Source organism: Pleurodeles waltl, chromosome 2_1 (assembly GCF_031143425.1).
Source record: "Pleurodeles waltl isolate 20211129_DDA chromosome 2_1, aPleWal1.hap1.20221129, whole genome shotgun sequence".
In the NCBI taxonomy this organism is placed as follows: domain Eukaryota; kingdom Metazoa; phylum Chordata; class Amphibia; order Caudata; family Salamandridae; genus Pleurodeles; species Pleurodeles waltl.
In genome coordinates this window covers 313,620,733-314,647,334 of record NC_090438.1, presented here as the reverse complement: position 1 = coordinate 314,647,334, position 1,026,602 = coordinate 313,620,733, and the positions used below count along the sequence as shown (strand labels likewise).

General features: G+C 45.9%; 1 protein-coding gene across 1 annotated transcript; it reads right to left on the bottom strand.

The window, feature by feature from the left end:
- Positions 1 to 94,677: 94,677 nt before the first annotated feature.
- LOC138259651 (sodium- and chloride-dependent neutral and basic amino acid transporter B(0+)-like) lies at positions 94,678 to 580,104 on the bottom strand. The gene is made up of 17 exons (XM_069207516.1): positions 579,994 to 580,104; positions 513,376 to 513,520; positions 464,843 to 464,974; positions 402,273 to 402,434; positions 368,359 to 368,494; positions 336,640 to 336,773; positions 336,451 to 336,473; positions 333,444 to 333,520; positions 332,524 to 332,807; positions 326,843 to 327,063; positions 307,749 to 307,977; positions 278,698 to 278,823; positions 249,274 to 249,392; positions 213,534 to 213,633; positions 191,909 to 192,018; positions 173,214 to 173,381; positions 94,678 to 94,842 (listed from the first exon to the last, which is right to left on the bottom strand). The coding sequence occupies exons 1-17, from the start codon at positions 580,060 to 580,062 to the stop codon at positions 94,678 to 94,680; spliced, it is 2,400 nt and encodes a 799-aa protein (XP_069063617.1). The 5' UTR covers positions 580,063 to 580,104.
- Positions 580,105 to 1,026,602: the final 446,498 nt, after the last annotated feature.

The window sequence follows — 1,026,602 nt, the reverse complement described above, 5'->3', positions numbered from 1 at the left end:
GTGATTTGTCTATTGATGTTTGCTCTAAAATAATGAATCCCTCCTCCAATTAGAGGCATGTATTGACCGTGTATATGATCAAGGGTCGTGAAAAGACCCATGCATAAGGAGAGAGTGGGTTGGAAAGAAACAGAGAGGGATATTGGCTCCTTGAAGAGAAACCCTTCACAGTAACCTGGGATGGAACAGATGAAAGTTTACATATGGCACTAGAATTTCAGCTGTGGTCTGACTAACACATAGGTAAGCCCACTTATATATATCTTCTGCAAGAAACAAGAATTTATTTCTCACCTACCTCTTCCAAAAATCTTTGTCACACATCCAGTGTGCACTGCAGATTAACTGTGACTAGCCCCAGAATAATACTTTGAATTCTGCCCTAGAACTGACTGGACTTTCGAAAGCACTGGGACAGATGGATCATGGGAGAGAGGAACATGAATTCAATAGCAAAAGGAAAGTAACAGAATACATGCATAAAGAAATGGTCAAAAACCACAAAGGTGTCAAGAAAGGAATCAGGGTGCCAACTTGGAACAACCAGTGTTCCCATACAAATGTGCTTGTTCTTGGGAAAATTGTATACTGTTACTGCCTTTTAAGACCTTAGAACTGATTGAGCATTTGATGGGCAAGTTGCCACTTTAGAAATATGGCGGTTATCCCATCTGCCTTATTACAAGTGCATTTTATTCTATGACACTTCTGAAGGGTGGGATATCTATCATGTCTGTGATGAAGTATCCCATCTGCCAAACTTCAAATCAGACACTAAGGGCTTGAATCGGAAACGTAGACGTGCACTCATATGTAAGTCTATGACTGTTTGCTATTCACAAAGGTATTTTACTAGTAGTATCTATATGACTGCAAAATCTCCCCATATAAAAAGGTAGGACTGCTCTATATTTTTAAATGCAACAAATCTGCATTCATAAACATACTACAGGTAAAATAACTTTGTGAATAGCAAACAATCTTCAACGTGCACAAAGTATAAGTTTACCTCTGTGAATCAAGCCCTAAGAGCCTAATTTATAGTTTGGCAAAGAGAGTACTCCATTGTAAAGGCAACAGAGTATCCTCTTCGCCAAAATGAAGGTCTACCCACCGCATTTAAAATCAGGTGGACCTTCTGCCACCAACATAACCCTCCAACAGAGTAAGGACAGTTAGGTTTGGCCATGTGTTCGTCCACCCAATTTAGAGTAGGCAAACACAAGACCAGTTTTTACTGTTTGTCATTGCCAGGTAAAACCTAGCAGTAAAGGGCAGTGAAAACTGCAATATGTCCTCCCTAGTCATTGTAGATCACTCCCATGGCTACGGGGGCATTTTTTTTTTTTTTTTGATTTTCCAGAACAAAACACCATTTTGGGTTTTTGTTTACAAAAAAACAACATTGTACATTTTCTGATTGGCTCCATCATGTTGACGGAGCCAACTGTCAAATTTACAATGTATGTGGGCTGGCAGACATCTAAAAATCACAATCTGCCAACATCCAAACAAGGCCCTAAGGGTCATATGTACAAAATATAGGATTTGTGAGTCGCAAAACCTTGGGCTCAACAGTGTCAATGACACTGTTAGCAATTCGCAAGGGGGTCGCAAATGACCTACCTCATGAATATTCATGAGGTAGGTCGCAATTTGCAACCCCATTGGGAATGGCCGCCCTCACAGGGATGGTGGCCTGTTGGAGGCAGCAGACCACCATGTCTGTGTCAAAGTCGGATTCCTCGGGATTTGTGTCTTTGTTCTGTTATGATTTATTGTTGGCAATTATCACTTCAAATATCATACTCAAAAGGGAAAGGGAAGATCAGCATGAAAGGCAATCTAAAGAGAAAACTTTCTTAGAGATTCATAGAAGACAATTACAAGGATATTTAAACATTTATCCAATATTTATTATAAGGCAAGTAATACGCAAATATTTAATAATATATTCACAAAAATACTATCTGAGAAGAAATATTAATATCCTTCAAATATGTTTATCTAATAATTAAAATATAATATGAAATCTACAATGTCTTTTAGTTATCATCTTTTTGTCCAAAATTGCACAATGAATTCTAAAACTGTAACTTTTCAACTTTGTAAAAATACCTATGAATCTTTCTTCTCAAGAAACACAGTGAATTCTAATGTTTAACCTTTCACAATAGAATGCACTGTTATATTGATTATTTCTTCAAATAAACAAAACATTTAAATAAGAAGTCTTTTTAAAACATGAGTGCTCATGTGTAAATGTGTCATCTGTTTAAACATTTAAGAATAACATAATTCAATTCAGCTGGAACCATTTATAAAGTATGCAAATGACCGCTTAGTTTTACTTAAAAGAATCCTTTTAAACAAAAATATGTTGTGCTAGAATTGTAACTAATCCCCAGGGCATATTTAAACTAAATAACACAAAGCTTCCGATATTCCTAAAGCAGTGTTGTTAAAGGTCAAACACTGCTTTGCTTTTCAGATTTGTAACTAAACAAAGATATTGAAGATTAAACAAGCAATGACTTCAGTTTCCTATCCTAAATAAACAATGTTACTAGCCATAAAACTCTCAGCTTGGATTCTGTCTGCTAAATAAACAATGTTATTAAACATGAAACATTCCTTCGGTGCAGTCTTTCAAAAAAGAATCTTACAACAGCAAGTCGGTCCACTTCGTTCTTGGAACTCCAGAGACCATCCACTGGGGCAGGGGACCAAAAGGGCAAATCCAGATGGGAATCACCAAACCAAATCCAATCCAGGCAAAGTCCAAAATAGTAAGCACAGGGAAATGGGAGTGGTCGGTTTTTATAGCAGAACCACGCCCTCAATCATGAAAATTCCAGAAAGAACTACACCCTTAATCATGTGTACTCCAGGATGCTGGGAATTGTAATTCCATCAACATAGACATCGTGGATTTGAGCAGTTTAACCACCACCAAGCACTCTTATTACACAAATGCATTTTTCCAAATGAATAAAGAGGAGAATGGTTTTTAATAGAACAAAGTGTGTGACAAGAACATTTGGTAGGAATGATACTATGTTTAGAGGTATGATTACGCCAAAGTCTGACAGTCTGTGACTGCTTTTAAATAAAGCAGTTTTTTTGAAAAAATGCAGCCCGTTTCCCTTAAAGGAAAACGAGATGCATTTCAAAAACAAAAAATGAAAAGTTTTCTTTTCTCACTGCCATTCACAAAGGGGAAGGGGTCCCCTGGGGACCCCTTCTGTTTGAGAATGGGTTAGCACCAGTTTGTAACTGGTGCTAACTGCGATTGTTTTGCGACTGCATTTGCGGTCACAAAGCAATCATACATGGGACTGTGACACGCAATTAGGAAGGGAACACACCTTCCTAATTGCGACTCGCAAACCCTTTTTGCGATTCGGTAAATAGTTTACAGAATCGTAAAAATGGGTCTGTACATCCCAAAGTGCATTTTGCACTACGCACACGGCCCGATTTGCCGTTTGCAATGTGCAAAATGCTACGTACATGTGGCCCTTAGTCTCTTAAATTCTTTTAGCTATGGCCATTTCCCAAGTGGTGGGTGTAGCTTAACAGACCTACTCTGACCTCATCCAGAAAGACCCACCCCACTGTGGTGGATGCTTGTATGTGTCTTCCATTGACCTGTTTTCTGTCTCTTCCTATCTTTCTCTATTTGTTTTCTCCTGTCTCTTATTTGTGTCTATTTTATGTATTTAAACCCTCAGGGTCCGATTCGGAAATAGCTTCAGCAGTTGTGGCGGAGGCTCTGCAGTCGCAGCAGTGTCTCCACATTTAAGGTGAACTCTCTGAAATGGGAACTGCATTGCAGCGATTATGCCATGAGGGTGGAGACTCTACCCCAATGGCGGAACCTCTCTCATGACTACAGAGGCTCTTTGTGAATGGGGCCCTAGTGTATGTTGTGATTCTTTTAAGCATATGAGGTTATATAAGATAAAGACAATTCTTATACCTTGAGAAACTGTCATACACCAGTAGGATCTACAATAGTGAATAGAGTGATTTGGTATCAGGTGAGGAGTGTTTGTGGTCTACTCCATATAGAAGAGACACTCATCCTTTAATCTGGTACAATTCCAGGCCACTGGTGAATGAAACAGGATTTCTTTCCTAGTGGACTGCTCTGAGTTCTTGCAGAAGGAATCTCACTCAAGAATGTTAACACAGCCTTGAACACAGCCAGTGCTCTGACCCTTTAAAAGGATATGTCTTATTGGTCTATCCACAATTGGCATAAATTAACTTACTTATAAGTCCTTAGTTTATGGTACTGGTGGTACCGAGGGCCTGTAGATAAGTGTCCCTCATGGGCTGCAATACTTATTTTGCCCCCACAAGTGTGACAAGGCAAAACATTGTTTTTTTTAATTGGAAAAGCTAGGAACCCTGTTGGTAAGTACTGGAATTACACGCTGACAACTCAGCAGTGCTTTCTGAACTGGGTTACCAAGAATGATGCTTCAAGTTTTCAAAAGAATCATTGCATTAAACCAAACTTGTAGCTCAAGTTGAACTTAATGTAACTATTTCACAAATGGCAACTTTAGAAAGTTATCGCTTTGTTTCACAATGTTTTTAGTATCAGCTGTTCACAAGACACCCTTCTGGGGAGAGGTGATAATGACTTGCAGGAAGGGAAACAAAGGACCTGCCAAGGGAAGAGGCTAGCTTCCAAGGGGAAGCCTCCTTTAAAGGCCAATTGGTAGTCACACATGGAAGGGTCTGCTCTTCTGTTTTTGCAGGCTGGCTGGCATCTTGGGCAGACAGGAATAAGCCATTGTCAAACTGATTTTTCAAGGCGCATGTAGCCCCTAAGTAGCCAAACGTCTGGGTTGGGCTAGGGAGCTCCACAAGCCAAAAGAATGCTTCTTTCATGTTAAGAGTGGGTAATATAATGCATTCTGAGCTCACAGCAAATTGTCATAAGGCAGAGAGACCTGGTAGCCCATTGGCTAGTTACTACATCCCCCTGGGCTTGTATCGGGTATAAAAGTGGCACCCAGGCCTCAGATCACAACTGAGCTGGAAAGATGACCAAAGAAGGACTGCCCTGCTGTTCCCTTGACCCAGCAAAGACAGACTGCACCAAAGACTGATCTGCATGCACCGTGGACTAGCAAAGAAAGGACTGTGGCTGTGATGTCCTGCTTGTTGAAAAGTTGCCTTTGAGCTCTGAAGAGGGTGGCTCCAAGAGTTAGTTGGCCCTGTTACAGCCAACGGTTCATAAAACCTGAAAAGTCTGAAACTTTGAGAACAGAGTGCAAAGAAGCCTGACCACCACTGGATGCAAAGTTGCACCTGAGACAGCAGCACCTGGGAGAGTCATCAGAGTGCAGCTTGGATGCCCAGAACAGAAGTTACTTCAAGTTTAAGGGAGACACTGGTTTTGCTGTAGCCTCTAGGAGCAACAGGCAAGTGGCAACTGGATTTGTGCTGGACTTCACCTGGACTCTGTGACACATTAACCCATGAGGCCAAAGTCACTCTTGCCCTCTCCCCATGCTCGTGGACCAAGGGGTGCCACAGGAAGATCTTTGACACCGCCTCAGCATCCTTAGTATCTTTGAGCATCCTGCATCAGGACTACTTCATTGACTTCTATAGTGTTTTGTCCATGAATTGGACTGGAGACTAATGTGAGAAGTAAATATTAAACTGGACCCGACTGGTCCCAGTGTTTGGCTCCCTATTGCAATTAGTCGCCACAAGAGTGTCCATAAAGTCATTTTCAAGGAATTTGTTTTGGCTTAACCTAAACCCTGAGTTGAAGTAAATTACAAAGATTTACTGCTTTTACTGAAAAGCAGTGATCTATTGTGTCTTTGAAAGTTCATAACTCAGGAACACTCCAGCGGTTTTTTGTCATTGAAGTGTCTATTTAAAGATAGAAATACAACCTATTATTATAAATTTGATGTCAGAGTGTGTTGTGTTTCCTCTTATGTAACTGTTATGCAACTTCTTGATGTTTTTTACTTGTTGCTTTGATAAAGCCTGACTGCTCTGGTTCAGAGCTAGTCAGGACTGAGCTATGGTTCTGCAAACAAACCTGACCAAACCTGATATTAAATTATGCCTTTATTACAAAGTGAGGTCCCACAACCACACCATATAATAAACATCTTTTCTCACAATATAGAATTAGTTACTTATAGATATCTGGTATGGATGAGTTTTCTCCACTCTTGTCCAATGACATGAATTAATTAGGCCAAGGCATATAGGCAAGAGGCAGTTTGTGCACGTTTTTTCAGAGTAACATTTTTTTCGGTTAGAAAATGAAGGGTAGAACTATAACTTAGAACCTTCTGTGTTCTAATTGACCAGAAAAAAAGGCTTTCTTTGAGGATCATACAATGATATGATGTGGAAATGTCCTGCTAATCAAAAATTTAAACTGGAATTAATTAGTTGGCGAAGTCTGTATTTATGGAACAGGAAGTAGATTGCATGTCAAAGTTTAGTCAATCTTTTGTATATTGGTAGGGCCACATCTCAGAATCACTTAATATGTTAAGCAATTTCACTTCTCTTGTGTTTCCGCTAGGCTACTAGGGACATGCCTTTTGATTTCAGCTAACTCCTGAAAACGTAAGAATAAAGTAGAAGTTCAGAATGTACGTTTTTAATTTACTAAACTGTTAAACTCACTGGCAAGAAATATTCAAGACTATGAGACAAACAACTCAACTAGAAAATAATTTGATCTCTAACACTAGTGTAACAGAATTCAATTCAAGCTGGAACAGTCCTTTTACTAAAACTGAGATGTTTGATGCAAGAATTGTTCTTTTCAAGAATTTTATGAGACTCAAAGTTGTTTTTAAGGAATGGATGGCAAAACTGTGATATGGATATGCAGTGCTGTAAGAACTAATTACAGATATTTGTTTTTATGTCTGGATGTCTCCCCAGAGCTTATGTTAATAATTCATAAACAATACACTAAATAATAATATTAGTTAACAGAAGGGCTCGTGTCAGCCACTTACAAACATTGTTTGAAGTGTCATTTATGTTGTAGCTTTTCAAGCAAGCAGAATGCCTAAATTGGCCAAATGTTCAGGTCTTTCTGAGTTCTATAGGTTTTAGGTGTTCCTACAGATTAACTATTGGGTAACATTGATGTGCAAGTGACAGCATTCTGGCCTCTTACTAATAAGGTCCACATCTGGGAGGGGTGAGGTTGAAGCACAGAAGTCCCAAAACCATGCCCAGGATGGCCACTGTAGCTCTTTCTTCTTTCTCTTGCGAGACTACAGGATTTGAAAATAGCAATATTCACCATCAATAATGTATCACTGCTCTCAGTAAATAGCAAGGTGTCACATTGAAGATCCTTAATGTATGTAAACTCATTTTAGAGCATTAATGAAATCCTACACAGATCATCTCATTATGAGTTTTCCTTAATTTGGCAAGAACTTGCTTCATTTATATTGCTTACTAATTAGCAAGCAATTTTATTGCAAATTCTTAATATAGGTACTGTCATGTTAAATAAATCCTGCAACATGACAATCCCAGCTACTAATGTATCTCCTAGAACACTATTAGATTTGAACAGCAAGACATACTATCAATACCATCTCCCCAGTGCAAGGAAAGACTACTGGATGGGGTGGTATGCTTCAAATGTGTTTTTCATCCACAGGCATTATGAAGTCTTGTTTGGGTGACACCTGGCTACTATTTTACAAGCGTGGCCTTCAATTTTACAGAAACAACAGAAAGAAATGGGGAAAACAAGAGAAACAGTAGTTTCACTTTTTCTATTTACCATTCTATATACAACACCAAATAGCGTTCTAAGGAAAATAATCTAGTGGTCCCAATTCTTATGCAACTATTATTGGCAGTGTTGAATGTTTTTACAAATGTCATCACCTGGTCTTCAGGAGTACTATTGTGCAGTGCAGAGCAATTTAGGGTGATGTCTATTTGGGCATCGGGCACCTATCCTACTATAAAGAAAAACTCACTGCTAGAGCTTGAGGGCGGAGCTTGACAACCAGCCAAGATGGCCGCTTGAATTGGGAGCTCCGTGCATCATTGACCGGGCCTGCCGGATATGCAGCCTCAAACTTAATATTAAGGTGCTGAAATTTTCATCAGAGACCATCTCAAACAATTCAACTACTTGTTGTGCAATGTACCCCTGGTCCTGCATTGCTGAGAACTTTAGATTAAGAGGACGGTTTGACTAAAACTCATCTCCTCAGACATCCTCTTGAAGATTTCTTTTTCACGATAACTCTGCAGATTGTATTTGGATTTTTTCTGATGGTGCCCTGGTCAGATACCAACAGCACTCATTTAACTGCCTCTTTCATATCAGCTGTTCACATTCTGCTGCTCTTGAATGTGATACTATGCATTGTAGGGGCAGCTTCAAGAAATATATATTCTCTCCTCATCAAGCAGAGTTCTCTTCTTAGAAGTTTCTGTTCTCTTTAAAAGCAATTGTTCATCCTACTACAAACACCTTACATATAAATTCTTAAAAGGTGTCCTCCTCATCCTCACCTTCTGTCAAAAGCAGTACTGCTTCATCTAGACAAACAAGACCCGCCTTCTGCTATCAAACCTTTCTCACCAATTTCACTAGAACTCTTGCTGGATGAAATGAGAGCCCTACGTTCATTTGTCGACGAAACCAACTTTTGCATTCAAAGTTTAGACAACAAATGTCGAAGTTTATGTATTTTTTCTACCTATTTTTGATATTGTTATTTTGGCCCTCATTACGAGTTTGGCGGTCAGCGTACCGCTGTGGTAGAGTTGGTGGCTGCGCCGCCGCATGTCCGGCAGTGAAGACCGCCACATTACAAGTCGCGGAAAGGTACATGCAGAACACAGCCAAGTAACTGTTTGACCTGCCACAGCAGAAGTCCTGGTGCACCAGACAGCAACCATCTCCAGGCTGGCAGTCAGGAGGCATCCTACGACCATATTACGAGGGTGCACACTGCCAGGATTTCCAGGGCAGAACCACCGCCACTAAAACCCTGGCGGAAACTAACAAAATAAAGGGAACACCTACTTTCAGGAGCAGAGGCATCTGTAGGTGCCATGGCACACAAATTGCAACTCCTTCCAATCCTCTACCTGGCCCAGCAACTCCTGGACCAGTGACGGCGACCACAACACCAACGGTAAGTATACCAGCCTAGAACACACTGGAGCGAACGACGTTAGTACACACAAAGACAACACACAAATGACAAGGGAAACCGTGCCCACACACACATGCAAACAAACACCTGTACCAACACACATGCACCAATACCCACAGCCACCACACAGACATGGAGAATGAAAGCCAGGACTAGGTAGGTAACAATGACACCAATGCTGTAGTGCCGCATGAAAAGCTAATATTAAAAACAAATGTGATATAACGTATGTGCATACAGGGCCAAGGGCTAGTCCATAATCCATAGTGCCCCAAGCACACTGGGCACAAGATGACTCCCCAACTTGACTCCTGACTGCAAAGTGCAGACCTCCACAGGACAGGGGCATCAATGGGGAATGCAGCCTCCTCAGGGGTCCTTGCGCTTGGAGGGGGGTCGTTCCATCTGGGCCTGGAGGGGTGCCCCTTGGGGTACCCTCAGTTGGGGGGGTCCCTGGGCTTGCCCTTGGATGGGGGGGGCTTAGAAAGGTGTTGCGGTTTGGCCTTGCCCTTGGATGGGGTGGGCTTAGCAAGGGGTGTGGACAGAGGCTTGGCCCTGGAGGTGGAAGGAGTGGGCTTGGCCTGGGATGAGGAGGCAGTGGGTTTGGGTTTTGCAACAGGAGGTACATGGGCAGGGGCAGTGGCAGACTGGGATGCAGAAGGCTGGGCCAGAGGAAGGGTAGCAGGGTGCATGGTGAAACAGGGACTGGACAGTGGTGGGGAACAAGGAAAACTGATGTAGGAAATGTTTTTTGGGAACACATGGGAGGTCACTGGAAAGATGTTTGAGAGTGGAGGGTATGGTTGTGAGGTGTGTACGTGGGTGCACCATGGGTGCAGGTGCATGGGTGGATGAAATGTGTGTGCTGAGGGACTGTTGGGTGGGTGAGTGTGTGCGTTTAAATGTACTGGGAGGAGGTGGGGAGGAGATGCAGGGAGATGGCAGGGGGAAGTGTGAGTGTATGTTGGGATGGTGTCTGCAGGTAGGGTGGATATTCTGCATGTGGGTGTGTTGACAGGTATGGTGTCTGTGGCAGTGGTGTATGGGGTGCATGAATGGGGGTCAGAAGATATGGTGGCCGTGGCAGTGAGTGCACATGTAGCAGGAACTGTGACTAATGTGATGCTGACTGTAGGTGTGAGTGTTGTGTAGACTGTAAGTGGGGAGGTGGTTGGGGAGTCGGTGCAGGGTGTGGATGTTGACATGTCTGCATGGGTGTGTTGAGTGTGTGCATGGCGGTGGTGGCGTCTGTGGTGCCTATGTTTGTCCTTGCGTACCATGTCTGTTGATGTGGCTGCATGTGGGTCAGTAGGTGTGCCTTGGATGGGTGAGGGGAAAGGGATGTGGTATTGGGAACAGGTAGCTGGACGGGGGACGGAAGAAGAAGGGACACTAGCTGCCATCAACAAGGAGACCAGAGCCTAGAACGATCTCTGTAGGCCAGACAAGGCACAGTGAATGCCTTCCAGGAACACATTAGGCTGTTGCATCTGGGATGCCAGTCTCTGGATGGTATTCATGACAGTTTTTTGCACCACAGAGATGGACCTCAGGAGGTCAATAGCCTCCTCATTGAGGGCAGCAGGGCTGACTGGGGCAGGGGCAGAGGTGCCTGTGGCGAAGAAGATGCCTACTGTCTTGGGTGAGCGGGCACGGGCAACGGGTTGGGGAGCTACAGGGTCGGCGGTGCTGGTATAGGGGGATGGCAGACAAGGATGGTGCTGGGGTGGTCCCAGGTGGGTCCACCACCGCCAGGGAGCCACCATCAGAGGAGGAATCTGAAGATGTAGTGGTCGATCCGGTCTCCCCCGTGGCACTCCCCTCACCCTCCGTCCCACTGGTCCCCTCAGCTCCGCTGGTGTCAGCCTCCTGGGTCCCATGGGCTGCAGCTTCCCCACTCACCGGTGCACCTACTCCTACACCATATGATGCTGATGCACACAAAGATAGAGGATGACAGGGAGAGAGAGAGAGAGAGAGACAGGGTGCAGTTGGTCAATGCCACCACAACAGTCACACAGGGTAGAACACCTGCTTTTGATGCCATATCATTATGCATTATGCTAACCACTGAACATCCTACTACTTGGTGACACCACGGGGGAAAGAGCAACAATGCACATGTCAACCGCTGATGGTCTGACTGAGGCATATCTCTACATAAAGAGTGTCATACCCGCCAAACCTCTCCAGTGCCTGCCCACTACCCATGGCCCTTGAGACAAGCATGCAAAGGACTGGACACCCAAGAGGATCCTGCACAGCTAGTTGGAAGGCACCCTTGGTAATGTCAAGAAGCACTGTCACCATTTGGTGTACCCACCCCACCATTCATGCAGTGACTGCCAGCTGACTCAGTTAATGGATACTCCCCTGTCACAGATGTTGGCCAGGACCAAACACAATGCCCTGACTCCCCAGCTCTGAAGATCCAGTAGCCATGTGTTGGCAAGCAGATCTAGCATGTAGGTGGCCACACAGTATGTCATTGAAGGTGCCTGCCCCTCTACCACTGATTGCACGGCATTACTCACACAATCCATAGTGAAGAACAGTGTACCTAGCATCCACGCTACAGCTACCCAATGCTGCCCATCCAGAGCCACCATGTCAACACATGTCATACGTGAGAGTAAGTATTCATCCCATGTGGCTGATGTGCTGCCTTCAAGCACCCATCCACCTCGGGGTAGGCCACCGCCAATACGGGGCCATTAAGGGGGTCATGGTCCAAAGGGCACCTCTCCCTCATTGGGAGGACGTCCCCAGCTGGGCCTCCATGGTCTTCCGGGCCCAGTGTCTCTGGTCCTCCCACCCCTTTCTGCATTTGGGTGGTATGTGTTTTGGAACTCGTAATATGGAGGTTGCTTTACCACCACCACAGCCGGTATGGTGGCGGCATTTCGCAAGGTGGTCTTGCCCGGAGACCACCAAACTCATAATGAGGGCCTTTGTTTTGATATTTCTTGTACTTAATCAAAAAAAGAAAGTCTGCCTTAAGGTGGTCTTCCCCAAACCTTTTGCCTTACTCTTGTGTTGTTACTGAGTTTGTTTTTGTTGGCCTTAGGACTCTGCACACTTTACCACTGATTACCAGTTCTAACGTGCTTGTGCTTTCTCCCTAAAACATGGTAACAGTGGTTTCCACCCAATTGGCACACTTAATTTATTTGTAAGTCCCTAGTAAATTGGTACTATCTATAACCAGGGCCTGTAAATTAAATGCTACTAATGGACCTTCAGCACTTATTGTGCCACCCCTTGTGTGTGGAGGAGCATTGAACATGATGCTGGCAATGCTAAGTGGATAACTCTAAATATGGTGGGATCTACTCCACCCCAGCAATGGAGTACATCACTCCCCTTCCATTGAGGAATGGAATACAACTCTCAATGGGCTGACTTAGGTCTTGATGCAACATCAAAACAAGCTATGAAAGACTCACTGTTATCCTAAATGTCTCCTAATCCAGTACAAAGTTATTTGTCAAATTTACTGGATCCTTCAGAAACTTAAAACAAATGATGTCTATCCATGCTAGTGATGCAGCCAAAATAAACCAAGATATTCCTTTGTATTTCGGAGTTGGTGCATAGGCATCAATGATAGGGATTAAGAAATGCGTTGAAAAATCTAGAGAGGGCACTCTGTGATACTCCTCCAGCTGCTGCTATGACCACTTGATAGCTCCCTGAGGCAAATAGGTGCAGGGAGCATAGTACCTGCACATGGGTGGGTATGCTATTAGACCTATGTGTTGTGCGCTGCAGTATGGGTTGTAGCTCAGCTATCAGGTCAAGTATCATGTCTGAGTTCAACCTGTACCTATCATATATCTCAAAATGCGACACGCAAAACCATGTCGCTTAGCAAAAATTTGCTAATTTTGCGATTACTTGGTTTTGGCCTGCAAATGCCTTTCATGCATCGCAGACCACGTTTTTGCATTCGCAAACGGCCGAATTCTGCGATTCGCACCGTTTGCAAATGTAAATTGGTTTGATACATCTGGCCCAATGAGTATGGTCTCTAAAGAATTGTAAGTGAAAACCCTCTATAGTGATAAAGTTGAATTTTAAGTCAAAATGCTGAAAATGCCACTTTTAGAAAGTTGGCAGTTCTTGTCACAACCATTCTGTGCCTGCAGACTCTATCATGGGTAGCATGATGAAGTGTAGCTGGCAGTTGATCTTTGTATATTTCTCTCAGACAGTGAGACAAAGAGGCACTAGGTGTTGGCAGGATGATCCATCTCGGACCTGGGGGGTGGAACTGTCAACTGGGCCTGTGTAATTTCTGAAAATCTGACCCTTACCTTCTAGTTGTAGCAGGCTGTACAACTCTTACTCTGAAGATGGCCCTCTTCTGCTGAGCCCGTCTCTGTATCCAGAAAAATTCAGGCCTAAACCGAATGAAGTAAATGTTCTTTTAATCTAAACATGTACATTCTCATAAGGTGCAGTAGCCTTATGTGCAATGGATTGTGATAAGGGGTTATCAACTGCCCAAATATATTGACACTTGGGGCCTGATTTAGAGTTTGGCATAGGGGGTTACTCCATCACAAACATAATAGATATCCTGTCCGAGGTATCATGATTCCATTATATTCAATGGAAATCGTAATACGGCAGACTGATCTCCATCATGTTTGTTAAGGAGTAACCCATCCGCCAAACTCTAAATGAGGCTCTTAGTCCACCATTTCACCATCAAGTCTGAAGGTAAATTGTGTAAGAAACTTGGTTATTAGTGTAGAGGGGAAGAGGCCCCACTCAATAAACACAATACTTGGCAGGGTGAACCACAAACGTTACTAAATGAACCTGTGCTTAAGCCTCTGGCAGCCTGGCACACAAGCAGTTATGCTTATTGTTTGAAATTGGAGCTTTAGTTGGCAGAAGTATGCACCCAGTCCACATAGGAACCACAATCCTCATTAGGGTAAGTCAGATGTACAACCTTAATTAACTTGTGCTCACCCTCTGGTAGCTTGGCACAGATCACTCAGACTTAACTTAAGAGGCTATGTGTAAAGTATTTGTGCAACACACTTAAAATACAGTAACTCAATGAAAACACCTCAAAAAGACTCCACTTAGTTTAGAAAATAGAGAATATTTATCTGAGTAAAACAAAACCAAAACGACAAAAGTCCAATAGGTAGAACCCGAGAGATGAATGTTTAAAGATTAAATGCAAAATAGTGCTTGGAAGTCACTAGGGTCAAAAGGTTACTTGAGGTCACAAGGGACTGGTGCAAAATCAAAATCTAGGCTGACCACGATGGTGAGTAGGCCGCCTACAGAAACCATGGAGGGTCTGCTGAAACAGTACCTTGATGGACCAAAGCGTCAACATCGGTGGCTCAATGCATCTGTATTTTCCATGTAGTTGGGTCACTATGTTGTCATCGGGCTCTGTTTAAGGCAATGTGATGCTCCAACCCCAGACCGTGCAGATTGTCAGTGTTGCTGTCGGAGAGCAATGCGCCAGAATTTTACAAATACTCAGGGAAATGTTTTTTTTTTTGTTGCAGGAATCAGCTGCAGAACCCACTTCTGAGGCCAAGGACTAGCTCACAAATGGCAGAGTCCAGCAGCTCAGCATCCCAGAGATTTGCAATCAGTCTTTGATGTACATGAGACTACAGAAGAACAGAGAGCAAGCCAGAAAGCCCTTGGTGATAGTCTGATTCAGCAGGATGGCTCCAGTCCTTGTCCTCAGCATGGCAGAGATCCACAGGCAGCAAGGCAGCTTATCAATGTAGTAAAGCAGTTCTTTTGAATTGTCAGTCCAGGCAGATTGGCTATCCTTACAGCACAACAATCTTTACTCCGGCAGAGTTCTTCGTAAGTACAGTAGTGAATTGATTTCAGGAGGTCAAAGACCCAGTACTTATACCCCAAAATGCCTTTGATTTGGGAGATGATTTCAAAGCATCTCTCTGAAGTGCACAGGCCCCCCCCCTTTCAACCCAGTCCTGGCTCTAGACTATCAGTGGAGGTAATCAGCCCTTTCTGTGGGCTTAGACCACTACCCTTTGAAGTGTAAGTATAAGCCCTTTCTACCCTCCTTGCCCAGGAAAACCCATCAGTATGCAGATGAATGCAGATACAGATAATTGTCCTGTGGTGTGGTTGTCTGGAGGAAATGCACAAATGTAGCAGTCACCCATACCAGACCAGACGTATATTGGAGGCAGGCTGTCAGGCTCAGTAGTGAGAGCAGAGAAATGCCACTTTCTAAAAATGCAATTTCTAAAATAGTAATAATGAATTTAAATTTACCAATGAAGAGGATTTATTATTATCAGTCCAATGATATGAAACGTGATGCAGCTACTCCTTTCTGATCAGGAATTACAGTTTAAAAGTATAGTAAGTAATTCCAAATGCTGACCTCTGAGAGGAGCAGGCCTCACAGTGATGGAAAACAACTTTGGGAGATTTTCATTACCAGGACGTGTAGAACTTAAAAGTCTATGGCCCTCATTCCGACCCTGGAGGTCCAAGACCACCAGGGCCGCGGGCAACAGAAGCACCGCCAACAGGCTGGCGGTGCTTCATTGCCCATTCTGACCGCGGCGGTAAAGCCGCGGTCAGAAAAGGGGATCCGGCGGTTTCCCGCCGGATTTCCCCTGGCTGGGCTGAACCTCCATGGCGGCGCTGCAAGCAGCGCCGCCATGGGGATTCCGACCCCCTTCCCGCCAGCCTGTTTCTGGCGGTTTTTACTGCCAGGAACAGGATGGCGGAAACGGCTGTCGTGGGGCCCCTGGGGCCCCTGCACTGCCCATGCCACTGGCATGGGCATTGCAGGGGCCCCCTAACAGGGCCCCAGCATGATTTTCACTGTCTGCATAGCAGACAGTGAAAATCGCGACAGGTGCTACTGCACCCGTCGCACACCTGCAACACCGCCGGCTCCATTCGGGGCCGGCTTCTGTGTTGCAGGCCCTTTCCCGCTGGGCCGGCGGGCGCTCCCTTGGGTGCTCTCTTTTGACTGCCGCCCGCCCGGGTCAGAATGACCCTCTATGTCCTGCCTTTTACTTACATAGCACCCTGTCCTACAGGCTACTTAGGGCCTACCTTGGGAGTGACATATATGTAATAAAAGGGGAATGTAAGGCTTGGCAAGAGGTGTTAAATGCCAAACCAAAGTGGCAGTGGAACTGCACACACACCGGCTCTGCAATGAATGGTAGGCCTGAGACATGTTGACAGGGCTACCGAAGTGGGTGACATACTCAGTGCTGCAGGCCCACTAGTAACATTAAATTTACAGACCCTGAGTATAAGGTATACCACTTTAGAAAAAAAAATTACAAGTAAATTAAATAAATATATGTCAGTTGTGGATGTAACAATGTTACCATGTTTTAGAGAGAAGCACATGGACTTTTCAGTCAATGGGTGGTTTAAAGGAGTATTTGGCACTTCGTGTCACCTATATGTTCAAATTTTACCATGATAGTTATTTAATTTTCAGACGGTGCACTTTTCAGGAAAAAACACCCCAAATCCCTGCAAATCAAAAATCAGTGATCGCTGATAACAATCTCTATATACAAAGGCACACGTCCCATCAATGTCCAATGTTATTCAATCGTCACAGTTTATTCCGTATTCCTCCTCCAATCAAAAATCAGCTTCAGTTCAAACTCCAGCCACTCTTGCCAACACGTGTTTCATCTGGGGAATCACTAGTGACTTCATCAGGGCTGCAATTACACATATACATCATATTGTATATCTACCATTCCATGTCAATGATATTCTTTTACAGAATAGTCCACCTCCTGTGAAGTAAGTGGGAACCTCTAATGATTTACATCACCTTCTTTTCCCCATGTTTATATATTGTGTGACCATAAGACATATGTACATATATATCCATTCTCTTTATATAAGGAATCTTATAAGTGATATTTAAGATAATTTAAATTAATTTGAGATAATTTCCTCGTGTACATGCATACTCAGGAGACCCACTACAACCATCACCCATAAAAGGTACCTGTAGATTAATTCGTTTGCCCATAATTTTCGTATGTTTTTATAGTGTTCATGAGTCTCCAAATCTCTTATCAATATTCTCCCCTCATATCTGGGTTCTCTGTAAACATAATCTCTCGGTAATGTCTCCCTTATCAAATTGCTATACATTCCAATCCAGTCCAAATTCCTCACCTATAGCTACCATGGTCTTCCCCATCTCACCCATTTCTAAATATTGTAACGCGTGCCCACTATACTGTGTGTTCCCAGCACCCCTTCTTGCTCTATTTACACCAGAATCTATAAATCAGCTGTCTCATAGACCTCCTCAGGAAATTCTCCTTTGATGTATTTCATTCGTACGTAGTTAAGGTTTAATCAATGCTCGTCAGTTACGCCCTGTTCATGTATACATTCTGCATCACTTTATCTTCCTCTCTTTACTTCCCGGGTTTATCCTCATATCACGCAACCGGGTACAGTTTCCATCATTCCCTCGATTAGCGTTCCAACCGCAATGTTTTTGAAAATACAAACTGCATTAATACTAAACTGAACTAAGGGCCATAGGTACGAACACTTTTTCCCATAGACACAGAATGGGGAAAAACCTTTGCTACATCTGGCCCTAAGTTCCCGCACTCTCTTGAGCTGCAACCCTCTCAAAATCATTCATAATGGAGCCTTACTTTGTATCACTGCCCTTATTCTAATCGGCCCGTCCTATCCGTGTGCCCTCCAGGTTGCTGTAGCTCCTCGGTAAACATTTCATGATAAGGGAAACTCGCTCTATACCCCCAATATATTTCCCCGTCAACTCACCTGCATTCGCCGTCCTCCTGTGCAGCGAGTACACTTCCTTTCGTTTTATTGGTACACTCGCTATCTCCTTTGTTTTTATAGTCTCCGTCCCATTGACACAAAAATCGGACTAGATTCCCGAACTCTCTCTGCTGGCTCACTTCTCAAAAGGAAATCTTAATAAAACTGTTGTTCTATGTCCAAGTTCTACATTACCTGTCACAACTTAGCATCATTGTCTCCATTAGGGCCTCACATCCATAATATCATCTCCTGGTATAATTATAAGCCTTACCTCTTTTTCATGATTTCTACACTTTTCATTTCTTTACCCTAATTTTCATATATTCCTTCATCTACCCTCATATTTAGTTCTCATACCCCTTAAAAACTACCTGATAATGTGCATTCTACATGTGTATGCATGTACATCCTTTATCTACAAGATTACCATTTAACCAATCAGACTTTATCATCATTCTATGATCAGCTGCATCAAGCCATTTTGAACTCATATCCAAATAATATATACATATCATATATTTACACCGTACATTATACATTTTCTCGGTCCCTAGAAAAAATTCCAATTCTTGATCTGTGTTTAAACCATTTTCCACCACCCGTAACCTCATAATCCATAGGGATTCTCTTCTTCTCAAACATAATTCTCTGTTACCTCCCCTGGGGTCCAAAGACACATTTTCTAATCCAAAAATGTTTACATTCTGATGAGCATTCTGTGTGTCACATATTTTCATGTGTTGGACAATTGGATACCTTTCATCCCTTTGCATGATTGCCCTCAGATGTTCACGGATTCTGACTCTGAGAGGACAAATTGTACTTCCTACAAATACACGTTCACATTCACATTCACATGATATTATATGTATTACAAAGTTTGTCCCACAGATAATATTTGTTTGTATTTGAAAACTATGGCCCGAATGATCTGCAATTTTTTTTACCCATTTACAAACTCCACACTGGCCACATATAAAGAAACCTTGATTTCCTTCCGTTAGTCAATTCTCCTTTTTTTTACATCTTGGATAACTAGAACATAAAAGGTTTTTTAGAGATCCCCCCCCCATGATGTAATTTCTGGTCTATTTGACACATACAGTAACTTAATAAAAACACTACAAAATGACACAATACAGGTTTAGAAAAATAGGAAATATTTATTATATTAATATAATATAATATAATTTGTATTATATTATATTAATTATATTTCATATTTCATTGCAAGGAGCATGGACAGTTCAGTCCGCTCAAAGTGTGGCTTGAGGTGGTTGACATGCAGGACCCTTAAAGGGTTCCTTGGAGACTGCAAGTCCACCAGATAGGTGACTTCACTCTTGCGCTCCACCACCTCAAATGGCCCAGTCCACTTATCCTGGAGTGCCCTGGGCTCTACTGGTGCCATCACCCACACTTTCTGACCAGGTTGAAACTCGACCAGCGTGGCATTCTGGTCATACCACTATTTCATATCCTCCTGGCTTGCTTCTATGTTCTCCTGTGTGAGACTCCTGAAGCTAGCAGTCTGGTTTCTCAAAGCCAGCATGTAGCTAAATACATCCTGGGGGGGTTTACTAGGAGCTTTCTCCAAAGCTTCGTTCACCAGACTCAAAGGTCCCCTCACAGGATGGCCATGAATCAGCTCAAAGGGACTAAACCCAAGTCCCTTTAGATGCACTTCCCTGTAACCAAACTAAAGGCATGGCAAGAGGATGTCCCACTTCTGCCTCAAGGGCTCTGACAGGCCCATGATCATGCCTTTCAAGGTGCAGTTGAATCTCTCAACCAGACCATTACTTTGGGGGTGTTAAGGTGTGGTGAACTTGTAGGTCACCCCACACAATTTCCACAGAGACTTCATATATGTGGATATGAAGTTGGTACCCCTATCAGATACCACTTCTTTGGGGAACCCCATGAGGGTAAAAAAAAACATCAGTGCACAACCCACTACAGGGGAAGTAACTGACCTCAGAGGAATGGCTTCTGGGTACCGGGTGGCATGGTCCACCAAGACCAGGATGAACCTGTTGTCCATGGCTGTCTTGCGATCCAGAGGCCCCACAATGTCAATACCTACCTTCTCAAAGGGAGTACTAACCACAGGTAAAGGTTGAAGAGGAGCCTTACATTTTCCCCAACTCTTGCCACTTGCCTGACAAGTTGGGCAAGACCTACGCTGAGTAGCAGGATGCTTGTGCATCGGGGGCCAATAGAAGTGGGAGACAAGCCTCCTATAGGTCTTGTCCTGCCCCCGATGTCCTGCCAAAGGTACATCATAAGCCAACCCCAGTAGAAAGGCCATGAAGCACTGAGGAACCACCAGCATTCGAGCTGACCCAGGCCAGGAACCTTAGGCTCACTATACAGTAGATCAGGTGAGTGCTGGGCTCTGTCAGGGAGACCAGATCCTCGGGGCCTGCCACGTTCCCAACATGTCCACCACTAGACAGCTCCAAAACTCTGATAGAAATATCACAGAGCCTGAGAGAGTTCAAGTGGGGGAAAAGGGGATTAGGTAGAGAACAGCTGGGAAGGAGACCTGTAGGAAGCAAAAGGTTAAACAACACAATATCAAGATATAATCACATTGACTTTCACTAGACTATGGTTCTAAGCGTTCTCACACTGTAACAATGGATAACGTAAGAAATGACTATTATTGGACCTCAAGAACTCTGTGTGGCAGGAAAAAATCAAGAATGGTTAATACAATGTTTCTTATGAGCTTTTCATGAAATGTCACATACTGTCTAGAAATACAAGAACCTTCTAGAATAATGTTTCAGAACAAACATTGCATTTTTACATGAGGACAAAAGGCTATCTGAAACATTCCCAGGAAAACAATAGGAATTGTACCAGGGACTCAATATGCACAAAGAATGTCACATTTTGAATTTTAGCATCTTCACAGAAAATCCCAAAGCTCGGGATAAATGTGTGCACCTCATCAAACACAACACACCAAAGTTTCAATTGCCATGAAATGATCGCGCACACTGTTGCCGATCTGAATGTCAAGTTTTACATGCTGGAAATGAATCGCGCACACTGCCGAATCGAACAAGAATATGCAAATGCGATGAAATGATCACGCACACTGTTGCCGATCTGAACATTGAGTTTTACATGCTAGAAATGAATCGCGCACACTGCCGATTCAAGCAAGAATATGCAAATGCCATGAAATGATCGCGCAAGCTGTTGCTGATCTGAACATCAAGTTTTACATGTGAGAAATGAATCGCGCACACTGACGATTCGAACAAGAATATGCAAATGCCATGAAATGATCGCTCAAGCTGTTGCCGATCTGAACATCAAGTTTTACATGCGGGAAAAGAATCACGCACACTGCCGATTCGAACAAGAATAGGCAAATGCCATGAAATGATCGCGCAAGCTGTTGCCGATCTGAACACCAAGTTTTACATGAGAGCAATGAATCACGTACTCTGAAAGTTTCACGAGTAGGCCCAAAACTCAAGAGTCTTTGAGAACGGGGTCAGGGACACAGCCCGACCTCCACCTTACCACCCTGCTCAAGAATCACCAATATAATGCGGGGCAGGCCTGGAAAATCAAGGTAGGAGTCCGGAACAGGAGCTCAGGAAGTAGCTGCTGCTCTGCACTGGGACCTCTGAATAGTGAGCACGTGGAGCTGGGCTGGCTCCCTTATATAGATCTGGCCCAGCCCACAAACCACACCCAGTCATGCTGCAGGGAAAGCTTCTAGAAGGTCCTAGAAAGGGACCACACCCTAACACACTCAGTAAACCTGCAGCAATACCTTGCAAATGAACAGTTATTGCAAACACCATTAATAATGTTTTTCAAGATTAAACTCTGCAATGCAAAAGGTCAACATACTGCATAGAAACCAAATGCATGAATGATGCTCTTGCATGAAGACTGGGTTTTTGCATTTTTTGTCACCCGTAGAGCACGCACTGTCCTGATGTTGACAGGCTCCTCGCCTGCCGCCTGGGCTGCAGCCTGTTGCCGCAGTCCCTCAAGAATAGGGCAAGTTTTCTGTGCTTCACAGAATGCCTCCCTGGTGGGTCCCCCTTCCTGCTGCCACTGCGACAGCTCAGGGACCACCCCCAGTTCAGGCACCTGTTACCCTGTAGGCTCTGGGGCATCACCCCCAGGCTCAGCCTCCTCCCGGACTGTGGGAACTTCTGGGGCCAGTTTCCCATGCCCCCTGCCCTTCCTCCTCTTGGCAGTCCCCTGGGCCACTGTTTCAGGCTCCAGGGTCTCTTGACTACCCTGACAGGCTGCCATTGACCAGGTGGATACGCATACCCACCCAGGCAGATCTAACATATCCAAGTGAGACCTGTGTTCCACCTCCTTCCAAGAGGAATCCTCCAAGTCATTGCCTAGCAAACAATCAACAGGCATGGTTGGACTCACAACTACCTTCAAAGAACCTGAGACCCCCCCATTCAAAGGGAACCTGTGCCACTCTGCACAGGCGCTCTAAGTTGTCCACTGCAACTACTTGGTGAAGTACCCAGTGATCAATCTGCTCTTTAGACACCAGGTGACTCCTCACTGTAGTCACACTGGCTCCTGTGTCTCTCAGAGCCTCCACCCTCTGTCAATTGATGGTCACCCACTGCCTGTACTTCTTAGTGTTCTCAGGCACAAGGGTTCTCTGGACCATCTCACTGTCCCCTAGTGAGACAAGGGTCATCTCAGCTGGCTCCCACCCACCTGGAACCAACTCCTCCCCAAGCGCTACACTAGCCAAACCCTGGGATGGCACACCAGTGGGGGCCGGTGTACTCTTGGGGCATTTGGGGTCTCCCCTCACATGACCCACCTGGTCACATGCATAGCACTTATGTGGGGAACCACCTGCCACTGGCTTCCCTTTGGAGAACCATGGCTTCTTTTCACTGGGGGGGTCGGGAATCCTTACCCTCGGAATCAGTTTGGGGCCCTTTAGAGAACTCCCCCTGTTTACCCTTACCCCCCCCTTTCTTCATACAGGAACCCTGCCCACCCTTGGCGTGGTCTCCCCCATACCTCTTTTGGATCCTGCTGCTCTCCCAGTGGTCCGCTTCCTGCGCAAGTTTCCTGGAGTCAGTCAGCTTGCTGTCAATCAGATGCTGGTGCAGATCTGGAAAACATCAACTGTACAAGTGCTAGCAAGCAATCAGATTGTAAAACCCTTACCTTACTGCCCTTCACCCAACCATCCAGTGACCTGCAATAAGAATCAACACATTCCAACCATGTTTGGGATTTATTCTTTTTGTAGGACCTAAAGGTATCCTTATGCTTCTCAGGGGTGAGACCATACCTTGTGAGTAGGGCATCCTTCACGATAGTGTAGGTGAGATTCTGAGCATCCTCTAGGGCTGTCAGTGTATCCCTCCCCTCTACCTCAAAGTGCTTCCACAAACCCACTCCCCCAATGAGCTTCAGGGACCAGATTCATATGGTGAGCAGATTCATACCCCTTAAACCACAAGTATATGTCATTGTCCCTTTTATAGTCCTTCACAAGATCTTTAGGAATGTGCACCCTCCTTTCAGGCTGCACTGTGATGTGTCTGCCACCATCCCTACTAGACTGGCTCCTCAGATCCAGCTCCCTCAAGCTGAGCTCAAGAGCCGACAACAACTTTTTCTCCTCAATGGCCATCCACATTTTCTTTAACTCCCTCTGGTGCTCCATCTCTGCCTGTCGGTCCTGCAATTCTTCAGGGGTCAGACACTTAGATGAGACACTGCTATCTGTCCTGGAGACCCTCTCCCTGGGTATAACAGGCCCACCCACAATACCCTTGTGTAAGGAATGCTCTTCCTCCTCCTCATCCTCATCCTCCTCCTCTGTGTGCCCGTCAGTGCTCTTGGCTGTCACCCAGGCCCTCAGCGCCTTTTGCAGCTCCTCCTTCTTGGATGTGGTCTTAGTGGGACAGTCAAAACATTTACAGAACTGCTTTAACAGAGCAGTATATAGCTATCCAATTTCTCTAGGTCAAAAGCAGCTCCAATTGATGCATCTCCAAATTGGGACATGATGAAATGTCACCAAAAGTGCAAAGTTCCAAAAGGCAGAAAACAAGTTCCCAAAAGAAGTTCAGAAGTCAATCAAAGATTACCACAAAAATGGATGTAGGGAAAAGTCCAATCCAAACCGCTGATCACCAATGTTAGAAATGGGGTCTTTGGTTGGCAGTCAGGTTACCCCCTGTCCAAGCAAGGACCCTCCCTCTAGTTAGGGTAAAAGAGAATCACCCTCAGCTAACCCCTGCTTACCCCCTTGGTAGTTTGGCACAAGCAGTAGGCTTAACTTCAGAGTGCTAGGTGTAAAGTATTTGTACCAACACACACAGTAACTTAATGAAAACACTACAAAATTACACAACACAGGTTTCGAAAAATAAGAAATAGTTATCTAAACAAAACAAGACCAAAACAACAAAAATCCACAAGTTATCAATTAAAAAGCAAAACGAGTCTTCATGTAGTTTTAAACACACGCTAACACAGTTAGCATGAAAATGTACCTTGGGTGCATCAAAAATAACCCCGCACGTGGGAGTGTGCTGCAAAAAGGGCTTGCGATTTGTCAATGTCAATCAAGAGCTAGACCTTGCATTGTTTCTGCAGTCTCAGGACTGAGCCTTGTTTATAGGGCTACTAATGTGGGTGGCACAACCAATGCTGCAGGACCACTAGTAGCATTTGATTTACAGGCCCTGGGCACCTCTAGTGCACTATACTAGAGACTTACCAGTAAATCAAATAAGCCAATAATGGAAAGCCAATTACATACACATTTTATACAGGAGCACTTGCACTTTAGCACTGGATAGCAGTGGTAAAGTGCCCAGAGTAATAATAACAGCAAAAACAGAGTCCAGCAAACATCAACAACCTGGGAAACAGAGGCAAAAAGTTATGGGAAACCACGCCAAGGATGAAAAGTCTAACAGCTGTGGTGTGAGGTCCTGGGACAAATTGCATCACAATGCATCATTTCTACTGAAGCCATCAATGAGGTGCTACAAGGTGGTGCAATGTAAGGTCATGCATCAGGTTGCTCTGCCCTGTACCTGATTTGAAAGAACCCACAGTTATTCTGGTAGGAGTACACTCTGATGCCAGCCAAGGATCCAGGACCTGGGGGCACCTACTAGGGTCAGGACCCACTCCAGTTTAAGGCTAGCAGCGCTCATGTGGGCCCAGGTGCAGGTCCAGGTAAGTCCATTTCAGTTGGGCAGTTGCAGGGAGGCCTCTGGAGCTCGTTATGCCAATGTTACTCACACCAGATTTCAGCCAACTAACTCTTTGTGTCACTCTGGGTTAGCCTGGGATGTAGATTAGAAGATCTAGTCTTCCTTCTCAAATAGCAAGGAAGCCCACAAGCAGAGAAGCAGATCTCTGTCAGTAGGGCAGTCCTTCTGTAACTTCAACAGGTCAAGGAGTGTACTAATGAGTGGTTTAGAGGTCCAGTATGTATACCTGGTGTCAGCCTTTAGGAGTGAACAGTTCTTCAACCTTTCTACACCTAAAAAACTACCTGCTAATGTGTGTTCTACATGTGTATGCATGTACATCCTTTATCTATAAGAGTCTTATTTAACCAATCAGATTTTATCATAATTCTATGATCAGCCACATCGTCATTTTGAAATCATATCCAAATAATATATACATATTGTTAGACTTGTCATCCTTGGCGTGGTCTCCCTTAACTTTTTGCTTCTGTTTCCCAGATTGTTGATGTGTGCTGGACTCTGTTTTTGCTGTTTTTGTTACTCTGGGCACTTTACCACTGCTAACCAATGCTAAAGTGCAAGCGCTCCTTTACAAAATGTGTATGCAAATGGTTCATCCATGATTGGCAGATATGATTTACCAGTAAGTCTCTAATAGAGTGCACTAAAGGTGCCCAGGGCATGTAAACCAAATGCTACTAGTGGGCCTGCAGCACTGGTTGTGCCACCCACATACGTAGCCCTGTAATCATGTCTCAGACCTGCCACTGCAGTGTTTGTGTGTCCAGTTTTAAACTGCCAATTCGACTTGGCAAGTGTACCCACTTGCCAGGCCTAAACGTCCCCTTTTCTTACATGTAAGACACCCCTAAGGTAGGCCCTAGGTAGCCCCAAGGGTAGGGTGCAATGTATGGTTAAGGTAGGACATATATTATTGTTTTTTATATGTCCTGACATTGAAATACTGCCAAATTCAGTTTTCACTTTTGCAAGGCCTATCTCTCTCATAGGTTAATATGGGGCTGCTTTAAAACGATTAAAAGGGTAGATTCCCTTTGGGAGCAGATAGACATGTGGAGTTTGGGGTCTTTGAGCTCACAATTTAAAAATATGTATTTTGGTAAATTTGATTTTCAGATTGTGTGCTTCAAAATGCCACATTTAGAAAGTAGGCATTTTCTTGCTCATACCATTTCCGTGACTCTGCCTGTTTGTGGATTCCCTGTCTGGGTCGGTTTGACAGTTGGGCTGGTTGCACCTCTCACTAGACAGTGACACAAAGGGAGCTGGGATGTAGTCTGCATTTCCTGATGAGCCATCTGTGCTAGGAGGGTGGGGAGGAGTGGTCACTCACACCCGAAAGGGCTGTGCCTGCCCTCACACAATGCAGTCTCCAACCCCCTGGTGTGTGTCTGGGGCCTGGCCTGGGCAAGGCAGGATTTCACAAACAAGAGATTCTTTTCTTTGAAGTAAGCCTACTTCAAAGGGCAAAATGGGTATAAGAAGAGCACCCTAAACCACAGACTTTAGATCACTTCTGGACGTCAAGAGGAACCTCTGCCTGGAGAAGAGCTGAAGAGCTGAGAAGAAGTGCTTCCCTGTCTGTGATTGTACTTTGAGGAGCTATCCTGCAGTTGCTGCTTCTCCCTGTACAAGAGGACAAAGACTGGTATTTGTGTACTTTCCTGCTCGTGAAGAAATCTCCAAGGGCTTGTCCTGAGATTGCCTCCTGTTGTTGAAGTCTCAGGGCCAAAGACTTCTCATGCCAGCACCTGGTCTCTGCTGAGACTCCTGCCCTGCCAAGTGGTGCCCTATCCAGTTCCTGGGGTCTTGGAAGGTGAAGCTGGCAGACCAAGACTGAAAATCCACGCACAGACTGCTGTGCGGGGAAAAATTTGACGCACCTTCAGAGACCTGGCTGAAAAATGACACGCCGCCAGCTTTGCGGCTGAAATCGACGCTCCACCGGCATCAGGGCTGGAAAATCGACACAAAGAGCTGGAAGAGCTGACAGAGGCTGTTAATGTTGCAACCCACATTGCGCGGTTTTGCTGAGACTGTGCCGCAGGATTTTTTACGCAAACCTTGCTGGGCGTGTTAAAACAAGGAAACGCCCAGATCGATGCATCACATCCCTGCGGGGAGGAAAAACGACGTACGCCGACCCAACCAGAGAAGGAGAATCGACGCACGAGCTCGCTTGTGGGTGAGAAATCGATGCACTGCTTACCTTTTTCGATGCACACTCACCCGTGCGCGTTATTTTGACGCTACCCAGGTACTTTTCAATTCTAACAGTGTTTTACCTGTTTTCTGAAGGATTTAAGACACTCATGCTTTTTAATCAATAACGTGACTTTTGTATGTTGGATGTTTGTCGTTTGGTCTTGTGTTGTTTAGATAAATATCTTCTATCTTTCTAAATCTGTGATGTGTCATTTTGTGGTGTTTTCATTAAGTTATTGTGTGTGTTGGTACAAATACTTTACACCTAGTACTCAGAAGTTAAGCCTGCCTGCTCATGCCAAGCTACCAAGGGGGTTAGCGGGTGTTAGCTGAGGGTTATTCTCCTTTACCCTGACTAGAGTGAGGGTCCTTGCTTGGACAGGGGGTAACCTGACTGGAAACCAAAGACCCCATTTCTAACAACAGCCATCGCAGTTCATGATCAGAACCAATGCCAAGCAGAGAAAAGCCTTGCATCAACGACATAAGGTGCAACTCTCAGGAGGACTAACCCAGTCTCTGTATCATGTGCTGTGTTTTCTCTTTATTACTGTTTAAGCACTGCATTCATTTTTTACATATTGTACCTAAGTTAAACTTGAATGGTTTTGTGCAAGGCTACCAAAGGGTTAAGCACAGGTTAATTTAATCACTTGTGGTTCAAGCGTACAAAGATTGTGGTCGTTGCCTGAGTACGGCTTCCACCTCTCTTAACCACTAACCCAATTTATTACAGTCCCCATGTCTGCAGTGAATATACACATCAGAGGAGAACCACCCATAGTCATGCGATCCTGAACACTAGCAGAAAAGCACATTTGGTTTAGGCAGAAAAATCCAACTTTCAAAAAGTGGCATTTTTAGAATAATAACTGACAACCCAACTGTATCATTAAACAGGATTTTAAAATACAATTCAAATGAGTGAAAGAAGCATTTTTCTATCTGTTCCCAGTCTGAAATTATCACTTCGTAAGTGTAACAAGGTAGCCCACTCTCAGTCAATGAAGAAGATAGCCTTACAACAGTGAAAAGAACTTTACAACTTTTTTCACCGCCAGGGCATGTAAAACATTAGATATACATAACCTACATTTATAAATAATATATACCTTGCCTTGTGAGCCCTTAGGGGTGACTCTTAAGTATTAAAATGGTAGGGGTGAGCCTGGCAAAAAGGTTTATATTGCCAGGTTGAAATGGCAGTGCACAAGTGCACTACTAGCTGCAGTGGCAGGTCTAAGACATGTTTTACAGTGCTACTCTAGTGGGTGGCACAATGAGGGCTGCTGTAGACTAGTAGCATTTAATTTACAGATCTTGGGTGCCTGCAGTACCCATTTACTAGCGACTTATAAGATATTTAGGTTTGTCAATTAGGGGCATACCAAATTAACCATCTATAAGGGAGAGAGCACAAGCACTGATTATTAGGAATAAGGTGTTCAGAGTTCTAAGAGCCAAAAAAGCAGATTCAGCAAAAGGAAGACAAAAAGAACCAGGTTCAAAATAATGCAAGATGGAGAATTGACCTAATATTGTTTTGGAGAATGCACAAAATGATGTTAATGACAATTATGACACCATTGAGTCAGACAACAACTTGAATGAGTCCAATACTTTTGTTATTATGATTAGCAGTTCTCAACTACTCAAAGATAACAACACTTAGTCAATCGACAACACTTAGTCAATCATTTGTCCCTCATGTCTGGAGATAAAATGCAAGAAAGAAATAACATAATGTTGTTCTAGTGCATGTGATTATAATAATTACACTATCATTGATTTAAACAATGATAATCAAATGATTTTTCTCTGCTTAGGTCCTCACTCATAAAAATAAAAAAGACAATGTGTTCATCGCCCTTGACCCTAAAGGCAGGAGAATTCTACAATAGTTGTAAATGCTAATGGTAACCCCATATTTGATCTATCTCTTATTTACTAACCCAGTTACACAGTTGCCCCGTATTGGATCCTATAATGGCTACCTTATGCACCAAAAATTGGAAGGTCACTTGTGACCTAGTGGTTAAGGTGTTAGGACTCTTAGGGCCATATTTTCAAGAAAGTGGCATATGCCCTAAGGCCACCGTGGTAGTGCTGTATTTACAATACGGCCCGCAATGGCACATGTTGGGGGCAATAGCATCATTTTTTTTATGCTACAGCAATGCTATACTGGATTAGCGTAATAAAATGATGCTAATCCAGTATAGTGTTAAGAGGCCCTTTGAAATCAATGGGAGCCTCATTTTAACACCTGCTTTAAGCAGGCGTTAAACATTAGGCTAGAAATGGCTCAATGGAATCTTGTAGATTCCATTGCGACATTTGTAGTGACACTCTAACGAGGAACGCCATTATGCATGATATGGCGCAAAGGGTTTACAAGGTGGCGCAAACCTAGTGGTGCTATGGTAGTAGCCTGTTAGCGTCACATTCGCTGCAAATATTCTGTCACAAATGTGGTGCTAAGAGGGGCAAGGGCCTTGTAAATAGTCCTGGCATCTCTATAGCCATGTATCTGTTTCTTTACACAGAGTTTCAAGGTTGAATGAAACAAGTACAAGGTAATTTGTTTCTGTGGTCCAAAGGATGGCACTAAGAAGGCCTATGACCTTTTGAAGTGGTGTATTCACTACAATTGCAGAACTAGCAGAACAAACCAAGACTTCTAGGGATTGAGTAGGTTATTGCCTATCTGTTGTTCCATGACCTTTGTATTTTGCTGATAATGTCTATGTGGCTATTTCACAAACACGTACAAAATCTTGTTGCTTACGAATGATTATAAATTGTGTGAACTTGCAAGTTCGGAGATAGGTGCAGCAGTTCATCCTTGCCTTTTTCAGTGAATATTTTACAAAGAAAATTGGGCTATTTGCAAGGCTTTTTCTCACTATGCAAAGCACAGTACTCTCAGAAGAGGGTGATGAAAAACAGGTTATGTTGTAGAAGACAATAGCTATAGGAACTGTTGTACCAACCATTTGTAACAATTTGCAACCAATTACAACGTACACAAACGCTTACCACAGTCCACACCTATTGGCTTTGTCAAAGCTTATTATATGAATGCAAATGCCCTGGCTGCAGATGGTATGTAGTTTGTCTTGCTTTTAGCTAGGCTTTAGAATAATTGTAGTTTGATTTTATTAGGTGTATTTTTGTAATGCGCTTGGATGTTATTGTTCTGTAGTTGTGTCAAATAAAATATAAAAACATGATTAACAAATTATGACAAAGTTGTTGTCAGAAAGACTGCAGTCACATTGTCATGCCATTAAAAAAAAAAACATATTATATGTTCATGGAAGGCAAGACCATACATTTATCTGCCAATTAACAGATGTCACATAACTAGAACAATTTCTCTGTATACTTCGAGAAATACTTATGTGTGAGTCTGCTATAATGCAAACTAGAATAATTGTGGGTCGAAGAATTGATTTCTTACGCTATTGCAAATCACTAGTTTCTCTCTAAGATATTTCATTTCAGCACTTTGAATTAATGGTGTAATGATCAATCCACATAATTCCTGTAGCGCGACCGGAAGGACACCTCTGATTTTCATTTTGCTCTGAGTGGATAAAACACACATGTAGGGTACAATATCTTGCCGCCATACCTTCCTCTCTGTCACTTCATTTAGAGTTAGGCCAACTGCCATAGTACTGCTGATGGAAACTTTTAAACGACCACGGACGAACTGACTTTGGGTCGAGAGTCAAAACAAAATAACACCATCGGCCCTATTGGGGTTGCACATTCCAAACGAATATTTTCCTGTTTGGGACAGCCAGGGACTACTCCAACGTACTGGGGGAAATCTGCCAGCATGGCAAACATTTTGTTTTTCAAACACGACCTGTCCCTTTGGAGGTGGAGAACTCTAAGTATGGTAGGATCCAGTACACCCAAGCAATGGAGTACATCCCTCCACTTCCTTACAACATCAAAACAAGCTTGGAAAAAATCATTGTATATCCTAAATGTTTTCTAACCCAATACAAAGTTAGTTTTAATATGTACTGGATGCTTCAGAAACTAAAACCAAACGATCTCTATCCATGCTAATGCTGCAGCCCAAATAAAACAGGACAATCCGTGTTAGTGTGGGGTTGGTGCATAGGCATCAAGGATAGGGATTAGGACCTGGTTACGTGGGAGCCCTAACATTGTAGCTGAAAATTTCAACTAATTTAATCTTGTGAAAAAATTAAAAAACATTACTTTGTGGTGTTGGCAGCAAAGGAAGGATTAGCCTAATTGCCCTAGTGAGTTCAATGCTGTATTTTGCCAGGTGTTATTAGGGGTCAATAGACTCTGCTCAAGGTTTACTTGAGTACCCCAGAAACCTTTGCAACCACGTTATAGTGTGAAGAGTTCAGAATGTCCATTAGGAGAAACACGAAGACATTGCAGAAAATTATAGACATATAAAAAGAGGCCCCATTGCATGAATGTGCTTCTTGATATTGATGAGTGTTAGACCTGTCAGCGTAAGGATGGTCTTCCCCCACACTGTTTGCCTTACTCCTCCTGTTTTGCTGAATTTGTTTCTGTTGGCCTTAGGACTCTACATTCTTTACCACTGCTAATCAGTGCCAAAGTGACTGTGCTCTCTACCTCATAGTGAAGTTAGCTTGCACTTAATTGGCATAATTAATTTACTTGTACGTCTCTTGAGAGGTGGTACTACATGTACCTAGGACCTGCAAATTAAATACCACCAGTCTGGCAGTAGTACTGATTGTGCCATGTGCTTGATAGGCCATTTAAGCATGACACAGGCCTGCCATTGCAGCATGTGAGTGCAGTTTTAAACTGCTATTTCAGCCTGGCTGTGAGAAAACTGGGCTGATTGCCAAAGTTCCCTAACTTTTCCCCCGCATTTTTCACTTTTTGCTGGTGTTTTTATGGCTCATATGGTGCCGTGGGCACTGCTAACCAGTCCCAGGGCCTGTGCTTTGTGTAAAATGAGTATGCAAATTAACCCCTTCGCTGCCAGGCCTTTTCCCCCTCAGGTGCCAGCCCTTCTTTTGGCTACTTGGGGCAGGACGCACTTAGGCCCTCATAACTTTTTGTCCACGTAAGCTACCCACAACAAATATGTCCTTTTTTCTCACATCCAAGGGATTCTAGAGCTACCCAGACTATGTGGGTTCCCCTGAAGGAGGCCAAGAAATTTGCCAAAATACAGTGAACATTTTCTTTTTCTTTTTAAAAATTGGTGGAAAAGGGCTGCAGATGAAGGCTTGTGGTTTTTTCCCTGGAAATTGCATCAACAAAGGGTTTGCGGTGCTAAAATCATCAGCTTCCCAGCTTTCAGGAACAGGCAGACTTGAATCAGAAAACCCATTTTTTCAACACAATTTATGCATTTTACTGGGACATAACCCATTTTCAAAAATGTTTGTGCCTTTAGCCTCCTTCCAGTCAGTGACAGAAATGGGCATGAAACCAATGCAGGATCCCAGACACCTAAACATTTCTTAAAAGTAGACACATTTCTGAATTCAGCAATGGGTCATTTGTGTAGATCCTACAAGGGTTTCCTACAGAAAATAACAACTAAAAGAAAAAAATATTGAAATTGAGGTGAAAGAAAACAGCCATTTTTCTCCACGTTTTACTCTGTAACTTTTTCCTGCAATGTCAGATTTTTTAAAGCTATATACCTTTACGTCTGCTGGACTCTTCTAGTTACGGGGATATATAGGGCTTGTGGGTTCATCAAGAACCCTAGGTACCCAGAGCCAATAAATGAGCTGCACCTTGCAGTGGGTTTTCATTCTATACCGGGTTTACAGCAATTCATTTGCTGAAATATAAAGAGTGAAAAATAGGTATCAAGAAAACCTTTGTATTTCCAAAATGGGCACAGGATAAGGTGTTGAGAAGCAGTGGTTATTTGCACATCTCTGAATTCCGGGGTGCCCATACTAGCATGTGAATTACAGGGCATTTCTCAAATAGATGTCTTTTTTACACACTCTCTTATATTTGGAAAGAAAAAATGAAGAGAAAGACAAGGGGCAATAACACTTGTTTTGCTATTATATGTTCCCCCATGTCTCCGGATAAAAATGGTACCTCACTTGTGTGGGTAGGCCTAGCGCCTGCGACAGGATATGCCCCAAAACACAACGTGGAACATCACATTTTCCCAGAGAAAACAGAGGTGTTTTTGGCTTCTAACTCAGCCGGCACCTAGGGAAACCTACCAAACCTGTGCATTTTTAAAAACTAGAGACCTAGGGGAATCCAAGCTGGGGTGACTTGTGGGGCTCTCACCAGGTTCTGTTACCCAGAATCCTTTGCAAACCTGACAATTTGGCTAAAAAAATACTTTTTCTTCACATTTTGGTGACAGAAAGTTCTGGAATCTGAGAGGAGCCACAAATTTCCTTCCACCCAGCATTCCCCCAAGTCTCACGATAACAATGATACCTTACTTGTGTGGGTAGGCCTAGTTCCTGCAACAGAAAATGCCCCAAAACACAACGTGGACACATCACATTTTTCCACAGAAAACAGAGGTGTTTTTTGCAAAGTGCCTACCTATGGATTTTGGCCTCTAGCTCAGCCGGCACCTAGGGAAACCTACCAAACCTGTGCATTTTTTAAAACTAGAGACCTGGGGGAATCCAAGATGGGGTGACTTGTGGGGCTCTCACCAGGTCCTGTTACCCAGAATCCTTTGCAAACCTCCATATTTGGCTAAAAAAACTTTTTTTTCCTCACATTTCGGTGGCAGAAAGTTCTGGAATCTAAGAAGAGCCACAAATTTCCTTCCACCCAGCATTCCCTCAAGTCTCCTGATAAAAATGATACCTAACTTGTGTTGGCGGGCCAGGTGCCTGCAACAGAAAAGGCCAAAAACTTGTAGAGATTGAGGGGATAGCAGAGCGAATTGATAAGCACATATTCTTCTTTTATACATCCTTAGGCTGTCTCTGCTTTGGAGACCCACACAAGTGAGGTGTCATTTTTCTTGGGAGACTTAGGCGAATGCTGGGCAGTTGGAATTTTGTGCTGGAGCGGTGACCCTACAAAGAAAAGTCAGGAAAATATGCTTTTTTAAGCACATTTTGAGGTTTGCAGAGGAGTCTGGGTAAGAAAATGTTGGGAGATCCACGCAAGCCACACCTCCCTGGAATCCTTGGGGTGTCTAGTTTTAAAAAATATCTGGGTTTGGTGGGTTTCCTTAGATGAAGGCTGCACCCAGGACCAAAAACAGGTGCCCCCTCCCCCAAACACAGATAGTTTTGTGATATATCATTTTGATGTGTCCAGGTACGTCTACGATGTGCCAAACACTAAAATTGTGGGAAGAAATGTACTTAGGTTATGTAAAAAAGACCCATCACCCAATAAACTAAGTTGGTGGCATGATTCATCATCGGGGTCCCACCTGAGACACCTAGCGTGTCACAAGTGTGCTGCGACGCCTGATTACAGCGGAGCAGGTTTTGTCATGTTTTACCACACATACTGGTTGGATTTGGCATGAGGGTGAGTGATGGTTTACTAGATCAAATTTTATTAACAAGAGATTTCACAAAAGTGAAATGCACTGTTAATAACTGAAAGGCCAAAAAACAGAACCAATGACTCACAGCTCATGAGCTGTAAAGCCGCGTCAAGGCACCAACCATTTTACAGTCCATTCACACACCTTTCATACATGACATGCACAAGACCATTCACGCCGCCAGCCACGGGGCCAGCACATTACAATACTTGCATCAACAGACAGTGCCACTCAAGGGCCCATCACTTACATACGCCCACATGCCTGATACAGCAGTCACACTAGCTGATGGGAGTGTGTGGACTGACATTTGTCTGGCACCGCCAGCCAAGCTCCACCCCAAGCACACCACCAGCCAAGCGCCACCCCACACACATTGCCAGCCAAGCGCCACCCCAAGCACACCGCCAGACAAGTGCCACCCCACGCACACCGCCAGCCAAGTGCCACCCCAAACACACCGCCAGCCAAGCGCCACCCTACGCACACCGCCAGGCAAACGCCACCCCACGCACACCACCAGCCAAGCACCACCTACACACACCGCCAGCCAAGCGCCACCCCACACACACCGCCATCACTTTTTTCTTTGTTTATAAACAACAAAGAAACCACTAACTAATTATGAAATAAGTACAAAACTACAAACACAAAAGCTCCGACTAAATACATGACAGTAATGCCAACCGTGAAACAGAACATCTGAAAATATCAAATAGGCAGTTTACGCTCATGGTATTTCCCAAAATACTTCTTCGTGTGGTAACTTCTGAAACAGCCAGCCACAGACAGCCGAGGCTTTGAATGGTAATCGGGACAGTACATCCAGCTCTCCCTCCGGATACCTCTTCGGGCACATACTCTACATTTCTTAGTGGGTAAGTCTTTTTTGGGAGTGGAAGGAATGTGATCTGGAAAGTGGTGGTCTTTCGAACTAGCCACAGCCTCCACCACTGCCACTCTAGGAACTCTTGCCTGTTCCACCACAATAAGGGTCTCCATAACTGACTCCTGAAATTTAACAAATTTCATCCTTGACTCAGGTGAACAATCCTTGAACACAACAAAAGCATTAAAAGTTGCCAAATAAAATAAATGTAGGGCCAACTTTTTATAGCACACGCAAGACTTACGAAGAGCAGTGTAATGTTCCAACCTCTGATCTACTCTATCAACACCACCCATGTGCCTATTGTAGTCCAAAATGCACGCAGGTTCGCACACCTCGGCAACCCGACCCCAAACAGTCACAGGGGAAGTACTCTCATCATTGATGATAGATAGCATGTACACATCCCTCCTGTCTGAAAATTTCAGAGCTAGCAGCTCATTATTCCGCAGCCACTGCACTGTCCCCTCTCAAGATTTTTACAGACAAGCTCCTTTGGATAGCTTTTCCGGTTAGAACGAGTTGTGCCACAAGCAACAGTGTCCACTCTAAACAACTCCTTGAACAACTACACTCCAGTGTAGAAATTATCTTCGTACAAATGGTGACCTTTGTTAAACAGTTGTCTACCAAGTTCCCACACAATTTTCTTGCTAACTCCAAAAGTGGGTGGAAAACCAGGAGGGTCAATACTGGAATCCCTACCAGTGTAGATCCGGAAATTATACACGTATCCTGTACTACTTTCTGACAGCATATACAGTTTAATTCCATACTGTGCCCTCTTACTAGGAATGTACTGCTTAAGGCCGGGCCGGGCCTGGTGGCTTAGTGGACTAATGCATCCACTGTAGAAACCTGTGTTCAACCTCATGGTCACAGATTCAAATCCCAGCAGTTCCACTCAGCCCTTCCTCCAAAAATTCTGAGGTCAATAAAATGAGTACCATTGAGTTGGGTAACAATAAACATCTGTTATTCAGTGCCTAGATACCTATGGGTTATGTGCACTTTACAAATACTTATGTTATGTTAAAAACTAAACACCCCTTGAAAAGGACAAAGACTTGTCCACACTTATCTCTTTGTCTGGAACTTAGACCTCTGAAAACCAATCTACAAAATAATCAAGGACAGGCCTGATCTTAAAAAGACGGTCACAATCAGGGTGATCTCTTGGCAAGGCTAAAGCATTGTCTACAAAATGCAGCATACGCAGAAGAAGCAAATAGCGATTACTTGTCATAGTTGCAGGAAATATAGCCGCTGCCATCAAGGGACTAGTAGACCAATAAGACGGCTTCCTTATCAACCCCATCAAAAAAGTCAAACCTAAAAACTTTTTCATCTCTTCCAGATATGTGGGAACCCACTTAGTAGCTCTGAAAATAAAAGAGGGTGTAATAGTAGGGGATTAATGGCGCTCAGTCAAACATTTGGCCAAATGGATCTTTAGGGGTTGCCACCACAAGGGAAAACACCCATCCCTCCGAGGTTTCAAATAAACCCAACAAAAGCAATTTAACACAATGTGAGGCCCCCTTGGTACAAGTTATGCTTTTGTCAGTACAATAAAACACAAACTTTTCTTCAAAAAATTCAAAAATCAAGTAAATGGATAACAAGTGGTTTATTCATGGTTTGTATTAGTGCTCTCTGCATATTGGACTTTCTACCACTTTTTTACTTTATTCTTCCTTCAATATACAGATTGCATAAACCAGGGTTTAACGGGAGTGCCCTGTTTATAGTTGGATGTAACATAGCTGTTGATTTCTTGAGTTGACAGGGGCATTGTGTTGGTATATTAATCTACAATAGCGGTTATCAGAATAGAAATTTGACGGTGAATTTTTGCTTTACATTTATATTTACCATCTTTCAACAATAGGCATATTTACTTGCATATGTATGACTTCAGTATATTTAGCATATTCTTTGACCTGGTCTGTCAAGACTATGACAAATGCTTGATGAAAAATAAATAAAGACAATTTTCTAAAAATTTAAATTCTGATGAGCTAGATGCATTAGAAAGACTCAAACAAGACAGCAACATTGTCATCAGACAAGCAGACAAGGGTGGGAATGTTGTTCTTATGAACAAGGCAGATTATGACAATGAGATTTTGTCACAACTTAATGATATGGTATGCTATGAAAGGGTCACTGGCAATCCTATCCATAATTTGATTGACTTAATTAATAGAAAACTCTGTACATGGCAACAAGACGGGTTACTAAATAGGGATGAATTTGCATACTTAAAAGTTACTCATCCAAGATATCCATGTCTGTACACACTGCCCAAGATTCATAAAGAACTTCCCTTTCCACCGGGGAGACCGATTGCCTCGGGTATTCAGCGTCCAACTGAAAAACTCTCTGAATATGTGGACTGCTTCCTACAACCATTAGTATGTAATCTCCCATCGTTTATTAAAGACACTACTCATATTTTGGGTATTTTAAACAATGTGGAATGGGATAAAAATATGTTACTAGTTACACTTGAAGTTGTGTCTTTATACACCTGTATTCAACACGAGCTAGGACTGGAGGCGATCCGGTTTTTTCTAACAAATAGATCAGCAAGTCTATGGCAACACACTGTAATGATAATTGAAATGATTCACCTAATTCTCACCAATAACTTCTTTATGTTTAACAATGATTGGTACAGACAGAAACGGGGTGTTGCAATGGGCTCCAAATTCTCTCCATCCTATGCAAATCTATTCATGGGCTGGTTTGAACACACATGGGTTTGGGGCTCTGAATCTACTCACTGGCAAACAGACATTTTGTACTGGGGTAGATTTATTGATGATTGTTTCCTGATTTGGACTGGTGGAGAACAAAAGCTAATAGAATTTTGTACCTTTCTGAACTCCAACAATATGAATGTTGAATTTACATATCATTTTAGTGCGGAAAAAATTGTGTTCTTAGATGTGGAGGTCTTCATTGCAGACAATAAAATCCAAAGTAGACTTTTCCGGAAAGCCACAGCCTGTAACTCCATTTTGCATGCTGCAAGTGCACATCCACAACATCAAATAGCCTCTATTCCCTTTGGTGAGATGACGAGAGCACGAAGAAATTGTAGTTTGGATGATGAATTCTTGTATCATGTTAATGATATAGGTAAAAGATTTAGAGCACGTGGCTACTCTAAGAAAGTGATTAAGAGAGCACAATCTAAAAGTAGAAAGATCAATAGAATTGATACCTTGACAATTAAAACTCGCAAGAACATATTAGAGGAATCTAATAAGGCACGTTTTATAACGGATTACAATGAAGCTTCTTTATTTCTGGTCAAAGTCGTGGCCAGACATTGGCATCTATTAACACAGGATGAGTCAATCAAGAATTGCATACCTGAAAGAATTCCCACAACTTATCGTAAAGGTAGAACCTTGAGAAACTTGTTAAGCCCCAGTTTTACTACTGTGTCTCCCAATAAGACTTGGTTGCCTGTACAAACAATGGGTTTTTTCAAATGTGGTAATTGTGGAACATGTCGTTGGGCATGTCATAGGATTAGTGAATTTACTTTGAATGGGAAAATTTACAAAATTTGTACAATGATTAATTGTAATACCACACATGTTATCTATATAATACGATGCTAATGTTTACGTATTTATGTAGGAAGCACTATACGCCCGCTCAAGGCCAGGATTGCGGAACATATGCGATCACTTAAAAATGGTGATGTGAGATATCCAATAGTTGCTCACATTATATCTTGCAACTCACAATCAACCCATAAGAGCTTTGAATTGGACTAGAGCATGTTCCCCGCAATCCAAGAGGAGGGAATAGAGAACTAATGTTACGCAGGAAGGAGGCAATGTGGATAATGAGGCTAAAGGCTGTGGAATCAGGTCTAAACTCCGATAGAGAACTGGAGTTTTTCCTGGGGGATTAAAATAACACAAATATGATAAGTTGTAACTAATAAGGTACAAATATGACTGTTTTATTATGGCAATATATATATGTACAGATGTTTCCTTTATTCATAACCAAAATTCTCACACTCCACCTCGACTTTAACAAGTGGTTTATTCATGGTTTGTATTAGTGCTCTCTGCATATTGGACTTTCTACCACTTTTTTACTTTATTCTTCCTTCAATATACAGATTGCATAACCAGGGTTTAACGGGAGTGCCCTGTTTATAGTTGGATGTAACATAGCTGTTGATTTCTTGAGTTGACAGGGGCATTGTGTTGGTATATTAATCTACAATAGCGGTTATCAGAATAGAAATTTGACGGTGAATTTTTGCTTTACATTTATATTTACCATCTTTCAACAATAGGCATATTTACTTGCATATGTATGACTTCAGTATATTTAGCATATTATTTAGCATATTATTAATAGATGTCCCCTTTTCTCTTTTTCTGAAACATCAGTGGTTTCGGGTATTTTTACCAGCAGTCGATTTTGCTATTTTCAACCGAGGGTTGTTTTGGTCCACTTTAAGATATAGATTTGCGGTATTTCGTTTATTTACATTTAATGCTTGCCAATTTGTTGATTGGTGAGCGTTTAACTTACGAGGTACATGACGCCTCGCATCTGGATCGATTTGTAACGAAGGACTCCAGTCCGTCTTCTATTTTTATGTTAACTCGACGTTCGCAGTATCCGGAAATGTATTTATTTCCGGTTCTGCAGAACACGCCTGTGCGTACTCGCAACAAGGCGTTCTGTCAACATGCACTCGTCGTACTTTGAGCGCTTGACAACAAATAGGAGGTAAGGTCATAGCGGACTTAGTTTAGTGGTTTTGAACTTCATAATGTTAATAAGCAGTTTTTATACTAATCGCTACCCGATGGTTCTATTTGTTTCATAGCAGTGAATGAATCTGTGTTTTCAAATATTGGACTCCGGACATTTGAATAACTGAACGTAAGATTTAATTTTGCAATACAATGGTACATATGAGAATTATATATTATTCGCAAATTACTGATAGTGGGTGATGGCTTTCTCTGCCTATTCAGGTTTGTAGGGAGTTATATAAACTGCCTCTTGAAGCCAGACACGACCATTTATAATTGGAAATTCATATAAGGTAGGATCACGTGTTAGCACACTGCACCTTTGACTCTATGGGTGTTTCTGTTATCTGTATTAAAACTCTTGATTTGATCTGTTACACAGTTAAGAGTCGTCGGTCATGGACTCTGTTATCGGACTTTTTCCATTAGCTAACAAACTAAGTGAGTCTTACATTTAAATATGTGTGGAGTTATAATTTTACCTGGTGTTGGTTGTTTGGTCATACCTATTATATCTTATAAATATGGAAAACTATTTGTTCACGTGGTGCTTGAGTGGACCAATGGCTAACTAGATTGTTTTTTTCCTGTTGTGTCGGAGCTATCACAACAAATTGAATCACCTCTCTACTATCATTATTGGGCTTTTCCTTTCTTTCACACAAGGGTCTATAATAAATTACTATTTGTAACAAATAGTTTGAGCATTTTGGTTTCTAATACTAATCTTTATTCATAATACAGAGCCCTGAAGAAGTCGTTGGGAACTAGATAACTTCCCCTTGACGAAACACGTGTTGGCTCGAAGTTTGTTTCCATGGATGATGCTGTAAAATAGAAGACATTTCCAATAAATCTCTGGAATAGAATGGACTGTGAAATGATTTATGTGAAACTTTTGACTGCATTCCTTTGAATTTAACTCACTTGAATTTGACCCTCTTGTGTCACAACATCATTTACTTTAATTATTGAATTTTTTGAATTAAAGTTTGTGTTTTATTGTACTGACAAAAGCATAACTTGTACCAAGGGGGCCTCACATTGTGTTAAATCACTTAGTAGCTCTGGACTGAGGCCTAAGTCTAGCAGCGGTGCCCCTCAAATACTGCTCCGTATACAAATTAGTCTGCTCCACAATCTCTTCCAAAAATACATCGTCCATAAACAAGTGAAAGAAATTGACAGGCAAAAAGTTTTCCGTATTGACTCTACACCCTGAGAGACCAGTAAATGCAGGTAACTGTGGCTGTTCCATGTTTGGGGCAATCCAGGTGTCAGGTCTTCTAATGGGAAACCCTTCAGACCCAGGCTGCTGCACTGTTGGCACATCAACTAAAACAGGCCCTTCATCTGCACTGAGAGTGGCTTCCTCATCAGAAGAATCCTCTCCGACAGAAAACTCACTGCCAGAATCTCTCACTTTCTCCTCTGCCTCAGCTGCAGAGTCAGTCTCAGAATCATTGTCTGAAGACAACTCAAGACAACTCAAAAAACATGCCAACAACCTGCTGAGTGGTCAGTCTGCAGCTAGCCATGATCCTCTCTAACAATAAATGGATTGCCAACAACAACCAGCACTAAAATAAGTAATAAATAAAGTGTAGCTTTATCCCAAAGAGTTATGTACTAAAAAACTATACCACTCACTTGCCTGAAAAAGCTACTTACCAGCAACTACACTGCACAGACACAGCAATCACCAATGATATCCCACTAAAAAGATCAAAAGAAAAAAGTAAATTATACATATGACAACACAAATATCATTGTGCTCAAATCTAAGGACAATTCCACACACAATCCTGCATTTAGTACACCACCTACAAACATGTCTTTCATGCATGTCCTTTGGAGTAAATTGCTTTTACTTACCTAAAACATGCAATTATGCAAACCGCAGGACAACTACTGCCAAAACCGCAAGGATCTACAGCAAAGGAATCAAAAGCTTTGAACTAGAACAAAAAGAAGAAATAAACTGTTATAATCACAAATACAATTACCTCGCCAGTTGACAAACACCCTGCCACCAAGAACTTGGAAATTGTCTCTGCTGCAAGGGGGGCAGAAATGGCCAACAGCTCTGTACCCTGTTTGGGGGGTGACCCTTGCCAAAGGGGGTGAATGGGGGCCCCCCAGCACAAAAAAAATAAGGGGAACAACAACAAAAAATCCCCTCACATCTTGGTGGCTTCTGCCCCCTAGAGGGTAGCTAGGCCTAAAAAAAAAATAGCCTGATCTGCCCTCAAGGGGAGCAGAAATGGCGATCAGTAAGGTGCCCCCCTTTGGGGAGCGACGCTTGTCAAAGGGACCACCCCCCACACAAAACACACACACACAAGATCCCTGGTGCCTATGTGAATAGGCTCTCTGGTGCAAGGAGGGCAGAAATGGCCAACAGCTCTGTGCCCCCTTCGGGGGGTGACCCTTGTCAAACGGGGTGCCCCCAGCACACAAAAAAACAAAAGGAACAAAATAAATCTCTGACATCTTGGTGCCTTCTGCCCCCCTGGGGGCAGATGGGCCTAAAAACAATAGGCCGATCTGCCTCCAAGGTGGGCAGAAATGGCCATCAGTAACGTGCCCCCTTTGGGGGGCAACCCTTGCCAGAGGTCTCGTCCCCGCCACAGAAAACACACACACACAGGATCCCTGGTGCTTAAGTGGATTCTGCCCCTCTTGGGGGCACATGGGTGTAAATAAAAATGGCCGATCTGCCCTCAAGGGGGACAGAAATGGACAACAGCTCTGTGCCCCCTTTAGGGGGCGATCCTTGCCAAAGGGGGTGAAAGGGAGCACCCCCAGCACAAAACAAAAAAGGGGAACAAAAAAAATCCCTGGCATATTGGTGGTTTCTGATGCCCATAAAAAAAAATAGGCCCATCTGCCCCCAAGGGGTCAGAAATGGGCAATACTAATTTTCTTCCCTTTGTGGGGGCCGACTCTTGCCCAAGCGGTGCCCCCAAACACACACACCACAGAATCCATGGGGCCTAGTGGGTTTCGACCCCCCCCAGGGACGAGATCGGCCAGAAACATGGGCAATCTAGCCCTCCCGGGGGGCCAAAACATATAAAAAAGTATTTCCCCGGGGCAGCGACCCTTGCCTAAGGGGTCACTGCTCAAAAACATAAGGAAAATAAAATCCCTGGTGGTCTAATGGTTTTCGACCCCCCTGGGGCAGATCGGCCAAAAAAATGGCCGATCTGCCCCCAGGGGGGGCTGAAACAGGATTTCAAATTGCCCCCCAGAGGAGCGAGCCTTGCCCAAGGGGTCACTCCCCAAAATAAAACTAAAAGAAAATCCCTGGTGCAGGAATCCACTGAAAACAGGCACCGGGGAAAGGAAAAACTCTTTCCTTTCCCCCTGTGTCTGTTTTCCCCCCAAACCCACCCCAAAAAGAGAAGGACTCACCTTTTTAATGTCCTCTTTCTAGATGCACGGGAAGCAAATGGCTTCCCGCGCATCCTCAGCAGCTTCTGATGACATCAGCGCGCTGTGAGCGCACTGATGTCATCAGATTGCTGAGGTGGGGTCGGGGCGGAAGTGGAAGCGATTCCCCTTCCATCCTCGATTGGGGGGTGTGGGTGGGAGGCCCGTTGGACAGGTGCAGGGCGAGCTGCAGGGCGTTGGACAGGTGCACACAGCAACCGTGTGCCTGGACGAGACCAGCTCGTCCCCGGCACGGGAGGGGTTAAGCTAATTATAATTGGCATTATCAACCTACCTATATGCCCCTAGTATATGGTAGGGCATGTAGGATTAGGGACCCCAGCATAGGTAATGCCCCCATAGGTGCACTGCTGAGATGCCCAGTGTTATTTTAAAGGCAGGCCTGACTTGCTGTCTGCTTTTAAAGTAAAGATATATGCAAAATCGACTTTGGAATTAAAAGTACTTCCAAAGTCTTAAACAACCTTATTTTCTACATGTAAATCACCCCTAATGTGTTCCCTAGGTGCCCCCTGGGTTGGGTGCAGTGTAACTATAAGCAGGGACCTTATAAAATATGTTTTATCAGCACTGTTGAGGAAAAATAGCCACATTTGTTTTTCCCTCATTGTAGTGAACAGGCTCCATGGGCTAGAATGGGGAGACTTTATTTTAATTAATAAAGTCTCCAAAGTAGCTAGATATGGCGCATTCGGTCTCAAACTGGTTGTTATAATAAATGCAACAACTTGTCATCATCGGATTTAATATATCTAGTTCAGGGAAAGAGTTTTAGAACTCTTCGTAAAAGCACTGCTTAATCATTTTCGTCCGCCACATCCAACTAAACAAAAAAACATACCATCAAGAATAAAGTTCTAATATCTGATCTACAGTAGCTGGACTCCCCCAGGACCATGCTTACTGCTAGTCAGTTACTCCAATATAAAGAAAGGACAATGAAATCTAAATGAAGACAAAATGAATGCCAATCCATTAACCAGATTCCGATAAACACACTCAACTTCAGGTTGGAAACAAATATTACTCACTTCACCACAGATACGTAAACTCCCAACGGGCTCTAATCAATCATAAAGCTCATGCGCACAAATAAACAGCCCCTTTTAACCAAACGCCTTGAGGACATAGCCCCTTAAAAATCACATGACCTATCCACACAACTGAGGCAGCCATCTCGGAACCGAACATTGTTTATCAAACCTATTGAATTCCTGATCGTCCTAACATTCCATAAAAAAAATGGGCAACAATATGATGCATTCAAACATCAAAGTGAATGAAGATTTTATTAAACACAGGTATACAGTCATAACTACCAATTGCTTGGAAGACCTTACCCCTTAAAAATCACATGACCAGACCTGTGGGAGACCTGCTACTATAGATTGGATGTTAGAACTTTACTTTTGACTTGGTTTGTTTTTGTTTAGTTGCATGTGCTGGGCGACAAGGATTAAGCAGTGCAGGAAGTTGATGTTGCAGCAAGTATTAATATGTTGTGCTGCTTTATTTGTGGAATTGGTTTAGGGTATTAGTTGGTTCACTTTGCTTGGGGGTATTTAACTTTTTAACTTTTGTCAGTTGTTTGAGGAGCACTGGTGGGTGATTTTATTTTATTCTATGTATGTGTGTATATATACATGAATTCAAAAAGCGGTGCAACGTATTTCAACACCAAATGGCTGCACAATATCCAGGAGATCGTGGAGAGTAGATAATGAAAACAGTTCAAAATTAATTTATGTGAAAAATCACGACTCCATTTATTGAAGAAAAAGTTCATAATGGCAAATCTGAATACATTTCAAAAAGTCACACAAACAAAATATATGTCTAATAATCAAAATAATACCAAGAAACAACAAACACACACTGTCCCGGCCAAATGGCAACACGTTTCAGCAAACGCCTTCAACTGGACATTCAGTTATATATATATATGTGCATTTACATGTATGTACACTTTTTGGTGTAAATTGGGTGTTGCATGTTATGGCGATGTGAAAAATGCATGTTTTACACCAAGGTTTATGTAGGCTGTTTTTTGGGGGAGCCTTATAAGTGGGCGATTCACTTGCATGTACAGCGTGATTTGGTTTTCTGCTGTTGTATAGCGTTTTAATAATTTGGGTTATTTACTGTGTTGTAGAGCAACAATTATTGTGATTTAATCGTCTTTGACACATTGGTGATCATTAAGAGTCTGGCAGTCGCATGACCACCAGTCTTGCGGTGGCGGTCCCTACGCCACTGTCAGACCACCGACACCACCAGGCTACGCAAGTCTGCTGACTGGCGGTCTTGGTGGTTTCACATCCTCCAAGCAGCGCTGCATGCAGCGCCGCCCTGAGGATTAGGAGTCCCCATCTGTCAGCCTTTCCATGGCGGAAAGGTTGGCAGAATGGGGGACTCGTGGGGGCCCCATCACTGCCCATGCACTTGGCATGGGCATTGTATGGGCCCCCATGCACAGCCCCCTCGTGCATTCCACTGTCCGAATTACGGGCAGTGGAATGCACGATGGGTGGTACTGCACCCACTGCACTGCCACATTGGCGATGGATCCATTAGTAACCGGTGTCAATGTTAAGGCCCTGTTCAGCGCAGTATTTCTGCCAGCCGGCCCTGCAGTGGAGTCCTATTGAGGCCGGCGGGGTTCAGGCTGCACAGGCGGTCTGAGGGCGGGAAGAGTTTGGCGCTGGGCCTCCACCGCCCGCCAAACTCTTAATGACCACCATTGGCTTGAGGATGGTTCCATGGATGGTTTGAGCCTTGTGAGACCAAAACTTCGACCTTATACTCTCCATGATGCAATTCATCACATGAGCTGATGGAATCCATTAGGAGTGTTTTCTGATTGTTTGAAAGACTGCACATAGGACTCAAATCTTCTGTGGTTGGAGAGTCAGGAGGGTTGGTGCTCTCCTTCTGTCCCTTGAACGTAAAAGGATTGTGGACCAGAGGGGTCACAGGTGCGTTTGTATAAAAACACTAAAGATTCTCTTTATTGCTTTGTTTAGTGAATATATTAAAATTCTTCATTTTTCCAGAAAATAATGCACAATAATATTTAATATTGCTGAACTAATTGTATGTAAATGATTCCTCTGTGAAAATTGTGTGCTTTATACTTTTAGAAATATGGCACAACCACAGTTGGTGCTTTGTGCTTTCAACTACTATTGGTACCTAAATATTTAAAAATGACAACTCTACTAATGAATTTCTGTTTCTTCGGTGTGAAATAATTTATTGACATTTACTTTATTTTTCCAAATTGGTGTGGGATTTTTCTTGTGTTTTCTAGATACTATACAGATTCCCTCCAACACACGCCTGACTGCTTTTGTCCCAGAGGGTTAAGCACAGGTACATTTATTACATTTTTGTTTTTCACCCTGGTAAGGATGGTGGTTGTTGCTTCAGTGGGGTTTCACCCCATCAACCAACAATCCAATCTCTCAAAATCAGAGTCATCCACAGTTTGCTAACTAGAATCATGGATGGCCATAGGAAAATGCCACACAAAACATGAGGTATCCCTTGCCTGTCTGAGGAAAAACTCATCCCAAGTGGATGCCCCATCTCTAATCAAAGAAGAAAAAAGAATCTTTTCTGTTAAGACTCTCACCCACCTTGGTAGTGGCACGCTTCATCATCAGGTCTCACCCTGACCCCTAAAAACCAGGATGGGCTCAGCTGTATTTCAGAGAGCACTTTAGATATTTTGGTGACCAGGCTATTTACAAAATATAAGAATACCTCAGACAGACCTTGGTATCGCTTTTTAATAGTCTTCTTCCTATTCCCCATTCTCTGAATGCTTTTGCCTCATTATTTTTCACTGTTTATCCTTTTTCCCCATTGCCGCTTCCACATGCTGATTTCCCACCTCTTGCCTAGCCCTGCCCACCACCACCTCACAGTGCCCTTCCCTCCTCCCAAGACCTACTTAATGGAGGCCGCAGCGCTGGCATGGAGCGGACGCGCACAGCGAGCAGGCCCAAGGCAAGCCTATTGGTGCCTGTCTGTGCCTGGACCGCGCCCAGCACCACAACCCATGGCTGTCTCATCCCACAAAGATACCCAGCCGTTGACCTCTGTGATCTGATCCCCTGAGATACCAGCAACCACTGCTGCCGCACATCCCCACGTACAACCATTCTCCTGCAAACACTGCCGCCTCACCTTCAACATTGAAGCAACCAATGACACCAATGACACCGCAGATGTGGTTGCACCGGCCACATTGACAAAGACCACCACCACACAACTCAATGCACATGCAGTCTGCAAACCCTCCACAGAGGTCAAGGACATGATCACCTCCTTCACCTTGGATGCCATCTTGCTCACAGAAACCTGGCTAAACCCCGCCTGGGCACCAGACATTGCCATCTCCATCCCTGAAGGTTGCAAGTGAACACACAGGACCTTGTCAACAAGAATGGAGGCAGAATCACCATCATCTACAGGGACACCATTTGCTGCACAATTTCCCCTGATGACCCAACACTGGTAATCAAACACCTCAACTTCCAACTCTACACGGATGGAAAAAACACCATCAGAGGCACCCTTGCCTACTAACCAGCAGAGGAACTGCACTCCACCAAATGCAACTGGCAACAACTTGAAAGGAAGTGACGCATCAGTAAAAAAGCAGAACACCTTCAAAACCACTCTCAACCAGTACTACCACCTCCTGAAAGAAACCAAGAGGAATGAACTAGCAGATGGCATCAAAGTCAGTACAAACGACAGCAAAAAATGTTTTGCCACCATGAAAGATTTAACCAATCCCACAGCCACCAACAATGATGGCACTACCTCAAAGGAACTGTGCAATAACCTCACAGACTTCTCCATAACAAGATTTTGGCCAACTACAAAAACTTCAAACGCCAACCTTCTGCCACAGACAGCATCAACCAACTCACACCCACGAAGACAAACTCTGAACATCTTCTCACCCATGGGGAACTCTTTTCCACGCAAGACACTATCTAAATCATAAACTCCATGCACTCAGGGGCACCCTTGCCTAAACCGCGTCTTCAACCTCAGAAGTAAGACAATCAGCGACCAACTAAGAAAGGTCCTGAACACCTCCATTGCCATGCCCTCCTTCCCTGAGAACTGGAAACACGTTGAAGAGAGGCCCCTCCCGAAGAAAATATCTGCCAACCCAGCCAAATTGAAGAACTACTGGTCCCTCTCTCTGCTCCCCTATTAGCAAAAGTCTTTGATTAAGTGATCAACCAGCAACAACCCAACACCTAAAAGTCCCCCGAGGTTCGTCCCTCAATCCGACCCTCTTCAACACCTACATAACCCCCTGGCAATCACCATCAGACCACACAGACTCAACATCATCTCCAAAGCCGATGACACACAGATCATCCTCTCACTGCACTGCCGGGTGCAATACACTCATCATGTAGGCCAAGGGTTGTGACGCCGCGCTTAACTGTGGCGTCTCTTTCATAACCTGTGGTCGGACCGTGACTCCGATTATCGAAGCGCCATCCTCTGTGTTTCTGCATACCATTTTCGGCACGTTTCAGGAACCACATTTCGTGTTCCTGGTTGCGGCGTTCTTACCTGTCTTTTTAACATTTTCTTGCTGGTTGGTGGTGGGCTCTTCTTCTTTTCTGTTTTCTTCTTTTCTTCTGGGTTTTCTGTGCACTTTGTCTTTTTCTTTTGTCTGGTATCCATACTGTCTTCTTGCTGGTTTCCATGTTGTGTTCTTTCTGTTCCTTTTTCCCAGCATGCATTTTTCTTTTATACTACTACTCTTTTCCCATTCTTTTCTATGGGCCTTTCCCAATTTAAGATGGTGTTGTTTCTCTTCCTGTGTTGTCACTTCCTGTCTTCCAGGATACAAGTCACTCAGTCCTGATTTGCTTTGTGTTGCAAACACTTCCTCTTGGTGGTGATCTTCGCTCCTGTTTGTCGTGTTTTTCTCCAGTACCTGTCGCTCTGATTGAGATTTTCCATTTTTTCCCTTTTTTCCCTTTTGGTTTTTCTTCTTTTTCAAGAGTTCCTGTTTTGAGGTTTTTCCCATATTTAGTTTTTTTTTTATCTGGGTCTCCTTCTGGAGGGTAAGGTCTGCTAGGGCATTTTTTCTGTCAAGCAGCACCGTGGCTACTGGAAAGGGTCGCCCTTATCTTGGTCTATCCAGAACCAGCAGAAGACTTGGTGCTCTTTCAAATCCTTCAGTCAAAGGTGAGAAGCATCGTGCAGGTTGTGACAAGGGTGAGTTAGGTACATAGCAGCATAAGTTTACATGGGTGGCCCAGTAGGGGACACACTGATGATGCAGGTAAAAAAGGCCTGTTCACATTACTGACTCTTTTGAAACAAGAGTCACCACTGTGCTCATGTAATGTAGATCTTGGTAAGTGTAGTAGGCCTTTACCACTACAAGGGTAGCACTTGATGTGCACCTCCCGGTCTCACAAGACTGCATTATCATGGGACACTCCTAGGTCATAGCGTACATGCATTATTTATGCTCGCCCATGACCAACAGTCAGTACTAGAGGTCCAGATAGCTAATCAGCTGGGGCACTCAGAGTGAGTGTACAAGTCATCACAATGTAAGGGTCTTTTCTTTCTCAACAAATATCTTCCCTACTGCTGCTTATATCAGAATGGGATTAGTACATCTGATCTCTCCAAAGTCTAACACTTTGCCTACCGTTGCTAAGGTTGGAGTGGTAATTGCAAATCTGACCCCTCCAAAATCCAGCACTTTCTTTATTTTTGCTCACCTTGAAGTGGTAATAAGAAATTTGATCCCTTTAAAGTCCAACACTTTCCCTACTGTTGATTATGTTGGAGTCAAAAAAAGTATGTTTGACTGCTCCACAGTCCAACACTTTCCATCTGTTGTTTGCATTGAAGTGGGAATCGTAAATCTGACCATTCCAATGTCTAACACTTTTCCTACTGTTCTTTTCTTTGGAGTGGGAATAGCGAATTTGTCCTCAAAAGGTGTACATTTTTGTATGTGAATTGAATGCTTTTAGTTTTGAAAGGTTTACTTTTTGTGATTTAACTTTAAAAGATATTCTAATTCATTTTTAACTGTGCAATTTTACTTTCTGAAGTTATTTTTTAAATAATTTATGTTTTTGATTTTAATAATCTTATTGTGTGCTTTTTTATGATTTATATAGTGTTTTACATTATTATTCATAATTTAAAATATTCCTACTTGTAATATTAATGGTGATGTTAAATTGTAATTATTTTTATATTATCTGTATCATTTTGTACATTTTATTTGAAATATATATATTTTTGTTGAGTAAGTTACTTTTTCAAATTTGATATATTGTGTGATATTAACATTAGGATATACCTACTTATCCTATGAAGATATTTATGTCATCTACATTTTTGTATTTGATATTTTGTTCTTTAAATACAAAGGTGCTGATTAGGAGTTTGGTGGTCTTTTGGGAAGACCCCCACAGTGGCGGCTGCCAAAAGACCGCCATGTTGGAAATATTCCGACCATCATATTACACTGTGAGGTCTGCCAAAAAGCAGCCAAATTTCTGAACACTACAACACTGTCATCACCACCACTACCATGTCTCCACAAAAACACCCATGTTTCACAGATGATGAGTTGAGGATCATGGTGGACGATATTGTTAGGGGAGAGCCACACCTGTTTGGAGCACAGGTCCAGCAAACATCAATTGGCAGGAAAATTGAGTTGTGGCAAAGAATATTTGACAGGGTGGATTCTCTGGCCAGCTATCCATGCACAAGGGAAGACATCGGGAAGAGGTTGAACGACCTCAGGGGGAAGGTACCGTCCATGACATCAAGACACCAGCTGGTGGTAATGAAGGCTAGTTGTGGGCCTCCACCTCACCTCCTCCCCCTACTTTCACATCTTGGGAGGAGAAGGTCTTGGGAGTACTGCATCCTGAGGGCCTGACTGGAATACCTAGAGGAGTGGAGTTGGGTAAGCCCCCACAAAATCCAAGTAACCCAATTGTCATGTTCTGCATGCTACTTCACCACCTTAACCAACCTCAATTAACATACCACCCACTACACCTCTGTCCAAATGTCCTAATACCCCTCTCTGGCATGCAACATATCCTCTAAACTCATCTGGCTCCACAGCCCTTGGAAATGGCACATGAAGTACTCGCAACTCGTAGCACTACCACTCAGAGAATGCAGTATCCCCCATTGTGAAAACCTGAACAGTGCACAAAATATAAGATGTCATGCATGTGAAACTAACAACTAATCTAACCCATCATGATTGTGCAAGTGGAAACAGTTAGTGCCAATGACAGCAATGCAATGACCAACCCCCACTATCATCACAAGCAAAACACAGCCATAGCTGAGTGCCCAGTCCAAATTCCCTTATAATAAAGATTCGTAAGATTGAAATGTACTCACCTGGGGTGGAAATCTAGATGCCAGCGTGGATGGATGCACATGCAGTACATCCAGTTACTGGTCAATGTCTATAACTTACTCCAATACTGTGTCCCTACTCTAACACTATTGTGCATTGTTCAACTATTTTGTGTGCCATGTATTGTCAGATACTTCACTAGGCATCAAAGTTGAACACTCATGTTAATAGTCAGACAACATACGATGGTATTAGCTGTCCAATCACTACCAACATAATTTAACAGCTGCAAGCATGGTTTATGGTCCCATGACGTACTGAGTAAGATTGTGCAGCAGCTCTCATTGTCATTTTTGGGGATAATGTTAAGGCACTGTATGCATCTCACACAACATCAATACCCTAAATGTAACAGCAACTCTCTGTTCCACTTCTCGCACAGGTAACCTTGCCATTTTCACCATGGACAGGATAGCAGAGACTGCCACAACCCCTCTGGATGAAGGCCCCATTGAGGACAATAACCCTGGATGTGTGGACACTTAGGAGGGAGCTGGCCCATCAGGGATACCTGGTCAGTCAACAACTGTCAGCCTTACCCTGCCCACATTGACTCCTCCGTGCGCTGTATGCCCTGCTGATTATGAGCTCGTTCTCCTCCAGCTTTTTCATGGTGGTTTTACCACCATGAAAAGGCTGGTGGAGAGCAGGTGCAGGGGGCCAAAAGGTCCGGCGGGGTAGTCGCCACTATGTCGGTAGCTACCATGTTGGGAGTTTGGCGGACGGGTATTCCCATCCCCCAAACTCATAATTTGGCCCTTTGAGTTTGACTGGCAGGTTACTCCATTGCAAGCATGATGAATATCCCGTCCACTCTATTACAAGTGCCATTGCATTTAATGCACTTACAATACAGTGGAAGGACTATCTGTCATGTTTTGTGACAGAATGATACATCCACTAAACTATAAATCGGGGCCCATGTCGTTAACTCTAGCTCATATAATCACTAAAGAGAGGGGCACTGAGCTTAGTGTCCATCTGACTTTGTAACTGTCAGGCATCACAGTTGTTGGACATAGGTTAAGTTCAGTGCCTTTTTTGAAGGATGCAGATTGCTATGTGCATCAATTCTTTTGCGCAGCATGGGGATTACTTCAAACAGAGAGCAAAAAAATATTCTTTGTATTGTACAGCTGTTTTTGGTTTTATGACTTGGGAAATCATTTTGCAGGTAAATGTGAATGGTAGACTCATGGCTGCAGCATCACATACAAAGCTGTATTCGTAGGCACTCAAACATATCCAATAAACAAGACAAGGACCTATGTTTATCTGTGTCACTTTCACAGCAGTAACGTCAGGCTAAAGACAAAAAAGCTGAAAGGAGAAGACAGCCTTTCACAACTTTTCTTTCTGCACTGTTAGGATCTGGACCCCCCTCCCGAACTAGCTCATGCAAGCTCCCTAACATCTACTTTTTGGGAGGACCAGAACAACCCCTCTTCAAACACAGCTCATTCATGTGTAACCCTGTGAATGATGGGCTAAACTGGTGTTTACTTGTGTCTTGTTTGCATGTCTTACCTCATTCTCCCCTCTCTGAGCTTCCTTTTCTATCCCCTGTAGTAAATGACTACTTGTTGTGGGTTGTACCTCTCACCAAGATTTGTGACATATCTGTTTTTGCTGGCTGTAGAACATTGTGCATGCTACCCCTGCTAACCAGTAGTAAAGTGCATGTGCTCATTCTTTTAACATAGTTCAATTAGCATAATCCTAATTGACATATTTAGCTTCTATTATATGATGCAAAGTGTACATAGGGCTTGGATGTTAATGGTCACTACAGTGGACTGCAGCATCTATTGTTCCGCCCACTACAGTGGCAATACAAACAAAGATGCAGGCCTACCACTGTCGCATGGCTGGAGCAGTGTAAAAACTGCAATTCAACTTCTCAAAATAAACCTGTGTGACAGGCTTAAATCTCACTTTTGTACAGTAATAATTACCCTGTAAGGAAGGCTGCATGGTATATAAAATAGGAAATGCAGAAATGTAATGTTAGTATGTTTTATACAGTGACTAGCAACCAAAAGCTCTTTTCACTATAGCAAGGGGGGCCATAGAGAAACACTGGGAAGCGATATTAAATTTGAATAATGCTATCTTGAGGTAGGGACATCTCATTATATGATTAATCAACTCTTAATATTTATCAAAAGCCTAATTTAATGTGGAAGTCGGATGTTTGATAACTATCAAGGAATCAGTAGCTTTTAGAAAGTTAACCTTTCCCGGCCCAAAGTATCTGGAGGCTAATTTGCATGAACCTCCAGTTGCATCCTCTGAATGAAAGGCAAAAACTGCTTCCAAAGGAAGGGTATTTTAATTCCTCTAGCAAGATGACGATATGAGTTGTGCCCAGGAACTCAATTTGATGACACCTGGACAGCCCCCTTCTTTAGTTCTCCAGTCAGGCAGGCATCAATCCCAGTGGAGGTGAGCTGCCCCAAAGCTGGTTGAGAGTGACCAAGCGAAAGAGCTACTCTGGCCACATCTTTGGGTGGGTAAGATGCTCTTCAACCAGAGAGAAGGTTTTCACTGTCTTGGACTTAGACAGAGGGGGCAATGTGGGTTTGTTTGGAGTAGGACATACAGGAACCACTTAAAAGGTGGTTAGGGATACCCTGGAAACTTTTACTCCATTGGTTAGGGAAGGATCAGGATTTACCCCACTCAGAAACTAGTGCCAGGCAGAGACGTTCTGTTCATTGTCACCCTCCAAACACTTCTGGATCTGAAAAAGAACAGAAGATTACTGGACCTGCGGTCTATGACCTAAGAAGAGCCCTGAATGGCTGAAACTGTTCCCTCTTGTACCTAGGACAGATAAGTGGACTCCAAGGGTATCAAGGCTGTACTCCTCTTCAAGCTACAAGGATACAACCAGGTGTAAGAGACCTTTTTTGCAACTGCCCAGGTGACTAGTTCCAACCTGATCTGCCATAGACCCAGCTGTTGGCATCTTCTGGAGTGAGTTAAAACCCCTAAATGCTATACCTGGGGTCCCCAAACCTTTGGCTGTGTTTGGCTGAACTTCTCCTATCGCCCTTGAAAACCTAGGACCTAGAAATATTTTCGTCTTCAATAGAACGGGGACATACTTGCCATGGTGATCCAATTGAGGAAGTTTACCAGCAGCAGCACATCCGATTAGGCTAGACTTCGCAGAGAAGGCCTCCAGCTAACGCCTGGAGCCTCAACCTGCTGAAGAATCACAAGCTCCAAAAAAGTGACTAAGGGCCTGATTAGGAGTCCGGTGGACAGTTTGGACCATCCGCCGAACTTCCAACGGGAGGTTGTTGCCACACTGGCAACCTCCCTGCCAGACCCATTAAGAGTTTCCCGCTAGGCTGGCCAGTCTAGTGGGAAACAGGCTATAGCATTGTCTCCTTCTCGTAATCGAGCCAGCGCTACCAGGGTGCACCAGCACCCTTGCAATGTTCACCCCTAAGGAAGGTACTAAACAAGCCCAGGAGGGTTCTAAGAAGTGCTGGGATAAACAATTTAAAGATAGAGGAAACCAGAAAGCAGATTCTCCACACCCATAGAACTCCGACAGTAGATATACTGTCAGAAATAGAGAAAATATAAAAGCTCCTGACAGAAATACTGATTCACATCCCTCTCATTCCTTTCAGGATGCACCAGATAGACATAGCGAGAGAGGGGGCTGTCCTGATCGATGTCCTGAATACGTGAAACAGAAGAAAGACTCACCATAGTCTTCAGACAAAAAAGAAGATAAGTCCCCACTACAAAAGCCACAGTTTAAAAAGGAAAAGGTGGCAGCACTGTCAGTTAAAAATGCCAGTACACTTGATCACATTGCTGAAGAAGACGTGGGCAGTGACAATGTTAGACAGTGGAGCAGAAGTCACAATATGTCGCCAGAGTCTGAAAGATCATCTGAATGCGACAGCAACTACAATTACATTGCAGTTGAGACTGCGAATGGGCGCGTTCTCCCACCTGACAGGGTTTATGATTTAAATATCCAAATTGAGGGAGACGTGGCGCGCACCATCGGTGTGATATTCTGGGATGAACTTAATTGTGATATCCTGCTGGCCAAGAGGGACTGGCCACCCAAGCACGTCCGTAAGCTCTCACATGAGGAAGATGTAATTTTGCCTTCTTTCTCTGATCTTGTTCCAGAAGTGGTAAAACAAACCTATGCTGTCAATTGGGCTTTAGCGCAGGCACCTGCGTTATACCGCAAAAATGTATGTTCGGAGAAGGACTCACCTTGTCATGTAATACATATCAGGTCTACACCCCAGCCTCAGTCACAATATCCTGTTAAACACAAAGCAAAAACTCTGGTGAGGAAGATACTCACTCAGCTTGAGTACCAAGGAATAATTGAACCTTTTGTCTCTGCAATGAATAACCTGTTATTCCCTGTTGCAAAAACCAGACCATTCGTACAGAATAGCCCTAGATTACCGACACTTAAACAGTCACACACGTACATACGCTGTACAAGATTCACATAGCACAGCACTACTTAATAGCATAGAAAGCCTTTGACTCTCTGAAGGAAGCCATGTGCACGGCCCCCGTGCTCAAGGCCCCTGAATACTCCCAGGAATGTATCGTGCAGACAGACGCTTCAGAGCATGGCATAGGGGTGGTCCTAGCACAGCTAAATGAGGAGGGCCTAGACAACCAGTAGTCTTTATTAGCAGAAGGCTATTACCATGGGAACAGAGGAGGAGTGCTATTGAGAGAGAAGCTTTTGCTGTGGTCTGGGCACTGAAGAAGCTAAGACCCTACCTGTTTGGGACTCACTTCCGGGTTCAGACAGACCACAGGCCCCTCAGATGGCTCATGCAGATGAGGGGTGAGAATCCAAAACTTTTGAGGTGGTCCATTTCCCTACAGGGCATGAACTTTACTGTGGAGCATCGCCCAGGGGTTGACCACGTCAATGCTGATGGTCTCTCCAGATACTTCCGCCTTAGCGATGAGAGCTCCCAGGAGGTCGGGTAGCTCTCCCCACTTTCAGCTGGGGGGGACACATGTTAGACCTGACAGCCTTAGGGTGGTCACCCCTAACTTTTTGCCTGCCTCCCTCCACTTTTTGGACACTGTTTTTGCTGGCTTTTAGACTCTGCGCACTTTACCACTGCTAACCAGTGCTAAAGTGCATATGCTCTCTCCCTTTAAACATGGTTATCTTGGATCATACCTGATTGGACTATTTAATTTACTTATAAGTCCCTAGTAATGTGCACTATATGTGCCTAGGGCCAGTAAATTAAATGCTACTAGTGGGCCTGCAGCACTGGTTGTGCCACCCACTTAAGTAGCCCCTTTTCCTTGGCTCAGGCCTGCCATTGCATGGCCTGTGTGTGCAGTTTCACTGACACCTCGACTTGGCATTTAAAAATACTTGCCAAGCCTAAACCTCCCCTTCCTCCACATATAAGTCACCTCTAATGTGTGCCTGCCCTAGGTAGCCCCTAGAGCAGGGTGCTGTGTGGGGGAATGGTAGGACATGTACCTGTGTAGTTTACATGTCCTGGTAGTGTAAAACTCCTAAATTCATTTTGCACTACTGTGAGGCCTGCTCCCTTCAGAGGCTAACATTGGGGCTGCCCTTATACAGTATTGAAGTGGTAGCTGCTGATCTGAAAGGAGTAGGAAGGTCATATTTAGTATGTCCAGAATGGTAATACTAAATCCTGCTGACTGGTGAAGTTGGATTTAATATTACTATTCGAGAAATGCCACTTTTAGAGAGTGAGCATTTCTTTGCACTTAAATCTTTCTGTGCCTTGCAATCCATGTCTGGCTGGGCTTGGTTGATAGCTTCTTGTACATTCACTCAGACACACCCCAAACACAGGGTACTCGGCCTCACTTGCATACATCTGCATTTTGAATGGGTCTTCCTGGGCTGGGAGGGTGGATGGCCTGCTCTCACACAAAGGACTGCCACACCCCCTACTGGGACCCTGGCAGACAGGATTGAACTGAAATGGGACCTGGTGCACTTCTTAGCCACTCTTTGAAGTCTCCCCCACTTCAAAGGCACATTTGGGTATAAAACAGGGCCTCTGCCCTACCTCATCAGACATTTGCTGGAGAAGAAACCTGAACCAGAAACTACATCCTGCCAAGAAGAACTGCCTGGCTGCTCAAATGACTCACCTGTCTGCTTTCTACTAAGGACTGCTGCCTTGCTGTTGGCCTGCTGCCTTTCTGAACTCTTGCCTGGCTCTGAAAGTGCTCTCCAAGGACTTGGATAGAGCTTGCCTTCTGTTCCCTGAAGTCTCAGGACCAAAAAGACTTCTCTTTTTCACTTAGACGCTTCGTGCGCCAAAATTTTCAACGCACAGCTTGTTCCACAGTGAGAAAAATGCCTCACACCGATGCTGATCGACGTAACGCCTTCGGGACGACCTGAACTTCGACGCATGGCCTCGCAAAGACAATGCCGCCCGACCTCCAGAGGAGAAATCGACGCGACGCCTGCCGTGAAAGCAAAACTTTGATGCGCAGCCCTGCAGAACGACGTGGAGCCGGAAAACAAGCAGGAGAATCCGCGCACAGACCCGGGACATCTGGTAAACCCCGCGATCCACAGAAAGAGGCTGTCCGCGCGCCGGAAAACGACGCACGACTTCCCCGCGTGAAAAATAACTACGCAAGTCCTTGTGTGCTGGGGAGAAATCGACGCACACACCATTTTTCCACGTATCTCTTCTTCTGTGGCCCTCTGAGGAGATTTTTCACTCCAAACCAGGTACTTTGTGCTTGAAAGAGACTTTGTTTGATTTTTAAAGACTTAAGACACTTTATATCACTTTTCAGTGATATCTCTACAAATTCACATTGCAACTTTATTTGTTTTGACCTAAAATTATCCTGATAAATATTATATATTTTTCTAAACACTGTGTGGTGTATTTTTGTGGTGCTATATGGTGGTATTGTATGATTTATTGCACAAATACTTTACACATTGCCTTCTAAGTTAAGCCTGACTGCTCGTGCCAAGCTACCAGAGGGTGGGCACAGGATAATCTTGGATTGTGTGTGACTTACCCTGACTAGAGTGAGGGTTTTTGCTTGGACAGGGGATAACCTGACTGCCAACCAAAAACCCCATTTCTAACAGTGCGCAAAAAATATAAAACAACCTTGGATATTTCCAATGGTTTCTTCTGCCAAAACTTAGCACACGAAAGTCGGGACCTGAGTGTATTCTCATTTGGCTCACAAAAAACGCTTGTGCCTTTTGCCCCAAGGCAGTTCAAATGGCTGTCATCAAGGAGAAACCACTTGCCCAAGGGAAACACATTATTATTGTTACCCCAGTGCCCGCCTTAGAGGCCGTCACCAAAGCAAGCGTTCCTAACGCTATAGCATTACATAAACCTCCCTACTACTTAATTGATCCAAAACTTCAGACACAAGAATATCTCCAATACGAACAGTAGTAACCCACTCATGTAGATATTTTGCCACTTGACAGATACCATGCTGTCATTCACACAGATGTTTCGGTACAACCAGCTGTAGGTACCAAACATCAATATTCAGCCACTTGCACAGCAGTGAGCGGAGTAAGGAAGGATAGAGATTTCCACCCTCACAATACCTACACGCAGATCTTAGGGGACTGCTCAGCTCAGTTGGCTGAACTCAAAGCCCTTATTTTAGTGCTAAAACACTCAGAGCCAGGATTACTGACTTTGATAGTCTGTGGCTCACACTACTGGGTCCAGTCCTACAATGATTATCTTAATCATTGGTGATCAAACGGGTTTTGAGACTCCAAAGGGAACACCATAAAACACAGAACTCTGTGGGGGAGGGTGGCTGATCTCAAGGATAAGCTACCTTGTGTCCATGCAGTACATACATTGGGCCACCAACGTGTAGGAGTACACATTGTCGGCAATACTTTGGCTGAGGAAGGGGCTGAATCTGCAGCAGCTACGGCTTCTGTAGCTGCAGTGACTTGTTCCCAGATGACACTGGATGATTAGATTTTGACTGCTGTGAAAGCTTCAGCTGAAGGCAAGCCTCTTCCAAAAGCATACCCTACAAAATACTCTTACCACATAAGTGCACAGAATGTTGCCTACGCAACACTTCCTGGGGTTGGAGGTCAAGTGATTTCCCAATCAAGACCAAAGATTAGATCTCATTAAAGCAGCGCAAGAGGGTGTTGCATTGGCTCATGCTGGTATTTCGACCACAGTAACACTCTTACAGAAACGCTTCTGGTGGCCAGGTCTATACAAACAGACAAAACAGTACTTCCTTTGTCACATTTGCCAGCAAATTAAGGGCTCCAACATCAAACGCCCACCGCAGACATCCTTCTTAGTGTCTAGCAGACCACTACAATGTGTGTACCTGGACCACTGCGGTCCGCTCCAACCTGATGGTGTATACAAATACATCTTAGTTGCTGTAGATTCTTGTTCTAGATTCCTGTGGGTATGACCACAGCGGTCGGCTGATGCTCCAACTTTTATAAAAGACTTGCTGACTTTTATTGGTACACATGCGGTTGCAGCATTACATACAGACCAGGGCCCTGCCTTTGCCTCTAAGGCATTCAGGGACACCATGGGGACGATGGATGTTGAACTCCATTACTCCTCACATGCCATCCCCGAGGGAAATTCGGTCATGGAGAGGAGGAATTGTGACCTAAAGCAGTCCTTAACAGCTAGAGTATTTGGTTCTGGCCACAGTAGGCTTCATCACCTATATGGGGTCCAGAGAGCACTGAATATTCTGTCAAGATGGTCCTTGAGGGGACCCACTCCCTATGAGGTTCTCTTTGCGATGCCTATCTATGACCCAGATCTTGGTGGCCCTGGTTTGGTGGCAGCGGACACACCTTTTGACATAAGTGAACGTCTTACTGTCCTACAGGAGCTTCAGCAATTTCATGATGATAAATCATCCCCCAGTGCTGCCACCTTAGGAATAAGGGATTTACCAACAACTTCCACTGGCTGAATTCCTAAAGTCGGGGATCTGGTTCATGAGAAAATCACTGCAAAGAAGGAATTCGTCCATCCTACAGAACACCTATCCCAGTCCTGGGAGTACATGGTACCAGAACTGCAATCTTACCACCGCTGCCTGGTTCCAAAGCAAACAGATTCATTTCCATTGATGACATCAAGCTTCACCATTTGTCCGATCTTTCACAGCAGACCTAGAGGTCCCTTGAGTAGTTCCCAGTCACCTCTCACTACCCAACAGGACATACCCCTTCAAAGCAGAAGGCGGAAAATGAGCTCTTACTGGTTCAAGTTACCACTTCAATGACAGCACCTGTCCAAGATTTGGCTGTTTTTTACACCTACGCAACACAGACTGACAACGCCATCTACTAGGAGCCTCCAAGCGAAGTGGATCCATCCACCGTTAATGGTGGCCAGGTATATACAAACAGACAAAACAGTACGTCCTTTGTTGTCACATTTGCCAGCAAAATAAGGGCTGCAACATCGAACGCCCACCTCAGACATCCCTTTTAGTGTCCAGCAGGCCACTACAATGTGGGTACCTGGACCACTGCGGTCCGCTCCAACCTGGTGGAGTATACAAATACATCTTAGTCGCTGTAGATTCTTGTTCTAGATTCCTGTGGGTATGACCACAGCGGTCAGCTGATGCGCCAACTGTTATAAAAGACTTGCTGAGCCTCCAAGTGAAGTGGATCCAATCACCGGTAATGCACCTGCTCCTGCATTTGCAGAGACTGCTTCTGGATACTTCATAGACATTGATCACTTTTCTTCATACTCATCCACTCCTGCGATTGAAAATGTTTCAAAGACATGTAAGCTGTACCTATGGCTTAAAAGTAACTATTTCATTCACCCATGGAACTATTTATGGTTCTGCTTGATATTTTTTGCATTGTTTCTATGGATTGGTTTCATGACTGTTTTCTTTTCTATTATAAAATGTCATTACCTTCCTGAACACTCCTCTGTTGAGGCTGTGTCTTAACTCCATATCATTCCGCACAGAAGGTCCACAGAGCCTTGTCCCTTGTGAACATTTCAGCTGTACCTATTCCTCATGGGATTGTGTAGGACAACATTCCATTTGATATATGCGTGCCTACTGAGGTCATTCAAATTCCATATGTCTTAAAAATTTCTATGACTGATGTAATTACACCTGGTGTTGTATCTGATGATTGGGATATCCAGACAGTTGATTCTAGACTGAGATGAAGGACTATTCAGTATTTGAAAGTGATGATGTATACATAAATACAATGAATTATGGGGAAATGTTATGCTATAACAACTAGGGACATTACTACTTGCACTGTGCCACTAGACATAGGTCGATACTTAAGTACACACAGTGGGAACACTGTTCAACAACACCAGTGGGGAGCCCAAAGCGTTATTCAGATAAATGTACTTATTTTTCTGGGCATGATACACAACATCCAGAGTCATATTATTTCAAATTACCTCCTTCAAAAATTAGAATTTTTTTGCTAACTGATACAAAACTGATTTATTCTTATTCCTTTGTTTCCCGTCTTGCAGTTGAATGTTATGAATACTGGAAAAACACCATTGATTTAAAGAGTGTATGGGGAACCCAAGATTGGCAAATACTGAGTAAAGAAGCTTTGTTTAGAGCGTGCCTTGTTCCTGTGCAAATGATTTAGAATTTTTGAATGACACCATTCAACAGACATCATTGTCTGGGGTTAGCAAAAATAAAAGAAATGAACATACCCAGTATCACTGGCAAAGTTTAATGATTGGCATTCCTTCCAGAACTCTTCACTTTCCAGTCCCGGCAGGTGATTGATTTGGCTAATAGACGCAAATGGGTGTCAGGCATGTTTTGTGTATCCCACAGGGGGATTCAAGATGAGCCGGCCAGACCCTCGCTTTGTCTCAGGTCAGCACATGGGTATTGTTACAACATACAGTGTGGGTAAACTGTGCCATCAATGGGTACAGTCTAACATGTTAGCCGCAGTTTAAGAACATCTTAACACACTTAGGGCCAGATGTAGGAAGACATTAGCGCCTCGCAAATAGCGAAAAACACCGTTTGCGAGGCGCTAATGCCTTCACGCGATGCTGAAACACATATTGCGAGTCGGTACCGACTCGCAAAATGTGTTTCAGACTCGCAAATAGGAAGGGGCATTCCCTACCTATTTGCGAGTCGCACCGCGATGTAGGGTTGATTTGTGACCGCGAAAGCAGTCGCAAATCAACCCGCAGTTACCATCCACTTGAAGTGGATGGTAACTCATTCGCAAACGGGAAGGGGTCCTCATGGGACCCCTTCCCCTTTGTGAATGCTCACAACAATGTTTTTTCAGAGCAGGCAGTGGTCCTATGGACCACTGCCTGCTCTGAAAAAAAACGAAACAAAAAGTTTTCGGTATTTTTTTCTATTTGCAGCTCGTTTTCCTTTAAGCGAGGTCTGAGACACCTTTCTGCATACCAATTTGCGAGTTGCAAATTGCGAGTCGGAAGGACTCGCAATTTGCAACTCGCAAATTGGTTTCTACCTACATCTGGCCCTTACTGTGTTGCGTAGGCTCTCATTATTCTAATGAGACTACTGGATTTTGAGCAGCAGGATCGTCCGCGGTGTGGGAGACTGAGTCTAATCCACTGCAGGTGACACCTTCGCTCTAAATCCGGGTTTTTCTCCGGCTAACTAGCAGTGCCTCATCCCTACCATAGGATAGTGATGATTGGGCAGCTGAGCGCATGACATACTAGGCTTCTCAGGGAAGTCGTGGTCACTCAAGTCGCATCCGGTTCTCTCATTTACAATGCAGTCTCAAATATGAATGATAAACAGAAGCAGTATATGTTTTAATGATTAATTTAACAAAACAGCTTCATCTTAGATAGCAAAGTGTGAGCATAAATAACCAGGACAACACAACGTGACAGTATTAAAATTGTGACCAGAAGAGTGAAGGATAATAACAACGCTATCATATTGTCACTGTAATCAAGGGTCTATTTCCTATCTAGGTTGTAATTTGAGCACAGCATGTTAAGCTCTAATTCTGCCTTTCAGGTTCCGCCGGGAAGACATCAACCCTCGTACCTGAGCAAAGGCCTGTAGTCTGCGTTAGCATCTGTAGCAAAGCATTTGGCAATCAGCATACAGTAGTGGTTCCCTGGCTGGAATCTCCCTCTTAACATGTAATGGGACTAGGAAGTGTTTTTATAATAACAAAGCTGATGTTCTGAGAAAATGTCCCTACGTAAGGATGTGTATTTTCTACGAATGTTGGAGACTAAACTTCTACCACGTTCACCAGCAACGTACCAAACTGTAGCCTTGAATAAAGCAGAGAGTGATCAAGAATGTCTTGTTTGAGAACACAGTGCTAGGCTAAGGAAAAACAGTTAGATAGATGAAAATAAAACAAGACTGTAAAAATGGTTATTGTAAAAATAACAATGCAAAGCCAAATAAAATATATCTAGGTTAAGGTGCACAGTGGCCTAGTGTGTTAAAATAATGTGCATGGAGCTATAACTAAAATGGCTACACCACACCCTCCCCTTGTCAGTTGAAAATGGTTCAAAGCCAAAACTAAAATTTCATTGCTAAAAGCTCAACCTAAGATGTATATAAAATCCAGGTCAATTTGGACAAGTTAAAGGGACACACAAGCATACTACGTAACAATTTAAAACATGAGCATGTGACTTTTAATTGAATTAAAAGGACATGTCAATTTAGAAAAGTTCCAAACTAGGTACGAGTCATGGAGAACAGGAGATCGTCCACTTTGGCAGATGTCAAAGCCGAAAGTCCTCGCCAAAAAGGATCAAGGAGCAGGTGTGTTCCATAGCCCCAGTGTCAAACAAGGCGGCATCCTGTGGAGTGCCCATTGATGAGTTGTCGACAACTTCCTCCAGGAAGGGTAACTCATAATTAGTTTCACACAGCAAACGCAACCTCAATGCCCATGTCTGGTAATGTACCCTCAGAGAGAACATCAACATATCAGCATCTACTGCAGGCAAGCGCTGCTGTGAAAGACAAACTTCCAGTGCATGTTCGAAAGGGCACCAGAGGCACCGAAACACGGGCTGCACACCATACAATACCGGTCTGAATGACAAAGACCAGTCACACTCCAATTGCTCCAGGAGTGTTGCTCCAAAATACTGCATCATACACTCATGATACAGCTGCGCTGATGGGAGTGCCGTCATTTCTCCTCGTTGTGGCGGGACAGCCATTGTGCATAAACAACAGCAACAGCAGGATGCCAGCTAATAAAGCCAAAGTTATCGGAAATCCCCCAAAAATACTACCAAAAATTGAATAGATAGCTGAAGGTATCAAACCGAATATGGAGGAGAAGGTGTGAATGAAACCAGAACCAACAGCTTTGAAAAAAAGTGTGATTCCAGTTGTACTGGATGCATTAAATATGCGTCCCATGAGATCACCGAAGTGTCTCGGAAAGTTTGTATTTAACAGGGACTGTATTTCTGCTGATGACTTTGCCACTTGAAGTGCGTAGGTCTAGCGCGCAGATGTAAGGGCCACATGCTTTTGAAACAATATGGCCTTGAGTCTGCTTAACTTGTCAAAATTCACGTTTGAAGTAGCAATGTGAGGCCAAATATCAGCTACCGTTCCCACAGCATGTCACGACCTTAGAGACCGAAACAACGTAAGCTATTCTGGCCCGCATGCCACAACAGCCTTCACCATTGAGGAGGACGTAGCTGCCATTTGAAAGCACCTGGAAAGTAGGTCTAATCAAGGAGACTTGGACTCCCTTCAGGTAACAAGCCAAGTTTGCAGCTGAGGCGTTACACGCCCCATACAAGGACAGCTGTTTACAAACCATTGAATGGCTGACTGAGGTCTTGCATTCACTATCGCTAAGAAAAACCTCTTTCATGCCACTGAAGCATTTGTACGAGAAAGGAAGCTCCCACACCTCATGAATGTAACTATCTCCCAGCTTTTCGTATCTGCCTACCGGAATGTGTTTTAAACAAGAGGTGAATTGTAGTGTGGAAATAGGCAGATTAATAACCCCATGTATTAACCACTCAGCCAATGGTATTTCGGCTACAGTAAAAGGCAGCTTTTCTAATTTCTCGATATTAAGCATGACATAAGTTGCTTTCTTCTTAGCCATTAGTTGTTGTTGTCGTGTTAGATTAAAAGAATAAAATATCTCCCTTGCACTGACGTGCTGCCATGGGACGCGACCAACCTTCAATGTTTGAAGAGTCCAACCCAACTGCATAATGGACCTGATCTGACTCTGTCCATGATGTAAAGAAGACATATCTGATTGTATTATGTCTATAGCAGAAGAGACAATATTATTTATGGTGTATATTTGGTCGGACAAGGTGTTAATTCCATTATCCACAACAGCTAATGCCTTTTTTAGATTTTCCTAATCTATTTGCCTTAACCGGGCAGCAGCATCTTGTTGGGAAAGTTTCCAAATCTCATTGTATACTGCATATAAGCAACGATTCCTATGTGGTGCTCTGGGGCATGACAACAAATCTTGTAAGTCAGTGGAGTTAGACAGGAGACTGAGGTGTTCTCTAACCGCGTCTAGTGAGAATGATTTTAGCCACTGCTGGCATCATTTCCCCACACTATACATAGTAATTATACCCGCATGTTCTGATGATATATAGCGAGGGTCTGGCTTACTCATCCTAAAACCCCCAGAAGAGTTGATAAAACGTTGATGACACCCATTTGTATCTATTGGCCACAATAACCACCTGCCAGGATGTGTCAGTGATGCATTAAATGTACCATTCTGGACCCACTCATCGAGCTCAACTTCAGTTGCATTTGTATATTTTTGCCATTTGTAAAACTTTGCAGGGGCAGGTATACTGGGCATGTTTAATTCCCTAATTTTAGCTAAGCCTAAACAGCTTGTCTGTTGTACTGTTTCGTTTAAAAAGATCATTTGTGCAGGAATAAGGCATGCTCTAAACAAGGATTCCTTTCCCTTAATTTGCCAATTTCTTGTTCCCCACACACTTTTCAGATCAAATGATTTAAGCCAATATTCATAGCCTTCTATCGATAACCGGGAAACAAAGGATTCCGAATATATGAATTTCGTATTGGTCATTAACATATGTATATCCTTTGTAGGTGGTACTTTAAAGTAATATGACTCAGCATTCTTTTGATTATGCCCAGAAAAATATGCAAACTTTTCAGAATATGTTTTGAAACTCCCCTGTGGCGGAGTCGGGCAAAGTTCCCATTGCGTGTAATTAAAAACAGATCTGGGACTGCTAGCTCTATGTCTAAAATGGAGCCCATAATAATTATAGCAAAACATATCACCATAATTTTCTTTAAATTGGTAAACATCTTCGTTCTCAAAGACAGTATAGGATTGCAATTCAGTCATCATCGAATTAACTGTTCTCACATCCCAATCGTCAGAAACAATGCCTGGTATTACTATATCATTCATTGATAATTTGAACACATACGATATTTGAATAACTTCCGTGGGACCATATATATCAAACATTACTTTGTCCCACACTATCCCATCAGGAATTGGCACTGCGGAAATGTTTACAAAAGATAAGTCTCTTTGGACTTTATGTGATGAAAAATGTGGTTTCAAAACCTCCTCCACCAATTCAACTGTTGATCTATCAGGAAGAAAATGACCAAGTATTAATAAGAAAAAGGTGATGACAAAACCAATCCAAAGTAGAAAGGCTAAAACAGTCAAAGAAAGCCATAGATAGTTCCATGGAAAAATAAAATATGTTTCTTTTCTTTTCTTTAAGCCAGTTTATTAGTATACGTGTTCTTGACAAATCAGCTGTCGAAGAGGCGAACGTGTCTGAGAAATCATCGTTAAAGTCAGCAAAATAACCAGAGGCAGTTTGTGCAAATGGCAGAGCTGTTGTCAGTGGTGGAGTTGGTGTTTTCTGCGGTGGCACACTATAGATAGCACCATCCGTTCGTGTTGGAGTTGAGTTAACTTGGTAATATGTTTCTAAATTAGTTGAAGTTAGTGGAAGTAATGCAAAATCATCTTCCACCCTCCCTAAGCTCGGAGAGGTGTCGGTGTTGGTGTAAACAACTTGTAGAGGAACTTCTTCACCAGTGGCGAGAGGGATTCTGGAACTACTGGATGTTCCTCTTGGTTTGTTGTGCAGGATCGGCCACATGGTGTAATTTGACATTGTCGATGGAGACAAAACGATTTTCTTTGGCACCCGCCAAGGGGGGTAGAATAACAGTTCTGGTACCGTGTATCCCTATTACAGGGACTGGTGCTCGATAAGAAGGTCCATTTTCCTTTTTCACAGCGACTTTCTCACGTACAAAATCCCCAACTCTGGGAATCCAGACGATAGATGTTACAGGCACATCCTTAATTCCTGTGGAGGTGGCACTGTTAGAAGAATTATCCTCACGGAACTGTTGCAATTCCTGTAAGACAGTGACACGTTCATTTATGTCAAAAGGTGTTTCTGCTGCCTCCACGCCAGGACCATCAAAATCCGGAACATACATTTGAGTTATGAACAGGCACTCATATGAAGTACGACCCCCCAGGGACCTTCTAGGCAGATTATTTAGTGCTCTCTGGACTCCATACAGGTGGTTAAGCCAACTACAACCCGTACCTAAGACTCTGGCTGTTAAGGATTGCTTTAAATCACAGTTTAATCGCTCCACAACACTATTTCCCTCAGGATGAAATGAAGATGAGTACTGGAGTTGGACCCCCAACAAAGCCATGGCGTCCCTGAATGCCCTTGAGGCAAAAGTAGGGCCCTGGTCTGAATGGAAAGCTGCAACTGCATATGTACCGATAAAGACTCGCAAATCTTTAATAACAGTCCAAGCGTCAGCCGAGCGATGTGGCCACACCCATAAAAATCTGGAGCATGAATCAACAGTGACTAAAATATATTTGTATGCACTATCTGGTGTTAGGGGACCACAGCTGTCCAAGTACACACTTTGCAGGCGTTGGGCAGTGTAAACTTTAATTTGTTGATAGATGTTGCGACAATGGACATACTGCTTGGTCTCTTTGTAGAGACCTGGCCACCAGTAACGGCCCTGCAATATTGAAGTAGTAGCCGCCACACCAGCATGGGCAGATGCTACCCCCTCATGCGCTGCTGTAATCAATCCTGGTCTTATGTCTTTATTGGGGATGTCCCATATGCCTACATCTGGTATTCTAACTTCAGCGTTCAGGCGATCCCCCATTCGATAGGTATATTTATCAGGAAATCCATTAGGATAGGGCTTACCATCAGCTGTAGCTCTCAAGGCAGCCCAAATGCCTGCGTCTGGTTTGGAACTCGAGTGAGTCACTGCAGCTACAGTGGCTACTGCCACTGCTGACTTTGCAGCTTCATCAGCCAGAGTATTTCCATCAACATGTATTCCAACATGCTGGTGTCCAAATTTATGTACAATGTGGACTTTTTGTAGCGTCTGTTTCAGGTCAGCTACTTTCCCCCACAGTAGTCTGTGTTTAATGGTGTTGCCTTTGGAATCTCTGAACCCATTCTGACGCCAGTAATGTAGGTATTCATTAAAAGACTGGACACAGTAGTACGAATCACAAACAATCAGCGTAGGCTGTGCAGGGTCCGTGTGTTCCAGTGCCATCAGCAGAGCTTTTAGCTCTGCCAATTGTACTGTACAATCCCCTAGGGTTTGTGTAAAAGTATGTAGAGGACTAAATTTATCGGCCTCCAGGTAGCCACTTACGACTGTGCAAGCAGCAAAATATTGATGTTTTGTTCCAATTGCAGGTTGTGCTGAGCCATCGGTGTACATGACTCTATGATACTGTTCAATAGATAATGGATTTGCTGGAACACAGTATTCTATTTCATATTGTAAAAATTCTTGAGTTTGTAACTTTGGGTCAAAAATGTAGTCTACATCAGTGGCTGTCAGAGACGTAGCCCATTGTATCCAACGTGGATGTAATGCTTTTGCATTTTGAACGCTAGCTTTTGTAACAGCCCCTAGGGCTGGGATCGGAGAAACATTAATAATGCGTTTTCCTTGGGCAAGAGATCTTTCTTTAATGACAGCCATCTGTACAGCAATGAGAATTTTCTTAGGGGGAGCAAAGCGTTGTTCCACTGCTGAGTACAAGTGTGATTTGTATGCAATCGGGACTGTCTCACCTTCATTAAATGTCACATAGGTGAAACCGATGGCCCCAGCTATTACTCTGATGACCAAATGTGTTTTGTTGTCCCTCGTATGTAAGTGTTGTGCTGCAAGCATATCTGTCTGCAACTCTTGAAGAATGCGTGTATGTTCAATTGTCCAGAATTTACTTGAAAAATTGGGATGTATTAAATAATATAAAGGTTTTATGCGTGTAGCATAATCTGGAATGTGTGTTCTGCCAACATTTAGGAAACCCAATAGTGATTGGAGGTTTTTAATCGTATTTGGTGGTTGTAACTGTGTGCATTTCTCTAAAGATTGTGGCGCTAGGCTCTTCCCTTCACTTGACAGCTCATATCCCAGGAACAGGACGCTGAGGAAGGCTATTTTTGTTTTTTTTAAGTTGAATTTTAGCCAAAGTCAGCAAATCCTACAACAATGTGGGCTACCCGTCTTAAATGTTGTAGTAATTCATCATCCGTAAGATAGACATCATCTACATAGGACAATGTTTCAGGGTTAATCTCATGTAAAATTGCAGTGACACGAGCTGCGAACAGTCCTGGGCTGTTCTTATACCCCTGTGGTAAATGACAGAATTTTTTGGGGGAGCCTAGTGCACTGAAACTTGTTAAGTCTCTACTCTCAGGCGCTATATTCTGGCAGAAAAAAACAGTGGAAATGTCCAGTGTTGTTTTGTATTTTTTACGCACTATGTTGCTCATTAGTACTGTGCTATGTGACTTTTGGATAGCATAGGTACGTGTATGACTGTTTAAGTGTCTGTAGTCTAAGACTATTCTATATGAATGGTCTGGTTTAGCTACGGGGAATAATAGGTTATTCATTGGCGAGACACAAGGTTCAATCACACGCTGGTACTCTAATTGCGTGAGTATTTCTCTCACTGGTGCTTTTGCTTCATGTTTTTTAGGATGCTACGGTTGTGGCTGAGGTTCACTTTTAATTGGAATTACATGGTAGGGGATTCTTTATCCCATCCTACGTGATTTCTGTATAATGCAGGTGCTTGTGCTAAAGCTCATTCAATGGAATAGGATTCAGCGAGTTCCTCTGGAACAAGGGGAGAGAAAGAAGGCTTAATGACTTCTTCTCCATATGGGCAGGTACAGACAAAGTCAAGTGGCCAATCTTGTTCGGCCAACAAGACATCATATACTTTCACTACACTATCCCAAAAGATTGCGTCTGTTATGCGTTCAATGTCTCCTTCTAACTGTAACGTTACTTTGTACACCCTATCAGGCGTGGAGACACGCAATTCTGCAGTCTCTACTTGTATAAAGTCATCAGTTGCTTTCACCTCCAGATGCTCTAGAAGATTCTATTGTGACCTCTGCTGCGCTACCTAGCAATGCTAGAGCCCAATTCTTGTTCTTCAAGAGGACCCTCTTCCTGAGCGGCATGTCAGACTGCGAATGCTGCCACTTTTTTCTTTTTAAATTGTGTTTTTTGTTGGGTGGGCTTCTCTTTGTTTTTAACAGAAACCTCCGAAGAGTGTTGTGATTCCTGTCTCTGTTTCACGTACTCTGTCCTTCGCTGTGATCGCCCACCTCTCTCATTTCTTTTTTCCGATGAGTCCTGAAAGGAACAAGATTGGCGTGTATCACTATATTGATATCTATCAGGCGTTTTTATGTTATCTCTATTTCTGAGATTATACCTATTCTGTGGGGTCTCCATACACGGTAAGTCTCCCCTCTCTTTTTTAGGTGTCTGTTGCTTTTTATCCCAGCGTTTCTTATTACCCTCAGGTGCTTGCTTGGGGGTATCTTTGTTCGCTTTACCCTGAAATTGTGGTTTCTGTGGTCTGGCCCCTAAACTATCTCGACTAATACTTGAATAGGTCTCGGCTATTATTTCAGGCAGCTCTCGTTCCTGATCCTGTTGTGGAATGTCACGGAGCCGCATGCGCACTGCAAGTGCCGCTGCTTCCCCTTTAAGATTACTTAAAATGATTGAGGATACCGTGGCAAAATTGCCCATCAATTGCATCCCCAAATCTTGGGCCGGGGCAGCCCTGTATTCATCTTGAATTTGTTTCAACACCCCCGGTAAATTGGCAAGTGTCGGTGTACCGTGTGTGGTTGTATAGAGCACGGCAAATACCGTGCCCCAGGTATTACAGTTTTCTACTGTAGGGACCATCCCAAAAGGCAAGCACATTGTTGATATTCTAGGTTTATCCTGATGTCCCGTATGGGGAAATACTGCCTCCAGCGTATTAATTTTCTGTGCTAACCAAAATGGAGTTTCCTCTCGTACTTTACCCATAATCTAATGTACAGTTGAAGGATTTATACCTGGCGTTGCTGCATGTGGGTGTGCTGGAGCAGCACGTGCTGGGTTTGTATTTAGTGTTTGCATCACAAATTGTACTAACCGTCTATATATTGCTATTAATTCAATATGTAAACGACAAACCTCAGCTACTGCTACATTTGCAACCGCAGGATGTGGTGTATATGTGGCCAATAAGGGCCAGGTAGGACCATCATTACTTAGTGGACCTAACCTTACTGGTAATATTGTGTGGGATAGGGTGCCATCTAGCCAATTATTATGTTCTTGATAATATAGAGGTATCTCTAAATATGTGTATGCTCTGTATTGTCCAGGCGCATTCGCAGGTGTATATTGGTGAAATGTATTTGTGTTCCCATCAACTGCTGGAAATGTGACCCAAGAGTAAATAAGTTCTGTTCTATAAGCTGCATGGGCGTCCACCATAAATGTGACTGGACCCCCCTAGGCCATTAGGCCATTTGCTAATAAATGTGCAGTTAGAGGTTGTCTCATTTTAACCGCTATTTGTATCTGTTGTGGATTTGCCATAATAGTGACACTATGAGTTCAGAGAAGGCACACCAAATAGGGTTTTCCTTTTAGTGTTCAAGCTTGAACAACCTCAAGCTGCAGTAGGATAACCTACGCAGCTCTGGTGGAAGTCCTCCGCACCACGTACGTCTCAGCATATGGTATTAAGGTTCATTATATATACTGAGACAGAGATACTCCGGAGGCCCCGAAAATTAGAGCCTGACCAAACGTTGACTGCGCCATGTCGCGTAGGCTCTCATTATTCTAATGAGACTACTGGATTTTGAGCAGCAGGATCGTCCGCAGTGTGGGAGTCTGAGTCTAATCCACTGCAGGTGACACCTGTCTCTCTAAATCCGGGTTTTGCTCCAGCTAACTAGCAGTGCCTCATCCCTACCATAGGATAGTGATGATTGGGCAGCCGAGCGCATGACATACAAGGCTTCTCAGGGAAGTCGTGGTCACTCAGGTCGCATCCGGTTCTCTCATTTACAATTCGGTCTCATATATGAATGACAAACAGAAGAAGTATATGTTTTAATGATTAGTTTAATAATACTGCTGCATTTTAGATAGCAAAGCGTGAGCTGCATTAACCAGGACAACACAACATGACAGTATTAAAATGGTGACGAGAAGAGTGAAGCATAAAAACAACGCTATCATATTGTCACTGTAATCAAGGGTCTATTTCTTATCTAGGTTGTAATTTGAGCACAGCATGTTAAGCTCTAATTCTGCCTTTCAGGTTCCCCTGGGAAGACATCAACCCTCATACCTGAGCAAAGGCCTGTAGTCTGTGTTAGCATCTGTAGTGAAGCATTTAGCAATCAGCTTACAGTAGTGGTTCCCTGGCTGAAATCTCCCTTTTAACGTGTAATGGGACTAGGAAATGTTTTTATAATAACACAGCTGATGTTCTGAGAAAATGTCCCTACGTAAGGATGTGTATTTTTTGCGAACGTTGGAACCTAAACTTCTACCACGTTCACCGGCAATGTACCAAACTGTAGCCTTGAATAAAGCACAGAGTGATCAAGAATGTCTTGTTTGAGAACACAGTGCTAGGCTAAGCAAAGACAGTTAGATGGATGAAAATAAAACAAGACCGTAAAAATGGTTATTGTAAAAATAACAATGCAAAGCCAAATAAAATATATCTAGGTTAAGGTGCACAGTGGCGTGCATGGAGCTATAACTAAAATGGCTACACCACAACTGAAGATATAAACTTGCAGGACTTTTTGTTAGGTCCTAGAATGCCACGCTCTAAGAGATTCATCTATGCTATATATAATGAGATCTGGAAGCTTTCTCAGATAGAAGCTGCTGCACGTTTAAGGCAGATAGACAAGGAAAACTTAGAAAAGGCTTTAGCTATTGTTGACAATGGTATGAACACTCTGTCCAACAGGATTTATTCCCTGACAAACATAGTATCGTCTGCAGTAGATATCATTCAGACAGACATGTCCCTTTTATATCATGGGCAAAGTCAGCTGCGTTCCATCGTGCAGTTAGGTTGGACGTTACAGACTTTGAAAAATGGCCAGGTTCCATGGAAGTACATAAATGGTAGTGAATTGTTCACTGCTTTTAATTTATCCAAGGAACAACAGGCAATGGTTAAAAAGGAATCAAGTTTCACCAAGCTTCACATAGAGAAGTTAGAAAAGTTGTCTTTCACAGTTGCGGAGAGTCCTTCAACAGTATGGCTCCTACATGGCATTATTAATCTGCCCATTTCCACTTTTTGTTTTTCAAAATGCCTGAAACACTTTGCAGGGGGCAGGTTTGAGTGACTAGGTGATAGCTATATTAAAGAAGAGTGGGAGTTGCCTTTAGAATACAAATGTCTGAATGGCCAAACAGTGGTCTTTCTCAGCCCAAGCGAATGCAAGACTGCTGTTAGTCATTCAATGATCAGCAAGCAAGTGTCCCTTCACGGCCTTTGCAATGCAGGGGGAGCAAACTTGGCCTGTTTTCTGAAGGGTACTCCCATCCCTTTGATTTGACCAGCATTTCATGTGCTTTTGAATGGAAGTTATGTGATGCTGAGCGACCAAAGCTGGTGCAGTATGTGGCAAGGAATTGACTACGCAATTTCAGTCTCTAAGGTCGTTACGTGTTGTGGACAAGTTTTATCCCCCCCCACATGAGAGATAAAAGTATCAGAAATGTGGCCTCACATTGATACTGCTAATGTAAATTATGACAAGTTGATCAGACCAAAGGCGCTACTGTACTAAAAACAAGTCGCGTTGACATCAGCTAGAGAGACGTATGGTCTCCAAATTGCGAGCTCATCAGCTGAAATACAATCCCTATTAAATACCAATTTCCCCAAGCACTTTGGAGAGCTGGTATCCAGAATTTTCAACACTTCGAGCACTGCTGGGATTGTCCACTTCTTGAAGGCTGTTGGGTCTGGATTTGTGTCCATCTTCCAGACTGTCTTTGAAGTCATTCCATTGACCATCCATTCACTCTTTTCAAGTGTGTTTGGTGGCTTTCTCGTAATTTTGGCATTAATAGGCAGAACACTGATGCTACTACTTCTAATTCGCAGTAGTTGTGTCTTTCCAGCTATAGGAAGCAATGGAGCCACTGCCACCAGCTCAACTGTGCTGTGAACTCATGGTTCAGGACTTTAATGCTCCGTTGCTGGAAGGATTGGAGCGTGATTGGTCATTGTCATTCAGACCACTCCTTTGGTGTGGGCAACCAGACTTCTGCTGTGTATGGTGTCTCTTCAGACATTTGCACTGCTAATGTACACGATGAGGATTCATTCACGGTCATGCCCCTTGACACTAAGGCTGATTCATCAGGCCACTTATGAGCCTTACTTGGTGAATGATCTGGCTCATTTTGGAACTGTGAAGAGTGCCACTCCTGCAGGTTGACCTGCACAAGAGACTGCTACGCACTACTGCTCCATGGATCAGGCTGCCTATCCTCTCATCGATCTAACATCTGACAGTGTGGCCTCCTTCCTGAGGTACTTTTTGTTCTGGCTTTGAAAATGCTCTTCAAGATCATGACTACTGTTGGAAAGATTTGATGATTGGCTTATTACACGAACTTCAAAGTTTCCCTTACTTTGGCCAGCTGTGCTTGTCATGGTCAACATTATGGCCCTCATTACAACACTGGCGGTCGGTGTTAAAGTGGCGGTAATAACGCCAACAGGCCAGCAGTAAAAAAAATGGGACCACCGCGGATACCGCCAACACAGCCAGCCACCTTTGCACTTTGACCGCCATGGGGGTAGCAACAAACAAAGCGGTGGTCAGCGCCAACAACCAGGCGGAAGACAATGTACCGCCCACCCCATCACAATCCACCTATTCGCCAGCCATCAAAAGCACGGCGGAAACAGTGTTTGGAAGGGAAACCACTCACCTCTCGACACTCAACAAAGAACCAGGACGCCTTGGAGCCCGAGTTACAGGTCCTGCCCATGCTGGTTTACCTCCTCATCTACCAGGAACACCAAAGATGGCAGCGACAATGACGGTGAGTACTGAACCTAGTACACAGGGGAGTGGAGAGGAAAAAGACAGTGACACACAAACGCAACAGCCCGACCCTCACCCCCACCCCCACCCCCAACACCATACACACAAACAGATCCAACAACATTACATATACACCCCGGAACCCCCTGGAAGAACGCAAACACAAAAGGAATTGAGTTAAACCAGTGATATTTTAGTTACAGGCAGATATATTATAGAATTTGAAAAACAGCATTTACAAAAATATACAATATGTACAGAAGGCCGTACATTGTCCTTCAAAAATGTTCGTGGGCCACTGGGCCAAGCCCACACTTGACTCCTGCCTCAATATGGAGAGAACAAGGCAGGGGCGTCAGGTCAAAAACACACAGGCACCTCAGGGGGAAGGGGGGCACCTAAGCCGGAAGATGGTACTACTCCACTGCTCCTGGAGGGGGCTACATGCCCACAGCAATGTCCTGGGGAGTGTAAAGCCACAGTCTCTCTAGTGGGTGGGTTGCCCACTGCTTGGTCCTGGGGAGTGCAAAGTCACAGTCTCTCAGTGGATGCCTACTTCCACCGGTTCTGGAGGGGGATTTGTGCCCAGAGTGCTTCATCCTGCCAAGGATAGGGTGAATGGATGCTTTTCTCCACTGGTTCTGGAGGGGGCTTTGTGCCCAGAGTGCTACATCCAGCCAAGGATAGGGTGAGTGGATGCTTTTCTCCACTGGTTCTGGAGGGGGCTTTGTGCCCAGAGGGCTTCATCCTGACAAGGATAGGGTAAGTGGAAACATATCTCCACTGGTTCTGGAGGGGGCTTTGTGCCCAGAGTACTTCATCTTGCCAAGGATAGGGTGAGTGGATGCATATCTCCACAGATTCTGGAGGGGGCTTGGTGCTCAGTAATCCAGCACTTGGGGTGTGCTAGTTCACATTCCCTCACCTGGGTGTCTGAGGCACGAGATTTGCAGGGAACAGATAGCATGATAGTTCATGGAGGCAGGGCTAGACTTCATCCGGTGGCGCTAAGGCTGCTAAGTGGTGGTAGTGCCGGTGCTAGTGGGGGTGCTGCCAGTGGCGATGGTAGGATCAAGCCTGTCTACTGCAGCCTCGGACGGCCACCCACTGTGGCTGCTGGTGCTGGTAGTGGTCCTACTGTCAGTGGTGCAGGTGGTGGTGCTTGCAGTGGTGCATGTGGCGGGGCTGCTGGAGGTGCTGGCCGTGATGCAGGTGCCGGTGCTGCCAGTGTTGGAGGGAGGCTCCAGCCCTTCTCCTGCAGCCCCAGATGGCTGCTCACTGGGGATGCTTCTGCTGACAGTAGTGGAGGCAGCAGCAGTGCAGGTGGCGGTGCTTGCGGTAGGCTGCTAGCGGTGCTGCATGCGGTGCACGTAGCAGGGCTGGCAGTTCTGCTGGTGGGCACCAGGGCTTCAACTGCAGCCTCCGTCGGGTGAAGTGCTTTGCCTTCGGTTTTCTGCCCCTTCCTCACCTTGGCAAATGCTGTTGTGACCTTGGCTCTGTCAGCTGGAGTTTTGGAGGAGGACTTGCTGTGTGGGTCATGTCCTTGCCCTTGCTGCATGCTGTCCCCTTCTTCACCTTGGCAGATGGTGGAATAGTTTGATCCTTTGCAGGGGTTGGTGGCACACTGGCTGTCCTGGCGGGTGCCCCCTTTGAGCCTCTGGGAGTTGCAGGTTCCAAAGTGGATGGTGACTTGGTAGCTGAGGACCTGGCCTGGGTTCTGGACACCCAGATGGCTGCTCACTGGGGATGCTTCTGCTGACAGTAGTGGAGGCAGCAGCAGTGCAGGTGGCGGTGCTTGCGGTAGGCTGCTAGCGGTGCTGCATGCGGTGCACGTAGCGGGGCTGGCAGTTCTGCTGGTGGGCACCAGGGCTTCAACTGCAGCCTCCGTCGGGTGAAGTGCTTTGCCTTCGGTTTTCTGCCCCTTCCTCACCTTGACAAATGCTGTTGTGACCTTGGCTCTGTCAGCTGGAGTTTTGGAGGAGGACTTGCTGTGTGGGTCATGTCCTTGCCCTTGCTGCATGCTGTCCCCTTCTTCACCTTGGCAGATGGTGGAATAGTTTGATCCTTTGCAGGGGTTGGTGGCACACTGGCTGTCCTGGCGGGTGCCCCCTTTGAGCCTCTGGGAGTTGCAGGTTCCAAAGTGGATGGTGACTTGGTAGCTGAGGACCTGGCCTGGGTTCTGGACACCCTGGCCTGAGGGGAATGCCAGGGGGTGAGGGGTAGGGAACAGGTCAATGTTTCCTAGGAAAAGCTTCTTAGACACATTGAGGCGGGAAGAGGGAGAGGGTTTGGGAGTGGAGGAAGAGAGAGTGTTTGTAGGAGGTCTCTGTCTGCTGAGTTTGGGTGAAGGTGCCTGGGCTGGATGCTGTTGTGAGGTGGAAGGCTGTTGGGTGGGTGCTTGCTTTTGTGTACTTTGGGAGAGGACACAGGGGACGTCTGCATGGTTGTGGGGGTGGTGACTGCCAGTGAGTGGTGAGTAGTGATGGCCGTGCTGGTGATGGAGGTAGTAGATGAGGATGTAGTGCATGCAGGTGTGAGTGGAGATGATACTGGGAGGGAGGTGGACGAGGATGAGGAGGGGGACACAGTGGAGGCAGTAGGTGTTGGTGTGTCTGAATGGGTATGATGATTGTGTGAGTGCCTGTGGGATGATGTGTGGTGCTTGTGTTTGCCTGAGCCACTTCTGTGTGTTCATTTGGGTGAATGCTGGTCCGAAGGTGTGCTTGGGATAGGCTGGGGTTGAGGGGATTGGGACTGGGTAGAGGAAGTTGGAGGGGGGAGGCTAGACACAGGGACAAGGGCTGCCATCAGTGCTGAGGCCAGAGCCTGAAATGCTCTCTGTTTGGCTGCCACACCACAGTGAATGCCCTCCATGTGTGCATTTGTTTGTTGCAAATGCCTCTCGACACCCTGGATGGCATTCAGGATGGTTGACTACCCAACAGTGAGGGATCTCAGGTGGTCAATAGCCTCCTCACTGAGGGCAGCAGGGTTGACTGGGGCAGGGCCTGGAGTGCCTGGGGCAAAGGAGATGCCCACCCTCCTGGGTGATCGTGCACGGGAAACATGCTGAGGGGCTGCTGGGAGGGCAGAGCCGGTAGGGGGGTGGCGGCTGTACCTGTTCATGAGGTGGGCACAGAGGTGTCCGTCGCCGCCAGGGAGCTTCCATCAGAGGAGGAGTCGATGTCTGTGGTCTCCCCTCCTGTCCCCATCGTGGTGCTCCCCTCACCCTCTGTCCCACTGGTGCCCTCACCCTCTGTGGATTCGGCCTCCAGGCCCATGTGGGATGCAGCTCCCTCTGTCGCCGGTGCCTCTGCTCCTCCGCCAGATGATGCTAATGCACATAAGGACAGGGTGACAAAACAAAAAGGGGTGGGGGAGAGACAGAGGATACACTTGGTCAATGCTAGCAACACCACTACCATTGGCGTACACAACACACAGGTAGCAGCCCTTTGCACTAGGCCATGCCCAACCACTTACTAAGATAGTCACCAGCCCATGGGGTAAAATGCCTAATGCCATCAGCTGCACCCTAGAAACCCACAGGACCCTGCCCAGTAGTAGATGCCCACTGACACTATTGGGGTAGGTGTGCTTCAGAGCCTGCCCAACAAGGGACCAACCCTGCCATCTTTGCCCTGGCCTAGGGGCACCCATAGCCCCCACCCTCACCCAGGTAATTCTTAACGCACCCAAAGCAGGAGTCAGATTCTGTACTCACCCCCTTGTGGCTGCTGTGATGCCTTCAAGCACCCATCCAACTCCGGATAGGCCACCGCCAGGATGTAGAACATCAGGGGGTTATGGTGCGACGGGCACCCCTTCCTCGTTGGGAGGCCAGCCCCAGCTGGGCCTCCGCGGTCTTCTTTGCCCAGGGGCGCAAGTCCTCCTACCTCTTGCAGAAGTGGGTGCTGTTAAAGAACCCCAGGGTCCGCCAAATACCCTTTTTCTGGTGGGTGCTGACCTGCAGGGAAAAGACAGCAGAAAAGGGAGTTAGTCAACCGTCCGGACCGTCACACTCAGGGACCACCAGATCCCTCCCATCCCCTAATGCACATACATTGACCACCTTACATGCTGCACTCTGGCCCGAATGCCTCTGCCTCCCTACATGTGGCTTACATACACAGCACTCCCTACATTCATGGTCCACGCATCATGCTCACAGTGTACTCACCTGATTGTCTGGAGGACCATAGAGTAACGTGTATTGGGGTAGGACCCCATCCACCAGTTTCTCCAACTCCTCTGCAGTGAAGGCAGGGGCCCTTTCTCCAGACACATGAGCCATTGATGCTTCCTTGACACAGGTCACATCAGCACTTGCAGTGTAGGTCCTCTCCTGTTGAGGGCCAGGTAGCAAGTGAGTGGATAGATAGAAAATGGGGGTGACGTCCGTGGCCGTGCGTACCGTCACCGCCGGCGTACACCGCCATTGGCTCCTGGAACCCATAGGGCTCAATGATAGCAAATGCGAAGTTGCCCGGCAGTCGAAGACCGCCTACCGCGATGGCGCACAATGCCAGCACAATTACCTCATTTCCACTTGTCCCTCCTCACAGGTCAGGCATCCGCTATTTCAGGGGGCCACAGGGCATGGCACCTAACTGCATCACAGCAGACACTGGCACAGCAACTGATTTCCAGATTCACCTTTTGTTTCTGTAAAGTAAAGAAATCAGCCTTAGTGTAATAGATGTGGGAATATGACCCTCTGCTCACAGTTCTCTTCCATAGGCTTCAACCGCTGAGGCTGAGTATGAGATGGTGGCATCCTTTGGTGTACAGACCCCTGGTGGACCTTGCAACAATGGAGGACAGACACATTATCATTACCTACAGAATTGATCGTGCCACAATCCAGGAACTGTGAGCCCAATTGGAGCCAGACCTGATGTCAGCTATCCGCCAGCCCACAGGTATCCCCCCCTCTAGTGCAAGTCCTGTCAGCATTCCATTTCCTGGCAAGTGGTTCCATCCAAACAACAGTGGCAATGGCATCAGGGAAGTCTCAGCCAATGTTCTCTAACGTGTTGACAAGAATGTTGTCAGCCCTGCTGAAACACATGTGCAGCCACATCGTGTTCCCTCAGGTGGAGGATTTGGCCACAGTGAAAGCTGACCTTTATGCCCTGGGTCATATCCTCATCATCATTGGTGCCATTGATGGTACACATGTGGCATTTGTCCCCCCACCCAGAGAAATGAGCAAGTTTTCAGGAATAGGAAAAGCTATCACTTTATTAATGTGCAGATGGTGTTTTTGGAGGACCAGTACATCTCCCATGTGAATGGCGAATACCCTGGCTCGTTGCATGACGCCTTTATCTTGCGAAATAGCAACATCCCATATGTGATGGGGCAACTCCAGAGGCACCTGCTGTGGCTAATAGGTCAGCCCAAGGTCCCCACCCAGTATATGTTAATGTATGGGTATGGGTTTGTCCCTAAGGGTGAGTATGTGTCTAACAGCTGTCCCTCGATATTTGCAGGTGACTCTGGTTACCCCAACCTCTCATGGCTACTGACTGACCCCAGTGAGAAATGCCAGGACAAGAGCTGAGGAACGTTACAGTGAGGCACATGGGCATACAAGGAGGATTATAGAAAGAACCTTCAGCCTCCTGAAGGCCAGGTACCGGTGCCTACATCTGACAGGTGGATCCCTGTACTACTCACCCAAGAAGGTGTAACAGATCATCGTTGCATGTTGCATGTTGCACAACTTGGTCTTGAGACTCCAGGTGCCTTTTCTGCAGGATGCAGGAGGATGTGCCTGGAGATGGTCTTGTGGCAGTGGTGGAACCTGTGGACAGTGAGGAAGAGGAGGCAGAGGATGAAGATGTTGAAAACAGGAGCGACATAATTCAGCAATACTTCCAGTGACACACAGGTAAGACATTGTACGTTCACTTTACATTTATGTTATCTGTTGAACATTGCACAAGGCAGCCTCTTACCCTATGTGTATGACCACTGACTGTACCCTTTGGTATCTCTATTTTCAGATCCCTGTCCCCACTCTGGCTCCTGCTATGTGTACTTCTGCCCATCCAAAGGTCATTCCAAAGTATATTTCACTGTACATTTGAGTTGCAATGCTTTGATAAAGTTTTACTTATACATTTGTAATCATTTGACAGACTCCAGATTTGTATTTGTTCCAAGAGTGTTTATTTAAGTGCTCATAAGTAGAGGGGGATGTGTAATGGGCTAGGATGATGATGGAGGAAAGTCCAGGGTAGAATCTAGTCTCTTGGTATCACAGGTGCATTGTCCAAGTGGGCATGGGAAGTGGAGCAATGGCAGTTCAAGGTGGACAGGGTGACAGAGTGGGACAGAAGGGTGACAATCGGGAGAGTCTTATTTCCTGGCGGGGGTCTTGACAATGTTCTCTGGCTTCTGCCTGGATCGCAGGGACTGTTTGCGGGGTGTTTCTCCTTCTGCAGGGGGTGGGTGCTGGTGGCCTGTTGTTCCTGTGGCAATGCCTCATGTCCACTAGCGCTGGCGGAGGTGGAAGGATGTTCATCGGTTTGGCTCTTGTCAGGGGCCCGTTGTTGTGCCACTGCCTCCCTCATGGTCTTGGCCATATCAGCCAACACCCCTGCAGTGGTGATCAGTATGGTGTAGATGTTTGTTAGGTCATCCCTGATCCCCAGGTACTGTCCCTCCTGCAGCCGCTGGGTCTCCTGCAGCTTGGCCAGTATCTGGCCCATGGTCTCCTAGGAATGGTGGTATGCTCCCAGGATGTTGGAGAGGGCCTCGTAGAGAGTGGGTTCCCTGGGCCTATCCTCACCCCTGTCGCACTGCAGTCCTCCCAACTTCCCTGTTGTCCTGTGCCTCTGTCCCCTGAACTGTGTGCCCACTGCCACTGACCCCAGATCGCTGATCGTCCTCTGTTTGTGGGGTTGCCTGGGGTCCCTGTAGTTGTGGACACACTGCTGATTGATGTGTCCTGGGGATAGAGGGATGGGTCCGCTGGGTGGGTGCTGTGCTGGTGTTTCCTGAGGGGGAGGCTCTGTGGTGGTTTGGGACTGTGGCAGGGGAACCGACTGTCCAGAGGTCCCTGATGGGCCAGGTTGGTCATCCTGATCTAGGCGTCCAGAGCTGCAGTTGTCACTGTGGGCCTCTTTGGGGGGGGCTGGATGTAGCTGGCACCTCCTCTCCGGTGACGTTGAGTAGGGGTGCTGTGGGGATGCAAATGTAGTGTTAATGTATCTGCGTGTGCCATCTTGTGCATGGGTGTTTTTCCCTGTATGGTTGTGATTTCCCTGTCAGCTTGACCTTGGGTGAGTGGTGATTTTGTGGGCTGGGTGAGTCTCTGTAATGGGCATGCTATGGTGATGGGTGTCCATGCAGGTCTGTGTTGGGGGTCAAGATTTTGTTGTCACATGCAGGGATTGGTAATGGGATGGGTGGGTTGTGATGGTGGGATATATGTGAGGTGGTGGAGTGATGGGGTGAGGGTAGGGGTAGGAGTTTGTGATGGCATGCAGGTAGGGTGGGGGATATAGTAATAGAGATTTGACTTACCAGAGTCCAGTCCTCTTGCTACTCCTGCGAGGCCCTCAGGATGCATGATCACCAAGACTTGCTCCTCCCATGTTGTTAGTTGTGGGGGAGGAGGTGGGGGTGCACCGCCAGTCTGCTGTACAGCTACCTGGGTCTTGCAACCACGGAAAGCACCTTCCCCTGTAGGTCGTTCCACCTCTTCCTGATGTCATCCCTTGTTCTGGGGTGCTATCCCACGACAATGACCCTGTCCACGATTCCTCTCCATAGCTCCATCTTCCTAGCAATGGACATCTGCTGCACCTGTGATCCGAATAGCTGTGGCTCTACCCGGAGGATTTCCTCCACCATGACCCTTACTTCCTCCTCTGAAAACCTGGGGTGTCCTAGGGGTGCCATGGTTGTGGTGTGAGTATATGTGTGAAGTTGTGTGGGGTGATGTGTTGGGGTGTGTGGTTTGAGGTGCGTGGATGGTGTGTGGGTGATGGTGTTCTGTGCCTCTGACTGAGTGGGGGCTCCTGCCTTGTGTTTCTCTCAGTTAGCAATTATTTTTGTTCATGAAAAGGGTTGTGGGTAATGTGGGTGTGTGCTTTATAGTGGTTTAGGTGTGTGGGTGTGGTGTGTGCATGTGTGTCAGGTGTGTGTAGTTTGAATTGTCCAATGTGGTGTAGTTTTGTAAGTGTGTGTGTAATTTGAGTGCGTCCGTGTGTACTGCCAATGGTTTAACGCGGTTGAAAGACCGCTGCGGCGATTCGTGGGTCGTGATACTGTGGGTGTATTCCTATTGGCGTAACGGTGTGGGTTTGGATATTGCCAGTTTATTACTGACCTTTGGTGTGGCGGACTTGTGTGGGTGTCTGTATAGTGATAGAATTCTCAGTGTGGGTCATAATACCTGTAGCAGAATACCGCTGCGGTTATGGTATGTTGGCGCCCATCAGCACGGCGGTAGATGGCATTTAACACCAGGGTTGTAATGAGGGCCCATATCTCTTTGTATTTTTTTTAGCTAATGGTTCTTAACATGTTTTTAAATGTGATTTTTTATCTGATATTTATGCTTTTTGCTTTTAGTCCAGAGCACTTTTAGCATTGGAATCATTCACCTTTGATGGTGTCATCCTATGGCGTCATACTTGTTACAGTAATGGGGAGGGTGTAGTGAATCCTATCTTGTTTTAATGGGAAACAGGAGTTAGCTTAGCCTTTGGCTTGCAGACTCATGCCCCCGTCACCGAGTGCCTTTACCCTCTTAGCTTGCTCTGTTTTAGCACATTTATTTAATTATATCTTTTAAGATGGCTGCATTGTTTCTAGTTAGGCCAATGTTTTAGTTTCATGTTATCAGTGCCACCACATTAAGGCATCAATATCAAGTGACAAAGATAAACTGTAGGTGTTCACATTAGGTACTTTCCCTCTTCACGCCTTCGAGGGAATTGTTTACATAAATTGCAATCCCAAGCATGTCTTGTTATCTATTGTTTGCGAACAGACCTACATCAGGGGTTTGAGCAGATCTGTATAAATGCACCTCGCTTAGACAGATAGTGAGAGGGATTCCGACCAGATGCCATCGCTGCTATCAATGCTGCATGCCACCTTGATACTGACCCAGTCTTCGTGTCCCTACGGAGTCTGAGCTAGAGACCTCATTCCAAGGTAATGAGGGTTGGGGGGCTCTTCTCATGGACATGGCATTGGAAGATTGGGTTTAACATACCTAGCTCTCTTCTAGGTTAGAGATTAGGCACATGACATTAGGGTATTAGGACATATTTCATATCTCATGTCATTTCATGTCATGGTGGGGGTCTTTGTTACCGTCCTGTTTCTTGCATTATTCATTATCCTAATTATTGCAGCCCATGCAATTTATCGTAGTTTGCAGTTTTGCTAAATAAAAACTATTGAAACTTTACTGCATCTTCTTCATTGCCTGTGTTTGATTGAGACATGTTGTTAATGTGAGAAAGGTGTAATCTCCGTTTAACCACAACACTCCCGGAGATGTTATACTTTTAAGTCCTTACGTAAAGGCTGCCACAAATCACCTTTTACAGTTTGGGTTTTTGGTGAGGTGCTGCTTGTGAGCCGGGAGGGTTGGGCCAATAGTTGTGACTTGTTGTAGGATAGGCATAGTCGCCTACAAACATAAGTACTTTCATCTTTAAACCAGCAGTCTTGCCTAGAGCAAGAGTCAACCTACGACAGCAGTTTATTTTCAATATTGGAATGAAGCATACAGTGGCGGGTGGTGGCATTTGAAAGTGGTGGGGTGTAAAAGTCTTGGTATGACTTTTATGAAGCGAGTGAAGTGGGCAAGCTCAATCGACAAACGTGCGGTCCAGGGTGGGTCCTCCTACCATGGAAAAATTGAAAAGAGATTGACAAATGGTTCATTTCAATGGAAATAAGTGTAATGAGAAAGCAATATTTATAAAGCAGTGGGAATGTATAGAAATATTAAAAACATTAAACACTGCCCCATATCTTACTGCATTAATATGTTCACCTCTTACTTTAATGAGCAAATTGCACACTATAACAACTTCAGGCCTTCTAAAGTGTGTTCTTATCCAGTGTCTTGCACTGCATGCGACATGAACTTTGGAAGAAAATGCTCTAGCCAGGCATCAAGAAGCACCCACAGCTGCCGGCTGCAACACTCATACAGAAATATATATATGGACAGGTCTTTAAGTGGGATGGAAAAAGTGGGGGCTCTATAAAAGGGAACATGAAAAATACATTTCTGTGATTCTCATAGTGTACCACCTGGCCTGTATTTTGGTTTCTCTCTGAGACGTTATTGCATCCAGAAATATAACACAACAACTGACATACATCTAAAACCTGTCAGTGCTGTTGGCTTTGTCATTGGTTGCTAACTCTTTAAGACAAATGAGTAACAATAATGATTAGTTATAAATATTTAACATTGGTACTGTTTTAATTCTGAAATTGTGAGACTGCAAATTAAATAATACTGAGGCCCATTGAATGAGTAGGGCCTTCAGTTAAGTGTGCTTCATGTTGAATATGGTTGTCCTTTTTCTCTTCACATCTCATCCATCTGCACATTTTCAGCCTCTTCTCTTCTCTTCAGCACCTTCTTTTCACTCTTGCCTGAATGCACTTCTTCACATCTTCCTCATTTTACCACCCCTTTTGCTTTTGCCTTTTAAATAATTTGACCTCTGTGCACCCCTTCACACACACTTACACTGAATTCAAATTGTAACTGGAATACATGATTATTGTTCTGTGTGCTCTGCAAAGGTGCCAACAAACTGATAGGCACTTTGCTTTGGCTTCAGCCTCAGCGCTCTCAATCAAAGCCCATCATAAACACCTTGCAGAAATCATAGTTTGCACTATGCAAGAATAATACAATGCACAGAAACAAAGCATGATGAAACAGTTAACTCTCTTGGCGAATGCAACAAAAAGTAAAACGTGAAATAAGAGAGGAACTAAAACACTTTTTAACATTCATTGTTTGCATATCAATCCATGTTTTTGGCATTAACGCTAAGGCCATGACGATCGGGCCAGTTTTAAAGCCATACATCAGGAAACTGCTTTTACTGTAAGCAAGTGTTTCTCCCCTTGTGCTTGATGCCAATATTTGGATCAATTTTGCAAGGGAACAAGAACTCCGATCGTCTTTTGGATCCATTTTTTGATGGAAGAAATACAGCAGCTCCACTTCTAAAGGAGCCAGCAATTTGCAGCCATGGCCTTGTATGTCACAGTGGGGGAAGTTATTGTGACAAGGGTCTCAGTACAATAAAAATAATTCAAGATTAGCATTATAACACATACTGAAGCCAAGGCAGTAAATCACACATGCTTGTATCCACTCCTACTGCGTCACGAGTGGAGAAAGGGTGGGATTGATGCTGGTGAATGACAGACGGCTGCCTCATGCAGGTATGAAGACTCCGACACCGTAAACCATGACGCAAAAGATGTCACTGGCCTATAGTGGATCCTGCCATAGACAATAATGGAAATGAAGGGCTTTTGAGCAGTCAGCCCTGCGTTGTGTTTCACAGTGTAGAAAGTTGAATACAGCCTGCCTTCCATCTCCTGCTTTAAGTCGAGGCGGGCCGGGCAGCCTGGGAGTGCAGCTCAGATCGATTTGTTTAGAGTTACAATTCTTACCATCGCATGTCTGAACAAATCAATCTATTTATTATTTTTTGCTAGAAATGTGTAGAAAGGTCAGAGGGGGACAGCCCCTCAGCCGTAAAGGAGAAACTTCCCCTGCAAACATACCCATAAGAATGGGTCACCTATTCATCACAAGAAACCAATGAGGTGAGTTCAGGCAGAGTGGCACCTTTTAAAAAAGGAGCATTCACTTTTCACCAAAATAAAACTGATTACTGTCTCAGAGGCCTGAGGCAAATTGGTCCAAACCTCCTCTTGCAGTACTTTCTTCCTGGCTGCAAGAACCTGGTTATAATTTTTGTGGAGGTCTCTAATAACTGAGCTAAAACTAGAAGATCCATGAAGAGCCTCCCTTAGAAGTTTCGAGGCCTGGGTGTATGAATAGTTGAACCACCCCAGTTTTCCTGCCCTACCAGCTTTAATGGGACTTGTAAGCAATGATTTTAATATCCCAGTGATCTTCTCAAAGGTGTTCAATATCCCAACATGGCATGCCTCCTCTTGTAGACAATAACTGAATTCATTGGGGTCTAATGTTAAAAATTCTCATAGGACTTTACTTGGGTCAATCCCTGGCCATTTAATCTGGGTGACATTAGACCTAGCTGGTATGAAATGGGTAACAATTGCATTGCTTACATTATTATGGGCCATCATTAAGTGTGAAGTTATTAAAGGGCTGTGGTTTCCCAGTGTTGTCTGGGATATGTTAACAGTAGCAGAAATCAAAGTGTGATCAATGATGGTATGTGCATCTTTGGCAGTCTGATGGTGGTGCAGGACTCTTGACGAATGTGTGACTACAGGACCTTACCCCCTCCAGACGTGCATGATGTTTGAATAACCCACAGATAGGGCACTTCAAAAAGTAAAGTCAGCTTCGAACCAGGTGAGAGCAATAGGCCTCACGTGTATGGAGGATACTTGGTGTAACAAGCAGGGAAAGTTATCATTGGCCCCAACGGAGGCCTCTAGACCGGACTGGGCTCTTAGAGAGGGCCAAAACATGTTGGCTTAGAAATAGGGTTTCCTGGGAACATTAAAGACCCATAGGAAACAGAAATATTGTTTTCAGTAATACCTTTGGAACCCTGTAGTAAAGAAGATATTCTTAGGGTATACCTGTGGGTATTTTTAATCATTTGATCTGGATCCTTGCTAATGTCCAGTTAATAATTTTATTCTGAACTCCCACAAATCCTTAGTTGAGTCCGCCCCGGTAGTATCATCTTTCTGGCGTGTGAATAGACAGCTGATGATGAAGCATGCCATTATTTAGTGGGTGAGGCGTCTATTCCAATTCTTGGAATAATAACCCTGTTTGGACAAAGGGTACTGACACAGACGTAACTCCCATAGCCTAGTTACTATTTTGAGGAATAGTAGGTATGTGCATTTCTGCCAGTAAATGTGGAGATTGGTACACTAGTGCCCACACAGCTGCTTCCCAAAAGCATAAGATCATACTTAAAGATCAGAGAATTCAAAGCTTTTCCTTAATCATTGTGGTAAAAGTGTGGAGTTACAGCCCCATGGAATAAATTACATCACAAACCTGGCTTGCTGGGATGGTCCATTTCTGGATATTAAAATCACCTAACCAAAGAATTGTATACTTTGAGTGAATCATCTGCAAAAACTCCTCCAACTCTGTGTCTAGTGCATACACAGCTAAGCTACAAGATGGATCAAAAATGTTATTGTAGAAATGAATCACCACCAAATCAATCCTACTTTTAAATGATGACCACAAAATTTGTTCATAGGACTGAGCAGTCGCATCCCCATGTGTATAGGCTCCAAGCATCAGGTCTCCTCAATACAGATTACTTTGGAGTCTAAAATGATATCACACCAGTCTGAAGAGTTCTACTTAATACAAGCGCACACACATCCAGGACACAAATCTAAATACTCCCCTGATGTCATTACCAATAAGCACCACCTATGGGCTAGAGTGATCAGAGATTTGCAGTCCAAAAGGCTAGTCTCTCCTAGATGCTTCTCAAACCAAGGAATAGATTGCATAGCTACAATAGTCTTGTGTGTTTAGTTGGACAGCACTGAACAGACTCTTCACACGAATTGCACTACAAAAAAACAGAACATTGTCAAATAATAATGCGCAGAAAGACCTGGTGAAGAGCCACGATAAAACCTGAGACCACCGAGAGGTCCTGAGTGATATTGTAGGATAGGCAGTGTGTGGACTTGATGATTCCTTAGGCATTTTTCTGCTGTCATCTTCTTGGAATCTATGCATAAACCCCAAATCTAATTAAATAGCACAGAATATTCACAGCATACTTATATGGAAAGGCCTTCTGAAGTTGGATAGAGTCAGTCATATGACATCAGAAGATGTTGTAAAGTGCATGTAGCTAGGTCTTGTCTATCAACTCACTTGTTCACCAACTCAGTAACATTCACCCCTCCATATGCTCTATTATTCATTTACCCATGCACTCACTAATCTGTTCACTCACCCATTCACTCTGCTTGCTTCTGTGAGAGTGTGGATTTTATAGGATGTATATTAATGATTTCTACTAAAACATGTGATGAATTAATGTGAAAAACAAGTAACGTTTAAATAATAGTTATTAATGCTGAACGGAGCAAAACTCCAACTAAATGCTGTTGTTATTTTCCATAATTCAGATCTTACATAAAAGTGTTTTTGAGGTTTGTGTAGATGTGTCCACAGCTACCCCTAGCGGGTTGCTGCACTATGTCTTACAAGGTCATGTTTTAACCAAGCATTGCATAAACTGAAATGCCTTATTGTTCGAGAATGTTACTAATATCTGGTCTTTCCTCGAGGATGGAAGTAAAGCAGTTACAGTAAAAGTTTCTTCCTGAGAAGTGGAGACTGAACGTAGATGGGACAATGGAGCTACAGACGAGTCGGAAAAGGAAGAGATTGTGGCGAGGAAATTGTTTCAGTCACTGTAGAATTGTCGTATTTTAGGTTATCAATTTAGTTGTTGATTGTCTAGAGAATAAACACTAAGTCAAAAAAGGGGGGAGGGACCGGGAGATTATATGGTCCAGTGTACAGTCTCCCAATAATTGTGAATAAGTAAGAAATACACTGTTCCAATGAGGCTGCCAAACTAGGAGACCAGTAGTCTCAGGAGCAAGATCCCTCAAGCATCACAATGGATGACTAGCATCATCATCCTCTTGCTGAGGAGCAATTCCCGATGATGATGCTAGTCATCCATTGTGATGCTTGAGGGCTCTCGCTCCTGAGACTACTGGTCTCCTAGTTTGGCAGCCTCATTGGAACAGTGTATTTCTTACTTATATATAGAGAATAAACACCCCAAGGACTGACCAATCAGAAGCTTTACAGAGTTTAGCATAACATGTAAGGGAGAAGGGAAGGTAGTAGAGCGATTGATGACGAGAGTCAGATGAAGCAGGAGGATAGCAAGTGTTCCTGTATCAGAGGAGGGTTTAGCTATTCGTTAGGCCCAAATTCCGAAAACATAACTGATGGTGTCCACTGATTGAAGTAGACTGCTTGTTGATGTTTCTAATAATTGGGTAAAGTATAATATTGTGATGTTATGTATTCTACTTTGTTTTTCAGGTACCACCTGCAATATGTAATATTGACTTCTGCATGATAACAATAATAATGTTTTTTTTATTACATTAATGTAGAATAAGTCTTTCTAAATTTGCGTCCGGAAATTCTTTCCACTTGAAGCCCAACATGTTAAAGCTAATTTGTGGTTAGCAAGGGAACTAATTTGAAATGTTCATGATTTATCTTGAAATCATTTCTATGCTGAGCTAACGTATACATTGACATTATTACTGGTTTTTATACTATTAATAAGTGTGATTCTTTTGGAGATCATTTGTTTGATTGTCCTAATTAGACTGAGATTTGTGCAACGCTATAACCAACCATTATTGATCTTATATGCGTATCATTTGTGTTTGAGAGTTATATTCGTGACATTAGCATTGTTAATATAGGGAAATAAATTCATAATACTTCTTAATAAACTGGTGTTGTTATTTAGTGTGGTTAGAAATATTGATTACAATTGTTTATTATTGTTGATCACCTCACTCATTGATGACATCCCCTCAAACCTATGTCATTTCGACCCATCGACCTCTAGCGCTGAATCCACTATTCAGTGAAAATAATAGCTAGGATTCTGAGTCGCTGAAGCATTTCCTTCCAAGCTATCTATCCATCAATTCATTTATAAACATATTGTCTCTTTCTTACATTCATCCACAATCATCCACAAAACCGCACACACAAACTCACCAATCAATTAGGAAGCATGGTCATTTACAAAATAATCCCGTACTTTTGTCTTGGCAAATGATTACATTTGTTGAATTAGAATGTTAAAAACAGTTGTGCAAGCAAAATACCTGTTTTACTTTACCTCTTCGTGAAACGGGGGAAACTGGAAAGGCATATCTAATTTCTCGTTCTGGACCTTTCTTTGTTTGGCATGCTCACGTGACACTTGTGATGCAGGGTTAAATGTGCCTTTATTTATTCAAGTTGAATAGCAAATTCAGCGTGCTTGCCAGCATCCTGCTTTTGTTGAATGTGAGCACTTTCATGTTCTGTTCCGAGTGTGTCCTGGATTGATTGATGTGAGCAGTTGCTTTTGTTTTGTGAGCCAAACTGTCAGAGGGTCGATAAGCTTATTATCGCCCCTACTCATTGAAATATATTTTTGCGATGTTTTGCTTGAAGGAAAAAACACACCTTAGGTTTGAGAATAGCAGAGATAACGTATGATTTCAGCTGTCTGGCTATTATGTAAAATTGTAAAGTGGATAATGGTTTCCTGTATAATGTCAAGGCAAATACAAGGTAACGTTTGCCACTGGAACCGCAAAAACATTTAGGAGTACGAGTGGGCTGTGAGTATCCTCAATAACTCCATGTCTGGGGGACACAAAAGTTAGATGGACTTCTGCCACCTCCCCCAAACAAATATTTTGCATGATCTGATGTTTCAGAAATGAATCTTATCTCTTTTTGTTTTTTTGCAAATTAAAATAAAATAAAAAAATGTAGTCCACAGTGATAAAATGTGCACAGAATTTGGATATCTGATGTGGACAAACCATTGGTTGGACCTTTGGCCTTTGTACATGCTTGTTTTGGGCAAAACTCTAAACAATTTATTGACAAACTTTGATAAAGGGCAGTGGTGGTTATTTATTTAGAAGAGGTATATTATTAGTTATATTGGCAAGTGACATTTTCCTTAAAAACATAACTTGAAGGGATGTTTATGGTTGCCGATGCAGAACCCCCAAGTCACTGAAATTAGCCAGTTATGATGTCAAATTAAAACACACACAAAATCAATAAATACTGTTTTCGTGCTTTCTTTCTTTCACAATGCCTTGTGTTTATGTACATGGTTAAAATGGCCTTTGACATTTCAGTTGTTTATTACAGCGCTATATTCCAGTGTAAAACTGCACACGATACCATACTTCATTCACATGTACAGGACAAGATAGGAAGACAACGGAGGTACAGTAAAAATGAAAACCCACCATAAGACGCCAGGAAAGTCTATCCTCTATCTGCATTGTTTTTGAAGATGAAAGGAACTGTAGGCCTAAATGGTCGCTTTAATGCAATTTTACCTCCGATATATAAATTAATTATAATTAACACAATAAGGTAATATTCCGTTGATTTTAACATTTGATACCAGTATTCAGTGCTTAAATTGTGTTATAATCAAGAGCAAATGGCACTTTAAAAATATGCCATGTTATCAATGCCATTTTGCTTCTCAGCAGCTGTCGGAGTCTCGATTGCATCGCTCTGTTTATCATCCACCATATCCTTGTATCTTTCACCGCGATCTTTTTGTAATGCAGGGCCCCAATTTGGTGCTGGCTTTAAAACGCTTTTCAGACGCTGTAATAGAAGAAATACTGTAAGCAACTGGCTCCTATTAATTTTACATTGTAAAATACAGTTACAATGCTCCTTCACACAGGTGCGGCCTGTCCTTAGGGGCAAATGGGACCCTACCCCAAACCTTTAGCAGACATGAAGACTCTGTCAGGCTGAGCAAAGGTTAGTCTGATAGACAGCAAAGGTCCGCCTGACAAACACACACTTAGTTCAGGGCAATCCGTCAGACACTATACATGTGCTAAATGTGTAGGCATATGTCTGCCTGAGTTGAACTTTGCCAGGCTGAGGATTTCACAGCCCTATGGGTCTGACCTTCCCAACATGGCTAACCGCCTCGAGGTCCTCCTCATGATGAGGAGGCGCATGACAGAAAGACTCAGACAGTTTTAAGACCAGAGGTGGCCAGGGACAAATGTCAGTCAGTGATAACTCATCACAGAGTGAGGTGGGCCCAGCAACTCTCACTGACCTCATCCCGCTGTGTGATGAGTAATGTTTGGTACATGCATGTTTGTGTGTGTGTATATGTATATATATAGTGTGCTGTGAATGTGTGTGTGCTTTTGAATATTGGGTATGTATTAGACCGGTCAGCCTTAGGGTAGTCTTCCCCCAAACCTTTTATCATCACCTCTCCTATTTTTCTGAACTCTTTTTTGTTGGTCGTAGGACTCTGGCCCTCATTCTGACCCTGGCGGTTTGTAACCGCCAGGGCAGAGGGCAGAGGAAGCACCGCCAACAGGCTGGTGGTGCTTCCGGGGCAATTCTGACCGCGGCGGTAAAGCCGCGGTCAGAAAAGGGGAACCGGCGGGTTCCCGACGGTTTTCCCCTGCCCCACGGAATCCTCCATGGCGGCGCTGCATGCGCCGCCATGGGGATTCCGACCCCCTTCCCGCCAGCCTGTTCCTGGCGGTTTACACCACCAGGAAGAGGCTGGCGGGAACGGGTGTCGTGGGGCCCCTGGGGGCCCCATTAAGATTTTCAGTGTCTGCAAAGCAGACACTGAAAATCGCGACGGGTGCAACTGCACCCGTCGCACCCCAGCAAATCCGCCGGCTCCATTCGGAGCCGGCTTCATCTTTGCTGGGGCTTTCCTGCTGGGCCGGCGGGCGATCTTTTAAAGATCGCCCGCCGGCCCAGCGGGAAAGTTAGAATGCTCCCCGCGGTCATTTGACCGCGGGGCGGTGTTTGGGCGGTTTCTTCCCGGTGGGCGGCGCCGGCCGGGGTCGGAATGACCCCCTCTGTGCACTTTACCACTTCTAATCAGTGTTGAAAAGTTTCTCCTCACTCCTGAAAACATGGTATGACTGGCCAACACCCGATCAGCATATTTAATTTACTCATAAGTGCCTAGTGAAGTGGTATACCACATACTCAGGACCTGCAAGTAAATTGCTACTAGTGGACCTTAAGCATTTATTGGGCCACACACCTAAGTAGCCATTCAAAACCTGTCCCAGGCCTGCCATTGCAGCCTGCCAGCAGTTTGAAACTGTCAATTCAATTGGTTAAAATAACCCATTTGCAAAGGCTAAAACTCCCTTCTTAATACATATTGGCCACCCCTAAGGTAGGCCATAAGCCACTCATAGGGCAGGGTGCTGTGTATTTTAAAAGTTGGAGACATACTTTTAATGTTTTACATATTTCGGAAGTGAAAAACTTGCAAATTCATTTTCACTAATGTGAGGCCTGTCTCTCCTATAGTAACACTGGGTTGCCTTGTAACATTTAATAAGTGATAACTTTTGATTGGGAGTAGGTAGTAATATCAATTTTAATTTTAATTCCTTTTTATTATTAAAATTGGATTTTAAGTCACAACTGTGAAAATTACACTTTAAAAAAGTTGGCATTTTCTTGCACTAGCCATTCAGTGCATGCAGCATGTTCCAGGGTCACATGACTAGGTGTGAGTGAAAGTTAGCCTTTGTATATTCCTCTGAGGTGTGCTTGACTAGACCATCTCAAGAATGATTGGGGGGCAGAGCTGTGATCAGCCTTCACTTGCACTTCAATAGGCTGTGCCCTACACTCATACAAAGAACTTCACATTAGCATTTTGTGTCTGCAGACACGGTGGGGCCAGGTCAGGGAGGCAGATAATTCCAGCTAATTCTATGGGGGGAGCTCTAGGAGATTATTTCACTTCACAGTGGGTGGGCATCAGGTATAAAAGGGAACCCTCAGACCCACTCTTTAGTTCACTTTCTAGACCTGTGGACGAACTTACAGAAGACTGACTTCTGCTGTGGCCTGCTGTTACTTCAGAAAACTGCTTTGCTGCACCATAAAGGGCTGCTTGGCTGCCTGAAGGCCGTTGTGAGTCCCCAGAGGTCTGTCATGCTGATTGACCCCTGCTCTTCTTCTTGAACCCAGGACTTCCAAAGTGACTCCAAGGGGAAGTTGGCTGGCCTCCTAAGGGACCCACCTCAGGGACCAAAAAGGCTCCAACCATCTTGAACCTGCACCTGGATCCTGCCGGAGTGAGTCCCAAACCTTTAAGTGATGCATCTCCAGTCCCCGATGCTTAGAAGTGGTATTAAAGGTGCACAGTATTGCTCAAACATTGCTCTGGTAACTGAGAGGTGACTGGGACCTACTTGCTCTTCAATCCGCCCAAGGTGCATCGCTATTCAGCCTAACTTTGTTGCAGCTTTGGCTACGTTCCTCTCAACAGCAGCAGAACCTGATCAGCTGGTTTTTCTCAGAAGGGGTATCCGGCCTCGTTGAGCTCTTGTGGGCTACAGCCTGAAGCTTGTCCCACTGGAGATTTTCAACTTCCAGAAAAGCGACTAAAGCCCTGTTTGCATGCCACAAAGACACTCAATATGGTGGGGTGAAGCTGCCATCAAGGAGGCAACGAGGCAACCTCACTCTTGTCGTACTATGTTGTTTCCAACAGGCTGACCATTGGAAACATTGTATTATGATATTTTCGCCACTCAGCCTGGTGGAAACATTGCAGCGGCATTGGCCTCAGCCCCCTCGGAATATGCACTGTGTGCACAGCAGAGGGTGGTTGTGGGCAGTGCAGGGGCCCACCTGTGGCACCCAGCACTGGCTTTCCACCAGCCTTTCCATTGCAGTGCAACTGCCATGGAAAGGCTTGCAGAAAGTGGAGTTATTATCAGCACAGTGGTGCTGAACTTGGCACCGCTGTGGCTGGCCATGATTCTGACTGCCACCAACCCATCGGGATCTATGATCCAGGTAGTGGTGGCAGTCTCCTGGCAGTCCAACAGCCAGGATCATATTCTGGTGGTCAGACTGCCAGGAGTGTGGCAGTCCAACCGCCACCGCCGTGAGTTTGGCGGTCTCATAACTAAGGCCCTAAGTCTGAACTAAGGTATCTTCACTGTGACTTTGGCCAGAAGCTCCTTGATGAGGATGCCTCCTCCTCAGACACTTGCAGCTGCTTTGCCCTGCAGAAACATTACCTTCTCAGACTTTTTTTTCTAAATTTCTTCTAAGTCAGAAGTTAAGTGGATACCTGACCCAGTTCACTTGTATGCGAACCGTGCTCCATCACAGTTGGCCATAAGTTTCCACTTTGTCCATGTGTCTTGCCACTAGATGTCTGTGGTTGCCGCTATGATAATTTAGCCACCATTTTTCACTTTAAATTAAAAAAATAATAATTCTAGTTCTACTGCTTGCATTTTTTTTATTTTGGTGTAAAGTAATTTATTGCAATTTCCTCTATATTTCTAAATTGGTGTGGAATGTTTCTTGTGTTGTGTTTTCACTTTATTACTGTTTAAGTGCTGCATAAATACTCTACAAATTGCCTCTAAGTTAACCTTGAAACAATCTGTGGCTGTTTCTTGAGAAGGGCTCACATCCTCCTCAACCAACAACCCAATTTCTCACATTAGTGTTCAGTTCTGGTATGCAGTACTTGTGTTTATGCGGTGCCATGCAGCAATTAGTATAACACTTAAATCCCAGATAAATATGTTGACAAATGTAAGTTTCTCTACCTCCTTTTTCACTACAATGGAGATGGAGCTGCTGAAAATTGATAATCTCAGCAGGGCTGGGCTTCATAAGCTCTGCAAGCAGTTGGGGCTAAATGCAGGCAAGAGGGCCACAAATGCCCTCCATGCCTATGAAGAAGTCAAAAGGATGCAGTCCACCCAGAAGATGAAAACCCTCATATGGGGTTTGTGGTCTTTAGAAGAGGCGGAGGAGCGTCTGCCCATAGACCCTGAGTTGCAACTTCCTGCATAGAAAAACAACTTGCCTACAAGAGAGGAGCTCCCTTCTGCTGAAGCAACGATCAATTTGTCCTTCTGCAGCTTGTCCCATAAAGAATTGTTAGGCAGGAAGGCTGAAAGAGAGTTCATGTTGCAGCTGGCCAAACTTCAGGTGAAGGAGAAGTTGGCTCTGGTAGAAAAGAAGCTGGCTCTGGAAGAAAGGAGGCTGGATCATGAGAGAAGCCTGAGGGAGTTGGACAACAGAGCCAAGCAAACAGAGTCCAGCAAAAATGGTGGCAGCATGCTCCTAGTCACCACTGGAGAGGTGAGAGTCCAAATGCCACAGGACCTGGTGCACAGTTATGTGGTAGAAGAGGACACAGACAAATGGCTTTCTGCTTATGAGGTAGCGCTGAGGATGCAAAGGGCCCCAGAGAAATATTGGGGAGCTAGCTTATGGAAACCCATGCCCACTGTGTGGGCGGGGATGTTCCCTTTTTATACTAGAAGAGAGGGTCAAGATGCAGCAGGTCCCTATGATGACAATTCTTGACCCTAACTTTGGATTGTCCCCGCAGCAGCAAAACCTGATCATCTGCTCTTCGCAGAAGTGGTATCCGGCCTCGTGGAGTTCTCATAGGCTACAGCCTCAAGCTTCTCCCGCTGGAGATTTTTGACTTCCAAAAAAGAGACTAAGGCTCCAATTACCATCCTAGTCTTGGGTGAACTTCTTAGGTTATTCCAGCAAGGAAGTAATTGGATAGTTGAGGGGCAGCAAGGTCAATGACCATATTAGGCTGTACAATCTAAGTTTCAGGGAGCACATGCTCACTACCTGTTTCACAGAGTTGCACCAACACCTAGTCGATAGTAAGCTCACTAACCTGAGGGAGCTTGCTATGGAGGCGAGCCTCTGGGTCAGTACCAGAGCATCCAAAAAGGCATCTAGGGGTGACTTCAAATAGGGTGGCCAGAATTCCTGCCAGAGGAAAGAGCAGGAAGATAAAAACAAAAAGAAGTTCTTTCAGGGTCCCCAAAAGTTCACAATGGAAATTGACCCAGCCCCAATCTGACCACAAGAACAATGGGTTTGTAGATAAGAACAATAGAAAGTGTGTTCCAAAGTGCTATGAGAGTTACAGGTTTGGGCATGCCAAGGGAGATCCTAAGTGTCCCAAGAGGGCAGAGCCCCCCTCTGGTGGACAGACCCACGTGTTGGCCAGTGTAGTGCTTGTGGAGTAAATGGTCCCTACCAGCATTGGGGAACAGCTACATTTACCCTATTGTTCCGTGATGACAAGAAAATGGTGCACAGAGCCCACGTGCCGTCTAAGACTTCAAAGTATAGGCCGTGGGTTACCATCAATGGGCAGAGAATGAAGGTTCTAAAGAATATAGTACGATTACAGTAAGGTGTCACCTTGTGTCCTTCGAGCCAGTTGTATCCAATCCATTCCACCATGATGTAGTGGCAGATAACCACAAGGGTAACTATCAGTGGCTTGGGTTCCGTTTGAGTGATGGGAGGTCTCAAATTCTCTTGAGGTAGCTGTGAGCCCTGCCATGAATATGGATTGTCAAATACTTGTGGCCCACTGCTTAGAAGGAAGTGGAGCTCAGGTCACAACTAGAGATGTTTGGGTTACCTGAGTGGGTCTGCATGACCACCCGTTTCATGGACGCCCAGGATGGGAGTCAAGGAAGCCTGGTGCCTAGAAAAATGGCAGCAGACAAGAGAGGGAGGGGCAGTGGTGTGGGACACCAGCCCCCAAATCTCCTGTGTAACAGGTTAGTGGGATGATGGCGGAGGCCGCCACCTACCCTACTGGGGAGGACACTGCTGTCATGGAAGACCTACCTGAGCTTACTAGATGACAAATGGAGGGTAGGCCCATCAGGGATGAGTTCTAACAGGCACAGCCCAACCCTAGGTGGCATGAGGCTGCAAGGTGAACCCCATGCAGCTTGCGACACCTTTGGAGATCAATCCATTCTATTGTGAGAATGCCCTCATATACAGTGAGCCTAAGGCCCCTATGCATAAGGAAACATGTATGTTTGTGATCCCCCATTACTACTGGGCATTCCTACTGGGATTGGCTAATTACATACCCTTGGCAGGACATCTGCGGTTGGACAGGACATTCACCAGGCCTGTCTACCACTTTTATTGCCCTGGATGAAAACATCCTCAAATACATTCTGAAGGACTCCTTCTACCTGCCAGGCCTGTGGGAAAACAAAGAAAAAGCTTAAGGCTTCCCTGAATCCCTTAGATGTCATTGGCACACCCTTTGCATGGGTGGCCATCAACACTGTTGGATCTGTGGACCCCTTGGTTTTGATGGCCTGTGCCACTAGATACCTAGAAACCAGACCTCTGAGGTCTGTGACCACACTTGCAGTGTCTAGGGCCTTGATGGAGATATTTATCCAGGTGGGGTTCCCCAAAGAAGTTGTGTCTGACAGGGCACAGACTTCCTGCCTGCATATATGAAGTCAGTGAGGAGTTAGGCTGGGATGACATATGTTCTCCACATCCTATTCTCCTCAGACCAATGGGTTTGTTGAATTATTCAACAAGTCACTGAAGGGCATGAGTATGAGCCTGCCTGAGCCCAGCTGGTGAAATGGGACATCCTCTTGCCATGCCTGCTTTTTTCTAACAGGAAGGTGCCCCAGAAGGGAGTCCGGTTTAGTCCATTTGTGCTCTTCCATGGCCACTACTTTGGAAACCTCTCAGTTTGGTGAAGAAAGCGTAGGAACAAGTTCCCAATGAGTCCCCCAAGATGTGGATAACTACATGCTAGCCTTCAGAAACCAGATGCAAAAATTCTGGATGAAGGCCACTGAAATCTTTGAAACCAGCCAGTAGATCATGAAGCTCTTGTTTAACTAAACAGCCACTCTGGTAGTTTCAGACTGGCCAGAAAATGTGGGTGATGATGCCAGTGGATACCAAGGCCCTTCTTCATGAATGTTGGACAGGGCCTGATTAGATGAAATGGAGAAAGTGGGAGGCCACTTACTTGGTGGACCTCAAGACCTGCAGAAACCACTTAAGGTTACTTCATGAAAGTCATCTCAAACCCCACTACAAGAGGTCTGAGATCATCATGATCCTGGTGACAGATAAAGGAGTGGAGGAGGAGTGTGAGCCTCTCCCTCATTTCCTATCCTCCAAAGACAAAGATGAATCAATGGCAGTGCCAGCCTTCACACCTGAGTACCCATGATACAGACACTGGAGACCGTTTGCATGTCAAGAACAAAATGTACAGGTTGTCAGACAAAGTTAGGGCCTGCATTAGGGAGGAAGTTTCCAAAATGCTTTAGTTGGGAGTGGCTGAGCACTCCAGTAGGCACTGGTCCATCCCAGTGGTGCTGATAGCCAAAGCTGCCTCATCAGGGGTCAGCCTAGAACTAAGGTCATCTGTGCAGTACAGGGGGTTAAAATCTGTCACTAAGACTGATGCACACCCCATATCTCAAGCAGATAGGATCATAGACAGGTTAAGGACTATCGGGTTGCTGGGCACTTTTTACTTCACTTCAGGATATGGGCAGATTGCTCTTACTGAGGGGACAAAGGAGAAGGGAAGAAGTCAGCATGATCTACCCAGAAGGTCACTTTCTGTTTAGGGAGATGCCCTTTATATTCAAGAATGCCCTTGCCACCTTGCAGAGATTGGTAAATTAAGTCCTAGCCGGAATAGAAGCATTCAGTGCTGCTTACTTGGATGACATAGGTGTCTGCAGTAGCAGTCGGGGGCACCTTTTTCACCTACAGGTACAAGTACTTTAGGCCCTGCAACAGGCAGGCCTTATTATCAAGGTCAGCAAGTACCAGGATTCTTTGGTATATATGGGACATTCTGTGGGAAGGGGTAAGGAGCAGCCCCCTTTAGGCCAAAATAGAGACTATCCTAGCCTGGGAGCCCCTCAAAACTCAAACTGAAGTGGGGGCTTTCCTGGGCCTCACCTGATATTACAGGAGGTTTGTTAAGGGATATATCACTGTTGTTAACTCCTTAATGGACTCAGCTTCTAAGAATCAGCCCAAGACGTTGATCTGGACAGAGGCCTGCCACAAACCCTCTACCAGTCTCTAGTAGTACAGTCCATACCTGATTGGGTCTCAAATCCATCTTGAAACAGACCACGGGCCTCTCAAATGGCTCATGCAAATGAGGGGTAAGAATGTTAAACTGTTGAGGTGGTGAATCTTCTTACAGGGAATGGACTTTATGGTGGAACACCGTCTTGGACCAGGTCACTCCAATGCTGATCGTCTGTTCAGGTTCTTCTACCTTAGTGATGAAACTCCCAGGAAGTTGGGTAATTCTCCCCACTTTTAGAATGGAGGGGGGAGGCAGCATGCGTTATATCGGTCTGCCTTAGGGTGGTGTTTCTCAAAATGTTTTGCATTTAACCCAAAAGTTTGTTTTTGCTGGCGATAGGACTCTGTGCACTTTACCAGTGCTAAGGTGCTTATGCTCACTTCTTAAAACAAAATACAATTGGCTTATACCTTATTGGCATTTTTAATTTACTTGTAAGTCCCTCAAAAAATAGTATAGCATATATCCTGAGCCTGTAAATTAAATTCTAGTGGGCCTCCAGCACTTATTGTGCCACCCACGTAAGTAGCTCTTTAAAACATGTCCAGGTCTGACATTACAGCCTGCAAGCAATTTTAAACAGCCTATTTGGGTGTGGAAAAACAACCCTGTTGCCAAGTCTAAAACACCCTTTTTTATGCATATATGTCACCCCTAAGGTAGGCCCTAAACAGCCAAATGGCAGGCTGCAGTGTATTTAAAAAGTTGGATATGGGCTTTTAAGTTTTATATTTACTGGTATTCAAAAACTCACAAATTAGCTTTTCTCTACTGTGAGGCCTACCTCTCCCATAGTTTAACATTGGGTTACCCTATTACATTTAATAAGTTATAAAGTTTGATTAGGAGCAGGTAAGAAAGTCTTATTTGGTGTATGAAGAATTGTAAATTAAAATCCTCTTTACTGGTAAAGTCGGAAATTAGGTCTCAATTGTGAAAATGCTGCTTTTAAATGTTGATATTCACATGCTCTAACCATTTGGTGCCTGCAGCCTGTTCCTTAGTCACATGACTAGGTGTCAGTGGCGGTTAGCCTTTGCATATTCCTCCCAGAAGATCACACAATAGAAAGACTAGGTTTGTCTGAATGGGCCATCTCAGGCAGGACAGAAGGGATGGAGCTGTGAGCAGACCCAGTTGTTCTTCAGTAGGCTGTGCCCAGCTCTCATACAGAGAAATTCATGATAGTCTTTTGTGCATGTTGGCACCCTGGGGTCAGGGTAGGGAGGTAGAAAATGCTAGTGGGGAAGCTTACAGAAGTTTCTTACTTTTCAATTGGACACAATGTATGATAAGGGAACCCTTAGAGCCACTCTTCAATTCACTTTCTGGACCTTTGAAAGGACTCTTAGCAAACTACTGCTGTTGTGACCTGCTGCACATTTCAAAAGGCTGAAGCTGCACCAAGAAGGACTGTTCAGCTGCCTGGAGCATGATGTGAGCCCAAGAGGTCTGCCCTGAAGCTTCAGCCCTGCTTTTCTAATTGTACCTAGGACTTCCAGAGTGATTCCAAGGGCTATTTAGCCGGCTTCCTGATAAGAGCCCGAGGGACCAAAAAGGCTCCAGCTATCTTGAACCTGCTCTGAAACCTAGCCTAAGTGAGTCCTGACTCTCCAAGTAGTGTCTCTCCAGTCCTGCAGTCCTGGAACTTTGGAAGTAATGCTAAAGGTGTCCAGATAGCTGAAAGCCAAACTTGGAACCTAGAACATTTTGGGCCAAAAACTCTCTGAGAACTTAGAAGAGAGTGCTTGTTGATCCACCCAAGGTGCATCACCGTTCAGTCTGATTTTGCAGTAGCTCCCAGTATGTTCTACCCCGCCGCAGCAAATCCTGTTCAGTGGCTTCTCACAGAAGGGGTATCCAGCCTTGTAGAGCTCTCATCACCTACAGCCTGCATTTTTGTCCCCTGGCTGTTTTTGACTTACAAACAATAGACTAAAGGCCTCATTATGAAATCGGCATTCCTAGGACCGCCAATGCCACGGTGGTGGTCAGACCGCCACACTTCAGAAGGTCTAACCGCCAATTTATGACCCTGGCAGTCAGACTGCTAGGGAACTGCCGACCCCTCCAGGAACATAGTTCCCAATGGGCTGACAGCAGTCAGACTAGTGGTCAACCATGGGGGTGCTGAGTTCAGCACCGCCAAGCTGATCACAAATCTGATTTCTGCTATCCTTTTCATGGCAGGAACCCCTGCTGTGAAAAGGCTGGCGTAAACACAGTGCAGGGGGCAACAGGAGGACCCCTGCACTGCCTACCACCATGCAAGCCTTTGCGCATTCAGATAGTGCTGGAGTGCGACAGTATTGGCCTTGGCTCCCTTAAGGGAGACAAGACCACTACCATAGCACTGTTCCCACCAGGCTGACTGCCAGAAACGTCACAATAAGATGTTCTCACTGGTCAGCCCAATGAGAACATCATAATACAATGACGGTGGTGCAGTTGGATAGACAATCTCTGCGAGCTTGGGGGTCAGCTCGTCCAACCGCCAAACTCGCAATGAGCCCCTAAGTCTAAATGAAGGAATCTTCACTGCTGTTTTGGCCAAAGGCTCCCTGATGACAAGGCCTCCTCCTCTGACCCGGACCAGCTACCTTGCCCCAATGACATTTTGCCATCCCTTCTCAGACATTTTCTTCTAAGTTTGAAGGTAAGTGGAGACTGGGCCCAATCCACTTTGTATATCTGAACCGTGGTCAGCCATAATTTCAACTTTACCAAGGTCTCTCGCAACAAGATGTCTGAGGCTGGTGCTTTAATCTTTAGGCACTGTTTTTTTGCTTTCAACTTTAAAAACTCATAACTCCAGTTCCACTGATTTGATTTTTGGTGTCAAATAACTCATAAAGTTATAATTTTTTCTAAATTGGTGTGGGATTTTTCTTGTGCTATGTTTTTACTTTACTGCTGTTCAAGTGCTGCATAAATACTTATTGCCTCTAAGTTAAACCTGACTGCTTTTGTACCAAGCTACTAGAGGATAGAGCAGAGGTTAATTTAGTGATTTTTGTGGTTTACCCTGACAGGAATTTTGGCTGTTGCTTAAGAAGAGCTCACACCCTACTCACCCCACCTCCCAATTTCTCACAGTATATGTGTGCATGCTTGTGAATATATGGGTGTGAGGGACCATGCGTGTAGATGAGTGAGTAAGTATGAGTGTGGGTGTGTGGCCCTCAAACCTGCTCAAATTACCCTCTGCCACTGTCCTCATGTGTCTCTTGCCGTAAGTCCTAGGAACTACGATCAATTATTCTATGATCAAAATGGACAAGCAAACATTGTGAGATACAAGTATACTGCTGCTTTCTGGAGAAACAGAAAAGTCGATTTGGCTACATTCAAGACATTATCTGCTGAATAACATAATATTTTGACTTGCGCTATTTCATATCCTCGATGGTAAGTTAAGGCAATGCTGGCTCCAAACACCTTTTACCACTGTATTATTAAAACAGGATTCGTGAGGTGGTAATGTACGGCAAGATCGTTTGTGTATATTTATTCTGTCATTTTATTGTGGTGAAATATTACGTTGTTTTTTTATGCTGCTTTGTTTTTGTGCTGCAAAATTGAAATGTGATTTGTTATGTTATACTGTGTTTGTTTTGCCTACTCTTTTGGTCTTTTTTGTGATGTGCCCTTGTATGTGTTGATATGTCTAATTTACTTTAGATGTGTTAATAAATGCTGATATATTTCCAACCAAAAGCAGCATATGTTTTGAAGGCTTCTGTGCCAGACAACAATATACTGCTGTCTTATGTCTTCAACTACTTAAAAGAGAAGTCAGCCCAACACTATTGCCTGATTTAGAGTTTGGTGGATTGGTACTCCGTCACAAACCTGACGGATATCCTCTCTGCCTTTCAATTTCTATAGAATATAATTAAATTCAAATACATCAGCTGGGATATCCGTCACATTTGTAATGGAGTAACCACATCCATCAAACTCTAAATCAGACCCTGAGTCTTCACCGCTTGTGTGCCGGGGACGTAATGGTTACGTCCACCGTCACAGTGCTCATGTGCAGAGGACATAACCATTACGTCCTCGGCGCTGAGCTCAGAGGGAGCGCTAGCACTCCCCCTGTGGGTTTCCCTCCCACCCCCCAAGGCAGGGATGGAAGGGGAAGCCCTTCTCCTTCCACCCCGGATCCCTCCTGATCCCCCCAGTGATGTCTGATGACATCAGCAGGCATTTGCACGCTGACCGCATCAGAGGCCACTTCCCCATCACACTGGAAGCTGGAAGAGAAATGCAAAGCATTTCTCTTCCGATCATGTGATGGGGGCCCTGAGACACTTCAAAGGGAAGGAAAGGAATTTCCTTCCTTTTGAAGTCTCTCAGAGCATTTCAAAAGCCGGATCGTAAAGCGATCCGGCTTTTGAAATGCCCACTAGACACAAGGGATATTTTTTTTTTTTTTTTTTTTTTGTTTTTAAGTTGGGGGGCGACCCCTTAGGCAACGGTCGCTCCCTAGAGGGCAAATTATATTTAGGCCATTTCTGCCCCCCTTGGGGCAGATCAGCCTATTTTTATGAGGCCAGTCTTCCCCCAAGGGGGGCAAAAACCACTAGACACCAGTTTTTGTTTTTTTTAACGGCAAATTCACGGAAGGGGAGCGACCCCTTAGGCAAGGGTCGCTCCCCTGGGGGACAAATTGTATTTCGACCATTTCTGCTCCCCTTGGTGCCAGATAAGCTGATTTTTGTTAGGCCATCTGCCCCCAAGGGGCATAAACCACTAGGCGTCAGGGAAAAAAATATTTAGTTTTTTGTTGTTGTTTTTTAGAGGTGGGGAGCAACCCCTTGGGCAAGGGTCGCTTCCCTGGGGCAGAAACCACTTAGCCACCAGCGATTGGTGTGTGTGTATGCATGTGTTTTCTTTAGGGGGGCAGCCCCTTGGTTAAGGGTCGCTCCCCAAGGGGGCACATTACTGTTGGCCATATCTGTCCCCCTTGGGGGCAGATGGGCCTATTTTCGGAAGGCCCTTCTGCCCCCAAGGGGGGGGCAGAAAGCCCACCAGGGACGTTTTTTTTTTCAAAAATGAGAGGGTGGGGGTATGGCCATACCCCCACCCCAAATAAATGGGGCCAAAGTTGTTCTGCCCACCAGTTGGCAGATGGGGCAATTACCCCTGATCCACACCCCGGGGGCGGCAGAAAGTCAACTAGATGCCAGGGAATAAAAAAAAAATATATATATATATATATATATATATATATATATATATACACATATATATATATATATATTGGGGTGGTGGCTACCAACCAGTATGGGCCTGGTTATGCCCCCACCCCAACTGAAGGGGGTAACAGTCTTTCAGCTCTCCCCTGCACTCTAAAACATCTTATCCCACAGCACAGCAAGCAAGAAGACACTTGATTATTTTGGGTTTTGGTTTTAAATTTGGGCCATGAGAGCTTGGCTAACTCTCAAAATCGTCCCACTTGAAATGGTGAGGGCTGCACTTTATGGACTTTGGGACACTGCCAAGTAGGAAAATCCACAAGACCTAGACACATCTGAAAACTAAACATCTGGGTGATTCCAGGGAGGTGTGTTTCACATGCACCCTGCACCATTTGTGTACCCACAATGCCCTGCAATCCTCCAACTTTGCTCGAAATCACACATTTTTCCCACGGTTTTGTGATGGAACCTTCCAGAATCTGCAGGAATCCACAAAATTCCTTCCACCCAGCATTGTCTCATCTATACTGATAAAAAATTCTACTGCACTTGTCAGCCTAAAATGATTTTTTGCAAACTGCCCTTTTGGATCCCCTTTGGTTCTCCCTCAATATCAACATGTTTTTGGCTCTTCCTTTTCACAAGCACTTGGGCCACCTACACAAATGAGGTTTCATTTTTACCGGGAGACTGAGGGGAACGTTGGGTGGTATGAAATTTGTCCCAGTGCGGTGATCCCACACAAAAATGAGGGAAAAATATGATTTTTTAGCTAAATTTTAGGTTTTCTGAGGATTCTGGGTAAGAAAACATTAGGGGATCCACGCAAGTCACACCTCACTGGACTCCCTCGGTGTCTAGTTTTCAGAAATATCTGGGTTTGGTAGGTTTCCCTAGAAGGCTGCTGAGCCCAGGACCAAAAACACAGGTGCCCCCCGCAAAAACAGGTAGTTTTGTATTTGATAATTTTGATGTGTCCAGATAGTGTTTTGGGGCATTTCCTGTCGCGGGCAGTAGGCACACCCACATAAGTGAGGTACCATTCTTATCGGGAGACTTGGGGGAACGCTGGGTGGAAGGAAATTTGTGGCTCCTCCCTGGTTCCAGAACTTTCTGTCACCGAAATGAGAGGAAAAAGTGTTTTTTTGGCCAAATTTTGAGGTTTGCAAAGGATTCTGGGTAACAGAACCTGGTCAGAGCCCCACAAGTCACCCCATCATGGATTCCCCTACGTGTCTAATATTAAAAACTGCGCAGGTTTGCTAGGTTTCCCTAGGTGCCGGCTGAGCTAGAGGCCAAAATCCACAGCTAGGCACTTTGCAAAAATGGAAAATGTGATGTGTCCACGTTGTGTTTTGGGGCAGTTCTGTCGCAGGCGCTAGGCCTACCCGTGCAAGTGAGGTACCATTTTTATCGGGAGACATGGGGGAACCGAGAATAGCAAAACAAGTGTTATTGCCCCTTGTCTTTCTCTACATTTTTTCCTTCCAAATGTAAGACAGTGTGTAAACAAGACGTCTATTTGAGAAATGCCCTGTAATTCACATGCTAGTATGGGCACCCCGGAATTCAGAGATGTGCAAATAACCACTGATTCTCAACACCTTAGCTTGTGGCCATTTTGGAAATACAAAGGATTTCTTGATTCCTATTTTTCACTTTTTATATTTCAGCAAATGAATTGCTGTATACCCGGTATTGACTGAAAACCCATTGCAAGGTGCAGCTCATTTATTGGCTCTGGGTACCTAGGGTTCTTGATGAACCTACAAGCCCTATATATCCCCACAACCAGAAGAGTCCAGCTGACGTAACGGTATATTGCTTTCAAAAATCTAACATGGCAGGAAAGAGTTACAGAGTAAAGCGTGGAGAAAAATTGCTGTTTTATTTTACCTCAATTTCAATATTATTTTCATTCAGCTGTTATTTTCTGTAGGAAACACTTATAGGATCTACACAAATGACCCCTTGTTGAATTCAGAATTTGGTCTAGTTTTCAGAAATGCTTGGTTTTCTGGGATCCAGCATTGGTTTGTTACCCAATTTCAGTCACTAACTGGAAGGAGGCTGAAAGCACAAAAAATGGTAAAAATGGGGTATGCCCCAGTAAAATGTCAAAATTGTGTTGAAAAATTGGGTTTTCTAATTCAAGTCTGCCTGTTCCTGAAAGCTGGGAAGATGGTGATTTTATCACTGCAAACTCTTTGTTAATGCCATTTTCAGGGAAAAACACGAGCCTTCTGCAGCCCTTTTTTCCAATTTAAAAAACAAAAAATGAAATTTCTGCTACATTTTGGCTAATTTCTTGGTCTCATGCTGGGGAACCCACAAAGTCTGGGTACCTCTAGAATCCCTAGTATGTTTGAAAAAAAGGTTGCAAATTTGGCGTGGGTAGCTTATGTAAACAAAAAGTTATGAGGGCCTAAGTGCAAACTGCCCCAAATAGCCAAATAAAGGCTTGGCGCAGGAGGGGAAAAGGCCTAGCAGCGAAGGGGTTAAGTAGCAGTAACAATAACCGTTTAATGTGATAATGCCCCTTCTGCTCAGTTTGCTAAATATTTCACCCGGCCAATGAATGCAAAGTGATACATGAAATGATGCTTCCCCAAAGAATTAGATACATTTTTAAGGACTAAAATTTCTAAAACAGCAAAATCTTTTAAATAGGGCCACGATGCATAAATTCAACATAAATAAGATTGTCAGACTTTTGTCTGTGCACTGCTCGTATTATTACCAAAAGTACAATTGGCGGATCACAATCATATTAGGGTGCCCCATATAACTGAATTACTATAGGGAAAATGTCTACAATTTTCAGACTTACTAGCAGATGATCTGCATAATTTCTGTTGAGGGCCTGTCTAAGGGACCATCAAAGACGTTGTCTTATAGCATACCCTGTGGCCTCTAGGCTAAAATAAAGACACTTTCTCTATGGCAGCTCAACAGCATTAGGGCCAAGGCTTCCCTTCTTAATTTTTTACTTATACATTAAAGACATACATTTTTACATGTAGCCTTTATTGTTTCACAAAAGAAAGGACAGAGGTGGTCAGAGCTTTTGCCACATTGGAGCAGGACAGAATATTTATCCGATGCCTCAGCAGCTCTCATGAATAATAAATTCATAGACCATACTTAAGGTCTAGAATTTCATAAGTAATTCACACCAAAGGGTTATGTGGACGTGGATGGTAGAAATACCTAACTATATTGGACAGATGCGTTGGAGGGATTTTAATTAGTGGAGACAATGGAGCCAGCAGAAAGGATTTTGAATTTCTGAGCTAATGTAATCATTAAACAATGCTTAGCTTCTCCACATCCTAGCTCATATCAGAGAGCCTATCATCAATATGATTTGGACAGTTAACATTGAAATTGGTGATATGGTTGAGTTACATGTTGATAACATTTTTGTTTTTGATTCAGGACAGAAAACCTCAGTGCACCATGCAAAATAAACCTCAAAATCATACTTAAATATAACGTAGATATAGTGATGAGCTCTCTTCAGGAACATGTCCCTTTTATTCCACTGGAAACCAATGAGACTGAATATGCATTCAACCATTGGCAGAACCAGTTCTTAATGGAGTAGGTATCTTTAAGGAAATGTGAAGGAGCCATGAGAACTAAGCTCGCTGTGCTGCTAGAATGCCATTGAACTAAATCACGTGCAGCAGGGAGAAAATAGATTTAAGACAGGAGTGTCCAATTACAACATTAAGCTATTTTGGACAGGGGTGTAGCTTGATAAGCAAGGTTGGACGTTTGAACTTCATATTTTCCAACAATTATGCTGGCATATAATGTTAAAATATATTATACAACTAGCAGGGCAGTGGGAAGGGAGCCAAATGCAGATTGGTAGGAGTAATAAGTGAGAGAAAACACAATATTTTGTAAAATATTCAACACTTATGAAGGCTTTCAAAGCAGAGAGGGAGAGAGAGTATGCAAGCTTTTGTCTGTGTTTATGTAACCATTCCTGGTACAATCTTACAGCCACCTCAACATACCCACCTGAAAGCACCTGTACCCAACTGTTTACCACAAAATACATTTGGGGGAGGTAACACCCCAAGCCCCCTACCTCCCAAGTTACACCTTTGTTTTTAACTAAATAAAAAGAGTACTAATCTAAAATATTCATTGATGTTCCATATACCAGATAAACAGTTTATAACAATATTAAAGAGCTCTCCTTGATGTCAAAAGTTTTGCCAGTGTCTTTACCCCCCTAAGCACTCTAGAACCAATTAAACTCTTTTGTTATAAATAAGTTTAAAGCTATCAGTGAGATTATTTTCAAGAGAAACCGTCAGAACCCTACTGGGCAAAAAAGTGCAAATTATGGCCCTCATTACAACCCTGGTGGTCAGTGATAAAGCCAACAGCTGGTGGTAACTACTGCCAAATTATGACCATGGCGGTGAGAACTCCCATAAACAGCCACTTTACCACACCGACCGCCAGGTCAGAAACAACAGGCACCACGGCGGTAGCTGCCTACAGCCAGGCGGAAGTCAATGTTCTGCCCCCCATAACAAGACCCTGCAAACTGCCACCTTTTCCGGGGTGGTACCAATGACATCTAAAGCCTGGCAGAAACAGACCTCAGAAGGGAAAGGACTTTGGAGACACAGGGGACAACCACGCCGCCATGGAACCTGAACTTCAGATCTTCTCAATGATTTTCTACGTCCTGCTCCAACACGAACACCAACGACGGCGAAGGCGACCACAGTGAGTACAGCTGCATAGCACACAGGGGAGGGAGGGAGGGAGAAAAAAGAGAGTGACACACACCCGTACAACACACCCCCTCACCCCCAACACCATACACACAATCAGATGCAGTAAGAAACATATTTACCCTGTACCCCTCAGGAATAATGCAAGGACAACAGGAATGGATGAAAGTGAGTGTAATAATATAAATACAGTAGAAATATGAAACTTCATTCTAATGTTATATACATATGTACAGTTCAAGGGACATTGCCCAGTCCTCAATGTGTGTGGGCCACAAGGCCACATGCCAAAGTCCAAGGCCCCACTTGTCACCTGCAGCAACACGGAGAGAACTCTGCAGGGGCATCAGTTGGAAAATAGGCACCTCAGGGGGACAGGAACGGGGGCACCTCAGCCGGCAGATGGAACAACACCACTGGTCCTGGAGGGGGCAACATGCCCTATGCTTGGTCCTGGGGAGCGCAAGGCCACAAATGGGTGACTTGTCCACTGGCTCTGGAGGGTGCATTGTGCTCTGTGCTCTTGTTTCTGGGAAGGATGGGGTGAGTAGGTGTCATACCTACTGGTTCTTGAGGGGGCATCGTGCCCTGTGCTCTTCATCCTGCGGAGGAAGAGGTGAGTGTGTGTCATACCCACTGGTTCTGGAGGGGACATCGCACCCTGTGCTCTTCTTCCTGGGGAGGATGGGGCGAGTGGGTGTCATCCCCACTGGTTCTGGATGGGGCATCGTGCCCTGTGCTTCAGAACCTGGGGATTGCAAGGTCACAGTCTCTCAGCTGGGTGTCATTCCCACAGGATTTATAGGGGGCAGTCTGCACAGCAGGTCATGGAGGCAGGACTACAGACCGTCCACCAGCAGTGACGGCTGCTCAGTGGTAGTGCTGCTGATGCTGCTGGTGGTGGTGGGGGGAAGCTCCAGCCCATCCCCTGCAGCCTTGGACGGCTGCCCACTGCTGGAGGTGGTGGTGATGCTGCTGCTGCTAATGGTGGGGGGGAAGCTCCAGCGCATCCCATGCATCCTCCGTTGGCTGCCCACTGCTAGTGGTGGTGCTGCTTCTGCTGCTGGTGGTGGGGGGAAGCTCCAGCCCATCCCCTGCAGCCTCGGATGGCTGCCCACTGCTGGTGGTGGTGGTGCAGCTGCTGCTGGTGGTGAGGGGAGACTCCAGCCCGTCCCCTGCAGCCTTGGACGGCTGCACAACCATGGTTGGTGGTGGGGGCTCCAACTGAGCCACTGCACCAGGCTCCTTGTCCTTCCTGCCTGCTGGTGAAGGCCCCTTGCCCTTCCTGGCAGCAGCTGGGGATGGCTCCTTGGTCTTCTTGGCAGCACTTGGGGCAGGCTCCTTGCTCTTCAGGGCAGTACTTGGGGCAGGCTCCTTGCCCTTCAGGGCATCACTTGGGGCAGGCTCCATGCCCTTCCTGATAGCAGCTGGGGGTGGTTTCTTGGTCTTCTTGGTAGCAGCTGGGGATGGCTCCTTGCCCTTCATGGCAGCACTTGGGGCAGTCACCCTTTCCTTGAGGTTGCTTGGTGCCCTGGATCCTTTCCCACCACGAGTGGGTTTGGAGACTACTGGGCCTGTGGACTGTGTGGCTGAGGTGCTTGTCTGGGCCTTTTCCCCCTGTCCAGACATGAAGGACATGGGGAGGGGTAGGGAAGAGGTCAATGGTGGATAGGAAAAGCTGCTTAGGGACATTGGGGCGGGAAGAGGGAGAAGGTTTGGGAGTGGAGGACGGGGGAATGGTTGTGGGAGGTGTCTGTCTGCTGTGTTTGGGTGCAGGTGCATGGGATGGATGCTGTTGTGAGGTGGATGGCTGTTGGGGGTCTGAGTGCTTGCGTTTGTGTAACTTGGTGGGGGGGCAGACACAATGGGAGAGGATACAGGGAACGTGTGCTTTTCTGTTGTGGTGGTGTCTGCCAGTGAGGTGTGTGTTCTGCTAGGTGTGCTGGTGATGCTGGTAATGGATGATGGTGTAGTGCATGCAGGTGTGAGTGTAGATGCAACTGGGAGGGAGGTGGAGTAGTAGGAGGAGCGGGACACAGTGGAGGCAGTGGATGTTGGTATGTCTGCATCTGGATGGTGTTTGTGTGAGTACCTGTGGGATGATGTGTGGTGCTTGTGTTTGCCTGAGCCACTTCTGTGTGTTGATTTGGGTGATTGCTGGTCTGAAGGTGTGCTTGCGATAGGCTGGGGTTGAGGGGATTGGGACTGGGTAGAGGAAGTTGGAGGGGTGAGGCTAGACACAGGGACAAGGGCTACCATCAGTGCTGAGGCCAGAGCCTGAAATGCTCTCTGTTGGGCTGCCACGCCAGAGTGAATGCCCTCCAGGTATGCATTTGTCTGTTGCATTTGGGCTGCCAGCACTTGGATGGCATTCACAATGGTTGACTGCCCAACAGAGATGGATAGCAGGAGGTCAATAGCCTCCTCACTGAGGGCAGCAGGGCTGACTGGGGCAGGGCCTGAGGTACCTGGGGCAAAGGAGATGCCCACCCTCCTGGGTGGGCAGGCATGGGAAACACGCTGAGGTGCTGCTGGGAGGGCGGTGCTGGTAGAGGGGGTGGCGGCTGTACCTGTTGATGGGGTGGGCACAGAGGTGTCCGCCACCACCAGGGAGCTTCCATCGGAGGAGGATTCGCTGTCTGTGGTCTCCACAACTGTCCCTGTCGTGGTGCTCCCCTTGCCCTCCATCCCACTGGTGCCCTCACCGTTGGTGGATTCGGCCTCCAGCCCCATGTGGGATGTAGCTCCCTCCATTGCTGGTGCCTCTGCTCCTTCGCCAGATGATGCTAATGCACATAAGGACAGCATGACAAAACAAAAAGGAGGGGAGAGACAAAGGATACACTGGGTCAGTGGCTGCACCAACACCACTGTTGGCGTACACACCACCCTCACACACAGGGAACAGCCCTATGCACTATGCAATACCTCACCAGTAATGATGCTAGCCACCAGGGCATGGGGAGGGGCACATACAGGCAACTGCAGCAAACCTGGGATCCACACAGCCCTGACCAGTATTGGATGCCTACAAGCTAGTAAGCAGGAATATCACTTCAGAACCATGCACAACATGGGATCCTACTCTGCTATGTCAGGCGTGGCCTAGGGGCACCCACTGACACACATCCCCCACCCGGGTATCCCCCTACCATTCATAAGTTGTAATGATGGGCACTGTACTCATCCCCTTGTGGCTGCTGTGAAGCCCTCAAGCGCCCATCCAGCTCCGGATAAGCCACTGCCAGTATGCGGGCCATCAGGGGAGTCAGGGTTCGACTGGCACCACTTCCTCATTGGTTGGTCATCACCTGCTGGGCCTCTGCCGTCTTCCATGCCCAGCATCTAAGGTCCTCCCACTGTTTCTGACAGTGGGTGCTACACCTGCCGTAGACCCCCAGGATCCACACGTCCTTGGCGATGGCATGCCAAATACCCTTCTTTTGATGGGCGCTGACGTGCAGAAAAATACACACAGGAAAAGGTATCAGTCATACCGTCTTACACTTATAGCCCACCATACCCCTTCACATCGACATTTGCACACACAGGGCCCAGCACACAAGCTGCATGCCACCGAGGGGCCATTTACCAACCCCCCCTACATGCGGCCTTCACTCACATCACTCCATGCATTCATGCCCCATGAATCGTGCTCACAGTGTCCTCACCTGTTGGTCTGGACGCCCATACAGCAGCCCCTACGGGGGTAGGACCCCATCCACCAGTTGCTTCAACTCCACCGAGGTAAAGGCAGGGGCCCTTTCCCCAGTCACACAAGCCATGGTGGGTTCTAGACACAGGTCACAGCAGCACATGCGTTGTAGGTCCTCTCCTGTTGAAGGTCAAGCAACAGAGTGATCAGATAGAAAATGGTGGTCACGTCCGCGGCGGTACATACTGTCACCGCCGGCGTACATCACCATTGGCCACTGTACTCCATAGGGGCCAATATTAACAAATGAGGAGTTGTACAGCGGTTCCCGACCGCCTCCCACAATGGCATACAGCATCACAGAATTACCTCACTTCAACCTGTCCCTCCAAACAGCACAGGCAGATGCCATTTTGGGGGTGGGTGGGCAGGCCATGGATAATAACTGTGTCACAGTTCATAATTGGACATACAGGACAAATGCCACTTATACATTAAAAATTAACATCATGCATTGTACTGTTGTGGCTACGATGTACAGTTTGTGACCGGCTCCTCACACTTTTGCCCCATTGATTGCTACCGTTGCAGATGAATACGTGATGGAGACATACCCCTGTATACAGACCCCTGGTGGACTTGGCAACAATGGAGGACAGGCATATTATCCTCACCTATAGACTTGACATGGCCATAATCATAGAGCTGTGTGCCCAATTGGAGCCTGACCTTATATCTGCTGTCTGTCACCCCACTGGGATCCCCCCTCTTGCACAAGTCCTATATGCCTGGATCGCAGGGACCATTTGCAGGATGGTTCTCCTTCTGCAGGGGGTGGGGTGCTGGTCGCCTGTTGTTCCTGTGGCGGTGCCTTCTGTCCACTAGCACTGGTGGAGGTGGAAGGCTGTTCATCGGTTTGGCTAGTGTGAGGGGCCCGATGTTGTGCCACTGCCTCCCTCATGGTCTTGGCCATATCAGCCAGCACCCCTGCAATGGTGACCAGGATGGTGTAGATGTTTGTTAGGTCATCCCAGATCCCCAGTAACTGTCTCTCCTGCAGCCGCTGGGACTCCTGCAGCTTGGCCAGTATCTGGCCCATGGTTTCCTGGGAATGGTGGTATGTTCCCAGGATGTTGGACAGTGCCTCGTGGAGAGTGGGTTCCCTGGGCCTGTCCTCCCCCTGTCGCATAGCAGTCCTCCCAGCTTACCTGTTGTCCTGTGCCTCTGTACCCTGAACTGTGTGCCCACTACCACTGCCCCAAGGTCCCTGGTGTTGTTGGGGTGGTGGGTTAGCCTGGGTTCCCTGTAGTGGTGGACACACTGCTGCTTGACGTGTCCTGGGGGTAGAGGTATGGGCCCGCTGGGTGGGTACTGTGCTGGTGGTTCCAGAGGGGGGAAGCTCTGTAGTGGCCTGTGCCAGTGTGAGGGGAACCGACTGTCCCGAGGTCCCAGATGGGCCGGGCTGGTCATCTAGATCCAGTTGGACAGAGCTGTTGTCATCACTGTGGGCCTCTTCTGTGGGTGGAGTGGACATGTCTAGACCCTTGTCTCCGGTGACGTTGGATAGGGGTCCTGCAGGGGTGTAAAGGCATGATTATTGCATCTGTATGTGCCATGGTGTGCAATGGGTGGGTGACCCTGTATCCCAGTGCTTCCATTCTTGTGTGGGACCTTCTGTGATAATGGTTTAGGGGAGTGAATGGGTATGTGCAGTGGACATACTTTGGTGATGGGTGTCCATACTTTGTTATTACATGCAGGGCTTAGGTTTGGGATGTGTGGTTTGTGATAGTGGGACATGTGTGAGGAGTTGGACTGATGGGGGTGAGGGCAAGGGTGGGGGTATGTGATAGCATGCAGGTAGGGTGGGGGATGAAGTAGTGAAAGATTTGACTTACCAGAGTCCATTCCTCCAGCTACTCCTGCGAGGCCCTCAGGATGCAGTATAGCCAAGACCTGCTCCTCCCATGTTGTGAGTTCTGTGGGAGGACGTGGGGGTCCGCCGCCAGTCCTCTGAACCGCAATCTGGTGTCTTGAGACCACAGAACGCACCTTCCCCCGTAGATCGTTCCACCTCTTCCTGATGTCATGCCTAGTTCCTGGGTGCTGTCCCACTGCTCTTGGCATTCAGGAGGCTCAAGGTCCTCTCCATAATCCTCCTAGTCCGCCCATGGGCCTCATTGTAGCGTTCCTCTGCCCTTGTCCTGGGATTCCTCACTGGGGTCAGGATCCATGACAGGTTGGGGTAACCAGAGTCTCCTGCAAATGTCAAGGGACAACTGTTAGACACACACTAACTCTTAGGGACATCCCCAGACCCAGACACCTAGTCACACTGTATTGGGTCCATGTTCTCACCTAATAGCCACACACGGTGCCTCTGGAGTTGCCCCATCACAAAGGATGCTGCTATTCCTCAAAATGTAAGCGTCATGCACTGAGCCAGGAAACCTGGCATTTATATGGGAGATGTACTGGTCTGCCAAACACACCATCTGCACATTCATTGAATTTTAACTCCTTCGGTTTCTGTACAGCTGTTCACTCCTGCGGGGGGGACAAAGGCCACATGTGTCCCATGAGTGGCAGCTATGATGTTGGGGACATGTCCCAGGGCATAGAAGTCACCTTTCACTGTAGGCAAATCCTCCACCTGAGGGAAAACGATGTAGCTGCAGATGTGTTTCAGCAGGGCAGACAACACTCTGGACAACATGTTGGAGAACGTAGACTGGGACATCCCTGATGCAATGGCCACTGTTGTTTGAAAAGACCCGCTTGCTAGGAAATTGAGTACTGACAGCACCTGCACTAGAGGGGGGATTCTTGTGGGATGGCTGATAGCTGACATCAGGTCTGGCTCCAACTGGGCACACAGTTCCTGGATTGTGTTACGATTAAGTCTGTAGGTGATAGTTACATGTCGCTCCACCATTGTCGACAGGTCCACCAGCGGTCTGTACACCAGAGGATGCCGCCATCTCCTCACCTGCCCCAGCGGACGTGCTCTAAGGAGGAGAACAGCAAGCAGAGAGTCAACCAACACTGAGGTACGTAAACACAACTTTATAGGAAAATCTCTGAAAATCCACATATGGCTGTATTAGTGTCTAAGCAAGGCCTAGATATGTGTGACACATTTTAAATTAATGCCATGTAGCCCCCTGAAATGGCGTCTGCCTGACCTGTAATGTGGGACAAGGGGTTATGAGGTAACTGCGCTGGCGTTATACATCGTCACGGTAGGCGGTCGAAGACCGCGGCGCAATCCGGCATTGGTTAACATTGGACCCTATGGGTCCCAGGAGCCATTGACGATGTACGCCAGCGGTGACGGTACGCACCGCTGCGGACGTCACTGCCATTTTCTCTCTGTTCAATCACTTGATACCTGATCTTCGACAGGAGAGGACCTATACTGCAAGTGCTGCTGTGACCTCAGTCTGAGAAGAGACAATGGCTTGTGTGTCTGGGGAAAGGGCCCCTGCCTTCAGCACGGAGGAGTTGGAGAAACTAGTGGACGGGGTCCTCACCCAGTACACGCTACTCTACGGTCCTCCAGACAAACAGGTGAGTACACTGTGAGCATGCTGTATGGGCAATGCCTGTTTTGAGTGGTGTTGATGAAAGATAGGGGGGGAGAAAGAGGCGTGCATGATACGATGGTGAGTGCATGTGCGTCATGGCAAGGGTAGGGATGCGGGCCAATGGCTGTGATGGTGCGGACGGTAATATCTTCTCCTTTTCCCCTGTACTATTCCTGTAAGTCAGCGCCCACCAGAAGAAGGATATTTGGTGTGCCATCACCAAGCAAGTCCGGACCCTGGGGGTCCACCACAGATGGAGCACCCACTGCCGGAAAAGATGGGAGGACATTTGCTGCTGGAGCAAGAAGACGGCGGAGGCCCAGCTGGGGATGGCCTCCCAGCGTGGGAGGGGTGCCCGTCACACCATGACCCACCTGATGTTCCGGATCATGGCATTGGCGTATCCAGAATTGGATGGGCGCATGAGGGCATCACATCAGCCACAAGGGGGTGAGTACACTCTAATTCTGCTGATTCAGCGCACAATGGAGGTGTCTGGGTGGGGAAGGTGGGCTGTGGGATCCCATAGGCCAGTGCGAGTTTAGTAGGCAAGCTCCCTTCTTAAGGCACGCCTTGTGGCACTCCACCCCACCTGTGTTAAGAGCCACTTACAGCTAGTCAGCCTCCTGTGACTTCCATGTGTGCAGCAATCGGGCATAGGCCTTGTAACCCATGTCCCAGTGATTACTTAGGGAACTCTAAATGCACAGCGTAGTGCAGGGGGCTTCTGTGTCCGTAGGGTCTGCCAACAGTAGCGGTATTGCATGCACTGAACATGTCTTTCTGCTGTCTCCCCCCCCCCCTTTTTGTGGTCTCCCTGTTCTTGTGTGCATTAGCATCATCAGGCAGAGGAGCAGTGGCACCGGAGCAGGGGGGAGCTGCATCCCACATGGCCCTGGAGGGCGACACAATGGAGTCTGAAGCCACCAGTGGGACGGAAGGCTAAGGGAGCTCCACGGCGGACACAGGAGCTGAAACCAGCGACACGGACTCCTCTTCTGATGGGAGCTCCCTTGTGGTGGCGGACCTTCTTTGCCCCCCACATCTACAGGTACAGCCGCCACCCCCCCTACCAGCACCGCCCTCCTAGCAGCCCCTCAGCGTGTGCCCCGTGGCCGCTCACCCAGGAGGGTGGGCATCTCCTTTGCCCCAGGCACCTCAGCCCCTGCCCCTGTCAGCCTTGCTGCCCTCAGTGAGGAGGTCATTAATCTCCTCAGGTCCCTCACTGTTGGGCAGTCTACCATTTTGAATGCCATCCAGGGTGTAGAGAGCCAGTTGCAACAGACCAATGCATACCTGGAGGGCATTCATTCTGGTCAGGCAGCCCAACTGTGAGCTTTTCAGACTCTGGCCTCAGCACTGATGGCAGCCATTGTCCCTGTGTCCAGCCTCCCCCCTCCAACTTCCTCCACCCAGACCCATACCCCTGTACCTCAGCCTATCGCAAGCTCACCATCAGACCAGCATGCACACACCTCAACACACAAGGGAAGCTCAGGCAAACATAAACACCACACATCCCACAGGGACTCACGCAAGCGTCATACCCATGCAGACACAGCAACATCCACTGCCTCCACTGTGTCCCCCTCCTCCTCGTCTCCCTCCTCCCTCCCAGTCTCGTCTCCACTCACACCTGCATGCACTACATCTTCAGCCACTACCTCCATCACCAGCACACCCACCACCACACCCCGCTCACGTGCAGTCACCACCCCCACTACCATTCACACATCCCCTGTGTCCTCTCCAAGTGTGTCTGTGAGCCCACCTCCCAAGGAACACAAACACAGCAACACACCCACCCAACAGCAATCCACCTCACAACAGCCTCCAGCCCATGCACCTTCACCCAAAGTCACCAAAGGTACACCTCCTACAACCACTAACTCTTCCTCCACTCCCAAACCCCCTCCATCTACCCATCCCAGTGTGTCAAAAAAACTTTTTCTGTCCAACCTTGACCTCTTCCCCTCACCTCCCCCACCCCTTCAGTCTCCTAGGGCCCACCTTTCCAGGTCCCAACCCAGCACCTCAGCCACAACATCTGCCGGAAAAGTGGTGCCAGTAGTAACCGGCTTCTGGAGTGTGCCAGGCAGCAGGGCAGCCAGTGTGCCAAGGAGCCAGACCACGGACAGTCCCCCACCTCAAAAGCACAAAAAGTTGGCCACTGCCCAGCAGGAGAGAAGCAAAAAATCTTCCACCAAAGCCTCTCCCAGGGGTACAGTTGGGAGTGTGAAGACAGCTGCGCCACCATCCAAGGTGGGGAAGGGGCACAGAAAAACAGGCAAGTATGCGAAAACCTGCATGGTGGACAAGACTGCCACAAGACCCGCTGAACAGGACACCGCCACCACAAGCACCGCTGCCAAGGACACCGCCGCCACAAGCACCGCTGAACAGGACACCGCCACCACAAGCACCGCTGCCAAGGACACCGCCGTCACAAGCATCGCTGAACAGGACACCGCCGTCACAAGCACCGCTGCCAAGGAAACCGCCGCCACCAGCTCCTCTGCCAAGGACACCGCCGCCACCAGCACCGCTGCCAAGGACACCGCCGCCACCAGCACCGCTGCCAAGGACACTGCCGCCACAAGCACTGCTGAACAGGACACCGCCGCCACAAGCACCGCTGGCCAGTGAGCGCCAAAGCTTCCTAAGATACTGAGGCCGCCACGAGCAGGATGAAGCACTCTGGGCACAAAGCCCCCTCCAGAACCAGTGGAGTCTCACACCCACTACCTCTGTCCTTGGCAGGATGAAGCACTCTGGGCACAAAGCCCCCTCCAGAACCAGTGGAGAGATACATCCACTACCTCAGTCCTTGGCAGGATGAAGCACTCTGGGCACAAAGCCCCTCTCCAGAACCAGTGGAGTCTCACATCCGCTACCTCTGTCCTTGGCAGGATGAAGCACTCTGGGCACAAAACCCCCTCCAGAACCAGTGGAGTCTCACATCCGCTACCTCTGTCCTTGGCAGGATGAAGCACTCTGGGCACAAAGCCCCCTCCAGAACCAGTGAAGTATCACATCCACTACCTCAGTCCTTGGCAGGATGAAGCACTCTGGGCACAAAACCCCCTCCAGAACCAGTGGAGTCTCACATCCACTACCTCTGTCCTTGGCAGGATGAAGCACTCTGGGCACAAATCCCCCTCCAGAACCAGTGGAGACTGTTATCCACTTGAGAGACTGTGGCTTTGCACTCCCCAGGATAAAGCAGTGGGCAACCCACCCACTGGAGAGACTTGAGAGACTTTGGCTTTGCACTCCCCAGGATGCAGCAGTGGGCAAACCACCCACTGGAGAGACTTGAGAGATTGTGGCTTTGCACTCCTCAGGATAAAGCAGTGGGCAAACCACCCACTGGAGAGACTTGAGAGACTGTGGCTTTGCACTCCCCAGGATAAAGCAGTGGGCAACCTACCCACTGGAGAGACTTGAGAGTCTGTGGCTTTGCACTCCCCAGGATAAAGCAGTGGGCAACCCACCCACTGTAGAGACTTGAGAGACTGTGGCTTTGCACTCCCCAGGATACATCAATGGGCATGGAGCCCCCTCATGGATCTGGCGTTGTCCACTTATCGGGCTGTGCTGCCCCCCCTTACTTTCCCCCTGAGGTGCCTGTTTTATTTCTATCTGATGCCCCAGCAGTGAGGGCCTCGCCCATGCATTTTGGGCCCAGTGGTCCACGGACTATGATGGTCGAATACCTTGGACTTGTATTCTTGGTGTATATATTTGTTTATAGTGTAAATATATATATATATATATATATTTTTGATTAATGTATTTGAATATATTACAATCGTTCGACTCATTTCCTTTTGTCCTTGCATTCTTCCGGGTGGGTTGGGGGTTGTTAATGTAATGTATCAACATGTACTTGTGTGTGTGTTTTAGTGGGTGAGGGTGGGGGTGGGAGTGTTGCGTGTTGCGTGTCACTGTTTTTCCCTTCCCCTCCCCTGTGTCGTAGGTGCAGTACTCACCATGGTCTTCACCACCGTCTTTGTTGTTCCTGGTAGAGGAGCAGGAAGATAAAGGCTGGGAGTATCTGGAGCTCGGGTTCCATGGCGTCCTGATTCCTCGTGGGGTGTGTAGAGGTGAGCGTTTTCCGTTCCAAGTCCTGTTTCCACCGTGTTTTTGTTTGCGATAAATCCGCCCCCGAAAAGGTAATACAGTGGCCGGAATGTTGTCTTCCGCCTGTCTGTTGGCGGTTACCGCCGCGGTGTTTGTTTGTACCGCCGTGGCAGTCAGAGTGTGGCTGTCTATGTTGGCGGTTTCCACCACGGTCGTGATTCCATTTTTGTTACTGCCGGCCTGTTGGCGGTTTTACCGCCGCTTTAACACCGACCGTCAGGGTTGTAATGACCACCATAGTAATGTGTTTTATATGTCCTGACAGTGAAATATTGCTAAATTCGTTTTTCACTGTTGCAAGGCCTGTCTCTCTGATAGGTTAACATGGGGGCTACCTTTAAATCTGATTTAAGTGTAGATTCCCTTTGGGAGCGGATGGACATGTGGAGATTGGGGTCTCTGAGCTCACAATTTAAAAATACATCTTTTAGTAAAGTTGATTTTAAAATTGTGTGTTTGAAAATGCCACTTTTAGAAAGTGAGCATTTTCTTGCTCATACCATTTCTGTGACTCTGCCTGTTTGTGGATTCCCTGTCTGGGTCAGTTTGACAGTTGGGCTGGTTGCACCTCACACTAGACAGTGACACAAAAGGAGCTGGGGTGTAGTCTGCATTTCCTGATGAGCCATCTGTGCTAGGAGGGAGGGGAGGAGTGGTCACTTACACCTGAAAGGGTTGTGCCTGTCCTCACACAGTGCAGTCTCTGACCTCCTGGTGAGTGTCAGTGGCCTAGCCTGGGCAAGGCAGGATTTCACATTCAAAAGAGACTTTACTTTGAAGTAGGCCTACTTCAAAGGAGAACATGGGTATAAGAAGGGCACCCAAAACCACAGACTTTAGAACACTTCTGGAAACAAGAGGAACCTCTGCCTGGAGAAGAGCTGAATAGCTGAGGAAGCAGAGCTGCGCTGCCTGTGACTGTGCTTTGTGGAGCCATCCTGCAGTTGCTGCTTCTGCCAGAGTAAGAGGGCAAAGACTGGACTTTGTGTGCCTTCCATCTTGTGAAGAAATCTCCAAGGGCTTGATTTAGAGCTTGCTCCTGTTGTTTGAAGTCTCAGGGACAGCAAAGACTTCTCTCTGCCAGCACCTGGAGTCTCTGGAGAGACTCCTGCTCTGACAAGTGGTGCCCTATTCAGTCCCTGGGCCCTTGAAAGGAAAGCTGGTGGAAATCCAAGGAAATCGACTTCAGACAACTTCGGATCAATGCCGCTGCTGAATCCGGTGCCGCCGCCTGCACCCGACTCCGTAATCTTCGCTGGAACGCGACGACCTTCGCAGGCCCGACACCGCTGCAGCCCCGCTTAAGTCTGCGACTCCATGGAAGTCGCTGCACCACGTCGTGACTGACGCCGCTCGAAGTGCGCGGATTCAACGTTTCGCACTGACGCCGCGATCCCTGACATTGCACATCAACTTGTTTTCACTCTTCACCAAAAGTACTGTACTTGGGGGTCTACGTGACTCCATGTCCGGTGTCACTGGTGTCGGCTTGTTGGGAACGACTCCGTCACGATCCCGTGTTAACACCTCATCGAAGCATTTTGTCTTTCTAAGCGCTATATTTTAGTTTAATCTTTAAAAATTCATAACTTGACTAGTGTATGTCGGATTTTTGTCGTTTTGGTCTTGTTTTGTTTAGATAGATATTTCCTATTCCTATTTTTCTGTTGTGTCATTTTTTAGTGTTTTAATTAAGTTACTGTGTGTGTTGGTACAAATACTTTACACCTAGTACTCTGAAGTTAAGCCTACTGCTCTGCCAAGCTACCAAGGAGGTAAGCAGGGGTTAGCTGAGGGTGATTCTCTTTTACCTTGACTAGAGTGAGGGTCCTTGCTTGAACAGGGGGTAACCTGACTGTCAACCAAATACCCCATTTCTAACAGTTGGACAAAACTCTTACTATTGCAATTAAAGGCTGGAAGTTTACCTTTAGTGTTTATGTCAAACAGCTTTTTCTCTTTCAATAAAAGATTTCCTGCTTCAGTTCAGTGTATAGTTTTGATCCTTGTTCCAGGATATCTAGTAGACGTGCCTTTATATCATTATCCACATATTGTTTGGTCATAAGTTGTGTAGTCACACAGGCTCAGTCATTTCAAATGGGGTTTCCTTGCTGCTGCATGAAATGAAGAATGCTGTCAACTTGTTTATTAAAACATTCCCCTCTCTTTCCCACAAGTGTTTGGTGATTAACAGTTTCACGATGGTCCATTAATTTTGAATTTGTCAGTTCCCTGAAAACCATACAAATAGAAAGGACTTCATGATAAAGTAGCTTCCATAGATCAATATATTTAGCTTTCTAGTTTCTTCACTCTTTCTAAATATCAGGACCCATATCTCAGGTAGTTTGTGCAATTGAATTAACAAAACACAGTAATTAGTGACTCTACAGTCTTCATGTGCAGCTCCCAATCACCTTCATGATCAGCATGCACCAAGTTTTTCACAAGAGCTATCATGTGTATGTGTATAACATTTCCCCAGTACTTGCAAAGTTCTGATTATTCTTCACATTCTTTGACAAACTCTACAAACTTGGATTTCAGGTTTTCAGATTTTGAACTGAGTATATTCAACATTGCCTGTCTTTTGAATGAAATACACCCTGTGCCTTGTTCACTTCTGAAATAAGATGTGCAAAACCTAATTTGTCATTCTGGTTCCAAAAAGCATTCCAACTCAATATTTCTATAGCCTCAGATACGATGAGAATACCTTGTAATGATTTAATATGACAAGCTTAGCTCAATACTGATTAGACAGGTTTGCTTCCAAAGGTTTAAGCCTTAATAAGTACATTGTGCATGACACATACACTGAGATGACGTCCTGCATACCACAACACAGCTTTTTTCATGTGGAAAATGCCCATCATTGGATAAAGATAATCAAATTCTACTGGATTGCTCATAACAATGTCAGGTAAAATACAAAAAAACACCTTCATCACATAATTGGTTATCTATTTGTGCCCTGAGCCCATCCTTTGTCCTGACAATGGTGATGGACTTGCAAGAAAATCTTGCAAAGAACTCACAATTTATTCTCATTTTTTGATATTGTTGTGAACAATATCTTAATGGACATGAAGTACAAACAGGTCACAAATAGTGCTTGTAATTTGTGCACTGATATTTTCAAACAGGCATATGTGCTAACCTTTTGATATTTAGCAATTAATTGATAGATTTCCATAATACCTGATCATTTATATTGTGGTTTATTCTGATAATAAGTATGATTTTTGGTAAAAGTATAACAAGTGTATTAATTACGTTGGGGCACATGCAGTATTGATGCTATGTGCTAACAGGTCACATAACAAAATCTCCAGTTGCAGGGCATCACCAAATAACCTTCTATAATAAGTATTAAATAGGCAGTGTGCTACTTGTGGTCTCTGTGAGCCTGGCTACAAATAGAGAGATGTTGTCCTGCAAAGAACATCAGACTATCATCCCTGTGTTTGCATTCCCAAATTGTTTTTTATTTTTTGCAAACCAGCCTGTGTTACTTAAAAAAAACAGCTCTGCATTTTAAAAAAAAGTTACTGTTTGCGAAGACATAAAAGGGAACATGAAAGCTTCCCCTGAGGCCACCAAATGTTATTCCCACTATGGAAGCTATTGAATGTGGACATCTTCCTCTTAGTAAATCCAGCTATCAACATGACAACAGTTGGTGACCACAACTGTAGTTGCAAATCATTGATACATCTCATATTGAATCACAATTAGGAGGAGACACCCTGTGGGAAAGTGGATTATTAGCTAGATGGATTGAATACCACAAGTAATAATGCCACTATCTTGTTATGCCTTGTAAAGGATTCAGTATTTCCAACCAGAGCTCAACTTTCATAGCTACGGAACAGAGCAGCCAGGCTTAATTTAGGAAAAAGTGTGAAGCATTTCAAGGTGCCAAAACAACTAAAAGGTTAACAACACAATGCAAATCCCACTCCAATTTACAAAAATGAGAATAATATATTGAACAAAATGACACCTAAACAATCAAACTCCAATAAGGGGCACTGGAGATATGAATTTCTTATATAAGCACCACTGTGGGTCAACTGGCTGCAACAGACCGAGACCTACGCACAATTTGAGGCTGGCCATAATGAAGTGCAGGTTGCATACACCAACCAGGTTTTGCCCTATCAGAAATGTTACCTTCGGACATAAGGACCAAATAACATATCACCGGGCGGCTTTTTTCTCCGACAGGACGATGGAGCAAGTTAGTCCATTGCTCTCTTGGAGATGTCACTTGCCTAATTCAGAGATCACCACCAAGATGCCAGTCATTTTTAAAGCATTGGCAGGAACCACCATCACAGAAGTTCCTGTCTTTGCTTAATGCAGTTTCATGCAATGCTCCATCAACATGATGGAGAACTGCACCAAACTGTTTTCTTTTTTTTTTCCAAAAGAAAACCTCGGAGTGTAATTTTCTTTTTGAAAGTAAAAAAGATAATGACCCCTAGCCACGGGTGTCATCTCCCATGACTAGAGCAGCATCTTCTGGTTTTTACTGTCCCTTCCTGCCACTACGTTGGGCTTTAGGAGATGTTTGGCTGCTGCAGTGAAAACTATGGTGTGGGCGCATTTAAATCAGTTGTGAGCACGTCAGCGTTGGTGAGGAGGGAACAACATTGCAAACATTATGACAAAGTATTTGAGCATAGCAGGGCAGCAGGAAGGGCTCCACAACATCAGATAGGTATTGAATGAGAGCCTGGTAAAGTTGTTGGTTTAGCTGATAAAGCTCTGAGTGCTCAAATTGAAAATTTGTGTCAACTGAAGTTCTCTATATGACTAGATACTTTTGATGCCTGCACCTAATAAAGTGTTCTGCGCTTTGATTTAGTAACTCTTTTAGAGCTTGGGTTCCTCTAAAAGGGCAAGGCTGCAGGCTGTAGACAAACAGGGCTCCACAAAACTGAGCCTTATCTGAGTGGTTCCACGAAAATGGAATTGCTGCTTGGGAAAAACTCAGAGGGGGCGAACACCCTGACTCTGTGGTTGGATCACCTTGGCAGGTTTGACCTGGTATTACAGTTTAATTTGGAGCTAAAAAAGTAATTGGTCTTTTCAATTTTAGAAGATGTGCACTTTAATAGAGCCAAAAGTTCCAGGATTTGAGGAACAACACTTGAGGGTCAAAACTTACTACTGAAGAAGGCTACTAGCAGGGTCGAGGACAGGTCCAGTTGAAACTAGTCAGCTCAGGTTTTCAGAAAAAGGCTTCTTGCTGCATGTTGTAGCCCTTTAGCTTGACAGGAGGTCAGCCTGACTGTTGAGGACCTCTTCTTTGTCTTGGGTACAAGTGGAAGCAGGCCCAGCCCTTCGGGTCTCCTCACTTGTCTCAAACTGCAGGAACATGTCAAGGAGACCAGATCCCCGGGGCTTGCGCATGTTCCCAACATGTCCACCTCTTGGCAGCTCCAAACTCCACTAGTTATATAGCACAGAGTTAAAGAATGGCCAAGTGGGGGAAGGGGTTTTGGGTTGGGAACAGCGGGGAAGGAGACCTGTGGAAGCAAGAGTTAAACAACACAATTGCAAGATTAATCACAATGACTTTCAATAAGTTTTGTTTCAAATAAACACTTATGCTGAAAACATGAATGGCCTAAGGCTTCACTATAACTAGGCCTCAAGAATCTAGGTACCTGGAAATCAAGAAAGGTTATAGAAGGTTTTCTCATGAACATTCCAGAATTAGCATATTATATTTTGAACAATAAAATCTCTCCAAAATGCTTCTTAGAAAAATCTCTGCATTGTAGCAAGAATCAAAGAGCACATGGTTTTTACTCTACATGAATGAACTGTACAAGTACCATGAATAACAGTTCTACGTCACTCTCTGATTAAGAGTTTCAAGACTCAAATGTTCAGGGACTATAATGCACTTTAATCAAAACTGCACATCTAAGTTGCAATGTCTGGAAATGATCGCGCACTCCGCTGATCTGTATTTCAAAAGTTAAACACCAAGAAGAATTGCACACTCTGTTGCCGATTCGGACATCTAGATTTACATGCAATGAAGCAATCGCGCACAACGCCGATCTATGATTCAAGAGTTCAATGCCGCGAAAGACTCACGCACACTGTTGCCGATTCAGAATTCACAATACAAATGACATGAAATGATTACGCACACTGCTGATCTGGATGCCAAGAAGTAAATGTCTGGAATGAATCGCGCACACTGTTGCCGATTCAGAATTCAGGATACAAATGGCATGAAATGATCGCGCACACTGCCGATCTGAATGCCAAGAAGTAAATGCCTGGAAAGAATCACGCACACTGTTGCCGATTCAGAATTCACAATACAAATGCCATAATATGATCACGCACACTGCCGATCTGAATGCCAAGAAATAAATGCTTGGAAAGAATCGCGCCCACTGTTGCCGATTCAGAATTAACAATTCAAATGACATGAAAACAATCGCACACGCAATTTCAAGATTAGGCCCAGAACTAGAGTGTCACTGGAAAACGGAGTCGGGGGCCTAACCCGACCTCCGCCTTAACGCCCTGCTTGAGGATAACCAAATAAGTGAGTGCAGGCCTGGAAATGACTTGATAGGCCTCCGAGACAGGAGCTCTGGAAAATGCTGCTGCTCTGTACCGGGGCCTCTGAATAGTGAGCATGTGGAGCTGAGCTGGCTCCCTTATGTAGAGCCAAGCCCCGCCCACGAGCCACATCCAACCATGCTGCAAGAAAGGCTTCTAGAAAGTCTTAGAATAAAGGACCACACCCTGTAGTCCTGCAAACAAGCCTTGCAAATGAACAAAGAATTACAAAACAGCATTAATGACTTTTCAAGGTGAAAGCTCTGCAATGCAAAAGGTTAACGTACTGCATAGAAACACAATGCATGAAATATGCCTCTGCATAAGGACTGGGTTTTTGCATTTACGTCACCTGTAGAGCGCACACTGTCCTGATGTTGACAGAACAGTCCTTCTTCTCTACTTCCACCTTCTGAAGGAGGTGCCCAGGGGTGTATAAGTTATGCCTGGCAGTAGTTTATGAGTGGAGATGACTGCTGGCTCCTCCTTAATCAATAGGGTAAAAATTCCCACTGTTTCACTCACTAAATTTGAAATGAAAAAACCCTTCTCCTCTTGTGCTGGGCTGCATGTCCACCCAGAGGCATGGCTAGGTTAATGAGCACCCCCCCACCAACTTTATCACTCCAAATCTGTTCTGTGGGCAACTCCTGGAGCTTACCTTTGAATTTAAATAGAACTTAAATACCAGGATGTTGTCTTTGTTCTCATTCAGGGCTTGAGCAATCAGAGAGCTGCAGGTGGAGGATAATGTAAATTAGCTTCCAAAGGCTTTAGGTAGGGAAAAGGTAACATTCCAGAAGTACCCTTCCCTTGATATTTATTACAGCTCTGACCTCACCTCTGAATTAGCCTTAACATTACAAAGAGTCAAAGAATGACATTTGTAAATCGACTCCTAATCACAAATAGCATTTAAATGTATTAGTGCATCCCACTGTTTCTCTATGGAAAACAGCCAGTCTTGCTATAGTGAAAATGGTGTTTGGACCACATGTTGCATAACAAAATATCATGATACAAAAATAAGACGTCAAGACTACAGTATTTGGATTTCAAAAATATTGTCGATAATAATATCAATGTTAAAAATATTGTTTTAAGTGTTGTTTTTATTATTGTTGTTTGTTATATGTAATATCATTTATGAGTATTATTTTGTATTTAACCCCTTAGCTGCTGGGCCTTTCCCCCCCCAGTGCTGAGCCCTTTTTTGGCTATTTGGGGTAGTTCGCGCTTAGGGCTTCATAACTTTTTGTCCACATAAGCTAACCACGCCAAATTTGCGTCCTTTTTTTCCAACATCCTAGGGATTCTAATGGTACCCAGAGTTGGTGGTTTCCCCTGGAGGAGACCAAGAAAATAGCCAAAATACAGTGAAAATTTAGTTTTTTCCAAAAAAATGGGAAAAAAGGGCTGCCGAAGAAGGCTTGTGGTTTTTTCCCTGAAAATGCCATCAACAAAGGGTTTCTGGTGCTGAAATCACTATCTTCCCTCCTTTCAGGAACGGGCAGACTTGAATCAGAAAACCAAATTTTTCAACACAAATTTGGCATTTTACTGGGACATACCCCATTTCTACTATATTTGGTGCTTTCAGCCTCCTTCCAGTTAGTGACAGGAATGGGTGTGAAACCAATGCTGGATCCCGGAATGCTAAACATTTCTGAAAACTAGACAAAATTCAGAATTCAGCAAGGGGTCATTTGTGTAGATCCTACAAGGTTTTCCTACAGAAAATAACAGCTGAAATAAAAAAATATTGAAATTGAGCTTAAAACAACAGCCATTTTTCTTTATGTTTTACTCTGTAACTTTTTCCTGCGATGTCATATTTCTGAAAGCAATATACCGTTTTGTCTGCTGGACTCTTCTGGTTGCGGGGATATAAAGGGCTTGTAGGTTCATCAAGAACCCTAGGTACCCAGAGCCAATAAATGAGCTGCACCCTGCAGTTGGTTTTCATTCTATACTGGGTATACAGCAATTCATTTGCTGAAATATGAAGAGTGAAAAAGAGGTATCAAGAAAACCTTTGCATTTCCAAAATGGGATCAAGATAAGGTTTTGAGGAGCAGTGGTTATTTGCACATCGCTGAATTCCGAGGTGCCCATACTAGCATGTGAATTGCAGGGCATTTCTCAAATAGACGTCTTTTTTACACACTCTCTTATATTTGGAAGGAAAAAATGTAGAGAAAGATAAGGGGCAATAACACTTGTTTTGCTATTCTGTGTTCCCCCAAGTCTCCCGATAAAAATGATACCTCACTTGTGTGGGTAGGCCTAGTGCCCGCGACAGGAAATGCCCCAAAACACAACATGGACACATCCTAATTTTTTTATAGAAAACACAGCTGTTTTTTCCAAAGTGCCTACCTGTAGATTTTGGCCTCTAGCTCAGCCGGCACATAGGGAAATCTACCAAACCTGTGCATTTCTGAAAACTAGAGACCTAGGGGAATCCAAGGAGGGGTCACTTGCGGGGCTCGGACCAGGTTCTGTTACCCAGAATCATTTGCAAACCTCAAAAAGTGGCTAAAAAAACAAGTTTTCCTCACATTTCGGTGACAGAAAATTCTGGAATCTGAGAGGAGCCATAAATTTCCTTCCACCCGGCGTTCCCCTAAGTCTCCCGATAAAAATGATACCTCACTTGTGTGGGTAGGCCTAGCGCCCGCAACAGGAAATGCCCCAAAACAGAACGTGGACACATCACATTTTTTCATAGAAAACAGTGCCTACCTGTGGATTTTGGCCTCTAGCTCAGCCGGCACCTGGGGAAACCTAGCAAACCAGCACATTTTTGAAAACTAGAAACCCAGGGGAATCCAAGATGAGGTGACTTGTGGGGCTCGGACCAGGTTCTGTTACCCAGAATCCTTTGCAAACCTCAAAATGTGGCTAAATTACCACATTTTCCTACATTTCGGTGACAGAAAGTTCTGGAATCTGAGAGGAGCCACAAATTTCCTTCCACCCAGCGTTCCCCCAAGTCTCCCGATAAATATGATACCTCACTTGTGTGGTTAGGCCTGGTGCCTGCGACAGGAATAGATCACACAATGGTCAATGTTGGTCCTTACGTGAGGCAGCTGTTGACCCTGGGGTGATCCATTCCTGACACAGGCACTAGGTGTAGGCACTCAAGTGGGGTAGTGTTTTTATCAGGACAGGTGAGGAGTCACTGGGTGGTAGGAATGTTGTGGATCCCAGCATATTCCTGTAGTTTGTGTGACAGAAATGCGAGAAAAATAGAGGTTTTTTTTAACATTTCAGCTTTGCAGGGTATTCTGGGTAAGAAAACTTTGGGGAATCCACACAAGTCACACCTCTGTGGACTCCCCCGAATGTCTAGTTTCCAGAAATGTTTGGGTTTAGTGTGTTTCTCTATATGGCCGCCGAATCCAGGACCAAAAACACAGGTGCCTGCCTTACAAAACCAGTTTGTTTTGCCATAGACAATTTTGATGTCTCCACAATATGATTTGGGTGGTGGAATTTGGGGCTGAACTAAATTGGTGAGCTCCCAAGAGAGCACTCTCTCTCTGCTTGCCGCCGCATTCACCTGCTCTCTGGGTTGGCCTAACCCACTATTACCCAGTTGCACGAACAGCTTGCGAAGGGACAGCAGGACTGTCCTCATCACCTCCCTCATAATGTACTGGAAGAGGAGTTTTCGAATGGGACTCCTCTGACTGAAAAATCACTCCCAGAGTCTGCGCCATTGTCCTATCCCTCAGATGCTGTCTCAGTATCTGATGTCTCAGTCTCTGATCCTATGTCAGAGCGGTCCTCTATAACCCGAGTGCAGGCAGCAGTCATCCATCAAGATGCCATCTCTGCTATTGGCTAAACTGTTGCTCTAAAACACTAGCCTACGTAGACAGTCACAAAATCGATGGTGTGTGTGAGATACGTGCAACAGTAGAGGCCACCTTACTTGCGCTTCTTCCCTCAATCAGCACGTACTTTCAAGACACTCAAAAAACACCTTGTCACAGACCATTCGTCACAGTCTTTAGCACCTCCTGCGCCCAGTCCAACAATCATTATTGGTGCTCCCACTCCCTCCTCCTCGGATTCCCTCATTACCACCCAGCAAAAGGGCCCTTCATCTTTCCATAGACTTTACTAATGTACTCAGCTATTTACATAAAATACAGATGTGCTCTTTGCAGTAGGCATATAAACCTTCTGCGCTTCTTTATGGCACTAAAACTGCCACTAGACAAGTCGGACCGTTTTCCCCCCAGGGAAACCACACACATATTGACAAAAGTGATGTATATATGACAGCCAACCACCTGAAACTCAACTCAAGCAAAACCGAAATAATCCTCTTTGGCCCTCACCAAAAAAACCTGGGACCCCCCATGGTGGCCCACCACGCTAGGCCCTGCACCCACCCCCGCCAACTACGCACGCAACCTCAGCATCATCCTAGACTCCTCCCTCTCTATGACCCAACAAATCAACGCTCTTACCTCCTCATGCTTCAACAAACTCCGTATACTGAAAAACATTCAAATGGATCCCCACAGAGACCAGAAAAACTGTCACTCACGCACTCATCAGCAGCAGGCTTGATTACAGAAACGCCCTCTACGCCGGCACCACTCTAAAACTCAAGTGCAAACCACACGCATCCAGAACTCAGCAGCACGACTCATCCTCGACCTCCGCCGACACAAACACATCTCTCCACACCTCAAATCCCTCCACTGGCTCCCCATTGACAAAAGGATCACCTTCAAGATCCTCATCCTCGCACACAAATCACTCCACAACACAGGCCCTGCCTACCTCAACGCGAGTCACCTTCCACACCCCCACACGAAACGCCCGCTCAGCTGACCTCTCTCTCGCCTCTGTCCCCCGCATCAAACACACCACCACCGGGGGCAGATCCTTCTCCTACATTGCACCCAAAACCTGGAACGCACTCACAACCCACATTCGCAAGACCCAAAACCTACTTCTTTTCAGGAAGGGCCTCAAAACCTGGCTTTTTGAACAGTGAACCTCCTAGCCCCTTTCCTTCCCCCTGTCCCCCCCCCAGCGCCTTGAGACCATCACAGGTGAGTAGCGCGCTTTATAAATCTCTTTGATACATATCTACCTATATATATATATATAAATATATATATATATATCTACATAGATATATCTATAGATATATCCATGTACCTAGATATATCTATCTACATAGATATATATATATAGATATATACATATATTTTTTTTTAGTTGTTGTATGGTTTCCTTGGGGGCCAAAATGGCCCCCAGGGAAACCCTACAACATCTAAAAAAAAAATGGCCCCCACAGGGGGTCACCCTGCCCACGGGCGACCCCCTGTCATTTCAGAGGCCTTCCTGAAAGTGTTTCCTGGCCCCCGATCGCAGCTGTGCTGCGATCGGGGGCCAGGAAACACTTTTAGGAAGGCCCTGTAAGAAAGGGGAGACTCTCCCCTTTCTTACGAGGCCTTCCCGAACGTGTAAAAGGCTGTTTTCCCCATGAAAGCAGGAAGCGGCCGCAAGGCTGCTTCCTGCTTTCATGGGGAAAACACCTTTGCAACGTCAGCGCGCCTCGCGGCGCGCTGACGTCACAAAGGGGCGGGTGGGGGGCGGGGGGAGACACGGTAGCTTCTGTGTCTCCCGGGGGAGTAAAAATAAAATAAAAAATCCTCGGGTGCGACGCACCCGAGGATTTATTAATGCCCTTCCTGGTGTCGGCCACTGGTCGTGACCCGCACCAGGGAGGGTGTGTGGGCGTCGGCCAGTGGCCGACGCCCGCACCTAAGAGGTTAATTTATTGTGCTGTATTTACATCTGTGAGTTTATTAAGTTTTTTATTTGTGCCTTAGTAAGGTAATTTATTAATTATCAAATGGTTGAAATTTGTCTTTTTAGTTGTATTAATGTTTAGAAACAATGGATTTATATTTTTTTTAGCAGTGGGGTTTAGGTTTTTTAGTGGATTAGGGTACAGAGCTATTTAAAAACAGGATATTTTAATGTAAATGTAATGTTAATTATTTCAATGAAATGCAAATTGATAGTGTGAATTTTTAAAATGTATTTTTCTACATCTATAACTAAAAAGTTATCATTCGTACATTTAAAAAAAAATTGTAGATATTTGAGTACATATTCGAAATACAAAAAACTGTAAATAAGAGTATCATTTTGTTAAAAAACAATTGCTGAAAATTATGTCATTGTAAAATATTTTTGTAAAATTTATATTGCATTACATTACATTGGTTCTGTACGTTTTTTAATGTTATGATTGTTAATTTTGGATTATGATTTTATTGTTTAGTTTTATGGTTTCAAGTTTGTGAATGGTAGTACGTATTTTTAAACATAAATTATTTATGAATAGTGATATAAATATTCTTTTATATGTTAACGTTTAATTATGCATGTATAGGTTTGTTGTTTTAGTTAGTGTGTGTTTTAAATAAAAACATACAAAATTTATGTGGGAGCATTGATGGTATATATATTAACATTTTAGTTTATAGCCTCTTGCATAAAATGTTTTAGATTTCAATAGAAATAGTAAATGTTGCCTCTTAATTGTCAATCACCTTCCCAGAATTTGTTTAGATTGGAGTGGGAATAGTAAATGTCACCCCTTTAGTGTCCAACCCCTTTACCAAATTGGGTTATATTGGATTGGGAATAGCACATGTCACCAGTTTTATGTCTGACACCTTCCCGAAATCATTTTAGATTGAAGTGGGACTATAAATGTCACATTTTGGTGACCCACACCTTCCCCAAATTGGTTTTGGGTGGAGTGAGAATAGTAAATGTCACCCCTTTAGTGTCCAAAATGTTTTTCAAAGTAGTTTACTTTTTAGTGGGAATAGTAAATGTCACCCCCTTAGTGTGCAACACCTTCTGTAAATTGTTTCAGATTGGAGTGGGAATAGTAAATGTTTCCCTTAGAGTATCCAACTCCTTCACCTAATTGGTTTAGATTATAGTGGGAATAGTAAATATTGCACCCTTTAGAATATATACAAATTACGCGCTATCGTTAGGACCTTTCATATGGGCCTTGCTGCTCCTGGGGTGGGACTATGTCCCCCAGGCTCCTCTGCTGCTGACCTGCACTCTTAAGCGCTACCAGGCCCCCGCAGCTCGGACGCACTATTGCTGTGACCTTTCAAACGGGCCTTGTTGCTCCTGGTGTGGGACCACGTCCCCCAGACTCCTTTGCTGCTGACTTGCGCTCTTAAGCGCTATCAGGCCCCCGCAGCACAGATCGCGTGTGCCTGGCCCGTCTTTGCCCCAACAGAGGCTGGGTGTCTCTACTTGTTTGCTGAGAAGAAAGTTCTCGCCCAGGATTTGGCTTCAATATTTGAATCACTTGCTTCTGCTTACTCCTTACTACTAATTAGAGATAGGGAAGCATAAAGCTGTGGATGCTGCTGCTCATACCATTGGCTCAAAAAAAAAAGAAAAAAAAGAAAAAAACAAGCTCCTTATCTAACAAAGATAGTAACGACCTAGAAGATAATTATATTTTAATTGAAGAAGTGGAGGCCATCCTAAAAAGTAATTCCAATTTACCATCTTTAAAACATGGCACCCCTGCTACAAAAATCCCTGATATATTTAAGAAAAGGCCACAGCCACCTAACCTTTCTATGGAGATTGAAGAAAAGGTGGTACCCCAAGCCTCAAGATCTGATCCACCACCTGTGTCGACCATTACCCAGTGTAGTGGGTTGGATGCTGCGTTGTGTGCTACATGTGGCCCTTCTGCGGGAGATGAGGCTTTCCGCCTTCCTTTAAGTCCTGAGGTCCTGGTGATTCCTAATATCCTGTGTTCCAATCGGTGTGGGCCCCTGGTGGAGAATGGGGGTCCTGCTATACTGCTACACATGCATACACTAGAGTATGCGTTGATGTTGATGTTGCAGCCAATTCACCATTGGGCACGGAAAGACTGCCGACACTGTGTGGTAACCTAGACCTGACTTCTGTTTACCAGAAGTTAGATGAAGTAAAGAGCCTGGTGTTGACACTGATGAACAATATTAATGGGGGAACCTGGGCAGATGTGTGGTTGTAGGTGTTTTAGGCCAACTATAGATGGGCCCTTGCTTGTCATAGGGGGTACGTCTACTGTTACTGCTGTGCCTGATCCCAGGCCTCCATCAGGCAATCAATACTCATGGTCTGTTTCCAATCTCCCCCCTATATATTCATCTGTTCTCCATATTGAAGGACTACAGGCTCCTCCTGAGGCCGTTAGGCATAAGTGCAGTATTGATACTAAGGGCCGGAACCATATTGGGTCTGATAGGCCCGTTAAAGTTCAATCTGTTGAACATACAAAGGGTCCTGGGGGGCCGGCTGGCTCCCAGGTGCTGACTGGAGCAGTCATTTCTACAATTCACCATATTGAGCCACCCAATGGTGCTTTACATCAGGTTGGAATGAGATAGCCAGCATTTAAGAAACAGGCCCGAGCCGCTGGGAGTAAAGGAGGTACCCAAGCTTCCATTAGGGTCCATGGAAACTCACGACTCTTTGATAACCAAGGTCATCTATTGGTTGAGAGTCCAGCAAAATTGTCTTTCTGTTATTTGAGCAGACACTTCAGAGGTTTGGCTCCAACTTTGATTTTATCTCTATTTGTTTTGCAGATAGGCTGCTAGTGGATAACCTCATTGACTTTGAACTGCATACTTGCTATCACAGGAATTCAAGGGGGGCTGGTATTAGACTTAAATTCTCCCCGCCTGACATTAGTGCATTCACAATATGTGGTGGTTTAGCAGGTGGGAAGCCTGATTTTAGCAACAAGTATATTTCGGCCTTGGCAGCAAATAACTCCCACATACTATCAGATATTGATTGACTATTCACTGACTCCTACTCAATAACTTTCATCCCAGGTTCTGCGGGTAGGCTTAGGGTGTCTGTTGAGCTTGTAAACTGTGGGGAAGTCCAGCGTCCCATGCCTAACGTTTTGGCAACTAGTGCTGAACTTTCTATTATGTCCTGGAATCTGGCTGGGCAGGATACTGTTGCATCCTGAGTTGGCCAACTACATAAATAAGCAGGATAGATGTTTATTCCAGGAGATCTGGGCTGTGGACCCAGTCTTCCTGGACGGGTTTTCACACTATTATGTGGCAGCCCAATCTGCAGATGGGGTACTGGTCGCGTGAAGGGGGGGGGTCTACTGATATTGTTAAATAAGAAATTGCAGTGCAACCATTCTGCACTAAAAATAGACTCCCCCGATATATTAGGTGTCCAGCTCATATTTAACCAAGGCTTCAAGGTAATTGTAATCAACATATATGCTAGGTCAGTGCCGCGGGGATTAGAGTCTCAGACCCTGGCTCAGCTATTTGAATACTTAGATACCTTGCATCCTACCTCCAATTTAGTGGTTGCAGGGGATATGAATTGCATATTTGAACCGTCATGCTTAAGCAGCGATCTAACGGTCAAAGAGGACGAACATTGGGGCATCTCACAATTGATGAATGAGCGATTATGTAGCCGCTCCTGTGCTGCCCAACAGTTGACATCACTGTGTTTTAAGTATGGACTTAGGGCTTGTAGCGGTCGCACGTGCTTCGATCCAAGTATCGCCCCCACCTTTAAATGAGGCCAGTCCTCTAGTGTTATTGACTATTTTTTATTGGATGTCAGGTTGTGGCCAATGTTGGAAGATGTGAGGGTAGATTTTCACCACAACAGTGACCATAACTCCCTGCTTCTTACCTTACATAGTGGTGAATTTAGGAGGTCTTAGAACAGTGGTTCCCAACCTGTGGTCCGGGGACCCCTGGGGGTCCACAAAGCCATCTCAGGGGGTCCGCGAGAGCATAGAAAATTAAAAAGTATTAACAAATATTGACAACTTAGGTCCCCAGCTTCCAGTAATGACTCAGACGGGGGTTCCCGGATTCCCATGATGATTCAGTGGGGGTCCCAGGGTTCCGTTAATGTTTAAGTGCGGGTCCACAAAAATCAAAAGGTTGGGAACCACTGTCTTAGAACATCAATTATACTACTGTCCCAGAGCCACTCTTGGATAATAGTCATATTCGTGTCAGCTGGCCAAAAGTGATGTCTAACCCATATATGATCAAGGAGATTTATAAACTGTCTGTTGACGTCATGGCTAACTATGAAGAGCACAAGGTCACTAATATTCCAAATGTCAACATCCATGAGATAATGATACATAACCTACAGAACATCTTCTATAAGAAAACTACCACAAAGGAACTCGCTGTTCCATATAAAATTAGGAAGTGATTTAACAACGATTGCTCTAAGGCTAAACTTGCATTAAAGTTAGCCATTGTGTCCCATTCACAGGGGGTGATTACAACAGATAAATTAGCCTATAATGGGGCCATAGCACAGGCAAACAAAAGTTGGGATTATTCAATCTGGCAGAATCTGTTTGATGCAACTAGATATAATAATAATGTGAACTTTTGGAAGTTATTGTCTGATAGTCACAGAGAGGGTAAGAGCACAATTTGTACTCATATTCAACCAGAGAGTTGGGTAGACCATTTTTCTAATCTTTATGCTCTGCCCTGTAATTTTTCAACTCACTATTCTTTCCCCCAGCAGTTGGTTAAAACTTGTCTATCGCCTGACGACATAGGAATGGATGTTTGTAATCATGATGACCACATTGTTTTTACCTTGGAGGAAACTATTGCTGCAATTAATTCCCTTAAACCTTCCAAAGCCCCAGGATTTATATAAGTCTGAGCCAGTGATCTGGTCCAGCTATATAAACATGATATCAAATGCAATAGCAGCTGGGGGCCCAATACCCAGTACTTGGAAAGGGACTGAAATAATTCCCATTTATAAAAAGGTAGTTGTGAGCTCTCTTGCTAACTATAGACCCTTCAACCTTATTGATAATCTTCAAAAAATCTTCACTAAACAGCTTTTGAATAGGCTGCTGGATTGGCATGATGTCCCTAATGTGATGTCCCCACTTCAGGTGGGTTTCCGCCCCAAAACTAGTACGGTGGATCAGGTTTTCAGGTTGGCGCTCCTTTATTGGCAATATGTAATTCTTGCTAAACAAAATGTGTATGTAGTGTTCGTGGACCTTCTTTCTGCGTTTGATATGGTTCCCAGAGAAAAACTATGGGGTGTTCTACACAAAATAGGTACTCCAATGAACATAATCCATCTTTTACTGCAGTTACACAAGGGCACATATGCCCAGGTGAGATGGGGTAATTAGGGAGAACTAACAGACCACATTGCCATCCAGCGGGGGGGTTCGTCAATGTTGTGTCCTGGCACCAACGCACTATTTACTTTATATACAAACCAGGTGGTACAAGCTGTATCTCTTTGCCAAAACGATGTCCCCTCCTTAAATGTGCAAACAATTCCTATACTACTTTTTGCAGATGACTCCCTTCTCATCTCAAAGACTCCAATGGGTCTCCAGACTCTCGTTGATAAGTTTACAACTTTTTATGCAGATCATGGGTTGGAACTGACTGTCAGCAAAACCAAACTAATGGTGTTTAGCCCAGGACCAGCCAGGAAATGCACTTTCACTTTAGCCGGGGCTCCCTGGAACAAAGTAAGCTCGATAGACTATCTGGGTATGAGGATTTCTAATAAATTGCATTGGGAAGATCAGATTAGCAAAAGTGTGTCTCTTCTCCAACATAGATCTGGCACCATTTTGCACTTTTATAAGAGTACTGCCACGAAAGCCGTCTCCCCGGCTATTAAGATCTATTTGGCTAAAGCAGAAAATGCTGCTACTTACGGAGCTGAGGTGTGGGGATTTTGTAAAACTACTAAACTGTCTGTGGGTGAAAATAGGTTTGTCAAAGCATTTCTTGTGTGCCCAGGCAATACTCCTTTGATTCCCATTTTTCTGGACCTTGGTTTTAATCATGTGTCCGACACGATAGCCCTAGGACCATTACTCTTTTGGGTAGTGTCTAACCTGTCCCCAGGCTGAAATGCTGTCCCGGAATCAGCTGAACATTTTATGTTCTTCTGCCCAGCGTATGCTTTCCTCGACATAAGTGGATTCATCCAATTTGTCAGAACTTGGGCATCAGACAATTTGTTATTGCTCTTAGGATTTTAAAGAGCGATACTTTTATTGCTCTGATTCATGCAGTTAGCAAGTTTCTTGTGGCTGCATGGCATGTACGAACTTGCCTTTTAAAAATATTGTAATTTGTAAATATGTATGTTATAGGGCAAGAACTGAGAGACTTATATATTTTTGTTTTATTGTTGGTATTGAATGGTGTTTTTAATTGCTTTTTATTATTTATTTTTTAATCCAATTTGCATTTTGTAATTATATGGAGTTTTGTGGTCATTTGCTTTGATGGCTTTTATGACCGAATAAAGCTTGTTTTAAATATATAAATACAAATTATGATACATTTTTTAAGAAAGATTTTATTGTAGATATTGGAATATGTATTCAAATACAAGTGTCAAACACTTTCTTAAAAATATTTTATGTAGAGTTGTTATTATTTCATTGCATACTTTTAGTTTGAAATACCTTGTTTAAATTGAGATTGAATGTAGTAGAAATAGGTTATGTTAGTTAATTAGCATTGCTGGTGGATAGAAATATAATAAAAAATAGTTGTTTGCAATAAATATTATTGATTGCATATTGTTATAGAATAAAGACATGTTACATACTTTTCTGATTTTAGTTGTTTTCAAAATGTAATTCAAATATATTTTTCCATTTTCAACATATATCTTTCAAAGCAAAAATAAACTTTTAGGTACATAAAATATTTCAATACATTTTTGTTAAATAAAAATGTATATCATGTTTAAATAGTTTTGTATGTTGTAAATTGTTTACTTTTGCTTCCATTGTTTAACATTTTAAAATTGTTTTATATACATATTTTCAACATCATTCTACCATATGTTTTTTCAGTTTATAACACACAATTGTTTAAATTTTATGCTATTATTTGTTTTATACTTCACATATTATTTATACTTTTAGATGTTCAATACCTTTTTACATTTTTAATGCATGTATTCAACTTTTTTAACTTTAATTTAGCAGCATATTTTTTTTTCCATTTTGTAATCTATTTGTGTCATTTCCTATCTATTTTCCAAGATTCAGGTCACAGAAACGTACTGCTATTTGTCAAAACAGGTAAATCCTTTTTAAAGGTTTTTAGAGTTCTAGAGGTTAGTTATAGTGTTTGTGGGTTTTAGTGCATTTACTTGTACTAATTGTAATGTTTTTCACCAGTGTGTAGTTTTGGGTACTCGTATACTGTTTACGTGATGTATTGTTATGTTATATTTTCTTATTTTTTGATAATTAGGTGTAATGTATATGTATTTTCAGAAATGTAATGCACTTTTATTAATGTGTTTTGTTTTCTTGTTTACTTTATAGGTTTTTGTCTACGAACACGGGCTATGGCTACTCGGAATTTGTGTTTTTGTTTTTTTAATTAAATTATTTTGGGGGTTTATGGTTCCTGGATACTTTGGATTGGTTAAAGGGATCTCTAGTGAATTTGTTTAATTTTCACATTATGTGGACATTATTAGAAGATCTTTTTCCTGTTTATGGTGGATAGTTATATTAAACTATGTGGATATAGAGGAAGATCCGCAGCTACAGAACAGTAAGTCATATGTATTTTGTTTATTTTGTGTGATACATTTTATATTTTATTAGTTATGTAAATATCATGTGATTGCTGTTAGAAAATACATTGTTTATGTGTTGTATTTATTTTATATGATAGATTGAGTTTGTTATTTGAGCTTTTTGGTTGGTGAGGTTTGCATTTTTCATGCAAATACATTCTAGATTAACTTATGTCAGTTTTATTTAATGTAATAGTCACATTTAATGTAATAAAATATTGTTTTTTTCATAAAAATGATTTGTGGTACTGGTTTAGAGTTTGTGACAGTTTTTGCGACTTTGTGGGTTACTATTTATTTTATAATATGCTTTTCGCTATTAGTTCTAAGTAATTTATTCCTTTGCTGTTTATGAAGATTTTGGGACTCATTATGAGTTTGGTGGGCGGGATAACTTGTCCGCAGAACTTCCAACAGGGAGGGTGCCTCCATGCTGGCTACCTCCCCGCCTGGCCCATTACGACTTCCCCGCTGGTCTGATGGTTTCCACCTGTCAGCCCAGCGGGAAAGTGGAGACAGCATTGTTGCCAGCTCGTAATCAAGTGCATGTGCAGTTGAGGCACTCCATGCAGCGACACAGACCTCTCCACAGTCAGCCCATTCGGATCACTGATCCCAGCAGAGATGGTGGTACCCTGGTGGTCTGGCCACCAGGGTCGTAATGTGGTGGTCGAACTGCTACAGCTGCAGCAGTCCTGACCGCCACCAAAAGGCTGGTGGTCTTAAGATAGCCAACCTTGTAATCAGGCCCTATGAATTTATATTGTAGGATGACGTAAATTCATGCTAAGTTTGTTATGTTTAGGTGCCGTTTGAGTAACAAACTGCTCCTTTTGTAGTTGGTGATGGCTTTGCTCTTCTTGTAATGCTTCTATAAATTTATAGAGTGTAGGTTGGGTTCTGCCTACTATGCATTGGAAGGCACTTTACCATCTTTCAGTGCATTGGTTTCTTGTGCGAAGGTACTGTCATAGACATTCCACCATGGTATCTGGAATTTGGGTAGACATCTGTCTGGAGAGATGCAGTCTACCAACCCAAGTGTTTGTGAAGAAGTCCTTCAGGGGGCTTAGTTTGTCTTCAGTTTGTTGGTAGAAAAGACCTTCCATTAGTAAACTGAAGTGGTTAGCTACCCATGTGACAGGGACATATGCTAGTGCTATCATTTTTTTATTTCAAAGGCGAATTGGCTGTATGCAATATACTGTACACTTAGGAGGTCATTCCGAGTCTGGCGGTCTTGAGACCGCCAGATTCCGGGTAGCTGTCGGATCATTCTGACCGTGGCTGAGCCGCTGCGGTCAAACCACTGACACCACCAGACTGCTGCCAGCCTGCAGCCTGGCGGTCCCGGTGGTTGTAATCCGACAGGGCAGCGCTGCAAGGATCTGTGGAAAAGCTGCCAGAATCGGGCCCCCTGGGGACACCTGCACTGTCCATGAACTTGGCATGGGCAGTGCAGGGGCCCCCATGCACAGCCCTGTCATGCATTTCAATGCCTGAATTACAGGTGCTGCTGCACTCGCTGCACTGCCACACTGGCATCGGCTCAATTCTGAGCCGGAGTCAATGTTAAGGCCCTCTTCACCGCAGGGCCGGCGGACGGAAACACTTTCCGGCCGCCGTCCCTGCAGTGAACTTGTAATAGGGTCGACGGTGTCCTGGCGGCACTAGCGGTCAGGTGTTGGGTTGAGTTTGGCCGGCGTCCTTTGCCACCCGCCAAACTCAGAATGACCACCTCTAGGCAGATTTTTGGCGGTGTCTCCGTATGCTTTGATTGAAATAGTAGTAAAAGCCTGTATTGCTGTGTGGGGGTACATTTTAAAAATGATTTGAATCATGGCTTGTTCAAAGTCTAGGAGTATTTTATGGGTAGTAGTTATTTGTTTTATGTTTAATGTTGCTTAAGTGTTCGTAATAAGTGTTGTTTTGTAAATTTGGTAGCAGTGCATATATAAAAGGGATATTTATGTTTTGACATTCACCATACATGGTATATGCCTGAGTGAATGATTTGGGATTCGTTTTGAAGATCCCATCCGTTACCCAGGTTTGGAAAAGGCATACTTTTAGTAAGTTATCTGCTGTAGAGAATTTAGGTTTCTTTTACCATTGTTTAGTTTTCTTATACCAGCAAACATTTTAAAATGGTCAGGTATTTCTATGTTTTGGTATCTTCTAGGGGCATGAGGAGTGCCACTGGGGGCTTTTATAGTTTGTGCAATTAAATGTTTGAAATTGGGTGTAGGTGGTAGTTGGCCTGTGATGTGTTTGGGGACTTCAGGAAGTATATATTTTATGGTTTTAGTTGTGGGTTCCTGGGTGCTAGAGCTTGCCTCTCTTATAGTCTGCAATTTCTCCCTTACTTCTATTTCTGTCATATTTGGAGGGTGATTGTGTTTTCTTACATTAATAACAGCATCATCTTTTGTAGTGGTCTTCCCATAGCATGCATTACCATACTATTTAGTACACTTCCAATTCACATTTTCTGCTGATGCACTTTCTTGGTTGTGGGAGTAACCCATGTGGCTTAGTAATTTCTTTCCTTTTTAGGATGTTTTATATTTAGCTCTCTTGAGTAAATACAAGTAAATATTTTTTTTTAAATTGTATACATTTGTTAGTTACATACAAAAGTATGTAACTGCTATTTGTTACACTTACATGCATGTTCTTTTTAAATATTTCACCCAGATTTGCAGCTGTTCTGTAGGAACAAAACAGTGTTGGGTTCATTTTAAATGTTTATTTGTTGGGAGTTTGTAGAGGTTGAGGTTGTTAGGTTTATTTTTATTCACATTAGAGTGACTATGGGCCATATGTATGAAAACTGGAGCTTGCGAATCGCAAATAGCAATTTTTAAGAAATCACTATTTCCGAGTCGCAATTGGCCATGTAACAAAATTGCCATTCAGAAATAGTGATTTCTTAAAAACCGCTATTTGTGGTTTGCGAGGCCCATTTACTGAATCGCAATTTGCATTATCGCAAATTGCAATTTTTTTCCGATTCGGTAAAAAATCACAAATTGCGAGAAAGTTTGAGAATGCACACCTGGAGGAGCCTGATTACATCACCAGCAGGAAATGAGTCATCCCAGGCAGTTTCAGGTGCCACACCCAAACCAGCATCCAGAGAGAGAGCAGCCTAGCCACACAGAGCAGCACGCAGAAGGAGCAAGAACACCTGAGGCAGGATGGACACCCCAGGCCAAGCACAGGAGAAGGCTGAAAGGAAGCGCAAGCTGAAATTCAGCGAACAGGAGCTTGAGGTTCTAACTGAGGAGGTGGTGAGGAGCCATGACCGCCTGTTTGGAAAAATCTCACTCCAGGTGCCTGAGAGTGAAAAGAGGAGATTATGGCTGGACATACAGTCCAAAATCTGCGCCATTGGAGTGGCACAGCGCTCCATCGAAGAGATCAAAAAAAGGTGGTACGACCTGCGCTCCCGTGCAAAGGAGAGGGTGGCAAGGAGACTTGCGAAGGCCAGGGGTACAGGTGGCGGACCACAAACAGAGGCACCACCAACACAATTGGAGGACCTAGTGGAGTCCACACTCCTCCCTGAAGCTGTGACTGGGGCCACAGACATCGACACCTCCGGCACACTGAGTACCAGCCAAGGTAGGCGCAATATTGTATATGTATATGCACAAAAGCCCCTTAGGAATTAGCATGTAATGTGAAACAGTGTGTGAAGTAGTCCAGTCCACATCTTAGAAGCAGCACAGCAATGCATTATGGGAGTGACAGTCCACAAACTAGAACTGAAAGTAGCACAACAATGTAATAAAGTATAGTGACCCAAAGTAACACAACACACACAACACCGTGTAGAGCAGTACCTGTACCTTTATTGCCATTGTCTGACAGATAATGTAACATACAGAACTGACATGCTGCATATTGTTGTTGCAGGTGGGCCAGGCCCAGCAGCCACACCATCTACATGTGTAGGAGAGACAGACACCCATCAGCCCTCAGATTCCAACACCAGTGGGTCCCTCCACATGTCGACTGTCCGACGCAGGCCCAGGGCACTGCCACTGCCAGAGCTCAGCAACGACTCTGATGAGCAGCAGGAAGGGCCAAGCACACCATCAGCACCAGACAGGTGCATCCAGATTCCGGAGGGCAGGGGTCAGCCAACCACAGCACCACGCAGGATTGCGACGAAGTCCCGGGCACAACAGCATGAGGCAGGTGAGGGTCCCTCCTTATTCGGGGGCTTTGAAGCTGCTATGTTGCAGCAGCAGTGTCTGAAAAATAAGCGGATCCTTAGTTTAGACCGAAACCTGCACAAACACAACCGCAACATGATGGGCCTGCATCACCAACTGGACGCACTCAATGATAATATTGTACAGCTGTGTGAGGGACAGGTGCAGGCTTCACAGGACACCAGGGACCTTACAAGTGCTGTCCGTGACCTCTGCCAGGAGCTGCGCCATGAGAGGGTGAGCCGGCGCAGACAGGAGCGCAGATTCCGGACAATGTTTGGCAGCTACTGCCAGTCCTCTAACAGGATGGCAAATTCTACTGCATTGATCGCCCGTCACGCAGTGGCTGCGCAAGTGGAGGCTGCACATAGCAGCAGGGACGTTGTCCAGGGACTTGTTCAGATCACAAATGTGATAGAACACATCATGGGACAAAGATCAGCCACTCCAAGTGAGGTAGCACTGGGGGACACTGAGGACAGTTCCAGTCTCAGCAATGTTGCCGTACCAGCAGCAGACACCAGACGGCGCAGTGCCAGGCACAGCACTGAAGGTGACAATAGAGGTGCCAGTGACGTAACTGGGCACCCGAGTGGTGTGCGTGGGAGAAGAAAATGACTCTTGCTGCCATTAGACTGCTGTTGCCACTATGAGGAAATGGTGCATTACTCTGGTCATTAGTTGTTTTGCGTTTGTCACATCACCTGTTTCATTTATTACTCACTCATACATTACCTGACGTAAGGTAATGAATTGATATCACTACAGGTACAGTTGTCAGGGGATTTGTGTAATTCATACTCACATCTGAAATGGTTGTGTGTGATGTTGGCACGCCTCTGCCTTCCTTCTGCTGCACTGGTCCTGTCTGCTGGCTGTAGAGGTGGTATGGGATCGTCATTCTCATCTGATTCAGTGTCACTGATTTCTACAGGTATGCCCCTGGTTGTAGCTATATTGTGCAAGATTGCACAAATAGCCACTATTCTACATGTTGTCTCTGGACTGTACTGTAGTACCCCTCAATGCGCCATTGTACAGAGGGACAATACCTAGTAGATATCCTTCACCAAACTCCCCAGCTAGCAGTCTTGTCTGAATGCCGCTGTGGCGAAAGATGTACGAATCATGTGTGCTCCCTGGGTACCTGGCCACGAGATCAGTTATGATATAGGAGGCATTGCATATTACCTGAATATTCATGGAATGTTGGTATTTACGGTTTCGGTACACATACTCTGTGGCTGATAGTGGACATATTGCCACATGTGTGCCATCTATGGCACCTAGGACGTGGGGGAACTGTGCTATCTGGTAAAACTCTATTTTTGTTCTGCTGTATTTTCTGTGGGGTGTGCGGGGGAATCTGATGTACTGTTGTAGTTTACTCAGCATGGCGTTGATGAAAGAAGTAAAAAATCTGGAGAGGGTACTCTGTGAGACCCCTCCAGCTGCTGCTATGACCCCTTGATAGCTCCATGAGGCGAGTAGGTGTAGGGAGCATAATACCTGCACATGGGTGGGTATGCTATGACTCCTATCTGTTGCACGCTGCAGTATGGGTTGTAGCTCAGCTATCAGGTCAAGTATCATGGCTGAGTTCAACCTACACCTCTCATATATTTCCTCCTCTGTCAGGTCAAAAAGTGTAATGCGCACTCTGAAAATGTGCTCCTGTCTCCTCATCCCTCTCCTCAAACCTGCCATGATCCTCATCCTCCTCGCCATTACGTAGAGTGCAGCATTGTTGGAAAGAGTCTGAGGCATTCTGGGCCTCTTTATATAGGTTGCACCTGGTTACCACCTGGTTTCAGTTCATGGTATTTTGCATGTGCAAAATGCCATTCTGCGAAAAATCGCAATTTGCGATCTTTTGATGCATCTCTTTGCGATTTGGATTTTGCGAATCGCATTTTGCGCCTCGCAATTTCCTACTGGAAATACCTAATGGCAAAATGCGACTCACAAAAACAGCTCGCAACGCAAAAAAAACGCAAAAATTGCAATTTCTTATTTTTGGTCTGCGAATGCCTTTCATGCATCGCAGACCACGTTTTTGCACTCGCAAACGGCCGATTTTTGCATTTCGCACTGTTTGCGAGTGCAAAAACTTTTCATACATCTGGCCCTATATTCTTTAATAATTTATGTATATGTACTTTGTTATATCTTTTTGCTGGTGTGTGGCAGGTGTAAAGAGATAGAAGTTGGAGAGTTTTTTGTTAATTATTTGCTATTTTACAATTTTAATTTTAATTACAAGTAAGTTTTAAATTAAATTTAAATATACGTTTTTCTAAGTTTGTTAGCTAGGTTTTGAGATGTACACATTTCTTCTTTAAGGGTCTTTTGTAGTAGTATTTAGTTGATGAAATTGGCGTGGTTTTATATTGATGATTTAAATATTCGTCTGCATTTATTAGTTAAGGTTGTTTATAGTTTGATGTTGTGTGTAGTTTAGTTCTAGTAGTAATTTTTTTATCTATTGTGTCCTTCTATGTTCTATGGTAAACATTAATTTATCTTTTGTTTATAATGTTAGATACATAGTTAGAAAGTTTTGAATCTATGAATATATATGTATATAAATATATAAAAATTTACATATATATATATAAATACATATATAACATTTTTGCACAGAATTTTCAGCATGCGAATACATCACTTTGTGGAACTTCACAATTGCTGTGCTGTTTCTTTGTCAGAGTTTAGTGGATATATATATATATATATATATATATATATATATATATACATTCATACAGAGAGGGCAGGACATCTTGTGTTTTGGCGTTAGCAAGTTCCAGACACCTGTGGGGCTTCTGGTTGTCCCCGGGGGTTTGCCTGGGTACAAGAGGAGTGCGACTAGGGATTTGCTTCGGATGATCACGAGCTCACTGCAGGCATATGGATGCTTTTACATAACCTGCTGAGGTCTGTGGGTCCCAGGGTATGACGCCTGACAGTTGAGCATCTCACAAAGCCCGAGGGGTTGGCCTGGCAATTGGGTGTTTAACTGCGTACCAAGGGTATATTATACCATGTGTTTACATCTCTTTTGGTCCTTCTCATTATCTTTGGTGCTGATCTAGCCTACATTATCATGTTGTGTCTTCTATATTGCTGGTCATCCTCCTGCTATTGTGATAAGGCCTTTATTATTGTATTGGGTTATTCCCCCATATACATTGTATTTGTTGACAACAGTGCTTTAAGATTTGTGGTTGATTGTGTCTTCCCCACATTTAAGATACCATGAATCAATAGCAACCTTTGTCTTTAAAGACCCCTTCACACTTGTGATAAGTATGCACGCTTATGGTGAACTAGTATTACAAGACCTCATCACTGGAATGTTGATTTGACTGGGTGCTCCTCCTGCTTCCTACTAATAATATTGAGCAGGGTGGAATTTATAAGAGATGCATGTAAATGTGATTACCTAATGTGAAACATGGGTTTGAGCTCTGGGAACTAGTCCAAGAGACATCCTATTGCACCTTTTGTCCAGTGTGGGTGAAAGGTTTGTCACGCTTTGGGGCAGTTACTATGTCAATTAGTAAAAGGGATATTGGACACCAGCAAAGATTGTCCAGAACTTTGATGCAAGTGTATTGGTTTGGTTCTTGAAACAATGTATCTTGTTCATGTGGTTAATAGCCCGTTTCAAAAGTGGCAAAGAGAGGAAACTGTTGCACCGATCTGTCCTTCTCCTGCAAATTCATGTGCACAGGGATTGGGAGACCAGAATGAAGGTGTTTTAGTGGCATCAAAGAGACCAGAGCCAATGATAGGGTGCCAGATTTAAATTGAGAAAATGTATTTTATCCTACAAAGAACTTGCAAACAGTGACTTCCAGCTTTTACTGTATGAGGATTGATTGTACAGCATATTTCAGGCTGCTTAGCAAGACCTGACAATTGTTCATAAAGCTCTCTACAATATTATCCACCAGTTTTCCAAAGAAGGTGTAAGAATTCCCTCCTGTGTGACACAGGGTCTCATTCGGCCTCAGAAGTATGATGTCCTTATTTCCTTGACCAGTGACAGCCTCTGCACTTAATTGTCTCATTTTGTAAATGGCTACTAAACAGCAAGAGTGAGATACGCATCATTATAATTTATAGCAAAAGTTGAAAGAGGCTTGCCATAATAAACGGAACCAGAATGAGAGTGCAAAACTCCTTACCATAAAAATGCTTGCCAGTAAAGCCACAACTGAATGTACAAAATTGTTAGATAAATTAACTGGTTTACAACTTGAAATTTTGCATTAGCCCCCCTCTGTGGGTTTTCGAAATGAGGAGGCTGAATTACTGCTCCTAGTGTGTGATTAGGCAGAAGAAGAATATTCTCTCTTTTATTGTCTTTATGACCAATATACTAGAGTCTCTGGCACAATGCTAGAAGGTAGCCTTAGAAACCAGAACATGCGTGATAAATACAACACGCCCTCTAATGTGCTTTATTTCACTGCAAGTGAGTTACAGACATGGGATTCAGCAAATATACTGTCTCACTTTCGGCAGGCAATACAGCAAATATGAATGTTTCGAAATTATATTCAAGACTTTAAAGAGAAATGTTCCATTGACAACTACAAGAATGTGTACCTCCTGGTACCTTGGTATTGAGAGAACTAGAGAGTGAAACAACAGGCCCGAAGTGTAATCCTTGTCTTCGTTCTTGATGGCAAAAGACTGATGTTCTCCATTTCAAGAACAGTAGGACAGTTGGAGGGGCATAATGCATTTGCATACATGTTAAGAGATGGCTAAAAGAGTTGCTGGAATGTGTTGCAAGCTTTAGCTTTTGCAGTGCTTGTGCTATGAGGAACATGTAAGTGTGCAACATCATGCTTGAGGAAAAAGGAGAAGTGGCACCCGACGTTAGTGATGCCTGCAGTGCAGCAGCTCTTCTAGCCTTGCTGAACTATTAGGTGTGTGTCACAATTAAAAATATGAAGAAGTATCTTTTCAAAAGACCGATGTTAACAAAATTACACTCTAATATGAAAAGTGTGATAGCCACAATTTATACAATGTAAAATTAACTGTGATATTAACAGAATTAAAATCTTACAAACGCTTTCACATTAACCTATGTCATTGGAGCTTAACTTTCCTTTAAATGATTACCCAAGATTCTGGGCTTTGCTCCAAATTTAAAGCCACATATTGTTGCAATATCCCTTGATGGGACTTGTGCTGTGCACAGTAGACCGAATAACCTAGTGGGTTTAGTGTTTGTTTTTGGTAGTGGAGAATCCACAACATGCGCAAAGAATTCATGAACTGAATGTTGAAATCTAATAAATATTTGGATTTTCTTAATTTTACGGTTTGTATGATTTTTCCATTCAACCTGAATGCAAGGATCTACATATACATATAATATTGATGGTTAAATAAATGGTTGGCTTAAAAGTAGTTTTCCTTCTATGTTTTTCTAGGTTTAAGAACATGTATACGGAGATGTGTTTTTCTCTATATGTCTGTCTGTGTTCCATGTTATGTTGTTTCCATTGTTTATGGGAGCTTTTAGGGTACATCCTAATATATCAAGCACAGTGACATGGAGTGCATTCATGTGTCAGAAGATTGCAACTGTATACTTTCCATATTGACCATGAGCACCAAATATACCTATATTTGCATTTTATTTCTCTCACCTCCTATTGGGTAGTAACTTGTCCCCAGAACATATAGGGCCTGATTACAACTTCGGCGGAGGGTGTTAATCCGTCCCAAAAGGGACGGATATACAACCCGCCGAATTACGAGTCCATTATATCCTATGGAACTCGTAATACGGTGGGTGGGATATCCATCACATTTGGGACAGATTTACACCCTCAATCAAAGTTGTAATCAGGCCCAAAATGCCTTAAGTGTGTTAATGGGAAAGGAGGTACTTGCATGTGTAATTCAGGATAGCGTGGGTGGAGTATGGGGACTATTTTTTCAAGTAGGAGACACCCTTGTGCAAAAATTTATTTTTAGAGAGGGAACACAAGGGTTTAAAAGGATATAAAGCAAGTGATGAGATGGACAAAGAGGCAGGAAGTTGGAAAAAGGGTTTTGTGATTGAGAAATAGAACAAGATGTAGTATGGTGCATTTATGGTATTCATATTGATCAAATACTCACTGGTTGGCTAGTCACATTGACAGTGATTTTGTTGTAAAAAACCTATTACCTTTTCATGTATAAAGAATAACGTTTTTGCTGTAAACATTCTATTAATCTGTCTGCAGAGAAAAAGAGAAATTGTTATCCCACGGCACAAATTAAGGTGGTCATTATGAACATGGTGGTAAACAACATGCTGGCGGTCCGGACCGCCAAATAATGAAGCCATTGAGAAACAAGTAGTGGTCCATCCACACACCGCCATCTTTGTAGTACCAACGAGGATGGAGGAGGCTGCCCACAGGCCGTAGGAAAGGTCCTACTCACCCACCAAATAATGAAACACAAGACTGCCATCAGTTCCGGGTCGGGAACCACTGCCAGGCAAAGCGTGGTGGAAATGAACAATATAGAACAATGAGGACACACTCACCGGAGGCACACACAACACGCTGACGCGGACATGGAGATAGAGTTGAAAATAATGCCAGTGCTGCTCCTTGCCATATACCTCCAGGATCGTGACCGCTGACAAAGACGACAACAGTACGTACCACAGCCTAGTACACATAGGAAGAAAGGGCACAGTTACACACCCACCCCACCCACCCTGCAATGCACTCCCAACCCCTCCCACATTCCAAGCAATACATACCAAAATAAGATGTACTTACCAGACACAAGGCAACAAAGACCTGCACCAAAGTTCACACATGTAAAACGCTGAACAACGTCACTATATTGTGCCAACAGCACTACTGGGCACTGAAATTTATTTACATGGAAAAAACGTAATGTCTAAATAATGCCATTGGCCAGTCCATTGTAAATACCCTGAAGGGCCAAAATAGGCTGAACTTGACCCCCACATGTGCAAAGGGTACTCCACTTAAAAGAAGCATCAATGGGGCAGCTAGGCACCTCAGGGAACAGGGCAGGGGATGGCGGGGACTTCCGTCGGGAGTGGGGGCCTGGGCTTAGGTTTAGGAGGTGGAGGGGGTATGGGCTTGCCCTTGGAAGGAGACGGAGTGGGCTTGGACCAGAGGGTGTCAAAGGGAGCAGGAGCAACACAAGGCTTCTTCCTTCCTGGGGAAGGGGCACAGGAATGGGAAGGGCGGACTTGGACATGTAAGAAGTGGACTGGGCAAGGAGATCGGCACGTTTAGGGACAAGACGGGGTGGGCCAGTTGGCTATAACAGGTCAATACAGGAGAGGAAAAGATTCTTAGGGGCAGTTGGGGAGGATTTGGAGGCAGGTCTGGGAGTGGAGGTTGAGAGAGTGCTTGTATCAGGTGTAAATGTGCCAGACATGGATGCAGGTGCCTGTGAAGTATGCTGATGTGTGGTGGATGTGTGTGGTGTGGATGTGTGCGAATGTTTGAGTGTTTTTGGAGGAGGGGGTGGACACAGTGGGAGAAGACAGGCTGCTGGTGTACATAGATGTTGTCTGGGTGTCTGCAGGTCTGGTGAGTGTGCTGCAAGTGTCTGTAAATGTAGTGATGAGTGCAGGTGTTGTGTCTGGGGTGCATGTCTGGATGTCAGATGTTGGGGTGACTGCATGAATGGGGCAGCAGCAGTGAATGAGGGTGCAGTGTGTGTGGGTGTGCATGGTGAGGTGACAGACAGGGTGGCAGGGGAGGTTGACAAACTGGGGGAAGTGGATGTTGTTGTGTGTGCTGTGGTATGTTGGGTGTGTGCCTGCCTGTTGTGGGAAGTGTGGTGCTTGTGTTTGTCTGTGTGCTTCTTGTATGTTGATCTGTGTGCATGGCTGTCTGTACGTGTGCTTGGGACGGGTGAAGGGAGTGGGGTGCTGGAAGGGGTAGGGGTGGGGGGAGGGGGGATGGAAAGACCAGGGACACTGGCTGCCATCAAAGAGGAGGCCAGAGCCTGAAAAGAGCTCTGTAGGCCAGACATGGCACTGTGAATGGCTTCCAGGTATGCATTGCATTGCTGCATCTGGGAAGCTAGCCCCTGGATGGCATTCACAATGGTTGTCTGCCCTACAGAGATGGTTCTCAGGAGGTCAATAACCTCCTCTGTGAGGGCAGCAGGGCTGACTGGGGCAGAGGGTGAGGGGGCTGGGGGCAAAGGAGACATCCACCCTCCTGGGTGAGCTGGCACGGGCAACTGGGTGGGGAGCAACTGGGAGGGCGGTGATGGCATGGGGTGGCGGTAAATGGCAAAGAATGGGTGTGCCCAGTAGGGTCCGCCCCCACCAGGGAGCTTCCATCAGAAGAGGTATCAGAATCACTACCTCCAGTGGCATTTGCCTCCCTTGTGGTACTCCCCTAACCCACCAACCCACTGGTCCCCTTGGCATCGCTCGACTCTGCCTCCTTGGAACCGTGAGCTGCTGCATCCTCACTCGCCGGTGCCACTGTTCCCTCACCAGATGATGCTGATGTACACAAAGGACACAAGAGCACAGGGGTGGAGAGACAAAACAAGGGAGAACTTTGTCAAAAACTGAACATATGTACATCTCTGGCCCACCAGGTCACACACCTACACACAGCACCTACAACATATGTCATGACTGTGTCCCTGAGTAGTGGTCATTACCCCAGAATACACCACATTACCCACAGAAAACACGGACCTGATACACTGTGTGGAGTACACCCAAGAGAGACCATGCCCAGCCAATGTACTTACATGTCCATGAGGCCACAAAGCATACCAGATTACAGAAAGTGTACTCCCATGTGCCTATGGAGACTGCCCAAACTAGCCCTCACACCATTCCAGGGACTTTGAGGGGGCAGGACTGCAGGAGCATGCCTGTCCAAGTGCCTGGCACTAGAATGCATACATACCACAGCATCAACATCCATCCATCAAAGCAGTATCACAACAGTGTTGGTACTCACCTCCTTGTGACGGCTGTGCTGCCTTTAAGCGCCCATCTAAATCTGGATAGGCCACTGCCAGAATGCAGGCCATCAGGTGGGTCGAGGTCCGACGGGCAACCCTTCCTCCTTTGGAGGCCCTCCAGAGCTGGGGCTCTCCGTTCTTCCTCGCCCAGCGCCTCAGGTCCTCCCGCCGCTTCCTGCAGATGGTGCTCTGCCAGCTGTAGACCCCCAGGGTCCGCACCTTCTTGGCGGTGGCTTGCCACAGGCCTTTCTTTTGATGGGCGCTGACCTGCATGGGACACACACAGCAAAAAAAACAGACATCAGTATGTGTGCACTGAATACAGATAACATGTTGTTCCCTATGGAACAGCCATTGTTGAAAGGCAAGTTATCAACTCAGATTAGTATATGCCAGACAGTCTACGGCTGGGTAGTCACACATCAAACCCACATGCATACAGGCATCTGCCACACTCACACACATCTAAGGATGACAGATGCCAACTCACCTGCTCCTCTGGTCGCACAAACAACTTGGCATACAAGGGTAGGACCATGTCCACCAGCTACTCCAATTCCTCCACAGTGAAGGCCGGAGCCCGTTCCCTTGTGATCCGCGCCATCTCGGGACCAGAGTCAGGACACAGTAGCACACGCAGTGGAGTACTACCCTGCATGGGAATCAGGAGTCAAGTGTCAAGGGTTTGACGAAATAGCATAGGTGCTGCAGTGGTGTGCTCTGTCACCGCCGGCGGCGATCATGATTGGCCCAGGTTCCCCATTAACAAGCATGTAATCCAATGATCGGGTGCACAGTGGTGAACACTGCCTTCTGCCATGACGACTAACGAATTAAGTCACTTCCACTCTCTCATACCCGGATGGCAGGAGGCTGCCATTTTGCTACCACCACGTCACCATAGCCTGGCCAGGGCCTCATCCAGGACCTCAAAATCTCCAACCTTAGTCGCTTACTGTCATGAGTCTAGGATCCTCACATGCACCCATCTTTGGAATTGTGTCCACACTGGGATGCCATCATGACAGAGTTAACTCAGCACACATATGCCTGACAGTGTACTTCATACTTTGCGTTTGTGTTTGTTACCTATGTGTCGCACTTACAAAGATACAGTGACATTATGTGATGCAAGTGTATATTTACACTCAATATGTGTTCTTTCCTCCCCCAGACGTTCAGACCCATGTGGCGACGAAGGGCCCTATCTGTTTACAGACCTCTGGTTGATTTGGAAACTATGGAGGAATGTCACATGATTGTCACCTACAGACTCAATAGAGCTACTGTCCATGATCTCTGTGCATTGATGGACCCTGTACTGAAACCAGCTAATCGGAATCAGCATGCAATTCCTGCAACTGTGCAAGTGATATCTGTACTCCATTTTTTGGATACAGGCTAATTTCAGGTGACAGTGGGCATGGGTGCAGGGGTCTCACAGCCAATGTTCAGCCTCATCCTGTCAAAATTCCTGAATGCATTCGTCCAACACCTGCAAACATATGTCCAGTTTCCCCAAAGGGCTGAACGTCCTGCCATCAAATCTGGATTTTAAGTCTTTGCTAACCTCACCCATGTGATTGGTGCCATTGATGGAACCCACTTAGCTCTCATACCCACAAGAGTGAATGAACAGGCATACAGGAATCGGAAGAACTATCACTCCATGAATATACAACTGGTGTGTACTGTTGACCAGTACATATCACATGTCAATGCCAGGTTCCCAGGCTCAGTCCATGATTCCTTTGTCCTGAGAAACAGCAGTGTACCACACTTGAAGGAACAACTACAGGGGGACAGAGGATGGCTTATTGATGAATGTGTATGACACTGGATCTGTACAAAGCTGACAGCCAGGCAATGTACATGTAAAGTCAGTTTCTTAAGGTCCTGTTTTACCCACTTTTGCGTGTGATTCTGGCTACCCCAACTTGCAATGGCTCCTGACACCTGTGAGGAATCCCAGAACAGATGCAGAGAGGAATTATATTGAGGCCCGTGGATGTACTAGGAAGGTGGTTGAGTGCACCATAGGTCACCTGAAGGCTAGATTTTGTTGCCTCCATCTTTCTGGGGGATCCCTGTGCTATGTATCGTGTTGGCCTGCTGCATGCTACACAACGTGGCTGTGAGGAAAGCTATCCCATTCTGGAAGAGGAATCTGCTGTCCAACCAGCCAAGCAACCTCAGAGAGAGAATGAGAGTGATGGTGAGGAAGAAGAGGGGAAAGATATCAACTCCAGGAACCAGCTGATCCGCCTATACTTCCAGTGACAATGAGGTACTGTTCAATGATGCTGATGTCTTCACTGCATAGTTTCAGTCTGACTAATGTAATTGGTAATATGGTGTCTATAGTCAGTGACACTGTTAACTGATGACTGAAGTGGCATGTGCCAGGTAACCCAATATTATGTACAGTGTTATATACCTCAGACATTACAGTGCGTTGGATCCCCTCCTGCAATAAAGATATGATTCTGAAATTGACTGGCTAATGCATACACACTCACAATTGATATCTCATATTGACGAGGGACATACAATTTGAGTGCATAGGTGTATTTATTAAGTGACAAAATATACATATTTTGTGGGACAGTGATAGGAAGGGGGCACATGGTGCATATCCATACTCAGGTACATATACTCAGCTGTTGGTAGCACTGGGTTTTGTTCCATGTGGCCGTTGATCAATGGTGTGATGGCAGTGGCATGTCAACAAGGCAGCACAGTGGCACACAAGGGAGACAGTTCAGGGCAGAGTCACTTCCTAGCAGTGGTCTTGGCTGGTGTTTCAGTGGCATGTCTAGGTCTGAGGGCACGTTTGCGTGGCTGGAGCTGGGATGCAGGGGTAGGGATGCTGGTTTCCTGTGTGTCCTATAGCAGTGCCACCAGTCCAGTAGCTGCTGCAGATGTAGAGGGCAGGGCAGTGTCCTGGATAGGGGTGGGGGCTTGCAGGTGGGTGCAGAACTCAGGCTGGCTGTGGTACTGGTGTTGCTGGACCCCTGCAATGGAGGCCATGGTGGCATTAAGCTGTCTCCATTGCTCCATGGCCTCCTGGTGGTGTGCTACCTGCAGCCTCTGATTCTGTTCCTATTTGACCAGGATCTGGCCCATCCTGTCCTGGGTATGGTGGTATGCTCCTAGGACCTCAAATATCACCTCCTTGGCTGCTGCATCCATCCATTGGCCGCCCCGCTGGGCCACTGATGTCCTCCCACTGACCCTAGCTCCCTGTGCCTGTGTCCCCTGTACAGGTCTCGCAGTCCCACTTGCACTGGGCCCCTCATCATCCTGCCTGTTGATGGGTGGAGACTCTGGCCTCTGTACATGTGGGCTTCCAGTCCATGGCCGGGAGACACTGGTGTGGGGTCATTTGGCCTGAGCTGATGATGGTGGCTGGGTGGTAGGGCTATCAGTGGTATCCTGGGTGGGGCTGCTGGAGTGTGACGGACTATGTGATGGGCCAGGTTATTCCTCAATTTCCATACATCCCTCTGCACTCTCCTGAGTGGGGCCTCTGTCTTCATGTGGGGTGCTGGCACTCCTTGGTGTTTCTGTCTGGGTGGCATGGGTGGTGGGGCCTGTGGGGAGGGATGGACATGTGGGTGTCAGGTACTTTTTTGGCATTTGATGCACTGCTCTGCCCTGTTTTGTGCTTATATTCCCCTGTCGTGGCATGCAAGGTCCCTTTGTGTACATTTATGTGCCTTTTATGTGTGGGGTGGAGGTGCAATGTGAGTGCTGTAGTGCCACTGAGAATCCATGCAGGGGTAGGTGACTGTGCACAGGGGGCAGGATGGAGGTCTGTTTATGGGACAGTGGGCATGCAGGGTAGTTGGATGAGGTTGTTCTGGACCTGGCTGGGGATGGGGTCCTGGTGGGAGTGAGAGGGGTGAAACATGCATTATAGGTGGGGTGGATGTTTTGGTATAGTGGATGACTTAGCTGAGTCCAGTCCTCCAGTGAGTCCATTGAGGCCCTCCGAGTGTGGGGTTGCCAGGATCTTCTCCTCCCAGTCGGTGTATTCGAGGGGTGTTGGTGGGGGGCCGCCACCAGTCTTTTGTACGGCGATGTTGTGCCTGGAAGTCAACATCAGGACAGTGCGCGCTCTATGGGCGACGTAATGCAAGAAACCAGCTCTTATGAAATGTAATAATTCATGCATTGCATGTTAATGCAGTATGTTAACCTTTTGCATTGCAGAGATTCATGTTGAAAAATCATTAATGCTGTTTGCAATGTATTGTTCATTTTCAAGGCTTTGCTGCAGTATTACAGGGTGTAGTTAGGGTGTGGTCCCTATTCTAAGCCCTTCTACAGTAGAATTCCTTTCTGCAGCCTGGCTTGGTGTGGCACGTGGGCGGGGCCTGGGTCTATTTAAGGGACCCAGCCGAGCTCCATGTGCTCACTATTCAGAGGTCCCAGTGTAGAGCAGCAGCATTTTCCTGAGCTCCTGTTCCGAAGGCATACCCAGGATTTCCAGGCCCTGTCTTCATTTACTTGGTGATCGCCAAGCAGGGCGGTAAGGCGGAGGTCGGGTTAGGCCCCCGACTCTGTTTTCAGAAATACTCAAGTTTTGGGCCTTTTGGTTACATCGCGTGTGCGATGGTTTTCTTGGCATTTAAATCCTGCAGTTTGGATCGGCAGTGTGCGCGATCGTATCTTGGCATTTAAACCTTCATGGTTGAATCGGCAACAGATTGCTCGACTCATTCTTGGCATTTAACTCTTGCAGTTTGGATCGGCAGTGTGGGCAATCGTATTTTGCCATTTAATCCTTCATGGTTGAATCGGCAACAGTGTGCACGATTCATTCTTGGCATTTAACTTTCACAAGTCGGATCGGCAGTGTGTGCAATCGTATCCTGCCATTTAAACCTTGATGGTTGAATCGGCAACAGTGTGCATGGTTCATTCTTGGCATTTAACTTTCACATTTTGGATCAGCAGGGTGCGCGATCATATCCTGGCATTAAAACCTTGATGGTTGAATCAGCAGCAGTGTGCGCGATACATTCTTGGCATTTAACTTTCATAGTTCGGATCGGCAGTGTGCGCGATCATATCCTGGCATTTAAACCTAGATGGTTGAATCGTCAGCAGTGTGCGCGATTCATTCTTGGCATTTAACTTTCACAGTTTGGATCGGCAGTGTGCGCGATTGTATCCTGGCATTTAAACCTTGATGGTTGAATCGGAAACAGTGTGTGCGATTCATTCTTGGCATTTAACTTTCACAGTTCGGTTCGGCAGTGTGTGCAATCATGTTTTGACATTTGAACTTTGATGATCGAATTGGCAGCAGTGTGCGCGATTCCTTTTTGGCAATTAAAACTTCCAACTCAGATCGTCAGAGTGCGCAATCATATTTTGACATTTAGATCCTGATGGTTGAATCAATGGCAGAGTGCGAAAGTCATTCTTGGCATTTAACCCTTGTGTTTCAGATTGGTGGAAAGCGCGATCATTTCTAGACATTGAAATCTTGATGCACAGTTTTGATATTTAAATGTATAATAATTCTTAAGCAATTGAATCTTGAAGATCTAGACAAAGTGTATCCTTGCAGTATCATTCATGAGCTTATCACAGTTTATTTTTAAAAACCAATGTGTTCGTTGATTACTGTTATAGTGTGCCTTTGCAGTATCATTCATGAGCCTAACGCAGTTTATTCCTAAAAACGAAGGTGTTTATTGATCACTGTTATTAAGTAGTGTCTATTCAAAGAATAACTTGAGTCAGTTCAAGGTTCAGAGCCACAGACTGTATTATAAAGAAACGCTAACATTAAAGCTTGCATAGTCCTTATTTATTTTCCAGGTACTCAGAGCTAATAAGGTTATAATGTATGAAGGCTCTTGATCATTCATGTCATCCGTCCATAGCTATCCTGAACAAAGCTTATGAAAGTCAATGTGTATAATCTGATTATTTAACTTTTCCTTCCACAGGTCTCCTTCCCCGCTGTTCCCAACCTAAAACCCCTTCCCCCACTTGGCCATTCTTTAGCTCTGTGCTATAATGGCTAGTAGAGTTTGGAGCTGTCAAGAGGTGGACATATTGGGAACAGGTGCAAACCCAGAGGATCCGGACTCCTTGACACTGGATGCCATTGACCAAACCTTCCGGCGCAGGTCATTCCATCTCTTCCGGATGTCATCCCTTGTGCGTGGATGGTTTCCCAATGCATTGACCTTGTTGACTATTGTCTGCCATAGCTCCATTTTCCTGGCCACGGGTGTCTACTGCACCTGTGCCCCGAATAGTTGTGGCTCGACCCTGAGTATTATATCCACCATGGTCCTTAGCTCCCTATCTGTGAAACGGGGCTGCTTAGAGGGTGCCATGGTGTGTGTTGTGGGTGTATTGGTGAGGGTGCTGTTGTGTGGTTGCGTGTGTGGCTTATAAAGGTGTTTGGGGTTTGTAGGTGTTTTGGTGGTGTATTTGTGCCTGTGACTTGTGTTATGTTGTGTTCAATGTATGCGTGTTGTGTTTTCAATCTCAGTTCTGCTATTGGCGATGAAAAGGATTGTGGAGTATGTGTGTGGGTGTTTTATAGTTATGTGGATGTGTCAGGTGTGTGGGTTTCAAAGTTTCCAATATATGCACTTGATGTTGGTGGGTCCCATTGCTAGCTGTGGTGGTCCGTACCATCAATGGTCTTTTGGCATCCGCTATCCGCCACTCTGATTTGTGCTTCATTATTTGGTGGGCGGAGGATTTGTCTGCATGGCGGTGGCGGGGTGGGGTGTACTGCTTTTCCGCCATTGTGGGCCCTGGCAGTGGGTGGAGGTTGCAGGATTTTTGGAGGTTTGACTTTTTAGTATCATAATTCGGCAGTGTCCAGTCTACCGCCACTGGCGGTCTTCTGTACGCCGTCGCCACAGCGGTCGGCAGTGATTGCCACCAAGTTCATAATGAGGGCCTAAATGTCATGTTTCAATATACCTTGTACTTCCAAAGTGATGCAGCTGTGAACAGAGGAGGGAGCCTGCTCCCACTGCACATCCGGAAAAAACATTTTGATGCATATGCCCCTAGCACCACTTCAGCCTCACCAAGTTAAGTTACATGTTCCCACTATCATGCAAGTATGGTTTATAATAATAAGAATTGTGCCCTGAATGAATGATATGTAAATACAAATTTATTATTGCCATCCTGACACCATTTAGTTGGAAGGATTGTCCCATTAAATGTGATGTTGAACGTTACATGCCTTATAATTCAACTGATTTTCTGCTATAAGTTACACCACACATGTGGTACACATGTGGTTCAGTAGCTTGTGGGATTTGGTGTGCACAAAGATGAGAGGAGGGCTTAACTGATTTACCCCACAAGCTGTTTCCATCAAGGTATGATTTGTTCTGCAGAGCCCTGAAGCTAAGAGATTAGGAGGCTTATTAATGGCAGTGGATTAGGTTTATTAACACCATTGGATCAGGATTTTCCTTTAGTATTGCTTCCAACCTTCTGCAACAATTACAATGAACTAGAGACATAGGGGCCAATTACGATCTCAGTGACAAGCTGTTGTTAAGGTGGTGACCTCACCCTCGGCGTATTACGATGTTTCTAATGTGATGGCTGGCGGAAATGTATTGTGATGTTTCCGCTGGTCAGCTCAGTGGAAACAGTGTGGCAGCATTGGCTATGGCCCCCTTAGGGAGCCAAGGCCAATGCCATTGCATGCCAGCACCTTCAGAATGCACACTGCCTGCAAAGCAGGCAATGTACATTCCCAGGGCGATGTCAGGAGGGTCTCTGCACTGGCTTCTGACAGTTTTCATAGCAGCAAAACCACCATGGAAAATCTGGCGGAAAGTATGGTTGTGAACAGCATGGCGGTGCCGCACTCGGCACCGCCGTGGCTGACCACTACTCTGACTGCCACCAACCCATCGGGATCCCTTATCCTCCTGGAGGCAGTGGTCTCCTGGCGGTCCGACCTCCAGGATCATGATCTGGTGGTTAGACTGCCAGGAATGTGGTGGTGCGACTTCCACCACAGGTTTAGCGGTCCTCGGACTGCCAAACTCGGAAGGAGGCCCATACTCCGTAAAAGAACATTGAGTTATGACTGTGCCCATAATTTGAGTTCTTGAGTTCTGGCAATGGACCAACATTTGTTTCTGAGGGACCAAAGGTCTTTTGTAAGGCTCTTGGGAACATGCAAAGTATGCACTGTGCCTACCATTCTCCAGCAGCGAGCACAGTAAATCACAAGAATGGTGTAGTGAAAAATGAAATTGGAAGGATCTGTGAATCTGCTGAAAGTTTCTGGATTGGTGCACTACTATTTGCTATACTGGCCAGGAGAAGTACTTCTGATGGAGTGGTAAACTGGACCCACCTGAAATACTGTTTGAGTAGCCTACGCACATGTGTTTCACTGTCAGTATCTGATGAGGTGCTTTTACAATCATCTCAAATGGCATTATTTGTCAGGTGCTGCAGGCCCTTCCTGCTGCAACTACACCAGCTGGACATGATCTCCAACTCGGGGATTGAGCCTGGGTAACCTGTGAAGTAACAACGAGGACAAGGGGCACCATCAGCTTAATCACCTGCAGTTCTGGCAGAAAGACCTCACTAGAACCTCTAGTCTGATGTTTTAGAGTACCTGACCTCCATTGTAGAGTAACTGTTGCCTCAGGTACTGGTGATCCCTGACCCAACAAATAAGGAAGAGGAAATTGAGGTTTGTTTTGCAATTGATTGAGAGAGCGATGTCTGACACTTCTTCAAGGCCCACAAAGAAATTGCTATGGGTATCAATGGTTTTCTGTCTGCTACTGTACTTTTCATGGCATATACTGATTTCACTCAAATATCCCATACATTGGCTGAATGACACTGAGACTTGAAAGTTGAGGCTTTGAACTTCTTTTCCAGATTGACAATACAACTCAACATCAAGGGGATCACCAAACGTGGTTTGAGAAAAAAAAGAACAGTGTTGAATTGCAAGTGAACTATGATACATAATTACATGTATTTTTACATGTATATTTGCACACATCTGCTCCAATAGTGTCTAGTAGTTAATTAATTACAGAATAATATGCCACATTACCTATACCAGATGTGAAGGAAACTTATCAACATGACAGTTCTATTAACAGTCTGATGAGCGTTGCTATTGCTAATGACAAATTATAGAGATTCCAAGTTTAGGGTTACTAATAGGAGGAGTGGGTTGTTCTAATGTTAAGAAGAGACCAGTGATCAGTGGCTCCGCTGTGCATCTTAGGTTTCCATTAGAAATGTCCCAGGTCTAACATCCATCAAACCAGAAAAAGCAGTATAAAATGACAGCCACATTACACCCTAACATTATAGATGACAGACAGAATATTGAGGCCTAAACACTGATGGATGTGGAGCAGTGCTGGGAGAAGTAGGACCACCAAATAATCATTAAAGATCAGAGGAGAAGATGGGGAAGTGTGTTGTATTTTACATTGAATCCATCTTGTCCTGTTCATGTTTGTGATATTTTGACTGGATATTTTGATGATTGTGTAATTTCTGTACCTTCAAATCAGCATCACACCATGTATCTAGTTATAATGATGAAGTAATCATTATTTCTGTGTCACAATTGGATGTGCATGCTCACGCCTTTTGTGGTTCACATAAATAAAAGACCAAATGGAAATTCCGCAAATTGGGCATGCAGCTGTCAAGCAATTGTCCCCATGAGTTCATGTATAAACCTTTTCCTATGAAATCTTGAGGTGTCTGTGTTCTTTTATAGATTTTCTATACAATGACCAAGAGAGCTAAATATATAACACCCCAGAGAGGAAATCAGTTATTAAGTCACATGGATTACACCTACAACCAAGAAAGTGCATCAACAGAAAATGTGAATTGGAAATGTTCCAAATATTAATCTAATGCATGCTATGGGAGAGCCACTATGAAAGATGATGCTGCAAGTAACGTAAGAAAACACAACCACCCTCCAAATGTGACAGAAGTAGAATTAAAGGCGGTATTGCAGGATATAAAAGAGGCAGGCACTAGCACCCAGGAACCCACAGCCAGAATCCTAAAAGATAAACATCCTCATTACAACCCTGGTGGTCAAAGATCGCCAAGGCTGTTTTGGAGATTGTACCGCCAACAGGCTGGCGGTACAATCTTGCTGATTATGACCGCGGCAGAAGCGCTGCGGTTGCACCACTGGGACCGGCGGTTTACCGCCATGGTTGTCCCGGCGGTTTCAATCCGCCAGGGCAGCGCTGCTTGCAGCACTGCCCAGGGGATTACGAGTCCCCTTCCTGCCAGCCTGTCCATGGCGGTAGAGACCACCATGGAAAGACTGGTGGGAAGGGGAGTCGTGTGGCCCCTGGGGGCCCCTGCACTGCCCATGCACTTGGCATGGGCAGTGCAGGGGCCCCCAGGCACAGCCCCACACTGCTTTTCACTGTCTGCAGAGCAGACAGTGAAAAGCGCGATGGGTGCAGTTGCACCCGTTGCACAACCGCAACACCACAGGCTCCATCAGGAGCCGACTCCCATGTAGCGGCCGACATCCCCGCTGGGCCGCGGGGATGTCAAAATGGGGCCGGCAGAAGTGAGGCCGCATTAGCGGCCGCACGGCGGTTAAACCTTGGCCGGAGGCGGAGGCCGCCCGCAAAGGTTGTAATGAGGCCAATACTCCCTAAAGCCCCTGAACACATCACAGAACAACTACCACCTATACCCAATGTAAAACGTTTAATTGCATAAGCTAAAAAAGCCACCAGGAACACTCCTCCTGCCCTTAGAAGATACAAAGACATACAAATACTTGAACATTTAAAAATGTTTCCTGGTATATAAAAACCTAAACAATGATACATAAATACTAAAGTTTTGTACCGGAGATAACTTACTAAAACCAATCCTTTCCAATCCTGGATAATGGATGGGATCTTCAATATGAGCTCCAAACCATTCCCTCAGACATATACTATGGTAGATATCAAAACACAAATATCACTTTTATATATGCGCTACTACCAAATAAACAAAACAGCACTTACTATGAACATGTAAACCACATTAAACATAAAACAACTACTACCCACAAAAAAAGACTCAGACTTTGAACAAGCCATGATTCAAACCACTTTGAAAATGTACCGCCACACAGCCATACAGGCTGTTACTTTCATTTCAATCAAAGCATATGGAGACACCTCCAACAATCTGCGCTACGGGCTTCATTACGAGGCTGGCGGTCTTCAGACCACCAGCGCCGCAGTAGCAGTCAGGACTGCAACTGCTGTGGTGGTCAACTGCCACATAAAGACCCTGGCGGTCGTGGTTCCGCCAGCATGGGTGATCCCGGCGGAGGAAAAGATCGCAATCTGCCAGGACAGCGCTGCATGCAGTGTTGCCCTGCGGATGATGACGGTATTCTCTGCCAGCCTTTTCATGGCAGTTTCACTGCCATGAAAGGGCTGGTGGAGACCAGGTGCAGGGGATCACAGGGGGTGCCTTGCACTGCCCATGTACATGGCATAGGCAGTGCAGGTGTCCCCCTGCCCAGCACCGTTGCAATGTTCATTGCTGCGCAAACAGTGAACATTGCAAAGGTGCTGGTGCACCCTGCAGGGTCCAGCATTGCCGCTGGCTCGATTACGAGCTGGTGACAATGCTGTAGCTTGTTTCCCGATAGGCGTGCGTAGTGGGAAACTCTTAATATGTCCGGTCGGTTGGTCGCCACTACGGTGGCAGCCACTCTATCGGCAGTTTGGCGAATGGGCTTTCTTGTCCACCTAACTCATACTGAGGGCCTAAGTGTAGAGTATATTACAAACAACCAATTTGCCTTGAAATAAAAAAATGATGGTACTAGCAAGTGTCCTTGTCACGGAAGAAGGTAACCACTACTGTTTATTATTAGAAAGCCATTACTACCAGCAAACTGAACACAAACTACGCCCCCTAATGGACTACTTGAAAGTCACTTGAATTGGCAGACTGCATCGATTGGGACAGATGCCAACTGAAATTCCATGTGCCGTGTTGGAATGTCTAAGCAAAACTCGATACGCAGAAAGAGAGTGACAAATGAACTCTGTAGAAAATTCCACCTTTTGTTAGTGTGCATCTGAGCCCAACGGTAAGTTAAGGAGGATAGGAAAATATAACAAAACTACATTTTCAAAAATTGCACACACTAGGAAATCTTTCATTTGACTACAGTACCTTTGTGGTCCTGAATGGTTGATTATGAGAATTTGTTTGGCATGGCAGATGTGAGACGTTTGGTGTAAAATATCACATTTATTGTCTGTCTTCCTTGTACAACAATATGCCCTTGAGACAGAAAGAGCCAGGATCATTAGAATGTGTATGCTTTCCATAGTTCTGACCTCTTTGAATAGAAAGTGAAAACATAGGCCCTCATTCTGACCTTGGCGGGCGGCGGAGGCCGCCCGCCAAAGTCCCGCCGTCAGGTTACCGTTCCGCGGTCGAAAGACCGCGGCGGTAATTCTGACTTTCCCGCTGGGCGCGACGGCCCGCCAGCCCAGCGGGAAAGAGGCTTCCACGATGAAGCCGGCTCGGAATCGAGCCGGCGGAGTGGAAGCTGTGCGACGGGTGCAGTTGCACCTGTCGCGTATTTCACTGTCTGCGCAGCAGACAGTGAAATACATTTAGGGGCCCTCTTACGGGGGCCCCTGCAATGCCCATGCCAGTGGCATGGGCACTGCAGGGGCCCCCAGGGGCCCCGCGACCCCCCCTACCGCCATCCGGTTCCCGGCGGTCTGGATGGCGGTAGGGGGGGTCGGAATCCCCTCGGCGGCGCAGCAAGCTGCGCCGCCTTGGAGGATTCAATGGGGCGGCGGTACACTGGCGGGAGACCGCCAGTGGTGCCGGTCCGACCGCGGCTTTACCGCCGCGGTCGGAATCCCCATTGGAGCACCGCCGGCCTGTCGGCGGTGCTCCCGCGGTCCTCCACCCTGGCGGTCTTTGACCGCCAGGGTCAGAATGACGCCATAGTCTTGTCAATAAATTGCAGAATGATGTTTTTCCAAAGTTTTTCACAATGGAAGTCTGTTTGGGAGGCTTGCATACATAAGTACCACAGGGACACATAGGGATGTTTATCAGAAGCACTTGCTTGCAAACAGTTTACACTCTGAGAAATCAACTGATGTATGGCCGATGTTCGTGATGGGCTGACCATCAGTCCTAGCACAATAGGGCTATCATTAGAATTATAATGGAAATTCACACTTTGTGTTTGGCATTTTCATATGGGTGCATGGCATTAGAAGAGATTCACCCAAATATGTAGTTCCTCATGTCTCTGTACGATAGGTACACAAGCTATACAGATTTTCCATGACATTGAGGTCCTTACAGGTGCAAAAATTGACACAATCCCTGTCAACAATTTAAAAATGAATTTGGTTGAAGATTCCCCTTTAGGGAATCTGATTTGGGAGTCATTAAGAGAGAACCCCCTTCTTCTACCCACGTGAACTAATGCAATGTTCCATACAATTTCCCTCCCTCAAAGCACTTACTCCTATGTTGTTACGGAAAACACTTACATGTTTATTGGGGGTTATGACCATAAAACTCTTGGCTAATTACTACAAAATTCCTCATGTTTGTGTGTTCAGAGCATTCTGCATGACGTACATCCAACAGTTTGCTAAGCATCCCTTTCTTGGCCACTTTCTTGTCACAACTGCAGATACTTTCCCAATAGTACTTAGGCATTTCAGTTTGTTTCTGGCAATAAGCAATTAGGATTTTGGACATCAAACTTACTAGCCCTGGTTAAAACTTCCTTATCTGGATTCCACAAAAGGATTCCTAACAAGCACAAATTGATGTAGTACTGCAGCTTTCTCCACCATTAATGTTGAAAATTCTATAAGAGTAAATCTAACTCAAGAGGAGCAAATTGGGCAATACTAGGTGTGGTTAGTTTTACAATTTGTGAACTGCTGCAAGCATGTACATTTTTGGGAAAACTCATATCAGACTGTTTTGCACTCTAAGAATGATAGGAACATTTTAAGGTGGAGGTGCAACAAGTCATTTCTAGATTTAGTGGGGATGTTTGGGAAGATATTTCTCCTTGGGAAAATATTTTCTCTGTGAAATGTGAATTTGCACATCATGTAGTATTTCCTGCACCCGGGGACTATGATCCCTTGATATATGTCGCGGTAGTATGTTTACAGCTGTGTAGAACTATTAACGTTAAGTGATAGGACAGTCTCTGCATTCCTAAAAATGCTATACGCAAAACTACACTTGTAGTTTGTGAAAAGCAAACAAATGGTAAACTAATACCAAAAGTGTAAGTTTACCTTTGTGCATAGGGTCCAATATGTTTAAAACCTTTTAAGGAACAAACGAAGAAAAAGGAAGATACGTCTCAGTTTGATGCTATAGAATGATATACCCACATGGTATAAATATTGATGTAAAATGTTTATTATTGCTACAATAGGAAATTAGTCTGAGTGAACTTACAACTATGATATACATATGCATTGTACTTAACTTGGGCCGGTGGTTGCTGGGAGGCACCACCAGTACTTATTTCAGGAAACTGTACTCTTTACAGACTTCCACAGTGTTCCAGTCCCATTCTGCAGCTGCTTCAATATACAGATTAGCATGAAACACTGAAGAATCCCTTCTCTAATTTCTATATGGCTCATGGAAAATGACATAGGACAGCAAATGTAGTTATACCTTTTTTAGGCCCATGGAGATTAAGTGATCAACCAAGAAACACAGGAGGTTGAACCTAAGCCAGGGCTCAACCATGGTTCCCAGTTCCAAAGTTAGCAGCTGAGGCCTTCAGGCCACATTTTCATGTTTACCATTATCAGCAGTCCACAAGTTATAATGGAAATAAAAGATGCATCCCTGTCCAGCCTGGTTAAGTATAGAGCAAGGAATATGCCATCAGGAGAAGAATTAATGACCTCTCACCCTTTTGCTCATACACTCTGCACAATCAACCTTGAGTATAAGCACTTTTAATGCTACAAATCAAGACCTGTACATGGAGTTAGTGACAGGGTTATAAAGTAATTGCATTTCTTTTAAAAAAAAGGCTTTCAAACTATACAGTGTAATTGGGTCTTTACATTGCTTATAACCTTACCTGAAATAAAGTTCCATCTGCAGCCCATACTTTGTATATGGCCACCACCGGAATCCAGATGATTGTGAATGCAGTCAAACACCAGCCTAAATTTAACCCCCAGGTGGGGTACACAATGGAACCATAACTGGGTAGTTCAATGGTTACCAAAGACCAGATTAGAATAGCCTGTTATAAATAAATAAAGAGGAGCACAGTTAGTACTTAAGTGACATTTGCTATAATAATTTTAAGGAGTTTTTTCTGTTTAGTGTTAAAAGGCTATTTAACATAAAGCATTTTAACAAAAGCAGAAATTATTTTAAGATATTCAATCTCAATCTTTTGTATCCCATGCAGACTACACTGCATTAACATAGAATAAACAGTGGAAGTCCCCACGGTGTAGTTATGGTTAGGTCAGAGTTTCAATAAGAAGTTTATTTTGTTTCTTCAATAAATTTGGCACCATTTGACAAAATGTTGGAAAATGTGTTATTGGTAAGGGCAGGTAAGTACCTACACTTAGCATTAGGCTACCAACCTCCACTTAGGTCCAGTTAGGTCTCAATAAATTAAACCTAGCTCAACCCTTGGTAGATGGCAACGAGAGACAAGGCTGAACTTAGGAGACAAATGTGTATAGCATTTAAAAATCACAAAACAGTAAATAAGTAAAATACAAAACACATAAAAAGCCAGCACCAATTTAAAAACAATAGATTATATTTTTATCTTTATAATGACACCAAAATAATTAAAATCTGATAACGGGAACCGGAGATATGAATTTTTAAAGGATTAATGGTTTCTAGCGCATAGAAACAAAAAGTGCCAATCTGGTCATCTGGTCGCACCTCGACTGGGGCAAATTCAAAGTTTGAGGCTGACCGCGATAGAGCCCTGCTCGGCTACAGCTCGCAGGAGGCTTCAGTCAAAAGTTTACCTTCGGACGAAGTTGTTTTCTTTAAGATTTTTTTCAGCAGGACAAGGTCGCCAGTCCAATCTGACCTCCTGGAACTCGTCGCGGGAGACCTCGTGGAGATTTTTACCTTTGGACCTAGTCATTTTTTCGAGGTGAAAATCCTTCGACCGGGGCAAACCTGAATCTTGATCCAACGTCCTTGGAGCCCTCTACGGATATGCACCTGGGAGGTCAACTTCCTACGTTCGGACTTAGTCACTTTTCTTCTCCAGGACAAACCTGCAAATCAGGCCATGTCGTGGTTGAGGCAAACCGGCTAGAGTTGCCGCAGTGGATTGGTATATTTCTGGAGCTTTCTGGAGCTTTTTTCCAAATGTTCTCCAAACTTCTGGATCTTCTTCCTGATGTTCTTTTAAGGTTCTTTTGAGGGTCACAGCTCACCCCAAGGCTCCAGAAGCTCTGAGATGCTCCTTGAGGGTGCGGACTACAACTCCTAGAATGAATCTGGTGCAAACTCCGAAACCGCCACTGGTCAGTAGTCAGCTGGTCAGTTTCTTCAGGAGTTGGTTCAGGGGACTCTGGTTAACAATTTTTCACCTGAAGAAAACAGGGAGTCACTCCTTGAACCAGTTGAAGCCAGGCAAAGTCCTTCCTGTGGTGGAGCCCAAGTGTGCAGCTGGTGCAGTCCTCCAGAGTGCAGTGTCCAGGTACAGGTCATGGGTCCAGCAAGACAGTCCTTCTTCTGTAGTTCTTCCTTGTTGGATTCTGGTAGGGATCTGAAGCGTGGGTGCAGTTCTGCCAGTTTTATCCTTACTTCTGGGTGAAAAAAAGGAGGGTACTTGTTCTCCAATAATTGCAGGGCCCTTCCCCCGGTGATTACCACTTCCTGGGAAGTGTGACAAAAATCAATCCCAGGGAGCAACAGTGCTCAAAAATCCATCATGGCTAAAAGTGATTTTTGGAGGTTACATCTGGATGAGCCCACTCACTGGTGCGGCTAAAAACCTTAAACACACCCTTCTCCTGCCCTCTCCTCATCTAATCAGGGGGGCGCCTAATTGTCTGGGTTTGCAGGATGTGAGGAAGGTGCTGGGTTGCTCCAAATGTCCTTCTCTGGCTTTGAAAAGCAGTTTGGCAGCCTGCCCCCTTCCTGCCTCTCCATCTGCTGAGGGAAGATCTCCTCCCCAAGGCAGATCTCTTTGTGTTGAGCCAGGCTTCACACCGCATCAAGGCAGCCTGGCCAATCAGAGCAAAGCAGCAAAACACTGCAGGGCTGTATTATAACAATAATTTGATACCAACCTTAAGGTATCTAATACGCAAAGGGACTTTATAAATTAAAATAAAGTCTCCCCATTATGGCCTATGAAGGCCATTCACTACAATGAGGGAAAAACAAATTTGGCTGTTTTACCTCACCAGGGCTTACAAAACTATTTTCATAAGGTCCCTGCTTATAGTTATATGGCACCCAGCCCTAGGGGTACATAGGACACACCTTAGGGGTGACGTATATGTAAACATAAGGTAGTTCAAGACTTTGTAACTACTTTTAATTTGCACGTAACTTTAATTTAAAAGCAGCCAGCAAGGCAGGTCTGCCTTTAAAATGACACTGGGCACCTATGGGTGCACTGCCTATGCTAGGGTCCCTAAACCTACATCCCATACCATTTAATAGGGACTTACAGGTAGGTTGACTTAGCCAATTATAATTATCCTAATTTGCATACTGGTTTTACACAGAGCACAGGCCCTGGGACTGGTTAGCAGTACCCAGGGTACCAATAGAGAAAACATCTGCAAAAAGTGAAAAATGGGGGCAAAAAGTCAGGGGGCCTCTGCAATCAGCCCTGTTTTCTAACACAAATTTTATCTAAAACAAAAAAAAAAACTTAAACTCCATCACGTTTCATGCCAATTGTCAAGCAGGAACCAAGAAAAAAGGTGTGGTCCCAAAAATGCGTTATCCCATGCTAATTTGTGTAGGAAAGTTTGCTCTACAATTGAGAGAAACAATGGCTGACCTGAATTACTCAAAATTTAGCAAGAGTGACTTTGTTATTTGGGGTAAATCTATGTAGCATTTTTTAAGAAATTAGCAATTAAAAAGGTGCCAAGAGTTGGCATGACGGACTAATGCTATCAAAAAGTTAGAGTATCTGGACCATTGATGTCAAGATATACTCTGATTGGCCCATTCACAATGGATGGGCAGAACCTCAATGTCTGGCCACATCTTGGAGAATATTTAGTGGCAACAATTACAGGACCTTGTGACTTGGTCCAAAAATCCTACAAAAAAAAAATCAAAGGATACATATGGGGGAAGGGTGGACACATACTGCTCCCCAGATTTTTTTTTTTTGTTATTTGCATTCAGAGAGTTCCAGAAAGCACAAACATAATCCATGGGTATTAAGGGCTGTACATAAATAACGCTACCACATTTCATAACATGTATTATCAGTAGCACAAATAAACCTGTACCATGACATATAAAATAAAATGCAACATAAGAAATCAACCTATAAGGATAGGCTTAATGGTTCCCCCTTCTCTTTTCTGGTGTCATGACACAGAGGTCTACTGAGAAGACTATGGTTCTCTGAGAAGGTAACCTGAAGTAGATAGAACATAATATAGAACCATGTGCAAGGAATCTGTCTCATAAAATCATTTTGACTTCTTTCTTAAAGGAGGCTTACAGATTTGGTTTGATCTCCAATAGCAGGAAGTTCCATACTCTTGCAGCAGACCCGGAGACAGTGCGTGTGCAGGTCTTCTTTTTGTTAATTTAGGAGGTTCCAGCAGAAGATATTTCATGCTCTAAAGGGAGTAACAGACTCCTCTGAACAAACTTGAGCTAATTTGCGAGGTGTCTGGGTGCCTCACGGTGCAGGGCTGTATGCGTCAGACATGCTATCCTCACTTGGATCCTGGCTTCTATTGAGAGCTAATGTAGAGGGTGTCACATGGGTGAAGCCCCTTATACCTGTAATTAATGTTGCTGTTGCATTTAGGGCTGCCTTTAGTGTTGCAGCATGTGATGTTGGTACACCAGTTGAAGTTTTAATCCTGTAGTCTAATCTAGACACTACCAGGTATTGAACTGTGATCTGGACGTCTTGTGGTAGTACAAAAGATTTTACCTTCTTCAGTAGGTTAAGTTGGCAGACTACAGTGTGTGGATGCTCTGATGTGTGCTTGTAATGTAAGGCTTCCAACAAGAGTTATCCACAGAGAGATTTGACAGTGATGTGAAAGTCAAAGTAAGATAATTTTTTATATTTGAGGCACTGTATTGTGGTATCAGTTCCTGTTAATGTGGTATTTAGAGACACACACCCCTGTGGTACCTGAAAAAAGTGTTTAGCTGTGCACACAGAGAGCTTACCATTTGAAGTGGGGGTGAGTTGAACACCCATGGGGGTTGGACACCCGCTGGGGGTTTGGGTGCAGAGCATAGCCATAAGCCAGACTCAGGGGCAACCTCCGCAGTGCACATTCAAATACTGTGCTTAGCAAGGGGTTAGCTGCTCACTCCAGGTTGGGCACAAGGCCTGGCCAGAAAACAAACTTTTGAAATAAAAGATTATTCTTTTGTCACTTCTTGTCACAATGGCTGAGTCTCAAAGGCAATGCAGTGTTAGGTCTGACAGACCATTCTGATCATGGGATATATTGGGTTTGTAGCTTGTCCAAAAACATGTGGTACCCAAAGCAAACTACTGAGATGCACCTTACAAAGGTTGTTCATTATGAGCAGATTACACAGAAATTCATATGGTAAAATATAAATAATGAAACAAGGGTATGGAGCAAACCTATCTATTTTTAAATGTGCAAAACATGCTGAGTGTAGGACCAATAGGTATTTATACACATTTTAACTTGTGGTTAACCATGCTATCATGTGATTCAGAGAGCATTAAGCTAAATGTCTTCTTTCTTACACAATAGCTTACAATGTGAAGACACAAATTCAGAGACATCCAATTGGTAAAATCACATGTGTGGGTGGGTTTAGCACCTGTGACACAAAATGGTCACAGGTGGCCCCACACCTGACACACATCCACACACCCAACACACACCTACTCACTGCACTTTATAACACACCCTTAGGCAACCCACAATCTTTTGTAACCAGAATGCCACTCACAGCCAGACACCAGCAAAGAAATCATTTCTATCTAAACAAACAACAGACACCCCTACACATTACACACAGCACACATCCACACTTGCACAACATACAAAACACTAAATTAACAAAAGTACACAATACACAACCACCACCCTCTCACATCACCGTACCCACACATCATCACAAACATTATTCATCCTTCACCACCACTACCATGTCCCCACAAAAACACCTACGTTTCACTGATGAGGAGTTGAGGGTCATGCTGGATGAAATCGGCAGGGTAGAGCCACAACTGTTTGGAGCACAGGTCCAACAAACATTGATTGCCAGGAAAACGCAGTTGTGGCAAAGGATAGTCGACAGGGTCAACTCAGTAGGCAGCCATCCACATAAAAGGGACCACATCAGGAAGAGGTAGAACGACCTATGGGGAAGGTGTATTTCATGGCATCATACCACCAGATCGCCGTGGACAAGACTGGTGGTGGGCCCCCACCTCCTCCCCCACAGTTCACATCATGGGAGGAGAAGGTCTTGGACATTCTGCATCCGGAGAGCCTGACTGGAATACCTGGGGGACTGGAGTCTGGTAAGTACCTACAACAGTCATGTCTTACCACTGTATTGTCCCTCATGCCTCCTCACCACCCAAATAAACTGAATTACCCACAGCACTATCTACCTATTCACCTAATTCCCCTCTCCTGAATGCCACCACTCCACCCAGCCCAACTGCTCCACAGCCCTTAGCAATGGCACATTAATAACTGCCAAATCAAATCACTACCACTCCCATAATGCACTAACACCACTTTTTGAAAACCTTGCATGTGCACAACACATCACATTTGATGGTTGTACAGCTAAAGTATAAGCTCCACCATCTAGCATGACCTAGTGATGACCAGTACATGAAAATTACAGAAATGCAATGGCACACCCACAATAGCATACAGTACAACATACAGCTACAGCTGAGTGACCATTCCAAATGGGCGCAGATCAAAGATCCCAAACCTGAAATAGACTGAACTGGTTTTGAATGTAAGATTGCTGAGTCGAAGCACATGAACAACATCCAGATGTAGGACTTTAATCCTTGCATACTCAAATACTGTGCACCCACTAATACACAATTGTGTATTATCCAGCTATAAAGTGTGACATCTAGCAAGCCTCACAAATCACTAGGTGGCAGAGGTGGACAGTCATGTCAATTATCAGACAATAACAGAATGCATCTGCTGTGCAATCTGTACCAAACCTGTATGACATCTCCAAACATGGAGCATGGCAATCAAGTCACAGAGTAGGATGTATAACAAAGGTGTGCTGTGCAGCATCTGTCAATGTCATTGCAGGGAATCATGTAGAGCCACTGTCATGCATCCCATTAAGAGATAATCTAACACACATGCCAAGCTGATCCCTGTGTCTCTCTCCCTTCACAGGTATCCCTGTCATTGCCACCATGAAGAGGATACCAGACACTGCTACTCCCCCTCAGCAAGAAGGTCCCAGTGAGGACAATAGATCTGGATGTCTGGACAACGACCAACAACCTGGCCCATCTGGGACACCTGGCTAGTCAATGACTCCCTGCTTCACTCTTCCCACACCAACACCCCCACCCCTGGTGCAACCAAATCCCAACCAACCAGTCCCCTCCGGCCTGTGTTCCAAGGCCAGTTCAATCAATAGGGTGCCCCACAGTACAGGGCCCTGAGTTGAACCTTACCATCCCTGACAATGAAGGCTCTGTTGCGACTGGAGGTGGGTACACTGTGTCGGGGCACAGGCACCTAGGGGTAGGGTGCATGGGATAGATGCTGTGGCCAATGAGTGGGGCCTCAAAGGAACTCCACTAACCAGGAAACCATCTCCCAAGTCCTGGGAGCATACCAAAGTTACAAGGACAGAATGGGCTAAATAATCACCATGTTGGGGGAGAACCAAAGGCTGCAGAGGGAATACCACCCGGAAGTAATTAAGCAGTGGTGAGCACATAATGCCATCATGACTACCATTGCATGGGTACAGAGGGACATCAATACCACCCTCATTGGTTTCTCTGCTCACCATCAGGCCCCTTCCACTAGCAACCTAACTTCTGTCCCATTTGCATCTGTGGCAGCTAGTGGAAGGGACACCCTGCCAGGGGAACCACATGCCTCAGACACCCCTCCTTCTGTAGCTGAAGAACCCCATGCAAATGTGGACGTCCACCCAAACATCCAGCTGGAGCAAATGCCAAGACCTAACCCACTGCCTGGAAGTGAACCTCTCCTGATATGTCACCCATGTGTGCCACTGAAACACCCTGTAGACTGTTCAGATACCTTACTCAATTTTCCTAAGGCACAAGGACACTGGACCTGTCTAACCAACTGGTGTGACTGCTACTCTGATGAAACCATCTACCCTGACCTAACTCATCACCCCTTGTCTCCTTTTACCCCTTTGATTTTGAACGTATTCATCATGATCTGCACAATAAATCACATTCCAGCACAGCCACTGTATTTGTGTCTTTAGTAATACCTCACCTAATTGTTATGCTTGCCAACTGTGGTGAGGTCATGCCCCCCTGGATTGAACAGCCAATCTAATGGTCATCAGGCAGATCCTCCCACAGCATGAAATATCATACAACAGAGATGTCACAGGACAGGTGTCAGAGAGGTTGCAATCCATGACAACACTATAGTATAGTCAGTTTTCCAATATTCAAATAAAGCATGACAGAGAGAGCTATCAGGATGGAAGGCATGGTAGCACACAATGTGTACAAATACAGGTAACAGATGTCATGGGCATGGTAACCCACCTACAAAGCAGGGGCACCCAAAATTTACCTACATTTCACAAGGTACAGATTCTTCACATACACATGATCTCATATCCCATGGTACAGACATATGACATCACAAAGGACCCAGTACATCAACTATACACAAACATAGGGCCTATACCTGGAATAATGTTCTCACTGATTTGTCACTTTGCAGTCATCTGCACCTTGCACAGCAACATCAGATTACAAACACAGTTAGGGCCCATGGTCAGCACACACTACTCCATCCACTGTGTAGCCAGAGGCCATGATCCATTCTTCACATAAGTGCCACATACTTCAACTGACATGAAAAATGCCACTTCACATTCCCCCAACCCAGCTGGTAATAGGTAAGGACGAACCTGTCACATTTCCACGTGTATAAATGGAGTGCAAAATAGTTAATATCCCACTCTAACTATTTCCAATTCACCTACTACCTGTCATTAACAACCTTCATGTCTGTCATTTACTAACATTAGCTACTGACAAAGAATACCTCAAGCCATAGGTTGCATAGCCAAACGGGAAAATGCAATTTAAGTGAGTGGAAGGAAACAAGGATAGGAGAATCCAAGAAACACAGCTCAAGATTGGATAGTCTATTCCAGAAGTGAATAATAGGATCAGATGTACCAATACATGTCAGAGCTGACCCTTCATTACACTGAACCTTGCAATCTATCAGTCAGCTTCCACAACTGACAAATAGGTATTGGAGCTCATTACTTCATCACTGATGTATCTAGTCAGGAGGTGTTATGGCATACATCCCCATCAAAATGTGCACATGCAATACTTGTAAAGGTCTACTTCACATACCTGCATGTCAGTGGAAGTACTGATTGATGAGCTCTGTCCGAGAGTCAACTACTCCTTCTTCCTCTGGCTCTTCATCAGTTGCCACATCTGCTTCACCATCCACTGGTCCTGCTGCCTCCTCCCTCATCTGCTATCAATGGTATCTGACGTCTCAGGGCTAGATTGTGGAGCGTGCAGCAGGTAACGATTATCTGACATACCTTGTGAGGCAAGTAGAGGAGGGTACCTCCAGATAACCCAGGCACCTGAATCTTGCCTTCAATAGCCAGAATGTTCACTCTATTACATGCCTTGTCCTCCAGTGGGCCTCATTGAAACAGATTTCCCCTGGCGTGGCTTGGTACCTCTCTGGTGTCAAGAGCCAAGGAAGGTTTGACTAGCCAGAGTCACCTGTGAACGCAATGTAAGAACAAAACATAAATAGCTACAGTAACTACACATGATGCAATGACAGGTGACATTACACAGAAACACCAGATACAATGCCTACTTACAAAGCAACTAGGCCCTTTTTGTTTTTAGTTGTGCCATCAGATGTAGGACATTGCTGTGCCTCATTATGTAGGAATCGTGCACTGATCCTGGATATTTGGCTGTGACTTGTAAGATGTACTGGTCTGCCAAACACAACACCTGTAGGTTGATTGAGTGGTAGTTCTTCCTGTTCCTATACACCTGTTCACTGGAAGAGACCAGGGCTACATGGATGCTATCAGAGGCTCCTAACAATGAGGGATGTGTCCCATCTCATAAACGTCTGCCTTCACAAATGCCAAATATGCTCTTTGGGGGAACCTGTTGTAGCTGTCCAGGTGCTTCAATAAGGCACACAGTACATCCTTCAACACCAGACTGAACATGAGCTGAGACATCCCTGATGTTAAGGCAACAGTATTCTGAATGGACCCTGTAGCAAGGAAGTGTAATGCTGACAAGAACTGAACAATGGGAGGTGGAATGCGAATGGATGCCATCGGATCTGGCTCCAACTATCTACATAGCTCCATGATGGTACGACGGTTCAGGCGGTATGTCTGGATGACATGCCTGTCCTCCAATATTGCCAGGTCCACTAATGGACGGTACACTGGAGGATGTCTCACTGTCCTCGTGGCAGGGTAACTAGGTTGAGAGGAGAAAATATACTTTGAGTTATGCAATATGCACACATCACCAACATATTGTATATTATCTGACAATTAATATCTGCAGAGGTGGCGTAGGACTGCTGACATATATAATGCAGAATACAGATATGTACCAAATTAACCCTCATTGCTGCAAATTGCCTTACATGTGAATTGGAATGTACATATGAAACATATGTTATCGTACATGTGTGGGTGACTTTGCTGTCATGTACTCATCATTACACATATGTATCGGTATCTACCCATACCAAGCCCTGGCCTATGTACCACAGAGTTGCTTTTCATTGTTCTCAACAAATAGCTTGAACACGTCATTGTGTAAAGATAGTCACAATATATTGCACAACTATGAGGGCCCAACATACGTTTACACTGCAAATAGAGGGAGTAAGTGAGTGATGCCGATTATTTTGCACATCCATCGATTACATGTGGCCAAAATGACAAGTGCCTGATCTACTTTAGTGGACAGTTTGAAGTGACCTAGGTCTGCTGGCAGAAGTCATCATGGTGGTAGGCGGTTGCAACCACTGTGCTACTTGTCATTGGTTAACATTGCTGCCTATGGCAGACTGGGCCAATGGGCATGGCCGCCGGTGATAACGGTCCTGTACGTGACAGCTGTGACCGCCATTTTCTACAATTGTGCTCACTTGACACCGGACACTGTTGCTAGAAAGACCTCCACGATGTGAGCTGCTGTGTACTGCCTCTGCAAGCCATCATGCCATGTCCTGCAAGTAATAGGGCCACAGCCTTCACCTCCAAAGAGCTTGAGAAGCTAATGGAGGAGGTCCTACCCCTGTATGAATAGCTATATGGGGTACTAGAGGAACAGGTGAGTATAATGGCCCAGCCATGTGTGATATCTGTTGTGTGTGACATTTCTTCGGGCATGTGAACTGGTTAGTGTGTAGATGCATGCAAATGCCTTGTTGTGAAGGCGTGTTAGCAAAGAGGATGGGTACATGTGCCTATTTGCAGTGACAGTTGTGTAGTGACCAAACCTATTGGCATGGTGTATGTTTACATGATTTTCTCCATTTGTCTGTGTCATCCATGCAGGCAAACACCCATCAGAAGAAGGGGATATGGCGTACCATCTCCAAACAAGTGCAGACCCAGGGGGTCCAAAGCCGGCAGAGCATCCATTGTCACAAGCAGTAGGAGGACCTGAGATGCTGGGCCCAGAAGATCACCGAGGCCCAGCTGGGGTTGTCCTCCCAATGAGAGAGGGGTGCCCATCGGACCCTGACTACCCCCTAATGGCCTGCATCTTGGTGGTGGCTTACCCTGGGGTGGATGGGCATTTGAGGGCAACACAGTAGCCACAAGGGCGTAAGTACTGACTGCATCCTTGTACTTGGCTCTGGTTGTATGGTGTTTGCAGTCACACTGTAGCAGCTGTGACAATATTGTAGATGCCACATGTATGTTGGTTAGTGGGAATACATAGTACCCACATTGCCTGTCTATTAGATGTAGATCTGGCATTCAGGGTTTGCTATGTGAACGTTTATTTTATCTGTGTCAAGACTTTTCTATGACTGTATGTGGAGATGATCAGATGAGAATGCCACATGTGAGTCCACCCAACCATTTAATGGTTGTAAACTGAAGTTTCATCCTACCTATAGAGTATGTCCAGGTCCATCCTGCGATATATGTGCTCTATTTGCTCTAAGGTGTCTGAGCAATCCCATCTGTCTGGATCGCCTGTATTAGCAACTGGGTGCCTGCCATATTTTGTACAGGGGCTATGTAACATTTCTAATGTTACTGGTATTGATTCCATGTGAGGCAGGCCTCGCCATCACTGCACAGATATGGCCAGGATAAAACTGTACATATAGGTCTGTAAATGTATCCCCATTGCCCCATCTTTTTCATACTATGGGGTCTGTGAAGGTAGTAAAGGAAGGCTATTCAACTGTGGGTGTGTCATTTGCCTATTTTTCCTTTCACATGTATCCCAAAGGCTTTGTTCCCTAGGTGGTAAGTCGCTAGGCAGAGCTACCCTATCACTATATGCAATGTCCATGCAATGTATACCAATGTCCTACCAATTACAGTTACACGCATGTTCTTATCTGCCTAGATCATGTCTCAAAGGTTACTTGGGGTCACAGGTAAGAGTGTGGGTCAATCATTACTATCTTCTGCCTAGATGATGTGGACAGTTTGAAAAGGATTTGTCATAGAATGACTTCTAATTTCATTGTATGATGGTTTAGCTGTACTATACCTTCAAAGACAGGTGTTGCTGTGGAATATGTTGTCAGTGCAATGTCAGTCGTGCAATTCCATGTGTACATCATGTGTTCATATCTCTTCAGTTGGATATGTGTGTTACCTGCCCTTAGGTACAGCTAATCACATGTCAGGAAAAGTGTGAGTGGTGCTGCTTTAATCATGTGCTCATGGGTTGGAACTAACAGCATGTCAGGTGGTATGTTAGGTGCTCTATGAATCTTTTGTGGCTAGCTAATGTTTAGGTGTCCTTACACTGTACTCAGTGATTGTCAGTGGGTGTCTCTTGTGTGTTGTATAGCCCACTGTAGCTGCACATGCATGTATGTAGTGATATGTTGTTTCTGTGTACAGTGTTTGCAGAGGTTCCTCTGGAATTAAGTGCATGTTGTCACGTGACTGTTTTTCAGACATGTATTATACACATCAAATGTCACCTGTGTGGTAGTGCCTCATGTTGTGGCTATATCAGTTATTGTTTCCATTATGGCATATATGTACAGAGGGTTCAGCCAGGCATGCGATTTGAATGGCTGGTGCTGTATTGTCTATGAATTGAGTTTATTTACCATTATGGACATTACTTAGTGGCAAGGACGGGTAGGTGTAGATTCTATAAATCCATGTTATAATGTGATTAGTAAACTGTTTTACCTACAGATTATACAAGCATGGAGGGTTTTGATCCTGATTAGGACTGATTTTCTGCTTCAGCCAGGGAATTATGAGCATGCTGACATACCTTTTCAGGTGATTTCTTAGAATGCTCCAGTCATGCCACCACATTTGGATAATGATGTGTTTAAGAGGGTAGCCATGAAGGGATGGATAGGAGTAACATGATGAGACATGATGGAGGTTATTTGGGTTACTAGATGACATAGCCTAGCCAGGAAATGTATGACTACAGTTGTTCTTGTTCTAATGTGTGTATGTGAAGAATGTGATAACCCCCTCTCTCACTCTCTATGTGTTCCTTCCTCTATCTCTATTTATGAGCATCCGCATTGGCAGGTGAAGGAGATGGGGCACCGGCGAGTGGGGATGCTACTGGACATGGGACCTGGAATGATGATACCACCGACAGTGAGGGACCCAGTGGCCTGGAGGGCAAGGGTAGTGTCACAGGGAAGGCCGGATCTTCTGCTTCATCATCCTCAGAATCCTGCTCCATTGGACACTCCCAGGTGGTGGTGGACCATTCTGGGACCACCCCAGCACCGTCTTTGTCTGCCACCCACCTTACTACCACCACCCTCCCTGTAGCTCCCTACCCAGTAGTCCGTGCTGCTCACCCAGGAGGTTGGGCGTCTTCTTTGCTGCAGACACCTCTGCCCAACCCCTGTCAACCCTACTGCCCTCAGTGAGGAGGCTATTGACCTCCTGAGGTGGTCCTCTGTGGGTCAGTCGACCATTGTGAATGCCATCCGGAGCCTGGCAACTAAAGTCCAGCAGAGTAATGCGCTCCTGGAGAGCATTCACAGTGCACTGGATGGTCTACAGAGATCCTTTCAGACTCTGGCCTCCACACTGACAGCAGCCAGTCACCTTTGTCTTACGTCCCCCATCTAACTTTCCCAATCCCAAAACCCCTCTTCTCCATCCCAGCCAAAGCACACAGACAGACAAGCATACATCCACCACAACATTAAAGGGTACCACAGAAAAACACAAGAACCACAAGACCCCCCACCAGCATGCACACAGACAACACCCACCTGCAGGCACACCAACACTCACTACCTGCACTGACTCCTCCACCACCCCCATCTTCAGAGACACTACACAGGACACACCTGCAGATACCACAGCAACATTCCCGATACAGCCATAACTTCTATCATGCCCACGTCACTACAATAGCAGACCTCAGGCATCCACCCTAGTTACCACATCCGTAGCCACCACAACAACTGACACAACTACATGCAGCACATCTACCATACATGAAGTCACGACCCTAACAGACAGCCACCCATCTACCACTGCATCTCCCAGCACCTCCACCCCCTTCCTCCCAAAACACAAACTTTCACACTCACCCACTCAACAGACACCCAGCATACACAAGTATATCTCACACACACATGCACCCAAGAAATCCACCAAAACACCTCAGACAACCACTCCCTCCACTCCCAAACCCCTTTGCCATGACTGTCCCTGCATATCTAAGAAGTATTTCCTCTCAGAGCTGAACCTTTTCCCTACTCCTCTCCCATCCCATGTGACCCCTCGAAGATCTGTGTCCCTATCCATGTCTAGCCCTTCTGCCTCCAAGCCCTCTCCTGGCCCCCTGCAGGTACCCATGGCCCTCCCCCGCTATGATGTCAACCCCTCCCATGAGTTCCCAGCCCTCCCCTAAGCCTCGATCTAAGCCTCCCCCTCCCAAGTCCAAGCTCAAGGATCCACCTCCCAAACCCTAACCCATCTCCCCCTCAATCCTGTCCTGTGAGGTCCTGTCTGCCCCCTTGATGCCCCTACCTGTGGAGGTTGTATGGCAGTCATAAGTCAAGTAGTGGTACTGGAATGTGCCATCGGCGAATGATGCACACATTTGATTGGACTGGCCAATTGCCTACTCATCTGGACATAGTTAAATATATATTTTATATATTGCTTGTCATACATCTGGGCCAACCAGTTGTTGGTTCCAAGTTAATATTTTTGTCCTGCCTTTCATTCCTTGTGGCTGTTTTGGCCTTGGCTGCTTTAGTTTGTCTGTGAGTTTGTTTTGTGTGTGTGTTGATAGTGCTACCAGTTGTGTCTGGCCAGCATGTGTGAGTGTGTGCATTGCATTAGTCCCTCTGTGATGCCTGTGTATTGTGTGATGGGCATGTATGTGTTAATGACATGGATTAATGTTGATATTGTGTGTAGTGAATGTGTTGACATGTGTTGCTTCAAGTTTTGTGTGCCCTTGTGGGGCATTACTGTGTGTGCGAGTGTGTGTGTTGATTGTCATGTCAAATCTGTTGTGATGTGTGTTGGCGGGGTATGATGTATGCCTTATATTATGTATGTTTGATTCTGTGTGTTGGTTCTCTGGTGTTGTTAGGTTGTACTGTATGTATGGTTTGTCAAGTGGAGGTGTGTATTTTGGATGTATGACGGTGATTTCGAGGTGTTGCGGTAGTGGTGTTGTTGTGTCATTTGGTTGTGTTGTGTGTTATACTGTGTCTGTGCTGTGTATCTGGGCGTTGGTGTGTGTTTTGAAAGTGTGTGTTGGCTGTATTGCGTATACTATGTATGTTCATGTTTGTATGTGGCTGTGTGTGGGATGTGCGTGTCAGTGTGAGGGTACATATATGTGTGTCACCATCGCTACCCGTTCAGGATGTGTATGTTGTGTGCGCGTATATACATTGACATTGTGCAATGGTTTCAGGTAAGTGTGTGTACTAATGGTTGCTGCTGTCGTCGCTGGTACTGGAGTCGTTGGGCGAGCAGGAGCAGCGGGAAGGTGTGTTGCTCAGGTTCCATGGCTGCTCAAGATGGGTACATATTCCTGAAGGTGAGGGTCTCATTTTATAGAGTGAGTTTCTTCCAATGATTTCCATGGTTGTGCAACCGTGGCGGAAACCTTGTCGGTGTGCATCCTCATAATCTGCCCTGTGGGAACATGCTCTCCGCCGACCTGACAGTGGTTGCCGTCATCCATGTTGAACTGACCGCACTGGAGGTGCCAGCAATGGATTTGCTGTATTCACTTGGGAAGACCATCATGGTCATAATTTGGCAGTCTTCTCCGCCAGCCTGTTGGCAGTATGACCACCAAAGCCAACATGGGGCCATGAGACCGTCAAACTCATAATGACTCCCCATGTGTCACCCAGCACAATCTATGCTTTTTTTTTTTTTTACAATTTTGGGATTTGGGGCGCTGGCTCATCTGCTGCTCGGGCAAATCTACCATACTTACAGTATCCCAACATTTCTGAAAACTAGACACCTGAGAGTGGTGTAAATTGTGTGGTTGTCACAAGGTTTTCCTACCCAGCAGCTCTTCTTACTTTGGCTACATATACACATATTCTGGAATAATGCAGAGAGCCACAAAAGTACCATTACGTATTACCCCATATCTCCTGAGAAAAATGGCACCTCAATTGTGTGGGTGCCCAAAATACAACATTTACAGATCAAAGTTTTCATTCAAAACTGACCCTTTTTGGCTTTTGGGTAGGTTTGGATTTTGGATCCTACCCACCAAACATGAACAAACATGCACATTTCTGAAACCTAGACACCCTGGAATGTCAAGGGTGGCATGACTTGTGTGGATCTCACAAGGTTTTATACCCAGAGGCCCTTGCGAGCTTCAAATGTTGCCCAAAACACACACTTTAACATATTTCTGTGAGGACAGTTTCTGGAATCTGTTGGCAGCAACAAACTACCTCCCACCCATCATTCACTCATATCTCACAATAAAAATGGTACCTCACTTTGTGGTTAAGCCTGGCACCTACAACAGGAAAGGGCCCAAAACATAATATGGAGACATCAACATTTGCGGTTCAAAAATTATCTGATTTGGCAATGGAGGTAGTTGCAGTATTTGGGTCCTCTCTTGACTGTCACTCAGGAAATCCTACCAAACCCAAACAATTCTAAAAATTAGACACTCAGGTGAGTCCATGGTGGTGTTCCTTATGTGGGTCTCATTAGGATATGTTCATTCTGATGTTCTCTTAGATCAGGGTTCTGCAAAGTCAGTCCTGGAGAGCCGGGTTCATGCCAGGTTTTTAGCATATACACATTTAGACAAAAGATGTTTCAGAAATCTACATTTTTCTAAATGTCGATATGCAAAAAATCTGGCATGGACCCGGCTCTCCAAGACCGACTTTGCAGAACCCTGTATTAAGTAAATAGTTGGCCTTTTAAGTTCTGTAATAGATCTGGCTATTAGAGTGGGAGAAACAGCTTCAGCCATATCCATTAAATATCCTTGTGTTTATTGATAAGAACATAATAATCCACTGAAGGTGAACTTGTGCCATTATGTTGTGTTTGCACTTAGCAAAGACAAACAATAAAAATAATAAACAGCTTTCCCTTTATTCATAAAATATAAGAGACCAGACATATCTATACAGATTATTGTTTCGATTGCAATGTTTGCATCTCTCATGGACTCTTGTTAATGATAATTTTTAACATCTCTGACTAAGGAATGTTCTAAAGATCACATATTCTTTATTATTCCTTGGAGTCCTTGCAGTGTTGGCTGTCATTATAACAATGAGTCTGTTGGATTCGGACAGCAACACCACCGGATTGTGGGGAACTGAGCCCTATTCCACACTGCGTGACAACTGTTGGCCTAACCCTTCCAGCCAGCTAGCAGTATCTCATTAGTACCCAAAAGTAGAGGTGATTTGTGGCAGCCATGCACAAGACATTCTGATTTCTCAGGGAAATAGGGGTGGAACAGATCTTGCCCTTTTCACTCAGTTACATTTGTTTCACACATGCAAAGACAAACAGAAGCAGGAATTGGTTCAGTGAATTTTATTGAATCAGCTGCTTTCTAGATAAAGAGGAATGTACTGCAATAATAAGAAGAATGAAACATGATAATAGCAGGGCAGTGACAAAAAAAAAGTGAAAGATAAGTCCCACCATAATGTCACAATGGTAGGTTTTAGAATTCCAACATACATCACTAAAGTTCTATATTATAGCACAGCAGTGTTAGCCCTAATCCACCCTTCAGGACCCTTTTGAAGGCACCATCCCCCATACCTGAATATGGTAGTAGTGAAGACGGCTGTTAGTCTACAGAGAGTCTTCGCCCATGTAGGTGGAAAAGATGTCTAATCTCAGCAGACAGCTGCAATGAAGTGAACAGCATGCAGTGGCAACTTCTGGCTGGAATTTCCCTTTAACGTATAGGGGGCAGAGAAGGTTTTATAATACAACTTCTGGTGTTCTATGAAAACTGCCCTAACGTAAAAACACATATGTTTCCATGAAAAGACAGGGAATTTTATGTTCTACTCTGTACCAACAACATTATCATGTACAGCCTTGAGCAATGCACAGAGTAAAAATGTGCTAAAAAATGAAAACAATTTCTAGACAGAGCAAACAACAGATAAAAGAATAAAAAATCACAGCAAAATGAAGCTTCTGCTAAAATAATAAAACAAATTGTTTTCTAGGCTAAGGGGCATAAGCTGCAGGCCTATGGCTAAAACATCGTGGACATAAAATGCTGCTAAAATAACGTCACAACACCCTTCTGTCAATGGCTACCATTTATCCTCAAGGGCTTGCACACTCATATTAGTCCATAAAATAATTAAAAGGCGAAACGTCTTATATGGTCTATTAATATATTTATTGTTGCAGGTTTAGATAATATGTACCAAACCCTGTGGTGCTTCCAGACCTCAAAATGGCAGTTGGAAATGTTTGTGAATTGGAAAATATGCAAATCTGCAATCATGATGAGGCGCAATCCTGCGTGTGAAGATCTATTGTTTTCACTTTATAAATGGGGGCCTGTATCTTTATCTATTTAGTAAGATTTGCAAATGTAAATGAGGTGCATGAATCGCAATCACTTACTGTCACAAGTAATGGGGATATGACAAACCAGCATGCTCTCCAGTACAGCCAGAAAATCCAATGTTTCTTTCCAGGCATCATTTCTAAGTCTTCTACAAATCTGTTCACTCCTAATTAAAACAGAAACACAAATGTGTATTCCAAATTATTGGGAAGTCAAATAGCTATTTGTAAATGCAGTTCAGCATGTTATTTCAGTTTTATGAATGATAGCATGATGTTTAGATTTTACCTGTATGGCACAATTACAGGGAGGCCTAGAAACATAGGGGTTAATTTAGAGCTGGCTATTGAAAGGGCATGAAATTTGACTGCCCAATCACTCAGTTTACTGTTCTTTCACCTCATTTAGAGACAGAGAAAGCATGGTGTTTCTAATATTGGAGGACTAATAAGCTCAGCTGTAAAAAATGCTATCGCTAGAATACAACCGTGTGGTCGCATTTTTAGTCAAGCCGAGGCAGCGCATATGCGCTGTCTGCAAGACCTCCTGTATTCAGCAAAAGGGCTTTGATCGCACCTGCTGCTTACTATAGGTTGACTCCAATGTTCCTCTTCTTTGCTATCTCTTAACTGGTTTGCGCAGATGATTTGTCACTTCCATTTTTAGCTGAGGAGCATCGGGCAAGTACCATATTCTTACACTTTAGCTGTTTATCTGTTCCTTTCAGGGACTACTTTTTTTCTTGGATTCTCGTGTTACACCGTGGGTCCATGATCATGAGCGTTAGTGATTTTTCAATTTTCTGGGTGAAAAGGACGTTTTTTTTTATGACAAGCATTTCCCTGGCTCAGCACAGCACCCGCAAGGTTGCATTACATGCCTCCTAAAATATGCACACAGTAGTATAACAATTGCCAGTTAAGATTTACGGGGCAGGTGTGAACAAGCACTTCCCAGAAGTGTGCATGTTTTGTTTCCTTTGTATTTACATGGGACACCCTCACCTCGCCATTACTGAATGGGCCATTGAGAGTGGCCTGTGGTGACAAACTCTCCTCCCCCGCCTATCTTACTACAGGGCCACACCCTCCCCAGCCGAAGCTGGGATCTCCCCTGCAGCATGAAATGAGTAGATGCGGTTGGCTGGGAGCCTGGCCTGTGCTGGCGAATTAGCCCCTTTTCACACAGAACACTGGGTGACAATAGTGTTCCCATTAATGTGTGCCTAAACATATCATCCCGTGGTGCCTTTGCTTTACATTTGTCACTCCTATTGCCAGCATACCTCACGCACAGTGTTTTCAACAGTGTTTCCCAGTTCCAGATTGTTGCACTGCAACTGACATGAGCTGTGCACAGTGCATGCTTTCGCTTCCCTGGGGTTTACACATGCAGAATGTAAAGGATGTGGAGAGACGTATACCAAACTTTTTGGGGCTTTTTATTACAGAGCTGAATGAAGGTAAGAATACTCTCCTGTTTCTTCGGTGTACAGCATAGAATGAATTTTATCAGGCTTTTGTTTGGTTTCTAATTCAAAATAGTCTTGAACACAAATGTCATAATTCATTCATATACAAGCTGTCACCCCTTCTCTCCCTCCCACATCTCTCTGACCATAGCCCTTCATGTCCACACCCGATTGTTGCAAGCTGGCGCAGCTCAGTTGTCATCATCTGCAGCCCCACCCTGACTCAACCCACCTTCCAGTGGTGGCTCAGGCCCTCTGGTTATGGTGAAGCCAGAGCCCGTTCAGAGTTAAGCATGTGACGAGCTACAAGCGCAAAAGACTTTATAGTGCAGACTGAGTTGTCTCCAAATGCTTACATAGGTTAACGCCAGCCTCTGTCTGCTGTTAGTTCCTCTCACGTGCACAGCCTCTCCACATGCTCCATGCTCCCCAATGTCTCTCTCCAGGTCCCCTCACACTGCGCACGCCCCATGCTCTCTTACTCTCTCTCCACATGCCTGCAACTCCACCCACTGTCTCACTAAAACCCCCGCACAGCTTTCCAAAACTCCTCAAGTGGTCTGTAAAAGAGCTCAAGTAATCTTACATCTTTTGTCCACAAGCCTCAAATGCATATTTGGAAATTACTAAATACTGTGTCAATAAACGTCAACAATATTTATCTCCAGGATCGCCTTTATGATCCTCAGCATCCTTTGACTCAGTATCAGTGCAGCATCACTGCCTCAGCATCAGAGCAGCCCTAGCACAGCATCACTCAGCCCCACCACAGCATCACTTAGCACCAACACAGGGTCTCCTCAGCATCGCTCAACACCACCACAGCATCACTTCAGCATCAGCACAGCACCTCAGAGTAGAGTTCATACACTATTTCATACACAAACTACCTATTCCTCTCTATCTTCCTTTATATCAATTCTACACAGATCTCACCCCATCTAACCAGGATGCCACATAATTCCAATATAGAAATACACTCCATACCACACAATCCCACCCCACAAAAATCCACAACTAACAATTCCAATACAATCCACATAATTCCACTCCAGGTCACTTATATCCATTTCTGTCTAAACGCAAAACACATGGCTAAAAGGCATTGTCATTTGCATTGCCAATAGCGCTAACTCTGACAAATGTGAGACCTATTGCATTGCATATGCTTGTTAAAGCATGCATTCAAATGCCACAGTTAGTGTGTTTTTTCTTCTAGGAACAGCATGTTAGTGGCAGGTGTGGAGAAACATGAGAATGGCCCCAAGACCTGGATGAAAACTTGCAGCACGTTAAGCACAGTGAATTTTCATTTTTCAAAAATCAACCCCTGCTTAGGAGGTTTGTCTTTGAATAATGAAATAAATGCCAGCCTGCAGCTAAACACACTGCAACAAACCCCACTGTTCATTGCCTTTGCAACCGCATTTATTTCTCAATACATTAACAACTTTCCAGGTGTGCTGTCTTCTACTGTACACATAAACATTTGAATACGTGTTATAGCATTTGTAGTAGTATTAGAAGGGTCCCCACACATATGGTTATCACAACACACATCCTTGTGCAAGGGTATCTGCATCAGTGCATGGCAGTTGCTTGACCTGGCATCCTTGACGTGGCTTCCCCCAAGTATTTGCCTTTAGACCTCATTTTTGCAGGCCTTATGTCTCTGCAGACCTTACCACTGCTAACCAGTGCTAAAGCACTTCTGTTCTTTCCCTAAAACATGGCAACATTGGCTTATACCCAATTGGCATATTTAGTTTACTTATAAGTTCTCAGTAAAGTTACACTGCAGATGCCCAGGACGTGTACATTTAATGCTACTAGTGGGTCTGAAGCAATGATTGTGCCACCAACTTAAGCAGCACTCTAAACGTGCCCCAGGCTTCCCATTGCAGGGCCTGTGTATGCAGTTTTAAACTACCATTTAGACCAGGCAAGTAAACCTTTTGCCAGACCCAAAACAAACTTTGTAATACATACGTCACCCCTTCTGTAGGCCCTGGACAGCCCAAAGGGCAGGGTGTGATGTATTTAAAAAAATCAACAAAGAGAGGGACTGGGAGGTTAATGGTCCAGTGTACGGTCTCCCTAATAACTAGTCATGCAAAAAAGGTGTACACTGTTCCAAGGAAGAAAGAAACTAGGGGACGTTAATGTTGAGGAGCAAGAGCCCTCACACATCCAGGAAGATGTCATGCTTCATCATCGGGTAGCTCCTCGTCAGACCGGCGCTGCAATGTCTGACGGGCTCCCCATTAGGAGGCTCTTTGCCAGAGATCTTTTTAAGTGGCTGCCATAGTGGAGGACACACAATGACCTAGTGTCACGGTCAGGCACTATTCCTGGCAGGAGAGTGACTTACAAAATTAGTTCCCAGTCCCGATGAGGCAAATAATTTAATTAGTCAAAGGATAGGCCTGAGATTAAAAACATGAGGAAAGTGGAAAATGAGAAATCATGCTCAACCACTTTCTACCTAAAGTTGGAGATGGGAAATTATCACAAGTCTCCTAGGACATGGTCAACATGTTTCGCGTACAGTGGTCTAAAAAGATCCTATGACGCTTCTTCAGGACCAACAAATTACAAAACTTCTACTGTCTATATTGAAGAAAGTTTGCGGGAGTTAGATCGTCAAACAAATCATGCAGTCACTTACATTGAAGCTCACTGTTTGTCAAAAAAAATAACGGTCGCCCATCCCTTGTTATACGGGGGGCCCCTTGGGAAGTAGCATGCAGTAGCATGCCGAAAGCGGTCGCTATTGGTCTGTACCGGCAGTTCGCAGGGAAACCTACCCTGGCGTGCTGTCCCGTATTTAAAAAAATGACATAATATGTTTGGGAAGTCGTAGAAGTTAAAAACTCTTAAATGTATTTTTCACTACTACAAGGCCTAACTTTCCCACAGGATAACTTTGGAGATGCCTTATTCCATTTTAAAAGTGTAATTTCTAAATGGGGAGAGATAATCAGGACATGTTAGGTGTCTCTGGAATCACAATTTAAATTCCTAACTTATGGTGAATTTGGATTTTGAATTGCAGTTCGAAAAATGCCATTTTCAGAAAGTGGTAATTTTCTTGCTTTAGTCGTTTGGTGCCTACAGCCTGTCTATGGGTCACACGACTAGGTGTGGGTGACCGTTGGGCTTTGCGTATTCCTCCTAGACAGCCACACACAATGGTAGCTTAGATGTAACTGGATGGCCCATCACTGACAGGATGGGGGGGAGAAGCCCCAGTTACAATTGAACAGGCTGGTTCCTGTCTCTACTCAAAGGGCTGCATACCCCTGTAGTTAGTCATGAGCCAGGGAAGGCAGGGCATCTGTACACTTCAAAGGCACAACTGTGTATAAAAGAAGGACCTCGGACAACAACTCTTCAGTACACTTCTGGACCTGTAGATACTCTGCCAAGAAGGAGGACTGCTGTATTGCTACAAGGATTGCCACTTTATTAGACTGCTACTCTAAAGGAACTGCTGCCCTGCTGTGCTGACCTGCTGCCTGCTTGTCTGATGAAGAACTGGGCCTGCAACTTTATCTTGAACCCAGGACCCCAGAGTGACTCAAAGGGCTTATCTGCTTGCCACCTAATCTGAGCGTCAGGGACATAAAATGCTCACCAGTCAGCTCCCGGGCCCAGCTTCAGCAAGTTCCTGATGCCCAAATGGTGCCTCTCAGGTTCTGGATAGATGATGTGGCTCAGGAAATCTGAATAACAAGCTTTTGGGTTCTTCATGATAGGAAGGTCTGGGAGGAGGCTGCACCTGAGAGGGGATCCTGGGGCCTACAGTGGAGGATTTTGCTACCCTCAGGATCCTACGTGAGCTGGTCTAGCTAGCAGCAGGAAGGGGGCCCACCAGAGAGGAATTCTGCAAGGGGCAGATGTAGTGCCCTACTCTTGTGGGCCTATGACAGCAGGCTGATGCTCAGACAGCTGGTGACACCTCTGGTGATCCCATGGGTTACTGTGAGAATGGTTTCCTGCATAGTGAGTTTAAGGTTCCTGAACCTGGCACAGCCCATGTTTTGGTGACCCCCCCCCCCCACCAGTGCTACAGGACCTTCCTACTGGTGCTGATTCATGATGGACCCCTGGAGGGATATTTGGGGCAGAATACGACCTTTGATAGACTTGTCACCCACTTTTATTGGGCTCAAATGCAGAAGGGTTCAGATGCATTCTACAGGCCTTGCCCTACCTGCCAGGCCAGTGGCAAGTCAGGAGGGAAGCACATAGCTCCCTTGCAAAACTTCCCTCCATTGGCATCCTCTTTGAAAGGCTGGACATTAACATTGTTGCACCTCTGGAACTCAAAACAGCCATGGACAATAGGTTCATCCAGGCTTGGTGGACCATTCCCCCTGATACACATAGGCTGTCCCTCTGAGTACAGTGACTGTACCCACAGTTACCAGGGCACCGATGGGCATCTTTACCCCTTTGATCCATGTGGGGTCCCAAAGGAGGTGGTGTCAGACCATGGTACTAACTTCATGTGGGGGTACATTCCCTTTTATTGTTGAGATTGAAGCTCCTATCATTCTATGGGTGGGAGATTTTCTTTGAGAAATCAAAACATTGGACAGGCTCACCCAGTAGCTTTCCTTTCTAAGACATTTTTACAAGTGGATTTAAACTATAAAATCACTGATAAGGACATCTAAACTCATAAGAAATATTGTTAAGAGTGGACACATTGTTTGTCAGGAGCTAAACACACCATAGAAAAATGAATGCATCATGGAAATTTGTGGTACCCCATATCAGCAAGAGCAGATTTCTAGGCAACTCAAATGGACTTTATTTTCCTGACTGTAATTTGGTGCTAAACTATATATCAAAAATAGTATGGCTGATGTCTTGATAAGAAAAGCTCAATTGGAGAGTGAAAATCAATTGGCAAAAGAATCACCAATAATTGCGTTTCTTTGATTTTCCACGATTATGCCATATTTTGGTGAATGCAGACTCATTCTTGACCCACACGCAAACAGAAAGTCAATCCATGGACAAAGAGTCTTGGTACTAAGAGAAAGGAAGAATGCATGAGAAATATGAATTTTTGTATCAAGAGAAAGCCATATATTAGCATTAAACCTAACGCAACAGTACAGAGAATATTTTGGTTGCCAGGTTTATTTACTAATGTTAAGGGTACACACATTCATGAACAAATTTAGACTTTGCATAATAAACTAATGGGTTTGTTTAAATCATTGCCTTTTCCACCTAGACCTTGGCAGACAAGGTCAACGGATTTTATTGTAGATTTGCTCATTAGTCAAGGTTGCACAATAATTCTAGTGGTTGAAGACCATTTTATTTAAGAAGGATCTTTCTATACCTCTTCATGTTTCTTAGTAGCTAAAGAATCTAAGGATTTAACACTTATTGATCACAACATATTATTTGATTGCATGGTGTTCCTTGGTTCTCAGTGTATGTCAAAACTCTGATTTACCCTATGTAAACAGCTAGATACTGAAATCTGTTTGTCCAGTTAGGTACTATCATCCTGCTCTGTGCATGAACATCTGACTAAATTAACTGCTATTCATAAATAGCACAGAGTCCTTTGAAGACCTAAAATGCCTACATGTTTTATGCAGATTGTAGGTAAGAAATTGAATCCAGTTACGGTGAGATTGAAATTGCCTTCGTCTATCTGAAATAAACCCAGTTTTTCCTGTACCTTTGTTAAGTAAAAGCTAGTTTGGCAAAAATACATCTTGCTTCACATTATATACCAGTCCAGTTCAATTTGATGAATATGTGTTACATAAGGAGGGTGGTTTGGAAAGCCAAGATGGAAAATACATAAATGTATTCTTCCACTATCGTCTCTGCTCTCCGATGTAATCCCACATAATAATTCTACTTCGGCACCTCTGATACTAAAGATGAGCTGCTGGTGATTAGGAGGAAATGACTAAGTGAGAGCAAGATGAGTGGAGGTGGCAAGTCACACAGTGCAATGAAAAATAAGTAAGGTGCCTGGTCCTTCAAGTTTGCAGCCATGGGATGAGGCTCTGACCCTGCAGGAAATTGCATTCAGCCATGAGCACCATTGAGATGACTATAAACCGCCCAAGTGGGAAAGGAGGACCAAGATCATTAAAATACCCTAAAGTGGCAATATGCTTATAGTGGAGAAAGACAAATGGAACACTAGCGGTCTTAAGAGGATGGCCTTGGGGCAAGGAGACAGCCCTGTGGCACAGTGAACTAATTTGTGATAGGTCTTGATGTGGCTGGTGGCCATTTTGATGCAAAAAAGGCATCAAAGCCACTCCAAGAACTAGAGGCCCTCTGACAGGTGGTGGATTGTATGGGATGGTGTGTTAGGCACAACCTGCAGAGCAAGAGGCAGCAGTCTCTTGGCCTGTGCTGGTGACCAGGGACCTAACAACCTGGTGATGGAAACTAAGATGTGGGGCATCTTGCCTCCCCTCCCCATTCCATGCCTCATCTTTATACCTCCACTGTCTGCCATATTGGGACTCCAATTGAAGGTGTTGATTCGTGGTCCTCGGAGAAGAGGAGGTCAGGGGCCTACATGGAGACCTATTCAAGTGGGGAAGAGGATTGAAGAGGATTGCTTTATCATCTCAGACACACTGGAATATATGGCAGGATCCACTTGGGTGGAGGCACTCTTGGCCATCTCATCTCTTGCCCTGTTTGCCTACTCTCTATCTACCAAATATTCCGTATGATTGGTGGGGGGCATGGACCCAGCTGAAAATACACTTTATTGAAGATTCAAGGAGAGTAGACAGGAAAAAGAAATCCCCAGAGCTGACCAAAATGACAATATACCTATAGCTTTCATGAGTCAAGATACTGGCCTACACGTTTGGGCAACTGTGTAGTCAAGATACTGTTGCGAAAAGAACATCTTCATCGGTGCTCCTGTATGCATGAGGTATTTCTATGGCATGAACTTAGCCCAAAGGCAGCGGAGTGCTGTACATGGTCAAACACAAGCTCAATGCTGGAGAACCATAGGAGAGAAAGCTGAGTTGTGGATGGGTAATATATTGTGATGTAGTGTTCTTTAAAAATGGTGTGACTGGTAAGGGGAAAGAATGGAGTTCTCAGTGTGGAAGGAATGTAATCATATTTTTCAGATCCTGTATTAGATAGGCTGCAGTCTATAGGATGCCTCTATGGGGTGTCAGTATGAAGCCTGGGAGGCCATAGAGTAGGGCATTACCACAATGTACAAGCAAGACTACAACGGCTTGAACAGCAGTCCTGAAGTTGCTTTCTTGGATAAATTGCTTGACTTTCTTTGGAAGTGAGAGCTGCTAGGAGGCTGCCTTTGTGTTTTCTGGCAAAACATTCCTTGAGGGAGAGGTGTCCAGTGTGAAACCAACTGACATGACATTCAGTGAGAGTTTGAGTTCAAAACCGTCAAGGTTTGTCTCACCGAACCAGGCTTGAACTGTATCTTGACAAATAAAAACAATTCTGTCTTGGTTGGATTGAGCTTCAGGTAGGTGCTGCATATCCTGTCCTGGATGATATGCAAGCAAGTTTTGAGGAGTTGGATATCTGAAGCAGAGGATACTTTAAAGTAGAGCTGTGTATCATTGGCTCATTGGTGAATCTTGATGCTGTGATCCATGAGTAGAGGATCCAGCAGCTCCATTTGTAGGTTGAAGATGACAGCAAGGAACCCCAGGGAGTCCCACTTGTGAAAGAGATCTTTTGTGACCTGGAGATGCCCATGTGATCAAATGTATGTTGGTTGGAAAGTTAGAAGTAGAACCAGATAAGGACATTACCGGTGAATCACATTCACAACTTGAGGGTGCATATGAGGGTGGGATAGCCGACTGTGTTGAAAGCAGCTGAGAGGTCCAGCTATATCTGGAGACAGGTGTCTTCTTCATCTGTGGTCAAGATGTGTAAGGAGGCACTCTCCATTTTGTAGTGTGATCTGAAGCTAGACTAGTAGTCTTGTAGGAGATGGTTAGCATTGATGTGTTCTTGAAGTTGAACATAGATTGCATTTTCAATGTGTTAGACACTGAATGGTGGATTAGTGATGAGTTGGTAGGAAACAAAATTATCACTGTCTAGTGTAGGTTTCTTTAGGAGTAGGAGATGTTGGTCAGTCTTAACAGTTTCTGGGAAGTTGCTTTAACTGAGGGATGCATTGCCAATGGTAAGTAGGGTGAGAAAGCATTCTTTTAGAGATTTCATGAAGGATGATTGTAAGACATCATCTTCATGTAAAGTGGTTTTGAGGAAGTTGAGTATATACCCCAGTTCTAGGAGAGATAGGGCTTTGAGGGCTGACAATTGTGGGAATATATAAGAATGGGTGGGTATGAGAGATGAAAAGGGCATGGTATTGTTGTTGTGCCATTGGATCTTCTCTATTTCTTCACCAAAAAAGAGATTGATGGCATTGCACTTTTGTTACTGAAGCAAAGAATAGATAAGTCTGGCAGGGGCTTTGTGCAGTGCTTGAATACCTGCAACATCATTCTACTTCTGTTGCTAGATTCATTGATGGTGGTGGTATAGTACTTTGCTTTTGCTGAAGTAAAGAGTAGGGGTAGGCAGTGATCTCCGCTCACGGAGTTTGCAGAGTTTTTGTCATTCCGCACTCCGCTCAGAGCATGGAGTTTTGAAAAACTCAGCAGAGCGGAGATTTTTTCCTCATCCGTGCTCGCCAATGTTAAGTTGGCGAGTGAGGAAAATCTTACTCAGACCACTTCCCAACTATATTTTTCAACACTAGCAATTGCAGATGGTCGCTTCCATTCGCATTGAGAAAACCTCTATTCGTGTTGAGGAAGGTGCTGCTCAAGTAGAAAATCTACAAGAGTGGCAGAAAAGAAGCAGCACCCTTTTGCGCTGTGTGTGGTGCCATTCTCGCAGATTTTTCAGTACAGGACAAACACCTGCCGCTAAAAACCAGTGCGAACGGCATGACCTAATACACTCTGTAAGCTTGTAGTGCTCTATATAGCGCAGCAGAGTTTTTTGGTCACTTCGCAGAGATCCACTTAGCAGAATTCCATGAACTCTGCCCAGACCTACTAATGAGGTGTCTGCATGTTGTGTGGACGGCCTTCAGTATTAACAGGTACACAGGAGTGCTTTCTTATTTCCATTTTCTATCCCGTCCGTGTATGGGTAATTTATGGTCAGCAAGGTCTTTAGAATACCAAGGGGGTGAAAACTTTGGTTTGCACATGTGTGTTGTAATTGGGTTGTAGACATTCACACAGCCCTCCAAAAAATTTTGACATTTTGTAGAAGAGTGTTGGCACTGGATGTGGATGAGACAAAAGTTCAAGCATTAGGTTGTCTACAGAGAAGTCTTTGAAGGATCTGGTCTTCTCTTTTGTGTTTACCCTGGCTTGCTGGTAGCATGCTGAGCAGGGAGAGAGTGCTGGCAAGTGGTCAGTACAGTTTAAATTGCCATTTGATCTGGCAAAATAAACCTTTTGCCAGGCCGAAACCTTCCTTTTTATTATATGTAAGTCACCCCTCATTTCTCTCAATAGTATGAGACAACTGCCATTGTGATCAGTCAGCCCCTTGTTGCGCGGGCTGCCAGATCAGAGGTTTACACAGATGAGCCCTTTTTATTGTATGGTGTATAACTACCTTGTGCTTTGTCATAGGTCCATTTTAGTTAGTAGCTTGGGCACAGTGATTGCCTAGCTTAGGCTTGTGGCCTGTGCCCTTTTATCCAGGAACTATGTTCTGTATTTCTGTATTTAATTTTATTTATTTTATTTATTTTATTGTTGCTTCTTTTAGTGGCATTGTTTTAATTTCAATTTCAGCTGCTATTCCAAAAAAGCATCCTTTTCAGTGCTATGAATGACAAACTTTGCATCATGTTCTTTTCCTCTGAATCACAAGAACGGAATGTGAGGCACACAGAATATTATTTTGTATTGCTGGCCCCAAGACTGCGTAAACAGTCCAGTGCTTAGGTACATACCCAGGACAGGCTTCTGTGCATGAACTTAAACATGTCCCTTATCAAAACAGCTTGTAAGACAAATAGCATTGGAGGGGGGTCCTGCCAGAATTTCTATCCATGCTGAATGCCATTTTTGGTGGACCTTAGCCTTTGTGTCTCCACTGATCCTGATCTGGGGACTGGCAGCCTGACCTTCTACCAAGGTAATGGTGGTGAGGAGTGCTTCTTGTGGACACTGCACAAATATATTTGGCTTACATCACCATGCTCTCGCTTACGGGCTAGAGAGTAAGCTTTTTGGTAGGAACTGTATTATCATGTCATGAAAATATGTTGAGATTTTTCATATTTACATCTCTAATATTCACAATACTGATTTTATTATTCCTCATTATCCTAATCATTGCAGCACAAGCATTTTATCATGGATTGCAGTCTTTTCAATAATGGTATTGAAAACTGTCCTGCATCTCTCTTCTTCCTATGCGTGTGTGAGAGACTTATATGTGGAGAGAAATGGGTAAGGATTGTTTCACCATTATTTTCCCTGAGGGGTTTTCAGAGTTTCATTCAAGGCTGCCACAAATCACCTTTACTGGTTGAGATTCAGTGAGGTGCTGCTAGTGAGCCATGAGGTTTGGCCCGACAGCTACCAACTGGTGTGGGAGTGACTCAGTCACCTACAATGCAGCGGTGCTGCCATCACAAACCCAGCAGTCTCTCCGGAGTACGAGAGTCCTTATGACACCTTCATCAGCAGGCAAATTCTTATAAAAGATGAGTTGTAGTGGCTGCCTGACTTTTTGTAGAACTACAAAATAGTTTACAATGGTTTGTTGTTCCCTATTATTAGCAATTTGAATGTGCTTACTAGAACTCTAATACCTTGTGTATAACATTCATAGATATATGTGCAACAGGATCCAGTTAAAGACTATTCATGTTCTGTCACAGAAAAAACACTTAATATAACATAACAACTCCAAATCATAGAAGAGTTGAGATAAAAGTTCAGGAAATTAGTGCAAAATGTATTTACATCAACAACACGACTATTTTGAGGCCCCACTGCTTGACTGTGTCGCTGCCTCACCCAGGGTACCCGCCTTGATGGTGGGGCTCCTGGTTGATCAGGATGCCTTGCATAAAGGTCTTCCAACAAATGTGGTGTGTGAAGATTTAAAGCAAGTTCCCATGATGACTCCTTACAATAAATCCCCATCCAATCCATCTGATACTGCAAAATGCTTCTTCCAATTCTTGAATCCAAACTCATGCACCTCATAATTGTTTTTTGATAAATTGTTCTAATTGTGTTTTCAGACATATGTGTAATAGCCATCTATCAGATACTTAATGAACTTATCACCAAGAAAATATCCCTCCAATTCTTCTAGTATGAGGTACCCAATGACACCCTCTGCTCTTGGGTCATGCATCCAATGATCTAAGGAACCATCCCCTTAATGGTCAAACATTCTCCCCTCTACTTCCATCTAGACCACATTTTCAGGTGTTTTGCCAGGCAACCTCTGGCTTTGAACAAACTTTTTTCTACCAAGATGCATCAATCCACCCCCTCCCCCATTACTTTAGGATGGAAGGCTCTGTGCATCTCTAATTCCTTGCTATGGCTGGTTTTGCAACCAGTATACCTTACCTACGTTATGTTCAAGCACTCTGCCCACCATCCTTTCCGTCCATCAGTGCTTTTTTGGGGTCTCACGCAAAGGCACGGCCCACTACACCCTCCAAGTAGTTTTGTACTCTCTCAAATAACATTGTGATATAACCACACAACCCAATTAGTATGAAGGACTGAACCTGGGGCACCTTACATCGTGGACATAGAGTAGAGAGAGGCCTACCCAGTCTGGCATTATGTAAATAAACTCTATAAATGTATTTAAAATATATTATTCTAAGGCATACAGAAATGACTAGGACCTGAGGCACCATTATTTGCCTCTGTACATCTAGTTCCTCCAGGTATACCTCCCCTATTTCCCTAAGGTTAGGGGGATAGATTACTAATGGCCTGTAAACCCACAAGATGCCCCATCTATTACTTGGTGATCTTCACCTTTAGAGAATGGAGATGAGGCACAGCCTCAAGGTGGTTTCCCAAGGCACTCCACTAAATGGCTAAGCCAGAGATATCTGGAAATGTATATTTTCTGAAGTGTAAAGTCCATAGCCAATTGTTCCAACTATATAAAATGATTCTTCACCACACATCACCAAGTGTGGATACACAAAAAGAGGTTTTAGATAACTATCTTGAAAATCAGGGGGCAGGGCTCCCATTCCACTGCTGGGCTTTTCCCCACATGCCTCGGTGTCCTGGTCAGTTACAGCTCTTACGCTCAGGTTGGCTTCTTCCTTCTTCTTGACTGTGATTCTCCATACATCAGCATGTCCCTTCTCATAAAGTACCGCGGAGTCCACCACCATTGGAGTTTGTGCTGAACTGCACCCTCCTCATCATGTTGGGAAAAAGCAGTGGCCATTTTGAATTTCTTAGCATACCGCTCGTCAGCCCTTCCACAAGGATTTTGATTTTGGAAATAAAAAAAGACATTGAAAGTGTGTACCGTCATGTTGGTGGAGCCCCACAGCACGCTTTCTATGCATTGACAGTAACCACTGAGATGGCAGTTCCTGCAAATGTAGGAGATGCCCACTGGGACGACAAATCTTCCTAAATCCGGAGTAGGGTTACTATTAGTATGAAAGAGTATAATCTGTCCTCTGAACTTTAAATCGGCACCTAGGTTGTAAGATCAATGTGAAAAGGTGAACATTAGAAGGGTATGGCTACGAACAACCCGGAGCTGCGCCACTGCATCCTGCTCAATGACCAATCCCACTGCAAACATGCCACAGAAATCTGAAACACCATCACCTGCATCTCCCCCAACATGGTCTTTATCACTGAAACCTGGCACAATTCCTCCTCGACCCCGACATAGCCCTCTCAGCACCTGACAGCTACAAGATGATACAGCAAGACTACCAACATACACACCGTAAGCTTCATCATCATCTTAAAGGACACTATTGGATGCATTGACTCCAACAACGACCACACACCCCTCATGGAGCACCTCAACTTCCAGCTATAAACCAACACCAAAACAACAATAAGAAGTACCCTCGTATACAGACCCCCAGGACCTTGACCGGCCTTCTGCAATGCCATCCTCAACATCATCGCCCCCTAGCCATCAACTCCAACCACTACACCCTACTCGGCAACCTCAATTTCCACATTGATGACCCCAACAACCCTAACTCCACCGCTCTATCCTAGAAAACATGAGCAACATCAGCCTCACCCAACTGTTCACCGAACCTATGCACAAAGCCTGACACACACTCAACCCCATCTTCCCCTCCAGCGACAGAGTCAATTTCAGTCACAGCATATCATCAACTGGGGCAAAGTAACAGAAAGACAGGGGACACAGGTCCATGGCACTTCCCAACCATGCCCTCGTCAGACCTAGAACAGGCTATCTAGAATTTCTCCACCTGGATCACCGACGGCAGACAGAAATGCCCTGCTGAAGTCATCCAGAGCCAACAAAAACTCAGGACATGCCAGCAGGTACACCCCAGAGATCAGCACCACCAAGCGCAACTTCTACCGACCCACCAGGAACCCTTCTGACATGGCCACCCACAAAGCAGCCCTTAGAAACTACCACTAGCAAACCAAGGAAACCAAGAGAGCAGCCATCATGGCCTGCATAAACACAGCAGCCAACCACACAAAAGAACTATTCAAAATAATTACTCCAACCCGACAGCCACAGAGAACACTATCCACCCTTCTCAAGAACTCTGGGACACCCTCTCGGACTACTTTCACAGCAAGATCGCCACCATCTACAACCACTTTGACCCACAACCCAAGACCCTCAGCAGTCTTGATCAACCAGCGCACATCAGCCATACAATCACCACATGGATACCACTCACCACACAACCCACCTCAGCCATTATGTCATCAATCCACTCTGGAGCACCCATGCCCCAACCACATGTTCAACCTCGGAACCCATCACATCAGCACGGAGCTCACCAGAATCCTCAACACCTCCATCACCATGGCAGCCTTCCTGGATAAATGGAAACACACAGATATCGGACCACTCCTAAAGAAACCATCTGCCGACCCCAGAAATATTTATAGATGTTTCTGCTCCCCTACCTTGCCAAAGTGCTCGAGAAGGCCATCATTCAACAGCTCACTGATTACCTGGAGCACAAAAACCTGCATCACATCTCACATTCAGGTTCCTGTGCCTACCACAGCACTGAGACCGCACACATTGCCACCACAGATGACATCAGAATACTTCTTGATCACAGGGAGACTACTGCCTTGATCCTCTTTGACCTTTCAGCTGCATTTGACACCGTATCCCACCACACCCTCAATAACAGACTCCAAAATATCGGCATACAATGGAATACCCTCAAATGAATAACCTCCTTCTTGACAGGACATACTCAGAAAATCTGTCCACCTCCCTACACCTCCGAACCCAAGAACATCATTTGCAGTGTGCCGCAAGAATCATCCCTCAGCCTCACATTACTCAACACCTACATGGCCCCCTTTGCTGACATCGTCAGATCCCACATTCTCAACATCATCTCCTATGCAGACGAAACACAGCTCATCCTTTCACTCAATGAAGACCCCTCCACCACCACAACAAAGTTCTGCAATGTCATGACCGACATAGCCAACTGGATGACAGCAAACTGCCTCAAACTCAACTCTGACAAAGCAGAAGTACTGATTGTTGGGAGAAACACATTCATATGGGACTACAGCTTGTGGACAGCTGAACGCGCATCGACTCCCATGCCTAGAGGCCATGCATGTAACCTCAGTGTCATCCTCAACAATGAACTGGCCATGTATCGACAAATCAATGGAGTCGCCTCCTCCTAATTCCACACCCTCTGCATGCTCTGCAGAATCTTCAGATGGATCCCAGTCAGCACAAGGAAAACCATCACCCATGCCCTCAACAACTTCTACCTCGATTACGGCAACACACTATATGCCAGTATCTCTACCCAACCCCTCAAAAGACTCCAGACCATACAGAATGCGGAAGCCAGACTCGTCCTGGACCTCCCCAAACATGCCCACATCACCCCCTAACCTCATAAACTTCCACTGGCTCCCCATCCAGAAGAGATGCCAGTTTAAGATCCTCACACACCCCTACAAAGCATTACACAATCAAGAACTGGCTTACATCAACCACAGACTGAGCTTCCACCAACCTGTCAGACACCTGCACTCCTACTCTCTGGTCCCCTCAAACAATCCACAAATCCATTGCAGCTGCACTGGTGGCTGCTCCTTCTCCTACACCTCAGCCAAGGTTTGGAATTACCTGCCCCCTCCACCTCTGAACAGCCCCCTCCCTTGCGGACATCAGCAAGAAACTCAAGATCTTGCTCTGCGACTGAGACCTCATATCTCTGTGACCAGAAACCCCTGAGGGGTGATAGTGCTGTGCTCTACAAATACTGATTGATTATTCAACCACGAACTGTTACCTTTCACAACTATGTTACCTAACAATTTTAGACATCCTTTCCAGGTCCTGATAAAAAGAAAAACAAAGCACCCATCCCAGTTCCAAGGTCTCTATTTATAGCAAGAAGGTCTATTGCACTTTGTAGAATTTGCATGAATGGATGGTACCATCCTCAACACAGGTACAGAACCGGCTGGTCCACTTCTGTTGTGTATTGACACTTTTTAATGGGTCTGATACAGAGACTTTCCCTAACATTGGTAACCATTTCAGATCCATTTAGGCATCTGTGTATCAAGGCTGGACTAGAAACCAAAAAAATTCTGTCAAATGTTGGAAGACCGGCCCTCATACTATGCATTGTGAGTGAGTGCAGCAAGTTAGTGTGAAGAGTAAGCCTGACCGCTGCAGGGGAGGTTGTGGGGTATTCTACCCTGAAGAAATGCTATGTTTTAAAACATGTTTTCCATTATAGAGCCTTGTCCATTCATTGAATGGATAGAGATTGGAGACATGGCTACATGGCTCATTGAATGTATGATGTACATTAGATGAATGTTACATGGGAGAAGAGTGGGTGGATGAAGGAATTCAAGAATAGATGACTATGAAATTGGATTGCTAGATAACGGGGTGACTACCCACTTTAAGCAAAAAACACCTTCCTTGTCATGGTCAACCATTAAAGTCAGTAATTAACCTGAGCACAACCCCCTGGTAGCTATGGCACAGAGCAGACAGATTTAACATAGAGACAAACTGTGAAGTGCTTAGGTTCTGAATTCTGTGGAGTATACTAGTGATGCCACTTTTATAGCTGGCACCGGATTGTGGGTGAGGGTGACTCCTGATCTTCCCTAACTAGTAAAAATTCCTCTAGATTATCCTGCCCACTATTGCAGCATGTCCTGTGTGCCCTAGCTTTGCCATGTGGTACGTACTTATAGGTAATTTAAATATGCTTATTAGGATTATTTCAATTTAACAAAGTTTAATGGGGGAGCACAGGCACTCGCGTATGCAAAGTATGTGGAGTTCTACAGCCAGGGCAAAAATGGGGGGGAAACCCAACTTGAGATGGTAATTTCCTTCAGTGCCAATGCAATTACCAAGCATGGGTGCTATGTGGTTAATTGTAGCTACTGCATTAAAACGTCACCGTCACCAAAAATACCATCAACAGTCCTTGTGAAACATGCAAAACCTGGATGTATTTAGCGCTGTGCACTGATTTAGCACATCAAAAATTAAACGCAAAGCATTAAGCTTCGATCTTAAACAGGAGACAGAAAGAGAGTACTCTGTAGTGGCGTAACTACACAACCGGAAACGAGAATACCTTGTATCAATCCCGGTTTCCAGTTAACAATATTGTGTGATAGAATGCAATTACTTGTTTTCACAGTGTCTTCTTTTCTTTCATCGTGTGATAGCACCTTGAGAGACGTCATTTCAGGGTGTATGCTGCCCAAAACCAAAAGACTACAATGTTACGCCACAACTAGTAACACGCTAGGTCACTTCTGACAGAACAAACACAACTGACTTGCCTCTGGATTCATTAATAGCAACATTGTCAGAGCAGTGGGAATGGGGGCATAAATGCTTCTAAATTCATATCTAGAATCCAACATTTGTAAAAACTGTCACTCAGTACAGTGGTATCATTTAGTATACTGAGTTGAAATGCTTTGCAGTGGTCGATCTATCAAGACTACACAGTTCTGAATTTTGATCAGTCTTCTTCAAATGTGTACTGGACACTATATCTGGATTTAAATTCCAGATGGATTGGTGGCTGGATCTGAGACAAGCAGCAGCAGACCCCCTCACTCACTTAACCCCATAAAGTCAGCGCTGCTCATGGTAATCCTGCAGGAGACGGTAACCAATGAAGTGCACAACAAATGGTTTTGAAGCGAGTTTGGGCTGACTGGGCACGTGTTAAAATAATTTGTTTTGCATTTTATACATTTAGAGTGCAGAGTCGCTGCATGCGGGAACGGAAGCTGACCAAATCCCCAGCAACAAACCAGCCCCCACCAGTAGGGAAAACCTTCCCCTGCCTTTCCATCCCACTTGGAATATACCCAGTGCACTGTAGCGCCAGTCAGGGTCTGCTGGGTCGTAAATAAGTTGCTGCTTTTGCACACTGACCTATTTTCCAAGTCAATATTTATTTTAAAGTGCAAGTGTTTATTAATTGACTTCATCAATAATGCTCATTCACAGTAAGTCACAAAATCATTATTGTTTTTGAGGCAGAAACTCCCGTGCAACTCCCTGCGAATGGCTACAAATGGAGGGATTAGCGACTGCGAGTGTAAGCACACCCATACTCTGTATTAGCATTTACCCAATTTCAACATTTTGTTTATAGAGCTGGGCCGGATTTCAAAACAAAAATGTATAATGTGGTTATCAGGCCTGCCAACCTGAAAATAAAAATTGCCATGTAAGAACTGAGCGCGGCTGTGGAGGGGCGGGCCTTAATGCTGAACTACCTTTGAGGCCCATGTGCCCCCATTAACCTCCTGACCCCTCCTCTGAAAAAAACAAAAACACTAAGGTTGCTGGGGTGCAGTTGATGGCCCTGGGTGTTTTGCACCTCTTAAAGGACATCAGCTGTATACAGCCTTCAAAGAGGAGCTGAAAATCTACACGTTTCAGTGGTTTCCAGCTCCTCTTACTACCATGCCATTTCGCCTCTTCACCTGGGTGACCGCGTGAAGACAGCCAAAAATTGTGTGACACACGGTGGTACTGTGTGAATTGGCAGGTCTGGGTTTTAAACAACTGGGAAGCACACATTGGTCTATTTATTTTCTCTTTGATGCCAGCAGCCTTCATTCACATGGTGGAAACTGTCCCAAATAGACAGTCCCAATTTGTGAATATGTTTCCATCCCATTTAGGGTAGTGAGAACTGATGAATGATTTGCAGTGATTGGGCTAGATGCATGAAGCATTTTTGCATTCGTAAACAGCTCAATTCTGCATTTGAGCGCATTTCAATATTTAACAAATACGAGTTTGCAAAGGGGTTGTGCCAAAAAAGTGACAACTCCAATGCAAAATCTGGCCTCAACTCAATTTTCAAAACTCTGCCACAAAGAAATTGGCAACAAGGGTGAATGTAACAGTAAATCTGTTATGCTTAATTGGTTGCAAAATCTGCATTTTAAAATATCGTTTGCAGTTAAGATACCAGCTGCATAGATCTTTGTGTGCCAACTAAATCTCAGGGAATAATAATTCTGATAAAATAACTCTGGAAGTTAATATATTTGCTGGAGAGATCTTTTTTTTTTTTTTCTAGTCTCAGTTTTGAATCAGAGTAGCATATATGTTTAATTTGTTTCCTGCAAAGCACATCATGTCAGACACAGATAACAGATTTTTATTTTATGTGAATGGGCAAGTGGGTTACAGCTTTTAACACAGAGATCCTTTTGATAGTTGCAGTTCATAAATTGTAATCCTTCTAATATAGCTCATCGATCTATGAAGGACATGTGACTCCTACTCCTTGTAACTCTCTGTCTTATGTAACGCATCATGTACATTGATGCACACACATATAATTTATTGTCAATGTATAGTATGTATTTGTGATGTAAAGTGCTCTGCCACCCTGCATTGGGACGAGTAGCTCCATAAAGGAAAAGAAATAATGGTATTTAAATGGTTATTTGTGTAAATACTGGTACAAACCAACACATCTGACATTCTGACAGTGCATGCATCTCTCTTATATACAAGGACTGAAGAGAGTCAAAAGCATGTCTCTCAAGTACCTATGAAGTGATAACCTGTGTGCCTTTGTATCCCTTCTATTGCATTTTGGTGTGAGGCTCCTGATAGCTCCAAGCCAGGATAACCTAACAAAAGGAGGCATGATGGCCCCTTAGTATTGGCTGTTGTTATGGGCCCACATAGAATCTGATAAGCCCCCTGCCACCTGCAGCCTACACGTTGCTGCATGGAACGAAAGCAGACAGTTTGCAGGCACTGCTGAATGTGTCCCTGGGTTTGAAAATTAAAGTGGGACAAGCTTAGCATACTTCTGTGGGGCCCAAACTCTTGGCAGTGTAGATGGTGTCCACCCTCTGAAAACAGTGGGTAAGTGCCATCTATCTGTGCTTACCATTGACTCATGCCCTGGTAAGGGGCCAACTGCAGGACATGCAGGACTGAGATGCCATTGAGGTTGAACTTAGGATGGCATGAGAGTGGGGATGTGGTCAGGTCTCTATTACTTTGGTCTGGTGCCCAAGAACTGGATGTCTCACTGCTGCCTCCTGCTGCCAATCACTTGTCTTCTTTCCAGGAGGGAAGGTAAATTCACCTTTGTTGTTCAAAACGTACGTCTGGGTCAAGGGGGGGAATGTAAGCAATGCTATGTATGAGGACAGATTGGGTAAGTAATGCTATTATAAAATACTTCCCTGAAATGAACAATCTTTCACAGTAACGTCATGTATTCTTGTTTTATCAACAGAATGTAAATATGGACATGTAATAACATTTGCGACTTTCGCTAACATAAGAGTAACAACATTTGTATTTGTTTCAGTAACACAAAGGATTTGTTTGTTTGTTGCGAACTCTATTGTTAACACAAGCAAACAATTCAACACATAATTGTATGGCAAAGTACTACCTACCATAAACCCAGCAAAGTCCAATTTGCTCTACAACTGCAGCAACGATGAGAGTCCAACCACCACAGAAATAGTCAATCAGGTTGACCCAGTAAATGCCTGCCTTTGGAAGAAATAAAAGTTATTAACCTTCAATTCTATTTTTCCAACTAAGGAATATGTACTTGTCATGGCGATATCGCGACATGGCTTTAAGGAGTCGCAGTGCTATTGCACAGTACCTTATTATGTTTCTTTTTATTTGTCATATTCAAAATCAAAAAGCAAATTTCTGCATGCACTTGATGCAGATGGTAATCTATACGCCATAAATTACATACAGCAGAAAACAATGTATACCTCTAATGTCTTGCATAGTAGTCCAACACCAATAACGGTCATCTAACTGAAAATCAGGTTTCACTACCTAATCTAATTCTTTCAAAGAAGCTGCCTGCCTAATCTTTAACAGCAAATAGTTGTACAGTCTGTATCTAGCCACAATAATGCTTCCACCAGGGCCAACATGGGGAATGAGCCATTGGAAAGAAAAGCCACCAATATCTTGCCCAGCATCGGTTCTTTGTCAAAAATAAGAAGACTAATCTACAGGGCATCACTGATAACATTAGACGTAGTACCAGAACTATAATCACAAATGTAGAAGCATTTAATGAACAACTGAAACATCTCCTTATTACATGAGGTCTTAGCACGATCGGTCAAACGTACAGGGCAACCAGGCATTGCTGGATGGCTTGGTCTAACTGGTTGGTGAGGGGCCAGTTTTTAACACTTTCTGGGCCTTTGTTCTGGTCTACTGAGCCAATTGTTTCCCTTTGATTTCCCTGGTATTACCACAAGCATTCCCTGCTGCAAGCAAAAAAGCATGCAATCTTCCACAGCTTGCAAAATATCCCTACAGAGTATCTTTACATGTTCAAAACTAGCCTGATTTGTAAATGTGGGCCACATTTTAGCTATATGGTTTGGTAAGGGGGGCACATTTATTTATTTGCCCAAGCCTATTTTATGTCCCAACCTGACCCTGAGTCTTACAATGGCTATAGGAAAAGCTATAGCCAGGGATGATGATGTTCTTCAGGAGGGAGGAGATGTTTGGCTTAGGCTGCAGCCTTTTTCTATTTGACAGGTAAGACGTGTTGGGATGGGGTCTAAAAGACATAAATGGGGTCAGAGAAGTACATATGATGGATGGCTTACAAGTAGTGAAATTCCAACCCCCTGCTTTATTAGGTCCTTTGCAGCTAAAGGAAATGTTTCCTGCTACTTTAAAGCTTTACCCTTAATGAAGCTGGCTGGGTTTTTAGAAAATATTATATGAGTTCCTGAGCATGAGGACTTGCTTCATTCCATTGCATTTTTCACCTGGAGAAATTACAGTTGCCTTCACTTCATCTGCCTATGAAGTGTGAGATCTGATGATGGTGGAAATAGAACACTTCACAATAAATCTCACAACTGAGACCCACTGGCCAGGAAATGGAGTACTGACAGGACCTGCACTAGAGGGGGGATTCCTGTGGGATGGCGGATAGCTGACATCAGGTCAGGCTCCAATTGGGCACACAGTTCCTGGATTGTTGCACAATCAAGTCTGTAAGTGATAATTATGTGTTTGCCTTCCATTGTCGACAGGTCCACCAGGGGTCTGTACACCGGAGGATGCTGCCATCTCATCTCCTGCCCCAGCGGACGTGCCCTATGGAGGAGAACGGTGAGTAGAGGGTCATACAACACATAGGTTTCACAGGGCTGTTTAGCACTCATGTTAAAATTTCTCTATGTGCCTTTGTCTGTCGGTATTCCTGGCCTAAATAGGTGTGACGCAGTTATTTGGCCTGCAATGTGGCCCCCTGAAATGGCAGCTGCCTGACCTGTTAGGTGGGACAAGGGGAAATTATGTAACTGCGCTGGCGTTGTACACCATCGCGGTAGGCGGTCGAAGACCGTGGCGCAATCCAGCATTGGTTATCATTGGGCCCGATGGGTTCCAGGAGCCAATGACAAGGTACGCCAGTGGTGACGGTACACACTGCCGCTGACGTGACCGCCTTTTCTATCAGTTCCCTCACTTGATACCTGACCTTCAACAGGAGAGGACCTACACTGCAAGTGCTGCTATGACCTGTGTCTGGAAGCGAAAATGGTTACAGTGTCTTGGGAAAGGGCCCCTGCCTTCACTGTGGAGGAGTTGGAGAAACTGAAGAAGGGTATTTGGTGTGCCAACGCCAAGGAAGTGCGGACCCTGGGGGTCTACCATAGACGGAGCACCTACTGCCGGAAAAGATGGGAGGACCTGCGCCGCTGGAGCAAGAAGACAGCGGAGGCCCAGCTGGGGATGTCCTTCCAACGCGGAAGGGGTGCCCGTCACACCATGACCCCCCTGATGTACCAGCTCCTGGCCGGGGCATATCTGGAGATGTATAGGCGCTTGAGGGCATCACAGCAGCCACAAGGGGGTGAGTACACTCTCATTCAGCTGACTCTACGTGCATTACGAGGTGTCTGGGTGGGGGAGGTGGGCTGTGGGTTCCCCTAGGACAGGCCAGATGCACAAAGGTAGATCCATTGATTTGCAGCCTCATTCCCTATTCAACCCCAAAGGTGGTATTTGCCCTCTACACCTAGTCAGGCTCCTATGGCTTCTAGCAGTGCATCAAATGGGTCTAGGCAGAGTCCCCTATGGTCATGTGCTTTTCCCCTGCCCTGTCAGTGCATGGCTTAGTGCACAGGGCTGCTCCCTGTGTGTTGTGTCCACCAACGGTAGTGGTGTTGCTTGCATTGACCATGTGTCTCCTCTGTCTTTCCCCCCCTTTTGTTTTGTCACCCTGTCCTTGAGTGCATTAGCATCATCTAGCGGAGGAGCAGTGGCACCGAAGCAAGAGGGAGCTGCATCCCACATGGCCCTGGAGGGGGCAGTAATGGAGTCAGAAGGCACCAGTGGGACGGAGGGCGAGGGGAGCTCCATGACGGGAACAGGAGCAGACACCAGCAACAGTGACTCCTCCTCTGATGGGAGCTCCCTTGCGGTGGCGGGCACCTCTGTGTCCCCCACATCAACAGGTACAGCCGCCACCCCCCCTACCAGCACCGCCCTCCCAGCAGCCCCTCATCAAGTTTCCCGTGCCCGCTCACCCAGGAGTTTGGATATCTCCTTTGCCCCAGGCACCTCAGCCCCTGCCCCAGTCAGCCCTGCCGCCCTCAGTGAGGAGGCTATTGGCCTCCTGAGATCCCTCACTGTTGGGCATTCTACCATTTTGAATGCCATCCAGGGTGTTGAGAGGCATTTGCAGCAAACAAATGCATACCTGGAGGGCATTCATTCTGGCCAGGCGGCCCAACAGAGAGCATTTCAAGCTCTGGCCTCAGCACTGATGGCAGCCATTGTCCCTGTGTCCAGGCTCCCCCCTCCAACTTCCTGCACCCAGACCCAATCCCCTGAACCTCAGCCTATCCCAAGCACACCATATGACCAGCAGGCACACTCATCATCACACAAGAGTGGACATGGCAAACATAAGCACCACACATCCCACCGGCACTCACACAAGCACCATCCCCATGCAGACACACCAACATCCACTGCCTCCACTGTGTCCCCCTCCTCCACGTCCTCCTCCTCCCTCCCTGTCTCGTCTCCACTCACACCTGCATGCACTACATCTTCATCCACTACCTCCATCCCCAGCACGCCCATCACCACACACCGCTCACGTGCACTCATCACCCCCACTACCATTCACACTTCCCCTGTGTCCTCTCCCAGTGTGTCTGTGAGCCCTCCTCCCAAACTACACAAACGCAGGCACACACCCACCCAACAGCCATCCACCTCACAACAGCCTCCGGCCCATGCACCTTCACCCAAATACAGCAAACATACACCTCCTACAACCACTACCTCTTCCTCCACTCCCAAACCTCCTCCATCTTCCCGTCCCAGTGTGTATAAGAAACTTTTCCTGGCTAACATTGACCTCTTCCCTACACCTCCCCACCCATCCTTCCCCTAGGGCCAGGCTGTCCAGATCCCAGCCCAGCACCTCAGCCGCCAAATCCTCCAGGACAGTGGTCTCACAAAGTCCGGTCACATCGTGTCCACCACCCATCAGGGCTGCCAGTGTGCCACCTAGCGAGGCCAAGCAGCAGGCCATTCCGCCACCTGCCAAGGTGAAGAAGGTGCCCACATGCCGGAGGGAGAAGCCGCACCTATCAGCAAGCAAGGGCTCCTCCAAGCCAAAAGGGGACAGTGGAAAGGCACCAGCAGCGACATCAAAGGTGGGGAAGGGACTCAAGCCAAAGAGTAGGTCAGGACAGGGCATGGAGGCTCCGGCTGAGGGACCAGAGTCACCCCTTCTGTCAACCAGAACAGCAACCTGTACGGCGGTGGACAATGCCACCTGCACCGCCACCAGCACTGCCACCTGCACGTCTGCTGCCTCACCAACAGTCACAAGCATCATCCCCAGTGGGCAGCTGTCCGAGGCTGCAGGAGATGTCCTGCTGTGTCCCTCAACAGGTGCAGACACATGCACCACCGCCAACACCTCCGCCACAGACACCGCCAGAACCACCGCCACCAGCCAAGCAACGTGCAACAGACAGGGCCACCACAGCTGACATGGCAATCATCCCCAGTGGGCAGCCGTCCGAGGCTGCAGGAGACATCCTGGACCCTGCCCAGTGTACATGAGGCATGACTCCCAGCACTGTTTGTATCAGCAGGTGCCAGCCGAAGTCGCAGCAGGGTGGAGTGTGTCTCTGCCTCCATGGAGTATCATGCTACCTGTTCCCAGGCTATCTCGTGGCACATACACCCAGGTGAGGGAAAGGGACCTGCCACACTGCATGTGAAACACTCTGGGCACAAAGCCCCCTCCAGAACCAGTGGAGATTCACATCCACTACCCCAGTCCTTGGCAGGATGAAGCACTCTGGGCACAAAGCCCCCTCGAGAACCAGTGGAGAAAGGCATCCACTACCTCAGTTCTTGGAAGGATGAAGCACTCTGGGCACAAAGCCCACTCCAGAACCAGTGGAGAAAGGCATCCACTTGACAGACTGTGGATTTGCACTCTCCAGGATAAAGCAGTGGGCAACCCATCCACTGTAGAGACTTGTGAGACTGTGGCTTTGCACTCCCCAGGATAAAGCATTGGGCAAACTACCCACTGGAGAGACTTGAGAGACTGTGGCTTTGCACTCCCCAGGACCAATCAGTGGGCATGGAGCCCCCTCGTGGAGCAGTGGCGTTGTCCGTTCATCCGGCTGAGGTGCACCCCCTTTCCCTCCCCCTGAGGTGCCTGTTTATTTTCCATCTGATGCCCCTGCAGTGTTCTCTCCGTTTCGAGTCAGGTATCTTGTGTGGGCTTCGCCCATGCATTTTTGGACACTGATCCACGGCCAATGATTTCATTAATATCCGGACTTGTGTAGTTGGTGTACATATTTGTAGATACTGATTTTTGATTTTGGCCTATCTGATATTTAATTGATTACACTGGTTACAATAATTTCCTTTCGTCCTTGCATTCTTCCAGGGGGTGACGGGGTATATATGTAATGTTGCTGCATGTATTTGGGTGTATGGGGTTGTGGGTGAGGGTGGGGGTGGGGGTGTTGCGTGTTGCTAGTGTGTGTCACTCTGTTTTCCCTCCCCCCTTCCCGGTGTGCTAGGTGCAGTACTCACCGTGGTCGTCGCCGGCGTCTTTGCTGCTCCTGATACAAGAGGAGGTAGACCAGCATGGGCAGGACCTGTAGTTCGGGCTCCATTGCGTCCTGGTTGTTCGTAAAGTTTCGAAAGGTGAATGGTTTCCATTCCAAGTCCTGTTTCCGCCGTGCTTTTGATGTCGTTGGTACCGCCCCGGAAAAGGTGGCAGATAGGCGTGTTGTAATACAGTGGGCGGAACCTTGTGTTCAGCCTGTCTGTTGGCGGTGACCGCCGCGGTGTTTGTTTCTACCACCATGGCGGTCGGAGTGTTAAAGTGGCTGTCTATTTTGGTGGTTTCCGCTATGGTCGTGATTCCATTTTTTTTCTGCCGGCCTTTTGGCAGTATTACCGCTGCTTTAACACCGACCACCAGGGTTGTAATGGGGGCCAAAGTGTCTTCAGTCTTTTTAAAGCAAACAGTCTCTTTCAAGCACAAAGTACCTGGTTGCGTGAAAAATCTCCGCAAAGGGCCGCTGAGGAGGAGAAGCGTTGTTTAGTTTCCATGCAAGGAAGGCTGTGCGTCGATTTCCGGTGCTCGGTCGTAGATCCTCTTCGGGATTTTCAGACACCCCCGGGTCTGTGCATGTAATCCTGAGCTTGCGGAGCAAAGTCACAAGCGCTGCGTCGATCTGGTAGGCATTGGGTGGAATTTTCTCCCGCAGAGCAGGCGCTGCGTTGATTTTGCCTCTGGAAGTCAGACTGCGTCATCCCAGGTTGGCTGTGTGTCGATCTGGTAGGCCGTGCGTCGAAGTTCCGGTCGCAACGCAGGTGCTGCGTTGATCATCTCCTTGCGAAGTCGTGTTGCGTCGTTCCGGTTCGGCATGCAGTGAATTTCTCACCCCAGTGCAGGCTGTGCGTTGTTTTTGGCAAGCTGTGCGTCGAAGCTTCACCGCACAAGGAGTCCAGTTGCAAGAGTGAAGTCTTTTTGGTCCTGAGACTTCATGGAACAGGAGGCAAGCTCTGTCCAAGCCCTTGGAGAGCACTTCTTCACGACAGCCAGAGAGCAGCAAGGCAGCAGGGCAACAGCAAGGCAGCAGTCCTTCACAGAAAGCAGTTAGGTGAGTCCTTTGGACAGAGAGGCAGTTCTTCTTGGCAGGATGTAGCTTCTGGTTCGAGTTTTCTTCTCCAGGAAGTGTCTGAGTTGGAAGCAGCAGAGGCCCTGTTTATATATCCAAATGTGCCTTTGAAGTGGGGGAGACTTCAAAGAGTGGCTTAGAAGTGCACCAGGTCCCCTTTCAGTCCAATCCTGTCTGCCAGGGTCCCAGTAGGGGTGTGTGGCAGTCCTCTGTGTGAGAGCAGGCCCTCCACCCTACCAGCCCAGGAAGACCCATTCAAAATGCAGATGTATGCAAGTGAGGCTGAGTATCCTGTGTTTGGGGTGTGTCTGAGTGAATGCACAAGGAGCTGTCAACTAAACCCATCCAGACATGGATTGTAAGGCAGAAAGATTTAAGTGCAGAGAAATGCTCACTTTCTAAAAGTGGCATTTCTAAAATAGTAATAATATGAAATCCAACTTCACCAGTCAGCAGGATTGTATATCACCATTCTGGCCATACTAAATATGACCTTCCTACTCCTTTCATATCAGCAGCTACCATTCAAACAATGCATGAGGGCAGCCCCAATGTTAGTCTATAAAGTGAGCAGGCCTCACAGCAGTTTAAAAACTAATGTGGGAGTTTTAAACCACCAGGACATGTAAACTCCATAGGCACAAGTCCTGCCTTTCGCCAAACAGCACCCTGCCCTATGGGTTACCTAGGGCATACCTTAGGGGTGTTTTATATCTAGAAAAAGGGGGGTTTAAGGCTTGAAAAGTACTTTTAAATGCCAAGTCGAACTGGCAGTGAAACTGCACACACAGGCCTTGCAATGGCAGGCCTGAGACAAGGTTAAGGGGCTACTTAAGTGGGCGGCACAATCAGTGCTTCATGCCCACTTGTAGCATTTAATCTACAGGCTCTGGGCACATATAGTGCACACTACTAGGGAGTTGTAAGTAAATTACATAGTCCAATTGGGTATGATCCAATGTTACCATGTTTAAAGGGAGAGAGCATATGCACTTTAGCAATGGTTAGCAGTGATAAAGAGCGCAGAGTCTAAAAACCAGCAAAAACAGTGTCCAAAAAGAGGAGGGAGGCAGGCAAAAAGTTAGGGGTGACCACCCTAAGGCTGTCAGGTCTAACATCTGTCCCCCCCAGCTGCAAGTGGGGAGAGCTACCCAACCTCCTGGAAGCTCTCATCGGTAAGGTGGAAGTATCTGGAGAGACCATCAGAGTTGGTGAGGTCAGTCCCTGGGCAATGCTCCACTGAAAAGTCCATCCCCTGTAGGGAAATGGACCACCTCAAGAGTTTAGTATTCTCACCCCTCATCTGCATGAGCCATCTGAGGGGCCTGTGGCCTGTCTGAACCCAGAAGTGAGTCCCAAACAGGTAGGGTCTTAGCTTCTTCAATGCCCAGACCACAGCAAATGATTCTCTATCAATAGCACTCCACCTCTGTTTCCATGGTAATAGCCTTCTTCTAATAAAGGCTACTGGTCCGTCTGAGCCCTCCTCATTTAGCTGTGCTAGAACAGCCCCTATGACATGCTCTGAAGCATCTGTCTGCACAATAACTTCCAGGGAGAAGTCGGTGCCTTGAGCATGGGGCCCGTGCACATGGCTTCTTTCAGAGAATCAATGGCTTTCTGACAAGCCTCTGTCCAATTCACCAACCTTTCTTGGAAGTGAGCTCTGTCAGGGGTGATACAATGGTACCATCGCCCTTGAAAAATCTGCGGTAGTATCCAGTGATGCCTAAAAAGGCTCTCACTTCAGTCTGTGTTCTAGGTGGTTTCTAGGCCTTGATAGTTTCAAACTTGGCCTGGAGTGGCTGCACCTTGCCACCACCTACTAGGTGTCCCAAATACACCACAAAACCCTCCCCAATCTGACACTTACTAGCCTGTTGCAGAGCCTGTAGCACCTCCTTGAGGTGGAGCAAGTGTTCCTCCCAGCTGGAACTGTAGACAGCTATGTCGTCTAGGTAGGCTGCACAGTAGGCATCCTTGCCAGCTAGGACCCTGTTAACCAACATTTGGAAGGTTGCGGGGGCATTTTTCAACCCAAAGGGCTTCACCCAGAACTGGTAATGGCCATCAGGTGTGGAAAATGCAGATCTCTCTTTGGCCCCCTCAGTCAGGGCAATCTGCCAGTACTCTGATGTAAGAATAAACTTACTCAGGAACTTGGCAGCGCCTAGTCTGTCGACGAGCTCATCAGCTCTGTGGATGGGGTAAGAGTCAGTCCGTGTGACTGAGTTGCGACCCCGGTAGTCCACACAGAACCAGAGTTCTGGCTTCGCACCGGGGGCAGCAGCCTTAGGAACCAGCACAGCAGGACTGGCCCAGGGACTACTGGATTTCTTAATAACCCCTAAAGTCAACATCTTGGAGACCTCTTCCTTGATGCTGGCCTTCACCTTATCCGATAACCTGTAAATTTTGTTCTTCACAGGGGGACTGTCACCTGTGTCAATGTCATGAACACATAAGTGGGTCAGGCCAGGAGTAAAGTAGAACAGGGAAGGGAACTGCTCTAACAGCTCATAGCATCTTCTCTGGTTTAGAGTCAGGAAGTCAGAGAAAATGACACCTTGCACTGATCCATCACCTTCTTTGGCAGGGAGGAGGTTGGGGAGAGGTTCACTCTCATCTTCCATGCCTTCATCTGTGACCAGGAGCATACTGATCTCATACCTCTCAAAGTGAGGTTTGAGCCTGTTGTGATGGAGGACCGTTAGGGGGTGCCTAGGGGTCTGGAGGTCCACTAGGTAAGTGGCCCCTCCTTTGCGCTCCTTGATCTCAAATGGGATAGTCCAGCAGTCCTGGAAAGCCCTGGGTTCTACTGGCTCCATCACCCAAACCTTGTCTCCAGGTGAGAGCTCCACCAGAGTGGTCTTCCGGTCATACCATTCCTTCATAACCTCTTGACTGGGCTCGAGGTTACTCTTGGCCTGCTTCCAGAAGTGTTGGGTTTGGTTGCGGAGGGCCAGCATGTAGCTGACCACATCCTGGGGCGGTGTCCTGGGAGCTTTCTCCCAGCCCTCTTTAACTATGCGTAGAGGTCCCCTGACAGGATGACCATAGAGAACTTTAAAGGGGCTGAACCCCACCCCTTTCTGGGGAACCTCCCTGTAGGCAAACAACAGGCATGGTAAGAGGACATCCCACTTATGCCTCATGGCTTCAGTCAGGCCATAAAGCATGCCCTTTAGGATCTTGTTGAATCTCTCAACAAGCCCATTGGCTTGAGGATGATAAGGGGTAGTAAACCGGTAGGTTACCCCACACTCATCCCACATGGAGTCATGTATGCAGACATGAAGTTTGTGCCCCTGTCAGACACAAGTTCCTTAGGGAATCCCACTTGGGTAAATATTCCCAACAGGGCTCTGGTCACCACCGGTGCAGTCACTGTTCTCAGAGGGATTGCCTCTGGATAGCGGGTGGCATGGTCCACCAAAACCAGGATAAACCTGTTGCCCAAGGCAGTTTTGGGATTCAAGGGACCAACAATGTCGATGCCCACCCTTTCAAATGGGGTGCCAATGACGGGGAGTGGGAGCAAGGAAGCTTTAAGCTTTTGCCCTGTCTCCCCACTAGCCTGGCAGGTGGGGCAAGCTCTGCAGAAATTATCTGAAGCTAACCTCATTCTGGGCCAATGGAAGTGGGTGACAAGCCTGTCAAAGGTCTTGACTTGGCCCAAATGTCCTGCCAGGGGAATGTCGTGAGCCAGACCCAGTAGGAAGGCCCGGTAACACTGGGGGACCACCAGCACACGTGCTGCCCCAGGACCTGGAACCTTAGGCTCACTGTAAAGGAGATCTTTCTCCCAGTAAATATGGTGATTGCCAAAGGCGTCACCTGCTGCTTGGGCTGCGGCCTGTTGCCGCAGACCCTCAAGGGTGGGGCATTCCTTCTGCACCTTGCAGAATTCTGCCCTGGTTGGCACACTCTCTACTTGCCAGCCAGCAAGTTCAGGCAGGTTACCTTAGTCAGCTATGTTCTCCCCAGTTGGCTCAGGGGCCTCCTCCTCCTCAGGGGCCCCGTCCACAACAGTGGGAACATCTGAGGTGGGTTTCCCGCACCTCTTGCCCTTCCTCTGTGCAGCTGTCTGGGTCATTGTTCCAGGCTCCAGTTGCCTTTGACTCCCTTCCCGGGCAGTCATGGACCGTGTGGTCATGCGGACCCACTCCAGGTGGGATCTGAGCTCTACCTCCTTCCAGGCAGTATACTCTAGATCATTGCCTAACAGACAATCTACAGGCATGGCAGGATTCACAGCTACTTTCAGAGTACCAGAGACCCCCCCACTCAAAGGGAACCAGAGCCACCGGTAGGCGACTCTCACGATTGTCAGCTACTATGACCTGTTGGAATGTATTAGGGACTATCTGCTCTGATGACACCAGCTGACTCTTGACAGTAATCATACTGGCTACTGTGTCACGCAGAGCTTCCACCCTTTGCCCATCAATGGTGACCCACTGTCTATACTTGGAAGTATTTTCTGGCATGTAGCCTTTAGGCACTATCTGTCTTTCTCCCAGGGAGACTAGGGAAACCTCTGCCTGCCTCTCAAAGCTAACTGGGACTGTCTCCTCCCCAGAGCGCTATACTAGCCAACCCAGGTGTCGGTCCAGTGGTGGACGGTGCCCTCTTGGGGCACTGGGAGTTGCCCTTAGAGTGTCCATGCTGGTAGCACTCTAAGCATTTGGGGATGCATTTCCCTAATGTTTTATCAAAATGCCCAAGCTTCTTCTCAAATCTAGAAGAGGAATGATGACCACCCCCCTTGGGAATTCTTTTGGGGGCCTTTTGAGAGCTCCTTATCTTTAAGTTTTTCTCCCCCCTCTTTCTTCTTTTGGGAACCCTGACCACCTTTGTGGGTGTCCCCCCAGATGCCTTTTTGGACACTCTGATGCTAACCCAGAGGTCTGCCTCCTCAGCAAGCTTCTTGGGGTCAGCCAGCTTACTATCTACCAAGTGCTGGTGCAACTCTGCAAAAGAAATACTGAGCATATGGTCTCTTAGAATCAAGTTATATAACCCTTGATAATTATCTACTTTGCTGCCCGCACCCATTCATCCAGTGCCATGTTGGAGAAATCATAACAATCCACCCAAGTTTGTGTTGAAAGTTTGGTGCTGTCCCTGAACCTCTGACGGTATCTCTCAGGGGACAGCCCAAATTTGGCCAGTAAAGAGGCTTTCATGTGTGAGTAGTCATTTCTATTCTGTGGAGCTAGTGTAAGGAGTGTGTCCCTCCCCAATGATGGTACACAAAACCACATGGCTGCCCCCCAGTGCTCCTCAGGTGTCCCATGGGCCCTTAGTGCAACTTCATAGGCAGCCAACCACTTGTCAATGTCATCTCCCACCACAAAACCTGGCACCACATTCTTGGGTATACAAACCAGTTTGTCCCCAACCGGTCCTGCACGTATGCTTCCACCATCACTGCTGGACTCAGACTGTCTTGCCTTGAACTCCAGCTCCTTGAGACTCAGTTCATGAGCCAAGAAAAGTTTTTTCTCACCCGAGGCTCTCTCAGCTTCATCCTATTTGGCTGCTCTTTCAGCCTCAGCTTGCTTGGCTTCTCTCTCTGCTCTCCTTTCCTCCTGTTGAGCCTCAATTTTTAACTTTGCCATCTGCAACTGAAACTCTCTCTCCTCTCTCCTTTCTTCTGCGGTCAGGCCTTGATCAGAGACAATGCTCCCTGGTTTTGCAGGGGCACAATTGCATCATTAATCTCATCTAATGAGGGCAAAAAATCCTCTGAGGGGCCATCCTCTCGACCCTCCTCCTCAACATCCTCCTCAGCAGGGGCTTCTGCCCAGGCCCTCAGTGCCATTTGGAATTCCTCCTTCCTGGAGGCTCTCTGGGTAGGTACACCCATATCCTTGCAGAATGCCCTCAGCTGTTTAACAGTATAGGTCTCCGGCACAGCCATATCAAAATCTTCATCTCCTGCTTGAAACCCAGCTAGAGACATGTTGATTGAAGATTTTAGTCAAAAATTGAAAGGAAAAACGAAATTGCAGAAAAGAGAAAAATATCAAGTTGACCTTCAACTGTGGGTAGGTAGTGAAATACTTAGCTATGGTATGTCACTGCACAAATACAATTCCAATCCTCACCGCTGATCACCAATGTTAGAAATGGGGTCTTTGGTTGGCAGTAAGGTTACCCCCTGTCCAAGCAAGGACCCGCACTCTAGTCAGAGTAAGTCACACACAATCCAAATTATCCTGTGCCCACCCTTTGGTAGCTTGGCACTGAGCAGTCAGGCTTAACTTAGAAGGCAATGTGTAAAGTATTTGTGCAATAAATCATACAATAACACCATATAGCACCACAAAAATACACCACACAGTGTTTAATTTTTTTAATAAAATTTGTATGGATATTTGCAGGTCAAAACGATCAAAGATGCAATAAGTAAATGTAGAGATTTCACTGAAAAGTGATATAAAGTGGCTTAACTCTTTTTAAAGCAAACAAAGTCTCTTTTAAGCACAAAGTACCTGGTTCGTGTGAAAAATCTCCGCAAAGGGCCGCACAGGAGGAGAAGTGTGGAAACAAAGGGTTGTGCGTTGATTTCTTGAGCCGCACACAGCGATGCGTCATTTACTTTCCAAGCAGGGACGGCTGTGCATCGATTTCCGGTGCTCGGTCGAGGATCCTCTTTGGGTTAGGGGGTTTTCAGACACCCCGGGGTCTGTTTGTGGAATCCTGAGCTTGTGGAGCAAAATCACGAGTGCTGCGTCGATCCGGTGGGCATTGCGTGGAATTTTCTCCCGCACAGCAGGTGTTGCTTTGATTTCCCCTCTGGAAGTCGGGCTGCATCATCCCAAGGTGGATGTGCGTCGATCTGGTGGACCGTGAGTCGAAGTTCTGGTCGCAACGCAGGCGCCGCATCTATCTTCTCCCTGTGAAGTTACGCTGCGTCATTCCGGTTCGGCGTGCAGTGAATTTCTCACCCAGGGGCAGGCTGTGCATCGTTTTTGGCAAGCTGTGCATCGAAGTTTCACTGCACAAGGAGTCCAGTTGCAAGAGTGAAGTCTTTTTGGTCCTGAGACTTCAGGGGACAGGAGGCAAGTTCTATCCAAGCCCTTGGAGAGCACTTCTTCTCCACAGCCAGAGAGCAGCAAGGCAGCAGGGCAACAACATGGCAGCAGTCCTTCACAGAAAGCAGTCAGGTGAGTCCTTTGAGCAGCGAGGCAGTTCTTCTTGGCAGGATGCAGGTTCTGGTTCCAGTTTTCTTCTCCAGGAAGTGTCTGAGTTGGAAGTGGCAGAGGCCCTGTTTATATACCCAAATGTGCCTTTGAAGTGGGGGAGACTTCAAAGAGTGGCTTAGAAGTGCACCAGATCCCCTTTCAGTTCAATCCTGTCTGCCAGGGTCCCAGTAGGGGGTGTGGCAGTCCTTTCTGTGAGAGCAGGCCCTCCACCCTCCCAGCCCAGGAAGACCCATTCAAAATGCAGATGTATGCAAGTGAGGCTGAGTGTACTGTGTTTGGGGTGTGTCTGAGTGAATGCACAAGGAGCTGTCAACTAAACCCAGCCAGTCGTGGATTGTAAGGCACAGAAAGATTTAAGTGCAGAGAAAGGCTCACTTTCTAAAAGTGGCATTTCTAAAATAGTAATATTAAATCCAACTTCACCAGTCAGCGGGATTTTATATCACCATTCTGGCCATACTAAATATGACCTTCCTACTCCTTTCAGATCAGCAGCTACCACTCAAACACTGTATGAGGGCAGCCCCAATATTAGCCTATGAAGGGAGCAGGCCTCACAGCAGTGTAAAAACGAATTTGGGAGTTTTACATTACCAGGACATGTAAACTCCATAGGTACATGTCCTGCCTTTTTCCTACACAGCACCCTGCCCTAAGGGTTACCAAGGGCATACCTTAGGGGTGTTTTATATGTAGAAAAAGGGGGGTTTTAGGCTTGGAAAGTACTTTTAAATGCCAAGTCGAATTGGCAGTGAAACTGCACACACAGGCCTTGTAATGGCAGGCCTGAGACAAGGTTAAGGGGCCACTTAAGTGGGTGGCACAATCAGTGCTGCAGGCTCACTAGTGGCATTTAATCTACAGGCCCTGGGCACCTATGGTGCGATTTTTAGGGACCTATAAGTAAACTAAATAATCCAATTGGGTTTGATCCAATGTTATCATGTTTAAAGGGAGAGAGCATATGCACTTTAGCATTAACCTCATTCCTCGCCTCGATTTTCCCGTCCTCTCTAAAACCTCTCAAAAACTTGCAAATCAACAGAAGAGGACAGGGAGTCAACTTAGGTGTCCAAGGGTAGGTCATGAAAAAGTGACTCATGGGAAGGAAAATTCTGTTAATACAACAACTCGGTCCCACCAAATAACCTATAAAATCTTGTGTTAATTCTTCCCTATCCAAGAGAGATATTTGGTATTCACATGCAAGGTCTACAGTACAGGCTGCTGGGTCACAACTGCAAGGTGGCAATATTCGGACACATGCTGCCTAAGAGAAGACAATTAATCACTACAAAAAAAGGTAATCCACTGGTTTAGGACCATACACAAATGCATGTCAGTGATGCATTGAGATACTGTGAGCAACATACGGACCTTCACACCTGGGGATAAATGCTAAAATTTCATTACTATCACCCGACCTTGCAGATGAGCCTTGGAGAATCAGTCTACAACCCCTTTACAGTTGGACATAAAATTGAAATACAGCCCACCTGTACCAAGTGAAGCAAGCCAAATAATGGCCAATGTCAAAACCAGATGGATCTTAGGCAACATGCCAAGTAGTTGAGAGGAAAGACTGACTCAACATGCAGCAAAGCCCAGGAATCGCACCCTCACCAACAGCCATATAGACCACAATCTGAAAAGTAATAACTTGGAACATTGCAGGCCTCAAACTGAAGCTGTTGGATCCCAGTGGTGGTTATAGACTCTTTTGACTTCTGTTTATTCTAACAGACCTAGGTGGTCATTACAACCCTGGCGGTCGGTGTTAAAGCGGCGGTAAGACCGCAAACAGGCCGGCGGTAAAAAAATTGCAATTACGACCGTGGCGGACACCGCCAACAAAGACAGCCACTTTAACACTCCGACCGCCACGGCGGTACAAACAAACAGCGCAGCGGTCACCGCCGACAGACAGGCGGGAGACAATGTACCGCCCACACTATTATGACAGGCCAATCCGCCACCTTTTCCGGGGCAGATTCACCACGGATAAAAACACGGCGGAAACAGGAATCCTGAAGGAAAAATGCTCACCTCTACACACCCCACGAGGAACGAGGACGCCCTGGATCCGGAACTCCAAATTCTTCCTGCAATAGTCTTCCTGCTCCTCTACCAGGAGTACGAACGCCGATGGCGAAAACCACGGTGAGTACTGCACCTACGACACAGGGGAGTGGGGAGGGAAAAACAGGGACATACACACGCAACACCCCCACCCTCACCCACTACAACACACACACTAATGCAAATCAATACATCATAGTTACACCCCCCCCAGCCCCCCAGAAGAATGCAAAGACAATAGAAAATGAGTGTAACCATTGTAATATATTAAAAGCAAGTAGGCAGAAATATATATATACACCATGTACAAAATATATACCAAGCATAGTAGTCCAGGTAGTGCTCTAAGAAAGTCCGTGGAACACTGGGACCACACGGTATGGGCGAGGCCCACACAGGATCCCCGACCATGACGGAGAGGACACTGCAGGGGCATCAGAGAGCAACTAAACAGGCACCTCAGGGGGAGGGAAAGGGGGGGCACCTCAGTCGCTTGAGTGCACGACGCCAAATCCACGAGGGGGCCACATGCCCACTGTTCCATCCTGGGGAGTGCAAAGCCACAGTCTCACAAGTCTCTACAGTGGGTGGTTTGCCCACTGCCATATCCTGGGGAGTGCAAAGTCACAGTCTCACAAGTCTCTAAATTGGTGGTTTGCCCACTGCCATATCCTGGGAGTGCAAAGCCACAGTCTCACAAGTCTCTACAGTGGGTGGTTTGCCCACTGCCATATCCTGGGGAGTGCAAAGCCACAGTCTCTCAAGTCTCTACAGTGGGTGGTTTGCCCACTGCCATATCCTGGGGAGTGCAAAGCCACAGTCTCTCAAGTGGATAACAGTCTCCACTGGTTCTGGAGGGGGCATGGTGCCCAGAGTGCTTCATCCTGCTAAGGACAGAGGTAGAGGATGGATCTCTCCACTGGTTCTGGAGGGGGCATGGTGCCCAGAGTGCTTCATCCTGCTAAGGACAGAGGTAGTGGATGGATCTCTCCACTGGTTCTGGAGGGGGCATGGTGCCCAGAGTGCTTCATCCTGCTAAGGACAGAGGTAGTGGATGACAGTCTCCACTGGTTCTGGAGGGGGCATGGTGCCCAGAGTGCTTCATCCTGCTAAGGACAGAGGTAGTGGATGACAGTCTCCACTGGTTCTGGAGGGGGCATGGTGCCCAGAGTGCTTCATCCTGCTAAGGACAGAGGTAGTGGATGACAGTCTCCACTGGTTCTGGAGGGGGCATGGTGCCCAGAGTGATTCATCCTGCTAAGGAAAGAGGTAGTGGATGGATCTCTCCACTGGTTCTGGAGGGGGCTTTGTGCCCAGAGTGCATCATTCACCCCGTGACGGACTCAGTTGTGTCAGTGCCCTTGCCGCTCATGGGCCAGCGGTGCTTGAGACAGCGGTGCCCTGTTCAGCGGTGTCTGAGATGGTGGTGCCCTGTGCAGCGGTGCTTGAGCTGGCGGTGCCCTGTTCAGCGGTGCTTGAGATGGCGGTGCCCTGTTCAGCGGTGTTTGAGATGGCGGTGCCCTGTTCAGCGGTGCTTGAGATGGCGGTGCCCTGTGCAGCGGTGTCTGAGATGGCAGAGCCCTGTGCAGCGGTGTCTGAGATGGCGGTGCCCTGTTCAGCGGTGCTTGAGATGGCGATGCCCTGTGCAGCGGTGCTTGAGATGGCGGTGCCCTGTTCAGCGGTGCTTGAGATGGCGGTGCCCTGTTCAGCGGTGCTTGAGGCGGCGGTCTCCTTTGCAGGGACTCAGCTGCTGGCGGTCCTTCAAGCCCAGCGGGGCTTTTGCTGGCGGTCCTTCATGGCCCAGCGGGGCTTTTGCTGGCGGTCCTTCATGGCCCAGCGGGGCTTTTGCTGGTGGTCCTTCATAGCCCAGCGGGGCTTGTGCTGGTGGTCCTGTCCTGGGCAGCTGGGCTTGTGCTGGCGGTCCTGTCCTGGGCAGCTGGGCTTGTGCTGGCGGTCCTGTCCTCGGCAGCTGGGCTTGTGCTGGCGGTCCTGTCCTGGGCAGCTGGGCTTGTGCTGGCGGTCCTGTCCTGGGCAGCTGGGCTTGTGCTGGCGGGCCTGTCCTGGGCAGCTGGGCTTGTGCTGGCGGGCCTGTCCTGGGCAGCAGGGCTTGTGCTGGCGGGCCTGTCCTGGGCAGCTGGGCTTGTGCTGGCGGTCCTGTCCTGGGCAGCTGGGCTTGTGCTGGCGGTCCTGTCCTGGGCAGCCGGGCTTGTGCTGGCGGGCCTGTCCTGGGCAGCTGGGCTTGTGCTGGCGGTCCTGTCCTGGGCAGCCGGGCTTGTGCTGGCGGTCCTGTCCTCGGCAGCCGGGCTTGTGCTGGCGGGCCTGTCCTTGGCAGCTGGGCTTGTGCTGGCGGTCCTGTCCTCGGCAGCTGGGCTTGTGCTGGTGGGCCTGTCCTGGGCAGCTGGGCTTGTGCTGGAGGTGGCCACCTGGGCAGTGGGGATGATGGCGGTCTTCTCCGCCGTGCTGCTCTTCCCAGACTTGCCGGGTTTCTTGAGGCCCTTCCCCACCTTGGAAGGTGTCACAGCTGACTCCACACTCCCACCGGGACCCCTGGGAGCAGCTTTGGTGGCTGGAGTCTTCCCCCTCTCCCGCCGGGCACGGGCCAACTTCTGATGCTTCACAGGTGGGGGACTGTCTGTGCTGTGGCTCCGTGCCACACTGGCTGCCCTGGTGGCCGGTGCACTCCAGATTCCGGTGACTACAGGCACCACTGGTCCCGAGATGTTGTGGCTGAGGTGCTAGTTCGGGACCTAGGAGACGGACATGGGTGGAGAAGGTGTGGGAAAGAGGTCAAGGTTGGACAGGAAAAGTTTTTTGGACACACTGGGACGGGTAGCTGGAGGGGGTTTGGGAGTGGAAGAAGAGGTGGTGGTTGTAGGAGGTGTACGTTTGCTGACTTTGGGTGAAGATGCATGCGTTGGAGGCTGTCGTGAGGTGGATGGCTGTTGGGTGGGTGTGTGCCTGCGTTTGTGTGTCTTGGGAGTGAGCGTCACAGACACACTGGGAGAGGACACAGTGGACGTGTGAATGGTAGTGGGGGTGGTGACTGCACATGAGCGGGGTGTGCTGGTGGGTGTGCTGGAGAAGGATGTAGTGGCTGTAGAGGTAGTGTATGCAGGTGTGAGTGTAGAAGAGACTGGGAGGGAGGAGGGAGACGAGGAGGAGGGGGACACAGTGGAGGCAGTGGATGTTGGTGTGTCTGCATGTGTGTGATGCTTGCGTGAGTGCCTGTGGGATGTGTGGTGCTTATGTTTGCCTGCGCTTCCCTTGTGTGTTGAGGTGTGTGCATGCTGGTCTGTAGGTGTGCTTGGGATAGGCTGAGGTACAGGGGATTGGGTCGGGGTGGAGGAAGTTGGAGGGGGGAGGCTAGACACAGGGACAATGGCTGCCATCAGTGCTGCAGCCAGAGTGTGAAAAGCTCGCTGAAGGGCCACCTGACCAGAATGAATGCCCTCCAGAAATGCATTTGTTTGTTGCAACTGCCTTTCTACACCCTGGATGGCATTCAAAATGGTAGACGGCCCAACAGTGAGGGACCTGAGGAGGTCAATGGCCTCCTCACTGAGGGCAGCTGGGGTGACTGGGGAAGGGCCTGAGGTGCTTGGGGCGAAGGTGATGCCCACCCTCCCGGGTGAGCGGGCACTGGGGGAAGGCTGAGGGGCTGCTGGGAGGGCGGTGCTGGAAGGGGGTTGGCGGCTGTACCTGTAAATGGGGGTGGCACAGATGTTGCCACCACCACAAGGGAGCTCCCATCAGAGGACGAGTCCGTGTCACTGATGTCAGCACCTGTCCCCACCTTGGAGCTCCCCTCGCCCTCCGCCCCACTGGTGAAGTCCAATTCCGTAGTGTGGCCCTCCACGGCCATGTGGGATGCAGCCCCCTCGTGCTCCTGTGCCACTGCTCTTCCGCCTGATGATGCTAATGCACACAAGAACAGGGAGACCACAAAAAGGGGGGGGGGCGACAGAAGAAAGACATGCTGAGTGTATACATTACCGTTACCATTGGCGGACACGACAGACACAGAAGCCCCCTGCACTACGCCGCGCTCTTGGGCTCCACTGTTTAATTCCTGGGAAATGGCCTACAAGGCTATGGACGACATCTGCACACATAGATGACACAGGGGCATGACTAGGTGTAGTTGTCACTCTACAGAGGTGGGGTGGGGTGCCATATGGCCTGCCTTACGGAGGGGCCTAGCCTACGGAACTCGCCCTGGCCTAGGGAAACCCACAGCCCACCTCCCCCACCCAGACACCTCCACTGCGCGCAAAGTCAGCAGAATGAGAGTGCTCACCCCCTTGTGGCTGCTGTGATGCCCTCAAGCGCCCATCCAACTCCGGGTAGGCCACCGCCAGAATCCTGAACATCAGGGGGGTCATGGTGTGATGGGCACCCATCCCCAGCTGAGCCTCTGCCGTCTTCTTGCTCCAGCGGCGAATGTCCTCCCATCTTTTCCGGCAGTGGGGACTCCATCTGTGGTAGACCCCCAGGGTCCGGACGTCCTTGGCGATGGCACGCCAAATATCTTTTTTCTGGTGGGCGCTGACCTACATGAAATGTACAGGGGGAAAAGAGAATTTATTACCAACTGCACCGTCAAACTGATTGGCCCCCATCCCTTCCCTTGCCATGTGGCACATGCATTCACCGTCTTTCATGCACGCAGCACTCTCCCCCCTTCCTTCTTACATCCAGCCCTCTCCACACAGGCATAGCCCATACAACATGGTCCCTGTGTACTTACCTGTTTGTCTGGAGGACCGTAGAGTAGCGTGTACTGGGGGAGGACCCCATCCACGAGTTTCTCCAACTCCTCCGATGTGAATGCAGGGGCCCTTTCCTCAGACACTCGAGCCATTGTTTCTTCCAGACCGAGGTCACAGCAGCACTTGCAGTGTATGTCCTCTCCTGTCGAAGATCAGGTATCGAGTGATTGACCAGATAGAAAATGGCGGTCATGTCCGCGGCGGTGTGTACCATCACCGCCGGCTTACATCGTCATTGGCTCCTGGGACCCATAGGGTCCAATGTTAACCAATGCAGCATTGTGCCGCGGTCTTCGACCGCCTACCGCGACGGTATACAACGCCAGCGCAGTTACCTCACATCCCATTGTCCCACTTTAGAGGTCAGGCAGCCGCCATTTCAGGGGCCCACATGGCTTCATTTTCAACTGCGTCACACATACCTAGGCCTAGACTCAACATACATACAGGCCACCTTTTGTGTATGAATGGTGTTCTGTGTAAACTGTGGGTACGTACCTCTGAGTTGTTTGACTCTGTGCTCGCTGTTATCCTTCATAGGCACTGTCCGCTGGGACATGTGAGGAGATGGCGGCATCCTCCGGGTGTACCGACCATTGATGGACCTGTCGACAATGGAGGAGTGACATGTGATTATCACATGCAGGCTTGACCGTGCCACAGTCCAGGAACTGTGTACCCAGTTGGAGCCAGACCTGATGTCAGCAATCCGCCATCCCACAGGAATCCCCCCTCAAGTGCAGGTGCTGTCAGTGCTCCATTTCCTTGCAAGTGGGTCTTTTCAAACAATAGTGGCCATAGCATCAGGGATGTCCCAGCCTATTTTTTCCAACGTATTGTCCAGAGTGTTGTATGCCCTTCTGAAACACATGCGAAGCTACATCGTTTTTCCTCAGGTGGATGATTTGCCTACAGTGAAAGGTGATTTCTATGCCCTGGGACACATCCCCAACATCATAGGTGCCATTGATGGGACCCATGTGGCTGTGGTCCCCCCCACAGGAGTGAACAGGTGTACAGAAACCGGAAGAGTTATCATTCAATGAATATACAGATGGTATGTTTGGCAGACCAGTAAATCTCCCATGTGAATGCCATGTTCCCTGGCTCAGTGCATGACGCCTACATCCTGCGGAATAGCAGCATCCCTTATGTGATGGGTCAACTCCAGAAGCACCGTGTGTGGCTATTAGGTGAGCACCAGGAAGCAAGACAGTGGGAATGGTTGTCTGGGTCAGGGGATATCCCTCCAGGTTAATGCGTGTCTAACAGTTGTCCCTCGCCATTTGCAGGTGACTCTGGTTACCCCAATCTGTCATGGCTACTGACCCCAGTGAGGAATCCCAGGACAAGGGTAGAGGAACGCTACAATGAGGCCCATGGGCGAACTAGGAGGGTGATCGAGCGGACCTTCGGCCTCCTGAAGGCCAGGTTCCAGTGCCTCCATATGACAGGTGGATCCCTATTCTAATCACCAAAGAAGGTGTGCCAGATCATCGTGGCCTGCTGTATGCTTCACAACTTGGCTTTGCGACGACCGGTGCCTCATCTGCAGGAGGATGGTCCAGATGGCGGTGTTGTGACAGCTGTGGAGCCTGTGGATACACACATGGGCCAGCAGAGGTTGGCTAACTCCCATTATCGTCCCACTTGAAATGGTGACCGGCTGCACTTTTGTGGCTTGGGCAGGCTGCTACCTGGACAAACATACCAGACCCAGTCACTTTTAAAAAGTAGACATCTGTGTAGGTCCAGGGTGGTGTGGTTCAAATGCACCCCACATTTTATTCATACCCATAATTCCCTGCAAAAATCCAACTTTGCCTGAAGTTTTGCATTTTCTCTATATTTGTGTGATGGAACCTTCTAGAATGTGCAGGAATTCACAAAATTCCTACTACCCAGCATTGCCACACCTATGCCAATAAACTCTCTGCCCCACTTTTGTGGCAGGGCCTAGTTCTAGTGACAGGAATGGATCCACCCGAGGTCAATTGGAGTCTCCACGCAAGCTTTCCCATTGTCATTGGTTCGATCCATTCCTGTTGCGGCACTAGGCCCAGCCACATAGGCGGGGCAATGTTTTTAATGGCACAGGTGTGGCAATGCTGGGTGGTAGGAAATGTGTGTATTCCTGCAGATTCCAGAAGATTCAATCACAGAAATGTAAGGAAAATGGGTGATATAAGGAAAAGTATGATGTTTGCAGGGCTTTGTGGATAAGAATACCTAATGGGATCATTGCAAATCACACCGTCCTAGATTTCCCTAGGTGTCTAGTTTTCCTAAATTTACAGGTTGGCTAGGTTTCCCTAAGTGCCGGCTGAGGTGGAGTCCAACAGCTAGAGCTACCTACATTGGAAAAAGCGTTTCAGTTTTCTGTGTAAAATTGTCCTGCATACATTTTGGGTTTTGGGTCATTTCTTGTCACGGGCACTAGGTCTTCACAGACAAGTGAAGTACCATTTTTATCGGGAGACTTGGAGGAATGCCGGGTGGAAGGAAGCTTGTGGCTCCCCTCAGATTCCAGAACTTTACATCACAGAAATGTGAGGAAAATGTGTTGTTTTAGACTAATTTTGAGGTTGCAAATGAGTCTGGGTGACAGAACCTAGTAAGAGCCCCACAAGTAACCCCATTCCGGATTTTCCTAGGTGTCTAGTTTTCAAAAATGTACAGGTTTGCAAGGTTTCCCAATGTACCGGCTGAGCTAGAGCCCAAATCCCACAGGTAGGCATTTTGCAAAAAAAGAGTCAATTTTCAGTGGAAAAACGTGATGTGTCTACATTGCGTTTTGGGGCATTTCCTGCCACGGCACTAGGCCTACCCACGTAAGTGAGGTACCATTTTTGTCGAGACCCTTGTGGGAATGCTGGGTGGAAGGAAATTTGTGGCTCCTCAGATTCCAGAACTTTGCATCACGGAAATGTGAGGAAAATGTGTTTAGACACATTTTGAGGTATGGAAAGGATTCTGGGTGACAGAACCTGGTGAAAGCCCAACAGGTCACTCCATCCTAGATTTCCCTAGGTATTTAGTTTTCACAAATGTACAGGTATGCTAGGTTTCCCTAAGTGCTGTCTGAGCTAAAGCCCAAAATCCACTGCTAGGTACTTTGCAAACAAAGAGTCCGTTTTCAGTAGGAAAATGTGATGTGTCCACGTTGTATTCTGGGGCTTTCCCTGTTGCGGACACTAGGCCTACCTACACAATTGAGTTACTATTTTTATCAGGAATTGTGAGGGAATACAGACAAGCAAAATAAGTGTTATTACCAATTGTCTTTGTCTGCAATTGCGCCTTCCAAATGTAAGACCGTGTGTAAGAAAAAAGTAATTATGAGAAATGCCCAGTAATTCACATGCTAGTATAGATACCCCCAAATTCAGAGATGTGCTAATAAACCAATGCCTCTAAACAACATATCTTGTGCCAATTTTGGAAATATGTAGGTTTCCTTGATACCTATTTTTCACTCTTGCAATTTTAGCAAATAAATTGCTGTATGATCTGTACACAATGAAAAACCATTGCAAGGTACAGCTCAGTTATTCGCTCTGGGAACATAGGATTCTTGGTGAACCTACTAGCCCTATATATTCCTGCCACCAGAAGGGTCCAGCAGATGCACAAGTATATTGCTTTTGAAAATCTGCCATAGTTAGAGGTTACAGTTAAAAACATAGACACACAAAGCTGTTTTTTCAACCAAGTTTTAATAGTTTTTTTTAATTTCAACTGTTACTTTTTATAGGAAAACCTTGAAGGATCTACACAAATGACCCTTGCTGAATTCAGAATTGTGTCCACTGTTCAGAAATGTACAGCTTTCCAGGATCAGCCATTGGTTTCACACCAAGTTCTACCACTAACTGGAAGCAGGTTGAAAGCACAAAACATGGGAAAAATGTGCTAAGTCCAAGTAAAAAGGCCAAAACCAGTTTTGATAAATTTGTCTTTCTGATTCAAGTCTAATGTTAAAGAAAGCTGGGAAGATGGTGATTTTAACACCCAAATGCTATTTGCAGGGAAAAAACGATGCCTTCCTCTATAGCACATTGTACCCATTTTTCCCAAAACCTCCAAATTGTAGCTGTATTTTGGCTAATTAATCAGCCCCCTACAGGGAAATCCACAAACTCTGGATAGCTTTAGAATCCCCACAATTAAGGGGAAAAATTACTCACATTTCTCGTGGATAGCTTATGCGGACAAAAGGTTATGGTGGCTTAAATGCAAATTACTCCAAAGGCCAAAACAGTCTTAACACAGGAGGGGGAAAAGACTTAGCAGCAAAGGGGTTAATGTAATGCAGCAAGCTATGCAAAGTCTTGAGTGTGTGGGATGTCCCAGATACTAATTAAAAATTTTTAATAATGCTGCATCAGGAAAATGACACCGAAGTAAGATGGGAAAGTGAGAATGAGTTTACCGATCCTATCAGATTAGGAGTTTGCCAGGGTTGTGTCTTGACCCCAATGCTTTTCTATCTTTCTGTGAACAATGTTATCAAGCATTTAGGGGCATATTTATACTCCGTTTGCGCCGAAATTGCGTCGTTTTTTTTGACGCAATTTCGACGCAAAACTAACGCCAACTAACGCCATATTTATACTATGGCGTTAGAGGCGAATAGCGCCAAAGTTCCCGGAATGTGCGTCATTTTTTAGCGTGAACCCCTTCCTTGCGTTAATGATATGCAAGGGAGGCGTTCCCGTCTAAAAAATGACTCCCAGGCCTTTACGTGGTATTTATACTCCCGGGCAAAAGAGACGCCCGGGAGTGGGCGTGGCTAAAAACGGCGCATTTGCGCCGCTTTTTAACGCCTGGGTCAGGCATGGCGTTAAGGGACAAGTGGGCTCAAAATGAGCCCAGAGTGCCCTCCCCTGCCCCCAGGGACCCCCCCTGCCACCCTTGCCCACCCCAGGAGGACACCCAAGGCTGGAGGGACCCACCCCAGGGACATTCAGGTAAGTATTTTTTTTATTTTTTTTAAATAATTTTTTGTGGCATAGGGGGGCCTGATTTGTGCCCCCCTACATGCCACTATGCCCAATGACCATGCCCAGGGGACAGAAGTCCCCTGGGCATGGCCATTGGGCAAGGGGGCATGACTCCTATCTTTACAATGATAGGAGTCATGTTGATGGGGGATGGGCGTCGAAAATAAATGGCGCAAGTCGGGTTACGACGATTTTTTCGACGTAACCTGACTTGCCCCATTTTAAGACGCCCATGCGCCATTTTCCCCCTACGCCGGCGCTGCCTGGTGTACGTGGTTTTTCTCGCGCACACCAGGCAGCGCCGGTCTGCTTGCGCCGGCTAACGCCATTCAATAAATACGGCGCCCGCATGGCGCTTCAGAATGGCGTTAGCCGGCGCAAAACTTTTTGACGCTAAACTGCGTTAGCGCAGTTTAGCGTCAAAAAGTATAAATATGGGCCTTAGACTTCCCATGTAATGATGCCCCAAAAACAGGAGTCAATAAAATTTCAGCGCTGCTGTTTGCAGACAACACTCTTCTAGTCTCTAAAACCCGGTGGGGCTGCAGACTTTGATTAATCATTTTTTTCATTCTGCCTAGAACAGAGTTTGTAATTAAATACTGCAAATACTAAATATTTGTCAATTAAGCCCCATAAGGCCAGACAAGTCTTATTAGAGGTCCATAACGAAACTCTTGAGCAACTTTCAGACTTTGACTACTTAGGAGTCAGATAGAGAAATAACATGTGTCTTGGATGCAACACATTATCAAAAGATCGTTGAGGCTATAACAAGAGACAATGGTGATCTCTAAATTACATCAGCAAACAAAAATGAAAATTCTCTAACCAGCAACTGAAGTATAGAATACGACGGCTAGGTGGACAGCTTTGTATGGTGCAGAGTTATAGGGCCATGTTAAGGATTTGAGGCTTGAGAACACATTTATTCACACCTTGCTAAACATCCTACAGAATGCCCTATATATTCTGCAACTAATTGTTTTAGATATGTACCCGATCTCCCATTCAGTCAGGCTGAGACCACTCCTATACAGGATCTTACTGATTTATATGTGTATAGGCCATATGAGAAGTCTGTGGCTTTCCTATATTAAAAGTATACTTTATAATCTTGACTTGGCCACTCTTTGGGAGACTACTGCTGTGGCCCAAGATGTCAGCAATTTGTTAATCATAGCAAAATTCAAAACCTTTTCATGGGATCAAGAATTGCATGAATGCAAATTAGGTAGCCTGACTGACGGATTTCTGGATCACAAATCTATACCTTCTTTCGGATTGTTTTTTGATAATATTACCAGTCCCATGGCCAAATATTTATACATTCATGTCAGATATGATATTTTACCAACTAAATATATATGCATCAGGTGGGGAGAGAAATATTGCTCAAGTAACAGGTGTCCGGGTTGTCTAACTGAGATAGAAATGCGATGATTTGTTTTGTAAGGCTTCCGAGGAACCTTGCAAGAATTGGATAATCCCAGTGTGTCCGTTTATAGGGGTTCATAATATTCCGTGACCCTGTGAATTTTAAGAATTAGCACTGATAGTGTAATCCCTTATAGTGTTATGAAATTTGTAACTTTAGTTTGGGCAAAAAGGAAGAAGCTTTGGCTTGTTTACACATAACACACTTTAAATTGCTAGTCTTATTGATTGTTGTTACGTTTTGTGTTTTTGCGGGCCAATCCACGACTGCCTCTGCAGTAGGGGTCACCAGAGGTTTAGCCCCACCGTCCAACCGTGCAATGGTTGTGATGATGATGTGGGAGTAGCGAAGTAATAAAGTATTCTAGATTCCCCTGTAGATACCAGACAGAAACAGAGTGAGCCTACCGAGATGTGGACTAGCTGCTCCCAGCCAGCCCTGGGCTCTGCATGCATGCGTCGGACACCACTCCTGGTGAATACAACAATTGTGTACATATATGTGTATATATATATATATATATATATATATATATATATATACACACATATATGTAGCAAAGAAAATGCCACTCCTCACAGGCATTGAAAAGACCGCACTCCAAAGTTTCAGATGCAAAGCAAATTTTAATGGCATTACAATTTGTTTTGCATCTGAAACTTTCGAGTGTGGTCTTTTCAATGCCTGTGAGGAGTGGCATTTTCTTTGTTATAAAATAAGGGCTGCCAGTGACACAGTAACCTGCACTGACCCCGAGAGGTGGAAGTAGCTGGGTAGCTAGGCAGACACTGGGATCATTTTATGATATGTATGTATGTATGTACATATATATATACATATACATATATATATATATATATATATATAATGAGTTATATGGTCAATCGTTGTTTAAGGATAAACACTAATGTATATTAGTCTTACTGAATATGTATTTATGCATGATTTTCATCATTTATATTTTATTATTGTTTGATTATATCTTTAAATAAGCCAATCACAAGCAAATCAAGCAAATAATTCAGACACGTTCTAGAAAGATCTATTCTAAATTCCTTCCCAATGCAGTTTTCTCACGTAGGCTGTCCTCAGTACTAATGCTTGTAGAAAAGTACCCTCTTTCTTGGCATGGTTACCCCCATTTTCTGCCTGATGTCAGTTTGCTTGACTGTGTTCCCTGGGATCCTGCTAACCAGGACCCCAGTGATTATCCTCTCTCTCCTCTAAATTTGGTTGTTACTTTCTGTTAACATAGTATTTCACCCACAACTGGCATACTGGTGCCCCCATATAAGTCCCTGCTATATGGTACCTTGGTACCCAGGGCATTGGGGTTTCCAGGGGATCCCTGTGGGCTGCAGCATACCTTTTGCCACCCATAGGGAGCCCATGCAAAGGCTTCTGCAGGACGGCCATTGTAGCCTGCGTGAAAAGGTGCAAGCACCCTTTCACTGCCATTTGCAATGCACCAGGTCACTTATAAATCATCCTTATGGCAGGCCCTCAGCCCTGAGGGCAGGGTGCTAAGTACCTGTGTTTGAGGGCACCCCTGCAATAGCAGAGGTGCCCCATGACCTCCAGGACCATTTTCCCGGACTCCATGAGTGCGGGGACGCCATTTTGCACATGTACTGGACATAGGTCACTACCTATGTCTAGCTACATAACGGTAACTCTGAACATAGGCATGTTTGGTATCAAACATGTTGGAATAATACCCCAAGGTTTTTTCAAGCATTGGTTGTATGAGTCCATGCACTCCTGGGGCTCCTTAGAGGACCCCCAATATTGCCATTGTAGTCTACTGAGGTTTTCAAGGCAGTCCCAGCAGCAGCCACCTCACAGACAGATTTCTGCCCTCCTGTTGCTTGAAAGGCTCGAGCCCAGGAAGGCAGAACAACATATTTTCTTTAGGAGAGGGGTGTTATAAGCTTGGGAGGGGTAGCCTCCCCAATCCACTGGAAATGCTTTGAAGGGCACATTTGGTGTCCTCCTTGCATAAACCAGTCTACACTAGATCAGGGACCCCCAGTCCCTGCTCTGGTGCGAAACTGGACAAAGGAAAGGGGAGTGACCACTCCCCTGTCCATCACCACCCCAGGGGTAGTGCTCAGAGCTCCTCCACAGGTCCCTGTGTTTTGGCATCTTGGATTCCAGGTTGGCAGAGAACTCTGGGAGCATCTGAGTGCCATTTCCAGAGGTGATGTCAGAGCCCTCCCCTGATAGGTGCTTACCTGGTTAGGTTAGGTGACCTATCCCACTTTCAGGGCTATATACGGTCTCTCCTTTGGGTGGTTCTTCAGATTTGTATTGGAAGACTCCAGCAGGAATTCTCTGCATCCTCCACTTCGACTTCTCAATGAAGAAACTGCATCTGGACCCTCCAGGCACTTTACAAGCTGCAACAAAGAAGCAAGACGCCTTCTGCAACATTGTTTTGCCGACTACTTCCAGCAACTGCAACTGTTTCCCAGTCATGCATCCTCTGAGGACAGCCCGTCTTCAGCCTGCACCAGAAGAGCGAAGGAATCTCCCTTGGGGTGAAGGAGTCACTCCCCTACTTCAGCAGGCACCATCTGCAACGATGACTGGCTGCGTGGATCCCCTCTCCTGAAGAGCTGCATGGATCCTGCATCACAGGTGGTAGACTGAAGTGGTCCGGATTGTCCTCACATCCCACTGTCCAACTTTGGTGGAGGTAAGAGCTTGCCTTCCCACGCAAGACAGTACCATCCACCGCATGTTTTGCAGCTGCTAAGGCTTGTTGCCATCTTTCCTCCAGGTCCCTATGCATTTTGTAGCTCCAGCCCCCACTCTGTCCTGCACAGCACAACTTCCTGAGTGGTTCTCTAGTGGCGTGGGAGCCTTTGTGGTAGTGCTGTTTGGACCTCTTCTGCAACCTCTTTGTCCCCATGCTGTAGGACTCCTGTGCATGCTGCCAGGTCTTCTGTGGGCTCTCTGAGTTGCTGAGAGACTTCCTCTCCTAGGTAGAGGCCACCTGGTCCTTCCTAGTCCCAGACAACACCATTTTCCACTAACCGTGAGCTTTGCATGTGGCAAAGCTTGTTGGCGGACTTCAGCGACACATACCAGACTGCAATCCTCCATCCGGTGTGGGACATCAATTGCACAAACCAGGAACACGACTGCATCTTCTTGGATACAGTACTGACTGTTCTTCTTCACCGGTGGTTCGTCTTTTGCACCTTCATCCGGGTTAGCAGGGACTCATGTTCTCATTGGACTCTTCTGTGCTTCTTGGACTTGGTCTTCTTCTTCCACAGGTCCTCAGGGCCAGCAATCCACTGTTGGTGTCTTGCAGTCTCTTCTGGTTCTTGCATAATTCTTCTTTAAATTTCTGTGTGTGTTCTGTTTTATTCTATATATGTTATTCATTCCGTAACTGACCTGATACAGTGACACAATGGTTTGTCTCCTTCTTGTTGTGTATTGCTTACACCGCGTTACTGCTATATCTTTAACCTTCGTCATCTCATGATTTAGACAATGTATCTAACTGCATCATCATCATTTAATGTGCCTTAGTTTAATTAAACTAAACCCATCTATATCTAAAATGAATATCTCATTATAATTGCCACTGGACAATATTCTCAAGATTTAGTTTAATAGTTTGTGCTTTTCAGTAATAGATACCTATATGTAACCCCAATGCCCAATTACCGTTTGCCACAGAGTAGTTTCTCTTTCACCTGATTTAACTTCTATGTGGCCATGGAATGTGTTCCGTTTAAATGCATACAAAGTAAACAACTATAGCTGCATTTCGTCTTGGAGTAGTCTCATACTGCACATTGTTTCATGAAATTAAGATGTCTTTCAAAGAAATTCTTAGCTCTTTGAAAAACATATTTCTTCAATAATGATATGTGAAGTATTATCCTCCAGCCAATTGTGATGTGAGCTCCATGTTATCTGACCCAATGCATTTTGGACCCACTGGTCCTTCAACAGGGAGCATCCTGGAAAGTAGAACACTTGTTCAACACAATAAAACTTCCTCCAGAGGCACAGGCATAAAATGTAAAATACCACTGGATATGATTTAATGTGAATTCACGTGATTATACCCATTCTACATGGTTACACTACATGCTGTGAAGTAATCCTCCTGTACCCTGTATGCATTTGCAATGGTAATTCAAATAAAATTGCAGATTGTGACAAACCAATACTGTTAATGAGGTTACCAGAACTGAATCAGTTAATTTAGGACACAAATAGTAATTATTGCACTGTATTCAATACTTCCCCAATGCTGAAATGTAGCAAAGTGCTATAAGATCCTTCAATTTACATGTAATCATGCTCGCCGAAAAGTGTTTGTACCTATCCAAGATTTGCCATCATTGTGAACACTCCAGACAATACTTTTGCACCATACGTAATATTCCACTGAATGTATTGAAATAACAAACTTCAAATACTTTAAGTCCAATAAGAAATAAAAAAGTGCAACACCCAATAGTTATAGATAGTCTAAGGGCCTAATTACGATTGTGGCGGTCCTCAGACCGCCACACTGGTGGTGGCTGTCAGACCACCGCAATTGTGGCAGTCTGACCTCTACATTACTAGGTTGGCAGGCAGGCCCGCCAACCTTCTGCTGTCCACGCAGGGATTGGAGATCCCGACGGGCTGACGGCAGTGCAGGTTGGAAGCCAGTGGGGCGCTGAAGTCAGCTCCGCCCTGCTGATTACAACTTAGTTCTCCGCCAGCCTTTTCATGGCGGTGAAACCGCCATGAAAAAGCTGTCGGAGAACAGATGCAGAGGGTCACAGGGGGGCCCCTGCACTGCCCATGCTGTTGGAGAACAGATGCAGAGGGTCACAGGGGGGCCCCTGCACTGCCCCTGCCCAGAACCCTTGTAATGCGCATTGCGAGGGTGCAGGTGCCCCCCACTGGCGGTTGCATTGCCGCTGGCTCGATTAGGAGCCAGCGACAATGCTTCTGCCACTTTCCTGCTGTAATACAATACTGGTAAATAGTAGGGAAAAATACAAATATACTACATACAACAGTGAAAACCTTAATTGATCATTGGAATAACATTTGCATTACTAATATATTGGAGACACAGGGGGTCATTCTGACCCCGGCGGTCTAAGACCGCCGGGGCCAGGGTCGGCGGGAGCACCGCCGACAGGCCGGCGGTGCCCCGCAGGGCATTCTGACCGCGGCGGTTCGGCCGCGGTCAGAAGAGGCAAACCGGCGGTCTCCCGCCGGTTTACCGCTGCCCTTAGAATCCCCCATGGCGGCGCAGCTTGCTGCGCCGCCATGGGGGATTCTGACACCCCCTACCGCCATCCTGTTCCTGGCGGTTCGCCCGCCAGGAACAGGATGGCGGTAGGGGGTGCCGCGGGGCCCCTGGGGGCCCCTGCCGTGCCCATGCCAATGGCATGGGCACGGCAGGGGCCCCCGTAAGAGGGCCCCGAAAAGTATTTCAGTGTCTGCTAAGCAGACACTGAAATACGCGACGGGTGCAACTGCACCCGTCGCACCCCTGCAACTACGCCGGCTCAATTCTGAGCCGGCGTCCTCGTTGCAGGGGCATTTCCTCTGGGCCGGCGGGCGCTCTTTTGGAGAGCGCCCGCCGGCCCAGAGGAAATGTCTGAATGGCCGCTGCGGTCTTTTGACCGCGGTGCGGTCATTCAGCGGCGGTACCCTGGCGGACGGCCTCCGCCGTCCGCCAGGGTCAGAATGAGGCCCACAGTGTTAACTTCACCATATGATTAAATTTTTAGAAATATGTAATTTGCATGTGTGTGTTCCTTTTTTAATATTAATCATTACAGAAGTTTTCTGGATGCTTTAGCGGATAGGGATTGGTCACAAGGTGAACAATTAATTCATTGGTGAACAGGGCGTCATGTGACGCTGGTGGTATTGGTATATTTATAACAGAGTTGCTGCTACAATAACTGGTATATACTTGTGCAATTCTACATCTAGCTACTACTTTCCTTCCAATGTCCTGATGACGCCTATAGTGATGGAGGGCTGAAATGCGTCGACCAAAAGTCTGAGTACTACAAATTTATGAATTAAAGCTGAAGAAGTAGGACTATACCGCTATTAACTATTACGGAAAACTTACCAATCAAGGATGGTATTTATTAGTACTACCTCGTTCAGTGGACTGCTTTTGGAAAAGCTGATTGGCAGGCTGCAGTTGTGAAAAACGAAGGAAGATTATAGCGAAGTATTCATTGTACTGAGTGCCTTGCCCAGAAAATTGATATGTATAATTGTACTTATGTCTTTAAGTGTTACAATGTATATATGTGGTTTATTGTTGTGCATTGGGCCAAAATTGTGTATAGTATGTGTTTTTCAGAATAGGTGCAGGACAAATTATGACACAAATAAATTTGTTTAGTAAAAAGCATTGCTGTTATAAGTAACACAAATGTTATTCCAGTGATTAATTAAGGTTTTCACTGTGGTATATAGTTTATCTGTATTTTTCCCTACTATTTACCAGTATTGTATTACTGTTGTTTGATAGCCCAGGTACAGTGGGGTCAGAAGGGCTTCTTACCCCATTATTTTGCATACCTTTCCTGCTGGGCTGACCGGCGGAAACCTTAGTTTCCGATGTTTCACCCAGCGGGAAAGTCTTAACCGGGCCAGTGGGGAGGTAGCCAGCACGGTGGCAACCACCTCGTCGAGAGTTTGGTGGACAGGTGTTTCCATCTGTAAAACTGAAAAAATAACACAAAACACTTTACCTGATTGGCACAAGGAAATCCAAGGAGAAACAAAACTGTGCAACAACCAAACGTTATAAACACTCTAAGGGCCTGATTTAGATCTTGGCAGTGTTACCGTCAAAAAGCCGTGGCGGTAGATCCGAGAAGACTGTCAAGTTGACAGTGTTCCACCCACTGTATTTAGCTGTTACAGTCATCCAGGAGGTGTACTGGTGGAGGTTTGCTAACAGAGGGAGGACATTGCGGGACCCAATGGACATTGGACAATGGCAGTGGCTGTGGAATACAGGTAAAGCACACACACACTGTACCTTTGCCAGATGTGTCCCCCCGCATCACACACAACACTATACACCACATGCATACTATTATCCATTGCCATTCCATCACAACACAACAGAACATACCGCAAACACACATTGCCATACATCCATGAAATAACATACACACACTATTGATGCTGCACCCAGACATGTCACAACCAACACAACTGCACACTCATCTGCACAAATGCACTCACACATCACATCCACACACATCATGACGACTGCCACACAACAACACTGAACTAAATGTTGCACGCAGCAACACAACACACCACATGCACACTATTATCCATTGCATTACACCACCACAGAACATACAGCAAACACACATTGCCATACATCCATGACACAACATACACACACTATTGATGCTGCACCCACACATGACACAACCAACACATCTATACACTCATCTGCACAAATACACTCACACATCACAACCACACACATCATGAGGACTGCCACACAACACTCAACTGAATGTTGCACGCAGCAACACATCACAACATACACAACATCAACGCCTCATGAAAATGGCACACATAATGACACAACCACAGCACCCACTCGTGCTCCCTCTACCTTAACCAGCCAATGACATTGTGCACACACAACATACACATACTGACTCACATACACAACTCGAAGCACAACATTATAGGTACAGGTCCCCTTGCAATGTAAACACATGGACAAAGTTAACAGGTGTGATTATACCATCACTGTAGTAACAGCATTCACTTGCCAATTAATACTGACACCAAAATGTCATTTGTGTATGTGTGCAATATGTGTTGTGTACTAGTGTGTCCCAAGTCTTGTTTGACCCACTAGGGTCCCGGACATATGCATCTAAAATATTACAGTGACATATATATGTCTGCAGTGGTCCTGAAATCATGTGCAGTCACCCCCCAACGTACGTAGCCAATATGGGTTCCCTATCTACGTGTCCAGCAATTGGGGGGTGTATTCTCTGTGGTCCAGTGGCACCAGCAACTGATGGTGTTGTCCAGTTGTGTCCAGCCAGGAATGGAAGTGGAATTAGGAAAAAAGGTGAGTGTTCAACCCCCAAACTGCCAAGTCAGACTGCCACATTTTGCTTGGCGGTAAGGTACATCCAAATCTGCACAGCGATAATTGTGGCTGGAGTCCTACCTCCAGACACTTTTTCCTATTGCACAGGGGCGTCGGGTGGGAATCCTTAGCGGAGTCGGCGCGACTTGTGCGGGTTATCATCTATGGAACAGCCAACATCTAAATCGGGCAGGCAGACTGGGTTTCCATCGAAAAGGTAGCAGCAGACCCATTACCGCCAACATCTAAATCAGGCCCTAAATCTTTTCATCAATCCCTGAATGTATTGAAATTAAGTACTTAAAATACTTTACCTGGGTAACACAAGGAAGTCCAAGAAGAAATAATACTGTGCAACAACCAATAGTTATTAACACTCTAAATCGTTTCATCAGATCTGGAATGGCATCCTGAATAGCTGTTGTTAGAGTTTCTGAAAGAAAGATGGATTCTTGTCATTATTTCAATGCCATGAGTTTAATGGTGTGAATGAAAGTAAAGTACTGGGAGCATTCAGATGCATGTGATTGTTCAAATTGCTACCATTAAAGGCACTATCTGGACCATTTTATCAGCAGTTGCTTTTTTGAATAAAATAAAATCAAAACAAAGTGCTAAAGTTGACTGTAATATTTTTGCTTATGGTAATAGACAGTTTTTGGGAGATGTACGACGAAGACTGAGGGCCTCATTACAAGGGTGGCAGTCAGGACTGCTGCTGCTGTAGCAGTTGGACCGCCACATAAAGACCCTGGCAGTCAGAACTCCAGCACCTCCGGAATCTGTGATCCCGACAGCCTGGAGGTGGCAGAGATCGTAATCTGTCAGGGCAGTGCTGCATGCAGCGCTGCCCTGCGGATTACGACCTTGTTCTCTGTCAGCCACAGGGGGGCCCCTGCACTGCCCATGCACTTGGCGTGGGATGTGCAGGGGTCTACTGCCCAACACCATCGCAATGTTCATTGTCCGCTGTGCAGACAGTGAACATTGTGATCGTGCTGGTTCACCCTGGGGGCTAGAGCATTGCCGCTGGCTCGATTACGAGCTGGAGACAATGATGTAGCCTGTTTCCTGCTAGGCCAGCAGGTGGAAAAGGAGGTGTTCATCCACCAGCCTAGCCGGAAACTCCTAACAGGTCCGGCGGGGTGGTCGCCACTATGGTGGAGGCCACCATCTCAGGAGTTTGGTGGACAGGCTTTCTTGTCTGCCAAACTTAAAGTGAGGGCCTGAGGGCCTGAGTGTTCCCACCATATTGAACCCACACCTGGACCCAGTCTTGAACCACCAAGAGGTCTCCTTCCACTCCTGGACCCTTGGCTGTGGTGCTAAAGGTACCCAGGTGGCCATTTTCCAAAACTGAGGACTTGCTATTTTGAACCCTAAACCATAAAAATCCATAATTCCTGTTCTCATAATTGGATTTTGATAGTTTTGTTGTCAAATAATTTATTAAAATGTACTCTATTATTCTAAACTGTTATGGGAATTTGTTAGAAATGGGGTCTTTGGTTGACAGTCAGGTTACCCCCTGTTCAAGCAAGGACCCTCACTCTAGTTAGGATAAAAGAGAATCACCCTCAGCTAACCCCTGCTTACCCCCTTGGTAGCTTGGCAGAGCAGTAGGCTTAACCTCAGAGTGCTGGGCGTAAAGTATTTGTACCAACACACACAGTAACTTAATGAAAACACTACAAAATGACACAACACCAGTTTAGAAAAATAGGAAATATTTATCTAGACAAAACAAGACCAAAACGACAAAAATCCAACATACACAAGTCAAGTTATGATTTTTTAAAGGTTTAAAATAAAAAGAGTCTTTAGGTAGTTGTAACAACACACTAGCGCTGCTAGCGTGAAAATGTACCTGGTTTGCGGCAAAAATAACCCCGCACGGGCGGTGTGCGTCGAAAATAACCCTGCACGGGTATATGCGTCGAAAACAGCTCGGCACGGCGAGGCGCGTCGAAAAAGCCAGCCACGCGACGGTCCGAAAGTCCCGCGGCGCTGGTTGCGATCTCTCAGCCTTCGTCAGCGATGCTGCGCGTCGTTTCTCCTGCTCCGGGCGTCGATTCTCCGGTCGCGTTTCCTGCGGCGTCGTTTCTCAGCTGCGGAGCCGGCGTCGCGTCGTTTTCTCAGCCGCGATCGGATTCGCGTCGATCTTTTCTCCGCACGGTGCTCGGTGCGTGTATTTTTGCCCTTAGGCTGCCAGCCTCTCCTTTCAGGGTCCCAGGAACTGGAAGGGCACCACAGAGCAGAGTAGGGGTCTCTCCAGAGACTCCAGGTGCTGGCAGGAAGAAGTCTTTGCTATCCCTGAGACTTCAACAACAGGAGGCAAGCTCTACATCAAGCCCTTGGAGATTTCTTCTTCAAGATGGAAGGCACACAAAGTCCAGTCTTTGCCCTCTTACTCTGGCAGAAGCAGCACTGCAGGAAAGCTCCACAAAGCACAGTCACAGGCAGGGCAGCACTTGTTCCTCAGCGATCAGCTCTTCTCCAGGCAGAGGTTCCTCTTGATTCCAGAAGTGTTTCTAAAGTTTGTAAGTTTGGGTGCCCTTCTTATACCCATTTTAGTCTTTGAAGTCACCTTCCTTCAAAGGGGACTCACACCTTCTTGTGAAATCCTGCCTTGCCCAGGCAAGGCCTCAGACACACACCAGGGGGCTGGAGACAGCATTGTCAGAGGCAGGCACAGTCCTTTCAGATGAGAGTGACCACTCCACCCCTCCCTCCTAGCAGAGATGGCTAATCAGGAAATGCAGATCACACCCCAGCTCCCTTTGTGTCACTGTCTGGTGTGAGGTGAAAAACAACCCAACTGTCAAACTGACCCAGACAGGGAATCCACAAACAAGGCAGAGTCACAGAATGGTTTACGCAAGAAAATGCTCACTTTCTAAAAGTGGCATTTCCAAACTCACAATCTTAAAATCAACTTTACTAAAAGATGTATTTTTAAATTGTGAGTTCAGGGATCCCAAACTCCACATGTCCATCTACTCTCTAGGGGAATCTACACTTTAATCATATTTAAAGGTAGCCCCCATATTATCCTATGAGAGAGAGACAGACCTTGCAACAGTGAAAACGAAATTGGCAGTATTTCACTGTCAGGACATATAAACCACATTACTATATGTCCTACCTTATCCATACACTGCACCCTGCCCTTGGGGCTACCTAGGGCCTACCTTAGGGGTGCCTTACATGTAAGGAAAGGGAAGGTTTAGGCCTGGCAAGAGGGTACACTTGCCAAGTCGAATTTACAGTGTAAAAATACACATACAGACACTGCAGGGGCAGGTCTGAGACATGATTACAGAGCTACTTATGTGGGTGGCACAACCAGTGCTGCAGGCCCACTAGTAGCATTTGATTTACAGGCCCTGGCACCTCTAGTGCACATTACTAGGGACTTACTAGTAATTCAAATATGCCAATCATGGATGAACCACTTACATATAATTTAAACAGGAGCACTTGCACTTTAGCACTGGTTAGCAGTGGTAAAGTGCCCAGAGTAACAAAAACAGCAAAATCAGAGTCCAGCACACATCAACAACCCGGGGAACAGAGGCAAAAAGTTAAGGGAGACCACGCCAAGGATGAAAAGTCTAACACGTGTCCCCCCCAGCTAAAAGTGGGGAGCAACTACCCAACCTCATGGGAGTTCTCATCACTAAGGCGGAAGAACCTGGACAGACCATCAGCATTGGCGTGCTCTGTACCGGGTCGATGTTCCACCGTAAAGTCCATCCCCTGTAGGGAAATGGACCACCTCAACAGTTTTGGGTTCTCACCCCTCATCTGCATTAACCATCTGAGGGGTCTGTGGTCGGTCTGAACTCGGAAGTGAGTCCCAAACAAGTAGGGTCTTAGCTTCTTCAGTGCCCAGACCACAGCAAACGCTTCACGTTCTATGGCACTCCACCTACGTTCCCTGGGTAGTAACCTCCTGCTAATGAAGGCTACGGGTTGATCTAGGCCCTCTTCATTCAGCTGTGAGAGTACTGCTCCAATACCATGCTCTGAGGCGTCTGTCTGTACAACAAACTCCGTGGAGTAGTCAGGTGCCTTCAGCACAGGTGCTGTGCACATGGCCGCCTTCAGGGCATCAAAAGCGTTCTGGCAAGCCTCTGTCCAGATCACTTTCTTGGGTTGCTTCTTAGAAGTCAACTCAGTTAAGGGGGTAACAATGGTACCATATCCCTTAACGAACCTCCGATAGTATCCTGTGAGACCTAAAAAGGCTCTCACTTCAGTCTGGGTCTTGGGAGGCTCCCAAGCCAGAATCGTGTCAATCTTAGGCTGTAGGGGTGCCACCTGGCCACTCCCCACCTGGTGTCCTAAGTACACAACAGAACCCTGCCCTATTTGGCACTTGCTCGCCTTAATAGTGAGGCCTGCCTTCTGCAGGGCCTCTAACACTCTCCAGAGGTGTTGCAGGTGTTCCTCCCATGTGGAACTAAACACAGCAATGTCATCCAGGTAGGCGGCACTGAACTCATCCAGTCCTGCCAACACCTGGTTGACCAACCTCTGAAAGGTGGCAGGGGCATTCTTCATCCCAAAGGGCATCACATTGAAGTGGAAGTGCCCATCGGGGGTAGAGAATGCTGACCTCTCCTTTGCCCCTTCAGTTAAGGCAATCTGCCAGTACCCAGATGTTAAATCAAACGTACTGAGGTACTTGGCAGCTCCTAACCGATCAATGAGCTCATCAGCTCGGGGGATGGGGTGTGCGTCAGTCTTGCTGACCGCATTGAGACCCCGGTAGTCCACACAGAACCTAAGTTCTGGAGTGGCACCAGGAGCAGTAGCCTTTGGGACCAAGACCACTGGGCTGGCCCAAGGACTGCTGGAGTGCTCAATAACCCTTAGGGTTAACATTTTGGAGACTTCCTCCTTAATGCAAGCCCTCACCCTGTCAGTCACCCTGTAAACCTTATGTTTAACAGGTGTACTGTCCCCAGTGTCCACATCATGTGTGCACAGGTGTGTGACTCCTGGGATCAGGGAGAACAGTGAGGCGAACTGTCCCAGCACGTGGCGACAGTCCCTCTGCTGTTCCTCAGTCAGGGAGGGGGAGAGGATCACTCCCTCCACAGACCCATCTTTCTCTCCTGCAGACAGGAGGTCAGGAAGAGGCTCACTCTCTTCCTCCACCCCGTCATCTGTCGCTAGGAGCATGGATAGCTCAGTTCGCTCAAAGTGTGGTTTGAGGCGGTTGACATGTAGGACCCTCAAGGGGTTCCTGGGGGATTGCAAGTCTACCAGATAGGTGACCTCGCTCTTTCTTTCCACCACCTCAAAAGGCCCTGTCCACTTATCTTGGAGAGCCCTAGGCTCCACTGGTGCCATGACCCACACTTTTTGTCCAGGCTGAAACTCAACCAGAGTGGCATTCTGGTCGTACCACCGTTTCATGTCCTCCTGGCTTGCTTCCAGGTTCTCCTGAGCGAGACTCCTGAAGCGGGCAGTCTGGTTTCTTAGTGCCAGCATGTAGCTAAATACATCCTGGGGTGGTTTACTAGGAGCTTTCTCCAAAGCCTCCTTCACCAGACTGAGCGGTCCCCTCACAGGGTGGCCATAGATGAGCTCAAAGGGGCTAAAGCCAAGTCCCTTTTGAGGCACCTCCCTGTAAGCGAACAGAAGGCATGGCAAGAGGACGTCCCACTTACGCCTCAAGGGCTCTGACAGGCCCTGAATCATGCCTTTCAAGGTGCGGTTGAATCTCTCAACCAGACCATTACTTTGGGGGTGGTAAGGGGTGGTGAACTTGTAGGTTACCCCACACACCTTCCACAGAGACTTCATATAAGTGGATATGAAGTTTGTACCCCTATCAGATACTACCTCCTTGGGGAACCCCATGCGGGTAAAAACCCCCATTAAGGCACGTCCCACCACGGGGGCGGTGACCGTTCTTAGAGGAATAGCTTCTGGGTACCGTGTGGCATGGTCCACCAAGACCAGGATAAACCTGTTGCCCATGGCTGTCTTGGGATCCAGAGGCCCCACAATGTCAATTCCTACCCTTTCAAAGGGAGTACTGACTACCGGTAAAGGTTGGAGGGGAGCTTTGCATTTCCCCCCACTCTTGCCACTTGCCTGACAAGTCTGACAAGATCTACAATAAGCAGCTGACTGCTTGTTCATCAAGGGCCAGTAAAAGTGGGAGACAAGCCTCTTATAGGTCTTGTCCTGCCCTAGATGTCCTGCCAAAGGCACATCATGAGCCAAACCCAGTAGGAAGGTCCTGAAGCCCTGGGGTACCACCAGCATACGAGCTGACCCCGGCTCAGGAACCTTAGGCTCACTATACAGGAGGCCATCCTCCCAATAAATCAGGTGAGTACCTGGCGCCCCGCCAGCCGCCTGGGCTGCAGCCTGCTGCCGCAGTCCCTCAAGAGTAGGGCATTCCTTCTGCGCTGTGCAGAATACTTCCCTGGTGGGTCCCCCTTCCTGCTGCCACTGCGACAGCTCAGGGACCTCCCCCAGTTCAGCCACCTGTTCCCCTGTAGGTTCCGGGGCATCACCCTCAGGCTCTGCCTCCTCCCGGACCGTGGGAACTTCTGGGGCGGGTTTCCCGCGCCTCCTGCCTTTCCTCTTCTTGGCGGTCCCCTGGGCCACTGTTTCAGGCTCCAGGGGCTCTTGACTACCCTGATTGGCTGCCATAGACCGGGTGGATACGCATACCCACCCAGGCAGACCCAACATCTCCAAGTGAGACCTGTGTTCCACCTCCTTCCAAGGGGAATCCTCCAGGTCGTTGCCTAGCAAACAATCAACAGGCATGGTTGGACTCACAGCTACTTTCCAGGAACCTGAGACCCCCCCCCATTCAAAGGGAACCTGCGCCACTCTGCAGAGGCGCTCAGAGTTGTCTACTGCAACTACTTGGTGAAGTACCCGGGGATCAATCTGCTCTTCAGACACCAGGTGACTCCTCACTGTAGTCACACTGGCTCCAGTGTCTCTTAGAGCCTCCACCCTCTGTCCATTGATGGTCACCCATTGCCTGTACTTCTTAGTGTTATCAGGCACTAGGTTTCTCTGGACCATCTCACTGTCCCCTAGTGAGACAAGGGTCATTTCTGCTGGTTCCCACCCACCTGAAACCAACTCCTCCCCAAGCGCTACACTGGCCAAACCGTGGGACGGTGCACCAGTGGGTGCCGGTGTACTTTTGGGGCATTTGGGGTCCCCCCTCACATGACCCACCTGGTCACATGAATAGCACTTACGTAGGGGACCACCTGCCATTGGCTTCCCTTTGGAGAACCATGTCTTCTTTTCACTGGGGGGTTGGGAATCCTTACCCTGGGAATCAGTTTGGGGCCCTTTAGAGAACTCATCCTGTTTGCCCTTACCCCCCCCTTTCTTCTGAGAGGGACCCTGCCCACCCTTGGCGTGGTCTCCCCCATACCTCTTTTGGACCCTGGTGCTCTCCCAGCGGTCCGCTTCCTGTGCAAGCTTCCTGGGGTCAGTCAGCTTGCTGTCAATGAGGTGCTGGCGCAGCTCTGGAAAACATAAACTGTACAAGTGCTCCCAAGCAATTAAATTGTAAAGCCCCTCATACGTGTTTACCTTACTGCCCTTCACCCAACCATCCAGTGACCTGCAACAAGAATCAACACATTCCAACCATGTTTGGGATTCCTTTCTCTTGTAGGATCTAAACTTCTCCTTGTACTGCTCAGGGGTGAGACCATACCTGGTAAGTAAGGCCTCCTTCATGGCAGGGTAGGTGAGACTCTGAGCATCCCCTAAGGCCGTCAGTGTGTCCCTCCCCTCTGCCTCAAAATGCTTCCACAGGGCTGCCCCCCAATGAGCTTCAGGGACCAGGTTCATGTGGAGAGCTGACTCATAACCCTTGAACCACAAGTAGATATCATCCTCCCTCTTATAATCCCTCACAAGGTCTTTTGGGATGTGTACCCTTCTCTCAGGCTGCACTGTAGAATTGCTGCCACCATCCCTACTGGACTGGCTTCTATGATCTATCTCTTTCAAGCTAAGCTCATGAGCCATTGTTATCTTCTTTTCCTCAAGGGCTAGCCTTCTCTGCTCCAATTGGTACTCCCTTTCTGCCTGTCTGTCCTGTAACTCTTCAGGTGTCAGACCCTTGGAGGATACACTGCTACTTGCCCTAGAGATTCTCCCCTGAGACATAGCAGGCCCACCCACTACATCAGTGTGAGTGACTTGCAACTCCTCTTCCCCCTCTGGCTCCTCATCTGTGTGCCCCTCAGCTGCTTTGGCTGTCACCCAGGCCCTCAGCGCCTTTTGCAGCTCATCCTTCTTGGATGAGCTCTTAATGGGACAGCCAACATTACTACAAAACTGCTTCAACTGAGCCACCTTGTAGCTCTCCAATTTCTCCAAGTCAAAAGCAGCTTCAGCTAGGGCATCTCCAGACTGAGACATGATGAGAGGTTAAAAAAAATATGCACAGTTCCAAAAACAGAAAAGCAAGTTCTCAAATGAAGTTTCAGCAAAGTCAATCCCGGGATCAGCGAAAAAAAAGAAACTGAATGCAGAGAAAAACAGTCCAAGTAAAAAAACAAAAATCACAAGACTAGTAGTATGTGGTCACGTAGTGGTCTGAGATCAAAACAGTAGTGTACACTTAATTACTGTATGTCAAGTACAAATACAAGTACAAATCCCGACCGCTGATCACCAATGTTAGAAATGGGGTCTTTGGTTGACAGTCAGGTTACCCCCTGTTCAAGCAAGGACCCTCACTCTAGTTAGGATAAAAGAGAATCACCCTCAGCTAACCCCTGCTTACCCCCTTGGTAGCTTGGCAGAGCAGTAGGCTTAACCTCAGAGTGCTGGGCGTAAAGTATTTGTACCAACACACACAGTAACTTAATGAAAACACTACAAAATGACACAACACCAGTTTAGAAAAATAGGAAATATTTATCTAGACAAAACAAGACCAAAACGACAAAAATCCAACATACACAAGTCAAGTTATGATTTTTTAAAGGTTTAAAATAAAAAGAGTCTTTAGGTAGTTGTAACAACACACTAGCGCTGCTAGCGTGAAAATGTACCTGGTTTGCGGCAAAAATAACCCCGCACGGGCGGTGTGCGTCGAAAATAACCCTGCACGGGTATATGCGTCGAAAACAGCTCGGCACGGCGAGGCGCGTCGAAAAAGCCAGCCACGCGACGGTCCGAAAGTCCCGCGGCGCTGGTTGCGATCTCTCAGCCTTCGTCAGCGATGCTGCGCGTCGTTTCTCCTGCTCCGGGCGTCGATTCTCCGGTCGCGTTTCCTGCGGCGTCGTTTCTCAGCTGCGGAGCCGGCGTCGCGTCGTTTTCTCAGCCGCGATCGGATTCGCGTCGATCTTTTCTCCGCACGGTGCTCGGTGCGTGTATTTTTGCCCTTAGGCTGCCAGCCTCTCCTTTCAGGGTCCCAGGAACTGGAAGGGCACCACAGAGCAGAGTAGGGGTCTCTCCAGAGACTCCAGGTGCTGGCAGGAAGAAGTCTTTGCTATCCCTGAGACTTCAACAACAGGAGGCAAGCTCTACATCAAGCCCTTGGAGATTTCTTCTTCAAGATGGAAGGCACACAAAGTCCAGTCTTTGCCCTCTTACTCTGGCAGAAGCAGCACTGCAGGAAAGCTCCACAAAGCACAGTCACAGGCAGGGCAGCACTTGTTCCTCAGCGATCAGCTCTTCTCCAGGCAGAGGTTCCTCTTGATTCCAGAAGTGTTTCTAAAGTTTGTAAGTTTGGGTGCCCTTCTTATACCCATTTTAGTCTTTGAAGTCACCTTCCTTCAAAGGGGACTCACACCTTCTTGTGAAATCCTGCCTTGCCCAGGCAAGGCCTCAGACACACACCAGGGGGCTGGAGACAGCATTGTCAGAGGCAGGCACAGTCCTTTCAGATGAGAGTGACCACTCCACCCCTCCCTCCTAGCAGAGATGGCTAATCAGGAAATGCAGATCACACCCCAGCTCCCTTTGTGTCACTGTCTGGTGTGAGGTGAAAAACAACCCAACTGTCAAACTGACCCAGACAGGGAATCCACAAACAAGGCAGAGTCACAGAATGGTTTACGCAAGAAAATGCTCACTTTCTAAAAGTGGCATTTCCAAACTCACAATCTTAAAATCAACTTTACTAAAAGATGTATTTTTAAATTGTGAGTTCAGGGATCCCAAACTCCACATGTCCATCTACTCTCTAGGGGAATCTACACTTTAATCATATTTAAAGGTAGCCCCCATATTATCCTATGAGAGAGAGACAGACCTTGCAACAGTGAAAACGAAATTGGCAGTATTTCACTGTCAGGACATATAAACCACATTACTATATGTCCTACCTTATCCATACACTGCACCCTGCCCTTGGGGCTACCTAGGGCCTACCTTAGGGGTGCCTTACATGTAAGGAAAGGGAAGGTTTAGGCCTGGCAAGAGGGTACACTTGCCAAGTCGAATTTACAGTGTAAAAATACACATACAGACACTGCAGGGGCAGGTCTGAGACATGATTACAGAGCTACTTATGTGGGTGGCACAACCAGTGCTGCAGGCCCACTAGTAGCATTTGATTTACAGGCCCTGGCACCTCTAGTGCACATTACTAGGGACTTACTAGTAATTCAAATATGCCAATCATGGATGAACCACTTACATATAATTTAAACAGGAGCACTTGCACTTTAGCACTGGTTAGCAGTGGTAAAGTGCCCAGAGTAACAAAAACAGCAAAATCAGAGTCCAGCACACATCAACAACCCGGGGAACAGAGGCAAAAAGTTAAGGGAGACCACGCCAAGGATGAAAAGTCTAACAGAATTTAATTGTGTTGTGTTGTCCCTGTGTTACTATTTGTGTACTGCATAAATACTTAACACATTGGGCCTCATTGCGAGTCTGGAAGTCACTAGACCGTCTGACTCACGAATAACAGTTAGACCGCGCCAATGGGGCAGTCACAGCACCACATTACAACCCTGCCTGTCAGACCAGCAGGGAACCGACAGCTCTCGGGATCGGGATTGAAGATACCGGCGGTCTGGAGGTGGTAGCGTTCCTAATCTGCCATTGCAACACTACAATAATCGCTGCCCTGGGGATAATTATCCCTTATCTGCCAGCAATTTCCACCATGCCACCCCCATGGCAGAGAACGGGTGCAGGGGGCCCCATGGGGGTCCCTGCACTGCCCATGCACTTGGCCTGGGCAGCGCAGGAGCCCCCCAGCCAGCACCATCGCAGTATTCACTGTCTGCTTTGAAGACAGTGAACATTGCAAGGGTGCTGGTGCACCCTGCTTGCTACAGCATTACCTCCAGCTCAATTACGAGCCAGAGACAATGCTGTATGATGTTTCCCACTAGGCCAGCAGGTGAAAACTCAGGTTTTTGCCCGCTGACCTAGCGGAAACTCTTAATGGGGTTGGTGGGGAGGTAACCTGTGTGGTGGCAACCTCCCCGTCAGAAGTTCAGCAGATGGTGAACCCCGTCCTCCAAACTCATAATGTCCCCCATTGCCTCTAAGTTTAGCCTCACTGTGTTTTGTGCTAAGCAACCCAGAGTTAAGCAGGAGTTAAATTAGTGACTTTTTGTGGTTCACCCTAAAAGGGATTGTGGCTGTTGCTTAGCCAGGGCTCACACTCCAGTCATCGAAAAAAAAACGATTTCTCACATTGGTGTTCAGAAGTGTGCATGAGGACTTGTGTTTATGCAGTAACATACAGGCCCTCATTATCACATTGGCGGTAAATTCGGCTTACTGCCATGCCGGCTGCTGCCAACATACCGCTGGCGCGGCGGATTACCTCTACCCATAGTATGACACACACACAAGTCCGCCAGCCCAAAGGTCAGTGATAAACAGGTGGTATCAAAACCCATAATATTATGGCCCACGAATCACCACTGCGGATAGTCAATGGTACTAAACCATTGGCGGTACATACAACCGCGCTCAAAATACACACACACATACAAAACAACACCAAATTGGACAATTCAAACTACACACACCTGACACCCATACACACACCACGCCCACACCACTATAAAACACACACTCACTTACCCACAACCCTTTACGACTAGAAAGAATTGCCAGAGAGATACTGCAAGAGCAGCCACATAACCAAAGCCACAAAACACCATCACCCATACACCATCCACGCACCTTACAGCACACACCCCAATGCATCACCTCACACACCCTTACCCACGCCACTCACACTACACCCATGGCACCACAACGACACCCCAGGTTCTCAGAGGAGAAGCTAAGGGTCATGGTGGAGGAAATCATCCGGGTAGAGCCACAGCTATTCGTATCAGAGGTGCAGCAGACATCCATCGCTAGGAAGATGGAGCCATGTCAGAGAATCGTGGACAGGGTCAATGCCGTGGGAAAGCACCCAAGAACAAGGATGACATCAGGAAGAGGTGTAACAACCTATGGGGGAAGGTGCATTCCGTGGCAGCAAGACACCAAATAGCTGTACAGAGGACTGGCGGTGGACCCCCACCTCCTCTCCCACAACTAACAACATGGGAGGTGCACGTCTTATTCATCCTGAGGGCCTGGCAGGAGTAGGAGGAGGACTGGACTCTGGTAGGTCAACTCTTTACTACTTTCACCCCCCACCTGCATGCGATCACAACCCCCCCACCCTTACCCGCACTCCCATCACTCCACCACCTGCCACACACCCCACCATCACAACCCACCCATCCCAATACCAAGCCCTGCATGCAACACTAATGCATGACACCCATCACAGACCTGCATGGGCAACTATCACCATTGCATGCACACTAGAGACAATCAGCTAGCCCACCAGATAACAACTCACACAAAGGCTAATCTGCCAGGGCAATAACAACCATAAAGGGCAACACACCCATGCACAAGATGTCACACGTAGAAACAATAAGACTGCATTTACATCCCCACAGGTCCCCCAGTTCACGCCACCGGAGAAGAGGTGCCAGCAACATCCCCCCTCAGAACAGGCCCACAGTGATGACAGCAGCTCTGCTCGTCTTTATCTAGATGACCAACCTGGCCGATCAGGCACCTCCGGACAGTCGGTTACCCAGGCACAGTCCCATACCACCACAGAGCCTCCCCCCTCAGGAAACACCAGCACAGCACCCACCCAGTGGGTCCATACCTCTGTCCCCAGCAGTGTGTCCACCACTACAGGGACCCCAGGCCACCCACAAACACAGGGAGCTGGGGCCAGTGGCAGTGGGCACACAGTTCAGGGGACAGAGGCACAGGACACAGGGAAGCTGGGAGGACTGCTGTGTGACAGGGGGAGGACAGGCCCAGGGAACCGACCCTCCAGGAGGCACTCACCAAGATCCTGCGAGCATCCCACCATTCTCAGGAGACGATGGGCCAACTACTGGACAAGATGCAGGAGACCCAGCGGCTGTGGGAGGGACAATACCTGGGGATCAGGGAGGACCTGAAGGACATCAACACCACCCTGGTCTCCATTGCAGGGGTGCTGACAGACATGGCCAACACCATGAGGGAGGCAGTGGCACACCACCGGGCCCCTACCACTAGCCAAACCGATGAACAGCCCACCACCTCCGCTGCAGATAGTGGACAGGAGGCCCCACCACAGGACCAACAGGCCACCAGCACCCCTCCCTCTGCAGAAGGAGAACCACCCCACAAATGTTCCCTGTGGTCCAGGCAGAAGCCAGAGACTATTGTCAAGACGCCCGCCAGGAAATATGACTCTCCTGAATGTCACCCTTGTGTCCCACTCTGTCACCCTGTCCACCTTGAACTGCCATTGCTCCCCTTTCTATGTCCCCTTGGACAATGCACCTGTGATACAAATAGACTGGACTTACCTGCACCATCACCCAAGCCCATTGCACATCCCCATTTACGTCTTTGCACTTAAATAAACACCCTTTGAAAAAACATGTGTGAAGTATGTCAAATGATTTAAATATGTATTTGTTTAACAAGGTTCAAAAATTGAAATTCAACTGTACAGTAATGTATACACAGGAATGATCTGTAGTTTTCTTACCTGTGAGTCATTGGAAGTATTGTCTAATTACTGCAGTTCTGTTGTCCTCATTATCATCCTCTACCTCCTCTTCTTCACTGTCCACATGGTCCACTGCTGCCACACGGCCATCTCCAGCCTCAACCTCCTGCAGAAAAGGCACCTGGTGATGCAAGGCAAGGTTGTGCAACATGCAGCATGCCACCATGATCTGGCAGACCTTCTTGTGTGAGTAGCACAGGGAACCACATGTTAGATGGAGGCACCGAAACCTGGCCTTCAAGAGGCAAAAGGTTCTTTCGATTATCCTTCTTGTTCGTCCATGTGCCTCATTGTAACATTCCTCTGCCCTTGTCCTGGCATTCCTCACAGGGGTCAGTAGCCATGAGAGGTTGGGGTAACCAGAGTCACCTGCAAATATCGAGGGACAACTGTTAACCACACACTAACCAAACCATACCCATACAACAACATATACTGGGTGGGAACCAGGGCTCACCTTTAATGCACACACTGTGCCTCTGGAGTTGAGCCATCACATATGGGATGCTGCTATTCCTCAGGATAAAGGCATCATGCACGGACCCAGGATACGTTTCATTGACATGGGAGATGTACTGGTCCGCCAGGCACACTATCTGCACGTTCATCGAGTGAAAGATCTTTCAATTTCTGAACACCTGTTCATTTCTCCGGGGAGGATGAATGCAATATGTGTTCCATCTATTGCCTCAATGATGTTGGGGATATTTCCCATTGCATAGAAATCAGCTTTCACTGTGGCCAAATCCTCCACCTGGGGGAAAACGATGTAGCTGTGCATGTGTTCAGTCGGGGCAGCCAACACTCTGGTCAGCACTATTGAGAACATTGGTTGAGACATTCCTGTTGCCAAGCCCACTGTCACTTGGAAAGAACCAGTTGCCATGAAATGGAGCACAGATAGGACTTGCACAAGAGGGGGGGATCCTGGTGGAGTGACGGATAGCAGATGTCAGGTCAGGCTCCAATTGGGCACAGCTCTGTGATTGTGGCTTTGTCAAGTCTATAGGTGAGGATAATGTGCCTGTCCTCCATTGTTGCCAAGTCAACCAGGGGTCTGTACACGGGGGATGTCGCCATCTCCTTTTCATCCACAGCGGTTGCAATCTATGGGGCAAAACGGTGGGCAGCTGGTCAGTATCTCATTATTCCAAACACTACACTTCATTGCATGTTGTGATTTAACTGTATATTGTTGGAGTGGTCCAAATGGTGCTTATGTGTACTGTGACGCAGTTAGGATCCATGGCCTGCCCCCCCCCAGAAATGGCGTCCGCCTGTCCTGTATGGAGGGACATGTGGATATGATGTAATTCCGCCGACGCTGTGTGCCATTGCGGGAGGCGGTCGAGAACCGCCGGGCAACTCCTCATTGGTTATTATTGGCCCGTATGGGGTACAGTGGCCAAAGGTGATGTACGCCGGCAGTGGCGGTACGCACTGCAGCGGACGTAACTGCCATTTTCTATCTGTTCACTCACTTGCTACCTGACCTTCAACAGGAGAGGACCTACACTGCCTGTGCTGCTGTGACCTGTGTCTGGAACCTACCATGGCTTGTGTCACTGGGGAAAGGGCCCCTGCCTTCACCTCGGCAAAGTTAGAGACACTGGTGGATGGTGTCCTACCCCAGTACCGAATGCAATATCGGCCTCCAGACCAACAGGTGAATGCACTGTAAGCACGATGCATGGGGCATGACTGCATGAAGTGGTGTGTGTGAAGACCTTGTATATGGGGGGGTTGGTGGATGGGCCCTGGGCAGTGTGCAGCATGTATGCTGGGCCATGTCTGTGCGTAAGGGGATGGGAAGGGCTATGGTGAGGCATGAGTGTAATAGGCAGGACGGTCGGACTAATACCTTTCCCTGTCTCCATTTCCCTGCAGGTCAGCGCCCATCAGAAAAAAGGTATATGGCGTGCCATCGCCAAGGAAGTGAGGAGCCTGGGGGTCTACGGCAGGTGGAGCTCCCACTGTCGGAAACTGTGGGAGAACCTGAGACGCTGGGCACGGAAGACGGTGCAGGTCCAGCTGTGGATGGCCTCCCAACCAGGAAGGGGTGCCCGTCGAACCCTGACCCCACTGATGGCCCGCATACTGGCGGTGGCCTATCCGGAGCTGGATGGGCGCTTGAGGGCATCACAGCAGCCACAAGGGGGTGAGTACAGTGCCCCAATACACTACATGCACCTGGTGGACTGGGTTCCAGGTGGGGGATGTGGGATTATGGGTGCCCTTAGGCCAGGCCTGACACTGCAGGGTAGGTCCCATGTTGGGCAGCGTCTGATGTTAACTTCCTCCCACAGTCTAGTAGGCATCCACTACTGGGCAGGGGTCTGTGGGTCTCAGGTATGCTGCAATTGGCATTAGGTGTCCCTGTCCATGGGCTGGTGACTAGCCTTGTGACTGGTAGTGCATTGCCTGGTGCATAGGACGGTTCCCTGTGTGTGTGTGTCGTGTACGCCAACGGTGGTGCTGTTGCTGCCATTGACCAAGTGTATCCTTTGTCTCCGCTCTCTTTTTGTTTTGTCATCCTGTCCTTCTGTGCATTAGCATCATCTGGCAGAGGAGCAGAGGCACCGACGATGGAGGGTGCTGCATCCCACAGGACCCAGGATGCCAAATCCACCGACGGTGAGGGCACCAGTGGGACGGAGGGCGAGGGGAGCACCACGTGGAGACTGAAGGGGACAGTTCTGACAGTGATTCCTCCTCCGATGGAAGCTCCCTGGTGGTGGCAGACACCTGTGTGCCCACCCCAACTACAGGTACAGCTGCCACCTCCTCATACCAGCACTGCCCTCCCAGCAGCCCCTCAGCGTGTTTCCCGTGCCCATTCATCCAGGAGGATGGGCATCTCCCTCACCCCAGGCCCCTCAGGCCCTGCCCCAGTTAACCCTTCTGCCCTGGGTGAGGAGACTTTTGACCTCCTGCGATCCTTCTCTGTTGCGCAGTCAACCATTGTGAATGCCATCCAGGGGCTTGGAGGGCATTAACGTTTGCATGGTGGCCCAACATAGATCAATCCAGGCTCTGGCCTCCTCTCTGATGGCAGCAGTTGTCCTTGTTTCTAGCCTCCCCCCTCCAACTTCCCCTCAACCCCAACCTATCCCAAGCATACATGCAGACCAACATGCACACAAGATAACACACAAGAGTGGCCCAGGCAAACACAAGCACCACACTTCATCCCACAGGCACTCACACAAACACCATCCAGAATCAGACATACCAACATCCACTGCCTCCACTGTGGCCCCCTCCTCCTCCTCGTCCATCTCCCTCCATGTAGTGTCTCCACTCACACCAGCATGCAATACATCCACTTCCACTACCACCATCACCAGCACGCCTATCAGTACACACCCCTCACTGGCAGTCACCACCCCCACATCCATGCACACATCCCCTGTGTCCTCTCCCACTGTGTCTCTGCCCCCTCCTCCCAAAGTACACAAATGCAAGCACTCTGACGCCCATTAGCCATCCACCTCACAACAGCATCCATGCACTAGCACCCAAACACAGCAGACTGACACCTCCTACAACCACTTCCTCTTCCTCCACTCCCAAATCTTCTCCCTCTTCCCGCCCCAATGTCCCTAAGAAGCTTTTCCTCTCCACCATTGACCTCTTCCCTACCACTCCCCTGCCCCCATCCTTCACGTTGGGCCAGGGTGGTCAGAACCCAGGCGAGCACCTCAGCCACCCAGTCCACGGCCACTGTAGTAAGAGAGGATACCGGGCACCAGGCAGCCACACAGAAAGGGTGCCTGCACCATCTGCCCCGAGTAAGGGCAAGGAGGCACCACCAGCTGCCTTGAGGAAGGGCAAGGAGGCACCACCAGCTGTCAAGAGGAAGGGCAAGGTGGCACCACCAGCTGCCCCGAGGAACGACAAGGAGGCACCACCAGCTGCCCTGAGGAAGGGCAAGGAGGCACCAGCAGCAGTCCCGATGAAGGGCAAGGGGTCTGCACCTGCAGGCAGGAAGGACAGGAGGCTGGTGCTGGGACTCATTCGGAGCCCCCACCACCAACCATGTTGGTTCAGCTGTCCGAGGCTGCAGGAGAAGGGCTGGAGCCTACCGCCACCAGCACCACGGCCAGCATCACCACCAGCACCACTGCCAGAACCGCCACCAGCACCACTGCCAGCACTGCCACCAGCACCACTGCCAGCAGCAGCCCCAGTGGGCAGCCGTCTGAGGCTGCAGGGGAAGGGCTGGAGCCTCCCCCACCACTGCTAGCACGGCCACCAGCACCACTGCCAGAAGCCCCAGTGGGCTTCCATCCAAGGCTGCAGGGGAAGGGCTGGAGCCTCCCCCAACCACTGCTAGCACCACCACCAGCACCACTGCCAGCGGCAGCAGCCCCAGTGGGCAGCCATCTGAGGCTGCAGGGGAAGGGCTGGAGCCTCCCCCCAACCACTGCCAGCACCACCAGCAGCACCACCAGCAGCACCACCACTGCCACCACTGAGCAGCTGTCACCACTGGTGTACAGTATGTAGTCCTGCCTCCATGGGCCCCAGAAAATCCTGTGGGTGTGACACCCAGGTGAGAGACTGTGCCCTTGCACTCCCCAAGATCTGCTTCACTGGGCACAATGCCCCCTCCAGAACCAGTGGAAAAAGCCATCCACTCACCACATCCTTCCCAGGATGAAGCTCATTGGGCACAATGCCCCCTCCAGAACCAGTGAAAGAAGCCACCCAATCACCCCATCCTTCCCAGGATGAAGCTCACTGGGCACAATGCCCCCTCCAGATCCAGTGGAAGGAGCCATCCACTCACCCCATCCTTCCCAGGATGTAGCTCACTGGGCACAATGCCCCCTCCAGAACCAGTGGAAGTAGTCACCTACTTGAGAGACTGTGGCTTTGCACTCCCCAGGACCAAGCAGTGGGCAGACCACCCACTTGAGAGACTGTGGCTTTGCACTCCACAGGACCAAGCAGTGGGCAGCCCACCCACTTGAGAGACTGTGGCCTTGCACTCCCCAGGACCAAGCAGTGGGCAGACCACCCACTTGAGAGACTGTGGCCTTGCACTCTCCAGGACCAAGCAGTGGGCAAACCACCCACTTGAGAGACTGTTGCCTTGAACTCCCCAGGACCAAGCAGTGGGCAAACCACCCACTTGAGAGACTGTGGCCTTGCACTCCCCAGGACAATGCACAGGGCATGTATCCCTCTTCAGGACCAGTGGCGTTGTACCATCTTCCAGCTGAGGTGCCTCCCCAATCCCCGTCCCCCTGAGGCGCCTGTCTGTTTTTTACCTGATGCCCCTGAAGTGCTCTCTCCATGTTGTTGCAGGAGTGAGATGGGGCCTTGGCCCATGTATTGTGGCCCTGGGGCCCATGGACATTGAGGACTGGGCAGTGTCACGAGATTTGTACATATGTATATATGTTTGGTTATTACTGCACTTATTCATAGTATTTTACGTATTACACTCACTTTCTTCAAATCATTTTGTCCTTGCATTATTCCTGAAGGGTATGGGTGAGTATGTACTGTTACTGCATCTGCTTGTGTGTATAGGGGTGGTGCATGTTGCGTGTGTGTGTCACTCTCTTCCCCCCCCACCCTGTGTGCTAGGCGGCAGTACTCACCGATGGTCGTCTTCGCCGGCATTGGTGTTCATAGTGAAGAAGAAGATATATACGAGCATGGGGAACACCTGCAACTCGGGCTCCATGGCGGCGTGGTTGTTCCCTGTGTCTTCAGAGGTGAGTCATTTCCCTTCTGTGGAGTGTTTCCACCAGGCTTTTGATGTCGTTGGTACCACCCCGGAAAAGGTGGCGGATAGGCCTGTCATAATACAGTGGGTGGAAAATTGTCTTCTGCCTGGCTGTTGGCGGTTACCACTGTGGTGCTTGTTGCTTCCGCTCTGGCGGTCAGTGTGTTAAAGTGTTTGTCTGTCTGAGCGGTTTCCGCTGTGGTCATAATTCCAGTTTGTTTACTGCCGGTCTGTTGGCGGTATTACCGCCGCTTTATCACCGACTGCCAGGGTTGTAATGAGGGCCACAGTGTTTTGTGTTGCACAAGAATCCCAGATACAATGATTTGGCATTGGAGTGACCTCTTTTTAAATTGTCTTTTTTTCTTTTTCCAAATTTGATTTGTGTCTCAAGTTTTTGTGCCTGTGACTTTTACATGCCAGGATGGAATTAAACTTCAGTGCCATTGAGAGCTACAGCTTGGCTGAGCTGAGGAAGCTGTGCAGTGAGACTGAAAAGGATTATCCAAAGATGAATTATCAGATGGCCCTGAAAGCCTGGGAGAGGGTCCCCAGTATGCAATCTACAACCCCAAAGGATGATGATGATGAAGAGGACCTGGGACCAAATGAGGATGAGGACCAGGACCCAGAGGAGAACCTAGAGGTGTAGGGAGAACCCACCTGCCCCAACAAGAAATCAGGCTACCCGAGATGGGGCAGGGAGCAGTATGTCTTCCAGACGCCTGGCACAAGAGGAGCTGGAGGACAGGAGAGAGGAGAGGAAATCAAGCTGGAGCTGGACAAGCAAAGAATGGAGGAAGACTGGCCCTGGAGGAGAAAATGATGGCCCATGAGCTCAGTCTTAAGGAGCTGGACTTGAAGACCAAAGAGCTGTCATAGTCCAGCAGTGAATTCGCACTGTTCAATGTAGAGATGAGAGTCTACATGCCCATGGACCTGGTGCCTGACTTTGAAGTGGGGGGTGAGATAGGCAGGTGGTTTGATTTATATGAGGTAGCTCTAGAGGTACAGAGAATACCTGAGGAGTACTGGGGGGCTGCCCTTTGGGGGCATATTCCTGGTGATGGTAGGGATAGCCTACTTGCCCTAGCGAAGGGGGACAGGCTGAGGTATTCCACCATGAAAGAGACCCATGTTGAGAACTATGAATTCACCCCAGAAAAGTACAGGTTGAGGTCCATGGGCAGTCGGAAACTGTCTCAATAGTCATGGGAGCATTTTTTGGGCTATTTGTCTAAGGTAGTGTATGGGTGGGTGAAGGGTAGCAAGGTAAACACCTTTGAGGGGCTGTACAATATTGACAAAGAGCACCTGTTCAGTCACTGTTTTCTAGAGCTACGCCAACACCTGGTTGACTGAAGGCTCACTGACCCCATGGGGCTTGTAAAAGAGGCAGACCTCTGGGTAACTACCAACGAGTTTGGGAAGACACAGGGGAGTGATCTAAAGGAGGCTGGCTCAGGTTCCCCCCATCAGAGTGAGGGGGAGGAACTCAGTGACGCAGACAGCTCCCAGTGTAGTGTGAGATGAAAGGGGTCCCAAGATCTTTTTAAGGTTAGGAGGGGAGGTTATGGTGGGCAGAGAATCAGGATGCCCCATTTCCAACTCCAGTGCTTGGGCTGCTCCCAGAGGGAGGGCAAGCAAGGGGGCCTGGTCTGTACCAAAGGACCATCCACTGATCGGAGCTCCAAAGTGTCAGGAGAACTTGTTGGGGTGGTCAACACAGGCACTTGCCAGTTCAGTTTTCTGGAGGCACCACTCCACAGTGGAGGATACACAGTGGAATACATCCACTGATCGGAGCTCCAAAGTGTCAGGAGAACTTGGTGGGGTGGTCAACTCAGGCACTTGCCAGTTCAGTTTTCTGGAGGCACCACTACACAGTGGAGATCGGGGGGTAGGAGGATGAAGGACTCAATCCTGACCCCTGTTCAGCCTCAGGGTCGAGATCCTGGGCTGAGTGACCAGTCTCAGATTTCCACTCTTGAAATGGTGGGAGGGAGAGTGGAGAAGGGGTACCTAACACCTGGCGCTACAGCCTCATACTCTGCGAAATTTCAAAGGTCAGAAACCCTGGGGAAGCCTGGGACCTGACTCTCTTCACTAACAGCTGTCAGTAGCCTCTGCTGGCTGTTGTTCTTATGGACAGAGTTTTCCTTTGGTTAGGGACAGAAGACTGATCCCAAGGGGTGGAATGGGCCATATCACTTTGTTGGCCATATTAGAACTGCTGAGATGCATCTATATGCAAGTTAAAGCTAGGTGCTGACCAGCTCGGGTCCACAGGTGAGGAGAAAGATTCCCCATGTGTCAGATCAGTGGCTCAGTAGAGTGCAGACAGAGGGGTCCAACTGAATTCAGAGAGGCATAGAACTAACAAGAGCCCTTGCAGTAGAGGTCTATTGTCAACGTTCTATCACCTAAGCAAGGAAGTCCCTCAAGGTATTGATTAGTTTACCCTGGCTTTAGGCTGGAGGGGGTAATATTGAAAATGGCACTCTCTACAGGATCACCCCCAAACATCTGGCCCTCCTCCACCTACTTTTTGCTGGATTTTTGTGCATTGGCCTTAGGACTCTGAGCACCTTATCACTGCTAACCAATACTAAAGCGCTTCTGCTCACTCCCAGAAACATGGTCTGACTGGCACATTTAATTTGCATTTAAATCCCTTATAGAGTGGTATACCACATACCCAGGGCCTATAAATTAAGTAGCACTTTAAAATGTTTCCCAGACCCACCATTGCAGCCTGAAGGCAGTGTCCCACTGCCACATCGACTTGACATGTTAGGGATCTATGAACTTGGAATGGTAAACCCTCTTTAATAGTAAAGTCAGATTTATCATTATATGTTGGAAAATGCCACCTTTAGAAAGTTGGCATTTTGCAGGCCTCAGCCCTCTGTGCCTGCAGACTGCATCGGTCACATGACTGGGTGTAACTGACAGTTGGGACATTGTGAATTCCCCCCAGTCACGCAATAGTGGGATTAGCAGAGCCAAAATGGGCCATTAGCTGACTTGATATGGGGCAGTGCTAAGCGCAGCAAAAGTTGCAAATGAAAAGGCTGGGCTCTGTCTCGACACAATAGGCTTAGCAGCCCTGTATTTTCAGTGCAGCTAGAAGCCAAAGCAGGGGAGGCATAAAACTCCTGGAACTTCAGAGAGCCCTTCTGGAAACGTCTCCCAACTTCTAGGAGCAGGGCACCAGGGTATAAATATGGGGCTTTCAGACGTTCTCCTCAGTCTACTAGTGGACCTGCAGAAGGACTCTTAGAGGACCGCCTGCTGCTGTGATCTGCTGTGCACTAAGCCAGGCTGCTGCCGTACATGGAGGGAATGATTTATTGCTTGGAGCCTGCCTTGAACCTTCAGAGACCAGTCCTGCTGTGGAACCCTGTATCATCATCTGCACCCAGGACTTCCAGAAGTGACTTCAAGGGCTAGAGTTGCTGGCCCCCTGTTCAGAGCCAGATGTGCATAACAGACTCCCACCATCTTGAACCCACACCTGGACCCAGTCTGAGTGAGTCTTGAACTCCGAAGAGGTCTCCATACACGCCTGGACCCTTGTTCATGATACTAAAGGTCCACAGGTGGCCATTTTCTAAATTTGAGGACTTGTTATTTTGAACCATAAACTTTAAAAATCCATAACTCCTGTTCAACTAATTGGATGTTGATGGTTTCAGTGTCAAATAATTTATTAGAATTTACTCTATTTGTCTTAAGTGGTATAGTATTTTTATTGTGTTGTGTTTTCACTGTGTTACTGTTTTTTGTACTGCATAAATACTTAACACATTGCCTCTAAGTTTAGCCTGACTGCTTTTTGTGCCAAGCTACCCAGGGTTAAGCACAGGTTAAATTAGTGATTTTGTGTGGTTCACCTGCAAGGGATTGTGACTGGCTTGACCAGGGCTCACACCCCAGTCAACCAACTATCCAATTTCCCACACTATATTTGCTCCAGGCTGTGCATGCATTGGGGGGAAAATGTTTGGAGTTTTGGGCATATATATAATATTCTAACTATAGTCCTACAAATATTCTGGAAGTACATATATTTGTTGCTGTCAAATTTACTAATATAATACCACTGCCAAGAACTTTGAAGAAAGGTGACATAGTGGAAGAAGAATATGTTCACTATTCTAACTCCACCCCTCTAGTCACTGGGGAGAGTGCATATAATTTGGAAGGGGTATGTGGATCATATTTATGTTATAATTCCAGGTAACAAATATTATTATATGAGCATATATTTGACTGAGCCACAGTTACTATTTTAATTTAAATCCCACTAACACTGAGAAAAGGGCATATATTTGTTGGAAGGACAGATTTATCATTCTAACTCCATGCCTAAAAAACATTGGGGAAGTGCATATGAAGTGTGATCATTTCACTCAAATTGGGGTACATGACTGCATTTGGAGTGATAAGAATTATTTTTTAATTCCTATTGCGCAAACAGTGTCGAATATAGCTATTGTTGAACTTCATATTCACTACTAATTACATATTCTAAGTTTTCAGAAAAGGGTAGGGCATTCGCCACATTTCAACAAGAAAACAAGTCTTTGCAGACAGTGAGCAGTGAGATGGGTGCTGGTGCACCCTAAACACTGCAGCATTACCGCCAGTTCAATTATAAGCCGGCATCAATGTTGTGGGCTGTTTCCCGCTGGGCCAGAGGAAACTCCGAATGGGGCTCACAGGAAGGCAACTGCAATGGCAGCAATCAGACCACGGGACTTTGGAGGACGGCCTTTTCCGTCCGCCAAACTAGTAAGAGCCCCCATAGTTTTGCACATCCTTTTGAGGTTATTCATGACTTCTTCACACCCTTCTCTAATCAAAGTCAGCGGTCCTGATACTCTTTGCCAAACCGAAGCATAGATAAGCTAAACCCAACACCTTCATTTGGAATCTCTCAGCTAGTGAGTAACAGACTTGTCAAGATCCCAGTTCCTCTTGTGGTTCTTCAGTAGAAGCCCATTATATTCTTAAGGGTCTTATTAAATCCCTGCACTAAACCACTGGTTTGTGGATAGTATGTTGTAGAGAAGTTGTAAGTCACAACAGGTTGCTCCCATAGCTTTCTCATTTAGGAGGAGACAATATTGGTTGCCTGGTCAGAAATCACTGTCTAGAAAATATCCCTAGGAGAGCCTTTGCTATCACCTTTTCCTTTATGCTCCTCAGATGTACCAGCCGGCAAACCTGGAGGCATGATTCTCCACAACCAGGATATTTTGTTTGATGTTGAGGAAGGGTTGAATAGGCCAATAATGTCTATGCCCGCCTGCTCAAAAGGAACACGTTCAATTGGTAGATGCTAGAGGTGCATTGGTATTGCCTCCAAATTTACCACTCAATTGGCAAGTAGAGCAGGCCCTAAAGAACTTCTCTGTGTCTGTGTGCATCCTCTGTCAGTAAAACAGAGAATTTTACCTAAACTGGGGTTTCTAATGCTCAAGAGTCTTTCCAAAGGCAATTCATAGGCCAGTGACGACAAGAAGTATTACTCAACTCAATGGAGCTGTTGACATTCAATTTCCCACTCTCTGCAATGCAGACCACCACCTTCCATCTCATCTACAGGCCTTCCAATCAGAACAAAGACTTTACTGAGTACAAGAGGTTTCTTGACAAGGTATAATCTGGCATTCACCAGGCCCACAGCACATAAATAACATTGGTTTCTGTGTTGGATGACCTCCAATTGCTTTTAGATCAAGGCAAATCTGTTTGGTCATCCTTGATCTTCCATGGTTTTTGCTCCCCTCAGAAGCCGCTACCCAAGCTACATTGTTGACCCTGGTTAAGTACTAACTTACCAAACCCAAGTGGTGTTTCTACCCAACTTCCATTCTGACTTCAAACTATCTGGGCAAGAGGTCCCACAGGGTTAATCTCTGAGCCTTGTCTTATTCAATTTATATGTTTCTACCCTTCACTATGCCCTATCATATTCAATTTCTATACGTGCACCCTGACCAACTAATACAATCACATGGCATGCAGCCTACAAAATGTGTAGATGACAGCCAAATTCTATTCTTCCTTGATGAGCAACCCTATTCCCTTCTTTCAACTTACATGACCAAATGGCTCAGTTGGTAGAATGGGTGCATGAACACTATTAAGCTCAGCATAGTTGAGATAGAGATTGTTTATCCCTTGTTGCAATTCCTTGGGCATAATGCAGTCAGATTTTGGCCCCTGGTTCAGGCTACACTCCAACTGCGGTTTAGTCAGTGAGAAGCTTAGGTGTCTTGCTCAGAAGGAAGCTTTCTCTATTTGCCAAGTAGGCAAGCGGGTGTCTACGTGCTTTTTGCTACTACATCTGATAAACCACATTCTTCCCTACCTCCCACATCACTCTTAACCTTCAACGGTCCAGGCCACAATCGTAAGCCAAATTGACTACTACAACTGCCTTTTCTTAGTAGCTCCTGACTACACCACCAAATATCTATAGTGCCTTCAGAGTGTCATTGCTCAACTAGAATTTAATCTTCCGATTTGATCTTCTGTGACCACAGCTTTGAGGGCTTTTACGTGGCATTCCACACATCAAAGAATTGTGTACAAATCTTTATGGTTGTTCTTTAAAACTATCCCATTCTCATAGATCCAGCTACTCACAAAAATAATTAAAGTCATAAGTTCATCTCAAGCTTTTAGGCCCTCTGCTGCTGGTCCTCCTAGATTTTACAAGACAAGGGATGAAGGTCGTAATCTTTCCAGCATGTCAGGCTGTTCCAAAAAAATTTATGAGACAAGCGAAAGATTCTGAGGATAATAGTTTATCCAACAATGGATATCTGGTTGCTTTTCTAGTTGTAAGACTGAGCTATAGACAAAGGGCCTCATTCCTAGTGTGGCGGTTTTACGATCACCACACTTGCGGCTGTGGGGTGGGCTGCCGTCTATGTGACGGTTTGACTGCCACATAACAACCCTGTAGGTTTTACTGCCAGTGAACTGCCAGCTTTGCTAGGATGTTAGATTCAGGCAATCTGGCGGTCGGCAGAGATCCTAATCCGCCAGGGCAGCGCTTCATGCAGCTCTGCCCTGCGGATCACAACTTCATTCCCCACCAGCCTTGTCATGGCAGTAACACCACCATGAAAAGGCTGGTGGAGAACAGGTGCAGGTGGCCACAGGGGGGCCCTGCACTGCCCATGCACTTGGCATGGGCACTGCTGGAGCCCCCCTGACCAGTATCATCGCAATGTTCACTGTCTGCTTTGATGACAGTGAACAACAGTGAACATTGTGAGGATGCTGTGCACCCTGCTGGCTACAGCATTTCCACAGGCTTGATCATGAGCCATAGACAATGCTGTAGCCTTTTTCCCGCTAGGCCGGCAGGCATAAACTTAGGTTTTCGCTTGCCGCCCTAGCGGGAAACTCGCAATGACTCTGGCGGGGAGGTCACCACATAGGCGGGAGCCACCATGTCTGGAGTTTGCCAGACGGGCTTTTTCATCTGCCAAACTCAAAACAAACTCCAAAGTCTGTATAGCGGGAATGTTTATCAGGGGCAGATATTTATTTTCAAAACTTGCTGAAGATTTTGAGACATCGTTGTATAATGTAAAATATAGGAGTGTCCCACTTAGAGGTGGTTTATCTCAAACTAGTGTTGTTAGTAGACCTGCATAATATGAGTAATTTTGGGAATATCATGTACGCTTCTTACCTGAAATTCCTAAAAATACCCCATTATGTCACCTCATATAATTATACAATGCAGTAAAAATTTACAGCAAAACACACAAATGGTAGCAAAAGTTAGCACTTTGTTCAAATGCATTATTGTACCCAAAGCTGACACTAGAACTAATTTTCTGATAAAATATAGTACTAATTGACAGATTTGTATTTTGCATAATTATGCAGACATTTGCCAAAATGTCATGCAATTACGTGAGAGCAAATCATGTATGTTTCACACAGTCCTAGCTGCAAGAATGGCTCTAAGGTTATATGACATTTCGCTCACCTATGGAATGTGTGAAGTTTATTTTACTAAACTATGGAAGTTTGTCCATAGACCTTGTAAGAGGTATTGTTTGAGAGGCAAATGTATACTTGTCAACCTCCTGGCTTAAAATTGCGGGTCATGAGAGTAATCCCATTAAGGTGAATAGAAAGTTGTCTACAAGGAATCATACTGAATTACTTCACGTCCATAAACCCTATAGAATGGTTTATTCAGTGATGTCATCAATGATGCAAGTTGAGCTGTTATCAGTGATGTCATCAATTATGTAATTTACCAAGTCATGAGTGAAGTAATGATTAAGATCATAAGCAGTACATGGCAAGGATTCAAGTTGTAGTTAGCCCAGTAAAAATTAACTGGTGAATTTATTTTCTTTTAATTTTTAAAAGTTAGTTTTTATCTTATTTCAATTCCTAATTATAACATCATTTTAACTTTGCCTTTTCAGTTAATTTCTATAGAGTTTTAGGTAAGCGAAGATGTTACCATACCTAATTATAAAATCATGTTAACCTTTGTATTTTCAGTGAATTTCACGGATTTTTGTTCGTATTCAGGCAGCTTCCCATCTGGCCAGGCCTTGCAGTCAATCCGGTGCACACAGACACCCTTTCTGCTGTGCACTGCCTTCAATCATGTGCAGCAGAGGGTTGGATATAAGGCATGGCTGGAGGGGGAGTTGGCTATATATGACAAAAAACATGGATTCACTGAAAAAAACAAGGGTTAAAGTGACATCCAAAACCACTAGGTTCAGCCAAGTCCTGCTGCACACAGCCTTTGGCCATGTACTGCAGCTGTTAGCAGCAAATCCTGGCTTTTGGCCCTCTGCCGAGGTCCTATGCCTAAGTCCTGCAGATGGCCAACTGTTGCTGTGCATGACCTTCAGTTATGCACAGCAGGGTTGACCGCAGAGTCTGACCACTGTGCCAAATACCTCACAGGTAACCAACTTCCCTCTTTGAACTGAGGTAAAGTCTGTTGTAAGTTCACTGCCATATTTGTCTTTGGGAACAGGTGCCATTAACAATACATATTTAAAACAAATAATTAATTCTAATTTATCATTGTTTTGAAAATGGTGACCAGATTATTATAGTGCTGTACAGAGTTTTAGGTATTGTGCACACACTTTTGGAAGAGTATTAGAGAGTATATACAAGTGCCATTTGATGGGGATGGAGTATAATGTTAGTTGTTGGCATTTAGTGAAGTCGTACTGGCAAATGATAGAACTATGAAATAAGTGATAACTAGGAATACGGTGTCTTAATACTGGTGTTAGATGTAGAGTTGCAGCAATGACTGACTGCACTGACCCGTAGAATGATGCCCAGGAGAAAACTCAAAAAGTAAAAATCATCCCACCGTCCTGATCAACTATAGATAGGGCACACTATCATGTCTATGTAACTGTCAACTGTAGGCAACCCCCAGTGGACCTATGAGTCGTGCTACACCAGACAGCACCATCTCTCCAACATATGTCCCTTAATAGGACATTTGCCTTATGAAGCATCGATTCTTCACTCATGTCTATGGGAAACGACCCTATGAGAAGGAAGGCACTCCCCATCATGAAAATACTGGCTGGCAACTTTACCAGTATTTCCCATGTTACAGCATGGACCGAATGACTGAGTGATGCAAAACGTGCCTAAATCTAGAAAAGTAGTGCAGAGGATGGTGCTGCTTTTTGAGCAAATCTCACTTAATGTAAAATGGACCGTCTTCCTACTGCCTTGAACTAACAATCTACCAGAATTGATTAAGTATGAGATATTGGAAGAGTAATAAGTAAGGTTTTTACTCTTATCAAACTCTTTGCAGTCATTATAAAATATCATATTTGGTGAAAAAAACGAATTCTTAGAAACAGGTGCTGCTTTACTTACCAAGTGTCGAAAATTGTGTATCAAATCCAAGCGTTAAAAGCATTAGGAAAAACAAAATGGACCACAGAGGAGAAACTGGCAGTGTAGTAAGAGCTTCAGGATAGGCAATAAATGCCAAAGAAAATCCTACAAGAAACATAAAAGAATAAAGATGTCTTCACAAGTAAACAACTATGCAATACATTTTAACATGTAGACAGAACTTTAAACAAGCAATGGCAATGCTAATAGGTTTGTCTTATAAATATAAGTTACTTTGGGATCATTGATGCATTTACGCGCTCAATATGTCATCATACATACACTCCTCAATCTTACTTGCACTCATGCATCTATCCAATGACTGACTTATTCTTGCGTTTCTCCTCTGACACAATCACAATATAACACACAAAAACTCAACAACATATGCAATATAAATGAAAAGAATACGAGTAGAACAAGAAAGCAGACTTCTGTCTAAACAAAGCAGGAGTGTGCTTGCAACAATGAAACTAAGGGCCAGATGTAGAAAGCTGTTTGCATGGTGCAAACTGCGAAAATCGCAGTTTGCGCCATGCAAGAAGCCTTTTGCGATGCACATTCACAATTTGCGAGTCGGTACCGACTCGCAAATTGTGAATGCGACTCGCATCGCAATGCAGAATTGCTTTGTGACCGTGAATGCGGTGGCAAAGCAATTCGAAGTTACCACCAGTGTCACACTGGTGGTAACCCATTCACAAAAGGGAAGGGATCCCCATGGGACCCCTTCCCCTTTGTGAATGTTGCCAAATAGGGGTTTTCAGAGCAGGCCTACTGGCAGAGAGGACCACTGCCTACTCTGAAAAACTTAAACCAAACGGTTTCGTTATTTTTTTTATTTTGCAACTCGTTTTCCTTTAAGGGTTTTCCTTAAAGCTGCAAAATAAAAATAAAAAACTGCTTTATTTAAAAAGCAGTCACAGACATGGAGGTCTGCTGACTTCAGCAGGCAACCATCCCTGTGAGTGCAGGGACTCGCTATGGGGTCGCAAAATGCGACCCACCTCATTAATATTAATGAGGTGGGTCTTTGCGACCCCATAGCAAGTCGCAGACGGTGTCTGAGACACCGTTCTGCATCAGGATTTGCGATTCTGAAATTGCGAGTCGCACCGACTCGCAATTTCAGAATCGCAAATTCTGACATTGCTACATCTGGCCCTAAATATAGCAGCCGCTGTCTTGTAGTTGCCTGGATTAGAGGGAAAGGTCATGCAGGATCTGGTGCACTGCAGATGAAAAGAACAGAATGCAAGCAGCCTGAGTAGCACTGACTGAGGAGCTGTTGAATCCTCTCAAGAAGTATTAAGATAAAGAGAGAAGATGCAATTAAATGAAAGGGGAACTATAATGGAAGAAATTAAAAACTACAGGACTGGCCAACCATCCCTGACTCTGAGCCACACTCATTATCATGTTAATATGCACATCTGAACACAAATGCTATCATTCACGGGGTAAGAGAGCCAGTCACGGATGTGAACTGAACCATTGCTTCATGCAATGTGTGTTGTCATGGAGAGAAGCATAGTGTAAATTACATTCAGACAAACCAGTGGCAGAAGAGGGCTGACCTAAATGCCGGCTATTTATTTAAACGTCTTTCTGACTGTCTGTCTACCTACCTATCAATCTCCCTATCTATCTATATTTTCACTTAAAATAACAAAGGTTACAGGGACGTTATAGTTAGGAAAGAGAATTTAAAAAAAAATAGAAATTCTGTTATGAAAACCAATGGCTAGAGGGACCTTATAATTAAGGCTCTCTTGTTAATTGTACTAAACCATAGAAATTCACATGTTATAGTTCGAGTTATCTAAAATAACTATAACTCATGCCCTAAAGTAACTTTAACTCGCGCTTTCGCCATGCACTGCTATTTACCCAACAAATTACAGCACTCACGACATCTTGGATAAAATCATTGATAATGTCACTGTAACATCTGTAGTAAAATTATTGGTCAGATAACTGTGCATGGCAGGCGCGAGTTATGGTTATCTTAGGGCACAAGTTATAGCTACTTCAGATAACTAAACCTTTTTAAGTGTATATATATATATATATATATATATTTTTTTTTTAAAGGTGAGGGGCCCCGTCATGGAGCCCATTTTGGTGCTGGAGACCCCAACCCCTGGGGTCATAATTATTTTAAAGGGGAGTGGTTCATCATCCTGCCTCCCGACCCTCTTTAGCCCTAGAGACCCAATACCCCAGGGCCTTTTTTTAAAGGGAAGGGGCCTGTGGATACCCTTCCCAGAGCCATTATAGACCCAGTAGAGTCCAACCCTAGGGCCAAAACATAAAAAAAACATGTGGAGGGATGTGCGGCCCCCCTTGGGTCACATTGATTAAAGGTAGGTGCCTTGGTGCCCATCCAGGCCATCCACTGTGCTCAACTTTGGGGGACGTAGGTACAGCCCACTCCCTGCAAGCTGCGGGAACCGTCATTGCTTCCTCCCACAGGAAGGTGCTACTTATGATACTCTCTCTGGGTAGGAGCAAACTATTGATCTGCTTTCCTGCCCACATCAGTGAGAGCAGGGAAACTAATCAAAAGTCTGCTCCCAGCTGATGGGAGCATTTTTAAAGCTGCCGTCTGCTGGGAGCAGAATTTGGGGGTCATTATGACCCTGGCGGAAGGCGGAGAAGCGGCGGTAAGATTGCCAACAGGCTGGCGGTCTTTTTTTTTGTATTATGACCATGGCGGTTACCGCCATGGTCATCCGCCGGTTCTCAGTTCTGCCCGCCGGGCTGGAGACCTGGGTCTCCAGCCCGGCGGCCGTCACTATACCGCCGGCGGTTTTTTGACCCGGCTTACCGCCGTGGATTTCCTGCGGTTGAAACCGCCATGAAATCCATGGCGGTAAGCACTATCAGTGCCAGGGAATTCCTTCCCTGGCACTGATAGGGGTCTCCCCCAACCCCCAACCGCCACCTCGACTCCCTCCCCTACACCCCCCACCACCCCTCCCACCCCCCAAAGGTTGCAGGGCCCCCTTCCCCACCCCGACCCCCAACATCACAGAAACTCACACACACACGACATGCACGCAGGCACCACCAACACACACACGCACACACACCGACATACATGCCTACATCCACACACAGAGTCAGACACGTACACCCACATAAAAACATACACGCACACATCCATACAGACATACCCACAGACATACACGCACTCATTCCCAAAACACGCAACACCCCCGCAAGCATACACGCACTCACACACCCCCTCAACATACACAGACGCACACCCCCATGCACCCACACAACACACAATACTCCCCCACCCCCCTCCCCTAACGGACGATCGACTTACCTGTTCCGTCGATGCTCCAAGAGGGGACGGGATCCATGGGGGCTGCTCCGCCGACACCACACCGCCAACAGAACACCACCACGCCGAATCACAGGACGTGATTCAGTGGGCGGTGTTCTGTTGGCGTGGCAGTGAAGGTGGAGCAACCTCCACTTCCCCGCCGCCTGCCAGTATGGCTGTTGGCGGCTCTCCATTGGAAAAAGGATGGAGAGCAGCCAACAGTCATAATACGCTGAGCGGCAAACCGCCACTACTGACGGTCTTCCGCACTGCGGTCCCTCTGCGGTCTTGTAAAAAGATCGCCAAGGTTGTAATGACCACCTTTGTGTTTGCTTCCAAATGGCGGCAGAATCAAAAATGCTCCTGCCAGGTGGAAGCAAACACAGGTTTCCCTGCCCAAACCAGTTGTGCAGGGAGGCTGCTTTGTCCCAGGTGTGGGCTCCCCAAGGCCATAGAAGGCTCAGGGAGTGGGGCCATGTGGCCCCTCTATCTTTAAATAAGTTTAGCAGCTTAGGAGGATGGGTCCCCAGTGCCTCTGGAGGCTCTGGGAAGAGGAGCTGCGTGGACCACTCCCCTTTTATTTTATTAATCAGCCCCAGGCATAGGCTCTTCGGTGTCTTCAATGGCTTGGGAAGGGGGCGACTCAGCCCCTTCCCCTTTTTATTTGGCATTTTGGCCCCAGGGGGTGGGCTTCCAAGGGCCTAGATTCACTCAGTAAGGTGGGGCATGTCCCCCAACCCCTTAAATAAACAATGTGGCCCCATGGTGGGCTCCCTGGGGCCTGTAATTGTAGAATGCAGCTGTGGCCATCATTGTTTTTTCAATCCCACTGGAGTACTGCTGGATTAAAGCAAAAATTGCATTTTTTATTTATTATGGGCCCAGGAGGTGTCTCCCTAGGTCCCCTACATAGGGCCATGGGGGGGGCACGGTATACGTACCCTGCCCATATATATTATTTATTTTTATTTACTTCAAGACAGGGTTCTAAGTCCTCGAATAATATGATGGCTGCCAGCAACAACTTTTCTCATGTTTCTGTCAGCCAATCACAGAGCCTACTCCCACAGGAGTCTCACCCACACAGGAGCAAATTGGCCCAAGGGAAATATAGCTTCCCCGGCCAATCAGAACAATCACAAGAGTCCCTCAAACTCAACGGTCCAGATATCCAAAAATGTTTCAACCTTAATTTCTCAAAAACTACTGAACAGACTTACACAATATTGAAATAGCACAATCTGTGTATCAATATCCAGCTTCCTGCCAAATTCGGTATAATTCCATTCACCAGCTTTTGCTGTAGCCAAGTTTACAGACACCTATGTTTCCATTTTAGGACACCCTTCTGTCCCGGCCCATGCTGCAAGAATCTCCCTGAAATGTTCCTTGCACAAGATAGGAAAAAAGGAGCACATTTTGTAAAGTTTCGTGGAGATTCATTAAATGGTGCCAAATGGAAACGGTGACCGCCACTAGGTGATATGTACGTATATATATATATATATATATATATATATATATACATATATATAAAAATATATATATATATATATATGTATATATAACCAAAGGTTAAAGGGATGTTACAGTTAAGTTCGTATGTGCAAAACTAGTGAAATTCTGCAGTTATAGTTGGTTTAGCTAACTACAACTTGTGCCACTGTAATGCATTGCTTATGACCTCACATATTACATCACTCATGACTTGGCCACTGATGACATCACTGATGACATCTGATATGACATCACTGATGACATCATCCTGTGAATGTAAGTGGTTGTATAGCTGTTTGAGAGGGAGTGTGACTAGCTGTTCAGCTAACTGTGTGTGTAATTGCTTGTATGCATGACTGTCGTAGTGTGTTTGTGACAGCATCAGTGAGAGATTGAATTATTAAGAGCCTGTAAAGGCGAGTAAATGGATGTCTCAGTAGGTTTTTTCATATGTGTGTGGCTATGTGAATGAATTTATAGGACAGTGAATGGATTTGAATGGGTGCGCCAGTGTCTGAGTGGGTCTGCGAGTGGGTACATCAGTGTCAAAGTGGCTGTGTGAGTGGGTCCATCAGTGTCTGAGTGGGTGCATGAGGGTGTGAGTGGGTCTGTGAGTGGGTACCTAAGTGTCTGAATCAGTCCCCGAGTGGGTGGATGAGGGTCTGAATGGGTCTGTGAGTGGGTGCCTCAGTGTCTGAGTGGGTCTGTGAGTGGGTGTGTGTGTGTCTGAGTGGGTCTGTGAGTGGGTGCAGAAGGGTCTGAATGGGTCTGTGAGTGGGTGTGTGATTTTCTGACTTGGTCTGTGAGTGAGTGCATCAAGTTCGGAATGGGTTTGTGTGTCGGTGTGTCAGTGTCTGAGTGGGCCTGTGATTGGGTGAATGAGTGTCTGAGTGGGTATGTAAATAGGTGCATGAGGATGTGAGTGCATCTGTGAGTGGGTGTATGAGTGCCTTAGTGGGTTTGTGAGTGGGTGTGTCAGTCTCTAAATGGGTCTGTGAGAGGGTGCATCAGTGTCTGAGTGAGTGTGTCCATCAGTGTCTGAGTGGATGAGGGTCTGAATGGGTCTGTGAGTGGGTGTCTCAGTGTCTGAATAGGTCTGTGAGTGGGTGCGTCAGTGTCTGAGTGGGTCTGTGAATGGGTGTGTCAGTGTCTGAGTGGGTCTTTGACTGGGTGTGTCAGTGTCTGAGTAGGTCTGCGAGTGGCGGTGCTGAAGGGTCCGTGTGGGTCTGTTAGTGGGTGTGTGATTGGTTGAGTTAGTCTGTGAGTGGGTGCATCAGACTCTAAATGGACCTGTGAGTGGGTGCATTAGTGTCTGAGTGGCTGTGTGAGTGGGTTCAACAGTGTCTGAGTGGGTCTGTGAGTGGGTGGATGAGGGCCTGAATGGGTCTGTGAGTGGTTGCCTCAGTGTCTCACTGTGTTAATTTCAGTGGGTACATCAGTGTCTGAGTGAATGTGTCCATCAGTGTCTGAGTGGGTGGATGAGGGTCTGAATAGGTCTGTGAGTGGGTGCCTCAGTCTGAGTGGGTCTGTGAGAGGGTGTGTCAGTGTCTGAGTGGGTGAAGAAGGGTCTGAGTGGGTCTGTGAGTGGGTCTGAGAGTGGGTGTGTGATTGTCTGAGTGGGTCTGCGAGTCGATGCATCTGAATCTCAATGGGTCTGGGACTGTGTGTCAGTGTCTGAGTGGGCCTGTGAGTGGGTGCATGAGTGTCTGAGTTGGTCTGAAAGTAGGTGCATGAGGATGTAAGTGCATTTGTAAGTGGGTGCATGAGTGCCTTAGTGGGTCTGTGAGTGGGTGCATCAGTGCCTGAGTGGGAGTGGGTCTGTGAGTCGGTGTTTCAGTGTCTAAATGGGTGTGTGAGTGGGTGCATCAGTGTCTGAGTGTGTGTGTCCATCAGTGTCTTAGTGTGTGCATGAGGCTGTGAGTGGGTCTGTGAATGGGTGCGTGAGTATCTGAAGCAGTCTGAGTGGGTGGATGAGGGTCTGAATGGGCCTGTGAGTGAGTGCCTAAGTGTGTGAGTGGGTCTGTGACTGGGTGTGTCAGTTTCTGAGTAGGTCTTTCAGTAGGTGTGTCAGTGTCTGAGTGGGTCAGTGAGTGGGTGTGTCAGTGTCTGAGTAGGTCTGTGAGAGGGTGCAGAAGGGTCTGAGTGGGTCTGTGAGTGGGTGTGTGATTGTCTGCGTCAGTCTGTGAGTGGATGCATCAGACTCTGAATGGGCCTGTGAGTGGGAGTGTCAGTGTGTGAATGGGCCTGTGAGTGGGTGCATGAGTGTCTGAGTGGGTCTGTGAGTAGGTGGATGAGAGTCTGAATGGGTCTGAGTGAGTACCTTAGTGTCTGAGTGGGTCTGTGAGTGGGTGCATCAGTGTCTGATTGAATGTGTCCATCAGTGTCTGAGTGGATGCATGAGAGTGTGCACAGGTCTGTGAGTGGGTGCGTGAGTATCTGAATCAGTCTGTGGGTGGATGAAGTCTGAATGTGTCTATGAGTGGGTGCCTCGGTGTCTGAATGGGTCTGTGAGTGGGTGCCTCAGTGTCTGAGTGGGTCTGTGAATGGGTGTGTCAGTGTCTGAGTGGGCCTTTGACTGGGTATGTCAGTGTCTGAGTTAGTCTGTGAGAGAGGGTGCAGAAGGGTCTGAGTGGGTCTGTGAGTGGGTGAGTGTTTGAGTTAGTCTGTGAGTGGGTGCATTAGACTCTGAGTGGGTCTGTCAGTGTCTGAGTGGGCCTGTGAGTGTGTGCATGAGTGTCTGAGTGGGTCTGTAAGTAGGTGCATGAGGTTGTGAGTGCATCTGTGAGTGGGTGCATGAGTGCCTTAGTGGGTCTGTGAGTTGGTGGATGGGGGTCTGAATAGGTATGAGTGGGTGTCTCTGTGTCTGCATGAGTCTGTGAGTGGGTGCCTCAGTGTCTGAGTGGGTCTTTGAGTGGGTGTGTCAGTCTCTGAGTGGGTCTTTGAATGGGTGTCAGGGTTTGAGTGGGTCTGTGAGCGGGTGCAGAAGGTTCTGAGTGGGTCTGTGAGTGGGAATGTTATTGTCTGAGTGGGTCTGCCAGTGGATGCATCTGACTCTGAATGGGTCTGTAAGTGGGTGTGTCAGTGTCTGAGTGGGTTTGTGAGTGGGTGTGTCGGTGCCTGAGTGGGTCTGTGAGTGGGTGTGTGATTGTCTGAGTCGGCCTGAAAATGGGTGCATCAGATTCTGAACGGGTCTGTGAGTGGGTGTGTCAGTCTGTTAGTGGGTGCATGAGTGTCTGAGTGGTCTGTAAGTAGGTACATTAGGGTGTGGGTGCATCTGTGAGTGAGTGCATGATTGTCTGAGTTGGTCTGCGAGTGGGTGCATGAGACTGAACAGGTCTGTGAGTGGGTGTCAGTGTCTGAGTGGACCTGTGAGTTGGTGCATCAATGTCTGTCTGAGGGTCTGGTACATGTATGTGAGCCTAATTATAATGTCCCTGTAACCTTTGATTTTTAAGTCAATAAATATATATTTCCACATAAATATATGTATTTAATAGTTTTTAAATTACAAGATCTTGGCACATTGCTGAGCATATCAGGCATTCTGAAGAGATTGTTGCAAACATTCTGCAACTGAGGTTTGTCAAAGGAGGTAATCAACACCAAAACCCTCCCCTAATAAGGCAATGTGTGAGGTTTCATGTAAAAAAAAATACTGAAACGTTTAACACTGTGGAAAAACCATCCCCCCAAAGTGACCCATGCACAATGTTGTCATGAAAGATATAATTTCAGATGTTGCAGGGATGTTATCAATTATGTCATAGAATATGTCATGAATGATGTGATTTGTGAGGTCAAAAGATGTGCATGGCAAGGGCATTAGTTATAGGTACGTCTTTCAACAATATGTGGTGAATTTCAGTGGTGTTATGAGTTTAGAATTTTATGTTTTAACTGACAATTTCACTTAACTATAATGTTACTTTAACCTTTGGGTTTGTCTGAGAATTTCTAAGATTGTTTTAAATAAATTAAGATATTCTTACCCTACCTAATTGTAACCTTACCTAAACCTTTGGTTTTTTTGTGGATTTCAAGGCATTTTCATGTAAGTAGGATTTAATTTACCTCCCTAACTATGCCAACCCCTTGCCACAAATGGCATCCAATCCTCCCCAGAGGCATCCAATCCCCTTGCCACACATGGCATCCAATCCTGTAATGTGGGGCTGAGGCACAGGGCAATAAATCACAGGTGGCCAACACTGTCCTGCATACAGCATTGGTTTTGGCCAGTCCCGTTAGCCAAATCCTTGAGGGCTAGGTTAATTTTTGGTAATTATTTCTGGAAGGACTGCTGCGCTACCTGCAGCCCCCAAAACATGTAGGCTGAGGCACCACAGAGCATAACACTTATGATCAAATGATCCCAGAAGGTCATTATGGGGTGCTCTGTCTGGGGGGAGAGAATGATAAATATGTGGCTGCAGACATTCATCTATTGTTCATTTCAAGGCCCCATACAGCATTTTTCAATTTTGGGAGGGGTTGTCCCAGTCCCACCTGTTTATTCATTGAGGTGGGTTTTGGAGGAGCCCCAAGTGGCTCCCTGCACACAACCAATGTCAACCCTGGGAAAAACATAGGATTATGGTAACAAAAATAAAGCATTCATTTTCAGAGCAACATTAAACTGTGACAGAGACTTATTTCACACTACCCAGGCCACATAGTGCAGCCATAAGACCAACCACAAGAAGTCCCTGAGATCCCAAGCTCAAGTTCTGGAGATACTTGAAAACCTCCTAAACCTTTCCTGGGGTCATGTTTTATAGACCTCTGGAAACATAGGATTATTTTTGTTAATTATTATTTCTGGGGGACTGCTGTACTACCTGTAGTCACCCAAAACAGTTTGTAATATGTTGATATTGCAACTCCCCAGATTTGGGCACCAGAGACCATAAAACATATACCTAAATAAACCCACAAAGGGCGTTCTGGGGTGCTACTTCCCAGAGGCAGTGAATAATGAGTGAGTGGCTCCGGATGCTCAATTATTATTAATTTTAGCTGCGTCACACTAGATTGTTTTTTTTGGGGAGGAGGGTGTCCTGGTCCCACCCACTTTAAACATTGAGGGCCACTGGGCAGAAGCACCTTTATCTTTTGGCTCACGCTGGCAGGACTAAAGCACTACTCTACTGCACATATTACCTGTTTTGAGGGTGCACAGGGAGTTGTGTGGCCGGTCTGTTTCCCCTATCCCAGAGCTGTGCGGCCAGTCTGTTTCCCCTATCCCAGACAGGAGGGAGCTGGCAATGTGTTGGCCTGTTACTGTTTCTGTGTCACAGAGTACGGGGTCCCCAGGACACAAGTATGTAATCAACCCAAGGGATAGAGTTGAAAACTTTACATTCTCAATATAATGCCACTTTACCCTGTGATTATATATATATATATATATATATATATATATATATATAGAGAGAGAGAGAGAGAGAGAGAGATCTTTATGTGATGATGTGGGTTATGTTTTTGTCTGCATAGGCATGTTGATGGACTTCTGAAGCTGCACCTACCCTAGCCATCAACATGCCTATGCAGACAAAAACATAATCCAAATTTGGTATGAAGGGAAGTCCATCCAAAACTCCCTATAAAAATAAAAATAAAAATAGCTTTATCACAGCAGCAGTGAGAATGTGAAAAAAACAAAAATACAATGCTTAAAGCAGTCTAGGGTCCAAACAGTAGAATGCAAACTATATTGACAAATCTGGGCAAGATTCACTAAATATGTAAGGGAATGGAAGAACTAAGGCCCTCATTATGACATTGGTGGTAAATGGCACTTACCGCCATGCTGATGGCCGCCAACTTACCGCTGGGCAGGCGAATATCCGTTAACCATATTCTGACACACATACACTAATCCAACAGAATACAGCCACATACACAAATTGGCAAGACCAAAGGTCAGTGATAAACAGGCGGTCCCAAAACCCACACCGTTAGGCCAACAGAACAATGCCCATAACATTATGACCCATGAATCACCACAGCAGACATTCAACGGTGGTAAACCATTGGCGGTACGTGCCGCCGCGCAGAGAATGGACACCCACATACAAAACAACACTACATTGGATAATTCAAACAACACACACCTGACACTCATACACACACCACACCCACAACACTGTAAAACGCATACCCACATTACCCATAACCCTTTACCAAAAACTATTGCCACCACAGGACTGAGAAGAAGGGCACAGAGACAACTAGAAACACACACCACTCACACCCATACACCCCTCACGCACTCCACATCGCTCACCCCACCACATTACCCAATACACCCTCACCAACACACATCACACAACACCCATGGCACCACAAAGGCACCCCTGTTTCACTGAGGAGGAGTTAAGGGTCAGTGTGGAGGAAATTGTCAGGGTAGAGCCACAGTTTTTTGGAGCACAGGTGCAGCAGATATCAATAGCAAGGAATATGGAGCTATGGCGGAGAATCGTGGACAGGGTCAACACCGTGGGACAGCACCCAAGAACAAGGGATGTCATCAGGAAGAGGTGGAACGACCTACGGGGAAGGTACGTTCCATTGCAGCAAGACACCAGCTCACCATACAGAGGACTGGCGGTGGACCCCCACCTCCTCCCCCACAACTCACAGCATGGGAGGAGAAAGCCTTGGCATTACTGCATCCTGAGGGACTCGCCAGAGTTGGAGGAGGACTGGACACTGGTAAGTCTACTTTTAACAATTATCACCTGCATGCCATCACATTCCCTCACCCTCACTCCCATCACTCCACCACATCCCACACACTCCAATACCACATCTCACTAATCCCGATGCCAAGCCCTGCATGCTGTACCAATGCATGGACACCCCACCCAGCCCTGCATGGACACTCATCACCAAAGCATGCACAGTATAGGGAAAGTAACATACCCACACTACACCAACATACACAAGCAAAAGCTGGCAGGGGAAAAACAACCATATAGGGGAAGCTACATAAGTACAAATGTCAAACACTTGAAGCATAATACATCATTAACGTCCCCACAGGTACCCCAGTCAATTTCACTGGAGAGGAGGTGCCACCACTATCCAGTCCCCCAAAAGAAGAGGCCCACTGTGATGACAGTAACTCTGGACTTCAGGATCTGGACAATCTACCTGGCCCATCAGGGACAACTGGACAGCCGGTTACCCAAGCCCACTCACAGACCACCACAGAGCCTCTCCCATCAGGATCCAACACCACAGAACCCACCCAGCATACCCACACCTCTGTCCCCAGGACACATCAATCAGCAATGTGCCCACCTGTACAGGGACCCCAGGCCACACCCCGCACACAAGACGATCAGGGACCTGGGCTCAGTGGGCACACCATTCAGGGGACAGAGGCACAGGCCAACATGGACACTGGGAGGATCCCTGGAGGGCTTTCACAGTGGATTGGTGGTCCAACAGAGATTGATTAAGGTGTTCGCCTCCTTTCTGATGGCAGCCATTGTCCCTGATTCAGCCATCCCCCCTCCAACTTCCACTTCCCAATCCCATTCTCCTCAACCCAAGCCATCCCAAGCACACAGCCAGACGAGCATGCACACAAGACAACACCCAAGAGTGGCACTCACTTCATCGCACAGGCACTCACACAAACACCATTCATTTGCAGACACAACAACACCCACTGTCTCCACTGTCTCCCCCTCCTACTCCTCCTCCACCTCCACCTCCCTCCCAGTTGCTTCTGCACTCACACCTGCATGCACTACATCAATATTCACTATTCAATATTCACTACCAGCATCATCATCACACCTAGCAGAACACACACCTCACTGGCAGATACCTCCACAACACCCATGCACGCGTCCCCTGTGTCGTCTCCCACCGTGTCTGTCCCCCCCCTCCTAAAGGACACAAATGCAGGCACCCAGACACCCACCAGCCATCCACCTCACATCAGCATACAGCCCATGCACCTGGACCCAAATCCAGCAGACATACACCTCCACCAACCAGTCCCTCATCCTCCACTCCCATTACTCCTCCTCCCTCTTCCCGGCCCAACGTACCTAAAAAGCTTTTCCTTTCCACGATTGACCTCTTCCCTACCCCTTCCCTTCCCCCTCCCATCCTGCACGTATGGGCAGGGTAGCAAAGACCCAGCCCAGCAACTCAGCCAAACAGTCCACGGCTCCAGTGGTAGCACCACCTACTCGTGGTGGTTGGGATTCCAGACCAACAATACTGAAGGGGAAGGAGCTGCACCAGCTGTGAAGAAGAGGAAGGAGCCTGCACCAGCTCCGAAGAAGGGGAAGGAGCCTGCACCAGCTTCGAAGAAGGGGAAGGAGTCTGCACCAACTGCGAAGAAGGTGAAGGAGCCTGCACCAGCTGTGAAGAAGGGGAAGAGCCCATCTACCCCTGCCAGGAAGGGTCAGGGATCCCCAACCCATGACCAGGATGAGAGGGGGCTATATACACCAGTGGAAGCTGTCAGCCAAACACCACCACAACCAGCAGCTCTCACAGGGCCCCACCGCCAGCCGTGGTTGTGCAGCTATCAGAGAGTGCAGGGGTTGACCAGGAGCCTCCCCCAACCACCACCACAGTGCAGCCATCACAGCGTGCAGCGGCTGACCAGGAGTCTACCCCAAACACCACCACAGTGCAGCCATCACAAAGTGCAGAGGCTGACCAGGAGCCTCCCACAACCACCACCACAGTGCAGCCATCACAGAGTGCAGGGGGTAACCAGGAGCCTCAACCAAACATCATCACAGTGCAGCCATCACCGCCGACGGACGCCATGTAGTCCAGCCTCCAGGGGCTACTGTGCGGGCTGCCCCCTCCAGAACCAGTGGGCAAGACACCCACTTGAGAGACTGTGGCTTTTGCACTCCCCAGGACAAAGCAATGGGTATGTTGCCCCCTCCAGAACCAGTGGGCTTGTTACCGCATCCGGCTGAGGTGCCCCCCCTACCTCTGAGGTGCCTGCCTATTTGACATCTGATGCCCCTGCAGTGTTCTATCCGGATTGGTGCAGGATTCGAGTGGGGTCTTGGACTGTGCCATGTGGCCATGTGGGCCCTTTGAACTATGGACTGGGCAGTGTCCCTTTTTTATACAAGTGTACATATCTGTTTCATGGCCAAATCGGATTGCTGATTTTATTGTTGGACTGATTACAATCACTTTCATCAATTCCTGTTGTCCTTGCATTATTTTGCAGATTTTTGGGGTAAAATTGTTTTTTAATGCATCTGGTTGTGTGTATGACTTGTGTGTGTCGGGTGTGTGTTGTGCGTGTGTGTGTCACTCTTGTTTTCCTCCCCCCCTCCCTTGTGTGCTATGCAGCTGTACTCACCGCCGTCGTCTTCACCGGCATTGGTGTTCCAGGTGGAGTATAACGTAGACGATCATCGGGAAGACTTGAAGTTTGGGTTCCATGGCGGCATGGTTCTTCCCTGTGGCTCAAATGATGAGTCCTTTGACTTTTGTGCTCTGTTTCCGTCAGGCTTTTGATGGCGTTGGTACGGCCCCAGAAAAGGTGGCGGATTGCAGAGTCAAAATCTGGTGGGTGACACTTTGTCTTCCATCTGGCTGGAGGCGGCTACCACCGTGGTGACTGTTGTTTCCGCCCTAGCGGTCGGAGTGGTACATTGGCTGTCTATCGGAGATATCAACGCCATGGTCATAATTTGGCAGTACTTACCGCCAGCCTGTTGGCGGTATTACTGCCACTTTATCACCCACCACCAGGGTCGTAATGAGGTCCTAAATATATATATATATATCCCTTTGCCTTAACTATTCTAAAATGTCCTTTTCTTTTACATGTTTATCTAGTCTCACACGAGCTTGCTTGCACCCCGTATTCCAGACTTCTGGTGCCTGTCATCCCACAAACAACAGAAAAAATGAAAAGTACTGCATTGAATTTACTTGATCCCACATATCCTCCCCCCCTCCCCAAAAAAACGAAACGTCCAAGGGTCAATGATGCAGAAGAGATTGTAGATAAAGAAAGGGTGGGGCTTTCCCTTCATAATTGGAATCTAAAAAGATAAAGATTTGAATAAAGGACAAGAGGAATTTTCTGGAGTGGAAGCTAATACTGTATGCACAACAGCCTTTCTCTGCATGGTATTTCCTCTATAAACAAAAGAAACGTAAAACAAAGATGCTGAAAAGTTACCCGAATGATCCACTTGGGAACAAATCAACTTGAAATTAATTTTCAAACGGATGTTATCGTTGCCCACATGAGACAACTGCCATTGTCGTTCAATTCAATCATGGTGCTCGTGCTCCTTCACCAAAACATCAGTTTTGTTTACATGAAATGGCAAAATGGCGTAACCACAGACATTAGGTGTCATTTCTGTAACATGAAAGTACAAATTATGTCCAGGACTAGATGACTGTCAAGTTTGTGTTGTTGGATGTCAACGAGGGTCCTTGAAGGAGAGAAAGGTTTCCTGATCCTGCTTCTTTTGCCCTCTGTATGTGGGTTTGGCACATAATAGGTCTTCGGGACTGTGAAACTGTCAGTCCAGTGGAAGTGTATGGGTCGTTTCCATTAAGTGGTTGTTGCGGTCATGAGCACTTATTTAAAATATAGCCTGTGTTGTGGGACAAAATTGAGAGTCACTGCATACTAAGGATGGTGAACATAATACATATTGCCTTCAACATCCTAAATTACTCTGCACATAAAATAACATAACAGAAAAAAAAGAAAACTAAGGCGATATAGTAGTTCAAATTCTGAATTCAAAATTTTCACAAGCAAAAATACCTTAACCAGTTCTTCGAATATATAATAACATTCAACCAGATGTCAGTAACATGGCTGTGTACGAACGTTCATCTACCAGAGTCATCACCTCCCCTAATTTTACGACAATTTGTCCTTTAAAGAGCCATAGCCGTTTTTTATTCTGAACTGATATGGTAAAGATCCAGAAAGTCATCGAGGAAAGTCAACTAGAAACACTGCATGATTTCGAAAGAAATGCCTGCCCAGTGTCTTCTAAACAGCATACAACACTTCCTCAGTAAATACCCACACAGATTGAGGTCAATTAATTTCAGAATATTGAACACATATGTGACATCGAATTGTAAACATTGCTCAAAGTGGTCGAGACAGAGATGATAGGCCTTGCTGTTAATATCACATGGCGAATGAAGAGTCAAGAACACACATTTCATACACTTCTTCGCTTCCAAAGACATGCCAAATAACTGGTTTGCAACACACTAGAAGTAAATAAGCACTTATTAAAAATCAAAGAACTGTAGCTCATCGTCGGTATCATGTAACAGTATAAAGAGACCCACTGTACTGTATGTCTATGAATACCACGAAACGAGACATCAAAATAATTACTTTGAAACAGGAAAGTGGCACAGATTTTACTCCTGTGTAGTCACTTGCATTGTTTACTATTATGATTTAACAGTGTCATCTTCAAGAAGAACAGAAATGATTAGTTGCTAAATTATGTACTCCTAACACCCCCCCCCAGAATAATCCATGAATTTGCATATGTTTTAATTTGTAGGCATAATATTCATATGTAAATATGTTGTCTAATTTTCTTAGGTTTGCTACTTTGCATGTACTCACAATAAATACTTTCTGCCAGATTAATGGAGAACAACAGACACATATTGCATGCTCATTTTACACTCACAAAATAGTAATTCATAGTACGTATTTTAACGTTGGAGTAGTTTTTGTATTTTAAAATATAACACAGTAAATTCCACTCTGGAGAAAGGTAATATGAGTCAGGAGCACAGCTCATCAGCTCACCAATGCATAAAATGTGTCTAGTGCAGTATTAGGTGACATGCTATTCTTCAATATTTATTCTGACTGACCCACTATGTTTTCGTGTGTAGGATGCTTTTGTCTCTAGTCTTCCGACAGGTGTCCTACATGCTTTTCTCATTTGATCACCAAAGTGCTAGACTATGTTAATCTAAAGTGGTACTCTTTTTTATCATGGGAGCAGGCCGTTTTACCTACATCCCATTGGTGTGAATGGCAACTGGCTCTCATTATATAAAACTGTTTAGCCAATAATGACTTGCCGTCCTTTTACCCTCAAAATGTAAATGGGCTGTGTAAGTAATGTTTGGGTGTAGGTGAGTTGGATTACCCATAGTTGTAGCCCTTCCTGTTTCCATGTAGCCCATAAGATTACAGGTTCCCCATAGGGTAGTCTGAGTTGCCATCTCCCCTTCCTCCGTATATCCAAATATGCTGCTCTTTTAATTTCCCACCTCTGCAGAAAACAGCAAAGTGTATGTAACTGGCTTGCAGTTCCATAAACGTGAATAGAACAGGAACACCTCTTTGTGGTCACATTCTCTGGACCAAGCCGCGTCCAGCATGTCTCTCTGGGTTCATGGGATCATTCACAAATAACAACATTTCTGAAAATATCCTATCTCACTTTTTGGAGAAACAAAGAATCAATCATATGAAAATGACCTCTATTTCTGTGAAAAGATGTTGCAGAATTAATGAATTAAACCCTTGATGTTTAATGAGAAGATGAATAGAGCATAAGGCGTAAACATGCAAGAGTTTTCTTTCTCCATGTACAAAGCTCCAATTCCTTTTGGCTAGGTTCACAATATAGAAATGCCATATAAATACATACATACATACATACTATTAAAGGGGAGACATCCAACACCTCCTGCGGCTACTATAACCCATTTTTCTGCAATGGTGTACAGAGCTTCATCAAGTTAAAAGGTGAGCTGTAAATAAGTTAAATGGCTCAGCTTACAATGAGAAACAGTGGTAGTTGATGTCTACCCAACTGACTACTCAGATGTAAAGCTTGTCCAAGCCTTTGGAAGCAATCAATCATTCAATCTATGAGATGTGATGCAGCACCATAGCAACCAGCTAAGAAAAAAACGATTGCTATGATTTTGTTGTTTGAAGCCACCTGACTCTTGTTCACTCAGGGGTTTTTCCTGTGTTCTAATTTATTGGACACAATGAGATACAGGATGCGGATGGACAGCCAGCTCATTTATGTGTGTAGGTGTTTAACTTTGGCTAGACTCTGGGCCACAGCCTTTTGTTTAGGTGCTGTCTCTCTTGGAACAGAGAAAATATAAAGTGCACCTCAATAATCCCTTGTGAGCGTGGATATTAAGATCTACTGTAGTAAAGGACCAAGAAGGAGATAATTTATTAATACACTCAACAATATTTCTGAAAATATTGTATGTCTTTCTATTGAGAAACAAAGAGTCAATCTCAAGAAAATTACCTATATTTCTGTAAAGAAATGTTGCAGAATTAATCAAACACTTGGGGCCTGATTACAACTTTGGAGGAGGTGTTAATCCGTCCCAAAAGTGACGGTAAAGTGACGGATATACCACCAGCCGTATTACGAGTCCATTATATCCTATGGAACTCATAATACGGCTGGTGATATATCCGTCACATTTGGGACGGATTAACACCTCCTCCAAAGTTGTAATAAGGCCCTTGATGTTTAGTGAGAAGATGACTAGAACATAAGGCATACTGTTGCAAATGAAGAATGCAAATACCATGAAGAGAAGAGCTTTATTTCACATTATGCACCATCACAGGTTTCCAGTCAGCAGCAGTCAGTTGTAGAATCTTCACTTGACAGTTGGGTATAGAATGTTCCAAAGGAGGAAAGAGAAGGGGGAAAGGTATGGACCAAGGGAAGTGTAATCACAATTCATGTCATACACCATCCCATGTTTCAAATCAGCTGAAGTCAGCTGTAGAATTTTCACTTGACAATTTGGTATGGAAAATTCCAAGGCAGGAAAGCAAAGGGAGAAAAAATTGACTAAGGGAAGAGAAAGATCCTCATATATCAAATCTCTCTTTTTAAATGATGGAATCTGTCACAGGGTCCTTTCCTCGGGATCTGCACGTCGCTGGACAGAAGGCCCACCTCCCGGCGTCATCAACTCAGAAAGCTATTATAGCACAGAGTTATGATGAAGCCAGTCGGGGGGGAAGGGAATTAGGGAAGGGAACAGCAGGGAGAGAGATCTGAAAAGTAAAGGTTAGAACAATATGCAGTTACTCATTCATAGAAACGTAACTCATCTATGAGCTCCTGACTAAATGCGTCTCTAAGATACCAGATGGAGACCTCTTCTGAAATGAGGGCAATGCCCCTTCTTTGAGACATGGAACAACGTAAAACACGACCTCAGAATTAAGAGATGGCAAGAACTTTGAACTATGATTATACACAGAATATCAATCCTGTAACATTTATGTATTCACAACATAAACCTTTGATCATGACTAAGAAAATCTCAAAGAATTAAATATGCTTTTCACATCTTAAGCCATTCAAAGAACAATGAAAATTTTGATTTGTTTTTCTCCAGAAATGCTTTCACATTCATAATAATAAATGCCAAATGGTTTTACTCATGGAACCTAAAGCGCATTACTTAATAACACCAAGAAGCGCTTTTACTCAAGTCGTCTAAATCACTTAGATTGTTATGCCAAGAACCTTTTCCTCCTGTGAATTAAAGAGCTTTACATCTGTGAACTGATGTGTCTGAATTGTCGTGTCAAGAGCACTTCACATCTGAACTGAAGCGCCTGAATTATCATGCCAAGAGCGCTTTACTTCTGTGAACTGAAGCACCAGAATTAACATACTAAGAGCGCTTTACATCTAAGAACTGAAGCATCTGGATTATCATGCCAAGAGCGCTTTACATCCAAGAACTGAAGCGCTTTGAATTACTGTGCCAAAATAGCGCTTTACATCTGTGAACGGAAACACCTTGAATTACTGTGCACAAAAGCGCGTCACCTCTGTAAACTGAAATGCTTTGTATTACTGAGCCAAAAGAGCGCTTTACATCTGTGAACGGAAACACCTTGAATTACTTGTGTACAAAGCGCGTTACCTCTGTGAACTGAAACGCTTTGAATTACTGAGCCAAAAGAGCACTTTACATCTATGAACGGAATCACCTTGAATTACTGTGCACAATAGCGCGTTACCTTTTGGAAGTAATAACTTCCTCCAAACTTGGACTCAGCAAGGCCTTACCGCTATGAGTACGACCTACTCGTTTTTTAATGCACCATGGACTTTGGTTAGACGATACTCTGCCATTCAGAAACTCTGGATTTCTCCAGAGAAACCTCCACAAGGTCTGGCTGCATCGAAGTCTTCAAAATAGTGAGCAACGTGCTTGGGTGTGGCTGGGCTTTATAGGCCTGCCACACCCCAAGATGGCTGCTGCCTCTAAAAACATGGGAATTGTAGTCCCTTCATAGAATAACACTGAAGTGCATCTTGTCCACCAATGCCCTGAACCTGCAGCTCTATGAGCTTTGCAACAGGACAGACAACACTGGTGGTCACCTTTGGAACAAAAGGGGATGACAAGTGGTGCTCATAAAGTGCCGCAGAGTTGCGCAGCAGAATTTCGGGCGAGACCTGGACCGCACCTGACCTTATTCCTGACAGACTCCTTATATGACTAATAACACTGTATCTGTTTTTGTACTGATCTTGGAGCATAGATATTTATTTTGATACTTTTTTCTTTATCCACGATGAACATTCTCCTTTAACCGTGAAGCTGTCATTTTTGTTCTCAGGTTTCTACCCTTCAGGTTAGGAGAGGAAGAAATTTTGGTGACACAATTTGGTGCTGTAGGAAAGTGTGTTATTAGTAGGTGGAGGTATGTACCTTCAACTAGTAGGAATGCCACAAACACTAATTAGGTCCAGTCATGTCTAAATAATTTAATCCTTGCTCAACCCTTAGAAGCTTGACAACAAGCAGTCCAGCTTAATTTAGGAGAAGGTAAGTGTAAAGCATTTATTATAACCAAAACAGTAAATAAGTAAAATACATAGCACTATAAAAATCCAACATTAATTTAAATAAATAGAGAATATATTTATCTTTAAAATGACACCAAAAGGATAAAAATGAATGTAAAGAACCAGAGATATGAAAATCAAAGATCAAATAAAACAGATGTGCTTTCTAGCACCAAAAAGCATCAAAGCACCAACCACAGCTATTTGGTCGTGCTGGACCAGGAAAAAGTCAAAGTTTTAGGCTGACTGTGCTAGAACACGGTTGAATAGGTTCAAAGGGAGGTCCAGGTCAAGATTTTACCTTGGCACTTAGTCACTTTTTGAGCTTTTCATCTCAGTGTTGAGCGATTGGGTCCTTGAACCTGGAGTTCACTTCGACAACGCAGGTCTGTTTCAGTGTGATGAGAAACTCCAGAGCCTTCAGTGAGGCAAGCCAATGCAGTCAAGCCAACTTGCTGTTTAACTGGTCTGACTCTCGACGTCGAGTCTGTCTTCTTCTGGAGCTTTTTCACAAAAGTTGGCAAAAAGTTCCCAAACTTTCAGATCTTCTGCTGAAAGAGTACTTGAGAGTCAGAAAGGGTCCACAGAACCATCCAAGGATTCAGAAGCTCTGGTGTGCCTCTTGGGGATCTGGGACTCTAACTCACAGCAGTCAGTCGATGAACATCAAAGTGAAGCTGGTCAGCTAGCGTTGTCTTATTAGTGGATTTTGCAGGTGGCTTCTTCCTGCAATTTTCTACCGCTTGCTGTGCAGGGAATCCACTCCTTATCATTGAAGACAGGCAATGTCCTGCTTGTGGGGAGCTTTTAAAGTTCAGCAGGTGCAGTCATTTTCAGTGCAGTCCTCTTTTGTGCTGTCCAAGGGTCCAGCAGTGCAGTCATTCTTCTTCAGATGTTTCAGGTAGGGATCTGAGGGGCTCCTACAGATCTCTTATATTTATTCCACATTCTGGGCTGGCAAGAGGGGGGCACCCCAAACAATGGGGTTCAAGTTGCCACCCTCTGTGTTGACCACTTCCTGGGAAATTTCGCATATTTGTGTCCCAGGATGCACAGTTCCTCAAAAATCAAAATGGGGAAACTCTCTCCTTGGAGTGCAAGTCTGGCTAACTTTTCCCTGCACTACCCTTCCAACACCTCTCCTAATCTAATTAGGGGGCTCCCATCTGGCCGGGGATCAAGGAAGTGGGGGCTGGCCTGGTTCTTTTGACATCTCTGCTTTTACCTTTGAAGTTCAATATATCTCCCAACCCCTTTCCTGTCCTTGCTTCTCCAGGACACAGATCTCCTCCCACCAAATGGCTGTATAGCTTCAGCCCCAGTCTTATTTACGCCTACTCAGGAACTAATTTAGCTCTGGCTGCAAAAAGGCTAACTAATCAGAAGAGGCTGCTGCAGGGCTGCTTTAAGTAACTTTAGGGTAGTAAGTTCTAAAAATACCTTCCTGTAATAGTTATAATTATTCTGACCCTGGCAAGTTGTTGGATTTATTGTAACTATTATTTTGATGCTTTGAATCATGTTGCTAGCTAAATCCAATCAAACAGTTAGATATTATTACATTTTAATAAAGCCTTTCAATATTAGCCTATGGGGCTAGCAGCACTATCATGGGGAAAACAACTCTTGCTTTTTTTCCCCACCAGGGCACATAAAACATATATTATATTATCTCTGCTTTTTACAACAAGGCACTTTACCCCTGGGGTAACATATACATAATAAAAAAGGTAATTTTGTACTTTGAAATTGATCTTCATTGTGATTATATTTTCCAATGGGATGAGATCTCAATTGTAGTCCCCTGGATTGATCCACGGCTCTTCAAGTTAATTTTGTTTGTCCAGAAACAGACTAAAGAATAGATCCCTATCTATTAATATGTAGGGCGATCAGGAATCCGTGAAACCAGTGATGGGCTTATTGTCAAGGGCAATTTTGCACGATGGAAAATTGACACCCTCTATACTACCTTGTAATTGGAAAGTTAATTTAATTTCTTCTTGAGAGCAACAAGAAGCAGGAAGGTTGTCTCCGTGAAGAGTGACAGGGATGTAGTAACACCAGAAAACTGAGCCGCCTAGGTGGACTTAAGTAAAAATTGAAGCATCCCTCTGTAATTCTAGAAAATCATAACGGTGGTTGATGAGGAGAATTACTGCCTTTACTGACGGAATACCCGTGCAGCTAAGAAAACCACCCCTAGAGCCACAGCTGCTCAGTGGATAAAGCCATAAGCAATTAGGAACTTGGTTGCCAAGACTCCATTGTGGCTATATGAAAAGTTGCCGCTTAGCCGCAGGCAATGAAGACTCCACAGACACAGCTAGGTGGGAAACCGTTCACTGAGTCTGAAGGAAATCAGTCACAGGCAAGGAAATACTCCTTGGTCGTGCAAGGTGAGTGGCCTCGGCAATTGCTTTTACAGATGGCATTGAATACACAAAACCCCCAACTGGTAATCGCAGGTAAAGAGATTACAGTCTCAGGTAAAGGAGAACTCCATCACAGAATTTAGTTGAGCAGCAGCCAGCACCTATAGTTGTAATGTGGGAACCATGTGAGGACAAGGTGTGCAGCCAGTTAAACGTAATATCAACTTCCAAAGTGCAAGCCTAAATAGATTAACACAGCGCTCCAGAATTTAGGAAAGCCGGTTATCCTAATTTTGCTGATAGAAGGTGCTCAGGAGGAGATATTTTGTAAAAAGTCAAAACCTGTCAGAGTACCTTGATTCGATTCTCTCAGGAGCAGAAGATAAATCAGACTACTTGCAACGAAATAGAATCACCGTTTTGAGCACCCTAGAGGGGAAAAGGGAATGGGATTTAGAGAGACTGCCTCAGAGATGGTGTTTCTTCAAATACTCAGTCTGTCACTCACTTCTTGTTTTAACTGGATAACAGCACCTGAAAGATTACAATTACAATTACTAGGGACACACTGTTTGACCACATCCTCCTTTAACATTTACTAATTATTAATTTCACTGATAATTTCATCACACCCTCTTACGCTGAGTTCCCTGAGGAATTTGCCTCTCTCTTTCACTGCTACTGTTGGATATTGAATTAAGAGGAATTAATAGTACATTTTTTATCAAACGCGTGATGGGAGTGACTTTTTGAGAAAAATTGAATATGAATCTTCAATAGAAGTTGGCAAATCCCAAGAAGCTTTGGATTTCTTCAACGTTGCAAGGAGGAGGCCAATCTTGAACTGTCTTTGACTTAGCTGGATCGATACTGACTCCTTCTGGGGACAAAATGAATCCAAGGAACTCTACTCGTTCTACATGGAATGAACACTTTTCCAATTTCACATAAAGATTGTGCTCTTGAAGTCTCATGAGGATGGATCGAACATGTGAAACATGTTCCTGTAGATTGTCAGAAAAAATCAAGATATCATCCATATATGCCACAGTTATTCTGTCGAGAAATTCTCATAATATATAATTTACAAAATGCTGAAAAGCTGCAGGAGCATTACATAATCTATATGGCATCACTTGATATTCAAATAATCCATAACAAGTTTGGAAGGCTGTTTTAAATTCATCTCCAGAGGCCACTCGTATCTAATGATATAAACCTCTCAGATCTAATTTGGTGTAAACTTTAGCATTTTGTACCTGATCTAGAAGAACTGACACCAAAGGCAACAGGTATTAATTCTTGATAGTAACCTGAATGAGGGCTCAATAATCAATGAAAGCCCAGAGTCCCCCATCCTTCTTGTGTATGAAAAACAGCTGGGAGGAGGCTGGAGATTGAGAGGGGCGAATAAAACTATTAACTAAATATTGATCTAAATATTCTTTTAAATGTTGGTTCTCCACTTCTGTTAATGCATACATTCGACTACATGGCAATATTGCTCCCAGCTCCAATTAAATTTTGCAATCATATGGTCGATGTGGCGGCAATTTCTCAGCCTCTTTCTTGTCAAAGACGGTAACCAAATCTTTATATTCTTTTGGAATTTCTGTTGTTTCAAGAGCACAAATCATTGGAGAATGTGATGATTAACAGGCCTTCTATGACTTTGTGAACGTTCCTACTTGATCATGAAAACAATTCTCTTAACAATAGGAAGAATTCATTTCTATTGTTCTTTTACTCCAATCAATTTGAGGATTATGCTCAGTAAGCGACGGTCAGACCCAAAATTAATTGAAATTGTGGAGCATCTATTAAATTCAAAATTATCCATTCCTGATGCCCACCAAAACCTTGTAACTGAATCGGTTCGGTCTCATGAGTGATTGGGCCTGAAGAGAGACTGGTGCCATCTACTGGTCTTACTACTTCCAAAGTAGTTTTCTAGACAAATCTAATTCCTATCTTACGAGCGTATTTGAGATCCCAAAAATTGCTTGTATCTCCAGAATCAATCATAACTGATATTCCTTGAATTTCCTTCTTATGAGTCTTGACTGACACAGTTTGTACCAAATGTGGTGCTGCCGCCTGTAAAGTATTTGCCACTCGTTGTTCTGAGGGAGTTGTCTTGGTTTCTGCTTTCATCAGAGCAACTCCCCTCACTGATGAAGCTGGCCTTTTCCCAACTGCCCTGTCTTTGGTTTCTTGGGACATTCTTTAACAAAATGTCTAGATGCACCACAATATAAACACAGTTGATTTGTTCTTTGCTTTTCCTTTTCTTCTTTAGATAACGGTCCTCGTATTGAACTAATTTGCATTGGTTCTTCCACTGCTATTCCTTCTCCTACTCTCATATGATCATTTTTTACTTGATCGAATCTTGGTGGGAGGGGCCAATAATCTCTCCTCTTTTCTGCTCTCCGTTCAGTTAACCGGTGGTCAATTTGTAATATGAGATCAGTTAATTCTGAAATTTCAGTGGGTTGATTTGGAATTAGTGTCAATGCATCCTTCAATTCATCTTTTAATCCATGATAGAATATTGCAGCCCTTTTTGACTCTGGCCAGTTGGTTTCTACTATGAGTTTCTTTAAATGAGCTAGATAAGCTACTAAATCTCCCTGCTTTATTTCCAAAAGCTCATTATCTGTGGCCTAAGCTGTAGTGAGACAATCAAATATTCTTAAAAACTCTTCTTTGAAATTTTGAAAATTTATAAAACTAGATCATTTCTAGAAACAATTGTCATGGACCATGCAGCTGCATCACCTGTCAGATAAGACAATATAAATGCCACCTTGGATTGGTCTTCGGAAAAAATAATGGGTCTACATAGAAAATGTAATGAGCATTGAGTTAAAATATGTGCGCTTTATTTGGATCTCCACCAAAATGATCAGGCTGTGCCAGAGGAGTTATGGGAGAAAAAGCATGAATTACGTGAGTAGATATACCTGTGGACTGTGAAGTACTAGGGGTCTTTGAAAACGCTGAGTCACTAGACTTGGAAGTGTTTCCTAACTCAATTATTTTTTGTTTTATCTGTACTGTCTCTTCTATGGTATTGTTTAACTGTTTCTGCAACACTTCCAAGATGGTAGCTAATGCCTTTACATCAATGCATTCGGCCATTCTGCTCAGGAGGTAATCAAACTTCCCAGTAATAAGTGGGAGGGCACTTCAATCTGTCAGAGTACCTTGATTTGATTTCCTCAGGATCCGAAGATAAATCCTCAGTCCCAACCCGGACTACTCGCAACAAAATAGAATCTCCGTTTTGAGCACTCTGGAGGGGGAAAGGGGAATGGGATTTAGAGAGACTGCCTCAGAGATATTGTTTCTTCAGATACTCAGTCTGCCACTCACCTTTTGTTTTAACTGGATAACAGCACCTGAAAGATCACAATTACAATTACTAGGGACACACTGTTTAACTACATCATCCTTTAACATTTACTAATGATTAATTTCACTGACAATTATATCACACTCTCTTACCCTGAGTTCCCTGAGGAATTTACCTCTCTCCTTCACTGTTACTGTTGGATATCAAATTAATAGGAATTAATAGAAAACGAGTTTCTTAGCAGTTGTTTTCCGTTTTATATGAATTTGCTTCTCAACCTTCGTGCTGATATATATTTTGAGTTCGTCTGTCTGCACGCTCTTAAATAACTTTGAATAGTTGATATATATATATATATATAAAACAGTCAAATATGGTAGTATAATACATGAAAATTGTATTTCTTGTTGTCTGTCTTATATTAACCGTTTCTGTTAATAATAATCTGTATGCTTCTTTAAAATCGTCATGTTAACATTCTTCAGTAACATTTTTGAACTCTGGTTGTTTTGAATATTGATACGAGATTATCAAATTGGATGTCGATAATATCTTTATATTCTTTGAATGTTCATAAGAGTCAATTCCAGCCTGGACTCTTTTATATGCTGTGAAAACCTTCTGTCACTGTATTTGCTTCTAAACAATTAAATATTATCTGTGGATGACTCGAATAGTCCGTGAAATGCATGCCAAGTTTGCCTCAAAAAACGTTTACCTCACAACAAGCGCTCTCTCAATACATCTGGATTCCTGTCAGATCACAGTTGAAGTGCGAGGCTCTCTAGCGGCGTTCGCATATCATAGCAACAAAACTGAGTGCAACACTAGAACTACAACTTAACATTTGAACTTCTCGTCAGCCATCAGGGATTCCTTTCTTCTGCATTCTCTTTGCAACGTGTGTAGCAAGACTCAGCAAACTTTCTTCCAATAAGGACATTGCCTTTTCCACTGTGGATACTTCTTGACCAGCACTCCTATTGCTCTTCCTTTACATTTCGCTGTTATTACATGGCAAGTTTGAGGGTTCTTGACAATACCTCCTACGTGATGAAAGAGCAGTGTACTGGTGGTCGAGCATGTCTGAGTAATTGCCACAACACTCGAGCAGTATTGAAATTTGTGAGTAGGGTCGCACATCTGGTAGAAGTACCTAGTAACAGCTGCCACTAGAGTATTAGTTGGGGGTGCTGGTGTGGCTATCCCCAGACAGCAAAATAATCATGTCCAGTGTTGAAAACGAAGAATGCTAATTTGATGAAGAGAAGAGCTTTATTTCACGTCATACACCATACAGGTTTCTAGTGCAGTTAGCTGAAGAATCTTCACTTGGTAGTTGGGTATGGAACGTTTCAAGGGAGAAAAGGAAAGGGTGAAATGAATGGATCAAGGGAAGAGCAGTTACAATTCACGTCATATAAAATCATAGGTTTCCAGTCAGCTGAAGTCAGCTGTAGGATCTTCACTTGACAGCTTGGTATGGGATATTCCAAAGAAGGAAAGCAAAGGGGAAAAAAAACATATACAAGTTTTTAATCAAGCAGCTGTAAGATTAAATTGAAACAAAAAAATCAATGAACAAATAAGTAACTTGTACATTTTTCAGGATGCATCATGCAGTTGTCATCAATAGTCAATAAGCTTGTGAATAATTCCAGGGTAGTTTTGATGTGTATGACCTTCTACTCTTGTCCAGTAGTAGAGTACAAATACATTTTGGCTGCCCATTCTAAGATGAAGACCTTTCTGCTTGATGAAGCAAATCATAACCATGACTGTGACGTGCACGGACCAATAAGCAGCTGCAGGACCATCTTACTTAATGCCGTCATTTCCCACCCAATGGTTTTGTGAGACAATGTGAGCTTTAACCCCAATGCACAATGAACATCTTGTGGTGCCTGATGACAATGAGCATTAGTAACTTCTCTGTCTGCCTATTCTGCCTTAGGGAATCTCCCTTGATGTGATGTGTATGAAAACACTGAACTGTGAGCACTGTGATCATTTAAAATCAGATGTTGCATTTTACCTAAAGAGTTCTTTCCACGTAGTAATTGTATCCTTGAAGTGAATATACGTATGACAAGCTGAACATAAGATTAGATACATTTCAGTAATTTACTATGCATGCTTGATAATGTATGTAAATTCGTATTTTATGTTTTTAGGAAGAAACCAACACTGCCTAATTAATATATGAATTTGCGGAGTGCATGTACTGCCTGACACTAACCATTCTATACCCCACCACCTGCCAAGAACAAAATCTATCTGTTCAAACTCACTTCTCTCTGAAAGTCTAACCATAAAATAATGTGTTTGTCAGTTCACTGAGCACATAGTATTATCTGCCATCTGTGGTTTTATGGACAATGAAAATGCTTGGCAAAATGAGTGTCTACTTTCCTTTGATTTTCACAAGACCTAACTAACAGGTTGGCATTCAGAAGGTATTTGACAAATCAGCACTTCTCAAACAACAAACATATTATATCACTACAATTCATACCATCAGTTAAAACTCCACTACTGGTGAATGGGTCCTTGTAATACATAATTAGCATTACACCTACCTGAATCCACCACCTCTGAAACTGGTCGGTTGAGTTCATGAGCCATGTGTCCCAAGATGGAAAAAATTGCAAATCCTGCAAATATAGTGGTTACACTGTTTACAATGCAAACGAAGAGGGTATCAAATAAGCAGTCATTGCTGAATTTATTGTAAGATGACAATGTCATAAGACCTCCCCAAGCAATGGAATAGGAGTAGAAGATTTGAGTTGCAGCATCTTTCCAAACCTACAAAATAAAAATATTTCATAAGCCGCTTTAAATCTTGGAGAAAGCTTATAAATTATCTTTTCTTATAGTTGAACTCTACTTTTTTCAGAACTATTTAAAGTGAAATTGTTGATCAAATATTTAGTTCACCAAAGCTTCTTCTGGTAATAAAGAATTATTAAGGATAGATAGTGGAGAACTCTGCACTTGAAGTGTATATGCCAATGTGTTGTAAAGGGAATATGAAACAGAAAAAATTATTTGCACCCAATATATGTCAAATTTGAAAAAGAAAATTATGCTTTTGGATCTGACAAGGGCATATTGTAAGGGGAGTGAAAGATTTTATTGTTCTAATTTCTAATGTGAAAAATACGGCACATAGAAATTGCACCAGGAGTGCAGTGATTTATAGCATTTGGGCACAATTTGGTATTATGGAAAGAGCTGCATTTGTTTGTGTGGACCATTCTATACCACCCATTGCAGGTTGCGAAATTGCACCCACAGAGAAATTTCACTTACTATATTTTATGAGAGGCCCATGCAATTGATCAAATGTTTTTGGCTGTTTGCCTGCCTATGTCATAGATCAGGGACCGCCAACCTTTTCTATATTAAGAATTACTTATGTTCAGTAAACATCACCAAGAGGTACTAGCACAAATTATGAGTGTTACAATAGTGACCACTTCAGGCAAGATTCCCTGACTAGCTATTTCATGCAGGATTACTAGCAGCGACAACCTCAGTGTACCAGGCAGGGCCATCAGCAATAATGTAAAAAAAATGTTTTATCAGTTTTAACCTAAATGCCTCTTCATGTTACATCAGTCACATACACAATTCACACCTCTCCCCAGGCACCTAAGTAAGCACATCAATAATAAATTACTATCCAGATATCTGCCTCAAATGTATTTTTTATGAAAATTTTAAGTTAAGTCATCAGTTCTGAAAGCAGACACACTGTACTTTTAAAAATATCCTTTCTTTTTAGTTTTAGAAAAATACCTAATTTAACCAAACAAGAGCTTTTCATTTACAAGATTGCGCTATCCATAAAGGAGCTACTCACATAGCTGGAGAGCTAGGAGTAGCTTCTGAGCCAGGCAGTTGAGAACTCGCTACAAGATGGAGTTGCAGGGCTCCTTTAGTATTTCTACATTCAGTATTCTAAGCATACCTACGTTGATTTCTACATTATGATGTATTTTATTAATACTTTTAAATAATTTAAAGGTTAAGGCTGCACTTCATTAGACTACAATAATCTGCTTCCCAACATTTTGACTAAGATCTGCTCTTCCACAGACAAACATGCTGTTTTTTGTCAGATCGCTGAAATTTTGGGACCCACTTGGCAGCTTAAAGGAGAAACTGCAAAAATCCCCTAAAAAACAGAATTCTGGAGGGCAAAACACAGTCTAGCATTTGAAGTGTATTTTCAAGTATATCATAAATTATAAAAACTCCATCAGGTTGTGTTAGGATTTTGCTCCTGAAAGATGGAGGTGTTGCTGTTTATAGCACATTGGTTGTGTTTCCAATATGTTTTGCGGGGCCTGCTGTCTACACACATCATAAAAAAGAAACTTGTATGAACTAAGCCTATTGCTATTTTGACGGAAACCAACATTGTCCTTCTTATGTTCTCATGTTACAAAAACAATGTTCATGATCTCTTAAGGCTATCTCTTAGGACAAATGGTTCAAAGATGATCTTTTCCATCTGCATTCATGTCACTGTTTACAATCAGCATTCTGTCCTCAACTATTTTAATGTTCACAATTATTTTTTCCATACAAAAGTAAAAATTACAAAGGAGTATCCTTTACCAGAGGCAAGTAAATATGACTATATCTGGGAGGCAGTAAGCAGCCCTTGTGCATTTCCTGCCTCCCAAAAAGTGGTTTGCCACCAACCAGGACTTACAGTATGGAAGTTGAGGGGACAATATTCATAAAATTAATTGGATAAGCTAAGGTCTCTCTTTTAATCAGATGTTGCTTCAAAAGTCAGTTTAGGCCAGCCAAGTTCCAACACACTCTTTTAATTTGTGCCATGGTGAAAAGTATAAACAATAAACAATATAGACCCAGCAATATCCCACCAAATTGGGGTTGCAGCTGATATCTCCAGCTCCCCTTCCCTTGCGTCATATCAAAATTCAAAATAGATCAATCCTATTGGATATTTTGGATGATTCCAAAAGGCTAATAAAGTCTAATGACCACTATGAATATTTCCCTTTCTTCATATATTACACCACCCCAGCAAGCATCTGTGACAAATCCTATGAGAACAAAACACCCCACGAGCCTGTCCAGAGCCAAACCCCAGATTTCTCCCTAGGTCCCACCCCACCCCACCCCTGACAAAAGAGAAGAAATCATCCCCTCATCTTGGCTGTCAGGCAATATGACAGTCCCCCCACTCTGTACGCTACCCTACCAAAGACATCTGAATAGAATGAAAGACATGAAGATCCATGGGGCATTAAAAACAAATAAATAATTCAAACATAAATAAATACAACTTCCATTCTAATAGTGCTGAAACTAGAAAAGCATATATGCAAAAGTCAAGAAGAAAGAAGAGAGAGGTAGAAGATAGGCAAGACAATGCTGCAACTAACAAGGAATTTAAGTAGTCTACCAAACATTCTCAATTAGAGCTATTTGCATTTAAATCTACCACTGTCCATTACCCCTCCCCCCTTTCATTTCTGTCACTGCTGGAGAATATCCGTAGCTTCCTTTTCAGAAAAAGAGATCCTCATCATTCCATCTCTTTGGACTTTAAGATGTGCAGATTCTTGCAGAAAAATGTCTGGATACCAGCCACTTTTAGTGGATCAATCATTTTCTTGAGCCTCCACCTGCATTCCATAGTTGATTTACATAGTGAGTACATGAAAAACTAGATAGAGCCCACTGCTACAGGAGTGGACGGGTAGGCTTTAACTTATATAGGCTGGCAAAGCAGAAAATGTCCAACACATATTGGAATGGGACGTGGTCAAGCCCTAGAGCCAGCCGGCTTGGCACTTGATGCCAAAGGAAGCCAGTATGTGTACTGAATCTGACAGTTTCAGTCCCAGTACATCAGGTCAGGGAAGGCCTTTTGAATCAGTTGAACCACAAATTGACAAGGGACATTGCTTTCCATGTCCTTTGGCACCCCTAAGATCTGGAGATTACATCTTCGCATCTTTGTTGGCGATTTTCAAGATCTTCTATCTTGAATTGTATAGTCGTAGTCTGGGAATTATGCTCCTTGCCTAACATAGATGTGGATGTTGTAGCCTCTCCTGCCTTGACCACTCTCCACTGGAGATCTTGTAGTTGAGATGTCTGCACAGTCACTTTACCAGCTATGTCTGTAATCAGATGTTGCAATCATCCTCCGGATAATGGTTAGAGCTTTTAATGCAATGAGTTTGGGTAAGTTGCAAGATGGAGGCAACTGAGGGTTCAGAAGGGCCGGCTACAGTCACACCCTGGATCCCACTCTCTTCTCCACTCATATACTGCCACAGAGGAATCTATCTGTTTTGGAGGTACTTGTCTGCAAGATCTTGCTTAAGCCACATTGTTGCCGGGACCACACTGTGTGTCAGTATTATCATACTGCTTATTCTGTATGCTCTTGGCATTGTTTTTTTATTGCAGTGGATCCACCATTAGCCATACCCAAGTTAGATTTTGTATTTTCACAGCACCCTTTCGATGCCAGGCTCCCGGAAGATACTCTTACTTTTTCCTATGAATTTTGACCACCCATTGGTGTATCATAGTTCCCTTCACATTACTATTACGTTTATCTGCAACCACAGCCATGCTTGTGTGCAGGGAGATTAGAAGGAGTCTGCTATCTGCAGCAGCGGTAGATAGACCAGTATCATCAGGCTGCCCTGACCCACAGACCTCATCCATATCTTTAATTTCAGGAGATCTCTCATCAATTTATAGCTTTAGCTGCATCTGCAGAGCTTACACATTAATTGCCCAGTCTGCAGTAGTACTGCAAAATTTGAGATCTGCTGTATCTGATAACACTGCCAAGTCTGAGCCAAGAGCATCAAGCGCGATAGCCCCCTCACCAGCAGCATTAACCATGGCAAATTTTCAGCCTTCAGAAACAATCTACTGTAGTGTCTTGTTGCCCCTAGAACGCAAGATTAAAGGCTTAGGTAAAGAGGAAAGAAGCGAGGCGAGTCCTCACTCTTTCTGACAGTCTCTTACCTGAATTGCCACTGGGGAACTATTAGTTGATAATAGAGTTCTACATAAAACAACTTATATGACATAGGCTATGCTGAACTCTATAAACTGCCTTATTTCTGATGCATACTATAATCTACCTATTTAGTCTAATACTATAATGTACACTGTGTATACTTTTGATTTACACTTAGTCTACAGTGGAACTTGTGTTAATGTTTTGGGAAAATATGAATAAAAGTTTTAACAGAAGAATAGCAAGTTCATGCTTCCCTATGTATACTTACCACAATGATATTATTATAGACAATATTGTGGAAGCAATATATGTGTAGATCAGTAACCGTGATATTGTGATTTACAACGTCTCCAAAGCACCGAAATGAGAGAACATTCATTGCCTCCAGTGAGTCTAACTGGTGCCTCAAATTCTTACTTGGTCCCGGTGCATGCTCAAACAAAACTTAAATAATTGATTTGCGTCCACTTGCAAAGTATGGTATGCTAAATATGCCTTTTCTTTACCTCTGCTCAAATATAAAATGCCCCGAAGAGAAAGATGTGTGTACAAGAGCAAATTCACAGTTCTAAATCCCATAAAAGCTCACGTCTGATTCTGCCTTTTAACCTTCAGAAGTAAACAACAGTGACAATTGATGGGTAAAAACACAACTATTATGCCTAACCCAAAAGAAGCTAGTTTTTTTATGTTTAGAGGAAGAGGGACATCGGCTAAAAACTGGTGGATGCCTGTTCACCCTATTAGATGTGTATAGCCATTCTCCCATGTGCAAACTCGAAATAGGGTCAAGTAAAAAAAACTGGATTTTGTGGCAGATAGCCTACATTTACTAAACTCTAAATTATCCCCACTGTTGTTACTCCAATGTTGGTAAAACTAAAAGTGTGTCTATAATATTCACCATGAGCAGAAACATACATATTATTGGGTGGTCACAAAGCAGCACCAGTTTAATTGATCATGCACATTTAAGCATGGAAATTGCTAGTAGATTAATAATCATGGTTTAAGGATTTACTCACAAACCTGAATGACAGAAAAGCTTGGGTTTGATATTTAAGGCCATAGGCCCTTTGTCCATTAAACTAAGCACCAATTGTTTTCTTACAGGAGCAGGAAACAGAGCAAGGGTACCTAGGCAGCCTATAATCATGACACGCTTAAGAGGACCAAACAGTGGTCATTCTCTCAGCCCGGGACGGCAGGTGTTAATGGGGCAGTGGGTATCACCCTCCACCCTGGGGGAGAAACAAAAGGATTAGAAGAAACACCGAGCAGCTAGCAATAAATTGTGATTGCTGCTCAGTGACATAGTAGGCTACATTTGTGTTTTTGTGGGTGCAGGGGGAGCAGAATGGGCGCTGGACCCTGTATATGCGGCGAATGGGTGAGGAAAACCTCGACCTGCAGGCATAAGCCAGGGCAGTGATGACACACTGATGGGTGTGATATGTTTTATTGTCAGGAATGTATTTTTGGCGTTATTTAGTTGGCCCACAGCAGGGTTGGAAGATCTCCATTGATGTAAATGGCCAGGGGCGGGCAGGCCTTTGGGACAATGTAGGAGTGGGTGAGTAAGCGACCTCTGCCTCTTTCTCTTCCACCCAGCAACTCATATTGGCTATCTTTGAATAGGTGGACTGGGGCATGGGATAGAAGTCATTTTTGGAATTCAGGTACCACAGCTAACCACATTTGGTTTGAACCTCAAAACAATATCCAAAATACCGAAATAAGCATTCCTCAAGCAAATACACACATGATTAATTATTTAATTTAATTAACAAAACAACAAAAAAACATTTCATTTTAATAGGAAAGTTGGAGCTTTTCTAAATTCAATTTGACTCATTGTCCATGTCTTAACCTATGTGATGCACTTGCACTGCTTGCACAAATCAATCTGAGGATACCAACCTAATTTGTAGGCTCCTATTCCAAATTACTTTGCATTTACAGAACGTTTTCAAATTTTCAATTTTATATTTTGCTTATTTATTTAAATGCACTTCATTCATATGTTGAAATTATTCAATTTTTTAAACAGTGGTGGACCACGAGTAGGCGTTGTGGGCCACAGGGGTCGCTGGACCACGGATTAAGAACCGCTGGTCTCAATCATACATCATGCCTAGATCTGTAGTGACAATTTAGAGCAAGATATAGATGTATTTGCAATGCAACTAGTGGTGTGTTTCAGAGTAATGAATTATGTGCTGTTTCCAAGAATTGTTACAGGGCCCAGCTTTCCTAAAGCCTGCGAGGACCTAGCCCTTCAATTAGGGAATGAATTGATAAACTCTCGAATATGTGCTTCATGTAAGGTGGAAAGCAGGTTCTCCTTTTCTCTAGACCCTCACTTAGAGGGTCGTGAGTTTAGATTAGACAGTGATAATTCTACACCACCGCATACCAAGGCAATGTGCAGCAGTGACTGTTCCCAGTTCATGTTGCGAGGTAAAATATATCTTTAATTGCCCAGTACAAAATAAAGTACAGCATTTACAACAATTGAACATGGCTTGACGTCTAATTTAAAGGCTTGTTGCTTGCAAATTATACTGAATGTAGCAGTTCAGCTACTGATGAGAGCATGGAGATCTGAACATCCCTTTTCCTCACTATGGAACTTCTATTAACCAGCAAGTTATTAATATATGTCATTGGCCCGTATATAGGCATGGCATTTCCTTCTAATTAACAAATTAGAGCTCTAAAAACCTCACTCACTCTTTTAGCTTTGTTTCTCTTCCTGCTCCTTGCTTCCAATCTGCGGTTCTGTTAATTTGAAAAATATATTTTCCTTTACCAAACCAGCTTGGATATGTAAGCAAAAAAAATGCCTGACTCATTTTATATGTGCACACATGCATGTTGACACACATATAAAATATGACAGCTGTGTTATAGTATGCTTTTTTAACGATCTATCTTTATCAGATAAAGAATTTGATAAAAAGAAAAGAGGGAGAAAATATTGGCCTCAATGTTTAGGGTTGTTGGTATGCTCCTACAAAATGACATGGTGGCCACATCATAGCTCTTTTTTAAGAAAAAACATTGCCCATGCTGCACAACAGTCACGTTAACATACAACATGCCTAGCTATCATTGGCAAAGCAAATAGATCTCGTGTGTGAAACCCATTGGCTTTGACAATGCTTCTTTTTAAATGTGCAATGAATGAGAATTCCTCTCCATTGATACATCTCCTACTCAGATATTTCCAGCAAGAAAACCATCTGGTAGTCATGATTTCTTTGAGCTTATGTATGCTTTTTACATTCCCCTTTCATCATTTCAGTTAATATATGTTTCAAAAATAATAACATACAAGGAAAGTGGTGCTTACCACACTTATTTGCAGTTGCTTGTGAGTTCACATCACATTTCCCCCATTAAAAGTCAACTGTTTTATTCCTGCCACAGTTTGTAAGGGGAAGTTTGCAGTGAATGAATATTTAGCACAGAACTTTGTAGCTCCTATTTAAATAGGATGTAGTATTTGAATAATTTGGAAAAAATATGTGCCTCAAAAATACTGAAGCAAAATTGTTAACAATGGAGAAGCTAATTATGTATAGGTGAGCAACATTGTTGTAGGTAAATATATGTGGAAATAAGCACACTAAGCTTATGTTTACCCTGATAGTATTTGAAGATGATACTTACTTATGCCTACTACCCTCCTTCAGGAGTTTAGGTTGTCAACTAGGACTCTCCATCCATCTCTGTCTTGGGCTTTTCTTTCAATCTGACTATAGGTGTAGCCCACCTCCTAACAGTCATTCTCAAGGCCTCAGCAACAGGTGTTTCTTGACCTTCCTCTTTTTCTTTTATGGATGTCTTTATGATCCAGTCTATGGCCAGCAGGAAGAGAAAATATGAGAGCAAACAACACTGGTGAACTCCAGTCCTCACTTGGAAGGCTTCCATGAGTTATCCTCTATGGACTATCTTTCAGGTCACTCCCTCATAGGAGTTCCTGATGATTGTTATGAGTTTATCTAGTACTGTGGTGGTGGAGTTTACAAAAGGTCACTCTGTCTAAACTGTTGAATGCCTTCTCATAGTCAAAGAAATTGACATAGAGGGGGGAGTTCTATTCCATTAACTGGTCAAGTATGTTTTTGTATACATTTTCGATTTCTTCAGTAAATTTCTAAGGTTTTTTTTACTGCAAAATAAGATAAATGCCATACCTAACTATACTATACTATACTATACTATAGTAAGACATTGTAAGCTATAGTAAGATATTATTACCATAACTATCTCTAACATCACTTTAACCATTGGTTTTGCAATGTATTTCTCATTTTTATACACTTTTAGTTTTTTTCTGATAATTTTTAAAGTTCTTTTTAATGCAAAGTAAGATCTTATTGCCATACCACACTATAACATCACTTTAAACTTTGTTTTTTTCAGTAAATTGCTAGTGCTTTTTAATGTAAAGTAATATTTTATTGTCTTACATATGTCCACCCCCACCTATGGCCAGGCCCTGCACCCAACCCCTACGGGCAACCAATTTCCACTGGGCATGGTCTTCTGCCATGTGTGTTGTGGGGTTGGGTGAAGGACCTGGCACCCAAACCCCTATGGGTGTGTATGACTGATTTTGGGATGTTACAATATGAAGGGTGTCATTTTAGGTAATGCAGACCTACTGACTTTGTCAAAGTTGCGGAACACCAAAATATAAAAAGTGGGCCTAAGTCACCAAAAATTTAATGTACATCATATAAATTCACAAATGGTAATATTTATTAAAAGTGTCACAATATTGTGTTAATAAAGCCTTATTAAAAAAAAACTATCAACATGTATTTGAGTCTTTAACTTTCTTCAGACTGTAAAGTGCAGTCATATAACTGACCACAAGGGGGCCTAGCACTCTAGCCGAAGAGAATCAAGCTCAGAGTGCTTTAAAAAATATGTAAGTTATCCTGGGCTCATGGATTATGAGACCCAGGAAACCTACTGTCTTTTCAATGTTTCTGGGGAGCTGCTACACTCCCTCCAGCCCCCACGGCATTTTAAAAAGGCTTTTTGGTGCCTCTGCCTTTCTAGGGAAACTACCAGGCTCCAGAAAATATATTTAAGAAGCTCCCACAGAACACTTGGGGGTTGTTCCTTGCAAGGAGCAGTAATAATATATGAGTGGCTCTTGATATACATTTATTATTTCTATTGTTTGTTTGTTTTTTAATTTGCAATATTTTTTAAATGCTCTGGTGCCTACCCAGGGCCTCACACCTTTTATGAATGTTGCTGGGTGTGGAGGAAGCCCTAGGGCCCTCACAGGCTCCCCTCTAGCAACCAAACCGATGCTGGTGTGACTAGGTAATTTCTTTGGTGACAGGGTGCCCCAGAGGCCACCCATGGCACCCACAATGCAGTTGTCATTGGTGGTCATGAGAAGAGTCCTGTGGTCCCAGCCAGCTGACAGCCAGTGCCTATTGTGGTACTGACAAGAGCTGGCACAATTGTTCTCTGCTCCCACCTGGGTAAGAGCAATTGATTTCACTGCTATTGTCTGGGAAGGAGCAAAGTTTTGTTTTGCATAACCTACCCACACTCTTCTAGGCAAAAAACAGCATACCTGGGACACTGCTTGTATCTGGTCCCCGGATTTGGGGACCCTGGGTCAGATCTATGGCTCATGGAATGAGCTGCACAACCCCTTCTCTAATACAAGAGACACACCCATGAATTAGGGTCCTGAGAGCATCATAGAAGCTTGGAGGTGGGCTCACCTGGGTTGTGGGGGGTGCACTCCTACTTCCCTTTATTATTATGCCAGACCCTGCAGAGCAGAGTTCCCAGGACCAATACCATGGGAAGGGAGGCCAATCCACCCCTCCCTACTGGGGAGATGAGGTCCCTGGGGCTGAAACCAGCTTAGGCAGGAGGGCCCCATGGACAAGCCCACCCCATAATTGAAACAAAATAATGTGACTATTTGACCCCTGAGTAACCCCAGGGGCTATTTATTAAAAATAAATGGATGCTGTTTTGTTTTTTTAACCACAATCCCATGGGAGAACTGCAGGATTGTTGAAATAATATATATTTTTGTTAACTTTTTGCCCCATGGGGGATCCTCTGAGGAATAGGATAGGATATCCTTCCTCTTCCTCTTAATGTATATATATATATATACATTTTTTTATTTTTATTTCAGGACAGGGCATTAAGTCCTGTTATGGTTACCGCAACATTTCTTTTTATGTTGTGGCCAGCTAATCAGAGGGCTCACTCTCTTGAAACCCTCACTCCTGCTGGCACAAGGTAACTGAAGGGGAAAAAGCCCCCTCGGCCATTCAGATCGCTTTTTTTTGTAAACTTGTGTGATCACTGGACTCTAGTGAGAGTCCCATGAACCCAAACCTCCAGATCTATATATTTTCTTAACCCTAATTTCTAACAAAATACTGAACAGATTTACACCATATTATAAAAAGCACACTTTCTGGACCAAGACCTAGCTTCCTGCCAATTTTCGGGTAATTCCATTTAGCTGTTTTCACAGCGTTTCAGTTTAATGTGTATTGGCTATGTAGCATCTCCCTGCCAGTAATTAGCCTCGAAAAAATGAAAACAGGTTTGTAATCCCTCCCAGGAGAAAATAATTGGCTTACCTAAATAGGCAAACATGTCTCCTCTGAACCCCAGAGAATATGCATGGTGGAGGCTGTGGACATTCTTTTTAACACTACTGTGTCAAAGCCTGCCTAATAGATCTGCTTGGCTCACACATAACACTTGGGGCACACTTGAAAGAGAAGAGAACCAGACGTTAAGACAGTTCTTGCGGATCCACTTTCTGGTTGTTGAATGCCTCTGCTTTTGTCCTATAAGACATCTATCTCAAGGGTTTATTGCGGTTATAGTGGCCACCTGAAACTGGAGTAAGTGTTAGGAGTTAGAGGGCAGTAGGATTACCATTCTACAATTCCCATACACTCCCCCAACACTAAAAACCCACATTTAGTGTGGCCAATGACTTTTGCCATCTTCAAAATGACTAAAGTGGGTAGGATTGACCCAAGAAGTTTGTACCTCTTTAGGAAGGGGGTGCCTAGTAGTAATTCCTACCCATTTAAAGTACTTAAAGAAATAAGAGGCTTATTTATATGTTGGCAGTAAGGATACTCTGTTGCAATAGCGGCAAAGTATATCTGTGGGTGACATGATGATCCTCCCTCCTGATTTAGTTAAGGACAGACTTTTGGTGTAAACACAGTCAAGACTACTTCATCTCTGTCATGGTTACACCCCTCTGACAGCCCGACGGAGTAATTGCCATTGGAGGTTGTGCTGTGTGTCTGCCCAGTTAATTTAAATGGAAGGACAGACAGGTCAGTTTTCGCTGCCCATCACAGCCAGGTAACACCTGGTGGTAGGAGGCAGTGAAAACTGTCTGATGTCTCCCTCACCATTGGAGAGAACACCCATGGCCACGATGGATTTGTTTTGTTTTCAAAATGAAAATTACACTTTAGAATTTTTTTGGGGAAATAAAAAAATAAGGCTGATAGAGCTGCACCTCAAACGCAAAAAAATATTGAAAGGAACTACTGTGACTGTGGTTCCTGACGATGCTAAATAAATGACAGCTGGCTTGGTGGTCATTTTTTAATTTGGCTGGCGGGGACTGTGTCACGGCAACACAGGGCGATGGAGTAATCTTTGACTAAGCTGAACCTGGTTGATGTATTCAACCTAAGCTACATTACTGTCACCCTCAAATGGGCCTAGCTCTTGGTCTCCCACAATCACTGACTATCATTTGCGCTTGATGCTTTCTGATGTTACTCCTACTTAAAGATTAAAAATGTACAGCTCTAGTTCCCCTTATTGAATTATAGTCATTTTAGTGCCAGTTTATTGAAGGAATTGTACTGTATTCTTTTAATTAGGTTTGGAATGTTTATGGTTTCACAGTTGAGGTACTGCATACATATTTTACACATTGCTGTAAGTTAAGCCTCTCTGCTGTGTGCCATAGTTACCAAATGGTTGAGCTTAGGTTAATTTAGTGACTTTAGTGACGAGGATTATGATTAATCATTGAGATGTGTAGTCATCCATACCAAATAATGAATCATTTTTGTGTAATTTTTCTCATTCATTTGTTCTTGATTTTTAGACATTCATTGTGGGACTTTTAATGTGTTGTGTTTTGGATTCCTAACTCTTTTGGTACTGGAAAATACTTAGCACATTTTCCTTAGGCTAAGCCTGCCTGCTCTGTGTGGTAACGACCAGGGGTTTAGCCCAGTTTCTTTTTATTGAACTTGTGTGTAGGATCTGACAAGATTTTGGATTTATATTCAGGAAGGAATCACATCCTCCTCATCTAATCTACACATTTTCCTACACTACTGAATACCAGAAGGAAGCCAGAAGTACTCCAGAATTATTCATGGTTTGCTCCATGCAGAGTAAGTTATATAAACCTATTTGTGAATCATGCCCTGTGATTGGTGTACGTTTTCAAGCATTACCTTAAAAAGCCTTGGGGCTTCCTAAAAGTCACATGTGAGGGAATAAAACTACATGTGCATATTTTCATGTATAACTGCAACTGTTTATGACTACAGTATATGTATGATTTACAATTGCCAAAGGATTAGGGAATCAGACCCATTCTTTGTGATCTGGTGGTGTAATTGTATTTACATGAAACATAATGATTTATTTACAACACAGGTTGTGTTTCAGGAGGCACAAAAAGCACTTTGTACCTTGGTGCACTCAACTAGTGTCAGTTTACCCCACACTTCTGTGAATTTTAGCAGTGTTGCACAGATGCTATGCATCCCGAGGTGACTCCATACTTCAAGAATATTCCTTGCATTTAAATGCAGGCCAGCTTTCAACTAGGAGAAACTAATGATAGACTTATTTATGAGTTAGGCGTTTATATTATTCAGATGATTATGAATTAGTCATCTAACTGAAGCCTAATACTTTATGTGGATTAGTGATTCAATCTGAAACTCTGTCACGCATATGAATTATTTATTAAGCATTAGAGTAAATACTACCATGCTGCACAATTATGTCAGCACATAAATGTGTTCTGAGTCGTACCCTGCATTAGGTGAGAGTTGAAATGAGGTGAAGATTTGGCCTCCTGCCTTAGGCAACTGACCTAGGCATTATTCTTATTTGACAGGAAAGTTGTTGGTTGTTAATGAGTTTGGTGATTCATAGTCTTGTATTGTCTTATGACATTTGCTTAGTGATTGATGTGGCTATGTCTCTGCAACAAATCACTCCCAAAACTCCTAAGAAAACAGAACTGAATTGTTCTCCATCTACTCTGTTTAAAACACCATGATCATAGTATGATGGTTTTGAAATCCGCTCCTTTCGCTCCTAATACAGAAACAGGAAGGGACATATTTATGAGACCCTTGTACCACTGTTGCATAATTTTTTGTGATGCAACAGCAGAGAAAACCTTGAACTCATATCTATGTGGCTTTGAATGGCCTTGTAGATATGGAGTAAGGCACGGCAATGCAAATCTCAGTTTACTTAATCTGCAGAAGGGAGGCATTCCGTGGGTGTTGCAGTGTGTGTTCTCATCTGACACCCATGGATTTTGCCACATCCCCACATTTACAAGAGTTTGTAAACCTAGGGATGCTCCAAAACCTTACTCCTCCCCAGGGAAGGCACACCGAGGAAAAATATCTTTATTTCTCCCCGTTTTTTTCCTGCTATGTACATAGAAAGCGGGAAATGCTTCTGTTTTTATGCAGGCAGGTACCTCTTACTGCACAAAAACAATCCTGTCTACAGTGCAGACACCCTTGCATCACTGCGCAATGGTGCCTGCATTGGCGCTAGGCTGCCAAAACTGCACCAGCGCAATGGGAAAGGACATGAATGCTCTGTATTGCTTTTAAAGGTGACTTGCTGCACCAGAAGCCCATAACTATGGGCCCAAGTGTCAACATTCAGTGCTTTGTTCATACATGCACATTTTGTTCCAAATGGAACAAATGCGTGATTTTCTCTCAGCTGTTTGTAGGCATGCAATAGATCTATTCAGAAACATAGGTGTGGATGATACGTGGTCAAATATACACAAACAAGGGGTTAAAACAGAGGTGGACACTGGCACCCCTGTGGTTTTTCCTTTACTCTGCCGACCAGGGAAAAGAGATGAAGGGACTCTGAGTTTTTTTCCCCACTAAACTGCAACAGTACATCTCCATGCCACTTAGAGTGCAGATGATGCAGTAATCTTAGAGCAGACATCAACAAGTCTGTCTATAAAGGCAGGACCATGGCCTTCTTTGCTAGAACTCTAATTTTCATCTTGTGCTTAACATAGCATTAACACCGAAGTCGTCTTTGGCAGAAATAGCATCACGATAGGTGATCCACAGCCCTAGCTACAGCCACTGCTAAACAAATCAAGCAGACATGCAATGATTCAAAAGAAGCTTTTTTTTAACAATCTTTTCTATTGAAACATTTATAAAAAAAACGTAGTTTCATTACAAAATCTGTTGTCAGCTTTATTCTTTTTGGGGTTCCATGTAGCTATCCCTATCCACGTCAACCCATCCTCTACTTTAAGGACGTGGGACACCAAGTCGAAAATTGTGCCTCGCTTCATGTTCACTCAGGAGGGGAGACACACAGGCCCCCTCGATAGTCATTCCATGTATTCCATATTTTTCCCATTTTTTCGGGCATCATCTATTTTGTAAACCACTTTCTCGGCTATAATACACAAGTCCAAGTCATTCTTCCAGTCTCTCAGCCCCACCACTGTCTCAACCCCCCAGTGATTAACTATATTACGTTTGGCTGTCACCAGGTCCAAAGCCATCCAGCTCTGGTCCATAAAGTTGATGGCTGTCTCTTCCCAAATATTAAGCAGGCACCATTTAGCTGGGGGAGGTATCTTCGTGCCACACAGGGTATTCAGACCCCCTACTACTGCTTCCCAATAACGATGCACGACTGGGCATTCCTACATAATAAGGAAAAAGGTACCTGTCTGTCCGCATAACCTTCGACATGCATTGTCTGTCACTCTACCCATTTCTATTAGTGTGGTACAGGCGTGTTATACTCTATGCAATATTTTAAGCTGTAGCTATCAAACCGGCCTTAATTGCTATTTCCCTAGGGGAAGCCTGGGCTTCTAGCCACTCCTCATCTTCCTCCCCACTCCAAGGCCCACTTCTCCCGCAGTTGTATGAGGTTGTCTGGAGTGTTGTTCAACAGTTTGCTGTATGTCAAGCACCATATGGTTGTCGTGCAGCCTGTCTTGCAGAGGGGAGGACTCCGGTAGCTCTTTATCTCTAGGGAGCACTGCTTGGAGAGAATGCCGAACTTGTAAATAACAGAATCGTTCGGTGAGGGCTAATTGGTAGTCCCTCAGTAGGTCTTCAAAGGAGATGACTGTTCCTTGGGATCACAGGTCACCCACCCTTGAGAGCCCTATGAGGTTGCATTTGTCAAAACTGGATACCATGCCAGGTGTGCCCAGTGCCTCGGAGTCCTATAGGGGTGTTGATCGGGTTAGTTTACCCCTCCATCCCAGTGATGTAAATGCAGTGTGCCAGAGCTTGATCATGACAGCCGTGGGGTTTTCAAGTGAGGGGAGTTGTGACATGGAGTGTAATGCCCGCATAAACTCCTGGGATGCATAGTCAAACAATCCATTCGAAGTGATGGTTCATTATCTGGTAGGTGTACCCACTGATTGATGGCTGGTAACTGTGCTGTCCAGTAGTATTTTTGTATGTCAGGTAAGGCTATCCCACAGTCATACTACCCCCTTGTGAGATTATTGAATGCTAAGCGTGCTCAACCTCTATTCCACAGTAATGTGTGCAGTGAGGAATTGATGCTTTTGAAGTAGCTATTTGGGATTGGGTATGGCCATTATGAAGCACGTACAGGAAAGGGGATAGTGGCATCATTTTTAAGAGCACAGTTTGTTCAACCCCTTAAAGTGGTATGGCCACTCGACTGTATCGAAAGTCATGCAAGCATCTAAGGAGAGTATGACAGCTTCCTCCCTGATGCGATCCCAGTGTCCCAGCAGCCCGTGCAATCTTCTCAGCTTGCAGGCGGTGCTACAGCCTGCCATAAAATCGGACTTGTCTTGCTGGACCAGTCCAATGATTACCTGTGTTAGATGAGAAGCTATTAGTTTGGCTAGAATTTTAACCTCTGCATTGAGGAGTGAGATTGACCTGTAGGAGGCACACTTGTCTGGCGGTTTCCCCTGTTTGTGTATGACTACAGTTGTGGCCACTTGCTGGTCTCTATGGAGAATACGCTGTTTCCAACTTACTACAAACATAGCATGTGGGGGGGGTGGGGGGGCAGTTTTTGGACCGTTGGCTTGATTTGCAATATTCTTGCTGTTTTAGCACCAGTCTGTTTTTGGTGTCAGTCTGGTCCAGAGGTGGAAGTTGCTTTTCTAACTGTAAAATATCAGTTTCAATTGCCCCCAGCCCCACCTTTCTATCATGTTTGTGACCGTTGATTAGGGAAAGTCCCTGTCCCTTTATCACAGCTTCATAGGCCTCCCACAATGTAGAAGGTAAGGTCATGGTAGTCCTCGTTTTCTAAGAAATTGTGTTTAATGGCTTGTATTAGCCCCTTGTTCACCCCCGGAAGAGTGAGGCACCAGGGGTAAAGCATAATTGCCTTTTGGTTATCCAAAGCATCAAGACCATATGATGCCCAGAGCGGGAAGTTGTCTGAGAGTCCCTGCAACAGATGTGGACTTCCCAAAAGTGTGAGATGCGATGGGCCAAGGAAAGCATGTAGTCAATCCTGGAAAAGCTACCATAGGCTCCTGAGTGGAAGGTGAAGTGCCTCGCTGTGGGATTGAGGGTGCACCCCACGTCGACCAGACCCATGGCATTGAGGAAGTCAGACGGTGTATTGCGATTGGTTGGTGTTCATCTAGGGGGCCAGGGATCACTATCTTCGCTGAGCATCAGCTTAAAGTCTACCCCTAAGGTCTCAGTGAGGGAGGTCTAAAAGCAGCCTACTCAAAACAGGTAGCGCTATGTCATGGAGTTTATGTGGGACATAGACACTGACAAGTTTGATGGTTGCCTCATCCCATGCACCCGAGAGGGCCACATATTGCCCACTCCCATCCCTCTATGTTTTGATTCCTCAAGGTTGATGTTTTCCTGACCAGTATGTCCACTCCCCTTGAGCATGTCATGTATCCCACATGAGCTACCATTTTATAACCCCAGCAGTTCATGGCCTTACACCCATTCCCCACTAAGTGCGTCTCTTGGAGGAGGACTACGTTGGGAGAATGTCTTTTGATGTATTGAAGCACTACTTCTCTCTTGATCTTGTCGCCAAGACCATTTACATTCCAGGACATCAAGCAGAGACACGTCTCATCTTGTTAACTGTCATGAGTTGCGGCTAGGCTTGTAAATAGGGTGATGTCCTTCCCCTATAGTGGTATGACAAAGGTGGGAGCTCTTTGGACCCACTTATGTGCTCAAGTAGGTTGTGGAGTGGCAACAACACTGTTATACAACCCCATATGTGTTGTGGTGTGAACAAAGCAACAATAGCAACCCAATAAATTCCCCCTGCCTGAAAAGCGCACTCAAACCTGACTACCTCACAACATTGCAGAGATCCTGTCACCCCTAAGAAAGAATTTAGACTGCATCTACAGGGGAGAAGGCAATCACCCATTCCATCTTTCCCCTTTGGTCTCTTCTATTTCAGTTCCCAGCCTTTAAGTTTTGGTGTTGTAGCAGTCAGCTGCTACAATCCAGTCTTATTGATGGGTCCAAAAAAGGTTTAAGAGCTTGATAGAGCTTGGTGATTGTAGTAGCTGTGTCTGGTAATGGCCCTGGCTCCGATGCTCCTAGGAATTCATGATTCTCCTGCTAGTGGGACTCATCCCTGCTGGTGGTGAGGGGAAGCACTTTGGTCTCTGACTGTCTGCCAATCCCTGGGATTCCGATGTGTTGGCATCCCTTGTACGTTTCCCTGGGCGATCGCGTGATGTGGGCAGCCAGTCCCATGTCTCCTCTGCTGAAGAGAAATACCACATTTTGCTTTCTGCTACAACTCTCAAGCGGCTGGAAAAATCATGGAATATTTAAGTTCCCTATCTCACAAATCTTTTCTGACCTCAAGAAAGCTGTAGCGCATCTTTAGTACCTTTGAGGTGAAGTCCAGAAAGAGTGAGATAGCAGCGCTTTTTTTTAGGTGAGTTGAGTGGAGCTGCGAGCAGCCTGAAGGATAACATCACTGTCGCGAAAGTTGAAAAGCTGCACTATGATGGGTCACAGAGACGTCCCAGGTCTTCTGCGGGCACCTGGAACTCTGTGAGCCCTTTCCACTGCTGTAGTGTGAGGGTTTCAACAAGTAGCTCTGTTGCCTGTCCCGTTCTTTGGGGACTCCTATGATGTGGATGTTGTTCCGTCTTGAGTTACCTTCTGAGTCCTCAAGGCGGGCTTTCAGTTGCACTGTCACGGCTCGTAGCTCGCTAACGTGCTTTTTCAGGGTGGTCATGTCTTCATGGAGGACAGTCGTCTTGTCTTCTACTTCCTTCACCCTTGTGCCGATGTTTCAGAGATCCGCACTCACCAGCGTAAGCTTCGAGTTGACCCTATCAATTTTCGTCTTGAGGGATGAGCGGATACCCTGCAGAGCGCTCATGATGTCTTTTAGTGTGATCGCTTTATCTCCGGGGGTCCCTGACATTGTCTGCGCAAGTGTGGTCCAAGTGTCAGCCGCTGGTGATTTCTCTTGTGGGACAGCATATTTCTCCAGCTTGGTTTGATGTCCTCCCCATGGTCCTTTGTTTCCTGTCATTTTATGTTATTTGGTAGGGTGCTTTGTGTCTGCACAAAGGTGATCTGGGTGGGGTAATAGGACAACCGTACTCACCGCCACCTGCCAAGAATCTAAAGGTACATCTCACAGCCTGTCGTGTTTCTGGCCATCTCCGCCTGCCCCCCTCAGTGGTCTTAATCGTATAGAGTCCCCAAGTGCACAGATGCTTCACTCAAGGAGTCGCTCATGCAGGCCAGGTTAGGAGTTGCTGTGTCTGATATGGTTTCTAAGCACTGAGGGGAGCAGGTCGACTTTGTCTTCTACATTGGCTCTGATTGTTTCTCCTCTCAAGGAACTGAGTCTTAGATGGCCATGCGGGTATGTTAAAATCTTCCCTTGCGTGCACAGAATTAGCAGTGAGCCTTTTTCAGCAGTACATGATACCGAGTGAGTGTTGTGCCTCTTTTCTCTTGGCACTGTTAACTATGGAGATGTCCCCAGTCCCACCCATGATGCCCGCCATGTCCAACAGAGTCTAATGGGCTCCCAGGGGGAGCAACGTACCTCTTGCAGATGCAGCCTTCTTTAGGGGTGTTTCTTTGATGGTGGAGGAACATTACCCGTGGGAGCGTTGTTCGATCTGCCCCTGCCTGTTGTTCAGGATCTTTCTGCCACTGCGGGGCTGTCACATGTCTCTCATTCTCTAATCCACCTTATATTATTTCCTGGGGTGCTCGTTGACCACAATTATGCCCGGTGCTCCGCTAGTCGTCCGCTGCACTAAGCTGATTAGGGCTGGGCCTCTGCTTCTTCGATGTGCTGCATCTCTGCTCAGGGCTCCTATTGGGGGGCATGTGTTTCCTGTCCAACGCTGCCATTGCGCAGTCAGCTCCTAAACGTTACACTTGGATGTCTCTGTTTCTCACAGGGCCATCACAGGGGAGTTTCTGAACACAGTGGGCCCCGCACCCCCTCAATTAGGCTGCACACCCATTCAAGGTGTTTTGACCCTGCCGCTAGCTGATTGTTGGTTTGCTGCATATCCCAGTCACCGGTCATCAGGAATGTAGTTTCGGTTCACAGCTGGGTGCGGATTATACAGGATTACAGTGGATGGGGCTCAGAGCCTCGCTAGGCTGCAGCCATCTTTATTGGCAGTTGGCCAAGCCCCCCAGTACGAAGCTTTTGGTAATCTCCATCACTAATTTATGGAGCAACTTTGGTGGGGATAAGGGATGGTGTAAACATTGAACTTGATACAATAAGGACGTTAATCAAGTGACTTGCTTTTGTCCATTATTTGCGTATCAGTGTAAAATTTGTCTCAGACAAATTCAGGATGAACAAGGTTCAACTACAAGAGTGCAGCCGACCTGAGTTTGACCACGGGTCACCCACAGACGCTGACTCACCTGGTAAGATTCTTGGATTTAGGGACAACAAATGTAAACTTTTTTTTTTAAAGGAGAGGACTTTTAAGAATAACAGAATGATTGAGTTGACCCATTTTTTAGAATTATGGATCATTTTCAAGGGTTATTTATTTATTATAGTATTTCAACCAACAAAATGCATAGAAGGTGACATTGTTCCATTTTCTTCTTTTTCTGACTTTAGTTCTTTAATAATACATTTCTGATGTAAATCTGTTAGTAACCATACATAGTTGTTCACCAGAATACCTCTCCAAATGTTATGCACTGTGGGCTCCTACCAGAAGCATTTAATCTGATATTTGAATTCTACAGTTTATTTGGAAAACATGCAGTAACAAGTTGAAATTGAGCTACACAGGTAACATGAACATGTATGCATCCCCAATCCCCTCCCTTTTGATCTATCCAGTTACATGCATGCACCTCATCCTCTCCCTTTTGATCTACCCAGTTACTGACACAAAAAACACACAAAGCCGCCAACTAAACTCCGCTTTGACTTTGAATTCACATTTCCATCAGGCATCGAAGACATTGTTGTAGGCTTGAATGGTTTTCAATTGTTATCAACGATTGACTTAAATGCAGGGTTGCACCACCTGGTTCTGCTAAATAGTGTTGCTGGGCTACTATGTTCTCAACACATGGAAGCCTGCTGAGGAGCTAATGAGGTGCTAGTGCCTATATATTGTAAAAATAAATCAACAGCAGACATATTCTAAAATGTAAGACATCCCTCAACAGGATTCCAGAAATCCTAGGTGTCAGCAAAGCCAAACTTCTATGTGCTACAAGGTACAACAGACTGTCTGTATAGGAAGAATCCTGAAGTTAATTCAAATAGAGTAGCCTTAAACTGCATTGCAGTCAATGTTAGTTGTTCAAAAGCATGCTAGATCTTTTCCGAAATGTATTCACATGGGAAGGACTAAAACGTTGCCCAAACAAGATAAAGGATGTTCACACATCTCAAATTTCCAAAAGTTACCTAATATGCCTAATCTTTTTTTCATATTTCTTTATTAAAGATTTGGTACAAAATGGAAATAGAGGGAGTGAAGGGAGCAGGAAACTTGGTTCATCAAACAATACAAGGCTGGTTCATCAAACAGTACGAAGCTGTGTCAGCCCCCGGGGACCAGTGTACATATGGGCACAACGGAAACACAGCGGAGACACAGCAACGCAGCAACACCAATGCCCGAATGATCAGCAACAGGCAGGCTTATCGAGGGCAGAGCAAGGTCAGGGTGAGGGGGGGAAAGAGGGGTGAACCTGCAAGCCCAGGTGTAGTGGAAGGGGAGGGAAAGAAAGAAAAGGGAAGAAAAAGAAAAAGAAGGAAGAAAGGTGAAAGAAAGGAAAGAAGGGAACCGAGACAGGGGAAAAGAGGGAGAGGGGAGGAAGGGGGAAGGGAAGAAAGGGAGGGGGGAAGGGAAGGTAGGGTAAAGAATAAAGGGAAGCTGAAAGGAATATGACGAGAACTGGAAGGTAGGGAGAGGTATGTAGGGTCAAGAAGAAGAGAGTGTCGGGGTGGGAAGTGTGGAGGAAGAGGGGAAAAATGGGGGAAGGGACACAGATATTCATGGGGCCAAGGCTGTGGAGCAAGAAGGGGTGCCAAGCACTGGCCCTCCGGCACCAGCGGAGGTCCCTGGGGCTGTGGAAACCCCGTGGAGATGGTTGTCAGCGATCAGAGAGTCGGCGGCGGGCACTCAGTGTCCACCATGCCAGATGAAGGCCACACAGGTGAGGATGAAGGTCTCCCCCCTGCCCTGCAGGTTACAGATGACCCATTCATATGAGGATATCTGCTACATGGCAGAAAGTCACTTATCAGGTGAGGGGAAAAGGGGCACGTGTAATTGATGAAGTATGCAGTTCTTCTCCAATGTGAGCTGTGTGTGGAGAAGGTGACCCTCAAGCCGGGAAAGGGTCGGGAAATCTGAGAGGTCATGTAACAGGATCAGGTAAGAGGGACCGAAACTGGCAGAACCTCATTGAGCGTGGCACTACCCACCTCCCCGAAGGGCCACAATTTGGGGTAATCATGGAGGACTTGAACCAGGTCACAGCAGTAACTGTCACAGCACCAGCAGTTAGAATGGGGCAGCAAGCCCGCTGCACGCAGTTTAGTTAAGTTCCAGTGATAGTCATGCAGGGACTTGAAGAGGCTAAACTTTAGCTGTGCCTCCCTGGCACCGTGGTCCAAGGCCTCCAGGAGTTCCATCCATTCTCACAGTTGGTAGTCCATCTGTAACCAGGTTTGCCATTTGGTGCAGCGGCTATTCAGCAGGGGAAAAATACAAATTGCAAAGAGGCTATGAAAGACAGACATTACACCCCACCCCCCAGAAGCGTCCCCATGTTATGAGCTAAGAGACTATGGGGGAGGGCTGGGGAGTCCAGGATTATAGGCCCAGACAGTGGGTGAGGCAGTGTCTCAGCTGAAGGTATCAGCACAACTGTTGGGATGGTAGGCCAAACTACTTGCAGAGCACTGCAAAGGACTTAAGGGCCCCTGGTTGAGCCTGATGGAGGGTGTGTATTTCCACACCATGCCACACTCCCCATTTCAATACTTCGCTGCCAATGTGAAGGTCATAATTGTCCCATAGAGGTGCATGGTTGTGTAGGTGAGTATCCACCACAAAGAGACAATGGGCTCTCAAACAACCTTTATCATTACTTGAACCATCAAATTCATAGGACCTTGGGGGGCATCACACCTATAGAACAGGTAGAGACCCTGTGGACATCCCAGGATGATGTGCTCGATTATGACCCATAACAGTGGGTCTAGCATTTCCGGGAGCATGTAGGTGAGCTGTGCCAAGTGCAGAGCCAGGGTGTAATGCTTGACCAAGTGTAAACTCAGGCCACCACATGAACGATGGGCTATGAGTTTGCTACTAGCCATCCAGCCACCACATGAATGATGGGCTATGAATTTGCTACTGGCCACCCGGGGCCGAGATGACCCCCAGATGCAGGGCCTTATGCTACTTTCCACTGATCATAACTAAGAGAAGGGGCACTTCCGAAGGGAGCATGGCTAGGACGTAGGTAAATCTTGGCAATGTCACCATCCTCACTGTCTACACCCTGACCCACAGTGAGAGGACAAGGTGGGCCCACTTTTGAAAGTCCAGTTTCATGCACATCACCAGTGGGGGTGAGGTTGTCAGCCACTATATGATCCAGACCCCCGGTAGATGTAGATCCCTAGGTATTTAAGATGCCGGGGCTTCCGTTGGAAGGGTTAGATGGACCCAGCCGCCCGGATGGTCACCCGAGATATCATAGGATCTCGCTTTTGTACCAGTTGATACAATATCCTAAAAGGGCTGCAAAATCAGAGATGATGTCCAGCAAGACCAGGAGTGAACTGGGTAGGTCCAAAAGTGTAAGTGCATGTCATCCGCATATACATATAGGGTTGACATCTCCTGAGGGTTGAAATGCCGGTTACCTGCAGTGACTGACGGAGGGAAGCCTCTAGGGTTTCCATGGTGAGGAGGAATAGAAGGGGTGAAAATGAGCAGCGCTGTCAGGTCCCTTGGTAGACAGAGAAGGGGTTCTAGAGGAAGACCCAAAAGTTAGCCTGGGCAGTGAGCTAGTCTTAGAGCCATGGACCTTAGCTATAACATCCTCCCATAGACTGAATCACCAAAGTTTTGCAAAGAGGTACCCTCACCGAATCCTGTCAAGTGCCTTTACAGTGTTCAAGGAGAGGGCTAGAGTGTCTTCAGGCATGTCTCTGGTAGACCACAAAGCATGGGTCAGGATGTAGAGGTGATTTTGAGATGATTGCCCAGGGATGAACCCCACTTGCAAGTGGTGATTCAGGGTCGGAATCCCACAGGCGAATTGCCAGTACCCCAGCTAGGATATTAATGTCCCCATTGAGCAGGGATATGGGCCTGTACCTTCCACAAATGAGACGATCCTTCCCTAGTTTAGGGAGGACCGAAATCAAAGCACTGTTCAAAATAAAACCAAGGAAGCCCATGTGTTTTGCCTCACAGAAGGCCTTGTAGAGAGAATCCACCCCCTCCTTGCCTGCCCATTTGTAAAGTTCCATTAGGAAGCCATCCTTTTCTGGGAATTCGTGATATGGGAGCTTCGAGATGACCTGTGCAGGTCCCTGGTGGGCAGGGTGCGCTGCCACCTCTGAAGTATATAGAGCCTGGTAGAATGCCACAAATACGCTCACAAAGTTCTGCAGTTCACTGAGGATGGTGCCTCCCATGGCTCTGATGGCAAGGATGGCCAGTTCCACTAGCTGTTGGCGCAACTGAGCCACCAGTTCCATCCCTTCCTTCCTCATAGTGGAGGCCCATGAGCTGTTGTAACACATACTCATCCTTAGAGGTATAGAGCTAACTATTGTCCTTGTGGGCCTTCTTTAGATAGCACTGGAAGGCAACCAAGACGTTGTCAGTGTAGAGGTGTTTAGGAGATGCAATATTGTTCCTAAGGGCACTCTGTTGCGTCTCCCTCGGGATGTTGGCAAGGGCAGCATCTCTCATTAATTGGTCCTGGATGGTTGATTTAGCAGATGCCATAGGGTAAATTTGGAGGTGACTAACCCATTGCTGTGCTTCAGATAGGAGGAAACATGGGACCGCAGTTGAGATTTGGCCTGGGAGGAGCAATAGAGTGAGATATTGAGGCACCCTGGTTTGTTGCCTAGAGAGGACACCCTAGATCCAGGGAAAGGAGGATCGGAGAGTGCTCTGAGAGTGCGCTCTCAAGGATCTGTGTCTCCCTTGAGAGGGCCACTACTGGCTGGGAAACCAGAAATTAGTTCAGATAGAATTGGGTGGCATATACTGGTAACAAAAAGGTGTGCGCTTGGTTCCTGGAGTTTGGGAGGCACCAAAGGGCCATGAGACCATGATCTGTGACAATGTCCCCCAGGAGAGCCCAGTCTGCATTGTTTCCCACATCAAGTGGTCCAGTTCAGCCGAGGGCTGCACCGTGGCCAGTTTAGTCCCTCCCATGAGCCAGTAAGCGTCTCAACTTCTATAAGAAGGCGGTTGAGCTGGAGGAAAAACTGGCATGTGGGCCTCGTAGGATAATACAGAGAACCTATCCAGAGCATCCACTCACTGAAACGGTTCTTGATGAATGCAAAATGACCTTCTGGGTAGACCCACATCTTAAGGATGGTGGAGGGCAAGGATTTGTGCAGGAGGACCATTAAGCCACATGTCTGAGGTTGCCCTGACCTGCCAGCTGCTGAGATAGGGCAGCTTCTTTGTATCACCCTCCTCACCTAAGTGCAACACAATTTCTGCGATTCCACATGGGAGAAATATTTTTCCGTGGAACGTCCAAGCTGACACGCTTAGAATGTAGGTACTCCAATACTTTCTTCTGCTTGATAAAGTGTGTGAGCCTATTGACACTGCAGGAAACGGCATGCAAGGGTTTGGGTGGATGGAGAGCACTGGCAGCCATCGGGAAGCAGAGATGTTAAGACACAGAGGAGGAAGTGGAGGAGAAAGAGAAAGGGAAGGAGAGAGAGAGAGACTAAGAATAAGTTGAAGAGGGAGGGTGGGAGGTAGAAAGAGAGACCCCATGTGGGGAGGAAGATGAAGGGAGAGGGTGAAAAGCCAGGAGAGATGTAGAGGCTGGAGAAGAGGCTCAAAACTGAGGGAGAGGTGAAGGAAGTGCTGAGAAATGCCAGAGAAAGAGGGGAGGAGAGAGACATGCCAGTGTGGCTGTGGGTGACAATGTTAAGTCCTTCACTGGTGACTAACCATCCAAGGGTCCCGGTGTGGAGCCTGGAGAGGCAATGCACAGTGCAGTGACTTTGATGTGAAGTTTCTCATCTGTGGTGAGTCATGCAGTGGCCCAGATGCGTTGGTTCTGCTGGTACCACAGTAGTGCTAGAAGAGCACATTCACGCCCACTTCCGAGAGTCCAGGAAATGGGTGGCACCACTTGGGAGGGTAGGACTCACAGCAGGCACAGTTCAGATGCTGGGTTAAAGGTCGTTGCCAACTTTGTCCATGAGGATATGTCAGGAGGCCAGCCAACTAGTCCATGAATTCACTCTGGTGGTCCTGGGTTCAAGCAGCAGGTCCTTTCATCAGACAGCAGGGAAGCTCAATGACAGTCCTTTGGGCAGGGCATCACAGCAGTCCTTTTTTCTGAATTTTCTCACAAGTCCAGATTTATATTTAAAAGCTGGGTCTGAGTGTCCAATATTTATACCTGGTGCCCTCTTCAAAGTCGGGGAAGCCGTTAGAGGTTTCTAACCCCCATCAGTGTCAGACAACCCCTTCCTTCCTGCCCTGGTCCCAGCTTGTCTGGGGTCACAGAAGACAAATGTCAAACTCTTTGTGAGAGTTCTCAGGCAGGGCTTTTGTGATGTGCAAATGCGGTAGGTGAAAGTTACTCCCCCTTGTCAACTCAGAGTAGCCCATCTTGTCAACACCTATCTTCCCTTTATCTAAATGTCTGGGAGCAGTACACAATGACCAACTGCGATCTACACCAAGTAATGTGACTCAGGATCAGGCTACAGGCACCAAATGGATAGGACAAGAAATTGCCAGCTTTCTAAAAGTGGCCTTTTCAGAATTGTGGTTAAAAATCTGACTTTATTATTAAATCATGTTTTAATAACACTTCTTTAGATACCAAAGCAATCTGTCTACCAGCTCCCAATTGAAAGTTATCACTCAGTAAATTCAATGAAGTACCCAATGTTTTCCTGTGAAAGATGTAGGCCTCTTAGTAGTGCAAGGAATTTATGAGTACTAGGGCATGTAAACCTCGAAACTACATGACCAACTTTAGAGCCAAGCACCACACCAGTGGTTAGCAGTGGTAAAGTGTGCAGAGTACTAAAACCAAGCCATAGAAAAAGAAGTCAGCAAACCAGGAGTCTGGAAGGAAAACAAATAGGGGGAAAACTATGCAGAAGATGTCAGATCCAATGGCAGGTATCCAAGAACAGTATTATTCCCATAATTATTTTTCATGGTGAAAATGTTTCTGGCGCTTAGGTATGTTCATCATCAGTAGTCAAGATAATGACTTTAGAGCTCGTGAAATGGATGTTGTTTAAGATTCTGAGGCTTAGGAATAGTCTAAGCTTATCTTTGAATTCCTTCGCATTGCAAGTGATGTCACAAAGCATGTCAATCGTCCCAGGGCTGCTCCAACTATTCTTTCTCTGGCTGGAGCTTCCTGTAACAGAGCAGTACGGTTTCGAGTAAGAACAGATAGGATTAGCCATCTCAGATGAATAAGGTGAATTCAGGAAATCTACTATCACCAGAGGTGGAAGGGGAATCAAAAATCACTTAAGATGCACACAGAGAATCCTACTAACACCAACGAAAAGTAAAGGAAATCTTGCTACCACTGGAAAAGAAGATACGTTCATTAACAAAATTAATGAATATTCACAGCTCTGCACTACGTTTATGGAGTAGGAGCAGATTGCAATTCTCTTGCCCTGCTTTGCAGTTCATAGCAGTTGTCAGGAGTCCCAGGACACCTGCAAGGGCACAGTGAATCCTACTTTGGTCACCAGAGGAGCAGTTCAGCTCAGTGTAGACATGCTCTGTAAGACAATAAACTGCTGCACAGATTGGAGGTCTCTGATGAGAGTTTACAATGTATGTAATTTGTTGATTTTCATTTGAAAAACAAGACCAAACTTTTAGTCCACCTTCCAGGTGACACCCTCCCCAAGAAAAAAAATATGTTTGAAAGACAAGGTGCAAAACTGCAGAGGGAACACTAGGAGATGGTTAGACAGAAATGTGCATGCAATGCCACACATTTTAAACAGTGAGACATGCAAGACAGAACAAAACTAATGGCACCACTTTTGAAATAATCATAATCACCGTCCACTGGCACCTGTTATCCTTGTCAACATTCCACCCATATTTCAAGCATGTAGACATTTCTTGTTCAAAACCCTCCCCTCCAAATATCATGCAGCATAAGAAATAATATTACCCAAGTGCATGTAAAATATATCAAAGTGACCCCATACCTTTCTGGTCATATAAAGAAACTCAACTTGTAGGCTCGTGTCACACACATACGTAAAATTCCCCTTATGACTTGCAATATCCCTTTAATGTACACCTTTGTAAACAAATGCCACCCATCAATAATCTCTTTAATTAGATTGGGTTTGCAGTACCTTGCCTGATGATTTTATTCCTTTGAATAGAGCAGCAGCCACCATTATCCATGCTAGTAGGAGGCAAAGGGCAAGAGGCCACAAAATGACCCCAGTCTCATCAAGTCCACTTGAACGATGGAGTACCACCTTGCTGCAAATATCCAGAAATCTGTATTAGTTTGGGCTTCTTATGACATAGTTATTATTTCACGCCTTTTCGAACAATTAATATTGCACTATAGTGATGGACAAGTGGCTAAAGCAAGGATATAGAGTTTTCTAAAATACAGTGCCTATGACTATAAAATTGTATATCTGGTTGCTTCTTGGTGCTAATCGGAAAAGTAGTTGTTGTAAGCTAAGCACATCACATTTGGTGCACAAAATAAGCCACCATAGTTTTAGCTGGCTTCTTCTGTGTTCCAATCTTTTAGAATTTCCCACTTGACAGCTACACTTCTAAAGAAGCTCCAGCTGAACATTTAAATATCACAATAGATACCCAACCCAATTACATCTTGTTTGGCCTTATATGTTTATGCATCCACAATTACACCCTAACAAAGTTGCAACCCTATATGACATTTGAGCTTCTTGGGAAAATGTAAATGCGTTTTTTTTATTTTCATAAATTTGTGTTACATAATTTAATTTACTCACACAAAGCATATTAACACTCAAGATACATATTTCAGGCCCTCATTTGGACTTTGGCAGTTAAATTCCCTGACCGACAAAGCCCAACCCGGCAGACGACCCCCAGTGCTGGCGGTCAGCAGACTGCTATATTACGAGTGCCAGCTGCTTTCCAACCATCATTGAGGTGGAAAGCAGTCATACGGGTGGTCGGCGCTGCAGAGGCGTATCACTCGCTGGCACCGGCACGCCAGCAGGACTCTGCCTGCCATATTACAAGCTGTAATACGGCTCAGCGGAGTCCGGCTGGCCTGGTGGTGGCGGCAAGGGAAGACCGTCTGGACCCATCCCCTCCTGGACATCCTCCTCAACTGAGGATGTAAGTGGGCGTCCGAAGAGAGGGGTGGAGGGGGTCTGTGTGTTTGGGTGTGTGTGTGCATGTTTCCAGAGGGGGAGAGGGGTGCTGAATGCGTGAGTGTATGTGCTAGTGAATGGGGGTGTCTGTGTTCATGAATGGGAGTGAGTGGGTGTGTCTGAGTGCATGTATGCATATGCTGAATGAGTGTGTATGTGTATGCATGTGTGCGTGAAGGGGTGTGTGTGTGTGGATGGGTGGGGGGTGATGTGTGCATGTGTGCGGACATATGTGTATGTTTGTGCCGGCGACAGGGATGAACATGCCTGTCGCCGTGTGCATGACTGCCAGGGTTTTTATGGCAGGGTGACCGTCACAGAAAGCCTGGCGGTTTTCAGCCTCGTAATCCGGATGGCAGGCTGGGGATGCCAAGCCTCACAACTCATAATTTGGCAGACCTTAGCACCGGCTCCATGGCGAGGCTGGCGGTCTTAGACCGCCAACTTTGTAATGAGGGCCCTAGTCTCTCACAGTAAATTCAGAGATTATGCCATAGATGCATTATGATTACCATTTAGCAGAATTATTTTTCAAAGATTTTAACATGAGGACTCATATGACTAAAAAAATGTATGACAACGTTTTACATTTTCCTGATGTCCTGTGCAACCACTGTCAGCCCTTAAAATCTTTTTTTTTTTACATTCTCAAAGGGGAAGGCATGCCGTAGGGAACCTCTTCCCATATGTGAATGAATTACTACCACTTTTAAACTGGTGGTAAAGTATTACTGTCTTGCGACAAAAATTTGGTCACAAAACAGTCATACATACCATACCTATTTGTTATTTGGAAGAGATGCCCTAAATATACCCCTTCAAAATACTGAATCACAAATGCAAATTGAGATTCACAAGCTACCAAAATGCATTTTGACTCTTCTTTATTTGCAAAAGCATTTTTGTTGCTGCATATGCTTTGTACGTAAGTCCATGGTGTCCTGTAACAGCTACTGCAAAACCTTTTTTCATGCTGCGGCCAGCCAATTAGAGCACTCACTACCACAGGAGTCTCACTCCTGCAGGATGGAAGGCCTAAGGCCCTGGTGTCCTGTAATTGCTACTGCAACATTTTCTGTCATGCTGCGGCCAGCCAATCAGAGCATGTGAGCCTAACTATAACATCCCTGTAATCTTTAGTCTATTAAGTGAATTTCTATGATTGCAATAATTCTATTTCCTAACTATAAAGTCCCTATAACCTTTGTTTTTTTCGGTGAAAAAAGGAAAAGAATTTATATATCACCTGGTGGCAGGTATTTATAGTTAGGATACGTTTCCACAGAAAAAGCTGTTTTTGACTTCCCTGTATCTTTGGCAATGTTTGACAAATCTTCATGAATTTTTATCTTAAAAAGATACCCGGTGACTCTTGTTGTGCATGGGAAGTTTTCGGTGATCCGTCAATTGGGGGCTGAGAAAAAGGGAGGGTCAAAAAAGTTGTGTTTCCCATGTTAATTCCCATTGGTCCTTCAGACACGACTACAGCCCGAACTGCTGGACGAATTGACAAGAAATTTAGCAGAAAGGCAGCTTTCCGTACGCAGATTATACTTTCCTTTACTTGGTCTAAATCCATGTAGTAGGTTTGGAGATATTAAAGGGAAAACATATTTGTATATCTAGGGCAGTAGATCCTCCCTGTTGACTTCACAAATAATGTCAAGATTGTGCAGGGAAATGCAGAACTCTGATTGGCTGCCAACACTTCAAACAGGAAGTGTTGGCAGCCATCTTGGGTCTTGGCTTTGGCTGAATCCCTCAAAATAAATGTGAAAAAAAGAAAAGAGGACAGGACAGAGACACCCTGACCGCTTAGTTCTCATGGTGGGGTCCCCACTAGGGTAAAAAAAAAAATTTGGCCACAAATCTGCAGCAAACAATTTAAATAAAAAGAAACCCGGGCTCCGGCGCTTGACTTTTTTAAAGCCCCTGGGTGGGACAGGTCCCAAGGGCAAAGTAAAAAATAAGGAAGGGGGGCACATGGGGTGACACTCCTGGACTTTTCAGTTCCCCTGGGACTGTCACCTATCTGGGGCTTATTTTTCATTTAATGTTGGGGAAGCGCATACTCTCCTGCAGCCCTGGAGACTGCTATCTCCCCAGGGGCTTCCTTCCATTTCAATGCAGAAGATGCATGGCTCCCCACCCCCGCAGTCCCAACACCTCCCTGGTGCAAATATGTAAAAAAATAGTAAGCAGGTCTTTTTTGGACCCTACAACAGATATATACATATATTAATATTAAAGACACTGGTGGCTTAGTGGTTAAGTTCTCAAACCTGCAACTGAAGGTTGGGGGTTCTAGTCTAGCAGTATCAGTGGTCATTTGTCTGCTTTAATTTCTTTTCAACTTCAATTATTTAAGGTATGTTCTGAAAAGGCCCTCTCACTATTTTTACTTGACAAATACATTTTTTCTTTTCAATTTGTCCACAAATATCTTATTCTAAGAATATCAATTACAAAAGCCTAAAAACCTCCCTAACTCAGACACTCAAGTACCCACTTACAGACCCACTCAGACACTGATGCATCTACTCACAGGCCCACTCTGACACTGACACCCCCGCTCACAAACCCACTCAGAAGGTCACACACCCACTCACAGAACCACCAAGACCCTCAACCACTCTCACACCCAGAGACACCCTCTTACACCTATTCTCACACGCAGAGAGACAGATCCTTCAGCTGTGTATGGCATGGAGTTGGGTGGTTATAGGGGTTTGGCCGCAGGGCCTGGCCCAGGCCAGACTCTTAGCCAACCCCGCCACACACCCTAAGGTAACTATAACTTGAATCCTTGCCATGCACTGCTAATTACCATAGATATTACAGCACTCATGACAACTTTTATAACGTCATAAAAAATATAATTGGAACATTAGCAGTCACGTTATTGAAGAAAAATCAGCATGGTGGGGGCGCAACTTATAACTGCTGAATTTCTATGGTTTTGTATGAGTAAATTCAGGACCTAACTGTAAAGTCTCTGTAACCTTTGTTTTTTTCAGTGAATTTCTATTTATTTTTAAATTCTATTTCCTTACTACAATGTCCTTTTATCCTTTGATATTTCAATATATATATATTATCCATCCTGCTGGCAGTCTCGCTACTGAGTAGTTAATAGTTAAGTCTGCATTTCCATAAGTAATGCCATTTTTACTTTGCTAATAACATTTGCTTCGGTTGACAATCTTCACTGTGCTGAAATTTCCAACATAATTTTAATTTGTTGGAAATTTGCCCCCTGGGGTGAGGTTTAAACAACCGTGGGAGACGGGCTTTTAAAAAAAAATTAAGTTGTGATCAGATCTGCTGATCCCCTATGATTTTCATGGAGAAAATTTTAAAAAACTGCTTTTTGGCCCAGGCAGAGTATTCCTACCCTGCCCCGGTCTCTTTTTTTTTTTGTACTTTTTTTTAGACTTGGCTGAGTCCGAGTCCAAAAATGGCAGCCAACACTCCGTGAAGTGTTAGCAGCAAATCAGATTTTAGCATGAAATCTGTTGGGTTCATGGAGGATCCGTGTCCCTAGATACACAAATAAATTGTTTCTATAATAACAAAAAGGGCTCTTTCTGGACCAAGACGCTAGCTTTCTGCCAAAGTTGGTGCAAATTTGTATTTGTATTTATATATATATATATATATATATATATATATATATATATATATATACCTGCTGGTGGTAGCCAGTAGGTGGTTAAGACCACTTTTTTCCATAGATAGAGTGGTTTTTTTGTTTTACCAATGACTTGGCGACTTTTGATGAATTTTCACAAACTTTTCAAAACTAATATGATACTCAGTTTAGCTAGTGTCTTGAAAGTTTTGGGTTGATCCGTCAAGCAGGGGCTGAGAAAAAGGAGGGGTCCTAAAACAATTTTTCCTCATTCTATCTGAATGGGATTTAAAAAAAATTGTGGAATGGAATTGCACCAAATTTGGCAGAAAGCTAGATCTGGGTCCAGAAAGTATGCTTTTTATAATTTGGTGTTACTCCATTCAGTAGTTTTGGAGATATTTAAGGTTAAAAAATATATATACATAGGGACGTGGATCCACCCGTGGTGGATCTGCAGATCTGGGGTAAAAGCAAGGCTCTCGTTGGCTGGCTGCAACCTGACTGAAAAGTTGCAGCTGCCATTTTGTTTGTCTCATTGTCTGGAGAGTGGGAAAAAACATTGCAAAAACACATTGAACACATAGAGTAGTCCCTTAGGGACCCCTCATAAGAAAACAATTGCCCAGTTTTTTTTTTTTCATCCGATCCGCGGATCCTCCATGAGGCTCAACTTTGACCTCCTTTGTAAATCCACGGTGGCTCCACAGATCCAGAAAAAAAAAAAAAAAAAAAAAAAAACGTTGACTGCATCCAATCTCATGCTGTGCATGGCCTTCACTGGTCATAGTAACATGATTGTTAAAAACAACATCAAAAGTCACTGAAAAAAACAAAGGTTACAGGGACATTATCGTTTAGTTGACGTTTTACCCGTACAAAGCCATGGAAATTCAATAGTTATAGTTATGCTTATAGCTATGATTATTTAAAAAAACAACAGGCAACGAGTGATAGTTTCTTAACATAAGTATAACTATAGAATAACTTTCACTGCTGAATTTCTATGGTTTTGCATGGAGAAAACATCAACTGAACTATAACATCCCTGTAACCTTTGTTCTTTTCAGATTATATATGTATATATATATTACCTGCTGGCAGTTGCCAGTAGTTTGTTATAGTTAGGACCATGTTTCCCAAAAAAAAATCATTTTTTGACTTGCCTAGAGCTTTGGCATTTGTTTGATGGATCTTCACAAACTTTTTCATAAAAAGTGTGCCTCTTGTTGTGCATGAGATGTTTTAGGGGGATCCATCAAGCAGGGGCCGAGGAAAAGGGGAGGTAAAAAAACATGTGTTTCCCATGTTAATTCCCATAAGAGGTTTGAACACGACTACAGCACTGACCGCTGGACGGAATTACACCGAATTTGAAAGAAAGCTAGATTTTGTTCTGCACATTGTGTGCTTTTGGTTATTTGATCCAAATCCGTTCAGTACTATATGAAACATTTTAAAAAATCCAAATTTGTATATCTGAGGTCGTGAATAACTCATGATTATTCACCAATGTGAACACGAATAGAAACACTGTAATTGGCTGGCCACAACCTTAAGGTCCTGGGAGATGATCCCCAGGCCTGAAAAACAAAATGAAAATTAGCATACGGGGTTAGGGTGGTAACGGGTTAGGGGTGTGACATAGGGGTATTTGAGGATCAAATTATGGGTTTAAAATGATTTTTCTTCACCATGCGTAATATTCACAAATAATCAACATTAATTGAGAGTAATCACCAATAAGAAAAAATATATCTATTTTTTAAAACTTTCACAGACTCTTTCATACACTAATTCATTCACTTCTACATGCACTCAGACACTCATGCGCCCACTCACAGATCCACTGACAGAGACAGGACATGTGGTCAATCCGTGTTGTGCACAGCCTTTGGCCGTGGGCAGCTCGGGGTTGGATGGATATAAGGGCTTGGCTGCAGGGCCTTCGGACATGCACAGCTGTGGTCGGATTAATGTATAGTAATTAAACTGACTTTCCATTAAAAAAAACAAAGAAATTAACTGAAAAAAACAAAGGTTACAGAGCTGTTATGGTTAGGATCTGAATTTACACACACAAATCAATAGAAATTCAGCAGTTATATTTAGAGTTATTTCAAGTAACTATAACTCACACCTTCGCCATGCAAAACATATACTCCACATAATATATCATTGATGACACCTTCTATGGCATTTTTGAAATTATCACTGCAACATTTACAATGAAATTATTGATGAGAAAACTGTGCATGGTGAGAACGCAGGTTATAGTTACCTTAGGGTGTGAGCCCCTTGACCTGAAGTCATCGAAAAAATAAGGCTATATGGGGGCAAGATAGGGATACTCTGACCCCTTAGGTTCCATGTTGGGCATTTAGAGAGCCTTCCCTGTGGCAAAAAGGAACAAAAAGGCAAACAAAATGCCACAATCCAGTGAGACTTTTGTGGTTTAAAAAAAACAAAAAACAGAATGGCAGCCAGGCCTCTTTTAAATACATTATGCCGCAGGTAGCCTACTTTCAGGGATCATTTAATCTCCGAGCATGTGTGCCATATCCCAGAGCCTCAAAAGGCTCCAGTGAGCCCACCCTGAAGAGGGCACCACACAGCACAAAACAACACTATGTTAGGTGCCCTGGGTGGGCACCAGGGCAGCAACCTTTAAAGAGTGAGGCCCTGGGATGGGGTCCCTGGGGCTGAAATCACCCAAGGAGAGGGGCTGCATACCCCCTCACTCTGAACATGTTATAGGGCCATGGGGGTGTAGTCCCCGGGGATGAAATCAGCCAGGGAAGGTGGGGCCACACATGCCTACTCCCATATATTTAAAAAGTGGCCCTGGGAGGCTGGGCTTCTAGGGCCTAACAAGGCAACCCTTGCATTTATTTAAATGAGTGGCTTGGGGGGTGGGTTCCAAAATCAGGCCAGAGAGTGGCCCGCATTGCCCCTCCCCTTAAAAAAACAACAACCTTGAGGAATAGGTTCCCAGGGCCTGGCTCTGTGGCCAACCTCCACTGTGTACAGCCAAAAGTCATGCACAATATGGGGTTGGCTGCATATGGGGGTGGCTGCAGCGCCTGGCCACAGGACAAGCCCCGCATCCACACAGCCAACACCCTGGTGAGCATGGCCATGGGCTGGCTGTGTGCATCCAGAGGTTCTGTTTACATACTTGCAATTAAATATTACTTTCTGTTTAAAAAAAACCTAGAAATTCATTGAAAAAAACAAAGGTGTGATAAAATTACCTGTTTTTTTCACTTTTTTTTAAACTTAGAAATTCACAGAATATGCCAAAGGTTAAAGTATTGTCATACGTAAAACCAAAAGTACACTGTTCCATTCAAAGAGAAGAAAAGAGAACTAGGGAAACCTGAATCATCAGGAGCGAGTGCCCTCAAGCATCACAATGGATGACTGGCATCATCATCGGGTAATGCTCCTCGCCAGGCCGGCAGTGCAACGCCTGACGGGCTCCCCACATAGGGGGGGCACTAAGCTGTGTTGTACCGATGGTACCTAAAGAGATTGCACCATCTAAACGGACATGCCTACACTCAAGCACCCGTATAAAAAGGAGAGAACAAAGAAAATTAAGGATAAAATTGGTTAAACATCACTGCATATATCATCATTTTAATCAATAGTCAGGAATGAAACCAAGATTAAAAACACAGGAAAGTAATAAAATGAGTATCAATGCTCAATTACTTTCAAAGAGCGGTAAGAGCGGAGGTCTGACTATTTACAAAACTTCCTCAGACAAGGTCAACATGTTTCGCGTCGTGCGGTCCTTACGGATCCAATGACGCTTCATCAGGACCAGAACAATCAATATGTGAGCTCCTCTCCAAATAAACAACAATGAATAATATGAAAATCACATCAATAGTTAATATAGGCCGGTCACTTACATTGAAGTATACTAGGCTAGGTCACAGTCAGGTCGCCCTAGAAAACAAACAGTGAGAACAAACACCAAAATATACCCAACAGGTGGTCATCGGTGTAATGATGCAAACATTGTGCAATAGATCGCAAAAAGAGGAGGAAAGGGAAGATGACAAAAAGTGGGCTTACCACCCCCAAGTCGGGAACAGGCTCCTTGGTAAGCACGTCCCAAGGACTCGGCTAACAGCTAAAACATGTTGAACATAAGTAGTCAATCAAAGTAGATAACAGTTTGTTTGTCATGATAGAATGCAGTGCCAACCCAGTTCCTCATTCGGTAATACGTATAATAGTGAAATTACCCAGAGAATTCTCATAACTCAATGTATATGAATGGATATAGCAAAATAAATGGACAATAGTCCAGTGACTCAACTGGTTAACATGTCGTGCACGTAGATAGAAATCACAACCAGTACGGTAATAATTATTACAATACGTCTCGCTAACTTCAACATTGTACATACTGTTCATGCAGACGTTCCACTATGTCAGTAACCGAACCGATGTTCGGATTATCACGTTTCAAAAAAATGCCCGTAACGGTTACACGGGTCGTCATTAGATATTTATATATAGTAAGAAAAAGTACATGGTACTCACCTTTGTCGCGCTGGTCCAAAGTATTAGACCTACCCTCCGGGGCGTGCAACCACAAACAAACGCGGTGAAACGCCACCGGAGTATATAAGCACTCATTAACCCGGAAGTCGGCAAACACCTCCCGTCCGAGAGTGACTCGGAGCAGGTAACAAACATAAATGAAGGACTCCGGCTCGTATTGGAGTCACAGGAATTAATCAAAACTGAGGTAGGACTCAGGCCTTAGTCGTCCTCAATAGGAATTGGTAAATACACTGAATAGTCAAAGAAATTTTCTATTTATAAAGGCCAGGGTGTTCGTTCAGAGGATAATGAACATTTTTAATTAAAAGCTAGTCGAGATTGGTTATTACTCACAACTGTAAGCAGAGGAAGTAGCGCTCAAGAAATATATGAGCCTGGTAAAGATCAGTATGGAATCACAACTTGGGAGAATATTACACGTCCCAATTAAACAAAAGCCTAATGATTGATGTCCCGGGAAGGGGGGGGGTTAGTTTAATGTGGAAAGTCAATAGGTACTCAGACCCAACGAAGTTTTGAGTTCAATAACTTCATTATTAGGAAGTCCAGACAAGAGTGACATGTTCAGGATAACGAGGTCCAGGGGATGTCATCATTAAGACCCCGTATGTTGGTGCCCAATTTGAACACCCATCTCTGTTCTGTCCTAAAAAGGTGCCCTGAGTCATTAGGTCGAATCTTAGGTGCTTCTAAGACCACCCACCATAGATCATCAGGAGAATGTTTTTCCGCCAGGAAATGTGTACTGAGTTTCGTAGTAATCCTGTTGCACCGGATGTTACTTCGGTGCTCGTTAATACGGTTCTTAACAGGTCTCGACGTCATACCAATGTAACGTAGATCACAAGGGCAAGTGATCATGTAGACACAGTTCCTTGTGTTACAATTGGTATGTTTATTTAGATGCCATGTGCCTATCGGGTCCAAATACACAGTAGCTAAGTGTTTGGTCAGAGTACATACACTACAATTACCACATGGGTGGTGACCTACAACAGGGGGAAGTCCACATAATGTCTTTTGGGTATCGATAACGGGTGGTGGTCGCGGATGGGTATGGACGACCATGTCCTTAATATTAGCTGAACGCTTGAAAGCGAACAGAGGTCGAGCAATCTCATACCCTCCGCTAGTCAAAATAGACCATCTTTTATTAATCAGTTTTTTAATGGAATTCGATAGAGGAGTAAAAGTGGATACGCAAGTAATTCTAGACTCAGGTGTCTTATCAAAGGTGGTAAGTAAGGCTTCTCTGTTATTGTTCCTTGCCCTTTTCCGTGCTTGATTTACAATTCAAGGAGGATAATGTCGTTCGAAAAGCTTCTCTTGAAGACCGTCTGCCTGACGATCGAATTCATAAGAGGAGCTACAATTTCGTCTGAGACGTAGGAATTGACCAACAGGCAAGATATCCCGTAATGATTTTGGATGATGGCTTTCATACAGTAACAAGGAGTTACGATCAGTAGGTTTGTGGTAAACAGAAGTGGTTAATTTACCGTTATGAATGGTAATCATTAGATCAAGGAAAGGTAAATGAGTGGCAGATACCGTGGTCGTAAATCTTAAGAAAGGATCAAGAGTATTGATCCAAGTCGTGAATTGATCCGCAAGTTGCAGAGGACCATTCCAAATAATGACAATGTCATCAATGTAGCGACGCCATAATGTTACATGTTTCTTGAAAGGATTCAAAAGTGATAAAATACATTTCTTTTCAAAATCAAACATGTATAAACAGGCCAAGCTCGGAGCAAAAGTACTGCCCATTGATGTTCCCCGAATTTGATGGTAAAACTGGCCCTCAAATTGAAAAACGTTTTCAGTCAGGGCCAGTCTGGCAAGGTGCATAATAAAGGTAACAGGAGTGGAAAGGGCCCTTGATGACTGTTGAAGAGCCGATTCTATGACTTGTAAAGTGGCCTCTTGTGGAATGTTGGTGTATAGTGCTTCAACATCCATAGTGATTATGCCTTGTACAGTGCCAGAAGTGTTGACCGACTCGATCAGATTAAGGACATCTTTGGTGTCCTTCAAATAGGTGGAAGAGTTCTTAACTAGAACCTGCAGGAAATGATCACAAACAACTGACAGTGGTTCTAAAACAGAACCGATACCCGAGACAATGGGACGTCCTGGAGGTGGTGTTATGCCCTTATGAATCTTGGGCAGGCAATAAAAGTAGGGAACACAGGGGTGTGATGTGTCCAGGAATTCAGCCTCCTTGGGTGAAATCCACTGGTTATTCCTGGCTTCCTCAATGAGGATCCTAATCTGAGTCTGTAATCTGGATGTAGGATCACACCTGATTTTGGCGTAATAAGTAGAATCGCCTAATAGGCGGAGACATTCCTGTTTGTAATCCGTGGAGTTCATAACAACGATAGCTCCACCTTTATCAGCCTGTTTGATGGTAATCTGAGGGTCAGACGCTAGGTCAAGGAGAACCTTCTTCTCTTTGTTGGGAATGTTAATAAATGGATGTTTAGGACATAATTTATTTATATCAGCAAGTATTGCTTTCTCAAAAGTAACAACTTCGCTGGGCATGACCACTTGTGGTGGCCCAAAGGTCGATGGTTTTCTTAGACCAGAGTCAAGCTGTGTAGGTTGTACTGTCTTGTCCTTAAAGAAAAATTGTAATCGGATTTTTTGAAAGAACTGATACATTTCGATGTGTAGACGAAAGAAATCCTCCTCAGGGGTAGGGACAAATCCTAAACCCCTATTGAGTACATCTAATTCAATAGGCGTGAGTGATCTAGATGATAAGTTGACAACTAAGTTCTCACTGAGGGGCTTTTTGTTTGACTCCTGGTCAACATCTGAGGTTCCTCTCTGGACCACTGTACACGTCTGCCTCTTCCTCTTCTTCTGCCTCTGCCCCTGCCCCGGCCGTGGCCTAAAAAAGGCATGTATGGCATCATAGGGCGGGCTGAAAGAAGGGATAAGGGGATTGCCAAGGCATAGGTTGGTGTACCGGGTAAGGAGGGTAGTTATAAACGTTGTGTGGTGAGTTATCATCCGTACTCCACCCGTCAGATGATGAACCACTGCTATAAGTGCGAGTCTTTTTAGGAGCTGTCATCAGATTCATCAGATGATCGAGACTGATTGTCAACTTCATAATCATCTTTGATGTAAGGATACACCTTTTCTCTACTAAATCTAACAATACCCTTTTGTAGTTTAGTGATCTTTTGTTGTGCCAAGAAATCTTTTGTCTCATTCAATTCAGCTGTGATCTCAGAAAGGCGGCTTTTAAAAGCTGTTAGTGTTATTGTGGTCTTAAGGCTGTGTTCAATAGCATTGATTTGAATGGTGATGGTATCAGCCAAACGTTTAGAAGTGTTGATAATTAAGACCAACCAATCTCTGGTACACTTCCAGGCTATTTGCGCCCAATCCTTTCTGAAAGATAAATCTTGAAGAAATATTCGTGGGATGTTAGAGACCAACAATCCATTAGGAGCGATGTTAGTACTCTGTCATGATGGTCCCATGCATGACAGTCTTGATCAGTTCTTTTTTCAAGGAGCATAATTTATCTCATTCAGATTTTAGACTACTTGTGGCTGCAGACCCCTCGTTATCAAGAATAGAGGGTGTCTGTAGAATAGAGCCACTGTCAGTTTTTTGTGATCATTTCCTGCAGGTTCTAGTTAAGAACTCTTCCACCTATTTGAAGGACACCAAAGATGTCCTTAATCTGATCGAGTCGGTCAACACTTCTGGCACTGTACAAGGCTTAATCACTATGGATGTTGAAGCACTATACACCAACATTCCACAAGAGGCCACTTTACAAGTCATAGAATCAGCTCTTCAACAGTCATCAAGGGCCCTTTCCACTTCTGTTACCTTTATTAAGCACCTTGCCAGACTGGCCCTGACTGAAAACTTTTTTCAATTTGAGGACCAGTTTTACCATCAAATTTGGGGAACATCAATGGGCAGTACTTTTGCTCCAAGCTTGGCCTGTTTATACATGTTTGATTTTGAAAAGAAATTTATTTTATCACTTTTTAATCCTTTCAAGAAACATGTAACATTATGGCGTCGCTACATTGATGACATTGTCATTATTTGGAATGGTCCTCTGCAACTTGCGGATCAATTCACGACTTGGATCAATACTCTTGATCCTTTCTTAAGATTTACGACCACGGTATCTGCCACTCATTTACCTTTTCTTGATCTAATGATTACCATTCATAACGGTAAATTAACCACTTCCGTTTACCACAAACCTACTGATCGTAACTCCTTGTTACTGTATGAAAGCCATCATCCAAAATCATTACGGGATATCTTGCCTGTTGGTCAATTCCTACGTCTCAGACGAAATTGTAGCTCCTCTTATGAATTCGATCGTCAGGCAGACGGTCTTCAAGAGAAGCTTTTCGAACTACATTATCCTCCTCGAATTTTAAATCAAGCACGGAAAAGGGCAAGGAACAATAACAGAGAAGCCTTACTTACCACCTTTGATAAGACACCTGAGTCTAGAATTACTTGCGTATCCACTTTTACTCCTCTATCGAATTCCATTAAAAAACTGATTAATAAAAGATGGTCTATTTTGACTAGCGGAGGGTATGAGATTGCTTGACCTCTGTTCGCTTTCAAGCGTTCAGCTAATATTAAGGACATGGTCGTCCATACCCGTCCGCGACCACCACCCGTTATCGATACCCAAAAGACATTATGGGGACTTCCCCCTGTTGTAGGTCACCACCCATGTGGTAATTGTAGTGTATGTACTCTGACCAAACACTTAGCTACTGTGTATTTGGACCCGATAGGCACATGGCATCTAAATAAACATACCAATTGTAACACAAGGAACTGTGTCTACATGATCACTTGCCCTTGTGATCTACGTTACATTGGTATGACGTCAAGACCTGTTAAGAACCGTATTAACGAGCACCGAAGTAACATCCGGTGCAACAGGATTACAACGAAACTCAGTACACATTTCCTGGCGGAAAAACATTCTCCTGATGATCTATGGTGGGTGGTCTTAGAAGCACCTAAGATTCGACCTAACGACTCAGGGCACCTTTTTAGGACAGAACAGAGATGGGTGTTCAAATTGGGCACCAACATACGGGGTCTTAATGATGACATCCCCTGGACCTCGTTATCCTGAACACGTCACTCTTGTCTAGACTTCCTAATAATGAAGTTATTGAACTCAAAACTTCAGTGGGTCTGAGTACCTATTGACTTTCCACATTAAACTAACCCCCCCCCCTCCCGAGACATCAATCATTAGGCTTTTGTTTAATTGGGACATGTAATATTCTCCCAAGTTGTGATTCCATACTGATCTTTATCAGGCTCATATATAACTTGAGCACTACTTCCTCTGCTTACAGTTGTGAGTAATAACCAATCTCGACTAGCTTTTAATTAAAAATGTTCATTATCTTCTGAACGAACACCCTGGCCTTTATAAATAGAAAATTTCTTTGACTATTCAGTGTATTTACCAATTCCTATTGAGGACGACTAAGGCCTGAGTCCTACCTCCGTTTTGATTCATTCCTGTGACTCCAATACGAGCCGGAGTCCTTCATTTATGTTTGTTACCTGCTCCGAGTCACTCTCGGATGAGAGGTGTTTGCCGACTTCCGGGTTAATGAGTGCTTATGTACTCCGGTGGCGTTTCACCGCGTTTGTTTGCGGTTGCACGCCCCGGAGGGTAGGTCTAATACTTTGGACCAGCGCGACATAAGTGAGTACCATGTACTTTTTCTTACTATATATAAATATCTAATGACGACCCGTGTAACCGTTACGGGCATTTTTTTGAAACGTGATAATCCGAACATCGGTTCGGTTACTGACATAGTGGAACGTCTGCATGAACAGTATGTACAATATTGAAGTTAGCGAGACGTATTGTAATAATTATTACCGTACTGGTTGTGATTTCTATCTACGTGCACGACATGTTAACCAGTTGAGTCACTGGACTTTTGTCCATTTATTTTGCTGTATCCATTCATATACATGGAGTTATGAGAATTCTCTGGGTAATTTCACTATTATACGTATTACCGAATGAGGAACTGAGTTGGCACTGCATTCTATCATGACAAACAAACTGTTATCTACTTTGATTGACTACTTATGTTCAACATGCTTTAGCTGTTAGCCGAGTCCTTGGGACGTGCTTACCAAGGAGCCTGTTCCCGACTTGGGGGTGGTAAGCCCACTTTTTGTCATCTTCCCTTTCCTCCTCTTTTTGCGATCTATTGCACAATGTTTGCATCATTACACCGATGACCACCTGTTGGGTATATTTTGGTGTTTGTTCTCACTGTTTGTTTTCTAGGGCGACCTGACTGTGACCTAGCCTAGTATACTTCAATGTAAGTGACCGGCCTATATTAACTATTGATGTGATTTTCATATCATTCATTGTTGTTTATTTGGAGAGGAGCTCACATATTGATTGTTCTGGTCCTGATGAATCGTCATTGGATGCGTAAGGACCGCATGACGTGAAACATGTTGACCTTGTCTGAGGAAGTTTTGTAAATAGTCAGACCTCCGCTCTTACCGCTCTTTGAAAGTAATTGAGCATTGATACTCATTTTATTACTTTCCTGTGTTTTTAATCTTGGTTTCATTCCTGACTATTGATTAAAATGATGATATATGCAGTGATGTTTAACCAATTTTATCCTTAATTTTCTTTGTTCTCTCCTTTTTATACGGGTGCTTGAGTGTAGGCATGTCCGTTTAGATGGTGCAATCTCTTTAGGTACCATCGGTACAACACGGCTTAGTACTCCCCCTATGTGGGGAGCCCGTCAGGCGTTGCACTGCCGGCCTGGCGTGGAGCATTACCCGATGATGATGCCAGTCATCCATTGTGATGCTTGAGGGCACTCGCTCCTGATGATTCAGGTTTCCCTAGTTCCCTTTTCTTCTCTTTGAATGGAACAGTGTACTTTTGGTTTTTCATACTACTATTGGGAGAATGTACACTGGACCAAGTAATCTCCCGGTCCCTCCCCTTTTTCCTTCATAAAGTATTGTCATAGTCAGGTGAATTTGCCAGTGACAACATAAATGTTGTGAACTAAAAGAAATACGCAGACATTTACCAGTAATAGTTAGCAGTGCTAACTTTATCTTGTTTCCCCACCATGCACTTCTTATGACCTCACTTATGACATCACTCATGTCATGTTCTTTGGCATCATTTTGACATCACTGGTGCCAGCTTAAATGACATCATTGATGACATCACTGGTGACATCATCCATTTCTCTTTGTACACTTGCCCTTTAAATAGGTATTCCATTAGAGCTATAAAATTAAGTGCAAAATAGCTTAGATTATCATGAAGCGTCTTTATGGTTTTTATACATATAGCAAGCATGTGTTTTTTGCAACATTTACATTATACCATACACTTCATGGGTGGCAAAGTTCATGTTGACTATGAACCACAGCTGAAAGGTTAACTAATCCTGCACACGGTATTCAATCCGTATACAACTGTTCAGTGAAAACCAAGTTCACACAGGTACTCAAGCCCCGATACATAACTAATGTCCTAGCGCGGACACTCTTTACCTGTATCAAATCCCTGACAGTCACTGGACCTACATTGAGTATTGAAGGGGGTATGAGTAGAAAAGTGGGTACTGTCAGCACTGTTTAATGAATGGAGCGACTTTACTCTGTATCACACTCTTTGCAGACAGTGAAACTCTCACAAGAAATACAACACAAAATATTAAAGAGTATCTACTAAACACATTGTATACTATATGCAAATCGTGTCCAAAGAGTGACTTTTCTTCCAAAATAACCAGGGTCTGAAGGTGCTAAACATCATTCTACCTGCAGTCTTCATACTGTGGTCAAAACTATACAGATAGCCCATCTTCTGTAGCACAAAAAGCACATGTAATAGGTTAGTGAAATTTTGTACGTGAAATAGAAATTCTAAAGTTGAGATGATTCTGTCTAATAACTTGAGACTGCTTACAAAACATAGGGCCTCATTACGAGTTTGGCGGTCGGACCGTCAGACTGCCTATTATGAGTTATACAGGTAGGCCCACTGACCAACAGCCAAAAAAGGCAGACCGCCATCGACGTGGAGGCTTGGATATAGTCGGCCCAACCTCAAGTGCCATCAGCATTGTGAACAACCACTCACCATATTACAAGCATACAAGCGCCATGGTGGACCCCCGTGGTAGTCAGCCAGTGGTGACTGGAACCACAGTAGTCACCAAAGTAATACACAAACTGCACATTCAATAGGTTTGAAAACAACACAACTGACACACATTCCCACACTGGACAAGCATGCAAAGGACACTATAGAATATTCCCCCTTCACAGACCCCAAACCTTTGCATTTACACATAAGCCAGAGTGACTTTTTTCCACACAGTACATATACAAAACACCACTTTTTTACACTCCCATACAACACCCTGCACACACTTGTGTCCAATCACACCCTTTTGCTCAAACTCCCAGCAGGTTCTGTTTCTGTAACTCCAAACACCAGGACAGTCGTCACTTGCCCACATACCCCTGTTTGTCAACTCACAAATGAACCCAACTGATCTTCTCCCTGTCTGAGGACCCTGCCAAGGCCAAGAGAAATTCCCACAACAGGATGAGAGCAGTCGCCAACTGGATGGAAGTCAGCTGCCTTAAAGTCAACTCGGACAAGACAGAGATCCTTGTAATTGGCTCCACCCCTTCTGCTTGGAACAACTCCTGGTGGCCCACCGCAATGGGAAACGCCCCACCCCCACGGACCACAAACGCAATCTGGGCACCATCTTGGACTCCTCTCTATCCATGATCCGCCAAGTCAACGCTGTCTCATCATCCTACTTCCACACCCTCCGACTTCTGCAAAACGTTTTCAAGTGGATACCCTCTGACATGAGGAGGCCAATCGTCCATGCACTTACACACTTGTCACTAGCAAACTGGACTACGGTAATACATTCTGGGGGTCATTACAACCCTGGCAGAAGGCGGAGAACCGGTGCTAAGACCGCCAACAGGCTGGCGGTCTTACTTTGTGGAATTATGACCATGGCGGTTACCGCCATGGTCATCCGCCGGTTCTCCGTTCCGCCCGCCAGGGTGGAGACGACTGCTAGGCTGGAGACCTGGGTCTCCAGCCGGGCGGCCGTCACTAGACCGCCGGCGGTATTCGGACCGGGCTTACCGCCGTGGATTTCCAGCGGTTTGAACTGCCATGAAATCCATGGCGGTAAGCACTATCAGTGCCAGGGAATTCCTTCCCTGGCACTGATAGGGGTCTCCCCTGCCCCCCACCCCCACCCTGACTCCCTCCCCTAACCCCCCACCACCCCTGCCACCCCCCAAACGTGGCAGGGCCCCCCTCCCCACCCGACCCCCAACATCACATCACCCATACCCACCCGACATGCACGCAGGCACCACCTACACGCACACACGCCGACATACATGCCTACATCCACTCACACAGTCAGACACACACACCCACATTCAAATATACATGCACACATCCATACAGACATACCCACAGACATACACGCACTCATTCCCATACACACAACACCCCGCAAGCATACACGCACTCACACACCCCCTCTACATACACACACGCACACCCCCATGCACCCACACAACACACAACAGCCCCCCACCCCCTCCCCTCACGGACGATCGACTTACCTGGTCCGACGATCCTCCGGGAGGGGACGGGAGCCATGGGGGCAGCTCCGCCGATACCACACCGCCAGCAGAACACCGCCACGGCGAATCACAGGACGTGATTCGCTGGGCGGTGTTCTGTTGGCGTGGCGGTGGAGCAACCTCCACTTCCCCGCCTCCCACCAGTATGGCTGTTGGCGGCTCTCCGTCCGTAAAAGGACGGAGAGCTGCCAATGGTCATAATAGGCTGAGCGGCAAACCGCCACCACTGGCGGTCTTCCGCACGGCGGTCCCTCGGCAGTCTTTCAAAAAGACCGCTGAGGTCAAAATGACCCCCTCTATGCCAGCAGAACCAAGAAACTACAATCAAGACTACAAAAAATCCAGAATGCAGCAGCCAGACTCATCCTGGACATCCCCAGACACAGCCACATTTTCTCCCCTCTCAGAGACCTACACTGGCTCCCAGTCAACAAGCACATCACATACAAACTCCTGATCCACACCTACAAGGCACTGCACAACATAGGACTGGCATACCTCAGCCACTGCCTCGCCTTCTATGTACCCTACAGACATCTCCGTTATTCCCAGCTTGCCCTTATAGCAGTCCCCAAGATCCATAAAAGCACAGCAGGAGGAAAATCCTTCTTCTACCTAGCAGTCCAGACATATCATATGCTACCTCTCAAGCTCAGGCAGACAGCATTACTGAAGCAGTTCAGGAAGGACCTCAAGACCTGGCTCTTTGACTGAGCAGCACATCCACAAAGAGCGCCTTGAGAACCTATAGATGATTAGCTGCGCTTTACAAATCACTGATTTATTGATTGGTTGAAGTATATTCACCTAGGGGGAGAACACTGGACAATTGTGTGAACTAGATGGAATAACCTGACTGCAACTCACAGAAGGCACTGTTTCAATAACTCCAAACACCAAACCAGGGGTCACTTGTCCAAATACCCTTGCCTGCTAACCCTCAATTCACGTTTACTCACCAGGGAGTGACCAAGATACAGATCATGCTCAACTCTGAGATGTATCTGGCCACCCAGCTCTATCTTGACCAGATAACCCATGATGAAACTATTGAGGACAGGAATGACAGCTTACCCAGTGTGCAAAGCAATGATCCCAAAAGCTTCAAGATGCATCACCCGAATGGTATTGACAGCAGGCACATTCACAATGCACTGACCACATGATGACTCCGGTCACATATCCAATAAAACCCTGGGTCTGGCTGCATCTCAATAAACTAGGCCTCAAAATGGCCAAAGACATATCTTGCCTAGCCACTGTTTTGTCTGCAGATGTCAGGTCAATACAACCAATGTCAATGCAACTTGTCACAGTACTATTAACATAACTTTGTATAAGATCTATGCTTGACGTAACACTAAATTGTTGGATGTAGATGTCACAATACAACCAGTAACATTGTATCTTTCACGTGAACAGGCTGAGCTGCTACTGGCCACACATAGACCACAGAAGAGACTGCCACTACCCCCCTGGATGATGTCCTCAGTGAAGAACTTATTGTCTGCTTGATCAATTTCAACATTTTGCTTTGACAAGATTAAGGCAATGTGAACCGTATGATGAAAACATAACTTACATGTGCAAGGAGGGATCTGTTACACGTACAGTGTGCCCTACTCCGGATTATAATAATTACACACAAACACATTAGTACAAGTGTCTGGTCACACCAAACATTTTATTCCAGTGTACAGCACATAGGCTGTCCATATGTCTAGACCTTTTTGACATAAGAATGTGTGACCCATTCTGAGACAAAGTACATATTCCAGGGTGCTGTCCCCCAGACCATGGAAGGAGGGATTTGTCAGATTTTCTCTGGCAGATTAGGCAAACATTAAAGTGGATGATGTCAGCAGCTTAAGCCCTATCACATACCACACCAAATTAACCCAACATCACATAAGCCAAGATACAGACAGATGGCAGTATAACAGTCCCTGATCACAGGGCCATCATAATCCAATTACCATGCACCTGTGGCCTGCAATGATGGAACACATCTACAGCTAAATAGAAGTCATACAAGAATAGTGTTTAGCCAATGTGAAGGGTGAATGACTTCGATGACTTGCATATTTCAAGCCCACATGATGACACATTTGATATAATTGGGCACCACAGCACACAAAACAAGTCCAATGTGCACTTCTGACCTTCCACCCAAACACTGTGCAAGCTGCCTCATACATCTCAAAGCTGTGACCAACATTACATGGAACAATCCAGGTCCACTTTGTATGTCAAAACAGCATCAGATACCTGCCAATGTCACAACTCTGAAATGCCCACATGAGGATGTCATGGTGAAGGTACCTGAACAAAGACAAAACAAGGAGTGTAGGCTTGAAAACATAGCTATTACACGAATCACATAACAAGCAAATGGAAATATAATAACATTGCAAGGAAATTAACACAAACAAAACAACTTCGTCAAGGTGGGATATGTCAATGGGTAACTCTTCAAACAGCCTTTGGCTGAATATTGTAGAGTATCAGGGACCTAGTTGTTGCTAAAACACTCAACTCCACACATTCTTGCAACTACAGTTTATTGTACAGTTCCAGTCATGACAATACATGACATACATACACTCATGAAAAGTAGCTGTTGAGATCTTCCTGCAAGTCAGCTCCTTCCTCTTCACCACTGTCATCATCACTTGGCATTTTGGGATTCTCACCCAGTGGCAATGCAACCCCCCCTCCTCTGGGATGTACGGGAAATTCCGCCGCAGGGCAATATTGTGAAGTATGCAGCATGCCACAGTGATTTGACACACTTTACCAAATGAGTAGAGGAGTGCTCCACCAGTCCTGTCCAGACAGCTAGAGCTGGCCTTCAGGAGCCCAGAAGCCCACCCCACTACCCGCCGTGTTCTTCCATGGGCCTCTTGAAGTGGACATCACCCGGTGAGCTGAACTCCTAAGTGACTCCAACAACCAAGAACAATCTGGATATGTGGAGTCTCCTGTCAAGCAATGGGATATTTGTGCAACAATGACTCACTTACTTCATGATTGTAGTATCATACGTTACACACACACAAACAGGATACATGTGACTTATCAACCAGCCAGGCCCACTATAGGTACCGTTGTGACACTAACTGGGGTATGGTGCTGTTCTGCATTATAAAGGAATCATGGGCTGAACTCGAATAGATAGCACAGACATATGAAACGTAGAGATCTGCTTAACAGACAACTTACACATTGAAGGAATGAAAGTTCTTTCTGTTGCCAAAGACTTGTTTATTGGCCTGATGTGAGACCAATCCAACATGTGTGACATCGATGGCCCCCACCACATATGGGATGCGTTCAAAACCTTAAAAGTCAGCCTTTACAGAGGCTAAATCCTCATGTCGGAGAAACCAGATACAGCTGTCCATGTGCTTCAGGATTGCTAAGAAGACATCTTTCAACACCAGACTGAACATAGGTTGGGACATACCAGCAGACAGGGCCACTGTATGTTAGAAGGACCCTATGGCTAGGAAGTGAAATGCTGACATGACTTGTACAATTGATGGTATGCTGGTTGGATAACTAATATCTGGCAGCACATCTGGCTCCATCTGATGATATAAGACCATTATTGTTTGCCTATACAGGAAATATTATGTTATTATGTGCCTTTGCTCCATGGTCTGAAGGTCTGACACTGGGCAGTAAAAAGGAGGATGTCGCATTCTTCGTTTCCCTGGGTACCTATATATGACAAGACACAATTTGTAATATTAGTCAGTGTGTTCACAGCAACATACATGATGCATATCAATGATATCATGTTACATTTCTGAATGGATAGGCATGGCAACCAGTACACATCACAGCTGCAAATAACACAAGGTTCACCTGTGACCCCCCATGGTTTTCCACAACATGTGTATGGACCGAACTCAAAGATGTGCAATACAACACCCCCTTGAAATATGACTGTATGTACCAACCACCAAAATGACTGTCAGCGTAGTGGACTGTGCCCCACTGTTAAATGCCATCTGTGTCCTGCAACACACTACAATGGCGTTTGAGTAGTAGGACATACATGACAAGACCGGATAAGTATGTTTGTGAGGTAAAAGATTTTTCTTGCATGTATGACGTAGTTTCTAAAGCCCAATACTGCATTTCAGGCCACCAAAATGGTGGCTGCCTGACCTACTGGACATTTGGAACCACCTGCGACCGGCGGCTGATGTATTCATGACAGTAGGCGTTGAAACCACAGCAGACACATGCATTGGCTAACATTGTTGTAAGTGGTGGTTGCGGGCCAATGGCTGTGTCCACCGGCGGTGACGACTGCATACGTGGTGGACTTGACTGCCATGTTCTGCAGATTCACTCACTAGAGTTCTGACACTGCTGCCAGCAACACCTCCACAACCTGAGGTCCTGTGTGCTGCCTCTGGGAGCAATGATAACACATCGAGCAGGTGATAGTGCCCCTGCCTTCTCAACAGAGAAACTGTGGAAGGCATGTCATGAGTCACTCTGCCCTTCAGGTTGCCGCACACACCAAATGCCAAATTGCTGTTGGATACAGACCTACTGTGATTGGAGTGTCATGTAGGTTCTCTATGCTTAGCCTGCAGATACCAGGGCCTGTCAAATGTATCTCACAGTATGGGATCTAGACTAGGCTGTGGTAGAGTCATTGTGGCTATGCAAATTTGCCACTGTGCCCACTCCATGTAGACCCCAGCAGATTCTGTCCTGTGGCCAATATAAGGCTCTGGTGGTAAAACCTGCCCTGCATGCCTCATTCCTTTGAGTAGATTAGGAATGGATTTGAAGGTAAATCATTAATATAGTCCATATGTGCATTTAGCATCATTGTCAATGTGTGTCTTAGACTCATGACAGGTTCCTTACTCTCCTAGGTTTGTTGCCACCTCCACAAAGGTCATATTTGTCCTATACAGGCGTAATGCATTAATGATAGTTACACAGTGCAGACAGTGTGTTGATTCCTGGGAGGCCATAATATGCGATTCAGTAGCTTGGTCACATAGCAGAAATTGTACAATACATGCCTTTGTTGGATGCCTATCTCTGTAGGAGAGAAACATATGTCCAAAGGAGTGCTCTGTGGTACACATACATAACAAAGAATTCCACCCCATGAAGTGGCATGAGTCTGCATTTTTTAGGCCACATATCCACAAATGGACAACAAAGACACTTTATATACCCACAATGCCAGCCCTTTGATTGTTACTCATATGTAATGTTGAAGTTTGTACTCTGGCAGTTGCCTGGAGGGACTATGCAGTGAATCATTATTACAGACTGCAAATGTGTTGGTCCATTCTTGCATAAGGAGTTCAGAAGCCACATAGGTGGGCAGTGTTTCATAGTGACTCACATCACAGTATAGGTTGCTAGAGCATGGGCTATCTGATGTCAGTAAGCTTTCTTAGTCATTGTAGTCCATGAACAGGGTAGTGGGTTAGTCTTCAGATGCAAATACATATGTCTGTAGTCATGTCCCTGAACGTATGTGCTTGTGTGTTTCACACTTGGGGAGTATTAACAAAGAGAAAAGTCCCATATTGGTGTCACTGACCTGTATGTGACTCAACCATTTGTAATGAAATGTGTGATTATAATATCTTGATTTGTCTTTTGCATCCATGCAGGTCAATGCCAATCAGAAAAACTATGGAGAGCCATCGCCAAGAAGGTGCAGGCCCTGTGGTTCAACAACCCGCGGAGTGCCCACTATCAGAAAAGGTGAGATGACCTGAGATGCTGCACCTGGAAGATCGGAGAGGTCCAGCAGGGGATATCCTCCCAATGTGGGCAGGGTGCCAGTCAGACCATGACCCCTCTAATGGTCCGCAATCTGGCGGTGGCCTACCCAGACCTTGATGGGCATTTAAGGACAGCACAGAAACCACAAGTGAGTGAGAACACAGCACCCCGTGGGACTAGCAGAAGCTGGTCCTGGGGGCTGGTTTACCCCAAGGCAATTATTGGCTCCACGAGGGAGGATTTTGTCTTTGGGCTGTAATGTGTGCCATAAGATAAATATACCACACCCCCTGCCATGTATTGCTTATTACCCCAAATATTACAGCACTCATGATAACTTTTATAATATTATAAAAAATATGAATAAAGCATTAGCAGTCAAATAAATGAAGAAAAACTGTGCATTGGGGAGGGTACGAGTTATAGTTACTTGAAATAACTAACTAGAACTGCTGAATTTCTAAGGGGTTGTACGAGCAAATTCCATGTAATTTTCAGAAGATATATATATATATATGCACATAACTCTCCAAATTCATTCTCCCCTTGTGCTTTAGAGGAAAAGACCGCATTCCAAGGTAGCTGCAATTATCTTTACTTTATTCAAATGCACAGTCTTTCAGCCAAGAAAAGCCTAACGTGTTTCGGTCACCTGGGCCTTGTTCATGGGCATAAACCACTTAGTTGTTCCTTAGTGTTTATATGTATATTCAAATGCTCAAACCACCACAACACACAACAATAAAATCTTTTTTCATTGCAAATATCAGTCAATTGTAACATTTATAATTATGTTTTTTCTCCTTGAAGCTATTCTTTTGCAAATTACTCATTCAGAAATTGCAACTACTGATTTACCGTCATCCTACTACTACAGTGCATTTTGAGATCGTTGTTGCCCAATAGTATATTCACATACATTACTGTTTGAACCATTCAAATCTTATTGAAACACATCATGGTTATCTCAAAGCTGACGCGCTCATCTAACAACATATTTTTCATGTGGGATATTAATACTACCTTCCATCCACACTTTTACTCTAACAATCACATTGTGGTACCTGTAGTTGCAACCTTCTACTGGTGTGTATGATCCAACACAAACTCTGGAATCCTAGTGATTACAAATGATATGGTATACTATACGTCCCAGGATTGGAGATGGAAGTAATTACTGTTAGCAAGCATTCAATTCACCTACATTTAACTGGCAAATTGTGGGCTACCACAGGCATTAGTGCTTCAGCTCACATGAATAATAAAGCATGATGCACTTTAGTCACAATAATACTAAAATATACCCCAACCACGGACTCCAGTGCCACAATAATTGTGACTAGTAAATGTGTCCCTTTTTGCAAAAAAGGACATTAAAATTGCATACTCCTTGTGATGGTCTATCATTTTTCCAATGATACAATTGTTGTCATATTGAATCCACCCATCTATTTGATAGTCACAATAATACTAAAAACAAGCATTTGCAATGCAATGGGTCTCGCATATTTCGAACAAATTGTTATTGAGAACTACGCCCATGAACAAAAACAAAAAACACGAGTGAAAACTGACGACTTCGCCAAATAAAATAAAGTTAGCTTTAAAAAATAAAACTTAGCAATTTTGTGCCTGCTGGCCACGTTTTTGCAAGTCACAAGCCTTCTGCTTATGGGGCACTCCAAGTTAGAACAAAATAATACCTTGATCACGTCGGGAGCAGCAGACGGGCACTAATTAAGTTTAAATCAATTAGTGCTTCATCTCTGCTCCACACAGAGGAAGGAAAATTATATCAGAAATGCCTTGATGAATTACGAGGCTGTAAAGAAGAGTGCCACGCAAACCAACAAATGGTGAGTGACAGACGGGCTCAAAGCCCTATATTGATCACAAGAGCGTCTTGCATACGAGAGCATGTGCAAGCGCATGCACTCGCAGGCTCTACCCTTAAAAAGAGAAAGCACTTGGACTAATCTAAGCTGCATCCTGTGGAATGATTTATCAAGATACGTCTATGAATTAACACTGCTCATTATTTGGAAAGATATTGAACATCTTCAAGAATGACATACATGAACCTGCCGCCACATCTCACCCAATTTCTTTAGCTCTGAAGCTTTGAACACCGTGAAGTAGTTTGTGGGGATGTTGGGAGCTATGCAATTTTATTCACTATAAAGGAGAGTGTACTATAACAGCTGAGGGAGCTGTTTCTCCAAAACAGGATAGAAGCAGTGGACTGTCACCGAGCCTAAAATACTCGAAAAGGTTCAAGTGGAAAGAAATGCAGAAAAACTAAGATACAGCTTTTCCCTCAGGAGCGTGCCAGAGAATTCTGTAAAACGTAGTGCATCCGTTACAGTCCTGCCTCACAAACGATAAAGAAAGAGAAATATTTGTGGACTGTAATTCTGCTTCTCAGCACTTCAACGTAAGGGCGCGCCTAAAATGCGCTTGAAGAGAAATAATTGCAGTAGTTGTAACACGTAAAATATATACCTGGTATGCACCAAAAATAACAGGCAAACATTTCAAAAGATGGGTCAACACAGACTTTCTTCAGCATAAGGTGCTACACTGTAGAAGTTTTAAAGCTAAAAACAAAACCTGCAGTCACATTCAGTTAATGTAATGCCCGGAAGTGCACTATACCAGCATTGTGTGTGCCTGAGGAGCAGATGAGAACATGTGTTAAAAAACAATATACGTATGAATGACCCCCGTTCTTTTCTTTGAAATAAGATGCAGTGTAGCGAAAAATCAATTTGTGATCCTGTTCACGAACTGGTTCCCAACATGGTTTCATTAATGGAAAATGTTGGTTTTTACAAGTCTCACTATTAAAATGCAATGTGGAACAACAGCTTGTAAGGTCAACCAAGCATTTGCAATGCAACGGGTCTCGCATTTGCTCGAGTTAGAGCTATTAGCGTTGTAAACTCCTAAACAGACTTTTCTTGCCACACAAATTACAAAGAAAAAAACACAACGTGATCGTGCTATGTAAAATGCAGCACGATCGAGCTGAAATTGATAACGGAAAAACCGGGCGCGGTTGCGCTATGTAAACCACAGTGCGATTGCGCTGCGTGGAAAATAAAAAGAAAAGGTATTCCGGAAACCATGCTGAAAACATCGAGCCTCGAATGGTTTCAGTAGTATACCGGTGCTGTGTAGGTGGGCTAAACACTGGAAAAGCCATGACGTATGCATGCCTTTCACAAATGAAAGCAAGTGGATTTTAAAAGGCAAGCCCACAAACCAATGAAAGTGACTGATGTGACATGGGTGTGGTTAGAAGCCCAAAGAGAGATTACAGCATGGGACAGAGCACTTTGCGCTCACCCATAACAAATCACAGGTCCCAGTTACCCAGTGACTGGGGCCATTAAATATATCCCCTTTGGAAAAAGATAATTATCTTAACATCCTTCCTTGCGATAATACATTTGTTGTCATATGAAGCCACCCATCTATATGGTAACCATCTTCTACATCCTGGTCCCATACTTATTTTATGTCCCACAATGAAGTATAATTAACATGATATTTCAATGTCTTATGGACAGGGTCTAAACCTATGTTGTTCCCCAAAAACTTCATACCAAGTCAAATTATATGTACCCCTACCAGGCTAACCAGACTGAGCAGTAAAGAACACCTAGACTGATCTTGCAACAGACTACTACTGTAAAAAGGGAAACTAAAAGGAAGCCAAAAGGTGCTACTTGCATAATTACTTAAATTCTTTGCCTTTCCAGATGCATGCAACACTGTCTTATGTATCTGTGAGCAATATTTATTACCCAATATTGAAAAAAATGGGCACATAACAATCCATTACTTTGAAATTCATTATTCATAACACAGCAAATATTCACTGAATATCCTAGGGTAAATCTACAAATAATTATTCGTCTGAGTTGAAGCCAAGGGGTAAGTGACCTTATCTCCATTATATGTCTTGATTCTCTTTGGCGGAGCATTTTCTCTCTATCCCCCCCACATTCCATTTTTGGCACATGGTCTATTGCATAATTTTTTAATAGTTGCCATTGACTGTTATGTGACAACTCCATGTGCTTTGACACCGCGTAGCTCCTATCCAAATTAATGGTGGCACGTATGTGTTCTAGAATATGTTTCATTGTCTCACAAACTATACTCCCCCCATACTTTAGTCCATGGGGATACTCAATGACAAACAGTGAAATGGCTTTTACATGTAATGTGTTGTTTGATTTGTTTGGTATGTCCATTGCCTGTAAGGTACTCTTTGTTTGCTGATTCCGATCTTAGAAGCTTTGCAACTAGTACATAACCAAAACCCAGGTTTGTTGAGCTAATTTTTGTTTTGATCACTAAGCTAGCTCCTAACCAGTTTGTCCTATAGGCTGGGTGCCGTCCTGAATGTTATTTGTGGTTGATACCCCATGATATTGCTGATAGTAGGATCCATTTTAAGTACCGTCCAATGTTTGATAAGTATTCATCGGATGTCAGTTGCTTCTTTTGAATTGATCATGATGATTCTTATTTTATTGTCTGAACTCACTTCAGGTTTCTTCTTGTGTATGAGTGCTCTTCTGAAGATACCCCTTATTTTTTCTTTTGCAGTTGTAATCACCTCTGGGGACATTCTCTAAACTTAAATCTCTATGCTGTGGTCTACAGATGTTGCTCACATCCACTGGGTTCTGTTGGAAGGTGCATCAGTTGTGTGCCCTACACAAGTAATGGGTCCGCACACAACCATCACTGGGAACCAAACACCCCACTGTAGCACTTGACTATTATAGGGTAGTGTTGCAGAGCAGTCCAAGGCTTTACCCAAGGGAGGTAGTGCGGGCTAGTAATCCTCATTGGAGGGCAGCGCAGGGAGCCCACACCCGCCTGCTCTCGTGTTTAGGGGGCGTCCAGTCCCACCCAGAACACCCTGTCATATGGTCACCTCGATGGAGGGCAGTGTGGGCAGCCCACCCCCGCTGCCCTCGTGGTGGGGCGGTGTCCGGTCCCACCCAGACATCCCCATCAAGTGAGTATTGTTGGGGAGCCCACCCCCAGCTGCTCCCATGGGTCCCCGCAAGGACAGCATCTCCAGGTGCTGCCACGGGGGCCAGCCCTGCACAGAGTGTCTGCCTTCACCTGTGGGGAGATGCATGCTGCTGGGGCAGCCGGACAGGCCACCTGGGGGGAGTGCGAAGGCCCTCCTCCTCTCCTCTCCACATCGTCGCCCCCCCCCCAGGCTTCTCCCTCTTCACAGAGCCCTGTGATGGAGTCTGGGGTGCCTCTAACCATTTTCACAGGGAGTGCAACGGTGATCGCCGCCTTCCTTCTCTGTGGGGCCCTGGGATGGGGTCCATGGCCCTCTTCAAGGGGGTTGCGACAGTGGCCCCTTGCTTCGCTTCTTTTTGGAGGCAGCTCCCAGGCCCTGGCCGACCACAGGGTCATCAACCGGAGCAGCGGCAGAGCCCTGTGCACTTCACCGTTCGCTCAGAAATAGGTCAAAGGTCATAGACCTTCTCCTTGGGATATCTCGAGTCCCCAATGGCTGATTGTGATGATTCTAGTGTTGTTTCGCTCCTGGTGACGAGCCCTTGCCACCAGGACCCCTTTTGTTAGGCCTGCTGAATTTCTAAGGGTTTGTACGAGTGAATTCAGAACCTATCACATCCCTGTAATTTTCAGTATATAAAACATATAAATAAATATATGAATATATATATATATATACATGTTTTTGCGCTAGTTACAAAACTATCGCTTTCAGGTTTGAAAAGAAAATGATGTGGGCAAATAGATGGCTGGATGTATTGGCTCAGCTCATGTAATTTAAGAAGAGACACGCTCTTGCTTTAAATGTAGAATTAACATGGAGGCTTTAAACTTTGAAGCGCGCAAGTATAAAAGTGAATAACAATGTGCCCAGAACCACTTTGGCTTTTAAATCTACCGAAGATAAACTATGAACTGGGACTTTGAATATCAGATAAACATATGCTACTATGGCGACGCTTGCAACTATGTGATTTATGGAGACATGTCAGTCCCATTTCACTTACAAGTACAGCGAGGAGAATAAAGAAGGACAAGTATTTAAAGCATTTGCAAGTGAGTGTTTCTCTTTATTTACCGGCATTTGAGAAAGGCAAGTCAGCCGAAACGCGTCATGTTGGAGGAAGCTGGGAATCCATAGAGTGCTCCTTTCGGCTCCAAAGTGGAGCCTTTTTGTTTTGCTGTAATTACCGTGCATGCCATTTGCACGGAGGAGGCACCCATCCTTAAAGTGTTCAGCAATAGGAATGGCATTTGTGAAGGAATATATATATATATATATATATATATATATATATATATATACATACATATATATACATATATATATATATGTATATATGTATATATATATATATATATTTATATATATATATATATATATATATATATATATATATATATATATATATATATATATACTGTATATATATATATTCATTAAAGTTAATATACTTTGTAAAGCTATTAGTAGTAAATGCTTTTCTTGCTTGCCCAAATCTGCCCAGAGGGTTATGGCGGCTTGAATGAAAAATATTCCCTCACTGGCTGATTACCCAGTGGCTTGATTAGTAGATAACTGCAGCTCTGTCATTGTTGATACTGCTGTGTTGTTCCTGTGACCGCAAAGAATATGGAAAAATCCTGTAACCCAACCAAAATTAAAGTAGACCAATTAATTCAGACATAATGTAATATATCCTTGATTAGCAGGCAACACTGAATTGGATCTCTGAAAAATTGTATATACTGAACTTATCTTGGGTCAAGAAGGTTTAGTGTTTATACTAGTAAAATGAATTCAGATATCAAGGAGTGGGTCTATTAAATGCATGCAGTGTCTTAGCTTGAGTATTTAACTGATTGGCATTAAAATCATCAGGTCGGTACTTACTCCCAATATTCTTTGCTTAGCAGTGTAACATTGTCCAGTGCTGTCCTGTTGTTTATGCAGGTTTCATTGTTTGCTTCTACCCATGTCAAATTCATAGCATCAGTACTGTTAGATCCAGAAGTTACATTACATATACCTGTATAAATAGAAACATGATTAGTGCCCAGACAGAAAATACAATACTATAACTCTCAAACCAACACTCTTATATCAAGCTCATGTACAATTCATGATTTTGGACATCCATTTACCTTTAAAATTCCAATTATTTAGAAATGGTTATTCTTTAAGTATGATCTTAGTTTTTGGAGTCAATTAAGCATAGTGGTACCGAGATCATTTCTGCAAAGAACATTTAGCTATTACAGCCATTGGCCTATCTTACCATTCAAATAACTCCTTTAAAAATTGAACAGTCCAATACAACAAAAAGTTCATCACATGGTTTAGTTACTTTTCCACGGAAACTGTGCTTAATGAGTTAGGAATTTTTACATGATGCTTCTTCATGGAAGAAGTCCAGATTTTAATATTATGTTAATTAAAAGCTGGTTAACATTTTGAATGCTCTTCTTTTGGCCTCTCTGCGGAGTAAGTGGACATTTTTGAGCCACAATCATGGCTGTCCTAATACCTCTTGAAAAACTGAACATTCCTAAGAAAACAACCAAGAAGTTCACTTGTCACCAGTCTGATCATTGTGTCAAGATAAAGAATAACTGGCACAAACCAAGAAGTATTCATAACTGCTGGTGCGGGAGGTTTAAGGGCCAGATCCTGATGCCCAACATTGGTTACCACTACAGCAATAAAGGGACCAAACAAGTTACTTTCCAAGATACATACTGACATGAGAACTATATTCCTAATGTGGCACGGTTCTATTACATAAACTGTGCATTGACCCCTGTAGGATAGAGGGAATCTCTGATAGTCTTGCCATCTACACAACAGGCTAATTCCTGGTACGCTGGCGCGGATACCTTAGATTGGCCAGGCAGAGGGTTACAACCACTATGCTCTAGATATGTACATTGCTTTTTAAAATTCTTTTTATTGGCATTTGTTGTGAAAAACACAAAACAGTATTACAGCTGTAAAACATGAGGTGAAGAGATTTGGGAAAGGGTGAGATTGAGCAAGAGGGAAGGGAATGAACACAGTGGCATAACAATGCTTATAATAAACAATAACAGAGCGATACCTCTCACACACATCTATTGACAGCAAAATGGGTGCATGCCCATAATAACTCACTGCCATCATTTGATCAGGAATACAGGGTCAGTGACAAAGTGGCAGAGAGACACTATCTCAGCTGCTGTGGTGAATTGTCTCAGACCACGGCAGGGGGTGGCCTGATGTGGCAGAGGACCAGCCTCAGGTTCAGGCTCTTACGGTGAGCCTCCAGGTGAATTTGGTTGATGCATATATGCAAGAAACCATTCCCAAATATCCTTGGGGTGAGACTGTGGGGGAATCAACTCCCAGAGATTATTCAGTTGCTCCTGGCAATACACTGCATCTCACATCCTGGGAGACACAGAAGAGGAAGGTCTCCAGCTCCATTGGATGGCCACTCTACGCTTAGCTAGAAGGAGTGGCATTGTGGTGAAGCAGCCGCTGTTTGCAGGGATGTCTTTGACCTAGCCCAGGAGGGCCTCAAGAGGGCTGAGGGGGTAGGACGTTGGCAGTGATAGTGCACATAATTGAAAATACCTCTTTCCATAACTCAGCTATTATGGGGCAACTTCTCGCCAGGTGGATAACAGTGGCCTGCGAGAAGCCCATCTGAGGCATCACGCATCATCATTGAGGCCCATATGGAAGAGGTGTGAAGGGGCGCATTAAAGACAGTGTAGAAATGTAATGTACATCAAACGCAGCCTATAGTTAGGAGATGGTGTTGCTGACTGGCCACAGTAGTAGGACCACTGGGCACCGGTGATGGTGGGGGGGAATCTGTGTCAGGTATTCTTACGGTACAGGCCACTGGAATGGATACCAGCGCGGGTGATTGCATAATGGAATATAATCTGGTTAGTAATCTGCATTTTGCTGGATTATTTAACATGTGTTCTAAGGTCAGGAGTGTAGTGGTGCTGGCAGTGTGTTCTGTGAACCATGGCATGTGGTCTGGAGTTGATGGTACAGTAGCACCTCCAGGACTGTGGGGAAAGGGGTAGCAGATTTCTCAACTGGAGTCAGGAATAGGTCATCTGGATACAGACAGGGGAAAGCCATAAGTTCTCACTCTCAGGCACGCATTCTGGCACCCACGACCTGCAAGAGTGGGAGCTGGGGTTTACGTCCAAGCAGAATAGATGGAGCATAGAGGAGGGGCAGTTTGGCACATCTCCGTTTGCCATCCCATGCCCATCTCATGCAGCTGCCTGTGTCCACTTTCACTCTGGGAACCTTGAAGGGTACATAAAGTGCAGTGGTGAGTGGCCATGGAGCTTCGTGATCTGCTTCAATACCTACATGTAGCTGAAAAGGCTTTGGATAAAGCCAGTGTTGTAGGTATTGTACCTGAACATAATATGTAGAGAGCCATATCAGGTGCCCGAAGGCAGCCTCGCTGAGCGGGAGTGTTGAGATCTCCCATTAATGCAGGGTTGTTTGCTCACCCAAGTCAGTGCAATTAAGTTGGAGTGCAGGCAGCAGAAGAAGGTGCAAGAATCAAATAAAATAAGGTGCAAGACTTGGGGCAAATTCTTTGTAAAAGGCAGATGTCAGGCCATTCAGGCCTGGTGTCTTATTGCTCGGTGAACCATGAATGGCCTGTGTGAGTTCCTCCACCGTGATAGTTGAATCGGGGTATTCCCCGTGAGCGTGGTCTAACCAGATAAGTTGTATTTCATCAAAATATGTTTTGAAATTGCTCTCTGAGCAGGCTGATGTGGTAGTGTATAGCTTAGCCTAAAAGGAGGACATATTGTCTAATAGAGTTTTGAGGGAGGATTGGAAGTTCTACTGGTCATCCAGCAGTTCAACCACATAGGTAGAAGCTTGTCGCTTGCTTTAAAGACCAGTTAGGGTACTGCCTGGGCGGTCGCCCTCACCATAGCAGGGAGCCTGTGCCTCACTGGCTTCTTTTGAGAAGTTTGTTATTTTGTCCCAAATCTCAGCCAGTGCAGCCATGTCATGACGGAGTAAATATGGTTGTTCTAGGGCTTGGATTTCCTGCTGTAGGAGGACGAGCCTTCCTCATATAGCTTTAATGACTCCATATTGCTTTGCAATGCACTCTCTGCATATGACCACCTTGAAGGCCTCCCAGAGTGTGGATGGAGAAGTGTCCGTGCCCTCATTGTGTTTGAAGAATTCTGTTATCTCTGTATGGATCCCTTCAAGGAATGCAGCATTGCGCAGTGCCCCAGATGGTAGATGACAGGTGAAGGCCTTGGGGCCAATTGCGGGATCACTAGTGCCATCACCACAGGAGCATAGTTGGAGAGGGTGCAGGGTAAGTCTGACACCTGTGTGACCCAGGTCTGAGCATCCCATGATATTAGCCAATAATCAATCTTGGACCATGCATTGTGATGGGCTGTGACACATAGGCCTTCTTTTAGTGTAGCACACCTGTGCCACCCGAGGTCTTGCAAGAAGTTATTGTGTATCATTGTGTTAAGTGTCATTTCCACTTGGGAATGAGGTCATCTGGAATGCACAGACCTATCAGGTGGGTTATCTAGAGTGACACTAAAGTTGCTACCGCATATAATAGCCCCCGGTGCAAAATTGGAAATCAGCCACCATATCTTGGAGAAAAAATCCGGTCATGAGTGTTAAGGCTGTAAATACCAGCTAATGTAACAGGTTGGCAGGGTAGGGTGCTGGCAAGCAGCACATAGTTGTTGCTGTCATACAGATCACACACAGCATCCGCCATTGCAGGTATCTCCACAGTAGTATGTCAACGCCTTTAGCATAGTTGAGTAAAGGGAGGCGTGTGTCTCCCTGCACCAGTGCGCGTGCAACCTCAGTGCCATAGATCAGGTAAGGTATAGTTCCTGAAGGGAACAGATATCTACAAGGTGTTTGTTCCGGTACGTATGCACCAAGTGTCCTTTCCTAGGGTCATTTAGGCCTCAGATGTTTCAAGTAAGGCACTTGGTAGAGGTCATGGTACCATTGTGATTGGGTGCTGTGGTTGGGCATAGCAATATTGTGGACGCGAACCCTGTGGGCAGAGGTAAGTGGAACAACGAACTGTGCAGGAGAATGGAGGGGTAAACAATACAACATCAACAACAACAAAATCAATGACCCAGAACCTCCTACCACCCTCTCCAACCCAAAAACATGGTAGAGTAAAACAGACCCACCCTACATCCCAACTCCCCAATGAGTAAACAATGGCTAATTCGGGATTCATCCCTGGAGGCAAAGAGAGGACAGGCGGACACCCTTGTTGGTTAGACAAGGTGGCCGAATGGGCATCAGACACCCCAGGGTTAGAAGTAGACTCAGTATGGTATTTAGGTGAGCTCAAAGCTTCAGCAACTACCCCAAGGGGCAGTAGCATTGAGTCATGGTCTGGTTTCACAAACGTTAAGGCGATGTCTGCAACAGGACTATCCAAGATATGCACCCTTGCATATCAATTGTGGGCCAAAAAATGCTTATCTTCAGTCATGGTCACTGGTGGGGTTTTCCACCTGTTCTTACAGTGATCATCTGGGTGACCTGGACACAGTGATGTGCTTAGCGAATTTTAGGGCAGACTTGGTGTCAGTTAGATAGTGTGATTTCCCCTCAAATGATATGTATAGCTTCACAGGTACATGAGAGCCTAGGGTATGTCAGCTTTATGAAAAATCCTTTTGGCTGGGAGAAACTCTTGCCACACTGCCTGAACTGATAAAGTGAAGTCAGGGTAGAAGGAGAGCTCAATCCCTTGATAGGCGATGGTCCTTCAGTCTCACTTGGAACGCAGGATTGTGTCACGGTCTGTGTAGTTCAACAGTTTACAGATGATGGGGTGCGGCGGAGCCCCCGGAGGGGGATGTAGCCCTGGCGAGCGATGTGCCCGCTATAACTTGAAGACCGGCAATGGGACTCCTCCAAAGAGCTCACGGAGGAGAGCTTTAATGAAGTCCTCCATCTTGTTGATGGCAGTAAATTCTGGGATACCAATAATACTGAGGTTGTTATTTCATGACCTTGCATCCAAATCCTCATTTCTTGCCTTAATAACATTGAGGACAATGGGCCTCATTACGTGGAGGCCGGAGGTAGCACCTCCAACAGGCTGGCGGTGCTACATCAGGTATTACAGCCGCGGTCGCCCAGCCGGGTCCGGCGGTTTCCCGCCGGATTTCCCCCGGCTGGGGGAATCCTCCATGGCGGCGCTGCATGCAGCGCCGCCATGGGGATTCCGACCCCCTTCCCGCCAGCCTGTTCGGCTGGCGGGAACGGGTGTCGTGGGGCCCCCTAACAGGGCCCCATTAAGATTTTCAGTGTCTGCTTGGCAGACACTGAAAATCGCGACGGGTGCAACTGCACCCGTCGCACCCCAGCAAATCCGCCGGCTCCATTCGGAGCCGGCTTCATCTTTGCTGGGGCTTTCCCGCTGGGCCGGCGGGCGATCTTTTGAAGATCGCCCGCCGGCCCAGCGGGAAAGTTAGAATGGTCCCCGCGGTCATTTGACCGCTGGGCGGTGTTTGGGCGGTTTCCGCCCGGCAGGCGGCGCCCGCCGCCCGCCGGGGTCGGAATGACCCCCTTTGTCTATTTGTAGCAGGTGTTCCTTGTATTCAGTTTGGGCATCATCCCCATAGGAGACTTTGGTTCTAGGTAGTCAGGCCATTGTTCATGCTTTGCAATAGATTGTTTAATGTGGTCTAGGTAGGTGGTGAGGGCGTCCAGCTTTGTCTCAGTGAATTTTAGGCTGGACTTCATATCAACAAGAAGCTCCTTGAGGTCAATACCTGTTTGGGTGCCACCCCCAGAGCAGTGATAAGCTTTGTCTGCAGGTGGCTCCTGTTTGGCATGGCAAGTTTGGTGCCTGCTTTCAAAGGAGAGTTTCTGTTGGTGCACATCATGGTTTTCCATACTGGTGTTAGGGGAAGCCAGCACCTCAGACTAGCAGCTTTACCAATCACCATTCATGGTGGGGAGATCTGCTGCAAAATGAGTCTAGGCCACAGTAGCAGGGAGCTGCAATGAAGAGTGTATATCCGCCAAAAGTCCCTAATATCCTGGCACTCTCCCTCGAGCCCCGCCATGCCCCTGGTGGACTCCAGTCTCAGTGGGCACAAGACAGCTGAGGTCTGTGGGTGGGTGCCCAGAGGAGGAGAGGCAGTTGTAACCCTCTTTTTTGGTGCTGAGCTAGCTGGGGTGGGGTGGCTAGGCATCATACAGCAGGAGTCCCCTAGGGCGAGGCTGTAGATAGCCCACCAGAGTGGAGAAGGGTAAGCTTCTCAAAGGCAATATATGAGAAGAATATTCAGGGCCCCATGTGTTAAAGGGCAGGTGCATTGAGTATTGAAAGTGTCCTATGCTGCATGGCTAAAAAGCAGTTTACAATTCAGAAGTATTGATAATCAGCACTCACCAGTCCGTTTAGACCCAAATTTGGTGTGGTCAGGTAGGAAGTGAAATTCTGGAACAGGCTGTGGCAGGTATGTGATGCAGTTCCACATTATTCTGCCCTCCAGGATCTGGCAGGTGGGAGCGGCCTGATTGCAGCAGCATGCTTCAGCAACAAAGCGAAAACAGCTGCAGCGACCTCAACAGCTTGAACCCAAGCCCATGCTGCTTTGCCCAACTTCGGATGGAGTGCCGGCATCAGGACAAAACGATGGCGGGGCTGAGCAGCAGAAACCTGCGGGTGCCTGGACTGGCCAAGCGAGGGTCAGGGAGGTCACACCACAAACACCCTATGTACTGTCAAAGGAGCAGCCTGAGGGCCTCCAAAGCCAGTCAGTCAAAGCACTGATCTCCAGGGGGGCCACCACACTGAAGGATGTCCAAGGTGAGTGTGGTTAGGGGAGGATAAATGCAAGATAATGACTCTGCTGACAGAGCCCTCTCAAGGAGTGGCCATCTTGCGGCCCTTCCTTGCTCCACCCCCCAGATATAGACTTAGGTTTAGGTAGGAATCTCTGGAATCTCTAGAACCATATACATCATGGTTGGTTTGTTTTCCTTTTTTACCATGTTTGTAATGCTGATAACCTTGCTTTCTTTCATCTCTCTAGTTATAACAGCTCACTCATTATATACCCGATTGTGATTGTTTCAATAAACGTATTGAAAACATCCTGCATCTTGTCTCACCTCAGCATGCATGAGTAACTGAGCAAAAGGGGTATGATCTGTTTCCATGAAGTCCCTGGGGCATTGGAGTGTCATGTTCAGGTTGCCATATTTACATTTTACAAGGGTGGGTTAAGAGGGCTGGATGAGGTCGTGTGACCTAGCCAAGAGTTAGGCCGACAGCTACTAGAGGTGTGGATTGTACTCAGTCTCCCACTCTCTATAGTGATGCCATCCTAAACACACAGTCCTATTGCCAAAGTAGAAACTGCATAACGTCTGTGAAACTGAACCTGGTGTGCCAGCATTTTCAAAAACATTTTTTGCAGAGTTGCACAAACTGCTTGGAAGCAAATTAACTAGTTATAAAGAACTGTTGAGTAGCCGTTTTAGTTATAGCTTCGAGCATGTTAGTTTAGCATACTAGGCCGGCCGCTGTTCACTTTAACTTAGATATATTTTATTCAGCTTCATTTTATTATTCTTACAATAGCCACTTTTGCAGTCTTGTTTATTTCTTTCTATCTAGCTGTTTTTGCCTAGGCCAGCACTGTGTCCTCAAACAAGACATTCTTGCTCACTCTGTGCTTCTTTCAAGTCTGTAGTAAGATAGGTTGTCAATGAACATTTTACAAGTTTTGTCTCTAACAGTCATAGAAAAACACATATCCTTACGTAGGGACATTTTCTCAGAACATCAGCTGATTTATTATTAAAACACTTCCCTGTCCCTCACACTTTAGAGGGAGATTCCAGCCAGAGAACCATGACTGTATGCTGATTGATAAATGCTTTGCTACAGATTCTTATACAAACTTCAGGCCTTTGCTCAGGTTTGGGGGATGATGTCTTCCCAGGGGAACCTAAAGGGCAGAACTTGCGTTTAACACGCTGTGCTCTATTGTAGTCTCTGTAGGAATTAGTCTATTGATTTTAGTGGCAACACAGTAGCGTTATTTGTATGCTTTACTCTCCTTGTCACCATTTTAATCTTGTCATGCTGTATTATCCTGGTTATTGCAGCCCACGCTTTGCTATATAAGATGCAGTCGCTTCATTAAAATCTTATTGAAACATATACTGCCTCTCTTTGTCATTGTGTATGTGAGACTAATGTAACTGAGAGAAATGGGTGAGACCTGAGTGACCACGGTTTCCCTGAGAAATGTCAGTCGCTCAGCTGCCCCATCAACCCTGCCCTTGGGTAGAGATGAGGCACTGCTAGTTCCCCGGAGCAAAACCCAGATTATGGCAACAGGTGTCACCTGTAGTGGGTCAGACTCGGTCTTCCACACCGCAGGTGATTCTGCAGCTCAAAATTCAGTAGTCTCATTAGAATAATGAGAGCCTGCATGACATGGCCCCACCAACGTTTGGTCAGGCTGTAATTTCCGGGTCCTCCTGAGTATTTCTATCTCACTATATACAAAGACACCTCAGTACTATATCCGGAGATGTCCGTGGTATTGAGGATTTCCTCCTCAGCCAAGTAGGAAACACCTATCTGATGCTGGAGGTTGTTCAAGCTTGAACCTTAAAAGGAAAATCCCCATTTGGTGTGCTCATCTCTGAACAAAATTTACCATCTAACATGGTGAATCCACAGCAGGTAGCAATTGCAGTCAATATGAGACAACCTGTGACTGCACATTTATTGGCAAATGGCCTAATGGCCCAGGGGGTCCAGTCACAGTTGTTGATGACGCAGATGCAGCATATAGGACAGAACTATTTTATTCTTGGGTCACTTTTCCAGCAGTTGATGGAAACACAAATACGTTTCATCATCATGCACCTGCAAACGTACCTGGACAATACAGAGCCTATGCATATTTAGAAATACCTTTATCTTATCAAGAACATAATAATTGGCTTGATTGTGCCCTTCCCCACACGATTTTACCAGTTAGGTTAGGTCCTCTAAGTAGTGATGGTCCTACCTGGCCTTTATTGGCCACTTATACACCTCACCCTGCAAAAGCAAACTTGGCAGTAGCTGAAGTCCGTCACTTATATACTGAGCTGAGGGCAATATACAGACGATTAGTACAATTTGTAATGCAAACATTAAATACAAACACTTCATGTGCTGCTCAAGCACAATCACATGCAGTAACACCAGGCATTAATCCTTCAACTGTACATTCAATCATGGGTAAGGTACCCACCAAACTGGAAGAAATTCAGTTTTGGTTAGCTCAAAAAATAAATGCACTGGAAGCAGTTTTCCCTATATGGGACATCAGGATAAACATAGAATACTAACAATGTGCTTGCCATTTGGGCTGGTTCCCACAGTGGATAACTGTAATACATGGGGCACGGTATTTGCTGCGCTCTATACTACCGCACATGGTACACCGACACTTGCTAACTTACCAGAATTATTGAAACAGATTCAAGATGAAGACAGGGCTGCCCCGGCCCTAGACTTGGGGATGCAATTAATGGGAAACTTTGCCACAGTATCCTCAATCATTTTAAGTAACCTTAAAGGGGAAGCGGTCACACTAGCGGTGCACATGCTGCTCCGGGATGTTCTTCAACAGGATCAAGAACGTGAGTTGTCAAAGATTATCACTGAGACCTACTCTAGTATTGCTCAAGATAGTCTGGGGCCAAGACCAACAAAACCACAATTTCAGGGTAAATATAATAGAGATTTTTCCAAGCAAGCTCATGAGGGTAATAAGAAACGCTGGGATAAAAAACAACAAACTCCTAAAAAAGAAAGGGGAAAATCTCAGCGAATGGATACCCAACAGAATAGATATAATCTCAGATATAGAGATAATATAAAAACGCCTGACAGATATCAATATACTGATACACGCCAATCTCGTTCCCTTCAGGACTCATCATATGAATGCAGTGAGAGAGGTGGGTGATCAGAGGGAAGAAGAGAGTACGTGAAAACGAGACAGGAATCACAACGCCCAACAGAGGTTTCTGTTAAAAAGGAAGAGAAACCTCCCCAACAGAAACCCCAATTTAAAAAGAAAAAGGTGGCAGCAGTTGCAGTTCAACATGCCACTCAAGAAGAGGGTCCTCTTGAAGAACAGGAAGTGGGCACTAGCGCTGCTAGTCAGCGTGGCAGAGGTCACAGTAGTTCGCCGTAATCTTCTAGAGCATCTGGAGGTGAAAGCAACAGATGACTTTCTACAAGTAGAAACTGCGGACATGTGTGTCTCCACGCCTCTTAGGGTGTATACAGTAATGCTACAGTCAGAAGGAGACATTGAACGCACAATAGACAAAATCTTTTGGGATTGCGTGGTAAATATATATGATATTTTGTTGGCCGAACAAGATTGGCCACCTGATTTTGTCTGTACCTGCCCATATTGGGAAGATGTTATTAAACTTTCTTTCTCGCACCTTGTTCCAGAGGAACTTGCAGAATCCTACACCATCGATTGTGCACTGGCGCAGGCACCAGCGTTATAACGCAACCATGTAGGTTGGGACAAATAATCCCCTCACCATGTAATTCCTATTAGAAATCAACCTCAACCCTAATTTCCAATAAAACATGATGCTAAAGCACCCGTGAGAGAAATCCTCACAAAACTAGAGTACCAGGGCATAATTGAACCCTGTGTCTCCCCAATGAATAATCCTTTAGTCCCAGTAGCTAAACTGGACCATTCATATAAAATAATCTTAGACTACAGACATTTAAACAGTCATACACGCATGTATGATATACAAAATTTGCATAGTACAGCAGTGATGAACAATATAGTACGGAAAAAATATAAAACAACACTGGACATTTCCAATGGTTTCTTCTGCCAAAATATAGCACCTGAGAGTAGAGACTTAACAAGTTTCAGCGCACTAGGCTCCCAGAAAAAATTCTGTTGTTTACCTCAGGGGTACAAGAACAGTCCAGGACTGTTCGCAGCTCGTGTGACTGCAATTTTGCATGACATTCACCCTAAAGCATTGTCCTATGTAGATGATATCTATCTCACAGATGATGAATTGCTACAACATTGAAGACGGTTAGCCCAAATTGTTGTGGGATTTGCTGAATTTGGCTCCAAATTCAACTTAAAAAAAAAAAAAAGCCTTTGTCAGTGTCCTGTTTCTGGTATATGAGCTATCGAGTGAAGGAAAAAGCCTAGCGCCACAATTCTTAGAAAAATGTCTCCAATTACAACCTCCAAATACCATTGAAAATCTCCAATCTCTATTGGGTTATCTAAATTTTGGCAGAACTTACATTCCTGATTATGCAACACACATAAAACCATTATATGACTCAATACATCCTGACTTTTCCAGTAAGTTTTGGACAGTCGAACACACACGCATTCTCAGCGACGTGCAACCAGACATGCTTGCAGCACAACATTTACACACAACGGACAATAAAACACACTTGGTCATCCGAGTCATTACTGTTGCCTTTGGTTTCACCTATGTAACTTTTAATGAGGGTGGGACCGTCCCAACTGCATATTAATCACATTTGTACTCAGCAGCAGAACAACGCTTTGCTCCCACTGAAAAAAATTCTCACTGCTGTACAGATGGCTGTCATTAAAGAAAGACCTCTAGTTCAGGCCAAACGCATTGTCGTCTCTCCAATCCCAGTCCTTGAGGCTGTCACCAAAGCCAGCGTTCCAAAAGCTACAGCATTACATCCACGTTGGATACAATGGGCCACGTCTTTGACAGCCACTGATGTAGACCACATTTTTTACCCAAAATTACAAACTCAAGAATTTTTGCAATATGAAACAGAATACCCAGTTCCTGCAAACTCACTGCCTATTGATCAGTATCAAAGAGTCATGTACACCGATGGCTCTGCACAACCTGCAGTTGGCACAAAGCATCAATACTCCGCTGCTTGAGCAGTCATTAGTGGCTACATAGAGGATAATACATTTTGTCCCCAACATACATTCATGCAAACCCTAGGGGATTGCACAGAACATCTAGCAGAGCTAAAGACTCTGGTGAAGGCACTGGAGCATACGGATCCTGCACAGTTAACACTGATTGTTTGCGATTCGTACTATTGTATCCAGTCCTTTAATGAATACCTGCATTACTGGCACCAGAACGGGTTCAGAGATTCTAAAGGCAACACCCTTAAACACGCCGTGGCGGTGGTGAACAGAATCCCGCCGGCAGCACAAATGGAAACCCGCCATATAATGATCGAAAAACCAACCCGCAAGAAATTCCAAAACCACCACTCCCCGCCAGGACCCTGTCGGCGGGAATCCTGGCCCACCCCACCCCGCCACCGCCAAGCACACCCACATCCCGCCCTCCAAATAATGATGCACCAATGACCTCAGCGGACAGTGGAGGCCGGACGACCATTGGCCGCTGCGACCGCCACGGGCGGCAAGTGGGCCTAACAGCAACCAGTGCACACATTGGATAGGCTTCGCACCCACACACCTGACACACATCCAGAACACCATAAAACACCCCCAGACACACACCCCACAATCCCTTGCAACGAAACCAGGACCAGAAGATGGAGAGCACCAGAGCCAGGCAGAGAACGCCAGCAGACAGGACACACATATCAACCTACACAAGAGCACACAAACCCTGTCCCCAGTCCCGACGCCATCCACCACCCTCACCATGCCCCCCCCACAAACCCTCGCTTCACCGAAAGGGAGCTAAGGACCATGGTGGACGAGATCCTAAAAGTGGAGCCACAAATATTCGGGTCCGAGGTGCAGCACACATCCATCGCACAGAAAAAGGAGCTGTGGCAGACCATTGTGAACAGGGTGAATGCAGTGGTACACCATCCACGCACCAGGGAGGACATCCGCAAGAGATGGAACGACCTGCGGGGGAAGGTCCAGGCCATGGCATCCAGGCACCACATCGCAGTGCAGAATACTGGGGGAGGACCGCTACCAACACCACCCGACTACATAGACTGGGAGGAGAAGGTACTCTCCATCCTGCACCCAGAGGGACTCATGGACTCACTGGAGGAATGGACTTGGGTAAGTCATCTACAATTACCCCACATACACCATACCTGTAATGCATGCACCACTCCACCCCATCCACACCCACCTAGACCCACACCCCACCCAGCCGTTAACCACCACATCCACCACCCTGCATCACCCACAACTCACTACCAAGGCCACATCACTCCTGCTGTGCACAGCCACCCACCCCTGCACGTACCCACAATGGAATAATAACCCCCCCACAATGAATGTAACCCACCACTGCCACTAAATGCAATGACCACCTCACAAAGGCACCCTGGAAGGCCACTGAAAGGCACACCAGCACAAAATTGCACAGTTCAGTACATCTCAAACCCTCATGCATATGTAACATACATTTCTATGTCCACCAACAGGCACCACCACCCATGCAACCCTAATGGAGGGGACAAGGAGTGCCACAGCACTCCAGGGAGACAGAGGCACATCACAGGACACTGGTGAAGGATCCCTGGACACTGATGAGCAGGCAGGCCCCTCACACAACCCTGGATGCTCACCATGCAGCAGCCCCACCCAGTAAAACACTGTCACCCCTAACACCCAGTCAAGACCAGCAGGCCAGGGGAGGCGTACCCACACCAGTGGGCCCATGGCACAAACAGGTGGAACACAGCTACAGAGGCCACAGTCTCCCACCCCCAACATGCAGGAAGACAGGGGCCCCAGTACAAGTGGCACATCAAGACCTGCGCAGGAGACACATGCACAGGGGGTCAGGACAAGGTCAAGTGCCCCAGTGGGTCAGGGGGTAGGGCACCGGATAGATGCAGCAGCCCAGGACGTCACTGCAGAGGTATTGGGGACCTACCAACAGACCCAAGACAGGTTGGCACCGATTGTATCCACCCTGGAGCAAAGTCAGAGGATGCATCTGGAACAACGCCAACAGGCCATGGAACAGTGGAAAGAACAGAATGCCACAATGGCCACCATTGCTGGAGCACTGCTGCAGTTGGTCAACAAACACTCAGACACCCACACCGGACAAGAGGCCCCCACAACAGCCCTGGACAACCAGCAACAGATGACCCAAGCATCTGAAGCAGCACAGGAAATACCTTCCCAGGAATCAAAAGGCCCAACCATACCACCCCGAGGAAGCTCCACAGCCGGTGCCCTAACATAGTCTCAGGCCAAGATATGGCACTGGAAACCCAGCTAAGAACAAGCCCCACTCCAACAATTGACACTGCTGCTACTGCCAAGCAACCATCCCACCCATTCACCAACTACACTTAGCTGAGGGCTAAATAAAGTACTAAACTACAAATAGGACCCACCTATGACATCAAACAGGCCTGCCACCAAGTTGGTTTTGAGGACACCCAACCATTATGACTTCCATCACTGTACATAGCACATTTCACTGTATAACCCAAAAATAAACCACAAATCTCACCGGTAACGCCGTCACCTGTCTTTAATGTTGAACGAAGTGGAGTATGGATGTAACTGGCAGGGAACCACTTTATTGTCAATTTGTACATGGTGGTGGTAATGTGTGTTTCAAATTAGGCAAGGAGGGAATTCATTTATTGTCTGTCAGTGCCATGCTGAAGAGGTCCATGTCTCGCCTCTCATGACCAATTCCTAGATGACATGGCACACTTACAGTATCAGTCACAAACCACATTTACAGGCTTCAGTCCCAGACAGTTATTGGAAGTAGAGTTGTATCAGTTGGTTCCTGGAATTGACATCTTCCCCTTCCTCATCCTCACCATCACTCTCCTCACCTCTCTGAGGTAACTGATCATGACCTATACCACCCTCCACCTCCAAAAGGGGGATAGAATGTCTCACTGCCACGTTGTGCAGCATGCAGCAGGCCACCACTATTCTATATACCTTATCAGGCCCATAGGCCAGGGAACCGCTAGGGATATGTAGGCACCGGAATCTAGCCTTCAGGAGACCTATAATTCGCTCTATCACCCTCATAGTACATCCATGGGCCTCATTGTATTTCCTCTCTGCATCCGTCCTGGGATTCCTCACTGGTGTCAGGAGCCAATGCAAGTTTGGATAGCCAGAATCACCTAGAAAATGGTGCAATACAGAGTTGTCATTGTTATGCCCCTTAGTCAGACAGGCTGGTTCTCAGCAATGTGTCAGTTAGTGACAGGCAAACTTACCTATGATCCACCCTCTGTCCTCTTGTAGTTGTTCCATCTTCTGTGGCACACTACTGTTCCTCAAAACAAATGAATCATGGACAGAACCCGCAAACATGGCATTCACATGGGACATGTACTGGTCTGCAGTACATACCAATTGGATGTTCATGGAGTGAAAGTTCTTCCTGTTTCTGTACACCTGTTCACTCACTCTTGGGGGATTGAAAGCTATGTGGGTGCCATCGATGGCACCTATGACATGGGGAATGTTTGCAAAGGCATAGAAGTCAGACTTGATAGCAGGGAGGTCAGCTCTTTGGAGGAATCGCACATAGGATTGCAGATGTTGTACAAATGCATTCAGAAATCTTGTCAGTACCTTGCTAAACATTAGCTGTGGGAAACCAGCACCCATGCCCACTGTCACTTGACAAGAGCCTGTGGCCAGGAAATGGAGTGCAGAGAGCACCTGCACCTCAGTTGGAATGGCATACTGATTACGATTTCCGGAAGTCAGTGCAGGATCCAGTAATGCACATAGGTCCTGAATAGTTGCACGTGTGAGTCTGTAGGTGATTATGATCTGATGCTCCACCATGGTCCCTATATCCACAAGTGGTCTGTACACTGATGGTGCCCTTCCTCGCCACAAGGGTCGGTACTTATGAGGGGTAAGAAAAAGGAGTGATGTGCACACATACACTGGCATATTTACTACATACATGCACTGCATTCTTCATAGTAGTGTCTGTACAATAACTGCAACCTGACAGATGTACATGTACATCACTAGGAGGGAACGGAGTAAATCATGTGTGATTATATACTCAATGGATAGAGACCTAGGTGCTTCTTATGGCTAGTAGGCCCAAAATTGTGAGTAATATGTATTTCAAGATGTGTAGGAGATGGCAAAATGTCTGCCCATTGTAGTTCTGCACCTTCGTTGTGGAAGTGACCTAATACCGCTAGCGGTTGATGTCACAGCATGTGGCGGTGTTGACCGATGTTCGCACCCTCATTGGCTAACATGGATGCCAATGGGGAATCCTGGCATATCATGCTCGCCGGTGACGGTGCATACCGCCGCAGAACGTACGCGCGTTCGTCATTGATTGATCACTTGACTCCCTGATATTGTGCGGAAAATTACTCCACTCTGTGTACACATGTACATCACTAGGAGGGAACGGAGTAAATCATGTGTGATTATATACTCAATGGATAGAGACCTAGGTGCTTCTTATGGCTAGTAGGCCCAACATTGTGAGTAATATGAATTTCAAGATGCGTAGGAGAGGGCAAAATGTCTGCCCATTGTAGTTCTGCCCCTTCGTTGTGGAAGTGACCTAATACCGCTAGCGGTTGACGTCACAGCGTACGGCGGTGTTGACCGCTGTTCGCACCCTCATTGGCTAACATGGATGCCAATGGAGATTACTGGCATATCATGCTCGCCGCCGGCGGTGACGGTGCATACCGCCGCAGAACGTACGCATGTTCGTCATCGTTTGATCACTTGACTCCCTGATATTGTGCGGACAAGTACTCCACTCTGTGTACTGCTGTGGCCTGCCTCTGGCTATGGATGTTCCACGTGGTGCAGGGGAAAGGGCCCCGACCTTCACCCAGGATGAACTGGAGAAACTAGTGGAAGGGGTCCTGCCCCTGTACGGAAGACTCTACGGACGGCCAGAGGTACAGGTGAGTCCGGGTTTTGGGGGCACTCTGGGAGTGATGGATGGAGTGGATTGCACAGATGTTTGCTCCTATGAGCCAGGATGGGGCTTAGTGCATGGAATGCTGCGTGCCACTGTCCTGCATGTCTGGGAGTACTGTCTGTCCTATGTCTGACAATCTACCAGCTGCTACCATCGTGCAGGTGCCTGTGTTCCATTTCTGTGTCACCCTACTAGGTCAGCGCCCACCAGAAGAGGGCACATTGGCATGCCAAGGAGGTGCGGACACTGGGGGTCTACAACCGGTGGAGCACCCACTTTTGAAAGAGGTGGGAGGACCTGCGGTGCTGGGCATCGAAGATCACTCAGGCCCAGCTGGGGAAGTCCTCCCAACGTGGAAGGGGTGCCCGTGGGGCACAGACCCCCCTCATGCGAAGGATCCTGGCGGTGGCATACCCAGACCTGGATGGGTGCTTGAAGGCTGCACAGCAGTCACAAGGGGGTGAGTACTCACAGCCCATACTTCAGCCTGGAAGGATGAGTGTGTGTGGGATAGGGCTCATGGTGCTTGGATCAGGGATTTTGACTGGTGTCCAGCTATGTCTGCTCCCCAAAGGGTGTAGGGGTGTCCCTGTCAGGTTTCACCTACCTCAGCTCCAATACAGTTTCAGGATATGGGTGTAGGTCAGTATACTGCTCAGTAGTCAGGGCCATGGCCATGGGCCTAGTGCACGGTGCTGCCTGTTGGGTGTGTCTGCTGGGTAGGTGTATGTCTGGCCATTGTATATGAGCATTCAGCTACTTACAAGTGTCTCTCCTGTTTTGTCTCCCCATCCCTGTTCTCTTGTGTTTGTCTGGTACAGCATCAACATCAGGCAAGGGAGCTGAGGCACCAGCAAGTGGGGAGGCAGCGGCCCACGGATCCTCTGAGGCAGAGACAACAGACGCCCAGGGGACCAATGGGTGGGAGGGCGAGGGGACTTCCATGGGGGAGGCTATTACCACAGGAGGTAGTGACTCTGAGACCTCCTCCGATGGGGGTCCTTTGGCGGTGGTGGACACTAGTCAACAAACCACGACCGTGAGATCTTCCGCCAACCTCCATACCATCAGCGCCCTCCCTTCTGCTCCCTACCGAGTTGCCTGTGCACGCCCACCCAGGAAGGTGGGCGTCTCCTTCGCCCCAGGCACCTCCTCCCCTGCCCCAGTCAGCCCTGCTGCCCTCACAGAGGAGGCTATTGACCTCCTGAGAACCATCTCTGTAGGGCAGACAACCATCGTCAATGCCATCCAGGGTCTGGCTTCTGAGGTGCAGCAGACCAATGCCTATCTGGATGGCATTCACGGTGCTGTGTCTGCCCTACAGAGATCTTTTCAGGCTATGGCCTCCTCTTGGATGGCAGCCAGTTTCCCTGGCCATTCCATCCCCACTCCAACTTCCTCTACCCCTTCCAGCACCCCACTCCCTTCAGCTGTCCAAAGCACACAATCAGACCCGCTGACAGGCACATCAACACACAACAAGCACACTTACAAACACAAGCACCACACCTCCCACCACAAGCATTTACACAGCCAACAGACACCTGCACACACAACAACGTCCACTTCCCCCAGTGTTCCCGCCTCTTCTGCCTCCCTGTCTGTCCCTTCTACATCCACACTCTCATGCACTGGTCCTCTTCCTGCACTCACCACAATAGCAGACAGCCATACATGCACCCCATACACCACACCTGCACTCACCACCTCCACTGTAGTTGACACATGCAGCACACTCACCCGACTTGCAGACAGCCACCCAACATACATCCACACTAGCTATCTGTCTTCTCCCACTGTGTCCACCCCCCCACCTCCCAAAACACTCAAACGCAGCAAGACACCCACCCATCAGACATCCACCAAACCACAGCATACTGAGCAGCCACCTGCACCCACTACATGCACACCTACACCACATGCATCAACTCCCTCGGCCTCCACTCCCACGCCCTCATCCACGCCCAACCCAATTGCTCCCCAAAAATGTTTCCTCTCCTATGCAGACCTGTTTGAACCCACTGGCCACCCCGTCTTGTCCCGAAACGTGCCCACCTCCTTGCCCTTTCCATGCCTTCCACATCGCAGCCCACACCGGTCCAGCCTTCCCATTCCTGTGCCCCTTCTCTGTGAAAAAGAAGTCCCGCTAGGAGCCTAAGCCATCCAGCTCCACCAGAGCCAAACAGCCCCCAACCCTTCAAAGGAGAAGCCCACCCCCTCCAACCTCCTCACACAAGTCAAAATCCCACCCCGTCGTAAATCCTCACCCCTACCTCCCTCTGCCTCCCTTCCGTGAGGTGCCTGGATCCCCATATGGTGCCCCGTTCAGTGTAGTACCCAGCACTTGTGGGAGTCAGGTGTGGCCAGTTGTGGCCAAGGACAAATTACTTTTGACTGACTGGCCACTGGCCCTGTTGGCACCATTTCCCTCACTGAGCTACATAATAAAGTTTTGTTGTGGCCCGTGTTTGGGCTGCATGCAGTTCCACCCTGGTGTTTGTTTAAATTATTTATGGGTATGGGGCTATTGTATGTACTATGACCAAGTTGCAGTGGCCTTCGTTCGGGTACGTCCCGCTTGGTGTGGAGTGTCTGAATTGTGCTGCTCGGAAGGGTTGGGGGGGCTTTGCAGGTTGGGTGGAGTGGGTAGGTATGTAACTTTGCCCTTTCCTCCCTTGTGTCGTAGGTTGAGGTACTTACCGTTTTCGTCTTCGTCGGCGGTCTCGGTCGTGTAGATATATGGCAAGGAGTAAGGCTGGCATGATCTGCAGTTTTCTCTCCATGGCTGCCGCTGCATGTTTTGTTGAACTCCGGTGAGTGTTTCCTTCTTTTTGTTTCTTTTCCGCCTGGCTTTGTGTGGCGGTGGTTCCCACCCTGGAACTGGCGGCGGAATGGTGGTTCAAAATTTGATGGGTGGGTTGGGCCTTTCTGACGGCCTGTGGGCGGACTCTGCCATCGTCAGCAGGACTCCTTTCCTGGCGGTGGGTGGTGCGCGGGATGCATGTGTTTTGTTTGGTTCATTATTTGGCGGTCCGGGCCGCTCCTCTGTTGGCGGTTTCTACCGCCGGCAGAGCACTTCTCAGCACAGCCAGAGAGCAGCAAGGCAGCAGGGCAGCGGCAAGGCAGCAGTCCTTCTCAGACAAACAGTCCAGGTGAGTCCTTTGGGCAGCCAGGCAGTTCCTATTGGCAGATCCGGTTCAGGGATTCTTCACTAGCAGGTTTCTTGTTCAGAAGTGTCTGTGAGGTAGAGTATCTACCCCAAGAAGTGTCTAAAGTCTGTGGTTTTGGGTGCTCTTCTTATACCCAATTTGGCCTTTGAAGTAGGCTTACTTCAAAGGAAAGTCTCACTTGTTTGTGAAATCCTGCCTTGCCCAGGCAAGGCCTCAGAAAAGCACCAGGGGGTTGGAGACTCCATTGTGTGAGGGCAGGCACAGCCCTTTCAGGTGTGAGTGACTACCCCATCCCTCCCTCCTAGAACAGATGGCTCATCAGAATATGCAGGCTACACCCCAGCTCCCTTTGTGCCACTCTCTGGAGAGAGGTGCAAACATCCCAACTGTCAAACTAACCCAGACAGGGAATCCACAAACAGACAGAGTCACAAAAATGGTTAAAGCAAGAAAATGATCACTTTCTAAAAGTGGCATTTTCAAACACACAATCTTAAAACCAACTTTACTAAAAGATGTATTTTTAAATTGTGAGTTCAGAGGTCCCAAACTCCACATGTCTATCTGCTCCCAAAGGAATTCTACACTTTAATCATATTTAAAGGCAGCCCCCAGGTTAACCTATGAGAGTGATAGGCCTTGCAACAGTGAAAACCAAAGTTGGCAGTATTTCATCATCAGGACATATAAAACACAATAGTATATGTCCTACCTTAACCATACAGTGCACCCTGCCCTGCTATCTAGGGCCTACCATAGGGTTATCTTATATGTAGGAAAATGGAAGGATTAGGCCTGGCAAGTGGGTACCCTTGCAAAGTCAAATTTACAGTTTAAAACTGCACCCACAGACACTGCAGTGGCAGGTCTGAGACATGATTACAGGGATACTTATGTGGTTGGCACAACCAGTGCTGCAGGCCCACTAGTAGCATTTGATTTACAGGCCCTGGGCACCTCTAGTGCACTTTACTAGGGACTTACTAGTAAATCAAATATGCCAATCATGGATAAACCAATCAACAATACAATTTACACTGAGCATATGCACTTTAGCACTGGTTAGCAGTGGTAAAGTGCTTAGAGTTCAAAAGCCAACAGCAACAAGTCAGAAACAATAGGAGGCAGGAGGCAAAAAGACTGGGGACGACCCTGCAAAAGGGCAAAAGTCTAACACTCATGTGTCCTTTTAACTAATCATTATTGACATTTGTATGTGTATATCTTAGGTTTTTGTAGCTTTTATATATACTTAGGGTTTTTTACCACCTTCAACTGACAAGGGCAGGGTGTTGTGCAGCCATTTTAATTTTATCTCTATACATGTTATTTTAGCATACTAGGCCTGCTGCTGTTCACTTTAACCTAGGTATATTTTATTCAGCTTAATTTTATTATTTTTACAATAGCCTCTTTTGCGGTCTTGTTTATTTCTTTCTATCTACCTGTTTTTGCCTAGGCCAGCACTGTGTTCTCAAACAAGACATTCTTGCTCACTCTGTGCTTCTTTCAAGGCTGTAGTAAGACAGGTTGCCCATGAACGTGGTACAAGTTTTATCTCTGACATTCATAGAAAAACACATATCCTTATGTAGGGACATTTTCCCAGAACATCAGCTGTTTTATTATAAAAAAAACTTCCCTGTCCCTTCCACGTTGGAGGGAGATTCCATCCAGAGAACCACAACTGTATGCTGATTGCTGAATGCTGCGCTACAGCTGCTTATGCAGACTTCAGGCCTTTGCTCAGGTATGGGGAATGATGTCTTCCCAGGAGAACCTGAAGGGCAGAACTAGAGCTTAACACGCTGTGCTCTGTTATAGCCTCAGTAGGAATTAGTCTATTGATTGTAGTGACAACATGGTAGCGTTAGTTCTATGCTTTACTCTCCTTGTCACCATTTTAATCTTGTCATGCTGTGTCTTCCTAGTTATTGCAGCCCACGCTTTGCTATCTAAGATGCAGTTGCTTCATTAAAATCTTATTGAAACATATAATGCCTCCATTTGTCATTGTGTATAGGAGACTAATGTAACTGAAAGGAACGGATAAGACCTGAGTGACCACGGTTTCCCTGAGAAATCTATGTAATTTGCTCGGCTGCCCAATCATCCCTGCCCTTGGGTAGAGATGAGGCACTGCTAGTTAGCCAGAGCAAAACCTGGATTAGGGCGACAGGTGTCACCTGTAGTGGGTCAGACTCAGCCTCCCTCACCACAGGCGATTCAAAATCCAGTAGTCTCATTAGAATATTGAGAGCCTACGTGACAGAACCAAATCTTCCATTGAAACAGCCTAAAACATTTTAGATACCAATTACAAGATCTGAAATTTGAGGTGAGAGGAAAGGGTGAGGTGGAAAGTTGTCAAGACAAAGCATAACAGAGCAGATGTCAGAAATTAGGCTAATAGTTTGGGAGGGAGTACCTCTACCAAGTTAATAAACAATAAACAATCTGGTTTGGTCACAACACTGACCTTTGATCAACCCCTGGGAGCTGTGGCACAGGCAGTAGGCAGTTCCCCAGAAAGATACCTGTTAAGTTAAGGTAGTATCAACAATGTAAAAGCAAAGAAAACAACAACAGAATAAACTTCACAAACCAGTTTAGAAATATAAAGAAGCAATTCATGAAAAAGCCTCCAAAATGATTAAATTAAGTAAGAGGAAACAGAGATTTGCATGTTATATATTTTAGGCAAAAGTGTCCATCAGAACTGCAGTTTATAGTTGACTGGGATGATTTAAGGCTGAACGCAAAGGAGATGGGGATGCAAGTAGGCCAAGATAGTCCCTCATTTACAGCTTTTAGTAGGCTAGGATTAGCGTCACGTATTAAAATTACATGAGATATCCCCGTAGCACCCACAGATTGTGAAGACAGGCCCATTAGCCCTCTCCCTCATTCGCCCAATCATGTTAATCAGGAGTCCACCGGGGATATGTTAGATATAGATTGACAGGAGGTACAACAGCTAGCCATGGTGGGAAATCTCCTTGCCAGTTGTAGCAAACTGGCAAATTTTAATTCAAATCCCGATTGGTCTATAGTGAACATAAAGGAGGGGGGGAATCAAGAACCTGTGAGTAGATCGGGACCTGTGCAGGTGGAGACCCAAAGCGCTACGGGGGTGGCAGCCCAACTGGAGAACTTATTTAGCAGCACAGGGCTAAGGCAGGTCAATGGGAAAACAAGATCAGACACTCCAGCTGCTCCCTTGTTTAAAAGAGGAACTTTCAGAAGCCATTTTGATTACATTTTTCTGAACCAAATGCTCTGGCCTTCCCTTATTGATATGATGGTGATTCCAAGAGCCGATAGCAACCGCCAAGCCCTTAGTGCAGTCTTTGCAGCCCCTCTTTTTTACATATAATGACTTTCCCATGTGGGTAACGGGCAATAACACCAAGACAACTAACACCAAGAAGAATTTAAAGTGGGAAGTGGTGGCGAATGAAATGACAAATATTACCAAGGGGTTAGAGAGAGTTTGTCCTCATTGGCCATTATTCATCCTGCAATGGTTAACTTTGTCCAGTTACATTGCAGTCTGATGAATCGTTAGAAATCTCTCTTTATGGTGGTAAGACTCAGAGGGACCGCCACCTACAAACCACTGTGGTGGTTTTCAAAGACATGTCGGCTGGCGAAGGTCCAGCTTCTGGGTGCACTGAAAGGGAGGAATAGAACAGAGATAAAGGTTGCTAGAGGCTCCTATAAAAAAAACACTAAGAGATGCTAAAAAAAAAGTGTGAGAGTGGCCAGTAGGATAGTCTAATTCCTGCCCTCCAAGAGGGGGACATTAAATTATTTTGGAAATTGGTGGTAGATAGGAAAGATCCCCCCAACAGTCTGCAATCCAAATTGAATAATGGGTAACCCATTTTGAAGATCTCTATAGGGGAAAGCATAGTGTCAAGGCACTCCAATTACCATTTGAGGGTGCCATTTATGGCCAATCGGACAACAATTTTGGTTGTTCTAGTTTTGATCTGGTTGGCTTTACTATGGAGGAAATCTCCCAAGCCTTGAAAATGCTACATAAGGGAAAAGCCCAGGGGCCAGATGGCATTCAGAGAGACATGTACTTGTCACACCCAGAGGTCTGGATACATTATGTAAATAACCTAAGTAATATTATTCTGAGGAGAGAGGGTATTCCTCCATCGCGGCTGGAAGCAACAACAGTTCCAATTTACAAAAAGGGGGACAGAGATTCCCCAGGGAGTTACAGGCCGATAAGATTTACTGACATCAGTCAAAAAGTATTTTGCAAACAACTTCAAACCAAGTTACATTTGGGGATTAATGACAATCGGATTCTTGTTGACTGGCAGGATTCAAGAAAGGGGTGAGCCCAGTGGACCAAGTGTTTAGCTTCAAATCACTATGCTGGAAATATTTGACTTTAAAACAAGAACACCTGTATGTCGCCTTCATTGATTTGAAGGTGGCATTTGATCTAGTCCCACAAGAGCTCCTATGGAGAGTCTTAGATAGGTATGGTCTGGATAGGGATCTTTTAAGGCTAATGAGTTACAAGCATGAAGGCACCTTTGCAAGAGTTAGGTGGACCCAGGGGGGCAACCTTACCAGCCCAATTCCCATTGCGAGAGGGGTCATGCAGGGGTGTGTTCTGGCCCCCACACATTTTAGTCTTAATATAAATGGTGCAGTGGACCAGTTGGCTGAGTGCAATCATGACGCCCCCAAACTAGAGGGTAAGCCTGTACTAATTCTCATGTTTGCTAATGACACTTTGCTGATATCAAGAACCCCGATAGGATTACAAAAGGAACTAGACTTTTTGTGGCATTTTGCGAAATGAGGGGGCTTGAAATTAACCCAGGGAAATCAATGTTCATGGCCCTTAAACCTACACAAACCTTTTAGGGGGAGAAAGACCATTGGGGGTGCTCCCATAGAGCAAGTCAGGCAATTTGATTACCTAGGCATAAGATTAACAGAGAACCTATCCTGGATCCCGCAAATAGAAAAAAGTTCTGTTATCCTTTACCAGCAGTCAATGGCAATCGGAAGGAAAAATAGGAATTCAACAGGAGGGCCCCTCTCTCCAGCGCTTATGGTATATAAGGCTGCAGCAGTGACAGCCTCAGCCTATGGTGCGGAACTGTGGGGTCACTGTGACTCGTACAGATTAACCCTGACTGAAAACAACTTAGTACACTCATTATTACACTCACCTGTCAGTACGGCCCTTATTCCACTTAGATTTGATCTGGTCCTAAACCAAATACACTGTGCAATTGCGTTAAAACTGCTTCTATATTGGATGCACTTATGGTCCTCTGAGCACTTTGGTTCTTATAGAGCAGTTATGTCAGAGCTATCATCTATTGACAAAATGGCATCAACTCCCTGGCTAAAATACATTAATGACCTGTGCCGTTGGATTAAAATGGAGGAGATATGGAGGTGCCCACACAGCAGAACGAGAAGCATAGTACAGCATGTGAAGCATCTCTCCTTGGAAGTGGTATTAACTCAGATTTAGCAAGACCAGACAATAGGCAAGAGAACGGAGCAATTTTTAGAGCACAAGTGCTCTCCTATATTTGAACATTTAATGGATAGCATATATCCAACTTAGGCCAAAAAAACATGTTTATTAAATTTAGACTAGGGATCCTTCCATTGAATTCTGTCACCTCCAGATAAAAAAAAAAAAGATAATGGTGCGACTAGTTTTTGCCCTTTTTGTCAATGGAAATTGAATCCTTATCTCATTTTATGTTCTTTTGCCCAAGATATTTAAAGTCCAGGTGGAAGTGGATCATTCCCCTATGTAGGACCCTCGGTTCCCTGAAACACCAGGAGACGCTCCATATACTAATGAGTGACAGAAGCGGAAATCTAGTATTCGCAGTTGCCAGCTTTTGACGATGCGCCTGGATTGTGGAATCTAGGGAACCTCTCAACCACGTAGACCCAAATTTCTGTACTGTGGTAACCGGTTGAAAATTGAGATTGTAATAGGTCTATACCACTTTTTTATTAAAGTTGTAGCCTCTACTCCAACAGTACGTGTAAAATTATCAGTCTGGCACATAGATAAGGGCTCAGTCTATAACAGAATGGTTACTATCGCTAAGAACCCAAAGTTACAAAAGAACTGCCAGTGTCTACCCCATGGGGTACTTTTTAGACGTGGTTGTAGCTATTTTATGAACTGTGAGCTATTCATTTAAGATTTTATGCGCTGTTAAATATGCTGTTTCTAACAATATTATTTATTTTGCAATTTATTGTGCTTTTATGACTCTAGCCGAAATGAAGCTAATAATAATAATAATAATAATAATACAGCTTTTAGTATTTTTTCTGGACCACAAGGTACACCAAAGGCTAAAACCAGTGAAGGTCCCTGTAACTCAGATATGCCTTCATCAGGCTACCTGTTGCCAAAAGGTCCGAATGGGACACAGCTGGATTCTATTGCTGAGGAAGTCACTTAATCGCAGGAATTGATCTGCTGCCTCCTCCTGAAGCAAGGTTATAGCTTCTGAATTAGACAAATGTTTAGTTCTCAAAATCCACCCAGAACTGCCAGGCTGGAAGGTGTAGGTGGGCACAGCTGGATGAGGCCAGACATCATCTCTATGAAATCTTTTGAAGCCATTCTCAGTGCAGCAAAAAAACTCCCAGTTTGATAAATGTGCCCCATTACTGAGGAAACCTCAACAATGTATTTATTTTTGCCATTTTTATACAGAGCGAACTTGACCTGAAGGTATTAGAGTGCTTTACACAAGCACCAATTATGTTACATAAGGACACATTCATTTTTGGTAGACATGTGGAGATTAAGGGCCTGATTTAGATACTGGTGGATACAAACCAATGCCGGATGGGATGTCTGAATTAATCTCAGTCACTGGTAATTACTTGGGCTGCCTTCCAGTCCCTTGTTATTTAGCACACCATACCACCTCCTTCTGGACCTAGCCATATTCGAATGAGTCTTGACCCTGCAGCAATAGGAACAGTGCAATCCCAACTGCCAGGCAAGGTCTTCCCTGAGCCAGAACACAAGATATCTAGGACCGATTTCACTCTGGTTAGGGCTCATCAGGCAAGTATAGCTTGGGACCAGTGACAAAATGTGCACAAGACAAATATTTGGGCATACACATCCCACTTACAGCTACACACTAAAGTTTTAAAAAAAAGGATGGATGGAATGCTTGAATTAATCTCAGTTACTGTCTGGCCAGGTCATACCTGAGCCACAACACAAATAAACTGGTTTCGCCATAGTTAGGGCTTATCATCCAGGTATCACTTGGTACCTGTGACAGTGTACAAAGGACCAACATCCGGGTATACATATACCCCTTAGTGGCACACACTAAAAGAACAATGGATTAAATGCTAGAACTATGTGTTGTAAGCCACTGGCAATTACTCAGGCGCATTCCAGTCCATCATTATTTTGCACACCATGCCACTCCAGATTGGACCCAGCCACATGCAAACCAGTCTTGACCCAACTCCAAAGGGGACAGTTCAGTGTGAACTGCAAGGTCAGGTTGTCTCTGAACTGGAACATTAAACATTTCTAGTAAACTGGTAGCAAGGTGGGTTGCATAACTTTGATGATACTCCAATATTAAGACATCTGATCATGGTGCCTTACCGCATGGCATAATCTTAATTGCTTTAATTAATTCCTTCCCTTATAGCTCAACTTGCAGCTCAGCCCACTATTTTCCACTGAGCTTAGGAATCTCCACTAAATACAGAAAGGCACATATTTGCCTTGTAGAACATAACCCAGGGTCTTTATATAATGCCACCAAATTCTTTTAGAGTGTCTCATTAATACCTAACTGCATTGACACAACTGTTCCATCCTACCTAGCTAGGGATAATATCAATTGTTCCATTCTACCTAGCTGGGTGGATGTCCTCCATCTTCAATAACCGTGCTGGCAGTCACCTCATTGTGTCACCTGATCTGTGGAGTCTTTGCTTATACTCCCTCTGAGTAAACCTATCCAGTTTGTCCCATAAGTGTTCCAACCATTGCTTAGCTATGAGCTGCTCAGTTTACCTCCCCCTCCACTCACACTCTCTATCCAGTGCATGGCTGTGAAGCTGTAAGAACTCATAGCAGTGATAACTCCTTCCCACAATTCAATATCTCCCTCTCCAAAGGTACACGCGCACCATATAATTTTTGCAGGTCATCATCTAAAGAGCCTCTCATTCTTTACCATGTGTTTGGGTGACAGACCAATTGCCTGCAGAAAAATGTGTCAACACCTCTCACATTTTGGTACAGAAAGCTGCATCCTGCAGCTTTGGTTGCAACTTCCATAGCAGGATGAGAGTTCTCACCCTACTCATGTCATAGTCTACCAACAGTGGAATATGATTAAGTAAAATCAGTACCAAATATCATGTCATAGCAATCCCATCATGCAGTTTGGAAGTCATTAGAAATCAATCAAGCCTGTTGTGCATGTTGTAAGCCTGAGAATGACAGGAAATTTTTCTACGGCCAGGATGGAAATCTCTCCGAATGACTATACAGTATTTCCCATCACTTACTGTGAGGTCATTGTTATGTCATTGTCATGTTGGGTTTTATGCCCATTTTTCTGGGGGGTGTTTTTTTTAATCAAATTGTATATCTACACAACTAAATTCCCCTGCCCATATACGTGGGGGATTAAAATATGGGAGGAGAGCTACCCTGAGGCAAGTTTACAACTCCCCATTATCAACATTGAGGGCATACACATTAGATGGAAAAACCATCACCAAGGGAGAAAGCAGGAACCTGAAAGAGTGAGCTAAAGGGGCAGGGAGTGTCTAGTAGTGGATTAAAGAGGACAGAGCTAGATTCATGACTACACAGCCTTAATTTTTAGTGAGCTCACATTTCATAGCACCAGCCAATGGGTTCCGAGCAGCGCTTCGCCCACCGGCACTCATCCTTTTGCAAATTAAGCACTGAACATTTCACATGTGTATTCAGTCCATGTACATTCCATGTGGCCATTTTAAGTCACCCCAATATCCCACCTCAAACTGCATTCTTCTATTACATCACCAATCCCCAAACTCAGTTAATTGTGTGCTACATTCACTGTCCTGAGCTCTACCAACCTTTCTACTATATGACCTCCACTGACAGTACTATATTGTTACTATAAAAAAAAAACTATTCCATCTTCTCTCTCCCCTCCATTTGGGTAATCATGCAACATAGCCAACAGTGTCTGCCCAATAATCTGTGCCACACTTTAGGCCCTCCTACTATCCACCCACAATTCAGGCCACGAGTATAAATCTCTAGTTTCTTAGAAGAGCTACAGCAGTCACAAGGGGGCACCACCACCTGCAAACCAAAGCCCACAGATGCTAGTGAATGGTGTTTCCCTGTGACTCCTACTCTGCATCCATCCTAACCACCAAACCAAAAAAAAAACAGAAACACAAGAACAGAAAACAGAAAAGCAAGGTTGCACTTATTAACTAAAGTCCTAAGTAACCCCCACTCCTGCTTCCCAATGACTCACATCCCATCACTGCTTAGCATATCAATAGGTAGAATGATTTCATATTTCTTAACACAGCATAAAATCTCAAATTTAGTCCTCAGAGGCACCAGCTCATTGCAGCTTTCACCCAGAGTGCCTGCCCAAAGGCCTCTACCTCCAGTATCATGTGTCGCAAAGTTCAAGTGTTTCATTGAACATGTCATGTCAACCAACCATTCAGTGGCAATGTCTGTCGCTTTACCAGCCTCTCCTTGACTCTGCACCATCTCCAATGTGTCATTAGGCTAAACCTCCACATTGGGCTCCAACCGAGTACCCACTTACCCCTCTCAAGTTTTCATTACTGATGACCACACTCTCTGCTAACACTGGGCCCATGGGATGACAGCACTCTTTGTTTGGGGCTGAGTTTGACCATCTTGCCATACCGGAAGCCTGCTCTAGTGTGGAAAATGTTTTTGCTTTTGCCTTACCCCTGTATTCCACCTTCTGCTTTGCAGGGATCCATAGTTCATAACTTTTTCTTGACTCCTGTAAACGATTGTCATAGTTTTTGGACCCTTTGTGTATAATTCTGGAAAATATGCATGGTTTGCCCCTCCAATTTGGCATCACCAGTCCTCCAAACAGCCTGCAAGATCTGAGCACATCTCTGTCACAGTAGATTAGTGGTTTTGCAGTAATATTGTATGGGGGAATGTAAACAGAGGCATCAGTGCCTTGTGTACTCTTCCTAGCACAAAGAAGTCTGAGAGGCCCTCCAGTGGCTTTAATCCACTTTACCAACAAGACCTACTCCACTCCCTTGGCAATCCATCAAAACTTAAGTTACACTGTCTGGAGTGGCCCTCTGCCTCCTTTACTCTGTCTTCCGATCTGTGTGTGACTTCCAACAGAGAATTCACCATAGACTTAAGGATCTTCACCTCTTCCTGTATAGAGGTTAGGTTGTGCTCAGTTTCCTAGTGTCGGAAATTGGGGTACTGATTGAGGAGGGCGAACCCTACTCAAGCAGCAACCAACAGCAACTACTATTCTTGTAAGGGCGAAACACAAGTAATCCCCAAATCAACCTGTGGTTCAACTCTCTGGTAGCTTGGCATGAATCAGTTAGGCTTTACTTAGAGGCAATGCATAAATAAAGTGAAAACAAAACATGAAAAATCCCACACCAGTTCAGAAAAAAATAGAGTAAACAGCGTTGGAGCGCTGCCGGATACAGGGACAAGGTTTGGCCTTCTCAACAAAGAACCACCGTCGTGGAGCCTTGCAAGATACCACATCAAGGATGCATTACACATCAGTGGTTCTGAGGGGCTGTGGATAGCAATGCACGGTCCTGCATCAGAGATGTGCTGTGCAGCTTTCGTTCTGATGAGGTGGTCAATAGGGCTTGCACTGTGAGGCCACATGCCAATGTCGACAGTGCTATCAACTAAGGCTTGTGACGCGAAGTCCTGGGTTGACGATCTGTTGTTCAAAGGGGATTCCCATGCGGAGCTGCAAGGAAATGCATTGCACTGCATCAGTTCTGCCCAAGAGACCACAACTGGGATGGCAGAGCACATTCTAGGCTCTTTCCAAGGGTCCACGACTGAGGTGGCACAAACCTGGGGGGCAAGGTTCAGAGCAAGCCAAATCTTAGTACTTGTTTCAAGGTTTTTGGAGCTTTTCTGTCCCTGAGGGTCTGATCAGTAGGACTGCCAACTAAACCTTGGAGTCACTCTGATATTCCTGTATTCAAGATTCAGGTCCAGAACTTCTCACTCAGGCATCAGGGCAACAGAGTATCAGTCCTTCTTGCAGAGCAACACAACAGCCCTTCTGAGACTTCCACAGACCCATAAGTGTCTAGTTGGGTGTGAGGGTTCAATATTTATACTGGGTACCAGCTTTGCTGTAGGAGAAGGTTCTGGAGGTTTCCACACCTGAGGGTATTTGGAATTTTCACCTCCTTGCCCTGGCCCTAACTTGTCTGGGGGGGGCAGGAAAGTCTAGAGTCAACCCCTTTGTGAGTGAGCTGAGGCACAGGCTTTGTGATGTTTAAGTGTGGTAGATGAAGGTTTTGCCCCCTTGTAAAGTCAGAGATTGCTTATCTTGCCAACATGTATTCCCTCTTTATCTTACTGTCTGGAAGCAATATACACAGACTAAATGCCAGCTACACCTGGTCATGTGACCCATGATACAGGCTGCAGGCACCAAATGGTTGGGACAGGAAAATGTAGTATTTTTGGAATTTGTGACTGAAAATCCAACTTTACTAATACAGAGGGCTTTAAATTAGATTTCTCTGGACACCAAACTTGACATTCCTACCTGTACCAATGGAAAGTTATCACTTATTAAATGTAATAAGGCAATCACCTGTTATCCTATAGGATAGGTAGACCTCACAGTAGTAAAACAAATTTAGAAGTTTTGCATTACCAGGACATGTAAAACTTAAATGTGCACGTCTAACTTTTTAAATACACTGGACCCTGCCGTATGGGCTGTTTAGGGCCTATCCTAGAGGTGACATGTGTATTAAAAAGGAAGGTTTAGACCTGCCAAAAGGTTTATTTTGCCAGGTAAAAATGTCAACTTAAATGACACACACAGGCTGCAATGGCAGGCCTGAGACATGTTTAAAGGGCTACTCAAGTGTGTTGCACACCCTGTGCTGCAGGCACACTACTAGGATTTAATTTACAGGTCCTGGGTACATGTAGTATCACTGTACTAGGGACGTAGAAGTAAATTAAAAGTGCCAATTAGGGATCAAGCCAACAAATGTTTTAAGGAGTGAGCACACACTTTAGAACTGGTTATCAGTGGTCAAATGCACAGAGTCCTGTGGCTGACAAAAACGTGACCAGCTAAAACGGAGCAGTAAGGTAAATAGTGTGGGGAAAGACCACCCTACATCTGACAGGTCCAACAACAAGGACCTTTTGGCCACTTTCTGCAGATTCACCCTCAATAAATTTACTTCTAAAGAGACACTGCCTATTTTTGCTTCCAGGGTAACGTTAGAGTTTTCTTTAACAGAGAGTATATGTGCGGCAGAGGGACCCTGTGGGTCCGGCAGTTGTCCATGGATGTCCACCGCCACTACTGTAACCCCAGAAGCGGCAAATTGATCCTGCGCTTACCTTATTGTTTTATCCTCACCATTGTATTACATTAAGGCCATGCTAGGTAGCGTAAATTTTGCCCCTGGTAGATCAGGGGCACCCCCAAGATGTAACAATATCCAAAAAGAGCCCCCATAGGGAGTCAGAAAGCTATTACACTCTTCATCCGTTCAGTGCCCATTGCACATAACCTGTTAAAGATGAAGGATGCCTGAGTATAAATGCTGGAGTGAGTGGAGTGTATTCAGTGTAAAGGGGTGGAAATAACATGTTTTTATGTATGAATTGTTGTTGAATTTAAAAGTCACCAATGTGAAGTCCTTAAGGCTGTAATTAAATGTATATTACCTGTCATAAGGAGGAAAAGAGATGTGTAGAAACAATGATTTTGTGAAAGAAATGAAGTATTATGTTATTAAGAGGACCCTGCTAAAAATATTTTTTTAAAAGAAAAAGAAAGAAAAAAAGAAGAAACAAAAAATCATTTATAAAATACATTTGCTGAAAAATGAACACGTCTGGCCAGACTGCTTGTAGTTTAAGTTGTGAAACAATACAGGTCAGGTGGGATTTTGTTTGTCTAATTTTGATTTCCCCTGTTGTGGCACTTTAATGCCACCCCTGAGGTGGCGTAGGAATCTAACGTATTCCCACACTTGTAAATCTGTGAATGCGTCAGATTCCATTAGATTCCATGGGAGTTGCATGGGAACAGCAACACCAATGGAACGCCCCTTTCATGCCGTGTTATGCGTGAAAGAGGTCCATATTTACAACGCCACGAAAAGCCATAGTAAGGTGGTTTTACATGGCCTTGTGAATATGGGCCGGCACACTGCGCCACCTAAGCATCCAAAAAAATCATGCTGTGATGGTACAGAGTGCCACTAGGGCCTCTTAAATGAGGCCCTCAATATCAAAATGATTCAAGACTTGTTTCAAGTATGATTTTTGAAAGGATTGGCAAAGAAAAATACCTGTTTGATGTGTGCTGCAAACTCCTTCTGCCCCTTCAAAGCAGTGAGACCATGGTAAGACCTTTGTGAATGAGGCAAATAAATAATAGAGAGCGTAGGCCACGATAACATTGTAATAGATGCACACGAGGGTAGAAACAATGACCATAGTGATTCCCACTCCTGGAAGAAAAGAAAATATTGTCAGTGTGCAGACAATTTTACATACCAAGGTATCAGATCACTATTAAGACAACTAAGACTCAGTAATAGAATAATGGCTAGAAATATGTTCTTGTTTTAAACAGAAGGGCATTTGAGAAATAAGTCGTATTTAAATATGAACTTATTTCCTTTGATGTGTTAAGTGAACTTCGTCCTATTTGTTTTTATCTATCCAGCAAAATATGTCCCTCCATGCGGGGGGACAGTAATTCATGCTTTGACCGGTAACAGGCGTTACTGACTGAATTAGGGATAGCAACGTTATTGGTACTTCTGGAATGCAGGAATACAACTGCTACACTCCCTTCCATGGATGCGATCAGGCACTATAGGTCTCATTCTGAGTGGTGCATTTGTTTTCTTTCACTTTGAGCTCATTACTGATTACTTCAAATTGCCGTCCCTCCCGAGTTTTGCACAGGCAATTTATCCCAGGCCCTGTACTAGCTATGAATATTCCTGCAGGAAAGTACCATCTTGCCTGGCATGTTACCCCCATTTTTACATGTATTTAAGTTTGTTTTTGTGCCTGACTCACTGGGATCCTGCTAGCCAGGACCCCAGTGCTCATAGTTTGTGGCCAGAATGTGTGTACCTGTGTAGTGACTAACTGTGTTACTGAGGCTCTGATAACCAGAACCTCAGTGCTTATGCTCTCTCTGCCTTTAACTACGTCACTATAGGCTAGTGACCATTTTCACCAATTCTAATTGGCACACTGGAACACCCTTATAATTCCCTAGTATATGGTACCTCGGTAACCAGTGTATTGGGGTTCCAAGAGATCCCTATGAGCTGCAGCATTTCTTTTGCCACCTATAGAGAGCTCAGACAAATCTTACACAGGACTGCCACTGCAGCCTGAGTGAAATAACGCACACGTTATTTCACAGCTATTTTACACTGCACTTAAGTAACTTATAAGTCACGTACATGTCCAACCCTCACTTAGTGAAGGTTAGGTGCAAAGTTATGAAGTGTGAGGGCACCCTTGCACTAGCAAAGGTGCCCCCACATAGTTCAGGACAATTTCCCTGGACTTTGTGAGTGCGGGGACACCATTACACGCATGCACTACAAAGAGGTCAATACCTATATGGAGCTTCACAATGGTAACTCCGAATATGGCCATGTAACATGTCTAAGATCATGAAATTGTCCCCCCATGTTGAATCTGGTATTGGGGTGCCAATCCCTTGCATCCCCTGGGCTCCACTATGGACCCCGGGTACTGCCAAACCAGCTCTCTGGGGTTTTCTCTGAAACTACCGCTGCTGCCACCCCACAGACAGGGTTGTGCCCTCCTGGGGTCTGGGCGGCCCAGTCCCAGGAAGGCAGAACAAAGAACTTCATCTGAGAGAGGGAGTTACACCCTCTCCCTTTGGAAATAGGTGTTAAGGGCTGGGGAGGAATAGCCTCCCTCAGCCTCTGGAAATGTTTTGAAGGGCACAGGTGGTGCCCTCCTTTCATAAGCCAGTCTACACCAGTTCAGGGAACCACCAGTCCCTGATTTGGTGCGAAACTGGACAAAGTGACCACTCCCCAGTCCATCACCACCCCAGGGGTGGTGCCAAGTGCTCCGCCAGTGTGTCTCAGACCTCTGCCATCTTGAATCCAGAGGTGCGAGTGCCCACTTGAGGCCTCTGAGTGGCCAGTGCCAGCAGGTGACATCAGAGACCCCTCCTGATAGGTGCTTACCTGACTAGGTGGCCAATCCTCCTCTGAGGGTTATTTAGGGTCTCTCCTGTGGATTTTTCTCAGATAACGTCTTGCAAGAATTCGCCAGAGTTCCTCTGCACCTCTCTCTTCAACTTCTGCCAAGGATTGACCGCTGACTGCTCCAGGACGCCTGCAAAACTGCAACAAATTAGCTTGAAGAATACCAGCTACATTGTAGCGCCTAATCCTGCTGGCTTTCTCAACTGTTTCCTGGTGGTGCATGCTTTGGGGGCTGCCTGCCTTCATCCTGCACTGGAAGCCACAAAGAAATCTCCTGTGGGTTGACGGAATATTCCCCCTGCTCCAGCAGGCACCAAACTTCAGCATCACCAGTACTCTGGGACCCCTCTCATCCTGACGAGCGTGGCTCCTGGAACACAATTGGTGGACCCAAGTGACCCAGACTGTCAAGTGGTCCAACTGTCCAAAGAGTAAATCCTTGCCTCCCCTCTCCAGACAGTAATCCTGTGCACCTCGTGAACTGCAGCTGCTAGGGCTTCTGTGCACTTTTCGAAGGAATCCTTCATGCACATCCTAGCCCAGGTCCCAAGCACTCCGTCCTGCATTGCTCAACTCCCTGAGATTACCTCTGGCTTTGTAGTGTTGAGACGATCACCATGCTCAGTCTTCTTGAACCTGTGTTCAAGGACTTCTGCAGGTGCTGCCTTCTCGTGCATGGGGTCTCTTTGTTGATGAGGGCCTCCTCTGTCTCCTCTCCCAAGTGGTGACATCTTGTTCCTTCCTGGGACCAGGCAGCACCCTTTTTGTTCAACTGTGACCTTTGCACCTAGCAAGGCTTGTTTGTGGTCTTTCTCCAAAAAAACAACTCTGCATCCTCCAGCACCCCGTGGGACATCTTCTGCATAAAAGAGAAGTTCCTAGCACCCTTTGTTGTTGCAGAATCTTCATCTTCTTCCATCTGGAGGCAGCCATTTTGGACCGTCATCCGGGGTTTATTGGGCTCCTGCCCCACGGACACTTTTACGACTTTTTGACTTGGTCCCCTTCCTTGACAGGTCCTCGGGTCCAGGAATCCATCTTCAGTGCTTTGCAGTTTGTTGTGGTCTTTGCAGAATCCTAAATCACGAGTTTAGTGTGTTTCTGCAGAAGTAGTTGCACTTTACCCCTACTTTTCAGGTCTTGGGGTGGGGGATCTTTAACACCCTTAGTGATTTATTACACTCCCAGTGACCCTCTACACATTACACTAGCCTAGGGGTCCATTCGTGGTTCACATTCCACTTTCTTAGTATATGGTTTGTGTTGCCCTGGGCCTATTGCATCCTATTGTATTCTACAGTGTTTGCTCTACTTTCTGACTGTTTTACTTACCTGAATTTGTTTTGTGTGTATATTTTGTGTATTTTACTTATCCTCTGAGATATTTTTGGCACTTTGTCACTAAAATAAAGTACCTTTATTTTTTGTAACCCTGAGTATCGGGTTTCTTTTGATATAGTACCTATATGATCTAAGTGGTATAGTAGGAGCTTTGCATGTCTCCTAGTTCAGCCTAAGCTGCTCTGCTATAGCTACCTCTATCAGTCTAAGCTGCCAGTACACTACTAATCTACTAAGAAGGGGTAACTGGACCTGGCACAAGGGGTAAATACCATCAGGTACCCACTATAAGCCAGGCCAGCCTCCTACAGTTTCCATGAAGAAGATGGTCTCACTGCGTATTCCTCTTTTCTGATTTAAAAGTGTAAATGTAATAGGTGCGCACAAACGTATAACACAATACCACACCCAAGTAGTAATTCAACAAACATGTGTTTGCATTTCTCACACAGAAACAATACATATATAAGTTTGGACCTGCAAGGACTTTTCAAAATGGAAATGGTTGCAGATGCATTGGCTTGAAACAGGAACTCAGTGTAAAATTACAGCTTCTCGATTTTTGCACAGACAATTGTACAATGGGGAGTCAAACATAACTGCAAAACTGTTTGCTAAGATCAATCCCCATCAGTTACCTTCCCGGCCATAATTGGGGGCCAAAACACAGCTGATACTGCACACTGTTATTTGCAGTAGGAGATTTTTCCACCTAATATTTTCTCATGCATCTGTTTCACAATTTTTCATTGCAACAAATCACACATGCTATACATAGTACCACTGATGCCAAAAGAATGACATTTGTTACAGCTGTTGGAGGAACATCAGCTACATAGTGCATTCATGGTTCTCTGGTGTACAGAAAAGCACCCAAACCTCTGTGCGCTGAAAAGGCCAGCTGCTCCTCCCTGCCACGGGGACGCAGGGAAGATGGGCTGGTGAGAGAGGGATCAGGCAGAAAAAGGGCAATAAAACACCACCTGTGTAAGTCAAAAGAGCCCCCATGCTTGGAGGATGTGCATCCCACCAGCTCAGAAGCATTCATATGGGATATGGGTCACAGGACATTGAGTGCCAACAGTAAACAAATAAGACATCAAGACTAAGGTGCCGGTGAAATGGCTTATGTAGTGGTGGGAGGGGCAGGGGGATAGGTCATGGTATGTTTTGTGCGTCTGACCTTAATAAGTAAACTTACAAGGGGACGCGAATAGGTCGATGAACCTTTTGACTCGCAATTAAGATGTTCTTACCATAGTTACAGTACATAACCAATAATCAATACACATTAATCAATAATCAACATCAATCAATAACATCAATAATCAATGGAGTCATTAATTGTCACACACCATAACCTTTCAGTCATGAATAACCACACCTCTTAGTGAAAGTTTTTGCTTCAACTAAATTCTATCAATTCAATCTCTTCATAATTTTGCTTCCCCTTTGAATTTTCCCTATACAATTTTTCCCCTTTCTTTTCTTCCCTCCTCTGATTATTCTTTGACTTTTTCAATTGACTTCTTTTGCATAATTTGCACAACCCCATATTCCCAATAGACAAACCACAACAATTAATATTCCCTGTATTATTTTCAATAGACTCCCATTCCAAATGTTGTGGAGCCAATTTCCCACTGAAGCAAACCACTTGCAACCTTTTCCAAACACCTGCTTCTTTCAATACTTCCAAATCAGCACTTGCATTAGTCAGATTAGTAAGTAAGTCTCTTATCTCTTTACTGCTATCAGGAATATACAAACAACAATGCCTAGAATTAATCATTCCACAGACTCCACCATCCTTCACTAAAAGAATGTCTAAAGCAAAGTGATTTTGAAGAGTCATAGCTCGATCAGCAGCTAATTTAGTATCTATCAGGAGTATGGGTCCTGAAAAAATTGTCAGCATGTTATCCACAGTAATATAAAACTTTTGAATCTTTGTCGAATTCAGAATGACTCCCTTGAATCACCCCTCCAAATATATCACCCACTATAGCAGAAGAGGACTCCCTCCTCTGTCTCTTATGATGTAATTTAGTCACTTTCTGAAAATTCTTCAAATCCTCCATTTGATAAATCTTTGGGAAAACTATCCCCAAATAACATGTCACATACCATCCTCTTGAAAGACGGTAATAAGCATTAACACCACAGATGTAATAGATTCCTGAAATTTCAGGGACCTATCCATTCAACATAAACGTCCATTTACTCTGAAACAAAAACACATGCATACATTCACTCGTTCCCACAAATGAAGTGTCAGTGCGCGACTTAGGCCTATATATACAATGTTGTCCTTTTCTCTAAGCCTTTTTCTAATTTCTCTTTTAATGCCTTTCTCCTGTCACATATATGATCTAAGAAGCTTTTCTCTAAAGGTGTAAGCAAGCATGTTAAATTATTTATATGCACATAAGTTGTGCAAAACGTCAATGTAGGTTCAAAGAAACCTCTAACTATTACTATGTCATTATCCTTAGCTACTGTACTCCAATACCTAATTATACTAACAAACGAAAACACAATATCATAATTCAAATAAAAGTACTGAATGTATTCCTGGTTATAAAATCTTGTTAGTAACAGACTACAACTTATTACATAAGTTAAAGGCAGACTATGAAAGGTGACTCCTTCCTCGACTGATGAAGGAATCTGCGTACACACAAAGCACTTCTTCACGTCCATTGTCTCAACATACTCACTCAATAAGCGATAGAAAACATTAGAAGAAAGTTCTCCTTGCGCATTAATATCCTCATGCAAATATTTCTCATGTAACCTAAACTTTTCTAATGCCGTTAATGCCGCAGTTGTTTCAAAAACAGAAGAATGGTTGCCTTCGCTCTTATCAAAAACAGACATACCCACAATTAACACCACAAACGATATCCCACATATAATCGCCAAACCAATGCTCATATATTTACAGCACCTAGCATCTCTACCTTGCTGACTAATGTTAATCATGATCTGTAAAGAATCAGAAAGCATTAGAAATTTAGAAAAATGTGCATCAAAAATCAAAAATAGTCAAATCAGTTTATCAATGTCTCTTCCGGTTATTTTCAACAGTTTCTTTTCCTCAAAAATGTTCTCTCAGATTGTTTCAACAGTTCAGTTCATTAGCTTCCTTCACATGCCAAAATACTGACCCAGAATCTCTCTATCAGAACAAAAAGACAACAACACTTGTTGCCATTCATTTGTAGTTGCATACGCCCATTCAGGACTTGCTATTCTCTTTCTTTTCAATTTTCGATCACCATTCAGCTCTCCTTCACTTAGATCTTCTCTTCTTGTGGTATCTACTTCTTCTTCGATTGTTGGTTCAACAACCACTGCTTTCCCTCTCTCCACCTGTGACTCCGACCACTTGTCTTCTCTCAGTGGACCCTTTATCAGCGCTCTCTTCAGAGTCAAACTTGAACCTTCTCCTTGTTCCGTGGTGTTTTCTCTTGACGGACCTGAAAACAGTTAAGAAGGAGTCAGATCACATTGACTGTGATCCACCTCAACTCCTTCTCATTCTGGGTCTGGCAATTGCTCTGTTTGTCTCTAAAGATCGTCTGCTTCTGGGAAAGCCCTCCTCTGACTAGGCTCTCCTGCTGCCTCAATTGAGATAGGCTCTCTGTCACCCTCCTGGAGGTCTCCTAACTCGTCTCTCACAGGAGTGACTGAACCATCCTCAACACGCTCAGATCCGGTCTCAGTTCCCCTTTGTTCTCCTTCTGGCCCTGGGACTTGTCTCACTGTTGTTTGTACTCTGAACAGCACTTCTTCATGATCCAGTGTACATGCCACTTTCGAATCCAGTTCGAATTCCAACACAATTCAAAGCGGTGGTAGTTGTTAAAACTACCTGAAAAGGTCCCTTGAAATGAGGCTCCAAACACGTCTTTCTCATGTGTTTTTGGATCACAACCCATTCCCCAGCTCTCAGGTTGTGCCCTGGGTCATGGATCAGTGGCAGTGTGGTGGCTTCCACCTGCTGAGAAAAAGAGCAAACCACATCAGCCAGACCTTTGCAGTAATCCAACACCATATCATCTGTAATGTTGACAAGTGCATTTGCAGGCGTCCCTGGCAACCTCATTGCTCTCCCAATGAGGATCTCATGCGGCAGCAATCCTGTCTTCCTGTCAGGTGTGTTTCTCATTGACATCAACACTAAAGGCAATGCCTCAGGCCATTTCAAATTCGTGGATGCACACATCTTTGCAACTCTTGACTTCAATGTACCATTCATCTGTTCCACTAGTTCTGATGCTTCAGGGACTTAGCTACAATGCAACGTCTGCTCAATGTTCAATGTTGCACATAGTAATTTAATTACTTCATTCTTAAAGTGACTTTCCCTATCTGATTATAAAAAGATCCAAAATCTGAAACGCGGTATCAATTCCCTAAGCAGTAGTTTCTCTACTGTGAGACTATTTCTTCATGTAGGATAAGCTTCAATCCAGTGACTAAAGATGCAGACAATCACCAACACATATCTCAAAACTCCACACACGGGCATCTCAATACAATCGATCTGTATTCTGCTGAATGGATCTCCTGCTCTTCCAATGTGGCTCAAATTAACCACTGTCCCTTTCCCTGCATTTAGCTGTTGGCAAATGACACATCGATGGCAAACTGCTTCAGCAACTTGTCTAAACTTTGGGTTGAACCAATCATGTTTGAACAGACAAATCATTGCATCCCTCCCACTATGTGCTTGTCTCTGATAGTACCTCGCCATTTGAGACAACAATCTATTTGACAAAACCAATTGACCCTCTTCTGAAACCCACAGTTCATCTTGTCTTTGCACACATTTCATGTTGCTCCATGAACACTTTTCCTCCCTGTCAACATTATTCGGCAATGTTTCCAATTCTTCCAAAGTGTCAATTATTTTCAATGCATAGCTTGTACAAGTTTCGTCTTCTTCAGGTAACAGTTCCCACTTGTCTTTGAATGATATACAGTTCAATGCACAAAACCTTGTGACTTGATCCGCATATCCATTTCCCAATGACACAAAAATCTGCGTGCATTTCATCCCAGCAATCTTTTCAGGCATTTGAATAGCATGTAACAATTCTTTAATTCTATCACCATTTCTCACTGGAAAACCAGAAGAGGTCAGGAAACCTCTCCGTGACTACAACTGGCCAAAATCATGACTATTCCAAATCCATACAGGCTATCCGTATAGATTGTAACTTTCAACTGAGCAGATACATGGCATGCTCTAGTGAGGTCTACCAGTTCTGCTACTTGGGCAGAATATACTCCTTGAAGCCAAGAAGTTTCCAAGGTACCAGTAATTGTGCACACACCATATCCTGCTCTCAGTGTCCCTGTATTGTCTCTCAGACAGGAACCATCAACAAAGATAATTTGGTCATTTTCAATTGGGTATCTCTAATGTCCGGTCTCGGTTTTGTGCACAAGTTATTTACTTCAAGACAATCATGCTCAACATCTTCCTCTTTTTCAATTTCAGCAATTTCACTCGGAAGTAAGGTTGCCGGGTTCAGCACTGTACATCTTTTCAAAGGTACATTTGGTGACCCTACAATACTCGTTTCATATCTAGTCAACCTTGCACCAGTCAAATATTGGGTTTTCGTCTTTGTGAGTAGAATCTCAATAGAGTGAGGGACCATTACAGTCAGGGGATGTCCCATCACAATGCCCTCACATTGTGTAAGGCTCTGACCAACTGCTGCAACTGCGCGCATACAACCCGGTAAGGCTGCTGCAACTGAGTCCAAAGAAGCTGAAAAAATGCTACTGGGCAGTTTACACCTCCATGTACCTGTGTCAAGACAGACAAAGAACATGCATCACGCTCATGACAAAACAATGTGAAATGTTTTGTGTAATCAGGCATGCCCAACACTGGAGCCCTGCACAAACCCTCTCTCAATTCAGTGAATGGTTTCATTTCATCTTGGTCTAACACTATGGGATCAGTGACTTCCTTATGAGTCAGCTTCTGCAATGGTCTTGAAATGAGTGAAAAGTTTGGAATCCATTGGCGACAACAGCCTACCATTCCCAAAAACATCCTGACATCTCTCTCTGTAGTCGGGGGATTTATCTACAATATGGTTGCAAACCTGTCTCTCAATCTGGTGACCCAAATATTTCACCACTTTCTGACAGTACTGCAATTTCAGCTGAGACACTTTAAGACCATTCTTTCCTAATTGGTTCAACAGAGCAATTGTATCATATGTGCTCTCGTCCCTTGTTTCGGACGCAATCAATAAGTCATCAATGTACCGCACCAAGGTCGATTGGAAAGGCAATTCCAACAACTCCAAATTCATTTTCAAGACCTAATTGAATATGGAAGGTGACTCTGAAAATCCTTGAGGAATTCTACACCAGCAATAAACTCGATCCAGGAATTTGAAATAAAAGTGAAATTGATTATCCTCATGAAGAGGCACAGAAAAGAATGCTTGTGACAAATCAATGACAGTGAACCACTTGGCATCAAATGGATTCTGGAACATTATCACAGCTGGATTTGGCACCACGGGACAACATTTGACCACAATCTCATTTATTTTTCTCAAATCCTGAACAATGCGAACCTTCCCACAGGGCTTTTTCAAACCTGTTATTGGTGAATTACATGGACTGCTCAATACTTCTTTCAGAACCCCTTGCTTTACAAAGTCTGCAATTATCTGGGTTACTTTCATAAGGACATCTTGTGGCATTAGGTACTGAGGAGGTATCATATTTCATGGTAACTTTGACTGGCTCAACTCCCTTATCAAACCTACTTTGTTTCCTGTCAGATCCCACACTTTTTCCTTAACTGTTCCCTGCAAATCAGGATGAAGCTCTTTCATAGTGAACATCGGGTAAAATGTAATCAAAGGGTATTCCTCATTTGTAGTTTCATATTATATTTCTGGGGCTTGGTCCTCTTCATCATCACTATTCGTCTGAATCTCAATTCCATCATTTGAACAAGTAATTAAACATCTTGTTTTACACAGCAAGTCTCTTCTCAATAGGGATACTGGACTTGAATCACAGACTACAAATGTATGCAATCCCTGAAAGTTGCCAATCTAAATTTGAACTGGATCTGTAATCGGGTTTGTCAACTACTGGTTTGATACTCCTACAACCTGAACTGTTCTACCTAAAAAGGGAAATTTTGAACTTCTGCACTTCTTACCGTAGAGCGTGTAGCTCCCTTGTCAACCAAGAATGAAACCTTGTGACCCATAATCTTTCCCTTCACATGGGGTCCTCTTTGATCTACTTCTAAGGAAGTTGCAAGCACACACCGCTCCTCATCTGAACTGTCACTTATCCACTCATCATTTATTACATTCTCACTGTGTAACGGGAAGTGGTGCACTGTGTTACTATTTTTGTTATGCCTCTGACCTATGACCTGTTGAGAAAGCATCATCTGGTGCTGCTCCATCGGAGCTTGAGGTCTTTGAATTTGCTGTCTAAGTACCAAGGGAACCTGTTGTTGCATCGGCTGCAACTGTGACACTTATGCATGGGGCATTTGCACCTGCTGCATGGGCTGAAAGTTTTGCATTTGATTCACATTATTCAGAAAATTTGGATTAGGACCTCTCACTCTCGGTCCTCTCACATTCTGGAATGAATTGATGTAACTACTCTGCTGAACGACACCTTCCTGCACCATCATTGGACATTCCAGTTTCTAATGTCCAACGGCTCCGCAAATGTGACATGGCAATAACTTATTTATTTCCTGCACATCATTCTGAACCACTACAGTATTCAAGTCTGGACCACAATTCATATTTCCTCCACAAACTCTACCTCTCATCTGGGGCTGAAACATCATGTTCCCCTGCTGCTGCTGTGGTAACTGCTGTGAAAAATTCCCTTGCACTCCTGTTTGAGCTGTTTTAATCTGCATCACCACTACCTTCTCTTTCAACTTCTTCTGCTTTAACTCAATCTCATCACTACAGTATTTTGCATACTGCAACACCTCATCAATCGGCTTTGCTTGCCAGCAAATCAAATGACTCTTAATCATGTGGCTAATTTCAGGTCTCAATCCTTCCACAAATATGAACACAAAATGAAGCATGTATTTTGCCTCAATTGTTTCCGTACCACTGTAATGCTTGAATTCCTGCAACAATCTCTCATAATACACATGCATCAACTCCTTTGCTTCCTGGGCTCTCGTGTCAATCCTCTGCAATTCAATATTCCTGGGTGAAATTCTCATTTTCAGAAACTCAATAACCTTATAGTAATATTTTATTACCTCAGGAGATGGTGGACCTGTATTCTTGTCTCTCTCCGGTTCACTTGTTTGCCAATCTACACTCCTCTTACACTCGATCGACAGATCAGCTGCAAACCACTATCTCTAATAATGTGTTCAAGTCATCCCACAAACACTTCACAAGTTTCACAAATCTGTCTGTCTGCTGATACCACTCTACTGGCTTTTTTCTCAATTTTGAATAATCATTTGTAAATGACAGAATGTCACCTCTACTCCACAGGACATGAACAAAATTCCCCCCTGGAATCTCTCTCATTGGTAAAAATGTTACTGAATCTTTATCCCGCTACACATTTTCAGTCAGCTCCAAAGAATCCCTTTTTCTCTTGTCTCTTTTCTTTACCCATCTGCCTTCCCATTTGTCTAATGCTCTTCAGTTCTGTGCACTTTGAAGCAATTCCTTAAGGTTTGCCTTAATTCCGGCAGTTCTTGTGTTCAAAACCTGTAGCCTCAAAATCTAATCTAACTCCTTTTCAAATGCTTTGTTTTCTCTATTTCTATGCTGTACTTCTCTGCCAAGTCTGCTAATTTCTGATGCACATTGCTCACTCCTCTCATAATCTTCGGGCACAAATATCTAAATTCTGCCTCTGTATAGGATTCTAACCTATTCACCCCCAACGTTCCCTCAATGAGTCCACCCGCTTCCATGCTTAGCCTAGTATAATTCAAATGCTCTCCTTTAGGGGCACTCGGTGTGGTATTCAGCTTGTCTAATCATTCAGTCAACTGCTGAGCTGTCAATCCTTGTAACGAAATGTTACTTGCTTGTACCGGTGGCACCGGCTGTGCATCTGCATTTGGAGTCTGCGGTGTCAATAATTTTAGACTCCGACTAGCGTTTGGACCTGTCATAGTATCTAGAAGTGCTATGAATGGACTAAGGTCTAGCAATGACCTTGATCCATCAAAAGTCTGGAGAAACTACTCAAGAATTTTCATTAGGTCCTCCCCTCATTAGGTTCTGGGACATTGCTCCCTGTTCACCTACAGAAGGTATTTTCTGTGCAAATAATGGTACCGCTGGACCAACAGTAATAGGTAGCGATAAAGCGTCTGGGGCTGTTCTGGCATTTATGCTCTGTGGGAGATTAACTCCCATATTCTGATTCATTATCAGAGTCATATCTGACTGTGTCCCTGTCACTGGAGTAAATCTTGGCATTACCAGCAGCTGCACTTGGGCAATAAAGTCGGAGTTGGCTCAGTCTGAATCAGTATCGGTCTGTTCCGTTGGCACCACTAAGTTCGAAGTCGTTTCCATAATGGGCACATGAGGCTAAATTCTCTGAACCTGTGGCAGTTGTACCTGGGTCTGCACTACAGGAGTGGTAGGCACCTTTGGACCACTTTGCACCGTATTCAGTGTCAGGTTAGCATTAACCTGCACCAGACTCACTGTCTCATTAACCTGTGTTGGGGCTGTCAGATCAACACTGGTACTTGGACCACTCTCATGTACTGTATATGGTGGTGGTCGATCTCTTAATAACTGTGCAGTAAACTCATCATAGTCTGAGTCCTCCTCTTAATTTGAAGACTTTCTAGACTCCTTATTCTCGGACAGACTTTTATTAGTTTTCCTAGTAGCTTTCTTTCCTTCCTTTTCATTCTCCTGCGTAATTGCCAGAAACAACTTAATCCCTTGCAAAGTCTCCATCCTCCAAGCTTTCTGAACACAGTCCCATCTAGCCTCTGCTACAGTCTTCTCTGGCTTTCTCACCCTCCTCTCAAATTTCAGTTGTGGTTGCTGTCTGGCTACTAGCTCCCAAATCACTAATGCCTCAAACTGTGCTGATCTCGAAAGGGGCTTCGATTCATATAGCATCAGCCCTAAATGCTCCAAAACCCTCAAATTGAATGTCCCATTTGTAGGAAACACGAAGTTCCCATCTTTCTCTGTCAATTTGCACCATTGCTTCAGCCAAAGACATGGCACGACACCCTTCTCTTCCATTACAATGTAAGCTGGTGTACCTTCTGGCGGTGTGGCCTCACCTACACTCATTGTAATATACGTATCTTCCCATAGGGCACTTTTTAATGCTTTGGAAAACTTCATCTTTTCTACCTTTTTGTTATTCAAAATTAAATCAGGAAGTTACTTTTAATCCCAAGATTCCTTTCATTTACGATCTCAACCAATTGCCTCTTACGGATGGCTGCCAATCCGTGCGTGACCCTTCTCACTAACCAACCTAGCCCAGCACGGCTCCAATTACGTCAAACTCACACGTACTGCGGCTGAGTAAGTATTGCGGCTTGTCCTCCTTCACTTCGATTCACACAACTATTACAAATATTGTGAATATAATCGAAAACCCAAAATCAAAAACAAATCTGCTGGTTTACTACAGGAAAGGTAACACAATCACTTCAGAAACCTTATGGATTTTTCACTGATGGCTCTTTCTGCACTTATAGCTCCTTCTTCTTTCTCGTTCTCCCAGATTTGCAAGCAAAATTCGACCCACAAAATTTTACTCTCAACTGATCAATGGGTCTGTCCTGGTGCACCAGAACTCACCAAATCTCAGTAAAAAATGTATTTTACTCACTTTAATTCACACACTGACTTGTTGACCACGCCGGATCAACCTACTAAACCATACAGATTACAACATAAAACCAAGTGTCTCATACACTTTTCAATGTACTCTGGAATCTTAGACCACATAGGGTCCATACATCAACAACCACGTGGACATTTTTTTGATCACAAAGCGCCACACACATATGAAGTTCAACGACTTCCCTACTCTCACACTGTGGAGTATGCACTCTCCTTCTACAACTTATTTTGAAGTACGCAAACTCCCTAAAACCATCACAAACCTTACAATTCACCTGCGATTTGTATAAGCTGCGTAAGCATGACCTACTTCATTCACACTGTCACTAGAACGCCGAGAACATCCTCAAACATCTATTAGCTGGATCCAGGATCTGGGAAATTCATTTCTGGGCTTAAAGGAACATACTTGTCTGTCCAATCAGCATCATTGAAAAACAAAATCCAAATCTCAATATTAATGAATTCTGAAAGTACCAACTCATCAAGCTACTACCATCTCTGGGAACACCGGTTGCTGTGTACTGCACGTCTATGATACACCTTTGAGGACAGTAACCATCAGTATCTCTTACCATCTCTGTTAACACTTGTCACTTTGCACCGGACATCTATGGTAAGCTCCTAAGGAGACAAACCATCCATCTGCTACCATCTCTGTTAGCACGTCTGACCTTAAGTCAACTTACAAGGTCCGCGAATAGGTTGATGAACCTTTTGACTCACAATTCAGATGTTCTTACCATAGCTCTAGTACATAACCTATATTCAATACACAATAATCAATAATCAACATCAATAATCAATGGAGTCAGTATTTGTCACACACCATGACTTTTCAGTCATGAATAAGCACACCTTTTAGTGAAAGTAAGAATATTTATTTCCCTATATTAACAATGCTAAAGTCATGTAGATTAATCTCAAAATCAAATTAAACACATACAGAAACAATACTGGCTGTTCAAGCAGCAGAAGAAACGTAATCTAATCAAGCTTGAACAACAACAAATTCTAAGGTTATGGTGCAAATCAACATGTCAAATGTGTCAACGTAACTATATACATGGAGTTTAGCAGAGAAACTCATCAAATATTAGTCCCTGTTGTGATTTCATTAGTGAGGATCTTTAACTAGCATTAGATTAGCATCAGCATGTTGGGCTTCATGCAAAACTATTCAGAAACAAAAAATTGGAAAAACATCTAAATTATGGCTCTGTTAAAATAGCACAGTTGGTACATAGAAAGAAAAAGCAAATATGCCTGATAATAACAATTTTAGGTTAAAATACCTATCCCCCGTATGGATCAGCAAAACAGAGTCAGTCTTCATTCTCAGGACATCAGTCGATCAGCAAGGCATCAGGATTCAGCATCAAAGTTCAGAAAACGCAAAGTCTCTAAGCATTAAAGTCAAGCACGTCTCTTTTCAAGACGCAATATGGGCAAGAATGAGCCTTTCAGCTAGCAAGAAAATGGGCAAAGGTCTTTGGCAAAAGGAAAGGGCAGAGTGTCTCACTCTTCTCTCCATGTGATCCTGTTATGTCAAAACTGTTAAAACTATCCCCCAAATCCCTATTGGTCAGTTAATCGTATGTTGACACTTTGTCCAATAAAACTAAAATCTCAAATCTATGAATTCTAATATTGCTCCGTTCACATGTCGTTAATTGGTTTGTCTTGCAATGTCCTTATCGTCTGGTTTGTTAAGTAACAATTTTATCGCAGCTTCTTCTCTCGTCAGTATCTTCATTGTTCTTGTCCTGGGAAAGTCAGTCTCACACACATTACATATAAAATGTTGCATTAGCGGAAACATCATCTTCTAGTAGTCGGTTCTCATGAGAAGCTTTGGTTATGAGCACATTTAAACAATACAATAGAAATTCACAGTTTAACTCTCTAGGACAGCCATTTTATGAAATGCTAAGAAATACAGCTTTTACATGAGGCCTGGCAAGTAGGCCCAGACACTCGGTAAGATAAGGACTACAATTAACAAAGATAAAGCTAAATTCATAACCCTTAATATGACATAATACTGCATTAGGCTAACATATATTCTACATTTCATAAGTATTAAATCATTGATTAGTACATTTCGTTAACATTGGTGGCCATACTTCGTAATCACATTTTCAAATGCGTGCATTATTTTTCTATGTTATTATATTCTCTACATAAACTTATTATTGAGAATACATAAACACTCATTAATAATTTTTATTAAGCACCAGCGCTAGCAGTATCGCAAGCATGCACCAGTGGCTGGGTTACTTTCTTCTGTTGCTGCTTGATGGTTTACTGGTGTGCTCGATATCTCTAGCATGTAATTTATCGAGTACATGACAGTGTCTTTGCACTTGTCGAAAAGCAGTGATTGCAGAGGACAGAAGGGTATAGTATGGAAGGCTACAGGTAGCTTGATCCTGTCGTGAGGAATAAAAAGCTCTGGCTTCATAGACATGTTGAGATTGTGATTGGGGGAAAAGAAAAGAAAGAGTGACATGATGACAAAGATGAGAGAAATGAAAAGGCACTGAGGCAGGATTAAACAAGGACAGGGATAGCGTTAAGGGGGTTTGGGGGTGCCTAAGTAAGGGAGGGTAGCTGCCTGAGCCATAAGGAGGGAGTATTGGTAAAGAACTCACATAGATTGGGTTGGAGCGTGACTGAAAGGGGTGGACGACAAAGAAGGTGGGTAGGACCAAGAGGAGGTAACAAGGTAGGGGGATGGGGCCACAGGTAGGGGTACGGAAGAAGAAGTTATTGATGTAAGAAATGGTGTTTAACTGGGTGTCCACCTCAGCCTGGAGAAAATAAGCCCAAGTGTGGGACAATGTGTCCACCTGGTCCTGCATATTGTAAAAAACCTGCTCACACGACGCTATTTGATACATTGCCAACAGCCACCCCCCATGCATAGGGAGAGCCGTAGATCTCCAATGTCGGAGGATGCAGAGTTTGGCTGTGGCAAGTGCAGTGTGAAGAAGACGCATTTGGGGCACGTCAGGACTAAAGAACCTGTAAAGTCATGAAGAAATAGTAGCGAGCACGGTAGCAGGTCCGGTAGTGGCAGTGTTACTCGCACTGTGCGCCCCACCGCATCCCAGTAGGTGGTAACCGATGGACAGTCACAGAGGATATGGAGGAGATCGTAGGGGGCATGGGGACAGTGCTAGCTTTCTGCATGAGGCAAGAGGCCTGCCGACTTTAATTTAACAGGGGTCCAGTACCAATCGTGGAGCATTTTAAAGAGGCTTCTAACATATCTGCCCAATCTTCCTGGTCAAATTCCATTTGAAGCTTCAACTGCCACGAGGTACAGAGGTTGTGAAGAAGGGGTATGGAATAGAGGTGGCAGATCAAGAGTGCATGTATGCCGGACATCACGCTGTGGTAGCATCCCCACATGTGAAGATAAGAAGCCAATGGGGAGGGTGGCAAGGACCAGGGCAATATTATAGTTGAGCATAGCGCCAGGCTTGCTGGGTTAGGAGGTTGAATTCCTCTCACAGAGTAGTAAAGGATTTCAGGTCTCCATCTGTCAGGACTTGCCCTACGCGTGTGGTGCCAGCTGTTTGCCATACATTCCTGTCCAGCATCTTCCCTCCAATCCTCAGCTTAGAGGAGTGGAGGGAAGCAAGGCTTGTTCGTGGAGATAAATATCCACCCCAAGTAGTTTGTGGATGGGTTTACAACAACATATCATGGCTTGCATCATGGTGTTACGGGAAAGCGTTCCAGCCGCCCCATCTCAATCGTGGGGGCTCGTTCCCCTCGGACAATGCAACAAGCCCTGTTCCATTTGCACCCATTGTGGTGAGCCTTTCTGCCCGGGAAGCATGTATGCCAGTTGGGAGAGGTGTAGCAAAATCACATACATCTCTACTGATGTTATGCCTAATCCCCCACAAGAGTGATGGGCCAGTAGCTTGGCAGATCCCCAGATGAAAGAGTGTATAAGCTTGATTATCAAGCGCAGTAGAGGTAGGGCTTATCAGCATACCCAGAAAATAGGTAAAGTGGGGTAGTGTTACCATGAGTACCGCATGGGGCCTTCCCCACAGTGAGAGGCCGAGTTTGGACCACTTGTCAAAGTCTAATCATGTTATTGTGATCAGGGGACCCATATTGTCCTGGACCAGATGTTCCGGGCCCTGCTGATTAGGATCCTCAAATATTTAAGACAAGAGGGTGTCCAGCGGATTGGCAGGCCTGCGATGATTAACCTTGCTTTTGTCCCAGTTTACTTTATAGCCCGATAGGGTTGCAAATTCCATGAGAATGCCTTGTAGGCACGGGAGGGAGCGCAGAAGATCCGTAAGTGTAATGAGGATGTCGGCCGTGTATAGATATAGTGTGGAAGCACCGCCTAGGACTGGATTTCCCAATATCTCAGGGGTTTAAGGAATCTTGGCAGCTAAGGGTTCCATATCCAGGAGGAACAATAGGGGCGACAGCGGGCAGCCCTGATGGTTCCTACAGCTGATGGGGAACAACTCCGATAGGAATTCCCTGCAGTTCACCTGAACAGTGAGCGACTTGTAGGGCCATCTGACCTTGGCAATAAAATCATTCCCCAAACCAAAGTGTTTAAGGACTTCAAACAGATACCACCATTCAATCCTATTGAATGCTTTTTCAGCATCGAAAGATAGGGCAAAGGCCTCTTCCTGTAACTCTCTGTCTGACCATACGGTATATGTGTCAGTATGCGGAGGGGATTGCAGGAGGAGCAACCGGGTACAAATCCCACCTGAGTGTGATGGAGAAGAGAGGGGATGACTTTGCATAATCGAGCCATCAATACTCCCACTAGGCCCTTGATGTTACTTTTCAAAAGGGAAATGGACCAATAGCTTCTGCAGATCAGGGGGTCCTTCCCTTGCTTCAGAAGGACAGGTGCGGAGGCCTTGTTGGAAATTGGACCCAAGGCACCAGTTTGTGTCATTTCCTTGAAGACTTCATGCAGGGATGTAATTACATCCTCTCCAGCCCATTTCTAAAATTCTGCGGGAAATCCATCTTCGCCCAGGGCTTTATGGTAGCATAGTCTAGAGATCACCTGGGCAATCTTGTCCTTCCTTATTTCACCCTCCAGGAGGATCCTGCCATCGTCGGTGAGACAGGCCACGGGTACACCCATTGAAAAGGCTGATAAGCATGTGAGGTCCACTGCAGTTTCTGGTGTATATAGAGAGCAATAGAAGGCTGCAAATTTGTTAACAATATCCTTGGGGTACATGAGGATAATGGCAGTCACAGAGTGTATGGCCGGTATAACTAAAGCAGCTTCCTGCTGCCACAGCTGAGCCACCAAAAGCAGCCTGCCTTTTGCCCCTACTCATAGTGATGGTCCTGCATCCTGCTGAGAGCATATTCTGCCTTGGAGATAAAGAGAGCATTGAGTTATATTTTTGCCTTTTCGAGTTGACAGCATGGACAAGGGCAGGGGTTTGTGGTATATTGCTGCTTGTGGGTCAATATAGCCGTCTCTAACTCTGTTTGGTAGGTGCGTCTTTTAGCATTTGCTACGGCCACATCTTTCATCAGCTGACCTTGTATAACCACCTTGGCTGCATCCCACAGAACCCTCCCTGAGGTGACTGAGACCCTATTGTGTTCCAGATAGGTGGCAACATGAGTTTTAAGTTGTTCCTTGCCCTGTGGTCTGCAGTAGCGTGACATTAGGATGCCACAGCTTGCGTCACAGGCTGGCTGGCACCAGGTTGAGGATGAGGAGGCTGAGCGAGTGGTCGGAAAGTGCAGCTGCCAAATTATGTCAATCTGTAACATGGGCCACCATCCCTTGGTTTATCAGAAAGTAGTCAAGTCGAGAATATGTATTATGCACCGAAGAGAGAAAGGTGTATTCCAGCTCTGCCAGATATGCAAGGCACCAGTGCTCAGTCAAACCAGGATCTGATCCAGAATGATATCATTCATTAGCTCTCTATCAGTTACATTAGAACGGTCTAAAGTACCCGTTCGATCCATGACTGGTTCACTCACCGTATGCCAGTCACCTGCCAACAGGAGATGCACTGCCCCAATTTCTGTAAGGAGACGATTGAAATGTAGCATGAAAGGCCGTTGAGTCCCAACCACAGCATAGACAGATCCTACACATAGCAAAAGGTTACCGATCTTTAGTTTAACAAGTGCATAATGACCCTCCGGATCTGTCCAAGTTTTAAGGACAGTGCAGGGTAGGGATCTGCATATGAGGATCGCAATGCCACATTTCCTGGAAAAGCCTGAGGTCGGGGTCAGAAGTGTTGGGCAACTGCTATGGACTTCTCGCCCTTCCCAGTCACTTCGTAACTTTTCTTATTCAGAAGAGAAAAGGTTGCTTTCCTTTAGAAGAGCTATATCTACCTTCTGGGACTGTAAGTGGTACCCTTTTCCTTTTAATGTAATGAGTGAGGCCATTAAAATTTCAAGACATTAGAGATAGTGTGGACATGGTCGCAAGCCTTTATGAGTCTGCCCTTGGTGGTAGGTGTGCGTGGGTCATTAACAACAATGGGAGGTGCCCAAGCAAAAAGGTGGTGGGAGGGTGGGAGGGGAGCAGGGGAGGGTAGGCTAAGTGGGAAACTCCTGGTCACGGGCGGGGAAGGGTACTGATGTCAACTGAGGTAGATTGTGGGTAAGGGGAGATGATGCGGCTAGCAGCTGAGAAGGGAAGGAGAGCAAGAGAAAAGGAATGGAAAGAGAAAGGGAGGTGAAAGGGAGGGGAAGAAGGGCTAAAAGGAGCCAAAAACAAAACAACTCAGTAGCTGGAATGGGAGAGCCCTGACACAAGTCCAAAACTGTTTAACTGCAGGTCTAAACTCACTCTGCTTGTGCACCAGAATTCCCCACCCACAAGTAACAAGGGGCAAAGGGGGCATCAGGTGGCTTTTCAATGTAAAACCAGCTGTGATGCTATTAATTGTGTTTGACCAATGACTTTGTGTTTCACCATTGCGCATATTAGTTGCTCAATGTTCACCAGTAGCACATTACATGTTGTGTTCAGTTTAGCTGCCTATTGGCTTTAACATGGAGTTAGCCATTACATTCTGTATTCAGTTTAGCTGCCTATTGGCTTTGACATGGCATTAGCCATTACATTTTGTATTCAGTTTAGCTGCCTATTGGCTTTGACATGGCATTAGACATTACATTCTGTATGCAGTTTAGCTGCCTATTGGCTTTGACATGGCATTAGCCATTACATTCTGTATTCAGTTTAGCTGCCAATTGGCTTTGACATGACATTAGACATTACATTTGGTATTTAGGTTAGCTGCCTATTGGCTTTAACGTGGGGTTAGACATTGCAAATGAGCTGTGTTTTTCCTAGCTGTGTTTTTCCACATGATAGACCAAGATGTGTTTTTCACCCCAGATCTTAGCTGATAAGAGCACGTAGATTTTGTGTTTACCTCTCAATCCAGTCTGAGAACGAGTGAGGCTTAGGAGAATTGGCCACTCTCCAAGTTTCTTCAGTTCTCACACTGAGTTTGCTTTTAAGGATGACTCTGGACTACAGCAGGGTTAGATTTAATCTGCTTGACTTCAGACAGGAACGGAGACGTCAGTTGCCTGTCTCCCGTTTGGGTAGAAAATCTCTTTCTCGCAGTTGACCGGAGTCATCAACTTGCAGACCCCAGAAAGATGAAGCTGAGCTATAGGCCCCACGGTGATGAATTTGGACTTTTATGCTTTGCTTTGAAGTTATGCTATAATATAATCACATGTATTTGCTGTGTACATTGCAACTGAGCAGTACGTTGATATATTTTGCTTTCATTGCTGCGACTACTTTTGAACGTGTGCTTCCAGTCTACTAATTTTGTCTCTCAGGAACCTTGTGGTGAAATAATAATAACAATAAATGTCTTCTTTAAAGTCAGAAGTGCATTCCAGAGAGGTTCTGTAAGTTTGGTTATGAGATAAGAGCAGGAAAGCAGAACACCAGCTATGATGGGTTCAGAGCAGGGGAGGGGTGGTATATACTTGCAACCTGCGTATGAGGAGTAATGTGTGTTGTGGGACATGGTGTGGCAAACTGTAACCGTAATGATGAGATAAACACACCCTCCTACATACACATGGCCTGGGCCCTAAGGGTTAGTATGGGATGTGACACCCCATTCCTAGCATCAGGATTTGAGAGAAGGATGGACTATACACAAGTAGAACTACTGCTGAAGGCACATCATTTTTAAGAAGTATCCTAAGGTCCTTGCAGAGGGACATCCGTATAGCCCAGAGGGGGAGAGACCATACAGGGGATCTGCCCGGCAAGTGGGATTACATGTATGTAAGCACCAGCAGAGGAACAGGAGGAACCCCAACATTCTTACAAAATGAGTGAACCATCCCAACAGTGTTATGGCCCAACAATGTGGCATGACCCAAAAGCAGGGCGTCCATGATTCGTAATGGAGTTTAGGGCCTGAAGGGGTGTCCCGGCCTGGCCGTCAGCATTATGCGGGGGCCTTGCGGTTATACGAAAGTAAGAGGGAGGATTAATCTTGTCCCCCTGGTCATCCAAAAACAAGAAGGTAAGTGGAACAGACATCCGTAAGGTGAACAAATATACAATAACATTAAACAATAAGTTACAGAGTACTCATCCGGTTGATGGACAGCAGTTGCTGAATGACTCATCGCCGATAGACCCAATGGTACAGACATGTGCAGGCTGGAAGAAATATGGGGGTTAAAGTCAAGTTTCAGTATTCAAGGGTTTCAGCGGTGATCAGAATTTGTGTCTGGTCTGGTCTTGAGTAAGATTCGCTACTGCCTGTATGGCAGTCGCTTTCTTCTCCTGCGATTATGGTGTCTGTCCATATGTCTCCCCGATTTCTGATGCCCACTGGCGGTCCATTGGACCTCAGATGTAGATGTGGAGGATGTCCTCCCCAGCGGCTGCAGGTCACCCTGAGGCCTTGATGTTGAGTGGTCCATTGGTTGCAAAAGGAGATTGTCCAGGAAACTATGCAGTGCAGTGGGATCCAAAAAGTCTATGGAATAGCCTCCTTGGGGGATCCACATGTGGGCAGGTTCAGAGAGGCCAAATTTTATGTCGACTTGTTGGAATTGTGGCCGCAGGGCTAGAAAGGCTTTCCAGAGAGATGCACTTCATCACCCTCAAAGGAGTAGGGGCCATAGGTCTGGGCTGAAGTGAGAAGCTGTCACGCCTGCTTATGCCTAAAGAAACAGGCTATCGTCGGACAAAGTTTCCCATGGCCATCCTTGCAAAGGAAACCTATCCTGTGCGCCTTCTGAAATTCTAGTGGAGGTGAAAATTAAAGGCCTGTGATGGAGGGAATAACATCCCAAAGGAAAGCTCTGACATCTATGCTTTCCGCTCATTTCAGGATCCTGAAGAAGAGGACATTGTCTCTACGACTTCTATCTTCCAGGTCGGTGAGTTTGTCTCTTAGTGTGAGAAACTGGGGCTGATTGCAGAGGCCCCCTAACTTTTTGCCTCCATTTTCCACTTTATGCTGGTGTTTTCCTGACTCTGATGGTTCCCTGGGTACTGCTAACCAGTCCCAGGGCCTGTGCTCTGTGTAAAATGGATATGCAAATTAGGCTAATTATAATTGGCTAAGTTAACCTACCTATAAGTCCCTAGTATATGGTAGGGCATGTAGGTTTAGGGACCACAGCATAGGTGGTGCACACCTAGGTGCATTGCTGAGGTGCCCAGTGTCATTTTAAAAGCAAGCCTGCCTTGCTGGCTGCTTTTAAATTAAAGTTATATGCAAATTCGACTTTGGAATTAAAGGTACTTCCAAAGTCTTAAACTACCTTATTTTTACATATAAGTCACCCCTAGGGTGTGCCCTATGTGCCCCTAGGGCTGGGTTCCATGTAACTATAAGCAGGGATTTTATAAAAATAGATTTATAAGCCCTGGTGAGGTAAAAACAGCCAAATTTGTTTTTCCCTCATTGAAGTAAATGGCCTTCATAGGCTAGAATGGGCAGACTCTATTTTAAATTTTAAAGTCTCCTTAAATGTTACATACCAAGAATTTGGTATCAAATTGATTGTTATAATAAATCCCACAACTTCCAGTTGTGGGATTTAATATAACTAGTGCAGGTAAAAAGTTTAGACTTTACCTAAAAAGTTGCCAATTTCAGCTCTGCATTGTTTTTGCTGCTGTGCTCTGATTGGCCAGCCTGCAGCAGCTTCTGCCAGGCTACTTTAATGAGGTGTGAAGTGGCCTGACTTCACACAAAGGAATGTGCTTGGGGGAGAGAATCTCCCCTCAGCAGATGGTGAGGCAGGAAGGGGGAGGGCTGCCAAACTGGTCTTCAAAGGCAGAGAAGGACATCTGGAGCACCCAGCAACACCCCCACATCCTGCAACCCCAGACAGCTAGGTGCCCCCTTGATTAGATTAGGAGAGGGCAGGAGAGGGGTGTGTTTATGATTTTTAGCCACACCAGTGGGTGGGCTCAGCCAGATCTCTCCTCCAAAAATCAGATTCATCCATTTTGGATTTTTAGAGACTGTTGCCTTCTGGGATGGATTTTTGCCACACTTCCCAGGAAGTGGTCATCACAGGGGGACGACCCTGTCCCTGATTGGAGAACCAGGGCCCCCCTGCTTTTCACCCAGGAGCAAGGATAAAACTGGCAGACCTGCACCCACACCTCAGATCCCCACCAAATTTCAAGAAGAAAGAACTACAAGGAGAAGAAGGACTGCCCTGCTGGACCCCTGGCCTGCACCTGGACCCTGCACTCAGAAAGACTGCACCAGCTGCACACTTGGGCTTCACCACAAGAAGGACTTTGCCTGGCTTCCACTGGTTCAAGGAGGGACTCCCTGTTTGCTACAGGTGAAAAATTGCTAACCAGAGTCCCCTGCACCAACTCCTGAAAAAGTGACCAGCTGACCACTGTCCAGTGGCCAAAAAGGAGTTTGCGCCAGGTGCATTCTGGGAGTTGAAGTCCGCACTTCCCAAGGACCATCACAGAACTTCTGGACCCTTGGGGTGAGCTGTGGACCCCAAAAGAACCTTAAAAGAACATCTGGGTGAAGCCCCAGAAGTTTGGAAAAGATTGGAGAAATTTTGGAAAAAAGCTCCATAAAGTGACCGACCCGACGCGGAAATTCTAGCCGGCTTGCCTCAACCGCGACCCGGCCTGACTTCGTGGTTCGTCCCGGTAAAGAAAAACATCCGAAAAAGAGACTAAGTCCGAACGTAAAAAGTTGACCGGGACCTTCCAGCCATCGTATCCGAGAAGGGCTCCACGGACGTCGGATCAAGATCCAGGTTTACCCCGGTCGAAGGATTTTCATCTCGAAAAAACGACTAAGTCCGAAGGTAAAAATCACCACCGAGGAAACCGACTTCGCGTATCCGGACAAGGGCTCCAGGAGGTCGGATCCAACTGGCAGGTTCGTCCCGGGGAAGAAAAACATCAAAAAAGAGACTAAGTCAGAAGGTAACTTTTTAACCGAGGCCTCCCGCGACTTGTAGCCGAGCAGGGCTCCATCGCGGTCGGCCTGAAAGTTTGACTTTGCCCCGGTCCTGGTGCAACCAGATGACCCGATTGGCGCTTTTTGTTTCTAAGCGCTAGAAAATAATAATACTTTAAAAATTCATATCTCCGGTTCCCCTGAACCGATTTTAATCGTTTTTGTGTCATTTTAAAGATAAAAATATAAGCTATTTTTATAAATTGGTTTTGGATTTTTAAACTGTTTCCTGTGTTTTATTTATTTACTGTTTTGTGATATTTGAATGCTTTACACTTTGTCTCCTAAGTTAAGCCTTGACGCTCGATGCCAAGCTACCAAGGGTAGAGCTGGGATTAATTTACTGAGACCTAACTGTACTTTTGTGGAGGTTTGTGGCTTGTTGCTAGGTGTAGGTACCTACCTGCCCTACCAATAACCCATTTTCCAACACTTAGGAACTGCAGTTCCTTCTCCGTAGCCATTGGTTGGTTAAGTTTGTCCTCCACTAGGGTGAGGCATTCGTTGAACCCTATCACTCTGTCCTGGAATCCAGGTATATCCGTGTGGAGGGATCGGGACTCCGAGGTCAATTCCGATAACCTGGTGTCCACACCTCTGAGGTGCCTACCACGGCAGCTATTTCGATGCGTTCCATCACGGAATCTGGTTGCGCACCTAGGTGGGCGTTGGGCACCTCTGTGACAGACAGCAGCTGTTGATAGGGTCCCGAATGTTGTTGGGCAAGGGCCTCCGAGAAAAGCAACTGGCGGGTTGGTTTACTGGTGAGTTTGCCTGAGGTATAATAGCTCTGAATCACCTTTCCAGCCAAGGGAAGTCAGTTCCGCTGGAGGAGGCCTTGCTTGCTGCTTTTGGGTCACCACAGGCACATCTGGTTCCAAGCACGTCAATCCAGCCACAGGATATAGGCCCTCATTACAACCTTGGCGGGCGGCGGAGGACGCCCGCCAAGGTTGAACCGCCAAGCGTCCGCCTATGCGGCCGCAAACCCACCAGCCGCATTAGAACATGCCCGCTGGCCCAGCGGGGATGTCGGGCACAACATTGCAGCCGGCTCCTAATGAAGTAAGATCTACTAATATGATTCGGTCATCAAATGAAAAAATACATTTTTCAGAGTTTGAAGGACACGTAGTCAGGCATGCTTACTTGACTTCAAAAGAGATTTATAGAGCCACCTTTCCCCCCCAACTACGCACGAGAGATTGTTTGGATAGCAGTGGTCAAAGATGGGCCAGCCCATGATATTGAGCCTGATACTGCACTGAATAAATGAAAACAGAGTGAAGACTGGGTGTAGTGTAAAACATCAAAGGGTCCCTTTGTGCTGGAGTGCATTTCATGCCCTGCCATCTCTTTGCAGCACATGTATGTGTCATCTGCATTTGTAATAACATGCTGGGATGGTAGCATGGACATTTAGGTGAGTGGAATGGTCGCCTTTGGGTTTTAGGTATAGGTTGATGAGTCCTTTCAGAAAGTGAAATGCATTGCAGAGATTCAAGAGTCCTGACTGTGTTAATGTTGACCACTATTTAAGTTTGAGCGTGCAAGCACTCTGGCCTGTTGTAATCACTCTGTGGGCTTTTTTCTATGCTCACTCTTGCTATTCATTCTTTGTAGTGCTTGTTTAAAATGCTTCATTTTTATTGGTGTAATTTGTGAAACATTCCTCCTATGTGTGCTGAGCTCCCTCCCACGTGATTTCACTAGGTGAACATTTTTGTTGGCCATGTCACACTTTTTCCTGTTACAGTGCGTGATGGCCTCTCCTCTGGTTTCAGTTTGCCTTTCAATAACTCTCATGCTCACGCTCATGGCAGCCATGTTGCTTTGAATTGACTTGCTTACGTCCACTGTTTCACTTTTCATTTTCAATTTATGTGGCAAGGAAAGTCTAGTTAGGAAATTACAATGCTAGTAGCTCTAATTTGAGCAAACACGAGACCCATTGCATTGAAAATGCTTGTTCAACGAGCAGTCCCATGAGGATGTTTATGTTCAGGACCAGGGCTGGCTTTAGCGCTGGTGGCACCCAGTGCGACAATCATTTTGGCACTCCTCCCCATTACACCCTCTTTGGATTCCCCCACTACCACCAGGCAAAAGTGCCCCTTATCTCTCCATAGCCCCTATCTCACATACATTTCATTTGTTTTAAAACAATGGTGAGGTCTGGCTTTACTAATGGTACCCAAACGAACCCTTTTTAGCAACATTAGAAATAGATAATGAATGACTGCAGTTATTATGCAGTTTGCATGCAGCCCTTTGATGACAGTTCGGAACAGTCACTGATCATATATTAGGGTTGTATCTTATGAACTGCGGTAACAAAAGAATCTGTGAAAAATGCAGAGATCCACATAAAACACAGATTTGTGATCTGCACAGTGTAATTTCTTTGCAGCAGATATATTAATCCACTGGGCTACTTCATGGCTACTTCCTGGCGAGTCAAAACGTCCACTAGACAAAACTCCATCTCTCTCTCTAGTACAACTTTAATCACAAGGCTTATCTTGACATTTGTATTACAGCCTGAAAGCTGTATGCACAAGAAACTCTGCAGCAGGTGGTATTAAACAGTATATTATTGCTAAACACAACATGCCCACCACCCCACCCCGAGGTCTGTGCCCCCTCTCCCCAGGTCATCGCCCAGTGCGACCGCACCAATCGCTCTGCCCTAAAGATGACATTGTTCTGGACCATATCACAGGTATGGCAATGATAATTCAGCCACATGGGTGGCTTTGACAGTAGAACATGCCTGACCTTTTAAACATCTGCAAACACTCATTTTGTGAATGAAGAGTTCTCCCTTGTTGGCACATATGTCACGTTTTAGAGCCCCTGCGTTTTACTTAGATGAGAAAGGAATTTTATGAATAAGATCTTCAATGAAGTCTAGTTGCACATTCACAAGATGTTAAATCAAGCAATTTATATTCGAAATCGAGCCATAGTGTAGTTGGAGGTGCCCTTAGTTCTGGTGGATGCACATTTCAAAAACATAGTATAATGCTGCCAAGATATTAAAAATTAAATGACGAAGGTTTCCATAAAATGAGTAATAATGTATTATCAAGATCGTATAATGATATCAAAGGTGAAAACAGAGGATTGCAAATAGGCATAACTATTTTATATGCTTCCAGGTGGGCCTAACACTTTACATCGTAAATAGAGTTTAAGATTTACAGAAATTTAGAAAAGTTCAAGTTCAGAAGTTATTTTGAGAGCAAAATTATGTTTTTATGCAGCCAGTATTAAGGAGTAGTCTCTGCCATTAGTACACCTCTTTGTCCTGTGAAAAATAACCCTGCATGGGTGAGTGTGCGTCAAAAAGGGCTTGCGATACGTCGATTTCACTCAGGCCTTGCGCTGTTTCTTCTTTTCACAGGTCGGGTGTGTCTTTTCTTCTCTCTGCAGGAGAGCGACACCTCGATCCGATCAGCACTCTCGGGTCCGGGTAGGCCTTGCGTCATTTTTACACACCCAGTGGTGTTTGCATCAGAAATCCAGCCGCACGATGATCTGAAAACCATGTAGCGCTGGTTGCGATCTCACCAGCGATGCTGTACATCTTTTCTTCAGCCCTGGGCGTCAATCTTCAGGTCACGTTGCAGGCAAGCATTGATTTTCAGCCGCGAAGCTGGTGGAGTGTGGATTTTTCAGCCGCAGATCAGAGTTGCGTCGATCTTTTTCCTGCACGGCGGTCGGTGCGTGGATTTCTTCCCCTTAGAATGCCAGCTTCTCCTTTCAGGGTCCCAGGAACTGGATGGGCACCACATGGCAGGGTAGGAGTCTCTCCAGAGACTCCAGGTGCTGGCAGAGAGCAGTCTTTGCTGTCCCTGAGACTTCAAACAACAGGAGTCAAGCTCTAAATCAAGCCCTTAGAGAGTTCTTCACAGGAAGGAAGGCACACAAAGTCCAGTCTTTGCCCTCATACTCTGCCAGAAGCAGCAACTGCAGGATAGCTCCACAAAGCACAATCACAGGCAGGGCAGCTCTTCTTCCTCAGCTCTTCAGCTCTTTTCTAGGCAGAGGTTCCCCTTGTTTCCAGGAGTGTTCCAAAGTCTGTGGTTTTGGGTGCCCTTCTTATACCCATTTTCTCCTTTGAAGTAGGCCTACTTCAAAGCAAAGTCTCTCTTGATTGTGAAATCCTGCCTTGCCCAGGCCAGGCCCCAGACACACACCAGGGGGTTGGACACTGCAATGTGTGAGAGCAGGCACAGCCCTTTCAGGTGTGAGTGACCACTCCTCCTCTCCCTCCTAGCACAGATGGCTCATCAGGAAATGCAGACTACACCCCAGCTCCCTTTGCATTACTGTCCACTTAGAGGTGCAACCAGCCCAACTGTCAAACTGACCCTGACAGGGCTTCCACAAACAGACAGAGTCACAGAAATGGTATAAGCAAGAATATGCTCACTTTCTAAAAGTGGCATTTTCAAACACATAATCTTAAAATAAAATTTACTAAAATATGTGTTTTTAAATTGTGAGCTCAGAGGCCCCAAACTCCACATGTCTATCCACTCCCAAAGGGAATCTACACTTTAATCAGATTTAAAGGTAGCCCCCATGTTAACCTATGAGACGGACAGGCCTTGCAACAGAGAAAAACGAATCTATCAATATTTCACTGTCAGGACATATAAAACACATTACTATGGGCCTCGTTATGACCCTGGTGGCCATCGGTAAGCTGACAGTAACATCGCCAACAGGCAGGCTATTATGACCGTGGCGCTATATCCAAGGCCATACCGCCGGCCCCTCCGCTATACCGCCCAAGCACCGCTGCCCTGGGGATTATGAGTCCCGGAACGTCAGCCTGGCCACAGCGGTAAACACCGCCATGGAAAGGCTGGCGGTAAGGGGGACTTGGGGTGCCCCTGGGGGCCCTTGAACTGCCCATGCACTTTGCATGGGGTGTGCAGGGGCCCCCAGGCATAGCCCCGTCGCGCATTTCACTGCCCGAATTTCAGGCAGTGAAATGCGCGACAGGTGCTACTGCCCCAGCTGCACATCAGCATTGCCACCTGCTCTATTACGAGCTGGTAGCAATGTTGATGTGACTTTTCCGCTGGGCCAGCGGACAGTAACACTGTTACCGTCCGCTGGCCCTGCAGAAAAGTTGTAATAGGGAGCCAGAAAAAACGCCTCTCTTTTCAAAAGACCGCCGAGGTTGTAATGAGGGCCTATATGTCCTACCTTAACCATACACTGCACCCTGCCCTTGGGGCTACCTAGGGCCTACTTAGGAGGGTCTTATATGTAAGAAAAGGGAAGGTTTAGGCGTGGCAAGTGGGTACACTTGCCAAGTCGAATTTGCAGTTAAAGACTGCGCACACAGACACTGCAGTGGCAGGTCTGAGACATGATTACAGGGCTACTTATGTGGGTGGCATAACCAGTGCTGCAGGCCCACTAGTAGCATTTGATTTACATGCCCTGGGCACCTCTAGTGCACTTTACTAGGGACGTACTAGTAAATCAAATAGGCCAATCATGGATAAACCAATCAACCATACAACTTACACAGAGAGCATATGTACTTTAGCACTGGTTAGCAGTGGTAAAGTGCCCAGAGTTCAAAAGCCAATAGCAACAGGTCAGAAAAATTAGGAAACAGGAGGCAAAAAGATTGGGGATGACACTGCATAAGCAAAAAAGCCCAACAGTTAGGATTTTAAATTGTTACTTTAGAGACACCAAACTCGAAGAGGTTATCTTTTCCCATTTGGAAGTCATGCTCATAAAGTGCAATAAGGCAATTTCCATGTTAACCTAAGGTAGAGAAAGGCCTTGCAGGAGTGAAAAATGAATTCAAGGGTTTTCCACTACCATGACATGTAAAACATAAATGTACATGTCCTATTTTTTAAATACATTGCACCCTGCTATCTGGACTGTCCAGGGTCTACCCAAGAGATGACATATGTGTTAAAAAGGAATGTTTAGACCTGGCAAAAAGGTTACTTTGCCAGGTCGAAATGGCAAATCAACACTGTTCATACAGACTATGCAATGGCAGGCCTGAGACATGGTTGAAGGAATAATTAAACGGGAGGGCACAATCAGTGCTGCACCCCACTAGTAACATTTGATTTAAAATCCCTGGAATCAGGTACTGCACTTTACTACAGACTTATAAGTAAATTAAATATGCCAACTGAGTAATTTTTAGGGAAGGAGCACAAGCACTTTAGCACTGGTTAGCAGTGGTAAAGTGTACAGAATCCTAAGGCCAGCAAAAGCAAAGTCAGCACAAACAGGATGTCAGAAGGCAAAAAGTTAGGAGAGACCAAGCTAAGGATCTAACCCATGAGGAAGATGAAATCTGGGGAATTCCAGAACTTGTTGGTTCAAATTTGACCTAGCAAACTAAGTAGGCTCTCCAACTGATTGATTTACTATTAACCTCTGGGGTTCACGCATTCCAAAGGTCGCACTAGCTCTTGTTGCGCAAGGAAACCCACTTTCACAAGGGGAACATATAATAATCATCTCAACTACTTTTGCTTGGATGTCCACTTATGGGAGGACTTAAGGGAGATGACGATAAGCATATCCTCGACTTACACCAGAAGGGAAGTAGCAACATAGCAATTACTGATAATAGGAGAACATTAACTGGGGAACAATTGCTGAAAACTATACCATCTTAAGCAATCTATATAGTTACTGTTGGAAAAGTCCCTCTCTGCAGGGTCATCTCAAACTGTTTGCCTAAACCCTCAACTTTTGATTAATGATTTTTACCACTGCTGACCAGCACTAAAGCACAGGTGCTCTCTCCCTAAAACATGGTCTTATTAGTATATTCCCAATTGTCTCATTAAAATGACTTATAAGTCTCTAGTAAAGTACACTACATCTGCACAGGGTCAGCAAATGAAATGCTACTAGTGGGCATGCAGAATTGCTTGTGCCACCCACTCAAGTAGTACTTTAAAACATGTTTGAGGCCTGCCATTGCAGCCTAAATGCAGTGTTACACTGCCATGTCGATTTGGGATTTAAAACACCTTAGAAAGCCTTAAACTCCCCTTTCTATTACATATAAGTAACCCCTAAGGTCGGTAGTGCAGGGTGATGTGTAAATATAAAGCAGGACTGAGGAGGGCTGGACCTTTTAAGCACTATATTTACAGGTTGTTTTTCAAAATTCATTTATTGAATTCTACTTTTTTGATTTTTGTTGTTTAGGTCTTGTTTTGTTAATTAAACTAAGCCCTATTTGTCTAACCTGCTATGGCTTATTTTTGTGTGGTATTTTCACTATTGTGCCGTTTTAACTGGTACAGAAATACTTCACACAGTGCTCCCTAAGTTAAGCCTGTGTGTTCTGTGCCAAGCTACAGAAAGTGAGAACAGGTTAATTTATGGGACTTCATCCCTCATGCTACTCATAATACGCAAGGCTCTTGTCCATGGTTTTCTAAAGAATGGAAGGCTGTTAAAGAGGGTGTCAAGTGCAATATTCATGTGCCAGAATAACATATAGAAAGTACACTCAATAAAGCAGCTTGGGGATGTCACTATGGGAGGATCTTCTCTAGGAAGTGCAAGCAATAAATCAGACCGCTTTCCGACACATAGTCAGTTGGTAAGCCAACATCCCAGCCGAAGATCGGATTGAGCATTTCAAACCACTATACAGCCCCTGAAATGTTGACTCTCCCCAGCTAGATGGCCTTGTTTTGTTCATTAAAATTAAATTAAGCTCTATTTTACTAACGTGGTTTGGGTTATTTTTGTGTGGTGTTTTCACTGTTTTACTGCTTTAAGTGGTGTACAAATGCTTTACCCATTGTCTCCTATATTAAGCATGCGTGGTCTGTGCCAAGCTACAAGAAAGTGTGCACAGGCTAATTTATGTATCTAACTGACTTAACCTCAATAGGACTGTGGTCCCTACTTGGACGGGTTACATACCTCTGCCAACTAGTGACCCCATTTCTAACAGTTACCTTATCCCATATTATTGCAAATTGTACAAATTGGCAAATTAGATTTTTCAAACCATTCTTTATTAAGTATCCACATTGACTGTTTTGACAATTCAAAAAACATCTCTCTTCACTCCTCATGCTACTTATATCACACAGGGCTATTACCCCAAGTTAACTTTGCTGGCAGATGTTAAAGGTGGAGCCGAGTGCAATATTCATGCTGCCAGAACAACATCTAGAAGGGACACTGAATAAAGCAGCTTGGGAGATGTCACTATGGTAGGATCTTCTTGATGCAGTACAAGCAAAAAATCAGACGGCTTTCAAGTACATAGTCAGTTTGCAAACCAACATCCCAGCCGAAGATCAGATTGAGCATTTTGAGTCACTGTACAGCCCTGGAAATGTTGACTCACTTCAGCTAGACAGCTCAAATCCATACTAATTACTAGCTTTGGCCTCACTTCCACCTTCCTTGAAGAGGGCCGTCTTGTAACTCAACCATAGTATGAGACTCGCTCTGTATTTTTGTTATGGTGACACTTTAAAAGCTATATCTGCACAGAAATCTGCCAAGGCCCTGGCCTTGATAAGAGCCCTGGTCTTGATAAGAGCCCTGGTGAAGAATTTCAAGCTGAACTGTCTGTTTCAGACCCATATATCAACAAATGTTCTAATGCCATTATGGCTGAAGCTCAAATGCCCCCTTCATGGATAAGTACAGAAGTTATTGCCATCTTTCTGAAAGTGTCATGTAAGGACCCAGCAAACAAACACAATTATGCTGCTGGACAACCTGCAAAATTTTTTTTTCAAAAAGGTACTTGATACGTTGTCACTGTGGGGAGAGACTAAAAAGATGTGCATAGACTAGTACCATCAATCAGGTCTTCTGTTTTCTAGTGCTGAGATGGAAAATGGTGAACTTAAACTGGGGCAGTCTATACATAGATTTTGTTGATTTGAAGGTGTCCTTCAATTCAGTACCAGAAACAAACTATGGGAGATTTTGAAAGAGTTGGTTCTCTCCTAATCAATGCTGAATGTCATCATCCACCTGCACAAAGGCAGTTTCGCACAAATTCATGAGTTTACTCCAGCTATTCCAGTAAAGAGAGGAGTACGCCAAGGGTGTGTACTTGCTCCAATGCTCTCCCATCTATTCATTAATGGACAATAAAGGGAGTTAAATACCCAGGGGACTGCATAATCATTTGCCCTATTTTGGGTGGTCACAAAACCCCAGGAAAAATGTAATGGGTTTTGTCTGTTGTATGACTTGAAATTTAATCCTGCTCAAACTACGTTCATGACCATCCATCTCCACAAACATTTTTAGGGGACTCGTGCGCATGAACACCTTAAAGCTAGAGAGCGTAGCTTGTTTTGATTAACTAGAGGTTCACCTTTCTTATTCCACATCCTGGGATAGCCAACTATCAAAGAACACTATGATGTTGAACCACAGGGCTGCAGCACTATGCATGGTTGCCTATAAAACACACTTCTACTCAGTTTCACCCGCTACAGAAATATGGTAGTGCCAGGTTCCTCTTATGCTGTAGAAATATGAGACAACAGTAACATTGGCCAGCTAGAAGTGGCTGAGAACAAATTTATGGTTTATTTCCTGAAATTGTCTCAAAGTACTCCTGTTGTGCCCTTGAGAATAGATATAGATTTAACATCATTAAGAGACAGAATTACATTAAAACCACTGCCTTTTTTATCTGGATCTGTGCTACCCCACATCTAAAACTGAATAGGGATTTTCTGGCTGATATCTAAAACTCACCAGGAGCACTGAAATTACCTTGGCTCCAGTTTGTCAAGATATCACCTGAAGATTTGGGTTTAAGTGAACTCTGGATGGACAAGGGGAGTATCAATCTGTCCTTCAGTAAACTTGTGAAGTTGCATTATTGGGAGTGTGAAAGGAGAAATATGTCATACTTTGGGAAATTAACCCTGAAGTTCTTGGAATTCAAAGCCCCTCACAGTTTTGATTATATTAATACACGTTTGTAAGATCACTTTTTGTTCGGTTTAGATGGGGTACATCTAAACTTGCCCACTTCAGAGACAAATGGAAGTCCCACCCCTCCTGAGCAAGCCAATTGATTTGCAAGTGGTGTTGCTCATGAAACTGAAGTCCATTTTCCTTTCTTCCGCAAGATACATGAAAAACAAATGAAGCACGGTTAAGCAATACAGAATGGCGCTGAGGATTTGTAAGGTGGATACCAGCCCCATCGTTGAATTCTTAGTTGCTAAACTCTTGGAAGCAGCTTGGGCTATACAGACCTGCCAACATGACAGTGACTCCTCTTACATGGTCTCCCGGGGAGGAGCCAGTATCATACGGTGGCAGCAAAAACAAGTTGAAAACAACTGTCAACAGTGTTTTTCAGCTACTTTTCAGAGGCTTTTAACTGTTGCTGTCAATTAATGGGTGTGAAAACACCCCAGGACTTCGGCAGCAGCCTCAGCAAGCTTTTGACTTTTTTTTTTTAGAAGGGAGTTTTGGGCCAGGGTGGGATTGGGGGCAAAAGTGCCCCTTAGGTGCTTCTCGGCATGAGGTCACCTTCAAGTACCCTCCCCCTCCTTACACTGTAATGTTTTTGGTGAAGTTGGCAGGTCTGCCTCTAAGGAGGTGGAAAGCAAAACATGTAGTCCAGGTATAGCGCCACATATCCTGGTGGACCTCTTATGAAGATTTCTGTTATATAAGCTCACTATGTATCATCAAATACTGTGTCAGAAACGTGGCTCTGGTTTTTAATAAGTATTTGCACTTTTTCTCGATAACCACTTGTGGTCAATCCAACAATGCAATAGGACCCTGGCCCCTATTCAGATCGGGTATAGTGGGGGATATTAGGCTTCAAATTGCTATGATGCCATATTGATACCTAATTTTCACCCCCCTTTCAGGCCAACCAAACATCTAATTACCTCAAATTCATGGAGTGCAACAGGTTTATAATTACTTTGTGGTACAAAGTTTCCTGCATAATGGATTGTGCATGATGGCCAATCAGTCCTTAGTTTTTTTTTTAACATGTTTCAATTACACTGTCCAAGAACCATGCAAGGGTATATAGTAATGGGTCTCCCAAATCTCTTTAAAATATAGAGCCCAATTTAGATCTTGACAGAAAGACCGCAGTCCCGCTAAGGCGGTGGTCCTAAGTACTCCATCAATCTGATGATGTTTTGACTGTATTTAGATCTATGATGGGTCAGCCGCTGAGTTGCCGGAATGTACTCCATTGCACTAGTTGTACCACACAGCTGACACAGAAGACTCCAATTCTGATGAGTATTACTCCCTCGGGATGGGGGCATTGAGCTGACCATATTTAAATAACACATTCATGCTGATGATGTACCAGCAGCGGTTCTATGATGGTGGGAGTCCTGTTGCAGGACTCGTTCAGCATTTCACTATGGCTGTGGCTATTGGATGGATGGTAGCAGCCCACACCTGATGTACATTTAGCAACTGTGAACACCTGCAAAACACACTGTAAAACACAACCCATTTCAGACCATGATCCTTTACATTCCACTACTGCAGAGCATTTTGATGCAGATTTTGCCACACAGAAGTCAGGTTTTGTTAATTTCTTCTTCTTTCTTTGCATTTTGCTTTACTATTCACACTTTTTTTTTGCATCAATGTTTGGGGCACCAGTTAATTTTTGTAGGTATATTTGACATTCACTATGGCAGGGAGGAGGAATCTATGTTTTAAAGAGGGAGATTTTTCGGTCATGGAGGATGAAATTATAAAAGTGGAGACACAATTGTTTGGAGCAACTGTACAAAATACTACCATATCTTAGAAAAGGGAACATTTGGGACAGAATTGTCAACAGAGTGATTGCCGTAGCTAACAATCTGTACACCACTGAAATTTGGCTGTGACATGCCTCCAGATACTGCCCCAGTGTATTGGAAAGATCCAGTGGCCACAAAATGAAGTACTGCCATGAGATTCAGTATTGGTGTTATTGCTGTTGTATTCCTATTGTGAGGCAGGAGATCAGGCTCCAGTTGGTGACTTAAATTTAGTATAGTTTTCCTATTTAATCTGAATTTCTTTATGATGTCCATTTCCTCCCTGGTGGCAAGGGCAAGGTCTGGAAACAGCCTGAAGACTTAAGGATGTTGTCTTCTAGCCCTCCCTGGGTTCACATGTTTGCATTTAAGGAAAACAAACTAGCACTTAAAATGGTCACACAATAATTAAGACACATCTTATGTCTTAGTAAAACTAGTAATCTTAGTGTGTTATTTATGTACACATCATTTTTGCATAATAATAAAACCTCATTTTTTTACATTTGACATTTTGTACAAATAATATTTAAATAATATGTTTGGAATGTATTATTTGCACATTATATGTTATTTTTAAATCAACTGAAATAAAACATACACTGCAACACTATCAATGTTAAACACAGTAACAGTTCACTTTTTAGTGTGTCATATTTTTGCAAAAACAGTGTTGTACGTATCTGACATTGGTAAACAAACTAGCAACCAGTATGAGTGGTGCTGATGCACAAACAATTTGAAAATATACTGCTTCAAATCCTAAAATGGCAGGTGCCTGGCCTTGACGTCAGGACATTGGTTATCGAATGGCCGTTGGCAAAAGTTGACCACGCAGGAGGTGTAACACTCCATGACAGACATAGCCATAAGCTAAGTGTCTGATGGCTATGCACAAAAGCCAGTGGCTGTGTCTGTCTCCATCACAGATCACAAACACAGTGTACTTGTACCTGACATCTGGAAAGAAGCTCACTTACCTCCTAACATTGCGACCAACAATATCTCTTAGACTTTTGCTGCTGTTACCTACCCAAGGGAGCCAGGATATTGGGCAAAGCAGGTGACATGGCCCCTGCCTTCTCCCCTGAGGAGATGATCTCCTCACCATGAAGATCCTGTCCCTGAATAACCAGCTGTATGGAATCCCAGAGGACGAGGTATGTGTTTAAGTCGGAAATGTTTTGATAAGTAACCTGCTCTTTCTTTATGACAGGTTCATTTGTCCCTTTTTGTCCATGAGTGAAATGTTATGATTGGACCGTCCTGAACTGAATCATTTAGCTGGGTAAAGAATATTGCTTGACAATGTTTGAAATGAAAATTCACCTAAAAGAATAAATTGACTTTTCCATTCATGTTACTCACAATTCCAGATTTCATTAGACAAACTGTAGATCCCATTACTTCCAGCGGCCAGTAGACACTGTACCACCAGTATAAGTGAAAAGATACAGCCCATGTCAAAATGAGATAAGGGTAAAGTGCAAGAAGAAACGTTTGAGTTATGGAGTTGTCTGATGATTTTCTTTCAAGTTTAACTACATCCCATTTTATTTTCAAAGAGAATCTATGCGGGTCATTATGACCTCGGCGGTGAGTGTAAATACGGTGGTAGTACCGCTACCAGGCTAGCGGTAAATACTGCCTCATTATGAGAATTGCAAGTTGGCTGCAGCCAACCCACCGCTTCTCCACTCATATCACCATGGCGATATCATCCCCCAGGCCGAAGATATCAATCTGCAGCCTGGCCGCCGGCACAGTACCACCGGTGGCATTATGAGCCTGCCTACCACCAAAGTTTTCATGGTGTTAGTAACGCCATGAATTCCATTGCGGTAGGCCCTACTGCTGACATGGAAGTTTGACCTTTGGTACTGATATTTGGATACATTTCTCAGCAAGGAGGCCCCTTCAGGGCCCCGTCAAACATTGCAGTTCCGGTCTGATGTGGAGCAAAGCCCGATGATGATCCATGAGGGCACTTGCTTTAGAACTGTTGTGAACCTGTGAGACCTAATTCTGTGTCTCTTGGTTTGGGACAGTCTACATATTTTCTGTAATATTGTGAATTGGGAGAACGTGCACTGGACCAGTAAATCTCCCTGTTCCCCTTCTTTTTGATGTTCCATTATTATACACACTTAGTCATAGTTCACCAAAAACCATGCTCTCACTGACACACATGGCAGTGCTTTCATACTGCCCTTAGCCAGGTTATGTGGTTCACACCATCGTATCTGACTCTTATAAGATTATGCATTTCGTCAATGTATCTGTGCGGGGGGTATGTACAAATAATGTACAGATTGTTTAGCATTTAGTAGCTCAAATTGATTAGGACTAATGAGGAGTGTGACTCAGTATAGAAAAGGTTTTATAGTCCGGGCATAGATGTGGTTTGTGCCCTGGATTGGTAACATGAGGAGATAGAAAGTGTTGAGGGTACTCAACAGATCACTGCAAATTAGCATTTCCTAGGAATGTTGAAATATTTGTGAAAATCTGTACTGACACTTTAACAAATGCATGTGAGAGATGCAACAAAATTGTGTCACTGCACAACAGAAAGACAAAATCACTCAAAACATATTTTGATTTTAATTCATACATGCAGGTCAACGTCCATCAAAAGTATAAGATTTAGAAGTCCATCGCTCAGAACATGCAGACCCTGGGGTTCCATAAGTGGGGCAGCCTACATTGCAGGAAGAAGTGGGAGGACCTTCCCAGCAAGTCCTCCCAATGAGGCAAGCACATGCGCCACACTGACCCCCCTCATGACCTGCATTCTTGCAATGGCCTACCCAGAGCTTGATGGGCAGTTGAGGGCCCAAAAGCAGCATTGAGGGGTGAGTTATTGTTTGTAGCCATTCTTGTTATTTAAACATTTTTTGGGGCAATGTTTATGCCATCAACATGATGGTTGGCAGACTTCCAGTGCACACAAGGATTTCTGGAGGTGTGAGTTTTTTCATACGGTGCCTGATGCTGTGTTTGGGGTACGGATTTGTGCTACAGGTTACCACTAGACTCCTCTTCACTAGTCAAGTACTGTTTTAAACAGACACATGGCTGCATAAGAAAAAAGGGATATCTGCATTTTATAGTCGTTATGAGGTCCAGTTGTATCAAACATGTCCCTTTACAGTATTGGGTCAGGTGTGAGGCTCCATCACAAATGAGGTATTCTAGGCCCTATTACAGGTACCATGGAAAACTAAGCACTTATGATACAGTTGATGTTTCAGACTTTGGTAAGTTGGTACAATGACCAAATAATAATGAGCATCTGGTCCAAAAGGACTAGAAACATGAGCGCAATGGCTTCATTTCTTATAAAAAAACATGTAAGAAATATGTATTCACAGCATGATTCAAGTCAGTTCATGTAGACAGTAACAGACTGGCATGAAGCCTTAGTCCTTCACAAATGTGCATGTAAGCCAGTCTGTTTCAACAAATATGATTTTGTCTAGCCAAACTATAGTGATTGAAACATACAGAAATGTGTCCACATTAGTGACAGAGCTACATGTACCCCAAACAACATTTTAGTGTCCTTAGTTATGTCCAGATGTGAACTCAATGATGGTGAGAAATGTGATACTTAAAGGGATTTTGCTGATGGAAGGTTACGTCAGATATAACTTGTAGCATCCCATCTTTAAAAGTCAATATCAGACTCAAAGCATGACTCTTTTGGAAATATAAAAATGTTTTTGCCCTATACTGAAGTGGGTAAGAAATGTATCAAGGCCTATGAATTACTTATGCTGTAAAACCCATTTCTCAAATCATCACAAAAATATTTTTTTAATAGCTTCAACAGCATAGGTATGTACATAGTGCCTAATACTTCACTACGCTAATTCTATACAAACTCCACAAGATATATAATACATTTGAAATATTCCTTAGTTACTTTAAGTAGGTGTTACCATTGTGAAATGGTCAAACAAAGGAAGCAGACTTTCAGTTTTAGACATGTTGGTACAACATTGCAGCATTTGTGGAAACACGTCGATCCATATCTTTATTTTGCTGAATGTAAATATTGACTATTTGACTTAGTAAACACACTGGACAATAGTATTTCTGATTTCTGTATTTTTGTGGGGACATACATTTGGTATTCTTAACAATAACGCACTAGCAATCAGAGACATGAAACAGTTCATACAAAGAAATAAAAGTGGTTCAGAGACATGGTCGCACATGATATAGGAGCTTGCATGGGGAACTTCATTTATGTGAGCAAAAGGTTTCAGAAAATGTTCCCTACATGCATAAGATACCGATGGCAAAGAAGCCAAGTCTGAGACCCTTGAGTCTGGATAAATATATGGACTTGGCAAATGTTTTGTGAGCAAAGTTCATGTCCAATTCCATTTACACAGACACACTAAATGTGTAAATAGAACTGAAACCTGTTCTGAACAATTAAAAAGTAATATTATGTGTAACATAGAAAGACAAATCAATTTGAAACAACAAGTCTGATATGAGTCATTTTTGGAAAATGACCTGGAATATAAATATTTGAAAGTGAAGTCTTCAAGGTTTCAATGTATTTACATAATGCCAAAAGTACATAAGATTGGATCTTTTCCTCCAAGGAGGCTGATAATTTCAGACAATGGGTCCCTGAGAGAACATACAGCTGAGTACATTGATGGTTTCTTACAGCCTTTAGTGAAAAATTATTTGCCATCATACTTACATGACAATAAGGGTGTTCTTTGGAAGTTGGAAGATTTTAGATGGGATAGCCATGATTTATGGTTTGTAACAATGGATGTGGAGTGCCTGTACCCTTGCATTGAGGTTAAACAAGGGCTAGTGGCACCGAGTTTTTTCTGTACAAATGCAATGCCTGTCATTCTGAACATACCAAGATGCCTTTAGAGATGTCAGAGATAGTTTTGACCATGTCGGTATTTCTCATGATGGGGTGTGGTTTCTTCAGAAACGTGGGATGGCGACGGGTTCTAAATTTGCACCATTATACGCAAATTTACTTATGGGTCTTTTTGAATGGGAACATGTATGGAGTTCTGGTGTGAGGGACTGGGTGGACAACATAATTTTTTTCGGGCGATATAGTGATGTTTTCATTAAAGGTACAGCTTCAATAGTGTACTCCATGCATCAAGTGCCCATCCCAAAGCCACTATTGATGATATTCCAATGGAGAAATGTTAAGGGCCAGATACAATTGCAGTAGAATGGTGGAATTCAACATGCATTTCACAACACTTAAGATAACTTTTAAGGACAGGAGCTACAGAAATGAATGCCTGAACAAAGTGGAAGTTAGCACCCGTAAGTTAGATTGCAAACAGATATTGGTGAGAATGAAGAAGAGGGAAAGGAACGCTAGGCAAATGGATGAGGTCTGTTTTATAACATAATATAGTGTCTTTAACAATCATGTATATAATATTCTGAGAAAGAATTGGCATATTTTGAGATCAGTGCCCTGACCAGCTGGGTCAGTTTTGGCAAAGCATTGAGTAGTGTATTGTATGGGCTTGACCTTAAAAAGACTGTTGTGCCCCAGGTATGTACAGAATGTTTGTGAGGAAGGTGCTTCTAAATCTTCGATTGCTGATAATCCAAATAGGTTTTAAGGCGGCAATTCCTGTAATGTGTGGGAAATGAGTAGGAATAGAACTCTCACCTTTCACTACAATACATGAATGGAATATAAAATGACACTTTTTATCAATTGCAGCACAACCTATACTGTTTATGTGTTGGGAAATGCTTGTGACAAAATATATGTTCGCTGTAGTATCCATCCCCTGAGGAGCTGGATTCAGGAAAATGGGAGAGCTATCAATCATAGGTACGGGAGGTATCTGGTGGCTATTCATATAAATGAGATGCACCCAGAGAACACAAGAATTTGGTTCCATGCAGTGCAGCACATAATGGTTAATAAGAGGGGTGGCGATACAGAATCAGAGTGGATTTGCAGATTGAGAAAAGTTTTGATGGGACTAAATGTCAACAATTAGTTTAATCATTCCTTCTAAGCAATCTTTATTCCTACTGATGTATAATATTCTAATGAACATCAGAATTGATTTAAAAAGGTGATGTGAGTGTTTCGCCTCAGTGATGGGTGTCCCAAGGAAATACTGAATATGGAAGTTGCTGATAAGTTAGTGTTTCCATCAAGCCAATTCCTTTTTTCATTTTTGTGGGAGACGTAGCTTGCGTATATAGTGAGAACTCAAGCCAATATGGTGGCTTGGGATCAGTTTTGCTCAGGATTCTTGTGAAAAGGAGGAATGGGATTCTCATGTTCTCATTGAAGGGTAAAAAATAGGAACCACAATTTTCAATTTTTTGGGTGGTTGGGTGCACCATAGGTGGTATGCAAATATCCTATGATTGTGCCTGAATTATGTTATATTTCCTTGTTTACAAGACTGGGATCATAGAAAATGCCACAATTGGTTTAATCCGGTGGTTACTATATAGCCTATCGATTTAATTGATGGCCTACAATGTGCAGAATATAACATGAATTATGATAGAATGGGAATGGTCATGTCATTTTCATCATACTGTGTCTTCATGAAACGTATAATGAACATAAATAGAATTGGAACAACTTTTTTTTAACAAAATTTACATTTTGACATGCCTATTTCTTTATAATGTTGGTGTAATATATGGTATGAATAGATTCCATGAACTGGTTAAAATGGTCGCCATGATGCAGAGGTAGCAGACTGTTGGGTTGTAAAGGATCTCGCTTGTCAAGGGCATGTCACATGTATTGGTATTATGTTACAATTCTTTCGCATTATTGATCGGATGAAATAATCTTACTGCTTTTGTTTTGTGTGATGTGTATTTTTGTAAGATTTTTTATTTTGTGTTATTCAAATTGGTGACGACATATTGAGTTTGTGAACAAAGAAATATCCAGAAGGGATAAATAAAAACTTAACTAATGAAAAGATTAATTATTCACTAGAAACTAATTTCTTTTATTTCCAATTAACCAATTAAACTATAGTGTCCACCGATGCATGTGCACCGAGGGAGATCTTATATACAAATAGAAAAATAGAAAAAATATACAATATATACATATTATACAACACAAAAATCGTCAAACGAAAGTTCCATTATAGCACCGTGAGAAAGTATGATCTGAAAAGCCAAGCAATGACCAGCAGTCACAAGGGAAGAAGATGACAGTTGTCCATGGAGAGTATCTTGACTCATTAACAATGAATCATTTCCAGAATTGCAAGCAATCTATGTGGTGGGCTGTTTGCATTGTCCTCTTTGCCAAAACATTGGCAGGGCAAATATAAAAAGGCAAGTGAAGTGGAAGTAGCCAGTGAAGTAATTCATTTTGGAGAAACGTAGTGTGAAAAACATCTGACACATTAGTATGGACTCCCAGGTGCGTGCCCCCAAGAGTAAAACTGCAGGCAGCACTATGAAGGATAGAAACTCTGGGGGTTAAATCACATTTGAAAGGTCCCCTTATTAAGTGGGCACAGACAGAGGCTGACCTTTCCCAGACTGACTGACCATCAATTGAACTCACATTTTCTGTCAATAGCAATTAGTGAATGACTGGAAATGTCACAGGATTGCACTGTTGTTCCTAACTACCACAGTTGGTAAGGTGCACTTTTAGACAAAGTTTTTTCTGTAAATGTTGATGTCCTTTGCTCAAAACCTCTAGACACCAGTGAGAGAATAACCTGAACCGAACTGGATAGCAACACTGTTTATAAAGATCTTACACAGAATACAGACTGGGAATATAATAGGCTTTTTCACTCTCTCCCCTTAAATACACATTTACCAAGGAGGCATGACTGGTAGTTTACATCTAATTTTGCAATGTTGTGTTTTGTCTTCTGGAATGGAGACAGGCCAACCTTTAGCCAAACTAACATAGTTTAGGTCTCCATGCTGCTGATTGTTCTTCCAGGTAGTTACTTCAGCAGAAAACAAGGCTTATAAGGTTTCCTCCATGACAAATCTGTCTCTCTGTATATTGTGCAGCAAACAATCATGAAGGATCCAGCATTAATTGTTTCTTTATTGGCATCTAGTCTAACCCCATTAGGAAGAAAAATATGGTGGGGCAAGCAAGATGTTTAGTTTGAGGGTGTTACTCTAATGTTCCACAAATCCCAAGAGTCACAATGCTTAGCTTCAAAGCTCATCCTTGCCACATGGATTTTGTCTTTTGACTTCATGCGTCCCAACAGTGGAAGAGAATCAGTAGAAGGTTTAAGGCACAGAAGAAAGTTAATGTTACTGGTTTAAGAGATCCTAATATTTTGGGCTAACATCCAACACCTGGGTTTTTACAGCTAATGGACTGGGGGCAAATGGGTTAATATTATCATACCATTTTGGTCTGGTTAGAAAGGACCTGCGTTAATGAACGAAGGGGACCTTTTGAAATGACTGCTGAGCTGGATTTGGGGTTGTTCACAGACTTCATTATATGCAATGGGTTTGAGTTCACTTACAGAATGTGTTGACGTACCTGAAAGTTGACGTCTGATTGGATAACTGGCTAGATAGAAAAGAATGAAATGTTCCCTGAATGTTACCTCTCAATTTATGTTGTTATTAAGAGAGGGAGGAAGGTTAGGTGTACAGCTAATAGATGGCATTTTGTGTAGACAACTATCAATGGTGTGTGAAACTCAGTTAGCAGTTGGCATGTGTTTGTCCAAAATAAAATCTTTATTGCTCAAACTTTAAGAGAAGTCAATTGAAGGAAAACATACAGTTTCATCACCTATGTCCACTTGCCAGCAAGAAATAAAAAAAACTTAATTTTGTTTGAAACAGAGATCAGTCTAAGAACAGTAAGAACAACTCATCTTCCCCCACCACAGAACATCTCAAATCCCATCAGCTTCAGACTTTCAAACTATGGTCCAAAGATACATGATCAGTCAGATCATTTCAGGTGGTGGATATAAAAGAACCTCCCCACCTATAACTCACTGTGTTTTGTTTCGATATAGCTACTCCTGCTGGTCCACCAGCACCACTCACCAGGCAGGACTCACCAGGAGACAGCAGTCCATCTGCAGCAGCAGAGGCTGGAGACCATCCAATCTGAATACCAGTGACTGGTGGCCCTGTAGGATGAAGAAGTGGAAGTAGCTGTGACCCGGGCCCCAGTTCAGCAAGCCAGCCCCAGCCTCCCAACCAATACTTCGCTGGAATCGCCACCAGCTATCTGGGACCCATATTGGAACCGCTGCTGCCCTCTCTCACTCGGACACCCAGAGGACATTGTTGTGGCCCATCCTGTAGTGGCAGGACCACCTAGAGGGGCGAGTGGAGTTTCGTTCCTTATTATCATCTCCAATGTATATGACAGTAAAATGAGAGTGGGCATGCTTGAAAGTTCTTGCAGTCTTTTGCCATGAGAGATTTCCATTGTTTGAACAGGATAGAGCAGAAAGGATAGAGTGGCGCCTGTATCAACTCCAGACAGAAAAAAACAATGCCCTCGTCTAGCCCTATTTTACATTTTTTGTTTTGATGGGAGGGGTTTGTTGTGGGTGGAGAGGGTGGGAATGGAGTTCAGAATGGGTTTCTTTGCACTATTGTGATAAACGTGTGAGCGCCCTGACAGGAATATTTTCAGGACAATAACTACTTAGGGCAGGATACCTCTCTAAATTTAATGGGTGATTTGTTGAAAAAGGGTGCCCAGACCTACATATAAGCAATGGATTTTCATTCCAGAAACACAGTATGCTCATCCATTCTGAAAGCTCAAAGATACAATGGAATAAGTAGCTATTGTCTGGGATTCTAGTCTTACTCCAAAGTGAAGTGATATCCTACCAAGCTGCATAATGCAGCAGGGAGCTATGCCTACTTGCAAAAGAGGGTAGAGTAAAAGCCTGACTATTTTGGAGACCCAGTATGGAATACACCTAGAATTTAGGAATTATAAAATCATAAACACGCTTGTGATGCATTATTTTGCAATATAAACTCTGTTTAATAATGTATATGTCTGTAGGTTTGTTGGTCTCAATCCATAAGGGGGTGAAGTAGAAGGTTAAAGATGATACAGTGGCATTGAGATGTAATTAGGGACAAAATATGAGCTCACAAAGGATGCATCACCTTACGCTCTGTCAGTTTGCAGAATAAATGAACAAATGAAATTGAATTTATAGAATGCTCTGCTTCTCAACAGATGGCCTAGATTTAAGTGGAGGGAGGAAAGCAACCAGCGAGGAGACAAGCTTACAGAAGGTCATTGATCCGGGGAAACACATGTGTTTTAAAGAGTTTGTGGAAAATAGAAACACTAGCTGAAGGTGCAAAGCAATGTGTAAACTATTTCAGTTTTTGGCAAATATGTTGTCAACAGATGATCCATTACGTGCCATCTGTGAAAAGTGGTGGGATTGAGCAGGTTTAGATTTGCAGATCGAAGGGGGAAGTTGGCCCATAAATATGGAAAAAAGATGTGCAGCAAAGAGAGCCACATTGAAGAGCAGTCCTATATACAAAGCAAAGGTCCTTGAAGACAATCCAGAACCTCAAAGCCAGTGAAGACTGGCAGAGAGGCCACAGATTGGGGAGTGACAAAGCAAATCCGAAATGAGATGAGCAACAGCGTTTTGAGTGATCTGGAGCCTGAATTTGGGACAATCAAGGATCAAGGAATTTCCATAGTTCACATGAGAAAGGATGGAAGGTTGCATTAGACATCTGGACTGCTTGTATTTTTTTGTGTTTTTCACATTTTATTTTTTTAGAATTTAAGTGCAAATTAACACTTTAAAACAGGAATTAAATGCAACAAAAATGAGGGATGCATAAAACAACGCAAGTGTGTCTTTTATGTTGGCCTTCAACTAATTTATTGTTGATTATAGCTTTTTGTTTGTGATACTAGATGTGGGTTTGTATTCACTGTAATATATATGTATCCTCTGTATGGTTTTTTTCTTCCACCTGAATTTCTTGTGGAAGGTTTTTTTCAGCATCTTGGCTAGTGCCACCTTTTTCTCTTTTGCCTTGTCCATCATTGTCCTTGGTAAAGTTACTCTTGCTTAGCTTTGGAGTGCCTTAACATGTTGATTCTCCAAATGAATAATGTTCTTAGTGACCTGTCTGAAAACTTGCACACAGAGTCACCTTGGGATACATAAAATACTCCAATCCTTGTGACGTCTTGCACTTTAGTTCTTTCTCCCAGCTGTCCTAGGGTTGTAGTACTTAGTATTCAACTGTGCCTACAGTGTCCTGTCTTCCCTTACCTTCTTCCTCCCAAGCCACTTCAGCCATGGCATTTACCTTTCAATTAGGTGTTGCAATTTCCCCATCTGAAAGCAGAATAATATCAACCCGTCATGAATGGCCTTTTTTGTCAAACAAAAGGTTTTTAGAAAAAATAGTTAGGTTCTAGACAAATGAGATCTCTTGTTTTCTTCATGTATACATTTCACAGACACAAGTTATAATCCATAAATCTGGTAAAGGAAACTCCATCTCAGCAGATGATATCTGCAGACAAGATAGCCTTTTCCTAGCTCACAAACTATCAGTTCCCAAGACCTAAAATGCTCTGCATTACTAAAATGTTTAGTTTAGTATAAATACACACTGCAATCGTCAATGTGGTCTGTGGCAACACCTAAGTAATGATTAATGCATGTGTTTACATAATTTGAAATGTGTTTTTGTACACATATGATTTGCTGGCTAGAAACCAGGAGCTCACAGGCTCAGTATAAAAAGCTCCACTAACTTTGTTTAAAGCAGGATTTTCCATTTAAGCCCTGCCAATTTTCATTTCATGCGGGCTCAACTCATACAAATAAATGTATTAAGTTATGTAAACACATGTATTGTCTGTTATATATGTAAGGTGATACCTAGGATCATTTTGATGGTACATTTATAGTGAATGCACCAGGTAAGCAAGCCAGTACAGGCAGCTCACCCTCCACTGAGGTTATTTTAAAGAAGGATTTCCTATTTCACTCCATCAAACTATATGTCTCCAGTTCATGGATTTGTATCATAGAAAAAACATTTTAAGTTTTGTAAGCATATGCTTTCTTTGTAATAAATGGTTAGGTTACACTTGAGCTAGCAATGAGGATTAAATTGTGTAGTTGTTTGGAACTATGACACTGCAAACAGGAAGTTCCATCTTGAAAATCTTCACTGGCAGAGTACATGGAGGAGGGTGAACTACTGATCGAGTCTGGTAAACATCTGCATTGTGAGTGTGAATTCAAAAACAATACAGAAAATTGACTATGTATGTGTCCAGAGGTATCCTTACTCTTGAAATATATGTCATGATTTAGAAAACTAGTAAGACCCTCTCTTTGTGTATTTTGTTCATTCTGTGAAGCTACTATAACACATATTTTAATACTGGGTTGAAGTAGAACTATACTATGGGATGCCAGGGGTGATCTGTGTAAAAGCCATCTTGAACAGGATCAACATCAGTCATCACGATTACAGGCTTCAGAGATGAAGGCAATCTAATCCTTCAAAAGGTGCTGATGAAGAGGAGGAACAAGATTTGTACTGTGCCAGAGAAAACAAAATGGTGAAAAAACAGGCATCATCTGGGAGCATTTCACACACATCCCAGGAAAATAAACTCGAGAAAAATTGGAGTGCAAGCTGAAAGAATACAAGTTGAAAGTAATGCCACACAAACAAATTAGATATGGTGTGGGAACAAACTTCTCATTGAATCTTGGAGTAAGTGAAGTAATATCGCTTCACTTGTTCCAAAAGTAAGCAAGGGTTTGTTTTTTTAATTGTGGGATTCAAGTATCCTTACGGTGCCATTATTGGATGCAAACATTGTTCCCACTGCATACCTAAACTGTTCGGGTAGCATTATGTTTTTTATTGTTGCAGGCACATCCATTTACCTTGTCCAGCTGAAGATCCCATTGAAATGAATAGATGCTTTTGGGTCAAAATACCAGCACTGTGATATATCTGCTGGCTTTTTTGAGAGGTTCTAAGTATTACAAAATCATCCCAGAATTAATTTGACAAATGTAGTCAACATCTGAGTAGTGGTCTAAATGTTTTTTGAGTTATCTATTACTGTATATTCTCCCAGTATTTATCACAACTCATTTCCCTTACCTTCTTATGGAGCACCTATTGTGTTCAGACTTATCTATATAAAATATAAAATACATTTAAGGAGACTCCTTTGTAATGGATTGAGAGTTCTTTTTGTTTTGTTAATTACATATTGGGTGAATTTATCTAACCTTTCAAATTGTTTCTACATAATGATTTGAATTAATCTGTTGAAACCATTGTGTTTTGTAATATATTTTATTACTTAGGTTCTGTGTAATCCAGGGTCACCAATCAGTTGTTGGTATAAACACAAAGGAGACAATTTACTACCACATTGGACTGGGTTTGCGAAACAGAACTGATGCAAAGTGTTGAAATGGAATGTACTTTCCAGCACAAAACTTGTTTTGCACTGGAAAGGGGCAATAAAGTAATGTAAAGTGCCACTTTGTTGTATTCTCTGCTACTTGCTGTCAAGGAGGCAGGTACCCATGATTTTTGGCATGCAAGCCCAATCTACACAAAAAGGAAAATATGTCTTTCAGTCAAAATGTCTGCCTCAATAAAGCAGTCGTAATGATGAAAAGTTGTTTTTTCTCAAAACATTTTCAACTTTACAAATGTAATGTACTGTACAGCACACATACAATTGTACAAAGGTGTATGTGTGATATAATGCTTTCTAAATTGTGTCAACTCAGAGGAGAGAGAAACAGTAGCATATAATAATAAAAATAGCGCTGTTCTGCTCTCTCCCTTTAACTCAATACAGCACAGCACCTTTGGTTGATGTGCTGCTTCAAAAGTAAGTCAATCTGCCCCCAAATTCTTATAACTGTGATATCTATATAAGGAACACTTTATTCTATTTCCAGACAATGATTCGCAAAAGATATAATTATCAAGACTTTATTTAACTTTTATATCACTTGGGGAACACTGAATATGAACCAATAACATTAGGAGGGATGTAATTGGAGCACTGAGAAGTTTCAGGCATAATGTGCCATAAAGGGGCAGAAGTGCTAACACTTTGCACTGGGTATGCAGCTCAAAAGTGAAGCAAAGCAGCTCAAAGTGTAGAACTGGATTTACTTTTCAGTGTGAAACTTGTTTTGTGCTTGAAAGTCACCCAACAGCAATATTAGGTAGAGCTATGCACTGCTTTCAATTACTTTGCATCAGTATACTTTTGGTAGAATGTGAGCATTCCCAGGAAAACTCTCATGGTTTTGTTGCCTTACCTACTCACATTTGTAGACATGGCTACCTCCCAAAAAGAACACCTGTTTGAGGCTGGCGTTAACCTGGAGAATTGTTTTTATTTGTAAAAATTTTACAAACTTTGCATGTGTGCTACAATGTTTGCACCATTTTAAACTCTGTCTCAGCATAGGATTGGTCCTAGAAGGGTATCCTTCCAGTTCAAAATTTAAGCTAGACATCATGCAGGCATTTTTGCACTATAGTACAACTGTGTGTGTGTGTGCGTGTGTGTGTGGTGCTTGGCAGCATATTTGTGTTCAAAATGTTGAAGATGACAGCAGCAGTGCCTTATCCTAGGAGATATGACACTGCCCCTTTCTCCTAATGCACCACACTTCATTAACTTTGGTTGCTGTTCTTCGTTGTGTTAAAATTTAATAAATCTGATCGCAAGTATGGTAAATCTCACCATCAGCAGGCCCTGGGATTGAATGCTGAGGGGGGGCCTTCTGCAGTGGTCGGACTAGGAGGGATTCATGCTGCTGTGATAGGTGTGCGAGGGCAGAGGAGAAATAGAATTAGCGTGAGCTTGGGAGACACTTCTGACTCACATGTCAGGGTACAATGTAGACTGCGATGACTATAACTGATAAAGGGTAGTGGGCTGTGCTCACTTGAGGACCCGGTATAAGGCTCTCTTTGACCACTGGGCTGCCACAGTGCTGTGGGGCTGGTTACAATCTCATTGCTCTGTTTGGGCATCTCAGTACTGATGGGGTCTGGGTGGGCACGGTGAGGCTTTGGTGCTTGTCTCATCTGTTTATAGACCACTCATCCGACTTAGCATGAGGAGGAGCGGACACCAGTGGAATTGGGGGAGGGACGGGATATGTTAGAGGAAACGTTTGATCAATGACAAATAATTTATCCTCTTTTCTGTTAGGATGGTAGGCAAGTAGACTTTCTGCATCCTTGAGAGATTGCTACTCCCTGGTATGCGTACTCTAACTTGGGATTTCACAGATGACTCTTGGTTATTATTCCCTACCTGGGGATTAACATGCTTGTTGCTGTTTATGTCATTGTGATCATATGAGTATACAGCACTGGTTATCCTGTATTAAATAGTAATAATGTTTGTTTGCAGAAAAAGTGTTTACAACAATGTTGACTAACATAGTACAAATAAGAGGATTGGCTCTCACTAATGTTCTTAACTTTATATAAATAAGCAATTGGGCAACCATAAGATGTGATTGCTAGTCAGCTTACTTTACAAAACATTGCACATATTAGATAGATAGATAGATAGATAGATAGATAGATAGATAGATAGATAGATAGATAGATAGATAGATAGATACCTAGTGAGTCACAATTGTTATGTCTGTGTCCCTTTTTTCAGTTTCATCTAGCAGTGCAACTGAGGTTTCTGAACGCAGAGAGGGTCCCTTGAAAGATCAATATCCTGTCATCAAGCTCCTACTGTAGCCTTCAGTTTCACTGCTAAAACCTATGATCAGGAAAAAGCTTGATTTTGAAGCTGTTTCAACACTGGCATTGCTTTGCAGCCTCACCATGGTTTCACATTTTACCTCTTAGTCCTCCATTTTTTGATGCTCAAAATCTTACAGCATAGTATGACTACCGTTTGGCAGTGCTTTATGAGGCAGTATATTTTCACTGAAGCCTTTTTCTTTGCAGGAAAACGCTTTGAGCCAGAAGAACCTGTAAAACTTCCTCACCGAGGTAACTTTTTCTTCTAGGTAACTACATCACTGTGTTTCAGTTCTCTTGAGGTTGAAAGAAATCATTAAGCCCCAATATTTCTCAATGCTGGAAGAATCACTCTTGTTCCCTCTTACAGCCCGGAGGCCATCATGGCTCGCTCTTAGGTACCAATTCTCTCCAACCAGATTTCCTGTGCGGGCTATATAACTCACTGACAACTAATCTTCCTCACAAGAAGGGGCCCTTCCTTTCTCTTTTTGTGTTACTATCAGTGAAAAGGAGGCAGCCAACAGAGCCTTGAGTATTAGTGTCAGTCCCCCAGCAGTCATCAGACTAATTGGTTAAGTCAATTTGTGAATTCTGCAAGAAACAGACGTCAGGGTTCATCGAATACATTTCCACTAGCCCTAGGCCAGTCTTGCCACCCCTGCTTCAGTGCCAGGATACCCTCTTTGTTAATAGAGCACTCTACACTCAAGCTAGCAAATCTTATGTGTACAAACACACATAGCATAACAGTCAAGCAAAAATCTTCGATCAGGTGTTCTTCCAGGTTCAGGAACATTCAGAAGAGGTGTTGTTGAGTTGGCAGTTTTCTCTTTTTCACTGGCTGCTGATTAGAGAACTTCTATGGTCAGACCTGGCAGAATACACATCAAAATCCAACCTCCTTTAATTGCATTCCCTATTTCACCGAAATGCAAACCTTCCGAGAGGCCCTCATTCACATTGGTGCAAGCCTGGCTTTCCTTCAGGATCGCTGTTTCCCTTCCCATGGCCAGCCCTATGGAACTGAGGGAACATCCTCTCTCCTTCTTCAAAGAACAGTTTCCTCTCTGTGGGCAGAAACAAACGTTTGATAGAACTTTCTGTTTGGAAATGTTTCTGTCACTTAGGACCCAGTTTGGAATTTTTATGTGAAAGAAGAGGCTGTTGCTGATTTCTTTAATGACATAATGCACTTCTATGCCTCCCAATTGAATGACCCCAGCTAATTTGTCAGTGTTTGCACTAAACAGGTCTTCCTGATTTTACAGATTGCATTGTTTCCCAGCAGGCCAGCACTTCATTGCCTATTTAGGATGCACGTTACAGTCCATGGAGAAAAGGCCGGCAGCAGAACTGTTACAATAAAGATGCCAAAAATCTGCTCTGATAATAGAAACAGATTCAGATTTTTGAAAAAGGGAAACTACTTTTAACCAAGTTTCTATCATGTTTTAGGCTGAATTGTAAAACTTGACAAGGTTTTACAATTTGGGCTGCTCATCAAAGATATAACTTGTTTTGTGCAATGACAAACAGCTTTACACAACTTTTCACCCGGGGATCATGCATTTCTTTTATATTTAGCACCGGCAATGATGAGTGCACAACAAGGTAAAAAACCTCAAAAGGCTAGACAATAAAAAGAAACATTTGCTACAGTATTTTATTGGATTTTCCACCAATGCATTTCAAAACACAAAATAACGAAAGGTTAAGCGTAATATCAGGTCCACTTTCACAGGAAAGATAATGGCATTCTTAGCAGTTAGAGACAGACAACAATGCCGGTGCTGAGTCATTTAAGTAACTCATCAGGAAATCAGTAGCAGGACAATGCTGGTTGATCAGGCTTTCTGTGAAGCTGCTTTATTCAGAAAGAGGCAGGGAGGGAGAAGAACCTTTCAGAAAATCTCTCACCAGCCATCTTGCTAATGGAAATTTAATTTAGTGGCGACTTAGCTCAAAGGAGCAACAAGGCACTTTACCTCTCAAACACGAGGTACAGTTCACAAAACACTACTGTGTGTAGAGTGTAATGGATACTGGATTACGGAACTAGGCTACGAATGGATGAGCAAACGAGAGCATGTAGGCTGAACACTACTAAGCAGAACACTGGGTGAGTGCATAAACATATTTACAATTCACATATTTGTAATTTCAGGCGCATGGCGATAAAGGGTAGTGCGCAGAATTACACAGTGTTTTGGTTAAGTTCTGAAGACACCCCACCTTTACCCAGGTCATCAACTGCAGCAATACCAAATGTTTGTAGTGCATATGGGGAAGGAGCATAGAACAGTGTTAATTCACCAGACTAGAAATGTGCACTAATTCCTTTTACTAAGGACTCCTCATGGCCCAACTTGTAATCCAATATTAACTCTACCCTGCAGGTGTATCAGAACCCTTGACAATGGGAGGGAGCGGCTGGAGGTCACGCAAGATGGCACTACTCTTTAGAGCTCCATGAGGCTTCAGCACTTCCTGGAAAGAAGGAGATGTTTTCACATCAAAATGATTAATTTCTTCAGCATTTTTGAGCATCTCATTTGCTTTTCACTCCATAAGCCTCTGCACAAACCTAAACTTTCACAGAGATGTTTCTATTTGACTTTTAACTGCTTGCCTGGATGTGATTCTACAAATCTAGTTTCCTCTGGAATGGAATATTTATTACCTTCTGACAGCCAGCTGAACTTTTGACCTCTCTCTTCAAACACATTCAGCTGAGGTTTTCAACTTTCAGTATTCACTGGCAGCTCTTGTCAAGGAGCTCTTTCAAATTGCTCTTCATAACATGGTAAATGCTTTCCTTTGACGGAGGGGATTTTTTCCTTTTCAGAAGGTTCCCTTAAAACTAGTCACCAATTGTTTGACTATGTGCAGTAAAGTGCTTTGCTCTTGTGGTATTCTGTCATGCCTGTTATGAGAGAATAATTTAGGATTTTCTATTTATATGTTTTTTTATTATATTTTGCTCTGTTGTTGGAAACTTCTGGGAGCAGCTTCTCATCATAATATAATTTCATCAACACCTCATATTGCTGGCTTCCTATTACCAAATTGCTCCTGGTGGGGAGACCACATAATTCTCAGAGTTGCCAGTCATCATTTTCCTCCAAGTCTAATAATCCTCTTCGAGTGGTGCGCACACATATAACTAAATTTTCTCTACCATCAGCTTTAACAATGGATAGTGCTTTAGTCTTTTTAAAGGATAGTGCCTCTTCATCTCATGCTGCTGGCGCAATTGCGAAAAAAAAATCTAACACCTCCTCCGTCAAGCACCCAAAAAAAGACCTTGATTCACCCTCAAAATCACCTACACATCTTACTCTAGATGATGTCATGGAGGAATTGCATGCACTAAAGCCCTTTATGATGGACACTAACGCCTCTTTGCAACGTATTGAGGAGCAATGGTCCCAACACAAACAACAAATTTGTACTCTGGAACAGAGAGTCAGTAGCCTTGAAGATTGTAACACTGTCAATCCTCAGATCTCTAAAGACATAGCTCAACTTAAAAGGCTTAACGAAAACTTAGAAAACAGAAATAGGAAAAATAATCTTCGCCTTTTTGGGATTCCAGAAGGTTCTGAAGGCTCGAACATGATTGCATTCCTTCAAACAGCAATACCTTCAATTCTTCGCTTGCCTCCTACCTCTCCCCTCTCTATCCAACGGGCACATCGTTTAGGTCCACAGACTTCAACTGGCCCTCGTGCACATCCTAGCGGAATTATTATTCTCTTTCTCCAGTTTACTGACTTGATTCAAATACTCTCGGAAGCCAAAAAAGATGGGCTCTTTGCTCTGGTCAGGTCATAAAGTGTTTTTCACACAAGACTTCTCTCCTGCTACAGCAGCACATCGCAAACAGTTTTTGGACTTACGTCCACAACTCAAATCCTTGAATATTCGATATGGTCTTCTTCACCCATGCCTTTTCAAAATTACATTCCAAGACAAACCTTACTCGTTTGAGGAACCTTCAGCACTACAAACGTTTATTAACCAACACAAAACAGAAGCAATGGAACTAGGAGCATCTGCAATTACTTGAAGATATAATTTAATTTGTCTTTAATGTCCTTTCTTTTTTTTCTCTGGACAGTTTAATGGTAATGGTTATGTTTAATATTTATATCCATGGTTTTCCTTCTCTGCATATTCTTATATATAAAAATATATATTTTTTAGATAGTGTTCTTTGTGCAGTCCTCATGTTCCTTTCCCAACCGTATCCCTTTCTCACCATCCAAACTGTTCTCCTGCACGTTCCACTGGTAAGCTTTGATTTTTATTATTTTTCATGTCACAGTCCTTTACTGTAGTTATTACGATATTTGGTCTCCTGAGTGGTAAATTTTTCGTTTGTATGTTTTTTTTTCTTCCATGAAACTCGCCTTCATTTGTTTTAATATCTAATATCACTTTTCTTCTGCTGAAGCCACTTTTCACTATTCACTTTCTATCTTGTTTTCTTTAGCTTTCGTGGAATTTAGTCCCTGTATTGCCACGTCCATGTATATACAACTTCTGGAGGTCATCTTTCTCCTTTTCTTTTTCTTTACTATCTTGTTTCTTTCCCATTTCTTTACTTTTGCAAAATTAATATGCCTAGTTTCTTCCTTGTTACAGGAGTTGTTTATTAATACTTCTTGTTATGTAACTTAGAACTGTTACTTGGAATGTTAAGGGGCTTAAACACCCCATTAAACGTCAGCGTGTCTTATCTCACCTAGCTTGTTTGAAATGCCACATTGCTTTGTTGCAAGAGACTCACCTCAACGGCTCTGAGGCAATTAAGCTAAAAAAACAATGGGTGGGGGACATTTTCTACTCCCCTTCCTTCACAAAAAAAATGGGGTAATTATACTCTATCATAAATCTCTCAAACCTACCATAATTTCACAGCATCAAGATACATAAGGTCGCTGGGTACTTGTTACATTTACAATTGACAATATTTCTCTTACTATCCTAAATATATACGGCCCCACACATTCAGATCCAAATTTTTTGAAGAATCTTTCACATATTGTCTCTGAACATTCCTCAAACAATTTACTAATAGGTGGTGACAGCAACCAAATTCTCGATCCATTTTTGGACAGACGTTCCATGTCACGTTTCATTCCACATGCCTCCCACAAAGCTTTTAAAAAATTTATTTTACAGCATTCTCTCTCTGATTCCTGGAGAGTATGCAACCCCAACCTCTTGGAATACTCTTTTTATTCTCCTACCCACCATTCCTATTCTAGGCTTGATTATATCTTTCTGAGTAAAGGTTTATTGCAACATATGGTCAACTCTGAAATCGGTGCTATTTTGATCTCAGATCACGCACCTGTGATTACTGACCTTGATCTTTTTCTTAATGGTTCTAAAACATCTTCATGGTGGTTTAATAACTCTCTACTTTCAGATGCTACTTTTATCACTTCCTACAGTAAGTTTATAGAAGAATACTTTCACATCAACGATAGTGATCAACTATCATTTCATTTTGTGTGGGATGCATTCAAAGCAGCCTCTAGGGGTTTCATCATAAGTTACGCTCACTCAAAAAAAAGTCTGCTCAATAAAAATTGACTTCCATCCTTGAAAATATAAAGTCCCTAGAACATGAATACTATACCCACAAAACTAGTAAATCACATCTTGAAGCACTAGTCTCAGCTAAAATGGAGTTTAACCAATATACCACTGAATAATATGCGGCACCCTCCTGAAAATAAATGCCAGATATTATGGTGGTAACAATAAAGCTGGTTCTCTTCTAGCTCGATATTTGAAACAAAGAAAAGAAAAAACAACTATTAAATCTATCACAGATAACAATGGTGTTAAACACTTTAGAGATAAAGATATAGCATTGTGTTTCGCTTCTTACTATAAGGACCTGTACACTCCAGAACACATACCAACAGTTGAATCTTTCAACCAATATTTCTCTAATCTCAAACCAAGAGACCCATTGCAGATTGGCCTCTCATCTTTAGACCAACCCCTACAACTTACCGAACTATATACAGCTTTACATTCTCTCCCCAAGGGTAAGGCTCCAGGCCCAGATGGCTTCACAGTAGAATTCTTTATTCAGTTTGCTAAGTCTCTTTTCCCCAAACTCTTTCAATTACTTAATCACTTTATAATGTCAGGTTCTGCATCTAGCTACGGAGGCCATGATTTGTCTTATTCCCAAAAAAGATCGGGATGCGACTGACTGTAAAAATTATAGACCCTTATCTTTAATTAATACTGATTGTAAACTCTATGCCAAAGTTTTAGCTCTCCGTTTACTCCCATATATACCTGACCTTTTTGATGCTCATCAATCTGGTTTCAATCTGGTTTTATCCCTAATAGAAATGTAGCAGATAATTCCCGTACTTTTTAAAATATTATTAACAAGGCATCTAAACTTAAGATTCTTCTAGCAGCTTTATCATTGGATGCGGAAAGGCCTTTGATAGGGTCTACTGGGGATTCTTGTCGAAAGCATTGGAATGGCATGGACTAGGTACTAAATTCCGACATTTTATATCCATTCTTTATTCCTCACCATGTTCCTCGGTTATAACAAACGGTATCCAATCTCCTTTTTTCCCCTCTTAAAAGGGGTACGCGTCAGGGATGCCCATTATCTCCTTTACTATTTATTTTGGCTCTTGAACCTTTTCTATACCAATTAAAAACGTCTGAACAATTTACGGGGTTTCAAATTAATAATGCACACATCAAATTTATGGCATATGCTGATGATATTCTTTTGTTCATGTCTCACCCTGACACTTCTCTTCCTGCATTCCTGTATGAGCGCCACTTATATTCTGATGTGTCTGGCTATAAACTTAATATAGACAAAACAGTGGTCTTACCACTTAATGCTCATTGTACTGGCTCTGTATTCCTTGAAGCAGGATTATCTTGGAATACTTCTAAGATTAAATGCCTAGGGGTATGGTACTGCACTACTCTCAAGGATACATTAAGGACTAATTTAGAAATCTTATCTGCAAAGCTTGTAGATCTCACACAGAAATGGTCTCCGTTATATCTCATGTGGTGGGGCCACTTGGACACCATTAAGATGGTGCTTCTCCCTATCATTAACTTCTTCCTTATGATGCTTCCTATTAAGATACCTAAACTATTTTTTAGTTCAATTGATACCATTCTATCCAAGTTCCTGTGGAACGGTAAACAATCCAGAATCTCTCTCTCAAAATTAAAACTTCCTAAAGTACAAGGTGGAGTTAATTTCCCTGACTTTATAACTTATCACAAATCTTTTGGCATTAAGCAAATACATCCCTATTTATCTACACTCAATGATGCCCCTCAAAAGCTATGGTTCTCTTTGGAAGAAACATTTATTTCTCCCTTTTCCCATAAACACATTATATTTATGTCTAACCCCCAAAAATTATAGTTGCCCAGCACTATCTCCCATTCAGTCAACTTATTGAAACCTTTTTTTATTTCGCATCTTACCCCCATTAATCAATTCTTTAACAGTCCTATTTGGCACAATAGTTCGCTTAGGAAACAAGGTAAAACCTTGTGTTGGAAGGCTTGGATGACTAAAGGTATTCTTCTCATTTCCCAATTATATCATAAAGACTCTATCATCCCTTTTACTACTCTCTCAGCAATTTATAATCTCCCTATTCGCATGAAATCCCAATATATCATTCTTTCTACTCTAGTCCAAGAGGTCCACAATAAACTTATACATCATAATCATTCTTCTCTTGCATCATCTCCACACCCGATTGTAACTTCTAATTATCCTAGGGCAGCTGGAATTTATAAACTTTTAAGAACGTCTGTTTCACCTAGACTCAAATCACCTATTGAGACATTGTGGGAATCAGATCTTGGTGTTGTTTGGCCAACTTCTTTATGGGATAGAATATGGTATAAGATACATTCCACTGCACACACTGCAAGCCTCACACAGACCCTATATTTTTTTAATAATAGACTTTTCTACACTCCTGTACGCCTTTACAAACTCAAACTTGCACAAAATGACAATTGTTGGCGCTGCCACACTCAGCAGGGTACTGACTTTAACATGTTTTTTTCCTGTCCTTCCCTATCTACTTTTTGGTCCTCCATATGGTCTCGCATTTCAGCAATAGCTCAGATCTCCTTACCAATGTCATATGAATTACTGTTTTTGGGTGCTATACACAATATCTGGAGTTTATTCCGGCCTCTTGGAAAATTGGTGGACCTTTTGCTTTCTATTGCAATCTCTGTTATTACTTCTAACTGGAAATCTTCGGAGAACATTACCCTCAGACAGTGGTGGAATTCTGTATGTTATCATCATAGACTTGACAGCTACAAGCTTGATTCAACAGGAACTTTCTTCAAACGTCATCAGCTATGGTTGCCATTAAGTAACTATCTCTCACGCACTGCGAAGGAAATTGATTTTTCTCCTCCTTTTGAAAAAATGTCAATATATTTCCTGTTTTTCTTCTTATGTATACTTGCTTCATCTTACATTTGCTGTAACTAATGCCTATTACTCTTTCTCCACATGGCTATCACTTGATTCCCTTTTCTATCCCTATAGCTCTTCTCCCTCTCTCGTTCTTCTTTCTTTATTCAAACTTGGAGTCTTTGATACTATATTGCTGCCTAATTCATGTACATGTTTAATATGCATTTATAAGTACAATATTCCTTATGCATATATATTTACAACTGCATATCTCTGTCCTGGCAATGTTAAGTTAATGTTATTGTATTTGACTCAATATAAAACATCTTTAAAAAAAAAAGAACCCTTGACAATGGTATTCCAGAGATTGATAACTTTGGAGCGCATACTTATCGGAACAATTTCTTGGGCAGTCATAATGAAGCTGAGGAAAATGCCCTAAGCCATGGTGGCTAGCTGGGACAGTCTAGCAAGCCTGATTTCTCTTTCGAAAATCACATTTGCTAAGAAATAGTTTGGCGATAGCAACTGAGCATGTTCAGTTTTATTTCGGAGGAATAGGTTTTAATAACAAAAGCCAATAACAATCTTTCATTGAGAGTATTAATGATATGTAAAATCTATAAGGAAAATATTGCAATAACCAGAAACACTTGCAATTGAACAAGCTGATAAACTAAAGGAACGGAAGAATATACAGAAAATAAAAACGTATAATAAATAATCAAGAAAGACCTAAAAGTATAAATAAGTAATAATTAATAAATGAAGATATGGTATTACTAAAATCGCAATGTTATTGAACTACCTTGAAAAAACGGGACAGATCTCCACACCAGAACGGGACCCAAACTGGCAAACTGTCCTAAAGCAGATTCAAGAAGGTACAGGGGCAGTCCAGTAAATATCATCATTATTAGGTAAGGAATGAGGAAAGCACCTGAAATAAATAAATAAAAATAGATTATTAGACTATTGTGTGTGTGTGTGTGTGTGTGTGTAAACACATCGAGATTTGACTATCAACCATGCAATGAAAATAAAATACATATTAGTTATTAAGGTCAGTTCTCTGATACGAGAACAATTGGTATAAAAATAAAGCAGTACATTGGGCCTTATATCAAAGATTTTGCTATAAGTAGTTGTGGTTTCCTTTGTAGTACTCCTGACTCCCTGCTGAAATCCTGGATTGTGCGAATACACTTGCAGTGCTACAAGAGTACTCACATTACAAACATTGTAAATCCTGATAACGGCAGTCAGTGGCAACAAATCGACTAAATGGAAGGATTTTGCCTGTTGTATGAGATGATCTATGCCTTTGCCTACTAGTCACATCATTCCCAGGAAAATGAAAGCCTGAGCAACATACTTATTGTTTTTTTGGTAGTGACGTCTTTCAGTGGACACTTTTGTTGACGGCAGAAATACACACACTGCCCCCTCCTGACCCACTCCATCCACCTTTTATCTTTTCAGTGCTTATTTAATTTTATAAGTGTGCTAATTTGATGCTTATGACTCCATTTTCCAGCGGCGGCCAACGCAAATGACACGGGGGAGGATCGGGGGACACCAGGGACAGGGGAATCAAAGGAAAACAAATTTAAAAAAAACATTTGCCACTCCCGCTGCCTCCTGCCACCTCGCTAATCTTCTATGGTGCCCCAGCATTCACTGGGACACCAGCACAGGCTCCCCCATGCAATCCAGGTGCTGCTTTCAGCATCAGGATTGGTCCGAGTGGCTTCGACTGCCGCTCAGAAACTGCCCTGCTGTCTGAGCAGTTTCTCCAGCCAAGCTGTACAACACAGCCAGGCTGGAAAACCTAAGTCTGCATGAATGTTTGGCCAGCCTCAAACTGCCGGCAGAACACACACGCACACTTCATGGAATCCACTGCTCATCCTCCCTTCCACGGCCCAGCCCAACCCCTCCCTGTTCCTGCTGGCAGAGCCAGAAGCAGAAGAATAAAAGGATATTGTTATATCATTTTATTTTTTCTGCTGCTGGCTATTTGCCAGGGGGGGTGCGACACTCCTCTTCCATATCGGAGGAGTATCCCCTGCCATTTTCTTTTTCTTTAAAAAAAACAACTCATGCACTCTTTCGCATCACTATAACATCAATATGGGCACCGCCAGGAACATGCTTTTCAGATTCAATTGAAAAAATATACGAATACACAAATAAATGGAGCCCTCGCTCAGCACTCAAACAGGTGACCTAAATTTGTGGAAGTAGTACCGATTGTAATCATCTGTTTTCCAGAATGAGAGGTTTAATAAAAAACAACTGTCTTCTACTGTGACCAGCCTATGGCCCTGTGTGAGAAACTGGATTGTTGGTTGACTGGGATGTGAGCCCAAATCAACCAACAGCCAAAATCCCTTGCAGGGTGAACAACAAAAAGTCACTTAATTCACCTGTGCTTAACCCTGGGTAGCTTGGCACAGAAAGCAATCAGGGTTAACTTAGAAACAATGTGTAAAGAAGTTACGCAGCACACAAGAGGTAGTAAAGTAAAAACACAACACAATAACAATTTCATACCAATTTAGAAACATAGAATACATTTCAATAGTTCTTTGACACCACAATGATGAAAATCCAATCAGTAGCACCGGAGTTATAAATTTTTAAAGTCTGAGGTTCAAAATAGCACCTAAAAGGAAAAAACGCCAACTGTGGACATCTAGTTGTGCTAGACCAGGGCAAAGACCGAACGTGATGGAGTGTTGTTCAGATACATGCTGTGCATCGGGACTTTGAAAGTTTTGAAGAAAAAGTATCTGAGAAGGTAGAAGTTTAGTGGGGCACGGCTGCTAAAGTGCCCGAGGGGGGAGCGTCATCCTATGATGGCCATGGGGCAAAGCTGTGGTGAAGGCTTTTACCTTTTGACTTAGATGGAAGTAGAAAATCTCCAACGGGATGAAGCAAAAGGCTGTAACTGAAGACAGTTCCACGGGGTCAGATACCGGTTTGGCAAAGGACCTCTGACACAGTTTTGCTGCTGCAACAGAGAATGTACTGGGAAAAGCCTTGCACCTCATGCTGATAAACATGCATGTTTGTCTCGGTCTCCTCCTGGTTCTCAGAGCAACTTTTGGCCAAATTGTATCTGTCCTCAGTTTTGAAAAATGGCCCTCTGGGTACCTTTTGCACCACAATCAAGGGTCCAGGAGTGAGTGGAGACTTCTTGGAGGTTCAGGACAAATGCAGGCTGGGTCCAAGATGGTAGAAGCATGTTATGTCCCTGTGACTCTGAACAGGAGGCCAGCAAACAAGCCCTTGAAGTCACTTCTGGAAGTCCTGTGTAAGGTGAATATGCAAGGCTGAACGCTGAGACTCTAGGCAGGAAAGTAGTCCTTCCAGGTACAGCAGCAGTCTGACAGAGTGCACAGCAGTTCACAGCAGCAGAGAGCCCTCTCAGAGTCCTTCACAGATTCGGTAGTAGACTGAAGTGTGGGTCTGAGAGCCATATTTGTATACCCTGGTGCTCTGCTCCTAGAAGGTGCGAGACATTTTTGGAAAGGTTCATTGAATTTCCTACCTCCCTGCCCTGGCTTCAAGCTAGCTGCACTACCAATACAGGGTTGTTAAGCCTATTGTGAGGAAACAGGACACACCCTGTTCAGGTGCAAGTGGGGCTGTGCTCAGCTCCAACCCTCACCCCCACCATCCTGCCACTTGTTGAGCCATTCAGGCTCCACTAAATCCACTATTGTGTGACTGTCTGGGCGGAGTGGGGAATTAACAAATTCCTGTCAGTTGCACCTAGTTATGTGACTGAACTGAGGCTGCACGCACAGAGGGCTAACGGCAGGAAAATGGCAACTTTCTAAAAGTGGCATTTTCAAACTTGTAATGATAAGTTCAACTTCAACATGAAAGAGGGGCTATAGGCACCAAATGTGACATATCTACCTCCTCTCATTTAAGAATAAGTTACTATCAATGACTTTGTCAAAGATGTCATGAGTGCCATAATTTGTGGGGTAATTAGCAGTGCATGGCAAGTGCACAAGTTATAGTTGCCTCGGGCATGAGTTATAGTTACTTGAGATAACTCTAACTATAACAGGTGAATGTCTATGGTATTTTTGTGGGACTCAGCTGAAGCCAAGTCCCAAGATGGCTGGCAATACTTCATGGTTTGAAGTGTTGATAGCCAATCAGAGCTCTGCAGCTTAATGCTCGAGATCATTATTACTCGCAAAGTCGTCTGGAAGGCCCTAGATATACAAATTTATTTTCACTTTAATTTCTCAAAAATTACTGAATAGATTTACACCAAATCTGCATACCAAGAACTGGCTTGCTGCCAAATTTTGTGTAATTCCGTCAGGTTTTTGGGGCTTCAGTCATGTTCAAAGGTCCCATGGCAATTAACATGGGAAATGCAACTTTTTTGACCCCCCCTTTTTTTCTTGGCCCCCCACTTGACAGATCACCCCCAAACTTTCTGCGCACAACAAAAATCACCGGCACACTTTTTTGGGGGACAATTTCAGGAAGAATCGTCAAAAGGTGCAAAAGATATAGGCAAGTCAAAAAACGCTTTTTCTATGGAAACATGGTCTTAACTTTAACTACCGGCAACCACCACTAGGTTATAAATATACAGATGCATTCATACAGACACGTCTATATATAGACATGGATACACATTTATGTTTACTTATTTGTATAGCACACAGTGCACATCCAGATTGCGTCTAGATGCTAAATGGAAATACACTAATAAAATTGCAGATATTTGTGTGAAAACAGATAACACATACATACATAGCTCAGCCACATCTGTGAAAGACACAAACTGGGATATATGTGTTCCTGCACAGCATCCACCGAGTATTACAACCGAGGAGTGTTGCAGAAAGAACCATCAGCACCACCAAGTCCAAAATTAATTTATTTGTTCCAAATAATTCATAAAGCCTAGGGTGCAAGGAAAAATGGCGACGCATTTCAGCTGGAGCCTTTGGCTGGTCATAGAGTCTCACAATACCAGAGTGTCTTTAAACCGTGGAGTTCAAACCACCACCAATTACAAAATGGCTAACACTGGACCACTAACCTCCCATTCATTATGTTACCACCTCTTCTCCAAACAGTTGCCATTGCAGTAGCATATACAAAAAATGCTAATCAACATTTTGTTTTCATACTTTTTGTGAAAAAGAGAGGTGAAGTAAATGCCTAGATCATGGTGAAATACCTACTCAAAAGTATTATTGTGGCATTGTTCATAAACACAACATTTTCAGTTTCTCAATAATCAAATTGTTAAGTTAATCGTTTCCTATTTCTTGTAGTTACTCCCTTCAGATATCACTAGCGTTCAGGATATTTACACTTATTAAGATACTCTGGTTCTCAGAATATGCTCAGCAAAACCACAGATAAATAATATATTTCAAGCATTTTCTATATCAATCATTTTACCATAGTACTGAATAGGAACGTCATGAGCTAAATATAAGTGAAGTACTATTTCAATATGGTAAAGTACCCAACAATATGTTCATTGCTACATTTCAACACCTCTTGATGTTTGTAATCATTTCATAATCGCACTTTCCAAAAGAGGAAACCCTATGGCAGAACTTTAAAAAATATCCAATAAGACATTACCTCTTTTCACATTCAAATTTGAGGACCCAACAAAACCAATACTTTGTATTCTCACTCAACATTTATTTTTATAATCAATGTATTTGTCTCTAAATTTTAGTACTTCTAGATATCAATATTAGTTACATAATAATATTATCCATAGGTGGACACTATTTCACTAAAAGTAAAATACTTATTGCAACATTACTCTTCTCTCTTCCTATTCATTAAATGTAAGGATGCAGCAATGACAATAACTTTCACTGTCTCTAATCAAAAATACATGATCCCATTATACTGTGCAAATTTTCATAATCAATCGAGTCTCCTTTATACACATTCCAATACATATCAACTAATTTAACATGATGATGTTTTCTCTTGGGGGTCCACTCATATATTACAAGCGAGCCCATCTTTTCTTGGCATTACTTGCTTTTCCCATATTGTCATAGATGTACATGTAGCTCTGCATCTGCATTGAGTCCCCACGCCATCTCAGTTCCCATGAGGATAATCCTCTTGAATTCAGATCTGCGCAACCATGATCCTGATCACCTCCTCTTGGGCCAGGAGTCATATGTTCAATGCCATAGTATCTTAATCCTCTTCGATCACCATCATGTGGTTCTCAAACATGTTTGACTACTGAATACGTTGTATCTCTATTGCTGATGGCTCTCAGGTGTTGCAATATGCATAGTTTGTGTTTGTTGAGTGTACTGCCCACATATTTTTTTCCAAACTTACACTGCAACATAAAGACCACGTTTGAGATCTCACAATTTATCCATTCTTTGATCTTCATCACCTTTCCATTATATAGTTTAAATGTTGTCATATTCTTACAGAATGAACAGGCTTTACATTTAGAGCATTTTCAAAAGCCCATTTGTCTTTGTTTTAGCCAATTTGAAGCATATCTATTATATGGGGCACCATAGAGCTTAGTGTTAGGTAATTCCCCAGAGAGGCTGCTCTCTTATAGGTAATCTATGGATGGTTAGGCAATACTCCTTTCAATGTCTCATCTGAAAGTAATACACTCTAGTTCTTTTTTAACATTTCTCCAGTTTCATGGCTCCCAACATCAAACAAATGATATATCTAATCTCATTGTCACATATTCTATTATTGGTGGATTTTTGTTTTGGTATGAAAAGTTCATCTTGTTTCTGCCACATAGCTCTAGTCATAGCATCTGTAGGGACTGATTTGGGATACCCTCTCTGAATGAATCTTCCACACATCTCTCATCTGTGCCTCCAATTCTTCATCCTCTGAACAGTTACGCCTAGCTCTCAAAAATTTGACATAAGGCACACTCTACTTTAAAACCCGAGGGTGTCCACTATTCACATGCAGCAAATTGTTAAAGCTTGTTGGCTTTCTGTGGATTTTAGTACAGATCTTGTTATCTTTAATGTAGATCCCAATATCAATATAATTGATATTTGCTGTGCTTGTCTCATAGGTGAATATTGGATGTTGGGGGTGACTGTTAATTAAGTGAGGCAATGAATTCAACTCGGTCTTTTTATTCCTCTTCCTAAATAAGAAATAGATCGTCAATATAGCGTGCCCATAAAATTACATGTTCCGTGGTCTCTTGATTTTCCTCTGTCCAAACATTTCCTGCCTCCCACCATTCCATCATCAGGTTTGCATATGTTGGAGCAAAGAACGTATCCATTGACATCCCTCTTCTTTGTAGATAATAATCTACATCAAACAGAAAGACATTGGCCTATATTTATACTTTTTTAGTGCCGCATTTGTGCCGCTTTATGATGAAAAAGCGGCGCAAACCTACAAAATACAATTAGATTTTGTATATTTGCGCTGCTTTTGCGTCAAAAAGCGGCGCAAATGCGACGCTAAAAAAGTATAAATATGGGCCATTGTGCTTTAGGCAGAATTCTAACTTTTCCATTAGCATTTCAGTATGTTCTAATGAACTAATGGACCTGGATCTGAAGAGATATCTGTAGGCTTTTAACCCATCCTTCTGTTCAATTGATGTACAGAGGGACACAATGTCTACTGTAGCCATTACATAGTTCTTCTTCTATGGTATATTATTAATCCTGTTAAACAAAAATCCATTGAGTCCCTCAAATAGAATGGCTGATTAGGAACACAAGGGAACAAGAAAATAGCCACAAATCTAGAGCTGTTTTCCAACCAAGCACCTATAGAACTCACAATTGGTCGCCTAGGTTGATTGATGTTGTCTTTATGTACTTTTGGTAGAAAATATATTGTGGGGAAAATTGGATGATCTATTTTGAAGTACATGAGTTCTTCCTCCTCTCACAAACCTTTTTCAAACGAGTTTGCAATTTCCAATGATATTTCATAGTATGATCTTGCATTGATTTGTCTCCAATTTTATATAACTCATTTTGTCATCAAGGTATCTCTTGGCTTCTTTGATATAATGATTGCGATCCAAGATCACTATATTACCTCCCTTATCCTATGTTTTTATATAATTGTATCAACATCCCACAGATCCTACATTGCCAACCAATGTTCCCTTGTCATATCTGTATGATCATATTTCTGTGATTTAAGGGCAATTTTTGTCATTCCTTCTATTGTTACTTCTTGGAACAGAGCTATTTTATTCCCAGCAGGAAGTTGAGGGCATATCCATGATTTTGGCTTACAGCGACTCAGTGTTGTGGCATCTGTTGGAATCCCTAATGCTTGACATAATTCCTGATCAGACACATTCCCTGGGGTCGATGTTCCTAAAGTATCCTAAACCCCTCTTTGAAACTGCACAGAGTTCTTAAATGACTCATATCCATAACATTAATGGGTGAGATACCTTGATGACTTGTTGCATGGAGTGTTTGATGATTTTGATGATTTTCTTTGCAAAGAATGTTCTAAGTTTCAATTTTCTAGAGAATCTAATTGTGTCAATTCTGGCTTTTGCCAGATCCATATATGCCACAGGATAGATACCCAATCCTTTGTTAAGTAAATCTTCTTATATTCTTGCTTTCTTAGTCCTTCTTGTCTCCTCCTCTTTTGCCCTTTCCTCATCCTCTCTGATCTCCTTGTACCAGTACATTCACTGTGTTTTATGTTCCCCTCCTTCACCTTCTTGTCTCCATGTTGTAGAAGCACATCTCTCCAGCAAAATCCAGTTTTGATCCTATTGGTATTGGAATTTCATCCCCAAACTCAGATCTGAGCTTCCAATATTTGTGGGGGCTTTATCTTGTTTAATGGTTTTATCCATGGTTTGTCTGGTGTAAAATGAATCAAACCTTTTCACAAATGTTTAGATCCTGGATGTGGCATAATCTATTGTGTCTCTGTTAAATTTCTTTGTTTTCTTCATTTGTATCTCCTTTTCATGTTTCTCTAGTCTTTTCTCCATCCCTCCCAATGCATTCATCACTTCCTCTGAGGTCTGTCCAGCTTCTAAAGCATTTTCAATTAATTTAATTTTCTGTAATGTCCTTTCCAATGCTTGTACAATGAGTGTATTCATTACTGCCACAGAGCATTCTACTGTATCCATCTGCCTTTGTTTGAACAAGACTGGATCTACGTCATTTACTGTAGGTAAGACAAAAATCCTCAAACCCCTAGGGACTCTCCCACATTCAATGTATTTTTCAATGTAACGTCTTCCCACCATTTGTTAATCTCCATTATTTTGTCTTGTTTCTATTCTTTTAACAATTTACTAGAGGAAAGTTCTTGTATTCTCTTATATACAACTCAGCCAACCCCATATTGTTGTCATCATCTATAGGGTTTTAAAAATCTGTTCCTGTTTGTTCAACCTTTATGACATTGTTAGTGGTCCAGTCCCTTTACAACCATCTCCATTTATCACAGACCCCACACTTATATTGTTTCAATAAAACTATACATTCATAGTCTCACACTCGGATCTAGTGCTTCAAACCTCAACAATTTATGCCTTTTGAAATTCATTGTTTGTATAGTGTTGGGGCAAGTCAGAATATACTCTATCTTCTCCGTTGCTCCTGTATTCAATTTCTGTTCGATTCAAGCAATGCTTACTGGTACACATAGTCTCTAAAGGGAAAGGGGCAGTGGGTGCACCCTTCAGCACGTCGCCTCCAAGGCATTTCAGAGAAGGTTCCCCATTCGCTCACCCCTTCCCCACTACCCCTCCACCATATTCTGTGGGGATTCCAAGTGTTTTTCTTCTATGTCCTGATCCACACCACCAATCGGTGATAATTGGAGCTCCACTCGGTCACAGTTTCCACTGGCGTTCTCCTCGACCAGGTGCCTTTAGAGCTCCGGTTGAGTGACAAGTTTTGCTGGTGTTCTCTGACACCTAATCATGACTTCAAGGCAAGCATAATATTTCATATACAAAGAGACTTGCTTCCAAAGGCACCTTCTTAACAGCATGCCAAATCCAATTGAGTAGAGCAGGGTCACGTAACAAACTAAACTCTCACCACCTTACTCGGTGGCCCGTGCTCATCTCTGAGTGCAAACCAATGTAGTCTGGTCAGTGAACTATATATAGGCGAGCAAGTGCTCCTCCACAGCATCCTCCTAGCATTACACCCCAGGAGAGTGTCTCAGAAAGAACCAGCAGCATCACCAAGTCCAAAGTCCAAATTTCATTTATTTGTTAAAATTAATTCATAAAGTGCAGGATTCGAGGAAAAATTGTGATGCGTTTTGGACAGAGCCTTATACTAGCCATAGAGTCTTACAATTCTAGACTGTCTTTAAACAGTGGAGATCAACTCACTACCAATTAAAAAATGGGAAACACTAGACCGCTAACCTTCCATTCATGATGTTACCACCTCATCTCCAAACAGTTGCCTTTACAGTAGCATATATAAAAAATACTAATAAATATCCTGTTTTCATACCTTTTGTGAAAAAGAGGGTTGAAGCAAACAACTAGATCATGGTGAAGTACCTACTCAAAACTATTATTGTGGCACTGTTCATAGTTAAATAAAACATTTTTTGTTTCTCAATAATCAATTGTTCAGTTAGTAATTTCCCACTTCTTGTATTTACTTTCTTCAGATATCACTAGCGCTCAGGATACTTACATTTATTAAGGTTCTCTGATTCTCTAAAAATGCTGAATAAAACCACAGATCAATAATATATTTCAATCATTTTGCATATTAATAATTTTACCATCGCACTGAATGGGCACACCACGAGATAATTATGAGTGAAATGCTCTTGCCCCCACTGTGCATTTTTTTTGTCAACATTTTTAATGCAAATATTAGATTGATATTAACAATTATGGTATCAAAGATGTCATGAAAGCCGCAATTTGTGGGGTAATTAGCAGTGCATGGTGAGGGCGGGTGTTATAGTTACCTTTGGGCATGAGTTTTAGCTACTTGAGATAACTCTAACTATAAAAGGTGAAATTCTATGCTTCTCTACATTGAAAATGTGAGCCTAACTATGAGGTAGCTGTAACATTTTTTTTAATTTTATTTCCAGACTATAACATCCTTGTAACCTTTGTTTTTTTTGGTGATTTGGGGGGAGAGAGGCCACGTGGCCCCCCTCCCCAGGCCAGACTCGCTCTGGGAACCCTATCCCCCTGAGCCCAGCCTAAACATTTAATTGTTTGGGGGGAGGGGGGCCACACGTCCCCATTCCCCAGGCTGATCTAAGTCCCGGGATCCCATCCCCAGAGACTGGGCCTAATCATTAGATTTTTGTGGAGGGGAGCTGTGTGGCCCCCCCCCCTTTCCAAGGCCGATTTCAGCCCCAGGGACCCCATCCCCAGGGCCCGGCCACGTGACAAGCTTGCCCCTCAGGGCACCCACTGACATTGTTGCTGGATGTGGGGGCAGACTCAGGGCCCCAGCAGTCCCAGCCAGCTCTCCACCTCCTGTGAGAGCCTGCATTGCTGTCACAGCTCCCTCTCTATGAGAGCAATTTCCTCTGTCTCCTTGCCTGCATCTTTGCAGGCCGGAAGACAGAAGAAAACTTTGCTCACAGCAAGGGAGAGCTGTTTGACAGCTATACCTTGCTTTGAGTAGAGTGTTTGGTGTGACTTGACACCATCTGTCAAAGGACCCCAGCACCAGAGCTAACGGGTCAAGGTGACTCTATCCTTGCCCTTTTTCTCATTCTTTTACTTTTTATCAAGGACTCAGCTGATGCCAAGTCCCAAGATGGCTGCCAACACTTCTGTGTTAAAGTGTTGGCAACCAATCAGATTGGGAGGGGTTGCAAATCCTTTGCATCCCTATATATACAAATTTGGATTTCCTTTAATTTCTCAAAAACTACTGAACACCAAATAACATAAACATCTCTTTTTTGCCCAAGAACTACCTTTCTGCCAAATTTAGTGTAATTCCGTCCAGTGGTTTTGGTGCTATCGCAGTTAAATTTTTGCGATGGGACTTAACATTGGAAACCCTCAAAATGTCACCGCCACTTTATCTTGGCCCCCACTTCACAGATCACCCGAAGTCTTGCCAGACAGCAGCTCATATGACTGTCAAATTTTTGTGGAGATTCATCAAGCGGCGGAAAAGATATAGGCAAGTAAAACACAGCTTTTTCTATAGAAACTAGGTCCTAACTATAACTACCTAGTGGCGACCACCACTAGGTCAGAGATATATATATATATATATATATATATATATATATATATATATATATATATAAAAATATATATATATATAATTTCAGATGCCAATGACACCCAGCTTTTCTCCTTGTGTGGGAAGCAGATGCGTGGTGAGTCAGATCACTTTAAGCAATACCTTCTTGAGGTAGTTAACTAGATGAGCAGAAACTGCTTGAAGTGCAATGTCTCTAAAACAGAAAACATATTTTTCAGTGGGTCGTCTTATTCATGGTCCAATGATTGATGGATGGAAGAGCTGGGCCTCCAGCCCCCACAGTAACAGAGTAAAAATGTATATTGCCATCTTCTTCAGTCACCAAGTCTCTACTGTGCCAGGGTTATGTTTTCCCTTCCTAAGGTCAATGAAGAAAACACTGGAATATGTCTACTTAGAGGTGAAGAAATCTATAATTTTTGTAGCCATGATATTAAGATTATGCCATCACACTCTACTTGACCATCCTGCATACCTGCTTAAGCGGCTACAAAATGTGCAGAATGTAGCAGAGGGCTTATTTTGGATGTACCTAAACAATTTTTATCCATATCCTACAGGCCTACTTAATATGCAGCAGTGCAGATGCCACCAACGACCAGTCATCTTTCCTCCCTTTCCTTTCTCCTCCTGCTCTACCCAGTCCTATGGCCTGATTCACAAAGTTAACCTGTAGTTTTGAGTAATTTTACACTTTTGAGTAGTTCACTACATTTTGGTATTCACAAACTGCACTTTTGTACTCCCATCACAGTACCGCCAAACTTGCGGGAAGGACACCATCACCATGGCAGTAGTGTCCCCCCAATCATATTACAATGATCCCGCCAGGCTGACCAATGGGAACATTGCAATACGTGTTCCCGCCAGTCAGTTTGGTGCAAACTATGCTTCGATACAGTACTCAGCTCATTGAAAACAGCCAAGCGCTATATCGTAGCACAGAGGGCCCATCCAGCACCCTTGGAATGCGCACTGTCTGCAAATCAGACAGTGCATAATCTGACGGTGCTGGACAGGGGGGCTGCACTGCAGGGGGGGCCTGCACTGCCTTTGTCATGGGCACTGCAGGGCCTCCAGTGCAACCCCTCTACACTTGTTCTCTGACAGCCTTTTCATTGTGGGGAAACTGCCATGAAAAGGATGGTGGAGAACAAAGTTGTAATCAGCCAGCGGCATTGAGTTCAGTGCCACCCTGGCTGACTACAACCAAGACCGCCATCAGCACGTGGGGAACAATGTTCCCAGGGGTAATGGCGGTCCCCTGGTGGGTCAGCCCATCACAGTCATAATTGGGCACCCTGGAATGTGGCGGTCCGACCGTCAATGTGAGTGTGGTGGTCCTCGGACTGCCACACTCATAATGAGGCCCTTAATATGGTTGAGACATGCTGCAGCATGTGAGATAACCTCAAGGGGTTCCAGTGTGTAATCTGGGAGAGTGTCCAACAGCACGTTAACACCATATCCAGATGCAAGATACATGGGGTTGAACATCTATTCTGAAGTTGCTTTCTACAATAAATGTTATCACTTTCTTTAAGAAGACATGGCATCTCAGCTTTTTTGGCAATTTGATATTTCGCTGTGTGGTGAATGTCGAGGGTGAATGCAAATGATTCGGCCAGACAGTGAAAATCAAATTTGAAGCAGAGTTTGTAGAGTAACGTTTTTGCTGTTATTGGCAAATGCCAGGCTTCTGTCTTGATTGGGTTGATCTTCTAGTAGGTGCTGGACATCCAGGTCTGAATAATGTGCAGGTACTATTTGAGGCGCTGAATGTCTGTAGCAGAGGAGACGTTCAACTACAGTTGTGTATCACATGCTTATTTGTGAATCTTGACACTGTTACCTGTGGGTATGGTGATAAGGATCTTTTGTGACCTGGAGACACCCATGCAAAAAAACTGGTGTGAGTTAGATACATATGATTTTACCCTTATACAAGATGTTGTAAGAATATACTTCACTGTGAAAATAAAACATTTCCCTTAGTCAAAATGAAGCTTCAAAGAGCTCAATGAAACCTGTTGGGTTGAAGGAACCAATCTCGGTTGCTTAGGACAGGGGAATGTTTCATTGGATATTACTGTTGTTGGCACCTCTCTACAAAGAGTGGCAGTTCACATGGTTATATTCCAATCTCAACTAGTTTGTGAAATGGTCAGAGTCTCCATTTGACAGCAACAGTTAATTTTAAATCCAGTAAACACCTGTGTATAAAATTGCTGGAAGATGCTAAAAGAGGTTCTCTTAACTGTTCAAGGCCCAGATGAGGACACCTGTGAAGTGGTTCTCAAACTACACGTGTTTTCTGTGTTACTGCACAAGGCAGAATTGAAAATGTATTTGCATGCCAACAACCACCATAAGTAACGAAGTGACAGAAAATATACATGAACAATGGTCCAGAAAGGTCAATACCCAGTCCAAAGTACAAAAGGTCCAAATGGCCACAAGGCACTGTCCAAACCCCAACTTGATCCTGACATTCCTTCGCACCAAACTGTGCAGGGGCAACATGTTGGAAGTGGGCAGGCACCTTAGTGGGAAGGGAGGTGGGGGACACCTCAGCTGAAGTGGGGAACTTGCCCACTGGTTCTGGAGGGGGCTCCATGCCAATTTCCAAATGCTGGGGAGTGCAAGGTCACCGTCTCTGAGGTGGGGAACTCGCACACTGGTTCTGGAGGGGGCTCCATGCCCATTTCTCAATGCTGGGGAGTGCAAGGTCACAGTCTCTGAGGTGGGAAACCCACCCACTGCTTCTGGAGGGGGCTCCATTCCCATTTCCCAATGCTGGGGAGTGCAAGGTCATAGTCTCTGAGGTAAAGAACTTGCCTACTGGTATTGGAGGGGGCTCCTTTTACAACAGCCCCTGGAGGGTGGCCTAGATCCCCTCTGCTGGAGGTGAGGTCTGCATTGTCTCTGCTGGGGGAGGTGTCCCGTGGGCAGTCTTTGCTGGAGGTGAGGGCTGCATTGTCTCTGCTGGGAGAGGTGTCCCCTGGGCAGCCTCTGCTGGAGGTGAGGGCTGCTGTGTCTGTGCTGGCGGAGGTGTACTCTAGGGAGCTACTGCTGGAGGTGTGGGCTGCTATGTCTCTGCTGGGGAAGGTGTCACCTGGGCAGCCTTTGCTGGAGGTGAGGGCAGCATTGTCTCTGCTGGGGGCGGTGTCCCCTGGGGAGCCTCTGCTGGAGGTGAGGGCTTCTTGTCTTTCATTGGTGGTTGAGTGGTAACCACTCCTGTCATTGGTTGTTAAGTGGGAACCGCTCTTGTCATTGGTGGTTGAGTGGGAACCTTTCCCTTCCTGGCTGGTGGAGAGGGATCCTTCCCTTTCCTGGCTGGTGGAGTGGGATCCTCCACTTTCTTGCCTCCACTGTCCCCGTAGACTATTTGGCTGAGGTGTTGGGCTGGGTCGTTGGGACCCTGCTCCTACGGGCAGGACGTGGGGGTGGAGAAGGAAGGAAGAGGTCAGTTGGGCAAGGAAAAGCTTTTTAGGGACGGTGGGGCTGAATGAGGGAGGAGGGATGGGAGTGGAGGTTGATGGAGTGGTTGTTGGAGGTGTATGTCTGCTGGACTTGGGTGCAGGTGCATGGGCAGTGTGCTGATGTGAGGAGGCTTGCTGTTGGGTGTCTGAGTGCGTGAGTTTGTGACCCTTTGGTAGGGGGCAGACAGGGTGGGAGAGGACACGGGGGACACGCGGATGGATGTTGTGGAGGTGTCTGCTAGTGAGGTGTGTGTGCTGGTTGGTGTGATGATGGTGGTGCTGGCTGTTGAAGCAGTGCATGCAGGTGCAATTGCAGATGGGACTGTGAGGGAGGAAGAGGGGGAGACAGTGGAGGCAGTGGATGATGTTGTGTGTGCAACTGTCTGTTGTTTGTGTGAGTGCTTGTGGCCTGAAGTGTGCTGCCTGTGTTTGAATGTGCTACTCTTGTGTGATGTTTTGAGTGCATGCTTGTCTCTATGTGTGCATGGGATGGGTTGGGGTTGAGGATACTGGAACTGGGAAGCGGTATTTGGAGATGGTAAGGTAGGAACAGGGACAATGGCTGTATCAGAGAGGGGGCCAGAGCCTGAAATTAGCTCTGTTGAGCTGCCAATCCACTGTGGATGCCCTCCAAAAATGCATTGCATTGCTGCATCTGGGATGGTATTCACTATGGTTGACTGCCCTACAGAGATGGTTCTCAGGAGGTCAATAGCCTCCTCACTCAGTGCAGCAGGGCTCACTGGGGCAGGACCTGAGATGCAGGAGATGCCCACCCTCCTGGGTGAGCGGTAATGGGCAACTCGGTGAGAGGCAACTGGGAGGGTGGTAATGGTACGGGATGGCGGCTGTACCTGGAGCTGGGGTGGTCCCAGTATTGTAGTTTAGCAGCGATTAGATTAAGCATTAGCAGAAGACATCTGTATTTAGTAACTATTGTGAACATTTCGCGGAATCCATTTTGTATTCATGGCAGCCATTTTCTCTGCCACATGCTGCCATGTGCTCACCATGTGCTCTGTCCTACCTTTCTGTTAACTACTCTTGAAATCTGCCTAGTGACAAGTTATATTTAGCATCTCCCACTTTCGCACATGCTCAGTAAGGTCTGCAGCTGTTAGTCCTTGAAAACTGTTAGCTCCTCCTACCTGTCGACTGTGCATTTTCCACATGACCTTACATGTATACAAGTCTTGCTTCTATAATTGTACCACCTCCTTTTAGCCCCTGCGTGGGTATAAAAGGACCATGCTCTCTCAGTTCAGTGTGCTACTTCAAACATTACCGCATGGTGCTGTTTGAACTGTAGTACCACCTCATGAGGTTAATAAACTTTGTCTTTTATTTCAGTTTCTGTGCCAACTTCTTCCTACATGGTCTGAGGACTTTGTGCAGGGAAAGGTGAACCCCTTGCACTAGTAGGCCTTGCTGAGGCTTACTTCAACACCAGAGGTGTCCACCACCACCAGGGAGCTCCCATCTGAGGAGGAATCAAAGTCAGTGTTGTCACCTCCTGTCTCTGTCGTGGTACTCCCCTCGCCCTCCGTCCCACTGGCTCCCTCGGCATCGGTGGACTCTGCCTCCTGGGTCCTGTGGGATGCAGCTCCCTCTGTCGCCCGTGCTACCCTGCTCCTCCGCCAGATGATGCTAATACACACATGGACAGGATGACAGAAGAAAAAAGGGGGGAGAGAGAAAAAGGGAACACTGGATCAATTACAGCACCAACACCACAGTTGGCATACACATTACCATCACACAAAGGGCTCAGGATTGAGCACTATGCACCAACACTGGCAATCAATTGGCTAGGTGCCACAGCAAGATGAGGGCCAAACACCACCAACTGCAACCCTCCTGGGACCCACTAAGCCCTATCTGACATGGAATACAACCTAGCTAGGTTACCTGAATTTGCTTTACACCCATTACCCCTGAGACAGGTCACGCTGCAATGTCTGACCTGTCATTAAGGGGCACCCACTGACTCACACCCACCACCCGGATCATGCCACCTACCAATGACTGTAGTTACGCCCACTGTACTCACCCCCTTGTGGCTGCTGTGATGCCCTCAAGCACCCATCCAGATCCGGGGAGGCTACCGCCAGTATGCGGGCCACCAGGTGGGTCAGGGTACGACGGGCACCTTTCCTCGTTGGGAGGCCATCCCCAGCAGGACCTCTGCGGTCTTCCATGCCCAGCGTCTCAGGTCCTCCTACCTTTTCCTACAGTGGGTGTTCTGCCTGCTGTAGACCCCCAGGGTTCGCACGTCCTTGGTGATGGCATGCCACAATAATTTCTTCTGATGGGCGCTGACCTGCAGAGATAATACAGACGGGAGGACACCATTACACATACAGTCCAGCCTGTCACACATATGGCCCACAAATCCCATTTCTATCTCCAGTGGCACACACATCACCCGGCGCCCACCATGTGCAGTACCAACAGACATAACACCCCCCCAAATGACATGATGCTTGCACACACATCTCCATGCAACCTTGCCACATGCATCGTGCCCAAGTTGTACTCCCCTTTTGGTCTGAGGCCCATACAGCAATTCATACTGGGGTAGGACCTCTTCCACTAAACGCTCCAACTCCTCCGAAGTGAAGGCAGGGGTCCTTTCCCCGGTCACACGGGCCATGGTAGGTTCCAGACACAGGTCACAGCAGCACACGCGGTGTAGGTGTTGTCCTGTGGAAAGTCAGGAATCAAGTGAGGATTTAGATCGAAAATGGTGGTCACTGCCACCGTTGATTCCCATTGGCCACTGTACTCCATAGAGCCCCATATTAGCCAATGAGGAATTGCACGGTGATGTGGACTGCCTTTCGCCCCAATGCCCAACGTCGGCGGAGTTACCTCACTGCCACCTGTCCCTAGTTACAGAACAGGTGGTCACCATTTAATGGTGGACAACATTCAGATAATCCATAACTGGGTGCAAAGATTGCAGGTATATTGCCATTCCCACTGTCCCATCACATTAATGCTCTATATACATTGAGGTGGTGACAGCCTACTCACTCTTGTGTCCCTTAGATACCACCCACTGCAGAGGAATAGGAGGAGGAGACAAGCCCCCGTGTACAGACCCCTTGTGGAATTGGCTAAACTGGAGGACCGGCACATAATACTCACCTATAGATTGGACAGGGCCACAATCACAGAGCTGTGTGCCCAATTGGAGCCTGATCTGGAATCTGCTATCCGTCATCCCACTGGGATCCCCCCTCTTGTGCAAGTACTATCAATGCTCCATTTCCTGGCAACTGGTTCTTTCCAAGTGACAGGGGCTTGACAGCAAGAATGTCACAGCCAATGTTCTCAATTGTGCTGGTAAGGGTTCTGTCTGCCTTGGTCAAACACATGTGTAACTACACTGCTTTCTCCCAGGTTGATGATTTGGCCACTGTGAAGGCAGGATTCTATGAAATGGGACACATACCCAATGTTAATGGAGTGATTGACGGAACACATGTTGCGTTTGCCCCCCCACCAGAATTACCAGGTGTTCAGGAATCAGAAGACTTTCCACTCACTCAATGTGCAAATGGTGTGCCTGGTGGACCAGTACATCTCTCATGTCACTGCCAAGTATCCTGGGTTGGTGCATGACGCCTTTGTTCTGAGGAATAGCAGCATCCCAAATGAGATGGCACAACTACAGAGGCACAGGGTGTGCCCACCCAATGTATGTCAGTGTATGCCTTCTGATGTTAACCTCATACCATTGAGTAAGGCTAATGTTTGTCCCTCAATACTTGCAGGTGACTCAGGCTACCCAAACCTACTGTGGCTCCTGACCCCTATGAAGAATGCCAGGACAGGGGCTGAGAATTGTTACAATGATGCACACTGGCGAACTAGGAGAATTATCAAAAGGACCTTCAGCCTCCTGAAGGCCAGGTTCAAATGCCTGCATCTGACTGGTGGATTCCTGTGCTACTCACCCGCGAAGTTTGGCCAGATAGTAGTGGCATGCTGCATTTTGCACAACCTGGCCCTTAGATGTCATGTGCCTCATCTGCCGGAGGAGGAGAATGGAAATGCCCCTGTGGCAGCAGTGGACCCTTAGGACAGTCGGGATGAGTATGAGGATGTGGACAACAGAACATCAGTTATATGTCAATACTTCCAATGACACACAGGTGAGACAGTATAACTGCCCATTCCTCTGACTATTGTTTTATCTGTGTGGCTGTAGCAGGGTGGCATTCACTTACTTTGCATCTCAACTTATTGTCACCTATGGCTTCTCATTTTGCAGATGTTGGTGATTTTACAACAGTGTACTGATGTGATGACTACAGACAGCTACAGGGGTCATTCATTCTTTGCTATCACAGTTTTCAGATCATTTGTGCATGATGTGACTGTTTCCATAAATGCACATTTTCATTCACATAAAACACTATCAGTCAAGTTGTGTTCAAGAGTTTTTATTGTAGTACAAATAATTGGATTGGATGGAAAAGTCAAATGGAATGGGGTGATGGTAGAGAAAAGTCAAGGGTATTGTTCCATTCTGTATGTAGCACAGGTGCAGTGTCTAAGGGGCCATAGGAAGGGGATCAAAGGCAGTTCAAAGTGGACAAGGTGATAGGGTGGGGCACAAGGGGGACATTCAGGAGGGTCTTATTTCTTGGCGGTGATCTTCGTCCTGGCAAGTGTCTCTGGCTTCTGTCTGGGTCGCAGGGAACATTTGCGGGGTGGTTCACCTTCTGCAGGGGGAGAGGTGCTGGTGGCCTGTGGGTCCTGTGGCGGGGCCTTCTGTTCACTAGCTGCAGCAGAAGTGGAGGGCTGGTCAGTAGGCTGGCAAGTGGTAGTGGCCCGCTGGTGTGCTGTCTATTCCCTCATGATGTTGGCCAGGTCTACCAACATCCCTGCTATGGAGATCGTGGTGGTGTTGAGTGCCTGCAAATCCTCCCTGATCTCCTGATGGTGTTCCTCCTGTGGCCGCTTGTTCTCCTGCATGTTGGTAAGGATCTGGCCCATCATGTCCTGGGATTGTTGGCATGCCCCCAGGACATTAGTGAGTGCCTCCTGGAGAGTCGTTTCCCTGGGCCTGTCCTCCCCCTGGCGCACAGTGGTCCTCCCAGTGTCCCTGTTCCCATGTGCCTCTGTCCCCTGAACGGTGTGCCCACTGCCACTGACTCCCGGCCCCAGATTGTCTTGGGGATGAGGTGTGGACATGGGTCCCTGGACATGTGGGCACACTGCTGATTGACGTGTCAGGGGACAGAGGTGTGGAGACGTTGGGTGAGTGCTGTGGTATGGATACTGATAGGGGAGGCTCTGTGGTGGACTATGAATGGGCTGGGGTGGCTGACTGGCCAGTGGTCCCTGATGGGCCAGGTAGTTCATACAGATCCAGAAGTCCGGAATCTCTGTCATCACTTCTGTTGGGGGACTGTTAGACGTGGCACCTCCTCTCCGCTGAGATTGGCTGGTGCACCTGTGGGGGATGTAAGTGATGTACTGTGCTACATTTCTGTGACAAATTGTACATTCCTAACTTCCCCTATATTGTTGCTGTTGCCGTGCCACCTTTGTTTGTGTATGGTGATGTATTGTGGGATTGTTAGCTCTCTACACCATGCATGCTTTTGTGATGGGTGTACATGCAAGGCTGGGAGGGCTGTCCATGCATTGGTGTAGCATGCAGGGCTAGGTATTAGGGTTAGTCATATGTGTAGGTGCAGTGTGTGGGATGAAGTAGAGTGATGGGAGTGAGGGTGAGGGGGTGTGATGGGATGCAGGTATGGGGTGATAAGTAGTAAATAGTGACTCCCCAGGGTCCAGTCCTCCAGCTACTCCAGTGAGTCCCTCAAGATGCAGGATTGCCAAGACTTGCTCCTCCCATGCTGTCAGCTGTAGGGGAGGAGGTGGGGTTCCACCGCCAGTCCTCTGGATGGTGAGCAGGTGCCTTGCTGCCACGGAACGTACCTTCCCCCGTAGGATGTTCCGCCTCTTCCTGATTTCATCCCTTGTTCTTGGATGCTGCCCCACGGCGTTCATCCTGTCCATGATTCTCCGCCATAGCTCCATCTTCCTGGCAATGGATATTTGCTGTACCTGTGCTCCAAACAGCTGTAGCTCTACCCTGACTTATTTCTCCACCATGACCTGCAACTCCTCATTAGTGAAATGGGGGGGCATTAGTGGGGAATTGGGTGTTGTGTGGTGTATGTTGGTGAGATGGTATTGAGTAATCTGGTGGGGTGTGGGATGTGGGGTGCATGACGGGTGTATGGGTGTTTGTGGTGTGTCTGTCTAGTTGTCTCAGTGGTCTTTGTTTCAGTCTGGTGGCAATAATTGGTGTTCGTAAAGGGTTGTGGGTAATGTGGGTGGGTGTTTTATAGTGCTGTGGGTGGGTGTGGTGTGGTGTGTGTATCAGTGTCAGGTGTGTGATTTTGGTTTTGGCCAATGTAGTATTGTTTTGTATTTGGGTGTCCATTCTGAGCACACTGGGGTTTACCGCCAATGGTTTACCCCCTTTCAATGTCCGTGGTGATTCTTGGGTCATAATGTGGTGGGCGTTGTATGGTTGGTGTAACGGTATGGGTGTTGGTACCAACACTTTAACACTGACCTATGGGCTGGTGGATTTGTGTATGTGGCGGTATTCTGTCAGATTGGTGTGTGCGTGTCATAATATGGCAAAAGGATATCTGTATGTTGGCAGCTGTCACCATGGTGGTAAGCATGATTTACCGCCGATGTCATGATGAGGGTCTTAGACACTAACCCATTGTCTCCTACTTGCCGTCAGAGATGCAAGTTTGCCTAAAGTCGAAGTATCCTGCTGATAAAACATCTGGAGTCACCTGCTCTATCAACGCCCTACTTGGAATTGTAATTTGCGTGGACCTGTGTGTAATATGTCTGTTTTTGTTCTTCGATTTGATGGATTTTATATTGTTCTTGCCTATTGCAAGTCTAACTGATTCGTGAAAACCTGAAATAAATTTTGATTTCTTCAGTTCCCAAGCTCTTTCTCCCTTTTTAGGTCACGAGTAAGCATTCAACCTCAAGTATACTTTAGTATATATATCTGTAGGCTTAAATCTAACACCCTGCTTCTAATTTGCTTGTTTCAGTGTCCTTTAAAAATCCTTGCTTGCTAGTGACCAGTCATGCCTCTTTGGCCGTCCTTTTCTCTTTCATCCCACCCATAAAGCAGGAACCAAGTGCAATATAATTCAGCTTTGTTGTGCTTATTTGTTTGTGGGGGACTATTTTATTATTTTAGGCAACTCATGGTACACTCTGGGGGCTCAGGCCTTTAGCTACTGCATTCAGCCCTCTCGTTTCCTTCCATGTGACTGACATTTTTATTTATTTTAAAATTCCTTGATGCCTTGGCCATATCCAGAAAAAAACAGCTGCTGTGCCCTTATCTGAGCCGCTTCAAGGGGGGTGCTCCACTGTTTAGTGACTGCAGTCATGATGTTTTAATCAGCATGATCCCACAAGACTGCATTTACAAATACCGAAAATGCAACTCACAGTTTATTTAGACAAACTAAATAAACTGCAAAAAATAGGAGACAGGGACAGAAACTTAAACAAAGCACTGTGACGGGAGCTCTGGGACCCGCAAACATAAAACTGGAATTGCCTCCTTAATGTGTCCTTTGAAACCGCCCTTGCTCTCTTTGTGTTGTCCTTCCTGTCCTCCCTTCTCTGCATTGATATGAGCGACCTCTGCAACCAGTAGCAGCCATCCATGCCTCCCATATCATCCTCCCAGCTCAGCTTCAACCTAGACAGAAGAGAATGATCCCGAACCCACTTCCCTTCACATGCCTGCCCCTGGCCCTCCAGGACTGAGCCGGGCAGAGCGGGTATCCTCTCCATCTTCCGCACATAAGGCAGAGATGTAGAGGTGGGAGCTGGAGAGAACTGTGGCAGCCCTTTCCTGGTTATTGAGACATGCTGTCTAAATGTGCTACTTGGAAAGCAAACTCACCAGCTTGGGAAAATCAAAATAGTAGTCTTGGGGGGAGGTTATGGAGGGGATAAGCTGCATTCCTTTTGGCTAATATAAAAAGAAGGAGGGTGATTCCTGCCCTCCACATGCATTCTAGCTACTGCAGCTCTAAATCATTTAAAACAAACCGCTCCTTAAAAATATTATGTTGGTTTAATGGAACTGTTCTTTACAGCCTCGTAATTCATTTACTTCAGGCCTGCCATCATTTCCGTTCCTCTTTGTGGCGCAGGGACCAAGCACTGTTTAAGTTAACTTAATCAGTGCCCGTCCACTGCTCCAGATGTGAGCAAGGTACTATTAATTTAGTTTTAACTTCTACTGCCCCGCAAACAAAAGGCTTGTGGCTAGCAAAAACGTGGCCTGCAGGACAAACAAAATTGTGAAGTTTTCTTTTTTATAGCTAACTTTCCTTCATTTTGCCAAGTCGACTTTTCTCACATTCCACTCATACTTTTTATTGTTATTGCTTGTGGCCGCGCTTCTCAAAAGATTATCTTTTTCGAAACGGCGGTGCTTCCATGATTGAGGCTCAGCTAATGGAATTAGTTTGTCAGTGCCTCAGGTTTGCTTCCCAACCCTCGACATGCCTTCCTCTCAACATAGTTGAGCTGTGAGAACTGTTTGGACATCCAGTGCATGAGGAATGGGCAATGCGGATCAGAAAGGCTTCATTGCACTGATAATGCTGTAGCCCAAGAGTCTTCAACTCTGCTAAATTATTCCACTCCAAGCCAAATAATTAGACTCCATGCAACACAATTCAACACCAGATAAATCCACTACACATAATTACACTCCACCCTACGTGTTTACACTTCACACCACATATTTACACTCTGTATATATTCACTCAAATCCAAAACACATAATTACACTCCACAAAATAAATTCTTCACAACATGCCACATAGTTCCACAACATATAATACTACTCCTCACCATGCAACATATTCCCACCCCACACCATGCCACATAACACTATTCTGAAGCACGCCACATATTCATATAGAGCACCACACAATTCCACACCATACAATTCAGTGCCACACAATTCTGCACCACACAACATAACTACTTGCCACATAATTGCACTCAATCTCTCATAATGCAACTCCACATAATTACACTACATGCCACATAGCAACAATCCACAGACATACACTCCATACCATGCTACATCATCAGCATAATTTCACTCAATGCTGCATACTTCTACACCATGCAATTCAAGCCTACACATTTCAATTACACACCACATAATTTGAGAACAAACCACATAATTCAACTGAACAACACGATTACACCACAGAATTCCAAATCATGCCACAACATTCAAAAACATACCACATAATTCAACACCACTACATACCACTCCACAACACAAAATACCAACATACACTCCATGGCACACAATCCCACTCCACATAATTCCAGTACACTCAATACCACTTAATTACTATTCGCATAATTCCGCTGCAAACCATGCCACATAATTCCACTACACAAATCCATTCTGCACCACACAATTCCACAACTAAAAATTCCAATCCAACCCACATAACTTCACTCCACATCACATACATGCACTCCAAACCAAACCACATGGGTAAATACAGTGTCATTTAGAACACCAATAACTCTAACTTTAACAAATGTGAGACTCATTGTATTGCAAATGCTTGGTCTGTTTTACTACTAGTCATGTAGGGGACACAGCTACCTCTCTGAATAATAGGATCAAATAATCTACTGTGATTACAGTGATTGGGTCAACTGGGTCAGAACTAACATTCAACTGGGATAGACTATTTTTAAGGATTATTTGCAACTCAGAAAATACAAACTTCCCAGCTATACTAACTATAGTCTAAATGTTGGTTTGTTTTATTTTCCAGGTCATAGCTCAGTCATGCTGTTACATAAGTATAAACAGTTTACTGGCTGCTTCAAGGCGCTAATCAGTCTAATGCTTCAACTACATCATCAGTATTGAGAGTACAATGCAAAGAGAACTTAAGTTAACAGGCACATAAAACTCAAGTAAGATTTGCCTACATGCAGAGCATTAGGAAGTGCCTAAACCTCCCACAATAGGAGAGACAACATTGACCACCCATTTTACCAAGCAGAATGTTGATTTATTTTAATCCAGTGAGAACAGAATTTGTTGAGGCTGAATAATTATTAAATGGTCTTAGTTAACTGAGTGTTTCTCATGTAATTCAGTGTAACGTAATCACGCAGAATTATCAAAAAATTCTACTCGATTATGCAAGGACTAATTCTGCATTTAGTACTATTTTCTTAGTGCTAAAATGTCTCAAACATCCACATTTGATGCAAGGAATCATTTTGTACTAAGAAGTAGCTCTAAATGCAGCAGAACATGAATAGCAAGCTCATGCTTTACTAACTGAGCACTTTGAGTAGGAAACCCCCCTAACTTGCTTCTAGCATTTAGCACTATTTTCTTAGTGAAAAAAGCACCCGTGCATCCAAAATGGACAAGAAAATGCATTTGGTGCTAAGAAATAGCATTAAATGCAACAGAACACAAATAGTGAGTGCAAGCATCTGCTCCTACTTGCTAAATGGGCACTTGTAGTAGGATGTGTACCCCAAAAAATGCTTAATTTCTCGTGTTAGTGTAATTACATTATTATCTTTAATTCCACTTCAGAGAGTAATGCAGAATTACCTAAATTACTCTGATTACTCCAGCATAATTAAAATTATCCCCAAGCCTAGTTCTAAAATAGTGTATCAATCGTTATTGTTTCATCTTGGCACTTTTCAGAATCTCTTCTATTAAAATTTCTGTATAAAGTGCTCTCATTGTGTGTGTGAAGACACAATCTAACCCACTTAATGTTTTTATGTCCCTCAGCATAAGCAGCCCAAAAGTTGTGTCTTAAGCTATATCTTAAAAGTATTTTCAAAAATATATTTGAGTATGTATTTGCTTTAGAACCAAAGAAGGATGAACTTGCTGTAGATCTATGTTTTATCAATATCAGTAATTGAATTATTTTATCTTAGAATTTTTACATATTTTTACAGTATTACCAGAAGTGTAAAAAAAAACTTTTGAAATAATACTAGCTCCTGCTAGATGTGTGTGGCATTTGAGTCTGGTGGATAAAACTGCTAAAGTCTGCCCTCGTAGAGCCAATTCTTTGCCTGCTTTGTTCATCCACTAACTCCAACCTTGGGTCCGCAGGCATATTTTACGAACAATTCAAACTATCTCTTACTATTTTAAGGCTTGTCATGTTGCCTCAGCTAGCCTTGCTGATTCCTAAGTACTTCACCCCTTCATACTGACTATTCCCATTGCACAGATATGACCTGCAATCTAGCTTTATCTGCATTAGGAGATAAAAGTGCACTAAGCTCTGACAGTCAGGAAAAATCAAACTACCCTCTACCACTTTAAGACAGGTCACATGTATATGCATACATGTATCACTGTCAAGCAGAAAGATGGGGGGGTGGATGCAACTTCTGTGTTTCTTCTTTATCACGTTGTCTGAAACTCTTCCCGACCCTGCTGCCCATCACTCGCTTCTGCAATTACCTGCAATAAATGCTTTTGCAGCTGTATCATTCAGAGGCTACTTAAAATGCAGCTACAGTTCTGAAGGGGGTTTCGGGATCGCTTCACCCTCCGTTAGCATCCCTGGCATCGGCTCTTTCTGACAGCATCGCTCTTCTGCTCAGTGAGAGACATGGCACATATTCTAACAAGTGTGCTTCGTGCAGTGTGAGAGACCTGCACAGCAGCATCTGCAATGGCCTCAGAGGCTTCATGCTTCACAGTTGGGCCCCATCTCAGTGCAGGAATGGAACCTGCTTCTAAAGTTGGTTGCCCTGTCCTGAAGGTGCTGCAATCAGACACAGTTGCCAGTATACTGCAAGTAGGCTTAGGGGGTGCACATGCTTCTTGGGAAAAGTCTCCAATTGCTGATCTTCTAATGGATGCTGTTGAGGCTGGACAGCAAGGCATGCTGTCAGTTTATTCTACATCCCCTCCAGAGGTCTCCCACCAATGTGACAGCAGGAGTTTCATTTGTGGTGGCTTCTTTCTTAACTACTCTGCAACAAGGTAAATCTCTGAGCTTGTTACATTCTCCTGTGGTCTCCTCTTGCTCACTTACTTTGCATGAGAATACAGAGCTGGGACATAGCATGCTGCATAAGTCCCTTAGTGCTGTTGAGGAGATTTCTCTGGGGACAGAGGAGACTGGGGTGGATAAACAGGCCAATGTGCTCACTGAGGATGTTGCCTTGGGGGTAAGACCCATGTAATGGATGGGGAGGCAACAAATCTGCCTTTCACCACCGCCTCTCCCCACTTGATGACCGACCATTTGCATTAGATGAAACACTTTAATAAGGAACCTGTCCGACAGACTACTCTTACTACAGAAGGGGGCACACAGAGACTAGGCATGGTACCCACTCCAGCTCGGATGTCCCAAGGGAAGAAAGGTAGGAAGTCAGCTCTGAAAAGTTGGGGCCAAGTTAAAGGGGGCAACAAGGCTTAAGGAAGCTCCCAGCAAGGTAACCCAGCAGTCTCCTGTGCATTGGCAGTTCCAAAAATTGCCCCTTTTGGAACTGGATTGCCTACAAGAGGGGAGGGAAGGCAGTGGCATCCCATTTAACTACTGAGAGTGCAACTAATCAACCTTATCTAGGAGAAGGTGGTTAATCAATGGGTCCCCCCTCTACAAAGGTACATCACTCCAGCATCCCCCTCAGCCCTGTTATAAGCCTGAGCCAGACTCAGGATAAATAATTTAGCACTCCAGGCAATACTTTGACAAGCCACCCTTCTTCCAATGTGATGCATGCTGTTTCATTGCCGTAGCCAGGGTATGAACCCTCATTGACTACAAATATACAACTTATGCAAGTTCAGTGGACAGGAGGCTCTTCAACGTTACAATCAAGTTAGAGCAGACATCCAGTTGCTTCAGCAGTCCCCGGCTGAAGTGGATGGGATGGTTATAACACATACTATGCAAGTGCCTGAGCTACAATAAGTAATAGGCATGAGGTGGGGGGGGAACAGCCTCAGCTATGGCCATCAGAGAACATGGGAACTGACTGGTCGTGGCCCAATAGAAGATTTAGGACCAGGAGAATTGTCAATGGCAATGTCAATAGTCTGAGGGTCTTTAAAATACCTGAAGGAAGAGAAAAGGATGATCCATGGTAGATGATTGTCAGGTTGTTTATGAGGGTGTTTCCCAACCTGGCCGATTGGGATATGGAATCTCAAATTTAGCACACATATCGACTACCGTTGACATGGAGTTCCACCAGTACTGGCCAAACACATCCTTGTCCAATTCTGATATTTATGGGCAACTTCTTATTGAGGCAGGTGACCTCCTTGAAAGCCTGACCTACTGCACCGGTTATTATTAACTCACTGTCAGTTTTTCTACAATCAGATTTCCGCAAACTCACTATGGACCAGCATGGGCAGCTGCGCAAGACTGTCAATCCACTGAAGGCAGTTGGTGCTCATGTTTTTCTTCAGGAACCCACCAGAGTTAAGATTATTAATAATGGGAGGACACAGTTATGTTATACTGAGATAGATTCTGTGCAGGCTCCTAAGCAACTACATGGGCCAACCCCCCCCTACTTTATTAAACACTATTGTCAGGCTTAGCTTTAGCTGCATGCAGTTTGGAATAATATATATCTGGATTTTTGTCTTGTTTTTTTTTTTTATGTATTGTTTTCACTCTTTTCTTTTTTAGGTGGTGGCCAGTGGAGGGGGATGGACGGTGAAGCGTGCAGATGTTGAGATCACTCACAGTGTTGTTTTCCAGCTGACAGCTCACGGGAGGGACAATTTCTTTCTCCAGATGCTGGGGGGGAGGGTACTTTATGGGGAGGTGGGCAATATGCTTTCAAATATCTTGGCTTCTCCAGGGAGCTTGTTGTGGGGTGTGGGTGTTGGGTTTGGTGGATAAGGGGGGCAAAATCATTCAGAATGCTCATAAGGTTACAGTTGTGTTGGTACTGCACTATGGCACCTCTCAGTTGTTATGCCAGGGTGACAGGGTGGTAATGCTGTGTTACAACAATTTGCTGAACAGGAAGGGTTCAAAATTATGTGGTGGAATGTAGCCAGCATTAATTTCCCTCTTAAGCGACAGTTGATACTGGAAGAGAGAGCTCTATATAAGCCACAACTACTTTGTTTCACTGAGACTCCCTTAGCATATAAGTATTGTTTACTATTGAAACAACTAGGACAGAATACGCTCATAAGTACTTTTCAGTATGTTTACATCCAGGGAGTTTCCATTTTGGTGGCTAGGTATTGCTGAGGGTAAGGTTCTTAAAACTGCTGCCAACCAAAGAGGGAGGTGGGCTATTGCTCAGGTCTCCATGCATGGTCAAAAATATATCCTGTGTACAGACTACAGCCCAAATTTACATGATCCAGGATCGTTTGGTTACCTATTTCTAAAATTGTTTGACTGGGCTGGGAGATTTTGATTGCATGATGGATTATGGAATAGACACTACTAATTGCTCTGCTCATCAACTAATGGTTAGGACAAGGGCATCCATCTTAGAAATTGATAGATTGCACGGTTTGATTGATTTGTGGAGGGCCCGCTATCCTGCTACACTAAGGTATACTTTTTATTCCTCCCACGATAATCACTACTCTTGGACTTATAGAATCTTTGCTGGGCCACAGTTTGTTCAAGGGACAGATATGGAAGTCTGTCCCAAGATTGTTTCCTATCAAAACCCAATATTAGTTATGCTCATGGTGGTTGTAGAAAGGAAAGTCATCATTTTATATCCCCACATTATATTCTCTCTAATCCAGCCTATCAGACTTATATGTCCAGGTTGCTTAAGGAGTTTCAAAAGGTCAACACTGGAACAGAATCCCCAAGGGTTGTGTGGGACTCTATGAAAGCATTTGTGAGCTGAGTCACTCTGTGGTTTATCCTAAGTCAAAAAATGAAGGGGCAGTAAGACTGTACTTTCAAATAAGGGAATTTCTGCATGCTCAAGCAATTTTAACCAGAGGCCTGGGGGAACATGCTCTACTTTTAGAGTTAGGAGTAAGCTGGTGCCTTTCGGAAAAAGGCTCTAGAGAAATGGCTATGAGAAGAATAAAGCACTTCAATGTGAGTATGGGGAGAATGATGGTTGAATATTAGCTCATCAATTTTCAGAAAAAATATCATGGTGTGTTATTCAAGGCATTGAATGCAATGATGGAGCTCTTTCCACCACATGCCATGGCAGAGCAATTCACTCCTTTTTACCAAGACATTTATGACCAGACCCACTCAATCAATTTGTTTGACATTTTTTAATACCTGCATGTTAGAAATGGGGTCTTTGGTTGGCATTCAGGTTACCTCTGTCCAAGCAAGGACCCTCACTCTAGTCAGAGTAAGTCACACACAGTCCAAATTAGCCTGTGCGTTGTTTTCTGCAGGCTGTGTGTCGATTTCTGCCGCACAGGGAGTTCTTCTTGCAGGAATGAAGTCTTTTTGATTCTGAGACTTCAGGGAACAGGAGGTAAGCTCTATCCAAGCCCTTGGAGAGCACTTTGCAGCACAGCCAGAGAGCAGCAAGACAGCAGGGCAACAGCAAGGCACCAGTCCTTCTCAGAAACAGGTGAGTCCTTTGGGCAGCCAGGCAGTTCGTCTTGGCAGGTTGCAGGTTCTGGTTCAGGTTCTTCTCCAGGAAGTGTCTGTGTAGGGGCAGAGGCCCTGTTTAAATACCCAAATGTGCCTTTGAAGTGGGGGAGACTTCAAACAGTGGCTTAGAAGTTCACAAGGTCTCCTTTCAGTTCAATCCTGTCTGCCAGGGTCCCAGTAGGGGGTGTGGCAGTCCTTTGTGTGAGGGCAGGCTACTGTCCTTTGACATGTAAGTCTTAGGCACTCCAACCTCCCAGCCAAGGAAGACCCCTTCAATATGCAGATGTGAGCATCCTGTGTTTGGGGTTTCTCTGAGTGAATGCACAAGGGAGATGTCAACTGAACCTAGCCAGATGTGGATTGTAAGGCACAGAATGATTTAAGTGCAGAGAAATGCTCACTTTCTAAAAGTGGCATTTCAAAAATAGTAATATTAAATCCAACTTCACTAGTCAGCAGGATTTTGTATGACCATTCTGGCCATACTAAATATGACCTTCCTACTCCTCTCAGATCAGCAGCTACCACTCAAACAGTATGTAAGGGCAGCCCTAATGTTAGCCTATGAAAGGAGCAGGCCTCACAGCAGTGCAAAATGAATTTAGTAGTTTTACACTACCAGGACATGTAAACTACACAGGTACATGTCCTGCCTTTTGTCTACACAGCACCCTACCCTAGGGGTTACCTAGGGCTTACTTTAGGGGTGACTTATATGTAGAAAAAGGTGAGTTTTAGGCTTGGCAAGTACTTTTAAATGCCAAGTCAAATTGGCAGTGAAATTGCACACAGGCCTTGCAATGGCAGGCCTGAGACATGGTTAAGGGGCTACTTAAGCGGGTGACACAATCTGTGCTGCAGGCTCACTAGTAGCATTTAATCTACAGGCCCTGGGCACATATAGTGCACTCTACTAGGGACTTACAAGTAGATTAAATCCAATTGGGTATGATCCAATGTTATTATGTTTAAAGGAAGAGAGCATATGCACTTTAGCACTGGTTATCAGTGGTAAACTGCGCAGAGTCCTAAAACCAGCAAAAACAGTGTCCAAAAAGTGGAGGGAGGCAGGCAAAAAGTTAGAGGTGACCACCCTAAGGCTGTTAGGTCTAACACTGCAGGAATGTAGTCTACCGAGATTGGAAGACAGCCAGGTGTCTGACCTACAAGGTGACATTTTGCTGTCTGAAGTGGAGGCCACCTTTAAGGCAGCAGGGAGGACACTTTTCTGCTTGGATTTAATATTTAGTGACATACTTTTACTGGATTTCATGCCCTTGATCGGTCACATCGATAAAAGGGGGACAGGTACCAGCTTAGTGATAACTTTCTAACAGTAATGTACTCTGACAAACCGTTAGAGGATAGGGGCTCATATGAACCTATCTCTCTGATCATTCTGATGCGAAGATCTTTTAAAAAATAATAGCTACTCTGCTGGCTCAGGTTATTCTGGATTTGGTTTCATCTCAGCATGATTTTGTACCTGGCAGAGACACCACTAGTCATATAAATATGGAGATTGCTGTATTTGATATTGCCGAAAGAATGGGTCAAAGTATCAGCATGAATATATTAAGGCGGTCATTCTGACCGCGCCGCCCACCATGCGGTTACCGCCGAATGACCACACCGCGGTCAAAAGACCGCGGCGGTCATTCCAACTTTCCTGCTGGGCCGGCGGGCGACCGCCAAAAGGCCGTCCGCCGGCCCAGCGGGAAAGCCCCTGCAACGAGGAAGCCGGCTCCGAATGGAGCCGGCGGAGTTGCAGGGGTGCGACGGGTGCAGTGGCACCCGTCGCGATTTTCACTGTCTGCTTGGGGCCCTGTTAGGGGGCCCATGCACTGCCCATGCCAGTGGCATGGGCAGTGCAGGGGCCCCCAGGGGCCCCACGGCACCCGTTCCCGCCATCCTGGTTCTGGCGGTGGACACCGCCAGAAACAGGCTGGCGGGAAGGGGGTCGGAATCCCCATGGCGGTGCTGCAAGCAGCGCCGCCATGGCGGATTCCCTGGGCCAGGGGAAAACCGTCGGGAAACCGCCGGTTCCCCTTTTCTGACCGCGGCTTTACCGCCGCGGTCAGAATAGCCCAGGAATCACCGCCAGCCTGTTGGCGGTGCTTCCGCCGCCCTCCGCCATGGCGGTCATGGACCGCCAGGGTTGGAATGACCCCCTAAATGCCTAGAAGGCATTTGACTGCCTATGGTCAATGATGGGAATTGTTGGTATTGGTGGAAGATATTTTAAGTAGGTACAATCCCTTTACAGGAACCCTATTGCTAATTTAGTTTATGGCAGGAACTCCCCGCCACCATTTAGGATTTTTAGGGGCACCCGGCAAGGGTGCCTGCTTTCTCCTCTTCTATTCGCACTATATATTTAGTCCTAATTGAAGTCTCTTTTACTCATCCAAGGAATATAGCCAGTGCTAGCTGCTATTGGCCAAGACTCCAATGAGGCTAACAGGTTTGGAAGCATTTTTGGGTGTAAATTGAATTTAACCAAAACACACGTGCTGTTTAATTTCCAATTGACAAGACCAATCCAGGGGACAGTTGTAATGGCCACTTACTTAGAAATTAGGCTGAGCAGCTGAGTGGATAATACTCTAAAAACTTAACTATCAATGTCTCCTACAGTCAGTTATTGTTACTCTACGTTTATGGAATGGACTTCCAATTAGTATATATGCTTGCTGTAACATTGTTAAAATGAACATGCTGCCTTGTTCTATTTATTTCTACCTATTTCACTCAGGGTTGCAAGCTTTGTTTTTTTAAGTGCCTTGCGGGTTCTATTGGGAACTTTATACAGTGCTATAGATGAGGTAGGCGTGCCATCCTTTTACTGAAACTGCCTTATAGCCAGGGAGGGCTCCACCTTTGCTGACTTCAAGCCTTACTTGTGCACAGATTTTGCTGGCTGCATACAGAATCTGCTAACGGAGTGCGTACCTGATTTGTCTATTCTGGGATATCAACTGGCGCTGGGGCTGGATGTTAGATTTTTTTTATTTTAAGACTCTCTGATCCTAATCACCGCAAATGGGTCAGGTTAAAGTTTATTAATGACATCATCCGTATTTGGAGGGAAATATAGGGCCCTGGTAAAGCGTCCATCAGCGCACCTTCTAGTCTCTAAGTGGAGTAGGGTGTTTAACCTAGAGATATCCCCAGAGGTACGGGCGCTATAGAGATTATTTACTAGCAGCGGATGTTCTGTACCAAGATCAAGGGTAGGAAAGGGAGCATTATTGGGTTATGAAAAGTCTATGTCCTGCCACCTTCAATGCACCTGACCTTGTCTTCAACACTATTACTGCAAATGATCTTAATCTGGGGCGTTGTGTGTTCACTGGCCAGTCAAATCCCAGCTGATCACCTTAGCAGTGACCAACCTCTGAACACTTAATCCCCCCCCCCCTAATCACCTGTTTATATGCTAAATTGGAGGTGAAAAGTTTTGGGAGGGGGCTAGAGTGAGAAGGGAGGGGGACAAGGAAATGGAGGAAGAGAACTGAAGAGAATGTTAAGTTTTACATTGTTAATGAACAGGAGCTGCTGGCTGAAATAACAAAAATAATTATAATAATAAGTAGGGGAGCTCATTGTGTGCCTTTCTAAACCTGGATGCCCTGGGCCTGAACCCAGCTCACCCATGACCAAGGCAGGCCCTGTCTCCATCCACCCTTTGTTTCATCATTCACTGTTCAATCCATATGTCCCTTTGCCATCTCCTTTTCTCTTCACTTTTGTTTCCCATTCTTCACTCTTTGTCTATACGAATCTATCATTCAAAGCTTATCTCCATGCAATCGTTCCTGTCTCTCCGCTCAGCTCCCTGTCTCTCATTTCCTTTTTCTGTCCCCTTTCCTTTATCAGTCCAGGATGGAGGGTGAATTCGATTTTGTTTTGTTTTATAACAGCAACACTGCCAAAATGGTGTTTTATTTTGATTATCTATTTCTAGTCATATTTTTTTAATTGCAAGTTATTTTAAAGGTCTGCAGTTCTTGCTGTGTTTTTCTCTCACCCCGTTGCACAGTATTTGGATGAACCTCCCAATCTTAAGCAGAAAAACGTGGCACAGGCAAATGTGGCTTGCTGAGCCAATCATTGTGATCTTCTGTGGAGGCCAGAAGCCTCCTCACCACACCAAATCCCTGTTAATTGTGCTTCTTAGAGGCTTGCTGTCACCTTTTGATCCCGGTAATGGAAGAAGGCACCGCATGATGTGCGTCCTGCTGCTGCCCGATCGTCATTCTGCAAATAACAACTAATGGGCCTCATAAGCATCTTAGTCAGACTACCTCTCACCTTTAGCTGCAGCAGTCTATCTGTTAGAGAAATCAGCCCTGGTATGTGGTGCTGCTTTATCCACAGACGGAAAATGGTCCACTAGGTGGCCTCCGCCACTGGCCCCTCGGGCAGTGCCCGATTGACCGCCCTGCCAATCCGACCTTGTTTTACCACTCTGTTCATTCTGTAAGTTTAAAGCTACATCAGTTTAAGACTGTATGATGTGCTGTATTCCCAAAACAAGTCTTGCTGTCCTAAGTGCGAGCCCCAATGGTAGACATAGTGCATGTGCTTGCTACTTGTCCAGAGTTTCAGAAATTCTGCCCAGACATGTCTCAACTTTCAACTTCATGCTTTGGATTTAACATTCCGTTGACAGCCAGGTAGGTCATGCTGGCCTATACAAGTGAGAACAACCTTAGTTGTAGCTCAATGATGTCTACTGTAATAAGTACAGCACAGTTGTGTATTGTGAGGGCTTAGACATCTCCTGTCCCTCCAAAGGTAACGGAGTGGTGGTCTCTTTAATGCCAAATATTTGAATTTGAGCTAGCTTTATCAAAAGCTAGAGCCTCCAAAGCAGTTAAATGCTTTCAGAGAACTTGGGCTTGTTTTATAGAGGGAAAGGGTGGTGTATTATTTATTGGTGAGGATAAAACCCTCTTATCTTTGCAGCTTCTCTTTTGTTTATTTGTTGTCTGTTGGCCTTGTGATGTTTGGCTATTATTTGGTTATTTGATCTTTTTGTTTGCCGCCGGCTGGCAATTATCATTGTAACAATGTTTTCTTTGAACAGGACTGACTCTGAAAAAAAGTATTCCTGTATGTGTTTGTGTACATGTGAGAATATGCAGATGTGAATGGATGTAAAGGCTTGTATGTTTGTGGTGGGTCACTGGGGAGTGATGGTATGTTTGAGGAGCCATGGCTCACTTAGCCCTAATGGTGCCCATAATTGATGCCCTGAAGATGTTCATGCCAGCAATCTGGCCATCACCAGCCATGACATATTGTGATCAATCTTGATAACATTTTCACTGTTGCTGGCATTATAGTGTTCCATGTTTACATAATGTGAGAACTGTTGGTAACAATCTTGATAGCTCTACCATAATAGTGGTCCATTCTCGACATGTTGTGGAAATTCATGCTGACCCGTCTTTGATACATTGGGAATGTTTCTTTATGACATTGTAACTATCCCAGAAATTTTAATGGTATGCCCATGACATATTCTGAGTATTATTTTCAATATATATGTTGCTATATTCTCCATATTCTTGATTTAATACTTGCTCATTTTTACTTTATTGCATGATATTTAGGTGGCATTCTTACTATCACTACCATAATAGTGACCCATCATCGACATATTATTTGTATCATTGGGCAATCTAGTTGTGGTCAAAGAAAACTCCCAAATGTATATGCACAGAAATAGTCATTGGGGGACTGAAATGGGGTGCTGCAGGCCTGGTATCTGTTTTGGTCTGAAAAATGAATTATCTGGACTTTGTCCATGATTGGCTTCAGGCATCTGGTAAACAAATTAAGCATACACTCAAGAGAGGCAGTGTTTTCATTCTGCATCTGGTCATCGGAAGAGACTATAATTTGTGTGTTATCAGCATAGTTTATCAATCTAAGACCAGTGAAACAAGTCAAGTTGATAAAAGAGGGAAAATATAAATTAAAATGAGCAGTGGTGCTGGAACTTTTTTCATAGTGAGGGTGTTGCCATTTGTGTTGCATCCCTGAAGTCATAGGGGTTGTAAAAATCCAAGCTTCAAGAAAGGAACAACTGTAGCAAATAAGCCATGCTTGTTCAGCAGGAGAGTTGTTCAGGGTGCAGTATGTAGCTGGTAGTACATTTTGGAGCACAGTGTTGCACCTATATTACTAAATCATGATTTGGTATTGCACTATTATTGACAGACAGCACATTTTATTTTGAAATGGCACACAGTTTTACTGATAAAAATCATAGATGTTTTAAGGCATCAGCAAAAAGGGCTCTGGCCCAGGGCCCCATCCTTTCAGGGGGACTCCCTGATACAGCCAGCTCTGTTCTGCAGATAGGTTTGCCCAAATGACCTTGAATAATTTTTAAACAGATTATTTTAAATACTGTCTTCCTTTAATTTATTTTTAATGTTTCTTAAGGATCCAAATAGGACCTCACATATGAGAAATGGGAGATGTCAAAGAGATTATTTGCAGTGATATTAGTGATCTGCTGCTGAGTTACAATATTAAAAAGGTCACTATCCCTGAATTTTGGATGCAAACACATTTAGAATTTGGGCAAGTGTGTCTGTGCACTGTCAGTGACCTGGTCAAATAGGTCATTAAAGACCCTGAATTGGATCATAAATTCAAAGTAGTTCCAAATAGGGCCCCCCCGAAATACTTTTGGTCCAGGGCCATCAAAATCATTAAGATGTCCCTGATAAAAATATATAGGGCATCATCGATTGATAATGTGTGGGGCTTCAGTGAATATTTATCATTTGCGCATCACCAAGTCTCTATTGTATTAAAATCTATCTTCAACATACTTCGAAATTATAAACAATGTGCCTCATTAGTGCTTTCCTAATGGGTGATATATTTTGAAATATTTGTACAGGCCATTTACATGTATTAGATATAATATGCTAATGCAGAATAGACATTATACAGCTTTTCATTCCATACTCTGTTTCTAGAACAATTAGTAGATCTCGTAACCAATTCCTCTCAATTTGCTGTCATAGATTGAAACATAAACACCAATGTCCATTTGAAAAGAACAAGCAACGAATTGTCAGAAGACATAGCCTGACATTTTACCTATATCTTTGAATAGACGGCAATTGTGACAAGAAAAACAGAAAATGTAAAGGCATCTTCCTTGCTCATTCAACCTTCTAAACTCCAGCATGGTTAATCTAGAGGTGCTGCAGCAACCCCGTCCCTACTTTCATTGTGCCTATTAGAATGGGCGAGAGGGAAGAACCTTGCAGAACACCATCAGATTGCTAGGGAGCGAGATACACTGCTTCAAAGCAATTGGACAGCTAAGGTTTAATTCGAACTTGAGCAGTACTAATTAATGTCAGCTTCTACAAGACCATTAATAAGAGTGTTGTGGGCCACCGTATCTAATAAGACCAGAGCAGAAGTATGAACAAATCTCAGTGAGTACATTTGCAAACAAAGTAATTCCCTTAAGTGCCAGGGGCTACTATAGCAACGAAGGCTTTCTGAGACCAAAACATATCTGTGATTTTAGACAATGTAGTTTTTCTTATGAAGAGGGCCTGGCAGTTTCCCATCAAAGAAGATTTACAAAAACCATGACAAACAAGATTTGAAAAATCTAAAATGCTGACAGCCAGCGCCACACCTTTTGGATTTGCCATGGCTTGTTTAATTTGCCTGCAGATCAAGATCGGGCTAAAAGTCTGCCCAAATTGCTCTGCAGGCGATACTGAGAAACGGACGTTTCAAGTGTTTCTCGTTGTTCGTGCACTTCGAATACCTTCCCTAGAGAAACTGAGTCAGGGGAGTGCTACACGAACTTCCTGAACTGGCTACTATGCTGGCTGTTTTTGTAATTCCTGCGCTTCTTTCTGAACCTCGTGTATCTAGATAAAAAGAAAAAAACGGTATGAACTATGCAGTTTGTCGTCCGTGGGAGGAGTGCACAGCAGCCGTTCACATTTTTCCTTCTCAGGTAGGTGGAAGCGAAGTTATAGAAATGTGATCACTAGTTACTTCTCCATACTGCAGAAGAAAAAAAATTCTCACAGCCATAATTATAGCCATTCTTGGCAAAATTCTGCGCATCCCCAACGCAGTCGTGGTCGATGCTCAACCGAATGTGGAAATTTTCTTTAAAGTGAACAAATATTAATAGAAATGAATCTCATTTGGCTTTTCTATTTGTGGAATGTTAGACAATGTTCGAAGTAGAGCGAGAAACAGGCCACTCTGTTATTTTACTTTTGAGTGTAAATATGGCGAAACATCACTCTGACTTATTAGTGGGCTCTTTTAAATAATCTCTTTATAGTTCAAAAAGGCACAATTTGCCCATAGAGCCATGTATGTAAGTCTACTGCATCATAATGCGCTATTCAACAACATTTTAACAAAAAAATCCATTCTCATGCTCCTTCTTCCCTCACACAAGCACGTACTCCTCACTTAAAGTTGTGCTCATTTACTGCACTCGTTGAGTAACATCAGGATTTTTTCTATTTTAGAACTCCTCTAATTTTAGTGAGCTGATGCCCATTGCCAGCCCTCACTCTCATAAAATTACACACAACTGTGTAAGATAAACCATTTAATCATATTTTTGTAAAAAGTCAGACTGCTTTGTTTACTAACAAGCTCGCTGAAATGCAAATGAAATCCCCCCATACTGCTTTAAACACTTATCAGCTGCCACTGCTCTGAACTCAGTAAATTGCTTAAAATCCTACTGCTTTAGGTTTATTATAGCCTTAGAACCCGTCGTAGCGGGCTCTACCGGCTATTAAAGGCCAGCTCCCCGCGTTAAATGCCCGAGCCGAAGGCGAGGGCATTTAACAAGGGAGAGGGACTTTAATAGCCGGTAGAGCCCGCTACGGCGGGTTCTAAGGCTATTAGAACATTCTGCCACTCAGGGCAGAATGTTCTATTAAAAAAAAAATGTTCACGGAGCCCGAGGGGATTAAAATCCCCTCGGGCTCCGTGAGGCTTTTTTCACAGCTGTTGCTGTGAACAAAGCGAACATTGGAATGTTGGCGCTGCGGGCTTTTACCGGCCAGTAGAAGCCTGCAGCACTCCATTGTTTTCAATGGAGCCCCCAGCATTCCAATGTTCTAATAAGCATTATTAAACATTGTTAGAACATTGGAATGTTGGAGTTCAACTAAAGAAAATGAAGCAGTTCTGGGTGTATAATGGCTAGTAATACTTCAACTCCAACATTCCAGTGTTTGCCTTTCTATTTCTCCCTTTTTAATTTAGAACATTTTACCCTCAGTCAGTGGAATATTCTAACAGCCTTTTAATCCTTCTTCATCAGGTGTCCTGCTATTTGATGGAGTTTTGTTTTGACCAATGACTTTGTGTTTCACCACTGCGCATATTAGTTGCTCAATGTTCACCATTAGCACATGGTATGTTTTGTTCAGTTGAGCCGCCTATTGGCTTTGACATGGCATTAGCCATTACTTTCTGTATTCAGTTGAGCCGCCTATTGGCTTTGACATTGCATTAGCCATTACATTCTGTATTCTGCCTATTGGCTTTGACATGCTGTATCCAGTCTAGCCGCCTATTGGCTTTGACATTGCATTCCTATTGACTTTGACATGATGTATTCAATTTAGCTGCCTATTGACTTTGACATGCTATTAGATATTCTGCCTATGGGCTTTGACATGATATCATATATTGCATTTTATATTCAGCTCCGCTGCCTATTGGCTTTGACATGATATTATACATTGCATTTTGTATTCAGCTCAGCTGCCTATGGGCTTTGACATGATATAAGACATTGCATTTTGTATTCAGCTTAGATGCCTATTGGCTTTGACATGACACTAGACATTGCATTTGATATTTAGGTTAGCTGCCTATTGCCTTTAACATGACATTGCATTTGATATTTAGGTTAGCTGCCCATTGCCTTTAACGTGGAGTTAGACATTGCAGTTGAGAATCCAAGCTGTATTTTTCCAAGCTGTGTTTTTGCACCAGATGAACCAAGATGTTTTGCTCTCACAGTAGACTAGACCTGATAAGAGAGAGTACATGGGTATTGTTTTTCCTTCGCTTGAGCTTGGGAACGGGAGTAGTCTTGGAGACCTGGCCAGTCTCCAAAAGGCTTGCTCAGTTTCCCAGGTCTGAGAGGAGGGGGCACACCTTTGTAACAAATGTAACAGGCTGCAGAGAGTCAGATTCGAATCTGCCGGACCTCGTGCTGGAGCTTGGCGCCAGCTGCCAGCATCCCGTGTGGGTAGATGAAACTCTTTCTCGCGGCTGACAGGGGTCATCAGCTTGCAGACCTTAGAAAGATGTAGCTGTAAATAGTTCCTACACGGTGAAGTATTTGTTTTGCTTTGCATTCAATATCTTATAAATATAACCTGCTGTGTATATTGCAAACTGATATATTTTGTTTGATTAATGCGGACTTGAAAGCTACTAATTCGTCATTCATATAACAACAATAAAAGTCTTCTTTGACCTCAGAAGTGCATTTCTGTTGTGTTATGTTAGTGCTTAGAAACTAAATAAGAGGAAAGCACTACAATTGGTACCAGAAGTGGGGCCGGTCATTAAGAGGTGATTAAGGGGGTTTGACGAGTTAGTAGATTTCTAAGTGCACACTTTAAAAGTGTAATTGTTTTTTGTTGTTTGGAGAATTACAGAAATTGTTTTCTGTTTGGAGAATCACAGTAGCACGGCAGACCATGTCTGAGAATACATGTGTTGATGAACTGCCTGATGGTGCTAAGAAAAACTGTGAATTGTTTTCTGTTTGGGGAATTACAGAAGAAAATGCATGTGTAGCTAAAATGCCTGATGTTGTTTTGAGAAATAATTCCCGTTGTATATATGTAGAAAACGTGTGTTTTGGAAGTAATGATGACAGAAAGGTCTGGATACCTTTATCTGCTTACAGAGAAATGCAGGAGAAATGTAGGCAGTTGGAACATGAAAATAGGAATTTACGTGAGCAAATTAGCCCGACTGAAAGTTATAAAAGGGCTGTTTTTGAAGAATCTTTCTTGTCCCATTCCAGTAATGAGGGGGTTAAGACAGCTCCGAGCTGCACTGAGTTTTCGTGTGAGCCAGGGTTTTTGGCAGCCAAAATGCATTCCTTAACTGATAACAGGGACGAGAGAGACCAGAATGTGATTTACGAGTTACCGTTGCAAAATGCACAAGTAAAACGAAAGATTTTAGAGCAAGAGCCGACTTTCATTAGCTTGTTTGATTTTTGGAAAAAGAATAGCCCTCATTTGAGAGAAATCCTAACACTTTTGTATATGGTCACTGTGAAAAATAATATGCAGCTGCGCGCTTGTGATTTGGCAAATGAAATAATGCAGACTTTAGGTTTCTGCGCAGTGCAAGAAGAAAAAACTGATGTACATTTAAATCATGAACAAGGAAAGAAAATAGTGCCCCTAGCTAGAATCATACAATGGATCTGGTACTTGCAAGACAGGGCTAGAGTACCACAGGTAAAAGAGTTACCAATGAAGTTGAATGCACCATTTGAATTCGTGTCTACTGAAGATAAAAAGCATGTTTGTTTTACTAATGATTCATTGACTGAAATGTTGCTTTCTGGCACAGTAGAAGGAACAGCGTTGTATAATGTGTGTCAGATTTTAAAGCAAGAGCTATGTGAGATGTGTCATTTTTATGCTGATTTTTGGTTCTTTGATAATGTTTTAGCCACATGGCTTGTACCTAACTGGTTCAATTACCTTGCAGATGTTAATGAGAAAAATTCAGAGAGAGAAGTGTTCACCCAGAATTCTGCCTTAGTGGGGATGGCTAAGTGGGTGCCCCAGAAATGTGAACAGCTGAGAGAAAAAGCCACTTACAGGTGGGCAGAGATGAGAGAGATGCACATTCCCCTAGATTTGATAAAAACTGTGCAGCACGCACAAAAGCAATCTGTCATGCAAGCAGTCACAGAGCAGTTGGGGAGAGGAACGTTACCAGAACAGAAATGGCAAATTGATCAGGTTTTAGGGAAAGTGATTGCTGCAAATTACCAAGGAAAAATCGAAATTATGCTGATACCTAGAAAAGAATCTGATTCATTCACACAAATTGGAGACAGAATGGCCCAAATTGGCAAAAGTGCAGTGAATGGAGGTTTGTTAAAGAAGGAGTCTGCCCCAGCCCTTCTGACAGTGCAAGAAAAGGGAAGCTGTGGCGCAGCAGAAAAAAACCTCAGTGCTGATGTGTGGGCTGAAGCCCCAAGTGATCCTCCAGAACCTGCAGAGAATATAACAAAGGGCCTCAAAAACGTCCTGCTGATTATAAAACAGGGAAAGAAAGAGGAAGGGTGCAGTTTAAATGAAAAATGTTATTTGCAAGAAAAGTCATACTTGTTTCTTTTGCAGATCCTACCACGTTTCGCCACTGTCCCTGAGTGCGCTGTGTGGTCCCCCTTCCGGTGTGTGCGTGTGGGGTCGGGGAAGGGACCGAATCCCCAACCTGAACCTGGCTGAGTAAAGTGCCAGCACCATGGATCCATTTTGCGCAAACTGCGCCTTCAGTTCAAGTTCAACTTGTTTGCTGTGTTTTTTTTTTTTTTCCCCTTCTCGTATGGAACTCTGACTTTTGCTTACCTTCCAGCAAACCTTTCAAGTGGACCGTGCCTCTTTACATGAGCAGAACTCATGCCACATCAAATTGCTAACACTGTTGAATTAGAGACTCACTCAGAGTATAAAAATTGCCCAGTCTTTTCTATGTAGATGTATCTGATGTGAAAGGTTATGAAATCAATGTGTTAATTCACTTCTATTGCTTTACAGGGATTGCTTTGATCATAATGTTTTTTTTTGTGCTGATGTTTTTTTTTTGTTTGTTTGAAATATGAGATATGTGAAACAAAAATTCATTGGTCAAAGGGCGGAATGTCCTGCTATTTGATGGAGTTTTGTTTTGACCAATGACTTTGTGTTTCACCACTGCGCATATTAGTTGCTCAATGTTCACCAGTAGCACATGGTATGTTTTGTTCAGTTGAGCCGCCTATTGGCTTTGACATGGCATTAGCCATTACTTTCTGTATTCAGTTGAGCCGCCTATTGGCTTTGACATTGCATTAGCCATTACATTCTGTATTCTGCCTATTGGCTTTGACATGCTGTATCCAGTCTAGCCGCCTATTGGCTTTGACATTGCATTCCTATTGACTTTGACATGATGTATTCAATTTAGCTGCCTATTGACTTTGACATGCTATTAGATATTCTGCCTATGGGCTTTGACATGATATCATATATTGCATTTTATATTCAGCTCCGCTGCCTATTGGCTTTGACATGATATTATACATTGCATTTTGTATTCAGCTCAGCTGCCTATGGGCTTTGACATGATATAAGACATTGCATTTTGTATTCAGCTTAGATGCCTATTGGCTTTGACATGACACTAGACATTGCATTTGATATTTAGGTTAGCTGCCTATTGCCTTTAACATGACATTGCATTTGATATTTAGGTTAGCTGCCCATTGCCTTTAACGTGGAGTTAGACATTGCAGTTGAGAATCCAAGCTGTATTTTTCCAAGCTGTGTTTTTGCACCAGATGAACCAAGATGTTTTGCTCTCACAGTAGACTAGACCTGATAAGAGAGAGTACATGGGTATTGTTTTTCCTTCGCTTGAGCTTGGGAACGGGAGTAGTCTTGGAGACCTGGCCAGTCTCCAAAAGGCTTGCTCAGTTTCCCAGGTCTGAGAGGAGGGGGCACACCTTTGTAACAAATGTAACAGGCTGCAGAGAGTCAGATTCGAATCTGCCGGACCTCGTGCTGGAGCTTGGCGCCAGCTGCCAGCATCCCGTGTGGGTAGATGAAACTCTTTCTCGCGGCTGACAGGGGTCATCAGCTTGCAGACCTTAGAAAGATGTAGCTGTAAATAGTTCCTACACGGTGAAGTATTTGTTTTGCTTTGCATTCAATATCTTATAAATATAACCTGCTGTGTATATTGCAAACTGATATATTTTGTTTGATTAACGCGGACTTGAAAGCTACTAATTCGTCATTCATATAACAACAATAAAAGTCTTCTTTGACCTCAGAAGTGCATTTCTGTTGTGTTATGTTAGTGCTTAGAAACTAAATAAGAGGAAAGCACTACAATTGGTACCAGAAGTGGGGCCGGTCATTAAGAGGTGATTAAGGGGGTTTGACGAGTTAGTAGATTTCTAAGTGCACACTTTAAAAGTGTAATTGTTTTTTGTTGTTTGGAGAATTACAGAAATTGTTTTCTGTTTGGAGAATCACAGTAGCACGGCAGACCATGTCTGAGAATACATGTGTTGATGAACTGCCTGATGGTGCTAAGAAAAACTGTGAATTGTTTTCTGTTTGGGGAATTACAGAAGAAAATGCATGTGTAGCTAAAATGCCTGATGTTGTTTTGAGAAATAATTCCCGTTGTATATATGTAGAAAACGTGTGTTTTGGAAGTAATGATGACAGAAAGGTCTGGATACCTTTATCTGCTTACAGAGAAATGCAGGAGAAATGTAGGCAGTTGGAACATGAAAATAGGAATTTACGTGAGCAAATTAGCCCGACTGAAAGTTATAAAAGGGCTGTTTTTGAAGAATCTTTCTTGTCCCATTCCAGTAATGAGGGGGTTAAGACAGCTCCGAGCTGCACTGAGTTTTCGTGTGAGCCAGGGTTTTTGGCAGCCAAAATGCATTCCTTAACTGATAACAGGGACGAGAGAGACCAGAATGTGATTTACGAGTTACCGTTGCAAAATGCACAAGTAAAACGAAAGATTTTAGAGCAAGAGCCGACTTTCATTAGCTTGTTTGATTTTTGGAAAAAGAATAGCCCTCATTTGAGAGAAATCCTAACACTTTTGTATATGGTCACTGTGAAAAATAATATGCAGCTGCGCGCTTGTGATTTGGCAAATGAAATAATGCAGACTTTAGGTTTCTGCGCAGTGCAAGAAGAAAAAACTGATGTACATTTAAATCATGAACAAGGAAAGAAAATAGTGCCCCTAGCTAGAATCATACAATGGATCTGGTACTTGCAAGACAGGGCTAGAGTACCACAGGTAAAAGAGTTACCAATGAAGTTGAATGCACCATTTGAATTCGTGTCTACTGAAGATAAAAAGCATGTTTGTTTTACTAATGATTCATTGACTGAAATGTTGCTTTCTGGCACAGTAGAAGGAACAGCGTTGTATAATGTGTGTCAGATTTTAAAGCAAGAGCTATGTGAGATGTGTCATTTTTATGCTGATTTTTGGTTCTTTGATAATGTTTTAGCCACATGGCTTGTACCTAACTGGTTCAATTACCTTGCAGATGTTAATGAGAAAAATTCAGAGAGAGAAGTGTTCACCCAGAATTCTGCCTTAGTGGGGATGGCTAAGTGGGTGCCCCAGAAATGTGAACAGCTGAGAGAAAAAGCCACTTACAGGTGGGCAGAGATGAGAGAGATGCACATTCCCCTAGATTTGATAAAAACTGTGCAGCACGCACAAAAGCAATCTGTCATGCAAGCAGTCACAGAGCAGTTGGGGAGAGGAACGTTACCAGAACAGAAATGGCAAATTGATCAGGTTTTAGGGAAAGTGATTGCTGCAAATTACCAAGGAAAAATCGAAATTATGCTGATACCTAGAAAAGAATCTGATTCATTCACACAAATTGGAGACAGAATGGCCCAAATTGGCAAAAGTGCAGTGAATGGAGGTTTGTTAAAGAAGGAGTCTGCCCCAGCCCTTCTGACAGTGCAAGAAAAGGGAAGCTGTGGCGCAGCAGAAAAAAACCTCAGTGCTGATGTGTGGGCTGAAGCCCCAAGTGATCCTCCAGAACCTGCAGAGAATATAACAAAGGGCCTCAAAAACGTCCTGCTGATTATAAAACAGGGAAAGAAAGAGGAAGGGTGCAGTTTAAATGAAAAATGTTATTTGCAAGAAAAGTCATACTTGTTTCTTTTGCAGATCCTACCACGTTTCGCCACTGTCCCTGAGTGCGCTGTGTGGTCCCCCTTCCGGTGTGTGCGTGTGGGGTCGGGGAAGGGACCGAATCCCCAACCTGAACCTGGCTGAGTAAAGTGCCAGCACCATGGATCCATTTTGCGCAAACTGCGCCTTCAGTTCAAGTTCAACTTGTTTGCTGTGTTTTTTTTTTTTTTCCCCTTCTCGTATGGAACTCTGACTTTTGCTTACCTTCCAGCAAACCTTTCAAGTGGACCGTGCCTCTTTACATGAGCAGAACTCATGCCACATCAAATTGCTAACACTGTTGAATTAGAGACTCACTCAGAGTATAAAAATTGCCCAGTCTTTTCTATGTAGATGTATCTGATGTGAAAGGTTATGAAATCAATGTGTTAATTCACTTCTATTGCTTTACAGGGATTGCTTTGATCATAATGTTTTTTTTTGTGCTGATGTTTTTTTTTTGTTTGTTTGAAATATGAGATATGTGAAACAAAAATTCATTGGTCAAAGGGCGGAATGTCCTGCTATTTGATGGAGTTTTGTTTTGACCAATGACTTTGTGTTTCACCACTGCGCATATTAGTTGCTCAATGTTCACCAGTAGCACATGGTATGTTTTGTTCAGTTGAGCCGCCTATTGGCTTTGACATGGCATTAGCCATTACTTTCTGTATTCAGTTGAGCCGCCTATTGGCTTTGACATTGCATTAGCCATTACATTCTGTATTCTGCCTATTGGCTTTGACATGCTGTATCCAGTCTAGCCGCCTATTGGCTTTGACATTGCATTCCTATTGACTTTGACATGATGTATTCAATTTAGCTGCCTATTGACTTTGACATGCTATTAGATATTCTGCCTATGGGCTTTGACATGATATCATATATTGCATTTTATATTCAGCTCCGCTGCCTATTGGCTTTGACATGATATTATACATTGCATTTTGTATTCAGCTCAGCTGCCTATGGGCTTTGACATGATATAAGACATTGCATTTTGTATTCAGCTTAGATGCCTATTGGCTTTGACATGACACTAGACATTGCATTTGATATTTAGGTTAGCTGCCTATTGCCTTTAACATGACATTGCATTTGATATTTAGGTTAGCTGCCCATTGCCTTTAACGTGGAGTTAGACATTGCAGTTGAGAATCCAAGCTGTATTTTTCCAAGCTGTGTTTTTGCACCAGATGAACCAAGATGTTTTGCTCTCACAGTAGACTAGACCTGATAAGAGAGAGTACATGGGTATTGTTTTTCCTTCGCTTGAGCTTGGGAACGGGAGTAGTCTTGGAGACCTGGCCAGTCTCCAAAAGGCTTGCTCAGTTTCCCAGGTCTGAGAGGAGGGGGCACACCTTTGTAACAAATGTAACAGGCTGCAGAGAGTCAGATTCTAATCTGCCGGACCTCGTGCTGGAGCTTGGCGCCAGCTGCCAGCATCCCGTGTGGGTAGATGAAACTCTTTCTCGCGGCTGACAGGGGTCATCAGCTTGCAGACCTTAGAAAGATGTAGCTGTAAATAGTTCCTACACGGTGAAGTATTTGTTTTGCTTTGCATTCAATATCTTATAAATATAACCTGCTGTGTATATTGCAAACTGATATATTTTGTTTGATTAACGCGGACTTGAAAGCTACTAATTCGTCATTCATATAACAACAATAAAAGTCTTCTTTGACCTCAGAAGTGCATTTCTGTTGTGTTATGTTAGTGCTTAGAAACTAAATAAGAGGAAAGCACTACACCAGGCTATACCAGTTGGTAAAGGCCCTCCCCCTCATTAGAGGTCCTAATACTCGGGCTTAGGACCTTTAACAACTATTATAGACCTCGGCAGCGGGCTATAACAATTCAATGAAAATAAAGGTAATTACCTCCGCCATTCTTATATGTTAGGTATGGGAATCTCCAGATGTTGCCAAGACCCACTGCATATCCAACCATAGAGAGAAGATACTCTGTTTTATTGGACCAGGTAGCCCGATCAGTTTTGTCATCCTCTTGTTCTGCCTGGGAGTCCTGTGGAAGTAAAAAACACTGGATAGATAAATCATGTTTTCCTGTTTTACTGAAATGTAGCATGCTTTTCTTTCTTCTTGCACCTACATTATAACATACTTGTGTAATATTTTTGTTCTAAGTTTTTATTTGCATAGAATTAAAAATTAGCATTTATTCTGCTTATTTTACCAGGTACTTGAACACTGATATTTTGTCCCAAGTGCATACATATACTGACAATATTGATCTTTCATTTATTTTTGATCAATATTTGTATCAAAATGCCCAAAAAATGTGTGCCATTTTTGCTTATCAATTTTAACATGTTACGCAGCACGGTACAAATAGAGATAGTGATCAAGTCTAAGCCAATGGGCATTAAAGGCCTAGGGGAAAAGGTTGTGGCCAGATTCATCAACATTTTGTACACCTAATCAGGATGTAGGTAAAACAGATTTGTCATGAACATTTCCCCCATGCATACGACATAATTGCTCCCATTCCCCCTACACCATGCAGCTTGAGATGCAACAGTCTGACTTCGGTGCAAATTATAAAAATAATAAAAGAATGAGTAGGTTTCCAACCTTTACTAAATTCCTTCATTCATTGGGGGTCCTGTGGCAGCAAACGATTACAACTTATAATCCACTGTGGGTACTGACATTTACCACAAAAAGTCCAGGGGAGCCAATGCTCTTGCACTGCAATTGAATGACCAAGTTACTGGCTTTGAAACTTAACTGTTCAGATGTAGCAGTTGTGAGCCGCTTGCCACAACTTAGGGCCTCAATACAAGTTTGGTGGTCCCAGGGCGGGCCCACCATACTCATGGGGACTCCGTAGCAGTGACATTCCCCCAAGCGTCTTACAATGTTCCCGCCGGGCTGACTGGTGGGAACATTGTAATACGCGTTCTCACTGGGCTGACCAGCAGGGGAACAGTGTTAGGATATTGGCCTCTGTGGCCTTAAGGGAGTCGAGGCCAAAATCATATCACTCCAACACCCTCAGAATGCACACTGTCTGTAAAGCAGACAGTGCGCATTCCGACGGTGCTGGGCATGGGGGCCACTGTACTGGTTTGTGACATGGGCAGTGCAGGTGCCAGCTCTTCCTTTCTGGTAGCATTTTCATAGCTGTCCCCCTACCATGAAAAGGCTGGCAGAAAAGAGGGGTTGTAATCAGCCAGGAGGAGCTGAGTTCAATGCTGCCATAGCTGGTTGCAAGCCGTCATGCCATCAGGAATTATGTTCCTGGTGGGGGCAGTGGTCCAAAGTCGTGGTGGTAAGACCACCACCGGGAGTTTGGCGGTCTCATTACCGCCATACTCGTGATGCAGCCCTTACTCTAGGAGATGGTAGGGGTTAGACACTCAGCTACAACACTGCACAGAAAATAAATATAAAACTCAATGTCCACCAGTATTATACCTTCAAAAATAAAATAGTGTTTTGTAAAGTCAATTAAAGGGAGCAAATATGTGTTTTAAACATTCAATTATAGCAGTGCTTCTATGTAATGAAATTGAGCTCATTTGCCATCCTTCTACTAAAGGGGAGTATTCATGGATCCTCCAGGTGTTTGGAGAAGAGGACATTATTAGTGAAACAGAGGCCCAAGAAAAGAACAATAACTAGGCAGCTATGTGATTTAATCCACCCATTTGTTAATGTTTCTAGTTATGGGTGCCAAATCGACAACTCAGTTGGTTTGACTACTCTTTCTATGTAACAAGAACAGGGTTTAGTCATGCTTGACAGGTAGCACACTTTAGGAACATTTCAGTTGAAAGGAAATTCTAGAAAACCGTTTTGCAGAAATTTGTATAGGGTTATGATCAAGCAGTGGTGTTTCTTATTACCAAACTTGTATACAAATATCTATAGGATTTCCACCGGTACCCACCTTCTAAGGGGGCATCCAAATCTGCCTTTTTTGTTAGCTTGATTGAACAACCTCCTGAAGTTGAGTAGATAATAGAAACCACCATCTTGTCATCACTAAATCGGTTTAGGTCTGTCTTGAAAGAAATTCTTCTTTCACCAGTCACCATCTTCCAATTATATTCCAGTTGGCATAGTTTTAGCCAAGAGGTTTTCACTCCTATCTGTACTAACTCCCCTTACACATCCATTGTTTTCTAAATTTAAGACCATTATGCCGTTCAGCCCTGCTCGCATTAAATGTACCTTAGCCCATCACCCAGACTCAATCCCAGCAGTCACATGTCCTGCAATGGTGTGAACTGTGATAGTCATGGGATCTGAAATAACCTACAAATATTTTGTAAAATCTGAAGCCAGCCCTTCAACACTTCAAGTACATACAAGCTTTCTGTTGAACATTTTAACTGAGAAAGTAAATAATAGTTAATTTGCATAAACCACTGTTATAACGACATTAGTACTGAATAGGAATTCTTTATCAAGATACGGACTCTATTTAGCTGCTTTACATGAAATGCCTAGTACTATTATTCCAGATCATGCAAGGCCCATCTACCCTTCGTAATGATCTGGAGGCCCCATTTATTATACTAATAGTTCACTGTACCTTCTTGAAAATATTTTAATTATCAGAACATGTTGGGTGCTCCATTAGACAATTGTCAGAACCCTGTTCAGAGGGCCATGGGGCACGCATGGGTTACTGGGCCCAACTGTAACAGGTGAGGCCTTTTACTCCTGATGTCCCTAGGCCCAGCATACTATCAATACTAAACAACTGGGTCAAGTACCCCTTTGTTAGACCTGACATGCCTTAGGGTGGTCACCCCTAACTTTTTGCCTGCCTCCCTCCACTTTTTGGACACTGTTTTTGCTGGCTTTTAGACTCTGCGCACTTTACCACTGCTAACCGGTGCTAAAGTGCATATGCTCTCTCCCTTTAAACATGGTAACTTTAGATCATACCCAATTGGACCATTTAATTTACTTATAAGTCCCTAGTAATGTGCACTGTATGTGCCTAGGGCCTGTAGATTAAATGCTACTAGTGGGCCTGCAGCACTGGTTGTGCCACCCACTTAAGTAGCCCCTTAACCTTGTCTCAGGCCTGCCATTGCAAAGCCTGTGTCTGCAGTTTCACTGTCACATCGACTTGGCATTTAAAAGTACTTGCCAAGCCTAAACCTACCCTTTCTCTACATATAAGTCACCTCTAATGAGTGCCCTAGGTAACCCCTAGGGCAGGGTGCTGTGTAGGTGAAAGGCAGGACATGTACCTGTGTAGTTTACATGTCCTGGTAGTGTAAAACTCCTAAATTTGTTTGTACACTACTGTGAGGCCTGCTCCCTTCATAGGCTAACATTGGGGCTGCGCTCATACATTATTGAAGTGGTAGCTGCTGATTTGAAAGGAATAGGAAGGTCATATTTAGTATGGCCAGAATGGTAATACAAAATCCTGCTGACTGGTGAAGTTGGATTTAATATTACTATTCCAGAAATGCCACTTTTAGAAAGTGAGCATTTCTTTGCACTTAAATCTTTCTGTCCTTACAATCCATGTCTGGCTGGGTTTAGTTGACAGCTCCTTGTGCATCCACTCAGACACACCCCAAACACAGGGTACTCAGCCTCACTTGCATACATCTGCATTTTGAATGGGTCTTCCTGGGCTGGGAGGGTGGAGGGTCTGCCATCACACAAAGGACTGCCACAGGGTTGAACTGAAAGAGGACCTGGTGCACTTCTAAGCCACTCTTTGAAGTCTCCCCCACTTCAAAGGCACATTTGGGTATAAAACAGGGCCTCTGCCCTACCACCTCAGACATTTGCTGGAGAAGAAACCTGAACCAGAACCTGCATCCTCCCAAGAAGAACTGCCTGGCTGCTCAAAGGACTCACCTGACTGCTTTCTACAAAGGACTGCTGCCTTGCTGTTGGCCTGCTGCCTTGCTGAACTCTTGCCTTGCTGCAGAAGTGCTCTCCAAGGTCTTGGATAGAGCTTGTCTCCTGTTCCCTGAGGTCTCAGGACCAAAAAGACTTCTATCTTTCCACTGGACTCCTTGTGTGCCGAAACATTTGATGCACAGCTTGCTCCGCGGTGAAAAATTCAGCGCACGCCGATCCGGGAAGACGCAGCTCGACCCCGCAAGGAAAAGATCGACACGACGCCTGCGGTCCGACTGGAACTTCGACGTACGGCCCACCTGGACAACGCCGCCCGACTTCCAGAGAGGAAATCGATGCAGCGCCTGCTGTGAGGACGAAAATTCCACGCACAGCCCACTGGAACGACGCATAGCCGGACAACAAGCCCAGGATTCCACGCACAGACCCCGGGGCGTCTGAAAACCCCACGACCCACAGAGGAGACCTGTCCGCGCACCAGAAATCGACACACGTCTTTCCAGCGTGAAAAATAACAACGCAAGTCAGTGTGTGAAGGGGCCAAACCGACGCACACACCATTTTTCCACGCATCTCCTCCTCTGCGGCCCTTTGCGGAGAATTTTCACTCCAGACCAGGCACTTTGTGCTCAAAAGAGACTTTGATCACTTTTTAAAGACTTAAGACACTTCAGATCACTTTTCAGTGATATCTCTGCAATTTCTTATTGCATCTTTTATCGTTTTGACCTGCAAATACCCAGATAAATATTATATTTTTTTCTAAACACTGTGTGGTGTATTCTTGTGGTGATATATTGTGTTATTGTATGATTTATTGCACAAATACTTTACACATTGCCTTCTAAGTTAAGCCCAACTGCTCAATGCCAAGCTACCAGAGGGTGGGCACAGGATAATTTGGATTGTGTGTGACTTACCCTGACTAGAGTGAGGGTCCTTGCTTGGACAGGGGGTAACCTGACTGCCAACCAAAGACCCCATTTCAACACCCTTCAACACTTGACTCTCAGGAATAATGTGGTCCGAGCAAGCAAAGGCTCCCTTGTCAGAGTAGGTGGATACAGGAGATGAACACAGGCTCACACCTCAAAAGAAGCGCAGCAGAAACCATACATTATTGTACAGCCAAACACTCATTTTCATGATAAAATAGTACTATTTTATTTTACTGCTACCAACACAAAGGGAAATACAATATTCACAACCAACTAGACAGTCCCCCGTGGATTCAGGGTGCTAGTGTTTTGTAGGCAGTTACCTGTGTCCCACTCCCTGCTTGCTCTAGTGATAGTGGCCATTCCCAGTCACTATTGACAACATCCAGAACAAGCCTCACTAGTCCACTCTGAGTCAAAATCAAAAGAATCCCAGCACCTCAGTGCTATCTAGCAAACAAGTTCCCCTGGTCTTGATTGGCCCAAATTCAGTCTTACCCACACCTGCAGGATTGGAGTGCCTGGAATTCTTAAGTGTGCCCCCTCTGCAGGTGCCAGAGCAGAAATGGCTAGTTTAGGTGAGCTCACGGCATGCTGCCCAGGAGGACTGCTCTCGGTGATCCCCAAGTTCCTCACGCATGGTCATGCACCTGAGTGACCAGAGGTTCCTCACAGCTACATCTGCAGGGTAAGTATTTTGTCCATCCCTCGGTGGGGTGAAGGTGGTGTGAAGCTCCTGACACTGTGTCCATGTCCTGGTGTAGGTGCGTAGGGGATCCACGATGACCTCACTCCTCAGGTGGCACTCCTGGTCATGTCTCACTTCTCTCTAGTTCTGGTGACTCCCTTTGGGATAAAGGGATCTCAGTACCTCTACTGTATGTGTGCACTGACTTGTTCAGCACAGCAGATGCCTGCATTGTGGCCCTATTTAGCATACCGGGACACTGGCATTTCACCACACAAGTGCTACGGCCAACTACAGACAGTAATTAATCATTCCTGGCATACGGGGTTGGCAGTGCCTCACTGTACATGAGATCTGGCCCAATTGGCACAGTGCTATTCATGGCTCACTTCACCGTGGCTCTCCCTGGCATAAAGGGGGTCACCAACTTCGTCTGGCGCACTGGCAATTGCCCAATCAATGCAACAGCCATTTCCTCACATCTAGTTTAGGGAATCCACCATGCTAGATTCCCAACGGGACCTCACTCCCTCAGTGCTCTCCTCTCCCTCACTGGTCACACTGGTCTTGGCAAGCAGGCAGGTGCTGGTGCTCCAGGTGTCAGGGCAGGAGGTCTTGTATTCCCAGGGTGATTTCTCCTCACCCAACAGGGAGCTGACCCTGACCCACTGTCCGGATCATAGGCAAAAGCCTTGCAGGGCTTCCCCCTCCTCACATAGCCCAACTGGCTTCTTGATAGTTGACAATATATGGGTCCTGAGTTCCCCTTCACATAGCCGATTTTCACACACCAAATGTGATTTAGAGACTAAGGGCCTGGATGTGAACTTGGCGATCAGACTGCCGAACCGCCAATATTGTGGTGGGGATGAAGCCGCTAAGCCTACAGCCTCTCCACTGCCATATTATGATGCTCCCACAGGGCTGGACGGTGGAAACGGTGTGGTGGCATTGGCTTTGGCACTAAGGGAGAGTCGAGGCCAATGCCACTGAACTGTCTACGCAGCCAGCACAGTTGAATATGCACTGTTGCCATTGCAGACAGTGTGCATTCCGACTGTGCTGCCAGGGGGCCTCTGCATTGCCCATGACATGGGCGGTGCAGGGGCCCCCTTGTGGGCCTGTCTCTGCCTTTCCGCCAGTCTTTCCATTGCAGGTTCCCCACCATGAAAAGGCTGGCGGAAAGGCAAGCCCTGATCAGCACAGAAGTGCCTACATCAGCACTGTCCTGGGATCCAGGATTATGGCAGTGGTCCGACGACCAGCATCATAATCTGATGGTCGTACGGCCAAGGAGGCAGCGGTCGGACCGCTACCATGGCTACAGCGCTCTTACAACTGCTGTACTTGTAATCAGGCTCTAAGTCTTTGATGTTTATGTTAGGGATCTGCATCTTTTTGAAGTGCCGATTCCTCTGCCCACTTTTTTCCTTGAAAGCAGTCAGTCACAGCAAGGGCAACTCCAAAACTGTCCCCCAACATAGGCTATCTTAGTGACTACAGTTCACACCTGGGTGTCAGCCAAATTTACATGTGTACCAAAAGGTTAGCCCCTGGCTTCAGCCCTACTCTTTAGGATTCTCTTACCAGTCCCATCTCCTTCCTGAGATGTTCAAAGGCCCCTCCCTGTGACATCTCTATGAATTAAAGAGCACCTTTTGAAGTGTATGGGAGAAGTCTGGCTCTCCTATCTTCAGTGTTTCCCACCCGCCTTACAGGAATGCAGCAATACACATACCTGTTTCTCATCATGGTTCACCATGCACGCCTAGGTATCCCACAATGGAACCCACAGCCTGCCATGTATTGTACCATTCACAGGGACACATATACCCAGTATATGTATTTAATATACATTCACTACACAGCATGGTATCCTTTATGCCATCGCACACAGCACCCATGGAATGCACACAGTCTGCTGTAGCAAACAGTGCGCATTCCAAGGGTGCTGGCAGGGGGGCTACTGCACTGCCAATGATATGGTGGTAGGCAGTGCAGGGACCACCCCTACTGCCCCCAGCCTTTCTGCTGGCTTTTCATGGACCCCGCCATGAAAAGTCTAGCAGAAAGTAAAGTCGTGTTCACCATAGAGGTACCGAACTTGGCACAGCCATAGCTGACCCTGACTTTGACCACTACCAACCCGTCAGGATCCATGATCCCGGGAGAGGCAGCAGTCTCCTGGCAGTCCAACCACCAGAATTGTAATCTTGCAGTCAGGTGGCCAGGAGTGCAGCAGTCTGACTGCCCCCACAAGTTTGGAAGTCCGAGGACCGCCAAACTCGTAATTACGCCCAAAATGTTAAACATTGGATGGGTTAGATTTACTATTCCCCCTCCAAATCAAGCAAGAGTAGGAGTAGTGTTGGATATTGGAGGGATCCGATTTGCTATTCTGACTCCACTGGTAGCAAAAGTAGGGGAAGTGTTGGACTTTGACTAGGCTGCATTTAATATTGCCACTCCAACCTAAGCAACAGTAAGGAAAGTGTAGAACTTTGAGGGGGCAAATTTAAAACTACCAATCTGATAACAGCAACAGTAGAGAATGTATTGGACTTTGGAGGAGTCAAAGTTACCATTCCCACTTTAACATAAGCAACAGTAGGGAAAGTGTTGGGTTTTGGAGTGCTCAGATTTACTATTCCCACTTCTAATCAGTTTTTTTAAATACAACACTTAAATGCAGACAACAAATGAAACATTCCAACATATTTAAAATCATAAATGTACTCATTAAGGCTGGAGGTCTCAACATTACAAGGTTGGTGAACACACCCACCAAACTACCAACATCCCCGCCAGGACCAGTGATCCCGACAATCTGATAGCAGTCCTGGTTGTAATCAGCCAGGGGGGTGCTGAACTCAGTGCTGCCCTGCTGATTACAACCTTGTTCTCCACCAGTCTTTTCATGGCGGTCTGACCGCCATGAAAAGACTGGTGGAGAACAAGTGTGGGGGACTACAGCGGGGGGTCTGCTCTACCCATTAGATGGGCAGTGCAGGGGTCCCCCTGCCCAGCACCCTTGAAATGAGCACTGTCTGCTGTGCGGACAGTGTGCATTTCAAGGGTTCTGATGCACCCTGCATGCAGCAGCATTGCCGCTGGCTCGATTATGAGCCAGTAACAATGCTGCAACACCTTTACCACTGGGCTGACTGGTGGGAACTTTGGTTCCCGTCTGTAACCCCAGTGGGAAAGTTATAAAAGGGCCGGTAGGGAGACCGCCACCTTGATGGTGATTTCCTCACCACAAGTCTGATAGTCAGGTTTTCTGACTGTCAAATACATAATCAGGCTCTAAATATACAAACACAAAATTAAAGAAACACAAATGTTCTATTTCATAAGCAAAATTAGAGAAAGTATTGAACTTTGGAGTGGTCAGATATAATAGTTCCACTCAAATCTGAGGAAGGAAAGTGTTGCACTTTAGAGAGGTGAAATTTACTATTCTCACTCCAACTGTTTTTAATTAAAGGGATACTTCTAGACAAAAAAAGGAAAATCATAAATGCATTCATCAAAATTACAAAATTAAATTACAAAAGAATAAATACGTAAAAACAAAAGAAAATCTTTAAAGAATATATTGAACATATTTTCAATGAAAACATGCCACTCCTTCCCACCCTAAAGGAACACTGACAAATTATTAAAATGAAGAACTTTTATCATAAAAATGAAAAAGTATTACATTAACCATCCAATAAAACAATTTGAATTTAAACAATTTTAACAGTACATAAAAAATGAATTAACATGTAATAATTCACACAGATAATTATCAATGAAAAATACATTACATAAAAATGATCATTTAAAAACAATAATAGACATTTAAGAAAACTTCAGTTCTTAATCCCCTCCAAAGCCAACAAATCACTAACTCAGCAATTGCTAATTAAAGTTTTTAGAAAAACATATAAAAACTGACAAAGTCTACTAAAACAAATTAAACATTAACATTGTAATACTAATAAAGCAAAATACTATATTAAATTATTAAAAGTTATTCAACTAATTAAACATTTTTTTTTAATAAAAATGATTAAAAAACAATATTGTTCAAAACTACATTTAATTGAACAATACTAAGGGCCTCATTACCACACTGGCGGTCCTCAGACCTCCAATGTCATACCACCAGCATTAGGGTTCCCGACTGGCTGATGGCTGTCAAAGTCGTGGTCATACACGGCGGTGCCGAATTCATGAGTTCAGTTTCTGCCAGCCTTTTCATGGCAGAAACACAGTGCAGGGACCCCTCTGCCAGCACCCCCGGAATGTGAACTGTCTGCTTTTCAGACAGTGCGCATTCAGAGGATGTTGTTGTGCCATGGTTTGGCCTCGGTTCGCTTAAGGGACCTGAGACCAATACTGCAGAGCTGTTCCCACTGGGCTGACTGGCAGGAATGTTGTAATTTGATGTTTCTGCCAGTCAGCCTGGTGGGAACATCGTATGCAACTTGGGGTGAGGCAGCTTATTTGACAGCTGCCTCATGCCGGCGAGTTTGGTGGTCGGCTCATCTGACCGCCAAACTCGTAATAAGCCCATTAGTACCTAAGAAATTATGTGGGTTATTACAATTTTGGAGGAGGTGTTAATCCGTCCCAAATGTGACGGTAAAGTGACGGATATACCACCAGCCGTATTACAAGTCCATTATATCCTATGGAACTCGTAATACGGCTGGTGGTATATCCGTCACTTTACCGTCACTTTTGGGACGGATTAACACCTCCTCCAAAGTTGTAATAACCCCCTAAGTCCTAATGTAGGAAGTTGACCGGGACCTCCCAGCCAACATATCCGAGGAGGGCTCCAAGGATGTCGGATCAAGATGCAGGTTTGCCCCGGTCGAAGGATTTTCACCTAAAAAAAATGACTACGTCCGATGGTAAAAATCTCCACCTAGGGTTCTCACGGCACGTATCTGAGGAAAAGTTCCAGGAGGTCGGATTGGACTGGCAGGCTCCTACCGCTGAAGAAAATCTTCCAAAAAACGAATGAGTCCGAAGGTAAACTTTTGACCGAGGCCCCCCGCGGGCTGTAGCTGAGCCGGGCTCATCGCGGTCGGCCTTAAACTTTGACTTTGCCCTGGGTGAGGTGCGACCAGAGTGACGCTTCTTGTTTCTAGGCGCTAGAAAACAATAATTCTTTAAAAATTCATATCTCCGGTTCCCCTTATCCGATATTATTCGTTTTTGTGTCATTTTAAAGATAAAAATATACTCTATTTTTATAAATTGATTTTGGATTTTTCAACTGTTTCCTGTGTTTTATTTAATTACTGTTTTGTGATATTTGAATGCTTTACACTCTGTCACCTAAGTTAAACCTTGTCGCTCGTTGTCAAGCTCCCAAGGGTTGAGCTGGGTTTAATTTACTGAGACCTAACTGTACCTAAGTGGAGGTTAGTGGCCTATTGCTAAGTGTAGGTACTTACCTGCCCTTACCAATAACCCATTTTCCAACAAAAACCATAGAAATTCAGCAGTTATAGTTAGAGTTCTTTCAAGTAACTATAACTTGCGCCCTAAGGTAACTATAGCTCGCGCCCTTGCCATGCACAATCTTATTAATAATTTTATTGCAAATGTTGCACTGATAATATCAAAGATACCATACAAGATCTCATCAATGATATAATATGTGCAGTAATTAGCTGTGCATGGCGATAGCGTGAGTTATAGGAACATTAGGGCGTGAGTTTTAGCTACTTGAAAGAACTCTAACTACAGCTGCTGAATTTCTCTGGTGTTGAACGAGTAAATTCAAAATGTAAGTATAACGTCCCTGTAACCTTTGTTTTTTTCATTGAATTTCAATGTTTTTTTTTTTATGTAAATTAATTTTGATTACTATACATTATTCCAACCCCCGCCACGCACAGCCTTTGGCCATGCATAGTGGTGGTTCGTCGCAAAGACTGGCCTGCAGCCAGGCCTTGAAGCCAAACACTTATAACCACCCACCCTCATGCCACACACGGCCTTTGGCTGTGTGCAGTGCAGGTTGGTCACAGGGCCTGTCTCTGTCAGTGGATCTGAGTGGGTGTGTGAGTATCTGAGTGGATCTGAAAGTGGGTGTGTGTGAGTCTATGAGTGGTTCTGAGTTGGTGCATGAGCGTCTGAGTGGGTGTGTGAGTGGACACCTGAGTCTATGAATGCATGTATAAGTGAATTAATTAGTGTAAGAATAAGTCTGTGGTTCTCCTTTCAAATTGTTTCATATTTGGGAGTATTTTGTGAATAGTGATTGAAAATTTACAAATGTTTATGAAGACCGCGCATAGTGCTGAAAAATTATTTTAAACCTATAATTTCCCCCTAAAACACACCTATATAACACCCCTGGTGTCAGAGTACCTTTACCCTGACCCCTTATTCCACTTTCAATTTGTTTTTTCACCCCTAGGAACCCTGTCCTATGAAATAAAATGGCACTGCAACTTTCTAGTCAGGTTGGGATCAGCCAATTGCAACGCTACTTTCCATACGTGCATTTGTGAAAATTCACAAATTTTCACAAATTATTAGCAAACCATTCATGAAGTCACCGCAGCCATGGATATACAAATTTATTTTCCCCTTTCATACGTCAAAAACTACTGAATGGATTTACACCAAATATGAGAAAGCATGATCTGCGTACCGAAAGCTAGCTTTTTTTCAGAATTTGGTATAAATCCATCCAGCGGTCCGGGCTTTAGATGTGTCTAAAGGTCCTATAGGAATTACCATTTCTCGGTCCGGCTTGATGGATTACCCCAAACTTTCCATGTGCAACACGAATCACAGCAACACTTTTTCTGGAAAATTTTGTGAAGATTCGTCAAAGAGTGTGAATGATATAGGCAAGTCAAAAAACACTTGTTCTGTGGAAACATGGTCCTAACTATAACTACTTAGTGGTGACTGTTATAGTTAGGGCCTAGTTTCCATAGACAGAGTGTTTTTTGTTTTGCCAATAACTTTATGGGTACTTGATAAACTTTCACGAACTTTTCAGACTTTTACTTTGGTCAATTCAGCTGCTTTCCTGAAAGTTTTGGAGTGATCTGTCCAGCGTGGGCTAAGAAAAAGGGGGGATCCCAAAACACAATTTCCCAATTAATTTTTCCATGCACCTTTAGACACACCTACAGCCTGAACTACTGAACAGAATTACACCAAATTTGGCATGAAGCTCTATTATGTTCCGCATGGTAGGCTTTTTGATGTTTGGTGAGAATCTGTTGAGTAGTTTTGGATATCTGATTGTTTGCCAACACTTCAACAAGGAAGTGTTGGTAGCCATCTTGCGACTCGACTTCAGCTAAGTCCCAGAAAAAAGAAGAGGCCAGAGTAGAGTAACCCTGACCCCTTAGTCCTGGAGCTGGGGACGCTGAGGGACTCAACCAGGGCTAAAAAGCATTAAAAATAAATAAAATCATAATACTCCACAGGTGGATTAGCAGATTTTTCAGAGTTTAAAAAAAAGACGGTTCCCTGTGCTTTCTATTTTTTTTGGCCACCCGGAGGCCAGGCACCAGGGGCATTTGTGGCTTAACAGAGGAGGGGGCCCATGGGGTCCCCCTCTTTGGGCTTTAATAAGAACCACCACCTCCCGAGGGCAAAATGCTTTTTTAAAGTGGTAGAGGCCTGACGGTCTCCCACACAGCCCTGGGGACCACCACCTCCCTGAGGCTTTAAGTAATTAACACACAGGGGCACCTGCCCCCCCCCACAGTAAGCCCTTGGACTTCCACCTACCCAGGGCTTTTTGAATTAAATGAGCCACCCCCTCCGACCACATGGACCGCCACCTCCCTGGGGCTTTGTTAATATTTATTGTGACTGCCCCAGGGACCCACCACCGCTAAGGGGGCAAAGATGAAAAAAAAGTGAATAGGGTCTGTTTCGGTCCCTCTGTAGCCCTGCGAACCACCATGTCCGTGGGGCTATAACTGTTTGAGGGGGGCCGTCCTGCCCCCCTTGAGGAGCCACTAATGGCCCTTGGGACCGCCACCTCCCAGGTCCGGCTCCTGCTATGTCCCAGGGTACCCACTTCTGGGACATAGCTGTTTGCTGTGGCTTGGCTGCAGCTTTGACGCTGCAGCCAAGCCACAGCAAACACTCCAGTTTCTAACTGCAGGATCTGTCAAGCAGGTCCCGCTGTCAGAAAGCAGAGTTTTTTATTTCTGCTCCCTGCACCCAGGTATGAATGCAATGAACAGAGATGAAGATATTGCTTCAGCAGCCACAGAGCTGCTGCTTAAAGTGTCTCCTTGCATGCTGGTGCATTGGGACCACTGGAGAGGCCTCGACGCCCCCGCGGTCCCAGATAGCCCATAAAGGGCATATTATCACATATGTTGAAACAATTTAGGGATGACTGAGGAGCCCTTGAGGGCTCCCCCGCAGTCGCAGATAGCCCATAAAGAGCTGAAAAGAATATAGAAAAAAAATAGCTCAGTGTGAAGGTTGCAGACCTTTACACTGAACATTGAGGGTTCAAGCCCAGCTGTACTTGTTTCTATCCTTTTTTTTTTAAGTTGAAATGTTTAGGGCCGATTTGGAAGGTGATGTTACACTTTTAAAATGATAAATACATTTTTGTTTTCAAATCGTGCAGAAATATCTCATTCTAAGTATATCATACATCAAAGCCTAAAAAGGTCTCTCTCTCTCTCCCACTCACACTCTCTTTCTCTCTCTTTCTTTCAATCTATTTCTCCCACACACACACACACTCACACTCAATCACCCACTCACAGATGCACTTAGCCCCCCATGCACCCGTTCACAGCCCCAGTCAGTCCCTCACGCACCCACTCACAGACCCACTCCTACAGTTATGCTGCCACTCAGAGACTCACTAAAGACCCTCACATACCCACTCACCGAACCACTTCCACCCTCTTGCACCCACTCACAGACTACTGCACACACTGATGCACCCACTAAAACAATAATGTATGCACTCTCGAACCCAGGCACTCTCACAGCCACTCTAATAGTCATATACACCCTCTCACACCTATTCTGATGCCAAGAGATGCCATAGCCAACTCCCACTGTGCAGGGTGGTTAGGTGGTTGGCCTCAGGGTTTGGCTGCAGGCCAGGTCTTGCAGGCACTCTCCGATGTGCATCGGCTAAGGCCATGTTTGGTGCAAGGTTGGAAGCTTATAGTGGGTTGGCTCAGGACCAGTCCGCAAGCCAACCACCGCCATGCATGGCTAAAGGCTGTGCTTGGCAGTAGTTGGATTGACGTATAGTAATGTAAATTACTAGGGGCCTCATTACAAGGCTGGCACTCTTGAGACCGCCAGCTTCACGGTGGTGATCAGGACTGCTGCTGCTGTGAGGATTCTACTGCCACATTAAGACCCTGTCAGTCACACTGCCAGGGTTCCACCTTCCCCGCCGGGATCGATGATCCCGATGGGTTGATGGCGAGTGGAGGTCGCAATCAGCCAGGGCTGTGCTGAATGCACTTCTGCCCTGCTGATTATGACCATGTTCTCTGTCAGCCTTTTCATGGTGGTTTTACCACCATGAACAGGTTGGCGGAGAACAGGTGCTGAGTGCCACGGGGGCCCTGCACTTCCCATGCACAAGCAGTGCAGGGTCCCCCTGCCCAGTACCATTGCAATGTTCACTGTTTGCTATGCAGACAGTGGACATTGTGGAGGTGCTGGTGCACCCCGCAGGTGACAAAATTGCCGCCGGATTGATTTTGAACTAGGGACAATGCTGCTGCAGTGTCTCCCTAGGGTTATGGGCAGAAACCTCGGTTTCCTCCCGTCAGCCTACTGAGAAACTTGTAATAGGTCCAGTGGGTTAGTCCCCACTATGGTGACAGCCCCCCTGTCGGGAGTTTGGCGGATGGGTGTTCCCGTCCCTCAAACTCATAATTTGGGTCTATATGCTAAAAAAACACAGAAATGAATTGAAAAAAAACAATGGTTAGAGGGATGTTATAGTAAGGACACATTTTAAACATACAAAACCATAGAAATTTACCAGTTGGAGTTATCTCAAGTAACTATAACTTGTGCCCTCATGATACACTGCTAATAACCCTACAAATTACGTCATTGATAATATCAGTGTAATATTTGCAGTAAACATTTTGATGAAAAAACTATGCATGGAGGGGGCACAAGTTTAGTTACCTTAGGGCATGAGTTATATTTACTTGAGCTAACTCTAACTGTAACTGATGAATTTCTATGGTTTTGTACATTTAAAATGTGTCCCTAACTAAATCATCCCTGTAACCTGTGTGTATATATATATATATATATATATATATATATATATATATCTGTATATATATATATATATATATATATATACATATACATCCTACTGCCGGTTGCCAGTAGGTAACATAGCTTCTGCTGAGTCTAAAAAAAAAGCAAAAAAGAAATGAAAAGGATGTAGGGTACTGTTACCCTACACCTCTAGCTTTGGTGCAGGGATCCCCCAAGGACCCCCCACCCCCCTGTCCGGCTTAAAAGTTATTTTTTTTTAAAGTCATGGCAGATCTGTGAATGGTGCTGTGATTTTAAAAAAAAACAAGTGTGGTCTTCCGTGCTTGCTTTAAGCAGGTCCTGGGGGTAAAAAAGGAGGGAGGCAAATGGGGCCCTCCTTTATAGGGCTTTTCAAAATCCTGGGGGTCGCCACCTCCCCTGGGCACTGTAAAATAATTATGCAGGAGAGCGTGGCACCGAGCACCTCAGGGACCACCATCCCCCCAGGGCAAAATGTTTACTTTTAATGGGGAGGCCTGCACAGCCCCCAGGAGCCCTAGGGAACACCACCTCCCCAGGGCAATTCATTCAAAATAAGTGGGGGTGTGCACCCCCCGCACTCCCTGGGACTGCCTTCTCCCCGGGTCTGAAATAAAATAAGATATGGGGTCTGTCACGAACCCCCAGAAACCACTACCTCCCTGGGGCTAAATAGAAATGCTGGAGGAGGGTCACCCTTGTGAAGCCAATAATGGCCCTGGGGACTGCCACCCCCCAGGGCAGACTCCTTCATGGTTCCCTCCCCCATTGAATTGTGGTGGGCACTAGGGATGTGGTACCCGGGCCAATATAGGCCCAAGGAGAGGGGCTGCCACCCCCTCAATAAATTGTTGTGGGCCACAGAGACGGGCTTGGGGCTAAAATAAGCAGGGGAGAGAGCCATGCAACCCCTCTCCACCATTGAACTGGCAGCGCACCATCCACCTAGTATGTGAACGGCTTCCCGCCTTTTGCCAGGATGATGGACAGCTTACTAAACGCCCCCCCCCAGTGTATTTACAGCTGATTTTGGTGGTGCATTCTTGATGCCGAGGAATATGAGGACATCCCCACCAAACAAAGAAGCACTCATGCCATATATGTGGCTGAGTCAATCACACATCTACTGACACACCCACACAGACACTCACACACCTACTTACAGACCCACTTAGACACTTATGCACCCACTCACAGACCCACTCATAGGCCCACTTAGACACTCGTGCACCCACTCACAGACCCATTCAGACACTCACACACCCACTCACTGAACCTCTCAGACATTCATGCACCCACTAACACACCCACTCAGGCTCACGCACCCACTCACAGACCTACTCAGAGACTCATGCTCTCACTCACAGACTCATGTACTCGCTCACAGACCTACACAGACACCCGTGCACCCGCTCTTAGACCCACGTAGACACTTGTGCACCCACTCACAGAGCAACTCAGATACTCACACCCCCAATGACAGACCCATTGAGATGGTCTCACATCCACTCACACACCTGCTGAGACACTTATGAACTCACTCACACACTCACTGTCAAAGGTTAGTAGTTACAGTTAGGAAATGAAATTCAAAAAACCTTAGAAAGTAACTTAAAAAAACAAATTTGACAGGGATGTTATAGTTAGGAAGCAACATAATAAAACTTAGAAATTCAATGAAAATACACAGATTACATTGATGTTATAGTTACACTCACATTGCACTCCTACAAAACCATTGAAATTCAGCAGTTTTAGTTGCCTGAGCTAACTATAACTCACGCCCGCAATGCACTACTTATGACCTCACATATTACATCACTCAGCCCAGGAAGAAGTGGATTATAGCACTGTGCAGAATGGAGGGAGTGAGGCATTAATGGGAAGCATTGTAAGTCTTGAAATCAGATACGAGAGAATGGTTTGTATTAGCTGCAAATATTTGCACTGTGCTTGGAAGATCAGGACAAAGATGCTGCTCCCTTTGCAAGTATGAAAACTTGTCTTTCAAGAGAATAGGTGGTCTATATGTATTGGGGGCAATGTAATTTTGTTGTTAGATTTTTATGTTGGTGTTTACCTTGTCGATGATTCTTACCATATGAATGATAAGTGATTATCTCACCTTGTAAGGTATTTCTGTTATTTTAGTACTTTTAACCTTTATTTACAGTAAATATTATGTGTGAAATACTTTTATAGCTGTTCTCAGCCAAAATAAAGTTCTATCTGTGACATTACTCATGAAATAGTCAGTGAGATCACTGATGACATCTCAAATTACATCACTGATGACATCATCCAGTGAGTGTGAGTATTTTCTAAAAATGTATGAGTGCTAGGCATATATACCAAGCTATTACAAAAGTTAAAATAGTATGCTTTCTGTACTACTTATGAGTGAAACTATTTCTAACATATAGTATGTGAGTGGTTGTGTGCACCTGTTTGTGATTGGGTGTCTGAGTGCCTGTATTGGTGTGTAAATGGGTGTGTGAGTGCCTGTATGGGTGTATAAGTAGGTATGTGAGTAGCTGTGTGGGTGAGTGACTGTGTGAGGACTATATTGGTGAGTGAGTGGGTGTGTCAGTAGCTGTATAGGAGAGTGAGTTGCTGTGTGAGTGGCTGTATGGGTGAGTGAGTGGGTGTCTGAATTGCTGTATGAGTGAATTAATGGCTGTGTAAGTTGCTGCATGGGTAAGTGAGTGACTATTTGAGTGGCTGTTCGGTTAAGTGATTTGGCGTGTAAGTGGCTGTATTGTAGAGTAAGGGCTGCATCATGAGTCTGGCGGTCAACAAACTACCAAACTCGCGATGGTGGTCATGCCCACTGCTGGTTTGGCGGCCCAACTGCCAAATTAAGAGTTTGGCAGTAGGAGCCAAACAACTGCCATCTGCACACAGTGGTCATTATGAGAGTGCTGGTACCCCCTGCGGGCAACAGCATTGCCATTGGCTCGATTATGAGCCGGCGACAATGCTATTGCCACTATCCTGCTGGGCTGATAGAAGGAAACCTTGGTTTCCACCCATCAGCCCAGTGGGAACGTCGCAATAGGGCTGGTGGGGAGGTAGCCAGAAAGGCAGCAACCCCCCTGTCAGAGGTTCGGCAGATGGGAAGATTTGTAATGATGTCCTCAGTGTGTGAATGGATGTATGGGTGAGTGAGTGGATTTGTTGTGCAGACAGTGTGCATTTCAAGGGTGCTGGTGGACCCTGCCTGCGGCAGCATTGACGGCAGCTCAACTATGATCCGGGAACAATACTGCTGTACCTTTCCCACTGGGCTGATTGGCTCAAACCTTGATTCCTGCCCGTCAGCCTAGTAGTAAAGTTGTAATAGGGCCGGTGGGAAGACCGCCACCTCAACAGCAATCTCCTCACCATGGGTCTAGCAGTTGGGTTTTCCCACTGCCAAACTTGTTATTAGGCCCTTCGTTTTTGGCAGACGGATAACTCCATCTCAACAATGACGGATATCCTGCATGCCAAGATATAAATCCCATAGGAAATAATGGGATTTATAGTTCGGCGGATGGGATATCAGTCATCGTTGCGATGGAGTACCCTGTCCGCTGAAATCCAAATAAGGCGCAAATTTATCTCTTTAATAAAAAAACATTAACTTCTCCAGCAGAAGTCAGGATTCTTCTTCAGGTAGAGCCCTTTTCTTCAGATAGTCTTCATAATTGGTGGCTAAGGTGCCAGAGTTATGGTATGCACTAGGCAGTGAATGGAGAATTTTTTCAATTAATCCTTTCTATTTTAGCACATTCTCAAAGCTCCTTTTTCAGCACTTCCTCTGTAATTTTACTGGAATTATTGAGTATCTCACATTTGTTGATTTCCTTCACTAGTCAATTTCCCTTAATTAGTCCTTCATTGCCTTGCCCATGTTCTGTGAAGTCTCTAGTTTTATTTACCTTAAAGTCTTGCTGTAATATCTCAACTTGATGCAGAAACCAGTAAGCATATTCTATTTGTAGTATGTTGTTTACAAATCAGCTGGACCCATACTTATCATTTCATCACGATCTTCCAGTCAGTGTTGATCTACCAATTCCATAACATGTAGACAGAGTGGTAATCTTTACTGAAACAGACAATCCTTGAAAGAATATGGGTGCTAATTGAGAATTTGTCTCTCACTAGATGTTTGGCCCAAATATCAAGTTTAAAATATTGGCAAACATAAATATTGGGAAAAAAATATTGTGATTCAAAAATATTGTGATTTACAATATTATTGTCAAGAATATCATGTTTTTTGGTAAATATTATTGTTTTATGACTATCATTGTTTTTATTAGTGTATTCAGTAATATATGTAAAAAATATCATGTTTAATTATTTTAATTTGTTGTTACAATATTACATTTATATGTTAGTATTGTTGATTTATTTGTCATGAATTTTATAAAATGTTTTTGTTAATTTTAGTATATTTTTAAAAATAATATTAGTAATTCAAAGTGTTGTACTGGGTTTCTGATTTGTAGGGGATAGTGGGGGATTTTTTTTTTTAAATTAGAACTATTTTTTAATGTAAGGATTATTTGTTTATTGTCATTAATCCTTTTTTAAATGATTATAAATGATGTACTTTTTAGACATTTATATTATTTTTTAAATATAAAAATGAAAGTTATTTTAGTTTGATTATTAGTAATAGTAAGTTATATTTTAGAAGCAGGTTGTGTGTATATACGGGTATAGGCTAGGAAGGTAATTTATAAAAAAAAATAAACATAATTATATTTAGTTTTTAATTAATTAATAATTTAATTGCATGTTAATTATGTAACTGGTTCAATACTGATTTATTTAAAGTATATACTAACTGTAGGTTGCTTAGTTTGTAAGGAAGTAGAGTGGGAAGTTGCATAAAATTAAACATACCTTATGTTAATGCTTTTTTGTAATTGAATATTATTTATATTAATTACTCATTGAATTACTATGTTATTGTACCGCTTTGTTTCTTTGAATATTTATTTGAGTTTTTATATGTTTATTACTCATATATTTTTTTCATGCTGTGTTTTTAGGTGCTTAGGTTAGGAAGAAAATAAATGCATACTTTTTTATGTTAATGATATTTATATGTAGTTTATTGATTTCTAAATATTTATTTATAATGTTGTTTTATTTATTAGTTTTTCACATTTTAATGTATTAAGTGGTGTTTATGAAATTTTGTTTGTGTAATGATATTTGTTACTTAAATTGTCTGTTTTTGTGCATTAAATCAATCAATCAATTTTTGCAAACCTCTCAAGGTGCTGGGGGGGGGATAAAAGGATGGAGCCTCTTCCGAACAGCCACATCTAGAGTTTCTTCCTGAAGATAGTGAGCGATGGTGAGCGATGGTGAGCGATGGTGAGCGATGGGCTGTACCCTGAGGTATAGGGGCAGGTTGTTCCAGCTCTTTGCTGCAATGTAGGTGAAGGATCATCCTCCAGCAGCGGTTTTTCGAATGAGAGGGATACTGGCCAGAGCCAGTGGAGCAGAACGGCGGGATCTTGTAGGCCGGTCCGACGTGTATGGCTTTGCATGTGTGGGTGAGTAGCTTGAAGGTGATTTGTTTTTCTATTGGGAGCCAGAGGAGGGTCCTCATGTACTGGGAGGTATGTTTTTAGCGTGGGAGGTTAAGGACAAGTCTGACGGCGGTGATCTGGATGAGTTGCAGCTTTTTGATGGTTCTCGTTGTGGTATTGGTGTAAATAGCATTGCCGGTGTCAAGCTTGCTTGTGACTAAGGTGTGGGTGACTGTCCTGTGGCAGTCTGCTGGGATCCATTAGAAATTTTTCCAGAGTTTGAGGAGGGTGTACCAGGAGGAGGAGGTGAATTAGTTCACCTGTCTGGTCATACAGAAAGATGCCTAGGTTGCAGGCGTGCTCAGTTGCTGAAGGCGCGGTGCTGAGAGATGTGGGCCACCAGGAGTTGTCCCATCCTGAGGTGATGTTTCCAAAAATGATGAGCTCTGTCATGTCAGAGTTGAGCTTGAGGCACCTTTCTCTCATCCAGGTGGCAACGGCTTTCATTCCTGAGTGTACGTTTCTTTTGGCCTGGGTTTTTAGGTGAGAGAAATGTTGAGTTTTGTGTCATCGGCGTATGTTCATTCTGTGGCTTCTGACGATGGCTGCGGGTGAGGTAATGTATATTTTATAAAGAATTGGACTCAAAGAGGATCCTGGGGGAACTCTGGAGCTGACTCCTGTGGGTTTAGATGTGTAGGGAGGGAGCCTGACTCTTTGGGTCCTTCCAGAGGGGAAGGAGTGGATCCATTTCAGGGCTGCTCCACAGATTCCTACATTGTGGAGTCTGGTGCATAGTATGCTGTTGGAGACCGTGTCGAAGGCCACTGAGAGGTCAAAAAGTACGAGTGCTGCAGTTTGGCCACAGTCTAGAAGTAATTGTATGTCATCAGTAGCTGCAAGAAGAGCTGTCTCCGTGCTGTGGTTGCTGCGGAACCTGGACTGTGAGTTGACCAGAGAGTTGTTGACCTCGATGAAATTTCGTAGTTGTGTGTTGATGGCTTTCTCCAGTACTTTGGCCAGGTAGGGTAGCAGCGAGATGGGCCAGAAGTCCTTTAGTTCTGATGGGTCGGCCAAGCGTTTCTTCAGGAGGGGGCGTACTGCGGCATGTTTCCAGTCATCAGCGAAGGTGCCAGTGTTGGTGGAGCAGTTTATCGTGTTCCAAAGCTCAGGGGCCATGAATGTGCTGGCTCTGATCTGATGTAGATTTGGTGCGGAAAGGGTCCGTGGGGGCTCCAGAGTGGGTGCTGTACATAATGTTTTCTGTTTCCTTCGTGGTGAGTGTGGACCAGCTATGGGTCATCTGGGTGGGTTCTGGGGGCTGGGTTAGTCATAGGTTCTGGTGCTGGTTTGGTTTTCCGGGAGGAGGCTGTCGTAGATGTCTTGGATCTTGCAGTGGAAAAAGGTGGTGAGTTTGTCTCAGAGGTCTTGTGATGGGGATGCTGGTGGCTTCGGAGGAGGGATTTGTGAACTTGTTGATGACTAAGAAAAGTTCCTTCATGTTGTGTGTGGAGGAATTAATGCATTCCCAGAGTGCGTTCTTTCTTGCATTCTTGATGTGTAGTCGGTGGATGGTGGTTGCAGCTCTGAAGGAGGCAGGGTCTTCACTGTTTTAGCTATTCCTCCATTTTTCTCTGGGTGCTTCGGGTGCATTTGTATTCTTGGAGTTCGGTGGTGAATCATATGGCTTTCCTTGGTATGCGCTTGGCCGACGTTAGACGGAGGGGGGCTAGAGTGTTGGCTCATTCGGTAATCAATGCTTTGAGATTGCACGCTGAGGTGTTGGCATCATCAGAGGGAGGCGGGAAGGATTTGACGAGAGTTTTGGTGAGTTGCTAATTGGTTATTTTGTTCCATTTCCTGTGGGAGGTCCTGGGGAGCAAATGCGGCTACTGGGTGTGATGATAGTGAGGTGTAGGAAGTGGTGGTCAGTCCAGTCTAGAGTGGAGATGGTCTTGATGATAATCAAGGTTGCTTGAGGTGAAGATGGGGTCCAATGTGTGTCCTGCGATGTGCGTGGGCGTGGTGATCAGCTGTCTGAGGCCGAGGGTGGTGAGGTTGTCGAGTAGAGTGATGTTGTTTGGATCGTTGCGGTCCTCGAGGTAGATATTCAGGTCGGCAGCAGGAGGTAGTTGTTGGATGGCAGGGCCTGGGGGTGTTGATGTTTACAGTGTCATCGAAGAATGCTGGGCAGGAGCCAAATGGTCTGTAGACCAGGGTGCCATGGATGGAGGAGTTTTGATTGGTGTGGACTAGGAAGTGAAGCTTTTCCATGGTGGTTTACTGTTCTTCTGAGTCGGCCTTGATACATAGTGAGGACTTGTGTACAATGGCATGTCCTCCGGGGGCGGATCCGCAAAGGAGTGGCACGGGAGGGAGAGGGTCAAGGAAAGGACAGAAAAAGAGAAAAAGAGATGGAAGAAGCCAAAAGTAAAAACAAGTGAAAGATAAGGCAGAAGTATGGAAGAAGGAATAAAGGAGATATAATGAGAGATACTTACTTGTCGATGGCCACTAGACCACCAGGGATGAGGCGCAGGCAGCAGCCTGCAGATGGAGGAGGGCCTCGAGCTAAGAGTCAGACGAGCTCTCAGTTCGCTCCCAGGCAAGGCAGAGGCAGCAGCAGCACCAGCCAGAGGAGGTGGGGAGCAGAAATAGAAAAAGTGGTACAATAGTAGGAAACAAAATACTCACTTTACTACAATAGTGAAACTGTGAATCAATCACTGTAAAACATAATTTGTTTGTATATTTCTTTTCAGTTATTTTAGTTAAATGATAGCATAGACAATATAAAACATGTCACATTATTTGTTACCAACAATGACACAAAATGTACACACAAATGAACACAAAAGACAATCACTTCGACAAACAATAATAAATGAATGTATTTCAATCATCCTCTCATTTTAAATAAATGTGGTTATTGGCAATGTTTTAAATATAAAGCCACATAGGAGATGGTTGTATCATGATCATATCTTTAAGAAACAATTATAGGAGAAAGATATGTGTATATATGTATATTGTGTGTGTCTATATAAATATATATATCTATATAGTGTTACATAATTTGTGGAATGTACTTGCTTTACATTATATGAATTTTATATATTACAATTAACATGAACTTCTTTAAACTGTACATATATCTTAAGAAATAATATGTTTGTATGTTTTGAATGACAATTACTTTCCACAGTAGCAGTTTTGGTAATATATTTTTGGACTCAATATTGTGGTACACAATATTTTTGACACAATATTTTTGTCAACGATATTGTTTATCACAATATTGTATGATTAAAACCTCTCTCTTCCTTCTCTCTTTTTTTAATCAATTCCTATGTCTCATGGTATGTTCCATCTTATTCACTGCCTTCTTTCCATTCAAACTACTCTGTTAAATATAATGGACGCTTATAATCCAGCTCTAGTTACCTCCTCGATATTTAGGCACTGTTAAAATCTCTTGATCACTATCTACTATAGTTAGAAAGGTGTTGTGTTGTTAAACAAATATATGCAATGACTGGGATCTTTATAAGATGTTGTAAGGCCACAGTAATTATAGGAGGGGAAAAAGTATAGTAAATGACAGGTATGGGGCTCCGGGGGGTTCCTGCCTTCCCCCTCTTTGGTTTAACATACATGAGGAACCACTCCACAATCTCTTTATAGATCTTTCAGCAGAGTTTAAAACTATAATGAAAACTAAAATTTTCAGGTCGTTTTTAATTTTTTGCAAAATCCCTCTGTGGATAATCATACGACAGAGAAAGTATTCTTCAGTATTGTAACATGAATGTATACCAGTAATTTCAGACTACCTGCAATTAGTACAGGATTGTGGGTTTGGAGTCATGCCTAAAAATGGTAGATTGGCATGGGATTATTTTGTCTAGATACAAATACAAATCATTTAATGATATTAGGCCTCTATCAGTCTATGGAGGAAAAAGTCTATGGCCCTCATTATGACAGTGGCTGCCAAAAGACCATTGCCACGGCTACCAGCCATCCGCCATATTATAACCATAGCCAGAATTACCCCAGAAGGATAGTAGAATTCCGGCTAAAGTCATGGTGGCGGATGGCGCCAGTAGACTGCCGCAGACCATTTCATGACCCATGACATTGCCTGGCGGTGTTCTGCTGGTGACCGCGGACACTGGCAGCAGTGCCCTGTCCCATCTCCTGCCGGAGGTCCCCCTGCAATCAGGTAAGTTGGGTGCTCCGACAGGGGAGGTGTGTGTGTGTATGTTTGTGTGTGCGTGATTGCGAGTGTACGTTGCATGTGGTATGTGTGTGCATGTGTGGATGTGTGTGTGTGTTTGGACGTGTGTGTGAATGGATGTATGCATGCATGGGGGCATGTGAATATGAGTGTGTGTGATGGTGAGTGTATTTTGGGGGGTGGGTCTGGAGGGGGGGGGGAAACCTGTGGAGGGGGGTGGGTAAGAGCCCTATCAGTGGCAGGGAAGGAATTCCCTGTCACTGATAGTGCCTACCGCCATGGTTTTCGTGGCAGTAAGGAGGCCACGAAAACCATGGCAGTAGGCTGGGTCATAATCCCATGGGTGGGCTAGTGACGGCCGCTGGGCTGGAGACTGAAGTCTCCAGCCCGGCAGCTGTTACCACCGTGGCGGACAGAGTGGTACATTGGCAGTTTGGCTTGAGCCAAACCGCCGATGTCATATTATGGGGAAAAGTACCGCCAGTCAGTTGGCAGTACTTTTCTCCATTATACCGCCGTCCACCAGGGTCATAATGAGGACCTGTGTATCATCTTGTCTTATATTTGTCATCCAAAATTGTTGAAGAGAGCCAGATTTCTCCTGGAGCAGAAAGACAGATTTGCCATAGCCAGAGCCATAATTGCAGCTAAATTAGATTATGGAAACCTAAACAGAGTATGGGAACAAGGACAGAATCTAATCTTTCCATATCTTGCATAAATAGCAGAAGAATCGCCAGCTTCCAGTATCATTGAGGATATGTTGTAGAATTCTTTTGAGTGTTCACAAAGCAATGGACATTAATCTCTCACTGAATCTGAAAGGAGGTGTTATCTTCTTTTCACAGTGCGGTGGTCACATTTGATGTTAAATTACTGAGTAAGAGAGACATACAATGAAAGTGCAGACCTACTTCAGCACATTAAGGAATGAATGCTGTTAGTAAGCATGGCTGGAGACTTGGCTTACCAGTCAAGACTCGGCAAGCACAGAGGAGTAGTACTCCAAACCTGCTTGCGCTAAGTCTGTCTCATGCAATGAAAAGCTAGTGGCCCTTGCAGTATGTTGTTCTGCCTAGACTGGCTTTGCATGCACAGAGCATGCATAATGTGGCAGTATCCTGACAATGAGCTATATTTTACCAGCAGACCATGAACTCCCACATAGTTTGGAGACTCAGGGCCTGATTAGGATCTTGAGGCCAATGTTGTTGCACACAAGCACCCTTGGAATGCACACTGTCTGCAGTAGCAGAAAGTGCACATTTCAAAGGTGTTGGTGGGGGGGGCTGCACTGCCCACAATATGGCCACCCACCTTGAAAAGGCTTGTGGAAAATGATATTGTGGTTAGCATGGCAGTGCCAAACTCGGCACCGCCATGGCTGATAAAGACTCCAACCACTACCAACCCGTCAGGAGCCATGATCCTGGTGGTGGTGGGAGTCTCTTGGCTGTCTGGCCACCAAGATCATAATCTGGAAGTCGGACCACCAGGAGTGCAGTCTGACCACAAGTTTGGTGGTCCGTGGACTGCCAAATTCGTAATGAGGCCCTCAGTCCATTTAAAATTCCTGGGACTAACTCCCCTCATGGACTACGGCGACTTTGCTATGCAATCATGGTACTATGCTGCTGCAGCCAGGACCCTGCTTCTTGAATCTAGGGTTTCCTTTGCATGAACTTTTGTGCTCCTCCAGAGTTGTTTTAAAGGATATTGGGAATACAGAGAGGTATTCTGAAATCTGATTCATATTTTGTAAACTATTTTCAACTTTTATCTTGGCCTTTTTCTAAAGACTATTGGATTGTCATTTACACTTGAGGCTAACTGGTAGCCAAACCGGAAGTATTCTTATGTCAAAATTATGTTGCAGTTGCCATGTTCTGGTTAAGATGCACAATATACTCAGAATTTTAGTAATATTCATAAGAGTTGCACAGTTGGAAATCACAGGATGTTAATGTACACTAATTGCTTTGCAATGGCACAAGTAGAAACCATAGCTTATTTTCCACTGAGAGTGCATAGTGCTGAAGCTCGAAGTAGGTATCCTACCCATAGAAAGAAGCTTTGATGAACATTTATTAAATACACTCATCACTTTCATGTTTATTTTCAGGAATAATGAGTTCTATATGAATGTCCAAAGGGCTGGTTCTCACAGAATGCACTGGAAAGAGTGGTGGGGTCCAGTGCTTTTTTCTACTCCCAAAATTTTCAACACCTAAACATGTTAGGATTTCTATACCTTGGTGCCCGACCACTTGGCTCACTCCATGCCCTCAATCTAGCCTGTCTTATATTTCCCACATTTGTCTTCAAAAGGATTCAGCCAATGCTATTCCTAGGCCTGGGTGGTTAGCAATTTGTTGAGGACTTTCAGAGAAGCACTGACACCAGGTAGGTCAACATTGACTTAGTAGATGCCAACTGAGCTATCCATGAAAGTCTAAACTAAATGTTCAATGGATCAGTCTGTTGCACCTAAGGCCGTTTAAGTCAGATCGCCGAAGATAGCACTTTTAGTTTTTTTAAACTAAGTGCTGACAATATGTTTACAAATAAATGATATTGAATGAGTCTTTATAGATCTTCCTAGTTCGTCCCTGATCAAACTAACTGAACTAAGAAAAAAACATTTTAAGGACTACTGTCACAACTAACTTTTTCATCCAAGCCCAATGTGGTATTCATCTTTAGATAAATACATTGTGGCTTATTAGAAGAGATAAATGTTTAAACCAGTTTACAGTTAATTTCTTTATCACATCTCCCCATGCAGTAGACAGTTTGTAATAATTCATATCACCTCTTAAATCTTCTCTCCTTAAAGACATCACTGTCTATTGACAGGAACATGAGCCAGCTAGAGGCGTGGTAACTGCTCCCTTATGTTTTTGTTCAAGTGAGTTCAGTTACGAAATGCATTGTTGGAACTATCCTTGAATTAATACAGCATTTATATTAACAAACACGTATGTGACAAAATGTAAACACGTTTTTCCAGACTACAAGTTGTGAAATCACGTTTTCGCAATGCTGTTCACACCCGAGCAAAAAAACGTATTTGAAGTGACACTGAGTTACAATGCACAGTCATCATTCTGTCTGACTCTGAACTCGTTCTCTGCCAAAATGCTCATATTTCATGCTCAAAATATTATCTTGTTATCCTGCCCTTATGCCAACTGAGTGACATTTTAGCAATGTGGTGTGTTTTTTTTTTTTTTGCAAAAGCATCACTGTTCTGCAATGCATGGAGGCAGTTAAAACGTTTGTCAAAAGTAACATGTTTTACATTTTAGCAAGTGGATGAACTGCAGCCCTTATATACATACATAAATACCTGAAGCCAGATGTACCTACCATTTTGTCCTGTCGCAAACGTCCCGCTTCGCAGAATTGGACCTTTTGCGACAGGAAAAAAAACAGTTTGGTATGTACAGACCCTATTTTGCGCTTGGGTAATCTAATTACCGAATTGCACAATAGGTTTGCAAGTCGCAGTTAGGAAGGGGCATCCCCTTCCTAATTTGGAGTTGCAGTGCGATGTAGGATTGTTTTGTGACATATGAGGACATGCCAGTAGCTTTTCCAGAACAACTCTATAAAATATCTTCCTTAAATGCATGTTTGTTCTCCCCAAAAGTGCCCCTCGATTCCTGGTGCTTGTAGGTCTTGGACATTATCCAATTCAATACAATGTTGAGGTAAATATTCTGTTATGTTGGCTGATAATCTGGACCTTTCCCATACATGAAATTTTACATTTATAGAGTGGTACTTATCAAACTCATGGAGGATCCTAAATTGAAAGAATTCATATATGTTTTTGGCATGTCAACAAATCTTTGTGTGATATAGGTTAAGCAGCCACTTGGTCTTAGCACAGCATGAACAGTTAAAACTCGGTAACAGTATTGTTTGTGGCATGGATGCCAGTTAATTAACGTTCAAAAAGGCAAAGTAATGTCTTAAAATCTGGTAAACCTTACTTGAACTGGGTCAGACCTAAAAAAGAATGTTCACTTTTCCAAGCTATGCTGTGAATCTTCACTACTGGTGATGTTTATCTTTGGTGGAGAGAGTCATAATCTGTATCTCTTTCTTGCAGTTTTGATTAGGTATGACTTACATATGGGAGCATGCTTCTGGCTCTTTTGTCGATTCCAGAGGAAGTTGACGGAAGTTAAGCAAATCAGCTCCACTTAGGGCCTGATTATGACCTTGGCGGATGGGATACTCCGCCCCAAACATGATGAATATCCCGCTCGCTATTTTACCAGTTCCATACGATATAATGGAACTTGTAATACGACGGACGGGAAATCTGTCACGTTTATGATGGAGTATGCCATCCACCAAGGTCATAATCAGGCCCTTAGGCCCTCATTGTGACCTTGGTGGTGAGTGATAAAGTGGCAGTAATACCGCCAACAGGCTGGCGGTAACTACTGCCAAATTGTGACCATGTCGGTGATAACTCCCATAGACAGCCAATGTTCCACACCAACCACCACGGCGGAAACAACACTCACCACTGTGGTAGCTGGCAACAGCCAGGCGGAAGACAAAGTACCGCCCACCATATTTTGACACAGTAAACCGCCACCTTTTCCGGGCCGGTACTAACGCCATCAAAAGCCTGGTGGAAACACATCACTGAACAGAACTAACTCACCATTGGAGAAAGAGGGAAGAAGAACACCGCCATGGAACCCAAACTGCAACTTTTCCCAATGATCTTCTACGTTATGCTCCACCTGGAACACCAACGCAGATGAAGACAATGACGGTAAGTACAGCTGCCAAGCACACAAGGGAGTGAGGGAGGCAAACGAGAGTGACACACACACACACGACACGACACATACCATACACACACACACCATACACATGTCCAGCTGCAGATGGAAAACAATTTGCACCCAATACACGGCAGAATAGTGCAAGGACTACAGGAATGCACAAAAGTGAATGTATTAATATCAACAGCTAATAAATTATCTAATTGTCCATGAAACAGATATGTACACATGTACACAAAGGGACACTGCCCGGTCCAATGTTCAAGGGGCCCACATGGCCACAGGGCACAGTGGAAGGCCCAACTTGAATCCTGACTTCATCCGGATAGAACTCTGCAGGGGCATCAGTTTGCAAGTGGACAGGCACCTCGGGGGGGCACCTCAGCTGGATTCAGGAACAAGCCCGCTGGTTCTGGAGGGGGCTCCATGCCCATTGCTCTGTCCTGGGGAGTGCAAGGACACAGTCTCCCAGGTGGGTGACTTGCCCACTGGTTCTGGATAGTTCAACTTGAACATTGCTCTGTCCTGGGGAGTGCAAGGCCACAGTCTCTCAGGTGGGTGACTTGCCCACTGGTTCTGGAGTGGGCCACATGTACAGCGCCCCTGGTGGGTGGCCTATTTTGAGTCCGCTGGTGGTGATGGCTGCACATTGGTGGCAGATGGAAGTGCCTCCTGGGCAGCCTCTGCAGGTGGTGATGGCTGCAGTGTGGTGGCAGATAGAGGTGCCTCCTGGGCAGGCTCTGGAGGTGGTGATGGCTGCAGTGTGGTGGCAGATGGAGTTGCCTCCTGGGCAGCCTCTGCAGGTGGTGATGGCTGTACTTCCTCATCTGGTGGTGGGGGCCCGTGATCGCTGGGTGGTGGTGGAGGTGTCACCCTGACAGCCTCCGCTGGAGTAGAGGGCTTTGTCCCCTCCATGACATGGGGCATGGATTCTTTACCCTTCCTGGCAGGGGTTGATGGCTTCTTCCCCTTCTTGGATGGAGGTGCAGGCTCCTTCCCCTTCTTGGTTGGAGGTGCAGGCTCTTTCCCCTTGTTGCCTGGAGGTGCAGGCTCCTTCGCCTTCTTGCCTGGAGGTGCAGCCTCCTTCCCCTTCCTGCCTGGAGGTGTTGTATCCTTCCCACCACGAGTAGGTGGTGCCACTACTGTCCCCGTGGACTGTTTGGCTGAGGTGCTGGGCTGGGTCTTTGGGACCATGTTCTTATGTGCAGGACAGGGGGAGAGGGGGAGGGAAGAGGTCAAGTTGGGCAAGGAAAAGCTTCTTAGGGATGGTGGGGTGGGAGGAGTGATGGGAGTGGAGGTTGAGGGAGTGGTTGTAGGAGGTGTATGTCTGCTGGATTTGGGTGCAGGTGCATGGGCAGTGTGCTGATATGAGGTAGATGACTGTTGGGTGTGTGAGTGCTTGCGTTTGTGTCCTTCAGGAGGGGGGGACAGACAGGGTGGGAGAGGACAGAGGGGACACATGCATGGATGTTGTGGAGGTGTCTGCTAGTGAGGTGTGTGTGCTGCTTGGTGTGGTGATGCTGGTGGTGGATGTTGATGTAGTGCATGCAGGTGTGAGTGTGGACGTGACTGGGAGGAAGAGGATGGGGAGACAGTAGAGGCCGTGGATGTTGTGTCTGCAACTATATGGTATTTGCGTGAGTGCTTGTGGGATGAAGTGTAGTGCTTGTGTTTGCCTGAGCTACTCTTGGGGTCTTGTGTGCATGCTCGTCTGTATGTGTGCCTGGGATGGGTTGGGGTTAAGGAGAATGGGACTGGGAAGTGGTAGTTGGAAGGGGAGGGGGACAGAGGACACAGGGATAATGGTTGCCATCAGAGAGGAGGCCAGGGCAGTGATGGTATGGGGGTGGCGGCTGTACCTGCAGCTGGGGTGGTCACAGAGGGGTCCGCCACCACCAGGGAGCTTCCATCGGAGAAGGTATCTGAGTCTGTGTTGTCAGCTCCTGTCTCAGCCGTGGTGCTCTCCTCACCTTCCATCCCACTGGTTCCCTCGGCGTTGGTGGGCTCTGCCTCCTGGGTCCTGTGGGATGCAGCTCCCTCTGTCGCTGGCGCTCCTCTCCTCTGCCAGATGATGCTAATGCACACAAGGACAGGATGACAGAACAAAAAAGGGGGGGGACAAAGGAAACACTGGGTCTGTGACTGCACCAACACCACAGTTGGCATACACAGCGCGGTCACACACAAGGAACAGGCTTAAGCACTATGCATTGCACTGCCAGTGATATGTCAAGAGGCTAAGGCAATATGAGGGCCACACACCACCAACTGCAGCACTCCTGGGAACCATGATTCTCTGCCTGAAAGGGCCTGCTAACAAGCTAGGTTACCTGTATTTGCTATACACCCATTACCCTAGATATGACCTACGCTGCAATGCCTGGCCTGGCCTTAGGGGCACACTCTAACTCACATCAACCATCCGGATCCCATCCCACCTGCCAAAATTTTTAATGATACCCACTGTACTCACCCCCTTGTGGCCGCTCTGATTCCCTCAAGTGCCCATCCACTTCAGGGTTGGCCACCACCAGTATGCAGGACATCGGGGGGGGGTCAGGTTCTGACCCATTTCTCGTTGGGAGGCCATCCCCAGCCGGGCCTCCGCAGTCTTCCACACCCAGCGTCTCAGGTCCTCCCACTGCTTCCGACAGTAGGTGCTCCGCCTGCCATAGACCCCCAGGGTCTGCATGTCCTTGGGGATGGCGCGCCATATTCCCTTCTTTTGATGGGCGCTGACCTGCAGAGGCAATACAGACAGCAGCACACCATTAAACAAACTGTCCAGCCTGTCACACAAATGGCCCACCATACCCGTTTCCATCACCATTGGCCATACATCGCCCAGTGCACACCATGTACACCACCACAATACATTTCCCCCACCCCCCATTACAGGATGCTTGCACACACATCTGCATGGATCCTTCCCACATGCATCGTGCCCAAAGTGTACTCACCTGTTGGTCTGGAGGCCCATTCAGCAGTCTGTAATGGGGTAGGACTCCATCCACCAGTCGCTCCAACTCCTCCGAAGTGAAGTCAGGGGCCCTTTCCCCGTCACACAGGCCATGGTAGGTTCTAGACACAGTTCACCGCAGCACACTCAGTGTAGGTGTTCTCCTGTTGAAGGTCAGGAAACAAGTGAGGAATCAGATAGAAAATGGTGGTCACGTCCGAGGAGGTGTACATAGTCACCGCTGGTGCAGATCCCCATTGGCCACTGTACTCCTTAGAGCCCCATATTATCCAATGAGAAATTGCATGGCGGTGCTAGACCGCCTTCTGCCACGACGACCAACATCGACGGAATTACCTCACTTCCACTTGTCCCTACATACAGGACGGGCGGTCTCCATTTCGGGTGGAGTCAGGCATATAGAGATTAACTGTGTCACCTCGCCATTGGCACTGTACCATTACATAAGTGCTCAAAGTAGACTGCAGTTGTGGTACCTTTGTTTCAATTGTGACAGCCTACTCACTCTTGAGTCCCTTAGATACCTATTACTGCGGATGAATAGGAGGTGGAGACATACCCCCATGTGCAGACCACTAGTGGACATAGCTACACTGGAGGACAGGCACATTATCCTCACCTATAGAATGGACAGGGCCACAATCACAGAGCTGTGTGCCCAATTGGAACTAGGCCTGATCTCATCTATCCGTCATCCAACTGGGATCCCCCCTCTTGTGCAAGTGCTATCAGTGCTCCATTTCTTGGCAAATGGTTCCTTTCAAGAGACATTGGGCTTGGCAGCAGGAATGTCACAGCCAATGTTCTCAAACGTGCGGGCAAGAATATTGCCTGCCCTGGTAAAACACATGTGTAGCTACATTTCACAACACAAAGTCCAACGGAATGGGGTGATGATGGAGGAAAGACCAGGGTATTGTTCCAGTCTGTTTGTAGCACAGGTGCAGTGTCCAAGGGGCCATAGGAAGGGGAGCAACGGCAGCTCAAAATGGACAAGGTGACTGAGTGGGACACAAGGGGGACAATCAGGAGAGTCTCATTTCCTGGTGGGGGTCTTGCCAAGTATCTCTGGCTTCTGTCCGGATAGCAGGGAACGTTTGCAGGGTGGTTCACCTTCTGCAGGGGGACGGGTGCTGGTGGCCTGTGGGTCCTGTGGTGGGAACTCCTGTCCAGTAGCTGCAGTAGACGTGGAGGGCTGGTCAATGGACTGGATAGTGGTAGGGGCCCGCTGGTGTGCTGTTGCCTCTCTCATGATGCTAGCCATGTCTGCCAGCACCCCTGCAATGGAGATCAGGGTGGTGTTAATGGCCTGCAAGTCCTTCCTGATCCCCTGATACTGTCCCTCCTGCAGCAGCCTGTTCTCCTGCACGTTGTTCAGGATCTGGCCCATCGTGTCCTTAGAATGTCGGAAGGCTTACAGGATCTAAGACAATGCCTCCTGGAGAGTCGGTTCCCTAGTCCTCTCCTCCCCCTGGCACACAACAGTCCTCCCAGTGTCCCTGTTGGCCTGTGCCTCTGTCCCCTGAACGGTGTGCCCACTGCCACTGACCCTAGGTCCCTGATTGTCTTGGGTATGAAGTGTGGCCTGGCATCCCTGTACAGGTTGGCACACTGCTGATTGATGTGTCCTGCGGACAGAGGTGTGGGTTGCTGTGTGGGTGGTGTGGTGTTGGTTACTGAATGGGGAGGCTCTGTGGTGGACTGTGAGTGGGCTTGGGTGACCGGCTGTGCAGTGGTCCCTGATGGGCCAGGTAGGACATCCAGATCCTGAAGTCCAGAGTTACTGTCATCACTGGGGGCGTCTTCTGTTGGGGGACTAACAGAGGCATCTCCTCTCCGCTGACATTGGCTGGGGTACCTGTGGGGATGTAAGTGATGTGTTATGCTTCATGTCTGTGACATATTGCACTACCCTGGCTTCCCCTCTGTTGTTAGTGTTGCTGTGCCACCGTTTGCTTGGTGATGTATTGTGGGATTGTTAGTTTCCCTATGCTGTGCATGCTTTTGTGCTCGGTGTCCATGCAGGCCAGGGAGGGTTGTCCATGCATTTGTATAGCATGCAAGGCTTGGCATTGGAGTTACTAATCTGTGTTGGTGGAGTATGTGGGATGGAGTGGAGTAATGGGAGTGAAGGTGTGAGATGGCATGCAGGTATGGGAGGTGATAAGCGGTAATAGTTGAATTACCAGAATCCAGTCCTCTGACTACTTCAGTGAGTCCCTCAGGATGCAGTATTGCCAAGACTTGCTCCTCCCATGCTGTGAGCTGTGCAGGGGGAGGTGGGGGGTCCACCGCCAGTCCTCTGTATGGAGAGCTGGTGCCTTGCTGCTATGGAACGTACCTTCCCCCGTAGGTCATTCCACCTCTTCCTAATGTTGTCCCTTGTTCTTGGGTGCTGTCCCACGGCATTAACCCTGTCCACGATTCTCCGCCATAGCTCCATCTTCCTTGCAATGGATATCTGCTGTACCTGTGCTCTAAACAGCTGTGGCTTTACCCTGACAATTTCCTCCAACATAACCCTTAACTCCTCATCAGTGAAATGGGGGTGCCTTTGTGGGGACATGGGTGTTGCGTGGTGTGTGTTGGTGAGAGTGTGTTCCGTAATGTGGTGGGGTGTGTGATGTGGGGTGTGTGAGGAATGTATGGGTGTGAGTGGTGTTTGTCTAGTTGTCGCAGTGGTCTTTGTGCAAGTCTTGTGGCAATAATGTGTATTCGTAAAGGGTTCTGGGTAATGTGGGTACGTTTTTTATAGTGGTGTGGGTACGGTGTGTGTATGGCTTTTCGTATTAGCCAATGTAATGTTGCTTTGTATGTGGGTGTCCATTCTGAGCGCACCGGTATGTACCGCCAATGGTTTACCGCAGTTGAATGTCTGCCTTGGTGATTCGTGGGTCATAATGTGATGGGCGTTGTTTTGTTGGTGTAACAGTATGGGTGTTGGGACCACCACTTTTCCACTGATCTTTGGGTTGGCAGATTTGTGTATGTGGCTGTATTCTGTTGGATTGCTGTGTGCGTGTCATAATATGTTGAAGGGATATTCGCCACTGCAGCGGTATGTTGGCGGCCATCACCCTGGCGTTAAGCGCCATTTACTGTCAATGTCATAATGAGGGCCTTAGTGTCTTGGTGTACGCAGTCTTGGGACTCCTATTTTACGTATTAAGAGTGCATAATTGTTTGATGTAAAATCATAGTTCTAGGAGGAAGGTTGAAATCTTTAATGCCTTCTTTTTGGCAAATAGATCTTAAAGTATATTTTTACCTTTTATCAAAGTATGTTATCTATAAATTATAAATGTGTTTCATGTTCTTTATAATTTGTACTCTACAAGTGATTTAAGGTGCAGTGTGAATATGAGATATGGGAGATAGAGAAACTGCACTTTTTCTTAGATCTATCTGCAGCGTTCAATATCATTGACCACGTCATTCTTCTCCCGCAGATGAAAGAATTTGTGGTCTGTCAGTACGTTGGTTTAAGTCATTCCTTACTAACTATTCTCCTCCCACTTTCAGATCAGATCTGATTCTAAGTGGCCTCTTGTAGGGTGCTAGAGCTTATACTGTCCACATTACTTTTCAAAATGTATATGGCCCTTCTAGCGCCACTTTTATATGAGATGGGTACAAAATTCTACATGAATGCCAACTGTTCCTACTCATCATGAACTGGGTAACACTCTTACTACTATTCATCACTGGAGAGCGAATAACTTTTTAAAGCATGCCTCCTCACATCAGAGCTACTGAGCACGAGAAGTGATGTAATGGAGCCTTCCGTCTGGCTGAAAATTATGGGCCTTTACTCAGAGCCTCCATGGTAGAATGCAACCTGGGCATATATTTAGATGACAATATCTCGCTGGGGCATCTGGTCTCTACAGTTTCTAGTTTATGTTTCTGGCAATGAAGAAAAAGAACCTGCCATATTTTGACAATAATTACCATTTGTCCTTAGTACAAATGCATAGCATAGATTATAGAAATGCCCGCTACATAGGGCTTCAAGCCAAACAGCTGAAACACCGTTTTTCAAATAAGAATAGTAATGGCATGCCTAATCCCCAGTTCTTGTCATCATCATATCACCGCTGTACCTAATCAATTACACTAGCTTCCTAAAAAGAATAGTTTCACTTTCAAAATCATGTTAATGCTACTTAAATGAATCCATGGTACAGCTCCTTAGTTTCTTTCTTTTAAATGTACTATTTACTAGTCAGCCAGCCAGATTTTTGCACCCCAGAGCAGGACCGGGCTTAGCCCTGGTGGCTCCAGGTGCTATGTGACAATATTTTTTGGTGCACACCCACCATGATCTCCTCCTCGGGTTCCATTATTTCAAACTGTCAAAAGTGTCCCTCAATTCTCCATAGCCCCTCTCTCAAACATACATTTCATTTGTTTTGAGGCACTGGTAAAGGCTGTCTTTTCTCATCTACTTAGCTAGCTACACAGTCACAGCTTGCTTCGCTCATAAGGGACGGGGTGGGTACGGCACGCAGGGATGGGGGGGTGTGGTTGGTTGGGGGCTAAAAGAAATACAAGATAAAAACTTAACTGATCTGCCGTGCTGCTCCCTTTTCTCCTGTTGCTGCAGGCACAGGCTTCTAGTCTGCCCTGCGGCCAATCCTGGTGCCCCTCAGAGCAGCATCAGGATTGGCTGGGAGGGCCCAGCCAGGGCACTCCCAGGCAGACTGGGAGCTGGTGACAGCTTTCTCCAGCCAGGCAACACAGTGTCGGGGTTGGAGAGAGCCTACTGCGCATGTGTGTTTGGCCGGCCCCAGATGGCCGGCCAAACATACATGCAAACTGAAGGGAGGGTACACTCCACTCCCGTCATTGCTCGTCACCTACATGGCCCAGCCCCTTTAACAAATGAAACAATAATAAATATGGTTTATTATTGTTTTGTTTGTTTAAGGATTTGCAGCTTCTGCTGCTGGCGGAAGGTGATGCTCCTCCTCCCTAACAGAGGAACCACCATTGTAACTACATAAAATACAGATCTGTTCTTTGCAGCAGACATATTAACCTCCTTTGCTACTTTAGGGTGAGTCAAAACTGCCACTAGACAAAACTCGTCTCTCTCTCTCTCTCTAGCAGGAACATTAATCACAAGTGTTATCTTGACATTTTTATCGCTGCCTGAAACCTGGACGCACAAGGAATTCTGCATTAGGGACATTTAAATCTTAAGTTATTGCTAAACACAGCGCCCCTTGCCTGTGGTTAGTGCCCCCCCGTCCAGATCGGCACCCATTGCAGTTGCACTGGTCGCACAGTCCTAAAACTGGCTCTGCCATCAGGGCTTCTTTGTAATAAAAATCCCTAAAACCTGATTAAAAATATTCAATCATCTTCACGTCTGCTTCCTTTTAGGAAACATTAAAAAATCCCACCTCCTTTGAGCTGCACATTTAGATTTAGGGGGTTATTACAACTTTGGAGGAGGTGTTAATCCGTCCCAAAAGTGACGGTAAAGTGACGGATATACCACCAGCCGTATTACGAGTCCATTATATCCTATGGAACTCGTAATACGGCTGGAGGTATATCCGTCACTTTAACCTCACTTTTGGGACAGATTAACACCTCCTCCAAAGTTATAATAACCCCCCTAGTATCTTTTGTGGAAATTTTCTTCACCGGTACAAACCTGCAAGTCAGGCCAGGTCGCAGTTGAGGCAAGCCGGCTAGAGTTGCCACGGCGGGTCGGTCCCTCTATGGAGCTTTTTTCCAAAAGTTCTCCAAAGTTCTCCAAACTTCTGGATCTTCTTCCAGAGGTTCTTTTAAGGTTCTTTTGGGGTCCACAGCTCACCCCAAGGTTCCAGAAGCTCTGAAATGCTCCTTGGGGGTGTGGACTACAACTCCCAGAATGCACCTGGTGAAAACTCCTTTTTGGCCACTAGACAGTGGTCAGCTGGTTGGTTTCTTCAGGAGTTGGTGCAGGGGACTCTGTTTAGCAATTTTTCACCTGTAGCAAACAGGGAGTCCCTCCTTGAACCAGTTGAAGCCAAGCAAAGTCCTTCTTGTGGTGAAGCCCAAGTGTGCACCTGGTGCAGTCCTTCAGAGTGCAGGGTCCAGGTGCAGGCCAGGGGTCCAGCAGGGCAGTCCTTCTTCTTCTTTACTTCTTCCTGGTAGGGATCTGGTAGGGAACTGAGGTGTGGGTGCAGGTCTGGTAGTTTTAACCCTCCTGGGTGAAAAAAAGGGGGATCCTGGTTCTCCAATCAGGTGCAGGGTCCTTCCCTCTGTGATGACCACTTCCTGGGAAGTGTGGCAAAAATCAATCCCAGGGAGCAACATTCCTCAAAAATCCATCATGGCTGAAAGTGATTTTTTGAGGTTACAACTGGCTGAGCCCACCCACTGGTGTGGCTAAAAATCCTAAACACACCCCTCTCCTGCTCTCTCCTAATCTAATCAAGGGGGCACCTAATTGTCTGGGTTTGCAGGATGCGGGGTGTTGCTAGGTTGCTCCAAATGTCCTTCTCTGCCTTTGAAGACCAGTTTGGCAGCCCTCCCCCTTCCTGCTTCACCATCTGCTGAGGGGAGATCTCCTCCCACAGGCACATCTCTTTATGTAAAGCTAGGCCACTTCACACCTCATCAACGCAGCCTAACCAGGCTGCCAGAGGCTGGCCAATCAGAGCACAGGAGCAAAAACACTGCAGGGCTGACGTTGGCAACCTTTCAGGTAAAGTTTAAAACTCTTTACCTGAACAAGTTATATTAAATTCAACAACTGGAAGTTGTGGGATTTATTATAACAATGAATTTGATACCAAACTTCTGGTATCTGTTACTTAAGGGGACTTTTAAAATTAAAATAAAGTCTCCCCATTCTAGCCTATGGAGGCCATTCACTACAATGAGGGAAAAACTAATGTGGCTGCTTTTACCTCACCAGGTCTTGTAAAACTATTTTTATAAGGTCCCTGCTTATAGTTACATGGCACCCAGCCCTTGGGGTACATAGGGTACACCTTAGGGGTGACTTATATGTAGAAATAAGGTAGTTTAAGACTTTGGAACTACTTTTAATTGCAAAGTCGAATTTGCATTTAACTTTGATTTAAAAGCAGCCAGCAAGGCAGGCCTGCCTTTACAATGACACTGGGCACCTCAGCAGTGCACCTATGGGTGCACTACCTATGCTGGGGTCCCTAAACCTACATGCCCTACCACATACTAGGGACTTATAGGTAGGTTGACTTAGTCAATTATAATTAGCCTATTTTGCATACTGATTTTATACAGAGCACAGGCCCTGGGACTGGATAGCAGTACCCAGGGCACCATCAGAGTCAGGAAATCACCATCAAAAATTGGAAAATGGGAGCAAAAAGTTAGGGGGCCTCTGCAATCAGCCCTGTTCTCTCACACAAGCCCCCCCCTCCCCAGCCCACACGCCCAGGAGACTCAGCCCAACCCTGGGAGAGTCTTCCTGGCTTTTCAGGCGAGGAAGACAGTGAAGAGAACAGGGTGTCCCTTTGCAGGGCCTACTCTGCCCTACATCCTCTTGCCATGGTCACTCCCGCTGGGTAGTGAATCCATCCCAAAAGTGAAAGGACCCATCTCAAACTGAAACTTCCCTCTAGGGGGGGTCTTCCTTCTCTCTCTCTGCCAACTTGGGTAGTGAGGTGCCCACCTCCCCTACTCCTAACTTTGCTAGGGCAACACGTAGCTTACCCAAAGAGATCACCCAACACTTGAGCATCCCCACCATGACCAACAGGGTCAGGGGGCCTACTTTGCTTTTGGCCCTGGGGTCTGCCTCCCAGGCCAAGTACAGTGCTGCCAGGAAGGCTAGCACCCAGCAGAGGCTACTGACAGCTGTCAGTACCCAGAACCAAAACCCTAAGCTCTCCACTGACAGGTAGCTGAGCTGCTTTAGGGGCATCTGTGGGGTCCTGGCACCCTTCTTGCTGTCTAGAGTGTGGGGCTCCCACCTCCTGTGGCAGACACCCTCCTTCCACTCTCCCTTCTGTCAGAGCAGGGGCAACCCCTGCATCTGGACAGCTGCCTGACTTCTCAGGACTTCCTTGGGGTCAGGTGAGGCCTCACCAGTGCCAACTCTGGGCTCCCCCCCTACTGGGGCAGAAGGCCTTTGGCTTCCTGGAACTCTCTTTAAGAGTGGCCCACCCTTCCGTTTCTTCTTTCCTTTTCTTGGGGACCCCTGTCTCCTAACTGTAGTGACTGACTCCCCAGGACTTTGGGTTGGGGGGGAGCCCTGGGTGACCGCCCCATGTGGGACCAGACTCACATCTGGGAGGTCATTGCCCAGGATACAATCTAGGGGGAGGTCAGCACTGACTACCACCCTAAACCAGCCAAGGATACCCTCCCTCTCTAGGGGCACTATGGCAACAGGTATGGAGGTGACCTCCCCTGTGGCTATCCTGACCTTCCTGGTCTCTCCTGGGACATACATGTCTGGGGTCACTAACCGGTCACTCACTATAGTGTGACTGGCACAGGTGTCTCTCAGGCCAGTGGTAGGGATCCCATTCACCTGAATGGGGTGAAAGTGCCTACTCCCACCCTGAGGGATCACCACCTTACCATCTGGTCCTGTCTCCCAGCCCAATGCTAGGAGGACTTCATCATCTGAGGAGTCCTCCTCCGTGGCTACACTGGACAGCCCAGAGCTAACCACCTTCTTTGGACAGGCTGCATCTCCTCTGAAGTGACCTGTCTACCGACAGTCAAAGCAAGCCTTACTGTCCAATAGTTTTTTTTAACCCTGGGTCTCCCTGTCTCTGCTTGTCTGAGTGGGAGTGGGATTTACTCTCCTCCTTCTTAGGGTTCTGGGGTACAGAGGGAGTCTCTGTGGTGGGCTTACCACCTCCCTCCTTAGTTGTGTGGGGACCTGACCCCACCTTCTTGGAGTCTCCCCCCCGGGACTTGACAACCACCCTGGTTCTCAACCACTCATCAGCTACCTCCCCAAGCTCTCTAGGGTTGGTCAGCTTAGAGTCCACTAGATGCTGGCGTAACCTCTGTTGGATACAATTGGTCAAGATGTGCTCTCTCATGATCAGATTGTGGAACTCCTCATAAGTATTTACTTTGTTACCATGAATCCAGCCCTCTAGTGCCTTAAGTGAGGTATCTACAAAGTCAACCCAAGTCTGGGTATTGACCTTCAGGGTGTCCCTGAACTTCATCCTATACTGCTCTGGGGTCAGACCAACCTTCTTGGTTAAGCACCTCTTCATACTTGGGTATGAATCTGCCTACTCCCCACTTAAGGTCAGAAGCCTATCCCTCCCTGTGTTGGGGACCAACTCCCATAAAAGTGAATCCCAGTGTTGAGGCCTTATCCTTCTCATTTGGAGTGCCCTCTCAAAGGCCTCCAACCACTTGTCTATGTCATCCCCCTCTACATAAGCAGGAATCACCCCCTTGGGTAATCTGGGGCAAAAACCCCCACCCATGGACACCTCAGCTTCTCTGTCGCTGCCACCATCTCCTTTCTATTTCTTTGCCCACTTTTTCTTTCCTAGGGCCAGCTTCTCTGCCTCCAAAGTTATAAATGCTAGCTGGGCCTCCAGCTCTCTTTCCCTGAGGGACAGGTTCTCTCCTACTGAAGGGACCCCCTTCCCCCAACTAGCTTTGGGTATGACTCTAGTGGCTGTGTGTAGTGAGGACCGGTCTTCCTCATCCTCACTTAGGCTCAGATGCCCTCCCTCCCCTGAGTAGTTGGAGCTAGCATCCTCCCCTGCTTCTTCCTCCTCTGGAGCTTCCTCTGGGCCTACTTCTTGGGCCTCAGCCCATGTTGTCAGGGATTTAATCAGGACATGCTTTCTGAGGTCAGTGGTTGCAGGCAACCCCCTTGCAGTACACAACCCCCTAAGCTGGACTGCTGTCAGTGTGGGTAGCCTAGCCAGATCAAGCTCCATGGTTGCCTAGTTTTGTGTCAACACAAACTTTTTGCAAAAATTGGAAACAAGAATTTAGAAAAATCACAAAAATTCAATAATTGAAATTAATCCAGATTAAAAATTAAAAACATTTTTTGCTTTAGAACAATTTAAAGGATTTTTAATTTGTTTTACTTAAAACTGTAATGTGATACTGAACACAAGTACAGGATGCCACCATTGCACACCAAAAATGTTGGAAAATTGACTATTGGTAATGGCAGGTAAGTACCTACACTTAGCAATAGGCCACTAACCTCAATTTAGGTCCAGTTAGGTTTCAGTAAATTAAACCCAGCTCAACCATTGGTAGCTTGGCAACGAGCGACAAGGCTTAACTTAGGAGACAGAGTATAAAGCATTCAAATATGACAAAACAGTAATTAAATAAAACACAGGAAACAGTTTAAAAATCCAAAATCAATTTATAATTTGGAGTATATTTTTATCTTTAAAATGACACAAAAACGAACAATATCGGATAAGGAGAACCGGAGATATGAATTTTTCAAGAATTATTGTTTTCTAGCGTCTAGAAACAAGAAGCGCCAATCTGGTCATCTGGTCGCACCTCGACCGGGACAAAGTCAAAGTTTAAGGCTGACCGTGATGGAGCCCGGCTCAGCTACAACCCGCGGGAGGCCTCGGTCAAAAGTTTACCTTCGGACTTAGTCGTTTTTCTGAAGGTTTTCTTCAGCTGGACGAGCCTGCCAGTCCAATCCGACCTCCTGGAACTCTTCCTCAGATACGCGTCACAGGAACCCTAGGTGGAGATTTTTACCAACGGACGTAGTCATTTTTTTTAGGTGAAAATCCTTCGACCGGGGCAAACCTGCATCTTGATCCGACGTCCTTGGAGCCCTCCTCGGATACGCTGGCTGGGAGGTCCCGGTCAACTTCCTACATTAGGACTTAGGGGGTCATTATGACCTTTATGACCTTGGCGGGCGGCATCAGCCGCCCGCCAAGATCTGACCGGCATGCGGCCGCCAATGCGGCCGCACCCCCGCCGCGGCCATTTGGAGATCCCCGCTAGGTCGGCGGGCGGAAACCTGGTTTCCACCCGCCGGCCCAGCCGGAATCACGGCCGCAACATAGGAGCCGGCTCCAAATGGAGCTGGCGGTGTTGCGGCCGTGCGACGGGTGCAGTTGCACCCGTCACGCTTTTCACTGTCTGCACAGCAGACAGTGAAAAGCTGCATGGGGCCCTGTCAGGGGGCCCACGACTTCCCGTTCCGCCAGCCTTTTCCTGGCAGTGCAAACCAGAAAAAGGCTGGCGGTCGGGGACTCGTAATCCCCTGGGCCGCGGTCGTAATCTGCCTGGAAGCAACGCCAGCTTGTTGGCGGTGCTTCCGTCATTTTAGCCGTGGCGGTCTCGTACCGCCAGGGTCAAAATGACCCCCATAGTCTCTTTTTTGGAAATTTTCTTCACCGGTACAAACCTGCAAGTCAGGCCAGGTCGCGGTTGAGGCAAGCCGGCTAGAGTTGCCACTGCGGGTCGGTCCCTCTATGGAGCTTTTTTCCAAAAGTTCTCCAAACTTCTGGATCTTCTTCCAGATGTTCCTTTAAGGTTCTTTTGGGGTCCACAGCTCACCCCAAGGTTCCAGAAGCTCTGAGATGCTCCTTGGGGGTGTGGACTACAATTCCCAGAATGCACCTGGTGCAAACTCCTTTTTGACCACTAGACAGTGGTCAGCTGGTTGGTTTCTTCAGGAGTTGGTGCAGGGGACTCGGTTTAGCAAATTTTCACCTGTAGCAAACAGGGAGTCTCTCCTCGAACCAGTTGAAGCCAGGCAAAGTCCTTCTTGTGGTGAAGCCCAAGTGTGCAGCTGGTGCAGTCCTTCAGAGTGCAGGGTCCAGGTGCAGGCCAGGGGTCCAGCAGGGCAGTCCTTCTTCTTCTGTACTTCTTTCTGGTAGGGATCTGGTAGGGAACTGAGGTGTGGGTGCAGGTCTGCCAGTTTTATCCCTGCTCCTGGGTGGAAAACAGGGGGGTCCTGGTCTCCAATCAGGTGCAGGGTCCTTCCCCCTTTGATGACCACTTCCTGGAAAGTGTGGCAAAAATCAATCCGAGGGAGCAACATTCCTCAAAAATCCATCATGGCTGAAAGTGATTTTTTGAGGTTACATCTGGCTGAGCCCACCCACTGGTGTGGCTAAAAATCCTAAACACACCCCTCTCCTGCCCTCTCCTAATCTAATCAAGGGGGTACCTAATTGTCTGGGTTTGCAGGATGTGGGGGTGTTGCTGGGTTGCTCCAAATGTTCTTCTCTGCCTTTAATGACCAGTTTGGCAGCCCTCCCCCTTCCTGCCTCACCATCTGCTGAGGGCAGATCTCCTCCCACAGGCACATCTCTTTGTGTGAAGCCAGGTCACTTCACACCTCATCAAGGCAGCCTAGCCAGGCTGCCAGAGGCTGGCCAATCAGAGCATAGGAGCAAAAACACTGCAGGGCTGAAGTTGGCTACTTTTCAGGTAAAGTTTAAAACTCTTTACCTGAACAAGTTATATTAAATCCCACAACTGGAAGTAGTGGGATTTATTATAACAATTAATTTGATACCAAACTTCTGGTATCTGTTACTTAACGGGGTTTTTAAAATTAAAATAATGTCTCCCCATTCTGGGCTATGGAGGCCATTCACTACAAAGAGGGAAGAACGAATTTGGGTGTTCTTACCTCACCACGGCTTATAAAACTGTTTTTATAAGGTCCCTGCTTATAGTTACATGGCACCCAGCCCTAGGGGCACATATGGTACACCTTAGGGGTGACTTATATGTAAAAATAAGGTAGTTTAAGACTTTGGAACTACTTTTAATTGTAAAGTCAAATTTGCATATAACTTTAATTTAAAAGCAGCCAGCAAGGCAGGCCTGCCTTTAAAATGACACTGGCCACCTCAGCAGTACCTATGCTGGTGTCCCTAAACCTACATGCCCTACCATATGCTAGGGACTTATAGGTAGGTTGACTTAGCCAATTATAATTAGCCTAATTTGTATACTGATTTTATACAGAGCACAGGCCCAGGGACTGGTTGGCAGTACCCAGGGCACCATCAGAGTCAGGAAAACACCAGCAAAAAGTGGAAATGGGAGCAAAAAGTTAGGGGGCCTCTGCAATCAGCCCTGTTCTCTCACAATTTTGTTTGAGTAAATTCAAAACCTAACTGTAACTTCCCTGAATTTATTTTTTTTCCAGTGAATACATGACTATATATTGCCAGTAGGTAGTTATAGTTAGTACCTAGTTTCAATAGAAAAAGTTTTTTGACCTGCCTATATCTTTGGCAACGTTTGACGAATCTTAACAAAATGTTCCCAAAAAAAAGTGCACTGGTGATTCTTGTTGCACATGGAAAGTTTCAGGGTGATCTGTTAAGCGAGAGCTGAGAAAAAGGAGGTGTCAAAAAAGTTGTGTTTCCCATGTTAATTTCCATTGGACCTTTAGGCACAACTACAGCCCGAACCACTGGATGGATTTACACCAAATTTGGCAGAAAGATAGCTTTCAGTATACAGATTACATTTTAAAAATTTTTTGTTGTAAATCCATTCCGAAATTTTTTGAGATATCAAAGGAAATCCAAATTTCTATATATGGGCTCACAAATAATTTGAAAATTTTCACAAATAAGCATGACCTGACTAGAAATTTGCAGCCGACATTTTATTTCATGGGACTAGGTCCCAGGGGTGAAAATCCTAATTTAAATTAGCATAAGGTGTTAGGGTGGAGGTACCCTGACCCCAGGGATGTGACATAAGTGTGTTTTAGGGGCAAATTATACATTTGAAATAATTTTGCATCACCATGGGAAATATTGATGAAAATTTGCTAATATTCCCAATTTTTCATGAATAATTCACAAAATATTCCTAATGATGTAGAAAGTTGGAAGGCACCCCAGACTCATTCAAACACTAATGCACTTACTTATACAAGCACTCAGAGACTCATGCACCCATTCATACATTGATGCAACCACTCACAGACCCACTTAGACCCTCATACACCCACTGAAAAACCCACTCAGACACTGCTGCACCCACTCAGAGACCCAGTGATAAACTGATGCACCCACACACAGACCCACTGAGACACTCATACATCCACTCACAGACCATTCAGACCCTCACACACCAATATAGTCCCTCATTTTTAGAAATGGGGTCTCGGGTAGGCAGCCAGTTTGCACTCTGTCCAAGCAGGGACCCTCACTCTACTCATGGTAAAGTAGAGACCCCCTGGTTAACCCCCGCTCACCCTAGTGGTAACTTGGCATGAGCAGTAAGGCTTAACCCAGAGGCAATGTGTAAAGTGTTTGTACCAACACACACAGTAATACAGTGAAAACACTAGAAAATGGACACCACACAGGTTTAGAAAAATAGTAAATATTTATTCAAATAAAACAAGACGAAATATGATAAAAATCTGACACACACAAGAGCAGAAATGAATTTTGCCGGTTACGGAGTCACAATGACCCAGAGGAACAGTAACTTAGCCAAAGTGTAGAAAAACAGGCTGGTGCATGGAATCAGGGAGCGAGGTGTCGCTGGATCTGAGTAGGCATCAGTTATGGTGCTGTGGGGCGAAGCATCAGAGGCTTTGATGAGAGGCATCGGGTCCTTGCTGCAGAGCGGTGGAGTTGAGGAGGTGTCGGTTGTGAGGTGTCTGTCCCTCTGCATCTCCAGTAGGATTGATGTCCGGCAAAGTCAAGATGCTGTGGGGCGACCTCAGGTGGAGTCGCGAACGTCGGGTGCATGAGTTCTCAGGGACATCAGTGGCTGCAGCGACGTTGGGCCTGCCATAACTGTGGGGTCGTCATGCCTCGGCGAGGACCACGGATCCAGGTGCAGGCGGCGTTGCAGGTTTCGTGCAGAAGAGTCCTATGCAAAGTTGCATGGAGTCGTTTCACAGGGAATTTCACCATATTTCACTTCCAGGGGCCCAGGAACCAGAATGGCACCCTCTGGCAAGCTGGAGTCCACAGCAAGTACATTCAGAGACTGGTTGGAGAAGTCTTTGCTGTCCCTGAGACTTCAAAACAGGAGGCAAGCTCAGTCCAAGCCGTTGGTGATACCTCTCAAGCAGGAATATACCTCAAAGTCCAGTATTCATCCCCTTTCTCAGGCAGAAGCAGCTACTGCAGGTTAGCCCACCAAAGCACAGTCACAGGCAAGGGCAGCACTTCTCCTTCAGCTCCTCTTGAATCCTTGAAGTAATCCAACGTCTGGGGTTTTGGGTCTAATCTTTTTACCCCTTTCTAACTTTGAAGTTGCCAAACTTCAAAGAAAAGTCTGTTGTTTGCAGGATCCTGCCTTGCCGAGGCCTTGCTCCAAACACACACCAGGGGGTCGGAGACTGCTTTGTGTGATGGCAGGCATAGCCGTTTCAGGTGTAAGTGACCACTCCTCCCTCCAGCCTAGTCCAGATGGCCCATCAGGCTATGCATGTTACTCCCCAGCACCCTTTGTGCCACTGTTTAGTGGTGATGCACAAACAGCCCAACTGTCAGTCTGACCCAGACAAGGAATTCACAAATAGGCAGAGTCATAGAATGGTTGAAATAAGAAACTGCCCACTCTTTAAAAGTGGCATTTTCAAACTAACAATCTAAAAAGCACCTTCACTAAAAGATTTTTTAAATTGTAAATTCAGAGACCCAAAACTCCAAATTTCTATCTACTCTCAAAGGGAAACTGCACTTTAAGGATATTTAAAGGAAGCCCCCTTGTTAATCTGTGTGAAAGATAGGCCTTGCAACAGTGAAAATCGAATTTGGCAGTATTTCACAGTTAAGACATGTGAAGACACACCAGTACATGTCCTACCTTTAACATACACTGCACCCTGCCCCTGGGGCTACCTAGGGCCCTACCTCAAGGGTACCTTACATGTATAAAAAGGGAAGGTTTAGGTTTGGCAAGTGGCAGGTCTGAGCCATGTTTTCAGGGCTATTCATGTGGGTGGCACAATCAGAGGTCCAGGCCCACTAGTAGCATCTGTTTCACAGGCCCTAGGCACCTCTAGTGTACTTTGCTATGCACTTACTAGTAAATCAAATATGCCAATCATGGAAAAGCCAATTACACATACAATTTCACATAGGGAGCACTTGCACTTTAGCACTGGTCAGCAGTGGTAAAGTGCAAAGAGTAGCAAGAACAGCAAAAATAGAGTCCAGCACACAGAGCAGTCTGGGAAGAAGATGTATAAAGTTAGGGGAGACCATGCCAAGGATGCCAGTTCTAACACTCATGCACTCACTCATAGTGCCATTCAGACCTTCACGCACCCACTGACAAATCCACTCAGACCCTCATGCACCTACTTACAGACCCACTCAGACATTGGCACACCCACTCACAGACCCACTCAGATCCTTGCACACCCATTCACAGACCCTTACCCACCCACTCTCTGACCCACACAGTCCCTCAGGCACCCACTCACATACCCATTCAGACCCTCATACACCCACTCACCAATCCACTCAGATCCTCTTGCCCCCACTCACAGACACCTCAGATACTGTTGCACTGACTCGGCAACCCACTCAGACCCTCAAACACCCATTCACGGACCCACACAGACACTGACACATCCACTCATAGAACCACTCAGACACTGATGCACCCCCTCACAGACCCATTCAGACCATCACGCACCCACTCACAAATCCCCTCAGACCCTTATGCACCCACTCAAAGACTCACTCACACATTAATGCACCCACTGACCGACTCAGTGAGACACTGATGCACCTGCACACAGACCCACTGAGACACAGCACACACACTCACAGCCAATCTGAGCCTCATGCACCCACTCACAGACCCACTCCACCCCTCTCACACCACTGTGACACTCATGTACACACACAGACACAACCACTCCTATACCCACTCAGCCACTGATACACTTACTCACAGACCTACTCAGACACGTACACACCCAGTCACAGACCCATTGAGACCCTCACGCACCCACTCAATAATCCACTCAGACTCTCATGCACCCAGTCACAGAAATGTACAGACACTGACCTATCCACTGACAGACCCACTCAGACCCTAATGCACCCATCCACTCACAGGCCCATTCAGACCATCATGCACCCACTCACAAATTCACTCAGACCCTTATGCACCCACTCACAGACCCACTCAGACCCTCACGCACCCACTCACAAATTCAATCAGACCCTCATACACCCACTCACAGACCCACTGAGGCCCTCACACAATCATTCACAGACCCACACAGACACTGACACATATACCCAAAGACCAACTCAGACAGTGATGTACCCACTCACAGACCCAATCAGAACCTCAAGCACCCATCACAAATTCACTCAGACCTTCATACACCCACTCACAGACCCTTTGAGATCCTCATGCACCTACACACAGAGCTACTCAGACACTAATGCACTCACTCACAGACCCAGTGAGACACTGATGCACTGACACACAGACCCGTTGAGACACTCATACACCTGCTCTCACACCAAGTTGAACATTGTACATTGAACCATGAAAAGCAATAGGGAGTGGACAGGGCACACAAATGGACAACAGAGAGCAGAGGGGAAAGAGGCAAGAGCAGCAAGCTGACCATACCGGACAGATGGGAGGGACAGTTGAAGCATAACGGACCATTACGGACAGGAGGGAGGGAGTAGGGGCACAACCTTAAACCAGGCAAGGTAGGAAGGAGGGGATAGGGGCCTGCACATGGAAAACAGAAGAGAGGGGCAAGGGGACAGGGCTGGAGCAATAAGTTGACCTTACAGGGCAGTCAGGATGGGCACTGAAAGCACAACACAGAATGGAGGGCAACACTGAGCCAATAGGGTCATACACACTGACAATGGATGGAAGGTGGGAGGGGGCAGCAAGCTGATCACAAAGGACATGTTGGCCGGGATGTGGCAGCACAGAATACAGTACATTGCAAGCAGGAGGGTTAGTGGCAGCACACTGGCCATGGTGGGCAAGAAGAAGGGGGCAAGGGCATGCACAAAGAACCAAGGAGTACAGAAGGGATTGGTAGGGGCTAGACAGAGACAAGAGAGGTCAGTTGAAGGGGCTTCACAAGAGACCATGTGGGGTAGGCAGGAAGAGAAGGTGCAGCACTACAGAGCATGGAGGGCAGACAGCAGTATCAGCAAAATGGATGACATGAGGGAGGGGATAGCAGCATAGAACTCGCACAGGTCGGGTGGAGATGGCAGGGACAGGCAGCAGTCATCTGACCATGCTAGGCAGGTGGTACGCGGAGAGGCAGCTCAACAGAACACCCAGAGTAGATAGGAAGGGCAGTGGAAGATCCACAGAACGTGGTTGGTAAAAAGGAGGGAGCAGGGCCAAGATCACAAGCATCAGACAGCAGGGGGAAGAATAATAGGGGCCGCAAGATAAGAATAGGGGCCAAGCAGAATGGCAATGATAGGGCATAGAATTAGGCAATCAATGGCAGGAAGAGTGGGCAGGGACATCAAGCTCAATGGAGGGCAGTAGCAGCACATAGGGCCACACAGGGCAGAGGGAGGGAGCTGGCACATGGACACAGACAACAGAGGGGAAGAAGGAGGTGGATGGGGCAGCAAGTTAACTATTCAGGGCAGATGGGAAGGGCAGTGGCAGAACAGCAGCCACACAGGTTTGTAATGAGGCAGCAGGGGCATGGAGTTGGACAATGTATGGCAAAGAGGAGGGGGGCAGGAGCAGCAAGCTTGGGTAGAGGCAGCACAATGCCAGGCCAGCCCGTGCATACAACTACCCCCATCATTCATTGTAGTGGTTATTTTACTTAACATTAAAACATCCCGGAAATTCACTGAAAAAAACAAAGATTACAGGGACATTATAGTTAGGGAATAGAATTTTTTTTTTAAAACCTTAGAAATTCACAAAAAAACAAAAGTTACAGGGATGTTATGTTAAGTTTTAGATTTAACACACAAGGAACCATATAATTTCAGCTGTTATAGTTAGAGTTTCAAGTAACTATAGCTTGCGCCCTCGCCATGCACTGCTAATTACCCCAGATATTACATAACTCATGATATCCTCTATCACATCTTTGATAACACCGCTGTAACATTTGCAGTAAAATTATTGATGAGAAAACTGTGCATGGTGAGGGCGCAAGTTGTAGTTACCTTAGGACAATCCTTATATATAACCAGAGACAGGAATTCCTCAGATTTCTGACCATTATTAACTTTGCACCCATTTGATGAACCTACTTGAAATTTTGCAGACCCATTCCTCTTTCCACACTGGCAGAGTTTGCTAAGTTTCACAGAGATTCGTCAAAGGGGTGCAAAGAAAAAAAGAGTCCCAAAACGTATTTGGGCACCAATGGATTTTCCTACAGGCTTTGTACTCACATGAAGTCCAAAAATGACTGTAAGAATTTGAATGAAATTTGTCAGGATTACACATTATAGTGCACAGATGATCTTTTTGGGGTACTTCAGATAAGTAGGGTTTGAACCTTAATTTGCTGATATCTGTAGTTACATTACTTTTGATGTATTTTGTGGAATTACCGCAGTAGATACCAAAGAGAACTCATTATGTGATTGGCTAATGACTGCCTTTATGAAAGGTAAAGACAGCATGGTGCTTTTAGGTACACTGGCTGTGTTCTGTGTTCCGGCTTCAGATATAGGTAAGTAGTAGTTCTTTTATCTTTCCCATGCCTATCACCACTTGTCTAAAGTGGTAATAGGCAGGGTAAAATATTTCTGCATTTCTATATACATGTTTTTAAAATGCACAGAGTAGCACTGTACTCCATCAGGAGAACCACAGTACTTCAAAAAAATATATTAAATAGACTACAATACACTAAGAGCCTGATTATGAGTCTGGTGGTCTCAAGGCCGCTAGACTTGTGGTAGCAGTTGAACCTCCATGGCTGTGGCAGTTGGACTGCCGCAACTGTGGCGGTCCGACTTCCAAATAATGACCCTAGTGGTCGGACCGCTGTCTCCCCCAGGATCTCTGATCCCGACAGGCTGATGATGGTCGTGGTTGTGATAGAGCCAGGGCCCTGCTGATTGCAAACATGCTCTCCACCAGCCTTTTCATGGTGTTTCAACCACCATAAAAAGGCTCATGGAGAACAAGGACCGGGGGCCACAAGGGGGGACCCTGCACTGCCCATGATATTGTTGTGGGCAGTGCAGGGGGCACCACTCACCAGCACCATCAGAATGCTCACTGTCCATTCCAAGGGTGCTGGTCGGCCTCCATGTGGAGCAGAGTACAATGACACTGCACGTTTTCCACTGGGCTGACTGGCGGAAACCTTGGTTTCCGCTAGTCAGCCCAGTGGAAAACTCAGAATAGGGCAGGTGGGGAGACCTCCAGGTCTGTGGTGGTCTTCTCATCATGGGTCTGGCGGTCGGGTTTCCCGAACGCCAAACTCGTAATCAGGCCCTATATTTGAAATATAGGGGGTCATTGCGACCCTGGCAGCCGGAGGAACACTGGCGGTAACACTGTCAACAGGCTGGCAGTGTTCTGCTAGAATATTATGACCATGGTGCATTAGCCACAGCCATACCGTAGGCCCCTCCACTATACCGCCAGGCGGTCATAATCCCCAGGGCAGCGCTGCCCTGAGGGATTATGAGTCCCCAACCTCCAGCCTGTCCATGGCAGTAAACACCGCCATGGAAAGGCTGGCGGTAAGGGGGAGTCGGGGTGCCCCTGGGGGCCACTGCACTGCCCATACACTTGGCAGGGGCAGTGCAGGAGCCCCCAGGCACAGCCCCATCGCACATTTTGGGCAGTGACATGCGCAATGGGTGCTGCTGCACCTGCTGCTTATCAACATTGCCGCCGGCTGTATTATGAGCCAGCTGCAATGTTGATGTGACTTTTCCACTGGGCCAGGGGACGGAAACGCTATTTCCATCCGCTGGCCCGGTGGAAATGTTAAAATAGGGAGGAACCAATACCACCAGCACTGGTGGTATTGTGGCGCCTGCGGCTTCGGCGGCCTTTTTTCAAGACTGCTGAAGTCGTAATGATGGCCATAGTATACTACAGTCTTTTTTTGCATTTTTAACATATTTAAATATGCATGAAGAGTCTTCCAAGTGCCTAGGTAATACCTACAAATTACAGTGCTCCTCAGCACAGCCAAAGTGTTCTAACAACTAAATGGATGCCTTTTACCATTAGTAAACACAGCCTTTAGCCAAACATTTAATGACTTCGCATCTACAAATACCGCAAACTTTCTGTGCTATACTCTGATACAATATATAACTAGGTATTTTTAAAACCTATAACTTTAACTTACACTGTTCACACACTACTTAAAATTAACATTTATAGCTCATAATGTATATCCCCTGACACATTACAAAAAGATCTGTTCACACACTGTTTTAGTCTCCACAGTCCAATCTACTCTATCACACTCAACTCTATGCCACTTCACACCACGTCACTCTACTATACGCCACTCTGCTCTCTCACTCTACTATATGCTAAACCACTGCAAACCACTCCACACCACTCCACTGTACACAATTACGCTCTGCACCACTCCATTCTATGATACTCAAGTCTACTCCGCTCCATTGTACACCCCTCTACTCCACGCTACTCCATTCAACGCAACTCCACTCTACAACACCACACGTTATGCTATTCTACTCTATGCTACTGCATAGTATATCACTTCAGTGTAGACCATTGTACTGTATGCTATTCCAGTGTACGCCACTCCACTATGCATCACTCCACTCTATGACAACCCACTGCACCCTATTACACTGTACATCATTCCATTCTATGCTACTGCACTCTACACTATTCCACTGTACAACACTCCACTCTATGATACTCCACTGTAAGCCACTCTACTCTACATCACTACACCAGTAAACTTTACATTATTCTACCCTAAACCACTCCACTGTATGCCACTCAAATCTATGTCACTTCATTCTATGCCACTCTTGCCTATGCCACTTCATTCTATGCCACTCCTCTCAATGCCACTCCTCTCTATGCCACTACCCTCTATGCTATTTCACTCTATGCAACTTCACTCTACACTCCATCCTGCACCACTCCACAGTACACTATGACACTGTATACTACTCCACTCTACCCCCTACACTCTACCCTACTCTACTCTAGGTTACTCCACTTTATGCCACTCCACTGTATGCTACTCCACCCTGTGATATTCCACTGTACCAAATCCACTCTTGCCACTCCACTCTACCCTACTCCACTATACGCTATTCTACTCTATGCCACTCCACTGTATGGCACTCCACTTTGCACTTCTCCACTCTATGACACTGCACTCTACGCTATTCTACTGTATGTCACTATAATGTACCTCACTCCACTGTATACTGTTACTGTGGAAATTTGTGTTTTTAGTATACTCCAATTGTGAACATTAGTACCTCCATTTTCTACTTCTCTCTGTTCCTATCTCACTCTGAAATGCTGAAAAGCGTTGTTCAACTTTTTTCTGTGTAACAAGGGCATGTTTGGGCATGTTTCTCAACATCATTTGAGTTCCACTCCTGGGAAAACAATGTTATTTTAGTAGAAAGGCATTGGTTCATAGCCATCTGCTCTGGAATGAAGATGTGATCAATCATTTACCCCATAGGCCAATTAATTATGCTCTTGCAGTTGTTTGTGTTCTATTATAATCTGGATGTGTCAAAGGTCAGACCACAGATGCTTAAGAGTCACGCCATATGTTTTCCGTTTGCATGAAACCTTGTTTGTTCATGGCTATAAAAGGAAGGCAACACTTTGCAACAAGTGTCCTTGCACTACAGCCACTAGCGCTGCGAATTGCTTGCAACCGATCTAAGCTAAAATAAATTCTGCAATTTGCACTCTGTGAGTGTTCTGGTTCTTATGTTTGGAGAGTGATTGGTGACTGAAGAAGATTCCCACTTTCGTAACTGGTAACCACGAAGGGACCTTTTCCAGGGATCTCCAACGGCAGCAAGTCCATGGTTGGAGAGGTGCGACCTGGGACCGACTGATTGTGGGTCTCCCTGCAATAAGGAAACAGAGTTTCTCAGCAGCTGCCATCTGAAGTCCCCTAACAGGTCTCCCGACAAAGAACCTCCCCGACAGAGGTCCCCAGACATTGGCGTGAGTAGAGGCCATTTTGTACCAGACCAGAGGACGCAGAACAGTAAAATTGGTGAGATTGTTCTGATATGTTTATGATTTGCATTGATAGTCTGTTGGATTGATGTTTTGTTGATGTACATTTGACAGATGTATTTTGCTAATGGGGGCCTGGTCAAGATTGCAGAAATGTATTTCTCGTTGTTGTTGCTTAAGTAATACCAATAGACTTGATGAAAGGGTACTCGCCCCTGTAGAAGGTATGCCAGCTTGGATTATGATCACAAAAAAGGGGGCTGAGGCAGATCTGTTCAGTGGGCTTGGCACAAATATACAAATAAAAATTACGATTTGCAGTGGACAGAAGAATGATCTTTTCTTCTAGATAAGATACAATATTTGCACCGGTATCTACTTGAACGGACAGTTCGGCCTGCTATGTTTGAATAATTTAAAAAATGGGAAAGTTATTCTTGGACACTCGCTGTGAAGAAAAATTAAGAAAGAAAGAGACAGAATAAAATTACACCTATGCAAAAAGCTAGAGAATATGATTATCAAAAGCAAAATGAAGAAATACGAGAGGAGAATAGGGCATTTCTTCTTTTGGTGGATAAATGTGTTGTGGCTCAAGGGCACAATTACAGTGAGGGAAAAGACAAATTGATAGAGGAACTATTAGATCACCCACCTCCACCCTATAACCCTAATTCACAAGATATTCGTGGGCCTTCTGTCAATGATGGTGCCCCGCCTCACAAATACATGTTACTGCCACACCTATAATACCAGGGAATCCCCCCATTGTTCGCCCAACTCCATATGTCACTCGTTTTAGGTAGTCAGGAAAAGGAATTAATAAAAGAGTCATTGTTAAAGCAACTGTTAGACGAAGATATTGGGGCTAGGTGTTGTTGGGAAACATATGAGGAAAGTCACCAGGTTACCTGCAATTATGTTGTATTACAACTTTTGAAAAAGGTAAATTATATACATTTACAATTACAAAACAAAGCCTCTCACCAGTTTATGCCTTTATCTGAAGACCATAGTACAGATTGAAGATGGGCTGAGCAGGATATCTTTACATCAGCAGATTGAAAAAATTGCATTAAAAAGGGGTTCCAGGTTTACCGGGAATCGGTACATCAGATAGATCAAGTGCAAAAGGACCTGAGCCCTAGACTGATCCCAAAACAGGTAAAGAATACCTATGAGGAAAACATACTGTCTTCCCGGGCAAGATGCTGACTCTCGATGGTACCAGTTTGTAACACACCCCATTCACTAAAGCGGATTTGGTGGCCCTAAAGAAGGATATACCGGACCCCAGAAAAGACCCTTCAGGGTTCTATACAGGTTTAGAACAAGCTACTAATATGGACAATCTCACACTTAAAGATATTGATATGTTGTTTGTTTATGTCACTCAGAAGGACATGTGGGACCAAGTTCGAAAAAATAATGGTCTGGACCCGTTAATTAATTTGGATGTCTTAAATAGAAAAGAGAATATTAGACCCCTTGGTGGTCTCCCCGAGGCTGATATCCTTCAGCTTCCCCAGAAACGTTTAATACGACTACAACAGATAGTTCTTCGAGTTTGAGTGGATTGGGATAAATTAGCAGCTTGTAAACAAAAAAATTATGAAAGTGTGGTAGACTATTTTAATGGAATAGAAGACAATTTTAAAGCATATAGTGAGCAGGGCTTGGTGGCAATTGCAGGTCAACGTATTTTTGCTATACAATTTGTAAATAACTTATAATTAGGACTCTGCGATAATATTTGTACTTATGAAAGCACTTGGAGTGCCAAAACACCTACCAAATCATTACACATGGCAGGGTACTATGAGAATAAATGGAACAATGATATTACAACAAAAAAAGAGAAAGATGACTGGACTAAAGCTCTTACGCAGCAGGCATGTCCTATAAGAGTGAGATAGCAGGAGAGAGGAGGTTCACCAAGAAGAGTAGGCCGAGAAAGGGGATGGGGAGCATCAGCTCCATCATCCAGAGGTAGAGGAATAGGTTACAGTATGTATGCGTATTGTCACCATAAAGGAAAGTGGATTGTCCCCTTCTGAAAGAAGGTGGACAGAAAAATTAGTCAAGAGGCAGTGGTATGAATAGAGGAGGTGGTGTAACAGGTAGACAGAATTACTTTGATAAAAACACCTACATACAAAAGGCATATTTTTCGCATTAATATTTTGAAGACAAAGTAACTGACTGGTCACAATAGGAATGCCCAGAGAGTGGAGAGGGAAGTGTACTTGAGTGCAAGGACAAGTACAGATACCTGTGGACCCCAGTAGACCTTATGTTGAAATGGAGGTTTTGCAAAAAGGGAGAAGTTCCTTATTGATACTGGGACCACTAATACTACCATATCCCACCACACTCTACCATATGCTCCACTCTCGGCAAGTTAGATTCTGTGGTGGGATATTCTAATGAAGTTACTACTAACCCTATATCTGCACCATTATCATAAGTGTTTGTCCTCACTGACAAGTGTTCTTTGACTTTAGTAAGTTTAAAAAGATTACAAAACATGCACACCACCATACACTGTTAGCCAATTGGTGTTTACCATACCTGTAATGAGACAGTACCTCCCATGTTAAAAAAGACCATAGATATACCCACTGAATTATGTGATATAGACAACAGATTATGGGCAATGGAACCTAATGTTTCTGGAGTGATGGATAGACCATCAGTACACATTAACTTAAAAGAAAATGCTAAACTTCCCTGTGTTCCTCAATATAAATGATCCCCAGAAGGAAAAGAAGGACTTCATGCTAGTATTATTGATTTGCTCGCTAAAGGTATTATTAGAGAAACATCAGGAAATATTTGTAATAGGCCCTTGCTACCTGTTGTAAAGAGAGTTGATGGCACAGGAGAAGTCAAATTTAGGATAGTGGTTGATCTTCGAGAAGCCAAGAAGGTCGTTGATCGACAGTATCCTGTAGTCCCAGATTTAACTGCTATGTTTTCATCTGTCCCCTCCGATGCTGAATGGTTCTCTGCCATTGATCTGAAGAATGCTTATTTTAGTATTCCCATTCTTGAAGATATCCAATATCCTTGGTTTCAGTTTCGATGGTCACTCCTATACATTTTGTCATGCTCCTCAGGGGTATACCGCTCAGCTCTACTCCACTGTGCCCCACTCTACCATACACTATTCTACTGTATGCAAACACACTCCATGCCACTCAACTCTATGCTATTTGACTCTATGGCACTCCATTCTACCCCACTCTACTATATGCAACTGCACACCACGCCACTCCTATCTACGCTATTCCACTGTATGTATCTCCACTCCACGCCACTCCTCTGTGTGGTATTCCACTCTATCCCTCTCCACTGTGCGACACTCCACTGTACGCCACTACACACTATGCTACTGCACTCTACACTATCCCACTCTACAACTCTGTAATCCTTTACGCTCTACCAGACTGTGCTGTATGCTACTCCACTCTTCTCCACTATATGACAGTCATCTGTACTCCAGTCTTTGACACTTTCCAACAGTCTACAACACTCCACTCCACTGTATGCCACTCCATTCTGCACTATTCCACTATACAACATTCCACTCTATGTTACTCAACTCTACGCCACTTCACTCTATGCTACTACACCGTATGCCACTTCACTCTACCCAACTCCTCTGCACAAGGCTCCACTCAATTACATTCTACACCCGTCCACTCTACCATACAATACTCCACTCTACAGGACCCCACTGTACTCCACCCTATACCACTGTTTGTCACTAAACTCTAAGACACTCCTTGTACAATACAATCCTCCATTGTACTGTACAACACTCCACTTAATGAATTTTTACTCGATGACACTAGACTGTACCATTTTAAACACATTTTTATTAAAAATGAAAATAAAACTCATTGAAATGTACAGGAAAAAAACAAAGGTTAAGTTAGGAAAACATTATTTGTTCTTTCTATACAAACTCAAATTAAACTATACAAACAATAGAAATTCTAAAGTTAGATTTACAATTTAAATATATAATTTAGTACCACCAGTTATTACCTAAATTTATAATTTACGCTCCACCTTCAATTCCATATAAGTTGTGCACCTACATACACATTCTTGTCACCTCACTTGCCACTTTACCATGCACTCTGTTCTCAGAAAAGATGTTGTAGGTGTTCATATTGGTGGTGGGTGGCACTCGTGGAATTTCATTCCTAAGGATTCTGAGTGTTATATGAAAAATTTGCAAGGTTGCACGGAGTTCCACGAACTAGCGGAAATAGATATTTCACATTGCTCACACTGATTTTGAGCTTGTTCCATGCTGAAAAAAAAAATCAATGCAAATAGCACCAGATGTCACACCAGAGGGTGCTGTTGCTAAAATTGATTTTGCTGCAGCTGAAGTAAGAGTGCCTTTTCTGCAGATGTCAAAAGGTGTAGTGCCCTTATAGTTACATTCTATAAAAAAATACATTACAGCCCAAGAATTTGATTTCCTTATCCCTGTATGAAAAGAGTGTCAGGCGACATGAACCCTTCTGCCGGTTTAGTTTGTAAGTTCATTGAGGTAGCAGAACTGTCTTCCTGAACCATAGTAGAGGGACACGTCATTTTTTGATACTCTTCTTCTGTACCATAAAATATTTTGGATGTTAGCAACATATCTATTTGTGTGGTGGACCATGACAATCATATCAGTGTTATAGGTGCAGTCAATTATTTATCATATTTGTAATGAGTTGTGGTTTGACAGTAAATCACTAAGCCATGTACTGTTAATTGCAATATATACACTATCCCTTCAAATCTAAAATCATCATCTCCATATGGTATTCTAGGTGTGGCCAGGGTTACCTGAGCTCTGAAAAATTTCTTTGCAATATTTTCATGGTGTAAGAAATTGGGTTACTGGTCGGGTGTGAAACCCTACTCAAGCAGCAACCAACAGTTCTTGTCAGGGTGAAACACAAGCAGCCCCCAAATTAGCCTGCTGTTAGCGTGGCACAAAAGCAGTCGGCTTAACCTAGAGGCAATGTGTGAAGTATTTATGCAGCACTTCAGACAATAATAAAGTGAAATCACAACATAAGAAAAATCTCACACTAACTGAGAAAAATAGAGTGAAATGTAATCAATTATTTGAGTTCAAAACAACAAAACTCCAATCAGTAGACCTGGAGATATGCAATTGTAAACATCTAAGTGAAAACAGTACTTGGAAACACAAAGTTCCAGCTGTGGTGTTACAGCTACACCAGACTGGGACAACATCACAAGTTCAGATCAGCCATGATGGAGTGCAGGCCAAGTACAGTCACCAAGTTGGGGGCCGCTGAACAAAATACTTAAATGCTTATTTGAGGACCACTGTGATATCCTGGGGCGAGGATGCATTGCACGACAGGGGCAAAGTTGCAGTGCTGTGATGTAGAGTCCTGCATTGTCATCAAGGATGCCATCAACAAGGGGCTTGCGATATGAAGGTCTGCCTTGAGGATGCATCATGCAATGGTAGTTCCAAGGAAGCTGCTGGGCTGCAACATGAAGTCTTGTGCTGCTGTCAAGGATGCTGTTGATGAGGGACGTGTGATGTGAAAGTTTGTGTCCATGATGCATCATGGACATGCGGTTCTGAGCAGGATGCGCCCTGTGATGCGACTTCCTGTATTGGGTATGCGTCACACAGTAACAGTTCTGAAGCAAATTTGTGAGGAGATACATTCATTTGTGTCAGTTCTGCCCACAGGACCACAGCTGGGCTGGCAGAGCACTTTCAGGCCCCATACCAATAGTTTTACTGGGGTGGCATAACTTGGGGGTTAGGTCTCACAACAGAGTCCAGGTGCTGGGTTCAATGCGGTTGGAGCCTTTTCTGTCTTCAAGCCCTTGGAGTCATTCTGCTGGCCCTGGGTTCAAGATGCATGACTAGACCTTCTCATTCAGGCAACAGGGCAGCAGAGTAGCAGTCTCTCTTGCAGAGCAGCACAGAATTCCTTCTGAGTCATCTATAGGTCCAGAGGTTCAATTTCCTTAAAGGAAAGAAGTCTCCATTTGAGAACAAAATGTACCTCTCTTTTTTTTTTAAATCTTGTTTAAGTTTTGTCAGTGGTCCTGTGGACCCCTCCCAGGCCTTTTTTTTACTTTCTGAAAGGAGAAGTAGTTCAAGAGGCACCTCAAACCCTTCGCAAAAGGTTACCCCATCCTTTGAGAAGTAAGCTACTAATGGTTTGCAACCATAATTGGGGTCTCAAACTATTATACATAGTATTGCCAATGGTAGTTTGAAATGGATGCTCTAAACATGCCCCTTCCAAAATTGCAAATTACACTGCACTTCTAAACCCAGTTTATGACTTAGTGCATTTAAAAAGCCATTCACTTGTCTCAGGCCCTGTGTAGTAAAAAATCACAGACTTTGTGAGCGCTAAATGGCTTCAAACATCTGGCTGCTAGTTTCGTAACAGCATTTTTGTGCTGTTACACACAAATTATTGAATGCATGAAAAAAGATTTATAAAGCATGACAACTACCCAATACAGGGCATCCCGGGTCTAATCACACTACCAGGGAAAGGCCAGAAAGTTAAAACTTGAATAACAGGGTTATGAGGTGTGTGGGAAACTGTGGATTTCAAAAAGGTCTGACAAGATATCTTTGTTTCCCATCCCATGATGTGTAACTAGAGCGGGATTATTCTACAATTCCTTATTTTGTTGAACCTGAGGTGCACATCCAGAGGTGGCTCATTATCCAACGTCAAGAGGAAGGTCCTGTGAAATTAGTGCACAGCCGTCCTTCAAATTTCACCACTCTCAGGATCCAAAGTCTCACTTTAAAACAACCCATCTTCCCATGAAACCTTGACTCAAATCAGCTTCTGCAACTATAAAAATATAGGCCGGGTTGGAAGGCGAATTTGGAACATTTCTGCTCATTCCTGCATTCACTTCAATTAATGTCACTTTCACTTTGCATATATTTACTATGGTGTGCATATAGTTTTGGTTATTTGTCCTTGTTACACTGGGCATCATAACTTTAACCTTAATGTAATCGTTCCCAGACAAATTGTTTGATGTAAACAATAGCCTACTTCTGAAGATCTGCTATGGCAATAAAAGCGAATAACATGATGATGTGATGCAAACATCCATAATGTACAACCACGGGCTAGGCTGCTGAAGCTCTTTAATTTAAATGTTTTTTTTTTTTTAACGCTGTGTTAAAATTGTGAGCCATCTTTATTTCAAATACCCTGCACATTAGAACTGGGATATGTTATAAAAAACAGAGGATTACGAAAAATAGTTTATTTCTCCTATTTTGCAAGTGCTAATCAGCCATCAATGAAGGCACCAACAACAACAGAACACTTTTCAAGACAAGCAAGCATTGCATCAGCTCTGTGTGTTACTCATATAGTCTACATTCCACATACACGTGTTATGTCATCATTCTCTTCTTCAGTGCAAAAATATAAGGTTGAGTAGCATATAAAAAATACCATAGTTGCTTCTGCTCCCTCTCACCTACCCCTTCTTGCAAAATCCCACAAGGGTCATCCTTCCAAGCCCTGTCTTTCCCATATCACAGAGACAAGCTCAACTCCCTCAAAAGAACTTGCTATGAAGATTCTGTTTTACTTTCATCCTTCATCAAAGTTTTCTGTGGTAAAGCTGTCCCACCCCTACTCACCATTATCACCTCCCCCATTCAAGGCATCTTCACAAAAGCTCTCAGGAAAGCCCAGATTTCTACCGCTCCTAAAAACCTATACTAGACCCAATGACCTTCCTAACTACTGGCCCATCACTCACTCACTCTTCATCAGTAAGATCATTGCAAAAGCAGTCATCACCAAGATCTCATCAGGGCTAACTTTCTATTAAACGTTTAACAATCTGGCTTAATATCACACTGCAGCACAGATAATGCTATCTTACACATCGTAGATGATGCCCACCTACCTAACGATGAAGATGAACCCTGCCTCCTAATATTCATGGACCTCTTACCTGCCCTCAACACAGTCAACCATCCGACACTCATCCACTCCTCGAGTCTTGAATGGGAATATGGGTTTTGTTTGAAATGCCCTTCACTAGTTCTCCTCCTACCTTCTCTACCTTCTCAATCAAGGGTTTCATTATTTTCCTGTCATCTTCATCCTCTACAAGGCATTGAGCCCTTAATGACATAAACATAACATTGACATCTTTGTTTGAGTTCACAGAGTGCCACGTCATTGGATTCCCCTTGCCCACCAGCCTCACACTCATGGATCACACTGGCAATATAACATAAATGGCCTGGTACCAACTCTCTCTTTCTTTAAAAGAAAGTAAAACTGTTTCTTCCAGAAAGCAATTTCAGAACTGAATTTTCAGCAATACGCCAATACTTTTCCATTGATAATACTTAAGGTACATTGTGCGTTTAATATGACATTTCTTGGGCTAAAAATACGACTGGATATTAAATAGGTTCTAATTGTTTTTTGTACAATATTTTTAGGATGTTTACTATGACATTCAAATATGTTTGTAAAATGATTGATAGTTTACCTTTATTATTTATTGTATTTATTGCTTGAATTTATGATACCTTCGGGAAGGGATGTTATTTATTTGACCTTAACCATCTGTTATGCTCTTGTTTTTGTCAACAAGGAATACTGTTGCCTTGGTTAAAACTCTTAAAATATTTGTAAGTAAAATGTATTCATTATTTCTGGTTCTAAACCACCATATTGGATGATGGACCCTTACAAATTACAGTATTTCTAATTTTGTTTTGTTTTAGCTATATGGATCTCCATTTGGAGAAATAATGGGAAAATGTAGCCTTACTGGAGTATTGGGTTATGTATTTTTGTTATTCTCTGCTATGTGTTTTTGGTGTTTTTTACAGTCCTGAAGAAGTCTACTTTTAGTAGATGAAACACATTGGCTGGATTGTATCTACTTGCTATGCAGCCTGGAATCATGATGTGAAGATTATAAATAAAGAAGAATCATTTTACACAGTGCACAATTGTCAATTATATTTTACAGATGGTGCATTCCTATTTCTAGAATTTAATTCAGAACTGCTGATTAAGCTCTTTTACTTTTGCATCCGGATGCTGATAATGCCCTGCTCTATTGCTTCCCAGACTCCACACACTGGCACCCCTTAAGTGCATTTCTCATCCAGGACCAAATTAAATATTATCCCATCATCCCCATCCTGATGGAATTGCAGTTTCTCCCCTTGCCTGCCTGCCACATCTTCAAACCATGTCAGTTATTTACAAAGCAATGATGACCCACACCCCCGTTATCGTGCAGACAGGTTCTACATCTCTGGTGGCTCCCAGCACACCCGCAGATGGGCAATCATCAGACTGGACACTAAAAAGTGTAAAAAAAGAAAACAAAACAAGGCATCAGGCTTTTATTCATCCAGGCACACACTATCTGGAACATCCCTGTTTCCATCACGACCACCCTAATGCTGCTCTAATGCAGGAGAGAGTTGAAGACAACCCCCTTTTAAGAACACTATATCACAATGCAGTGACCGTCTGGTTTGCCGTCTCCCATGACTCATTGATTGCTTGCCGGTCTTTGACTGTGCAGTGCTCTGATGCCTTTTTGGCTTGGTTCTCCCTATACAAATACCTCATACACATAAATACAATATCAAGTTCATTTTAATCCTACAGTTGAGACAATAATTTAAAACAACTTTCTCTTCAAATTTAAATTCCCGTGACATGAAGCAAGTGTCTATTTTTCATCATAGTCCGACCAAAGTTTGCAATTTGCTACAAATGTATTTATTTGACTTTGAAGCTCTATAAGGGCTGATGTACCTGAACCTCAAAACACCTACAAACTAACAGCAGGACATATTTTTTAATAAATAAGAATCGTGCATGAATTACATGGATGCCTACACAGTTGTAAAAATAGGCCTAATGTATGTCGCCAAGTAAGGAGTGGAAATAAAGAATACAGGTGGAAGAAAATGTTACTAACCGGGTCAGAGCTTTCAGGTTTCTTACAACACTTCAGAAAAACCCAAGGCACAATCTTGGTTAGATCCATTGCTTGATTAACTTCTCAGTGGTAAAGGAAGGTGTCGCTTTCTCCATCCAGCCTTCACCAGTCTCTGCCACAGTCGTCTACATTTACATTGTGTTGGTCATAACGATAGTTGCAAGTATTACCTGGTGTTTATGAAATAATTGTAATTAAGGTGTGTATCAAACCGCCGTATTACCTGGTGTTTATGACATAATTTGAATTAAGGTGTGCATCAAAACGCCTTCCATAATAGGCTGTAATTATAGATACTTGGTGCACAGGGCAGTGACCCTTCGTCCATTACATATCTTAGTGCTTCTTCGTTGAATGGTGACTGACAGAGAGCATTAAAGGGTGATAAGTTGCACATTGGTCAAAAATAGAATTGATGGGGGTGGCTTTGTTCCCCCCATTTTTGGTTTATTAAATTTAGTTTGTTCTGTAGTTGCGTTTCAGATCAAGAGCAACTTTGCGTTTCGTTTCCACATATTTATCAGGCATTTAGTGCGAGATAATAATTTCTGAGTCCTAGCTAAAACAGCAGAAGAGCGACGCTGTCTGCTGGTCCTGGGTCAATAGTCTCCCATCGAGCCTTAGCTGGTCAGTCAGCACTAAGAGTGCTGGGACTTGTAGTTTCAAAGTTCTCGCTGTACTGATACATATACACATATAAACATGTTTAACGCTGCGGAATAAAGTACAGTGAAACGGGTGACGGTCACTCATCACATAAGGCGTGGTTACTCTTGTCGTACTGACCTTTCTTACAGAAGCCTAATGCATTTTAAAATCTTCCTAAAAAGGTTTGACATGAAGGGTTGAAGATACAAGGCTTACTCTTTCCATTCTTAGAAATAAAACTACGATCGTGTAACTAAGTTATTCACATTTTTATCAACGCTCTGGAATGCTCAGCATTTTATTAAAACACTGGAGTGGGAGTAGGCTCTTATCATTGATGTATGTCTTCTGCTTTGAACATCCTACTACTTCACGCTACAGCCTTTCTCTCTCTTCCGTGTTACTCCTCGTCAACTGCAGCATTGCCTCTTGTAACAGCAGAGGCGGTGGTTGTTGGAATAGTAAGTAAGCTCCCCACTGCCTTTTCCCGCGTCTTCCACCTTTACCTTTTCCACAACCACAGCTTCCCTTTGCCCTGAAAAACCTCTCACCTAGGGTTGCCACGTCGCTCCATTACACGAAGGTACACTATTTTCAGTTCTGGACTAGAGTGTTGCAACACACTATCGAGTTGGTTTAATATAAGGCGAACCAAAACTACGAACCCCAGAATGCGCTAAGGTTGTCAAATATAAACTCAGACCTGGGGAAATGCTTTCCTGGTAATTTCAGTCAAAAGCAGCAGGAGCCATAGAAAGAAGGATGACAAAACCAATAAGACGTTCGGAAATGTTCCACGCTCTCTATGAGGCCACCATGAAAGGTTATATTTTAGTATAGCTTTCTGGCCTCATGAGGACACCGCTGAAGTGGACTGTTCAGGTTATAACATGCAAAACTGATAGGGCCTCATCTATTGGCTGGTACGGCAGCCTGTGTTGGGCTATGAGACAATACTTTTTCAGAAAACGCCTTTCTGTAGGTCATTATTGTACTTAAGTATTACCTTTTGTACTGTACATTTTCTTCATTTCGGTTTACTGTTTTATAATTACTTTATACAACTACCATTTACCATAATGGATATAAATACTTGTAATTTGAATAATTCTTATGTCATATTTTCATATTTTAATTGTTTCCTATAAATAAAACACAGAAATCCACTTAGTGTTTATTTAGAGAGCGAGCAAATTAAGAATTTATTTGCATTGCAAATATGTGAAAATGTTTCTTGCTGAATAAAATGCAACCCATGGAACCAGAAGCTCTGCCAAATGTCTTTTCCATTAAGAGCGCTTTTGTTCACGAGTGAATTGCATTGTTGATGACGGTTATCACCCAGTCACCTCTGTGCATTGGTTGTATGATGGAACCACGCATGCAGCAACCACGCATGCCTGAACAACGCGGTTGGAACAATTACCGTGTTGTTTCCACGCATGCCTTTACCACACATGCCTTTACAATGATTTTTCATTGTAAAGGCATGCCTAGTAAAGGCATGTGTGGAAACTGCATGCGTGGTTGTCGCAAGCCAACCCCACCCTAAAAACAGAAGTACCCTGACCCCCCCATCCTTAAAAACTATCCTGATACCCCCACCAACCCTGAGCCCAAAAACCGACCCACACCCCAAAAATAAAACAACCCAACCCCTAAAAACAAAATTACCCCGACCCCCCCACACCAGCCACTAAAAACAGAAGTATCCCGACCCCACTTTTAAAAACTACCCGATACCCCCACCCACCCTGAGCCCTAAAACCAACCCCCACCCCCAAAAATTAAACAACCCAAACCCTAAAAGCAAAATTACCCCGACTCCCCCACCCACCCCTAAAAACAGAAGAAGAATCCCTACCTCCACCTTTAAAAACTACCCAGATACCCCCACCCACCCTGAGCCCTAAAACCGACCCCACCCCAAAAAATAAAACTACCCAACCCCTAAATACAAATTACCCCGAATACCCACCCCTAAAAACTCACCCGCCCTAAATACAAAATTACCTGACCCCCTCACCCCCACCCCTAACAACCCACCCCCACCTGCCCTAAATACAAAATTACCCCAACCTATGCCCATAAATACCGACCCCCCACTTGCCCTGAATACAAAATTACCATAACTTCACACTCGCCCCAAAAAAACCGACCCCCCACCTGCCCTAAATACAATATTACTCTGACCCAACCCCTAAAAACCCACCCTGCCCTAAATACAAAATTACCCCACCCCCTCACCCCCACCCCTAATATCCCGCCCCCACCCACCCTAAATACAAAATTTCCTCAACCCCCAACCCCCCTAAAAACCCGATACGCCCAACCCACGCTAAAAACATAATTACCTCAACCCTACCAGATGCAAAATTACCCTGACTCCCCACCCGCCCCTAAAAACCCAACCATAAATACAAAATTACCCCAACCCCCGCCCCTCAAACCCCCACTCACCTAAATTCAAAATTACCCTGATCCCTCACCCTGCCCCCAAAAAACAAAATAAACCCGACCCCCCCAACCCTCCCTAAAATCCATAGTACCAATCCCTGACCCCTCCCCTTAAAAAAAATAATAACCTAACCACCCCAACCTCTTTAACCCCCCAACAACTACCCCCAACCATACCCCAGCCCCACTTCCTTGACCACGTCCTCTCCCGATGGATCTTCCTTTTTCTCTGCCTTAACCATGCATGTGCATTGTCCAGCACATGTGTGGTTAAGGCAGAGAAAAAGGCCTGCGTTGTTCGGGCAAGCATCGTTCCACTTGTGTGAACAATGCAGGAGTGGTTCCGGATGCGTTGTTCCGGAAAAGGGACTGGCTCAGCAAGAATTTGCTGTTGTTTTTGTGCCTGTCTGTAGACGGTCTCTTCAAACACTGAGTTTTTGTTCTCTTTTAGTTTCCAAAACTTCTAATTCGAAATCCTGTACTGCCTTTAAGCATGGGACAGTGCACATGCCTGTCTTATGTTTGTTTCTACTTTTTAAAATAGCAAGTGTTTTCAACTGGCAGTTTGCCCCACAGCTGTCCCTCACAGCAGTGTATTATGTATCAGCAGTGCCTGGGTCTGCTTGTTGTCGAAGGGGGATGCAGCTGGAGTCCTTACATTTTACTCTTTTGCTCTAACACCCCCCTAAAGTGCTAACCTTTTTTTGGCTATTTGTGGGGGTTTGTGCTTAGGCCTCCATAACATTTTGTCCACAGAAGCTATCCATACCAGATTTGCATACTGTTTTTTCCAAAATCATGGTTTTCTAAAAGTACTCTGGGTTTGTGGATTCTCTTGGAGAGGACTGGGAAATTAGCCAAAATATGGCAACATTTGTGTTTTTTGGGTGGGAAATACAAAAAAAGTGCTCTGGCTAAATGTGTCTAACTTATTCCATAAAAATGGCATCCATAAATGATTTGATGAGCTAACATTACCATCTTAACAGTTTTCGTGAACAAGAAGAGCTGTTTTTTACCACAGTTTTGGCATTTCTCAAAGAGGTAGGCCATTTTTAGGGTCGAGATTGCGTTGCATGCGCTTACGCATGCTTTTCGCTTGCAAGACGATTTAGGAGTCAGAAAAGGGCTCGGAGCCCCATTCACGTCACGTCAGTTGTCTTTCATTGGTTCATGGGCTTGCCTGTTAAAATCTACTTGCTTTCATTAGTGGAAGGCACGCATACATCATGCCGTTTCCTGTGGTTAGCCCTCCTCAAGCGCAGCGACCAAGTACAGAAAACATGCGAGGCTCGCTGTTTCCCATCCAGTTTGTTGACTACTTTTTATCTTTTGTTCACAGCGCGATCTCGCTTGGCAGAAGTCGAGCGCTTTGCATAACATCGATGATGTTACATAGTTAATTGCACTTTTGCCGGTTAGATAGATATTGGCACTTTTGCCCATAGGTTTCATTGCGAGTAACCTGTAGCAGCGCGATCGCGCTGTTTTTTAATTTCTGAAAAGCTATCAGCAAGACTCATTAGAAGCTGAACATGTAATGAAGAGCAGGACCTCACAGTTGACTGACATTGCCGAACGATTCATAGCTGTGGAAAGTCCATCAGTCAAGGTCTCTGCGTAGGGGTTTGACGACATGTGAAAGTGTCGCTTATCAGAAAGGAGGGCTTACTATAAATGCCATTGTTCAGGAGTCGTTCTAACATTATCTAAATGCTAAAATAAAAATGGTAAATTGGAAGATATGATCACTTGCAATATGGGACTAAGCAGTCTTTACAGACTCATCTCTTACTTGCAAGGTTTACTAATTAGACTTACAAAGACCTCTATTTGCCCCTCATTGCTGAATACAAATGGGAAAGACTACTTTTTTCTTTGCTGCTTGAGAAGTTGGGAAAAACATCGTACAGTATTTTGGAAACCATGGTGAGGACAAAATAGGAACTTCAAGTGAAACCTCGAAAAATGAAATCTGGTAATTTTCAAAAACCTAATTTTGATGCAATTTTCATGAAGAAGCTGAACAAAGAGTATAGTATAATTATCAATTATTTTCTTTTATGGGTAGTTAAAAACGAGTCCAAAATTGGGTGAGTGTTTTTGCTTCTATATAATACCTTTATTGTCGGATGAAATTTAACAATATTTGTTTTTGCTTACAATGTGTTGTTCTCTGGAACTTTGTTTGTACATTTCGTTAATGGTGTATTATTCAAGAAAAACTGGGCACCAATCACAGTTATTTATGTTTTGCTTATGCAGAGAAAATACGTGTCTGAGATTTCAGAATTAAAAGTGATGTTAGTGATGATAAAGTAAAGGAAATGAGTCAAATGTTAGATACTAAGGTATTGTTTGTTCAGACCTCTACATAGTTTATAATTTAGCCTGTGGCTGTACACCAAGTCACATCATGAACTGGGTTGTGTGGTTGTAACATATACATCTAATTCTATATTTGTCCTCCAACTGAAAACATTTGTTAGTTCTTTAGAGAATTTGAGGATCTAGATAAATGAATACTCGGTGGATAAATTGTCAAAATATGCGAAAGTCTACCATTTACTGGATATCTTACTCACTCACTCACCTTCCCTCCTCACTCACCTTCCCTCCCCACCCGTTCTTGTCTCACTGACTCAATGGTGATACACTATTTGAGCATGCGAAATCTATAATATTATCTCCTAATACCGAAGTGTCTAAAGTGTTCCATTTTAGTACTCTTTCCTCCTGTCATGATGCTAGATACCCCTTTGAGTGTCCCTTATTCTGGCAATCAGTATTCATAAGATAACACAACTTTAACTACAGGGTACCATTATCTCTGTCACAAAACATGTACCACATTACGCATTATATGAAGGAATGCAAGTTGTTCATGATTCTTGTACCCCTCTACAATACCACTGTACTGAATGCTCATCCTTGCCATGCATCGCTAGGTTATCTGATGCTATATCTTTATAATAAACTCAATAAAATTCCTTGAACATAAAAAAGTGCGAAAGTCAGACTCGGTTAACTAATTACAATTAGCTTAACACTTTTGTAACAAAAATATCTTATAAACTACAGAATGGATTCGCACTAAACCAAACCTGAGTAAAATCCTAGTTTCACGCCATGGTTGGTATAAATATAGTGCTGGCAATACAGTGGGGAAATACCCCTTCTACTTTCCCTGCTTATAATAAGTAAGCAAGTTAGTGACTTTTTAGGGTTGAGGGCGCAAAGCGCTCTGTCCCTGTTGTTATCTCTCTACGGGGTTGCAACCACACCCATCACTTTGGTTGATTTGATCAGTGAAAGGCATGCATATGTCATGCCTTTTCTGGTGTTTAGCCCTCCTCGAGCGCACGGGCCAAGTACTGAAAACATACAAGGCTCCATATTTTCCATATGGTTTCTGGGCTACTTTTTCAATTTATTTCGTAGACAGCGTGATCTCTCTTGGCAGTAGTCACGCGCTTTGCATGAAATTGATCCTGTTACATAGATAATTGCACTTTTGCCGGTTTACATGGATAATTTCACTTTTGCCGGTTTACATGGATAATTGCACTTTTTCTGGTAACTTGGATAAATGCTCTTTTGACGATTCGTTTCACTGCAAGCAAACTTCTGTTTCCTTTTGTGTGTTTGCTTCACGGCCGTCGGCTCGCTTATATGAAACTGTTTATCTTTTCATTTTCAGTTTATGTGGCAAGAAAAGTACAGTTAGGAGCTTACAACGCTAATAGCTCTAACTCGAGCAAACGCGAGGCCCATTGCATCGTAAATGCTTGTTCCTATTGTTTGTGCTTTCAACCTACTTTCACTTTGTGGAGCAAACCAGCAATGGGTGATCCAGGAAGTCTATATATTTCTGACAAGTAGAGACAATCTGAATTAAGCCAGTGGTTGTATATGTAGATCCCTCAAGGTGTTCCCCAAGAAACTACCTGTTGAATTAAATACATATTAAAAAAATGTAAAAGCAGGAAAAAACAACCATTTGTGACAAAGTTTTCATCAGTAAATTTTGGTTATATTGGCTGACTTAAATGTACCATTACATTTGCTAGACCCTTCTAGTTGTGGGAATATATAGGGTTAGTAGTTTCTCCAAGATCCCAAGATACCCAGAGCGTAAAACTGAGCTGCACTGTACAATGGTTTTTCATTGTGTACTGAGTATAGACAAAGTCAAATGGTGAAATATGTAGGGTGAAAAACAGGTGTCAAGGCAACCTATATATTCCTAAAATAGGTGCAAGATATGGAGTTTAGGAGCAGTGGTTATTTGTACATTTCTGAATTTTTTGTGGGTACCCCTACAAGCATATGATTTAGAGGGTCTTTTTCAAAATGTCTTCTTTCTTACATAATGGCTGACGTTTGTGAAGCATGCATGCAGGGAAATCCAATTGTAATAATAAATATCCTACTAGTATCTCACTTGTGCAGGTAGGCCTAGTTCCCGCACCAGGAAACAGCCCAATATGCAACATGGATACATCACATTTTTCCCCACAAAACTGATCCATTTTTTGTGAAGTGGGTGCTCTGGACTTTAAGCCGTAGCTCAGTAAGCACTTAGGGAAACCTAGCAAACCTGTACATTTTTAAAAACAAGACAGTAGGGGACTCTAGAATGGACAGACTTGCATGGCTCTCACCAGGTGGTTTTACCAGGAATCCACACATTTTCGTCACATTTATGGCATGGAAAGTTCTGGAATCTGCAGGGGACCCCAAAACTTCCTTCCACTTAGCATTCCCCTAAGTCCGCTGATAAAAATTGTACTTCACTTCTGTGGGTAGGCCTAGTGCCCCAAACTAGTATGTGGAGGCATGAACATTTCCTGTCACAAAAATGATCTGATTTGGCAATGGGGTAACAGTGTTTTTCTTTGCCAGGGATCGATGGCCACCGAGAGAAACCTGCCAAGCCCAACATTTCTGAAAACTAGAGAGCCATGGGATTCCAAGGTGGTATGCCTCCCATGGGTCCCACAAAGTTTTCTGACCTACAATGCCTTACGAACCTCAACCTTTGCCTAAAATTGCACATTTTCCGTGAAATTCTGTGGGGCGGAACCTTCAGTAAATCAGGAATCAGTAAGAATCCACAAAATTCCTGCCACCCAGCATTCTCCCACTTTTCCCTATAAAAATGCTTGATTTGTGCCTGTTGAGGGCACTCAACCAAGGCACACAAGTGGAGTAGCTTTCATGTTGGAGAAGTGTGGAAACAATAGGGGGCAGGAATGTTTTTGGATCTCTGAGGTTTCTGGAAGTTTCTGGAAGTTTACGTCACAGAAAGTCAATGGAAATGTGTAATTTTAATCAATATTTGAGATTTGAATGGCATTGTGGGTAAGAAAACATCATAGAATCCAGGTGAGGTGCACCACCCAGGACTTTCATGGATGTCTAGATTTCAGAAATGTGTGGGTTTGGTAGGTTTCCCTGTGTGGCTGCCCAGCATGAGCCCAAACACCAGACCAACTCCTATTGCTAACTTCTCCTTACTGCATTATGGGGCCTTTTCAATCATGGGCACTAGGCCCAGCCGCCCAGGTGGGGCGTTTTTATCATCTGAAGGAATGCTGGATGGTAGGAATTTTGTGGGCCACAGTGGTTTTTGGAAGTTCATATCACAAAAATGAAAAGAAAATGTGCAATTTTGGTCAAAGTTTGAGATTTTCAGGGCATTGTGGGTAAGAAAATGTCATGGTAATGGGGTCCATGTGAGGTGCACCATCTTGGGCTGTCCCTGGTATCTAGTTTTAAAAATTGTTTGTGTTTGATATGTTTACCGAGGTTGCAGCTGACATGAGCCCAAAAAGTGCAGCCATTGAGAATAGAAGTAGGATGACATAGGGACTTAGCCACACCCTGATACTCATATGTGTAAAAAAACAAAATTCTAAAAGAATCAAAATTTCCCCTCTTTCCATAGGGATATGGGGCCAGATGTAGGTATAAAAAATGTTGCGACTCGCAAATTGCGTGTCGCTAATAGGAATTCAGGTACAATGTCCGTGTACAATTTGCGACTCGCACCCGGAGTCGCAACGCAGATAGCGAGTCCGCTTTCTGCGAGGTCGCTGTTTGCGGCCGCGCAAAAAACGGACTCGCAATTTGCGAGTGGGTGTCTCAAATTGCGAGTTGCATGTAAATTGATTGCAGGTGCTGCAGAACACTCCAGAAACCACTCCAGAACACTCTGGAAACACTTCCTGGCACATGATGATGACATCACAGCCAGGAAGTTTACTAATACACCTGGGAGGAGGGAGGACCACACCCATTTTTAACTGCTGAACCTCAAACAGGAGGAACAACAGCTACAATGGCTGAAACACCAAGAAAACAAAAACTCAAATTCTCTGAGAAGGAGCTGGAGGTGCTGACAGAAGAATGCTGTCAGCACTATGATGAACTCTTCGGAAAGGCAGCCCTCAATGTGCCAGAAGCAACCAAAAAACAACTCTGGCTGGAGATCCAAGAGAAAGTAGAGCTCCCTGGGGGTGAGCCACAGGAGTGTGGATGAAATAAAAAAACGGTGGTATGACCTCCGCTCCCGGACCAAGGAGAGGGTGGCAGAAAGGCTCCGGGAGATGAGAGGCACAGGAGGGGGACCATCATCCGTACCACCACCCACACCCCTGGAAGAAAGGGTGGAGGAGACCCTGGAGCAGGAGGCAGTGACAGGAATAGGAGATCTGGACACCTCTGAGCCCACTACATCAACCGGTGGGTACCATGTGATATGCCTGTACCCCCATCAATGCCATACCCCCACCCACCATGTACACAGGGTCATGCACAAGCAAGATAGCTCCATTTCAGGGTAACAAACACCAGAATGATGCATTATGGGAAATGTAGTCAAATAGGCAGTTCATAGGAAAATGTTTATTAGGAAGTGTGCAACAGATAGTAGACACTGACAGTCTGTTCCCCATGTCCCACAGGTCTCCCACAAGACACCACCACAAGCCACAGCAGCCAGCCCCATGAGAACAGCACAGGAGCTGCCACCACTCCCACCTGCACAACCAACACCATCCCTGTGATGTCCACACCTGCTGCAACTGTGTTTCAGGAGGCTGCGCCAGCAACAGGCAGGAGTGCCACAGTAGAGCACACAGGACATCCACCGCTGCGCAGGCGACGCAGGTTCAGGAGAGCAGGGCTGCAGGCTGCGTCCGGCCGTCCATCTACCACCAACAGCGAGGCACAGCTGCTCCGTGGTCAGCGCCTGCAGAACAATATATTAGGGCGTATTAGTGGGGTGCTGCACCGCTTTGTGAGAAGCAATGAGGCCAGCATGCAGCAGCTCCATTCCAAATTGGACCTGATTGGCACAAACACTGGGGACCTGGCCCTGTCCATGAGGGATCTGGTGGCAGGACTACTGGCACAGGGCGAGGGTGGGCGGCGCAGGGACCGTCAGCTGCTACAGAGGCTTGACAGGATGGCCACATCAATAGGCAGACTGGCAGTTAACACCACTGGCCTGTCGCGAAGGACAGTTGGCCTCCAAGTAGAAATGGGCCATTTTGCAGGGGATGTGGCTAGAGGCCTGGGCCGGATCACACATGTGATTGATTTAATGGAGGCACGGCATCTGTCCAGGGGCACAGGGGACACACCCCAGGACAGCGAAGCGGGCTCTACAGTGAGCAGTGTCTCTGCCAGTGACACTAGGGTGCTCCGGAGTGGGAGTACCAGGCAGAGCACTGCAGAACCACCAGGGACCAGCCAGGCTGGCAGAGGCTGACATAGACTGAACCCTGTCCCTGATGTTGGGGCACATGACAGCAATGTGCCCCATGCATGGTTTGCATTTTGATGAACATGAACAGTTAGTAATTGTAAATAGTTGTATTTCTGCACAAATTAAATAGTTTTTTTGTTCCACTTAACAAATGGACTATTTGGTCAATAGGTGAGTATGGTTGAAGTTGACACGTACCTTCCAAAGTATTGGGTTGAGATGTGTTCCCGTCTCAGTCTGCCTTGATTTGCTATACTCCGATCCCCATGATGGCGATGTGGTTGCTCTTGCTCTTCATCCTCAGAATCTTGGTCTGCAGGGGTGAGAGGTAGCCCACGTCGGGTGGCAATATTGTGCAGGGTGGCGCATGCTACAACAATTTTGAATGCTGTAATGGGGGTATACTGGAGGGCACTTCCACTGCGGTGGAGGTATCTGAACCTTGCTTTCAGTAATCCGAAGGTGCATTCGATGATGTTCCTGGTCCTCTTATGTGCACTGTTGTATCGCCTCTCTGAATCATTGCTGGGTGTTAAGAACGGAGTCATTATCCCTGGCCGTAGAGCATATGCACTGTCACCTGTTGGGCACAAACATTACACTGTTAGAAAGTCCTGGTTGGTGTGCACAGTGACCTGTGTGTATGTCTGCAAGGTGTATGCAGCTCTACCTAGGAGGTATCCGTCTCCAAACTCCCCACGTTCCAGGCGTTGGTGTATCCCACTGTGCCTAAAAATGTAGGAGTCATGGGTACTGCCTGGAAATTTTGCAACAATGTCGGTGATGTCATAATGGGCGTCACAAACAACCTGAATATTGAGTGAGTGGGTACACTTTCTGTTGCGGAACAGATGTTCCAGGTTTGCAGGGGGGCATATTTGAATATGTGTCCCATCTACACATCCTATGACATGGGGAAAGTTTGCAATCCGGTAAAAGTCCAGCTTGGTGCTGTTAATTTCTGCCTCATTACTGGGTAGGTATATGAAGTGAGACATGTGTGTGAGTATGGCATCTAGGAAGACCCTGAGGAACCTTGACAGTGCACTTTGAGAGTCTGGCATTCTAGCTGTGGTTTTAGTAATTCAATTAATTCTAGTATGGCTGCGCTGCTAAGGCGGTATTTGTCATATATCTCTTCCTCAGTTTGCTGAAAAAGAGTCTGCCTTGTTCTATAGATCTTCTCCTGTCTGTGGCTCCTCCTCCTCCTCTGCTGGGCTACGTGGACTCTCCTCCTCACTGATATCAGGTATATCTCTGCCATCTTGAATAACCCAGATGCCTTCTGGGTCTCCTTTTATACTTTGGTAATGATTACCACCTGCTCTGAGTTAGTGGTAAATGGGACATGCAAACTGGGCTTTTTGCGACTAGTCGCAATTTGCGAGTTGCAATTGCATATGGTTTGCGACTCGCAAATTGCGACTTCCTATTTGGGGGGGCGCAAAATGTAGTTGCAATTTTTGCGAGTCGGTAACGGCTCGCATCGCTTTTTGCGAGTCGGAAATGGGATTTATGCATCCCATTTCCGATTTTGCACAGTCGCAAATAGCGATTCGGGCCATTTGCGACTCGCAAAACTTTGCTACATCTGGCCCATGGTGCCTTAGTCCCATGGGGCAAAATGACTCTAATGCCCATTTGGGGTGGGAATATTGGCCTTGATGCCAGAGTAAGTCACCTCGCCTTTTGTTTGTTTTGGGCCATGTTGAAACTGCTGGTGTTTAGTGGCCTTTCTGCCCCCTGGGGGCATATTTGGGGCATGTGCCCACAAACCACCCTGGCAGGGCAGAAAGACTGATGCACCTGTTCTGCAAGGTTGATTTTTATCAGCTTCCGTTTCTTCTGAACTTTATCAGTCAAGGGTGGCGGTGGGAACGTGCATTGTCTTTCATACTTCAGGAGGTGAGGTGACCCAATGCATTTTGAAAGAGGTAGGAGAATCCTCAATGGAATTAAGGTGGTGTGTGGGCACGCCTTTCATTTGTTTTTTGATTATAGATCTGGGTGGTGGCTCAGTGAGCTATTGCATCCACTTCAGAAGCCTTGATGATCTCATGGCTGCTGGTTTGAATCCAGGTGAGTTCACTTTGCATTTCATGTCTTTGAGGTCAAATACAGGTGATGTCTCGGCCCATTATTGATGCATTTCTGGATACTAAATTTGACTGCTGGCTCAATTAGTTATGCGTCCACTTCAGAAACCTATATATTTTTTTTTTATTTTTTTTTATTCAAGGTTTGCAATACAACATAGCCCATATGCATGGGTCAGAAACAACACATTCAAAAAGATACATCAGCATCGCTACATTTCCAATTGTGTCACAGTGGTATTAAAGCAGATTCAAAGAGTACGTTAGCAATATCACCCAACTTGTTTAATTCTCCAGAGAGCACCTGTGTCTCACCTCCATGATAGCAGAGTCAACATGCTCTTCTGACATTGACAGCAGACATGATGTTAAGGGGCTCGATATTTCTCCTTAGGCCTGGATGGTCTCAGCAATTCCTCCACATATAGTTCCAATTGAGACCCACAGTGTACCATATCCCACAGCCAGGCCTTCTTAGTGGGTTTAGCACTGCCACCCTATTGTAACACCACCCTCCTGTTTGCCAACAGGAGTGCCACTGAGACAAATTCCCCAGTGAGGCCACCCAGCCCTGGTGGAGGGTGTGCATGGTTTCTTTGACATCACCTATGGTAATAGGCTGCAGGAGATATTCCCTTTGACCCGGGGACAACCATGCCAATGTCACATCTCCAAGATATGCTGCAGTCTCCTCATGTTTGGTAGTTATACGGGACCCATACAAATTAGTATAAAAAGTGTGAAAGACCAATAATGTAGCAGACGTAGCATAGTGTACATGAGCCTCTGCATCCAGTATTTTCACTACATGGTCCGCGCATTTTCGAGTCTTCAACTCTGCCGTCAGGCTACAGCCAGCCCTGCCCCTCTCCATATGCCCGGGTAACATGTTGCTTAGACAAGATCTGTGCCTACTGGGAGGCCAGGTCATTGAATTCAGTCAGATGTTCCCTAATAATAGAGAGAATAGCTGAACTGGGATGGTGCTCAAAATCTCGCTCTAGAGAATGGAGTGCAGTGTCCGCTCTAGGTAGTTGAGTGTGGATTTTTTCAGGCACTCCCGCTTGTGTGCTAATGCAAACCCTCCTTTTCATGATCTTGAACACCCACCACAATGTTGCCTTCTTAGGGACGGTTCCATTGTTCTCATCAAAGCATTCAATAATTGCACTACAAACTCCCTCCCAGAAGACTGCATCTAAAAGTGCAATCACCCAGAAACACTGTGTGAATGGAGCCTTGACCATACCTGTCAGTGCCAGTCGCAGCATCACTGGTGCGTGATCTGATAACATTTTTGGCATGTTTTTTTCTTCATCTACCCATGGGCATATCTCCTTTGAGAGTAACCATTAATCTAATCTAGACCATGTGTCATGCACTGATGATGAGGTTGTGCCCTCTCCCAGTGTAGTGTTCCATAGAAGCTACACATCCACTACACCATAATCCTCCATGCCATCCCGGAATACCCTTGCAGCCTATTTCCCCCACCAATCAGACACAGCAGGCCTATCCGTCTCAGCATCCCAATATGTGTTCAAGTCACCACACCAAATAGTATTGGCTGGTGACATATCATGCAATTGACACCACACTGACATAAAGAAAATGAGGGTTATCTACATTCTGGGCAAATGTGTGAACCAGTGTGATGGCCTTATTATAGAGTGTTTCTTGAGCTATTACTCAACTGCCTTTTTAGTTTACAAATGAGTGTGTGGTCTAGTAGGGGACTCTACATTTCACCAGGATTAAGACACCCCTTGTATACAGTGAGTATGACGATGCTAGGCGATAAGCTGCCCACTGTGTGCCCACCTTCATATCTATGAGGCATGTCAGATGTGTCCGGTAATAATGTAATCTGTATGTCATGTTGATCTAAGTAGTGGAGTACTAGTCTACCTTTCCTAGGGTCATTAAGCCTACATACATTCCATGTGAGTAGGGTCACTTTGCCCCTGTGTTTAGCCATTGGATAAGGCTAAGTACAGTAGTTGTTGGGTGCTAAGATATCACATGTATGGAATGTTGGGTAGTGTGGGTGCTACATAGATGATACACAAAGACAAACAGTCCCCAAACTTTCCCCATCCACTTCAGCAGATACAAAATGCCAAAGACAGTCCCTTGAATAACCACAAGTAAGCAAACAATTTAAAACATCAAACAGGACAAAAAGAGTTTCACAAAGGTAAACTTTGAATTTTGGTCTGAGTTTAGACCAAAAGTCTAAGAGTATGTCTTTTTGGTATTCAGTGTACCCATCCGGCAGGTGTGGGGCGCGTTGACCTTGGGCCAGTAATGTCTGTGCCGGTCCTGCCAATAGATCTCAGATTAAGCCATCCAGACATGCACCAGCTCTGAGAGCCACAGTCTCTCTCGGCAGTCAGTCTCAGAAGGTCCCAGGTTTGCGGACTTTTGTGCATCATCAGGCTGCCAGTACAGTCCCAATCCTGGTCCCTGCTGTTCTGTGGCTTCACGGTCTCCTCCTCAGATGCACGCAGTGCTAGGCTTCACTGGAGCTAGCAGACTCTCGTGGCACACAGAGGCACAGCGCGATGAGCTGTGCAGCCGGCAGTTACCGGCGAGCACCCTGACCTCAGAGTACTACCGAGTTTAGTGGTCCTCTCTCAGCACCAATGTAGCTCGCACATCAGGTAGGCCCATACAACCCAGATGGTATTTCCAGCTTGTAGCCCCTCACAGAGGCCATGTGGGGGTTAAATTGGGCTATCAATCCCTCCTATGTGCCCAAGTAGACTATTTGGTTAGTGTAGGATGACAGGTGGCCAGACAAATGACAGATTTTGTCACCCAGCCAGCAGAGCTACACTAAAGTCTGGTCATCTTGCCGTGGGCCCTCGGGTGCCCCTCACAAACCTATGTTGAGATCATGCCTTCACGATCTTCATGCCTTCAAGTCAGGTGGGTCCACTCAGCTTTTTATCTTTCTGAGGTCGAAATTAGGTAAGCCACTTTTAAGAAGGGGTTTTGTTTGCTTGTTGATTTGTTGTCCGTTTTGTATTTGTATTGTAACATTGATAAATTAATCCACTGGTCCTTGTGGCCTGCATACAGGGCAGCCAAAGTCTTCTGTCTGTGTTCTACTCATCCTTTGTCCTCAGATACTTTAAAGAATTGAGGGTTCAAGTCCCACTGCCTTTTCTGTTGAACTGAACAGTCTGGTAAATGCTTAATTTGAATCAGTGATTGCAGGTAAGGTCCTCCAGCTGTCAGTGTTGGTGTACTTATTTTTCCTCCGTAGACCTGATCCAGAGCAAGAGTGAGAAAAACATACAATGAGTAAGTGGGAAATCTGCGACAAAGAGAGAAATCAGGGCCAAAAAAAAGTACGATAAAGGAACAGGAAGCCCCTAGTGGTGGATGAAGGATGCATGGCATAAAGTCACTAATTGGCAGCCTTGGGGTTCGGCATCACTGACATTTAATAACACTGAGCACACATTTCTGAGAATCTCTTTAAGCCCTAGCACTTACAGATCAAGCAATGACATTGATGTTTTGTCACTATGGGAGTTAATCTATTACTTGGGAGGTGGGAGGTATAGCAGGTGGTAGGTCTATGTGCCTCAAGTCTTATTTGCAGATTCAGGTGCCATGAATGGCACTGATTGGACTTGAAACTACCTTAAACTGCTTGACATTTCCATAACGAGGTTCACTGATATTAGAAAGCCCTCAAGACCTAATTCTTATGCTGGTCTCAATATGCAATGTATTTGACTTGTGCAGGGAATTGTTTGGACTACTCACCCTTCTTGAAAAAATTTCTCTCTAAATATTGATGATTTTTAATGGTTCAAATTGTTTCTCCTGTGAAGAATGAAATTCTCATGGTAGACGTATCCTGAAGGAGTACAGGATAAGAAAGGGTCTTGTCACAATACTTCCTCGTATGGGCATGTCTTCAGTAGTTGAGAAGTTACTTTTCAAAAGAATTGCAGCATTTCAGCATGGAGTTGTGTTCTTCAATTCTGTAACATCTTTGATTGCTGAGTCTAGGTTGTGTAGTGTGGAAGACTTTTGAGCCTTTTGGGCCATTGGCAAAGTCTGCTTGTCTTTCTTTTAGGTTTCAAGCTGATTTAAATATTTTTCAATAATTGAGCAATGACTTTCTGTTAAAGTTGGGTTTATTGATCATTTTTATAAGCTGAATTATGCTGGCTCCCCATTTAATATGGAGTTATTCGGAAAACAGACGTGGTTATGGTGAGGTCATGGATTGTCCCTTCTATGGGTCAACTGCATTTTAGATCCCACATTGTATCATTTAAGTAGGAATTAGCTCTTTTTTATATTAGTCCAAGACTCTAGTCTTTTCTAGGGTGTGGGAAAAGAGGTTGGACGCCACTTTATGAGTCATTTGCAAGGTAACAGCTACCTTTCTTTTTTTAAAGGATGATGATGGAAGATGGCTATCATCAGGAGAACATGCAACGGTCTTCTTCTCATACCTCCTACTGAGGCCTTTCCTCAGCTCTTGACATTAGTGGAGTTGCAGGGCTCTACTGTCTTCTGGGAGGAAATGTTTCATCATGATGGATGGAGCATTTGTGAAATGCATTTTACAAGGCCTTCAACATCCAGAATTCATTTTTGGTTTGCTCCTAAGCTGAGCCAGCATTTACCCGAATTTGCATTTAGGATTAAAACCATAGGGATGTCCTCTGGGCATGGCAAGCCTAAATCTCCATGTAATAACACAGTCATCCACCAATTTTTCCTGGAGTAAAAGACACTTCTGCATTTTCCTATGTGTTGAGGAGCCTCTTCAGGCTAGTTTGTACTAGTTACAATAATGTGGGGTTAGTAGATAATAATTATGCCCACAGAAATATGTTTTTGATTTAGTTTAAGGCCCCTGAGATGCTGTTTGGACCATTTATGTGATTCTGCCATACGACTTCTATCGGATCCTCACATATGCCATCCCTGCAAGTCTTTTTAGGGAGTTTATTTTTAGTTGAACTTTATTTTCCTTTCTCCTGCAAGCCTGCTTAGGACTTTTTCTTTTCTGGCCACTGACTTATGCATAATTCATCATTTGGCTCATGGTGTAGTGGCGCATGGTGAATTTAGTTTTTGTTAATAATTCACCTTTATTCTCCAATGGTCCTCATTTCTTTCTGTTAATTATCTTCTGGTTTTCTTGGGCACTGGAGGGAGTTTGTATCTTAAACATGGGCTGTAATATTTGGTGGGATTGCAATCTAAAATTAAAGTGTCTTTTTACAAGTGGATTCTTGGCTGACGCACGTACACCCTCCCTGGTGTGGGTCATGACCAGTGGCTGACGCCAGGGAGGATTTATTTTTTATTTCAATACCCATCGGGAGACACGGAACAGCTTCTGTGACTCTCCCTGACTCTGTGACATGAGCACCGCTGGGTGCGCTGACATCACAGTTTGTTTTCCCAACAGGAGCAGGAAGCGGAAGTAAGGCCAAATTCTGCTCCAGTGGGGAAAACAGCCCCAAACAGGCCTCCTCAGCCTTCAGGAAGGCCTCGTTTGAAAGGGTACATTCTCCCCTTTCAAACAACACCTTCCTGAAAGTGTTTCCAGGGCATGGATTGCAGCTATGTTGCGATCCATGCCCAGGAAACCCCACTAGACACCAGGGGTGTCATATGGGGGGGTCATCCCCATTTAAAATGGGACAACCCCTGGGGGCATTTAAAAAAAAAAAACTGTGTGTGATCACCCCCGGGGTGAAAATATATATATTTTTTTTTCAAAAAAGGATATTGACTCGTGGGTCGGCCCTTTTGAAAATGGCCCGCATCCCCTATACCTGGGCCATTTAAAAAGAAAAAAGAAGTGTCTTTACCCCAGTGGGGGCAATCACGCCCCTCCAGGGGTTAAAAAAAATACATTAAAAAAATGAAATTGACAGGGGGTCATCCATGAGCAGGGTTGACCCCCTGGGGTGAAATGAATTTATTTTTTCTCTGGGGGCCACAATCATCCCCCAAGGAAACAACATAACTATTAAAAAAAAATAAAAAAAAAAATATATATATATATATATATATATATATATGTATATATATATATATATATATAGTGACAAAGGGGGTCATTACAACATTGGCGGTAAAAGGCGCTTACCGCCGTGCAGAAGACAGCCAACACACCGCCGCAGCGGCAGCATTCCGCCACAGCTATTATGACACACATCTTGGAATCCGCCCAAAATCAGACACCCACACAACACCGCCACACCAAAGGTCAGTGATAAACTGGCGGAAAACAATCCTCCACCTCCACGCCAACAGAAACACGCCCATGCTATTACGACCCACGAATCCACGCGGCGGTCTTTCAACCGCGGTATTCCATTGGCGGTACACACCGCCGCGCTCAAAATACACACACATCTCCAAAACACCGCCACATTGGACAATTCCAAATACACACACCTGATACACATACACACACCACACCCACACACCCAATACAATATAAAACACACACCCACATCACCCACAAACCCCTACGACCAAAAATCAGAGACGAAGGCGACAGAGAGAGAGCACTGAATAGACAACCCCACCACACAGAGGCACACAACACCATCACCCACACAACAACCACGCACAAAACACCACACACCACTACACACACCACAACCATCACCTCATACACCACCCCACACATCACCCACACCACCCCATGGCACGCCAAAGACACCCCCGCTTCTCCGAGGAGGAGCTCAGGGTCATGGTGAAGGAAATCGTATGGGTAGAGCCACAGCTATTTGGCTCACAGGTACAGCACACCTCCATAGCCAGGAAAATGGAGTTATGGCGCAGAATAGTGGACAGGGTCAACGCCATGGGACAGCACCCAAGAAATTGGGAGGACATCAGGAAGAGGTGGAACGACCTACGGGGGAAGGTGCGTTTAACGGTCTCCAGGCACAACATCGCGGTACAGCGGACTGGTGGCGGACCCCCACCTCCTCCCCCACAACTAACAACATGGGAGAAGCAAGTCTTGACCATCTTGCATCCTGAGGGCCTCGCAGGAGTCGCTGGAGGATGGGACACTGGTAAGTCAAATCTTAACTATCAGATCCTCAACCCTACCTGCATGCTATCACATACCCCCTCCTTCACCCCCTCCCCTATCACTACAACTCCTCACTAATGTACCCATGACACCAACCACCCATCCCAACACCAAGCCCTGCATGACACAATTAAGCATGGACAACCAGCACTAAAGCATGCCCACTGCACATACCCAGTACACCCCCACAACCATCACCACACAAACCCACACACAGGAATGCTTGCGCTGGGGTACACAAACACCCACCCATTGCACACCATTACTCACACACATGTAATAATCATGCTCTTATGCCCATGCAGGAACACAAAGGACCGTCACCACACCAGAGGGTCCAGACAACACCACTCCACCCCCAGAAGAGGCCCACAATGACAATAGCAGCTCTGCCCTACTGGATCCTGATGACCAGCCCGGACCATCGTGGGCCTCGGGACAGTCCGTTCCCCCTGCACAGGCACAGCCCAACACCGACCTTCCACCCTCTGGTAACACCAGCACAGCACCCACCCAGCGGGCCCAAACCTTCCTACCCAGGACAGGTCAATCAGCGGTGTGTCTACCACTACAGGGAACCCAGGATAACCCACCACCCCAACAACAACAGGGACCTGGGGGCAGTGGTAGTGGGCACACGGTCCCACTCTCCACGAGGCCCTCTCCTCCATCATGGGAGCCTACCACCATTCCCAGGAGACGATGGCCAAAGTCCTGGACAAGTTGCAGGAGACCCTGCGCCTGCAGGAATAACTGTATTTGGGGTTCAGGGAGGAGCTCAGGACCATCAGCTCCGCCGTGGGCACCATCATAGGGGTGCTGAAGGACATACAGCAGACCTTGAGGGACACCGTGGCACTCCAAGGGGCCCCTGACACTAGCATGGACGATGAACTGCCCACCACCTCCGCCGGCGCTAGAGGGCAGGATGCCCCGCCACAGGACCAACACACCAGCACCCCACCCCCTGCAGACGGACTACCACCACACAAGCGGTCCCTGAGATCCAGGAACAGGACAGAGCAAGATGGCAAGACCCCCGCCAGGAAATGACACCACCCTGATTGTCACCCCACTGTCCCACTTTGTTACCCTGTCCATACTTAAACTGCCCCAGCTCCACTTCCAATGCCCAGATGGGCAGTACACCTGTGAGACTAATAGACTGGACTCTGCCATGGACATTCCACCGCCATCACCCATCACCATTTTACAACCCCCTCCCATTTCTTAGCACTTCAATAAACACCCTTGAAACACAAAACAATCTGGAGTCAGTCTGTGATTTAGTAAAAATGTATTATCAATGACAGTGTCATAATGGGTGTACCATTGTAAAGCTAAAATACCTATGTCACACATCACAAGCCCTTGAAGGATGCAAGCAGTTGACACCAGGGTAACCACACCTGTGAAACCGTTATGGGAGGGTACAACTCAGTTACCAAATAGTGATAGAATTAAAAAAAACAGGATAGAGGTAGACGTGTGAAAGTTAATGTAATGCAAAAAATGAAAATGTTGTCACCTGTGTCTCACTGGAAATATTGCTGTATGACTGACTCCCTGTTGTCGTTGTCTCCTTCATCAGCTTCATCCTCATCACTGTCCACACGCTCCACAGGCTCCACAGCTGCTACAACACCGTCATCAGGATCATCCTCCTGCAGAAAAGGCACCTGGCGTCGCAAAGCCAAATTATGGAGCATGGAGCAGGCGATGATGATGTCGCACACCTTCTTCGGTGAGTAGAATAGGGAACCACCTGTCATATGGAGGCACCTGAGCCTGGCCTTCAGGAGGCCGAAGGTGCGTTTGATCACCCTCCTAGTCCGCCCATGGGCCTCATTGTAGCGTTCCTCTGCCCTGGTCCTGGGATTCCTCACTGGGGTCAATAGCCAGGACAGGTTGGGGTAACCAGAGTCCCCCAATAGCCATACACGGTGCCTCTGGAGTTGACCCATCATATCAGGGATGCTGCTTTTCCGCAGGATGTAGGCGTCATGTACAGAGCCAGGTAACATAGCATTTACCTGCGAGATGTACTGATCTGCCAAACATACCATCTGGACATTCATGGAATGATAACTCTTCCTGTTCCTGTACACCTGTTCACTCCTGTATGGGGGGACCAGAGCTACATGGGTCCCATCAATCGCACCTATGACGTTGGGGATATGTCCAAGGGCATAGAAGTCACCTTTAACTGTAGGCAAATCCACCACCTCAGGGAAAATGATGTATCTCCTTACGTGTTTCAGCAGGGAAGACAACTCTCTGGACAACACGTTGGAAAACATAGGCTGGGACATCCCTGATGCCATGGCCACAGTTGTCTGAAAAGACCCACTTGCAAGGAAATGGAGCACTGACAGCACCTGCACGTCAGGGGGGATTCCAGTCGGATGGCGGATTGGTGACATCAGGTCTGGCTCCAGCTGGGTACATAGTTCCTGGATTGTGGCACGGTCAAACCGGTAGGTTACGATGACATGTCGCTCTTCCATTGTCAACAGGTCCACCAGCGGTCGGTACACCGGAGGATTCCGCCATCTTCTCATATGTCCCAGCAGACCGTGCCTACGAAGGACAACAGCGAAGAACCAGTCATTATTCCTCCAGGTATGTACCCACAGTCACACACAAGACTACACCACTCACAAAACCCTTCCTGGATGTGTGTTGAGTGTTGGCCTAGCTATGTGTGACGCAGTAGTAAATGAAGCCATGTGGGCCCCTGAAATGGCGGATGCCTGACCTCTAAAGTGGGACAATGAGATTATGGGGTAACTGCGCTGGCGTTGCACCCCATTGCGGTAGGCGGTCGTAGACCGCGACGCAATGCTGCATTGGTTAACATTGGACCCTATGGGTCCCAGAAGCCAATGAACAGGTGCGCCGGCGGTAATGATGCGCCCCGCCGCGGACATCACCGCTGCGGACGTCACCGCCATTTTCTATCTGTACAATCACTAGATACCTGACCTTCGACAGGAGAGGACCTACACTGCAAGTGCTGCTGTGACCTCGGTCTGGAAGCAACGATGGCTGATGCGTCTGGGGAAAGGGCCCCTGCCTTCACTGCACAGGAGTTGGAGAAATTGGTAGACGGGGTCCTCCCCCAGTACACGCTACTCTACGGTCCTCCAGACCAACAGGTTAGTACACAGGGAGCACGTTGTATGGGCTAGGCATGGGTGGAGAGGGCTGGGTGGAAGAGGGAAGGGGGCAGAGTTCATAGAACATCAATGCATGTGAATTAATGGGCCACATGGCCAGAGTAGGGAGGGGGGCACTCACAACGACGGTGCAGTTGGTAATGACTGTTCCTCTTTCCTTGTGCATGTCATGTAGGTCAGTGCCCACCAGAAGAGGGACATTTGGCGTGCCATCGCCAAGGAGGTCCGGACCCTGGGGGCCAACCAGAGACGGGGCACCCACTGCCGGAAGAGATGGGAGGACATTCGCCGCTGCAGCAAGAAGACGGCAGAGGCTCAGCTGTGGATGGCCTCCCAACGTGGGAGGGGTGCCCGTCGCACCATGACCCCCCTGATGTTCCCGATCCTGGCGGTGGCCTACCCGAAGTTGGATGGGCGCTTGAGGGCATCACAGCAGACACAAGGGGGTGAGTACAACCTCATTCTGCGGACTTTGGGTGCAGTGGAGGTGACTGGGTGGGGGAGGAGGGCTGTGGGTGTACCTAGGCCAGGGCGAGTTCCGTAGGCAAGGCCCCTCCGTAATGTAGGCCATGTGGCACTCTACCTCACCTCAGCAGAGTGCCAAGTCGAGGTATAGTTGCCCCTGTGGCAACCATGTGCGCAGATGTCCACCATTGCCATGTAGGCCATATCCCAAAAATTGAATGTGCAGAGGGCAGGAGCACGGCGTAATGCAGGGGGCAGCTGCGTTTGTCTTGTCCGACAATGGTAGCGGTATGCCATGCACTAAAACCCTCTTTCTTCTGTCTCCCCCCCTTTTTCTGCTCTCCCTGTCCTTTTGTACATCAGCATCAACAGGCGGAGGTACAGTGGCACCGGAGCACGAGGGAGCTGCATCCCACATGGCCATGGAGGGCCACACCACGGACTCTGAATGCACCTGTGGGACGGAGAGCAAGGGGAGCTTCACGTCGGCAACCGGATCACCAAGCAGCGACACGGACTCGTTCGACGATGTGGGCTCCCTTGTGGTGGCAGCACCATCTGTGCCCCCCACCTCTACAGGTACAGTCTCCACCTCCCCTACCAGCACCGCCCTCCCAGCAGCCCCTCAGCGTTCACCCCGTGCCCGCTCATCCAGGAGGGTGGGCATCACCTTCGCCCCAGGCACCTCAGGCCCTGCCCCAGTCACCCCTGCTGCCCTCAGTGAGGAGGCCATTGACCTCCTCAGGTCACTCACTGTTGGGCAGTCTACCATTGTGAATGCCATCCAGGGTGTAGAACGAGAGTTGCAACACGGTAATGCATTCCTGGAGGGCATTCATTCTGGTCAGACTGTCCTTCAGCGAACCCTGCAATCTTTGGCCTCTGCACTGATGGCAGCCATTGTCCCTGTGTCTAGCCTCCCCCTCCAACTTCCTCCACCCAGACCCAATCTCCTGTACCCCAGCCCATCCCAAGCACACCTACAGACCAGCATGCACACAAGTCAACACACCCAAGTAGCTCAAGCAAACATAGGCACCACACACACCACAGGCACTCACGCAAGCCTCAGCCACATACAGACACAACAACATCCACTGCCTCCACTCTGTCCCCCTCCTCGTCATCTCCCTCCTCCCTCCCAGTCTCGTCTACACACACACCTGCATGCACCACATCTACAGGCACCATGAATCGCACCAGGACACCCAGCACCACAAGCCGCTCACCTGCACTCACCACCTCCACTGCCATTTACACGTCCCATGTGTCCTCTCCCAGTGTGTCTGTGACGCCCCCTCCCAAAGTACCCAAATGCCGGCAATCACTCACCCAACATCTATCCACCTCACGACAGCCTCCAGTACCTGCACCTGCATCCAAAACAGCTAAAGTGACACCTCCTACAACCACCTCCTCTTCCTCCACTCCCAGACCCCCTCCAGCTACCCATCCCAGTGCTCGTCAGAAACTGTCCCTCTGTAAAGTTGACCTTTTTGCCGCCCCCCTCCAATTCATCAGTCCCGTCTTATCGCCTCAGCCAAAAAGCCTCCAATACCAGTGGTGCCTGTTCAAGGTTTTTGGAGTGCACCGTCCACCAGGACAGGCAGTAGGACCCGGAGCCAAGGCACTGGCAGCCCACCCCCTGTAAAGGCTCTAAAATTGGAGAGTGGACGACGGGACTGTGTAAAGACTCCTGGTGGGAAAACAACTGACATGGGTTCCAAGGGAATTGTAGAGTCAGCTGTGACTCCACCAAAGGTGGGGAAGGGCCAGAGGAAGTCTCCCCAGCCTGTTGTGAGTGTCACGGCGGAGAAGTGCACCATCATTTCCGGCGGTCAAGACACAACCGCCAGCACCGTCGTTACTGGTCAGGAGACCACCGCCGGAGTCACAGCCCAGGAGGGCCCAATTATCGTCACTGGTCAGGAGACCACCGCCGGAGTCACAGCCCAGGAGGGCCCAAGTATCGTCACTGGTCAGGAGACCACCGCCAGAGTCACAGCCAAGGAGGGCCCAAGTATCGTCACTGGTCAGGAGACCACCACCGGAGTCAGTGCCCTGAAGGGCCCTGGCTGCAACAGCCCCGCTGGGCAATGATGAAACGTCATGGCACACACCAATGTCCAGTGTAGAGAACGTCATGCCACACACCAATGTCCTTATCAGAACCGCCATGTCAAAGCACCGCTGAACATGGCAAAGACCACCATGGCAAAGCACCGCTGAACAGTCCTGAACCGCCATGGCAAAGCACTGCTGAACAGTCCTGAACCGCCATGGCAAAGCACCGCTGAACAGTCCTGATCCGCCATGGCAAATCACCGCTGAACAGTCCTGAACCGCCAGGGCAAAGCACAGCTGAACAGGGCAAAGACCGCCATGGCAAAGCACCGCTGAACAGGGCAAAGACTGCCATAGCAAAGCACCGCTGAACAGTCCTGAACCGCCATGGCAAAGCACCGCTGAACAGGGCAAAGACCGCCATGGCAAAGCACAGCTGAACAGTCCTGAACTGCCATGGCAAAGCACCGCTGAACAGGGCAATGCACCGGGTAGGAATGAATGGACCGCCACATCAGGCATCCTTATCCCATGTGCAGCTGGGACAGTGACAGGAAACGACCTTTCACGGGCAGACTCATCCAGTATGGGCACCAGTCCCCCGCAAGACCAGTTGAGACCTGCATCAACTTGAGAGTCTGTGGCTTTGCACTCCCCAGGATGGCACAGTGGCCAAACCACCCACTGCAAAGACTTGTGAGACTGTGGCTTTGCACTCCCCAGGATGGCACAGTGGGCAAACAACCCACTGCAAAGACTTGTGAGACTGTGGCTTTGCACTCCCCAGGATGGCACAGTGGGCAAACCACCCACTGCAAAGACTTGTGAGACTGTGGCTTTGCACTCCCCAGGATGGCACAGTGGGCAAACCACCCACTTCAAAGACTTGTGAGACTGTGGCTTTGCACTCCCCAGGATGGCACAGTGGGCAACCCACCCACTGCAAAGACTTGTGAGACTGTGGCTTTGCACTCCCCAGGATGGCATAAATGGGCATAGAGCCCCGTCGTGGATCTGGCTTTGCAGTCATCCGGCTGAGGTGGCCCCCGTTCCCTTCCCCCTGAGGTGCCTGCAGTGTTCTCTCCGATTGTGGTCAGGTATCGTTTGTGGGCCTCGCCCATGCATTTTTGGACTGTTGGTGCACGGACATTGTTATGTACATATCTGCACTACTTCTCGTCTTGTATATAATTATGACTGATTTTCAAATATATATCTGTATATTTTTGTATGACATGTATATTGGCACATTACATTGTTTGACCGATTTTCGCTTTGTGTATTCATTCTTCCGGGGGGATTGTGGGTTGTTACTGTGAGTTTTTGTGAATGCAATGGTGTGTATGTTTTAATATGCAAAGGAGGGGGTGGGGGTGTTTGGTGTGTGTCCCCCTAACTTTTGCCTCCCCCTCCCCCATGTCGTAGGTGCAGTACTCACCGTTGTCTGCGGCGCCTACATAGCTGTTGGTCGTAGAGGAGCAGAAAGACAAGGGCAGGGAGTATTTGGAGTTCCGGCTCCATGGATTCCTCGTGGGATATGTTAAGGTGAGCGTTTTCCCATAGCAAAAGCTGTTTCTGCCGTGTTTTTATCCACGTGAATCCGCCCCGGAAAAGGTGGCGGATTGGCGGGTTGTAATACTGTGGGCGGTACATTGTCTTCCGCCTGTCTGTTGGCGGTGACCACCGCGCTGCTTGTCTGAACCGCCGTGGCGGGCGAAGTGTTAAAGTGGCTGTCTTTGTTGGCGGTTTCCGCCAGGGTCATTATTCCCTTTTTTTGGCCACCGGCCTGTTTGCGGTGTTTCCGCTGCTTTAACACCATCCGCCAGGGTCGTAATGACCCCCAAAGTCTTTTGCCATTTGTACAGCAAAGTCTTTAAGCATAGGTTTGACACAGTGTCAACCTTGCCAAGCTGTAAAATGACAAAAGTCATTTACCACTCCAGGTACAGTGTTACAGCTTTGGACTGGTAAAATACCATCCAAGGCAACCTGGAATGAATAAACACAACCCCTGACATGTGTTTCGCTCTCATTAGAGCTCATCAGAGAGGTTTAGCTTTGTCCAGACATGAGAAAGCACCCAGTATAAGTCAAAACAAATCCCTTTCAGGGTTAGAGTGACACATAAATTATGCAAAAAGGAAGAGAGAACTCTGGGTAGTTCCCAAGTTTAGGTGGAGAGCAGCTCCAGTAAGGAGCACCCTGCAACACCAGCGACACTCTAAATTTGCTCACCTCAAATGTCTGTTTATCTACCAAAGTTTTTAAGCATAGGATCAGCACAGTGATATCCACGCCGAGTTAGATAGTGACAAAGTCTTTTGCCATTTGTACAGCAATGTCTTTAAGCAGAGGTTTGACACAGTGTTAACCTTGCTGAGCTGTAAAATGACAAAAGCCATTTACTACTCCAGGTATCGTATTATAGTTTTGGAGTGCTAACATACCATCAAAGCCAGCCTGGAATGAATAAAAGCAACCCCTGACATGTGTTTCTCTCTCATTAGAGCTCATAAGAGAGGTTTAGCTTTGTCCAGACATGAGAGAGCACCCAGTATAAGTCAAAACAAATCCCTTTCAGGGTTAGATTGACACATAAATTATACATAATTTATGCGTCACTCTAACCCTGAAATGGATGATGTATATGCATATACAAGTATATATATGTATGTGCGTGTGTGTATATATTTCTATATATACATATATATATATAGAGAGAGAGAGGGATCACTTTTGTCATTGCCTGTATGGTTTCCCTGCTATTGACCCCCAGGGAAACCACACACACATAATAATGATCTCTTTATATATACATATGGAAAGATATATGCTCTCTCTCTGTATATATGTATAGGTTATATATATAAAGAAATATATATATAGCTTTTAGGTAGCAATAAAAATAACTCTTGTGATCATGTTCCTACTAGAGAGAGACATTGGACTTTTGTCTAGTTACTATTTTGACAACGTAAAGTACTGCAGATGATTTATATGCCTGCTGCAAAGAACAGAACTGTATTTTTTATGTGAATTGCTGAGTGGATTAGTAAAGCCAGCTGTTACCTGTGCTTTAAAACAAATGAAATACATGTGCAACGGGGGCTATAGAGAGATGAAGGGCAATTTTGCTGGGTGGCAGTGAGGGAATCCAAAGAGGAGGTCATGGGAGGGGAGAAGCAAAAAAGCTTGTCGCACTGGGCACCACAAGTGCTAATGACTGTGATAATGGGTATGTGACAAGGTGAAGTAATGGCATGTCTTTTTTGTTTTTTTTCAGTGTCGTCAGAGAACCTGCTGATGGAGAAAGAAGCAAAGGTAAGGTAACTGACATTTACTGTTGCACAAATCACACACACACACACAAGCAATTTTGTCACCATATCATAGACGGCATCTAATTGGATGACTGCAAATAAAGCCGTAATTAGGGTTATGGCGGACAGCTCTATGGCAGGATGAGGGACTGAGGCAGCATCTGGGGGAGAGGACAATGGAGTAGAATCTGGGAGTGATTTTTCAGTCGGCAGAGTCCCATCTGATGACACCTCTTCCAGTTATTCTGAGGGAGACGATGAGGACAGTCATGCTGTCCCTTTACCAACACAGTCTGTGCAGTGGGACAGCAGTAGGTTAGCCCAAACCAGAGAGCAGGTGTGTGCAGTGGCAAGCACAGAGAGTGCCCTCTTGACAGCCCCCCAATTTAGTTTAGCCCCAAATGTCACCTTTTACTGGTAACACTGGATGTAAAGTAGATACACACAACTTTTTGCAAATTGACTGCGTCCATCTCTTTTTGGATGTTGACTTTCTTCAGCAAATTGTGCAGCAAAAATATTTGTGTTACCGAACATTTTCTGAGGGAGCAAGGAGGCACTCTAGGGCCCTGTTCTAGGGCAAGCCTGTGGACCCCCACTTCGCTGGTGGAGTTGAAGATAGGTTTGGACCTTACGCTCAAAATGGGGTTAGTGCAGGAACCCACCTTGCAGTTCTGCTGGATGACATGCACGGTTTAGGGAACCCCTATCATTGCATAGGGCCGTGACACGAAAGACCCAAATCGTATTGTAGATACATCAAAATTATCTATCACAAAAAACATGGTTTTGTAAGGCGGCCACCTGCATTTTGGGTCCTGGGCTCGATGGGCATATAGGGTAACCTACCAAACTCAGACAGTTCTGAAAACTAGACAACTAGGGAAGTCCACAGAGGTGTGGTTTGTGTCAATTCCCCAAAGTATTCTTACCCAGAATACCCTGCAAAGGTGAAATATTGAGTAAAAACTCTATTTTTCCTCTCATTTCTGTCGTACAAACTACAGTCATATGCAGGGATCCACAAAATTTCTACCACCCAAAGTTTCCCAGCTTGTCCTGATAAAAATGCTAACCCACTTAAGTGCCTGTGCCCAGTGCCTGCGTCAGGGGTGTCCAACCCCAGTGTCAACAGTAGCCCTCATGAAGGACTACCATTAACTGTTGTGTGATCCATTCCTATCATGTACAGTAAGCCCAGTCATGCCAGTGGGGTAGCGTTTTTATCAGGACAAGTTGGGGAATGCTGGGTGGTAAGCAGTGTTTAGATTCCTGCATATTCCTGTAGTTTACATCACAGACATGCAGGGGAAAATAGTGTTTTTATTCAACGGTTTAACTCTGCAGGGCATTCTGGGGAAAAAAAACTTTGGTAAATCTTCACAAGTGATACCTCCCTAGACTCCCTTTGAAGTCTACTTTACAGAAATGTTTGGATTTGATAGGTTTCCCTAAAGGGTTCCCAATCCCAGGACTAATTAGCACACTCACCTTAGTTATCATTATCGCCACAATACATTTTGGGACCTTCCCTGTCGCGGGTACGTGGTCTACCCACACAAGTGAGGTAACATTTTTATCGAGGTGACCTGAGGTTTTGCTGGGTGGAAGGAAGTTTGTGGCTCCCCTCAGACTCTAGAACTTTCCATCAGCGAATGTGTGGAAAAGTGTTTTTTTAGCCACATTTTGAGGTTTGAAAAGGATTCTGGGTGACCAACCCTAGTGAGAGCCTCACAAGTCACCCTTTCTGGATTTCCCTAGGTGTATAGATTTTTAAAAAATGTAGGTTTGCTAAGTTTCCCTAGGTGCTGGCTGAGCTAGAAGCCAAAATCCACAGCTAGGCACTTTGCAAAAAACATGTTTGTTTTCTTTGGGAAAATGTGATGTGTTTACATTGTGTTTTGGGGGCATTTCCTGTTGCTGGCACAATGCTTACCCACACAAGTTAGGTACCATTTTTATTGGGAGACTTGTGGGGAATGCTGGGTGGAAGAAAGTTTGTGGCTACCCTCAGATTCCAGAACCTTGCAGTGCCGAAATGTGAGGAAAAAGTGTTTTTTTTTAGCCCAGTTTTGAGGTTTGCAGTGCAGTCTGGGTGACAGAACCCATTGACAGCCCCACATGTCAACCATCCTGGATTACCCTGGGTGTCTACTTTCCAAAATGTACAGGTTTGGTAGGTTTCCCTAGGTGTCGGCTTGCAAAAAACGCATCTGTTTCCTTTGGGAAAATGTGTAATGTCCACGTTGTGTTTTGGGGCATTTCCTGTTGCGGGCCCTAGGCTTACCCACACAAGTGAGGTACCATTTATATCAGGAGACTTGGGGTAATGCTTGGTGGAAGGAAGTTTGTGGCTTCCCTCGGATTCCAGAACTTTGCTGCACCGAAATGTGAGGAATAAGTGTTTCTTTAGCCCATTTTGAGATTTGCAAAGGAGTCTGGGTGAGAAAACCCAGTGACAGCCCCACAAGTCACCCCATCCTAAATTCCCCTTGGTGTCTAGTTTTAAAAAATGTACAGGGTTGGTAGGATTCTCTAAGTGCCGGCTGATCTACAGCCTGAAATCCACAGATAGGCACTTTCCAAAAAACATGTCAGTTTTCAATGGAAAAATCTGATGTATCCATGTTACATTTTAGGGTGTTTCTTGTTGCGGGCAGTAGGCCGACCTACACAAGTGAGGTACCGTTTTTATTGGGAGACTTAGGGGGTCACAGAATTGAAGAACAAGTGTTATTGCCAATTGTCTTTCTCTACATTTTTGCCTTCCAAATGTAAGACAGTGTGTAAGAAAGAAGTCATTTTGCAAAATGCCCTGTAATTCACATGCTAAAGTGGGGCCCTCAGAATTCAGAGATGTGCAAATAACCACTGCTTCTAAACTCCATATTTTGTGCCGATTTTGGAAATAAAAACGTTTCCTTGATACCTGTTTTTCACTCTTAATATTTTACCAAATTAAGGGCCTGATTCTGACCCCGGCGGTCACGGACCGCCGGGGCCAGGGTCGGCGGGAGCACCGCCAACAGGCTGGCGGTGCTCCTCAGGACATTCTGACCGCTGCGGTTCAGCCGCGGTCAGAACAGGAAAACCGGCGGTCTCCCGCCGGTGTTCCGCTGTCCTGCAGAATCCTCCATGGTGGCGCAGCTTGCTGCGCCGCCATGGGGATTCTGACACCCCATACCGCCATCCTGTACAGGATGGCGGTATGGGGTGTCGTGGGGCCCCTGGGGGCCCCTGCAGTGCCCATGCCAATGGCATGGGCACTGCAGGGGCCCCCGTAAGAGGGCCCCACAAAGAATTTCAGTGTCTGCTGAGCAGACACTGAAATACGCGACGGGTGCAACTGCACCCGTCGCACATCCTCCACTCCTCCGGCTCCATTCGGAGCCGGCATCCTCATGGAGGGGTGTTTCCCACTAGGCTGGCGGGCGGCCTTTTGGCGGTCGCCCGCCAGCCCAGTGGGAAACCCAGAATCACCGCAGCGGTCTTATGACCGCGGAGCGGTGTTCTGGAGGGGGGAACTCTGGCGGGCGGCCTCCGCCGCCCGTCAGAGTTAGAATGACCCCCTAACTGCTGAATACCCGGTATACAATGAAAACCCATTGCAAGGTGGAGTTCATTTATTGGCTCGTGGTACCTTAGGTTCTTGATGATCCTACAAGCCCTACATATCCTTGCAGCCAGAAAGGTTCAGCAGATGTAACGGTATATTGCTTTAAAAAATCTGCCACAGTTTGAAAACATTATAGAAGAAAGAGTAGACAGGAATGGCTGGTTTTTCAACTCAATGTCAATATTTTTCATTTCAACTGCTACTTTCTGTAGGAAAACCTTGAAGATTCTACACAAATGTCCAGGATCCACCATTGGTTTCATACTCATTTCTGTCACTAACAGGAAGGAGGCTAAAAGCACAAAAAAAACAGTAAAAACGGGGTATGTCCCAGTAAAATGCCAAAACTGTGTTGAAAAATGTGTTTTTCTAATTCAGGTCTGTCTGTTCCTGAAAGCTAGGAAGATGGTGATTTTATCACTGCTAACCCTTCATTGATCCCATATGCAGGGAAAAAAACAGATGCTTTTTTATGCAGAACATTTTTCCCCAAACTCCAAATTTTTAGTGTACTTTGGCTAATTTATTGGTCTCCTTCAGGGGAACCCACAAACCCTGTGTACCTTAAGAATTCAAAGGACCTTGGAAAAAATGGACGCAAATTTGGTGTGGATAGCTTATGTGGACAAAACTTAATGAGTGCCTAAGCACAAACTACCCCAAATAGCCAAAAAAGGGTTCAGCACTGGGGGAGGGTGAAAGGGCCAGCAGCGAAGGGGTTAATCGAATTTGCTGTAAAACCATATTTGAGATCTCTTCTTCCTTTTCTCTAGTGTGATCAGGGACGTTTGCAGAGTGTAATTACTTTCATACATTTTTGGGTGTTTTTGCATAGTCGCTGTATTAAATTATTTGTTCTTTCGACTTAGTGGATTTAATCTTGGTTCATAAAATCTACCAGGATTTTGCTCAGGCTGTCAAGGGTGGGACAATGGCTCTGTGCACAAAATATGCAGAAGATTAAACTGACATAGTCCTACAGTTTGACAAACTATCTTCTTAAAGTCTGGTATTTAATTAGTAGGTTCTTTGAGGGCCTAAAGAATGTATTTTCACTGTTTGTACTTGTCTATCTTTATAAAGGATGATGAAATCTAAGCAATTCAGCTATGAGGGTAATTCTTTTATTCTTCCGGGGATGCTTATTGTCCTAAATTTGGAAATATTTCTGGAATTATTTTTGTGGTATAACATCAGTTGTCCAGGTTTCCTCTGAGGGAGTCCTATGGTTGGATGCTATGCTCTCACCTGTGGTTTGTTTACCTTACTTACTAAGGCTCACAGGAAGACCTTCTCATGGAAGAGTCAGACTTTTTGGTATCTGAAATCACACAACTGCAACCACAGCCCAATTTCTGTCAGTGCTTCTTATCATTAAAGGGTGTGTTCCATGCTAGTAATCCTTTGGTAACACATTGGTTAGAATAAGAGATCAGAAAACATGCATCTGTGTTTTTATTTATAGTGTTCTGTCAGTTTTATTTTGCATTTCTGGAAGAAGGCTTGAGAATCATTATCTGGGAAACCGGTCCAGTGGAAGGTGCTCTTGCCTTAGATCATCACAGACATCTACTATACATTGGTTACATTCATGCTAATGTGGCCAATGTGGTTTTTAGATCACTTTCATTTAAATGATTTTTAGAATCATTGGTGTTTTTGCAGTGATCCCAGATATCTTTTATGTTATGGGCCGCTGAGTGATTTCTGTAAACTCTTTGGTCATGTTGACGCTTCCTGATGGTCAAATTCACAGCAAAATTAGCAACATTGTAGACATATTGATGGTTCCTTCATGATCATTTTTCACTTAGCTTTTGATGAGTCTTTTAGCTATGGGAGTATCATTGTCACTGGTGACTCTACTACGGCATCTTTTTTTTCGATGGAACGTCTGTCATTGTTTAATGCTGTAGTAAAAGCAGAACAGTGGTTTTGATTTTGGCGCACATTATGATCAAGTGGGGTCATCACAATGAAGGTATACTCCTTGGATAGACCCTCATCAAGTAAGTAATGGAATGAGGAAGGAGCTAAGGAGGTCATGTGTAGATTACTCACCGGTAATCTTCATTGCTCTAATTCTTCCTTATTCGCCCCATAACTTACAAACATGAGGTTTTGTTTGCAATCTTAGGGCCTGACTTAGAACTCAGTGTATGGGTTACTGCTTTGCAATGGTGACAAATATCCCATCCTCTGAAATCTAAATCCCATTGGATATAATAGGATTTAGATTTCAGCGGGCGGGATATTCGTCACTGTTGTGACGGAGTAACCCGCCTATCAAGTTCTAAATCAGACCCTTAATCTTTTGAATTGGTATTGGTATTGCTTGCTAAGCCAGTCCCTCTTAAGGGACCACCTAAGGCACGTTAAGGGAGGGTGAGCAAACTCAGTTTTTTAAAGGGATTACATTAAAAGAGTTTTTTGCATGGCTACTGTGGGAGCGTTTTAGGTGTTTGGCATGAATAATTCTTTTGGGATTTTTGAAACTGCCTAAGTCAACCAAGTAGGTGACTTCCCCATTCTTTTCAAGAATGGGATAGGGCCCAGACCACTTGTCTTGAAGAGCCCTAAGAGCCACAGGTTCCAACACCCAAACTTTCTGCCCTAGTTGGAACTCAACCAGAGCTGTTTTTAGGTCATACCAGTGCTTTTGGAGCTTCTGGCTGGCCTCAAGGTTATGGCTTGCTTTTTCCAAGTACTCTGCTATTCTTGAACGTAGGCCAAGTATAAAGTCCACTATGTCATGCTCGGGTTCTTTCTTTGAAAGGCCTCTCCTAGCCTTCCCTAACAAGACTCAGTGGTCCCCTAACAGGATGCCCAAACAAAAGTTTCTACTCCCTTTTGTGGCACTTCCCTGTAGGCAAAAAGCAGACATGAAAGTAAGACATCCCATCTCCTTTTGAGTTTTTCAGGAGTCATCCAATCATGCCTTTTAGAGTCTGGATAAATCATTCAACCAGTTCATTGATCTGTGGCTAGTATGGGGTAGTAAAGTTAAAAGTTACTCTACACAGTTACTTGCCCCTCTGTCTGATACTACCTCCTTAGGGGAACCCCACCATGGTAAACATACCCAGGAGGGCTTTTGCTACTGCAGTAAAAGTGATGGTCCTAATGGGTATAGCCATAGGACATCTAGTGGCATGATCCACGACCACTAGGATATATCCACGTCCTGAAGCTGTTTGAGGTTTAAGAGGGCCCAAAATATCAGTACCATCCTTCTCAAGGGGCACCCCAACCACCGGTAATAAAATTAAGGGGGTCTTTAAGTGGCCACCTGCTTTGCCACTGGTGTGGCAGGTGACACATAATTGGCAAAAGTGCTTCACTTTCTGAAACATTACAGGCCAGTAAAAATGGTTTTCCAATGTGGTCCATGTTTTATTTTAGCCCAGATGCCCAGCTAGGGGAATGTCATGGGCTAGAGTGAGGTCAAACTCTCTGAACTGTGGAGGTACTACCACCCTCCAGGTTGCGCGAGACATGAGGTCTCTGGCCTCAGTGAACAGGAGTCCTTCCTCCCAATAAACCCTGCAAGTATCACTGACACTACCTTTTATTCCAGTGCAGCTTGCTGCCTCAGGCCTTCAAGAGTGGGACAGGTTCTTTGCCCCTGGCACAGATTCTCCCTGGAGGGGCCCCATGGGCCCAAAAGGTCTGGGTGGTGAGGCTCGAGCTCTTTCTGAGAAGAGGGGTTCTGACTTGGGATCTTGGGATTTTGAAGCTGACTCCCCAATCTTCCTGCCTTTTCTCTTGGGAGGTTGGACCACTGTTTCAGGATCCAACTCTCCATTTTCTCTCTGAAGTTTGCATTGTGCCCTAGTCTTGACACAGGCCCCTTCTTGGATCCCAAGCATGGCTGCATGGGCCTTCAGTTCTGCTTCAGCCCATGGGGAATGCTACAGGTCATTTCCAAGCAGACAATCTTCTGAGATGGATGGGTACACAACCACTTCTTTTTGACATACTATTCTCCCCCAATCAAATGTTACCAGAGCCATGGGATGGAACATTGCCTCATTGTTAGCATTAGTGAGAGAATAAGACTTCGCAACCAGGAACTCATTGGAGTAGACCAAGTGTTCGGTAACCATGGTGACACTAGCTCCTATGTCCTTCAGGGTTTAAACCTTTTACCCATTTATCAAAGGGTGCTGCTTGCATTTTTGCATATTGCTAGGCCAGACAGCACAGGGTAATTCTACCCCTCCCTCTGTGATTAGTTTTGCCTTTGTGGGTTCACTGACATGGTCATACCACAACTGTGATCTTATATGGAGATTACCAATTGCATTTACTGCAGGTTGACTACAGGCATTTGTATTATTTTTACAGCTAGGGTCTCCAGTTTGGTGCCCTGTATTCTTGCAATCATGGCACCAAGCCTTGTTGGGATCAAAGTTATTCCCTTTGTACCCACCTCTAGACTGTGACTAGTCTCTGGGCCCACCGTCCTATGCAAAGATTTGAGGGCCTTGAGAAGATTCTTTATTTTAATTTTGACTCCCATCTTTCCTTTGGTGGGGCTTTTGCCCTCTTGTGGTCTCCGCCACTACTGGTAGTTTTGGCCACCCTTGTCTTGACCCAGTGGTCTGCTGTCTTCTCCAACTCTAGAGGAGACAGTGAACCTAGGTCCACCAGGTGTTGATGTAGCTTCTTATTGTAACAATTACTCAGCAGATGCTTTTTCATGAATAACTTAAATAGCCCATCATAATCTTGTGCCTAGTTACCAGCTAATCGTCCACCCAGCATTTTTACTGAATAGTCCAGAACCACTACCAAAGTTTGGTTCTGGGTTTGTTGAGCCTCCCTGAATTTATGTGGTACTCTTAAGTTGTAAATCCAAAGCCTTCAATCAGGGAACCCTTCATAAGGTCATGAAATCTGCCTCATTTAGTCTCAGGAGCCTATCCCTGCACTTTCCTCAGAATAACTCCCACGGCAGAGTGCCCCAATGTTTTCTTTTCTATTTCCCACCCAATGCAGGCTTTTTGAACGGCAGAAAACCATGTTACTATGTCATCCCCTTCTGAGAAAGGAGAGACAAATCCTTGTGGGAGTTGTATGTTGAAAGGTTTCTCTCTTCACACTTGGATGTTGCCACCTGAGATGGGTCGTATGTCCAACTTGTTCCCTTTTGTTTCAATCCCCAAAAGCTGAGCCTCTAAGTTCAGTCTTCTGTGGGTGCACTAATGCTAAGGGAAAATTAACAACCCTCATCCCCATTGGCCACAGCATCTTCCTCTCCACCAGAGATTTCACCATCTACTTCCTCTGTGGAGTGGGCTTTTTCATGCTGAGCTACCAGGAATCTAAGCTGCTCACCTTTAGCATGTTTTCCTGTCAGAATGTTGTGCAGCTTGCAAAGTTTCCTTAACTGGACATAGGTGTATGCCATGTAAGGGACCAAGTCAAGCTCCTGGCTCTGGTTCTCTGAGTCTGACATGTTTTATGCCACTAAAGTTAGGACCTTTTTAGAAATGTGCAACCCCTTTTGGGTAAAGCCAACTAAAGTAAGGACCTTTAACTATAACTATTGTTATAGGGACCTATCCAGGGCAATAGCAGTTAGTTTAAAAATGTGCATCAATTGTAGCCAATTGAAACAAATGCAATTAAACTAAAGACAATATGGATAGTTATTCATGTGCTTACAAACTGAGAAAATGGTATCAGCAAATGCAAAGTCTTTATCCCACAGCAGAGACCCCAAATGTAGGAGGCTGGCTCTCTATGTAGTCTGCAAAGCCAGGCACACTGTGCAGAGAGTCTGGGCAACTACATGGTTTACACATGTAAAACCTAGCCCACCTAATGCTTCTGGAGTCAAGCTAGCCTAGCTGATGAAGGGTGATACCCTGAAACCGGTCCTAGGTTGATTGTTTCCAGTCCATGGAGGACTTGGCTTGGCTGTTCGGGCTGGACTGTTCCCATCGGTAACAGGGTCAAGACAGATTTGCATGTGGCTGGGTCCAAACTGGAATGCATGGGTAGTCAAAAACAATGGATTTAGTCGCAGATCTCTGTAATGGGGGTGAATGTTTGTCATTGTTCAGCATTCTGTCCATCACTTGTTCTTTTTGTAATTGTTGCCCCAAGTGTGAAGGGTATGCCCAGACATGGGTCCCTTGCTCCCCCTGCCACTGGAGTCAAGTAAAGCCTAGCTTATAAAGGGTGATTCCCTGAAACTGGTCCTAGGATGCTTGTCTCCAGTCCAGGGAGGACCTGACTTGGCAGTTTGGGATTGTACTGGGGGTGAATGTTTGACATTGTTCAGCATTCTGTCCATCATTTGTTCTTTTTACAGTTGTCGCCCTAAGTGGGAAGGGTATGCCCAGACATGGGTTCCTTGCTCCCCATGCCACTGGAGTCAAGCTATCTTAGCTTATAAAGAGTGATACCCTGAAACCGGTCCTAGGATGCTTGTTTCCAGTCCAGGGAGGACCTGGCATGGCAGTTCGGGCTGGACTGTTCCCATGAGAACAGGATCAAGACTGATCTGGATATGGCTGGGTCCAAATTGGAATGGCATGGGTAACAAAAAAACAATGGATTTAGGCCCAGATCTCCATACTGGGGTTGAATGTTTGACATTGTTCAGCATTCCGTCCATCACTTGTTCTTTTTGCAGTTGTTGCCCCAAGTGGGAAGGGTATGCCCAGACATGGGTCCCTTGCTACCCATGCCACTGGAGTCAAGCTAGCCTAGCTTATAAAGGGTGATACCTTGAAACCGGTCCTAGGATGCCTGTTTCCAATACAGGGAGGACCTGACTTGGCAGTTTGGGCTGGTACTGAGGGTGAATGTTTGACATTGTTCAGCATTCTGTCCATCACTTATACGTTTTGCAGTTGTCGCCCCAAGTGGGAAGGGTATGCCCAGACATGGGTCCCTTGCTCCCCATGCCACTGGAGTCAAGCTATCTTAGCTTATAAAGAGTGATACCCTGAAACCGGTCCTAGGATGCTTGTTTCCAATCCAGGGAGGACCTGACATGGCAATTCGGGCTGGACTCTTCCCATGGGGAACAGGGTCAAGACTGATTTGCATATGGCTGGGTCCAAACTGGAATGGCATGGGTAGCAAAAAAACAATGGATTTGGGCCCAAATCTCTGTACTGGGGGTGAATCTTTGACATTGTTCAGCATTCCGTCCATCACTTGTTCTTTTTGCAATTGTTACCCCAAGTGGAAAGGGTATGCAGAGACGTGGTTCCCTTGCTCCCCCATGCCACTGGAGTCAAACTAGCCTAGCAGATGAATGGTGATAACCTGGAACCGGTCCTATGATGCTTGTTTCCAGTCCAGGGAGGGCCTGGCTTGGCATTTTAGGCTAGACTGTTCTCATGAGGAAAAAGGTCAAGACGGAGTGGCATACGGCTAGGGTCAAACTGGAATGGCATGGGTACTAAAAACTCAATGGATTTAGATCCAGCTCTCTGTACAGTGGATGAATGTTTGACATTGTTCAGCATTCCATCCATCACTTGTTCTTTTTGCAGTTGTCGCCCCAAGTGGGAAGGGTATGCCCAGACATGGATCCCTTGCTTCCCCATGTCACTGGAGTCAAGTTCGCCTAGCTGATGAAGGGTGATGCCCTGAAACCCATCCTAGGATGCTTGTTAACAGTCCAGGGAGGACCCGGCTTGGCAGTTTGTGCTGGACTGTTCCCATGGGGAACAGGGTCAAGACTGATTTGGATATGGCTGGTTCCAAACTGGAATGGCATGGGTAGCAAAAAAACGATGGATTTAGGCCCAGATCTCTGTACTGGGGATTAATGTTTGACATTGTTCAGCATTCTATCCATCACTTGTTCTTTTTGCAGTTGTCGCCCCAAGTGGGAAGGGTATGCCCAGACATGGGTCCCTTGCCCCCCCCCCGCCACTGAAGTCAAGCTAGCCTAGCTGATAAAGGGTGATACCCTGAAACCTTTCCTAGGATGCTTGTTTCCAATCCAGGGAAGACCTGACTTGGAAGTCGGTGCTGGACTGTTCCCATGGGGATTAGGGTCAAGACTGATTTGCATATGGCTGGGCCCAAACTGGAATGACGTGGGTACCAAAAAATGATGGATTTAGGCCCAGATCTCTGTACTTGCGGTGAATGTTCAACATTGTTCAGCATTCCATACATCACTTGTTCTTTTTGCTATTATTAGGACAGTGGCACATTCCTGTAATCTCTACAGGTGCTGCTGGAGACATTAAGGGGGTGATTCTAACATTGGTGGGCGGCGGAGGCCGCCCGCCAATGTTCCCCCGTCAAAATACCGCTCCGCGGTCACAAGACCGCTGAGGGTATTTTGAAATTTGCCCTGGGCAGGCGGGCGGCCACCAAAAGGCCGCCCGCCAGCCCAGGGCAAATCTACCTTCCCACGAGGACGCCGGTTCCGAATGGAGCCGGCGTAGTGGGAAGGTGCGACGGGTGCAGTTGCACCCGTCGCGTATTTCAGTGTCTGCTTTGCAGACACTGAAATACACAGTGGGGCCCTCTTACGGGGGCTCCGCGGCACCCCCTACCGCCATCCTGTTCCTGGCGGGAGACCCGCCAGGAACAGGATGGCGGTAGGGGGTGTCAGAATCCCCATGGCTGCGGAGCGCGCTCCGCAGCCATGGAGGATTCACCCGAGCAGCGGAAAGTCGGCGGGAGACCGCCGACTTTCCGTTTCTGACCGCGGCTGAACCGCCGCGGTCAGAATGCTCGAGGGAGCACCGCCAGCCTGTTGGCGGTGCTCCCGTGGTCGGTGACCCTGGCGGTCACCGGCCGCCAGGGTCAGAATGACCCCCTAAGTAATGAATAGAACAGCATCACCAAATACAGTGAAACCCAACTTTTTTCATTCTTCCAGTACCTTTCTTCCTGTCTTTACTTTTCTTCATCTTTTTCCTGAGCTTTATATTCGCTATTTGTTTTTTTTTCTCCTTCCTTTCTTTAATCCATCTTTTCACATGTGATATGTGGCAGCTGAGTTTTAGATTGGTACAGATTCATGGTGAACTTAAATTAATAATATTTACTCTAACACACATTTCCATACCCCAGCATACTCTATCAGTCTGAATGGTAGTTGTTCACATTGATGTTGTCAGACTAGTTTGGGGAGGTACGGTAAATCAGGGGCCATTGGGCCTTACTCACTGGGTTTGAGGTTGTTTGCTTTTCATGTCCTGGGGTCAGTACTATTTTAAGCCAAGGTGAATTTCTTTAGCATTTGGCTCTCAATGATAGTGATAGCTAGCAGACACAGTCTTCTCAAGGAGATAGTGGGTGGGCACTTGAGCTCAACACTCCTGATACTCATATCCATATAAAAAAGGAATATCCAAACCAGAAATTGACTTTCAAAAATAAATGTTTGTTTATTACACTAAATATAAAACACAGATATATTCAAGTTGGTGTCCTAGTGTTTGACCTGATATCCTTGGGGTGGTGTTCCTCCAAACATTTTGCCTTCTCCTGTCCTGTTTTGTTTTCTCAATTTCGTTTTTGTTTTGTTTAGTTTTCGGATAAAGTGGTGCGACTTGTACCTAAGGCCTGTAAATTGAATGATTCTAGAGGGCATGCAGCACCAATTGTGCCACCCACTAGCACTTTAAAACCTACCTCATGTCTGCCATTGCAGCCTTTAGTACAGTTTTAATCTGCAAATTCAGGCAAAATAAACCTTTTGCCTGGAATAAACCTTCCTTATTAATACATATAAGTTACCCATAAGGTAGGCCCTAAACAGCCCGTGAGGTAGAGTGCATTGTATTTAAAAAGTGTGGCATGTGTTTTTAATTTTTACATGTCCTGGTAGTGAGAAACTCATAAACGTGTGTTTCACTACTGTAAGACCTATGCCTTGCATGCATTCTTTTGATTGAGAACCAGTAGACGTGTCTCATTTGGTGTCAAATTAATTGTATTTTTAAATCCTCTTTAATGGTAAAGTTGGATTTCAAGTCCAAATTCTGAAAAAGACATACTTAGAAAGTTAACATTTTCTTGCCCTAACTATTTGGTTCCTGCAATCTGTGTCCTGGGTCACATGACCATGCTGTTCAGCTTTGAGCATTCCTCCCAGACAGTGAAACTATAGGGGTTCAGTGTAGGCAGGATGGGCCATCCTGAAAGAATGGTTGGGGGCAGAGTTGGTCCCTGCTCTACCTGTACTTCAATTATGACTGCCTCCAGCATACAGAGAGAAAAGTAACACAAGTCCGTTCTGACCGTAGACTTCTTGGAACCTTGGCAGGAGAAGGAAGGAACGTTATAGAACCAGATGTGGTGGTAACCTAGAAGATTCCTCCACTTCGAATGCTTGCACCAGGTATAAATATTAGACCCTCAGTCTCACTCACAAGTACACTCCTGGACCTGTGGACATTACAGTGGAAGGACAGCCTTGTTTTCAGAGACCTGCCATGCTTCTTGAGAGCTACCTTGTTTTTCCGAGGACTACCCTGCCACTTGTTCCCCAGAGGCCTGCTCTGGTCTATTTGAATGAAGACCTGATCTGATCCCTTCATCCCAGGCTAATCTGAGTAACCACAAGGGCCAGTTGGCCCACCTCCTGTTCTTAGCTACAGGGACACAATAATCTCCAGATGCCTCCGTGCAACTGCCCAGCTAGCCTGCTGCTACTGGCCCTGACTAGACCTGCAACTGGGCCTGCCTGAGCCCTGCTGGCATCTGCTGGAATTACTTCCTGATCCCCAAGAGGTACCTCCCAAGGGCCTTGGCCCTTACCTGGCACCAGATAGTACTCCTTTCTGTCTAAATTAGAGCTCTAGCAAATCTGGTGTGAAGTGAAGCCAAATAGCTGAAAGCTTCTGAGGAACCAGCGCCAAGTGACATAAAGCCTGGCAAAGCCGTGCAGCACAGTTACAAGATTAATCTGAACCAATGCTGAGAGTTGCAAAGCCCCTCTGAACCTTGTGACACAGCTGAAAGCTTCATCGGAACCAACTCCAAATAATGCAAGGTCCTGCAAACCCTCACTGCACAGCTGAAAGCCTCATCAGAACCGTTATGGAGCAACGCAAAGCACCTTAAAGCAACTCCACTCAGAACTTGCACCAAGGACATAAGGTACAACTCTAAGTGGGCCAGACTTGGTCCTGTGCCCAGCCTGCACTCCATCACTGTCAGGCTGAACTTGCAAGTATGTCCCAGTCCAGCAGGATCAGATACCCAAAGTGAGTGCTTTCTGCTTCTTGCTCTAGTTTAACTTAAACATTTAAAAATTCAATTTCTCCTATTCTACTGATCAGAGTTTTGTCATTCTCATATATTTTTATTTATTAAAACGTACTCTATTTTTCTAAATTAGTTTTGGGATTTGTATTATGTTGTGTTTTCACTTTATTTGTGTTTGTGTGCAGCATGAATAGTTTACACTTTGCCTTCAAGTTAAGACTGACTTCTTTTGTGCACAGATTCACTTAGTGACTTTTGTGGTTCATCCTGACATGAATTGTGGTTGTTACCTGAGTCGGGCTTCCACCCCCCCTAAACCAATAAGCCAGTTGCTTACAGCTAGCATTAGAGAATATTAAAAGTTTTTCCCCATTACAGCCTCGAGTCCCTCTGTGACTCGGGTAGATTCCCCACTTGAACATGGGGTGGCAAGAGTTAGCCCAGGCGAAGATCTACCCTAAACATTGTTAATAGCACACAATTTCTCGATCTTTGGAAATTTCTCACTCAAAAACTGATGTGAGGCTACTGATTGGGTTGATCCTTGACAGCCACCTCAATTCTTGTTTGCTTCACCCATACCCAGCCTGACCTTCTTTTCAGTTGCATCTGTAGCTGTTTAGTTGTTTGAAGGTGTTTCAGGCAAGTACTCTGTCTTGGTGGTCCTTATGTATGCATTAAAGCCCAGTCCAGCTGTGTAGGTCTGGAAGGTTGCAGCCATGGATTGTCTGGGCCCTTGGCAGCAGATGAAGTGATGGGTGAGCATCTCCAGATGGGTGGATACTCCACAGCTCATGCAGTGGTGGGTGAAAACGGCTCTGGTCACACTATACTCTGTCTTCTGGCACAATGGCTCAGGTCACACCATACTCAGGCCCTTATTTTGAGTTAGGCGGGTAGTGGAGGCCACCCGCCAAACTCTTTATGACAGAAAACCGCCACTACAGTTTTCCGCCGGCTTGCCCTATTATGAGTTTCCCTCTGGGCCAGCGGGAAACTCACCACAACATTGATGCTGGCTCGTAATCGTGCTGGCAGCACTGTTGCAGTGTATCAGGTGCAACAGACATAGCCATAGACAGCAACATACTGACCACCTGCAGACGAATCCGCATTCATTGCAGCCATTCTTTTAAAGCCTGGGAACAGTTGCAGATTATTCAGTATAGTAACAGAGTACCAGTTTAAGCTCTGATACAGGAATTGCCAACACAATGGAATTCACTGTATTATATGTTGCAACCTCTGCTTGAGCAGCACAGACAGTTCAATGACTATGTCATTCTAGGAGAAGGGGATACAATTGGGAAAGCTATGACCATGGATGTGGACAAATGGGGCTTAGTCAAATGCCTGACACAGCTGCTACTCCCTTTTGAGGTTTTCACAAGGGAAGTTAGCAAGGAGGTCAGTACAATGGGCCACAGTATCCCGTTGTCGTATCTGCTGCAGGACCAGCTAAGAAGTTGTCTGAAACGTTGGCACTCGGAGATGTGAATAAAAACCCAGAAGTGCATGCCTCGGTTGCTTGACTTGTAATACAAGGCTGCAAAATGGCATTATCTTGTCCAAAGAGTACATCTGTGCCACCCTACTTAATCCATGCTTCAAAGAAATCCTTTCCTCTTTAATTCCTTTTTCTGAAGGAGATGTTCTAAAATATAAAAGGTGGATTGTTGGCCAAGCTGGAGAACTGGAAGAAGGATGGCTGGAACTTAGAGTCCCACTCTGCAGTTCTGAGGGTGCTGCCTTCATTTTTCAGAGAGGGCAGTCAGTCTTGGCTCAAAGTAACCAATGCCAGCAACAGAACAAAGTCAACAACAACATCAGAAGAATCAGACTCTGCGTTGTCTTGGTTTCAATTGGTATGTTTGAAGTCCAGTGCAGAGGTGAATGCAAAAGAGGTCGAGCAAGAGGCAGCAGCAATGATGCTTCAGAGGATGTTCAAGAGTATCTGGATGACCCAAAAGAGGTGTATGTGGATCAAAACCCATTGGTGTATTGGTATGAGAAGATGCACCAATGGCCAGAGCTAAGCAAGCTGGCAATAAAGTATCTGGCTTGTCTTGTAGCCAGCGTGTTTGCTGAATGTGTGTTCAGTGTAGTTGGTGCAGTTGTTACAATGAGAAGGACAAGTTTCTTGCCTCAAAACATAGAGAGATTAACCACGATCAAAATTATCCAGCATTTTATCCCACCTGATTACACTGTTCCCGAAACACCACAGAAGAACAAAGAGGGTGATTGGTCAGAATCAATTGTGTTTGCTGACCAACTTCTGAGTGAACCACCTGAGTTTGAGGACAAACTCTACTTCCTGGACTGAGTATGCCAGTGCCACCATAGAACATTTTAATTATGTCTTGTTGAACTTCTTTCTTTCTTTGCAAAAAAAGAATGCTAGTGGAACATAATGTTCATGTTGGATTTATGCTGCCCCACCATTTTTTAGTCACATATTATATGGCTGGATTGGAGTTGAACCCGTGTGCAGTGAAGAAACCCCCACATTCCCTTTAGGACATTGGAGGTGATGCCTGTCTCCCTCACATGCAATTACTTATCCTTTCTTTTTACATCTCCTAGCAGGGCCGCCCCAGAAGATCCTAGATTAAACAACTGCCAGTGCCAATGCCAAATTCGAATGTGTTGCTACTTGCTACAAATGGAGGGGATAAAATTTTGTTCAATCAACATGCGTGGATTGGAAGAGGTAACTACTAACTATTGCACCAATGAGTGGTGATATATTGAATGATTGTGAGTGCTGATTGATGTATGTGGTAGCTGACAGCGAGGAAGGGAGTTCAACACATTTTTCAACTTGATTCTGATGATTTGCAATGTTTAGGGACTGATGGCTGATCATTTTATATCTAACAGTGATTGGTCTTTCAAACGTAGTGAAATGTACCTGCAAGGCCCACTCCTTATTTCTGCTTCCTCAGACCAGACCAGTCAGTTTAGTAACTAAGCACAAATCTACACAAAATACTTTAGTTCTGTTTCTCTGTTCTTCAAAATCAGTGCACTTGACTACACAGGTCTACCTCGGATTTGGATTGGGACTGGGATGGAGTTCCTGTGAATCAAGAACAGGAAGATGGAAGACTCAGGGCAGGACTTCCTCAACAGTTAGAAGGAGAAAGTTATCGACTTCAAAGAGAAACCATGATGATTGCGAAGATGTTAAGGGCAGGTACTCTCTCAGCTGTGTGGACTTGAGAGAGGTGCATTGTTGGGAAATGCTGCTGAGCAATTGTCAAACTCCTCTTATGTTCTTGCTTTGCCGCTGAGCCTTCCTGGTGCACTCGTGACTCTTCATGAAGATTACATTGCTTCCTTTTGTCCTTTTCCTTTACTCTATAATACAATTACTGTTTTTTCTCAATATGCAGGCCTTCTTCTAGTCCTCTGCTGCATTGACAAAACTTGGTGAAAGCTCCAGACTCTTACTTACCTAACAGACAGGTTCAGCCAGTCACCCAAGAGTGACTGGCATTCCAAGAAGAATGAAATGCACTGCCCAATTTGGCAATACAGTATTATTTTCCTTTTAACAATGATACTTTTTAGAACCAGGTGGAGTTAACTTCAATCTTCTATATTTTGTATTTTTCAAACCTAGAAGACACAACATTTAGAGATGTACTATTGTGGGTCTCTCTGGGGCACATGGACTGTTTGCAGTGCATTTAACCGAACTGTGTCATCAATCAATCAATCAATCAATCAATTTTTGTAAAGCAAGGCTACTCACCCATGAGGGTCTCAAGGTGCTGGGAGAGAGGGGAGGGGCCTCATCTGAATAGCCACGTCTTGAAGGTCTTCCTGGAGATGGTGAGCGATGGGCTTTGTCTGAGGTGCAGGGGGAGGTTGTTCCAGCTCTTTGCTGAAGAATTGGTGAAGGATAGTCCTACTGCGGTGGTTTTGCTGATGCGAGGGATGGTGGCTAGGGCCATTGGGTGGAGCGGAGGGATCTGACGGGGGTGTGGAAGGAGATGCAGTGGTTCAGGTAGGCTGGTCTTGCATTGTGTATGGCCTTGTATTTGTGGGTGAGAAGCTTGAAGGTGATTTGCTTCTCGACTTGTAGCCAGTGGAGGGTCCTCAGGTGTTGGGATATGTGTTCTGGGTGAGGGATGTCCACAATAAGTCTGGCAGTGGTGTTTTGGATGAGTTGTAGTTTTTTGTTGTTTCTAATTGAGGTTCTGGCGCCGAGGGCATTGCCATAGTCGAGCTTGCTAGTGACTAAGGCGTGGGTGACTGTCATGCAACAGTCTGCTGGGATCCATCTGAAGATCTTCTGAAGTTTGAGGAGTGTGAGCCAGCAGGGGGAGGGGACAGAGTTTACCTTGCAGGTCATGGATAGGGAGGAGTTGAGGATGATTCCTAAGTTGCGGGCGTGTCAGTCTGTGCAGGGGGGGCGCTGAGGGGTGTGGGCCACCAGGTGTCGTCCCAAGCTGAGGTGATGATGAGCTCAGTCTTGTCGGAGTTCAACTTGAGGCAGCCTTCTCTCATCCAGGTGGCGACAGCTTCCATTCCTGAGTGGAAGTTCCTTTTTGGCTTGTCTGGTCTTCGGTGAGGGAAATGATGAGTTGTGTGTCATACGAATATGACACGATCTTCATACTGTCGTAGTTTTGACTCTTGCTCTGGGCAAGACTGCTGATTTAGGAGGACAGTACTTATGTTTGTAAGCGACTATGTCACTCCTACAACAAAATGCAACTGTCGTCCCAACCCTCCCGGCTTTCAAGCAGCACCTCACCTAGACCCCAAGGTGATTTGCAGGAGTCTTACGCACGTACTCAAAAGTGTGACATCCCAGGGGATATCATGATTAAACTGAGAGTACCCCTTTCTCACATCCACATCAAGTCTCAAACATACACAGGCAATGAAGAAGATGCAGTAAAGGTTCAAATTATATTTATTTAATCGGAACTGCAATCTATGATAAGTTGCATGGGCTGCGATGACTAGGATAATGAACAATGCGAGAAATAGAATGGAAAAGACGAAAGTCATTAGTATGAAAACCCCCACCATCTCACTATATCACTCAATCTCATGTAGTGTGTGATATGTCCTAATATCCCAGTCGATAGGCCTAACCTCTAACCCAGAAGAGAGCTAGGTGTGTTAAACCTCAATCTGCCAAGGCCATGTCCATGAGAAGAGCCCCTAACCCTCGTTACCTTGGAATGAGGTCTCAAACTCAGACTCCACTGGAACACGAAGATCGGGTCAGTGTCAAGGCGACATGCTGCAGTGATAGCAGCAATGGCATCTGGTCGGAATCCATCTATCTATCTGATAAAGTGAGGAGTTTATATATAGATCTGCCTAGACACCTGACATCGATTAGTTTCAAAACAGTAGATAATGAGGCGTGCTTGGGACTGTAATTCTTATAAACATTCCCTTGACTGAGAAGAGTTCCTTAGAGTTTTGTGCGAAGGAGTTGATGCGCTCCCTGAGTGCGTCCTTTCTTGCGTTCTTGATTTTTCTTCGGTAGGCGGCGGTTGGAGCTCTGAATGAGGTGAGGTCTTCGCTGGTTTGGCTGTTCCTCCATTTTTTCTCTAAACATCTGTGGGTCCGCTTTGATTCTTGGAGTTCAGTGGTAAACCAACTGACATTCTTAGGTACACGTTTGGCCGGTGTCAGCCAGAGAGGGGCTAGAGTGTTCGCACATTCGGTGATCCATGCGTTGAGATTGCGCGCTGCTGTGTTGTCGTCATCGGAGGGAGGTGGGAGGGATTTGGCAAGCAATGAGGTGAGTTGTTCGTTGGAGATTTTGTTCCATTTCCAGTGGGGGTGTCCTGGAGGTGTGGGTACAGCTGCTGGGTGTATGCATCGGTGGTCGGTCCTGTCTGGGGGACTTATCCCTTCATAATTTCCTTCCACAACAGATTGATGATGGTGTGCTGCTCAGTGCCCCGATGAATATTGTGGTTTCCTTTGTGTAGTGTTTGACTTTGTCACACATTTCCCCAAATCCCCCTTGCTATCCATTAATCGAGTCCTTAACCCTCTTCCCTCAGGCTGTATGATCAATTGAGGTGTAACTTAATTTTACACCATAAATAGATCACACACTTCCTGGGGCAGATGGGGTGAAAGTGAAATCAATTCACTGCATGCCCTTCTATTACCCGAGCAATATTCCACACCGACCCCATCCACATCGTCATTCATGCCTTGTGTTGTTTGGTAAGTAAATATATAACCTTCTACAAACACACTTGACTCTCAGCCCTCTTCTCCTGACTCCATGATTTCATTTCCTAAGTTAATTTTTAAATACTAACTCCCCACCATCACTCAGAAGAAGTTAATATTGCTAGTTTTTATTATCATATAAGGTGTTGTTTCCTATGTATCAAATACTGTCATTGTAGTAGTCTGGTCCCAGTCTTCCTAAAGTTATGATATAATATGACCCACTAAATCTGTTTTCTTTCAATCTAGCTGACAGTGATTGATAACACTTTGATTAATTCTGCAGTTGAAGTTTGCATAGGTGGGAGTGGTACCTTCTGTCTTCCCTGTAAGCACACTGGCCTGCTACTACTACTACCAACCCTTAAGATGCAACCTTGGGAAAAGCAGTGCAGTAAGAAGACTCCCTCGCTTCATCTATTCAGATAAGAGAAGAACTATGGATTGAAGTACATTTATTTAGTTAATAATTAACGCCTACTGAAGAAGATGTTGCCTAAATGTATCTAGGTTTTTGTAGGCAAACTAGGCAATGGCAATCATCCAATAGTGGTCAATATAGTTGCCGAGGATAATAGAGTAAGGATATAAGTAAAGAACATAAAGTATTTTAGCAGATTTAAAAAACAGGCTACACTAAAAGGCAGTAGTGTAAACTAAAATGCCAAAATAAACATGTTAGAAATTGGGTCTTTGGTTGACAGTCAGGTTACCCCCTGTTCAAGCAAGGACCCTCACTCTATTCACGGTAAAAGAGAATCACCCTCAGCTATCCCCTGCTTACCCCCTTGGTAGCTTGGCAGAGCAGTAGGCTTAACTTCAGACCGCTAGGTGTGAAGTATTTGTACCAACACACACAGTAACTTAATGAAAACACTACAAAATGACACAACACAGGTTTAGAATAATAAGAAATATTTATCTAAACAAAATAAGACCAAAACGACAAAAGTCAAGTTATGAATTTTTAAAGATTAAACAAAAAAATAGCGCTTAGAAACACAAAATGCTTCGATGAGGTGTTAACATGGCGTCGTAACAGAGTCGGTCCCAACAATCCGACACCAGCGGCACCGGACACGGAGTCACGTAGACCCCCAGATACAGTACCTTGGTAAAGAAATGAAAACGAGCTGATGCGCGAAGTCGGGGATCGCAGCGTCTGTGTGAAACGTTGAATCTGTGCACTTTGAGCGGCGTCAGTCATGACGTGGTGCGGCGACTTCCCCGGAGTCACGGACTTCGGCGGGGCTGCAGCGATGTCAGGTCTGCGAAGGTCGTTGTGTTCCAGCGAAGATCACAGAGTTGTGTGCAGGCGGCGTCACCGGATTCAGCAGCGGCGTCGGACGAAGTCGTCCGAAGTCGATTTCCTAGAATTTCCATCAGCTTTCCTTTCAAGGGCCCAGGGACTGGATAGGGCACCACTTGTCAGAGCAGGAGTCTCTCCAGAGACTTCAGGCGCTGGCAGGGAGAAGTCTTTGCTGTCCCTGAGACTTCAAACAACAGGAGGCAAGTTCTAAATCAAGCCCTTGGAGATTTCTTCTCAAGATGGAAGGCACACAAAGTCCAGTCTTTGCCCTCTTACTCTGGCAGAAGCAGCAACTGCAGGATAGCTCCACAAAGCACAGTCACAGACAGGGCAGCTTTTCTTCCTCAGCTCTTCAGCTCTTCTCCAGGCAGAGGTTCCTCTTGTTTCCAGAAGTGTTCTAAAGTCTGTGGTGTTGGGTGCCCTTCTTGTACCCAATTTCTCCTTTCGAAGTAGGCCTACTTCAAAGCAAAGTCTCTTGTGAATGTGAAATTCTGCCTTGCCCAGGCCAGGCCCCAGACACTCTCCAGGGGGTTGGAGACTGCATTGTGTGAATACAGGCACAGCCCTTTCAGGTGTAAGTGACCACTCCTCCCCACCTTCCTAGCACAGATGGCTCATCAGGATATGCAGGCTACACCCCAGCTCCCTTTGTGTCACTGTCTAGTGTGAGGTGCAAGCAGCCCAACTGTCGAACTAACCCAGACAGGGAATCCACAAACAGACAGAGTCACAAAAATGGATAAAGCAAGAAAATGCCCACTTTCTAAAAGTGCCATTTTCAAACAACAATCTTAAAATCAACTTTACAAAAAGATGTATTTTTAAATTGTGAGCTCAGAGACCCCAAACTCCACATGTCCATCCGCTCCCAAGGGGAATCTACACTCTAATCAGAGTTAAAGGTATCCCCCATGTTAACCTATGAGAGGGACAGGCCTTGCAAAAGTGAAAAACGAATTTAGCCATATTTCACTGTCAGGACATATAAAACACATTACTATGGCCCTCATTACAACCCTGGCGGTAAAGTCCGCTGACTGCCATGCTGACAGCCGCCAACATACCATGTCTGCGGCGGAAATCCGCTACGGGTATTATGACCCACAGTTAGAAATCCTCCACAATACAGACACCCACAAAAGTCCAACATACCAAAGGTCAGTGATAAATTGGTAGTACCAAAACACACACCATTACGCCAACAGGAATACGCCCACACTATCACAACCCATGAATCAACACGGCGGTCATTCAACCGTGGTAAACCATTGGAAGTACACACCGCCGCGCTCAAAATACACACACACTTACAATACAAAACTACATTGGACAATTCAAAATACACACACCTGATACACATACACACACCACACCCACATACCAAATCCAATATAAAACACACACCCGCAATACCCACAACCCCTTACAACTAAAAGTTTTGAAGAAGCACAGAGACAGAAAAGCAAAGACCACACCAGCATCCAGAGGCACATAACACCATCACTTATACACCATCCACGCACAAAACACCACACACCCCAAAACATCACCCCAACCATCACATCACACATCACCCCAAACATCACTCACACCACATCATGGCACCTCAAAGACACCCCAGGTTTTCTGAGGAGCTCAGGGTCATGGTGGAGGAAATCATCCAGGTAGAGCCACAGCTATTCGGATCACAGGTGCAGCAGACATCCACTGCTAGGAAGATGAAGCTATGGCAGAGAATTGTAAACAGGGTAAACGCAGTGGGACAGCATCCAAGAACACGGGATGACATCAGGAAGAGGTGGAACGACCTACGGGGGAAGTTACATTCTGCGGTATCCAGACACCAGGTAGCCGTACAGAGGACTGGCAGTGGACCCCCACCTCTTCCCCACAACTAACAACTTGGGAGGAGCAAGTCTTGGCAATAATGCATCCTGAGGGCTTCGCAGGAGTAGCAGGAGGACTGGACTCTGGTAAGGCAAATCTTTACTACTATATCCTCCACCCTACCTGCATGCCACCACAAACACCTACCCCTACCCTCACATCCATCACTCCCCCACCTCAAATATATACCCCACTATCACAACCCACCCATCCCAATACCAAGCCCTGCATGTTACACCAATGCATGGAGATCCATGACAGACCTGCATGGACACCCATCACCAAAGCATGTCCAAGGGAGAGACTCACCCAGGGCACACAATCACCACTCACACAAGGGGCAAGGTGATATTGCAAGTACAGTAATAGAGGGAAACACACCCATTGCACAAGATGGCATACACAGATACAATCACAATGCATTTATACGCCAACAGGACCCCTACACAACGTCACCAGACAGGATGTGCCAGCCATATCCAGTCCCGCCACAGTGACGACAGCAGCTCTGCACACCTGGATCAAGATGACCAGCCCGGCCCATCAGGGACCTCTGGACAGTCGGTTCCCCTGTCACAGTCCCAACCCACCACAGAACCTCCCCCCTCAGGAAACAACACCACAGCAACCCCCCTAGCAGTCCCATGCCACTGTCCCCCTGGACACGTCAATCAGCAGTGTGTCCACCACTACAGGGACCCCAGGCTAACCCACTAACCCAAGACAATCAGGGACCTGGGGTCAGTGGCAGTGGGCACATGGTTTAGGGGACAGGCACAGGATAACGGGGAAGCTGTGGGGGCTGCTGTGCGACAGGGGGAGGACAGGCCCAGGGAACCAACCCTCCATGAGGCACTCGCAAACATCATGGGAGCATACCACCATTCCCAGGAGACCATGGGCACAGTACTGGCCAAGTTTCAGGGGACCCAGCGGCTGCAGGAGGGACAGTAACTGGAGATCAGGGAGGACTTGAAGTCCATTAACACCACCCTGGTCACCATTGCAGGGGTGCTGGCAGACATGAGGGAGACAGTGGCATACCACCGGCCCACTGACACCAGCTCGAACGATCATCAGCCTTCCACGTCCTCCGGCGCTAGTGGACAGGAGGTCCCGCCACAGGACCAACAGGCCACCAACACCCCACCCCCTGCAGAAGGAGAACCAACTCGCAAACGGTCCCTGCGATCCAGGCAGAAGACAGAGAACATTGACAAGACCCCCGCCAGGAAATAAAACTCTCCTAATCGTCACCCTTCTGTCCCACTCTGTCACCCTGTCCACCTTTAATTGACATTGCTCCACTTCCTATGCCCCATTGGAGACTGGACTCTACTATGGACCTTCCTCCACCATCACCCCAGCCCCTTCCACATACCCCTATACACATTAGCCCATAAATAAACACCCTTGAATCGCAAACCAATCTGGAGTCCGTCTGTACTTTCACAAATGTATAATTACAACTTCTTCCACAAATATCAATGTAAATGTTCATTTGCACGTACCAATGTTGTTGGGCAGCATGAAATATAGCAGAATGAAGAATGAGGTACCCAAATCTGTGAAATGGAAAGCCAAAGTGAACTGTCAGTGTCCATACACAGAGGTTAAGAGGCTGACTTATACAATGTCCTACAGTAGTCAGATATGAGATGAGCAGTGCCAGTCTCTTACCCGTGTTTCACTGGAAGTACTGCATGATAATGTTGTTTCGGTTGTCAATATCTTCTTCCTCTGCCTCCTCTTCCTGACTGTCCGCTCAATAATATGCCTAGTTGGCCCATGTGCCTCATTTTAGCGTTCCTCTGCCCTTGTCCTGGCATTCCTCACTGGGGTCAGTAGCCATGAGAGGCTGGGGTAACCAGAGTCACCTGCAAATGTCGAGGAAATTCTGTTAGACATACAGTAACCCTTAATGACTACCCCATACCCAGACACCTATTCATACTGTGTGGGGACCTTGGGCTCAGCTCTTAGCCACACCCAGTGCCTCTGGAGTTGGCCCATCACATAAGGGATGCTGCTATTCCTCAAAATGTAAGCGTCATGCACAGAGCCAGGATACTTGGCATTCACATGAGAGATGTACTGGTCTACCAAATACACCATCTGCACATTCAGAGAATGGTAGCTTTTTCGATTTCTGTACACCTGTTCAGTTCTGCGGGGGGAGGGGGCAAATGCCACATGTATACCATCAATGGCACCAATTATGTTGGGGATATGTCCCAGGGCATAGAAGTCAGCTTTCACTGTGGGCAAATCCTGCACCTGGGGGAATACGATGTAGCTGTGCATGTGTTTCAGCAGGGCTTACAACACTCTGGTCAACACGTTAGAAAACATTAGCTGAGACATCCCTGGTGCCATGGCCACTGTAGTTTGAAAGGAGCCACTTGCCAGCAAATGGAGCACTGACAGTACCTGCACTAGAGAGGGTATTCCAGTGGGATGGCAGATAACTGACATCAGGTCTGGCTCCAATTGGGCACACAGGTCTTCGATTGTTGCACGATCAAGTCTGTAGGTGATAATGATGTGTCTGTCTTCCATTGTCGACAGGTCCACCAGGGGTCTGTACACTGGAGGATGACGCTGTCTCATCATCTGCCCCAGTAGATGTGCCCTATGGAGGAGAATGGAGAGCAGCCGGTCATGTACCACATGAGTTGCACAAGTGTTTTTGCTGTAATGGGAGCAAATCCATGTGTAGCATGCTTTGTCCGTATTTCTGCCAAAATGTGCTGTGACGCAGTTAGGTGCCATGCCATGTGCCCCCCTGAAATGGCGGCTGCCTGACCTGTAAGGAGGGACAAGGGGAAATTAGGTAACTGCGCTGGTGTTGTGCAGCGTCGCGGGAGGCGGTTGAAGACCGCCGCACAATTTAGCATTGGTTATCATTGGGCCCTATGGGTTCCAGGAGACGATGACGATGTACGCCGGCGGTGACGGTACGCAGCACCGCAGACGTGAACCCCATTTTCTATCTGTTCACCCACTTGATACCTGACCTTCCACAGGAGAGGACCTACACTGCAAGTGCGGCTGTGACCTCAGTCTGGAAGCGACAATGGCTCATGTGTCTGGGGAAAGGGCCCCTGCCTTCACCACGGAGGAGTTGGACAGACTGGTGGATGCAGTCCTCCCCCAGTACACGCTACTCTACGGTCCTCCAGACAAACAGGTGAGTACACTGTGATCATGATGCGTGGGCCATGAATGTATGGAGTGGTGTGGATGGAAGATACATGTGGGGGGGGCTGAGGCCAGCATGTGAGAATGGTGAGTGTATGTGCGTCAGGGCATGGGTAGGAACTGGCAGGCAATGAGTGTGATGGTCTGGATGGGAGAGTAATTTCCTATCATCCTGTATCTTTCCTTAAGGTCAGCGCCCACCAGAAGAAGGGTATTTGGCGTGCCATCGCCAAGGAAGTGCAGACCCTGGGGGTCTATCATAGACGGAACAACCACTGCCTCAAGAGATGGGAGGACCTGTGCAGCTGGAGTAAGAAGACGGCGGAATCCCAGCTGGGGATGGCCTCCCAACGTGGAAGGGGGTGCCTGTCGCACCATGACCCCCTGATGTTCCGGATCGTGGTGATGGCATATCCGGAGTTGGATAGGCGCTTGAGGGCTTCACAGAAGCAACAAGGAGGTGAGTACAGTCTCATTCAGCTGATTCTGCACACTTTACGAGGTGTCTGGGTGGGGGATGTGGGCTGTGGGTTCCCCTTGGCGAGGGTGAACTTGGTAGGGTAGATCCCTTGTTAGGCAGGCTCTGAGGCACTCCAACTCCACAAGTGGTAGTGGGCATCTACAACTAGTCAGGCTCCTGTGGGTTCCAGGTGTCCAGCAAATGGTGTTAGGCATAGTCCCCCATGGGCAGGTGATTTTCCTACTAACTGCTAGTGCATGGCCTAGTACATAGGACTGCTCCCTGTGTGTTGTGTCCGCCAACGGTAGTGGTGTTGCTGGCATTGACCATGTGTCTCCTCTGTCTTTCCCCCCCTTCTTGTTTTGTCACCCTGTCCTTGTGTGCATTAGCATCATCTGGCAGAGGAGCAGAGACACCGGAGACGGAGGTAGCTGCATCCCACATGGCCCAGGAGGGTGAATCCACTGAGGGTGAAGGCACCAGTGGGACGGAGGGCGAGGGGAGCTCCACGACCGGGAGAGGAGGGGAGACCAGCGACAGCGACTCCTCCTCTGATGGGACCTCCCTTGCGGTGGTGGGCACCTCTGTGCCCACCGCAACAACAGGTACAGCCACCACCCCCCTACCAGCACCGCCCTCCCAGCAGCCCCTCAGCCTGTTTCCCGTGTCTGCTCACCCAGGAGGCTGGGCATCTCCTTCGCCCCAGGCACCTCAGGCCCTGCCCCAGTCAGCCCTGCTGCTCTCAGTGAGGAGGCTAATGCCCTCCTGAGATCCCTCACTGCTGGGCAGTCAACCATTCTGAATGCCATCCAGGGTGTTGAGAGGCATTTGCAACAAACAAATGCATACCTGGAGGGCATTCTTTCTGGTGTGGCGGCCCAACAGAGAGCATTTCAGGCTCTGGCCTCAGCACGGATGGCAGCCACTGTCCCTGTGTCCAGCCTCCCCCTCCAACTTCCACTACCCAGACCCAATCCCCTCTACCTCAGCCTATCCCAAGCACACCATCAGACCAGCATGCATACACATCAACACACAAAAGTGGCTCAGGAAAACAGAGGCACCACACATCCCACAGATATCACACAAGCACCATACCCATGCAGACATAACAACATCCACTGCCTCCACTGTGTCCCCCTCCTCCACGTCCTCCACCTCCCTCCCAGTCTCGTCCTCACTCACACCTGCAAGCACTACATCCTCAGCCACTACCTCCATCACCAGCACGCCCATCACTACACACCACTCACGTGCAATCACCACCCCACTACCATTCACACGTCCCCTGTGTCCTCTCCCAGTGTGTCTGTGAGCCCTCCTCCCAAAGTACACAAATGCAGGCACACACCCACTCAACAGCCATCCACCTCACAACAGCCTCCAACCCATGCACCTTCACCCAAACTCAGCAGACATACACCTCCTACAAGCACTATCTCTTCCCCCACTCCCAAACCCCCTCCATCTTCCCATCCCAGTGTGTCCAAAAAAATGTACCTCGCTAACCTGGAGCTCTTCTCCCCGTCCTTCTCCTAGGGCCAGGATGTCTAGATCCCAGCCCAGCACCTCAGCCACCAAATCTGCATCCGCTGTAGTCCCTGCTACTCCAATACAGTCAAAGGGGACACCGGTCAGAGATGCCAGTGTGCCACTGACAGAAAAGAAGGACCACCCTATTCCACCACCTGCAAAGCTCAAAAAGGGACTGGCTTCCAGCAGGGGACAGTCACATCACCCACCCAGCAACGCCTTGCACAAACACAGAGTGGACAGTGCCAAGGTCCCTGCAGCGGCTGTCAAGATGAGGAAGGGCCACAAGCCAAAGGGCACATCACCTCTGCCCGCGATTTCACCTGGGGAGGGGCTAGTGACCACCAAATCATCAGCTGCTGTGAGCGCCACCTACACCACCACCTGCACCACCGCTGCCACAATATCAGTCTGCAGCATCCTCTCCAAGGATCAGCCATCCGAGGCTGCCGGAGACGGTATGGTGTCTCCATCCACCCCAACTGTCACTTGCACCACGGCCAGCAGTGGCAGCATCTCCGCCGCAGCCACCGCCGCCTGCACCACCATCAGCACCGCCACGTGCACAGCCAATGCCACTCTGTCGGACGTCAGCCCCATCCCCAGTTTGCAGCCGTCAGTGTCTGCAGGTGACGTCCTGGACCCTGGATATGCCACTTGAGACACCACCTCCAGCACTGACACGAACCAGCAATTGGCAGCCTAAGTCGCCGCAGGATGGAGTGCGGGTCTGCCTCCATGGAGTATCATGCTATCCCTCCCGGGTACATCGTGTGGCTGTGACACCCAGGTGAGATGAAGTCAACATGCCACATCCCAGGTGCAGCATCACTGGGCACAAAGCCCCCTCCAGAACCAGTGGAGAAAAGCATCCACTAACACAGTCCTCGGCAGGATGAAGCACTCTGGGCACAAAGCCCCCTCCAGAACCAGTGGAGCAAAGCATCCACTAACACAGTCCTTGGCAGGATGAATCACTCTAGGCACAAAACCTCCTCCAGAACCAGTGGAGAAAAGCATCTACTCACACAGTCCTTGTCAAGATGAAGAACTCTGGGCACAATGCCCCCTCCAGAACCAGTGGGGAAAGCATCCACTAACACAGTCCTTGGCAGGATGAAGCACTCTGGGCACAAAGCCCCCTACAGAACCAGTGGAACATGTCACTGATTTGGGAGACTGTTGCTTTGCACTCTCCAGGACCAAGCAGTGGGCAGTGCACACACTTGAGAGACTTGAGAGACTGTGGCTTTGTACTCTCCAGGAGCAAGCAGTGGGCAAATCACCCACTTGAGAGACTTGAGAGACTGTGGCTTTGCACTCCCCAGGACCAAGCAGTGGGCAAAGCACCCATTTGAGAGACTTGAGAGACTGTGGCCTTGCACTCCCCAGGACTAAGCAGTGGGCAACCACCCACTTGAGAGACATGAGAGACTGTGGCTTTGCACTCCCCAGGAGCACGCAGTGGGCATGGAGCCCCCTCGAGGAGCAGTGGCGTTGTACCATCATCCGACTGAGGTGCCCCCACTTTCCCCCTGAGGTGCCTGTTTTTTTATCGACCTGATGCCCCTGCAGTGTTCTCTCCATTTTGAGGTAGGTGTCATGTGTGGGCTTCACCCATGCTTTTTGGGACCACTGGTCCACGGACATTTGATGGGACAGTGTACGGACTTGTGTACTTGCTGTAATTATTTGTGTATTTGCTGTTCTATTGGGCTATCTGATTGTTAGAATGTTACACTAGTTAAACTCATTTTGTTTGGTCCTTGCATTCTTCCAGGGGGTGACGGGGTGTTTCAGTGATGTTATTGGATATGGGTGTGTGTGTGTTATTGTGGGTGGGGGGGTGGGGTGTTGCTTTTTGCGTGTGTTTGTCACTCTCTTTTCCCTCCTACTCTCCCCTGTGTGCTAGGTGCAGTACTCACCGTGGTCGTCGCCGCCGCCGCCTTCTTTCCATTTCGTGGTGTATTAAGAGATACAGCAACATGGGGAGGACCTGAAGTTTGGGCTCCATGGATTCCTGGTTCTTCATTGAGTGTCGTGAGGTGAGTGGTTTCCCTTCTGAAGACTGTTTCCACCGTGCTTTTGATGGCGTTGGTACCGCCCCAGAAAAGCTGGCGGATTGGTGCCTTGTAATAGGGTGGGTGGTACATTGTCTTCGGCCTGTCTGTTGGCGGTGTCCGCCGCGGTGTTTGTTGCTACTGCCGTGGTGGTCGGAGTGTTAAAGTGGCTGGCTGTGTTGGTAGTTTCTGCCATGGTTGTGATTCCATTTTTTTTATTGCCGGCCTGTTAGCGGTATTACTGTCGCTTTATCACCGACCACCAGGGTTGTAATGAGGGCCTACATGTCCTACCTTAACCATACACTGCATGCTGCCCTTGAGGGTACCTAGGTCCTACCTTAAGGGTGTCTGACATGTAAAAAAGGGGAAGGTTTAGGCCTGGCAAGTGGGTACAATTGCCAAGTCAAATTTACAGTTAAAACTGCACACACAGACACTCCAATGGCAGGTCTGAGACATGATTATAGAGCTACTTATGTGGGTGGCACAACCAGTGCTGCAGTCCCACTAGTAGTGTTTGATTTACAGGCCCTGGCACCTCCAGTGCACTTTACTAGGGACTTACTAGTAAATCAATTATGCCAATCATGTATAAGCCAATTACATACACATTTTGTAAAGGGGCACTTGCACTTTAGCACTGGTTAGCAGTGGTAAAGTGCCCAGAGTAGCAAAAGCAGTAAAATCAGAGTCCAGCACACATCAACAACCTGGGAAACAGAGGCTAAAAGTTAAGGTTTAACACGTGACCCACCCAGCTGAAAGTGGGGAGCAACTGCCCAACCTCATGGGAGTTCTCATCACTAAGGCGGAAGAACCTGGACAGACCATCACCATTGGCGTGCTCTGTACCAGGACGGTGTTTTACCCTAAAGTTCATCCCCTGTAGGGAAATGGACCACCTCAACAGTTTTGGATTCTCACCCCTCATCTGCATTAACCATCTGAGGGGCCTGTGGTCGGCCTGAACTCAGAAGTGAGTCCCAAACAAGTAGGGTCTTAGCTTCTTCAGTGCCCAGACCACAGTAAACGCTTCGCGTTCTATGGCACTCCACCTAAGTTCCCTGGGTAGTAACCTCCTGCTAATGAAGGCTACAGGTTGATCTAGGCCCTCTTCAATAAGCTGTGAGAGTACTGCTCCAATGCAATGCTGTGAGGCGTCTGTTTGCACAACAAACTCCTTGGAGTAGTCAGGTGCCTTCAGCGCAGGTGCTGTGCACATGGCAGCCTTCAGGGCATCAAAAGCGTTCTGGCAAGCCACTGTCCAGATCACTTTCCTAGGTTTCTTCTTAGAAATCCACTCAGTCAAGGGGGTAACAATGGTACCATATCCCTTATAAACGTCCTGTAATATCCTGGGAGACCTAAAAAGGCTCTCACTTCAGTCTGGGTCTTGGGAGGCTCCCAAGCCAGAACCGTGTCAATCTTAGGCTGTACGGGTGCCACCTGGCCACTCCCCACCTGGTGTCCTAAGTACACCACAGAACCCTGCCCTATTTGGCACTTGCTCACCTTAATAGTGAGGCCTGCCTTCTGCAGGGCCTCTAACACTCTCCAGAGGTGTTGCAGGTGTCCCTCCCATGTGGAACTAAACACAGCAATGTCATCCAGGTAGGTGGTACTTAACTCATCCAGTCCTGCCAACACCTGGTTGACCAACCTCTGAAAGGTGGCAGGGGCATTCTTCATCCCAAATGGCATCACTTTAAATTGAAAGTGGCCATCTGGTGTAGAGAATGCTGACCTCTCCTTGGCCCCCTCAGTTAAGGCAATCTGCTAGTACACAGATGTTAAATCAAACATACTGAGGTACTTGGAAGTGCGTAACTACTTGGAAGTGCCTAACCGGTCAATGAGCTCATCAGCTCAGGGGATGAGGTGTGCGTCAGTCTTGCTGACCGCATTGAGTCCCCAGTAGTCCACACAGAACCTGAGTTCTGGAGTGGCACCAGGTGCAGCAGCCTTTGGGCCCAATACCACTGGGCCCAAGGACTGCTGGAGTGCTCAATAACCCCTAGGGTTAGCATTTTGGATACCTCATCCTTAATGCATGCCCTGACCCTGTCAGTCACCCTGTAAACCTTCTGTTTAATGAGTGTACTGTCCCTAGTGTCCACATCATGTGTGCATAAGTAAGTGAGTCCTGGGATCAAGGAAAACAGTGAGGAAAACTGTCCCAACACGTGGTGACAGTCACCTTGCTGCTCCTCAGTCAGGGAGGGGGAGAGGATCACTTCCTCCACTGACCCATCTTTTTCTCCTGCAGACATGAGGTCAGGAAGAGGCTCACTTTCCTCCTCTACCCCATCATCTGTCGCAAGGAGCATGGACAGTTCGGTCCGCTCAAAGTGAGGTTTGAGGCAGTTGACATGCAGAACCCTTAAAGGGTTCCTTGGAGACCGCAAGTTCACCAGGTGGGTGACTTCGCTCTTGCGCTCCACCACCTCAAATGGCCCAGTCGTCCTGTCCTGGAGTGCCCTAGGCTCCACTGGTGCCATCACCCACACCTTTTGTCCAGGTTGAAACTCCACCCGAGTGGCATTCTGGTCATACCATCGTTTCATATCCTCCTAGTTTGCTTCCAGGTTCTCCTGAGCGAGACTCCTGAAGCAGGCAGTCTGGTTTCTTAAAGCCAGCATGTAACTGAATACATACTGGGGGGGTTTAATAGGAGCTTTCTCCTAAGCTTCCTTAACCAGAGTCAAAGGTCCCCTCACAGGGTGGCCATAAATCAGCTCAAAGGGACTAAATCCAAGTCCCTTTTGAGGCACCTCCCTGTAGGCGAATAGAAGGCATGGCAACAGGACATCCCACTTCCGCCTCAAGGTCTCTGACAGGCCCATGATCATGCCTTTCAAGGTGCAGTTGAATCTATCAACGAGACCATTACTTTGGGGGTGGTAAGGGGTGGTGAATTTGTAGGTTACCCCACCCTTCTTCCACAGAGACTTCATATACGTGGATATGAAGTTGGTTCCCCTATCAGATACCACTTCCTTGGGGAACCCCATGAGGGTAAAAACTCCCATCAAAGCACGACCCACCACAGGGGAAGTGATTGATCTCAAAGGAATGGATTCTGGGTACTGGGTGGCATGGTCCTCCAAGACCAGGATAAACCTCTTGCCCAGGGCTGTCTTGGGATCCAGAGGTCCCACAATGTCAATGCCTACCCTCTCAAAGGGAGTACTGACAACAGGCAAAGGCTGGAGGGGAGCCTTACATTTCCTCCCCCTCTTGCCACTTTCCTGACTAGTCTGACAAGACCTGCAATGTGCATCTGAGTGCCTGTGCATTAGGGGCCAGTAAAAGTGGGTTACAAGCCTCTCAAAGGACTTTTCCTGTCCCAAATGCCCAGCTAAAGGCACATCATGAGCCAACCCAAGAAGGAAGGCCCTGAAGCACTGGGGTACCACCAGCATGCGGGCAGACCCAGGCTCAGGAATCTTATGCTTGCTATACAGGAGGTTATCCTCCCAATAGATCAGCCTCCTTGCCAGCCACCTGGTCTGCACCCTGCTGCTGAAAACCCTCCAAAGTAGGGCATGTCTTCTGTGCTGCACAGAATGCATCCCTGGTGGGCCCCCCTTCCTGCTGCCAGTGCGACAGCTCGGGGACCTCCCCCAGTTCAGCCACCTGTTCCCCTGTAGGCTCTGGGGTGTCACCCTCAGGCTCCGCCTCCTCCCGGACCGTGGGAACTCCTGGGGCCAGTTTCCCGCACCCCCTGCCCTTCCTCTTCTTGGCGGTCCCCTGGGGCACTGTTTCAGGCTCCAGGGACTCTTGATTACCCTGACGGGCTGCCATTGACCGGATGAATACGCATACCCACCCAGGCAGACCCAACATCTCCAAGTGAGACCTGTGTTCCACCTCCTTCCAAGGGGAATCGTCCAGGTCATTGCCTAGCAAACAATCAACAGGCATGGCTGGACTCACAGCTACCTACCAGGTTATCTGAGACCCCCCAATTCAAAGGGAACCTGCGCCACTCTGCACAGGTGCTCTGAGTTGTCCACTGCAACTACTTGGTGAAGTACCCGGGAATCAATCTGCTCTTCAGACACCAGCTGACTCCTCACTGTCGTCACACTGACTACTGTGTCTCTCAGAGCCTCCACCCTCTGTCCATTAATGGTCACCCACTGCCTGTACTTCTTACTGCTTTCACGTACTAGGGTTCTCTAGACCATGTCACTGTCCCCTAGTGAGACACGGGTCATCTCAGCTAGTTCCCACCCACCTGACACCAACTCCTCCCCAAGTGCTACACTGGCCAAACCCTGGGACGGCGCACCAGTGGGTGCCGGTGTACTTTTGGGGTATTTGGGGTCCCCCCTCACATGACCCACCTGGTCACATGCATCGCACTTACGTGTGGGACCCCCTGCCACTGGCTTCCCTTTGGAGAACCAAGGCTTCTTTTCACTGGGGGGGTTGGGAATCCTTAGCCTGGGAATCAGTTTGGGGCTCTTTAGAGAACTCCCCCTGTTTACCCTTACCCCCCTTTCTTCTGAGAGGGACCCTGCCCACCCTTGGCGTGGTCTCCCCATACCTCTTTTGGACCCTGGTACTCTCCCAGCTGTCCGCTTCCTGCGCAAGGTTCCTGGGGTCAGTCAGCTTGCTGTCAATCAGGTGCTGGCGCAGCTCTGGAAAACATAAACTGTACAAGTGCTCCCAAGCAATCAGATTGTAAAGCCCCTCATACGTAGTTACCTTACTGCCCTTCACAGAATCATCCAGTGACCTGCAATAAGAATCAACACATTCCAACCATGTTTGGGATTCCTTCTTCTTGTAGGACTTATACTTATCCTTGTACTGCTCAGGGGTAACACCATACCTTGTAAGCAAGGCATCCTTCATGCTAGAGTAGGTGAGATTCTGAGCATCCCCTAAGGCTGTCAGTGTATCCCTCCCCTCTACCTCAAAGTGCTTCCACAGACCCGCCCCCCAATGAGCTTCAGGGACCAGATTCATGTGGAGAGCAGACTCATACCCCTTGAACCACAAGTATATGTCATCCTCCCTCTTGTAATCTTTCACAAGGTCTTTAGGAATGTGCACCCTCCTCTTAGGCTGCACTGTAGGGTTGCTGCCACCATCTCTACTGGATTCGTTTCTATGATCCATCTCTCTCAAGCTAAGCTCATGAGCCATCGCTAACTTCCACTCCTCAAGGGCAAGCCTTCTTTGCTACAATTGGTACTCCCTTTCTGCCTGTCTGTCCTGTAACTCTTCAGGTGTCACACCCTTAGATGAGACACTTCTCCCTGGACATAACAGGCCCACCCACAATACCATTGTGTACGGAACTCTCTTCCTCCTCCTCCTCATCTCCCTCATCCTCTGTGTGCCCTTCAGTGCTTTTTGCTGTCACCAAGGCCCTCAGAGCCTTTTGCAGCTCCTCCTTCTTGGATGAGCTCTTAATGGGACAGTCAAAACTTGTACAGAACTGCTTCAACTGAGCCTTGGTATAACTCTCCAATTTCTCAAGATCAAAGTCAGCTCCAACTGATGCATCTCCAGCTTGGGACATGATGAAGATTCAAAAACAAGTGCAATGTTCCAAAGGCAGAAAAACAAGTTCCCAAATGAAGTTCCAAAGAAAGTCAATCAAGGAATCAGCGAAAAAAATTGAAGTAGAACAAAAACAGTCCCAAAGAGAAAAAATCTGAAGATCACCAAACAAGTAGTATGTGGTCACGTAGTGGTCTGAACTTAAAACAGTAGTATACACTTAATCACTGTATGTCAAGTACAAATACAAGTCCAAATCCCACCACTGCCACCAATGTTGGAAATGGGGTCTTTAGTTGACAGTCAGGTTACCCCCCGTTCAAGCAAGGACCCTCACTCTAGACAGGGTAAAAGAGAATCACCCTCAGCTAACCCCTGCTTACCCTCTTGGTAGCTTGGCAGAGCAGTAGGCTTAACTTCAGAGTGCTAGGTGTAAAGTATTTGTACCAACATATACAGTAACTTAATAAAAACACTACAAAATGACACAACACAGGTTTAGAAAAATATGAAATATTTATCTAAACAAAAAAAGACCAAAACAACAAACATCCGACATATACAAGTCAAGTTATGAATTTTTAAAGATTACACTCAAAAATAGCACTTAGAAACATAAAATGCTTCGATGAGGTGTTAACACGGCGTCGTAATGGAGTCGTTCACAACGATCCGACACCAGCGGTGCCGGACACGGAGTCGCGTAGATCCCCAGGTACAGTACCTTGGTGAAGAAATAAAAACAAGCTGATGTGCGAAGTCGTGGATCGCGACGTCTGTGCGAAACGTTGAATCCGTGTACTTCGAGCGGCATCGGAGTAGGAGGCTGGCCTGGCTTATAGTGGGTACCTTGTGGTACTTAAATCTTGTGCCAGGTCCAGTTATCCTTTATAAGTAGCTTAGTAGTGTTCTAGAAGCTTAGGCCGATAGAGGTAGCTATAGCAGAGCAGCTTAGGCTGAACTAGGAGACATGCAAAGCTCCTACTATACCACTTATATCATATAGCACTACATCATAAGAAACACTATACTCAGAGTTACTAAAAATAAAGGTACTTTATTTTAGTGACAATATGCCAAAAAGTATCTCAGAGGATATACTCCCTTAGGAGGTAAATAAAACACACAAAATATACACACAAACCAAAATCAGGTAAGTAAACACTTAGAAAAGTAGTGCAAACACTGTAGAATACAATAGGATGCAATAGGACACAATAGGCGTAGGGGCCACACAAACCATATACTCCAAAAGTGGAATGTAAACCACAAATGGACCCATGGCCTAGTGTAATGTGTAGAGGGTTGCTGGGAGTGTAGGAAAACACTAAGGTTGTCCAAGATACCCCACCCCAAGACCCTGAAAAGTAGGAGTAAAGTTACTCTACTACCGCAGAAAGACACTAAAGTCGAGATAGGGGATTCTGCAAAGGCAACAACTGACTGCAAAGCACTGAAGATGGATTCCTGGACCTGAGGACCTGAGGACCTGAAAAGGAAGGGTATCAAGTCCAAGAGTCACGCAAGTGTCCAGGGGGGCAGGAGCCCACTAAACCCCAGATGAAGGTGCAAAAGGGCTGCCTCTGGGTGGAAGAAGCCGAAGATTCTGCAACAAGGGAAGGAGCCAGGAACCTCTCCTTTGGTCATAAGATGTCCCACGGTGTGCTGGAGGAAGCACAGTTGTTTTCACGCAGAAGGACCTCAAACAAGCCTTGCTAGCTGCAAGAGTCTCGGTTGAAGATAATGGGTGCTGCCCGGGCCCAGGAAGCACCAGGAGGTCGCCCTTTGGAGGAGGAGCCAGAGAGGGCACTCAGCAACAGAGAGAGCCCATGCAGAAGCAGGCAGCAGCCACAGAAGCACTTGAACAGGCATTCAAGAAATCTGAGCATGGCGGTCATCTCAATACAACAAAAGAGGGTCCCACGAAGCCGGTGGTCAACTCAGTGAGTTGAGCAATGCAGGACAGAGTGCTGGGGATTTGGGCTGTGCTGTGCACGAAGGAATCCTTGCAAAAGTGCACAGAAGCCCTAGCAGCTGCAGATCACACAGTACACAGGATTACTGTCTGGCGTGGGGAGGCAAGGACTTAGCTCCATCAAATTTGGACATAAGGACCACTGGACTGTTGGGGTCACTTGGACCAGTTCCTGTGTTCCAGGGACCATGCTCGTCGAGATGAGAGGGGACCCAGAGGACCGGTGATGCAGAAGTTTGGTGCCTGCGTTAGCAGGGGGAAGATTCCGTTGACCCATAGGAGATTTCTTCTTGGCTTTCAGTGCAAGGTGAAGGCAGACAGCCCTCAGAGCATGCACTACCAGGAAACAGTCAAGAAATCCGGCAGGATTAGGCACGACAATCTTGCTGGTAGTCATCTTGCTACTTTGTCGTGGTTTTGCAGGCGTCCTGGAGCAGTCAGCCGTCGATCCTTGGCAGAAGTTAAAGAGGGAGATGCAGAGGAACTCTGGTGAGCTCTTGCATTCGTTATCTGAAGAGAAACCCACAGGAGAGACCCTAAATAGCCCTCAGAGGAGGATTGGCTACCTAATCAGGTAAGAGCCTATCAGGAGGGGTCTCTGACGTCACCTGCTGGCACTGGCCACTCAGAGGTCTCCATTGTGCCCTCACACCTCTGCATTCAAGATGGCAGAGGTCTGGGACACACTGGAGGAGCTCTGGGCACCACCCCTGGGGTGGTGATGGACAGGGGAGTGGTCACTCCCCTTTTCTTTGTTCAGTTTCGCACCAGAGCAGGGGCTGGGGGATCCCTGAACCAGTGCAGATTGGCGTATGCAAGGAGGGCACCATCTGTGCCCTTCAAAGCATTTCCATAGGCTGGGGGAGGCTACTCCTCCCAAGCCCTTAACACCTATTTCCAAAGGGAGAGGGTGTAACACCCTCTCTCAGAGGAAATCCTTTGTTCTACCTTTCTGGGACTGGGCTGCCCAGACCCCAGGAGGGCAGAAACCTGTATGAGGGTTGGCAGCAGCGGTTGCTGCAGAGAAAACCCCAGAGAACTAGTTTCGCAATACCCAGGGTTCATGCTGGAGCCCCGGGGATGCATGGGATTGGCATCCCAATACCAGATTTGGCATTAAGGGACAATTCCATGATACATTGCCATATTCGTAGTTACCATTGTGAAGCTACATATAGGTATTCCCCTATATGTAGTGCACACGTGTAATGGTGTCTCCGCACTCACAAAGTCCGGGGAAATTGCCCTGAAAAATGTGGGGGCACCTTCATTTAGTAACTTTGCACCTAAACTTCACTAAGTGAGTGTAAGACATATAGGTGACTTATAACTTACTTAAGTGCAGTGTAAAATGGCTGTGCTATTTCACTCATTCTGCAGTGGCAGTCCTGTGTAAGAATTGTCTGAGCTCCCTATGGGTGGCAAAAGAAATGCTGGAGCCCATAGGGATCTCCTAGAACCCCAATACCCCGGGTACCTAGGTACCATATACTAGGGAATTATAAGGGTGTTCCAGTGTGCCAATCAGAATTGGTGAAACTGGTCACTAGCCTGCAGTGACAATTTTAAAAGCAGAGAGAGCATAAACACTGAGGTTCTGGTTAGCAGAGCCTCAGTGATACAGTTAGGCACCACAGAGGGAACACATATAGGCCACAAACTATGAGCACTGGGGTCCTGGCTAGCAGGGTCCCAGTGACACATATCAAACACACCGACAAATACGGTTTCCACTATGAACACTGGGGTCCTGGCTAGCAGGATCCCAGTGAGACAGTAAAAACACCCTGACATCTACTCACAAACAGGCCAAAAGTGGGGGTAACAAGGCTAGAAAGAGGCTACCTTCCTACAGTCGGTCACAACTTGGTGCGGTGACTTCCACGGAGAAGTGGACTTCGGTGGGGCTGCAGCAATGTTGGGCCTGCGAAGGTCATCGCATTCCAGCGAAGATCACGGAGTCGGGTTCAGGCGGCGTCACCGGATTCAGCAGCGGCGTCGGCCCGAAGACGTCTGATGTCGATTTCCTTGAATTTCCACAAGCTTTCCTTTCAAGGGCCCAGGGTCTGGATAGGGCACCACTTGTCAGAGCAGGAGTCTCTCCAGAGAATCCAGGTGCTGGCAGTGAGAAGTCTTTGCTGTTCCTGAGACTTCAAACAACAGGAGGCAAGTTCTAAATCAAGCCCTTAGAGATTTCTTCTCAAGATGGAAGTCACACAAAGTCCAGTCTTTGCCCTCTTACTCTGGCAGAAGCAGCAACTGCAGGATAGCTCCGCAAAGCACAATTACAGGCAGCTCTTCTTCCTCAGCTCTTCAGCTCTTCTCCAGGCAGAGGTTCCTCCTCTTGTTTCCAGAAGTGTTCGAAAGTCTGTGGTTTTGGGTGCCCTTCTTATACCCAATTTCTCCTTTGAAGTAGGCCTACTTCAAAGCAAAGTCTCTTGTGAATGTAAAATCCTGCCTTGCTCAGGCGAGGCCCCAGACACTCACCAGGGGTTTGGAGAATGACCACTCCTCCCTTTCCTCCTAGCACAGATGGCTCATCAGGATATGCAGGCTACACCCCAGCTCCCTTTGTGTCACTGTCTAATGTGAAGTGCAACCAGCCCAACCGTCAAACTGACCCAGACAGGGAATCCACAAACAGGCAGAGTCACAGAAAGGATATAAGCAAGAAAATGCCCACTTTCTAAAAGTGGCATTTTCAAACACACAATCTTAAAATCAACTTTACTAAAAGATGTATTTTTACATTGAGAGCTCAAAGACCCCAAACTCCACAAATCCATCCGCTCCCAAGGAGAATCTACACTTTAATCAGATTTAAAGGTAGCCCCCATGTTAACCTATGAGAAGGACAGGCCTTGCAACAGTGAAAAATGAATTTAGCCATATTTCACTGTCAGGACATATAAAACACATTACTGCGGCCCTCATTACAACCCTGGCAGTAAATCCCGCTTTCCGCCGCGCTGAAGACCGCCAACATACCGTTGGGGCGGCGGAATTCCGCTACAGGTATTACGGCCCACATCTCGGAATCCGCCACAATACAGACACCCACACAAGTCCGCCACATCAAAGGTCAGTGATAAACTGGCGATGCCAAAACCTACACCCTCACGCCAACAAGAATACGCCCACACTATCACGACCCACGAATCAACGCGGCGGTCTTTTAACCGTGGTAATCCATTGGCGGTACACACCACCGCGCTCAAAATACACACATACTTACAAAACACAACTACATTGGACAATTCAAAATACACACACCTGGTACACAGACACACACCACACCCACACACCCACAACACTATAAAACACACACCCACATTACCCACAAACCCTTACAATGACTTTTTTGGAAGAAGCCCAGAGAGAGAGATTAGCAAACACAACACCAGCATCCACAGACACACAACACCATCACCCATACAACATCCACGCACCTCAAACAAAACACACCAACACATCCCCCCACACATCACAACAGACAGCACCTCACACATCACCCACACCATATCATGGCACCTCAAAGACACCCTAGATTTGCAGAGGAGGAGCCCAGGGTCATGATGGAGGAAATCATCCGGGTAGAGCCACAGCTTTTCAGATCACAGGTGCAGCACACCTCCAATGCTAGGAAGATGGAGCTATGGAGGAGAATCGTTGACAGGGTCAACGCAGTGGGACAGCATCCAAGAACACGGGATGACATCAGGAAGAGGTGGAATGACCTACGGGGGAAGGTGCATTCAGTGGTATCAAGACACCAAATTGCTGTACAGAGGACTGGCGGTGGATCCCCAACCTCCTCCCCCACAACTAACAACATGGGAGGAGCAAATCTTGGCAATACTGCATCCCGAGGGCCTCACAGGAGTAGCAGGAGGGCTGCACTCCGGGAAGTCATATCTTTATTACCATATCCCCCACCCCACCTGCATGCCAATGCATACCCCCACCCTTTCCCTCACTCCCATCACGCCATCACTCCATCATCTCACATATGTCCTACTATCACAACCCACACATCTCAATACCAAGGCCCTGCAGGCAACACCTATGCATGGACCACCATCACCAAAGCATGTCCAGTGCAGATACCCACACAGACCCCAAACCAACTATCACAAAAGGGCAAACACAATGATGCAAGCACAGGAGTAGATGGCACACACAGATACTAAAACTATGCATTTACACCCTTACAGGACCCATACCCAACATCACTGGACAGGAGGTGCCAGACATCTCCAGTCCCTCCACAGAAGAGGCCCACAGTGATGACAGCAGCTCTGCAGGCCTGGATCAAGATGACCAGCCCGGCCCATCAGGGACCTCTGGACAGTCGGTTCCCCTGCCACTGTCACAAGCCACCACAGTCCCTCCCCCCTCAGGAAACACCAGCACAGCACCCACCTTCTGTCCTCAGGACACGTCAATCAGCAGTGTGTCCACCACTACAGGGAACCCAGGAAAACCCACCAACCCAAGAAAATCAGGGACCTGGGGTCAGTGGCAGTGGGCACACGGTTCAAGGGACAGAGGCACAGGATAACAGGGAAGCTGGGAGGACTGCTGTGCAACAGGGGGAGGATAGGGCCAGGGAACAGGCACTCCACGAGGCACTCTCCAACATCATGGGAGCATACTGCCATTCCCAGGAGACCATGGGCATGGTACTGGCAAAGTTTCAGGAGACCCAGCGGCTGCAGGAGGAACAGTACCTGGGGATCAGGGAGGACTTGAAGTCCATTAACAACACCCTGGTCACCATTGCAAGGGTGCTGGCAGACCTTGTCAACACCATGAGGGACACAGTGGGACACAAACTGGCCCCTGACACTAGCCTGGATGATGAACAGCCCTCCACATCTGCCGGTGCTAGTGGACAGGAGGCACTGCCACAGGACCAACAGGCCACCAGCACCCCACCCCCTGCAGAAGGAAAACTACCCCGCAAACGGTCCCTGAGATCCAGGAACAAGACAGAGAACATTGCCAAGACCCCCACCAGGAAATAGGACCCTCCTGAATGTCACCCTTCTGTCCCACTTTCCCACCCTGTCCACCTTAAACTGCCATTGCTCCCCTACCTATGCCCCATTGGACAATGCACCTTTGAGACCAAGAGACTGGACTCTGCCATGGACATTCCTCCATCATCATCCCAGCCCATTTCACACACCCTCCACTTATTAGCACAGAAATAAACACCCTTGAATCACTAAACAATCTGGAGTCAGTCTGTGCTTTCACAAATGTGTAATTGCAACATCTCTGAAATATAGCAATGTCAATGTACTTGTTCACATACCAATGTTACACAGCTGTAGGCCAGGAGTAAACATAGCGGAGGGCACAAATTGGGACCCAGATCTGTGAAATGGAAAGCCAAAGTGACAAGTCAGGGTCCATACACAGAGGTAAAAAGGCAGACTTATGCAAGATCCTACAATAGTATGAGATGTGGGAAGCAGTTCCATCCTCTTACCTATGGCTCACTGGAAGTATTGCATGAAGATGTTGTTTCGGTTGTCTACATCTTCTTCTTCTGGCTCCTCTTCGTCACTGTCCACATGCTCCACAGCTGCCACAAGACCAACATCAGGCCCATCCTCCTGCAGAAAAGGCACCTGGCATCGCAAAGCCAGATTGTGCAACATACAGCCGGCCACGATGATCTGGCACACCTTTTTCGGTGAGTATTATAGGGATCCACCTGTCGGATGGAGGCACTAGAATCTGGCCTTCAGGAGGCCGAAGGTGCGCACTATTATCCTCCTAGTTCGCCCATGTGCCTCATTGTAGCGTTCCTCTGCCCTTGTCCTGGGATTCCTCACTGGGGTCAGTAGCCATGACAGGTTGTGGTACCCAGAGTCACCTGCAAATATCGAGGGACAACAGTAAGACATCTTCAAACATTAGGGAATCTCCCATACCCAGACAGCAAATGAAGCTGTGTGGGGACTTTAGGCTCACCTATTAGCCACACACGGTGCCTCTGGAGTTGCCCCATCACATAAGGGATGCTGCTGTTCCTCAAAATGTAAGCGTCATGCACTGAGCCAGGATACTTGGCATTCACATGGGAGATGTACTGGTCTGCCAAACACACCATCTGCACATTCATAGAATGGTAGCTTTTCCGGTTTCTGTACACCTGTTCATTCCTACGGGGGGACAAATGCCACATGTGTACCATCAATGGCACCAATGATGTTGGGGATATGTCCCAGGGCATATAAGTCACCTTTCACTGTGGGCAAATCCTCCACCTGAGGGAAAACGATGTAGCTGCGCATGTGTTTCAGCAGGGCAGATAACACTCTGGACAACATGTTAGAGAACATTGGCTGGGACATCCCCAATGCCATGGCTACTGTTGTTTGAAAAGACCCACTGGCCAGGAAATGGAGTACTGACAAGACCTGCACTACAGGGGGTATTCATGTGGGATGGCGGATAGTTGACATCAGGTCAGGATCCAACTGGCACACAGTTCCTGGATTGTTGCACGATCAAGTCTGTAAGTGATAATTATGTGTCTGTCTTCCATTGTCGACAGGTCCACCAGGGGTCTGTACACCAGAGGATGCCACCATCTCATCACCTGCCATAGTGGGCGTGCCCTATGGAGGAGAACGGTGAGAAGAGGGTCATACAACACATAGGTTTCACAAGGCTGTTTAGCACAAACGTTAAAATTTCTCTATGTGCCTTTGTCTGTCCGTATTCATGGCCTAAATAAGTGTGACGCAGTTATTTGGCCTGCTATGTGGCCCCCTCAAATGGTGGCTGCCTAACATGTAAGGTGGGACAAGGGGAAATGAGGTAACTGCACTGGCGTTGTACACCGTCACGGTAGGCGGTCGAAAACCGCGGCACAATTCAGCATTGATTATCATTGGGCCTTATGTGTTCCAGGAGCCAATGACGATGTACGCCGGCAGTGACGGTATGCACCGCTGCGGATGTGACTGCCATTTTCTATCAGTTCCCTCACTTGATACCTGACCTTCAACAGGAGAGGACCTACAATGCAAGTGCTGCTGTGACCTGTGTCTGGAAGCGACAATGGCTACAGTGTCTGGGGAAAGGGCACCTGCCTTCACTGCAGAGGATTTGGAGAAACTGGTGGATGGGGTCCTCCCCCAGTACACACAACTGTACGGTCCTCCAGACAAACAGGTGAGTCAACTGTGTGCATGGTAGATGGCACATGATTATATGGAGTGTCGTGGATGGAAGAGACGGGGGGACAGGCCAGCATGTGAAGATGGTGTGTGTATGTATGTCTGGGCCATGGTAGGAGGTTTGTGGACAATGTGTGAGAAGAACTGTACGGGAGAGTAACATCCATCATATCTTCACTTTTCCTCAAGGTCAGCGCCCACCAGAAGAAGGGGATTTGACGTGCCATCGCCAAGGCAGTGGGGACCCTGAGGGTCTACCATAGACGGAGCACCCACTGCCGGAAAAGATGGGAGGACCTGCGCCACTGGAGCAAGAAGACGGCAGAGGCCCAGCTGGGGATGCCTTCCCAACGCGGAAGGGGTGCCCGTCGCACCATGACCCCCCTGATGTACCGGATCCTGGCGGTGGCATATCCGGAGTTGGATGGGCACTTGAGGGCATCACAGCAGCCACAAGGGGGTGAGTACACTCTCATTCAGCTGACTGCGCACATTACGAGGTGTCTGGGTGGGGGAGGTGGGCTGTGGGTTCCCCTAGGCCAGGACAGACGTGCAAAAGTAGATCCATTGATTTGCAACCTCATTCCCTGTCCAACCCCAAAGGTGCTATTTGCCCTCTACACCTAGTCAGGCTCCTATAGCTTCCAGCTGTGCATAATATGGTTCTCGACAGAGTCCCCTATGGGCATGTGCTTTTCCCCTGCCCTATCAGTGCATGGCTTAGTGCATACAGCTGCTCCCTGTGTGTTGTGTCCGCCAAAGGTAGTGGTGTTGCATGCATTGACCATGTGTCTCCTCTGTCTCCCCCCTTTTGTTTTGTCACCCTGTCCTTGTGTGCATCAGCATCATCTGGCGGAGGAGCAGTGGCACCGGAGCAGGAGGGAGCTGCATCCCACATGGCCCTGGAGGGTGCAGTAACGGAGTCAGAAGGCACCAGTGGGATGGAGGGTGAGGGGAGCTGCACGACGGGGACAGGAACAGACACCAGGGACAGCGACTCCTCCTCTGATGGGAGCTCCCATGGGGTGGTAGGCACCTCTGTGCCCACTGCATCAACAGGTACATCTGCCACCCCCCTTACCAGCACCGCCCTCCCAGCAGTCCCTCATCGAGTTTCCCGTGCCCGCTCACCCAGGAGGGTGGGCATCTCCTTCGCCCCAGCCACCTCAGCCCCTGCCCAAGTCAACCCTGCTGCCCTCAGTGAGGAGGCTATTGACCTCCTGAGATCCCTCACTGTTGGGCAATCTACCATTTCGAATGCCATCCAGGGTGTTGAGAGACAATTGCAGCAAACAAATGCATACCTGGAAGGCATTCATTCTGGCCAGGCGGCCCAACAGCGAGCATTTCAGCCATTGTCCCTGTGTCTAGGCTCCCCCCTCCAATTTCCTCCACCCAGACCCAATCCCCTGTACCTCAGCCTAACACACACATACCATCTGACCAGCATGCACACTCATCAACACACAAGAGTGGACATGACAAACATAAGCACCACATATCCCACCGGCACTCACACAAGCACCATCCCCATGCAGACACACCAACATCCACTGCCTCCACTGTGTCCCCCTCCTCCACATCCTCCTCCTCCCTCCCTGTCTTGTCTCCACTCACACCTGCATGCACTACATCTTGATCCACTACCTCCATCACCAGCATGCCCATCACCACACACCGCTCACGTGCACTCACCACCCCCACTACCATTCACACATCCCCTGTGTCCTCACCCAGTGTGTCTGTGAGCCCTCCTCCCAAACTACACAAACGCAGGCACACACCCACCCAACAGCAGCCATCCACCTCACACCAGCCTCCGGCCCATCCACCTTCACCCAAATTCAGCAAACGTAACCTCCTACAACCACTACCTCTTCCTCCACTCCCAAACCCTCTCCATCTTCCCGTCCCAGTGTGTCTAAGAAACTTTTCCTGGCTAACATTGACCTCTTCCGTACACTTCCCCCCCCTTCCCTCCCCTAGGGCCAGGCTGTCCAGGTCCCAGCCCAACACCTCAGCCACCAAATCCTCCAGCACAGTGGTCTCAGCAAGTCAGATCACATTGCAGGTGCCACCGATCAGGGCTGCCAGTGTGTCACCTAGCGAGGCCAAGGAGCAGGCCATTCCGCCACCTGCCAAGGTGAAGAAGGTGCCCACATGCCGGAGGGAGAAGCTGCACCTACTAGCAAGCAAGGGCTCCTCCAAGCCAAAAGGGGACAGTGGCAAGGCACCAGCAGCGACATCAAAGGTGGAGAAGGGACACAAGCCGAAGAGCAGGTCAGGACAGGGCACGGAGGCTCTGGCTGAGGGACCATAGTCACTCCTTCTGTCAACCACAACATCAACCTGTACGGCGGTGGACACCGCCACCTGCACCGCCACCTGCACAGCCACCAGCACCGCCACATGCATGTCTGCAGCCTCACCAACAGTCCCCAGCATCATCCCCAGTGGGCAGCCGTCTGAGGCTGCAGGAGACGTCCTGCTGTGTCCCTCAATAGGTGCAGACACATGCACCACTGCCAGCACCTCTGCCACAGACACCGCCGCAAGCACCGCCACCAGCCCCGCAACATGCTCAGACATGGCAATCATCCCCAGTGGCCAGCCGTCCGAGGCTGCAGGAGACGTCCTGGACCCTGTTCAGCGTACATGAGCCATGACTCCCAGCACTGTTTATACCAGCAGGTGCCAGGCGAAGTCGCAGCAGGGTGGAGTGTGTCTCTGCCTCCATGGAGTATCATGCTACCTATTCCCAGGCAATCTCGTGGCACACACACCCATGTGAGGGAATGGGACCTGCCACACTGCATATGAAGCACTCTGAGCATAATGCCCCCTCCAGAACCAGTGGAGATTCACATCCACTACCTCAGTCCTTGGCAGGATGAAGCACTCTGGGCACAATGCCCCCTCCAGAACCAGTGGAGACTCACATCCAGTACCTCAGTCCTTTGCAGGATGAAGTACTCTGGGCACAATGCCCCCTCCAGAACCAGTGGAGATTCACATCCACTACCTCAGTCGTTGGCAGGATGAAGCACTATGGGCACAAAGCCCCCTGCAGAACCAGTGGAGATTCACACCCACTGCCTCAGTCCTTGGCAGGATGAAGCACTCTGGGCACAAAGCCCCCTCCATAACCAGTGGAGACTGTTATCCACTTGAGAGACTGTGGCTTTGCACTCCCCAGGATAAAGCAGTGGGCAAACTACCCACTGGAGAGACTTAAGAGATGTGGCTTTGCACTCCCCAGGATGAAGCAGTGGGCAAACCACCCACTGGAGAGATTTGAGAGGCTTTGACTTTGCACTCCCCAGGATAAAGCAGTGGGCAAACCACCCACTGGAGAAACTTGAGAGACTGTGGCTTTGCACTCCACAGGATAAAGCAGTGGGCAAACCACCCACTGGAAAGACTTGAGAGACTGTGGCTTTGCACTCCCCAGGATAAAGCAGTGGGCAAACCACCCACTAGAAAGATTTAAGAGACTGTGGCTTTGCACTCCCCAGGACCAATCAGTGGGCATGGAGCCCGCTCGTGGAGCAGTGGCGTCATCCGTTCATCCGGCTGAGGTGCCCCTCTCCCCTTGGGGTGCCTGTTTATTTTTCATCTGATGCTCCTGCAGTGTTCTCTCCATTTCGAGTCAGGTATCTTGTGTGGGCTTCTCCCATGCATTTTGGGACAATGATCCACGGACAATGATTTAATTAATATCCAGACTTGTGTAGTTGGTGTACATTTTGTATATACTGATTTTTTTATTTGGCCTATCTGAATTTGATTGATTACACTCGTTACAATAATTTCCTTTTGTCCTTGAGTTCTTCCAGGAGGTGAGGGGGTGTATATGTAATGTTGCTACGTGTATTTGTGTGTATGGTGCTGTGGGTGAGGGTGGGGAGTGGGGTGTTTCATGTTGCGTGTGTGTGTCACTCTCTTTTCCCTCCCCCCTTCCCTGTGTGCTAGGTACAGTACTCACCATGGTCATCGCTGGCGTCTTTGCTGCTCCTGATACAAGAGGAGGTAGACCAACATGGGCAGGACCTGTAGTTCAGGCTCCATGGCGTCCTTGTTGTTTGTAAAGTGTCGAAAGGTGAGTGGTTTCCGTTCCAAGTCCTTTTTCTGCCATGCTTTTGATGGCATTGGAACCGCCCCGGAAAAGATGGTGGATAGCCGTGTTGTAATACGGTGGGCGGAACCTTGTGTTCCGCCTGTCTGTTGGCAGTTACCGCCGCGGCGGTTGGATTGTTAAAGTGGCTGTCTATGTTGGCGGTTTCCGCCATGGGCATGATTCCATTTCTTTTTTCCGCCGCCCTGTTGGTGGTATTACTGCTGCTTTAACACTGACCGGCAGGGTTGTAATGAGGGCCTATATATCCTACCTTAACCATACACTGCACCTTGCCCTTGGGGGTGTCTGACATGTAAGAAAAGGGAAGGTTTAGGCCTGGCAAGTGGGTACACTTGCCAAGTCGAATTTACAGTTAACGCTGCACACACGGACACTGCAATGGCAGGTCTGAGACATGATTACAGAGTTACTTATGTGGGTGGCACAACCAGTGCTGCAAGCCCACTAGTAGCATTTGATTTACAGGCCCTGGCACCTCCAGTGCACTTTACTAGGGACTTACTAGTAAATAAAATATGCCGATCATGGATAAGCCAATTACATACACATTTTGTAAAGGAGCACTTGCACTTTAGCACTGATCAGCAGTGGTAAAGTGCCCAGAGTAACAAAAACAGTAAAATCAGAGTCCAGCACACATCAACAACCTGGGGAACAGAGGTAAAAAGTCAAGGGAGACCACACCAAGGATGAAAAGTCTAACACGTGTCCCACCCAGCTGAAAGTGGGGAGCAACTACCCAACCTCATGGGAGTTCTCATCACTAAAGCAGAAGAACCTGGACAGACCATCACCATTGGCGTGCTCTGTACCAGGACGGTGTTTTACCCTAAAGTTCATCCCCTGTAGGGAAATGGACCACCTCAACAGTTTTGGATTCTCACCCCTCATCAGCATTAACCATCTGAGGGGCCTGTGGTAGGCCTGAACTCGGAAGTGAGTCCCAAACAAGTAGGGTCTTAGCTTCTTCAGTGCCCAGACCACAGCAAACGCTTCGCTTTCTAAGGCACTCCACCTAAGTTCCCTGGGTAGTAACCTCCTGCTAATGAAGGCTACAGGTTGATCTAGGCCGTCTTCATTAAGCTGAGAGAGTACTGCTCCAATACCATGCTCTGAGGCGTCTGTTTGCACAACAAACTCCTTGGAGTAGTCAGGTGCCTTCAGCACAAGTGCTGTGCACATGGCAGCCTTCAGGGCATCAAAAGCGTTCTGGCAAGCCTCTCTCCAGATCGCTTTCCTGGGTTGCTTCTTGGAAGTCAACTTAGCTAAGGGGGTAACACTGGTACCATATCCCTTAACAAACCTCCTGTAATATTCTGTGAGACGTAAGAAGACTCTCACTTCAGTCTGGGTCTTGGGAGGCTCCCAAGCCAGAATCGTGTCAATCTTAGGCTTTAGGGGTGCCACCTGGCCACTCCCCACCTGGTGTCCTAAGTACACCACAGAATCCTGCCATATTTGGCAGTTGCTTGCCTTAATAGTGAGGCCTGCCTTCTGCAGGGCCTCTAGCACTCTCCAAAGGTGTTGCAGGAGTTCCTCCCATGTGGAACTAAACACAGCAATGTCATCCAGGTAGGTGGCACTGAACTCATCCAGTCCTGCCAACACCTGGTTGACCAACCTCTGAAAGGTGGTAGGGGCATTCTTCATCCCAAATGGCATCACTTTAAATTGAAAGTGGCCATCTGGTGTGGAGAATGCTGACCTCTCCTTGGCCCCCTCAGTTAAGGCAATCTGCCAGTACCCAGATGGTAAATCAAACGTACTGAGGTACTTGGCAGCGCCTCACCGGTCAATGAGCTCATCAGCCCTTGGGATGGGGGATGCGTCAGTCTTGCTGACCGCATTGAGTCCCCGGTAGTCCACACAGAACCTGAGTTCTGGAGTGCCACCATGTGCAACAGCCTTTGGGACCAATACCACTGCGCTGGCCCAAGGACTGCTGGAGTGCTCAATAATCCCTAGGGTTAGCATTTTGGATACTTCATCCTTAATGCATGCCCTGACCCTGTCAGTCACCCTGTAAACCTTCTGTTTAATAGTAGTACTGTCCCCAGTGTTCACATCATGTGTGCACAAGTGTGTGATACTTGGGATCAGGGAAAACAGTGAGGAAAACTGTCCCAACACGTGGCGACAGTCACCTTGCTGCTCCTCAGTCAGGGAGGGGGAGAGGAGCACTCCCTCCACTGACCCATCTTTTTCTCCTGCAGACAGGAGGTCAGGAAGAGGCTCACTTTCCTCCTCTACCCCAACATCTGTCGCAAGGAGCATGGACAGTTCAGTCCACTCAAAGTAAAGTTTGAGGGGTTTGACTTGCAGGACCCTTAAAGGGTTCCTTGGAGACCACAAGTCCACCAGGTAGGTGACTTTGCTCTTGCGCTCCACCACCTCAAATGGCCCAGTCCACTTATCCTGGAGTGCCTTCTGCTCCACTGGTGCCATCACCCACAGTTTTTGTCCAGGTTGAAACTGGACCAAAGTGGCATTCTGGTCATACCATCATTTCATGTCCTCCTGGCTTGCTTCTAGGTTCTCCTGAGCGAGACTCCTGAAGCGGGCAGTCTGGTTTCTTAAAGACAGCATGTAACTGAATACTTCCTGGGGGGGTTTACTAGGAGCTTTCTCCAAAGCTTCTTTAACCAGACTCAAAGGTCCCCTCACTGGGTGGCCATAAATCAGCTCAAAGGGACTAAACCCAAGTCCCTTTTGAGGCACCTCCCTGTAGGCGAACAGAAGGCATGGCAAGAGGACGTCCCACTTCCGCCTCAAGGGCTCTGACAGGCCTATGATCATGCCTTTCAAGGTGTGGTTGAATCTCTCAACCAGACCATTAATTTGGGGGTGATAAGGGGTGGTGAACTTGTAGGTTACCCCACACTCCTTACACAGAGACTTCATATACATGGATATGAAGTTTGTACCCCTATCAGATACCACTTCCTTGGGGAACCCCATGAGGGTAAAAACTCCCATCAAAGCACGACCCACCACAGGGGAAGTGATTGATCTCAAAGGAATGGCTTCTGGGTACTGGGTGGCATGATCCACTAAGACCAGGATAAACCTCTTGCCCATGGCTGTCTTGGGATCCAGAGGCTCCACAATGTCAATGCCTACCCTCTCAAAGGGAGTACTAACAACAGGCAAAGGCTGGAGGGGAGCCTTGCATTTCCTCCCACTCTTGCCACTTGCCGGACAATTCTGACAAGACCTGCAATGTGCATCTGAGTGCCTGCGCATTAGGGGCCAGTAAAAGTGGGTGACAAGCCTCTCAAAGGTCTTGTCCTGCCCCAAATGTCCAGCTAAAGGCACATCATGATCGAACCCCAGTAGGAAGGCCCTGAAGCTCTGGGGTACCACCAGCACACGGGTTGACCCAGGCTCAGGAACCTTAGGCTCGCTATACAGGAGATCATCCTCCCAACAGATCAAGTGTGATCCTGGCTCCTTGCCAGCCACCTGGTCTGCAGCCTGCTGCCGCAAACCCTCCAAAGTAGGGCATGTCTTCTGTGCTGCACAGAATGCATCCCTGGTCGGCCCCCCTTCCTGCTGCCAGCGCGACAGCTCGGGGACCTCCCCCAGTTCAGCCACCTGTTCCCCTGTAGGCTCTGGGGTTTCACCCTCAGGCTCCGCCTCCTCCCAGACCGTGGGAACTCCTGGGGCCAGTTTCCCGCACCCCCTGCCCTTCCTCTTCTTGGTGGTCCCCTGGGCCACTGTTTCAGGCTCCAGGGACTCTTGATTACCCTGACGGGCTGCCATTGACCGGGTGAATACGCATACCCACCCAGGCAGACCCAACATCTCCAAGTGAGACCTGTGTTCCACCTCCTTCCAAGGGGAATCGTCCAGGTCATTGCCTAGCAAACAATCAACAGGCATGGCTGGACTCACAGCTACCTACCAGGTTATCTGAGACCCCACAATTCAAAGGGAACCTGCGCCACTCTGCACAGGTGCTCTGAGTTGTCCACTGCAACAGCTCGGGGACCTCCCCCAGTTCAGCCACCTGTTCCCCTGTAGGCTCCGGGGCGTCACCCTCAGGCTCTGCCTCCTTCCGGACCAGTGGAAACTCCTTGAGCCAGTTTCCCGTGCCCCCTGCCCTTCCTCTTCTTGGCGGTCCCCTGGGCCACTGTTTCAGGCTCCAGGGACTCTTGATTCCCCTGACGGGCTGCCATTGACCGGGTGGATACGTATACCCACCCAGGCAGACCCAACATCTCCAAGTGAGACCTGTGTTCCACCTCCTTCCAAGGGGAATCCTCCAGGTCATTGCCTAGCAAACAACCAGCAGGCAATGTTGGACTCACAGCTACCTTCGAGGAACCTGAGACCCCCCCATTCAAAGGGAACCTGCGCCACTCTGCACAGGCGCTCTGAGTTGTCCACTGCAACTACTGTGTGAAGTACCCGGGGATCAATCTGCTCTTCAGACACCAGCTGACTCCTCACTGTAGTTACACTAGCTCCTGTGTTTCTCAGAGCCTCCACCCTCTGTCCATTAATGGTCACCCACTGCCTGTACTTCTTACTGTTTTCAGGCACTAGGGTTCCCTAGACCATCTCACTGTCCCCTAGTGAGACAAGGGTCATCTCAGCTGGTTCCCACCCACCTGAAACCAACTCCTCCCCAAGTGCTACACTGGCCAAACCCTGGGACGATGCACCAGTGGGTGCCGGTGTACTTTTGGGCCATTTGGGGTCCCCCCTCACATGACCCACCTGGTCACATGCATAGCACTTACATGGGGGACCACCTGCCACTGGCTTCCTTTTGGAGAAAAAAGGCTTCTTTTCACTGGGGGGTTGGGAATCCTTACCCTGGGAATCCGTTTGGGGCCCTTTAGAGAATTACCCCTGTTTACCCTTACCCCCCCCTTTTTTCTGAGAGGGACCCTGCCCACCCTTGGAGTGGTCTCCTGCATACCTTTTTTGGACCCTGATGCTCTTCCAGCAGTCCACTTCCTGCTCAAGCTTCCTGGGGTCAGTCAGCTTGCTGTCAATCAGGTTCTGGTGCAGCTCTGGAAAACATAAACTGTACAAGTGCTCCCAAGCAATCAGATTGTAAAGCCCCTCATACGTAGTTACCTCACTGCACTTCACCCAACTATCCAATGACCTGCAATGAGAATCAACACATTCCAACCATGTTTGGGATTCCCTCTTTTTGTAGGACCTAAACTTATCCTTGTACTGCTCAGGGGTAAGACTATGCCTTGTAAGCAAGGCATCCTTCATGCTAAAGTAGGTGAGATTCTGAGCATCCCCTAAGGCTGTCAGTGTATCCCTCCCCTCTACCTCAAAGTGCTTCCACAGACCTGCCCCCCAATGAGCTTCAGGGACCAGATTCATGTGGAGAGCAGACTCATACCTCTTGAATCACAAGTATATGTCATCCTCCCTCTTGTAATCTTTCACAAGGTCTTTAGGAATGTGGGGCCAGATGTACGAAAAAAGCAATTTGCAACTCGCAAATTGCTATGCAGTACGGTGTCTCAGACACCGACTGCAACTCGCAATGGGGTCGCAATGACCCACCTCATGAATATTCATGAGGTGGGTCGCAAATTGCGGCCCCATTGCGAGTATAGGCACTCGCAAACATGGAGGCCTGCTGTCGTCAGCAGACCTCCATGTTTGCGACCTGCTTTTCAATAAAGCAGTTTTTTTTTTTTTAAAGTGTAGCCCGTTTTCCCTAAGGGAAAACGAGCTGCACTTTAAAAAAATCCGAAACCTTTAGTTTCGGTTTTGCAGGGCAGGGAGTGGTCCCTTGGACCACTCCCTGCCCTGAAAAATTAATATCTGGTCCAGTCACAAAGGGGAAGGGGTCCCATGGGGACCCCTTCCCGTTTGCGACTGGGTTACCATCCACTTCAAGTGGATGGTAACTGCGAGTCCATTTGCGGCCGCTTTCGCGGCCGCAAATGGAATTGCATACCAGTGCGAGTCGCTAATAGGAAGGGAACACCCCTTCCTATTAGCGAGTCTGAAATGCATTTTGCGAGTCGGATCCGACTCGCAAAATGCATTTCTGCATAGCAAACCCACGTTTGCGAGTCGCAAACGGGTTGCTACATCTGGCCCGTGGACCCTTCTCTCAGGCTGCACTGTAGGGTTGCTGCCACCATCTCTACTGGATTGGCTTCTATGATCCATCTCTCTCAAGCTAAGCTCATGAGCCATCGCTAGCTTCCTCTCCTCAAGGGTTAGCCTTCTTTAATCCAATTGGTACTCCCTTTCTGCCTGTCTGTCCTGTATCTCTTATGGTGTCAGACCCATAGATGGAACACTGCTATCTGCGCTGGAGACCTTCTCCCTGGACATAACAAGCCCACCCACAATACCATTGTGTACGGAACACTCTTCCTCCTCCTCATCTCCCTCATCCTCTGTGTGCCCTTCAGTGCTCTTGGCTGTCAGCCAGGCCCTCAGCACCTTTTGCAGCTTCTCCTTCTTGGATGAGCTCTTAATGGAACAGTCAAAACATTTACAGAACTGCTTCAACTGAGCCTTGGTATAACTCTCCAATTTCTCAAGGTCAAAGTCAGCTCCAACTGATGCATCTCCAGCTTGGGAGATGATGAAGATTCAAAACCAAGTGCACTGTTCCAAAGGCAGAAAAACAAGTTCCCAAATGAAGTACCAAAGAAAGTCAATCAAGGAATCAGCGCTAAAAATGGAAGTAGAACAAAAGCAGTCCCAAAGAGAAAAAATCAAAAGATCACCAAACAAGTAGTATGTGGTCACGTAGTGGTCTGAACTTAAAACAGTAGTGTACACTTAATCACTGTATGTCAAGTGCAAATAAAAGTCCAAATCCCACCGCTGCCACCAATGTTAGAAATGGGGTCTTTGGTTGACAGTCAGGTTACCCCCTGTTCAAGCAAGGACCCTCACTCTAGTCAGGGTGAAAAGAATCACTCTCAGCTAACCCCTGCTTACTCCCTTGGTAGCTTGGCAGAGAAGTAGGCTTAACTTCAGAGTGCTAGGTGTAAAGTATTTATACCAACACACAGAGTAACTTAATGAAAACACTACAAAATGACACAACACAGGTTTAGAAAAATATGAAATATTTATCTAAACAAAACAAGACCAAATCGACAAACATCCGACATACACAAGTTAAGTTATAAATTTTTAAAGATTAAACTAAAAAATAGCGCTTAGAAACACAAAATGCTTCGATGAGGTGTTAACACAGCTTTGTAACGGAGTCGTTCCCAACAATCCAACACCAGCAGCGCCAGACACGGAGTTGCGTAGACCCCCAGATACAGTACCTTGATAAAGAAATGAAAACGAGCCGATCCGCGAAGTCGGGGATCATGGCATCTGTGCGAAATGTTGAATCCGTGCACTTCAAGCGGCGTCAGTCACGACGTGGTGCGGCGACTTCCACGGAGTCGTGGACTTCAGCAGGGCTACAGCAATGTCGGGCCTGTGAAGGTCGTCACGTCCCAGCGAAGAACACGGAGTCGGGTGCAGGCGGCGTCACCTGATTGAGCAGCGGCGTCGGTCCGAAGTCGTCCGAAGTCGATTTCCTTGAATTTCCACCAGCATTCCTTTCAAGGGCCCAGGGTCTGGATAGGGCTCCACTTGGCAGAGCAGGAGTCTCTCCAGAGACTCTAGGTGCTGGCAGCGAGAAGTCCTTGCTGTCCCTGACACTTCAAACAACAGGAGGCAAATTCTAAATCAAGCCCTTGGAGATTTCTTCTCCAGATGGAAGGCACACAAAGTCCAGTCTTTGCCCTCTTACTCTGGCAGAAGCAGCAACTGCAGGATAGCTCCACAAAGCACTGGCAGGGCAGCTCTTCTTCCTCAGCTCCTCAGCTCTTCTCCAGGCAGCGGTTCCTCTTGTTTCCAGAAGTGTTCTAAAGTCTGTGGTTTTGGGTGCCCTTCTTATACCCAATTTCTCCTTTGAAGTAGGCCTACTTCAAAGCAAAGTCTCTTGTGAATGTGAAATCCTGACTTGCCCAGGCCAGGCCCGAGACACTCACATGGTGGTTGGAGACTGCATTGTGTGAGGACAGGCACAGCCCTTTATGGTGAAAGTGACCATTCCTCCCCTCCCTCCTAGCACAGATGGCTCATCAGGATATGCAGGCTACACCCCAGCTCCCTTTGTGTCACTGTCTAGTGTGAGGTGCAATCAGCCCAACTGTCAAACTGACCCAGACAGGGAATCCATAAAAAGGCAGAGTCACAGAAATGGTATAAGCTAGAAAATACCCACTTTCTAAAAGTGGCATTTTCAAACACACAATCTTAAAATCAACTTTACTAAAAGATGTATTTTTAAATTGTGAGCTCAGAGACCCCAAATTCCACATGTCCATCGGCTCCCAAGGGGAATCTACACTTTAATCAGATTTAAAGGTAGCCCCCATGTTAACCAATGAGAGGGACAGGCCTTGCAACAGTGAAAAACAAATTTAGCCACATTTCACTGTCAGGACATATAAAACACATTACTATAGCGGTCATTCTGACCGCGGCGGGTGGCGGTCGCCGCCCGCCATGCGGTTACCGCCGAATGGCCGCTCCGCGGTCAGGAGACCGTGGATGCCATTCTGGCTTTCCCGCTGGGCCGGCGGGCGACCGCCAAAAGGCCGCCCGCCGGCCCAGCGGGAAAGCCCCTGCAACGAGGAAGCCGGCTCCGAATGGAGCCGGCCGAGTTGCAGGGGTGCGACGGGTGCAGTGGCACCCGTCGCGATTTTCACTGTCTGCTAAGCAGACAGTGAAAATCTTTGTGGGGCCCTGTTAGGGGGCCCCTGCACTGCCCATGCCACTGGCATGGGCAGTGCAGGGGCACCCAGGGGCCCCACGACACCCGTTCCCGCCAGCCTGGTTCTGGCGGTGAAAACCGCCAGAAACAGGCTGGCGGGAAGGGGGTCGGAATCCCCATGGCGGCGCTGCAAGCAGCACTGCCATGAAGGATTCCCTGGGCCAGGGGAAAACCGGCGGGAAACCGCTGGTTCCCCTTTTCTGACCGCGGCTTTACCGCTGCGGTCAGAATAGCCCAGGAAGCACCGCCAGCCTGTTGGCGGTGCTTCCGCTGCCCTCCGCCCTGGCGGTCAGAAACCGCCAGGATTGGAATGAGGGCCTATATGTCCTACCTTAACCATACACTGCACCCTGCCCTTGGGGCTACCTAGGGCCTACTTTAGGGGTGTCTGACATATAAGAAAAAGAAAGGTTTAGGCCTGGCAAGTGGGTACACTTGCCAAGTCGAATTTACAGTTAGAACTGCACACACAGACACTGCAATGGCAGGTCTGAGACATGATTACAGAGCTACTTATGTGGGTTGCACAACCGGTGCTGCAGGCCCACTAGTAGCATTTGATTTACAGGGCCTGGCACCTCCAGTATGCCAATCATGGATGAGCCAATTACATACACAATGTGGAAAGGAGCACTTGGACTTTGGCACTGGTTAGCAGTGGTAAAATGCCCAGAGTAACAAAAACAGTAAAATCAAAGTCCAGCACACATCAACAACCTGGGGAACAGAGGCAAAAAGTTAAAGGAGACCACGCAAAGGATGAAAAGTCTAACAAAACATTTGAGGTATAATTCATGGAAATTAAATTATTATGAAATTAGCCCCTTTTTATTTAAAATATACAAATACCTACCCTTTCCACCCTTAGCAGGCCCACCCATATCCCCAAACAAACAGCCCCATCCCCAAAAGGTCCAATGAAAAGTCCAATGTGAAAAGTTTTTGAAAACCTGTCCCATTTCCCTCCCCAACCACAACAAGTCCCTCCCACCAAAAAAATAAACAAAGGGATCAGCAGAGTGCGCTGTCTATATGGGTCTGGAGCTGGTCCAGGCTCTCCTTGATCCTAGTGAGCCGGCTCTCCACCCGGTCCATCCACTGCAGGGTACAGTGGAGCAATGGCCTGTCAGTGTGGGAGGGGCGGCAGCAGGTGCAGTCAGGGACCCTGACAGCTGGCGGTGGCACTGGCAATGTAGAGGCCGAAAGGCTGGGGCCTGTGGCTGGTGTGCTGCTGAGCTGGGTCCTAGGGCTGAGACAGCTATTTCACCCTCTTTCTTCTTCCTGACCACCGCCTGCCGGTATTCAGGTATGGATGTTCTCCAGCCACTGCTGCTGCACACAGGCCGATATAACCTGTTAGTGGTTGTCCAGCAGGAGTAGCTATATTGACGAATTAAAAAAAAAAAAAGACATATTGTATAGAATAATCTGAACAAACATTTCTTCAAAAGTAGGTCTTGGGTGGCACCGTAATACTACATTGCTGGTTCCCTTGGGACATAGGAAGCCGATGTGATTATGGTTTGGAGAGTCACAGGGCCAATTGTATTTGTTTACCCACACATGCCTCACTTAAGCACTGACAGTCTGGTAGAAAATAATTAAGGCAGAATAGCATCAGAATAAAAAAAGTGATTTCATTTTTTTTCTCTTATTTTTAGCGGGAAAATAAGAAACAAATTACCTCTCATGAATGAGCAAGGCATTATGCACTATGGCGTACAAGCTGTTGTGTCAAATTAATGGAGGCATGCTAGTCAGCACTTCAAGTACTTTGCTACTGTCTGCAGTTGCGGCATTTGTAGTTGACAATTATTTATCCTTAATTCCTATAGCCCTGCTCTTCCCCAAATGCCTTTCACTTGGTTTCAAGATTCACCCATAGCCACCATGATTTAAGCTTAACTTTCTCTCATCTAGACTTTCACCAAAATTCACAATCATTCCATCCATCCATTCAGTATTCACTATTCTCTCTTTCTTTCAATCATCCTTTCACCCATCCAGCCACTAAACCATTACTTACCTACACATCCTTTCACCTACCATGCATCTTTTCCTTTCACTTATTTCACCCATCCTTTCTTTTAACCTTCCGTTCTTTCCTGTTTCCATCAAGTCATAGTTTTTAGCGTGCATTTGTATGTGCTTTTGCTGAGTTACAGATAGAAAAGGCCATAGGTAACCCAAACACAGCGATCATGAACGCAGGGTGTTCACAATCACGACAACGCTGTTGTAGCTAGTGAGTAATACTAATAGTCAATAAGCAAGAAATGTGAGTTACCACCTCCTGTCCCTGCCATCGCTTCTCCCCCTTCTCCATATGCTACTGTAGCAGAACTTGAGCCAACTCCACTGGTGGTCGCTGTGGCTAGAAAGAAAACATTACACAGTTTTAGATGCCAGGTACACCTCTCCTCAATTTTTGTATTTAAAAAAATACAACCACATTACATCATTTTGGTTCAGTTAGCACCACACTATATTCTATCAAAAATATCGCTCTGGGCATTTTGTTGGTTAACAATGTTAGAATAGCCAGGTAGTCAAGCCTACCAAAAACTTTGCATAATTGAGGGGCAGCGCTATAGCCTATGATGATGATGAAATGATGATGATGACTCGGAATCATTGAAGTGCAATGAAGGGGTTGAATAAAATGGTCATCGAAAGACAGAAAAAGAAGATAATGCAGGGTTAACAGGAATTAAACAAAAATTGGATAAGGGAGTTGGAAAAAAGGAGACAGTATAAAAAAGTTAACAAGGCAAAATTAATAGTAGTATAATAGTGGGCAAAGGTAAAACTTATGGAAATAATAATAATATTAACTAATAGGACTTACTGGGATGAGCAGAGCCCTCAGCTTTGGTGCTGGTGGTCAGCGCTTTCCCAGCTCCTGACGGGCACACCTCTGTGGTGTCCCTCTTGTTGCCTTTGGGTGCTGATGTAAGAAATATAAAAGATAAAATAGTAGATAAGTGGTACAGTTAATCTCCAAAAAATATTATATAACAGGCAAACGCAGTAACATTGTACTTAAATCAGATCACTTCTGGTACTAGTATGATTGTCTATGGTTGATTTGGCTATACCCCCAAAATCCTTATTCCAAATTTCCTTAACAAAAACTACATGTGGAACTAATACATTGCAGTGCATGATCTTTGATTCTATTCTCGTTTCTCTGCCACCATGATGGACCAACTCAGTCTCCCTTTCTTTGCAATGCATAGATGCATACTAGTACTACACATCACTATGAAATTGGAGGATAGAGGACTCTGCACTGCAATGGCTTCCTAAATAATCGGCCAAAGTGAGTGCCTATGAGTATGATGATATAGCGCTGAGTACTTGCCTAGCTCTAACTGGATCACATAATAAATAATATTCTTAACGTAAACTACATGTAACATACTTCTGAGTATGAGCAGCATGCAATTTGGAAAAAAAGGTTAGCATTGTGGAACACAAACACAATAATACCATAATATAGTTAATACTCACTGAGCCCCGGAATCTCCACACCTAGCAGGGCATGCTCACAGTCGATGATATCCACCTTGCAGTGCGTCAGCTGCTGGGTGGTGCACTGGACCTGGGTGGTGCCTTTGACACACCTTTGCACCTTAGGCCCCTGCAGCTGAGACTCCTGAGGGAGGTAACCCCGCCCAGGCCTGCCACCTGCTGCCGGCATGGAAGGGAGGTGGAGCTGCATGTAGAAAACCAGTGATGACACTGACTCCTCACAAAAGATTGGCTGGGTGGCACCCCTTGGCGGCGCAGACACTCACAAGATAGACAACTGCTGATGGCTGTCTTGGGGAGGGCTGTCGCTGCCGCTCTCCTATTTGCCAGTGCCACCCTGCTCTGCCATGGTGCTGGGGTGAAGAAAAGAAACAGGAGAAGAAGAAAGGATTGAAGACATAACTGAGTAAGTAAAAGGAAAAATAAACAAAAATACAAAAAGTCACAAAATGCACGGAAACAATAGAAAAAAAACTAAAATACACATACACAAAAAGACATACTACTGCAGTAAATAAATATTAGGGGTAGATTACTTGAGAGGGTGGAGTATTGAAAAGATTATTAAGAAATCAAAAACAAGCCCAACATGATAAACAGAGTGAAAAACAAGATGGCCGCGCCCATGCAAACCACGTGGTGCTGTTCACATGCGATTGTGAACACAAGTACGTACTTTGCATTGTGTTTGATGTAAAATGCAATGTAAAAGGGTGCAACAAGGACCTCCACCCACCCGCAGAACTTTGCGTAGCTTGGCAGAGTTTTTTACCACTTTGTGGAGTTCCGTGTAGCATGACTCTACACATTCTGCCCAGGCCTAGTTTTTATATGCCCTGACAGTAAATACCACACATTGTCATTTTTGCTGTTAAAAGGTTAGTAACCCCTTTGGTCAGTCCAGGTTATATGCTGACAAATCAAAAGTGCTCTCTTCTGAATTGTACTACTAAATATGGTACTTCATTGTTTCAAAAGAATCATTCCATTAAACCCAACGTCTTGATTCTCAGACTCTTAGGAACGAATATAAAAGATCTGCTGCTGGAAAAAGTGTGACCTACTCTTGGCAGGATGTGAGCCCAAAAGGCATATTTCAGAGGGAAAGTCATCTTTGAAGGGCAAATGCAAGTCACACATGAGAGGGCTGCTCTTTTGTTCTTGCAGACAGGTTGGCATCCTGGACAGAGAAGGGGAGGCTATTGACAAACTGTTTTTCTACGTGGGTGTGTAGCCCTAAGATACCACAGATGTGGGATCGGGTAGAGAGTTCCACGCAGCAGGAGACAAGTTCTGACTTGTTGGGAGTGGGCAGAATGGTGTATTTTGGGCTAGCTGTATTCCACACTTCACAGGAATTCATCACTTGCCAGGAGGGGACCTGGTGACCCATTGGCTAATAGGCATCACATCTCCTGAGGATAAGAACTGGACATAAAGGCGGCACCCCTAGCAGTCCTCAGATCATATCTGTACTGGAGAGCGGATCAAAGAAGAACTGTACCTGCTGCACGTTGGCTAGCAAAGAAAGGACTGTGGTGTGCATCTCAAGGCAAAGTGGTCCCTAAGCTCCAGGCAGTGATGATGTCTCTAAGAGTCAGTTGGCTGACTCAATGTTACAGCCATAGGGCCATAAATGCTGAAGGAGCTGGCCTTAGTAAGATGGAAGCCAAGAACACTTTATTGAAGCTGACTGCTGAAGTGCAGCCTGTGAGAGAGTCACAAACCTCAAGTTTGCTAGGCCTGGGAAAGTCATCAGAGTGCAGTTTTGTCACCCAGCAAGGAAATTACTGACAGTTATAAGGAACCATGGGGTTTTCTGTAACCAGAGACCATTAGACCAGTGCAACTGGTTTTTGGCTGGACTTTACCCAGACTTCGAAGGACATCAACCCCTGTGACCTAACTGTTCCCACTGTTTTTGGAGACTGAGGAGTCAACCAAGGATGACCTCCAGCACTGGCTTGCCATCTTTACAATCCTTAAACTTCTTCAGCATCCCGCATTTCTTCCATCAGTACTACTAAATTAATTACCATGGAAGTTTGCCCATAGACCCTGGAACTGTACTGGAGACTGTTTTAACTGTGATGGAACTGTTTATCTGGACATAATTGATCCCTGTGACTGGCTCCCTGCTAGAGCAGGTCACCACAAGAGTGCATTGATAGCCATTTTCAACTTACTTGTAGTGGCTAGCCTTGAATTGTGCTAAGTGAAAATCTGTGATTCGGTGTTTACAAATCCACATCTCTGAAACCCTCTGGTGGACGTTTGTCATTGGTGTGTCTATTCAAAGAGAACCTGTTTTTATGAATGAGTGTTCAATGTTTATTTTGTTTTGCCCTTAATCAACTGTTTTGATACTTCTAAATGTTTTACACCAGTTACTTTGTTACTACAGAGCCACAGATATTCAGGACTGAGCTAAGATTATATAAACAAACCTTACTGGACTCGATATGGAATTGTGTCTTTATTTCAGGGTGAGGTCGCACAACCACACCATATAATAAGCATTTTTCCTCACACTCAGTGTGAAAATTAGACATGTCATGTGTAAGAATACTTATCTCTCCTTCCTGTCCAATGAGGTCCTCTTGGGCTTCCAGATGGTTCTGCTTCCTATTACTCCTAACTAGAGTCCTTCCAGCTTCTTGCTGTGAGCAAAGTGGATAAAATACACACATCATCCCAAGCATTGTCCAGGCTCCAATGTGTTCTCTTTGTGAACATTTCGACCTGCGGTGAGAGGTATGAAGCCTTTAACAACCATTGCGATAGACTGTAGACAGGCAAAAGAAGCAATTCCAAGATCAATCCAGGGATGTTCCATTAGGACGATCATCATCTTGTGGCAGAAACCTGCTTATTCTATTTGTTATATCCTAAAATGTAAGGCTCTGTGAAAAAGAAAGTGACTTAAACAGTAATACCATATTCCTTGCCACACTCCTCCTTACCTACCTGCCTACCCCTTCTGATTTATTAAAATTTTATTTCTGGAAGCATTGCGTCATTAGAAAACATTTTTACCACAGAGTAGTTACATATAACGCCAATATTTGGATAGGTTTTTAAAAACTGATTTTTAAGCTGTTTGTTGTAATTGGGTTCCATCCGTTCAATATGCCCAGATTGTTTTTTCTTTTTGGATCACCATATTTTGGACTTTTTTTGGTGGATAAGTCTCACTACATGTGTCTCACCCATGGCAATCATATGGCAAATAGACTGCATATGTTTACTGCCAGTGTCCACCTTTTAAGATAAGGCCGCTGCAATGCAGCAAGGGTAAGGGGCACCGGGCTGGTTATACGTGAGCACATACACACATACATGTGCACATATATGCGGTCTAAGCATGGGAGGCTACTGTTGTGCACAGCCCAGTAACTGCACACAGGAAGCCTGGCACAGAAGGGACTCTGCAGGGTTAGATATTAAAATGGAGTAGGCCTGTTAATGTTAGTGTACACTAATGAAGAAAGTCAATGTGATTTACTGTTTTGCCTGTAGTTCCACTTTACTAGTCACATATGGAGAAAATTGCCTTAGAGTGCAGTTTTGCTTCACTTTGGCCAACAGAGACCAGTGATATATTGAAATGGGGATAACCTGTGCAAGAAACACAAAATCTGCAATTTCCAGAAATATATCTGTACAAATTATGGATCATCCAGAACTGTCATGTGGTTCTTTGGCTCAGCTCAAAATTAGAGCACATGTGTTTTGTCACCCGACTGTGCCAAGTTCATTACATTTCTTCAAAGCAGCAGGAGCAAAGGCTTACCCACACAAAGGGAACATTTAAGCATTTAAGAGTGCTTTGCCCATCTCCCAAGGAGGAAAGGGGTGGGGCTGGAGGATCTGTATCAATCACTAAGCTTTCATACTGTGGCGCCACTTGGGGTGGCAGAAATTATAGCAGACAGAGTCCAGGTGCTGGGCTCAAGTTGGTTGGAAATGTTTCTACCCCTAAGGCTATGATCTGCAGTCAAGTCAACTAGCTCTTGCAATTACCCTGATGGCCCTGGGTCCTGGCAGGTCTGATCCTTTTCACTGAGGCTGCAGAGTAGCAGTCCTCCTTGCAGCAGAGCAGCACAACATTCCTTCTGAGTCTTCCACAGGTCCAGAGGTGTACTGAAGACGTGGCTCTGAGGGCCCATTATTTATACCTGGTGCCAGCTATGAAGTAGGAGGAGGTTCTGGAGGTTTCCAAGCCAGAGGTCTTTAGAATTTACTGCCTCCCTGCCCTGGCCCCAGATTGTCAGGGTCCCAAAAAACTAGTGTCAAGCCCTCTGTGAGTGTGCTGAGGTAGAGCATTTTTGAGGTGCATGTGTGGTAGCTGATAGCTCTGCCCTCATATCAAGTCGGAGATGGCCCATCCTGCCTATTCCTATTCCCATTTGTCCTACTGTCTGGGAGCAGTACACAAACACCAACTGCCAGTTACACCTAGCTATGTAGCCCAGGATAGAGCCTGTAGGCACCAAATGGCCAACTTCTAAAAGCAGCGTTTTCAGAATTGTTACTTGAATTAAAAAAAAAATCCGTTAAAGATTGTTTAAAACTACAACGGCTTAGACACTAAAACCTGAAATTCTTGCCTGCTCCCAATTGAAACTTAGCACTTATCAATTGTGTAAGGTAACCCAATGATACTGAATAGGAGAGGTAGGCCTTGCAATAGTAAACAATGAATTTAATGATTGAACTTTTCACTACTGGGACATGTAATACTTAACAGTACATGTCCAGCTTGAAAGATACACTGCAACTTGTCCTATAGGGTGTTAAGAGCCTACTGTAGGAGTGACTTGTATGTATTGAAAAGGAAGGTTTAGGCCGGACAAAAGGTTTATATTGCCAGGTCAAAATGACAGTTTACAACTGTACACACAGGCTGCAATGACAGGCTTGAGGCATGTTTGACAGGCTACTGAAATGGGTGACACAATTTGTACTGCTAACCCACTGGTAGCATTTAATTTACAAGCCTTGGGTACATGTAGCACCACTTTATTAGGGACTTATGAGTAAATTGAATGTGCCAATTTGGGTCCAAGCCAATGTTATCAGTTTTAAGGGAGAGAGCACACGCACTTTAGCACTTGTTAGTAGCGATAAAGTGCCCAGAAACCTAAAGCCACCAAAAACTAATTCAGCAAAAAGTGTAGGGGAAAGGCAAAAATCTGGGGATGACCCTGCAGAATTGACTAGGTCTGGCAGTCCCTATCTTTTTCGGTTGCTCCGAAGGCCAACAAAAAAAGGATCAGCATTAATGACGCATTAGGCTGGTCTTTCCCTAACCTTTTGTGCATACTTACCTCGTTTTTTGTAGGGTGGTATACTATATATTCAGGGTCCATACACTAAATGCTGCTAGTAGTTCTACAGCACTTATTGTGCCACCCAGTTAAATAGCCCATTAAAAAAAAAGTTCTAGGCCTGCCATTGTAGCCTGAATGCAGTTTTGAACTGCTGATTCAACTTGGCAATATAACCTGCTTGCCATGTCTTGAATCCCCCTTTTATTTGCAAATAGATTACCCCTAAGCTAAGCCCTAGGTATCCCATAGGACAGGGTAAATAGTAATCAAAAGTTTGAACATGACTTTTTGCCTTTGCTGATGCCAAGTTATGATTTGAAAGTGTGCTGAGGCCTGCTAACCAGGCCCCAGCACCAGTGTTCTTTCCCTAAAACTGTTCCTTTGTTTCCACAATTGGCACACCCTGGCATCCAGGTAAATCCCTTGTAACTGGTACCCCGGTACCAAGGACCCTGATGCCAGGGAAGGTCTCTAAGGGCTGCAGCATGTCTTATGCCACCCTAGGGACCCCTCACTCAGCACAGACACACTGCTTGCTAGCTTGTGTGTGCTGGTGGGGAGAAAATGACTAAGTCGACATGGCACTCCCCTCAGGGTGCCATGCCAACCTCACACCACTGCCTATGGCATAGATAAGTCACCCCTCTAGCAGGCCTTACAGCCCTAAGGCAGGGTGCACCATACCATAGGTGAGGACATAGGTGCATGAGAACTATGCCCCTACAGTGTCTAAGCAAAACCTTTGACATTGTAAGTGCATGGTAGCCATAGGAGTATATGGTCTGGGAGTCTGTCATACACGAACTCCACAGCATCATAATGGCTACACTGAAAACTGGGAAGTTTGGTGTCAAACTTCTCAGCACAATAAATGCACACTGATGCCAGTGTGCATTGTATTGTGAAATACTTCCCAGAGGGCATCTTAGAGATGCCCCCTGAAAACATACCCGACTTCCAGTGTGGGCTGACTAGTTTTACCAGCCTGCCACACACCAGACATGTTGCTGGCCACATGGGGAGAGTGCCTTTGTCACTCTGTGGCTAGTAACAAAGCCTGTACTGGGTGGAGGTGCTTCTCACCTCCCCCTGCAGGAACTGTAACACCTGGCGGTGAGCCTCAAAGGCTCACCCCCTGTGTTCCAGCGCCCAAGGGCACTCCAGCTAGTGGAGATGCACGCCCCCTCTGGCCACGGCCCCACTTTTGGCGGCAAGGCCGGAGGAGATAATGAGAAAAACAAGGAGGAGTCACTGGCCAGTCAGGACAGCCCCTAAGGTGTCCTGAGCTGAGGTGACTCTGACTTTTAGAAATCCTCCATCTTGCAGATGGAGGATTCCACCAATAGGATTAGGGATGTGGCCCCCTCCCCTCAGGGAGGAGGCACAAAGAGGGTGTAGCCACCCTCAGGGCTAGTAGCCATTGGCTACTAACCCCCCAGACCTAAACACACCCCTAAATTGAGTATTTAGGGGCTCCCAGAACCTAGCAAGATAGATTCCTGCAACCTGAAGACGAAGGACTGCTGACCTGAAAGCCCTGCAGAGAAGACGGAGACACCAACTGCTTTGGCCCCAGCCCTACCGGCCTGTCTCCCCACTTCAAGAAAAACTGCAACAGCGACGCGTTCCACAGGGTCCAGCGACCTCTGAAGCCTCAGAGGACTACCCTGCATTTAAAAGGACCAAGAACTCCTGAGGACAGCGGCTCTGCTCCAAAGAAAAAACAACTTTGCAAAAAAGAAACAACTTTAAAAGGACTCCACGTTTCCCGCCGGAAGCGTGAGACTTTGCACTCTGCACCCGATGCCCCAGGCTCGACCTGCGGAGAAACAACACTACAGGGAGGACTCCCCGGCGACTGCGACCCTGTGGGTAGCCAGAGTTGTCCCCCCTGAGCCCATCCAGCGACGCCTACAGAGGGAATCCAGAGGCTCCTCCTGACCGCGACTGCCTGCTTCTAAGAACCCGACGCCTGGTAAAGACACTGCACCCGCAGCCCCCAGGACCTGAAGGATCCAACCTCCAGTGCAGGAGCGACCCCCAGGTGGCCCTCTCCCTTGCCCAGGTGGTGGCTACCCCGAGGAGCCTCCCCCTTGCCTGCCTGCTTCGCTGAAGAGACCCCTGGGTCTCCCATTGAAACTATTTGCAAACCTGACGCCTGTTTGCACTCTGCACCAGGCCGCCCCGTGCCGCTGAGGGTGTACTTTTTGTGCTGACTTGTGTCCCCCCCGGTGCCCTACAAAACCTCCCTGGTCTGCCCTCCGAAGACGCGGGTACCTACCTGCTGGCAGACTGGAACCGGGGCATCCCCTTCTCCATTGAAGCCTATGCGTTTTGGGCACCACTTTGACCTCTGCACCTGACCGGCCCTGAGCTGCTGGTGTGGTAACCTTGGGGTTGCTCTGAACCCCCAACGGTGGGCTACCTTGGACCCAACTTTGAACCTTGTAGGTGGTTTACTTACCTGCAAAACTAACAAACACTTACCTCCCCCAGGAACTGTTGAAATTTGCACTGTGTCTAGTTTTAAAATAGCTTATTGCTATTGTTGTGAAAACTGTACATGCTAGTTTGCTGATTCAAAGTTCCTAAGACACCTAAGTGAAATACCTCTCATTTGAAGTATTAATTGTAAATCTTCAACCTGTGGTTCTTAAAATAAACTAAGAAAATATATTTTTCTATACAAAAACCTATTGGCCTGGAATTGTCTTTGAGTGTGTGTTCCTCACTTATTGCCTGTTTGTGTACAACAAATGCTTAACACTACCCTCTGATAAGCCTACTGCTCGACCACACTACCACAAAATAGAGCATTAGAATTATCTCTCTCTTTTTGCCACTATCTTACCTCTAAGGGGAACCCTTGGACTCTGTGCATGCTATTTCTTACTTTGAAATAGTACATAAAGAGCCAACCTCCTACACTTGGTATCTAAGAAATTGTAATTACAAATCCTCTTTAATGGTAAGGCTGGATTTGAAATTATAATTTTTAAAATGCCACTTTCTACAAAGATGGCATGTTCCTGCCATTTGGGACCTGTAGCCTCACCTGGCTACAGGTCCCAAATGGGTGTAAGTGGCAGTTAGACATTGCAAATTCCTTCCAGACAGTCGCACAATATAGGGATTAGGTGTGCCTGAATGGGCCATCTGCTGGCAGTATGGGGGACAGAGCTCAGCACAGCCCCACCTGCAACTGGATTGGCTGTGCTTTGACTTCATACGAAGGCTTTTCTCCTCCACATTGTCATTGCACCCAGCTTGGAGACAGGGCAGCCGGGTCAGGAAATTCCAAGCACTTTAAAGAGAAACTTTTAGTAGCGGCTCCCATTGGAGAAGGCACCAGATATAAAAATAAGGCCATCAGACCCACTCTTCTGTTCCCTTTCTTGACCTGCGGGAGGATTCTCAGAGGATTGCCTCCTGCTGTGGCCTGATGTATACTGCACAAGACTGTCTTCCAACACCTGGAAGGACTGCTTTGCTGCCTGGAGCCTGCCTTGAACCCTCAGAGGTCAGCCCAGCTATTTTAGCCCTGCAACATCCCCTGAACTCAGTGGGACTCCAAGGGTGAGTTTTTTGGCCTTCTTTTCAGAGCCACAGGGACATAAAAGGCTGCCACCATCTTGAACACATCCCTGGACACATTCTGAGTGAGTCCTGAACTGACTAATTGGTATTACACGAGTCCTGGACCCTTGGTTGTGGTACAAAAGGTGCCAGAAAGCCAGAATCCAAAACTTGGGACTTTGAACATTTTTTGGCTAAAACTGTTCTGACAACTAAGGGTAGACCAAGACTAACCTGGTTGCTGATCTACCTAATGTGCATTGCAGGTTGGCTCAACTTTGCTGCTTCTCCCGCTACATTCTTCTTCGCAGCAGCAAATCACTTCAGTGGTCTTTTTCCACTGGGGTATCTGACCTCCTGCAACTGTCTTTGGCTACAGCATCCTGTATCATTCCACTGCAGATTTGTGACTTCCAAAAAAGTGACTAAGTCTGAATGTAGAAATCTTTTTCCAGCGGCTTTCCGACAAACACACTCCCTCTTTGGACACTGGCTGCAACCTTGCCCAGATAAACTTTACCTTCTCAGAACTTTTTTCTTGAAAATTCTTTTAAGTCCGATGGTAAGCTCTGATGGGCCCAATCCACTTCTTGTATCTGACCCGTGCCCTGTCGTGGTGAGGCATATTTTTTTACTTTGACCCATTCTCGCACAACTAGATGTCCACAATTGAGGCTTTGATCTTTCAGCACTAGCTTTTACTAAAAACTTTAAAAACTCCTAACTCTGGTTCTATTGATTGTATTTCGCTCTATTTTCCTAATTTAGTGTGAGATTTTTTCTTGTGTTGTGTTTTCACTTTATTACTGTTTTTGCGATGCATATATGCTTTACACATTGCCTCTAAGTTTAGCCTAATTGTTTTTTGTGCCAAGCTACCCAGGGATAGGCTCAGGTTAATTTAGTCACCTTTTATTTCCCCCCTGCTATTGATTGTGGCTGTTGCTTGACCATGGTTTACACTCCAGTCAAACAACAATCCAATTTCCCACATAGAGGAGTAGGCAAAAATGTTTGAGGGAAGAGCACTCTAAGGCTGACGGGACAACACTAGTTTTCCACATGCAGGTAGAATATACACCACAATTGTGATTATTGTTCTCCTTATAAATATGCAAATGCAAAATAAATCACAGACATTGAAAGCTGTAATTGAGAACAGGCAATTGGAAATGCTACAGTATTCTTCAGATTGGCACATTCCTGTTTCTAAACCAGAACCTTAAATATTAATGCTACAGTATTCTTCAGATTGGCACATTCCTGTTTCTAAACCAGAACCTTCAATATTAAGCCTTAAATCTAAGACATTTATCCTTTCCTCCATCATGATAGCATTTTGAATCCCTGTCTTTATGGGCTGCCTTCCTAAGGACACAACACTTTGCTTCATATTTCAATTGTTGTTTAATCAATGCACTTCTCAATCAACAAAATCTCCTGACTTTCAAATGCAAATAAGTAAAGCGTGGATGATGCTCACAATCCTCCACTTTATTGATAAGTTTGGCACCTCTAGACCAGAAGTGGTCCATTGCTGAAGAATCTGTGCTAACAACACGGAGGGACAGAACTACTACCTTTCAAATACCTCTGTGGTACAGAATACTTGCTCTCCATACATATACCCTCTCATCAGTCATCTATCAAGAGTGCATTCCATATATCCTGGTGGCAATGACATTGTGCTGAGTAATCTTCTCCCACCCACATCTTTTGCAGTGGAAGCATGATAACAGTAAGAGTCCTCCTAAAACTCAAGAAAGCCTCTTACCATGCACTAAGGCCAGGATGTATGCACTCTAGGGGTGGGTGTAACTTGGGTAATTCCATGCAGCGTAATCATAAGGAATTACCTAACAGTAATTTTGCATTTAGTACTATTTTCTTAGAATGCATTTTACACTAAATGCAACTGAATAAGAATGACAGCGTTAGCAGCAGCTTGCAGTTGGGGTAGGATTCACTCCAACTTACTCCCAGCATTTATCAATGCTATCTTAGTGCAAAATGCACCCTCACATTCAAAATGGATGCAAGGATGTGTAATCATGTTATTAAAAGTAATTCTGTATCAAAGAGTGATCCTAAATTACCAAACCTACTCTGATTACTCTGGAATAATTAAAATGACTCCCAGGGTAACACACCCATGCTGATCACTGACTTTTACGTAATGGGGCACTTTGCAGTGAAATGCTTTGAGTCCACAACTGGCACTTCAATACATAATTTTTCACAAAGAACCATATTTAATAGGGCTTTCACTGTTTGTTCTTTCCTCTGTAGACCAATGTGCTGGCTCTGCACAACAACTTCATAACAAACAGGGGAGAATCCTTTGCATTGGCGGAGGGGCATTGCCCCACTGGTTAAGAGCCAGCAGCAGAAAAATAAAACAGTATTTCAATATTGTTTTATTTTTCTGCTGCTGGCTCAGTCAGCATGTGAAGGAAGGGGGCAGGGTCGGGTCTCAGGAGGTGGTAGGGGGGATGAGGAGAGAGTGTATCAAGTGGGCGTGTGTTTGATCAGCAGTCTCAGGCCCCAGGGTTGTGTCTGAGCAGCAGTCTGAACCATTCAGACCAATCCTGGTGCTGCTTTCATGCTAACCCAAGCATGAAAGCAGCACTAGGATTGCTTGGGAGCCTGTTCTGGTGTCCCAGTGAATGCTGCTACACCAGAACAGGAAAGAAGTGACAAGCGAGGCGGCAGGAGATGGTGGCAGCGGTGCAATTAGTGTATTTTTAAAATTGTATTATTTGTTTCCCTCTCCCTCATCCCTCTCCCCCCCCCTTAATATCCGCCGCGGCTGCTGCTGATAACAACTGCTGCTAATCATGTGTGAAGTGACTGCCGCTTGATTATATAGACATACATAAAGGCTGCAAGACACATTAGATATCAAATAATGAACAAGAAACCCCACCACCAAGAAACTTCTCGAAGCGCTTTATATTCCTGATCCTTCTGCCAGAGAGCATTCATTCATGTGGAGCATAAAATTGCTCATCACAAAAAAGCAAGGGAGGGTTTTTACTTCCATGCCGGTTACAATGCCAAGACAAGTGTAGTGTAGGGTGATCATGAAGCAGCAAATCAATGTTAGATTTTCTATCACATCTTTCTCTCTCTATCGCTTTCCATCTCTTTCAGTCTCTTCTCTCTCCCTGACCTTCCTGGCGTAGGTGTTCTGATTAGAAATGTATTAATTAGTGTTTATGTAATTTAAATAATGAATTATGTAGAAAATGAATAACGTAGAAAAATAATGCATGCATTTGAAAATGTGACCTTGAAGAATGGCCACCAGTGTTCACAAAATGTTCTAATGAATGATTAATATTGATGACATTTTGAAAATGTATTAGATTAATGTAGTAATATGTCACATTTAGGGTTATGAAATATGCTTTAGCTTATTAATTGTAGGCCTTAACTTAGCGAGTGTCTTGGCCTAGTTTTGTTAGGCCTCATGCAGAAGCTGTATTTTATAGCAGCTAATAAAATGCTGATGGAGTGTATTACACTGTGAAAAGTCTGTTGTCTATTAAAAGTGCTTAACCAAAGCTTTCTGTGGGAACCAACGGACAGGAGATGATGTCCCTAGTAATGTATCGACTTGTGTGTAATGTGTGTGAGATGTACTTTCCCAGGACGCGAACAATGAAGACACTGACTGGAGATGAAGATGCAACACGTTTGTTACCTGACGAGACGGATGATGAGGACATGGTAAAGTGGACCAATCAACTTCGTTTGAAGAGCGAAATATCAGAATTCATAGATTTGGTATAGGAATATAATATTGTAGAGTATAAACGTATGATTAATTGACAAAGAGGGAATTAGGGATAGTTTAGGTGACTTTGATATAACAACGTGACAGGAGAAAATCAGACAGACGATGAAACCAGAGATCTAGAGTGACTTTGAGAGAAGAAGAGATTCGAGATGCTGTCATTAGGCTCATGCTGTCTGACTGAGAGCCTGATGCTTTGCTGATCGAGTGATGACCTGAGGACGAAGAATGATTCTGCTTGCTGACTCATACCATGGATAGCTAGATATGACAATGTGACTGAATTGCATTTGATTCCTTTACTTTCTAGGCACCAACTGCGCTGTTTTGATAGTCTCCATAGCTAGATGTTTTTCTAAATTTGTGTTCTAAATTGTTTGCATGAAGCCCAACATACTGATGCTAATCTGGGATAGATGAGGGTATTCACATGACGAATGACGAATTACAGGGACTAATGTTTCGACAAGTTATCTTGCTGAATTCTATGCATCACATATTTTTATTGCAGCTGACTCTGCTTTTGATTTGCACCGCTGCCTTAGAATGCATTGTGATTTAAGCTTTGATTAGATTGCGTTTCTTCCGTCGCTTTGGTCAACCAGTATTGTTTTTATATGTGTTTCATTTGATATTATGACTTATCTACATGACATTAGCATTCTTAATATAAGGGAAATGAAATTACTAAACCTTACTAAAGGTGTGGTTATTCATGGCTGAAAGGTCATGGTGAATGATATTTACCGACTCAATTGATTATTGATTTTGACTAATGATTATTGATTCTTGTGTATTGATTATTAACTATTGTTCATTATATTGGAGCTATGGCGAGAACATCTTGAACGAGTTAAAAGGTTCATCAACCTCTTCGCGTCCCCTTGTAAGTTTACTTGTTAAAGTCTGACGCGCTAACAGTTATGGTAGCAGACTGATGGTTTATCTCTTTAAGAGCTTGCCATAAATGTCCAGTATAGGCTGTTAACAGTTGTGGTAAAGAGACTGATGGTGAGTCTTTTTCAGAACTTGCCGTAGATGTTTGATACGGAGTGACAGGTGTTGACAGTCATTAAGAATTCAGTATTTTTGAGATTTGGATTTTGTTTTCAAAATTACATTTGTAGAGAAAATGATGTTCCCTTAAGCCTAGAAATGACTTTCCCAGATCCTGGATCCAGCTAGTGGTGTTTGGGTATGTTCTCAGCATTTTAGTGATAGAGTGAGAGAAATAGGTTGCGCTTACACGGCTTATGCAAATTGCAGGTGGATTGTGATGTATGTGAGAATTTAGGGAGTTTGCGTACTCTAAGTGAAGTTTTAGTAGGAGTGTGCATACTCTTCAGTATGAGAGTAGGGAAGCTGTTGGACTTCACATGTGTGCGGCGCTTTGTGCTCAAAACTTTTCCACATGGTTGTTGATGTACGGACCCTGCATGGTCTAAAACTCCGGAGTAAATTGAAAAAGTGTATTAGAGACTTGGTTATGTGTTGTAATCTGTCTTGTTTAGTAGGTTGATCAGGTGTGGTCAACAAGTCAGTGTGTGAGTTAAAGTGGGAGAGAGAACATTTTGACTGAGATTTGGTGAGTCCTATGTGCACCAGGACAGAGCCGTTGATCAGTTGAGAGTACAATTTGAAGGTCAAATTTTGCTTGCAAATCTGGGAGACCGAGAAAGAGGAATAGCTGCAAGAGTGAAGGGGCCATCAGTGAAAATCTGTAAGGTTTCTGAAGCAATTGTGTTAACTTTCCTCTAGTAATCCAAGAGATTTTTTTTTTTATTAGTGCTTGCAATATTTTGCATGTGTGAATTGGAGTTTGGGGGGATGAGCTGCAAGACTTTGTCAGCCGCAGTACGTGTGAGGGTGACGTCATTGGAACCACACTGGGATAGTTTTGTTGGTAGAAGGGTCACGCACGGATTGGCAGCTGCCCGTGAGAGGCAATTGGTTGAGAATGTGGGTGAACGGAATCTTGGGAGTAAAAGTCATTTCCTGATTTGATTAAAAAAAACAAAAGAAGAAAAGACGAAGTTTTTCAAGGCATTGAAAAGTGCCCTAAGGGGAGATACATACATTAGAGCGAGTGTAGGAGAGCCTACCCCACCAGAGGGTACACCGGCTTATGTTGTAATGGAGGTGCAAGGTGTTGCCCCATGTCTTTGGTTAAAGCAATGGTGCAAGTTGACAGAGAAAAAAAGGAGCTTAGCGTTTCCTGATAATGGGATGTTTAATTTGAGGATTTTGGAGCAATTGCGGATGGCTCCATATGAATCGAAGCCCCTTCTAAGACCAGCACAGTTTGAGGTGTTAGCAGTTTGCAAGCTGGTAGCTAGACTGCAACAGTAAATGAAATTCGAGAGAAGAATAAGAAGGGTAGAAAAGACATTAGCGGAAGCGGGATGGGATTGGGAACAGAAGAAATGGAGATTAGTGACATTGCAGGATGTTAAGTTGTTTCCAGCGGTTATGCAAGAGGATGAGATGGAAGGAAAGAAAGCGACTAGAAAGACTAATAAAAGTCTGTCTGAGAGTAAGGAAGTAAGAAGGTCTACCATAGCAGAGGAGGAATCAGATGCTGAAGATCTTGTTAGACAGATACTGAGAGACCGACCACCACCGTATACAATGCATGAGATTGGTCCGAGTACTAGTGTAGCCCCAGCACAGACTGTGGGGACAGGGAGTCTGGTACAGGTTAATGCCAATGTGACACCGGGAACGGTGCAGGGTAGTCCTAATGTGTTGACTACTCCTGTAGTTCAGACACAGATACAGCCACCACATCTACAGAGAATTTACCCTGATGTGCCTATTCTAGAGACAACTTCGAATTTAGTGGTGCCTACGGAGTAGGTGGTTCCGAGACCAATGTTGGTCCGGACTGAGCTGACTCCGATTTTGTTACCCCAAGTGCAGCTACAGGTGATGCGGAGATTCACGCCATTGACATGGATACAGTCAGACTTGACTCCGGTAATGAATCAGAGCATGGGAGTCACTCTCCCAAAGAGTACGGGTGCCAGAGCAGCCCCAGATGCAATATGTCTGCCGATTACTGTTGGACCAGCGGAACCATTATTTGCGCAAAAGAAACCACTTATGAGTGAACAGGGAGCAATGTCTCAGAGTCTAATGAGGAGGTGACCAAGTGAACAAGTTCAGGTAGTCTCTTCCATGGGTCACACTTTTGATGGATCAAAATCTCTGTTAGATACCTGATACTGTGACTGGACCAAATGCAGGTCAGAGTTTGAAATTATTGACACCGCAGACACCAAGTGCAGTGGTACAGCAGGTGCCACTGGTCCAAGCGAATAACATTTTGTTACAGGGACTGACAGCTCAGCAGTTAACTGAATGGTTAGACAAGCTGAATACCCCACAGAATGCTTCTAAGGGTGAGGACCAATTGAACTGTGTCAGATTGAGCAAGGAAGCAGGTGAACTAGTTGAGGGAACAGTGGGGGTGAATAGATTAGAATCCTACACAGAAGCAGAGTTGAGATACTTATGCCCAAGGATTACAAGAGAAGTGGGCAAGGTGCACCAGATATTGGCAGATTTAGCAGAGAAGAATGGCATAGAAATTGAGAAAACAAATCATTTGAAGAGAAGTTACAGATTAGATTTTGAGGCAAAAGATTTTGAACATATGAGGTCAGCCGGAATGAAAGCGCACCCTAAAGAACTATTACAGAGTGCTCAGGTTTGGGGAGCTTTAGAGAAGTGGGAAGGCAGATAGGTAAGGAAAAGAGACAAGAGAAAAAGAGGTTCTCTAGAAGTGACTGAGAATGTACAACAGGACAAGGATCCGGGGAAGATATTACCAATGAGGGAAATCCCAGGGGGACATTTTGTTCATGTTCCTTGGAGCAGGAGTGACATTTTGTCATTTACGAATGATTATCCAAAATTGAGAGAGATGCCAGCAAACAGACAGGTTCATGAAGCTTGCAAACTGTTTCTGGGAGGACTTGAACACATTACTGGAGATAGGGTTTCCAGCTGACTTGTGGGTTGAGTGTAAGAGAGCTCTAGATTGGCCATCAAGTGAACCGGTGAGAGATACGAGTACAGGTGCATCATCTCCTGAGGTAATGAAATATTACCATAAGGTGATCGAGTTTCTGAAAACATGGATTTTGCCCACGAATATTAATTGGCAGAGAGTTGACAGGACAGCGCAGGTAGTAAAGGAGTCAATACATGCGTACAATGAGAGATTGTTGAAGGCGTTCAAGGAGTACAGTGGCAAAGAAGCAATTGAGCCGAAAGATATGCAGCATTTCGTGTTCAGATTTGTAGAAGGACTGAGACCTGAAATAGGTCAGATGATTAAGAGTCATTTGATTTGCTGGCAAGCAAAGCCGATTGATGAGGTGTTGCAGTATGCAAAATACTGTAGTGATGAGATTGAGTTGAAGCAAAAAAAGTTGAAGGAGAAGGCAATGGTGATGCAGATTAAGGCAGCTCAAACAGGAGTGCAAGGTAATTTTTTGCAGCAGATGCCGCAGCCGCAAGGAAATGTCATGTTTCAGCCTCAGATGAGAGGAAGGGGTCGTGGAGGTAATAAGAATCATTGTCCAGATTTAAATACTGTAGTGGTTCAGAATGATGTGCAAGGTATGAAGAAGCTATTGCCGTGTCACATCTGCGGAGCCGTGGGACACTGGATGTGGGAGTGTCCGATGATGGTGCAGGAGGGTGTTGTTCAGCAAGGTAAGGACACCAATACATTTCAGAATGCAAAAAGACCAAGATTAAGGGGTCCAAATCCAACATTTCAGAAGAATGTGAATCAATTGCAGAGTTTCCAGCCCCTGCAACAGGTGCATATGCCCCGTGCACAAGTGTCACAGTTGCAGCCAATGCAGCAGCAGGTTCCTAAGGTACCTAGACAGCAAATGCAGATACCTCAAGCCCCGATGGAGCAGCAACAGATGATGCTTTCTCAACAGGTCACAGGTCTGAGACACAAGACAGAAGTAGTAAGACATTGCACCAATTCCCGTTACACAGTGAGAATGAAATAAATGGTGAAAGGATGAGTGACAGTTCAGATGAGGAGCCATGTGTGCTTGAGACCTCTTTAGAAGTAGATCAAAGAGAACATTATGTGAGGGAAAAGGTTATGGGTCACAGAGTCTCATTTCTGGTGGACACAGGAGCTACACGGTCTACAGTGAGAAGTGCAGAAGTTCTGAATTTGCCCCTTTCAGGAAGAATAGTTCAGGTTGTGGGAGTAGCGTATCAGTATTTGACAAACCTGATTACAGATCCAGTGCAAGTTGAGATTGGCAACATTCAGGGACTGCATAAATTTGTAGTCTGTGATTTGAGTCTGGTATCCCTACTGGGAAGGGACTTGTTGTGTAAGACAAAGTGTCTGATTACTTGTTCAAATGATGGAACTGAGATTCAGACAAATAGTGATGATGAGGAAGACCCAGTCCCAGAAACTGAGTGTTAAACTACAAATGAGGAGTACCCCTTGATTGAGTTCTTCCCGATGTTCACAGTGAAAGAGCGTCATTCTGATTTGCAGGGAACAGTACAAGAGATCATGTAGGATTTGACAGGAAAAGAAGTAGGGATGATCAAAGGAGTGGAGCCAATTAAGGTTACTTTGAAACCAAAAGCAGTGTTCCCGCAGCTTCCACAATACAACATGAAACAAGATGTCCTGATGAAAGTGGCTCAGATAATTGCAGATTTTGTGAAGCAGGGGGTGCTAAAAGAGGTTTTGAGCAGCCCATGTAACTCACTGATACTGGGTTTGAAGAAACCCTGTGGGAAAGTTAGAATTGTTCAGGATTTGATAAAAATAAATGAGATCGTGGTCAAGTGCTGTCCCGTAGTGCCCAATCCAGCTGTGATAATGTTCCAGATTCCAAGTGATGCCTAGTGGTCTACAGTAATTGATTTGTCATAGGTGTTCTTTTCTGTACCCCTTCATGAAGATAGGCAATTTCTATTTTGTTTCACATTTTTTGGATAAGGCTTATTGCTGGAGCAGGCTTCCTCAAGGGTACACAGAGTCACCTTCCTTGTTCAACCGGATCTTGAAAAATAATTTGGAGTCATTAGAATTGCCTTCCCAGTTGACTCTGGTACAGCACATTGATGGCCTATTGATTGCATCCAAGACAAGGGACGAGTGTAAGTATGACTCATTTGCCCTGTTGAATCATTTAGGAAAATATGGTCATAAAGTGTCACCACTGCAATTGCCAAAAGGTAGTGAAATATTTGGGTCAACAGATTGAGAAAGAGTGTAGGAAAATATTCAGGGAGAGAGTTACAATGATACTGCAGATAAGTTCCCCGACTACACAGAGAGATGTCAGGATATTCCAGGGAATGGTGGGCTATTGTCGCCAATGGATCCCTAATTTTTCAGAAATTTCAAGAAATTGACCCATAAGGATGTTACAGATCCCAGAGTGTTAGATCAGGATGAAATGAGAGCGTTCACTGAGTTGAGAGAGAGCTTGTGCAGACCTCCAGCATTGGGAATGCTTGCCTACAGGAAGCCTTTAATATTGTTCTGTCATAAATGTGGTGCATGTTCATTGTCTGTCTTGACTCAGGTCCATGGAGGTGCTCATTGCCCAGTAGCATATTTTTTAGCTACTTTGGACCCAGTTGCAGCAGCCTTACCAGGTTGTTTGCATGCAGTTGCCACAGTTGGTCAGAGTCTTTCACAGTGTGAAGGCGTGGTGATGGTATATCCCCTGACTGTAATGGTCCCTCACTCGACTGAAATTTTACTGACAAGGATGAAAATCCAATACTTGACTGGTGCTAGGCTAATTAGGTATGAGACGAGTATTTTGGGAGCACCAAAGGTGACACTGAAGAGGTGTACAGTGCTGAACCCGGCAACTTTACTTCCAAGTGATTCTACTGAAGTTGAAAAAGAGGAAGATGTTGAACATGATTGTCTCGAAGTAAATGAGTTGTGCACAAAAACGAGAACTGATATTAGAGACACCCGATTGAAAGAAAATGACCAAATTGTTTTTGTTGATGATTCTTGTTTGAGAGACAACACAGGGGCATTGAGAGTAGGATATGCTGTGTACAAATTACAGATACCTTGTAAGCTTCCTGGCTTCGGGGAGTGTATTCAGCTCAGGTAGCAGAATTGGTCACTCCTACTAGAGCATGCCATTTTTCTGCTCGATTGAGAGTCACTATCAACACAGATAGCCAACAAGGATTCGGAATAGTTCATGATTTTGGTCAATTGTGGTCGCAGAGAGGTTTCCTGACCTCTACTGGATCCCCAGTGAGAAATGGTGAAAGAATAAAGGAACTGTTACATGCAATTCAATTACCTGAAGAGATTGTCGTGGTAAAATGCAGTGCACATCTAAAGTCGCAGGACTATGGGGGTCATTCCGACCCTGGCGGTCGGTGTTAAAGCGGCGGCCAACCCGCCAACAGGCAGGCGGTAAAAAAAATGGAATTATGACCCTGGCGGGAACCGCCAACACAGCCCGCCACTTTAACACTCCGACCGCCACGGTGGAGCAAACAAACAGCGCGGCGGTCACCGCCAACAGACAGGCGGCAGACAATGTACCGCCCACCCTATCACGACCCACCAATCCGCCACCTTTTCCGGGGCGGGAGCCCCGCCGATAAAAACACGGCGGAAACAGACCACGAACGGGAAAACGCTCACCTCTATACACTCCACGAGGAATCTGGACAGCATGGAACCCGAATTAAACATCCTACCAGCGATTGTCTACCTTCTCCTCTACCAGGAGCACGAACGCCGCCGCAGGAGACAACGGTGAGTACTGCACCTACGACACAGGGGAGGGGGGAGGAGAAAAGATTACGGGCACACACATACGCGACACCCCCCCACCAAATCCCCACACACCAATGCAGAGCAACAAGTCAGATTTACACCCCCCAAACCCCCTGGAATAATTCAAAGACAAAATAAAATGATCATTAAAATCGAAGTATATTAAAGCATATTTGAACTTAAGTGAAATATGAGATTTTTAAAACAAATAAATCACAACATGAACAATGTATACATAGTCCAAAAGTCCGGCACATATTGGCTACATGCCATTGTTCGTGGGCCAATGTGCATAAACACATGGGCAAAGCCCACACACGAGACCCGATTCCATTGGAGAGAACACTGCTGGGGCATCAGATAATAAAACCACAGGCACCTCAGGGGGAACGGAAGGGGGGGCACCTCAGCCACATGAGTCCACGAAGCCAGATCCACGAGGGGCCTCCATGCCCACTGTACCATCCTGGGGAGTGCAAAGCCACAGTCTCTCAAGTCTCTACAGTGGGTGGATTGCCCACTGTACCATCCTGGGGAGTGCAAAGCCACAGTCTCTCAAGTCTCTACAGTGGGTGGATTGCCCACTGTACCATCCTGGGGAGTGCAAAGCCACAGTCTCACAAGTCTCTACAGTGGGTGGATTGCCCACTGTACCATCCTGGGGAGTGCAAAGCCACAGTCCATCTGGTGGATTACAGACTCCACTGGTTATGGAGGAGGCATGGTGCCCAGAGTGCTCCGTGAAGCCCTGCCCGACACAGATCCGGCCCTGCCAATGGGCCAGCGGTGCTTGAGATGAAGGGCCCAGCGGAGCGGTGCTTGAGATGAAGGGCCCAGCGGAGCGGTGCAGAGACGGCGGGGCCCAGCGGAGCGGTGCTTGAGATGAAGGGCCCAGCGGAGCGGTGCCTGACCGAAGGGGCCCAGCGGAGTGGTGCTTGAGGTGAAGGGCCCAGCGGAGCGGTGCTTGAGATGAAGGGCCCAGCGGAGCGGTGCTTGAGATGAAGGGCCCAGCGGAGCGGTGCTTGAGATGAAGTGCCCAGCGAAGCGGTGCAGAGACGGCGGGGCCCAGCGGAGCAGTGCTTGAGATGAAGGGCCCAGCGGAGCGGTGCTTGAGATGAAGGGCCCAGCGGAGCGGTGCAGAGACGGCGGGGCCCAGCGGAGCGGTGCTTGAGATGAAGGGCCCAGCGGAGCGGTGCTTGAGATGAAGGGCCCAGCGGAGCGGTGCAGAGACGGCGGGGCCCAGCGGTGCTTGAGATGAAGGGCCCAGCGGAGCGGTGCTTGAGATGAAGGGCCCACCGGAGAGGTGCAGAGACGGCGGGGCCCAGCGGAGCGGTTCTTGAGATGAAGGGCCCAGCGGAGCGGTGCAGAGACGGCGGGGCCCAGCGGAGCGGTGCTTGAGATGAAGGGCCCAGCGGAGCGGTGCCTGACAGGAGGGGCCCAGCGGAGCGGTGCTTGAGATGAAGGGCCCAGCGGAGCGGTGCTTGAGATGAAGGGCCCAGCGGAGCGGTGCAGAGACGGCGGGCCCTGTTCAGCGGTGCTTCTCTTGGCGGGGCCCTGTTCAGCGGTGCTTCTCACGACGGGCCCTGTTCAGCGGTGCTTCTCACTGCGGGGCCCTGTTCAGCGGTGCTTCTCACGGCGGGGCCCTGTTCAGCTGTGCTTCTCACGGCGGGGCCCTGTTCAGTGGTGCTTCTCTTGGCCGGGCCCTGTTCAGTGGTGCTTCTCTTGGCGGGGCTCTGTTCAGCGGTGCTTCTCATGGCGGGGCCCTGTTCAGCAGTGCTTCTCACGGCAGGGCCCTGTTCAGCGGTGCTTCTCTTGTGTTCCTAGGGAACCAGATCTGGGCAATCATTCCCGCTGAGTCGCCATCCGACCTATCGCTTGCGGGGCCCTCCTGTGCTGGACTCCTGGGCCCGTGGGTGTCCTCCGTCACACCCCAAATGGGGCTGGTGGGGCCCTCCTGGGCAGCTCGCCTGCTGCCGGACTTCTTCGCCTTGCTGCCCTTGCCCTCCTTGGAAGAATCTCAGGGACCCTAGCCTCCCTTGGAAGAATCTCTGGGGCCCTTGCCCTCCTTGGTAGAATCTCTGGGGCCCTTGCCTCCCTTGGTGGATGGGCCAGGTGACGGTGCAAGGCTGGTGTCCTTGGGGGCAGCCGTCTCAGGCCTGTGGCGCCGGCCCTTCCCTTTTTTGCTTCTTTTCCCAGGGGGTGGGCTGGCTGTCCCCTTGCTGCTGGCCGATGTTCCTGCCCTAGGAGCTGGTGGACTCCAATAGCCCTGAACGATGGTCCGAGTAGGTGCAGGGCTTGTGGTGGCTGAGGTGCTGGTTGGAGTCTTACGAGATGGAGGGGGTGGGTCAGTTGTTGGAAAGAGGTCAAGGTTGGAAAGGAAAATCAATTTAGAAAGACAGGGACGGGTAGTTGTAGTGGGTATGGGAGTGGAGGAAGAGGATGTGGTTGTAGGAGAGTCAAGTGTGCTGTCTTTGGGTGGAGGTGCTTGTGACGGAGGCTGTCGTGAGGTGGATGGCTGTTGGGTGGGTGGCTGCCTGCGTTTGTGTGGTTTGGAAGAGGGGGTGACAGACACACTGGGAGAGGACACAGGGAACGTGTAAATGGTAGTGGGGTGGTGACTGCACGTGTGCGGACTGTTCTGGTGGGTGTGGTGGTGATGGACGTACTGGCTGATGGTGGTGTGCATGCAGGTGTGAGTGGAGACGTCACAGGGAGGGAGGAGGGAGACGAGGAGGAGGGGGACAGAGTGGAGGCAGTGGGTGTTGCTGTGTCTGCATGTGGATGTTGCTTAGGTGAATGCTTGTGTGATCTGTGGTGCTTATGTCTGGATGAGCTGCCCTTGGGTGTTGATGTGTGTGCAGGCTGGTCTGTAGGTGTGTCTGGGATAGGCAGAGGAACAGGGGAGTGGGACTGGGTTGAGGAAGTTGGAGGGGGGAGGTTTGACACAGGGACAATTGCTGCTGTCAGTGCTGAGGCCAGAGCGCTGAACGATCGCTGATGGGCAGCCTGACCCGAATGAATGCCCTCCAGGTATGCATTGCTCCGATGCACCTCCCTTTCTACCCCCTGGATGGCATTCAAAAGGGTAGACTGCCCAACAATGAGCGTCTGGAGGAGGTCAATGATCTCCGCACTGAGGGCAGCAGGGGTAACTGGGGCAGGACCTGAGGTGCCAGGGGCGAAGGAGATGGCCGGCTTCCTGGCCGAGCGGGCACGGGGGGAAAGCTGAGGGGCTGCTGGGAGGGCGGAGATGGTGCGCTGGGTGGCGGCTGTACCTGTTGTAGCAGTGGGCACGGATGTTGCCGCCACCACAAGGGAGCTCCCTTCCGAGGACGTGTCGGTGTCGCTGACGTCTCCACGGGTCCCCGTTGTGGAGCCCCCCTCGCCCTCCATCTCACTGGTTAACTCGGAGTCGGTTGCAGGGCCCTCCGGGGCCATGTGAGATGAAGCTCCCTCGTGCGCCGATGCCACTTCTCCTCCGCCTGATGATGCTAATGAACACATGAACAGGAAAACCAAAAAAAGGGGGGGGAGAAGAAAGGAAGACATGTTGAGTGCATGCATTGGCGGCACCGTTGGTGGAGAGGACAGACACAGAAGCCCCCTGCACTACGCCGCGCACTCGGGGTACACTACTCAATGATAGTGACTTGGCCTACAAGTCTATGGACGACAAATGCACACATAGGTGAGCCCGTGCCATGGATAGCTGTACTTAGCACCCTACAGAGGTGGGGGGCGGGGGCACAGGGCCATGTCTAACGGAGGGGCCTAGCCTACAGAAACCGCCCTGGCCTAGAGATAGCCACAGCCCTCCTCCCCCACCTAGACGCCTCCACTGTGCGCTAATATAACGGAATGTGCTGATACTCACCCTCTTGTGTCTGCTGTGATGTCCTCACGCGCCCATCCAAATCGGGGTAGGCCACCGCCAGGATCCGGGACATCAGCGGGGTCAATTGACGACTGGCACCCCTCCTACGTTGGGAGGCCATCCCCAGCAGAGCCTCGGCGGTCTTTCTGCTCCAGCGGCAGATGTCCTCATGTGGCACATGCTCTCATCTGTCGTGCGTTGCACTCCTCATTCGCTCCCCTCCCCACCATCTTACATCCACCCCACTCAACATAGGCATAGCCCATACTACGTGCTCGCAGTGTACTTACCTGTTGGTCTGGAGGACCATAGAGTAGCGCATACTGGGGGAGGACCCCATCAACAAGTTTATCCAATTCCACAGATGTGAAGGCAGGGGCCCTTTCCCCAGTCGCAGCAGCCATTGTCTCTTCCAGACCGAGTTCACAGCAGCACTTGCAGTATAGGTCCTCTCCTGTGGATGATCAGGTCTCGAGTGATTAAGCAAGTAGAAAATGGCGGTCACTCCCGCAGCGGTGCGTACCGCAGCGGTGCGTACTGCGACCGCCAGCGCACATCGTCATTGGCTCCTGAGACCCATAGGGTTCAATGTTAACCAATGCTGCTTTGCGCCGCGGTCTTCAACCGCCACGGTGTGCCACGCCAGCGCATTGACCTCACATCCCATTGTCACACTTCACAGGTCAGGCAGCCGCCATTTCAAGGGCCCACATGGCTTAATTTCTACTGCGTCACACAGGCCTAGGCCTTGCATTACCACTCATACAAGCCATTCAATGCATAGCGAATCGTGTTTTGTGCAAGCTGTGGTTACGTACCTGTGGGTTGCTTGACTCTGTGCTCCATGTTGTCCTTCCTAGGCACCGTCCGCTGGGACTTGCGAGGAGATGGAGGAATCCTCCTGTGTACAGACCGCTGGTGGACCTGTCGACAATGGAAGAACGACATGTCATACTGACATACAGACTTGACCGAGCCACTATACATGAACTGTGTGCCCAGCTGGAGCCAGACCTCATGTCCCCCATTCGCCAACCCACAGGGATTCCCCCTCTGGTGCAGGTGCTGTCAGTACTCCATTTTTTGGCAAGTGGATCATTCCAAACAACAGTGGCCATATCATCAGGGATGTCTCAGCCTATGTTTTCTAAGGTTTTGTCCAGAGTGTTGTCTGCCCTGATGAAATACATGCGGAGCTACATTGTTTTCCCTGAGGTGGGAGATTTGGCTACAGTGAAGGGTGATTTCTATGCCCTTGGACATATCCCCAACATTATTGGTGCCATTGATGGGACCCATGTGGCCTTGGTTCCCCCCAGTGGAAGTGAGCAGGTGTACAGGAACAGAAAAAGTTATCATTCTATGAATGTCCAGGTGGTCTGTTTGGCTGACCAGTACATCTCCCATGTAAATGCCAAGTTCCCTGGGTCAGTGCATGACGCGTACATCATGCGAAATAGCAGCATCCCTTATGTGATGGAACAGCTACAGAGACACCGTGTGTGGCTAATAGGTGACTCTGGTTACCCCAACCTGTCGTGGCTACTGACCCCAGTGAGGAATCCCAGGACAAGAGCAGAAGAACGTTACAATGAGGCCCATGGGCGAACTAGGAGGATTATAGAAAGAACCTTCGGCCTCCTGAAGGCCAGGTTTAGGTGCCTGCATATGACAGGGGGATCCCTAATGTACTCACCAAAGAAGGTGTGCCATATCATCGTGGCCTGCTGTATGCTTCACAACCTGGCTTTGCGACGCCAGGTGCCTTTCCTGCAGGAGGATGGTCCAGATGGTGGTGGTGTAGCAGCTGTGGAGCCTGTGGAGAGTGAAGAGGAGGAGGACGACGGGGACGACACAGACAACAGGGACACAGTGATACAACATTATTTTCAGTAGCACACAGGTACGAATCAACCACGCCATTTTACATTTACTTAAAGTCTCCTGCCTCTCTACTGTCTGAGTTCCCCCCCAGTTCCTGTTAACTGAGTTGTGACTTTCCCTTCCGTTTTCAGAGCTGTGGGCCCCACTGCGTGACCTCTGCTTTGTTTGCCCATGGACTACAGCTGTGTGACAGTGGTATGTTGTCATCACAATGTAACTGAACATTTTGGCACAGTTATGTCTAATACATTTGTTCAAAATACAAGCAGACTCCAGATTTTTTTAGTGCAAGAAGTGATTTAATTCAAGTGCTAAATTTAAGGAACATGATTGTAAAACGGGGATGGGTGATGGTGGAGTAATGTCCATGGCAGAGTCCAGTTTTCAGTCGCACAGGTGCATTGTCCATATGCCTGTGGAAGGATTGAGCAGGGGCAGTTCAAGGTTGGACAGGGTGACAATGTGGGACAGTGGGATGACATCAGGGGGTATCGTTTGCTGGCGGGGGTCTTGCAATCCTACTCTGTCTTCTTGTGAGATCTCAGGTTCCGCTTGCGGGGTGGTTCTTCTCCTGCAGGAGGTGGGGTTCTTGTGGCCTGTCGTTGTGTGGGGGCCTCCTGTCCACTAGCGCCGGTGGAGGTGGTAGGCTGTTCCTGGTCCAGGCTAGTGACAGGGGCCCTTTGTGGTGCCACATGGTCCCGCAATGTGGTGACTATCTGGGTTAGGGCCACGACGATGGTCCCCATTGCGGAACTAATGTTCCTCAGTTCCTCTCTGAACCCCATGTACTGTTGCTCCTGCATGACCTGGATCTCCTGGAACCTGGCCAGTACCGTCGCCATTGTCTCCTGGTAGTGGTGGTATGCTCCCATGATGGAGGAGAGGGCCTCTTGGAGAGTCGGTTTCCTGGACCTGTCCCCCCCCTGTCGCACAGCAGCCCTCCCAGTTCCCCTGTTTCCCTGGGCCTCTGTCCCCTGGACAGTGTGCCCACTACCACTGCCCCCAGGTCCCTGTTGTTGTTGGGGTGGTGGGTCAACCTGGGTGCCCTGTAGTGGTGGACACACCGCTGATTGACGTGTCCTGGAGACAGAGGCATGGGCCCGCTGGGTGGGAGCTGTGCTGGTGTTCCCAGAGGGGGTTAGGTCTGGTGTAGCCTGTGGCTGTCTGGGGGGAACCGACTGTCCCGAGGTCCACGATGGGCCGGGCTGGTCATCAGGGTCCAGGGAGACAGAGCTGCTGTCATCACTGGGAGCCTCTTCTGGGGGTGGGATGGACATCTCTGGACCCTCCGTGGCGGTGTGGTGGCGTTCGGGTCCTGCAGGGGTATAAGAGTATGGTTATTGCTTCTGTGTGTGGCATTTCTGTAATGGGTGGGTGGCCGTGTCTCCCAGTGCTGGTATTCCCTTGTGGGGGCTTTTGTGGCGGTGGCTTGTGGGGGTGATGGGTGTGTGCAGTGGGCATGCTTTGGGGATGGGTGTCCATGCTTTGGGGACACACGCAGGGCTAGGTTTTGGGATGGGTGGGATGTGATGGTGAGCCATTTGAAAGGAGTTGGTGTGATGGGGGTGGGGGTATGATTTGGCATGCAGGTGGGGTGGGGGGAATGGAGTAGTGAAGATTTGACTTACCAGAGTCCATTCCTCCGCCTACTCCTGCGAGGCCCTCAGGATGCAGGATGTGCAAGACTTCCTTCTCCCATGCTGTGAATTCTGGGGGAGTAGGTGGGGGTCCGCCGCCAGTCTTCTGCACCGCAATGTTGTGCCTTGATACCATGGAACGCACCTCCCCCCGTAGGTCGTTCCACCGCTTCCTGATGTTGTCCCGATTGCGTGGATGCTGTCCCACAGCGTTGACCCTGTCCACTATTCTTTGCCATAGCTCCATCTTCCTGGCAATGGTGGTGTGCTGCACCTGTGCCCCGAAGAGCTGGGGCTCTACACGAACTATTTCCTCCACCATGACCCTGAGTTCTGCGTCAGAGAACCTGGGGTGTCTTTGGGGTGCCATGGGGTGGTGTGGATGAGGTGAGGGGTGGTGTATGTGTTGTAGAGTGTGGTGAGTGTGGTGGTGTATGGTGTTTTGTGCGTGGATGAGGTGTGGGTGATGTTGTGATTTGCCTCTGTGTGATTGTGTACTCTATGCTGTGCTCTCTCTCTCTCTGTCCTTCAGTCGCAATTGTGGTCGTAGGGGTTTGTGTGTGATGTGGGTGTGTGTCTTATATTTAATTGGGTGTGTGGGAGTGGTGTGTGTATGTGTCTCAGGTGTGTGTATTTTGAATTATCCAATGTGGTAGTGTTTTGTAAAGGTGTGTGTATTTTGAGCGCGGCGGTGTGTACCGCCAATGGAATACCGCGGTTGAAAGACCGCTGCGGGGATTTGTGGGTCGGAATGGCATGGGCGTATTTCTGTTGGCGTGACGGTGGAGGTTTGGTCATCGCCAGTTTCCCGCTGACCTTTGGTGTGGCGGACTTTTGTGGATGTCGGGTTTTTGGCGGTTTGCCAGTTGCGGGTCAGAATGACCGTGGCGGTTTACCGCGGCCGCGGCGGTGTTATGGTGGCCTTCTGGCCGGCGGTAAGCGACTTTTACCGCCGAGGTCAGAATGACCCCCTATGTGTCATTGGGGAATGGATATGCGGATCAAGTCGCAAGGTTTTGCGAATTGAACTGTATATCGTTCAAGGACAAGTGGGAATTCTTACCTGAATAAGACAACACATGTACAAGTTATGCATTGAAAGTGATTGACACTTTGGAAGAATTAAAATCTTTGCAGAGTAATGTTGAAAAGGAGGTGAAACATTCATGGAGTAAAATGAAATGTGTTCAAAGACAGGATGAATTGTGGGTTTCTGAGGAGGGTCGATTGGTTTTGCCAAAAAGCCTGCTTTCTCAAATGGCAAGGTATTATCATGGTCAGGCACAAATTGGGAGGGATGCCATGGTTTGCCTGTTCAAAATTGACTGCTTCAACCCCAAGATTAGACAAGCTGCTGAAGAAGTATGCCGTGGTTGTGTCATTTGTCAGCAATTAAATGTGGGAAAAGGGACAGTGGTTAATTTGAGCCACATTGGAAGAGCAGGAGGTCCATTCAGCAGAATGCAATTGGATTTTATTGAGATGCCTGTGTGTGGAGCTTTGAGATATGTGTTGTGATCGTTTACATCTTCAGTCATTGGATTGAAGCGTACCCTACACTGAGAAATGATAGCCTCACAGTAGTGAAACTGCTGTTTAGGGAGCTGATACCGCATTTTGGATTCCCAATCTCTTTAGAACCAGATAGGGGAATACACTTCAATAATGAAGTGATTAAATTACTATGTACAGCACTGAGCATTGAGCAGAAGTTGCATTGTAGTTACCGCCCGAAGCTTAAGGACTAGTGGAGCAGATGAATAGTACCTTGAAGTAAAAAACTGCAACGATGTGTGCAGCTATGGATTTAAAATGGCCTGACTAATTGCCTTTGGTGTTGATGTCAATGAGAAACACACTTGATAGGAAGACAGGCTTGTCATCCCATGAGATCCTCATGGGCAGAGCAATGAGGTTGCCAGCAGTACCAGCCAATCCACTTGTCACCATACAGATGATATGGTGATGGATTACTGCAAGGATCTGGCTGATGTAGTCTGCTCTTTCTCTCAGCAGGTGTAGGCCACCACACTGCCACTGCCACTGATCCATGACCCTGGGCACAACCTGAGAGCCAGATACTGGGTTGTTGTCTGAAAACATGTAAGAAAGACATGTTTAGAGCCACGTTGGAAGGGACTATATCAAGTGGTCCTAACAACTACGACAGCTGTGAAGTGTGCTGGGATCCCAAACTGGATTCACGCAAGTCACACAAAGAAAGTGGCATGTCCACTGGATCATGAAGAAGGGTTATTGAGAGTGCCAACAACAGTGAGGCCAATCACAGCATCAGAAAAAGAACCAAGATGAACTGAGATTGAAACTGAGCTTGTTGAGGATGGTTCAGTTACTCCTGTGAGAGATGAGGGTGGAGACCTCCATGAGAATATCGGAGAACCTATCTCAACTGAAACAGCAGGAGATTCTAATTCAGAGGGGTTTCTCCCAGAAGCAGACGATTCTGAAAGACAAAGAGAGCAATTGCCAGACCGAGAAGGAAAAGGAGTTGAGGTGGATCAAAGTCAAGGTGATCTGACTCCTCCTGAACCGGTTACCGGTCCGTCAAGAGAAAACACCACAAAGAAGGGCAAGGGTTCGAGTTCAATCTTGAAGAGAATACTGACAGAAGGTTCGCTGAAAGGAGATAAGTGGCCGAAATCGTAAGTGGAGAAAAAGAAGGAGGTGGTTGTTGAACCAACAAAACAGGAAGAAGTAGATACTATGAGAAAAGAGGAACTAAGTGAAGGAGAGCTGAATGGTGATCAAAAATTTAAAAGAAAGAGAAGAGCAAGTTGAAGATACGCAGGTCCTGAATGGGAGTATGCAACTACAAACTATCAAACATGTCCTTTTGTTTTGATAGGGAAGTTCTGAGTCAATATTTTGAGGTGACGTGAAGAAAGTTGAGGAACTGAACTGTTGAGACAATCTGAGAAATATTTTTGAGAAAGAGACTGTTAAAAGTAACTGTAAAATACATTGATAACCTGATTTGACTTTTGAAACCTGATTTCGACAAGCTGCTAGCTGATTTTGACAAGGGAGAAGGGTTTCTGGAAGTGAAACTGAACTGCTGAAAGAAGAATTGTCTATTTTGGATTTTTGCTGCAAGTTTTATAAGATACTTCTGCATTCTCATTCTTTACAGATCATGGCTGATTTAGACAAACAGGTTAGAGATGCTAGGCACTGTAAATATATGAGCATTGGTTTGGCAATTATGTGTGGAATTTTGTTTATAGTATTGATTAGGGGTATGTTTGTTCTTGACGCAAAAGGAGCCAACCATATTTCTGCTTTTGAGACTACTACACTAACAGCTGTAGAAATGTAAGTCAGATGAGAAGTATTTGCATGATTATACTAATGCACAAGGATAACCTTCTTCTAATGTCTTCTATCGCTTATTGAGGGAGTATGTTGAGACAATGGATGCAAAGGATTGTCTTGTGTGTACGCAGATTCTTTCATTAGTCAAGGAAGTTGTCACTTATCATAGCTTGCCGTTAATTTATGGGATAAGTTGTAGTCTGCTAGTAACAAGGTTCTAGAACCAGGAGTATATTCAATATTTCTATTCTAACCATGATGTTGTGTTTTCGTTTGTGCTTCTGGCGCCCATTCAAACAACTATGTTTGGTGCTCCCTCTCCCATGACCTCCTCCTCCTGCAGCTAATTCAGTATCTATCAGGAGTGTAGCCCCTGAAGAATTTGTCAGCATGTTATCCACAATATATGATTAATGTAGTAATATGTCATATTTAGGGTTATGAAATATGCTTTAGCTTATTAATTGTAGGTCTTAACTTAGCGAGTGTCTTGGCCAAGTTTTGACAGGCCTAATGCAGAAGCTGTATTTCATAGCGGCTAATAAAATGCTGATGGAGTGAATTAAACTGTGAAAAGTAATTGGTCTTATTAAAAGTGCTTAACCAAAGCTTTCTGTGGGAACTGACGCACAGGAGATGATGTCACTAGTAGTGTATCGATTTGTGTGTAATGTGTGTGAGACGCACTTTCCCAGGACGCGAATAATGAAGACACTGACTGGAGCTGAAGATGCAACAAATTTGTTATGAGGACATTGTAAAGTGGACCAATCAACTTTGTTTGAAGAGCGAAATATTAGCATTCATAGATTTGGTATAGAAATATAATTGGATATTGTATAAACGTGCAATCAATTGACCAATAGGGAATTAGGAGATAGTTTAGGTGACTTTGATATAACAACGTGACAGGAGAAAATCAGACAGACGATGAGACCAGAGATCTAGCGTGACTTTGAGAGAAGAAGAGATTTGAGATTCTGTCATTGGGCTCATACTGTCTGACTGAGAGCCTGATGCTTTTCTGATCAATAGATGACTTGAGAACGAAGAATGATTCTGCTTGCTGACCCATACCCTGGATAGGTAGATATGACAATGTGACTGAATTGCATTTGATGCCTTTCCTTTCTAGGTACCAACTGTGCTGTTTTGATAGTCTCCATAGCTAGATGTTTTTCTAAATTTGTGTTCTAAATTGTTTACATGAAGCCCAACATGCTGATGCTAATATGGGATAGAAGAGGGTATTCACATGACGACTGACGAATTACAGGGACTAATGGTTTGATGAGTTATCTTGCTGAATTCTATGTATCACATATCGTTATTGCAGCTGACTCTACTTTTGATTTGCACCATTGCCTTAGAATACATTGTAATTCAAGCTTTGATTAGATTGTGTTTCTTCCACCGCTTTGATCAACCAGTATTGTTTTTATATGTGTTTCATTTGATATTGAGATTAATCTTCATGACTTTAGCGTTGTTACTATAGGGGAAATAAAATTACCCACTAAAAGGTGTGGTTATTCATGGCTGAAAGGTCATGGTGCGTGATATTTAGTGACTCCATTGACTATTGATTTTGACTAATGATTATTGATTCTTGTGTATTGATTATTGACTATTGTTCATTATATTGGAGCTATGGCGGGAACATCTTAAACGTGTTAAAAGGTTCATCGACCTATTCGCGTCCCCTTGTAAGTTTACTTAATAAGGTCCAACGCACTAACAACCTCAACATATTGCTCTTTCTCTCCCGCTCGCTGTCTCTCTCATTATAACTTTCACTCACTCTCTCACATTTACTAGCACTCTCTCTACTTTGTTTTTATGTCCCTCCCCCTTCTTTATGTCAGTCAGCCACAATCTCTTTTTCTTCTCTCTAGCTATCCCTCTCAGTCGCTCTCCCTATCCCCAGCCCTTCTCTCTGTTTTCTCTGTCTCACTTGATCACTCACTCCCTCTCCGTTCCATCATTTGTGACTCACCCTTTCTTTCGACCTTTCTGGCAATTTATCACTCTAGCAGTACTTCTTTTGTCCGTTTCTCTATATCTCTCCCCCACAATCTCTCTGAATGTTTAATTAGATCGATACTGCCTTCCAAAAGGGTTCTCTTCTGCAATTAGGTTTCGTTATAGTGAAGGCATTTCTTAAAAATCCAGAAATAATATTTATTTATGCTAGTTAATTTAGTAAAAAGTGTGTATCTAAGAAAATATGTAGACACCGTTTAGGTAGGTCCTAATTAATGTAATAAAATTTTATTAAAAAGTTAATTCTTACATTTCTATTCATGGAGCAAGTTTGCCACCTGGTGAATAGTTATTGTAATACAAGCATTGTGTATGTGGATACTGAAAATGCTGTGTGTGCATTTAATTAACTGCACAATTTGAATGATTTATGTTAATTAGACATGCATTTCGTAAGGGGATTCTAACCAAACCATCAACCAGTGGATAAAATATCGCAGCGAAAGTGGCTGATTTGTCCTTTGTTCGCATCGGTCATGAAGCAGGATACGATTTGCATTTTGCTGATGCTTGTTTAGGAGGTATGAAAAGGGTGGATTCGGCTGGGTTCACTCTCTAGTAGATGCTGTTATGTAAAGAAAATGTGGTTATTTTGAGAGAGTTTGCTTATGTTTTAGATTACTCAAAATAGTCACTATTCGCAGGTGGTTACTCAAGAAAGTATTTTGAGGCTAATAACTTAACTGTGGTATTTGTCGGACTGGGATAGAAAATAGGCGCGGGCACTAATATAAAAATGGACCCCTCTAGTGAATCAGATAATTAAAAAAGTTGCAGTGTTTGCAAACTGAGGCAGTTTTAACTTGTAAAGATACAGGGTTTGAATCACAAAAGTAAACTTACACTTATGTGAATTTTGTTTTTTTTGGTATTCACAAACTACAAGTTTAATTTGACTAATAGTAACTTTACGACTGCGGAGACTGCGCAAGGTATGTTTATGAAAACTGACACAGCTGTGTGAAGGCCGCAATGCGTCAGAAAACGTTGCGCTGCAACAAATTTACGGTACAGTGCACCATGTTGTAAGACCCCACGGTGAGTTACAAAAATGATGGCTCTGTGGGATGAATGCCACAGCAAAAACTGACATGTGCAGCAAAAGTGATGCAAGGCTGCTTTATGGGTCATAAACCAATGCTTACATGCCACAATTAAATTTGCATCACAATGGAGTGCTTCATGCATCAAAAATCCCATAAAAGTGACGGATTATGGAAAATATGTTTCAGACACCTCAAGAGGGAGAGATGGAAAGGGCAGCAGGGGTCAGCAGCAGTCAGGGCAACAATCCATCCCAAAACCCCCAAATCCAGCCAGTATGTCCACTTAGAATACCAGGGGAAGAGGATGATTAATTTCAGTATGAGGAGAATGAAATACTAGTAACAAAGGTGACAAGGAATGAACATCAGCTGTCATGCTGTGCAAAAAGATGAACCCTGCCCAATCTGACTTTGACAATCCTGGTCCCCTTGCACCATGAGGTTACTGTGTTTATTTTTGTGCCCATGCTGTTAAATCTTGACTGTAAGGCAATGAAATGGAATGGGAGTGACAAAGGATCACCTCCTCACCTGAGAGTGGCTTCAGCTATGTTGTATGTGAAGTTTCATCATGTAGGACCATGCAAATAGCCACATGTTCAGTCACTAGCATGAAACTACATTGCTTGCAGCTGTCATGATGAGTAGGGTGAGAGCATATAGGTGCTGTACGACATGGCAGGGGCTCTATTCCCACTTGTCAACTACAAATTTGTACTTGGGGTGGTGTTGAATGCAAGTGAGGCACACCAGAGGACAATGAGTGTTTGTTGGAAGAAAAGATGGTGTGTGAGCCTTTTGTGCCCCTGTTTGGGTAATGTGATGTAGGTGTGGCAGAGCACATTCAGCTGCCACTGTATTTGAATGGGGAGACATTGCATTGCAAGGAGGTGAGTTGTGACATGTGTACTTCAGGGTAGCCTGAGCAATACTCAGCCACTGCTGTGTCTGGTAGTGTCACACTTATAGCAGCTGTGAAGGAATGTCATAGAAGAGGGCATTGGTGTCCCACATCCCACATGGAATGTTGACTTGGGGGAAGATGTATGACTTGTGGGTGCTGAACAAAGACATTTCTGAGTGTGGAACTGTGAAACAGTGACTATTCAAGTGACAAGATGAGATAGCTCCCAATGAAGATACACACATTTCTGGAATGTTTGAAGGGTGAACCTTATGGGTCTAGTTGTGTGGGTAACCTTTGGTCGGATATGTCCTTTATTATTATTACTATTAGTATGTGGGGCACAGATTAAGCATAGTTTTTAAATACAGGCAGACATTTTTGTTCATTGCTTATAGTAACTTTTATTGTTGTTGTTGTGGTCACATGATAGTCAATATATGATCCAGGTGGCATAGGATGAGAGTAAGTTAAGTCCTTGTGTCTTAATGAGAAGAGCCAGAGGACTGATATACAGGTACAAGTGAGCAGTCCTGTGTTAAGAGAAGTGCAGTACTCTACAGATAACCAACTATTGCATTGGCAAAATGGGGTAAGTGTCAGGGTTTGAACTTACCTTAGATTGACTGAGCATATTGCTTCAGAGTTGTGACACAGTGCCTACTCTTCTGAACTATGGTGACAACTGTGTGTGTAATGTATTTAAATGTGTTCACACAAATAGGTACATTTATTGTATGCATATACCCTTATACATTCATGCACTGTTGCCATGTTGCTAGCAGGGTAAACTTGTGTCGATGTATGTCAAATATGAGCCCTTAGCCACATGAATACATGTAAGACAGGACAACATGGCAGACTGGTGTGGTGTACCGTGTGTAAGGCAGACTGCAGATAATATCAAATACAAGAACAAACCTACACCACACTGGTAGATGAGGTGTAGGCGGGGATGCAGACCATAGTGGGCACCCTAAATGGAGTCTTTTGGTGCCTCCGTTTAAATAAGGATAACTCCGAGGCTATCAAAGGCACCTACCATTCGCTCCACAGAATGGAACAGCACCTGGCTGACCTTGCTGGTGTCATGACACAGAGGGAATAACAAAAGCTCTGCCAATGTGACACCAGTGAGGTTGCCACACAGCTGGAGCCATATGCACCATCATCTAATTTATGCAGCACAAGCAGGACTCCTACATTGAAACCTAGGGTGCCTTCCACCGCAACCTTGTTGGTTTGTTGGCATGCCATCAGGCCCTTGTTGGTGATGTGCTACCTTCCTTGCTGGCACAGACAAATGCAGCCAGGAACAGAGGTGCCACATCTTCTGCCCCTGATGTGTGTGTCCCTCAGATGCCTCTCGCACCAACAGCACCATCCTCAGGGGAACCACAACACACATCAGAGGATGAAGATGTGGACTCCACCACTTTCAGGCACAGAACTGCCAAGTAACATGTATGTGCCTTTTGGCCAGTTTCTCATTGGACCTGTATGTCTCATCATGCCACCTCCCTTGTCACCTGGAACTGTCTGCATTTTACATGCCCACCTGTTAATTGGGTCCATTTGTGGACTGTTGATGTAGACTCTCTTCCATATGGCAAATTGGGCCTCCTCCTCACTGGAATAATCCTCGCCTCAACATATCAGGAGGAGGAGGAGGAGGGGGAGACAGTGGACATAGTGGATGTTGTTGTGTCTGCAACTGGATGGTATTTGTGTGAGTGCCTGTGGGATGACGTGTGGTGCTTGTGTTTGCCTGTGACACTCTTGGGTGTTGTCTTGGGTGTTGTCTTGTGTGCATGCTCGTCTGGCTGTGTGTTTGGGATGGGTTGGGATTGAGGAGAATGGGACTGGGAAGTGGAAGTTGGAGGGGGGACAGTTGAAAGAGGGACAATGGCTGCAATCAGATAGGAGGCCAGAGCCTGGATCGATCTCTGTTGGGCCACCTATCCTCCATTAATGCCCTCCAGGAATGCATTAGATTGTTGCATCTGGGCTGCCAGCCCCTGGATGGCATTCACAATGGTTGACTTCCCTAGAGAGATGGCTTTTAGGAGGTCAATAGCCTCCTCACTCAGGACAGCAGGGCTCAGTGGGGCAGGGCCTGAGGTGCCTGGGGTGAAGGAGATGCCCACCCTTCTGGGTGAGCGGGCACGGGCAGCTTGATGAGGGGCTGCCGGGAGGGTGGTGCTGGTACAGGGGTGGAGGCTGTACCTGAGCTGGGGTGGTCTCAGAGGTGTCCGCCACCACCAGGGAGCTCCCACAGGAGGAGGTCTCTGAGTCTGTATTGTCCTCTCCAGTCACCGCTGTGGTATTCCCCCACAGGCCCTCCGTCCCACTGGTGCCCTCAGCGTCAGTGGACTCTGCCTCCAGGGTCCTGTGGGATGCAGCTCCCTCCATAGCCGGTGCCTCTGCTCCTCTGCCAGATGATGCTAATGCACATAAGGACAGGATAACAAAACAAGAAAGGGGGGGAGAGAGACCAAGGATACTCTAGGTCAACTGACTGTACCAACACCACCGTTGGCATACACAGCACCCTTACACACAGGGAACAGGCCTAACCACTATGCATTGCACTACCAGTGATATTGCTAGCCACCAAGGCATGAGGAGGAGTACACACCACCAACTGCAGCACACCTGGGACCCATGCAGCCCTAAGCAGTAGTGGATGCTAACAAGCTAGGTAGGCAGTATTTCCCCTTCAGACCCTTAGCCACTAGAGGACCTACGCTGCTTTGTCTGGCCTGGCCTTAGGGCACCCACTGCCACACAACCACCACCCGGGTACTGCCCCACCAGGCATAAGTTGTAATGATAGCCACTGTTCTCACCCCTTGTAGCTGCTGTGTTGCCCTCAAGCTCCCATCCAGCTCTGGATAGGCCACCACCAGTATGCGGGCTATCAGGGGGGCCAGGGTTCAACGGGCACCCCTTCCTTGTTGGGAGACCATCCCCAGCTGCGCCACCGCCATCTTCCGTGCCCAGCGTCTCAGGTCCTCCCACCTTTGCGACAGTGGGTGCTCTGCCTGCCATAGACCCCCAGGGTCCTCACCTCCTTGGCGAGGCACATAATTCTGACCTATAGACTGTTGAGGGCCCCAATCACAGAGCTGTGTGCCCAATTGGAGCCTGACCTGTTACTGCAATCCGTCACCCCACTGGGATCACCCCTCTTGTGCAAGTTCTATCAGTGCTCCATTTCCTGGGAACTGGTTCTTTCCAAGTGACAGAGGGCTTGGCAGCTGAAATGTCACAGCCAATGTTCTCAATAGTGCTGACAAGAGTGTTGTCTGCCCTGATAAAACACATATGCAGCTGCATTGCATTCCCCCAGGTTGAGGATTTGGCAATTGAAGGAACACATACTGCATTTGTCCCCCACCCCTCAGAATGAACAGATGTTCAGGAATCGTGAGCGTTTCCACTCTATGAATGTGCAGATGCTGTGCTTGGCGGACCAGTATATCTCCCATGTCAATGCTAAGTATCCTGGGTCAGTGCACTATGCCTTTGTCCTGAGGAATAGCAGCATCCCAAATATGATGGGCCAACTACAGAGGCACAGGGTATGGCTAATAGGTGAGCCCTGGTTCCCACCCAGTATATGTTGGTGTATGTGTATGGAGTTGGCCATATAGGATAGTGTATGGCTAAATGTTGTCCCTCAATATTTGCAGGTGACTCTGGTTACCCAAACCTATCATGGCTGCTGACCCCTGTGAGGAATACGAGGACAGGGACAGAAGAACGTTATAATGAGGCACATGGGTGAACCAGAAGGATAATTGAGAGAACCTTTGGCCTCCTGAAGGCAAGGTTCCAGTGCCTCCATCTAACAGGTGGATCCCCGTGCTACTCACCCAAGAAGGTCTGCCAGATAGTGGTTGCATGCTGAATGTTTCGCAACCTGACACTCAGACACCATGTCCCTTTTCTGCAAGAGGAGGAGACTGGAAATTCCCCTGTGGTAGCAGTTGACCCTGTGGACAGTGAGGATGAGGATAAGGACTCTAGAACAACTGTAATCTATCAGTACTTCTAATGACACACATGGGAGACAGTGTAACTTTACATTTCAATGACTTTGGTTGTATTTGGAGTGGCATTGGCATGCTGGTATTTTCCATTTCTCTTCCCACTTACTGTTGCCTCTGGCTATTTATTTTGCAGATGTTAGTGATATGACAAATACTGCTGGTGTGATCACAACAGCCAGCTACAGGTCATTAATTCTATTCTCATTCTATGTACACTTCATTGTTGTACCTGTTTTAATCAATATATATTTGAAATACATGACACATTTGCAATAAATTTTTGTCAAAGGGTGTTTATTGAAGTGCTAACGTATAGGGGGACAGTGCAAGGGGATGGGGTGATGATGGAGGAAAGTCCAGGGTATTGTTCCAGGCTGTTTGTAGCATAGGTGCATTGTCCAAGGGGACATAGAAAGGGGAGCAATGCAAGTTCAAGGTTGACAGGGTGACTGAGTGGGACACAAGGGGGACAATCAGGGGAGTTTCATTTCAGGGGTCTTGGCAAGTATCTCTGACATCTGTCTGGCTCGCAGGGAACATTTGCGGGGGTGGATCACCTTTTGCAGGGGGAGGGGTGCTGGTGGATTGTGAGTCCTGTTGTGGGGCCTCCTGGCCACTAGTGGCAGTGGAAGTGGAAGGTTGTTCAGATGACTGGCTAGTGGCAGGGGCCCGCTGGTGTAAGACTGCCTCCCTCATAATGTTGGCCATGTCTGCCAGCACCCCTGGAGATCAGGATGTTGTTGATGGTCTGCAAGTCCTCCCTAATCCCCTGGTACTGTCCCTCCTGCAGCCGCCTGTTCTCCTGCACGTTGTCTAGGATCTGGACCATCAAATCCTGAGAATGTTGGTAGGCTCCCAGGATCTTGGAGAGTGCCTCCTAGAGAGTCAGTTCCCTGGGCCTGTCCTCCCCTGTAGCACAGCAGTCCCCCCAGTGTCCCTGGTGGCCTGTGCCTCTGTCCCCTGAACCGAGTGCCCACTGCCACTGACCCCATGTCCCTGATTGTCTTGTGTGTGAGGTGTGGCCTGGGGTCCATGTACAGGTGGGCACACTGCTGATTGACGTGTACTGGGGACAGAAGTTTGGGGACGCTGGGTGGGAGCTGTGGTATTGTTTCCTGATGGGGGAGGCTCTGTGGTGGTCTGTGACTGGGCTTGGGTAACCGACTGTCCAGTGGTCCCTGATGGGCCAGGTAGATCGTCCATTTCCTGAAGACCAGAGTTACTGTCATCACTGTGGGTCTCTTCAGTTGGGGAACTGGATAGTGCTGGCACCTCCTTCCCGGTGACATTGCCTGGGGTACCGGTGGGGATGTAAATGATGTGTTATGATTAATGTGTATGACATATTGTACATCCCTGGCTTCCCATTTATGGTTGGTGTTGCCCTGACAGGTTTTTCTTGTGTATGTTGGTGTATGGTGGGATTGTTAGCTATCTCTGCTATGCACGCTTTAGTGAAGAGGGTCCATGCATTGGTACAGCATGCATGGCTTGACATTGGGATTGAAGAGATGTGATGGTGGAGTGTGTGGGATGTCGTGGAGCGATGGGAGTGAGGGTTAGGGTATGTGATGGCATACAGGTATTGGGGTGATATTTGTTAAAGGTTGACTTACCAGTTTCCAGTCCTCTTCTGACTCCAGCCAGGCCCTCAGGATGCAGTATTGCCAAAAACTTGATTCTCCAATGCTATGAGTTGTTGAGGAGGAGGTGGGGTCCACCGCCGGTCCTCTGGATAGCGAGCTGGTGTCTTGCTGCTGTGAAATGTACCTTCCATTGTAGGTCATTCCACCTCTTCCTGATGCCATCCCTTGTTCTTGGGTGCTCTCCCACGGCGTTCACCCTATCCACGATTCTCCGCCATAGCTCCATCTTCCTTGCAATGGATATCTGCTGCACCTGTGCTTCAAATAGCTGTGGCTCTACCCTGACAATTTCCTCCACCATGACCCTTAACTAGGCCTCTGTGAAACAGGGGTGTCTTTGTGGTACCATGGGTGTTATATGAGGTTTGTAGCGTAATGTTTTGGGGTGTGTGATGTGTAGTGTGTGAGTGGTGTATGGGTGTGAGTGGTGTGTGGCTGTAGTTGGGTAGGTGGTCTTGGTGTCAGTCTTGTGGCAATGGTTTGTATTCGTAAAGGGTTGTGGGTAATGTGGGTGTGTGTTTCATAGTGGTGTGGGTGTATGGGTGTGGTGTGTGTATGGGTCTCAGGTGTGTGGTGTTGTTTTGTCTGTGGGTGTCCATTGTGAGCTTGGCGGTATGTGCCGCCAATGGTTTACCATTGTTGAATGTGCTCCGTGGTGATTCGTGGGTCACAATGTGGTGGGCGTTGTTCTGTTGGTGTAACGGTGTGGGTTTTGATACCAGCAGTTTATCACTGAAATTTGGTCTGGCTGATTTGTGTCTGTGGCTGAAGTCTGTTGGATTGGTGTGTGTGTGTCATAATATGGTGAACGGATATCCGCCGCGGCAGTAAGTTGGTGGCCGTCAGCATGGCGGTAATCAGGATTTACCGCAAATGTCATAATGAGGGCCTAAGTGCTATACCTTGGATGTCAGTAAGCATGAACGGCTTCAATTAAGTTTTTGGGGTCCGGTGTCAACAGATAAATGGTGTTGTTAGGCACAATGGTATACATACGGTCAATGTGTTCCTCCTCCCCTGAGAGTCCTCAGATACATTGAGTATGAGTGTAACCATACATGACAGCAAGTGTACAATAGAAACACATATCAATTCTTGGAAGCCAGATTACAGACCCAGGAACCCAGCTACACATCCCAAGGGTAAGAGGAAATGGGAGATTCATGGTTTAACAGCTTAGGAAGTAATTGCACACATTCATATGCAGGAAGTGCCGCACTTAGCAAGTAATCAATGCCAAGGATGATTGGCCTTTCTGAGCAGGTGGATACCACTTTCATGGATACTAACCAGCAAACAACAATTACCTACCAGTACAATGGTGCTAGGGTGACTGCGTAAGTGGCAGGCCCCAGTGTGTGTGCCAACACAGCAATGAATGTGTACTATGGGGTGACAGAGCCATCCCTGCTTTGCATGTAGCATAACTTACACAGTGCTACAGTGGGTGAATATCTGTGTTGGCCTGTGTGTCTTATAGTGCGCAAAGAATGAAGATTCTTTAAGTGACTCCATTGAAATGTTGACTAAGTATTGTTGTTAGAAATGGGGTCTTTGGTAGTCAGGTTACCCCCTGTCCAAGCAAAGACCCTCACTCTAGTCAGGGTAAGTCACACACAATCCAAATTATTCTGTGCCCACCCTCTGGTAGCTTGGCACTGAGCAGTCAGGCTTAACTTAGAAGGCAATGTATAAAGTATTTGTGCAATAAATCATACAATAACACAATATAGCACCACAAAAATACACCACACAGTGTTTAGAAAAATATATAATATTTATCTGGATATTTGCAGGTCAAAACGATAAAAGATGCAATAAGAAAATTTAAAGATATCACTGGAAAGTGATATAAAGTGTCTTAAGTCTTTTAAAAGCAAACAAAGTCTCTTTCAAGCACAAAGTACCTGGTTTGAGTGTAAAAAATCTCCCCAAAGGGCTGCAGAGGAGGAGATGCGTGGAAAATGGTGTGTGCGTCAGTTTCGCCCCTTCACACACAGACTTGCATCGGTATTTTCCATGCGGGTAAGATGTTGCGTCGATTTCTGGCGCGTGGACAGGCCTCCTCTTCGGATCGCTGGTTTTCAGACACCCCAGGGTCTGTGCGTGGAATCCTGGGCTTGTTGGCAAGCTCTGCGTCGTTCCGGTGGGCGATGCTGGGAAATTTCTCCCTCACGGTAGGCGCTGCATCGATTTTCCATCTGGGAGTTGGGCGGCGTCGTTCCAGGTGGGCCGTGCGTCGAAGTTCCGGTCGCACCGCAGGTGCCGCGTCGATCTTTTCCTTGCGAAGTCGAGCAGCTTCGTCCCAGGTCGGCGTGCAGTGAATTTTTCACAGCGGAACAAGCTGTGCATCGAATTTTTTGCTGCACAAGGAGGCCAGTTGCAAGAAAGAAGTCTTTTTGGTCCTGAGACTTCTGGGACCAGGAGGCAAGCTCTATCCAAGCCCTTGGAGAGCACTTCTGCAGCAAAGCAAGAGAGCAGCAAGACAGCAGGGCAACAGCAAGGCAGCAGTCCTCTGTAGAAAGCAGTCAGGTGAGTCCTTTAGGCAGCCAGGCAGTTCTTCTTGTCTGGGTGCAGGTTCTGGTTCAGGTTTCTTCTCCAGGAAGTGTCTGAGGTGGTAGGGCAGAGGCCCTGTTTTATACCCAAATGTGCCTTTGAAGTGGGGGAGACTTTGAAGAGTGGCTTAGAAGTGCACCAGGTCCCCTTTCAGTTCAATCCTTTCTGCCAGGGTCCCAGTAGGGGGTGTGGCAGTCCTTTGTGTGAGAGCAGGCCCTCCACCCTCCCAGCCCAGGAAGACCCATTCAAAATACAGAGGTATGCAAGTGAGGCTGAGTACCCTGTGTTTGGGGTGTGTCTGAGTGAATGCACAAGGAGCTGTCAACTAAACCCAGCCAGACGTGGATTGTAAGGCATAGAAAGATTTAAGTGCAGAGAAATGCTCTCTTTCTAAAAGTGGCATTTTTAAAATAGTAATATTAAATCCAACTTCACCAGTCAGCAGGATTTTGTATTACCATTCTGGCCATACTAAATATGACCTTCTTACTCCTTTCAGATCAGCAGCTACCACTTCAACAATGTATAAGGGCAGCCCCAATGCTAGCCTATGAAGGGAGCAGGCCTCACAGTAGTGTAAAAAAGGAATTTAGGAGTTTTACACTACCAGGACATGTAAACTACACAGGTACATGTCCTGCCTTTTACCCACACAGCACCCTGCTCTAGGGTTTACCTAGAGCACACATTAGGGGTAACTTATATGTAGAAAAAGGTGAGTTTTAGGCGTGGCAAGTACTTTTAAATGCCAAGTCGAAGTGACAGTGAAACTGCACACACAGGCTTTGCAATGGCAGGCCTGAGACAAGGTAAAGGGGCTACTAAAGTGGGTGGCACAACCAGTGCTGCAGTCCCACTAGTAGCATTTAATCTACAGGCCCTGGGCACATATAGTGCACTCTACTAAGGACTTATAAGTAAATCAAATAGTCCAATTTGGTGTGATCCAAGGTTACCATGTTTAAAGGGAGAGAGCATATGCACTTTAGCACTGGTTAGCAGTGGTAAAGTGTGCAGAGTCTAAAAACCAGCAAAAACAGTGTCCAAAAGGTGGAGGGAGGCAGGCAAAAAGTTAGGGGTGACCACCCTAAGGCTGTCAGGTCTAACAATTGTCGATAGGCATCTCACAGAGGTACACACATCTACAGATTTTGCAGGGAATTCCTTCATCATATACTCAAATCAACCTAAACAATTATGACAGCTCATGAAGAAAAGTTTTACGCATTTGTGAAAGTTGAAAAAGTGTTTATAAATGAAAATGTTATAATCACTAACAAATACTACATACCCTACACTAGCTATCTAAATTAAGGCTAAACTAACTTAAACAACCAATCCTATATTAACTCACGCTATCTAAGCATAAACTAACTTAACCTACCTAACCTACACTAATTTATCTTAACACTACCTTAACCTAACTAAACTTAGCTTAATCTATGCTTCTGCATGTTCTGCAAAAGGCATGTTAAACATCAAACCTCCACCCCTCCCTTGACACATATATTTAAACAATACACACATGAACTATACCTAAACATTAACTGACTAAACATTACATTCAAAACAAATATATATTATTTTGGTATTTTTATTTTTTGTTTTTTAACAAAGCTTTAACATTGTGCTCCCACCCACTAAAACCTTATCAATATCTGAAAACTAAAACATATAAAATGCCATAATGATCTAAAATCTACCTTATCTAAACCTAATCTATCACCCAACTTACTAAAATACAACATCAACAATATATCATGAGAACAAAATGGAAATAAAAAGTTCACAGCAGTTGTGACACCTACTCCATTGCCTCCTCTAGGCTTGATAAGCGGATGCGCTGATGGGCCTGCTCCTCATGGATAGCATCCACTTGCATGTGAATTTTGAGAAGCTCCCAGATGATGGTGTAATGAAACACCAATTCCATTCGAGGGTGCCCCTAGGACCATGTGGGCAGACATTGTGTGGCTGCAGGAAACCAGTGTTGCTACACTTTGGGCCAGCTGTGGCTGACTTAGGGCTGCTGTCAGCTGGCTTGGCTCTGAACTGGACTAGCTTGGACCTGATCTGCCCTGGCCAGTGGGCAATGTTTGAATTGTCAGTGTTGTTGCCTGAGCAATGTTCCAAGACCTCACAGCCCTTGCGCCAACATACTGTTTTTGCATCTTCTTGTATGCCTTTACAACCTTCCCCAGATATCATTAACTATCCCGGCAAATTTGAAAAGTGTGTGACTCATCAGCTGTTGAATTGTCTAGGGTGAAAAGAAAAAAATATAGTTTGCACAGGCAGTACATGTATATGACATCTCTGAGAAGTAGTCTGACATTGTAAAATAATCATATGTTCCTTAAAAAAAACAATATCAGCATTAGGGATACATATATGGACAATATGTCATCACTACACAGATATCCCCTACTTCAATCTGAAAAACTGAGTCAAGTGCCATCTGTGTGTGCACTTAAAATGTAACAGTACTCATAATGAAATACGTACCATATCATATAGGGCCAATTTTCACACTCATGTAGATGTCCTGATCTACAATTTGACACATGGGCCTGGTTACCCTAATTTGGGATTTAGAGTTGCCCCTGCAAATGTGCTGATCATGAATATAAGCGTAAATGGATAAGGTGATAGACTACAGGCAGTGTGGGTTGCCTTTGCATACCCCATTTGGACTATCACAAGGCTGCACACATTGCTGCTATCACTCACTTAAAGTCAGGTAGTCAATAAATGGATATGGGGTTATTATGTACCTCCTGTAGAACATGAATGGGGTATTAATAACATATACCCACAGGAAATTGTACACAAATGGCACCATTATCTTCAGATTCAGACTTGGGAAGAAAATCATGATGATTCATTGTTAATCATGCTCATGTACACATATCACCCCAAGGCTGCATTTGGAGCCATACATCATTAAATAAACATAGCAGCTCAGTTGACTGGGTCTGTTTGATGGACTAGTCATCTGGTGGAAATATGTATTTAATATGATAAATATAAGGGAGGCACAAGTACCACTGAGGCAGAATCACAACAGACATACCTCATGGTAGGCTAACACACTGAATATATAATATGTCATCCTATGATTGCAAACACATGAACAGACACACATGTAAGCATGTCATTGGTAGTCAGTCATAGCCCAAACATATTACTTATAAAGATGTAGGCCAATCACATTAAACATATGCTGCAACTAGCATACATATTTCTGCATCCACACTGCTACAGGGACAGTTCTGATAGATGCAAACATTGTATGTGTAACAGAGCAGGTATGTTTGCCCACCATTTGATTAGTGAAACAGAAATATATCATCTGGAGATCCCTGAAGCGTGATGCATGACTGAATCCATGACAACGCATTTTGATTGAACATATGTTGTAAGACCACATCATGTGTGAATCTGATTCCATGACACCTATTTTGTTTATGAGCGGTAGCAATGCCTGTGTAGAAACAATGGACATGATCTGGACCACCTTCCTACATAGATTGGGACATAACAAAACGGACTCCTGCCCAGACTTACTTTACCACACAGATTACACAGTGCTACAACATACGTTGACTGCAGATCCTATGGTTTGTGCCATTGGTTGTACCAGGTACGGTGTCTACGTTAAACACATGCAGAGTGTGTGCCAGCTGATGCTCACTGTGTCCCAAGCAACATGACTATAGATATGCCACTCTAAATACATATTGAAAAATGTTTAATTCTGGTGGGCCCGCTTACATACATCTTACAGTCTCAAAATTCTTATGGGGTTATTTGTGAGAGCCTTTCCGATCAATTTTGCATCACGGAAAGTGAAACAAGCATGATGTAGGTTACTGAATCAGATTTATGAAGCCACACAAAGCAACCCTCGATGGCTTTGAGGGGCCTCATAAGTCTTGAGTAAGGTGATAAAGCCCAATTTGCTGAATCAGCTTACTCTGCGCTCAGGAAGTATTCCATTGGTGTTGCAGGGGTGTTTCCATGCAACACAAAAGGAGTTTGTGGCTGCCCTAGATTAAAATGTTATTGTAACGCTAGGAAAGTGCCAAATCCTTACGCCTTCCAAGGTGATGTGTAACTCTCCTCATTTATTTCCTCTGGCTATGTTTCCTGCATTCTGCAGCACACATAGAAAGAGGGAAACACTGCTTAGTATTGAATATGTGCAGGAAGATCCCCCTTTCTGCACAAAAACAATCCTGCATGCAACAGAAGCACCCTTGCACGATAGTGCAGTGGTGCCTTTGTTGTGCCAGGCAGCTGAAATGGCACCGGGTAGGGAGAAAGGGCAGGAATGCACTGTATTGCATAATTGTGGTGCATTCCTGCCATCTCAGGTTAGCATAGGACAGTGCTGCAAGGTGACTTACTGCACTGCCCTACAAGAAATTCCTGTAAATGAGGGCTTTAGTCCATGAGTTGTCCTAAGCAAACTTTGGGTAGGTTCTGTGCTGAATCACAGACTGACAGCTCATTGATGGTAGCTGAGTGTTACCTCCCACCCCGCAGGACAGGTGATCATTTCCAGATAGATCAAACACAGACATCATAATAGTAAATTCATGTACAAATTACACTTAATGGTAGCATTGGGGTCCAGGAACGATTGCACCTCTCCCCATAAGAATGGAAGATGTGCTCCTATGAGACATGAAATAGAAGATAGCATTGTAAATAATGGTTTAACACATAGGGGGTCATTACGACCTTGGTGGGCGGCTACTGCCGCCCGCCAGGCGGTAACCGCCGTGAGGCCGCCAATGCGTCCGCACTCGCGCGGCCGCGAATGCGTCCGCACTCGCGCGGCCCCCATTATGACATTCCCGCTGGGCCGGCGGGCGCAAACCAAGTTTGCGCCCGCGGGCCCAGCGGGGATGAGGCCGCAACATAGGAGCCGGCTCCTAATGGAGCCGGCGGTGTTGCGGACGTGCGACGGGTGCAGTTGCACCCGTCGCGCTTTTCACTGTCTGCTATGCAGACAGTGAAAAGCTGGCTGGGGCCCTGTTAGGGGGCCCCTGCACTGCCCATGCCAGAGGCATGGGCAGTGCAGGGGCCCCCAGGGGCCCCAGGACACCCCTTACCGCCAGCCTCTTCCTGGCAGTGCAAACCGCCAGAAACAGGCTGGCGGTAGGGGTGTCATAATCCCCAGGGCAGCGCTGCTTGCAGCGCTGCCCTGGCGGATTATCACCGCCGGGGCTAAAACGGCAGCGGTCGTAATAGGGCTGGAAGCACCGTCAGCCTGTTGGCGGTGCTTCCGTCCTATTAGCCCTGGCGGTCTCAGACCGCCAGGGTCGAAATGACCACCATAATCATTTTTATTAACTAAATGATTACACCCCAGTTTGTCTTGTGCAGGGTAGCCCTGGCTCACACTGCTTCCAGCCACAAGCATCTGTGGGAGGTAGTGAGCGATGGGCCATATGAGCCCTCTAAACTCGGACTCTGGAAAATTGCATCCCCTCCCAGACATATTGCCAACCCTACGTAAAAATATCAAATAACTATCCTAAATGTAACCCCCCACAAACTATAACAATACCATCAGACAAACCTCAACTAGATCTACTCCAGACAGTACAATGACAAATAACAATACAAAACAATGACACAGGACAATATATGTATGGGACAGTGACAAAGTATGGACACAACATACACAATACCAAAATCCACACTTTACTGTCAGACACTCTCAAACAAAATCCTTTTGATTGAGTAACGCTGGGTAGGATACTGGCAGAGTCCACATGGGTGACATTACTGACCCTAAGAGTAATTAAGGGCCATAATAATGACCTTCTTGTGCCACACTGGCATCACTTTTAGTGATGTTCCAGTGGCGCTAATCACAAAATCATACATATGAGGTTACTCTAAGTCAATTTTCGTGACTTTCAATGGCCTCATAGATATGGAGTAAGGCAAGGCAACACAAAGAGCTGCATTGCTCTACTCTGCGCTATGGAGGCATTACATGGGCTTTGTGTTGGCTGGTTCCAACATTCATGAACATTTATGCTTCACTAGATTTATCAAAACTGTGTAGATCTGGGAATGCACAAAGTCCTTATGGTTCCTCAGGGGAGGCACAGCGATTTCTCAGTTTTCTCCTTTTTACATGTGTTCTGTATTCTGCAGGACACATGTGAAGAGGAGAAAGGGTCACAGGATTGTATTTGTCCAGGTAGTTATCCCTTCCAGCACAAATCCTAGCAACAACACCATCACCCTTGTACTATGGTGCAAGGTTGTATGTGTTGGTGCTAGTCTTCCGAAGAGGCAGCAGTGCAGGGTGAAGGAATAGGAATGCATTATCTTGACTGAATACAGTGCATTCCCGCCCTTTCACTTAGACATCAGACAATGCTACAAGGATACTTGCAGTGCAGTCCTATGCCAAGTCAACATAGCCTAGGCCCTAAGTTGGGGGTGCGGAGCTTGCCCGAAAGTAAGATGGCCATGCAATAAACAAGCTCCTCCGGTCACCATCAATCCGAACATGATCCGGCAGCCTAAAACACTGTAGATCCGTCCATGATGTACCCCCCCCCAGAGACTGCCACAGGCGAGGAGTGGATAGACACGTGCCTGGGGATCTGGCTTCCTCTGAAGACTGAGATATCAGGTGCGGTGGTCCTGTGCGCGTCCTAGAGAACATGAAGTCTGGCAGCAGAGGAAACTAGTGAGGCGGTAGGTGGACTGGCAGAGCCGGAGTGCCCGAGGTGACTTGAACAGGTGGGCAAGCTGGGACCTGAGCAGTGGGGTGACCTCTGGGGGTGGGCTGGCCCACCCCTCCCCTGGGGAATGACGGTGGTGGCCGGCTGAAATGAGAGGAGGGCCTCAAACACTACGCATAGGTGTGGCCTGGCACGCTCCTACTGGTGGGCGGGCCCGAGCGGAGTGGACAGGACATGGAGTGTCCTGAGATGAATGAAAGCAGACCGACAGCAGCAGCTGAGCGTGACTGCTACTGCTTGGGCAGCCTGCTGGTGGGGGGAAGCTCAGCTCTCACAACAATGAACTGATAATTGCCCTCCTCCACCTGGGCAGCTACAGGGTTGCAGGAACGCCGGGTCCCCTTGCCTAGTCTACCATCAAGGGCAAAAGCAACAAAAATCAGCCCAAGTTCCAATTCTATCAAAGGAAAGCCAATAAAACACATGAGGAGCAAATGGACACTCCGGACCACAGCGCAGCCTCCCCAAATGCAGAAAATGAGCCAGAACTTATGCAGATACGAGCAGCGATGCAGAAAAGTTTGGCCACAATTGATGAAAAAATCGATTCACTGTTCTTCAGGATGGATAAAATGACTGAAAGACTTGACAAACAAGCTGAGCGACTGGATTTGGCAGAGCGATGCGTATCGGACATGGAAGATGATACGACTATGACAACAAATCAGTCTAACATGCACAGGATGAAAGTCGAAGATTTGGAAGCCTGGTCCCGACGGAACAATCTGCGCATAATGGGTATTGCTGAATCCACTTCCATTGACAACATGGAGAAATTTGTCAAACAACTGCTCACTCAATTGCTTGACTGCCAAGTTTTTTCAGAGATGTTCATAGTGAAGAGAGTGCACCGATCACTGGTGGCATGTCCCGCCCCTGGGGGCACCTCCCAGACCAGTGATAGCCAAATTACTAAACTATAGGGATTGAGATGCGGCCTTGCAATGAGCGAGAGAGCTAAAGACACTACAACAGGAAGGAATGGATATATCTCTCTATCAAAATTTCATGCAGCAGGTCCAGGACCCGAGGCGCCAATTCACCCAGGCAAAGCATCAATTGCGGGAACAACAAATGGACTATAATATGCTTTATCCAGCCAAGCTACGGGTAGTGTGGATGGCAAACCAATGCTCTTTACATATCCCAAGCTACTATCTCAGTTCTTGTAACAAAAGTTTGCTAAAGGAGGGCAACATGATAAGTCCGGCATGTCCTCCCTTGGTAGGGATGGTGAAGACTGATATTGTGTAAACAATACAATACTGCATTAAATATTGGTGGAGATTAAAGAGTGAAAGGTACATGTAAATTCGAAACGAAGCGGACACTATAGGTACATGAGTCTCTGGCTACTGGCTGGCAGGCTCATCCAGCGCCGCTGGTGCTGGGAGGGGAAAACATTACCAGCAGACATACACACCCCGTAGTAAAGGGGAGAGTAATGTCTGCACATTAAAAGGCATACTAATCTTGAAGGTGGCAGGCTGGGCACGGAAGATGAGGAGATCGGACAACATCCACCCCCAACATGTATTCCACTTGTTCTAAGGGGGGACTAAAGAATGGGATATTGGGGGGGAAGGGGAGGATTCACACACATAGAGACAGGAAAATTGGGGAGCAGCCTGTTTTGGGTGGGAGGGTGGGACATGTTTGTTAAGTTATTAAAGGGGTTTGTTGGGGTAATGCAGCAGTTGCCAACTCACAGTAGGCACACAAAGATAACAGAACATGGTACAACATGCATAACATGACTGTTCAGGCAGTGGAGACCGCCGATCAGGTGGGTGCCAACACCGTGAGGTTGTTAACATGGAATGTCAGAGGGTTGAATTATAGCAGAAAAGTGAAGAAGGTGGTAGCCTACTTTCAACAGCATGGAATGGATCTAGCAATACTACAGGTGACACACCTAGCCCCTGATAGCAAGGTCCTCACATTTAAAGGTTGGAGGGGTCAGGTTTTGACAGCTGGGTTCACTTCACACACCCGAGGAATAATGATATGGGTGGCTACACAATCTTACATACATTTGGAGGAACTCCAGAATGGTCCACAGGGCAGGTACATTCTAGCACGATGCAACAAAGGAGATCTCACTTTCCTACTGGTTGGGCTCTACGGTCCCAACTATGATGACCCCCAGTTTTATTTAGACTTAGCCACGAAAGCCATGGCATGGGGGAGCCTACTGCAAATTTGGAGATGTGATTTTAATTGCATACTACACCCGGAAACAAATCGATCCAGGGCACACACAGGGGGACGGCCACCGCCGCAAGAACTGTGATTGCCATTGCATCAGATACAAGGTTTATAAACATTTGGAGGCACAGACACCCTGCTAGGGGGATACACACACTACTTGATAGTGCATGATTTGCATATGAGCATAGTCCCCTAGTCTAAGAGGTGTTTAGTATGTCCTGTTGATATATTTGAAGTGGATCAAACAATACTGTCCATTTAGTAATATAGTTTGTGTCACCACACAGCAGTACCGCCACTATGCATGCGTGAACTGTGTCCCTGTATCCCATTGACATTCCACTCTAGATTTCATTACCCCGTCCCTAGTGCCTCTTGTGCGTATGCATATAATCTAGTCATTCGTTTGCAGGCATGGAGATCCGCAATAACCATGGAAACCACTTGCATTTCAGGTGGTTCCTGCAACTCATCACCCAGCAGTCTGCGCATAGTGTGGTATGCTGTGTAGTACTGATTGCATGAGTGGGGACATTTCCTGTAACTGTTCCTTGATTGCTGCCCAATTACGGATTACCCCTTTGCTAAAAAAATCTCCCATTGTCTTGATATCCAGACTACGGAAGGCTGCGACCGCACTTTTGTCCTGCCCCAACGGGAACCATGTGCACCATTTAATCGATATATGAGGAGAATATAATTGGGGTAGCGCTTGTCTAGTCACAAGGTTGTGCCATGCGTGGGTGGTAGTATTGAGAGAGTCAAGTGTTCCATGTCTGCGGACCGAGGGCTGAAACAACCTACTTTGCAGAGGGTGCGGCACTGAAATATCTCATTCTAATATCAGATAGCGCATCTCAGGGGGTCAGTGTGTCCAGTGATGTGCAAATGTTGAGTGTGTTACTGTGTAATATGTCTCCAGGTCCGGTGCATTGAATCTGCCCATCTCATAGTCAGTACCTTTCACCGTACTCTGGGCTGCTTACCAGCCCATGCTAACTTAATGAGCAGGGTCCTCAAGGTGGAAAAGACTGTCTGTGGAAGCAGAATAGGGAGGTTTTGGAACAGGAATAAAAATCTTGGCAATATCACCATCTTCATGAGGGCTATGCATCCCACCAAGGAAAATGGTAGACTAATCCATCCCTCCACATTTTCTGTCAGCTTTTGTATTGCTTTTCTGTAATTGTCCCTCATGACTATTTGAGGGTCTGTGTGTATTTGAATGCCTAGGTAGCGCACTGAGTCCATTTCCCATTTGAGAGGGAAATCCATGACTATTTGATTTGTGGCCTGTGTAAGGGGGAATGCTATAGATTTATCCCAGTTAATCCGCAAGCCGGAAAGGGTGTCAAATTTTGTGACCTCTCGGAGTGCAGGTGTGAGGTTATGCCTGTGGAGTTTTGGGTCTCTGAGCTCACAATTTAAAATACATATTTTAGTAAAGTTGGTTTTAAGATTGTGTGTTTGAAAATGCTACTTTTAGAAAGTGGGCATTTTCTTGCTTAAACCATTCTGTGACTCTGCCTGTTGGTGGATTCCCTGACTGGGTCAGTTTAACAGTTGGGCTGTTTGCACCTCTCTCTAGACAGTGACACAAAGGGAGCTGGGGTGTAGCCTGCATATCCTGATGAGCCATCTGTGCTAGGAGGGAGGGGAGGAGTGGTCACTTACACCTGAAAGGGCTGCGCCTGCTCTCACACAATGCAGTCTCCAACACCCTGGTGTGTGTCTAGAGCCTGGCCTCGGCAAGGAAGGATTTCACCAACAAGAGAGACTTTCCTTTGAAGTAAGCCTGAAGGCCAAAATGGGCCAAATGGGTATAAAAAGGGCACCTAAAACCACAGACTTTAGATCACTTCTGGACATCAAGAGGAACCTCTGCCTGGAGAAGAGCTGAAGAGCTGAGGAGAAGTGCTGCCCTGCCTGTGACTGTGCTTTGTAGAGCTATCCTGCAGCTGCTGCTTCTGCCTGTGCAAGGGGACAAAGACTGGACTTTGTTGTGCATTCCTGCTTGTGAAGAAATCTCCAAGGGCTCATCCTGAGCTTGCCTCCTGTTGTTGAAGTCTCAGGGCCATCAAAGACTTCTCCTGCCAGCACCTGGACTCTCTGCTGAGACTCCTGCCCTGCCAAGTGGTGCCCTATCCAGTTCCTGGGGCCATGGAAGGTGAAGCTGGCAGACCAAGACTGAAAATCCACGCACAGTCCGCTGTGCGGGGAAAATATTGACGCACCTTTCGAGACGTGGCTGAAAAACCATGCTCCGCCAGCTTCGTGGCAGAAATCGACGCTCCACCGGCTTGCGGCTGGAATATCGACACACGTAGCTGGGAAGACGACGCACAACACCCACTGATGGAGGCTGATAACGTTGCAACAACCCATATTGAGCGGTTTTATTGATACCGTGCGGCATGATTTTCAACGCAAACCTTGCTGGACATGGAAAAATGCCGCAACACCTGCCCGGACCCGAGGGCTGCCTGGATCGACGCATTGCTCCTTTGTGGGGAGGAAAAACAATGCACGCCGAACTGACTGGAGAAAATGAAACGACGTTGGAACTCGGTTGCGGGTGAGAAATCGACGCACTGCTTACCTTTTTCGATGCACACTTGCCCGTGTGTCTTATTTTTACGCTACCCAGGTGCTTTTCAACGCTAACAGTGTTTTATCTGTTTGCAAAAGGATTTAAGACTCTTTTGCTTTTTAATTCATAACTTGACTTGTTTATGTTAAATTTTTGTCATTTTGGTCTTGATTTGTTTAGATAAATATTTCCTATTTTTCTAAATCTATGTTGTGTCATTTTGTAATGTTTTCACTGAGTTACTGTGTATGTTGGTACAAATACTTTACATCTAGACTCTAAAGTTAAGCCCGCCTGCTCATGCAACTCTACCAAGGGGGCGAGTGGGGGTTAGCTGAGAGTGATTCTCCTTTACCCTGACTGGAGTGAGGGCCCTTGCTTGGACGGGGGTAACCTGACTGCCAACCAAAGACCCCATCTCTAACAGACTGGTTTCAGGGTATCACCCTTCATCAACCACACTAGCTTGAATCTAGTGGCACAGTGAGCAGAGGACCCACGTCTGGGCACATCTTCCCACTTAGGGTAATATTAGCAACACAATATGTGTGGCTCATGCACAATGCACCTTGGAAAATGTTTTTGCAACATCTGCTTGCCTATAGTTGGAGCATCTGGAGTCCAGCTTGAGCAGGCCAGACGGGTGTGATGGATCCTGAGAGTCACTGCATATATAGCAATTCCGTGCACTGCATTACTCTGCACCAGAGATGGGTTCCTTGACCTTTGCATTTAGATAGCCATTCACATCAGATGATATGTAGATTTACTAACAGATGACCCCAGGCAAACCTGCAATGGGTTAGTGACCACTACCTTCACCAGAGTGATATTAAATGTATTGATATCTTAACATCTTATCTTTATTTAACATTGATTTGTGTCCTGTGTACAGCAGTATACATAGATGGAGCACTAGGGCTAACAGCATATTTAAGTTATCATTAAGACGCACCATCATGGTCACATCCATTCCTGCATGTAACAGTTGCATCCTTGATTCATGGGGCAGGTGCTTGCAATGGCCCTAGGTAGCCAAAACAGCACCTGCACAGGTTAAGAGACAACATTTTAAAGTGTTATGCTAGATACCTTACAATACTTGCTATGTGCTTACAAACTTAGCTGTGGCATAGGGAGACTATGGGGGTCATTCCAACCCTGGCGGTCGGTGATAAAGCGGCAGCCAATCTGCCAACAGGCAGGCGGTAAAAAAAAAGGAATTCTGACCCTGGCGGGAACCGCCAACACAGGCCGCCACTTTAACACTCCGACCGCCACGGCGGGACAGACAAACAGCGCTGCGGTCACCGCCAACAGGCAGGCGGCAGACAACGTACCGCCCACCCTATCACAACTCACCAATCCACCACCTTTTCCGGGGCGGGAGCACCGCCGATAAAAACACGGCGGAAACAGACTACGAACGGGAAAACGCTCACCTCTAGACACTCCAAGAGGACGGAGGACAGCATGGAGCCCGAATTGAACATCCTACCTGCTCTCGTCTACCTGCTCATCTACAACGAGTACGAACTCCGGCGCAGATGACAACGGTGAGTACCGCACCTACGACACAGGGGAGGGGGGAGGAAAAAGGGTTACGGGCACACACATACGCAATACACCCACCCCCCAACTATCTACACACCAATGCAGAGCACCAAGTCAAAGTGACACCACCCAAACCCCCCGGAATAATGAAAAGATATAATTAAAGTGAGAAACTAAATTTATGTATAAAATAGGTTCATTGAAGTCATGGTAAAATAGGAAAATGAAAAAAAAAAATTCAAGTTTAAACATTGCGTAACCGATAAATAGAGCCAAGAAGTCCAGCACAGTCACTGAAATTTCAACAGTCCGTGGGCCAAAGTGTATCAACACATGGGCAAAGCCCACACAGGAGACCTGAGTCCGTTGGAGAGAACACTGCAGGGGCATCAGATGAGAAAACTACAGGCACCTCAGGGGGAAGGGAAGGGGGGCACCACAGCCACATGAGTCCACGACGCCAGATCCACGAAGGGGCCACCATGCCCGCTGTGCCATCCTGGGGAGTGCAAAGCCACAGTCTCACAAGTCTCTACAGTGGGTGGCTTGCCCACTGTGCCATTCTGGGGAGTGCAAAGCCACAGTCTCACAAGTCTCTACAGTGGGTGGCTTGCCCACTGTTCAATCCTGGGGAGTGCAAAGCCACAGTCTCACAAGTCTCTACAGTGGGTGGCTTGCCCACTGTTCAATCCTGGGGAGTGCAAAGCCACAGTCTCTCAAGTGGATAACAGTCTACACAGGCAATGGAGGAGGCAGGGTGGGCCGAGTGCAGCGTGAACAGTAGCTCGACACAGAACCGGCACTGTCATTGGGCCAGCGGTGCTTGAGACGGCGGGGCCCAGCGGAGCGGTGCTTGAGATGAAGGGCCCAGCGGAGCGGTGCTTGAGACGGCGGGGCCCAGCGGAGAAGTGCTTGACAGGAAGGGCCCAGCGGAGCGGTGCTTGACAGGAAGGGCCCAGCGGAGCGGTGCCTGTCTTGGCGGGGCCCTGTTCAGCGGTGCCTTTCTGGACGGCGGGGCCCTGTTCAGCGGTGCCTTTCTGCACGGCGGGGCCCTGTTCAGCGGTGCCTTTCTGCACGGCGGGGCCCTGTTCAGCGGTGCCTTTTTGGACGGCGGGCCCTGTTCAGCGGTGCCTTCCTGCACGGCGGGGCCCTGTTCAGCTGTGCCTTTCTGCACGGCGGGGCCCTGTTCAGCGGTGCCTTTTTGGACGGCGGGCCCTGTTCAGCGGTGCCTTTCAGCACGGCGGGGCCCTGTTCAGCGGTGCCTTTCTGCACGGCGGGGCCCTCTTCAGCGGTGCCTTTTTGGACGGCGGGGCCCTGTTCAGCGGTGCCTTTTTGGATGGCGGGGCCCTGTTCAGCGGTGCCTTCCTGCACAGCGGGGCCCTGTTCAGCGGATCCTTTTTGGACGGCGGGGCCCTGTTCAGCGGTGCCTTTTTGGACGGCGGGGCCCTGTTCAGCGGTGCCTTCCTGCACGGCGGGGCCCTGTTCAGCGGTGCCTTTTTGGACGGCGGGGCCCTGTTCAGCGGTGCCTTCCTGCACGGCGGGGCCCTGTTCAGCGGTGCCTTCCTGGACGGCGGGGCCCTCTTCAGCGGTGCTTGTTCTGTAAGTCAAGGGAGTCAGACCTGGCCAGGACTCCCTGCTCAGTCGCCCTCCGACCGTGCAGTTGCTGGACCCTTCGGTGACGGTGTCCTGGGCCCTTGGGTTTCCTCCCTCACACCCGGGATGGGGCTTGTGGGGCCCTCCTGGTCCGCGCTCCCGCTGGCTGACTTCTCCACCCTGCTGCCCTTGCCCTCCTTCAATGTGGCTCTCTGGGCCGTGCCTCCCCTGGATGTTGTGGCAGGTGAAGTGGCAGAACTTTGGTCCTTGGGGGCAGCCGTGTCAGTCTTCTCGTGGCGGCCCCTTACTTTATGTGTCCTCTTTCCAGGGGGGGGGCTGGCTGTCCCCTTGCTGCTGACCGATGTATCACTGCTGGCAAAGGGGGGACTCCAAAATCCCTGCACTACGGTGACCCTTGAAGCCGGGCTGGTGGTGGCTGAGGCGCTCTTGGGACTCTTAGCAGATGGAGGGGGTGGGTCAGGTGAGGGAAAAAGGTCAAGAGTGGAGAGGTAAAGTTTTTTAGGACCAAGGTAAAGGATAGATGTAGTGGTTATGGGAGTGGAGGAAGAGGAGGTGGTTGTAGGAGAGTCAGGTGTGCTGTCCTTGGGTGAAGGTGCATGGGCTGGAGGCTGTCGTGAGGTGGTTGGCTGTTGGGTGGGTGGCTGCCTGCGTTTGTGTGTCTTGGAAGAGGGGGTGACAGACACAGTGGGAGAGGACACAGGGGACGTGTAAGTGGCAGTGGGGGTGGTGACTGCACGTGTGCGGACTGTACTGGAGGGTGTGCTGGTGATGGAAGTACTGGCTGTTGGTGGTGTGCATGCAGGTGTGAGTAGAGACGTCACAGGGAGGGAGGAGGGAGACGAGGAGGTGGGGGATACAGAGGTGGTAGTGGCTGTTGGCATGTCTGCATCTGGGTGTTGCTTGGGTGAATGTTTGTGTGATCTGTGGTGCTTATGTCTGGATGAGCTGCCCTTGGGTGTTGAGGTGTGTGCAGGCTGGTCTGATGGTGTGGATGGGATAGGCTGAGGAACAGGAGACAGAGACATGGTGGAGGCAGTTAGAAGAGGGAGGCTGGAAACAGGGACAATGGCTGCCGTCAGTGCTGAGGCCAGAGAATTGAACGATCGTTGATGGGCAGCCTGACCCAAATGAATGCCCTCCAGGTATGCATAGCTACGATGCACCTCCCTCTCTACCCCCTGGATGGCATTCAAAAGGGTAGACTGCCCAACAATGAGCGTCCTCAGGAGGTCAAAGACTTCCGCACTGAGGGCAGCAGGGGTAACAGGGGCAGGGGCTGAGGTGCCTGGGGCGAAGGAGATGCCCGCCTTCTTGGGCGAGCGGGCACGGAGCGAAGGCTGAGGGGCTGCTGAGAGGGCGGAGCTGGTGCGCTGGGTGGCGGCTGTACCTGTAGAGGCGGGGGGCACGGATGTTGCCGCCACCGCTAGGGAGCTCCCATCCGAGGACGTGTCGGTGTCGCTGGTGTCACCACGGGTCCCCGTTGTGAAGCTCCCCTCGCCCTCCGTATCACTGGTGGCCTTGGTGTCTGTGCCATGGCCCACCGGGGCCTTGTGAGTTGCAGCTCCCTCGTGCTCCGGTGCCAATTCTCCTCCGCCTGATGATGCTAATGCACACATGCACAAGAAGATAAGGAAAAAGGGTGGGGGGAGAAATAAAGACAGGTTTAGTGCATGCATTGTCAACAGCGTTGGCGGAGAGGACAGACACAGGAGCCACATGCACTAAGCCCCGCAATCGGGGTACACTACTCAGTACTTGTGACTAGGTCAACAGGTCTAGGGACAACAAACGCGCACATGGGTGATGCAGGACCATGGATAGCTGTACTTGTCACCGTACAGAGGTGGGGGGCGGGGGCACAGGGACATGGCTAAAGGAGAGGACTACACTACAGAAAGCGCCCTGGCCTAATGTCACCCACAGCCCTCCTCCCCCACCCAGACACCTCCACTGCGCGTAAAGATAGCAGAATGTGCTGGTACTCACCCCCTTGGGTCTGCTGTGATGTCCTCACGCGCCCATCCAAATCGGGGTAGGCCACCGCCAGGATCCGGGACATCAGGGGGTCAGGGTACGACTGGCACCCCTCCTAGGTTGGGAGGCCATCCCCAGCAGTGACTCGGCGGTCTTCCTGGTCCCGCGGCGGATGTCCTCCCACCTCTTGCGGCAGTGGGTGCCCCGTCTGTTGTGGACCCCCAAGGTCCGGACTTCCTTGGCGATGGCATGCCAAATGTCGATCTTCTGATGGGCGCTGACCTATTTGACATGTACAAGGTGGAATTGGAAATATCATCATTTTTCCGCATGATAGATGTGATTGCCCCCCCCTCCCCAACCTTGCCATGTGGCACATGCTCTCATCTGTCGTGCCTTGCACTCGTCATTGTCTCCCCACCCCACCATCTAATCTCCACTCCACTCAACACAGGCATAGCCCATTCAACGTGCACCCTGTGTACTTACCTGTTGGTCTGGAGGACCGTAGAGTAGCGCATACTGGGGCAGGACCCCATCCACAAGTTTCTCCAACTCTTCTGTAGTGAAGGCAGGGGCCCTTTCCCCAGTCACAGCAGCCATTGTCTCTTCCAGACCGAGTTCACAGCAGCACTTGCAGTATAGGTCCTCTCCTGTGGATGATCAGGTCTCGAGTGATTAATCAGATAGGAAATGGCGGTCACGCCCGCGGCGGTGCGTACTGTGGCGGTGCGTACCGCGACCGCCGGCGCACCTCGTCATTGGCTCCTGAAACCCATAGGGTTCAATGTTAACCAATGAGGCTTGGCGCCGCGGTCTTCGACCGCCTCCCGCCACGGTGTGCCACGCCAGCGCATTGACCTCACATCCCACTGTCACACTTCTCAGGTCAGGCAGCCGCCATTTCCAGGGCCCACATGGCATAATTTCAACTGCGTCACACAGGCCTAGGCCGTGCATTGCCACTCATACAAGCCTTTCAATGCATTGCAATTCTTTTACTGTGCAAGCTGGGTGAACGTACCTGTGGGTTGCTTGACTCTGTGCTCCATGTTGTCCTTCCTAGGCACCGTCCGCTGGGACTTGCGAGGAGAAGGAGGAATCCTCCTGTGTACCGACCGCTGGTGGACCTGTCGACAATGGAGGAACGTCATATAATACTTCGATACAGACTTGACCGAGCCACTATACATGAACTGTGTGCCCAGCTGGAGCCAGCACTGATGTCCCCCATCCGCCAACCCACAGGAATTCCCCCTCTGGTGCAGGTTCTGTCAGTCCTCCATTTTTTGTCAAGTGGGTCTTTTCAGACAACAGTGGGAACGTCATCAGAGATGTCTCAGCCTATGTTTTGTAAGATTTTGTCCAGAGTGTTGTCTGCCCTGACGAAATACATGCGGAGCTACATTGTTTTCCATGAGGAGGGTGATTTGACCACTGTGAAGGGTGACTTCTATGCCCTTGGACATATCCCCAACATCATTGGTGCCATTGATGGGACCCATGTGGCCTTAGTACCCCCAAAAGACGATGAGCAGGTGTACAGAAACAGGAAAAATTACCATTCTATGAATGTCCAGGTGGTCTGTTTGGCTGACCAGTACATCTCCCATGTAAATGCCAAGTTCCCTGGGTCAGTGCATGACGCGTATGTTATGCGAAATAGCAGCATCCCCTATGTGATGGAACAGCTACAGAGACAACGTGTGTGGCTAATAGGTGACTCTGGTTACCCCAACCTGCCGTGGCTACTGACCCCAGTGAGGAATCCCCGGACCAGGGCAGAGGAACGGTACAATGAGGCCCATGGGCGAACTAGGAGGGTTATAGAAAGAACCTTCGGCCTCCTGAAGGCCAGGTTTAGGTGCCTGCATATGACAGGGGGATCCCTAATGTACTCACCAAAGAAGTTGTGCCAGATCAGCGTGGCCTGCTGTATGCTTCACAATCTGGCATTGCGACGCCAGGTGCCTTTCCTGCAGGAGGATGGTCCAGATGGTGGTGTTGTGGCAGCTGTGGAGCCTGTGGAGAGTGAAGAGGAGGAAGACGACGGGGACGACACGGACAACAGGGACACAGTCATACAACAGTATTTTCAGTAGCACACAGGTAAGAATCCCGCACGCCATTTTACATTTGCTTCAGGCCTCCTGCATCTCTACTTTCTGTGTTTCCCCCCAGTTCCTTTCAACTGAATTGTGACTTTCCCTTCCCTTTTCAGAGCTGTATGACCCACTGCGTGACTTCTGCTTTGTTTGCCCATGGAGTAAAGCACATTGACATTGGTATGTTGTCATCACAATGTAACTGAACATTTTTGATCCGTTATGTGTAATACATTTGTTAAGAATACAAGCAGACTCCTGAGTGTTTTAAGTGCAATTAGTGATTTATTTTTCGTGCTACATATAGGTCCATGATAGTGAAACGGTGATGGGTGGGGGTGGAGTAATGTCCATGGCAGAGTCCAGTTCTCAGTCGCACAGGTGCATTGTCCATATGCCTGTGGAAGGATGGAGCAGGGGCAGTTCAAGGTTGAACAGGGTGACAATGTGGGACAGTGGAAGGACATCAGGGGGTATCTTATGCTGGCGGGGGTCTTGGCATCCTACTCTGTCTTCCTTTGTGATCTCAGGTTCCTCTTGCGGGTGGTTGATCTTCAGCAGGAGGTGGGGTTCTGGTGGCCTGTCGTTGTGTGGGGGCCTCCTGTCCACTAGCGCCGGCGGAGGTGGTAGGCTGTTCCTGGTCCAGGCTGGTGACAGGGGCCCTTTGGGGTGCCACATGGTCCCGCAATGTGGTGACTATTAGGTTGAGGGCCAGGACGATGTTCCTGAGCTCCTCTCTGTACCCCATGTACCGTTCCTCCTGCTGTGCCTGGATCTCCTGGAACCTGGCCAGTACCGTCGCCATTGTCTCCTGGGAGCGGTGGTATGCTCCCATGATGGTGGTGAGGGCCTCTTGGAGAGTCGGTTCCCTGGGCCTGTCCTCCCCCCCCTGTCACACTGCAGCCCTCCCAGTTGCCCTGTTTCCCCGGGCCTCTGTCCCCTGGATGGTGTGCCCACTACCACTGCCCCCAGGTCCCTGTTGTTGTTGGGGTGTTGGGTCAGCCTGGGTGCCCTGTAGTGGCGGACACACCGCTGATTGACCTGTCCTGGAGACAGAGGCATGGGCCCGCTGGGTGGGAGCTGTGCTGATATTCCCAGAGGGGGTTAGGTCTGCTGTGGCCTATGTCTGTGTGTGGGGAACCGACTGTCCAGAGGTCCCCGATGGTCCGGGCTGGTCATCAGGTTCTAGGTCGACAGAGCTGCTGTCCTCACTGGGGGCCTGTTCTGGGGGTGGGATGGACATATCTGGACCCTCCGGGCCGGTGGGTTGGCGTTCGGGCCCTGCAGGGGTAAAAGAGTATGGTTATTGCTTTGTGTGTTCCATGGCGTTCGATTTGTGGGTGCCCTTGTCCCCCAGTGCTGGCATTCCCTTGTGGGAGGAGTTGTGAGGGTGGTTTGTGGGGGGGGATGGGTATGTGCAGTGGTCATGCATAGGTGATGGGTGTCCATGGTTTGTGTTGGCATTCAGGGTTTGGTTTTGGGTTGGGTGGGTTGTGCTGGTGAGACATTGGCAGGGAGGATGTGTGCTGGGGGGTTGGGGGTGAGGGTGGGGGTGGGGGTTGGCATGCTGGTGGTTGGGGGGGGGGAGTAGTTGACATTCGACTTACCAGAGTCCATTCCTCCGCCTACTCCAGCGAGGCCCGCAGGATGCAGGATGTTCAAGACCTCTTGCTCCCATGCAGTGAATTCGGGTGGAATGGGTGGGGGTCCGCCGCCAGTCTTCTGCACAGCGATGTTGTGTCTTGAGACCATCGACCGTACCTTCCCCCGTAGGTCGTTCCAGCGATTTCGGATGTCTTCCCGGTTTCTGGGATGCTGTCCCACAGCGTTGACCCTGTCGACGATCCTTTGCCATAGCTCCGCCTTCCTGGCTATTGTGGTGTGTTGCACCTGTGTGCCGAAGAGCTGGGGCTCTACCCTTATTATTTCCTCCATCATGACCCTGAGTTCTTGGTCCGAAAACCTGGGGTGTCTTTGGGGTGCCACGGGGTGGTGTGGATGAGGTGTGGGGTGGTGTTTGTGGTGATGTGAGTGGTGGTGTGTGGTGATGTGTGCGTAGATGTGGTGTGGTTGATGATGTTGTGTTCCTGTGTGTGAGAAAACAGGGCTGATTGCAGAGGCCCCATAACTTTTTGCCCCCATTTTCCTCTTTTTGCTGGTGTTTTCCTGACTTTGATGGTGCAATGGGTACTGCTAACCAGTCCCAGGGCCTGTGCTCTGTGTAAAATGGATATGCAAATTAGGCTAATTATAATTGGCTAAGTTAACCTACCTATAAGTCCCTAGTATATGGTCGGGCATTTAGGTTTAGGGACCACAGCATAGGTGGTGCACACCTAGGTGCACTGCTGAGGGGCCCAGTGTCATTTTAAAAGCAAGCCTGCCTTGCTGGCTGCTTTTAAATTAAAGTTATATGCAAATTCGACTTTGGAATTAAAGGTACTTCCAAAGTCTTAAACTACCTTATTTTTACATATAAGTCACCCCTAAGGTGTGCCCTATGTGCCCCTAGGGCTGGGTGCCATGTAACTATAAGCAGGGACTTTATAAAAATAGATTTATAAGCCCTGGTGAGGTAAAAACAGCCAAATTCGTTTTTCCCTCATTGAAGTAAAGGGCCTTCATAGGCTAGAATGGGCAGACTTTATTTTAAATTTTAAAGTCTCCTTAAATGTTACATACCAAGAATTTGGTATCAAATTGATTGTTGTAATAAATCCCACAACTTCCAGTTGTTGGATTTAATATAACTAGTTCAGGTAAAAAGTTTAGACTTTACCTAAAAAGTTGCCAATTTCAGCTCTGCATTGTTTTTGCTGCTGTGCTCTGATTGGCCAGCCTGCAGCAGCTTCTGCCAGGCTACCTTGATGAGGTGTGAAGTGGCCTGACTTCACACAAAGGAATGTGCTTGGGGGAGAGAATCTCCCCTCAGCAGATGGTGAGGCAGGAAGGGGGAGGGCTGCCAAACTGGTCTTCAAAGGCAGAGAAGGACACTTGAAGCACCCAGCAACACCCCCACATCCTGCAACCCCAGACAATTAGGTGCCCCCTTGATTAGATTAGGAGAGGGCAGGAGAGGGGTGTGTTTATGATTTTTAGCCACACCAGTGGGTGGGCTCAGCCAGATGTAACCTCCAAAAAACAGATTCATCCATGTTGGATTTTTAGAGACTGTTGCCTTCTGGGATGGATTTTTGCCACACTTCCCAGGAAGTGGTCATCACAGGGGGACGACCCTGTCCCTGATTGGAGAACCAGGGCCCCCCTGCTTTTCACCCAGGAGCAAGGATAAAACTGGCAGACCTGCACCCACGCCTCAGATCCCCACCAAATTTCAAGAAGAAAGAACTTAAGGAGAAGAAGGACTGCCCTGCTGGACCCCTGGCCTGCACCTGGAACCTGCACTCAGAAGGACTGCACCAGCTGCACACTTGGGCTTCACCACAAGAAGGACTTTGCCTGGCTTCAACTGGTTCAAGGAGGGACTCCCTGTTTGCTACAGGTGAAAAATTGCTAACCAGAGTCCCCTGCACCAACTCCTGAAGAAAGCGACCAGCTGACCACTGTCCAGTGGCCAAAAAGGAGTTTGCGCCAGGTGCATTCTGGGAGTTGAAGTCCGCACCCCCCAAGGACCATCACAGAACTTCTGGACCCTTGGGGTGAGCTGTGGACCCCAAAAGAACCTTAAAAGAACATCTGGGTGAAGCCCCAGAAGTTTGGAAAAGATTTGAGAATTTTTGGAAAAAAGTTCCAGAGAGGGACCGACCCGCCGCGGAAATTCTAGCCGGCTTGCCTCAACCGCGACCCGGCCTGACTTCGTGGTTCGTCCCGGTAAAGAAAAACATCCAAAAAAGAGACTAAGTCCGAACGTAAAAAGTTGACCGGGACCTCCCAGCCATCGTATCCGAGAAGGGCTCCATGGACGTCGGATCAAGATCCAGGTTAACCCGGTCGAAGGATTTTCATCTCGAAAAAACGACTAAGTCCGAAGGTAAAAGTCTCCACGGAGGAAACCCACATCGCGTATCCGAACAAGGGCTCCAGGAGGTCGGATTCAACTGGCAGGTTCGTCCCGGTGAAGAAAAACTTCTAAATAAAGACTAAGTCAGAAGGTAACTTTTTAACCGAGGCCTCCCGCGACCTGTAGCCGAGCAGGGCTCCATTGCGGTCGGTCTGAAAGTTTGACTTTGCCCCGGTCGAGGTGCAACCAGATGACCCGATTGGCGCTTTTTGTTTCTAAGCGCTAGAAAAGTAATAATTCTTTAAAAAATCATATCTCCGGTTCCCCTGAACCGATTTTAATCGTTTTTGTGTCATTTTAAAGATAAAAATATAAACTATTTTTATAAATTGGTTTTGGATTTTTAAACTGTTTCCTGTGTTTTATTTAATTACTGTTATGTGATATTTGAATGCTTTACACTTTGTCTCCTAAGTTAAGCCTTGACGCTCGTTGCCAAGCTACCAAGGGTTGAGCTGGGATTAATTTACTGAGACCTAACTGTACCTATGTGGAGGTTAGTGGCTTGTTGCTAGGTGTAGGTACCTACCTGCCCTACCAATAACCCATTTTCCAACACTGTGTGTGTTGGGGTTTTCGATAGCTGTGCTTTCTCTCTCTCTCTCTCGCCTTCTCTCCGATTTTCTAGTAGTGGGGGTTTGTGGGTGATGTGGGTGTGTGTTTTATAGTTGCTTCGATGTGTGGGAGTGTTGTTTGTATGTGTATCAGGTGTGTGTATTTCAAATTGTCCAATGTGGCTGTGTTTTGGAGCTGGGTGTATATTTTGACCGCGGCGGTGTGTACCGCCAATGGAATACCGCGGTTGTAAGACCGCCGCGTGGATTCGTGGGTCGTAATGGCATGGGCGTGTTTGTGTTGGCGTGGCGGTGGAGGTTTGGTCATCTCCAGTTTATCGCTGCCCGCTGATGAGGCGGCCTTCCGTGAATGTCGGGTTTTCGGCGGTTTGGCAGTTGGAGGTCAGAATGACCGTGGCGGTTTACCGCGGCCGCGGCGGTATGATGGCGGTCTTCTGACCGGCGGTAAGAGCCTTTTACCGCCGAGGTCAGAATGACCCCCTATGTGTGCTGCACTCTGAGGCCATGCCCATTGAATTACCCTCTGTTTCCACTCACAGGACATCATGTAGGCCATACTGTGATCCATATATGTAAGACAGACACCTACTTTGTTGTTATTATCCCCCTCATGCACCCTCTGTGTAGTGGACTTGGCGCAAAGGGCTCTTGCTGTGTTACCCCTGTTGTGCTTTAAAGTGTGCTACTATACCATACCTGGTGTTACCCAAAAACTTAGATTCCTTTACACTTGAGTCTGTTGTAGTACCCCTGTGGCACGCTATGATGTTTATGTTTTCATGGCTTGTCTCCTGTCCCTCTCTCCACAATTTCCTCCAGCACATGCCCGTCAATTATTTTGCTCAGGACACTTCTCCCTGCATTGGTGCTTGAACTAAGAATTGCGCAAGCACCCAAGACTTTGTCTCCATTTGTCTCTGATGAAAAGTAGTGCACAGAGATAGCACTTCAGAGCACTTGATATTTGTGTGATCCTAGTATCCAAACCTAGGTTCCAAAATTATTCTTGGAAGTGCCATTAACTTGAATCTGCATATCAAAAGTTGTCTTTGGGATTCTCAGAAATTCCAATCAGTGCTCTTCATTATTCTGCTCACATGCTACGTTTCAGAAGAAGCCTGTAATTGTGTGTCACTGAAATTAATGCAGTGTCAATGTAAATGGAGTCCTGTTAGTGTACTGACTGCAATTGCCTCCTCTTGTTATTTCTAGTGTATTGCACCATTGCAAAAGGAAAGATTCTGTTCCTGTGCACTTGCACATCTACTTCTCAAACACAGAAGCCCTATTACGCAGTGTTGCACAGCCACACAGCAAATCAAGTGATACAAGTCTCTCTTTGTCATAATCTATTCCAAAATCCCTTCCCCCCCAAGGGTCAGTGCAGGATCTAAGGAGTTTTTGTTCCTTGATTCTGTGCAGAGCTAAGAGTCATATGAGGTCCAACAAGGCTCCAATATAGTCTCCCCGGTTGGAACCAGGTGAGTGCATTTCAGTCATAAAGTGCTGGACACACACTTAGTCATTGCACTCTGCTTGGGACTACACTCACTTTGGATTGTGGCAGGAGGGTCTTTAGCTGAACACAATGTAGCAGCATACACTCTCAGAGTGTACACACTGTTGCACATTACTATATTTCAGTTGTGTCTATTTGCCAGGCACATGCGTTTGACACATGGTGTTGACATTCCCACATATTTTGTCTACATCATGTTGTGTTGTGGTGAGTGTAACACTCAGTGACAGACCTCTGTGATAGGCCTACATGAAGTTGACAAAAGGTGAGAGTTTTGATATTTACAGTGACTGACATAAAATTGCAAACACAAAGATAATATATTTATATTTAGATTTAGTCCATCCTGAAACACAGCATTTATGGAGAGAAGTTCTGGTCAATGGGGTTGCATTACCATCTACCCCAATTATTTGTATAATTTCTCCTCTGTCCTCATCCTCACAGTATTCCATTGTTTACTGTTCCTGATGGGGCACATCCCATGGGACATTTGTCCTTACACATGTGTTATGTAGTATGCAACATACCATTATTATTTTGCACACCATGGAGGGGAGTATAGCAATCCCCCCGACATGTTCAAACTGCAAAAAGTGAGACTTCACCACACCAAACCTTCGCTGACACCCGTGGTCTTGCCCAATGCTTGGTTATACTGGCATTTAGGCTCGTTCTAGGGATGTCCAAATGGGGTCATGAACAATGGCTGCAGCCTGTATTCTTGGTCAGCTGAAAATAGAAAAAAAATGATTTTGGTCAATGATTAAAGTGATTGATATACCCACATTGCTGTACATGTCTGTTATGTGTACTGAATGACTCATACTGATTTCTATCCGCATTTGAGAACATTGGTTACATATACATTTGGCCATTTTATTCCATATGCCTCTTCCAAGTCTCTGTGTCTTATCAAAAGATGTGCATGCCCTGATACCTTTGACACTACCACGATCAGACAATAACATTTGGGCAGTAGCTTACTATGATAGGTATTTTGAGAGATTTGTTGCCATTGTAGTTTATATGCACACACTGCATCTGTAAAGTGACTGTATATTGATCTTAAGTTTGCCCTTTGGTCACTCGTATGTAGGCTGTGCCAGTGCAAACCTATTTCACACTCACACATACATATGTTCCTATGGAACCACTGATGATGTTTCTGCACTACCTGACAGTGATTGAGCCTTTTATCTGTTCACTTACTTTAGCAACTGATTTTGGTGAGTACATGTGGTGCATTCGAAACATGCTCTATGGATAGTTGAACGATTTATTGTCAGCCTTCAGCTACTGCTTTTGATCAGACAATTTACCATAGTGCATTGGTATTGCCACATAGGTATTGCAATGTAGGGTGTCTTTATGTAGGAAACACTAACGTTGTGACAAATATCTGTCTGCCACAGACCTAGATACAATACATTGGTCTTCACACGTGCTGCTTTTATTGTAACTTGTAGGGGATTGTCTACCTGTATGTGATGATTCTGTCATCAATGCTGTGGCAAATTAATGTTGAAATTGGTATCCTGAGTACATTGTGGTTTCTTTTCCAGGTTGCATTCAATTCTATGTGGATGACTGATGTGTGCCATATTTGGCAGCATTGTGTTACTCTTGTGGGTTTTACATTGCCAAATTCAGATTCTTTTCATTTGGGCAACGTACCCCACAGAACATGTGAGACAACATATTGGTTGGATCTGTCAATGTGGCCTTAACCCTAAGTGTCCAGGGCCCAAATATTTGGAAATGTGGCACTGTACATTACAGCAAGTCACCTACCAGCACTGCCCTGCGTCAATGAGAAAGGGCCTTGTTGGACAGATTTTAGGCCATACAGCACATTCCTGGCTTTTCAAGCTGCACTGACACACAATAGACTGTGTAGCACAGAGACAGGCACACTTACAATGTGGTGGTTGTGCCTACATTTCATGTGGGATTGACTTTGTGCAGGAGGGGCCACTGTCCTGCACAGGGTTAACTATTGGAGGCATGATTGTCTATGTATGTGTGCCACGGAATGCAGCACACATAGATAACAAGAGTGTCTTGGGTGACTTAAATTATTTTTCTTTGGTACACATGACTTAGGAAGAGCAGTTGATTTGACACATTTCACAGTTTTACCTGGTGTGGGTAAATAACATGCCTCATGAACCATGGGCCATGGGAGTTGCATGTGGATACACACACAATGGCCATGGATGCACAGTGATGCAACACTGCATTTTGCACCATTCCAAGGCACACACAGTGCCTCAGGGTACTTGGCTAGTACATTTGTAAATATACCCAGATCCATGATTGCCTGTTTGTGGATGGAATAGGTCTGCTTTCTATTGCGGAACAGTTGTGATGTTGCTGCAGGAGGAGCCAATTGCACATGGGTGTAGTCCATAGCCCCCAAAGACATATGGAGACCGTGAAATGACATAGAAGCCTTGCATGGTGTCCAGCTGCTGTTGTTGTGTTCTGGGGAGAAGGCGGTACTGTGGTGTGAGGCTGATGATTGCATCCATGGCGGAGGATAGCAATGCAGAAAAAGATGGCTGCGATATTCCGGCAGTCTAGCTGTTGTGCCCTAGAATCAACCAGATGTCAGCATGTGTAGGACTGCCACCAGCTTAACCTGCAGGGAAATGTTGGTTGGCCTGGCAGCTAGTGGCTGCAGTCTTGGTGCAATCTGGTTGAGCTGTTGAATGATGGACTTCCTCCTGAGTCTGTAATATGTGATGATCTCATCTTCTCTGACGTCAATGAGGGAAATCTGCTGGTGGAATACACATTCCCTTTTCCTGTGCTGCCAACATTGTGGTTGTCTCACAACTCCCAAATGAAGAATGAGCACCTTCACTGCGTAGTTGAGCTTGCCAAACTGCTTTTTGTGTGTTGTCTTTATGTACCAGAGACACTGCATCATTTCTTATGCCTAGGTTGCCAATGTGCTGGAATTTCGACGCATGTCAGGCTCCATTCCCAACTTGTCGATGAAGTTCCACATATTCAGAAAAAACAAATATATCACTGGGTCAGATTTACAATCGAATTTACAAGGGAACACCCTGTTCTGGTGCAGGTATTTTTTTGATGCAGGCCTACAAAACCTAACTCATTGGGCCACGTGCATCAACTTGTAAATATGGAGTACTGCCAGTGCAGCCATAGCATAAAAAGTAATGACTCAACAGTGGTGAAAGGCTCCCATAAATATGCCCCCACATTTGGGGTGGAGGACAGGCCTATCTTATGGGTGGGGTCTCCACCACAAGTCCACAGGCTCCGAAGTTGTAAAATTACTATAAGAAAAACTAAGTTCAGATTTTGGGAATACAAAAAAATAGTAAACGTACACACTACTGTAAGTTTTTGTTTGTGAATCATGCCCAGACAGCTGTATAAGTGATTTTTAAACTACCAGAGCCACTGCATCATTTCTTATGCCTAGGTTGCCAATGTGCTGGAATTTCGACGCATGTCAGGCTCCATTCCCAACTTGTCGATGAAGTGCCACATATTCAGAAAAAACAAATATATCACTGTGTCAGATTTACAATCGAATTTACAACGGAACACCTACCTTGCATATTTTAAGATCTACATGGCACAGCCTGTTCTGGGACAGGTATTTTTTGATGCAGGCCTACAAAACCTAACTCATTGGGCCACGTGCATCGACTTGCAAATATGGAGTACTGCCTGTGCAGCCATAGCATAAAAAATAATGACTCAACAGTGGTGAAAGTCTCCCATAAATATGCCCCCACATTTGGGGTGAAGGACAGGCCTATCTTATGGGTGGGGTCTCCACCACAAGTCCACAGGCTCCGCAGTTGTAAAATTACTATAAGAAAAACTAAGTTCAGATTTTGTGAATACAAAAAAATAGTAAACGTACACACTACTGTAAGTTTTTGTTTGTGAATCATGCCCAGACAGCTGTATAAGTGATTTTTAAACTACCAGAGTCACTGCATCATTTCTTATGCCTAGGTTGCCAATGTGCTGGAATTTCGACGCATGTCAGGCTCCATTCCCAACTTGTCGATTAGTGCCACATATTCAGAAAAAACAAATATATCACTGTGTCAGATTTTCAATCGAATTTACAAGGGAACACCTACCTTGCATATTTTAAGATCTACATGGCACACCCTGTTCTGGGGCAGGTATTTTTTGATGCAGGCCTACAAAACCTAACTCATTGGGCCACGTGCATCGACTTGCAAATATGGAGTACTGCCTGTGCAGCCATAGCATAAAAAATAATGACTCAACAGTGGTGAAAGTCTCCCATAAATATGCCCCCACATTTGGGGTGGACGACAGGCCTATCTTATGGGTGGGGTCTCCACCACAAGTCCACAGTATCCTCAGTTGTAAAATTACTATAACAAAAAATAAGTTCAGATTTTGTGAATACAAAAAAATAGTAAACGTACCCTCAACTGTAAGTCATGCCCAGGCAGCTGTATAAGTGTTTTTTAAACTATAGGAGACTGCATGCGTTTGTGCTTCCTGCAGGCAATGTTTGTGGTAATAGAAGGGAAATCAGTAGTAAAAAACTGCCCAAGAAGACCAAAAGGCAGGCACAAAAACAGCCAAAAAAGCCCCTCACACCGACCTGTCTGACCAGCTCTGAGGGTACTGCCCGATTGCCCTATAGGCCAGGCCGACGTTGCACTGGTCCAGTGTCCTCTCCGCTCATCTTTGACTCTCTCTTAAGCACTATGATACCGCTCTGAATTTTGTGAGAGCTATATATAATTACTGAATAAAGAAAATACATCTAGATGCCCCTCCTGAAAAGGTGCCCACTGCTCAGTCAACGCCTCAATTTTTGTGCTTTAGCTTTATCGGCATTCCTTATGAACCAACGATATGAAATCAGCATTTTCCATTTGTAGTTTTTGTAACCTGAATCCAAATAGAAAGTTAAAAATTGTCGCCAGAGAGAGTAGGCCGACGATCAGCTTGCAACAAGCAGACTGGTGAACGACATTTGTCAGTGATCATCAGAACTCAGCGGACTTCTTGTTGATAATTTTGTTTCCTAGCATGTAAACAAATATACCCCAAGGATTTCTTGGTGGAAAAATTAGAGTACAGCAGTTACAGGCTATAAGCAACATACTCATAGATCGTTTTACATTTTTCATCACAAAATCTAACACATCAACTCTGATGAAGGGGTTTACATTCCTTTAATGCGGAACATCGACTGATTAAGTAGAACAGTTACAGATCTCATATGTTCTGAGGTCATTGTATTATAATCGGCTACTATTTCTATAACATTCTCAAACGGTTGCAGGATGGGGATTAACTTTACAAATAAAGGATACGTTTCCTGGCTGATGGATTCAGCAAATTATGCAGCTGCTTTCTTTAAGGGATTAGTTTAATGTTTAGCCCCTTCATATTGGGCTACAAGGCAAATCCAATGTGTGGATACTTTGAACATGGTATGGAAGGTCTAGGGGAGGCTTGTTGTTTCCTTAGTCTCAAAAATGGTGTTTCTTTAATCTCAAAAATGATTCCTTATTTAGTCACACTTTGACAATATCTCAATGTAGTATTTCCTCACACCTCACACCTTCCATACACAAAGTCGGTGGTCTTCTCTGCGTGACTGTTTTAAAGCGTGGTTATTTTAGAAAACGCTGAAGTTTAATTGGTGTTGAATTTGTTCCTTGAGGTGCCTAAATTGAAATCTAAGGTCTTGAATTTTGGTGAATATTTCTGTAATGCTTTTGAATTCTGGTTTTGATGTGGCGTATTGCACAGCCCACATAATTGGCCAGGTAAGTGGATCATGCAGATGGTATCACTAATTGTGTGCCTGTGATGAGTTTCCTTTTCAGTTTAGTGTGTAATTTGTTCTCTTTGATATAGTTTGTAACATACATGTGTTTACTTGTATCCTGTTGATGTACACTGAAGGTTTCAGTTGTGGTTGCTCGTTGGTTGAATGTTGTTATTGTTGTCGGCGAAACTACCTTGACATATTGGCAAGATGTCTTCAGTGAAGCGTCCACACAACACTACACGGGATATGACTTCTTCGTCCCACAGCCAAACGTCTCAGCTTGCCCCATGAGAACACGAGTGTACAGAGAGCAATGTGGCTCTAATTGCAGTCGTTTGAGGTTATATAAAAGATCACAATGTTAGAGGAGAAATTACTGCTGAGAAATAACTCCACGATTTCGCCAACCGTGGCCATGAAGTGTAATGATCCGGGGGATGGTACATGTTTAGTTACATGTAGGAAATCTTCGTTGCGTTCAAATTTATATAGGCCAGCAATATCTGTGGTAGCCAGTATGACATTATTTTGCGATTTGTAACTCTTGCAGTTTGGAGAGGACATTCTTTGTGTCCCTTATATAAGATTATGAGGGACTGAAGATGAAAATCAATATATTCCTCTGATTTGGGATCTTATTGAATCAAGTTCTGGCTTTATGGGGTGACAAGGTGATTTTTTGCAGAAGGTACATGTAGCCATCCTAGGATGTCTAATGAAGAGGCAATCCTGTTTTGCACTTTTAATTGGCTATATATCCTGGATAATCTACAAATCAACCTAGACTTTAGGCTCCATGCTAGGCTAATGATTAACCGTGCGTAGTGATAGATTTCAAATATTCAAATTATTAAATTATTACAGCTTGATAACCTGAAAGTCTTTTTTACCCTTTTGCAGGTTGCAGCATTGGTGTACCACTAATATATATATATATATATATATACATATATATATATATATATATATATATATGTTTAACACCTACTGGTGGTTGCCACTTGGTAGTTATACTTAGAACCATGTTTCCATAGGAAAAGCTTTTTTTGACTTGCTTACGTCTTTGGCACAGTTTAATGAAGCTTCACAAAATTTGCTGATGATTGTTGTTACGCATGGAACTTTTTGGGATGATCTGTCAAGTGGCGGCCGAAAAAGGGGGGGTCAAAAAAGTTATGTTTCCCATATTAATTCCCATAGGACCTTAGAACACAACTACAGCATGAACCACTGGACAGAATTACACCAAATTTTGCTGAAAGCTAGCCTTCAGCAGATTGTGCTTTCGTTTAATTGGTGTAAATTCATTCAGTAGTTTTTGAGAAATTAAGGGAAAAATAAATGTGTATATCTGAGGTTGTGAATTATTCGCAGCGATCGTGGAGTATTCGCAAAAGTGCATGCCAAGAGAAATGTCATGATTGCCGTGCCACAATCTAACCAGAAATTTGCGGCCACCATTTTATGTAAATGGAGATGGTCCCTGGGGCTGAAAGTAAAAATTATAAGTAGCATAAGGGGTCAGGGTGCAGGTTCATTTACACGTAGTAACACTGAGAAACTCACACAACATGTCAGAGACCCACTCATAGACACACTCACAAACCCAGTCAGACCCTGATGCACCCATTTACAGATCTACTCACCCCGTAATGCACCCATTCACACCCTTATTTACACATTCACAGGCCTAGTCACACCCTAATGCACTTATCATGCACCTATTCAGAGATCGGCTCATACCCTGACCCACCCACTCGCAGACCTAGTGTCACTCTCATGTAACCATTTGGAGAAATTAATCACACACTGATGCACCCATTCACAGACTCAGTCACACCCTGATGGATGCATTCACAGACCCAGTCAGACTGTGATGCACCCAGTCATAGATCCAATCACACCCTGAAACACCTATTTGCGGACCTAGTGACACCCTCACACACTCATTCACGGATCCATTCACACCCTGATGCACTCATTTACAGATCCACCCACAGCCTCATGCACCCATTGACAGAGCCAGCCACATCTGCATGTACCTATTCATATATCTTCTCACACCTTGACGCACCCAATTGCAGGCCCATTCACACCCTTATGCACCCATCCACATATGCAGTCACACCCTCATGCACCCATTCATAGATCCTCTCACACTCTGATGCACCCATTCACAGACCAAGGCATCCCCTGATGCACCCATTCACAGACCCAGTAACACTGTCCTGCACCTATTCAAAGATCCTCTGACACCCTGACACACCCAATCGGAGATCCAGTCACACCCTCATGCACCCATTTATATATCCACTCACACCCCAATACACTCATTTGCAGATCCAGTGATACCCTCATGCCCCCATTCACAGACCCAGTCACACCCTAATGCACATATTCATAACTCCTCTCATACCCTGACACACCTATTCAAGGATCCAGTCACACCGTCATGCACCCATTCAAGGATCCAGTCATACCATTATGCACCCATTCACAGACTCAGTCACACTCTCCTGCATCTATTTATATATCCACTGACACCCTGAAGCCCCATTTGGAGAACCAGTCATACCCTCATGCTCTCATTTACAGACCCAGACACATCCCTATGCACCCATTCATAGATCCTGTTACACCATGACACACCCATTCACATACCCAGTTACACTCTGATGCACCCATTTACAGACCCAGTCATGCACTCATGCACCCATTCATAGATCCTCTCACACCTTTAGGTACCCATTTCTTGACCCCGTCATACCCTAATATCCCTATTCAGAGACCCAGTCACACCCTCATACACCCATTCACACCCTCCTCACCTATTCATAGATCCTATTATGCTATGACACACCTGCTCACAGACCCAGTTACACTCTCATGCACCCAGTCACAGGCTCATGCACTCATTCATAGATTCTCTCACACCTTTATCAACCCAGTTGCAGACCCAGTCACACCCTCATACTCCCATTCAGAGACCCAGTCACACCCTCATGCACCCATTCAAACATCCACTGACACTCTGATGCACCTTTTTGCAGACCCAGTTACATCCTCATGCATCCATTCACAGACCCAATCACATCCTCATAGATCTATTAATAGATCCTCTGACACCCTGATGCACTCAATCTCAGACTCAGTCACACCCTTCCACACCCATTCATACATCTATCTTGAAGCACACGTTCAGAGACCCAGTCACACCCTTATGCACCCATTCACAGGCCCAATCACGCTGTCATGCGCCCATTCACCGATCCACTCATACCCTGACACACCCATTTGCAGACAACACACCCAATTGCAGACCCAATCAGACTGTCATGCACCCATTCACAGATCCACTGGCCTCTTATGCACACATTTGCAGACTCACTCACAGCTTACACACCCATTCAGAGACCAGTCACACCCTTATGCGCTTATTCATAGATCCTCTCACATCCTGACACACCCATTCACAGATTGACTCACACCCTCACACAACCATTCACATTTCCACTGTGACCCTCATGCACCTATTCACAGAACCAGACACACACTGATGCACTTATTGATTGATTTCACTCACACCCTGATGCAGCCATTTGCAGACCCAGTCACACCCTCTTGCACCCATTTGCAGATTCACTCACACCCTCATGCTTTCATTCATAGATCCACTCACCCTCTCACGCACCCATTTGCAGACCCAAGTCATACCTTCACACACCCATCCAAATGGTAATGTTGCCAGTCAGATAATCATTCAGACTGCCACCTACTCAGTTACTGATTCACTGAAAGATGTTTATACTAATTTCCAGATGTATTTGGACATACTGTAAAAACAGACTGTGAACGAGGTTGTAAGACAGTTATATGTGACTGAAAAACTTATTGAAGTTTGGATATACAAAGTGACAGACAACGGATATATATATTTGTGGAGTTGTTTTGAAAGTAATCTTTGGTGTCTGATACTGAAAATTGCATATACATATACTTATGATTTTTGAATGGGTTGGAGTGTATTGAAAGCCTGCTTTTGTTTTGCGTTTTCATGGCAAAGTTGTGAATATCGCAATGTTGTCACAAATATTAGGAAACAAATTATATGGAAAATGAACAAGTATCTTGGGCTTTAGGGTAATTCTGACAAGAGCCTTTGTGTTCATTGTTAGTATCTGATAGTAAAATTTAAGACTGGATGCAGAGTTTTAGGTTAGAAATCAAAACTCTGTTGCCTTCATCTGTGAAATGGACACCGTCACTTCTACGTATGCCATGCATGTCAAAGCGCAGATTGTTATTGTATATACAGCCCTTGTTATGGTCTCTGAGGAATATAGAAACGGTTTTATTGACATGTTTCCTGTGAATCTGTGGACAGAATTGGGTAGACCACTTCTATTTCTGTCTTTGGCATATGTTGGAGTACACCAAAACAGTGTGAGAGAAAAGTGTCATCAATTGTGCAAAGGTATCCTTCATTACGATTTCCAGTCCTACCCCAGTCAGTGTGCCCAGGTCATTACCACCACAGTGCACAATCATGAAGTCAGGGGATTGGGAATCTCTGATACGTTCAACCAAAGGAGCACTTGGTACCACTTTAACCCTCTATGGCCAATTCAATTAATGTCCACATTAGGCAAACCCAAGTGCATGCCAACTCCACTCTTTCTAGCAGCCTCCCTAGCCCAAAATTACATAGCTGTGCCCAAAAATCCACTTTCTAACCATTTTTAAGTCAGGCAGTAGAAGCAATCAGGCGAAGGCTGGATGTAAATGAGGTAGCAATGAGAATGGGATGTAGTTAAAATGGAGCTGTGTTTCTAGTTGGAAAAAAACATAAGTTTGAATGGGTACTGTGAGTGGGTAGTTGACTGAAATTGGGTGGTTTGTTTAAAGGAAGAGCAACTAGTTCTTTGATTGGCTGTAGTAGAAATAACATTTGTAAAGCAGACTTACATGTGGTATTTAATCTGCAGTGAACCACATTTGCTGCAGCTCATTTTGTAACAAGTGTGCTCCTTCTAGAATGTGCTGAAAACGTGTGACCTACTGGTTCTAGTGGGTTGCTATGGACACTGTGCTAAGAGGGTACTGGGTAAGGGTCTTAAAGTGAGAGTCCTGTCTTAGTAGAAATTAAAAGGGTTTATATTCATTATTCTGTGACAAGGGTTTACATTATTTCAGAGACATTGCTGATAATGTATAGTATACTGTTGAAGTAATAAAACTACCAAGCGAAATATGTTTTTGGACACCCTTTTTTTTTGCAAGTTTGTCCCGACCATCAAAATGAACCCATGATTAAGGATAAAAAGCCTACCATATTGGCATTCATTAGAAATTTACATGAAAGGGTTAACACATACTATTCATTCAGAATTGGGTTTACAAAAGTAAATAATGAAAGGTTTGTTTTTATTGACTTTCAACTCGACTATCACACAGTGCAAAGTTGAAAGGTTTGCCATTTATGGTTGCTAGGTGTAAGAATGCTCTCCCATTCTTATGCTTAGTTTTGACAATTACTGAGAGAATTGTATCTATCTGATAACAGAAGAAAAAAATAATGTCAACAATTTTAAGTTTCAGCTATGTGAATTACATTTAATTTTGAAAAAATATATATATTTGTATGTGAGAGTGTTAAAATATACTAATAACCCCTTAGCTGCAGAGCCTGCCCACCCCCCTACAGTGCTGAGCCCTTTTTTGGCTATTTGGGGTAGTTCACGGTTAGGCCTTCATAACGTTTTGTCCACAAAAGCTATCCCGCCAAATTTGCATCCTTTATTTTCCAACATACTAGAGATTCTAAAGGTACCCAGAGTTTGTGGGTTCCCCTGGAGGAGGCCAATAAATTAATCAAAATACAGCTAAACTTTCATTTTTTCAGAAAAATTGAAAAAAGGGCAGCTGAAGGAAGCATGTGTTTTTTTCCCTGAAAATGGCATCAACAAAGGGTTTATGGTGCTAAAATCACCATCCTCCCAGCTTTCAGGATCAGGAAGACTTGAATCAGAGAAACACATTTTTCAACACAATTTTGGCATTTTACTGGGACATACTCCATTTGTACTATTGTGTGCTTCCAGCCTCCTTCCAGTTAGTGACAGAAATGGGTGTGAAACCAATGCTGGATCCCGGACAGCCATACATTTCTTGAAAAGTAGACAAAGTTCTGATTTCAGCAAGGGGTCATTTGTGTGGATCCTTCAAGGTTTTCCTACAGAAAGAAACAGCTAAAATAAAAATATATGGAAATTGAGGTGAAAGAAAAGGTATTTCCTTCCACGTTTTCTTCTACAACTTTTTCCAGCCATGGCAGATTTTTGAAAATAATATACTGCTACGTCTGCTGGACTCTTCTGGTTGTGGGGATATATAGGGCTTGTAGGTTCATCAAGAACCCTAGGTATCCAGGGCCAATAAATTAGCTGCACCTTGCAATTAATTTTCATTGTATACTGGAAATCCAGCAATTCATTTGGTGAAATATAAAGACTGAAAAATAGGTATCAAGGAAACCTTTTTATTTCCGAAATGGGCACAAGATAAGGTGTTGAGAAGCAATGGTTATTTGACAATCTCTAAATTCCAGGGTCCTGATTCTAGAGTGTGAATTATAGGGCATTTCTCAAGTAGACTTCTTTTTTACACACTGTCTTACATTTAGAAGGAAAGTTTAGAAAAAGACAAGGGGTAATAACATTTGTTCTGCTATTCTAGGTTCCTCCAAATGTCCCGATAAAAATGGTACCTCACTTGTGTGGTCAGGCGTACTGCCCTCGACAGGAAACGCAACATGGACACATCACATTTTTACATTGAAATCTGACGTGTTTTTTGGAAAGTGCCTAGATGTGGTCTTTGGCTTCTTGCTCAGCCGGCATCTATGGAAACTTACCAAACCTGTGCATTATTTAAAACTAGACATGTAGGGGAATCCAGGATGGGGTGACTTGTGTGGCTCTCGCCAGGTTCTGTTACCCATAATCTTTTGCAAACCTAAAAGTTTGGCGAAGAAAACACTTTTTCCTCAGATTTCGGTGCTGCAAAGTTCTGGAATCTGAGAAGAGCCACAAACTTCCTTCCACCCAGCATTCCTCCTTGTCTCCCGATAAAAATGGTACATCACTGGTGTGGGTAGGCCTAGTGCCCGCGGCAGAAAATGCCCCAAAACACTAAGTGGCCACATCACATTTTCTCAAAGAAAACTAACCTGTTTTTTGTAAAGTGCCTAGCTTTGGTCTTTGGCCTCTAACTCAGCTGGCACCTAGGAAAACCCAGCAAACCTATAAAAAAAATTAAACTAGACATGTAGGGGAATTCAGAATTGGGTGACTTGTGGGCCTCTCACCAGATTCTGTTATCAAAAATACTTTGCAAACCTCAAAATTTGGCAAATAAAAACACTTTTTCCTTACATTTCGGTCATGGAAAGTTCTGGAATCTGAGAGGAGCCACAAATTTCCTTCCACTCAGCATTCCCCCAAGTCTCCCAATACAAATGGTACCTCACTTGTGTTGGCAGGCCTAGTGCTTGTGACAGGACACATCAAATTGTTAAATTGAAATCTGATGGGTTTTTTTAGAAAGTGCCCAGGTGTGGATTTTGGTCTCTAGCTCAGCTGGTAGCTAGGAAAACCTACCAAACCTGTGCATTTTTTAAATTTAGACACCTAAGGGAGCCCAGAAGAGGTAACATGTTGAACTCTCACCAGGTTCTGTTACTCAGGGTCCTTTGCAAACTTCAATATTTGGAAAAAACACCTTTTCCTCACATTTCGGTGATAGAAAGTTCTGAAATGTGAGAGGAGACACAAATGTCCTTACATCCAGCATTCCCCCAAGGCTCCCAATAAAAAATGGTACACCACTTGTGTGGGTAGACCTAGTGCCCGTGTTGGGAATAGATCACACAAAGGTCAATGCTGGTACTTACATGAGGGCAACTGTTGACCCTGGGGTCATCCATTCATGACGCAGGTAATAGATACAGGCACTCAATTGTGGTAGAGTTTTTATCAGGACAGGTGAGGAAACACTGGGTGATAGGAATTTTTTGGTTTGCAGCATATTCCTGTATATTGTGTGACAGAAATGCAGGAAAAAAAAGAGTTTTTATTTAACATTTCAGCTTTGCAGGGTATTCTGGGTAAGAAAACCTTGGGAAATCCACACAAGTCACACCTCTGTGCACTCCCCGGGATGTCTAGTTTCCGGAAATGTCTGGGTTGGTAGGTTTCTCTATATGGCCGCTGAGCCCAGGACTAAAACCGCAGGTGCCTACCTTACAAAACCAGGTTGTTTTGTGATAGATAATTTTGATGTCTCCACAATACAATTTGGACGGTGGAATTTGGGGCTGAACTAAATTGGGGAGCTCCCAAGAGAGAAATCTATCTATGCTTGCCACCACATGCACCTGTTCTCTGGGTTAGGCTAACCCGCTATTGTCCCGCTGCACAGACTGTACTTGCGAAGGGACAGCAGGACTGTCTTCATCACCTTCATCATAATCACTGGAAGAAGAGTTATCAAATGGGAGTCCTCCGACTGAAAAATCATTCCTAGAGTCTGTGTCATTGTCCTATGTCTCAGATGCTGTCCCAGTCGATCTTACATCAGAGCTGTCCTCTATAACCCGAGATAGGGCTTGAGCAGCAGTCATCTAACGAGATGCCACATACCAATCATAACTGTCTTTAGCGCCTCTATCGTCCAGTCCAACAATCGTTACTAGTTCTCCCACTCCCGTTACCTCCTCTTCTGATTCCCTCACTACCACCCAGCAAAAGTGCATTTCATCTCTCCATACCCCACCTTGCACATATATTTCATTTCTATTATAGTGCAGATAATGGCTGGCTTTACTAATCCACTCAGCTAGTCACACATAATACAGTTTTGATCCTTGCAGTAGGCATATAAACCTTCTGCGATACTTTATGGCATCAAAACTGTAACTAGACAAAAGTCAGATCTTTATCTAGCAGAAACATAATCACAAGAGTTACTTGACTTTTTTATTGCTGCCTAAAAGCTACAGTTGAAATGCGTCAGTTGAAGTATATGCATTGCTTTCAAGATGCAAGCTGCAACTGCAAGAGAACTGGTGGTGAATATATAAATATATATATTAATATATAAATATATGTATATATATCAATATATAAATATATTTATATATATTATATATATATATATATATATATATATATATATATATAAAGATCACTTGTATATTTGTATGTATGGGTGTCGTTTTCCTGGGTGGCGATCTCAGCCCCCAGGGAAACCACACACATGTTGACAAAAGTGATCGCTATAATATATGTATATACATACATATATATATGTATGTATATATATATATATATATATATATATATTTATATACATATATATGTATATATCTATACATAGATTGATATATCTACATAGATATATTTGTATATAGGTCTATGTGTGTATGTGTGTATATTTAGATCTATATACTTTTTTAACAGCTGTATGGATTCCTTGGGGGCCACAGTGGCCCCCAGGGAAACCATACAGCTGTTAAAAACATTATAGCCCCCACAGGGGGTTGCCCTGCTCACTTGCAACCGCCTGCAGTTTCATTGCTTTTTTTTTACTGTTTTTTTTTATTTATACACCTGGGGGGTTGCAATCGGTCACGATTGTGCCCCCCAGTGGTAAACCTACCTTTTTTTTTAAATTGCCCAGGGGGACACCGTCCCATTTTCCGAGGGGGCCGACCCCCCTAGTGTCTAGTGGGGGTTTCCTGGCCCCAGGAAACCCATTCAGGAAGACCTTGTTTGAAAGGGGAGAATCTCCCCTATCAAACAAGGTCTTTCCGAATGTCTGGAAGGCCCGTTTGGGCCTGTTTTCCCCATTGGAATAGGAAGCGACTGCAAGGCCGCTCCTGCTCAGGTGGGGAAAACAGATAGGGTCACAAAGGGGCGGGTGGAGACATGGAAGATCTTTTGTGTATCCCAGGGTTTTTTTATTAAAATAAATTACATTTTTTATCCCCCTCCCTGTGGCCCACGCCCGCACTGAAGCAGTTAATCATGGAGTATAGCATAAGCAGTAGCTCAGATGATCTATGATTGGTAGTGTGAGTATTTGTGTATATTTATTAACATCTAACTGACACACACTTTGTCTGAGGTATAGAGTACCTGTGGGAAAACTAAGTTTACAGTTACTTGCCATAGAAAAGCATATTCTCTTTGTAGTATTTTTTATATGTTCATAATGCCAGAAAAAAGATATGCATGCTGAGTCTTAAAAATATAATTCATACTGTATTACAAGATATGAAACTTTTATATCGATTAATCTGATGTGCTGTTTGAAAAGAATGCATTTGAAAGTATTTTGGGAATTGTAATCCTATTTATTCTATATTAACAGGGTTACAATACCTGTAGATTTCAGCAGAAATATAAGTTTACTAGGTGTATGTGAAGCATTAATGTATAAAAGTTGACAGCTATGTATTAGATACCCTTTAGGCTAAGTGTTAGTATAGTTATAGGGCTCGTCTTCTTGAGGTTAGATGGAAACGTTTTTTAAAGTGATAGTGAGTTATCTGTGTACTACTTAACTGCCAGACATAGTTAAACATGTACTGTTTGAACAGGGGTTAGATTTTATTGTGCTGACTCTGTTCATAGGAGAACAGTGCCAAATCGTTATAACATGTACAAGCTATTAGTAAAGAACCTATCCTATGTTGTAATACATATTACAAATCTCAGGGGTATGATGTATGTATGACATAAAGTATAGTGCAATATGCTTACATCACTACAAAACATACTTTTCAGTTTTAGAAATTTATACAATTGCAGACCCCTATGCCAAGCACTATATGAAGTATATCAGTCATGAAATAACTGATATTAATATGATTAATAGGATAGATCCTGTGTGTCAGGCACTGACAGAATGAAAGAGGCAGTTTTTAGTTATTGACATACCTAGGAAGTTTTATGTGCAGCACTATCTAAGGCAACTGTAGACTTACTACATTCTTCTGTATTGACTTACAGGCAAAGAAACTTTCAGTGCAAATATGTTGTTTCTTTCCATGCTGCAAGGGGCTTTGTGTCAATTTCTGGTGTGCAGTTTTGGTTCCTTACTGTGGTGCGGGGATCTTATTGACACCAAGGGATGATGCGGGGAAATCCTAGGTGTGTGGGACGAAGTCACAGGCGTTACATCGATCAGGTGTGGCAATGCGTACAATTTTCTGTCGCACAGCAGGTGCTGTGTTGATTCTTCACTCGGGAAGTCGGGCTACGACATTCTGGTTCGACTGTGTGTCAATCCGGTAGGCTGTGCATCGAATTTCCAGCCACAAGGCAGGTGCTGCGTCGATTCTTCACTCGGGAAGTCGGGCTGTGTCATTCCGCCTAGGCTGTGCATCGATTTCTTGGCGCAAAATGGCTGTGCAATGATTCCAGCAGGCTGTGCATTGATTTTCGGTGCACAGGAGATTCCTGAAGAGATGAAGGGGGTCATTCTGACCTCGGCGGTAAAAGGCGCTTACCGCCGGCCAGAAGACCGCCATAACACCGCCGCGGTCGCGGTCAACCGCCACGGTCATTCTGACCGGCAACTGGCAAACCGCCAAAAACCCGACATCAACAAAAGTCCGCCACACCAACGGCCAGCGAAAAACTGGCGATGACCAAACCTCCACCGTCACGCCAACAGAAATACGCCCATGCCATTCCGACCCACAAATCCCCGCAGCGGTCTTTCAACCGCGGTATTCCATTGGCGGTACACACCGCCGCGCTCAAAATACACACACCTTTACAAAACACAACCACATTGGATGATTCAAAATACACACACCTGATACACATACACACACCACACCCACACACCCAATACAATATAAAACACACACCCACATCACCCACAAACCCTTACAACCACAATTGCGACTGAAGGCCGGAGAGAGACAGCACAGAATAGAGTACACCATCACACAGAGGCAAATCACAACATCACCCACACAATATCCACGCACAAAACACCACACACCACCACACTCACCACACTCTACAACACATACACCACCCCACACCTCATCCACACCACCCCATGGCACCCCAAAGACACCCCAGGTTTTCTGACGCAGAACTCAGGGTCATGGTGGAGGAAATAGTTCGGGTAGAGCCCCAGTTCTTCGGGACACAGGTGCAGCACACCACCATTGCCAGGAAGATGGAGCTATGGCAAAGAATAGTGGACAGGGACAACGCTGTGGGACAGCATCCACGAAATCGGGACGATATCAGGAAGTGGTGGAACGACCTACGGGGGAAGGTGCGTTCCATGGTATCAAGGCACAACATCGCGGTGCAGAAGACTGGCGGCGGACCCCCACCTACTCCCCCAGAATTTACAGCATGGGAGGAGCAAGTCTTGCACATCCTGCATCCTGAGGGCCTCGCAGGAGTAGCTGGAGGAATGGACTCTGGTAAGTCAAATCTTCACTACTTCATTCCCCCCACCCCACCTGCATGCCAAATCATACCCCCACCCTCACCCCCACCCCCATCACACCAACTCCTTGCAAATGGCTCACCATCACAACCGACCCATCCAAACACCTAGCCCTGCATGCGTCCACAAAGCATGGACACCCATCACCTAAGCATGCCTACTGCACATACCCATCTCCCCCACAAGCCACCGTCACAACAGCCCCCACAAGGGAATGCCAGCACTGGTGTACACGGCCACCAACCCATTGCACACTATGGCACACACAGAAGCAATAACCATACTCTTATACCCCTGCAGGACCCGAACGCCACCACACCACCCAGGATGGTCCAGAAATGTCCATCCCACCCCCAGAAGAGGCCCCCAGTGATGACAGCAGCTCTGTCTCCCTGGACCCAGATGACCAGCCCGACCCATCGGGGACCTCGGGACAGTCGGTTCCCCTCACACAGCCACAGGCCACAGCAGACCTAACCCCCTCTGGGAACACCAGCACAGCTCCCACCCAGCGGGCCCATGCCTCTGTCTCCAGGACACGTCAATCAGCGGTGTGTCCACCACTACAGGGCACCCAGGTTGACCCACCACCCCAACAACAACAGGTACCTGGGGGCAGTGGTAGTGGGCACATGGTCCAGGGGACAGAGGCCCAGGGAAACAGGGGAACTGGGAGGGCTGCTGTGCGACAGTGGGGGGACAGGCCCAGGGAACCCACTCTCCACGAGGCCCTCTCCTCCATCATGGGAGCATACCACCACTCCCAGGAGACGATGGCTACGGTACTGGCCAGGTTCCAGGAGATCCAGGTACTGCAGGAGGAACAGTACATGGGGTTCAGGGAAGAACTCCGAAGCATTAGTTCCGCAATGGGGACCATCGTCGTGGCTCTTAACCAGATTGTCACCACATTGCGGGACCATGTGGCACCACAAAGGGCCCCTGTCACTAGCATGGGCCAAGAACAGGCTACCACCTCCGCCGGCGCTAGTGGACAGGAGGCCCCCACACAACAACAGGCCACTAGAACCCCACCTCCTGCAGAAGAAGAACCACCCCGCAAGCGGGCCTGAGATCTCGGAAGAAGACAGAGTAGGATGCCAAGACCCCCGCCAGCAAAGGATACCCCCTGATGTCATCCCACTGTCCCACATTGTCACCCTGTCCAACCTTAAACTGCCCCTGCTCCATCCTTCCACAGGCATATGGACAATGCACCTGTGAGACTGAAAATCTGGACTGTGCCATGGACATTACTCCACCATCACCCATTACCGATTTTCAACCATGTCCCTAAATTTAGCACTTAAATAAAATCACTTATTGCACTAAAATTATCTGGAGTCTGCTTGTATTTTGAACAAATGTATTAGACTTAACGGTGCCAAAATGTTCAGTTACATTGTGATGACAACATACCACTGTCACACAGCTGTAGTCCATGGGCAAACAAAGCAGAGGTCACGCAGTGGGGCCCACATCTTTGAAAACGGAAGGGAAAGTCACAACTCAGTTAACATACACTGGGGTGAAACTCAGACAGTAGAGAGGTAGGAGTCTTTAAGTAAATGTAAAATGGCGGTGTTGATTCGTACCTGTGTGTTATTGAAAATACTGTTGTATCACTGTGTCCCTGTTGTCTGTGTCGTCCCCGTCGTCTTCCTCCTCTTCACTCTCCACAGGCTCCACAGCTGCCACAACACCACCATCTGGACCATCCTCCTGCAGGAAAGGCACCTGGTGTCGCAAAGCCAGGTTGTGAAGCATACAGCAGGCCACGATGATATGGCACACCTTCTTTGGTGAATACATTAGAGACCCACCTGTCATATGCAGGCACCTAAACCTGGCCTTCAGGAGGCCGAAGGTGCGTTCGATCACTCTCCTAGTACGCCCATGGGCCTCATTGTACCGTTCCTCGGCCCTTGTCCTGGGATTCCTCACTGGGGTCAGTAGCCATGACAGGTTGGGGTAACCAGAGTCACCAATTAGCCACACACGGTGTCTCTGTAGCTGTTCCATCACATAAGGGATGCTGCTATTTCGCATGATGTACGCGTCATGCACTGACCCAGGGAACTTGGCATTTACATGGGAGATGTACTGGTCAGCCAAACAGACCACCTGGACATTCATCGAATGATAACTTTTTCTGTTCCTGTACACCTGTTCACTTCCTCTGGGGGGAACGAAAGCCACATGGGTCCCATCAATGGCACCAATGATGTTGGGAATATGTCCAAGGGCATAGAAATCACCCTTCACTGTAGCCAAATCGCCCACCTCAGGAAATACAATGTAGCTCTGCATGTATTTCATCAGGGCAGACAACACTCTGGACAACACCTTTGAAAACAAAGGCTGAGACATCCCTGATGAAATGGCCACTGTTGTCTGAAATGACCCACTTGCAAAGAAATGGACTACTGACAGAACCTGCACTAGAGGGGGAATCCCTGTGGGTTGGCGGATGGGTGACATCAGGTCTGGCTCCAACTGGGCACACAGTTCCTTTATAGTGGCTCTGTCAAGTCTGTATGTCAGTATGACATGTCTTTCTTCCATTGTCGACAGGTCCACAGTGGTCTGTACACGGGAACATTCCTCCATCTCCTCGCAAGTCCCAGCGGACGGTGCCTATGAAGGACAACATGGAGCACAGAGTCAATCAACCCACAGGTATGTTCCCACAGCTTGCACAGTACACGAATCTCTATGCATTGAATGGCTTGTATGAGTGGCGATGCAAGGCCTAGGCCTGTGTGACGCAGTAGAATTTAAGCCATGTGGGCCCTTGAAATGGCGGCTGCCTGACCTGTGAAGTGTGACAGTGGGATGTGAGGTCAATGCGCTGGCGTGGCACACCGTGGCGGTAGGCGGTCGAAGACCGCGGTGCAAAGCCAGATTGGTTAACATTGAACCCTATGGATTTCAGGAGCCAATGACGTGGTGCGCTGGCGGTCGCGGTACGCACCGCCGCGGTACGCACTGCCGTGGGCGTGACCGCCATTTTCTATCTGCTTATCACTCGAGACCTGATCATCCACAGGAGAGGACCTATACTGCAAGTGCTGCTGTGACCTCGGTCTGGAAGAGACAATGGCTGCTGCGACTGGGGAAAGGGCCCCTGCCTTCACTTCAGAAGAATTGGAGAAACTCGTCGATGGGGTCCTCCCCCAGTATGCGCTACTCTACGGTCCTCCAGACCAACAGGTAAGTACACTGGGACCATGCTTTATGGCCAATGCCTGGGTTGAGTGGGGTGAATGAACGATGGTGGGGAGGGGAGCGAATGAGGCATGCATCAAACGACAGATGAGAGCATGTGCCATATGGCAAGGGTGGGGAGGGGGGCCACTCACATCGAGCATGCAGAAAATGATGATATTTTATTTCCTCTCGCTGTACATGTCACATAGGTCAGCGCCCATCAGAAAATAGACATTTGGCGTGCCATCGCCAAGGACGTCCGGACCCTGGGGATCCACAACAGACAGGGCACCCACTGCCGCAAGAGGTGGGAGGACATCCACCGCGGGAGCAGAAAGACCGCGGAGGCTCTGCTGGGGATGGCCTCCCAATGTAGGAGGGGTGCCACTCGTCAATTGACCCCCCTGATGTCTCTGATCCTGGCGGTGGCCTACCCAGATTTGGATGGGCGCGTGAGGACATCACAGCAGACACAAGAGGGTGAGTACCAGCACATTCAGCTGATATTGCGTGCAGTGGAGGTGTCTGGGTGGGGGAGGAGGTCTGTGGGTATCCCTAGGCCAGGGCGATTTCCGTACGCTAGTCCCACCCGTAAGGCATGGCCCTGTGCCCCCGCCCCCCACCTCTGTAGGGTGCCAAGTACAGCTATCCATGGCCCTGTGTCACCTATATGTGCACTTGTCGTCCATTGGCTTGTAGGGCAAGTCTCACTGATTGAGGAGTGTACCCCAAGTGCGCGGCGTAGTGCAGGGGGCTTCTGTGTCTGTCCTCTCCGTCAACTGTGTTGCAAATGCATGCACTCAATATGTCTTTATGTTCCCCCCCCTTTTTTTGGTGGTCTTCCTGTTCATGTTTGCATTAGCATCATCAGGCGGAGGAGAAGTGGCATCGGAGCACGAGGGAGCTGCATCTCACATGGCCCCAGAGGCCCATGCAACGGACTCTGATTTCACCAGTGAGACGGAGGGCGAGGGGGGCTCCACAACGGGGACCCGTGGAGACATCAGCGACACAGACACGTCCTCGGAAGGGAGCTCCCTTGTGGTGGCGGCAACATCCGTGCCCACCGCTACAACAGGTACAGCCGCCACCCAGCGCACCAGCACCGCCCTCCAAGCAGCCCCTCAGTGTTCGCCCCGTGCCCGCTTGCACACCAAGGCGGGCATCTCCTTCGCCCCAGGCACCTCAGGCCCTGCCCCAGTTACCCCTGCTGCCCTCAGTGAGGAGGTCATTGACCTCCTCAGGACGCTCATTGTTGGGCAGTCTACCCTTTTGAATGCCGTCCAGAGTGTGGAAAGGGAGGTGCACCGGAGCAATGCATACCTGGAGGGCATTCATTTGGGTCAGGCTGCCCATCAGCGATCGTTCAACGCTCTGGCCTCAGCGCTGACGGCAGCCATTGTCCCTGTCTCCTGCCTCCCTCCTCCAACTTCCTCAACCCAGTCCCACTCCCCTGTTCCTCTGCCTATCCCAGACACACCTACAGACCAGCCTGCACACACCTCAACACCCAAGGGCAGCTCATCCAGACATAAGCACCACACATCACACAAGCATTCACACATGCAACAGCCACATGCAGACATACCAACAGCCACTGCCTCCTCTGTGTCCCCCTCCTCCTTGTCTCCCTCCTCCCTCCCTGTCATGTCTCCACTCACACTTGCATGCACAACATCCTCAGCCACTATGTCCATCACCAGCACACCCACCAGAACACTCCGCACACGTACAGTCACTACCCCCACTGCCATTTACACGTCCCCTGTGTCCTCTCCCACTGTGTCTGTCACTCCCTCTTCCAAACCACACAAACGCATGCAGCCACCCACCCAACAGCCATCCACCTTACGACAGCCTCCGTCACAAGCACCTGCACCCAAAGACAGCACACTTGACTCTCCTACAACCACATCCTCTTCCTCCACTCCCATACCCACGGCCCCTACCCTTCCCATTGCTCCTAAAAAGTTTTTCCTGTCGAAAATTAACCTCTTTCCATCACCTGACCCACCCCCTCCATCTCGTAAGAGTCCAATCAGCACCTCAGCCACCACAACCCCTGGACCTACAAGGACCATCGTCCAGGGATATTGGAGTCCACCGCCTTCAAGGTCAGGTACATCGGCCAGCAGTAAGGGGACAGCCAGCTCACCTCCTGGGAAGAAAACCAAAAAAGGGAAGGCCCGGCGCGAGAGGACAGAGTCGGCAGGCTCCACAGGCACTACCCTGGCACCGTCTGGAAGTGGGGTGCCACCTGGCACATCTACAAAGGGAGGCAAGGGCCACAGAGACTCACGGAAGGATGGCAAGGGCAGCACGGCCGACAAGTCCGGCAGCAGGCGAGCTGCCCAGGAGGGGCCAACCAGCCCCATTCCGGGGTTGAAGGAGGACACCCACGGGAACGGGACACCAGCACAGGAGGGCCCCGCAAGCGAGAAGTCGGATGGCGAGTGAACACCATATATTGGCCGGATCTGGTGCCCTGGAGACACATGGCAAGCACCGCTGAACAGGGCCCCGCCGTCTCTGGAACCGCTGAACAGAGCCCTTCAAGACAAGAACCGCTGAACAGGGAACCGCCGTCTCAAGCCCCGCTGAACAGGGCCCTTCAAGACAAGAACCGTTGAACAGGGCACCGCCATCTCAAGCACCGCTGAACAGGGCCCTTCAAGACAAGAACCGCTGAACAGGGCACCGCCGTCTCAAGCACTGCTGAACAGGGCCCTTCAAGACAAGCACCGCTGAACAGGGCCCTTCAAGACAAGAACCACTGAACAGGGCCCTTCAAGACAAGAACCGTTGAACAGGGCACCGCTGTCTCAAGCACCGCTGAACAGGGCCCTTCAAGACAAGAACCGCTGAACAGGGCACCGCCGTCTCAAGCACCGCTGAACAGGGCCCTTCAAGACAAGAACCGCTGAACAGGGCCCTTCAAGACAAGAACCGCTGAACAGGGCCCTTCAAGACAAGAACCGTTGAACAGGGCCCTTCAAGACAAGAACCGCTGAACAGGGCACCGCCGTCTCAAGCACCGCTCCGCTGGGCCCTTCCTCTCAAGCACCGCTCTGCTGGGCCCTTCCTCTCAAGCACCGCTCCGCTGGCCACGCCGTCTCTGACCGCTCCGCTGGGCCCTTCATCTCAAGCACCGCTCCGCTGGGCCCTTCCTCTCAAGCACCGCTCCGCTGGCCACCGCCGTCTCTGCACCGCTCCGCTGGGCCCTTCCTCTCAAGCACCACTCCGCTGGCCACCGCCGTCTCTGCACCGCTCCGCTGGGCCCTTCCTCTCAAGCACCGCTCCGCTGGGCCCTTCCTCTCAAGCACCGCTCCGCTGGGACCTTCCTCTCAAACACCGCTCCACTGGCCACCGCCATCTCTGCACCGCTCCGCTGGGCCCTTCCTCTCAACCACCGCTCCGCTGGCCACCGCCGTCTCTGCACCGCTCCGCTGGGCCCTTCCTCTCAAGCACCGCTCCGCTGGGCCCTTCTTCTCAAGCACCGCTCGGCTGGGCCCTTCATCTCAAGCACCGCTCCGCTGGGCCCTTCATCTCAAGCACCGCTCCGCTGGCCACCGCCGTCTCTGCACCGCTCCGCTGGGCCCTTCATCTCAAGCACCGCTCCGCTGGCCACCGCCGTCTCTGCACCGCTCCGCTGGGCCCTTCCTCTCAAGCACCGCTCCGCTGGCCACCGCCGTCTCTGCACCGCTCCGCTGGGCCCTTCATCTCAAGCACCGCTCCGCTGGGCCCTTCATCTCAAGCACTGCTCTGCTGGCCACCGCCGTCTCTGCACTGCTCCGCTGGGCCCTTCCTCTCAAGCACCGCTCCGCTGGGCCCTTCATCTCAAGCACCGCTCCGCTGGCCACCGCCGTCTCTGCACCGCTCCGCTGGGCCCTTCCTCTCAAGCACCGCTCCGCTGGGCCCTTCATCTCAAGCACCGCTCCGCTGGGCCCATCCTCTCAAGCACCGCTGGCCCATTGGCAGAAGGGGCAGGCCCAGATCTGTGTCGGGCAGGGCTGCACGATACACTCTGGGCACCAAGACTCCTCCAGTACCAGTGGAGTCTGTAATCCACTTGAGTGACTGTGGCTTTGCACTCCCCAGGATGGCACAGTGGGCAACCCACCCACTGTAGAGACTTGAGAGACTGTGGCTTTGCACTCCCCAGGATTGAACAGTGGGCAACCCACCCACTGTAGAGACTTGAGAGACTGTGGCTTTGCACTCCCCAGGATGGCACAGTGGGCAACCCACCCACTGTAGAGACTTGAGAGACTGTGGCTTTGCACTCCCCAGGATGGCACAGTGGGCAACCCACCCACTGTAGAGACTTGAGAGACTGTGGCTTTGCACTCCCCAGGATGGAACAGTGGGCAATCCACCCACTGTAGAGACTTGAGAGACTGTGGCTTTGCACTCCCCAGGATGGAACAGTGGCCATGGAGGCCCCTCGGGGATCTGGAGTCGTGGACTCATGTGGCTGAGGTGCCCCCCTTCCCTTCCCCCTGAGGTGCCTGTAGTTTTGCTATCTGATGCCCCTGCAGTGTTCTCTCCTATGGATTGGGTTCTCCTGTGTGGGCTTTGCCCATGTGTTGAGGACCATTGGCCCACGTACAATGACTGAAAGCCTATTTTGACAGGACAATTTACATATGTGTATATAGTTATAAGATGTTCGATTTATTTTTTACTATGCCTTACAATATATTTGAATTTCATGATAATATTATTTTGTCTTTGCATTCTTCCGGGGGGGTTGGGGGGTGTCACTCTGAGTTGTTGCTCTGCATTGATTGGGTGTGTCGCGTATGTGTGTGCCCGTAATCTTTTCTCCTCCCCCCTCCCCTGTGTCGTAGGTGCAGTACTGACCGTTGTCTTCTGTGCCGTCGTTCGTGCTCCTGGTAGAGGAGCAGGTAGACAATGGCTGGTAGGATGTGTAGTTCTGGTTCCATGCTGTCCAGATTCCTCGTGGAGTGTGTAGAGGTGAGCGTTTTCCCGTTCGTATTCTGTTTCCGCCGTGTTTTTATCGACGGGGCTCCCGCCCCGGAAAAGCTGGCGGATTGGTGAGTTGTGATAGGGTGGGCGGTACATTGTCTGCTGCCTGTCTGTTGGCGGTGACCGCCGCGCTGTTTGTTTGTCCCGCCGTGGCGTGTTAAAGTGGCGGGCTGTGTTGGTGGTTTCCGCCAGGGTCAGAATTCCATTTGTTTTACCGCCTGCCTGTTGGCGGGTTGGCCGCCGCTTTAACACCGACCGCCAGGGTTGGAATGACCCCCAAAGTCTTTTTTGGCCCTGAGACTTCAGAAAACAGAAGGCAAGCTCAATCGAAGCCCTTAAGAAGCACTTCTCAGCAAAGTCAGAGGGCAGCAAGGCAACAGGGAAACAGTAGGGCAGCAGTCCTTCTCAGCAAAGCAGTCCAGATGAGTCCCTTGGGCAGCCAGGCACTTCCTCTTGACAGGTTGCAGATTCAGGTCCAGAAGTGTCTGATTTGGTGGGGTCAGGGACCCAGTTTATATACCCAAAATGCCTTTGAAGTGAGGGAGACTTCAAAGAATGCTTTTGATGTGTACAATGTCCCCTTTCAGTACAGGTCCGTCTTCCAGGGTCCCAGTAGGGGGTTTGGCAGTGCATTGTGTGAGGGCATGCCACTAGCCTTTGAAATGTAAGTGTCAAACCTTCCACCCTTCCAGCCTAGGAAGACCCATTCAGTATGCAGATGAGAGCAGATGTGACTGAGTATCCCGTGTTTGTGACTGTCTGGGTTAAATGCACAAGGAAGCTGTCAACCAGCCCAGCTCAGACAGTGATTGGAGACAGGCTGTAAGGTACAGATGGAGTTTCAGTGCAGAGAAATGTTCCCTTTCTTAAAAGTGGCAGTTCTAAAATAGTAATTTAAAATCCAACCTCACCAATAAGCAGAATTTTCTATTACCATTCTGGCCATATTAAATATGACCTGGTAACCCCTTTCTGATCAGAACCTACCACTCAAACAGTCTATGAGCGTAGCCCTTATGTTATCCCATGAAAGGCGCATGCCTCACAGTAGTGGAAAACAAATGTGGGAGTTTTCCACTACCAGGACCTTTAAAACACACATGTGCGTTTCCTGCCTTTTGCCTACATTGCACTCTGCCCTTTGGGTTACCTAGGCCCTACCTTAGGGGTGACTTATAATCAGAAAAAGGGGAGTTTAGGATGTGGCAAGTCAAAGTGGCAGTCAAACTGCACACACAGGCCTTGCAATGGCAGGCCTGAGACATGGAGAGGGGCTATTTATGTGGCTGGCACAACCAGTGCTGCAGGCCCACTAGTAGCATTCAATTTACAGGCCCTGGGCACATGTAGAACACTTTACGGGGGACTTATAAGTAAATTAAATATGCCAGTTGGGTCTGAACCAATGATACATTTTTTTTAGGGAGAGAGCACATGCACTTTAGCACTGATTAGCAGTGGTAATGTGTCCAGTGTCCTACAGCCAGCAAAAATGAGGTCAGAAAAAGAAGAGGAGGAAGGCAAAACGTTTGGGGATGACCCTGCAGAGAGGTCCTTTCCAACACTCCCTCATTATAGGGCCTTGTGGCCATTGTTCTACCACTGCCCTTCCTGCCTGCCCTGAACAGTGAGTTAGCTGCCCCATCTACATCCACCCTACCCTCTGTTCTCTGAGTCCATGCACCAGCCCCCTCCCTCCTGCCCTGTATGGTGATGTGCTACCACTGACCTCCATTTAGCTTGATGTCCCTGCAGACTCCTCCTGCCCTCCGGTGCCCAATTCTGTGCTCCAACATTGTCCTTCCACTTAGCCTCTGTGCTCAGCTTGCTGCTACTGTCCTCTTCCTTGCTGCCCTCCGATGTCTGTGTGCTTGTTTCTGATGCCTTCTTTTTGCCCACAATGTTCCATGGACCTGCCACTGCCCCTCCTCTCTATTTTGAGTGTTCTGTTTAGCTGCCGCTTCCCCTCCCACCTCTCTACCATGGTCAGATGACTGCTGCCTGCCCCTGCCACATCCACCCTGCCTGTCCAAGTTATATGCCCTATTCCTCCCTCATGTCCTCCATGGTACTTTTTTCTGCCACTTCCGTCTGCCTTCCATGCTCTGTTGTGCTGCAACTGCTCCTCCTGCCTACCTCCTGTAGTCTCTTGTAAAGGACCTTTCATTTCCCTCTCTTTTCTGTGTCCAGCCTTTACCCATTCCTTCTGACATCCATAGTCCTTTGGTCATGACCCTGCCTCCTCCCTCTTGCCCACCATGACGTTTGTGCTGCCAATAACCCTCCTGATTGCCATGTGTGGCCTTCTGTGCTGCCACAGCCCCTCCCACCTTCCCTGTTTGGTCAGCTTGCTGCCCGTGACCCCCTCCCACTGTTTTCTGTGTGTATGCTATTAAAGTCTCACTGTTGCCCTCCATGGTGTGTTGTGCTTCCAGTGCCAATGCATCCTGCCCTCCATGGTCAGCTTGCTGCTCCAGCCCTGACCTCTTGCCCCCTGCAGGCACTTATCCCCTCCCTCCTGCTTGTCTGGTTGATTTTCATGCCCCTGCCCCTTCCCTCCTCCCCTTCATGGTCCATTATGTTGTAACTGTCTCTCCTGTCTGTCCGGTGTGGTCAGCTTGCTGGCCTTGCCTCTTTCCCCTCTGCTCTCTGTTGTCCATTTGCATGCCCTGTCCACTCCGTATTGCTTTCCATGGTTCAATGTACTGCATTGCCGTCCTGCTTGCCTTTTGTGGTGTATTGTGCTGCTGCAACCCCTGACGCCTGCCCTGTGATGTCAGCTTGGTGCTCCTGCCCATCTCCACCCTGCCCTCTGTTATCCAAGTCCATGCACATACCCCATTCTTTCTGCCCCGTGATCCAATGTACCATACTTTCAAACATTTTGAACTTGGTAAGAGGGAGATTTTGAAAACAGAAAAAACTGCCAAATTGATTTTTCGCATTGACTTACATTGAAAAAGAGGAGATGTTCGGCAGGAGACAGATACAATGAAGTTCTTTTGAGTGTAAAAACATTGGTAGTCTCCTGCCTGAACTGGGTCTGTTGGCATGTATGGTTATATGTCACTGCCTCTTCCTTCGGCCCTCAGTAATCTCATATTGCCACGACTTCTCTTGCCTGTCATGCATGGTTGGTTGGTTGTCCCTGACCCTCTTTTCCCTGCCCTCCATGGTATATGATGGACAAAGTGTCCCCACCACCCCACCCAGAGGGAGAGCTGCACTCAACACCTCCACTGATGACAGACACCAAGAGGAGCTATGTCACAAGGTAGACAGGAGTACAGGCCTCATACAAATAGTTGGCACATACATGTTTCTCATGGGACGTATTGTTGAATTAGCTCAGCTCTAGAGTCAGCTGCATCCTCATCATCTTCCTCCTCATCACTCACTATGTCCTTTTCATCAGCCACCGATCCAGCTGCCACCTCTTCAACATCCAGCAATGGAATGTGACATCTCACGGCCAGGTTGTGTAGCATGCAGCAGGGAACAACGATCTGGCAGACTTTGAGTGGTTTGTAGTGTAGGTCACCTCCGGAGACATGTAGACACCGGAATCTGGCCTTCAGTAGCCCACAGGTCCTCTCAATGACATGCCTTGTCCTGCTGTGGGCCTCATTGAAATGATTTTCAGCACCTGTAGTTGTATATCTCACAGGTGTCAGCAGCCAGGGAAGATTAGTGTAGTCAGAGTCACCTGTGTGAGGTTAGACCGATCTCAAATCCAGTGGAGAAACAGGGCAGATTGTGAGAGAGGTGAGATTACAGGGGCGCACATCCTTTTGGATACATACTGATGAGCCAGGTCCGGTCCCTCTATAGTTGTGCCATCATGTGTTGGACGTTGCTCTTCCGCAGAATGAATGAGCTAAAGCACAGAACTAGGAATCTTGGTCATAACCTGGGAGATATATTGGTCAGCGAAACACACCACCTGGATATTAATGGAATAAACGTTTTTCCGGTTCCTGTACACTTGTTCATTTATCCTGGGTGGAACCAAGGCAATGTGGGTGCCATCTATGGCCCCTATCAAATGAGGGACATATGCCAAATCGCAGAAGGCAGCATTAACAGTGGCCAAATCTACACGTTGGTAGAACATGATGTAGCAAAGCACACAGGCCCGTATTTATACTTTTTGACGCTAAACTGCGCTAACGCAGTTTAGCGGAAAAAAATTTTGCGCCGGCTAACGTCATTCTGAAGCGCCATGCGGGCGCCGTATTTATTGAATGGCGTTAGCCGGCGCATGCAGACCGGCGCTGCCTGGTGTGCGTGGAAAAAAAACACGTACACCAGGCAGCGCCGGCGTTGGGAAAAGTGGCGCTAGGGCGTCTTAAAAATGGTGCAAGTCAGGTTGACGCAAAAAATCGCCTCCACCCGATTTGCGCCATTTTTAACGACGCCCAGACACCATTTACATGACTCCTGTCTTAGTAAAGACAGGAGTCATGCCCCCTTGCCCAATGGCCATGCCCAGGGGACTTATGTCCCCTGGGCATGGTCATTGGGCATAGTGGCATGTAGGGGGGCACAAATAAGGCCCCCCTATGCCACCCAAAAAAAAAAAAAAATGTATACTTACCTGAACTTACCTGAATGTCCCTGGGATGGGTCCCTCCATCCTTGGGTGTCCTCCTGGGGTGGGCAAGGGTGGCAGGAGGGGTCCCTGGGGGCAGGGGAGGGCACCTGTGGGCTCATTTTGAGCCCACAGGCCCCTTAACGCCTACCCTGACCCAGGCGTTAAAAAGTGGCGCAAATGCGGGGTTTTTTGACCCGACCACTCCCGGGCGTGATTTTTGCCCGGGAGTATAAATACGACGCATTTGCGTCGCCGTCATTTTTTTAGACGGGAACGCCTTCCTTGCATCTCATTAACGCAAGGAAGGCGTTCACGCAAAAAATGACGCTATTTGCCCATACTTTGGCGCTAGACGCGTCTAACGCCAAAGTATAAATATGGCGTTAGTTTTGCGCCGAATTTGCGTCGAAAAAAATGACGCACATTCGGCGCAAACGGAGAATTAATATGCCCCACAGTACATTCTTCAACACATTACTGAACATCGGCTGTGACATCCCTGCTGCCATGCTCGCTGTACTCTGAAATGACCCTGAGGTAAGGAAGTGGAGAACTGACAACATGTGTACTATAGGAGGGATGGGATAGGGATGATGTATGGCAGGCAACAGATCCGGCTCCAACTGAGTACACAGCTCCATGATGGTCTGATGGTTCAGATGATAGTTCTGTATGATTTGTCTATCTTCAAGGGTAGCAAGGTTGACTAGGGGCCGGTGCACAGGGGCATTTCTCATTAGTAACATTGCACCATATCTGGGAATAGGGGAGAGGAGAAGTCAAAAGTTGATGTATTCAATGTGTGAACATAGTCAGTCAATGTAGTAATCACTATGAGCCTGATTACAACTTTGGAGGAGGTGTTAATCCGTCCCAAAAGTGACGATAAAGTGGTGGATATACCACCAGCCGTATTACGAGTCCATTATATCCTATGGAACTCGTAATACGGCTGGTAGTATATCCGTCACATTTGGGACGGATTAACACCTCCTCCAAAGTTGTAATCAGGCCCTATATTTCATCCATGATGCACCTAAAATTCAACTACTAATCACTATTTGCATGTAAAATGGAAGCCACCTGTTCTGCATGCACAGGACAGATGGAACTGACCTCAGTCCACCAGTGTTAGTCGTCATGGCAGTAGGCGGTCTCAATCGCCATGCAACTCTTCATTAAATAACATTGTTGACTATGGGAGACTGGGGCCAATGGTGATCACCGCCGGCAGTGATGGACATGTACGTGGCAGGAGTGACCGCCATTTACAGTGGCATGGCTCACTTAACTCCTGCCACTCATGCAAGCAAGACCTCCTCTGCGTGTGCTGTGGTGTTCTGACTCTGGAGGCCAATATGCCACATCATGCAGGGGATAGGGCCCCAGCCTTCACCCAGGGGGAGCAGGAGAATCTTGTGGATGTGGTCCTACCCCTGTATGGGCAGTTGTATGGGGCACCAGAGCAGCAGGTGAGTCTTATGTCACTGTCCTGTCCAATAGTGATGAGTGTGAGGGTGAAAGGCGCTGGGATGAAGCAGACGGAGTGGATGCATGTAGATGGGTGGGGAGTCTGAGGAGTATTATTGGTGTGATGACACATGAGTGTGTTCATGAGATTTGTTTGATGTCTGATAACTGACGCTGTCTCTGTGATGCCACTCTACATGACGTTTGCCTCATGTCTGTGTCACCCTTGCAGGTCAACGCCCATCAGAAAAAGGGGATTTGCTGTGCCATTGCCAAGCAAGTGCAGTCCATGGCCGGCGGAGCACCCACTGCAGAAAGCAGTGGGAGGACCTGAGACGCTAGGCACGTAAGACCACAGAGGCCCAACTGTGGATGTCCTCCCAATGAGGGGTGCCTGTCGGAACCTGACCCCCATAATGTCCCACATTTTGGTGGTGGCCTACCCTAAGGTGGATGGGTGTGTGAGGGCAGCACAGTAGCCACAAGAGGGTAAGTACGCACTCACACCTTGATAATTTAATACTTATATGGCTTTGGGTTGACGACTAGTAGGAAGATGTAGCGTAGGTCATTGGTAGTTTCACGTCGACTATGGGTATCAGCCACCCTGGCAGGATTGGTTTCAAAGATGTGTGCCCCTACCATGCAAACAGTGACTTATGAGGGCATTTACTTCCAATCTGAGCCCAGCTCCTATCATCAGCATCTGTTCACCTGAGGTGTCAGGGCATTGCCATCAGTATCAGCCTACCACTGTGACAGAGGTAATTGGTAAGTCCACGATCAGCTTTCATGTACTGTATGTGTACATAGGCAGAGTGGACCCAGATTTTACTGTGCTGTTTGTCAATGAATAAGTGAGCATGCTACCTACCCATGCAGGATTCTGTTGAGTAAGGAATACAGGAGATGGTTCCACAAACGAACATGAGAATGTGCCAAACACTGTCAAGTGTGACTAGTAGGACCCTCGTCAAGTACATGAGTGCTATTGTTCCCTCATCAACAGTTTACATAAGCACTGCTGTAGTTTCCCCCATGGTGTCCCACTGTTGTAGCATGTGTATGTGAGGGCATGACCTGCCATGGCATAGCAGCAGATGATTTTGTGACTCTGTGTGAATGTTGTGTTGGTATTGTCCCATTGAACCCTGTCTTTCTCTGCCACCCTCCCTCTCCTCCTCTGTCTTTGTGTGCATCAGCATCATCAGGTGAAGGAGAAGGGGCACCGGTGAGTGGGGAAGATGCAGCCCACAGGACCCAGGAGGCTGACACCAGTGGAGCGAGGGGACCAGTGGGACGGCAAGCAAGGGGAGTGCCATGGGGGAGACAGGGTTGAGGATAACATCTTCGGATTTCTTTGCTGATGGACCAGCCAAGCTTCATCCTTGTCCACCACCCCGTTACCAGCACCGCCCTCCCTGTAGCTCCCCACCCAGTTGCCCATGCCCGCTCACCGAGGAGGTTGGGCAGCTCCTTTGCCGCAGGTACTTCTGCCCCTGCCCCAGTCAGCCCTGCTGCCCTCAATGAGGAGGCTACTGACCTTCTGAGGTCCATCTCTGTGAGGAAGTCAACAATTGTGAATGTCATCTAGGGCCTGGCATCACAGACGCATTAGTCCAATGCCTACCGGGAAGGCATTCACTGTGCTCTGGCTGCCCTGCAGAGATCCTTTCAGGCTCTGGCCTCCTCATTGATGGCACTCAATGTCCCTTCTTCTTCTGTTCCTTCTCCAACTACCTGTTTCCAATCCCACAGCCCTCTCCCCTCACACATTCTAGAAACATTTTGATACCAACATGCATCCACGGGTCTAAAGGACAATTACAAGCCACTCAAAAGACACCACTGCCATGCACACACACAACAGACAAATTCAGATACAACAACATCCACTCCCTACATGGACTCCCCCACTACCTCCCCTCTCACAGACACCATACTACTTATACCTACAGTCACCACATCATTACTCCCAGCTCCTGCCACAAGTGCATTCATTCTCACTGTCACTACAAAAGCAGACCCTCATACGTGCACCCCATACACCACATGCGCACTCAACACAACTATCAACACCCCCACATACAGCACATCCACCCTACCAGACACCACCACAACATACATTAACACATCCACCCAGCCATCTCCCTGCATCTCCTCTCTCTTCCTCTCACTATACCTAAACATCCACACTTACCCACCCAACAGTCACACAGCAGACACATGGCATCCACGCTCCCACCTGCACCCAAGACACCTCACCGTAAACACCTCACAACCATTACCTCTCCCTCAAATCCCAAACGTTTATCCTATGACCAACCTTGTGCCCCTAAGAAACATTTCCTGCAAGAGTCTTTCTTGTTCCCTCCCACTGTCCCAGTCCCTGTTCTCCCCAAGCGCCATGTTACCCTCCCCAAACCCGTGTCTTCCATCTCCCAGGTCTCCCAGGGTAGCCATGGTACAAGCCATGCCCCTCCCCCACCTAAGACTTCTAGCACCACAAAGGCAAATATACCCCTCCCAAACCCAGACCCAAGCCCCCTCTCCCAAAATCAAAGTCAAAACCTTATCCCCCCAACCCACACAAAAGGACCCCCCTCAAAACCCCCACCTAAGGACCCCTACTCAAAACCCAAATCCCCACCTCACCCCTGAGGTACCTGCATGCCTCATTGATGCCCCTGCCATGTGGAGTCCACTTTGCAGTCAGTAGTCACGTTTGGGCCATGGACATTGCCCTGTATGCCTAGGGCACACAATACAGTTGGACTGGCCAGTATACCTATATTGTATACAGTTATTTATTCATTGTGATTTACAATTTAACATATCTGCACCAGGAACCCCTTGGTGTCAAGGGTAACATACTTGTCGTGGCTTTCCTTCCACATGTATGTGTGGAATATGTGCGATTTATTGTATGTGTTTTGTGTTTGAGTGTGTGTATGTGTGTTTATATGTGTGCTGCTACGGGTGTTTGTTTGCGTGTGTGCGTGGCTGTCGCTAGCTGTGGCAGGTGTGCGTGTGTACTAATGGCTTTCCCTCCAGTGTGTGCTAGGCAGGTGTACTTACGGTTGATGTCCTTGTCACTGTCCCTGGTTCTGGAGTTGTATCCCAGGAGGAGCATTGGGAAGACTTCTAGTATGGGTTCCATAGTGGCTGCGGATGTACCTGTGTCGCTGAAGGTGAGTGTCCCCTTTTATGTTGTTTGTTTCCTCCAGGCTTTCTGTGACGGGCAACCACAGCAAAAATCCTGGCGGTGTGCGACCTCGTAATATGGTAGGTGAAAACATGCTTCCCGCCGGCCTGGAGATGCCTACCTTTGCTTGCTGCGGTCCGTCTGCATTGGCTGGACTGGCAGTGACTTGGCTGTGTTCCAGTCAGAACACTACCATGTCCATATTATGGCCGCCTGCTCCGCTGGGCCCACGGTGGTGCAACTGCCATCTCCACCACAGTGGTCCTCGGACTGCCAAATTCATAATGAGGGCCTGAATCTCCCTATGCCTAATGCCCAAAAGGAACATATCCTTGTGTAATGTAACTGATGCTCCTGTAATGCACTTCAATAATTTTGGGTCAGTGCTTTCAATGGGCCAGGACTGAGTACTGGCACTTTTTTTATTTTGAGAGGGAAAGTACCTGCACTTCTTGGAGAAACAAGCAGGTACTCTGGTGAAGAGTACCTGCCCTTTTATTTTTCCATTTCAAGCACTGCTTTGGGTCAAGTCTGCACTACATAAAATTGCAAACTAGAGTAGAATGCAAGGGAATCAAATGATAGGTTATCCTGTTGCAAGTACATGTTTTATTGAGAGTGTCAGACTTCATTCTCATATGGCTTATAAAGATAGTGTGCATTTACAGAAAATATCCTCTCAGTTTTGCTTCTGAAGCACCTTCTATAACATCTACGGGAAATCGTGACAAAACAGTTTTCTCTCAAACATGATTCATGAAATCCCAATGGAAGGCTTTTTCACAGGGTAAAATCACCTTAGCAATAAATTATTTATATTGTAACTTAAATCTGTTATCACCCTCTATACATTCTCCTGTTTGAAGCCCTCAAAAACTGCCATTCACTAAAATGCATTTCAACGGGGTGCTATAATGCATATTGGTCGCAAGATGCCTGCCATCACAATTTGGTTGAAGTGCTGGCAGCCAATCAGATCTCACCATGAGATCTGTGCTTAGGCTCCACCCAGATTTACAACTTATTTTTTCCTTTAATATCTCAAAAACTACTAACCGGATTTACACCAAATAACAAAAAGTGTACTTTCTGGATCAAGAGCTACCTTCCTACTAACTTTTATACAGTTCTGTTTAGTGTTATAAGCTGCAGTCACATCTAAAATTTCTAGGGGGATCAATATAAGAAAAACACTTTTTTTGGACCCCCCCTCTTTTTCTTAGATTTGACGGATCACCCCGAAACTTCCCAAGCACAAGAAGACCCAACAAGACACTTTCATGAAGGTTCGTGAAACAATACCAAAGTTATAGCCAAGTCAAAGAACACTTTTCCTATGAAACTAGGTCCTAAATATAACTACTTACTGATGAGCACCAGTAGGTGATATATAATTCATTGATCTTGAGACTTTGAGTCCGGGGGGTTTAAACTTGGACAAGGAACTGAACATTCATGTGCATCATTCATAGTTTTTATAACTTTTATGTGAGAAAACAGGGCTGATTGCAGAGGTCCCTAACTTTTTGCCCCCATCTTTAACTTTTAAAGAAAGAATTCCTTGTCACTGATATGGCCTACCACCATGGTTTTAGTGGCAGTCGAGTCATAATCCCGCAGGCAGCCCAATGGCGGCCGCTTGGCTGGAGATGGAGATCGCCAGCCAGGCGGCTGTTACCGCCATGGCAGTCAGAGTGGTACACTGGCGCGTTGGCTTCAGCCAACGCGCCAATGTCATAATGTGTTGATACTTACTGCCACATTATCAATGACCGCCGGGCTCGTAATGACCCCCATAATCTATGTTTGTAAATTGGTTTGGGATTTTTATTGTGTTTTACTTATTTACTGTTTTGTGATTTTTAAATGCTTTACACTCTAGCCTCCTAAATTAAGCCTTGTCGTCTTTGCTAAGCTACCAAGGGTTGAGCAGGGTTTAATTTATTGAGACCTAAGTGGATTTAAGTAGAGGTTGGGCTATTGAGAATCTTAAAATGGGTTTGTTTTGAGGACACCACATTATTTCTTTTTTGTCCTACTTTTTCCCTCTACCTATATTGGAAGAACTCAAAGGGCTCCTTATTTTAGATCTACAAGATGTTTTTTACCCCATTTTTTTCCTCCTTTTAACTCAGGTACACAATTTTTCAAACAGAGCTATGAAGAGAGTTTAAGGGTTTGTGAGTGCATAGAAAATCTGACACAATGATAGTGGATACACATTTTAATAAAATTTGCCCACTTGGGCTTGAATGAGATATATTTATGTGTTAGAACGGTTCATGATATATGTATAAAGGTGACTAAATGTGACACTGTTTGGGGTATTTGCAATGAATTCTTCTTGGAATATGAGTTACGACAGTTGGTTGTTAAATTAGTCATCCATTAGGTATGTAATAAACATGTTTAGACAGTGATAATAACATTGGGTGTTTCCAAATAATAATTATTCATGCGTCACACTATGTAATTTATTTATTTTGTATACAGGACTATCAGCAACATTGGTGTACAATCTGAAACAGATGAAATTCACACACTGTGGGCTTAATTGAGAGATGGATTTGTATGTTTTTTTGATAGGCGAATGATCTATTTATAATGGTGACTAAATGTGACACTGTTCTGGGTATTTGTAATGAACTTTAATTGGAACATGAGTTGAGATCTGGTGCTAAATTAGTCATTCATTATGTATGTAACAAGTATGTCTAGACAGTGACAACAACACTGAGTGTTTCCAAATAATTATTTCTTATATGTCATATTATGCCATTTAATTTCTTTGCATATAGGATTATCAGCAACATTGAGCACGATCGGAAACAGAATAGCAAATATGCTGTGCTATGTTGGATGTACAAATTGTGTCAGTAGTAGCCACTCAAAGATGGTGACGATGTTCATATCTATTGTTTGCCTGTCTTTGATGTTTACTACTAGTATTTGATGGAGTGTAAAGTGTAGATGAGTCAAGAGACCAAGGTCACAGTGACAGCGAAAATGCATTGTTTTTTTTTAAATTAAATGCTTGCATAATTTTCCCTGAGTGAGCGTATTCTGTTTTTGTTGGTTTGAAATTATTGCCAGTATGCTCAGCAGGCAAACGCTCCACCCTTCTTGGGCAGTGGGTCCGCTTTGGAGCACAATCTGATGGTGTGTGCATGTGTGTGTGTAGAGAGAGAGAGAGAGAGAGAGAGCGATATATAGATATAAATTGCTTCCAAAAGAACAAGCCCTGCTGTACTCTGTGAACTCCAAAATATTCCTTTAATCTGTAAAAATCAAAAGCAACTGTCCGATGTGTTTTGACCCAATGGTCTTGGTCCCACTTTTGTGTCTATTTTATTCTAACTATCCAAATTCTCTATTAGGCGCATTACGGATCCTGTAGTCTCAAACCAAAAAGTTTGGTAAATATTTTAAAACACCCAGGCCCGTATTTATACTCCGTTTGCGCCGAATTAGCGTCGTTTTTTTTGACGCAAATTCGGCGCAAAACTAACGCCATATTTATACTTTGGCGTTAGACGCGTCTAGCGCCAAAGTATGGGCAAATAGCGTCATTTTTTTTCGTGAATGCCTTCCTTGCGTTAATGAGATGCAAGGAAGGCGTTCCCGTCTAAAAAAATGACGGCGACGCAAATGCGTCGTATTTATACTCCCGGGCAAAAATCACGCCTGGGAGTGGTCGGGTCAAAAAACCCCGCATTTGCGCCACTTTTTAACGCCTGGGTCAGGGTAGGCGTTAAGGGGCCTGTGGGCTCAAAATGAGCCCACAGGTGCCCTCCCATGCCCCCAGGGACCCCCCCTGCCACCCTTGCCCACCCCAGGAGGACACCCAATGATGGAGGGACCCATCCCAGGGACATTCAGGTAAGTTCAGGTAAGTATAATTTTTTTATTTTTTTTATTTTTTTTGGTGGCATAGGGGGGCCTTATTTGTGCCCCCCTACATGCCACTATGCCCAATGACCATGCCCAGGGGACATAAGTCCCCTGGGCATGGCCATTGGGCAAGGGGGCATGACTCCTGTCTTTACTAAGACAGGAGTCATTTAAATGGCGTCTGGGCGTCGAAAAAAATGGCGCAAATCGGGTTGAGGCGATTTTTTTGCCTCAACCTGACTTGCCCCATTTTAAGACACCCTAACGCCATTTTCCCCCTACGCCGGCGCTGCCTGGTCTACGTGGTTTTTTTCCACGCACACCAGGCAGCGCCGGTCTGCTAGCGCCGGCTAACGCCATTCCATAAATACGGCGCCCGCATGGCGCTTCAGAATGGCGTTAGACGGCGCTAAATTTTTTGACGCTAAACTGCGTTAGCGCAGTTTAGCGTCAAAAAGTATAAATATGGGCCCCAGACTCTTTGCAGCGATTGGGGCAACACAATAACGTCTCCTGTATCCATTGTTTGTTTGGCCTATTTTAACATGATTGATCTTTTAGTGAATAGCCAGATTTTTGATATGTAACCAATATCCTAATCATTTGAATAATTCCAAATAGTACCATATGATATCAGATGCCACCTAGTATGTATTGTCTGCCCGACATAATTCATTCTAATTAACGGAATATTCAAACTAATGTTCACAATCGTAGATGTGTACATATAAAAAAGTAAGGGTCTACCACCAATAGTCACAATTCTTCATAAGGACCAGCTCTGGCAAATGCATAGATCTAGAGTCACATCATCACTTTCATGTTATCATTGTTCACTGTTCCACAAAGGATCGCCCATCCTAATGACGTAAGCGTAAGTCACAGGCAGGAAAAAAAAACTTCCATTTCCATACAAATCTCTCCAATATCTGCCAATTCTCAACAATGATATTACTTTATTGAACAACCCAATCAATTTATAGCAACAACCCGTCTTAATGTTTCATAGGATTCCCACATATAAGTGTACTATGTCTGATTTCTACTGTAAATGAACATGAAGATCCTCATCGTTATTGAGACCAAAGGGAGCCTTGGTGCATAGTTGAAAAATGCATCTTGGTTCTTATTGTCAGAGTTTCCTTGTTTTATCACCTGCCCTTTAATGTTCAGGAACGTGGTCTATGCCATAGTATCTCAGCGACTTCCAATCCCTCATCTGATGTGTTTTAAATGTATCACCGCTGCATAACTGTGATCAACATGTTTAATAGCTCTAATTTGCTCCAATATCCTTTTCGTGAACATACATATAGTACTTCCATTGTATCTCAAACTACAGTGGCATTCTATGAGATAGATAACATATTTCAATTCTCAAGTAATTCTGTGTCTAATCGGTACTTCCACTTGATCCTGATCGAAGTTGTTCAGCTTATTCTGCATGGTTTACATTGATTGCACTTTACAAGTCCTTTTTGTTGTTGTGTGAGCCAGTTTATTGCTGGTTTTGGAGAGATGACTTCTGACTAATTTGTCTCTTAATAATGTAATTAATGGTCTGTAATATAATTAGTGGTCCTTCCACCAGCAATGGGCCAATGTTGAGATCCTTTGCTATGATATTCCAGTGTTTATGTAAGATAGATCTTTTGTATTTGACCACTTTCTTTGCTGTAAACTGTAATTGATTTGAGGGAATTATTTTCTTTTGTTTGCTCAGGATTCTCAATTTTATTAATCAAAATCAAATTTTGTGATGTTTTCATAACTTTTCCATACTATTTTTTAGAATGCTTCTCTATATTGTAGGATCAAGGAAATGTATTAGTTCATGATTTGTCTTGCATGTAAATCTCAGTCCTAGATCGTTAGTGTTTAAAATGGTAAAGTATATCATGAATTCTTACTTTGTTCCATGCCAAATTATGAACACATCATCTATATACCTCACCCATAACATAATTTATTTAGATAGATATCATTTTCTTGCTTCCATGCGACCTCCTTTTCCCACCAACCCGTTACTAGTTTCACATAGTTCGGTGATAGATAAAGGCCCATAGCTGTACCACACAATTGATGATCACTGAAGGTCACTGAAACGAAGAATGGACATGATACAAAGTATAATATTGTTACATGAATACATGGTGAGCCTGAGAATAACTTTTAAATAAGTAATAAGGAGAATTTTATGAAATGTTATAGGATGTTCTGTTGAAATTAATTATTATATAAGTAAAGGGGAAAGTGAAATGGAATATTTTCTTAAGCTATTGTAACTTGGAGTAAAAATGGTGTGTCATATTGATACAAAATGTATGTTTGAGGTCACAGTTGTGGTGTTCGAGGCCATTGGAAGGATAAAAGGACTTCATAGATTTAATAGAGAAGCGTAGCAGGGTGTTTGTGAGGCCCAGTTGAAGACGTAAAGCTGAAATGTGTAGACCATTTTGTTTCTTTTAATGTGTTTTGCAGTTCTTTGAATGGATATTGGTACTCCCAGAATTAATTAAAATGATCTATTATTAAATTTAATTGAGGTGTCGTTTGTGCCTGTGCCACCTTGCTACTGGTCCGGAGTAGAGACCGTGCTCATTTTAAACACACACATATATATATATATACATATATATATACATATATATATATATATATATATATATATATATATATATCCCATCCAAAGGTCCACCTTGTGGCGCGCAAATTTTACGGGTGCAAACGTGAGGAAAGGACCATTCCTCTGCAATCTCCAAAACCAACAATTGTCCAATTGCTTTGTTGCACTCTGCACTCCAGGAGAGTTTTGTTGCTTCTATCCAAAGAGACAAAAAATTAGTTGAATCATTAAATTCAGCCATGGAAGAAAGATTAGCAAACATTGAGGAGGAAATTATCCAGAAAAAAGCACTTAAATTTAACAGAGATACAATTGACTATCAAACTGGGCAGATATATAATTTTGCAAAGAAGTTTGACTATTGGAGAAGACAAAAAGGAAATGAGAAAATATCTAGAGGGATGGACATTGAAAGCAGGAAATCGACAGATATCAGCGAGAGTTCTGACACAGATCTTGGGGACACGGGCCTACTTAAAGCCCACACCTCTCTACAGGATGAATTTGATTTTTTAAGGAAAGACCGCAGAACCAACCACAGACCATGGAGAGGGACAAGCAGAGCAAAAGGAAGAGGCCGAGGCAGAAGAGACGAGGGGGGAAGAGAAACAAGTACAGAAGAGGGCGAGAAAGTGACTCGCAGCAACAGGCGTTATTAACAGATGAGAAAACGATAATTAATTTATCAGATGTGACCTTAGAAGAAGAAGACATTAAGAACTTATCGGTAGGCCTCTCCTTTTGCCAACCAGATGGGTTTGATTATGAGCTAAGCCATATAGACCCATTTCTTTTTATACGTAAATTAAAAATTGTTAAAGATACATTTGATTAGCAAGAGAAAGGTCAACAAATCCAGTGAGACAGTAGAACAAGATGAAGAAGATGCAATGTTGAAATGGAAGGATAATTTATTAATTGAAGATATGTATTTAATGAGAGAGTTATGGTCATTGGAAGATGACTCAAATCATGAGCTGGGTGAGGATCAATTAGTTGCAAGACTTGAATCTGAAGGAATATGCTTAAATGAAGAAGGGGCATCAGGTCTCAAGTTAAAATCTAGAACTGTCCCAGCCCCAAGTGGAGATTTGATTGATCAGTTTTCAGATACTATAATTTAAAGGCTGAAAGTTGTTAGGCATCAAATAATGAGTAAGACTAAAAGGAATAGAAGTGGATATTTTAAGACCCTGAAAAAACTATCAAAGAATCCACAAATTGAAATTAGAAGCTCTGACAAAGGGGGAAATATTGTGATATGGTCCATAGAAGATTATATGGAAGAAGCATATAAGCAGCTAAATTATGTAACCTGTTACAGAAGGATTGACATGAAGTATGTTGAGGATGTAAAAGTTAGGTTTGATCAGAAACTGGAACAATGGAAAAATGGAGGATTAATTAATGACCAAGAATACAGATTTTTGAGGGTTGATTTTCCAAAACTCCTGGTATTCTATCTGATACCCAAGATCCATAAGGATGCTCTGAAGCCACCAGGCAGACCAATAGTATCAATCAGAGGGAGTCTTTTTGAGTTTGTGTCCCAGTACATAGATTCTTTTTTAAATCCTTTAGTAATGAATTTAGCCTCATGCTTGAAGGACAGTACTGACTTTCTGAGAAGGATTTTCGATGTTACATGGGAAAATTAATTTTTGTTGTTAACTTTAGATGTCACGACATTGTATACGAGCATACCACATAATTTAGGGGTAAAGGCTGAAGAGCATTTTTTACGTGCGAGACCTATTAAGTTTTATCAGCACAGCAAAATGTTAATTGAAATGATACAATGGTGCCTTAGGTATAATATGTTTTTTTTCAACCATGAGATCTTTGAGCAACAACGGGGTACCGCGATAGGAACGTGTTTTGCCCCAAGTTACGCCAACCTATATATGGGGTGGTGGGAAGAACTTGTACTAAATAATCCCCCACTGTATAAATGGAACAACAACATAATTATGTAGCTAAGATATATAGACGATGTTTTCGTAATTTGGAAAGGTGATTTGGATAATGCTACACAGTTTATTGAAGAGATCAATGCAAATGATTGTAACCTAAGATTCACAGGAAAAGTTCATCAATATGAGATTGAATTTCTAGATGTGAAAGTAATGATTGTCAATAACAAAATAGAAACAACTCTATTTAGAAAACCAACAGCAGGCAATAGCATCTTGCACGCTACTAGTTATCATCCCCAACCTCTAATAGATAACATTCCGTTTGGGGAGTTACTAAGGGCCAAAAGAATTTGCAGTACAGAAAAAAGTTTCAAAGGTGTACAGGAAGAAATGATAGACAGATTGTACAGCAGAGGATATTCTAATTCTATATTGGATAGAGCTATGAGAAAAGTAGAATCACGCACAAGAGATACACTTCTATTTTCTTCACAGGGGAGTCAAACAACCAAGACATGTCAAAGAATAGGACAAAAATATAGTAAAGCCTCAGGTACAGTTAGGTTTATAACAACTTTTAATACAGCACATTTGAAGCTGAGAAAATTGTTGCAAAAGCACTGGCATATGCTTATAAGTGACTCTGTGATAGGGGAGCAGGTATTGACAAAACCTTTAATCACATATAGGAAAGGAACATCAATGAAAGACACTTTGGTAAAGAGTGACGTGAGATAATTAGTATCCATTAAAAATTGGCTTTAATCACAAGATGGTTTTTTCAGATGCTTTAAATGTAAAGCCTGTAAGAATGGAGAAAATGTCAGTTGCATCAAGAAAGGAGAAAAAATTGTACATTCTATCAAAGGAAAATATAATTGCAAAAGTGACTTTGTAGTTTACATTTTAAAGTGTAGCTGTCCCAAAATGTATGTGGGCAGTACAAAATTGCAAGTACATAAAATAATTTTGCAACGTTTGAGGGCAATTTTGAATAAAGATGATTTGTATCCAGTTGCCAAACATATGCATGAAGTGCATGGAGGTAAAATAGAGGACATAACATACAGTTTTATAGATGGAATTAAAAAAGACATTTGGGGAGGTGACAGAGAAAAACATTTAAGAAAATTGGAATCTAAATATATACTGACATTCGACACCAAAGAACCAAACGGGTTAAACAGTAGCGAAGAGATGTACATTCATTTATATTGAAGTAGGAGGAAGTTGTATTAATAGCAGTAACATTATTAGCTGAAACGTATATATATAAAAATATTGTTTTTCAAACGAGAATGAGTTGGTTTTTTGCTGAAGGCAAAATTAAGTAATAATAAGAGAACCCGCAATAAGTAATGACACTTAGAAAACTCAAAGTAAATAGTTATTTATGTAGTAGATGGCATCATGACTATCAACTGGACAAGTATTGTATAACCTACTAGTGTCATTTTAGGTTGAAGATTCTAAGCTACAAATATGTATGAGAAAACATATATAAACAAATGTAAATTATCACGATAAGAGTTAGTATTCACTGTCATTATAAGATTGTATGGGATATGCAAAGGTTATTTTGTAACAAAAGTAGTTCGTTCATACAATATGGTAATTAAGCACATTGTGATTGGTGTATATAAACTGAGCCAAAAGGGCGATCTGCAGGTCGATGAAGGCGGCAACGCCGAAACTCGTCCCTGTAGGCGAATAAACATTTTCTGAACTCGTTGTGCCCGTGGAGTGCTGCCATTTCCTTTATTTATGGGAGAGAAGTGTTCGACATAATACGCGGTGGCGCGTGTATCTGGATTAGCACCGTTGACGGTTAGGTGCCTAAAGGGCACGCCGCAGTCAAAGTGTTTTGATATATATATATATATATATATATATATATACATACATATATACAACAAAGCTTCCTAGTAGTTAGGTCACTTCCCTTCCACCAAGCGAAGCCAGTGTGGCAGTGTGGGAAGCTGGGAACCTGCTACACTCAAGGAAATAGCGTCATCCTATACCCTATGGATACCAACCATGCACTCCCAGGACCAGGTCTTCAAAAGAAATGTTTATTATGGCAATGCGTTTCGTTCAGTACGATCTTTTACACAGCAGTATTGGAAATCATACCCAATTCACTTTAAAAAGACCTGTTTTGTGCCATAATCAACAAAACGTGAAAACAGACTGACTCCTGTCTTACACTGTGCTTGAAAACAGCCTCGCTGTCAGTCAAAGTTAAAATATATGTTGCATTCACAAACTACAATAGTCAAGAACTTTGAATGACAGCGTTCAAAAAATGATATATGATTCTCAGAAAAACAAATAATACTTCAAAGGGCATCATGACAACTTGGCCAAGTTGCCTAACAATACTAAACGAGTCAAAAATATGCATGTTGCATAAGCACAATACACTAATCAAATAATCTGATTAGTACCAATCATAAAAACAAAAAATGGATAAAAGTCCAGTAAACATTTATATCAAATCCAGTAAACAAAAACATGCACTTGCCCAAATTCACACTTTCATGTCATCTCATAATATCATGGCCAAGTGGCCTATAACCATCCAACCCCACGCTGCTCATGGCCTTAAGCCATGCGCAGCAGGGTTTGGCCACAAGCCAACCCCAATACCCACCCAACACAGTGCTGCCCATGGTCTTCAGCCAGGCAGTGCAGCCAAACCCTATAATCACCCAACCCTAAGCGTCGCACGGCCTTTGACCTTGTGCAGCAGTAATTAGCAGCAGGTCTGCATGCCCCTCTCTCCTGCCCAATTTTTTCCACAGGGACCACATTCCCTGGGGCCCAGACTTCTATATTTTTTTTGGGGTGGGAGAGGGTTGTGTGGCCGATCTCAGCCCCGGAGACACCATCCCCCTGGGCCCAGTATAAATATTTAATTGTGTTTTTGGGGAGGGGTCTTCACGGCTGCCCTTCCCAAGCCAATCTTGGCACCAGGAAACACCCCTCCGAATACCAGCCTAAATTTTGTTTGGGGGGAGGGAACCAGTATGTACCCCCTCCCCATGGCTGATCACAGCCCTGGGGACCCCATCCCGGAGGACACGGCCTAATTATTAATTTTTTGGAGGAGGTGGGCTGCCTGCCCCCTCCCCATGCCAATCTTGGCCCCAAAGAGCCTATCCTCTGGGCCACACCCTAATTCTGAATTTGTTTTTGGGGGAATGAGCCATGGGGCACCCCTCCCCAGGGCTGATCTCAGCCCCAGAGACACCATCCCCCAGAACCCAGCCTATTTATCAGTTGTTTTTTCCCCATGATCAATCTTGGCCCCGGTGACCCCCATCCCGCAGGGTCTGCCCATCTGACATCTGTGCCCCCAGGGCACCTAGTCACAATGTTGGGGACCGCAGGGATAGCTAAAAGGCCCTGAGGTGTCAGCTGGCTCTCCACCTCCTGCTGGAGCCGGCATTGCTGTCACAGAGAGGGCTCTGTGAGAACAATGTTTCCTCTCTTTCCCTTCCTGAATCTCCATGGGCAGGGAAACAGAGGAAACCTAGGTTTGTAGTGAGGGAATGCTGTTTGATAGCCCTCCCTCACTACAAGCCGAGCGTTAGTTGTGACTGGGTGTGAGCTGTCAAAGCTCTAGCTAAGTCACAGCAAACAGCTATGCTCTGGGGGTAGGCACACTGGGGCATAGCAGGAGCTGACCCTGGGTGGGGGGTGGCGGTCCTCAGGGCCATGAGCAGCTCCACGAGAGGTGCCGCACAGCCCCCCTCAAATATCAGGAGCATCTGGAAGTTGGTGGACCTCAGGGCCTGTGGGTCCAAAACGGTCCACCTATTTATTTTAAAATTAGCCCTGGGGAGGTGGTGGTCCCCAGGGCTGCGGGGGGACCAGGCAGTACTCCATCTTTTAGATTTGTTAAAGCCCCAGGGAGGTGGTAGTCCCCAGGGCTGTGGGGGGTCCTGAGTGGCTCCCATGTTTGATTTGTTAAAGCCCCAGAGAGGTGGGGGTCCCTGTGGCTGCAGGGGGATGGGTGGCCGCCTGCATAAGATTGTTAAAAGTTCCAGGGAGGTGGCGGTCTTCAGGGGTGAGAAGGGGATGGTGCCCCCCAGATAGATTTGTTTAATGCCCCTGGGAGGTTGGGGTACCGGGCCACCCCTGTGTTAAATTCTTTAAAAGCCCTGGGGAGGTGGCATTCCCCGGGCCGTGGGAGATCTGGGCATCCCCTGTTAGACTTCTTCAAAGTCCCACAGTGATGGCAGTCCCCGAGGCTTCCCCGGGGCTGTGGGGGAACCAGGTAGACTCCCCCACATTTCATAATGGTAATATCCCAGGGACTTGGCCCACTCTGGAGCTACAGTTAAACAAGCGCAGGAGTCTACATTTGTTTTTTATTTAAATTTTAAGTGCATCCATAGATCCGTTGTGGCTCCTGCCAAAAATGTTAAAAACATGCTTTTGTGCTCTGGAGGGGTTCCTCTGGGACCCCACCACCAGAGATAAGGGGTCATGGTGACTCTGCCCTTGTCTCTTTTGTGTTTTATTTTTACTCTTTTGTCTGAGACTCAGCTGAAGGCGAGTCCCAACATGACTGCCAACACTTCCTTGTTGAAGTGTTGGCAACCAATCAGATCTCAGCACAAGATCGTCAGGGTTCGCCAAACCTTCCCATCCCTATTTACACAAATTTTGTTTTTCTTTCAATACTAAAAAACCACTGAACGTATTTACACCAAATAACTAAAAGTCCACTTTTTGACCAAGAGTTACCTTTCTGCCAAATTTGGTGTAATTCCGTCCAGTGGTTCGGGCGCTGTTCAAAATTCCCATGGAAAAATAAATGGAGAAAAAGCATTTTGGAACCTCCCTTTTTCTCGGCCCCCGATTGATGGATCACCTCAAATCTTTCCAGACATTTTTTGGGAAACTTTCGTGAAGATTCATCAACCAGCGCCAAAGAAATAAGCAAGTAAAAAAACACATTTTCTATAGAAACGAGGTCCTTTCTGTAACTACCAAGTGGCAACCACCGGTAGGTGTTTTATATATATATATATATATATATATATATATATATACATGAGTGTGTGTGTGTGTGTGTGTGTATGTGTATGTGTATGATGTGAACAAGGCTTATGCTGATATGCATAGTCGGTTCCTTAGCACAATAAAGGCTGTTCTCCCTAACTGCTGCCAGAGTACCGATATATTAGTTAAGGAACAAGAGTTGTGGAATATATATATGTATATGTATTTTCTTGACATTTATAAAAAAAAAAAGATGGTCTGCCACTCTTTTTTTCTTATTTTGCTACCCGGTGCGCCAGTTCCGGGGGGCATTGGGCCTTTGAAAGAGGAGGAGGATGCACGTGGTCCCCTCCTAGGCTTGTACTAGCCCCGGGGACTGCCTTCTGCCCAGGGCAATATCGAGAAATATGCAGGGGGGCTGCCTGGCACCCCACACCCTAGTGGGGGAGTCTTGTACGGCCTTACCAACAGCCCTAGGGCTATTTGTGAAATGAATGTGGCCCCCTACACCCCCGGGGACCACCACACCCCCAGGGCAATTCAATCAATTAAGGGGGACTGCATTCCCCCCCACAGTCCAGGCAACCACCACCTCTCTGGGGCAATTTGATCAGTTATGGGGGTTACGGCCCTCCCCCAACCTTAGGGACTGCCACCAACTCGGGGCCAAATCAGCCAGGGGAATGAGGCCAAATAGCCCCCCTCCTCCATGATTCTCCCTTTCAAACACTAGGGCCCATATTTATACTTTTTTTGCGCTGCAGTTGTGTCATTTATTAATGCAAAAGTGGCACAAACTTACAAAATATAATTGTATTTTGTAAGTTTGAGCCGTTTTTGCATAAAAAAAAGACGCAAATACGACGCTAAAAAGTATAAATATGGGCCTAAGAGTATGCAACTGTGCAAATCACCTGGAAGCTTGGCCCGCACTGTCTGCCTTAATAGCATGCATATGTCTTCCCCTCTCTTCCCAGGATAATGGACAGCTTTAGAAAGGGCCCCCAGTACATTTTCCTACCTATTTCGATGGCGCATTCTTGATGTTGAGGAATATGAGGACATCTCCACAAAACACAGAAGTATTTACTTCATATACATAAGAGGAAGGACACTGGTTTGGTGAAGATTTAAGTCTTTGTAGTTTTGTTGGTCTCTCCATAGGAGGACTCATGTTATCACAGAATTCTCGAGAAAGACGCATGAGGAACAATCACATTGACAAACTCACACAAGATCACTGGTGACATTACCTTGTGCTCCATTACGCAGCTCTAGTTTAAAATCCATGCTAGACATTTACCCAAGGAGAGAGAAATTTCATGCAAAGCTGTGGACCTGTTGGATAAAAGGGCAGGTAAGGTTCCTTTGTGACAGAGTCACTCACACCACTACTGAGATACCCACTCAGACTCACACACCCACTCAAAGACCCACTCACAGACCCACTCAAACACTCATGCACCTACTCAGAGACTAATGCACCCACTCACAGATCCACTCAGACACTCACTCACCCACTCACAGACCACCTCAGACTCATGCACTCACTCACAGAACCACTTAGACACTCATGCACCCTCTCAAATATCCACTCAGACGTTCACGCACCCACTCACATTCCCACTCAGGCTCTCTCACATACACTCACAGACTCACACACTCACTCACAGAGACACTCTCACACCCACTGTCACACCCAGAGACAGCCTATTACACCTACTCTCACACCCAGTCACTCTTACACCTACTCTCACACCCAGACACTCTCACATCCCAATAGACCCTCTCACAGCCACTCAAACACCCAAACTAACACTTTTACACTCACTGTCACACCCAGAAAACCCCTTTCACACCCAGAAAGACAGGCCATGCAGCCAACTCCCACTGCAAATGGCCAAAAGCCGTGTACAGCACAGGCTTTAGTGGTTAGAGGCGTTGGCTACAGGGACTGGCCACAGACCAGGTGCTGCAGCCAACCCCCCAGGCACGGGACAAAGGCTGTGTGCGGCAGTGGCTGGATTAATGTATATTATTGAGAATTACTACTTTATGTTAAAAACACCATAGAAATCTACTGAAAAAACAATGGTTACAGGGACTTTATAATTAGGAAACAGAATGGAAAAAAAACATGGAAATTCACTTAAAAAACGTAGGTTACAGGGACGTTTTAGTTAGGTTCTGAATTGACTCACACAAAACCTTAGAAATTCAGCACTTATGCACTGCTAATTACACCAGATATTACAGCACTGATGACAACATTTACAATGTCAAAAACAATATCACTGAAACATTACCAGTCAGATATAGAAGAAAAAACTGTGCATGGTAGGGGCGCAAATTATAGTTACCTTAAGAAGCGAGTTACAGGTACTTGAAATGACTCTAACTATAATTGCTGAATTTCTAAGGTTTTGTCTGAGTAAATTCAGAACCTAACTATAACATTACTGTAACCTTGGCTTTTTGAGTTAATTCCTACGCGTTTTATAATTTTATTTCCTACTTGCCTATATCTTTGGTTCTGCTTGACGAATCTTAAAAGAACATTCCAAAAAAATGTGCCTGTCCCGTCAGCTGCTGTCTGAAAAGATTTAAGGTGATCCGTCCGGGGGGGGAGGGTGGGGGCTGAGAAAAAGGGGGGGTGCAAAACACGTTTTCCCCATTCATTTATCTATATGGATTTTGAACAGTGATAGCGTGGAAATTACTAGACAGAATTATACCAAATTTGGCATGAAGGTAGGTCCTGGTCCGAAAAGCGTGCTTTCTGTGTTTGGTGTAAATACATTCAGTAGTTTTTCAGAAATTAAGGGGAAAATAAATGTGTATATCTAGAGACATGAAATGATTTGCGACCCCTAACAATCTCATGCTGAGATCTGAATGGATGATAACACTTATACAACAGAAGCTGGTGAAGTGTTGACAGCCATAAAAAAAAGGGGCCAGCGTACGAACACCCGGTCCCCTTAGCTCTGGTGGTGTGCTCACAAAGAAACCCCTTGGGCTAAAATATTTTTTTTTTCATTTTACAAGCGGAGACGCTGTGGAACCGCAACTCCACTCGTAAAATAAAAAAAAATTGAGAAATAGAGCACGGTCTCCTGTGCTTCATTAGCCTAATACCCCAGGGTGGGCCAAGTCCCACGGGAGGCTTTTTTAAAAACAAAAATTAGGGGGGCCTCCTGGTAATTATAACCCACGTCCTCGCCATGCACAATTTTTTCAGCAAAACTTTTACTGCAAATATTACATTGATATTATCAATGATGTTATCAAAGTTGTCATGACTGCCGTAATTTGTGGGGTAATTTCAGTGCATGGAACAGGCACAAGTTATTGTTACTTGAGGTAACTCTAGCTATAAATGGTGAATTTCGATAGTTTTGTACGTTTAAAATTTGAGCCTAACTATAATATCTCTGTAAGCTTTGTTTTTTTAAGTGAATTTCTATGTTTTTTTAAATCTATTCCCTAACTATAACATCACTGTAACCTTTGTTTTTTTTCAGTGAATTTCCATATGTTAATCCAACCACTGCCGCCCACAGACTTCGACTGTATGCAGTAGCAGTTGGCCACAGGCCCTAAAGCCAATTGCCTATAAGTGCCTAACCATTTACCGTGCACAGCCTTCACCCATGTGCAGGGGATGTTTCCCGCAAGACATGGCTTGCAGTCAGATCCTGCGGCCCAAACCCCGTAACCACCCAAACCCACGCTGTGCACAGCCCTTAGGCCGTGCATGGCAGATATTGGCTGCAGCTTCTCTGGGTGTGAGAATAGGTGTTAGAGGGTGTATGTGGGGGTGAGAGTGGCTATCAGATTGTCTATCTGGGTGTGAGAGTGCGTACATCAGTGTTTTAGTGGGTGTGTCAGGGGACAGAGATGAAAGCTTCAGATTTTGAAAGCGGGACTTCCTTTCCAGGTCCAGCTGTCAAAAGCCAAAGTGATTGCTGTGGCTTGGCTTGGCTGAAGAGCTGCAGCCCAGCCACAGCAAACAGCTATATCCTGGGAGTGGGTACCCTGAGACATAGTTGGAGCTGGCCCTGGGGGTGGCAGTCCCCAGAGCCATCAGTGGCTCCAAGAGGGGGGCCACATGGCCCCCTCCAACATATGGATAGCCCCAAGGGGTGGTAGTCCGCAGGGGTTGGTGGTCCCATAGGGACCCTCTTTCTTTTTTTATAGATTTGCCCCTGGGGGGTGGTGGTCCTGGGGCAGTGAGGGGGGTTGCGCAGCCCCCCACTACAAATACAGAGTTGCCCCGCTGGATGGTGGTCTCAGGGGCACGTGGGGGCTACATGCCACCCTGCATTATTTTACATGAATGCCACGGGTAGGTGGTGGTCCCCAGGGAAGCAGGAGGGGGCCGGGAACCACCCCACATATCAGAACAAATCCCTGGGGAGGTGGCAGTCCCCAGTACCCCCTGAATACAACTTATAAGCCCCCATGAGGTAGCAGTCCTCAGGCCAGCAGGAGGGGACCAGGAGCCCCTCCCGGCGTTATACACATAAGCTCCCAGGACTTGGCCCACCCAGGGGCATGACACTAATGAAGAGCTTCATGTTTTTTTTTTTTTTTTATGGCTGATCCACAGGGACTATATCCGTAAAATTAAAAAAATGCTTTTTAGCCCTGTGGGACCCCAACACCAGAGATAAGGGCTCAGGTTTTCCGTACTCTGGTCTTTTTTCTTTATATTTTACTTTCTTTTTAAGACTCCACTTCAGCCGAGTTCCATGATGGATGACAACACTTCAATGGCTTCTGTTGTTGAAGTGTCATCAGCCAATCACATCTCTGCGCGAGACTGGGAGGGGTTGCAAATCCTTCTCTCACCTAGGTATACAAATTTAGATTTTCTTTAGTTTCTCTAAAACTACTGAACAGAATTATTCCAAAACAAATAAGGTTGCTTTCTGTACCAGGACCTTCCTTCCTGCCACATTTGGTGTAAACCGTCCAGTAGTTTTGGTGCTATTGGTGTTCAAAATCCCTATAAAAAATGTTTTTTTTGTGTTTTGGGACCTATCCTTTTTCTCTGCCTTCCAGAGGATCACCCCTAAACTTTTCAGGGAGCAGCTGACGGAACTGGTCAATGTTTTTGGAAAGTTTTGTGAAGACCCGTCAAGCAGCTCCAAAGATATAGGTAAAGTAAAAAGCACGTTTTACATAGAAACTAGGTCCTAAACATAACTACACATATATATATATATGTATATATATATATATATATATATATATATATATATATATATATAGGTGTAGTTATGGTTATGGTTATGGTTTTGCATGTATATCTATAACACATTTTACATAGAAACTAGTTCCTAACCATAACTACCTATAGTTAGGACCTAGTTTCTAGGTAAGACGTGTATATATATACATATATATATATATATATATATATATATAGGTAGTTATGGTTAGGATCTAGTTTCTATGTAAAACGTGTTATAGATATATATGCAAACAAGAAGGAAGGAACTCTGAGCTGTTCCCAAGTTTAGAGAGAGAGCAGTTTCTTTATATAGAAAACCCTACAACACCAGGACACTCTGAATCTGCTCTCCTCAAATGTCTGTTTTTCTACCAGAGTTTTAAGCTTATGATTACCTTAGTGTCATCCACGCCTAGCTAGAAGATAACAAAGACTTTTGACATTTTACAACTAAGTTTTTATGCATAGGATTACCACACCACACCATGCCTTCCAAGCTGAGCTGTAAAATGACAAAAGCTTTTTACCATTCTAGGCACAGTATTAGAGGGCACTGACAGTATAAAGCATGCTGTCTTCAGAGGCTGCATGCAAAGGACGGCACAGCTCCTAATTTCTGTAGTTGTGTCTTTCTCTCTCTAAATTCCATTTCTGGCTGAAAAAATTGGCTTTCTTCGTGACATATAGTCGACCTTCTAGTTCTTTCAACAGCAGCAGGAGAGTTTCTTCTCAGCAGTAGGATAAAAGAAAAGCATAACAATAAGTTTATTAAGTCATATGTCCATAAAACATAAATAGTGAGATCATTAAAACATATGACAATCACATAAACCACCATCTTTACATGACATCTAACCCTTAAAAACCAACCCTTGATATTTAACCCCGTCCGTCCTTGGCACACAAGCAGGAAATTCCTCTGGTGCGGGCACCATAGGGATTTCCTTTCTGCAAAAACTGCCTCGGGAGATGGGGAAAAGTTCACCACCTACCGAGGCTGTTCTTGATTTTCAGTGAAATGACCAGCAGTGTGCATGTCGTACCAATATAATTTCACTGAAAATGAAAGTGAAATGAGCTGAAAGGCTAATTTCACTTTCCCTGCCTCGGTGCTCAGGGAGTTATCAGCCCCCCGAGCACCTAGGCCGACAGGAGATGTATCTTTGGAAAGGTGTCCCTAGTGGATCCTTTATCAGCACCCCGAGCACCTAGGCCGACAGGAGATGTATCTTTGGAAGGTGTCCCTACTAGATCCTTGCTTGGGAATTGCTGCAGGTGGGTGACCCCCAAGAAAGACTCCACCTGGTAGGGTGGAGGGATCATCCCCTTGGGCAAAGGCTTTTGCTCTCCCACAATGTTTTAGGATAAATTCAGTCTTTCTGCTCCCCCGGCGGCAGAAAGCCCACTAGGAGCTAGGGATTCATTTTTTAAATACATGTGGGGGTGGGAGCTGCCCTAAATGGGGATAATGCCCGCACACCTCCCAAAATTTGGCTTAGTCTCTCTACCCCCTCGGTACTCAGATGGGGACTATAGCCCCCAATTTTCCCCCTAGTGGTGAAGAAAGCTCACTAGACACCAAGGATTTTTTTTTTTAATAAAAGAGGGGTGAGGGCTGCCCACCATGTACATGGTCATGCCCCCGATCCCATATAAATGGGGGGGGGGCAAAGTCTTTCTGCCCCCCTGGGTGGGCATAAATTACACTAAGCACCGGGGATTTTTTTGGCATGCTGATGTCCCACCCCCTAAAAAATAGGCAGAGTCTTTCTGCCCCCCTGTGGGTAGATGACAATTATTACACCCGATCAGTCTCATAGGGTGGCGAGAAAGCCTACTAGGCAACAGGGATATGTTTATGGGCAGGTCAGGGAGTGGCCCCATAGGCGAGGGTCACTCCATTTTTTTTTCAGTTCACACTTTAGCGGGGCAGATCAACAATATTTTAGGCTCACCTGCCCCAACCTGCCCCAAGGGGGGGAGGCGCAAAAATCAAAAAATCCACTAGATACCATTTTTTCTTTTTTTACGTTTTTAGGCTGACTCTACTTTGGGCACCCACACAAGTGTGGGTGGGCTAAGTGCCTGTGACAGGAATGGGCCAAAAATGCATAGATTGTCCTTTTGGATCAACTTTGGTTCCCCCTCAGTTTTTCATTTTATTCATTTTTAGCTGACTCTGCTTTGGCCACCCACATAAGTAAGTTATCATTTTTACGGGGAGAGCGAAGGGAACGCTGAATGATAGGAAATGTGTGCTAGTGCAGTGCCTAAAGCAGACTCAGCCTAAAAATGTATAAAATGAGAAACTAAGGGGGAAGCAAAGTGGGTCCAATAGGGCAATCTACACGTTTTTGGCGTTCCTTGTCACAGGCACATGGCTCAGGGTGGGTCAAGTGCCTGTAAGAGGGAAGGGCCAAAAACATGCAGATTGCTCTTTTGGACCCACTTTGGTCGCCCCCCAGCTTTCCATTTTATATGTTTTTACGCTGGCTCTTCTTTGAGCAGCCACATAAATGAGGTATCATTTTTATCGGGAGACCAAGGGAAATGCTGGGTGGTAGGAAATTTGTGTTGGTGCCGTGATTCTGCAACTTTTCCATACAGAAATATTAGAAAAGTGTGACTTTTTAGCAAATTTGAGGTTTTGCATGGGATTCTGGGTACCAATGGGGGATCAAAGCAAGCCACATCTCCCTGGACTTCTCCAGATGTTTTCAGAAATGTCTGAGTTTGGTATGTTTCCTTGGAAGGACGCAAAGCCTGAGACCAAAAATGCAGGTGGCCCCCATCTAAAACAAGGGAGGTACCTGCGTTTTTGGTCTTGCCTCGCTGGCCATCTAGGGAAACCTACAAAACTCAGACATTTCTAAAAACTAGACAACTGGCGGAGTCTAGGGATGTGTGGTTTGCATGGGTTCCCCAATGTTTTCCTACCGAGAATTGCCTGCAAACCTCAAAATTAGCTAGAACAATCACATTTCCCTCACATTTCAATGTGGGATCACTGTGCTGGCACAAATTTCCTACCACCCAGTGTTCTCCTAGGACTCCAGATAAACATTGTACCTCACTTGTTTAGGTGTCCAAAGCGGAGCCACCCTAAAAATGTATTAAAAAAAACCCTTGCTTATCAACACGCTTTGATGCCCCCTCAATCTCCACACATTTTTGGTCCTTCCTTGTCTCAGGAACTTGGCCCACCCACACAAGTGAGGTGTCATTTTTATTGGGCGATTGAGAGGAATGATGGGTGGTAGGAAATTGGTGCTGGTGCAGTGCTCCGACACAGAAATGTGAAGAAAATGTGATTTGTTAGCTACATTTAAGATTTGCAAGGGATTCTAGGGAAAATAAACTTTGGAGCTTCTTTGCAAGTCATACCTCCCTCGACTCCCCCACATGTCTAGTTTTCAGAAATGTCTCTGTTTGGTAGGTTTCCCTAGATGGTCGCTGAGCCCTGGACCCAAAACGCTGGTTACCCCCTTGCAAAATCAGGTTGTTTTGCCTTAGATAATTTTGATGTCTCCACAATGTTTTGGGACGTTTCCTGTTGCAGGCACTAGGTCTACCCACACAAGTGAGGTACCATTTTTATCAGGAGACTTGGGCAAGTGCTGAGTGTAAGGAAGTTTGTGGCTTCCCTCAGATTCCAGAACTTTATATCACCGAAATTTGAGGAATATATGTTTTTAGATACATTTTGAGGTTTGCAAAGGATTCTGTGTGACAGAACCTGGTGAAAGTCCCACAAGTCACACATCTTAGCTATCTAGTTTTCAAAAATGTACAGGTTTGCTAGGTTCCCCTATTTGCCGTCTGAGCTAGAACCCAAAATCCACAGCTAGGCACTTTTTAAAAAAAGCATAAGTTTTCAGTGGAAAAATATGATGTGTCCACGTTGCATTTCCGGGCATTTCCTATCACGGCCTACCCACACAAGTGAGGTACTATTTTTATCAAGAGATTTGGGGGAATGCTGGGTGGAAGGAAGTTTGTGAGTCCCCTCAGATTCCAGAACTTTGTATCACCAAAATGTGAGGCTATACATTTTATTATCCCACATGATTCTGAGGATTACAGAAAAGCACATCTGAATTGTTGCCCCAAGGACCTATGCTCCTACATGAATTTCCTGAGCTCCCACTGCCTATCCTGTATAGCTCTAGAGATATGTGATCTAAAGCGAAAAACCCATTCCCCTTTAGAAAAGCCATTGACTATAAGAGCTTCTGACAAACTATTTTCCTTGATGGAGTATGTTTGAACATTAATCAAAATATTTTTAGGGTGCTTCCTACTTGCACTTTTCATAAAAGGGTCCCGGTGAACTCTCTGGATATCTTCCTCCCGGTTGGACTGAGCTAAGGGGGGGTAAGGCCACCACAAATGTTTTAATGTCATCCCCCTCCTCTTCCTCTTGAATGTCCAACAGCTTAATGTTGCTTCTTCTCATGTTATTTTCCAAAGTCTCCATTCTGTCATGAATATCTTCCTTTCTTGACTTTGACTGCTATATTTGTTGTCTATTTAGATTGACCCGCCTGTCTAGATGCTCCAGGGAAGCTTCAGTTTTAACTACTCTGTCTGGCAGTGCATTTGTCTTGTCCTCCATAACCTTGATCTTCTCTTAATTACTCTGTGAAATTGCACATTTCATTCTAATTTCTTCTGTGAAAGTAAATAGAAATTTGTGTGTCAGAAAAACTCTCTGCCCCCAAAGATTAAGCATTAGAAGGCTGAGGGTTAGTTAAAGACATGACAATCTGGGAGCATGGTAAGGCCTGAGAGAGCACCTGGAACCTGTTTGAGGATCCTAATACCACGCAACTCCCTTGAGTCAGTAACGTCCCCTCATTGGACTTTTCCTGAGCCTGAGATTTTAGATTTGTCCCCCCAGAAAGTGAGGGAGTGGAAATGTCCACCTGAACCTCCATGTTACTTGTTAGGACCTTGAGAAAGGAACGCAGTGAGGGGGTGATATTGGGACCTTTTGGAGGTTTTTTCCCTTTCCTCCGGTGCACTTTAAACTTCAGTTTTATCACCTTAGGCTTGACAGAACTAGGGGGCTGCAATGCAACCAGCGAAGTTAGACTGAACCTGAGAAGCAAAGACTTGCTCCTCCTGTAGGCTTTTGCTCTAGTCCTGTATACTGTCAGCCTTTCTACAGGTACTGGTGCTGATATTGCTCACTCCCTCGTCAACCCCCACCCTCTTATTTCTCAAGTAATACCCTTAAATAGGGGATTTTCTGCCCATTGTTCAGCAAGTTTTCCCTGTTGCACAGAAGCTGGATGGTAAAGTAGAAAAAACCCTGTACCTGTACTCCACTGATTCTGCTGTTTCCCAGTGCCAAATGTATCCAAAGACTCTCTTCCACAGCAAGCTCAAACCTTTGCTGGTGTAATATGCCTGGCACTTATAGGATTCTGACAATGCGCTCTCTCCGGGGTATTCAAGTGTGATATGATACTGCTAAACTTGTATTAGTGTCAGAACTCCTGGAATATCTGACTCTACTAGTGGTCCCCCGGAAGCAAATGTGCACCGTGATGTCCCTTCCCCTGCCGAGATTCCCCACTGTCTCTGCCCACAATCCAACTTGATGTATAACATCAGGGAACCAAATAAAGTCAGTGGTTTGGTAGAGAAGATTAAGGCATCCGATAACTACAGTAGCCAGGATAAAGAGAGTTCATCCTGGTCAAATCTCAACAGAATTACCCAATGGTAGTAGGGAGAGTTCCCCAGGGTGGAGGTTAGGTGCCCAGTTAGCGTTTTTTTCTTTTTTAATCACACGGTGTGGGAGCATGGGGGAGAAAACAAAATAAAATTTAGTCCCCATTGTGAACTTTGGTGAGAATGGTCTTTTATAGGGCCAAGATTATTTTGATTAGATACACCCCATCCAGGATGACGATTATACCAGCTCAGTTGAAGGTTTTTTCCTGGAATGTTAGTGGCCTAAGAGTTAATGACAGAAGGTGAAAATACTTTGAGTACCTGAGACTAGCTGAGGAAGAGATGTTTATTTTGCAGGAGACACACCTGTTCAAGGAAGGATGGGGAGGTATATCGAAGCAACAGAAATGGGTGGGTTACTGTATTTGCACCAATCAATCCTGTGTTGTCAAGGGGATTGCAATTTTGTCCAAGAATTCTCTAAGGGCCACTTTGGGTGAAACAACAGTAGAACCTAAAGGGTGATGGTTGACAGTTGAAGTAAAAGTGCATGGCACTCAGTTAATGTTAGCAGCCTTTTACGGCCCAAATATGGGTGAACCAGACCCCTTCAAAGCTCTGTACCATGAACTGCTGGAGTCTAAATGTTTGGTATTGCTTGGGGGTGATTTGAACATTTTACTGAATACAGGTTTGGCTACGTCCACTATGAGGGGTACTGTCAATTCACCAAAAATGAGAGCTTCGGTCAACAGGTGATGGAAGATCTAGTTTGCTGGACATCTTGTGTTAGAAGGGTGGTGTTGGTGCAAGGTTTATGTTTCGAAATAAGAAATACTAGCATAATTCCAGGATTGATTTATTTTTGCTATACAGGAGCTTGTGTGGGAAAGTTGGGAAAGTTGAGCTTGTGCCGGAGCCTTTATCTGATCATTCTGCTGTCAGATTATAGCTCACCTTGGATATAATGTCTGCTCATGCTAGATGGATGGTAAACCATGCCTTGTTTTTGGATCAGGTGGCCTTGAATGGTTTAAAGCAAGACACAAGGGAATTCCTTGATTTAAACTATGGCTCTGCTTCTCTTCAGATGGTTTGGGATGCATACAAGGCCTTTTATTAGGGGTGGGCTAGTTAGTATGGCCACACACGCTTACAAAGAGGAAATAAATAAATAAAGGGGGCTTGTCGTCCATCCTGAAATTGCAGTGCAAAGCTGGTTCAACATTTGATGAGCAGAAATTACTTAAGCTGGAAGTGTTCTGGGGCATTTCCTAGCACGGGCACTAGGCCTACCCACACAAGAGAGATACTATTTTTATTGGGAGACTAAGGGAGAACACAGAATAGCATAACAAGTGTTATTACCAATTGTCTTTTCCTGCATTTGTGCCTTCCAAATGTAAGATGGTACGTTAGAAAGAAGTCATTTTGAGAAATACCGTGTAGTTCACATGCTAGTATGGTAATCCCCAAATTCAGAGATGTGAAAATAACCACTGCTGCTTGTAAACTCCATATCTTGTGTCCATTTTGGAAATACAAAGGTTTCCTTGATACCTATTTTTCACTCTTTATATTTTACCAAATGAATTGCTGTACACCCAGTACACAATGAAACCCATTGCAAGGGGCAGCTCATTTATTGGCTTTGGGTACCTTTGGTTCTTGTGAATCTACAAGCCCTTTTCATCCCTGCAAACAGAAGCATCCAGCTGATGTAACAGATAATTGCTTTTGAAAATCTGCCCTAACTGGAAAAGGTTAGAGATGAAAACGTTGATAGAAATGGCTGTTTTTTTGCAACTCAATTTCAATATTTTTTCTTTCAACTGTTACTTTGCATATTAAAGCCTTTAAGGATCTACACAAATTAACCTTTGCTCATTCAGAATTTTCTGTACTTTTCGGATATTTATAGGTTTCAGGATCCACCATTGGTTTTACACCCATTTCTGTCACTAACTGGAAGGAGGTTTAAAATAGAAAAGATGAGCTATCTCCTAATAAAATGTCAAAACTGAGTTGAAAAATGTGGTTTTCTGATTCTAGTCTGCCTGTTCCTGAAAGATGGGAAGATGGTGATTTTATGACTGTAAACCCTTTGTTAATGTCACTTGCAGGGGAAAAACAGATGCTTTCTTCTGCAGCACTATTTTTCAATTTTTCCCCAAAAAGCACACATTTTAGCTGTGTTTTGGCTACTTTCTCGGCCCCCACCAGGGAATCCACAAACCCTGAGTCCCTCTAGAATCCCCAGGATGTTGGAAAGAAAGGACGCAAATTTGACATGGATAGCTTATGTGGACAAAAAGTTATGAGGGTCTAAGCGTGGACTATCACAAATGGCCCAAAGAAGGCTTACAACAGGGGGTGGGGGCTTAGCAGAGAAGGGGTTAATAAACATTACAAACTGTGCAGTACCAATGGCATAATTTAAAAAATTAATTTGCACCAAAAAGGCGATTGCCTCAGACCTTGAACAAATCTGATTTTTTTAAAAGACAGGTTGACAGGTTTTACATTTTTTACGGGCAAGTAGATAATAAGGACAGTCAATAAGGGCATGGCAAATAAAACATTTCATTTTTTTAAAAACATTTGCATATTACCTTTATATCTCTTATCCCATTGTAACATTCAGATCGAGAAAAAAATGGATTACAGCCAAGCCGCATTTTAAGTGCGGCCAAGGACATTTTCGAATTTGATAGATCTTTCATATAGGGAAAAACCTCTGCCTGACCAAGAGTCTTCACTGTCAACATTATAGAAGGTTTGGTAAGAGAAAGCAAAAGTTTTGTGATGACCCTGCAAAAAGGGTAAGGTCCAACAGCGTGATATTGGAATATCTCACTCATCTCGTCATTAAGTTCATCATGTTTCTGCACTCCTATGAGTAAACCCAGAGCTTTTAGCAGGTCTCGATTCAGGTCTATGAGCTGGTATGGAGTCACTGTTACCGGTGCCTATGCACATATAGTACAGCCCCCTTTGGGTCATGTAGCGCTGAGAAAACCACATGCCTCGGTTCTCACAGAGTCGGTCACAATGTCTAAGATGACTCCTTCTTCAGTTATTACTTAAAAAAGAGATACATAGGGTGGAGGGACATGCCACATTTCACCTTACTGAGAGGGACACTGTACCCTATGGGCTCAGTTTCTGGTAGTTTCAGGCAGGGTATGGGCCATGTAATTACACCTTACTCCAACAATTAAATCTCCAGTGACAGAAGGCCTGACAGTTCTTTTCATTGTACCCTCCCGGGTGTTGATCCCTAAACAACTGTTCCTGCCATTATTTTTAAATGTTATCTTTCAATGTGCTCACACATGGGCTACGTAGCTCATCTGGGTCACAAACGTCTACCCTGAAGTCCAAGCAGGCACTTACAGACTGCTTCTGGGAAATCGTTCTTGACTGTATGTAACGTATGGTGAGGCCTTCATATAGAATTATGCAACAGCTTTCTTCTTCACCTGTCTTTTACATTTTTCCATGGACATCACTTTCTCAATCATTACTATAACGACCCATTTTCTGATAAAGTAGCAAACATTAACTTTCGTTCCTCTGGTCCTTTTATTATTTATTTTTCTTTATGCAGATGTTAACTTTATATTAATTGGTCTTCTACGTCCAGAACATTGGCAACAAAATACTGAACATATTAATGTTATTGCCTGACGGTAATAGCAGAACTCGGGTACTGAGCTTAGTCCACTGTTCTGCCTAAAATCTATTATAAACCCAAGCTGTTTGTCGCTCCTCCCACTTCATCACCTTCTGTTCTTTCATTTATCACTTGTGTCCATTTGTGTCAACATTTTGAGATTCCCTGCTTCTCCCATTTTTAGATTTACCATAGTAGTAATTTCAACCACTCGGTTCCTCTTTGGATGGAGCTGAAAACATGTATTTATTCAGCTCGCTTCTCATGCTTTTAAATTCAACACACATAAATATTTTGATATTTATGTTCCAGTACTGAAAAGCTTTTAATAATGCCTTGAATTTGGTCCATTTCTTTGTTTACTTGCTTCTGCCCCACTACATTGTCCTGTACTTTGCAGCTGCCTCTCTTCTGTCTTGTGCTTATACAAAAGCTTTCTTTCCTCTCCTTCTGTCTCTTTGGCTTCTTCTATCTCTAGAGCATTCTCTTGATTTCATTTGTAAGAGCCTCAAAAATTAAATTTGTCTAAAAATTACATTTGGCCGATGTACTTTAATCTTTTGCCAATTCCATCAATGACGTATTCAAACATGCATTCAAATTCTTTGATCTTTTTGTCTTGATCTATATTCCATACTTATCCAGATTTGCGTCTGCTTTTTTACGTTTCCACTGCCATTATTTTATGTCCTTATTGTCTCCAAATTAGTATTTTGTTGGTGTATTTGATAAGAATACTCATCCGTTTGGAATAGCGTATATTGGTCCTATGCACTCTTTCGATAGTTTGGCATCCATCACGTCAAAGGACAGAGTGTTCAATATTCATAAGCCGCTCGCATTTTATTTGCTCATATGTAGTTATTTAGTGAAGCGATTTCCCCAAATTTTCCCCTTGTTGTTTCCTACATGATTTGCTCTACTGTGTGCATTTCCAGTAGGAATATTTACTTTCTACCATTGTATAGTAAAAATACGAGGAATCCAGAAAGTACCTGTAATAAATTGGAACAAACAAGACTCTCCTCCGAGGTATTTGCATGTGGCGACGAATAAGAAAAGTGAAATATGATGCTTTTGAAATCAACAAGAAACCTTTGAAAATAACATTAAGTTTAACTGAGAGCTGAATATGACTCCTAAAAATGTCTACTAGTGGGCTGCTATGCATTTGTTTCTGGTATTGAAATTAAATAATGCTCCATACCCATCAGACAGTTTTTATATCAAAGAAAAAAGCTAGTAGTAGAGTTTGGCCCTCATTACAACCCTGGCGGTCAGTGTTAAAGCAGCAGTAATACCGCCAACAGGCCAGCGAAAAAAAAAATGGGATCACAACTATGGTGGAAACTGCCATCACAGACAGCCACTTTTTACACTCCGACTGCTACGGCGGTAGCAACAAACACCGCAGCGGTAACCACCAACAGACAGGCAGAAGACAACGTATAGCTCACACTATTATAAGGCACCAATCCGCCAGCTTTTACGGGGCGGTACGAACACCATCAATAGCACAGTGCAAACAGTACTTTGAACGGAAACCACTCACCTTTCGACAAGGAAGAACTAGGACAACATGGAGCCCGAACTGCAGATCCTACCCATGTTGCTGTATCTACTAATACACCACGAAATGGCAAGAAGGCGGTGGCGGCAACGACGGCAGTGAGAACTACACCTAGCACACAGGGGAGGGGAGAAGTGAAAAGAGAGTGACACACAAATGTGACATGCAACACCCCCACCCACAACAAAATACACACACACATATCCACCAACATCACAGTTACACCCCGTCACCCCCTGGAAGAACGCAAGGACAAAACGAAATGAGTTTATCTAGTGTTATTGTAGGAAAGTCCTTTTTTTTGCCTGATCACCCCCACTCATTCTGGATAGGTACTGGTGGTTACTGACTCTTGGCTGTGCCCTGGGTACTGCTTACCAGTCCCAGGGCCAGTGCTCTGTGTAAAATGGATATGCAAATTAGGCTAATTATAATTGGCTAAGTTAACCTACCTATAAGTCCCTAGTATATGGTAGGGCATGTAGGTTTAGGGACCACAGCATAGGTGGTGCACACCTAGGTGCATTGCTGAGGTGCCCAGTGTCATTTTAAAAGCAAGCCTGCCTTGCTGGCTGCTTTTAAATTAAAATTATATGCAAATTCGACTTTGGAATTAAAGGTACTTCCAAAGTTTTAAACTACCTTATTTTTACATATATGTCACCCCTAAGGTGTGCCCTATGTGCCCCTAGGGCTGGGTGCCATGTAACTATAAGCAGGGACTTTATAAAAATAGATTTATAAGCCCTGGTGAGGTAAAAACAGCCAAATTCGTTTTTCCCTCATTGAAGTAAATGGCCTTCATAGGCTAGAATGGGCAGACTTTATTTTAAATTTTAAAGTCTCCTTAAATGTTACATACCAAGAATTTGGTATCAAATTGATTGTTATAATAAATCCCACAACTTCCAGTTGTTGGATTTAATATAACTAGTGCAGGTAAAAAGTTTAGACTTTACCTAAAAAGTTGCCAATTTCAGCTCTGCATTGTTTTTGCTGCTGTGCTCTGATTGGCCAGCCTGCAGCAGCTTCTGCCAGGCTACTTTAATGAGGTGTGAAGTGGCCTGACTTCACACAAAGGAATGTGCTTGGGGGAGAGAATCTCCCCTCAGCAGATGGGGAAGCAGGAAGGGGGAGGGCTGCCAAACTGGTCTTCAAAGGCAGAGCAGGACATCTGGAGCACCCAGCAACACCCCCACATCCTGCAACCCCAGACAGCTAGGTGCCCCCTTGATTAGATTAGGAGAGGGCAGGAGAGGGGTGTGTTTATGATTTTTAGCCACACCAGTGGGTGGGCTCAGCCAGATCTCTCCTCCAAAAATCAGATTCATCCATTTTGGATTTTTAGAGACTATTGCCTTCTGGGATGGATTTTTGCCACACTTCCCAGGAAGTGGTCATCACAGGGGGACGACCCTGTCCCTGATTGGAGGACCAGGGCCCCCCTGCTTTTCACCCAGGAGCAAGGATAAAACTGGCAGACCTGCACCCACGCCTCAGATCCCCACCAAATTTCAAGAAGAAAGAACTACAAGGAGAAGAAGGACTGCCCTGCTGGACCCCTGGCCTGCACCTGGACCCTGCACTCAGAAAGACTGCACCAGCTGCACACTTGGGCTTCACCACAAGAAGGACTTTGCCTGGCTTCCACTGGTTCAAGGAGGGACTCCCTGTTTGCTACAGGTGAAAAATTGCTAACCAGAGTCCCCTGCACCAACTCCTGAAAAAGTGACCAGCTGACCACTGCCCAGTGGCCAAAAAGGAGTTTGCGCCAGGTGCACTCTGGGAGTTGAAGTCCGCACTTCCCAAGGACCATCACAGAACTTCTGGACCCTTGGGGTGAGCTGTGGACCCCAAAAGAACCTTAAAAGAACATCTGGGTGAAGCCCCAGAAGTTTGGAAAAGATTGGAGAAATTTTAGAAAAAAGCTCCATAAAGTGACCGACTCGACGCGGAAATTCTAGCCGGCTTGCCTCAACCGCGACCCGGCCTGACTTCGTGGTTCGTCCCGGTCAAGAAAAACATCCGAAAAAAAGACTAAGTCCGAACGTAAAAAGTTGACCGGGACCTTCCAGCCATCGTATCCGAGAAGGGCTCCACGGACGTCGGATCAAGATCCAGGTTTACCCCGGTCGAAGGATTTTCATCTCGAAAAAACGACTAAGTCCAAAGGTAGAAATCACCACCGAGGAAACCGACTTCGCGTATCCGGACAAGGGCTCCAGGAGGTCGGATCCAACTGGCAGGTTCGTCCCGGTGAAGAAAAACTTCAAAATAAAGACTAAGTCAGAAGGTAACTTTTTAACCGAGGCTTCCCGCGACCTGTAGCCGAGCAGGGCTCCATCGCGGTCGGCCTGAAAGTTTGACTTTGTCCCGGTCCTGGTGCAACCAGATGACCCGATTGGCGCTTTTTGTTTCTATGCGCTAGAAAATAATAATACTTTAAAAATTCATATCTCCGGTTCCCCTGAACCGATTTTAATCGTTTTTGTGTCATTTTAAAGATAAAGATATAAGCTATTTTTATAAATTGGTTTTGGATTTTTAAACGGTTTCCTGTGTTTTATTTAATTACTGTTTTGTGATATTTGAATGCTTTACACTTTGTCTCCTAAGTTAAGCCTTGACGCTCGATGCTAAGCTACCAAGGGTAGAGCTGGGATTAATTTACTGAGACCTAACTGTACTTTTGTGGAGGTTTGTGGCTTGTTGCTAGGTGTAGGTACCTACCTGCCCTATCAATAACCCATTTTCCAACAGTTATATTGGAACAATCAGACAGATCAAGAGAACAGCAAAAAATCAGTATACACAAATATTTACATCAAGTACACAAGTCAGTACACTGCCCCATGAAACGTCCGTGGACCAGTGGTCCCAAAAAGCATGGGCAAAGCCCACACATGACACCTGCCTCAAAACGGAGAGAACACTGCAGGGGCATCAGGTCGAAAAAAAAACAGGCACCTCAGGGGGAAGGGGAGGGGGGCACCTCAGCCGGATGATGGTACGACGCCACGGCTCCTCGAGGGGACTCCATGCCCACTGCTTGGTCCTGGGGAGTGCAAAGCCACAGTCTCTCAAGTCTCTCGAGTGGGTGCACTGCCCACTGCTTGGTCCTGGGGAGTACAAAGCCACAGTCTCTCAAGTCTCTCAAGTGGGTGCACTGCCCACTTCTTAGTCCTTGGGAGTGCAAAGCCACAGTCTCTCAAGTCTCTCAAGTGGGTGCACTTCCCACTGCTTGGTCCTGTGGAGTGCAAATCCACAGTCTTTCAAGTGGGTGGTTTGCCCACATGCTCTGGAGGGGGCTTTGTGCCCAGAGTGCTTCATCCTGCCAAGAACTGGGTGAGTGAATGCATTTCTCCACTGGTTCTGGAGGAGGCTTTGTGCCCAGAGTTCTTCATCCTGCCAAGGATAGGGTGAGTAGATGCATTTCGTCGCTGGTTCTCGAGCGGGCTCTGTTCCCAGAGTGCTTCATCATGCCAAGGACTGAGTGAGTGGTTGCATTTCTCCACTGGTTCTGGAGGGGGCTTTGTGCCCAGTGATGCTGCACAGGGGGTGCGGCAGTTGACATCCTCTCACCTGGGTGTCTTAGCCACGCAATGTACCTGGAACAGGGAGCATGATACTCCATAGAGTCAGAGCCACACTCCCTCCTGTGGAGACTTTGGCTGGAAATTGCTGGTTCATGTTAGTGCTGTAGATGGTGTCTCAAGTGGCGTGTCCAGGGTCCAGGACGTCACCTGCAGACTCTGACGGCTGCCCACTGGGGATGGGGCTGACATCCGACAGAGTGGCATCGGCTGAACATGTGGCGGTGCTGTTGGTGGTGCAGCTGGTGGTGGCTGCAGTGGAGATGCTGCCAGTGCTGGCCGTGGTGCAAGAGTCTGTTGTGGTGGATGGAGACACCATACCGCCTCCGGCAGCCTTGGATGGCTGATCCTTGGGGAGGATGCTGCAGCCTGACATTGTGGCAGCGGCGGTGCAGGTGGCGTCGGAGCCGCAGTGGTGACTGTGGTGCAGGTGGCTGCCATTCCTGATGATATGGTGGTCACCAGCCCCTCACCAGGAGACATCATGCCCAGAGGTGATGTGCCCTTTGGCTTGTGGCCCTTCCCCATCTTTACAGTCGCTGCAGGGACCTTGGCACTGTCCTCTCGGTGTTTGGGCGAGGCCTTGCTGGGTGGGTGGGGTGACTTTGCCCTGCTGGAAGCCGGCCCCTTTTTGACCTTTGCAGGTGGTGGAATAGGGTAGTCTTTCTTATCTGTTGGAGACACACTGGCAGCTCTGACGGGTGCCCCCTTCATTCGAACCGGACTAGCAGGGACCAGGGCGGATGCAGATTTGGTGGCTGAGGTGCTGGGCTGGGATCTAGACATCCTGGCCCTAGGGGAAGGACTGGGGAGGAGCTGTAGGGAAGAGGTTAATGTTAGCTAGGAAAAGGTTTTTAGACACACTGGCATGGGAAGATGGAGGGGGTGTGGGAGTGGAGGAAGAGGCAGTGGTTGTAGGAGGTGTACATCTGCTGAGTTTGGGTGAAGGTTCATGGGCTGGAGGCTGTTGTGAGGTGGATGGATGTTGAGTGGGTGTGGGCCTGCGTTTGTGTACTTTGGGAGGAGGGCTCACAGACACACTGGGAGAGGACACAGGGGACGTGTGAATGGTAGTTGGGGTGGTGATTGCACGTGAGCAGTGTGTAGTGATGGGCGTGCTGGTTAAGGAGGCAGTGGCTGATGATGTAGTTCATGCAGGTGTGAGTGGAGACGAGACAGAGAGGGAGGTGGAGGACGTGGAGGATGGGGACACAGTGGAGGAAGTGGATGTCGGTATGTGTGTAAGGTTATGGTGCTTGTGTGAGTGCCTCTGGGATGTGTGGTGCTCATGTTTTCTTGAGCCGCTTTTGTGTGTTGATGTGTGTGCATGCTGGTCTGATGGTGTGCTTGGGATAGGCTGAGGTAGAGGGGATTGGGTCTGGGTAGTGGAAGTTGGAGGGTGGAGGCTGGACACAGGGACAATGGCTGCCATCAGTGCTGAGGCCAGAGCCTGAAATGCTCTCTGTTGGGCTGCCACACCAGAATGAATGCCCTCCAGGTATGCATTTGTTTGCTGCAAATGCCCCTTGACACCCTGGATGGCATTCAGAATGGTTGACTGCCCAACAGTGAGGCATCTCAGGAAGTCAATGGCCTCCTCACTGAGGGCAGCAGGGCTGACTGGGGCAGGGCCTGAGGTGCCTGGGGCGAAGGAGATGCCCACCCTCCTGGGTAAGCGAGCATGGGAAACACGCTGAGGGGCTGCTGGGAGTGTGGTGCTGGTGGGCGGGTGGTGGCTGTACCTGTTGTTGGGGTGGGCACAGAGGTGTCCACCAACGCCAGGGAGGTTCCATCAGAGGAGGAGTCGCTGTCACTGGTCTCCCCTCCTGTCCCCGTCGTGGAGCTCCCCTCGCCCTCCGTCCCACTGGTGCCTTCACCCTCTGTGGATTCACCCTCCTGGGCCATATGGGATGCAGCTCCCTCTGTCGCCGGTGCCTCTGCTCCTCCGCCAGATGATGCTAATGCACACAAGGACAGAGTGACAAAACAAGAAGGGGGGGGAAGACAGAGAATACACATGGTCAATGCCAGCAACACCACTACCGTTGGCGGACACAACACACAGGGAGCAGCCCTATGCACTAGGCCATGCACTACCAGTTAGTAGGAAAGTCACCAGGCCATGGGGTACAATGCCTAACGCCATTAGCTGCACACCTGAAACCCACGGGAGCCTGACCAGTAGTGGATGCCCACTAACACTTTTGGGGTTGAGGTGCCTCAGAGCCTGCCCAACAAGGGACCTACACTGCCATGTTCACCCTGGCCTAGCGGCACCCACAACCCACATCCCCACCCAGATACCTCCTAAAGCGCGCAGAGTAAGACTTATGACACTGTACTCACCCCCTTGTGGCTGCTGTGATGGCCTCAAGCGCCCATCCAACTCCGTATAGGCCACAGCCAGGATGTGGAACATTAGGGGGGTCATGGTGCGACGGGCACCCCTTCCATGTTGGGAGGCCAGCCCCAGCTGGGCCTCCACTGTCTTCTTGCTCCAGCAGCGCAGGTCCTCCCATCTCTTGCGGCAGTGGGTTCTCTGTCTATGATAGACCCCCAGGGTCCGCACGTCTTTGGTGATGGCACACCAAATACCCTTCTTCTGGTGGGCGCTGACCTAGAGGAAAGGTACAGGAGGAAAGGACATCACTCATCCGTCTGGACCGTCAGACTCATTGCTCACCAGTTCCCAACCATGCCCTGACGCACAGACAATCACCATCCTCATATGCAGCCCTCAGTCCCCCCCCACATGTATCTTCCATCCACACCACTCCAAACAGGCAGTGCCCACGCATCATGCTCACAGTTTACTCACCTGTTTGTCTGGAGGACCGTAGAGTAGCGTGTACTGGGGAAGGACCCCATCCACCAATTTGTCCAACTCCTCTGCGGTGAAGGCAGGGGCCCTTTCCCCAGACACTCGAGCCATTGTTGCTTCCAGACTGAGGTCACAGCAGCACTAACAGTGTAGGTCCTCTCCTGTTAAAGGTCAGGTATCAAGTGAGTGAACAGATAGAAAATGGCGGTCACGTCCTTGGCGGTGCGTACCGTCACCGCCGGCGTACATCACCATTGGCTCCTGGAACACATAGGGCCCAATGATATCCAATGCTGAATTACGTGGCGGTCTTCGACCGCCTACTGCGACGCAGCACAATGCCAGCGCAGTTACCTCATTTCTCCTTGTCCCTCCTCACAAATCAGGCAGCTGCCATTTCAGGGGGGCACCTGGCATGGCACCCAACTGTGTCACAGCACATTTTGGCAGATATACAGACTAACTACGCCACACACAAATTTACACACATTACTTCAGACACACTTGTGCAACCTATGTGGACCATGACCCTCTGCTCACCGTTCTCCTCCATAGGCCACATCCGGTGTACAGACCCCTGGTGGACCTGTCAACAATGAAAGACAGACACATCATAATCACCTACAGACTTGATCGTGCCACAGTCCAAGACCTGTGTGCCCAAATGGAGCCAGACCTGATGTCATCTATCTGCTATCCCACAGGAATCCCCCTTCTAGTGCAGTCCTGTCAGTGCTCCATTTCCTGGCAAGTGGCTCCTTTCAAACAACAGTGGCCATGGCATCAGGGATGTCTCAGCCAATGTTTTCTAACGTGTTGACCAGAGTGTTGTCTGCCCTGCTGAAACACATGTTCAGCTACATCGTGTTTCCCCAGGTGGAGGATTTTCCCACAGTGAAGACTGACTTTTATGCCCTGGGACATTTTCCCAACATCACTGGTGCCATTGATGGTACACAAGTGGCATTTGTCCCCCCACACAGATATGAACAAGTGTACAGAAATAGAAAAAGCTACCATTCGATGAATGTGCACATGGTGTGTTTGGCAGACAAGTACATCTCTCATGTGAATGCCAAATATCCTGGCTCTGTGCGTGATGCCTACATTTTGAGGAATAGCCTTATGTGATTGGCCAACTCCAGAGGCACTGGGTGTGGCTAATAGGTGAGCCCGAGGTCCCCACACAGTATGAGTAGGTGTCTGGGTATGGGGTAGTCCCTAAGGGTTAGTGTGTGTCTAACAGTCATCCCTCGACATTTGTAGGTGACTCTGGTTAACCCAAGCTCTCATGGCTACTGACCCCAGTGAGGACTGCCAGGACAAGCGCAGCGGACCGCTAGAATGAGGCACATGGGCGAACTAGGCTTATTATTGAGAGGACGTTCCGCCTCCTGAAGGCCAGATTCCAGTGCCTCCATCTGACAGGTGGCTCCCTCTACTGCTCACCGAAGAAGGTGTGCCAGATAATCGTGGCATGTTGCATGTTGCACAACCTGGAATTGCGACACCAGGTGCCTTTTCTGCAGGAGGATGAGCATGGTGATGGAGATGTGGCACGGGTGGAGCCTGTGGACCTTGAGGAAGAGCAGGCAGAGGAAGAAGATATTGACAACCGAACCAACATTATCATGCAGCACTTCCAGTGACACACAGGTAAGAGACTGTAACTCCTCCTCACATTTCAGATTACTGTAGTACATTGTATAAGTCAGCCTCTTAACCTCTGTCTATGGACACTGACAGTTTACTTTGGCTTACCATTTTTCAGATCTGGGTACCTCATTCTGCCTTCTGCTATATATACTGCTGCCCAACAACTGTCATACATTGGTATGAGCAAATGAACATTTACATTGTTATTTGTTGCTAATATTGTAATAAAACATTTGTGAATGATCAGCCTGACAACAGATTGTTTTTTGATTAAAGGGTGTTTATGATGAGGCTAATGAGTATAGGGGTATGTGTAAGGGGCTGGGGTGATTGTGGAGTAAGGTCCATAGTAGAGTCCTGTCTCTTGGTATCACAAGTGCATTGTCCAATGAGTCATAGGAAGAGGAGTAATGGCAGTTCAAGGTGGACAGGGTGACATAGTGGGACAGAAGGGTGACATTCAGGAGGGTCTTATTTCCTGGCGGGAGTCTTGGCAATGTTCTCTGTCTTCTGCCTGGATCGCAGGGACCATTTGCAGGGTGGTTCTCCTTCTGCAGGGGGTGGGGTGCTGGTGGTCTGTTGTTCCTGTGGCGGGACCTCCTGTCCACTAGCGCCAACGGAGGTGGAGGGCTGTTCCTCGATTTGGCTAGTGTCAGGGGCCCTTTGGCATTGGTGAGGTCCTCCCTGATCCCCATGTATTGTCCCTCCTGCAGCAGCAGCTGGGTCTCCTGAAACTTGGCCAGTACCATGCCCATGGTCTCCTGGGAATGGTGGTTTGCTCCCATGATTTTGGATAGTGCGTCGTGGAGGGTCGGTTCCCTGGGCCTGTCCTCCCCCTGTCGCACAGCAGCCCTCCCAGCTTCCCTGTTGTGCTGTGCCTTTGTCCCCTGAACCGTGTGCCCACTGCAACTGACCTCAGGTCCCTGATCGTCCTGGGTTAGTGAGGTTGCCTGTGGTCACGGTAGTGGTGGACACACTGCTGATTGACGTGTCCTGGGAAAAGTGGCATAAGCCCGCTGGGTGGGTGCTGTGGTGGTGTTTCCTGAGGGGGAGGTATTGTGGTGGCTTGGGACTGTAGCAGGGGAACCGACTGTCTGGAGGTCCCTGATGGGCCAGACAGGTCATCTTGATCCAGGTGTGCAGAGATGCTGTCATCACTGTGGGCCTCTTCTGTGGGGGGACTGGATATGGCTGGCACCTCCTGTCCGATGACATTGGGTAGGGGTCCTGTTGGGATGTAAATGCATTGTTATTTTATCTGTGTTTGCCAATCTTGTGCAATGGTTGTGTTTCTCTTGATTACTGTGCTTGCACTATCGCCTTGACCCTTGTGTGAGTGGTGATTGTGTGCCCTAGGTGAGTCTCTCTATTGGGCATGTTTTGGTGATGGGTGTCCATGCATGTCTGTGATGGGTGTCCATGCATTGTTGTTGCATGCAGAGCTTGGTTGTGGGAGTGGTGGGTTGTGATGGTGGGGTGTGTGGGAGGTGGTGGAGTAATGGGAGTGAGGGTGAGGGTGGGGGTATGTAATGGCATGCAGGTAGGGTGGGGGGGATAAAGTAGTAAAGATTTGACTTACCAGAGTCCAGTGCTCCTGCTACTACTGCGAGGCCCTCAGGATGCATGATCGCCAAGACTTGCTCCTCCCATGTTGTTAGTTGTGGGGGAGGAGGTGGGGGTCCACCGCCATTCCTCTGCATGGCTACCTGGTGTCTTGATACCACGTAAAACACCTTCCCGCGTAGGTCATTCCACCTCTTCCTGATGTCATCTCTTGTTCTTGTATCAGCAGAATGACCCCGGCACACAGAATAGGTATAGTCACAGTTCAAAATGTGGGACAAGTGTCCCTGGTGTTCAGGTTCCGGACGTGGGTAATAAGTCGGAAGAGTCCTCAGTTGGTGATGCAAGTGTCTTTATTTGTAGGCCCAATTTGCCACAGATTTACGTAGTCATCCAAGAACAGCCAACACGTGTTTCGTCACACAAGTGACTTTTTCAAGGCTGTAAAAAAAAAAATGGTGTACGCGATATGTGGGAGTAAACAAGGGTAAGTAGGCTTGGTCTAAGTCCAAAGGGACAGGTGCCCGTGTCATACTTAACCCACGTGAGTGTGTATACACATTCATATTCATGACGTCAAATTGGGTAGGCATGGCAAACAATAGTGAAAATTGTGAACAGAAATCCCATGTTTAAAAGAAAGGGCATTTAGGAGGAGGAAAAAGAGTTAGGAAGAAGAGAGCAACTCATTGATCAAAGCCGTGTGTTGGATTGTGATAATGAACACCAAATACTATCCCCAAGAGAAGTGATTACTAGGTAAAGCCAAGACGGTGAAGTAATAGGAGAAAGGGGGTAAGTGCATAAGGGAGTAGGGTACGTAGGTAAATACTCATACCTGGGCCCGTTGGCCAGGAAGGTAAGTATTGGGTGAAACCGGTGTAAGAGGTAGAATGGTTGGTAGTAGGTAAAAACCCGATCCAGTATTTGACGGTAAGCAAAAGAAGCCTTGATAAGCCTCAATTGGGGACCCTGTATGAGTAACAAGGTAAATATAAGGAAAAAAAATGATAGATTATAGTGACACGCTGCATCAGTTAAATAATCCTATGGGAAACCAAGAAAGATAAGGCAGGAAATGCTAGTGAGATAATAATGCGCATAAATTTAGAACAGATAAGCAAGTCCGTTCGTGTCAAATGGAGTTCAACTCGTAAGTGAGGTAAGAGTAAGCAAGAAATGAGCAAGGTACGAGCATATGTAAGCATACCAAGATGAGTGAGTCAATGTTGGCAGGAGGGAGTGTCATAAAGGGCATATAAGTAGGCTAAAACAAAAAAACTTGAGATTGTGAAGGGTAAAACATAATAATAATAACTGCTGGTCGTTTCGGCTAAGGGATTGGATAGTAACCCCGTAATTAGTAAGCGCATGGACAGGCCAGAGGTGAAAAGCAATGGGGCCAAGATAAGTGAAGAAGGGAAGTTCCCTAGATAGGTAGGGTGAAATGAAAACTGAGAGGGCGCGGTGACCGAAGGGGTACGTCAATCGACAGTAAACGGCTGCCCATAATGTGTGGCCGGAGAGAGAGGTAAGTATAAACTAGTGGGAATGAGGATTATAAAAAGGTCCGGTCGCGCATAACAGGGGGACATGAAAGCCAGTAAAAAAAAAGTCTGTTTGTGAGTCGAAGTGGTACTAGCAAATACGCAAAGTGCAATGCACTCGGTGAAAACAAAAAGAGAACGTGTGAGTCGAGCGCGACATCCGCGTGGGAGCGGGTTGAAGCTTTACCTACGTACCCTACTCCCTTATGCACTTACCCCCTTTCTCCTATTACTTCACCTTCTTGGCTTTACCTAGGAATCACTTCTCTTGGGGATAGTATTTGGTGTTCATTATCACAATCCAACACACGGCTTCGATCAATGAGTTGCTCTCTTCTTCCTGACTCTTTTTCCTCCTCCTAATTGCCCTTTCCTTTACACATGGGATTTCTGTTCACAATTTTCACTATTGTTTGCCATGCCTACCCAATTTGACGTCATGAATATGAATGTGTATACACACTCACGTGGGTTAAGTATGACACGGGCACCTGTCCCTTTGGACTTAGACCAAGCCTACTTACCCTTGTTTACTCCCACATATCGTGTACACCATTTATTGTTTTACAGCCTTGAAAAAGTCACTTGTGTGACGAAACACGTGTTGGCTGTTCTTGGATGACTACGTAAATCTGTGGCAAATTGGGCCTACAAATAAAGACACTTGCATCACCAACTGAGGACTCTTCAGACTTATTACCCACGTCCGGAACCTGAACACCAGGGACACTTGTCCCACATTTTGAACTGTGACTATACCTATTCTGTGTGCCGGGGTCATTCTGCTGTTATTTCCACTGTGTACCTGTTACGCATTTCTGTGCCTATTAGGGGAGTTAGGCACCCGACCCATCGAGCACCAATTTCTAATTTTCACTGATTCGCTTATTTACTTGTGTGGTTACTCAACGGAAGTGCGGCTGCTCTCACCCTGACTACCCTCATCTTGTTCTTGTATACTGTCCCACTGCGTTGACGCTGTCCACAATTCTCCGCCATAACTCCATCTTCCTTGCAATGGACGTCTGCTGCACTTGTGATCCGAATAGCTGTGGACGATTTCCTCCACCATGACCCTAAGCTCCTCCTCAGAAAACCTGAGTTGAGGTGCCATGATGTGGTGTGAGTGATGTGTGAGGTGATGGTTGATGTGATGTGTGGGGTGATGTGTTGGTATGTGTGGTGTGTGATGTGTGGACGGTGTATGTGTAATGGTGTTCTGTGCCTCTGGATGCTGGTGTGGTCTTTGCTTTTCTCTCTCTCTGCTTCTTCAAAATTCTTTGGTGTAAGGGGTTGTGGGTAATGTGGGGTGTGTTTTATAGTGGTGTGAGTGTGTGGGTGTGGTGTGTGTATGTGTGTCAGGTGTGTGTAGTTTGAATTGTCCAATGTGGTGTAGTTTTGTTTGTGTGTGTGCATTTTGAGCGCTGCGGTGTGTACCGCCAATGGTTTACCACGTTTGAAAGACCACTGCGTTGTTGTGGGTTGTGATACTGTGGGCATATTCCTGTTGGCGTAACGGTGTGGGTTTTGCTATCACCAGTTTATCACTGACCTTTAGTGTGGCAGACTTGTGTGGGTGTCTGTATAGTTGCGGAATTCTCAGTGTGGGTCATAATACCCGTTGGGGATTTTCACCTTCGACACGGTATGTTGGTGGCCGTCGGCACGGCAGGAAGCAGGATTTACCACCAGGGTTGTAATGAGGGCTTTTGTGTCCTAAAACACTTTGGGCCTCATTACGAGATTGGCCCGTGGCGGAGGCCACCCGCCAAACTTGTTCCTCCTTTAGGCCGCCTGTGCAGCCTGAACACCGCCGGCTCCATTAAGAGTTCACCGCAGGGCCGGCAGTAAGGAACAGCATATTCGACCGCAGGCCCTGCAGTGAACAGGGCCTTAACATTGACATCGGCTCCTAATGGGCAATGGGGCTGTGCATGGGGGCCCCTGCACTTCCCATGCCAAGTGCATGGGCAGTGCAGGGGCCCCCGACACCTCCATTCCACCAGCCTTACACCACCATGGAAAAGCTGGTGGTATGGGGACTCATAATCCCTGGGGCAGCGCTACTTGCCGCACTGCCCTGGCAGATTACAACCACAGGACTACCAGTCTGGTGGCAGACTGTCGATGTCAGCGTCAGACAGTGGTGGCTCCACCATGGTCATAATGTGGTAGTCAGACTACCACGACCACGGCGGTCCAAACGCCACCGTGAGGGTCTTTGTATCTTGTAGCAGCAACTGTTCTACTCTTAAAAGTAGCTGATGAAAAAGTCAAGATCTTCAAGGCTGGTGCTTTAGACGCGTTTGTTGCCAGTTGGCTGTTGCAGTTTCCACCTCACAAAAAGTTATATCACTTATTTTTTGAAGCTCAAGAAGCCCACAAACTGTTAGGAAAATCAAAGCCATTCGGCCACTGGTTCGAATGGTGAAATGTCGTATCACTGTATCCTGGACATATCTGAAGTCAATGATAGTTTGCCACTGCTTAATTGATTTTTAGTTTGTCTATGTCGAAGCCTTAGGAAAGGACATTACCCTCAGACTCTGATAAAAGCACATAAAATACCACTCTGTGTATAATAACAATGACCCTATGTGAAAGAGGAAAGAAATTGCAAAGATTGAGTTTTGAAAGTGGGACTCTGGGAGCTGGTCTGGGTCATCTCAAGACCAAGACTTGCCCTGAGAACCTTCTAATGAGAGGCTTCAACCATGCCTTCTTCTATTTGAGTATTTGAGGGAAAGGATACATGCGGGAAGGGTAGGACTGGAACAGAAAATAAGCCCTGGGCACCACAATAAAAGCAACCTCCATTAGTGAATTAAAACGCTAAAACAGTTTGCAATTTGGGGCAGTTTGAACTTGTAAAGACACGCTGTAGAAATATTTTTCAAGGTATGGAAGACTGCATAGATTTGAGCTAACTGTAGGCAAGGTTTCTTTTAATATCAGGGAAATAAATCAATAGTAAAAATGTCCCAGCAAACCATAATAAAGGCCACAAATGGACAAAAAACAACCAACAGTGACCTGTCAGACCAGCCCATCGAGCACTGCCCTATTGCCCTGTAGGCCAGTTCGATTGTCTATGTGTGATATGACCAAAGTTCACAGCCTATGAGAAGAGCCTGTTGAACATGGTTGAGGGAAATGCCAAGAGGATTCAGGAGGGGAGGTGATTGATCACAGGGCATAGAATAATGCTGCACCCTGTACCAAGAAACTAATGCTTCACAGCTGAAGTCTCACATTGTGGGCACTGGGAGCAAGTAAACTAAGCTCAGAGCATGGCTCAATACAAGACCCTACACCCAGTGCCTTCTGATTATTGCCAAAATCCATGCCATATACACTGTGGCTTCTGGCAGAATGGTGTTAGGTGAGTCCTGTTTTTCTGAAAGCAATAACCCTTCTAGAAGCATTACCGATAATAATAGTAGAGCAAGGGTTCCAAAATAGCAGAAAAATCAAAATATCAGTGTAAACATATTGTAAAAAATATTTGTGTATGATTGTGACTGTCCTGTTGCAGACTATGTGAGAAATACTTTGTTATTAAAATTATTGCTTAACCATGGATGTATGAGATACAGTACAGCAACACATTTGGAAAAGGGATACTTATAAAAATTAAGAGCACATGGCAACCACTTAACTTTGAATACAAGCACATAATAACACCCATCCATTTACCATAACTGAAAATGCAGCATTGTGAGGCGTATTCACAAAGATAATTTCGAACATAGACAAGCTTACGCCTAACAACAGCACATTTAGGCCCACCAGGAAATCACATAGGGACTTCTGTCAGGCCTAAATCCAGAGAAATCTGCAATAGTACATCTGATTCAAAGGGTGGGAAGCAGACATTCCAGGGCATCCTTTGCCTTGGAAGTCTGGAACACCCATAGACATCTACATCAGTGAGTGTTGAATTGACATCCTTGACATCGTTTTCCCCCAACTATATGCTTTCAATCTTCCTGTTTTTGCTGACTTCATTTTACCTAAACCTTCCTTTATTATACATACATTACACTGCTAGGGTAGGCCCTAAGGGGCCCATAGGACAGGGTGCAGAATATTTAGAAAGTTGGACATGCACTTTTAACTTTTACATGTCTTTGTAGTGACAAACTCTTAAATTCGTTTTCACTAAAGCAAGCCCTTACTCTCTCATAGGATAACATTGGGTTACCTGATTACATTAAATAATAGGATTGTCAAGTTTGGCCTCAAAGGAATTGTAATTGCGTTTAGGGCAAAGGTAGATTTTCAATCACAATTCTAAAAATGCCACTTTTACAAAGTTCCAACCATTTGGTGCCTGCAACCCATATCCTGTGTCACATGACTAGGCGTAGTTCGCAGTTGGCCTTTGTGTATTGTCCCAGACTGTGAGACAAAGGGGCAATAGGTGTTGGCAGGATGGGCCATTTTTAATCTTTTGGTGAGGTGGAGCTGTCACTTCTCACACATGCACAAGACAAATACTGCTTCAGCACACTCACAAAGGGTTTGACACTAGTCTTGTGTGCCCCACAGAGAAGCTATGGCCAGGGCAGGAAGGAAGGGAATTCCAAACACCTCTCTAGGGGAAAACTCCAGAAACGTCTCCTACTTCAAAGCTGGCTCCAATGATAAATAATTGATCCTCAGACCCAACTCTTCAATACACCTCTGGGTCTGTAGAAGATGTATGAGGACTGCTGTGCTGCTCTGCTGTGAAAAGAGGCACTATTCTGTGCTCTGCCATTCTGCTGCCCTGCTGGTGGAGAAGGAAGACTGGACCTGCACCCTTCATCCCAGGCTGAAGTAACTCCAAAGGTCAGCTGATGGACATCCTTTTCTGAGCAACTGGAACATAACAAGCTACACTTGCTGTATCTGCCCAGGTCATCTGCTGCCTAGACTTGTAACTGGACCAGCAACCGGACCTCCCTGAGCCCTGCTTGCCTCTGTTGGAGTGACTTTCAGATTCCCAAGAGGTGCCGCTCAGGTACTGGACCCTTGGTGTGGAATCTGTTGAGCTCACTGATCTAAAAGAGAAGAAATCTTGACGTTTTGGGCTCTTTGCAACCATGAATGGGCCAGTTCACCCAAGATGTTGCCACTCACACTGACTGCCAATACAAAGATATGGTGAACTAGACTGGTAGAAATTGCGTTATTGGTTGACAGGGTGTGAGGGCTGATTAAGCAACAGCCACAATCCCTTGAAGGATGAACCACAAAAGGTAACTAAATTAACCTGTGCTTAGCCCTGGGTAGCTTGGAACCAAAAGCAGTCAGGCTTAACTTAGATGTAATGTGCAAAGTATTTATGCAACACACAAACAGTATTAAAGTGAATACATAACACAAGAAAAATCCAATTTAGAAATATACAGTAAATTGTAATGAATTATTTGACATCAAAACAACAACAATTCAATCAGTAGAACTGGAGTTATGGATTTCTACATTTTTAGAAAACAAAATAGCACCTGAAAGATCAATGTGCCAGCCGCAGACATGTAGTTGAAAATGAGTGTGTCAAAGTCAAAAGTTACGGCCAACTGTGATGGAGCATGATTTGTATACATGAGGTAGATTGAGCCCAGTCAGTGCTTACCTTTGGACTTAAAAAACATTCTAAAAAAAATGTCTGAAAAATTAAAGTTCACTAGGCAAGACTTCAGAAGGTGTCTGAGGAGGAAGCTTCCGCACCCTCATCTCTTACTGGGGTGATCGATCCATCTTCCGCCAATTCTGGATCTACTTCAGGCTCGACCTGCTCCAGTTCTGGTTCAGGTAGAACTATTTGCTTTGCTGCTGTTGGTGTCCTCAACAACACTTCTTCATGCTCCTGAGGACTCACCACTTTCTTGGTATGGCTCGCATGTATCCAGTTAGGCAAACCAGTGCACTTCACAGCTGTTGTAGTTGTCAACACCACTTGATATGGACCTCTCCAACGTGGCTCCAGGCAAGTCTTTCACACATGCTTTTTGATCACGACCCAATCTCCTGCTCTTAGATTGTGACCTGGGTCATGGATAGGTTGCAGGGTTACGGCTTGTACCTGCTGAGAAAAAGATCGAACCACATCAGCTAGACCCTTGCAGTACTCCAACACCATATCATCTATAATATTGACAAGAGCATTGACTGGTATTGCTGGCAACCTCATTGCTCTTCCCATAAGAATCTCTTGTGGAGACAGCCCTGTCTTCCTGTCAGGTATATTTCTAATTGACATCATCACTAGAGGCAATGCATCCGGCCATTTCAGATTTGTGGCAGCGCACATTTTGGCAATTCTCGATTTCAGAGTACCATTCATCTGCTCTACGAGTCCTGATGCCTCTGGACGATAGCTGCAGTGGAGCTTCTGTTCAATGTTGCACATAAGAGCTTAATCACTTCGTTATTCAATGAAATCCAATTGCATTCTGCTGAATGGTCCACCTGTTCTTCCAATGTGGCTCAGATTCACCACTGTCCTTTTTCCCACATTTAACTGCAGAGAAATCATGCACATGTGACACACTGCTTCAGCTGCTTGCCTAAAATGTGGATTGAACCAATCAACCTTGAACAACCTAATCATGGCATCGCTTCCAATGTGTGCTTGACCATGGTGATACCGAGCCATCTGAGTCAATAGACAATTCTGCAATACCATCTGGCCCTCCTCAGATACCCAGATCTCATCTGGCCTCTGTACACACTTCAGCTTTGCCCACGGCTTTTTCTCTTCCATGTCTGCATTTTCTTGTAATGTTTTCAATTCTTCTAGAGTATTGGATATTTTCAAGGCAAAACTTGCATAATTAGTCTCTTCTTCTGTCATCACTTCCCACTTGTCTTTGAACGATATACAGTTCAGGGCGCAAAACCTTGCAACCTGATCTACATACCCATTTCCCAAGGAAATGTAATCTTGAGTTTTTTGATGTGCACTGCATTTTACCACAGCAATCTCCTCAGACATCTGGATTGCATATAGTAATTCTTTTATCCTGTCACCATTTCGTACTGGTGTTCCACTGGAGGTCATAAAACCTCTCTGCGACCACAATTGACCAAAATCATGAACAATTCCAAATCCGTATTGACTATCAGTGTATATTGTCACTCGTAGCTGGGTAGAAACATAACAAGCTCTAATAAGAGCCACCAGTTCTGCTACTTGTGCTAAATATACACCAGGAAGCCATGATGCTTCTAGGGTTCCTGTAATAGTACATACAGCATATCCTGCTCTCAAAGTGCCTGTTCCATCTCTAAGACGAGCCATCAACAAAGACAATTTGGTCATTTTCTTCTAACTGAGTATCTCTAATATCAGGCCAAGGCTTTGTACATAGTTCGGTTACTTCAAGACAATCATGCTCTATATCCTCCTCCTTTTAAATTTCAACAGTATCACTTGGCAATAATGTTGCTGGATTCAATACTGTGCATCAAATGTTGTGTTTTCGTCCTTGTCAGTAAGATCTCAACAGAATGTGGTACCATTATCGTCACTGGGTATCCCATGAGCACCCCTTCACATTGGGAAAGACTTTGACCAACTGCTGCTACTGCTCGCAGACAACCTGGCAAAGCTGCTGCAACCGGGTCCAAGGTAGCTGAAAAATAGGCTACTGGGCAATAAACACCTCCATGGACCTGTGTCAAAACAGAAAAAGAACAAGGCATCACGTTCATGACAAAGCAATGTGAAAGGCTTTGTGTAATGAGACATTCCCAACGCTGGAGCTCTGCACAAACTCTCTCGCAATTCAATGAAAGCCCTCATCTGATCTTCATCTAGGATAATGGGATCTGTAACTCCTTTGTGAGTCAACTGCTGTAGGGGTTTGGCTATCTCAGCAAAGTTTGCGATCCACTGTCTACATTTCCCTACCATTTGCAGAAACATATGTACATCCTTCTGGGAAGTCGGGGGATTTCTCTGCAAAATCATTGTTATCCTCTCTCGGGAAATTCTTCTCAGCCCTTTCTCAATTTGATGTCCCAAATATTTGACAGATTTCTGACAATACTGCAATTTCACAGGTGAGACCTTGTGTCCAAACTCTCCCAAATGATTGAACAGGGCAATCGAGTCATGCTTACACTCGTCCCTGGTTCTGGATGCAATCAATAAGCCATCAATGTACTGCACAAGAGTCGATTGGCAGGGTAATTCCAATGACTCCAAATTCTTCTTTAGAATCTGATTGAACAAGGATGGTGAATCCGTGTACCCTTGTGGAAGCCTACAGCAGCTATAGACTTTATCTAGGAATTTGAAACTGAAAAGAAACTGACTATCCTCATGAAATGGCACCGAAAAGAAAGCTTGTGACAAGTCAACCACCGTGAACCACTCTGCCTACATGGAATCTGAAACAGTATCACTGCTGGATTGGGTACAATTGGACAGCACTTAACCACCATGTCATTCACTTTTCGCAAGTCCTGCACAATCCGTACTTTTCAACATGGCTTTTTCAGTCCCATTATCGGGAATTACATGGGCTGCTCAACACTTCTTTTAGAACTCCCTGTTTTAGAAATTCTTCAATTATCTGTGCCACTTTCATCATCACATCTTGTGCCATGTTATTCTGTGGAAGTTTTGGAAATTCAACATTCAGCTTCAAAGTGATTTTAATATATTCCACTCCTTTGATCAATCCCACTTCCTTTCCTGTCAAATCCCAAACCTTCTCCTTCACGGTTCCCTGCAAGTCCGCATGCAACTCCTTTATAGTGAACATCTGGAAAATTTCAATCAATGGGTATTCTTCATCAGCATTATTGAATACCATGGCTGATGCCTGTTCCTCCTCATCATCACTATTTGTTTGGACTTATATCCCTGCATCTGTACAATTTATAGAGCATTTGGTCTTGCACAATAAGTCTCTGCCTAACAAGGACAAGGGGCTTGAATCACACACCACAAATCTATGCAGTCCCAAATAATTTCCAATTTCAACTTACACTGGTTCTGTGATAGGATTCGTTAACTGCCTATTCTCTACTCCCACAACCTGAACTGTTCTGCCGGAAAGGGGTAAATTCGGTACTTCCACACTTCTCACTGTGGAGCGCGTGGCTACAGTATGAACCAAGAACGAGACCTTATGTCCCATTACTTTCCCTTTCACAAAAGGTCCTCTCTGATCTACCTCTAGGGACGCAGCAAGAATACAAGCTCCCTCATCCGAACTGTCACTCATCTATTCATCATTTATTTCTTCCTCACTGTGAAATGGGAACTGGCGTACTGTATTGTTACTATTGTCTTTTCTTTGACCTGTGACCTGTTGAGTAAGCATAACTTGCTGCTGTTCCATCGGTGCTTGGGGTATGTGCATTTGCTGGCTAGGCACCATAGAAACCTGCTGCTGTACTGGTGATAGAAAAGTAAATTGTGCTCAAGGCACCTGCAACTGTTGTACAGGCAAGAAATTCTGACCTCGATTTTGAGCATTCTGAACTATGCCCCTCATTTTTGGGACCCTTACAGTTTGAGCTGCACCAATATCACTTTGCTTAACCATTCCTTCCTGCACCATCAATGGGCACTCCCGCTTCCAGTGTCCCACGTTTCCACACAAATGACATGGCAACATCTTTTTCATGACCTGCATGTCATTCTGAACAACCACAGTGCCTAGATCCGGACTACGCATCATATCCATTCCACGTCCTCTACCCCTCACTTGAGGTTGAAACATGACAGCTCTCTGTTGCGGTGGCATTGGCGGCACTACAGCTCCCTGTACTCCTGATTGTGCTGCCTTAATCTGCATCACCACTGCCTTTTCTTTCAACTTCTTTTGTTTCAATTCAATCTCATCACTACAATGTTTAGCATCCTGCAGCACCTCATCAATCGGCTTTGCCTGCCAGCAAATCAAATGATTCTTAATCATCTGTCCTACTTCAGGTCTCAACCCTTCAACAAATCTAAACACGAAATGCAACATATCTTTTGGTTCAACCGCTTCCTTACCACTGTATTCCTTAAAAGCCTTTAACAACCATTCATAGTAAGTATGTATTGACTCTTTAGACTCCTGGACTGTCCTGTCAATTCTCTGCCAATCAATGTTCTTAGGAGAAATCCTAGTTTTCAGAAACTCAATCACCTTATAATAATTCTTCATTACCTCAGGTGATAGTGCGCCTGTAATCTTCTACCTCTCAGGTTCACTCGTTGGCTAGTCTACTGCCCTCTTACACTTGACCCGTAGGTCGGCTGGAACAACTATCTCCAATAAGGTGTTCAACTATTCCCATAAATATTTAGAGAGCTTCACAAACCTCTCAGTCTGCTGATACCATTCAACTGACTTCTCTCTCAACTTGGGATAATCATTTGTAAAAGACAGTATATTGCTTCTGTGCCATGGGACATGAACAAATTGACCCCATTGAATTTCTCTAATCGGAAGCAATTTAACTGATTCCCCTTTCTCAACTCCCTCTGCTCCTCCTTGGGAATCTCGTTTTTGTTTCTCATTTTTCTTTGTCCATCTGCCTTCCCACTTCTCTAATGCTCCCCAGATTTGTGCACTCTGCAGTAAGTCCTTTAGGTGTGCCTTCATTCCAGCTGATCTCATGTGTTCAAAATCCTTTGCCTCGAAATCTAATCTGTAACTCCGTCTCAAATGCTTCATTGTTTTAAGATCAATGTCATGCTTCTCTGCCACTTCCGCTAATTTCTGGTGTATTTTACCTACCTCTTTTGTGATCCTTGGGCATAAATACCTCAGTTCTTCTTCGTTGTAGGATTCTAACCTATACAGTCCCATAGTTCTCTCGACTAACTCAGTTGCCTCAATATTTAATCCCACTCGATTCAGCTGATCTTCTCCTTTTGATGCACTTTTTGAAGAATTTAGACTATCCAGCCAACTAGTTAACTTGCAATGAAATATTTCTCACATTTGGGACTGGCACCTGCAGTGCCATTGTTCCCGAAGCTTGTGGTATTAGGAGTCTCAAGCTCTGATTTGCATTAGAGACATTTACTGCATCCGGCAATGTCACAAGAGGACTACAGCCAATAGGAGATCTAAGCTCACCTGGACCCTGTCCTGCAGATGCTGTCGATTGTGTTGAATTTCCAGCTACCCTTCTCACCAAACTCTGTGACATATCAGTTTGTTCCCCTGCTTCCGTTTTCTTCTGTGCATATAAAGGTACAGCTGGACCAACAGTAATCGGTAGTGATATTGCATCTGGGGCTGCCCTAGCACCTGCACCTTGTGTGAGTGGTACTCCCATTGCCTGATTCATAACTGATGTAAGATCAACCGAAGTTCCTGTCAACGGGGTAAACTTCTGTGCTGGGGGCAATAACATTGGTGTCGGGTCTGTCTGGACCAACATTGGCTTCAGGAGCACCTGCTCCCTCGGCACCATAATATTTGAAACAGTCTTAAGAACTGGCCCATCTGGATAAACCCTCTGTACAGAAGGTGGATGCATCTGCGCCTGAGCTACAGTGCTGGTTCCTGCGACAGGTGTACTTTGTACTACCTCAGGTAACTGTCCTCCTTCTGCTTTCACAGCTCCCCCAGCTCCCTGGGATGTTCCAGGAGTAGCAGGAAGGGCTGTAGCACTAGTTCCCGGACCCTCTGCATAGGTCGTCATAGGTGGAGGTCTATCTCTCAGCAACAGTGAAATGAGATCCTCAACATCAGAGTCATCATCATCCACAAAATACTTTTTCCTTTTCTTCTTTCCCTCACTCTCCTATTCCTTGGCACTATCCCCTTTATCTGATTCATCGCCCTCTGTAATTGCTGGAAACATTTTAATCTCTTTCATAGTCGCCATTCTCCATCTTTTTTGCTCCCAATCCCATCTAGCTTCCGCTAGTGACTTTTCTACTTTCTTCATCCTTCTATTGAACCTCAGCTCTTGCTGCTGTCTGGTCACTAGCTCCCAAACTGGTAAACATCAAACGAGGCTGGTCTCTGCAATGGCTTCATATCATACAATGATAATCGCAACTCATCCAAAATTCTCAAATTAAACGTTCCATGTTCTGGAAAAGCTATTGTCCCTTGATTCTTAGTCAATTTACTCCATTGCTTTAACCAAAGACATGAAGCTATACCTTTATCTGTCATCACAAGATACGCCGGAGAATCTTCCGGGGGGTTGGCTACCCCACTGACGCTTTAATGTAGGAATCACCTCTCATTTCACTCTTTAATGCCTTGAAAAACTTCATTTTACCTGTTTTGTGTGCTATTAATAAATGAAATGACTTTTACTCCTGAGATTCCCTTCACCCGTTTACTCAACCAATTGCCTCTTACATCCGGTCGCGGCTCTTCTCACTAACCAACCTATCCCAGCGCGGCACACACTGAGGTCACACTGACACACAGCGGCTGACAAAGTCTTGTGGCTTCTCTTCCTCAACTCAATTTCACTCAACTAATGCAATTTATTGCGAGCACCTTTACCAAATAATAACTAACTCAAACCTGCTGGTTTACTACAGGAAGGGACACAATTGCTTCAGGGACCTTACGGGATTTTCACTAATGGCTCTTTCTGGCTCTTTAGCTATTCCTCTTTCTCAGTCCCCCACATTCGCAAGCAAAATTCGACCCATTAATTTTACTCTTAACTGATCAACGGGTCTGTCCTGGTGCACATAGGACTCGCCAACTCTCAGTCAAAGCTTCTTTTATTCAACTAACATGCACTCTGACTCCTGATCAACCTACTAAACCAGACAGATTACAACACAGAACCAAGTGTCTCCTACACTTGTCAATATACTCCGGAGTCTTAGACCACGCAGGGTCCGTACATCACCAACAACCACGTGGACAATTTTTTAGCACAAAACGCCACACACATATGAAGTTCGACGAATTCCTTACTCTCACACTTTGGAGTACGCACACTCCTACTAACCCTTAACTGGAGTACGCAGACTTCCTACTTTTACCTCACATACACCACAATTCACCTGCGATTTACTTAAGCCTGTGCAAGCGCAACCTACTACTCTCGTACTAGCTCAAAATACGCCAAGAACATACTCAATCTTACCAACCGGATCCAGGATCTGGGAAAGTCATTTCTAGGTTTAAGGGAACATCATCTTTGCTACCATTGCCGTTTCAGAAAAACAAAATTCAAACCTCATGAAATACAAACAGTTGTACCTAACTTAAACTACTACCATAACCACAAGTCACTACTTAACTAGTTCCCCAAGGAAACTAACCATCAAGCTGCTACCAAAAACTGTCAGAGTGCCCGGTCCTTAGTAAGGAAACTTGCAAAGGGACGCGTATAGGTCGATGAACCTTTTGGATCGCATGGAGTATCCTAGTCAAGTGGTAAACCAATGGATCATCAATGATCATTACAATCAATAACAACCATTAATAAATTCCCTATCTAATAAGAAAATACCATCACTCTCAAAAAGGTTAATCGTTTTTTATTCCCTATTAGTTACAATTCTAATCAAGCCTTTATTTGACTTTATTGTTAATCAAACTTTATTAGCATCATAAACAAACTATTCACCAATAATTTTTGATAAGCCAAAATGAGCATCAACATAAGTCAGCAAATTCTTTAACATTATGAATAATTCAGCAATGCAAGTCAGTCAGTCAGCTGTCACCGTTAAGTCACCCTTGTCAGCCTACCTAACTCAAATTAGCATCAGCATGTAGGTCTTCATGCGAAAACAATTTAGACAAAAATCGTTAATTTGGAAAAATCTATCAAAAGAGAGTAAAAATTTTTAGACAGCGCAGTTGGCACCTAGAAGAAAAAGCACACATTAGTCAGTCACATTGCTATAGCTACCTATCCAAGATAGATCAGAAATGAGTCAGTATTCGTCTCCAGGTCATCAGTCATCAGCAATATCAGGCTCACAGAGAGTAAGCCCAATTATCAGCACTTTGGACAGCGTCTTCTAACATCATCAACTTTCGACTCTCCGCTCTGAATTTCCTTCCCTTGTCATGACTTTTTATTAGAATCTCTCAGTCCATCTCACTAATTGCTAATTGATCAACCTTATCAGGGGTTATGACTCTAACCTATAGTTTTTGTTTACCAAATGTTGTGTTGGTTCAAGCTTCAAGTTCCATTAGTTTGATTTGTCCCTCTGTCGATGAGAACATCATCCGGCTCTTCAGGTAACAAAATTGTTGCTCACAGTCTTTTAGTCAGTGCTTCCATTGTTTAAGTCCTGGAAAAGTATGTTTAGCCTACTCTACAGATAATTGTATCAATTTGTCCTCATCATCTCCTGTCCACTGGTACATTTGCAGAATTTTGTAGCAGAGCCCGTCTGAACTCTGTACAGTTCAAGGTCCTTTTCTCCAGTTCCAGTCCTCGGCAGCTCATCTCGTCTCCACGTTTAAGCAAACAAGGCCCAGCGCAGACCAGACCTCCAGTTCGGCTAAGTTAAGAACATGAATCATCACCAGACATAAGTTATACATTCAAATTTGACATATTAGTACATAATTTGAATATATTTTCATTATTTAGCATTTTGTTAACACACATGGTGACCACTCCCGGTGGCTACATTTTACTCATACACATTATTTTCAATTACTAGTTTCTTTTATCAATATTTCTCATTAGTATTCATAAGCAAATCATTAGAAATTTCTCATATTAGCATATCTGCTCCAAAAAAAGCCTTGTCAATTTGAACTTTGTACCTGCTTTGCTCACAAAATTTGTGATGAACACCTGTAAACAGCCGGGAATTTAAGCCACAACAGTGTTACTAGAACATTTCTCCTCCTGTGCCTTTGTGCACTAATGTTAGATATGTGCATATTATTAATTTGGCGGCAGCATCCACGCAAAATAATTTATAGTAATTAATAATGGAGAAAATTGAGATACCATCTGTTTCTCCAAACTCCATGTATGCCTCCTCTCAATTGGGAATCTTGGCATAAAGTATTTGAGTCCTACCTCAAAGCTATAGTTGGTGACACTTTTACTTAAAAAAACATGGCACTCCTAGTGTATTATTTGGGACCAGAGGGGAGGAGTATTTTAAAAAAAACTTCTGCTAGAATTTGTAAATGTGTGCATAGGTGGTGATGATGGATATGCAGCAGAGATGCAGGATAAGTATGTATCCAATATAAAGATTAAAGGTTCAACCCAAAAGCAAAACAGTATTAGAATATCACAAGTTCCATTAAGGTTCATAACTACCTGGGGAGTCTATTCCAATTTTGTGGTTCTCTAAAGGACACCCACTTCTCCTTGTAATTATTGTGAATTTAAGAATGAAATCATTTGCGATCAAGTAATCACAAGAACAAACAACAAGAAAATTAGGGAATGGGTATGGTCAAGGGAAGATCCTGAATTTGACTATGCCTTGGACTTGGCCAGGAGTATTGAGCACTCTGAGTTGCGTATGAGGAAAATGAACATGGATTTAAGGTCAAGGGAGATCAAACTAGTTGTCAAACAGTCAGGTAAATATGCCATGTAAACGAAGTATAAAAACCGACGAGTCAGATTTTCAATTGTAGAAATATACATTAACAATCTGAGATAGCATGTTTTGTTTGGGGCAGCAAGTTCATTTTGTGCATTGCTAAATTTTGTGCTTCTCTTAATCAGATGTGTTGCGAGTGTGAAAATGGGGCATTTTGCATGTGTGTTTCAAAGCTACACGAAGGCTAAAGACACATGTTAAAACAATGGTTATAACTCTGGAAGACTCTGGGCCTCATTATGAGGCCAGCGGGTGGCGGTCGCCGCCCGCCTGGCGGGAACCGCCATATGGCCGCTCGGCGGTCGAAAGAGCGCGGAGGCCATTCTGGCTTTCCCGCTGGGCTGGCGGGCGACCGCCAGAAGGCCGCCCGCCAGCCCAGCGGGAAACCCCTTCCCACGAGGAAGCCGGCTCCGAATGGAGCCGGCGGAGTGGGAAGGGTGCGACGGGTGCAGTAGCACCCGTCGCAAATTTCAGTGTCTGCTAAGCAGACACTGAAATTCAAAGTGGGGCCCTCTTCCGGGGGCCCCTGCAGTGCCCATGCCACTGGCATGGGCACTGCAGGGGCCCCCAGGCACCCCACGACACCCCTCACCGCCATCCTGTTCGTGGCGGTCGGAACCGCCAGGAACAGGATGGTGGTGAGGGGGTCGGAATCCCCCATGGTGGCGCAGCAAGCTGCGCCGCCATGGGGGATTCCTCAGGGCAGCGGAAAACTGGTGGGACACCGCCGGTTTTCCTGTTCTGACCGCGGACATACCGCCGCGGTCAGAATGCCCTGCGGAGCACCGTCAGCCTGTTGGCGGTGCTCCCGCCGACCCCGGCCCCGGCGATCCTTGACCGCCGGGGTCGGAATTACCCCCTCTGTCTTAGATGACGATGACAAAGTAGTGGTTATACTATCCTCTTCTGAGTGTATTGTAGATAGGGTATTCATGATAGATATGGGCAACAGCGGGGAGAAGAGAACTCAACCTTTTGTATCAGTTCTAATAATAATAATGTTTGGATAATGACAGATTCTGGTTCCCCTTTCACGCTGATCAACGAGCTGCAGCTGCATGATCTTGGAGGAGTACATCTTCAGAATTCTCATGTCAGACGTCTTTAATATGGTGGAAAAAAGTATAGAAGTGATTGGGAAATTTATCACTTCATAGATTAATTGTGTAAGAAATGTAAAAAACTTGTAGGATTGGAGTAAGCAAGGTGATTTAGACAGTACTTTACACTCTAATCATCCTTCTTTGGGTGTATCAAGAATGAAATAAATTAGTTCCACTCTTAGTTGTGTGAGTTAGCTGAAAGAATAGAATGGGGGGGATGAGCTTCTGCAAATGTTCATGGATACATTGGGGAGGTTTAAAGCATTTCAACACTGTATTATATTAAAGGATGGCACTCAAGCTGTGTTGCAAAAAGTATGAGAAGTACCAAAAAGTTTCAGAGAAGAAATGAAACCGAAACTTGAGAGATTGTGCAAGTTAAGTTTTTGTGGCCAATTGAGGGTTCATAGTGGTTAATTCCTATAGTTTTGGCATGCAAATCACAAATCTCTGAAAATGTGTATAGAATTGTGGAACCTTAATGCAAAGTTTTGAATTTATAGCGAACCATTACCTAATATCAATTAAATGTTGGCGATACTTAAAGGGGTGGTAGTGTTCACATCCCTTGACTTGTCTGCTGCCTGCCACTACGTAGAACTGTATGAAGAATCCAGGCATTTTGTATCTTTTGCAACACCTGATGGATCTTATTGTTATGTGTGTATGACATTTGGGCTAGTGTTTGCTTCCTCGTGTTCCAAAGATTGATGAACAACTTCTTCAAGAATATGTATGGAGTTGTTTATTTCCAGGATGATATTTTGATTCACAGAAAGCATGTGAATGGACACAATCCTAGAGTCATAACAGTATTGGAGATCATTAGCACAAGTTGATTAACTCTCAGAAAGGATAAGTGTAAGTTTCTTCAAGACGGGGTGGAATATCTGGGGCATTTTGTATTAACAAAGAGTATTGAGCCTAAAGTAAAAATTTTGTAGGTGATTGAGAAACCACCTAAACTGATTAATAAATATCAGTTAAGTCCTTCATTGGGACTTATAGAGTGCTATGTCAAATTTGTAAAAATAATTTGCCAGCAAAACTTCCTGTATGCACAAACCTATGCTGCAAAATACTAAATACAAATGAGAGAATGAGTGTGACAAAGCATTTGAGTCAATGAAGTTTGGAATTGATGCTGCTAAACCACTGAAACCTTTTGACACTAACAATGTAAGCATCATCACTACTGATGCCAGCAACCAAGGCCTGGGTGCAGGGTTGATGCAGATGAGGAGCAATGGATGTGAAGAACTAATAGCTTTTGCATCTGGGGCTTTACATGGTGTTGAATCTACATATGCCAGCATTAAAAAAGAGGCCCTTGCTTTTTGGTGGGGCACGCACTATTTTTTAAATGTTGCTTCGAGGAAAAAGTTCATCCTCAGAACCGATCATAAACTTTTGTATTGCCAAATGACCGTGTAGAGTATTGGAATTTCAGTATGCACTGGAAAAAATAATTTTGCTTCACTTGTTTATCCTGGTTACCTTTGTGTTAAAATGATTCTCAATTAGAGTGTTCTGAAGATATTAATATGGTGTGTTCAATTAATATGTAGCTACTGTCATGGAATGGACTTTTTCTGGCAATGTATGGAAGGAAACGCTAGAGAACGATAGTGATATGCAGGTAATTGTAGTGCATTTATCACAGAATTGGCCTGAATCAAGATTACTGGACAATTTATTTCCCTATAAAACAGTGGCTGAAACACTGTTGCTGCTGAATTGAGTGTTATGTAGAGCAGGTTTATTAGTCAATTCCATAGGTCTTCGCAATTTTTTTTTACGTTAGTACATAAAGGGCAGGTAGGCATACGCAACATAAAACACAGATTGAGAGAAGAGTTTTGGTGGGCTGGTGTTGATATGGGACACTTTGTCAACTTTGTCTGGGATTGTAGTGCATGGGATCCTAGATGGCAATGCCTAATCCTGTTCCTTCTAGGACCACTGATAACTTGCCATGGCACAAGTTGGTGCTGGATATTTTTGGGCCTTTTAATGTTTAGGTAGTGCACCCAAGTTTGTTATCGTTTTAATTGACTATTTTTCCAAGTGCCTTAGAGTACAATTTGTATTGTATTGTATTGTATTGTAATCGTATTTATATAGCGCTTACTACCCCTGACGAGGCGTCGAAGCGCTTTTCGGTGAGTAGCACGCTACTCTGGAACCCAACAAGAATTAGTGATGGATTAGTATCGGGAAATAATGAGTACAGTTTTAGTATTATTATGAGTTAATTTGAGCCGCAGATATGAGAGTTTGTTAGTTAGATTGACTGGAGTAATGGAGGGGTGGAGGAGGAAAGAAATCCAGAAGTGTTAACTGGGAGTAAATCCTTCATTTACTCAACCCAAAGGCTTGGGATGAGTAAAGGGGGATGGAGGAGGGAAGAGTATGTGGAAGGGTTAGGGAGAGCATGGTAGCAGGGTGAGATAAATGTGGGAGAATTTATTAGGGTTGTGTGGGAGGTCACTGTAGTAGAGTGAGGTTTGGTTCGTTACACACTCATATATACATACAGACACACACACACATACAAACACACATGAATACACACACATATACACATACAATACATAATTAGAACTATGGGTAAAATATACTAAGTCAAACAGGTTTAAAGAGTGTGTGTGTATGTTATTGTTATGGCATAGTAGCGATACATATTTTCTAAAGAACTATACATAACTAGAAGTATACACATAATCAGAAAAAAATATTTATCAACATAGGCATATGCAGTCCCTAGTTGTTTGAATATGGTGGTTATGAAGGAAAGAGCCAACTCTTGAGTAGTTTTCTGAAGACAAGAAAGTTATCTGTGGCTCTTATAGTTGGGGGTAATGAATTCCATAGTTTGGCTGCTTGAACGGAGAAGGATGTACCACATATTGGGGGTCATTCCAACCCTGGCGGTCGGTGTTAAAGCGGCGGCCAACCCGCCAACAGGCAGGCGGTAAAAAAAATGGAATTCTGACCCTGGCGGAAACCGCCAACACAGCCCGCCACTTTAACACTCCGATCGCCACGGCGGGATAAACAAACAGCGCGGCAGTCACCGCCAACAGACAGGCGGCAGACAATGTACCGCCCACCCTATCACAACTCACCAATCCGCCACCTTTTCCGGGGCGGGAGCCCCGCTGATAAAAACACGGCGGAAACAGACTACGAACGGGAAAACGCTCACCTCTACACACTCCACGAGGAATCTGGACAGCATGGAACCAGAACTACACATCCTACCAGCTATTGTCTACCTGCTCCTCTACTAGGAGCACGAACGCCGGTGCAGACGACAACGGTGAGTACTGCACCTACGACACAGGGGAGGGGGGAGGAGAAAAGATTACGGGCACACACATACGCGACACACCCAATCAATGCAGAGCAACAACTCAGAGTGACACCCCGCAAACCCCCCCGAAGAATGCAAAGACAAAATAATATTATCATGAAATTCTAATATATTGTAAGGCAAAGTAAAAAAGAATTCAAACATCGTATAACTATATTCACATATGTAAATTGTCCTGTCAAAATAGGCTTTCAGTCATTGTACGTGGGCCAATGGTCCTCAACACATGGGCAAAGCCCACACAGGAGACCCGAATCCATAGGAGAGAACACTGCAGGGCATCAGATAGCAAAACTACAGGCACCTCAGGGGGAAGGGAAAGGGGGGGCACCTCAGCCACATGAGTCCACGACGCCAGATCCACGAGGGGCCTCCATGGCCACTGTTCCATCCTGGGGAGTGCAAAGCCACAGTCTCTCAAGTCTCTACAGTGGGTGGGTTGCCCACTGTGCCATCCTGGGGAGTGCAAAGCCACAGTCTCTCAAGTCTCTACAGTGGGTGGTTTGCCCACTGTTCAATCCTGGGGAGTGCAAAGCCACAGTCTCTCAAGTCTCTACAGTGGGTGGGTTGCCCACTGTGCCATCCTGGGGAGTGCAAAGCCACAGTCTCTCAACTCTCTACAGTGGGTGGGTTGCCCACTGCTGCATCCTGGGGAGTGCAAAGCCACAGTCTCTCAAGTCTCTACAGTGGGTGGGTTGCCCACTGTGCCATCCTGGGGAGTGCAAAGCCACAGTCACTCAAGTGGATTACAGACTCCACTGGTACTGGAGGAGTCTTGGTGCCCAGAGTGTATCGTGCAGCCCTGCCCGACACAGATCTGGGCCTGCCCCTTCTGCCAATGGGCCAGCGGTGCTTGAGAGGATGGGCCCAGCGGAGCGGTGCTTGAGATGAAGGGCCCAGCGGAGCGGTGCTTGAGAGGAAGGGCCCAGCGGAGCGGTGCAGAGACGGCGGTGGCCAGCGGAGCGGTGCTTGAGATGAAGGGCCCAGCGGAGCGGTGCTTGAGAGGAAGGGCCCAGCGGAGCGGTGCAGAGACGGCGGTGGCCAGCAGAGCAGTGCTTGAGATGAAGGGCCCAGCGGAGCGGTGCTTGAGATGAAGGGCCCAGCGGAGCGGTGCTTGAGAGGAAGGGCCCAGAGCGGTGCAGAGACGGCGGTGGCCAGCGGAGCGGTGCTTGAGAGGAAGGGCCCAGCGGAGCGGTGCAGAGACGGCGGTGGCCAGAGGAGCGGTGCTTGAGATGAAGGGCCCAGCGGAGCGGTGCAGAGACGGCGGTGGCCAGCGGAGCGGTGCTTGAGATGAAGGGCCCAGCGGAGCGGTGCTTGAGATGAAGGGCCCAGCGGAGCGGTGCTTGAGAGGAAGGGCCCAGCGGAGCGGTGCTTGAGAGGAAGGGCCCAGCGGAGCGGTGCAGAGACGGCGGTGGCCAGCGGAGTGGTGCTTGAGAGGAAGGGCCCAGCGGAGCGGTGCTTGAGAGGAAGGGCCCAGCGGAGCGGTGCAGAGATGGCGGTGGCCAGCGGAGCGGTGCTTGAGAGGAAGGGCCTAGCGGAGCGGTGCTTGAGAGGAAGGGCCCAGCAGAACGGTGCAGAGACGGCGGGGCCCTGTTAAGCAGTTCTTGTCTTGAAGGGCCCTGTTCAGCGGTTCTTGTCTTGAAGGGCCCTGTTCAGCGGTGCTTGTCTTGAAGGGCCCTGTTCAGCGGTTCCCGAGACGGCGGTGCCCTGTTCAGCGGTCCTTGTCTTGAAGGGCCCTGTTCAGCGGTTCTTGTCTTGAAGGGCCCTGTTCAGCGGTTCTTGTCTTGAAGGGCCCTGTTCAGCGGTGCTTGTCTTGAAGGGTCCTGTTCAGCGGTTCCCGAGACGGCGGTGCCCTATTCAGCGGTCCTTGTCTTGAAGGGCCCTGTTCAGCGGTTCTTGTCTTGAAGGGCCCTGTTCAGCGGTTCTTGTCTTGAAGGGCCCTGTTCAGCGGTTCCCGACACGGCGGTGCCCTGTTCAGCGGTGCTTGTCTTGAAGGGCCCTGTTCAGCGGTTCCCGAGAAGGCGGTGCCCTGTTCAGCGGTTCTTGTCTTGAAGGGCCCTGTTCAGCGGTTCTTGTCTTGAAGGGCCCTATTCAGCGGTGCTTGTCTTGAAGGGCCCTGTTCAGCGGTTCTTGTCTTGAAGGGCCCTGTTCAGCGGTGCTTGTCTTGAAGGGCCCTGTTCAGCGGTTCCCGAGACGGCGGTGCCCTGTTCAGCGGTTCTTGTCTTGAAGGGCCCTGTTCAGTGTTTCCCGAGACGGCGGTGCCCTGTTCAGCGGTTCTTGTCTTGAAGGGCCCTGTTCAGCGGTTCTTGTCTTGAAGGGCCCTGTTCAGTGGTTCCCGAGACGGCGGTGCCCTGTTCAGCGGTGCTTGTCTTGAAGGGCCCTGTTCAGTGGTTTCCAAGACGGCGGTGCCCTGTTCAGCGGTTCTTGTCTTGAAGGGCCCTGTTCAGCGGTTCTTGTCTTGAAGGGCCCTGTTCAGCGGTTCTTGTCTTGAAAGGCCCTGTTCAGCGGTTCTTGTCTTGAAGGGCCCTGTTCAGCGGTTCTTGTCTTGAAGGGCCCTGTTCAGCGGTGCTTGTCTTGAAGGGCCCTGTTCAGCGGTTCCTGAGACGGCGGTGCCCTGTTCAGCGGTTCTTGTCTTGAAGGGCCCTGTTCAGCGGTTCTTGTCTTGAAGGGCCCTGTTCAGCGGTGCTTGTCTTGAAGGGCCCTGTTCAGCGGTTCCCGAGACGGCGGTGCCCTGTTCAGCGGTGCTTGTCTTGAAGGGCCCTGTTCAGCGGTTCCCGAGACGGCGGTGCCCTGTTCAGCGGTTCTTGTCTTGAAGGGCCCTGTTCAGAGGTTCTTGTCTTGAAGGGCCCTGTTCAGCGGTGCTTGTCTTGAAGGGCCCTGTTCAGCGGTTCCCGAGACGGCGGTGCCCTGTTCAGCGGTGCTTGTCTTGAAGGGCCCTGTTCAGCGGTTCTTGTCTTGAAGGGCCCTGTTCAGCGGTGCTTGTCTTGAAGGGCCCTGTTCAGCGGTTCTTGTCTTGGAGGGCCCTGTTCAGCGGTTCTTGTCTTGAAGGGCCCTGTTCAGCGGTGCTTGTCTTGAAGGACCCTGTTCAGCGGTTCTTGTCTTGAAGGGCCCTGTTCAGCGGTGCTTGTCTTGAAGGGCCCTGTTCAGCGGTGCTTGACATGTGTCTCCAGGGCACCAGATCCGGCCAATATATGGTGTTCACTCGCCATCCGACTTCTCGCTTGCGGGGCCCTCCTGTGCTGGTGTCCCATGCCCGTGGGTGTCCTCCTTCAACCCCGGAATGGGGCTGGTTGGCCCCTCCTGGGCAGCTCGCCTGCTGCCGGACTTGTCGGCTGTGCTGCCCTTGCCATCCTTCCGTGAGTCTCTGTGGCCCTTGCCTCCCTTTGTAGATGTGCTAGGTGGCACCCCACTTCCTGACGGTGCCAGGGTAGTGCCTGTGGAGGCTGCCGTCTCTGTCCTCTCGCGCCGGGCCTTCCCTTTTTTGGATTTCTTCCCAGGGAGTGGGCTGGCTGTCCCTTTACTGCTGGCCGATGTACCTGCCCTTGAAGGTGGTGGACTCCAATATCCCTGGACGATGGTCCTTGTAGGTCCAGGGGTTGTGGTGGCTGAGGTGCTGATTGGACTCTTACGAGATGGAGGGGGTGGGTCAGGTGATGGAAAGAGGTTAATTTTCAACAGGAAAAACTTTTTAGGAGCAATGGGAAGGGTGGGGCAGTGGGTATGGGAGTGGAGGAAGAAGATGTGGTTGTAGGAGAGTCAAGTGTGCTGTCTTTGGGTGCAGGTGCTTGTGCTGGAGGCTGTTGTGAGGTGGATGGCTGTTGGGTGGGTGGCTGCCTGCGTTTGTGTGGTTTGGAAGAGGGAGTGACAGACACAGTGGGAGAGGACACAGGGGATGTGTAAATGGCAGTGGGGGTAGTGACTGCACGTGTGCGGAGTGTTCTGGTGGGTGTGCTGGTGATGGACGTAGTGGCTGAGGATGTTGTGCATGCAAGTGTGAGTGGAGACGTCACAGGGAGGGAGGAGGGAGACAAGGAGGAGGGGGACACAGAGGAGGCAGGGGCTGTTGGTATGTCTGCATGTGGCTGTTGCTTGTGTGAATGCTTCTGTGATGTGTGGTGCTTATGTCTGGATGAGCTGCCCTTGGGTGTTGAGGTGTGTGCAGGCTGGTATGTAGGTGGGTCTGGGATAGGCAGAGGAACAGGGGAGTGGGACTGGGTGGAGGGAGTTGGAGGAGGGAGGCAGGAGACAGGGACAGTGGCTGCCGTCAGTGCTGAGGCCAGAGCGTTGAACGATCGCTGATGGGCAGCCTGACCCAAATGAATGCCCTCCAGGTATGCATTGCTCCGGTGCGCCTCCCTTTCTACCCCCTGGATGGCATTCAAAAGGGTAGACTGCCCAACAATGAGCGTCCGGAGGAGGTCAATGACCTCCTCACTGAGGGCAGCAGGGGTAACTGGGGCAGGGCCTGAGGTGCCTGGGGCGAAGGAGATGCCCGCCTTGGTGTGCGAGCGGGCACGGGCGAACGCTGAGGGGCTGCTTGGAGGGCGGTGCTGGTGCGCTGGGTGGCGGCTGTACCTGTTGTAGCGGTGGGCACGGATGTTGCCGCCACCACAAGGGAGCTCCCTTCCGAGGACGTGTCTGTGTCGCTGATGTCTTCACGGGTCCCCATTGTGGAGCCCCCCTCGCCCTCCGTCTCACTGGTGAAATCAGAGACTGTTGCATGGCCCTCCGGGGCCATGTGAGATGCAGCTCCCTCGTGCTCCGATGCCACTTCTCCTCCGCCTGATGATGCTAATGCACACATGAACAGGAAGAGCAGCAATAAAAGGGGGGGGGGGGAACATAAAGACATATTGAGTGCATGCATTGGCAACACAGTTGGCGGAGAGGACAGACACAGAAGCCCCCTGCACTACGCCGCGCACTTGGGGTACACTACTCAATCAGTGAGACTTGCCCTACAAGCCAATGGACGACAACTGCACACATAGGTGACACAGGGCCATGGATAGCTGTACTTGGCACCTTACAGAGGCGGGGGCGGGGGCACAGGGCCATGCCTTACGGGTGGGACTAGCCTACAGAAATTGCCCTGGCCTAGGGATACCCACACCCCTCCTCCCCCACCCAGACACCTCCACTGCGCGCAATATCAGCAGAATGTGCTGGTACTCACCCCCTTGTGTCTGCTGTGATGTCCTTACGCGCCCATCCAAATCTGGGTAGGCCACCGCTAGGATCCGAGACATCAGGGGGGTCAATTGACGAGTGGCACCCCTCCTACGTTGGGAGGCCATCCCCAGCAGAGCATCCGCGGTCTTTCTGCTCCCGCGGCGGATGTCCTCCCACCTCTTGCGGCAGTGGGTGCCCCGTCTGTTGTGGACCCCCAGGGTCCGGATGTCCTTGGCGATGGCACGCCAAATGTCGATTTTCTGATGGGCGCTGACCTATGTGACATGTACAGGGAGAGGAAATAAAATATCATCATTTTCTGCATGCTCGATGTGAGTGGCCCCCCCTCCCCACCCTTGCCATATGGCACATGCTCTCATCTGTCGTTTGATGCATGCCTCATTCGCTCCCCTCCCCACCATCGTTCATTCACCCCACTCAACCCAGGCATTGGCCGTAAAGCATGGTCCCAGTGTACTTAACTGTTGGTCTGGAGGACCGTAGAGTAGCGCATACTTGGGGAGGACCCCATCCACGAGTTTCTCTAATTCTACAGAAGTGAAGGCAGGGACCCTTTCCCCAGTCGCAGCAGCCATTGTCTCTTCCAGACCGAGGTCACAGCAGCACTTGCAGTATAGGTCCTCTCCTGTGGATGATCAGGTCTCGAGTGATTAAGCAGATAGAAAATGGCGGTCACGCCCACGGCGGTCACGCCCACGGCGGTGCGTACCGCGGCGGTGCGTACCGCGACCGCCGGTGCACATCGTCATGACGAGTTTCTCCAATTCTTCTGAAGTGAAGGCAGGGGCCCTTTCCCCAGTCGCAGCAGCCATTGTCTCTTCCAGACCGAGGTCACAGCAGCACTTGCAGTATAGGTCCTCTCCTGTGGATGATCAGGTCTCGAGTGATAAGCAGATAGAAAATGGCGGTCACGCCCACGGCAGTGCGTACCGCGGCGGTGCGTACCGCGACCGCCAGCGCACGACGTCATTGGCTCCTGAAATCCATAGGGTTCAATGTTAACCAATCTGGCTTTGCACCGCGGTCTTCGACTGCCTACCGCCACGGTGTGCCACGCCAGCGCATTGACCTCACATCCCACTGTCACACTTCACAGGTCAGGCAGCCGCCATTTCAAGGGCCCACATGGCTTAAATTCTACTGCGTCACACAGGCCTAGGCCTTGCATCGCCACTCATACAAGCCATTCAATGCATAGAGATTCGTGTACTGTGCAAGCTGTGGGAACGTACCTGTGGGTTGATTGACTCTGTGCTCCATGTTGTCCTTCCTAGGCACCGTCCGCTGGGACTTGCGAGGAGATGGAGGAATGTTCCCGTGTACAGACCGCTGGTGGACCTGTCGACAATGGAAGCAAGACATGTCATACTGACATACAGACTTGACAGAGCCACTATACAGGAACTGTGTGCCCAGCTGGAGCCAGACCTGATGTCACCCATCCGCCAACCCACAGGGATTCCCCCTCTAGTGCAGGTTCTGTCAGTACTCCATTTCTTTGCAAGTGGGTCATTTCAAACAACAGTGGCCATTTCATCAGGGATGTCTCAGCCTATGTTTTCAAAGGTGTTGTCCAGAGTGTTGTCTGCCCTGATGAAATACATGCGGAGCTACATTGTTTTCCCTGAGGTGGGCGATTTGGCTACAGTGAAGGGTGATTTCTATGCCCTTGGACATATTCCCAACATCATTGGAGCCATTGATGGGACCCATGTGGCTTTGGTACCCCCCAGAGGAAGTGAACAGGTGTACAGGAACAGAAAAAGTTATCATTCAATGAATGTCCTGGTGGTCTGTTTGGCTGACCAGTACATCTCCCATGTAAATGCCAAGTTCCCTGGGTCAGTGCATGACGCGTACATCATGCGAAATAGCAGCATCCCTTATGTGATGGAACAGCTACAGAGACACCGTGTGTGGCTAATTGGTGACTCTGGTTACCCCAACCTGTCGTGGCTACTTACCCCAGTGAGGAATCCCAGGACAAGGGCAGAGGAACGCTACAATGAGGCCCATGAGCGAACTAGGAGGATTATAGAAAGAACCTTCGGCCTCCTGAAGGCCAGGTTTAGGTGCCTGCATATGACAGGTGGGTCCCTAATGTACTCACCAAAGAAGGTGTGCCATATCATCGTGGCCTGCTGTATGCTTCACAACCTGGCTTTGCGACGCCAGGTGCCTTTCCTGCAGGAGGATGGTCCAGATGGTGGTGTTGTGGCAGCTGTGGAGCCTGTGGAGAGTGAAGAGGAGGAAGACGACGGGGACGACACAGACAACAGGGACACAGTGATACAACAGTATTTTCAATAACACACAGGTAAGAATCAACACTGCCATTTTACATTTACTTACAGTCTCCTGCCTTTCTACTGTCTGAGTTTCCCCCCAGTGTATGTTAACTGAGTTGTGACTTTCCCTTCCGTTTTCAGAGATGTGGGCCCCACTGCGTGACCTCTGCTTTGTTTGCCCATGGACTACAGCAGTGTGACAGTGGTATGTTGTCATCACAATGTAACTGAACATTTTGGCACCGTTATGTCTAATACATTTGTTCAAAATACAAGCAGACTCCAGATTATTTTTGTGCAATAAGTGATTTTATTTAAGTGCTGAATTTAGGGACATGGTTGAAAATCGGTGATGGGTGATGGTGGAGAATTGTCCATGGCAGAGTCCAGATTTCCAGTCTCACAGGTGCATTGTCCATATGCCTGTGGAAGGATGGAGCAGGGGCAGTTTAAGGTTGGACAGGGTGACAATGTGGGACAATGGGATGACATCAGGGGGTATCCTTTGCTGGCGGGGGTCTTGGCATCCTACTCTGTCTTCTTCCGAGATCTCAGGCCCCGCTTGCGGGTGGTTCTTCTTCTGCAGGAGGTGGGGTTCTGGTGGCCTGTTGTTGTGTGGGGGCCTCCTGTCCACTAGCGCCTGCGGAGGTGGTAGCCTGTTCTTGGTCCATGCTAGTGACAGGGGCCCTTTGTGGTGCCACATGGTCCCGCAATGTGGTGACAATCTGGTTAAGAGCCACGACGATGGTCCCCATTGTTGAACTAATGCTTCGGAGTTCTTCCCTGAACCCCATGTACTGTTCCTCCTGCAGTACCTGGATCTCCTGGAACCTGGCCAGTACCGTCGCCATCGTCTCCTGGGAGTGGTGGTATGCTCCCATGATGGAGGAGAGGGCCTTGTGGAGAGTGGGTTCCCTGGGCCTGTCCCCCCCCTGTCGCACAGCAGCCCTCCCAGTTCCCCTGTTTCCCTGGGCCTCTGTCTGCTGGACCGTGTGCCCACTACCACTGCCCCCAGGTCCCTGCCGATGTTGGGGTGGTGGGTCAACCTGGGTGCCCTGTAGTGGTGGACACACCGCTGATTGACGTGTCCTGGAGACAGAGGCATGGGCCCGCTGGGTGGGAGCTGTGCTGGTGTTCCCAGAGGGGGGTAGGTCTGCTGTGGCCCGTGGCTGTGTGTGGGGAACCGACTGTCCCGAAGTCTCCGATGGGCCGGGCTGGTCATCTGGGTCCAGGGAGACAGAGCTGCTGTCATCACTGGGGGCCACTTCTGGGGGTGGGATGGATATTTCTGGACCCTCCTGGGCGGTGTGGTGGCGTTCGGGTCCTGCAGGTGTATAAGAGTATGGTTATTGCTTCTGTGTGTGCCATAGTGTGCAATGGGTGGGTGCCCGTGTACCCCAGTGCTGGCATTCCCTTGTGGGGGCTGTTGTGACGGTGGCTTGTGGGGGAGATGGGTATGTACAGTGAGCCTGCTTTGGTGATGGGTGTCCATGCTTTGTGGACGCATGCAGGCCTAGGTGTTGGGATGGGTGGGTTGTGATGGTGAGCCATTTGCAAGGAGTTGGTGTGATGGGGGTGGGGTTGAGGGTGGGGGTATGATTTGGCATGCAGGTGGGGTGGGGGGAATGAAGTAGTGAAGATTTGACTTACCAGAGTCCATTCCTCCAGCTACTCCTGCGAGGCCCTCAGGATGCAGGATGGGCAAGACTTGCTCCTCCCATGCTGTGAATTCTGGGGGAGTAGGTGGGGGTCCGCCGCCAGTCTTCTGCACCGCGATGTTGTGCCTTGATACCATGGAACGCACCTTCCCCCGTAGGTCGTTCCACCGCTTCCTGATGTCGTCCCGATTTCGTGGATGCTGTCCCACAGCGTTGACCCTGTCCACTATTCTTTGCCATAGCTCCATCTTCCTGGCAATGGTGGTGTGCTGCACCTGTGTCCCGAAGAGCTGGGGCTCTACCCGAACTGTTTACTCCACCATGACCCTGAGTTCAGCGTCAGAAAACCTGGGGTGTCTTTGGGGTGCCATGGGGTGGTGTGGATGAGGTGTGGGGTGGTGTATGTGTTGTAGAGTGTGGTGAGTGTGGTGGTGTGTGGTGTTTTGTGCGTGGATATTGTGTGAGTGATGTTGTGATTTGCCTCTGTGTGATGGTGTACTCTATTCTGTGCTGTCTCTCTCTGGCCTTCTGTCGGAATTTTTTGTCGTAAGGGTTTGTGGGTGATGTGGGTGTGTGTTTTATATTGTTTTGGGTGTGTGGGAGTGTTGTGTGTATGTGTCTCAGGTGTGTGTATTTTGAATTGTCCAACTGCCCTGAGGGATTATGAGTCCCCAACCTCCAGCCTGTCCATGGCAGTAAACACCGCCATTGGAAGGCTGGCAGTAAGGGGACTTGGGGTGCCCCTGGGGGCACCTGCACTGCCCATGCACTTGGCATGGGCAGTGCAGGGGCCCCCAGGCATAGCCCCGTCGCGCATTTCACTGCCCGAATTTCGGGCAGTGAAATGCGCGACGGGTGCTACTGCACCTGCTGCACATCAGCATTGCCGCCGGCTCTATTACAAGCCAGCACCAATGTTGATGTGACATTTCCGCTGGGCCAGCGAACGGTAACACTGTTACCGTCCGCTAGCCCAGCGGAAATGTCATAATAGGGAGCCAGGAATACCTCCGGCAATGGCGGTATTCTGTCTCCCGCGGCCTTGCAAGACCGCCGAGGTCGTAATGACCCCCAGTGTTCTCTATCTGTGTTGATCTGAAAACCACTGCTAATAGAAAGAGGTGGAATGATTACTTATAGTGGCTCAATCTGCCTCTCTGACACTTCATTCACTAGACTAAAAGACTAAAAGAAATCAGCACTGAAGGAAGCACCATCAAACAGATGCCCTATTACGTTAAGGGGAAATCTAGCATTATTTCAGTATTTTGATGTACTTTGCCACCATACAACCTCAAGGCAGGTGTACCTCGAGGATCGATAATTTCAACACTCCTCAATGTGTACTTCAGCCCATTGCCAGGAATCATCAAATTCTTTAACCGTACACGTTATAACTGTGCAGATGATACACAATGTTCTGAAACTGGAAAATCAGTTATCTTGATTGCAAAAAACTAGATCTTGCCTTCGAGGCACTGAAAAGAAGATATATTCATAAATCACCTTAAGTTCAATTCATCCAAAACTGATTTTAATTTGAGACAGCTGGGAGAAAAAAAACACAAAAAAGAGACTGATAGCTTGTCTCCAGGAACTTGTGCTGCCACCAACCTTATCAAGATAAGTAAGACATTTAAGTTATTTGGACTCTCATCTCCATTGGCTCTCGTGGTAACTGAGCAAAAGTGCATTCCAAACTTGCAGGTACCACAATGCATCTTCCTGCATTGGGGATTCCCAGAGAAGATACAGGACTATGCAAAAGGACGGTACCACGATGTCTCACAAGAATTTAGAACAGAGCGGAAATGCTTCGCCTACATTTACGACTAGGGCTACATTTTTCATACTTTAATTCCGTCCAATGGCTTTATATTACTGGAAAATTAGGGTTTTGCCTTTTTTTTGTTTTTGCTGCCCCCCCCCCCCATAGTAAAACACTGGCCAGGCCGGTAATAACCAGCCGAGGTAACAATCCGATACACGAGTGACTTGAGACCCTTTGCATTACTCATTGGACAATAAATGGCAAGGGTCCAGCTTTCTTGTAAGTAAATAATATGAGATAATCTTAAAAAATAAAGGACATAAAAAGGACACTGCGATCCAGACTAAACCCACAGGTACTAATAATACTGCCATACAAGACTACTACAGGTGGCACCTCTGGAATTCGCGTCCAGCAAGGATGAGTGCCAGTGACGGCCACCTGAAATTCTAGAGAATGGACAAGATTCAGCTTTTCCCTGCGCCAAAGGCCAGAAGAGGTGAGAGATCAGACCTAGGCAAGAAGAATAGGAGGGGTGCTTCTCTACATCTGTAGAGACAAGAATTATGCAACCCACAGAATAAAAGAGGCTGATAGAAACTTTGCCATAAAGAGCTACCCACAGAGCAGCAACAGACGGGGCTGAAATCGTCAGCGTGTGTGTGACCGGATGCAGTTGGGCAAACGTAGTGACATCCCATAATGGCACTTTCTTACGAGAAGAACGTTTTATCACTAGTGGAATGTAATACATTTATTCCAAAGCACCGAATACGTTCAACATTATTATACAAATTACACTGCATGCAACCACCTGAAAGACCACTACACTAAAGCACCAGTCTTCACTTGAATAACTGCACGAATGACTGAGCTCCTTCACCTCATCAGGACAAGTTGCACCACAGAGCTTGTGAATTTTACAGGTCACTTTTCAGCAGCCATTTAAATCAAGCTACGTGACAGTTTTGCAACATCCATACGTAGCAAACTACACAATGTACTTTTGACAAACTGCGTGACAACTGTGTGATGATCAGGACAACAAACTACTTCTTCAGGCATACCTTAGTCTCTTCATGTTTTTGTATCTAACGAAGCATGCTACTCGCAGGCAAAGCTCCTCAGCGCCTTATCATGGGTAAACAGCGCTATAAAAAGGCAGACAACTTAGCAGACTGAAGCTCTTGCGTATTTTAAAGAAAATTTCGGACTGAGGTAGCCGATTACGGCATAATGCAGATTCATGCTACAGAGTTTCCAAGGAAGCAGTTGTAAACGGTTTCTTTTTTCTGTAAGGAGGGTTCGAGAAACTATGGGGTTGAGAATACTTTTATAAGCTACAAGACTTTCCATCACAAGAGGCTCGCCTGTCTCTTTGGAAACTGCTTGCAGAGGGAATCTGCTAGCAAACCGTCACACTAAGGGCCAGATGTAGGTAGGTTTAAAATTGCGACTTGCAATTTGCGAGTCCGTGCGGCTCGCAAATTGCAAGTCGCAATTTGCTATGCAGAAAGGTGTCTCAGACACCTTCTGCAACTCGCAATGGGGTGGCAAAGACCCACCTCATTAATATTAATGAGGTGGGTTTCAGTTTACCACCCCATTGCGAGTATGGGCACTCACGGGGATGGTGGCCTGCTGGAGACAGCAGACCACCATGTCCATGACTGCTTTTTAATAAAGCAGTTTTTTTTTTTCCATCTGCAGCCCGTTTTCCTTAAAGGAAAACGAGCAGCACTTGGAAAAAAATACCGAAACCTTTAGTTTCGTTTTTTTTCAGAGCAGGCAGTGGTCCATTGGGCCACTGCCTGCTCTGAAAAAATATTTTTCTTCCCATTCACAAAGGGGAAGGAGTCCCATGGGGACCCCTTCCTGTTTGCGACTGGGTTACCATCTACTTCAAGTGGATGGTAACTGCGATTTCATTTGCAACCGCTTTCGCGGTCGCAAATGAAATTGCATAACATTGCGAGTCGCAAATAGGAAGGGAACACCCCTTCCTATTTGCGAGTCGGAAATGCATTTTGCGAGTCGGATCTGACTCGCAAAATGCATTTCTACATAGCGGCGAGGCTTTTGCGCCTATTATTAGGCCGATCTGCCCCCAGGGGGTGGCAGAAACCTCTAGGCACCAGGGATCTTTTTTTTCTTTTTTTTTTTCTTTTTGTGATGTTTTCTTTTTTTTTTTTAGGTGGGGAGCGACCCCTTAGGCAAGGGTCGCTCCCCTAGGGGGCAATATATATTTAGGCCATTTCTGCCCCCCTTGGGGGCAGATTGGCCTATTTTGATGAGGCCAATCTGCCCCCAAGGGGGGCAGAAACCAATAGACACCAAGGAGTTTTTTTTTTTGCGTGAATTTCACGCAAAGGGAGCGACCCCTTGGGCAAGGGTCGCTCCCAGGGGGGGCATTTTTTTGGGAAGGCCTTTTCTGCCCCCCTGGGGGGAGATCGGCTTATTATTAGGCCGATCTGCCCCCAGGGGGGGCAGAAACCTCTAGGCACCAGGGATCATTTCTTTTTTTTTTTTTTTTTTTATGTTTTCTTTTTTTTTTAGGTGGGGAGCGACCCCTTAGGCAAGGGTCGCTCCCCTTGGGGGCAAATTATATTTAGGCCATTTCTGCCCCCTTGGGGGCAGATTGGCCTATTTTGATGAGGCCAATCTGCCCCTAAGGGGGTAGAAACCATTAGACACCAGGGAGGTTTTTTTATTTGCGTGAATTTCACGCAAGGGGAGCGACCCCTTAGGCAAGGGTCGCTCCCTGGGGGGGGAATTATTTTAGGCCATTTCTGCCCCCCTGGGGAGTAGATCAGCCTATTTTGATTAGGCTGATCTGCCCCCAAGGGGGGCAGAAACCACTAGGGACCAGGGATTTTTTTTTTTTGTTTTACAGATGGGGAGCGACCCCTTGGACAAGGGTCGCTCCCCTGGAGGGGCAAATTGTATTTAGGCCATTTCTGCCCGCTTTGGGGGCAGATCGGCCGATTTTAGGTCAATCTGCCCCCAAGGGGGACAGAAACCACTAGGCACCATGGATCTTTTTTTTGCGCCGTCACGCAAGGGGAGCGACCTTGTAGGCAAGGGTCGCTCCCCTGGGGGTACGGGGGCAAATTTATTTTAGGCCAATTCTGCCCCCCTTGGGGGCAGATCGGCCTATTGGTATTAGGCCGATCTGCCCCCAGGGGAGGCAGAAACCTCTAGGCGCCAGGGCAAATTATTATTTTGTGGTTTTTTTTTGTTTGTTTGTTTTTTTAGAGATGGGGAGCAACCCATCAGGCAAGGGTCGCTCCCCTGGGGGGCAAATTGTATTTAGACCATTTCTGCCCCCCTTGGGGACAGATTGGTCAATTTTAGGTCAATCTACCCCCAAGGGAGCAGAAACCACTAGGCACCGGGGATTTGTTTTTTGGCCCCAATGTCTCGCAGGGGGAGCGACCCCGTAGGCAAGGGTCGCTCTTGGGGGGGGGGTGCAGGTTGGGGGGGCAAATTTATTTTAGGCCATTTCTGCCCCCCTGAGCCTATTATTAGGCCGATCTGCCCCCTGGGGGGGGGCAGAAACCTCTACGCGCCAGGGCAAATTATTTTTTTTGTTGGTTTTTTTTTGGGGGTTTTTCTTTTTTGGAGATGGGGAGCGACCCATCAGGCAAGGGTCGCTCCCCTGGGGGGCAAATTGTATTTAGACCATTTCTGCCCCCCTTGGGGGCAGATTGGTTGATTTTAGGTCAATCTGCCCCAAGGGGGCCGAAACCACTAGGCACCGGGGATTTGTTTTTTAGCGCCAATGTCACGCAGGGGGAGCGACCCCGTAGGCAATGGTCGCTCCCGGGGGGTGGGGGTTAAATTTATATTAGGCCATTTCTGCCCCCCCTGGGGGCAGATCGGCCTATTATTAGGCCGATCTGACCCCAGGGGGGGGCAGAAACCTCTAGGCGCCAGGGCAAATTTTTTTTTGTGTTTTTTTTGTTTGTTTGTTTTTTTAGAGATGGGTAGCGACCCATCAGGCAAGGGGCGCTCCCCTGGGGGGCAAATTGTATTTAGACCATTTCTTCCCCCCTTGGGGGCAGATTGGTCGATTTTAGGTTAATCTGCCCCTAAGGGGGCAGAAACCACTAGGCACCGGGGATTTGTTTTTTGGCGCCAATGTCTCGCAGGGGGAGCTACCCCGTAGGCAAGGGTCGCTCCCGGGGGGGGTGCGGGTTGGGGGGGCAAATTTATTTTAGGCCATTTCTGCCCCCCTGAGCCTATTATTAGGCCGATCTGCCACCAGGGGGGGCAGAAACCTCTATGTGCCAGGGCAAATTTTTTTTTGTGTTTTTTTTTGTTTGTTTGTTTTTTTAGAGATGGGGAGCGACCCATCAGGCAAGGGGCGCTCCCCTGGGGGCAAATTGTATTTAGACCATTTCTACCCCCCTTGGGGACAGATTGGTCGATTTTAGGTCAATCTGCCCCCAAGGGGGCAGAAACCACTAGGCACCGGGGATTTGTTTTTTGTCGTCAATGTCACACAGGGGGAGCGACCCAGTAGGCAAGGGTCGCTCCCGGGGGGGGTGCGGGTTGCGGGGGGAAATTTATTTTGCCCATTTCTGCCACCAGCCGATCTGCCACCAAGGGGGGGGGCAGAAACCTCTAGGCGCCAGGGCAAATTTTTTTTTGTGTTTTTTTTTTTTTTTTTTTTTTTTAGAGATGGGGAGCGACCCATCAGGCAAGGGTCGCTCCCCTGGGGGGCAAATTGTATTTAGACCATTTATGCCCCCCTTCGGGGCAGATGGGTCGATTTTAGGTCAATCTGCCCCCAAGGGGGTAGAAACCACTAGGCACGAGGATTTGTTTTTTGGCGCCAATGTCACGCAGGGGGAGTGACCCCGTAGGCAAGGGTCGCTCCCGGAGAGGGGGGTGCGGGTTGGAGGGGCAAATATATTTTAGGCCATTTCTGCCCCCCGAGCCCATTATTAGGCCGATCTGCCCCCAGGGGGGGCAGAAACCTTTAGGCGCCAGGGCAATTTTTTGGGGGGATTTTTTTTTTTTTTTTTTTTTTTAGAGATGGGGAGCGACCCATCAGGCAAGGGTCGCTCCCCGGGGGGCAAATTGTATTTAGACCATTTCTGCCCCCCTTGGGGGCAGATTGGTCGATTTTAGGTCAATCTGCCCCAAGGGGGCAGAAACCACTAGGCACCGGGGATTTGTTTTTTGGCGCCAATGTCACGCAGGGGGAGCGACCCAGTAGGCAAGGGTCGCTCTGGGGGGTTGGGGGGGCAATTTTTTTTTCGCCCATTGCTGCCCCCCCTGGGGGCAGATCGGCCTATTATTAGGCCGATCTGCCTCCAGGGGAGGCAGAAACCTCTAGGCGCCAGGGCAATTTTTTTTTTTTGTGTTTTTTTTTTTTTTTGTTTGTTTTTTTAGAGATGGGGAGCGACCCATCAGGCAAGGGTCGCTCCCCTGGGGGGCAAATTGTACTTAGACCATTTGGTCGATTTTAGGTCAATCTGCCCCAAGGGGGCAGAAACCACTAGGCACCGGGGATTTGTTTTTTGGCGCCAATGTCAGGCAGGGGGAGCGACCTCGTAGGCAAGGGTCACCCTGGGGAGGGGTGGGGGTTGGGGCGGCAAATTTATTTTAGGCCATTTCTGCCCCCCCTGAGGGCAGATCGGCCTATTATTAGGCCGATCTGCCACCAGGGGGGGCAGAAACCTCTAGGCGGCAGGGCAAATTTTTTTTTTGGTGTTTTTTTTTTGTTTGTTTGTTTTTTTAGAGATAGGGAGCCGAGCGACCCATCAGGCAAGGGTCGCTCCCCTGGGGGGCAAATTGTATTTAGACCATTTCTGCCCCCCTTGGGGGCAGATTGGCCGATTTTAGGTCAATCTGCCCCCAAGGGGGCAGAAACCACTAGGCACCGGGGATGTGTTTTTTGGCGCCAATGTCACGTGGGGGAGCGACCCCGTAGGCAAGGGTCGCTCCCGTGCAGGGTGGTTTGGGGGGGATGGGGGGTCAAATTTATTTTAGGGCATTTCTGCCCCCCCCCCGGGCCGGCTGAGCTAGAGGCCAAAATCCACAGGTAGGCACTTTGCAAAAAGCACCTCTGTTTTCTGTGAAAAAAATATGTTGTGTCCACATTGTGTTTTGGGCCATTTTCTTTCGTGGGCGCTAGGCCTACCCACACAAGTGGGGTACCATTTTTATCGAGAGACTTAGGGGAACGCTGGGTGGAAGGAAATTTGTGGCCCCTCTCAGATTCCAGAACTTTCTGTCACCGAAATGAGAGGAAAAAGTGTTTTGTGGCCAAATTTTGATGTTTGCAAAGGATCCTGGGTAACATAACCTGGTCAGAGCCCCGCAAGTCACCCCATCTTTGATTCCCCTGGGTTTCTAGTTTTCAAAAATGCCCTGGTTTGCTTGGTTTCTCCAGGTGCCGGCTGAGCTACAGGCCAAAATCCACAGGTAGGCACTGTTTTCTATGAAAAAATGTGATGTGTCCACGTTGTGTTTTGGGCCTTTTCCTGTCGCGGGCGCTAGGCCTACCCACACAAGTGAGGTATCATTTTTATCAGGAGACTTGGGGGAACGCTGGGTGGAAGGACATTTGTGGCTCCTCTCAGATTCCAGAACTTTCTGCCACAGAAATGTGAGGAACATTTGTTTTTTTAACCAAATTTTGAGGTTTGCAAAGGATTCTGGGTAACAGAAGCTGGTCCGAGCCACACAAGTCACCCCATCTTGGATTCCCCTAGGTCTCTAGTTTTCAGAAATTCACAGGTTTGGTAGGTATCCCTAGGTGCCGGCTGAGCTAGAGGCCAAAATCTACAGGTAGGCACTTTGCAAAAAACACCTCTCTTTTCTTTCAAAAATTTGGATGTGTCCACGTTGCGCTTTGGGGCGTTTCCTGTCGCGGGCGCTAGGCCTACCCACACAAATGAGGTATCATTTTTATCAGGAGACTTGGGGGAACGCTGGGTGGAAGGACATTTGTGGCTCCTCTCAGATTCCAGAACTTTCTGCCACAGAAATGTGAGGAACATGTGTGTTTTTAGCCAAATTTTGAGGTTTGCAAAGGATTCTGGGTAACAGAAGATGGTCCGAGACACACAAGTCACCCCATCTTGGATTCCCCTAGGTCTCTAGTTTTCAGAAATTCACATGTTTGGTAGGTATCCCTAGGTGCCGGCTGAGCTAGAGGCCAAAATCTACAGGTAGGCACGTTGCAAAAAACACCTCTCTTTTCTTTCAAAAATTTGGATGTGTCCACGTTGCGCTTTGGGGCGTTTCCTGTCGCGGGCGCTAGGCCTACCCACACAAGTGAGATATCATTTTTATCGGGAGACTTGGGGAAACGCTGGGTGGAAGGAAATTTGTGGCTCCTCTCAGATTCCAGAACTTTCTGCCACAGAAATGTGAGGAACATGTGTTTTTTTAGCCAAATATTGAGGTTTGCAAAGGATTCTGAGTAACAGAACATGGTCCGAGCCACACAAGTCACCCCATCTTGGATTCCCCTAGGTCTCTAGTTTTCAGAAATGCACAGGTTTGGTAGGTTTCCCTAGGTGCTGGCTGAGCTTGAGGCCAAAATCTACAGGTAGGCACTTTGCAAAAAACACCTCGGTTTTCTTTCAAAAATTTGGATGTGTCCACGTTGCGCCTTGGGGTGTCTCCTGTCGCGGCCGCTAGGCCTACCCACACAAGTGAGGTATCATTTTTATCGGGAGACTTGGGGGAACGCTGGGTGGAAGGAAATTTGTGGCTCCTCTCAGATTCCAGAACTTTCTGCCACAGAAATGTGAGGAACATGTGTTTTTTTAGCCAAATATTGAGGTTTGTAAAGGATTCTGGGTAACAGAACCTGGTCCGAGCCACACAAATCACCCCATCTTGGATTCCCCTAGGTCTCTAGTTTTCAGAAATGCACAGGTTTGGTAGGTTTCCCTAAGTGCCGGCTGAGCTAGAGGCCAAAATCTACAGGTAGGCACTTTGCAAAAAACACCTCTGTTTTCTTTCACAAATTTGGATCTGTCCACGTTGCGCTTTGGGGCGTTTCCTGTCGCGGCCGCTAGGCCTACCCACACAAGTGAGGTATCATTTTTATCGGGAGACTTGGGGGAACGCTGGGTGGAAGGAAATTTGTGGCTCCTCTCAGATTCCAGAACTTTCTGCCACAGAAATGTGAGGAACATGTGTTTTTTTAGCCAAATTTTGAGGTTTGCAAAGGATTCTGGGTAACAGAACCTGGTCCGAGCCACACAAGTCATCCCATCTTGGATTCCCCTAGGTCTCTAGTTTTCAGAATTGCACAGGATTGGTAGGTTTCCCTAAGTGCCGGCTGAGCTAGAGGCCAAAATCTACAGGTAGGCACTTTGCAAAAAACACCTCTATTTTCTTTCAAAAATTTGGATGTGTCCACGTTGCGCTTTGGGGCGTTTCCTGTCGCGGGCGCTAGGCCTACCCACACAAGTGAGGTATCATTTTTATCGGGAGACTTGGGGGAACGCTGGGTGGAAGGAAATTTGTGGCTCCTCTCAGATTCCAGAACTTTCTGCCACAGAAATGTGAGGAACATGTTTTTTTTAGCCAAATTTTGAGGTTTGCAAAGGATTCTGGGTAACAGAACCTGGTCCGAGCCACACAAGTCACCCCATCTTGGATTCCCCTAGGTCTCTAGTTTTCAGAAATGCACAGGTTTTGTAGGTTTCCCTAGGTGCCGGCTGAGCTAGAGGCCAAAATCTACAGGTAGGCACTTTGCAAAAAACACCTCTCTTTTCTTTCAAAAATTTGGATGTGTCCACGTTGCGCTTTGGGGCGTTTCCTGCCGCGGGCGCTAGGCCTACCCACACAAGTGAGGTATCATTTTTATCGGGAGACTTGGGGGAACGCTGGGTGGAAGGAAATTTGTGGCTCCTCTCAGATTCCAGAATTTTCTGCCACAGAAATGTGAGCAACATGTGTATTTTTAGCCTAATATTGAGGTTTGCAAAGGATTCTGGGTAACAGAACCTGGTCCGAGCCACACAAGTCACACCATCTTGGATTCCCCTAGGTCTCTAGTTTTCAGAAATTCACAGGTTTGGTAGGTTTCCCTAGGTGCCGGCTGAGCTAGAGGCCAAAATCTACAGGTAGGCACTTTGCAAAAAACACCTCTGTTTTCTTTAAAAAATTTGGACGTGTCCACGTTGCGCTTTGGGGCGTTTCCTGTTGCGGGCGCTAGGCCTACCCACACAAGTGAGGTATCATTTTTATCGGGAGACTTGGGGAAACGCTGGGTGGAAGGAAATTTGTGGCTCCTCTCAGATTCCAGAACTTTCTGCCACAGAAATGTGAGGAACATGTGTTTTTTTAGCCAAATATTGAGGTATGCAAAGGATTCTGGGTAACAGAACCTGGTCCGAGCCACACAAGTCACCCCATCTTGGATTCCCCTAGGTCTCTAGTTTTCAGAAATGCACAGGTTTGGTAGGTTTCCCTAGGTGCCGGCTGAGCTAGAGGCCAAAATCTACAGGTAGGCACTTTGCAAAAAACACCTCTCTTTTCTTTCAAAAATTTGGATGTGTCCACGTTGCGCTTTGGGGCGTTTCCTGTCGCGGCCGCTAGGCCTACCCACACAAGTGAGGTATCATTTTTATCAGGAGACTTGGGGGAACGCTGGGTGGAAGGACATTTGTGGCTCCTCTCAGATTCCAGAACTTTCTGCCACAGAAATGTGAGGAACATGTGTTTTTTAGCCAAATTTTGAGGTTTGCAAAGGATTCTGGGTAACAGAACCTGGTCCGAGCCACACAAGTCACCCCATCTTGGATTCCCCTAGGTCTCTAGTTTTCAGAAATGCAGAGGTTTCGTAGGTTTCCCTAGGTGCCGGCTGAGCTAGAGGCCAAAATCTACAGGTAGGCACTTTGCAAAAAACACCTCTCTTTTCTTTCAAAAATTTGGATGTGTCCACGTTGCGCTTTGGGGCGTTTCCTGCCGCGGGCGCTAGGCCTACCCACACAAGTGAGGTATCATTTTTATCGGGAGACTTGGGGGAACGCTGGGTGGAAGGAAATTTGTGGCTCCTCTCAGATTCCAGAACTTTCTGCCACAGAAATGTGAGGAACATGTGTTTTTTAGCCAAATTTTGAGGTTTGCAAAGGATTCTGGGTAACAGAACCTGGTCCGAGCCACACAAGTCACCCCATCTTGGATTCCCCTAGGTCTCTAGTTTTCAGAAATGCACAGGTTTGGTAGGTTTCCCTAGGTGCCGGCTGAGCTAGAGGCCAAAATCTACAGGTAGGCACTTTGCAAAAAACACCTCTCTTTTCTTTCAAAAATTTGGATGTGTCCACGTTGCGCTTTGGGGCGTTTCCTGTCGCGGCCGCTAGGCCTACCCACACAAGTGAGGTATCATTTTTATCAGGAGACTTGGGGGAACGCTGGGTGGAAGGACATTTGTGGCTCCTCTCAGATTCCAGAACTTTCTGCCACAGAAATGTGAGGAACATGTGTTTTTTAGCCAAATTTTGAGGTTTGCAAAGGATTCTGGGTAACAGAACCTGGTCCGAGCCACACAAGTCACCCCATCTTGGATTCCCCTAGGTCTCTAGTTTTCAGAAATGCAGAGGTTTCGTAGGTTTCCCTAGGTGCCGGCTGAGCTAGAGGCCAAAATCTACAGGTAGGCACTTTGCAAAAAACACCTCTCTTTTCTTTCAAAAATTTGGATGTGTCCACGTTGCGCTTTGGGGCGTTTCCTGCCGCGGGCGCTAGGCCTACCCACACAAGTGAGGTATCATTTTTATCGGGAGACTTGGGGGAACGCTGGGTGGAAGGAAATTTGTGGCTCCTCTCAGATTCCAGAATTTTCTGCCACAGAAATGTGAGGAACATGTGTATTTTTAGCCAAATATTGAGGTTTGCAAAGGATTCTGGGTAACAGAACCTGGTCCGAGCCACACAAGTCACCCCATCTTGGATTCCCCTAGGTCTCTAGTTTTCAGAAATTCACAGGTTTGGTAGGTATCCCTAGGTGCCGGCTGAGCTAGAGGCCAAAATCTACAGGTAGGCACTTTGCAAAAAACACCTCTCTTTTCTTTCAAAAATTTGGATGTGTCCACGTTGCGCTTTGGGGCGTTTCCTGTCGCGGGCGCTAGGCCTACCCACACAAGTGAGGTATCATTTTTATCGGGAGACTTGGGGAAACGCTGGGTGGAAGGAAATTTGTGGCTCCTCTCAGATTCCAGAACTTTCTGCCACAGAAATGTGAGGAACATGTGTTTTTTTAGCCAAATATTGAGGTTTGCAAAGGATTCTGGGTAACAGAACATGGTCCGAGCCACACAAGTCACCCCATCTTGGATTCCCCTAGGTCTCTAGTTTTCAGAAATGCACAGGTTTGGTAGGTTTCCCTAGGTGCTGGCTGAGCTTGAGGCCAAAATCTACAGGTAGGCACTTTGCAAAAAACACCTCGGTTTTCTTTAAAAAATTTGGATGTGTCCACGTTGCGCCTTCGAGTGCCTCCTGTCGCGGCCGCTAGGCCTACCCACACAAGTGAGGTATCATTTTTATCGGGAGACTTGGGGGAACGCTGGGTGGAAGGAAATTTGTGGCTCCTCTCAGATTCCAGAACTTTCTGCCACAGAAATGTGAGGAACATGTGTTTTTTTAGCCAAATATTGAGGTTTGTAAAGGATTCTGGGTAACAGAACCTGGTCCGAGCCACACATATCACCCCATCTTGGATTCCCCTAGGTCTCTAGTTTTCAGAAATGCACAGGTTTGGTAGGTTTCCTTAAGTGCCGGCTGAGCTAGAGGCCAAAATCTACAGGTAGGCACTTTGCAAAAAACACCTCTGTTTTCTTTCACAAATTTGGATCTGTCCACGTTGCGCTTTGGGGCGTTTCCTGTCGCGGCCGCTAGGCCTACCCATACAAGTGAGGTATCATTTTTATCGGGAGACTTGGGGGAACGCTGGGTGGAAGGAAATTTGTGGCTCCTCTCAGATTCCAGAACTTTCTGCCACAGAAATGTGAGGAACATGTTTTTTTTAGCCAAATTTTGAGGTTTGCAAAGGATTCTGGGTAACAGAACCTGGTCCGAGCCACACAAGTCACCCCATCTTGGATTCCCCTAGGTCTCTAGTTTTCAGAAATGCACAGGTTTGGTAGGTTTCCCTAGGTGCTGGCTGAGCTTGAGGCCAAAATCTACAGGTAGGCACTTTGCAAAAAACACCTCGGTTTTCTTTAAAAAATTTGGATGTGTCCACGTTGCGCCTTCGAGTGCCTCCTGTCGCGGCCGCTAGGCCTACCCACACAAGTGAGGTATCATTTTTATCGGGAGACTTGGGGGAACGCTGGGTGGAAGGAAATTTGTGGCTCCTCTCAGATTCCAGAACTTTCTGCCACAGAAATGTGAGGAACATGTGTTTTTTTAGCCAAATATTGAGGTTTGTAAAGGATTCTGGGTAACAGAACCTGGTCCGAGCCACACATATCACCCCATCTTGGATTCCCCTAGGTCTCTAGTTTTCAGAAATGCACAGGTTTGGTAGGTTTCCTTAAGTGCCGGCTGAGCTAGAGGCCAAAATCTCCAGGTAGGCACTTTGCAAAAAACACCTCTGTTTTCTTTCACAAATTTGGATCTGTCCACGTTGCGCTTTGGGGCGTTTCCTGTCGCGGCCGCTAGGCCTACCCATACAAGTGAGGTATCATTTTTATCGGGAGACTTGGGGGAACGCTGGGTGGAAGGAAATTTGTGGCTCCTCTCAGATTCCAGAACTTTCTGCCACAGAAATGTGAGGAACATGTTTTTTTTAGCCAAATTTTGAGGTTTGCAAAGGATTCTGGGTAACAGAACCTGGTCCGAGCCACACAAGTCACCCCATCTTGGATTCCCCTAGGTCTCTAGTTATCAGAAATGCACAGGTTTCGTAGGTTTCCCTAGGTGCCGGCTGAGCTAGAGGCCAAAATCTACAGGTAGGCACTTTGCAAAAAACACCTCTCTTTTCTTTCAAAAATTTGGATGTGTCCACGTTGCGCTTTGGGGCGTTTCCTGCCGCGGGCGCTAGGCCTACCCACACAAGTGAGGTATCATTTTTATCGGGAGACTTGGGGGAACGCTGGGTGGAAGGAAATTTGTGGCTCCTCTCAGATTCCAGAATTTTCTGCCACAGAAATGTGAGGAACATGTGTATTTTTAGCCAAATATTGAGGTTTGCAAAGGATTCTGGGTAACAGAACCTGGTCCGAGCCACACAAGTCACACCATCTTGGATTCCCCTAGGTCTCTAGTTTTCAGAAATTCACAGGTTTGGTAGGTTTCCCTAGGTGCCGGCTGAGCTAGAGGCCAAAATCTACAGGTAGGCACTTTGCAAAAAACACCTCTGTTTTCTTTAAAAAATTTGGACGTGTCCACGTTGCGCTTTGGGGCGTTTCCTGTTGCGGGCGCTAGGCCTACCCACACAAGTGAGGAATCATTTTTATCGGGAGACTTGGGGAAACGCTGGGTGGAAGGAAATTTGTGGCTCCTCTCAGATTCCAGAACTTTCTGCCACAGAAATGTGAGGAACATGTGTTTTTTTAGCCAAATATTGAGGTATGCAAAGGATTCTGGGTAACAGAACCTGGTCCGAGCCACACAAGTCACCCCATCTTGGATTCCCCTAGGTCTCTAGTTTTCAGAAATGCACAGGTTTGGTAGGTTTCCCTAGGTGCCGGCTGAGCTAGAGGCCAAAATCTACAGGTAGGCCCTTTGCAAAAAACACCTCTCTTTTCTTTCAAAAATTTGGATGTGTCCACGTTGCGCTTTGGGGCGTTGCCTGTCGCGGCCGCTAGGCCTACCCACACAAGTGAGGTATCATTTTTATCAGGAGACTTGGGGGAACGCTGGGTGGAAGGACATTTGTGGCTCCTCTCAGATTCCAGAACTTTCTGCCACAGAAATGTGAGGAACATGTGTTTTTTAGCCAAATTTTGAGGTTTGCAAAGGATTCTGGGTAACAGAACCTGGTCCGAGCCACACAAGTCACCCCATCTTGGATTCCCCTAGGTCTCTAGTTTTCAGAAATGCAGAGGTTTCGTAGGTTTCCCTAGGTGCCGGCTGAGCTAGAGGCCAAAATCTACAGGTAGGCACTTTGCAAAAAACACCTCTCTTTTCTTTCAAAAATTTGGATGTGTCCACGTTGCGCTTTGGGGCGCTTCCTGCCGCGGGCGCTAGGCCTACCCACACAAGTGAGGTATCATTTTTATCGGGAGACTTGGGGGAACGCTGGGTGGAAGGAAATTTGTGGCTCCTCTCAGATTCCAGAACTTTCTGCCACAGAAATGTGAGGAACATGTGTTTTTTAGCCAAATTTTGAGGTTTGCAAAGGATTCTGGGTAACAGAACCTGGTCCGAGCCACACAAGTCACCCCATCTTGGATTCCCCTAGGTCTCTAGTTTTCAGAAATGCACAGGTTTGGTAGGTTTCCCTAGGTGCCGGCTGAGCTAGAGGCCAAAATCTACAGGTAGGCACTTTGCAAAAAACACCTCTCTTTTCTTTCAAAAATTTGGATGTGTCCACGTTGCGCTTTGGGGCGTTTCCTGCCGCGGGCGCTAGGCCTACCCACACAAGTGAGGTATCATTTTTATCGGGAGACTTGGGGGAACGCTGGGTGGAAGGAAATTTGTGGCTCCTCTCAGAATCCAGAACTTTCTGCCACAGAAATGTGAGGAACATGTGTTTTTTAGCCAAATTTTGAGGTTTGCAAAGGATTCTGGGTAACAGAACCTGGTCCGAGCCACACAAGTCACCCCATCTTGGATTCCCCTAGGTCTCTAGTTTTCAGAAATGCACAGGTTTGGTAGGTTTCCCTAGGTGCCGGCTGAGCTAGAGGCCAAAATCTACAGGTAGGCACTTTGCAAAAAACACCTCTCTTTTCTTTCAAAAATTTGGATGTGTCCACGTTGCGCTTTGGGGCGTTTCCTGTCGCGGCCGCTAGGCCTACCCACACAAGTGAGGTATCATTTTTATCAGGAGACTTGGGGGAACGCTGGGTGGAAGGACATTTGTGGCTCCTCTCAGATTCCAGAACTTTCTGCCACAGAAATGTGAGGAACATGTGTTTTTTAGCCAAATTTTGAGGTTTGCAAAGGATTCTGGGTAACAGAACCTGGTCCGAGCCACACAAGTCACCCCATCTTGGATTCCCCTAGGTCTCTAGTTTTCAGAAATGCAGAGGTTTCGTAGGTTTCCCTAGGTGCCGGCTGAGCTAGAGGCCAAAATCTACAGGTAGGCACTTTGCAAAAAACACCTCTCTTTTCTTTCAAAAATTTGGATGTGTCCACGTTGCGCTTTGGGGCGTTTCCTGCCGCGGGCGCTAGGCCTACCCACACAAGTGAGGTATCATTTTTATCGGGAGACTTGGGGGAACGCTGGGTGGAAGGAAATTTGTGGCTCCTCTCAGATTCCAGAACTTTCTGCCACAGAAATGTGAGGAACATGTGTTTTTTAGCCAAATTTTGAGGTTTGCAAAGGATTCTGGGTAACAGAACCTGGTCCGAGCCACACAAGTCACCCCATCTTGGATTCCCCTAGGTCTCTAGTTTTCAGAAATGCACAGGTTTCGTAGGTTTCCCTAGGTGCCGGCTGAGCTAGAGTCCAAAATCTACAGGTAGGCACTTTGCAAAAAACACCTCTCTTTTCTTTCAAAAATTTGGATGTGTCCACGTTGCGCTTTGGGGCGTTTCCTGCCGCGGGCGCTAGGCCTACCCACACAAGTGAGGTATCATTTTTATCGGGAGACTTGGGGGAACGCTGGGTGGAAGGAAATTTGTGGCTCCTCTCAGATTCCAGAATTTTCTGCCACAGAAATGTGAGGAACATGTGTATTTTTAGCCAAATATTGAGGTTTGCAAAGGATTCTGGGTAACAGAACCTGGTCCGAGCCACACAAGTCACCCCATCTTGGATTCCCCTAGGTCTCTAGTTTTCAGAAATTCACAGGTTTGGTAGGTATCCCTAGGTGCCGGCTGAGCTAGAGGCCAAAATCTACAGGTAGGCACTTTGCAAAAAACACCTCTCTTTTCTTTCAAAAATTTGGATGTGTCCACGTTGCGCTTTGGGGCGTTTCCTGTCGCGGGCGCTAGGCCTACCCACACAAGTGAGGTATAATTTTTATCGGGAGACTTGGGGAAACGCTGGGTGGAAGGAAATTTGTGGCTCCTCTCAGATTCCAGAACTTTCTGCCACAGAAATGTGAGGAACATGTGTTTTTTTAGCCAAATATTGAGGTTTGCAAAGGATTCTGGGTAACAGAACATGGTCCGAGCCACACAAGTCACCCCATCTTGGATTCCCCTAGGTCTCTAGTTTTCAGAAATGCACAGGTTTGGTAGGTTTCCCTAGGTGCTGGCTGAGCTTGAGGCCAAAATCTACAGGTAGGCACTTTGCAAAAAACACCTCGGTTTTCTTTAAAAAATTTGGATGTGTCCACGTTGCGCCTTGGGGTGCCTACTGTCGCGGCCGCTAGGCCTACCCACACAAGTGAGGTATCATTTTTATCGGGAGACTTGGGGGAACGCTGGGTGGAAGGAAATTTGTGGCTCCTCTCAGATTCCAGAACTTTCTGCCACAGAAATGTGAGGAACATGTGTTTTTTTAGCCAAATATTGAGGTTTGTAAAGGATTCTGGGTAACAGAACCTGGTCCGAGCCACACATATCACCCCATCTTGGATTCCCCTAGGTCTCTAGTATTCAGAAATGCACAGGTTTGGTAGGTTTCCCTAAGTGCCGGCTGAGCTAGAGGCCAAAATCTACAGGTAGGCACTTTGCAAAAAACACCTCTGTTTTCTTTCACAAATTTGGATCTGTCCACGTTGCGCTTTGGGGCGTATCCTGTCGCGGCCGCTAGGCCTACCCATACAAGTGAGGTATCATTTTTATCGGGAGACTTGGGGGAACGCTGGGTGGAAGGAAATTTGTGGCTCCTCTCAGATTCCAGAACTTTTTGCCACAGAAATGTGAGGAACATGTGTTTTTTTAGCCAAATTTTGAGGTTTGCAAAGGATTCTGGGTAACAGAACCTGGTCCGAGCCACACAAGTCATCCCATCTTGGATTCCCCTAGGTCTCTAGTTTTCAGAATTGCACAGGATTGGTAGGTTTCCCTAAGTGCCGGCTGAGCTAGAGGCCAAAATCTACAGGTAGGCACTTTGCAAAAAACACCTCTATTTTCTTTCAAAAATTTGGATGTGTCCACGTTGCGCTTTGGGGCGTTTCTTGTCGCGGGCGCTAGGCCTACCCACACAAGTGAGGTATCATTTTTATCGGGAGACTTGGGGGAACGCTGGGTGGAAGGAAATTTGTGGCTCCTCTCAGATTCCAGAACTTTCTGCCACAGAAATGTGAGGAACATGTTTTTTTTAGCCAAATTTTGAGGTTTGCAAAGGATTCTGGGTAACAGAACCTGGTCCGAGCCACATAAGTCACCCCATCTTGGATTCCCCTAGGTCTCTAGTTTTCAGAAATGCACAGGTTTCGTAGGTATCCCTAGGTGCCGGCTGAGCTAGAGGCCAAAATCTACAGGTAGGCACTTTGCAAAAAACACCTCTCTTTTCTTTCAAAAATTTGGATGTGTCCACGTTGCGCTTTGGGGCGTTTCCTGCCGCGGGCGCTAGGCCTACCCACACAAGTGAGGTATCATTTTTATCGGGAGACTTGGGGGAACGCTGGGTGGAAGGAAATTTGTGGCTCCTCTCAGATTCCAGAATTTTCTGCCACAGAAATGTGAGGAACATGTGTATTTTTAGCCAAATATTGAGGTTTGCAAAGGATTCTGGGTAACAGAACCTGGTCCGAGCCACACAAGTCACACCATCTTGGATTCCCCTAGGTCTCTAGTTTTCAGAAATTCACAGGTTTGGTAGGTTTCCCTAGGTGCCGGCTGAGCTAGAGGCCAAAATCTACAGGTAGGCACTTTGCAAAAAACACCTCTGTTTTCTTTAAAAAATTTGGACGTGTCCACGTTGCGCTTTGGGGCGTTTCCTGTTGCGGGCGCTAGGCCTACCCACACAAGTGAGGTATCATTTTTATCGGGAGACTTGGGGAAACGCTGGGTGGAAGGAAATTTGTGGCTCCTCTCAGATTCCAGAACTTTCTGCCACAGAAATGTGAGGAACATGTGTTTTTTTAGCCAAATATTGAGGTATGCAAAGGATTCTGGGTAACAGAACCTGGTCCGAGCCACACAAGTCACCCCATCTTGGATTCCCCTAGGTCTCTAGTTTTCAGAAATGCACAGGTTTGGTAGGTTTCCCTAGGTGCCGGCTGAGCTAGAGGCCAAAATCTACAGGTAGGCACTTTGCAAAAAACACCTCTCTTTTCTTTCAAAAATTTGGATGTGTCCACGTTGCGCTTTGGGGCGTTCCCTGTCGCGGCCGCTAGGCCTACCCACACAAGTGAGGTATCATTTTTATCAGGAGACTTGGGGGAACGCTGGGTGGAAGGACATTTGTGGCTCCTCTCAGATTCCAGAACTTTCTGCCACAGAAATGTGAGGAACATGTGTTTTTTAGCCAAATTTTGAGGTTTGCAAAGGATTCTGGGTAACAGAACCTGGTCCGAGCCACACAAGTCACCCCATCTTGGATTCCCCTAGGTCTCTTGTTTTCAGAAATGCAGAGGTTTCGTAGGTTTCCCTAGGTGCCGGCTGAGCTAGAGGCCAAAATCTACAGGTAGGCACTTTGCAAAAAACACCTCTGTTTTCTTTAAAAAATTTGGACGTGTCCACGTTGCGCTTTGGGGCGTTTCCTGTTGCGGGCGCTAGGCCTACCCACACAAGTGAGGTATCATTTTTATCGGGAGACTTGGGGAAACGCTGGGTGGAAGGAAATTTGTGGCTCCTCTCAGATTCCAGAACTTTCTGCCACAGAAATGTGAGGAACATGTGTTTTTTTAGCCAAATATTGAGGTATGCAAAGGATTCTGGGTAACAGAACCTGGTCCGAGCCACACAAGTCACCCCATCTTGGATTCCCCTAGGTCTCTAGTTTTCAGAAATGCACAGGTTTGGTAGGTTTCCCTAGGTGCCGGCTGAGCTAGAGGCCAAAATCTACAGGTAGGCACTTTGCAAAAAACACCTCTCTTTTCTTTCAAAAATTTGGATGTGTCCACGTTGCGCTTTGGAGTGTTTCCTGTCGCGGCCGCTAGGCCTACCCACACAAGTGAGGTATCATTTTTATCAGGAGACTTGGGGGAACGCTGGGTGGAAGGACATTTGTGGCTCCTCTCAGATTCCAGAACTTTCTGCCACAGAAATGTGAGGAACATGTGTTTTTTAGCCAAATTTTGAGGTTTGCAAAGGATTCTGGGTAACAGAACCTGGTCCGAGCCACACAAGTCACCCCATCTTGGATTCCCCTAGGTCTCTAGTTTTCAGAAATGCAGAGGTTTCGTAGGTTTCCCTAGGTGCCGGCTGAGCTAGAGGCCAAAATCTACAGGTAGGCACTTTGCAAAAAACACCTCTGTTTTCTTTAAAAAATTTGGACGTGTCCACGTTGCGCTTTGGGGCGTTTCCTGTTGCGGGCGCTAGGCCTACCCACACAAGTGAGGTATCATTTTTATCGGGAGACTTGGGGGAACGCTGGGTGGTAGGAAATTTGTGGCTCCTCTCAGATTCCAGAATTTTCTGCCACAGAAATGTGAGGAACATGTGTTTTTTTAGCCAAATATTGAGGTTTGCAAAGGATTCTGGGTAACAGAACCTGGTCCGAGCCACACAAGTCACACCATCTTGGATTCCCCTAGGTCTCTAGTTTTCAGAAATTCACAGGTTTGGTAGGTTTCCCTAGGTGCCGGCTGAGCTAGAGGCCAAAATCTGCAGGTAGGCACTTTGCAAAAAACACCTCTCTTTTCTTTCAAAAATTTGGATGTGTCCACGTTGCGCTTTGGGGCGTTTCCTGTCGCGGGCGCTAGGCCTACCCACACAAGTGAGGTATCATTTTTATCGGGGGACTTGGGGAAACGCTGGGTGGAAGGAAATTTGTGGCTCCTCTCAGATTCCAGAACTTTCTGCCACAGAAATGTGAGGAACATGTGTTTTTTAAGCCAAATATTGAGGTTTGTAAAGGATTCTGGGTAACAGAACCTGGTCCGAGCCACACAAGTCACCCCATCTTGGATTCCCCTAGGTCTCTAGTTTTCAGAAGTGCACAGGTTTGGTAGGTTTCCCTAGGTGCCGGCTGAGCTAGAGGCCAAAATCTACAGGTAGGCACTTTGCAAAAAACACCTCTGTTCTCTTTCACAAATTTGGATGTGTCCACGTTGCGCTTTGGGGCGCTTCCTGTCGCGGGCGCTAGGCCTACCCACACAAGTGAGGTATCATTTTTATCGGGAGACTTGGGGGAACGCTGGGTGGTAGGAAATTTGTGGCTCCTCTCAGATTCCAGAATTTCCTGCCACAGAAATGTGAGGAACATGTGTTTTTTTAGCCAAATATTGAGGTTTGCAAAGGATTCTGGGTAACAGAACCTGGTCCGAGCCACACAAGTCACACCATCTTGGATTCCCCTAGGTCTCTAGTTTTCAGAATTGCACAGGATTGGTAGGTTTCCCTAGGTGCTGGCTGAGCTTGAGGCCAAAATCTACAGGTAGGCACTTTGCAAAAAACACCTCGGTTTTCTTTCAAAAATTTGGATGTGTCCACGTTGCGCCTTGGGGTGCCTCCTGTCGCAGCCGCTAGGCCTACCCACACAAGTGAGGTATCATTTTTATCGGGAGACTTGGGGGAACGCTGGGTGGAAGGAAATTTGTGGCTCCTCTCAGATTCCAGAACTTTCTGCCACAGAAATGTGAGGAACATGTGTTTTTTTAGCCAAATATTGAGGTTTGTAAAGGATTCTGGGTAACAGAACCTGGTCCAAGCCACACATATCACCCCATCTTGGATTCCCAGGTCTCTAGTTTTCAGAAATGCACAGGTTTGGTAGGTTTCCCTAAGTGCCGGCTGAGCTAGAGGCCAAAATCTACAGGTAGGCACTTTGCAAAAAACACCTCTCTTTTCTTTCACAAATTTGGATCTGTCCACGTTGCGCTTTGGGGCGTTTCCTGTCGCGGCCGCTAGGCCTACCCATACAAGTGAGGTATCATTTTTATCGGGAGACTTGGGGGAACGCTGGGTGGAAGGAAATTTGTGGCTCCTCTCAGATTCCAGAATTTTTTGCCACAGAAATGTGAGGAACATGTGTTTTTTTAGCCAAATTTTGAGGTTTGCAAAGGATTCTGGGTAACAGAACCTGTTCCGAGCCACACAAGTCATCCCATCTTGGATTCCCCTAGGTCTCTAGTTTTCAGAATTGCACAGGATTGGTAGGTTTCCCTAAGTGCCGGCTGAGCTAGAGGCCAAAATCTACAGGTAGGCACTTTGCAAAAAACACCTCTATTTTCTTTCAAAAATTTGGATGTGTCCACGTTGCGCTTTGGGGCGTTTCTTGTCGCGGGCGCTAGGCCTACCCACACAAGTGAGGTATCATTTTTATCGGGAGACTTGGGGGAACGCTGGGTGGAAGGAAATTTGTGGCTCCTCTCAGATTCCAGAACTTTCTGCCACAGAAATGTGAGGAACATGTTTTTTTTAGCCAAATTTTGAGGTTTGCAAAGGATTCTGGGTAACAGAACCTGGTCCGAGCCACACAAGTCACCCCATCTTGGATTCCCCTAGGTCTCTAGTTTTCAGAAATGCACAGGTTTCGTAGGTTTCCCTAGGTGCCGGCTGAGCTAGAGGCCAAAATCTACAGGTAGGCACTTTGCAAAAAACACCTCTCTTTTCTTTCAAAAATTTGGATGTGTCCACGTTGCGCTTTGGGGCGTTTCCTGCCGCGGGCGCTAGGCCTATCCACACAAGTGAGGTATAATTTTTATCGGGAGACTTGGGGGAACGCTGGGTGGAAGGAAATTTGTGGCTCCTCTCAGATTCCAGAATTTTCTGCCACAGAAATGTGAGGAACATGTGTATTTTTAGCCAAATATTGAGGTTTGCAAAGGATTCTGGGTAACAGAACCTGGTCCGAGCCACACAAGTCACACCATCTTGGATTCCCCTAGGTCTCTAGTTTTCAGAAATTCACAGGTTTGGTAGGTTTCCCTAGGTGCCGGCTGAGCTAGAGGCCAAAATCTACAGGTAGGCACTTTGCAAAAAACACTCTGTTTTCTTTAAAAAATTTGGACGTGTCCACGTTGCGCTTTGGGGCGTTTCCTGTTGCGGGCGCTAGGCCTACCCACACAAGTGAGGTATCATTTTTATCGGGAGACTTGGGGAAACGCTGGGTGGAAGGAAATTTGTGGCTCCTCTCAGATTCCAGAACTTTCTGCCACAGAAATGTGAGGAACATGTGTTTTTTTAGCCAAATATTGAGGTATGCAAAGGATTCTGGGTAACAGAACCTGGTCCGAGACACACAAGTCACCCCATCTTGGATTCCCCTAGGTCTCTAGTTTTCAGAAATGCACAGGTTTCGTAGGTTTCCCTAGGTGCCGGCTGAGCTAGAGGCCAAAATCTACAGGTAGGCACTTTGCAAAAAACACCTCTCTTTTCTTTCAAAAATTTGGATGTGTCCACGTTGCGCTTTGGGGCGTTCCCTGTCGCGGCCGCTAGGCCTACCCACACAAGTGAGGTATCATTTTTATCAGGAGACTTGGGGGAACGCTGGGTGGAAGGACATTTGTGGCTCCTCTCAGATTCCCGAACTTTCTGCCACAGAAATGTGAGGAACATGTGTTTTTTAGCCAAATTTTGAGGTTTGCAAAGGATTCTGGGTAACAGAACCTGGTCCGAGCCACACAAGTCACCCCATCTTGGATTCCCCTAGGTCTCTAGTTTTCAGAAATGCAGAGGTTTCGTAGGTTTCCCTAGGTGCCGGCTGAGCTAGAGGCCAAAATCTACAGGTAGGCACTTTGCAAAAAACACCTCTCTTTTCATTCAAAAATTTGGATGTGTCCACGTTGCGCTTTGGGGCGTTTCCTGTCGCGGGCGCTAGGCCTACCCACACAAGTGAGGTATCATTTTTATCGGGAGACTTGGGGAAACGCTGGGTGGAAGGAAATTTGTGGCTCCTCTCAGATTCCAGAACTTTCTGCCACAGAAATGTGAGGAACATGTGTTTTTTTAACCAAATATTGAGGTTTGTAAAGGATTCTGGGTAACAGAACCTGGTCCGAGCCACACAAGTCACCCCATCTTGGATTCCCCTAGGTCTCTAGTTTTTAGAATTGCACAGGATTGGTAGGTTTCCCTAAGTGCCGGCTGAGCTAGAGGCCAAAATCTACAGATAGGCACTTTGCAAAAAACACCTCTATTTTCTTTAAAAAATTTGGATGTGTCCACGTTGCGCTTTGGGGGCGTTTCCTGTCGCGGGCGCTAGGCCTACCCACACAAGTGAGGTATCATTTTTATCGGGAGACTTGGGGGAACGCTGGGTGGAAGGAAATTTGTGGCTCCTCTCAGATTCCAGAACTTTCTGCCACAGAAATGTGAGGAACATGTGTTTTTTAGCCAAATTTTGAGGTTTGCAAAGGATTCTGGGTAACAGAACCTGGTCCGAGCCACACAAGTCACCCCATCTTGGATTCCCCTAGGTCTCTAGTTTTCAGAAATGCACAGGTTTCGTAGGTTTCCCTAGGTGCCGGCTGAGCTAGAGGCCAAAATCTACAGGTAGGCACTTTGCAAAAAACACCTCTCTTTTCTTTCAAAAATTTGGATGTGTCCACGTTGCGCTTTGGGGCGTTTCCTGCCGCGGGCGCTAGGCCTACCCACACAAGTGAGGTATCATTTTTATCGGGAGACTTGGGGGAACGCTGGGTGGAAGGAAATTTGTGGCTCCTCTCAGATTCCAGAATTTTCTGCCACAGAAATGTGAGGAACAAATGTTTTTTTAGCCAAATATTGAGGTATGCATAGGATTCTGGGTAACAGAACCTGGTCCGAGCCACACAAGTCACCCCATCTTGGATTCCCCTAGGTCTCTAGTTTTCAGAAATGCACAGGTTTGGTAGGTTTCCCTAGGTGCCGGCTGAGCTAGAGGCCAAAATCTACAGGTAGGCACTTTGCAAAAAACACCTCTCTTTTCTTTCAATAATTTGGATGTGTCCACGTTGCGCTTTGGGGCGTTTCCTGTCGCGGGCGCTAGGCCTACCCACACAAGTGAGGTATCATTTTTATCAGGAGACTTGGGGGAACGCTGGGTGGAAGGACATTTGTGGCTCCTCTCAGATTCCAGAACTTTCTGCCACAGAAATGTGAGGAACATGTGTTTTTTAGCCAAATTTTGAGGTTTGCAAAGGATTCTGGGTAACAGAACCTGGTCCGAGCCACACAAGTCACCCCATCTTGGATTCCCCTAGGTCTCTAGTTTTCAGAAATGCACAGGTTTCATAGGTTTCCCTAGGTGCCGTCTGAGCTAGAGGCCAAAATCTACAGGTAGGCACTTTGCAAAAAACACCTCTCTTTTCTTTCAAAAATTTGGATGTGTCCACGTTGCGCTTTGGGGCGTTTCCTGCCGCGGGCGCTAGGCCTACCCACACAAGTGAGGTATCATTTTTATCGAGAGACTTGGGGGAACGCTGGGTGAAAGGAAATTTGTGGCTCCTCTCAGATTCCAGAATTTTCTGCCACAGAAATGTGAGGAACATGTGTTTTTTAAGCCAAATATTGAGGTTTGCAAAGGATTCTGGGTAACAGAACCTGGTCCGAGCCACACAAGTCACACCATCTTGGATTCCCCTAGGTCTCTAGTTTTCAGAAATGCACAGGTTTGGTAGGTTTCCCTAGGTGCCGGCTGAGCTAGAGGCCAAAATCTACAGGTAGGCACTTTGCAAAAAACACCTCTGTTTTCTTTCAAAAAATTGGATGTGTCCACGTTGCGCTTTGGGGCGTTTCCTGTCGCGGGCGCTAGGCCTACCCACACAAGTGAGGTATCATTTTTATCAGGAGACTTGGGGGAACGCTGGGTGGAAGGACATTTGTGGCTCCTCTCAGATTCCAGAACTTTCTGCCACAGAAATGTGAGGAACATGTGTTTTTTAGCCAAATTTTGAGGTTTGCAAAGGATTCTGGGTAACAGAACCTGGTCCGAGCCACACAAGTCACCCCATCTTGGATTCCCCTAGGTCTATAGTTTTCAGAAATGCACAGGTTTCATAGGTTTCCCTAGGTGCCGTCTGAGCTAGAGGCCAAAATCTACAGGTAGGCACTTTGCAAAAAACACCTCTCTTTTCTTTCAAAAATTTGGATGTGTCCACGTTGCGCTTTGGGGCGTTTCCTGCCGCGGGCGCTAGGCCTACCCACACAAGTGAGGTATCATTTTTATCGGGAGACTTGGGGGAACGCTGGGTGAAAGGAAATTTGTGGCTCCTCTCAGATTCCAGAATTTTCTGCCACAGAAATGTGAGGAACATGTGTTTTTTTAGCCAAATATTGAGGTTTGCAAAGGATTCTGGGTAACAGAACCTGGTCCGAGCCACACAAGTCACACCATCTTGGATTCCCCTAGGTCTCTAGTTTTCAGAAATGCACAGGTTTGGTAGGTTTCCCTAGGTGCCGGCTGAGCTAGAGGCCAAAATCTACAGGTAGGCACTTTGCAAAAAACACCTCTGTTTTCTTTCAAAAAATTGGATGTGTCCACGTTGCGCTTTGGGGTGGCTCCTGTCGCGGCCGCTATGCCTACCCACACAAGTGAGGTATAATTTTTATCGGGAGACTTGGGGGAACGCTGGGTGGAAGGAAATTTGTGGCTCCTCTCAGATTCCAGAACTTTCTGCCACAGAAATGTGAGGAACATGTGTTTTTTTTAGCCAACTTTTGAGGTTTGCAAAGGATTCTGGGTAACAGAACCTGGTCCGAGCCACACAAGTCACCCCATCTTGGATTCCCCTAGGTCTCTAGTTTTCAGAAATGCACAGGTTTCGTAGGTTTCCCTAGGTGCCGGCTGAGCTAGAGGCCAAAATCTACAGGTAGGCACTTTGCAAAAAACACCTCTCTTTTCTTTAAAAAATTTGGATGTGTCCACGTTGCGCTTTGGGGCATTTCCTGTCGCGGGCGCTAAGCCTACCCACACAAGTGAGGTATCATTTTTATCTGGAGACTTGGGGGAACGCTGGGTGGAAGGAAATTTGTGGCTCCTCTGAGATTCCAGAACTTTCTGCCACAGAAATGTGAGGAACATGTGTTTTTTTAGCCAAATTTTGAGGTTTGCAAAGGATTCTGGGTAACAGAACCTGGTCCGAGCCACACAAGTCACCCCATCTTGGATTCCCCTAGGTGTCTAGTTTTCAGAAATGCACAGGTTTTGTTGGTTTCCCTAGGTGCCGGCTGAGCTAGAGGCCAAAATCTACAGGTAGGCACTTTGCAAAAAACACCTCTGTTTTCTGTGATGTGTCCACGTTGTGTTTTGGGGCATATCCTGTCGCGGGCGCTAGGCCTACCCACACAAGTGAGGTATCATTTTTATCGGGAGACTTGGGGGAACGCTGGGTGGAAGGAAATTTGTGGCTCCTCTCAGATTCCAGAATTTTCTGCCACAGAAATGTGAGGAACATGTGTTTTTTTAGCCAAATTTTGAGGTTTGCAAAGGATTCTGGGTAACAGAACCTGGTCCGAGCCACACAAGTCATCCCATCTTGGATTCCCCTAGGTCTCTAGTTTTCAGAAATGCACAGGTTTTGTAGGTTTCAATAGGTGCCGGCTGAGCTAGAGGCCAAAATCTACAGGTAGGCACTTTGCAAAAAACACCTCTGTTTTCTTTCAAAAATTTGGATGTGTCCACGTTGCGCTTTGGGGCGTTTCCTGTCGCAGGCGCTAGGCCTACCCACACAAGTGAGGTATCATTTTTATCGGGAGACTTGGGGGAATGCTGGGTGGAAGGAAATTTGTGGCTCCTCTCAGATTCCAGAACTTTCTGCCACAGAAATGTGAGGAACATGTGTTTTTTAGCCAAATTTTGAGGTTTGCAAAGGATTCTGGGAAACAGAACCTGGTCCGAGCCACACAAGTCACCCCATCTTGGATTCCCCTAGGTCTCTAGTTTTCAGAAATGCACAGGTTTCGTAGGTTTCCCTAGGTGCAGGCTGAGCTAGAGGCCAAAATCTACAGGTAGGCACTTTGCAAAAAACACCTCTCTTTTCTTTCAAAAATTTGGATGTGTCCACGTTGCGCTTTGGGGCGTTTCCTGTCGCGGGCGCTAGGCCTACCCACACAAGTGAGGTATCATTTTTATCGGGAGACTTGGGGGAACGCTGGGTGGAAGGAAATTTGTGGCTCCTCTCAGATTCCAGAACTTTCTGCCACAGAAATGTGAGGAACATGTGTTTTTTTAGCCAAATTGTGAGGTTTGCAAAGGATTCTGGGTAACAGAACCTGGTCCGAGCCACACAAGTCACCCCATCTTGGATTCCCCTAGGTCTCTAGTTTTCAGAAATGCAGAGGTTTGGTAGGTTTCCCTAGGTGCCGGCTGAGCTAGAGGCCAAAATCTACAGGTAGGCACTTTGCAAAAAACACCTCTGTTTTCTTTCAAAAATTTGGATGTGTCCACGTTGCGCTTTGGGGCGTTTCCTGTCGCGGGCGCTAGGCCTACCCACACAAGTGAGGTATCATTTTTATCGGGAGACTTGGGGGAACGCTGGGTGGAAGGAAATTTGTGGCTCCTCTCAGATTCCAGAATTTTCTGCCACAGAAATGTGAGGAACATGTGTTTTTTTAGCCAAATTTTGAGGTTTGCAAAGGATTCTGGGTAACAGAACCTGGTCCGAGCCACACAAGTCACCCCATCTTGGATTCCCCTAGGTCTCTAGTTTTCAGAAATTCACAGGTTTGGTAGGTTTCCCTAGGTGCCGGCTGAGCTAGAGGCCAAAATCTACAGGTAGGCACTTTGCAAAAAACACCTCTCTTTTCTTTCAAAAATTTGGATGTGTCCACGTTGCGCTTTGGGGCGTTTCCTGTCGCGGGCGCTAGGCCTACCCACACAGGTGAGGTATCATTTTTATCGGGAGACTTGGGGGAACGCTGGGTGGAAGGATATTTGTGGCTCCTCTCAGATTCCAGAACTTTCTGCAACAGAAATGTGAGGAACATGTGTTTTTTTAGCCAAATTTTGAGGTTTGCAAAGGATTCTGGGTGACAGAACCTGGTCCGAGCCACACAAGTCACCCCATCTTGGATTCCCCTAGGACTCTAGTTTTCAGAAATGCACAGGTTTTGTAGGTTTCCCTAGGTGCCGGCTGAGCTAGAGGCCAAAATCCACAGGTAGGCACTTTGCTAAAAACAGCTCTGTTTTCTGTGATGTGTCCACGTTGTGTTTTGGGGCATATCCTGTCGCGGGCGCTAGGCCTACCCACACAAGTGAGGTATCATTTTTATCGGGAGACTTGGGGGAACGCTGGGTGGAAGGAAATTTGTGGCTCCTCTCAGATTCCAGAATTTTCTGCCACAGAAATGTGAGGAACATGTGTTTTTTTAGCCAAATTTTGAGGTTGGCAAAGGATTCTGGGTAACAGAACCTGGTCCGAGCCACACAAGTCATCCCATCTTGGATTCCCCTAGGTCTCTAGTTTTCAGAATTGCACAGGATTGGTAGGTTTCCCCTGGTGCCGGCTGAGCTTGAGGCCAAAATCTACAGGTAGGCACTTTGCAAAAAACACCTCTCTTTTCTTTAAAAAATTTGGATGTGTCCACGTTGCGCTTTGGGGCGTTTCCTGTCGCAGGCGCTAGGCCTACCCACACAAGTGAGGAATCATTTTTATCGGGAGACTTGGGAGAACGCTGGGTGGAAGGAAATTTGTGGCTCCTCTCAGATTCCAGAACTTTCTGCCACAGAAATATGAGGAACATGTGTTTTTTAGCCAAATTTTGAGGTTTGCAAAGGATTCTGGGTAACAGAACCTGGTCCGAGCCACACAAGTCACCCCATCTTGGATTCCCCTAGGTCTCTAGTTTTCAGAAATGCACAGGTTTCATAGGTTTCCCTAGGTGCCGTCTGAGCTAGAGGCCAAAATCTACAGGTAGGCACTTTGCAAAAAACACCTCTCTTTTCTTTCAAAAATTTGGATGTGTCCACGTTGCGCTTTGGGGCGTTTCCTGCCGCGGGCGCTAGGCCTACCCACACAAGTGAGGTATCATTTTTATCGAGAGACTTGGGGGAACGCTGGGTGAAAGGAAATTTGTGGCTCCTCTCAGATTCCAGAATTTTCTGCCACAGAAATGTGAGGAACATGTGTTTTTTAAGCCAAATATTGAGGTTTGCAAAGGATTCTGGGTAACAGAACCTGGTCCGAGCCACACAAGTCACACCATCTTGGATTCCCCTAGGTCTCTAGTTTTCAGAAATGCACAGGTTTGGTAGGTTTCCCTAGGTGCCGGCTGAGCTAGAGGCCAAAATCTACAGGTAGGCACTTTGCAAAAAACACCTCTGTTTTCTTTCAAAAAATTGGATGTGTCCACGTTGCGCTTTGGGGCGTTTCCTGTCGCGGGCGCTAGGCCTACCCACACAAGTGAGGTATCATTTTTATCAGGAGACTTGGGGGAACGCTGGGTGGAAGGACATTTGTGGCTCCTCTCAGATTCCAGAACTTTCTGCCACAGAAATGTGAGGAACATGTGTTTTTTAGCCAAATTTTGAGGTTTGCAAAGGATTCTGGGTAACAGAACCTGGTCCGAGCCACACAAGTCACCCCATCTTGGATTCCCCTAGGTCTATAGTTTTCAGAAATGCACAGGTTTCATAGGTTTCCCTAGGTGCCGTCTGAGCTAGAGGCCAAAATCTACAGGTAGGCACTTTGCAAAAAACACCTCTCTTTTCTTTCAAAAATTTGGATGTGTCCACGTTGCGCTTTGGGGCGTTTCCTGCCGCGGGCGCTAGGCCTACCCACACAAGTGAGGTATCATTTTTATCGGGAGACTTGGGGGAACGCTGGGTGAAAGGAAATTTGTGGCTCCTCTCAGATTCCAGAATTTTCTGCCACAGAAATGTGAGGAACATGTGTTTTTTTAGCCAAATATTGAGGTTTGCAAAGGATTCTGGGTAACAGAACCTGGTCCGAGCCACACAAGTCACACCATCTTGGATTCCCCTAGGTCTCTAGTTTTCAGAAATGCACAGGTTTGGTAGGTTTCCCTAGGTGCCGGCTGAGCTAGAGGCCAAAATCTACAGGTAGGCACTTTGCAAAAAACACCTCTGTTTTCTTTCAAAAAATTGGATGTGTCCACGTTGCGCTTTGGGGTGGCTCCTGTCGCGGCCGCTATGCCTACCCACACAAGTGAGGTATAATTTTTATCGGGAGACTTGGGGGAACGCTGGGTGGAAGGAAATTTGTGGCTCCTCTCAGATTCCAGAACTTTCTGCCACAGAAATGTGAGGAACATGTGTTTTTTTTAGCCAACTTTTGAGGTTTGCAAAGGATTCTGGGTAACAGAACCTGGTCCGAGCCACACAAGTCACCCCATCTTGGATTCCCCTAGGTCTCTAGTTTTCAGAAATGCACAGGTTTCGTAGGTTTCCCTAGGTGCCGGCTGAGCTAGAGGCCAAAATCTACAGGTAGGCACTTTGCAAAAAACACCTCTCTTTTCTTTAAAAAATTTGGATGTGTCCACGTTGCGCTTTGGGGCATTTCCTGTCGCGGGCGCTAAGCCTACCCACACAAGTGAGGTATCATTTTTATCTGGAGACTTGGGGGAACGCTGGGTGGAAGGAAATTTGTGGCTCCTCTGAGATTCCAGAACTTTCTGCCACAGAAATGTGAGGAACATGTGTTTTTTTAGCCAAATTTTGAGGTTTGCAAAGGATTCTGGGTAACAGAACCTGGTCCGAGCCACACAAGTCACCCCATCTTGGATTCCCCTAGGTGTCTAGTTTTCAGAAATGCACAGGTTTTGTTGGTTTCCCTAGGTGCCGGCTGAGCTAGAGGCCAAAATCTACAGGTAGGCACTTTGCAAAAAACACCTCTGTTTTCTGTGATGTGTCCACGTTGTGTTTTGGGGCATATCCTGTCGCGGGCGCTAGGCCTACCCACACAAGTGAGGTATCATTTTTATCGGGAGACTTGGGGGAACGCTGGGTGGAAGGAAATTTGTGGCTCCTCTCAGATTCCAGAATTTTCTGCCACAGAAATGTGAGGAACATGTGTTTTTTTAGCCAAATTTTGAGGTTTGCAAAGGATTCTGGGTAACAGAACCTGGTCCGAGCCACACAAGTCATCCCATCTTGGATTCCCCTAGGTCTCTAGTTTTCAGAAATGCACAGGTTTTGTAGGTTTCAATAGGTGCCGGCTGAGCTAGAGGCCAAAATCTACAGGTAGGCACTTTGCAAAAAACACCTCTGTTTTCTTTCAAAAATTTGGATGTGTCCACGTTGCGCTTTGGGGCGTTTCCTGTCGCAGGCGCTAGGCCTACCCACACAAGTGAGGTATCATTTTTATCGGGAGACTTGGGGGAATGCTGGGTGGAAGGAAATTTGTGGCTCCTCTCAGATTCCAGAACTTTCTGCCACAGAAATGTGAGGAACATGTGTTTTTTAGCCAAATTTTGAGGTTTGCAAAGGATTCTGGGAAACAGAACCTGGTCCGAGCCACACAAGTCACCCCATCTTGGATTCCCCTAGGTCTCTAGTTTTCAGAAATGCACAGGTTTCGTAGGTTTCCCTAGGTGCAGGCTGAGCTAGAGGCCAAAATCTACAGGTAGGCACTTTGCAAAAAACACCTCTCTTTTCTTTCAAAAATTTGGATGTGTCCACGTTGCGCTTTGGGGCGTTTCCTGTCGCGGGCGCTAGGCCTACCCACACAAGTGAGGTATCATTTTTATCGGGAGACTTGGGGGAACGCTGGGTGGAAGGAAATTTGTGGCTCCTCTCAGATTCCAGAACTTTCTGCCACAGAAATGTGAGGAACATGTGTTTTTTTAGCCAAATTGTGAGGTTTGCAAAGGATTCTGGGTAACAGAACCTGGTCCGAGCCACACAAGTCACCCCATCTTGGATTCCCCTAGGTCTCTAGTTTTCAGAAATGCAGAGGTTTGGTAGGTTTCCCTAGGTGCCGGCTGAGCTAGAGGCCAAAATCTACAGGTAGGCACTTTGCAAAAAACACCTCTGTTTTCTTTCAAAAATTTGGATGTGTCCACGTTGCGCTTTGGGGCGTTTCCTGTCGCGGGCGCTAGGCCTACCCACACAAGTGAGGTATCATTTTTATCGGGAGACTTGGGGGAACGCTGGGTGGAAGGAAATTTGTGGCTCCTCTCAGATTCCAGAATTTTCTGCCACAGAAATGTGAGGAACATGTGTTTTTTTAGCCAAATTTTGAGGTTTGCAAAGGATTCTGGGTAACAGAACCTGGTCCGAGCCACACAAGTCACCCCATCTTGGATTCCCCTAGGTCTCTAGTTTTCAGAAATTCACAGGTTTGGTAGGTTTCCCTAGGTGCCGGCTGAGCTAGAGGCCAAAATCTACAGGTAGGCACTTTGCAAAAAACACCTCTCTTTTCTTTCAAAAATTTGGATGTGTCCACGTTGCGCTTTGGGGCGTTTCCTGTCGCGGGCGCTAGGCCTACCCACACAGGTGAGGTATCATTTTTATCGGGAGACTTGGGGGAACGCTGGGTGGAAGGATATTTGTGGCTCCTCTCAGATTCCAGAACTTTCTGCAACAGAAATGTGAGGAACGTGTGTTTTTTTAGCCAAATTTTGAGGTTTGCAAAGGATTCTGGGTGACAGAACCTGGTCCGAGCCACACAAGTCACCCCATCTTGGATTCCCCTAGGACTCTAGTTTTCAGAAATGCACAGGTTTTGTAGGTTTCCCTAGGTGCCGGCTGAGCTAGAGGCCAAAATCCACAGGTAGGCACTTTGCTAAAAACAGCTCTGTTTTCTGTGATGTGTCCACGTTGTGTTTTGGGGCATATCCTGTCGCGGGCGCTAGGCCTACCCACACAAGTGAGGTATCATTTTTATCGGGAGACTTGGGGGAACGCTGGGTGGAAGGAAATTTGTGGCTCCTCTCAGATTCCAGAATTTTCTGCCACAGAAATGTGAGGAACATGTGTTTTTTTAGCCAAATTTTGAGGTTGGCAAAGGATTCTGGGTAACAGAACCTGGTCCGAGCCACACAAGTCATCCCATCTTGGATTCCCCTAGGTCTCTAGTTTTCAGAATTGCACAGGATTGGTAGGTTTCCCCTGGTGCCGGCTGAGCTTGAGGCCAAAATCTACAGGTAGGCACTTTGCAAAAAACACATCTCTTTTCTTTAAAAAATTTGGATGTGTCCACGTTGCGCTTTGGGGCGTTTCCTGTCGCAGGCGCTAGGCCTACCCACACAAGTGAGGAATCATTTTTATCGGGAGACTTGGGAGAACGCTGGGTGGAAGGAAATTTGTGGCTCCTCTCAGATTCCAGAACTTTCTGCCACAGAAATATGAGGAACATGTGTTTTTTAGCCAAATTTTGAGGTTTGCAAAGGATTCTGGGTAACAGAACCTGGTCCGAGCCACACAAGTCACCCCATCTTGGATTCCCCTAGGTCTCTAGTTTTCAGAAATGCACAGGTTTCGTAGGTTTCCCTAGGTGCCGGCTGAGCTAGAGGCCAAAATCTACAGGTAGGCACTTTGCAAAAAACACCTCTCTTTTCTTTCAAAAATTTGGATGTGTCCACGTTGCGCTTTGGGGCGTTTCCTGTTGCGGGCGCTAGGCCTACCCACACAAGTGAGGTATCATTTCTATCCGGAGACTTGGGGGAACGCTGGGTGGAAGGAAATTTGTGGCTCCTCTCAGATTCCAGAATTTTCTGCCACAGAAATGTGAGGAACATGTGTTTTTTTTAGCCAAATTTTGAGGTTTGCAAAGGATTCTGGGTAACAGAACCTGGTCCGAGCCACACAAGTCACCCCATCTTGGATTCCCCTAGGTCTCTAGTTTTCAGAAATGCACAGGTTTTGTAGGTTTCCCTAGGTGCCGGCTGAGCTAGAGGCCAAATTCCACAGGTAGGCACTTTGCTAAAAACAGCTCTGTTTTCTGTGATGTGTCCACGTTGTGTTTTGGGGCATATCCTGTCGCGGGCGCTAGGCCTACCCACACAAGTGAGGTATCATTTTTATCGGGAGACTTGGGGGAACGCTGGGTGGAAGGAAATTTGTGGCTCCTCTCAGATTCCAGAATTTTCTGCCACAGAAATGTGAGGAACATGTGTTTTTTTAGCCAAATTTTGAGGTTTGCAAAGGATTCTGGGTAACAGAACCTGGTCCGAGCCACACAAGTCATCCCATCTTGGATTCCCCTAGGGCTCTAGTTTTCAGAAATGCACAGGTTTTGTAGGTTTCAATAGGTGCCGGCTGAGCTAGAGGCCAAAATCTACAGGTAGGCAATTTGCAAAAAACACCTCTCTTTTCTTTCAAAAATTTGGATGTGTCCACGTTGCGCTTTGGGGCGTTTCCTGTCGCGGGCGCTAGGCCTACCCACACAAGTGAGGTATCATTTTTATCGGGAGACTTGGGGGAACGCTGGGTGGAAGGAAATTTGTGGCTCCTCTCAGATTCCAGAATTTTCTGCCACAGAAATGTGAGGAACATGTGTTTTTTTAGCCAAATTTTGAGGTTTGCAAAGGATTCTGGGTAACAGAACCTGGTCCGAGCCACACAAGTCATCCCATCTTGGATTCCCCTAGGTCTCTAGTTTTCAGAAATGCACAGGTTTTGTAGGTTTCCCAAGGTGCCGGCTGACCTAGAGGCCAAAATCCACAGGTAGGCACTTTGCTAAAAACACCTCTCTTTTCTTTCAAAAATTTGGATGTGTCCATGTTGCGCTTTGGGGCGTTTCCTGTCGCGGGCGCTAGGCCTACCCACACAAGTGAGGTATCATTTTAATCGGGAGACTTGGGGGAACGCTGGGTGGAAGGAAATTTGTGGCTCCTCTCAGATTCCAGAATTTTCTGCCACAGAAATGTGAGGAACATGTGTTTTTTTAGCCAAATTTTGAGGTTTGCAAAGGATTCTGGGTAACAGAACCTGGTCCGAGCCACACAAGTCACCCCATCTTGGATTCCCCTAGGTCTCTAGTTTTCAGAAATTCACAGGTTTGGTAGGTTTCCCTAGGTGCCGGCTGAGCTAGAGGCCAAAATCTACAGGTAGGCACTTTGCAAAAAACACCTCTCTTTTCTTTCAAAAATTTGGATGTGTCCACGTTGCGCTTTGGGGCGTTTCCTGTCGCGGGCGCTAGGCCTACCCACACAAGTGAGGTATCATTTTTATCGGGAGACTTGGGGGAACGCTGGGTGGAAGGAAATTTGTGGCTCCTCTCAGATTCCAGAATTTTCTGCCACAGAAATGTGAGGAACATGTGTTTTTTTAGCCAAATTTTGAGGTTTGCAAAGGATTCTGGGTAACAGAACCTGGTCCGAGCCACACAAGTCATCCCATCTTGGATTCCCCTAGGTCTCTAGTTTTCAGAATTGCACAGGATTGGTAGGTTTCCCCTGGTGCCGGCTGAGCTTGAGGCCAAAATCTACAGGTAGGCACTTTGCAAAAAACACCTCTCTTTTCTTTAAAAAATTTGGATGTGTCCACGTTGCGCTTTGGGGCGTTTCCTGTCGCAGGCGCTAGGCCTACCCACACAAGTGAGGAATCATTTTTATCGGGAGACTTGGGAGAACGCTGGGTGGAAGGAAATTTGTGGCTCCTCTCAGATTCCAGAACTTTCTGCCACAGAAATGTGAGGAACATGTGTTTTTTAGCCAAATTTTGAGGTTTGCAAAGGATTCTGGGTAACAGAACCTGGTCCGAGCTACACAAGTCACCCCATCTTGGATTCCCCTAGGTCTCTAGTTTTCAGAAATGCACAGGTTTCGTAGGTTTCCCTAGGTGCCGGCTGAGCTAGAGGCCAAAATCTACAGGTAGGCACTTTGCAAAAAACACCTCTCTTTTCTTTCAAAAATTTGGATGTGTCCACGTTGCGCTTTGGGGCGTTTCCTGTTGCGGGCGCTAGGCCTACCCACACAAGTGAGGTATCATTTCTATCCGGAGACTTGGGGGAACGCTGGGTGGAAGGAAATTTGTGGCTCCTCTCAGATTCCAGAATTTTCTGCCACAGAAATGTGAGGAACATGTGTTTTTTTTAGCCAAATTTTGAGGTTTGCAAAGGATTCTGGGTAACAGAACCTGGTCCGAGCCACACAAGTCACCCCATCTTGGATTCCCCTAGGTCTCTAGTTTTCAGAAATGCACAGGTTTTGTAGGTTTCCCTAGGTGCCGGCTGAGCTAGAGGCCAAAATCCACAGGTAGGCACTTTGCTAAAAACAGCTCTGTTTTCTGTGATGTGTCCACGTTGTGTTTTGGGGCATATCCTGTCGCGGGCGCTAGGCCTACCCACACAAGTGAGGTATCATTTTTATCGGGAGACTTGGGGGAACGCTGGGTGGAAGGAAATTTGTGGCTCCTCTCAGATTCCAGAATTTTCTGCCACAGAAATATGAGGAACATGTGTTTTTTTAGCCAAATTTTGAGGTTTGCAAAGGATTCTGGGTAACAGAACCTGGTCCGAGCCACACAAGTCATCCCATCTTGGATTCCCCTAGGGCTCTAGTTTTCAGAAATGCACAGGTTTTGTAGGTTTCAATAGGTGCCGGCTGAGCTAGAGGCCAAAATCTACAGGTAGGCAATTTGCAAAAAACACCTCTCTTTTCTTTCAAAAATTTGGATGTGTCCACGTTGCGCTTTGGGGCGTTTCCTGTCGCGGGCGCTAGGCCTACCCACACAAGTGAGGTATCATTTTTATCGGGAGACTTGGGGGAACGCTGGGTGGAAGGAAATTTGTGGCTCCTCTCAGATTCCAGAATTTTCTGCCACAGAAATGTGAGGAACATGTGTTTTTTTAGCCAAATTTTGAGGTTTGCAAAGGATTCTGGGTAACAGAACCTGGTCCGAGCCACACAAGTCATCCCATCTTGGATTCCCCTAGGTCTCTAGTTTTCAGAATTGCACATGATTGGTGGGTTTCCCTAGGTGCCGGCTGAGCTAGATGCCAAAATCTACAGGTAGGCACTTTGCAAAAAACACCTCTGTTTTCTTTCAAAAATGTGGATGTGTCCACGTTGCGCTTTGGGGCATTTCCTGTCGCAGGCGCTAGGCCTACCCACACAAGTGAGGTATCATTTTTATCGGGAGACTTGGGGGAACGCTGGGTGGAAGGAAATTTGTGGCTCCTCTCAGATTCCAGAACTTTCTGCCCCAGAAATGTGAGGAACATGTGTTTTTTAGCCAAATTTTGAGGTTTGGAAAGGATTCTGGGTAACAGAACCTGGTCCGAGCCACACAAGTCACCCCATCTTGGATTCCCCTAGGTCTCTAGTTTTCAGAAATGCACAGGTTTCGTAGGTTTCCCTAGGTGCCGGCTGAGCTAGAGGCCAAAATCTACAGATAGGCACTTTGCAAAAAACACCTCTCTTTTCTTTCAAAAATTTGGATGTGTCCATGTTGCGCTTTGGGGCGTTTCCTGTCGCGGGCGCTAGGCCTACCCACACAAGTGAGGTATCATTTTTATCGGGAGACTTGGGGGAACGCTGGGTGGAAGGAAATTTGTGGCTCCTCTCAGATTCCAGAATTTTCTGCCACAGAAATGTGAGGAACATGTGTTTTTTTAGCCAAATTTTGAGGTTTGCAAAGGATTCTGGGTAACAGAACCTGGTCCGAGCCACACAAGTCATCCCATCTTGGATTCCCCTAGGTCTCTAGTTTTCAGAATTGCACAGGATTGGTAGGTTTCCCTTGGTGCCGGCTGAGCTTGAGGCCAAAATCTACAGGTAGGCACTTTGCAAAAAACACCTCTGTTTTCTTTCAATAATTTGGATGTGTCCACGTTGCGCTTTGGGGCAATTCCTGTCGCAGTCGCTAGGCCTACCCACACAAGTGAGGAATCATTTTTATCGGGAGACTTGGGGGAACGCTGGGTGGAAGGAAATTTGTGGCTCCTCTCAGATTCCAGAACTTTCTGCCACAGAAATGTGAGGAACATGTGTTTTTTAGCCAAATTTTGAGGTTTGCAAAGGATTCTGGGTAACAGAACCTGGTCCGAGCCACACAAGTCACCCCATCTTGGATTCCCCTAGGTCTCTAGTTTTCAGAAATGCACAGGTTTCGTAGGTTTCCCTAGGTGCCGGCTGAGCTAGAGGCCAAAATCTACAGGTAGGCACTTTGCAAAAAACACCTCTCTTTTCTTTCAAAAATTTGGATGTGTCCACGTTGAGCTTTGGGGCGTTTCCTGTCGCGGGCGCTAGGCCTACCCACACAAGTGAGGTATCATTTTTATCGGGAGACTTGGGGGAACGCTGGGTGGAAGGAAATTTGTGGCTCCTCTCAGATTCCAGAACTTTCTGCCACAGAAATGTGAGGAACATGTGTTTTTTTAGCCAAATTTTGAGGTTTGCAAAGGATTCTGGGTAACAGAACCTGGTCCGAGCCACACAAGTCACCCCATCTTGGATTCCCCTAGGTCTCTAGTTTTCAGAAATGCACAGGTTTTGTAGGTTTCCCTAGGTGCCGGCTGAGCTAGAGGCCAAAATCCACAGGTAGGCACTTTGCTAAAAACAGCTCTGTTTTCTGTGATGTGTCCACGTTGTGTTTAGGGGCATATCCTGTCGCGGGCGCTAGGCCTACCCACACAAGTGAGGTATCATTTTTATCGGGAGACTTGGGGGAACGCTGGGTGGAAGGAAATTTGTGGCTCCTCTCAGATTCCAGAATTTTCTGCCACAGAAATGTGAGGAACATGTGTTTTTTTAGCCAAATTTTGAGGTTTGCAAAGGATTCTGGGTAACAGAACCTGGTCCGAGCCACACAAGTCACCCCATCTTGGATTCCCCTAGGTCTCTAGTTTTCAGAAATTCACAGGTTTGGTAGGTTTCCCTAGGTGCCGGCTGAGCTAGAGGCCAAAATCTACAGGTAGGCACTTTGCAAAAAACACCTCTCTTTTCTTTCAAAAATTTGGATGTGTCCACGTTGCGCTTTGGGGCGTTTCCTGTCGCGGGCGCTAGGCCTACCCACACAAGTGAGGTATCATTTTTATCGGGAGACTTGGGGGAACGCTGGGTGGAAGGAAATTTGTGGCTCCTCTCAGATTCCAGAATTTTCTGCCACAGAAATGTGAGGAACATGTGTTTTTTTAGCCAAATTTTGAGGTTTGCAAAGGATTCTGGGTAACAGAACCTGGTCCGAGCCACACAAGTCATCCCATCTTGGATTCCCCTAGGTCTCTAGTTTTCAGAATTGCACAGGATTGGTAGGTTTCCCCTGGTGCCGGCTGAGCTTGAGGCCAAAATCTACAGGTAGGCACTTTGCAAAAAACACCTCTCTTTTCTTTAAAAAATTTGGATGTGTCCACGTTGCGCTTTGGGGCGTTTCCTGTCGCAGGCGCTAGGCCTACCCACACAAGTGAGGAATCATTTTTATCGGGAGACTTGGGAGAACGCTGGGTGGAAGGAAATTTGTGGCTCCTCTCAGATTCCAGAACTTTCTGCCACAGAAATGTGAGGAACATGTGTTTTTTAGCCAAATTTTGAGGTTTGCAAAGGATTCTGGGTAACAGAACCTGGTCCGAGCTACACAAGTCACCCCATCTTGGATTCCCCTAGGTCTCTAGTTTTCAGAAATGCACAGGTTTCGTAGGTTTCCCTAGGTGCCGGCTGAGCTAGAGGCCAAAATCTACAGGTAGGCACTTTGCAAAAAACACCTCTCTTTTCTTTAAAAAATTTGGATGTGTCCACGTTGCGCTTTGGGGCGTTTCCTGTCGCAGGCGCTAGGCCTACCCACACAAGTGAGGAATCATTTCTATCCGGAGACTTGGGGGAACGCTGGGTGGAAGGAAATTTGTGGCTCCTCTCAGATTCCAGAATTTTCTGCCACAGAAATGTGAGGAACATGTGTTTTTTTTAGCCAAATTTTGAGGTTTGCAAAGGATTCTGGGTAACAGAACCTGGTCCGAGCCACACAAGTCACCCCATCTTGGATTCCCCTAGGTCTCTAGTTTTCAGAAATGCACAGGTTTTGTAGGTTTCCCTAGGTGCCGGCTGAGCTAGAGGCCAAAATCCACAGGTAGGCACTTTGCTAAAAACAGCTCTGTTTTCTGTGATGTGTCCACGTTGTGTTTTGGGGCATATCCTGTCGCGGGCGCTAGGCCTACCCACACAAGTGAGGTATCATTTTTATCGGGAGACTTGGGGGAACGCTGGGTGGAAGGAAATTTGTGGCTCCTCTCAGATTCCAGAATTTTCTGCCACAGAAATATGAGGAACATGTGTTTTTTTAGCCAAATTTTGAGGTTTGCAAAGGATTCTGGGTAACAGAACCTGGTCCGAGCCACACAAGTCATCCCATCTTGGATTCCCCTAGGGCTCTAGTTTTCAGAAATGCACAGGTTTTGTAGGTTTCAATAGGTGCCGGCTGAGCTAGAGGCCAAAATCTACAGGTAGGCAATTTGCAAAAAACACCTCTCTTTTCTTTCAAAAATTTGGATGTGTCCACGTTGCGCTTTGGGGCGTTTCCTGTCGCGGGCGCTAGGCCTACCCACACAAGTGAGGTATCATTTTTATCGGGAGACTTGGGGGAACGCTGGGTGGAAGGAAATTTGTGGCTCCTCTCAGATTCCAGAATTTTCTGCCACAGAAATGTGAGGAACATGTGTTTTTTTAGCCAAATTTTGAGGTTTGCAAAGGATTCTGGGTAACAGAACCTGGTCCGAGCCACACAAGTCATCCCATCTTGGATTCCCCTAGGTCTCTAGTTTTCAGAATTGCACATGATTGGTGGGTTTCCCTAGGTGCCGGCTGAGCTAGATGCCAAAATCTACAGGTAGGCACTTTGCAAAAAACACCTCTGTTTTCTTTCAAAAATGTGGATGTGTCCACGTTGCGCTTTGGGGCATTTCCTGTCGCAGGCGCTAGGCCTACCCACACAAGTGAGGTATCATTTTTATCGGGAGACTTGGGGGAACGCTGGGTGGAAGGAAATTTGTGGCTCCTCTCAGATTCCAGAACTTTCTGCCCCAGAAATGTGAGGAACATGTGTTTTTTAGCCAAATTTTGAGGTTTGGAAAGGATTCTGGGTAACAGAACCTGGTCCGAGCCACACAAGTCACCCCATCTTGGATTCCCCTAGGTCTCTAGTTTTCAGAAATGCACAGGTTTCGTAGGTTTCCCTAGGTGCCGGCTGAGCTAGAGGCCAAAATCTACAGATAGGCACTTTGCAAAAAACACCTCTCTTTTCTTTCAAAAATTTGGATGTGTCCATGTTGCGCTTTGGGGCGTTTCCTGTCGCGGGCGCTAGGCCTACCCACACAAGTGAGGTATCATTTTTATCGGGAGACTTGGGGGAACGCTGGGTGGAAGGAAATTTGTGGCTCCTCTCAGATTCCAGAATTTTCTGCCACAGAAATGTGAGGAACATGTGTTTTTTTAGCCAAATTTTGAGGTTTGCAAAGGATTCTGGGTAACAGAACCTGGTCCGAGCCACACAAGTCATCCCATCTTGGATTCCCCTAGGTCTCTAGTTTTCAGAATTGCACAGGATTGGTAGGTTTCCCTTGGTGCCGGCTGAGCTTGAGGCCAAAATCTACAGGTAGGCACTTTGCAAAAAACACCTCTGTTTTCTTTCAATAATTTGGATGTGTCCACGTTGCGCTTTGGGGCAATTCCTGTCGCAGTCGCTAGGCCTACCCACACAAGTGAGGAATAATTTTTATCGGGAGACTTGGGGGAACGCTGGGTGGAAGGAAATTTGTGGCTCCTCTCAGATTCCAGAACTTTCTGCCACAGAAATGTGAGGAACATGTGTTTTTTAGCCAAATTTTGAGGTTTGCAAAGGATTCTGGGTAACAGAACCTGGTCCGAGCCACACAAGTCACCCCATCTTGGATTCCCCTAGGTCTCTAGTTTTCAGAAATGCACAGGTTTCGTAGGTTTCCCTAGGTGCCGGCTGAGCTAGAGGCCAAAATCTACAGGTAGGCACTTTGCAAAAAACACCTCTCTTTTCTTTCAAAAATTTGGATGTGTCCACGTTGAGCTTTGGGGCGTTTCCTGTCGCGGGCGCTAGGCCTACCCACACAAGTGAGGTATCATTTTTATCGGGAGACTTGGGGGAACGCTGGGTGGAAGGAAATTTGTGGCTCCTCTCAGATTCCAGAACTTTCTGCCACAGAAATGTGAGGAACATGTGTTTTTTTAGCCAAATTTTGAGGTTTGCAAAGGATTCTGGGTAACAGAACCTGGTCCGAGCCACACAAGTCACCCCATCTTGGATTCCCCTAGGTCTCTAGTTTTCAGAAATGCACAGGTTTTGTAGGTTTCCCTAGGTGCCGGCTGAGCTAGAGGCCAAAATCCACAGGTAGGCACTTTGCTAAAAACAGCTCTGTTTTCTGTGATGTGTCCACGTTGTGTTTAGGGGCATATCCTGTCGCGGGCGCTAGGCCTACCCACACAAGTGAGGTATCATTTTTATCGGGAGACTTGGGGGAACGCTGGGTGGAAGGAAATTTGTGGCTCCTCTCAGATTCCAGAACTTTCTGCCACAGAAATGTGAGGAACATGTGTTTTTTAGCCAAATTTTGAGGTTTGCAAAGGATTCTGGGTAACAGAACCTGGTCCGAGCCACACAAGTCACCCCATCTTGGATTCCCCTAGGTCTTTAGTTTTCAGAAATGCACAGGTTTCGTAGGTTTCCCTAGGTGCCGGCTGAGCTAGAGGCCAAAATCTACAGGTAGGCACTTTGCAAAAAACACCTCTCTTTTCTTTCAAAAATTTGGATGTGTCCACGTTGCGCTTTGGGGCGTTTCCTGTCGCGGGCGCTAGGCCTACCCACACAAGTGAGGTATCATTTTTATCGGGAGACTTGGGGGAACGCTGGGTGGAAGGAAATTTGTGGCTCCTCTCAGATTCCAGAACTTTCTGCCACAGAAATGTGAGGAACATGTGTTTTTTAGCCAAATTTTGAGGTTTGCAAAGGATTCTGGGTAACAGAACCTGGTCCGAGCCACACAAGTCACCCCATCTTGGATTCCCCTAGGTCTTTAGTTTTCAGAAATGCACAGGTTTCGTAGGTTTCCCTAGGTGCCGGCTGAGCTAGAGGCCAAAATCTACAGGTAGGCACTTTGCAAAAAACACCTCTCTTTTCTTTCAAAAATTTGGATGTGTCCACGTTGCGCTTTGGGGCGTTTCCTGTCGCGGGCGCTAGGCCTACCCACACAAGTGAGGTATCATTTTTATCGGGAGACTTGGGGGAACGCTGGGTGGAAGGAAATTTGTGGCTCCCTCAGATTCCAGAATTTTCTGCCACAGAAATGTGAGGAACATGTGTTTTTTTTAGCCAACTTTTGAGGTTTGCAAAGGATTCTGGGTAACAGAACCTGGTCCGAGCCACACAAGTCACCCCATCTTGGATTCCCCTAGGTCTCTAGTTTTCAGAAATGCACAGGTTTTGTAGGTTTCCCTAGGTGCCGGCTGAGCTAGAGGCCAAAATCCACAGGTAGGCACTTTGCTAAAAACAGCTCTGTTTTCTGTGATGTGTCCACGTTGTGTTTTGGGGCATATCCTGTCGCGGGCGCTAGGCCTACCCACACAAGTGAGGAATCATTTTTATCGGGAGACTTGGGGGAACGCTGGGTGGAAGGAAATTTGTGGCTCCTCTCAGATTCCAGAATTTTCTGCCACAGAAATGTGAGGAACATGTGTTTTTTTAGCCAAATTTTGAGGTTTGCAAAGGATTCTGGGTAACAGAACCTGGTCCGAGCCACACAAGTCATCCCATCTTGGATTCCCCTAGGTCTCTAGTTTTCAGAATTGCACAGGATTGGTAGGTTTCCCTTGGTGCCGGCTGAGCTTGAGGCCAAAATCTACAGGTAGGCACTTTGCAAAAAACACCTCTCTTTTCTATCAAAAATTTGGATGTGTCCACGTTGCGCTTTGGGGCGTTTCCTGTCGCAGGCGCTAGGCCTACCCACACAAGTGAGGAATCATTTTTATCGGGAGACTTGGGGGAACGCTGGGTGGAAGGAAATTTGTGGCTCCTCTCAGATTCCAGAACTTTCTGCCAGAGAAATGTGAGGAACATGTGTTTTTTAGCCAAATTTTGAGGTTTGCAAAGGATTCTGGGTAACAGAACCTGGTCCGAGCCACACAAGTCACCCCATCTTGGATTCCCCTAGGTCTCTAGTTTTCAGAAATGCACAGGTTTCGTAGGTTTCCCTAGGTGCCGGCTGAGCTAGAGGCCAAAATCTACAGGTAGGCACTTTGCAAAAAACACCTCTGTTTTCTTTCAAAAATTTGGATGTGTCCACGTTGCGCTTTGGGGCGTTTCCTGTTGCGGGCGCTAGGCCTACCCACACAAGTGAGGTATCATTTCTATCGGGAGACTTGGGGGAACGCTGGGTGGAAGGAAATTTGTGGCTCCTCTCAGATTCCAGAATTTTCTGCCACAGAAATGTGAGGAACATGTGTTTTTTTTAGCCAAATTTTGAGGTTTGCAAAGGATTCTGGGTAACAGAACCTGGTCCGAGCCACACAAGTCACCCCATCTTGGATTCCCCTAGGTCTCTAGTTTTCAGAAATGCACAGGTTTTGTAGGTTTCCCTAGGTGCCGGCTGAGCTAGAGGCCAAAATCCACAGGTAGGCACTTTGCTAAAAACAGCTCTGTTTTCTGTGATGTGTCCACGTTGTGTTTTGGGGCATATCCTGTCGCGGGCGCTAGGCCTACCCACACAAGTGAGGTATTATTTTTATCGGGAGACTTGGGGGAACGCTGGGTGGAAGGAAATTTGTGGCTCCTCTCAGATTCCAGAATTTTCTGCCACAGAAATGTGAGGAACATGTGTTTTTTTAGCCAAATTTTGAGGTTTGCAAAGGATTCTGGGTAACAGAACCTGGTCCGAGCCACACAAGTCATCCCATCTTGGATTCCCCTAGGTCTCTAGTTTTCAGAAATGCACAGGTTTTGTAGGTTTCAATAGGTGCCGGCTGAGCTAGAGGCCAAAATCTACAGGTAGGCAATTTGCAAAAAACACCTCTCTTTTCTTTCAAAAATTTGGATGTGTCCACGTTGCGCTTTGGGGCGTTTCCTGTCGCGGGCGCTAGGCCTACCCACACAAGTGAGGTATCATTTTTATCGGGAGACTTGGGGGAACGCTGGGTGGAAGGAAATTTGTGGCTCCTCTCAGAGTCCAGAATTTTCTGCCACAGAAATGTGAGGAACATGTGTTTTTTTAGCCAAATTTTGAGGTTTGCAAAGGATTCTGGGTAACAGAACCTGGTCCGAGTCACACAAGTCATCCCATCTTGGATTCCCCTAGGTCTCTAGTTTTCAGAATTGCACATGATTGGTGGGTTTCCCTAGGTGCCGGCTGAGCTAGAGGCCAAAATCTACAGGTAGGCACTTTGCAAAAAACACCTCTCTTTTCTTTCAAAAATGTGGATGTGTCCACGTTGCGCTTTGGGGCATTTCCTGTCGCAGGCGCTAGGCGTACCCACACAAGTGAGGTATCATTTTTATCGGGAGACTTAGGGGAACGCTGGGTGGAAGGAAATTTGTGGCTCCTCTCAGATTCCAGAACTTTCTGCCCCAGAAATGTGAGGAACATGTGTTTTTTAGCCAAATTTTGAGGTTTGCAAAGGATTCTGGGTAACAGAACCTGGTCCGAGCCACACAAGTCACCCCATCTTGGATTCCCCTAGGACTCTAGTTTTCAGAATTGCACAGGATTGGTAGGTTTCCCTTGGTGCCGGCTGAGCTAGAGGCCAAAATCTACAGATAGGCACTTTGCAAAAAACACCTCTCTTTTCTTTCAAAAATTTGGATGTGTCCACGTTGCGCTTTGGGGCGTTTCCTGTCGCGGGCGCTAGGCCTACCCACACAAGTGAGGTATCATTTTTATCGGGAGACTTGGGGGAACGCTGGGTGGAAGGAAATTTGTGGCTCCTCTCAGATTCCAGAATTTTCTGCCACAGAAATGTGAGGAACATGTGTTTTTTTAGCCAAATTTTGAGGTTTGCAAAGGATTCTGGGTAACAGAACCTGGTCCGAGCCACACAAGTCATCCCATCTTGGATTCCCCTAGGTCTCTAGTTTTCAGAATTGCACAGGATTGGTAGGTTTCCCCTGGTGCCGGCTGAGCTTGAGGCCAAAATCTACAGGTAGGCACTTTGCAAAAAACACCTCTCTTTTCTTTAAAAAATTTGGATGTGTCCACGTTGCGCTTTGGGGCGTTTCCTGTCGCAGGCGCTAGGCCTACCCACACAAGTGAGGAATCATTTTTATCGGGAGACTTGGGAGAACGCTGGGTGGAAGGAAATTTGTGGCTCCTCTCAGATTCCAGAACTTTCTGCCACAGAAATGTGAGGAACATGTGTTTTTTAGCCAAATTTTGAGGTTTGCAAAGGATTCTGGGTAACAGAACCTGGTCCGAGCTACACAAGTCACCCCATCTTGGATTCCCCTAGGTCTCTAGTTTTCAGAAATGCACAGGTTTCGTAGGTTTCCCTAGGTGCCGGCTGAGCTAGAGGCCAAAATCTACAGGTAGGCACTTTGCAAAAAACACCTCTCTTTTCTTTCAAAAATTTGGATGTGTCCACGTTGCGCTTTGGGGCGTTTCCTGTTGCGGGCGCTAGGCCTACCCACACAAGTGAGGTATCATTTCTATCCGGAGACTTGGGGGAACGCTGGGTGGAAGGAAATTTGTGGCTCCTCTCAGATTCCAGAATTTTCTGCCACAGAAATGTGAGGAACATGTGTTTTTTTTAGCCAAATTTTGAGGTTTGCAAAGGATTCTGGGTAACAGAACCTGGTCCGAGCCACACAAGTCACCCCATCTTGGATTCCCCTAGGTCTCTAGTTTTCAGAAATGCACAGGTTTCGTAGGTTTCCCTAGGTGCCGGCTGAGCTAGAGGCCAAAATCTACAGATAGGCACTTTGCAAAAAACACCTCTCTTTTCTTTCAAAAATTTGGATGTGTCCATGTTGCGCTTTGGGGCGTTTCCTGTCGCGGGCGCTAGGCCTACCCACACAAGTGAGGTATCATTTTTATCGGGAGACTTGGGGGAACGCTGGGTGGAAGGAAATTTGTGGCTCCTCTCAGATTCCAGAATTTTCTGCCACAGAAATGTGAGGAACATGTGTTTTTTTAGCCAAATTTTGAGGTTTGCAAAGGATTCTGGGTAACAGAACCTGGTCCGAGCCACACAAGTCATCCCATCTTGGATTCCCCTAGGTCTCTAGTTTTCAGAATTGCACAGGATTGGTAGGTTTCCCTTGGTGCCGGCTGAGCTTGAGGCCAAAATCTACAGGTAGACACTTTGCAAAAAACACCTCTGTTTTCTTTCAATAATTTGGATGTGTCCACGTTGCGCTTTGGGGCAATTCCTGTCGCAGTCGCTAGGCCTACCCACACAAGTGAGGAATCATTTTTATCGGGAGACTTGGGGGAACGCTGGGTGGAAGGAAATTTGTGGCTCCTCTCAGATTCCAGAACTTTCTGCCACAGAAATGTGAGGAACATGTGTTTTTTAGCCAAATTTTGAGGTTTGCAAAGGATTCTGGGTAACAGAACCTGGTCCGAGCCACACAAGTCACCCCATCTTGGATTCCCCTAGGTCTCTAGTTTTCAGAAATGCACAGGTTTCGTAGGTTTCCCTAGGTGCCGGCTGAGCTAGAGGCCAAAATCTACAGGTAGGCACTTTGCAAAAAACACCTCTCTTTTCTTTCAAAAATTTGGATGTGTCCACGTTGAGCTTTGGGGCGTTTCCTGTCGCGGGCGCTAGGCCTACCCACACAAGTGAGGTATCATTTTTATCGGGAGACTTGGGGGAACGCTGGGTGGAAGGAAATTTGTGGCTCCTCTCAGATTCCAGAACTTTCTGCCACAGAAATGTGAGGAACATGTGTTTTTTTAGCCAAATTTTGAGGTTTGCAAAGGATTCTGGGTAACAGAACCTGGTCCGAGCCACACAAGTCACCCCATCTTGGATTCCCCTAGGTCTCTAGTTTTCAGAAATGCACAGGTTTTGTAGGTTTCCCTAGGTGCCGGCTGAGCTAGAGGCCAAAATCCACAGGTAGGCACTTTGCTAAAAACAGCTCTGTTTTCTGTGATGTGTCCACGTTGTGTTTAGGGGCATATCCTGTCGCGGGCGCTAGGCCTACCCACACAAGTGAGGTATCATTTTTATCGGGAGACTTGGGGGAACGCTGGGTGGAAGGAAATTTGTGGCTCCTCTCAGATTCCAGAACTTTCTGCCACAGAAATGTGAGGAACATGTGTTTTTTAGCCAAATTTTGAGGTTTGCAAAGGATTCTGGGTAACAGAACCTGGTCCGAGCCACACAAGTCACCCCATCTTGGATTCCCCTAGGTCTTTAGTTTTCAGAAATGCACAGGTTTCGTAGGTTTCCCTAGGTGCCGGCTGAGCTAGAGGCCAAAATCTACAGGTAGGCACTTTGCAAAAAACACCTCTCTTTTCTTTCAAAAATTTGGATGTGTCCACGTTGCGCTTTGGGGCGTTTCCTGTCACGGGCGCTAGGCCTACCCACACAAGTGAGGTATCATTTTTATCGGGAGACTTGGGGGAACGCTGGGTGGAAGGAAATTTGTGGCTCCTCTCTGATTCCAGAACTTTCTGCCACAGAAATGTGAGGAACATGTGTTTTTTAGCCAAATTTTGAGGTTTGCAAAGGATTCTGGGTAACAGAACCTGGTCCGAGCCACACAAGTCACCCCATCTTGGATTCCCCTAGGTCTTTAGTTTTCAGAAATGCACAGGTTTCGTAGGTTTCCCTAGGTGCCGGCTGAGCTAGAGGCCAAAATCTACAGGTAGGCACTTTGCAAAAAACACCTCTCTTTTCTTTCAAAAATTTGGATGTGTCCACGTTGCGCTTTGGGGCGTTTCCTGTCGCGGGCGCTAGGCCTACCCACACAAGTGAGGTATCATTTTTATCGGGAGACTTGGGGGAATGCTGGGTGGAAGGAAATTTGTGGCTCCCTCAGATTCCAGAATTTTCTGCCACAGAAATGTGAGGAACATGTGTTTTTTTTAGCCAACTTTTGAGGTTTGCAAAGGATTCTGGGTAACAGAACCTGGTCCGAGCCACACAAGTCACCCCATCTTGGATTCCCCTAGGTCTCTAGTTTTCAGAAATGCACAGGTTTTGTAGGTTTCCCTAGGTGCCGGCTGAGCTAGAGGCCAAAATCCACAGGTAGGCACTTTGCTAAAAACAGCTCTGTTTTCTGTGATGTGTCCACGTTGTGTTTTGGGGCATATCCTGTCGCGGGCGCTAGGCCTACCCACACAAGTGAGGAATCATTTTTATCGGGAGACTTGGGGGAACGCTGGGTGGAAGGAAATTTGTGGCTCCTCTCAGATTCCAGAATTTTCTGCCACAGAAATGTGAGGAACATGTGTTTTTTTAGCCAAAATATGAGGTTTGCAAAGGATTCTGGGTAACAGAACCTGGTCCGAGCCACACAAGTCATCCCATCTTGGATTCCCCTAGGTCTCTAGTTTTCAGAATTGCACAGGATTGGTAGGTTTCCCTTGGTGCCGGCTGAGCTTGAGGCCAAAATCTACAGGTAGGCACTTTGCAAAAAACACCTCTCTTTTCTTTCAAAAATTAGGATGTGTCCACGTTGCGCTTTGGGGCGTTTCCTGTCGCAGGCGCTAGGCCTACCCACACAAGTGAGGAATCATTTTTATCGGGAGACTTGGGGGAACGCTGGGTGGAAGGAAATTTGTGGCTCCTCTCAGATTCCAGAACTTTCTGCCAGAGAAATGTGAGGAACATGTGTTTTTTAGCCAAATTTTGAGGTTTGCAAAGGATTCTGGGTAACAGAACCTGGTCCGAGCCACACAAGTCACCCCATCTTGGATTCCCCTAGGTCTCTAGTTTTCAGAAATGCACAGGTTTCGTAGGTTTCCCTAGGTGCCGGCTGAGCTAGAGGCCAAAATCTACAGGTAGGCACTTTGCAAAAAACACCTCTGTTTTCTTTCAAAAATTTGGATGTGTCCACGTTGCGCTTTGGGGCGTTTCCTGTTGCGGGCGCTAGGCCTACCCACACAAGTGAGGTATCATTTCTATCGGGAGACTTGGGGGAACGCTGGGTGGAAGGAAATTTGTGGCTCCTCTCAGATTCCAGAATTTTCTGCCACAGAAATGTGAGGAACATGTGTTTTTTTTAGCCAAATTTTGAGGTTTGCAAAGGATTCTGGGTAACAGAACCTGGTCCGAGCCACACAAGTCACCCCATCTTGGATTCCCCTAGGTCTCTAGTTTTCAGAAATGCACAGGTTTTGTAGGTTTCCCTAGGTGCCGGCTGAGCTAGAGGCCAAAATCCACAGGTAGGCACTTTGCTAAAAACAGCTCTGTTTTCTGTGATGTGTCCACGTTGTGTTTTGGGGCATATCCTGTCGCGGGCGCTAGGCCTACCCACACAAGTGAGGTATTATTTTTATCGGGAGACTTGGGGGAACGCTGGGTGGAAGGAAATTTGTGGCTCCTCTCAGATTCCAGAATTTTCTGCCACAGAAATGTGAGGAACATGTGTTTTTTTAGCCAAATTTTGAGGTTTGCAAAGGATTCTGGGTAACAGAACCTGGTCCGAGCCACACAAGTCATCCCATCTTGGATTCCCCTAGGTCTCTAGTTTTCAGAAATGCACAGGTTTTGTAGGTTTTAATAGGTGCCGGCTGAGCTAGAGGCCAAAATCTACAGGTAGGCAATTTGCAAAAAACACCTCTCTTTTCTTTCAAAAATTTGGATGTGTCCACGTTGCGCTTTGGGGCGTTTCCTGTCGCGGGCGCTAGGCCTACCCACACAAGTGAGGTATCATTTTTATCGGGAGACTTGGGGGAACGCTGGGTGGAAGGAAATTTGTGGCTCCTCTCAGAGTCCAGAATTTTCTGCCACAGAAATGTGAGGAACATGTGTTTTTTTAGCCAAATTTTGAGGTTTGCAAAGGATTCTGGGTAACAGAACCTGGTCCGAGTCACACAAGTCATCCCATCTTGGATTCCCCTAGGTCTCTAGTTTTCAGAATTGCACATGATTGGTGGGTTTCCCTAGGTGCCGGCTGAGCTAGAGGCCAAAATCTACAGGTAGGCACTTTGCAAAAAACACCTCTCTTTTCTTTCAAAAATGTGGATGTGTCCACGTTGCGCTTTGGGGCATTTCCTGTCGCAGGCGCTAGGCGTACCCACACAAGTGAGGTATCATTTTTATCGGGAGACTTAGGGGAACGCTGGGTGGAAGGAAATTTGTGGCTCCTCTCAGATTCCAGAACTTTCTGCCCCAGAAATGTGAGGAACATGTGTTTTTTAGCCAAATTTTGAGGTTTGCAAAGGATTCTGGGTAACAGAACCTGGTCCGAGCCACACAAGTCACCCCATCTTGGATTCCCCTAGGACTCTAGTTTTCAGAATTGCACAGGATTGGTAGGTTTCCCTTGGTGCCGGCTGAGCTAGAGGCCAAAATCTACAGATAGGCACTTTGCAAAAAACACCTCTCTTTTCTTTCAAAAATTTGGATGTGTCCACGTTGCGCTTTGGGGCGTTTCCTGTCGCGGGCGCTAGGCCTACCCACACAAGTGAGGTATCATTTTTATCGGGAGACTTGGGGGAACGCTGGGTGGAAGGAAATTTGTGGCTCCTCTCAGATTCCAGAATTTTCTGCCACAGAAATGTGAGGAACATGTGTTTTTTTAGCCAAATTTTGAGGTTTGCAAAGGATTCTGGGTAACAGAACCTGGTCCGAGCCACACAAGTCATCCCATCTTGGATTCCCCTAGGTCTCTAGTTTTCAGAATTGCACAGGATTGGTAGGTTTCCCCTGGTGCCGGCTGAGCTTGAGGCCAAAATCTACAGGTAGGCACTTTGCAAAAAACACCTCTCTTTTCTTTAAAAAATTTGGATGTGTCCACGTTGTGCTTTGGGGCGTTTCCTGTCGCAGGCGCTAGGCCTACCCACACAAGTGAGGAATCATTTTTATCGGGAGACTTGGGAGAACGCTGGGTGGAAGGAAATTTGTGGCTCCTCTCAGATTCCAGAACTTTCTGCCACAGAAATGTGAGGAACATGTGTTTTTTAGCCAAATTTTGAGGTTTGCAAAGGATTCTGGGTAACAGAACCTGGTCCGAGCTACACAAGTCACCCCATCTTGGATTCCCCTAGGTCTCTAGTTTTCAGAAATGCACAGGTTTCGTAGGTTTCCCTAGGTGCCGGCTGAGCTAGAGGCCAAAATCTACAGGTAGGCACTTTGCAAAAAACACCTCTCTTTTCTTTCAAAAATTTGGATGTGTCCACGTTGCGCTTTGGGGCGTTTCCTGTTGCGGGCGCTAGGCCTACCCACACAAGTGAGGTATCATTTCTATCCGGAGACTTGGGGGAACGCTGGGTGGAAGGAAATTTGTGGCTCCTCTCAGATTCCAGAATTTTCTGCCACAGAAATGTGAGGAACATGTGTTTTTTTTAGCCAAATTTTGAGGTTTGCAAAGGATTCTGGGTAACAGAACCTGGTCCGAGCCACACAAGTCACCCCATCTTGGATTCCCCTAGGTCTCTAGTTTTCAGAAATGCACAGGTTTTGTAGGTTTCCCTAGGTGCCGGCTGAGCTAGAGGCCAAAATCCACAGGTAGGCACTTTGCTAAAAACAGCTCTGTTTTCTGTGATGTGTCCACGTTGTGTTTTGGGGCATATCCTGTCGCGGGCGCTAGGCCTACCCACACAAGTGAGGTATCATTTTTATCGGGAGACTTGGGGGAACGCTGGGTGGAAGGAAATTTGTGGCTCCTCTCAGATTCCAGAATTTTCTGCCACAGAAATGTGAGGAACATGTGTTTTTTTAGCCAAATTTTGAGGTTTGCAAAGGATTCTGGGTAACAGAACCTGGTCCGAGCCACACAAGTCATCCCATCTTGGATTCCCCTAGGGCTCTAGTTTTCAGAAATGCACAGGTTTTGTAGGTTTCAATAGGTGCCGGCTGAGCTAGAGGCCAAAATCTACAGGTAGGCAATTTGCAAAAAACACCTCTCTTTTCTTTCAAAAATTTGGATGTGTCCACGTTGCGCTTTGGGGCGTTTCCTGTCGCGGGCGCTAGGCCTACCCACACAAGTGAGGTATCATTTTTATCGGGAGACTTGGGGGAACGCTGGGTGGAAGGAAATTTGTGGCTCCTCTCAGATTCCAGAATTTTCTGCCACAGAAATGTGAGGAACATGTGTTTTTTTAGCCAAATTTTGAGGTTTGCAAAGGATTCTGGGTAACAGAACCTGGTCCGAGCCACACAAGTCATCCCATCTTGGATTCCCCTAGGTCTCTAGTTTTCAGAATTGCACATGATTGGTGGGTTTCCCTAGGTGCCGGCTGAGCTAGAGGCCAAAATCTACAGGTAGGCACTTTGCAAAAAACACCTCTGTTTTCTTTCAAAAATGTGGATGTGTCCACGTTGCGCTTTGGGGCATTTCCTGTCGCAGGCGCTAGGCCTACCCACACAAGTGAGGTATCATTTTTATCGGGAGACTTGGGGGAACGCTGGGTGGAAGGAAATTTGTGGCTCCTCTCAGATTCCAGAACTTTCTGCCCCAGAAATGTGAGGAACATGTGTTTTTTAGCCAAATTTTGAGGTTTGCAAAGGATTCTGGGTAACAGAACCTGGTCCGAGCCACACAAGTCACCCCATCTTGGATTCCCCTAGGTCTCTAGTTTTCAGAAATGCACAGGTTTCGTAGGTTTCCCTAGGTGCCGGCTGAGCTAGAGGCCAAAATCTACAGATAGGCACTTTGCAAAAAACACCTCTCTTTTCTTTCAAAAATTTGGATGTGTCCACGTTGCGCTTTGGGGCGTTTCCTGTTGCGGGCGCTAGGCCTACCCACACAAGTGAGGTATCATTTTTATCGGGAGACTTGGGGGAACGCTGGGTGGAAGGAAATTTGTGGCTCCTCTCAGATTCCAGAATTTTCTGCCACAGAAATGTGAGGAACATGTGTTTTTTTAGCCAAATTTTGAGGTTTGCAAAGGATTCTGGGTAACAGAACCTGGTCCGAGCCACACAAGTCATCCCATCTTGGATTCCCCTAGGTCTCTAGTTTTCAGAATTGCACAGGATTGGTAGGTTTCCCCTGGTGCCGGCTGAGCTTGAGGCCAAAATCTACAGGTAGGCACTTTGCAAAAAACACCTCTCTTTTCTTTAAAAAATTTGGATGTGTCCACGTTGCGCTTTGGGGCGTTTCCTGTCGCAGGCGCTAGGCCTACCCACACAAGTGAGGAATCATTTTTATCGGGAGACTTGGGAGAACGCTGGGTGGAAGGAAATTTGTGGCTCCTCTCAGATTCCAGAACTTTCTGCCACAGAAATGTGAGGAACATGTGTTTTTTAGCCAAATTTTGAGGTTTGCAAAGGATTCTGGGTAACAGAACCTGGTCCGAGCTACACAAGTCACCCCATCTTGGATTCCCCTAGGTCTCTAGTTTTCAGAAATGCACAGGTTTCGTAGGTTTCCCTAGGTGCCGGCTGAGCTAGAGGCCAAAATCTACAGGTAGGCACTTTGCAAAAAACACCTCTCTTTTCTTTCAAAAATTTGGATGTGTCCACGTTGCGCTTTGGGGCGTTTCCTGTTGCGGGCGCTAGGCCTACCCACACAAGTGAGGTATCATTTCTATCCGGAGACTTGGGGGAACGCTGGGTGGAAGGAAATTTGTGGCTCCTCTCAGATTCCAGAATTTTCTGCCACAGAAATGTGAGGAACATGTGTTTTTTTTAGCCAAATTTTGAGGTTTGCAAAGGATTCTGGGTAACAGAACCTGGTCCGAGCCACACAAGTCACCCCATCTTGGATTCCCCTAGGTCTCTAGTTTTCAGAAATGCACAGGTTTTGTAGGTTTCCCTAGGTGCCGGCTGAGCTAGAGGCCAAAATCCACAGGTAGGCACTTTGCTAAAAACAGCTCTGTTTTCTGTGATGTGTCCACGTTGTGTTTTGGGGCATATCCTGTCGCGGGCGCTAGGCCTACCCACACAAGTGAGGTATCATTTTTATCGGGAGACTTGGGGGAACGCTGGGTGGAAGGAAATTTGTGGCTCCTCTCAGATTCCAGAATTTTCTGCCACAGAAATGTGAGGAACATGTGTTTTTTTAGCCAAATTTTGAGGTTTGCAAAGGATTCTGGGTAACAGAACCTGGTCCGAGCCACACAAGTCATCCCATCTTGGATTCCCCTAGGGCTCTAGTTTTCAGAAATGCACAGGTTTTGTAGGTTTCAATAGGTGCCGGCTGAGCTAGAGGCCAAAATCTACAGGTAGGCAATTTGCAAAAAACACCTCTCTTTTCTTTCAAAAATTTGGATGTGTCCACGTTGCGCTTTGGGGCGTTTCCTGTCGCGGGCGCTAGGCCTACCCACACAAGTGAGGTATCATTTTTATCGGGAGACTTGGGGGAACGCTGGGTGGAAGGAAATTTGTGGCTCCTCTCAGATTCCAGAATTTTCTGCCACAGAAATGTGAGGAACATGTGTTTTTTTAGCCAAATTTTGAGGTTTGCAAAGGATTCTGGGTAACAGAACCTGGTCCGAGCTACACAAGTCATCCCATCTTGGATTCCCCTAGGTCTCTAGTTTTCAGAATTGCACATGATTGGTGGGTTTCCCTAGGTGCCGGCTGAGCTAGAGGCCAAAATCTACAGGTAGGCACTTTGCAAAAAACACCTCTGTTTTCTTTCAAAAATGTGGATGTGTCCACGTTGCGCTTTGGGGCATTTCCTGTCGCAGGCGCTAGGCCTACCCACACAAGTGAGGTATCATTTTTATCGGGAGACTTGGGGGAACGCTGGGTGGAAGGAAATTTGTGGCTCCTCTCAGATTCCAGAACTTTCTGCCCCAGAAATGTGAGGAACATGTGTTTTTTAGCCAAATTTTGAGGTTTGCAAAGGATTCTGGGTAACAGAACCTGGTCCGAGCCACACAAGTCACCCCATCTTGGATTCCCCTAGGTCTCTAGTTTTCAGAAATGCACAGGTTTCGTAGGTTTCCCTAGGTGCCGGCTGAGCTAGAGGCCAAAATCTACAGATAGGCACTTTGCAAAAAACACCTCTCTTTTCTTTCAAAAATTTGGATGTGTCCATGTTGCGCTTTGGGGCGTTTCCTGTCGCGGGCGCTAGGCCTACCCACACAAGTGAGGTATCATTTTTATCGGGAGACTTGGGGGAACGCTGGGTGGAAGGAAATTTGTGGCTCCTCTCAGATTCCAGAATTTTCTGCCACAGAAATGTGAGGAACATGTGTTTTTTTAGCCAAATTTTGAGGTTTGCAAAGGATTCTGGGTAACAGAACCTGGTCCGAGCCACACAAGTCATCCCATCTTGGATTCCCCTAGGTCTCTAGTTTTCAGAATTGCACAGGATTGGTAGGTTTCCCTTGGTGCCGGCTGAGCTTGAGGCCAAAATCTACAGGTAGGCACTTTGCAAAAAACACCTCTGTTTTCTTTCAATAATTTGGATGTGTCCACGTTGCGCTTTGGGGCAATTCCTGTCGCAGTCGCTAGGCCTACCCACACAAGTGAGGAATCATTTTTATCGGGAGACTTGGGGGAACGCTGGGTGGAAGGAAATTTGTGGCTCCTCTCAGATTCCAGAACTTTCTGCCACAGAAATGTGAGGAACATGTGTTTTTTTAGCCAAATTTTGAGGTTTGCAAAGGATTCTGGGTAACAGAACCTGGTCCGAGCCACACAAGTCACCCCATCTTGGATTCCCCTAGGTCTCTAGTTTTCAGAACTGCACAGGTTTCGTAGGTTTCCCTAGGTGCCGGCTGAGCTAGAGGCTAAAATCTACAGGTAGGCACTTTGCAAAAAACACCTCTCTTTTCTTTCAAAAATTTGGATGTGTCCACGTTGAGCTTTGGGGCGTTTCCTGTCGCGGGCGCTAGGCTTACCCACACAAGTGAGGTATCATTTTTATCGGGAGACTTGGGGGAACGCTGGGTGGAAGGAAATTTGTGGCTCCTCTCAGATTCCAGAACTTTCTGCCACAGAAATGTGAGGAACATGTGTTTTTTTAGCCAAATTTTGAGGTTTGCAAAGGATTCTGGGTAACAGAACCTGGTCCGAGCCACACAAGTCACCCCATCTTGGATTCCCCTAGGTCTCTAGTTTTCAGAAATGCACAGGTTTTGTAGGTTTCCCTAGGTGCCGGCTGAGCTAGAGGCCAAAATCCACAGGTAGGTACTTTGCTAAAAACAGCTCTGTTTTCTGTGATGTGTCCACGTTGTGTTTAGGGGCATATCCTGTCGCGGGCGCTAGGCCTACCCACACAAGTGAGGTATCATTTTTATCGGGAGACTTGGGGGAACGCTGGGTGGAAGGAAATTTGTGGCTCCTCTCAGATTCCAGAACTTTCTGCCACAGAAATGTGAGGAACATGTGTTTTTTAGCCAAATTTTGAGGTTTGCAAAGGATTCTGGGTAACAGAACCTGGTCCGAGCCACACAAGTCACCCCATCTTGGATTCCCCTAGGTCTTTAGTTTTCAGAAATGCACAGGTTTCGTAGGTTTCCCTAGGTGCCGGCTGAGCTAGAGGCCAAAATCTACAGGTAGGCACTTTGCAAAAAACACCTCTCTTTTCTTTCAAAAATTTGGATGTGTCCACGTTGCGCTTTGGGGCGTTTCCTGTCGCGGGCGCTAGGCCTACCCACACAAGTGAGGTATCATTTTTATCGGGAGACTTGGGGGAACGCTGGGTGGAAGGAAATTTGTGGCTCCCTCAGATTCCAGAATTTTCTGCCACAGAAATGTGAGGAACATGTGTTTTTTTTAGCCAACTTTTGAGGTTTGCAAAGGATTCTGGGTAACAGAACCTGGTCCGAGCCACACAAGTCACCCCATCTTGGATTCCCCTAGGTCTCTAGTTTTCAGAAATGCACAGGTTTTGTAGGTTTCCCTAGGTGCCGGCTGAGCTAGAGGCCAAAATCCACAGGTAGGCACTTTGCTAAAAACAGCTCTGTTTTCTGTGATGTGTCCACGTTGTGTTTTGGGGCATATCCTGTCGCGGGCGCTAGGCCTACCCACACAAGTGAGGAATCATTTTTATCGGGAGACTTGGGGGAACGCTGGGTGGAAGGAAATTTGTGGCTCCTCTCAGATTCCAGAATTTTCTGCCACAGAAATGTGAGGAACATGTGTTTTTTTAGCCAAATTTTGAGGTTTGCAAAGGATTCTGGGTAACAGAACCTGGTCCGAGCCACACAAGTCATCCCATCTTGGATTCCCCTAGGTCTCTAGTTTTCAGAATTGCACAGGATTGGTAGGTTTCCCTTGGTGCCGGCTGAGCTTGAGGCCAAAATCTACAGGTAGGCACTTTGCAAAAAACACCTCTCTTTTCTTTCAAAAATTTGGATGTGTCCACGTTGCGCTTTGGGGCGTTTCCTGTCGCAGGCGCTAGGCCTACCCACACAAGTGAGGAATCATTTTTATCGGGAGACTTGGGGGAACGCTGGGTGGAAGGAAATTTGTGGCTCCTCTCAGATTCCAGAACTTTCTGCCAGAGAAATGTGAGGAACATGTGTTTTTTAGCCAAATTTTGAGGTTTGCAAAGGATTCTGGGTAACAGAACCTGGTCCGAGCCACACAAGTCACCCCATCTTGGATTCCCCTAGGTCTCTAGTTTTCAGAAATGCACAGGTTTCGTAGGTTTCCCTAGGTGCCGGCTGAGCTAGAGGCCAAAATCTACAGGTAGGCACTTTGCAAAAAACACCTCTCTTTTCTTTCAAAAATTTGGATGTGTCCACGTTGCGCTTTGGGGCGTTTCCTGTTGCGGGCGCTAGGCCTACCCACACAAGTGAGGTATCATTTCTATCGGGAGACTTGGGGGAACGCTGGGTGGAAGGAAATTTGTGGCTCCTCTCAGATTCCAGAATTTTCTGCCACAGAAATGTGAGGAACATGTGTTTTTTTTAGCCAAATTTTGAGGTTTGCAAAGGATTCTGGGTAACAGAACCTGGTCCGAGCCACACAAGTCACCCCATCTTGGATTCCCCTAGGTCTCTAGTTTTCAGAAATGCACAGGTTTTGTAGGTTTCCCTAGGTGCCGGCTGAGCTAGAGGCCAAAATCCACAGGTAGGCACTTTGCTAAAAACAGCTCTGTTTTCTGTGATGTGTCCACGTTGTGTTTTGGGGCATATCCTGTCGCGGGCGCTAGGCCTACCCACACAAGTGAGGTATTATTTTTATCGGGAGACTTGGGGGAACGCTGGGTGGAAGGAAATTTGTGGCTCCTCTCAGATTCCAGAATTTTCTGCCACAGAAATGTGAGGAACATGTGTTTTTTTAGCCAAATTTTGAGGTTTGCAAAGGATTCTGGGTAACAGAACCTGGTCCGAGCCACACAAGTCATCCCATCTTGGATTCCCCTAGGTCTCTAGTTTTCAGAAATGCACAGGTTTTGTAGGTTTCAATAGGTGCCGGCTGAGCTAGAGGCCAAAATCTACAGGTAGGCAATTTGCAAAAAACACCTCTCTTTTCTTTCAAAAATTTGGATGTGTCCACGTTGCGCTTTGGGGCGTTTCCTGTCGCGGGCGCTAGGCCTACCCACACAAGTGAGGTATCATTTTTATCGGGAGACTTGGGGGAACGCTGGGTGGAAGGAAATTTGTGGCTCCTCTCAGAGTCCAGAATTTTCTGCCACAGAAATGTGAGGAACATGTGTTTTTTTAGCCAAATTTTGAGGTTTGCAAAGGATTCTGGGTAACAGAACCTGGTCCGAGTCACACAAGTCATCCCATCTTGGATTCCCCTAGGTCTCTAGTTTTCAGAATTGCACATGATTGGTGGGTTTCCCTAGGTGCCGGCTGAGCTAGAGGCCAAAATCTACAGGTAGGCACTTTGCAAAAAACACCTCTCTTTTCTTTCAAAAATGTGGATGTGCCACGTTGCGCTTTGGGGCATTTCCTGTCGCAGGCGCTAGGCCTACCCACACAAGTGAGGTATCATTTTTATCGGGAGACTTAGGGGAACGCTGGGTGGAAGGAAATTTGTGGCTCCTCTCAGATTCCAGAACTTTCTGCCCCAGAAATGTGAGGAACATGTGTTTTTTAGCCAAATTTTGAGGTTTGCAAAGGATTCTGGGTAACAGAACCTGGTCCGAGCCACACAAGTCACCCCATCTTGGATTCCCCTAGGACTCTAGTTTTCAGAATTGCACAGGATTGGTAGGTTTCCCTTGGTGCCGGCTGAGCTTGAGGCCAAAATCTACAGATAGGCACTTTGCAAAAAACACCTCCCTTTTCTTTCAAAAATTTGGATGTGTCCACGTTGCGCTTTGGGGCGTTTCCTGTCGCGGGCGCTAGGCCTACCCACACAAGTGAGGTATCATTTTTATCGGGAGACTTGGGGGAACGCTGGGTGGAAGGAAATTTGTGGCTCCTCTCAGATTCCAGAATTTTCTGCCACAGAAATGTGAGGAACATGTGTTTTTTTAGCCAAATTTTGAGGTTTGCAAAGGATTCTGGGTAACAGAACCTGGTCCGAGCCACACAAGTCATCCCATCTTGGATTCCCCTAGGTCTCTAGTTTTCAGAATTGCACAGGATTGGTAGGTTTCCCTTGGTGCCGGCTGAGCTTGAGGCCAAAATCTACAGGTAGGCACTTTGCAAAAAACACCTCTGTTTTCTTTCAATAATTTGGATGTGTCCACGTTGCGCTTTGGGGCATTTCCTGTCGCAGGCGCTAGGCCTACCCACACAAGTGAGGAATCATTTTTATCGGGAGACTTGGGGGAACGCTGGGTGGAAGGAAATTTGTGGCTCCTCTCAGATTCCAGAACTTTCTGCCACAGAAATGTGAGGAACATGTGTTTTTTAGCCAAATTTTGAGGTTTGCAAAGGATTCTGGGTAACAGAACCTGGTCCGAGCCACACAAGTCACCCCATCTTGGATTCCCCTAGGTCTCTAGTTTTCAGAAATGCACAGGTTTCGTAGGTTTCCCTAGGTGCCGGCTGAGCTAGAGGCCAAAATCTACAGGTAGGCACTCTGCAAAAAACACCTCTCTTTTCTTTCAAAAATTTGGATGTGTCCACGTTGAGCTTTGGGGCGTTTCCTGTCGCGGGCGCTAGGCCTACCCACACAAGTGAGGTATCATTTTTATCGGGAGACTTGGGGGAACGCTGGGTGGAAGGAAATTTGTGGCTCCTCTCAGATTCCAGAACTTTCTGCCACAGAAATGTGAGGAACATGTGTTTTTTTAGCCAAATTTTGAGGTTTGCAAAGGATTCTGGGTAACAGAACCTGGTCCGAGCCACACAAGTCACCCCATCTTGGATTCCCCTAGGTCTCTAGTTTTCAGAAATGCACAGGTTTTGTAGGTTTCCCTAGGTGCTGGCTGAGCTAGAGGCCAAAATCTACAGGTAGGCACTTTGCAAAAAACACCTCTCTTTTCTTTCAAAAATTTGGATGTGTCCACGTTGCGCTTTGGGGCGTTTCCTGTTGCGGGCGCTAGGCCTACCCACACAAGTGAGGTATCATTTTTATCGGCAGACTTGGGGGAACGCTGGGTGGAAGGAAATTTGTGGCTCCTCTCAGATTCCAGAATTTTCTGCCACAGAAAAGTGAGGAACATGTGTTTTTTTAGCCAAATTTTGAGGTTTGCAAAGGATTCTGGGTAACAGAACCTGGTCCGAGCTACACAAGTCATCCCATCTTGGATTCCCCTAGGTCTCTAGTTTTCAGAATTGCCCAGGATTGGTAGGTTTCCCTTGGTACCGGCTGAGCTTGAGGCCAAAATCTACAGGTAGGCACTTTGCAAAAAACACCTCTCTTTTCTTTCTAAAATTTGGATGTGTCCACGTTGCGCTTTGGGGCGTTTCCTGTCGCAGGTGCTAGGCCTACCCACACAAGTGAGGAATCATTTTTATCGGGAGACTTGGGGGAACGCTGGGTGGAAGGAAATTTGTGGCTCCTCTCAGATTCCAGAACTTTCTGCCACAGAAATGTGAGGAACATGTGTTTTTTAGCCAAATTTTGAGGTTTGCAAAGGATTCTGGGTAACAGAAACTGGTCCGAGCCACACAAGTCACCCCATCTTGGATTCCCCTAGGTCTCTAGTTTTCAGAAATGCACAGGTTTTGTATGTTTCCCTAGGTGCCGGCTGAGCTAGAGGCCAAAATCTACAGGTAGGCACTTTGCAAAAAACACCTCTCTTTTCTTTCAAAAATTTGGATGTGTCCACGTTGCGCTTTGGGGCGTTTCCTGTCGCGGGCGCTAGGCCTACCCACACAAGTGAGGTATCATTTTTATCGGGAGACTTGGGGGAACGCTGGGTGGAAGGAAATTTGTGGCTCCTCTCAGATTCCAGAATTTTCTGCCACAGAAATGTGAGGAACATGTGTTTTTTTAGCCAAATTTTGAGGTTTGCAAAGGATTCTGGGTAACAGAACCTGGTCCGAGCCACACAAGTCATCCCATCTTGGATTCCCCTAGGTCTCTAGTTTTCAGAAATGCACAGGTTTTGTAGGTTTCAATAGGTGCCGGCTGAGCTAGAGGCCAAAATCTACAGGTAGGCAATTTGCAAAAAACACCTCTCTTTTCTTTCAAAAATTTGGATGTGTCCACGTTGCGCTTTGGGGCGTTTCCTGTCGCGGGCGCTAGGCCTACCCACACAAGTGAGGTATCATTTTTATCGGGAGACTTGGGGGAACGCTGGGTGGAAGGAAATTTGTGGCTCCTCTCAGAGTCCAGAATTTTCTGCCACAGAAATGTGAGGAACATGTGTTTTTTTAGCCAAATTTTGAGGTTTGCAAAGGATTCTGGGTAACAGAACCTGGTCCGAGTCACACAAGTCATCCCATCTTGGATTCCCCTAGGTCTCTAGTTTTCAGAATTGCACATGATTGGTGGGTTTCCCTAGGTGCCGGCTGAGCTAGAGGCCAAAATCTACAGGTAGGCACTTTGCAAAAAACACCTCTCTTTTCTTTCAAAAATGTGGATGTGTCCACGTTGCGCTTTGGGGCATTTCCTGTCGCAGGCGCTAGGCCTACCCACACAAGTGAGGTATCATTTTTATCGGGAGACTTAGGGGAACGCTGGGTGGAAGGAAATTTGTGGCTCCTCTCAGATTCCAGAACTTTCTGCCCCAGAAATGTGAGGAACATGTGTTTTTTAGCCAAATTTTGAGGTTTGCAAAGGATTCTGGGTAACAGAACCTGGTCCGAGCCACACAAGTCACCCCATCTTGGATTCCCCTAGGACTCTAGTTTTCAGAATTGCACAGGATTGGTAGGTTTCCCTTGGTGCCGGCTGAGCTAGAGGCCAAAATCTACAGATAGGCACTTTGCAAAAAACACCTCTCTTTTCTTTCAAAAATTTGGATGTGTCCACGTTGCGCTTTGGGGCGTTTCCTGTCGCGGGCGCTAGGCCTACCCACACAAGTGAGGTATCATTTTTATCGGGAGACTTGGGGGAACGCTGGGTGGAAGGAAATTTGTGGCTCCTCTCAGATTCCAGAATTTTCTGCCACAGAAATGTGAGGAACATGTGTTTTTTTAGCCAAATTTTGAGGTTTGCAAAGGATTCTGGGTAACAGAACCTGGTCCGAGCCACACAAGTCATCCCATCTTGGATTCCCCTAGGTCTCTAGTTTTCAGAATTGCACAGGATTGGTAGGTTTCCCCTGGTGCCGGCTGAGCTTGAGGCCAAAATCTACAGGTAGGCACTTTGCAAAAAACACCTCTCTTTTCTTTCAAAAATTTGGATGTGTCCACGTTGCGCTTTGGGGCGTTTCCTGTCGCAGGCGCTAGGCCTACCCACACAAGTGAGGAATCATTTTTATCGGGAGACTTGGGAGAACGCTGGGTGGAAGGAAATTTGTGGCTCCTCTCAGATTCCAGAACTTTCTGCCACAGAAATGTGAGGAACATGTGTTTTTTAGCCAAATTTTGAGGTTTGCAAAGGATTCTGGGTAACAGAACCTGGTCCGAGCTACACAAGTCACCCCATCTTGGATTCCCCTAGGTCTCTAGTTTTCAGAAATGCACAGGTTTCGTAGGTTTCCCTAGGTGCCGGCTGAGCTAGAGGCCAAAATCTACAGGTAGGCACTTTGCAAAAAACACCTCTCTTTTCTTTCAAAAATTTGGATGTGTCCACGTTGCGCTTTGGGGCGTTTCCTGTTGCGGGCGCTAGGCCTACCCACACAAGTGAGGTATCATTTCTATCCGGAGACTTGGGGGAACGCTGGGTGGAAGGAAATTTGTGGCTCCTCTCAGATTCCAGAATTTTCTGCCACAGAAATGTGAGGAACATGTGTTTTTTTTAGCCAAATTTTGAGGTTTGCAAAGGATTCTGGGTAACAGAACCTGGTCCGAGCCACACAAGTCACCCCATCTTGGATTCCCCTAGGTCTCTAGTTTTCAGAAATGCACAGGTTTTGTAGGTTTCCCTAGGTGCCGGCTGAGCTAGAGGCCAAAATCCACAGGTAGGCACTTTGCTAAAAACAGCTCTGTTTTCTGTGATGTGTCCACGTTGTGTTTTGGGGCATATCCTGTCGCGGGCGCTAGGCCTACCCACACAAGTGAGGTATCATTTTTATCGGGAGACTTGGGGGAACGCTGGGTGGAAGGAAATTTGTGGCTCCTCTCAGATTCCAGAATTTTCTGCCACAGAAATGTGAGGAACATGTGTTTTTTTAGCCAAATTTTGAGGTTTGCAAAGGATTCTGGGTAACAGAACCTGGTCCGAGCCACACAAGTCATCCCATCTTGGATTCCCCTAGGGCTCTAGTTTTCAGAAATGCACAGGTTTTGTAGGTTTCAATAGGTGCCGGCTGAGCTAGAGGCCAAAATCTACAGGTAGGCAATTTGCAAAAAACACCTCTCTTTTCTTTCAAAAATTTGGATGTGTCCACGTTGCGCTTTGGGGCGTTTCCTGTCGCGGGCGCTAGGCCTACCCACACAAGTGAGGTATCATTTTTATCGGGAGACTTGGGGGAACGCTGGGTGGAAGGAAATTTGTGGCTCCTCTCAGATTCCAGAATTTTCTGCCACAGAAATGTGAGGAACATGTGTTTTTTTAGCCAAATTTTGAGGTTTGCAAAGGATTCTGGGTAACAGAACCTGGTCCGAGCCACACAAGTCATCCCATCTTGGATTCCCCTAGGTCTCTAGTTTTCAGAATTGCACATGATTGGTGGGTTTCCCTAGGTGCCGGCTGAGCTAGAGGCCAAAATCTACAGGTAGGCACTTTGCAAAAAACACCTCTGTTTTCTTTCAAAAATGTGGATGTGTCCACGTTGCGCTTTGGGGCATTTCCTGTCGCAGGCGCTAGGCCTACCCACACAAGTGAGGTATCATTTTTATCGGGAGACTTGGGGGAACGCTGGGTGGAAGGAAATTTGTGGCTCCTCTCAGATTCCAGAACTTTCTGCCCCAGAAATGTGAGGAACATGTGTTTTTTAGCCAAATTTTGAGGTTTGCAAAGGATTCTGGGTAACAGAACCTGGTCCGAGCCACACAAGTCACCCCATCTTGGATTCCCCTAGGTCTCTAGTTTTCAGAAATGCACAGGTTTCGTAGGTTTCCCTAGGTGCCGGCTGAGCTAGAGGCCAAAATCTACAGATAGGCACTTTGCAAAAAACACCTCTCTTTTCTTTCAAAAATTTGGATGTGTCCACGTTGCGCTTTGGGGCGTTTCCTGTCGCGGGCGCTAGGCCTACCCACTCAAGTGAGGTATCATTTTTATCGGGAGACTTGGGGGAACGCTGGGTGGAAGGAAATTTGTGGCTCCTCTCAGATTCCAGAATTTTCTGCCACAGAAATGTGAGGAACATGTGTTTTTTTAGCCAAATTTTGAGGTTTGCAAAGGATTCTGGGTAACAGAACCTGGTCCGAGCCACACAAGTCATCCCATCTTGGATTCCCCTAGGTCTCTAGTTTTCAGAATTGCACAGGATTGGTAGGTTTCCCCTGGTGCCGGCTGAGCTTGAGGCCAAAATCTACAGGTAGGCACTTTGCAAAAAACACCTCTCTTTTCTTTAAAAAATTTGGATGTGTCCACGTTGCGCTTTGGGGCGTTTCCTGTCGCAGGCGCTAGGCCTACCCACACAAGTGAGGAATCATTTTTATCGGGAGACTTGGGAGAACGCTGGGTGGAAGGAAATTTGTGGCTCCTCTCAGATTCCAGAACTTTCTGCCACAGAAATGTGAGGAACATGTGTTTTTTAGCCAAATTTTGAGGTTTGCAAAGGATTCTGGGTAACAGAACCTGGTCCGAGCTACACAAGTCACCCCATCTTGGATTCCCCTAGGTCTCTAGTTTTCAGAAATGCACAGGTTTCGTAGGTTTCCCTAGGTGCCGGCTGAGCTAGAGGCCAAAATCTACAGGTAGGCACTTTGCAAAAAACACCTCTCTTTTCTTTCAAAAATTTGGATGTGTCCACGTTGCGCTTTGGGGCGTTTCCTGTTGCGGGCGCTAGAGCTACCCACACAAGTGAGGTATCATTTCTATCCGGAGACTTGGGGGAACGCTGGGTGGAAGGAAATTTGTGGCTCCTCTCAGATTCCAGAATTTTCTGCCACAGAAATGTGAGGAACATGTGTTTTTTTTAGCCAAATTTTGAGGTTTGCAAAGGATTCTGGGTAACAGAACCTGGTCCGAGCCACACAAGTCACCCCATCTTGGATTCCCCTAGGTCGCTAGTTTTCAGAAATGCACAGGTTTTGTAGGTTTCCCTAGGTGCCGGCTGAGCTAGAGGCCAAAATCCACAGGTAGGCACTTTGCTAAAAACAGCTCTGTTTTCTGTGATGTGTCCACGTTGTGTTTTGGGGCATATCCTGTCGCGGGCGCAAGGCCTACCCACACAAGTGAGGTATCATTTTTATCGGGAGACTTGGGGGAACGCTGGGTGGAAGGAAATTTGTGGCTCCTCTCAGATTCCAGAATTTTCTGCCACAGAAATGTGAGGAACATGTGTTTTTTTAGCCAAATTTTGAGGTTTGCAAAGGATTCTGGGTAACAGAACCTGGTCCGAGCCACACAAGTCATCCCATCTTGGATTCCCCTAGGGCTCTAGTTTTCAGAAATGCACAGGTTTTGTAGGTTTCAATAGGTGCCGGCTGAGCTAGAGGCCAAAATCTACAGGTAGGCAATTTGCAAAAAACACCTCTCTTTTCTTTCAAAAATTTGGATGTGTCCACGTTGCGCTTTGGGGCGTTTCCTGTCGCGGGCGCTAGGCCTACCCACACAAGTGAGGTATCATTTTTATCGGGAGACTTGGGGGAACGCTGGGTGGAAGGAAATTTGTGGCTCCTCTCAGATTCCAGAATTTTCTGCCACAGAAATGTGAGGAACATGTGTTTTTTTAGCCAAATTTTGAGGTTTGCAAAGGATTCTGGGTAACAGAACCTGGTCCGAGCCACACAAGTCATCCCATCTTGGATTCCCCTAGGTCTCTAGTTTTCAGAATTGCACATGATTGGTGGGTTTCCCTAGGTGCCGGCTGAGCTAGAGGCCAAAATCTACAGGTAGGCACTTTGCAAAAAACACCTCTGTTTTCTTTCAAAAATGTGGATGTGTCCACGTTGCGCTTTGGGGCATTTCCTGTCGCAGGCGCTAGGCCTACCCACACAAGTGAGGTATCATTTTTATCGGGAGACTTGGGGGAACGCTGGGTGGAAGGAAATTTGTGGCTCCTCTCAGATTCCAGAACTTTCTGCCCCAGAAATGTGAGGAACATGTGTATTTTAGCCAAATTTTGAGGTTTGCAAAGGATTCTGGGTAACAGAACCTGGTCCGAGCCACACAAGTCACCCCATCTTGGATTCCCCTAGGTCTCTAGTTTTCAGAAATGCACAGGTTTCGTAGGTTTCCCTAGGTGCCGGCTGAGCTAGAGGCCAAAATCTACAGATAGGCACTTTGCAAAAAACACCTCTCTTTTCTTTCAAAAATTTGGATGTGTCCATGTTGCGCTTTGGGGCGTTTCCTGTCGCGGGCGCTAGGCCTACCCACACAAGTGAGGTATCATTTTTATCGGGAGACTTGGGGGAACGCTGGGTGGAAGGAAATTTGTGGCTCCTCTCAGATTCCAGAATTTTCTGCCACAGAAATGTGAGGAACATGTGTTTTTTTAGCCAAATTTTGAGGTTTGCAAAGGATTCTGGGTAACAGAACCTGGTCCGAGCCACACAAGTCATCCCATCTTGGATTCCCCTAGGTCTCTAGTTTTCAGAATTGCACAGGATTGGTAGGTTTCCCTTGGTGCCGGCTGAGCTTGAGGCCAAAATCTACAGGTAGGCACTTTGCAAAAAACACCTCTGTTTTCTTTCAATAATTTGGATGTGTCCACGTTGCGCTTTGGGGCAATTCCTGTCGCAGTCGCTAGGCCTACCCACACAAGTGAGGAATCATTTTTATCGGGAGACTTGGGGGAACGCTGGGTGGAAGGAAATTTGTGGCTCCTCTCAGATTCCAGAACTTTCTGCCACAGAAATGTGAGGAACATGTGTTTTTTAGCCAAATTTTGAGGTTTGCAAAGGATTCTGGGTAACAGAACCTGGTCCGAGCCACACAAGTCACCCCATCTTGGATTCCCCTAGGTCTCTAGTTTTCAGAACTGCACAGGTTTCGTAGGTTTCCCTAGGTGCCGGCTGAGCTAGAGGCCAAAATCTACAGGTAGGCACTTTGCAAAAAACACCTCTCTTTTCTTTCAAAAATTTGGATGTGTCCACGTTGAGCTTTGGGGCGTTTCCTGTCGCGGGCGCTAGGCCTACCCACACAAGTGAGGTATCATTTTTATCGGGAGACTTGGGGGAACGCTGGGTGGAAGGAAATTTGTGGCTCCTCTCAGATTCCAGAACTTTCTGCCACAGAAATGTGAGGAACATGTGTTTTTTTAGCCAAATTTTGAGGTTTGCAAAGGATTCTGGGTAACAGAACCTGGTCCGAGCCACACAAGTCACCCCATCTTGGATTCCCCTAGGTCTCTAGTTTTCAGAAATGCACAGGTTTTGTAGGTTTCCCTAGGTGCCGGCTGAGCTAGAGGCCAAAATCCACAGGTAGGTACTTTGCTAAAAACAGCTCTGTTTTCTGTGATGTGTCCACGTTGTGTTTAGGGGCATATCCTGTCGCGGGCGCTAGGCCTACCCACACAAGTGAGGTATCATTTTTATCGGGAGACTTGGGGGAACGCTGGGTGGAAGGAAATTTGTGGCTCCTCTCAGATTCCAGAACTTTCTGCCACAGAAATGTGAGGAACATGTGTTTTTTAGCCAAATTTTGAGGTTTGCAAAGGATTCTGGGTAACAGAACCTGGTCCGAGCCACACAAGTCACCCCATCTTGGATTCCCCTAGGTCTTTAGTTTTCAGAAATGCACAGGTTTCGTAGGTTTCCCTAGGTGCCGGCTGAGCTAGAGGCCAAAATCTACAGGTAGGCACTTTGCAAAAAACACCTCTCTTTTCTTTCAAAAATTTGGATGTGTCCACGTTGCGCTTTGGGGCGTTTCCTGTCGCGGGCGCTAGGCCTACCCACACAAGTGAGGTATCATTTTTATCGGGAGACTTGGGGGAACGCTGGGTGGAAGGAAATTTGTGGCTCCCTCAGATTCCAGAATTTTCTGCCACAGAAATGTGAGGAACATGTGTTTTTTTTAGCCAACTTTTGAGGTTTGCAAAGGATTCTGGGTAACAGAACCTGGTCCGAGCCACACAAGTCACCCCATCTTGGATTCCCCTAGGTCTCTAGTTTTCAGAAATGCACAGGTTTTGTAGGTTTCCCTAGGTGCCGGCTGAGCTAGAGGCCAAAATCCACAGGTAGGCACTTTGCTAAAAACAGCTCTGTTTTCTGTGATGTGTCCACGTTGTGTTTTGGGGCATATCCTGTCGCGGGCGCTAGGCCTACCCACACAAGTGAGGAATCATTTTTATCGGGAGACTTGGGGGAACGCTGGGTGGAAGGAAATTTGTGGCTCCTCTCAGATTCCAGAATTTTCTGCCACAGAAATGTGAGGAACATGAGTTTTTTTAGCCAAATTTTGAGGTTTGCAAAGGATTCTGGGTAACAGAACCTGGTCCGAGCCACACAAGTCATCCCATCTTGGATTCCCCTAGGTCTCTAGTTTTCAGAATTGCACAGGATTGGTAGGTTTCCCTTGGTGCCGGCTGAGCTTGAGGCCAAAATCTACAGGTAGGCACTTTGCAAAAAACACCTCTCTTTTCTTTCAAAAATTTGGATGTGTCCACGTTGCGCTTTGGGGCGTTTCCTGTCGCAGGCGCTAGGCCTACCCACACAAGTGAGGAATCATTTTTATCGGGAGACTTGGGGGAACGCTGGGTGGAAGGAAATTTGTGGCTCCTCTCAGATTCCAGAACTTTCTGCCAGAGAAATGTGAGGAACATGTGTTTTTTAGCCAAATTTTGAGGTTTGCAAAGGATTCTGGGTAACAGAACCTGGTCCGAGCCACACAAGTCACCCCATCTTGGATTCCCCTAGGTCTCTAGTTTTCAGAAATGCACAGGTTTCGTAGGTTTCCCTAGGTGCCGGCTGAGCTAGAGGCCAAAATCTACAGGTAGGCACTTTGCAAAAAACACCTCTCTTTTCTTTCAAAAATTTGGATGTGTCCACGTTGCGCTTTGGGGCGTTTCCTGTTGCGGGCGCTAGGCCTACCCACACAAGTGAGGTATCATTTCTATCGGGAGACTTGGGGGAACGCTGGGTGGAAGGAAATTTGTGGCTCCTCTCAGATTCCAGAATTTTCTGCCACAGAAATGTGAGGAACATGTGTTTTTTTTAGCCAAATTTTGAGGTTTGCAAAGGATTCTGGGTAACAGAACCTGGTCCGAGCCACACAAGTCACCCCATCTTGGATTCCCCTAGGTCTCTAGTTTTCAGAAATGCACAGGTTTTGTAGGTTTCCCTAGGTGCCGGCTGAGCTAGAGGCCAAAATCCACAGGTAGGCACTTTGCTAAAAACAGCTCTGTTTTCTGTGATGTGTCCACGTTGTGTTTTGGGGCATATCCTGTCGCGGGCGCTAGGCCTACCCACACAAGTGAGGTATTATTTTTATCGGGAGACTTGGGGGAACGCTGGGTGGAAGGAAATTTGTGGCTCCTCTCAGATTCCAGAATTTTCTGCCACAGAAATGTGAGTAACATGTGTTTTTTTAGCCAAATTTTGAGGTTTGCAAAGGATTCTGGGTAACAGAACCTGGTCCGAGCCACACAAGTCATCCCATCTTGGATTCCCCTAGGTCTCTAGTTTTCAGAAATGCACAGGTTTTGTAGGTTTCAATAGGTGCCGGCTGAGCTAGAGGCCAAAATCTACAGGTAGGCAATTTGCAAAAAACACCTCTCTTTTCTTTCAAAAATTTGGATGTGTCCACGTTGCGCTTTGGGGCGTTTCCTGTCGCGGGCGCTAGGCCTACCCACACAAGTGAGGTATCATTTTTATCGGGAGACTTGGGGGAACGCTGGGTGGAAGGAAATTTGTGGCTCCTCTCAGAGTCCAGAATTTTCTGCCACAGAAATGTGAGGAACATGTGTTTTTTTAGCCAAATTTTGAGGTTTGCAAAGGATTCTGGGTAACAGAACCTGGTCCGAGTCACACAAGTCATCCCATCTTGGATTCCCCTAGGTCTCTAGTTTTCAGAATTGCACATGATTGGTGGGTTTCCCTAGGTGCCGGCTGAGCTAGAGGCCAAAATCTACAGGTAGGCACTTTGCAAAAAACACCTCTCTTTTCTTTCAAAAATGTGGATGTGTCCACGTTGCGCTTTGGGGCATTTCCTGTCGCAGGCGCTAGGCCTACCCACACAAGTGAGGTATCATTTTTATCGGGAGACTTAGGGGAACGCTGGGTGGAAGGAAATTTGTGGCTCCTCTCAGATTCCAGAACTTTCTGCCCCAGAAATGTGAGGAACATGTGTTTTTTAGCCAAATTTTGAGGTTTGCAAAGGATTCTGGGTAACAGAACCTGGTCCGAGCCACACAAGTCACCCCATCTTGGATTCCCCTAGGACTCTAGTTTTCAGAATTGCACAGGATTGGTAGGTTTCCCTTGGTGCCGGCTGAGCTTGAGGCCAAAATCTACAGATAGGCACTTTGCAAAAAACACCTCTCTTTTCTTTCAAAAATTTGGATGTGTCCACGTTGCGCTTTGGGGCGTTTCCTGTCGCGGGCGCTAGGCCTACCCACACAAGTGAGGTATCATTTTTATCGGGAGACTTGGGGGAACGCTGGGTGGAAGGAAATTTGTGGCTCCTCTCAGATTCCAGAATTTTCTGCCACAGAAATGTGAGGAACATGTGTTTTTTTAGCCAAATTTTGAGGTTTGCAAAGGATTCTGGGTAACAGAACCTGGTCCGAGCCACACAAGTCATCCCATCTTGGATTCCCCTAGGTCTCTAGTTTTCAGAATTGCACAGGATTGGTAGGTTTCCCTTGGTGCCGGCTGAGCTTGAGGCCAAAATCTACAGGTAGGCACTTTGCAAAAAACACCTCTGTTTTCTTTCAATAATTTGGATGTGTCCACGTTGCGCTTTGGGGCATTTCCTGTCGCAGGCGCTAGGCCTACCCACACAAGTGAGGAATCATTTTTATCGGGAGACTTGGGGGAACGCTGGGTGGAAGGAAATTTGTGGCTCCTCTCAGATTCCAGAACTTTCTGCCACAGAAATGTGAGGAACATGTGTTTTTTAGCCAAATTTTGAGGTTTGCAAAGGATTCTGGGTAACAGAACCTGGTCCGAGCCACACAAGTCACCCCATCTTGGATTCCCCTAGGTCTCTAGTTTTCAGAAATGCACAGGTTTCGTAGGTTTCCCTAGGTGCCGGCTGAGCTAGAGGCCAAAATCTACAGGTAGGCACTTTGCAAAAAACACCTCTCTTTTCTTTCAAAAATTTGGATGTGTCCACGTTGAGCTTTGGGGCGTTTCCTGTCGCGGGCGCTAGGCCTACCCACACAAGTGAGGTATCATTTTTATCGGGAGACTTGGGGGAACGCTGGGTGGAAGGAAATTTGTGGCTCCTCTCAGATTCCAGAACTTTCTGCCACAGAAATGTGAGGAACATGTGTTTTTTTAGCCAAATTTTGAGGTTTGCAAAGGATTCTGGGTAACAGAACCTGGTCCGAGCCACACAAGTCACCCCATCTTGGATTCCCCTAGGTCTCTAGTTTTCAGAAATGCACAGGTTTTGTATGTTTCCCTAGGTGCTGGCTGAGCTAGAGGCCAAAATCTACAGGTAGGCACTTTGCAAAAAACACCTCTCTTTTCTTTCAAAAATTTGGATGTGTCCACGTTGCGCTTTGGGGCGTTTCCTGTTGCGGGCGCTAGGCCTACCCACACAAGTGAGGTATCATTTTTATCGGCAGACTTGGGGGAACGCTGGGTGGAAGGAAATTTGTGGCTCCTCTCAGATTCCAGAATTTTCTGCCACAGAAAAGTGAGGAACATGTGTTTTTTTAGCCAAATTTTGAGGTTTGCAAAGGATTCTGGGTAACAGAACCTGGTCCGAGCTACACAAGTCATCCCATCTTGGATTCCCCTAGGTCTCTAGTTTTCAGAATTGCCCAGGATTGGTAGGTTTCCCTTGGTACCGGCTGAGCTTGAGGCCAAAATCTACAGGTAGGCACTTTGCAAAAAACACCTCTCTTTTCTTTCTAAAATTTGGATGTGTCCACGTTGCGCTTTGGGGCGTTTCCTGTCGCAGGTGCTAGGCCTACCCACACAAGTGAGGAATCATTTTTATCGGGAGACTTGGGGGAACGCTGGGTGGAAGGAAATTTGTGGCTCCTCTCAGATTCCAGAACTTTCTGCCACAGAAATGTGAGGAACATGTGTTTTTTAGCCAAATTTTGAGGTTTGCAAAGGATTCTGGGTAACAGAAACTGGTCCGAGCCACACAAGTCACCCCATCTTGGATTCCCCTAGGTCTCTAGTTTTCAGAAATGCACAGGTTTTGTATGTTTCCCTAGGTGCCGGCTGAGCTAGAGGCCAAAATCTACAGGTAGGCACTTTGCAAAAAACACCTCTCTTTTCTTTCAAAAATTTGGATGTGTCCACGTTGCGCTTTGGGGCGTTTCCTGTCGCGGGCGCTAGGCCTACCCACACAAGTGAGGTATCATTTTTATCGGGAGACTTGGGGGAACGCTGGGTGGAAGGAAATTTGTGGCTCCTCTCAGATTCCAGAATTTTCTGCCACAGAAATGTGAGGAACATGTGTTTTTTTAGCCAAATTTTGAGGTTTGCAAAGGATTCTGGGTAACAGAACCTGGTCCGAGCCACACAAGTCATCCCATCTTGGATTCCCCTAGGTCTCTAGTTTTCAGAAATGCACAGGTTTTGTAGGTTTCAATAGGTGCCGGCTGAGCTAGAGGCCAAAATCTACAGGTAGGCAATTTGCAAAAAACACCTCTCTTTTCTTTCAAAAATTTGGATGTGTCCACGTTGCGCTTTGGGGCGTTTCCTGTCGCGGGCGCTAGGCCTACCCACACAAGTGAGGTATCATTTTTATCGGGAGACTTGGGGGAACGCTGGGTGGAAGGAAATTTGTGGCTCCTCTCAGAGTCCAGAATTTTCTGCCACAGAAATGTGAGGAACATGTGTTTTTTTAGCCAAATTTTGAGGTTTGCAAAGGATTCTGGGTAACAGAACCTGGTCCGAGTCACACAAGTCATCCCATCTTGGATTCCCCTAGGTCTCTAGTTTTCAGAATTGCACATGATTGGTGGGTTTCCCTAGGTGCCGGCTGAGCTAGAGGCCAAAATCTACAGGTAGGCACTTTGCAAAAAACACCTCTCTTTTCTTTCAAAAATGTGGATGTGTCCACGTTGCGCTTTGGGGCATTTCCTGTCGCAGGCGCTAGGCCTACCCACACAAGTGAGGTATCATTTTTATCGGGAGACTTAGGGGAACGCTGGGTGGAAGGAAATTTGTGGCTCCTCTCAGATTCCAGAACTTTCTGCCCCAGAAATGTGAGGAACATGTGTTTTTTAGCCAAATTTTGAGGTTTGCAAAGGATTCTGGGTAACAGAACCTGGTCCGAGCCACACAAGTCACCCCATCTTGGATTCCCCTAGGACTCTAGTTTTCAGAATTGCACAGGATTGGTAGGTTTCCTTTGGTGCCGGCTGAGCTTGAGGCCAAAATCTACAGATAGGCACTTTGCAAAAAACACCTCTCTTTTCTTTCAAAAATTTGGATGTGTCCACGTTGCGCTTTGGGGCGTTTCCTGTCGCGGGCGCTAGGCCTACCCACACAAGTGAGGTATCATTTTTATCGGGAGACTTGGGGGAACGCTGGGTGGAAGGAAATTTGTGGCTCCTCTCAGATTCCAGAATTTTCTGCCACAGAAATGTGAGGAACATGTGTTTTTTTAGCCAAATTTTGAGGTTTGCAAAGGATTCTGGGTAACAGAACCTGGTCCGAGCCACACAAGTCATCCCATCTTGGATTCCCCTAGGTCTCTAGTTTTCAGAATTGCACAGGATTGGTAGGTTTCCCTTGGTGCCGGCTGAGCTTGAGGCCAAAATCTACAGGTAGGCACTTTGCAAAAAACACCTCTGTTTTCTTTCAATAATTTGGATGTGTCCACGTTGCGCTTTGGGGCATTTCCTGTCGCAGGCGCTAGGCCTACCCACACAAGTGAGGAATCATTTTTATCGGGAGACTTGGGGGAACGCTGGGTAGAAGGAAATTTGTGGCTCCTCTCAGATTCCAGAACTTTCTGCCACAGAAATGTGAGGAACATGTGTTTTTTAGCCAAATTTTGAGGTTTGCAAAGGATTCTGGGTAACAGAACCTGGTCCGAGCCACACAAGTCACCCCATCTTGGATTCCCCTAGGTCTCTAGTTTTCAGAAATGCACAGGTTTCGTAGGTTTCCCTAGGTGCCGGCTGAGCTAGAGGCCAAAATCTACAGGTAGGCACTTTGCAAAAAACACCTCTCTTTTCTTTCAAAAATTTGGATGTGTCCACGTTGAGCTTTGGGGCGTTTCCTGTCGCGGGCGCTAGGCCTTCCCACACAAGTGAGGTATCATTTTTATCGGGAGACTTGGGGGAACGCTGGGTGGAAGGAAATTTGTGGCTCCTCTCAGATTCCAGAACTTTCTGCCACAGAAATGTGAGGAACATGTGTTTTTTTAGCCAAATTTTGAGGTTTGCAAAGGATTCTGGGTAACAGAACCTGGTCCGAGCCACACAAGTCACCCCATCTTGGATTCCCCTAGGTCTCTAGTTTTCAGAAATGCACAGGTTTTGTAGGTTTCCCTAGGTGCTGGCTGAGCTAGAGGCCAAAATCCACAGGTAGGCACTTTGCTAAAAACAGCTCTGTTTTCTGTGATGTGTCCACGTTGTGTTTAGGGGCATATCCTGTCGCGGGCGCTAGGCCTACCCACACAAGTGAGGTATCATTTTTATCGGGAGACTTGGGGGAACGCTGGGTGGAAGGAAATTTGTGGCTCCTCTCAGATTCCAGAATTTTCTGCCACAGAAAAGTGAGGAACATGTGTTTTTTTAGCCAAATTTTGAGGTTTGCAAAGGATTCTGGGTAACAGAACCTAGTCCGAGCCACACAAGTCATCCCATCTTGGATTCCCCTAGGTCTCTAGTTTTCAGAATTGCTCAGGATTGGTGGGTTTCCCTTGGTACCGGCTGAGCTTGAGGCCAAAATCTACAGGTAGGCACTTTGCAAAAAACACCTCTCTTTTCTTTCAAAAATTTGGATGTGTCCACGTTGAGCTTTGGGGTGTTTCCTGTCGCGGGCGCTAGGCCTACCCACACAAGTGAGGTATCATTTTTATCGGGAGACTTGGGGGAACGCTGGGTGGAAGGAAATTTGTTGCTCCTCTCAGATTCCAGAACTTTCTGCCACAGAAATGTGAGGAACATGTGTTTTTTTAGCCAAATTTTGAGGTTTGCAAAGGATTCTGGGTAACAGAACCTGGTCCGAGCCACACAAGTCACCCCATCTTGGATTCCCCTAGGTCTCTAGTTTTCAGAAATGCACAGGTTTTGTAGGTTTCCCTAGGTGCCGGCTGAGCTAGAGGCCAAAATCCACAGGTAGGCACTTTGCTAAAAACAGCTCTGTTTTCTGTGATGTGTCCACGTTGTGTTTTGGGGCATATCCTGTCGCGGGCGCTAGGCCTACCCACACAAGTGAGGAATCATTTTTATCGGGAGACTTGGGGGAACGCTGGGTGGAAGGAAATTTGTGGCTCCTCTCAGATTCCAGAATTTTCTGCCACAGAAATGTGAGGAACATGTGTTTTTTTAGCCAAATTTTGAGGTTTGCAAAGGATTCTGGGTAACAGAACCTGGTCCGAGCCACACAAGTCATCCCATCTTGGATTCCCCTAGGTCTCTAGTTTTCAGAAATGCACAGGTTTTGTAGGTTTCAATAGGTGCCGGCTGAGCTAGAGGCCAAAATCTACAGGTAGGCACTTTGCAAAAAACACCTCTCTTTTCTTTCAAAAATTTGGATGTGTCCACGTTGCGCTTTGGGGCGTTTCCTGTCGCGGGCGCTAGGCCTACCCACACAAGTGAGGTATCATTTTTATCGGGAGACTTGGGGGAACGCTGGGTGGAAGGAAATTTGTGGCTCCTCTCAGATTCCAGAATTTTCTGCCACAGAAATGTGAGGAACATGTGTTTTTTTAGCCAAATTTTGAGGTTTACATAGGATTCTGGGTAACAGAACCTGGTCCGAGCCACACAAGTCATCCCATCTTGGATTCCCCTAGGTATCTAGTTTTCAGAATTGCACAGGATTGGTAGGTTTCCCTAGGTGCCGGCTGAGCTAGAGGCCAAAATCTACAGGTAGGCACTTTGCAAAAAACACCTCTGTTTTCTTTCAAAAATTTGGATGTGTCCACGTTGCGCTTTGGGGCGTTTCCTGTCGCAGGCGCTAAGCCTACCCACACAACTGTGGTATCATTTTTATCGGGAGACTTGGGGGAACGCTGGGTGGAAGGAAATTTGTGGCTCCTCTCAGATTCCAGAACTTTCTGTCACAGAAATGTGAGGTTTGCAAAGGATTCTGGGTAACAGAACCTGGTCCGAGCCACACAAGTCACCCCATCTTGGATTCCCCTAGGTCTCTAGTTTTCAGAAATGCACAGGTTTCGTAGGTTTCCCTAGGTGCCGGCTGAGCTAGAGGCCAAAATCTACAGGTAGGCACTTTGCAAAAAACACCTCTCTTTTCTTTCAAAAATTTGGATGTGTCCACGTTGCGCTTTGGGGCATTTCCTGTCGCGGGCGCTAGGCCTACCCACACAAGTGAGGTATCATTTTTATCGGGAGACTTGGGGGAACGCTGGGTGGAAGGAAATTTGTGGCTCCTCTCAGATTCCAGAATTTTCTGCCACAGAAATGTGAGGAACATGTGTTTTTTTAGCCAAATTTTGAGGTTTGCAAAGGATTCTGGGTAACAGAACCTGGTCCGAGCCACACAAGTCATCCCATCTTGGATTCCCCTAGGTCTCTAGTTTTCAGAATTGCACAGGATTGGTAGGTTTCCCTTGGTGCCGGCTGAGCTTGAGGCCAAAATCTACAGGTAGGCACTTTGCAAAAAACACCTCTGTTTTCTTTCAAAAATTTGGATGTGTCCACGTTGCGCTTTGGGGCGTTTCCTGTCGCAGGCGCTAGGCCTATCCACACAAGTGAGGAATCATTTTTATCGGGAGACTTGGGGGAACGCTGGGTGGAAGGAAATTTGTGGCTCCTCTCAGATTCCAGAACTTTCTGCCACAGAAATGTGAGGAACATGTGTTTTTAGCCAAATTTTGAGGTTTGCAAAGGATTCTGGGTAACAGAACCTGGTCCGAGCCACACAAGTCATCCCATCTTGGATTCCCCTAGGTCTCTAGTTTTCAGAAATGCACAGGTTTTGTAGGTTTCAATAGGTGCCGGCTGAGCTAGAGGCCAAAATCTACAGGTAGGCACTTTGCAAAAAACACCTCTCTTTTCTTTCAAAAATTTGGATGTGTCCACGTTGCGCTTTGGGGCGTTTCCTGTCGCGGGCGCTAGGCCTACCCACACAAGTGAGGTATCATTTTTATCGGGAGACTTGGGGGAACGCTGGGTGGAAGGAAATTTGTGGCTCCTCTCAGATTCCAGAATTTTCTGCCACAGAAATGTGAGGAACATGTGTTTTTTTAGCCAAATTTTGAGGTTTACATAGGATTCTGGGTAACAGAACCTGGTCCGAGCCACACAAGTCATCCCATCTTGGATTCCCCTAGGTATCTAGTTTTCAGAATTGCACAGGATTGGTAGGTTTCCCTAGGTGCCGGCTGAGCTAGAGGCCAAAATCTACAGGTAGGCACTTTGCAAAAAACACCTCTGTTTTCTTTCAAAAATTTGGATGTGTCCACGTTGCGCTTTGGGGCGTTTCCTGTCGCAGGCGCTAAGCCTACCCACACAACTGTGGTATCATTTTTATCGGGAGACTTGGGGGAACGCTGGGTGGAAGGAAATTTGTGGCTCCTCTCAGATTCCAGAACTTTCTGCCACAGAAATGTGAGGAACATGTGTTTTTTAGCCAAATTTTGAGGTTTGCAAAGGATTCTGGGTAACAGAACCTGGTCCGAGCCACACAAGTCACCCCATCTTGGATTCCCCTAGGTCTCTAGTTTTCAGAAATGCACAGGTTTCGTAGGTTTCCCTAGGTGCCGGCTGAGCTTGAGGCCAAAATCTACAGGTAGGCACTTTGCAAAAAACACCTCTCTTTTCTTTCAAAAATTTGGATGTGTCCACGTTGCGCTTTGGGGCATTTCCTGTCGCGGGCGCTAGGCCTACCCACACAAGTGAGGTATCATTTTTATCGGGAGACTTGGGGGAACGCTGGGTGGAAGGAAATTTGTGGCTCCTCTCAGATTCCAGAATTTTCTGCCACAGAAATGTGAGGAACATGTGTTTTTTTAGCCAAATTTTGAGGTTTGCAAAGGATTCTGGGTAACAGAACCTGGTCCGAGCCACACAAGTCATCCCATCTTGGATTCCCCTAGGTCTCTAGTTTTCAGAATTGCACAGGATTGGTAGGTTTCCCTTGGTGCCGGCTGAGCTTGAGGCCAAAATCTACAGGTAGGCACTTTGCAAAAAACACCTCTGTTTTCTTTCAAAAATTTGGATGTGTCCACGTTGCGCTTTGGGGCGTTTCCTGTCGCAGGCGCTAGGCCTATCCACACAAGTGAGGAATCATTTTTATCGGGAGACTTGGGGGAACGCTGGGTGGAAGGAAATTTGTGGCTCCTCTCAGATTCCAGAACTTTCTGCCACAGAAATGTGAGGAACATGTGTTTTTAGCCAAATTTTGAGGTTTGCAAAGGATTCTGGGTAACAGAACCTGGTCCGAGCCACACAAGTCACCCCATCTTGGATTCCCCTAGGTCTCTAGTTTTCAGAAATGCACAGGTTTCGTAGGTTTCCCTAGGTGCCGGCTGAGCTAGAGGCCAAAATCTACAGGTAGGCACTTTGCAAAAAACACCTCTCTTTTCTTTCAAAAATTTGGATGTGTCCACGTTGCGCTTTGGGGCGTTTCCTGTCGCGGGCGCTAGGCCTACCCACACAAGTGAGGTATCATTTTTATCGGGAGACTTGGGGGAACGCTGGGTGGAAGGAAATTTGTGGCTCCTCTCAGATTCCAGAATTTTCTGCCACAGAAATGTGAGGAACATGTGTTTTTTTAGCCAAATTTTGAGGTTTACATAGGATTCTGGGTAACAGAGCCTGGTCCGAGCCACACAAGTCATCCCATCTTGGATTCCCCTAGGTATCTAGTTTTCAGAATTGCACAGGATTGGTAGGTTTCCCTAGGTGCCGGCTGAGCTAGAGGCCAAAATCTACAGGTAGGCACTTTGCAAAAAACACCTCTGTTTTCTTTAAAAAATTTGGATGTGTCCACATTGCGCTTTGGGGCGTTTCCTGTCGCAGGCGCTAGGCCTATCCACACAAGTGTGGTATCATTTTTATCGGGAGACTTGGGGGAACGCTGGGTGGAAGGAAATGTGTGGCTCCTCTCAGATTCCAGAACTTTCTGCCACAGAAATGTGAGGAACATGTGTTTTTTAGCCAAATTTTGAGGTTTGCAAAGGATTCTGGGTAACAGAACCTGGTCCGAGCCACACAAGTCACCCCATCTTGGATTCCCCTAGGTCTCTAGTTTTCAGAAATGCACAGGTTTCGTAGGTTTCCCTAGGTGCCGGCTGAGCTAGAGGCCAAAATCTACAGGTAGGCACTTTGCAAAAAACACCTCTCTTTTCTTTCAAAAATTTGGATGTGTCCACGTTGCGCTTTGGGGCGTTTCCTGTCGCGGGCGCTAGGCCTTCCCACACAAGTGAGGTATCATTTTTATCGGGAGACTTGGGGGAACGCTGGGTGGAAGGAAATTTGTGGCTCCTCTCAGATTCCAGAATTTTCTGCCACAGAAATGTGAGGAACATGTGTTTTTTTAGCCAAATTTTGAGGTTTGCAAAGGATTCTGGGTAACAGAACCTGGTCCGAGCCACACAAGTCATCCCATCTTGGATTCCCCTAGGTCTCTAGTTTTCAGAATTGCACAGGATTGGTAGGTTTCCCTTGGTGCCGGCTGAGCTTGAGGCCAAAATCTACAGGTAGGCACTTTGCAAAAAACACCTCTGTTTTCTTTCAAAAATTTGGATGTGTCCACGTTGCGCTTTGGGGCGTTTCCTGTCGCAGGCGCTAGGCCTACCCACACAAGTGAGGAATCATTTTTATCGGGAGACTTGGGGGAACGCTGGGTGGAAGGAAATTTGTGGCTCCTCTCAGATTCCAGAACTTTCTGCCACAGAAATGTGAGGAACATGTGTTTTTAGCCAAATTTTGAGGTTTGCAAAGGATTCTGGGTAACAGAACCTGGTCCGAGCCACACAAGTCACCCCATCTTGGATTCCCCTAGGTCTCTAGTTTTCAGAAATGCACAGGTTTCGTAGGTTTCCCTAGGTGCCGGCTGAGCTAGAGGCCAAAATCTACAGGTAGGCACTTTGCAAAAAAGACCTCTCTTTTCTTTCAAAAATTTGGATGTGTCCACGTTGCGCTTTGGGGCGTTTCCTGTCGCGGGCGCTAGGCCTACCCACACAAGTGAGGTATCATTTTTATCGGGAGACTTGGGGGAACGCTGGGTGGAAGGAAATTTGTGGCTCCTCTCAGATTCCAGAATTTTCTGCCACAGAAATGTGAGGAACATGTGTTTTTTTAGCCAAATTTTGAGGTTTACATAGGATTCTGGGTAACAGAACCTGGTCCGAGCCACACAAGTCATCCCATCTTGGATTCCCCTAGGTATCTAGTTTTCAGAATTGCACAGGATTGGTAGGTTTCCCTAGGTGCCGGCTGAGCTAGAGGCCAAAATCTACAGGTAGGCACTTTGCAAAAAACACCTCTGTTTTCTTTCAAAAATTGGGATGTGTCCACGTTGCGCTTTGGGGCGTTTCCTGTCGCAGGCGCTAGGCCTACCCACACAAGTGTGGTATCATTTTTATCGGGAGACTTGGGGGAACGCTGGGTGGAAGGAAATTTGTGGCTCCTCTCAGATTCCAGAACTTTCTGCCACAGAAATGTGAGGAACATGTGTTTTTTAGCCAAATTTTGAGGTTTGCAAAGGATTCTGGGTAACAGAACCTGGTCCGAGCCACACAAGTCACCCCATCTTGGATTCCCTTAGGTCTCTAGTTTTCAGAAATGCACAGGTTTCGTAGGTTTCCCTAGGTGCCGGCTGAGCTAGAGGCCAAAATCTACAGGTAGGCACTTTGCAAAAAACACCTCTCTTTTCTTTCAAAAATTTGGATGTGTCCACGTTGCGCTTTGGTGCGTTTCCTGTCGCGGGCGCTAGGCCTACCCACACAAGTGAGGTATCATTTTTATCGGGAGACTTGGGGGAACGCTGGGTGGAAGGAAATTTGTGGCTCCTCTCAGATTCCAGAATTTTCTGCCACAGAAATGTGAGGAACATGTGTTTTTTTAGCCAAATTTTGAGGTTTACATAGGATTCTGGGTAACAGAACCTGGTCCGAGCCACACAAGTCATCCCATCTTGGATTCCCCTAGGTCTCTAGTTTTCAGAATTGCACAGGATTGGTAGGTTTCCCTAGGTGCCGGCTGAGCTAGAGGCCAAAATCTACAGGTAGGCACTTTGCAAAAAACACCTCTGTTTTCTTTCAAAAATTTGGATGTGTCCACGTTGCGCTTTGGGGCGTTTCCTGTTGCGGGCGCTAGGCCTACCCACACAAGTGAGGTATCATTTTTATCGGCAGACTTGGGGGAACGCTGGGTGGAAGGAAATTTGTGGCTCCTCTCAGATTCCAGAATTTTCTGCCACAGAAAAGTGAGGAACATGTGTTTTTTTAGCCAAATATTGAGGTTTGCAAAGGATTCTGGGTAACAGAACCTGGTCCGAGCCACACAAGTCATCCCATCTTGGATTCCCCTAGGTCTCTAGTTTTCAGAATTGCCCAGGATTGGTAGGTTTCCCTTGGTACCGGCTGAGCTTGAGGCCAAAATCTACAGGTAGGCACTTTGCAAAAAACACCTCTCTTTTCTTTCTAAAATTTGGATGTGTCCACGTTGCGCTTTGGGGCGTTTCCTGTCGCAGGCGCTAGGCCTACCCACACAAGTGAGGAATCATTTTTATCGGGAGACTTGGGGGAACGCTGGGTGGAAGGAAATTTGTGGCTCCTCTCAGATTCCAGAACTTTCTGCCACAGAAATGTGAGGAACATGTGTTTTTTAGCCAAATTTTGAGGTTTGCAAAGGATTCTGGGTAACAGAACCTGGTCCGAGCCACACAAGTCACCCCATCTTGGATTCCCCTAGGTCTCTAGTTTTCAGAAATGCACAGGTTTTGTAGGTTTCCCTAGGTGCCGGCTGAGCTAGAGGCCAAAATCCACAGGTAGGCACTTTGCAAAAAACACCTCTCTTTTCTTTCAAAAATTTGGATGTGTCCACGTTGCGCTTTGGGGCGTTTCCTGTTGCGGGCGCTAGGCCTACCCACACAAGTGAGGTATCATTTCTATCGGGAGACTTGGGGGAACGCTGGGTGGAAGGAAATTTGTGGCTCCTCTCAGATTCCAGAATTTTCTGCCACAGAAATGTGAGGAACATGTGTTTTTTTTAGCTAAATTTTGAGGTTTGCAAAGGATTCTGGGTAACAGAACCTGGTCCGAGCCACACAAGTCACCCCATCTTGGATTCCCCTAGGTCTCTAGTTTTCAGAAATGCACAGGTTTTGTAGGTTTCCCTAGGTGCCGGCTGAGCTAGAGGCCAAAATCCACAGGTAGGCACTTTGCTAAAAACAGCTCTGTTTTCTGTGATGTGTCCACGTTGTGTTTTGGGGCATATCCTGTCGCGGGCGCTAGGCCTACCCACACAAGTGAGGTATCATTTTTATCGGGAGACTTGGGGGAACGCTTGGTGGAAGGAAAGTTGTGGCTCCTCTCAGATTCCAGAATTTTCTGCCACAGAAATGTGAGGAACATGTGTTTTTTTAGCCAAATTTTGAGGTTTGCAAAGGATTCTGGGTAACAGAACCTGGTCCGAGCCACACAAGTCATCCCATCTTGGATTCCCCTAGGTCTCTAGTTTTCAGAAATGCACAGGTTTTGTAGGTTTCAATAGGTGCCGGCTGAGCTAGAGGCCCAAATCTACAGGTAGGCAATTTGCAAAAAACACCTCTCTTTTCTTTCAAAAATTTGGATGTGTCCACGTTGCGCTTTGGGGCGTTTCCTGTCGCGGGCGCTAGGCCTACCCACACAAGTGAGGTATCATTTTTATTGGGAGACTTGGGGGAACGCTGGGTGGAAGGAAATTTGTGGCTCCTCTCAGATTCCAGAATTTTCTGCCACAGAAATGTGAGGAACATGTGTTTTTTTAGCCAAATTTTGAGGTTTGCAAAGGATTCTGGGTAACAGAACCTGGTCCGAGCCACACAAGTCATCCCATCTTGGATTCCCCTAGGTCTCTAGTTTTCAGAATTGCACATGATTGGTGGGTTTCCCTAGGTGCCGGCTGAGCTAGAGGCCAAAATCTACAGGTAGGCACTTTGCAAAAAACACCTCTGTTTTCTTTCAAAAATGTGGATGTGTCCACGTTGCGCTTTGGGGCATTTCCTGTCGCAGGCGCTAGGCCTACCCACACAAGTGAGGTATCATTTTTATCGGGAGACTTGGGGGACCGGTGGGTGGAAGGAAATTTGTGGCTCCTCTCAGATTCCAGACCTTTCTGCCACAGAAATGTGAGGAACATGTGTTTTTTAGCCAAATTGTGAGGTTTGCAAAGGATTCTGGGTAACAGAACCTGGTCCGAGCCACACAAGTCACCCCATCTTGGATTCCCCTAGGTCTCTAGTTTTCAGAAATGCACAGGTTTCGTAGGTTTCCCTAGGTGCCGGCTGAGCTAGAGGCCAAAATCTACAGGTAGGCACTTTGCAAAAAACACCTCTTTTCTTTCAAAAATTTGGATGTGTCCACGTTGAGCTTTGGGGCGTTTCCTGTCGCGGGCGCTAGGCCTACCCACACAAGTGAGGTATCATTTTTATCGGGAGACTTGGGGGACCGCTGGGTGGAAGGAAATTTGTGGCTCCTCTCAGATTCCAGAACTTTCTGCCACAGAAATGAGAGGAACATGTGTTTTTTTAGCCAAATTTTGAGGTTTGCAAAGGATTCTGGGTAACAGAACCTGGTCCGGGCCACACAAGTCACCCCATCTTGGATTCCCCTAGGTCTCTAGTTTTCAGAAATGCACAGGTTTTGTAGGTTTCCCTAGGTGCCGGCTGAGCTAGAGGCCAAAATCCACAGGTAGGCACTTTGCTAAAAACAGCTCTGTTTTCTGTGATGTGTCCACGTTGTGTTTAGGGGCATATCGTGTCGCGGGCGCTAGGCCTACCCACACAAGTGAGGTATCATTTTTATCGGGAGACTTGGGGGAACGCTGGGTGGAAGGAAATTTGTGGCTCCTCTCAGATTCCAGAATTTTCTGCCACAGAAAAGTGAGGAACATGTGTTTTTTTAGCCAAATTTTGAGGTTTGCAAAGGATTCTGGGTAACAGAACCTGGTCCGAGCCACACAAGTCATCCCATCTTGGATTCCCCTAGGTCTCTAGTTTTCAGAATTGCCCAGGATTGGTAGGTTTCCCTTGGTACCGGCTGAGCTTGAGGCCAAAATCTACAGGTAGGCACTTTGCAAAAAACACCTCTCTTTTCTTTCTAAAATTTGGATGTGTCCATGTTGCGCTTTGGGGCGTTTCCTGTCGCAGGCGCTAGGCCTACCCACACAAGTGAGGAATCATTTTTATCGGGAGACTTGGGGGAACGCTGGGTGGAAGGAAATTTGTGGCTCCTCTCAGATTCCAGAACTTTCTGCCACAGAAATGTGAGGAACATGTGTTTTTTAGCCAAATTTTGAGGTTTGCAAAGGATTCTGGGTAACAGAACCTGGTCCGAGCCACACAAGTCACCCCATCTTGGATTCCCCTAGGTCTCTAGTTTTCAGAAATGCACAGGTTTCGTAGGTTTCCCTAGGTGCCGGCTGAGCTAGAGGCCAAAATCTACAGGTAGGCACTTTGCAAAAAACACCTCTCTTTTCTTTCAAAAATTTGGATGTGTCCACGTTGCGCTTTGGGGCGTTTCCTGTCGCGGGCGCTAGGCCTACCCACACAAGTGAGGTATCATTTTTATCGGGAGACTTGGGGGAACGCTGGGTGGAAGGAAATTTGTGGCTCCCTCAGATTCCAGAATTTTCTGCCACAGAAATGTGAGGAACATGTGTTTTTTTTAGCCAACTTTTGAGGTTTGCAAAGGATTCTGGGTAACAGAACCTGGTCCGAGCCACACAAGTCACCCCATCTTGGATTCCCCTAGGTCTCTAGTTTTCAGAAATGCACAGGTTTTGTAGGTTTCCCTAGGTGCCGGCTGAGCTAGAGGCCAAAATCCACAGGTAGGCACTTTGCTAAAAACAGCTCTGTTTTCTGTGATGTGTCTACGTTGTGTTTTGGGGCATATCCTGTCGCGGGCGCTAGGCCTACCCACACAAGTGAGGAATCATTTTTATCGGGAGACTTGGGGGAACGCTGGGTGGAAGGAAATTTGTGGCTCCACTCAGATTCCAGAATTTTCTGCCACAGAAATGTGAGGAACATGTGTTTTTTTAGCCAAATTTTGAGGTTTGCAAAGGATTCTGGGTAACAGAACCTGGTCCGAGCCACACAAGTCATCCCATCTTGGATTCCCCTAGGTCTCTAGTTTTCAGAAATGCACAGGTTTTGTAGGTTTCAATAGGTGCCGGCTGAGCTAGAGGACAAAATCTACAGGTAGGCACTTTGCAAAAAACACCTCTCTTTTCTTTCAAAAATTTGGATGTGTCCACGTTGCGCTTTGGGGCGTTTCCTGTCGCGGGCCCTAGGCCTACCCACACAAGTGAGGTATCATTTTTATCGGGAGACTTGGGGGAACGCTGGGTGGAAGGAAATTTGTGGCTCCTCTCAGATTCCAGAATTTTCTGCCACAGAAATGTGAGGAACATGTATTTTTTTAGCCAAATTTTGAGGTTTACATAGGATTCTGGGTAACAGAACCTGGTCCGAGCCACACAAGTCATCCCATCTTGGATTCCCCTAGGTCTCTAGTTTTCAGAATTGCACAGGATTGGTAGGTTTCCCTAGGTGCCGGCTGAGCTAGAGGCCAAAATCTACAGGTAGGCACTTTGCAAAAAACACCTCTGTTTTCTTTCAAAAATTTGGATGTGTCCACGTTGCGCTTTGGGGCGTTTCCTGTTGCAGGCGCTAGGCCTACCCACACAAGTGAGGTATCATTTTTATCGGGAGACTTGGGGGAACGCTGGGTGGAAGGAAATTTGTGGCTCCTCTCAGATTCCAGAACTTTCTGCCACAGAAATGTGAGGAACATGTGTTTTTTAGCCAAATTTTGAGGTTTGCAAAGGATTCTGGGTAACAGAACCTGGTCCGAGCCACACAAGTCACCCCATCTTAGATTCCCCTAGGTCTCTAGTTTTCAGAAATGCACAGGTTTCGTAGGTTTCCCTAGGTGCCGGCTGAGCTAGAGGCCAAAATCTACAGGTAGGCACTTTGCAAAAAACACCTCTCTTTTCTTTCAAAAATTTGGATGTGTCCACGTTGCGCTTTGGGGCGTTTCCTGTCGCGGGCGCTAGACCTACCCACACAAGTGAGGTATCATTTTTATCGGGAGACTTGGTGGAACGCTGGGTGGAAGGAAATTTGTGGCTCCTCTCAGATTCCAGAATTTTCTGCCACAGAAATGTGAGGAACATGTGTTTTTTTTAGCCAACTTTTGAGGTTTGCAAAGGATTCTGGGTAACAGAACCTGGTCCGAGCCACACAAGTCACCCCATCTTGGATTCCCCTAGGTCTCTAGTTTTCAGAAATGCACAGGTTTTGTAGGTTTCCCTAGGTGCCGGCTGAGCTAGAGGCCAAAATCCACAGGTAGGCACTTTGCTAAAAACAGCTCTGTTTTCTGTGATGTGTCCACGTTGTGTTTTGGGGCATATCCTGTCGCGGGCGCTAGGCCTACCCACACAAGTGAGGAATCATTTTTATCGGGAGACTTGGGGGAACGCTGGGTGGAAGGAAATTTGTGGCTCCTCTCAGATTCCAGAATTTTCTGCCACAGAAATGTGAGGAACATGTGTTTTTTTAGCCAAATTTTGAGGTTTGCAAAGGATTCTGGGTAACAGAACCTGGTCCGAGCCACACAAGTCATACCATCTTGGATTCCCCTAGGTCTCTAGTTTTCAGAAATGCACAGGTTTTGTAGGTTTCAATAGGTGCCGGCTGAGCTAGAGGCCAAAATCTACAGGTAGGCACTTTGCAAAAAAGACCTCTCTTTTCTTTCAAAAATTTGGATGTGTCCACGTTGCGCTTTGGGGCGTTTCCTGTCGCGTGCGCTAGGCCTACCCACACAAGTGAGGTATCATTTTTATCGGGAGACTTGGGGGAACGCTGGGTGGAAGGAAATTTGTGGCTCCTCTCAGATTCCAGAATTTTCTGCCACAGAAATGTGAGGAACATGTGTTTTTTTAGCCAAATTTTGAGGTTTACATAGGATTCTGGGTAACAGAACCTGGTCCGAGCCACACAAGTCATCCCATCTTGGATTCCCCTAGGTATCTAGTTTTCAGAATTGCACAGGATTGGTAGTTTTCCCTAGGTGCCGGCTGAGCTAGAGGCCAAAATCTACAGGTAGGCACTTTGCAAAAAACACCTCTGTTTTCTTTCAAAAATTTGGATGTGTCCACGTTGCGCTTTGGGGCGTTTCCTGTCGCAGGCGCTAGGCCTACCCACACAAGTGTGGTATCATTTTTATCGGGAGACTTGGGGGAACGCTGGGTGGAAGGAAATTTGTGGCTCCTCTCAGATTCCAGAACTTTCTGCCACAGAAATGTGAGGAACATGTGTTTTTTAGCCAAATTTTGAGGTTTGCAAAGGATTCTGGGTAACAGAACCTGGTCCGAGCCACACAAGTCACCCCATCTTGGATTCCCCTAGGTCTCTAGTTTTCAGAAATGCACAGGTTTCGTAGGTTTCCCTAGGTGCCGGCTGAGCTAGAGGCCAAAATCTACAGGTAGGCACTTTGCAAAAAACACCTCTCTTTTCTTTCAAAAATTTGGATGTGTCCACGTTGCGCTTTGGTGCGTTTCCTGTCGCGGGCGCTAGGCCTACCCACACAAGTGAGGTATCATTTTTATCGGGAGACTTGGGGGAACGCTGGGTGGAAGGAAATTTGTGGCTCCTCTCAGATTCCAGAATTTTCTGCCACAGAAATGTGAGGAACATGTGTTTTTTTAGCCAAATTTTGAGGTTTGCAAAGGATTCTGGGTAACAGAACCTGGTCCGAGCCACACAAGTCATCCCATCTTGGATTCCCCTAGGTCTCTAGTTTTCAGAATTGCACAGGATTGGTAGGTTTCCCTTGGTGCCGGCTGAGCTTGAGGCCAAAATCTACAGGTAGGCACTTTGCAAAAAACACCTCTGTTTTCTTTCAAAAATTTGGATGTGTCCACGTTGCGCTTTGGGGCGTTTCCTGTCGCAGGCGCTAGGCCTACCCACACAAGTGAGGAATCATTTTTATCGGGAGACTTGGGGGAACGCTGGGTGGAAGGAAATTTGTGGCTCCTCTCAGATTCCAGAACTTTCTGCCACAGAAATGTGAGGAACATGTGTTTTTAGCCAAATTTTGAGGTTTGCAAAGGATTCTGAGTAACAGAACCTGGTCCGAGCCACACAAGTCACCCCATCTTGGATTCCCCTAGGTCTCTAGTTTTCAGAAATGCACAGGTTTCGTAGGTTTCCCTAGGTGCCGGCTGAGCTAGAGGCCAAAATCTACAGGTAGGCACTTTGCAAAAAACACCTCTCTTTTCTTTCAAAAATTTGGATGTGTCCACGTTGCACTTTGGGGCGTTTCCTGTCGCGGGCGCTAGGCCTACCCACACAAGTGAGGTATCATTTTTATCGGGAGACTTGGGGGAACGCTGGGTGGAAGGAAATTTGTGGCTCCTCTCAGATTCCAGAATTTTCTGCCACAGAAATGTGAGGAACATGTGTTTTTTTAGCCAAATTTTGAGGTTTACATAGGATTCTGGGTAACAGAACCTGGTCCGAGCCACACAAGTCATCCCATCTTGGATTCCCCTAGGTCTCTAGTTTTCAGAATTGCACAGGATTGGTAGGTTTCCCTAGGTGCCGGCTGAGCTAGAGGCCAAAATCTACAGGTAGGCACTTTGCAAAAAACACCTCTCTTTTCTTTCAAAAATTTGGATGTGTCCACGTTGCGCTTTGGGGCGTTTCCTGTCGCAGGCGCTAGGCCTACCCACACAAGTGTGGTATCATTTTTATCGGGAGACTTGGGGGAACGCTGGGTGGAAGGAAATTTGTGGCTCCTCTCAGATTCCAGAACTTTCTGCCACAGAAATGTGAGGAACATGTGTTTTTTAGCCAAATTCTGAGGTTTGCAAAGGATTCTGGGTAACAGAACCTGGTCCGAGCCACACAAGTCACCCCATCTTGGATTCCCCTAGGTCTCTAGTTTTCAGAAATGCACAGGTTTCGTAGGTTTCCCTAGGTGCCGGCTGAGCTAGAGGCCAAAATCTACAGGTAGGCACTTTGCAAAAAACACCTCTCTTTTCTTTCAAAAATTTGGATGTGTCCACGTTGCGCTTTGGGGCGTTTCCTGTTGCGGGCGCTAGGCCTACCCACACAAGTGAGGTATCATTTTTATCGGCAGACTTGGGGGAACGCTGGGTGGAAGGAAATTTGTGGCTCCTCTCAGATTCCAGAATTTTCTGCCACAGAAAAGTGAGGAACATGTGTTTTTTTAGCCAAATTTTGAGGTTTGCAAAGGATTCTGGGTAACAGAACCTGGTCCGAGCCACACAAGTCATCCCATCTTGGATTCCCCTAGGTCTCTAGTTTTCAGAATTGCCCAGGATTGGTAGGTTTCCCTTGGTACCGGCTGAGCTTGAGGCCAAAATCTACAGGTAGGCACTTTGCAAAAAACACCTCTGTTTTCTTTCAAAAATTTGGATGTGTCCACGTTGCGCTTTGGGGCGTTTCCTGTCGTAGGCGCTAGGCCTACCCACACAAGTGTGGTATCATTTTTATCGGGAGACTTGGGGGAACGCTGGGTGGAAGGAAATTTGTGGCTCCTCTCAGATTCCAGAACTTTCTGCCACAGAAATGTGAGGAACATTTGTTTTGTTAGCCAAATTTTGAGGTTTGCAAAGGATTCTGGGTAACAGAACCTGGTCCGAGACACACAAGTCACCCCATCTTGGATTCCCCTAGGTCTCTAGTTTTCAGAAATGCACAGGTTTCGTAGGTTTCCCTAGGTGCCGGCTGAGCTAGAGGCCAAAATCTACAGGTAGGCACTTTGCAAAAAACACCTCTCTTTTCTTTCAAAAATTTGGATGTGTCCACGTTGCGCTTTGGGGCGTTTCCTGTCGCGGGCGCTAGGCCTACCCACACAAGTGAGGTATCATTTTTATCGGGAGACTTGGGGGAACGCTGGGTGGAAGGAAATTTGTGGCTCCTCTCAGATTCCAGAATTTTCTGCCACAGAAATGTGAGGAACATGTGTTTTTTTAGCCAAATTTTGAGGTTTGCAAAGGATTCTGGGTAACAGAACCTGGTCCGAGCCACACAAGTCATCCCATCTTGGATTCCCCTAGGTCTCTAGTTTTCAGAATTGAACAGGATTGGTAGGTTTCCCTTGGTGCCGGCTGAGCTTGAGGCCAAAATCTACAGGTAGGCACTTTGCAAAAAACACCTCTGTTTTCTTTCAAACATTTGGATGTGTCCACGTTGCGCTTTGGGGCGTTTCCTGTCGCAGGCGCTAGGCCTACCCACACAAGTGAGGAATCATTTTTATCGGGAGACATGGGGGAACGCTGGGTGGAAGGAAATTTGTGGCTCCTCTCAGATTCCAGAACTTTCTGCCACAGAAATGTGAGGAACATGTGTTTTTAGCCAAATTTTGAGGTTTGCAAAGGATTCTGAGTAACAGAACCTGGTCCGAGCCACACAAGTCACCCCATCTTGGATTCCCCTAGGTCTCTAGTTTTCAGAAATGCACAGGTTTCGTAGGTTTCCCTAGGTGCCGGCTGAGCTAGAGGCCAAAATCTACAGGTAGGCACTTTGCAAAAAACAACTCTCTTTTCTTTCAAAAATTTGGATGTGTCCACGTTGCGCTTTGGGGCGTTTCCTGTCGCGGGCGCTAGGCCTACCCACACAAGTGAGGTATCATTTTTATCGGGAGACTTGGGGGAACGCTGGGTGGAAGGAAATTTGTGGCTCCTCTCAGATTCCAGAATTTTCTGCCACAGAAATGTGAGGAACATGTGTTTTTTAGCCAAATTTTGAGGTTTGCAAAGGATTCTGGGTAACAGAACCTGGTCCGAGCCACACAAGTCACCCCATCTTGGATTCCCCTAGGTCTCTAGTTTTCAGAATTGCACAGGATTGGTAGGTTTCCCTAGGTGCCGGCTGAGCTAGAGGCCAAAAACTACAGGTAGGCACTTTGCAAAAAACACCTCTGTTTTCTTTAAAAAATTTGGATGTGTCCACGTTGCGCTTTGGGGCGTTTCCTGTCGCAGGCGCTAGGCCTACCCACACAAGTGTGGTATCATTTTTATCGGGAGACTTGGGGGAACGCTGGGTGGAAGGAAATTTGTGGCTCCTCTCAGATTCCAGAACTTTCTGCCACAGAAATGTGAGGAACATGTGTTTTTTAGCCAAATTTTGAGGTTTGCAAAGGATTCTGGGTAACAGAACCTGGTCCGAGCCACACAAGTCACCCCATCTTGGATTCCCCTAGGTCTCTAGTTTTCAGAAATGCACAGGTTTTGTAGGTTTCCCTAGGTGCCGGCTGAGCTAGAGGCCAAAATCTACAGGTAGGCACTTTGCAAAAAACACCTCTCTTTTCTTTCAAAAATTTGGATGTGTCCACGTTGCGCTTTGGGGCGTTTCCTGTTGCGGGCGCTAGGCCTACCCACACAAGTGAGGTATCATTTTTATCGGCAGACTTGGGGGAACGCTGGGTGGAAGAAATTTGTGGCTCCTCTCAGATTCCAGAATTTTCTGCCACAGAAAAGTGAGGAACATGTGCTTTTTTAGCCAAATTTTGAGGTTTGCAAAGGATTCTGGGTAACAGAACCTGGTCCGAGCCACACAAGTCATCCCATCTTGGATTCCCCTAGGTCTCTAGTTTTCAGAATTGCCCAGGATTGGTAGGTTTCCCTTGGTACCGGCTGAGCTTGAGGCCAAAATCTACAGGTAGGCACTTTGCAAAAAACACCTCTGTTTTCTTTCAAAAATTTGGATGTGTCCACGTTGCGCTTTGGGGCGTTTCCTGTCGCAGGCGCTAGGCCTACCCACACAAGTGTGGTATCATTTTTATCGGGAGACTTGGGGGAACGCTGGGTGGAAGGAAATTTGTGGCTCCTCTCAGATTCCAGAACTTTCTGCCACAGAAATGTGAGGAACATTTGTTTTGTTAGCCAAATTTTGAGGTTTGCAAAGGATTCTGGGTAACAGAACCTGGTCCGAGCCACACAAGTCACCCTATCTTGGATTCCCCTAGGTCTCTAGTTTTCAGAAATGCACAGGTTTCGTAGGTTTCCCTAGGTGCCGGCTGAGCTAGAGGCCAAAATCTACAGGTAGGCACTTTGCAAAAAACACCTCTCTTTTCTTTCAAAAATTTGGATGTGTCCACGTTGCGCTTTGGGGCGTTTCCTGTCGCGGGCGCTAGGCCTACCCACACAAGTGAGGTATCATTTTTATCGGGAGACTTGGGGGAACGCTGGGTGGAAGGAAATTTGTGGCTCCTCTCAGATTCCAGAATTTTCTGCCACAGAAATGTGAGGAACATGTGTTTTTTTAGCCAAATTTTGAGGTTTGCAAAGGATTCTGGGTAACAGAACCTGGTCCGAGCCACACAAGTCATCCCATCTTGGATTCCCCTAGGTCTCTAGTTTTCAGAATTGCACAGGATTGGTAGGTTTCCCTTGGTGCCGGCTGAGCTTGAGGCCAAAATCTACAGGTAGGCACTTTGCAAAAAACACCTCTGTTTTCTTTCAAAAATTTGGATGTGTCCACGTTGCGCTTTGGGGCGTTTCCTGTCGCAGGCGCTAGGCCTACCCACACAAGTGAGGAATCATTTTTATCGGGAGACATGGGGGAACGCTGGGTGGAAGGAAATTTGTGGCTCCTCTCAGATTCCAGAACTTTCTGCCACAGAAATGTGAGGAACATGTGTTTTTAGCCAAATTTTGAGGTTTGCAAAGGATTCTGAGTAACAGAACCTGGTCCGAGCCACACAAGTCACCCCATCTTGGATTCCCCTAGGTCTCTAGTTTTCAGAAATGCACAGGTTTCGTAGGTTTCCCTAGGTGCCGGCTGAGCTAGAGGCCAAAATCTACAGGTAGGCACTTTGCAAAAAACACCTCTCTTTTCTTTCAAAAATTTGGATGTGTCCACGTTGCGCTTTGGGGCGTTTCCTGTCGCGGGCGCTAGGCCTACCCACACAAGTGAGGTATCATTTTTATCGGGAGACTTGGGGAACGCTGGGTGGAAGGAAATTTGTGGCTCCTCTCAGATTCCAGAATTTTCTGCCACAGAAATGTGAGGAACATGTGTTTTTTAGCCAAATTTTGAGGTTTGCAAAGGATTCTGGGTAACAGAACTTGGTCCGAGCCACACAAGTCACCCCATCTTGGATTCCCCTAGGTCTCTAGTTTTCAGAATTGCACAGGATTGGTAGGTTTCCCTAGGTGCCGGCTGAGCTAGAGGCCAAAATCTACAGGTAGGCACTTTGCAAAAAACACCTCTGTTTTCTTTAAAAAATTTGGATGTGTCCACGTTGCGCTTTGGGGCATTTCCTGTCGCAGGCGCTAGGCCTACCCACACAAGTGTGGTATCATTTTTATCGGGAGACTTGGGGGAACGCTGGGTGGAAGGAAATTTGTGGCTCCTCTCAGATTCCAGAACTTTCTGCCACAGAAATGTGAGGAACATGTGTTTTTTAGCCAAATTTTGAGGTTTGCAAAGGATTCTGGGTAACAGAACCTGGTCCGAGCCACACAAGTCACCCCATCTTGGATTCCCCTAGGTCTCAAGTTTTCAGAAATGCACAGGTTTCGTAGGTTTCCCTAGGTGCCGGCTGAGCTAGAGGCCAAAATCTACAGGTAGGCACTTTGCAAAAAACACCTCTCTTTTCTTTCAAAAATTTGGATGTGTCCACGTTGCGCTTTGGGGCGTTTCCTGTTGCGGGCGCTAGGCCTACCCACACAAGTGAGGTATCATTTTTATCGGCAGACTTGGGGGAACGCTGGGTGGAAGGAAATTTGTGGCTCCTCTCAGATTCCAGAATTTTCTGCCACAGAAAAGTGAGGAACATGTGTTTTTTTAGCCAAATTTTGAGGTTTGCAAAGGATTCTGGGTAACAGAACCTGGTCCGAGCCACACAAGTCATCCCATCTTGGATTCCCCTAGGTCTCTAGTTTTCAGAATTGCCCAGGATTGGTAGGTTTCCCTTGGTACCGGCTGAGCTTGAGGCCAAAATCTACAGGTAGGCACTTTGCAAAAAACACCTCTCTTTTCTTTCTAAAATTTGGATGTGTCCACGTTGCGCTTTGGGGCGTTTCCTGTCGCAGGCGCTAGGCCTACCCACACAAGTGAGGAATCATTTTTATCGGGAGACTTGGGGGAACGCTGGGTGGAAGGAAATTTGTGGCTCCTCTCAGATTCCAGAACTTTCTGCCACAGAAATGTGAGGAACATGTGTTTTTTAGCCAAATTTTGAGGTTTGCAAAGGATTCTGGGTAACAGAACCTGGTCCGAGCCACAAAAGTCACCCCATCTTGGATTCCCCTAGGTCTCTAGTTTTCAGAAATGCACAGGTTTCGTAGGTTTCCCTAGGTGCCGGCTGAGCTAGAGGCCAAAATCTACAGGTAGGCACTTTGCAAAAAACACCTCTCTTTTCTTTCAAAAATTTGGATGTGTCCACGTTGCGCTTTGGGGCGTTTCCTGTCGCGGGCGCTAGGCCTACCCACACAAGTGAGGTATCATTTTTATCGGGAGACTTGGGGGAACGCTGGGTGGAGGGAAATTTGTGGCTCCCTCAGATTCCAGAATTTTCTGCCACAGAAATGTGAGGAACGTGTTTTTTTTAGCCAACTTTTGAGGTTTGCAAAGGATTCTGGGTAACAGAACCTGGTCCGAGCCACACAAGTCACCCCATCTTGGATTCCCCTAGGTCTCTAGTTTTCAGAAATGCACAGGTTTTGTAGGTTTCCCTAGGTGCCGGCTGAGCTAGAGGCCAAAATCCACAGGTAGGCACTTTGCTAAAAACAGCTCTGTTTTCTGTGATGTGTCCACGTTGTGTTTTGGGGCATATCCTGTCGCGGGCGCTAGGCCTACCCACACAAGTGAGGTATCATTTTTATCGGGAGACTTGGGGGAACGCTGGGTGGAAGGAAAGTTGTGGCTCCTCTCAGATTCCAGAATTTTCTGCCACAGAAATGTGAGGAACATGTGTTTTTTTAGCCAAATTTTGAGGTTTGCAAAGGATTCTGGGTAACAGAACCTGGTCCGAGCCACACAAGTCATCCCATCTTGGATTCCCCTAGGTCTCTAGTTTTCAGAAATGCACAGGTTTTGTAGGTTTCAATAGGTGCCGGCTGAGCTAGAGGCCAAAATCTACAGGTAGGCAATTTGCAAAAAACACCTCTCTTTTCTTTCAAAAATTTGGATGTGTCCACGTTGCGCTTTGGGGCGTTTCCTGTCGCGGGCGCTAGGCCTACCCACACAAGTGAGGTATCATTTTTATCGGGAGACTTGGGGGAACGCTGGGTGGAAGGAAATTTGTGGCTCCTCTCAGATTCCAGAATTTTCTGCCACAGAAATGTGAGGAACATGTGTTTTTTTAGCCAAATTTTGAGGTTTGGAAAGGATTCTGGGTAACAGAACCTGGTCCGAGCCACACAAGTCATCCCATCTTGGATTCCCCTAGGTCTCTAGTTTTCAGAATTGCACATGATTGGTGGGTTTCCCTAGGTGCCGGCTGAGCTAGAGGCCAAAATCTACAGGTAGGCACTTTGCAAAAAACACCTCTGTTTTCTTTCAAAAATGTGGATGTGTCCACGTTGCGCTTTGGGGCATTTCCTGTCGCAGGCGCTAGGCCTACCCACACAAGTGAGGTATCATTTTTATCGGGAGACTTGGGGGAACGCTGGGTGGAAGGAAATTTGTGGCTCCTCTCAGATTCCAGAACTTTCTGCCCCAGAAATGTGAGGAACATGTGTTTTTTAGCCAAATTTTGAGGTTTGCAAAGGATTCTGGGTAACAGAACCTGGTCCGAGCCACACAAGTCACCCCATCTTGGATTCCCCTAGGTCTCTAGTTTTCAGAATTGCACAGGATTGGTAGGTTTCCCTTGGTGCCGGCTGAGCTTGAGGCCAAAATCTACAGATAGGCACTTTGCAAAAAACACCTCTCTTTTCTTTCAAAAATTTGGATGTGTCCACGTTGCGCTTTGGGGCGTTTCCTGTCGCGGGCGCTAGGCCTACCCACACAAGTGAGGTATCATTTTTATCGGGAGACTTGGGGGAACGCTGGGTGGAAGGAAATTTGTGGCTCCTCTCAGATTCCAGAATTTTCTGCCACAGAATTGTGAGGAACATGTGTTTTTTTAGCCAAATTTTGAGGTTTGCAAAGGATTCTGGGTAACAGAACCTGGTCCGAGCCACACAAGTCATCCCATCTTGGATTCCCCTAGGTCTCTAGTTTTCAGAATTGCACAGGATTGGTAGGTTTCCCTTGGTGCCGGCTGAGCTTGAGGCCAAAATCTACAGGTAGGCACTTTGCAAAAAACACCTCTCTTTTCTTTCTAAAATTTGGATGTGTCCATGTTGCGCTTTGGGGCGTTTCCTGTCGCAGGCGCTAGGCCTACCCACACAAGTGAGGAATCATTTTTATCGGGAGACTTGGGGGAACGCTGGGTGGAAGGAAATTTGTGGCTCCTCTCAGATTCCAGAACTTTCTGCCACAGAAATGTGAGGAACATGTGTTTTTTAGCCAAATTTTGAGGTTTGCAAAGGATTCTGGGTAACAGAACCTGGTCCGAGCCACACAAGTCACCCCATCTTGGATTCCCCTAGGTCTCTAGTTTTCAGAAATGCACAGGTTTCGTAGGTTTCCCTAGGTGCCGGCTGAGCTAGAGGCCAAAATCTACAGGTAGGCACTTTGCAAAAAACACCTCTCTTTTCTTTCAAAAATTTGGATGTGTCCACGTTGCGCTTTGGGGCGTTTCCTGTCGCGGGCGCTAGGCCTACCCACACAAGTGAGGTATCATTTTTATCGGGAGACTTGGGGGAACGCTGGGTGGAAGGAAATTTGTGGCTCCCTCAGATTCCAGAATTTTCTGCCACAGAAATGTGAGGAACATGTGTTTTTTTTAGCCAAATTTTGAGGTTTGCAAAGGATTCTGGGTAACAGAACCTGGTCCGAGCCACACAAGTCACCCCATCTTGGATTCCCCTAGGTCTCTAGTTTTCAGAAATGCACAGGTTTTGTAGGTTTCCCTAGGTGCCGGCTGAGCTAGAGGCCAAAATCCACAGGTAGGCACTTTGCTAAAAACAGCTCTGTTTTCTGTGATGTGTCCACGTTGTGTTTAGGGGCATATCCTGTCGCGGGCGCTAGGCCTACCCACACAAGTGAGGTATCATTTTTATCGGGAGACTTGGGGGAACGCTGGGTGGAAGGAAATTTGTGGCTCCTCTCAGATTCCAGAATTTTCTGCCACAGAAAAGTGAGGAACATGTGTTTTTTTAGCCAAATTTTGAGGTTTGCAAAGGATTCTGGGTAACAGAACCTGGTCCGAGCCACACAAGTCATCCCATCTTGGATTCCCCTAGGTCTCTAGTTTTCAGAATTGCCCAGGATTGGTAGGTTTCCCTTGGTACCGGCTGAGCTTGAGGCCAAAATCTACAGGTAGGCACTTTGCAAAAAACACCTCTCTTTTCTTTCTAAAATTTGGATGTGTCCATGTTGCGCTTTGGGGCGTTTCCTGTCGCAGGCGCTAGGCCTACCCACACAAGTGAGGAATCATTTTTATCGGGAGACTTGGGGGAACGCTGGGTGGAAGGAAATTTGTGGCTCCTCTCAGATTCCAGAACTTTCTGCCACAGAAATGTGAGGAACATGTGTTTTTTAGCCAAATTTTGAGGTTTGCAAAGGATTCTGGGTAACAGAACCTGGTCCGAGCCACACAAGTCACCCCATCTTGGATTCCCCTAGGTCTCTAGTTTTCAGAAATGCACAGGTTTCGTAGGTTTCCCTAGGTGCCGGCTGAGCTAGAGGCCAAAATCTACAGGTAGGCACTTTGCAAAAAACACCTCTCTTTTCTTTCAAAAATTTGGATGTGTCCACGTTGCGCTTTGGGGCGTTTCCTGTCGCGGGCGCTAGGCCTACCCACACAAGTGAGGTATCATTTTTATCGGGAGACTTGGGGGAACGCTGGGTGGAAGGAAATTTGTGGCTCCCTCAGATTCCAGAATTTTCTGCCACAGAAATGTGAGGAACATGTGTTTTTTTTAGCCAACTTTTGAGGTTTGCAAAGGATTCTGGGTAACAGAACCTGGTCCGAGCCACACAAGTCACCCCATCTTGGATTCCCCTAGGTCTCTAGTTTTCAGAAATGCACAGGTTTTGTAGGTTTCCCTAGGTGCCGGCTGAGCTAGAGGCCAAAATCCAAAGGTAGGCACTTTGCTAAAAACAGCTCTGTTTTCTGTGATGTGTCCACGTTGTGTTTAGGGGCATATCCTGTCGCGGGCGCTAGGCCTACCCACACAAGTGAGGTATCATTTTTATCGGGAGACTTGGGGGAACGCTGGGTGGAAGGAAATTTGTGGCTCCTCTCAGATTCCAGAATTTTCTGCCACAGAAAAGTGAGGAACATGTGTTTTTTTAGCCAAATTTTGAGGTTTGCAAAGGATTCTGGGTAACAGAACCTGGTCCGAGCCACACAAGTCATCCCATCTTGGATTCCCCTAGGTCTCTAGTTTTCAGAATTGCCCAGGATTGGTAGGTTTCCCTTGGTACCCGGCTGAGCTTGAGGCCAAAATCTACAGGTAGGCACTTTGCAAAAAACACCTCTCTTTTCTTTCTAAAATTTGGATGTGTCCATGTTGCGCTTTGGGGCGTTTCCTGTCGCAGGCGCTAGGCCTACCCACACAAGTGAGGAATCATTTTTATCGGGAGACTTAGGGGAACGCTGGGTGGAAGGAAATTTGTGGCTCCTCTCAGATTCCAGAACTTTCTGCCACAGAAATGAGAGGAACATGTGTTTTTTAGCCAAATTTTGAGGTTTGCAAAGGATTCTGGGTAACAGAACCTGGTCCGAGCCACACAAGTCACCCCATCTTGGATTCCCCTAGGTCTCTAGTTTTCAGAAATGCACAGGTTTCGTAGGTTTCCCTAGGTGCCGGCTGAGCTAGAGGCCAAAATCTACAGGTAGGCACTTTGCAAAAAACACCTCTCTTTTCTTTCAAAAATTTGGATGTGTCCACGTTGCGCTTTGGGGCGTTTCCTGTCGCGGGCGCTAGGCCTACCCACACAAGTGAGGTATCATTTTTATCGGGAGACTTGGGGGAACGCTGGGTGGAAGGAAATTTGTGGCTCCCTCAGATTCCAGAATTTTCTGCCACAGAAATGTGAGGAACATGTGTTTTTTTTAGCCAACTTTTGAGGTTTGCAAAGGATTCTGGGTAACAGAACCTGGTCCGAGCCACACAAGTCACCCCATCTTGGATTCCCCTAGGTCTCTAGTTTTCAGAAATGCACAGGTTTTGTAGGTTTCCCTAGGTGCCGGCTGAGCTAGAGGCCAAAATCCACAGGTAGGCACTTTGCTAAAAACAGCTCTGTTTTCTGTGATGTGTCCACGTTGTGTTTTGGGGCATATCCTGTCGCGGGCGCTAGGCCTACCCACACAAGTGAGGAATAATTTTTATCGGGAGACTTGGGGGAACGCTGGGTGGAAGGAAATTTGTGGCTCCTCTCAGATTCCAGAATTTTCTGCCACAGAAATGTGAGGAACATGTGTTTTTTTAGCCAAATTTTGAGGTTTGCAAAGGATTCTGGGTAACAGAACCTGGTCCGAGCCACACAAGTCATCCCATCTTGGATTCCCCTAGGTCTCTAGTTTTCAGAAATGCACAGGTTTTGTAGGTTTCAATAGGTGCCGGCTGAGCTAGAGGCCAAAATCTACAGGTAGGCACTTTGCAAAAAACACCTCTCTTTTCTTTCAAAAATTTGGATGTGTCCACGTTGCGCTTTGGGGCGTTTCCTGTCGCGGGCGCTAGGCCTACCCACACAAGTGAGGTATCATTTTTATCGGGAGACTTGGGGGAACGCTGGGTGGAAGGAAATTTGTGGCTCCTCTAAGATTCCAGAATTTTCTGCCACAGAAATATGAGGAACATGTGTTTTTTAGCCAAATTTTGAAGTTTGCAAAGGATTCTGGGTAACAGAACCTGGTCCGAGCCACACAAGTCACCCCATCTTAGATTCCCCTAGGTCTCTAGTTTTCAGAAATGCACAGGTTTAGTAGGTTTCCCTAGGTGCCGGCTGAGCTAGAGGCCAAAATCTACAGGTAGGCACTTTGCAAAAAACACCTCTCTTTTCTTTCAAAAATTTGGATGTGTCCACGTTGCGCTTTGGGGCGTTTCCTGTCGCGGGCGCTAGACCTACCCACACAAGTGAGGTATCATTTTTATCGGGAGACTTGGTGGAACGCTGGGTGGAAGGAAATTTGTGGCTCCTCTCAGATTCCAGAATTTTCTGCCACAGAAATGTGAGGAACATGTGTTTTTTTTAGCCAACTTTTGAGGTTTGCAAAGGATTCTGGGTAACAGAACCTGGTCCGAGCCACACAAGTCACCCCATCTTGGATTCCCCTAGGTCTCTAGTTTTCAGAAATGCACAGGTTTTGTAGGTTTCCCTAGGTGCCGGCTGAGCTAGAGGCCAAAATCCACAGGTAGGCACTTTGCTAAAAACAGCTCTGTTTTCTGTGATGTGTCCACGTTGTGTTTTGGGGCATATCCTGTCGCGGGCGCTAGGCCTACCCACACAAGTGAGGAATCATTTTTATCGGGAGACTTGGGGGAACGCTGGGTGGAAGGAAATTTGTGGCTCCTCTCAGATTCCAGAATTTTCTGCCACAGAAATGTGAGGAACATGTGTTTTTTTAGCCAAATTTTGAGGTTTGCAAAGGATTCTGGGTAACAGAACCTGGTCCGAGCCACACAAGTCATCCCATCTTGGATTCCCCTAGGTCTCTAGTTTTCAGAAATGCACAGGTTTTGTAGGTTTCAATAGGTGCCGGCTGAGCTAGAGGCCAAAATCTACAGGTAGGCACTTTGCAAAAAAGACCTCTCTTTTCTTTCAAAAATTTGGATGTGTCCAAGTTGCGCTTTGGGGCGTTTCCTGTCGCGGGCGCTAGGCCTACCCATACAAGTGAGGTATCATTTTTATCGGGAGACTTAGGGGAACGCTGGGTGGAAGGAAATTTGTGGCTCCTCTCAGATTCCAGAATTTTCTGCCACAGAAATGTGAGGAACATGTGTTTTTTTAGCCAAATTTTGAGGTTTACATAGGATTCTGGGTAACAGAACCTGGTCCGAGCCACACAAGTCATCCCATTTTGGATTCCCCTAGGTATCTAGTTTTCAGAATTGCACAGGATTGGTAGGTTTCCCTAGGTGCCGGCTGAGCTAGAGGCCAAAATCTACAGGTAGGCACTTTGCAAAAAACACCTCTGTTTTCTTTCAAAAATTTGGATGTGTCCACGTTGCGCTTTGGGGCGTTTCCTGTCGCAGGCGCTAGGCCTACCCACACAAGTGTGGTATCATTTTTATCGGGAGACTTGGGGGAACGCTGGGTGGAAGGAAATTTGTGGCTCCTCTCAGATTCCAGAACTTTCTGCCACAGAAATGTGAGGAACATGTGTTTTTTAGCCAAATTTTGAGGTTTGCAAAGGATTCTGGGTAACAGAACCTGGTCCGAGCCACACAAGTCACCCCATCTTGGATTCCCCTAGGTCTCTAGTTTTCAGAAATGCACAGGTTTCGTAGGTTTCCCTAGGTGCCGGCTGAGCTAGAGGCCAAAATCTACAGGTAGGCACTTTGCAAAAAACACCTCTCTTTTCTTTCAAAAATTTGGATGTGTCCACGTTGCACTTTGGGGCGTTTCCTGTCGCGGGCGCTAGGCCTACCCACACAAGTGAGGTATCATTTTTATCGGGAGACTTGGGGGAACGCTGGGTGGAAGGAAATTTGTGGCTCCTCTCAGATTCCAGAATTTTCTGCCACAGAAATGTGAGGAACATGTGTTTTTTTAGCCAAATTTTGAGGTTTGCAAAGGATTCTGGGTAACAGAACCTGGTCCGAGCCACACAAGTCATCCAATCTTGGATTCCCCTAGGTCTCTAGTTTTCAGAATTGCACAGGATTGGTAGGTTTCCCTTGGTGCCGGCTGAGCTTGAGGCCAAAATCTACAGGTAGGCACTTTGCAAAAAACACCTCTGTTTTCTTTCAAAAATTTGGATGTGTCCACGTTGTGCTTTGGGGCGTTTCCTGTCGCAGGCGCTAGGCCTACCCACACAAGTGAGGAATCATTTTTATCGGGAGACTTGGGGGAACGCTGGGTGGAAGGAAATTTGTGGCTCCTCTCAGATTCCAGAACTTTCTGCCACAGAAATGTGAGGAACATGTGTTTTTAGCCAAATTTTGAGGTTTGCAAAGGATTCTGGGTAACAGAACCTGGTCCGAGCCACACAAGTCACCCCATCTTGGATTCCCCTAGGTCTCTAGTTTTCAGAAATGCACAGGTTTCGCAGGTTTCCCTGGGTGACGGCTGAGCTAGAGGCCAAAATCTACAGGTAGGCACTTTGCAAAAAACACCTCTCTTTTCTTTCAAAAATTTGGATGTGTCCACGTTGCGCTTTGGGGCGTTTCCTGTCGCGGGCGCTAGGCCTACCCACACAAGTGAGGTATCATTTTTATCGGGAGACTTGGGGGAACGCTGGGTGGAAGGAAATTTGTGGCTCCTCTCAGATTCCAGAATTTTCTGCCACAGAAATGTGAGGAACATGTGTTTTTTTAGCCAAATTTTGAGGTTTGCAAAGGATTCTGGGTAACAGAACCTGGTCCGAGCCACACAAGTCATCCCATCTTGGATTCCCCTAGGTCTCTAGTTTTCAGAATTGCCCAGGATTGGTAGGTTTCCCTTGGTACCGGCTGAGCTTGAGGCCAAAATCTACAGGTAGGCACTTTGCAAAAAACACCTCTCTTTTCTTTCTAAAATTTGGATGTGTCCATGTTGCGCTTTTGGGCGTTTCCTGTCGCAGGCGCTAGGCCTACCCACACAAGTGAGGAATCATTTTTATCGGGAGACTTGGGGGAACGCTGGGTGGAAGGAAATTTGTGGCTCCTCTCAGATTCCAGAACTTTCTGCCACAGAAATGTGAGGAACATGTGTTTTTTAGCCAAATTTTGAGGTTTGCAAAGGATTCTGGGTAACAGAACCTGGTCCGAGCCACACAAGTCACCCCATCTTGGATTCCCCTAGGTCTCTAGTTTTCAGAAATGCACAGGTTTCGTAGGTTTCCCTAGGTGCCGGCTGAGCTAGAGGCCAAAATCTACAGGTAGGCACTTTGCAAAAAACACCTCTCTTTTCTTTCAAAAATTTGGATGTGTCCACGTTGCGCTTTGGGGCGTTTCCTGTCGCGGGCGCTAGGCCTACCCACACAAGTGAGGTATCATTTTTATCGGGAGACTTGGGGGAACGCTGGGTGGAAGGAAATTTGTGGCTCCCTCAGATTCCAGAATTTTCTGCCACAGAAATGTGAGGAACATGTGTTTTTTTTAGCCAACTTTTGAGGTTTGCAAAGGATTCTGGGTAACAGAACCTGGTCCGAGCCACACAAGTCACCCCATCTTGGATTCCCCTAGGTCTCTAGTTTTCAGAAATGCACAGGTTTTGTAGGTTTCCCTAGGTGCCGGCTGAGCTAGAGGCCAAAATCCAAAGGTAGGCACTTTGCTAAAAACAGCTCTGTTTTCTGTGATGTGTCCACGTTGTGTTTAGGGGCATATCCTGTCGCGGGCGCTAGGCCTACCCACACAAGTGAGGTATCATTTTTATCGGGAGACTTGGGGGAACGCTGGGTGGAAGGAAATTTGTGGCTCCTCTCAGATTCCAGAATTTTCTGCCACAGAAAAGTGAGGAACATGTGTTTTTTTAGCCAAATTTTGAGGTTTGCAAAGGATTCTGGGTAACAGAACCTGGTCCGAGCCACACAAGTCATCCCATCTTGGATTCCCCTAGGTCTCTAGTTTTCAGAATTGCCCAGGATTGGTAGGTTTCCCTTGGTACCGGCTGAGCTTGAGGCCAAAATCTACAGGTAGGCACTTTGCAAAAAACACCTCTCTTTTCTTTCTAAAATTTGGATGTGTCCATGTTGCGCTTTGGGGCGTTTCCTGTCGCAGGCGCTAGGCCTACCCACACAAGTGAGGAATCATTTTTATCGGGAGACTTGGGGGAACGCTGGGTGGAAGGAAATTTGTGGCTCCTCTCAGATTCCAGAACTTTCTGCCACAGAAATGTGAGGAACATGTGTTTTTTAGCCAAATTTTGAGGTTTGCAAAGGATTCTGGGTAACAGAACCTGGTCCGAGCCACACAAGTCACCCCATCTTGGATTCCCCTAGGTCTCTAGTTTTCAGAAATGCACAGGTTTCGTAGGTTTCCCTAGGTGCCGGCTGAGCTAGAGGCCAAAATCTACAGGTAGGCACTTTGCAAAAAACACCTCTCTTTTCTTTCAAAAATTTGGATGTGTCCACGTTGCGCTTTGGGGCGTTTCCTGTCGCGGGCGCTAGGCCTACCCACACAAGTGAGGTATCATTTTTATCGGGAGACTTGGGGGAACGCTGGGTGGAAGGAAATTTGTGTCTCCCTCAGATTCCAGAATTTTCTGCCACAGAAATGTGAGGAACATGTGTTTTTTTTAGCCAACTTTTGAGGTTTGCAAAGGATTCTGGGTAACAGAACCTGGTCCGAGCCACACAAGTCACCCCATCTTGGATTCCCCTAGGTCTCTAGTTTTCAGAAATGCACAGGTTTTGTAGGTTTCCCTAGGTGCCGGCTGAGCTAGAGGCCAAAATCCAAAGGTAGGCACTTTGCTAAAAACAGCTCTGTTTTCTGTGATGTGTCCACGTTGTGTTTAGGGGCATATCCTGTCGCGGGCGCTAGGCCTACCCACACAAGTGAGGTATCATTTTTATCGGGAGACTTGGGGGAACGCTGGGTGGAAGGAAATTTGTGGCTCCTCTCAGATTCCAGAATTTTCTGCCACAGAAAAGTGAGGAACATGTGTTTTTTTAGCCAAATTTTGAGGTTTGCAAAGGATTCTGGGTAACAGAACCTGGTCCGAGCCACACAAGTCATCCCATCTTGGATTCCCCTAGGTCTCTAGTTTTCAGAATTGCCCAGGATTGGTAGGTTTCCCTTGGTACCGGCTGAGCTTGAGGCCAAAATCTACAGGTAGGCACTTTGCAAAAAACACCTCTCTTTTCTTTCTAAAATTTGGATGTGTCCATGTTGCGCTTTGGGGCGTTTCCTGTCGCAGGCGCTAGGCCTACCCACACAAGTGAGGAATCATTTTTATCGGGAGACTTGGGGGAACGCTGGGTGGAAGGAAATTTGTGGCTCCTCTCAGATTCCAGAACTTTCTGCCACAGAAATGAGAGGAACATGTGTTTTTTAGCCAAATTTTGAGGTTTGCAAAGGATTCTGGGTAACAGAACCTGGTCCGAGCCACACAAGTCACCCCATCTTGGATTCCCCTAGGTCTCTAGTTTTCAGAAATGCACAGGTTTCGTAGGTTTCCCTAGGTGCCGGCTGAGCTAGAGGCCAAAATCTACAGGTAGGCACTTTGCAAAAAACACCTCTCTTTTCTTTCAAAAATTTGGATGTGTCCACGTTGCGCTTTGGGGCGTTTCCTGTCGCGGGCGCTAGGCCTACCCACACAAGTGAGGTATCATTTTTATCGGGAGACTTGGGGGAACGCTGGGTGGAAGGAAATTTGTGGCTCCCTCAGATTCCAGAATTTTCTGCCACAGAAATGTGAGGAACATGTGTTTTTTTTAGCCAACTTTTGAGGTTTGCAAAGGATTCTGGGTAACAGAACCTGGTCCGAGCCACACAAGTCACCCCATCTTGGATTCCCCTAGGTCTCTAGTTTTCAGAAATGCACAGGTTTTGTAGGTTTCCCTAGGTGCCGGCTGAGCTAGAGGCCAAAATCCACAGGTAGGCACTTTGCTAAAAACAGCTCTGTTTTCTGTGATGTGTCCACGTTGTGTTTTGGGGCATATCCTGTCGCGGGCGCTAGGCCTACCCACACAAGTGAGGAATCATTTTTATCGGGAGACTTGGGGGAACGCTGGGTGGAAGGAAATTTGTGGCTCCTCTCAGATTCCAGAATTTTCTGCCACAGAAATGTGAGGAACATGTGTTTTTTTAGCCAAATTTTGAGGTTTGCAAAGGATTCTGGGTAACAGAACCTGGTCCGAGCCACACAAGTCATCCCATCTTGGATTCCCCTAGGTCTCTAGTTTTCAGAAATGCACAGGTTTTGTAGGTTTCAATAGGTGCCGGCTGAGCTAGAGGCCAAAATCTACAGGTAGGCACTTTGCAAAAAACACCTCTCTTTTCTTTCAAAAATTTGGATGTGTCCACGTTGCGCTTTGGGGCGTTTCCTGTCGCGGGCGCTAGGCCTACCCACACAAGTGAGGTATCATTTTTATCGGGAGACTTGGGGGAACGCTGGGTGGAAGGAAATTTGTGGCTCCTCTAAGATTCCAGAATTTTCTGCCACAGAAATATGAGGAACATGTGTTTTTTAGCCAAATTTTGAAGTTTGCAAAGGATTCTGGGTAACAGAACCTGGTCCGAGCCACACAAGTCACCCCATCTTAGATTCCCCTAGGTCTCTAGTTTTCAGAAATGCACAGGTTTAGTAGGTTTCCCTAGGTGCCGGCTGAGCTAGAGGCCAAAATCTACAGGTAGGCACTTTGCAAAAAACACCTCTCTTTTCTTTCAAAAATTTGGATGTGTCCACGTTGCGCTTTGGGGCGTTTCCTGTCGCGGGCGCTAGACCTACCCACACAAGTGAGGTATCATTTTTATCGGGAGACTTGGTGGAACGCTGGGTGGAAGGAAATTTGTGGCTCCTCTCAGATTCCAGAATTTTCTGCCACAGAAATGTGAGGAACATGTGTTTTTTTAGCCAACTTTTGAGGTTTGCAAAGGATTCTGGGTAACAGAACCTGGTCCGAGCCACACAAGTCACCCCATCTTGGATTCCCCTAGGTCTCTAGTTTTCAGAAATGCACAGGTTTTGTAGGTTTCCCTAGGTGCCGGCTGAGCTAGAGGCCAAAATCCACAGGTAGGCACTTTGCTAAAAACAGCTCTGTTTTCTGTGATGTGTCCACGTTGTGTTTTGGGGCATATCCTGTCGCGGGCGCTAGGCCTACCCACACAAGTGAGGAATCATTTTTATCGGGAGACTTGGGGGAACGCTGGGTGGAAGGAAATTTGTGGCTCCTCTCAGATTCCAGAATTTTCTGCCACAGAAATGTGAGGAACATGTGTTTTTTTAGCCAAATTTTGAGGTTTGCAAAGGATTCTGGGTAACAGAACCTGGTCCGAGCCACACAAGTCATCCCATCTTGGATTCCCCTAGGTCTCTAGTTTTCAGAAATGCACAGGTTTTGTAGGTTTCAATAGGTGCCGGCTGAGCTAGAGGCCAAAATCTACAGGTAGGCACTTTGCAAAAAAGACCTCTCTTTTCTTTCAAAAATTTGGATGTGTCCAAGTTGCGCTTTGGGGCGTTTCCTGTCGCGGGCGCTAGGCCTACCCATACAAGTGAGGTATCATTTTTATCGGGAGACTTAGGGGAACGCTGGGTGGAAGGAAATTTGTGGCTCCTCTCAGATTCCAGAATTTTCTGCCACAGAAATGTGAGGAACATGTGTTTTTTTAGCCAAATTTTGAGGTTTACATAGGATTCTGGGTAACAGAACCTGGTCCGAGCCACACAAGTCATCCCATTTTGGATTCCCCTAGGTATCTAGTTTTCAGAATTGCACAGGATTGGTAGGTTTCCCTAGGTGCCGGCTGAGCTAGAGGCCAAAATCTACAGGTAGGCACTTTGCAAAAAACACCTCTGTTTTCTTTCAAAAATTTGGATGTGTCCACGTTGCGCTTTGGGGCGTTTCCTGTCGCAGGCGCTAGGCCTACCCACACAAGTGTGGTATCATTTTTATCGGGAGACTTGGGGGAACGCTGGGTGGAAGGAAATTTGTGGCTCCTCTCAGATTCCAGAACTTTCTGCCACAGAAATGTGAGGAACATGTGTTTTATAGCCAAATTTTGAGGTTTGCAAAGGATTCTGGGTAACAGAACCTGGTCCGAGCCACACAAGTCACACCATCTTGGATTCCCCTAGGTCTCTAGTTTTCAGAAATGCACAGGTTTCGTAGGTTTCCCTAGGTGCCGGCTGAGCTAGAGGCCAAAATCTACAGGTAGGCACTTTGCAAAAAACACCTCTCTTTTCTTTCAAAAATTTGGATGTGTCCACGTTGCACTTTGGGGCGTTTCCTGTCGCGGGCGCTAGGCCTACCCACACAAGTGAGGTATCATTTTTATCGGGAGACTTGGGGGAACGCTGGGTGGAAGGAAATTTGTGGCTCCTCTCAGATTCCAGAATTTTCTGCCACAGAAATGTGAGGAACATGTGTTTTTTTAGCCAAATTTTGAGGTTTGCAAAGGATTCTGGGTAACAGAACCTGGTCCGAGCCACACAAGTCATCCAATCTTGGATTCCCCTAGGTCTCTATTTTTCAGAATTGCACAGGATTGGTAGGTTTCCCTTGGTGCCGGCTGAGCTTGAGGCCAAAATCTACAGGTAGGCACTTTGCAAAAAACACCTCTGTTTTCTTTCAAAAATTTGGATGTGTCCACGTTGTGCTTTGGGGCGTTTCCTGTCGCAGGCGCTAGGCCTACCCACACAAGTGAGGAATCATTTTTATCGGGAGACTTGGGGGAACGCTGGGTGGAAGGAAATTTGTGGCTCCTCTCAGATTCCAGAACTTTCTGCCACAGAAATGTGAGGAACATGTGTTTTTAGCCAAATTTTGAGGTTTGCAAAGGATTCTGGGTAACAGAACCTGGTCCGAGCCACACAAGTCACCCCATCTTGGATTCCCCTAGGTCTCTAGTTTTCAGAAATGCACAGGTTTCGCAGGTTTCCCTGGGTGACGGCTGAGCTAGAGGCCAAAATCTACAGGTAGGCACTTTGCAAAAAACACCTCTCTTTTCTTTCAAAAATTTGGATGTGTCCACGTTGCGCTTTGGGGCGTTTCCTGTCGCGGGCGCTAGGCCTACCCACACAAGTGAGGTATCATTTTTATCGGGAGACTTGGGGGAACGCTGGGTGGAAGGAAATTTGTGGCTCCTCTCAGATTCCAGAATTTTCTGCCACAGAAATGTGAGGAACATGTGTTTTTTTAGCCAAATTTTGAGGTTTACATAGGATTCTGGGTAACAGAACCTGGTCCGAGCCACACAAGTCATCCCATCTTGGATTCCCCTAGGTCTCTAGTTTTCAGAATTGCACAGGATTGGTAGGTTTCCCTTGGTGCCGGCTGAGCTTGAGGCCAAAATCTACAGGTAGGCACTTTGCAAAAAACACCTCTGTTTTCTTTCAAAAATTTGGATGTGTCCACGTTGCGCTTTGGGGCGTTTCCTGTCGCAGGCGCTAGGCCTACCCACACAAGTGAGGAATCATTTTTATCGGGAGACTTGGGGGAACGCTGGGTGGAAGGAAATTTGTGGCTCCTCTCAGATTCCAGAACTTTCTGCCACAGAAATGTGAGGAACATGTGTTTTTAGCCAAATTTTGAGGTTTGCAAAGGATTCTGGGTAACAGAACCTGGTCCGAGCCACACAAGTCACCCCATCTTGGATTCCCCTAGGTCTCTAGTTTTCAGAAATGCACAGGTTTCGCAGGTTTCCCTGGGTGACGGCTGAGCTAGAGGCCAAAATCTACAGGTAGGCACTTTGCAAAAAACACCTCTCTTTTCTTTCAAAAATTTGGATGTGTCCACGTTGCGCTTTGGGGCGTTTCCTGTCGCGGGCGCTAGGCCTACCCACACAAGTGAGGTATCATTTTTATCGGGAGACTTGGGGGAACGCTGGGTGGAAGGAAATTTGTGGCTCCTCTCAGATTCCAGAATTTTCTGCCACAGAAATGTGAGGAACATGTGTTTTTTTAGCCAAATTTTGAGGTTTACATAGGATTCTGGGTAACAGAACCTGGTCCGAGCCACACAAGTCATCCCATCTTGGATTCCCCTAGGTCTCTAGTTTTCAGAATTGCACAGGATTGGTAGGTTTCCCTTGGTGCCGGCTGAGCTTGAGGCCAAAATCTACAGGTAGGCACTTTGCAAAAAACACCTCTGTTTTCTTTCAAAAATTTGGATGTGTCCACGTTGCGCTTTGGGGCGTTTCCTGTCGCAGGCGCTAGGCCTACCCACACAAGTGAGGAATCATTTTTATCGGGAGACTTGGGGGAACGCTGGGTGGAAGGAAATTTGTGGATCCTCTCAGATTCCAGAACTTTCTGCCACAGAAATGTGAGGAACATGTGTTTTTAGCCAAATTTTGAGGTTTGCAAAGGATTCTGGGTAACAGAACCTGGTCCGAGCCACACAAGTCACCCCATCTTGGATTCCCCTAGGTCTCTAGTTTTTAGAAATGCACAGGTTTCGCAGGTTTCCCTAGGTGCCGGCTGAGCTAGAGGCCAAAATCTACAGGTAGGCACTTTGCAAAAAACACCTCTCTTTTCTTTCAAAAATTTGGATGTGTCCACGTTGCGCTTTGGGGCGTTTCCTGTCGCGGGCGCTAGGCCTACCCACACAAGTGAGGTATCATTTTTATCGGGAGACTTGGGGGAACGCTGGGTGGAAGGAAATTTGTGGCTCCTCTCAGATTCCAGAATTTTCTGCCACAGAAATGTGAGGAACATGTGTTTTTTTAGCCAAATTTTGAGGTTTACATAGGATTCTGGGTAACAGAACCTGGTCCGAGCCACACAAGTCATCCCATCTTGGATTCCCCTAAGTATCTAGTTTTCAGAATTGCACAGGATTGGTAGGTTTCCCTAGGTGCCGGCTGAGCTAGAGGCCAAAATCTACAGGTAGGCACTTTGCAAAAAACACCTCTGTTTTCTTTCAAAAATTTGGATGTGTCCACGTTGCGCTTTGGGGCGTTTCCTGTCGCAGGCGCTAGGCCTACCCACACAAGTGTGGTATCATTTTTATCGGGAGACTTGGGGGAACGCTGGGTGGAAGGAAATTTGTGGCTCCTCTCAGATTCCAGAACTTTCTGCCACAGAAATGTGAGGAACATGTGTTTTTTAGCCAAATTTTGAGGTTTGCAAAGGATTCTGGGTAACAGAACCTGGTCCGAGTCACACAAGTCACCCCATCTTGGATTCCCCTAGGTCTCTAGTTTTCAGAAATGCACAGGTTTCGTAGGTTTCCCTAGGTGCCGGCTGAGCTAGAGGCCAAAATCTACAGGTAGGCACTTTGCAAAAAACACCTCTCTTTTCTTTCAAAAATTTGGATGTGTCCACGTTGCGCTTTGGGGCGTTTCCTGTCGCGGGCGCTAGGCCTACCCACACAAGTGAGGTATCATTTTTATCGGGAGACTTGGGGGAACGCTGGGTGGAAGGAAATTTGTGGCTCCTCTCAGATTCCAGAATTTTCTGCCACAGAAATGTGAGGAACATTTGTTTTTTTAGCCAAATTTTGAGGTTTGCAAAGGATTCTGGGTAACAGAACCTGGTCCGAGCCACACAAGTCATCCCATCTTGGATTCCCCTAGGTCTCTAGTTTTCAGAATTGCACAGGATTGGTAGGTTTCCCTTGGTGCCGGCTGAGCTTGAGGCCAAAATCTACAGGTAGGCACTTTGCAAAAAACACCTCTGTTTTCTTTCAAAAATTTGGATGTGTCCACGTTGCGCTTTGGGGCGTTTCCTGTCGCAGGCGCTAGGCCTACCCACACAAGTGAGGAATCATTTTTATCGGGAGACTTGGGGGAACGCTGGGTGGAAGGAAATTTGTGGCTCCTCTCAGATTCCAGAACTTTCTGCCACAGAAATGTGAGGAACATGTGTTTTTAGCCAAATTTTGAGGTTTGCAAAGGATTCTGGGTAACAGAACCTGGTCCGAGCCACACAAGTCACCCCATCTTGGATTCCCCTAGGTCTCTAGTTTTCAGAAATGCACAGGTTTCGTAGGTTTCCCTAGGTGCCGGCTGAGCTAGAGGCCAAAATCTACAGGTAGGCACTTTGCAAAAAACACCTCTCTTTTCTTTCAAAAATTTGGATGTGTCCACGTTGCGCTTTGGGGCGTTTCCTGTCGCGGGCGCTAGGCCTACCCACACAAGTGAGGTATCATTTTTATCGGGAGACTTGGGGGAACGCTGGGTGGAAGGAAATTTGTGGCTCCTCTCAGATTCCAGAATTTTCTGCCACAGAAATGTGAGGAACATGTGTTTTTTTAGCCAAATTTTGAGGTTTACATAGGATTCTGGGTAACAGAACCTGGTCCGAGCCACACAAGTCATCCCATCTTGGATTCCCCTAGGTCTCTAGTTTTCAGAATTGCACAGGATTGGTAGGTTTCCCTAGGTGCCGGCTGAGCTAGAGGCCAAAATCTACAGGTAGGCACTTTGCAAAAAACACCTCTGTTTTCTTTCAAAAATTTGGATGTGTCCACGTTGCGCTTTGGGGCGTTTCCTGTCGCAGGCGCTAGGCCTACCCACACAAGTGTGGTATCATTTTTATCGGGAGACTTGGGGGAACGCTGGTTGGAAGGAAATTTGTGGCTCCTCTCAGATTCCAGAATTTTCTGCCACAGAAATGTGAGGAACATGTGTTTTTTTAGCCAAATTTTGAGGTTTGCAAAGGATTCTGGGTAACAGAACCTGGTCCGAGCCACACAAGTCATCCCATCTTGGATTCCCCTAGGTCTCTAGTTTTCAGAATTGCACAGGATTGGTAGGTTTCCCTTGGTGCCGGCTGAGCTTGAGGCCAAAATCTACAGGTAGGCACTTTGCAAAAAACACCTCTGTTTTCTTTCAAAAATTTGGATGTGTCCACGTTGCGCTTTGGGGCGTTTCCTGTCGCAGGCGCTAGGCCTACCCACACAAGTGAGGAATCATTTTTATCGGGAGACTTGGGGGAACGCTGGGTGGAAGGAAATTTGTGGCTCCTCTCAGATTCCAGAACTTTCTGCCACAGAAATGTGAGGAACATGTGTTTTTAGCCAAATTTTGAGGTTTGCAAAGGATTCTGGGTAACAGAACCTGGTCCGAGCCACACAAGTCACCCCATCTTGGATTCCCCTAGGTCTCTAGTTTTCAGAAATGCACAGGTTTCGTAGGTTTCCCTAGGTGCCGGCTGAGCTAGAGGCCAAAATCTACAGGTAGGCACTTTGCAAAAAACACCTCTCTTTTCTTTCAAAAATTTGGATGTGTCCACGTTGCGCTTTGGGGCGTTTCCTGTCGCGGGCGCTAGGCCTACCCACACAAGTGAGGTATCATTTTTATCGGGAGACTTGGGGGAACGCTGGGTGGAAGGAAATTTGTGGCTCCTCTCAGATTCCAGAATTTTCTGCCACAGAAATGTGAGGAACATGTGTTTTTTTAGCCAAATTTTGAGGTTTATATAGGATTCTGGGTAACAGAACCTGGTCCGAGCCACACAAGTCATCCCATCTTGGATTCCCCTAGGTCTCTAGTTTTCAGAATTGCACAGGATTGCTAGGTTTCCCTAGGTGCCGGCTGAGCTAGAGGCCAAAATCTACAGGTAGGCACTTTGCAAAAAACACCTCTGTTTTCTTTCAAAAATGTGGATGTGTCCACGTTGCGCTTTGGGGCGTTTCCTGTCGCAGGCGCTAGGCCTACCCACACAAGTGAGGTATCATTTTTATCGGGAGACTTGGGGGAACGCTGGGTGGAAGGAAATTTGTGGCTCCTCTCAGATTCCAGAACTTTCTGCCACAGAAATGTGAGGAACATGTGTTTTTTAGCCAAATTTTGAGGTTTGCAAAGGATTCTGGGTAACAGAACCTGGTCCAAGCCACACAAGTCACCCCATCTTGGATTCCCCTAGGTCTCTAGTTTTCAGAAATGCACACGTTTCGTAGGTTTCCCTAGGTGCCGGCTGAGCTAGAGGCCAAAATCTACAGGTAGGCACTTTGCAAAAAACACCTCTCTTTTCTTTCAAAAATTTGGATGTGTCCACGTTGCGCTTTGGGGCGTTTCCTGTCGCGGGCGCTAGGCCTACCCACACAAGTGAGGTATCATTTTTATCGGGAGACTTGGGGGAACGCTGGGTGGAAGGAAATTTGTGGCTCCTCTCAGATTCCAGAATTTTCTGCCACAGAAATGTGAAGAACATGTGTTTTTTTTAGCCAACTTTTGAGGTTTGCAAAGGATTCTGGGTAACAGAACCTGGTCCGAGCCACACAAGTCACCCCATTTTGGATTCCCCTAGGTATCTAGTTTTCAGAAATGCACAGGTTTTGTAGGTTTCCCTAGGTGCCGGCTGAGCTAGAGGCCAAAATCCACAGGTAGGCACTTTGCTAAAAACAGCTCTGTTTTCTGTGATGTGTCCACGTTGTGTTTTGGGGCATATCCTGTCGCGGGCGCTAGGCCTACCCACACAAGTGAGGAATCATTTTTATCGGGAGACTTGGGGGAACGCTGGGTGGAAGGAAATTTGTGGCTCCTCTCAGATTCCAGAATTTTCTGCCACAGAAATGTGAGGAACATGTGTTTTTTTAGCCAAATTTTGAGGTTTGCAAAGGATTCTGGGTAACAGAACCTGGTCCGAGCCACACAAGTCATCCCATCTTGGATTCCCCTAGGTCTCTAGTTTTCAGAATTGCACAGGATTGGTAGGTTTCCCTTGGTGCCGGCTGAGCTTGAGGCCAAAATCTACAGGTAGGCACTTTGCAAAAAACACCTCTCTTTTCTTTCTAAAATTTGGATGTGTCCATGTTGCGCTTTGGGGCGTTTCCTGTCGCAGGCGCTAGGCCTACCCACACAAGTGAGGAATCATTTTTATCGGGAGACTTGGGGGAACGCTGGGTGGAAGGAAATTTGTGGCTCCTCTCAGATTCCAGAACTTTCTGCCACAGAAATGTGAGGAACATGTGTTTTTTAGCCAAATTTTGAGGTTTGCAAAGGATTCTGGGTAACAGAACCTGGTCCGAGCCACACAAGTCACCCCATCTTGGATTCCCCTAGGTCTCTAGTTTTCAGAAATGCACAGGTTTCGTAGGTTTCCCTAGGTGCCGGCTGAGCTAGAGGCCAAAATCTACAGGTAGGCACTTTGCAAAAAACACCTCTCTTTTCTTTCAAAAATTTGGATGTGTCCACGTTGCGCTTTGGGGCGTTTCCTGTCGCGGGCGCTAGGCCTACCCACACAAGTGAGGTATCATTTTTATCGGGAGACTTGGGGGAACGCTGGGTGGAAGGAAATTTGTGGCTCCCTCAGATTCCAGAATTTTCTGCCACAGAAATGTGAGGAACATGTGTTTTTTTTAGCCAACTTTTGAGGTTTGCAAAGGATTCTGGGTAACAGAACCTGGTCCGAGCCACACAAGTCACCCCATCTTGGATTCCCCTAGGTCTCTAGTTTTCAGAAATGCACAGGTTTTGTAGGTTTCCCTAGGTGCCGGCTGAGCTAGAGGCCAAAATCCAAAGGTAGGCACTTTGCTAAAAACAGCTCTGTTTTCTGTGATGTGTCCACGTTGTGTTTAGGGGCATATCCTGTCGCGGGCGCTAGGCCTACCCACACAAGTGAGGTATCATTTTTATCGGGAGACTTGGGGGAACGCTGGGTGGAAGGAAATTTGTGGCTCCTCTCAGATTCCAGAATTTTCTGCCACAGAAAAGTGAGGAACATGTGTTTTTTTAGCCAAATTTTGAGGTTTGCAAAGGATTCTGGGTAACAGAACCTGGTCCGAGCCACACAAGTCATCCCATCTTGGATTCCCCTAGGTCTCTAGTTTTCAGAATTGCCCAGGATTGGTAGGTTTCCCTTGGTACCGGCTGAGCTTGAGGCCAAAATCTACAGGTAGGCACTTTGCAAAAAACACCTCTCTTTTCTTTCTAAAATTTGGATGTGTCCATGTTGCGCTTTGGGGCGTTTCCTGTCGCAGGCGCTAGGCCTACCCACACAAGTGAGGAATCATTTTTATCGGGAGACTTGGGGGAACGCTGGGTGGAAGGAAATTTGTGGCTCCTCTCAGATTCCAGAACTTTCTGCCACAGAAATGTGAGGAACATGTGTTTTTTAGCCAAATTTTGAGGTTTGCAAAGGATTCTGGGTAACAGAACCTGGTCCGAGCCACACAAGTCACCCCATCTTGGATTCCCCTAGGTCTCTAGTTTTCAGAAATGCACAGGTTTCGTAGGTTTCCCTAGGTGCCGGCTGAGCTAGAGGCCAAAATCTACAGGTAGGCACTTTGCAAAAAACACCTCTCTTTTCTTTCAAAAATTTGGATGTGTCCACGTTGCGCTTTGGGGCGTTTCCTGTCGCGGGCGCTAGGCCTACCCACACAAGTGAGGTATCATTTTTATCGGGAGACTTGGGGGAACGCTGGGTGGAAGGAAATTTGTGTCTCCCTCAGATTCCAGAATTTTCTGCCACAGAAATGTGAGGAACATGTGTTTTTTTTAGCCAACTTTTGAGGTTTGCAAAGGATTCTGGGTAACAGAACCTGGTCCGAGCCACACAAGTCACCCCATCTTGGATTCCCCTAGGTCTCTAGTTTTCAGAAATGCACAGGTTTTGTAGGTTTCCCTAGGTGCCGGCTGAGCTAGAGGCCAAAATCCAAAGGTAGGCACTTTGCTAAAAACAGCTCTGTTTTCTGTGATGTGTCCACGTTGTGTTTAGGGGCATATCCTGTCGCGGGCGCTAGGCCTACCCACACAAGTGAGGTATCATTTTTATCGGGAGACTTGGGGGAACGCTGGGTGGAAGGAAATTTGTGGCTCCTCTCAGATTCCAGAATTTTCTGCCACAGAAAAGTGAGGAACATGTGTTTTTTTTAGCCAAATTTTGAGGTTTGCAAAGGATTCTGGGTAACAGAACCTGGTCCGAGCCACACAAGTCATCCCATCTTGGATTCCCCTAGGTCTCTAGTTTTCAGAATTGCCCAGGATTGGTAGGTTTCCCTTGGTACCGGCTGAGCTTGAGGCCAAAATCTACAGGTAGGCACTTTGCAAAAAACACCTCTCTTTTCTTTCTAAAATTTGGATGTGTCCATGTTGCGCTTTGGGGCGTTTCCTGTCGCAGGCGCTAGGCCTACCCACACAAGTGAGGAATCATTTTTATCGGGAGACTTGGGGGAACGCTGGGTGGAAGGAAATTTGTGGCTCCTCTCAGATTCCAGAACTTTCTGCCACAGAAATGAGAGGAACATGTGTTTTTTAGCCAAATTTTGAGGTTTGCAAAGGATTCTGGGTAACAGAACCTGGTCCGAGCCACACAAGTCACCCCATCTTGGATTCCCCTAGGTCTCTAGTTTTCAGAAATGCACAGGTTTCGTAGGTTTCCCTAGGTGCCGGCTGAGCTAGAGGCCAAAATCTACAGGTAGGCACTTTGCAAAAAACACCTCTCTTTTCTTTCAAAAATTTGGATGTGTCCACGTTGCGCTTTGGGGCGTTTCCTGTCGCGGGCGCTAGGCCTACCCACACAAGTGAGGTATCATTTTTATCGGGAGACTTGGGGGAACGCTGGGTGGAAGGAAATTTGTGGCTCCCTCAGATTCCAGAATTTTCTGCCACAGAAATGTGAGGAACATGTGTTTTTTTTAGCCAACTTTTGAGGTTTGCAAAGGATTCTGGGTAACAGAACCTGGTCCGAGCCACACAAGTCACCCCATCTTGGATTCCCCTAGGTCTCTAGTTTTCAGAAATGCACAGGTTTTGTAGGTTTCCCTAGGTGCCGGCTGAGCTAGAGGCCAAAATCCACAGGTAGGCACTTTGCTAAAAACAGCTCTGTTTTCTGTGATGTGTCCACGTTGTGTTTTGGGGCATATCCTGTCGCGGGCGCTAGGCCTACCCACACAAGTGAGGAATCATTTTTATCGGGAGACTTGGGGGAACGCTGGGTGGAAGGAAATTTGTGGCTCCTCTCAGATTCCAGAATTTTCTGCCACAGAAATGTGAGGAACATGTGTTTTTTTAGCCAAATTTTGAGGTTTGCAAAGGATTCTGGGTAACAGAACCTGGTCCGAGCCACACAAGTCATCCCATCTTGGATTCCCCTAGGTCTCTAGTTTTCAGAAATGCACAGGTTTTGTAGGTTTCAATAGGTGCCGGCTGAGCTAGAGGCCAAAATCTACAGGTAGGCACTTTGCAAAAAACACCTCTCTTTTCTTTCAAAAATTTGGATGTGTCCACGTTGCGCTTTGGGGCGTTTCCTGTCGCGGGCGCTAGGCCTACCCACACAAGTGAGGTATCATTTTTATCGGGAGACTTGGGGGAACGCTGGGTGGAAGGAAATTTGTGGCTCCTCTAAGATTCCAGAATTTTCTGCCACAGAAATATGAGGAACATGTGTTTTTTAGCCAAATTTTGAAGTTTGCAAAGGATTCTGGGTAACAGAACCTGGTCCGAGCCACACAAGTCACCCCATCTTAGATTCCCCTAGGTCTCTAGTTTTCAGAAATGCACAGGTTTAGTAGGTTTCCCTAGGTGCCGGCTGAGCTAGAGGCCAAAATCTACAGGTAGGCACTTTGCAAAAAACACCTCTCTTTTCTTTCAAAAATTTGGATGTGTCCACGTTGCGCTTTGGGGCGTTTCCTGTCGCGGGCGCTAGACCTACCCACACAAGTGAGGTATCATTTTTATCGGGAGACTTGGTGGAACGCTGGGTGGAAGGAAATTTGTGGCTCCTCTCAGATTCCAGAATTTTCTGCCACAGAAATGTGAGGAACATGTGTTTTTTTAGCCAACTTTTGAGGTTTGCAAAGGATTCTGGGTAACAGAACCTGGTCCGAGCCACACAAGTCACCCCATCTTGGATTCCCCTAGGTCTCTAGTTTTCAGAAATGCACAGGTTTTGTAGGTTTCCCTAGGTGCCGGCTGAGCTAGAGGCCAAAATCCACAGGTAGGCACTTTGCTAAAAACAGCTCTGTTTTCTGTGATGTGTCCACGTTGTGTTTTGGGGCATATCCTGTCGCGGGCGCTAGGCCTACCCACACAAGTGAGGAATCATTTTTATCGGGAGACTTGGGGGAACGCTGGGTGGAAGGAAATTTGTGGCTCCTCTCAGATTCCAGAATTTTCTGCCACAGAAATGTGAGGAACATGTGTTTTTTAGCCAAATTTTGAGGTTTGCAAAGGATTCTGGGTAACAGAACCTGGTCCGAGCCACACAAGTCATCCCATCTTGGATTCCCCTAGGTCTCTAGTTTTCAGAAATGCACAGGTTTTGTAGGTTTCAATAGGTGCCGGCTGAGCTAGAGGCCAAAATCTACAGGTAGGCACTTTGCAAAAAAGACCTCTCTTTTCTTTCAAAAATTTGGATGTGTCCAAGTTGCGCTTTGGGGCGTTTCCTGTCGCGGGCGCTAGGCCTACCCATACAAGTGAGGTATCATTTTTATCGGGAGACTTAGGGGAACGCTGGGTGGAAGGAAATTTGTGGCTCCTCTCAGATTCCAGAATTTTCTGCCACAGAAATGTGAGGAACATGTGTTTTTTTAGCCAAATTTTGAGGTTTACATAGGATTCTGGGTAACAGAACCTGGTCCGAGCCACACAAGTCATCCCATTTTGGATTCCCCTAGGTATCTAGTTTTCAGAATTGCACAGGATTGGTAGGTTTCCCTAGGTGCCGGCTGAGCTAGAGGCCAAAATCTACAGGTAGGCACTTTGCAAAAAACACCTCTGTTTTCTTTCAAAAATTTGGATGTGTCCACGTTGCGCTTTGGGGCGTTTCCTGTCGCAGGCGCTAGGCCTACCCACACAAGTGTGGTATCATTTTTATCGGGAGACTTGGGGGAACGCTGGGTGGAAGGAAATTTGTGGCTCCTCTCAGATTCCAGAACTTTCTGCCACAGAAATGTGAGGAACATGTGTTTTATAGCCAAATTTTGAGGTTTGCAAAGGATTCTGGGTAACAGAACCTGGTCCGAGCCACACAAGTCACACCATCTTGGATTCCCCTAGGTCTCTAGTTTTCAGAAATGCACAGGTTTCGTAGGTTTCCCTAGGTGCCGGCTGAGCTAGAGGCCAAAATCTACAGGTAGGCACTTTGCAAAAAACACCTCTCTTTTCTTTCAAAAATTTGGATGTGTCCACGTTGCACTTTGGGGCGTTTCCTGTCGCGGGCGCTAGGCCTACCCACACAAGTGAGGTATCATTTTTATCGGGAGACTTGGGGGAACGCTGGGTGGAAGGAAATTTGTGGCTCCTCTCAGATTCCAGAATTTTCTGCCACAGAAATGTGAGGAACATGTGTTTTTTTAGCCAAATTTTGAGGTTTGCAAAGGATTCTGGGTAACAGAACCTGGTCCGAGCCACACAAGTCATCCAATCTTGGATTCCCCTAGGTCTCTATTTTTCAGAATTGCACAGGATTGGTAGGTTTCCCTTGGTGCCGGCTGAGCTTGAGGCCAAAATCTACAGGTAGGCACTTTGCAAAAAACACCTCTGTTTTCTTTCAAAAATTTGGATGTGTCCACGTTGTGCTTTGGGGCGTTTCCTGTCGCAGGCGCTAGGCCTACCCACACAAGTGAGGAATCATTTTTATCGGGAGACTTGGGGGAACGCTGGGTGGAAGGAAATTTGTGGCTCCTCTCAGATTCCAGAACTTTCTGCCACAGAAATGTGAGGAACATGTGTTTTTAGCCAAATTTTGAGGTTTGCAAAGGATTCTGGGTAACAGAACCTGGTCCGAGCCACACAAGTCACCCCATCTTGGATTCCCCTAGGTCTCTAGTTTTCAGAAATGCACAGGTTTCGCAGGTTTCCCTGGGTGACGGCTGAGCTAGAGGCCAAAATCTACAGGTAGGCACTTTGCAAAAAACACCTCTCTTTTCTTTCAAAAATTTGGATGTGTCCACGTTGCGCTTTGGGGCGTTTCCTGTCGCGGGCGCTAGGCCTACCCACACAAGTGAGGTATCATTTTTATCGGGAGACTTGGGGGAACGCTGGGTGGAAGGAAATTTGTGGCTCCTCTCAGATTCCAGAATTTTCTGCCACAGAAATGTGAGGAACATGTGTTTTTTTAGCCAAATTTTGAGGTTTACATAGGATTCTGGGTAACAGAACCTGGTCCGAGCCACACAAGTCATCCCATCTTGGATTCCCCTAGGTCTCTAGTTTTCAGAATTGCACAGGATTGGTAGGTTTCCCTTGGTGCCGGCTGAGCTTGAGGCCAAAATCTACAGGTAGGCACTTTGCAAAAAACACCTCTGTTTTCTTTCAAAAATTTGGATGTGTCCACGTTGCGCTTTGGGGCGTTTCCTGTCGCAGGCGCTAGGCCTACCCACACAAGTGAGGAATCATTTTTATCGGGAGACTTGGGGGAACGCTGGGTGGAAGGAAATTTGTGGCTCCTCTCAGATTCCAGAACTTTCTGCCACAGAAATGTGAGGAACATGTGTTTTTAGCCAAATTTTGAGGTTTGCAAAGGATTCTGGGTAACAGAACCTGGTCCGAGCCACACAAGTCACCCCATCTTGGATTCCCCTAGGTCTCTAGTTTTCAGAAATGCACAGGTTTCGCAGGTTTCCCTGGGTGACGGCTGAGCTAGAGGCCAAAATCTACAGGTAGGCACTTTGCAAAAAACACCTCTCTTTTCTTTCAAAAATTTGGATGTGTCCACGTTGCGCTTTGGGGCGTTTCCTGTCGCGGGCGCTAGGCCTACCCACACAAGTGAGGTATCATTTTTATCGGGAGACTTGGGGGAACGCTGGGTGGAAGGAAATTTGTGGCTCCTCTCAGATTCCAGAATTTTCTGCCACAGAAATGTGAGGAACATGTGTTTTTTTAGCCAAATTTTGAGGTTTACATAGGATTCTGGGTAACAGAACCTGGTCCGAGCCACACAAGTCATCCCATCTTGGATTCCCCTAGGTCTCTAGTTTTCAGAATTGCACAGGATTGGTAGGTTTCCCTTGGTGCCGGCTGAGCTTGAGGCCAAAATCTACAGGTAGGCACTTTGCAAAAAACACCTCTGTTTTCTTTCAAAAATTTGGATGTGTCCACGTTGCGCTTTGGGGCGTTTCCTGTCGCAGGCGCTAGGCCTACCCACACAAGTGAGGAATCATTTTTATCGGGAGACTTGGGGGAACGCTGGGTGGAAGGAAATTTGTGGATCCTCTCAGATTCCAGAACTTTCTGCCACAGAAATGTGAGGAACATGTGTTTTTAGCCAAATTTTGAGGTTTGCAAAGGATTCTGGGTAACAGAACCTGGTCCGAGCCACACAAGTCACCCCATCTTGGATTCCCCTAGGTCTCTAGTTTTTAGAAATGCACAGGTTTCGCAGGTTTCCCTAGGTGCCGGCTGAGCTAGAGGCCAAAATCTACAGGTAGGCACTTTGCAAAAAACACCTCTCTTTTCTTTCAAAAATTTGGATGTGTCCACGTTGCGCTTTGGGGCGTTTCCTGTCGCGGGCGCTAGGCCTACCCACACAAGTGAGGTATCATTTTTATCGGGAGACTTGGGGGAACGCTGGGTGGAAGGAAATTTGTGGCTCCTCTCAGATTCCAGAATTTTCTGCCACAGAAATGTGAGGAACATGTGTTTTTTTAGCCAAATTTTGAGGTTTACATAGGATTCTGGGTAACAGAACCTGGTCCGAGCCACACAAGTCATCCCATCTTGGATTCCCCTAGGTCTCTAGTTTTCAGAAATGCACAGGTTTTGTAGGTTTCCCTAGGTGCCGGCTGAGCTAGAGGCCAAAATCCACAGGTAGGCACTTTGCTAAAAACAGCTCTGTTTTCTGTGATGTGTCCACGTTGTGTTTTGGGGCATATCCTGTCGCGGGCGCTAGGCCTACCCACACAAGTGAGGAATCATTTTTATCGGGAGACTTGGGGGAACGCTGGGTGGAAGGAAATTTGTGGCTCCTCTCAGATTCCAGAATTTTCTGCCACAGAAATGTGAGGAACATGTGTTTTTTTAGCCAAATTTTGAGGTTTGCAAAGGATTCTGGGTAACAGAACCTGGTCCGAGCCACACAAGTCATCCCATCTTAGATTCCCCTAGGTCTCTAGTTTTCAGAATTGCACAGGATTGGTAGGTTTCCCTAGGTGCCGGCTGAGCTAGAGGCCAAAATCTACAGGTAGGCACTTTGCAAAAAACACCTCTGTTTTCTTTCAAAAATTTGGATGTGTCCACGTTGCGCTTTGGGGCGTTTCCTGTCGCAGGCGCTAGGCCTACCCACACAAGTGTGGTATCATTTTTATCGGGAGACTTGGGGGAACGCTGGGTGGAAGGAAATTTGTGGCTCCTCTCAGATTCCAGAACTTTCTGCCACAGAAATGTGAGGAACATGTGTTTTTTAGCCAAATTTTGAGGTTTGCAAAGGATTCTGGGTAACAGAACCTGGTCCGAGTCACACAAGTCACCCCATCTTGGATTCCCCTAGGTCTCTAGTTTTCAGAAATGCACAGGTTTCGTAGGTTTCCCTAGGTGCCGGCTGAGCTAGAGGCCAAAATCTACAGGTAGGCACTTTGCAAAAAACACCTCTCTTTTCTTTCAAAAATTTGGATGTGTCCACGTTGCGCTTTGGGGCGTTTCCTGTCGCGGGCGCTAGGCCTACCCACACAAGTGAGGTATCATTTTTATCGGGAGACTTGGGGGAACGCTGGGTGGAAGGAAATTTGTGGCTCCTCTCAGATTCCAGAATTTTCTGCCACAGAAATGTGAGGAACATTTGTTTTTTTAGCCAAATTTTGAGGTTTGCAAAGGATTCTGGGTAACAGAACCTGGTCCGAGCCACACAAGTCATCCCATCTTGGATTCCCCTAGGTCTCTAGTTTTCAGAATTGCACAGGATTGGTAGGTTTCCCTTGGTGCCGGCTGAGCTTGAGGCCAAAATCTACAGGTAGGCACTTTGCAAAAAACACCTCTGTTTTCTTTCAAAAATTTGGATGTGTCCACGTTGCGCTTTGGGGCGTTTCCTGTCGCAGGCGCTAGGCCTACCCACACAAGTGAGGAATCATTTTTATCGGGAGACTTGGGGGAACGCTGGGTGGAAGGAAATTTGTGGCTCCTCTCAGATTCCAGAACTTTCTGCCACAGAAATGTGAGGAACATGTGTTTTTAGCCAAATTTTGAGGTTTGCAAAGGATTCTGGGTAACAGAACCTGGTCCGAGCCACACAAGTCACCCCATCTTGGATTCCCCTAGGTCTCTAGTTTTCAGAAATGCACAGGTTTCGTAGGTTTCCCTAGGTGCCGGCTGAGCTAGAGGCCAAAATCTACAGGTAGGCACTTTGCAAAAAACACCTCTCTTTTCTTTCAAAAATTTGGATGTGTCCACGTTGCGCTTTGGGGCGTTTCCTGTCGCGGGCGCTAGGCCTACCCACACAAGTGAGGTATCATTTTTATCGGGAGACTTGGGGGAACGCTGGGTGGAAGGAAATTTGTGGCTCCTCTCAGATTCCAGAATTTTCTGCCACAGAAATGTGAGGAACATGTGTTTTTTTAGCCAAATTTTGAGGTTTACATAGGATTCTGGGTAACAGAACCTGGTCCGAGCCACACAAGTCATCCCATCTTGGATTCCCCTAGGTCTCTAGTTTTCAGAATTGCACAGGATTGGTAGGTTTCCCTAGGTGCCGGCTGAGCTAGAGGCCAAAATCTACAGGTAGGCACTTTGCAAAAAACACCTCTGTTTTCTTTCAAAAATTTGGATGTGTCCACGTTGCGCTTTGGGGCGTTTCCTGTCGCAGGCGCTAGGCCTACCCACACAAGTGTGGTATCATTTTTATCGGGAGACTTGGGGGAACGCTGGTTGGAAGGAAATTTGTGGCTCCTCTCAGATTCCAGAATTTTCTGCCACAGAAATGTGAGGAACATGTGTTTTTTTAGCCAAATTTTGAGGTTTGCAAAGGATTCTGGGTAACAGAACCTGGTCCGAGCCACACAAGTCATCCCATCTTGGATTCCCCTAGGTCTCTAGTTTTCAGAATTGCACAGGATTGGTAGGTTTCCCTTGGTGCCGGCTGAGCTTGAGGCCAAAATCTACAGGTAGGCACTTTGCAAAAAACACCTCTGTTTTCTTTCAAAAATTTGGATGTGTCCACGTTGCGCTTTGGGGCGTTTCCTGTCGCAGGCGCTAGGCCTACCCACACAAGTGAGGAATCATTTTTATCGGGAGACTTGGGGGAACGCTGGGTGGAAGGAAATTTGTGGCTCCTCTCAGATTCCAGAACTTTCTGCCACAGAAATGTGAGGAACATGTGTTTTTAGCCAAATTTTGAGGTTTGCAAAGGATTCTGGGTAACAGAACCTGGTCCGAGCCACACAAGTCACCCCATCTTGGATTCCCCTAGGTCTCTAGTTTTCAGAAATGCACAGGTTTCGTAGGTTTCCCTAGGTGCCGGCTGAGCTAGAGGCCAAAATCTACAGGTAGGCACTTTGCAAAAAACACCTCTCTTTTCTTTCAAAAATTTGGATGTGTCCACGTTGCGCTTTGGGGCGTTTCCTGTCGCGGGCGCTAGGCCTACCCACACAAGTGAGGTATCATTTTTATCGGGAGACTTGGGGGAACGCTGGGTGGAAGGAAATTTGTGGCTCCTCTCAGATTCCAGAATTTTCTGCCACAGAAATGTGAGGAACATGTGTTTTTTTAGCCAAATTTTGAGGTTTATATAGGATTCTGGGTAACAGAACCTGGTCCGAGCCACACAAGTCATCCCATCTTGGATTCCCCTAGGTCTCTAGTTTTCAGAATTGCACAGGATTGCTAGGTTTCCCTAGGTGCCGGCTGAGCTAGAGGCCAAAATCTACAGGTAGGCACTTTGCAAAAAACACCTCTGTTTTCTTTCAAAAATGTGGATGTGTCCACGTTGCGCTTTGGGGCGTTTCCTGTCGCAGGCGCTAGGCCTACCCACACAAGTGAGGTATCATTTTTATCGGGAGACTTGGGGGAACGCTGGGTGGAAGGAAATTTGTGGCTCCTCTCAGATTCCAGAACTTTCTGCCACAGAAATGTGAGGAACATGTGTTTTTTAGCCAAATTTTGAGGTTTGCAAAGGATTCTGGGTAACAGAACCTGGTCCAAGCCACACAAGTCACCCCATCTTGGATTCCCCTAGGTCTCTAGTTTTCAGAAATGCACACGTTTCGTAGGTTTCCCTAGGTGCCGGCTGAGCTAGAGGCCAAAATCTACAGGTAGGCACTTTGCAAAAAACACCTCTCTTTTCTTTCAAAAATTTGGATGTGTCCACGTTGCGCTTTGGGGCGTTTCCTGTCGCGGGCGCTAGGCCTACCCACACAAGTGAGGTATCATTTTTATCGGGAGACTTGGGGGAACGCTGGGTGGAAGGAAATTTGTGGCTCCTCTCAGATTCCAGAATTTTCTGCCACAGAAATGTGAAGAACATGTGTTTTTTTTAGCCAACTTTTGAGGTTTGCAAAGGATTCTGGGTAACAGAACCTGGTCCGAGCCACACAAGTCACCCCATTTTGGATTCCCCTAGGTATCTAGTTTTCAGAAATGCACAGGTTTTGTAGGTTTCCCTAGGTGCCGGCTGAGCTAGAGGCCAAAATCCACAGGTAGGCACTTTGCTAAAAACAGCTCTGTTTTCTGTGATGTGTCCACGTTGTGTTTTGGGGCATATCCTGTCGCGGGCGCTAGGCCTACCCACACAAGTGAGGAATCATTTTTATCGGGAGACTTGGGGGAACGCTGGGTGGAAGGAAATTTGTGGCTCCTCTCAGATTCCAGAATTTTCTGCCACAGAAATGTGAGGAACATGTGTTTTTTTAGCCAAATTTTGAGGTTTGCAAAGGATTCTGGGTAACAGAACCTGGTCCGAGCCACACAAGTCATCCCATCTTGGATTCCCCTAGGTCTCTAGTTTTCAGAATTGCACAGGATTGGTAGGTTTCCCTTGGTGCCGGCTGAGCTTGAGGCCAAAATCTACAGGTAGGCACTTTGCAAAAAACACCTCTCTTTTCTTTCTAAAATTTGGATGTGTCCATGTTGCGCTTTGGGGCGTTTCCTGTCGCAGGCGCTAGGCCTACCCACACAAGTGAGGAATCATTTTTATCGGGAGACTTGGGGGAACGCTGGGTGGAAGGAAATTTGTGGCTCCTCTCAGATTCCAGAACTTTCTGCCACAGAAATGTGAGGAACATGTGTTTTTTAGCCAAATTTTGAGGTTTGCAAAGGATTCTGGGTAACAGAACCTGGTCCGAGCCACACAAGTCACCCCATCTTGGATTCCCCTAGGTCTCTAGTTTTCAGAAATGCACAGGTTTCGTAGGTTTCCCTAGGTGCCGGCTGAGCTAGAGGCCAAAATCTACAGGTAGGCACTTTGCAAAAAACACCTCTCTTTTCTTTCAAAAATTTGGATGTGTCCACGTTGCGCTTTGGGGCGTTTCCTGTCGCGGGCGCTAGGCCTACCCACACAAGTGAGGTATCATTTTTATCGGGAGACTTGGGGGAACGCTGGGTGGAAGGAAATTTGTGGCTCCCTCAGATTCCAGAATTTTCTGCCACAGAAATGTGAGGAACATGTGTTTTTTTTAGCCAAATTTTGAGGTTTGCAAAGGATTCTGGGTAACAGAACCTGGTCCGAGCCACACAAGTCACCCCATCTTGGATTCCCCTAGGTCTCTAGTTTTCAGAAATGCACAGGTTTTGTAGGTTTCCCTAGGTGCCGGCTGAGCTAGAGGCCAAAATCCACAGGTAGGCACTTTGCTAAAAACAGCTCTGTTTTCTGTGATGTGTCCACGTTGTGTTTAGGGGCATATCCTGTCGCGGGCGCTAGGCCTACCCACACAAGTGAGGTATCATTTTTATCGGGAGACTTGGGGGAACGCTGGGTGGAAGGAAATTTGTGGCTCCTCTCAGATTCCAGAATTTTCTGCCACAGAAAAGTGAGGAACATGTGTTTTTTTAGCCAAATTTTGAGGTTTGCAAAGGATTCTGGGTAACAGAACCTGGTCCGAGCCACACAAGTCATCCCATCTTGGATTCCCCTAGGTCTCTAGTTTTCAGAATTGCCCAGGATTGGTAGGTTTCCCTTGGTACCGGCTGAGCTTGAGGCCAAAATCTACAGGTAGGCACTTTGCAAAAAACACCTCTCTTTTCTTTCTAAAATTTGGATGTGTCCATGTTGCGCTTTGGGGCGTTTCCTGTCGCAGGCGCTAGGCCTACCCACACAAGTGAGGAATCATTTTTATCGGGAGACTTGGGGGAACGCTGGGTGGAAGGAAATTTGTGGCTCCTCTCAGATTCCAGAACTTTCTGCCACAGAAATGTGAGGAACATGTGTTTTTTAGCCAAATTTTGAGGTTTGCAAAGGATTCTGGGTAACAGAACCTGGTCCGAGCCACACAAGTCACCCCATCTTGGATTCCCCTAGGTCTCTAGTTTTCAGAAATGCACAGGTTTCGTAGGTTTCCCTAGGTGCCGGCTGAGCTAGAGGCCAAAATCTACAGGTAGGCACTTTGCAAAAAACACCTCTCTTTTCTTTCAAAAATTTGGATGTGTCCACGTTGCGCTTTGGGGCGTTTCCTGTCGCGGGCGCTAGGCCTACCCACACAAGTGAGGTATCATTTTTATCGGGAGACTTGGGGGAACGCTGGGTGGAAGGAAATTTGTGGCTCCCTCAGATTCCAGAATTTTCTGCCACAGAAATGTGAGGAACATGTGTTTTTTTTAGCCAACTTTTGAGGTTTGCAAAGGATTCTGGGTAACAGAACCTGGTCCGAGCCACACAAGTCACCCCATCTTGGATTCCCCTAGGTCTCTAGTTTTCAGAAATGCACAGGTTTTGTAGGTTTCCCTAGGTGCCGGCTGAGCTAGAGGCCAAAATCCAAAGGTAGGCACTTTGCTAAAAACAGCTCTGTTTTCTGTGATGTGTCCACGTTGTGTTTAGGGGCATATCCTGTCGCGGGCGCTAGGCCTACCCACACAAGTGAGGTATCATTTTTATCGGGAGACTTGGGGGAACGCTGGGTGGAAGGAAATTTGTGGCTCCTCTCAGATTCCAGAATTTTCTGCCACAGAAAAGTGAGGAACATGTGTTTTTTTAGCCAAATTTTGAGGTTTGCAAAGGATTCTGGGTAACAGAACCTGGTCCGAGCCACACAAGTCATCCCATCTTGGATTCCCCTAGGTCTCTAGTTTTCAGAATTGCCCAGGATTGGTAGGTTTCCCTTGGTACCGGCTGAGCTTGAGGCCAAAATCTACAGGTAGGCACTTTGCAAAAAACACCTCTCTTTTCTTTCTAAAATTTGGATGTGTCCATGTTGCGCTTTGGGGCGTTTCCTGTCGCAGGCGCTAGGCCTACCCACACAAGTGAGGAATCATTTTTATCGGGAGACTTAGGGGAACGCTGGGTGGAAGGAAATTTGTGGCTCCTCTCAGATTCCAGAACTTTCTGCCACAGAAATGAGAGGAACATGTGTTTTTTAGCCAAATTTTGAGGTTTGCAAAGGATTCTGGGTAACAGAACCTGGTCCGAGCCACACAAGTCACCCCATCTTGGATTCCCCTAGGTCTCTAGTTTTCAGAAATGCACAGGTTTCGTAGGTTTCCCTAGGTGCCGGCTGAGCTAGAGGCCAAAATCTACAGGTAGGCACTTTGCAAAAAACACCTCTCTTTTCTTTCAAAAATTTGGATGTGTCCACGTTGCGCTTTGGGGCGTTTCCTGTCGCGGGCGCTAGGCCTACCCACACAAGTGAGGTATCATTTTTATCGGGAGACTTGGGGGAACGCTGGGTGGAAGGAAATTTGTGGCTCCCTCAGATTCCAGAATTTTCTGCCACAGAAATGTGAGGAACATGTGTTTTTTTTAGCCAACTTTTGAGGTTTGCAAAGGATTCTGGGTAACAGAACCTGGTCCGAGCCACACAAGTCACCCCATCTTGGATTCCCCTAGGTCTCTAGTTTTCAGAAATGCACAGGTTTTGTAGGTTTCCCTAGGTGCCGGCTGAGCTAGAGGCCAAAATCCACAGGTAGGCACTTTGCTAAAAACAGCTCTGTTTTCTGTGATGTGTCCACGTTGTGTTTTGGGGCATATCCTGTCGCGGGCGCTAGGCCTACCCACACAAGTGAGGAATCATTTTTATCGGGAGACTTGGGGGAACGCTGGGTGGAAGGAAATTTGTGGCTCCTCTCAGATTCCAGAATTTTCTGCCACAGAAATGTGAGGAACATGTGTTTTTTTAGCCAAATTTTGAGGTTTGCAAAGGATTCTGGGTAACAGAACCTGGTCCGAGCCACACAAGTCATCCCATCTTGGATTCCCCTAGGTCTCTAGTTTTCAGAAATGCACAGGTTTTGTAGGTTTCAATAGGTGCCGGCTGAGCTAGAGGCCAAAATCTACAGGTAGGCACTTTGCAAAAAACACCTCTCTTTTCTTTCAAAAATTTGGATGTGTCCACGTTGCGCTTTGGGGCGTTTCCTGTCGCGGGCGCTAGGCCTACCCACACAAGTGAGGTATCATTTTTATCGGGAGACTTGGGGGAACGCTGGGTGGAAGGAAATTTGTGGCTCCTCTAAGATTCCAGAATTTTCTGCCACAGAAATATGAGGAACATGTGTTTTTTAGCCAAATTTTGAAGTTTGCAAAGGATTCTGGGTAACAGAACCTGGTCCGAGCCACACAAGTCACCCCATCTTAGATTCCCCTAGGTCTCTAGTTTTCAGAAATGCACAGGTTTAGTAGGTTTCCCTAGGTGCCGGCTGAGCTAGAGGCCAAAATCTACAGGTAGGCACTTTGCAAAAAACACCTCTCTTTTCTTTCAAAAATTTGGATGTGTCCACGTTGCGCTTTGGGGCGTTTCCTGTCGCGGGCGCTAGACCTACCCACACAAGTGAGGTATCATTTTTATCGGGAGACTTGGTGGAACGCTGGGTGGAAGGAAATTTGTGGCTCCTCTCAGATTCCAGAATTTTCTGCCACAGAAATGTGAGGAACATGTGTTTTTTTTAGCCAACTTTTGAGGTTTGCAAAGGATTCTGGGTAACAGAACCTGGTCCGAGCCACACAAGTCACCCCATCTTGGATTCCCCTAGGTCTCTAGTTTTCAGAAATGCACAGGTTTTGTAGGTTTCCCTAGGTGCCGGCTGAGCTAGAGGCCAAAATCCACAGGTAGGCACTTTGCTAAAAACAGCTCTGTTTTCTGTGATGTGTCCACGTTGTGTTTTGGGGCATATCCTGTCGCGGGCGCTAGGCCTACCCACACAAGTGAGGAATCATTTTTATCGGGAGACTTGGGGGAACGCTGGGTGGAAGGAAATTTGTGGCTCCTCTCAGATTCCAGAATTTTCTGCCACAGAAATGTGAGGAACATGTGTTTTTTTAGCCAAATTTTGAGGTTTGCAAAGGATTCTGGGTAACAGAACCTGGTCCGAGCCACACAAGTCATCCCATCTTGGATTCCCCTAGGTCTCTAGTTTTCAGAAATGCACAGGTTTTGTAGGTTTCAATAGGTGCCGGCTGAGCTAGAGGCCAAAATCTACAGGTAGGCACTTTGCAAAAAAGACCTCTCTTTTCTTTCAAAAATTTGGATGTGTCCAAGTTGCGCTTTGGGGCGTTTCCTGTCGCGGGCGCTAGGCCTACCCATACAAGTGAGGTATCATTTTTATCGGGAGACTTAGGGGAACGCTGGGTGGAAGGAAATTTGTGGCTCCTCTCAGATTCCAGAATTTTCTGCCACAGAAATGTGAGGAACATGTGTTTTTTTAGCCAAATTTTGAGGTTTACATAGGATTCTGGGTAACAGAACCTGGTCCGAGCCACACAAGTCATCCCATTTTGGATTCCCCTAGGTATCTAGTTTTCAGAATTACACAGGATTGGTAGGTTTCCCTAGGTGCCGGCTGAGCTAGAGGCCAAAATCTACAGGTAGGCACTTTGCAAAAAACACCTCTGTTTTCTTTCAAAAATTTGGATGTGTCCACGTTGCGCTTTGGGGCGTTTCCTGTCGCAGGCGCTAGGCCTACCCACACAAGTGTGGTATCATTTTTATCGGGAGACTTGGGGGAACGCTGGGTGGAAGGAAATTTGTGGCTCCTCTCAGATTCCAGAACTTTCTGCCACAGAAATGTGAGGAACATGTGTTTTTTAGCCAAATTTTGAGGTTTGCAAAGGATTCTGGGTAACAGAACCTGGTCCGAGCCACACAAGTCACCCCATCTTGGATTCCCCTAGGTCTCTAGTTTTCAGAAATGCACAGGTTTCGTAGGTTTCCCTAGGTGCCGGCTGAGCTAGAGGCCAAAATCTACAGGTAGGCACTTTGCAAAAAACACCTCTCTTTTCTTTCAAAAATTTGGATGTGTCCACGTTGCACTTTGGGGCGTTTCCTGTCGCGGGCGCTAGGCCTACCCACACAAGTGAGGTATCATTTTTATCGGGAGACTTGGGGGAACGCTGGGTGGAAGGAAATTTGTGGCTCCTCTCAGATTCCAGAATTTTCTGCCACAGAAATGTGAGGAACATGTGTTTTTTTAGCCAAATTTTGAGGTTTGCAAAGGATTCTGGGTAACAGAACCTGGTCCGAGCCACACAAGTCATCCAATCTTGGATTCCCCTAGGTCTCTAGTTTTCAGAATTGCACAGGATTGGTAGGTTTCCCTTGGTGCCGGCTGAGCTTGAGGCCAAAATCTACAGGTAGGCACTTTGCAAAAAACACCTCTGTTTTCTTTCAAAAATTTGGATGTGTCCACGTTGTGCTTTGGGGCGTTTCCTGTCGCAGGCGCTAGGCCTACCCACACAAGTGAGGAATCATTTTTATCGGGAGACTTGGGGGAACGCTGGGTGGAAGGAAATTTGTGGCTCCTCTCAGATTCCAGAACTTTCTGCCACAGAAATGTGAGGAACATGTGTTTTTAGCCAAATTTTGAGGTTTGCAAAGGATTCTGGGTAACAGAACCTGGTCCGAGCCACACAAGTCACCCCATCTTGGATTCCCCTAGGTCTCTAGTTTTCAGAAATGCACAGGTTTCGCAGGTTTCCCTGGGTGACGGCTGAGCTAGAGGCCAAAATCTACAGGTAGGCACTTTGCAAAAAACACCTCTCTTTTCTTTCAAAAATTTGGATGTGTCCACGTTGCGCTTTGGGGCGTTTCCTGTCGCGGGCGCTAGGCCTACCCACACAAGTGAGGTATCATTTTTATCGGGAGACTTGGGGGAACGCTGGGTGGAAGGAAATTTGTGGCTCCTCTCAGATTCCAGAATTTTCTGCCACAGAAATGTGAGGAACATGTGTTTTTTTAGCCAAATTTTGAGGTTTGCAAAGGATTCTGGGTAACAGAACCTGGTCCGAGCCACACAAGTCATCCCATCTTGGATTCCCCTAGGTCTCTAGTTTTCAGAATTGCCCAGGATTGGTAGGTTTCCCTTGGTACCGGCTGAGCTTGAGGCCAAAATCTACAGGTAGGCACTTTGCAAAAAACACCTCTCTTTTCTTTCTAAAATTTGGATGTGTCCATGTTGCGCTTTTGGGCGTTTCCTGTCGCAGGCGCTAGGCCTACCCACACAAGTGAGGAATCATTTTTATCGGGAGACTTGGGGGAACGCTGGGTGGAAGGAAATTTGTGGCTCCTCTCAGATTCCAGAACTTTCTGCCACAGAAATGTGAGGAACATGTGTTTTTTAGCCAAATTTTGAGGTTTGCAAAGGATTCTGGGTAACAGAACCTGGTCCGAGCCACACAAGTCACCCCATCTTGGATTCCCCTAGGTCTCTAGTTTTCAGAAATGCACAGGTTTCGTAGGTTTCCCTAGGTGCCGGCTGAGCTAGAGGCCAAAATCTACAGGTAGGCACTTTGCAAAAAACACCTCTCTTTTCTTTCAAAAATTTGGATGTGTCCACGTTGCGCTTTGGGGCGTTTCCTGTCGCGGGCGCTAGGCCTACCCACACAAGTGAGGTATCATTTTTATCGGGAGACTTGGGGGAACGCTGGGTGGAAGGAAATTTGTGGCTCCCTCAGATTCCAGAATTTTCTGCCACAGAAATGTGAGGAACATGTGTTTTTTTTAGCCAACTTTTGAGGTTTGCAAAGGATTCTGGGTAACAGAACCTGGTCCGAGCCACACAAGTCACCCCATCTTGGATTCCCCTAGGTCTCTAGTTTTCAGAAATGCACAGGTTTTGTAGGTTTCCCTAGGTGCCGGCTGAGCTAGAGGCCAAAATCCAAAGGTAGGCACTTTGCTAAAAACAGCTCTGTTTTCTGTGATGTGTCCACGTTGTGTTTAGGGGCATATCCTGTCGCGGGCGCTAGGCCTACCCACACAAGTGAGGTATCATTTTTATCGGGAGACTTGGGGGAACGCTGGGTGGAAGGAAATTTGTGGCTCCTCTCAGATTCCAGAATTTTCTGCCACAGAAAAGTGAGGAACATGTGTTTTTTTAGCCAAATTTTGAGGTTTGCAAAGGATTCTGGGTAACAGAACCTGGTCCGAGCCACACAAGTCATCCCATCTTGGATTCCCCTAGGTCTCTAGTTTTCAGAATTGCCCAGGATTGGTAGGTTTCCCTTGGTACCGGCTGAGCTTGAGGCCAAAATCTACAGGTAGGCACTTTGCAAAAAACACCTCTCTTTTCTTTCTAAAATTTGGATGTGTCCATGTTGCGCTTTGGGGCGTTTCCTGTCGCAGGCGCTAGGCCTACCCACACAAGTGAGGAATCATTTTTATCGGGAGACTTGGGGGAACGCTGGGTGGAAGGAAATTTGTGGCTCCTCTCAGATTCCAGAACTTTCTGCCACAGAAATGTGAGGAACATGTGTTTTTTAGCCAAATTTTGAGGTTTGCAAAGGATTCTGGGTAACAGAACCTGGTCCGAGCCACACAAGTCACCCCATCTTGGATTCCCCTAGGTCTCTAGTTTTCAGAAATGCACAGGTTTCGTAGGTTTCCCTAGGTGCCGGCTGAGCTAGAGGCCAAAATCTACAGGTAGGCACTTTGCAAAAAACACCTCTCTTTTCTTTCAAAAATTTGGATGTGTCCACGTTGCGCTTTGGGGCGTTTATTGTCGCGGGCGCTAGGCCTACCCACACAAGTGAGGTATCATTTTTATCGGGAGACTTGGGGGAACGCTGGGTGGAAGGAAATTTGTGTCTCCCTCAGATTCCAGAATTTTCTGCCACAGAAATGTGAGGAACATGTGTTTTTTTTAGCCAACTTTTGAGGTTTGCAAAGGATTCTGGGTAACAGAACCTGGTCCGAGCCACACAAGTCACCCCATCTTGGATTCCCCTAGGTCTCTAGTTTTCAGAAATGCACAGGTTTTGTAGGTTTCCCTAGGTGCCGGCTGAGCTAGAGGCCAAAATCCAAAGGTAGGCACTTTGCTAAAAACAGCTCTGTTTTCTGTGATGTGTCCACGTTGTGTTTAGGGGCATATCCTGTCGCGGGCGCTAGGCCTACCCACACAAGTGAGGTATCATTTTTATCGGGAGACTTGGGGGAACGCTGGGTGGAAGGAAATTTGTGGCTCCTCTCAGATTCCAGAATTTTCTGCCACAGAAAAGTGAGGAACATGTGTTTTTTTAGCCAAATTTTGAGGTTTGCAAAGGATTCTGGGTAACAGAACCTGGTCCGAGCCACACAAGTCATCCCATCTTGGATTCCCCTAGGTCTCTAGTTTTCAGAATTGCCCAGGATTGGTAGGTTTCCCTTGGTACCGGCTGAGCTTGAGGCCAAAATCTACAGGTAGGCACTTTGCAAAAAACACCTCTCTTTTCTTTCTAAAATTTGGATGTGTCCATGTTGCGCTTTGGGGCGTTTCCTGTCGCAGGCGCTAGGCCTACCCACACAAGTGAGGAATCATTTTTATCGGGAGACTTGGGGGAACGCTGGGTGGAAGGAAATTTGTGGCTCCTCTCAGATTCCAGAACTTTCTGCCACAGAAATGAGAGGAACATGTGTTTTTTAGCCAAATTTTGAGGTTTGCAAAGGATTCTGGGTAACAGAACCTGGTCCGAGCCACACAAGTCACCCCATCTTGGATTCCCCTAGGTCTCTAGTTTTCAGAAATGCACAGGTTTCGTAGGTTTCCCTAGGTGCCGGCTGAGCTAGAGGCCAAAATCTACAGGTAGGCACTTTGCAAAAAACACCTCTCTTTTCTTTCAAAAATTTGGATGTGTCCACGTTGCGCTTTGGGGCGTTTCCTGTCGCGGGCGCTAGGCCTACCCACACAAGTGAGGTATCATTTTTATCGGGAGACTTGGGGGAACGCTGGGTGGAAGGAAATTTGTGGCTCCCTCAGATTCCAGAATTTTCTGCCACAGAAATGTGAGGAACATGTGTTTTTTTTAGCCAACTTTTGAGGTTTGCAAAGGATTCTGGGTAACAGAACCTGGTCCGAGCCACACAAGTCACCCCATCTTGGATTCCCCTAGGTCTCTAGTTTTCAGAAATGCACAGGTTTTGTAGGTTTCCCTAGGTGCCGGCTGAGCTAGAGGCCAAAATCCACAGGTAGGCACTTTGCTAAAAACAGCTCTGTTTTCTGTGATGTGTCCACGTTGTGTTTTGGGGCATATCCTGTCGCGGGCGCTAGGCCTACCCACACAAGTGAGGAATCATTTTTATCGGGAGACTTGGGGGAACGCTGGGTGGAAGGAAATTTGTGGCTCCTCTCAGATTCCAGAATTTTCTGCCACAGAAATGTGAGGAACATGTGTTTTTTTAGCCAAATTTTGAGGTTTGCAAAGGATTCTGGGTAACAGAACCTGGTCCGAGCCACACAAGTCATCCCATCTTGGATTCCCCTAGGTCTCTAGTTTTCAGAAATGCACAGGTTTTGTAGGTTTCAATAGGTGCCGGCTGAGCTAGAGGCCAAAATCTACAGGTAGGCACTTTGCAAAAAACACCTCTCTTTTCTTTCAAAAATTTGGATGTGTCCACGTTGCGCTTTGGGGCGTTTCCTGTCGCGGGCGCTAGGCCTACCCACACAAGTGAGGTATCATTTTTATCGGGAGACTTGGGGGAACGCTGGGTGGAAGGAAATTTGTGGCTCCTCTAAGATTCCAGAATTTTCTGCCACAGAAATATGAGGAACATGTGTTTTTTAGCCAAATTTTGAAGTTTGCAAAGGATTCTGGGTAACAGAACCTGGTCCGAGCCACACAAGTCACCCCATCTTAGATTCCCCTAGGTCTCTAGTTTTCAGAAATGCACAGGTTTAGTAGGTTTCCCTAGGTGCCGGCTGAGCTAGAGGCCAAAATCTACAGGTAGGCACTTTGCAAAAAACACCTCTCTTTTCTTTCAAAAATTTGGATGTGTCCACGTTGCGCTTTGGGGCGTTTCCTGTCGCGGGCGCTAGACCTACCCACACAAGTGAGGTATCATTTTTATCGGGAGACTTGGTGGAACGCTGGGTGGAAGGAAATTTGTGGCTCCTCTCAGATTCCAGAATTTTCTGCCACAGAAATGTGAGGAACATGTGTTTTTTTTAGCCAACTTTTGAGGTTTGCAAAGGATTCTGGGTAACAGAACCTGGTCCGAGCCACACAAGTCACCCCATCTTGGATTCCCCTAGGTCTCTAGTTTTCAGAAATGCACAGGTTTTGTAGGTTTCCCTAGGTGCCGGCTGAGCTAGAGGCCAAAATCCACAGGTAGGCACTTTGCTAAAAACAGCTCTGTTTTCTGTGATGTGTCCACGTTGTGTTTTGGGGCATATCCTGTCGCGGGCGCTAGGCCTACCCACACAAGTGAGGAATCATTTTTATCGGGAGACTTGGGGGAACGCTGGGTGGAAGGAAATTTGTGGCTCCTCTCAGATTCCAGAATTTTCTGCCACAGAAATGTGAGGAACATGTGTTTTTTTAGCCAAATTTTGAGGTTTGCAAAGGATTCTGGGTAACAGAACCTGGTCCGAGCCACACAAGTCATCCCATCTTGGATTCCCCTAGGTCTCTAGTTTTCAGAAATGCACAGGTTTTGTAGGTTTCAATAGGTGCCGGCTGAGCTAGAGGCCAAAATCTACAGGTAGGCACTTTGCAAAAAAGACCTCTCTTTTCTTTCAAAAATTTGGATGTGTCCAAGTTGCGCTTTGGGGCGTTTCCTGTCGCGGGCGCTAGGCCTACCCATACAAGTGAGGTATCATTTTTATCGGGAGACTTAGGGGAACGCTGGGTGGAAGGAAATTTGTGGCTCCTCTCAGATTCCAGAATTTTCTGCCACAGAAATGTGAGGAACATGTGTTTTTTTAGCCAAATTTTGAGGTTTACATAGGATTCTGGGTAACAGAACCTGGTCCGAGCCACACAAGTCATCCCATTTTGGATTCCCCTAGGTATCTAGTTTTCAGAATTGCACAGGATTGGTAGGTTTCCCTAGGTGCCGGCTGAGCTAGAGGCCAAAATCTACAGGTAGGCACTTTGCAAAAAACACCTCTCTTTTCTTTCAAAAATTTGGATGTGTCCACGTTGCACTTTGGGGCGTTTCCTGTCGCGGGCGCTAGGCCTACCCACACAAGTGAGGTATCATTTTTATCGGGAGACTTGGGGGAACGCTGGGTGGAAGGAAATTTGTGGCTCCTCTCAGATTCCAGAATTTTCTGCCACAGAAATGTGAGGAACATGTGTTTTTTTAGCCAAATTTTGAGGTTTGCAAAGGATTCTGGGTAACAGAACCTGGTCCGAGCCACACAAGTCATCCAATCTTGGATTCCCCTAGGTCTCTATTTTTCAGAATTGCACAGGATTGGTAGGTTTCCCTTGGTGCCGGCTGAGCTTGAGGCCAAAATCTACAGGTAGGCACTTTGCAAAAAACACCTCTGTTTTCTTTCAAAAATTTGGATGTGTCCACGTTGTGCTTTGGGGCGTTTCCTGTCGCAGGCGCTAGGCCTACCCACACAAGTGAGGAATCATTTTTATCGGGAGACTTGGGGGAACGCTGGGTGGAAGGAAATTTGTGGCTCCTCTCAGATTCCAGAACTTTCTGCCACAGAAATGTGAGGAACATGTGTTTTTAGCCAAATTTTGAGGTTTGCAAAGGATTCTGGGTAACAGAACCTGGTCCGAGCCACACAAGTCACCCCATCTTGGATTCCCCTAGGTCTCTAGTTTTCAGAAATGCACAGGTTTCGCAGGTTTCCCTGGGTGACGGCTGAGCTAGAGGCCAAAATCTACAGGTAGGCACTTTGCAAAAAACACCTCTCTTTTCTTTCAAAAATTTGGATGTGTCCACGTTGCGCTTTGGGGCGTTTCCTGTCGCGGGCGCTAGGCCTACCCACACAAGTGAGGTATCATTTTTATCGGGAGACTTGGGGGAACGCTGGGTGGAAGGAAATTTGTGGCTCCTCTCAGATTCCAGAATTTTCTGCCACAGAAATGTGAGGAACATGTGTTTTTTTAGCCAAATTTTGAGGTTTACATAGGATTCTGGGTAACAGAACCTGGTCCGAGCCACACAAGTCATCCCATCTTGGATTCCCCTAGGTCTCTAGTTTTCAGAATTGCACAGGATTGGTAGGTTTCCCTTGGTGCCGGCTGAGCTTGAGGCCAAAATCTACAGGTAGGCACTTTGCAAAAAACACCTCTGTTTTCTTTCAAAAATGTGGATGTGTCCACGTTGCGCTTTGGGGCGTTTCCTGTCGCAGGCGCTAGGCCTACCCACACAAGTGAGGAATCATTTTTATCGGGAGACTTGGGGGAACGCTGGGTGGAAGGAAATTTGTGGCTCCTCTCAGATTCCAGAACTTTCTGCCACAGAAATGTGAGGAACATGTGTTTTTAGCCAAATTTTGAGGTTTGCAAAGGATTCTGGGTAACAGAACCTGGTCCGAGCCACACAAGTCACCCCATCTTGGATTCCCCTAGGTCTCTAGTTTTCAGAAATGCACAGGTTTCGCAGGTTTCCCTGGGTGACGGCTGAGCTAGAGGCCAAAATCTACAGGTAGGCACTTTGCAAAAAACACCTCTCTTTTCTTTCAAAAATTTGGATGTGTCCACGTTGCGCTTTGGGGCGTTTCCTGTCGCGGGCGCTAGGCCTACCCACACAAGTGAGGTATCATTTTTATCGGGAGACTTGGGGGAACGCTGGGTGGAAGGAAATTTGTGGCTCCTCTCAGATTCCAGAATTTTCTGCCACAGAAATGTGAGGAACATGTGTTTTTTTAGCCAAATTTTGAGGTTTACATAGGATTCTGGGTAACAGAACCTGGTCCGAGCCACACAAGTCATCCCATCTTGGATTCCCCTAGGTCTCTAGTTTTCAGAATTGCACAGGATTGGTAGGTTTCCCTTGGTGCCGGCTGAGCTTGAGGCCAAAATCTACAGGTAGGCACTTTGCAAAAAACACCTCTGTTTTCTTTCAAAAATTTGGATGTGTCCACGTTGCGCTTTGGGGCGTTTCCTGTCGCAGGCGCTAGGCCTACCCACACAAGTGAGGAATCATTTTTATCGGGAGACTTGGGGGAACGCTGGGTGGAAGGAAATTTGTGGATCCTCTCAGATTCCAGAACTTTCTGCCACAGAAATGTGAGGAACATGTGTTTTTAGCCAAATTTTGAGGTTTGCAAAGGATTCTGGGTAACAGAACCTGGTCCGAGCCACACAAGTCACCCCATCTTGGATTCCCCTAGGTCTCTAGTTTTTAGAAATGCACAGGTTTCGCAGGTTTCCCTAGGTGCCGGCTGAGCTAGAGGCCAAAATCTACAGGTAGGCACTTTGCAAAAAACACCTCTCTTTTCTTTCAAAAATTTGGATGTGTCCACGTTGCGCTTTGGGGCGTTTCCTGTCGCGGGCGCTAGGCCTACCCACACAAGTGAGGTATCATTTTTATCGGGAGACTTGGGGGAACGCTGGGTGGAAGGAAATTTGTGGCTCCTCTCAGATTCCAGAATTTTCTGCCACAGAAATGTGAGGAACATGTGTTTTTTTAGCCAAATTTTGAGGTTTACATAGGATTCTGGGTAACAGAACCTGGTCCGAGCCACACAAGTCATCCCATCTTGGATTCCCCTAAGTATCTAGTTTTCAGAATTGCACAGAATTGGTAGGTTTCCCTAGGTGCCGGCTGAGCTAGAGGCCAAAATCTACAGGTAGGCACTTTGCAAAAAACACCTCTGTTTTCTTTCAAAAATTTGGATGTGTCCACGTTGCGCTTTGGGGCGTTTCCTGTCGCAGGCGCTAGGCCTACCCACACAAGTGTGGTATCATTTTTATCGGGAGACTTGGGGGAACGCTGGGTGGAAGGAAATTTGTGGCTCCTCTCAGATTCCAGAACTTTCTGCCACAGAAATGTGAGGAACATGTGTTTTTTAGCCAAATTTTGAGGTTTGCAAAGGATTCTGGGTAACAGAACCTGGTCCGAGTCACACAAGTCACCCCATCTTGGATTCCCCTAGGTCTCTAGTTTTCAGAAATGCACAGGTTTCGTAGGTTTCCCTAGGTGCCGGCTGAGCTAGAGGCCAAAATCTACAGGTAGGCACTTTGCAAAAAACACCTCTCTTTTCTTTCAAAAATTTGGATGTGTCCACGTTGCGCTTTGGGGCGTTTCCTGTCGCGGGCGCTAGGCCTACCCACACAAGTGAGGTATCATTTTTATCGGGAGACTTGGGGGAACGCTGGGTGGAAGGAAATTTGTGGCTCCTCTCAGATTCCAGAATTTTCTGCCACAGAAATGTGAGGAACATTTGTTTTTTTAGCCAAATTTTGAGGTTTGCAAAGGATTCTGGGTAACAGAACCTGGTCCGAGCCACACAAGTCATCCCATCTTGGATTCCCCTAGGTCTCTAGTTTTCAGAATTGCACAGGATTGGTAGGTTTCCCTTGGTGCCGGCTGAGCTTGAGGCCAAAATCTACAGGTAGGCACTTTGCAAAAAACACCTCTGTTTTCTTTCAAAAATTTGGATGTGTCCACGTTGCGCTTTGGGGCGTTTCCTGTCGCAGGCGCTAGGCCTACCCACACAAGTGAGGAATCATTTTTATCGGGAGACTTGGGGGAACGCTGGGTGGAAGGAAATTTGTGGCTCCTCTCAGATTCCAGAACTTTCTGCCACAGAAATGTGAGGAACATGTGTTTTTAGCCAAATTTTGAGGTTTGCAAAGGATTCTGGGTAACAGAACCTGGTCCGAGCAACACAAGTCACCCCATCTTGGATTCCCCTAGGTCTCTAGTTTTCAGAAATGCACAGGTTTCGTAGGTTTCCCTAGGTGCCGGCTGAGCTAGAGGCCAAAATCTACAGGTAGGCACTTTGCAAAAAACACCTCTCTTTTCTTTCAAAAATTTGGATGTGTCCACGTTGCGCTTTGGGGCGTTTCCTGTCGCGGGCGCTAGGCCTACCCACACAAGTGAGGTATCATTTTTATCGGGAGACTTGGGGGAACGCTGGGTGGAAGGAAATTTGTGGCTCCTCTCAGATTCCAGAATTTTCTGCCACAGAAATGTGAGGAACATGTGTTTTTTTAGCCAAATTTTGAGGTTTACATAGGATTCTGGGTAACAGAACCTGGTCCGAGCCACACAAGTCATCCCATCTTGGATTCCCCTAGGTCTCTAGTTTTCAGAATTGCACAGGATTGGTAGGTTTCCCTAGGTGCCGGCTGAGCTAGAGGCCAAAATCTACAGGTAGGCACTTTGCAAAAAACACCTCTGTTTTCTTTCAAAAATTTGGATGTGTCCACGTTGCGCTTTGGGGCGTTTCCTGTCGCAGGCGCTAGGCCTACCCACACAAGTGTGGTATCATTTTTATCGGGAGACTTGGGGGAACGCTGGTTGGAAGGAAATTTGTGGCTCCTCTCAGATTCCAGAATTTTCTGCCACAGAAATGTGAGGAACATGTGTTTTTTTAGCCAAATTTTGAGGTTTGCAAAGGATTCTGGGTAACAGAACCTGGTCCGAGCCACACAAGTCATCCCATCTTGGATTCCCCTAGGTCTCTAGTTTTCAGAATTGCACAGGATTGGTAGGTTTCCCTTGGTGCCGGCTGAGCTTGAGGCCAAAATCTACAGGTAGGCACTTTGCAAAAAACACCTCTGTTTTCTTTCAAAAATTTGGATGTGTCCACGTTGCGCTTTGGGGCGTTTCCTGTCGCAGGCGCTAGGCCTACCCACACAAGTGAGGAATCATTTTTATCGGGAGACTTGGGGGAACGCTGGGTGGAAGGAAATTTGTGGCTCCTCTCAGATTCCAGAACTTTCTGCCACAGAAATGTGAGGAACATGTGTTTTTAGCCAAATTTTGAGGTTTGCAAAGGATTCTGGGTAACAGAACCTGGTCCGAGCCACACAAGTCACCCCATCTTGGATTCCCCTAGGTCTCTAGTTTTCAGAAATGCACAGGTTTCGTAGGTTTCCCTAGGTGCCGGCTGAGCTAGAGGCCAAAATCTACAGGTAGGCACTTTGCAAAAAACACCTCTCTTTTCTTTCAAAAATTTGGATGTGTCCACGTTGCGCTTTGGGGCGTTTCCTGTCGCGGGCGCTAGGCCTACCCACACAAGTGAGGTATCATTTTTATCGGGAGACTTGGGGGAACGCTGGGTGGAAGGAAATTTGTGGCTCCTCTCAGATTCCAGAATTTTCTGCCACAGAAATGTGAGGAACATGTGTTTTTTTAGCCAAATTTTGAGGTTTATATAGGATTCTGGGTAACAGAACCTGGTCCGAGCCACACAAGTCATCCCATCTTGGATTCCCCTAGGTCTCTAGTTTTCAGAATTGCACAGGATTGCTAGGTTTCCCTAGGTGCCGGCTGAGCTAGAGGCCAAAATCTACGGGTAGGCACTTTGCAAAAAACACCTCTGTTTTCTTTCAAAAATTTGGATGTGTCCACGTTGCGCTTTGGGGCGTTTCCTGTCGCAGGCGCTAGGCCTACCCACACAAGTGAGGTATCATTTTTATCGGGAGACTTGGGGGAACGCTGGGTGGAAGGAAATTTGTGGCTCCTCTCAGATTCCAGAACTTTCTGCCACAGAAATGTGAGGAACATGTGTTTTTTAGCCAAATTTTGAGGTTTGCAAAGGATTCTGGGTAACAGAACCTGGTCCGAGCCACACAAGTCACCCCATCTTGGATTCCCCTAGGTCTCTAGTTTTCAGAAATGCACACGTTTCGTAGGTTTCCCTAGGTGCCGGCTGAGCTAGAGGCCAAAATCTACAGGTAGGCACTTTGCAAAAAACACCTCTCTTTTCTTTCAAAAATTTGGATGTGTCCACGTTGCGCTTTGGGGCGTTTCCTGTCGCGGGCGCTAGGCCTACCCACACAAGTGAGGTATCATTTTTATCGGGAGACTTGGGGGAACGCTGGGTGGAAGGAAATTTGTGGCTCCTCTCAGATTCCAGAATTTTCTGCCACAGAAATGTGAAGAACATGTGTTTTTTTTAGCCAACTTTTGAGGTTTGCAAAGGATTCTGGGTAACAGAACCTGGTCCGAGCCACACAAGTCACCCCATCTTGGATTCCCCTAGGTATCTAGTTTTCAGAAATGCACAGGTTTTGTAGGTTTCCCTAGGTGCCGGCTGAGCTAGAGGCCAAAATCCACAGGTAGGCACTTTGCTAAAAACAGCTCTGTTTTCTGTGATGTGTCCACGTTGTGTTTTGGGGCATATCCTGTCGCGGGCGCTAGGCCTACCCACACAAGTGAGGAATCATTTTTATCGGGAGACTTGGGGGAACGCTGGGTGGAAGGAAATTTGTGGCTCCTCTCAGATTCCAGAATTTTCTGCCACAGAAATGTGAGGAACATGTGTTTTTTTAGCCAAATTTTGAGGTTTGCAAAGGATTCTGGGTAACAGAACCTGGTCCGAGCCACACAAGTCATCCCATCTTGGATTCCCCTAGGTCTCTAGTTTTCAGAAATGCACAGGTTTTGTAGGTTTCAATAGGTGCTGGCTGAGCTAGAGGCCAAAATCTACAGGTAGGCACTTTGTAAAAAACACCTCTCTTTTCTTTCAAAAATTTGGATGTGTCCACGTTGCGCTTTGGGGCGTTTCCTGTCGCGGGCGCTAGGCCTACCCACACAAGTGAGGTATCATTTTTATCGGGAGACTTGGGGGAACGCTGGGTGGAAGGAAATTTGTGGCTCCTCTCAGATTCCAGAATTTTCTGCCACAGAAATGTGAGGAACATGTGTTTTTTTAGTCAAATTTTGAGATTTACATAGGATTCTGGGTAACAGAACCTGGTCCGAGCCACACAAGTCATCCCATCTTGGATTCCCCTAGGTCTCTAGTTTTCAGAATTGCACAGGATTGGTAGGTTTCCCTAGGTGCCGGCTGAGCTAGAGGCCAAAATCTACAGGTAGGCACTTTGCAAAAAACACCTCTGTTTTCTTTCAAAAATTTGGATGTGTCCACGTTGCGCTTTGGGGCGTTTCCTGTCGCAGGCGCTAGGCCTACCCACACAAGTGAGGTATCATTTTTATCGGGAGACTTAGGGGAACGCTGGGTGGAAGGAAATTTGTGGCTCCTCTCAGATTCCAGAACTTTCTGCCACAGAAATGTGAGGAACATGTGTTTTTTAGCCAAATTTTGAGGTTTGCAAAGGATTCTGGGTAACAGAACCTGGTCCGAGCCACACAAGTCACCCCATCTTGGATTCCCCTAGGTCTCTAGTTTTCAGAAATGCACAGGTTTCGTAGGTTTCCCTAGGTGCCGGCTGAGCTAGAGGCCAAAATCTACAGGTAGGCACTTTGCAAAAAACACCTCTCTTTTCTTTCAAAAATTTGGATGTGTCCACGTTGCGCTTTGGGGCGTTTCCTGTCGCGGGCGCTAGGCCTACCCACACAAGTGAGGTATCATTTTTATCGGGAGACTTGGGGGAACGCTGGGTGGAAGGAAATTTGTGGCTCCTCTCAGATTCCAGAATTTTCTGCCACAGAAATGTGAGGAACATTTGTTTTTTTAGCCAAATTTTGATGTTTGCAAAGGATTCTGGGTAACAGAACCTGGTCCGAGCCACACAAGTCACCCCATCTTGGATTCCCCTAGGTCTCTAGTTTTCAGAAATGCACAGGTTTTGTAGGTTTCCCTAGGTGCCGGCTGAGCTAGAGGCCAAAATCCACAGGTAGGCACTTTGCTAAAAACAGCTCTGTTTTCTGTGATGTGTCCACGTTGTGTTTAGGGGCATATCCTGTCACGGGCGCTAGGCCTACCCACACAAGTGAGGTATCATTTTTATCGGGAGACTTGGGGGAACGCTGGGTGGAAGGAAATTTGTGGCTCCTCTCAGATTCCAGAATTTTCTGCCACAGAAAAGTGAGGAACATGTGTTTTTTTAGCCAAATTTTGAGGTTTGCAAAGGATTCTGGGTAACAGAACCTGGTCCGAGCCACACAAGTCATCCCATCTTGGATTCCCCTAGGTCTCTAGTTTTCAGAATTGCACAGGATTGGTAGGTTTCCCTTGGTGCCGGCTGAGCTTGAGGCCAAAATCTACAGGTAGGCACTTTGCAAAAAACACCTCTGTTTTCTTTCAAAAATTTGGATGTGTCCACGTTGCGCTTTGGGGCGTTTCCTGTCGCAGGCGCTAGGCCTACCCACACAAGTGTGGAATCATTTTTATCGGGAGACTTGGGGGAACGCTGGGTGGAAGGAAATTTGTGGCTCCTCTCAGATTCCAGAACTTTCTGCCACAGAAATGTGAGGAACATGTGTTTTTAGCCAAATTTTGAGGTTTGCAAAGGATTCTGGGTAACAGAACCTGGTCCGAGCCACACAAGTCACCCCATCTTGGATTCCCCTAGGTCTCTAGTTTTCAGAAATGCACAGGTTTCGTAGGTTTCCCTAGGTGCCGGCTGAGCTAGAGGCCAAAATCTACAGGTAGGCACTTTGCAAAAAATCACCTCTCTTTTCTTTCAAAAATTTGGATGTGTCCACGTTGCGCTTTGGGGCGTTTCCTGTCGCGGGCGCTAGGCCTACCCACACAAGTGAGGTATCATTTTTATCGGGAGACTTGGGGGAACGCTGGGTGGAAGGAAATTTGTGGCTCCTCTCAGATTCCAGAATTTTCTGCCACAGAAATGTGAGGTACATGTGTTTTTTTAGCCAAATTTTGAGGTTTGCAAAGGATTCTGGGTAACAGAACCTGGTCCGAGCCACACAAGTCACCCCATCTTGGATTCCCCTAGGTCTCTAGTTTTCAGAAATGCACAGGTTTTGTAGGTTTCCCTAGGTGCCGGCTGAGCTAGAGGCCAAAATCCACAGGTAGGCACTTTGCTAAAAACAGCTCTGTTTTCTGTGATGTGTCCACGTTGTGTTTTGGGGCATATCCTGTTGCGGGCGCTAGGCCTACCCACACAAGTGAGGTATCATTTTTATCGGGAGACTTGGGGGAACTCTGGGTGGAAGGAAATATGTGGCTCCTCTCAGATTCCAGAATTTTCTGCCACAGAAATGTGAGGAACATGTGTTTTTTTAGCCAAATTTTGAGGTTTGCAAAGGATTCTGGGTAACAGAACCTGGTCCGAGCCACACAAGTCATCCCATCTTGGATTCCCCTAGGTCTCTAGTTTTCAGAAATGCACAGGTTTTGTAGGTTTCAATAGGTGCCGGCAGAGCTAGAGGCCAAAATCTACAGGTAGGCACTTTGCAAAAAACACCTCTCTTTTCTTTCAAAAATTTGGATGTGTCCACGTTGCGCTTTGGGGCGTTTCCTGTAGCGGGCGCTAGGCCTACCCACACAAGTGAGGTATCATTTTTATCGGGAGACTTGGGGGAACGCTGGGTGGAAGAAAATTTGTGGCTCCTCTCAGATTCCAGAATTTTCTGCCACAGAAATGTGATGAACATGTGTTTTTTTAGCCAAATTTTGAGGTTTGCAAAGGATTCTGGGTAACAGAACCTGGTCCGAGCCACACAAGTCATCCCATCTTGGATTCCCCTAGGTCTCTAGTTTTCAGAATTGCACAGGATTGGTAGGTTTCCCTAGGTGCCGGCTGAGCTAGAGGCCAAAATCTACAGGTAGGCACTTTGCAAAAAACACCTCTGTTTTCTTTCAAAAATTTGGATGTGTCCACGTTGCGCTTTGGGGCGTTTCCTGTCGCAGGCGCTAGGCCTACCCACACAAGTGAGGTATCATTTTTATCGGGAGACTTGGGGGAACGCTGGGTGGAAGGAAATTTGTGGCTCCTCTCAGATTCCAGAACTTTCTGCCACAGAAATGTGAGGAACATGTGTTTTTTAGCCAAATTTTGAGGTTTGCAAAGCATTCTGGGTAACAGAACCTGGTCCGAGCCACACAAGTCACCCCATCTTGGATTCCCCTAGGTCTCTAGTTTTCAGAAATGCACAGGTTTCGTAGGTTTCCCTAGGTGCCGGCTGAGCTAGAGGCCAAAATCTACAGGTAGGCACTTTGCAAAAAACACCTCTCTTTTCTTTCAAAAATTTGGATGTGTCCACGTTGCGCTTTGGGGCGTTTCCTGTTGCGGGCGCTAGGCCTACCCACACAAGTGAGGTATCATTTTTATTGGGAGACTTGGGGGAACGCTGGATGGAAGGAAATTTGTGGCTCCTCTGAGATTCCAGAATTTTCTGCCACAGAAATGTGAGGAACATGTGTTTTTTTAGCCAAATTTTGAGGTTTGCAAAGGATTCTGGGTAACAGAACCTGGTCCGAGCCACACAAGTCACCCCATCTTGGATTCCCCTAGGTCTCTAGTTTTCAGAAATTCACAGGTTTTGTAGGTTTCCCTAGGTGCCGGCTGAGCTAGAGGCCAAAATCCACAGGTAGGCACTTTGCTAAAAACAGCTCTGTTTTCTGTGATGTGTCCACGTTGTGTTTAGGGGCATATCCTGTCGCGGGCGCTAGGCCTACCCACACAAGTGTGGTATCTATTTTATCGGGAGACTTGGGGGAACATAGAATAGCTAAACAAGTGTTATTGCCCCTTGTCTTTCTCTACATTTTTCCCTTCCAAATGTAAGACAGTGTGTAAAAAAGACGTCTGTCTTGTCTTGTAAAAAATGCCCTGTAATTCACATGCTACTATGGGCACCCCGGAATTCAGAGATGTGCAAATAACCACTGCTTCTCAACACCTTATCTTGTGCCCATTTTGGAAATACAAAGGTTTTCTTTCTAGCTATTTTTTACTCTTTATATTTCAGCAAATGAATTGCTGTATACCCGGCATAGAATGAAAACCCACTGCAGGGTGCAGGTCATTTATTGGCTCTGGGTACCTAGAGTTCCTGATGAACCTACAATCCCTATATATCCCCGCAACCAGAAGAGTCCAGCAGACGTAACGGTATATTGCTTTCGAAAATCTGACATTGCAGGAAAAAGTTACAGAGTAAAACGTAGAGAAAAAATTATGTTTTTTTCTCCTCAATTTCAATATTTTTCTTTTTCAGTTGTTATTTTCTGTAGGAAACCCTTGTAGGATCTACACAAATTACCCCTTGCTGAATTCAGAATTTTGTCTACTTTTCAGAAATGTTGCGGTGTCTGGGATCCAGCATTGGTTTCGTGCCCATTTTTGTCACTGACTGGAAGGAGGCTGAAAGCACAAAAAATCGTAAAAATGGGGTATGTCCCAGTAAAATGCCAAAATTGTGTTGAAAAATTAGGTTTTCTGATTCAAGTCTGCCTGTTCCTGAAAGCTGGGAAGCTGGTGATTGTAGCACCGCAAACCCTTTGTTGATGCCCTTTTCAGGGGAAAAAACACAAGCCTTCTTCTGCAGCCCCTTTTTCCAATTTTTTTGAAAAAATGAAATTTTCACTGTATTTTGGCTAATTTCTTGGCCTCCTTCTGGGAAACCCACAAAGTCTGGGTACCTCTAGAATCCCTAGGACGTAGGAAAAAAAGAACGCAAATTTGGCGTGGGTAGCTTATGTGAACAAAAAGTTATGAGGGCCTAAGCGCAAACTGCTCCAAATAGCCAAAAAAAGGCTCTGCACAGGAGGGGGAAAAGGCCTGGCAGCGAAGGGGTTAAGCCACAAAGAAAGAATGTGAACTATTTTGTGTTTGTATTTCCATTTTCAGGTTTACCCTCCAGGACACCTTGCTTTACTAGTTTTCAAGCACGCCAAAGAGGAACATTCTTGTAGTGGGTATTGGGAAGGCTAGGTAATACATGTAAGCAGGTACTTTCTGGTCTGCATCAGACTTGAAGCAGTTAACCCTCACAAATGAAAGAACTCCCAAGTCCACTGGCTCTATTATGACATCTTGTTCTTCAGTGGTAGTGGTACTCACATTCTGTTGTGCCAATCATCTTCATCTCTCCCTTAAATGAGTCCAATGTGGCATTAAAATAGTCATTTCAATATCTCCTCGATTCATGTATGTGACCAGAAAGCTTCCCTACTTGAATATAACTCTGTGCTGCATCCCTTAAAAAAAGGGTCAGAGATGCATATCGGACTTAATAATCCACCATCCGGTTGAAAAGTGAGCCTAGCAGCCAGCGAACTGCTCTCTCGGGTTCTTTAGCATGTGCTTTTATATCTCAACCCTTAAGTCCCCACCCTGATCTTCCTCTTGGTTACAATTCCATTTTAACTTTAGTGGAATCTACACAGGTTTTAGAATTATTCTGATGGGCTCTTTCCATTTCTTCTCATTTGCAATTTTAGATTTTACCCAAGATCGAAAAGTAAACTTCAGAAATATACTGTTAACTACACTTTTCTGTTCTGGCAGAGTAGGCGTGTACTGCTGGCATATTGCCAAACGCGATGCGTCGCTCTCATTTAGCAAATAACTATCTCAGCAACAGCGTCCATATTCCAAAATAATTTCATGCCAAGAACCACTGCTGGATAGACATTACGCTCCAACAAGATCTGTCTAAGACTTCGCCAAGTCTGGCGCTGGAAAGGGTTAGGTACAATTACCTTCCCATGCAAATACACAGGGCCATATTTATACTTTTTGACGCAAAACTGCGCTAACGCAGTTTTGCGCCAAAAAAATCAGCGCCGGCTAACGCCATTCTGAAGCGCCATGCGGGCGCCGTATTTATTGAATGACGTTAGCCGGCGTTAGCCGGCGTTAGCCGCCAGCGCTGTCTGGTGTGCGTTAAAAAAAACGACGTACACCAAGCAGCGCCGGCGTAGGGAGAAAATGGCGTATGGGCTGAGGCAAAAAAATCGCCTCAACCCGATTTGCGCCATTTTTTTACGACGCCCAACCCCCATTGAAATGACTCCTGTCTTAGCAAAGACAGGAGTCATGCCCCCTTGCCCAATGGCCATGCTCAGGGGACTTCTGTCCCCTGGGCATGGTCATTGGGCGTAGTGGCATGTAGGGGGACACAAATCAGGCCCCCCTATGCCACAAAAAAAAAAAAAAAAATACTTACCTGAACTTACTTTAATGTCCCTGGGGTGGGTCCCTCCATCCTTGGGTGTCCTCCTGGGGTGGGCAAGGGTGGCAGTGGGTGTCCCTGGGGGCAGGGGAGGGCACCTCTGGGCTCATTCTGAGCCCACAGGTCCCTTAACGCCTGCCCTGACCCAGGCGCTAAAATCCGGCGCTAATGCAGGATTTTTAGTCCCGCCCACTCCCGGGCGTCATTTTTGCCCGGGAGTATAAATACGACGCATATGCATCGGAGTCATTTTTTAAGACGGGAACGCCTACCTTGCATATCATTAACGCAAGGAAGGTGTTCACACAAAAAAATGACGCTAACTCCATGAACCACAAGCAAATACTGTATCCACCAGAAAAAGCGTTACCAAAGGTTAGTAACTTGTTCTTCTGATGGATACATTTATTGTAAATGCACTGGTGCTGTCCATGTAGCAGCTCAATGCTCGCTTTTGATCCAGACGATGCAGCCTTTCCTTCAGGGACGGAAGAGTGATGGACTCCCCCAAATAAAAAGGAGTCACTACTTTGGCTGGGAAAGCTGCCTTGGTTCACAGAACCACCTGTTGGCTGCCCTAAGAGGGAGACAAAGTGGAGGGCACAATGAGAGCTGAAGGAGGTCTGTGTACCACACCCTTCTCTGCCAATCCAGACCTATCAATAAGACTTGGGCCTGGTCTTGGCAAATCTTCCTCAGAACCTGGGGAATCGGGGGGGCGGGGTCTGAAGGGGGTTGGCGTAAAGTAGCTGGGCGCTCCAGCTCAATTGAAACTTGTCCCCCAGCATTCCCTGCTTCGGATACTAGAGGCTGCTGAACAACAGACCGTGTGCGTTCTCACAAGTGGCAAACATATCTGAGGTTGAACAGCTGGGTTGTCAAACGCAAGTGATGCTGCACCAAATTTGGGGGTATTCAAAAGGTGAGGAATCAAAAGGTGAGGAATCCACAGGTAGATGCATCCATCAGAATATATTAATACTGGTTGGGTGTGGTCATTGATTGGGGCTATGTGGTTTCTGGTGAATGACTGGTGAGATGGACAGTCTGGGGGAAATTAGATAATGTCAGATTATATGGATAGGGTTTTAAAGAGGAGAGCTTGTGGTTGTAATCTATGAAACGAGGTATCAGCTAATCGCAGAGTTACAATAAGAAATTAGTAAGATGGGAGTGAGAGGAGGCTAAACCTGGAAATAGACTGCATGCAGAGGATGAGACGTAAGAAGATGGTCACTGTCAAGGAAGGAGAGGAATCGAGCAGAAATTAGTCAAGGTCAATGTTAGACTTTTCTTCCTTGGCGTGGTCTCCCTTAACTTTTTGCCTCTGTTCCCCAGGTTATTGATGTGTGCTGGACTCTGATTTTGCTGTTTTTATTACTCTGGGCACTTTACCACTGCTAACCAGTGCTGACGTGCAAGTGCTCCTGTTTAAAATGTGTATGTAATTGGTTCTCCATGATTGGCATATTTGATTTACTAGTAAGTCCCTAGTAAAGTGCACCAGAGGTGCCCAGGGCCTGTAAATCAAATGTTACTAGTGGCCCTGCAGCACTGGTTGTGCCACCCACACAAGTAACCCTGTAATCATGTCTCAGACCTGCCACTGCAGTGTCTGTGTGTGTATTTTTACACTGTAAATTAGACTTGGCAAGTGTACCCACCTGCCAGGCCTAAACCTTCCCTTTTCTTACATGTAAGGCACCCCTAAGGTAGGCCCTAGGTAGCCCCAAGGGCAGGGTGCAGTGTATGGATAAGGTAGGACTTACAGTAATGTGGTTTATATGTCCTGACAGTGAAATACTGCCAATTTCGTTTTTCACTGTTGCAAGGCCTGTCTCTCTCATAGGATAATATGGGGGCTACCTTTAAATATGATTAAAGTGTAGATTCCCCTAGAGAGTAGATGGACATGTGGAGTTTGGGGTCCCTGAACTCACAATTTAAAAATACATCTTTTAGTAAAGTAAAGTTGGTTTTGAGATTGTGTGTTTGAAAATGACACTTTTAGAAAGTGAGCATTTTCTTGCTTAAACCATTCTGTGACTCTGCCTTGTTTGTGGATTCCCTGTCTGGGTCAGTTTGACAGTTGGGTTGTTTTTCACCTCATACTAGACAGTGACACAAAGGGAGCTGCGGTGTAGCCTGCATTTCCTAATTAGCCATCTCTGCTAGGAGGGAGGGGTGGAGTGGTCACTCTCATCTGAAAGGACTGTGCCTGCCTCTGACAATGCAGACTCCAACCCCCTGGTGTGTGTCTGAGGCCTTGCCTGGGCAAGGCAGGATTTCACAAGTAGGTGTGAGTCCACTTTGAATAAAGGTGACTTCAAAGACTAAAATGGGTATAAGAAGGGCACCCAAATCTACAGTCTTTAGAAACACTTCTGGAACCAAGAGGAACCTCTGCCTGGAGAAGAGCTGAATAGCTGAGGAAGAAGAGCTGCCCTGCCTGTGACTGTGCTTTGTGGAGCTATCCTGCAGTTGTTGCTTCTTCCAGAGTAAAAGGGCAAAGACTGGACTTTGTGTGCCTTCCATCTTGAGAAGAAATCTCCAAGGGCTTGATCTAGAGCTTGCCTCCTGTTGTTTGAAGTGTCAGGGACAGCAAAGACTTCTCTCTGCCAGCACCTGGAGTCTCTGGAGAGAATCCTACTCTGCCCTGTGGTGCCCATCCAGTTCCTGGGACACTGAAAGGAGAAGCTGGCAGCCTAAAGACAAGATAAATCGAAGCACAGAGCACCGTGCGGGGAAAAGATTGACACGAATCCGATCTGTGGCTGAAAAAACGACGCGCCGCCGGCTCCGCAGCTGGGAAACGAAGCTCGCAGGAAACGCAACCGAAAAATCGATGCACCGAGCAGGAGAAACGACGCGCAGCATCGCTGACGGAGGCTGGGAGATCACAACCTGCGCTGCAGTATTTTCGGATCATCGTGCGGCTGGATTTTTGACTCAAGTACCGCCGTGTGGAGTTATTTTTGACGCACACCTGCCCGTGCGGGTTATTTTTGACGCACACCAGGTACATTTTCACTCTAGCAGCGCTAGTGTGTTTTTAAAACTACTTAAAGACTCTTTATGATTTTTAATTGATAACTTGACTTGTGTATGGTGGATTTTTGTTGTTTTGGTCTTGTTTTGTTTAGATAAATATTTCCTATTTTATCTAAACCTGTGTTGTGTCATTTTGTAGTGTTTTCATTAAGTTGCTGTGTGTGTTGGTACAAATACTTTACACCTAGCACTCTGAAGTTAAGCCTACTGCTCTGCCAAGCTACCAAGGGGGTAATCAGGGGTTAGCTGAGGGTGATTCTCTTTTACCCTGACTAGAGAGAGGGTCTTTGCTTGAACAGGGGGTAACCTGACTGTCAACCAAAGACCCCATTTCTAACATTGGTGATTAGCGGTTGGGATTTGGACTTGTATTTGTACTTGACATACAGTAATTAAGTGTACACTACTGTTTGAGTTCAGACCACTACGTGACCACATACTACTAGTCTTGTGATTTTTGTTTTTTTTCTATTTGGACTGTTTGCTCTGCATTCAGTTTCTTTTTTCGCTGATCCTGTGATTGACTTTTCTGGAACTTCATTTGAGAACTTGCTTTTCTGTTTTTGGAACTTTGCATTTTTTTAACCTCTCATCATGTCTCAGTATGGAGATGTCCTAGCTGGAGCTGCTTTTGATTTGGAGAAATTGGAGAGCTACACAGTGGCTCAGTTGAAGCAGTTTTGTAGTAATGTTGGCTGTCCCATTAAGAGCTCATACAGGAAGGATGAGCTGCAAAAGGCGCTGAGGGCCTGGGTGACAGCCAAAGCAGCTGAGGGGCACACAGATGAGGAGCCAGAGGGGGAGGAGGAGTTGCAAGTCACTCAAACTGATGTAGTGGGTGGGCCTGTTATGTCTCAGGAGAGAGTCTCCAGGGCAGATAGCAGTGTGTCCTCCAAGGGTCTAACACCTGAAGAGTTACAGGACAGACAGGCAGAGAGGGAGTACCAATTGGAGCTGAAAAGGCTCAGTCTAGAGATGGAACAGAGAAGGCTGGCCATTGAGGAAAGGAAGTTAGCAATGGCTGATGAGCTCAGTTTAAAAGAGATAGATCAGAGGAGTCAGTCCAGTAGGGATGGTGGCAGCAATCATACAGTGCAGCCTGAGAGAAGGGTACACATCCCAAAAGACCTTGTGAGGGATTATAAGAGGGAGGATGATATCTACTTGTGGTTCAAGGGTTATGAGTCAGCTCTCCACATGAACCTGGTCCCTGAAGCTCATTGGGGGGCAGCCCTGTGGAAGCATTTTGAGGCAGAGGGGGGGACACACTGACAGCCTTAGGGGATGCTCAGGGTCTCACCTACCCTGTCATGAAGGAGGCCTTACTCACCAGGTATGGTCTCACCCCTGAGCAGTACAAGGAGAAGTTTAGGTCCTACAAGAGAAAGGAATCCCAAACATGGTTGGAATGTGTTGATTCTTTTTGCAGGTCACTGGATGGTTGGGTGAAGGGCAGTAAGGTAAACACGTTTAAGGGGCATTACAATTTAATGGCTTGGGAGCACTTGGATAGTTTATGTTTTCCAGAGCTGCGCCAGCACCTCATTGACAGCAAGCTGATTGACCCCAGGAAGCTTGCACAGGAAGCGGACCGCTGGGAGAGCACCAGGGTCCAAAAGAGATATGGGGGAGACCACGCCAAGGGTGAGCAGGGTCCCTCTCAGAAGAAAATGGGGGGTAAAGGCAAACAGGGGGAGTTCTCTAAAGGGCCCCAAACTGATTCCCAGGTTAAGGATTCCCAACCCCCCAGTGAAAAGAAGCCATGGTTCCCCAAAGGGAAGCCAATGGCAGGTGGTCCCCCACGTACGTGTTATGCATGTGACCAGGTGGGTCATGTGAGGGGGGACCCCAAATGCCCCAAAAGTACACCGGCACCGACGGTGCACCGTCCCAGGGTTTGGCCAGTGTAGCGCTTGGGGAGGAGTTGGTTTCAGGTGGGTGGGAACCAGCAGAAATGACCCTTGTCTCACTAGGGGACAGTGAGATGGTCCAGAGAAACCTAGTGCCTGATAACACTAAGAAGTACAGGCAATGGGTGACCATCAATGGACAGAGGGTGGAGGCTCTGAGAGACACAGGAGCCAGTGTCTACTACAGTGAGGAGTCACCTGGTGTCTGAAGAGCAGATTGATTCCCGGGTACTTCACCAAGTAGTTGTGGTAGACAACTCTGAGTGCCTCTGCAGAGTGGCGCAGGTTCCATTTGAATGGGGGGGTCTCAGGTTCCTGGAAAGTAGCTGTGAGTCCAACCATGCCTGTTGATTGTTTGCTAGGTAACGACCTGGAGGATTCCCCTTGGAAGGAGGTGGAACACAGGTCTCACTTGGAGATGTTGGGTCTGCCTGGGTGGGTATGCGTATCCATCCGGTCTATGGCAGCCAATCAGGGTAGTCAAGAGCTTCTGGAGCCTGAAACAGTGGCCTAGGGGACCGCCAAGAAGAGGAAGGACAGGGGGCACGGGAAACCGGCCCCAGAGGTTCCCACGGTCAGGGAGGAGGTGGAGCCTGAGGGTGATGCCCCGAAACCTACAGGGGAGCAGGTGGCTGAACTGGGGGAGGTCCCTGAGCTGTCACAGTGGCAGCAGGAAGGGGGACCTACCGGGGCAGCATTCTGCACAGCGCAGCAGGAGTGCCCTACTCTTGAGGGGCTGCGGCAGGAGGCTGCAGCCCAGGCGGCTGGCGAGGTGCCAGGTACTCACCTGATATATTGGGAGGATGGCCTCTTGTATAGTGAGCCTAAGGTTCCTGAGCCTGGGTCAGCTCGTATGCTGGTGCTACCCCAGTGCTTCAGGGCCTTCCTACTGGGTTTGGCTCATGATGTGCCTTTGGCAGGACATCTAGGGCAGGACAAGACCTATAAGAGGCTTGTCTCCCACTTTTACTGGCCCTTGATGCACAAGCAGTCAGCTGCTTATTGTAGGTCTTGTCAGACTTGTCAGGCAAGTGGCAAGAGTGGGGGGAAATGCAAAGCTCCCCTCCAACCTTTACCTATAGTCAGTAACCCCTTTGAACGGGTAGGAATTGACATTGTGGGGCCTCTGGACCCCAAGACAGCCATGGGCAACAGGTTCATCCTGGTCTTGGTGAACCATGCCACACGGTACCCAGAAGCCATTCCTCAAAGGACGGTCACTGCCCCAGTGGTGGGACGTGCCTTGATGGGAGTTTTTACCCGCATGGGGTTCCCCAAGGAAGTGGTATCTGACAGAGGTACCAACTTCATATCCACTTATATGAAGTCTCTGTGGAAGGTGAGTTGGGTAACCTACAAGTTCACCACACCTTACCACCCCCAAAGTAATGGTCTGGTTGAGAGATTTAACCGCACCTTGAAAGGTATGATTCAGGGCCTGTCAGAGCCCTTGAGGCGTAAGTGGGACGTCCTCTTGCCATGCCTTCTGTTCGCTTACAGGGAGGTGCCTCAAAAGGGACTTGGTTTTAGCCCCTTTGAGCTCATCTATGGCCACCCTATGAGGGGACCGCTCCGTCTGGTGAAGGAGGCTTTGGAGAAAGCTCCTAGTAAACCACCCCAGGATGTATTTAGCTACATGCTGGCACTAAGAAACCAGACTGCCCGCTTCAGGATTCTCGCTCAGGAGAACCTGGAAGCAAGCCAGGAGGATATGAAACGGTGGTACGACCAGAATGCCACTCTGGTTGAGTTTCAGCCTGGACAAAAAGTGTGGGTCATTGCACCAGTGGAGCCTGGGGCTCTCCAAGATAAGTGGACTGGGCCTTTTGAGGTGGTGGAAAGAAAGAGCTAGGTCACCTATCTGGTAGACTTGCAATCCCCCAGGAACCCTTTGAGGGTCCTACATGTCAACCGCCGCAAACCACACTTTGAGCAAACTGAGCTATCCATGCTCCTAGCGACAGATGACGGGGTGGAGGAAGAGAGTGAGTCTCTTCCTGAACTCCTGTCTGCAGGAGAGAAAGATGGGTCTGTGGAGGGAGTGATCCTCTCCCCCTCCCTGACTGAGGAACAGCAGAGGGACTGTCGCCACATGTTGGGACAGTTCACCTCGCTGTTTTCCCTGATCCCAGGAGTCACACACCTGTGCACACAGGATGTGGACACTGGGGACAGTACACCTGTTAAACATAAGGTTTACAGGGTGACTGACAGGGTCAGGGCTTACATTAAGGAGGAAGTCTCCAAAATGTTAACCCTAGGGGTTATTGAGCACTCCAGCAGTCCTTGGGCCAGCCCAGTGGTATTGGTCCCAAAGGCTGCTGCTCCTGGTGCCACTCCGGAACATAGGTTCTGTGTGGACTACCGGGGTCTCAATGCGGTCAGCAAGACTGAGGCACACCCCACCCCCGAGCTGATGAGCTCATTGATCGGTTAGGAGCTGCCAAGTACCTCAGTACGTTTGATTTAACATCTGGGTACTGGCAGATTGCCTTAACTGAGGGGGCAAAGGAGAGGTCAGAATTCTCTAACCCAGATGGGCACTTCCACTTCAACGTGATGCCCTTTGGGATGAAGAATGCCTCTGCCACCTTTCAGAGGTTGGTCAACCAGGTGTTGGCAGGACTGGATGAGTTCAGTGCCTCCTACCTGGATGACATTGCTGTGTTTAGTTCCACATGGGAGGAACATCTGCATTACCTCTGGAGAGTGTTATAGGCCTCACTATTAAGGCGAGCAAGTGCCAAATAATGCAGGGTTCTGTGGTGTACTTAGGACACCAGGTGGGGAGTGGCCAGGTGGCACTTCTACAGCCTAAGATTGACACGATTCTGGCTTGGGAGCCTCCCAAGACCCAGACTGAAGTGAGAGCCTTTTTAGGTCCCACAGGATATTACAGGAGGTTTTTAAGGGATATGGTACCACTGTTACCCTCTTAACTGAGTTGACTTCTAAGAAGCAACCCAAGAAAGTGATCTGGACAGAGGCTTGCCAGAACGCTTTTGATGCCCTAAAGGCTGCCATGTGCACAGCACCTGTGCTGAAGGCACCTGACTACTCCAAGGAGTTTGTTGTGCAAACAGACGCCTCAGAGCATGGTATTGGAGCAGTACTCTCACAGCTTAATGAAGAGGGCCTAGATCAACCCGTAGCCTTCATTAGCAGGAGGTTACTACCCAGGGAACGTAGGTGGAGTGCCATAGAATGCGAAGCGTTTGCTGCGGTCTGGGCACTGAAGAAGCTAAGACCCTACTTGTTTGGGACTCACTTCCGAGTTTAGACCGACCACAGGCCCCTCAGATGGTTAATGCAGATGATGGGTGTTAGATATGGGGTTTTTGGTTGGCAGTCAGGTTACCCTCTGTCCAAGCAAGAACCCTCACTGTAGTCAGGGTAAGTCACACACAATCCAAAATTAGCTTGTGCCCACCCTCTGGTGGCTTGGCACGAGCAGTCAGGCTTAATTTAGAAGGCAATGTGTAAAGCATTTGTGCAATAAATCATACAATACCATAATATAACACCACAAAAATACACCACACAGTGTTTAGAAAAAAATATAATATTTATCTGGGTATTTGCAGGTCAAAACGATCAAAGATGCAATATGAATTTGTAAAGATATCACTGAATAGTGATATAAAGTGTCTTAAGTCTTTAAAAAGCAAACAAAGTCTCTTTCAAGCACAAAGTACCTGGTTTCTGGTGGAAAATCTCCTCAGAGGGCCGCAGAAGAGGAGATGCATGGAAAAATGGTGTGTGCGTCGGTTACGCCCCTTCACACACGGACTTGCGTCGTTATTTTTCACGCGGGGAGACGGGCGTCGTTCTACAGGAGGAAAACTGGTGTGTGCGTCGGTTGCGCCCCTTCACACACGGACTTGCGTCGTTATTTTTCACTCGGGGAAGACGTGCGTCGTTTTCCGGCACGCGGACAGTCTCTTTCTATGGGTCGCGGGGATTACCAGATGTCCTGGGTCTGTGCGTGGATTCTCCTGCTTGTTTTCCGGCTGCGCGTTGTTCCGTGGGGCTGTGCGTTGAAATTTCGCTCTCACGACAGGCGTCGCGTCGATTTCTCCTTGGAAGTCGGGCGGCATTGTCCTTGCGAGGCCGTGCGTCGAAGTTCCGATCGTCCCGAGGGCATCGCGTCGATCAGCGTCGGTGTGCAGCGTTTTTCTCACCGCGGAACAAGCTATGCGTCAAAAATTTTGGTGCACGAAGCGTCCAAGTGAAAGAGAGAAGTCTTTTTGGTCCTGAGACTTCAGGGAACAGGAGGCAAGCTCTATCCAAGCCCTTGGAGAGCACTTTTACAGCCAGACAAGAGTTCAGCAAGGCAGCAGGCCAACAGCAAGGCAGCAGTCCTTTGTAGAAAAGCAGACAGGTGAGTCCTTTGAGCAGCCAGGCAGTTCTTCTTGGCAGGATGTAGTTTCTGGTTCAGGTTTCTTCTCCAGCAAGTGACTGATGAGGTAGGGCAGAGGCCCTGTTTTATACTAAGTTGTGCCTTTGAAGTGGGGTGACTTCAAAGAGTGTCTAAGAAATGCACCAAGCCCCCTTTCAGTCCAATCCTGTCTGCCAGAGTCCCAGTAGGGGGTGTGGCAGTCCTTGTGTGAGGGCAGGTCCTCCAGCCTCCCAGACCAGGAAGACCCGTTCAAAATGCAGATGTATGCAAGTGAGGCTGAGTACCCTGTGTTTGGGGTGTATCTGAGTGAATGCACAAGGAGCTGTCAACTAAATCTAGCCAGACGTGGATTGAAGGGCACAGAAAGATTTAAGTGCAAAGAAATGCTCACTTTCTAAAAGTGGCATTTCTAGAATAGAAATATTAAATCCGACTTCACCAGTCAGCAGGATTTTGTATTACCATTCTGGCCATACTAAATATGACCTTCCTGCTCCTTTCAGATCAGCAGCTGCCACTTCAACAATGTATGAGGGCAGCCCCAATTTTAGGCTATGAAGGGAGCAGGCCTCACAGTAGTGTAAGAACGAATTTAGGAGTTTTACACTACCAGGACATATAACTACACAGGTACATGTCCTGCCTTTTACCCACACAGCACCCTGCTCTAGGGGTTACCTAGGGCACACATTAGAGGTGACTTATATGTAGAAAAAGGGGAGTTCTAGGCTTGGCAAGTACTTTCAAATGTCAAGTCGAAGTGGCAGTGAAACTGCACAAACAGGCCTTGCAATGGCAGGCCTGAGACAAGGTTAAGGGGCTACTCAAGTGGGTGGCACAACCAGTGCTGCAGGCCCACTAGTAGCATTTAATCTACATGCCCTAGGCACATGTAGTGCACTCTACTAGGGACTTACAAGTAAATTAAATAGCCAATCATGGATAAACCAATCAATAGTACAATTTACACCGAGAGCATATGCACTTTAGCACTGGTTAGCAGTGGTAAAGTGCCCAGAGGTGAAAAGCCAACAACAACAGGTCAGAAAAAATAGGAGGAAGGAGGCAAAAAGTTTGGGGATGACCCTGTCAAAAAACCAGGTAGAACAAGGGGTGAGAATCCAAAACTGTTGAGGTGGTCTATTTCCCTACAGGGGATGGACTTTACGGTGGAACACTGTCCTGGTACAGAGCACGCCAGTGCTGATGGTCTGTCCAGGTTCTTCCGCCTTAGTGATGAGAACTCCCATGAGGTTGGGTAGTTGCTCCCCACTTTTAGCTGGGGGGGACACGTGTTAGACTTTACATCCTTGGCGTAGTCTTACTTAACTTTTTGCCTCTGTTCCAAGGTTATTGATGTGTGCTGGACTCTGCTTTTGCTGTTTTTATTACTTTGGGCACTTTACCACTGCTAACCAGTGCTAAAGTGCAAGTGCTCCTGTTTAAAATGTGTATGTAATTGGTTCTCCATGATTGGCATATTTGTTTTACTGTTAAGTCCCTAGTAAAGTGCACCAGAGGTGCACAGGGCCTGTAAATCAAATGTTACTAGTGGGCCTGCAGCACTGGGTGTGCCCCCCACATAAGTAACCCTATAATCATGTCTTGGACCTGCCACTGCAGTGTCTGTGTGTGTATCTTTACACTGTAAATTAGACTTGCCAAGTGTACCCACCTGCCAGGCCTAACCCTTCCCTTTTCTTACATGTAAGGCACCCCTAAGGTAGGCCCTAGGTAGCCCCAAGGGCAGGGTGCACTGTACGGATAAGGTAGGACTTATAGTAATGTGGTTTATATGTCCTGACAGTGAAATACTGCCAATTTCGTTTTTCCATTTAGATGGACATGTGGAGTTTGGGGTCCCTGAACTCACATTTTAAAAATACATCTTTTAGTAAAGTTGGTTTTGAGATTGTGTGTTTGAAAATAACAATTTTAGAAAGTGAGCATTTTCTTGCTTAAACCATTCTGTGACTCTGCCTTGTTTGTGGATTCCCTGTCTGGGTCAGTTTGACAGTTGGGTTGTTTTTCACCTCACACTAGACAGTGACACAAAGGGAGCTGGGGTGTAGCCTGCATTTCCTAATTAGCCATCTCTGCTAGGAGGGAGGGGTGAAGTGGTCACTCTCATCTGAAAGGACTGTGACTACCTCTAACAATGCAGACTCCAACCCCCTGGTGTGTGTCTGAGGCCTTGCCTGGGCTAGGCAGGATTTCACAAGTAGGTGTGAGTCCCCTTTGAATAAAGGTGACTTCAAAGACTAAAATGGGTATAAAAAGGGCACCCAAATTTACAGACTTTAGAAACACTTCTGGAACCAAGAGGAACCTCTGCCTGGAGAAGAGCTGAATAGCTGAGGAAGAAGAGCTGCCCTGCCTGTGACTGTGCTTTGTGGAGCCATCCTGCAGTTGCTGCTTCGACCAAGGGGGTTAGCAGGGGTTAGCTGAGGGTGATTCTCTTTTACCCTGACTAGAGTGAGGGTCCTTGCTTGAACAGGGGGAACCTGACTGTCAACCAAAGACCCCATTTCTAACAGTCAATTTCTCAAAAAGGAGGAGAGGAATCGACAAGCAGAAGTGAGTCAAGGCCATTTTTTAATGCAGGATTTTAAGAGTATAGTAGGAGAAGGCTTTCTGAGATAGCAAGCAATGTGGGGGATGTAAGCTGTTGAAAAACAACCTTATACATAATGCACCATATCAGAGTCATCTTAAACATGCAATTTAAGTGTACACATTTAAACAGTAAGAACCCAAGTCTGCTGCATGCCAGGCCCAGGGCAGACCTTTTGAACATGGTCTGGATTATCCCAACCTTGGTATAGGGTCTGTAAGGAGAACAGTGGGAGTTGGTGCCAAACAAAGCAGGTCTCATTTAATGATCTTTCCTTTCTATTCTGTAATTATACTTTTTTCACTTGCTCTTAGTCAGTGTCAAACAAGTGATTTTATTGAGCATCTCCCAATGCTCTGTCAGATTTATACTGGGTCATCTAATCTCATACAAGTGTATATTGTGTGTGTTTGTGCATGTAGAGACTGTAGTATCTACATTGTATGTATAAATCAGGCAGAGTGATGGAGGAAATGCACAGGCTCCACATGCCACCTCAGCATTTCATCTGGTGCCAAAGAACCCCCGTCGTCCACAGCATTTCCCACCAACTGCCATGCTGTCCACTCCATAGGAATTCTCCGTCCACGTCCTGAACTCCACAGGGTTTGCTGCCTCACCAGCGTAGATGAGTGCAGGTTTCGCAAAGCTGCCAGGTGTCAGAGGTGCGGATGAAGAGCAGCGCAGGCTGCTGCTGTGATCTTCGCAATACGTCCAGGCCTACTTCTCACTGCCTAATGACCCGTGAAGAGGCCTCGCAGTCGCAGGTTGGTGAGGGGTGTTGTGCCACCTCCCTACATCCTGGCAGCCCGAGAAACATCTCAAGGTATGCCGCTCATCCACACAGCTTTATCCTCCCCAGCTGAGACCGCATTGGCGAGAAAGGCGGCAGATGGTGTTGGATTGTGGTTCTCCCAGTGGGAGCGATTCTAGGTCACGAACGCCATCTTCCTGTGGCTAGCCGCACTCCACCCATTTGCCTATTCTTGTGCACAGTATGGTAGTGATGTCGTTTTCCCTGACAGTGGATTACAAGTGATGCAAGAGAGAGCAGACCTTGACAGTGGAGTGAGGGCAAAGGAGACAAGACACCTATATAAACTCAACTAGGATTTTTTGCTAAGAGTGGCTCCTGATTAGTCTTCTTGGAGCACTGCCAGCTGGTGGATGGTGCAGGTGGAGAGGGGCTGCAGTCTGCTGTACAGAGTGAGAAGACACTTAGGTAAAAAACAACCTTTTGTCTCCTTCCTGGTCACTGTCTTTGTGGCTGCTCACATCCAGGTGAAGGTAGTTCACACCTCTTTGCGCTCCAGGGTGAAGACTACTCTGCTGTGAGAAGCATCACCCCACCATAAACCAGTTCTTCTGTCTGTGGTAAAGCCGCGGTCAGAAAAGGGGATCCGGCGGTTTCCCGCCGGATTACCCCTGACTGGGCTGAATCATGGAGATTCCGACCCCCTTCCCGCCATCCTGTTTCTGGCGGTTTTCACCGCCAGGAACAGGATGGCGGGAACGGGTGTCGTGGGGCCCCTGGGGGCCCCTGCACTGCCCATGCCATTGGCAATTCAGGGGCCCCCTAACAGGGCCCCAGAAAGATTTTCACTGTCTGCTTAGCAGACAGTGAAAATCGCGACGGGTGCAACTGCACCCGTCGCATCCCTGCAACACCGCCGGCTCCATTCGGAGCCGACTTCAATGTTGCAGGGCCTTATCCGCTGGGCTGGCGGGCGCTCCTTTGGCGGGCGCCCACTGGCCCAGCGGGAAAGCCAGAATGGCCTCCGCGGTCTTTTGACCGCGGAGCGGCCAAGTGGCGGTTCCCGTTTGGCTGGCGGCAACTGCCGCCAGCCAAAGTCAGAATGACCGCCTAAATTTCTTGAAGTAATAAAATTCGGGAACAAGACACCAATCACCCTGCTACATACAGCAGCCATAGTACTCAATTACTTTCGCCCTCCATCTGCTTAGGTAACTGCAGGGTTTGCAACACTGTTGTCTGAAAACAATATTGCATGAAATATCCCTAAAAATAATCTAAGACCTCTTCTGCTTGCTCCCAGTTTCGAACCTGTTTATTAATCACCCTTTGATCACTGCAATGGGCTCTTCCCTCTTTGTCACCAAGACAGAACACGAGTATTCAAAAAACCTAAAGTTTATTTTTTATTTTTATTTTTTAATATAGCTTTGTTGGTTTTCAGCTTCAGAACACTGGTAATGGGAAAACTATTCCTCTAGGTCCGAGATAACTATATCAGCAATAAACTCTGGCCCTGCGTGAACACACAGTGCCACGCATCAGTACATCATGCACATGATCTAGTTATCACTGTATGGTAATCTAATGTTAAAACTCACCCACAGAAGGAAAAAGAAAAAAACGCAGCAATCTGGTTGGAGTTTTCGTAAACACTACCTACCCATACTAACCAACATATATGTGAGTAAGGTAATAGTCACACTGCACTGCACACATTTGCAGAATATATCTCTCCTAATTTGGACTCGGGGTCCGAGAATTACACAGATCGACCAGGACAACCAGTCCTGTGATACTAGGGGCATTTCATCTGATTAAGCCTCAAGTTTAGTGAAAATTAAACTCCAATCCTCATGAAGCATAGGACCACTTACACACTTCTAGTAAGCAATCTTACTTCACTGCCACTAGAGCCTCCACTGCAAGATGTCACCGTGAAACCCATTTTAGTAAGTGCCACAAAACAAATACGGGACAGGAGCATATCAAATGCCTTTTCCATTTCTATTTCTAGAGATCCCACTACGACTTTTATCTCCTCCCTCAGGACCACATCCATGACACTGAAAAGGCTAGCATCGCCTGGTAGGTAGCATAAAATTTGAACAGTTAACCATCCGGGCTCAGTGTCTTACCTGTGGCTAAATGTTGATTATTCAATACCTCCTCTGGGGATACAGGATGTGCCACGGACAAAACTAAGCATGTTGTGCATCTGAAGGCCACTTTCGTGGTGTAAGTGCACTTTTCAAATCCCGCATGACAGACAATACATGCAGCTATCTGGCACTACACTCATCTTAGTTTTAAAGTGTGACATATCAGTAAGGCATTTATTCGAACAAGTTATCTGATTTGATCAGTGCAGTGTCTGATTGGTAAGGTACTTCTGTGCTTAAAGTTTGACCTTAATGGTCATCTAGACATTCCTGCATTGAGAGGTTCAAGTAAACAATGCTACAAGAAGTGCACCATGCCAGCATGCTGAACAGATTCTTTATATCTTCTCTTCATTAACTGGTCTTAAAGGATCCTGATAAAGAAACAGACTAGTTCCCAGCAATGAGTAAGTCATTGTGCTTTCTGGCCTGTAACTGTCTGACAAATATTTTCTGAGAAAAGCCCAGACTGTTGCTTTGGCAAGTTCACTATGAATTCTAAAGTGGGCAAGGTATGTTCATTAACAGATTAAAAAAAGCAGCACCGCTTTATAAGCGGACTACATTGGGTCACTCTGGTAAAGAAACTTCCTATTGTAAAATCTCTTCTTCAGCAGGCCTGTCAACAACAGATTATTCATTCACAGTAACTATGATAATTTCCTGTTTGCAACATTTATAGTAATTCTGCCGTTAACACTTTTCTCAGTCCCTACTTTGAGCACTAGGGCCTGCTGTCCCTGGATATTTAGGCAAGCCTTTCTGTTTATTCCTCAGGTTCCGCGAATGGACCTTGTACACCACATATCTTGAAGCTAGGTCACGTCACACTCCTTTTCTCTGCCAGCTTTTCAACCTCTAGCTTCTGGTACAGTTCCTACCAGCTTGGGACAAGCTAGCATTATATATTCCTTTGCTCGAATAAAAACATCTGCAGACCCTTTGGCCTTATCAAGCTCTGGACCAATTTTGTTGCTCGCAGCAATCTCCAAGATCCTGAAAAAATGTTGATAACTAAGCTCGCAGGCTACCTGGAAGCCAAACGCATGCTGGATTATTCTCAGTGTGGATTTAGACCCTCCTACAGCACTGAAACGGACAGTGGCTGTCACCAAACATCTACGTTCCACTGTAGACAATGCTGGCCCAGCAGCACTGGTTTTGTCACACCTATGTGCAGTATTCAATAGAGTCTAACCTCCTTATTCTTCTAGGCCAACCTTTTAACCTGGAGATCTGTAACAATGCTCTAACATACTGCCAATTGCTTCCAGCTGGCCAAAAGCAGCAGATTTCCCTACACCCTTTCACATCTCTGACCTATCACCTCTACTATGGGGTCCCAGAGGGATTCTTCTTGAGACCCACACAGTTCCACACCTACAGGACCCCTACTAGTTCATCTGTTGCAAACCTATGATGTCACCATTACAGTCTATGCAGGCAATACTAAACTAATAGTCTTGATCACAGGCAACAAAATGTTTATTTACCAGTAGTTTTACAGCTTGAATTTTCTGGATTCACATGCTGTACATTATTCTGCCATCTAGTGGTTGGGTCGAGAACTCCTCATGTGGTAGTCTCTTTTCTCTTTTGTTTTGTTGTTGGGCGTCGACTGTCCTCATCATTTGGTGCTCCGTCCTTCTCATGATGTCAGACACCCGCCCCCATAAGTTCCTGTGCGTAGTCACTATCTTCAGATTCTTTTTTCTGTTGACTATCCATCCATTCCATGTTAAGTAGTTTTCCTTCTGATTTCTACCTCATTAATGTCTCATTTATGCTTTTATGCACTATGCCTTGACTAATTTCCTGGGTAGCCAGGTGGGTCGCATGTGAAAAAATTCTTCAAGCTGCAAAACTACTCTTACCAGTAAGTAGCTATTTAGTATTGCAGCATGAATCTTTTCTGTATTCACATGCAGTGAATCAGTTTTTGTAACAGTCTCTTCACTGTGTTGGCTGGGTTGGAGATGAGTTTGTGCTTGCAAATAAATGCCTCAGTACTCTTTGCCACACTTATGCTTCCGTGTTCATGTGGATGTTGATGCAGTATGTTTTGTGAATGTGTGTACGGACTACCATGTTGGTTTTATGTCGCTCAGCAGAACATTTGCCAGGAGTACTAATGTAGCTTCCTTCTTCCTTGTAGAGAGTGCTCTTTGTTTAATTAGTAGGTGTATGCCAGATTTTTGTTGACACTTAGGGCCATATTTATACTTTTTGACGCAAAACTGCGCTATCGCAGTTTTGCGTCAAAGAAATTAGTGCCGGCTAACGCCATTCTGAGCTGCCCTCCCATGCCCCCAGGGACCCCCCCTGCCACCCTTGCCCACCCCAGGAGGACACCCAAGGATGGAGGGACCCATCCCAGGGACATTCAGGTAAGTTCAGGTAAGTATAATTTTTTATTTTAAAAAAAAGAAAAATTGGCATAGGGGGGCCTGATTTGTGCCCCCCTACATGCCACAATGTCCAATGACCATGCCCAGGGGACATAAGTCCCCTGGGCATGGCCATTGGGCAAGGGGGCATGACTCCTGTCTTTACTAAGACAGGAGTCATGTAAATGGCGTCTGGGCGTCGTTAAAAATGGCGCAAATCAGGTGGAGGCGATTTTTTTGCCTCTACCTGACTTGCCCCATTTTAAGACGCCCTAACGCCATTTTCCCCAACGCCGGCGCTGCCTGGTGTACGTGGTTTTTTTCCACGCACACCAGGCAGCGCCGGTCTGCTAGCGCCGGCTAACGCCATTCAATAAATACGGCGCCCGCATGGCGCTTCAGAATGGCGTTAGCCGGCGCTAATTTTTTTGACGCAAAACTGCGATAGCGCAGTTTTGCGTCAAAAAGTATAAATATGGCCCTTTGAACCCACAGGTCCCTTAACGCCTGCCCTGACCCAGGCGTTAAAAAGAGGCGCAAATGCGGGGTTTTTTGCCCCGCCCACTCCCGGGCGTGATTTTTGCCCGGGAGTATAAATACGACGCATTTGCGTCGCAGTCATTTTTTTAGACGGGAACGCCTACCTTGCATCTCATTAACGGAAGGAAGGCGTTCACGCAAAAAAATGACGCTCATTCCTCATACTTTGGCGCTAGACGCGTCTAACGCCAAAGTATAAATATGGCGTTGGTTTTGCGCCGAATTTGCGTCGAAAAAAACGACGCAAATTTGGCGCAAACGGAGTATAAATATGCCCCTTAGTTTATTTAGAAGTGCATAGTTAATTAAAACCATAACATTAAAATTCATATTAAAACAAATATTATAGAAACAAACGCAAACATATTTGCACAACCTACAATAGAACAGCTAAAAAGTACCATTGTGTGTAGATAAGTGCTCAAATACCTGTGCCTTTCTGCCCTTAACTCATGTTGACATACAGCATTTTGCACAAGCGATATTACAGGACTAGGAAAGCGGCAACATGCTTAGCTACTAGTTACTCAATACCTATAATATAATACTCAAGAACTTAACCACAACCTATTTTACTACATGAAAAATATGCACCTAACCTTTTACTTACTCTTTTCTTGTATCAGCAGGCTGAACTGAGTTTAAAACACTTAACGACTTGCCACACTAATAATCAAGAAGTTTTCACAATCATGCAGCTATTTGCTAAACAACTGCGAGGTTTAGAGTTTCAAATGGTGTCAGTTGTTTTAAATCAGCAATCACTGTCTGTGTACACATACGAATACCTCTCAGATTAAAAACTACCTTAGGCAAGGCCTTTCTCTCACTCAGGGCAGACCTCTACATAGACAGATCCCATTTGTAATATTTTCTTTCCCAAGACCACACAGCCTACACAATATCTTGTTTGTGTCCCGTGGCCAGGGTACCTCATGGGCCTGACCTGGTATGAGACCAAAATGATGTCTAATAAATAAATCCTTTTCCGTCCTTGCCCACCCGGTCTCCAGGTAGGGCTGAGATTTACAGATTGTATACTTATTTATAACCATCCATGAGTGGGACCTAGCTGAAAAGGACCCCTTAGCAGTGGTTAAAGAAATTGTCTTCATTGTGCGGTTAACAGCTTTTATGAAAGCAATATAAGGAATGCTGCTTTTCCGGTGTGGTCGAACACCCAAATCGTCCAATGCCTGATCCAGATACTGCCTGTGTGATGCAGATGTATTTGTCATAACTTCTTACCAAAGTGCTTGACAAAGTTGGTTTCCAGTGCTTACCTCCAAATTTGTCCAGACTTTAATATAACTCCCTTTTCTTGTGATAATTTGATTCAGATACCCAATCTCAAGCCTTATCTATGCTTGGGAGGTATTACATAGGAGATGGAATAGGGACCTGAGAATTTTTGCAACAATACCATTCAAAATGTTCGCATTATCTTACTCGTAGTGCTTCACTTCCATAACTTATACTCAGCACTAGTTTGGCTGCAATCACTTTTAACAAAGGCCAGTAGCTAGAACACTCTAGTGATCTCTGCAAAGAGCAAAAAGCATCAGTGCATTTCCTTTCCTCTGAAGGTCTTGCTTTTGGGTCCCAAAAAAGAGCCCATTCCTTCAAATAGGACTCCCAGATACGTATAGGATTTAACCAGTTTTAGTTCTTGCCCTTGCAGGTACAATTTATATGTTCTCCGTACTTTTTTACTTATTTCCATAACTTGTTTTTTTCTTCTTTATTAGCATTCCATTAACCTCTGTATACTCTTCATCCATAACTGGCGACAGATCAGATAAAAAGAGGTAAAACATATATGGCGCAATCAAGTAACCTTGTTTTAGGCCTTTATTAGTGGCTATTTTCATGGATAGGAAAGTACGATCTCCAGTCTTCACCTTCATCCAGGTGCATGTACATAGCATCTGTATTGCTTTTAATAAGCAAGCAGGAATACCCCACAAGTCTAACTTTTTCCAAAGATGGTTACGCTGGACATAGTGAAAAATGGGCTTAATATTGACAAAGGACAGACAGCGAGGTTCATTTTTCAGGTTGTATTTAATCACTAATAATTGGCAAAGATAAAATATTAGCTGCTGTCCCAGCTCCTTTAACAAAACCTGATTGAGTTGTAGGAATAATATCGTTTTCTGTTGCCCAGGTCAAAAGATCGGTTAAAAGAAGTCCTGCAAAGTACTTTGTCTCAGTAGCAGTTAGAGTGATTAAACAATAGTTTTCAGGACAGGAACGGGTTCCCCCCCCTTAAAAATTGATCATTACTGAGCTCTTCCACGAATTCGGAATCGTTTCAAGTTCAAGGGCACACTTGAATTGTTAGGGCTATCCATCTTTTGATGATGTTCCTGGTGACTGACTTACCTTTTGTTATTGTCTCAATGATACAAAGAAATGTTTCCCTTTCCCCAATTGGCTTTGTTCTCGCTAGGAAGTACATTGTCGCATGGTGGGTGTCCAGTGTATGCAGTGCTCTTTTGGCCTGAGTCTTTAGTTCTTGAAAGAAACTCAGTAATTGGATTATTTTATGTATCTGAAAATGGGATACGACCTTTGGAAGAAAGTGTGGGTTGGTCCTCATGAATATCCTTTCCTTGTGATCCAAATCATGGGTACTCTAGCAATTACATTTGCATAACAAATAAACTGGCATTGAAGAAATACAAAACAGGTGGTAGGAGTGTGTTACAATGTGGGGTGGACAATGAAAGAGAATCATCTGGGGACGTTTGTGGAACGTGTTAGCCCATGTGTTGTGACTGAATTTTGCTCAAGAAGTATCCCTAAGGGTATCCTGAGGAATTGGTCACCAACAATCATACTCAATTGGTGTCCAAGGAAATGAAAGATTTTTTTATTTCGGAGGAAGTAAAACACATCAAGACAACTCTTAATCAGCAGCAAAGATCAGTTGCAATTGGCATAGATTAGCGTGTTGATATGGAAATGTGTTGTTAAGGACATGTTATGGGTCATGAGCACCACAATGCACCTTAAATTGGGAATATTAACGTTCATCTTGTTGAGAGGGAGGATGGAAGGTTTCAAAATAAACAAAGAATTGATAAGCAGGAAAAGTTTGAATGGTGGAAACTTTTGAATGTGTGATTGATGCCACACAGGCTGTCCTGGACAAGTATTGTGAAGTAGGGAAAGGACTTTCCATTTAAGTTGGAGATTGAGTGAGAATTATAAAACTTGGGCATGTGAAAATTGAGTTTTCACATTTTTCTGCCCCATTACAAATTAAAAGAAGTCAAGAACCATGATGTGGTGCTAGAAAGTGGAAAGCTATGAAGTGTGTCCTTTATATACATTATTCTGAACTTGAAGTCTGGGTATTTGTGTAAAACATTTGGTCAGAGCACCAGTGAGTGGAAAAACTTCCCTCACAACAGTATGATCAGCGTTCTCAAAGGACCAAGACCAAACCTTTATGATTTAAGAATTTTGTAATGAAGAACAGTAATGTACAGTAAATGTTAATAACTGTATCATTCTAGTCTCTATGGTGCCATTTGTGAAGTAGTTGCAGATCATACTTCCTCATCACATTGCATATTTTGTATGGTTAACTTTGCTTAATTCTGTGTGTCTATTCAAGCATTTTGGCATTACTGTTGTAGGATGGATGGGGGGTGATGCACTTGTAGTGTTGTATTTATAGAAGGAAGGGGTGTTGGATCTTGTTCGAATGTAATGCAGAGTTGTGAGAAATTGGGTTGTTAGTTGAGGGGGAGTATGCGCTCTTCTCAAGCAACAACCACTATCCTTGTCAAGGTGAATGACCACATAAAGATTCTAAATTAACCAGTGCGTAACCCTCTGGTAGCTTGCACAAAAGCAGTCGGGCCTAACTTGAAGGCAATGTGTAAAGTATTTATGCAGGACCCAAACGGCAATAAAGTGAAAACACAACACAAGAAAATTACCACAGTAATTTAGAACAATATGTTAAAATGTAATAATTTATTTGATACCAAAATGACAAAACTTCAATCAGTAGAACCAGAGATCTGCAATTTCAAACTTTTCAGGTAAGTATTGTGCCAAAAAGCACAAATTGCCATCATTGGTTATCTAGCGGTGCCGGACCTGGACAAATGCATAGGTTCAGCCTGACTGCACTTGAGTGTAGGCTAGATAAAGGGATAAGGTTAGTTCCACTGAGAATTGTACCTTGTGTACTTGATGTGGGGCGCTGCGTAGCACGGTGTCAGTTCTGATGAGAAATTGTATAATTTGGTTTGGGGTTGTTTGGTCTGCATTTTGAGTTCTTAAGTGTTTTGGCATTGCACAACTACTTTGCCTATGCCCAAAGCTAAGCTTGTCTGCTTTGTCCCTACTTACCAGGGGGCTGAGCTTAGTTTAGTGATTTTAAGGGTGCACCCTGATAAGAGTTGTGATTATTCCTTGAGGTGGGTAGCCCAAATATGAATCCAATTTCTTACAACTGATATGCACATGAAGTCACAGAAAGCAAAAATGTTATGTAGCAGTGCAATTAATGACACCTGTAAAAATCCCTGAAATGTTCTCTGCATCTTGCAGAAACTGAGGGTACTTAGTGGAGTCTAATGTAGACATTTCACTAAAATAACATTTTAGGGCGGTAACATTGTCATACTTAATACTGATGATTATTTACAAGAAGCACATAGACAACCTAATGATACACGATGCTACAAAAAACTTACTTCCAATCCCACAGCTGAAATTCAACGTAGACTTTCTGATTTGATAGAGTATTGGTACTCTCGTCATACTATTTTTAGCAAAGAAAAACCTGCTCTTTAATTACCTCTTCCCACCATTCCGACCCTATACTTACTTCCCAAAATCCACAAAAAAGGTCTCCCACCTAAGGGGAGACCCATTATTTCGGGCATTAATTCATTCTGTTCCAAACTGGGTACCCTGATTGATCAAGAACTCCAGCCTTTTATGAGTAACCTACCATCTTTTGTCAGAGATACCCAAGATATTTTTAAAAAGTTACAGAACATTGATTAGTCACCAGATTACTTTCTTGTTACTATTGATGTGGTCAGCTTATATACATCTATCCAGCATAACGATGGTCTAGAAGCTGTGAAAAGATGTCTTTCCACGAAATCAGTAAAATATACAGAACGTAACCTAATGATTTTGGATATGCAAAGATTTTGCTTAGAAAATAACTATTTTTTGTTTGATGGAGAATTCTATTTGCAAATTCAAGGGACAGCGATGGGGGCCAAATTTGCACCACCATATGCCTGTATTGTGATGGGTGCAATTGAGAACTTTTGGCTTTGGAATGAGGAAAATTAACATCTTTCCCAACATATAATATTTTGGGGACACTATATTGATGACATTTTGCTTTTCTGGCAAGGTCGGAGAAACTCACTCAATGAGTTCCTGCAGTCTCTGGTACCCAACCGCTGGGTTATTGATATCACATATCAAATATCCAACTCTGCAGTGGAATATCTTGACCTTCTAATCTTTATTGAAAATGACAAATTACAGACCAGATTTTTTAGTAAAACGATGGCCGCAAACTCAATTCTCCATGCCTCAAGCTGTCACCCTCCAAGTACCATCCTCAATATTCCGCAAGGAGAATTTAGGAGAGCCAGACTTAACTGTACTACCATCTCTGACTATGATATTGCTTCCTCTCAAATGATTGAGAGACTTGCAGCCAGGGGTTACAAACAGCACCTTTTGAAGACAACAAAGGTTGATGTAAGTGAAATGGATCGCAATAAAATGCTCAACAAACCTCAAGTTACCAAGCAGAATCCTACGATTCGCTTTATAACGGAGTTTCATAATGGTCATCACTCAATTCGTAAACTTCTCAAGAAACACTGGCATCTTCTACAAAATAACGTATCCATTAATCAATACGTAACAAAAAATCCACAATTGGGCTTCAGATGAGCTCCTAACCTAAGGAATAAACTTTGTCCATCGTTCCTTCAGGTCACACCTCCACACACACGATTGCTTCCGAGACCCAATGTTTTTTTTACTTGTAGTAAATGTTCTATCTGCAAACTTGGCCTTTCCAAATCCAAATCAATTCTCATCAATGACCATCATCATAAAATAAGTGGCTTTATAAACTGTGAAAGTACTAATGTGGTCTATCTAATCAAGTGCCCATGTCAACAAGTCTATATAGGAAGTACCACCCGACCACTAAAAACAAGAAAACAAGAACATTTTCGCAATATACAAAAATCTGATCCAGATCCACTAGTGGATCACTTTAATGAAGCCCACCCAGAAGATCGCACTTTCACCTTTTGTGGACTTCGACGTATCAAACCCCATCCTAGAAGGGGCAATCTACCATTACGACTTCGTCAGGAAGAAAGTCGTTTAATTATCCTTTATGACACAGTTGATCATGGACTTAATAAGGATCCAGAATGGCACTATTGGCTGATGTAATTTTCTGTATATGTTTTCTTATTTCATGTTGATTTTTTTGGTACTCTTTTCCAGCTAGTTAGAATGACAGGAGTAGGGCGAACTTAGCTCCTTACACCCTATTTAGTCTTCTCTTTGACATTTTTGTTATTCCTATCACAATTTTCTTTGCTGTGTTTGGTCAGGCTATCTATTAGTGCCTAATGTTACACCACAACTCTTACCCATGGTTTCCATTTAATTTCTTTATTCTGTACACAGGTAGTAGTACATTAGTGCAGATGCCCAAGGATGATCGTGTTCGCTTTTTCTTTTTTCTTTTTTCTTCCTTTGTTCTCCCCCGTTTTCCTCTCTTCAAAAATTGGGATTCTATTTATCAGAAAATGTTGTTATTCCTAATATTAGGATGTTCTCTTTCTCTCTGTATCTCCTTTTGTATGGCCATAATAATATACATACAGCAGACGCTCGCTACCCCTAATATGGCGGCGCCCGTATTTTAGTCTCTCTTTTATGTCACGTTTCAGTGATAGCATGTTTTTTACAATTGCAAGCAGGGCGCTACCTCCAAGATGGCGACGCCCTTATCAAGTTCTTTTTCTCTGTCAAACCCTCCGCAATGCAGATAAATAAAAACAGACCTGCTCAGTCAGCGCATCCCTATTAATGGCGACGGACGCATTTTGACTGCTTTCTTCTTGCATTTCGCGGCTCAAATTAGTTATGTGGGTAAGAACCACCTTTGTAGATGAACACCTAGATTAGGTGCTTTCCCTGTTAACATCGTTTTTTTCTGTTTCCTGCCTGAGATTAACTACCTTGCAATTTGGTCCATTCCAAAGACATTACGACAGCCTCGCTTTCCATTATAAATATGCCTTGTGTATAATATTACCATCAATGATAAAATACTGTTCTAAAATGTGTTTACAGGTACCTGCACATCTTAAGATAGGTGTCATTTCCCTATGGTCTTTATTGTTAGTGCAATTGTAGTGTACATAATTTCTGATGTTACAAATGGTCACAATGTATTTAAACAATGGAATGCTACTCATTTATGTGAGTTACTACATTGAGTTCTCTTCTTTAGTTGGGGTAGTGTTTCAAGGATAAAATTAGCATTTTCCTGTCTGAATTAACGACAACTGTAGAAATGTCCAGTTTGTATCATTATATTTCAACTCCAAAACTGTTGTTTGCTTAGAAGTGTTAGCCTCTGACGTTGGTCTGACAATTGATACATGTTCGTATGCTTTTGTTTTCAGAATATTTGTTATGCTATTGATTGTTCAGGAAATCCTTAAGAGGTTCAATATGTTTCCTTATGGTATGCTATTCTTTTGTGTCAGTTATCCTAGTGTTTAACCTTCTATTCTTTCCAAATTCATGGTGACGGATCGTTTGGTATATTCTGCGGTGCTGGCACCACCACCTAGTCACATTTTCAATTATTTAATATACAATTTTTTCCTTCTACCTGTCTCACAACTTGTGGTCCTAATCTCTCACGTTTATTCTAGGCCCTCTAATTTGATTAACATCCTTATCA

Excerpts from the sequence above, each read along its gene's own strand:
- LOC138259651 (XM_069207516.1), bottom strand. The coding sequence starts at position 580,062 with ATGGATCTAACCAAGATTGTGCCTTGGGTTTTTCTGAAGTGTTGTAAG. Across the intron at positions 249,393-278,697 it reads TACACAATTTTCGACACTTG|AAACTCTAACAACAGCTATT; the intron begins GTAAGTAAAGCA and ends TCTTTCTTTCAG. Across the intron at positions 192,019-213,533 it reads TGGACTTTGCTGGGTTTATG|GAGTGAACAGATTTGTAGAA; the intron begins GTAGGTAGTACT and ends TGTTTTAATTAG.